This window comes from Nomascus leucogenys, chromosome 5, assembly GCF_006542625.1.
Source record: "Nomascus leucogenys isolate Asia chromosome 5, Asia_NLE_v1, whole genome shotgun sequence".
In the NCBI taxonomy this organism is placed as follows: domain Eukaryota; kingdom Metazoa; phylum Chordata; class Mammalia; order Primates; family Hylobatidae; genus Nomascus; species Nomascus leucogenys.
In genome coordinates this window covers 69,097,251-70,250,683 of record NC_044385.1, presented here as the reverse complement: position 1 = coordinate 70,250,683, position 1,153,433 = coordinate 69,097,251, and the positions used below count along the sequence as shown (strand labels likewise).

Here is a 1,153,433-nt window from a genome sequence, read left to right as displayed (position 1 = left end):
CTTTGGAAGGAAAAAGAATTAGATATGTTGAAAGGAAAGAACATTAAAAAGGGTTTCTGGTGTTTTTATCCAGATCACTCTGCCTCTAGTTCTGAAATTCTCCTAAGAGCTCTTGCTAGAAGTCAGAGTTCCTTTAACAGAAAAGAAGAAAAGAAAAAAAATTAAGGGGGAAGTGGTGAGATAATTAGGTAGGAACACACGCTTATAAGTTCTATCCCCAAAATACAGAGTGTGAATAATTATATAAGGAGATGAAATGTGAGTAAATATGGATATTACAACCTTCTTTGAAAATAGGCCTTATACTGTTTAAAGTCATTTTAATAATCTTGTGGTTTATTCTATAATGTATTTTCCAAATTGCTGTAGAAAGCCTGAAGGCACATGTACAATGAAATCATTCAGCAAAGTTTTTTAAACAATTGATAATAGTAATAAAATGAATACTGGCTGTGCTTAACTGTAATTCACAGTGAGATAATTCTCTGCCCTTTTATGGCATTTGTCTCGAAGTGACTGACCTCTGGGTAAGGATTAATTAAATCCCACAACTGGAATGAGGGGCAAAATTCCAGACAAGTACAATTAAATCCTGTTATAAAGCACCTTTTTATTCATAGATTGGGTTACACCTGGGTCAGATTATGCCCCTGGTGTACATGAGAATGCAGAACACATCTTTCACTCTGTAACCCCAAATACGTATAACACCAGGTTATCCTTTGTTCAGGAAAACTGATTTAATGACTGACACGAGAACGTTTTGCTTTTCCTCATCAATCCCCTGCTGTCTTATAGCCGCCTGTTCCCAGACGATGTCCATGTAATCCTACATTTAAAATATTACAAGATTTGACAACATGATACAATAATTAATTTCCCAAACTCAACTGCTTCTCATTTCTCTAATCTGTCTTCAATAAAAGAAACAAACAAAATGTCCCATGTGCTGTAGCAGCTACTTCAACTAAGCATTTAGAGACTGGTCTTTCTTCCTGCCTTCAGTACTGGGTTTTATTTAGTTATGTTATACTTTTGGAAACTGTATTTTTTTAAAGATATGATTTCTTTATACTTGTAACTTGAAGTCTGCAGGGCATATGTCCTCTAATGACTGAACTAAGAGCCCAAAGCAGGAAATGGCCAAATAGCCATCAGTCGTGATATTAGGGCTTTGAGCCACGACAGTTCTCAAATGCATTTGGAACAGGAACCTCAAAATGGAACACAGCCCATTCAGGTAACTCTGTGCCTTTTTATCAGCCACCCTTTGGGCCTTCATGTCTCATTTCCTCTCGGCCAAGTTAAACCTGTTGACTAGTTAGACTCTATTAACATCATCCACCATCTGCAGAACATGCTTCTCAAGATCATGGCAGTATCAAAGGACTTCCTTGCCCATGTAGGACAGATCCAAAGCCCAGGTTAAATGAAAAGACTTGACAATGTGCAAATAAGACACAGAAGTCACATATGTAGCTTGCTTTGGCTTCAAATAAGCTCTGACTGAGCCAACCAAATCTGAAGAGCTCTAGAGAAGGGTTTTCTGAAAAGGCTTCAAGGAGGCCAGAAGCTTTAGGATATGTTTTAAATGTTAAAATTTCAAGGAATCAAGAGACTGGCTCCATGAGAAAAGAGTATGCTGAGGGCTAGAAAACATTTTCAGAACATCGTAAGCACAAGGAGGGGAGCTATGAGCATGCACCAGTGTGCTTGGCTGAAGGAGGTTAAAGTCCAAAACAGCTATGTCTTACCCAAAGCCTCTCCAGAAAGTTGATAAGCAAATATACCCTTGAAAGAAAAGCTGCTTTTCTGTTGTTACATTTAGTGTAGCATATTACAGATCCTCAGATGCCTCTCCTGACTCAAATGATAAAACAATAGATAATATTTCCGTATTGCTAATCTCTAAAGGACAATGAGTTGCTCATTGTCATTTTGCTCACATATTAAAGATAACACAGAAACTGTTACAGTAGGTAGCTAGTCAGACATGAGCAGATCAGGAGAGGGCCCCTGCCAACCAGGAATGTCAGGCAACCATCAGGTGATGTCAGGTGGTTGTTAACGATCTCTCTAAAATAATAATTGGTTGCAGTTGGCACCAGGGAAAGGCAGTCTCCCAGGAGATAGAAAAAACCAGAAGCAGGTGATCAGCAGCTTCCTGATAAGATCTCAGGAGTTGGGAGAGCAGGCTCACACACATGTGCATTAAGAGGTAAAATGGTGGAGTTTAACTGGTATATGACCTTCGAGGAACATTCATTTGGTAAGGCAAGTATGCCTCAAGTGAGCATGCATACAACTTTAGTAAACACCCTGCGCATGATCCCCTCCCAAGTGCTGGCAGGCCGCTGCGCATACTGACAGCCCACCCCAAGGGAATAATCAGGGAAGAAGAGACGCAAGACCCTGGAAGCATGCCAACATATAAAACCCCAAGTCCAAAGGTCAGACTGCACACGTGATCTCTCAAGTCACCTGCTTGGCCCTCTTCCAAGTGTACTTTACTTCCTTTTATTTCTGTTCTAAAGCTTTTTAATAAACTTTCACTCCTGCTCTAAAACTTGCCTCAGCACTCTGCCTTATGCCTCTTGATAAATTCTTTCTTCTGAGGAGGAAAGAACTAAGGTTGCTGCAGCTCCATAGAGATTCACTGCTGGTAACATACTTTGGTGCCACATGACTCTGATGCATTCTGCCACTAAAAAAGGACTTCAAAGAAGTTTGTAAGCAAGGAGCTACCATAAAGATGATGCCAAAGGTAATGCCTTAAACATAAGCATAGCAGGTCAGAGAAGATTCCAGCTCCACTATTCCAAGGTTAGACATGATAAGAACACTGTATGCTGTTACAGAACTTAAACCCATGTTTCTAGAGATGACACCTGCATTCAGCCCTGGCATTGCTATCTCCATAGCCAAAGCACAAATCCACTCCTCGCGGTAAGCCTATAGAATTCTCCAGTCAAACGCACAGTTACAACCCTTCTTCACCATTTGCTAAAGGAATCTCTTCTAACCCACAAGCTCTGGACATAACAGTGAGGATGAGAGCAGCCAGATCCTGAGTGAAACTGAGAATTTTTTCTCCTTCGACAGCTTTTCTAATCACCACTGATCCTGCTGTTCAAGGATTTCCGAGCTAGCGGAGCAGAAAGCCTTAGAATCCCAAGAAGCCTCCTTTCTCAGTGTCTGGGCCATTGAACTTCTCTAGACCTCATCTCATTACCGAGGCCCAAGGCACTCAGGGGCTCCCCTGAGGGCTTCCTCTCAGATCACTTCGCTCATTCTCTAGAGCATAAAAAAAAAAAAAAAAAAAAAAAAAAAAAAAAAAAAAAAACCTGCTGATTTTCATTTACTTATAGAGTGTGTTCTCCTGGCTCATTTTCACCCAGAGTAAATGTTACCTAGAAAAGTAACATTAACTAATTAATTCACTTTTTCATTAGCTTGACAGACACTTTTTAGTCTTACTCTGCACAGGATGCTCTGTTAGGTTTTATGAACAGTGGGGCATGGAGACAGGGATCTCTGGGAATGTGGCTGGGAGGGCACTCAGAGGCTGACATGTGGTGGCTGCCACAGAACTTTGCCTCCCACCCTGCTCTAGGAGTTCACTGGGTCAAGAGTGTGAAGAAGGTAGGAGGATCCAGTGTCTTTGGGGGCTAACACTACAGGATGAAGGGACTGTGAGGGAGGCTTGGAGAAGTCAGTTTTAAGCCACTTTTTATTTTACTTTTTGTATTGCTCCTTTTATTCAGATACTTTTTTCTCTTCCTTAGTAATTTGATATTCAGGGGTACATGTGCAGGTTTGTTACACAGGTAAACTTGTGTCATGGGGGTTTGTTGTACAGATTATTTCATCATTCAGGTGTTAAGCCTAGTACCATTAATTATTTTTCCTGATCCTCTCCCTCCTCTCACTCTCCACCCTCCAATAGACCCCAGTGTGTATTGTTTTCCAGCCGTTTCTGCTGGGTGAACACAGTTCCTCTCTATGTGTTCATGTGTTCTCATTATTTAGCTCCAACCTGTAAGTGAGAACATGCTGTACTTGGTTTTCTGTTCCTGTGTCAGCTTGCTACGGATAATGGCCTCCAGTTCCATCCATGTCTCTGCAAAGGACACGATCTCATTCTTTTTATGGCTGCATAGTATTCCATGGTGTATACGCACCTCATTTTCTTTGTCCAGACTATCACTAATGGGCATTTAGGTTGATTCCATGTCTTTGTTATTGTGCATAGTGCTGCAGTGAGCATATGCATGAGTCTTTATAACAGAACAATTTATATTCCTTTGGGTATATACCCAGTAATGGGATTGCTAGGTGGAATGTCATTTCTGTCTTTAGGTCTTTGGGGAATCGCTACACTGTCTTCCACGATGGTTAAACTAGTTTACACTTCCACCAACAGTGTATAAGTGTTCCTTTTTCTGCACATCCTCACCAGCATGCTATTTTTTTACTTTTTAATAATAGCCATTCTGATTGGTATGAGATAGTATATCATTGTGGTTTTTATTTGCATTTCTCTAATGATTAGTGATGTTAAGCTTTTTAAAAAAAAGATTGTTGACCATATGTATGTCTTCTTTTGAAAAATGCGTGTTCATATCCTTGCCCACTTTTTAATGGAGTTGTTTGGCTTTTTTTTTCTTGTAAATTTGTTTAAGTTCCTTATAGATGTTGGATATTAGATCCTTTGTTGGATGCACAGTTTGCAAAAACTTTCTCCCATTCTATAGATTGTCTGTTTACTCTGTTGATAGTTTGTTTTACTGTGCAGGAGCTCTTTAGTTTAATTAGATCCCACTTGTCAATTTTTGCTTTTGTTGCGATTGCTTTTGTAAGCCAATTTTTATATCATTTTCCAAACAGCCACCCTCCTCCTAACTTTGGACAGAGCTTACTCCAGAAGACAGTCTTGGAGTAGAACACCATGGACCAAGTACTTGCCAAGCATGCCCACTGCCCTCGATTGTACATATGCAAATACTTTCTTTGCCTATTCAGACATTAGCAGAAACTGTTGAATAAAGGGATAAAGGAGGTGAGAATACTGGTCCTTTATCAGAGAATGAAATAAGCAAAAAGACAAAATCAGAAAAGTAGAAAAGCAGAAAATGACTGTGTTCCTTTGTTCTTGCTTCTTTTTTCCCCCCCAAAAGGGAGGATGCACCACTCTCTCCATTTTCTAAGAAAAGAAATAAAAACTGAGCAGATAACTGATGTGCCTTCTAAGGATAGTGCCAGCAAGAATAGAACGCAGACCTCTTTGAAATTTCGATTTGCATGAATTCCTCATCTTCACCTTGAGAAAGGTTCTCTTTCCCATCTAAGCCTCAGAGTAAGATACGTTTGGGCTCTGATTTTTGCATAGCATCTGTTCCTAAGTGAGAATGGCCACTGGAGTTTGGAAACCAGAAAGCAAGAGAAATGGTGTCAAGGGACACAAAACTGTTTAAAAAAGGAAAAACCACCAAATCTCTCTCTCAATCTCTCTATCTCTGCTCTCACACACACAGATGCTCAATATTGGCAATGCTAATATGTCTTCTGAAGAGACAGAAATGAATAAACCTAACAGAATTCATCTTTAGGGAAAAACAGATGGTTATATAACATGGCTTTTGAGTGAGAAGAATTCCTAGAAAGAAAAAAAAATCAATTGACAATGCAAATTAATTATTGCCACTCACTGCCTTTTTTTCTTTGCACAGAAGATAATTAAGATGACACCAAGAAAAACTGCGGATTCACAGAAATCAGACCTAACAAGTCAAACAGGTTCCTCCTATGTAAAACCAGAGCTATTGGTGTCCTCTCCCCACCCCCTACTCCCCACCATTCTATCTTTCTTCACTTCCTTCAGCAGCCATTTCTGCTTGATGATGCTGAGCTTTTTGTTGAGTCAGCCCGGCATATCTTTCATTTGGCAGGCTCCTGACAGGCGGGATTGACAGATCTTTGAGACTCACTCCCATCCATCAGCCTGAGAGGCTTCACAGGGGTAGCCTTCAGTGCCTGTAACAGCACTTCCCCAGGGCCTGGCACACCAGCCAGGCTAATATCAGGGAAAAGAGCACACGGCAATTTGCCGGGCATTGCCCTGCATCCTCATGCACTCACTTGCCAGGGTAAATGGGGAATGCTCAAGGCCTCCTGTTGTAATCTGGAGGAGGCCAACCTCAGCTTAGTTCACATGTGCTGTGTGCACAAACATATTCATGCACACATGGGTGCACACATACATAGGCATGCACAGGTGTGCACGTGACAAAGTGAGCTCAAAAACAATAAATTTTACATATTTCTCTTGTTTTTTTTTCTTATTTCTTTAGCAGAATAGAATGCTATCAGTCTCCTTAGATGGAAGTGCCTATGACACATGCCATGCTTTCCTTTTTCAGTCACCCGCAGAGAAAGTCTATTCTTTGGATTCAGACTCTCAGCACAAGATGCACAAATGACCATTCCAGAAAAGTGATCAGGAGAAATGTGTGGGGAAATAATACTGTTTTTTAATTCAACCTCAGTGAATAATGTTTTTTCACACTGCAAATGGTGGGTTAACATGCCAGTATTTATCTGCTAGACCCTGTGAAATTGCCTCCCACCCACTCCCTATTCCTGGGTTTCAGATTCTCATTTCCACAAAAATCTGCAGGTTAAACTGTTTGTAATATGGAAGAATAATATTAAGGTGCAACTTAAATCTCAATGGTTTGTTGAAACACTGATACTTGGTAAACATGTATTTGTGGAGGACTTCAAGTTTTTTTCACTTCAAATCCAAGTGAAGTTAAAAAAAAACTAATCCCCATTGTTTATTGTCAGAAAATCATTGGCCATTTATTAAAGAAGCTGATGCAAGAAAATGACATTTGCTCTACTCAGATGTCAACCAATGGAAGCAAAGTCCACTATTTGACCCCTGGGTGTCCTGTTATTTAACAAAGATTTCAGGTGCCTTTCTTTAGGAAGGTGAACATATCTACCAGCAGAATGTAGGTATTAAATCGAGTGGTCCTTTGATAGTAAGAATCATCCAGGTGTTTGTTAAATATACAGATTACCAGTGTTCTTCAATGACATTTCCCATTCAAGTAGTGTGTATCTGGAGCCCCAGGCACCTAAATTTTTAACAAGCTCTTTAGGTGAAGCTAAGTAACTTGCTTAGTATCACATTGCTGGCTAGAAGTCAAACTGGGGCTAGATCCAGGTTTTTTGACTTTTAGACCAACAGTATGGACAATTCTGTGCTGTATCAATTTTATCGTGGAAAAATGGCAAAGCTGTCAGGCAAAGAACTACAGGATGGTATACCTTTAAGGCAGCTATATTTACATGAAGCTTAGGTGGCAGTGGAACTTGAGAGTATTACTGAGCCACCACTTAAGATTCTAGTTTTGAAGACCATATGCTATCCTTCTAATTTTAGTAACTATTTTTAACTTTATAAGTTTGTGATAAAACTAGGCTATCCCCCTGTACAAATCCCCCAAGTGCAATGGTCAGGATTTCACAGTCCAGTCATCACAAAATGTTCAGAAATCCAGCCTATTCTACTTCAAATCTCCATTTCTTTGTCCCACTTTCTAGGTTCTCTGAGAGTTCATAGGTATCTCAAAGGAAGGAGTCTAGTTTACTGTATGCCAGTAGGGAAAATATATTCATGCCCCCGCCCTCGTAGTATCTACAAGTCCAGGACAGAGTCTTGCTTTCATCACAGTGACAATTCAGGGGTGATCTGGGCCATTTCCTCAGTGTTACCCACAATAAAAGAGGCTCCCAGCCCTTCTGGCTATGGCTTTTTGGGTTGAAGTCCATGTGATTTCCTCTGCCAGACCCTGGGCTGTCCCAGGATGGTTGTGGGCAGGATCTGGATGGAGCTGGGTAGCAGAGATGGACTCTAGGACACCCCACAATGAAATATATTTTGAGGTCAGCTCAGAAATAGAAGTGTTTTCATGAATTTCTTTAGCTTCTTGCAATAAAATTCCCTACTCCTAGGACTTCTAGTCAGTATCAATTTCATGTAAGAAGTCTCAGCCTATTTCTTATATGTATATTCTATTCTTCATCTGAACTTGGGATGCTCCCAAACGATGCCCAAATTTGGTACAGTTAAATGAAGTCAAGCAGGAGGAATTCTCAAAAAAATCATTTTATCCAAAATAGCAGTAAGCCTCATATTGGAAGGTCACCAGCGAAGACTATCAAAAAAACAGAATTTTAAAATTCATAGTTAGGACCTACATGATATGCTTTAGCAGCACCAAAATTTATTCCTGAAGCTAAACTATTATTTTGTGTGACTGTTCTGCAACCAGTCATGAACTTCTTGGGGACAGAGACTGTTTGTTATTCACTATATGTCCTCAGCACTTCGCCCACTGACAGGTATATAGTGAAATTTTAACACATGTATACCGAAAAAATAGATTGCGAAAAGTTGTCTTTTCTGAATTGTGCTGGATGCAAGTTCAGAGAAAGCAAAGGCAAAAGCCAAAAGCACACACTATTGCTGACTTTTGAAAGTAATGGGTTGGCCAGGCGGGGTGGCTCACATCTGTAATCCTAGCACTTTGGGAGGCCAAGGCGGGTGGATTGCCTGAGCTCAGGAATTCGAGACTAGCCTGGGCAATATGGTGAAACTCCACCTCTACTAAAATACAAAAAAATTAGCTGGGCGTGGTGGTGGGTGCCTGTAATCCCAACTACTCAGGAGGCTGAGACAGGAGATTCACTTGAGCCCAGGAGGCAGAAGTTGCAGTGAGCCGAGATCGCGCCACTGCACTCCAGCCTGGGCGACAGAGCAAGACTCCATCTCAAAAACAAAAAGAAAAAGAAGAAAGTAATGGGTTAAAAGACTACGACACCGTGTATGTGTTGTAATGGACCTAGAATGTCCCAAAATATATTAAGATTTGGGCCCTGGTGGTGGGGCCAGGGGGAGCTGAGAGAAGTACTCTGCAGAAAGAATCTTCTTGTCCTTTGTTAACTATAAAATCCTCAGCTCTCCGGGGAAGTAGCCCTCCTTTGGTGGAACTCCCTGGAACGTAGGGTTCACTTGAGGGGCATTTACCAGTCAGCCCATATTCTCTGGGGAAGCACAGCAGGCAAAGTAATGCTGAGCTGATGGGCCTCTTAGACCTGAGGGATTCAGGGATGACCACCTAGGTGGCTCAATGGCCGCAGAAGCTGTGGGAAATGGACAAATGGACAAAATTGGTGTGAGTTTTTAAGCAATACCCAACTTACCTTTCTTGGTGACATTTTACAACATGCGGCTTTTTTGCTTGATTTACAGCCACATCCAAATCACTGCTGAAGCAGCTCTTCTGCTTCCTACTCCTAAATGCTAAATACCTTGGCAAGTTTGGCACATTCTTTACCGATATTACTCATAGATCTTTTCACTAGAGACTTTGACATTTCTTAAGTAATGCCTGAGATGACAAATTAGCTTGGAGTCAATCTTCCCATCTATTTTTATGCAAAGTTTGTTTCCATTTGACTATAAATAGAAAAAAAATGGGGAAAAAAGATAACTAGGAAAATTGATTTTTAAAATTCTCGCATTAAACCAGGTTATAAATGGATGGAAAACTGGGCTTGAAGGTTGACATTGAGCAGGTTACTTAGTCTCTTGCTGTCTCAGTTGTATCATCTGTCAAAGAGTAAGACTGCATTCAATAATTAAATTGTCATTTTAGGATTGGCACAAGGAAAATGAAATTTCCTAGCAGCCTTAAATTTTTTTAAATAAATTTTCTATTAAATTTTAACATATATATAAAGAAAAGTGGCATATTGGCCAGGCACGGTGGCTCACACCTGTCATCCAAGCACTTTGGGAGGTTGAGGCAGGCAGATCACCTGAAGTTGGGAGTTTGAGACCAGCCTGATCAACAGGGAGAAACACCGTTTCTACTAAAAATACAAAATTAGCTGAGTGTGGTGGCACATTCCTGCAATCCCAGCTACTTGGGAGGCTGAGGCAGGAGAATTGCTTGAACCTGGGAGGCGAAGGTTGCAGTGAACCGAGATCGTGCCATTGCACTCTAGCCTGGGCAACAAGAATGAAACTCCATCTCAAAAAAAAAAAAAGAAAAGAAAGAAAAATGGTATATTATGATTATCTTACTTAATGAATTATCACAAAAAGAACTCAACCATCTAAGCACAACCTTGATGAAGAAATCAAACATTACTAGCATCTCAAGCCTCTCTCATGGCCCATCGAGTCCCCACCCTGCTCAGCCTTTTCCAAACATAAACACTTATCATTACTTCTAAAATCACAAATTAGTTTGCTTTTGAACTATTTAAAAATGAAATTATACCATATGTTTTTTAATGTCTGTAAGACATATATTGGTCTATAATTTGATGCTAATCAAAATTCAGATCTATCAACATAGGTGACCAAGGTTTGGGGCCTTCGTGCCCGAGCCTTTACGTCATTCAGAATTACTCCATATGTGGGGAGGGAAGTGACTCTATGTATTTTGAGCTGAAAGATATTTAATATACATAATTAGAGTTTTACATAACCATTGAAAGAGCTGGGGAGGCAAAGGTCAAGAAGGCCACTTTAGGAGACCTGGTGGTGTAGTGATCACAGAGAAGCCACCGCTGATGACATCGGCTACCTGTCCACGGGAACCCGGAGACAAAGGAAGCCCTCAGTGAAGATCTCAGCTCCCCAGCCAAACTGTTGCAAGAAAAAAACACTTTCTCCTTCTCTTCCACCTTTCAAATCTCATGTGAATTCTTCCTACTGGCAGCTTTAACCCAGAATCCGATTCAGGAAAATGTTCTGTGACCTAGGGCAGAAGAACACTGAGAAGGGCAATGAAGACACGGAGCTAATAGCAGATAATGTGGCCAACACTTAGTTTTAAACTAGCTGGTGGAAGCAAATTGACCTCTTTGTATTTCTAATCTTTTAGTCTCTCCTAAGTCTTCAGATCCATTTCCAATACAAATCCTATAGTGCCCTCCTTAGGGATACTTAAAAGCCTGCTTCTATTTTACTTCTTTCAAAACCAGTGAGTGACTTAGAAGGTCTTCTCTTTTATTGCAGATGCGCAGAGCAGCTTCTGAAGACCGGCAGGCCTGTGCAGCATCATCTGAGGGTCCCCAGAATTAAAGCAACATGAAACTCTTCATACTGAGCATGGCCACTTCCCACTGACCATGACTCACAAATGATGAGCCCCCTGACAGCGTTGAAGATAATTACTATTCATTATCTTCTGCTAATAGAAACTATTTTCTCCCTTAATCTAGGTTTCCAATTTTAGAAGTTGCCGTGTCCTCATAAAAGAATTACCAGGAAGGTAGGAGGTTTGTTTGTTTGCTTTTCTGTGCATCTAAATACCCTGACAATCTAATCTCTGGGGAATCTCAGTAACCAGGCAACACAAGTCATGCTCCAATTGTGCGGTCCTCAATCCACTTTTCCTGTGCTATTCCAGTTCAAAGTAAGAATACCAAAGGCAGAATTGCAGAAGATAAATGTGGATCTTTATTACTACAAGCAGATAACCGGGCCTGCCCCCTCTTCTTATTGCTGAGTAGAAATTCTGAGGCAAGTGCTTTTAAAAAGACTAGAACAGCACATTTTACCTAAGAATAAGATTAAAGCTAGTAACCTGTTTTTCTTACAAAAAAGAAAATGGAAGGAGATAGCTTTTGTCTGGTGACAGTTTATTTTAACCCAGATGCTTCCTCCATTTGTAATTTGGCCTCATTTGTGTTTTCAGAAACATCACCAATTCAGACGGGTTTCTTGGGTAAGGACTTAATGGACAAGGTTAAACACAGCTATTCTGGTGCCTGAAATCCTTAAGAGTCTAGCAGGACTGGAGCAAGTAAAATAAACTCAGAAAGAGCTGTCTAGATCAGTGTTTCTAGAGACAAAATGAGTATAAATGAGCATGGAGTCAACAGGCCTCCTGGGCCAAGGTCAGAGGCAATCTGGGGACATGGATTAACAGCAGAAGAATACTGCCTATAGTACATTTGCTATGAGACAGCACAGAATTGGACATTCTGGCCTTTAATCATCAGGCTATCACAAGGAAAAGTGGTCCAGATTTAGTACTGTGTCAGCACTTTATATAATAAATGCTTCATTTATTAGGAATTTAGCTATCGAGTTACAGATGATAAAAGTGACACTCAAATGCAAGGTCAAACCGCAAACATTTATAATTCCTGTCTATTAGCTAAAATACACAGTCCTAATTATCCAGATGAAAGGGGTAATTGTTTTCCCAAACAGTGCCTCAATCTCCAGTGATTTACAAAGCACTTTTATACACATCATCTCGTCACAGTGGTGGGTATGCCCTTGTTACACAGATGGATTGAACTGGAAATTGTTTCATTTGCCAGTTTTAAGTATCTTCCATTTCCCTGTGGGTGGTTTCTGTAAGGCCTGATGGACATATTATCATCTGGATCTTCCAGGCAATGACACCTCTAAAGAGGCCGACGAACTAGAACTATCAGTTCTAACACCTTAGGCAAGAATCCCTCAATCTCTCTGGGTTTCAGCTTCTTCATATGTATACCGTAGATATGTTGTCAAATCTTCACCAACTAATAAGAAATGATAAGAATGAGATTTTTGTGGATATGGGACTTTAATACACAGTGAGAGGAACATAAATCAGCATGACTTTTTGCTGGTGTTATGTAATAAAATTTAAAACGTACATACAATTTCATGCAGAAAATTTATATCCAAGAATCTATCCCAATGAGGTAGTTACATAAATATGCAAGTATACACAAGATGTTCATCACAATTAGAGACAACCAAAACGTCCACCAACATGAGACTAGTTCAAAAAGATTTGAGGTATTCATACAAGAGACTCTATGCATCCGCTGAAAAGAATCATGTAATTCATATTCGTTGACTCAAATAGAAGCTCCATCACATATTTTCAAGACAAAAGGAATTACAAAGCAGTATGGTTGATATAATCCCATTTATGTGCAAATCAAATAAATTCCAGATTTCACTGTGGTTCAATTCAGCCCAGTGTCACATTCACAGAAACAACCCAGCAACAAAAAGGCATTACAGAGTAATTTCACCCTTGGCTCTCCATTTTCAGAAAACATTAAAGAACCTACAATTCCTAACCCACAGCACCATATCCTAAAATAGCCTTTGTATCCCACCTTTTTCATCTTGTTCTCTAATTCTCACATTGTAATAGCTCCTGAAGGCCTCCTCCTCCCCAATACACTTTTCTACTCTCAACCAAAGACATCACAATGATACCCAAACAGATCAGCCACTTCTCTTTTGTCCCTCTTCCTTCTTCCTTTGTTTTTTTTTCTTCACTGATTACCACACTCCGAAAAATAAGGTGGAGAAAGAAGAAAATGCTAAGTGGACAAAATTTCCTTTCCAGAGAGTAGAAGAAAAAGAGATTGACTATGCATGTACTACAATGTCTTAACCTTGTAGCAAGCGCAAAATTATTTAAGTGATATCTACTGTATATATGCCTAGAAGTGTCTGCAAGGATGTTGACAAAATTCTTAACAAGAATTATCTCAGTTGGGATTTCCCTGTGAACTTTGCTTTTAATTTTATCTCTCTCCTTATACCTCTTTGAGTTACTCACGATGAACATGTTTTGTTTGTAATCAAAACCACGAAATAAACTCATGTCAACATGTAAAAAAAGAGGTTGTAATGATGCTCACAAGAAACAATAGACATGAAAAAGTACACAATTGAAGTACAAAGTATAAGCATTTTAAATAAATACGATTGGACTGTCTCTTCCAGTTTCCAACATTAATAAGCACCATTATTTTGGAATTATTTTAATTACTCCTACATGTTAGAGTTGGTTAATTTCTGAACAACAGTCAAATACTCCCCTGTGTTGCTTAATTTGTTGTTTTATTATCAATCAGCCCTGTTTAATTTGTGAGTCCACTGGGTTATAATTTGTACAGCATTTAATGATTTGCAAAATAATGTTAAGTATTTTAAACTCATTGCAATCATTTTTATTCATGTGCTCTGGAAGCCATCAGTTTGAGGGGGTCTCTTTGGAGAAGAAGGAGTTGGTGTATGTATATTTGTTTACATTTCAATTTCTCCACATCCACACATCCCGGTACCTCTTTCTAAATATATGGCACTTACTTATTTTTATGATTCATGAGCCAGACAAATTTTCCTCAAAATCAAGGTACTTGCCTGTGGAGTTCCCAACATTCTGACTCATGAATCTCCTCTTAGCTGGGGAAATTCTGAAAAGAAATTTGCAACACATCACCGTGGGGCCCAGTCACACAGCTGTTAATAACGACTACCAGGCGGCAAGTGCTCTTTGTCCCTGAGAAGTGAGCTTGGCAGTCAGACTCCCCACCCAGAAATGCCAAATGGCACCCTTGCTTATGGCTGGAAATTCCATCCTGGGAGTTTCAGACAGCAGAATTTGTCCCTTAACTACTATATTTACACCTCCACATTTCTTCAGCATTATAACTAAATACCTGAATCAGTTCTAGTCATGGACAACTTATAGCATGTCTCTTTGTGACGAGAAAAGAAAAAATAACTGCTGTTCAAAAATCCTAAAAGACCCTGAAAAATTGGAAAAAGTGATTGGAATCAGGCTTTAGCAGGCTGCCTATAGAACAGAACCTTCAGAGTGGGGAAAGTACCCAAAATAAGTGGAAAATGGCTATTTGGCCCCACAAGATGTAGGTGTCAGGAAGGGACCCTACACTTCAGTGATATTCTATAAATATTAAGTGACATTTTAATACATTTAGCAGGGTATATCTATTGGCTTTCTTTTTATTCTAGAGAAGCTTATCTTTTTGTCCTTCAAAGAGTCACTTGAGTATCCCTTAGCAATGTGAATAAGGGCGAGTAAGCCCCATTGAACTAGAACTATAATCTGATGGGACCGCTTTGCCTCCCATTTTTTAGTGTGACCTGGGAAATATTGCTTCGCTTTCTAGTAGGAAGTAGATCAACCTGCCCAGAAACCTAGGCCCTTCTACTCCTGACGGAAGAGCTTGGTGGGGTTATCACCTCCTGAGGGAAGCCTCCTCAGACTTCCCTCACTAGATGATTCTCCTTTTATGTAATTTTACCTTGTAGCACTCCATCATTGCCTTATCACAGTTTTGGCTTTGCATTTACATTGTTATTCTTCATTTAGCATTTCAATCCTACCCTAGGCTTTAAGCAACATTACAGCAGGCCTAAGGTTCTCTTTGTTTACTATTATATTCCTAATGCCTCACACAGTGCCTGACTCACATTAGCACTCAAAAAATCCAGTACCTGTTGAACAAATAAATGCATGAGTTGAGAAGATCTTTTTAGAATAATACCAATCAAGCTCCAGGGACAGAGAGCATTAATGTTCAAATTACAGGTATCACCAAGGTAGAAAGACCTAAAGCCAGTAGACAGTCCCTAGATTTGAGTTAGAAACAGAAAATGAGAGAAATGCAAATCAAAACCACAGTGAGATACCATCTCACACCAGTTAGAATGGCCATCATTAAAAAGTCAGGAAACAACAGGTGCTGGAGAGGATGTGGAGAAATAGGAACACTTTTACACTGTTGGTGGGACTGTAAACTAGTTCAACCATTGTGGAAGTCAGTGTGGCGATTCCCCAGGGATCTAGAACTAGAAATGCCATTTGACCCATCCATCCCATTACTGGGTATATACCCAAAGGACTATAAATCATGCTGCTATAAAGACACATGCACATGTATGTTTATTGCGGCACTATTCACAATAGCAAAAAGTTGGAACCAACCCAAATGTCCAACAATGATAGACTGGATTAAGAAAATGTGGCACATATACACCATGGAATACTATGCAGCCATAAAAAATGATGAGTTCATGTCCTTTGTAGGGACATGGATGAAACTGGAAAACATCATTCTCAGTAAACTATCGCAAGGACAAAAAACCAAACACCGCATGTTCTCACTCATAGGTGGGAATTGAACAATGAGAACTCATGGACACAGGAAGGGGAACATCACACACCGGGCACTGTTGTGGGGTTGGGGGAGGGGGGAGGGACAGCATTAGGAGATATACCTAATGCTAAATGACGAGTTAATGGGTGCAGCAAAACAACATGGCACATGGATACATACGTAACAAACCTGCACATTGTGCACATGTACCCTAAAACCTAAAGTACAATAAAAAAAAAAAGAAACAGAAAATGAGGTGGTTGTTTAATTTCTACGATGTGGAAGACACAAGAACTGGTCCTGACCCATTGTTTCTGGGAAGGCCTGTGCTAGCACCTGGCTGGGTATATAATGAAAAAACAAAACAAAACAAAACAAAACCCATATCTACGGATGATAACAAGGGCCTCAGATTTTATTATGGTCTAAAGTGATCTTAACTGAGCAATGGACAGGAAGTGACCTTCCCTTTAACGATTGCTCCGGTCAGGAAAAGACTCTGTCAAAGTAGAAGGTTTCACCCAGCCCCACTTCCGTGTTCCTGGACAGCATGCAGTGTTTAGCAACAAGAGCAGGCAGAGTCAAATCAATACACAAATCATGCTTCACCTCCCTGCCTGCCTCTTCTGCCGGAGGGATCTAACAAGTCACCTTACTCCATGTGAGGTGCTTCACATCCAGTGGGTGGTACCCCATAGACTCTCACCTACCTTCCATTCATTTTCACCTGAACCTACCCTATAGAAGATAGCACCTATGAAAGTCACCACATGAAGGAATTGACATCTTTATAACTCAAAGTTCAGTTGGTTTGAAGCCAGTGCCACCAGGTATAAGCCAGGCCACCCTCAAATGACAGTTTGTAGCCTATATCCTGACACCATTAACTATTCTTGGAACAGAGAACTTCCATCTCTGTATTTCCAGCAAGCTCGACCTCTGCTAGGAGCTTTTTTCCCTTCACCACCACTGTCCACCCACATGACTCAAAGCAAGACTGAATTTATCCCTTGCCAACACTTAATTGATGCCAGGATACAAGAGAGCAATGACATTAGAGCTGAAAGAAGGAGAGACTGAGTGTCTGGACTGTCTGTTTTTATAGCCACTTAAAGACTTGTATACCACACCCTAGGAACTTCCAGTGCAAGTTATTTTCACCCAAAACTAGGTAGAGAAGCAGTCTTGTTATATAAAGACCAAATGATAATATATCATTAAGCTCAGTCTGCCTCTCACCAGTGTAACCTAGTTCTCAATCTCATCTGTTATCATCCAAAAATATAGATTGAATCTCGTCACCCTTTGGTTAAAATTCTCCAGGTAATTCTCATTATCTACAGCAGGGGTCCCCAACCCCCAGATGGTGGACTCATACCAGTCCCTGGCCTGTTAGGAAACAGGCCTCACAGCAGGAGGTAAATGGCGGGCTGGTGAGCATCACCACCTGTGCTTTCCCTCCTGTGAGAGCAGTGGCGGCATTAGATTCTCATAGGAGCACGAGCCCTATTGTAAACTGCGCATGTGAGGGATCTAGGTTGCATCGTCCTTATGGGAATCTAACTAATGCCTGATGATCTGAGGTGGAACAGTTTCACCCTGAAACATCCCCCCTACTCCCTCATGCTCCCAACCCTGCTTCATACATCCTTGAATTTGTATTAACTGTAAAAGTTTTTTAAATTTCTTCTTAGATATTTTAAGTATAATATAATATGTACTCAAAAATTCAAACAGTATAAACAGTACAAAGAAAAAATATTATGTTCCCCTATTCTATCTCCACATTGGAGGTAAACTGTTAATGTTTTGGTATGTGGCCCTTCAGATCTTCTTCTGTATATAAACTTGTATGTATTGGAGTTTCATCATAACTTAGCAAACCAACTAATGTAAACATGTAAAAAACACGTAGAAACAGATGGAAGGACATATTAATACAAAGAGAAAGCAATTTATGTCTTCCTTGGTAAACTGTGTGCTTCTTTAATAAAAGAAGCATGACTTGCTATTTGGTAAATCCCCAGGGCCTATTAAAATTACAGTATAGGAGCTCATTAAATGTTATATAAACAAAAAAAGGAAAGAAAAACATGCCGTTAGTAAAGATCGATCTTTTCTTAGTTTTAATGTGCACCTGAAAAATATGCATTTTATGTGCCCATTGATACAGGGGACATTTGTCAAGCATCTGCTGAATGCTAGACATTGTGGCCCCTATGGCCATGAATTGGGGCAGATATATACATAATGATGACAAATAGAGGTAAGGGCCACAAGAACATCAAAAGGGAAGTCCCACAGGCAATCAGAGGTAGCCAGAGAACATTTCTAGAGAGCAATGTAAGCTTAGTATCAGTGACCTGCCAGTCAACTTTGAGGTGGGGGTACAGACAAGACTTGATTAGTAGTGCATAGCGATTTTCATGGCCAATTTCAGGTAATCAATATAGTTAAGAATCAGTTCTCTTAAGCCAATACAAGCCTTCTCCAGCACACCATTGAATCAGGGCATGCCAGTCAGCATTTGGAAATCGTCTTTCTCCTTCTGTCGCCATAACCTTCCAGTGCCGCATCATTTCAGCTACTGCATCATTTCCCCTCCCATGCACTCTGCAAGTGAAACAAGGTGTTCTTTGGGATGTCTGGGCAAATGGAGACTGGGAGCAGTAGAGAATTACTTCTAGACCTGATTCAGCTTATGGAAAACAGCCCTCTCCAGGGGCATATGCTTTATGTCTATCTTACTGGCCCTCAAGATGTCCCTTCCCCCCTCTTTTCCCTTTTACATGGCTTGAGCTGATGAGTTCCTCTCCAATATTCCCGACCCAGTTTTGTTGAATGAGCCAGAAATCTCTCAGAAAGACAAGGAAAGCCAGTGGCGATTGCATATTGTAAGTAGAGTTCGACTCTAACCAAGTTCACATCCCCTGAGACTTCAACCTGTGTATTTAGATATCAGATTTACAGTGGAATGTGTGGCCTGGAGTCTGAGAGATGAGTCAGAGTGTATTTTAAGAGGTATTGGACACACCTTAAGATTATATTTTTCTCTGAAGCTAGGAACAAAGTGTACCAGCTATGCCATGAGAAGTTATCATTTCAAGAGCCTGTTTTGAGAAATCATATAGCATAAGTTTCTAGAAGACAGACTTTATAGGAATTAGTCCATATGAGCCCAAAATGTTTTCAGCAGGATTATTTGGGTTTGAGCTTCGCCGTTTATCACAAATCTTGAAAAATACAAACAACCAGCAAAAAAAACTCATATCCACCTCTTCGGGAGTTTGAAATGTGTTTTCCCAAGTAGGGCATCAACCTACAATATTCTCATTCCTCAGACTCAGACCTGCAAACGACTATGAGATTCTAATTTTACACTCAAAATAAACCGTGAAAACTAGTAAGTCAAAAGAGATCCCTTGGAGAATTAAATCATGCCTTCGAGGATAAAAACAAAGGGTGGGGAACTGTGGAGACAAAATTTAATTCAACCCAGTTAAAGTCAATGAAACAATATTTTTTGTTGTTTAAATTAAGAATATCAATGCACTATCCCTGAAAATTAGCAGTACACTTATTCTACTTTTTCTATGGAAGATTTAAGACATAGGGAATTATTAAAGTAATTACTGACACGGAAAAGAAAGCAATGTTTTAAGATGAAGTATAATGCATCAAAAACCAAAGGCTGAAGCAAGAAAGAACTCAGCACAAGAAACAGACCCAAGCAACAGATGAAGGCTGGGCTGGATAACCTTTCACACAACATTCCCAGGCAGGGCCAGCTTCATGAACACGCCACCCGTGCAGTCTCACAGGGCCTCATGCTCACAAGGGCCCCGTAACGCTCTGTGGTTGTCGTTTTGAAATTCTCCATTTTATCTTTGAATTTGTGTTTTTGAAATGAAGTCTAATTAGGCAATGGAGCACATGCTGGTTTCTTGGAGCCACAGGAGGGCCTATCTCCTGCCACTTCCCTGGGGAGGATTCTCAGCTGCCCACTCTTCCACTCCCTGGTGCCTAAGGCCATGCCCAGCCTTCCCTTCCTGACCCTTCCCAGACATGGCTGCTGCCCTCTGGCCCCTGCTAAAGCCTGGACACAGGAAAGGTCTGAGTAGAACTAGTGTGCCTGGGCCAGGGCATGGTGGTGGCTAATCCTACCCTAGGCTGGCAGCATCACAGTGCATTAGGAAGGTGACTTGCATCTTATATTTCATAGGATGAACTGCATGTGTAGGATATACCAACCTCAGTAAATTCCAGAAAGGGTCCTTGGCAGTCTCTTTCATTCACTCAATCAATACCTATTATGTGCCGGACATAATGCTAAGCCACTCAGCATACATTTTGAAAGGGAGCTTAGGGTCTGATAGAAGAAAATGGAGAAGGAGAGGGAGAAATAATGTCAACACAGTGTTATAGTTGAGGAACAGGAAAGATACAGTGCTGTCTCAGAGAAGAAAGTGATCCACCCTAGGGACTTAGAGAAAGGTCAGAGAATGAACCTTCGTGGTGAAGGATAAGTGGTAGTTTGCCAGGCGTGGGCATGGTGGTGGTGGAGTGGGGACAACTCAGGCAGAGAGGGCAGTAAGCACAAAGACGTGTCAGGAAAATCAGAAACACATGCTTGGAGAACTTTCTAGGAACATGTACTATTTTTCATAATGACTGAGAAGAGACAAAAAAACGAAGGGAAGGAGGGAGGAAAGAGAGGGAGAGGGAGGGAGAAAGAGACAAGGAGAGAGAGAGAAAGAAAGAGAAAGAAGAGAGAGGGAGGGAGGGAGGGAAAGAGGGAGGGAGGGAGGGAGGGAGGGAGGAAGGAAGGAAGGAAGAAAGAAAGAAAAGAGGGAGGGAGGGAGACAGGGAGGGAAAGGAGGAGGAGGGAGGGAACGGAGGGGGAGGGGGGAGAGAGGGAGGAAGGAAGGAAGGAAGGAAAGGAAGAAAGGAAAGAGAGAGAGGGGGAGGGAGGGAGAAAGGGATGAAGGAAGAAAGGAGGGAAGGGAGGAGGAGGGAGGGAAGAAGGAAGGAAGGAAGGGAGGGAAAGAGAGAGGGAGGGAGGGACAGAGGGAGGAAGGAAGGGAAGAAGAGAAAGAGAAAGAAGGGAAGAAAGAAAGAAAGAGAGAGAGGGAAGGGAGGGGGAGGGAGGAAGGAAGGAAGGAAAGAAGGAAGGAAGGAAGGGAAGGGAGAGAAAGAGAGGGAGGAAGGGAGGGAGGAAGGAAGAAAAGAGAAAGAAAGAGAGAGAGAAAGAAAGGAAGGAAGGAATAGAGAGAGAAAGAGAGACAGAGGGAGGGAGGAAGGAAGGGAGGGAGGGAGGGAGGGAGGGAGGGAAAAAGAGAAAGAAAGAGAAATAAGAAGGGAGAGAAGGAGGAAAGAGGGAAAAAAGGAAGGAAAGGATACAAAAGGAATCAGGGTTGCTACTGGTCTGGAGTTTGAGTGTGGAATTAGGATCCAAGAGACAATCAGAAGCTATATTTTAAAATGGAAAGCTAGTGTACAGATTTTGGGAGAAGCTGGATGGAAAACGTCACTTTTACAAAGTGAAGTTAAAAATGCTTAAGGCTCTCCAGAATCTCTCTGAGGTCTTCAGGATAAAATCTAAACTCCTTTGGTGAGGTGCATATCTGTTTTTGGTTTGGTTTGGCTTCAGTTTATTTGGGGTTGTTTGTTGTTTTGCTGTTCTAGGTTCTTCTCCTCCTCCCTAACTTTTTGAAAAGTTGCCATTCCCCATTGTGCATAGGTTTGGCGGGGTAAAGTCCAAGAATGAAACTGTTACTGTATTATATTTTCTAGTTCCAATTTCTTGGCATTTTAGAGCTCCCTTGGTTTCTGATCATTGCCAAGCCCTTGTTCTCAAGCCTATGATCAGACACATGAGAAGCATGATGTTCTACTAATAACCTTTTATGGACAGATAAACCCAGTCCATTTCAGTGGCTTCCAGTCATTTTGACCATGTGCATTAATTTTCAATTGCTGCCATAACAAATTATGCCACATGCTTGGCAGCTTAAACAATACTTATCTTCACAGTTCTGAAGGTTGGACATCCAACACAGGTCTCACCAGGCTAATATCAAGGTGTTGGCAGGACTGTTTTTTTCTGGAGACTGGAGGGGGAGAATCCATTTCTCTGCCTTTTCCACCTTCTAGAGGCTGCCCTTGTTCCTCAGCTCATGGCCCCCTTCCTCTATCTTCAAAGCCAGCATTGATGGGCTGAGTCCTTCTCACCCTGCTGCCTCTCTAGTTCTCTGTAGTTTTAATAAAGGTTTTGCTCTTTATGCAAATTATAAAGATTCCAGATTACACCCACCTGGAAAATCCAGGATCATTTCCTCCTCTCAAGGTCTTAGATACATCTGCAAAGCCCTTTTAGCAATTTAAGGTAATATATTTGCAGATTGCTAGGTTTAAGGCTAGGACGTCTTTGGAAGCCAGATCGTCCACTACATGAAGTGATCGAGCTTTGCATCATGATGGTAGGATGGTGATGTAGGACGACTCTGAATCATGCTGTCCACTGATGTGATGCCTTGAGAAGAGCAGAGCATCGAGTCTTCAGCATTGCGGCCGAGGATGCATGGCCTGGGTCTGGGCATGGGGGTCTGGACAGACCCAGGCCTAGAGGGAAATTATACGGAATTAAAGACAAAGTACAGAAGTTAACACATCAAGGCCATGGAAGAGGGGGAAAGAATGAGGAGATCTTTTGGATAGAAAGTAACTGAAGAGATGACAACTAGATGCAGTACCTGATTCTGGAGTGTGGCCTGGGTTCAGAAAGGGAAAAGAGACATTACGGAGACTGCTGAGGAAACTTAAATGGGGTCTGTAGATTGGAGGGTAGTGTAAGATCAATGTTAATTTCTCGATTGGGAAGGTTGACTGGTAGAAATGTAGGAAGTGTCCTTGTGTGGGGGTTGGGGGGAAGTACACAAAGGAGGATGTAAAGATGATGGGGCACTATGTTTGCACCTTTTTGTCAAAAATGATTCAGAAAAATACTAATGGTGATGGAGATTGTACACACACACACACACACACACACACACACACACACACAGAGTGAGAGAGAAATGGAGAGGATGAAGAAGTAAATGTAAAATGTTAATATAGGGAAATCTGCATGGAAGGGATATGGTGTTCTTTAAATTTGAAATTATTTCAAACTGAATTAAAAAATGTATAAGGTTTATGTTTATTGAAATAGAAATATGTCCATGATTTAATTATGTAGAGTATTCCATATATTTATATGTTAAAAGAACTAATGGCCAGAGAATTATAGGTAATTATTAACATTTTCCTTGTACTTCTTGAATTACTAGAGATTTTTATGAGCTTTTAAAAATTGTCCCAATCAAAGGAAAATAAGATATATTTCCATTTTGAAGTCAATCTTTTAAAAACTTCACAATTACAACTTCTTATTTGCAAAGCTTTTCAAGTCTCTTTGTTTTCACAAATGGCAGGAGTGAAATTACAGTATGCCTACAAATAAACGCATGCATATAAGCAACTCATACTTAGGAAAGACACAGACACATAGACATAAAATCATCACTTTTTCTAAAGTATACATTTCAATAAGTTCTAAGCAGTGACCTAAAGTTGTCATTAAATGCCCTCAATTACCTAATTACAAGTACTCAATTACATTAATAGTCCTAAGTCTTGTAAGCCAGCAGCTCAGAAAATTAAAATTAAATCGAGTGACATTTATATAATACTTTACAGTTAATAAGATTATTTCGTTAAATATTCAGAATCACATTGCTTTGTCTTGTATTATTATTACACAAAAATCCATTTGTGCCCCAGCCCAGACCTCTCTGCATCATGAGACAGGAGCCAGCAAAGGCCTTTTCTCTTTGATGTGGGTCACGAGAGCATAGAAGCAATCAAACAAAACAAGAGTGGGAACAGCGGGAATGTAATTAGACCCTGTTTCTTTGAAACAGGGTCCTGCTCTGCTGCCTAGGCTAGAGTGTGGTGGCACGATCACAGCTCACTACAGCCTTGAACTCCTGGGCTCAAACAATCCTCCTGCCTTAGCCTCCCAAGTAGCTGAGACCAAGGTGCGTACTGCCACACCCAGCTAATTTTTTAAAGCTTTTGTAGAGATGGGGTCTCACTATGTTGCCCAGGCTGGTCTCGAGCGATCCTCCTGCCTCAGCCTCCCAAAGTGCTGAGATTATAGGCAGGAGCCTCTGCACTCAGCCAACTAGCTACTTTTTAAAGCTGGCTCTTGTAACTTCTCACCCTGAGCCACTGATGCAGACAGTCAGCTTGCAGTCATGATTAGGGCCTGGTCTGCTTTCCACATCTACGTCAGTGAGAGAGAGGGGGCTCTGCTCAGAGAGCTGCAGGCATCAGTGTTCACCATCAAGCTCTTTATTCATTAATCCCAAGAAAGAGGCCTGAAACCTATGGATGTGGGGAAGTAAGATGTTACATAAAGAGAAGGGAACATAAATCTAAGCAAATGAATGATTAAAGCTATTTTTCCCAAATCAAAAATCATTCATAGATCAATACCTTCATTTATCGGGTAAAGGTCAACCTCATTAACAATGAAGCCCATGTCTCTGGAATTCTAGCTGTGGAAACTGGGCTGTGCAGCTAGTGCCTAATTTTGCAGGTATCTCATCTGGTGAGTTACAGATCAGCACAGTTTGCAAAAGGAATTTTGTCTTTTGCATACCTCGCTTATCTCTCACTTTTGAGTGGCTTTTAGCAAATTACTCCCCTCAGCTTCTCTGTTCACGATGTAATTTTTCAATTGTTGTGACAGATTTGCACCATTCTGTTGAAATATAGTCTTCTTACTTCTTTGTTGGGAATCTGTGGTGTCACCAAAGGGGAAGGGAAGGGAGATTCCACAACATTTGAAGATAGTGGTGAGGAAAGAAAAAGTTGTTTCTGGATTATACACCAGAGTCCAGCCCATTCAGTAAACCAATTCCCCTGGTTGTAACTTGGATGGAGATAGAGCTGGACGGGCGTGAAACTGCTCTTTGTCAGAAAGGCAGAAAGACAGACATGGAGGAAGGGAGGTGAATATTCAGGAAAGAGCAGGCAGGAGGCAAAAAGACCAAGCACCAGAGAGAAAAAAAGAGAGGCAACCAAGATTCCCAAGAGACACATAAGGGAAGAAACACATTTATTCATAAGATTTAATAAGAAACTGTCTTCTAGGTACGCATGTGAAATCACCTTTTTTAAATCTCTCCTCTATTCCCCATCAAAAATCCTCAACCAACACCAAATTGTTTACTAATGGCCTTATGCAAATGGTTGTTTTTGAGAAGAAGACAGCAAACATAATAAACCAGGCTACATGATTTTTCATGGAAATTCAGTTCCTTCCCATGCCAACAACAATAACAAAAAAGATTGGACAATAGTCTCATTCAAATATTGGTTTGAGAGAGTACTAAATTGTTGGCTTCCCTGAAAGTGTCCATCTGGCCCAGAGAATAGAGCGTTCCTAGGTTATCTGACATTGTTTATGTTGATACATGGCCTCAGAGAATCATTGCAAAGGTTTTCCTGGCCCAATGCCGCACAGCCTAGAAAGGCCACAGTCAGCCTGCATGCTTCTATTTCACATGCAGACTGCAACGGGCCACAGGGAGGAGCTGTAAGAGGTGCACACCACTCTGTGCCACAGGCAGGAAGAGGACGCCTCCCCCACCACTGCCACTCCTGCCTCTCAGGCTTTTGTCGTTTCTCCACAGGTACCCACATGGTCACTCTTCCCACCATGGGAACCCATCGTCATGTTGGGAAATGTTCCTACTATGGCCATTAGGAGGTTCTTCCTTCCCCATCTGTCTCCCTCTCAGTTTCTTTCCTTCTTCCAGTGTAACTATAAATATTTCCAGACTCCAGAAGTCTGAAGAACCACTCACCTTGCTTCTCAGGCTGGCATGATACTGTTGATGAATTTCTACTTTCCAGTTCCATTCTATGCCTTGCCTGGTATTCTGCCACTTCCCCTTTGTGATGGTTGTTACTTTTATGTGTAAGTATGGCTGGGCCACAATGCCCAGATACTCAAATGTTCTTCTGAATATTCCTGAGAAGGTGTTTGGGATGAGATGAACATTTAAGTCAGTAGACTTTGAGTAAAGCAGAGTGCCCTCCATAATGTGAGTGGGCCTCATAGTTGAAGGCCTTAATAGATCAAAGGTGGACATCCCTCAGGGAGGTAGGATTCTGCCAGCAGACAGCCTTCAGACTCTAACTGCAGCTCTTACCTGAGTTTCCAGTCTGCTGGCCTATCCTGAAGACTTTGGATTTACCAGGCCTGCACAATCACGTGACATAACTCCCTAAAATAAATCTCTGTCTGTCTGTATATACACACATCTTGTTGGCTGTTTCTCTGGAGAATTTTGACTCATGCACCCTTTGTGCAGAGTAAACCAGGAGTGTCCTCATTAACATGTGGCACTTGTACCCCATTGCCCCCAAAGCTCTTCAACAGGCTTACCTCAAACTTCACACACAGCAGATTAGGCATTGGGCAGAGGGTGGGGAAGAGGCTAAGAGGACCTTTGCTACATGAATGTAAACAAGTATTTTATTCACTGTGGGAAGATGCAGTCTGCAGGCATTAGCATCCCATTTAATGAGATAAAGCAAAGGAACCAATCCCTTCTGAAATAGTTGCGTACCCAAATAACAGTTAACAGAAAAATATAATACTAATCTTTGTTCATTATTCATTGGATTCTCTTGATTTTTAGATATCCCCTTGGATTAAATGTTTTCTTATTTTTTGGTTGTTTAGGTTGGGCATTAATTAATCAACCTGCTTTTCATCAATTTTCACAAAATCTCTCATGTAGTTGACGCCTGTGGGACTTTTTATCTAGTACCCTTCTATCAGTCATTGGAGACCCCTGAAGAAAATTTTCTCTTCAACTGTCCTAAGAGAGCTACCCCCCCCTTATCCACTTCCATGGTACTGTAGGGTTCACCCTATGAGCCCAGTGCCACCTCCTCAGCACAAATGACTCCCAGGAGGAAGATCCTAACTCCAGCAAAACCAACAAACTTCTTATCTTGCAGTTCTGGACTTGGAATAAGAGAATCACATCATCTGTCTCCTTCTACGTGGCTAAAGCTCTGAGAGATTTCAACAGCCACATTTCCTGTCGTGGGATAAAGCTGATCAAAAATGAATGCAGGGAGTTAGGATTTTCAAGAACCTAATTCCCATTGTTCTGGAGGCCCAGCCATCTTTCTCACCTTAGTTTCCATGAGGCACGTTTCTATCCTCACAATAAATACCCTGCTTCATTATGGTAATCCTAGTTGGGTTTCTGTCATTTGCAATTAAAGGAGTGCTAAGCAATATGTGTGGAAAAGAATGGCATCTGTGAAACCAGCATTCTGTCCTGGTCTCAAAGCAGCTTGAGTCACGTTATCTCAGACAAGTAGAAACCTGCCCTCGGCCCAAGGGGGTGCCATCTTCAAGCCACTCCACAGGTGCTTTGTGTGATGGAGTCCTCCAGAGGGTTATGGGTTATGGGTGGATAAGAAGCCAGCATTCTGGGGCTGAGTGGGAAAGGGGGCCATGGTGGGGGTGGGGAGGGATGCAAAGCTGGCTCCTTATCCACCACCAAGAAAAAGATTTTTGGCCGGGCGCAGTGGCTCACGCCTGCAATCCCAGCATTTTGGGATTGCCGAATGCGAGATTTGCTGAGGCGGGCAAATCACTTGAGGTCAGGAGTTCAAGACCAGCTTGGCCAACATGGCAAAACCCCATCTCTACTAAAAACACAAAAAATTAGCTGAGTGTGGTGGTGGCAGGCACCTGTAGTTCCAGCTACTCAGGAGGCTGAGGCAGGAGAATCGCTTGAACCCAGGAGGCAGAGACAGAGGTTGCAGTGAGCCAAGATTGTGCCACCGCACTCTAGCCTGGGCAACAGAGTGAGACTCTGTCTCAAAAAAAAAAAAAAAAAAAAAAAAAAGAGTTTTCTTCAACTCTCCTAGGAAGACATTCCCATATATCATCTCCTACAGAGGTCTCATCATCTTAAACACCTGCCTGATATGTAAGCTCTCAGAGTCAACACTGCTGAAATTAACTTTGAAATATTTAAATATTTAACATTTTAAAATACTTAAAATATTTGGAAGAATTTTAGAAGGATAAAAAGGAAGAAAAAGGGAAATCTGGAAATGCTCAAGTGTTGATAGTCTCTCCCATTACTTCTTGCCTTCTCTCTAGACTTACTTTGGGGAGGAGGTGGAGGGACATTAGACTTTTTTTCTGAGTTCCTACTTTATCTAGACAGAAATATCCGTTTTCCTGCTGTCTTAATCAGTTTAGACTGCTGTAATAAATATACCATAGACTGGGTGACTTAAATGACAAATATTTATTTCTCACAGTTCTGGAGACTAGGAAGTTCAAGATCAGGGTGCCCGCACATCCAGTGTTTGTTGGGGGCTCACTTCCTGGTCTGCAGAGGGTCATCTTTTTATTGTATCTTCACATGGCAGAGAACGGAAAGAGAGCTCTCTGGGGTCCCTTTTATAAGTCACTAATTCCATTCGTGAAGTTTCTACCCTCATGACCTACTTACCTCCCAAACACCTCACCTAATAATACTATCACATTGGAGGTTGGGATTTCAACATATGACTTTCAGGGGAACATGAACATTCAGTCCGTAAAATTTCTTTTGTTAGCTTTTCCTTCAAGAGGAACTTTTACACACTTAAGGTATTCAGAGGGTAAAACAACCTTCTTACTCAACTTCCCGCTTCAACTCATGTTCCCTTCACCTGTTCTTCACATAGCAACCAAAAGGCTATTTTTAAGATATAAAATCAGCACACTAAGTCCCTTGTGTAAAATATTGCATTTGTTTCCCATCATATTTAGAATCAAAACCAAATTTCTGACCATGATTCCCAGAGCCCAGTATGATCTGAGCTTGTATATGTCCCTAATCCCAAAGGATGTCACCCTTTTCCTCACTTAGTCTCTTCCAGCCACCCTAGTTTCTCTCAGCCTCTGGAAAGCACCTGGTCCAAAAGTTATTATTCTAAACTAGACAAATTGTGCTTACAGGGAAGCATCTGACAAAACTCAGGTCTTAGCGAAGGCTGTGGAAAAGACGGCAATGCCAGTCAATAAGGAAAGTTCTATCCTGGGAGACAGAGACTTTTTTGGCAGCAGATGCATACCTGTTATTCAACTGTCAATATATGACAAAACTGAGTGACCAACTGCCTAATTTTCCACCTGTTCTGAGTGCCATGGGATCTCAATCATCACTTGAGTGAGACTAGAAAACTAACACCAGGCTCCTGGCAGTAAACAGAGTGTCATGGTTAATAACAGAAGTTAGGCCAGGTGCGGTGGCTCACGCCTGTAATCCCAGCACTCTGGGAGGCCGAGGCAGGTGAATCACGAAGTCAGGAGATCGAGACCATCCTCACTAATATGGAGAAACCCCGTCTCTACTAAAAATACAAAAAAATTAGCCAGGCGTGGTGGCAGGCGCCTGCAGTCCCAGCTACTCGGGAGGCTGAGGCAGGAGAATGGCGTGAACCCAGGAGGCGGAGCTTGCAGTGAGCCAATATCTCACCACCGCACTCCAGCTTGGGCGACAGAGTGAGACTCAGTCTCAAAAAAAACCAAAAAAAAACCAAAACAACAACAACAACAACAAAAACAGAAGTTTGATGTAGACGAAACTGGGTTTGAAACCTGACTTTCCCACTTCGTGGCTGTATTCCTTAAGCAAGTCACTTAATTTTTCCAAGCCTCAATTTTCTGCACTTTATAATGTGTTAATAATTTGACTTTGTGAAATTTAAATTAGAAAAAAGTATATAAAGCCCTTTCTTGAACCAAGCATTTAGGCACTGCTAAATTCTGAGTGGTAACTAAACAGAACTGTAGTCTTGGCTTTTATATTTGCTTTCATACTCTTTATAGGTGCAGAAGCTAAAAGATTGGTTAAGTAGGAAAGAGACAGCAAAGCAGTCAACTTCTTGTTGGTTGCGATTGTGCTAGACTTTGCCTACATCCTTTACAATACCTGGTGCAGTGCTGAGTACATGGTGAGGCAAGGTTACTCAAGTGAAGCATATAATCTCCTGCATCAGAAACACCTGTCATAATGCACATTCCTGAGCACTGCCTAAGAATTCTTAGCCAGAGTCCCTGGGGTTAAGGACAAGGATAGACATTTTAAACAAATCCTCTAGATGATTCTCTCTACACATATAAATTGAGAATATGTAGCTGAGTCTCAAAACAAAACTGATGGGTTGATTGAGCAAAAAAAAGAAAATTACAACTCTGGTCTCAGATGCAAACAATCTCCATCTAGCTTTGCATCTTTTAAAAAATGCTTTCTTCCAAACATAAGTAATATATTAGAATTTTTATGAAAGGAAATGCAGTGAACAAAAGGTCAAGAGTTGCTGGGATATTTATTTCAAAGCCTTAGAGACTACCTCTTTGACATTTCAAAGGTCCTCAATGGGCCTGTAAATTAAATGTTATATGTCCCCATGTTCATGAAAATCCCTTCCTCTAGAAGGCTTCCTCCCACAGAGCAGGTTCTATCAGGTAGAGGCTTATAACTTATTGATAATATTAATGTAGCACCCTGAGTTAGCACGAAAGCACTCTTACCACCTGCATTTGTGTAATAAAGCACCTGGCTCCCCTTTTGATGTTTGATTGCTGATAGCTTTCAGTATACATCATTCCCCTTCTCCTTTTGTCCCACATATTAGTAAGCTGATAAAAAAGCCTGGGTGCTCCCTCCCTTGGCACCCATGGGAAGTTCAAATCAGCACATGTGAGGGAACCCCTCACCCCAGCCCTGTGCCCTAATTGTCATAAAACTCCAAGCCAGTGACCTCTCCCTGCTCTCTCAATCCATTTTTGGAACTTCTTGGGAGTTCGCTGTGATTTCCCTAGAAAGCCTAACCATGAGAGTAGTGCGTGTGTCTGTGTGTGTATGTGTGTGTGACATCATCAGTCTAGACATAGGAACTAAATTTTTTGGAGGAGGGGGAGTCTATCCGGTGTCCATAAAGTGACCTAAGCCATCTGAAAAATGAAAGTAGCCTTTTCACCCATCTCGGTAGTTTCTCTGTCCAGTCTGCACACAGCTGAAAGTGTCATTTCCACAATGTGCTGCTCTGATTTTGCTACTTCTTCACTTAAGTTTAAAATTAAAAATGTCAAAGTGTTCCCTACAAAATCAAGTTCTAAAGCCTGGCATCTGAAGCCCATAATTTTAACTCAATTTATCTTTCCAGACTTTCCCCCCTACCATTTTCTCATACCTTGTTCTTTAGCCAAATAGCTGATCTACTGATTCCCAAAGGAATTTTAATGTCTGACTTGTATTAAAAATTGGACTTGTATGTCCTTTTCCACTGTTTTCTTAAGGTATTACTTTTATCTCAGGATATTATTTTAACTTTCAGTTCTTAAAATTTTTTGTCTACTAGATTTTAAGAAACCGGGAATCTTCTTTGTTCACTCTGTAGGACTTAAGGCAAAACCTGGCACATCATATGTGCTTAATGAATATTCATTCTTCTGATTTGATAAAGCATCATAAACCAAGTCTGGGATTTTTCAAGGGTAAGAAATTAAAACAAAGGATAATTTTTGATGTGAATTTTTCAGCAAAATGTTATGTTTTAATCATGAATGACTTTATGGAATTGGGTTTGAGGTTTTTTTTTTTTTTTGAGATGGAGTCTAGCTCTGTCACCCAGGCTGGAGTGCAGTGGTGCAATCTTGGCTCACTGCGACTTCTGCCTCCCAGGTTCCAGCAATTCTCCTGCCTCAGCCTCCTGAGTAGCTGGGACTACAGGTGTGTGCCACCATGCCTGGCTAAGTTTTTGTATTTTTAGTAGAGAGGGGGTTTCACCGTGTTAGCCAGGATGGTCTTGATCTCCTGACCTCGTGATCCACCCACCTTGGCCTCCCAAAGTGCTGAGATTACAGGCGTGAGCCACCCCGCCTGGCCTGAGAAAATATTTTTAATATAAAATGAAATGAACTAATTTACCCTCCCACCAGCAGTGTACAAGCATTCCTATTTCTCCACATCCTCTCCAGCATCTGTTGTGGAAGACAGTGTGGCGATTTCTCAAGGATCTAGAACAAGAAATACCATTTGACCCAGCAATCCCATTACTCGGTATATACCCAAAGGATTATAAATCATGCTGCTATAAAGACACATGCACACATATGTTTATTGTGGCACTATTCACAATAGCAAAGACTTGGAACCAACGCAAATGTCCATCAGTGATAGACTGGATAAAGAAAATGTGGCACATATACACCGTGGAATACTATGCAACCATAAAAAAGATGAGTTCATGGCCTTTGCAGGGACGTGGATGAAGCTAGAAACCATTATTCTCAGCAAACTAACACAGGAACAGAAAACCAAACACCACATGTTCTCACTCATAAGTGGGAGTTGAACAATGAGAACACGTGGACATAGCGAGCGAACATCACACACTGAAACCTGTCAGGGGGTGGGGGGCTAGGGTAGGGATAGCATTAGGAGAAATACCTAATGTAGATGAGGGGTTGATGGGTGCAGCAAACCCACCAGGGCTTGTGTATACCTATGTAACAAACCTGCATGTTCTGCATATATATCCCAGAACTTAAAGTATAAAAAATTAAAAAAAAAAGAAATGAATCTGTCCTTTAGTCTGTTGTGATGAACAAATTTGAATATTTCTCACAGTTGTCATTCATTAATGATAAAATTAGCTTAGACTAAATTCAATTAATTGGTTTGTTTCAAATGTACTATTTTTTGCAGGCTTTTTCCAATCATACGCTTTTAGTACAGCTCTTGATCATTTCATTAGCAATAGTAGGCACCTTATTGCTAAAAAGTACAACATGCTAATTTTTTCCCGTAGGATTGGTGTTCACATGGGCATACACAACAAGGACCTGTTGCTCCTTTAAAAAGCACTTTTTCTCACGCCTCTAATCCCAGCACTTTGGGAGTGCTAATCCGAGGCGGGCAGATCACGGGGTGAGGAGATCAAGACTATCCAGGCTAGCACAGTGAAACCTGTCTCTACTAAAAATACAAAAAATTAGCTGTGCATGGTGGCTGGCACCTGTAGTCTCAGCTACTCGGGAGGCTGAGGCAGGAGAATGGCGTGAACCCGGGAGGTGGAGCTTGCAGTAAGCCAAGATTGTGCCACTGCACCTCCAGCCTGAGTGACAGAGCAAGACTCCGTCTCAAAAAAAAAAAAAAAAGCCCTTTTCTTCTTTAAGCCTCTAGCTAGTCTCCTCTCCAGGAAGATAATAATTCAAAGATCATAGCTTTTTCTGTAACATCTCTAGTCATGCCAGTAAAGCTTCTATCACAAAGACAAAAGATACACCATGGCGACTGATAGAATTCTCCAGTATTTACATGATGGACAAAAAGTATAAGTGACTTACCTTTCCCTTATAATTGGTTAATGTAAAGAAAATGGTATCTAGCAGAAAGTCTTCTATAATCTAGAAGCTACTTGAACATACGTATACCAATGCCTCTCTCACGAAAGCTACTAATAATACCCCTGAAAACAGGTTCTATTCTCATTTATTAGACAACTTGCTTCATAAAGACTAGTCTATAGATGTGGACATATTACAATCTGGGAGCTGGGTGCTGTAGATTAGAAAGGAAAATGACTTAAGTAACAAATGCAATGGGTCACATACTTAAACCTCCTCAAACATTTTTGGGAACCATGTTAAAGCTTGAGTTGATTATTTGTGCTGTGTTTTTGTAAATGTGACACTACTTCGGGACTGGACCACATGGGTCATGGCTTTATAAGCATCACATCAGTTCCAAACTCTAAATTCTATAACACCTTTTCAGTTTTTCTGCCACAACTTCAGCTGCCATTCACTGAAAAGCTCACTATATATACAACACTCAAGACATTTCTGGGTGTGTAGTCTTCCCCATCTCACTCAACACTCTTCATATGTCTCCAAAATTGCTTCCAATTAAGCATAAATTATTTATTCTCTATTCTCCCTCAAAACTCCTGCATACAGCCTCACATGTCTGAAATATTTTTCATTCAGCTACTGTCCACATTCTTCACCTTTAAATGCTCCATGTATTTGGATACTCTGAAAAAATCTCAAAATTTCTGAAGTCTCCTTAGAGAATTTTATATCTTCCCCTATTCATTTGCTACTCTGAAACATACTTTCCCACATTTTCTTCCTATCTGGCACTTTTTCTGGCTATGTAATATTGATTATAACAGCATCTACATCTAGCTTTAGCAGACTATCCACTATCGATGCTAAATACATCTTTATTCATAATAATGGAGGTTAATGAAGTAGTTATGTCAAATAAGGCTGTACAATTCACTAAGAATGGCATGTGAGCAGTGTATCACTAAATTACTCCCATCCAGGATTTATTTTATCCTTAAAAAAACAACAATACAGTCTAGTTTTCTAGCTCCACAAAGCAACATGGAAAAAGAAATCATTAAAACAAACTGATATGAGGTTTCTTAACAAATGTGTATTATTTTGAATATCCAGAGTTACCCCTTTTTATGACTGGTTATAACACAAACAACATTTTTGGTAAAATATGAAAATGATTCTATGAAGACTAAAAGTGCAAGTAGAGAATATTTAAATATGCTCATATATTTAAAAGATATCTGGTAAATAAAATCTGAATGTACCATTGATATCCCAAATTAGATCTCTAATATTTGCATCAAATGAATAAAATAATTTCTAAATAAAAAGCATGTATTCAATAATGATTATATCTTATTATTTCTTTTGTACTTGTCCTGTAATAATCAAGCCAACAAATCCAGAACAGCAGTTTCATATTATAATATTGCCATCTCTTCGTGGGGATTTTATTCTATTTCTTTAAAAAATTAATTTTTTTAGACAGGAGCTCATTCTGTCGTCCAGATTGGAGTGCAGTGGCATGATCATAGCTCTCTGCAGCCTCAAACTCCCAGGTTCACACAATCCTTCTGCATCCTTCTGCCTCAGCCTCCCAAGTAGCTGGGACTACAGGCACGAGCCACTGTGCCCAGCTTTGATTCTAAATATGACCAGAAAGCCAATCCCAAAATGTCTCCTTGGCCATGATTCATTTCTTGGCTCCCATTTTGTTCTATTACATTCCTGAAAAGAACATGCTAACAAGGGGCACTTTTTTTGTCAATCAGCCATTAGAACAACAACAGAAAAAGTGGCAATTCTTACTTCTGTTTCAAAGACATTTTATCAAGAGCTGGTCACTCTATTTTCGGGCAAGAGCTGATTTTAAATTCTTAAATATTGAAAAACTAGCTTCCAGTTAAAATGCAGATTGAACACAAGTATTTACTATTTTTTCTCCAGAAATCTCATAGGGAAAGCAGTAAAGATATTAAAATATATAAATCCACAAGTACAAAGAAAAGAGGAATATAAATGACTATAAAAAGTTGAAAATCAGAAATCAGATGCGTGAGAGATTGCTAACTTGGGAAACTAGAAAAATCCTGGAAGAGCTATGGAGTGGGGAAACCTCCAAGGTAAGTCCAGAAATAAGTAGATGCATATTACAAAGCCACAAAAAGCCTTAGTATTTGGGGGATCAACTACCTCTGAAAGTGAGGGTCTCAAGTGAGGCTAGAAGCCAGAAATTTCGTTGAAAATTCGTGTAAGAAACAATTATCCCCAAAGATCTCTTTCCGCAGCCTGCTCAGGCAAAGAACTACCTATTTTCCCCGCTTGAAAGAAAACAAAAGTTATATTCATTTCCTGGAAAGACTGAACCAGAGAAACTCTAGCTTCATCTCACTACACGTAGTACAGAAGAACTATACTGATAACAGGGAGAACATGCCAAATGTGAAACTTCTGAAAGGTGAGCCCTCCCCACCCCCACCACAGCCCCCTTTGCCACTCAGCCCTAGAAATGCTGGCAGGAAGTCATAACCCTCAGGAATGAAACAAGAGGATTCATATCCAGGGAAACTGGCCCAGCAAAAAGGTCTGCAGATATTAAAGCTGGGTTTCCTCTAAGAAAATACCTCAGCTAGATATTAGGTTAGAGTGAAACTTCACTTCTCAACAAGTCCCATCCATATTCATTCAGAGGTTATAAGCAGCCTGCTTTTGTACCTTAACCATAAATAAGCACACAGCCAATAATAACAATATGAGAAAGACCTATGGTATAGAAGACATAAAGCAAACCAAAACAAACAAAAAAGAAAAAAAAAAGAAATTTAAGGAAAAAGGCATTGAGTAAAACACTAAGAAAGCATCAATCAAAACATAACTAATCCTCATAATTCTCAGGGAAATAAAAAAGAATTAGCATCCATAAAGAACAGGAGACTATAAGAAAAGCAATATTTTGTGAACAAAAACAAACTCTTGGAAATCAAGGGAACAAAAGCAAAAATGAACATTTTAATAGAAGGAATGGAAGATAAAGTTTAGTAAATCAAATAGAAAGTCTGATAGTTCAAGAGATAGAAAATAGAAAGATTTAAAAATTTAATTGATTTAGAGGTTCAACATCATTTAAATGGAATCCTCAGAGAGATAAAAAAAAACCCAGGGAGATAGAAATTATTAAAAAAAAATTTGAAAATGTATCAGGACTAAAAAACATTGAAGGATCCACAAAATGCTCAGAACAATGCATGAGCAAAGATCCATATTAGTTCCTATAGACGGGACATTTTAGAAGCTGAAGGACAAAGAATTTCTAAAACCTTCTTGGGAGTAAAAAACAGACAAGGATCAGGAATCAAACTAACATTGATTGCATTATGTTATTATAACTGCAAAATAACAAGTGTATTATCAGGAGCTAGAAGATAATGGAGAAATGCCTTCAAAATCCAGAAAGAGAAATAACTTTCCATTTCACCACCTAGTCAAATGATCAATTAATTACAAGACTAAAACAAAGGCAGCAAGTTCTCAAAACACTTATCTCCTATGAACTCTTTCCTAGGAAGCTACTACAAAATGTGCTCCATCAAAACAAAGGGTGAAATCAAAAAAGAGGAAGATGTGGGATGCTGGAATTAAGGAGTCCCACACAAAAGGAGAAGGGAATCCCAAAAATGGTAATAAAATGCTATGGTCTGAATATGTCCCCCCAGATTTGTGTATTGAAACTTAATTGCCAATGTGATAGTATTAAGAGGTGTGGCCTTTACGAGGTGATTATGTCATGAGGGCAGAGCCTTCCTGGATGGGATTAGGGCCTGTATGAAAGGGCTGAAGAGAGTGAGTTCCCTCTTTTGCCCTTCCATGAGGTAAGGACACAACATTCCTCCCCTCCAGAGAATGCAGCAACAGGCACCATCTTGGAAGCAGAGAGAAGCTCTCACCAGACACAAAACCTGCCGATGCCTTGATCTTGGACTTCCTAGCTTCCATAACTGTGAGAAATAAATTTCTATTGCTTATAAATTACCCAGTCTGTGGTATTCTGTTATAGCAGCACAAATAAATTAACACATGAAGGCAGATTCTTTGGCAAAATCTAACTCTCACTGTAGACCTACAGATCAGTCAGTCCAGACTTGAGGGGGAATAGAGGGGTACGAGAGAGATATTTTCAAGAAAAAAAAAAATGTGATAGGTTTCCTGATGTAATTTAATATATTCAAAGGAAACATTTTTGGGAGAGCTCAAGAATGAATTAATGGTAGTAAATTATATAAAACAAAATGAATGGGGGCAAGGAGGTGATTATTATCTCTAGGGAAAACAAAAAAGTATAGAAGAATGCTGTGAAGGCTGAGTGCAGTGGCTCATGCCTGTAATCCCAGCACTTTTGGAGGCCGAGGTAGGTGGATCACTTGAGGTCAGGAGTTCGAGACCAGCCTGACCAATATGGTGAAACCCCATCTCTACTAAAAATACAAAATCAGCCGGGCATGGTGGCACACAGCTGTAATCCCAGTTACTTGGGAGGCTGAGCCAGGAGAATCGCTTGTACCCGGGAGGTGGAGGTTGCAGTGAGCTGAGATCGAGCCATTGCACTCCAGCTTGGGCAATAAAAGCAAAACTCCATCTCAAAAAAAAAAAAAAAAAGAAGAAGAATAATGCTGGGAAGAATATTTACACGGAAATAATAATAATAATATAACCAACAAATATTGACCTAACAAAAGTGATCTGTGTTGAGAAAATGTAAGAGAACTGAATTATGCTCCATAGTAGACAACATCTAAAGCTGAAAATCAAGAAATAAAATTATATTATTGAGAAATATTAAATTAAATACCAGAAGAATGCTAAAAGACTTGAAAAGGTTGCTTCTTGAAATGAGGTTTAGGAGTAAAGGACTACTTTTTTCATTTAAAGGTTTATAGTGCTATTTGATTATTTAAATTATGTACATATGTAACTTTGACCAAAAAATATATATAAAAAATTAGAGAGTGTGCTAGTTACAACTTAGTGGTACAAAATTATAAAGAAGAGTTTACTTAGAACTGATTGTAAAATGTATATGATAATGCAAACTATCTAAAATCACCAAAATAAGCTACAAATGCTTTTATAAAGCTTTGTAATTGAGTCAGTGTGATACTGGCATTAAGATAGATAAATATGGCATAAGATGAAGTAGAATGGAGAAAAGGACCCAGTTACATACAGTCATCTGATAGACAACAAAAACATCACTTCATTTAGGGAGAAAAGACTGGAATTTTCAATAAATGTTGCTGAGAAACAGAAAAGAGAGTAATATGTTTAAAAACTTGGAATAAGACCCAAGCAGTGTAAGAAAAGCACTATTTTTAAAACAAAAAATTAATAAATTAAATTTCATAAAAATTAAGAACTTCTATTAATGAAAAGATACATAAGAGGGTGAAAAGGCAAGCCACAGACTGAAAAGAAAGATAGTTGCAATATCTGACAAAGGGCTTATATTTAGAATATATGAAGAACTCCTACAAATTAATAATAAGAAGTAAATCCAAGTTGAATAATTGGCAAAAGACTTGAGTAAGAACTTTGCAAAAGTGGATATCCAAATGAACAATAATTATACAGGAAAAATGCACAATTTTATTACCCATTGGGCAAATACAAACTAAAACCAGAATGGTTACTACTCTACACTCACTGTAATGACTAAATTTAAAAGACAAGTACTAGCAAAAGTTGCTGAAGATATGGAGCAACTGGAATCCTCATATGTTGCTATAAAATTTAAATTGTAAAACTGCTTTGGAAAAATGTTTGGCAACATCTATGTGCCTATCCTGTGACACAGCATGTCCACTTCTTGGTAAAGACACAAGAGAAATAGATGTGTATAACCACCAAAGGACATATAAAAGAATGTTCATAGCAAATTTATTCATTAAAGCAAAAATACTGGAAACAACCCAAATGATTATCAGCAATAAAATGGATAAACTATGGTATTTCATACAATAAAATATATGAATACCAATTTTAAAAACCCACTGTTATTACATGAAACAATATAGACTCTCACGGATATATGTTGGGTAAAAAAAGCTGGACGCAAATGTTGTGCATATAGTGCAATTCCATTTATATGAGATTTACAGGCAAAACTTACATTTAGTGACAAATCAGAATGATTGCCTCTAAGGACAGGGATATTGACTGGGAAGGAGCAAAAGGAAGCCTTCTAAGGTACTGGAAATATTTTGTATCTTGAACTGGTTTGTGGATCCACGGGTCTATGCATAAATAAAAATTCAACAAGCTGTACAATTAAGATTCATGCACTCTCCTATATATATGTTATACCTCTATATAAAAGAAAGTTCATTTGGGGGACATATCGTCATCTACTTTATGCCCCTTCGCCTTACTCTAGGCCTCATATCACCATTACCTTTGATTTCCAGTACTCCTAGTAAGGCCTGTTTATTCTTGGATTTCAAACTGAGAGCAGGTTCCCAATTGTTCAGCCCCACGATTTTTCTAGTGTCACATTATACCTCTTCACATACCCCCTGCCAGAAACCATCTTTTGCTTAATCATCTCATAAGTATATACCATGCCAGACACTCTAGCCTTCCATCAGCAATAAGTAAAATGCACGCTCTCAGGAAAAGTGCACAAACTATTTTAAAAATTCCAATGCTATCAACTTATTGCACATTCTAAGTTTGCTAAAATCCCCATTCCTACTCCAATTCCCTAAAAAGGAGCAAAGGAAGAAAAGAGAAAAAAAAAGAAAGAAAAGATGGTTCTCTAAATTTCTAATTTTTTTTTCTGGTGGCACAAATTCATTTTCTTTATCTTATAATTCTTATATGTTTCTCCCTCTCCCTTTGCTTTACACTTTTCTTATTCTTTCTTTTCTCTCTACCTATATCTGTTGTATTTTAATAAGACATATAAAGAATGACATATCCTTAAATGACTTTTTAATTAATAGATTTTTTTCAGAGCAGTTTAGATTTACAAAAAAATTAAGCAGAAAGTACAGAGAGTTTCCATATACCCTCTCTCCAACCTACCCTCCCTTATTCCCAGTTTTCTGATTATTAACATCTTGCATTTGTGTGGTACAATTAATGAAGCAATATTGATACATTATTGTCAACTAAAGTCTATAGTTTAAGAGTCACTATTTGTGTTGTACAGTTCTTTGAGTTTTGACAAATGCATGATATCATCTATCTACCATTACAATTTTATACAAAATAGTGTCCCTGCCCTAAAAATCCCCTAAAAATCCCTCTTCTCCCCTTCTCCATCCCCCATCAAACCCACGACAACCTCTGATCTTTTTACTCTCTATAATTTTGTCTTTTCCAGAATGTCGTATAGTTGGAATCATATAGTATATAGCCTTTTAGATTGGTTTATTTTACTTGCAATATGATCTAGGTTTCCTTCGTGTCTTTTTGAGACTTGATAGCTGATTTATTTTTATCATTGAATGACAGCTTATTACATGAATATGCCATCGTTTGTTTATCCATTTCCCCATTGAACAACACATTGGTTGCCTTCAGTTTGGGTAATTATGAATAAAGCTATGTAGAGTAGGAGAAAAAAGTTTTCTTTGCCTTCTTAGGTTCAATGAAAAAGGCTTGCAAATTAAATGAACGAAGGACTGATTAATAGGAGATATGGTTCACTTTGCATGCACAAAGGAGCTTCACCCAAAATAAGTGAAAACCCAAAGAGGTGGTTAGACCCAGTACTTATAAACCACTTTAACAAAGGGTGATAAAGTGTGGAGAAGTGACAAAACAAAGGAAAGCAATTTGAGTTTCTAGGGACATTCAATTACAGAAAGGTAAATATATGGGGGAAACTAATGGAAGATAAGTGTTATTTTAATAAGGTTTGCTTATGCAGACACATCTCATGACAGCTTTCTGTCTCTTGTGATGAGAGTTGTTTACCACCTCCTGGCATGGGAGAGCAGAGGGAGGATGCCTTCACAAAGGGAAATTTATGCCATGCTTTAGACAGAAAGAGAGATGTCAGAGAATTCCTCATATAATTGCCTTGAGCCCAAAATAATACTTATGCCAAAGTGGCATATTTTGGGCTGACATAGTCTGATCCCCTTTGGCTACTATAAACATTTGTGTGCAGGTTTTTGTGTGAAAATAAGTTTTCTATTCATTTTAGCAGATACCTGGGAATACAATTGATAAATCATATGGTAGGACTATGTTTTCCTTTGTGATAGAATAACTTTTTAAGCATTCTAAATATAAAGAAATGAGATACTTCTTGAGAATAGGACATTAGAAATAGATTTCCTTCTGTTGCTACTCCAGTCCTGCTCAATAATGAGTCTGATAATTGTTTAGGTATTAACATTTTATCCTCTACATTTCTTCTCTTGAAGAAACCTCTGAATTACTTGGTATAACAAATCTGAATGAAGTAAATAATATGGATGGGCAAGGTGGCTCACGCCTGTAATCCCAACACTTTGGGAGGCCAAGGTGGGTGGATCACCTGAGGTCAGGAGTTCAAGACCAGCCTAGCCAACATGGTGAAACCCCATCTCTACTAAAAATATACAAAAATTAGCTAGGCATGGTGGTGCACACCCAAAACTCCAGCTACCTGGGAGGCTGAGGCTGGAGAATCGCTTGAACCCAGGAGGCAGAGGTTGTAGTGAACTGAGATCGTGCCACTGCATTCCAGCCTGGGTGACTACAGAGCAAGTCTCCATCTCAATAATGATAGTAATATATGGGTGGTGAGCAAGAGAACCCAATGTCTTCAACAAAATTCCATAGGAAGAGTCCCTATCTTACACCTAATAACTTCCACAGAATACCACTGATTCTTGAAAATCTTTTCTATAATTCAGTAACTTTTAAATAACTTCACTGTTCAATAATTCACTTGGAAGTCCTATTAGGGGAGATTTCCTGGTCTCCTGAGCGGGGGTGCCTATCCACTGGTGTTGCCCTAGTGAAGTGGGGAGGGAAAATGTAATGTGATATTCAAGTACTTTTAATCAAAAGAGAAAAATAAACGTTTGTTAAATTTTTCCCATCTGCCAAGCTCTCTTCTGTGTCTTTTGCATATGTCATCTAATCAATTCCTCCCTTCAATGCTACTATGCTGTAACTATTATCACTGTTTTACTGTCATGGGAAACAGACTATGGGAGGTTAAGTAATTGCTGCAAGGAGCTAAAGAGTAGCAGGTCTCATATTCGAACTTATCTCATTTCAAATCTCATTAAACCAAGTAAAAGATAGGGACTCTTCCTATGGAATTTTGTTGAAGACACTGGGTTCTCTTCCTCACCACCCATGTATTTACTCCTTAATGCTCTTTAATGTATTACCCTCTCTGGGTATTTGCATTTTAAATAAGGGTGCCAGAAAATAATACAAAGGAACTGGCGTCCGGTTGAATTTTATCAATCCTGTGGTTCGCTCCCCTTAACCTGCCCCAGAAAATACCAGATTTCATCTAACTAATTCGTCTGAGGATTGTCCACGGAATTCATACTCTTTAAACAACAAAGGAATGTGAGATCATTATTCCTACAAGGACTTCAGAGTTCAAATGAAAGGAACACGGTGTTGACAGTGCTTGGAGCCTTAGGAAAATGAGACTGCGTGTTTCATGAATGAGAGTATAAAAATCATTTTTTGTGGAAATACATTTATCGTTGGATGTGTTAGCCTTACCTACTACAGGGAGTATCCAGTCAAAATTAAATGACTTCACACCAAGCAAAAGTGCTGAGATTTGCTGATCAGGACTAGGATATGTCAGATACTTTAGAGCTAGCTCTGTGCTTTTAGTATCAAAATAAGTGATTTCTCTCTCTTGTCTCTCTAGATGACTACTGGGGGACTAACCGCTGTTTAAATGCACCAGTATTATGACCTTCTGCCAGTCATAGGAACATTGCTATTGCCCCAAGATAATTTACCCTCCCAAGTCTCAAGGTTACATTTCCATCATGGAGCCAGTATTTTCCATTCCTCATGTGAGTCTTATTTGTCCAAGTACTTTGTAGTATGGTGCTTGTGTACAATGGTATTGAATATTTACTGGCAAATGCTATAGCCTCATTGTAAAACTGGAAATTAAATATGCAAGTTATTTCTTTACAATGTGATTACTGCCATGATGGTTTAATAATTTGCATTTTGCAATTTGCTATACAACAAGAACAATGTGGTAGTATTAAAAATAATTACAAGAGACCCTGAAATTCTTAAGAGATACACCCTGAGACATGTACAAATTCCCCAAATCACAGATACCATTATAGCACAGAATTTCTCCCATAAAGTTCAGTCAAGTATTACTAAAAACTTTTAATTAACCCCTTAAGACCTTTAGAATTCTATAAATAGAGGGCTAGACTCATTTATAAGGCTAATAATACAAATTCTGTCTGGAAAACTTATTGAAACCGTTTGTGAATTAACTTTCTTTATTTCCTTATAGAGCACGTGGTAAAAGGATTCATAGCATGGATCCAAGCCACTGCCAATGTGGCATTCCCACTCCATAATTTATCCCAAACTCCTGTTTTTCTGTATATCATCTGTTTCTTTGTTTTTTTTTAACTTTTTCTTCACTTCTATGCCAACACAATTTGCTAATTGGTTTTAGTTTAGTTTTTGTTTTTCTGTTTGTTCCTTTGTTTAGCAGAGACATTTTCCGTAAGATACAGAGGTTTTCTTGTTTCACAAAAGGCATGCAGATGGAAAGATGAGCTAAGAACCATGAAGTCAGGCTGAGATGAGGATGCTTGTCACTGGATAGGCTATACCCCTGATAAATTACTCACTCCTGCAAACCAGCCTCTTCTCAGTATGTAGGATTTCAATGTGCACCTTGGCAAAATTCAAACTGTTACATTATGTGGACCATTGGAATTACTTGGTAAAAGTCAAAACTGTACATGTTAATTCTCTGGATGCCTAAGGTCTTGCAATGATTTTTTAAGATTCTAATATAATCTGTAAACATATAGTCTGTTTGAGAGCAGGAGGGAGGGAGACTAAATTAGTTAGCCCCATTGTGAGTAAGAAGCTGGGTTATTTGCTTTATGCTTTAGAGACATGACATCATTTAATTCTCCTGGTAACTTTATGAGGCAGGTATATTATTCCTACTTTTACAAGAAATTAAACTCAGAGAAGATTTAAACTTCTCCAATATTACTCAACTAATAATTGGCTGGGAAGCAATTCAAAGTCAGGTCTATCTGACCCAGTGATGTTATTTTCACTGGAACCTTGCTACATAAAATGTCCTCAGACCACAGCCTCATTGTTACCTGAGAGACTGCTGAAAATGCAGAATCTCTGAGAAATGTAAACCAGCTTATAATTATAGATATTGAGGTCTATCAGATCTCATTGTGGCCTAGGAAAGAATGGAAAGCAGAGAAACTGAGACAAAGAGAGACTGAAGGGGTTAAAAAAGTTGAATTCACTACCTAATTAAAAAGGTAATCTAGCTCTCTAATCTGTTCTTTTTCTCTGGAAACTTTGTACCCTGTCCTTCGGTAGCTTTAGATCCTCTGCTTCCAACTATGCTCCTCTTTTCTTTCCCTACTAGTGGTACTGCTCCTTGCTCAGGCCTAACCTAGGGGTCATCTTTAATTATTCTCTTTTCATTGTCCTACATTGTAATGCATCACAAATCCTTTTGGATTCACCTCCAAAATAAATACCAAAAGTCAACCACCTGTCGCCATCACCACCCATCTCTTTCCTGGGGTGAGACTATTATATAGTCTCATAACAATATATATAATAACTATAATGATTGTCTCTTATTCTACTCTTCAAACTCCTGTAAGTCATTTAGTACTCCTGTAAGTCAAAGTGGTATATTTAATTACTTCTAGTAACTCCTTATTGCATTTAGAATAAAGTTCAAATTCCATGATCTGGCCACTGTTTCCATCAGCCTCATTCTCATTTGTCATGCCTGAGTTACACTGACCTTTCTTTTTCTGGAACATGTTAAGCTCATTGTCACCTCAGGGCCTTCATATTTCTGTCTGGAATGGTACATGCTACTCCCCCAGATCTTTCTGTGATCTTTCTCATCATTCACATCTCAGCTCCTTAGAGGAGACTTCTCTGATCATCATAACTAGAGTAGCCTCGCCTTGTATCTGATCTTCTATTTCATTTTGCTATTTTATATATTTTTATAGTACTGTTGCAGGTGGATGCCCAGGGAACTAGAGAGTGAATAGTGGTTTTGCATGGAAGAAGTTATTAGAGGTGCTCTTGATCAACACCTGAAAAAGGGAAGGAAAATAAGAATGCTGGGAAAAGGGAGAAATTAGGCTACAACTGCAGTCTCAACAAAGACCTCAGCCAGCCCCACAGGGAGTTCTGAAGCTAGAATGGCTTTTTAGAATATACCAAGTTTCAAAATGAGGAGACAAGTCTTTATACTCCCAACATTGAATGCTAGCTGCCCCAAGAAGGCACAGAAGCTCTTAAGTTGAGACAATTTCCAAAGACGCCTGAAAGCTAAAACTGTCTGTTTGCAACACTCTCAACCTCTTGAGGAGTAAGATTTTTGGTACTGAATAGGAATATGGGCAGCATCTCACCAGAGTCCACCCTTTGAATCCACTGCTTTGTATAAATTCTGGAGGCAGCTTAGTTAGGATGCTGGCGCATCTGATTCTCAATGAAACTTATTGAGGTTCAGTGGAATAAAATACATCTCTAGCCACTGCAGTCAGTCTTGGGATCACATTCTCCCTCCTCTACTCTCCATTCTATATGCTCCCGAAACTCACCTAGAAACTCCACGGGTTTATTTGTCTTGCCTGGTAACATGAACCAGATGCTTATCCTGTGGGGTCTGAGCTCTCAGTCACCATGTCCTTCTCTGATTATGGCTTTTGCACTTGTCTACTATTGTCAAACTTGGGCAAAGGAATAACAAGAGGCACCTAAATAGATAATGTGGGTGCCATACATATTCTTCCCTGTCTCCATTGTATAATAGTAGCCCAATGTCCTAATGATGCCAGGAAGCATCCCCTTCCTGCCTGTCGGTCCCTTAGCACAAAGATCTCAAAGTGCCCAAGAGTCAGCTTCAGCTTATAGTTTCGTAAGATTCTTGCTGTGTCCTCTGGTGAAAGCATTTCCTCTCTGGGAACCAGGACCACTAAACCCACAGAACCCAGAGATGCCAGGAAAGGAAGATACATCCTGCAAGCAGGTAACTGGAAGAGATGAAGGACCATTCATGCCTCTGCCCCTTAATTCCAGGACCCATGTATTCTATCTAGTGGGGATGTAGCACTACATAAAATTCATTGATTACTAGTAAGCACCGCACCCTAGATAATGACACCCATCCCCACAAAGTATAATCTCAAAGCTCCTGCTTCAGTTGTTCTTTGAACATACCTTTCCTCTGCTAATCCAGCAGCTTCTGGTGGTGCAGTATATGAGAGGATTGGTGGACTTCTTAGTCATGTGCCCACTACTGCATCCCTTTTCCTTGAAAGTGGGTTCCTAACTCTGATGCCAGTATCAGTCATTCCATGCTCACAGACAAACACTGCATAGGTCCTCAAGTAGTAGTGCTGGTTGAAGCTCTGTGGAAAGGAAAGACAAACTTTTACATATATTCCCCAAGTATATTTCTATTTCTATCAAAATAAGCCACTACTCTTTCCGGGGTGGAAAATGTCTAATATGTTTAACTTGCCACCAAGTGACTGGTTGGCATCCTGGAGGGTTGGTGCTGTACTGGAGACTCGGCACTGGTCCCTGCTGCTGGCCATGCTGATTTCTGTTGGGCTCATGCATAGTACTAATCTCTACCACCAGTGGTGGTGTCTTTACTCCTAGCTAGGCAGCAGGTCATCCAGCCCCTAAATGCTAAATCAGTGTCTGTTTCCTTGATATTCTGCTAGTACTAACTGCTGCAGGTCAGGACTCCCAAGAAGTAGACTGAGGTAAAGATTAATAAGTAGAAAGTTTGTTAGGGAGTCCTCTTGGTCCTCACTGATGGAAAGGATAGAGACAGGATTATTAGGCAGAGGGAGAAGTAGGGTTGTGATGTGGTCCCAACAAGGACCAGAGCTAATCCTACCAAAAGATGGAATCGACCTTCAGAGTTGTCCTGAGCTGGGTTAAGAGGGTCCAGTTATTGGAAATTACTATCCTATAGGTAGGAAACATGACCTTTGGCAGGATAACTCTCTTCAGGTAAGGCAATTCCCAAAGAAAACTATGTCACTCAGGGTTCTCCAGGGAAACAGAGTCAATAGGATGGATAGATAGATAGATAGATAGAGGATTTATTATGAAAATTGGCTCACATGATTATTGAAGCTGAGAAGTTTCATGATAGGTCATTTGCAAGCTGGAGAACCAGGGAAGCTGGTTCTCTCAAAGACCAGAGAACCTGAAGTTCTAATGTCCAAGGGCAGGAGAAGACAAGTTTCCCTGCTCCAGAAGAAAGAGCAAATTCAGCTTTTCTCTGCCTTTTTGTTCTATCCAGGCCTTCAGTGGATTGGATGGTGCCACACACATTGGGTGAGGATAGATCTTCCTACTCAGTCTATTGATTCAAATGCCAATCTCCTCCTGAAACAACTCTACAGACATACCCGGAAATAAAGCTTTACCAGCTGTCTAGGTTTTCTTTAATCCAGTCAAGTTGACCCATCAAGTTAACCATCACAGGGTCTGAGAGATGAAGGCTGTCTACAGACAGCATTCCTAGTGACCGGGAAAATAAGAACATCATACCTGAAGGGGTGTCTGGGAAGGTTATGGTAGAGCTCATTACAAGTATGTGTCATTATGTGAAATTATTTTACTTAATTTTTTCTCTCATTTATTAAATATCTACGCTAAGTAAAACTAGACACCATGAGGGCTAATAACTTATCTATTTGGCATGTAGTAGGTAGATTCTCAACAAATATTGTTGAATTTTGAATGAGTAAATTAAAACTAATTATAACTCCTATCAAAATAACCAAAGATAATTTATAGAATGTTATTTGAGGGTACAATTTCACTGATAGATTGGAGGGATTTTTGTGTGTTTTTTGTTGCTCTCTTCTTTCTTCCTTCCTTCCTGTTTGTCTTTTTGTAGTTCAAAGCCAGAATATAAAGGTCTATAGAAGTCATGACCAGATACCTCAAAATCATTCATTTTTTGGATGCCATCAAAAGAATTGTAGATATTTGGAGGAAGGAAAGAAGGAAGGAAGGAAGGAAGAGTGGGAGGGAGGGAGGGGAGAGAGAGAAAGAAAGAGACAGAGAAAGGAAGGTAGGCAGGAAAGAAAGAAAGAAAGAAAAAGAAAGAAAGAAAGAAAAAAAAAAGAAAGAAAGAAAAGAAAGAAAGAAAGAAAGAAAGAAAGAAAGAAAGAAAGAAAGAAAGAAAGAAAGAAAGAAAGAATGAAAGAGAAGAAAATAAAAGAAAACAGCCTTGGAAATTAGTTTGCCCAGCCCTGGAAGAATTCATATTTAGGAGTAACGGCATGAGGAAAAATAAATTGAACTGGAGTATTTGGGTGTGTGTTTATGTGGCATAAACCTGGGAGAGTTGGTTGCTCCCAGGAGCTGCTATGGTGAAGCCGAGACCACATCCCTTGCGTATTGAAGCCGTAATAGTTTCAAGAGACATCACCTTTGTGAGGCAAGGGCTGGAAAAATGCTGTTGTTATAAAAGCACATTTTGGGGTAAATTCTTTCTTCAGCTTGGGGCAAAGTTGCAAGGGAGAACTGGAAACACTTTTAGGCCCACTACAAGTTTAAAATGTGATGAAGGAGTGAAAAAAATATCAGAGTTTGGTGACTGGAATTTCTGGAGCAGTTCAGATGGTAAAGTTATGGCTCCAAGCACCAAAGGGTTACTCTATTAAACTTCAGGAAACGTCTGGGCCTCCAGTGATATTTTACTCCAACTTCAATTCACATTTTAAAGAAAACTAAGAAAAAAAATTAAGCTATTTTTAAATTATGTACATTTACCAATTAGATGAAAAACTAGATGCCAACTTGTTATAAAAGCCAAGTGGAACTGCAGTTTTTATCTGCAGTTACCTAAAGAAAACCACATATAAATTTGGTTAATATTTTATATCCATAACTGTTCACCTATATATCTATGTACATTTACATATGTAGACAAATAAAGATATATCAGATGCCAGCTGACTTCCAGATAGTGATTTGTAATATTCTTTTGAAGATAATACCTTCGAAACCATCTTTTTTTTTTTTTTTGCTAGGATGTCTAGCCAAAACACACTTACTTTTCATAATAGCATGAAATATGTGAAGAATAAGAAAAAATACCTATGAAAACAGCTAGTGCCAAAATCAAACTGAAAATTCAAGGAATGCCAAAGTCTGAAAGGGCGTTATGTGTGCATACTGGTGAGCTGAAGTGGTCAGCCAGATTCACCAAACAGCTCTCAGTTCACTTGCAAAGTCCATTATAGGATTTTCTCATCTGCCCTATTCATTCTTCTTTGGCTTCTGCATGAACCTAAATAAATACATTCTTTACCCAGAAGGGTGTGTCCACCCTGTGGTGTGGGTCTGGTGATTGGCTTCAGGAAGGAGCTAAGTATTGAAATTGGCTGTGGACACCATGGTCTACATTGCCTTTGAGCCACAGTCTTGTTTGCTTAGGGAGAGGTACAGGCTGCAAGGAGGAGGCACCTTCTTCCTCCACTGCTGAATTTCAATGAGCAGAATCTATCAACAAAGTCAGGACACTGTAAGGCCTGACAGGCCCCGGGCCTCTTCTGGGCTGAGGCCAGATGGGATTTGAGCCTGATGCAGAACTTGTTACATTTAATATTAAGGAAACATGAAGCAACAGCATGACCCAGGGAGGCGTAGAATTTATGGCCAGGCAGCCCTCTCTTTCCTGCCCTGCTGTCTGATGCTACTCAGAAATAAAGGCATCTTCTTTATCAGATAACTATATAAACAATACATAATAGGTGCTAGTTACACATTTTACTACCATAATTCACAAAAAGAAAATGCCACAGCTTATAAATTGTGTGTGAATTTCGAATTTCATTTTGTCCTTAAAACGATTTCCCTTCCCTAAAACTTGAAAGCCAGTACATTCAGCTGCCTATATAAATTAGCTCAACAGTTTGGGGTATGCCCAGAGAGCAGGCTTAACTTCAGTACCAGGCTTGCCAGATTCAAGGGTTCACGACAGAGCCTGGCCTGTTTCTGGTTTTATCTAGTTGTGTACTGGTGGGAAAACATTTCGCAGTGGTATCTTAGTCAGTATTACTCCTCCTAGGTTTCTCTGTGTCCTCTCAATTTATTTCACTGACAAAAAGCATGTTTTTAATCTGTCTGCATCACTGAACTGACTGAGAAAATGGAGAGCACAAAATAGATTCTATTCCTTGTGAATTATTAAAGCAAGTTGTCAGCAACTATAAATCCTGCTAACAGATGACAGCCTCAGAAACAGAGAATACAATCTGTACAGCCTAGTGGAACAAAAGAAAGAGAATCACTTCTTGAATGGAAAATTGAAGAAATTCCTATTTAAATTTAGAATATGAATTTCAAGGCCATCCTGACAATCAACCCAAATCCAAATTAACCAATAAGTCCTTTTAAGCCATGGTTGGATAAAGTTTCACACCATTTTGTTGTTGTTGTTCTTGTCTTTCCTTAACATCTTGTCTGGTTGAGAGCAGAGTCAGCCAGAGTGATTTAAATGATGTTTCAGAGGAAAAGTTTGTGGGACTTAATATAGATACCTTTTAAAGCCTTTGTAAAAAGGTGTAAAAATTGTATATAAAATAAACAAATGTATGACTTTAACCACTAAATGAAACTAAAATAAAGGAGACTGAGTTCATGTGAGTTCCATTCTCCCTTTTGCCAATTCTAATTCATTGTCTATTCATTTGGCAAGTGTTTGCTGGAGTCACACAATAATTTATTTCCTCTCTGTTCTTTTTGCAGCAAATACACTTGGGAAGGTATTTAGAACTTCCTGGCCGGCAAAAGAATATGAAAAAAAAATGTCTTTACTTTGGTGTTAACCAAAATTTTTCTATTTCACCAGTTTGGGAGTTTATTTTTATCCATCCTACATTAGCAAATGCCAGGGAGTAGCTAAATATTAATAATGTTGTTTTTCTTTTTCAAGAAACACCATGAGCGCCACAGACTCTAATTCAAAATGAACTCATAGCCTAACATCAACGAAACACAGAGCACCAGATGTCAGGTCCAGAGCTGCCCTGCCTGGGGTGTGAAGGGCCCCTCCCCTCTCTGAGCCTCAGTGGCTCCACATTCATATGACCTGAAGAGTAAATGCCTCCTGAAGTTTTGTACTTGAAGCACCTCACTCACCCACCCTGGTCCAGTCCCTGCCTCAATGTTACTACTTTGGTAAGCTTTATGACTCCAGAGCCAACGAGTATGAAGGGCTTTCTTTATTCTGTCTCTTCACAGTGTAAGATGGGTGAAAATTTTAACCACGCACCTTGCCTCCAAGATTAATCACACTCCCAAAGCCCAGCAATAGTGGATGCTTTCTACATGAGCTGCCTCAAGTTGGGGTTAAAGAAGCATTGCTGCACCAAGAGTGTTCAGAAATTGCATTGAGGGCAGTGTCTGAATGCTGACACTGGACTGTTTTGCTCAACAGTGATCGCTCCTTTGATTCTTGTCTTGTGCTTTGGCCCTGATTTTTGCTACTGTGACTTCTGGCTTTAGTTCCTCTTGGGTTTCTGCCTCCTGGCTTCCGCCTTGTCTCAGCAGCAGAACTTCCAACTCTGACCGTTAGCCGTGTCTTTGATCTGGTTTGTCGTGTGGATTCCCTTTGGGTTTCCTGCCCTCTTTTCCCCGCAGTCCTGGGCTAAGGTCTGGAGGCCATTTCAAAATCCATGATGGTCACTGTGAGTGTGTCCTGGAAGCGAGAGAGGAGGCCAGAAAAACTTGTTTTCTAATGTTCTTTTCCTACCATATAAAACAGATTTTAAAAAACATATTTTGCTCTTCTGGAATGCATAGGTGTGTTACAAAAATTAACATCTGTGAAGCCTGTGTAGATTAATGTGAAAAGCATTTGTGTAGAAGATTGCCAAGCTATTGCCTTGGCAACAACTTCACAATAGAAAAAACCTCTAACATCAGCTGTAATTACAAAGTAAGGCAGCTGCTTTTGTTTTTATCAACACAGCAACTCTGTACTTCCAGGTGCCAGTTATCCCCTTCAAATTAGCTATTGTGATAAATTATCAGTTATTTCATCTATTTCAGCAGTAAACCTCTGTCCAAAAAATTGTTTGGAATGACCTTTTGATATTTCCTTTATGACTGGTAGCAGGCACATTAAAAAAAAAATCCTTAATGGTAAAAAGTCTTTGTCCTACCAAATGTGGGGGGAAATTTAGCCATAATCTAGGAACTATTGGAAAGAGACAGAGACAGAGACAGTGACAGGAATGGATAGATAGATAGATAGATAGATAGATAGATAGATAGATGATAGATAAATAATAGACAGATAGACAGACTGATAGAGATTATGTCTATCACTATTAGACCTGGCTCTAAAGTAGTAAGGTAGATGTGTGCACATGCATGCATGCATGTGGGGCAAAGGGGAGGCAGGTGTATGTGTGAGGGAGTGAGAAAGAGAGAGAGAATATCCTAGGCATTCCAATTTGTTGGTGGAGTGTGATTTTATTTCTCGCCAAACAAAGGAAGCAAATCTAACAGGCTGTGCATGCTACAACTTCCACTCTTGTCAGGAAAATTTCTCAGTTTCAGTCTTGATTGGAAGCAGAAATTTTTTGAAACACAGACGATTTGTCAGCTGGAAGGCAGAAGGTCTCTTGGGACACACCACAAGAATGTCTTTCCTCCATCCAGGAGTCACACAGTCTTGTCATCATCTCTGCTGCTGCAAACCAGCCAACATGGTTAGATGTACAGACTTGTGAACACTTTCAATTGGATTTTTGAGAAAAAGGTTACTCTCCAAACTGGTCAATTTGTTCCTAAGCTTCAAGCTCTCTCTCCCTTCCCCATCCAAAACACTTCCTTCTTTTTCTGCTTCCACTAGTCTCTATTTCATTATTCTCTCCCTCAGTCTCTCTGCCTCTATAAAGATAAGCAATTATTTTAAGCTTCAAACAAGATGCTGCCCCTTGGGGGGCCTTCAAATGCAGTAAGTCTAGGAGAAGATGGAGGATTTGCAGATCAACAGCTCCCTGGTTGATACTCTGGGATACTTTGCAGTTAAGACCAAGGGACTGATGCTGATAGTTTTACTACCTACAGAAAAGTGTGCAAGTAAAGAGAAACCAAACCCTTCTCTTGAGGAATCTGGTTGCTGTTTTCCTTCCTGTTGGCAGACAATTCAATTTTCAGGTGCCCACAAAGAGATAGAAACATCTTGCTTTATGAAGTCTGGTATTTCTTAACTCATACTGTGTATGATTCCTGACCAACATTAACAATGGACTGAATTCCCTGGGATTATAATATTCCCTGAATCCCAGGGAATCTGCCTGTCAGATTCTGGTGAGGACCACCTGATGCTAAATCAGGACAAAGGCATTCATCCTGTATTATTGCTCCAAATTCTCCATGGTGCTATTCAACTTCTCACTCTGTAATTGGCATACCTACCTTCCCAATTTGCCAGGACTGGCGATTTGCCACATTTCAGAAACTACTTTTGTGTATGCCAGATTATACTGAGGTTCCATGTTCATGGGGTTTTTAAAATCTCTTTTAATCCCTTTGATTGATAGATCACTAAAATATTTCAGGGTGGAGTTGTTGGGTCTGTTTTCCTGTTGCCTAAATTCAATTCAGTTTAATTTATATATGGAATTATTACTACAGATAAATATAATCTTTAGTAAGAATTCCATAATTCCATATTTAAAGCTGCATGGGGGAGCATACAAATTTAAGGCATAGTTTACATTCTAATTGGGTAGATACTTCAAGCACAAACAGAAACATAATATAGGACAGAGTAAGGTGTTGTGTCCTAACACATAGAAAGTTATTCATTTACTACTATTCTGTCATGTGTTGGCCATCAGGAATGGGATACTTATGAGAAAAAAAGATGAACAACACAAAGAAGGAAAAGGGCTCTATCAAACAGTTCTTACCAAAGATATGACTAACACTGAATTCTGAGAGGGGCCTGTGCTCCTCTAGCTATACCAGAACCCTCTAAATAGTGTTAAATCAATCTGTTTTCAGGGTATAAGGGTGGAAAGCTATTACATTATTTTTGTAATGGTGAAATTCAAAGGATAGAAGAGACCTCACAGACCACTTGAGCCAACCTTCCAGAAGAGGCTGAATTCCCTCTTTCAACAGAAATCTCCCTGTATCAGGGAGAGCCCTTCCACTAAACAAACCCAGAAGTGATTCATTCACCTCCTATTGACTCAGCAGCCCATTCCCTCTTCAGACAACTCTGTTCAACTTTCTTACACTAAGAGGAAATCTGTTCCCCTAAAATCTACACCAGATGGACATCTAAACCCTTCCAAGAAAGCCCTTGGATGTTTGAAAACAGGTGTTGTGACCCACCACCCATCTTGTTGCCTGTCTCATCTCACCACATTTTTCTCTTCTACAGCTAAATTCCCTCAATGGATATCCAATTTCCTCAATGGACAGCCACCCCCCACAATTATTTTATTTTGTTAGAATGTAAAAATAATAAATGGCTATTGTAGAAAACACATAAATATATAAAGAAACAACCCTACAAGTGTGTGATCTAGTTGGAAAGATAAATGTGTGATAAAGATGCTATAAAAGCGCAAAGGAAACTGTACGTGGCATAGCCCAGAGGTAGGAAAGTGCATGATATTTAGAAAACTGGAGGATCTCAATTTGGGAAATGATCTGTATGAGAGAGGGGTAAAAGATGAAACTAGTGATCTAGATGCGCAGAAACCAAATCACAAAGGACTCTATGTATTAAGACGTTTTATTTTTCTCCTAAAAGTTGTAGGGATACATACCATTAATGTGTTTAAGGAAAGGAGAGATAAGATAAAATGTTTGTTTCTGAAAGGTCATTCTGCTGGCAGAGTGAAGAAGGAATTGAAAGGCGCAAGCTAGGATCAAGAAGAGATCAACTGGGAGGTTATTGCAGAGAAAGAAGTGATGAAAAACAGACTGGCAGCAATGCGGGAGTGGGAGAGAGGCATGGAAAAAATATTTAGGTGATAGAGTCATTACGATTGGTGCTCAGCTGAAATTTAGAAGTGAAAGGGTCTGGGAACTGAGTGCATGGCAATTTGAGGAACTGAAAGACTCAGTGTGGCCAGAACAGAGTTCATTTCAGAGAAGTGGTAAGAAATGAGAGTAGAGGTATGATTGGGCCTGGTATAGGCCCTTGAAAGAGGGGTAAAGAAGTTAGAACTTCATACCCAGGACAATACGAAGGCTTTGAAGAATAATCATCAGAAGAGTGCCCTAAGTAAGAGTTCCATTTTCAAAAAACATTCAGGTTTCAATGTGAACAATGAATTTTAGGGGAGGGGGTAAGATAGGAGGTAGAGATAAGAGTATTGCAATAATCCATCCACATGAGACAACATGGTAGCCTGGATGAGAATAGTAGGACTGGAGAGTGGTGGATTAGAAATACTTAGAATGAACTCCAACAGGACTTAGTTATTGATATGATTATAACATTATAACATAATACCTCAAGTCTAGTACACATCTACTATGTGCCTTGCACTGTGCTCAGCAGTTGGTAGGGTGAGGTCAGAGAGTAAGAAGCCATGGATAATTCTTAGGATTTTTCTTTGGTCAATACGGGTGGCGAGGGCAGGTTGAAAAGAAAGATAAGAGGTTCTAGTTGATGCAGGAATATCAATGAACAGTGGAACACACATGTCTAAAGTTCTGGAGAGAGATTGGGCTAGATTTGGGAATTATTAGCATAAATGTGGCAATTAAATAGATGAGAGCAGATGAGGTTCCTGGGAGAATGTGCAGGGGAAGAAGGGACCGTGGTCTAGAGTAAAACACTAAAGAACAGAGGAAGTCGGTGACTTCTCCTGTTGACCCAGAATTGGTACTTAAGCCTGTAGCTGACAACTACTGGTTCTAAGTGCCTAACATTCTAAACATGAGTATGAATAATCTGTGCTAAATGTTCCTTCTAGGACTTACTAAGAATTTCAGACTTGCCCTTACAATAATCATCCCTTGAGTAGATTTACCATGAAGCTAATGAAACTTAACCTTTAGGGTCTCTCACTTGCACAGGCTGTTTCTAGTATCTCAATAATATATTTACAAGTCATATGTTTTTATAAAGTTTGAAAAAGTAAAATGCTTTAAATGCAACCATTAAGACTATTCCAACTTCTCTCCATCACACTTTCCTAGAAATATTTGGTATAACAGGTTTTTGAGTTCTTCTAAGAGAATGTTGAGTTGGGGACTCATTTAGTTTGGGTTTAGTGGGGTATTTTATGTAGTTCATAGTCACTTCCATGTATAGTTAAGTTATTGCTAGCTGCACTGGTATAGGAGAAATATTCATAAAACGCTCACCACACCAATTCATTCAGAATTGTGACAAAATAATGCATGGCCAGAGGACATATAGTGATATGAACATTGCACTTGGCACTGGAAATACACAAGTAGCAAAGAAAAACAATATGAAATGTTTGGAACTAGAGGTTAGTCCTTTAGAAAATTCTTCCAAATCTTACAAATCATATGTGAAACTAATTTGATCAAGGTTTTCCCAAATTTGACAAAAATCCTAAAAATGTATCTAACTATTCCCATAATGAGTTGTGAAACAGTTTATCCTTTGAAGAATCAAAGGGTAAAAGAATACACGTCAAAATTATATTAAAGAAATTAATTTAAGGTTGAGCACAGTGGCTCACACCTGTAATCCCAGCACTTTGGGAGGCCGAGGCAGATGGATCATTTGAAGTCAGGAGTTCAAAAGCCTGGACAACATGGTGAAATCCTGTCGCTACTAAAAATACAAAAATTAGCCAGGCAGTAGTGGTGCGTGCCTGTAATCCCAGCTACTCAGAAGGCTGAGGCAGGAGAATCGCTTGAGCCTGGGAGGCAGAGGTTGCAGTGAGCCGAGATCACACCACTGTACTCCAGTCTGGGTGACAGAGTGAGACCCTGTCTCAAAAAACAAAGAAAAAAAAGAAAAAAGAAATTAACTTAAAGACATGTCTTTTTCCAAATTTCTTGTAGTAATTGTCAAGTTTCCAAAATGTGTAATTTAGTATGATGATTAATAAAAAATAAATAGAAAAAGCATAGAGGTATTTATTTATTTATTGTATTATTTTTGTAGAGAAGGTGTCTTGCTATGTTGCCCAGGCTGGTCTCAAACTCCTGGCCTCAAGTTATCCCCCTGCCTCAGCCTCCCAAAGTGCTGAGATTATAGGCATGAGCCACTGCACCTGGCAAAAAGCATAGATTTAAACTCAACAATCACTAATTATATTAAATGTAATTGATCTAAACACACCAAATAAAAAGCCGAGATTTGTCAGATTGGATAACATCAAAAAATAACTACATGCTATCTATAAGAAACCCACTTTAAATTTAAAAAGCAGATGGGTTAAAAGTGAAAGACTGAAAAAAGATATTCCATGCTAACACTCATTAAAAGAAATCTAGAATAGTTTTATTAATATCAGATAAAGTGCATTTCAAAGGAAAGAATAAGCTGGAATAAAAAGGGTCATTTTTAATGATAAAGGAAGCAATTCATTAAGAAGACATGACAATTCTAAATGTTTTTGCACCTATTATCAGAGAGCTTCAAAATACATGAAGCAAAAACTGATAATACTGGAAAAAGAAATAAATAAATGCACTGTGAAAATTGAAGATTTCAACACCCTTCTGTCAATAATTGAAAGTGGATGAAAAATCATGAAATACATAGAAGACTCAAACAGCACTATCAACAAACCTGACCTAACTAATCTTTTAGAAGACTCCATCCAATATTCACAGAATACAGGTGGTCCCTGACTTAACAATGGTATGAGTTACAGTTTTTCAACTTTAAGATGATGCAAAAGCCATATACATTCAGTAGAAACTCTACTTCGAATTTTGAATTTTTATGTTTTCTCAGGCTAGTGATATGTGGTACTATACTTTCTCAATACTGGGCAGCAGCAGCAAGCCAAAGCTCCCAGTCAGTCACAAGATCACAAGAATAAACAATCAATACTCTACAGCATACTCTGTTGCCAGATGATTTTCCCAACTGTGGTCATATGTAAGTGTCCTGAGCGCATTTAAGACAGGTTAGGTGAATTAAATGCATTTTCAACTTAATATATTTTTAACTCACAATAGGTCTATTGGGACGTAACGCCATCATAAGTTAAGGAGGAACATCTGCACACATTTTTTTTTAACAAATGCACATGGAACATTTACCAGGTATATTCATTTCCTAAGGGCCACCATAACAAAATACCATAAACTAGGTGACTTTAAAACAACATAAATTTGTTATTTTCTAGTTCTAAAGGCTAGAAGTCTAAAATCAAGGTACTGGCAAGGTTGGTTTCTTTTGGAGGCCCTGAGGGAAAATCTGCTTCATGCCCTCTCTCCTAGCTTTTGGTGGTTACCAGCAATCCTTAGTGTTCCTTGCTTTGTAGGTGTGTCACTACAATCTCTGCCTCTGCCATCACATGGCATTCTTGCTGTATGTGTCTGTGTCCAAATTTCTCTCTTCTCATAAGAACAACAGTCATTGGATTAGGGTCCACCCTAATCCAGTATGACCTCATCTTAACTTGACTACATCTGCATCCGCAAAGACCTTATTTCCAAGTAACGTCACATTGACAGGTATGAGGGGTTAGGACTTAAACATATATTTTGAGGGAACACAATTTAACCTGCAAGACCATACATTTAAAAGGATTGAAATAACACATATTCTCTGACCACAGTGAAATTAAATTTAAAAATCAATAACAAAAATGCATTTAGAAAATCTCCAAATATTTGGAAACTAGACAACACTTCTAAATATCCCATAGGTCAAAGAACAAACCATGAGTGAAATTAGAAATTGAGCTGAATGAAAATAAACACTTCTGATGGGCTACAGCGTGGTGTTTGCCTTATTGAACATGATTCAAACAGTTGGCTATGTTTGATTGGCTAAAACTCAGTAATTCGCATAAGTGTAGGCTACGGTCTGTTTACACCTCCACTTGTTACAGTACGCAGTGAACAGAGAAACCTTTAGAATGAACTTAAAATATGTAAGGAGTCAGCTTTAGGCTAAACTTGATTTAACAACACAATATATTAAAATCTGTTGGATCCAGCTAAGGAGTTTTAGGGACATCAGAGGTTTAAGAGCTTATAGAATAAGATGCTTGTATTTGGAAAGCAGAAGGAAATGAATGATTTAAGTTGGCACCTTAAGAAACTATTAATAGAGAAAGAAAAGCCCAAAATAAGCATAAAAAACAATTAAAATGAAAATAGAAATCAATGAAACAGAACACAAAAAAGCAGTAAAGAAAAAACAATGAAACAAAATAAAAACCCCAGTTCTTTGGGGAAAAAAGTCAATAAAATTAATGAACTCTAGCTACTCAGCTAAAGAAGGGAAAACAAATAAATTGCCAATATCAGGAATGAGAGAGGAAATATCACTACAGATTCTATAGTCATTAAAAGGAAAATTAGGAGCAACTTTATGCCAATAAATTCTTCAACTTAGATAAGATGAACAAATTCTTTAGAGGACAAAAATAACTAAAGCTCACCTAAGAAGAATTAGCTAACCTAGATTGCCCCATATCTTTTTTTTCTTTCTTTTTTTTTTTTTTTTTTTTTTTTTGAGACAGTCTTACTCTGTTGCTCAGGCTGGAGTGCAGCAGTACGATCTCAGCTCACTGCATCCTCAACCTCCAGGGCTCAAGACATCCTCCTGCCTCAGCCTCCGGAATAGCTGGGACTACAGGCACATACCACCACATCCAGCTAATTTTTGCATTTTTTGTAAAGACAGGGTTTCACCATGTTCCCTAGGCTTGTCTCAAACTCCCCATATCTTTTTAAAAAATTGAATTCACAGTTAAATTTCCAAACACATACATCTTTAAGTTATTTTTTAATGTTGATTTATATATTTTAACTTTTTTCTCTAGTTGCTTTTAAAAAATCTTTATCTTTCGTGTTCTGTAGTCTCGCTATAATGTTGTCTGGTATATTTTTCAGCATGCAATCCATTGTGTTTCCTCAATCTGAGGATTCATGGCTTTCATCGATTCTGGAAATTTTTCAGTCATACAGTCAGAAGTAGGACTATTCACTCTTTACATCAGCAGTTTAAGGTTCCCTTTTGTGTCTGCAGCTGCAGAACATACTCGAGCACACAGCTCTTACCTAGCACGAATTCCAGTTCCTATAGGCCCTAAATTATTATAACTCTTCTAAATTTAGATAGATTCTTTTTATAAACGACCAGTACCCTGTCTCTAACTTTAATTAGTAGAATATTGAAAAAATACCATTCTGAAGTACACACATTTTGGAGTATCTGCAGTGTCCATACCCCTTCTTTGTATTTGATCTCTCACTCTCAACCCCTGTGGCTCTATTGTATCATAGTACCTGTATTAGTCAGGGTTCTCTAGAGAGACAGAACTAATAGGATATATATATTATATATATCATATATATGAGTTTATTAAGGAGTATTGATGCACATGATCACAAGGCGAAGTCCCACAATAGGCCGTTTGCAAGCTGAGGAGCAAGGAACCTAGTCTGAGTCCCAAAATCTCAAAAACAGGGAAGCCAACAGCATAGCCTTCAGTCTGTGGTGGAAGGCCCAAGATTCTCAAAGCTGAAGAACTTGGAATCTGATGTTTGAGGGCAGGCAGCATCCAGCACAGGAGAAAGATGTAGGCCAGAAGACTAAACCAATCTAGTCTTTCCACGTTCCTCTGCTGCTTTTATACTAGCCTCGCTGGCAGCTGATTAGATGGTGCCCACCCAGATTGAGGGTGGGTCTACCTCTCCTAGTTCACTGACTCAAATGTTAATCTCTTTTGGCAATACCCTCACAGACACACCCAGGAACAATATTTTGCACCTTCAATCCAGTCAAGTTGACAGTATTAACCATCACAGTACCTCTTCTCTCTTAATTAAACGAAACAAAGGTGGGCACCTAGCTCAAACTGAGTTCTCTTTTTTAGAGTTTTAGGCTGAGCATACATGAGAGTAAGTCAGTTTACAGAAGGTAGGAAGAGAAAAAAAATGTAACCAAGGCCTTTTGAAGGAGGGGCAGTAGGATGAGGATCAGAAACTTATAATTAGTATTGTCCTTAGAACTGACAAACTCTTCCTAAAAAATTAGATTCCACCGGATTTTTATCCCCAAAAAACCACCCAGTTTACTTAAGTAAGATAGTTGGTGTGGGGATATTCTGGTTGAACCAGAAAATCAGAACATTTTAATTTTCTAGTCATAGGCCCTGAATCTAGTCTAGTTTAATTTTCTAGTCATAGGCCCTGAATCTTTGAGTCTGATCATGGGAGATAAATAAATTTTTACTTTCTTTTACAATAGTAAGTTCACCATTTGTGATGGTTAATACTGAGGGTCAACTTGATTAGATTGAAGGATGCAAAGTATTGGTCCTGGGTGTGTCTGTGAGGGTGTTGCCAAAGGAGATCAGCAGGCTGGGGAAGACAGACCCATCCTTAATCTGGTGGGCACAATCTAATCAGCTGCCAGTGAACATAAAGCAGGAAGAAAAACATGGAAAGGTGAGACTGGCCTAGCCTCCCAACCTACATCTTTCTTCCATGCTGAGTGCTTCCTGCCCCCAGACATCAGACTCCAAGTTCTTCAGTTTTGAGACTTGGACTGGCTCTCCTTGTTCCTCAAGCTTGCAGACAGCCTATCATGAGATCTTGTGATCATGCGCATTCATGCTTAATAAACTACTATATATATATATATATCCTATTAGTTGTTTTTTGTTTCGTTTTGTTTTGTTTTTGTTACAGAGTCTCACTCAGTTGCCCAGGCTGCAGTGCAGTGGCACTATCTTGGCTCATGGCAACCTCCACCTCCTGAATTCAAGCTATTCTCCTGCCTCAGCCTCCCAAGTAGCTGGGATTATAGGTGTGCACCACCACACTCAGCTAATTTTTGTATATTTATTACAGACAGGCACCATGTTGGCCTGGCTGGTCTCAAACTCCTGACCCCAGGTCATCCACCCGCCTTGGCCTCCCAAAGTGCTGGGATTACAGGCATGAGCCATCACACCCAGCTCTATTCTATTAGTTCTGCCCCTCTAGGAAACCTTGACTAATACACCATATTTTATGTGGCACAGTTGTGTCAATTACCAGAGTTCTATATTTGATGCCATAGATCTTGGTTTTTTGTTTTTGTTTTTTTTTTGAGATGGAGTCTCACTTTGTCGCCCATGCTGGAGTGCAGTGGTGTGATCTCGGCTCACTGCAACCTCCACCTCCCAGGTTCAAGCAATTCTCCTGCCTCAGCCTCCCAAGTAGCTGGGATTCCAAGTGCACACCACTACGCTGGGCTAATTTTTGTATTTTAGTAGAGATGGGGTTTCACCATGTTGGCCAGGCTGATTTCAAACTCCTGACCTCAAGTGATCTGCTTGTTTCAGCCTCCCAAAGTGCTGGGATTACAGGCATGAGCCACTGCGCCTGGCCTGATCTTATTTTTAGAGGAATTTCTCACAAGATGTCATTAGCAAACTGTCTTATTAGTGGCTGGTATTTTTTTTAAGTCAATTATATTCTATCAATGTTGTAGCAGAAAGTGGAGGATGGCTCAATGGGAGACTGCTACCTTGACATTCTTTCTTCTATCTTGACATATAGAAGTCTATAGATAGTCTATGACTATCTTGACATCCTTTCTTCCATTCACTTTTATAAAGCAAAGCTATCAATAATGCTGTCTGATTATCTGAACTCTGACTTTTCCACGGTCATAAATAAGCTTTTCCAAAATAAATTTCTTAACAAAAAATTTCTAGCTTCACAGATTTCAAGAACATTCCTCCAAACATATACACAATCTCACAATGTCTTTAATCACTTTAACTCACCCATTAGTAAAATGATTATTTTGAATCAGTTCTCTATCTGTAATGCTTTTCATTATATATATACGTATATATATATTTTTGGAGATGGCATCTTGCTCTTGTTGCCCAGGCTGAAGTGCAGTGGCACGATCTCGGCTCACTGCAACCTTTATCTCCTGGGTTCAAGTGACTCTCCTGACTCAGCCTCCCGAGTAGCTGGGACTACAGGCACACACCACCATGCCCAGCTAATTTTGTATTTTTGGTAGAGACAGGGTTTCTCCATGTTGGTCAGGCTGGTCTCAAACTCCTGACCTCAGGTGATCCGCCTGCCTCGGCCTCCCAAAGTGTTGTGATTACAGGCGTGAGCCATTGCACCCGGCCTTCATTATATTTTTATAACAAAATCTAGCTCCCTCTTCCAGAATAAATGCCCTGGAAAAGTCTCAGATATAGCCTCGTACTTATAAGTATGTGACGAGCATGGGCAAAAGCATTAGAATGTTTCACTCAGAGAATTCACTAGAAGACAAATCACACATACTCCTTTTTCCTCCTTTGAACAGTTAGTGGTCAAAAGTCCTAGAGTGCAGCTTAGGGCCATTCCTGGCTTGATTTGCTCAGTGACCACAAGAATGGTTTCACTACCTGTTCTTTAGTCTCAACAAGCAGAAATAATAATTCCACTTCCTTATGGGCAAGAGTATTAATATGAATGTGCAGGTAAAACAATTTGAGGTTTCAAATGATAAAAAAGAGAGGAAGAGTCAAACTGTGAGTACTGGAAGGAAAAGGAAGGTGATATACCCTGAATATTTGTTCCCTCCAAATCTCATGTCAAAATTTGATCTCCAGTGGTGGAGGTGGTGCCTGGTAGGAGGCATTTGGGTCCTAGGGGCAGATCCCTTATGAATGACTTGGTGACAGCCTCTTGGTAATGAGTGAGTTCTCACTCTGTTAGTTCGTGCAAGAACTGATTGTTAAAAAGAGCCTAGCACCTCTTCTTTTCTCTTGCTTCCCTCCTCTTGCCATGTGATACCTGTTCCCCTTCACTTTCTGCCTTAAGTGGAACTTCTTGAGGTTCCTTGCCGGAAGCAGATGCTGGTGGCAACCTTCTTATACAGCCTGCAGAACTGTGAGCTGAATAAACCTCTTTTCTTTATATATTACCCAACCTGAAGTACTCCTTTATAGGAATGCAAAATGGACTAAGAGAGAAGGTTATTATCATTCTAAGAGATTGAAGAGCTTCTGCTTCTCTACAGTATTGCTGAAATCTTAGGAAGGAGTGCTCACACACATTTCTCTCAATTCCTGATTATTTCACCAATGGCAGGAGGATTTAGGCCAAATCATGCATGCTAATTTTGCTTTTAAAATTGGAGTTAGAGACATTGATCAGTATAAATATTCAAATAGAATTTATACTAAGTTCATATAATCTCAACTACAGATCAGCACTACATGCCAGGACCAAAGTAGGGAAGGAGGCGACAAAAAAAAAAAAAAAAAAAAAAAAAAAAGGAAAGATGCAGGTACAGGTACAGTATTAATAACTTAAAACTTTATTTTCTTAGATAAAGCAGATTAGAGTAAGTGCATGCATATACTATTCACACCTGAATCTACCACCCCTCATACTCAGCTCCATCATCCTCATAAAAAGAAAAAAATGTTAAAAGTTTAATTGCTCACAATTTAAATGAATAATGAATTACATTAAATCATCCTCAATAAACATTAATTCTATAAATTGTTCTTTAGTCCCAGGTATGGTCCAGTTAGAGAAGAAGGGAGAAAAGGGAGTGGAGAGTAGGCAATAAAAAAGAAAATGGTAAATAGAGAAGAGAAATAAAGGAGAGAAAGGGGGAAAGATAATGAGGGAGGTGAAGAATAACAAAAAGAAAGTCAAATATATCAAAACAATTGGAACGAGTACAAACTTAATTTTTTAAAAAAACAACTAATTATAAAATGTCTCTCCCTCACTTTTTTTTGCCTCCTTCTTTATTGAATTTGTAATAATCTTTTAATTTAAATGTTAATAATAGGGGACATATAACACTTCAAATTTAAAAAATATTTTAATTTAAATTTTAAGAAATTTTAAAAATATCGTTTTCTAGATATTAAAAATTCAAATGAAGTCTCGTTTGACCAAATATGCCAACTCTGCTTTTTGCACCCTTGTTGTGATACTACAGTTTGTAGTTAAAATATAGAAGGAAATTGAAAAAAAATAACCTGTATGAGCTTTTTTTAATTTTCTTTTTCAAAATTCCTTTTTCACCAGAAAATGAACTCTGAGCTTGTATTCAAGCATATGTCAACCGTTATCTCTTTGAAACAAAGGAATGAAAAAAAAAAAAGTACTACTGCCCAATACCTGTTAGCTAAAATATAATGAGGCTCTTGTGTTTTTTTTGCAGGGGGGAGAGCAGAGGGTTAAACGGTCAGCCAACAGCTCCAGTTTGTTTCTGTCAAATAAGTCTGTTAAAATGTTAAATCAGCTGGGCGCAGTGGCTCACACCTATAATCCCAGCCCTTCGGGAGGCTGAGGCTGGTGGATCACCTGAGGTCAGGAGTTCAGACCAGTCTGACCAATATGGTGAAACCCCGTCTCTACTAAAAACACAAAAACTAGCCGAGTATGGTGGCATGTGCCTGTAGTCCCAGCTACTCAGGATACCGAAACAGGAAAATCGCTTGAACCCGAGAGACGGAGGTGGCAGTGCGCCAAGATCACACCACTGCACTCCAGCCTGGGCGACAAAGCAAGACTCCGTCTAAAAAAAAAAAAAAAAAGTTAAGTGAGTGCACATGGAAGAAAAGCTGCTGGTTGTTGTGGCCATTATTCCCTATACTACCTACAGCAGTAACCAGAGCAACATTATGTAACGTAAAAAACGTTTTAATTTATCAAATGAAACTCACAGCAAAGATTCTATCCTACATGAACATGAAGATCATGCCCAGTGATTGCTTCACAAGGTTCAACTATTTAAACTTTCATTTCTTAATAGGTCGTATTTTCCTACTTCTATGTCTATATTAACAAACTATAAAATTCTTATTTAATTGTTATATAAAACCTCTACTGTTATGTACATTGGTGCTGAGATTTTTTGGTGCAGATTCTCAGATCTGCAGACTAAGATACCTAGAGTGCCCCCACTATAGAATGGGGCTCACCAAGTCAAGTTTGGAAGAGACTTTGATTAATATCCTATCTCCTAGACAAATATTTCTCATTTAAGCAAATTTTGAACTAACTTTAAAGGGAAGTGTTTAAAAAAAAAAAAACCTATATTCATACTATTTTACTTTGGTAAAAGAATAAGCTATATATAAAACTCCTTACCTTTTAAACACACAATTATGAAACCCAAAGAAATTTACAAATATATACTATAAACACATTAAAACAAAATTAGGAAAACTCAAATTTGCAACATTCATTTAATGGGTGGTGTTGGTTTGCTGAAAACAGATCTCTGATCTCTAATGTAGAAAAACAGAAACTCGGATCCGGTTTTAAAATATACTCTTTCTCAGCCAGTGGCAGTGGCTCAGTCCTGTATTCCTGCAATTTGAGAGGCTGAGGCAGGAGGATCACTTGTGCTTAGGAGTTTGAGACCAGCCTGGGCAACAAAGTGAGATCCTGTCTCTACAAAAAATAAAAAAATTAGCTGGGCTGGGTGGCATGTCCCTGTAGTCCCAGGTAGTTGGGAGGCTGAAATGGGAGAATCCTTTGAGCCCAGAAGTTCAAGGCTACAGTGAGCTATGATCACACCACTGCACTCCAGCCTGGGTGACAGAACAAGGCCCTGTCTCAGTTAAAAATAAATAAATAAATAAATAAATAAATAAATAAATAAAAATTTAAAAACACAGTATCTCCCACCTGTGAAAAAGATTCCCCATATTACATAGAATGAAGTTTAGCTCCTTAGCATGGCACTCAAGACACTCCAGTCAGATGCTTTCCAACCTCATTTCCCTCTGCGTTCCTCACTCACCTTTCATCGCCTTCCAGCTGGATGACTTGCCATTCTTACAGAAAAACCCAGTCCTCTCCTGGACCTGTGACTGTGCCCATGCTGACTTCTCAGCCTCCACTCTTCTCTGCCTACCAACATTCTAATTTTGCTCTTAGATTCAGCTCCAAAGCCATCTGCTCCATAAAGCCACCTCCCAGTTTCCTGGTCTTAACAACTACACCTTCCCCTGAGTTTCCAGAGTGCATTGCTCATATTTGTTTTTATGTTGCCTGGAAATGGTAGCTGTTCATAGATCTATCTTCCTCATTACACTGTTAACCTTGGGGGAAAAAAATACATGCACAGCTTTATTGAGCTATAATCCCATAGAATTCACTCATTTAAACTACACAATTGAATGATTTTTAGTATATTCACAAAACTGTAAAACCATCATTACAAACAATTTTAGAACATTTTTTCTACCTCAAAAGGAAATCCTATACCCATTAGCAGTCACTCCTTACTCCCCTACTCCCAGCCATAGGCAACTCTTACACTACTTTCTGTCTTTATAGAGTTGCATATTCTGGGCATTTCATATAAATGGAATCATCCAATATGTGATTTTTTTGTGTACATGTAATCTTCTAAGGGCAGAGATCAAGTTCTATTCATAAATGGAAAAGTAAATGAGCAGCATCTATGAAAATGAGTTCGGAATCAGACCTGAGTTAAAAATCTCAATTCAGCTATTTACTAGTTGTGTGACTTTGAGCAAGTCACTTCATCTCTCTGAATACCAGTTTACTCATTGTAAAATGGGGATGAGGATAACAATACTTCCCTTGAAAGATGGTTATGAAAACTAGAAAGAAGATATGAAAAAAGTTCCTAGAAATGGGTTTGCTCAATAAACAGGTGTTATTTGTATTTATCTTTGTATGCCCACAGTATCTGGCATAGTGGGTAGTAATGTGTGTTGATTAATTCATTAATGACGAAAAACTTGAATGCCTTTCCTTCAGCATGCCAATAGACTTTTAACAACTTTGGGGAAGGAGCTAAAGTTAGCAGGGCAAAATCTTTCCTGGAAGATGTAAACTAGTTTCTATTTGTTTCCAGCTACTGTTCTCCCTCAGAAGAAAACAAACCTGGCCAATGGACCAGTGGGACAATAGAGCCAATAAACAAATCTAAGATCTGTAATCAGAGGGAATACAGTTGGGTTCTAGGCCTGATACTGGCATTCTGAAGTCACTTAGAAATAAAATCAGCTCCATCCATCTCAACTTCTGGTTTTCATTGGCATACATTTCATCTAATAATCATTTTTGCTTTCCCTATTATGGGACCAAAAAACCTGTATCTCACCTGAGCAATGTTTGAATTCTCCTTAAGATAGTTGAGCAATACCATCTGAACCATGAATAAAGAAAAGTACAGAAAGGGAAAGGCACAGAATAGGTGTTTATCCAAAGGAAAAAAGTTCAACCACCAAAAAAACAATTAAATTGTATCTAGAGATGTCCAAATAAATTAGGAACCTTCATTATAGGAACAATAAGGCTCCCTCACAGAAAAGAAATTCATTAGCATATCGATTCAATTCCCCAAAATAAAGAAAGAGTAAAAAAAACCCATAATAATAAGTTTAGTTGAATTATAATAGAAGTGATGACTGAATCAACAAACTGAAAGAAATTGAACAGTCTGCCTTAAAACAAAAAAAACCAAAAAGGATATACAAGTAATTCAATCTCTACAGGAGAGAAACATGAAAGGATTTTTAAAGGAGAAAGGAATGTATTTGCAAAAAATTTCAGTGCAAGTTACATGAGTTTTCCATAGGACTTAATTTTTTAAAAAACCATAACCCTGCAAGCCATGGAAATAATTAAGAAAACAATTATTTAATTAGAATAGATCATTTGGCAGTTGACTATTGAAGCAGTTTCGTTTCACCAAAAGGAAAAAAAAAAACAGAAAATGATCTTGTAAACTTTTGCTATTTTGACCTTTTTTAAATATTCAGAAAAAATACCTTCTAGCATTTGTGAAATTCAGACGGAGAAATACAAAACTGATGTCATGGAAATGCTTAAATTGATAAATTCCAGCCCTTCCAAGCAGGCTGAGGAAATTTTTAAACACAGCCATGAGGAAGGATCCATTATTGGCATGAAAATAGGTTGAGTATTCCCATCTCAAATTGCTCTCTTTAATGGACTTGTTTCCAAATAATCCATCCCATGATGAGAAGATGTTTACCTTCTAATCCTAAGGAAGAGGGCCCAAAGGTTTTTCCATCCACTCGTCTCTTTAGAAATAAGACAAAAAAATTAAAAAGAAAGAATATCAATTTCCAATAGATCTAGTTTCTTATGCCAGTGGTCTACTCATATAGGTTCATAGACAAGTCATTTTTTTTTTTTTGAGACGGAGTTTTGCTCTGTCACCCAGGCCATAGACAAGTCATTCTAAAATATCATGCCATCTCCTCACTTCCCTTTTGTGTAAACAAATTTCCTTTCAGAAGATAAACACCTGAGAATCTGTTTCTGCCTCAGAAGCACACAGGTGGGAACAGCCCCTAAAGCTCTCTAAGGGTATTTGCCCACTGTAAATAAGGCAGTTATTCTCTGAGTATCTAGACCTAAAATTAGGAATGATGTATGCATTTTTCTTGTCATTATTTTCCTGATTCTGTAGAGGTCTATTGAAAGTATTTTCTAACACATTTAATATTGCAAGCTACCTGAAGAATGGGCCCAGTCCAGCCCAGTTCCAGTGCTCAGGACTCATGAAAGGGAAGCAAGGTGCGCAGCTTTGACTGGGATTGTTTGAGAAAGAAACTCTCAATACTGAGACACACTTTCAATACTGAGCGTCCATGGAAGCAACCTTCAAGTACTGACAAGCTTGGGAGTTGTGAAAGAAAGGGGAAAACTCAAGTAACAAAACACTGTCAATTAGTATTACCCTAACCATAACTGGAGCATACTGAAATCAACCCCAAACAACCAACGTGAAACTCACTGCAAAAAATAAATGGAACATAAATATCCTTCAGTATAAAATGATGGCACAGAAATATTGTGATTCACCAAGCTTCTGAACCCTTTCTAATATTCATAATTATCCTGGTTTCTTGCCCCAGCATTAAATGTGATGATTCAATCTTTTTCTGACAAGCCACACAAAATTAAGCCTTAGAGGTTGAGTCTTTGTGCCCTTAATAATTCCCTAAAAGTTTTGTTTCAAGAACCAAAAGTTTACTATCCAGGCTAGTAATAACTAGACTCCAGTCCTATCTTTGACTTTTCCAGTGACTTGGTACTTTACCCAAGTTAAGCACATATTTTCTTTCTCTCTCCAGTTTCTCTTTCTTAACATGGAAACAATAATATGGTACCTATAATTTGTCTCAATAGGGTTATGGCAAATATTCTTCAAACTCATGAAAATTCTTCTGCACAAATATGAAGAGCCATTTTATATTGAAACTGTTATGATACACATTAAGAAAATATTAAAATAAAACATTACAGTAATAGCTTCACAGTGGCTAATAGAGCTGAAAGTCATAATTATACTTACACACTAGCCCTCAGGATACCTGATTACTGACCACAGACATTTTACTTGTCAGAAATGAAGGACACAATGGTCTGTTCAATTTATACCTTTGTCATCAAAATCGGTTATATTAACAAAAGTTCTATCCACTAAAGAGTTATTGCCTGTGACACACATATTTTAAAAATATGCAGCCTGACTAAAGCATCCTCCAGCATCTAAGATCTCTCTTAGCCCAAAAGAGGTATGCAAATCTGACTTACTGCTTAATATTATTATCAAGATTAGTTTGATAGGCATTCTAAGTAAATCTAACCAAAGTAAGAAGAGTAGAATTATAGAGCAGGGGAAAGCCTATGTAATTCATTCTACATCTGTTATCCTGGGGTCAATTCACCAAGATGTTGGCATTATATCACCTTACAGATACCAAGAGCCCAGTATCAAGTGAGGTATTAGACTGGCTCACCTCTGTGCTCACTTTCAGGGGAAGGTTATGTGGAATGATAGGAAGAGTTTTAGGTTTTAGTTCCCACTCCCAAATTTGAACTGAAATTTGAATTTCAGTTTTATCTGTTGTATAATATTGGACAAATCATTTAATCTTTCTGAGTATCAGTTTCTTCTGTGTAAAATGGTAACAACACCAATCTCAGAGAATTGTAAAGGCTTTTGTTGCATTCATCACATCAAATTTTGTTTACAGTTCCTTCCCTGAGATTCTTGAAGGCAGGGACTATGTCTTATCCATCCCTAAATTTTGGATAATTAACATAGTGCCCAACAAATAAAAAACAGTCAATGAATATTTGTGAAATTGTGTTGAATCAACTATTTGTACCAGTGCAGCCCTTTAACAACATACTGAATAATATTTTGTAAAAACAAAAATTCCAGTTTTAAATTCAGGTAGTATGGTAGATTAGAATTGTTCTGCAAATATTCACCTTTGTGATGAGAAAAGTATATTCTTTGATGAGAAAAGTATATTCCCTAACCCCTGGAATTTAGTCTTGCCCATATGCCTTGCTTTGGCTAATAGGATGCTAGTGACCATGACCTGAGCAGAGGCTTGAACTGAGCTTGCATAACTGGGCTTGCTCTCTTGAACTGCTGCCTTTCACCACGAGAAGAGCATGTCTTGTGCAGCAAGTAGTCCAAGGAGGATGAGAGACATTTGGTGCCAAGCCCTCCCAAAGCCAGGCTGGGTAAGCCAAACCTCAATTGACTTTTAGATGCATCAGCCAGCAATACTTATTACTCTACACCACTGTTTTGGGTGGTTTGCTAGACAACATAATTGTGGTGTAGCTTATTAAAACAGATGGTGTTTGATTAAAGAATGTACACCGTTTACTATGCTATAAGTTCTCAGAGTGGACTTACTTTCAAGCTGGGTCAATTTTTCCATTGAACTCAGTAGATTACCTACTAATATAAATGTGTTATTATTTATGTCTTATGATTCCAATGGTATAGTGGTTAAAATTGATAATCTGAGAGCAATTTCCTCAAGCAAAGTATTTTTTTCTAGGTGAAGTTCACCATGAGAAGTTTAAGTTCATTTTAAGTTTAATCTAGTAGGAAGATTTTCCTTCCCCACTGCCTCTCATGTCACCCATGAATGTCTGGTGCCATTTTGGGCAGAACCAAATTTTTTTTTGTGCAGGCAGTATGATATAGGGAACTCTCATGGGCCCATGTGTGCAAATTGAGGGAGAAAAGGTGATGAGCAGCCTTCTACTCAAGGGAGTGGAAACAAGTCCTATTAATGTCTTAACACTGCCTTTGGGTTTTGCTCAGGCCCAATGTCATATACAGCACTTTTATTTGCTGATGGTGCATCTCTAGACACATTTAAATTTATGATCGGCTAGATCCAAACAATCAATTGATGTTGGAAAGCTTCGGTCATTTGTAGACCTATGGTCAGGTATTCACTCCTATTAGGACCTGGCAGCAAGGCACAAACTGTTTTCAGAAGGAAAACAGTGACTTGATAAAGAGGTCATAGACTTGCTCCAAAATCCTACGGGCTCACACCGTGATTCTCTTAGTTGAACTTGGTGCAGGAGCAGGCTCCATTTAGATTCCTTATCTGCCACAGACACTTAAAGAACCTAGGATCCATCTGGGCGCAGTGGCTCACGCCTGTAATCCCAGCACTTTGGGAGGCCGAGGCGGGCGGATCATGAGGTCAGGAGATGGAGACCTTCCTGGCTAACACGGTGAAACCCCGTCTCTAGTAAAAATACAAAAAATTAGCCGGGCGTGGTGGTTACTCAGGAGGCTGAGGCAGGAGAATGGCATGAACCCGGGAGGCGGAGCTTGCAGTGAGCCGAGATCACGCCACTGCACTCCAGCCTGGGCGACAGAGTGAGAATCTGTCTCAAAAAAAAAAAAAAAAAAAAGAACCTATGATCTTAGAAAAGCTGAAATTGCAAAGCCAGAGCCTCTTATAACTAAAGTCTGTCCAACCATGGATTTCTTTTTGCTCTGGACTCCATTCGAGGCTGGAAATATTTTTGGTCAGTGACTAAATGAGTCAGAGCAGAACAACCAAATGTAGTATATGTTGCCTCAAAAATCCAAAGACACCTACTAAACATTGTGCCTCTTTCTCAGTGGTAGGGGCACAAAGGGGCACAATGTTTGCCTCTGGACAGAATAATCCAATATGATGCAGACAACCTGACTCCAGAAACTTCGCTGAGATGGTAGGCACCTAAATGTTCATGGATTTTCTCCTCCAGCTACTGCCATGCATGTGCCTTAAAGGTTTCTAGCGTATCTGTTACTTACTCCCTGCTATGCAGATCTTAACAGTAAAATGTCACAGATGTAGTGTACTAATGTGATGCTCCATGAGGTGTTAGGACAGTTAAGGTCCTTGTGGGCCTAATTTTGGCACAGAGCGAAAGAGCTGACATAAGCCTTAGACAAGATTGTTCTTTGGAATAGTGGGAAAATGGGCTAATTTAATGACTACATGTTAGATGCCAAGAGAGGTGTCAGTTTGTTTCAATAAAAAAGGCCACAGCTGAAACAGCAGCTTAACTGAAGTAACCACTGGTTGAGTTCTAATAATCCATTGCCATTCATGAAAATCCAGTCAAATTTGTATGTTAAATCTGAATATGAAAGGAATCACTTCTCCAAACAAACATAGCTTCTAGGCACATAGCTTCTAAGTTTTCAGTGGTGGCAATGATCTCTATGGTGCTTCAAGGATGCAGTATTACTTTTGGTTTACTCTTTTGGTAGCATGAGGAAGGAGCTCCAGGAGCTTCTGCTTGGCCCCTGTATTAGCCTTTAAAGTAGTGTTCTATTTTGGCATGTATCAGAATCGCTTGAATGGAGAACATAAATTGTTAAACCCCACCCCCAGTTTTTGATCCAGTAAGTCTGGTTGGGGTTTGAGAATCTGCATTTTTAACAAGTACCCAGGTGATACTGATGCCAACGTAGATTATGACTACAGACTGAAGATTGGATAAGTGAAAATAAATTTTCAAATAAATTTACCTGCCTCAAGCATTTAACATAGTACCAGCATCAGTCAGTGTGTTTAATGAAGAAGAAAGTGGAGACAAGTGAAGTTAGTAAGTCAATTCAGTGGCAGCTGGCGAAGAGATCTCCTATTATCCACCTCATACAGTTGCTATAAATTTTAAATGAGGGTATGACTGTAATGTGATCAGCACAGTGCCTGGTATATGGAAACAATAAATATTACTATTTCAGTTTTTTAAAATTAATTTTAAAATCCATCCAACATAGCCACTAATCACCTAAGCATCTTTGTATTAATTATTTAACCATTTGGGCACTGAGTTTATTCATCTATAAAATAAAGTGGTTGAAATAGGTGATCTTGAATGTCTTTAAAAATCACTGGTTTTACATTGAAAGGAATCTATCATAGCTGTCTTAATTAAGGTTTTATACTCACTGAGGGTGATCTTTCTTTATAGCTCTGATGTTCTGAAAATCTTGTTTCTTATTTATCTTATCTAAATTTTGCATCCTGTGGAATACATATTTTTCTAAAAAGTAGATTGGACTTTAGGTCAGTTTCTACTTATATTTATGCCTGGGAAATCAGAATTGAGGTACTATAAAGAGAAAAACCCAAATAGTAAAGGCTGTCTTTTCTGTTTATAGGGTCATACTTTTCCCATTTGGGTTTCTCTAAGGCTTTACTGGAGAGAACTAAAGCCCCATTAGCAGAAGTGCCACAGAGACATAAAAGAAGCTGCTATTGTTTTAATTATATGGGTCTAATTATGGTAATGTGATAGATAATTTACCATACACTGAGGGCTGGAAATTTCAAGTTGTTTTGGGATTAGAACCTGCAAATCATTTTGATTAAAATACCAGTGACTTCACTGAAGAGCCACTGTCTGAAATTCTGCACAACCATATTCTTCTTATTATAAAAATTTCACGTATGTCATTAACCACAACTTGATGAGAAAGCAAAATAGACCAAAAATGAAATGTATGCTTGCCAAAATGGTTAATTTACCATTGACTATTAGTTTGCCTTCTTTCGAAATGCCCTATCTTTGAATCTCACTGCCTCTTTCCTGTACAATAACCCCTCTCTGTTTTGTATCACCAGTTTTCCCTATTTCCTGCATCTTTGTTTTTGCACATAAAAATACTGTGATTTCTCCCATCTTAAAAAAATAAATAAATTAATAACAACGAAAGCCTCTTTTGGTCTCACAGCTCTTTGTAGAGACTGCCTCTTTTTTTCTCCCTTTTGTAGCAGTGTACCTCAAAGGCACAGTGCACATTCATCTCTCCATTTCTTCTTCTCCTGTTCTGTCTTGAAGATTCCTGTCAGAATCCCCTCCATTTCAGTGAAGCTACTATTGCCTTTACCTCCATTTGCCATTCCAAATGTCAATCTTGGTTGTAGCCAATTGTCCTCCTTTTTGAAATACTTTTTCAATTCAGCTTCCAAAGCACTACTCTATTTCCTGCTTGCCCTTCTCCCTCTCTGGCTGTTCCTCCTCAACCTTCCTTCCTTCCTTCCTGAACCCCTCCTATCTTCCCTACCTCCAACTGTTGAGTGCCCCAGGCTGAGTCCTCACACATCTCTTCACTAACCACATTATTCTTCAGATGATCTAACTTACTCTATGGCTTTAAATACCATCTATGTGCAGATGATTCCAACATGTCTCTATGTCCAGGCCTTTCCTGATTATCCTATCTAAAATAGCACTCCCTCCTGTCATTTTCTATTCCCTTTCCTTACTTTACATTTTGTGACAGCACTTACTTTTTTAGCAGTGACTTTATATTATATGTCTATTTGTTTATTTGCTTATTGTGTACCTCCCTGACTAGAATGTAATCCCATGAGGGCAGGGACTTGGTTTTATTCCCTGCTATATCCCAGCACAGAGAATAGGGTGATGTGGTATGGTATATATTAGGTATTCAATAAGTATTTGTTGAGTGAATCATTAATGTCCAAATTTATTCTTTCAAATCATTGAGCACCCATTTATGTTATGTAACAGTGCAAGGCAAGCAATAGCTTTAGCTCTAAGAGTGGGATCACTGCAGGCTGCCTGGGTTATTTACCACACAGCACGCAGAGGTGAATGGCACAATGGTGAGAGGGTGGAGAAGTGGCAGCAATTCTAATTTGTGTCCAAATAAGGGAATGGCAAATCCAGTCTAGTTTAAGGCAGTTGAGGTTGGGATGGGGAAAACAATGGGATGGGTGGGCCTCAGCATACGGGCACAGTTTCATAACTATCAGGTAAAGAATAGAGACAACAGGACTCCAAATATAAACAAGGCAATCCAGAGAAACTATCAGATGTTCTGAAGCAGAAGAAAATTTGCCTAGCCCACAGGCGACCCACAGGAACCCAGAGCCTGGTTCCTTGATTTCAGCATAGGCTCATGGCTGCCTGCAGATGCTGGATGCTCAATCCAGTATCAGCTGTGGGGATAGGGCTGGGGCAGGTTCTCTGGGGAATGCAAAAATAAATATAATCTCTACCTTCAAAGAGGCTGCAGATTTATAGGAGACGCTAAGACACAGCTAATAGAAGTAAAAGCATTACATAACATGTAATGTGCTCAGCAGAGCTGTGAAATCACAGCAAATTATATCCGTAAAGGAGGCTATTTATGGATTGTGTTTAAATATAGAACTAGTCTCTTGGGCGCAAGAAAAAGAACAATTTACTAGTTACATATCTCTTCATTTGCAAAATGTAGGGTTTAGAAAGAATCCTTTTTTTATGTTTCCTTCCAGTGCTAAATTGATATGATTCTTAATTCACATACATGTAAGCCTATATAGGTAAACTTGTATACATAGATAATAAAATCTCATTAATTTGGACTTTGCTTATTTTGAACTTATGACCAACCATCAAAGTAAGGCTAGTTGAATTTTCATTTTATTTTATCAGTAATATTAGTAGCTTGTTCAAAAAGAGTGTAGACAAATTATAAAAGGAATGCTTACCAACTTTAAAGAACAAACTGTTTTCAAAGCATTTAGAACTCCTATTTGCAAACAAATAGCTGAAGTGGATGTCAGCCACTTGGACTGATGTTTTCATGCATTTCATACAGATCCCTGAACTAGGGCCGCTTGGAGAGAAGGGAGTTGACACACCAGGTCCCTGACCCTCATCTCACCTCAGAGCACCAGGAAGCCAGAGCTTGCCTTGACTGAGGACAAAACCAGAGGAAATCATTTGCAGAAGCACCGGGCCTGGCAGATTATGCTCTGAGCCTCCTGCTGTATTTCTTGCTCTGGCAGAACAAACTTTTTTAACAAAGAAGATGCAATCTTCTTTAAGTTATTGTGTAAAATTCATCCATTCAAAATGTTTCTTGAATGCCTACTACATTTATCAAATGTGCAGGAGGCACTATTATATATCCTTATTACATTATAGATTTTCAGTACCAAGTGTTCATTTCATTTACAGCTCTTGAGGATATATTTTAAGATATCTTATTATTCACAGTTAATTTTAATAAAAGTTTCAATTGTATTACCTCAAAAGGCTACACGTGGACCTCACAGGCAAATGGGGATGTTACTAAAAGGAGAAACAAGGATGATTATGGAATACTAAAATTCATCAAAAGCTTTTATGACTAAGGTCAGAAAAGCTGAAAATCAGAATGAGATGCAAATTGAAAAATGCCAGGAAGGGAATGAAAAAACAGAATCTGAAAACCACACAACTAAAAATTTTCATTATACCTGAGACAAATCATCACAAAGTTGATCCCAAATTGAAGACAGATATAAGAAAGCAGTAACAGGAATTATATAACCCATCAGACGAATTTAGTCACCCTCTGTGACTGAGCCAAAAGGCTGATCAAGAGAGGCCAAGGTCCTCAATCTCCCTTGAACACACTGAAGTCATTCCAACCAGATGTTTTTCCTCATGCTGCTTTCTTCACCCACGGTCTGACTTTGCAGCTATTGTTCTATCTTCAGATCCTTGCTGCAGTTCTAGCTTCTCAGTGCAGCCCTTCCTAATTCCTGCTACACAAAATGAGAGCCACTTTCTGGATGCCCTGGAAACCTTACAACATTGCACTTTGCCACTAAATGGTGCTCTAATGAGTATGGAGTTCTTCTGGATTAGGCTACAAATACCTTACTTGGAGGATTCATACTTTAAACCTTTTAGTGATTCATTAACTTATAAGAAAAGTCTTACAAGATATAAAAATTTAGTCATATTAAGTAAATATTGAATGAATTGCATTTGTCAAAAAGAAAAAACTGTAGAAAAATAAAACTACTTTGGAAAATTTGGGATGTAGGGTTCATAATACCCATTGCACCTAACTCCTTATAAGACATAAAGGAGGCACTTTTGGCTGACAAATCGATTGACGAATGAATGATAGTAAGAAAGTTTTCTTTACTGAGACCTTTCATTCTAACCTACATATTAATGTATGAAATTGATTAGTGCAAATAATCATACAGTCGTCTCAAAGTAAACTCAAAACATTCACCACCACCACCACTACCACCACCACCCCCTAAAAGCTGCTCAGCCTCCTGTATCCTTTCATGCCTAATTAAAGGCATCACTCCTCACTCAGTGACCTAAGCCAGGAACCTGGCAGTCACAAAGTACTTTCTCCTTATTCCCATATCTGATTCCTCACCAAATTCTGTTGACTGTCTCAGATCCATCCCTGCCTCTCCTTCAGCACAGATTTTACTTGGTTCAAGCCTTAACATCCCCACCTACCCAGACTCTAGGGTTATTTCCCAACTGGTTGCACATATCTGGTCTAACCTCTCTCCAATCCATGCCACATCCAGCCAGAGAGGATCTAAAATGCAACTCTGTTCACGTCATCCCCTTTCTAAATCTTGTAATGGTTTCTAATGCCTAAAAGATAAAGTCCTAACTTCTTTGCATGTCCTTCAAGGGCCCTTTTAATCTGGTTTCAGCCTTTCTTTATAAAATCAACTTTGGCCACTTGCCTATATGCATCATACCTTCTTCCCATCTAAAATTTCAGTCTAAAATTGTCAGACTTGAAGTGCCAAGGCATTTTATCTCACTGTGTAGGACAATATTTGACCCTGTATCCATTTAAACTAGTTGACTTACCTTTATACCTAAACCAAGGACCAATTTATTTCTTGATCACCTCTGCAAAGCTGATACTTTTATCACCACGATGGCTGGTAAATGCCCCTAATATAGCAATTATTTGATCATATACCCATTTAACCTACTAGAACTTCTCTACTGTCAGAAGGGCAGGGAGGGACATAGCAGATCCTGGCATGGGAGGAAAGTATATAGTTTGGCATTTCATATATCAGCATCACCATAACAACCACTCAAATATTTGTTGAACATTGGTGAGTCAATGATGAAAGAGTTTAGAAGAAGGAATTTCAGGGAAATGGAACAGCAGGAGCAGAGGCAGCAGTGAACTTGCAGTAGGATAAGACCAGCACAAGGCAGTTTTTTTTTCCCTGACACTGCTAAATTGAAGGTTTTCATAACGGAGCTAAAGACAACGAAAGCAGCCAGTCTGAATAAGCTGTGACTCAATAAGTAGAAGATGAAACCAAAACATAACTCAAAGACTTCCGCCTGGGAGACTGGAAGATTGGTGACACCTTGATGGAAAACGGTAAGACTGAATTGTACATTCAGACCAGTTCTCACCATCTGAATTTGAAAAAGGAAAAAAAAAAATCTAAGAGGAAAAACTGAATAGTTACTACAAATTACCTACATACATCCTTGCCAGTATGAGGATTTATGCCACCTGGTGGCAGTTTATCTAATTTTGTTATTCAATTCTTTACAGTAGTGCAAACTCTCAAAATTTGTACTTGAGCACAGTGTCAGGCATGAAGGAGCTATTAAATTTTTTTTTGTAGAATAAATGGATGAGTGGAATGTGTAAATAAATTATTCAGTGAAGCAAAGCTCTGTGGTGAAAGAAGCTCTGATCCGAAGGTCAAGATAGTTGGCATCTAGTTTCACACTAACTGTGGAGTGATTCCCAGGAGGTCACAGACCTCGCTCAGGTCATGTCCAGCTCTAGCATTCTTGACTTCATATTGGGGTTTCAGTTTATTTATCTAAAAAAAAGATATGTAAAAATTTCTTACAGTTATATTATTTGAGTTTTTGTTTTTTATATATAAATTATATATATATAACAATATGTTATATATATCACAAACTCAACAAAAACTCAAATAATATAACTGTAAGACATTTTTACATATCTTTTTTGTTGTATATGTATACTGGGATTTTTATTTGAAAAATTATTAGCTGAGCTCAAAAGCCCTGGAAGAGTCACAACATCAGAGGGGCTGTCAGGAGTGATATGTACACTTCTGGCAGTTGAATTTGAACTTACAGCTGGAGGAAACTTGCTGGTTCTAAGTTCTATTCTGATTATGTCATCATTGTTTCTCCTTAGCCAGATGTTTCTAATGATAGCTTTCTAGATGACTTTCCTCCTATTTTGTCCAGCCTCAGAACTCCCTCCTACACTGCACATTTGACCCCTTCCTATGAGTATCCAGGCCATACTCACAGGTGGGATTGAAGGGTGAGTACACACTACTATGTGAATTTTTTTCTTTTCAGGCTAATGTTATGTTTAATAAATGGGATTATGCTATTATATGTATTTGTCTAATTTTCTCAGCTAAAGCAAAAGATCTATCCAAAAAGAGGCTTTTTAAAAAGTCGTATTCCTAACACAAGGTCTTTATGCAATGGACACTCGGTGTGTCCTTTTCAATATTGATCTTTATGATGAGAGTTAAAAAGCATTATCCAATTTAGGGACCAAGGAGGGACTATATAAGATGATTCGGAAGTACTAGTAGTGCCAGAAAGTAACAGCGTGCTAAAATCACACCCCACAATAGTGGGAGTATGTCAAAGGGACACAGGAACCCAACTGAAAAAGCACCAATGACCAATTTAAGAAAAACAAATAAAATAATATTAGATTATAATCTAAAGTATATAATAAATATCCATGAGTTCATACTGACTTAAATAAATGATTGAATAACGGGAGAGAGTAGACTAATCTCAGGTATAGAAGAATTTGTAATAATTGATGTAGATACTCCACCGTCACAGTGTGAAACATAACCCTCCACTCTTGAAGTGTGGGCTATGCACACATTGCTATAGAGTGTAGTATGGGAAGGCCAATGAAAGAGTAACCTTGTGATAGAAAAACCTGGCAAACACTGCCTCAGTCAAACTATCAACAAATGCTAAGTCAGGTTGGTAGCACATACCCTCCATGTGAGGTAATGAGAATAGCATGTTACCTCTGTGGTCTTCCTCCCCCAAATCCATATCCTCACTCTAATCATGAGAGAAACATCAGACAAATCCCAATTGAGGGACATTCTGTTAATACAAAATACCTGGCCAGTGCTCCTCAAAGCTGCCAAGGTCATGAAAAATAAAGTCTGAGAAACTGTGATAGCCAAGAAGAATCTAAGGAGATATGACAAATAAATTGTAATAAGTTATCCTGGATGGGATCCTAGAACAGAAAAAGAACATTAGGTGAAAACAAAGGAAATCTGAATAAAGTACGGAATTTAGTTAATAATAATGTATCAATATTGGGTCATTAATCGCAACAAATGTACCAAACTAATATAAGATGTTTCTAATAAATGAAACTGAGTGTTGGGTGTATGGGAACTCTGCACTATCTGTGCAACTCTCTGTAAAATGTTTATTTTAAAAAATGAGTCAAATCTCCCATCACACTCATCAGAAACCAGTGCCATGTTTGGAGATGCAAGGAAATGTCAAACTATTACTAAATATCTTTTGGAAAATTAGATAGCAGAAAACTAGATAGGATATTTTAAAAACAAGAATATTTCCTTTGAGGTGGGAGAAAGATAAAAGATGGCTTAAAGAGCAGTTATATATTTTTTATTTGAAAAAGTATAGTTCATTAAAGAAAATATAGGAAAAACTACACAAATGCAGAAAAAGGAAACAAAAGCTTTCATAATTCCACCATCTAACACAACTAAGTTAGTATTTTATTTTCAATTTTTAAAATATGTTTATTTTTGTGAGTTTTTCTCATAGTTGTAGTCCCACCTGAATACACAATTTAATTTCTTGGAAGGTTTTCCCTCTCTTCATTGAAGACAAATCTTATGTAGAGCAAGTTAATTGGTGTCATTCTGCATTTCAGACAGAATTAATTTAAATGAAAGAGAACCATATGACTTCGCAAGACTATGTGAATATCAAGAATCTGCTCTATTTGTCCAGGAGGTAGTGCAGAACTAAAGGGGTACATGTGGTATATACAGAAGCTTAAAGGTCTATCTCTTGATTTCACTGTAGAGAGGGTATGATATTTAAGAAACAAAATGGAGAAAGGGAAAAGTCTACTGCCAGGCAAGTTCCTCAGAACTAAGAGATAGCTTACAGAAATAAGAGGTAGGATAATAGGTAATTACCAATTCTCATACTAAGAGTATTGTTGGCAGAAGAAAGAATATGATTGAGAGTAAATGGTAGGAAGTATATAATATTAACATTATTATAATCTCCATAATCATCTCTAGGGAGGAGCTTGCATTCAGACAATACTGTTTCTTAAGATTCACTACAATGGCTATTTTCCAGATTAAAAAAAAAAGTTTGACATCTTTAAATTCCGTTAGATTGAGGCAACTAGAAACAGTAAATATTCTTGATTACATACTGCCACCCAGTGGATGTATCTGTGTGATGCACAAAGCATTTGCGAACGAAGAGGACAAAGAGGTTTTGACCACGATGCTAGTGTTAAAGCTTTGCTTGCATTCAGTGAAGGCCATAGTTCGTATGTAATCCCAAACTGAATTACACCACTCATTCAAAATTCTAGACTAGATTTTAATACACATTTTCAAAGTATTCTGATAAATATTACCAGAGGCTTTTGGCAATGGGAGAAAAATATTATGTGTGCTTACCAACACTGTAGATATTTCTTATTAATATTAATAAAACCAATATCAGTGAATTTCCAATAAGATGAGTCAGAGATACTCAACTTCTAGTAAGGAAGGAAAAGGGATATCATGGCAGAGACTAGACAGTGGAAAAATTTCGCAAACACTGCCTCAGTCATATGATCAACAATACTAAGCCATATTGGTAGTATATACCTTGGATATGGTAATCTTGACTGCCTTGGATGCCAAGAACTCTGGCATGAAGTCTAAGAGAATTACATTTTTGGCATAATAATCTTGGATTTCCCTTTATCTGAAAGCTACTAAAGGTTTATCAGAGTGGAAATACATAGAGACAATGGATGGAATTTGGGTTATTTAAATGAATATTGAGACCATATTTATGTAGAGACTTCCTAGGTAGTCCTGGTATTCTGTAGATAAGTCCAATTATATTTGTGTTTCCTAAAAAGGAATAATACAATTTATGGAATTGAAATGACATTGAAAGTCTAAGAAAAACTACTTGTCTGAAACTTTGTTTTTTGCTATGTTTATACATCATCTTCTCCAAGAAGTTCACACATCCACATGTGAACACTTCTGTATAGGAAATCTACTAATTAATGTGTTCTCCATTGTTGGGTATGAGATTTCTTGATCTCACCATACTTACAAGTTAATAAATTAGCCTATCACTGTTTCTTAAATGTTGGCGGAAGACATGGGATAAAAGACTTCATTATTCATGCTTAGCAAGCAGCACGAACATCATATTTGAGTAAGTTCTCCTTGCCCCCTAAGTCCCATGAGGCACCAGAGAGGGGTCCAGGTATATCTCATGCATATAGTGGATTTGTGTCCTAGGTTAGGAATACTGAGCTTGGAGAATCCACTGCTTTTATTATAAGCAAAAAGTAAGGTGGCTCTTTTCCCCAAAGTGGGACATAAACTTATCCCTTAAGGTTGCTTTCTGCAAACACAATCTTGAAAAATGGTTGCATTAAAAAAAAGTCAAAGCTTTGCATTCTTGGTATGCCCAGGAAAAAATGCTCCGGGAGGTTTAAGGCCTATTGGCAATTGTCTTTCCTAACATTCATACAAAGCCAAAATCATCCTTCCTATAATTTCCACTAATTGGTTCTGTGTTTTTCAATCTCTTTGGTATTTTGTATGTCAGACACCTGCACTGTGCTATCTTATGCCACTGAGATTTATTTTCTCCATGCTAATCATTTCTAATCCCTTTAAGACCATTCCTCCACGATCATATATGGCTTTGGGCTCCCTCGCCATTAGTATTGCTTTCCTCTGAACTTGTTCAGGTGTTACTTCCCGAAATGGTCTATGATATTCCAAGTATGGACCATAAACTGTTATTTAGCTACACATTTCTATTCCACTCTTATGCCAGTGGATGGAAACTATGTAGTTTTTCATTAAAGGAATCATCATGCCAACCAGATTCCATTTAATATAACAGAAAGTCTAAGAGTAAACACCTTTTTTTAAATAGTTGTTGTTTCGCAGTTCTAGTAGAAAAGTGTTAAGTCATTACTGTCCATATTTTGCAAATTATGGACCTCCTGTATGTGAACTGTTTGTTTTCCATGTTAATATATATGGCATATGACTCCCATACTCCTTTTTGGGGGGCAGGGGAGGGCTGCAGCATCTCAATCTGCTGCCCAGGCTGGAGTGCCATGGTGCAATCATGGCTCACTACAGCCTCGACCTCCTGAACTGAAGCAATCCTCCTAGCTCAACCTCTCAAGTAGCTGGGACTACAGGCATGTGCCACCATGCCAGGTTTTTTTTTTGTTTTTTTTTTTTTTTGGTAGAGATGGGGTCTCGCTATATTGCCTAGGCTTCATATTCTTTGTTCAAATAAGAATCCAACAGTCACCGGCTTTTGTTTTCTCCTCCAACTCATGCATATAGAAGAGTAGCGGATTGACAATGTTTGTCTTCTGCTTTAACAAAGAAAACTGACATGTATATTTACTTTTTCAAAAACAGAGATATTACTTTAGATATTATTATGTTTAATTTTTTAAAAAATTATGACTAAGTTACAAACATACAGAAAAGTATGGAAAATAGTGTAATGAAGCTCCAGATGCTCATCACTCAGATTCAACAATTAAAGACTTTCGCCACATTTGTGTCATCCATGCCTTTTTTCTTTATTATTAATAAAGCATTTAGTGGCCTCTCTCAGATAACACATTAATTTATCCCTACATAGTTCAATATGTATTGACATGGATATTTCTAACATAACTTCAATGTCGTTAACATCTAACAAGATTAACAATAATTCTTTAGTATCATTTAATACCTATCCTGCATTTAAATTTCCACAATTATCTAAAAACACCTGTCTTTAGAGTTGGCTTATTCTAATGAAACTCCAAACTAGGTCCACTCATTGCTTGTGATTACCATGTCTCATAAATCTCTTTTAATCTAATAGTCCCCCTCTCATTCTTTCTTTCAATTCTTACCATTGACCATTTGCAAAAATTAGATCAATTGTCCCACACTTTGAATTGTGGTATCCTTTAACTTACTCCTTCCTTCTCCAAATTTTTTATAAATTTGTGGTTAGCTCTAGAGCTTGATTAGATTCAGACTCAACATTTGTGGAGGGAATATTTCTAGGTGTTTCTGTGTACTTCCTATTCCAGCAGATTGAGAAGCAACAATGTTTGCTACACTGATGAAATCATGTCAAGGAATTATTCATTGACTCTCATTTTATTGAGTTTTCCTTCCTTCCTAGAAATGTGATTTCCCATAAAGCTGTAACAGAATGTAACATGAGATTTTTCCTGTTGTGCAGTCTTTGTTAGAGGCCAAAGCTGGCCAGGAGTGGTGGCTCACGCCTGTAATCCCAGCACTTTGATAGGCCGAGGCGGGCGGATCACGAGGTCAGGAGATCGAGACCATCCTGGCTAACACGGTGAAACCCTGTCTCTACTAAAAATACAAAAAATTAGCCGGGTGTGGTGGCAGGCACCTGTGGTCCCAGCTACTTGGGAGGCTGAGGCAGGAGAATGGCACGAACCCAGGAGGCAGAGCTTGCAGTGTGTGGAGATCACGCCACTGCACTCCAGCCTGGGTGACAGAGTGAGACTCCGTCTCAAATAAATAAATAAATAATAAGAAATAAAAATAAAGTTAAATTAAAAAGAGGCCAAAGCTAAGAGCGGTAGCCCCATATTCTTGCAGAGACTAAAGCTTCAGAAGGGAAACTGATCAAACTATTTTTTTTTTTTTTTTTTTTTGGAGACAAGTCTCGCTCTGTCGCCCAGGCTGGAGTGCAGTGGCGTGATCTCGGCTCACTGCAACCTCTGCCTCCCAGGTTCAAGTGATTCTCCTGCCCCAGCCTCCAGAGTAGCTGGGACTACAGGTGCCTGTCACCACGCCCGGCTAGTTTGTATTTTAGTAGAGACAGGTTTCACCATGTTGCTCAGGCTGGTCTCGAACTCCTGAGTTCAGGCAATCCACCTGCCTCGGCCTCCCAAAGTGCTGGGATTACAGGCTTGAGCCATCGTGCCCGGCTGAGAATTTTTTTAAAGAGCATTATCATAGTCTTTTGCATTTCCCTTTACTCCTCAAAAAAAAGAGGCCATCTCCCTCCATTGGAGCCAGGCGCTGCAGGGAACCAAAGCAGTTAGTTTAAGTTAAATTCGACCTGTGGTCCCCTAAGTTTGGGAGTTGAATACACTGTGACCTTTGCCTCACTCTCCTCTGCTTCAGTCTGAAAAAAAGGAGGCTAGTTAGTGCCTGGAGCTGCCTGGATAGCAAAGAGACAAGGCTATATTGAGAATCATTTGCACATCTAGAATTTGATGGGGCAAAAATGTCAAGTTTCCTGTGGGTTTAAGGGAGCATAGCTAGGCTACAATGGTCTTTGTAAAATAGGAAGAGGCTGTGTAGAGTGTACCATCAAAGCTGGATGGGTGTGGTAAATGGTCAGCTGGAGAGTACCTTGTCTGAATGGGTGTGTGGTAGTGGCGGGGAGGCGAGTTGCAGAGGTGGCCCACTAACCCAACCTATTTCTCATCCTCCCTCACTATCAACACCCTGGCATTAGTAGGTGAAAAACATGATCACAGTTGGGAAAACAGAGAACAGATCATGCTTTGTGCCCCAGTGCTTGTCTGGTCTAAGCTGGGGAGGTGAAAAGCTCTAAATTTAAATCAGGTTAGACTTAATACTATTCTAAAGTTTACCACAAGTGAAACAGAAATGTCTAAAGATGGGTAAAGAAACATGGCTGAATGCTTTAAAACAGATCTCCACTGCAAGCATTCTTTATCTGTAGTACTTTTATTATTATTATTTTATTATTTGGAGACAGAGTCTCACTCTGTCGTCCAGGCTGGAGTGCAGTGGCGCAATCTCGGCTCACAGCAACCTCTGCCTCCTGGGTTCAAGAGATTCTCGTGCCTCAGCCTCCCGAATAACTGGTGCTACAGGCGCGCGACCATACCGGGCTAATTTTTGTATTTTTAGTAGAGATGGGGTATCGCCATGTTGGCCAGACTGGTGCTGAACTCTAGACCTCAGGTGATCCATCCACCTCAGCCTCCCAAAGTGCTGGGATTACAGGTGTGAGTCACTGCACCCAGCCTGCAGTACTTTAAATATATATTATTTTAATAAATTCAACTAAACATTGAAGATATAAAAGTACCTAGTGAGAAGGGGTCCTCAAATTGGTTATACATTAGAATCCTTCAGGAAGCTTTAAAAGCCTTGATGTTGTGCTACCCCAGATTCTGATTTAATTGGTCTGGCATGTGGCTTAGACATCATGGTTCTTAAAGCTTAACAGGTGATTCTATTATGTAGCCAAGGTTGAAAACTACTCTAAAAATAGAGACTACTGAAAGAGAGAAAGAGAAAAAAAAAACTATTTGACTACTTTACTATCAAATATCAACAAAACTATCGAAAAGTTGGAATTTTTGTGGAAAAGAACTACATTTTGGTCTTCACTCTCTGGGTAACTGTCATAGAGTATTGATTAAATAGTTTGTATTTGTTTCACTAAAGGCATAGACAGGGTATGGTATAAGATAAATACTAAAAATATATTATTACAGGAGTGGAAAGAATTAGTAATAAATATTGTTTTAACATACATGATTCCCACAGGAGACATGTATCCTAAAGCAGTATTTTTTTCTTTTAAAAATTGTTTTGCTTTTATTATTTTTAATTGACACATAATACTTTTGTATGAGGCACAGTATGATATTTTGATACATGTATACAATGTGTAATGATCAAATCAGGGTAATTAGCATATTCAATACCTCAAACATTTTATAAGGTCTTTGTGTTGGAAACGTTTAAAATCTGCTTCTCAAGCTATTTGAAAACACACAATAAATTGTTAGAGTCACCCTACAGCGCTGTAGAAAACTAGCTCATATACCTCCTATCTAGCTGCAATTTTATGTTATCCAACCTCTTACTATCCCTCCAAACCTTCTACCCTTCCCTGCCTTTAATAACCTCCACTCTACTCTCTACTTGTATGAGATCTTTTTTTTTTTTTTTTTTTTTTTTTAGCTTTCACACATGAGTGAGAATGTGCAGTATTTATTTTTCTGTGCCTGGCTTATTTTACCTAACATAATGTCCTCTAAGCTCATCCATGTTGCCATAAATGACAGGATTTAATTCTTTTTTGCAGCTGAATAGTATTCTATTATGTATATATGCCACATTTTCCTTATCCATTCATCTGTTGATGGACACTTAGGTTGATTCTATATCTTGCCTATTGTGAACAGCGTTGCAAAAAACGTGGGAGTGCCTTTCAACATATTTATTTCCTTTCCTTTAAATATATACCCAATAGTAGGATTGCTGGATCATATGGTAGTTCTATTTTAGGTTTTTGAGGAACTTCAATACTGTTTTCCATAATGGCTGTATTAATTTACATTCCCACCACCAGTGTGTAACAGTGCCCCTTTCTCCACATCCTCACCAGCATTTTTTGTCCTAAAGCAGTATTTTAAAGTTTATGTTGCTATACAAGTTGGAAACAGGAAATTTTAATGATGGATAAGGAAATATGGCCAAATGTCTTAAAACAGATTTCTATTATATGCATTCTTTCCTTAGGGATTTTGATACATCATTATTATTTAAATAAATTCAACTAAACACTGGAAATATAAATGAACCTTGTGAAAATCAATAAAACACAAACACTCCAAAATGTGATTTATTATATTTATCCTTCCAGACTTTGTATTAGATTAGTTAATGATTCTTTCCCCTCTGATATGGTTTGGCTGTGTCCCCATCCAAATCTCATATCGAATTGTAATTCCCACATGTCAGAGAAGGGGCTTGTTGGGAGGTGATTAGATCATGGGGGTGGATTTTCCCCTTGCTGTTCTGGTGATTGTGAGTTCTCATGCGATCTGATGGTTTAAAAGTGTGGGCACTTCCCCCTTCCCATTCTCTCTTTCCTGCTGCCATATGAAAAAAGGTGCTTGCTTCCCCTTCACCTTCCACCATGATTGTAAGTTTCCTGAGACCTCCCAGTCATGCTTCGTTAAGCCTATGGAACTGTGAGTCAATTGAACTTCTTTTCTTCATAAATTACCCAGTAGTTCATAAATTGCTCAGGTAGTTCTTTTTTTTTTGAGATGGAGTCTTGCTCTGCTGCCCAGGCTGGAGTGCAGTGGCACCATCTCAGCTCACTGCAACCTCCGCCTCCCGGGTTCAAGCGATTCTCCTGCCTCAGCCTCCCAAGTAGCTGGGACTACAGGTGCACACCACCATGCCCAGCTAATTTTTGTATTTTTAGTAGAGACAGGGTTTCTCCATGTTGGCCAGGATGGTCTTGATCTCTTGACCTTGTGATCCGCCTGCCTCAGCCTCCCAAATTGCTGGGATTACAGGCATGAGCCACCGTGCCCAGCCTCAGGTAGTTCTTTATTGCAGTGTGAGAAAGGAATAATACACTTCCCTCTTTCCCTTTTTTATCCTATAGATATTAGATTATTATAATGTGATAATATCTTTGCTAGGTACTAAAAATATGCAGATAAGTAAGATATGCTCCTTACTCTGATGGAGCCTATATTTAGTAGTAGACAATTAAACAGACCAACATTTAAAAATCAGTTCACTGAGGACCATAAAAAATGATGCCCAGGATGGTTGCTAATGGGGCAAACAATGAAGAAAACATTCTGGAAGAGATGACCCCAGATCTGAGTCTTAAAGGATGGTTAAGAGTTATTCAAAAGAGGAGACATTGACAAATGCTGTGTGTATGCAATGTGTACAAAGAGCCAGCAATGTGTACAAAGCCAAGAAGCAAGAGAAAACATAGCTGTGGAAGATGATGGTGATCATGGTGAGAACTGCTGTCGACCCAATAACACAGAAAAAAATATTGTGCATGCTGTTCAATATAGTGAAACTTTCTTTATACAGTAGAAGGTAGACCTTTGAGCATTAGTATGGCCCCTCACGCTGCCCAGTGGAACAAAAGCTACCAAGATTCCATGTACAATCTGGCATGGTACTCGCTATATATATATGACATTGACAACTGAATTTTGGCCATATCTCCATGAGAAACTAGGGAGACACTAGAGTGTTGTACTCATTTACGTAAATGTTTATATTGTAGATGTCCTTGGTACTTCCTATTTGCTAATTTAGTAGAAAGCCTAAGTGAAGGTAATCCTAAACAAAAATCTGAGTTCTAGTCAGTCTTTGAATGCCAACCAACCTCTTTGGTCTGGCCTAGCTTAATGGCACACTCTAGGAAATGAAAAAAGTACAGAATGGCTACAGCATGGGGAGTGGTAGAAATTAAAGAAGTATGCCTGGGCGAGAGGATGACAGCACTTATACATTTTAGTGAGTAGGTCTTTATCTTGGAGGCAGTGGGAAAGCCATAAAAATTTTTTGAGAGATGTAATATGACCAGATTTGCATTTTAAAACAATCAATAATGATACTGTAAGAAGGGATTCAATAAGGAAAGACTAGTCAGAAGGCTGCTCTAATGATATAGGTGAGAGATGATGACCTGAATGTCTGTGAAAGTCGAGAAACAGACATGGGAACAGATGGTAGATATACAGTCAGTGGTGTGGGAAGGGAAGGGGAGAAGGAAAGAGAGGCATTCAGAAACACTCTAGGGTTTCTGGCTGGGCAACTGCATGAATAATGATTTCATTCTCTGAGATAGAAGACAGGATGGGAGCAGCTTTTGGAGAGAAGATGATGAGTTAAGTTTGGAGGATGTATTTGAGGGGACACAGGATATGTCAAACAGATAACTCTATAGCCAAATCTGGATATGTATTGAAAAGTAGAAAACCAAAGGAATGAAGGTACCTTGTAAATATGAAATATCAAGTATGAAAACAAGGCTGATGGGAGGGATAAGAAAATACAACCTTGGCTGGGCGCGGTGGCTCATGCCTGTAATCCCAGTACTTTGGGAGGCTGAGGCGGGTGGATCATGAGGTCAGGAGATCGAGACCATCCTGGCTAACACGGTGAAATCCCATCTCTACTAAAAATACAAAAAATTAGCCGGGCATGGTAGCGGGCGCCTGTAATCCCAGCTACTTGGGAGGCTGAGGCAGGAGAATGGCTTGAAGCCCAGGAGGCGGAGCTTGAACCCCAGGAGGCGGAGCTTGAACCCCGGGAGGCGGAGCTTGCAGTGAGCCGAGAGCCTGCACCACCGCACTCCAGCCTGGGTGACAGAGCGAGACTCCGTCTCAAAAAAAAAAAAAAAAAAAAAAAAAAAAAAAAAAAAAAAAAAAAGAATGAAAATACAATCTTAAAACATGAGCTTTAAAAATGTAAGGAACAGGAAAGCATGGTGAGATGTAAACTGAAGCAGTGTGTGATCCAGAATTCAGAAAATGAAGGATATTAAAAACCCAATTGTTACCATGAACAAATCTCTTTTCTACAAATGTTTCTCATGAAACGAGAGTACTCCCTTTACTCCCCTTTTTTTGTCTTTTGTTTTGGTTTTGGTTAGAAAGGAATGTGGTATTTCGAGCTACAGTGTCTGCTGGAAATTTTGTTTAACAAAATTTAGTAACTGGACACCTCAACCTTCTGAGAATTAAATAAAACAAAAAGTCTGCTCCAAATACAGCAGAGACTTAGCTCAGCAAAAGGACATGGGGAATGTGATGTAAGCATTTCTTTCTCTAGAAAAACGCATCTAAGGAGAGTATGAACAGTTTGTCTCAACACAGTTGACATGTAATCACTGTGACTTCAAACCAAACGTGTTAATCTGGAAAAAGCAGTACTGTCAGATTTCTTTTTTCTTCATTAAGCAATGACCTAGCACAGAACAATGCATTGCTTATGACAATCTTTGAAATGACAAGTAAACTTTAAAAACACTGCCTACAATGGAAATGCACGTGCCCTAGATCAGGGTTCACACAAACACATCCAGTAAGCATATGGACCATGCTTTCCATTCTTTACTGCATAATTTATTAAAAAATCTATAGGGAGAAATCTATTATTCCACTGCATCCAATGTGTTATGCGTGTGTTAATTTATATTAGCTAGGGCAAATAGTCTATGTGTCATATTTAACACACACATATTTCTTGTTTGCCATTTAGCACATACACAAGGACTCATGCATACCAACACAATAACACGATAACTGGGTAATGCTTTCTTTAAAGTGCTGAACTTTCATAGATTGGTAGCATTCTCTAAGAGTTCACACAAAAAGTAAGATGGATACATTGGAAGTATAACTCTAGGACAATCAAGTAAAAATAAACATCAAATCCCACTTTGAGATATAAAAGCATATAACGCATATGTCACTGTTATCTTTCCTTCCAGCTGCTGAATATATGGGTATTATTTCTGTTTTGTCATGTTACACAGAATAAGCTTCTCTGAGTTTCTCCCAAGAATCTACTCACAGAAAAGCAATTACTAGAGATTCTGTAGGAGTGAGACAGAAGTGGGTGAGGGTTCCTAAATGCTTTTATCTACTTGAACTACCATGTTATGCCTAAAGTAAGAGCAATACATTCACTAACTTTAAATGGACCCTCCCCTCCCTTTTTATTCCACAAGAAAATAAAGAGTTTAAGATTAGTTCAACTTTATACCAAGAAGTAAGAGTAGAGCTACTTGTTGAAATACCACCTCCTAGTGGTAAGGTCATCTGATTTGTTTTATAAAGCACTGGAGTATAGCATATTTGGCCACTGTGCTACTCTTCACAATTTAAAATTACAGTTGGATAAATGGCCTGGTAAGTTTTAGTTTGATAGTATTTTCAAAAAGGTATTTAATTAATGTTTATTTGACTTACAAACTTAATTCCCCTTATTAATAAAATAGCAATCAATATATCCTATATGCAGTTAGTAGTAGTGCTTAGATTAAAAACAAAACTTTAGGAGGAATAAGTTCTAGTGTTCTATACCATTGTAGGATAACTATAGTTAACAATAGTATATTATACAGTTTGAAATAGCTGGAAGAACATGTTAAATGTTCGTAACACAAAGAAAAATGTTTGAAATGATAGATATGCTAATTACCTTGATCAGATCACTGTACATTATATGAATGGAAACATTATTATGTATCCCATGAATAGGTACCATTGTTATTTATAAATTTAAAATAAAATTAAAAACAAAAACAAAACTTACTAGAAATCTTTGTTGTTGTACCCCAAAAGTCCTAGAAACCTACATACGAATATGGGAGAGTGACAGCTATCTTGTAGACACAATAAGATGATTATTTAATAACCTGATAGTTTTGAGTTACTAAATCAACACTTTTCATTCAGTAAAACAGCAAGGAGACAACTTTTCATTACACACTTTGGCAGAGATAATCCAAAATCAGATAATCAAAATAATTTTTAGTTGGTTGTAGAGTGTTGTAGTACATAAAGCAAAATGTGTCTGCAGGATACTCCAAATTTACCAACTTCAAACAAAATAATGCACAGTGAAGAATTAGAAAATTATCAACCTTTCTCAATACATGGAAATATTCCTTAATCTTTATCATTTTCATTAAACAAAATAATATTTTGGATGAGTTCAACATTTCTATCCTATGCATTACGTTTAGTGCCTTCCCTGAATTGGAAAAAATGAGGTATTTTATTTAAATTTAACACTGGCCTAAGGGAGATATAGAATTAAACTAAGCAAGAATCAGTTATCACAACCTCACAACATATATCAAAGTATTGAAATTGTTGGTTTACTGACTGTCACTTTTCACTGGATATTAAATATCCTGAGGGCTACAACTGTATTTTTTTAACCTGTCCCAGTACCTCAACAAAATTTTCACTGAATGGATGAATAAATTATGTTAACAAAAAGTTAAAAATAAAAGTATAATTAAGATCCCTTTTATTAATTTTAAAATCTGAAAGGAAAACTGGAGTCACAAAACGTATGTTCAAATCTTACTTCATCACAAATTATGTGATTTTTGACCTCCACCTCAATGAAGCTCAGTTTTCTCAGCTGAATAAAAGGGATAATGCCTGTGTATTTCAGAGTAGCTGTAACGGTAAAATGAGGTAATGTACGTGAAAGTCCTTTGGAAATACCAAACAAATGTTATTTGCTCTCATGCTACCACATATACATGTAGGAAATATATGTATTAAATAAGAAAACTTTTAAGATGCAATGTGATAACTTACATTAAATATATATACAATTTTTCCCAAATGAAAACTAACTTAATTCCTCTCTTTAACTGACAAACATACTCAAAACTGCTCATCCAAAAAAAGTCCCTTCCTTCAAGATGCAGTCCCCAGCTTTTTCTCTTCTCTAGTAAATGCTGTCAAAAAAGAGTTGACACCTATGCATCTTCTTCCTAATGCACTGAAAGCTGACTCAATGACCACTACCTATAGAAGTTTCAATGTTTAATCCACTGATTTCTTTTTAATTATCACTTTATTTTATCCCTGAAGATTTCTTTTTGAGTACTTTCCACACCTATCCTGGCTTCTTCAAACAACTACCCTTTTTTTTCTTACTTCTGTGACTATAAGGTTGTATTCTTGGATCTCCTTTTTTCTCATCCTAATTTCTGCCTAGATGATCAAACCTGCTCCAACAGAATCAGGTATCATCTCTGTATTGTAAGCTTTGAAATATTTGTCTTGGTCTCAGGTTTCCTCCTAATTTCTAGGTCTATATTTCTAATTATTAACCAAAGATTTCTATCTGGATGCCCTTCATTCTATGTAAAGTCAAACTCATTATCCTTCTCTCTTTTCCCAAACCTTCTCCCTCCCTTTGTTGCCAATCTTGATAAGCAGCCAAGCAGAAATCTTAGAGTTATTAATGACTCTTCCACTCTTCCTCACCTCTTACTTCCATTATCTAGTAACAGGATCTATTGATTCCATCTCTTAAATGTCTCCCTAATCCATCTACTCTCTTCTCTATTTTAATTTCCACTTCCTTCATTGGATCTTCATTATTTCTTTTTGAAATATTTTGACCGCCTCTTATCTAGTCTGTATGCTTTGTCTCACACAATTTAAATCCATGCTCTTAAATATGATGCCATGGGAAAAAAAATACATCCTTACTTTTTTTTTTTGGCTGCCTACTCATTGCCTGGAAAATAAACTGTAAGCTCTTTGACATTGTGTTTGAGACCTTTACTTATCTGTTTCCAACCTGTTTTTCCAGCCCTAACTCTTGCCCACACCCTTCTCTCTCTAGAATATGTTATGCACTTTCAGTTTCATGCCATAGTTCATGGTGTTCCCTCTACCTGTTATGGCTGTTCTTCATTTGTCAAAAACCTCTACATCTTTCAAGCCCATGTGATAATGTGATTTTCTCTGTAATATTTTCTCTATCCTGCCTTCTGGGTAAAATTAACCTCTATTCCTTATGTTCTATTCTACTGCTATTAAAATTAAATTTACGTTGTAGAGGTGTTTATCTCCTTCACTGTATTAGACTCAAAGGAAAAAGTTGTGTTCATTTTGATTCACCTATGCTTAACACAATGCCTGACCAATAGAGGGTATCCAATAAATACTGAACTGAACAAATCTATTCCTGATCTGTGTAATAAACAGGGAGAACAAACTTTAAGAACAATTCTCATGCATAGCACATATTAGCTACAACATACTGATTTTTGTCAGTTATTACTATAATTAAATGAAAATCATTTGGCTTTGAATAATAGTAAAAATATACCCTAAAGGTGAATTATCCATTGTAATCCATTTGGTTTTAAGTAAATCAAACAGCCAAATTTCTCTCTTGCAGTCAGTTTGGAAGGAGGCAGGAAGCAGTTATACAAAAATCCAGTCAAGTATCTGTAAAATACACAGAAATCAAATATGAGACCCTTACTGGTGTTATTAGAATATCAAGGTAAGAATCATGAAGTCTATTAAAGTTTTTCTATAAGTTAAAGAGCTGAAAACATTGTAAAGAGTAAAAAATAATATTAATTCAGCTAGAAGTAACCTTAGGGAAAATTACACATATCCTATAGGGGCAGTGCTAAATCAGTGCCATGAAATATTTTTGTATAATTCCAACAAAACCATCTCTAATAAATACTATTTTAGGAAAATTACACTCATTCTTGCAGTATGACTTTAGATCATGTGTCAGCGTACTATAGCCTATAGGCCAAATCTGGCCCCTTACCTGTTTATTTCATTGTTTAGAGACAGGGTTTATGTTATCCATGCCGTACTCAAACTCCCGGCCTAAAGCAGTCCTCCCACCTCAGCCTCCCGAGGAGCTGGGCTACAGGAGCAGGGCCACTGTGCCTGGCTCCCTCACCTGATTTTTATAAACAAAGTTTTATTGGAACACAGACATATTCATTCATTTCTATGTTATCAGTATCTCTTGTTGCTCTACCTCTACAATGGCGAAGCTGAGTAGCTGAGACACATACTGTATGTCCCACAAAGTCTAAACTATTTACTGTCATTTTAAAATAAAAATTTGGCCAACTCCAACTGCAAATAATCATTTGGAAATCTAGTTGAAAATCAAGCTAGTTTGTATGTGAGAATTTCTTATTATTCTAGAATTTAGAATCTTTATGCAAAGATTTATTTTCAAAAAGAACATGAAAGTTATAAGGATGTGAGGATAGGGAATGTACAGATATCAAGTACATAGTAGAGAGAAAGGAAATACTTACATACCTTTTTAAAGATTAAATTGTTTTATTTTTATACTTTTAACATAAGCCTGCCTAATTCTTCTTCATTAACTAGGAAAAGGAGTGGCTACTCTTCATAATACAGTGTTACTGGAAATGAACTTTGCTACCACTATCACATCACTAAAAAAGTAGAAACGTCATTCTTCCTGTAGGAATAAAGGAGTAAAGTTTAACATAATTAACTGTTTTTTTAAAGTGAGGGGAGGAAAAGGCTAAAAGAGGAAGAAAGAGAAAGGCAGGGAGAGGTGGAGAGAGGGATGAAAGAGAGTAAAAATGGAGAGAGGAGAGAAAACCTACTGTACCTCATTCTCTAATTGATATGAAGCCAATCTGTGTACCAAAATTAAGGCCATCTCGGACATGGGAGAAAAACTTGTCAGGATGGCAAGATGTACAGAGGTTGAGATCTTGGTTCCGGTCCTGAATATTCTGTGGAAGAATTCCTCCCCGTTCTAGAAGAATCCTTAGGAAAAATATTTTTCAAAAGAGAGCAAGAGTTTATTTTCCCAATAGCCAAAGCAATATGGAAAAAAGTATGGACGTTGGCATGAAAAAGTTCCAGGAAAGATGTACCTAGAACAATGTATATTGTTATTCACTTACAGAACATGGACTAGTCAGGAAAAAAAATGCTACACTTTATCAGCATTTATCACCTAAGTTCATATATGCACAGTACAACCTTCGATATTGTCCTATAGACATAATCTAGGTACAGAATTTTATAATCAAAATCAAGTGCATATTTAAGAAGAAATGTCTATAAAAGTTACCAGGATATCAGATAAAATTCATCTGGCTCAGCGAGAGTATGCTTTTTAGTCATCTGGCCCTTCATCTTCTTTCCTTCTATTAGCCAGATTTTTCTCAGAAAACTTGCTTCTCCATGAACACTTTATGATATGAAATATGACTACAAATTAGTGATACTTGATTTAAAAAGTCACATTTAAGAATCAATTTCAAACTTTTCCACATCTGTACTAAATGAGGCAGACTCTGGGTAAGGTTTTGGTGACTGGAATAGAAACATGATTTATAACACACATTAATTTGCCTTTGTAGTAATGGCAAATAATTTTCACCAGTTATTAATAACAAAACTTCATAAATTAAAAAACGCAAAGAACTATAAAAAACTTGAAAGTAAAAAACTGTGTATTTATATTATCCAATATATTTTCTAAAAAACATATTCCTCTAGTTAATTAGATAATAAGAATAATTTTAAAATATCAGCTTCCTGATAGTTCATCACATTTAGGAGAATTTAGCTGACGAATGGCTGTGAAGTAAAGCACACGCCAACTTTTCTATATGAAGTTTAAGTAGATCTCTTAAAATTAAATGCCAAATGTTTCTTCCTTCACTTTTAAATCGATGAAAGATACCAGACAGGAAAATTTCTGTTATTCAAACTCAAATGAAAACAGATTTCATATTTAAAATGAGTGTGTACATGTGCATGTCAGCTGCTTAAATAACTGCCACCTAAATTCTTCTTAGAGTTACTAATTGTTCTCTAAAATAAATTTCATTTTAGAGCAATCAGAAATAATCAAACTTCCAGTTGAATGAAATCTGACATACCTTGTGGCTTTACGGATGTCAATATAGGGATTTGGTGAATCAAATAGTTGTACACATGCAGGATGAAGATTATGAAATGCCTCTGCTGATTCTCTTGGAAGAGTAAAACAGCAAGGTCCTACTGAAGGTCCAAGTACAACAACAATGTCTTCCAAACTGCAGCCATATTCTGCTATCATAGCATTCACTGTAGCCATAGCAACACCCAACAAAGTACCTTTCCAACCTGGTAAATAGGAATAAAAAGAGATAAGGAAAGTCAAAACGTAGCAAAATTTCACCTGAATTTATGTCTAAGTTAAAAGTGAGCAGATTTAGTTTGTATATTTTTCAAAGTCCAGAAATAATAAATTACATTATCATGTGGTTTTTAAATGAGCTATACTACACAAAGCACCTGACACAGAAGAGACATGTAATGGGAGTTTTCTTCATCTTCCATTTAAAGATGCTCTACACTTTCAGTTTCCACTGAGATAATAGCTTCTTAGTCTTCTATTTTTCACATTTTAAAAGACTGTGGTTAAAAAAACCACAAAATTTACTATTATAACCACAAAAAAATACTATTCTAAGTATACAGTTCAGTAGTGTTGAATTCACATTGTTGTATAACCAATCTCCAGAATTTTTTCATTTGATAAAATGGAAACTCTACAACTATTAACAATAAAAACTCCTTGTTTCTTCCTTTTACCAGCCCCTGGCAATCACCATTCTTCTTCCAGTTCCTGTACATTTGATTACTGTGGGTATATCACATAAGTGAAATCAATACAGTATTTATCTTTTTGTGACTGACTGATTTCACTTTGCATAATGTCCTTAAGGTCCATCTATATTGTAGTATGTGTCAGAATATCCTGCCTTTTTAAAGCTAAATAATATTCCATTGTATGCACACACCACATTTTGCTTATCCATTCATCTACCAAGGTACCTTAGATTGCTTTCACCTTTTGGCTATTGCGAATAATTATGTTATCAACATTGGTGTGCAAATATCTCTTTGAGTTCCTGATTTCAGTTATTTTGGATATACTTCCAGAAGAGGAATTTCTGGATTACATGGTAATCTATTTATAATTTTTTGAGAAATTGCCATACTGTTTTACATAGTGGTTACACAATTTCACATTCCCACCACCAGTGCACCAGGATTTCAACTTCTCCATATCCTCAACAACACTTATTTTCTGAGGTTTTAAAATATTAGCCATCCTAATGGATGTGGGGTGATATTTCATTGTGGTTTTGATTTCAATTTCTCTAACTTCTAATCCATGAACACAGAATTTCTCTCCATTTATTTGTCTCTTCTTTAATGTCCTTCAGCAATGTTTTACAGTTTCATCTCTCCCTCACTTTTTACAAAAATATATCTATTATATTTCAATTAAGAGTCTCTTTGTACTCCCTTCCCACTTGCCCAGACTATTGTTCCCTTGCCATCTTTGTCTTATCTGCCTTGCATCTTACAGTGTTCTCAGATAAAACCATCTTCTTTACTTCTGCTACCTTCTTGTTGCCAAAGACAGAAAGCTAAGAATATTGCATTTTTCCTTTATTCCCTATATCTGGGTTTGATTCAGCTGATATGGTTGGCCAGTAATGAGCTCCCTTACACCTTCCTTAAGCACTCCATACTCACACCCTTCAAAAGGTAGGCACTCAGGTGAAGGGATCAATTTTTACAGATAAAAGGAGATGATGAAAGCAAGAAGGACTTAGGTGATAGGTTCAGCCTCTACAGGTAACCCACTGAATATGTGGTTATGGGAAGTACAAAATGAAGACATCAAGTTTCTATCTGTAAGTGGGTAGGATATCAATAATCAAAACCGGAAACCTAACTGGCAGAGAAGACTTTAGGGAAAAAAATGTTGAGTTTTTGACATAATGATTTTGAGGCACCTAGGAAGATGCAGACAGTGATGTTCAAAGGGAAGCAACTAGATATAGGCATTTTGAGTTAAAGAGAGAAATTGTCAGGGCTTTTCCACAGATGAGAGTAGCTCTCTTCTTCAATGAGCCTCCTTAGTTATCCTCTCACTTGTAGTTCATCCACCTCCTATTTTTCTCCTACAGCACATGTGTATCTATCTATATATATCTGGTTAAAAGATCTTTATTAAATTAGTCCCATAGAAGAATTTTATTCTTTTTGATATCTGATAAAATAAGTATACAATGTATCTAATTATATTATATTTTAAAGTTAATATATTTTTATTTTTCCAACTTTTTAGGTTCGGGGGTACATATATGCAGGTTTGTTACATGGGTAAATTGCATGTCACTGGGGTTTCGTGTACAAACGATTTCATCACCCAAGTAGTGGACATAGTACCCAACAGACAGTTCTTCAGTCGTCACCCTCCTCCCACCCACCACCCTTAAGTAAGCCCCCATGTCCATTGTTCCTTTTTTTGTGTCCATGTGTACTCAATGTGTAGCTCCCACTTAAAAGATACATATGGTATCTGATTTTCTGTTCCTGCATTAATTCACTTAGGATGGCTTCCAGCTGCATCTACGCTGCTGTAAGGATATGATTTCATTCTTTTTTATGGCTTTATAGTATTCCATTATGTATATGTACCATATTTTCTTTATCCAGTCCACCACTGATGGGCATCTAAGTTGATTCCATGTCTTCGTTATTGTGAAAAGTGCTGTGATGAACATACATGTGCATGTGTCTTTATGGCAGAATAATTTATATTTCTTTGGGTATATACCCAGTAATGGGATTGCTGGGTTGAATGGTAGTTCTAATTTTAAATTCTTTGGGAAATATCCAAACTGCTTTCCACAGTGGCTGAACTAATTTACATTCCCACTAGCAGTGTGTAAGCATTTCCTTTTCTCCACAATCTCACCAACATCTGTTGTTTTTTGACTTTTTTTATAACAGCCATTCTGACTGGTATGAAATGGTTTCTCATTGTACTTTTGATTTGCATTTCTCTAATGACTGGTAATATCAAGAGTTTTTTCATATGCTTATTGACTACGTGTATGTCTTCTTTTGAGAAGTGTTTGTTCATGTCCTTTGCCCATTTTTTAATGGGATTGTTTGTTATTTGCTTGTTGATTTAAGTCCCTTATAGAGTCTCCGTATTAGACCTTTTCAGCTGCATAGTTCGCAAATATTTTCTCCAATTCTGTAGGTTTTCTGTTTATTCTGTTGATAGTTTCTTTTGCTGTGCAGAAGCTCCTTAGTTTAATTGGGTCCCACTTGTCTATTTTTGTTTTTGTTTGCTCTTGAAGTCTTCACCATGAAATCTTTGCCAAGGCCTATGCCTATGTCCAGAATGGCCTTTCCTAGGTTTTTCTCCTATGGTTTTAATAGTTTTAGGCTATATGTTTAAGTGTTTAATCCATGTTGAGTTGGTGTTTGTATATGATGAAAGGAAGGGATCTAGTATCAGTTTCCTACATATGGCTAGCCAGTTATCCCAGCACCATTTATCAAACAGGGAATCCTTTCCTCATTGCTTGTTATTGTCGACTTTGTCAAAGATCAGATGGTTGTAGGTGTGTGGCTTTATTTCTAGGTTCTCTATCCTGTTCTATTGGCCTATATGTCAGTTTTGGTACCAGTACCATGCTGTTTTGGTAATTGTAGCCTTGTAATACAGCTTGAAGGGAGGCAATATGACTCCTCCAGCTTTATTCTTTTTGTTTAGGATAGCTTTGGCTATTTGGGCTCTTTTTGGATTCCATGTGATTTTTAAAATAGTTTTTCCTAAATCTGTGAAAAATGACACTGGTAGTTTGATAGGAGTAGCATTGAATCTATAAATTGCTTTGGGCAGTGTGGCCATTTTAACAATATTGATTCTTCCTATCCATGAGCCTGGAATGTTTCTCCATTTGTTTATGTTATCTCTGCTTTCTTTCAGCAGTGTTTTGTAATTCTCATTGTAGAGACCTTTAACCTCCTTGGTTAAGGTAGCTGTATTCCTAGGTATTTTATTCTTTCAAAAGTAACTTATTAATGACTTGAAATTCACATTTACAACTTCATTTTGACTGCTTGATCTTAGATATTTTTAAACTAAATGTTTTCAAACCTAAGAAGTAAAAAAATAATATCCTCTTTTTATATCCAGGAGCCAAGACTCAAATTTTAAATAACTTTTTGACAATGTCATGTAGTAAACCTGACTTCTACTCATTCTATCCCATTATTTCAGCTAGGTCAAAATAAAAATATGATACTTTCTTTTTTACTTATGAGCTAAAAAGCAAATTAGCCATAGATTTACAAGTAGAAGGAAATTTTAAAGATCATCCCTCATTTCACACAAAATCACAGCTATGGGGTAATCTAAAATACTATTTTAAAATACCTTCAGAAAACAAAACTCCATATCCTTAACACAATATACTTTCTAAAAATACTTCTTTGCTCTCAGAGAATAGTTACAGTTAAATACATTAAGTGATGTAAACTAAAAACAGTTTTCAAAACATCTTGCTTTTTCCTACCTCCCTAGCTTTACACATGCAGCTCCATCTGGGTGAACACTTTTCTACAACATGCCTAACATTCCTATTTCCTATGGCCTGGATTTCAAGGATTCTCAACCAGAGGCAGTACCACTCCCCTAAGGAGTGTTTTGAAAAGCTTGGAGGGTTTCGTTGTTGTTTGATTGGCTGGTTGGTTGGTTCTGGTTATTACAGTAACTAGAGGTGCTACTGTCATTAAGAATTTCAGGGGCTAAAGACACTTAATCTGCAATGTGGGATTATCTTGCCCAAAATGTTAATAGCACCCTTGCTAAGGAACACTGTTACCCGGCCAAAACCAACAAATTCCTCAGGAATCAACCTAGGTGCCACCTCCTTTGGGAATTCTACTATGATTCATATAATTTGATGTGGATACTCCTCTTAGCTGTCCCTATAATAAAACTATGCTGCCCCTCCCATCATTACACTTACCACAGTGTAATGTAATTAACTGTTTGCCATGTCCATCAGAAAGAAATTACAACTTTTCCTGCACAACAAAATGAGTAAAATTCTAAATGTTTAATTAAGTATACTTACCAGCGTGAGCAACCCCACATGCTTTTTTGACTGGATCTGCAAAAACTATCGGTATACAGTCTGCACCAAGAGCTGCTATTGTGACTCCTCTCTGATTTGTGGTTATTCCATCATAAGAGTCAGGCTCCTTTCTTCCCATAATCCAGATGTCATTGGAATGATGAGTCTAATACCAAAAATGTGCAACAAAAATGTTTTGGAAGTGGGATTTCTTATACCATAAGCTTTCCTGAAGGTACTCATTGTAGTATAAAATTATATAACCAGTTTAAGATTACTAGCATTCATTAAATATATCACCTTTATATACGGGAAAACACAAAATTTACTTATAATTTAACTATGTAAGCTTTTGGTATTATAATCTCTGATAGCTTATACAAAGAAAAGCAGAGTTTAACATTATAAAATTTAATATAGTGAAAATGAACATCTTTCCATAAAGATAGGTATATCATTTCTTATAGCACTTTCTACAAAATGAAAATTTTTCTTGTAAAAGAAAGTTAATTAACAAATCAATGATATTTTTACTTTTCCCAGACTCAAGTAAAGCTAGAATTCTGTAAGGAACAAGACATTATCTCATCAACTGTGACCCTAGTTCCTCCTGGAGTAGATTTATAAAATAATGGCCTTTCTCTACCACCATTCAGTTCCCTTTCTTCTAAACCAAAAAGGGCAGTGATAGTATACTCTCTGAGAATTAACTGTACTTTTAGAACTGAGGACTCCAGATGAAATATACAGTAGGCTCTTGAATAATGTCATTTTATTCCACATCATTTCATTATAATGTTAATGAAAAAAATGGATTACCCACCCGGTCACTGACTGTGTGAGGTTTGCACCTTCTCCTCACGTCTGCGTGGGTTTTCTCTGGGTACTCCAGTTTCCTCCCACATCCCAAAGAAGTGCATGTTAGATGAAGTGGGGTGTCTACATGGTCCCAGTATGAGTACGTGTGTGTGTGTGTGTGTGTAAGGGCATCCTGCAATGGAATGGCGTCCTGTCGAGGGTGGGTTGTGGCCTTGCATCCTGATCTGCCAGGATAGACTCCAGCTACCCAAAGCCCTGAACTGAAATAATTTGGTAGTTATCTTATTTGTTTTCCTTACTCTTCTGTAAATATATGTCTAGCTCACATTTATTTCAATGTTTAATACTAGGAATGTGTTGGTCTTTATTTAGAAATTTGGTGATGTTTTTGTGACAATATGCCTTAGAAACCTTACTCTTATTTATATCAATTAGCCTATGGTAAAATTGGTTTTATTATGTCATTTCACTTAAAGTCACAATTTCCAAAAACCTATCAACATTAAAGGATGACTTACTCTGTGTGTGTGCATATATATATATGTACATATACATATATATGCACGTACACATACATATATGTATATATGTACGTATATGTACATATGTATATATGCACTTATACATACATATGTATATGTACATATGTGTGTACATATGTACATATACATATGTACATATACATATGTGTATATATCTCTGTGTGTGCATATACATATATCTGCATGCGTGCACGCACGTGTGTGTGTGTGTGTGTGTGTATAAAATAGAACTGATCTTTAGGCTATGGTGTATAAATCTAAGAAAAACAACCACAGCATTATTCTAAAACTTTAGATAAAAAAGCAGATACAAAAGTTAAATAGCTTAAAGTCCATGTAGTTGCTAGCAAAGTAAAAAATATACTTTAGATCTTCCAAAATATAAAGCAAAATTTTACCTTTATTCGGTAAAATTTCTCCACATTAAATCCTGCAGCATTCGCCAATCTACGCAGATTTTCTTGGACCACTATCTTGGGATCTCTCCGTTTGGAACTACTGAAGAGATTGAATGAGCTAAGAGTTGGTATATAAGATATCCCACCTGTTCTTGTAGTAAATCCATGTATGAAAATATCTGTTGAAGATAAGCAGTGAAGATTTAAAAGATGCTATTCAAAATACCAGTCTCTCAATTAGACCTTCCCTGATCCCTGCTACCTGCCCTTGTTATTTGGCTTCTAATTTCTACAGCATTTTGTACCTCCATATGTTCTTATGGCATTCTGCTTTGTGTTTGTTTTACACTCCCTATGAGATTGTTGCTCTTCAAAAGGTATCTTGTGTCTCATCTGGCTTTGTTATATCTAACAACATATAGCTAACAGCATATAGCTCACAGAAAATACTGGTTAACCAAGAAGACTGATTGTTTTAAATTTTACTCTTCTATGAAGGTACCAATGATTTGAAATTTCAGGATTTCTAAATAGAAGATTTTCAGTATCATAAATCTCATTGCAAAGGAGGGTTAGATTATTCGTCTCAACATCAAATTTTCATTGAGCAAATTTATTTATTTGGGGTGGCTTTGAAGGCGTTATCGCTTGACACCCCTGATACTACAGGGCCAAACATGACACCTCTGTGTTGCCACTGATGCTAATGAGTAATAAGCCCACAAGAGTCAACAAAAGAAAGGAGGAAAAAAGAGGTGAACTACCTCTGAAGAAAGACTGGCTTTTCATGTACAAAGTAAAAACAGTGGTTAATATACCTGGGATCAAAGGAGAAGTGATAATAGTTAATTCTCCTCTCAGTGCTGGCAGACTTCTCAAAAATGTTTGTATTTCACTCTGAATTTCTCTTAGTTCTTGAGCTGTGATTATGTTTATTTCAATAAACTGTTTAAAAAGGCCTCCCCTCAAAGTCACTTGCAAATCTTCAAATTCAAAATTGTAAACATCAGTGAAGAGTTGATCAACAAAAGCTTTCATTAATGTCTTCCTGTGCCTGGGTACAATTACCTTAATGCTGCTCAGATTTCTTTCATCAATTTTCTGTTTAATGGTATACAAAGAGGCAGCCATGCTGGGACAGCTAACAATCTCAAATTCTTCCAAGAGAGCTGATAATCCATTGCTTGTTTCTAATTCACAATTATCTTGTTCTCCATCCCCTTCATGGCTGATGTTACTGCAACACATTATACAAAGAAACTTGGCCTTGGCAGCATGGTGGTATTGGACAGCATTCAAAGTCTTCAGTAATGTGTGATGGCAGTTTTTTTGAGAGTTCAATTTCAAACCAAAAAGATCAATCAAAACGGCTTCTGCCATCCTTGGAGGAATACTTTTATGCCAAATAAATCACCTGCAAATAAAAATTAGTGTAAGAATATAAGATTATATAAATCCTCTTATAGTTACAACAGAAATTTGTGGTAGATTAAAAAAGAAGTAATTACATTGATTTTAAAATGTAACTAAAATAGTAAATCTAGGCCCCTCCCAGAAAAGCCAGTCTACTTTGTCACAAGAGAACCATGACAGTGAAAGCAAAGCCATCTTTTAATTCGTTTTGTGAAAATGCTGGTACATCTTTCCAGCAGCACAACAGTTCCTCTGTTTTGTTTACACAGAACTTTTAAGTAAGGAATTACTTGTTGAGTTTAGAAAAGTCCTGTTTTTAAATTGTAGGGTGTCAACCTGTGTGATATATCATTAGTGCTGACATGATTGTCATATTAGGTCTCATCCTTTCATACCCGGGGGCTTAAGTTCACGAAGCTAAATGGAGCTGCACGCGAAATTCGCGTTTTAAGATGATAAAAGCTGAGATGGCTAATAGAGTTCCCTTCAGGATTTGCGCAGTGCTCCACACTTAGCAATGACCGCAAAAGCTATAGTGATTTGGATGAGACAGGCTTCCTCGCAACTTTCTTAATTCATTCTCCCCGTGCAGCTTTGCTCACCTCCAGCCCAGCCCTCCCACCCCATCCTGCGGGTCTCCGGTGACCCCCTTTGGTGACGCCCTTTGCCCCAAGAAGGTTTTCTCCTGCCGCTTCCCCTAACCTTCGCTCCCCATCGCTCGGGGCTCCCTCTGAGATTCATTTAGCCAGTTTTGAGTGGGTGACCGTCCCCCTTCCCTGTTCATTGTGAATTTCCACCCAACATGTGTCGCCGCCGGGTCCCTGTTCCTCCTACCCGCCTCGACTCACGGGGCGCAGGCTGTGGCTCTGCACCTGCCCGGGCACCTCCATCGGCCGCTCACAGCCCATTCGGGACTTCCTGTCGGACAACGCACACCAGAGGCGATTCGGTCCTCGCCTTCCCGCTCTTCACCTTCGGTTGCACCCCGGTCTACGGCGACCTCTGTGACGATTTGCCGCCCCGACCCTCGTCCTGAGCCTCAACGAAATTGGGCAGCCGCGAGCGGGTCAGCTGGAGTCGTAAGCTCGGCCCAGCGCGACAACACCCGCCTCGCCTCACCTCGCCCACCTCGCCCCGCCTCACCTCACCCACCTCGCCGCGGCCGCACAGATACCCCCGCCTGATACCGTCCCGGGATCCCAGGGGAAACCTGACGGCCGGGGCCCCGCGTGCCAGCTGCCGGGAGGCGGGAGGGAGCTCGGGCAGGGCCGCCTGGCGTGCTTGGTGCGAACGCGGCGGGCCCAGCGCCAGCGCTGGGGAATCCCGGGATGAGCCAAGCGCCGCGAGCCCGCTGCTGCCTCAGCAGTTCCGGGTCTGGGCGGCCTGCGGAGTCCACATTCCGCAGCCCCGCCGGCGTTAGAGGAACAGGAACCAGAGCCGCGCGAGGGCCCTCGGCCCGGAGCCAGGCGGGTTAGCGGGCGGGAGTGGGCAGGCCAAGTCGGGAAAGGGTGGCGAGGAGGCAGCTAGGGGCCCCGTGAGGGGGGATAGGGCGACGGAACGACGGGCCCTGGGAGCGGGCGCAGGGCAGCAGGAGCTGCAGGTCTTCAGAGGGCACGGGGCGGGGAACTAGGGGCCCGGTTAGAGAGCCCGGCGGCGGGAATGGCGGGCACGGTGAGGGGGCGGCGGGAATGGTGGGTCGCGTGAGGCCGGGCTGCTGGAGCGACCTCGGGACTAAACCGCAGTCTCCCTTCTCCTAACGGAAGCCGTTTCCCGAGAGAGCTGAAGTCCGCGCTTCCGGTCTCTGAGGGACGCCTCGCTGACCCAGCAGTGTGGTCAGGACGCTGGGTTTCCTCACCACAGCCCAGGGCCAGTCCCTTCTCATGCTAGCTCTCGGCAGCTTTTCCCATGCAGGGCTCAAGTCAGGGGCCCCCTCGAGATGTTTTTAGTGTTTTTTTTGTTGTTCGTTTGTTTCAAGAAACAAGCTGTCTCTCCTCCATTGCCTTTGTGCTGATTCTTGCGGACCAACACTCTTCCGAGCGCCTTCACTCGTGTTGACAACATGGATGTCCTCTATGGCCTTTTAAAATATGTGCCACTAGCAGGACTTAAGTAAAAGGCGCTTATCCCTAAAATCATGATAAAGGTGCAGTTTAGCATCCCTTATCTGTCCTCCAAGAATATAACGTTCATTTATTTGAAAATAGCAGTTAGGACGTGGAAGGCCAGTGTATGGTAAAGGGAAAAAATATCCTACCTTCCAAGAGTAAGAGAAATGGTGCTTCGTGGGGAACTGGTTACGATGGAAGGAGAGGTCCCTTTTATATTTATTGTTGCTCATTTGGTAGGCGCTAAAGAACCTTTGTCTCATAATCTCAAATAGCTGGGAATTTGGAAGAGCCGTCTGGGGTAGGCATGTTCTTGTGCTTGACTAGAGACTGGGAGCACTAACCCAGAACAGAAACCCACCCTTCAATAGCCCTAGCACCAGTTTTGTCAAAATTTTTATTTTCTTTGGTCATTTGTTAAAGAGCTCCGAGCGGTAGATGGTACACCCAATCAGAAGGTGCACTTTGCCCTGAGTTTGTTAATGTATCATTAGATTGGTGCAAAGGTAATTGAGGTTTTTCCATTGACAAAGAGAACAATTACTTTTGCACCAGCTTAATGCCTCAAGCAAAATAGAGGTCTTTTAGTTACAAAGGTTTTAAACATTCATCTCTGTTTTTACAATGGTGGGATTCGTATTCTTTTATGCAACAGTAGTGGCAGTAAAAAAAATGAAAAAGAAAATATTTCAAAAGAATGAAGTTATCAGGGAAGAGAGAGTTTGTTATATTGTATTTGCATACCATTTCCTTTCACCATCTGGTCCTAGCGTCATGTCCTAACACTTCCTCATCCCATTTTCACTCTATCCTACTCCAGTGGTTCTCACTCTTGGCTGCAAATCAGAACTGCAAGTGCAACTTAAAAAAAAGTAATTAACGTAGAGACTCCACCCCAGATATACATTGAATCAGAATCTCTAGGAGTTAGGCCTAAGCATGTTTTGCTTTGCTTTTTTGTTTTGTTTTAATCTCTATGTATGATTCAGATGCATAATTAAGTTTGAAAAAATAAAAACACCCTATTCCCAAGCCACTCAACTAAAAGCTGTTCTTTGGAGGCCACATGATTTCATTCTTTACATTTGCAATTCCTCTACTTAGCAAAATACCCTCCTTTTTATATGCCTAACTGCTACTTTTTGTTCAAGGCTCTTCAGGTTCAAACATCATCTTCCCTGAATCCCCATCCCTCATCAAGCAAAATTAATAGCTTCTTTACATTTTGTTCATATATAAGAAGCCCTCTCATAGATGTAGTTTGGGCCCCTAGCCAAGCAATAAGTGGAAAAAATGGTTAAATATTGAATTGTACACTTTATAAGGATGAACTTTGTGGTATGTAAATTATATCTAAAAAAGGCTTTTTTAAAAGAAAAAAGGTCAGTTAAACCACAGAATCATGAAAAAGTATAACAAATACCTTAAACTGTATTCTAACCTAAAACAACTGTGTGTTCATTTGCCAATCTATTGAGAAGGTCCAAGACCTTTTCTTTGCATGTAGTCTACTGATTGGAATTCTGCATACTATCTCTTGCATAAACCGTACCCGTAAACCATCAGCTAAGATTTCCCAAGATTTTGTACTTTTAAGGGGAAAATAAAGGCACCTGTGAAGCAATCTGAGGGCAGATTTATACTTTATAATTTTTTTTCTTTTTTGAGATGGAGTCTCGCTCTGTAGCCAGGCTGTAGTACAGTGGTGCGATCTCGGCTCACTGCAACCTCCACAGGGTTCAAGCAATCCTCCTGCCTTAGCCTCCCGAGTAGCTAGGATTACAGGCGTGCACCACCACGCCCGGCTAATGTTTGTATTTTTAGTAGAGATGGGGTTTCACCATGTTGGCCAGGATGGTCTCAAACTCCTGACCTCATGATCTGCGTGCCTCAGCCTCCCAAAGTGCTGGGATTACAGGCATGAGCCACCGCTATACTTTATAATCTTTTACAGTTAATCTCATATACTTTTGTTGGGTCTTTCCAAAATATTAAACATAGATTTTTAAAGAAATAACAATTTCCACACTATTTCATTGGTTTATACAATATTAAGTTACAAAAGCACAATATCAAGCACAACTGGCAAAAACAGGTTTGCAAACAAACACAAGTAAGTCATAAGATTGAACTAGTCAATTGATAGGAGCAGAAATAGGCAGATTTACTAGGTAATAGTTTCCTAGCATGATATGGGAATTAGTCACTTATGACTTACAAAGGTAATAGAGTGAGTTAACTGGTTGGAGGTTATGTGTAGATAGGCTAAGACATAAGCTACTGTGCCTCTCCATTTTAACTGACTGTGTGTCTTTCTGCCTAGAGTGTTTTGAGGACAGAGATAGTGCCTGGCTATTAAGGGAAACTACTGAAGAACTCACCAGACATTTTTATAATGCTATGTAAATCTTCTCATGAGAACAAGTATAATTTTAAAAAACAAAACAGTTGTTTTTAAGCCTTTTACACTAAGGTTTATGGATCTTTCCAGAAAAGGCCATGTAGCAGATGCAAATTTCCTTGCTAAAAGCTTCTGTTAGTTTCCTAGGGCTACCATAACAAATTGGCACTGACTGGATGACTAAAAACAACAAAAACTTGTTCTCTCACAGTTATGGAGGCCAGATTATGAAACTGAGGTGCTGACAGCACCTTGCACCTTTTGGTGGTTCACCTACCTCTTCTGTTGTCTGGTGACTTCAGGTGTTCTTTGCCTAGGGGCTAAGTGACTTGGAGCTCCATGCCTCCATCGTCAAATGGTCTTATTCCGTGTGGGTCTGAGTCTCAAGTAGCCCTCTACATTTCTCTTATAAGGATTCTTGTGTAGAAATAAATGAAGATCAATCAAATGAGAACAAGCAAAGGCTATTTATTCAGGCCTTGTAAGGGAGGGAGCCACGATCTCCTGCATTTTAGCAGAGTCGAAGGCAGGCAGAGGAGTGGGCATGCCCTGATTAGAGGCTCTCAGCATGAGGAAGCTGCAGGCAGGCTAACTAGAAGTGGAGCATTCTATGGCTTCTTCTTGTTAGTCTCAACTTGGAAATGGGGACAAAAGTTAGGGAAGATGCCAGTTATTAATCCAGTACTGGCCATTTGGGACAATTGTTATAGTTTGTCTCCTAGGATTGTTATTAGAGATAATGATATGACTTTCTACAAGTCTAATTTATAGACTTCCTGGACTGGTTACTGTAGATAATGGGTTAGTCTCCTGGGTTGCTTGCTGCCGGTTGTGGGTCAGAGTTCTGTTTTTACATATGGTCTGGTCATTGTCCATTTGCATATTCAGTCACCTACCCTAAATCCAGGATGATCTCATCTCAAGATCGTTAACCCAGTTAAATCTGCAAAACTCGTTTTTCAAAATAAGGTCACATTTACAGGTTCTGGGAGTTAGGACATGGATATATCTTTGGATGTGCGGGAGGGCACCATTTAACCCACTATAAAGATCCTCTTGGTTTGGAAATCATGTTTACTTGTTTAGAGGGGGAGGAAAAAAAAGACCTTGCCCCTTGCCTCTCTGAATGAGACAAGCAGGTAGGTTGTAACTGGATTTTACAAATGGTCTATATAACTTCTGTCCCAGAGGTAGAAATCTTTTCAAAACAGTTGCCTGGACATTCTTTAAAGCTTGGATTTGAGCTGCAGACCAACCCCTTAATGTCTACACTTCAAAACAAGAGATGTTTTGGTAGTCCAGTACTGTCTATACATTTAGCAAAGCCCCTCCTTTGGTAGAAACCTAGAAGCAGTGTGGATAATGTATGAATATTGTCTATATTATCTTGGTCATGGAGGTAAGGAACAGTACAAACCCTCTGGTTTCTTTCTTTTTCAGTGCCCTGGAACTCTAATCTCATTGCCTGGCCAGAAAAGGAAGTAATCCCTAGTGTCAGCAGATTCAGCAGTACTGGTATATAATAGGCATACAGTTTATTTTTAATTATTCAATTAATTCTTTTTGGATGACTCTGATGATGTTCTAACTTCTCTTAAAAACGTGTTTGAAAAGAGTTGTCTCTAAAGCCTGTTTCCTTAATTTATGCAATTCTAATGAATTATCGGTAGATGGCAGTAGTTTGTTTTCATTTTTCTTTTCATTGCACAACAGAAGTCTGGGGAAAAAAAAAACTAAAACTTTTCCAATTTTACAGCATGAATTTTATGAATAGTTGGTTTAAGTAAATATTATCCAAGAGTTCTTCAATTTATGTTGCTATAGAAATAGAGATCAAGAAGTACTAGTTACTTTATTTTTATTGTATAAATCCAGTTTTCTTTATTCTTTAGGTTACTTTATCAAATACTTTAAAGAATACAAAAATGAATAAAACACTGTATTTGCCTTCCTGGTGCTTACAATCTAATGGGGAAAGATACTATAAAATAATGAAAATAATAAAAATATAAATCTGTTGAGTATTCATTGTGTGACAGGAATTTGCTAAATGCTTTACATGCATTATTTCATTTAGTCTTCACAATAACCCTAATGAAGCAGGCACTAATATTGTTCCCATTTTATGAGTAAGGAATCTGTGGCCCAGGTTGGAAATAATTTTCCTAATAAGCTAATAAGTAGTGCAATCTAGATTTAAAACTAGCTCTGTCTTACTCTAGACCTATATCTTTATCTAAAATGGTATAATAGAAATACTGAAACAATTCTTCTAAAAAGAGAAAGACCATGTCTTCCCAGAAAGATCAAGAAAGACCTCCTAAAGAAAATGCCATCTAAATGGAATTGAAAGATTGGCTGTGATGTTGACATGATCAGAATAGTGCTTTTGGAGCATTATTCTGTTAGAAAAGGGCAAACTGGAGTGGAGATAGACTATAATTAGACACGTGTTATATGCCAGGCACTTCTAGACGTCTGCCATCATGGAGCCTACATTAGTAGAAGGATACGGAAAAGAAGTGTATGAGATGTCAGTGGTGATAGATGCTGTCAAGAAAAATGAGGCAGGGCAAGGGTGAAAGAGAGTTATCAGGGAAGGCTTCTCTACTAAGATAGTATTTGGAATTGGTAAGGAGTGATTGGATTCCAGTATAATGTAAAGGTAGAGCCAATGGGGTTTGCCAAAAGAACTGCATGCAGCTTGTAATGGAAAAAGAATGAAGGTTCTGGCTCATCCTTTGGGTAGGTCAATCGGGGCAGCAGCCTTGGAGTGTTAAGGATTTCTCAAAGGGCCTATGAAACATCAACAATAAGATCTCCTTTATTATTGCCTTGGGCAAGTCTAGTTGAATTGCCTTGGGCTATATAAGCTTGTAGAGACCTCCCTGCTAATGAATTCAGGGTTTTTGGCCTGAACAACAAGAAAAATGAACTTATAATTTACTGAGATAGAGAAGACTATGAAGGTGCAGGTTTAATGGTGGTAATAGAGTGGACAGAGGAATCAAAAGTTCAGTTTGTGATATATTGAGTTGAAATGCCTATTAAAAATCCAAATGGAGATATCAGGTAGGCAATGAGTATGAGTCTACAGCTCAAAAGGGATGTTCAGGTTAGAGATATAATTTGGGAATTGTCAGCCTATAGGTGGATTTTAAAGCCATAGAACTAGATGGCATCACATGTAGAATAAGTATGAGAAAAGAAGGAAGCCTGAGGACCGAGCACTAGGAGGTGTAACATAAGTGAAAAAGATGAGAAGGGACCAACAAAGGAAACCAAGAAGTATGGTATTTCAAGAAGGCAGTAATTATCAAATATGTTAAATGATGCCAATAGGTCAAGTAAAATGAAGACGGAACTTGTTCATTGAATGTGGCAATGTGGAGCTCATAGATACTGTGATAAAAGTTTTAAAAGTACAATGATAAATGACTGGTTCTAGTGGGTTCAAGAAGAAAGAGGAGAGGAAGTGGAGAGCAAGGATCTTGGCTTTAAAGGGGAGCAAAGAAATGGGTCAATACTGAAGGAGGTTATGGTGTCAAGCAAGGTTGGTGGTGGTAGTGGTTGTTGATTTATGATGGGCTGTTCAGAATACTGTGTTTGACAAAGTAAGTGGGGAAATTCTGTTGAGGGACCATTCAAAGAAGTAATGTCTGTGAGAAAGGAGTACAAAAGTAGAGGATTGGCCTTGGATAGGAGCAAGAACACTTTATTTATTGCAAGAAAACAGTATGCTGGTATACAGGTGCAGGTACAAAATCTGGTAGATGGGTAATTTACCATCTTCTCTGATTTTTTTCTTCTATCTCAGTTAAATTAGAAGGTAAATTGTCAACTCAAAGGAAGGGAAAAGAGGTGTGGGAGGTTTGAAGACAGAGGATAAAGAGTGAAACAATCATCTACATAACTTGGTGCATCTTAAGAGCCTAGGATCGAGGGCCCACTTGACATAAATGGTCTTGAATTTAAAGTAAGTCAACAGCATAGTTGTATGTCTTTCTTTAAGCATATTCAGCTATTTGAGTACAAGCAAAGCAGCTGGTTGAGATTCTTCCAGGGAATTAGGACAGGGAGTGAGCTGTAGGGGAAATGAGGGTGAATGCAAAGGAATCTAAGCCAAGTACGAAGGGAAGAATACATGAAGGGCTGAGGGAATGTGTAAAGATACAAGAGTCGATGGACTGGAAGTCTTGTGGGGTTAAACAGCACATACTGTCAAAATACTAGATGGGATGAGCTAGAAAAATAAACAGTAGTTTGCATCTGAGATTATGGATAAGGTAGAGTTATACCTTATGGATTGCTGGGGAGAATAGATGAAAGAAGACATCAAACAACTGAGCGTTCAGGGATTTAAATATACTATTTTTGTGGATATTGAAGTTTCCAAAGAAATACGAGAGAGTAGTGATAGAGGAACAGTAAGTCAGATGCTATAATCTAGGAATGAGCCTTCCAAGACCTGGAAGACAGCTAATAACAACAAGGAAAGATAAAGCCTATATAGTCTATTGAATTTCAAAGAAACCAGAGAGGGTTTTAGAGAGAAGAAAAGGAAATATGGTGGCAGTGGAGTGGAGAACAGAAAAAAATGTTTCATCTCCAGACTTAGTGGCTTGAGGATGAGGAAGCTGTATCATTGGACTTCAGTTCAAGCCAAAAGGTAAAAGGGAAGTTCACTGAAAAGGTTGACAATAGAAAGGACTTTGCTGAAGATGGCACATGAATTTCAGAAGTCAAAGTGGAAGGATAGAAAAGGGTTGGGGAGTGGGTAATGCAGCATCACACTGAGGGACTTACCAAGCTGAATAAGGATGGGTTCTCATGATGAAGAATGACCTGGTTTCTTCTGAAGACTGAAGTTAATAGGGATGTAGAATTTAATGGGAATTATGCCCACAATATTTTAGGCAGCTTATGGAAATTGCACTGTAATTTGGAGGAGAGAGAAATGGGGACTCACCAGGAAAGTAAGTTACTCACCAGGAAAGAAAGGAATTTACTGCTAAGTAAGAGCATGAAGAACTCATTGGATTACCTCTTCAGGCATGCAGATTGTGTCATTAGGCCACTGGAGGTCTGTTGGAGCGCAGCAGCTCTATAAATGCCCCTTACCAGAATAGTTTCTCGAAGAAGAAATGTAGATGATAGTAGTGGGAATAGAAAGAGTAAGTTGATTAAAGTGACATTTTAGCATCATAGGAATACAAAATATAGTGGACCCTTGAACAACACGGGTTTGAACTGTGCAGGTCCACTTATCCGTGGGCATTTTCAACCAAACTAGTATCAAATATACAGTATACGCGGGACTTGAAACCCACATGTAAGGAGGGCGACGTTTTCGTGTAAGTGAGCTCCGAAGCACTGACTTTGGGACTTGAATATGCACAGATTTTGATATGAAGTGGGGAAGGGGGTGACTTGGAACTAATCCCCTGCATATACTGTGGGATGACTCTAGTTTGATTCTGGAGTGATATATGGAAGACATAATTCTTCCCATAAAAAATCATAATCTTGGTAGTCTATCATAGTCTAGCATTAAGAGCATGAACTTTGGAGCCAAAATACTTGAATTCAAATCACATATCTTACATTGAATGGCTCTCTTTGGGTAAATTCTTATATCCATTTGTGTACCTCCCTGTACTTCTTTTTTGTAAAATGAAAATTGTAATAATATCTACCTTATAGGATTAAATGAGTTACTATTTCTAAAGTTCTTAGAATACCATCTGGCACAGAATAAACACTATATAATTTTTTTAATCTAAAGCACTTGGAACAACAGTGACTAGCACAAAGTAAGTATAAGTATTTACCATTGTAATTAATTGAGAGAACTGACAGTATATACTGAAAGTATAAATGCAGAGGGCATGCATTTTTCAAGGTAGATATATTTAAGGATGAAGTCTGTGACCGTGAAACCCAAATGAAAGAGCTAGAGAGAAAATCAGATTTGGATTCATTAGCACTAATCTGGGACAGTTCTGTGTGTTGAGCAGAAAGGATGTAACATGAACGGAGTGAATGGCTCAGCATCAGGGAAGACTTCATGAAGGAGTAAGTTGGAAGTGAGATTTGAATGAAGTGACATGAAGAGACAGGAAAGAATTATAAATTTCAAGGAATGGTTATGATAATCTGCTAGGTAAGCTCTCAGGATTTCTTTAGCTTAGTTGTATATTTCTAGATAGATTTGATCTCTACACAGGAAACGATTTAACTTTGCTTTTCTTTTTTGTTGCATATATATCAGGTTTCAATCCTTTAAATTTTTTTAAACACATGTAACTAGTACATGAATGCTTTGTAGTTAATTGATCTTCAGAAAAGATATTTAGTGATTTAAGGAGAAAAATACTTATTCCTCCTATCGTTACTCCTAAATAAAGAGTAGATCAAAATTTGCTTAGGGCTTACCCTGTCCAGAGTAGCACTGGACAGGAGTGCTATATTTCCTGGATTCCACACCCATAGCAGAAATTGTTAATCATTATTGATATCGTTTCTCACAGATTCTGGTTATAGTCTCAGAATCTATTTCATCATAGTACTGGAGTTACATACTATTAATACTAACCCAAAATAATTATGCAGTGTATATCGGGTACTGTTCTAAGCATGCTACATATATTACTTTAATTATTAGAACAGCCTTATGAAGTTTTAAAGATGAGGGGCTGAGGATCAAAGAAGTTAAGAAACTTACTCAAGGTCACAACAGCGGAAAAGCAGGAGAAGCAAAATTCAAATACGGTTCTACTTTCATTCTAAAATCACTTAACCATTGTATTCTAATTCTTGGCACTAATGATAAAATGTCATTGACATCCCTGTGACATGTTTGACAATTAATTTACCTTTCAGGATCACCAATATACAACAGGAAAAAACAAAATTGAAAGATTATCAATATAGATTATTGAGTAGGAGTAAAGAAGGTAAATCAAAAAGGGGAAAAGAGGAGATTACAGACACAGAAAATGTCAGACAACAAAGAAAGGAAGAGTCAAGGATTTCCTAAAGAAGGTAATGAAACAATCTTAAGAAATAAATAATTAAAAGATCAGCAACAACAAAAAAAGTAGTCTGGCAGGATAATTATGTTAAAATTAGTAGCAAATTAGAATAGATGGAAGCAGTTACATTTAGCTGGGACAAACATATACAGTGTTTAGAAAAGGCATACCAACCTGAAAATACAGACCTATAATGAAAATGCATCAACTCTAATTGCTATAGAGTTGTTATGGTAGCACTATAATTATAGTATATGTGCAAGTGATCTGGATAAAAAAATTAGGACAATCAAAATATTTATACTGTTACATAAAGGAACAGGTATAACATTGCAGTAGGCAACTTTGAATTGCCTAGTATTGTTGCCTTTACTTTTGGTTTTGTTTATATCAGCAAGGGAAAATTACTAATTCTAAATTTAGTTTAGGAGGAAAAAGCATCAAATATTTCATGATTTTGAGTAAAGAAACATAACTTTCTTAAAATGGCTGTATTTTAATTTTTATTATATACTTTATTCTTTTGTCTAATTGTAGATAATGAAGACACAAGTTCATTAGCTGATGCTGTAGAGAAAGTTGCAAAGCAACAACAATCACAAGCATCAGAGATAGAAAAAAACAAAAAGGTTCTGTTCAATTTGAAGGTAATTTCTTTATATAGTCTTTTAAATGTCTTTACTTTCTTCAAAAGTAAATGACCAGGAGGTTATTAAAAATACTTATTATTGGGAGTCACTTTTAAAGTTATTCTTGTCAATTATTCTGTTCTCCCTAAGTAAGGTTTACATGGCTGTTCCAGTTTGATGGAAAATTTCACACTCTCAACATATAAAGATTCAACAATGTCATTGCAACTGTAGGATAAGCATATAAAACCTAACATGTTAGATAGAATTATTTTACATTCCCTTATTTGATAGTGTTTCCTAAAATGCTGAATTGAAGGAATGTTAAGTTGTAAGCCAGTGTTTGTAAAGCTATGGATTGTGAGTTACTTGTTGTCAGTGAACATTTCAAGTAGCCTCCCTCTGTGTTCCTTTTCTTTTTAAATATATTTATAATCCTACTGCAGGGAATATGGGAGCCATACTTGGTCTTCACATGCAACATAATTAGATATAACTATACTATGTGAATATGACTAAAGAAATGAAAATGAAAACAGTACCTTGTGCTCTGTAACGATTGTTATTAAATATATCATAGAAATGAGAAGAGTAGGCTCAGGAGCTGAACTGCCTAGTTCAAAAGGCCAAATTTACTACTTCCTGTTCCGCGATTGAATTTGTTGTGCTCCTGTTTCCTTAGTGGTAAAACAGAGATAACAATAGGACATGCCCATAAGCTTTTCATGAGGATTAAATGAGTTAATGAGTTAACGTGTTTGGTGGGGACCAGATGGACATAGTACTGTTAGGGCCCTATTTGACATTGGCTTTAAGTATCATTGGCTTTAAGTGCATCAGTAGATATATGATGACAATAATTGTATTATCATGGTGATATGGATTTCTTATAAATATTTGTATTATGTTAGTCACTTCTAGAAAAGAATACATCTCTATAGTAGAATATAATTCAAAAAATAATGTCATAGTTTTGTAAAGAAATTTTTTGTGAAACTTTTCAGTCTTCAAAGAGTTTCATAGACTTTATTCCATTTATATTGAGAGCCTACTTTGTGTTAAGCATTTTGCTGAACATTGTCCTCACTCCTATGCTACTTACCATCTATTGGGAAAAGAAAGAAGTAAACAAATAATTACATGTAGAGTAGTAGTGTCAATGATAGAGGCATGAACACAACACAGATTTAACACTAGAGAAAGAGTGATCACAAAAGAAATGATGTTTCAGTTGAGTTTTAAATGGCAGCTGGAGTTATCTGAATGATTAGATGTCTAGGACAGGTTTAAAGGTTAGGGAGTAAGGAAGATAATATTCAAAATAAAAAGAACCTGAGGATATTCATAGAGGACATTTGCAGAGGCCTGAAATAGCATTGGTACATTCCTAGAACCATAAATAGTTTGATGGTAATGTAAATTACAGTATGTTTTGAAAAATCATGGAAGATATATACCACAATAAGAAACTTCAACTTTATTCTAAAGTTGATGAGAAGCATTTGACAGATTTTAAGCAAGAAGCAAATATTAAATTTATATTTTAGAAAGAATTTTAGATACATAAAAAGCACTTATTATAATCCAATATCCATTCATGATAAAAAAAACTCTCAGCTAATTAATTGGAAATAAAAGGGAACTTCCTTAGTCTAAGGAAGAACATCTACATAAATTCTAGAACCAGCCACATACTTAATGGTGAAATAATGAATGTTTTTCTCCTAAGATCAGGAACAAGAAAAAGGTGTCTCCTCTTACTTCTATTCAAGATGGTACTGGTAGTTCAGGCCAGTACAGCTATGCAAGAAAAAGAAATAAAAATCATCCAGATTAGAAAGAAAGAAATAATCTGTCATTTTTTTTTTTTTTAAAGAAAATCCCAAGGAAGCTATAAAAAGCTATTAGAACTAATAAGTGAGTTTAGGAAGATTGCAGAGCACAAGATTAATATACAAAAATATGTTATATTTCTGCACATTGGCAAGAGAAAAATCAGAAATTAAAACTTCAAAAGCAATTCTACTTACAATGCCATCAAAACTATTCAATACTTAGGGGCAAATTTGACAAAAGGTTTACAAGAACAACAAGAACAGTATGCTGAACACTGTAAAACATTGGTGAGAAAAATTAAAGAAGACTTAAATATAGAGGTATGTCATTTTTATGAAACAGAAGACTCGGTATTGCTAATATGTTAGTTCTCTCAATTTTATTTATACATGAAACGCAGTCCCAGTCAAAATTTCATCAGGCTTTCGGGAGAGAAATACATAGGCTAATTCTAAAAGTCATATGGAAATGCAAAGGACCTAGAATATCCAAAACAATTTTGAAGAAGAAAAGTGTTGGAAATCTTATACTACTTGGGACATTTTCTAACACTAACAACCAATTTTCTGATTCTCTGGATGCCAACTTGGTGTCCAATGATTTCAGTTCTGATACTACAACAGTTTTCCCTTATTTGCAGTTTTGCTTTTTGCAGCTTCAGTTACCCACAGTGAGCTGCATTCTGAAAGTATTAAATGGAAGATTACAGAAATAAACAATTTGTAAATTTAAAATTGCAAGTCATTCTGAGTAGCGTGATGAAATCTCGCACTGTCCTGCTCCATCCTGCCTGGGACGTGAGCCGTCCTTTTGTCCAGCACATCTATGCCATATGAGCTACCCATTCATTAGTCACTTAGTAGTCGTCTCAGTTATCAGATTGATTGTGGCAGTATCACAGTGCTTATGTTCAACTAAACCTTATTTTACTTAATGGCCCCAAAGTATCAGTGTAGTGATGCTGGCAATTCACATATGCCAAAGAGAAGCTGTAAAGTACTTACTTTAAGTGAGAAGGTGAAAGTTCTCAACTTACAGGAAAGAAAAAAATCATACACTGAAGTTGCTAAGATCTATGGTAAGGACAAATCGTCCATCTGTGAAGTTGTAAAGAAGGAAAAATAAATTCCTGGCTGGGCAAGGTGGCTCACGTCTGTAATCCCAGCACTTTGGGAGGCCGAGACAGATGGATAACTTGAGGTCGGGAGTTTGAGACCAGCCTGGCCAACATGGTGAAATCCTGTCTCTACTAAAAATACAAAACAGCTGGGCATGTTGAGTACAGTACAATAAGATAGGAGAGAGAGACCACATTCACATAACTTTTATTATAGTATATCATTATAATTATTTTGTTGTTATTGTTATTCTCTTATTGTGCCTAATTTATATATTAAACTTTATCATACGTATATATGTATAGGAAAAAAAACATAGTGTATGTAGAGTTCAGTACTGTCCATGGTTTCAGGCGTCCACGGAGGTCTTGAAACATATTCCCCTTGGATAAGGAGGGACTACTGTATCTACCTGGAATTAGCACAAGTTAAAGGGCTCAGTCCCATAAGACTGCCCCTGCTTCATGTGCCAGTCACAAGTCCCAGGCCACCCATACTTCTGACCAACTGGCTATAAAATCAGAGGTTCTCACAACCTGCTCCCATACTTTCCCCGCACCCCTCACCAGGTTTGAGCATTTTTAGAATGACTCACAGAACTCAGGAAAGCACCTATTACCCATTTATTGTAAAGGACGCAACTCAGGAATAGCCAAATGGAAGAGATGATGCATGGGGATAGGTATGTGGGAGGGCACCTGCAAGGAGCTTCTGTGCCCTCTCTGGGCACATCACTCTTCCAGCACCTCAATATGTTCATACCAACGCAGAAGCTCTCTCAACCCCGCACAGTTTAAGGTTTCCTGTGGAGGTTTCATCACATTATTAACTCAATCTCCAGCCCCTCTTTCCTCCCAGAAGACTGGGGAAATGGGGCTAAAAGTTTCAGTCTTCTAATCAAGCCTTGGTCTTTTTGACAGCCAGCCCCCCTCCTAAAGCTATGTAGGGACCCACCAAGAATTAATTCATTCAAACAAAAGATCCTCCTATCACCCTTGTCACTTAGGAAATCCCAAGGTCCTATGGTTTGGATGTTTGTCTCCTCCAACCCTCATGTTGGAAGTTAATCCCTAGTGTTGGAGATGGGGCTCAGTGGGAGGTGTTTGGATCATGGAGGCAGATCCCATCATGAATAGATTAATGCCCTCCTTTGGGAGCAAGGGAGTTCTCATTCTATTAGTTCCCCTGAGAGCTGATTGTTAAAAAGAGCCTGGCACCTCCCGGCTCCCTCTCTTGCTTTCTTTCCTACCATGTGACTGCTGCAAATGCCAGCTCCTCTTCACCTTCTACCATGAGTAGAAGCAGCCTGAGGCCCTCACTAGATGTAGATGCCCAGTCTTGAACTTTCCAGCCATCAGAATCATGGGCCAAATAAACCTTTTTTGAATAAATTACCCAGACTTAGGAATTTCTTTTAGCAACACAGAATGGACTAATACACAAGACTTTTAGGAGCTCTGTACCAATAACTGGGAACAAAGACCAAATATCTTTCCATGTTACCACACTACCTGATTTTAATATTTATTACAGGGCATAGTAATCAGGATAATATGATATAGCTAGACATATAGATCCATGGAACAAACTAAAGTGCCCAGAAATAGCCCCACACATATCAATTGATTTTTGAAGATGTACCAAAGCAATTCAGTAGAGAAGGATAATCTTTTCATGAAATGGTAGAAGAACAATTGGATATTTTCATGCAAAAAAAATTCTGAACCTCAAATTTCACCTCAAACCATATACAAAAATTAACACAAAATGAATTAATTAATGAATTAATTCATTCAAAATGAATCAAAGGCCTGAATGTTAAGAGTTAAAACAACAAAATATCTAGAAGAAAACATAGAAAAACTTAGTGATGTTGGGCTTGGCAATGATTTCTTTAATATGACATAAAAATTTTGATGTATTTCATCCACAAAAAATTTTTAAATTGCTCTTCAATATACACTGTTATGAAAAGAAACTAAGGTATTCTTGCTAGGGTCCTTTGGCCATTTAGGTTGTCACAGACTAGGAGAGAATATTTGAAAACACATCTAACAGTATACTTAAATTTCCACTATAATATACACACACACAGGCGCACACACACACACGTGTGCACACACACACACACACACACAGCCCACTAGAATGGCTAAGTTTAAAAAGACTGACCATAACAAATATTGATGCAGATATGGAAGGCCTGGAACTCTCAGACCTGTTAGATGGACTGTAAAATGACACAACTGCTTAGGAAAACAGTTTGTACTTTCTTGAAAAGTTAAACCTATCCCTACTGTATAATCTAGCCATTTATCTTTTAGGTATTTACCCAAGGGAAACAAATGTGTATGCCCACTGGAAAACTGGAAACAACCCAAATGCCCATCAGTTAGATGAACTAATAAACTAATATGGTATATCCATACAACGGAATACTACTCAGCAATAAAAATGAAGAATGATATATACAACAACATGGATGAATCTTGAAATAATTATGCTTATTGAAAGAAGACTTAAAATTATGTATTAAATGATTCTATTTATATAAAATTAGTGAAGAGCAAACTAATCTTTAGAGAAGGAAGGCAGATCAGTGGTTTCCTAGGAATGGAGAGACGGAAAGGGAAGAATGAATTTACAGAGTATCAGGAGGAAACTTTTTTGAATAATGGCTACGTTTATTATCTTAGTTGTGGTGATGGTCTTATGAGCACAAGAAGGTCAAAATTCATCAATTTGTAAAGTTTGAATATGTATTTATATTAATTTTGCCTCAATAAAGCTGTAAGTTTAAAAAGGAGAGAGAAGAAGGGGAAAAGGATGAAGAGGAAGAGGGAGGAAAAGAGGCAGAGGAGATTAAAGAAGAGGGGGAGAAGAAAAAGATAATGTAATTCTCATGTAAGGGCAGAAATGGATTAAAGGCAAAAGAAACTAAAGCCAATAAGAAAAATTAACAGTCAATTACATTAGTCCAAGAAAGAGAAGAGATGATAACCAAATTGTATGGGTCAATATACTTCCTATATTGATCAATAGAGTTGATAGATAGCCTGATGTAACCAGCAGGGCATATGTCCCTTTCCTGACCATTGGTTGTGCATCAGTCATTCACTCATTTATTGAATGAATTTATTTATTTATTGAGCTCCTACTTTGTGCCAGTTACTGTTTTAAGCAGTGGGAAAATGGTGGTAATGAAGACAGACATGGTTCCTGTAGCCACAGAGCTTACTTTCTAGTCAGGGGAAGCAAGCAATAAATTAACAAAATAAAGATAATTCAGAGATTGATGTATTACAAAGGAAATACAATGGGGTAATGTGTAGAGAGTAACTAGAGGAGGAGTGGAATAGTGGTTGGTTCATTTCTATTTTGATTTAGGGAAGACTGTTCTGAGACATAATAATAATACTGAATTGTGAAAGACAAAGATCCAACAGATAATAGCCAGGGGTACAGAATTTTAAAGTAGATCAAACAACAATTAAAAATGCCCTTAGGTCAGAAGGAACTATACATATTTAATCAACACAAAGGAGACTGGAAAAAGGGAGAGTAGTAGATGAGAAGCATAGCAAAGTAGATAGGCACTAGGGCATATATGGCTTATAAAACACTTTCAGGAATTTGAAATTTTTTATTAATGCAACAGGAAACCACTGGAGGATGATGAGCAGGGAAATAACATGATATGATTTATGTTTTGAAAAGATTCTTCTGCCTGATGTACACAGACTAGTTGGGGGAGTGGGGAGGAATGGAAATAGGGAGATGAGTTAGACATTAGGTCACACTACAAAGACTGGTCAGAAGTGCATTGGGAATTTTATTTTGGAGGCCCAGCCATCAGGATTTGATGAGAAATAGGTTGTGGGGGTAAGGGAAAGGGAGGAATCAAGAATGATTTCTAGGCTTTTGAGTATCCAGGTGGAAAGTGGTACAGTTTATTGAAATCAGAAAGTCTGGGGGAGGAATATGTTTGGTGTGTAAATTAAACTTTTTTTCTGAATATGTATAGTTGAGATGTCTGGTAAACATACATATAGAAATGTCAAGTGAGCATTTGAAACATCAGAGCTGATGATAAAAATTGAGGTTCATTGCCATATTGTATTTTTCAGTGAACTTACCTCCTTTTTCTCTGCCGGGAAAAGGATACAAGAAAGTTTGCATTTTTTAAAACAATTCCCTCTAACATTACAAATTTACTTAAAAAGAATGACCATAGTAGATAAGAAGAGGACTATGGAGGATGGCCTACAGAGTTATTTTGGTGAGAAGATCTACAGAACTTGAGGAACAGTTAGACAGATATTTAAAAGAAGTGAAGAGCTAAGGTGGTAATATTAACTAAGTTGGGGAACATAGGAGTGTGACAATTTGCATTTTTGGTCCCAATTTTTCATCCCTTAGTCTATCCATACCCTTTGCCATACATTACAATGCTTTCCCATGATGGATGGACACACTTCCACCCCTTGATTCTGGGTTTGATTATGTGACTAGCTGGGGTGTTATCAGACGTGACTCAAACAAAAGCTTTAAAAAACTCTTCCATAACTGAATTTCACTCTTCTGCATCTACTATTATCATAAGACATGCCTGGGTTGGCCCATTGGAGGAGAAGATACACATAAAGCAAAGCGAAGACACCTCTGTCAGCCCAGTTAAAGCCAATTTAAATGATCTTACAATCAGCCAATCCCCAGACACTTGGGCAGATTCAACCAAGATCAGCAGAACCACCTAGCCAGCTCTTGCTTCTCCCAGGCTTATGAACTACCTAGCCAACCTCAGCTGCTCCTAGTCATGTCAGCAATATATACTTATGTATTGTTGTATGCTACTGAGGTTTTGTGGTTCTGGCAACAGATAATTGATACAAGGAGTAATAGGCTGAGGTTGTAGAAAGGATTCATTCAATTTTTGGATACAGTGAATTTGAGGTGGCTATTGGCAGCTGGGTGTAGAACTCAGCAGCCACTTATATTCTGTGAATCATCAGCAGATATGTAGCTGAAGATGTAAATTTGGATGAAATTACCCAAGGAGCATATATAGAGAGTGAGAAGAGGAAATTATGTGACTGAACACTGCAGAAGACCTATATTTGAAGGAAATGTTGAGATTGAGAAGGAATTCTCAGAAATTTCTAAGGAAAACCGGAAAAGACTGGTGGTGTGAAAACTAGGCTTTAAAAAGAAGGCAGCAGTTAGCAATGCAAAATGTCCCAGGGAGGCAAAGTAAATATCTTTATACTCGTTTTACAAATGGAGAAAGTGTAGTTTGAATGGGGTAATTAAGTTTGTTATGCATGATCATACAAACTAGTAAACAGCAATAAGGGTGCTGGAACCTAGATCTTTTGATTCTTAACTCAGGGCTTTATCATTTTTTATCATGTTGTCTTTCCTGAGTGTATACTTCTGATGCCTATAAATAAATTAGTAAAATTATTATGAAGTATCTTACATATATAAAAGTCAAGATAAAACAATGAGATTTTAATATTTAGAATTAGATGAACATTAAAAAATATATAACTGAGATCCTTCTGAAATTATAAAATAATTGGGTTTATTGCATGTTTCCTTGTATTCATTAATTTTTAAATATCTGATAAATATATTCTTATAAGTGATTTTTCCTATATTCATTATGGATTAAAACATTGATTTTCCTCTCATGTTTAATATTTTGAATTAATGATGATAATGTTAAAATATATTACAGAATGAACTTCATGAGCTTGAAAAACAAATAGCAGCCATCTCTGCAGAAACTAAAGAAACAGAAAGACAAATTTATCAACAAGATGCTGCCATAGAGAATACCAAACTTCATTGTGATAGCCTGGAAACTCAAATCAAATCCTTACATTCAGAAAATGTAAAGCTTAAATTTGACATAGAAACAGCCCAAGAGGATTTTGAGGAACACATGATAAAATATAATGCATATTATGCAAAAATAAAAGCACATAAAAATAGTTTGGAGGAAGTAGAAAGCAAATGGTCATTTATGACTGAACTCCATGAAAAACGAGATTTTGTTAAAAAATTAAAGACAATGAAAGAAGAACTTATGCAAGATCTTCAAAATCCAGGAGGGAACCGAATAACACAAGTACAGGTGTGCAAAATTACTTAGTAAAACTGTTTTTTCTATTACTCCTTTTTTGCAAGTACATACATTAAATGATAAATTTATTGTGAAGTTAATAAAATGCCCATAGCTGTTCTATTACATTCAGAAACTATTTTCATAATTGAAAAAAACTTGGAATAAGTACACGTGTTATATATCAAAAACCCTAGATGCTCAAATGCATAAAGGAAACATCCACAAATCTGTAGATTTATAAAAATATATGATCAAATAAAATCACAGTGAACAATTAATCCATTTGTTGTAGAAAATGTAATTCACAAAAATGTTGAAGCCTTAGCTTCTATGCCAGTGGATCCAGACGAATTCAAATCAATTTAATACACTTAATGCTGTTATGCAAGCAATATAAATTAATAATTGAACCTTAAGCATTTTACTGTTTCTCTTACTGTTCTTTGAAGACGATAGAAGACACAAACTTAAAATATTGATCATTTCTTGCTAGAGAATTAAAAAGTGTCTTTTACACTGTTGTTGGGCAATTGCCACCATAACTACCACTTCCCTTTTTGTCTTATTTTCATTTGGTTTTTAGTTCTGTTTCAAATGTAAGGTTTCTTTGAGTAACAGTTCTTTATTTTTGTATACCTATAGAAGTAATATTCTAATGTTATTTATCAAAACTCAATTTTGATTTGGCTAGTTTTCTTAAATTATAGAAACACTGAAATATTGGATTTATATTGATCATCCTTTTTTGACTTCTATATTTCAAATGTTGTGTACATACAGGAAGACATTACAAAGTTAAAGGATAAAATTATAACTGTAAAAGAATCTATCATTGAAAAAACTTGTTTTCTTGAGGAAGAAAAAAAGACACATGAAAAATTAAGAAAAGAAATAGAGGTAAGTCTTAATTATCTAGATTTCAACATTTTATGGGACCATTTTTAAAACTTACACTATATTCATATTTCCCTAGTTTACTCTCAATACTCAAAACAGTTGAAGAACAAGAAAGAACTATAAAACTGAGTAAATACAACTCATTAATAGATAACTAGAGATAACCCCCTCATTCAAAGATGTTCAAATATGTGAAAGTGTTCAAACAATGCAAGCATTCACTCCTATTTAAATCTGGGCGAGGGTTCTTCCAGGTTTTTCTCATTCCACTAAGAACATGATACCCAATTAATGGCTAGAAAGCAGCTATGTAGTCAAAGAGGATGCCCAATCTTAGATACCAAAGTCTCCTCAAAATAGAATAAAACACAATGGAAAGCATTGTCTTTCCAAACCTCTCTGACTTCATATTCGCAATTATCAAGGGTCAAGTTAAAAAAACAAACTGAAAATATGCAAAATTGAAAGTCAGAGTAAATTCTTAATGTGTTGTGGTGCCGCCTGTGGACTTCTATCGTCATTATTGTTTAGATGAATGGTGAACAGAAATGTAAAATAATATGCTATTAAGGGCAAATAATTTTCACCTGAATACATTAATTTGGAAAATAAAAATATGCATGTTTCAACTTGTTTTTGACTAATTTGACACGATACAAAGCATCTGAGGAAATTAAAGATAAAAACCCTTATCTTTACATATTCGCTATTAAAAAATATCACGATTTTACCTTTTAGTTTACTAGGAATCTAAATAAATAATGATTTTTTTTGCCCTTGTAGACATTAAGGTTCATTATAAAACAATAAATAGACAGTGTATTAGCAGTATAAAAGTAGAAAAAAATATTATTTTTTTTTTCTTTATTTTTGAGGTGGGGTCTTGCTCTGTCGCCCAGACTGAAGTACAGTGGTGCGATCTCAGCTCACTGCCACCTTGGCCTCCCGGGTTCCAGCAATTCTCCTGTCTCAGCCTCCCAGATAACAGGGACTACAGGCATGTACCACCATGCCCAGCTAATTTTTGTATTTTTAATAGAGATGGGGTTTCACCACGCTGGCCAGGCTGGTCTCAAACTCCTGATCTCAGGTGATCCACCTGTCTCGCCTCCCAAACTGCTGGGATTACAGGCGTGAGCCACCATGCCTGGCCAGAAAAAAGTTATTAATGAAAAAAATCCAGAAATTATGCATCCATGAATGGTAAAAACAAAATAGATTACCTCTATGGAAAAATAAAGAAAAATGTTGAAATAAAACTGGATTCCTACCTCATAATAACACACATGCGCATGCATATACACACACACACACACACACACTTCTGAGTATTGAATACAACATAGGAGAAAAACTTAACAATTTGTGTCAGAAAAGCATTTATTTTAAAAGAGAAAAACACTCTAAGTTCTGTGGTTAAATATCTTTAGTTTTGACTATGCCATAAATTTCCAGATTATACACCATAACAAGAGAAAGAACAAGACTCCATTCTAGATTATAACACATATATGTGATAAGAAAGAGATAAGAAAATGTCAAATCAGTGAAACATTGGGCAAATGGTATAAAAAGACCATTTTTCTGAACTGTGAATATCAGAAATGAAAATATGACCATCCTAATTAACAATAAGAGACTGATAATTAAAACCACAGCAAAGTTCCATGTTTAGCCCGTCTGATACCAGTATTACAGTTGGTAAGATGTTGAGCATGGGAATTTTAATACAGTATTCTTGTGAGTGTAAATTGCTAAAAGCACTTTGGAAAGAAATGTGAAATTACCTTGTAATTTTTTTACAGTAACATTTTATTGAGGTATCATTGTCATAAGAGTAAGTACACAAATTATAAATGGATAGCTTGATTTATTTAGACTAATATGTACATATATTTATGTTAGTATTACCTAGATCAAGATATAGAACTTTCCCAGCATGTCCAGAGAGTTCTCTTCTACTCTTTTTATCAAATAGCCACTATTCTGATTTTTATAAACAGCTTTACTAAGATAAAATTCACATACCATACTGTTCACCAATTTTTGGCAGATATCCTGCAACACAGTTTTATAAATGAAAACAAATTATTCAGAGATTTTTCTTTTTTTTTTTAATTTAACTTTTTTTTTTTTTTTTTTTTTTGAGATGGAGTCTCGCCCCATCGCCCAGGCTGGAGCGCAGTGGCGCGATCTCGGCTGACTGCAAGCTCCGCCTCCCGGGTTCAGGCCATTCTCCTGCCTCAGCCTCCGGAGTAGCTGGGACTACAGGCGCCCGCCACCACGCCCTGCTGATTTTTTGCATTTTTAGTAGAGACGGGGTTTCACCATGTTAGCCAGGATGGTCTCGATCTCCTGACGTCATGATCTGCCCGCCTGGGCCTCTCAAAGTGTTGGGATTACAGGCGTGAGCCACCACGCCCGGCCTTAATTTAACTTTTAAGTTTGGGGGTACGTGTGCAGGTTTGTTATATAGGTAAATTTCTGTCATAGTTTGTTGTACAGATTATTTCAATACCCAGGTATTAAGCCTAGTTCCCATTAGTTATTTTTCCTGATCCTTTCCCTCCTCTCACCCTCCAGTGTGTGTTGTTTCTGATAGGCTCCAGTGTGTGTTGTTTCCCTCTATGTGTCCATGTGTTCTCATCATTTAGCTCCCACTTATAAGTGAGAACATCCAGTATTTGGTTTTCTGTTCCTGCATTAATTCACTTAGGATAGTGGCCTCCAGCTCCATTCATGTTCCTGCAAAGGACATAATCTCATTCCTCTTTATGACTGCATGGTATTTCATGGTGTGTATGTACCACATTTTCTTTATCCAGACTACCATTGTTGGGCATTTAGCTTGATTCCATGTCTTTGCTATTGTGAATATTGCTGCAATGCACTTACATGTGTATGTGTCTTTATGATGGAATGATTTATATTCCTTTGGGTATATAATCAGTAATGGGATTGCTGGGTCAAATGGGATTCTGTTTTTAAGTCTGAGGAACTGCCACACTGTCTTCCACAATGGTTGAACTAATTTACACTCCCACCAACAGTGTATAAGTGTTCTTTTTCTCTGCAACCTTGTCAGTATGTGTTTTGTTTTGTTTTGTTTTTTGTTTTTTGTTTTTTTTTTAATGATAATGATGATGGTATCTCATTGTGGTTTTGATTTACATTTCCCTAATGATTCATGATGCTGAACTTTTTTTATATAATTGTTGGCCAAATGTATGTCTTCTTTTGAAAAGTGTCTGTTTATTTCCTTTGCCCACTCTTTAGTGGGGTTGTTTTTTTCTTGTAAATTTGTTTAAGCTTCTTATAATTGCTAGATATTAGACCTTTGCCAGATGCATAGTTTGCAAAAATTTTCTCTCATTGTGTAGGTTTTCTGTTTACTCTGTTAATAGTTTGTTTTGGCATGCAGAAGCTCTTTAGTTTAATTAGATCCCATTTGTCAACTTTTGCTTTTGTTGCAATTGCTTTTGGCATCTTCATCATGAAATATTTGCCCATTCCTATGTCCAGAATGGTATTGCCTAGGTTGTCCTCCAGGATTTTTTATAGTTTGGGTTTCATATTTAAGTCTTTAGCCCATCTTGAGTTAATTTTTATATATGGTGTAAGGGAGGGGTACAGTTTCAATCTTCTGCACATGGCTAGCCAGTAATCCCAGCACCATTTGTTGAACAGGGAGTCTTCTTCAGTGCTTGTTTTTGTCAGCTTTGTCAAAGATCAGATAGTTGTAGATGCATGGTCTTATTTCTGGGTTATCTATTCTGTTCCATTGGTCTATGTGTCTGTTTTTGTACCAGTACCATGCTGTTTTGGTTACTGTAGTCCTGTATTATAGTTTGAAGTTGGGTAGCATGATGCCTCCAGCTTTGTTCTTTTGGCTTAGAATTGCCTTGGCTATTTGGACTCCCTTTTGGTTCCATAGGAATTTAAAAATAGTTTTATAGTTTTTTCTAGCTATGTGAAGAATGTCATTGGTAGTTTAATAGGAATAGCATCAAATCTATACATTGCTTTGGATAGTTTGGCCATTTTAATGATATTGATTCTTCCTATCCATGAGCATGGAATGTTTTTCCATTTGTTTATGTCATCTCTGATTTATTTGAGCAGTATTTTATAGTTCTACTTGTAGAGATCTTTTACCTCCCTGGTTAGCTGTATTCCTAGGGGTGTGTGTGTGTGTGTGTGTGTGGCAACTGTGAATGGGATTTGGCTCTCAGCTCGATTGGTGTTATATAGGGGTGCTAGTGATTTTTGCATATTGATTTTGTATCCTAAGACTTTGCTGAAGTTGTTTATCAGCTTAAGAAGCTTTTGAGCCAGGACTGTTGGGTTTTCTAGATATAGCATCATGTCATCTGCAAACAGGGCTAGTTTGACTTCCTCTCTTCTTATTTGTATATGTTTTATTTCTTTCTCTTGCCTATGTCAAGTAAGAGTAGTGAGAGAGGGGATCCTTGTCTTTTGCTGGTTTTCAAGAGGAATGCCTCTGGGTTTTGCCCATTGAGTATGATGTTGGCTGTGGGTTTGTCATAGATGGCTCTTATTATTTTCAGGTATGTTCCTTCAGTACCTAGTTTATTGAGAGTTTTTAACATGAATCGTTGTTAAATTGTATCGACAGTCTTTTCTGCATCTATTGAGATAATTCATGTTGTGTTTGTCTTCAGTTCTGTTCATATTATGAATAATATTTATTGATTTGCATATGTTGAACCAAACTTGCTTCCCAGGTATAAAGCTTACTTGGTGGTGATGGATAAGCTTTTTGATGTGCTTCTGGATTCAGTTTAACAGTATTTTTTTTGTATTGATGTTCATCAAGGATATTGGCCTTAAGTTTCCTTTTTGTTATGTCTCTTTCATGTTTTGGTATCAGGATGATTCTGGCCTCATAGAATGATTTAGAGAGGAGGCCCTCCTCCTCAAATTTTGGGAATAGTTTTGGCAGGAATGGTACCAGCTCTTCTTTGTACATCTGGTAGAATTCAGCTGTGAACCCATCTGGTACTGGGCTTTTTTCAGTTGGTAGGCTGTTTATTACTGAATTAATTCCAGAGCTTGTTACTGGTCTGTTCAGGGATTCGATTTCTTCCTGGTTCAGTCTTGGGAGGGTGTATGTGTCCAGGAATTTATCCATTTCTTCTAGATTTCCTAGCTTATGTGTGTAGGGGTGTTCATAATATTCTCTGATGGTTATTTGTATTTCTGTGGGGTCAGTGGTAATATCCCCCTTCTCATTTCTGATTAGATTTGTTTTGATCTTCTCTATTTTCTTCTTTATTAGTCTAGCTAGCAGTTTATCTGTTTTATTAATTTTTTCAAAAAACCAGCTCCTAGATTCACTGATCTTTTTGAAGGGTTTTTTTGGTCTCAGTCTCCTTCAACTCTGATTTTGATTATTGTCTTCTACTAGCTTTGGGCTTGGTTTGCTTTTGGTTCTCTAGTTCTTTTAGTCATGATGTTAGGTTGTTAAATTGAGATCTTTCTAACTATTTGATGTGGGCATTTAGTGCTATAAATTTCCCACTTAACACTGCCCTTAGCTGTGTCCCAGAGATTCTGGTATCTTTTTTCTCATTAGTTTCAAATAACTTCTTGATTTCTGCCTTAATTTCATAATTTACTCAAAAATCGTTCAGGAGCAGGTTATTCGATTTTCAGTTTCCATGTAATTGTATGGTTTTGGGTGAATTTCTTAGTCTTGATTTCTAATTTTATTGTGCTGTGGTCCAAGAGATTGTTATGAGTTCAGTTATTTCACATTTGCTGAGGAGTGTTTTGTTTCTGATTATGTGATTGGTTTTAGAATATGTGCCATGTGGCGATGAGAATAATGTATATTCTGCTGTTTTGGAATGGAGAGTTCTGTAGATGTCTGTCAGATTCTTTTGATCCAGTGTTGAGTTCAGGTCCTGAATATCTTTATTAATTTTCTCTCTTGATGATCTGTCTAACATTGTCAGTGGGGTGTTAGAATCTCCCACCATTATTGTGTGGGAGTCTAAGTCTCTTTGAAGGTCTCTAAGAACTTACTTTATGAATCTGGGTGCTCCTGTGTTGGGTGCATATATATTTAGGATAGTTAGGTCTTATTGTTGAATTGAATCTTTTACCATTATGTAATGCCCTTCTTTTTCTTTTTAAATCTTTGCTGGTTTAAAGTCTGTTTTGTGTGAAACTAGGATTGCAACTCCTGATTTTTTTTTCTGTTTTTCCATTTGCTTGGTGGATTTTCCTCTGTCCCTTTATTTTGAGCCTATGTGTGTCATTGCATGTGAGATGGGTCTCTTGAAGATAGCATACCAATGGGTCTTAGTTCTTTATCCAGCTTGCCACTCTGTCCCTTTTAACTGGGGCATTTAGCCCATTTACATTCAAGGTTAGTATTGATATGTGTAGATTTGATCCTGTCATCATGATGGTAACTGGTTATTTTGCAGACTTGTTTATGTGGTTGCCTTATAGTGTAACTAGTCTGTGTACTTCAGTGTGTTTTTGTGGTGGCTGACTCTGGTGTTTCCTTTCCATATTTAGTACTTTCTTCAGGAGTTCCTATAAGGCAGGTCTTGTGGTAATGAACTCCCTCAGCATTTGCTTATCTGAAAAGGATCTTATTTCTTCTTCACTTATAAAGCTTAGTTTGGCTGGATATGCAATTCTGGGTTGGAATTTCTTTTCTGTAAAAATTTTGAATATTGGTCCCCAGTCTCTTTTGCTTGTAGGGTTTCTGCTGAGAGGTCCACTGTTAGTCTGATGGGTATCCCTTTGTAGGTGATCTGACCTTTCTCTTTAGCTGCCTTTAACATTTTTTCCTTTCATTTCAACCTTGGAGAATCTGAAAATTATGCATCTTGGGGATGATATTCTTGTGAAGCGTCTTACTGGGGTTCTCTGCACTTCCTGAATTTGAATGTTGGCCTCTCTAGCTAGGTTGGGAAGTTCTCATAGATAATATCCTGAAATATGTTTTCCAAGTTTCCATTCTCCCCATCTCTTTTAAGGACTCCAATGAGTCATAGACTTGATCTCTTTACATAATTCAATATTTCTCAGAGGTTTTGTTCATTCCTTTTCATTCTCTTTTTTCTTTATTCTTGTCTGACTGTCTTATTTTAGAAAGCCAGTCTTCAATTTCTGAGATTCTTTCCTCTGCTTGGTCTATTCTGCTATTAATATTTGTGATAGCATTATGAAATTCTTGTAGTGTGTTTTTCAGCTCTATCAGGTCACTTCGGTTCTTTTCTATACTGGCTATTTTGTCTGTCAGCTCCTGCATTGTTTTATCATGATTCTTGGCTTCCTTGGACTGGGTTTTAACATACTTCTGTAGCTTAATGACCTGCCTTCCCATATTCTGAATTCTATTTCTGTCATTTAAGCCATTTCAGCCCAGTTCAGAATCATTGCTGGAGAGGTAATGTGGTCATTTGGAAGAAAGAAGGCACTTTGGCTTTTGGGGTTATCAGGGTTTTTGTGCTGGTTCTTCCTCATCTTTATGGGCTTACACTCCTTCAATCTTTGAGCTGCTGACCTTTGGATTTTTTTTTCTTTTATCCTATTTGATGATCTTGAGGGTTTGATTGTTATATTAGGTGGATTCATCTGACTAGCTTCATTTCTAGAAGATTTTAAGGGCCAATGCTCTGTTCCCAACTCCTGGACTGTGTGCTCTAACTCTAGGGGACTTGTATCAGGCCCCAGTTTTGTTCTCTGGCCCCTCGAGGTTAGGAATCCACTGTGCTGGGGGTGCCAAGGTGCTCCTAGACTGCTGGTCACTATACTCAGATGGGTTGTGTCAGCCAAAGTGTTCAGTAGTGCAGTGACAGCAGGATCCATTCTTGTTTGTGCGTGCCAGCAGCAGCAGTAGTGGCAGTGCAGTGGGGCGCACACTCATCAGCCGCGGCAGAGTGCTCATGAATCCTGGGGTGCTTGCCTCCCTGCAGGCATTCACTACAGTGGCAGAGACAGTGTAGCTAGGGGAGACAGGGGGTCCCTGCTGATGGCTGTGTGTTTGGTCTCACTGGTGGTAGTGTTGGCTCAGGAGCAGAGTGCTGGCAGGCACAGATCTGTGTCCAATTTACCATTTAAAGCATATAATTCAGAGACTTCTTAGTCAGATATGTGCAACCTTCACCAAAGTTAAATTTAGAAATTTTCATGACCTCACAAAGAATTTTGTACTTTTTAGCTGTGACCTTTATCTGTCTATTGTATTTACTCATAGTTTTGCTTTATTATGTTCTTTCTTCCTGACATTCTATGATTTCTTCTTATATCATTTCCTTTTTTATGTACAACTCCTAAAATCATTTTTTTAGGGTAGGTCTGGTGGTAACACATTCTTTTATTTTTTTCATGTGAGAATGTCTTGATTTCTCCTTCATTCCTAAAGGCTATTTTTGCTGGATATAGAATTCTGGGTTGACAGTTCTTTCCACAGTTGAAAAATGTTATGTCACTTCATTTTGGCCTCTGTGATTTCTAGTGTGAAATCTGCTGTAATTCAAATTGGTTTTCCTATATATGTAAGGTATTTCTTTCTTGGTGTCTTCAAGATTTTCTGTCTGCAGAGTGAGTGGGATTGGGGAAAAAACATTTTTCTGTTTTCAGAAGTTTTACTATGACATGCTTTTGCATGGATTTCGTTGCATATATCCTTTTTGGGTTCTCTCAGCTTCTCAATTCTGTAGTTTTATATCTTTTGTCAAATTTAGGATTTTTCAGCCATCAGTTACTTGAATACTTTCTTTTTTAAATCTGTGCCTTCTTTCTCCTCTCCTTCCATAACAAAAGATATGACATCTTTTGTTACAGTCTCACAAGCCCCTGAAGTTCTATTTATTTCTATTTGCAATCTATTTTCTCCCTTTTGTTCAGATTGAGTAACTTTAGCTTTCTATTTTTCAGTTAACTGATTAGTTTATCTGTTCTCCCACCCACTCTTGAATTCCACTGAACTCTTCACTTTGGTTATTGTACCTTTTAGTTCTTAAATTTCCATTTGAGTCTTTCTTATATCTTATATTCCTTTGCTCAGACTTTCTATTTTTTACATTTTTTCCACGCATGTTTGTAATTGTTTATTGAAGCATTTTTATGACAGAGGCTTTAAAATGCTTGTCAGATAATTTTAACTTCTGTGTTATGTTCGTGTGGTGCATGTTGATTGTGATTTCTTGCTCAGTTTGAGATCTTATTTTTTGGTGTTATGAGACATTTTTTATTGAAATGTGGACATGTTGGGTATTATGCTTTAAGATTCTAGATCTTCACTATTTCCAGGTGGCCGTTGGGGTCTAGATTCTCCTACCAGTCTCCACTGACTCCATTGTTTCCCATGGAAGGGGGAAAGGCTACTCTGTAGGCCTCTGCTGTGATATCATTCTGGGTTGGAGGGAAAAGGAATCCTTGCTACTACTCCTAACATGGCCTCCAGTGATACTGTGAGGACATGGCCTGGTTACTACTGAGTACTGGTGAAAGTCCTGACTCTCTACCAGACCTCCTTTGATGTTACATCAGGGAGGAGAGGAATATTACACCTTGATGGGCGGAGAAGTCCAGGATCCTCAAATGGGCTCCAGCAACACCACAGTGTATGGTTTCTTGCTGCTTAGAGAGGATTGAAACTCCTGGCTCCACAGTTAAAACTCCTGGCTCCTTAGTTAGCTTTCCCTGAGAGTGCATCAGCAGAGGGATTAGGCACTTCATTACAGCCTTGCCATGGTAGAAGTTTAGGCTTTCCACCCAGCCCTTGCTGGCATGAGTGTTGGAGGGGCTATAGTTTTTTCTGTGGTATTTGATTTCAGTAAAACAGTTACTGCCTACAAGTTTTCTGTCTCACTAAGCTGCTATTTTCCTTATCTTTTGGCCAGATATAACAAATTTTACTTAGGGCTTTTTGTCTGTACTTCTTGGCATTTCCAGATTGCTATCTTCTCCAGAATCCTCTCTGGGATATATGAGGAAAGAAGAAAAACCATGACAGTACTTGGGTCTTGAGGTTCCCTAGACAGTTTGCCTTCTTCTCTCTAACTTTCATGAGCTTCTGATGTTTGTTTTATAAAAAATGTCCAGAGCTTTTAGTTCTACTTATCAGGAAGAATAGGTAACTGAAGTATATCTACTTCATCTTGCCAGCAGTAGTATAAATTGGTAAAGGATGATGTAAGTTGTCACTAATGTTAGATTTAGTGGAAATGTTACTGAGGTTAAGACTTCCATTTTTTTGATGTTTCCATCATAAAACTTCTTGTCATGAAATTTAATAAACTTTTTAAGTTTTCATAATAGGGACTCCTCTGTTAAGATTCTTTTGAACTTTTTCATTTTAATTCTATTACCTCTAATTCATTTAAAAGTTGTCCTCAATTCAGTTAAAAAAATGAAAAGTTAAGAACTTAAAGATTCTCCACAACAAATTATGAAGCTGAAGGACCAATATAGTCAGACCATTGTCTTAAAATGTTACGTTTTTGTCAATAATTTTATTTATTCCATGATGAGAATTGATCATTAATATGAGTAACCTTCTTCTCAAAACAACCAGTTTTTAAAGAAGATGAATTCAAATACCAAAAGATTTTTATTACTTCTTTTTTGGAGTCTCTTTTCTATCCCTTCTGAATATCTTTAGCCATGGCCTTGTTATAGTTCAAGAATCATCTTTTGCCTGGACTACAGCATTATTTTGTTCTAATTCTTTTAAATATTGTGCTTTACATATTTTATTTCTCATATTAATCTTGCTTTTACATTTTTTTGGTTCATAAAAATAAAAAATGGTTTTTTGAATATCAATGTTTTCTTGTCAAATAAATGCTTTCAGTATTTTTAGGCCATATCTGAATGAAAAAAGCCTTTTCAAATATTTATTCCCAAAATGTCTTACCCCCCCCACAATATCTATTGTCTGTCTTCATATATTTTGGAAGAAAGGAACTAAAGATAGTGTGGAGAAAAAAGATAAGCTATGAGTCATTGACAAAAAATTGGGGAAGCAAAATACAAGGCATGCAAACACAAAGCTTCAAATATAACACATTAAGCAACAATCAGTGGTTTCTAGTTCAAGGTAAAAAAAAAAAAAGTGTTATTTCCAAATCCAAGAGTTTTCAGACAAAGGATACTGGAGCAGTTGAGAAGTTTTTAGCAAATGATGAATGCTGCAAGCAATGCTTTGGGATAACAGACATTGTGTAAAGCACTGATGGCTTACTCTTGCCTAAATTTTGTACAGCATGAGTTTAAAATTTAAAAGAATAGGGGAAAATTGTGTACACTTTAAGAGTTGCTAAGGGTGATGAACAAAGCATATTTAATTTAGTATGATGTATACACAGCTATATAATTAACAAATGCATTCATTTATTGAGGTCAGCAACAGCAATGATTACACAACTAGAAAGCCAGTCCTATGAGAAAAACCCAGAGCCTGGGCATGGTGGCTCATACCTGTAATCCCAGCACTTTGGGAGGCCAAGGTGGGTGGATCACTTGAGCCCAAGAGTTTGAGACCAGCCTGGACAACATGGCAAAACACTGTCTGTACTAAAAATACAAAAATTAGCTGGACATGGTGGTGTGTGCCTATATTTCCAGCTACTCAGGAGGCTGAGGTGGGAGGATTGCTTGAGACTGGGAGGAAGAGGTTGCAATGAGTGGAGATCGTGTCACTACACTCCAGCCTAGGCAACAGAGCAAGACCCTGTCTCAACAAAGGGAAAAGAAAAACCCAGAGAAGCAAAGGGAAAAAAGCTGATCTGAAGGCAAAGTAAGAATTATTCAGGTAGATGCAAAGATAATATAGTAACTAATTATTCTCTTTTATAGAAAGTATAAGAAGAAATGTCCAATGTTATTAAATCTATTATTATTTATTGAATGCCTGGTATTTTTGGAGCACTTTATATAAGCTATCCTATTTAAATTCCCCATAATAACATGTCTTACAAAATTTTAGAAAATTTAAATAACTTGCACAATGCTATATAGCTAATGATAAATGACTGAGTAGGATATGAATCCAAACCTGTTGGACTCTATTTTCCCACTTCTTTTTTAAATATGGTTTTTGTTTTTAGGAATACATTCTCCTTAAAAAAGATTAACATGTTAGAAGAAAGGCTGTAGTTCCTTTTATACCACCTTCTAGCATGTTGTTCTCTCTCATTACTCTCACCTCTTATTAATGGTACACACAAACCTCTTATTAATGGTACACACAAACACAAACCCCTGTGGATGGAAGAATATTATGTAAATGTAGTATATGTATCATTTTGCAACTGATTTACTTATTCAACAATCTGTCTCATAGATTTTTCATATTGGTGCAAATTGGCCTACCTAATTATTTTTAACTGCTGCAAAATATCCCATTGGCCATACCTTAATTTATTTAGCCATGCTACAACTGGTGAACATTTAAGTGGTTTCCAGTTTTTTCATTATTAAAAGTAATGTAGCAAACATAATAAACAAACCCTTTGCACCAAGAAGTAGAATTACTGGGTCATGAGATAAAATCTGTGCTCTTTCTGTTACGTAATACTTTCTCTCAATAACTATGAACACAACTAATAGTAATAATATCTTATAGCTGAAATAATTTTATACTGTTTTATGGATTCTTACTCCTTCATGAGGTTGGTTGAGTAAATGTTGAATTTTTCCTTATTGGAAGCCCCAAATTTGCATATTAGCTCCCCTCAAAAACTTGGCTGTAACTTAAACTACACACACGAGGGATAAAATTCCAAGGAGCACAGCTGGGAAACAATTAGAATGCTTATAAGCTGAGTAGAGATTTCAGCATCTGCCCACTATAGCAACTGCCCAATTCCCACAACTGCCAAACTTGAGGAGTGAAGACCACATCTGTAACTAAGAACTAAAACAAAGCTGGACTAAGGGCAAGACCTAGATCTAAGGACAAAATTGAAATAGATGTACTCTAACTTAAAGTATAAAACAAAGTCTCACAAGTTCAAGATGATCCACCAGTAATTTAACTGACTATTAGAAGAAAACACTTTTCAGAGGAAAGTAATAAAATTCAGAATTTTCAGCATATGCACAATGGTTAGTAATGAAACATTACTCAATGAGAGGAAAAAGAAAAATATTGGCCGGGCACGGTGGCTCATGCCTGTAATCCCAGCACTTTGGGAGTCCAAGGAGGGCGGATCACTGAAGGTCAGGAGTTTGAGACCAGCCTGGCCAACGTGTTGGAACCCCGTCTTACTAAAAATACAAAAATTAGCTGGGCGTGGTGGCGGGTGCCTGTAATCCCAGCTACTCAGGAGGCTGAGGCTGGAGAATTGCTTGAACCTGGGAGGCAGAGGTTGCAGTGAGCTGAGATCGTGCCATTGCACTCCAGCCTGGGCGACAATAGTGAAACTCTGTCTCAGAAAAAAAAAGAAAAAAGAAAAATATTATCCATAGCTAAGAGTAGAATCAACCAATAAAAATAGCAACAGTTGACTCAGAAGTTGTTAGACAAGGACTAGAAAACTATAATAAGTATGTTAAACATTCTACAGGATGTTTATAGTGGATATACAAACATCCTTTTCATTTTATAATTAAAAGAAGCATATAATGATTGATATTGTGGGTAAAGAGAGAGGATTTTAATCACATAAAACAACCAAATGGAAATCTGAGAACTGAAAAAATAAGTTGAATTTTTAAAATGTATTGATAAACAACAGTTGGTGGACTTTGTTTCCAGTAGACTTGCACTACAAAAAATGCTAAAGAAAGTTTTGTTTTGTTTTGTTTTGTTTTTAGAGATTGAGTCTTGCTCTTGCCCAGACTGGAGTGCAGTGGCACAGTCTAGCTCACTGCAGCCTCTGCCTCCCGGGCTCCAGCGATTCTCCTGCCTCAGCCTCTCCAGTATCTGGGACTACAGGCATGCACTACCATGCCCTGCTAATTTTTTGTATTTTTAGTAGAGATGGGGTTTTGCCATGCTGGCCAGTCTGGTCTCACACTCCTGACTTCAGGTGGTCTACCCGCCTCAGCCTCCCCAAGTGCTGGGATTACAGGCATGAGCCACTATGCTCAGCCTAAAGGAAGTTTTTAAAGCTGAAAGGAAACGATACTGGGAAGGACTAGAAATGGAAAATATGTAGATAAAGAGATGAATCTTTTTTTGAGTGATTCAAAAGTCATTTGACACTTTAAAATCGAAACAATAATGGATTTTGGGTTTTATAACATGTAGAGTAAGATATATATCAAGAATAGCTTTTTGTTGTAAGGTTCTTATATTTTTACATGTACTGATATGTTAATTGAAGACAGATTGTGATAAGTTAAGAGAATATATTAAAATTCCTAGAGCAACTTAAAAAAATACATAAAGGTATAGGCATAGCTAGAAAGACAAAGGAAGAAATAAAGTGGAACAACAAAAAATACTCAATTAATCCAAAAGAAGACAGAAAATGAAGAAGAAAGTAAAAGGACAAAAGGGACTAATAGAAGACAAACATTATGATGGTAGACTTTAACCCCAAAATATCATTAGTTACATTAAATGTAAATGAACTAAGCATTCCAATTAAAAGGGAAAAAATTATTAGACTGAATAAAATAAATCAAGTGGCAAGCATAACCTCTTCAGAAGAGATGCGCTTTTAATATAAAGCCACACATAGTTTGAAAGTTAAAAAAAGGAAAAAGATAAACGATGAATACACCAATCTTTAAAGAGCTGGTGTAGCTGTGTTAATATCAAGTAGATTTCAAGATAAGAACGGCTAACCAAGTTAAACAGTGTCAGTCAATTCACCAAGAAGGAATAACAATTCTACATGTACATTTACATAATAACGGAGCTTCAAAATACATGAGCAAAAACAAACAGAACCAAAGAAAAAAAGAGACAGATCTATAGTCATATCAGATATCTTAACTTTTTTGAGTAATTGATAGAACAATACAGAATATCAGGAAACATATAAAAGATTTGAAGAACTTATCCATCAACGTAACCTAATTAATATTTATAAAGCACTCCACATAACAACTACTGATTATACTTTAAGTGTACATGAAACATTCACCAAGACACACAATATACTAGATTACACATTTCAAAGTTGAAATTCTATTATCACAGCAGAATTCCATTAGAAATCAGTAACACTGAGATAGCTAGAAAATACATAAGCTTTTGGAAATTGACCATACTTCTAAATAACCCATGAGTCAAAGAAGAAATCACGAGAAAAAATAGAATATATTTGAAATTGAAGGATAATGAAAACACAACATATGGAAAATTATGGGGTGAAGCTAAAGCAGTGTTTACAGGAAAATTAAGTTTTTAATGCCTATAATAGAAAAGAGAAAAAGATTTGAAATCAACTATCTAAGCTTCCACCATCACAGACTAGAAAAATAAATTCAGCAAAGAGTAAATAGAAGGAATTAAATGGTAAATAACAGAAATCAATGAAATAGAAAATAGAAAAACAAGAAAAAAATCAACAAAGTCAAAAGTTGAAAAGAGTAATAAAATTGAGAAACCCATAGCAATACTGATCAAGAAAAGAGAGAGATTAATAGGGACATTACTACAGGTTCTGTAGACTTAAAAGGGTGATGAAGGCCTATTATGAACAACTTTTTGCCAATTTGACAAACAGACAAATTCCTTGAAAAAAAAAACATACTATAACATAAGAAGAAATTGCATTCATGTTTAGCCTTATGATCCATTTCAAATTAAGCTTTATGAATGGTGTGAGGTAGGAATCAATGAAATTGAATTCATATTTAAAAACTCTTCCCATAAATAAGGCTCCAACTGACACATTTTCATTAGTGAATTCTAATCGTATATTTAAGGAAAAAACAATGCCCAATCTAAACAGACTATTTCAGAAAAAAGAATATGAAACTCCTCCCAACTCATTTTAGGAGGTGAACATAACCCTGATACAAAAAGAAAAAAAAATTGATAGGAATCCTATCAGAAAAGAAATTACAGACCAATGTCCCTCATGAGTATAGATGCAAGTCTCTAACAAAATACTTGCAAATTAAATTTAGCAATATACCAAAAGTCTAATACATTATAACCAAGCGGGATTATCCTAAGAATACAAGGCTGATTCAACTTTCAAAAATCAAATGATGTAATTTACTATAGTGCCAAAATGACAGAAGTAAAAAAGATATAACCAACTTAATAGTTTCAGAAACAGCATTAGACAAAATTCAACACTCTCAACAAATTTTCTGAGAGTAGCAAATTTTCTGAGGGTAACATCTCTCAGCAAATTAAGAATAGAAGGAAACTTCATCAACTTGATAAAGGGAATTTATTATAAAAAAACAACCTTATAGCTAACAACATATCATACTTACTGGTGAAATGTTGAATGCTTTCTCCCCTAAGATTAGGAACAAGGCAGAGATGTCTGATATCACCTCCTTTATGCATCATTATTCTGGAGGTCCTAATCAATGTTATAAGAAAAAAATAAATATAAGGCATAAAGATTGGAAAGAAAAAAATAAAACTGTCATTATTCACAGATAGCATAATTGTTTATGTAGAAAATCTTAAGAAATAGAAAAAACTAATAGAACCAGTAAGTGAATTTAGAAACCTCATAGGATGAAAGGTCAAAATACAAAAATCAGTTACATGTTTATGTAGTTTCTATGTAGTAGCAATAAACAATGAGGAAGTAAAATGAATAAAACAAAACTTTATTCATTAACACTAAATACATTAAATACTTGCTAATGAATTTTGTGAAAAAATGTGCAAAACTACAATAAAAGTTCCTGAGAAATTAAAGATACTAAATAAATGGAATGATATCCTATGTTCATAGTTTAGAAAACACAATATTATTAGTGTCAACTTTCCCCTCAAATGATGTATAGGTTCAACATTGTTCTATAAAAATCCCACTAAGTATTTTTTCCAGGAATTGACAAGCTAATTTTAAAATTTATGTGAAAATGCAAAGGATCTAGTAGCCAAAACAACCTTATAAAAGAAGAATAAATTTGTAGGACCTAATCTACCTGATATTAAGATTTATTATAAAGCTATACTTATCAAGTAACTGTAGTATTGGTAAAAGAATAAATAGACCAATGGAACAGAATAGAGTTCAGAAATTAATCATATTTTGTCAATTTGACAAAGTTTTCAAGGCAATTCAATGAAGAAAGGAAAGTCTTATCAACAAATGGTGCTGAAACAACTGGCTATCGGTGAGGAAACAATGAACCTGTATCTCCACCTCACAATAAACACAAAAATTCATCTGAAATGGATCATAGATCTAAATGTGAAAGTTAAAACTCTAAAGTTTCCAGAAGAAACTATAGGAGGATAGCTTCATTATGTTGGGTTAGCAAAGATTTCTTGGTACACAAACTTCGCTAACCGTAAGTGAAAAATATTGATATGTTAGACCTCAAACTTTGAAACTTCTACTCTTTGAAAGACACCATTAAGGAAATGAAAAGGGCTAGGCACAGTGGCTCATGCCCATAATCCCAGCACTTTGGGAGGCCAAGGCAGGAGCATGTCTTGAGCCCAGGAGTTGAAGACCAGCCTGGATAATACAGTAAGATCTTGTCTGTACAACTAAAAAAATTAGTCAGGTGTGATGGCACACACCTGTGGTCTCAGCTACTCAGGAGGCTGAGGTGGGAGGATCACTTGAGTCCAGGAGGTCAAGGCTGTAGTGATCTGTGATCATGCCACTGCAGTACAGCCTGGGCAACAAAGTGAGACCTCCCCGCTTCAACAACAACAACAAAAGAAAATGAAAAGACAAAATCACAAAAGTGAAAATATTTGCAGCACATGTATATGCACAAAGGACTTGTATCCAGGATGTATAAAGAAAGAATTCCTATCAGCCAATGACAAAGTCATACAGTCATTTTTTTAAAAATGGGCTAAAGATTTGAACAGAACTTAAAAGAAGACATAGTATGACCAATAAACACGTGAAAAGATGTATAACACCCTTAACACCAAGGAAACATAAATCAAAACCACAATGAGATGAGATACTATTCACACCTTTTTACCCCTAGACTGATTAAAGTTTCAATGAATATTAATACCAAATGTTGCTTAGGATATGAAACAACTGTCAAGATCATGCACTGCTGGGGAGATTATAAAATAGTGCAACTGCTTTGGAAAAACAGTTTGAGAGTTTCCTAAAAAGTTAGCATATACCTGCTGTATGTCCAAACAATTCTCCACCTATGTGTTTACTCAAGAAAAATGAAAAAAAAAAAGCCTTAAAAAACTTGTAAAACTTGTATATGAATTCTTATAGTAGCTTTATTGACAAAAGCCCCTAAATAGAAACATCACAAATATCCCTAGAAAGGATAACGGAAAAATAAATTGTGATTGGTGCACTGCACCCACTGTCCTGCACCCACTGTCCAACACTCCCCAGTGAGATGAACAGGTGCTAGAGAGGATGTGGAGAAATAGGAACACTTTTACACTGTTGGTGGGACTGTAAACTAGTTTGACCATTGTGGAAGTCAGTGTGGCGATTCCTCAGGGATCTAGAACTAGAAATACCATTTGACCCAGCAATCCCATTACTGGGTATATACCCAAAGGATTATAAAACATGCTGCCATAAAGACACATGCACACGTATGTTTATTGTGGCACTATTCACAATAGCAAAGACTTGGAACCAACCCAAATGCCCAACAATGATAGACTGGATTAAGAAAATGTGGCACATATACACCATGGAATACTATGCAGCCATAAAAAATGATGAGTTCATGTCCTTTGTAGGGACATGGATGAAGCTGGAAACCATGATTCTCAGCAAACTATTGCAGGGACAAAAAACCAAACACTGCATGTTCTCACTCATAGGTGGGAATTGAACAATGAGAACACATGGACACAGGAAGGGGAACATCACACACCGGGGCCTGTTGTGGGGTGGGGGTAGTGGGGAGGGATAACATTAGGAGATATACCTAATGTTAAATGAAGAGTTAGTGGGTGCAGCAAACCAACATGGCACATGGATACATGTGTAACAAACCTGCACGTTGTGCACATGTACTCTAAAACTTAAAGTGTAATAAAAAATAAAAATAAAAATAAATTGTGGTATATTTATATAATGGAATACTACACATACTACCTGTGAATAGATAACTTGTCCAGCCCTATTTTTCTATCATTTTATCAGTCCATTTAAAAGTAGGTGTTTTACTGTAATGAGAGACCACTTCACTTCCACAAGCATAGTGTTAAAGCAAACAAAAAGTGGCCTGGGAAGAACTCTGTACATCTATATTTGAGTCCTAGTGGATGAACTGCAACCTAACTTAATAGGTAGACAAGGTGGAAAACCTAACTTAGGAGTATGTGTCTGTAACAACAGCTGAGTGTTGGACAATCCCAGTGGCCATACTTCAACCACTCATAGACTGCTGAGTGTTCAAACTGTGTTCAAATAAGGCACACACAGAGATGTAACCAGTCCTGTTGTTTCTGACCTCACTTCCAATTCCTATACCTCAAAATTTACTTTTTTTGTCTATAAATTTCTTCTGACCGCGAGGCACCCCTGGAGTCTCTGAATCTGCTCTGATTCTGGGGGCTGCCCAATTTGCGAATTATTCATTGCTCAATTAAACTCTTAAATTTAATTTGGCTGAAGTTTTTCTTTTAACAATGGCCATGACCAAAAACATAGATAATAAGTATTTTCAAGGATGTGAAGAAATTGGAACCCTCACACATTACTGGTGTGTAAAATTACACTGGAATGTAAAATTATACAGTTATTTTGAAAAACAGCTTAGCAGTTCCTGAAACGGTTAAACATGGAGTTACCATATGACCCGGTAATTCTACTCCTCACTGTATATCTGAGAAGTGAAAACACATATTCACACAAAATCTTGCACACAAATGTTCATGGCAGTATTATTTATAATAGTCAGAAAGTGGAACCAACTCAAATGTTCATCAACTCATGAACTGGATAAATAAAATGTGGTGTATCATATAATGTGCTACTATTTGGCAATACAAAGTAACTAAGTTCTGTTACATGCTATGCCATAGATCCTTTAAAAACATTATGCTAAGTGAAAGAAGCCAGTCACAAAACACCACCTATTGTACAATTCCATTTATATAAAATGTCCAGAATAGGCAAATGTATATAAGGAGAAACTAGATTCATGGTTGCTGAGGGTTAAGTGTGGGGACAGGGGAATGGGGAATGACTGTAATGGGTACCAGGTGATGAAAATGTGTTAAAATTGATTGTGGTGATAGTTGTGAAACAGAGTAGGAATGGAATTTAAATCTTACTCAAGGGAGTTAACCTTATTGCAGGCATGTGCACAAGACCAGAAGAATGGCTGATCTTTACCCTATGCCTCATTATAATACTGAAATTCTCACCCAGGGAAGAGCTTATCCATCATATTTTGATCATGCAATGTATGCACTAGCATGATTTCTCATTGTGCCTGAACACCCTGCGCTCCACCCGGCGCATGTAATGACACTCCCATACCTCATGCACATTCCTGTCACCTTTCCTAAAAACACCACAAAGACCTGCCCTCGGAAAGCCAGCCAGCTAACTCTTGCTCCTGCACTGTCTCCATTGTGTTCAAACATAAGCCCCCAGTAAAAGCCTTGTTTGGGAAACTTGCTCAGCCTCGTGTCAATTTCTATTAAATGAGAGCCTAAGAACCTGTGGTTGGTAACAGTTGTACAACTCTGTGAATATACTAAAAGCCATTGAGTTGTACACTTTAAAGGATGGATTATATGGTATGTGAATTATATTTCCATAAAGCTATTTTTTAAAAAGATTGGGTGTTCTTGTGGCCCGACACCAAGATCAATGAAGCACTTTCCACTGTGCTGCATTGCCTTCCAGTGTATCCTCGTCTGGCTCAGCATAAAAGATGGTTTATTTAATAGCGGGGAAATGGACTACATGATCTCCTGGATCTTTTAGACCGAATGATCTGTGTTTCAGTGAATCACTGGATACAGGAAATGGGAAATGGAACCATTTTTCTTAACTGATGTTAAAAGAAAAACTTTAGACAAATTAAATTTGATAAATTTAAAACTTTAGACAAATTTAAATTTAATAAAATTAATTTTAACAGAGCTTAATAGAAGAATGATGAGAGAAGCAGCAGCCCTCAGAACCAGCAGAGGTTCAGAGAGCTCCACTTCACAAAGTGGGCAGGCAACATTTATGGACAGAAAATGGAAATGAGGTGCAGAAAGAACTTAACTGGTTACAGCTCAATGTCTGCTTTATTTGAATATGGTGTAGTCAGCGGACCACCTGTGATTGACCAAAGCTGGCTGCTGTGGTCAACTGAGTCTCAGCTGTTGTTACAAAAATATACTCCTAGTTAGGCTTTCAGTTAGTTTAAATACTGTTAGATTGTAGTTCCTTACATAGGGACTCAAAGTAGAGTCCCCCAGGGCAAATTTAGTTTAACACTGGTAACTCTCTTAACAAGAAGGTATTCCATTATGGATACTTCACTTCTGCTCAACTCCCAAACTCCATCACTTGCTAGCTATGAAACTTCAGTCAAATTACTTGAACTCTTTTATCTTTGGTTTCTTCACACAAAAATGAGGATAATAATACCCATATCATAAGGTGTTATAAGAATTTAATTATATGCAGAAAGCTCTCAGCACAGTATCTAACATGTAATAAGTGTTGAATAAACAGTTATACAATTACTGTTTATTTTTATCATAATTATTTATAGTGGATAGTTTCTAATTAAGTGCTTTCCTCTTTAGAGTAGTCAAAATATTATTTATGGCTGTTTACTATTTATACTTCACAAGCTCTGTTGATGTGTGCTCTTCTTTTGATAGGTACAACATAAGAGATATGATGCAATTCTTAAGCGTTTGCATTGTCAGGTGAACAAGCTTCAGTCAAATAGACGACAATGGCAATGGAACATTCAACAACTGGAAAAAACTGCAGCCAAATTAAGAAAATGCATTGGAATGCAAGAGTAACATTGCCATAGGGCAATGTGGAACACAGACCATGACAACAAAAATTACGGGACAGAACATTAAGAAAATCTTTTGGATTCTTAATAACAAGCATCCACTATTAGAGGCCTGTCTTAATGACAGATGTCTTCGATTTTTTTTTTAAATCAGTCATCCATTTGTTAAAATGCCTTCTAACCCTACACCTGATAGCCGTAGACTGACAATAGGAATGTCTACGGGAAAATAATGCAAGAGTCTCTGTGACTATTTGGAGTGTGTAAAATGTATTATACTCATGAATACCTGTTTATGTTGCATTCACTACCCTATAAAGTAAAAATTTAGAAGGGAAAAAACACTTGAATTTTCAATGATTTTAATTGTTGTTATTTTAAAATGTTTGTCTGTTTCAAACTTTTTATTGGAACTTGTTTTTTGCAACTGCCTTCACAGTAGCCCATAAATATTGATATTTATAATAATGTTTTTGTATGTTCAATGCTTCAAATATTTTACTCCATTTTATCTTTTATCCAGAAGTTAACAATCATTTTTCTTTGTTATAAAATAAGATATTTTAGTGATACAATGAATAAAATACTTTGTTCACTTTTCTTTCTATAAATTATTCATATTCTGTGACTAAATTAAAGTTATAACATCATGTAACTCTTAAGAGTATTACTCGCTATAGACTAACATATTTTTTCTCATTGAAAGGCAAAATGTCAATATATCAAATGTTAACTTGTCCCTTTCAAGATAAAAGTGCTCCCCCTTTTTCATGGTTCCATTGAGTCAAATACTTAGAAACAAAAACAAATAGGAAGATATGGTTTTAAAATATTCATTTGTAGGATTAAATAATTTCAAACAGCATCAAAAATTATTTAAAATCCATTTTCTCCTTACCTTTCTATGTGCCTAAAATTCAGTAAGTGGAGCTGATATAAAACCTGATATTAGTAATCTTATTATGTCTAACAGTAATAGTTTTATTATGGCTTAGCATGGCTTACTGTGGCTAACACTTCAAACAGCTTATCCTGTAACACAATCAGCTTTGGTCCATGACTCAGAAACACAGCTACAGTGAAAATGGTGAAACCTACAGATTGTGGGGAGTACACACTATACTCAGCTGAAGACAAGCCAGAACCAAATGCTGATTATATAAATATATTTTAATGTAACTTGCATATTAAAAAGTTATTATACTTTCTAAGTTTAGTTATCGCTTATAAAAAATTCTAGTTTTCTAAACTTTTAAAGTTTATATCAGGATTCAAAATATTTGTAAATGATAACATCTTGAGTTATAGATTCAAAAGTTTGTTTTTGAATTCAGATATGAAGAAAAGAGGTGTAATCTGCTTAAGATAATGTGCTCTATTTGTAAAAGTAAGTTTTAACGTAGTTTTCTAAAATATCCTTAATAATAGATATACCTATTTTACATTTTATGACAGTCAAAAATTACTTGAAAAAGAAACTTTTTTCCTTGTTCTTTTTTTTATTATACTTTAATTTTTAGGGTACATGTGCACAACGTGCAGGTTTGTTACATATGTATACATGTGCCATGTTGGTGTGCTGCACCCATTAACTCATCATTTAGTATTAGGTATATCTCCTAATGCTATCCCTCCCCACTCCCCCCACCCCACAACAGGCCCCGGTGTGTGATGTTCCCCTTCCTGTGTCCATGTGTTCTCATTGTTCAGTTCCCACCTATGAGTGAGAACATGCGGTGTTTGGTTTTTTGTCCTTGCATTAGTTTGCTGAGAATGATGGTTTCCAGCTTCATCCATGTCCCTACAAAGGACATGAACTCATCATTTTTTATGGCTGCATAGTATTCCATGGTGTATATGTGCCACATTTTCTTAATCCAGTCTGTCATTGTTGGACATTTGGGTTGGTTCCAAGTCTTTGCTATTGTGAATAGTGCCGCCATAAACATACGTGTGCATGTGTCTTTATGGCAGCATGTTTTATAATCCTTTGGGTGTATACCCAGTAATTGCATGGCTGGGTCAAATGGTATTTCTAGTTTTAGATCCCTGAGGAATCACCACACTGACTTCACTGACTTCCACAATGGTTGAACTAGTTTACAGTCCTATCAACAGTGTAAAAGTGTTCCTATTTCTCCACATCCTTTCCAGCACCTGTTGTTTCCTGACTTTTTAATGATCACCATTCTAACTGGTGCAAGATGGTATCTCATTGTGGTTTTGATTTGTGTTTCTCTGATGGCCAGTGATGATAAGCATTTATTCATGTGTCTTTTGGCTGCATAAATGTCTTCTTTTGAGAAGTGTCTGTTCATATCCTTCGCCCACTTTTTGATGGGGTTGTTTGTTTTTTTCTTATAAATTTGTTGGAGTTCATTGTAGATTCTGGATATTAGCCCTTTGTCACATGAGTAGATTGCAAAAATTTCCTCCCATTCTGTAGGTTGCCTGTTCACTCTGATGGTAGTTTCTTTTGCTGTGCAGAAGCTCTTTAGTTTAATTAGATCCCATTTGTGAATTTTGGCTTTTGTTGCCATTGCTTTTGGTGTTGTAGACATGAAGTCCTTGCCCATGCCTGTGTCCTGCATGGTATTGCCTAGGTTTTCTTCTGGGGTTTTTATGGTTTTAGGTCTAACATTTAAGTCTTTAATCCATCTTGAATTAATTTTTGTACAAGGTGTAAGGAAGGGATCCAGTTTCAGCTTTCTACATATGGCTACCCAGTTTTCCCAGCACCATTTATTAAATAGGGAATCCTTTCCCCATTTCTTGTTTTTGTCAGGTTTGTCAAAGATCAGATAGTTGTAGATATGCGGCATTATTTCTGAGGGCTCTGTTCTGTTCCATTGGTCTATATCTCTGTTCTTTCTTATCTTTGAAACAATTTCAGGTAATAGAGACTTTCAGATTAATTAAGAACTAAAATTTGAGGTATCCGAAGCCTGATGATTTAGTGGATATGATATTTCAACACAATCATAAACTCTAAAATTAGAAAATTGAAGTTATTTTTAATTTTAGTTCTGTATAATTGAACCTAGCTTAGAATATGAGCTCTTGTGCTTAGTGGCATTTCACACACATGCTTCTGTTTTAAAGCTCAGTCTCTTTGAGGTAAATATTCAGTTCAAAATCCTCCTCTTATTCATTTTTTTTCTCCATGGAAGTGTTCTAAGTTCCTGGTGGACTTGTTGTGTCATCAGGGGCACTGCTCTGCACCAAATGTCATTTTCTGATCTCACTGGCCTCTGCAGAGATCTAATCCATTCTTCCTGGTGTTTAGGATCATTGTGAGTCTGTGCTGTACCTGCAATTGTTTAGTCAATGCGGTCAGCTTCATTGTCCAATCACAAGACCTCTTCTAGGCCTATTTCTTTTTCTGTCTGTATGCTGGTCAAATTTTATCTCTTTGAGACCTGTTATCCATGCATTCTTCCCCACTCCTTGATTTCAGTATAAATGGATTCTTTCAAGTTTCTCAGTGCTTTTAATGGCTCAGCAAAATGTCAACTCTCAAAATACTGGGTCTTCTGCAAAGGAAAGCTATGATTTCAAGAATACTGTTTCTACTGTGGACTTTTTAAAAAGCCTCATATGAAACTCAAAGCAAACAAATTACTTCTGAATTCTCAGTAGTATCTGTCCTGATCCGGGCCTGCGAGGCACTGTTACCTAAATGATCAGTAAAAGGTAACAAATGCAAGGAAGCAGAGGGAGGGAAAAAAAACCCACAGTTAATATCTCAAATATTACTTACTACATGTGCAATCTATGGACAAATTATAGTTGACCAGTGTAAAGAAATTGATATCTACTTCAAGCCATATCTTAAAAACCATGGGAGTCACCAGATTTTACACATTAAAGCCAGTTAAGTCAGCCATTATGGACACTTTCATGGCCAATATAAATGGTCTATGTATTGTCTGTTAGACTGTGTCTCTTCCAGTCAATTGATTAATCATGCTATTTTCCAAAAACACTGTAGATACGAAATAACAACACTAAACAATGATAAGGTACTGATCAGGTATGCTTTGCCCTATTTGACAATTTGTATACATGATTTCATTTAACTCTCAAAATAATAGTCTAATGCATATATTATTTTCCCTGATTTGCAGATGGGGAAACTGAGGCTTAGTAACTTGCCTAAGATTTCATCACACAGCTCATCAGGGGCAAGGTTGAAATCAAAGCCCTATTTTAGCTACATGGAACTATAAGAAAATCATTCCAAGGGCAAGCTTCAATTGTATTATAAATAATAATTTATTTATACATTTAATCTATCATTTTGATATATTGCAAAGCATACAATAAATTTAATCAAGGGGAGAAATTTTGTAATTAAAAATAAATGGCACACAAATGCATAGGTAACAGTACATGAGGGTCAGTGTCAGTATAGTATTTTGGCTGTGGAAAATGGAATCCCATTTATGAAAATTGCTTTGGAACCTTTTAAAGTTTACATAGGACATTGCAATTAAAACTCTAAATTTCTATGTTATTTGACATTGAACATGGAATTCACTGTTTATCCATAAATGTTATTATAGGGCTGTGTGAATACTATAGTGATTTGGAACTATTTAGGGGGGAGTCAGGAATTCAGAAGAACATGGTTTTGATTTGTTAGTTGCTCATAGTTTAGCTTCTCATATTTTTAATATTATAAATATTTTATTTTTCATTAACTAGGCTAATGATTACTAAAGCTAATGATCAGAAGCTAAAATATATGCCTGTCAAAAACCGCCCATGTTATCTGTTATTTTAATTTATAATATATTTCTAAGGGAAGCAGTTTTTTTTTTGGCTGATAAATATGGCAATGTAAGGAATGGGTCTTCTATATCACATTAGCTACCACATAATACTTTCTCTTGAATATTACTGAACTATGACCAAAACCAAGAAAAATAAATTGAAACAGATACTAATAGAAAAATAGATCTATTCAATACATAGCTAAGAATAGGCCTCTCCAAATTGCTTTTTCTTTTCTGTAATGTTCTATTTAAATAATGGCTGTGAGCTCTAGATCTTTAGAAAAATAAAAATAGCATATGATTTGGTAATGACAGGGTTGCTGTTTACATAATCCAGTGAAGACAGACATGAAGTAATGAGACTTCAACCTCTTAATTAATGAGATGATGTATTCCAAAAGAAAATTAGAGTTCATGTGGGAAATAGTTTTAAAAGGCTTTTTACCCACAAAGCTCTCTGGTGTAAAAATCATGTCAAAATGGGAATAAAACACTTAAATTACAGATATTTGCCAGCATTACTCACTCACATAGCACAAAGTAGTTTAGAGGCATTGACAATATACTGCCAGTCTAAGATGAATTTTTAAATATTTTTTGTCCAAAATAAATAAGTCAAGACACATTGCCTACTTCATCTGCTATTGCTATCTCCCTAACATAATTTTACATGAAATAGACATATGTAATCCTGATGCTTGTATTGGAGAGGCTTCCTTGAGATGCTTTTGAGACTGTTTCTCCCAGAATCCATAGTGCTTCTTTGTGTATATGACACTGAAAAAAATATAGCAAGCCTACAATTTGCATTAGTTGTTTTGTCTTCAGTGACCTAGTATTAACTAACTCATGCACAAGGATCTCAGCCAGATGTCTGGATCCCTGTGCATGACCTACACACCTACTTGGCAAAAAACAGCATATGATTTTCCCTTCCACCTTTTCCACAGAGACTGTCTAGCCACTCTCAAATGTCATTCTTTAAAATGAAACCTCTCTGAGAATACTTTCTTCACTTAGATATAATATTGACTTTGCTGGGCAGTTAAATAATGTTGATAGTATTTTAATTTTAATTTGTGGTTCATACGAATAAAACATATAAAACATTCAATTCAGAAAAAGATCCATCCTTATTCTAACCTTCCACTAATTTAGATTATTTATCTTCTAAGCCTTTCAGTCTCAATTAATCTGTCACTGTAATTTACTCATGCACAGTTTCCTAATAACCAGTGTAATTCTCTCATGTTTCCTTCATCTCTTTTAATAAAAAATGCAGCTTCCTCATTCAGACCTTAGCTCTTTCAGTCCCTACACAGCCATAAGTTGCATCATCTTCAAGCTCCAATTCTCATTTTTTGTGGTAACTCCAAAGCTTAGTCCAGTGGCCTCAACTTAGATCTCAGTCATTGAAAATAATCTCTTCATTTAGAACCGGCTTATGCAAGAATCTATCATCTCTTTACTTTGACATGCCTCGAAAAGAAAAACTTTCTGAAACATTGTGTAACAGACACAGTCACTGCTTTGCCCAAATCCTCTCAGATTTTTAAAAAATCCTTTTTGAGCAGCCCTCTCCCAATTGAGTCATGCTTTTGCCTCCAAAAACTCTTACCTAAGACTTTCTCCGGGATGTTTGCTACTCTTAAAGGGACTTTCCTTGATATTGCAGCCTTGCTCGGCTTCTTTTCTCCTTACCAGTCTTACTTCCCTTACCAATTTCTCTGGGGAAGTCTTCAATAATAAATCACTCACTCAAGAATCTTCATCTCAGAATGTGCTTCTGGGAATCCCCAAACTAAGTCGCCTTACAAGATTAATCGCACATTGAAATCTCTATTTTCAAGGGATGACTATTGTTCTACTCCCTGTTCCTCCCTCCTCCCTTACCCAAGATCAGTTCCACTCCCAGCAGCGGCCAAAGGAAAGAAATCTAATCACTGTCCCATTCAATGTAATTTTGACATGATTTATTTGCTTTAAATAGAAAAGCAAGCCAGGCTGGGCGCGGTGGCTCACTCCTGTAATCCCAGCACTTTGGGAGGCTGAGGCAGATGGATCACCTGAGGTTAGGAGTTCAAGACCAGCCTGGCCAACATGGTGAAACCCTGTCTCTACTAAAAATACAAAAATTAGCTGGGCATGGTGATGCGTCCCTGTAATCCCAGCTACTGGGGAGGCTGAGGCAGAAGAATCACTTGCAGCCAGGAAGCGGAGGCTGCAGTGAGCTGAGATCACACCACTGCACTCCAGCCTGGGCAACAGAGTGAGACTCTGTCTTAAAAAAAATTAATAAATAAATCTAGATTCTGAAACCCCAATTTAAAAGTTTAGAACATTTTTCAACTATGTTGAGGTCACACAATTTTTTAGACAGATTTATTAGAAGTCTCATGCAACCAGACCAAATGAGTGATATTTGGGGAAAATATTTTGGTTGTTCTCATTCTGACTGGATGACAAAGTCAGGGACATGGACAGGAGCAACTTATGTCTGTACAGATCCTATGTCCTTCTATAATCGTCTTGGTTCTCTCAAACCATTCTTGCTCATCTTTTAAAATAAGCTGGCTTGGCATGTTGGCTCACACCTGTAATCCCAGCACTTTGGGAGGTCAAGGCAGGCAGATCACTTGAGGTTTGAAGTTCGAGAAGAGCCTGGCCAACATGTTGAAACCCCATCTCTACTAAAAATACAAAAATTAGCTGGGTGTGGTGGCACACGCCTGTAGTCTCAGCTACTCAGGAGGCTGAGGCAGGAGAATCACATGAGCCCGGGAGACGGAGGTTGCAGTGAGCCGAGATCGCACCACTGTACTCCAGCCTGGGTGACAGAGCAAGACTCCATCTCAAAAAAATAAAAATAAAAATAAAATGAGCAATTCTCCCTTTTAGCCATTCATTATCACATCTACAGCTCAAAAAACACTAGCATAATAGTGTGATGCAGACAAAGAGCAATTAACTCCGAAAATTAGAAAGGAGTATGGATCTATAGGACATGACATTGCAAAATATCAGCCACAGCATTTGTCATCATAGTTAGAGAAAATTTATAGTAACTTTAACAGTATTTATTGTCAACAATAACATGATATATTTGTAATATTTTTACTATATCAAAACTTAAAATATAAGATTAGTAACAATTTATCAAAAGTAATTGTTAGTGTTGTAAAAATGATTTTAGCTTAGGCTAAAGTCAATATAACCTTTTTTGCCTTGGACCTCAAAACACTTGTAAACTTGTAAATTAATGATGCTAGTCCTCAAAATTTGTAGCTTATATACAAATAATTTAAAACTGCTGCAAAATGTCATACACTTATGGAAGTGGGGCATAGTAATAGGAACAAAACTTGAATATCAACTTTTAAAGAACTAAATTTATTTATTTAGTTCTTTAAATTAAATTTATCTCACACTGACCAGTGTGAGAGCCCAAAACAGGAAACTGATGGCAAAGAATTCTAACCAATTTTCATGTTATACCTTCTCTGTGTTAGGTAACAGCAAGAATAAATATGATTCTTTTTACCCAGGAGATCAATTTAGTTGACAAGAAAGACACATGTGTGTGTGTATGTGTATGTATCTGACTATAAAATAGGCTCAAATATGATGTAAAACATCCTGTAACAGAAGCATAAACCAAGCCCTTATTTTATTTTGGAAACACAAAATAAGGAGAAATTAATCCCAACTGGGGAAGGATGTTGCTTAAAGGAAGACTTGGCATTTGATGTGGCTGCAAAGCAAGTATAAGTTCTCATGGACATTCTCATTCATTAGACTCGAAACATTCCTATTTTGTTCTCCGTTGTAATCTCCACCAGCTAGCAGACACCTGACACATAATGCGTGTTCTGATGTATGTTGAATAAATTAATGAATAAGATAATAAGTCTCATCAAAATCTCCCAATATCCTATCTTCAGTCTTTCCTACCTCTAATCTTCACTGTCAGTACCATTGCTTGAGTTACCTTCTTTGAGTAAAAATTGAGCATGTAATGCCTCTTCTAAAAAGTAAGAAGAAAAAAAAGCCTTTCCATGGGCACAAAATCCTTGCCATGAGTAAACAGTAAACACTTTAAAATCTGTCCCCAACCTGCTTATCCAACCTCATTTTTTCCCATTCTACCTAACAGATAAAATCTGCAATTCAGCCAAAACAAAATTCTAACTCTTCTCTAAGCATGTGCTTTAACATACTATTCCCTCTGCCTGGGAGTTCTCTCTCCTGCATCCAGGAGTCAACTCCAACTCCATCATCAGGACAAATTTCTTTCTTTTTTTTTTTTTTTCTTGAGACGAAGTCTCGCTCTGTCGCCCAGGCTGGAGTGTGCAGTGGCGCAATCTCGGCTCACTGCAAGCTCCGCCTCCCGGGTTCACGCCATTCTCCTGCCTCAGCCTCTCCAAGTAGCTGGGACTACAGGTGCCCGCCACCACGCCCGGCTAATTTTTTTGTATTTTTTAGTAGAGACGAGGTTTCACTGCGGTCTCGATCTCCTGACCTCGTGATCCGCCCGCCTCGGCCTCCCAAAGTGCTGGGATTACAAGCGTGAGCCACCGCGCCCAGCCTAGGACAAATTTCAATGGTTACAGCTACAATAAAGCTGAACTTCATTAAACATGTCTCAATTTCTCTGCAATGCCACAGTTTAGAAGTACAGCCATCCCTCAATATAAACAACTGTAACAAAATCTGAGCACGCTCAAGCCCACAGTCGGCCCTGCAGAACTTCCGTATAGCAAAAGTCAGCCGTCCATATATATGGGTTTGCATCCCTAGAATACTGTATTTTTCATCTGCATTTGGATGAAAAAGAATCCCATGTAAGTGGACCCACACAACCCACGCAGTCCAAACCTGTGTTATTCGAGGATCGACTGTACTGAAAAATCTGTATCATGATTTCTGAATCAAATTTATAGAGACAGAGGTTTACAACTTGGAGAACTTATGTAAGCCTTTTGTTTAGAATAGGTTAAAATCATTTTAAGCTTTTGAGTCTTGGGCTTCATTATAGACAGTCTAGCATTTGATTGACATAAGATGGTACCAAATAAAAGATAATTCATTTATGATTTATAAAAGAACATGAAAATTAGTTTTTCCTGGACTATTTCCAAAATCTACTTTTATAATTTTACACCAAAATATATGAACATTTATAAATACCAAAGCTTTTTTTAAAAATGCTTTTCTGGAAAATGTAATGATACTTTTAGGTAGCTCTAATGAAAGTAAATGTGCTTAACAAATCACAAGAAATATGCTTTTGTGTCATTTCATTATGAATACTTTGAACCATGCTTTAAAAGAGTTTGATATATTGAAAAATTATGTAAAATGTTCCATCTTTAAAAGAAAACGCTGTAATAAGCTTCATGAAAGTATAGCTAACCAAGTGGGACTGTCTGGGAATAGAAAGGAAAATTCTTATTAAAAATGGAAATCATAACAGTTCTCTGAATACAGTATTATAAATTAGTCATAAATGTAATAAATATTTAAGATGATTTTGGGCAATTTAACTTTGTTTTATTGTTTCTATATGATTATGCATGATTATGAAATTTAACTATAATTCTAGTATAGTTTTTTCCAATGATATGCTTTATATCTTTCCTAATTACACCTACAGCAAAGTCATTTTCAGAAAACCAGCTTTCTGTGTCTATTAAATTATTTTTTGCACTGCTGAAAATAACCTCTATTTTGATCACTTTCAAGTAGTCTTTACTTTTTTTCTCTAAAGTTACCATATCCTATTAGTTGATGGCACAGGGGTTTTGAGTACTTTCCAGAGTTTTGGCATCACAGGTATTCTTAACCATGCTTATTAGGCCTTAGAGAGTGCTAATTTTCTAGTACAAAGGGAGTTTTGAGCTTTCATTAGGATGTTTCCCAGATGCTTTAATTATCAAATACAGTTTAGCACAATTATGGCTGCTTTAACCAGGGATATTTGAGAAATAATGTACATAGCAAAATGGAAAAGCACTGGGTAGCTAATAAATAAACGACCACAGTAACATGATTTAATATCCCATATATCAAAGAGATAGTGTGTGTTTTATGATATTAACTATTGTGATTGTGAATACATCACAATTTAGGTAAATATGTTCAAAAATACAGTGTCCCTGAAATTGTATGCATTCTTTGAATCTGAATTAACAATATAGCACTATTTAATATGGTGAGCACTAGAGTAGAATGAAGACAAAATGAATGGCTAAATATACTTTACTAAATAATGGGGGGAAAAAGAACTTAATAATGTGCATATTTCCAAGAGTATAAATTCATTGCAAGGGTTAAGACAAAAAGTAGATTACAAAGCATTACAGACAATATATTCTACTTGTGTTTTTTTAAAGAGTGACTATAAGTTGTGTTTCAAATTGCTGGGAATATTTAGCCCATGTCCAGACCAAGTACTGTTTTCTCTGAGCTAAATACTTCCAGTTCTTCTTTTCTAAAAATGTTTATTTTCATTTTAGATTTAGGGGCTACATGTGCATGTTTGTTACAGGGTATATTGCATGATGCTGAGGTTCCACTTCTACTGATCCCATGACCCAGATAGTGAAGATATACCCAACAGGGAGTTTTTTGGCCCTTGCCCTACCCCCTCTCTCTTTTTTTTTTTTTTTTTTTGAGACGGAGTCTCACTCTGTCGCCCAGGCTGGAGTGCAATGGTGTGATCTCAGCTCACTGCAACCTCCACCTCCCGAGTTCAAGCGATTCTCCTGCCTCAGCCTCCCAAGTAGCTGGGTCTACAAGCGCATACCACCACACCCAGCTAATATTTATATTTTTAGTAGAGACAGGGTTTTGCCATGTTGGCCAGGCTGGTCTTGAACTCCTGACCTCAGGTGATCCACCCAAGTTGGCCTCCCAAAATACTGGGATTATAGGTGTGAGCCACCATCCCTGGCCTAAACCCTCCTTTTAGAGTCCCCAGTATCTATCTTTATGTCTGTGTGTACCCAGCATTTAGCTCCCCATTTTTCAGCCCTTGCCCTACCCCCTCCTTTTAGAGTCCCCAGTACTATCTTTATGTCTGTGTGTACCCAGCATTTAGCTCCCCATTTTTCAGCCCTTGCCCTTCCCCCTCCTTTTAGAGTCCCCAGTACTATCTTTATGTCTGTGTGTACCCAGCATTTAGCTCCCAGTTATAAGTGACAACACGCAAATTTTGGTTTTCTTTTTCTGCATTAATTCACTTAGAATGGTGGCCTCCAGATGCATCCATGTTGCTGCAAAGGACATGATTTCATTCTTTCTTATGGATACATAGTATTCCATGGTGTATATGTACCATATTTTATTTATCCATTCCACCATTTATAGGCACCTAGGTTGATTGCATGTCTTTGCTATTGCGAATAGTGCTTTAATTAAAGTACATACCCGTGCAAGTGTCTTTTTAGTAGAACAATTTATTTTCCTTTGAGTATATAACCAGTAATGGGACTGCTGGGTTGAATGGTAATTCTATTTTTAGTTTTTTGAGAAACCTTCAAATTGCTTTCCATGGTGGCTGAACTAATTTACATACCCACCAACAATGTATAAGCATTCTCTTTTCTCTGCAGCCTCACCAGCATCTGTTGTTTTCGACTTTTTAACAATAGCCATTCTGACTGGTATGAGATGGTATCTCATTGTGGTTTTGATTTGCATTTCTCTGATGATTAGTAATGCTGACCATTTTTTCATATGTTTGTTGGCCACTTGTATATCTTCTTTCAAGAAGCATCTGTTCATGTCCTTTGCCCACTTTTTAATGGGGTTATTTGATTTTTTCTTGTTGATTTGTTTAAGTTCCTTATAGATTCTGAATATTAGACCTTTGTCAGCTGCATAGTTTGCAAATATTTTCTCCCATTCTGTAGATTGTTTGTTTACTCTGTTGATAGTTCTTTTGCTGTGCAGAAGGTCTTTAGTTTAATTAAGTCCAAATTATCAATTTTTGTTTTTGTTACAATTGCTTTTGAGGACTTAGTCATAAACTCTTTGCCTAGGCTGATGTCCACAAAAGTATTTTTTAGGTTTTGTTCTAGGATTTTATAGTTTGAGGTCTTACATTTAAGTTTTTAATCCATCTTGAGTTCATTTCTATATGTAGTGAAAGGTAGGGCTTCCGTTTCTATCACAACTTACGTGGCATAAGTGCGAGTCTTTTCACCATGCTAGTCACATCCCTTTGGATATACTCTTCCTTCACATTGTCCTATGAAAGTTGAAGAAGACAAAAAGATACTGAAGATATAGTCTTATTAGTTGCTTATAGAAGAGGTCTATTTCATCCCATATTTGGGACTCAGGTTTCTACTAATGCAACCTCAGTTTACATGTGCTTTTCATGGTAGTCATAGCATATCGTTCATTCATATTGAACTCAGTCCTCCAATCTGAGAGATTCTGTTGCCATGAGAAAGGGTTAAAACTCCTTGCTAAAACATGAAATCATTATTTATTGTCATTTAATACATTTTTTGGAGGGCAAAGCAAGATGACCCAATAGAAGCCTGCACCACTCATTCCCCAAGCAGGAACATCAAATTCTAACTACACACAAGAGCACCATCATCACAAGAACCCAAATCAGGTGAGCAATCACAGTACCTAGTTTCAACTCCATATTTCTGAAACAGGCTAAAAGAGACAGTCTCGAAGAGCCAAAACTACAACTCCTCCATACCCCAGCAGTGACTGGGGGCTCAGAGAGAGAATCTGTGCACTTGGGGGAGGGAAAACTGGGGGACTTTACACTGAACTCAGTGCTGCCCTGGGAGTAGAGAACAAAGCTGTGCTGGGCTCAGCTAGCGCCCACGCATGGAAGAGGCTTTCAGAGCAGACCTAGCCAGAGGGGAATCACCCATCCCAGTGATGGACACTTGAGTTTCTCTGAAGGCCTTGCCACTGTGGGCCATAAGTGCTCTGATGTCCTAGGTAAACTTGAAAAGAAATCTAGGGCACAAGGATTGCAATTCCTAGGCAACTCCTAGTGCTGGGCTGGGCTTAGATCCTGGGAACTTGTGGGGTAAATGGCCTAGAGCAATACCAGACAGCGAGGCCAAGGGAGTACTTGCACCACTCCTGCCTCAACCCCAGGCAGTGCAGCTCACAGAGATGAAAGTGAGTCCTTCCTTCTGCTTGAGGAAAGGAGAACAAAGAGTAAAGATGACTTTGTCTTGCATCTTGGATACCAGCCCAGCCACAGTGAGACAGGGCATCAGGCAGAGTCATGAGGCCCCTCTTTCCAGGCCCTAGCTAGTGGATTACATTTCTAGACACACCCTGGGCTAGAATGAAACCTGCTGCCTTGAAGGGAAGGACCCAGTCCTGGCAGGATTCATCACCTGCTGACTAAGGAGTCCTTAGGCCCTGGATAACAAACAGCAATATCCAGGTAGTACACAATGGGCCTTGGGCTCTGAGATGTGTTGGCTTTAGGTGTGATTTAGCACATTCTCAGCTGTGGTGACTACAGCAAAAGACTCCTTCTGTTTGAGAAAAGCAGAGAGAGAAGTAAAGGGGACTTTGTCTTGCACTTTAGGCACCAGCTTGGCCACTGGGGAGTAGAGCACCAGCAGACTCTTGGGGTCCCCGATTCCAGGCCTAGGCTCTTGGATGGCCATTTCTGGACCTGCCTTGTAAAAGAAGGGGAGCCCGCCACCCTGAAGGGTGAGTCCCAGGCCTGGAAGCATTCATCACAAGCTGACTGAAGAGCCCTTAGGCTCTAAGTGAACATTAGCAGTACCCTGGCAGAACTCCACCATGGGCTGGTGGTGGTGGCAGCCACAGGGAGAGGCTCCTCTCTCTGTGAAAAGGAGAGAGAAGAGTGGGAAAGGCTTTGTATTGTGGTTTGAGTGTCAGCTTAGCCACAGTAGAATAGAACATCAGGTAAATTTCTAAGGTTTTTGACTCTAATCCCTGGCTCCCAGACAGCATCTTTGGACCCAACTAGGGCCTGGGGGAACTTGCCACCCTTAAAGAAGGGACACAAACTTGGCTGGCTTTGCCGCCTACTAATCATAGAGCCCTAGGGCCTTGAGTGATCATAGGCGGTAGCGAGGTAGTGATTACAGGGGACCTTGGGTGAAACCCAGTGCTGTGCTGTTTTCCAGTCTGAATCGGTGCAATCCCAGTGGTGGTAGCCTGTGTTCCTCACCCCCAGTTTCAGGGGACTCAGCAGACAGAGAGAGACTCCATTTGCGGGAAAGTCAGGGAAAAGAAAAGAGTCTCTGCTTGGTAATCCAGAAAATTCTTCCAGATCTTATGCAAGACTGCCAAGGCAGTATCTCTATGAGTCTGCAAGAACCACAGCATTATTGGGCTTGGGGCTCAAGTTCCTTCCAACACCTGGAAAGCCTTCCCAAGAAGAAGGGGCACAAACCAGCCCAGACTGCAAAGACAACAATAAATGCCTAACTCTTCAGTGACCAGACACTGACGAACATCTACGAGCATCAAGACCATCCAGGAAAACATGAGCTCACCAAAGAAACTAAATAAGGCACCAGGGACCAATCCTGGAGAAACAGAGATATGTGTCCTTTCAGACAGATAATTCAAAATAGCTGTGTTGAGGAAATTTATGAGATATTCAAGATAACACAGAGAGGGACTTCAGAATTCTATCAGATGAACTTAACAAGGAGATTGACATTATTTAAAAGAATCAAGAAGAAATTCTAGAGTTGAAAAATGCAAGTGACACACTGAAGAATGCATCAGAGCCTCTTAATATCAGAATTTAGGCAGAAGAAAGAATTCGTGAGCTTGAAGACAAGCTATTTGAAAATACAGTCAGAGGAGACAAAAGAAAAAAGAATAAGAAAGAATGAAGAACACTTAAAAGATCTAGAAAATAGCCTCAAAAGGGCAAATCTAAGAGTTACTGGCCTTAAAAAGAAGGTTAAGAGATGGGGTAGAAAGTTTACTCAAAGGGATAAGACCAGAGAACTTATCAAATCTAGAGAAAGGGCCAGACGTGGTGGCTTACGCCTATAATTCCAGCACTTTGGAAGGCTGAGCCACGTGGATCACTTGAGGTCAGGAGTTCAAGACCAGCCTGGCCAACATGTTGAAACCCCATCTCTACTAAAAATACAAAAATTACCTAGACATTGTGGCAGATGCCTGTAATCCCAGCTACTCGGGAGGCTGAGGCAGGAGAACCACTTAAACTTGGGAGGTGGAGGTTGCAGTGAGCCAAGATTGCACCACTGCACTCCAGCCTGGACAACAAGAACAAAACTCTGTCTCAGAAAATAAAAATTTAAAAAAAAACCCTACAGAAAGATATCAATACTCAAGTCCAAGAAGGATATTGAGCAGTGAGCAGATTTAACCCAAAGAAGACTACCTCAAGGAATTTCATAATCAAACTCCCAAACTCCCAAAGTTCAAGGATAAAGAAAAAAATCCTAAAACACATTTTTCTTACTGGCTTATCCTGGACCTTATGGAATAGCATATGGAATAACACATTTGAGAATAAAATTTCGTTTAGGATAGCACTATTATAAGTTGAAATCAAACATTGTTCTAAATAGAAAAATACTTTTCAAGAATATTCTCAATAGCTTGTGTGTTTTCTCTATAGCATTTTTTAAAAGAAAGCATACCCTTCAAAATGTGTAATTATAAAAGCTAATTTGTACTGGACCTTTACTGTGAGCCACAGCAACACTATAAAGTAGATCACAAATATTCTCATTTTAGAGATGAGAAACTGATTTATTTGCTGTGATTCTTACATGAAGAAAAATTCTGCTTCATCAGCTCTTTGATTAACTGGAAACATGGTTCATAGAAGAGAGGCAGGATTGATACTCGGTTCTTTCATTTTAATTTTCAATTTTTAGAATAGGAAGCCAGTGTTCTAGCCACATTCAAAGGTAATCAGCCAGATTCCCTTTTCAAAGCATTATAATTAACTGGTAGATTTTTATATATTTGATGTTGTAATCAGTGACAGTATTATTATTGATGTTCAAATAGCCCTATCTTTGACCAGTGAGAGCTTCTCAAGTTACCTTTAATGTCCTTTCGGCAAAACCCAAAGTTTTTTGTAACTTACTTGCTTAAGGAGTGTCAAGTTGTCTCATACTTACCATCTATATTCCCTGCCTTAGACCTGAAACCTGCTACTTTACCATGGAGCTTCTGTGTTTTTTTAAATTAGGAAATAGTATTTAGAGACCACAAGCTCAGCATTAAGGGTGTTCATCAAAACTAGGTTGTCACTATTCCTCAGACTTTTCTGTGGGTAGAGGTAGAAAATATCAATATTTTTGGACTTATAAGGAAATCATCAGTTTCTACTGTATTTTTGACAATAGTTTGGGCTGATTTTTAAAAACCCATCAGTTTATACTATTTTTTCAAGTCAAAGATTACATAGAGTTTTCCTTAACACCTTTGATTTTATAGATGCAGATTTTTCTCCTGTGCTGAAAATTTTAGTTCCTAAATCACATTAATACAAATATTTATTGTTTCAAAATAACAATAACAATTTTATTGACAATAAAAAAAACTTTAGGTTTTTTTGGTTCTTTTTGTCCTTATGATATTCTACTAGCAATGAACAGACAAAATATGTATTTTGTTTCTCTTTTTTATATTTGTAGAAATCACATTTTAAAATCTTTATTTCATCTTATTTTTTAATTATGTGAGATATTTTCATGTTTCCAAATTAAAATTATAAAATAAGGTAACTTTAGGGAGGTCTGGATTCCATTTCTGCTCTCTTCTTATTTTCCTTATCCCTCTATGGCATACAATTTTTATTTTTTTGATTCATCATTTCATTGTTTCTTTTTAAATATAAAAAAGTACTGTATTTATCCCTTTTGAGACAAAAAGTAGCATAGTATAGGCTCTTTAAACTTTGTTGGCTTTGTTGCTTCTTTTTACTAAATATACTGGACATATCTCCACAGTGATACATAGAGGTCTTCCTAATTTCTTTTTCATAATTACAGCACTTTTCATTCTAATGGATGTCCATAGATTATTCAACTTTTAATGAATATTTGGGTTGTTTGTAATCTTTTGTTGTTACAAATAGTACTGCAATCTATGCTCCCTCATGAAAACATCATTTTCTATTTTAGCCAGTATATCTTTGGAATAGACTCCTAGAAGTGGAATTGCTGGCTGAAAACATACATAAAGCAAAACACATAATTTTGCTAGATATTACTGAATTCCGTACCCTGGTGTTATACCTACCATTTTTATATTCACACCAACAATGTATGAGACTATTTGCTTCTTGAAAGCCTTACCATCACTGTACATTATCAAGCTTTTGGATTTTTCCTATATAACAGGTCAGAGAACTATTATACAAATATATTTTAATATGCATTTCTCTAATAAGTGAAGTTCAACATCTTTCATATGTTTAAAGGCCATGAGCATTTCTTTTTCTGCTAAGTATTTTTTTTATTATACTTTAAGTTTTAGGGTACATGTGCACAATGTGCAGGTTTGTTACACATGTATACATGTGCCATGTTGGTGTGCTGCACCCATTAACTCGTCATTTACATTAGGTATTTCTCCTAATGCTATCCCTCCCTCCTCCCCCCACCCCACAACAGTCCCCGGTGTGTGATGTTCCCCTTCCTGTGTCCACATGTTCTCGTTGTTCAATTCCCACCTATGAGTGAGAACATGTGGTGTTTGGTTTTTTGTCCTTGCGATAGTTTGCTGAGAATGATGGTTTCCAGCTTCATCCATGTCCCTACAAAGGACATGAACTCATCATTTTTTATGGCTGCATAGTATTCCATGGTGTATATGTGCCACATTTTCTTAATCCAGTCTATTATTGTTGGACATTTCGGTTGGTTCCAAGTCTTTGCTATTGTGAATAGTGCCGCAATAAACATACGAGTGCATGTGTCTTTATAGCAGCATGTTTTATAATCCTTTGGGTATATACCCAGTAATGGGATGGCTGGGTCAAATGGTATTTCTAGTTCTAGATCCCTGAGGAATCACCACACTGACTTCCACAATGGTTGAACTAGTTTACAGTCCCACCAACAGTGTAAAAGTGTTCCTATTTCTCCACATCCTCTCCAGTACCTGCTCATCTCACTGGGGAGTGTCAGACAGTGGGTGCAGGACAGTGGGTGCAGTGCACCAATCACAATTAGATGAATGGCTAACTAAAATAACCAATGCAGGGAAGTCCTTAAAAGACCTCATGGAGCTGAAAACCACGGCACGAGAACTATGTGACGAATGCACAAGCCTCAGTAGCCGATTCAATGAACTGGAAGAAGGGGTATCAGTGATGGAAGATCAAATGAATGAAATGAAGTGAGAAGAGAAGTTTAGAGAAAAAAGAATAAAAAGAAACAAACAAAGCCTCCAAGAAATATGGGACTATGTGAAAAGACCAAATCTACATCTGATTGGTGTACCTGAAAGTGACGGGAAGAATGGAACCAAGCTGGAAAACACTCTGCAGGATGTTATCCAGGAGAACTTCCACAATCAAGCAAGGCAGGCCAACATTCAAATTCAGGAAATACAGAGAACGCCACAAAGATACTCCTCGAGAAGAGCAACTCCAAGACACATAATTGTCACATTCACCAAGGGTGAAATGAAGGAAAAAGGTTAGCTGCCTTTTTACATTGTTTGCTATGTCCTTTGGTGCACAGAATTTTGACATTTTGATGTAGTCCAACAATTTATCTATTTTTCGTTGCCTGTGATTTTACATCATATCTAAGAAATCTTTACTAAATCCAATGTCATGAAGCTTTCCACTATGTTTTTTCTTCTAGTAATTTTATTGTTTTAGCTCTTATGTTTAGATTTTTGATCCTTTTTTTTTTTTTTTTTGAGACAGAGTCCGGCTCTATCACCCAGGCTGGAGTGCAGTGGCACAATCTCGGCTCACTGCAACCTCTGCCTCCTGGGTTCAAGCGATTCTCCTGCCTCAGCCTCGCAAGTAACTGGGATTACAGGCATGTGCCATCACGCCTGGCTAATTTTTATATTTTTAGTGGAGACAGGGTTTCACCATGTTGGCCAGGCTGCTCTAGAACTCCTGACTTCAGGTGATCCACCCACCTTGGCCTCCCAAAATACTAGAGTTACAGGTGTGAGTCACCATGCCCAACCCAATCTTTGATACATTTTGAGTTGATTTTTGTATGTGGTATAAAAGCAGGGGCCAACTTCATTCTTTTGCAAGTAGATACCCAGTTTTCCCAGCACCATCTGTGGAAGGCTGTTTCTTCCTCATTGTATGGTCTTGGTCCCCTTGTCAAAAATCTTTTGACCATCTATGTGAGAGCTTGTTTCTTGGCATTCTATTCTATCCTGTACGTCAATGTGGCTGTCTTCATGCCAGAATAATCTTTCGTTTGTGACAGAAGTAGCAATTATTTTCCCCAGCTTGTCATTTATCTTTTTACTTTTTTTATATTACTTTTGCCATGCAAAAGTTGTTTTATTTTTATGTAGTTGAACTGATCAGTTGTTTTATTATTTTTGTATTTTGTGTCATAGTTATGAAAGTTTTTCTCATACTTAGCTTAATAAGAAATATGTCAATGTTTCCTTCTAATACATGAATGAAACCATGTCAATTTATCTAATAATTGTTCTCTTCAATTCTACTTCAAAGTGTCCATATAAAAAGAGAAATTGACTCCTTTTAGTGAATCCATAATAAGAAACCAAATTGAAAAACACTGCAAAAAGACTGATGCCCAAGCTCGAATGTAATCTTTTGTTTATAATAATAATGACAGTGATGATAATGATCGCTATTGTCTAGTGACTTCATAATCAGCACAAGGCACTGTAGGAGATCTTTGCATACACTAAGTATAGAAAAAGAAAAGCACAGCTTTAAAGAGCTTTAACTTCGGAGTTACATAAACTTGAGTTCAAATATGTGTTTTATTAGATTTTATTCCAAACTCTTTCACTTACTGGTTGTGTGACTTTGGGCAAGTTTCTTTTGTTCATTAAATCTCATTTTTAAAATCTGTAAAATGGAAATAATAATAGGATTACTTCATGGAGTTGTAAGATTAAATAAGATAATGCATATAAAGCCCTCGGTGATTAGCATTATGTATTTAATACACATTAGCCACTGTTAATCACCAGTTTAGAAATGAAATTACTAAAGTGATGAGAAATTAAATAAAGTCATTTAACTAGTAAGTGTCAGAATTGGAATTCAAACCCAAGATTTAATCTGTTTTCACTCCAAAGTTCTTACCCCTCTTCTACATCAGTAGAAAGTATTTTTTACATGAATGCTGATAGAAAAGCCTTAGAATAGAGCATACTCGAATGTTAAGGAAACTGCTTTTTTAAAAAAAAATTAGAAACAATGGCATTTATTTATTTATTTATTTAATTTTTCTGAGACAGAGTCTTGCTCTCTCACCCAGGCTGGAGTGCAGTGGCACAATCTTGGCTCACTGCAACCTCCTTCTGCCGGGTTCAAGAGATTCTCCTTCCTTAGACTCCTCAGTAGCTGGGATTACAGGCATGTGCCACCACACCCGGCTAATTTTTGTATTTTTAGTAGAGATGAGGTTTCACCATGTTAGTCAGGCTGATCTCGAACTCCTGACCTCAGGCAATCCGCCTGCCTCAGCCTTCCAAAGTGCTAGGATTATAGGTGTGAGCCACCACGCCTGCCAGAAACAACGGTATTTACAAAAGAAACAGTGTACAAAAACATAGTGCATTACCCCATGATCGTTGCCTCTTTGTCCACAATCAAATAGGATGTATTCAAAATTTTAGAGCTGAGAAGTTAGAAAAGAAAACGACTGAGAACGTGTGGCTAGATTGGGTAATTAAAATCCTATGGTTGATTGTTAAAGCAGAAACCACAGTATGTGTGGTTAAGGAGCAAGTGTGTACCAGCAGCATCGGAGCTGGTGGAGGCTGGATCAGGGTAGCCAAGATTAGACAAGCTTTCTGGCGGCAGAACAGGAACCAGGAGAAGTCCTAGAAGGGAGAGAGAGGACTGATAGCAGGGAGCATTTATTCCTCATGACTCATGTTTCCATTCAGGGAAGAAAATGTAGAATCTACTCCCCAGGAATGGAAAATTATGAGAGGAATGCTTTCAGCTTATCTCTGATTTTCCTCTTTTCCTAGTAGATGACTGATTTATCTTTTGCAAAGTTGGAAGAACACTTAACCCCTGACTCTCCATAAGCCAGCCTGCAAACCAAGGGCAGAGAGAGTGCATTCTGGGCTGCTGTTGTAGGAGAAAATTCAACTCAGCAAGGCTTTTGACCAAACATCTAAAGACATGTTCCCCAATTGGCTTTATCAATAATGAAGTTAGCATTTTGAGGTTAATTCTTCCATATATGAGAAGGGGAGAAGGGAGCGTGCAAGAGGTCAACAGGCAGAAGCTGAAGCAGGTGAATATCCAGGTGGCATTGGTATGCTCAAGTAACAGTAATACAGGCAGAATCTCATCCCAAGGTGGAGCATTTCCACAGACACTCTAAACTGTGAATCTAACTGCACTAGTTGCTTTCCTGTGACTAGATTTAGCCTAGAACCTAAGTGCAAGGTCACCCCCTTACAGGTGGAATTTGAGACCTTAGGTGTGAGAACTAGAAGGATGATATGCCTCAATTCAAAAGAGTAGAAAAAGGGAAATAACATGTTTATTGCGCTTTTGAGAAATGAGATAGTAAATGAAAGGCTGGAAATACAATAATTTAAAAGAAAGGGATTTTCTAGAGCTTGAGCAATAGGACCGTTGCAGAGCTCATGAAAAGGGTGACACTGAAGTTGCAAGGGAATAGAAGGTAATTCATGCAGATATCCTGGAAAGCCAGGAGGGGACAGGATCCATGCAGAGAGAAAGGCATAGCCTTGGGAAGAAAGAGCATTCCTGAGACAGGATGAGAAAAATAAGAGAATGATAAAAGGAAAAAGAAAATTTTAAAGTGAGAAGGAAGGAAATAAAAGGAGCTCTTGTTTAGATAGAAGGTAAGGATAACAGCTGAGGGTAACAGCATAGAGCTAGTGCAATTGAGAATGAAATGATGTGAACATACATAAAGCTACTGTGAAAAAAGGGATTGACATTAATGATCTAAGTAATGCAGATCAGAGTAAATCCATGGTGAGTCCACTGAGCTCAGCTTTGCCATGGTTGTCCAGCAACGTTCTGTTGTCCAGGATTAGGAGGCACTGCAAAAGATTGGTTGGCAATTGAATTAATACATTCAATATGTCAGATGCATTTTAATTTTTCTTTTTTTCTTCTTTTCTCCCTCCCTCTCTCCTTCCCTCCCTCCTGCTTTCCTTCCTTTGTTCCTTTATTTGATTTTACTTGTAACTGACTTGAAACTCAAACTTTTCTTTTTTAATGAGTATGGATTTTTACCACAGGGTCATCATGTTAAACAGTTATTCTCTCAATATGGTAGTAGAGTTGTAAACATAGAAGTTATAAAAGGTAACATACCTGGGAAGTAGCTTTCTTACTTTGTTGGCTTATTTTAAAACCAAATTCAACATCTCAGGTTACAAGTGCAGTATTAATATTTATTGAATACCTAAGAAGTGCTAGACATTTTCTAGGGCACCATACAAACATGTAACTTGATTTAAGAAAGTATTCCAATTGGTATGATTCTGGACCATTTATTCAACAAGTATACATCTACTAAGGGAATCTCTGCAACATAATGTGCAAGGAATGGTCCCCTCCTTCCTTCATCTCACACCCAGTTGTGCCACTAATACCTGAAGCAGATGAAAAAGTTCAGCAACACTGAAAGAGTGAATATAATGAAATACCAAATACGTTTCACAAATTTTCAAGGAGTGAACAAGATGAGCTATCTTTGAGACAATGGGCAGGATATGGAAGAAATAGAAAGGAAAGGCAGGGATAGTTCAAACCATAGCCATTGCATGCTGGAACAACCATGGAACTGAGCACGGGGGTCTAACTATCATGGAGAAGGAATAAAAGAGAATCTTTGAGTCCGAGCTGTATGGAGACTCAGAGACTGGGTGGGAGTGGGGAAGCAGGGAAACATGTCTCTGAGGATCCACACCATTGGTTCATGTGCTACTCCCTGGGTTGGTTTAGACATGAAATCATAACTATGGCAGGCTTCTTTATAAAGTGTCCTATGAATATTATTGTTTATAATCATTCCATCATTATAATGCTTTTCAGAACATGAAGTCTTTAAGAATCAGTGTTCCCTGTAATCATTAAAGTAAGTCCCTTTCCAAAGCAATCCTCAGCTGACCAACCCATTAGTCCAAGTTAAGTTGGAAACTACTGACTTTGGAGTAAGCCATAAGGCCTTTAAGAGACTTGCAATTATTTCTTTTTTAGTCTGTGAATATGCTAAATAAATATGAAGAAGTGGCAATTTAATTTTTAAAATTTTTCTTTTAAAGCCAAACACTAAGTTGAGATGTTTTATTGTTTTTATGTATAAATGCTACTAATGGGTTGATGACATTTTATCATGCCTCTTCAAAGTAAAAAGAAATAGCCTGGTAATTTTTTGTTTTGACAAGTGCTTGAACAAAACCTATCATAATATATCTTATACCCCTCAAAGCTATGGCAGGTCATATGTAAGACCAGACTGACCCTGAATCAGAAAGCCCCCAGACAGTTGGGTGGGTTGTAAGGGATCTCAGGAGACGACTTAGTCCAGGTCTACTCACCCCTCCCAAATCCCCTGCTCTTCACACAAAGAGGCTGAATAGTAGCCTGGTCCTGGCTGCCACCTCCCGACATATCTGACACTTTGACAGATTCACTCATTCATATAACAAGAATATACCTATGGAGAAGAAATTCGGATCCACAGTGAAAAGAGAGACATAGTTTCGGCAGTCATGGAGCTTCCAGTTGAGCATGGAAGGCAGATGTGTAAGAGCTATTAGGTTAATTATTTAATTATAAATATGGTAAGTTCTCTGCTTCCCCTCTTACACAGCCCACATAAAGCACAAGGAAGAAGGCAAGCATATGCTGTATAAAATATGCTGTGATTCATTTAAGTTACATTCATCTTCTGTGTCCAACAGCAAAACCCAATCAGCTCAAGAATGACTAAGTTCCATTAGAAATCAAAGTAGAACTGCATATGGCTTTGACATATAATTTATACTTTTTCTCACCATTTTAATTTGTCCTTTGCCCTTTCCATATTCATGCCAATAGCCACTACTTCAGGTGTAGAAAGTAAAGTAGCCTTTGCCCCTTCTGGCTTTTGTTTCTAAAAATAAAATGTAAGCCCATAGAAGAACTTACACTGTTTACAGAGGATATATAAGGGAGAAAATATTTGCAGGAACAAGTGGAATTTGAAAAAAGTAGGAGGGAGAGAGTGGTTTCCCCAGAAAGGGAGGCCTGGGAGTAGGGAAGAGTCAAATGCAGCCTCCAGGGAGGCAGCAGGAGCCTAGTGCAGAATGGCTTCAGGTAATGGTTGTGACTGGGGAGGAAGGAGGACAGGGAGGCGTCAGAGGGCAGCCAGACTGGAAGGGACAAAGCACGTAAGCACATTCTCTTTAGGATACAATTAGCAAACCACTGTCTTCACCCATGCCCTGCTAGGTGTATCCTGCCTACCACTTGGCAACATCTCAGAGAGATTCCATAGCATTTCTGGTAATTTTCAACCACAGCTACAGTCTTATCTTTAGGTACACATAAGTCCTACTTTATTTTTTTAATTTAAACTAAAGCTTCTCTCCTCTTAACTGAAGCCTGACTTCTGTCTTTGTTTGGGTACCAGGAGTAGGAAGTGCAGGCTGTTTCTACTGCTGTCTTCTTCTAAACTCCAGCTCCCAATACCACATCCCCTCCTCCCCTCCAGTGGGGACGAGGAGGGCTAAAAGCAAGAGAAAAGGCCTCTTTACTTAGCTTTTGCTGTTTGTGGTTCTGTCTCAATGGTCATTAAAATGTAGTCTCTGTTGGGTTGTATTTGCAGATTATTTAAATGCCTCCCCACCAAGGAATTCTAATCTGCACCATTCTCTATCAGACACTTTCCAAATGACCTCTTTTCAGCCTCGTCAGCTTCTGTCCTCTCGTGATGACCCACAGTCTCTTTCTGCTTGCTGGGGGTCATTCACTTTAACAGGCAGCCTCTGGAGATGGCTCAAACCTGGCTCCTCCCAGTATCCACTTGGTGGTGTGCAAAATCCCAGAACAACGGCACATTTGGGGCTGGAGGAGGCTTCCAAGAAAGGCAGAGGATAAATTTTCCTCCAAAAATGGATTATGGGAATCCTAGAGTCAGAAATTAAGTTCGGTTATAGAAAACAAATGGGTATGTCTTGCACAGTTATGTTCATGGTTTGAGAGTCCTACCTGCTATGCAAAAATAGTAAGTCACCTGCATGAATGTTGTCCCCTGGAATCATATAACACATGGCCCTAATCATCTATTAATGTAGGCCAATAAGGTTTTTTCCATTGCAATACATTTCCCTGGACTTCTTTGAAATAGTTGCAGAGGAAAAGAAGTCAATTGCCATTATCCTACAAGGGGATGATGGCATGATTTCTAACCAGCTTATAACCTTATAAATTATGATATTCAATAAAGATTATCTAGGCTGGGTGTGGTGGCTCACGTCTATAATCCCAGTACTTTGAGAGGCTGAGGCGGGTGGATCACTTGGGGTCAGGAGTTGGAGACCAGCCTGACCAACATGGTGAAACCCCATCTCTACTAAAAATACAAAAATCAGCCGGGGGTGGTGGTGGGCACCTTTAATCCCAGCTACTGGGGAGGCTGAGATGGGAGGATCGATTGAACCCAGGAGGCGGAGGTTGCAGTGAACCGAGATCGTGCCACTATACTCTAGCCTGGGTGACAGCGTGAGACTCCATCTCAAAAAAAAAACAAAAAAACAAAAACAAACAACAAAAAGTATCTTCTGGTTTTTATTCAAGGGTTAAAAAACAGAATTTTCTTTAGCAGAGCAAAATAGAGACAGATGTATTTCCCTCCCCCCCCTTGCAGTGTCCCGTTCCTTTTCTTGTCAAATGATCAGTTGCTCAAAACCCTTGAGTCACTGCTAGTCGCTCACTGTTACAAAGCAGGCTTCTGTTTGCCATCTACTTCCTAGTTTTACCTTGTCCTTGCTGTGGCAGCAGGGGACCACCATGTTTTGACAATTTTCTATTTTGTTGATATTCTCCGTTAATTTTCAAGATAGGAAAGAAAGTCCTTTATTCTGTTCTGGGAAAAAAATCTTACCTGGGCATTTACCCAATCTTAATAACTGTTCTAAAAGAACAAAACTTCATGCTTAAAAGTAGTGATTCTGCTGTGTCACTGTATTCTGCTTCATCTCTAAAGAGCTATTAAATGCTGCTAGGTCAACTTTAACCTGCTTAGTTGACAGGGTAAAAGAGAACAAAGAAAATGCACCTACATAACAGGTCTGCAAATTAAAGAGAAGGCAGCATGGTTGGGGGTCTCTCAAGAATCACACATTTGTGTATTCTGTCTCTCACTCTGGCTTTCTGATTTGTCAAATCTTTTTGATTTTTCAATTACTCATCTATGTATCTTTACAAAAGTAACAAAACCTAGACCTAGCAAACTCTGTTAACATTCTCCGATGAGAAAAAAAAGCAAGGGAGGAGGAATAGAAATAGAGAAATGGCTGTTCGGAACTCACACAAAATATGTTTTTGGGAAGATGAAATGGTTTCATAACAATTTTGGGCCAACAGTTTATGCTCCTCTTCCAAGGCTCATCCTCCAATTGGTTACAAGTTCTTTTACAATTGTCCTCAAAGTTCCCTAAACACTTATAAAGGCCTTTTCAGTGAACTGGCAGATAAAAACTCTCTTTCTGTAAATGTGTTCAAAACCTCATTTTATAACTAATTATGTATTTAAACCCACTAATTTTTCCTGATAAATTAGATGTTAGGCGCATAGATTTTATGCCATCATCATTTCCATTGATTGCTGACAGAAATATTAGGGATTCAATAGTGTAGAATACAATTAAATAAAACAATTTCAAATGGATGGAGGAGGGCATTCTGTCCTAATGTGAATCATTTTATTTTGGCTAAACCTATTACACACATATATTTATTAGCCATTCACATATACCCCAGACACTTTATGTGCTATACAAAACATAGTGATGGGCTGAGAAATATCCCATGCCATTGTACTCAATAGTAATTAACATCAAAAATCCTGGAAATGGTACAGAGTGGGCAGCAAACCCTGTTTGATTTAATCATTGGCAGCATCTTCTATTGGGCAGCACATTTGAGTGGGAATCATGTGTGCTAAATTCTATTCAAGGCAATCCTTTCCTTGAAGAAAATCACATTCTTGACTCCTTGATTTCTCCAGCATTTGAAATTGGCAGAAATGCTTGGGGAGAGTGAACATTGGTAGAGATTCTCAAGATCTTGTTTCACCAGATCTTTCAGTTTCATACCAATTTATAATTCATATATTAACTAAGCAGTTCTTAAACCCATTTGGGGAATCTCTAGCCTTAAAACCTTTAAAATAATTGAGGATTCTAGTTATCTCCACAAGGTAACAGAAGTAGAGCAGAGTATAACACTCTTCTATTATATATTATGTTTATATAATTTTATTTGGTTTTATTTTACATAGTCTATATCACTGTCGGCTTTTTAGGTAAATGTCTATACTTGCAAATATTAATTTTTAACAGTTAAACTGTAAGCTAGGGTTCTGGCCTAAATTTGAGGAGGAAGACAAAATAGGAACTTCTTAGCTGAGCACAATATAAAACAGAAAATAAAAACAGAAAATGGAGTGTTCTCAATTCTGACTGCATGTTAGAATTACCCAAGAGAATTTTAAAAACATCAAATTCTTGGCCCCCTCTCTAAACCAATTAAATCAAACTTGCTTAGAAGCTTGCACAGCAGCATTTTACAAAGTTATATTTCTAATGTAACCGGAACAGAGAAACCATCAGTAAGTTAGAAGAGGATATGTCTATGGCTGTGGGAGACTGGGGAACAGGACAAACATTATTCTTAGAGAATAACAGAATTGCCTAAGGGGAAGATCTATATACAGGAAAAAGGCATAGTGAACCAATAAGAGTTTGATAGAACTAAACAAAAGAGGTAGGCGTCTAAGATCACCAACCAAAGAAGGGCTTCATCTGGGAAGGGTCTGAATCTGAGACTCCAGAGGGTCTCTTACCTGAGACATTTCCTACTTGGCGGCTTTGTAGTTGTCAATCCGGAGAATATTCAACAAGTCCTACATTAAAAGCACTTTTGAGCACTCCAGTAAATTGCTATTCATGCCTCGTTCCTGAGGAGAGATGCGAGAGAAAAAGCTGTATCAAATGAACTAATATTATCGAGCACTTGCTCTGTGTGAGATACCATCCAAGATGTAAAAAAGACAAGACATAGTCCCTGCTTCCAAGGAGCATCTTTCCAATGAGTTGGAAGGATAATGGTAAAGTGAATAATACTTACGTTACATGTCATCCCAAATTTTGTCTTTCAAACCATCCTGCTTTACACCTTCTTCTTTAACATAACTTAAAGAATATTTTGAAACAGTCTGTAACTAGTTGTCATTTGGTGGATCAAAGTATCCCTGCTGTGGTTTTGGAAAAGAAGAGATCACTATGAACAGGCCTGGCCTAGGAGGGCTCCACAGTGGCCTTAGATGTGAGCTGGGTTTGATGGCCAGATTGGCTAGAGATAAGTGACAGAAGGGTGTTCTTGGTCCTGGAGATGAATGTCTTTACTTGGTGTCACTGTTGTCAGGTAGGGAAGTCAGAGACAGCTCTGGTTTGCTGACATCTTACTGTCTTTGTGGTGTCCACCATCTCCAAAATAGGTGATACCTAACATGAGTCAACTTCCACAAAGGTCTCCAGAAGCAAGGCTCTGTTCACAGTACATTCTGGTCAAACCACACACACTCCCCCTCATGACAACCTGGCAGCCTTTACCAGGCTAACACAATGACATTCTATCTAAAGAAGGAGCAGTTGGCCAGGTGTGGTGGCCCATGCCTGTAATCCCAGCACTTTGGGAGGCCAAGGCGGGCAGATCACTTGAGGTCAGGAATTTGGGACCAGCCTGGCCAACATGGGGAAACCCCATCTCTACTAAAAATACAAAAAAAAAAAAAAAAAAAATAGCTGGGCATGGTGGTGCATGCTTGTAGTCCCAGCTACTTGGGAGGCTGAGGTAGGAGAATTGCTTGAACCTGGGGAGCGGAGGTTGCAGTGAGCTGAGATTGCACCACTGCACTCCAGCCTGGGTGACAAAGCAAGACTCCATCTCAAAAAATAAAAAATAAATAAAGAAGAAGCACTAAGTCTGAAGACATAGTTGGTTTGGATGCTACATTACAATATATGACAATCAACATTTCATATTTCCAGATTTTATAGACCACCCTGTGGGCACCTAAGTTCATTAAAAGCTAATGTTTTGAGAGAGGTTAGCTACCATCAACCACCCTTATCAAAAATGGGATAAATGAAAGGAATCAGAGAATTGGTAGTGAAAGAGAGAGGAGGTGCCCACAGCAGGAGGTGGAGTATCAAGAGGAAGGGGAGGGCATATGCAGAAGACAGTGGGAGACAGCAAACATGTTCTGCCTGCTTCACAGTCTTCTGGGGACTGTCTTTGCAGGGGTAATCCTGGAGTTTCCCTAGAGCGGCGGCTTACCAAGCCTGGATGTATATTGGTGCAGCCTGAGGAGGTACTCAGTGAATCAGAATCACTGAGATGGGACCCAGGAAGCAGAACTTTTCAAAGTGCCACAGCTGGTGCTGATGTGCAGGGCTACATGGCTCTAGAACAGTCCTTGCAGGAAAGGCCTGGGACGAAGCATGGTAAGCCCTCCCACTGGCAGTTTGGTCTTAGGTACCACAAAGGCTACAAGAGTAAGGATCCCAAGATTCTGATCAGTGGTTATCAGCCTCCAAAATGCATAAGAATAGCCTGTTTGAATGAGAATACATAGACACAGGGAGGGGAACATCACATACCAGGGCCTGTTGGGGGATGGGGGGCAAGGGGAGGGAGAGCATTAGGACAAATATCTAATGCCTGCAGGGCTTAAAACCTAGATGATGGGTTGATGGATGAAGCAAACCACCATGGCACATGTATACCTGTGTAACAAACCTGCACATTCTGCACACGTATCCCAGAACTTAAAGTAATAATAATAAAAAAGAATAGCCTGTTTGATGCAGATTCCTGGGTGCCAGACCAGAGGTTTATGATTCAGCATGTCTTGGGTTCAGGCCAGGAACATGCAGCTTCAACAAGCTCCCCAGGTGAAACTGATGCAGATCTTCCAAGGAACACAAACACTGTGCTGAGGCATTACCAGAGGGTGAATCACAAACCATCTTCCTGAGTGAATTGACAAAGACTGAGTCAGATGAGCCAGGGCAGAGTTCTCCTTCAGAGAGGATTGGGTACAGCACACCCAGCCCCCTCTTTTCCACCATGCTGGAAGGATAGAATGATCATTTGTACACACTACATAGGGCACAGCCTCCTCACTAGGAAAAGTGGTTCTCTTTTCCTCCTCTTTTGTGTAAAGAGGGAAATATGTTAGCCTCTGGGACAGATCAGACAGCTTGGGAAGAAGAGTTGTCAGCTGAGCAGAGAAAGTGCATCATTTCACAAACCTGTGACAGTTTCTCTCAAGTTTTACTTGGTGATGCGTCTCTGCAGGGGAGTTTAACTTTCTTCCTCAAAAGGTTTTGCAAAATATTGAGATAACATTTGCAATATTCTTCCTCAAAAGGTTTTGCAAAATAATGAGATAATTATTTTGTTTTTCCTGAATATTTCTGTTAACACCAATAATAAAATGACTTAGAATGTATTCATAAAGAAATAAACACAGCCACTCAATTATTTTTAGGTAGCTTGAAATATTCATAACAAGTAACGGATGTCTTTTCTTACGTATTCAATATACGTAATAGCTATGATCATCTGCAAAATCTGTAACAAAGAGAAAATTAAAGCCCAGTAGATGGCAGTGTTTGCTACTTTTTACAAATTAATTCAGTGAGGAATGATTCCCCTTACCCCGAAATATATTTGTTTTCAGATTAGTATAAATCTTACTTCGATTTTTAAAAAGCATTACTTGTAAGGAGCCCAATCATTTTGTCCTTTTCTGAGCCCACACTGAGTGATTCTGTCACAATTTATTAAATAAGAAAAGTATTTTAAGGGTTATTAATCTTGTCTGAGAGTAGAAAGCATTTAACTTGATCCTTTTCTTTCAGTGTTCCTGGAACTGCTGTTTTTCTCCTCCCCCACTAACCCCCATACACATTGCAGATGCCATTTCCTCAAAAAAGATGGAAGTTAAAAATCAACTTCAGGCCAGAAATGCATTTGTGTTTAAATGAAATTATATTGGGATTACACCTAGCTGTTCGCTAATATTATTTTTTAAACATTATAATACATTTATGAACAAATACTTTATTGTGTCTTTTGACATGAGAACTAATATACAGTAGATGTTGGTAGGTCACTGAAATTAGAAGGGACACAGGTATGGGCTTTGGCGTTCCAGTCTCAGCTCTAATCATGTAACCCTGGGTATGGTAATTAACTTTTCTGAGCATCAGTTTTATCATGTGTATACTTGTGATAATAATGCCTACTCCATAGGGTATTACAAAAATAAAATTAGATAATGTATAGCATCCAGTACAACGCATGATATATAGTAAGTGGTACTCAATAAATGGTATCTGGTTTGGGTTTTGTTTGTTTGTTTTGTTTTGAGACAGGCTTTCACTCTGTCACCTGGGCTGGAGTGCAGTGGTGCAATCACAACTTGACTTCCCAGCTCAGGGGATTCTCCAACTTTAGCCTCCCAGGTAGCTGGGACTACAGGTGCATGCCACCACACTCAGATAATGTTTTGTATTTTTTTGTAGAGGTGGGGTTTTGCCATGTTGCCCAGGCTGCTCAAGCAATCTGCCCACCTCAGCCTTCCAAAGTGCTGGGATTACAAGCGTGCACCACCATGCCCTGTACCACCCTGCCAGGTATTTATTTTTTATGTTGTTATATCAAATTTAATCAATTTTTTGCATGCCCTATACAAAACATTCTTCAAGAACTTCAGAAAAATTAATTCCATAATCTTCATTAGCAATATATTTAGTCCCAACTCTCCTCCAACCTAAGTGATGTTAATTTACTGTGTTTTCTCATTGTTAGCATCAAGCCTATATTTTTAAGCTTCCTGGATTTTAGAGGCACATGGAGACAATTCAACAAGCATCATTTACTGTTGAAGGTTAAAGCAGCTGTACCCTATAATCTCCTACTCAGCTGCCAATACTAAATTTAATACAGAAAAGTGAACACATGGCTGAAATGTTTAGCACAGTATCTGTTTTTGCCATCTTTAAGATTATGAAAATTATATATTGTCTACAAATGCTGGTATTTCTAGTTAGTGATAGTTTACCAACATCAGGGCACCAAATACATCAAAGTGCTAAGGTATTCTACAATGCATTAAAGTTTGATTATCTGTCAGCTTTCAATTTAATTAAAATTCAGAAGCCAAGCAGGAAAAGATTAACAAAATGAACTGAAATATCAAGAAGAAAGAAAAATATCAAGTGGTAAAGAGAAAAGTGGAAAAAAACCACCCTAACAGCAACTTGAATTTTCTATATTTATCCATGTGTATTTGCTTCACTTGGTTGTCAATTTTAATTGGTCTGCAACATGCTGTGGTTCTAATGCATTCAGAATTTCAATTGTTATTTCTGACATCTATTATAGTATCCTCCAATTCAGTCTATTCCTAGTGAATAATAAGGGTTTCTCTCATTATAAAAATAAACAGCTTATTAAATCTATTGTTAGCTTTTATACCTGATGACACAACTCTTTAGAGGTGCAGAAAATGGGAAACTGTCTCTTTCACAAATCATATTTACTTTACTAAGAGCAAGGATGATTCATCAAGGTTGACCCAATGCTAATTGAGATTTTGTAAAGGTTAAAACCAAGGCAGGTATATACCAAAATGTCATAAGTTCACCATCAAAACTCATGTCTTTCCAATGCAATTATGTTTTGGTTGTCAAGGCTATTTTTCAAAAGAAAAGAATCCTACTCTGCCTGGGTGTATATGTGTGTGAAAGTACATATATTTGTATAAACCTTGATAGTTTTAAATTTTGAGAGGCCACATGCTATACTGAAAAGAGCATAGGCCTTGGAGAAAGACAGATTTGGATTCCTAGACAGGTTCTAGCATTTATTAGTTTTCCTACCTTAGGAACTTATTTAACCTTTTTGAAGCAGAGTTTTCTCATCTATAAAAAATGAGAATAATACTCCATGCCCTACAGGAAGTGATTGGTGTATTTTATCACAATGCCTGAAATGTGGGAGATATTCGATACTTGATTAAAAATTAACGTAGAGCATAGGTGAGTCCTTAAGCGACTTCATATATGAAAATCTAGACTTGCAACAACAAAAAAGTAGTTGTGGATAATTATTTTAAGAGATTGTTTTAAGAGAAATAACAACAGAATTACTTTAATAAGCATCTATCAGCACATTTAAAATTTAACAAAAACAACATGGTGCAGAATATTAACTATGGTGAAATATACTGGTAGAATTAACAGAACACCAAAGGACAAGACATTGTATTATTTCTAAGCCATTCATTTTCTCACTCCTATTAATAAAAATGACCCCCCACTACCACCACATACACACACTTGAATAACACCCAATAAGTATTTTATTTATTTATTTATTTAAAAAAAGTTTTTTGAGATGGAGTCTTGCTCTGTCACCCAGGCAGAGGTGCAGTGGTGTGATCTTGGTTCACTGAAACCTCCGCCCCCTGGGTTCAAGCAATTCTCCTGCCTCAGACTCCCTAGTAGCTGGGATTACAGGCGTGCACTACCATGCCCGGCTAATGTTTGTATTTCTAGTAGAGATGGGGTTTCGCCATGTTGGCCAGACTAATCTCGAACTCCTGACCTCAAGTGGTCTGCCTGCCTTGGCCTCTCAAATTCTGTTGTACTTTAAACAAGTAAAATATATTATTTAGATATTTAGGTAATTTCGTTTTTAAATTTACCTAGTGTCAATATGTGTATAAAAAGAGCTGGGACTCACTTTCTCCTGTGAACTTTCTCTGCATGTCCCTCATGCCTTTGACTTAATATGAGAAGTTGGCAAAGTATTTACAAATCTTAGATGGCTTTATTAAAGGGATAATAAAACTGAATGACCACATGTTGACACTGAATGCATTAATGAATCCAGGATCGTATATTCTATAATTATTCAAAATGTTATGAGAATATATTATCATAAGATCTTCACTTTAAGCTTTTCTTCTAAGAGAAAATAATTTAATTGATGTTTTGTCAGTTTTTCTGAAAAATGAATGACTGAACTAAAGATATGACGTTAGCTGTAATAGGACAATATGTGTGTTAAAGAAAGACTGTGTGGGTGAAAAAGGATTGGTGGTCTCTTGAGTTGATTATGATTCTGAGAAATAAGATATACTAAGTTCAACCACCAGCTTCCTTGATGAACCATTTTGAAAAGTTACTTGGCTAAAATGCTAACGAAAGACCAAAATGCATCTGCAAACTTACAGTATATATAGAAAGGATGTTAAGGAGGCTGATATGGTCTCTAAGCTAGTGCATATATCATATATGTGCGTTGTTATTTGATTTGGGCACAATCAAGGGTTGTAGGGCATTCCTAGCAACTAACATCTGAGCATTTCCTTCAGCCGAAATCTAGCATGGCTAATGTTACTGACTGTCTCCAGCCACATTTAAAGAAAATAGCCACTAAGAAATGCACAGCCATTCTCTTACCTTTCTTTTATTTTCTATGATTCTTCAACTCTCTTATTATAAAATCCAGCTTGTGTGCTCAACATTCTTCAAAGCTCAACATAACACACAAATGTCTTGGAACTCTTATATGCCATTCGCACAAACAGAGGACATGAATAGCAGACTCTCAATTGTAAGTCACATGTGTCCTGATATCAATGTCTGGCTTCTGGGGCTTTCTTGACAACTCACAAGGTTTAAATAAATCACACATTTTCTTAATGAAATGAAAGGTTAAGCTTAAACTTTTTAAAGCTCTTCCATTGATTGCATTTTGCATGATATAATTAAGTTTATTAAAGAAGTGCCTATGTACCTGAGCTACTGAATAGAAGTAGCAGCAGTTGGGAGAATTGTATGACTGGAAAGTAGTATTGAAAATTGGCATTACAAGTTTCACTAAATGAAACAGAAAACTAACAATATGTAATGGTTTTTGTGGGCTGAGCAGCAGCCAAGATGGCGAGGATGTCAGGCCTTGCCATGGATTCAATAATTAGTTCATGAGTTCTGCTGACTTGATGTCTACAACATTATTTAGTTATTTACTTATTTTAATTAAACAACTATTTGCTAAGCACTAGCTGTGGGCCAGGGTCAGAGTTAAATGCTTTCTCACAAAGGTAACAAAATAGATATACTTCTTGACATGTTTAAGACCTATCAAGACCCATATCACTATGAAGTTCCCGCAGCATTAGTTGAGAAAAGCAGGGAAATTACCATATGATTCAGCAATCCCACTCTTGGGTATTTACTCAAAGGATAAAAAGTTGGATATCTGCACTCCCATGTTTATTGCAGTACTACTTACAATAGCAAAGGTATGGAATCAACCTAAGTGTCCATCAGCAGACGAATGGATAACGAAATTGTGAGAATGAAATCCTGTCATATGCAGCTACATGGATGGAACTAGAGGTCATTATGGTAAGTGAAATAAGAACATGAACGGAAAGACAGATGCTGCATGTTCTCACTCATATGCGGGAACTAAAAAAGTTAATTATAAGGACGTAGAGAGTAGAATGACAGCAGAATCTGGGAAGGCTGAGTGGGTGGGAGAGGGATAACAAGAGGCTCGTTAATGCGTATGAACATATAGTTAGGTAGAAGGGCTAAGTTTTAATATTCAAAAGCAGAATGGGGTGACTATAGTTAATGACAATGTATTATATATTTCAAAATAGCTAGAAAAGAGGACTTGAACTGTCCCCAACACATAGAAATGACAAATACTCAAGGTAATGGATACCCGGAATACCCTGACTTAATCATTACATGTAACAAAATATCACATGCACTCCATAAGAATGCACAAATATTTGTACCAACTTAAAACCAGAAGAACAGGGTAGAGATCCTGTAGGCTGGGATTTCCCTGATGACGTGGACAAGGCACTTAACTTCTTAGTCTCACTTTCCACTATCATACAAGGACAGAAAGAGGATAATAATAAAACTGCCCCATCTGGCTTTCTCCCAGTGTCGGTGTGATGTACAAATGAGATAATCGATATGAGAATGCTTTGAAAATTGTAAAGCACTCATTTTATTTTCACCTTGCTATAGACAGAAATAATAATTTCCACCTATTCACCTCATATGGATGCTGTTGCTTCTTGGCATTTATTGAACAACAACACTCTCTCTCTGATTTACAAAGAGAATTAGACAGAGTTCCTGCCCTGTGATTTTAAACTAGGCAGACATGCATGATAAAAAGATGAGAAAACATTCAAGGTAGACAATATTTTGTGATGATCACTAATGTGTTTATAAAAGGCTTATGCATTTTTTAGATGGAAAGTGCTATGGGCATTTTTCATAGTTCTTAAGATATTTGCTTATTGTGAAAAATGATAACCTACATGATTTAAAACAAGAAGAAAAGAAAGATACAAGAGGATTGAAAAAAATGAAATTGGAAAGAAGAAAGAGGCATGGGGCAGATGAGACCAAAAAATGTATTGAACATCTTATTACATGCTTTAAATTACACTGAGTCCTAGATGGGGGAAACATTGATATAGGCCTGAGATGAAGAACAACTCAATTTGCAAGTGGACTGTTTGCTGTGCTCAGTAAACTATGCCAAGTAGTTCCACTATGATACCATTATTTAGCTTTGAAAATATTAATATTTAAAATAGTAACAACTATAGTAATACCCCCAAATATGTTAGCATTTGCACAATGCCTCAGATTTTTCAAAATTTTTATGCAAACATTTTAATTTAATTCTCATAATAACTTTGTGGGATAAGCATAATCATTATCTCTAATTTGGAGATGAAAAAGTTGGGACAGAAGTTGGCAAAATAATTTACTCAAAGTACGACAGTAGGAAGGAGACCCATGGTGTGAACTTAAGTTTTCTGACGTGAAGATATGTGCATTATTTATCTTCATTTCGCAAAAGTAAATCAATGGTCTAAAATAAAGCAGTATCATAATACTGCTTTCTTATGGAATAAAGACTGCTTTATTATGGCTAGGGAAAAAAGAAACTCTGGAAAATAAATTTAAAAGAAAATTCAAAGCAAGAGTTGAATTTGGAAACATTTTCCCTTATACTCCTCATCTTAATCTAGTTCTAGAGTTTACAAATCAATTTCATTGGCTTTGAAAGTGATGCAGTCATCAGAAGGATTTTATAAAACGGTTCCTCCAGGCTAACACTGCCTCCTTAAGGAATGTCACTGTGAGGGTTTAATTGTGGAGTGTGGTTCTGTGTATGCATAGCACGTATTTCTTTCATATTTGTTACGATGCTCAAAAGAGAGCCTTGATAGGATATTCACTAAAATGTTTAAAGCAGTTATTTTATTTTTATATAGTAATAGGTAAGCATGTGCAAAAATGATATCTATAAAGAGAGTGAAAATGGTTTTAGAGAAAAGTAAGACAAAGTCACAATTGACATTTCAATTTCAAGAATCAAACAGGATTCTAGTTAATTGTATTAATGACAAGACTAGACAAACAAAACACATACACATTCAAATAATTAAGCATGGTTGTTAGCAAAACTTTAATGATTTCCTTGAACTCCAACAGTCTTCTGGTCCAAGAACAGATTACTTCATGACCCCTTCACCAAAGTCAGGGTAAAAGATATATATATATATCTTTCTCCACAATAAACACAATATCTTTAACATTAACACAAGATCTTTTACTGCAATAAGAACAAAATCTTGTTTCTCCTCTGATGGACTAGTATCTCCATTCTGGAATCTAAAATGTAGATTGTCTCACTAAAACAGCTGCTAAAAGCCAATTTTCATTTCTTTACCCTTTCATTTTTTTTCTCCTATAATTGTCACAGAACAAAACTACCAAAATTTTGTCAGAATAAAACCACAATCTAGAGTTTCTATAGCACCAGAGAATCTTTTGACGAGAAGAGTACTTGATTGATCTTGAGTGTCTGGCTTTAGGAAGGACTGTGCATAAATACTTTGAAAAAAAACTATAAAGATCTTCAGAGAAGACAATTCCATCTTCTTTCTTATTAACTGATGGTGGGTACAATCAGTTTCATTGCCAGGAAACTCTTTATACTTTGATTAAATCCCTCATGCCACAGATTAAGAAATATAAATATACAGACTGAATCTCTAAATGTGAAAATTTGACTCATAGAATGTTTTAGATATGGGAAGAACTTGAATTCATTTATTTCAAAAACTTGTGATTTTTATAATATGAAAGAAACTCACCAAATGTTTCCGGCTGGGTCATACGAAAGAGGCATCTCCTTAATGAGAGGACCTTTATGGTCTGGGGCTCGGTCCACAGTTTTGCAGTTTTAAAAGTTGAGGAGTGGGCCAGGCACAGTGGCTCACACCTGTAATCCCAGCACTTTGGGAGGCTGAGGTGGGAGGATCACCTGAGGTCAGGAGTTCGAGACCAGCCTGGCCAACATGGTGAAACCCTGTCTCTACTAAAAATACAAAAATTAGCCGGGCATGGTGGCATGCACCTGTAATCCCAGCTACTGGGGAGGCTGAGGCAGGAGAATCGCTTGAACCCAGGCAGTGGAGGTTGCAGTGAGCTGAAATTGTGCCACTGCACTCTAGCCTGGGCAATAGAGTGAGACTCTGTCTCAAATAAATAAAAAATAAATAAATAAAATAAAATAAAAATAAAAGTTGAGGAGTGGTCTAGCCCTGAGCAACGGAATCATTTTAACTAACATCATAGGAAACTGATTTACAAGCATGAGAATGTGGTGTGACATGTGGGCTGGGGAGTTGAGCTGGAAGGAGTAAGGGCAGATGTACATATTTTCTGCTGGGCTGATATCAATGTGTCTGAAAAACAGAGTTCCAGTAGTACTTTATTTATTTAGAATGCAGCCTAGATACGGGAAGTTAGTAAAGAGAGAATTCATAATGAAACATAGATGTTCCCGAGTCTATGTAATGGAGTTCTCTTTTGAGCAGATAAGAATCTACAGTCAGTCACACTGAGAGAAACAAGAAGAGCCAGCTGACATCTTGAAGAAGCACAGAGGAACCACACTGGTGACCTCCATGGTCTATTTGGTAGAGGAGGAAGGTAAACTGTACATACCCCTGGTATCCCTTGGGGATCAGTGAAAGTGGTTATATCCAAAATCAGTTAATGAGAGGTATGTCAATGTTAGGGAAGAAGGGGATGCTTCACATTGTCTCATTTCATCTTCATAGAAAGTCCTAAGAGATAGGTATTAAATAATCCCTATTTTCAGATGAGGATATCAAGGTTACAAAGTTTACCCAAGTTCACTTGTGATAGACCCATGATTCAAATCCAGCTCAATCTGATGGTAAATCTCATAATACTTTTACTTTTCCATGCTTGCCTATCTTTCCATTAAATATTAATATTTATTCTGATGATTCTGATTTGTGAATATTAAGTTAGAGGAACAGCGTACTTTATTTTAGTAGAACTGCCACCAAAGTAGTTACATTTAAAAATGTTTTGATACTTATTTTCATTTTTAATCATTCTGGTCAAATATGGTTGTATAATATTCAAGACTGGTTTCTGAGGATGCAGTCAAAGGAAATAAAAGTGGAGAGCCTCCATCTCTTTGGACTTTATCTAAGCCAGGTATCACATATGAGGCACATTCTGTGTCCACTCAACTCTCACAAACTTGGTTCTGGACCCCTGGCCTCATCCTCTCAGTTCCAGAGTTTCTGTTTCTGCTTTCACCTCATTTTTCAGATTTAATGCTATAAACTTGGCATCTCTGAATAAAGACTTCAGTACCTCCTCCTGCCCAAGGTCACTTTTCAGCCCAAGGTGGTCCTATGCAAATACATCTATAGCACTTAGCACACAAAAGAATCAAGGTAAGTGCTCCTGTGCAATTAGTTCACCTTTCTAGTGCTAAAATTCTCTAATTTGTTAAACATGACTCTCTCTTCATTGATTAATGCTAGAGACAATATACCCATTCTTTGATTCTTCTTTTGCAATTTAGCACTTACCAAAACTTTTCAGGGCATATTGTTATACCATGTATAGAGTTTCCAAGATACAGCTTGTCTTATGTGTCCCATTTTATTATCTCATTGTTTTCTTAGAAAAGACTTGCACATGAATTGTACTTAGAACTTTCATAATTTACAATATAGTGTGTATATTGTACAAAGAACTCCTATAGATAATTAATCCCACCTCGTGTTCTCTCCCTCCCCTTCCTTCCTTTCTTCCATCAGTTCTCTAGCTTTCATTTTAAGAGTGGCACTAGAATTCTGTCTCAGATTTGCAGAATGAGATGGGCTGGGATTGAAGCTCTTTTACTTTGGGAACCCATATCCCTCTACACAACTAGGAAATTGGCAAAATTATAAACACTGTTATACTTTTTATTAATAATGATACCTTCCTGGGTAAACTAGTGCACATACTGAACTGCAGAAGTAGGAAATTCTATTGGAATTTTAGCTATCATTTGCATTAATTGTTAAGGATTGTTTATAGATTCTTCAAAGCAAAATAAAACAGACTTTCCAAAATTTGCCTGTAGCAATGGACATAAAACATGAATTCAAATAATTCACCACCTCTGGGCCAAGCTTCTGCAGAGGCAGCATGTAGATGGTCACTCCAATGAACACTCTGGTTACTTATTGAAATCAAGAATCTTTTCTGCTCTATCAGGGAATGCAGTACCAAATCCAAGGTTAGCACCGGACCTCGTTTTGCGGGTAGAGGTTAAGTAATGCAAAGTGCCCACAGAATGGCCAGAGGCCAAGGGCAGGGCTTGTGACTCCAGAACACGTCAGCATCAGCACAAGGCGAGATTAAGTTTTTAAAGGGCCATTAAAAGTATTAATTATTAGAAGTGTTAAAAGTGGGGAAATATAAAAAGAAGTTTCAACGATGACCAGTGAAAATCCCGTTTTAAAGGATTGCTGAGCAAAGAGCATATCTTGGAAAGAAGGTGTAGGAAAGGAAAAGAAACACATTTGAGCCTTTTTGTGAAAGTGTTTAACTGTTTGTTTCTAAAATGGTAACATTAAAAAAATGGCTGAATCTTGACTTGATTTTTTTTTTTTTTTTTTGAGATAGAGTCTTGCTGTCCCCCAGGCTAAAGTGCAATGGCTTGATCTTGGCTCACTGCAACCTCTGCCTCTCGGGTTCAAGCGATTCTCCTGCCTCAGCCTCCCCAGTAGCTGGGATTACAGGCACATGCCACCAAGCCCAGCTAATTTTTTGTATTTTTCGTAGAGACAGGGGTTTCACCATGTTGGCCAGGCTGTTCTCGAACTCCTGACCTCAAGTGATCCGCCTGCCTCGGCCTCCCAAAGTGCTGGGATTACAGGCGTGAGCCACCATGCCTGGCCAACCTGAATGACTTTTAAGAAGAATAAATACATGCAAAGAAAATGTCTGGAAGGGTGTACACCAAAATAGTAATCGTAGTTGGTCCCTGAGAGGTAATACTACTGCATTTTTTTTTTTTTTTGGAAACAGAGTTTCGCTGTGTTGCTTAGGCTGCAGTGCAGCGGCACGATCTCAGCTCACTGCAACCTCCGCCTCCCAGGTTCAAGCGATTCTCCTGCCCCAGCCTCCCAAGTAGCTGAGATTGCAGGCGCCCACCATCACACCTGGCTAATTTTTTATGTTTTTAGTAGAGACAGGGTTTTGCCATATTGCCCACGCTGGTCTCGAACTCCTGAGCTCAGGCAGTCCACTCTCTTTGGCCTCCCAAAGTGCTAGGATTACAGGCATGAGCCACCGCACCTGGCCAATCTTTTTCTTTATACATTTTTGTATTGCCTATTTTTTCTCCATAAGCACACACACTACTTTTACAATTGGGATGTGGTGGGGAAGAGAGGACAGTGAACTATTTTTGTTTAAAAGAAAGACATTTTCACAGTTGGTATTAATCTGTAAAATGAGTGTTCGCATAGTTAAATTAGCAGGGCAAAGCACCATTGGGGAGGCAGAATATGTGTGACAGAAACAAAACAGAGACTAATTAAAAACAAATGAACACAAAGCTTGGGTTTTGTAACAGCAGCAGAATTTACAGAATTACAGCACCTCTAGAATTACGGAATCCACAATTTCCTGCATGTGTCAGTTTCTGCCAACTTTTGGTTGTCTGTGGTTTTCTTAAAATATCCTTGGAAGGGACTCCCAGGAAATCAGCTCAGTTCAACATTATAATAAAGATTTAAAGAATTTCTACAGGAGCTTCCTATTCATGACTGTGTTCCAATTTTCTGCCACACACTTTTTATTTAGATCCAAGGTTTACAAAGATTTACTGAATTCCTACAACACAACAAGGGGACTCTTTCTCATGTTACTTAATGTAACTTAAACTTAATGTAAGCATCTTAAGAAACTGATGAGGTAGGTGTTATTATCCACATTTCCCAGACGGGGTCAAGTGAAGCTCAGAAAGTGTGGTGCCCAATCTCACACAGCAAGTTGTTGCCTGAGCTGGGATTTGAACTCAGATCTTATGATTCAGTATCCTGTGTTATTTTAATGCTGTGCTAAGACCACCTCTTGAAAAGTCAAAAGATAGCACTAACAGTCCTAGCTTCCCCATATGAAGCCTCTGGGGCCCATCGGGAGGCAGGTTATATAAAGCATTCAATACATGGATGGTTGGGCTTCAAACAGCTCTAATTAAGTAAATGGCTTTATGTCAATTCACTTTATAAGAGCTTTTTAACTCTTCATAATTTTGTCAGGAATTGAGTGAAGAAGTTGCGTTTTTAAAAATTATATTAATTAAAAATAATTCTGTGTTAATAAGTGGAAAGAAATTGAGAAAGTGAAAATTTTAAGAATTGTAAGGAGAGTAATAATAAAATGTTAAAATTATGCAAGAAGAGACTTCTGGGTTTTTGTAGACGTAGAAATTTCAAAATACTGTTCATGGGTTGCCCTATATATTCTTGGATGGGTTAAATATAAGCTCTAGCATATTCTAACTTATTCCAGTCTGCCCAGTGATCCCAGGGAAAGGTAATCCACAGCTGCCATTGCCCACATGGTCTATCTGTCCTTGTCAACTTCTTCATATCTTCAATCTAAAATTCACGCTACAGCAATAGACTAGCTTTTTACATTATACATGGTGTGATCATCTAAATGATTGCTACTAGGGAATATGAATATGAAAATATGCATATATACATTGGCCACTGATAATCAATTACTACCCAAGTGGTTTATTTAACAAATAGCTTTATTAAGTCCTACTGGTAATTCAAATTGAAGTTTGTTGCACCTGGTCAAGTGATAAATTATGCTTATGTCCACTTTTTTGTCCTCAAGAATAATAATTATTACACTGTAGGCTCCTTAAAGGAATAGATAGATCGTATTTTATACTTTATTGGTAACAAACACAGCTTGAAGAAACAACTGATTATGAGGTAGGTACTCAATAAATACTTGTTCGATTTACTGATTTGCTTATGCATCTTCTTGGTGTTGACAATCAAATAAATTATTAGATTAAAAATAGAAGTGAGATTAGTAAATCTACCAATTCTTTTCCCTTTAGCCATAAAATGTCATGGTGCAATGAATCTAAATTAGGCAGTAGTTTTTAATGTGAGCTTCAGAGGAAGTTCCTTTAACTCCCTGAAATTTTATTTAAACATTTTTTATACATTAATATGTTCATTTTCCTGAAGAAAGGATCCATAGCTTTCTTCGGTTTCTTGGAAATATATAGCTCCATAAACTGTTAGAACCACTGATACCAAATATATCTACCTGCACCCCAAATGTCAGGAATGATGACTAAGAAAGAAAACTGGTCTTCTTTTGCTTAGTATAAACTATAACATTTTTTTCTCTGATTTTTTTTACCTTCCTAAAGATGTCTGATCTCCAGTCAGAATTGAGTTTTCCTAAATAGTATGTGGAATAAGGCAATGTTTAAAGACATGGATACACACAGGATGACTTGAGGCTGCTTCTTGTTCCTGTACTATACTCTGGACTGAGTTCGTACTTTCTTTCCAGGTGCAGGTCAAGGTGTTTTTTTATTATTTAAAACTCTAATGGACTAAGTGATCTGGGACCTAATTATGAGGGAAATTACCTGTATCCTTATGCGTGCTCGTAGCCACTAAAATCAACAGCATTTCAGCTAACGGTCCCTGCCTTCTCACTTCAAAGGATTTGGGGCAACGGGCTCCTAGCATGAGGAGTTGACTTTGAAATTCACGGTATATCTCACAGTCTAAACGTATCAGTCTTTAAAGGTAGAAAGCTTTTTTTTTTATTTTATTTTATTTTTTTTATTTAGACTGACAAAACAGTTGTGATCAAATAAGTTTAGAGTGTTTCTCCACAGGCCCCACACCTTCACCATCCTGTGTTTTTAAGTTAATGATTGACTAGTTTACTGCAGTGCTGCAAACTGAAAAAAGCAGTTATGTTAAGGAACATTCCCTTTAGGAAGAAAAATAGAACTTTTACAAATATGCTATTGATTTTAAATCCGGCTGATAATAACATATAAAAATGAACCTCTCAGCTGTACATTTTATTATTACCTAGTACTTAAGTAGCAGAAGGAGCTATGGGGTTGATAGCATATAACCCTAGTTGCTCCTCCAAACTTTTATGTTTAAGTTGGTCAGAAACTCTATATATCTATGTTATTCTTTCTTTCTATTGTTTACCTTTTAACATACATTAATGTATTTAACATACATTATTTTTAAGTTAACATACATTAAGATTGCAATATGCCTATATTCTTATTTTTAAATGCTGGCTTCTTATAAGTATATTTATTTTTACAAAGACAAGACTGTCCCCTTTGGTGGTCATCAGAGAAATTACAGCTTTATTAACATTTTTCCACCTACCAAGTAAGACAAGCACTTGGGAAGCTGTTGAAACTGTAGGGATTTCAACCTTCTGAAGGTTCACTGAAAATCACCTCGCAAAAAGCAGATTAATAGGAGAAAAGACATACAAAACTTATATTAATGTGCATAATCCAAGGGAATTGCAGGAGAATGATTGCCCAATAACCCAGTGGGGTACACAGATGCTCATATACCCTTCTTCATAGGGGAAGAATAGAAAGTGAAATGTGGATGATTTTAAGGGGGATAGTAAAAAATTTTTAGTGGAATTCAATGAGCTTGGTGAACATACAATGGCCTGGGATAAAGTCTGTTGGGTCCTCAGAGCAGTGGGACAAAAGTATGTCCAGTTGTGTTGACAGGCTTCAATCTTTCTTCTTGTGATGTGAGTTAGATTAATAAAAACTCAGGGAAGGCAAGTGCGTTCTTCTTTGGCAGATCTGTTTTCTAGGCAGATGAAAGACCTTCAGAGAACAATTTCATCCTGTGCTTTGGGTGAGACAGAAGACTGAGAGACAGGAGGCAGACAGAGGGTCAGAGAGACTTTGAGGCTGCTTCTTCAGTCCAGCATGTCAAAGTGCCATATTTTCCAGTATCAGTTTCTGAGCCCAACAAAACCCTGAAAGCAACTTTCTAAGGAAAATGAAGCTTTAAAATTGTTTTGGAAAATTCTGACTCATACCCATTCTATAGGTTGGCTGTCAAAGGTCTATTTTCCGTATCAGAGTTTTTCTGCTTCTTTTGCAAGTTTTAGAGCTTCCTTTCAAGTGAAAAATTTAAGTATCTAAGGTTTCAACCTAATAAAAAAGCTCCAATATCACAACAAATGTCTTCTAAGAAGATTGTCAATTGAGTGAAGATAGATAAATCAGTTAAAGGGACCTCCACTAGAGAACACATGGCACCCAAATAAATCCATTTTAATTTTCACTTTATTTCAGCTATATTTCACAGCTGTGGTATCATGAGTGGAGAGGGAAGCAGCTCATAGGCGAGCCTGAGTTCAAAGGAATTGAAATTTAGCATGGAATGCAAAATTGAAGACTTCTGCTTCTAAGATGATGATTGTAGAAATACCGAGGTTGAAGGATGTGGACTTGGTGCTACACCAGACAGCAGAATTAGCAGTCTGGGGTGACCCTGCATGTATGGGTCAGTGTCCATGAACACTACTCTTTACAGGAGAAAAATGCGTACCTGATAAACTATTAGAAATGTGTATTTCTGGCCTGGCGCGATGGCTCATGCCTGTAATCCCAGCACTTTGGGGGGCCGAGGCAGGTGGATCACTTGAGGTCAGGAGTTGGAGACCAGTCTGGAAAACATGGTGAAACTCTGTCTCTACTAAAAACTCAAAAAAAAAAAAAAAAAAAAAAAAAAAAAGAAAGAAAAGAAAAAGAAAAAAAAAATTAGCTGGGCGTGGTGGCCGGTGCCTGTAATCCCAGCTACTAGGAGGCTGAGGCAGGAGAATTCGCTTGAACCCGGGAGGCAGAGGTTGCAGTGACCCAAGATCACACCACTGCACTCCAGCCTGGGTGACAGAGCGAGGTTCCGTCTCAAAAAACAAAACAAAACAAAAGTGTATTTCTCTTAAAACTCTTTTCCCCATCCTTCTGCTCTAGAAGGGACAGTATAAACTGCTCATGAACACTGACTTTCACATTTTGAGAGGTTAGGTTCTGAGCTTTGGCCCCCTCACACCCAGGGGATCCCACTGGGGTCCCTGCAGAGTGCTTCTACATGCATCCTTTGTTAAGGGTGCACAATGGATAAGTATTATTTTCTCTCTTTGTACTGGGGTTCTGACCGCCAGGGGGGAAAATAGCCACACACAGGGAAATGGCATAAGTTAAAATCAAGCAAGCCTTGTGGGGTGGTATTGACTTTCCCAGCATCCAAGTCTTTGCCTTCGGGTTACGTGAAGCTAGAAAACAATGTCATTCATTCAACATTTGCAGGGAACTCACAAAGTACAGAGTACTACCCTAAGCACTGGAGGGCATGCAAAAGTGTGCAAAACACAATCCCTGCCCTGAGGATTCCTGCCAGAAAGGGTATTTCAAGTATTACCCAGACCTTACGACCCTTGAAGAAATGCTTGTGTGAATAAAATCCCACTCAGAATTCAAAATAAGCAAGGAAAAGTATACTACTAGGACAATATATCTTTTAAGAGGCAGAGAATGTAAATGTGCTTTAAACATTTATTTCTAAAGTATTACAATGTAGTTGGGATGGAGGAGCGGGGGATGTGGGTGTGTGGGGGGCGGTGGTGGGAGCGGTTCTTGGACGATCCTGACTTTAAGGAGGCACTGCTTAGATGCCTGCACAGCTAAGTTGAATCCTAACAAAGAGGAGGCCGGCACTCTTATCTGGGAAGTGCATAACTTTGAGAAAAAGTAGCCTCCAAGGAGGAAAAAAAGGCAACATGTCACCTGGGGTTAGGATCCCCTCACCCTTACCAACCTGAATGCTGACCGCACCCCGGCCGAGCCACTCTGGGCCGCACACCCCGCATCATCTGCCCAGGCCACGTGGCCCAATTCCACCGTCTACCCCAAGCCCACAACCCTGGAACACGCCCGCTCCAGCCTGGAGTCGGCCACGTGCGCCCGGGTTCTCCTCTTGGCCCTTCAGCGGGCCCGGCGCCTCCAAGGTCGCCGTAGCAACCGTGCGGTCCCTCTCTCGGTTCCCCCGCTCCCAGTAGAGCAGTCCGGACCGCGGCGGCGGTGGCGGGAGCGAGCGGCCTCGGCCCCTCCCGAGAGGGGGCAGCGCGACCGTGGGCTGCGGGCGCCGCCTCTGCTGCATCGGTGGCTGCGCGCTCCGCTCGGCTCTGCCGGGCTGGGATCCGGAGCCCTAGCGCGCCTCGCTGACTTCCACTCCTCCTCTGCTGCCGCCCCGTGGGCAGCTTCTCCAAGCGAGACGCGCGTTCGATCCTCCTTCCCCGCGTTTACGGATTTCCGGGGGCGTAGAATTTTGCCTCGGTCCCTACGAGCATCTCTCGGCCTCTCTCCCCCTCCCCTCGCGACTCCCCCACCCCGTGGGCGCGCGCGCACCCATACACTCACACTCGCAGGCGCGCGTGCGCACGCCCGCGCGCCTCCAGCCGCGGAGTCTCCAGCGCCCCTCAGCAGATCCCCGCTCTCCCGGGCGCCGCTACTCACACAGGCTTCCAGCCGCCACGGGGCGTCCTCTGTCTGCTGCAGCGGCGGCGGTGGCGGAGGCAGAGGGAACGGCGACTGCAGCCCGGCCGCGTCTCCCAGCTCCGTGCCCGGGACAGAGTCCGGGAGAAGCAAAGAAGGAGGAGGACGCCGAGGCTAGGAGGAGCCGCGCCGCGCCCGGCGCCCCAGTCCGCGCAGCGGGTTGCCTCCGCTCCCCATACGGCGGCCCCAGGTAAGCAGCTCCGTGGCCCGCAGCATCCCTGGGGCGTCCGGGCTCCGAGCCGGGGTCCTCTGGTCTCGCCCCCGCCACGGCACCTGGATCTAGACTGAGAGGGGAGTGGGCGAGGGGGGAGGGGAGTGGAGCTAGAGGTGAGGCCGGTAAGGAGGGGTTCGTGGACGCGTGGGAGCTTCGGTGCAGCCCCCACGCCCTTCCCCGCCGTGCCCCGCCTCAAGCTCCCTCACTTTTACGAGCCCGGGGGTGCCCAGCGCCCCAGACAGCTGTTACCCGCTCTCCCCTCCGCCCGCCAGCCGGTGTCGGCTCCGGGCTCCGCGCCCGCCACGCGCCAGTCACCTCCCCTGCACCTTGGACAGCGCACCCCGCACCCGTCTCCCTCGGCGGGCGTCGCCCCCGGGACCCGGTCCTGCCCACACAGTGCTCCCGCTGCCCTCTTCTTTCAGGTTTTCACCCTCCCGCTCTGCATCCCTTCTCCTCCAGCCTTGGCGGACTCCGCTCTGCTGCGGGCCGGAAACTTTCCTCCCCGCCTAGTCTGCGTTGGGTACTATTGTTATTTGTGACTGTCCCCTCTCGCGGGGATCTCGGACACCTTGGACAGGTCTTCGTCGGCGGGAGCGCGCCCTGCCTGGCCCAGCGCGAGGTAAAGGAGGCACTGGGGCAGCCGGACTCGGCCGCTGCCAGGGTGCAGAGCCCGCGCCTCGGCCGCTGGACGCCGGCCGCCTCCCCGCCTCTCCGGATCCGACACGTGCGAGCCTCCCACGGACGCGGCCCCTCCCAGACCACCCCACGTCCTCCCCCTGCACGGCCACAGCCACCCCATAGGTTGGACACCCGGGGCTCGCGGGTCCTGATTGGCTGAAGGCGTAACCCCGCCCTCTTTCGGAGGGGGGTGGTTCTGGAGTGTTGTGGTTGTCATCCCGCGGCGAGCACATGGGGAAAGTGGGGTCGACAGGTGGGCAAGCCCAGCTCTGTGGAATCTCTGCGTCTCCCTGTGTAGCCACGGAGCCACGCTTCTTCACCCAGATACACTCCTGCTTCTCTCCTTTTCTCTCCCTCAATCTTTCACTGCTGTAACATTACATGAAAAAAGAAACTGGCTTTATAATCCTAATTTTGTTAAGATTGCATTTGTCTGGTGGTAGCAATTTTTAAAAGCAGACACAGGAGAATGCAGGAAATACGTGCGTATGGAGAGGTTCCTGGCCAATTGGGCTGCAGATATGAGTCTGGTAGTTTAGAGAAAGTAATGAAGGGTGCTTAAGGGATCTGAAGAGGGTGGAGAAAGTGGGAAGGAAATTGATTCCTGGAGGAGAGACACAGGTGAGCGAGCTTGGAAAGCTGAGATGGTGGGCCTTCTCGAGAGGTGGGTGCGTGCTGTTGGAGACGGCTCTGTCAAGCAAAGTGGTAATATTGGCTGGTACTTAGCTTATGGTTAACACACTCTGCTTTTGTTTTACTAGTGTTGCCACTTTGATAGACTTTATATTAATAATGTCTATTCATGTAATGGATATTGCTTATTCCAGTTTCTTGTAATATACAGATTTGAAAGTGATAATGAGTTTGAAAAAGTGAAAGCCCTCTTGGAGGAGATGCATTAAATAGTTAAAGTGCCTTCGGAATATTGTGAGGGAAGACGGATGAGCGTTGCATAAAATGCAGATTGTTCTGGCATTATTTAGAGCCTTTGAAGAAATATACGTGTACGTATAAATGATACTGATTTCTCTTCATTTCAAAGCGTGATTGCCTGTAGCATTTTCCAGCTTTAATTCCTTCAGGCTGTTTTGATGTTGTGTCTGTACATCTAAGAATATTGTAATTCTTACCTTTAGAAGACTTGTCAATGCAAAACAAACAGCAACTGATGCAAGTTAATGTTGACAACTTTATTTTGAGTACACTGTGTGTTATTTTATTTGTAAGCTAGTAAAATATGCAAGAGTAACATAGCATGACTGTTGTTCCCATGGACCCATATCAAAACAAAGTGGGGAATCACATGAGGTTATTCCAGGGAGAACAATTCAATTATTTTTGAGATGAATAAAATTTAAGATTCTTGGTTGTAAACAGCAACACTTTTTGAATTATCTTTGTACACATTGGTAGCATATGATAGTAAAATAACATATTAAATGTATTACATGATTCTAAAGTAGATGGTAAAGGCTTTCCATTATTAATATTTTTATATAAGTAGACAGAATTGCTTTTCTGACTGGAGGACCTCCTATTCAAGAAACAGGATTTGATATATGTGACAAATTGGAAATTATTGCTATTGTTAAGAAAATAATTCTGTGTTTTTATTTCTCTAGTTCATACCTTGATTTCCTTAAGGGATTTAGTTTCAAGTTGTGGGCCTATTAAATTTAGATGGGTTTGTATGTAGGAGAATGTATATAATCACATATGCATACATGCTAAATATTTGTATGTATATCAGCACACAGTTGTATATTTATACACATAATTTTAGGGTACATTCAGTGTATTTATTCATATATATGTTATTGTCATCCTTAGAATTTTTTCTCATTTCTTTTTGTCCAAAAGGTGGCCCTGTTTTAAACTGTAGAAAGCATTATCACCAGTAGAATTGGCCAGTAGATCATGGAAACAGACAATAGTATTTTGTTGCCTGGCAACCACCTACTGTGAATGAAAAACAAAGCAGTGACAGCTGCTTCCACATCCTGATACTCACTCTGTAGCTCAGGCATTGCAACCCTCCAAATGAGACAGATCCACTAAGTTTCATTTGAGTAAGGTGAAGCTGTTTCTTTTTTTTTGGATGTTTTTTAAGGAATATTAAATGTTTTATTATAATAAGAATTATTGTGGGATGAAATGAAGCATCTAACTTCAATTGCCCTCTTAAGCCTAGTATAAACTGAAAAATGCAAGATTGGGAGGATTGTTTAGACCCTTCTCATTCTTCCCTTTTTAGTCATTAAACATCGTAAGCAAATCTGCTGCTGCTGCCAGGTGCTCTTAGGATATTACAAAAACCTGAGTTTTCTATGATACCTAAATAGATGGCAGGATTTTACTGCTAGGAATGAAGTAGAGACTGAGGCTCTAGCCTGACCCTTTAATATTAAGGAACACTGAGGCATAGTGAGATTATGTGACACAACCCCGGTGACAGACCCAGTCTCAGGATGTCTTCCCCTGGGTCACACTTGACCATTTCTTTCTCTCCTTGATTATTCTTTCTTTGTTTTTTGTTTACATAACATTTGCAACCAAGATTTTTATCTTAATAAAAACCTAATATTGTAATTTCTAATATTGTACTTAGAAAATACAATAACATTTGAGAGTAAAAAATCAACATTGACATGCTAGGCTAGATTGTGGTCTTAGATGCATTGTGTATAATATATTGTGCCTTCAATCTCTAAAAGTCCTATGATTCCTGCCTCTTTCCCTAAACTGGGAAGCCCAGTCCCTTGCTTTGGTAGTTGTCTATAGCTTTGGGCAGTCTTTAATAATCTCTTATTCTGTGTGAATTTTCAACAGGGATGAGACTCAAGATTGTATTGGTCAGTTTGTATACCTGTACATTATAGCTAATCAATCAATCACTCATTACAATCTCCTATCCTACAAAGCAAGGGACATACTGTTGGTGTAGTGATCTGGGCTCTTTAAAGTTCGTGGGGTGCCTGTGTCCCTGCATAATATTTGTTTCAGTCTTTTATCAAAGCCATCTTGCTAAAGGTGTTACCTAATGCCTGTTAGTGGAAGATGAGTCATCTATCTCTGAGAGAGGTGATAGTGCAGATTGTTTCTTTACGCTAAAATGATAATGAATGTATTATAGGATGGAAAACTTGGATCATATATGCATTATTAGTCATTTCTTCTAAACCTAGGAAATATATATTGTGTGTAATACATTTTGAGGTTCCGTGTGCTATTTTAAATAATCTGTATTCCATTGTTTATTATTTATGACCAAAGTAAGCATTTAACTTTAACATAATTCCTTAAGTAGAAAACCTTGACATTGACTGATTGGAGAAACAATGTAGTGACAGTATTAAGTACCATTAAAGAGTCCTTTTCACCAGAAAAGATGTACTTTAGTAGATTTGTAGAGGGGAATAAATGGATTTACAGCATGTTAAACCTAGTTTTAGAAGCCTGCTATTAACTTGTTCTAGCTAGAAGGATTTTCCAAAAGAATAATAATTTGGCAAATTTCAAGTGAACTTCACTTTAAAAAAATCTATTTTCCACCGTCTGGATATAATTTGTCTAGGAGAAGTACTTGTTTCAGATCCACTAGGATTAATCTGAATTTCAAGGTTATGTTTCTTAAAAAATTTCTGAACTATTTCTCCATCCACTTGCATAGTGTGATGTTAAATATTCTTTAGTTCATACATTTAATTTAACCTGCTGGAATCTTGAGATTTAATTAACTTCCTTCTCCTATTTTCATGTGCAAGATAATTTGTGTGTATGTGCAAACACACAATACTTATATTTTTTTCTTTTTGTCACTTTTCATTCCTATGATAGAATATCAGAGGGCCTGATTTGTGTTTCTTTCATACAGTAAAGAGCTTTAAACAAGAGATATTTATGTTTTCAATTTTCTTATGTCAGCTTCTGCTGTTATAACCTGTAAACTCTTACCCACCCAAATGGGATGATTGCTAAAAATAAGCAAACAAATAAATATATAAGTAGCATTCTGTTTGCTACCCTCCAGGATAGCCAGGAAGGCATATTTTCTCACTCTTAGGTACACATAAACTTCCACATACACATAGAGTTTAAGGTCCTACAGACTCTTATTTAAATAGTGGACAAAGCCGGGTGCGGTGGCTCACGCCTGTAATCCCAGCACTTTGAGAGGTTGAGGCGGGCGGATCACCTGATGTCAGGAGTTCAAGACCAGCCTGACCAACATGGAGAAACCCCTTCTCTACTAAAAATACAAAATTAGCCGGGATGGTGGCGCATGCCTGTAATCCCAGCTACTCAGGAGGCTGAGGCAGGAGAATTGCTTGAACCCGGGAGGCAGAGGTTGCAGTGAGCCCAGATTGCACCATTGCACTCCAGCCTGGGCAACAAGGGTGAAACTCCATCTAAAAAAAAAAAAAAAAAGTGGCCAAATTAGTATTTGATTGGGAGAACTGTGTATGGTAGTTTTTCAAGTAAAATTAATGTATTCAGATATTTAGAAATGTAGCAGCATAGGAAGAATTCATTTGAATTACTCCCTCTGGAAAATTTTCATATTTACACTGTCAACATAACCCCCAGCACTGAGAACAGTGCCCGGTACCTACAGCATATAGCCTGGCATATGGCAGACACTAAGTATATATTTTGTGGAATTAATGCATCGTCTCTCCCTCTTTGTGTAATGCTGCAAATATTTCAAACTTCATTTGTGTGGATAGTAAAAGTTTAGAGAATGGAGAAGAAATTACTGTAATTTCTAATTGTTTCTGGCAGTGCATATTTTAAGCCAAAATAGCCAACTTAGCCAGGACATTTTGGAATATGTTTCTTGTCAGTATAGAAAGTAATGCCAGGGCTATTTATTTTCCACAAATACAGCCATCCTAAGTATAGAATAGCCCTTTAATAGCCCACAGCAGCATAACAAAGGTTATGGCAGGAAGTCCAAAGGAATACTTTGTTTAGTTGGTGCTTGAGGGTAAAGTTTGCTAGCCCCAATGTAAATTATCCAGACTGGAATGTGACCAAGGTGCTGTGTTAACATCTCTAACAGTGGGAGAAAAGCCACAGGTGAGGTCTGTAATGACTTCAGTGGGCAAAGCCTTTGCTCTGGTCTCATTTGCAAGAGAGCACCTTGAGCATCTTGAAAGCCCCAGAAGCCATTGTGGATGTAAGGGATAGAGCCCAGAGTTACCATCTGGATCCCAAGTACCACATTTCTAGTCACTGGAAGAAGTCATAATTCCAGGTGTTTGTGCCATTGAAATAAAACTTTCTTCTTTATCCTGTTGAATCTTTGTGAGAGAGGAGGTAGTGTCCCTGAAGACAACCCTGACAGAATCATAGGATAGGTAGTCTTTCATACCTCCAGTTCCTTTTACAGTGAGTGCCCTTTACCTTTCTACCACTGCCCAGGTGTTTATCTCCTTTGTAAGGTTTTATTCACATCTGTGTATCAGCACATCTTTGTTAAAGTGTAAAAGCTGATAAAAGGTTAAAGTACTTTTCTGGAGGGATTCCTGAGTGTCTTGCATATATTAGGTGCTCAATATGTACTTGCTTAGTTTTAATAGTGGAATTGTACCTCCTATTTTAATACATAGGGAAGATTTTTTTTTTGTCCAAGGAACCTTTCAATACCACTTACATAATATCATACTATGTATTTCTTTGGGGATTATTTCTTTAATAAACATTTGTTGGGCACTTACTGTATAAATGGTACTGTATTTGGCTTTGGGGATCATACAGTTTTTTTTTTTTTTTTTTTTTTTTTTTGAGACTGAGTCTCGCTCTGTCGCCCAGGCTGGAGTGCAGTGGCGCCACCTCGGCTCACTGCAAGCTCTGCCTCCCGGGTTCATGCCATTCTCCTGCCTCAGCCTCCCAAGTAGCTGGGACTACAGGCGCTCGCCACCATGCCCTGCTAATTTTTTGTATTTTCTTTTTAGTAGAGATGGGTTTCACCGTGTTGGCCAGGATGGTCTCGATCTCCTGACCTCGTGATCTGCCCGCCTCAGCCTCCTAAAATGCTGGGATTACAGGCGTGAGCCACCGCGCCTGGCCTCATGCAGATTCTTAAGGCACAGTCGCCACTCATGGAAGAGAACATGCTGCTTGCAGGGAAATGCACAGGTTCAATGTGTTCTGACAAGTGGACTGTGCATGGAGGTTGGTATGGAGAGGCAGGGCAGAAGACACAGACCATGGAGGACCTGGTAGAGTCCACCAAAGATTTTGAGCTTAATAATGTTGTCAGTGTTTTTCAAATCTGTCTGTTCATAGGAATCCCACTATGTGTTTGTCACAATACTGATTTCCAGATCCCACCCAAGACCCACTGAATGGATATCTTCAGGGACGTGGCCTGGTGCAGCAGACATAGTCAGTTTGCTATTCATGCTCTGACACTCCCTGCTTCAGGATGCAGTTCTGCAAGTACCTCCTGTTCCCCACCTGGGGTTTCTCTCCCGTGTGTGGGGAAGCTTAGTAGTGCAGCACAGTTAATGGCCTCAGGAATAGACCTCAGCCAGTGACACGAGAGAGTTGGGTAATATGCTAGCATCCTCAGTTACCCACAGTCATAGCCAGCTAGACAACCTGTGCTTTAAAAATGGCTGTCTCCCTTCTCCATTCCTCTACCAGTACTTCCTAGGATCCCCTTCCCAAATAAATAACTTGTACTTAAATTCTGTCCCAAGGTTGGCTTCTTCAACATAAGATATAGAAGAATCTGCTTTTTTTTTAAAAAAAAAATAACAAAGCAAGTTTGGGAGACCTGGCCTCAGGTGATAGAGACCTACTGATGAGGGCACTGCTTCTTAGATTTGCAGCTTAGAAAGATGATCCTGGCAGATGTGTGGGAAATGGATTGATGGAGGAGGAGTTGGGGACATGGAGACCAGCCAGGAAGTGGCACTGCTCAATCATGAGTACCTAAGCTAAGGTAGTAACTGTGGGGATGGAGATACGGAAAGGATTTGAGATGGATTCTCTAAAACAGTCAGCATGACATAGAGGCCTGCGCCATGTGGTCACTTAGCTGCCATTCCCCAGATGAGTGTTAGCCCTCCACCTCGTCCTGTTGCCCTGCCCTGCCCTGCCCATTAGACTTGGCATCCCTGAAAGGGCTGGGAATCCTCTGCCTTGCCTATAATCTTAGGCTTTCTACAGTCAAGTAGTACATGTCTGAGCATAAATAAAAGAAGGAAAGATAAATTGAAGAATATGAATAATTCACTATCAGATCATTAAAGGAAGAAAGTTATATTTTACGGGAAGGATTTGTGGAGTTGTAGAGAAGGAGAGCTGAAGAGAGATCTGTGGTGCATCATTTTGTGATGAATAGTGATTTTTTTCCCCCCTTTCTCTTGGCGAAGAGGTGATTTTCATCTACCATCAGTTTCTGGAAGACCTAGCATGACTCTTTGTGCATTTGTATCTGTTGTTTTCCCTGCTGCTTGATAGCCTATATTTTAGCTAAGTGAATGAGTGGTAGCTGGAGGTGGGGCTGTTTTTTTTCCTCTTGTTCTGATATAATGCCAAGCTTTTGACTGCAATTTTTCCTGCCAGTTCTTAGGCCACTAGCTCCCAAAGGGGAAAAAGGGGTAAAGAGAGTGAGAGAAAGAAAACATAAATCTGTAAAGAGAGCTGTTTTGAATTAAATGCTTAATTATGAAATGAAGAGGTTGAAGCTTGTTAGAAGATATGAAATAAGATAAGGCAGGCTTCTAATTGTCCCATGTAGGAATACTAATATTTTGGCTCTCTCTATAGTTAGAAATGCAAAGGCCGAATAATCAAACAATAGCAACCCGACATCATCCCCATATTTTTGCAAAAGTAGTACTGAGACAATGTCAAAGAAAAGACCAAATGATAAGAAGTGGTGGAGTGGGTCAGCAAAGAGCTTACTGGGCTTTGCTTAACAGCGAGAACAAAAGAGTGCTGACAGTAGAAATACTGAGCATGTGAGTGTAAGGGGCCCCAGACACACAGTAGAAAAGAAGAAGCCTTGTTAATTGTGGATATTATGTACATACTTATACTATTTTTTATTAAACATTTTATTTTGGGATAATTGTAGATTCACATGCAATTTTGAGAAATAATACAGACTTTGGGAGGCCAAGGGGGTGGATCACTTGAGGTCAGAAGTTTGAGACCAGCCTGACCAAAATGGTGAAACCCCATCTCTACTAAAAATACAAAAAAAAAAAAAAAAAATTAGCCAGGCATAGTGGTGGGCACCTGTAATCCCAGCTACTTGGGAGGCTGAGGCAAGAGAATCGCTTGAACCCGGGAGGCGGAGGTTGCAGTGAGCCGAGATCATGCCATTGCACTCCAGCCTGGGCAACAGAGTGAGACTCCGTCTCAAAAAAAAGAAGAAAAAAAGAAATAATACAGAGAGATCCTGTGTACCCTTTGCCCAGTTCCCACAAAGATAACATCTTATAAAACTATAGTGTACAGTTTTAGTAGCAAGATATTGACATTGATACAATCCATCAATCTTATTCAGATTTCCTCAGTTTTACTTGTACAACTATGTGTGTGTATGTGTGTGCACACATATGTTTTTACTTTTATGGACTATTTATGATATTTTTCATTTTAAAAGTCAGCCTTTTTTAGTGTAGAATTTTTCTTAAGAATTTTTTTCACCTGTTTGGACTAGTCCTGACTTAATTGTAACTGAAGAGAGTGTAACAGAGAATAAATTCCCCAACTCCCTTCCAGTGTGGATTCTGCATAGCAGCATAAGGGGCCGCTTGAATGTGGCAGGAAGGTCAGTCAGCTATTCCAGAAGGTAGAACTTCTAGTTTGTTTATTCCTTTGTGACTATTGTATGGCAATAAGCAAACCTTTTTAAAGTATGCCTATTTTTTTTTTTTTTTTTTTTTTTTTTGAGACGGAGTCTCGCTCTGCCGCCCAGGCTGGAGTGCAGTGGCGCGATCTAGGCTCGCTGCAAGCTCCACCTCCCGGGTTCACGCCATTCTCCTGCCTCGGCCTCTCCGAGTAGCTGGGACTACAGGCGCCCGCCACTACGCCCGGCTAATTTTTTTTTTTGTATTTTTAGTTGAGACGGGGTTTCACCGTGGTCTCGATCGATCTCCTGACCTCGTGATCCGCCTGCCTCGGCCTCCCAAAGTTCTGGGATTACAAGCGTGAGCCACCGCGCCCGGCAAAATATGCCTATTGTAAAAGGAGCTTCTTATTCAAGCTCACTGGAACTCCTCTTCCTTTCACCAGCATTTCTATCCTCCTCTCTGGTGTTGGGTACAGCATTCCTTGCTCTTCCTTCCTCCTCTCTGTGTATGAGGGGGCTCACCCCTGCAGGCTGCTTTCTCAGATTTCTGAGTCAGCTGGCTTGCTGTGTTTTACCCTTGGGAGGCACTGGTGGGAGACTGCAGGGAAAAGGGCGATGCAGGATTTTTTTTTTTTCCTAGCTGTGGGTAGCATCCCTGGCAATGGGAATTCACGTCTGTAGCACAGCTTGTGCTCAACAGACATTCTCTGGTTCTAGCTGCTTACTAGTGACTTTGTCCCACAGATTCCAGCAATACTACTTCCTGCTATAGTCCAGGGGAGGTGGTGCTTCCTGTTCATGCTAATCTCTAGATTACCTCACTATCTGGTGGTAGGCTGTCTGCACCTCCATCACCTGAGTAGTCAATTCTCTGCATTTAATTTCCTCAGTGGAAAATCTTGAAGATATTTCTATTTTCCTAATTAGACATTCCCCAGTTCCTCAAAGCATGGGAATGTTATAAATCTGGTGAGATTTTTTGTCTTCTGACATTGTAGCTTCTTCCACTCCAAAGAATCTTACTAGTTCCAGGTGGGGTAGACGTTACCTGCATTTATAACTTCACCCCTGCCACCACGAATCTCTGTCCCTTTGCTGATTCTTCATTCCCTCTTCTTCTGTGGTTTCCAAGCACCTCTTTTTCATACATGTTTGTCAACTTGGCAGTCTCCCTCCAATGTCTCTGTTATTCTGTCCTTCAAAGCCTCATTTGCTAACACTGCCTATCTTATTTTCTACCAGCAGTTCTTACTGACCTCATCTCTTATGTATTATACCCTTAACATACTAACATATTGGTCTTATGATTCACTCCTAAATGTACGTTGGCTTTCAGTTCATACCTCTGCTCCATAGGGTTTGGTTTGGCTGGCACTTTACTGCATGGAAATACTTTTTATAGTATTATCAGCCTCCTCCACCTTATTGCCTCTGGAAGTGTATGTGGTTGTATCATAAAAACAATGTCGAGAACATTAATAAGAATGCTTGGTTAAGAAAAAACAGGCCTCAAGTACCATCTTCAAACAAGGCAAATTAAGAAGGTCCGTCAATGGAGCAAAGCTGGGGGCCACCATAGTGGTCACACACACTGCCTTAAGGAAGGAGGCACAAAAGAGCAACTTGGATTCCTTAGGGGTGGCAGTGGGGCATTGTGGTGACTCTTCAGGCTCCCTGTCTCTGTTGTTGGAAAGAGGTTTTATTGGTTGCAACCATGTAGGCCCCCTAGCAGCTTCATTCTTTCTTCAGGGGCCCCAAGCCAAGCAGAGAGAGCAGGAAGCTGGAGCCTCAATTAAGAACAAGCTTTAGTGCTATCTCTAACTAAGATGTTCAAAAGGGAACATCAACCACCCAATCATGGGCACTCCATCCTCAGATGCCAGGAGCAGTTTAGGCATTGTATAGCACACATGGGAATAGTCTTAAAATTAGTAGCCATGCAGATCACCACCAGGTCTACTGACCTGAGGCCTGGGAAAACTCAAAGCTTTGGCAGAAGAAAACTTAAGTATTGAAAAATCACCTGTGGGCTAGGTGAGGTGACTCACACCTGTAATTCCAGCACTTGGTGAGACCAAGGTGGGAGGATCACTTGAGACTAAGAGTTCAAGACCAGCTTGGGCAACAAAGTGAGACCCTGTCTCTACAAAAAATAAAAATATTAGGGATGCACACCTGTAGTAACAAGTTACTCAGGAGGCTGAGTTGGGAGGATTGCTTGAACGCAGAGGAGTTTGAGATTATAGTGAGCTATGATCATGCCATTGTACTCCAGCCTGGGTGAAAGAGCATGGGAGACTTTGTCTCTAAAAAAAGAAAAGAGGCTGGGCACGGTGGCTCAGGCCTGTAATCCTAGCACTTTGGGAGGCTGATGTTGGCGGATCACTTGAGGTTAGGAGTTTAAGACCAGCCTGGCCAACATAGTGAAACCCCGTCTCTACTAAAAATACAAAAATTAGCTGGGCATGATGGCAGGCACCTGTAGTCCCAGGTACTTTGGAGGCTGAACAGGAGAATTGCTTGAACCTGTGGAGCAGAGGTTGCAGGGAGCTGAGATCGCACTCCAGCCTGGGTGACAAGAGCGAAACTCCGTCTCAAAAAAAAAAAAAAAAGAAAAGAAAGATCACTTGTGGCTTGTGGCATGGATGGTAAATGTGTTCAGGTTTTGATGTTCTGTTGCCCTTGCAGTGAGAGCAGGGCTGGGGGATGTGTTGTGGGCTGGTGCACACAGTTATGAATAGATGGATCTTTTTGGAACCTGTCTGTAAAGCCATCCCTTGCCTCTGCTCTCCGTAATGATCAGAAGTGGTGAGTGCTGGGCAGGAGGATTGTGGATTAGGCGGCTCTGAGTGAACTGACAACGGAAAAGAAATAAGCTTATTTTAAATGGGCATAAGCTTTGAAGGCAAGTAATTAAGACACACTTCAGCCTCATGGACAAATTAGGGTTCTAGTTAATACAAGTGCAAGATTGGAAAAAATCACGTGCACACCTATAATCACTGAAGAGCAGTTTGTTTAGTAACAAAACACCAATTATGCCTGCCTTTATGTGAGTTTCTCCTCCATTTTCCTTTTTCTTTTATCTCTCAGAACCGACTAAGTCCAGGGCCCTTATTTTCTGGTAGTACTCTATTAACCCTTTTTCAAGAAAGTCATGCCTAGTGAAAGTAGCTAACAGTTTCTCCTGACATCCTTCTGAATTCTAGTCTTTTATCCATTTCAATTGTATCTTTCTGCAGAGATGTACATTATGTTTCTTTCCTTATTACTTAGTAATGTGCTGTGGCATGGAGAGAGAGTTTTTAAGTGGAATTTTCTTGGGCATTAGAGACTTGATTCTGTCAAGCATCACAAAGCAGGTGCTGCAGAAGTTAGAGAAGCTGTTTTCTGTGCTTGGTGGATGTACTCTATATTGAGTTGATTCTAAGAAGTTTCTGAGTTTCCTCATCTAATTATGATTTTAGAATAACTAACATTTTAATTTTCATATGATATTGCAATTATAGGCCTTTAATCATTTTGTAGAGATTTAATGTTTTTGGAGAAAATCATGCTAGATATCCATTGTGCGTGCCTAATGAATAGGTATTTGTTGTGCCAAGTTCACATGAGATGCTGGGAACATAGTGGTGAACAAAATCAGCAGCGTTCCTGTCTTGGGAGTCTACAGTTTACTGGAAAATACATCAAACAGATAAACAGAACAGTAATTATGTAATTGGATCTTATGATAAGTACTTCGAAAAAACTGGGTTTCTCTGAAAGGGCATAATGAGGATGAAGTGGTCAGAGGAGGCTTATATGGAAGAGTAATTTATAAATTCATACCTGAAGGGTGGTTGGGTTTATCCAGGTGAGAGTCCCAAGTATGAAGTCTAGATGTGTGAAAGCTTGGCTTTTAGAAACCAGAAGGAGGCCAGTGTGGCTGGAGAGTATAGAGAGAAAGGGTGAACAGTGGTGGGAACAAGGCTGCTGAGGTGGAGGTTAGGACCCAATTATGCCAGACTTAGTAAACCATGCTAGGGACTTTGGATTTTCTCCTACGTGCAATGGAGAGCCACTGAAGTGTTTTTGCTTTTGCTTTTGTCTGCCGTTTTAAAAAAATGAGGTGAAATTCACATGACACAAAATGAACCATTTTAAAGTGAACAATTCAGTGGCATTTAGTATATTCACAATATTGTGCAGCCACCAAAAGGAAATCCTATACTCCTTAAGCAGTCATTGAAGGGTTTTAAGGGAAGTGATGTGGTCTGATTTGTAATACATAAAACCCTTCTGGCAAGTTTCTAGAGGAGAGATTGGAAAGGGCAAGACTGGAAACAAGAGAACTAATTTGGAAATTATTTTCAAGTGCAGGAATAGATGGTGGTGGGTTCCTGGACAAGGGACAAGAATAGTAACCATAAACGTAGAGAAGAGTAGAATGATCCAGGATAGAGTTATAGAATCAGGTTGGATTATCTATAAGTGACAAAATCCCCTTGTAATGATCTACATCATTGTTTCCCAAAGGGCAATTGGTGCACTATTCAGATCTATCTAGGTTTTTAAAATTACAGCTAGCAGCCCATCTCAAGCTACTGATGCAGAATGCTGAAGATAGTCCATAAAGGATTCTTGTTGGAACTGAAGTTTGAGAACCACTTGGTATTGTCTTCTTTCCTTCTCTTTTTTTTTTTTCTTTTTAGACAGGGTCTTGCTCTGTCGCCCAGGCTGGAGTGCGGTGGCACAGTCTCAGCTCACTGCAACCTCCACGTTCCAGGTTCATGTGATTCTCCTGCCTCAGCCTCCTGAGTAGCTGGGATTACAGGCGTGCACCACCATGCCAAGCTAATTCTTTGTATTTTAGTAGAGATGGGGTTTCACCATGTTGGCCAGGCTGGTCTCAAACTCCTGACCTCAGGTGATCCACCTGCCTTGGCCTCCCAAAGTGCTGGGATCTTCTTTCCCATTTTTATGCCCTGTAGGATTGAAGGCTGCCAACAGTCCATCTCGGTGGGAGGGAATTAGAATCAGACACAGAATAGACAAATGGATAACCTAGTGCATGCTTGTAATTTTGAGTGGGAGGAATGCTTTTTGGGGATCCATCTTTAACTTGATCCCAAAGCCAACATGTAGTATAGACAATTTGATACTTGGTGTTTATTTTAGATTATTTTCTTTGAGTACCGTGACTTTCTCAGAACAAAATAGTGTCTGACTGTGAATAATGCCAGTATCATGAAATACAACGTAAGTAGTGTAGTAATTTATTGTAAAAGCAACAAATAACTGCTAGAAATTAACTTTGGAACTGATGGAAATTATCCTACTATCTTTGCAGTTACTTTATATCTATAAGATTCCTTTTACTTTTGGGAGGCCAAGGTGGGCAGATCATGAGGTCAGGAGATCGAGACCATCCTGGTTAACACAGTGAAACCCCATCTCTACTAAAAATACAAAAAAAAAAAAAAAAATTAGCCGGGCGTGGTGGCAGGCACCTGTATTTCCAGCTATTCGGGAGGCTGAGGCAGGAGAATGGCGTGAACCCGGAAGGCGGAGCTTGCAGTGAGCCAAGATGGCGCCACTGCACTCCAGCCTGGGCGACAGAGCGAGACCCTGTCTCAAAGAAAAAAAGAGATGTCATCTGATTTTAGAAGCCACAGTTTTTGAAACCTTTTTGGGAAGATTCTACAAACTCTGGTAAAAAATCACCAGTAAACAAATAGAGATTTTTATCTTTGACTCCTGTTTGCCTTTGGTAGATATTTCTAAACCCAGCGTTACCTCTTAGACCTGTCACTTCCAGCCTGAATCTGCAGCACTCAGATGTCTATAACCCATGTTTTTCAAAAGTCTTTCAAAGAATCTGTCTTTACAAAATGTATGTAATGTACTTAATTAAGTTGTAATTATAGAACTGAAAGAGGTCACAGAGAACATCTAGTCTTCTAATTTCCTTGAAATTATTACCTTTGGAGAGCCTGGAGTGACTAGAATAAGGCTCCTTTACTGAGGGGTGGGTTAGGTCCTCGGGGGTTTATCCCACACAAATAAAAGGTGTGGATACCTAGCGACAGTCAGGGAGGTACCATCTGTCTAATATGATAGTGCTCAGAACCCCTTTGCAGCTTTTACGTGGCCTCAAAGGTTCGTGCTCTTTCTGGAGGCAGCTGTGTCATTGCTCTGCCTACGCCTCTGCTCTCCCGCCTTGGATTCTCCCTTTTTGGGATAAGAAGTGTTTAGCTTCTGTAGGATGTTTCATTTTGATTAATGTTATTTCCACTCTTCTAGAAAGACACTTAGGTACCGCTGGCTGTGTTTCTTTTTCATCATGTATAAATTCAGATCTGAAAGGGGTTTCATTGCTTCATCATGGAATTTTATAATGAAATAATAATTTGAGTGCCTGGCTAGTTTTCTTGATTTTTTTTTTTTCTCCTGGAACACTTAAGTTTGGAGAGGGATATGAAGCAAAGCCATCCATTTATTTCACACTAGAGACAGACAGAATCAGTAAATAGCCAGTTTTTAGAAGCTTATTTTTCTCCCACAAAAATGCATGTTGTTGCACCCGGGTAAACACTGTAGAAGAATACAAAAAGCAAGTAAAATTACCCAGAATTCCTACTAGAGATAACCATTGTTGACATATCCAGGCATATCTCTTGAGTCTGTGTGTGTGTGTGTGTGTGTGTGTGCGTGTGTGTGTACACGTACATATACTATATGTAAAGTAAATAAATGAGATTTTTGTTGTATGTACTATTATATAATCCATTTTTTCATAACATGTAATGGGCCTCCATGTCAATAAATAAATTTTTTAATGACTTGAATACTTTTATTGGATGCCTTTCATTGTAATACATTTCCCAGGGCAAACTAGCATAAATAGAACATACTGAAAAATCCAGTGGATAGGAGATTCAGGCATGATTTAATCAGGATATAGGATTTCTTTCTTTATAATTGTCTATTTCTTACTCTTTTTCATGCTCCTAATGGTAGCAAAATTTCTGCATCTCTAGGAGCACATTAACTTTCCAGAGAAAAAGAGCTTCTTTTCTTTTATTCCTTCTACTTACACATAATTGTAGGTCATGTGACCGGGGGAATGCCATTTTCTCATTGTCTCAGATCTGGGTAGAAGTGTATGCTAACTTCATCCAAACTTCATGAATTGGAAACTAAGAGTTTTGTTAGAGAAGAAGCGGAAATGCCTCGCTGACTAGGCAGCTAATGGTGTTTGTTAGAGTTTACTCTAGATTTACTGATAGACATTTGTTTCCAATTTTTCATTCTAAAATTCATTGCTGCTCTAAGCATACTTGTATGTATACCATTTTACACTTGGGCAATTATGTCATTTGGGTAAATTCTTATTAGAGAAATTGATGGATCAAAAGATATGCCCCTTTTGCATTTTACATAAGCCATCTAAGCCACGAAACTACACTATTGCCACTTAGGCGTTGGTATCCCTCAGCTGCCCGTTGTGAGCTTTTTTTTTTAGTCTCTGAACCTCTAAGTGGAGGCTTCAGAATTAAAGCAGAATTTCAGGTGTCAAAATTTCTCTGAGCATGACAAATTGGAAGTGACATCATTTGAGGTTAATCAAAGCTCCTGTGGTTTTTAAGTGTTTCACGAGGAAGGCAAAGAGAAAGTGATGGAGAGGAATGTGTTCTACTAGCCGTAAGTAAGCCTAGTGCTTGGTGCGTGATGGCCTAGAGATAGACTATTTGGGAGCCCCTGAGTGGCAACCTGTATCTTGCTGTCAACACATGCTTGCTCTGCAGTCAGTCTGTTACTATCTACTTCCCCATTCCAATATAGGATGTAAAGACCAGTGAAGCGTAATTGAAAGTGCTTGGAGCTAATGGCCATCTATCTATGCACTTACTCTCTGCTCTCAACTGTAGTTTTTCTGAAATTCTTGCAGTTGAATTTAAAAAAAAAAATTAAAAAAAAAATTAACTTAGAAATCAGTGATTTCTGGTGTGGCAACACTTAGTGTGCCTTGGTCATCCTTTTGAGGAAGTGAATGGGGAAGCTCATTAGGGTGGCACACTTGCAGGGACCCAGTGGCAGAGGGGTGCTATTTGCTATAGTAGCCTTTATTAATGTGAAGGAGAAGGGCATTTAGAAACCTAGCAGAAGATTCAGTGTTATGGGTAATGTCTTTTGAGTATTTTCAGGCACAGTTGCATATGTCATCCTATTCAATCCTCATGGCAACCTTTTTAATGACAATAAGAGGAAGCCAAAACATAGATTAAGTAACTTGCCCACTGTGATAGCTGGTAAATAGAAGAAGCAAGAGTTCTGAACACCTTCCTTCACCACATTGTTCACCATGTTGCTTCTTGTCTCCCCAAATAGAAATTAACTAATAGCAATTTGTTTATTTTATTTTCACTGATACTAGAAAATAAGCAATACAGTGTTAAGTATTGAAATTGAGATATGGCATTGGAGAGATTCACCTAATAATTGTAAATGATAAGTGACTGGAAGTGTAAATGGCCCAAGTAAGGTTTGTGACCTAGGCAGACAACAAGGAAATTGGATTGACTGTGACGAAGTGAACAGGCTTACGTGTGAAAAATGACTGCTAGTTGGGAGTATTCATGAGCATGAGAAACGTGGAAAGAGGCCAAGTGGTAAAAGTAGATGAGATAAAGTAATATGGTGTATGTATGTTTTAAAGCTATAAATATGCTAAAGAAATGTTAGTACTTATTATTGTCAAATTAAATATTTATATTTTAAGAGACAGTATCTTGCTTTGTTGCCCAGTCTGGAGTGCAGTGGCACAATCATAGCTCACTGTAACCTTGAACTCCTGGGCTCAAGTGATCTCCATGTCAGCTACCCAAGTAGCTAAGACTGCAAGGCATGTGCCACCATGCCTGGGTAGTTTTTAAATTTTTTTTTTTTTTTTTTTTTTGCAGAGACGATCTCACTATGTTGCCCAGGCTGGTCTTAAACTCCTGGCCTCGAGTGATCCTCCTGACTCAGCCTCTCAGCATGCTGGGATTATAGACATGAGCCAACACGCTCAGCCTAGAAATGTTTATTAGGGAAGCATATGTTCATTACAGAAAATTTGATTGGTGGCGATTTGGAGATGTCTGAACTTGTCTGCTATGTTTATTTGGGTTCAGAATGCTAGAAGGATATAGAACAATTAAACAGTAATCAAAAAGGAAGAAAAGCACAACATAAATGAAAGCACAACTTTATCAGAGTGAAAATATATGTATATAAGAAGGAAAATGTTAGGTTGTAGAGTACTTAGTGGAGAAAAATATGGCTTAAGCTCACTGGAATGGAGTTATGTAATACAGAACCAGTTCATTTGACATTTAGAATATGGAACAGTTCTTTGTGGGCAGCCACTAAAAGAAGCCGCCCCCCCCCCCCAACTCGACTCTCTTAGTCTCTCTCCCTCCTCTTCATCTCTAATTGCTGAGTGCCAGGTGGAGCTGGAGGGCACTGACAGATTGAGTGGTCCTAGTGAGTCTGGTATTGCATCTGGCATCCAGTATATTGCTCTCCTCAGGCTCCTGCCGGCTGCTATGCACTGCCCATGTTTGTGGTGTCTGCCAGTGGACAACTGATTAAGAGCCATGGGGGAGAGTAGAGGGCTTTGGCAAGTGCCCAGCTGTGTATGACAGACCCTGCTCACTGTAAGTGCTTTGGTGGGAGCTGAGTGCATTATTTCCCACTGACGCTCTAATGAACCCATTACAGAATATCTGCTGTACTGTCTCCTTAGTCACCTTTATTGGGAATTGACTTCATTGCCCAATTGCACTGATTGTTAGAAACTTTCTTTTAAAGCACAGTCTAAACTTTTCCCTCCTTGGCGTGAGGCAATTGCTGCCTGCCCTATTTGGCAGTTGCTGGGAGTAGCTGTGAACACTGGTGATATTGTTGGCTGAGGAGTAAAACAGAAGCTGCATAAAGTTTGGCTCCCTGCATATTTCAGGGCACAGGTTCTGATCCCAAGGTTAAAAAACAACACAGAAACAGTAACTAAAAATGTCATTGAGCAGTGCATACTTGAATGGCCTTCAGTGCCCAATGGGGACATCTGTGTTTCAGTGTTGAAGATGCCACTGCAAACTTCCAATGCTCCAAATTTTTGCTCCTGTCTCTTTAGACTGGAAATCTTAGCGTGAAATATTTAGTGCCCTAGGAAAGCTAAATTAATGGTGAGTCAGAGTAATTAAGGCAAAGTAAATAATCTCCAAGGTTCTCATTCCCTGTGAAACTAATTTCATATCTTATCCTTCATGTGTTAAAAATAGTTCTCTGCTAATTCAAGATGCCTGTGCTCTGTGTTGGTGAAGTGCACTTCACTTCTATTGAAACGATGCAGATTAGAGAGTTATTTTCAATTGGGCAATTTTTTTTTTAAGAGAGACATTCATTTTGGCACCATGAGAGCGTGAATCTCTTTGGGTGAGCTGAGAGTTGGATGCAGCTGCAGCCGGGCAGATGATGGGCCAACTAGCTTATGATAACTTGCAGCTGGGATATCCTTTTCATCCTTTTAGTGAGAATTTTCAATTCCCATTCTTCTGTTCATGATGAAATTAGTTTAATTTTTTTGGATGGTTTTTGACTGTCCGTAGCTTGACCTTGTCTGTGTCTACAAATTTAGAAACGAAGTCTGTTTTACTCTTCTGAGCAGTGGGAACATTGGGACTTGAATATAATTTTAATTATTTGTCACCTTAAAATAATCATGAAATCCAAGCTCATAACCGTTCCCTGTATGTGTTTTTAGACTTCAATGCTCCAAAGTTTACCTTTCTACAGTTGAGCTACAGCAGTGCACTACCCCATTGTCCTGGGGGCTGGGACGATTGTGGTGCTTTGGTTTGAGTGCATGGCTAGGATACTATGCTTCCTCAAGTGAATGAACTGTGTTAGGATTTATTGTTAGAGCAGTAGGCTTAATCAAATAAGATGATTCTTTCTCTCTGTGACAAGAAAGTGTTTTGCTTAGAAAGAACATAGATCTGTGGAGGAAAATGTTTAACATACAGTCCGCAGTTACCTACAGTTGAAATATGAGATCATTATCACTGCTCCTGTGCACCTTCAGGATCCCTCAGTTACCTTTTTTTTCTTCAAAGGGTTACCTCAGTCCTTTAGTGCATCAGGGACCTGTTTTTCCAGATAAATGCAATTTTGCTTTTAGAATGTTTTGAGGTGGCAACATGGGAGTGGAATATGCAGTGTCCAGTGCATATCACAGAGTAGAATCTGTATCTAGCCACATGTCCAAGTAGAAAAATGCAGCTAATCAATGGAAGGAGAAGCACATATAAAATGGCTAATGATTCTTTTGTCTTTTAGAGGTTTAGTTTTAGTGTCGTAAGAACACTTTTTGGACAATGAAATCTCCCCTTTTGCTAAAATTTAAATTTCTTTTTATGAGAAGAAAGATATTGAAATTGAGTATAGGCAGACTGTATGTGAAGACGTCATACTCTATTTGTATGTTATGACTTTTTAACATTACTATCTTTATTATAATCATTACCTAACGATGTGAAAAACATCATTGTATCTTTTGATCACTATGATTTCTGAACGAACTGGGTAATGATTATTTTCCGAGTTATAAAGGTGATGAAATTGGAAGTTGGTGAAGTCAATTTGTCATTCATTCCTTCACTGATTCATTGTTTATTTCGTAAGTGTTTACTGAGTGCTTCCTAATGTTACTACAGCTCTGAATATACAAAGATGACATGTCCCTGCCCTGGAGGAGCACTTAAGCTACTCGAGGAATGGATAGCTATAGATAACAGTGTGTGATCAGCATTAGGATGCAAATAATTACCAAGCATTAGAGGGGTGCACAGTAGGGTGTCAGATTAATTCTGACAAGGGAGTTGGGGTGCCGTTCATAGACAAGGGAATTAAGCTAGCCTCCAAGGGGCTGTCCAGGTGGAGAAGGTCATTCAAAGCAGAGATACAGAGACACAGAAGAACACAGTATGTCCAGGGAGCATAGTATTAAATGGGTGGGATGTTGAGAACATGTGGAGAGTACAGGAAGATGAGGCTTGGAAAGGTCACATTGGTTGTAAATGACAGAGTTGGGAAGGTACAGGGTTTTCTGCTTCCCAGTTTGATGTTTTTCCTTTAGACTAGGTTCTTTGTTATTTAGTTTTTTTCCCCCTAAATACATCATTAGCACCCTCTATACATGCCATGTTGAAGAATATGACAACTAGGAGTTTCATTTGACAAGGTTATCCATTTAAGCTAGAGGTGTAGCTTGCATTTAGTCCATGTACAAATTGGTGCGTGTTCCTATGGATCAGTTAAGGTGACGTGAGTGGGGGCTAAGGCCCAGATATTCTCATTTAAGTGTTCTGCCAGTGAAGCAAATGTCATTTTAATCAACCCCAAGTTGCAAACGCTCTTACCTCATGACCTTAGCCCTAGTTTAGAGGGCTCACAGATTATTTATATTTGGCACTTGCAAATATAAAAGGTTTAGTAGTTATTTTGAAGGAGATGGTGTTTTTTAAGCTGTTTCTTCTGATTGAAAAGTAACTTTTTTGTTCACAGACATGAGGAAATTTTAGAAATAATTGAAAACAACTTAAAGAAGGAGGATAAAGTGAAGGTAAGGCATACTAGCTGTTAGCTGATATTATTGCTTGAAAGCAGGCGTTTTTGTTAGATTTTGTACACTGTATGTGGTGTAAAGAACAAACCTTTCCATTTTTTTTCTGAGAGCCATGATGTTATCTTAGTAATTGAAAATAATCTTCTAAAGTTGCTCTTTAGCTAGATTTACACAATCCCCTTTCAAATCAGCTGTTATCTGCCCTTACATTTCACAGTAAATGTTGCTGTCTGCACAGCCCCTGCTAACAAGAAGATCAAGTGTAACTCTTTTCATGATTTGAAATAAAGTGTTTCCATCGTAATTATCCTGGCTCCTGGTTGTGCTGTTGCAAGTGGGCTCATTTCTTAGCTGCCTTTGTGAGGATGTTTCATTGTGGAATATAAGGCCCTCTGTTCAAGCAGAGTTTTCTTTCACAAACATCTTAAGGATTTATCTAACTCTCCAATCATTTTAATTTTTTGTTAGAATATGTTTTTGTAGATGTTTCAGGGTTGTGACTGCAATTAAGACAAAGTAGACTTTGCCTCTGAAGTGTCACTCAGCTATACTAGGTGACACTTGAGGCACTGTATCCCCTGTTTAAATCTTTACTGACTTCGTTTTGGCAAAATTAGAATAAACAGGATGCCTATTAAGCTGCAGTAGGCAGGTTTTAAATAGGTGTTTTATGTCGGTGGTAAGAGAGGTAAACATTAAACTGTGCTATCTCGGAATGTTGTGAAAAGCTGTGGAATCTCCTTTGGGATTCTTCAGGAATCAGATAAATTCTCATAGGTCTAGGATACAAATTCTCTATGAATCTTATATATCTGTGATAATACATGTAACTCTTTTTCTAGATAGTGTTCACATTTTATGTTGTTCCACACGCATTATTGATCTAAAATTTTTTTGCTTATTCTAGGCTAGCAACATTTTCAGCAATGTTTTCTTTAGCTCAAAATTGCTAATTGCTTACTTTCTCAGGGAAGATGTCAGTCAACTGCTGGGGAAAGATAATAGGACATGAAGTTCTATTCAAGTTGGAGTATTAAATCAATCTGACATTGTACCTAGGAAGTTCTCAGAGGTATTCGTTTCTGGTATTTTGGGAAGTGAATGAGGCTTGAGGGTCGAACTAAGGTTGGGGTTGGAGTGGGAAGACACTGAAGCAACTAGTTGATTTTCAGACTTGTTTTGAATAGAGTCCTCATAGCTCCACTTCATGATGTCATTTTGGATGTTTAGATTAAGACCTGCTGTAGACTGAATGTTTGTGTCCTCCATAAATTTATGTGTTTAAATCCTAATCCACAGGTGATTAGATCATGAAGGCAGGGGTCTCATGAATAGGCTTAGTGCCTTGTAAAGGAGCCAGGGGCACTCCCTTGCCCCGTTTACACTCTGAAAATGCAGTACGAACACAGCTATCTATGAGCCAGGGTGTGGGCCCTCACCAGACACCAGATCTGCTAGCACCTTGATCTTGGGCTTCCCAGCCTCCAGAACTGTGAGAAATAGATTTCTATTGTTTATAAGCCACCTAATCTATGATATCCTGTTATTGCAGCCCAGACAAAGACAAGGCCTAACTCTTCCACTTAGCAAACTGTTATTGCCTGAAACATTTTAAGCCTAACTTCCCTTGGATGAAAAGTAAGAAGGTTGAATAAAATTATTTTCTAAGATTTTCAACTTCTCCAAAAATGATGAATTGAGTTAAATATGAAGAAGATTCAATGCGTCATATACCATTAATAAAGAGAGTAAATTTATTAGCCATATTTAAACTACATAGTTTGCCTTTTTCAGCTATCCATTGCATGGATTAACTCCCATTAGTAGGGCTAATGGAGAACGGATTGAATCACTTAGACACCTTTTTAATTACATTAACAAATACAGAAATTTCCCGTAAGTATTTCTTGTAATGCTTCAGAGGCTTCATATGTGACACTTTCTTTTTAAAAAGTGTATTCTGACTTTAGGTAGACTAAGCATTGTTTTGCATTGTCAATAGTAAGAAGTAAATATTTTGCCTAATTCCCACAGTTGGCTACCACGAGTGCATTTTGAGTACTCTGGGATTCCGAGTGAGTGCTTGTCTCAGATTATTAACTTTCATCTGGTGAAAATGGATGCCACTGGCTTACATTTACTGGAGGCTAGAGACTTAGGTTGTACCTCTCCATTTCTTTCTATATTGTGTTTTGATTATTGCAATGCTTACTAGTACTACCACTTAAAAGACATAGAGAGACAATCATAGGGAGTTAAATTCAAATTTTATCTCATAGTTAACTATGTGAGAAAATTGGTAAGAAACTCAAATCTGATTGTGAAGCTTAATTTACCTATCCCTAATTATCTGAGAAAACTGAGACATGGCTGTCCTGTGGAACGAATAATAGCTCCCAACCTGCACACCTTTCCCTCTTCTCAACAGTAGGCTGTTGACAGCACAGGGAGCAATGGGAAAACTGGAGGGAGACGTTTGCTTAGAGGAAATGGAAGTGGCTACATCTGTAGTTTACATTCGTCCTAGAGCTCCAGACTGACCTGGGTAATGAAGTTTAAATTGCCCCTGAGCTGCTTTAATTTATGAGTTTCCCACTTAATCGAGATGTTGCCAGATGAATTCTTCAGACTTTTGCCAACACTGAGCTATCCCTCAAGACATATCTCAGCAGCCCTATCCATCTCAGATACACCCATGCACATTAAACATTACCCTTCTCCTTGTACCAGTTAGTCCAGTTTTATAGGACATATGGTTTAGAAAAAGCAGACAAGGAGAATATGCATTAATTATATTTGTAGGAAGAGGCAGCATGACCCTAGAGAAGAGCAGAGAGACACTTTTATTTTATTTTATTGTTTTTTGTTGCTCTTTCTCTTCCTGTTCTGCTGACTACTTGGAATGATGTTTCCAATTCCTTTCCTGTAAAAGTTTGTAATATTTTACTAATTGGAGCTGGAAGGAGACACAGATTTGGCTTAAAGCAGCAAGAACATGGTGAGCACTTTAAAATGCTATATTCCAAGAATCCTGAGTAAGTTCAGCAGATGCAGAGGCGAAGAAAGAGGACCTACAGTCCCTCAAGTTGAAGAGCAAGGAAAGGCCTCTCCCAACAGAATGAAATTCTTCTGAAAACAATCTAGTCTCATGCTGAAAAGTGAGCAGACATCCAGAGATAGTGGGCAGGGAGTTGATATTTGTAACATGCTAATGCAGAGTCATTTCTGTGGAAGTGTGTAGGTAGTTTTTTATACTCTCACAGAACAGTGTGTTTTTTCTCTCTATAAAAAGTACTCTGAGAGTTACTGCATTTATCTGAAGTAATTTCAAGGTGTTTGGAAAGGTGATGAGTCTGTGTGGCGATTTAGAAACATGAGGGTATTTTCTTTATTGTCTGAGGTAGTTCCATGGGTTTTTGTATGAAATAAAGGGGGTTTCCTACAGATTGAAAATGTCTATTAAAAATTTTCACTGGTTTTAGTGCTGAGGAATTTGCATTCTCTTGCCTAATTTTTCTATACCTGAGGGGACAGTTAGGTATCTTGTGGGCATCTCTGCTCTGGGAGCATTGTTTCCTGGAATGAGAATGACGACAGGAAGGCAGGAAGACTCTCGGGCCTCTTTCTGTGACTTTGGGCAGCTCACTTAGAATCTTGGTGGTCTCAACTTCCCTCTCAAAATAATGATAATTGTACTTGCCTTTTTTCACATCCCAGGAATTTGGAGAAAACAAGGGAGATAATAGTACAAATGTTTGAGCTTCTTCTAGGGAAAATTCTGTATAATCATAATCATAATTGACATAATGGTCACTGCCAGGCAGGTGGTATCTGCTTGCTTGTTTGCTTGTTTTTGGTGTTTTTTTTTCCACTTTAATGCTTTTGGAATATTTGTGATCCTGGAAGTAAAGTCAGGAAAGTGCAGTGCCTCTTGTCCCACTGGAAATATTTTCCACAAATTCTGTGCATGTGAACTTTGTTTTGGGCAAAGAGTATTTTTACTTTATATATGATGACAGTTGTTTGGATTCCCTTGGAAATTTTCATTTATGTTCCAGCTTATAAAATGCAAGGAGAAGAACAATTTAGCTGAAGAGAGTAGGATAGAAGGGAGGAATGATGGCAGAGGCGGGCAGTGTGGACAAGTGCTAGTGGAGTCAATGGGCCCTAAAGAAAACAGAATGCATCACTGATCCAGGGATGTTTAGTGTGGGAGCAAACATGCACACCTTGGGTTCCAGGCATTTGGGGGAGGGCACAGACAGATGGCAGGGGACAGCATGCAGCAAGAGTTCTGTTCCTCTACAACCCTCAGAGAGTTCCGTGTCTTCCTGGTATAAATACATAGTACTAACATTCATGAGGATTACCAGGAGTCACTGAAAATAGTGTAAATTACAATCATTTGTCTATTTTAGTGATTCAGGGCAGTGCCTAATGTTGCATTTTAGAAGGACTTGGTTTCAGAAATGTTAAATAAACCTTTAGTACAAGGTGATACATTCTAGCCTTTTACAAAGTGCACTTAGACCAGGATATTCTTTCATGATGGCAGACAAATGAGGAGTTTCTTTTCACTATCTAATGAAAAAAGAGTTGATCTGTATTTTCTCAGTGTATTCCTATAGGGAAGAGAATCTAACTGTTGATAACCTTTCGACAAGTAGATGCTTCTGCATCCTGTGAGGTATTCCCAAAGGCCCTCTTTAATCTCCACCATTGTGTATAATTTTGTGATAATTAAGCAGTTATTTTCCTCTCTTGATAGACATTTTATGGAGGCAGAGACTATGTCACTCTTGCTTCCAGTTGTAGCTCCAGCATCTAACATGGTGTCTTAACACATAGAAGATGCTCGGTAATTATTTGTTGAATGAATGGATGGGTGGGTGGGTATGCCCTAATATGGTGCAGCTTGATTATGCTGTAGTCTGGCTGGATTAAGACATCATCCAAGAAGTAAATACAGTATCTTTAAGTGTTGCCTCTATCTACACACTGAAGAGACATCTTCCAAGGTGATGAAAAAAAGTTATACCTTTGAAAATCATTTAACTCTTATTTTTAAAATGTTTATCAAATGATTCTGATGTGCAGTTTAGAGTGTCATCCTCTGATTTAGAGTTAAACAATTATATTTTACTCTGCAAGATAGTGGCTTCATCACTAGAAGTTAAGAAAACAACTTTATCAGATAGTGTAGAGACTGTTTCAGTATAGCATGAGGGGTTGAAAAAGTTCAGTGAGGTTAAGTTCTAATTTAACTCCAAGGTTCTATGACTCTTTGGATATGTGTTTACTTATATAGCTTTATAGAAACTGATTAGTTCAAGCAGCTGGGAGCAGTGGCTCACGTCTGTAATCCCAGAACTTTGGGAGGCTGAGGCAGGTGGATTACTTGAGGTCAGGAGTTTGAGATCAGCATGGCCAACACAGTGAAACCGTGTCTCTATTGAAAATACAAAAAATTAGCTGGGCGTGGTGGCAGGTGCCTGTAATCCCAGCTATTTGGGAGGCTCAGGCAGGAGAACAGCTTGAACCCAGGAGGCAGAGGTTGCAGTGAGCCGAGATGGCACCACTGCACTCTAGCCTGGGTGACACAGAGAGACTCAGTCTCAAAAAAAAAGAAAGAAAGAAAGAAAGAAACTTATCAGTTTCAGTGGCCAGGTTTTCACTTACTTAACTTTCTGTTTCATTCTCTAGCTGTTTGTAAGGTAGAGCTGTTTTTCTCAGTTTTCTAGACCTTGAGCAAACAGAGCATCCTTTTCCTTGCTTAGACTGCTGTCTGCCTTGCTGCCACCCCTGCCAAATCTGGTAGAACTTTAACAAATAAAATTTTGAATTTATGACTATGTTTACTGACTATTGTTACTATTACTACAAATATTATCAACAGTAACATTTATTGAATACTAATCATGCACTAAGAATACTGTAAACATCATTTAACCATCTAATTTAAGCCTCATTAAGTCCTATTTTCTCCCATGTTACAGATAAGGAAACCAGGGCTTAGAGAGTATTAGTAACCTCTCCAAAGCCATTCAGGTAATTAGTTTAAATTAAACTTATTTTGAGATATAGATTCCTACACAGCTATAAGAAATAATGCAGAGAGATTCCTTGTACTTAATTTCTCCAAATAGTCACATCTTACAAAACTGTAGTGCAATATCACAGTCAGAATACTGACATAGATACAAGACATTTCCATCCCAAAAGGATCCCCATGCTGCCCTTCTATGCACATCCACCTCCCTCTCTTCTTGTCCCTCCTCTGTCTGTGAACTGGCAACAGATCTGTTCACCATTTCTATAATTTTGTCATGTGAAGAATGTTATATAAACACAGTGTTCAGCCTTTCGAGGTTGTCTTTTTTTTTCCACTCAGTGTAATAACTACCTGGAGATTTATCTAAGTTATCGTGTGTATTAATAATTTGTTCCATTTTATTGCTGAGAAGTAATCCAGGTTTTTAAACATTTATCTTGTTTTGTTTTGTTTTGTTTTTTTGAGATGGAGTCTCACTCTGTCACCCAGGCTGGAGTGCAGTGGTGTGATCTTGGCTCACTGCAATCTCTGCCTCCTAGCTTCAAGCAATTCTTCTGCTTCAGCCTCTTGAGTAGCTGTGATTACAGGCACACACCACCACACCTGGCTAATTTTTGTATTTTTAGTAGAGATGGGGTTTCAACCATGTTGGCCAGGCTGGTCTCGAACTCCTGACCTCAAGTGATCTGCCCGCCTTGGTCTCCCAAAGTGCTGGGATTACAGGCGTGACCCACCGCACCTGGCCAGTCTGTTGAGAGACTTCTGTGTTGTTTCCAGTTTTTGATTACTGTGAATAAAGTTGTGATGGACATTCCTGTATAGGTTTTTGTTTGAACATAGGTTTTTATTTGGCTAGATGAAAAAAAAGTCATACATTTTTGGGATAAATGACCAAGAGTGTACTAGTAGGTAATTGCGTGTTTAGTGTTATAAGAAACTTTTAAAATGCTTTCCACAGTTGTCGTACCATTTTACATTCTCACTTGTAGTGTAGAATGGCTTTGTTTCTCTGCATCCTGACCAACATTTGGTGTTGTCATTTTTTATTTTAGCCACTCTGATAGGTGTGTATTGATACCTCTCTATGGCTTTAATTTGCATTTCCCTAATTCTTTGCTGAAATGCCATGCATCTGTGCTAACATGACAGAGTGGCTCAGAGCCGGCTGGTTGAGGGTGTCCTCACTCATGTCTGGTGGTTGGCTGACTGTCAGCTGGAGTGATGAGGTAGCCAAGCCACACAACCACATGTGTCTCATCATCCAGCTGGCCAGCTTGGTGGTAGGCAGAGTTCTGAGAGAGGAGAAGCTCACAAGACCTTTGGAGACCTAGTCTCAGAACTGGCACACTTTAACTTCCCCTGTTTCCTGTTTTCAAAGCAAGTCCCAAAGCCAATCCAGGTTCAAGGGATGGGGAAATTGACCCTACCTCTTGATGGGAGAAGTTGCAACATCAGATATCAGAGGGAATGGATACAAAGAGGAGCAGAGAATTGAGGGCCATTTTGCAATTAATCTACCACATCAGGTTTCTCATATAATTATCTCCCATACATTTTTATCTTTCATAACACACGTTAACCTTGGAAACAGTATGTTTGAGGGGAAAAATATTCAGCTGGGAGTTTGAAAATCAATATTATGTGTCTATGTTAAGAAATTGGATTAAGGATGCTTACAGCCCTAAAATTATCCAGCTTTTTTTTTTTTTTGAGACACGGTCTCACTAGTTGTCCAGGGTTGGAACCCTGGGCTTAAAGGATCCTCTCACCTCAGCCTCCCAAGTATATCCTGCTTATTTACAAACATTTACCCGTGACATATCCAGGATGGCTTTTGCCTAAATCACAGTGGGACAGTTATAACTAGAGAAGATCATTTTCATCTTTTTTGTAACATGCATAATGCAGACTTGTTCCTGCCTGTCCAATTTCAGCTCAACTGCTTCTGGGATAGCCCCTAATGAGCAAATCCGTACTAAGTACCAGGCACTGGGGATAAAAGAGAGGAGTAAGATACCTGCTGAGAGCTCCCAGTCCAATGAGACACACGGATGCACATAAAAATGGCCAGTGATGTGTTGCATCTTTGCTTCACGTACATCTCTCTCTCTGCCTCCCTTCCCTTCCCCTCCCCACCCCTCCCCTCCCCTTCTCCCCTCCCCACCCCTCTCCTCCCCTTCTCCCCTCCCCACCCCTCTCCTCCCCTTCTCCCCTCCCCACCCCTCTCCTCCCCTTCTCCCCTCCCCTTCCCCCCCGCAACCCCTCTCCTCTCCTTTTGACAGGGTCTCGCTCTGTTGCCCAGACCAGAGTGCAGTGGTGCGATCCCAGCTCACTGCGGCCTTGACCCCCCACAAGACTCAGGTGATTCTCCCACCTCAGCCTCCTGAGGAGTAGCTGGAACTACAAGCATGAGCCACCACAGCTGTCTAATTTCTGTATATCATGTAGAGATGGAGTTTTGCCATATTGTCCAGGCTGGTCTCAAACAACTGGGCTCAAGCGATCCGCCCGCCTTGGCCTCCCAAGTTCTTGGATTACAGGCATGAGCCACCATGCCCAGCCCTTTTTCTTTGGACCTCTGGCACTTAAGTTTTTGTTTTTCTCACCAGGAACAATTCAGCCTCAACTCTTTTCCACTATGTCACCCCGAATGTGTCAACCACGTATATTTATAGTCTGCTTAAAGCTCTGTCTGTGGACTAGACTCTCTCATATGACGTGGCTGAGGCATGGTGTTCTGATTTTTAGTTAGTAAGGGATTTCTTTATTTGCTAGTTAATTCTGCTCATCTTGGTAATAAACCATGGGCTGGCTGGAGATAGTTCAGGTCTCACATCATAATTATTTTATGGCTTTGGTTTAAGGTCCGGTTATCTTTAATGCTTTACTTATTTTGCTAAGATCACACCAGAAAGTAATCAACATGTATTCTTGCCATTTTACTTATTTAGAACTTAGAAAACAATTGTGGATGATTTTATAATTTTATTTTTGTTGAAAATGTTATAACAGAGGAGAAAAGTGTGGGAGGATATGTACCAGATGTTAGGAGTGGTAGTCTCTGAGTACTAGGTTTAATGATGATTTTAGTTTGCTTATCTAGGCTTAATTGGGTTTTCTAATTTTATACTGTCAACATGTATTATAACTGTAAAAACATTAAAGATTTTTTGTAGGAAAGAAATGTAAGGCCCACATGTGGTTATTTAGAGTGAGAGAGAGAGAGAGAGAGAGCATGCAGGAGTAAGAGGTGTTAGAGCTTCATAGGTACATGAGCCTCTGAATAAAGCAGTGCCCAAGGCCTCCTGAATGACTGTAACACAACCTGGAGAGACAAAAAGCAGGTTGGGGAATTTTGACCAGATTTCACTCTTGAATGTTATTTCTGTATGTTTTTCTCTTGGTGTCTATTTCTCTCTGCCCTTCATATAGCATGTCATTCATACTCAAAGATGATGGTTCTGACAGTGATGGTCATATGGAGATGTGGAAGAAGCTGTAAAAGCTCATGTTTAACCAAAAATCCTTTCAATTAGGAAATTAGGAACATGCATTGATTTTTTTTCTATGTGGAATGGAGAAGTGTTTTGTGTTCTGGAGTTTATAACAATGGTATCTTTTTTTGTTGTTGTTGTTGTTATCTCCTGAGCAGATAGAATTCTGGTGAATTGAAGGATGGAGAAACATGTGACCTCTGAGTTTTCTATTGTGGAGAATCAATGCAGCAAGCAAGAAATGCTGCATTGTTAAGCCAGTATTTTATTTACAGATGCAGGGTCAATAAGAACAGAAGCAGATTTAGTTATACAGGCATACATTAATATGCAGATTTTAGAGTCAGGAGTCTAAGACCAGTCACTCACAATATGAATAGAATCCCAGCACTTTGGAAGACCATGGTGGAAGGGTCACTTGAGACCAGGAATTTGAAACTAGACTCAGCAACATAGTGACAAAAAATTAAAAAATTAGCTGGATGTGGTGGCATGCACCTGTCACCCCAGTTACTCAGGAGACTGAGGCAAGAAAATCTATTGAGCCCAGGAGTTTGAGGCTGCAGTGGGCTATGATTGTGCCACTACACTGTAGCCTGGCTGGCAGAGGAAGAACCTGTCTCTAAAAAAAAAAAAAAAAAAAAAAAAAAAAAAAAAAAAAAAAAAGCTAAAATTAAAAGATACAAGTAGAGGAGTTCGAGACCAATCTAGTCAACATGGTGAAACCCCGTCTCTGCTAAAAATACAAAAACTAGCCAGATGTAGTGGCACACACCTGTAATCCCAGCTACTTGGGAAGCTGTGGCAGGAGAATTGCTTGAACTCAGGAGGTGGGGGTTGCACTGAGCCGAGATCACACCACCGCACTCCAGCCTGGGTGACAGAGTAAAAAAAAAAAAAAAAAAGTATATATATATATACACGCATATATGTGTATATATATGCGTGTATATATATGTATATATGTATATATGTGTGTATATACATGTATATATACGTATATATGTATATACGTATATATACGTGTATATATGTGTATATATATGTATATATGTATATATATACGTATATATGTATATATGTGTATATATACGTATATGTGTATATATGTGTATATATATGTATATATGTGTATATGTATATATGTGTATATGTATATATGTGTATATATATGTATATATGTATATATGTGTATGTATATATGTGTATATATGTATATATATGTATATACATATGTATATATACACACACACACATAGATACGTAGAAGAAATACATCAGCTTATGTACATAGAAGAAATTCATCAGCTTATGTCTCTGAAATGTCGGGACTAGATTCCTATTAAGGAAATCTGGTCATAATTGGATAAGGAAAAAAGAAACCAACCTAAAAGAATCAAGACCAAAAGAAAGGTGAGGTGTTACTGTTAATAGGCTCCTGAGTTTCTCTTATGTGGTGAGTGATTATACTGTTTCACATTTCAGAAACTGTTTTAGGAAAAACCATTGATGTTACATATTTGAATTTTTCCCATATCACTTGGCTGATGGGCTTAAAGGCTCAAACTATCTAGGCCAAAGACGTAGAAATATAAATGCTGAGGATATAGCTCTATTTCTCTTCTCTCCTGAGCAAATGTATTTCCATAGCGTGTCTTTTCGTATGGGTAGTTGTGATCAACTCCTTTCGTCCCCTTAGGCATCAAAATGTTTAATTCTTTTTTTGTTTTTATTATTATACTTTAGGTTTTAGGGTACATGTGCACAATGTGCAGGTTTGTTACATATGTATCCATGTGCCATGTTGGTTTCCTGCACCCATTAACTCGTCATTTAGCATTAGGTATATCTCCTAATGCTGTCCCTCCCCCCTCCCCCCACCCCACAACAGTTCCCGGAGTGTGATGTTCTGCTTCCTGTGTCCATGAGTTCTCATTGTTCAATTCCCACCTATGAGTGAGAACATGCGGTGTTTGGTTTTTTGTCCTTGCGACAGTTTACTGAGAATGATGTTTTCCAGTTTCATCCATGTCCCTACAAAGGACATGAACTCATCATTTTTTATGGCTGCATAGTATTCCATGGTGTAGATGTGCCTTAATTCCAGTGTCCTCTGGCAAGGTTCTGGGGTGGAATATCCATAAATAAAAATCAATTGTGTTACTATATACCAGCAATGAACAGTCAGGAACTGAAACAAAAATGCCACTTACAATAGTATCAAAAATACAAAATACTTAGGGATACATCTGAGAAGAATGTACAGAAGCTGTACAATATTTCTCCCAATATTGTTGGGAGAAATTTTAAAAGACCTAAATTGTTAGAGAGTTAAAGCTTGTATTTGATAAAAAGTCTCAATATTGTTATGATGTCATTTTTTCCCAAATTGATCTGTAGATTCAACAAAAACCCAATCAAAATGCCAGCAGTTTTTAAAATTGAAAAGATGAATCTTAAAAGTTATGTAGAAATGCAGTGAGGCCGGGCGTGGTGGCTCATGCCTGTAATCCCAGCAGTTTGAGAGGCTCAGGTGAGTGGATCATTTGAGGTCAGGAGTTTGAGACCAGCCTGGCCAACATGGTGAAACCCTGTCTCTACTAAAAGTACAAAAATTAGCTGGATGTAGTGGCGTGCGCCTGTAATCCCAGCTACTCAGAAGGCTGAGGCAGGAGAATCGCTTGAGCCTGGGAGGCAGAGGTCGCAGTGAGCTGACATAGCACCACTGCACTCCAGTCTGGGTGAGAGAGTGAGACTCTGTCTGAAAAGGAAGAAAAAAAAAAAAAAGAAATGCAATGAACCTGGAATAGCCAAAACAATTTTAAAAAAGAAGAAAGTTGGAGGACTAAATTTGACTGATATCAAGACTTGTAACACTATAGTAATCGAAAAGTGTGGGACTGGTGTCCCAACAGAAAAATAGATCCCTGGAACAGAAGAAAGAGGCAGAAATAGATCCACATGTGTATAGACCGTGGATTTTAGACCAAGGCATGAGGGCAATTCAGTGGAGAAAGGATTAATTTTTCAACAAATAGTGCCAAAACAAGATATCCATAAGCAAAAAAATGAACATCAAACCATATTTTAAAATATATACAAAAATGAACACCACATGGACATATATGTAACACCTAAAACTACAAATCTTGTGGAAGAAAACCTAAGAAATAATCTTTGTGACATTGGGTTGGACAAAGATTTCTTAGATATGACACTGAAAGTGCAATTCATAGAAGAACAAATTGATAAATTAGACATCATCAAAATCAAAAATTTCTGCTCATCAAAAGATAATACTAAGAGAATGCAAAGATAAGCCACAGATTGGGAGAAAATATTTCAAATATATATGACAAATCATATATAAAATACTCAAAATATATAAATTACTGTCAAAATGTAATAAGACAACAACCTGCTAAAAAATGGGGAAATGAATTGAACAGATATTCTGCCGGATAAGAAATATGGGTGGTAAATAAGCACATGAGAAGATGCTTAACATGATTAATCATTAGGGAAATGCAAATTAAAACCCCAGTGAGATAATAGAATAGACATAGTAGAATGGTTGTAATTAAAGCAACAAACCGTATCAAATGTTCATGAAGATACGGAGGAAATGGAATTTTCACACACTGTTAGTGGGAATGTAAAATGGCACAGCCTGTTGGAAAATAGTTTGGCAGTTTCTTAAAAAATCAAACATACACCTACCACATGACTCATTTATTTCCACTCCTCGGTTTTTCCCCAAGAGGAAAGAACGTGTCTGTACAAAGACTTCTATGTGAATGTTCATAGCAGTGTTCTTTGTAATGAACAAAAACTTGAAATAACCCATATGTCCATCGACAGGTGAAAAGACAAACTCACTGTAGTATAGCCTTATCCATGCTGAAGCTACTCAGCAGTAAAATGTAATGAACTATTGATTCATGCAATGTGGATGAATCTGAGTATAATTACGTTGTGTGAAAGAAGCAAGGCAAAAATAAAAAGACTACATATTGCATGATTCCATATATTTCAAACTCCAGAAAATGCTAATGACTCTTTAGAAAGCAGATTGGTGGTTCCCTGGGGATGAGGAGGGACAGGGAGGAGTGACAGAGAGAGTTGACAAAAGGGCATGGAAAACTTTTAGAAATAGTGAATGTGTTCATTACCTTGATTGTGGTGATGGTTTCACAGGTATGGGTATATGTTCAAACTTACGAAATTGTACACTTTAAAGTGTGGAGTTTATTGTGTTTAAACTATTATTCCATAAACCTATTTTAAAATACCCAGTGCAGTAAAGTGCTTTGGCAGCCAGAAGAGCAGTGATGCAGGGGATTCTGTTAGTCCCAGGAAAGCAGTGGGTCTCTCCTGGGAAAGGAAAGTTGGTAAAGGCTTTACAAGGTTAGCTGACCTTAGCTGAGCTGGGAAAGATGAATAAGCATTTATTGAAACTGCTACAAAGACAAAACATTCTAGGTGCAGAGATATTGCCAGTAAGGGTTGAGAGATGTGAAGGAGCATGTCAGATAATTTGGGGACTTACAAGGAATGTGGGGTCCTGGCAGCCAGAGAGGTAAATGAAGCTAGAGAGGTAGGTAGGGGCCAAACCAGAGGTCTTGTCTGTCATCCCAAAGTATTTGGATTTTAGCCTGTAGGCCCAGGGGAGCCACTGAAGGTGTTTAATCTGAGGAGTAACAGGCCACGTTTGTGTTCCAGGAAGATTATTCTCACTAGAATGAATGCTAAACTACAGTGATTAAGGATATGTAGGATTTTAGTTAAATAAGAGGAGAATTTCCCACCAGTAAAGGTTCTCTATTATTACTTTCCATGCAACTGTTTTGTTTTGAATGGGCCTGAAAGAAATTTGATCACATGGAACATTATGCACCACGTGTCAACTGTGTAGCTGCATACACATGTATATCCATTTTTGGGTTTCTCTCCTGTCTTTTCCTTACCCTACCTGTTGATGTAGAGGGGACATCTGTCAGTCTTGTTCCAAGACTCCTTTGACAAAAGGTTCCAGATCAGAGGTCTTGCCTTAATCTGAATTGTAAAGGTGCTCCACTGCAGAATCACATCAGAGTGTAGTTGAGAACCAAGCTTCATAACCTGGAGACTTGGAAGGTATCCCAGTGTAGTTGAGCCGTGGTGCAAGCACTAAAGACCAGGCATATCTACCATGGGGTGTTTTGATAAGCCCCCTGCTGTGTTGAAAGCCAGCTGTGTGCTCTGTTGTTAGGGCAGCTATTAATCCCTCAGCTGGAATGTTATGCTTTTGACATTATTAAGGGATGCTGGAAATAATACTGGCACAAAGCACGGAGCCCTCTAATGATCACATCTGCACTGATTCTACTGTAGATGTTTCCACTTCCTGACAATCTTTGGTCACTAAAACCCAGAGTTGGCCAAATTTTATTTTGCTACTCTGGGGAGAAGCTTCCTATTTTTTCTTCCTCCTGGGAGTGGACCTTCAGGCTTATGAGTTGGACAACTAAATCTCCAAGGGAGACCTCTGTGTGCATCTTGTGAAAACCTAAAAGTTTATTGCTGCTGACTTTTTAACACAGTGATTTAGTAATCTTTTAATTGTTATAATTTTAAAAAATAAGATCCAGCCAGCATTTGCATTTTTGGTAAGTCCTGGAGATGGTGATGAGTATTAATTTTAGGGTATAGTTGAATTATTGGGGTATGTATCATAATTTGACTTTAATATTCATCGTCTTATATGTTGGGAGGATTAATATATTTAGCAAAGGATCCTGAATTCTTAGACCTCATAATAAAAAACTGAAATAAGATGATGGTGAGAATACTTTCACACGCTTCATAGTTTTGCTGTGATGACTAATTGTTGAGTTACTAATTACTCAACTACCTTAAAAGATGGAGAGGAGTGAAGTGCTTGTTATTGTCATTATTATTGTTTTACTGTTACTCTCAGTAGAGAAAATAACATCAGTCGTATTCTCAGAGATCAGTGGTTTGTGTAGGTTTTAAATTAAGTCAAACCTTGCTAATTGCCTGTGAGGAGCAAAGCTGGTTCCCTGCTGGGAAACAGGTGCATCTCTGCTACGTGATGCTGATGTTGTCGTTGCTGTTGTCACCAAGCCCAGCATTTCCATGGCTCCCTTCTCCAAGGTGAGCTCCAGCCTGGGGCACAGAGGTGCCTCTCTGTACCTGTTTAAAGGTAAAAAAGCAAAATTATGTTTATTCCTATAATTCATAGATCTGTTGCCATAAAAGAAGCATTTCGAACTATAGAGAATCTTTCTTGTATGGGCTTTAACTTGGTTACAAAGCCAAAGGAAGTGGGGTCTTCCTAATTCCTCCTTGTAAATAATTGTAGATGAATTTATTCCCTGCCTTGTTCTTATTGATGTCAAATACATTCATGTAAATAGTATGATTAATGTGGCTGACTCCACTTCATTTATAACAAATTTTCACTAGAATTCAGATTAAAGAGGAAGATTCCTGTGTAACTTGATGCGAAACTATTACATAATTACTCGTGATAATAATAGCTAGTAATTACAAAGTACCATGTTCCAGGCATGTTTTAATGTGCTTCACATGTGGTTACTAATTTGACCTTCATAACAACCCTATGGTGTAGATATTATTTTCTCTATTTTACAGATCTAAAACTAAACCTCAGAGAAATTAAGTAACTTATCCAGAGGCACACAGCTTTTAAGTGGTACAAAAAAATTTAAACCCAGGCAGTCTGTAATTAGAGTCTATTCTGAAGCAACATGCTCTCTTATCTTTTAATTATAGAATACTTTAAAGAAATCATCTTAAAGACTCAATATAAAGTTTTACTTAAATGATATTAATAAGTAAAATAGGGCAATAATATTTCTGTAAGTTATTTAATACTTCTTATCTGGTACTGTGCTAAGTACTTTGTATCCATTATTTAGTATATTGGGTGTATTATTTAATTCTCTTAATAATGCTTTGAAGGAGGTATTATTTTTCAACATTTTGTAGATAAGAAAACTGAGGCTTAGCTGGGTTTACCGACTTGCCCAAGGTCAGATAGTAAATTCAAGACAAACTTCAAAACCAAGTCCTTGATAGAAATACTTATGTTTTTGACTCTGTGCTAAAATGTAATAACAAGAACTCAAATCGGACTGTTTCCTACATAGGCTGCTCTGTTATGTAAATGAGGCCATTAGTTTAGAACTTTTTAGTCAATGTAAATAACTCCTACATATCAGAATGATTGCAGATTCTCAAATAATATTTTCGTCTTTATAGTTAAAAGTGCTTCAAGCAATGGGATTTGTACCTGCCTAATGCTTTTAATTGGGCATTATAGTTTGAAGCAGGGCTTCTTAACCTTTTCAGTGCTATGGACATCTTTGGTAGTCTGTTGAAGGCTATGGACTGTTTCTCAGAGTAAAATATGTAAATGAATGAAATAAAACATATGGAATGACAAGGAGCCAATTATATTGAAATAGTTATCAAGTTATTAAAACAAATTTGTATTATGGTATTATACACACTTCTTCATTATCACATTGTATTGGATCTAGCAGAGTACATAATGACCACTAATTTTAAAGTGGTGGTAAACAGATAATATTTTGAGATAACAAGAATTGCGATGAGATATGAAAATATCTGTGATTTCTGTTGGTGACACATAAGTACTACTAATGCTACCATGATTTGTTGTCTAAATTCCTAATTGAAGCAAACGCTAAATTTCAGTTAGATACTGGTGACAGTAAAGATCTAATTGTTTTCCATCTGAATTCAAGAACTTCATGAATTCTATCCATGGATCCCTTTGGGATCTGAGGACCTGAATTAACAAACTGTAGTCCAGAGGGTATTGCTGAATCTTAGATCCTTCAAGTAAAAAAGGTATCCAGTTTGAGGGCCTGTTCATAGCTAGGTCCTCAAAATGTTTTTGCCTCAACATTACCAAAGAATCTGGAATCGCCTTCATTGGCACCACATAGGTGTTGGCACCAGAGGATTCTGCCTGGGCCTGAGGAAGGCTCAGACATGTTTTCTTCTCTGCATGGTTTGTTGGTTATAAGCCTGTTCATGAAGTGTGAAGACACAACCCTCACCATTGCAGAATGTATAGTTCTAAAGAGAGAAGGCAAAAGGTCCAGACATAAACTTGCAAAGTTGGAGGTGGGATTACAGATGCCTGGGAAACTTGTTTATGAAGGGCAGTTATGGCAGTGGAAGCAGTACATGGAAGACTTTGATGGTAAAAGGAAGTTACTTGACCTTACTACAGTGATAGAATTCACTAGAATACTACCTTTTTCCATACCTTCTTTTTGTGCACAATAATAATACCGTATAGTATCATAACACAGTGGTTCATTTGTTCATTCAGAAATATTTATTGAGAGTCTACTGTGTCCCAGGCATGGAGCTATCATTTGTTTGTTACTTGAATCTGACAATTCTTTGAGATTATATCCATTTTTCAGACTAGGAATCTGAAGCGGTAGGGGTTACGATGTGATTGTAAATGGTAGAGCCAATCATTTTACTTTTTATACTGAGGCATGCCACTTACACTTCCCAGCTTGCTAAACTGGAGGTGAGGTCCCAATAGCTGAAACACTTTTGGCTGCCCCAGTTCCTGCAAGTATCTGAGGCAGGGTGATGCAGACTAACGTGAACAATGGAGATTTTCAAGTGAAGTTTGCTGAACTGGTTAAGAGGAGACAAACTGCAGTTTGAAGTTCAGATTGCATTTCAAAACAAGAAAGTGGATTTCAGGTAATGGATTTGGAGTCAGATGACTTTGAGCTTGACTAGCTTTTGGTAGATCGGCCATATGTTACGAGTCCCCTCATAAATTCTGTGTACTTTCCTCCAGTTTTTCTTTGTGCTGTTTTATTCACAGTTACTCACTAGTTTTCAACCTCACTTTTTTTTTCCTTTTCTACTTTCTTTTTTCTCTCTTTCAAAAATTCCCCCTTACTTTTTCTCAGAATTATATGGATGAACAGTGATCTCTTGTACTCTATGAAATACCTTCTCTTATGTTTATGTTCAGGTGATTTTCTCATTCCTATTACCTCTCAACTTAGTGTTGATTGGTTTACTACTGGCCAAGTAAGAGTCCAGCTTATCAACCACTTATTTTAATTTCCTTAATTACACTGCCTGTCTCCTGCCCTAACCTCCCTCTGCCCTTCAAAGCTCCTCTTAAATTTTAACCCTCATTACCATAAAATAAATTTCCAAAGAATTTTTCCTAACATGGCAGTTATTTTTTAAAAATTTAATTCAGTTCTTATTCTTTAAAGTTTTTTTTCTAATGACATATGTAATCCAAGGTTACAAAATTCAAACCTACAGACATACATTAATATCAAAAATAAAAATCTCCCATTCCATAATTTCTATTTTGTGTGTATATTGCTTTAAACTTCTTCTTTCTGGTGTACACACTGACATATATTAATATAGTTGTTTATATTCATATAAATATGATTATACCATATGTATTTTTCTCAACTTGCCTTTTCAAACTTTTGCTTAGCCATGTATCATAGACATATCTTCAAGTCAATTCAAATAGATATACCTCAATTTTTAAAGTGGTTATATTAGTCCGTTCTCACACTGCTAATAAAGACATACCCAAGGCTGAGTAATTTATAAAGGAAAGACAGTTCAGTGTGACTTGGGAGGCCTCAGGAAACTTACAATCATGGCGGAAGGGAAAGTAAACATGTCCTTCTTCACATGGCAGCAGCAAGGAGAAGTGCTGAGCAAAAGGGAGAAAAGCCCCTTATAAAACCATAGGATCTCATGAGAACTCACTGTCACAAGAATGGCATGAGGGTAACTGACCCCATGATTAAAACACCCCCCACTGGGTCCCTCCCATGACATTTGGGGATTATGGGAACCACAATTCAATGTAAGATTGGGGTAGGGACATAGCCAAACCATATCAGTGGTATAGCAGCTTATTTTACGTATATACCAGAATTCATTTAATATGTTATTTATAGATGGATATTTTAGTTGTTTCTATTTCTTTTACCATCACAAACAGAGCTGTAGTGAATATTCACATATAGTCTAATTGCCTTCTAAAAATATAGTGTATGTGTTCTTACAATATGATTAAAGGAAGTTTCAAAAGAAAACTGATATGTCCACAATTGTAACATTTTTGTTAAGTGGTTTTGATTTCTCTGTATTCCCTTCCAGCTTTCTGCCTTTTATATATATGTATGATTTTATGTTTTAATCATTTTATATTTTGCTTTTTTCATTTAATGTTATTTTATGAGCACTTTTACATGTGGATAAATTTTATTTTGGTTCAAATGGAAGTGTAATTTTATATTAAGTAGATATTTCAGTTGGCGTTTTTGTTGTCTTCTCCCTCTTTTGTTTTCTGTTCCATCTCATGATGCTTCACCACTTCAAGCTTTCTCTTGCAGTTACTTTTCTTCTCGCATATTGTCTGTTAACCATCATCTCCTTCCTCCACTCTTGTGAAGCCTTCTGGCCAGAGGCTGTCATCACCCTGCTATCTACTCTGTGGAGCTCAAGGCCCAGCATACTCCTAGTGTTCAATAAATAAATGATCATCATTTGCAAGTGAATGTTTTTCCAGTTATCTCCCTAAGAATTTCCTTCACATTGCAATGCCTCTACAAACACTGCCTTCTGGAAAAATTGTTGGTAATCCATAATGCTAAGATGCATTGTAGGTGTAATTTAGATTCACAGCCATTTATGCAGTGCATTATTTAGGCAGTTCAGCACCAAGGAGAGTGACTATTTGCTTTAGCTTGGGTTCAAGGTCAGTGGAAGATTTACTGTGTTTAGGCCCCTATAGTACTGTTGGCGAGAAGTAATTTTTCCATAATAGCTGGAAAGCCAAACCCTGTATAAACATACTTTAATAATGGTGAAAGCACTAGAGGAGATGTACACTGAGGAAATATTAAAGTTCACACTCCTGTAGCTAAGACTTAATTGAAGCAAATAGTCTTTTATTTATATTTGGGTTGCTTGTTTTAATACCAGTTCCTAGAGTAGTTCATCACGTCTTCCATTCCTCTAGATGTAACTGCCAAAGAGCCCATTTTGGGATTCCATTTGGTCTTTGTCTTGTCACCAGGCCTGAGGAAAGATTTACATCTTCCTTTGTGTGTCTTGGAGATCCTTGACATGGTATCCTAGCCTCCTTTCCTCACTAAGAGGCACAGCTTCCTCATTAGCTGTTGGTACACTGAAAAAAGAATGACCTGAGGGGTTTATTAGGGTCTTGAGCTGAACTCTTTCTGTCTGTTTTTATAACAGGTTCTCAGAACCACTTTAGGGTTGCCCAGAACTTGTTTTCAGAGAAGCCCTGAAAGTATGAGAAAGCCTCATACTTTCACTGTAAAGGAACATTAACTACTGCCATTCCTGTTCCCTGTGGACTCAGTAGATTTTCACTGAAATGGAAGTTGTTTCTAGGATAGAGTGAAAAGCTGCTGCTGTGGTTTTAAATGTGTCCTCCCAAAGTTCATGTGTTGGAAACCGCATCCCCAATGCAACAGTTTTGAGAGATGGGATCTTTAAGAGGTGACTAGATCATGAGGGCTTTGCCCTCATGGATGGATTAATGTCATTGTCATGAGAGGGAGTTTGCTATTGTGAGAGTGGGTTTGTTATAAAAGCAAGTTTGCTCCCCTCTCTCTGGCTCTCTCTCACCATGAGATGGCTTCTACCATGTTTTGATGCAGGAAGAAGTCCCTAAACAGATGTTGGCCCCTCAATCTTAGACTTTGTAGCCTCCAGAACTATAAGAAATAAATCTCTGTATTCATAAATTACCCAATCTTAAGTATTCTGTTATAGCAGTACAAAACAGACTAAGACAGCTGCTAAATCTGGAAGAAATTCATCCATTTTTATGCAGAAAGAGAGATCTTCAGTGCTTTCATTTCTTCCCTGTGTGTTGCAGTACTTATCCTGCTTTACCTGCCTCTCTTAAGGCCAGGGGAGGAAAATTAAGTCTCTTCAAAGGACACTAGAGCTTTAGGAGCTTTTTTCCATTTCAGTGGTATGAGCTATTCAAGTTGTGCCTTGACCATCTTCTCAAGAGGCTTTAATAGAACTTGAGGATTTATACCTGAGAGTCCCCTGGCCTGGACCTATTAGAAAATCTACCACGACAGATGCTTGAAAGAGTTTCTGAGTTAATAGGAAATGAGGCTCCTTTGTCTTCCAGTGAAAATGTTCTGGAGGAGTGTGATTTGAAGAGTTCCTAAAATTCTATCTATCCCGTAATGTTTTCTCCACTGTCTTGTGGCAAAACTTGTAGTTCTCACAGTTAATTATTTGTTTTAGGTTACTCATGATGTCTCTAAGAAGTTCTAATGACATTTCAAATAAATTCCTGATGAGAGATTATCAAGGTCTCCTTCTGTGAAAGTATGAGGCTTCAAGGCTTCTCTGAAAACAACTTCTGGGCAACCCTGAACTGGTTCTGAGAACCTGTTATACAAACAGACAGAAAGAGTTCAGTTCAAGACCCTAATAAAACCCTCAAGGCATTCTCTTTTCAGTGAATGAACAGCCCCTTTCACTGTAAAGGAATATTAACTAGTGCCATCTCTGTGCCCTATGGACTCAGTAGATTTTCACTGAAATAGAAATTGTTGCTAGGATAGAGGGCTTTCATCCTATCCCCCAATTCCCTGTTCCCAGTCTATTTTACACATGGTAGTTTGAGTGATCATGTCCCTCTTCCCCAAAATTGCAGTTTGTCTAACTGTAAAATAAAAAATATTAGAGTTAACTTTGAGTCCTTTCTTTATCTCACACCCACATCCAATATCTTAGCAGATCCTATCAGCTCAACTTCCAAAACATCCAGAATTCAACCACTTCTCCACACTTCCAGTGCTACCCTCTTGGTTGAGCCACCACTATCTCCTTTTTGATGTGTGGTTAATTTTATGTGTCAACTTGACAAGGCCAAGGAATGCCCAGATAACTGGTAAAACATTGTTTCTGGGTATGTTTGTGAGAGTGTTTCTGAAAGAGATTAACATTTGAATTGGTAGACTGAGTAAAGAAGATGGTTCTCACCAATGTAAGTGGGCATCATCTAATCTGTCAAGGGCCCAGATAGAAAAATAAGATGGAGGAAGGGTGAATTAACACACTCTCACATTCACACACACACACTGTCTCTCTCTCTCTCTCTGTCTCTCTCTCTCTCTCTCTCTTTGCTTGAGCATCCATTTTCTCCTGTCTTTGACTGGACATTGATACTTCTAGTTCTTAGGCCTTTGGACTTGGACCAGGACTAACACTATGGGCTCCTCAGCCCTTCAGATTTGGATTGTTACTATGTCACTGGTTTTCTTGACCAGCATGTCGATCATGGGACTTCTCAGCCTCAATAATATGTGTGCCAATTCTTCATAATTTCTTTCTATATGTTCCTATATATCTATTAGTTCCTTTTCTCTGGCAAGCCCTAATATACATGATTTATGATAATAGCTTTCTAACTGGCTTCCCTGCTTCTACCCTTGCCCATTTTGTCTATTCTTAATATGACTATAGAAATTCTGTTAAAATGTAATTTAGTTTTATAAGAGTGCAAGGTAATTCAATGTGAGAAAGAATAATCTTTTCAACAAATGGTGCCAGGACAACTGAATCTCTACATGCAAAAGAATGAACTTAGACCCTTTCTGGTATACCATATGCAAAAATTAATTCAAACATATTTTAAAGGCCTAAAAGAAGACCTAAAGCTATAAAACTATTAGAAGAAAACAGATGTAAATCTTCATGATCTTGGATTAGGCAACAGTTTCTTAAATATGACACTAAAAGCACAAGCAACGGCAACAAAAAATAGATGAATTAGACTTCATCAACATTTTATAATTCTGTGTTTTAGATCACACCATAAAAAAGTGAAAAAGAAGTCTACAAAATGGGAGAAAAAGTTGCAAATCATATGTCTGATAAGGGACTTGTATCTTGGATATGTAAAGAACTCATGCAACTTAATAAAAAAGGTACATAACACAATTAAAAAATGAGCAAAGATCTGAAGAGATCAAAAAGCACATGAAAAGATACTCAGTCTCGTAAATCAAAACCACTATGAGATACCACACCGGCTTAGATGGCTATATTCAAAAAGACCAATAATAACAGGTGTTGTTGAGGCTATGGAGAATTTGAAGCCCTCATACACTGCTGGTAGAATATAAAAAGGTTCAGGCGGGCGTGATGGCTCACGCCTGTAATCACAGCACTTTGGGAGGCCGAGGTGGGCAGATGACAAGGTTAGGAGTTCTAGACCAGCCTGGCCAACATGGTGAAACCCCATCTCTACTGAAAATACAAAATTTAGCCAGGCGTGGTGGCGTGTACCTGTGATCCCAGCTACTTGGGAGGCTGAGGCAGAAGAATCTCTTGAACCTGGGAGGCAGAGGTTGCAGTGAGCCGAGATCACGCCACTGCACTCCAGCCTGGATCACAGAGCGAAACTCTGTCTTAAAAAAAAAAAAAAAAAGTTCAGCCATTTTGGAGAATAATTTGGCACTTTTTCAAAAGGTTCAACACAGAGTTACCATATGACCTAGCAATTCTTCTCCTAGATATTTTACCCGAGAGAACTGAAAATGTGTCTGCACAAAACTAGTACACAAATGTTTATAGCAGCACTATTCATAATAGCTAAAAAGAGGGAACAACGGCAATGTCCTTCAACTGTTGAATAAAAAAAATGTGATATAGCTAGACAATGGAATATTATTCATCAATAAAAAGAAATGAAGTACTGACACATGCTACAACAAGGATGAACCTTAAAAACATGTGAAATGTAGGAATCCAGACATAAAAGACCACATATTGTATGACTCCATTTATAAGAAATGCCTGGGACCAAGAGTTTGGGGTGGGGGTTGAAGTGACTGCTGATGGATATGAGGTTTCTTTTTGGAGTAACAAGGATGGAGGGTAGAGGAGGGAGAGGATCAGGAAAAAATAACTAATTGGTACTAGGCTTAATACCTGGGTAATGACATAATCCGTACAAAAAACCCCACGAGACATGTTTACCTATGTAACAAACCTGCACTTGTAACCCTGAACTTAAAAAGTTAAAAAAAAAATGTTTTAAAGTTGTCTGTGATCATTATTGTACAACTCTGTGAATATACTAAAACTCAACTGTACATCTAAAATGGATATGATATGCCAATTATATCTCAGTAAAGCTGTTAAAAAAAAACAGGTAAATTAGTTGAGGTCACTTCTTTGCTAAAAACCCTCCAATGGTTTCCCTTCTCTTTCAGAGTAAATGCAAAGTCCTTCCAGTGGTTCCTGGTGTTTCCCTAACTTGAACACCTACTACCTTTTGTTTCATTTACCCCACTACAGGCACATGGCCTCATTTCTGTGCCTCAGAAATGTCGCTCTTCTAACTCACGACTTACGAATCTGTTGTTCCCTCTGCTGGGAACGCATTCCCCATATTCAGTTGACCCTCCAACAATGTGGGAGTTAGGGGCACTGACCACTCGCACAGTTGAAAGCTGCACATAACTTTTGACTCCCCGAAAATTTACAATAAAGTAAACTTGAGAAAAGAAAACGTTACTAAGAAAAGCGTAAGGAAGAGAAAATATATTTTTACTGTTCATTAAGTGGAAGTGCATCATTATAAGGTCTTCATCCTTGTTGTGTTCAAGTTGAGTAGGCTGAGGAGAGGTTGAGGAAGAGAAGGGGTTGGTCTTGCTGTTTCAGGTGGCAGAGGCAGAAGAAAATTTGAGTTTAAGTGGACCCGTGCAGTTCAGACCCATGCTATTAAGGGTTAACTGTATATCACACAGCTTCCTCCCTCACCTTCTTTAGACTTTATCCATCACTTTATTTAACCATCTTATTTATTAATAAAATACAACCTCATCACAACAGCTCTTCTTATGTTATTTTTCTCTCTTGGTCTTAGAATCATCTAGCCCCCACACAAGTTTATATATATTTAAATAAATACATTTATTATATAATAATTATTATTATTATTTGAGACAGGCTCTCACTCTGGTTGCCCAGGCTGGAGTGCAGTGGTGCTATCTCAGCTCACTGCAGCCTCCACTTCCTGAGCTCAGGTGATTTTCCCACCTCAGCCTCCCAAGTAGCTGGGGCTATAAGCACATGCCACCATACCTGGCTAGATTTTTGTGTTTTTAGTAGAGATGGGGTTTTGCCATATTGCCAAGGCTGGTCTTGAACTCCTGGACTCAAGCAATCTCCCTGACTTGGCCTCCCAAATTGCTGGGATTACAGGTGTGAGCCACCACACTCACCAATATATTTATTATTAATTGGTAGACTGAGTAAAGAAGATGGCTCTCACCAATGTAAGTGGGCATCATCTAATCTGTCAAGGGCCCAAATAGAAAAATAAGATGGAGGAAGGGTGAATTAACACACTCTCACATTCACACACACACACTGTCTCTCTCTCTCTCTGTCTCTCTCTCTCTCTCTCTTTGCTTGAGCATCCATTTTCTCCTGTCTTTGACTGGACATTGATACTTCTAGTTCTTAGGCCTTTGGACTTGGACCAGGACTAACACTATGGGCTCCTCAGCCCTTCAGATTTGGATTGTTACTATGTCACTGGTTTTCTTGACCAGCATGTCGACCATGGGACTTCTCAGCCTCAATAATATGTGTGCCAATTCTTCATAATTTCTTTCTATATGTTCCTATATATCTATTAGTTCCTTTTCTCTGGCAAGCCCTAATATACATGATTTATGATAATAGCTTTCTAACTGGCTTCCCTGCTTCTACCCTTGCCTCCTGGGTTCAAGCAATTCTCCAGCCTCAGCCTCCCAGGTAGCTGGAGTTTTGGGTGTGCACCACCATGCCTAGCTAATTTTTGTATATTTTTAGTAGAGATGGGGTTTCACCATGTTGGCTAGGCTGGTCTTGAACTCCTGACCTCAGGTGATCCACCCACCTTGGCCTCCCAAAGTGTTGGGATTACAGGCGTGAGCCACCTTGCCCATCCATATTATTTACTTCGTTCAGATTTGTTATACCAAGTAATTCAGAGGTTTCTTCAAGAGAAGAAATGTAGAGGATAAAATGTTAATACGTAAACATTGTTTCTGTTTAAATGTGGGTGAGTGGTGGATTATTTAAATAGAGACTGTTAATATTGACCAATTTTTAAAATGGGTAATTTAGGAACTAGTTCCTTTGTAATTCTATACATGGCCTGAGAGAATGATAGTTAGCCATAGACTAGATGTTTTCAATATAATATGTTGTTTACTTTATTCATTTAATGTCAGAGAACTTTAAATTACTGCATGGTTTGACTATATACTTGGCTTTATAGCCACATATTGTTATGTTGAAAAACTGTTTAAAGACTTATGTTTAAAATACTATGGCCTAATTTATAAAATTATTTTCCTCTAGGTGGTATTATGTACTATGTACTCTTTAAGCTTGAGTAAAAGGGCTTTTGTGAAGGTATTCATACTCTAAAATAAAAGATTTGGCATTTCTAATACTTCAAGATATTTGGAAAATGCCATTTAATTAATAACATTTTCATACACATTTTACTTACGTATGATTTTTCAAGAAAACTGATTATGGTGATTTGGGTCTAAATTAAAGTAGGAAGTCTTCAGAAGGACACAAAAATGGTTTAAAAACATAGCTCAAATTTTCCTATCAGAAATTATTTCAGTGAGGCTGATTTTCTGATCTGCTGTGGGGGATATAGAACAAAGTAAGAATTAGAGACCACATTAGTAGGTATGTTTGCTGTGTAAGGGCCCATTGTGTGTTCTGCGTAATTGGCAAATTAGCTGTATGTGTATTTTAAATAATAAAAGTCAAGGTAAATGCATGATGGTCACAAATTATGACTTGTTTGATGACGTGTATTTGTGGATACCAGATCTTTAACCATGTGGTCCCTTTTAGAAGGTCAATCCTGGTCTCCTTCCTAGTTGTGAATATGTTATTCAGCTTTTCACTCATGGTCTATAAATATGTTGAATATGCATTTGGATAATGTATATAACTCATGTAAATGGGTGGTGTCCTTGGCTAGTGAGATCAGTTCTGAGGAAGGGTTCCCATCTATTTGGTATAGTTCACTGTAGGTCTGAACCAAACAGAAGCAGCATTCTGTGTCCTCAGGAACAGTGAAGCTTGGAAGAGCGTTGAACCTGACAGATTATTCAAGCATTTGTTGCCACTGCTGAGCAATGCAGAGATTCTCCAGAGATCCAGAGCAACATTTGCTTGAGGATATCTGCTTCTGTCACTAGTCAAGTGCCCAGGCTTTCTGGTATTTACTGTTAGTGCTCCATGTTAGATATGTGACCCCTCTATTCATATTCAGGACCATCCAGTCCAGAAGTGGCAGGTCTTCTTGTTATTGTCTAGAAATGGAAAAACCTAACGGACTCTGGAAGGTAGCAACACAAATTTAAATTATTATTTCAAATTCTGGGGTGTTTTTTAGAGGTTATGCTTGATTTTATTACACACATCATTGCCTTGGTGTCGGAAAGTATAAGGTGCAATGGCAAACATATTTGCTGGTCAGTATTCTAAAAGAAATTTAAGCGTGAAGCTGGCTTCCACTAGAAATCATCTATGGCAGGGTAGAATTAAGCCTGTGTTAAGACAGTATCTTCCAGTTCAGTTGGTTCATCCAAGTTTACGTTGACTATTTAAGGCTAACTGAAGTAGTATTTAGAGGGAGAGATGGGGGAGAAGTTTGCATGGGAAAGGATGACCATCAAAGTTTCATCTCTTTCCACCTTGAACCTAAATGTATTTTCTGCCTCCCTTTTCTTCAGTAAGAACTCAGCCCCACCCCTTCCACTTCATCTAAAGCCTGCAGAACCTGCCTTTTGCTACAGCCTGGTGGCTGGTTCTGCATAGCTTCCCACCTAGACAGTTCCCTTAATTCTCATTTTGAATCTAGTACAGAGTATCTGGGTGAGAATGCATCTTACTCTAGGTCTAGAGGGCCATACTGCAGAGACAAGTGGGATAAAGTAATTTACCAGACAATGCATGCCACTTCACAGTTTGTCCACAACTGTTAGCACAGGATCCTATCTTGTAACCATTTTGACAGACAGCTTGCTCACCTGATGGCTCTGTGCAATTTGAAAATGGCCACACTGGAATGGAACACTTGCTTGCCATCTCCAGAGCCAAATTAAAGGCATCACAGTAATAATAATTCTAGAAATTAAAGTTTTCATCAGAGAACTGTTCAGGCTTATATAATTCTGACTTTAGAAAAAAATTCTCATTGACAGTACATTTGATACATAACCGGTTGATTAGCCTTTTCAGAGGGAATAAGCAAACTGCCATGTTTCATTTGCTGACAATTTTTGATAATTTTCTTGTCATAATTTGAGAAAATAAAAAATATTTACAATAAAGCTCTTCAGGTTTCGTGGCTTACATTAATAATTAAAAGATCAATAAATGCACTGTAGCAGAAGTTTCTACACAAGTATAAATGTGTATGATTGAATCAATAAGGTACATTAAATGATGTTCCCTGCAACCAAGCTGACTGAGAGAGTGCAAAGTGGGTTTAAAAAAAATCAATAAAAGAAGGGAAATGGAAGGAGTTCGTCCTGAAAATGGGTTTTGATCATCATTGTCTATTGCTCACTTTACCTTCTGTAATGTTGCACTTTTACGGGAAGTTTCCAGAAGCAAGGATTCTTCCTGTCATTGTCTGTGCTATGGTCACCGCTAAATGGAAGGATAGATGTTGTTTTAAGCATTAACCTTGAGTGATCTTCTGGTGTGATTATATATATGTGTTTCAACTGTCCTACCACTGTAGAGATTTTGAATTATTTTTATCCCTAGTCTTTTATCTGTCACATTTTATTTTTGCTCCACATTTGCCTTTTTTTTTTTTTTGGAGACTGAGTCTTGCTCTGTCGCCTAGGCTGGAGTGCAGTGGCGTGATCTCAGCTCACTGCAATCTCCACCTCCTGGATTCAAGCAGTTCTCCTGCCTCAGCCTCCCAAGTAGCTGGGACTACAGGCGCACGCTGCCAGGCCCAGCTAATTTTTTGTATTTTTAGTAGAGACGGGGTTTCGCCATGTTACCCAGGCTGGTCTCGAACTCCTGGGCTCAGGCAATCCACCCGCCTCGGCCTCCCAAAGTGCTGGGAGTACAGTCGTGAGCCACCACACCTGGCCCACATTTGCCTTTTTCCTTTTACCCTCCTTGATTCCACAAGTAGTTGTATTATTTAAAATGGGTGGTAATAAATTGTATTGTTTGTCTCAGTTTGGTAAATACTGTAATATGTTTTATTATATGTTTTGTTAAATACAGCAGAAAGGAATTTTTTATGTCTGTTTAGAAAAGCCACGTTGTAATTGTGGTCTTTAAAGGCCCAGTTACTAGCATGTTGTCCTAAATGTCATGCTTTCTGATACATTTAAACATTGAGTATTTGGGGATTTTATAACATGGTAATATGTTCCTCATTTTCCACTTTAAAATGATAGACTTTCTTTTCTTTTTTCTTTCTTACAAAACTGGTTTTTCTTTCGAACAAAACAAGTTTTAGTTGGGATATCTGAAGCACATAATAAATACTATCATCCTGCCTTTGGAGGTGGGAAGCATTGGGATCACAGTCTGGTAGAAAGCCTGCCTAAGCCAGAGCCCTTAATGGTGCCTCAAAGATGTATCTTGAGCATGACTTTTCTCATCTGTAAAATTATGGTATGGGATCTCTAAAAACATAACTAGGTAACAACAAGTTCTCTGATTCTGTCTTCCAGAGCTGTCCTCTATTTTTGTGACTATATCTTGTATGTCTTTGTTCCAAACAGAGCAAACCAGAAACTTTAGAGCACACTTTATTATAGCGCCTTCAATAGGAATGCTCTGTTTTCCCAGCTGCTAGTGTTGCGTGCTGTGATTTCATTAAATGATAGAGAGTTGTCATTGCCTATGTGCTCATACCCATGGATGTCGAAGCATCAAGTTTTTGAGAGCTGGGTATTCTGTAAAACACATGATGAGAGTGAAAAGTTGCTTGCTGGTCCTTTTGGATTTGCCTTGTTGCCTCCTCCAGGAGGATTTCCTTAGGAAAGGAAGGCAGGATAACCTCAGCAGTTTTCAAAGATACTTTCTGGTGGAAAAGTAGTGAATTGGAGTAAGACTTTTTTGTTTCTGTTTTGGTTACAGATAAGAATTTCTAATTTGGGAGGTCTTCTCCATTAGGATAGATTACAGAAGGTTTTATAGCGTCTAACACAGTCTGCCTATCAGGATTAATTTTATGCAGCCCTGCTTGCAGGTAAAAGAATGGAAGACACAACCCTTGTATTAGTTCTCTAGGGTTGCCATTAAGTGGAAACTAGGTGGATTAAAACAATAACAACAACAACAACAACAAAATTGTCTCTTAGTTCCAGAGGCTAGAAGTCTAAAATCAAGGTGTTGAGAGGGCCATGCTCCTTTGACACCTGTAGGGGAGAATCTTTTCTTATTTCTGGTGGTTTGTCCGAAGTCCTTGAGGCTTTCCCTGGCTTACACAGCAGCACTTCAATCTTTGCTTCCACTGTCACAAGGTGTTCTGCCTGTATCTCTTCTTCTTTCTTTTCTTTTCTTTTTTTGGTTGGGGGGCAGGAGCAGGGTCTCACTCTGGCACCCAGGCTGTATTGCAGTGGCACAATCATAGCTCACTGTAACCTTGAACTCCTGAGCTCTGTTCTCTTTCTTATAGGTTTACCAGTCATTTAGATTAGGGCTGACCCTAAGGACCTCATCTTAACTTGATTAGATCTTGAAAGACCCTATTCCCAAATAAAGTCAGATTCACAGGTACTGGATGTTGGGACTTTAATATTCCTTTTAGGGGGACACAATTCAACCTTTAATAACTCAAGCTTTTTTCTGTGTCGATGATGCAGAAAGTCTTTTAGTGAAGGGTTGAACCTGAAGATCAGCAATCTGAACAGGGTATATTTGGAAAACAAGTGTCTGGTACAAGGCAAGATGAGAAGGCTTTTTAAAGGGCAGTGCTTTTGGTGTATTGAAAAACTAGGTCTCTCTTTTTCTATGGAGCAGTCAGACAAAGTCGAGGATAAATCGCCACATAGGATATGGCTTACTCTAATGCCTTTTGATGCTTCTGACATGTTTGTAAAGCCCAAGATTCATTTGTGCATAGAGGTTATTATCTTTCAGTTCTTTGTGTGGAAAATAACTGAACTGATGGTGTTTTTCAATAGCACAGTTACTGTGCCTTCCATATAGCAATTGCTATCTGGTCTTTGCTCTTCTGTTGCACAGAAGGTATTTTACCTACCATTTGTTGTATTTGGGAGGTGGTAGGGCAGGGGTTGTTCTTGTTATTACTGTTTCCTAACGTGGATGGTATAAAATTATTTAGAATGCATGAAATCCTTATATTTTTGTACTCCAGCCTCATAATGCTCACAGTGTTGTGGGAGATGGGTCTGGTTATCCAGGTATGAAGGTATATTCTTCATGTATGAAGAGAGTTTAATCCTTCACCAGGTATGGAGGGAGGTTTCCAGGAAGGGACTAGATAATAGCGAGATCTGTCTTGCAACTGACCCAGCCAGTTACGTGTGGGCTGTCTTTTACTCTGCCTGTGTGCCTCTGTGCAATTAGATGTAATTTGTGTCAGTGATGTGAACGGTCACTGTCTGCAGCATGGGCACTGACATTGCCATATTCAGAGCAGTCTAATGGGCAAGTGGAGAACTTGCTTTGTCTTGCATTACTGGGGCTGAATGAAAGGCCAGAGAACATGCAGTGAGTGTTGAGGGCCAGTAAACCAAAAACATCAATAGGCAGCATTGTTGAACCCATGCTCTGCCCTCTGAACTTTTTAAATCTACCAACTAATTCTTGTGTGGATTCTCATTTAAGAAAACCTCGGAGCAAGATTTAAGAGGCAACATATCTTACTATTCTTTGACGTAATTGTGCATTGTCTTTTTGTTTAGGGTACTGTTTTTGGTATTGGTTCTTCAGTGTTTAGCAGTGGGAAGCTAGTTCACTTTTTAAATTTTTTAAAAATAGTAGGGGGCTGATTGGGCACTCACCATTAGTTGGTACATATTTTTCAATGACTTGGTAGAAAATGAAGTTAATTGTATGAGAATGGAAATACATTCTAGGGGCTCACATTATTTATAAATCAATTTCAAATAGTCTTTGGTAATGAGGATTTGAGGGTATATTCTCATGAACAAACACAGTGTGAAATGAATACAGGTTCAGTGTATTTTCTGTCATTGCATGCTTTGTCATAAGGAGAGAGGAAGACAAAAAGCTGAGAGAAAATTTTTGTGTCATAAAACAGGAACAGGTCCTTGGAGTTCATCTTATCCATCCTGTGTCTTTAGGCAGTTCTGCCCATTGGCTGTGTGAAGCTGCACAAGAATCAACCCCATAAATATGTTGTTTAAGTGATGGCCAAGTAGGAGGAGGAGCAAGGGGCTATCAGGCAGGCTTGGTAGTGTTACGAGCTTCTTAAATTATATTCATGTTTCAGATGATTCCTATAAGGTTGAAGTAAATTCTGATGCTGTTAATATTGATTTTAATTTTCTTTCCCCTTTCCTTCGCTGCTTGGGATAAAATGTTAATTAACTCTCACCTGTGAAACTTGTGTGACTCATATTGCTTGTTTAATTTAGATTACAAGCCCAGGGGGCAAGCTCCTTTCATTTCTCTGCAGTGCTAAGGACCTCAATGGCAAAAATGTTTATTATCATTATGTATTATAAATTGTGATGTTTTGCTAAAATATTGTGCTGATTGCATTTACTCAGAAGTGATAGCTTTAGCTCTTTTTCACTTGAAAATATTTTATTTTGCTTTAAGCCAGTTAGACAGTGACTTCATGAGGAAGACTAAGCTAGATACTAAATTAAATGTATTTTGAATACATTTTTGAAATATGTTGGTTATTCTGAGCCAAAAGCAGTTACACCGTCAATGTCCAGTATGTTTTAATAATTTTCAATCTTCTCTTACTCCAGAATGGCAATTTGATTTTTTTCTCAAATTCTTCCTAAAGAAAAAAAAAAACAGGACTGGGACCAAGCTTAAAAAAGCTTGGCTGAGGAAAGGAGTTATGATTGAGTGAAAACAGGTGGCTATACTATTCTGCTGAGAAATATCTTCAACAGGAACTTTTAAAAATATTATAAACTTTGTCATTTACTGTACAAAGCTCTACCCATGGAAAGTGGCAGAGAACTGAGGCACACAGAATAAGTCAGTCCAGAAAACACTCTATGTAAAATATCTCAACAGAGAGCACATCATTAATTAAAACTGACTTGGAAAGGCCAGCCAAATTAGTGAAGTTTAAATTAGAGTAATTTTTAGTGTATGGCAAATTGATGTAATTACCCGGGGTCATTACCCAGAATTTGGCAGGGGTTCTTGGGACTGAGGAGGAACTCAGAGAGAAGGTGGGCTTAGTGGGTCTATGCTTGTCATTACTGGTTACTCGTTTTATTCATTCAGTAGACATTTATTTGGCATACATTATGTAATAGGAATTGGGTATACGCAGATGAATAAGACACTGCCTCTGCCCCCAAGGATGAGACACATCATGAAGAAAGAGTTGGGGAGCAATGTTAAAGAGCAGCAGCTGCTGCAGGGTATCACAGGAGTGCTGAGAATGAATAGCTAGACTATCCCAGATGACAGGAAATGCTTCCTGGAGGAGCTGAGGCCTGAGCTGAGTCCTGTGGAATGAGGGTGAGGATGAAGGAACAGCTGGAGCAAAAACACACAGGTCAGAAGTTGCACAGACATTGCAGGGAGCTGCAAGTAGTTCCTGGATCACACAGAGTGAGGGTCATGATGGTGAGGCTGGGCTGTGGGCAGTCGCTAGATGGGAACCTGTGCTAGGGAGTTTGGGCTTTGTCCTGTATGTGACATGGTACTACTGAAGGGTGTTAGGCAAGAATGTGATGGAGCCAGTATGATGTTTTACAGGGACTTCTGGGGATTTCTTGATTTGAGCATGGTTTTGAGGGTGGAACAAAGCCAGAGCCCTGCAGACCAGGTAGGAGACTTATTGATTTCTCCAGGCAAAACGGAAGAATTATTAAAATCTTGTTGGTAAAAGAAGCAGACTTTGGAGAGTGATCGGATGTAGGTTCTCAGGGCAATTGAGAAATAGAGAATGAAGCCCCGAGTCCTTGTTTGGCTATCTGGTGGATGGCTGGTGCTAAGAACAGATTGAGAATAAAAGTGGAGAATCAGGTTTATGGACAAAGATGAGAAGAAGGTTAATTATATATGCTTGTAGGGTATAAATAGTACTCTGGTGTGAGGCCAGCCCTAGAGATACCACCTTTCCTCCTCTCCTTTATTTTCTTTGCTGCTCCCCTACAGAAGTATTTAAGGTAGCCAACTACAGCAAAGGATTTAGGAGTCATTAACATATGGATGGTAGAAATTGTGAGAGTAGAAGAGATTGCTCCTTTCCCCCATGGGTGAGAGGGAGTGCCCCTGAGAGTGACGAGGATCCCCCACAGGGTAGAGGAGATCTTCCGTAGAGTGGGGATCCTCTGGAGAGAGGGGAGGGATCTCTCCCAGAAATGAATGGGAAGGTCTCCCAGAGTAGGAGCAGAGGAGATGTCCCCCACAGAGTGGATGGTAACTCAAGAAGAGATCCAGTGCAGTGCTCGCTTTGGCAGCACATGTAGTAAAATTGGAATGCTACAGAGATCCAGTGCAGGGGAGAAGGCTGTTTACACACCCAGATTTAGCTTACAAAGTTGACTTTCTGTCAATAAAGACAAAGGTATACTCCTCCATCAGAGAGGCATTATTGTTTTCAGCCTATTGTTTTGTCATCTGCTTCCTTTTGTAGTTTCCTTTAATATATTAACTTTTAAAACTTAATTCCATTTGGAACAAAACATTGACTTCTAGGGGTTGACGGGGAGACATGGCAGAGAATGCACGTGTTAACCCAAGGCTGCTGTTACTATTTCTAGTGCCAATTTATTTTTCAAGATTTAAGTACCACAACAAAACGTTACAAAAATGTTTTAATAAATAGATGAAAAGTAGATTAAAAACTCAGTTCTTGGTGGGTTACTGTTAAGATGTTTCCAAATCATTTTTTTGTCTGTCATATATGAATTAAGTGTTCCCTGTGCTACTTGTGTTTATGTTAGACATATTCCTTCTTCATAAATAATACAAGAGAAATGTTTACCTAGACCTAGCTGAATTATCACAAATGCCAATTTTGCAGAGTAGAAATTAATAGGCTTTACTATAACTTAATCAGAAGAGTGGTGTAATCTGAGTTAAATAGATACTTATTTAGATCTTATACATTATCTTGGCATATATAATTACATCCAGAGTACATATTGGGTAAACATAATTTCAGGGAATGTTGGATTGTGGAACATTGAATTTTCTGTTCCATATTCTGCCACTTTCTCACTGAATGACCTCAGGCAAAGCAGATAACTTTTTTGGGCCTCAGTTTTCTCATGTGCAAAACAAAGGTACGGAACTAAGTGGTTTTTGTGGTGGTTATTATTATTGATCAAATGAATACAGCTGAGAAAGAACACATCAGAAGCTTAGCTAGCCAAAGAAAGGGCAGAAATTTTCTCCCAGTCTTTCTTTCCCAGTCAGTCAGATTCTTAATGATACTTCCCATACTTCGATTTGCCATTTAACATAATTCAGAGAAAATATTTCACAAATATGCATGATTGGACTGTAGATATGTGGTCAATTTTTTCTCCAGCTTGTGTTTTGTAGAACAAAGGTTAGTGACACCTCACCCCAAAGGAGTTAGTTGTCAGCTAAGTCTTGGGAAATACTACTTACCATATCCCCCTCTTAGAAATTCCCAATGCATCTCCCAGTCTCCAAGAAGTTCTGCTGTAAACAAATATGGTTTTGTTTTTTTTAGACACAGCAGTTCCCAAGTGAATTTATGAGATGCTTATTTTCTTCAGAATCTATTACCATCCCAGAGAGCCCTCGGTCTCAGTGCACATTTTGGGAAACAATGATCTATTTGCCCAAGCTCTCCAGATGTTCGCTGAGGGGATAGGGTATTAAATGCCAGAGAGATGAGTAGTACTGTGGTGGACTTATATGTGCATTAACACCCCATGAATTCTTGCAGTATAAAAGGGCCTGGAAAATGGATATGATATGGAAAGAAATAAATGTTTTTTTCTCCCCTCAAAATCTTTAACTGACGAGTGCTGCTATTTTGTTTAGATTGACTTTGATCTCACATTAGGCAAGAGAATGGAGCTAAGACTTAGGATTTTGAGGTTTTCACTTTTTTCTTTTACTCCAAGGACAGTTCAAGAAAAAGAAGGTTCTCTGACTTGTGGGAATGTGACCTGGTTTGATTCACAGGTCACTTGCCCTAACCCCACCTCATTTCTGTTTTTTCACCTCTCCCCAGAGAAGAAGGAAAAGAAAGATAAAAAGAAAAAGAGCAAAGGAAAATAAGAGGAAGGGAAATTGGATTTATAAAAGCCCAAGGAGTATTAAATTCTGGCAGCTGCTGCCATGGCCTTTAGTATATTAAACTATTGTATATTTTCTATAGTAGAAAATAGTGTTGGGGGAGCTTTTGTTAACTTAAAATAATTTCTTGTTATGAATTGGCAGTATTGTTTATACCAGATGTGTTAATATGGTTGTTTTGGATCTAAAATTAGCCTTTTTAAAACTTTGACTTCTTTAAAATGAAAGTATCAATAAGCAAATGCATAATGTTAATGGCAATAATACTAGTAGCCAAAGTTATTTTAAAAACCTCTCAAAGTTATTAATATTTTCCAAATGGTTCTATACATTTACTTAGAGGTAGGGACAGTAGGGAAAAGTGGGGTAGAGGGGAGAATAGAGAGGGGTTGCCTAATTCTCTCTTTTACTTAGCCATTTAATGTAAGATCTAATTTATAAGCTCCCTCTCCATCCTGCCTGGCCCTTTCTCTCTACCCGCGGCCCCAACAGCAACCATAAATGGACTTCAGCGCCATCTTTATCCATCCCAGTTTTCCTCATAGAAAGCCAACTGACAGCAGGAACTCCATGCCTAAAACAAACTTTCTGGAACAACATTGTAAGGATGGCCTAGTTCTGTTTTCTGCCAGCCAAATAGAGAAGAACATGGATTCCGTTCATTTTTATCTATGTCTAAGTTGTCTGCTAAGAGTGATGAACAGTACAACTTGGGGTATCCTTGCAAAGCAGAACTTCAACTGGGGGTGGAGGGGACCCATTATTGCTGAGTCTAGAGGAAGATGTTGGTCTCTTATTCCCACCTGGTTTAACATGTGTTAAGGAATTAGCTGCAGGATGGTTTTAAAAAAGAATGTAACTGGAGTCTGTTAACCTCATTTGGGGGACATCTGCCTTTGCTCTGGAGTCTGAGATGGTGAGAAGTGCCCCGTGAAAGAGCTGGAAATTCAGTACCAGCACCCACGAAGGAGAGAACAAACGCTAAGAAGTGCAGGGTGTTCTTTGGTGCGTCACTTTGGCTTTGAGACAAAAGTCCATGCATACGCCTGTAATCCCAGCACTTTGGGAGGCCAAGGTGGGTGGATCACTTGAGGTCAGGAATTCAAGACCAGCCTGACCAACATGGTGAAACCCCATCTCCATTAAAAATACAAAAATTAGCCAGGCGTGGGGACGTGTGCCTGTAATCCCAGCTCCTCGGGAAGCTGAGTCACGAGAATTGCTTGAACCTGGGAGGCAGAGGTTGCAGTGAGCTGTGATCACACCACTGCACTCCAGCCTGGGTGACACAGTGAGACCCTGTTACACAGACACACACACACACACACACACACACACACACACACACACACACACACAAAAGTCAATGCGTTTCTTCAGTTTCCTTCTTTAGAGCTGAACTCTAATCCTAGGAGAATTTCTACGTTGCCCATCAAGGCCAATTCTTCTCCTTCAGGCATGTGTGTATTTGTTGAGTGAGTTAGGTGTTCTCCAACAGTTCCTTTTTTAAATCTCATGCAGATGATAGAGTGGTCAATGAATGATTAAAGTTGAAACATGAGGCTGGGTGCAGTGGCTTATGCCTATAATCCCAGCACTTTGGGAGGACTAGGCAGGCAGATCACTTGCGGTCAGGAGTTTGAGACCAGCCTGGTCAACATGGTGAAACCCCATCTCTACTAAAAATACAAAAATTAGCTAGGTATAGTGGTGCATGCCTATAATACCAGCTACTTGGAGGCTGAGACAGGAGAATCACTTGAATCTGGGAGGCGGAGGTTGCAGTGAGCCAAGATTGCACCACTGCACACTCAAGCCTGGGCAACAGAGCAAAACTCTATCTCAAAAAAAAAAAAAAAAGATGAAAAATTTCATAACAAAAGTCAGAGTTTAAAACTTTAAAGTTTTGTTTTTTTGGTGTGTTCTTTATTGTGGGTTTATGTTTTAATTTTATGATCGGACTTTATTTTTTGTTCCTTTGTTGTATAAGTATATGGCTTGTTAAGAAAACAAAATGAAACAAAACAAAAACAGTATTGTTATCTTATGCTCCTGGGACTGTATCTGGTTACCAAGGAAGGTAAGATAATCATTTTTTTTTTTTTGGAGACAGAGTCTTATTCTGTTGTGGCATAATCTCGGCTCACTTCAGCCTCCACCTCCTGGGCTCAAGCAACCCTCCTGTCTCAGCTTCCTGAGTAGCTGGGACCACAGGTGTGTACCACCATGCCTAGCTTTTTTTTTTTTTTTTTTTTTTTTGTAGAGACGAGGTTTTGCCATGTTGCCCAGGTTGGTCTCGAACTCCTGAGCTCAAGTGATCTGCTGGTCTCTGACTCCCAAAGTGCTAGGATTACAGGCATGAGTCACCGTGCCCGGCGAAAACTATCTAAGTGGCTTCTAGCTGGTCAGGGAAGAAAGTGGCTGTAGAAATGAAAACAGCAAAGAGCAGCAGTCACTTTTCTTGCAGAAATTTCATACTTGTGGAAGTTAAATTTGACACAGGAGTCGAAGATATGCTCTTATTTATAAAATTCTTGCATCCAGCTCTTGTCCTTGTCTCAGGGAGAGGAGCAGACTTTGGCTGATACTGTGTTAACTCTTTAGGTCCCTCTGTTTGAGTCCCTTTACAACAAAAGAATAACACTACTACTTGGTGAGCTCTGAGGCCTGTATTCTTCAGCTTGGCTATGGTTATAAAGGTCCAGTTAGTCATATCGTAATCCCTTAACCTTCAAGCATTTCAGGGAACCAAGGTCTTTTGTAGTCATTGTGTTTTGCTCACAGTGATTGGCTGATAGTTGCTCAACCAGTGGGAAGAGAGACCCTATTTGGTTTCCTCTTAAAAGCAGGATTTAAAAATAAAATGATTCTACCCTTCTTTCTAAATACCCATCAGAAAAAGCTTATCCTTTCCTGCTGGTCAAATACTCTAGAGTTACAACTTAATAATCATGGAAGGTGAGACATATATCCATGTAATCATGTCTGAATTCCAGGTATGCCAGAGAACTTTACCTTGGCTTTGTCATGCCCAACAGCAGGGTATTCCATGGAGGCAGCTGTGCCCTCTCTCTCTCTTTGTCCCAGTGGGTCATGATGAGAGTAAGAGAGTTAGATACTCTTTCTTTTGTACTTATCTCATGTATGCTGCATTCATAGCAAGATGAAGCAGAGTAACACTGACTAAATCACTAGTGTAAAATGCATTTCTTGCATAGCTTTAGATACAAGCTGTGTGTGAGAGAGAACTGGAGAAAGGAAAAGACAGGCAAGAGCCAACAAAGGAAGAAAGAGAGAGCCTTCTTTTGAGAAAGGTGAATTAGATAATTATGGATTAGGAAAAAAATCCAGACTCTAAGTTCATTTTCCTTTTTAGTTGAATTTCCTCTAAAACTTATTACCAGAGTTACAATACAAAGGCAAACTTGACTGGATTTTGTTTAATCTACACTTATGGATTTGGTGTTAATTGTTTCTACTATCCTGCTAGTCAGGGAAGATACACAAATGAGTAAAATGGTCCTTGTGCATAGGTACAGGCAAATAGATTATTTTATCAATGTGGTAAGATAGTGTTGCCAAGGAGTGAGGGATGCATAGATGCTAGGAGAATTCCCTCCCCTGTCCTTTCATTCCATGTGTTGGAGGTACTGTTGAAACAAAATGTAGACACAAAGAGAAGCAGTGTCAGACCTCTAAGAGGTACAGCACATAGAGGACAGACCAGGCCTGCTTGAACTCAGCATTTTGGGTCTTAGGGAGGATAGATATGCCACTCCTATTTGTGTAGAAACATATGCTACCTTTCATGCATGAGAAGTCCTTTGTATATATTTGATTTATTTAATTGGAAGGGACTGGTGGAGAGGCAAAGTAGACACTTCTATTTGGGTAGTAGTGAAAAGAAAGCATGAAAAATGGATTTCTGGAATATTTTCCTGGTGTTTACAACATTATTTAAAAGACCTAATGTGATGTCATGTATGATTTATGCTGCGTAGGTGTTTTTCTACTGTGTTTGAGGCAGATAGGTATTACAGTATAATTTATGATGTGGTTTCAAATATAAAAACTACCCTAGTGATGTGAAGAGATAAGGTGTTGTACGGCTGATCAGATATCCCAGAATAACTGTTTTCAGTAGCAAAGCTTGTATTTGGACATTTTTATCCTAACATTTTTATCCTAATGAAATATTCTGGAGTCTCATTTTCTTTTTTTTCTACAGCTTAAAGGTTTGGTCCAATTCTTCCTGTCATGTGTATGTGTTTTTGTGTGTGTAGATTCAGGCATTTGTATAGATGGTTAAAATGCCACCACCAATTTGAAGCAACACCTGGACAGAAAGTGTCTTGGGTCCCATTTATAGTGTGATATCAACCCACTTTTAAATTTTGAGTATCTTCAGTGACTCTCACATTGTCTTGACACTGGCAACAGTCTGTTAAAATGCATTTGTGCTCATGGAGTGCTTTGTTACCTACTTGAAATGAACATAAGAAGATTAAGAGTTTGAAGTGCTTTTAGGAATAGCAGATAGAGTCGGCTGTCTTCCAATTCTTAATTTTCAGTTGAAATTTGTGGTGATGTCATTTCAAAACAATCCTAACAGGTAGAATACAGAGTACTTACAAGGCTCCTGAGTAATTTTTTTGACAGGGGAAATGTTAAATGAATGTCACAGCTTTGCTTTTACAGATATTGGTTTCAATCATGTTCTGGGCTTAAGTGGTGGGGAAGTGAACAGTGTCCCACCAAGAGATAATTTCATACCTGCTATATACTTCTAAGTGCCCAAATATGGCTTTCCTAGAGTGATTTTCAAGATGCTTAAATATAAAAAGCTATATAGTGTATCTTCAAATGGGACAAAAGTGCTGTCTGGCAAGCCCAGGCTCCCACTTGCTCTGCCAAGGCGGGGCCTAAGATCTGTGTTCAGGAATCCTTTGTGTAGAGAGAGAGCTCTAGAGCCCTGAGTGTTTCTTAAGGTGTGGGGACAGTTTGGGAAGGGCTAGAAACTCACAAACTGTGTTGATGCCCTAGGAAGAAAACCTTTTGTCTCCTTGATATTTTTAAAGTTCTGTTTTATGATGATGTAATTTTCTTGGTATGTCTTTTAGATATCCTCATGATTCAGATGATTATTGTCATGTTTGTGTGAAATCGAGGATTTTGGAGTCTTTAACAAATAGACCTGGGATTTGTAATCATTATTATTTCTTTTAGCAGCCAGATAAATGTTCAATATTGACTTTGAATTCAGTGGAAGTTGGTTGGCTTTGTGATCTTGGATAAATTACTTAACCTATTTTTTTTTTTACCTTTAGAGTAATAATAACAGTGATAAGAGTAATTTTACCCACTTCATGGATTTGTTATGATTTTAAAAGATAATGTATGTAAAGTCCCTGTCATCATGTCTGGTATTTAGGATGCACCAATAAACAATATCTACCACCATCATTATGATTATTATTTTATGTCCAGTTGTTATCTGATGTTACATGTTTCTTAAAACCTTAGGTAGTCCTGTACTCTCAAGGGACAGGGAACTTACTGTATCCTCAGGCAGGCCCATGTTTACTTCTTTGGAAATTTTTCCTCATGCTCCTTTCCTGCTTTATTATAAATTTCTTCCCAGAGGTTTTTACTGTGCTCTCACTGGTCACTCTTAAACCTACATCCCTCTGTGAACATTTAACTGTTAGAAGTCAGTGGCTGTATTCCTCTTAGATCCTCTCTGCTGCCTAAGGCCCTGCTGTTATGCTGTCTCATCATTCCAGTTAATTTCCTACAGACACCTTCTAGTTAGGATCATAATAAATAACATCTGTATAAAGCATTGGAATTTGCAAAATGCTTTCACTTACATTGTCTTTTTAAATACCCTTTTATCCCTATTTTGCAAAAAAGAACACTGAGGCTCACAAAGGCTAATCAATTTCTGTTTGGTTATATAGCTAAAAAGCTGATGAAATAATTTGAACCCAGTACCTTTTGATGCATTCTTCTCTACATTCCTGTTCAAAGGTGGCCCCGAGAACTGGACATTATACCCCAGGTGTGGTCTGTTTAACAGAGTCGAGAGCAGGGTTATTGTCTTCCTAGCTTGGGACCCTAAGATCTTTTGTCCTTATACACCGCATTCTATGTTTAACAAGTGTTTACTGAGCACTGAATGAACATAAAGCAATAGCCTAGGTGCTGCAGTTAGACAGCCATGCATGAAGCAGAGTCCCTATGCTCCAGGGACTGATGTCTCAGTGGCAGGCTATCTAATTTGTAGGGTCCAGTGCAAAATGAAAATGTGGGGCCCCTTGTGCAAAAAGCAGGGGAAAAAGTGCCAGTAAAGATATAAAATATATAAAAGCTTTTTCTTATTTATGTAGTCTCTGGATTTATGGTGTTTTAAATTTGCTATTTAATATCCTAAGAAAATAATAATTAAAAATTTAAATTATTAGCATAAATTTTACCATTCATCTGTATATCGTGCAATACTGGTTTTAAATGTAAGTATAAGGGTACTAAATTTGTATGTGGAATCATTGGAATTACACAACTCTGTCCTTACCAAACCAGTGGAAACACTGCGCAAAACTCACTCAGTTGTTTTTATTTCACTTCTTGATATGTGCACATTCTACCCACCACTCTCTCCTTTTGGACTACTGGTAAATAAGGAAGGACTGAAAAGAAAATAAATAATGGGTTGCCCTGTGTTTCCCTTTTCTTCTATGTCATTATTTCTAGCAAGTGGTTGACTACTATTTAGATCAACATTGCCTTCTTTCTGCCTGTGAATCAAGTTCTGGTTCAAGTGGAGAGCATGCCCTCTCAGGGTTGTCAGTGTCCCTGTTTACTCACTACTTAGTCATAAATGTAATATATTTACCTTGTACTTGGCTTTGAGTCTTGTTAGACTTCCTCCCACCTGTTGTGGATCCACTGGAATTCTGTCTTCATGGAGCATCAGAAAAGCTGTATACAAATAAGCAAATAAGGTAGAAAGGAATGGGGACACACATGTGCATACCCCTCTGCTCGTGCCCATGCTCCAGTGTCCCATCAGGCTTCACTTACAAAACACAAGCTCAAAAATAAAGTTCTTAAAAATGTCAAGATGATGACAGCAGAGCATTAAACTCAGATGGAGTTTCTAAGAGTGAAGCTCTTTGTGGCTGCACAAGTCACATGCCCATAACACCAGCACTGAGTAGCAGAGAAAAAGGTAAGTCCAATTCAAAGCAAATGGAAGCTGAGCTATAACTGAGACAGCTCAAAGGGCTTGGGCACCTGGGAAGAGTGGGCAAACTTTCAAGGAGGTGATTTTGAGTAGCCATTGAGGAAGGAAATGATAGAGAGAGGCATTGAACAGGCTTCTGTATGAAGGAAAACTTGTGCTAAGTCACTGAGAGATGGAAGTACAGAAACTGGTAGGTTCAGGGAGCAGCCTTAGTCCAGGGCTGCCTTATCAAAGAGAACGTAATGTGTTTATAGAACATTTACTTGTGTGGCACAAGCTTATTGAATAAGATCATTGCATTCTTATTTATATTGCATAGGATCTATAAGTCTGCAAGCATAGTCCTGAGAGAAACATCAGGCTTATATATGTGACTTTTCAATAATAACATGTAATTTATATTAATTTTAGACAATTTCCCTTCAAAATGAATCACTGTTCTCTGTCTTGTTTTAGAATGATTACAGTTAAAGATATACATCTTGAATTTTTTCAAATATATCTGCTTGAAGAGAGGATTAGGTAAACTTGCTATATATTCTTTACATGCGAAAATTCCAGCAAATTTACAAATGTTGCTCTTATCGTGTCTCAGAAATAGGATATGAGGTCTGATACCGTCTCTAGAAGTCTTAGACAGAAGGTCAGAATTGGGCAAGAGACTCATTCATTTGGACAGGCTACAGGTTGGGTGCAGGCATGGCCCCTTAGGCAAAAAGCTCCGTAGCCAAAAGGTGTGGCAAGCTTTTTCAGGATTTTGGCCAGTCTTTTTAGGGTTCTGGTGCTCCATTGCATGTTCCGAGACTGTCCACACTTGGTGCGCTACATTAGGGTTCTCTGGTGGTTAGTTCCTTTGGATTTCTTGTGTTGAAGTGAGGGATTAATCAGGTGTTTTGTCTATGAGTGCCATAGGACTTGGTGCATTTCTGGTTTCTAGAATTTCGCGTGTGATCTTCTTATCTCTCATCTTTCCAGCCACAGCATTGATTATTACCACTGGGACATAGATGATTCAGGGGGAGCCTGAATGCCCAGGCGCTGCATTGAGCAGCTCCAGCAACCAGGCAGAAGGGCAGTCTAGAGCAAGACAGAGTCACAGAAACCAAAGCCCACACCTAGCCTTGAACGTGCGAATGCTGGTGTGTGTGTGTATTTGAATGAATATATATGGAGTACCACAACTCAGTGGTAGGTATAAAAACACAGTTAACACTGCTGAAGAACACCTGACTTCTAATAGGCAGTAATATAAGAGGCTTAAGAATCTTTATGGAAACAAATACTTGGAAGAGTAACTAGCTCCAGACCTTCAGGGAATGGTTGCCAGTGGGAATTAAAATGCTGATTGTCTTACATCTAGATCAGCTTGGAATCAGGCCCTGAGCCTTCAGGGGATAAATCAGTTGCCTCCTTGAAAGCTGGAGAAGAATAGTGGTAAGAAAAATAAATTACAGGATGATGATAATTTTTTCCTATGTATGGAATATTTATTGGTTAATTCATCTTGTCCATTGTATCTGATCTTAATGTAGTTTTTAAAGTTTCTCCATAGAGATCTTGTGCTTCTTTTTTAAAACTATGAATGTGTAAAACCTTTATGAAGAAAATTTTAAAATACTACTAAAGGACACAGTAGAATACCTGCACAAGGGGGAATATATAACAAACTCTTGTTTGAAGGGTCCAGCGGCAACATTATATCGTTATTCCTAAGCTATTTTAACAGCTTTGTTATGATTCTAATTTTTTATTTTTTATTTTTTTTTTGAGACGGAATCTTGCTCTGTCTCCCAGGCTGGAGTGCAGTGGCGCTATCTTGGCTCACTGCAAGCTCCGCCTCCTGGGTTCACGCCATTCTCCTGCCTCAGCCTCCCAAGATGATTCCAATTTTTAAATAATTTCGATTTTTATTATAGATGAAAGGGTACATGTGCAGGTTTGTTACATAGGTATATTATGTGAAGCTGAGGTTTGGGGGACAAGTGATATTGTCCTCCAGGTAGTGAGCATAGTACACAGTAGGTGGCTTTTTCAACCCATCCCCTCTTCCCTCCCTCCCTCCCCCATCTGGTAGTTCCCAGTGTCTGTTGTTCCCATATTTATGTCTGTGTATTCAATGTTTAGCTCCCATTTATAAGTGAGATCATATTGTATTTGGTTTTCTGTTGCATTAATTCGCTTAGGATAATGATCTTCAGCTCAATCTATATTGCTACAAAGGACATTATTTCACTTTTGTATGGCTGCAGTGTATTCCACAGTGCATATGTACTACCTTGTCTTTATCCAAACTACTGTCAAAGGGCAACTAAATTGAGTCCACATCTCTGCTATTGTGAATAGTGTTGCAATGAACTTATAAGTACATGTGTCTTTTTGATAGAATGGATTATTTTCCTTTGGGTATATACCCAGTAGTGAGTTGCTAGGTCAAATGGAAGTTCTATTTTAACTTTTTCGAGAAATCTCCAGACTTCTTTCCACAGTGACTGAACTAGTTTGTATTCCCACCAATGTGTATATGTGATTCATTTTCTCTGCAGCCTCACCAGCATCATATATATATATTTTTTGACTTTTTAATAATCGCCGTTCTGACTGGTATGGGATGGTATCTCACTGTAGTTTTGATTTGCATTTCTCTGATGATTAGTGATGAGCTTTTTTTCATGTTTGTTGGCCACTTGTACATCTTCTTTTGAGAAGTGTCTGTTCCTGTCCTTTGCCCATTTTTAAATTGCATTATTTATTTTTTGCTTGTTGATTTGTTTTTGCTTGTAGATTCTGGGTATTAGACCTTGGTCAGATGCATAGTTTGTGAATATTTTCTCCCATTCTGTAGGCTGTCTGTTTACCCTGTTGATAGTTTCTTTTGCTCTGCAGAAGCTCTTTAGTTTTAATTAGGTCCCATATGTCAATTTTTGTTTTTGTTGCAATTGCTTTTAGGAACTTAGCCATAAATTCTTTGCCAAAGCCAGTGTTCAGAAGGGATTTCCTAGATTTTCTTCTAGAAATTTTATAATTTGAGGTCTTAAATTTAAATCTTTAATCCATGTTGGGTTAATTTTTGGCTATGCTGAGAGGTAGGGGTCCAGTTTCATTCTTCTGCACATGGCTAGCCAGTTATCCCAGCAACATTTATTGAATAGGAAGTCCTTTCCCCATTGTGTATTTTTGTTGATTTTGTTGAAGATCAGATGGTTGTAGATATACAGGTTTATTTCTGGGTTCTGTATGCTGTTCTATTGGTCTGTGTATCTTTTTTTGTACCAGTACCATGCTGTTTGGGTAACTGTAGCCTTAAAGTATAGTTTGAAGTCAGGTAATGTGATGCCTCTGGCTTTGTTCTTTTTGCTTAGGATTGCTTTGGCTATTCAGGCTTTTTTTTGGTTCCACATGAATTTTAGAATAGATTTTTCTAATTCTGTGAAAAACGATGTTAGTATTTTGATAGGGATAGCACTGAATCTGTATGTTGCTTTGAGCAGTATGGTCATTTTAACAATATTGATTCTTCCAATCCATAAGCATGGTCTTAATATGTTTTTCCATTTATTTGTTTCATCTCTGATTTCTTTCAGCAGTGTTTTGTAGTTCTCTCTGCAGAGATCTTTGACCTATTTGGTTAGATGAATTCCTAGGTAGTTCATTTTTTTTTTTTGTGGGTATTATAAATGGGATTGTGCTCTTGATTTGGTTCTCATCTAGAACGTTATTGCTGTATAGGAATGCTACTGATTTTTGTACATTGACTTTATATCCTGAAATTTAACTGAATTAGTTTATCAGTTCCAGGAGCCTTTGGTGGAGTCTTTAGGATTTTCTATGTGTAGAATTATATTGTCAGCAAAGAGAGATCATTTGACTTCTTCTTTTCCTATTTGGATACCTTTTATTAAATCTTTCTCTTGCCTGAATGCTCTGGCCAGGACTTCCTTGAGCATTCTTACTTTCAAGTTAATTTCAAGATACTTCTTTTATTGTGGATGCTATCTTATTTTCTTTTATATTTTTCTACTTGATTATTGTTTCTGTAGAGCAATTTTGTAGATGTTGATAAGTTGATCTTGAATTCGATCACCTTGTTCAAATTTGTTATTATTTTTCTACTTATGTATTGATTCTGTTAATTCTTATCTATTGGTTCAGCTTACTTTTTTATGTTGGTCACATTTCTCTTTATTGATTGTGTTAATTTTTCTATGTTGATAGACACATTTTATGTTCATCACTTTTTTTTCTCCTCCTTCAATTATCCTTCTGATTTCTTTTTGTTTTCTCATAGTATTGGCCTGAAGTAGTGATAGCAGGTAGTATTATGTGTCTAAAGTTTTTCAATTAATTGAATGCTTGCTGTACATTTTGGTATATAACCTTTACCTTATTAAGGAAGTTACTCTCGTTCTTAGTAGTCTGATAATTTTTAACATGAATCATTGTATACCTTTCAAATGTTATTTCTACATTTATTGAGATAACCAAGTGATTTTTTTCATTTAATCTATTAATATGATGGATTACTTTCATATGTTTTCTAATGTCAAACCATCATTGAATTATTAGGAAATATGTTTTCCAGACATAGGATGTATCTGAACATCGGGATAAACTTTATCTGATCATGATGTCTTTGTTATCTTTGCCATAGTCTCCTTGCCCTGCCACTGTCTTTCCCTCCTCCTGCCTGCTTTTTCCTCTCCCTTCCTATTTTAATACTCTGTTGGATGTGATTGACTGTGTTTATATTAACATATTTGCATCTATGTTGATAAGTGAGATTTTCTTTCATTGTCCTTATTAGATTTTGGAGTTAAGATACCAGTGTTCTTATCACATATGTTGGGCAGCTTATCCTCTTGTTCTGTATGCTTTAATAACTTATATAAAATAGGAATGATCTGTTTGTTGAAAGTAAAACTCACTGGCAAAATGATCTGGGCCTAATATTTTCCTTTTGTGGAAGAGATTTAAAAATTATTATTTCCAGTTCTGTTTTTTATGATTATTGTTTTATCCAAGATTTCTATTTTATCTCAAACAATTTCGATGCTTAATATTTTCAAGAATTTTTGATATTTTCTCATTTAAAAATCAGTTTGTAGTTATTTCTGTTTTTTAATTTAACTTGCAACTTCTACCTTTTTATCTTTTTCAGATTTTCTTGAACTATGTATAGTTTAGGAATCTTTTCCAAGAACTAGCTTGTTAATCTTCCTTCTCACTCCTTCTCTCCTCCTCTTCCTCTTCTTCCTTATTTTCCTCCTCCTTTCTTTATGAATGTTTTTCACATTGATCCCTACCCTCATCATTCTTTCCTTTTTTTGTGTTTCAATTTGTTACTTGCTCTTTGCAGATTCTTGTGTTGACTGTTTAACTTGCTTGTTTTCAGTCTTTTTTGTTTCCTTAAAAATGTACTTAAAATTATAATTTCTCTTAAGATTTCTTCTGTAATGGTTATTTAATATTTATTTTGCAAACTTTTTTTTACTTTTTTTGTTCCTTTGTTATTAACTTCTGATTTTACTACATATTATGGTCATAAAAATTTTCTATATGATGTTGATCCTTTGAAATGTATTATGTTTTTCTATATTGGGGCCTATTACCTCATCAATTTTTGTGGTTTTAATTGCATTTCTCAGGTAACTAATGATGTCAAGTTGAAGCCATTTCTTATACTAATTGGCCTTTTGCATCTTCATTTCTCAAGGTTCTATTTCTTTTGTCCATTACTTATTGTGTTGTCTCTTTATTAAATTGTAGAATTTAAAAATATATTTTGTATATACATCATTTGTCAGATATGTGTATTTTAAATATTTTCTTCCTTTTTACCCCAGTAATTTTATATCCTTATTTTAAAAACTATAATTCTCATAGACAAGCTATTTGCTTTTTAAAGCTGCTCTGGGAATCTATGGCTTGCTCTTTCATTTTCTTAATGATGTCCTTTGAAGAGCAGAATTTTTTTCTGTTTTGTTTTGCCTAACCCTTAGTGGGTTTTGTGTATGGAAAGATCTTTACCATCCTAATGTCATAAAGGTTTTTTTCTTCTATCAGCTTTATATTTTTAGTTTTTATATGTAGCTCTATGAATCGTCTTGGGTTACTTTACCTATATATTGTGAGGCCTATTTATTCATTACCGATTTACATTTGTTTCAGCATCATTTGTTGAAAAGATCACACTTTCTGTCTGTATTGAATTACCTTGGTGCTTTTGTTGAAAATTAATTTGTCCTATTGTTAGCTGCAGCAAATCCATATGGGTCTGCAGCAACCTTAATTCTTGCCTCCTCAGAAGAAAGAATTTGACTGAGGGGGCATAAGGCAATGCAAGAGACTAAGGCAAGTTTTAGAATAGGAGTCAAAGTTTATTAAAAAGTTTTAGAGCAGGAACAAAAGTAAGTAAAGTACACTGGAAGAGGGCCAAGCAGGTGACTTGAGAGATTCAAGTGCACTGTTTGACCTTTGACTTGGGGCTTCATACATTGGCATGATTCCAAGGTCTGTGTTACTTCTACCTTGATTCTTCCCTTAGGGTAGGCTGTCCACATGCACAGTGGCCTGTCCGTACTTGGGAGGGGCTGCATGCCCAATGTGCTTATTGAAGTTGTACGCATGCTCACTTGAGGCATTCTTCCCTCACCAGACGAGTGTTCCTAGAGCAAGGTCATATACCAGTTAAACGTGCCAGTTTGCCTCTTAGTGCACATGCTTGAGCCCACTCACCCAACTCCTGAGATCTTATTGGGAAGCCGCTGATCATCAGCTTCAGGTGTTCTCTATCTATTGGGAAACTGCCTTTCCTGGCACCAGCTACAACCAATTATTTTAGAGAGACAGTTTAACAACTGCCTAGCCATCACCTGATGGTGGCCTGACATTCCTGGCTTAAGGCGGCCCCCTCTCCTACTCTGCTCATCTCTGCCTAACTACCTAGTCTAACAATATATGTCCACATACATTTCTTAATTCCTTGTTCCATTTAATTGATCCCTTTTTCTGTCCTCATATCAGAACCACATTTTCTGATAGCATTTTTGTAAATTTTGGAATCAGGTCCTGTAAATCTCCCGTCACCAGGCTGGAGTGCAGTGGTGGGATCTCGGCTCACTGTAACCTCCGCCTCCCGGGTTCACACGATTCTCCTGCCTCAGCCTCCCGGGTAGCTGGGACTACAGGTGAGCGCCACCATGCCCAGCTAATTTTTGTACTTTTAGTAGAGACAGGGTTTCACCATGTTGGCCAGAATGGTCTTGATCTCTTGACCTCGTGATCCGCCCACCTCGGCCTCCCAAAGTGCTGGGATTACAGGCGTGAGCCACTGCGCCCCGCCCTGTTCTTCTTGTTTTAATAACTATAGGTTCTTTACATTTCCATGCAAGTTTTAGACTCACCTGTCAATTTCTACAAAAATCCTGCTGTGATTTTCATTGGGATGGCATTGAATCTACAAATCAACTTTGGGGCACGTCACGGTTTAATGTTGAGACTTAACTGAAACATGAAACATCTATTCATTTACATAGGTCTTTATTCCTTTTCTTCAGTATTTTTTGGTTTTCCATATAGAGGTCTTGAGTATTTGTTATTATGTTTTTTCTCTATTTAATGTTTTATTATGCAATTGTAAATAGTATTGTTTTAAGTTTCATTTTCAGTTATTCATTGCCTGTATATAGAAATAGAGTTGATTTTCATATATTCACTTTCTGTCATTGGGCCTTACTAAAGGAATTTTTCAGTTCCAGTAATTTTATGTGTATGTACATTCCTTAAAATTTTCACTGTAAGCAACCGTGTTGTCTGGGTCGGGAATGAGGGTGGGGGCAAAAAACAGTTTTACTTCTTCTGTTTCAATGTTTATGCCTTATATATATCTTTCTTGCCTTACTGCACTATCCAAGACTGCTAGTTCAATGTTGAGTAGAAGTGGTAGGAGTGGATATTCTCCTGACTTTAGAGGAAAAGCATTCAATATTTCAACATTAATTGTGATATTAGAGTGAGTTTTTTTTTTAGATTTATCAGGTTCCCTTCTATTACTAGGACTTGTTTCTTTTTTTCTTTCTTGATCATGTGTTCAATTTTGTAAAATGTCCTTTCTATATCTCTTATCATGATCATAGTTTTTATTTTTACCCATATATTGTTAATATTTTTGTTAATCAGATACAGTTTTGAATGTTGAACTGATCTTGTATTTTTTGGAAAAATACCATATGGTCAAGCTGTATTATCTGTTTAGGTATTGCTGGGCTTGATTTGCAAATATTTTGTTATGGATTTTACATCTTTATGAGTGATATTGGTTTGTGATTTTTCTTTTTTGTAATATTGCTATCATGTTTTGTTATTAGGGTGATAATTGTAAATTGTGTTGTGGTATGCTCCTTCCGCCTCTTTCTTTTTTTTCCAAGAACCCAAATTGGCCCTGCTGATATTCATTACTGTCTCTTTTCTATTTCATTGTTTTCTGCTTTATTTTATTGCTTCCTCCTTTCTAATTACTTTGTATTAATTTATTCTATTTGTAGCTTCTTAACTTGGCAGCATAGATCATTCACTTTAAACCTTTCTTAGTTTTTTAAATATAAGCTTTTTAAAGCTACAGATTTTTTTTCTAAGCATTGCCTTAGTAAATCTCACACATTTTTATATGTTATTATTATTTAGTTCTAAATATTTTCTAATTTCACTTATGATTTCTTTGTACCCATGGATTGTTTAGAAGGAATATTCTGAGAGGCCTGGTAATTTCTAGACCTCTTAATATTGATATCTTATTAAATACTTTGTAGAGAGGAAACATATTCTGTCTGATTTTTAAAAACTTATTGAGAGTTTTTTTTATTCCAATATATAGTCTGTCTCACTAAATATTTTTCAATATACTGGACAAGAATGTGTATTATATGAATTTTGCTTTGTTGAGTTTACTATTCAAATATATTTTAAGTTGAAGTTCACTGATAATGTTCAAATCTTCTGCATTCATACTATCCTCTTGGTCTGTTGTTTTATAATTTCCTAAGAGAGGGGTGTTAAAAATCTCCAACTATGTGAATGGTTTCTATTTTTTCCCCTTATTTCTACTAAGTCTTTGTTTCATATATGTTAAAATTCTTGAGCTTTATTAATGAAACAGCCCTCTATAGTAACACCCCCTTGTCATTATGAAATTACCCTCATTTTCTCTGATAATATACATTGGCTTGAAGTCTACTTTGTTTGATATTTATATAGCCATGCAGGCTTTCTTATATGTGAAATATTTGATGTATTTTTTCATTCTTTTTTTTAAACTTGCATATATCTTTACATTTAAAGTGCATCTTTTTTAATAGAGCATATATTTGTTTGCTTTCTTATCTAGTTTAAAAATCTTTGCCTTGTAATTGGAGTGTTATATATATATATATAACAAATATATATATATATATAACATACATATAACAAATATAACAAATATTTGTAATATATATTTGTTTTATATATATATATATATATATTTGTAATATACATAGTTGTTGTTTGTTTTTTGAGATGGAGTCCCACTCTGTCACTCAGGCTGGAGTGCAGTGGTGCAATCTTGGCTCACTGCAGGAGTGTTACATATATTTAATGTAATATTTGATATTTGTTTTTAAGTGTGCAATTTTGCTATTTGGTTTCCATTTGTCTCCTCTATTTTGTTTCTCTGTTCCTCCTTTCCTGAATTTTTTAGGTTAATTATTTTTAGTATTATGTTTTATATCCTCTATAGTCTTTTACCTATATCTTTCATATTATTGGATAGTATCCAATATCCAATTATGTCACTGGTCAATATTAGGGTTTGTTAGGGTAGAACTGTTTTTGTTTTGCCTTTAGTTGTAAGGAAAATAGTTCTTCAAATAAGTATTTATTCTTAACTCATGGCCCTTCTGTGATGTCACTAGAAAGCCCAAGTTATTTGCCAAGCCCCCACTAGCTGGCAGGACTTAAATTGCAAATTCAAGATAATAATTATCAGCAGCTGAAATATACAGCTGCTGAAATCTCTGTTTGGTTCCTTCCGCCTTCCATTGGTTGGTTTTATCCTGTGCTTTTTGGAGTCTTGCCCTGTGCATTCATGTACGTACGATTTAAGTGATCAGCCAAGGATTTAAATGCGGGATTCAGGTCTTATTTCTATGCATTTCTTCGTTTTGGATCACCAGCCCCACCCCTTGTTGCTTTTTGCAGTGCTCTGGCAGCCTCAGACTCTGTCCTCTGACTCTTCATACTAACCAGACTGGATTTCTGCTTGAATTCCACCCATCCTGTCCTAAGGGAAAAGATGTATAAAAGTAGATCTTACCCAGTGTGTGTGTGTTTTTTTTTTCTTTCAAAGGTCAGTTTCCTTCTTCATTTGGTTTCTCTTCAGTGCCTTCAAAAAGTTGTTTTTATGTTTTGTGTGGAGTTTGTACCTGTTTTCAGCAAAGTGTTAGTCTGTTATAAGCTACTCCACCATTACTGGAAGTCACAACTTCTCTGAGGGTCTTGATTGGTGGGCTTATACCATTTATAATGACTTTAAATACTGTTACATCAGGACTAACTCCTGTTATCTTAGTCATATATATTTTCTGTTTATTATTTTTTCTTTTTGTTTTACTTTTTCTTCTTCTTTTCTGATTTCCTTTGTATACACCACATTTTCTTTTGTTTAAAAGATACTAGTTCAACATCATGTGATTCTCCCTAACTTATTAAGATGCACTCTTCTTTTTTATTTTTCTCTATCAGTATCTTAATTTGTTATCCATAATTCTATCAAGAAGAATACAATGGCATACCTATTCTTGGTGTCTTTCACCATCCCTGTTATTTTTAGTTCTTTGCTACTAAGGTAATTTTTTTCAGGTTTGAGCATGAGGAAGGGATACAATAGCCTGTTCTGGTTTACCATTTTGCTATAAACTGCAAAAAGCTGTTTTTTAAATATATATATATATATATATATATATATATATATATATACATATATATTCCATTAGGTACAGGGTCATTTTTTAAAATAGGAAAAGCTAATAAACAGCTTCTAAAGGAAGGTTACTATAGAACTGGTAAACATAGGGTATTTTTAGTAGTCAGTTATTCCTTTTTGGGCAAACATTAGGGGAATGAAAACAGGTAGAGTCTTCATTTGGAAATTAAGGTAAATTCTCTTAACTCCTAGCATATTGCCTGTTTATTACATATTTTGCTTTAAATTTGTCATCTACTGAATAAAATCTACTCTCAAGAAATGTTACTGAGATATTCTATAGAACTAAGGAATAGGACAATGAATAGGACTTCTGAAGTAGAAAGGAAGATAAGCATTTAACATTCCCAGAGACGTTTCAGAGAAGTATCTAAGAATACTGTCTAAAGCTGCCTGGATACATGGCCCTGAAAAGCAGTCTTCACTCAGGGGAGTAGCAACATTTCTGGTTACCCATAAATGAAGGGAAAAAGTAAAAGACAGTGAAAGGGATAAGGGTGAGAAAATCTAGATTGTTGGCTACAATGTCTGTTCCATACTACTTATGTTTCTACAGAGGACAGAATGTACACACTGCACCTGGGGAAGGAAAAATATGGAAAGAACACTACCCATTTTTCTATGTCTCCCAAGTCATTCCTCTCCTGGATTTGAGGTTACCTATCTTAGTCTGTGCCTGATACTATAACAAAATACCATAGAATAGGTAATTTATAAACAGTAGAAGTTTATTGCTTTCTGTTTTGGAGCCTAGGAAGTCCAAGATCAAGATGCCAGCAGATCTGCTGTCTGGTAAAGGCCTGTTTTTCATAGATGGTGCCTTCTGTGTGTCCTCTTATGACAGAAGGGGCAAAAGGGCTTCATCAAACTTTTTTTTTTTTTTTTTGAGACAGAGTCTCACTCTTGTTGCCCAGGCTGGAGTGCAATGGTGCAAACTCAGCTCGCTGCAGCCTCTGCCTCCTGGGTTCAAGCCATTCTCCTGCCTCAGCCTCCCGAGTAGCTGGGATTACGGGCACGTGCCACCACGCTCAGCTAATTTTTTTGTATTTTAGTAGAGACGGGGTTTCACCATGTTGGCCAGGCTGGCCTCCAACTCCTGACCTCAAGTGATCCACCCACCTTGGCCTCCCAAAGTGTTGGGATTACAGGCGTGAACCACCGCGCCCAGCCTAGACTTCTTCTATAAGAACTCTAATCCCATTTATGAGAGCTCTGTCCTCATAACTTAACCACTTCCTAGAGGCCCCGTCTATTAATAACAAGTTTCTACATACGAGTTTTGGGGGGACACATTTTGACCATAGCATTACCTGAAAGGTGAGTTACAGAGTAGGAATTCAGTATGTCCCGTGCTTCCAGATCTGCCTGCCAGTAGTTTTCCATCTATGCCAATGGATAAGTTTAATCCTGCAGTAGAGTATTAGCCAACCCCTCTGGCATCAGATATAAAGCTATATTCTTCAATCAGACTGAACAGTAAAGCATTGATATCTTTTTATCCCCTATCTGCCTGCTTCATTTGCCTTTTAATTTGTTTTGGAACTTGTGAGAAGTGCTATTTATTTATCTATTTAAACCTCAACAAGATATTTCTGCATTCAGTCAATTTGTATGATGATCAAAATGAGAGTAATATTTCAGAGCACTAAAAAGGGTACAAATGAACTATTGATACGTGCAGCAACTTGGCTGGGTCTAAAGGGCATTATTCTGAGTGAAAAAAGCTAGTTTCAAAAATTTCGTAGTGTATAATTCCATTTATATAACATTCTTGAAAGGACAGAATTATAGAGATGGAGAACACATTAGTGGTGGCCAGGGGATAGGGATAGGATGGAGGGAGTAGCATAAGGATGTTCCCTGATGGGGATAGAAGAATGCTGTTTCCTGATTACAGTGACGGTTATCAGAATCTATACAGGGACTAAACCTATGTAGAACTATATACATACATACATACACACATACACATGTACAAATGAGTGCATGCAAAAGCTCACAAAATCTGAATAAGGTCTGTAGTCTGTATAAGGGTATCATACTATTGTAGTTTCTTGGGAAGATTATTATAATTCCAAAAGACACAATTCCAAATGCCATAATCCCAAAAGATAAAATTCCTTCAGTCTAAAATCCCCATAATCACAATCCTGAAAGATAAAAATCCCAAAAATATAGTTCTGGAAAAAATAATTTAAAAATTCTTTAAAAGATATATATTTGCATTTTAAAAGGGGATTTATTTATGAAACATATAAAAACACAACAGAACACTTCATAGGTTACCTTACACAATAAAATACACAATACTAACATAGATATTTTGTGTAAGCACTAAGGTATACACACAATAATTGCATGGGTATAATAGTTATGAGCAGATAAACTGTATTCATAAAGAAATAGGTAAAAAGGGAAATAATGAGTGCATATCATTATGGTTTGTAACTGTGTGCACCCAGCTTTGTACCTGTGGTCATCTGAAATACTGTGATGAACAACTTAAGTCTTTTGAGGAGATTAGTTAAAAAACCAAGATGGGTCACCACAACATACACAGTCACACAAATTGCTGAGATCTTGAGAAATGTTATTTTTTACAAATGCACATGTACAAAAAGTACATCTCTTTATTGAGGAAATTTCAGTGTTTTTACATACATGCACAAATGCTTTAAAACAACAATTAACATTGTGATAATGCACTTTCGTGGAGTCTCTTTTGCAAAAAAAAAGTGTAAAACTAATTGGAACTCTGTAAAGGTCTCTACAGATTTTGTACCTCCAGTATTGAAATGATGTGAAGATGAAATACATAGCAAGTGAATTGTAGAAAATAATGCTGATAATTTTAAATAGTGAAAAACTAAAATAATAAGAAAAAATCTTTTAAAATTCCATGTATGAAAAAATGTATTTCAATAATAGATTGTGGACAGTTGCCTGGAGATAGTTTATAAGAGTTAGGTGACTTTCACAGTCATTATATCTTAAAGTCTTGTATCATGATGAATAGCTCAGGTTTTTCTTTCAAGACACAGCTCTCCTTAAATCATATTCAATTTCCAAATAAAGACAGTAAGAAGGTAACAGTTTCATCTAACCATGATGCAACTATCATGTGACTAATTTTCAGAATTTTGGACTTTAAGATTTTGATTCAAAGGGCGTTTGATATTTAGGGATTTTGATCCTTCAAGATTTCAACATTTGGGATTGTATCTTTCAGGATTATGATCCACACCAAGTTTCCTGGATTTGATAATTATGTTGAGATGTTACCATCTGGGGAAGCTGGCTAAAAGAACACGGAACATTTGCAACTTCCTGTAAATTGATAATTATTTCAGAATAAAAAGTCAAAAATAACTGTGCAAACATTGTCACTTAATCTCAACCACTCCTCACCTAACAGATAGCAAGCAGGGGGATGAGCTATAATGTATGAAGGGAGACATGCTAGCAGACTCTTTTCAGAAATAAATTTGGTCCCAGCTTAAAGTCATGACGTAAACAATCTCAAAAACCCAAGAAAATATCCCACTAAATAATGAATTTCTAAAATTCCATTTATCTCTTCTTGAAGTTTGTCCATTTAACTCAAAAGAAGTTTTATTTTCCCCCTTACTAGATGGAATTATTGGCTGTCTTGCTTCTTGGTTTAAAAACCCAAGACTTAAACTCAAACTCGTTTATGAATGTACAAGTGAGTTTTCATTTAGTAGTGGCTCTAATAAAAGTCAAGATGATTTTTAAAAACAAACGATTCTTAACAGGTACAAAAATACATTTGGAGAGAAGGAATAATATCAAGGGTTTGGTAGTACAGTCGGGTGACTATAATGAACAATTAATATATAGTTCAAAATGGAAGAATTGGAATGTTGCCAACATAAAGCAAAGATAAATGTTTGAGGTGATGGATATCTCAGTTTTCCTGATGTGTGTTATACATGCATACACATTGTACGTATGTTTCAAAATATCACATGTTCCCCAAAAATATGTACAACTATTATGTATTGATTTAAAAAAAGAAAGAAAATAAGCCAAATAAGTGATTGTTCATGGGGAAAGAAGTGCAGACTTTAAAACAATTAATGGTTTTGGTAACTATTCTTCTCTGCACAAGTATTAACCAGTTTTCACTCTTTAGCAGTAATATATACTTCAAGCCCTAAATATTCAAAACATGAACTAATTTTTCTTCATTATTGAAATCTCTGTATGCAAACCTAGTAGCATTTGAAAGCTAATCTCCCTATGTGCCAGAGTAATTACAGCAAAGTAAATAATCTCCGGTGTTCTTATTCCCTATAGAAATGGTTTAATATCTTATCTTTCGAAACTGGTTTTCAGCTCATTCAAAAAGCCTGAGAAAAGTTCTTTAGTATTCAGAAAAGGAGTAACTTTAAGAACGCTCTGTTGCATATCTGCCCTCTAGCAATTCCAGTTGTGCTGGGGTACCATTCTAGAAGGAGAAAAGAATTCTTTCTACTTCTTTTTGCTAGCATGGGTTGTGTGTTCCTCTGTAGAGCACCAAATCAGACTCCTGAACCAGAAGTGTATAAAAACGAAGTGATCTGTTTGACTTGTTGATGATTCCACAGGAGACATTCTTCCCTCAAGTCATTTCTTAGCTGATGCCTCAGTGTGATATGAGGGGCCACTGCACTTTTCCATGATACTACTTGCAGGGCCTGAGCAACCATGCTGATTTATCACCCACTGGGATTTTTTGTCCTTTACGAGGTTTGCAGTGTTTGTCCCAGTATCTGCACAAGCTCCAGAATTAGTCATTATGCAATTGCTTCCCAAGTTATGAGGCAGTCATCAGCTGGGATGAGCTCTTTGCTTCTCTATCTGAAATGTTGGATATCAGTGCCAAAGAGAGTCTTGCTTTTTAAACTGTGAAATTGTTTTTCACAGGCTCTTTACTAGTGTATAGGCTGGAAGCTATGCCTTTTTTCCCCAAAAGGTTAAAACTGTAAGAAGAGTTTCTCAGCATATATGACTCATGTTCTTTCTAGAGTAAGATCGTTGGGAGACATTTAGTTTTGAATAAATATATCTCTAGTGAAGTATGCAGAGACTTGACATGTGCTATTTGCAGTTTTCAGCCTCTTATAATTTTGTGAAAAGTGCAGTGTTGATTGAAAGTTTCTATTTTTGATCATGGTGTTAAGATCATTGTTTTGTTTTACTTCTTGCCTCAATAAAATATGAGGTAAAAAAACAACTTCATTTTTGTGAATTTTTATATGTGTTAAAATTGTAGTATTTTAAATTTTCAAAAGATGCCTTTCTATAATATGGTTTAATTGTTTAAACTTTAGCTCACAGTCTATTTTATAACCACTGAGTTTTACATTTTATTGTTTATGCTGTGATTTGGCATTCTGTGAAATTTCTGATATTTGCCAGCTACTCTGACAATTAGGGCCTTTGGAGGTCTGTATTTCCAACTTTATATAATTGATCTTTTCTTTGTTTTTACTGTAGCTTCCAGGTCAAGATTGAATGTGTTTATCAAAAGGTACTTATGTAGGAGTTGTGATTCTTACATATTGGTTGCTGAAAACCAAAGGGGCTTTTGAAGGTGGGATGAGAAGCAAAGCATTATTTGTAATAGAGCATCACTGTTGGATATGGTAAAGTAAAATTTTAGGTGAAAACCAGTGACACAAAGGGATTCCCTGGTGACTCACCCATTTTTTTTTAGTCCACTCCTTCATTTTCTCTGATCTCCTTCTCTCCTGCTTCATCATTACTCTCTGCTGAAATACAGAGTGTTTGAATGTATTCTCCACCATATCTTCTTTTTCTCTCTTCCTTCTTTGTCCTGCCAAATGTGGATGTACTGCAAGGCCCTATTGTTTCCTTCCTCAATGCTGATTCTGGTGTGATGGAGCATCTGGAAGCTTAGCTTCAGTCAGTTTGTGAGCCTTTCCTGAACAGGGAAGAAGGAACAATAGAAGCTTCATCTACAGTAAGTAGCATATGGGGACCCAAACCAGTCTTGCTCCTGTAAGCCAGGTGTTGACAGAGGGGAGGTAGAGTTACTTCTGGTTACTTGTATTCAGACCATCCTGTATCCCTCCCGCAAAGCCTATCAGATCTGTCCGATTTGTGTGAACTAGAGTCTTTCTGGAATCCCATCCCTTTGGATGGAACTTGTCTATTTTGCCCAGGTCCTGCTAGTTCTGGAGAGGCCGGGTTCTGCCCTTCATCTCCTGATCCAGTGGCAGGAGCTCTGTCCTGATATGGCTAGCCTGTGATTGGAAATTCCTCCTGCTGTGCCTGACTTTCTAGATTAAACTTCCTAGTTATCAGCTCTGGCCTGATTAAGCCTGTGTTTGCACTGTCCTTCAGAACATTGTAGTTGAACAGCCAGCTCCCTTCCTCAAGGTTGAGCCCTAAAATTTGGTCAGTTTCCCAAGCCCTTACATGGTCTTGTCCTGGTCTTCTTTGTTCTTCAGCGGACTGAGTTTCCTGTTTGAGGGTAAGTTATAACAGGCCACTTTGCTTCTCCCTGTGTTCCCACTGAAGGCATCAGCAATGACCTCTATTAGGAAATATTATTTCTTAAGCTCTGATTCTATATTTTTATTTGCTTAATGGACCCTACCTACATATGTTCCCCTGATAGCTTAAACACAATCTATGTCTGAAATTGAACTCATTTCCTTCCCGCTCCTACTAGTTCTTCCCTCAGACTTGACCATCCTTTCTGTCAATGGCACAATGGTCTATCCTGTCTTCCATGCCAAAAACGTAGAGTCATCTTGTATTCCACCTTCTAAATCACTGTTCATATTCAATGTTAATTGTTTCATTTCTTTTGTATCTTTTTCCAACTCCTCATTTGTGTGTTTCACTCTGTGCCTTTCTTTATACAGTTGCCTCTGCCTGAGATGCAACTCCTCATTTCTGCTTGTTTAAAACATTTTTATCCTTCAAAAGCCAGTGAAGATGGTTTCTGTTCCAAAACCATCTTCTCTGATATGGCCAGCTGGAAATATTCTTATATATTCTTAAAAAAAAAAAGCAAAGGAATCTCAAAAATGTGTCCTGTCATTATTTACGTACGTCTTGAATTGTCCTGGTTATAGTGTAAGCACCTGAGATAAAGGTCTAAGTGCGTGTATCTATGTGTCGTTTATTGCTATGTCATATCAAAACCCACTCAGATCTTCCTAAATTGGTCCCTGAACTCCAGGTATCATTGCTAACTAGTATGGATATCCTTTCTGTGTGCCCTATAGCACCACATTCTGTGGCTCCCAAGCTCATATCAGCCACTGTGTGTTTGTGTCTACCTATAATGGCTAAAAATTGTCCACTATGTATAAAATGTCTTTTTGAAGTATCCCAATTACTTTCCCAGCTGAACCCCCAAAAACCAGAAAGCAGACACTGAAGGAACCAAAATATAACAAATAGCAAAATGGCACAACCACTTTGGAAAACAATTTGGCAGTTCCTGAAAAGGTTAAACATACAGTTACCACATGGCCCAGCATATCTCTTAGCTGTGTATCCAAGAGAACTGAAAACATATTTCCATACAAGTACCTGTACATGAATGTTCATAACAACATCAGTCATAATAGCTAAACAGTGGGAAGAACCCACATGTCCATCAACTGATGAATAGATAAACAAAATGTGGTATTAATATATCTATACCATGAAATATTATTCTGGCATCAAAAGGGATGAAATACCAACACATGTTGCAACATAGATGAACTTTGAAGACATTATGCTGAGTGAAAGAAGCTAGTCATAAAAGGCTACATATTATATAATTTCATTCATATGAAATGTCTAGAATAGGCAAATTCATTGAAACAGAAAGTAGAGTAGTAGTTATCATGGGATGTAGTGGGGGGATGGGGAGTGACTACTGATGGATATGGGGTTTCTTTTGAGGATGATTAAAATGTTCTGGAATTAAATAATGGTGATAATTGCCCAACTCTGTGAATATATTAAAAATCACTGAACTGTACACTTAAAAAGGGGGAATATTTAGGATACGAGGATCATATTTCAGTAAAACTGTTATTTTGTAAAAAGTGAAGAAAAAAATGAGGCCGGGTGTGGTGGCTCACACCGCACTTTGGGAGGCCGAGCACTTTGGGAGGCTGAGGCGGGCCAATCACCTGAGGTCAGGAGTTCGAGACTAGCCTGGCCAACATGGTGAAACCCCGTCTCTACTAAAAATACAAAAATTAGCTGGGCATGGTGGTGCGTGCCTGTAGTCCCAGCTACTCAGGAGGCTGAGGCTGGAGAATGGCTTGAACTCGGGAGGCAGAGGTTGCAATAAGCTGAGATCACGCCACTGCACTTCAGCCTGGGTGACAGAACAGACTCTGTCTCAAAAAAAAAAAAAAAAAAAAAGTTAGATTTTTTTAAAGTAAAAGGAGAATGGGTCTGAAAATGTTTTGTTGAACCAAGGTGAGCCCCCTGGCTGTGATTAGGTCAGTTAAAGCACTTTGATGGATGAGGAGATCAAGGCTCAGAGAGGTTAGGTAACCCCTACTTAGACTCCTGCAGTGTGTGGTGGGAATGGAGTAAAGAACCATTTTTTAAAAAAATATGAGCTTATTCTGCTAATCATGGGTTACCTTCTCAGAAGAGCATGCAGTTCACATCAGGTGTGTCTTTGTGAACATATCACTCTGCGGGGCCTGGTGACTGCAGGAGATTGAAGTCTAGATGTGCTCAGGACTAAGCCCCACTCACTCAGGACTGAGTTTGCCTTGCAGGATCTTGAAGGGTGCCATAGATGTGTGCGGTTAGTGCTTGCGCTTTTCTCACTGTGACTTGTGTTTTCTGTCCTCACTAGAAACGGAATGGTTGCTGGCCTTGCCTGTGAGAAGAGAATGTTTGGGGCACATGCTTAGGGCTGGCTTTAATTTCTTAGACAAAATGCAGCAGACAATTAAGGAGAAGATTTTAATGAAGCTATTTCAAGGGGGAGAATGTTCACTAATGAGGGTTGTCTCGAAACGGGAGAAAACTTGGGTTTTATAAAACAAGGAAATCACTGAGGAAGGGTAGAAGTGAGTCTTGTCTTGGAATAGGAGAGGGCAAAGTTGTCCCTTGCAGCCAGCGACTGCTTTAACCACATCTCTTCTAAGATTAACCATAAATTAAAATTTTGCCTACTTCTACCATATGTGGCATTATAAAGGTGACAGCAATCTTCAAGTATCACTCAAGGGAATATATTATCATCCCCTTTTTACACAATTGGCACACGACTCACTCATTTACTTCTCAGTGATCAGTTTTAAAGGAAACTCAAAAGACGACCTACCAGAGAGTAAAAGAAAGAGAAGGACTGACTTGTGTGAACTGCACTGTATGAGTGTCCTGGCAAAGTGACTGCTAAGCCAGACCCACTGCAGGTGGGAAAGCATAAACTCAGCAGGAGAGGAACTTTGGAGGGATGTGATGGAATTATTTTTCATGAGAGCTGAGGGAGTTATTTTTGAACATAAGAAGTGGTCAAAATTTCCAGGTTTGGGGTTGTTAAGACTGATTTTGTTCTAGCACATACTAGCTCAATAACAAATTAGTCTCTCTCTCTGTTTTTTTTTTTTTTCCTAAGCTTAATTTCCATGATTTTACCATATGGAAACTCTGACTTTTAAAATGAACTTCCTCCATTGAGCAGGCTTGGTGCATTTTTCAAATGTTTCTTGACATTAACAGCTCTATTTCTCAATTAGCAAAGGGAATAAAGTTGATTATGTATATCCATGGGGTGACAATTTACATCTGATTAGCAGCTCTAAGGTAAACATTAAAAGGTCACTATAAATAACTTTTACTTCTTTTGTTCTCAGAAAGACCAGTCACTAAGTCCTAGCTTCCCCATACTCCCTATGGTTGATAAACCCTATTTTAAAATGATGGACTTAAACTAATACTGGGTAATAAAATTTATAATATTGGGTAATAAAACGAATTTAAAGCTTAGTTGACGTTTTTGTTTGTTGGATTTTTCTGCCCATGTTCTGATACCCTTCTGTTTTATGAGAATTATTGGCTAATCATAGACATGATTATTGTTCATATGAGAACATGCGTATAGACTTGCAACATGTCCTGGTAACCTATGCATGCATTTATCCTTAGAGCTGAAATGTCATCCAACATTTTTTGTGACAAAAGATGGGCAAACATTCAGAGAGAGAGGGAGAGAGGAAATTAGCTGCACCTTTTCTATTATAAGAATGATCAGAGTTGAATGGATACGAAACAGTTCATTCTTGTTTCATGGCCACTGGAATTAGAATAGCAGCTGACTGTTTTGGGTTTGAGAAAGATTCAGAAAAGGAAAACTATAGTGTTAATTGTCCAGGCAGTCTATGGTATTTTGTTAATTGGATTTGGCAAACTTTGTACAAGCTGGACTTTATGAGTGTTCCTTGGTTGTGGTTGGTATAATTTAGTTAAAATGGCAGTTTTTTAAGACATGTGACTCTTCCCTATCCATTCACACAAACATTGGTTTTTGTCTTTCTTCATTCTTATTAAACAGTAGAAATAATTATATTGTTCATAATTATTTTAATTATAAAAGTATACATGCTCTTTGTAAAAAAAATTCAGATAATTCAAAAATCTATATATAGGAAAGAAGGTATAAAGAAGGAATTCATAGTTCCACCTCTTAGAGATGATGACGATTTACATTTTGAGAAATATCCTTCTAAGTTTTCTTCTTGTTGTACATGTAAACACACCTATTTAAAAACACAACTGTGTTATAAATTGTTTTCAAATATAAGTTTAAAAATAAATTTATAACAGGCGTAGCTTTTTTGTAAATATGCATGTTATTGATTTTGATGGTACATGATACTGTAATATAAAGAGCTACTGTAATTTAAGAACACCTCATTGATAGATGTTTAGGTTGTTATTTAGGATAAATTCTGGTGAAAATTCTGGGTCATAATTTTTAATATGTACTCTTAAACTACTTCCCGCAAATTTTTATCAGTTTACTCTCAGCAGTATTTAACAGTGCCCATTTTCCCATGTCTTCAACAACTCAGAGTATTTTTTAAAATCTTTGTTATTCTGTTATACAGAACATGTAAAATTTGAACTTCTTTGGGAGTTTGAAAATTTTACAGAAATTTAGAGGCAATTTTTATGCCTGTTCATGTCATTTGTTTTGCTTTTTCTGTTTTTTTTTCTTTTATTATTATTATTATTATACTTTAAGTTTTAGGGTACATGTGCACAATGTGCAGGTTTGTTACATATGTATCCATGTGCCATGTTGGTGTGCTGCACCCATTAACTTGTCATTTAGCATTAGGTATATCTCCTAATGCTGACCCTCCCCCTCCCCCAACCCCACAACAGTCCCTGGTGTGTGATGTTCCCCTTCCTGTGTCCATGTGTTCTCATTGTTCAGTTCCCACCTATGAGTGAGAACATGCGAGTTTGGTTTTTTGTCCTTGCGATAGTTTGCTGAGAATGATAGTTTCCAGTTTCATCCATATCCCCACAAAGAACATGAACTCATCATTTTTTATGGCTGCATAGTATTCCATGCTGTATATGTGCCACATTTTCTTAATCCAGTCTATCGTTGTTGGACATTTGGGTTGGTTCCAAGTCTTTGCTATTGTGAATAGTGCTGCAATAAACATACATGTGCATGTGTCTTTAGAGCAGCATGATTTATAATCCTTTGGGTATATACCCAGTAATGGGATGGCTGGGTCAAATGGTATTTCTAGATCTAGATCCCTGAGGAATCGCCACACTGACTTCCACAATGGTTGAACTAGTTTACAGTCCCACCAACAGTGTAAAAGTGTTCCTATTTCTCCACATCCTCTCCAGCACCTGTTGTTTCCTGACTTTTTAATGATCGCCATTCTAACTGGTGTGAGATGGCATCTCATTGTGGTTTTGATTTGCATTTCTGTGATGGTCAGTGATGATGAGCATTTTTTCGTGTGTTTTTTGGCTGCATAAATGTCTTCTTTTGAGAAGTGTTTGTTCATGTCCTTCGCCCACTTTTTGATGGGGTTGTTTGTTTTTTTCTTGTAAATTTGATTGAGTTCATTGTAGATTCTGGATATTAGCCCTTTGTCAGATGAGTAGGTTGCAAAAATTTTCTCCCATTCTGTAGGTTGCCTGTTCACTCTGATGGTAGTTTCTTTTGCTGTGCAGAAGCTCTTTAGCTTAATTAGATCCCATTTGTCAATTTTGGCTTTTGTTGCCATTGCTTTTGATGTTTTAGACATGAAGTCCTTTCCCATGCCTATGTCCTGAATGGTATTGCCTAGGTTTTCTTCTAGGGTTTTTATGGTTTTAGTTCTAACATGTAAGTCTTTAATCCATCTTGAATTAATTTTTGTATAAGGTGTAAGGAAGGGATCCAGTTTCAGCTTTCTACATATGGCTAGCCAGTTTTCCCAGCACCATTTATTAAATAGGGAATCCTTTCCCCATTTCTTGTTTTTGTCAGGTTTGTCAAAGATCAGATAGTTGTAGATATGTGGCATTATTTCTGAGGGCTCTGTTCTGTTCCATTGATCTATGTCTCTGTTTTGGTACCAGTACCATGCTGTTTTGATTACTGTAGCCTTGTGGTATAGTTTCAAGTCAGGTAGCGTGATGCCTCCAGCTTTGTTCTTTTGGCTTAGGATTGACTTGGTGATGCGGGCTCTTTTTTGGTTCCATATGAACTTTAAAGTAGTTTTTTCCAATTCTGTGAAGAAAGTCATTGGTAGCTTGATGGGGATGGCATTGAATCTATAAATTACCTTGGGCAATATGGCCATTTTCACGATATTGATTCTTCCAACCCATGAGCATGGAATGTTCTTCCATTTGTTTGTATCCTCTTGTATTTCATTGAGCAGTGGTTTGTAGTTCTCCTTGAAGAGGTCCTTCACATCCCTTGTAAGTTGGATTCCTAGGTATTTTATTCTCTTTGAAGCAATTGTGAATGGGAGTTCACTCATGATTTGGCTCTCTGTCTGTGATTGGTGTACAAGAATGCTTGTGATTTTTGTACATTGATTTTGTATCCTGAGACTTTGCTGAAGTTGCTAATCAGCTTAAGGAGATTTTGGGCTGAGACAATGGGGTTTTCTAGATATACAATCATGTCATCTGCAAACAGGGACAATTTGACTTCCTCTTTTCCTAATTGAATACCCTTTATTTCCTTCTCCTGCCTGATTGCCCTGGCCAGAACTTCCAATACTATGTTGAATAGGAGTGGTGAGAGAGGGCATCCCTGTCTTGTGCCAGTTTTCAAAGGGAATGCTTCCAGTTTTTGCCCATTCAGTATGATATTGGCTGTGGGTTTGTCATAGATAGCTCTTATTATTTTGAGATACGTCCCATCAATACCTAATTTATTGAGAGTTTTTAGCATGAAGGGTTGTTGAATTTTGTCAAAGGCCTTTTCTGCATCTATTGAGATAATCATGTGGTTTTTGTCTTTGGTTCTGTTTATATGCTGGATTACATTTATTGATTTGCGTATGTTGAACCAGCCTTGCATCCCAGGGATGAAGCCCACTTGATCATGGTGTATAAGCTTTTTGATGTGCTGCTGGATTCGGTTTGCCAGTATTTTATTGAGGATTTTTGCATCAATGTTCATCAAGGATATTGGTCTGAAATTCTCTTTTTTGGTTGTGTCTCTGCCAGGCTTTGGTATCAGGATGATGCTGGCCTCATAAAATGTGATAGGGAGGATTTCCTCTTTTTCTGTTGATTGGAATAGTTTCAGAAGGAATGGTACCAGTTCCTCCTTGTACCTCTGGTAGAATTTGGCTGTGAATCCATCAGGTCCTGGACTCTTTTTGGTTGGTAAGCTATTGATTATTGCCACAATTTCAGAGCCTGTTATTGGTCTATTCAGAGATTCAACTTCTTCCTGGTTTAGTCTTGGGAGGGTGTATTTATCAAGAAATTTATCCATTTCTTCTAGATTTTCTAGTTTATTTGCATAGAGGTGTTTGTAGTATTCTCTGATGGTAGATTGTATTTCTGTGGGATCAGTGGTGATATCCCCTTTATCATTTTTTATTGCGACTATTTGATTCTTCTCTCTTTTCCTCTTTATTGGTCTTGCTAGCAGTCTATCAATTTTGTTGATCTTTTCAAAAAACCAGCTCCTGGATTCATTAATTTTTTGAAGGGTTTTTTGTGTCTCTATTTCCTTCAGTTCTGCTCTGATTTTAGTTATTTCTTGCCTTCTGCTCACTTTTTAATGTGTTTGCTCTTGCTTTTCTAGTTCTTTTAATTGTGATGTTAGGGTGTCAATTTTGGATCTTTCCTGCTTTCTCTTGTGGGCATTTAGTGCTATAAATTTCCCTCTACACACTGCTTTGAATGTGTCCCAGAGATTCTGGTATGTTGTGTCTTTGTTCTCATTGGTTTCAAAGAACATCTTTATTTCTGCCATCATTTCGTTATGTAGCCAGTAGTCATTCAGGAGCAGGTTGTTCAGTTTCCATGTAGTTGAGCGGTTTTGAGTGGGTTTCTTAATCCTGAGTTCTAGTTTGATTGCACTGTGGTCTGAGAGAGTTTGTTATGATTTCTGTTCTTTTACATTTGCTGAGGAGAGCTTTACTTCCAGCTATCTGGTCAATTTTGGAATAGGTGTGGTGTGGTGCTGAAAAAAATGTATATTCTGTTGTTTTGGGGTGGAGAGTTCTGTAGATGTCTATTAGGTCCACTTGGTGCAGAGCTGAGTTCAATTCCTGGGTATCCTTTTTAACTTTCTGTCTCGTTGATCTGTCTAATGTTGACAGTGGGGTGTTAAAATCTCCCATTATTATTGTGTGGGAGTCTAAGTCTCTTTGTAGGCCACTCAAGACTTGCTTTATGAATCTGGGTGCTCCTGTATTGGGTGCATATATATTTAGGATAGTTAGCTCTTCTTGTTGAATTGATCCCTTTACCATTATGTAATGGCCTTCTTTGTCTCTTTTGATCTTTGTTGGTTTAAAGTCTATTTTATCAGAGACTAGGATTGCAACCCCTGCCTTTTTTTGTTTTCCATTTGCTTGATAGATCTTCCTCCATCCCTTTATTTTGAGTCTGTGTGTGTCTCTGCATGTGAGATGGGTTTCCTGAATACAGCACACTGATGGGTCTTGACTCCTTATCCAATTTGTCAGTCTGTGTCTTTTAATTGGAGCATTTAGCCCATTTACATTTAAAGTTAATATTGTTATGTGTAAATTTGATCCTGTCCTTATGATTTTAGCTGGTTATTTTGCTCATTAGTTGATGCAGTTTCTTCCTAGCCTCGATGGTCTTTACAATTTGGCATGTTTTTGCAGTGACTGGTACCGGTTGTTCCTTTCCATGTTTAGTGCTTCCTTCAGCAGCTCTTTTAGGGCAGGACTGGTGTTGCCAAAATCTCTCAGCATTTGCTTGTCTGTAAAGTATTTTATTTCTCCTTCACTTATGAGGCTTAGTTTGGCTGGATATGAAATTCTGGGTTGAAAATTCTTTTCTTTAAGAATGTTGAATATTAGCCCCCACACTCTTCTGGCTTGTAGAGTTTCTGCTGAGAGATCAGCTGTTAGTCTGATGGGCTTCCCTTTGTGGGTAACCCGACCTTTCTGTCTGGCTGCCCTTAACATTTTTTCCTTCATTTCAACTTTGTTGAATCTGACAATTATGTGTCTTGGGGTTGCTCTTCTCGAGGAGTATCTTTGTGGCATTCTCTGTATTTCCTGAATCTGAATGTTGGCCTGCCTTGCTAGATTGGGGAAGTTCTCCTGGATAATACCTTACAGATTGTTTTCCAACTTGGTTCCATTCTCCCCGTCACTTTCAGGTACGGCAATCAGATGTAGGTTTGGTCTTTTCACGTAGTCCCATATTTCTTGGAGGCTTTGTTCGTTTCTTTTTATTCTTTTTTCTCTAAACTTCCCTTCTTTCTTCATTTCATTCATTTCATTTTCCATCACTGATACCCTTTCTTCCAGTTGATCGCATCGGCTACTGAGGCTTCTGTATTCTTCACGTAGTTCTCGAAACTTGGCTTTCAGCTCCATCAGCTCCTTTAAGCACTTCTCTGCATTGGTCATTTTAGTTATGCATTCATCTAATTTTTTTTCAAAGTTTTTAACTTCTTTGCTATTGGTTTGAATTTCCTCCTGTAGCTTGGAGTAGTTTGATCTTCTGAAGCCTTCTTCTCTCAACTTGTCAAAGTCATTCTCCGTCCAGCTTTGTTCCATTGCTGGTGAGGAACTGTGTTCCTTTGGAGGAGGACAGGCGCTCTGCTTTTTAGAATTTCCAGTTTTTCTGCTCTGTTTTTTCCCCATCTTTGTAGTTTTTTCTACCTTTGGTCTTTGACGATGGTGATGTACAGATGGGTTTTTGGTGTGGGTGTCCTTTCTGTTTGTTAGTTTTCCTTCTAACAGACAGGACCCTCAGCTGCAGGTCTGTTGGAGTTTGCTAGAGGTCCACTCCAGACCCTGTTTGCCTGGGTGTCAGCAGTGGTGGCTGCAGAACAGCGGATTTTCGTGAACTGCAAATTCAGCTGTCTGATCATTCCTCTGGAAGTTTTATCTCAGAGGAGTACCCGGCCGATTGAGGTGTCAGTCTGTCCCTACTGGGGATGCCTCCCACTTAGGCTGCTCGGAGGTCAGGGTCCCACTTTAGGAGGCAGTCTGTCCGTTCTCAGATCTCCATCTGCGTGCTGGGAGAACCACTACTCTCTTCAAAGCTGTCAGACAGGGACATTTAAGTCTGAAGAGGTTACTGCTGACTTTTTGTTTGTCTGTGCCCTGCCCCCAGAGGTGGAGCCTACAGAGGCAGGCAGGCCTCCTTGAGCTGTGGTGGGCTCCACCCAGTTCGAGCTTCCTGGCTGCTTTGTTTACCTAAGCAAGCCTGGGTAATGGTGGGTGCCCGTCCTCCAGCCTCGCTGCCGCCTTGCAGTTTGATCTCGGACTGCTGTGCTAGGAATGGGCAAGACTCCATGGGCGTAGGACCCTCTGAGCCAGGTGCGGGACACAGTCTCTTGGTGTGCCATTTTCCAAGCCCATTGGAAAAGCGCAGTATTAGGGTGAGAGTGACCCGATTTTCCAGGTGCCATCTGTCACCCCTTTCTTTGACTAGGAAAGGGAACTCCCTGACCCCTTGTACTTCCCAAGTGAGACAATGCCTTGTCCTGCTTTGGCTCAGCTCGCACAGGGTGCGCTAAACCGACTGTCCTGAGCCCACTGTTTGGCACTCCCTAGTGATATGAACCTGGTACCTCAAATGGAAATGCAGAAATCACCGGTCTTCTGCGTGGCTCATGCTGGGAGCTTTAGACTGGAGCTGTTCCTATTTGGCCATCTTGGCTCCACCCCCCCGTTTTGCTTTTTCTAATAGGAGGTTTCTCTTTTTTGTATTTGTTCCAAAGAGTTCTTTATATATTAGGGAGATTATCCCTCTACATATAAATCAGTTTATACAAAGTAAATTAGATGTCAGGCAATGTGCTAAATATGCAATTTTCTCTATTTGTTGATTGACTTCTTACTTGGATTTATAGCATTTTTTTCCCAATTGAAAAGCTACTTATTTGTGTAATCAAATGTATCAATCCTTATAGTTTCTGGCTTTTACAATTATACTTGGAAAAACTTTTCTCCCCTTGTATTATAGAAATTGTCCATTAAATTTTCTTCTAATTCTGTGATTTTAAAAAACAGTTAAAGATTTAATGTTTGTGGAATTAATTTTGGGGGAAGATACTTGGTAAGAGTCCAAAATTATTTTGTCTGTATGTTAACTTGTTATCCCAACACCGTTATTTCAGAATCCATGGCTTTCCCAGTCATCATACACTGAGTTCCCCTGGATCTTTAGGTCTAGTTAACTTTCCTCTATTCTGTTCCATATGTCAATTACCATCCACTAATTCAGAGATACAATAGTAGATTCACATATAGAAGTATTAGAGTTCACTCACAGAGTTAGGTAGAGAGTGTTTGGAGAGGATTAAGAATGAGTCCAGGTGGCCCGACATGGTGGCTCATGCCTGTAATCCCAGCACTTTGGGAGGCTGAGGTGGGTGGATCATGAGGTCAGGAGATTTGAGACCATCCTGGCTAACACGATGAAACCCCATCTCTACTAAAAATACAAAAAAATTAGCCAGGCATGGTGGCACGCACCTGTAGTCCCAGCTACTCAGGAGGCTGTGGCAGGAGAATTGCTTGAACCTGGGAGGCGGAGATTGCAGTGAGCCAAGATCGCACCACTGCCCTCCAGCCTGGGTGACAGAAAGAGACTCCATCTCAGAAAAAAAAAAAAGTCCATAATGAGCCAAGGGAGAGTGGGGTGATTAATGAGGAGGTGCATACTAGGCAGAGACTTGGGTGTGAAAGTCTCTTAGGTGAGGACAAGCAGCTGTGTGTGTATGGTGTGAAATGTGTGACAGAAGTCATGAGAAATGAGGTTGTAACCATGGGATAAATGTAGATTTATTCTCAGATGGTGTAATTGTTGTGAGGGTTTATACAGAGGCATGATACTATCTGATTGGTGTTTTAGATAGTTTTTTTTTTTCTTTTCATGGAAGATGAGTAGGATGGATTCCAGAGAAATTAGGCAGTAGGCAAGAAGATGATGAGAGGTTTCTGTACTAGTCTAAGTAAGGAGTGATGGGCACCCGGACTAAGATAGGGGTGGTGGAGGGAGAGAACAGAGGCAGATGAAAGACTTGTTTTCGTACTTACTTATGAAGAATGACGCCGATGGGAGAGTGAAAGGTGGTCCTAAGTTTCACAGTATTGGTAAATGGTTTTGATTTTCTAGACATGGAGGAGACAAGATTGTCTTGTGAAGAGAAGGAGATGGCAGGGTTGACTTTGTGGCTTTAGAAGAATGGCAGAGATGAGAGAAGGATCTGACTAAACAAAGTTGGTGGAGTTCCAGCCTAGCTGCCAATTGAAGGCTAGATAAAATGTCCAAATTGTGAATTTTGCATTCAGATATTCTTTTGAACAAATGCCTAAGAAGTTTCACAGGCTGTGTACACATGGTGTTGGTGAACTCTTGCCCTTCTCCCACCTCAGACTAGCAGAGAGGTTCTAAAATCTTCTAAACTACATATTTAACTTAGCTAGTGGGAAACAAGTTGTGGTTTCTCAGTTTCATACATTATCTGCATCAGCAGCTAAATTTCTAGATGTGCTTTGCAGATGATATTTGAAGCTAGCAGACTTTGAATAATGATGACCCTATGAAAGAAGCAATAAGAAAGACTTGTTGGAGCCGACAGAAAATATCACAGAAGCCAGAAATGCTGCTTGCAGAGTTTTTCCTTGCTTATATCCACTGGCTGGTCTCTTTCAAATCAAAGGAAAAATTAATTTTGCTAATTGGAAGGCTATTTCCAATGGTTAAATTCATTCCTGATGTGAGTTACAGTGTGAAGACGAGAAAAGGAAGAGTAAAATGCATATGATTTGTGCTACTGAACTGCCAACTGGGTGTCATTAAGTAAGGAAATATGGGTAGCATTGTCACCATCCTCAATTATATTTATTGAACACCATGGTGTTCAGACTTATAAATAGTCACTTGGTCAGGCTGAGTACACTAATAATTTATGCTGGGCCAATAGAAGAGGTTACTAATTTTGTTTTCTATATGAGTGCCTCCTGGGCAGTTTTTTTTAAATCTGCTTCTCTTTTTTTTTTTTTAACTTATTTATAAGCAAGGCTGGCTGTTCTTTTGCCAAAAAGAGTGTTCTAAATACAAAAATCTCAGAACTCCCATGGTTGCCCTGATACCTTACATTCTAAAGAGAGAGAAGAGGCTAGATTGATGGATACCACTCTGCTAGTTGGTAACATGCCAGCAAGATTTCAGATCTCCCTTTTCCTAGCTGAGATCTCTTGAAGGAAGAGCCAAGGAATGGGGCATGCATGTTCTGGCCTGGATTTTTCATTCAGGCTACAGACTCTGTTGTATTCTGTAATAATGGAGAAGGACTTAAAATGTTAGCAGGGTGAAGTCTAGCTTCTTTTCCTTGGTCTTTCCACTGAGAGCCAAGGACAGACATGCAAAGTGGGATGCTTTGGGTGGTGGAGAAGAAGCCTTAGGCAAAGCAGAGAGCATGGATAATTGCAAAAAATGGAAGTGAAAAAGAAATGCATTTGGTAATGAATCCTGTGAGTGTTGAGTGTATGTATACAACGACAGATGTATGTATATTCATATTTATATTAAGTTCATATGTGTATAAGATCACATAAAATGTTTGATGCAGAATATACATTTCACCTATAGAGAGAGCTTGATTTATGGACACAAAAGTAAATGGAAAAGATGAATATTATGACACATAGCCCTAAAGCAGTCCATCTGCATGGTAATGAAAATCTGGCTTTTTCGAGAAGCTGATTTTGCCATTTTCTCTTAAATCCAATTTGGCTTATTTTTCATCTAAATATCAGAGGCACCAAATAATGTCAGTTTGTCAGAGATGTGCTCAGTGCTTAATGATGGAATTTGTACTCACATTTCTACATACATTGATTAAGTATCTAACACAGTTTCCTCATTTTATTTTTGTTTTGTCCTTCTACTTTGCTGGATCTTCATCTCTTCAGTGTATCTCCTAACATTGGTGTTCTTCAGAGCTCTGACCTTGGTCTCATGCTTTATAGTTGCCTGAATCACTTTTATTCATTTTCATGCCTTCTTGACCTATGTATTTTTGACTCTGGTGGTAGATCCTGGTAGCTGTTCACCAAAATTCAGTCTACTCCTGATCCCAGAAACAAACACAGCTAAACTGCATTTCTCACCTCTCTGGCAGTTCAGATCCCTCCATAGAAACCTCCTGCAAATGCTTGTCTCTGAACTTTCCTCCTTTTGCCTGAGTAGGATGGATGCTGCCATCAGATGGGCTCCTGGAATGACTGTCCTCCCCCAGCCCTGGCCTGAGTTCTATCATCATATGAGAAAGAAATACTTATTACTGAAGCCACTGATTTTTGTGGCCTGTTAGTATATTTTAGATGACCCTAACTAAAACAACCTACCTAGAGCCCAGATCTTTTTTCCTGAAACTGAGATCCAACTATCTAACTGCTTATTAGACACATCTTGGGTGATATATTTCAGGTATATTAAACTCAGCTTGTCTAAAACTGGTCACTGCCTCCTTCCCTCTGACCTGCTCCTTCTCCTGTGCCCCTTTCTCTGCAAATAGTAGCCCCGGACAACCAGATGCCGAGTCCACATACTTGGGAGCCATTTTTACTATTCTGATTGCCACACTCCTCATTTAATCCAGGAGTTGGCATGCCCTAGCCTTGGGTCGAATGTGGCCTATGGCCTGTTTTTTTTGTAAATAGGTTTTTATGGGGACACAGGCATGCTCATTCATTTATATATTGTCTATGTCCACTTTCTCACTAGAACAGCAGAGTTGAGTAGTGGTGACAGGAACCATATGGCTGGCAAAGGCTAAGCATTTCTTATCTGGTCCTTTGCAGATAAATTTTGCCAACCTCTCATCTAGTCAATTGCCAAGGCCTGCTAATTTTGTCTAGTATTCTTTTGAACCCATCCACTTCTTTCCATTTCAAATGTCACCATTACCATCTTCATCTGGACTACTGAAATAGCATCCTAAGTGGTTTCTACACATCTAATCTCACAGTTTTATAATCCATTCTCCATATGGCAGCCACAGTAATCTTGCTAAAAGGAAATGTTGGAGGTCTACTTGTTGCTGCAGTTAACCTCCCATAATGATACCACTCCCAAATCTATGTGACTTTACCTACAACCCAGGTCTGTCTCCCGAAACTCAGATCCAAATGTCACTACCTTGGGAAATATCCTCCAAAGGCTTCCCATTGCCCTTAGGATAAGGGCAATGGGAAAATAGCTGGAGCCTGAGTTTGCCTTCTCACTTGAACACTAGCCCTCCTCAGTAGCTTTGAGTATTTTGTTTATATTGTGTTCTCTCTAGTTTTTGGGTCTCCTCCTCCCCCTTCCTACATTCTCCTTTCACCTGGATAAGTCTCACTTATCTCTCAGGTCAAAATGTAAAAGATATGTTGTCTAGAGGCTCTTCCTGATCTCCAGATTAGCTTTGGTTTCCTTCCTGTGTGGCCCGTAGCACCCTGTGCTTCGTCTGTCATTATAGTTACTACATTTGATTGGCCTTATGATTTATCTCTCTTTCTCCCACTGACTGTAAATTCTGCAAGAGGAAGGGCCATGGATGTACTGAGTCTTCTGAATATCCAGCCTCCATCATGCTTGGAACATAGCATGCACTGTGGGGTAATGTCAAGTCATGTTTCCCGCCCCCCTCTCTCTCCTGGAACTTAAAATAAGAAGAGTGCCTTCTTAGAGTAAGGATTTTAATTGACCTAATTAAGTTCAAAGAAAATAAGTGATTAAGGGAGCCAATCATGAAATAGGCCGGCTTGGTGGGTGTGAGTGGGGAAGAGACAAACTCTATAGAATACAAAAGCAGAGGAAACTGTGAGATACATGTGTAACCACACATATGACACTCATTCAGTAATTGCCAGAACATCTGAGACACCCAGTACTCCAGATTGACATGATCCATTCCCTCATCCAATATGACTGTGTCAGCCATCTTCAGTCACAAAGAATAGAGGAAAAAGGACATTACTTTTTGTCCTAGTTAGAGAGAGCCCTTGAGCAAATGCCATTTATTCAACCTTTCATTTGTTTGTTTAGCAAATATTTGTTAAATGTGATACCAGATGCTTGGAATACAAATGGTAAGGGAAAAAAGGAGTTATTACACTAGTGAGAAGGCAGACACCTAAAATCTAATTATAGGACAATATGGTAAGCACTGTAATTTAGCAATTTGTACAAAGTAGTATGAGAGCACAGAGAGGAAGCAAATTCCGTCGTTACCTATTTCTGGCAACATGAAAATGGAAATGCATATATATACTTTTTTGTGAGGAGCAGAGGAAGTGAGTAAAGTTCACCTCTCTTGTGCTTTGGTTTTGCATGAGTAGTTTTTCATTGCTGCCTTCCCACCTTTCTTTGGGGCTGTGATGGAGAGAGTATGCTGTTTTCCACACGAATTTGCTTGGCAGATCAGATAATTCATGCTGTAGGACTAGCATTAGCAGCATTTCTTTGACATACTCGGGTGAGTCATAGGAGAGAAGACAGACACTGTTCCCATGATGTCACCACCCCTCCCTAACCTCCCCAAGGAGACACAGGAGGAAAACTCAGTTTCTGTATGTTGACTACTTGAAATAGCCAAATGGGGCAAATTGCACTTGAATGAGTGTGATACCATGTGTGTAAGGTCTCAGAGTCTATGTGAGAATCTTTAACCAAAGACTCACTTAGCTAAGAACAAACCCTGGTCTTTGTGGGTCAACATTCATATGGTTCAACTTCAGAACCTCCTTTTGCCTCAGTAAGCCAGATAACACAGAAATGGACTGACAATATGTTCTTTCCCTTTATTATCTTCACTATGTTAAAAAATAAGAAACTCCTGTATTTTTTTTTCTGCTCATCTTTTCCTTCATCTTTCAAAATTTATGGGATGTAGGCTAATCCTGATAGAAAATATCATTGACCACTGATAAGCAGAAGTAATTGATAGCATGCATTCACATCCCATCTCTGCCACTGATTAACTGGGGAGACTTGAATGAGTTACTAAAGCTTCCTACGCTTTGATTTTCTCATCTCAAAAAATGAGAATATTAATACTACCAGTCTACCTCAAGATATTATCATGAGGATTAAATGAGATAACACAAATAAAGTCCTGGTATATCCCGAGAGCTGCTTAAGGTTATCTTTTGTTATTAAGTCCCAATATCTAAGCTTTACTGATTGTTTCTTCTTTGTTTAGAAGGTCAGGTGCTTTTCCTTTGCTATTCCAATCATGACAGTGGCAAGAGCCTGCTGAAAGATTATCCTAAGGACTCATACATGACTTTTGACTCCTTCGTTGCTGTATGTTGGCCAAGACTTCACATATATTAAGAGATTTCTGAGTGTTTCAACCATGTAGAGTGTGTGTGTGTGTGTGTGTGTGTGTTTGTGTTTCCTTCTGTGTTTTCTAAAGGCAGTGACAAGTCTGTTAGATTCCCGAGGAGGGCTAATTTGATAAGTAATGGGTATGCCTCCCAGCAGGCAAAGGTGTTCTCATTTCTCAGAATGCCCAGGAGACAATACTAGCTGAGCTCAAAGTTGAGCTCACAGTCATCTAAAAGTCCAGAAGGAGGAAGACAGCAGAATAATACAGATGTTCATAATTCATTAGCCTTTATCCTACCACCAGCGCCTTAAAGAAAAAAACCTGTCACCATATAATGCCTTTCTTTCAGAATTTCCTTTTGAGTTCAAGCCTTATATATTTTAGGGCATGAGTTGCCAAGTACACTGACTCATTTCTTCATGATGTAAGCCATGAGCAGGTTACTGCTCAGAGGCTGGAGGACCTACTTTAGGCCAGCAGCGAGGTACGCACATGGCTGTCAGCTGTGCCCTTACACTTTCACTCACCTGGGCTCCCCTGAGAAATGCCATACTCAACTCCTTACCATTAGCTGTGAGTCCTACACAGAGGTCTTGTTGACATCAAAAAACTCCTCTTCTCCTCTGCCTTCCTGGCAGCAACCTACCCAGGGGAATAGAAGGAAACTATGCAAGATGCAGATTGCAATTGCTGGGAAGTGAGACTTTGTGCAGAAAATGCGGATCAACTAGATCCGGATGTAGTGAAGTATGAAGAGACCCATTGTGGGAAAGTGTCATCCGGGTGAACTTGAAAGCTGCGGCAGACTCTTTGGCACCAAGTTTTGTTTAAAGCAAGCACTGTAGAGAATGGCCTTGGGGATCCTGGGAAATTGAGGCAGAGCAGCATGATTTACACAGTAAGGCCAAAAAGAAAGTAAATGCTTAAGGGACAGTAATTTCTAAAAACTAGCAGCTCTAAAGAGACATTCTAAATACTACTTCTTTGAAAACCATTACAAAGTTCAAATATTTATATTGGTATTATTTAGCTATGATCATTTTTTTTTGGTTTGACTGAGTATAACATATGCATTCCTATTTTGTAATTAGGGAAAAATATTGCTCCAAAAAATCTGTAAAGAGACACAACTTTCGCTGTCTGTGATTGACTATGGCTACTATGCAGAAAGAAGCATTGGCTTAGTTTAGCTCTTACTCGTTCCTTCCCTCCAAAGAGGTCATATCAGTTGCTGTGGTAAATGTAAACATGGGAATTCAAGTGCTTCTGAAGATCACCTGTTCTCTGTAGGGTGGTAGTACTCAGAGATGTTCCAGGGCCTCAAAAACAAATATATTATTATTCCCCAGTTGTTACTGTCACTAGTGTGGATTAGAGGTGCTATCATGGGACTGATGAATCTGCTATAAAAGGACTTTTGATCACTCTTCATGGCCACTCAGAAGGTTGTCAGAACTTCCTACATTTTAAATATCTGTGCTAGGAGACATCCTGGGACATCTGACTTCTGCTCATCTTCTTACTTAATTTAACACCTTCCTCTAGACAACTCAATTTTAGTGTCTCATCACATATAGCTGAGTGAAATCCCTTCTGACCACTTTGTTTCCTCAATAATTGAGAGACCTATGTCTACCACACAGTCAAGAACTTGACATTTTCTGACATATTGCTGTTACCATTTATTAAAATATGACTGCTTAAAGAATTTAAAGGGGCAATAAGACAATTTCATAAATGGCTAAAATAGAAGATAGACAAGGACATAGGAGCTCAAGTGAGGGGGATGTTGTTTCTGGTTAGGACAACCTTATGGAGTAGGTTACGTTTTAAGGTAGGCCTTGAAAATAATAGGGTTTCAGCAAGTAAAGTTGCTTCCTTTACAGACATGTACATCTTCATTAGCTTAGAGGGTAATCTATGGAGGCAGAATATGAGTTCTCTTCCCATAGTGTCCTTTGCGACACATGGTTCAGTGGCTGACACAGAACCATGTCTAAATACATATTTATAGACTTGAATTCCAGCCAGAGGCAGTGAAATAACCACCCCTCTACCAGGAGGAGGAGGTCAAGGTAGTGTCACCAAGACATTCAACTACGCGGTAGAACAAAAAGTTGTCCTTGTCCTGTAGCCCTGGAATGTTTTTCAGGAGGGCACATACCCCTGTGCTGGCTTCTTGGACCTGACTGCTTTCATATCATATTAAAGGAAAGGTGAAGGAGTGAGTGGGGCTCTGAGGGGACAGCCTGGTTGAGCCTCCAGTTTGGAGGTGGATCTGTGGCTGTTTCATCTTGGGATGAAAAGAAATCATCCCAAAAACCCAACTGAAGTTGGTGTATTTTTAAATCTCACTGTCTTTTGTCTGGTTCTCTTGTCTTTGATGCATCTTCCCTGCATCTCATTGGGAAAGATGATAATGGACTGACAAATAGCCATTACATTAGTGTAGTGCATCTCTCCCCATCACCAGCTGGACCCCAGACCTGCTTCTGTAACTGTGCAGACACTGCAGTCCCTTCTGAGCTCCCCATTTCCTTCCCAACCCCTGCCTCTCTTGCCATGGGATATCAAAAGGCAATTGAGGAACTGGTATGGTGTTGGGTGGGGGGCCTGAAAATTTCTGTTGCCTTGCAGCTCACCCCCAAATAATTGCTTGACAAGTGCCAGAATCTCAAAGTACTACACAACAGCCAGTCATAGGAGGAGAGTTTCTCAGTAGAGTGTCTACCATTGATCTTGGCCTGATTTGTCTTATTTTCGCTGACAATTCCAAAGATAAAGGATGAGATACCTTAGATTTGACGTGCCACATTCTCCCTCTGAAGCTAAGTTTGTTTTACTAGCTAATGATTTTGTTCTGTTATATTAAAAACCCAAAGTTTATTTTATAAGCATGGCAACCAGCCCTTATATGAGTAGTATTCCAAAGGCCCTAAGCGGAACACATAAAATGTCATTTCAAGTGCCAGGTTTTTTCTAATGCCTTTTTTTCTTTTACAGAATTTTGAAAGCAGCTTAACTCTAATTGGCTCCCCCAGGATCTCAACTCCTGTTATATTTGTGGCATTTCTTTTTCTGAGAGGCATCTGAAGAGACTGAACTGCCACTGCTAGCTGGCATGCAGGGTAGGAGGATGCAGCAATGTGTTTTTTTCTCCTTCCTTAGAAACTTTCAAATCTTGGCTCAACTCTTTCTGAGCTTTGAGTGTTTAATTTTTGCAGTTGTTTTTGTAATGTTGAATTCTACTTTTTCTATTACTGAATTTCATGTGAATGAGAATGGCAACTACAACCGCCACCACCCGTGGTGGCCAGCCTGCATTTGCTGTGAAAGAAAAATTAACAGAAAAAGGAAAACAAAACACATGGTAGTAGTATAGATCCATGTAGATAATACTTACCAAGCATGGTTCTAGTAAAGTGGCTTTCTGCAGGTCTAGCCTACTAAAAGTAAACACCTATTTAGACCGTGGAACTGAGTTGGTTTTAGTGGCCCAGATTCAGATGTTCCTATTATCTAAACAAGTGTGAGAAGACTGCCAAAACCTTTCCTTTAGTCACAGTGAGTTCATACCTTTTATGAAGCCCCACATAGTGAATGGAAGAGAAGATAGCTACCTTGAATACTAGAGAAATGGGGAGAGTATAAGCAAACCAAGAGGCTTTGTTTGTTTTAAAATGTTTGCTTTATCCAGATCCTTATACTTAAAGATCTGAGATATAACAACAACAGAAAAGTATACTTATTGGCTCCATTTAAAAAATATGTTATTATAAGGCTCTGGTTTCAGAGCCTTAGTCGTTCATTATGGAGTTGAAGGCTGGGAGTAAGGAGCAGTGAACGTTTAGGAGGCTGTAGAACTGATCTGGGCAAAGCATACTGAGGACATTCTGAGCCCAGATATGAAAACTTACTGAGTACAGTGGGCAGGCAGTGGGGCTAGAAATAGCATATGGAGAAATGACAAGAAACTTGTTCCTCCTTTGGAAGATAAATGATTTGAAATCTGTATATTAGAAGAGCCTTATAAGATTTAATATCTCCTTCTCCTAAACACAGGCCAGAAAAGTGACAACGAGAATGTGCTGAAACTTTAAGTGCCTCTTGATTGTGTGTGTGTGTGTGTGTGTGTGTGTGTGTGTGTGTGTGTGTGTGTTTATGCATTATGGCCCAAGTGGGAATATCTGTTTAATTGCAGTCTGGTTGTCCTGTTATTGGTTAGACAAGACCTGCCCAAACATAGAGAAATCTAATTTCAGGCTTAGCAAGCAATAAAGTCAATAATAAAACACATTTATTAAATTAAAAACTGTAAGATTCTTGTTAACTCACTTAAAAAAAATTCTCAAGATTTTCTTCCCAAGAGAAAAATTTAAATATCTGCCATATGGGATAAGGGCTAGCCATATTGCATTTGGGTAAATGTATACATTTTGTTGTCCTAAGGGAAATGGCATGGACTTAGGGAGTCCAGTTTTGATTTTGTTTGTGCCATTATAGAGCTATACAACCCAGGACAAATGTCTTTGTCTTACAGGCCCTTAGTTTTTCCCATGTATAAATTGAGAGGATTGTGTTAGGTGGTGACTTCTAAAGTCTTTGCCATTCTATAAAACATATAAAGTCTCTCCTAATATTCTATGAAACAAAAGTATAAATGGGAAAGAAAAGCACAGAAATGGTTAGGACGAAAGTGTGGTAGCTCAATGCTTGAGGAAGGAGTTTCTGGGAGGAGAAGGGAAAGGGGCAGGGCAGGGCTGCAGCAAGTGTGGCCTTCTCTCCAACTTTAGTTCAATGTCTGCCTTTCTAATGGCTTTGGATAATACAGAAATGCACCTCCCGTTTGCTCTCTCTTTCTCTCCTTTCATGTTTCTCTGTTTTTTCTTTCTTCACACCTCCATTCTCTGCTATCTGTATATCTCTCTGAGGAATAGCTGTAGTTAGGATTCATCAGGAAGACACGAGAATAATGATGAAGGTTGGAAAAATAATTTTCCAGATTGTTTTTGTCTCTTCATTTCCTGACATCTGTTATAGCTTCAGTTTTACTTAGAAAAAAAAAGTTCATGGGTTGTATGTTCACAGTGATGATACTAACCTTGAGTACTTGCTGTGTGCTGGGAATTGTTCTTAATGCTTTAGGAGTAATTCTGTATTTAATCCTCATAACAACTCAGGTACTGTTATCATCACCATTATGCAGATAAGGACACTGAATCAGAGAGGTTAAATAATTTGCCGAAGTTTTACAGTTAATTATGGTGAAGTTGGGATCTGATCCTGGGACATCATTTTCCAATGTCATTACTCTAGGCACTCAGTCTTGCTGCATCTTCTCCAAGACAGAGATGATGTATTTCATTTTTTATCCCCTTTAGAATTGGTATAGTGCTTGAGGAAGGTATACTTTGAATTGAACTGAAGGAACACCATCCTATCTGGAATAGAGAGTTGTCCATGGCTTCTCTTGCCCTGGGCCTCTAGGGGCAAAGCTGTGCTCAGAATGCCTTCTCAAGGTACTTGTTGAAAAATATTTGACTTGTTATTTAAAAGCATCTACTTGTTTTCTGTGTACACTTATGAAACTTCTTTTAATTTAGAAGTTTTAGTTTTAATACAGTTAAACCATACTTTAAGAAAGTTGGGTTTCATTTCTGTATAAAGAGTAAAACTGGAACACTAAACAAATATGTGAATAAATTAGTATATGAACCAAGTGGCATTTGAGGAAATAACAATGAACAAAAGGTAGTGAAGCATTGCATTACTGCATTTAGTTATGAGGAAAACCCCTTTAGGGTTGTATTTGCCTGAATGCAGTTGACTTCTTTTGAGATATACTAGGTTTTTCATTTATTATGAACATTTGACACAAGAAAAATAAAAAGGTCAGTATGTTTACACTCCAAGGTCAATATGTCTACTCTTGTATATGGTATTCAGGTGAGAGAAAGAAGTAAGAAAGCTAATCTTTTGGGCATTTGTTTCCATGATATGCAGATAATATCTTTTTGATGGGATTTTGCATTTGAAGGCAAAGGATGCATTGTTTATTCATTATGTCCTCTAATACCTCACTTATCCAGTGGTCATATTTCCAGCAGTTCTATCATCTGGAGCTTTGGAGTATTAGATCATAGAATGTAAGTGTTGAAAGGATCTTAGGGATAATTTAACCCAATTGTCTTATCTTAAAGATGAAGAAATATAGCCACAAATAAGTAAAGGCCCTAGCCATGGGTTAGAAAAACATCTCCAAATAGAAACTTATCTCCAAATAGTAATTACAAAAGTTACATACTGTTTACTCAGTTCACTTCGTAAATATTTGTTGAGTAGGTATTATGTGCAAAACATGAGGGTTGGAGCAGTCCTCCTTTGACTAGGGTCCCTCCTTGAAGCTTTTACCAAAATGTATGTGTGTGTCTTGAGGCCACAGATAAGAAATAGCTGGGAATTGCTCCTGGTAAACCCTTCAAAGATGACAGGGACTTGATCTTGTTCATTCCCCAGTGTCTAATGCTGCTGATCACAGGAAGAAATGGAAGAAATGATCACGGCATAGAAATCTGGGGACATTTGGTACAAGCAGATCTACTGACTTAAAACCCTCAAGGAATTATTATTTTTCATTATGGTGTTAAGTCTAAGTTCATGTTGATAACTGAGTCAAGAAGAGGTTAGAGTTCTTTCAGCCTGCTGCTTAGCGTAGTGGATGAGGGTATAGTATATTTTTGAAAGCTTTCAAATGAAGAGAGTATTAGTGCCTAAAAGAGTGAGCTTCAATTCCCTGGAAATTTTTTTTTTCTAAAGTTATCAAAATTTATTGAACACCTGCTATGCATAACAACCTATCTCTAGACCATGAATAAATAAGTTTAATGTTAGTAGAGGGGAAATTGAGTCATTGTAAATAAACTTGATGTTTGGCCATTAACTTTACAACAGGGTTTTATATACTGAAACACTATTATCAAGGTTGGTCTTAGGAAAGGTCATGCTAAATGTGAGACAGAGAGAGGAGAGAGGATAAATAAGCTATATTAATGGCTGCAACCTAGGCAGTGTATCGAGTGTGTGACTTCACTTTATTCTCACAGCAGTCCTGTGTGCTACTCAGTGTTGTTACCATTTTGCTGATGAGGAAACTTGGAATCCAGACGTGAGGTAACTTGCTTAAGATGACGTAGCTGACAAACAGCTAGACTGGAATCTGTATCTATGGAATTCTGAAGTCCAGGACTGGTCTGTTGTGCCTGATGGAAGTGGCATTTAACTCTCCAGCTGAAATGGAGTGTAACTTTACAGACACATGCATTCATTCATGTATGCATCCATCATCTAGTCAACAAATATTTGAAAACCAACTTTATGCAAGACTCTACAAGGACAGGCGGATCTGAATTCACAGAAAAATTGAACTACAGGATACTATGTTACATGATAAAGACATGTGACAGAAATCTTAAGAATGTGATAGTTTTTAAAAATTAGCCTATAGACTAAGTACCATTACTTTAAGATCATATTTTTTATATTTGGGGGATTTTTTTTGAGTTTTACAGAATATTAACTAGACATGAATTCAAAATTAAGTCATTTGTAGTTAGCAAATACATTTTAAAAATTTCATACTGATGTTAAGTTGCAGATGTTGGCCCTGGTGACTAAAAGAAGGCAAGGTTTTTTTTTTTCCTCCACTTTCAGGATGGTAGCTTTCCCATTCAGCCTCCTGGATATATTGTATGCACATTTGTATAGCACCTCCCAGATTTCCAAATAAATAGGGTATCAAATGATTGATGTTTTATTGCCTCACCAATTCTGAATTAGTGAAGTCTAAATTAGTGAAATGTAGAGAATAGAGAATTAGAGAACAAGACAGACTAACATAAAATATGTAATTATTGTTTGTCAATTTAAAATAACGTGAAACCTAAAAATAAATAAAAATAACAAAAAAGAAATAGACTAATAGTATATTCTAGAAAGCACAGGATCACAAGTCAGAAGACCTGGATTTGGATACAGATTCTTTCACGTGTGTAGCATTGTGCATGATTCTAAATCTCTTTTGAGTCTGGATGTGTGCATTTAATAATGCTTATGTCACAACATTGTGAGAACTAAAAGATACCATAGATGTAAAGAACTGCTTTGCAAAGAAAGTTATAGTGTGAAATTTTGCACTTTATAGAATCATCACTATGATAATTGGCACCTCAAGGTATCAAGTGCGAAACATTGGGCTCAAGATTTGAAGGAAAGAAGAGAAAGAGCACTCTAGAGAGAGGTTGTTTTGAGTATGAAGGGAGAAGATTGTCAGTATTTGTCTTATTTTTGAGGGCTCAGTTTCTTGCCCTTTCCAGTTTAGGTGGCATTGGCACCCTACAGCCTTCTGCTTCCAGCCTCAGAGCCACCTGTATGATGTCTCATAGTGGCACCAAAAGCCCTCATCTTGAATCTTTGCTTGTTCCTGACCCATTGCTTCCTTTTGGCCACTCCCACTCATGTGCTCTTTGCTCTCCCTGCCTCCCACCGGCAGTCTATCTCCATGGCTGACTGACTCGGGCTTTTCCTGGGAGCAGGCTCTCTGAACCCAGGCCCCTCCAAATTACTCCCAGTTTGCCTTCATGCTTGCCATCTGCCTTTCCTGTATTCTCTGCCAATCTCACTGACTACACTCCCAGAAAGGAAAGAAAATTTTAATGATATGAGAAAATGGGAAAGTGATGTGTCCAGAAGTAAAAAGGCTTCTTTAGGGCAGATTGGACAGGGAGATAAGGCCTTGATGGAGGGTCTTGGTGGGAGACTCGGTGGGCAGTTTCAGAGGGTGACCCACCTGAGTGTTTAATAGCAGGGCAAGTTTCAACTCTACTTTGCGTGTGCTGAAAGCGTATTACCCTGTACCTTTGTGAAAGTGTTGGCAAGACAACCAGTAATAGATGGAAATGACTGCATCTTCATGAGAAGGCAATACATATGACCACCATGATTTTAGCCCTGACAAGTGATTTTCTAAATCTGTAGACTGGAGGTCAGTGTGCACCGGACCAGCTATCTCAAACTTCTTTTCCCTGAACCCCTTTCTGTGGGTGTTCTCAGTCCAGTTATTTCAGGCCCCAGTAACTGTGATCACTGCGATCGTGCATAATTGCCTGTTGTTCCTTAGTGGGACTGCTTGCAAGGTAGGGGTCCTTTGGAAAAATACCATTAGAGAAAAGCAGCAGAGAGGAAGTCTGCAAATCAAATAGAAAACAACCAACCCACGTTTAGTAGGAACAGAAAATGTATGACTCACAGGGACAAACATAGAGGCGGATACCCCTTCACTGTTTCTCTTTCAGACTTCTACATTTGAGGTGGGAGTCCTCACAGCTCTGAGGGAAAGCCTGGTAGATGAAAAACGAAAGTGTTTTTTTAAAACGTGTACAGGTAGGATACAGACTAAACAATGTGTCCAGGCTTCCCAGTCCTGCCCCAGCATGTGTCTTTAAATATGATCTGACTTATTTTAGTGGTAATTTTATCTAGATAAATTGTATTCCTTTAAATAATGTTACAAAGACCAGACCTGTGAACTCTTTGGTTCTAGTGTTTTTGTCTCTTTTCCTAAAATGTGTGCAGTGCTTTTGATGTTCTTTGAGAAACCTAAAGACTAGATGAAGAATTCCAGATGAGGCTACTGATAGGCCTGTGATTCCTGGGCATGAGTGTTTCTTCCATTCATGAGGAATCTCCACCTGTGCAGCCCTCAGAAGGATTTGGAGAGCTTGTGCAGTAGACGCCTTGTGGTTCATAATTTAAATGTCTGTCTAAAAATCTATGCCACGATATACCTTAATATTTGATTTGCTCTCTGTAAAGTTTGCTTTGGTGTTAACGATCTTTTGGTTTTGTCAGCCACATTTTATGGATTATTAAAATAGCACCTGTGATGGGATGAGCAAAAGAAAATGGCATGGGCGAGGGAGCAGCACCCCCACCCTTACTTCATCCGAGAATGTTCTCTCACAGTGCTTGCAGGGTGCCCCACATGCTCCAGATGACAGGCAGAGGGTGTGACTTATGTCAGGGACTCCTGAAAGGAAGCCGGGTCGCTCCTTTCAGCGCTGCTGACTGCTTGCTGTGCGACATTCAGAAGACCTTTCACCTCATTTGCCATCAGCTTCCTTGCATGTTAATTGGGACAACAATAACAACCCTGCCTCTCTGTTCTTCGAAAGATTGCTGACATGATTTAAAACTTGCTTTGAATTTCCGAAACAGTATTAAAACATAGATGTTTACATATATCCATGTATATATGCATATATGTGTGTATATATGTGTACCCACACACATTTGCTATTCATGCTGAGGCAGAGATCAAGCAAGCTGAACTTGATTTCCCTTGGAGGACCGAACATTCCCACTGCTTCCAGAGATCTGTACCATGACACATGGCACCTTGTGTGGTCTTTGTAGCTAGGGTTTTCCCCATCTCAGTGCATGTTCTCTCCTATCATTCAGAAATCATCTTTGATTCCTCTTTCTCCTTTATCCCCTACATCCAATCTGTCCATCACCAATCCTGTCAGCTCCTCTTTCAAATCCATCTACTTCTACTGCTCTGTCGCTACTACTGTAGACTAGACTACCATCATCAGCCTCTATTGATTGCCTCTCTGTGATCCATTTTCCATACAGCAACCAGAGTGACCTTTCAAAAATGTAAAACACATAATGACAAGCCCTGCTTGAAGCTATTCAGTGGCTTCATGGTGCTTTTAGAATGAAATTCAAGCTTCTAACCATGACCTGCCAGGCTTACTCTAGCCACTCTGCTGGTTATCTTGTTCACTGTGCTTTAGCCAAGCTGGGCTTTTCAGTTCTTCAGCTAAGCTGGGCTTTTCAGTTCTTCAGCTCACCACATTCTTTTATACTTTAAGGATTTTAAAGACTTTATTTTGAGGGGCAGCTTTAGGTTGGCAGTAAAATTTAGTGGAATGTACAGAGATTTCCCATATAGCTCCCCACAACCCACATGCATAGCTTCCTGTATTATCAGCATCCCCCACCAGAGTGCTGCATTTGTTACAATCCGTGAACCTGTGATGACACATCGTTGTCATCCAAAGTTCATCATTTGCATTAGGGTTTGTTCCTGGTGTTGTACATTCTATGGGTTTGGATAAACATATAATGACATGTATCCACTCATAGTATCATACAGAATAGTTTCACTGGCCTTAAAATCTTCTGCCCTCTGCCTATTCCTCCCTCCCTTCCCTCCCCCACAACCCCTGGCAGCCACGGATATTTTCATTGTCTCTGTAGTTTGAGTTTTCCCTCAATGTCATGTAGTTGGAATGGTATAGTATGCAGCCTTTTCAGACTGACTTCTTTCACTTAGTAATATGCTTTTAAGGTTATTCCATGTCTTTTTATGACCTTGAGGATTTTGCTGTAGCCTTTTGCTCTGTTTGGCTTTAAATTTTCACCTTATTTATCTAGCGCCTCATCACCCTGTTGTATTTTCTTCATGGTGCCGGCCTATTGTACTCTGACATTCTCTTTTTGGTTTATCACCTGTCTTTCCCATTAGAACTTTAGCTCTGTGGGAGTGAGAGTCTTGTCTTGTTCCTGGCTTGTACTCCCAGTACCTGGAACAATTCCTGCTGCATAATGCATACTCAGCAGACGTTTGAAGAGTCAAATGCATGTGTGTCTTGGACATTCGTTCATTTTAGCCCTACTCTTAAGGTGACAAACTCTTTCATTCACTCTGCTCCTGGTTTGGTCCAGAGAAGAGGCAGAAATTCAGGTTAAGTCACTGAGTCTGGGAATTATTTCTTGTTCACCTTTGGCTTCTGAAGCTCTGCTGGTTTTCTGCTGAATTTAATGGGTCTCCAGGCGAATGGCAGTTTGGTAGCCTTGGTGGGAATCAGTCACGCTGCAAGAGAGAACAGAGGCAGTAGAAAATGATTAAGGGAAAATTGCAGAAAAGTATGATTTAACATTTATTGAGTCATACATTGTACTCAAAGCTGTGTATAGCATAAAAAGCAAATTAGGAGACAAGTCAGATATAAAATGAGTGAGCACACGCAAGCACACAAATACTGCAGAGAGAAAGGTATTTCTTCAGATGCCTTCTTTCATTTACCAAACTGTAGTCTTATCAAAGAATATAGGCTACTTCAGGAGAGAAATAGTCCAGCCAGTGTTTGTAGCCCAGTTATGCCCTGTGGGGCACAGAGAGGCCTCAATTTCATTACTGGTTTTTAAAGAAACTTTCTCTTAGGCTAACAGACTTTCTAGAGAGGCCAAACCAAGTGAAGCTAAGTTAATGTTCTCATTAAAATGTTAAAGAGGCTTTATTCATGAACGACTGAAGCTGTAATTGCTTTATTCTTGTAAACTATGAAAATATGCAGTGATCTCTTATAGAGGCATTCACCCAGTCCCTGTCAGGAAGAGCTTTGTTTAGTGGAGGGCTTGGCTGCACCTAGGGACTGAAAAGTGGATCCTCTGGGTGGGTCGTATGTGTCAGAGATATGGTAGAAGTGGTGGTAAGGGGTCCTCAATCTGTTTTAATTTTATAGATCTTGTTTTGTAAGCATGATTTGATCATTTGAACTTGAGTTCTAATTTGGAAATCATATGAGAATCGAACATGTATATGTATATACACACATGCAAACAAATATGGAAGGAAGCAGGTTTTTAAAAACTGCTTTTTTAAAAAAATAGGTTTATCTTTTCTGTAAGCCATTGCTTATTGAGATGAAAATAGAAGAAATTGAAGATGCTGATGTACTGGTGAAACTAACAAAGAATTGATCTAGAAAAGGAATGACATGTGATTTGCAGGCTGAGAAGGCACTCAGATGGCTTTGGGAAGTAAGAGACTTTTTTGTCCCTACTTTTTGCTGTCCTTCAATGCCCCAGTACAAAAACATAGCTGTAGAACTGTAGGTAGTGAATTCAGATGGCAAATGCAACTATTTTTTTCTTTCTGGAAATGAAATAAGGATGAAATCAGACTTACAGCACTGAAATCATAGAGCGGTGGTTTTTATATAACTAGGAAATTTATATTGGAAATCTCAAAGTGAAACTTAAGAGGAAAAGGTTAGAATATTTTACCTTTTCTCTAATTCCTTATTATTAGAACCCCTGTTTGTTGAATGGTAACAAATCTCGGTCTCACGATATGCAGATATAATATGAGCGGTATCTAGGGATTGTTTTAAAATGGTGTAGAAGGAGAAAATATCTCTTCCTCATTCATCCTAAGTTCGTGGCTGATGCCCCTCTTAAAAAAAACATTAACTAGAGAAAAGCATACAAATTTATTTCATATAAATTGTACATGACAAGCCTTTGTATGGACATAAAGACCTGAAGAAATGGTTAAACTTGTTTATTTTTATGCTAGGTGATGAAAAAGTGGATAGTTGTGGAGAAATAGGATTGGTTAAAGGGAATATTATCTAGTGGTAATAAAGTAGGATAAATTTACCAAGGCTTTGCTTTACTTTAGTAAATTTACTTTAGTAAATACTTACTAAAGTTTTTACAAAATACTTTACTTTGGGTTAGAGTTACACTAAAATACATATATCCTAGAAATGTCTACATTTTTGTTCTTCAAAGGCTCAAATCCTTTTCAGATGTAAGTGCAGGGCGTTTGTTAAAACTGGCTCAAGTCTGAGGGGGCAATGGAGTTGAAAGTTAACAGGAAGCTTGCTCTCTCTATGATAGATTGGGTAGGTTTCTAAAGAGTTCTTTTCTGAAGGGGTGATGATCTCAGCCCAATGATGTCAATGGTATGAATGGTAAAAAGCACCTCTCATAGTTTTTGAATACAAAGTAGATTCCAATATCTGAAACACTATTGATGATATTTAATAACATATGTTTTTTAAATTATTAAGAGATTTAGAGCAAGATATAACAAATTTCCACTACTGGCTTTTCCACTAAACTCTTGTTTGATTGAAATGGAGTGACTTGCCATCTCTCTCTTGGGGAACTGCTAGCCTAGTCCCTGAATTCAGAGGTGAATCCAGAGAGATAGGGATCCTTGAGCTCTATCCAGACACAGCTCAACTTGTCATGTCTCCTCTTCCCCTTCCTCAAAATAGGATTCCAGTCCCTTTCCTGATCTGTAGAGCAGATCTATTCTGGAGGTTTCTTTTTGGCTTGCCTAGGAAATCGTAGTGGGCTGTGATCAGGTCCTCACTTCCAAGGGTGACTCAGAAACCTTTGAAGAAATGTAATGGTGTAATGAGACCTTCAGTAATAATGGGGTGTTTATAGAGAGTATCATGGGAACAAATAGAGGGATTGACTAATCTATTCTAGGTTGCTGTAGTTTTTGATAACTTTTGTTTGCTTTCTAGAGTTTTCCATTTATTCATTTGCTGTTAGAATGTTGACACATCTGACTGCTCAGTGTCTCTGCCCAAAGCAGCACCTCTTTTCATTCTAGTTCTGAGAGTTGAGTTACATCCAAGACCCTATATTGACCTTATGATTAGATGATGTGTTAGTCCGTTCTCACACTGCTATAAAGATACTAACTGAGACTGGCTAATTTATAAACAAAGGAGGTTTAATTGACTGACAGTTCTGCATGGCTGGGGAAGCCTTAGGAAACTTAGAATCATGGTGGAAGGGGAAGCAGACATATCTTACATGGCAGCAGGCGAGAGAGAGAGCATGCAAGAGCAGGGAAAACTGCCTTGTAAAACCATCAGATCTCATAAGATCTTACTATCACGAGAACAGTATGGGGGAAACCACCCCCTTAATCCAGTCACTTCCCTCCCTCAACATGTGGGGATTACAATATTAGATGAGATTTGGGTGGGGACACAGAGCCAGATCATATCAGATGTCAATGCCAAAAATCTAGGGGAAATTTTCAAAACGCATTGTTGTGTGATATTTTCCTTCAAATACTGGTGTTTTGTTGTTGTTTTGTTGTTTGAGATGGACTCTCACTCTGTTGCCCAGGCTGGAGTGCAGTGTCACGATATTGGCTCACTGCAACCTCCACTTCCTGGGCTCAAGCGATTCTCCTGCCTCAGCCTCCCGAGTAGCTGGGATTACATGCATGCCACCTAATTTTTGTATTTTTAGTGGAAGTGGGGTTTCACCATGTTGGCTAGGTTGATCTCGAACTCCTGACCTCGAGTGATCCACCTGCCTCAGCCTCCCAAAGTGCTGGGATTACAGGCATGAGCCACCGCTCCCAGCCCTATTTTCCTTCAAATACTTAATTCAGTTGTGTCTTAAGGCTTATGTTGATTGGCCAGTGATTGTTTGACTAGTTAACTCATTCATTCAGCAAATATTTTGGGAATATGTACTATATTTCAGGGGCATATATGGTATCTACGGGCTGGGATAAAAAGATTGGGAAATCAGATTTGCCTACAAAGTTTCGTTGATAGTTCATATGTTGAAAGTAAAGAGTGAAATACCTAAAGGAAGCCAAATTGCTTTTCTGCAGTTCAAAGACTATATGCAAGATTGCCATATCACAGCCTACTCTGTAGAGTTCTCCATAAGTTCATTTCATGTGGGAAGTGGTACCAGATGTTTTCCATATTACGATAATCTTCATATATTTATTAAGCTGTAACTTGTAAGGCTTCCTGATGGGGCATTAAATGAGGCTCTTTGTGTGCTACTCTGTATCATTGTAAAGAAGCACTCTGTTAATTCCTGCCTTGTCATTTATCTGGCTCTTACGGGTAATGAAGCATGTTTCAGTCATTCCAGGAGGGTTTTGGGGGTATGCACAAAGAGGAATAAGCATAACAAAAGGGTTGGTTTCATGGTGGATTGGAGGAAATACACTTAGGGAGAACCAGGGGTAGAATGAAACCTTTTGTCTAGTATGTTTTACATCTTTATCCCTTTTCAGTACAGCAGCTGAATACTCCAGAATTGTTCTACATTTTAGGAAATGCTAAGAAAATGCTAGGTTTTGAAAGTTTTTCTTTTTTCTCTCAATCATTGACCTGGCATTGGGTTAGGAGAATCCGAGAACTCCCAAGAATTATAATGGAACAGTCTAGGAGTCGAGCAGTTTTCCTATAATTTCTAAGCTCTATGCTTGGGAAGACAGGTTATATACTGATAACAGGGGTTTGATTCCAGGAAAGAAAAGAGAGGATAGAAGAGGGAAATAAAAATGTGGGGATGTTAGTGAAGAAAAGGGAAAGGAGCAAAGAAAAAAGGGATAAAAGATGTTTGGTTGTCCTTACTTCTCTCCCTTAGCTCGCTCTTCTCACAAAAGAAAGGGGTGAAAAAATGGGCAGATTGAAAGGGAAAAGAACGGGGTTGAATTAGAGATAGGAGGGCACTTGGAGGTAGTGAGGGAGAAGGAAAATGAGTCAGAGAAATCGCAAGAATAAGTGAGGGGGAAGGAGATGGGATAAGAATTGTTTAAATTCAGGAAGAAGAGAGGGGCTCAGAGAGGGGAGTGCATACTTTGGTCACACTGAGAGCCTTCAATTACTCCCAGCAGGGCATCTGCCAAATAGCCAGTGTCCCTTGCGGAAGACATTTTCCTGACTTTTGTATTAACTTTAATGTGATTCTCTTTATGGTCCCCGTATTGCTGGTTGCAGTTTCATTGACACTCTGTGTGATCAAATAGCAAATGTGAGGTACAGTTCTGCTATTCCTGCCCCCTTGCAGTTTGCAGCCGACTTCTGAGTAGTGCATCTTGTGTTTGATGTTTGCCATTCCTCCTTGTCTTGTAGGAGAGTTGAAAGGGAAGAGACATGTTCCTAAGGGCTGTCACATTTGTAGCTCATGCATACAAATATTAAAGAAGCTGAAAAAACTCGATAAAATCACATTTTGATATTTTTTTGAAATAAGGTAGTTGACTCCTTGCTGGTCTAGTGACCTGCCCTAACCTAAGGCCACACTCACTATACCTGTAGGTGGACTGCTTCTTGAAAGATCTTTTCTCATCCTTTTTCAAGACTCAGCTCAGGAAACCTTCCCAGTATTTCCCACCTGGGTCAGGTACTTTCTAAGTGTGTACCAGTACCTTCCCCTACCCCTGGCTTCTTGTGCTGACATTTCCCTGTTAGATCTGTCATGCCATGTGGTAATTTTTATCCTTCCACTTTGGGGCTCTTCACACAATATTAGTTATTACTGAGCACCTAGTTATGGAACAAATAATGTCTATCTTTGATGTCTACAGATGCTGGTCTTTAGAGCGTTAAATACTTCTAAATTTGGCTATGCTTTTAGATATCTGTTTACAATTAGTCTACATGTTCTGGAAAGAAAAGAGATTTAGCCAGATGTGAGGTGTTTCTGGAGAGTTTAGTAGAATATTTGTTTCCAGATTCATGCAACTATAATAGAGGAATTGTGACTCCATTAAGTTTTAGATACCAGAGGACAGTCTTGAAGTTTGGGGCAACCTATTTCTTATGATTCTAGGACTCACAGGCCTGATGCATAAGGCACTTTAAAACCATGCTTCTCAGACTTTAATGTGCATAGGGATTATCTGAGGATCTTGTTAAAATGCAGATTCTGTTGCAGTAGGTCTCAGGTGGGTTCTCAGACTCAGCACTTCAAGCTCACTGGTGAGGCTGATTTTGCTGCCCGTGGACCACACTCTGAGTAACAAGGCTTTAAAATACTTTCTGGAAAATAAAGTTGGGATTTATCCTATGAAAATATCTAGGTGCACTTTATAGTTTGCAGAACAACATTTCCTGAGAGAAAGCTTATAAGTGTGTAACTCTTATTTCAATTTGGAAACTTGCAAGAATTTCTCATACTTAAAAACAGTACGTGTGATAACAGTCAACCCCTAAAACTGCTTTTGAATGACATTTTAGATTGTACTGCCGTTAATTAACACATTGCTTTATTTATTTAGGCTTTCTTAGATTTGAGAGGCCCTAGCACTGGCTTTAGTGTAGCTACTTTAGCAACAAAGACTACTTTTAAAGCAGAAATACTCTTTGAAAGATTGACAGTTCGGAGGCTTTGTTTATGATGAGACCTTCACATTTATTGATTGTTACCAAGTTAGCACCATGCGGAGACCTTCTCCAAGGGCATTCAATTGCAGTGGCCAGAAATGGAAAGGGCAATGTTCAGCTCGAACTTCGCAGGCGAAACCTTGCATCTGCTTACGTATATATGTTCAGTCAGCGCTCTGAAATTGATGTCTGAAGTTTTTTCTAACAAGATGGCCTTTATTTTACAGGTCCTTTGCTGCCAGCATGATGTCATATTTATAATATGTGGAGGAGAGAGAGCTCACCATGCTCAGGTAAAGGGGTGGTATGTGCACCACAAATAACAAGCAGGTTGGTTGTCACCATATGGGAAGGGATGTAGTTTAATTATACCTCTGGCATCATTCTCTAATGTGTGTCTTAATTATATCTGGGGTTCAGAGGGCCTGTGGCAGAAGATCGCAGTGAACAAACATGCATTTGGGGAGCATTTACAAAGTATCTACAACAGGGCCTCTGTAAACAGCCAGCAAGGAAATAGGACTGGTCCCTTGAAATCTCTTTCCAACTTCTACAGAGTTTACGTAAAGGTACTACCATTGTTCATCTTCATCACCTTATCATGAAGCCTTTATCTTTTCAACACTTATGTAAATACATGAATATTGAAGACTTCTAATTAAAGTCTTATCTCTGTTCCCTTATCTAAAGTTATCCTTCTAAATTTCCTTTGCATTTTCTTTAGAAATAAGTGCATGTCTCACAACTTTGATTTGCCCAAACAGGTCACTGAGATTCATTTTCCATTAACCTTTATTGCTTCTGTTTCTTTCTACTCATCATTTTAGAGGATTAAACAGTCCCCATTGGGTTAGTCTTTCCTTAGGATATGACCCATCTTTTTGTTTGATGCCCTTTACAGAATTGTTGTGGATGATGGTGATCTATTGTCCAGTGACCAAACCTGGACCCATTAACTGAGCCAAAGCTTCCATAGATAGACCCACATTAGGAGTTCTGATGACCATGGCAATTTTGTTATTGCACTTGCTTCTTTTGTGACCCAGTCTGTATTAGTCTCATCTGACTGCCTTAACACAGCACCACAAACTGGCTGGCCTACACAATAGAAATTTATTCGTTCACAGTTTTGGATTCTAGAAGTCCAAAGTTCAGGTGTCAGCAGGATTGGTTCCTTCTAGGCCGTGAGGGAGAATCTGTCCCAGGCCTTTCTTCTACCTTCTGGCAGCCTCGGGTATTCCTTGACTTATAGATGGCATTCTCCCTGTGTCTTTACACTGTCTTCCCTACATGTGTGTCTGTGTCTATGTCCAGGTTTCCTTTTTGTAAGGACACCAGTCATATTGGATTAGGGCTCACCCTAATGACCTTAGCTTAACTCGATCTTCTGCAAGGACTCTATTTCTAAAAATGTCACATTCATATGTATGAGAGATTTAGATTGCAGCATCTTTTGGGGGTAAACAATTGAGCCGTTAGCACTATAGGGGTACAGGTGTACCTCATTTTATTTACTTGGTTTTATTGAGCTTTGCAGATACGATGTTTTTTTTTACAAATTGAAGGTTTGTGGCAACCCTACATCAAGCAAGTCTATCAGCACCATTTTTCCAATAGCACATGCTCACACTCTGTTCCCGTATCAACATTGTTTTAGCAACAAAGGATTTCTAAATTAAGGTATGTTCATTTTTTAGATATAATGCTATTGCACAATTAATATAGTATAGTGTAAACATAACTTTATATGCACTGGCAAACCAAAAAGTTTGTGTGACTTGCTTTATTGTAATGGTCTGGAAACGAGCCTGTAATATATTCAAGGCATGCCTGAAGTGAATTCCTCTAGATACCCCTAAAGCATCTAGCATGGTGCCTGCTGCTTAATATTTGTTGAATTAGTGAATGGCAAGGACCATAAAGGCCGTGGCCAAATTTAATTTGACAAAGCAAAGTGCAGTGACCAGAGGTGGGCAGGTATTATGCTGGCATTTGTCCTCAGGGAGCTCTTGCCTTCAGTTATAGTCCAAGCTAAACAACCTCATAAATGAGATAAGAGTTTTCCTTTAAAAGTAGTAGCAGATGGGGTTTTTATAAAATATAGCCCTTTGTGTGAGCCGGTACTGCTGTCTCTGTTGGCATCGCAGGTTGAACTGCCAATTTACATGCTGCCTCTATCAGCATATCAAGATATCTTTCCAGCTAATTCAATACCATTTAAATCATACTTAGCCAGGCTATTCTTTCTTTTCAGCTGCATCGCTTTGCACTTATTAAATTTAACGTTCTCTTCTCTGGCTTTAATCTCTAAATGCTATCCTGAAATAGATCTGCCCTAATCACGTCTTCTTCCTTCTTTATGCTTCCTTAGCTCAACATTATTACAAGTTATCTTTTAAGTGTTCAGATTTGGCTGTTGATAAATTATTAGGATACTGGTCTCAAGGTAGCACTTAAATGGTCTGTTCTTTAGAGATGCTTATTTGGGAAACCCTTTATTTCCTCTTGGGGTAGAGCTTTCTAGCCATTGCTACTGTTACTTCCAGGAAAGGATTACCTTTTTAATAGCAAAAGGGAGCCTCCTGCTGAGATGAGTGAAAGTCCAGGGGCAGATCTCCTCCTAAGAGTGAGGTAGGCATCTTTAGGAGCCCTGCAAATTCACTTAAGCCCCTGGATTAGTGCTGTGTGGAGCTGCTGTAAGCAGGCAGGCCAGTGTCTAGAGACTGACTGTGTGGATCAGGCCCAGGCCTCCAGGAAGGTGGAATCATTTACTTTCAAGCTTTTCCAGCCCCACAGGAGCTTTTGTGCTCCTGGGGGTGGGGCTGCAGGCTGTCTCATGGCCAACCGATAGCACTGGCTTAGACAGCAGTGGATTTATAAGACGATGACAGGCAGTAGAAAACGAAAATGAAAGTAAAAATTCATTTTAGCATTTTTCTGACATTAGTCCTAAGAAAATTGGTAAATCAAACAGCAAATATTTATGGCATGTGTGATGCATGCAGGCACAGTTCCACCAAATGCCAGGTACAGATGTATAACTTCATCCTGTGTCTCCATTGCTTACTTTTCTTTTCCGTTTTATGCAAGAGCTTACTACCCTTGATTAGAGGTCTCCTGTAACTTTTCATGTGAACTCTCCTAGTGTGGCTTGTGAGCCTGTCTATAGGGTTTCATTAAAATTGAAACAGTTAATTTGTTTTGGTTATACAATGATCAAACAGAGTGATGGTGGGCCAGCCCTTGCTGGCTGCAGGTAGGGCCTGGTGAGCAATTATATTCTAGTAATTCAGCTGTCCCAAAATAGCCAGTGAAGTACTCTACAATGTGTGCTACAACAATTATAACATCCCAATAAGTCTTATTTTAATAATTAGCTTATCTTATGTGACCTAATACTTCTCTATTATTAAAGAGAAAATAACCCAGAAATAAAACCTCAGGTGCCTTGAACGTGGAAAATGAGTTTTTATTGTTGTTGCTTTGTCTTTACTCCATTTTGCATTCTCTAATTTCACTAATTTTACATTTCTGAAAACTCAGCTATAAGATTCTCATGGACTTGATAATAATTTGCTAACTTGTTAAACTCTGATTTTAAAAAGGGGCAAATGAGAAAAATGATTCTTATGTCTTTTTAGTTAATAATTAATATGGTAAGTTTTTCTTAGATATCTGACATTAGAATGTAATTATTATATTATGGAAAGTATATTAATTAAACAAATTATACTTCAAGATTCTATCAACATTTTTCAGAAAATTTTTGTACACAAATCAGTTAAAATAGGAATCTTAATGTTTGCTTTCTGCAGGATCTTCTGCCTCTCCCTCTGATGGTTCCTTCTTTGTTTCATTTAAATCATGAGTTTATGTTAAGTGCTTATGAGCTGGTAATATAAAAATGATCAAGAAGAGCAGTGGCTTTTGGTAGGGAGCTCAGAAGCTTGGAATTCTCTTTCATCTACATTTAGTTACCACTAAGCTCTGTCAAATTTCTGTAATTCTTTCATATTTTTACTTTCCTTTTTTAAAATCTACGATTATCCTTTCCAAGCATTTCTTACCTTTTTCTTGCTTGTTCATATGACCACTCTGTTTTGTTTGTTCATTCGTTCATTCATTCATTCATTCATTCATGTAGTACCCTTTTGATGTATGCCAAAAATTGTTCTGGGCATAGTATCAAGTATATTGTAATTTATGTGGGAGATAGCAATGATTTTTGCATGACTATGATGGAGCTATAAAACTTAAGTATACCTTTTATATAGGAAACAGAGCAACTAAATTGGCTTAGGACAATTAGGAAGTACTTTATAGAGAAGATTGTATTTGAATGGAAATTGGTAGGAGATGAGTGGTAGAGAGAGAATATTCTAAATGAAAGAGGGGAGATTAGCAGAGAGGTATGAGGGGGCAGGGCATGTTTGTGTATTCCATGCTGTTTAGGTATTGCTGGAGCATAAAGTGTGAAGAGGGATATAGGGCTGGATGAGACTCTATAGGAAGGCAGAAATCAAATCTTGAAGATCCTTTGACACATTGTTGAGCCTTCTTTTGTATGTCTTCAGTTCATCCTGCTCCTTGCAGGGAGAAAGGCTGTGTGAAAGAGTGCTTATATCCTGCCAAACTCTTCCTTTATGACCCTTGTCCTGGTCTCACTGCTTCACCCTTGTCCTGGTCTCACTGCTTCCAAAGGGAAGTCAAGCTCTCTTTAATTTACTCCATTGAGTCATTTACTCCACTAGATTTGCCTGCTTTGCTTTTCACACAGAATTGGTTACTTTGCTCTCTTAGATTCCATTTTCAAAATCCTTCCCTCCTGTAAGACCTCACTGAAATTCATATCCTTTATGAAAACTTCTCTATTCATGAATGATTTTACACCTTGTGAATTCCAGAACTTTGAATAGACGCTGCATATTGCAATTTTTGCATGCTTCTCATATGTCACAAGTTATTTTTATAACATTCTTAGACTATCCACATGTTGAAGGAAAGGGCCATATACCTATCTTGTATCCTATTTATGCTGGAAGTGCAGCTTCTTGCATGTGTTAATAGTAGACATTGCATGAATGTTTGTTAAAACAGTAGAGGAAAACAGAGTTCCTTTAATTTGAAAGGCTGCTACAGAGGTAGAACTGAGGGATTGATTAATTGTCATCTGGAAGGGGTAGTAGTTAACATAATGTCCGGATGAAACTCTTAGGGGGAAGAATAATTGTCAGTGAAGGTAGAAGGATTACATTAAACAAAAGGCAGAAATATGTACAGAAAAGAGATGCAGTTTGAAAATCAGTTAAACTGCCCAAAGATTTAGACATGGGAAGAAGATACTTAGGAAGCCATTCAGCATGTGTGATTGTCTTTGACAGTGAGTGACATATGGAATAACAGGGAAAAGCACCTATATTGCATGAAGATACTCTGCATTATTAAATAAAATGGCCTCTGGAAAACTTGATTCAATTTAAGACTTCTCAGTTGCGGATCTGGAGACAGTCATAAATTCAGAAATATATTTATGAAACTGTTGCCACTGAGCTCAAAAAACTGTAATCCTATTACTTGTGATTTTGAAAAGGGTAAACATGAAAAACTGAAAAGAGTTATTGATTAAAGAAGTAATATGAACAGGAATAATGGAATTAAAGTAATTGAGGCAATATTGGGCCTAATGGACCTTGTTCTCTTAATGCCTTTCTTCTGCTTTTGTATTGAGTTGGCCCCAGAGTCAATAGGACTATGTGCACAGAAAGAGAAGGACATGATGGAAGAATTAGTATTGCTGTCTACAAAAAAAAATCAATCTGTTGTTCTTACGGAAGAACATCAATCAGTCTGTGAAATTAATTAACTGGAATTTTTTACATTTGGCTTCTAAGATAATGAGACAAATGATGAGAAAAGACTGTATGCCTTGCATATAGTAGATACTTGGTAAATGTTTCTTGAATTGAAAACCAAATGATATCATGGATTTAGTTTAAAAACTACTTCAGTGTAAGTCCTTTTATCAGTCCTAATTCAGTCCCGTTTCTTTTACTGGGCTGCCTATATGTATAGTACTGTAAATGTAGATTCCTCATTTTTATTGATTCTTGCTCTGAAGTGAGTTCTCTCACATTTTTACTGCCAAGGAGTCCAGGCCAGCTTCACATGACTTTGGATCTCTGTATTATTTAGTGTCTTAACTGTTTTCTGTGACCAGACTTCCTGCCCTATACAGTATTGGCAGATTACATTTTTTGAAATATCATTTTAACAACATTACTCTCTATTCAGAAAACATCAATGTCTCTTTGTTGTCTACAAAATTGTGGGCTCATTGTACTTAGAGTTAATTCCCCACTACTTGGCTTTGAAAGCATCTGTGTTCAGACTTGTCCAGACACCCGTCCATACTTAACTTCCACCAGCCTCCTACCCAGACCCCATGGGGAAGACAGATTTGTCTCTTCATTCTGTCATCCCATTTTGCATTGCGCACAGTATTCTGCATCAAATCCTTCCTCTCATATCTATATCCATCCAATTAAAGTCAGTTCTGCTCCAGGCAATATAGTCCTTAAAACTGCACATTATCAAAAGCTGTGCTATAAAGACAATTATTTCAGTGGCATAAATAGTGTTGGAGACTTGAGAGTTGCAGGGGCACAATAAACAAAGTCGTTTTACCTGAAGTTATTTAAATAATAATGGTATTTTCTATCTCTGTAAAAGTATAACTTTAAAACCTGAACATCACGAAAAATGCATTTTATTATATCTCTTTTTATAAGATGGTAGTGAACTAAGCTGGTATTTTAAAAAATTGTTTCAACATCTTAATGATCCACTATTGTGAGAAATGGAGAATAAAGACCTTAAAGCAGCTGTGTTGTAAGCAGAAGAGCTTTTTTTTTTTCCTTATGCCAGGAGCCCTAGTCTGCATAAAATAAATTGTATTCCCCAATCAATTGATCACTTTATACCTAATACACATTATGCAAACTCTGCAGAAGAAATCTCTGTAACACTTATTTTTCAAAATGGAGTTTAAGGTCCTTTTTCCTCCACTGAGTTTGCCTTTTACCATTCTTCCTTGCCTGGTGATTTTTCTCTCTGAATACTCTCTTTTAGGTTAATTATCAATATAAGGACCTCTTTAATTGTTCATCTTTTTCAGAATTTTTAGAGACTGTTTTGAAATAGAGACATATTTTTATTTCCCACAATGTCCAATACATTGTTAGGGCAATGATATACTAGTTTATAAGATCATGCGATTATTAAATTTAGTTTCATCTAAATCCAAAAATTGCTATTTTCTCTATTTCCTGTTCCTCCTGAACATTGGGCCTTGGCTTAATGTTTTTGGGGGAACAAAAAAGAGTAATCCCCATTTCAATGTCAATGCAAAAGGATAAAGACTGACTGATCGTTTTCAGATTAAGGATAAATACATGTGTTAGTTCCTGACCCTTCTTGAAACTTCATTAAAATGATGTTTAAGGGATTTTTATTCTAAAAGGCACACACTGATGAGAGCAAAGAAATAGGGCAACAGTTACAGCACTTTGGGACTTGGGATATAGATGGATGAGTGCTAACTTACTTAGCAGACCTGAGAAAGTGAAGTTTTAATCTAGCAGAGGAGAAAGGAAAAAGGTAACCCAAATTATACTGCTGAACCTTGCAAAAACTCAGGAACAAGAACTCCTGGAAGGGAGAGTGAAGATACAGTTGAGAAGTATTGGTTGAAAGTTCAGATCTGCTTCCTAACTTTATGCAAGGAGGAAACTGCTCCTCCACTCCAACAGAGGGGTGAAGATTATGTTTTCTATAGAGTTGGTAAAACAGAAGGTTTCTGGATTGAAAGGTTAAAAGTGGTATAATATGGTCCTGAAATCTGGTAGATTGTGGATTACACTGATTTACCAAATCCCAAGAATGACAATACCTTCTGTTCTCTGCTCCTTAGCCTACAGGCAGCTAAGGATACCTTTCCTACAGGAAACTCCAGGAAACATCCCTGGCACTCTAACCTAAAAATAGAACTCAAGGATACTGATACCAGGGATTCCCTCAAGGAAGGGCCTAGCCAGAACAATTCTAAAATAAATCCTATATCAACAACCACACTCCCAACCTTTCTGTGGACCTTCTAGTGCTCAGCCCTTAAATATCGCAGACAGCCAAGGATCGTGAGACATTTAAGGAAATGTCTGATATCATGAGAGAAAAAAACTAAAGCATGCAAACAAAAAACGCAACTTGGAGGAAACAACCTTAATAGGAAGAATAATTTTTTTTTTTTTTTTTTTTTTTTTTAGACAGGGTTTCACTCTGTCGTCCAGGCTGGAGTACAGTGGCGTGATCTCGGCTCACCACAACCTCTGCCTCCCAGGCTCAAGCGATTCTCCCACCTCAGCCTCCCTAGTAGCTGGGATTACAGGCACGTGCCACTACCACCTGGCTAATTTTTATATTTTTAGTAGAGATGGGGTTTCACCATGTTGGCCAGGCTGGTCTTGAACTCCTGGCCTCAAATGATCCACCTGCCTCTGCCCCCCAAAATGCTGGGATTACAGGTGTGAGCCACAGTGCCTGGCCAGAAGAATAAATCTGAAAAAAGAAATCATCAGTATCTCCAGACAGATAAGGCATGATATTATAACCATGAAACACAACAGAATTTATAAGGGTTAGGTGGTAAAATTAAGGACATTTTCCAGAAAGTGTAGTAAAAAGAGAAAGAACAGAAAATAACATAGAAAAAATAAGAAGCTTAGAGGATTGGTTCTTACATCCAAAAATAGTATACCAGATTCAGAGAACATAAAAAATGGAGGACAGAAAACCATCAAAGGAAAAATTCAACAAAATTTCTCAAAAACAGAAGTTTCCTGATTAAAAGGGAATAACAATAGATGATCATGAAACTTTACAACACTAGAATGTGGTCCAATAAATGACGTGGTAAACTGATAAAAAGAAAGACCTGGTATCCCAGAGATAGGACCAACACAAGAGCAAGGTGAAAAGAATTCACAGGTGATAGTAAAAGAGATCTCAACAGCTGTGCACTGGACTGGTGATCAACTGATCTAAATTGCAGTAGGTAGAGGGGTTCAGGAGAGAGTTCTTCAAGATGGTAAAATTGATTAAACATCTAATGTGTTTGCGCTGAAAGGAGATTTACAGATCTTGGGGAGGCTTTGGGGATAGCATCATGATAAGTACATAGGAAACTAACGCAAATTAAATATAACAATGATTAATTCCAAGGCAGACAAAAAGGCAGAAAATGAGATATAATCAGAGAACACTATATGATTCTTTCTAAGGATGTAAATATGGATATTTAACACAACCAGAATTATTCTGAGAGGATGGGAACATGAGGCATGCGCGTGTGTGATAAAGAACCTAGCCCTCATCTTCCTCATTGGGAGGTCAATCAATAGTACCTGAAATTGAAAAACTAAGAAGTAGTAAGAGAAACATGTTATTTAAATCAGTGCATATAAATTTTTGTCTTTAGTATGGCATGCATAGAAACTGATACTAAATAATGTAGGAAGCTGGAGACATCCATTTGCAGAATATTAAGTAGATATAAAACTTCAAATAAAATGTTTTCAGATTTTTTCAGTGAAAAACCTGAGCTTGCTTTCATAAACATAACTTTTTATGTTTCTTGTATGCCTGAGATGGCTGAACACAATTCTTGATCAATATTTTAATGATTCTGTCTTCAAATTCTTTTTAGTCATTGTCAGTGAGATGCTACATAAGTAGTGATTTAAAAAAAAACAAGTCATTTCACCACCATTTCATATTCTATAAAAGTTAAAGTTATCTTTAAAAACATTAATAGTTTTAGCTTTCTTCTTTGCTGGACAAATGCAATCCTCTGATAATTCCAACAGATTTCAAATTCAACTAAATTTTTTCCTATGAAGTAATTAAAAATAATAATGAGGCCCGAATTTATAAAGTGTGGTTTATTGTTAGAGCAGTCACTCTATAGGTAGCCTAGATGCCAGTAAAAGATGATATTTGACTCAACTGGAAAGAAATATCTGGTGTGTATAGACAGAATTTGTGGGGCTGTCCCTTGTAGCTTTGCCTACCAGGCCCTTCTGCCCACACCTTTCTAGAGCTCCACTTTCAACCAGCTATGCCTTCTATACCTGGAATGAAACCTCCTCCAGCAGCTACATGGACTGCTTCTGCACAAAGTGAAGGGGTGCTCTCTGCAGCAGCCTGTTGACGTGGGTGTCCATAGATGTTTGTAGTGCCTCTCAGCAGAGCCATGAGGACCATGCCTTTATACCTTGAGGAAGCTGATGGCCAGGTGTGATCTGCCCAGAGGCACCTGCTACCTCAGAACCCCACCTGATTCCCTGAGGCTGAGAGACATCCATACCTCATTGCATACCTGGAATCAATTCTTTGCACAATAGCGTGCCAACACCTACTGATTTCCACATGTGGAAACAAATTCCAAAATAATTACTTAAAGAATTGAAAGCAGTTATCTCTGGGCCTAGTCCCATGTAACAGTTGAGACTATATTATGAATAAATTGGTTTAAATACATACTAATGTTTAAAAATCTCTTGTGTAGTCTTACTGGATCTTCCAGACCTTTTGCCCTCTCAAAACATTGGACAGAGCTGCTTCCAACTTTGTTGTTACGAGATGAGATGACAAGATGTGGACTATACAACTGTGGACTATGGTCTACTTCTTAAATGCAGAGACTATTTAGTTTGTGGATTATCCACATGCCATATTTTACCCCAAGGATTAAGATAAAAGGAATATTAATCTGAAGATAGCAAGCTTCATTTTTTAATACAAGGAAAAAGATAAGTTGAAATTCATGATAAATATAGATTGTGTTTTGAAACTTTGATTATTTTCCTGTTGTCCCTTTAACATGTTCCTGGGGAAGTTTGTAATAATGATTTAGAAGAGGTGGGAAACTGATAAATTAGCTGGAAAAAAATAGAAAAACACTTGAGAATACATAGCAGAGAACACACTTCTTTCACAGAGGGTACTGACAGCGTGGTCTATTTGGTGCCCTCCAGATTCAAGGCTGAAACTGGAAACAATGGTGCTTTAATTTGCTGCACAGCTAATGGGCCTGCTGATTTGTTCTCATTTTTTAGTCCTATAGTATGTTCTTAAAATCCTCTTAAGGGTTTATACTTTTAGCCTGAGGTCTCTATGCTTCATTTTTCCTTTTGTTCTCTAAACACTTAGGTTGCCTCTTCCCGATTCATCTTCTGAGAGGATCAGCATAATGTATGGTAGGAATTGAATAATTTGGATGAAGCCTGTGACATGTCTTGATGATGTTAAACCACTCAGAATCCTAGGAAATAGTCCCAGCTTGCATTAGCAGAAGATTAATGCAGGTGATCTTTAAAGTCTTAATTTAAAAAAATTTACATTTTTGCCAGTGATGATTGAAAAACACTGGCATTCTTTCTGCCCGCATTACTGATTACAATTGCAAATACTTGCAAAAGTACTAGAATGGCATCTCACTGTTCCATAAGGAGCAGAGTATTATTTTACCCTTTTAATGGCTATTAAATATTTAAAAAACAATTTTCTAAAAATATATCCATAACTATATGTAACATGGGCATAAATCGCAATGGGAAGTGTATTCTGATACACATGCATAATAATACTTGCTGGATATGTTTATATGTCTGATTTGCCAAGAAGAAATTTAAATTTTTGAGAGCTTTCTTACTTGAGACATCACTATGAGAAAAGGCAAAAATAGGGGTCTTTTGGATGAGGTCAAGACAGTGATTACTCACATTGTTACTATCGTTTTGCCCCAGGATATTCTGGATATGAGCCCAAACCTTATGATCCCCGAATGAGGAATGGTGGAAAACCATGGTGAACTAGTTATTTGGAAGGTGGAATCAAGGAAACCCACCAGTTCTTGAACTTTTCCAGAACGGGAGCATATTAAGGGGAGAGGTAATGAGAGCAAAGAGTTTGTCCTGCTATCTGTAGAACAGAGAGGGTACAGTGAGCCTTGGAGAGCAAGGGAGTGTGGGGAGCGGTGGGGCAGGTTGCAGACCACAGCCAGGAAGAGGAGAATCAAGGGAGTCCAGCTGTGGACTTGTAGAACTGGAGTTGAAATTTAATTCAAGAAGAAACATTTGGAACATTTGGCAACAAGTGACATGATCAACATAACATTCGGGTAGATGATTGTTGCTGTGTTATAAAATAGCTCAGAGAGGAGGAAGACAGTTGGTGCATGCTAAGAATGACTGCAGAAGAGTGAGAAGGAGAAGGAATTTGACTTGATGACAGGACTGATAGAGAAGACAGAAGATAAAGGTAAGTTATAGACAGTGTAAGTCAATGCTGGATTGCTGCCTTGGAGAACAACTCCCATATTTAACAGTCCAAAAAAACAAAAAGCAAAGTGACCAGAAGATTATCCAGCGAATGTCCAAATGCCTTGTGGAACAGGTCGGTTCTCTTCCCAGCTTAAAAATCATGGAACGGTGGACATGGAACAGTTTGCGAAACATAGAACTTTGCTAAACCGATCATTTCTCTTTTGGATGTGCTATGACTGCAGCCCTTGCCCCACCCATTCCCAGAAGATCATCCAGACAGCAATAAATAAGGAGCATGGTAGGAATTAGAGGTCAGGGAAGGAAGCATAGGTCTGGGAATCATCAGTGAACACAGCAGTGGGGTCTGAGTGTATGGATGAGCATTCTGTGTCACAGAGTGAAGAAAGGGAGGAGCAGAGGTGTGGCAGCAAATACTGTGAGATGCTTTGTGAAAAGGCCAAGGAACAAAAAGAAACAGAGTGGTTGGAGTGGCATTAAACTCATGGAATTATTTGATCTAAATTTAAGTGGATACTTGCTTCATTTGAGTAAACAGTCTGATTAGTGTTTTCAGACTATACATAAATGAAGGGATAGTTCCATCTCTCAAGATTTAGGACCCACAGATAATTCAGAATATAAATGCAGCAAGCTGAGCCCCAAAACCTTTTGGGCTCAGCCACCAGAAAGATTATCATGAGCCCCTTTTCTTTTACAAATAAAATTCACCCTTATTTGTCTTAGGGTTGACTATGGAAATTCTTTAAATGGATATCAAGAAGGAAATCTTCCAGTAAATTCTGCACTGCAAAGCAGTAGCATTATTTAAACAAAGAATACATTAATTTTTACATTGCAATCAAGATCAACCAGCACTTACCCATCCACCAGAATGCATTATAATACTGAGCACTTTTTTAGTTCTACACTGAAAATCCCTTTGAATCCTATATCAGTGTTCACTAGACAGAATCTGTCTATCTATATATTAGATACATATATATGTATTAGGAGATTTATTTTAAGGAATTGGCTCTTGCAAATGTGGTTGCTGGTAAGTCTAAAAATCACAGGGCAGGCCAGCAGTCTGAAAACTCAGGCAAGAGTTGATGTTATAGCCTTGAGTATGAAATGCATAGGGCAAGTTAGCAGGCTGGAAACTTAGGCAGGATGTCTATGTTACAGTCTTAAAGGAGAACTCCTTCTCTTGGAAACTCAGTTTTTGCTCGTAAGGCCTTCAACTGATTAGATGAAGCCCATCCACATGATCAAGAGTAACCTGTAGCTAAAGTCAACTGATTATAGATGTTAATCCCATCTATCAAATACTTTTACAGTAACATCTAAACTAGTGTTGGACTTAAGAACTGAGCACTCTAGCCCAGCCAGGTTGACTGAGATGATTTTGCCATCACAAATCTCATATTTTTACTGTAGTAGAAAGAGCAGAGTCGGCTGCATTTTGCTTCATTTCCCCAGTGTTGTAATCTTTATAAGGGAGTAAGAGAATGTTAGTGGTTCAGTGGTGGCATTTTTACTGGCACTTTTTTTTTCTGTCAAATTGTTAGATAATTTGTTTGAAAAGCTTGGCCATGTTAGCACCTTACCCCTGTCCCACATGGTGCCAAATGGTCTTATCTTCTTTGCCTGCTAAGAAGAGTAGGTATGGGAAATGCAAATTTTCATTGAACAAGGTTATTGACTACTCAAGTTCTGTAGTGAGGTTGCTCAGCTGACTTTGTGACAGTCACAGGGGATGTGGGGAGTTAATATTTTCAGGGAAGAATTTTAATGTTAGAATTTACTGTCTTTTGCACATATAAATTTGAAGCCTTAATGTTATGCTCTTCTGGTTATTTGCATTTAATATGCATGTAAATTCACAATATATACTATATGCCAAGAACATAAATTATAAATTGGGACTTTCCCTGGTTGTTAGCAATTTTGGCCGCTTTAAAAATTAATACTTTGAAGAAATATACGTTTTCAAATTTGTTTGTAGTATCTTTAGTTTCCAAAGGAAAATATATAGTACACTCTCAACCAGGAAGGTAGATCTCTGCTGTAACATTCTCTGGATTTAAAAAGTTGTGCATAATGCTAAAGGTTAGAATGTTTTTATTTATCTTTCCTGTGTATGGGTTTCAATTAGGTGTTGCAGATGTTTGTTTCCATTAACAATGCTGAGAAATACAAGTTTCTGTAGCATGATTGCAGCCTACTGCAGTCCAGTATACTTGGGGTGAGTCTTTTCAGTGATAAACACACTTCCAGTAGCAGAGCAGCATATTGTACTTCCAGGTGGAAGAAGACCTGCCTGTGCTGCACAACTGAGGGCAGGAGACTCCCAAAGAGGGACTCTGTAGCCTCTCTGCCTGCCATTGAGGCTTGTTGTCTTGGCAACTAAAACACAGCCATCCATCCTTTCCCCAGGCAGGGAGTTCCAGTCATCCTTGACTTTGTCATGACCTTTTCTCCTCCCCTTTACAATCTGTTTAGGGTTCTGCCATGCATCTCCCAGGCAGCTTTGAATTTTCTCTCCCTTGGAAATCTCCAGGCCACCTCCTGGTTTTGTCTTTCTCCTTTGGACCAATGAATGCTCATCACCAGCATCCCAGCTACTCGGCTTGCTTACTTCTTCCTAAGTCTAAAGCAAGGCCTCCCAGACCTTCCTGCCCACTATGAAAGTCAGGTCATCTTGCACTGTGAAACTCTAGAGTGTAGCATTCTCTGCAGGGTGCAAACATTCATCCTCAACTTCAGTAGTCTGCTCTCACACACTATTTGGAATCATTTTAAAAACTCTTTTGTCTGCGCTATACATCTTTCATGACTTAGTCACCCTCCTCCACCTTACTAACCCTATGGACCACTTTATCCTCTATGTTTCTAAGGTATTTCATCTTGTGCAAAATCAGCCCTCTTTAAGTGGTCCAGAGCAAGGGCCCTCAGCTGACAAGTTTTATTGGTGGCACCATCACCACCACCATGGCAGCAAATATTATCACTAACTTCTGTGCCAGCATGTTAGCATACTGCAAGTAGCTACAGAAAATGGGCCTGTGGACATTGACTCAAAACTTAAGTTAGGGCCTCTGTGTTATTGTGAAGCCTGGTCAAGGGCTCAAGTCGGGATGAGAATCCATCTTGGTTCTGCTCTTCATTTATGTCCTTGGACATGGCTGGATCTACCAGGATTAACAGGTGACTTCCACCCATCCACCCCTGACTCCTGTTCCCTCCAAAAAAGTGACCTGTAGATAGTCAAATGGTGCTAGGGCATAGACCTGAAGTGGCACCATTTTCTGATTCACTTTTGGGCCAAGTACGCATTATTTACTAATTTGCAGCTGGGTACTTTATAGGCTTATAGAGGCCTGCACTTACAGAATAGATACAACAATCAAAAAGATTCAAAGTGAAGTTGTTTTTTTTTTTTTTTTGAGACGAAGTTTCACTCTTGTTGCCCAGGCTGCAATGGCACGATCTCAGCTCACCGCAACCTCCGACTCCTGGGTTCAAGTGATTCTCCTGCCTCAGCCTCTCAGGTAACTGGGATTACAGGCATGCGCCACTACCCCCGGCTAATTTTTGTGTTTTTTAATAGAGATGGGGTTTCGCCATGTTGGGCAGGCTGATCTCGATCTCCTGACCTCTCAAGAGATCTGCCCACCTTGGCCTCCCAAAGTGCTGGGATTATAGGTGTGATTTTTTTTTTTTTTTTTTGACAGAGTCTTGCCATGTCACCCAGGCTGGAGTGTCGTGGTGTGCTTTTAGCTCACTGCAACCTCCACATCCTAGGTCTAAGCAATTCTCCTGTCATAGCCTCCTGAGTAGCTGGGATTACAGGTTCCTGCCACCACACTCAGCTAATTTTTGTATTTTTCAGTAGAGACAGGGTTTTGCCATGTCGGCCAGGCTGATCTTGAACTCCTGACCTCAAGTGATCTGCCCGCTTTGGCCTCCCAAAGTGCTGGGATTATAGGCAAGAGCCAACATGCCCGGCCTCAAAGTGAAGTCTTTTATTACGAGGAGAAAGTACTAGGTAAGGATAATTTAATTTTGTAATCATTATTGCATCCTGGCAAAATTTTCTGCGGTAGTTTCTTCTCCTTCCCTTCCCTCTTCATCCCTGCTCCTCTTCTCCTCCTTCCCCTCTTCCTTTTTCTTCCTCTTCTTCCTCCTCTTCTTCCTTTTTAGATAATAATCATAGTAGCTAATAAATGTATAAAATATTCTGACTGGCTCAGATGCATTTTTCCTAGGCTTGATTGTATCATTGGAAACTCTAACCACAGAGGTACCATGTGCTGTGGGTGGAGCAGCCTTCTAACAGTCACAGAAACATGGAAGCCACATGGTAGATTTACATAGAGCTTAGGGGCTCTGAGTGTAAGAACTGGAGCTTGACTCATTTTTGGCATTCAGACGTGCACTGATCTCTCTCATGGCTTAGGATTCCCCAGAAAAGGTTGGATCGAGGGCTGTGATGAGGTCCCTGAACAAAAGCCATGAGTGAAGAAGTTTGTTAACGTGGACCAGACCGACCTACAGGAGTTTGGTTGTGTTTTGCTTTTGAGACGGAGTCTTGCACTTGTCGCCCAGGCTGGAGTACAATGGGGCGATCTCAGCTCACTGCAACCTCTGCCTCCCACGTTCAAGCAATTCTCCTGCCTCAGCCTCCCAATTAGCTGGAATTACAGGTGCCCACCACCGTGCCTGGCTGATTTTTGTATTTTTAGTAGAGACGGGGTTTCATCATATTGCCCAGGATGGTCTCGAACTCTTCACCTCAGGTGATCCACCCACCTTGGCCTCCCAAAGTGCTGGGATTACAGGAGTGAGGCCACCATGCCCGGCCGAGCTCCTGGGTTTGAAAGTCCAAGGGGCAGTGGTTCTAGGTACCTCCCTTGACCTAATGAGCCTCCCCTCAGTTCCCCCTACTGACAACAGACTCCTGCTCACACAAAAAACAAGTATACTATGGCATGGATGATGGCTGTGTCATAAAGCAGGGGTCAGTGAACTACGGCCCTTGAGGAAAATCCAGCCTGTGGCCTGCTGGATTGTTTATACATTTTTAAAGGGTGGTAAAAAGAAAAAAAACAAAGAATATGCCACAGAGACAGATGTGGTCTTCAAAAGCTAAAATATTTACTATCTGGCCCTTTATTGGTAAAATTTGCCAACCCCTGCCAAGAACTGGTCAGTGATACCTAACGATGTTACTTTGGCAGCCCTGTTTTGAAAAAGCAAGGCTCAAGAGTGGAAATGGCTTCCCTGATGGTGAGGCCTTGAGGTTCCTTCCCTTCCCTCTTCACCCCATTCTTTGTGCTGTAGAAGTTGTCTTCCATGAGAACGTTGTCAGAGGTGTTGATGGTGACTGATGGATGGCAGAGTGATGAAGGCATGTGGAGCAGAGGAAAAGTTCAAGAGAGTAGGAGAGGAGGGTTGTCAGGCAGCAGGCTGTAAGTCTGACTGTCAGGGAATCCTGGAGGGAGTAACTGAGGAGGGGATCCCAGGAAAAGCTCAGACTTATTAGTCCATGCATGGAGCTCAGAGGATTGGGACTTAGGCTGTTGCCTTAAATACAACATATCTGTAGCACTGGGAGGCCAGGGGACTTTTGGTTTGCACTTGTGTTCTATAGTTTACAAAGTCTTTCTCATTTTGTGAGAACCCTCTGAAGCAGGCAGTGTGTGTGTTACTTTTGACCTCAATTCATAGAGAAAAAAAGGATTGATGCTATGTCAGGGAAATGTCTTCTTCAAGGTCATAGAGTTATTATATGATGAAGTTGGAAATCAAATCTAGCTACTCTGGCTCTAAAACCTGAGCTCCATTCTTGGAATCAGTGAATTATCGAAGTGTGAACTCTGCACCTCTCACCCCCAACACAAAAGCCATCTTACTAGATACTGTTTATTTGTAAGTTCATTATATTAACGTATACAACACTAGAAATGGTTAGAGTAGCATTAGAATTGGATTCATTTTATTCCTCAGCTTAGCCCCTTCTCACACAGTAAGGCACCTATAGAACAAACTAACCAGAGTGTGAAGGTAATTTGCGTTGCCTTGCATTGTTTGTGTGTGCCTGGGAACTCTCGGTTGAGACAGATTACTTGGATGTTCTAGTTTTACTTTCATAGACAACCTATGAATGGGGTAATTATGAGAAGTAATTATTGACACTATGACAACCTGAATAAAAATTGAAGTTGTTTGTACTATTTTCCCATAGATATTAGAGCAAGACATTACAATAAATGAATTGAGTGGCCTGTTTTGTGTGTGTATGATTTGGATATCAGAGACCATCATTCCTACATGATATGACACTTTATTTGCCACCTTCTCACTTTGACATTTTTGTCATAACTAAATGTGCAGTGGAGCCAGCTGTGGTCTGCGTAGGTTCTAGCACTGTGTCTGGGTCTAACCCTGAGCAATGCATTTGGTTTTGGAGCCAGTGTTGCTGATACAGGTTGCAGCCAGCACAGGGAAATCCATCACAGTAACAGCAATGTAGCCATCACAGGGAGTCTAACCACATCCATATTCGGATAAGGAGAACACTGAGTACTCTCACTGAAAATGATATGCAGGGACTCTGGGATAATGCTACCTTTACACTGTTCATAAAATATGGTAAAAATAAAGCCTTAAAAGTCACGCTTCTGAAGAGTGGAGTAGCAATTCACACAGCACACGTTTCCTTGGAGTGAGAAGTCATATCAATTTCTCAAAAACAGGTATTTCACCTCTTAGAGCATCCATAAGAAGGCTAGGTCAGCCACAAGTTAGTGGCTTATGAACTCACTTGGACCTTTGCTTGGCTGGCAAATGTCATTTCTTAGTCTTCCATGCACCCAAATCTGGGGTTTCTGTTTCCCCAGCTCTACCCTCTGTGTTATCATCTTATTTTATTTTCTTCACAGCACTTTCTACTGTTTGCAGTTATCTAATTTATTAATTGGCTTGCTTAATCTCAATCTCTCAGCTTTGGGTTGTAAGCTGCGTGGTTGCAGAAGCTGACCATGGCTCTCTGGTTCACTGTTGTTTTCTGTAGCCCAAAGAACAGCGTCTGGGCTGTGGTAGGTGCTCAATATGAATCAAAAAGATGAATCAATGAATGAATTGGTGAGTAAATACATGCTTTCCTGTTGCTTAACCCTACAGAGTAGTCCCAGTACTGGGTTATGATCTTTCCCTAGTGGAAGAATCCAGAGATTCTATTGTTGCTCTAACAAATTACCACAAACCCAGTGGCTTAACAACACAGATTTATAGTTTTAACAGTTCTGCAGGTCAGAAGTCTAACACAGTTCTCACTGGGCTCAAATCAAAGTGTCAGCATGGCTGGAGACTTTGGGGGAGATCCATGTTATTGCCTCTTCCATTTTCTACAGGTCACACACATTCCTTGGCTGTTATCCTCAAAGCTAGCAATGGTGGGTCGAGACCTTCTCATGCTGCCATCTCTCTGGTTCTCTACAGCTGAAAAAGGTTCTTCGTTTTTAAGGACTGATGTGATTAGATTGAGTTTACTTGGAAAATACAGGATAATCTCCCATCTCCAGGCCATTAATCATAATCACATCTGCAAAATCTATTTTGCCATATAAGGTAACATATTCACGGGTTCCAGGAAATAGGCCCTGGACATCTTTGGGGGTTTGGTGGTAGTCATCATTCTGCCTGTCACGTGGATTTATTCACAAAGGGGCTATAGGGATAGTCAAGCCCAAAGCCTCATTTCTCTTCCAGAATGTATACTGCAAAACAGAGAGTCTTCCCAAGTCGTTTATTCATTCCACAAGAAATATTTGTGGAACTTGTCACGTTCTTTTGATAATTTGGTTCCTGATGGCAGAGTGAGCCTAGATTGCTGTTTTGCAGGGTTGGATATGGAGACCCTGGGGAAGTTCACCTGAATTCCTAACCAAGCCTGACAATCAGAAATTGGGCTTCTAACCAGAAAGGGATCAGTGTGTCTAAAAGGGACTCAAAACAGTTGTAGTGGTACCAATGGTGGTGTCAGATACAGTAATTTATTTTATTTTGGAGTAATTATTTTATTCAATCTTTATAATAATCCTATAATAGAAACACTATTATTATCCCCGTTTTACAGATGATGAAACTAAGGCACACAAAGGTTAAAAAAATTGCTTAAGTGACTGAGCCAGGAGTGACTGGCTAATGAGCGAATGAGACAGGATTTAAAATCTCAGGCAATCTAGCTCTTGACCGTGTTCCCTAACCACTGCACTTCCCTGCCTCTTACGAGGCCCATTAGAGAGTGGCCAAAGAAGCCTCTGAGAGGGCCAGAATGGGTGCTGAGACCATCTATTGGCCTCCTTGGTTTTGTGAAGTAGAGAGAACATGGAATGGTAAGAAGCTTCTGCTTCCTTGGTTACCAGATCTGGGCCTGGATCAAGCCACTTCAATTCACTGAGCCTCTGTGAAGAGGAAATAGAAATTCTGCTTGTCTGCATCTCTAGTGTGGGAGAAGGATAAAACGATTATTGACATGTGCTCTATAAACATTGCCGTTACTATCCACATGTCTAAATGATGAGGCGAGAAAGGAAAGTGAGTATGATCACCTCAGTGCCCCAAGACTCTATCTGGCTTTTGTCACCCCAGGGTAAACTGGAGAGCGTGATTGAGACGTGAAATCTTCCCATATCCTCTGTGAGAGAGGGTGATTGATGACAGGGATGTACAGGTCGGCCTGTGACAGCATGTAATCAATCAGGGCATGAGAAGGATAGCTTGTCTTTGGTGTACAGATGAGGATTCTAATAACCCAACAGTGGCCACCAGAAGGAAAAGCCTCCTGTGCTTGTCTTCATTTCCTTCATTTCAGTAGCTGCAGAGTCGTCAGGCGGTCCCAAGAATTTCTTGTACGAAGATGGTATGCCTTAGTTTTGCCCTAATTGCATGAGCACAAGTGACAGCTGTGAGTTCTGGGCTTCAGAGGGAGGAGTAAAGATTTACCTTGGAGTTAGCCAACCTCTGCAATCACTTATTTAATCAATCATACAGAACTGTCAAAAGCAGTGAGGGGTCTGAGATTTTACCCTGCCTATGAGGTAACAAGTTAGCCTGCCTGATTCATACATGCTGGCAGAAGACACGAAACTCCTGGATCAGACATAAAGGATGTTACTGCTCAATGCACAGCAGGCAGCATGGGCTACAGGCTCTCATCTTGTAGAGCTTGAGGGGAACCTCCCTTGAGGGCAATGCAGAGGGGGCCCAGGTGATTACTTCATACGTATTGGATCTGTGTCACAACTGAGGAACACAGAGTTTAGGAAATAACCAGTCTTATAAACTGTTTCTGGCACACTTGCCCAACCTTTGCCCTGGAGGAAGGCATTATCTTTATGACTCTTGCCAGGAAACAAAATTATCCTCTTTCCTGGAGGAGGAAGACATAATGTTTATCCTCCCAGGCTGTTTGCTTTACAGACATCCTTGAATAGTAGTCTGAGACAAAAGGTACCACAGGGTAGAGAATTCTCTCCCAATAGAAACTAGTGCGTAATTAGCTAAAATAATGACCATAAAAGGTATTTTTTAAATATGTAAAATTTTACAAGTGAATTTATATAATCTGAATTCTGAGAATGAGAATTATTTTCTAATTCTTTTCACTTACTGAGTTCTACTAAATAATTTGGAATAGGGATTCAACCAAACTTGTTACTTAAATACTCAATTTCCATGGAGTTCAGAACTTCCAATGAATTGGTAATTAATTGGTATTGTAATGAAAGATTGTTTACATAGAATGTGCAAAGGGCATATGATTGATTGTCTCTTTAATCATCTTTGGTTACAGTAGTAAATGAAAGTATACATTTTGTACTTTGACAATGGATGATGCCAATTGAACCTTATTAAAGACTTCTGTGGCCGAGCGCAGTGGCTCATGCCTGTAATCCCAGTACTTTGGTAGGCTCTGGTGGGAGGATCACTTGAGGCCAAGAATTCTAGGCTGTGCTGGGCAACATAGTGAGACCTTACCTCTCTTAAAAAAAAAAAATTAACTGGACATTGTGGCATGCCCCTGTAGTTCTCGCTACTCAGAAGGAGGCTGAGGTGGGAGGATCACTTAAACCTCAGGTATTACAGACTGCCATGAGCGATGATTACGCCACTGTGCTCTAGCCTGGGCACAGAGTGAAACCCTTCTCTAAAGATATAAATAAATAAATAAATATATATATATATATTTTGGCTAAGAAAAACACACACTTTTCTTTGATTTCCATCATGATTTTTTAGCCAAATTCTTAATGGGAAAACTATTATTTGATACATGTTTCTTTATATTTGATTTTTAAATTTCCAAAATATGTTATCTTTAGTTATGGTTAATATTACCGACCTATCACTGCCTACCCAGTGTGTGGTCAGTGACAAATTGAACCCAAATAACTTGTATAATCTATAAGATAACCAAACCCCGAATATGTTTTTTAGGCTTAAACTTGGTATAGGACCCGAAAGGTACTGTAAATGTTGGAAGAGCAAGGATCCACGTTCTGCCTGGGGTGGTGTAGTACTGTGAATATGGCTTTAAAGGCAGCTAGATCTGGATTGAACTCCAACTCTGCCAATTCCTAATTCTGCAATTTAACTAAAATATATGAGCATCAGTTTTTTCATCTGTAAATTGTATATAATGATTACTACATAATAGGATAGTTATGCAGTCCACATGAAATAAGTTATTTGAAGCTGCTACCTTCCTTTAAAAATGTAAAGAGAATATTGAAGTCAGTACAGGACCATTATAAAGTTTATTTGATTACTTTCAGCTTGGGTGAAGCTTTAAATTCTTAGTGAAATTCCTTCGCTAAAGCATTCACTTATTGTCTATTATTTTTCTAGTTATCTAGGTGCATTGGGGAATTAAAGTCATCATTTAAAAATCATCCCATGGATATCAAAAGCTCATAAATTGTTAGATGCTAATGGGAAAGTCAAGAATCTGCTTCAACTTATAATTGTAGGCGTACACAGAGCTGTCTAGGGAAATGGAAGGGTTGGCTTAAATTCCCAGAATAAAATACTTTGCAGATTTCAAAATATGTCACTCACTATAAAATTAATTATTTACCAGCCACTCACATACTAATCACGGTTGAAAGTATGAAAGACCACAGGAAAGAATGGATGGTTACCTTTCTATCACAAGTGCTGGTATTAAGAAATAATGATAACTCACATGTGTGTGTGATGCCCTCAGTTTTATGGGAAATCGAGAACTGAATATTTTAAAACTAATTACAATTAATTAAGATGACTAAAAGAGCAATGGCAGTTTGGGATTCTATTTTTACCAAATTAATCTCTCCAGTGAAAAGTAGGTGAGAGATTTTAGACTTGACAAACAACTTAAAAGCTTTGCAATAGGAATGGAATGAGAAAGCACAATGAGCAGAAGAATAGTTAGTGAAATTATGTACTCCTTAAAACAAGCAGCTACTGTATTTTGCATATAAAAGTAGACATGACTGAAGAGGTAGGGAGATGAGGAGAGGAAAGTTAATGTGTTTCAGCAGATGGAATGATGGAAGATAAATGCCTTCTCTTGGTATGTAATCTTGATTTGCTGCTACGATGTGGAAAATAATGTAGAAAATAGCACTATATCACAGTGCCAGCTTATATTGATATATATTTATGTATATATGGATATTTATATGTATGTGCATGTATATATATGTGTGTGTGTATATATATACATACATATACACACATACATCCAGGATGTCTTCAGATTATATATAAAATGTTAAGGGCTTTACTTAGTGGAGATTGGGTTAAATATTTACTTCTTGCTAAGTATTACCATATGCCTAAACTTTTAAAATAGTAGCTATTCCAAAGGAAGAAATCAAACTGAACAATTGGGAAGATATATCAAATCTAGTTTCAATTGGTGGTTCATAGAGATAACTGGATAACACTGATGTTACTTCCGTGTTGTACAGCTCATACTAAATAGGCATCTGTCATGAATGGCCAGGGTGCTGTGCTGGATCTATCATGACTAAACTGATCACGATCATTAGCCTGTCTTCTTAGTTCATTCACTGCCAGGAGGTAGACGGTGGGAGAACACAAACACTATGTACCTACCCTCGGTCCTTGGCATCCAGTGTAAGAGGTGAAGTTTCCGAATCTAACCCCTGCCCTCAAGAACCTTATAATACGGTAGGGGAGCTTGCACATATGTGAGACAGGACAGTTGTAAACATGTAAATCAATAACAATTTTTCTTTATAAATAAAAAATGTTTTGAGTTAATTTTTACAAGTAATATTTTTTCCTACATAATTGTAATTGTTTTACTTTGAAAGATAGTGAAATGAGTGTTTCTTCCTCTTAGTTTTCTACTTGTAGTTTTCCTTACATTGGACTGTATGATCATGGACACAAATATTAATATTTCATGCCTTTCAGTACAAACATAGCTGTAGTATAAATGAGGAAGGAGAATATCAGCCTAAGTGAAGAAAGTTCAAATTCTGAGCTCTATTAGGCAGGAACATTGATATTCCAATAAATAGAGTAGTTGAGGCTATAGCACGTTGTCTGCACAAAGCTGTAGGGTCAACATTTTTTAGATAGTGTCATGGATGAGTAGTTAATTAAGTAAAGGAATCCAATCCCAGTGGGATCTTGAGGGAAATGAAGTCTATACTTTCCTCTCCTTGAACATTGGGGCAAATTGGTCTTTGATTCTGTTGAAGCCATCTCTTGGGTGCTTCTGCCCTACGTTCTGCTTCTGTTACTTTGAAAATCCTTTTTGTTGAAATAACCTTAGTGTCAGTGACACCTATCAGCTAAATTTAATTGCTTTTCTAAAAATACTGTCCTTTTTTCCCCAATAATTACTTCAATTCACGATTAATTAAAGCATAACATGTTGGAAACTTTCTTGTTTAAACTCTTCCTATTCTTCACCTTATTGATTAATTTATTTATTACCAATGACCAACTCAGTGTGGGTAGTGTTTTTCTCAGCTTCCAGCTCCCAGCTTTCTTTCTTGATGTGGTTGAATTTTGAGATATTCAGAGCAAGCAGACCATAAAGAGAGATAAAACTGGACCTGGGTGTTCGTATGTGTGTGTGTGTGTGATTGTGTGTTGGAGGGTTATTATCCTTTTTTAAAGAACTACTTATAGGATGGTGGCAGGATCTTTGAAATTGGAGGCTGAATTGATTATTAGCATATGTAAATTTGGGTAAGTTATTAAGCAACTCTCAGTGTTTTTGTTTTCTCTTCCATAAAATTAGGATGATAATAATATCTAATGATCTTGTTGTAGATTAAATGATGAAAAGCACCTTACAAAGTGAGTGTTAGGTAGTAAGTAGTCAATAAATGTTAACATGACTATTATCATCATGTTGTTTCTATCTTGATTATTTGTATTTTATAGCTTTGTCAAACTGAAAACTTCCTTTTATTTTGAAATACCTTGGTAGACACATGAGACTTCTTTTAAAAAAATTTAAAAAATGGCCCAGCTTGGTGGCTCCCACCTGTAATCCCAGCACTTTGGGAGGCCGAGGCAGTTGGATCACGAGGTCAGGAGATGCAGACCATCCTGGCTAACACGGTGAAACCCCATCTCTATTAAAAAACACAAAAAATTAGCCGGGCATGGTGGCGGGTGCCTGTAGTCCCAGCTACTTGTGAGGCTGAAGGAGGATGGTGTCAACCCAGGAGGTAGAGCTTGCAGTGAGCCGAGATGGCGCCACTGCACTCTAGCCTGGGTGACAGAGCAAGACTCCGTCTCAAAAAAAAAAAAAAAAAAAATTTAAAAATTAATATTACTCTGTTACTTTTGTGTCTCTGATTTCAGTTGTATTGATTTAAATCACACAATTCCTTATAGAGACTCAAGGGCCTTGGGGGAAGGATCATATCTTACTCTTGTATATATCTCAGATTAGGTTCTTAACAAATGTGGACAAAACTCTGGGGCATGGAATTGAGAGGCCTGGATTTAGTTCTTGTTTCTTACCTGCTTTGGGCTTTCTTGGATCATCTCTCTGAACCGAGGATTTTGAGGTCCTAAAGCCAGGTTTGGAAACCAAAAGGCCTGATGTTTGGGTTCCAGCTTTGCTGAGGGCTGTTCCAAGTTATGTGGGGTTTCCTGATCAGATATACTTTGATACCCCTCCAAATCTATATTACTTAAATATTTGATCTATATTTATTTAATGGAGGCATGGGGGAAATAATTTTTAGTTAATAAAAATGTAGTATAGTAATAGATGCATTAAATCATTTGCTTTCTCTTTCCAAGGCAGGATCAATGTTCTGGAGGAAAAATAGTGAAAGATTGTTCTATGTTTTACTTAAGGTCGATTTTGCTGTAGGTTACGTGTGTGTGTGCGCGTGTGTGTGTGTGTGCACGTGCATGTGCATGTTCTAAAACAAGTAATTGGGAGGCGTATTAAATAATTTAAATCTCAACAATTAAAATATCTCACTTTCTTCAGTCAATGAGCACCAGCCATGCTTATTTGATTTTACAGTTTTAATACACAGTATTAGTGAGTTATTCAGAGATAGACGGGTGATGCTGGGTAGGTATTCTTTGTGTAGGTGGGTGGAGGTGGAGGGGACAGACTCTTTTCCCATTGAGAATGAGAGTTATAAAGGATTATATAACAAAATTTGAGTTGATTGGTGCATATTACTCAAGTAACTACTTTAGCGCTGTAAAATACATTGGCCTATTGTTGTGAGCCTGCTCTTTATAGGTTTCTGTGTACCGAGCATCTAGAAGAACCTGGTGAGTTGTAGGCATGCAGAAAATAGCATATTTTCTCATGTCTGATACACCATGGATTGCTGGATGCAATAACAGCGTTTTAGAAGATAAAAAAGAACAGAACCACATTTAATGTAGATACTATTTTAAGATGTATCTTATTTTCATAAATGTTCAAATGTGAAAAAAGCATGCATCCTGGAATTGAGGAGCAGTGGAATTAGAGATGATAATGAGCACCCTGAAATTTAATTTTTTCCTTAGAAAGATTACATTTTTTAATAGGCATAAACTTATTACATGGTTTCAACTACTCAAAGATTAAAAACAGATGCCCTTGTTAGGGAGTATATAATCTACTTTTACCATAATAATTTAGGGAAAATATTGTAAGATTAATTTTGTAAGTTGGCCAGAATATGTATTTCTTACATAATAATATCAAGAAGAACAATAGGTAAATATTTTTATTTTTAGTTTTGAGACAGAGTCTTGTTCTGTTGCCCAGGCTGAGTGCAGTGACGCGATCTCAGTTCATTGCAACGTCTGCCTCCTGGGTTCAAGTGATTCTCATGCCTCAGCCTTCTGAGGAGTTGGGACTGCAGGCACACACCACCATGCCTGGCTAATTTTCATAGTTTTAGTAGAGACAGCGTTTTGCCATGTTGGCCAGGATAATCTCGAACTCCTGGCCTCAAGTGATCGGCCAGCCTCGGCCCCGCAAACTGCTGGATTACAGGCATGAGCCACTGTGCCCGGCCAAGAAAGATGGGTAAATATAGTTCTATTTTATAGAATGAGGCTGCAGCAATAAAGATTTTCTAGTCCATATCCTCTTAGAGGACGAGTTGAACAAAGCAGGCTCTGCCTTATTTGTTGAACAAAGTGGGTTGTACTTTTTTAAGTTAGAGGTGCTCTCAGACCCTTTTCCCTTCTATTGCTTTGGCTTTTTCTAATGACTCCCAGCAGAAAATTATAATGGGAGTCTTTCCTATTGCCAGATGAGGATGGTTTTGTAATGATGGATTTCTAATTAAACCCATATTCTCAACTTCGTGAAATCCTGGCAGGATGAAGGTGAAATGTGTCTGTCATTTTCAAATTATTTGTTAGGGAACAATTAGAGACTTATACTGTAAAATTTGGGGACAGCTGTTTTTAATAGTGGGGGAGGCATGGGCGATGAAAAGGTAGTTTGCAAATCTCAGTGGATAAAGCAGAGATAATCAGAATTTGTTAGAGTGCTATTCTTTAAGTCTTGAATTCTATGTGGCAACTGCCCACTGAGATCAGAACAATCCATACATGTTCTGAATTTGCCTTCTGCTATATCAGTATCTGCAGCTAGGAAGGACAGAGAGACCTGCCTCTCCTGGATGTTTATGAGCTGCAGATCTTCAGGGAACAAAGGCTGTGGAAATGCAATTGATTTGGGACCAGTGTTTTTGAGTATCCTTAATTTTTGGTACCGTCTGTGGCAGATAGCCTGCTCCCCGTTAAGTCATGGCTTACCAGTTGAAACAAGACATGAGATTAACCTGCTTTTTTCATTTCTAACCAAAGAGAAGGAAATTTTGTAAAGTCTTACTAAATTAATGAAAACAAAAGCTTCTGTGGAACATTTTGAGCCTTGGTAAGTTAATTCTGACTAAATCTAAGCTATGAGTGTTGTGTCAGAGTTGGAATTCCATAAAAGGTAGGGAGCTCTGGGCTGAACACACTGGGCTTTGCATAGCAGCACTCCCAATCAGAACCATTTGAAAGGTACAGTTTTCTCCATAAAATTAGGTCCATATAGAATGTGGTTCTACTCCATTTGTCTCATTGTGTACGAAGTCCACTTATCCTTAACTGTCATCTCACCAATCCTGATTTCTCATTTTACAGAAAAGAACCCAAAGCTCAAAGAGTTGTAACTTGATCAAAATCTCAAGGTGAGCTATGACAGGACTTATGGTCCAAACCTTTCATTCATGGTCCTGTTTTCCCCCGTGCACTATGGAACATAGAATATGTGCTTGCCCGCCTACCCTCTCTTCCTCCCTCCCTCCCTTTTCCTTAGTGTATTCTCAAAGCTGCGCCTTCTTTGCTAGTGATTGATTGCTGTGTCCCAGAATTTCTCCCGTGGCTGATCTCTTCCTCTCCTTAGCACTGTTCCTTCCTGACTCGTCTTCCTGGATCTCTGCCACTCGTGCCGTTGGTTATGCTGTTGCCATGTCTCTTTCCAAAGGATTTCTGTGAAGCAAGCTGGAATGTTCTGGACATCTATTTTATAGTATGATTATTTCCTCTAGATTTGTTGAATAATTGAAAGTGTCAAATATAGGATAATTTTTGCTAAGAGAATATTTGTAAAAAGAGCTTCATGACAAAAATTCATGGGCCACAAGAGTTTTTCAGGGAGGCCAGGGAGACTATTGGGATGAGAACATCAAGGCCCTGTAAGGTTTAATGATAATGCTCAAAGACAAACAGCAAGTTACACTGGAACCTGGGCAGACACTAGATAATCTGCTGGCTCTTCCAGAGTTATCTTCCCGTGGTTCAGTGAAACAGTTATTAACCACAGACTTTAAGTGCAAAAACTTCACCTTCAAGAAGATGTTGTCATTTGAAATGGATGTGATGTCCTACTACTACCAATAACAGGAGGCCCTTTTATAGTATTTGCTGTATGTCACCATTATTTGCGTAACCATGAGCATGGGAGCCAGTGCTCTTGACCCATCATCAGCTCTGCCCACTTGTCTCTTAGTTACAGCAAAACTTCTGTGCCTGAGTTCTCCAACCTCAGGCAGCCTGAGGTGGTGTAGGTCAGAGCTCTCTTAGTTATTTGGTCCCCACTCTAGGAATGAAGCCCTACCTAGCTGTGTTGGCAGCAATTCTGGCTGTGTTGGGGCTGCGTTTTGCCAGAAGGTCAGTCCCATGATAGGGCCCTACTTCTTCCCCATTGACTGATAGTTGTGTGCTGACTGGTGCGAGAGGGCTTATGAGAACTGCTGGCCCCCTTTCTGCATCTTGCCCTAGTTCCTGAAACTAGCTGTTCTTTTGCCCCTGGATTGAGGTCAGAGTGAGCATTATGTTTTGCCCATTTCAGTGCATGTGTGTGCTCGCTCTCTCTCTCACTCTTTCTGTCTCTCTCCCTCTCCCTCTCCTTTATCTCTCTGTCTCTTTAACTGCAAGTCTAATGCAAGTTTTGGCCCTTCCTTTCCTGCCTTATCTGCCTATGAGTAGCTGACAAGATCCAGCAAAATCCTGATATACATCATATTTTATATTGGATAATTTTAGACATTCTCACTTCTCACATGTGGAAATTACAGGAAATATATGAGCTGAACATGTATTTTTGCATTTCAAATAGAGTGGAAGATTTCCTTCTAGCACATTTATCTCTGTCAAAGACCAAAAAAGTCATACATTTATTCTTTTTATATTATATTTTTTTCCTTAGTTTCTTCATAGGAAACAGCACTAGGTGCTGAGTAATTAATACAATTGTGGCTTTGCTTTTTGTAATGGACATTTGTTGAAAGAAATGCTCATCAGTAGAAATGATAATTTTGATAAATTGCTTCAGCTTTCGTGCTTACCTACTCTTTTCTGGTGGCACCAAATCCCGGTTTTAAGTCTGAATAAAACTAAGCTGAATGACTTTTCCAGTGGAGCTTCCATTTCCCACTGATTAGTTATAGAGTTTTTCTCTTATACCCCCTTTTGGAGTCTGTTCTCTTTTATCACTTCACAGGTATTAATCCCCTTTTTATCCCCTACTGTCTACCTTTATTTCTACCCAGATTTCAGGCTTTCTGTGTTCATTAATGCTTTCCTTCATTCCTTTCTCTCCCCTTGCTTCTGATCTTCCAGGCAGCTGCCATAGAAACGTTTCCCTGTTCCCCGCACACATACACAATAAATGGGTTCTTGGTCCTTGGGGGAATTAATACCCTGGAGAGCCACCATGCCTGATTAGTAAGCAGCAGATACAGCCACCATGATGTAGAAACATTCTAAGAGTGGTGTGTGCCCACATACACCTTCTGTGTTTATGACCTCTTTTGCCCATTAACATTGTTATTTTATGTTTGAACTTTTAATTACAAAATAACATATTTATAATATCATCTGGCTGATAGGCCCTGATGCAGCCTCTCCCACCTTTCCACTTACATACTCATGATGACATAAAAAGATAAAAACATACTGGTGGAAAATAAGACTGATAGCCTTTTGCAGGATTTCTGGAGGAATTTCTGCTGATTACAAGACTGATGGAGCTGAATTGAGAATAACTATCATTGGCCAACACTGGATTTCCGTAGCAGTTAGAAAGCCTGGGCAGCCATCTCCTGTGGGTACTGCTTTTTGACCTGTTCCAAATATTGTTGCAGAGCTCCTTCTCTACAACACCCTTTTAAAATATCTACATAGACGGCAACTCCCAGAAATTTACTATCCTTGTTTAGTGGGTCGTGCTGGAGAAGAAGAATGAAATCCATCGTAGGTGGTAAAGCTCCCACTCCTCTGTAACACACCATCCAAGTACGTAACTGGAAAGAGGAGGAGCTTGTCTAGCACTGGGTGCATGTCTTGTGGCTTTCCTTGTACTCTTTGTTTGATGGGAGTTTGGAGTAAATAGATATGCAACAACAGGAAATAATACACCTCAGCCCAGTTGCTTAGGTTAGTCCAGGATGAAAACTTGCTAAACATTAAAAGTGTGCAGACCAACTTGCACTATAGAATGGAACCCAGAAAGGGATTCAGAAGATACCACCCAAGGGGTATTGCCAGCAGGAGAGTACACGTGTAACCTGTTGGCCGGTTCACATATGAATAACTTTCTGCCAGTTCAACAGTAAATAAACACACAGACACACAAAGTGGTGATCCAGGTAAAGGTGTTGTTAATAGTAAGTAGGTGTTGCTTTTAAGTTTTTTAATTTAAAATATACAAATTTATTTTAAATTTTTACTTACTCATAAGGTTACGTTTATGTACAATTTGTATATTTTAAATGAAAACTTTTAAGAGAAATACCTACATAGTACTCAATACTATAGAAATACCTAGATTTTTTTTTTTTTTGAGACAGAGTCTCGCTCTGTTGCCCAGGCTGGAGTGCAGTGGCGCAATCTCGGCTCACTGCAAGCTCCGCCTCCCAGGTTCAAGCCATTCTCCTGCCTCGGCCTCTCCGAGTAGCTGGGACTACGGGCGCCCGCCACCACGCCCGGCTAATTTTTTTGTATTTTTAGTAGAGACGGGGTTTCACCGTGGTCTCGATCTCCTGACCTCGTGATCTGCCCGCCTCGGCCTCCCAAAGTTCTGGGATTACAAGCGTGAGCCACCGTGCCCGGCCAGATTTAAAAGTTATAAGTTCTTTTTACTCTCTAACCTCACCTCCCCAAAAGTAAATACTACTATCCTTTTTGTTCTTATCCTTCTAAATATATGTATACATATATATATATATATATATATATATATATATATATATATATACACTACCAATCCACCTATACACACACACACACACACACACACACACACATTTTAAAATGTAAATAGCATTATGTTGGTCACATTACTCTGAAACTTGTTTTCTATGTAATACTATATCTTAAAAGATTTCCCCATATTATTATACATATATCTACTTCATTATTTTTAATAGCTCTACAACATTCCTTGGTATGGACACTTCATAATTTACTTTTATCATTCCCCTACACATGGACTTTTTTGTGGATCCCAATGTGGGATTTTTACAAACAGTGCTGTGGTGAACTACCTTGTATCTTTGTGTACATGTGTAAGAATGTCTATGAGACAGTTTCCTAGATGGGGAATTGTTGGATAAAATGATACTCATATTTTGCATTATGACAGATACTGGCAAATTTCCTCTAAAATAACTCTACCAATTTATTATCAATGGTCTATGAAAATGCCTATTTTACCCATATTTATATCAACATTAAACATTATCAACCTTTAAAATGTTTTACTTATTTGATGGCAAATAATATATAATTCCATGGTTAGTAGTGAGTTTGAATGCCTTTTTACATCTTTACTGCTATAAACATTATATCTGTCATGAAATTGAAATGTAATTCGAACTGTTCACTCTGAAGTTCACTTGGAAATTTTGAAACTTGAATTGTCAAATCAAAAGTCATTTAGAAGAACAAATAGGGTGAGCTACTTAAAATTTTGAGGAAAAGAAAAAGGAAATGAAGGCAGACGAAAATACTTGTTTTACAAGATGTTAAATATATGATACACCTCCAGTGAACAGTCTAAGAAGCAACAGACATCACAGTGGTACAGCTAGCAGGGTATAAAAACCTAATGTATGAAATAATATAGTATATGATAAGAGTTGTATCAAAACCAATGAAAACTCAAATCTCTCCAAAATGATATTTTATTACTGTTTAAAATTATAATACAACAATTAAAATTATAAAAATCAGGCTGGGTGCTGTGGCTCACACCTGTAATCCCAGCACTTTGGGAAGCTGAGGCGGGTGGATCACCTGAGGTCAAGAGTTCGAGACCAACCTGCCCAACATGGTGACACTCCATCTCTACTAAAAATATAAAAAATTAGCTGGGCATGGTGGCAGGCGCCTGTAATCCCAGCTACTCAGGAGGCTGAGGCAGGAGAATCACTTGAACACGGGAGGCGGAGGTTGCAGTGAGCTGAGATCTCGCCACTGCATTCCAGCCTGGGTGACAAGAGCAAAACTCCATCTCAAAAAAAAAATTAAGATTATAATAGAAATGCATTGTTGTAATCTTATAAGGCTATATATATAATACACTAGAAAAAGAAATACATTAGAAAAAGAAAATATAATTGATGAATATATATGATTTTCAGGTTGAGATGATGTCCTAATTTTGAAAATAAAAACAAATGCTAAAGTAGACAACATTATATAATGTACTAAATTTAAATATTTCTGAATGGTAAAAAAAATCATCTATGAGATCAGATGGCAATGAAAAGTGGGAAAAATTATTTTAAAACAAATATGACAGACATAGACATAGGGTTAATATAATCAGTACTTAAAGGGCTTTCTCAAATTCAGAAGAAAAAAACCTAACATCTCAATAGAAAATTGATCAAAGGGCATGAGTGGATAAAACATTAACCCTTTCCTGCTCAGGCTGCTCCAAGAAGGGCAAACAGCTGATGAATATTGGGTGTTTTAAAGTAGGGTGACAGATGAATGCTTCTTTTGTGTAAAGTTACTGCTGTTTGTCTTGACGGTAATGGAGAACACTCTTGTTTTAAAAAAGAGTGTTCTTTAATAATTTTAGAAGGTAGTATACAACAAGCCACATTTTTACAATTTAATAACTTTCCAGGTTAAGAAACAAAAAAGCCTCAGAAATGCCTTAATGACAGCAACATGTGATCAGAGATGAAGCATCACAATCAGATAATGTGGTAAAACAATATAGTGCCTAAATTTTAAACAAAGAAAAAATAATAAAAGCCTACTTGCATGTAGATATTGTGTTTCCGATTTTGTTTTAAAGATACTGTTTCCTTGTGGTATGGAAACTATTATATTTGTTCTAAAATAAATTAGCAGACAGGGGTTCTTGCAAAAAAAATTTTGTACCTTTCTACTGACTCACACTGGCAGAGTACAAACCAGAGGAAACATACAAATCTGACTCAGTTTCCCTGATTCCTAGCAGTTCTTCTAGGGAGCAGAAGCAGCAAATACATTTTGTGCAAGCTGAAAGAGCCCCAGGCTTACCTGGCTGCACCACTGACAGGAAATAAGTATTCTAAAGAGAACCTCAACAGTGTCTTGCCAGAGGGGTGCAGAATCTGCAATCTCTTTTCAGTGCTGAGGCCAAGAGTGAACTTGGCCCTAACCCAGAACAGGGTTTCCTGCTATGGGAGGGAGCCTAGTGCAGCTAGTAGCTGCAATTCAGTAATCCCAATTCTAGGCGTCTACCCTGAGGAAAATAAACTCGAAGATTTATGGAAAAGGATTTGCACTGCAGTGTTATTAAAAGTGGCAAAAATGTAAAAACTTAAATACCCACAAATAGAAGAATGTTTAAGTTATGGCACCTTCACAAGGCAGAATATTATTATTGCAGCCATTAAAGACTCATGTTTTTAAAGACCACTTAACCAAATGGGAAAATACATTATTATGTTAAGTGAATAAAGCAGAGTTCAAAGTGGTATTTACGATATGAGCCTATCTAATTATGTGTATTACATATATATATATATATATATACACACACATACAACACACATACAATATATATATATATACACACACATACAACCACACACACACATATATATATATATATGTGTGTGGTTGTAGGTATATATAAATGCCTAGGAAGAGACTAGAACAAAATATTCTAAGAAACATTTTACAATAATTTATAGCTAGATAGTGTTATGTGTAGTTCCATTTTTATGTGTTTTTGTACGAAATATTCTAGTATAAGTAAATATTTTATCAGAAGAATTTACGTATCTTTTTTTAGTTTGAGAAGTTGCAGTATAGCTATACTCATACCCTCTATTCTACATTGAGGCTCACAAGGTAATCCTTTTACTTCATGTGTATATGTTTCTTTGTAGTAAAGGGCAGGAGCTTCAGCTTTTGAAGTAAAACCAACAAAAACCCTTCTGGGGACTGTGTACTAATGGCAATAAGCTTTAATTGAGGGGAGAGTGTTTTAATTGTATTCCTATCTTAAATGATAGGGATTCCTAGTTAGTGCTGTCTTGTTCTTGGAATACTCTTTTCACACCAGTGTTGAAAGTAGGGTTTAAGGACTACCATACAAACAAGCCCAGAAAATAAAGATGTGGTGTGATTAAGTGTGAGGGATTAAACAGTGAAAGTGGATACTCATCTGGCAAAATTGCTGTTGCTCAACCTCAGTTTTTACACATGTAATGGCTTATTTCCGCCCCTGAAAAGAAGCTGCCTATAAAGGGTGTCCACTTAATGCTTCTTTGAATGATAGCAGTCCACCCCATTCTCCCAAAATACTGACTAAAACAAACAAAAATAAGCATACATGGTAAGAATGGTGGGATTAGGGAATAGTCCCAATAAAATACCTCTAACTTCAGGGAAGTTTTGTTTAATATAATCTGATTTAGAATAAAATAGAAGACACCAGGAACTGGAATAAAAATTCCCTTCTCAGGACTCTGCATAGTGTTCACTATTGTTAAGTGGAGGAGGCTTAGAAAAGCTCCACTAATCACCTTCAAATTAAATGAACTAGGGCTAGGTGGGAGGCAGGCAAGTGAAAGGAAGGCATCTACTAGAAGCTCACTCGTGAATACCATTACTCCTTTTCTACCCTAGAAGAAGAATTTTCTATAAAAAAAGTTCTTAAGTTGACTCTAAAATGGCAGATGTGAGGGCAAAAACAGATGGCCAAGAGCAATTTCTGGAATGAAAACCAGTGGTGTAAACCAATGTCAACTCTGCAGAAATGTAATTGGTTCAACTGAAATGTAAATGTAAATTGATACATCTATGGAAGGCAATTAGGTAACAGCTATGTGAATTAAAAATACAGAATTCCACTTTCAAGTAATTGGAGTGGATGTGATTTTCCTATTCCTCCCACTAAATACAATGAAAACTCCTGGACATTCCGTATAGAACAAACACAAGATTCGGAAAGGCAGAGAGGAGGAAGTAGACTGGTTAAGGACATGAGACCCAGAGGAATAACCTGGTGGTTAAGTTCCCTATGTTGTCTTCTTATCTTACATATCCAAGACTTGATACTGAAGAAGCTAGCAAGCTGGGAATACCAATGGGCACAGACAAAAAGTTCACGGTGAAGCCTACTCTCTCTAGCCAGAAATGTAGAAAAAGGGACATTGCAGCAAGACAGAACACTTTTAGACACTAATCTCTTTACCAAACAACAGAAAAAATTGTGGCCCCACTCTTACACGTGCCAGGGAAGCCTGAGTGCAGAAGCTAGACTTTCTTTCACTTTCCGGAGGCTATAACTATTCTCCTGTGGGGTAATATCAGAGACAAAGTAGGGAGCGAGGACTTTCATCCCTGCTGGCTGGTAACGACGTGTCCCCTCTCCTCATTCATGCTGCAGTATCAATCGGGAGTGTAGATTTCCACTTCTACCTAACAAAAATTATGTACCCCTGCCCCTTCTCGCTGGGGCTGTGATATTGGAGACCTAAAGGAGACTCGGGACTTTTACCATTGCCTAGTGGTCATGGGGCTACCCTCACATCAATGTCTGAGGAGGCCACAGACAGATCTAGAAACCCCAACCATATCCAACAGTTAAAAGAAACTCCCACTTGGGTGTCAGTGAAGGCCAAGGGGGGAACCTGGACTTTTATACCTGGCAATATGAGATGGCATTCTCCCTTCCCCTACAGGAGCAAGGTCAGGAAAAGCCAGTGAAAACAGAAGGTTTAAATAAGGTTCAAGGTCTCAGAGCACAATATAAAAATGTTCAGCTTTCAATTGAATATCTCTCTTTATACAAAGAACCAGGAAGAACTCAAATTGTATGAAAAGAGACAGTCAATAGCTGCCAACATTGGGATGACTGTCAGAATTATCTGAAAAGGATTTGAAAGCAGCTATGATAAAAATGCTTAAACAAGCAATTACACTTGAGATAAATGCAAAAATAGAAAGCTCAGCAAAGAAATAGAAAGTCTCAGCAAGGAAATATGAAGAGGAACTAAATGAACATTTTAGAACTGAGAATACAGAAACTGAAATAAGATGCTCAGCAGATAGACTCAACAGCATAGTGAAGGGGAGAAAGGAGGGCATCAATAACTGGAAGACATAACAGTAGAAATTCCAGTCTCGATGAGAGAAAAGAGAATAATGATAAGCAAACAATGAACAGCACCTCACAGACCTGTGGGATTATAACAAAACATCTAACATTCATGGCATTGAAGTCCCAGAAGGAAGGAGAAAGAGAGCAGTGCTGGAAAAGTACCTGAAGATATAATGGCTGAAAATTTCTGAAATTTGGAACAGATATAAACCAACAGATTCAAGAAGCTGAGGAAACCCCAAACAGAATAAACACAAAAATGTTTTCACTAAGACACATTATAATTAACCTTCTGAAAACTATATTCAAGAAAAATTCTTGAAAGTGAGAAAAAAAGACAGGAAAAACCAGTTAGAAGGACGGCATATTTCTCCTGAGAAACAAACCCAGAATAAAGTGGCACAATATTTTTCAAGTGCTGAAAGAAAAATTATCAACTCATAATCTAAACTCAGTGGAATTATCCTTCAGGAATGAAGGAGAAATAAAGACCATCTCAGGATAAGGAAGACAAAGGGATTTAGTCACCATAAACCTGCCCTAGAAATGTGGTTTGAAAAAGTTCTCTAAATAGAAAGGAAACAATAAAAGAAGGGACTCTGGGAAATCAGGAAGGAAGAAAGAACACAGTAAACAAAAGCATGTGTAAACATGGGTAAACATTAAGCTTTCCTTCTCCTTTTGAATTTAATACATATATTTGGTAGTTGAAGTGAAAATTGTAACACTGTCTGATGTAGGTTGTAAATAAATGCAGAGGAAATATTAAGCGGGGAAGGCAAAGAGACATCAAAGTAGATAGGGTTTCTATACTTCACTCAAACTGATAAAATGATACTAATAGACTGTCTGAATTATACATATATATATGTGATACCCAGAGCAGCCACTGAAATATAAGAAATACATTTAAAACACTATAGGTGAATCAAAATGGAATTCTAAAATGATTAACCTACTTGAAACACAAGAAAAAAACAGAGATGAAAAACAGAACAAACAAAACGAAAAGTAAGATAACAGACTGAAGCCCTAACATATCAATAATTACATTAAATGCAGATAGTCTAAAACCATCAAGACAGAGGCTGTCAGGGTGATTAAAAACATGAACCAACTGTATGCTGTCTACAAGAAACATCAGATATAATAACATACGCACATTGAAAATAAAAGGGCAGAAAAGATATACAAACAATCAATGGAATTCAAAAGTGGCTATGTTAATATCAGATAAAGTAGACTTTAGAGCAAAGAAAATTGTCAGAGACAGAGCTGGACATAATATAATGATGCAAAGGTCAATCTGCCAGGAAGATATTGCAATTCTAAATGTTAATGCACGAGACAACAGAGCTACAAAATATGTGAAGTGAAAACTGATAGAACAGAAAGGAGAAACAGGCAAATCTACAATTCTATGTGGAGAGTTCAACACCCCTTTCTCAAAAGTTGATAGGACAGTTATACAGAAAATCAGTAAGGATATAGAATATCTCACAAAACCATCAACTAATAGGGTCAAATTTACATTTATAAAACAGTCCACCCAATAACAGCAGAATATCTATATATTTTAAAATGCCTGTGGACTATATCCCCAAAAAGATAATAGCTTGAGTGATTCTAAAAACCCTCAATATAAGGTCATTGAAACCATATAGAGTATGTTCTCTGATCCAAATAAATCAAGCTAGAGATAACAGAAATATAAGAGGACAATTTCTAACACTTTGAAACTAAATAATATACTTTTAGTCAATGCATGGGTCAGAGTTTTGGGGACATAAAAATATATTGAACTAAATGAAAATGAAAATGCAACATAAAATTTGTAGGTAGCAGATAAAGCAGTGATGAGAGGGAAATTTATAGGACTAAATTCATACATTAAAAATGAGGAAATAATCTTGAATTAATAATTTATCACCCCAAAAAACTAAAACAAAACAAGTTAAACTTGAAGCAGAAAAAGGGAGATAAAGATATGAGCAGAAGTCAAAGAAGTTGAAAACAGAAAAATAGTAGAGAAAATCAGTGGAACAAAGTGCTAGTTGTTTGAAAGATCAATTAAATTAGCTTCTAGCAAGACTGACAAAAAAGGGAGGATACATAAATTACTAATATTAACAAAGATATTGTAGATGTCACTGAAGACCCTGCAGATATCAAAAGGAAATTAAGATAATACTGTGAGAAACTTCACTGACATGAATTTGACAACTTAGAAGAAATGGGCCAATTCCTTGAAAAACACAGGCTACCACAACTCACCCAATATTATGTTTGTAAATTGATAAGTACTGTAATTACTAAGGAAATATGATTTATAATTTTAAAACTCCCCCCAAAGAAATATCCAGGCCCTATTTGTTTTACTGGAGAATTCTACCACATGTTTGAAGAGTAATCAATACTAATTCTACAGAGTCTCTTCCAGAAAATAGGAAAGGAAGCAACACTTCTCAATTTATTTTATTAAGCTAGTATTTCCCTGATACTAGAACTAGACAAAAACAGTACAAAAAAGAAAACTATCTACCAATATCATTCATAAATAGAGAAGTAAGAATACTTAGCAAAATATTAGCAAATAGAATTCAGCAGTATATAAAAGAATTGTTTACCATGACTTAGTGGTATTTATTTTGTAGATGCAATGCTGGTTCAATATTTGAAAATCAATCTATGCAATCCACCATATTAACAGGTTAGAGAAAAGAAGCCATATGATCATATCGATTGATGCAGAAAAATCATTTGATTAAATTCAGCATCTATTTATGATGAAAATTCTTGGAAAAAAAGAAGGAATAGTGGGATTTCTTCAACTCGATATATGACAGTCTACAAAAAAAAAAATCCTGGAAGTGACATTTTAGTTAAAGGTGAAAGTCTGTATGCTTTCTCTTCAAGATTGAGAACAAAGCAAGGATATTCAATCTCACTACTCTTATTCGACAGAGTGCCAAAAGGCAAGAAAAGGAGCAAAAAGCAATAGACTGAGAAAGAAGAAAAAAAGTTGTTTTTATCTGCAGATGGCATGATTGTGTATATAAAATATGTCAAAGAATCTATAAAAAATCCTGGAGTTAGTTCAGCAAGGTTGCAAGATACAAGCTGAACATACAAAAGTCAGTTGTATTTTGATATACTGGCAATGAACACATTGGCACAGAAATTGAAAAATACAATACCATACCATTTACAATTGCTCTAAAAAGAGTTCCTTAGGCATAAATGTAACAAAACATGTATAAGAAATGCATGCTGAAAACTATACAATACTGATGAAAGAAATAAAAAAGATTTAAATAAACGAAGAGACATACCATGTTTATGGAGTGGAAGATGTCAGTTCTCCCCAAGCTGATATGTAGATATTGGTAGCAATTCCTATCAAAATCCCAAGAATATTTTTTGAGGATGTCAACAAAATTATTCTAAGTTCTTTATGGATTGGCAAAGGAACTAGAATATTTTGAACAATTTTAAAAAATAAAGTGGAAGGACTCAGTCTAGGCAATTTTATGAGATTACATAGATACAGTAATCAAGACTGTGGTTGGTGATGCATAGAGATATATCACTGTAAGAAAATAGATAACACAGGTAAAGACCCACACAACTATGAACAGAAGTGCATATGATTTTTGACAGAGGTGCAAATTCAATTCACTAGAGACAAGATACTCTTTAAATAAATGGTTCTGGAGCAACTTGATATCCATGGGCAAAAAAATGAACCTCATTCTCAGTATCACACCTTATGTAAAAATTCGAAATGGATTATGGACTTAATGCGAATCACGAAACTATGAAACTATTGGAAAAATGGGAAAAAATCTTTGGTATCTAAAAATAGAAAAAGAGTTCTTAGACTTGATATCAAAGCATGGAAAAATTTCACTTCATTAAAATTAAAAATTTTGCTCTGCAAAAGACCTTAGTGAGTAGATGAAAATATAAGCTATAGATTGGGAGAAAATATTTACAAAGCAGATATCTGAGAAAGGACTAGTACCCTAGAATATATAAAGAACTCTCAAAAGTCAACAGTAAAAAACAATTCAGTTAAAAAATAAGAAAAAGACACAAATATTTTACTGAAGAATATATAGAGATGGCCAATAAGCCTATTAAGAGATGCTGAACATCATTAGTCATTATGGGAATGCAAGTTAAAATCACAGTGAGTATCACTATACATGAATCAGAATGAGTAAAATAAAAACTACTGACAACATCAAATGTGCTAGCAAGATGCAGAGAAACTAGATCATTTGTATGTTGCTGGTGGGAATGTAAAATGGTACAGCCACCCTGAAAAATGATTTCACAGTTTCATAAAGAACTAAGCATGCAACTATCATACAGACCAGTAATGGTATTCCTGGGCATTTATCTTGGAGAAATGAATACTTAGGTTTACACAAAAATTTGTACAGAAATATTCATTGCAGCTTTATTTACAGTATTCAAAAATTGGAAAAAAGCCTGATGTCTTTCAGTGGGCAAATGGTTAAACAAATTGTGATATGCACATATCATAGAATAGTGTTCAACAATGGAAAGGGGGAGTGGGATCATCATGGCAGATGGGAGGCAGGACTAGATTGCATCTCTGGACAGAGAAGTGTGCGGGGACTCACATTGTGAATTTTAGCTCCAGATCGACTGCAAGAACAAACCAGCCATCCCAAGAGGACCCACACACCCTCTGAAGGAAGTGGACCTGGAATACCACCCCCCAAAACTGTTAGTGCCCCAACCGTGAAAGTGGGAAAAGGAGACCATCCTCTCCTGAACACACACTCCCACTGGAGAGCTGAAGGTCTGTTTGTGGAAGAAGTTTCCAACTTTACCTGGAGCTGAGTCAATTTGGAGAGCCAAGTAAAATACAGGAGTAGAGGAAACAGTGAGAAGGGCCCTGGGAGCTCACTGGGTCCCCTAGCAGGCCATTCCTGCCTGGCACCACAGGGATCCAGCAGGAGAGGAGCAGGGGTAAAACCACACAGGGAGAAGGACATCTCTAGCTGAACTCTGTAACAATTTGAATGGGGTGAGAAGCCTTCTGGCCAGAATTCAAAGGAGGGCACAAATCCGGTGTGCAGACTCCACAGGCAGGTGAAGAACCAAGCCCTTTTCTTTCGTAGTTGGAGGCAGGTATCCTGGGGCAGGTTTTCAGACTCGTATTGCTGTCTGCCTGGAAACAGACATGGGGCTGTTGAGGGGGGCATTGCGGGAGTGAGACTGGCCCTTCGGTTTGTGTGGGAGCGGGGTAAGGCCTGTGACTACTGACTTTCCCCACTTCCCTGACAACCTGTAATGACTCAGCAGAGGCAGCCATAATCCTCCTAGGTAGACAACTCCAGTGACCTGGGAGTCTCACCCCCATCCCTGAAAGCAGCCTCAGCAAGACCCTCCCAAGGAAAGTCTGAGCTCAAACATGCCTAGCCCCGCCCTGACCTAATGGTCCTTCCCTACCCACCCTGGTAGTGGAAGATAAAGGGCATATAATCTTAGGAATTCTAGGACCCCGCCCCACCACCCGTTCCTTCCCATACTACCACAGCTGATGCTTTCTGGAAAGTGTACCTCCTGGCAGGAGGCTAACCAGCACAAAAATAGACCATTAAACCACCAAAGCTAAGGACGCTCATGGAGTCCATTGCATCCCTGACCCCCATACCTGCCACCTCCACCAGAACAGGCACTGGTATCCACAGCTGAGAGACCCATAGATGGTTCACATCACAGGACTCTGTGCAGACAACCCCCAGTACCAGCCTTGAGCCAGGTAGACTTGCTGGGTGGCTAGACCCAGAAGAGAGACAACAGTTACTGCAGTTGGGCTCACAGGAAGCCACATCCATAGGAAAAGGGGGAGAGTACTACATCAAGGGAACACCACATGAGACAAAAGAATCTGAACAATAGCTTTCAGCCCTAGACCTTCCCTCTGACAGAGCCTACCCAAATGAGAAAGAACCAGAAAAACAACCCTGGTAATATGACAAAACAAGGCTCTTCAACATCCCCCAAAAATATCACACCAGTTCACCAGCAATGGATCCAAACCAAAAAGAAATCCCTGATTTACCTGAAAAAGAATTCAGGAGGTTAGTTATTAAGCTAATTAGAGAGGGACCAGAGAAAGGTGAAGCTCAATGCAAGGAAATCCAAAACATGATACAAGAAGTGAAGGGAGAAATATTCAAGGAAATAGATAGCTTAAAGAAAAAAAAATCAAAAATTCAGGAAGCTTTGGACACATTTTTGCTCTGGAAAGTCTCAGCAATAGAATTGAACAAGCAGAAGAAAGAAATTCAGAGCTCGAAGACAGGGTCTTCAAATTAACCCAATCCAACAAAGACAAAAAAGAGTAAGAAAATATGAACAGAGCCTCCAAGAAGTCTGGGATTATGTTAAATGACCAAACCTGAGAATAATCAGTCTTCCTGAGGAGGAAGAGAATTCTAAGATCTTGGAAAACATATTTGGGGGAATAATTGAGGAAAACTTCCCTGGCCTTGCTAGAGACCTACACATCCAAAAACAAGAAGCACAAAGAACACCCAGGAAATTTATTGCAAAAAGGTATTCATCTAGGCACATTGTCATCAGGTTATCCAAAGTTAAGATGAAGGAAAGAATCTTAACAACTGTGAGACAGGAGCACCAGGTAACCTATAAAGGAAAACCTATCAGATTAACAGCAGATTTCTCAGCAGAAACTTTACAAGCTAGAAGGGATTGGGGCCCTATCTTCAACTTTCTCAAACAAAACAATTATCAGCCAAGAATTTTGTATCCAGCAAAACTAAGCATTATATATGAAGGAAAGATATAGTCTTTTTCAGACAAACGCTGAAATAATTTGCCATTACCAAACCATCACTACAGGAACTGCTGAAAGGAACTCTAAATCTTGAAACAAATTCTGGAAACACATCAAAACAGGACCTCTTTAAAGCATAAATCACACAGGACCTATAAAACAAAAATACAAGTTAAAAAGCAAAAACAAAACAAAACAAAGTACACAGACAACAAATAGCATGATGAATGCAATGGTACCTCACATGTCAATACTAACATTGAATATAAATGGCCTAAATGCTCCACTTAAAAGATACAGAACCACAGAGTGGATAAGAACTCATCAACCAACTATCTGCTGCCTACAGGAGACTCACCTCACACATAAGGACTCACATAAACTTAAGTAAAGGAGTGGAAAAAGACATTTCATGCAAATGGACACCAAAAGCGAGCAGGGTACCAATTCTTACATAAGACAAAACAAACTTTAAAGCAACAACAGTTAAAAGAGACAAAGAGGGACATTATATAATGGTAAAAGTCCTTGTTCAACAGGAAAATATCACAATCCTGAACATATATGCACCTAACACTGGAGCTCCCAAGTTTATAAAGCTATTACTAATAGACCTAAGAAATGAGATAGACAGCAGTACAATAATAGTGTGGGACTTCAATACTCCACTGACAGCACTAGACAGGTCATCAAGACAGAAGTCAACAAAGAAACAATGGATTTAAACTATACCTTGGAATAAATGGACTTAACAGATATACATATAGAGAAAAGTTCATCCAGCAACCACAGAATACACATTCTATTCAACAGTGCATGGAACTTTCTTCAAGGTAAACTATATGATAGGCCATAAAATGAGCCTTAATAAATTTAAGAAAATTGAAATTATATCAAGCAGTCTTTCAGACCACAGTGGAATAAAACTGGAAATCAACTCCAAAAGGAACCTTCAAAACTGTGCAAATACATGGAAATTAAATAACCAGCTCCTGAATGAGCATTGGGTCAAAAACAAAATCAAGATGGAAATTTAAAAATTCTTCAAACTGGACGACAGTAATGACACAACCTATCAAAACCTTTAGGATACAGCAAAGGCAGTGCTAAAAGCAAAGTTCATAACCCTAAACCCCTACATCAAAAAGACTGAAAGAGCACAAACTGACATTCTAAGGTCATACTTTAAGGAACTAGAGAAACAAGAACAAACCAGCTGAAACCCAGCAGAAGAAAGGAAATAACCAAGATCAGAGCAGAACTAAATGAAATTGAAACAAAAAAAAATGCAAAAGATAAAGGAAAAAAAAGCTGGTTCTTTGAAAAGATGAAGTTGATTGGCAAGATTAATCAAGAAAAGAGAAAATCCAAATAACCTCACTAAGAAAGGAAACAGGAGATATTACAACTGACACCACAGAAATACAAAAGATCATTCAAGGCTACCATGAACACCTTTACACACATAAACTAGAAAATTTAGAAGAGATGGATAAATTCCTGGAAAAATACAACCCTCCTAGCTTAAATCAGGAAGAATTAGATACCCTGAACAGACCAGTAGCAAGCAGTGAGATTCAGATGGTAATTAAAAAATTACCAACAACAAAAAAGTGCAAGACAAGACAGATTCACAGCCGAATTCTACCAGACATTCAAAGAAGGATTGATACCAATCCTTTTGACACTATTTCACAAGATAAAGAAGGAACCCTCCCTAATTCATTCTGTGAAGCCAGCATCACCCTAATATCAAAACCAAGAAACAATATAACCAAAAAAGAAAACTACAGACTGATATCCTTGGTGAACATAGATGCCAAAATCCTTAACAAAATACTAGCTAACTGAATCCAACAACATGTCGAAAAGATAATCCACTATCATCAAGTGGGTGTCATACCAGGGATGCAGGGATGGTTTAACATACATGAGTCAATAAATGTGATGCACCACATAAACAGAATTTAAGACAAAAATTACATGATCATTTAAATAGATGCAAAAAAAGCATTTGAAAAAAAATCCAGCACCCCTTTATGATTAGAATTCTCAGCAAAATCAGCACACAAGGGGCATACCTTAATGTAATAAAAGCTGTCTAAGACAAACCCACAGCCAACATAACACTGAATGGGGAAAACTTGAAAGTATTCCCTCTGAGAACCACACAAGATGAGAACAAGACAAGGATGCCCACTCTCACCGCTACTGTTCAATGTAGTACTGGAAGTGCTAGCCAGAGCAATCAGACAAGAGAAAGAAATAAAGGCCATCCAAATCAGTAAAGAAGAAGTAAAACTGTCACTGTTTGCTGATGATATGTATGATTGTTTACCTTGAAAACCCTAAGGACTCCTCCAGAAAGGTTCTAGAACTGATAAAAGAATCCAGTGAAGTTTCCAGATACAAGATTAATGTACACAAATCAGTAGCTCTTCTATACACCAACAGTGTCCAGAGAATCAAATCAAGAACTCAACCACTTTTACAATAGCTGCAAAAAAAAAAAAAAAAATTTAGGAATATGCCTAACCAAGGAGTTGAAAGACTTCTACAGGGAAAACTACAAAACATGGCTGAAAGAAATAATAGATGACACGAACAAATGGAAACACATCCCTTGCTCATAGATGAGTAGAATCGATATTGTGAATAATGACCATACTGCCAAAAGCAATCAACAAATTCAGTGCAATTCGCATCAAAATACCACCATCATTCTTCACAGAATTAGAAAAAACAATTCTAAAACTCATATGGAACCAAAAAAAGAGCCCTCATAGCCAAATCAAGACTAAACAAAAAGAACAAATCTGGAGGCATCACACTACCTGATTTCAAACTATACTATAAGGCCATAGTCACCAAAACAGCATTGTGCTGCTACAAAAATAGGCACATAGACCAATGAAACAGAATAGAGAACCCAGAAATAAACCCAAATGCTTAACAGCCAACTGATCTTCGACAAGGCAAACAAAGTGGGGAAAGGACACCCTTTTCAACAAATGGTGCTGGGATAATTGGCTAGCCACATGTAGGAGAATGAAACTGGTTCCTCATCTCTCACCTTATACAAAACTCAAGATGGACTAAGGACTTAAACCTAATACCTGAAACTATAAAAATTATACAAGATAACATTGGAAAAACCCTTCTAGACATTGGCTTAGGCAAGGATTTCATGAACAAAACTCAAAAGCAAATGCAATAAAAACAAGGATAAATAGCTGGGACCTAATTAAACTAAAGAGCTTTTGCATGACAAAAGGAAGTTAGCAAAATAAACACAGAAACCACAGAGTGGGAGAAAATCTTCACGATCTATACATCTGATAAAGGACTAATATCCAGAATCTACAACGAACTCAATAAGAAAAAATCAATCCCATCAAAAAGTGGGCTAAGGACATAAATAGACAGTTCTCAAAAGAAGATATACAAATGGCCAACAAACATGAAAAAATGCTTAACATCACTAATGAGCAGGGAAATGCAAATCAAAACCACAACGTGATACCAGCTCACTCCTGCAAGAATGGCCATAATCAAAAAAATAAAAAACCAGTAGATGTTTGGCGTGGGTGCAGTGAACAGGGAACACTTCTACACTGCTCGTGGGAATGTAAACTAGCATAGCTGCTATGGAAAACAGTGTGGAGATTCCTTAAAGAACTAAAATTAGAACTACCATTTGGTCCAGCAATCCCATTACTGGGTATCTACCCAGAGGAAAAGAAGTCATTATTCAAAAAAGACGCTTGTACATGCATGTTTATAGCGGCACAATTCACAATTGCAAAATTGTGGAACCAGCCCAAATACCCATCAGTCAACGAGTGGATAAAGAAACCGTGGTATATGTAAACAATGCAATACTATGCAAACATAAAAAGGAATAAATTAACAGCATTTGCAGTGACCTGGATGAGATTGGAGACTATTATTCTAAGTGAAGTAACTCAGGAATGGAAAACCAAACATCACATGTTCTCACCGATACGTGGGAACTAAGCTATGATGATGCAAAGGCATAAGAATGATACAGTGGACTTTGGGGACTTGGGAGAAGAGTGGGAGGGGGGCGAGGGATAAGAGACTACAAATGTGGTGCAGTGTACACTGCTCAGGGGATGGATGCACCAGAATCTCACAAATCACCACTAAAGAATTTACTCATATAACTAAATACCACCTGTACCCCCAATAACTTATGGAAAAATTAAAAAAAGGAAAGAATTATTGATATACACAACAACCTAGATGACTCTCCAGAATATTATGCTGAGTGAAAAACACCAATCCCCAAAAATTCCATGCTGTATGATTCGACTTATATAACATTCTTGAAATGACAAAATTATAGAAATGGAGAACAGATGAGTGGTTGCCAGAAGCTAAGAAGAGCATGGGGAAAGAGTTAAGTGGATATGGCTGTGAAAGGGCAAAATGAGAGATTCTTGAGGTGATAGAAATATTCTCCATCTTAGCTGTATCATTGTAAATATCCTGGTTGTGATACTGTGCTATAGTTTTGCAAGATGCTACTATTGAGGAAAACTGGACAAAGGTTACTCTGTGTGTCTCTGTATTGTTTCTTGCAACTGCATGTGAAGATAGGATTATTTCAAAATAAAAAGTTTAATTTAAAAATACGCATACACTTTGGCCGGGCACTGTGGCTCATGCCTGTAATCCCAGCACTTTGGGAGGCCAAGGTGGGTGGATCACCTGAGGTTAGGAGTTTGAGAGCAGCCTGGCCAACATGGTGAAACCCTGTCTCTACTAAAAATTCAAAAAAATTAGCCAGACATGGTGGTGAGCGCCTATAGTCCTGGCTACTCAGGAGGTTGTGGCAGGAGAATCGCTTGAACCTGGGAGGGAGGTGGAGGTTGCACTGAGCCGAGATCACACCACTGCACTCCAGCCTGGGCGACACTCTATCTCAAAAAACAAAACAAAACAACAACAACAAATAAACCATACACTTTGATCTTGAATTGAATTTCTAAGAATTTATTCTACAAATATTTTGTACTCTCACATGTACACAATTATTCGTTCGATGGATATTCATTTCAATATTAGCTGTAGTAGCAAAAGATTACCAATAATGTTTTAGCTCATCGGGGGTACAGGTTTTTACTGAATTCATACAGTGAAATTCTGTGCAGATATTACAAAGAGTGAGATAATACAAATGTATTGATTTCTATGAAAATGCACATCTAGAACTGTTATGAAATGTTATATAAAGGCACGTTAATGTTAAAAATAAGAGCCTTATGTGTACATTTTTATATGCATAGAGTACTTTTGGGGTGATATGTGACTAGAAACCATGATTGAGCCTAGGGAGAGCAGCTGTGTGTCTGATGGGAGATGTGGGAAAAGCCTTACTTACTATCTTTGTATACCCTGTTATTCCACTTGAATTTTGCACCTTGTGCTTGTATTATCAGTTGAAGTATATATTAGCATGTTTTTAAAAAAGGATGGAATTTCCAGAAACAGACTCAAGTGTACCTATGCACATGTATGTATATATGTATGTATGTATGTATGTATATATATACACACATGTAAATACACATTTAGATATGTATGTATGTACACATATATATGCATACTTACTCCATATGTCCTAATACATTCCAAATGAAGTAAAACTATAAATGTAACAAATGGAAACAAACATAGTGGTAGAAAGTATAGGTAAATATTTCATAATTTTGGAGTGGGAAAAGTCTTTTAAAAATGGGACACCAGTAATATAATCATAGAGGGAAATGATTGATGAATTTAATCATATAAAAGTTTAAGGTTTTGTATGACCAAAGCAGCATCACCCAAATATGTAAACTGCACTTAGTAATATAATGTCCATCAACAAGAAAATGGCAAAATAACTGTGGTGTATTCATATAATTGATTACTCCACAACAACAACAGTGAATAAACTGCAGATACAAGGAACAGCATGGGTAAATCTCATGCATAGAATGTTGAGCCAAAGAAGTTATTTACAAAAGCAGTCTATGGTGTTAAATGTCAGGTTGGGAGTTAGTTTTCAAGAGGAAGGAGGGAGTAGTGACTGGCAGGGATGTGAGAGAGTCTCCATGGAGCTGTGAATATTCTGTATCTTGACCTAGTACAGAGTGCTACAGGTAGAACAGAGAGGTGTTTGTTTGCTTTTTAATAACTCATCAAGCTGTGTGCTATTCTGTATGTATATTTTACTTTAAAAGTTTAAAAAATAACCATATAAACAAAAACAGATATTTTTTGTCCCTCAGGTTAGCAAATGATGTTTTAAAAGTGAAATTGTCTTTTGATTGTACTGTAAATTGGTGAAACTCTTCAGAAGGCACACTGTTATTGTGTTCCAGAATTTTATCTAGCAATTTTCATAACAGGGATTTGTCCTCAGGACAAAATAAGGAAAGTGCAAGAGGGAGCGTACATAAGGATATCCATAGCAGCTTCATTTATAAAATGAAAATCAGAAACACACGGAATGCCCAGCATTGGCAGATTGTTTATATTGATAACCATACATACGGAATACATTCTAGCTCATGCTGAGGCAGAGCTACTTCATCTCTATGAAAAGGTGTATCAGTGGTTTGGTGATCAGAACAGCAATTTCTAGATCTCTCTCATACAGTTATATATATTCATACATACACTCACATGTAACTCTCAAAACCACACTGTTAATATCTTACCTAAATAGTTTGAAATACTAGTCACTAAAATGTCACCAGAATGTATCTTTTTAATATGTGTATATGTGTGTGTGTGTGTGTGTGTGTGTTGTTTTACCTTTTGCATTCTTTAAAAAATACAAGTAGATAAGTAGATATGAGTTTCAAACCTGAGGAAAATAATAAAACAAAATTAAACAAAAATTCCTGAGGAACATTTTTGGATGTTTCCTCTAGTACCTCCCCACCTCTGCAGTAGTTAGGTTTTTAAGTTAAAATAGGAGGAAAAGAAGAAGGGAACAGAGAAATGCCAACAAATGATATATTTGTTAAATTTAATCATGTTAAATGATAACATGGAAAGAAGAGTAAGATATGAACCATATCATTACAAACAGTTTTTCTTACACATGAGCAGAATTATTCCTAGGTCATATGTCAATTAAATTGTTAATTTCATTTGTAGCTTGAATGATAGTGATATAATTCTAAATGTTTCCTAGGGTATTGAAAGGATTTAAAAATATTATATGTCGGCTGAGTGTGGTGGCTCATGCCTGTAATCCCAGCACTGTGGGAGGCTGAGGTGGGAGGATCACCTGAGATCAGGAGTTTTAGACCAGCCTGGCCAACATGGCGAAACCCCATCTCTACTAAAAATACAAAAATTAGCCAGGTGTGGTGGTGGCACCTGTACTCCCAGCTACTTGGGAGGCTAAGGTGGGAGGATTGCTTGAGCCCAGGAGGTAGAGGTTGCAGTGAGCCAAGATCACACCCCTGCACTCCAGCCTGGACAACAGAGTAAGACTCCATCTTAAAATATATATATAATATATGTATTTATATTATATATAAATAAATATATATTTTTAAGATGGAGTCTTATATATAAATATATATATAATACATATATATATATATAATGTCAAACTTAAAGACACATGCACACATATATTTATTGCAGCACTGTTCACAATAGCAAAGACTTGGAACCAACCCAAATGCCCATCAATGATAGACTGGATACAGAAAATGTGGCACATATACACCCTGGAATACTATGCAGCCACAAAAAGAGGATGAGTTCGTGTACTTTGCAGGGACATGGATGTAGCTGGAAACCATCATTCTTAGCAAACTAATACAGGAACAGAAAACCGAATACCGCATGTCCTCACTCATAAGTGGGAGTTGAACAAAGAGAACCCATGGACACAGGGAGGGGAACATCACACACTAGGGCCTGTCAGGGGATGGGGGGCTAGGGGAGGGATAGCATTAGGAGAAATGCCTGATGCAGATGATGGATTGATGGGTGCAGCAAACCACCATGGCACGTATATACCTATGTAACAAAACTGCACGTTCTGCACATGTATACCAGAACTTAAAGTATAATAATAATAATAATAAACTTAAGAAGAGTTTTCATGATTAATTAGATCAGGCATGGTTCCAGGTTTTGTGAAGTTTTAAGATTATATAATTTTTGAGGCTGTCAGAAGAGAGAACAAAATTTTGAATGCAAAGTTAGTTCCTGGTCCTTGGAAGGGGCCTGTGTGGGCCCCGGAACTTAAGTTTCCATCATGCTATGCTGGATTCACCTGTTAAAATGTATGCTACACACATACATTTTGTTTACTTATGCCTTGCTCCCCCTCTTTGGGGGGTATTATTGCTCACTATTATTCCGTTATGAAAACATACCTACTTGTCACTGATACAATTTAAAGCTCTTATGCAAGCAGATTTATTAAAATACAAAGAATAAGAATATGTAGTTAAGCCTTACTGCTGAAGTTTCATTAAGCTCACTGATGTCTCGAGGCCCTATACATATAGTAATTGGATTTATTTATTCCTCTTATTTTAAAGAAAGTAAATTATTCAGTATTTAATGAATGTTATTTATTTACTCTGTAAACAGCCCTGTACATAAGAATCCTACCACTTCCTCATCCCCCACCAAATTCCACAGTCTTCTCTCAAAATATATTCAAATTTTATACCAAGGCTCCTCAAAGTTTAATGTACATTTAAATCAAGAGATCTTGTTAAAATGCACATTCTGATTCAGTAGTTCTGGGGTGGGGTCTAAGGTTCTGCATACTTGGCAAGTTCTCACATGATGCCTTGTTGCTGGTCCTCAGACCACATTTTGTATGTAGCAAGGCTCCAGAGTCCACATCCCACATCATTCTAACTGTATTTAACATACCCTCATTGGAAATGGGGGGCTCCTCCCAGACCCACCACATGTAACTGGCAGGAAAATGTTCATTACAGCCTAGTGGCTCTTAGGGGCTGCTGGTGGGTCATTAGTCATGAATGTAGGTGTAGAAACTGGATTGGGACCCAGCTGATGACAGTGAGCAGGGAGAGAAGGAGGGAGGGAGAGGAAGACAGAGAAAGCGAGAACACAAGTAAGCAAGTGCTAAAAAAAAAAAAAAAAAAAAAAAAGAGAAAGCCCTTTATTTTGGGGAAATGTTTATGAGGAAAGTAGGCAGACTGTTTGCACTTTTAGCTTGAGGTCCAAAGCCAGGTGAGGAAGTAAGTGTGAGGTTCTTGCAGGAATCTCTGAGAGCTTAGAAAAAGAGCCTCAGAGTTGTTCAGTCCTGGTCACACAGATAGGGGTACCTTCATTCCAGGGTTCACGGCATGCTGTGTGTAGTGACAACCCTTTCAGCAGGCAGCCTGTCCAATCTGTGGGATTTTCTTCCGGAACCGTCAACAGAAACTAACTGTATCCAGTGTTTTTTGTGTTTCTGATGCCACAGTAGAGTCTTCCCATAGTAACCCTGATATGGTGCTCTGTATGCTGTCAAGCTAATCGCAGATTCCTGTTCCTGATGGGTGAGGACTGTTGAGAGGTTGATTTCCAATAAATACTATTCCAGCAACAACAGAGATAGGAGTTTTTATTGTCAAAGTAAACTAAGGAAAGCACCCTGTTGCCCCACCTTTTATATTCTGCATTCCTAGGACAGCTGACACTTTTATTTTTCATTATTGTGGATTGAAATGGGTAAAATGAGATATACCTTCTTTTTTTTTTTTTGTTTTTGACAGAGTCTTACTCTGTAGCCCAAGCTGGAATGCAGTGGCATGATCTCGGCTCACTGCAACCTCTGCCTTCGGGGCCCAAGCAATTATTGCACCTCAGCCTCCCGAGTAGCTGGGACTACAGGCACCCACCACCATGCCTGGCTAATTTTTGGTATTTTAGTAGATTTAATCTTCTTATTACTTATAGATCTGTTAAGACTTTCTATTTATGGTTCAGTCTTGGTAGGTTGTATGTTTCTAGGGATTAATCCATTTCTTTTGGATTATCTAATTTGTTGGCATATAATTTTTCATAGTGGTCTCTTACCCTTTTAATTTCTGTGGCATCAGTTATAATCACTCCTCTTTCATTTCTGATTTGATTTATTTGAGTTTTTTCTTGATCTAGCTAATGGTTTGTCAATTTTTTTGAACTTTTCAAATAAACAACTCTTAGTGTCCTTGATTGACCCATTTTAAAAATAGCTTTATTGGGATATAATTTACATACCATAAAATTCACTCATTTAAAGTGTACAATTCATCAGTACGTAATTTTTTCATTTACGTTCAGGTTGTACAACCATCATTTTAGAACATTTTCACTATCCTAAAAGAAACCTTGTACCCAATAACAGGTTGAGTCATTTTTAATTGTATAAATACAATAGACTTCCTAGAACCTGTTTTTGACTGTAATAAATATAATGAACTTTAGGAGCCAATTTCTGACTGTAGTTAATATGATGAACTTTTGAAGATGGACTAGTAAACAATAAAATTTATTAAGGAGGTGTGTATTCTGTTAACTCGTCTAAATTTGTTATCACTCAAATATAACACTCAAAATTTTTTATAATTGATAAAAATTGTATGTGTTTATCATGTACAACATGTTTTAAAAAATGTACACAATGTGAAATGGCTAAATTGAGCTAATAAACATGCATCTCTTCAAATGCCATCATCAAATATCAAATTTTTTGATCAGTTGAACATTTTTATTACTCAGAAATATTTATTACAAAATGTACAGCTTAATATTTATTTGCAACTGTGTATCAAATACATTTTGTTGATGATATGATGAAGTGAGTAAAGAAAGGTAAGAAAGGTAGTGATACATAAATGTTCATTATATTATGTTTATGGAGCAAAGTACTATGCTGAAGTGGAAGGCACAGATCATGATGCTTGCTACTGATTTATTTTGGGAACCATATCATGAAAATCTGCGAGAAAAATACTAAGAACAATTTATGAGAATGAATTACCAGACTAACTTTTTGAAACAAGTTCTTGTGGAGGAAAAAGCATTAATTTTCAACTTTACATTATAGGGAATTCTTGGATGTAAACTTTCTAGGAGCCATGAAGTCTGCTTTTGCGTTACTCTTTTGGAAAGTACCCTGAATCCTGTTCCTAAGGTTTTTGCAAAAAAAATCTGACCTTTCTAGCTGATGACAAGTAGGCACCAACAAAGATGTTGCTTCTATTTATGTAGTCTTTTTGCCAATGAAAATTAATTTCCCTTTTTGATCTTTCTCAATTATCAAGAAAAACTCTGTCTCTCAAATATGGTACTCTCAAAACTAGTGACTGAGAAAATATGAGGGTAATCTGTACAGGGGGCATCTGTATTTTCATGACTAACAATTTCAGCTGCTGTTAGCTGGGCTGGTCACTGTGAGATCTACTCTGTTGGCTCTTCCTAGCTGTAATACACACCATCTTATTCAAAAAGAGCTTGCCTGGCTCCTTCATCTGTTCTCTCTGACTGCTTTCCAGAGGTCAGCTTCCAGAGTAGTTGAAATGTTTTTCCTTTGGCTTCCCTTCCTATAGTCACCCCTTATCAACTCTACCCACAAAACAAATTACCAGGAACTCTTTAATAATATGCTGTTAACATTCATATGTGAAGATGCCTGTTGACAGCAATTGGTTGGATATGAATGACTGTAAAAAACTGCAGAATTGCAACCAGGGAAAAAATATGTTAACCCTGAATGTGATATTAGACTCTTGGAGAGCATTTAGGGACTCTGTTTTCATAAGGCCAGTGCATTAGCAGGCTAGAAAGCAATGTGAACTCATGGAAAAGAGCAAGGTACCATGCCAGGGGCAAGCCTAGGTCTCTCAGCCAAGCTCCCAACTGCTGAGAGGTTTACTTGTTTTGCAAACTGTACAAGTAATTGGTTAAGTCACATTCTGTGGTTTCTGGAAGTGTTGTGTAATTTCACTTTACAAAAAAAGTATTGCCAGAATGCATTAGAAATAATGATTTAAGATTGAACTGGCTCTGTTGAAATTACCTAAATTACATGCTGCAACATTGTTTTTCCCAAGTGGCCAAAATCACTGACTTAAGATATTTAAAATGTCAGAAATGTATATTCTTAATAGAGTTGAAGAATCAGCAATACTTCAGGGAGTATTGTGGATCTTCATCATCATCTAAGTAGCCTTTTGAGACTACATGGGTTGTGACTTGATTTCTGTCATTATACATAAATCCAAAATGACTGATGCATTCTGACATCCAGACAGGGCTGAACCAGATGTGTGATGGAATCATGTTTGCCAGATCCTTGCTTCAAACCCTTCAGTATATATTTAACATTTAAACATGTACACCAAAGGATTGTCCTTTATACTATTGTAATTCTTAATGCCTAACAGATGGATTGATGGGTGCATGTGTATGTCTGGGTGAGCAGATCTGGATTAAGGGATGGCAGTTTCCCTGGGCACCTTGCATTGGAACATCAGTGGTATAAATGGGAAACATGACACCTGTTAACTTAGCTTTCCACATATAACATTTGGGCAATTTGCAACAAAATTTATTACAAGGCCCCCAAGGTGGGATAGGAGGGAGATAACAGTAAGAGTTGCTGCCGTTATTGAGCTATCTTTATTGAATGTTTTTATAACAATAACAAAAAATCATTGGCATTCCTGAACTCTCTCTATTGAATATTTTGCACAGTGTAACAGCAAGCACCACCACCATCCTATTTTAGAATTGCCAGAATTTGACAGGTCACTGTCAGTTGAAATTCTTAAACACTGAGTAGTATTTTACATAGGTGTGTTTATTGGCAATGGGTGATTTGATTTGTTTTTAATATTAAGTTTAAAAGTTGTTACTGTGCTTTCCAAGCATCTTCCTGGATCTGTAAGTCATAAAACTGAACGGAAAAAAAAAAAAACCACTATGGAAAAGTGGGAAATGTTTTAACAACATGAAAGTAAATAAAAGAACTTCTGTTTTGCAACTTTGTAACCATATCTGTGAGAGTTACCTCTGCCCTCCTGAATATGAATATGAACTAATGAATATGAACTAATGCTGTCCCTTAATGAGAAACCACAAAATTGTGAAATGAAAGACTGACGCAAGTGAAAGTGATATGTTCATTTAGTGCGTGAACTAACCCTGTTTGTTAACTAAGCATAAAGAGAGACACACTTTTCTTAATGGAAACTAAGTTTTCCCCAACTCCATCTAATAAATGTTGAATAAGTACTTTAAAAATATCAGTTTGAATGGGTACAAAACCTTTAGCCTTTCTAAGCACTCACATGATCAAATCTCAGTCAGACAGATTGTGTGGGGTGGGTGTGGAGGATGAATGAGCAGGTACAAGCATACACAGTTGAATACACAGCACAAGAAAAGTGCTCCCATGCGTGTAATTAGATGAGTCCCAGTTTGAAAAAGTTACAATTTATTTATCACCTGCAAAATGTTGCAAAAATATTACGTAAATGCCAAGAGCACTTTGACTTTATAATATTACGTTGGAGAACTATCTGGACCCTATCCTGATGGCCAGGGCAGATGGTAGATATCATGTGCTAAGAACAGGCACTTTGCAATTCCCAGCATTTGGAAATCTGCCATATAAATTTGAAATGGGTCAAAGTGAAATGCTGAGATTCTTTTATACTTATGAGAAGGTGCAAAATTTCAAAACTTGGGAAAATAGGAAGTTATTTCCTGATAAAACAACTCTAAAAATGTTTGGAACCAAAGATTAATTTATCTTGCACTTCTCCAGATGAACAGAAGATGGAAAAATTTCTTACATGAATGAAGTAGGTCCCTAGTAGTAGATTAATGTTTTTCTTACATTTGTAATGATCATTTTAAATATATGTGTTGATATACCTTACATTAATTGTTATGCCATAATAATGAAGTTATTGCTTTTCGATGCAATAATAATGTGTGCAAGCTTTAATGAGAGTCTGCAAGGAAGTGAAAATAAAATAAAATGACATGGTTTATGTTACAAATAACAAAAGAACATTTTTCCAATTGCATTTGTGACATTATATGTGGAAAAATAATTAGATGCTACATGTGCTGTACTTTATAATTGCTTTGCCTTTTAGATTTGAATCTTAGACTTTTATCTCTTCTATGAGGTTGTTGTCATTAGATGAGAGGAGGCAGCATCAGAATGGTAGTGAAGAGATTCTAGAAAGCTCAGACTGTATATTCACAGTCACATAACTCAGATCCAGAATTATTCATTATACCAAAACATAAACTACTTACAAAATATAAATACAGCCACAGTGACTACTTTATTAAATTATAACCACTGGGTGGAGAAAATTTATGAAAATAAAAAAGAACCTTTAAGCTATCTATACAGTTGCAAATAAGTTATGAAGCTGTAGATAAGCTAATAAGTATCTTATGCAGGGGTAAAAGGAAAAAAAGCTTCATTCACAGATATGTACAAATAGAAAGTAATGGATTGTGATTTTTTGGTTTGCTAACCATAAAGAAGTACCTATGTATATCCACCTGATCGTAAAAAGACACAGAGACAGGTAAAAATGTCAGATCAAAGATTGGACTATAAAATACAAGGAAAGGGGCTCTAGCACTTACTGAGTGCCTGCTCTGTGTCAGGCACTGTGCTGGACATTTTATACACATTGTAATTTGAGAACAGAGAGAGTTCTGAACAGCAGAATAACTGGCAGAGCTTAGAAGGGATGATGCCAGTTGGTTTAGAAACTCAAGTGATGAAAGGAGGTGGGTAGCTGACACTGACGTTAGAGGAGGCCCAGCAATAAGGAGTAACATTTAGGTCAGACCTGGACACTCTACAGGGTGCCCGACAGGAAAGGTCTTCAGCTGTTGCTAACTGTATACCTCAGTGATGGCTAATGGCGGTTTTGTGCTGGTTCAAAGCACATTAGTCATGAAGCAGGTCTTTGATTCATATATAGGATGGGAGGAAAAAGGGAAAAGACCAAAAAGCAATCATGACATCAGGGGTATTTATATCTGTTATCTATCCAGCCCCTCATCCACCCAATTTGAGATGGCAGAAGGCAGTTCTTGGTTAACTCCTATGACCAATAGCCCTGAGCTCCTGTCACACTCATTTCTAGCTGCAGCTGTGCTTATTGTTGTGGCCCAGCACATCAGCTGGCTTGGAATGATGACCCTCAGTCATCAAGGAGAAGCTGTATAATATTCAGTGTACTCTTTTAAAGAAGATAAACACAGGGAAAATGTATTCTAGAAAGATGAGTTTTATCTTTTCATTGGATTGGTGATTCCTTGAGGGAAGAAATGATCTCATTCATCTTTATATCCTTTGACATCTAACACAATGTTTTTTACATAATAGTTAAAATATAAGTGACATTAAATAGAATAGAAATAACTTAAGTTTCGGGGAAAAAATCATATCATATTGTTTAAAGTCCAGTGTTCTTATTCTCAGGAAATTCAACCAGAAATGACACTTTGCCCTCCCCATGATCGTACCCATTCTCAGACCTCAAAATAATGATGCTTTCATTTATTGAATTAAGGAGTCAATTACTGAAATGTCTTTAGTGAAGAGGATACGTTTTTAAAGCATTTTTCAGGAACACATAACAAAGGAAGATATTGTAAAGTGGTGTCACATGATGGAATGATTCCCAGCCATTCTGCATCATACATGCACGCCTGTTCCTGGATGTTTCTCAGCTCAGTGACTTGGTGCTTCCAGCCTTAAACCATTGCAACTCCCTGAGCTTAAGAGAGGATTAGACAGATAATACCTAGAGACAAAGACCACAGACATTTCACAGGATGTCTCTACCAGAGGCTTTATCAGAGAATCCTTATATCTACCCATGCCTAACACACACCTCTGAAGATTGCAAACTTCCCTTCAAGAGAATCAGCATCACGCATTAGAAAGAGCAGTAGGATCTTGAGTCTGCAGACTGGGACTTCAGCAACTGTACTTGACCTAATTGGTGAGCAGTAACCTCTGTGAGCTTCAGTTTTTATACTTATCTACATGCATAAAATGAGTATTATAATATTCAAGATCTGCAATATTTGCTCTACAAAATTATTGGTCAGATGATATGAAATAATGTATCTCATATATTTGGGGATTTATAAGCACTAAACACACATCAAGCCAGGGTTTTCTGTATGGCCAGACTAACATTTTTGTAGCTTTGCTCCCATGAATGTGTTAACTTACTGCCATTGGTAATATTTGAAAATAAGGAAAATTGTGGGGAACTTTTTACCAACAAACTATGCGGTTACAAATAAATTACTTAGGGTCTGTTGATAACTCTAAAGAAAGGAAAAACAGAAAGCTTCATTAATAAAGAAGGAAACTCTATGCGCAATAAGTACAAACTCTGTATGTACACTTTTGGCCTAATCCAATACTCTGTGATTTTTTTTAATTTTTAATTTTTGTGGTTACATAGCAGGTGTACACATTTAAAGGAGTACATGGAATATTTTGATACATGCATACAATGCATAATAATCACATCAGGGTAAATGGGGTATCCATCTCTTCAAGCATTTATCATTTCTTTGTTACAAACAATCCAATTATACTCTTATTTTTTAACATACAATAAATTATTGTTGACTGTAGTCACTCTGTTTTGCTGTCAAATACTGGAGATATATATATATTGAGACAGGGTCTCGCTCTGTCACCCAGGCTGGAGCACAGTGGCACTATCTCAGCTCACTGCAACCTCTGTCTCCTGGGCTCAAGCGGTACTCCCCCTAAGTAGCTGGGACTACAGGCACATGCCACCATACCCAGCTAAGTTTTCTATTTTTTAGTAGAGATGGGGTTTTCCCATGTGGCCCAGGCTGGTCTCAAACTCCTGGGCTCAATGATTCACCCACTTCAGCCTCCCAAAGTTCTGGGACTACAGGCCTGAGCCACCATGCCCTGCCATCAAATACTAGATCTTATTCATTCTATCTGATTATATTTTTGTACCCATTAACTACTCCCCTTCCCCCTGCTCCTACTATTCTTCCCAGTCTCTGGTAATCATTGTTCTACTCTGTATATCAATTAGTACAATTGTTTTAATTTTTAGCTCCCACAAATAAGTAAGAACATGAGAAGTTTGTCTTTCCAATCCTGGCTTATTTCACCTAATATAATGACCTCCTTTGCATCCATTTTTGTTGCAGATGACAGGCTCTCATTCTTTCTTACGGCTGAACAGTACCCCCTTGTGTAGATGTACCCCATTTTCTTTCTCCATTTGTCTGTTGAGGGCTTCCAAACCATGGCTATTGTGAATAGTGCTGCAATAAACATGAGAGTGCAGATATCTCTTTGAAATACTGATTTCCTTTCTTTTGGGTATATAACTCATAGTGGCATTGCTAAATCATATGGTAGTTCTATTTTTAGTTTTTTGAGGAGCCCCCAAATTGTTCTCCCTAGTGGTTATACTAATTTACATTCCTAACAGCAGTGTGCAAGTGTTGCCTTTTTTTCACACCCTTGCAAACATCTACTATTGCCTGACTTTTGGTTAAAAGACATTTTAACTGGAGTGACATGGTATCTCATAGTACTTTTGATTTGCATTTGTCTGATGGTCAGTGATACTGAGAATCTTTTCATATACATGTTTGCCATTGGCATGTCTTCTTTTGAGAAGTGTCTATTCAGATCTTTTGCCCATTTTTTAATTGGATTATTAGATTTCTTCCTAGAGAGTTGTTTGAGCTCCTTCTGTATTCTGGTTATTAATCCCTTGTCAGATAGATAGTTTGCAAATATTTTCTCCCATTCTTTGGGTTATCTCTTCACTTTGTTGATTGTTTCCTTTGCTGTGCAGAAGCTTTTTAACTTGATGTGATCCTATTTCTTCATTTTTGCTCTGGTTGCCTGTGCTTATAGGGTATTACTCAAGAAATCTTTGCCCAGTCCAATGTCCTGAAGAATTTCCCCAGTGTTTTCTTGTAGTAGTTTTACAGTTTGAGCTCTTAGATTTTAGTCTTTAATCCATTGTGATTTGATTTTTGTATATGGTGAGCGATAGGGGTCTAGTTTCATTCTTCTGTATATGGATATCCAGTTGTTCCAGCACCGTTTATTGAAGAGATTGTACTTTCCCCTAATGTATGTTCTTGACATCTTTGTCAAAAATAAGTTTACTGTAGATGTATGGATTTGTTTCTGGGTTCTCTGTTCTGTTCTGTTGGTCTATGTGTCTGTTTTTATACCAGTACCATGCTGTTTGGTTATTATAACTCTGCAGTATAATTTGAAGTCAGATAATGTGATTCTTTTACTTTTGTTCTTTTTGCTTGGTATAGCTTTGGCTATTCTGGATCTTTTGTGGTTCCATATAAATTTTAGGATTGTTTTTCCTATTTTTGTGAAGAATGTCATTGGTATTTTGACAGGGATTACATTGAATCTGTAGATTGCTTTGTGTAGTATGGACATTTTAACCATAATGATTCTTCCAGCCCATGAACATGGAATATCTTTCCATTTTTTGTGTTCTCTTCAATTTTTCCTTCAGTATTTTTTTCATTGTAGATATTTTTGTAAAATACATATTTTTTATGTATTTTATTTCATTGTAGATATCTTTCACATTTTTGTGAAATACACAGTTTCTGTGGATTTCATTTTATCTGTAGCTGTTGTAAATGGGATTACTTTCTAGATTTCTTTTTCAGATTGTTTGCTGTTGGCATATAGAAACACTACTGATCATTGAATGTTAATTTTGTATTCTGCAACTTTACTGAAATTTATCATTTCTAATAGTTTTTTGGTAAAGTCTTGAGGTTTTTCCAAATATCAGATCATCTGCAACCAAAAAATTTGACTTATTCCTTTCTAATTTGGATTCCCTTTCTTTCTCTTGTCTGATTGCTCTGGCTAGGACTTCCAGTTGTGTTGAATAACAGTGGTGAAAGTGGGCATTGATGTCATGTTCCAGATCTTACAAACTTGATCATTCATCATGACCAAGTGGGATTTATCCCCAGGATGTAAAGATAGTTCAACATAGGCAAATGAATTAATGTGACACATTATATGAACAGAATGAAGGATAAAAACTATATGATAATTTCAATTGATGCTGAATAAGCATTTGATAAAGTTCAACATCCCTTCATGTTAAAAAACCCTCAAAAATCTAGGTATTAAGGAATATACCTCAATACAATAAAAGTCATAGCCAACCGACAGCTAGTATTGCACTGAATGGGGAAAAACTTTTTTAGTACTGCTTTTGCTGTATCCAAGAGGTTTTGGTGTATTGTTTTTCTTTTATTATTTGTGTCATTAAATTTTTAAATTTCCTTCATAATTCTTCATTGGCCCACTAGTCATTTAGGAGCTTATTGTCTGATTTCCATGTATTTGTATAATTTATTGCTCCTTTATTTCTCCTTCCTATTCGAAGGATATTTTCGCTGGATATACTATTCTAGGACAAGAAGTTTTTTTCTGTAAGCACTTTAAATATGTCATTTCACACTCTTCTGGCCTATAAAGTTTCCACTGAGAAGTTTGCCAGCAGACGTATTGGAGCTCCATTATATGTTATTTCTTTCCTCTTGATGCTTTTAGAATCTTTTCCTTATCCCTGACCTTTGGGAGTTTGATTAGTAAATGTCTTGGTCACCTTATTTTGGTTACATCTGCTTGGTGTTCTCTAATCTTCTTGTACTTAAATATTGATATCTTTCTTTAGGTTTGGAAAGTTCTGTGTTATTATCCCTTTGGATAAACTTGCTACTCCTATCTCTCTTTCTCTCTACCTCTTCTTTAAGGCCAATGACTGATGCTTAGGTTTGTGCTTTTGGCTTTTGAGGGTATTTTCCAGACCTTGTAGGCATGCTTCATTCTTTTTTATTCTTTTTTCTTTTGTCTCCTTTGTGTATTTTCCAGTAAGTCTGTCTCCAAGGTCACTAATTCTTTCTTCTGCTTGATCAATGCTGCTTTTAAGAGACTATAATGCATTCTTCAGTGTGTCAACTGCATTTTTCAGCTCCAGAATTTCTTCCTGATTCTTTTTAATTATTTCAGTCTCTTTGTTAAATTAATTAGACAGTATTCTAAATTCCTTCTCTGTGCTATCTTGAATTTCATTGAGTTTCCTCAAATCAGATGTTTTGAATTCTTTTTCTGAATAGTCACATAGCTCTGTCTCCCCTGGATATAACCCTGGTGCCTTATTTAGTTCATTTGGTGAGGTCATGTTTTTCTGGATGGTCTTAATGCTTGTGGATATTCGTCCAGTCTGGTCATTGAAGAGTTAGGTGTTTATTGTAGTCCTCATAGTCTGGGCTTGTTTGTACCCATCCTTCTTGGGAAGGTTTTCCAGGTATTTGAAAAGATGTTAGTGTTACAAGTTTTTGGTCCTTGCAGCCATATCTGCATTAGAGGGTACCCCAAGCCCAGTAATGCTGTGACACTTGCAGACTCAGAGAGCTATCACCTTGTTGGTCTTGGATAAGATCTGGAAGAATTCTCTGGATTACCAGGCAGAGACTCTTGTTCTCTTCCCTTACTTTCTCCCAGACAAACAGAGTCTCTCTCTCTCTCTCAATGCTGAGCTGCCTGGAGCTGGAAGAGGGGTGACATAAGCATCCCTGTGGCCACCATTATTGGGATTGTGCTGTGTGAGACCTGAAGCCAGCACAGCACTGGTTCTTGCCAAAGGCCTGCGGTAACCAATGCCTGGATACCACTTGTGTTCACTCAAGGCCTTAGGGCTCTACAATCAGCAGGTGGTAAAGCCAGCCAAATTTATGTTCTTTCTGTTAGGGCAGAAAGTTCCCCCCAAGGTTAGAGATGCTGTCCTGGAGCCAAGGCCTAGAGTTGGAAACCTTAGTAATCTACCTGATTCTCTATTCTACTGTAGCTAAGCTGGCACCCAAGCCACAAGGGAAAGTCCTCCTGAATCTTCCCTCTCCTTTCCACCAGCAGAGGAGTCTCTCCTCATGGTTACCACTGCCCCAAGTCTGCAGTGAGTACTGCCTGGCTACCACCATTGTTCCTTGAAGACCCAAGGGCTCTTCGTTCAACTTGTGTTGGATGCTGCCAGCCTAGAACTCTCCCTTCAGGGCAGTGAACTTCTCTCTGGCCAGTGCTGGTCCAGAAATGCTGTGCAAGAGTCAACACCTGGAATTGAGGACCACAAGAGCCTGCTTGATGCTCTACCCCACTGTGCCACTGTGATAGAGCTTGTTCCTAAACTGTAAGACAAAGTCTCCTTTACTCTTCCCTTTCCTTTTCTCAAGCATAAGGGGTCCTTCCCCATAGCCACTTCAGCTGGCAATATGCTGGGTCACACCTGAAGCCAGCATGTCTCTGAGTCTTACCCAAAGCTCACAGTGAGTAGTGCCTGGGTCCTACTGCTGATTATTCAGGGTCAAAGTGCTCTTTAGTCAGCATGTGATGAATTACCCAATATTGGGTCCATTTCTTCTGGCCTGGAATGTGTCTAGAAATGTCATTCAGGTGCTAGGGCCTGGAATGGGGGCCTCAGGACTTTGCCTGGTGCCCTTGTCCACTGTGGCTGAGCTAGTATCCAAGTTGCAAGTACTCAACTTGGACTTGCAAAGTCTTTACTCTTCCTTATTCTCATCTCAAGCAGAAGTAAGGAGTCTTTCCCAGAGCTGTGAGCTATGCTGCCTGGGGTTGGTGGAGGGGCAGTACTCGCACTCCTTTGGCTGCCCTGGCTGGTGTCTTACTAGGTCATATGCACCTCAAGTCCACTGACTTTGGGCCCAACAAAGCACCAGAACTTGCCCAGGAATTGCAGTCCTTTTAGCCTAGACTGCCTTCAAGTTTATTGAGATCTGTAGAGCACTTTAGCCTGCAGTGATGAGGCTTGCTGGAACTCAAGTTCTGACCACTGGGGTGAATGATTTTTCTCTGGTTAGGGCTGGTCTAAATGCTCCCTTTGTAGGTGCCAGTTGAGTTCTGCCTAGTGTTGCTTTCCTCTGTGACAGGGCAGCACTGAGTTTCAATGCGAAGTCCCACTATCACTGCACTCTCCCTTTCCCAAGTGTGTTTAGGGGAGGGAGAGTGCAGCGATGGTGGGATGTACTGCCATGAGATAAGGAAGGGGTGGCATCAGGAATTCAATATTGTCTTTTATATCCTCTTCAGTGCCTCTTTCAGTGATATAAATTTAAAACCAGGTACTGTGATTTTTGGTTCTTTTAAAGGTGCTTTTTTGTGTGTGAATAGTTGTCCAATTTTGTGTTCCTGAAGGAAGCATGATTGGTGGAGGCTTCTATTAAACCTCTTCCCTCTTTTCTCCTAGTTCAATACTTTGATTGTTATCTTAATCACAAACTCTCCCACCTGCACCACAGAATTCAGACCTCTTCCCTCCATCATGTTCACCAAGCTCACGAATGTTCTAGAATTCCCACTTAAATTGAATTAAGGCCCTGTTAACACATTTAAGTGGGTCAGTGACATTCTTTCTCTTTTACTTACCAAAGAGTTATCCTCCATGTATGTGACAGAATAACATGTTTCCTCTGCAGATCCTTATCAGTTTGCTCTTTCCTTTAGAGCCTCTGTTAAACTGCTCCTTGGATCTTAAAAAAAAAAAATTTGCTTTCTAAACAATGTGTTTTTAAAGGGGTCTTCTTAAACATGACCCACAGTTTTAACAAACATTTTTCTACAGTTTTTAACATAGCACATTGTATCATCTGTAGTTTAATATTTGTTTTAACAAGTTACAATAAAAATGAAAAACCAGTTTTGTCAAGCTTTTCCCAATTTACTGCTTTGCCGTCTGTGAGTTAGAGGCATGTGCAGAGACTGGAGGGCACTGGCAATCCTTGTATCTTCTGCCCATAGACCATGCAAGTGGAGAGGAGCCCCCGTTAGGAACAGATGGAGTAGGTTCAGGAAAATGGCCACGCTTTCTAAACCACAGAATGTGCTTAGAGCAGTTCTGAAAATGAAGGTTTGGAGCTCTGATACTAGTACTTTCAATCTGCTTGAGGACAGGAGAAATGTTCACCCATTTAACAAACACTTATCTTGTTCCTATGATGTGCCAAGCACTAAGGTTCTGTGGAGAAAGCATGGAGCAAAATAGACAAAAACTCTGCTTCATGCAGCATATTTTGTTGGAGGGGGCTATGTGTTCTTAGGAGGAGAGTACTGTACACTAATTTGGCTGTCTTCTTTTTTTTTTTTTTTTTCTTTAAAGGCCTACTTTGTAGTGTTTGCTGATCACAGCTGATTTCAGGCTAGCAATGTGGTATCAATGGATGGGAGCTGGAAAGAGATGAGCACAGTCAGCTCTGTGGAGCTGGGAGACATAAGAGGCAGCCACTGAACAATTTCAACATGTAAAGTGTATGTCAGATAGTGATTTGTACTGCAGAGGGTGATGAGGCAGGGAAGGGAAAATAGGGCATGCTGGAGGAGGCTTGCTGTCATAAATATGGGCAGGATAGGCCTTGCTAAGCTGCTACCATTTGGAAGGGATGAGAGTTCTAGGCAGAGGGAACAGCAAGTACAGACTCCTGATATGAGAAGAGGCCAGATGTGTTTGAGGAACAATAGAGAAGCCTGTGGGCCAGAAAAGAGTGAGCAAGAAAGTGAGCAGTGGGAGATACAGTGACCCAGACCTACATTGTATAGGGCCCTGCAGGCTGATGTAAGGACTCAGCTTTTTCTCTGAATGAGATGGGAGACTTTGCAGGGTTTTGAGCAGAAGAGTGACATGTGTGACAAAACATTTTAGCAAGACCCAGATGTCTGTCTCTTGAGAACATAATAAATAGAGAATGGGCTAGAGATGGAGAGATTAGTTAGGAATGGAGGTAATAATCCAGGTGAGAGATGGTTGTGATTTTGACCTGGGTGGTTAGATGTGGTTGTAATCTGGATTGATTTTCTGCCAGAGCTAGCCTGATTTGCTGATGGATTGGATGTATTGTGTGTGACAGGAAGAGGTAAGTCAAAGGTGACTTCAAGGCTTTTGGTTTAGAAGTTAGTCAGACCTGATGTTTTGGTTTTTGCTTTGAAGTCAGATTTAGATTCCATTCCCACTTGTCAGTGGCCCTTTGTTTCCCTTTCTTGCCCATGGATGGTAAGCTCCATGATATCATTTGGCTCTGTGTCCTCACTCAAATCCCATGTTGAATTGTAATCCCCACGTGTCGGAGGAGGGCCCTGGTGGGAGGTGATTGGCTCGTGGGGGCAGATTTCCCCTTTGCTCTTCTCATAATAGTGAGTGAGTTCTCACGAGATCTGGTTATCTGATAAGTGTATGGCTCTTCCCCCACTCTCTCTCTCTGTCACCTGTTCTGCCATGGTAAGACATGCTTTCTTCCCCTTCACCTTCTGACGTGATTGTAAGTTTCCTGAGGTCTCCAAACCATGCTTCCTGTTAAGCGTGTGGAACTGTGAGGCAATTAAACCTCTTTTCTTCATAAAATACTCAGTCTCAGGTAGTTCTTTAGAGCCGTGTGAGAACAGACTGATACACTCCATGAGGATGGGGCATGCTGTAATTTTTACCATTACGTTCCTGTTGCCTAGCACAGCACTTGCCCGAGCATAGGCACTTAATACATGGTTGTGTGAATGTTGTACCTCTCTCTATAGTTTAATTTTCTGAAGTAATAATACTAACTACAGGTAGTTTCGAAGAATAAATGAAAAAATAGTACATCTAAAGTAGGTTGTACATCTGCCATTCAGAAAACATTAACACATGAAACCTATAGTTTTTGTTGCCCATATTCTATGCTCTTTAGAATATTGGTTAAATTTTGAACACACAGAAAGGATGCTGCTTTATAGAAAAAATAATGCTAGGTTATTTTCACCATTTCCATTAAGACTTTGTCATTAAGAGCCATCTCTTGAGTGATTTGAAAATATAGGAAGGACTTCCATGTCTAAAAGCTAGAAAATATAAACTGGTTTAACAGCATTGCTGCAAAGAGGAAGGATCTGTCCTACCAACAGGATTAAAGCAGGATGGAAACGAAAGAAACACCCTCCCTAGGAACTTTCTACATATGAGTATTATTTCCTATGATAATTGTTGTTTTTAAGTGGTGAAAAATGGAAGGCCTGTGGTGGTGTTAAATGTAGATGAGCAGAGACTGAACTGTTTGAGCAACAGTACACTTCAGTTGTCATGGTAGTGAAAAGCTCCCGATAGATCTTTCCCCCTGTCCCCAGATGTTTAAAATCTATGTTAACATGCCCTAAATGGTGACAGAGCCAGATGTGAATGTATAATGCCATTTTTTTTAATCTTTAGCGGTTTAGAAAATCTTTTTAAAGCTCAGAGATTGAGTTTAGCTGGGAGTAAGTAAGTGAGAATTTGGTATAACATCTGTGTTTCTGAAGTTTGTATTTTTAAGCCATATATGAAAACTCAGTTGCCTTTCCATATGATGCATTACTTCCACACATTTTGAAGAGGAATTCTTAGAAACAATTAATAAGAGCATATATGGTAATTGAGACTGCAGATTTTTAAATGGTCTGTATAAGTCTTTATTTTCTCATAACATGACTTGGGTACCAATTCAGGCTAATGACTGGTAAAGAAAAGAACAGACACTAATTTGCAAGTAGCTCCTGAAGTTGATTGCTTTAAGAAAAACCTTTGCCTTTATTATAGCTCTTTTAGTAAGTGAAATTGTATATAGATATTTTCTAAGTGAATTCGATTTTCACTAGTGTTTTAATTTTATAGGATAAAGCTTGTTAGCCAGTATTTTCCTATGAAAATACCCCTGATGAAAGTGAAAAGTGTACCCTCTTCTTACCATTGACCCTATTACCCTGTGAAAGAATGTTAATTGAGGGCCATGATACACGTTAAAAGAGCAGTTAACTCTTCTTGAGAAAGAAAAATTTTAATGTTCAATTAATCTGTATGGAGAACAGTGAACATAAGTCTAATACATAAGAGACATGCACGTTGTGCACATGTACCCTAGAACTTAAAGTACAATAAAAAAAAAAGAGAGAGAGAAATAAAATGTTCATTGGAGTTATGTTTTTCTGCTGACTGGAGGATGAAAGAAAAAGGACAAGAGTAAGTTTTTTATAAGGAGATTAGAGTTAGATAATCAAGGAGGAAGAAGAAAACAGGAGACACCAAAGAAAAAGAAAATGTAAATAATTCCTTCTACCTGCTATTACTCCACAAACTTCTATTCATCCAACATCTATACCTCATTTGGGTCCTGGTTTCCTTTCTCACTTAACAGCCTCTTAAAATCTGGTACATTAAGCTCCTTCTGATCTAGGTATGCCACTTTCCCTCCCTGAGGCACCATCTCTTTCCCTAGCTGTGGGTTCACCCCCAGGGAGCCCTGGTGTCTCTGAGGCATCTGAGATCCACAGCACTGTCCTTCCAGATCTCTACCCACCTCTCTGATAAACCACCTGAGCCTTTCACCTCTGACAACCTTCTTAGTGCATGCTCAGACATGGGCCGAGAGAAGCCCTGGAAAATCTTGGTCTTGGAGTGAAAGCTGTGGTGATGCAAAGGTATGGCAACTGGAGGCTGTTCATCACCCATGCTCCTTGCAGCAGAGTCTCTTGGAGGAAAATGTGAGCCAGGAATCTCCCTGCTGCCTCATATACCATCTCCCAATAAGTATTGGTTCAACTTTGGTCGTGAGGTTTGGAGTTAGGCCTGGGTTTGAATGTTGGCTTTGCTAATAGTTAGTTATGAGCCCATGAGACATTAAGTAAGTTCTCTCCCTCTTTGTTTCTTACAAAATGGAGATAATAATACCTCCTTCCCAGGGTTGTTGTGAAAATTCAGTGAGATAATAAAGGGAGGGCTACACAGCGCCTGATATAGCCTAACCACCTACTACATAAGCCAAAGATAGTTACTGTGGGTTCCATGTCAGCCTCAGCCCCTCTTCCTCAACGTAAACAAAATACTAATTAGCCTTTTGAACTGAAGTGCTAAGTAAACAAAAGAATAATTCAGGAATTGTTGCTACATTGCCTGTAATTTTCAAACACGTTCTTTTATACAAATATAACTCTCCTTATATGAAGATACTATTTTGAGGAATTGTATGTATGTATACAGACTAATCTTTATTCACACTATTACACCAGACAGGAACAGTCCAGCTAATAGTTTTTAAGAAGGGGTGACTTGACCTCAGTTTGTAGACCGAAGTAACTTGCTGTTTTTACCACTGCCATTTATACCTATCACCCAAATCAAAGAATTATACCACATTCCTGGATACTGCATTCCAAATTGTAAAGGGAACTTCTCTTCCCTTTCTAGTATCTCTGGATGGTGCAGAGATATTAGAAGGGAAGATCTGTGCATCTTGGAAGAGTTTATTTTGCCCTCTTTCCTTGTAATCCCTTCACTCCTCTGAGCACAATGGGGCCTGGCGTTGTTGGGCGCAGTAAGAGACAATCACTTAGGTACGAGCACATCTCCCTGACCTTGTAGAGATGCCTCCAGACCTAGAGGACAAGAGGATTAGACTCTGGCACAAAATCCCAGATAGCTTTACGTGCATGAACTCCCAGTTTTAGCATGCTTCATAACTCCATTACTCAATAGCTTCTTTGGTACAAAACAGGTCATTGTCAATAGAAGAAAGAGAAGTTAAGAAAACTAATATTCACTCCAAGACTTTCCCCAGAAGAAAGCCTGATAAATTGCTTCAAAGGGGGTGCCTGTGTGTGTGTGTGTGTGTGTGTGTGTGTGTGTGTGTGTACAGGCAGGGTGGGGGTGAGGGAATAGAATTGCAAATCCAAATGGACCCTTAGGGGTGAGGGTGCCCTTGTTGGCTACCTCCATGGTTTTGAATTCCTGCTGAGTATGAACACTCTCCATAACCTCTCCTTAATTCTGTTCACCTCTCAGGTAAGCTTTGAAGGGCTTCTTTGTTTTGTTTTGTTTTGTTTTAAGGGTTTCGCTGCAGACAGAATAATCAAGAAAACAAAGCTGGAGGAGTTGTGGTTGCCTCAGAGACCTAGAAAGGCCCTCCTACAGTGGCCCCTCAAGCTCACTCTCTCCCCACTCACCCTCAATTCCAAACCATTTTATTTCTGATCTCTGATGTAGATAAGGCTATGGGATCATTTATTCGTTTTGTTCCTTTTCCCTGAAAGGATGTAGGCCTGAGGATGCACTTTGGGCAAAATCAGTAGAATTCCTTCATTGCCAGGAAAATGGTCTCCAAAGCCTATAGGAAGGTAAACAGATAAGAAGTCACTCCAGACAACAATCTTTGTGAGACTCTTGGCTGCTGGTCTTCTCTACAATAATTATTAGTGAAATTTTTAATCGAGTTATACAAGCAGTTCTTGGAATTAGTTGGCATGTATTCTGTAACTATATGAAATACTAGCAAAACATTGCTGCTGAATAACTAATGTGATAGTTACTGATATTTTTGAGAACTTCAAGGATGCAGAATATTAAGTAAAACCTTAACAATTTGTGAAAGTGTTTTTGTATGGGTATCTGGCAAAGGAATAATTATAAGGCAATATCTCCTTGAGATCAATTTTTAATGTGCCAAAGAATTATTGATTTTATCAGATCCTAATGTGACTTTAGGAGAATTTGTGATGAACATTAGTGTTTTCAGGGCCTTTCTCTGCAGAGGAGGATAGCAATCTGGCAAATATCAATGCAGTTAAGTTAAATTGGCTTAGTTGAATCATATAGCCTGTCTTTAGAAAAACCTTAATTTCTTCTTCCTTCCCTCCCTTCCTTCAATATTTCATTAAGATAGCATTTACAGCATAGAAAAATCTATACCAATAAGTTTTGCATTCTGATGTAAAAACATTGAAAATCCAACCAAACTAATTTTGCGAAATTAACTTTAATCACATTCTAATAGATATTGATATTCTATTACTGACAAGAATAAATCAAGCTGTTCTCTTTGTTCTATTCTTTGTGTACTTGTTTTTACTTAAAAAAATGCAATGGTGGTATTTTAAATTATCTATAAATAAAGCTGCATGAATGTTCCCATAAATTACTTAATCACATATTTTACCTGTCCCAGATGCTCAAGATTTTAAATTATTGCAGTATGCACTAAGTTATGCTTATAAGGACTGAGTGTTTCAGTAAACATATTGATTAGCTGGCAAATGGTAACACAATTCTTAAATTCAGAAGTTACCAACATTTAAATAGTAATATAAGAAGTGTGACTTGTATGCATTGTTGGACTCCTTTCATATTTTATATCTAGTCAAAAAGTTGGTCAAATTATTTGTCTTTTCAACTAAAGTGAATGACTAGGAGCTTGTTGACCACACACGGTGAAAAATATAGAGAAGGCATTGTGATCATTAGGGGTAACTGGCCCTCTCGAGGGGCTCTGGGATGCTCTTGTAAGTGGTCCACAGGCTGGCCCTCCAGTCACCCCATTGTGGAGCTGAGTCGTGTGTGGGCTGCTGTAAGAAGGTGTCCCCTGTCACAGGGGTGTTTTGGGGAGGGTGTCAAAGCCGGGCTGGTCTTTTGCCTTCAAAGGTTCCATGGGAAAAGTTACCTCCAACTTCTATTTGCCAACATCAGGATTATCACATACTCCTTTGGCAGTATTCGTGGATGGGAGCTGTAATCGGCTGAGACAAAATGCAGGTGGGAGGGGTCTGAGACAAATCTGGCCAAAGCTCCAGTTTTCCCCGGGGTTTGCTGCTCATTCCCAGCTCCAATGCTCTTTTTAGAATTTTAATACTTTTAACAAAACATTACATACATATAAAAGAAAGCATGTAACAGGTACTTACATTATAAGACTAGAAAGACGAACACCTGTATGTGCACTGCCCAGCTAAAGACCATTGCCAATAAATGGAGTGCCTCCTACGTACTTTTCTCCAGGTTGCTGCACCTCATCTCTCTCCCACCAAACCTCCTTTCTGTGCCTTTTATGTTGTCTTATGGTTTTATTCTACATGTGTGATCTGTAGACAATATACTGTTTTGTGTGTTTTTGAATTTATATAGAGGGACTCGTACTCTGTTTGGCTTTTCTTTTATTCAGCATTTTTTCCCTGAGATTTATCTGTATTAATTTGTGTAGCTACACTTAATTAATTTTCACTGCTGTGAAATATTTCATTATATGACTATTCAGAAGTTTTTAATGATCTCTTGATTCATTTGAATTGTTCATAGTTGGGTTTTTTATTTTTATGTTACTACTACAAATCATGCTGCTAAGACCTTATATATCTTTAAGACATAGGTGCAGATGGTTCTCTGGGGAATACATCTAGTCATTGAAGTAATTAGCCAATGGGTATGTGTATCTTCAAATACAGTGCTAAATTACTGTGTAAAGTGGTTGTTAAGTTTAAGTTCCCACCTGTATTCAATACTCTGTGCTCTTGTCAACATTTGGAAACCACAACTTTTCTAATTTCCCCTAATCCTGAGTATCAAATGATACCTCCTGGTTTAAATTTATGTTTTTCTGGTTACTACTGGAGCATTTTCTCATACGTTTTTTGACCACTTATGTTTCTTTTTCTTTGAAATACCTATTTCTGACATTTGCCCATTTCTCTGTTGGGTTGTCTTTATCTTTTGATACATAGGCATTTTCAAGGTGTTTTTGTTTTGAGATGGAGTTTCACTCTGCCACCCAGGCTAGAGCATAGTGGTGTGATCCCGGCTCACTGCAACCTCCACCTCCCAAGTTCAAGTGATTCTCCTGCCTCAGCCTCCCGAGTAGTTGGGACTACAGGTGCGTGCCACCATGCCCAGCTAATTTTTTTTGTATTTTTAGTAGAAACAAGGTTTCACCATGTTAGCCGCAATGGTCTCTATCTCCTGACCTCATGATCTGCCCACCTTGGCCTCCCAAAGTGCTGAAATTACAGGCGTGAGCCACCATACCCGGCCCATTTTTCAGTGCATTCTATGTAACATCCTTTTGGGTTTTATGTTCACCATGTTTGTGGATTAACTCTTCATTTTCTTTATGGTGTCTTTGGATAAAGACAATTTTAATTGTAATGTGTTTCTTCTCATTTTCGATTATTCATGCCTCATAGCCTCTAGTTTACATTTTCTGTTTTCTTTGTCACTCTATGCTGCAATCTGGGTTGCTCCTTCAAGTCTTTGTTCTAGTTCACTGAATCTTTTTTTCAAGTGAGTTCTAATTTGTGGTGTAACCCATCATTAAGTTTTTTATTTCAAAAGTTTTCTTTTTTATTTATAAAATCATGTTTTGTTATTTTTTTGTCTGATTGGATATTTTTTGATCATTAAAAAATTTTTCCTCTTTCATTTATTCAGCCACTCAGGGCATAACAATTTTCTGTTCTGTGTCAATTAATGCTAACACCTGAGGCCATCAAGCAAATTTGTAGCTTGCTGTTGGCTTGGTTCCTCACCTACATATATTAATGTTTGGTTGTGAGCTCATACTTGGCTGAACTTAATCTGTGGGAATTATGAGGGATGTATATTAAGGATATTTTTTTTTTTGCAGAATAGACTTGCCTATGCTTCATTGGGGTATCAGGGCTTCAATAAGCAGCCAACTTAGGGCAGCTTTTATTTAATTATTTGGCCTGGGCCAGGCATGGTGGCTCATGCCTGTGATCCCAGTGTGTTGGGGACAAGATGGGATGATTGCTTGAGGCCTGGAGTTCAAGACTAAACTGGGCAACATAGTGAGACTGCATCTCTCCAAAAAAATGAAAAATAAAAAATTAGCTGGGCATAGTGGCCTTCGCCTATAGTCCTGGCTACTTCGAGGTTGAGGTGGGAGAATTGCTTGAGCCCAGGGTTTCAAGGCTGAGTGAGCTATGATCGTGCCATTGCAATTTAGCCTGGGTGACAGAGTGATACCCTATCTTAATAATGATAATAGTTATTATTTGGCCTAGAGTTTTCCTGACACCCCAAGTAATATAAACTTCACACCATCCGAGTTCTGGTCTTCTGTTGTAGATTCTGAGGAGAGACAATTATTTTCTTGTTATATTTATCCTGAGAGTAGGCAGGGACAGATAGGCTTTCTATCTGTTTCCTCTGCTATTGGCTTTTGGTGCTCTCTTTCACTGAGGGTGAGGTTATTTCTAGTACCAGTTGAATTTAGGGTCTCAGACTTAACAGCACTACTTTCTGCAGACCCTTTGCTTTTTTTTTTTTTCTTTTTCCATTAATGTCCAAAGCTCTGGGTACCTGGTTTGGTCATTTTTTCCTGCATGGAAGGCCCAACTTCTGGGTTCGCTTAGCATTCTTGTTTTACTTTGTAGGTTTCATCTTTTGTTAGCTTCCCTTGTTTTCTGGAGAGCTCAGCAATGTGTTTATCTGTAAGTTAGTTGTTTATCCATCATGCAAATGTTTTGTGAAAGGAGAGCTTTCCTGAATATTTAGCCTACCAAGGATTAGAAGTCCAAATCTGTACCAGTGCTCTTTGCCATTAAAATACCACTTCTCCCTCACCCCACCTCTGGCAAGTGCATATGGTTAAGGGACACCAAGACTTGATAATTGAAAACAATCATATCTAAATCTCATCCATTTGTTTTAAAATTTTGTTCCATGCAACTGCTGCTGGGGCCATAGAACGGAGGGTTAGGATGCGAAGTGCCCCACATCTGCCACATTGGCATCACCAGAGCAGCCCTGTTTTCATCATTTGTTTATTGAGGATCTGAGCAGAATTTCACCTCCAAGAACAAAATCTTGAAACTATTGTAGTCTGTCTGACACAGTAATGAGGAAACGACGGCTCAGAGGCCATATGTCTAGGAGATATGGGGAATGAGGCTCCAGTAGGACTTTCAACTTCAAATTTCAACCTCAACTTCCCTATATTGAAGGGTCAGATCGTATTTTAGAAATCATACTGGTCCACATTACAGGCTTGTATTTTAATCTTATTCCTTATTTTTTTAAGGGTTATATGGATTTCTCAGCCACACTCACATCAGAGGGAAGAAGTAGATTGTTGTAAGCATTATGACGATTACTGATTGTCATTATCATGTAAAAGAAATGGAGATCTTAAAGAGTAATGTGACTTTTTTGATCCTATAGTGATTGAATGTGCTATGATCCAGATGTTTTCACTCCAGAGCACTTATTTATACACTTTGTTTTCATAAGATAATGTTCAATCTGTCATTAAAGTATGTCAAAAAATTTTAGATGTATTTGTATGCTTTAATTTTACTAGGTCAATATGAGAAAGTGAAATTAACTATATATGTTAATTAACGGAAATATACTTAATCTGGACTGAAATTTTTTAAGGAGTTAATTAGAGATGAAATTTTTTGCTAAGCTTATCCCGTTTCACTTCAGAAGCATAATTTGGGTCTCCCTTTCCATTGCTTTGTTAGAAAGGCAGATAACTTAAAATGCACTCTCTGCCTTCAGCTGTCTTTCCTGTTATAGATTTTTTTTTTTTTTTGGAAAATACAAAGAGAATTCCATAAATGGAATTTAGGATACCTCCTAAAACTATTTCCACATGGGTTATCTAAATTATTGTTTCTGATATTTATGGCTTCTAAAGTGAAGTTGTATCAACTAATAGTTGAAGAATAAGTGTGTTTATTTTTACTTTAAATGATATTGTTATGTACCCACATAAATATATAACATGTTTAAAAATAAAACTCTTAGAGAATTTTCAGTCTAATGGTTCCAATTATGGAGTGGAATATCAAGTCAAGATGAGCTATACTGTCAGTGCATTAGACAGCTCTTTGCAATAGGTGATGTTTTTATTATTCCAAAAAAAATACTGATAGACTATCCTAGCTGTCATAAAGATTGGAATTGACATGTAAGTACTCTACAGGTAAAAAGCCATTCTCACCTGTCAGGGATATGTGTCAGCAATATAGGGCTGTTATCAAGAAGGTGAACATGATCTGGGATTGCATTAACCAGAATGTATGTAGTACACAAGAAACATGAAATTTACTCACTGTGTTCAACATTGATAAGGTCTATATTAGAGCCTAATTTTGAGCTCCATATTTTAAACACAATATTAGCAAATTGGAGATGGGCCAGAGAAAAGTAATGGATGATTTGAAAGTAAAAAACTTACCTATGCTGAAAATTGAAAGAAAGTGGAATTCTTTATAACCAAGAAAGGAAAGCATAGAAGTAGTTTTGCGTGGATCCTCATCTGGAGCGAAATTGAGACTGACAAGTGCTTCTTACCCTAAATCTTTTAAGGTGAAGGTCTTAGCATTAGATGAAGTGGCCAGGATATCAGAGCTGATTGTTCTTTTACTATTTCTTTTTTTTTTTTTTCTGAGACAGTCTCGCTCTGTCGCCAGACTGGAGTGCAGTGGCACAATCTTGGCTTGCTGCAACCTCCAACTGCCTGGTTCAAGCGATTCTCCTGCTTCAGCGTCCTGAGTAGGTGGAATTACAGGCACGTGCCACCACGCCCAGCTAATTTTTTTTTTTTTTTTGTATTTTTAGTAGAGACAAAGTTTCACCATGTTGTCCAGGAGGGTCTCAATCTCCTGATCTCGTGATGCACCTGCCTCAGCTTCCCAAAGTGCTGGGATTACAGGCGTGAGCCACTGCCTCTTTTACTGTTTCTTAAATCTTGCACCTGCTCACTGAAAACACAGGAGTGTGAGGACATGGTGTCTGACCTGGCAGGTATCAGCTGCTAATTCTGAAAGTAATTCCAAAGCCAAATATGAGCTGAAAGTAAAAGTAAGCTAATGTGGCAGGAAAGAAGGTAGGCTAGCGGTTATGAGAAAGGAAGTCTTGCCCCCTCCTGTTTATTCAGAGGGAGGCCTCAGCTAGCCACTGCAGACAAAGAGATGAAGAGAGGTCCCAGCCCTCAAGGAGCTCACTGTCAAGAGCCCGCCAACACAGTTGGTTTAGTACTGAAAGATATTTAGGGGTTTGTCAGTTAGAGGAGCAGTGAGAGAACAGCAGACAAACAGCTACTCTGTGCCTTTGTCTGCACCAGGTATGAATGTCATACTGGTGGATCAGCAAGTTTGACCAGGAAGCAGACATTACAGTTGGATGCTTAGGTAGTTGTCAAACTGTGAAAGACATTTTATCAGGTAAAGAAAGGTGATTGTCATTCTGCTGTCAATGGCAAGCCATTTGTCTTGAGATATTTCAGATTTATGTCTTAGAAAGACCCTCTGGGGCAGTTTGGTGAATGGCCTGCCCAGCTTGGGGTTGGAGAAGGGAGTGGCCTGAGCAGATGTGTAGGGAGAACTGTAAGGAGCCATAGGCTAAAGGTTTCTCTCAGAGAGTAGCTGTGGAGACAAGGAAAGATGGATGGAACATAAACGCTTTAGGAAAAGATAGGCTTTCACATGTTCTCACCACAAAGAAATGATAAATATTTCAGATGATACATATTCTAATTAGCCTGTTTTGATCATTTCACAATGTATACATGTATCAAAACATCACATTGTAACCCATAAATATAAACAATTGTTATTAGTTTGTTAATAAAAATAAAACAAAACTTGGCCAGGTGCAGTGGCTGACGCCTGTAATCCCAGCACTTTGGGAGGCTGACGTGGGCGGATCATGAGGTCAGGAGTTCGAGACCAGCCTGGCCAACATAGCGAAACCCTGTCTCTACTAAAAATACAAAAAATTAATGGGGCGTGGTGGCAGGAGCCTGTAATCCCAGCTACTTGGGAGGCTGAGGCAGGAGAATCACTTGAACCCAGGAGACGGAGGTTGCAGTGAGCTGAGATCGCGCCATTGCACTCCAGCCCAGGCCACAGTGTGAGACTCCGTCTCAAAAAACAAAAACAAAAACAAAAAAACAAAACTTAAAAGAATTTAGGAGGCAAAATCAATAGATCTTGGCAAGTCAAGTGGCAGTGTGGTTAACTGTGAGCAATCAATGAATAAGGATGCTTTGAGGTGGTGCTATAGACCAAGAACAGAATTGTCTGTCTATACATTTCCTATTACTGCTGTAACAAATTGCCACCAATTTAGTGCCTTAAAGCAATACAAATATGTTATCTTACAATTCTGGAAGTCAGAAGTCTGAAACCGGTTTCAATGGGCTGAATTAAGGTGTCAGCAGGGCTGCCCTGCCTCCTGAGCTCCTAGGAGAGAACTTTTCCTTTCCTCTTCTGGCTCCTAAAGGCTGTTCACATTCTTTGCTTCATGGCCCCCTTCCATCTTCAAAACTTGTAATTGCCTGTCAAGTCTTTCTCACATTAAGCCACTGTAACACTGATTTTTCTGCCTCCCTCTTCATAGGACCCTTGCGATTACATAGAGTCCATAGGATCATCCAGGATAATCTCCCCATCTCAAGATCTGTAACCTAATCACATCTGCATAATCCTTTTTGCCTTATGAGATTGCATATTCAAAGATTATGGGGATTAGGATGTTCACATCTTTGGGAGGCCTGTATTCAGCCTACCACAGTTGGGATGGAGAGAGTGATCCCAGTTTGTGCTTGTGATCCGGGTAACAAACTGGGACAGCTGGGTATCTCCTTCTTGCCTGCGGATGGAGATTTTGGTGACATTAAGAATGATTGTAGTCAGGCTGGTCTTAAAGCTGTGGATGGATGGATCAACAGGGGGAGCAGGAAATCAACAGTCACTACTAGATGAGCCTACAAGCAAAGTGCTGGTGATGTCGACTTCTTTGATTCACGTGGTCTCAAAATAAACAGGAACTCTTGTATTCAGAATGAACCAGAGATTTGTCATTTCATTGTATTTCATTGCTGTTAAAATTGCACCCAGAATAACAGCTTTATATTGAAAGTCCAGTTCTCCAGAAGTGTATCAACAATGGTTGGAATCTGGCATTTTTGTACTATTCTAACCTAATGTCAGTTTATCATGTTAGATCCCATAGTCTCTGCTCTGTTTAATATTCTGTTCCTAGCAAACCTTCGGGTGCATTTCTGATAGGACTGTTCACCCTGCCACGCATAACAAATTATACATACATTTTGAAACTCGACATTATGACTCTCACTAGCTTATACATCTTCCCTGAAATATTAGAACACAAGTTAATATTTTGGCATTATGAAAAATGAAAATATGAAGCGGATGGGTGTGTATAGTGGGGGGATGGGTGTGTATGTGAAATACTTGCTTCCAAACCAACAACCTAATGAAACCAACAGTTCCATCCCGACTTCTTTCCTTATTGCCACCTCTGTGCCTGGAATTGAAGGTTGTAGCTGCTTTTGCCTCCTGCAATAGCTGTTACTGTCAGTTTACTTGCTCACTGAAGGTAATTAGAGTTTCTTGGTCTGGAGGTTGAATGCAGTTCATGCTGCTGTGATTCTGGCTATGGGAAGATAGCAGGGCAGGCATGACTAGTGCCCAGCTGATTTTCAGATTCTAACTCTTCATCCTGTGCACATGCAGTTACATTTTAAGGGGAAACTATTCTTTGCAAGTCTTCAGTTTGCTTTTACAATGTGGGTTTTTTTGTGCTCGTGCATCAAAATGTTTAAGTATGGAAAGATTTGTGCTTGGAGTGATTAGAATACAAAGGTACATAAGACATGGCCCTTACCCTAAAAAAAAAAAAGAAAAGTTTATATCTAATAGGAGATGTGGAGCCTTTACACAAATATCTGTCATGGCTAACAATAACAAGTGTTTACTTGATGACAATAGAAGACCTGATGTTTTTAAAAAATATATAATGAGTGCTGCAAGAAAGATAGCATTTTGGTTGTTCAGCAGAAGAAAGGTGTCTGTAGGGAGAATCAAAGAAGCTTTTTTGAGTTAATATTTAGATTGGGTTTTATGGGTAGATAGGATATTTAGAACTGGGAGGAAGTTTAGACAGATGGCATTCCAAACATAGATACAAAATTAGCGGAGGTTAAGAGATAGGAAATAGCATAAGTACAACAAAAAGTGAGTAATATTGTTTGACTGTCATTGAAATAGTGGGATTAATGTGGAAGAGAAAACTGTGTCATCTATAAAAGGCTTTGAATGCCATAATGAGTAATTTGGTGTTGATAGATTTATTTCTAAGTTTTTGGTCTTTTTAAAAAATTTATTTTACATTCCTGAATAAAATAAATTTCACTCAGTCATGGTGTATTATTTTAATTGCTGTTGAATTCTATTTGTCAATATTTAATTTAGAATTTTAGCATTGCTATTCCAAGATGAGTTTGCTCCATAATTTTCTTTTTGGTGCAATCTGTCAAGTTTTGGTATCAATGTTACTATTGCTTTGTAAAAAGAACTTGGAAACTGTCCTAGTCTTTTTTTCCCTTATGCTTTGAAGGAGTTTAAATGGCATTGGAATTTTTTGTTATTTGAAAGGTTTGGCAAGTTGTGCTATGATACTGTCTAGGCTGTGTGTGTGTGTGTGTGTGTGTGTGTGTCTATGCATGTGTGTCCAGTTTGGGGGATAACTCTAACAATCTTCTTTATTTGTGTGATAATTAGTGTAATATTTCTCTCTCTTCTGGAAGTAGGTTGACATACAATAATTTCTAGAAAATTATCTCCTTCATCCATGTTTTGAAATTATTTGCACAGAGTTGAGCAAAGGAATCAATTATAATTTTTAAAAATGTCTTTAGCCTAGGCAACATAGCAAGACCCCATCTCTTCCAAGAAAATTTAAAAATTAGCTGAGTGTGGTGTGTGCGCCTATAGTTCCAGCTACTTAGGAGGCTGAGGTGGGAGCAACCCATGAGCCTGGGAGGTTGAGTGTGCAGTGAGCCATGATGGCGCCACTGCACTCCAGCCTGGGTGACAGAGTGAGACCCTGTCTCCAAAACAAAAGAAAAAGAAATAAAATGTCTTCTATGTTGGTATTATCTGGCTCTTATTATTTTTATTTTGTGTAATTGTTTTAGCCTCGTTCCTTATCCCCCTTGATTTGGTGAACTAATTAGGTACCAGCTTCTCAATTTATTTATTGAAAATAAATAAGATACTTTCAATTAATTTATATTTCTGTATATTTATTACTTTTTCTGTAGTTTTGTTTCCTTTAACACCCTAAATGGAATGTTTAATTTAGTTTTTATTATTTCATGTTTATTAATCAACTGTTTAAATCTATGAATTTTCCTTTCAGCATGACTTTAGCTATCCTGTGGAATTTTTTAAAAAGTTATTTTCTGCATGTTATTAATTTTTTCCTTCCTTGACCTCCAAATTATGAGGGAAGTTTAAAATTTTCAGAAGATAAGACATATTTTTTCTAGTTTTGTTAGATATTGATAGTTTTATTGTATCATGATACAAGAGTGTTTTCTATACTTTTCTTTTTTGGGGAATTTATTGATGTTTTATTTGTGGCATAATAGATTGTGAAATTTTGTGCCTGTTTTGTAGATATTGGAAAAGAAGGTGTGTTCTGTGTTTCCAGGGTGCAGATATGATGTGTACATGCATGTAGATCATACTATATATGATTTACCATTTTAGTTAGCTTATTTGGATACTATGTATAATTTCTTTTTTTTATCCACTTGGTTGATCACAAATGGAAAGAGGTAAATAATTTCCTGCTATTAATTGGTTTCTGTATTTTTCACTTGTATCCCCATGTTGACATTTTGGTTGGCACAGTCCTTTATTGTGCATGGCTGCTATGTGCATTACAGGAGGTTTTGCATCCCTGGCTCCTCTGCACAGTAAAGGCCAACAGTGTCTTCCAGCTCATTTTGACAATCAAAAATACCCACTAGGAGAGCAGGGAAAGTATCATTCGTAATCAATAACAACTGATGTTTGGAAAATGTTTTTAAAACTTTTTTGTCTGACTTGTATGATAATTCTGTGTCTTGTGCTAAGACTTAAGATTTTTAGAAAATGATTTTTAATTGTATATGTAAGAAATGGACTTTTCCTCCCTGGGGATGGAATAAAACTGATGAAATGTTGATGCCAGAGGAAGCCATTAAGAATCAGGTAGTGCTAAAATAACTTAGGTGAGATACCTGAGTATCTCTCCATTTTGCTCTGTGTGTAAGTATAAGAGAATACAAGGTATAGCAAATAAACTAGCTCTTCCAATAGCCTTAAAATAAATTCATCTATCGTATTTCAACACAAGGTCCTAACTTATTACCACCTGCTTCAATTAATCTCCTAAAGGACAAGCTATATTAAATTGACAAGTTCTTGAATTTAAATATGACTTACTAAATAACATGTGTAAATTTAAAACTGCTCAAGGTTCTAAAATAAACTTCTAAAGACTCAAGCAAATTTCTGTACATACAGTACAAAATGAGAATTCTGTTAAGAGAGGGTGGAACTTTACCTATAAAAATAAACTTTGAAGTCCTTTGAACTCAAAATGAGCTTACCAAAAATTGCGTGCAAACAGTGAGGAAGGACTGTAATAATTTTGAAGCAATTTTTTGGCTAGCTTATCAGAATTTGAAAGAACTGCCCCAAATGTGTACATAGGATTTGCAACAGCTTAACTGAGGCTGACACACACTGACATCAAAGTCTTTTGTAGGGGAGGTGAAAATGGCTTTCACTGCTGTAGAAAGAAGAATAAGTGTGTAATTTTAGGTATTCACCTGAGCATACAAGAACTGTTCTTAGTGCAGCTATTCTGGTCGGCACTTGAAAATACCTCACAGAGAAGCTGCTCCAAATTTACAATTGGTGAGAATTAAGTCATACTATGTCTGTGAATGCTATGTAACATTACTTGTTGGCAACAAGTGTCCACTAATGTTTACAAGAAAAACCCAAATGTCTGAGGGTCAACTAACTTTGCACACATAAATTGCTAATTTTTAGACAATGTGAATATGATAAAACCCAGTTAACATAAATATTAATGTAGAATGTCATTTAACTGATCTTTTCTGGTATAGCAGGTGTTTTGGAATTTTTTGTAGAGCTCAAGGACATGAATATCCCAGAAAATGTTCTGATGATGTACATATAGAAGCCCACTGACTCATTCTCATTCTCAAGTCTGCACCTGGATTTAGATTTTTCAGGTCTCTCTTCTTTTTTAAAAAGGAGTGATTACTAGCTGCTTGCATGTGGGTGTACCGCTTTTCACAGCCCTCATCACCCTACCCCTGCCCTCCTTGCTGGCTATATTGGTGGGCATCTGGAAGAACACCTTGAATTCTTTCCTACTCTAGGACCACGTTGGGAGATGTCAGTTGGTTTCCAGTGTCATATTCCTCTACTTACAGTAGAATATGGGCTGCTTTGAATTTGGATAAACTTAAATTCTTCCTTTCTAATTAAGAATTGTAGTGTTTTTGTTGTTATGTTTTTGACTTATTTGAAGATCTCAAAGTCTTTGCAATTCCTCCCCTCAATTTTCTTTACCATGAGCCTTCTGAGCAAGCATAGCTCTCAGTGTTCTGTCTCCCAGAATGCCTGTGCTCCATTTCCCATGTTCCTCCACCCCGATTCCTTGTGGTCTCATGGGGAGATCAAGAACATAGACATGGATAGTGAAAGATAAACAGGAAGTTCTGCAAGTACAGAGAAGACACTGAATCCCTTGTGAAAATAGTAGGAATACATCTGCTGGAAATTGGAGACTGAAATGCTTATTGTCTTTGCATCTGGGAAGTGTACTGTGTACTTCTCAGCTTCAGTTTACAATGGGAGCTTAGCGTTGCAAGCATAGAAAGGGAGATGTTAAAAATTATCTAATGTAATTGGATTTCTGATACATAAATCTTCTTTCTAATATCTCCATCGAGTGGATAATTATCTCTGTTTGAACACCTCTGGGTACAGATAACTTACTCCTAAAACCATTTGTTTCTTTGAGAGGATAGGAAATCCTACATTTTGTTAAGCCACCATTCTTCCTTATTTACGACTTCAACTCATTATGGAATTTACATTTAATGTGTGCTTAGTAGGTCCCAGACACTATTCTCTACACTTTTTGAGTCTTCAAGCAACCCTATGACATAGCTAATATTAATATTAATCACTTGATTTTAATAATGAGACTAAGTCATAAGAAGGTTAAGTAGTTTACCCAAGGCCACACAAGTAGAAGGAAAAAAAAAATGAAGGAACAAGAATTCCTATCTAGGGATATGATTTCTGGTCCCATGTGCTTAATTAACTCTGTAATACCTATTAAATCTAGTAAGACTTCTAGAATAGAAACAAAATTAACAGATTTTCCAGTTATAAAGTTTTATATATCATTGGGGGAGGAGATCAAAGGTGGAATTATGTCAAGCAATAATATTTTGATTTTGTGTTCATTAATTCATTCTACAAAGGTACCTACTAAGGGTTGGCACTCTACTAAGGGTGGTTGCAGACAAAGCAGTGAATAAGACCATACCAGCTATGCTCTAACAGAGCTTACATTCTAGAGAGAGGAGGCAAATGTAAGCAGAAAAGTGGATCCCATTCTCCTTTTTTTAATATAGTTTCCCATTTTGAACAGCTTTTTGTTCCTTGGGCTCTGTGACTCTGGGTAATTATGGTGACTATGACTCAAAGATTCAGGATAGGGGCAAGGAAGCAGAAAGTTGTCAGTTAATAGAGAAGGCCAAGAGTTTGAAGAGCCATCTAGGGATGCTATAAACGAGCTTTCTGTCTGCAATACTCCTCCTTCTACAGTTTGCATGGTTAATGCTATGGTCTGGAGGACCCCTCCAAAATTCATGTGTTGGAAACCAAGTCCCCAGAGCAGTAGTATTGTGAAGTGGGGCCCTTTGGGAGGATTTTGGGTTGTGAGGGCTTCATTCTCATGAATGGGTTAGTGCTGTTATAGAATGGCTTGATGGAGGGAATTTCTCTTTTCTTTCTTTTGCCCTTTTGTCTTTTCTGCCACATGAGGACACAGTGTTCCTCCCCTTAGGGGAATACAGCCATAAGGTGCCATCTTGGAAGTGGAGACAGCCCTCTCCAGACACTGGTCCTGCTATCTAGTTTGAAAATATTGAGGCCGGGCACGGTGGCTCATGCCTGTAATCCTAGCACTTTGGGAGACTAAGGCGGGCAGATCACCTGAGGTCAGGAGTTCGAGATCAGCCTGGCCAGCATGGCGAAACTCCGTCTCTCCTAAAAATACAAAAATTAGTCGGGTGTGGTGGAGCATGCCTGTAATCCCAGCTACTCAGGAGACTGAGGCAGGAGAATCACTTGAACCCAGGAGGCAGAGGTTGCAGTGAGCTGACATCGCACCATTGCACTCCAGCCTGGGCGACTGAGCGAGACTCTGTCTCAAAAAAAAAGAAAAAAAATATTTTTATCACTCTAAAAGGAACATCCATACCCATTAAGCAGTTGCTCCTTATTCCCTTCTCTCCCATTCTCTGGCAACCACTTCTTATTATACGTGTATCTTCAGTGGCTTACACAACATGTGGTTCATAGTAAACACTTAAAAATTTTTTATTGGAATAGTGATTGAATTATGAATTATAAAGGGAGTAAAACCTTCTTTAAATTTCTTTGTTTAATCCACACTATTTTGGACTGACTATATGTGTCAGGAAGCATGCTGGGTGCAGAACATGGAGCAGCGGAGAAAACAGACATTTTCCTGCCCTCATGGAGTTTATAATCTAACCTAGTGCTGTTCCATAGAAATACTATGTGATCTATATATGTAATTTAATCTTTCTGGAAGCCACATGTATTACTTTTCTATTGCTACTGTTACAATTACGATAGACTAGTGTCTTAAGACAACCTAAATTTATTCTCTTATGTTACTAAAGCTAAGAAGACTAAAATTGGTCTCATGGGCTAAAATCAAGGTTTCTGCAGGGCCACATTTTTTTTTCTGTAGCAGTATGTACTAAGTTTGTCAAATCTGGCATGTGTTTTACACTAGAGCACATCTTAATGTGAACTAGGCACATTTTAAATGCTCAATAGCTACATGTGGCTGCCATATTGCTCATCACAGGTCTGAGGAGAAAGACATTGAAAAAGTAATTCTAAGTGTGATAAGTGTCAAGAAAAGGTATACAGTCCTACAAGATTATACTATAGGGAGTCTAACTTCCTTGTCAGCTATGGGAAGCTTTCCTAGAGAAAGCAGAAAATAGCGGCAAGTGGATTGAGTCTTAGAAGTAGGAAGACAGATTGCATGCTTCCCTCCCCTCCCAGTTTGAAACCCTTTAATAGCTTCTGTTGTCCTATTACAACAGTCTGTGTTAAAGATTTGGTGCCAATCTAAGTAGGGAAGTGATGGGGTTAGATATGCACTTCTTAAACAATTAACTCTGGTTGCTTTTTATGAGTCATTTTCCTTAATTCTTAACGTTTCTTCCTGAGTTGTGTTATTAATTGAAGAAAATATTTTTTGTTTCGTTGTCTTCTATTACGTTTCTCATTAGACTACAAGGGCCAGTACATTTCAATGGAATGTACATTCTTTTAGTTGTTTTTTAGTTTTTAGAAACTTATGTATTACAACATACTGCTAGGATGTGGTTTCTTATATTCTTTGCCCAGGCATTTACCTCCAAAATACAATCAAAGTGAACATCATCCCTTGTCAGCATCATGACTGTCAGGCCACTCGTGTTGGTTGACTTTACAGAAGAGGAACCTGGAGTAAAATACCAAAGGGCTAGCCAAGCATTTTATTGGGCAAGGAGTAATACAGCTGGAAATTTGCTAAATTACTGAGGAATCTATGTCTTATTCTTCTGGTAACAATCCTCATCCTATTGTTTTGAGCCTCTGGGATAAATGGTAGCTGTTAATAACCACAATATAAAAGCATCTTGTGTTATAATCCTCTTGAGAAGATTTTAAGGTCAACAGGAAGGCAGAGGTTCTTCTTAGGAACCGTTTAATAAAACAAGTTGTTCAGGAAGGTGTGACCTGAACACTACCTACTGAAATCTTCTGTCACTTACCTCTGCCCAGAGTGTAGTTGATGTATTTCCCATCTGTCAGGAGCAGGGCATGGAGAATAGAGAAAGCAGTAATGATGTAGCTTCCTGAGACTTAACTGAAATTTGTTTTCTGAAAACTGTCTCATTTTGGCCGACTTTCCACTCAACTCTCACTTGGGAAGCAGGTACTGTTTGCTTCCTTTTGCAAGGAGGACTCAGAGATTTAAGATGTCAAATGGAGTCAAACTTCCTAATGGTTTTCATTATACCATCAATTGAGAATGTCCTGGGCAGTCCCCTGCGTTCTTTTAAGAGGACTTCACGGGGTTTCTTTTTCAGTGAAGTTAAATATTAAAGGGCCAAGTGATTCACTCCATGCTGGACACTTGTACCTTTTCTCCCAAGATCTAAAATGTTCTTTCATTATTGGTGCTTTAAACAAATTTTAAATTCAATCTTAGGTGAACTTTTAAAGCAATAAGCTCCTAAGCAGAATGTGGCGTTCTCTCTTGTCATGCCGTCTCCCCAGGCGCACTGCTTTTCCTTCTCCGCCTTCCCTGCCTCAGAACTGGTTAAAAAGAGGCATAAAATTTGGTGTCTCTCCACATGGATGCCAGTCATTGTGGGAAAATCTTAAATAACCTCAATCGTACACACCCAATGTCTCTGCTGTGAATCCTTGAAAATATCCACACAGCGAGTCTAGAGGGAAAGTCTCCTACTAAGATAAAGAATGTTTGTAGGAAACCAGTGGTTTCTCTTTACTGATAATTCAGGCATGGCAGATTAAAATAGCACAGATGCCTTGACTGAGATGAAAGTGGAAAACAAAAGTGGTATGTTTTAGTCAGCCGTGGGAGTTTTAGAATTCTGAGTGTTCTTCCACCTCTCATATAATTTTGGTTTGTAGCAAATTACAAAGATTAAAAATTTTTGAAACAGTATGCATGACACACATATTAAATCATTTCCATTAATGTCCTCTAAGCATTGATTTTAACCCAAAACATTAATTTTAGTAGAAATTAATGTATTGTACAATGAAGGTCACTTAATAGAGTGGGTGTACGCCATTGAGTGCTCAGGCTGAAAGGATTCTTTCATTTGTAGAACTCGCTGACAATACTGCACTTTTACTAATCGGATGGGAAAAGCTGTGTGGTGGCTTGCTTTCCTGATTGCCATCTTTATAACCTTTTAGGACCCATGTCTACCTGAAAAGTCCTTCGTGTGGCCTTTTGTTTTTTCCTATCAGATTGACAGATATATTATTACATTTTAAATAGCACTTACTCTGTCATATGCAGCATTAGCCTTGAAGATTTGCAGTCCATGTTGTAATTTTGAGAGGGAAAATTGGTTAAATGACAGGAGAAATATGGCAGTTCATGAACAAAATTCTTTCTGAGTTTTGTTTTCTGTTCTAGTCATCCATATCCCTGTCACTAACCTCATTAGGTCAAGGGCTTAAAGGCATTTTGTACAGAATTGGCACATTTTACTACCCAAACAGTGGTTTTCCTTCCTGTTTGGGGAAGCAGTGGTTTTCAAATACCTCCAATTTTTAACTTGAAAAATTAATATTGCACAATGTATTTTGCCTCGGGAAGCCTTTAATGCTGGATACTGAAGTTTATCTCACTTTTCCTGTAAGTCTGGGAACTCCTCAAACTTTTATCAGCAGCTGTAAAAATCAAGCAGCTGAATTCACTTCTGTGACAGGACTAGGTTTTTTTCCAGTTTGGAGGTGAACAATATACTATGGGTTTGAATCTTTAAGGAATGTTAGCCATATTTATATTGAATGGGAACTATGGAATGAAACGTGTAGCCCTCCATGGATGTCTGTGTTGCCAGTGTTGTGTTGTACTGTGTTGTGTTGCCAGCTTACATCTGTGAATTAATCTTAATGTCAGGGCATGAGAACACACACATTTCTTCATTCTTGCAGTGACAGCCATTGCATTTTATTCATGCTAATGTCATGCCCTCTCTTTAACATGAATGCATGTATGATAGTGAGTCTTGGACACATCTAAAGGTAAAATCAAACAAGCTCGAGAGAATTCATAAAACTCTATTTCCATGGTACAGACAAATAACTCTCTTAAGATTGAGGCATGGGATTGGAGAAATAAATGGGAATAAGGGCGTGTGGGTTCTAATTTTTGAGTGCCTTCTTGGTTGCAGACACTCAGAAGGGTGCCAATTTAGAGAAGTAAGTCAGTCCTGGGAAAGGAGAAGCCACTGAGATAAGAAAAATGAATAGCATGAGGATGTGAGGCAGTGACATTCAGTGAGTCCTTGTCACCGGCAGTCATTAGCATGCAAGCCTGCTATTAGTTTTCCATGTTTTATGTGATTTCCTTGACCAAGCAGGGAGCCTTTGGAACACTAGTAGCAGTTAATATCACACAAGTTATTGTTTCTTTCTGGAATGCCTTATATTTTTAGTATCAATGAGATCCTTCACTGTCCCTATGAGCCTCTAAAAATTTAAAGAGAATCAAAGAATGCATAATTTATATATGTCCCAGAGGTAATGAAGTGACTCAATGATATGTATGAGGAGATGATTTTAAATTCCATGTCTTATGCAAGAGGTGATTTTTATGTGAAAATGGCAAGAACTGGCCTCAGGGATAACCAGATAATTATCCCTCTAACAGCAGGGATAGATTCCAGGAGGATTACAGCTGAAAGCTGTGGTGGCTCAGCTATGCCCTTGCGAATCACAGTTGCCACAACGGAACACATAGCAATTGATGCACTGCACAGAACACACCTTCCTTCCATCTCTGGGGAGCACCCGCTGGAGACCTTGTGTGTCTCAAAAGGCAGAAGAGCAGAGATTTTCTGTGAAAGAATTCAGTGCAAGACTGACTGAGATTTCTGTTTAACAGAAGACAAAAATTGCTTTCTCCACTTTGGTCTGAGAAACGTTCACTGATGAATCAGCTGAAATCCATTAGTGTTGAAGACATGCGTGCCATGACTCCCCTGGATCATCATTGTTTTCATTGAGCTGTGAGCGTGGAAACCCTCTTCACCTAAGCCTCTTGGTCTATGGAATGTTGGAATTGGAAATGTCTTCTTACTGCTTCCAACAGGCAAGAAGGCAAAATAATATTCCACTGTCCTCAGCTTAGTTAAGGGTCTCTGTTTTGTTATTTGAGCCAAACAATTCCTAGCATTTGCTTTTAGGCATGTTGTGGCCTATTCATTTTTTATCTTGGAAAATTTAGGTGCAAAGGTACAAAATCTTATAATCTAATGAGGGAAGGGGCTTATGTGAGCATGGAAGGGCTGGTGAATTGGGGAGAATTTTTTTCCAGCCTGATTCAGTATTTTGCTTTTTGTTTATCTCTATGTATTATAATGTATATGTGTGTGTATATATATATATTTTTGTTTATATATAGCAACCTTCATTTTTGTCTCAGAAAATGTTCTTGATAAGTAAGTTGCCCTCTAATCTTTTAATTTTTCTTCAGCCTAGGAGACCTTTCTGCTCACTACCCTGGCGACTGCCCGCTCTCACTTTGAATCCTCCCTTCCTTTTACCTAAGCTTGTCTGACTCCTTGCCCACCCCCCCCCACCCCCCGCTTGTCTGATACATACATGCACACAATAGCAAACAAAAGTGTAGAGACTGCTGGGAGGGACTTAAAGATTATCCACTTCAGCCCCTTCATCTCACAGATGAGGAATTGGAGGTCTTATATTTCTCTATTTTTAAACAATCTCCTTGAAGTGTAATTTTAAGGTTTGATTTTTGTTTGTTTGTTTTTTGAGACAGAGTTCATTCTTGTTGCCCAGGCTGGAGTGCACTGGCACGTTCTCAACTCACTTCAACCTCTGCCTCCAGGGTTCAAGGGATTCTCCTGCCTCAGCCTCCCAAGTAGCTGGGATTACAGGCGTGCGCTAGCAAGCCTGGCTAATTTTGTATTTTTTTTTTTTTTTTTTTTTTTTTAGTAGATGTGGGGTTTCTCCATGTTGGTCAGGCTGGTCTCAAACTCCCAACCTCAGGTGATCCGCCCACCTCGGCCTCCCAAAGTGCTGGGATTACAGGCGTGAGCCACCGCACCCAGCCTAATTTTAAGGTTTTAAGGCAATAATAATTAAGCACCGATTCCCACCTTGAGTTCACATCTAGTTGAGAAGCAAACATGAGAGTGAGACAGATGGAGTGTATACCATGAGCTTTATTATCAGCATGACCGAATTGGAGAATGTGACTTGCATCTGTGACTACATGGACTTAATACAACTCCCTTCGATGTAAACTGAGCCCCCAGTTACAGGCATTGGTAGACAGCCGTCATCCTCCTCTGTTGTGGCAGGCTGCTTAAAGCATAACAGAATAGGAGATTCTGTGCCTCTTATGAATTTAAGGGAGAAAGATAATGAGCTAGACAAGTTCAATTCCTTCTCCCAAACTCAAAAATCAGATAAATTATTCCTTCCCAAGAAGAAGTGAATGAGAAGCCAGAGACTGTATCTTCTGGTGGAGTTGATGTTCTTTCCCCTTTATAGAAACATGAGAAATGAGGGAATAGGCATTTATCAACAAAAGGGATTATGGAACCATTTGCCTAGGGACATCTTGCCTAAAATATACAATATGTAAAATGTTGTCATGCAAACAGTAGAATCCTTCCTGCTTTGCCCATTAGCTAATTCCCTCTCACCACACCTTTCCATCCCTCTTCCCCTCCAGTTCCCACCCAGATGGCCACTGAGGGCTTCCTGCTTAAGCCATAGTTTCTGTAATGAGTCTGGTTGAAAGGCACTCATTCACTCCGACTGACTGCAGTTTGTTCTATCCTGGGCTTTTGCCTCCACTGAAATTGCTCTCGATGTCATGCTTTGCCCTGCACACCCCTTTCTTCATATTAGAAAATTCATCTCATCTGTTTAGTTTTCATCCCACTTAACCATTATGAGATGCTAACATGATTGATACCCCTTCTTATTTTAAATTTTAATGTCCTTGGCCTCTGAGGTCCTCTAGGTTCTTCCTTACCATTCTTTCCAGTCTTCATCTATCCACATGTTCTTCATTGGCTCCTAAATTTGGGGCCAAACTTTTAGTGAACTACAGGGTTCTTGCCACTTTTTCTAGTTTTTCATTTCTATATGCATCTACGGCTTCCACTATTGCCTATGTGTTGCTGACTCTCAGATGACCATCTTCAGCTCCAGCCCCCTTTCCCAACTCTAAGCCCAGATTTCCCAAACCCTCTAATTTCTTCTGTGGTACATCTAACTGGGACTTTGAAACGTGACTATCTCCAAATGAAACAAATGGCGTCTCACAATGCAATCTGCTCCTGTTTTTCATTTTCCTTTCTTGGATAATATTATCACTATTCCCTTTTTCTCCCAAATGGAAAATCTCAAAGGTATCCTCAGTTATATTCAATGTGTCCTAAACTGTGCTGGGTGCTAAGAAAACAGAAAATTAAGACAAAGTTCCTGCTCTCAACCAGTTCACAGATATTAATTTAAACTAACAAAGCACATGATTCGTGCAACTCTAGAAATATTTATGGGAACAGTGCAGAGCTAACCCAGAGAAGGGAATGATTAACTTTTTTCAGGGTGTGGTGTGGGATGATTATGAACTGGGTTTTCAAAACCAAGTCAGAGTTTGTCAAGCAGACAAAAAAGCAAACACACCACGTGAAGAGAAGTAGAACTTTAGAAACATCGTGGTGTAGTTAGGGAGCTTTAAAAGGCTCATTGTTGGAGAATGATGATTGGTTGTATGAAGCTGAACAAAACAGCAGGGACCAGATGGAGAAAGACAGTTTTTTGTTTTTTTTTTTAAAACCACTAGGGAGCTTGCCCTTTATATTCTAAGGAGAAGATTTTAATAAAGGATGAGTTGTCGTCTCAATCTGCCTCTTCATGCAGTAATGCCAGGGGTCCCTTCCTCTTCTGAGAGTGTCACTGGGAGTCTCTTTTATCTTAATCTGTGAGCTACAATGAAGTCAAAGGTTTCAAGAGGAGAACCCAGGTCTCTGAGCCATAGCAAAGAGTCTGAGATATCGATGCAAGGGAACAGAATGCAGAGAATAACCAGCAAATTGATTAATGAAAGTGCCCTAGTTCTATCTATCTATCTCTACTTACCTACCTACCAACCATCCATTCACCTCTCTGTCTAATTTACCTATCTGTCTGTCCGCCCTAGGTGATTTTTATATGCTTGTGTGGTATGCTTCCAAAGAGAGCCTTATGAGAATAAGGAACCAGGGATGGAAAAAGCAACCATGATCCAATTTAGAAAGATCATTTTTATATATTTATATATATATACTACACTGATATATTTTTATATCAGTGTAGCTTGGAAAGAGGTGAGGAAGGGCTATTGAAGTATTTCAGATAAAAGGTAAGTGAGTGGATGGCTGCATTTCTATCTAAGGGTATACAGCCGTTGATTGTCTATTACTTTTGTTTTTAAAGCTTCTTTTCCAAAGAGACCTCAGCCATTTTGCATAAAACCAAAGTTTCAACAAACATTTTTTTGATTACCTACACATGCCGCAAGCCCTGGGGATCTGACCCTATCCGCGTAGCTAGCAGACATCACGAAATCATTAGGTTGTACTTTCTCACCATGCTCAGCCTCAGAATTCTGCTCAAATCAGACCCCTAAGACAGCCACTAGTAATAGATAAAAATTGGCTTTTGAAATGAAATCCATTTGCCTTCTTCTGTTTAGTCTCATAGAATGAGTTTCAAATGTGGGGATGAAAATAATAATTATACTAATAGACCCAAATCAACAAATTAGTGTAGGAACTTGAATTTTGGCAGACCCAGAAAAAAAAAAAAACTCTGGAGTTGTAGGACCCGCTCTAGATAAAAGAATGGCTGAAGCTGGAATTGGTAACTGTGCCTCATTTTGGGTTATTTCTTATTTGCATTACTCTCCCTCCTCTCAGCTTGTGATCTGGCCTCACCCCTAGCAGCTCAAGTGGAGTGGGCCAGTTTATCAAAATGTTTCTTGGAGGAGGTAATCACCTCCACACTAGTTGGTTAAAGTATTATTTTCTCACACTTAATGACAGAAAAGACCAGAGGAGTCTCTGTCTTTTTTCCCAGGGCACCCTGACATGGCCGCTGAAGACAACTCCTCTTTGGCAAAAGCTGGAATTTTAAGTCAGATACTGTGTGTTCTCAGTGTGTGCCACTCTCTGGGCAATGTGTCTTGTGCCTGTCGACTGCTCAAGAGGTTTCATGCAAGACGAAGGGGAAAAAAGTTTTCTGGATTAGCCTTTTCAGGCAAAGCATTTATCTGACACCTTTTATCAAAATATTGTTGCTGTAGTTATATACTATCCTATGTAACTCAAGTTTATAAATAATAGTGCCACTTGTCAAAGAATTGAAAAAAGTATTACTCTATCACAAAGAAAGATTTGTCACCTAGGGATTTTTTGCATTATGCTTTGAAAGTTTAGAGATCAGTATTTTTATAGTATGGGAGCATTTCTGTGTTTTTTAAAGATGCAAAGTAAACATCTATAAATGTCATAAAGCTTTAAAACCCAAACAAGCTGTAGTCTCATTAGAGAGCAGTCTGGCTAGAATGCACAAATCTAAATATCCTGCCACAAAATTTACTGTGAGCAAGAAACTAGGAAAAGGCATGTATGCAATTCAATAAATATCAAGCTCTGGGTTTCTAGCTTGTTAAATGCAAAGATATTTGAAGTTATACAATCATATCCTGACTCATGTTATCAGGATTTACAAATCTACTTTATAAATTCTGTTTCTCTTCCTTGCAGACTGTGGGAACAGAGTAGACATGTAGATTAAGCACTGATCCCTCATCTACAAGGTACTCATCTCTCTGTGTCTCGGTTCCTTTCCTCTAAATTATGAACATTTATGATTCTCTTTCCCCTATTTTTCATAAATATAAGATTAATTAATTAATTATCAAGCCACATGTAGACAGGGATGAAATGAACTTTTACAGTTAAGTTAATCATTTCAGGCAGTTAATTTTTTTTTTTTTTTAACAAAGTGCCTCTTGGTAAGCAGTTTATTTCCTGGATATGATTTGTCCCATTTTAAAGCATATTAAACATTGAAAATTATTATAAGAGGACTAGATAAAGGGGAGAGTGATAGAACTCACTGGGCTGAAGATCACATTTTAAAAATAATAATATAGATAAATTAGATAAAAAACAAATACTGACAGGGAAAAAGCACATGGTACTGATTTGCACTAACACATGTATTTTGATAACCATTCAAAGTATAATGAATATGTCTTGATATTGACCTTCCTGTTAAGGATTTAGTTATGTGGTTTTTACCTCAACTTCCAGCCCACTAATTATGCTATCAGGTTTTAGTTGTATATATATTTTCCTCCATCTGTTATGGTGAGTTAAAAAACAAAAAGACCTTGGAGAGACCAATCAGGAATTGGCATGGAAATCCTTTGTTCAAATTATGAATAAACAAATTGATTTCTTGGATGGAATAACATTTTCTGTTGGCTGTCTCTTCCTCTGGGAGGGCTCATTGTTCTGCTCATTCTTATTTTGATGATCTGGACCAGGTCACTGAAAAAAGAAGAATTGGTGGGGCTTTAGCTATAAGAATTGCCATGATAAACTAACTCCAAAAATAATAATGGCATGCCCTTAAATTTTGTGGTAGCTTTTAATTCACAAAGCACTTTCACATGTGTGAACATTTAAACTTATTTAGAATATAATTCAGTAAATTATTAAATTTTTCAAAGATCTATACCTTCTCCTCTGAGAGTGGAGACAATATCTTACAATTATTCATCTCTCAAATGATACTAGATAACATTTAGTACAAATAACTCAAAGTTCTTAGCTTTTAGTCTTTGCTCTATTTTTTTCAGAAATTATTATCTCCCAAATAACCAGTGTTCCTTCTGTATTGCTGCAGATAGAAGTATTTTTTAAAATAACATTCCAACAGAAGATAGATATGCTATTGCCACTGAAAATAACAATTTGTATATTCCAAACTCAGAAATAAAATATATTTATTTGCCCTGGGTGTTCATATTCCTCAGAAATACTAGTACAGTAGAATATATATCATATAATAAATATAAAATTCATTGATCTATGCATTGATGGGTTGCATTAAAATTACTATACCTGCAATATCAAAATACCTATAATTTGTCACCAAGTTCATTGACTGTGAGATAATCATCCTTTTCAAGAAAGCAATGTGACCACATAGAGAAATGTAGTCTTATTACTGCAAGAATAAAAAAAAATCTTGTGTCAGATACAAACTGGCATATTAATTCATGCTAATAAATAACAAATGGGAAAAAATGTAAACACTAACATCCCCAGAGCAACTTACTTATATTCAACATTTGTTTTAGTAGCAAAAACAGTTAGTTGAAACTTGGCTCAGGAAAACATGCATTTCTTAAATTTCCTTTTCTTAATTATCATCAGTCACAAGTTATTTTGCTACTGCAACCCACATGGTGATTACGAGGATCAAGAATTTAAAAATTAGGCCAAACAAATAGAAAAATCTTGTTAAAAACTGCCATAATCAGTGAGATTCATTTTCTATCCATCAGTGGATCTGTTTTGTTTTTCAGAATGATCCTAAGGGATGTTTACTAGGATGGCATGGTGGGGTTTTGCTTGCTTGTTTTTTAACATAAATCTTAAAAGGCTAGTGATGCACTAGCAACTGTCCTAGTTGCTAGTCTTGATTTATACATAGCTCACCCTTGGATTTCCTGCTGTTCCTGATTTTGTCCCAACTGCTAATTTGGAAGCTCACAGACAAACTAAGGAAACAAAAGGCAAGAATCTTCCCTCATCTAAAAAATTAACTAAACTTAACTGAAATTCTGCCAAATGGATTGAAATCCCCTACTTTCTAAAGAGCGTCTTTGTGGGTGCTGGAGCTGTGACCACCCTGGTCATCCTTCCCTCCCCTAGTCCTTTCCCTTTCCTCACATTAGGCTCTTGATCCCAAGGCTTCCTCCTGGATCCATGAGAGAGAGCCCCAGGCCATGGGAGCTTCTGAGGAGCTCAACAGCATGCATTTTGTGTCCAGAGCTGAGGAGCTGCTAAAGCTCTGGCAGTCAACAGAACGAAGGGAGAGATGTATGCTTGACGTTCAAAGTTGGAATTCACAATTACTTTTTGCTTAGGACCCTGGCACTTGACTCCAGCCTCACTGCCCTTGCTTTTGTTCTGTGAACACATCAAGCTGTTTCTAGCCGTAATGTCTTTGTTCTTGCTGTTCCCTCTGCCAGGGACTTCCTGGCACTTATCTTCTGCTTCATCACTCAGCTGTCAACTCAGATGTCACTTCCTCAGAGGGGCCTTCCACCCCATGACAGCACCTGCTTTGATTTGCTTTATTGCACTTTCCACTGTCTCAAGTAATCTTAATCTTACTCATCTGTTTATTTTTATGCTCTGTATCCATTGCTTCTCCCCTTCCCCACCCTAAAATAGAAGCCTCACGAGAGTAGAGACCTTGTTTCTCTTTGTTCACCACTACCACTTCTTTTTTAAGAGAGTGATGGACTGGTGGTAGGCATTCAGCAGATGCTTATTGAGTGAAGGAATGAATGGGACTGATGATAGTATAATATCATTACTCTGCCTTCGCATTTGTAGTCAGGGGCTGCACGGACCAGCCTGGAAAGTCCTCCATCCTGGACATCAGTATTTCTGTGGGAAAGGTGTTTCTTTTTTAAAATTATTTGCTCTAAAGATTAACATTTGAAATACTACTCTGATAATAGCTGATTCAGTTTATTAATTGAGAGCAAAGAGTAAGTAAACATTTTCATTTAAATAAACAGAGTTTGAGATGTTGGCAATCTGCATTTTTAAAGTAATCCCCTCCTACTATCCAGTCACAGCCTTTCACTGCACTCCCACTAGTTTATCCATTGTCCCTGAGGTAACAGTGTTTTTGTAAGGCTCTTCTCCTCTTTTAGAATACACACAATACTTGATTTTGTTTATTTTAGGGCTCCTCCTCAAATTCCGTCTATTCCTCATTGCATTTCTTTTTTCTTTTCTGTTTATTATAATGTTTTTATTTTGAATTTTTGTATGTACATAGTGTATATGCATGAGATATTTTGATACATATAAATTTTAGGATTTTTTTTTCTATTTCTGTGAAGAATGTAATTGGCATTTTGAAAGGAATTGTATTGACTCTGTAGAATGCTTTGCATAGTATGGATATTTTAACAATATTAATTCTTCTAATCCATGAACATGGAATATCTTTTCATTTTTTGAGACCTCTTCAATTTCTTTCATTAATGTTTTATAGTTTTCATTGTAGAGATCTTCACTTCTGAATTCATTTTGCTGGCATTTTGTTAAGGGTTTTTGCATCAATATTCATCAGGGATATTGGTCTGTAGTTTTTTATTTTATTTTTTAATGAGTCTTTGTCTGGTTTTGGTATCAGGGTAATACTGGCATTGTAGAATGAGTTTGGAAGTATTCCTTCCTCCTTTTTTTTTCCAGAATAATTTAAATAGAAGTGGTATTCTTCTTTAAATGTTTGGGAGAATTCAGCGGTGAAGCCCTCAGGTCCTGGGCTTTTCTTTACTGCCAGACCTTTTATTATGGCTCCACTCATTACTTGTTGTTTGTCTTTTAAGGTTTTGGATTTCTTCATGGTTCAATATTGGTAGACTGTATATGTCTTTATCCATTTCTTTTAAGTTTCCCAATTTATTGGCATATAGTGGCTCCTAGTAGCCTCTAACAGTCCTTTGCCTCCTTTTTCATCTGATTTTATTTATCTGTGTCTTTACCTGTTTTTCTCAATTAATCTAGGTAAAGGTTTGTCAATTTTGTTTAACTTTTCAAAAAACCAACTTTTCATTTCATCAGTCATTTGTATTGTCTTCATTTTAATTTCATTTACTTCTGCTCTGGTCTCTATTATTTATTCTCTTCTACTAATTTTGTGTTAGGTTTGCTCTTCCTTTTCTACTTAACTAAGATGCATTGCTAGGTTGTTTCTTTGAAGTTTTTCTTCTTTTATAATGTAGCTATAAACTTCCCTTTTCTAACTGCTTTCTCTGTACCCCATAGGTTTTGGAATGTTGTGTTTCTATTATCATTTGTTTCAAGAAATTTTTCAATTTCCTTCTTAGTCTTTTCATTGACCCACTAGTTATTCAGAAGCATATCATTTAATTTCCATGTGTTTGTGTACTTTCCAAAATTCCTCTTGTTGTTGGTTTCTAGTTTTGTTCCACTGTGGTCAGATAAGATACTTGATGTGATTTTATTTTATTTTTTTTAAATTTCCAGACTTGTTTTGTGGCTTACCATATGGTCTGTCTTTGAGAATGATCCATGTGCTGAGGAGAAGAGAGTATCTTTTGCAGCCATTGGACAAAACGTTCTGAAATTATCTATGAGGTCCATTTAGTCTATAGTGCAGATTAAATCTGATGTTTCTTTGTTGATTTTCTGTCTGGATGATCTGTCTAATGCTGAAAGTGGGGTGTTGAAGTCTCCAGTGATTATTGTATTGTGGTCTGTCTCTTTAGCTCTGGTAACATTTGCTTTCTATATCTGCGTGCTCCACTGTTACATTTAAAATTGTTATATCCTCTTGCTGAATTGACCCATAGATTATTATATAATGAAGTTCTTTGTCTCCATTTGTAGTTTTTGTCTTGAAATCTGTTTTGTCTGATACCAGCATAGCCACTCCGGTTCTTTTTTTGGATTCCATGGGCATGGAGTATCTTTTCCAGTTCTTTATTTTCAATCCATGTGTGTCTTTCTAGTTGGAGCATGTTTCTTGTAGGCAGCGGATCATTGGGGCTTGTTTTTTGTTTAGTTTAGTTTAGTTTTATCTGTTCAGCCACTCTGTGCCTTTTAATTGTAGAAGTTAGTTCATTTACATTCAGTGTTATTATTGGTAAGTAAGGACTTACTGCTGCCATTTTGTTATTTGTTTGTTATTTGTTATTTGTTATTCTGGTTGTTCTGTGGTCTTCTCTTCCTTCTTTCCTGTCTTCCTTTTAATGAAGGTGATTTTTTCTGGTGGTATGTTTTGATTTCTTGCTTTTTAATTTTTATGTATCTATTGTATTTTTTTGATTTGAGGTTACCATGTGGCTTGCAAATATAACCCATTATTTTAAATTGATGACAACTTACACTAATTGCATAAGCAAACTAATAAAGAGAAGAGTATTAAAAAACTCTACACTTTAAACTTCATTCCTCAACTTTTTAACTTTTTATTGTTTCTATTTATATCTTATTGTACTGTCTATATCTTGAAAAGTTGTTATAGCTATCATTTTGCATTGGTTCATTTTTTCATCTTTCTACTCAAGATATGGTGTTCCTATGAGGAAGATGAGTGGTGGAGGCTTCTATTTGGCCATGTTGCTCCCCATCTCTTCTCCTTGCTGCATTTCCCTCCTTCCATCCTTCCCTCCCTCCCTCTCTCTTTTTCTTCCTTCCTTCCTTTTTTTTTTGACAGGGTCTCATTCTGTTGTCCAGGATGGAGTGCAGCGGTGTTCTTATGGCTTACTGCAGCCTCAGCCAGTGATCCTTTCACTTCAGTGTCCCACGTACCTGGTACTATAGACGCACACCATCACGCCTGGCTAATTTTTGTATTTTTGTAGAGACGGGATTTCACCATGTAGCCCAAGCTGGTCTTGAACTCCTGGGCCCACACGCCTCGGCCTCTCAAAGTGCTGGAATTACAGGCATGAGCCACTGTGCCTGGCCCTCACTGCATTTCTTGACTGTTCCTTAGGGCCTCCCTTTTCTGTGGTTACATAGTACTAATACTTACTTGATTTTTGTAAAGCCTATTGGATTTCATCACACTCTAACTTTTCTATTACGCTATATATAATTACTATATTGATATGCCACATTTACTTAAAATATGTTATGTGTATGCCAGGCACTACTTTACATCATAACTCCATTCACCCTATAGCAGTCCTGTGATGTAGCTGCTCTTCTTGTTCTGACGGCACTGTTCCTATATGCATCATATGTATTAGGAGTCTGAGGCCCTGAGAGGTTAACTGACTCTGAGTAATACAGTTACCAAGTAGGAGGGTCAGGATTTGTACCTTGCAGCTCAGCTCCGGGGTATACTCTGCCTCTCTATCTGCACAAGTACAGGGAGCTTTGTCGGCTGTGCTTTTGCCTTGGCATTCTTTGCCTGCCATACCAGGGCTGAGTCTAATCGGTGCCCTACGCAGACTACACTCTAATTAGTGGTAATGATAAGAGGTAGGTGCAAAACCCTAAAATATAAAATCTAGGGTAATCACTGTGAAGCAGGAATATTGAGAATTTGCTGAATTATTTTATCAATAAAATAATAATTTGCTAGGTATGCCTTTTGATTACGCGCTGTTCTCTCTCCCACTCCTCCCAGAATTATTGATAGGGAAGCAGAGGAACAAATAAAAGAGAACAGAAATTTTGATTACTGTCTTTTAAATGACTTCTAGATACAAGGAGCAACCACTTTGTGGTTGAGTTTCCAACTGAGATTAAGAAAGGAGGCTGCCAGATGAGTGGGAACACTTTATAGAGGGCCACTGAGACGATCTGAAACTCAGCAGGATTTTCACTAATTAATCCTGGTGACCTTGTTACGTAAGATAAGCATAACACCTGAACAAAGCACATGACGGCTGGCACCATAAAATCTGTGCTTTACAATTACCGATATATTATTTAATATGTCTTATTTTCTAGAGGACTGTCTCCTCATTCCAAAACAAAACCAAAGCCAATAGACAAATGAAAAATTAGGAATTGTATTTGCAATACATATGACAGATGATGGGCTAATTTCTCTGTGAAACAAGGGACTCAATTAGTAAAAAGTAACAACTCAGTAGAAGAAAACAAATAGAGAATATGAATGGGCTATTCAAAGAAAAATATAACAGCCAAACAAAGATGGCCTCCCTAATGATGGCAAAAATTAAAATAAGAGAGTGTTTTTCAATTGTCCATTGGACACAATTTAAACAGTTGATACTATCTAGTGGTGGTGAGAAACTGTTACTCTTTTGGAAGGAGTGTAGCTTGGAATAATAATTTTTGGAGAAGTTTTAGTTCTATCTATACAAGTTAGAAAGTTATAATTGTAAGAAGGCATATTGCATATTTTTTAATTGTTAAAACCCAGAAGTAACCTAAAAGCATACCAATAGGAATGTAGGTATTATAGCATACCTGTTCAATAGTACATAAAATAGCCATTAAAAAGAACAAACCCATCTATGTCAATGATACAGATCAATGTTGCATGAATATTATATATGGTATGAGCACTTTTTAATAAAATAGCAAATGTTTCCATATTTTAGGCCTGTACCAGCAAATACACACATGTGTAAATATGCAGATATATATGCTTGTATATGTGTGAGCTGCACATGAAACTTTTATGGTTATTATCTCTAGCAAGTGGGACTATGGTTGGAGGGAAGCCAACAGCTCTTGCTTAGTTTATTGAACTACTTGAAAGTTTTAGTTTAATCATACCTTACTTTTAAAGAAAAGCCCTAGAGTATATTGCATTTTACTAAAGGAGTTTGTGTTTTAGTCTTTTCCAAAAGTTACTTAGCCCCCCAAAATAGATATTTTTTCCTTGAGGTCCATGCTCTTAGCATGTTATAATTTCTGTTGGAATGAAAGTTGTATTATAAACACATCTTGCTAACCTTCTCCATGATGCCAACTCCCAATATTGTTCTGTATGTCACCTTTCCTACTGTCTTATCTTTTGCAACTGAGTTGATATATTCTCTGCAGTTTTGGGTCTTGTTCTGTTGTTCACAGTTTTGAATAGCTATAACTTGGGATAATTTATGCATACCTCAATAACAATAAAATAAGCATATTTAAATAAGTACTTCTTTTCAGAAGTCATCTAATCTGCCTGAGAGACAGTAAGGCCTAAATCTGCAATTTGGGAATTGGGGTCCATGGACTTAGTTTTAAGTCCCTCTGATTCCCATATTGTTTTCCATGTCATACAGAAAAGTAAGGTTGTACATGGAATACTGAATTCCAGTGCAGTTTATAAAGTGACAAAGGATAAAAATAGTTCTAACTAAAGAAGATGGCTTAGCACTGAAAAGAAAAAAAGTATAAAAACATCAAATAAGTATGCATGTGTTCGGAGGAGCCATTTTTTGTGAATAAGCCCCTTGCATATTTGAGGATTCAGCAGGCCATAGGGCTGTCTCACTCTAAATGCTGTTCCCCTGCTTCCTTGTACAGGCACAGCTGAATTCTAGTCAGACTTGCCAGCAGGCCAGATGTGTGTGAGTTTGCCAGATTTAGCTGATTGAATACTGCCATGAACTGAGAAAGTCTCTAGTAACATATTTTTACTCTATTTGTGTCATCCTTTTTTTTTTTTTTTTTTTATTTTTTATTATACTTTAGGGTTTTAGGGTACATGTGCACAATGTGCAGGTTTGTTACATATGTATCCATGTGCCATGTTGATTTCCTGCACCCATTAACTCGTCATTTAGCATTAGGTGTATCTCCTAATGCTGTCCCTCCCCCCTCCCCCCACCCCACAACAGTCCCTGGAGCGTGATGATCCCCTTCCTGTGTCCATGAGTTCTCATTGTTCAATTCCCACCTATGAGTGAGAACATGCGGTGTTTGGTTTTTTGTCCTTGCGATAGTTTACTGAGAATGATGTTTTCCAGTTTCATCCATGTCCCTACAAAGGACACGAACTCATCATTTTTTATGGCTGCATAGTATTCCATGGTGTATATGTGCCACATTTTCTTAATCCAGTCTATCGTTGTTGGACATTTGGGTTGGTTCCAACTCTTTGCTATTGTGAATAGTGCCGCAATAAACATACGTGTGCATGTGTCTTTATAGCAGCATGATTTATAGTCCTTTGGGTATATACCCAGTAATGGGATGGCTGGGTCAAATGGTATTTCTAGTTCGAGATCCCTGAGGAATCGCCACACTGACTTCCACAATGGTTGAACTAGTTTACAGTCCCACCAACAGTGTAAAAGTGTTCCTATTTCTCACATCCTCTCCAGCACCTGTTGTTTCCTGATTTTTTAATGATGGCCATTCTAACTGGTGTGAGATGGTATCTCACTGTGGTTTTGATTTGCATTTCTCTGATGGCCAGTGATGATGAGCATTTCTTCATGTGTTTTTTGGCTGCATAAATGTCTTCTTTTGAGAAGTGTCTGTTCATGTCCTCTGCCCACTTTTTGATGGGGTTGTTTGTTTTTTTCTTGTAAATTTGTTTGAGTTCATTGTAGATTCTGGATATTAGCCCTTTGTCAGATGAGTAGGTTGCAAAAATTTTCTCCCATTCTGTAGGTTGCCTGTTCACTCTGATGATAGTTTCTTTTGCTGTGCAGAAGCTCTTTAGTTTAATGAGATCCCATTTGTCGATTTTGGCTTTTGTTGCCATTGCTTTTGGTGTTTTAGACATGAAGTCCTTTCCCATGCCTATGTCCTGAATGGTATTGCCTAGGTTTTCTTGTAGGATTTTAATGGTTTTAGGTCTAACATATAAGTCTTTAATCCATCTTGAATTAATTTTTGTATAAGGTGTAAGGAAGGGATCCAGTTTCAGCTTTCTACATATGGCTAGCCAGTTTTCCCAGCACCATTTATTAAATAGGGAATCCTTTCCCCATTTCTTGTTTTTGTCAGGTTTGTCAAAGATCAGATAGTTGTAGCTATGCGGCATCATTTCTGAGGGCTCTGTTCTGTTCCATTGATCTATGTCTCTGTTGTGGTACCAGTACCATGCTGTTTTGGTTACTGTAGCCTTGTAGTATAGTTTAAAGTCAGGTAGCGTGATGCCTCCAGCTTTGTTCTTTTGGCTTAGGATTGACTTGGCGATGCGGGCTCTTTTTTGGTTCCATATGAACTTTAAAGTAGTTTTTTCCAATTCTGTGAAGAAAGTCATTGGTAGCTTGATGGGGATGGCATTGAATCTATAAATTACCTTGGGCAGTATGGCCATTTTCACGATATTGATTCTTCCAACCCATGAGCATGGAATGTTCTTCCATTTGTTTGTATCCTCTTTTATTTCATTGAGCAGTGGTTTGTAGTTCTCCTTGAAGAGGTCCTTCACATCCCTTGTAAGTTGGATTCCTAGGTATTTTATTCTCTTTGAAGCAATTGTGAATGGGAGTTCACTCATGATTTGGCTCTCTGTTTGTCTGTGATTGGTGTACAAGAATGCTTGTGATTTTTGTACATTAATTTTGTATCCTGAGACTTTGCTGAAGTTGCTAATCAGCTTAAGGAGATTTTGGGCTGAGACAATGGGGTTTTCTAGATATACAATCATGTCATCTGCAAACAGGGACAATTTGACTTCCTCTTTTCCTAATTGAATACCCTTTATTTCCTTCTCCTGCCTGATTGCTCTGGCCAGAACTTCCAGCACTATGTTGAATAGGAGCGGTGAGAGAGGGCATCCCTGTCTTGTGCCAGTTTTCAGAGGGAATGCTTCCAGTTTTTGCCCATTCAGTATGATATTGGCTGTGGGTTTGTCATAGATAGCTCTTATTATTTTGAGATACGTCCCATCAATACCTAATTTATTGAGAGTTTTTAGCATGAAGGGTTGTTGAATTTTGTCAAAGGCCTTTTCTGCATCTATTGAGATAATCATGTGGTTTTTGTCTTTGGTTCTGTTTATATGCTGGATTACATTTATTGATTTGCGTATGTTGAACCAGCCTTGCATCCCAGGGATGAAGCCCACTTGATCATGGTGGATAAGCTTTTTGATGTGCTGCTGGATTCGGTTTGCCAGTATTTTATTGAGGATTTTTGCATCAATGTTCATCAAGGATATTGGTCTGAAATTCTCTTTTTTGGTTAAGTCTCTGCCAGGTTTTGGTATCAGGACGATGCTGGCTTCGTAAAATGTGTTAGGGAGGATTCCCTCTTTTTCTATCGATTGGAATAGTTTCAGAAGGAATGGTACCAGTTCCTCCTTGTACCTCTGGTAGAATTTGGCTGTGAATCCATCAGGTCCTGGACTCTTTTTGGTTGGTAAGCTATTGATTATTGCCACAATTTCAGAACCTGTTATTGGTCTATTCAGAGATTCAACTTCTTCCTGGTTTAGTCTTGGGAGGGTGTATTTGTCGAGGAATTTATCCATTTCTTCTAGATTTTCTAGTTTATTTGCATAGAGGTGTTTGTAGTATTCTCTGATGGTAGATTGTATTTCTGTGGGATCGGTGGTGATATCCCCTTTTTCGTTTTTTATTGCATCTATTTGATTCTTCTCTCTTTTCTTCTTTATTAGTCTTGCTAGCGGTCCATCAATTTTGTTGATCCTTTCAAAAAACCAGCTCCTGGATTCATTAATTTTTTGAAGGGTTTTTTGTGTCTCTATTTCCTTCAGTTCTGCTCTGATTTTAGTGATTTCTAGCCTTCTGCTAGCTTTTGAATGTGTTTGCTCTTGCTTTTCTAGTTCTTTTAATTGTGATGTTAGGGTGTCAATTTTGGATCTTTCCTGCTTTCTCTTGTGGGCATTTAGTGCTATAAATTTCCCTCTACACACTGCTTTGAATGTGTCCCAGAGATTCTGGTATGTTGTGTCTTTGTTCTCGTTGGTTTCAAAAAACATCTTTATTTCTGCCTTCATTTCATTATGTACCCAATAGTCATTCAGGAGCAGGTTGTTCAGTTTCCATGTAGTTGAGCGGTTTTGAGTGAGTTTCTTAATCCTGAGTTCTAGTTTGATTGCACTGTGGTCTGAGAGACAGTTTGTTATAATTTCTGTTCTTTTACATTTGCTGAGGAGAGCTTTACTTCCAACTATGTGGTCAATTTTGGAATAGGTGTGGTGTGGTGCTGAAAAAAATGTATATTCTGTTGACTTGGGGTGGAGAGTTCTGTAGATGTCTATTAGGTCCACTTTATGTAGAGCTGAGTTCAATTCCTGAATATCCTTGTTAACTTTCTGTCTCGTTGATCTGTCTAATGCTGACAGTGGGGTGTTAAAATCTCCCATTATTATTGTGTGGGAGTTTAAGTCCCTTTGTAGGTCACTGAGGACTTGCTTTATGAATCTGGGTGCTCCTGTGTTGGGTGCATATATATTTAGGATAGTTAGCTCTTCTTGTTGAATTGATCCCTTTACCATTATGTAATGGCCTTCTTTGTCTCTTTTGATCTTTGTTGGTTTAAAGTCTATTTTATCAGAGACTAGGATTGCAACCCCTGCCTTTTTTTGATTTCCAGTTGCTTGATAGATCTTCCTCCATCCCTTTGTTTTGAGTCTATGTGTGTCTCTGCACGTGAGATGGGTTTCCTGAATACAGCACACTGATGGGTCCTGACTCCTTATCCAGTTTGCCAGTCTGTGTCTTTTGGTTGGAGCATTTAGCCCATTTACATTTAACGTTAATATTGTTATGTGTGAATCTGATCCTGTCATTATGATGTTAGTTGGTTATTTTGCTCGTTAGTTGCTATAGTTTCTTCCTGGCCTCGATGGTCTTTACAGTTTGGCATGTTTTTGCAGTGGCTGGTGCCGGTTGTTCCTTTCCATGTTTAGTGCTTCCTTCAGGAGCTCTTTTAGGGCAGGCCTGGTGGTGACAAAATCACTCAGCGTTTGCTTATCTGTAAAGTATTTTATTTCTCCTTCACTTATGAAGCTTAGTTTGGCGGGATAGGAAATTCTGGGTTGAAAATTCTTTTCTTTAAGAATGGTGAATATCGGCCCCCACTCTCTTCTGGCTTGTAGAGTTTCTGCTGAGATATCAGCTGTTAGTCTGATGGGCTTCCCTTTGTGGGTAACCCGACCTTTCTCTCTGGCTGCCCTTAACATTTTTTCCTTCATTTCAACTTTGGTGAATCTGACAATTATGTGTCTTGGAGTTGCCCTTCTCGAGGAGTATCTTTGTGGCGTTCTCTGTATTTCCTGAATCTGAATGCTGGCCTGCCTTGCTAGATTGGGGAAGTTCTCCTGGATAATATCTTGCAGAGTGTTTTCCAACTTGGTTCCATTCTCCCCATCATTTTCAGGTACACCAATCAGACGTAGGTTTGGTCTTTTCACATAGTCCCAAATTTCTTGGAGGCTTTGTTCATTTCTTTTTATTCTTTTTTCTCTAAACTTCCCTTCTCTCTTCATTTCATTCATTTCATCTTCCATCAGCGATACCCTTTCTTCCAGTTGATCGCATCTGCTACTGAGGCTTCTGCAATCTTCGCGTAGTTCTCGAAACTTGGCTTTCAGCTCCATCAGCTCCTTTAAGCCCTTCTCTCCATTGGTTATTCTAGTTATCCATTCTTCTAATTTTTTTTCAAAGTTTTTAACTTCTTTGCTATTGTTTTGAATTTCCTCTCGTAGCTCAGAGTAGTTTGATCGTCTGAAGCCTTCTTCTCTCAACTCATCAAAGTCATCCTCCATCCAGCTTTGTTCCATTGCTGGTGAGGAACTGCGTTCCTTTGGAGGAGGAGAGGTGCTCTGTTTTTTAGAGTTTCCAGTTTTTGTGCTCTGTTTTTTCCCCATCTTTGTGGTTTTATCTACTTTTTGTCTTTGATGATGGTGATGTACAGATGGGTTTTTGGTGTGGATGTCCTTTCTGTTTGTTAGTTTTCCTTCTACCAGACAGGCCCCTCAGCTGCAGGTCTGTTGGAGTTTACTAGAGGTGCACTCCAGACCCTGTTTGGCTGGGTGTCAGCAGCGGTGGCTGCAGAACAGCGGATTTTCGTGAGACCACAAATTCAGCTGTCTGATAGTTCCTCTGAAAGTTTTGTCTCAGAGGAGTACCCGGTTGAATGAGGTGTCAGTCTGTCCCTACTGGGGGGGTGCCTCTCAGTTAGGCTGCTCAGGGGTGAGGGACCCACTTTAGGAGGCAGTCTGTGGGTTCTCAGATCTCCAGCTGCGTGCTGGGAGAACCACTACTCTCTTCAAAGCTGTCAGTCAGACAGGGACATTTAAGTCTGTGGTGGTTCTTGCTGAGTTTTTGTTTGTCTGTGCCCTGCCCCCAGAGGTGGAGCCTACAGAGGCAGGCAGGCCTCCTTGAGCTGTGGTGGGCTCCACCCAGTTCGAGCTTCCTGGCTGCTTTGTTTACCTAAGCAAGCCTGGGCAATGGCGGGCGCCCCTCCCCCAGCCTCGCTGCCGCCTTGCAGCTTGATCTCAGACTGCTGTGCTAGCAATCAGCGAGACTCCATGGGCATAGGACCCTCCGAGCCAGGTGCGGGACACAATCTCCTAGTGTGCCGTTTTCCAGGCCCGTTGGAAAAGCGCAGTATTAGGATGGGACTGACCCGATATTCCAGGTGCCGTCTGTTTCCCCTTTCTTTGACTAGGAAAGGGAACTCCCTGACCCCTTGCGCTTCCCGAGTGAGGCAATGCCTCGCCCTGCTTCGGCTCGCGCACAGTGCGCTTCACCGACTGTCCTGCACCCACTGTTAGGCACTCCCTAGTGAGATGAAACCGGTACCTCAAGCAGAAATGCAGAAATCATCTGTCTTCTGTGTCGCTGGGGCTGGGAGCTGGAGACCGGAGCTGTTCCTATTCGGCCATCTTGGCTCTGTGTCATCCTTTTTGTTATGGAAGCCGAGTGGTTTGCAGAGAAGAGAGGTGAGGAATTGGGAGACTGAGGAAAACAGAAAACTTTCCTCATGCTCTTTTGTCCTCATTAACAGGACGAAGTGTGGCAGGGGATATAAGTAGAGGATTCAGTGACAGAAAAGACATACTCTTATCAGAAAGATATTTCAATCCCAAAGATTATGTTGGCCAGCCTGTAAAAGGAAATCTGCTGCTTTATAAAACAAATCCAGTTGCTTTTTATAAAACTCTACTTCTCTTTAGTCTCTGTAACTTTCATTGATTTCTCATCTATAATTCACCATAAGGATCAATTTTCCCTTTACCTGGAAGAGTGAAAAAAAGAAGAAAACAAATGAATCGTCCAATCTGTTTAATGTTGAAATGTAGAAGTGTCTCCTTGTCACCCAGGCAAAAATAAATGAAAGCCTGCCAGAGCAACTAAGGGAAATAGTGACTAATTCACAGTGATCAGGGTTAGAAATGCTAGACTTTTCCTGAAGGCAACACAAACCAGACCTATCCTAGAAACATCCTGGCTCCTTCAGAGTGTTCTGCTGGAATCTTAGTCCAACCCGATAGCCCATCCAGTCTTGCTTTGCCTTAAGGAAGTGAACAACCAGCTAATTGTTTTCAAATTAAATGCTGCTTGAATAAGGACACCCAGAGGAATAGTTCAGACTGGAGACTGAACTATTTTGGAAAAATTGCAAAATTCTTCCAACCAGTGAAGCCCCATCATCAACACCACAGCTGATGGCTTTCTGCTGAAAAACTGACGGTAATCAGAAAGGTGCTTACTGGGGAGCAGAAGGGGCAGCTATTGACTAGCAGCCGGTTCCCTAGTAAAGATGTGTCCTGTTCTTCCCAGTGGTACCAGAATCAGCAGATGCTGCCTTCTTGACAGCTCAGCACCAGGTTGGTTTCCCAGCTCTCAGAATGACCACAGAAGCAGCCTTCCAAGTAGCATGTACTCATGGTACAGCTCTCATGGATGGGACCCCTCTAAGTCTTCTTGTGATTTCCCTCAGTGGGAAACTGGGCCTAGATTTGCTTAAACTTCTTAAGACAGGACATAGTGTGAGTGTGGGAGAATAGCAGTTCTAGTAAGTAGTACACACCCTATCAGCTATGATCTCCTAACCAACAAATCTTCCTGTATCTTTTTTCTCATCGTTATTGGGGCTTTTTTGTACTTATAACCACAAAATGAATTTTTTAAAAATTTAAAACTTCTGTTAGAGACAAGATCTCACTGTGTCACCCAGTCTGAAGGGCAGTGGCATGATCATAGCTCACTGCAACCTTGAATGCCTGGGCTCAAATGATCCTCCTGCCTCAGCCTCCTGAGTAGCTGGAACTATGGGTATGCACCACACAAAATGAATCTCCTGTTTTCAGCTCAACTTCTTATACAGTTGGCACCTGGCTGGTGAGGTGAGAGTGGGGTGCTATTTCTAGCCCAGAATGAGGCTCCTGAACCAGCAAGACACTAGGTTCCCTTTAGAACAGGAAGATCAGTCAGAGCCACCCTGCTTCTCATTTCTGGCTTTCTTGCCTCTCCCAGGCAGGAGCTCCTCCCTTAGGCACTCATCCCTGTTCCTGTCAGGAAGTTTCTGCTGAAAGAACCATCCTCCCAGTGCCCCTTTGCTGAAATTGTGTTTTGTCCCTGGGTCTTCTGAAACCCCTTTTCTATAAGAAACAGGCTTCCTGATAGCCTCAGACCGCTTTATGGAAATCCCTACCACCTTCTGGCCATACATGAAATCTGCTTCTTCTAGAGAAGATATTTCTTTCTATACAATTTTGACTCCCCAAATGGTCTTGGACTTGGACATGGTATCAGAATTCTCCTCTCTATTTTTCTCCCATCTGAAGTAAAAACTTTCCTACCTTAAGATATGCAGTCCAGCCACTGTCTTTCCTGGGTGTTGGAGTGGGACTTTAATGTCCAGACCTACCACTGATCTGCACTGTGAACTGTCTCCTGCTTCACACTGCACTGTGTGCTTGCACTGGCTTGCCCAGGCTTTTTCTACTGATTGAGGTATGTGTCCTTTTCTTTTTCACTTATTCAAATTCTATATAGCTCAGGTCTTTTACCCTCTCCCCTAGTCCCTTCCCTGGTAACCCCTGCCAATAGAGGTTTCTTTATAAAAGTTTACTGTAGCCCTTCTTTGGCATGTAACCATATATGGCACTTGTGACAATCAACTTTTATATAATTTACATCTTCTAATGTTATCTAACATTTTAATATTGGGTGACTTATGTACCCACTTAGATGGTCAGACTTTTTTTTTTTTTTTTGAGAATAGAACCTTCTGGGAACTTTCTTTGATATAATTATCATCAAGCCCAAGCATGATACTCAAGTGTCTAATAGATAATTGTGGAATGAAAGAAATAATTAATCATGAATGAATGTTTCAAGATGTTGGGAAGCCCTGCTTTCTTTTGTTGCTGATTTGCCAGTTATGACCTATCTAAATACATTTCCTAATGTGACCTCTTAGTTCTCAGCTTCAACTTACTATGAGGTTTGAGAGATCTACAGTGGAGTAATTTGAGCTTGTAAGAAAAAAAAAAACCATTTTTAATTAAACAGTATGACTACAAAGCAAAAGCTGTGGTGGAGTCAAAATAGTGTCTATATTCACTCTCATCTCTATAAGTGAGGAAATACAGTATCCTTAATGGAAAGCCTAATGTTCTATAATATTAATCTCTGCAAAATGTTTCTTTTGTCTTTTACTACATATTAGAAAAGAGAAATAATTAGTTCTAGAGTTCAAAAAAAAAAACTGGACAAGTTAGCCTAGTAACTTCTTTTAATTGCTTGCTTGTTCTCCTGGAAGCATCAAAGGGAATGGGAGTGATTAAAGATTTAGAAAAAATACAATTATTTACGTCCCATGTTACAGTGAGAGCTCACCATGGGATGCTTTTTGCTATACATTGAACATTCATTGGTATCAAAGTTCTTTTCATTTTAGGAAGCCATCCCCAAAGGAGAGCAATTTAAGTAAGGGGAGATTTGAGAAGATTGAGAACTGTTAAATGTGGGAGGAGGTAAGTTATAATGGCCAAACTTTCCTCTACTTTGATTTCTCTGCTCTGTGCTATCTCTAAAAAGCAGTATGTCATCCCTAGCTGCAGTGGAGCAGATTCGTACATAGTTACCACTCGTGAGTTATGAATGTGCAACCCAGAGAGTAGCAGTGTTCTTTGTCTTTCTGCTTTTCTCCCTTCACTAATGATTCAAAACTCTTAGCACATCCAGGATTTGGAGACTAGTTTTGTAGCTTGTCGTTTCCATTGTACATGAATTGGGTCTTTGTAATTTAAATGGAATTTTATTTTCCAATTTGGAAGCTTCCATGTAGGTAGACTGAGGTTTTCTCCATCCTCTGTCAGGGCTTTGATGTAATGATTTATTAAGGTACTAGGAGAGATATTGATTCTGCTAATAGCTTCTGCCTTGCCACATAATGTTTTACATTTTACTCAGCTCAAAGACCATATTCCCCTTTTCCTCATCTGATTGACCATAAATGCTTTGGCCTTTCCTCAGCAATTATCTCACTTACCAAAGTAGTGGCTAAAAGTCAAGTATTTATAGACTAATTAGTGAAGTCAACATGTCTAAATAGAGTACTTCACATAATACCAAGAAGTATTGTACAGTACTGTGAAATTAGCAAAGTTTGCTACAAGGCAAAAGCAAGGGTTGAGAACACAGATGTTTGAGGACACATATACGGCTGATGCTAGTTGTTTGTGTGATTATTAAGACACAGCTAAGGTGATGTTTTATGATAGCACTTTTCCTCTGTAGCTTTTCTCCTTAATCCTAACATCTTTTTACTCATGAAAGCTTTGGGATATTAGTGGGTTTGCAATTTGTTCCCAGTTCTTTTCATAGTTTACTATTTTGGGATACCAATAGAGAGGAAGATATCATTTGACACTTGAGCTCTTAGATAGAAAGATAGGATAAGAATGCAAGAATCACTTTGTTATTTTTAAAGCTACTTTGTATTTTTAGAATGTCTTTAAAGTATTAATTCTTGTCCAGGATATAATTAGTTCAGTTTTGAAAATAAGAAAACATTGCTGGTTTAAGTGTATATTGGGCTAGGGGTCAAAAAACCTGGTTAGGGCCAGGCACTGTGGCTCACACTTGTAATCCCAGCACTTTGAGAGGCTGAAGCAGATGGATTGCTTGAGCCCAGGAGTTTGAGACCAGACTCCTGAGCAACATGGTGAAACTCCATCTCTACAAAAAATACAAAAATTAGCTGAGTGTGGTGGTGTGCACCTGTGGTCCCAGCTACTCAGAAGGCTGAGGTGGGAGGATCGCTTGTGCCCAGTAGGTCAAGGCTGCAGTGAGCCAAGATGGTGCCACTGCACTCTAGCCTGGGTGACAGAGTGAGACCCTGTCTCAAAAATAAAAACAAAACCTTGTTGGAGTCCTAGCTTTGAAACCAGTTACCATATGTTTTTGTACTGGCTACACAAGTCCTCTGGTCACCACTTTTCTCATTTTGGAACTGGAGATACAAAAAAATTACAAAAATCCGAGGAGATAATGAATGCCCAAGTACTTTGTAAATTGTATAGCACTATACAGATCTAACTATGTTTTTAAATCACTTGCATTTACATAAAGGGCAGCAAAGGATTCCTTTCAAGGTAACTGTAGGCAGAAATAGGATTTTAGCCCAGACTGCTGTTAAGTCCCTAATGTGGCTCACTATTTTTGCCATAGTCTTTCCTTCTGATTCAATGTGTACATGGATTCTCATGTATACCTGCCTTTTGCATTCCATATGATTCGGGAGGGATGGAAAATCTCTTTGGAATCTCCAAAGATTATGGAATTTTTTTGGAAGTAACAAGGAATGTCTCCTTATCTAGGATCCACCTGTAATTATTTATGTTTTCCCCAAGTAGCATTAGTGCACTTAGAAAGATACTTTGTGATTTCTCAGCCAGGCACAGTGGCTCATGCCTGTAATCCCAGCACTTTGGGAGACCAAGGTGTGTGGATCACTTGAACTCAGGTGTTCGAGACCAGCCTGACTAACATGGCAAAATCCCGTCTCTACTAAAAATACAAAAATTAGCCGGGCGTGGTGACAGCACGCCTGTAACCCCAGCTCCTCGGGAGTCTGAAGCAAGAGAATGGCTTGAACCTGGGAGGCGGTGGCTGCAGTAAGCAGAGATCGCGCAGCTGCACTCCAGCCTGGGCAACAAAAGTGAAACTCCCTCTTTAAAAAAAAAAAAAAAAAAGAAAGAAAGAAAGACACTTTATTCTCACAATACTCTAGGACTAGAATGGAAAACAGCAACAGTCAATGCTCCAACATATCTGCCTTAAGTAAACATCACTGTGTGCCTGATTTATGTGATGCTTTTTGTTTGTTCATTATCCTGCACTTCCTTTAATCCCTCTACTTGTCATTATCTGCAGGAACTAACAATTTACAAAACCAGAAACCAAAGCAAAAGTGAATTGTACAAATGACATCAAAAAGGGATATGGCAGATATATTTAAGTGAGCCAGTTTTAAAGAAGCAGTGAGTACTTTGACACCTGTAAAACAGGAACTTTTTCTTTGGGCCCACGTTGTCAGAGCAACCAAGTGTCAAGCCCAGTCTGTCTTATGGGATAGCATTTTTTTTCCTGTTTGTTTTGTTTTGAGAAGTAAAATAGCGAAATGGTGATGGTCCTACATTCACTATTAACTTTAGTTATTATTTATTGACTGCTCAATCCAAGATTTCCCAATTCAGCACATATGAATTGTTGTTATGAGAATAGCTACCTAAACCTACATTAAATAATAGTATTCATGTTCAATTTTGTTACTGTATTTCATTTTTGTGTGCCATTCCCAACTTCTGGTGCCTCCTAACACCTGTCTTTAGGTACCGGTGGTGTCTCTAGGTTGCCTCTGACTGTTCAGATTTCCCAACCCCCATCTCCACTCCCCATATTTCCCCATACAGAATATCCCAGGTTCCAAAATTACCTCCTCTTCCTCTTCAATATTATTACAAACTCCCATTTTTTATCATGACTAGTTCCATTAGGAAGGAGCCGTATCCTTAAATTAATTGGTAATAAGATATCTGTGACCAGTGACGCTCCTCCCTAATTCTCCTAGGGCTGTATTTTCACTTTAACAGAAAATGATATGATATGCTATTTGCTTGGATAAGCAATCATTTGTTCATTCATTAGCTCAACAAATAACTGATTGCCTAGTCTTACCTTCATGTATTAAGACAGGCAGAGGACTACACAGTTAGGTAGTTCTTTTTGGGTAGTCAGTCCTGGACCTCAGTTAATGACCCAGGCAAAACCATTCATGTCAGGCTTATTTTGGTCCTACTGTGTATACCCAGGAGTGCCTACCATGTAGGCAGCAGCAATTTCAGAACAAATGAGAGGGGGAAGAACAGTTGCAGAGATGAGAGGAGAAGCAAGCTGGGGCATGGAGATGCAGAGAAATAAGAAGGGAGGAGAATGTATAGCCAAAGAGCTGAATTATTTTACCAGCAAGGTTTCTTCTGACCCTGAGATTCTGTGTAAATAAGAAAGAAGAAGAGAGGAAATAAGCTAAGGAATGAAAGGGGAATGAGGAGGGTTCTAAGAATATACTAAAAGGCTGCATTTTTTTTTTTTAGTTAAGAGCCTCTAGGTTAATAAATATCTTATGAAGTACTGTTTATCTCCTAGAGCAGAGGTGAGCCCTTTTCTATGGCTTCTAGGAATTTCAAAACTCGATTGGTGGGTGGCCTCCCTGGCATGCTCCTTTCATGACATCAGAGAATGTCTCCCACAATGAAGTTGAAGCTGTCAATGAATACTTCGGTGTTTTATTTTTAGGCATTTTTTTTTCTTAAGTCAGGGCTCTCAAAGAGGGTTGGTAAGAGATCAGAAACCTCTCAGAGTGACAGGGCTAAAGGTCCCTGCTTCTTCCTGCAGAGGTTGGAGATAACTCAGACATCAGGGTATCAGGTAGAGACCAGGTCAGGCCAGCGGGACATTAAAATACAGAGAAGCTAAGAACAAAACCCAGCTCCTTATAAAACCAGTGTTTTCTAAACCAAAGAAGCAAATGGAAAAAAATTAAGGCCTATGTAAAGATTATTTAAATCATTTCATTAAGCTTACCACATACCCTTTAAGTCATATACCTCATCTTGTCTGAGTTGGTGTGTGGACACAATTGTGCTGGGCCCATCCTCCCCTGCACTGGCTGAGTGTGCTGTAGAAGAGGAAAGGTGTAAGGAACAGCTAGAACAGCTTTGTGGGCAATTTTGCCATCATGATCGGGTGAAATTTAAATTGACATTAAGATACCAAATGTTCTTTTGCTTTTCAATCATCATATTATCATATTAATAATCATATTGTAATAATCAATTTTTGCAGCTTATGAAACCCATGACTATCACATTTGACTAAATTATAATGTACCTTTTAAGATAAAAGTTTTTGGTATACAAAAATGTTTTTATCTTAAAAAGTAAAAAATGGGTCAGTAGTTTCCTGAAGCAGAAATATTGTGCATAATTTTTATTTTTTCTCTCTTTATTATTATTTTTTATTCCAACAACTTTTGAGTCAACAGCACCTCAGAAAGATAATACATCATGATCAAATTGGTTTCATCCCAGGGATGCAGGGATCATTTAACATATATAAGTCAATAGATGTGATACATCACATAAATAGAATTAAAAAGAAAGGCCATGTAATTTTTAGAAAATAAATTATCCCCTGAACTTGATCTAATTGCTCCATTTTGAAGCCTCACCATGGACAAATGTAAACTATGTTCTGTGTTAGGTATGCTATACTTGGAAAAGTATTTGAGAAAGCATATCTTGAAATAGCATCTGTAATTTTTATTTTATTTTAAAAATCCCAGTGAAATTTAAGTTTAGGATTGTGTATCTTTTTAAGAGTTATGCAAAATTTCTTTAAAAAAAACTTGTCTCTTGGGTATGATAATATTTGAAGGATGTTACTGGGAAAAAGCATAATGACGCCAGGGTTTTGCTCTCTAAATATGGGTTACTTATGGTCTAAACTCTTAAACAGTTAAGAGGCAGCATGTTTTGTAATACGAACTCCTTTCCTTAATAACATAAACTACTGATCTAAATTGCTATTGTAATGTCACAAAAGGCTCATTGGCTAGAGATGATTGATTCTTTAACACAATACAAAGTATCACTTCTTTGCTATGCCCACATACCCTGAAGATAAGTCTTAGAAACTTTATAAGGAGGAGAGTTTTTGTAGTTTTTGAGCACATTATAATGGGAAAATTACTTAACCCCTTTGAGGCACTGTTTTCTCACCTATAAATTGGGCCAGTAATAATTAACCCTCTCAGAGTTTTTGTGATAGCTGATTGAGGCACTGAGCAGTGTAGTCACATCTTATCTCAAGCAAGGATTGGATGTACCTTATCTGCAGTCAAGTAGAAGATGAGAAAGATGTGTAGGCAGAACTATTCTTGAAATGTGCCTAATTTCTCATAAAGAACAGCAAATATGGTTCTCTCCCTACTTGTACCATCTCTTGGGAAGTCCTCACAGCCCATTGTCCCTCCAGTATGACACCCAACTGCTGATGGACACTGGAGGAAGACACCGTGTTGAATGAGCAATAGCATATTGTGGGGCTCTAACTGTGTGTAGGATACCCAGCACCATGCCTCACATGGCTCATATTAGTTTACCTTCCCTTTATTAATATTAGTTCACCTTCTCCTGCACCCTAGAGCAGGGGTCCCCAACACCCAGGTCATAAACCAATTCCAGTTTGTGGCCTGTTAGGAACAAGGCTGCACAGCAGGAGGTGAGAGGCAGGCCAGTGAGCATTACCACCTGAGCTCCACCTCCTATCAGATCACCGAAGGCATTAGATTCTCATAGAAGCGAGAGCCCTATTGTGAAGTGCACTTGTGAGGGATCTAGGTTGCACACTCTTTATGAGATTCTGATGCCTTATGATCTGAGGTAGAACAGTTTCATCCCAAAACCATCCCCCCACTGCCATCTGTGGAAAAATTGTCATCCACAAAACTGGTCCCTGGTGCCAAAAAGGTCGGGGACCTCTGTCTTAGAGCCTTAATACTAGTGTCTCCTGAACCAGTGGGACCTGAATGTGGGATTCAGTACAGCTTTTAAGGCCTTGATCACAGGAGTTCAACTTGAAGTGGATAATTCTGAAACCAGATATGTTGGAACTGGGTTCTTGTAGGATCTACCTCATTTTCATTGGGGACTGAGGAGGAGCCATATGAGCATTAGGCTCAGAGCATATATACATTTGCAAGATACAGAGGAGTATTCTCTAGAATCTACTAATGCAGTTAGTATATTTTAAGTAATGGTAAATTTCAGCAGTGTTAAAAATAACATCATCTGAAAAGTCATGCATTGCTGTGCCGTAATTATTTTTACATGAGGTATTGATCATAGTAGAACACAAAACTTCCATTCTTGTGAAGTCAGAAGATGAACTGAAAATATAAACAAAGTTAGAGATGAGTTAGTTATTTTACTCGGTTTTTTGTTGAATAGAGGGACTTGCACTTCCTAATGAGTCATTTTAAAGTACTTTTAGCAGTTGTTATTTTGCTATTCTTGTCTGAGTTTGAATTCTATTGACTAGGTAAAAATGCATTTCTCAGTTGCTGAGTTTTCAGATTTCTGTTTACAAGATAGAGACATTAAAGATGGGAGTTTTGCTAGAGACTGTTTCATTGTTATTTCAGAATAAATTCGATGTGACTGATATTACAGTGGACTGATTGATACACTCTGAGAGAGAAGAACCGTCTCTGTCAACAACAACAGTCTAATTCCATAAATTTTTACTATTTTGTGCCAAAGACTTTCGTACATGGCAAGGATAAAATGCCTTTTGGGAATTTATTATGCTCAAGACAAACATATGGACAGAAAGTTTCAAAAAGTGTAATAAATTCAGTGTTAGAGGGAAACAGAGTTTGTGGGAGGATCAGAAAGGGCTTCTACACCAAAAGGAGAGACTCTAGGAAGAGGGTTTTTTTTGGTTGTTTTTTTTAAATTAACCATTTTCAAGTAAACAATTCCATGGAATTTGGGAAGCGCTTTTGCAGAAGGTAATATCTGGACCCAGTTTTGATAGGCTTTTGATTGAAAGAGGAGGAAACAGGTAAGTGGAGGGAGAGACATGGACATTCCATTAGTGCTGTCTGTCAGCTTGTATTCCTTTCCTGCCAGCCACACCTTGGGTTGTCCCTTCTTAGCTTATGGAATCCAGGTGGTACATCTGCAGGAATAGGCCACCAAGGCTGGCCATTCAGACCACAGGAATAGCAGACCACAGGGATGGCATGTGGACCCAGCCAGATTAAGGAGACCCAATCCTGAGACATTTGTTGAACTCCCAGAAGATGTTTTGTTGTATTTTATAAAACTGAGGTTGCTGCATAACGTAACGTAAATCTGGAAGTCCTGATAGTCATATTGCCTCCAGTTAAAGATAACCTACTTATAAATGAAGCCAATGCAGAGGGCAGCAGAATTAAGAGATGGAGAAAGGTCCTCATAGTTTAAGCACCTAGTTCTACCCATACCCGAACGCTTTATCCCTTGAACTTTCCATTAAGTGTGCCAGTACATCCCTGTTTTTACTTCAGCCACATTGAATTTGGTTTCTATTATGTGGAACCAGAATAGTTCTAAGAAAGGTTTCTGTGGAGGGTCAGGGAGAGGGATGTTAGTTGTTTTGCTTTTATGAAATTTTGTTATTTTTGACTTAAAAAGAAACTGGGGCAGTTTCCAAATAACTATGCCTTCTGAACTAGAAACTCCTTTTCTTTTTCTAATGTGTTCAAATAATCAGGAATTTAAGCTTAGTTCTAAAACTATTATTTTAGAGCAGAATTTTATGTCACTAACACTCAAAAGAAGAGCCTTTGGCCAAATTCTAGTCATGGAAAGACATTGTTTTTCTGCAAAAGATTTATTGTGTTTGTATATACTCTCTAGCCACTCTCTTGGGGAGGACTTGGGTTTCTGGACAGGAATGCCCCCAGCAGTGGGGACATCAAGCCTACAAACTAAGTTAGGGCTTGCATCTGTCTTTCCTGATCACACTGGGGGTCAGAGCTCTCTCTCTTTTGGGGTTCACAGTGCTATATTCCTAGTACCAGAGAGTCCCACTTTCTAGAAGAGCCTCTCAAGAGGTCATGTCTTTTTTAGCCTCAGTATTGGGTTTGTAGGCCATCTGAAGATTTGTGGATATATTTAGGCAGAACACGGTTTTATAATATCTGGTCACTATTGTTAACTCAAACTACTCATTTCAAATAGTAAAGTTTCCTGAGCTGTTTGCTGACAAACTACTGAAAATGAAAGTATTCCTTTAGACCTACAACAATAAAACAAACCAAAATTGCCCCTTTATATGTGTTATCTGGTGAGTATGTAGAAAGTTCACTTTCAGATCTTTCTCTTTGATGTCTTTATCAGTTACCTTTTTCCGTCAAAGATAACTTTTATCTTCACACATCGTTAATGAATGTTTGTAGAAGTTTGCTTCTCTTACACACATATCTTGTCATTTATCTGGAAGTACATATTAAGTTAGTGCATTCTTCCACAGGGCTCTCTGTTTGAAACTATTTTATTTCCATACTTTTATCTCTGGCTTGTTTTTATTTAAGGAAACCAAAGCAGATACAGACTTAAGTATGTGAATGCGTCAAAAATTGTGATTGTTTGTGATTGTAGTTGATTATGTTGGAGAAACCTTTCTTCATGGAAACAAAATTCAGACTTTGCTCAAGAGCCATCTTGCCCAGTTGGTCTGTGAACCTGGGGTGGAACTCTCAGAGATATTAACTGTGATCCAGTTCAGAGGCAAGAGGATGGGCCAGGCCTGACTCTCCTGTGATTTTATGGTTGGCTGGGCCGGCTTAACAAACAATTAGCTTGCATTTATTGTTGAAACAATAATCCTCAATTGGCCCAGAGGGAGGTGTTGGCAACTCAAATGGGAAGAAAAGCAGTTTAGTCCTGCCTGCGTTATCCATGTCTGAGATACTTTGCAGAAGGCACTCACTTCCAGAGAATCCAATCTGACAACAAACAGGACTTGGCAAGTCAACCTCAGTGATGTGAGAAGGATGATTTAGATTAAATTGTACTGTTTTGACTATTTTCTGGTTCTGTTTCTTTTTGTTCAAGTCATTGGGATGCATGAGAATGGTTAAGTGAGAAGTATGGTGATAGGTGAGAGATCTTACATATTTTAATGATTGGTTTATTTATAAATAATTTGTCATCAAAATTCTGTTTTGATAGTCACAAATAATGAAAAAGCAGAAGTTGGGGGTATGAGGAGCATGTCTCTGCTGTCAAAATCTGCAGAGCTCTGGAAGATATGGATCCTTCAGATGTGGTAAGCAGGGCTTCAACAGTGAGGCGGCAAAGGAGATTTATTTGATTGCAGTCTCAGTGTTTCCCTTTACAGTTAGAGTGACATAGGAACTCCTCCTACCATCCCCAGGCTCCTGTGGGGTCTGGCCCTACCACCCTGCCCTGTGACCTCTTCTCATGCACATGCCTGTAGTTGACCAGGCTCCAGGCACACGGCCGAGCTGTCCTCCACATCACTGCATGGCATTTGCACCTGCTGCCTGGGACACTCTTGATGGGGCTTGGCAGCTCTTTCTCTTCCTTTACCTTTTGGTTTAAATGCCAACTCATCTGAGGGGCCTTCCCTAAATCTGCTGAAATCTGCCCCTCCATAGCCATTCAGTCTCTATCCGTGTTTAACCGTCTTCATAGCACTTATCACTCTTTGAAAATTTGTTTTAGCTTGTCTGTTTTGTCTCTTCCTACTAGAACACCTGTCTATGAGGTCAGGGACCTTATTCAGCACTGTATTCCTAGCACTTAAATATTATCTGGCACAATATAGAGATTCAATTAACACTGAACATTTTATCTTTCAAGACTTGTTCGAGTGCCGATTCATTATTTTATGTTTGAAACATAAACAAATAGTTCTACTGCCTCCTGCCATTACAGAGAAAATGCCAACCTATCGAAATGGCACCCCTCCAACATCCTCCCCTGCACCTATCAGAGGTCTCTGTAGCTCAGATAAGGTGGATCACTTTATTGAATAAAAGAGGAGACATGATAGTAGATGCCAACAACTAGACATATACTATTTGCTTGGAGGAGACATCTTCTTCTGAAGCATCTTTCTGACATAAATAGCAATCTCCTTCCCCCTGGGGAACATGTACACTGTTACACAGCGTGGACATTAAGTTTCCAAAATCAACAAGTCCCTGGAAGTTTCTTGCTATTTCTCAGTCCATGACCTTTGGCTTTGCTTTAATGAATTGTGTGTTCCTGCTGCTTGGCAGAAAACAGGGAGAGAGGCAGGATCCTGGGAAGCTCCACACTCCCCACCGACCCCTCACGGTGACTGGGGCCCACAGACCAGGCCTCTGATGGAGGCCATTCCCAGGAGCCCGGTCCATCCCTCCCCATCCTAACACTGCCTCCACCCCGGGGCCTCTTATGCATGTATGAGAGAGGAAACAAAGAATCTTTACAAAAAGATGATTTTTGTGAGGTAGTTTAATAGAAGAGTAGACAGCAAATGCCACCCTAGGGTCAGCTGGAAAGGCTAGTTGCATAAGAATTGCATTTTCTTTATCACTTTGAAGATAGTAGGATGGGAAAACTCAGTAGCTTCGTACACCTCAGGGTCCTTTAGAGAAGACTGTCAGTTTACTGAAACATGCCTGGCCTGTTTTATTTAGAGGCGCAGATGTATTGTTTTCAATGATATCTGGAATTCCTTTGAGATAGCAAAGATACCATTGAAGGTTGTGCCCCTACCTCCCTTGGATGCAGCTGTGTGGTCAGGAGAGCATGTGCTGCCAGTGAGGCCAATTGGGGCTAAGAATTTCGAGGATAAAGTAATGGATGGAGTTTAGGGATGTGTGTTGTTTATGTATAAATGGGAGCAGAAGAAAGGAAGTTTTTGAAAGAAAATAAGTACTGACCTCTGTTCAATATAGTTTGTCAGGCTGGTTTCAGAGCAAAACCACTGTTCTCTCTTATCAACTCATTCTTTCCTTTTAAAGATAAGCAGAAATATCACTCCCTTTTCAGCCTAAATGTTCTGCTTGTCTTGACCAGCAGATGCTTTCAATTATTGGCTTCTTCCCAGAGCAGAGAGACGCGCTAAACCTCTGCCAGGTAAGGTGACGCTTACTAGATGAAGCTTGACTTTTGTTCTCTTTGTAGTTCATTTGGAAGATAGGCGGTTCTATTGTGATTATGCTCCTAGCCTAAAATTAATGAGCTAATTTGGGCATAAAACTTGATTTCTATAATTATTTTGGCAATAAGTGTACTCTATCAGGAAAACACAACAGCACCCCCCCTTAATTCAATTCTGTCAACTTTTATCAAGCATCAACTGTGGGTCGGGCCATGTTTTGGCCCATGGTAGGGTGAGAGGAGATTAAATGGGCTCTTCAAGGCAGTAGACAAGAGGCCTGCTTATATATGAGGTTACTAAGAAGTAGTTGTGTGCTTCGGTTCTCATTTTATTATAATTCAAAATATCATTTAGTGAGTGCCTAACTTTGGTCAGGCACTTAACATGAATCATCTCCACTTCTTACAACAATCTAGATAAGGAGATAATATTAGCTTTAATTTACAGCCCAAGAAACTGGCACTCAGAATGAATAACTTCCCAAGTTTATACAGCAAGAAAGTGATTCTGATTCACTGTGTACTTTTTTTTCCGGTAGACAGTAACTTAGGCTGGGCGCGATGGCTCACGCCTGTAATCCCAACACTTTAGGAGGCCAACACAGGCAGATCACTTGAGGTCAGGAGTTTGAGACTAGCCTGGCCAACATTAGCCAGGTGTGATGACTCATGCCTGTAATCCCAGCTACTTAGGAGGCTGAGGCAGGAGAATTGCTTGAACCCTGGAGGCAGAGGTTGCCATGAGCCAAGATTGTGCCACTGCACTCCAGCCTGGGAGACAGAGTGAGACCACATATCCAAAAAAAAAAGACAATAACGTAGATGGGAATGTATTTTTAAATAAAGCCACATTGCATGCCAGTTTTAAAAACCATCTACAAAAGAGATAGAGAGATGATTTTCATAATCTTTAAAAGCTTAGTGATCTAGTATGGCTTGAGATTTGAAAACTATTTAACAGGAAATCAATGTATGACATGAAATGAGAACAATAAGACAGGATTTCTGAAAAGTCAGAAGCAAGGGTTTTTTTTTTCCTTTGCATCACTATGGGTAACAGAAACAAAGAAAAAACTTACTGTTTTGTTCTAAAGGCATAAAACACAAGTAAAAAATGAACATCAGGTCTTTAACATAACAGTCCTGTACTGTGGGAAGCAGGGGCAGGGAACCTTAAATACTCTAGTTCAGTGACTCATTTTTTACTACAAACCATAATATGAAAAGCAGTTTATATGACAAATCAACACACAAAAATTTACATATACCCACACAATAACACTCATCTATATGTGAAACAAAATATTTCATGAAATGTTACCTCTATTACATACAGTATACTCTGATAGCTTCTGTTCTAGCTTACCAAAACAATTTATGTTTCTGATCCATTCACTAATAGCTCAAAACATGATGTTTGGAAAACAGAGCTCTATCTGATCCTCCAATTTTTTCTCCTCCTTTCTTTATTCCTTCCTCTCTTTACCGCTCAACCCCAGGAGAAACATCACTATAACAAACAGTAGAAGAAAGAACAACCTTCACCTTCCTTCACACCCTTCCCCATTCCATGTCCCCATGTGTAACATACATACTCCCCTCCTCTCAGCCCTCATGCATACTCGTTCTTACAGACTGAAAGTTTGTCCCCTGCAAATTCATAAGTTGATACCTTCACCCCTAAGATGATGGTATTAGGTGGTAAGGCCTTTGGGAGGTGATTGGGTCATGTAGCTGGAGCCCTCATCAAGGAGACAAGTACCTTTATAAAAGAGGCCCTAGAGAGCTCCCTTCCACCATGTGAGAACTCAGCAAGGAGACAGCCATCTATGAACCAGGAAGCGAGCCCTCACTAGGAACTGAGTCTTGGACTTCCCAGCCTCTGGAACTGTGAGAAGTTGATTTCTGTTCTTTATAAGCTACACAGTGTACAGTATTGTATTACAGCAGTCTGAATGAATGATGACACTTATGGCTGGGCACTGTGGCTCACGCCTGTAATCCCATCACTTTGGGAGGCCGAGGTGGGCAGATTGCCTGAGCTCAATAGTTTGAGACCACCCGGGGCAACTTGGTGAAACCCCATCTCTACTAAAATACAAAAAATTAGGTAGGTGTGGTGGCAGGTGCCTGTAATCCCAGCTACTCGGGAGGCTGAGGCCTGAGAATTGCTTGAGCCTGGGAGGCAGAGGTTGCAGTGAGCCAAGATCGTGACACTGCACTCCAGCCTGGGCGACAGAGTGAGACTCTGTCTCATTAAAAAAAAAAAAAAAAAAAAAAGGGGAGTGGAGCCAAGATGGCTGAATAGGAACAGCTCTGGTCTACAGCTCCCAGCCTGAGCGACACAGAAGACTGGTGATTTCTGCATTTCTGTTTGAGGTACTGGTTTCATCTCACCAGGGAGTGCGAAACAGTGGGTGCAGGACAGTCGGTGAAGCGCACTGTGTGGAGCCGAAGCAGGGCGAGGCACTGCCTCACTCGGGAAGCGCAAGGGGTCAGGGAGTTCCCTTTCCTAGTCAAAGAAAGGGGAAACAGACGGCACCTGGAAAATCGGGTCAGTCCCACCCTAATACTGCGCTTTTCCAACGGGCCTGGAAAACGGCACACTAGGAGATTGTGTCCCGCACCTGGCTCGGAGGGTCCTATGCCCACGGAGTCTCGCTGATTGCTAGCACAGCAGTCTGAGATCAAACTGCAAGGCGGCAGCGAGGCTGGGGGAGGGGCGCCCGCCATTGCCCAGGCTTGCTTAGGTAAACAAAGCAGCCAGGAAGCTTGAACTGGGTGGAGCCCACCACAGCTCAAGGAGGTCTGCCTGCTTCTGTAGGCTCCACCTCTGGGGGCAGGGCACAGACAAAAATTCAGCAGGAACCTCTGCAGACCTAAATGTCCCTGTCTGACTGACAGCTTTGAAGAGAGTAGTGGTTCTCCCAGCACACAGCTGGAGATCTGAGAACGGACAGACTGCCTCCTAAAGTGGGTCCCTCACCCCCGAGCAGCCTAACTGGGAGGCACCCCCAAGTAGGGACAGACTGACACCTCACTCGGCCGGGTACTCCTCTGAGACAAAACTTCTAGAGGAACTATCAGACAGCTGAATTTGTGGTCTCACGAAAATCTGCTGTTCTGCAGCCACCGCTGCTGACACCCAGCCAAACAGGGTCTGGAGTGGACCTCTAGCAAACTCCAACAGACCTGCAGCTAAGGGTCCTGTCTGGTAGAAGGAAAACTAACAAAGAGAAAGGACATCCACACCAAAAAGCCATCTGTACATCACCATCATCAAAGACCAAAAGTAGATAAAACCACAAAGATGGGGAAAAAACAGAGCAGAAAAGCTGGAAACTCTAAAAAGCAGAGCACCTCTCCTCCTCCAAAGGAACGCAGTTCCTCACCAGCAATGGAACAAATCTGGATGGAGGATGACTTTGACGAGTTGAGAGAAGAAGGCTTCAGACGATCAAACTACTCCGAGCTACGGGAGGAAATTCAAAACAATAGCAAAGAAGTTAAAAACTTTGAAAAAAAATTAGAAGAATGGATAACTAGAATAACCAATGGAGAGAAGGGCTTAAAGGAGCTGATGGAGCTGAAAGCCAAGTATCGAGAACTACGTGAAGATTACAGAAGCCTCAGTAGCAGATGCGATAAACTGGAAGAAAGGGTATCGCTGATGGAAGAGGAAATGAATGAAATGAAGCGAGAAGGGAAGTTTAGAGAAAAAAGAATAAAAAGAAATGAACAAAGCCTCCAAGAAATTTGGGACTATGTGAAAAGACCAAACCTGCGTCTGATTGGTGTACCTGAAAATGATGGGGAGAATGGAACCAAGTTGGAAAACACTCTGCAAGATATTATCCAGGAGAACTTCCCCAATCTAGCAAGGCAGGCCAACATTCACATTCAGGAAATACAGAGAATGCCACAAAGATACTCCTCAAGAAGAGCAACTCCAAGACACATAATTGTCAGATTCACCAAAGTTGAAATGAAGGAAAAAATGTTAAGGACAGCCAGAGAGAAAGGTCGGGTTACCCACAAAGGGAAGCCAATCAGACTAACAGCTGATCTCTCAGCAGAAACTCTACAAGCCAGAAGAGAGTGGGGGCCGATATTCAACATTCTTAAAGAAAAGAATTTTCAACCCAGAATGTCCTATCCAGCCAAACTAAGCTTCATAAGTGAAGGAGAAATAAAATACTTCACAGACAAGCAAATGCTGAGTGATTTTGTCACCACCAGGCCTGCCCTAAAAGAGCTCCTGAAGGAAGCACTAAACATGGAAAGGAACAACCGGTACCAGCCCCTGCAAAAACACGCCAAATTGTAAAGACCATCGAGGCTAGGATGAAACTGCATCAACTAACGAGCAAAATAACCAACTAACATCATAATGACAGGATCAGATTCACACATAACAATATTAATGTTAAATGTAAATGGTCTAAATGCTCCAATTAAAAGACACAGACTGGCAAACTGGATAAGGAGTCAGGACCCATCAGTGTGCTGTATTCAGGAAACCCATCTCACATGCAGAGACACACATAGACTCAAAATAAAGGGATGGAGGAAGATCTATCAAGCAAATGGAAAACAAAAAAAGGCAGGGGTTGCAATCCTAGTCTCTGATAAAATAGACTTTAAACCAACAAAGATCAAAAGAGACAAAGAAGGCCATTACATAATGGTAAAGGGATCAATTCAACAAGAAGAGCTAACTATCCTAAATATATATGCACCCAACACAGGAGCACCCAGATTCATAAAGCAAGTCCTCAGTGACCTACAAAGGGACTTAAACTCCCACACAATAATAATGGGAGATTTTAATACCCCACTGTCAACATTAGACAGATCAACGAGACAGAAAGTTAACAAGGATATCCAGGAATTGAACTCAGCTCTGCACCAAGTGGACCTAATAGACATCTACAGAACTCTCCACCCCAAATCAACAGAATATACATTTTTTTCAGCACCACACCACACCTATTCCAAAATTGACCACATAGTTGGAAGTAAACCTCTCCTCAGCAAATGTAAAAGAACAGAAATTATAACAAACTGTCTCTCAGACCACAGTGCAATCAAACTAGAACTCAGGATTAAGAAACTCACTCAAAACCGCTCAACTACATGGAAACTGAACAACCTGCTCCTGAATGACTATTGGGTACATAATGAAATGAAGGCAGAAATAAAGATGTTCTTTGAAACTAACGAGAACAAAGACACAACATACCAGAATCTCTGGGACACATTCAAAGCAGTGTGTAGAGGGAAATTTATAGCACTAAATGCCCACAAGAGAAAGCAGGAAAGATCCAAAATTGACACCCTAACATCACAATTAAAAGAACTAGAAAAGCAAGAGCAAACACATTCAAAAGCTAGCAGAAGGCTAGAAATCACTAAAATCAAAGCAGAACTGAAGGAAATAGAGACACAAAAAACCCTTCAAAAAATTAATGAATCCAGGAGCTGGTTTTTTGAAAAGATCAACAAAATTGATAGACCGCTGGCAAGACTAATAAAGAAGAACAGAGAGAAGAATCAAATAGATGCAATAAAAAATGAAAAAGGGGATATCACCACCGATCCCACAGAAATGCAATCTACCATCAGAGAACACTACAAACACCTCTATGCAAATAAACTAGAAAATCTAGAAGAAATGGATAAATTCCTCAACAAATACACCCTCCCAAGACTAAACCAGGAAGAAGTTGAATCTCTGAATAGACCAATAACAGGTTCTGAAATTGTGGCAATAATCAATAGCTTACCAACCAAAAAGAGTCCAGGACCTGATGGATTCACAGCCAAATTCTACCAGAGAGGTACAAGGAGGAACTGGTACCATTCCTTCTGAAACTATTCCAATCGATAGAAAAAGAGGGAATCCTCCCTAACACATTTTATGAAGCCAGCATCGTCCTGATACCAAAGCCTGGCAGAGACATAACCAAAAAAGAGAATTTCAGACCAATATCCTTGATGAACATTGATGCAAAAATCCTCAATAAAATACTGGCAAACCGAATCCAGCAGCACATCAAAAAGCTTATCCACCATGATCAAGTGGGCTTCATCCCTGGGATGCAAGGCTGGTTCAACATACACAAATCAATAAATGTAATCCAGCATATAAACAGAACCAAAGACAAAAACCACATGATTATCTCAATAGATGCAGAAAAGGGCTTTGACAAAATTCAACAACCCTTCATGCTAAAAACTCTCAATAAATTAGGTATTGATGGGATGTATCTCAAAATAATAAGAGCTATCTATGACAAACCCACAGCCAATATCATGCTGAATGGGCAAAAACTGGAAGCATTCCCTCTGAAAACTGGCACAAGACAAGGATGCCCTCTCTCACCACTCCTATTCAACATAGTGCTGGAAGTTATGGCCAGAGCAATCAGGCAGGAGAAGGAAATAAAGGGTATTCAATTAGGAAAAGAGGAAGTCAAATTGTCCCTGTTTGCAGATGACATGATTGTATATCTAGAAAACCCCATCATCTCAGCCCAAAATCTCCTTAAGCTGATTAGCAACTTCAGCAAAGTCTCAGGATACAAAATCAATGTACAAAAATCACAAGCATTCTTGTACACCAATCACAGACAAACAGAGAGCCAAATCATGAGTGAACTCCCATTCACAATTGCTTCAAAGAGAATAAAATACCTAGGAATCCAACTTACAGGGGATGTGAAGGACCTCTTCAAGGAGAACTACAAACCACTGCTCAATGAAATACAAGAGGATACAAACAATGGAAGAACATTCCATGCTCATGGGTTGGAAGAATCAATATCGTGAAAATGGCCATACTGCCCAAGGTAATTTATAGATTCAATGCCATCCCCATCAAGCTACCAATGACTTTCTTCACAGAATTGGAAAAAACTACTTGAAAGTTCATATGGAACCAAAAAAGAGCCTGCATCACCAAGTCAATCCTAAGCCAAAAGAACAAAGCTGGAGGCATCACGCTACCTGACTTCAAACTATACTACAAGGCTACAGTAACCAAAACAGCATGGTACTGGTACCACAACAGAGACATAGATCAATGGAACAGAACAGAGCCCTCAGAAATGATGCCGCATATCTACAACTATCTGATCTTTGACAAACCTGACAAAAACAAGAAATGGGGAAAGGATTCCCTATTTAATAAATGGTGCTGGGAAAACTGGCTAGCCATATGTAGAAAGCTGCAACTGGATCCCTTCCTTACACCTTATACAAAAATTAATTCAAGATGGATTAAAGACTTAAATGTTAGACCTAAAACCATTAAAATCCTACAAGAAAACCTAGGCAATGCCATTCAGGACATAGGCATGGGCAAGGACTTCATGTCTAAAACACCAAAAGCAATGGCAACAAAAGCCAAAATCGACAAATGGGATCTAATTAAACTAAAGAGCTTCTGCACAGCAAAAGAAACTACCATCAGAGTGAACAGGCAACCTACAGAATGGCAGAAAATTTTTGCAACCTACTCATCTGACAAAGGGCTGATATCCAGAATCTACAATGAACTCAAACAAATTTATAAGAAAAAAACAACCCCATCAAAAAGTGGGCAGAGGACATGAACAGACACTTCTCAAAAGAAGACATTTATGCAGCCAAAAAACACATGCAAAAATGCTCATCATCACTGGCCATCAGAGAAATGCAAATCAAAACCACAGTGAGATACCATCTCACACCAGTTAGAATGGCCATCATTAAAAAGTCAGGAAACAACAGGTGCTGGAGAGGATGTGGAGAAATAGGAACACTTTTACACTGCTGGTGGGACTGTAAACTAGTTCAACCATTGTGGAAGTCAGTGTGGCGATTCCTCAGGGATCTCGAACTAGAAATACCATTTGACCCAGCCATCCCATTACTGGGTATATACCCAAAGGACTATAAATCATGCTGCTATAAAGACACATGCACACGTATGTTTATTGCGGCACTATTCACAATAGCAAAGAGTTGGAACCAACCCAAATGTCCAACAACGATAGACTGGATTAAGAAAATGTGGCACATATACACCATGGAATACTATGCAGCCATAAAAAATGATGAGTTCATGTCCTTTGTAGGGACATGGATGAAACTGGAAAACATCATTCTCAGTAAACTATCGCAAGGACAAAAAACCAAACACCGCATGTTCTCACTCATAGGTGGGAATTGAACAATGAGAACTCATGGACACAGGAAGGGGAACATCACACACCGGGCACTGTTGTGGGGTTGGGGGAGGGGGGAGGGACAGCATTAGGAGATATACCTAATGCTAAATGACGAGTTAATGGGTGCAGCAAACCAACATGGCACATGGATACATATGTAACAAACCTGCACATTGTGCACATGTACCCTAAAACCTAAAGTATAATAAAAAAAAACAGCGGGGCTCAGTGGCTTAAGCCTATAATCCCAGCACTTTGGGAGTCCGAGGTGGGTGGATCACAAGGTCAGGAGATGGAGAACATCCTGGCTAACACAGTGAAACGCTGTCTCTACAAAAAATTAGCCAGGTGTGGTGGCACGTGCCTGTAGTCCCAGCTTCTTGGGAGGCTGAGGCCTGAGAATAGCTTGAACCTGAGAGGCAGAGGTTGCAGTGAGCTGAGATCACGCCACTGCACTCCAGCCAGAATGACAGAGCAAGACTCCATCTTGGAAAAAAAGAAGGAAAAAAAAAAGACACTTATGCTTTAAATTCCAGGGACCTCTGTCATCTCTACTGTTTGTTTTTGCAGCTGAGGGAAGTGTATCATTTGTTACTGATGTTCTGCAGATTGATTGCTGAGGGGATTTTCTGGAACCCCCCACAGTGAGTGAAGCTTTTCTAGTGTTCAGAAACCGTTCTCTTTTTTTTGGGAGGGATTCTTTTTGACATAATTTTTATAACTAGAAAAAAAAGAAAAATGTTCAGTTACTCAACAGTCTTATGATTCCATTAGAAACTTTATCTTTTTATTTTGGAGAGAGCTCAGAACTTGAAAACCTAAATGGAATGCAGGCCCAATAATGATTTGACATTATTATTTCAATTACAAACATGATGGTTGTATAATAGAAATGCTTCTTTTGAAAGCAGCGGTACTGGAGTATTGTGTTAGGGAAAAAAGAAATTGTGTTTTGCAAGGACTGCCTATTTCAATTTATTTTCTTGTGAAAATGCAATACGATGAGACTTTCATGTTTTAACTTTTTTAGAAACAGTGTCCACCTGGTCTGAACCTCTGAGGTTCAGTGTGCCTTTTCTGAAAAGAATAGTATAGTATGTGGTGCACTGTTCAGTTTTATTGGAAATCGTTGTTATTTCTTATTTTTTAGAAACAGCTCTCACACTTTTTCCCAGGCTGGAGTACAGTGGTGCATTCATAGCTCACTGCAGCCTCAAATTGCTGGCCCTAAGTGATCTTCCCACCTTAGTCTTCTGAGTAGCTGGGACTACAGGCACGTGTTACCATGCCTGGCTAGTTTTTAAATTGTTTTTGTAGAGACGAGGTCTCACTATCTTGCCCAGGCTGGCCTCAAACTCCTGGCCTCAACCAATCCTCCTGCCTTGGCCTCCCAAAATGCTAGGATTACAGGTGTGAGCCATAGCATCTGGTCCCTGAAATCATTTTTAGCAAAAAAAACCACAGAGGAAAAGTGTAAGATTGGAGAGTGTGGAACTATGAGAGGTTTTCATAAGCTTGCGATATTTGTAAATATTAAAGAACAGAAATAAGACAATGATATGCAGTAGATTTGATAAATGGTCTATAATTATTAGACTTTATTTACTGTAGATATAAATTTACTGCAAACACCTCTCATCAGCCTGTTGATTGATTTAGAATTATCGACATCATCCTTGACATCACCCTGTCTCTTATTCCCCACATGAGATTCTTATGTGCTATTGATTCCACCCTCAGAGGCATCTCAAAGCTACCTGCTTCTGTTTCTCAAGTTAAAGGCACCACCTTTTTTGAGGGGGGGTCCTTTAGAAGACTGAATGGTTACCTTGTCCACTCTCCACCATTCTTGCCTCCTCTAATTAGTTTTTGCCACAGCTGACTGAATAAACAATTAAAAACGTAAACCTGATCATGATATTGCGCTACATACTGGGAAGTGCATTTCTAACAAAGTCAACAACCCCACAAAGCTCTGCAGGACCTAGCTCATAGCCATCTCACCAGTCTCACCACTTCTCACCACACTGGCATCTTTACTATTCCTTAAACTCACCAAGCCCTTGCCTCCTGAGAGCCTTCCAACATAGTTTTCTATGCCAAAGGTCATGAGCCCTCTTTCTTTTAAAAGGGTCATCTTGGGAGTCTTATCATGCTGCCAATACTTGTTTTTAGTTTTTTTTTTTTTTTTTTTTCAACTTGTCTGAAACTGCATTCGAGAGCCCACATCAGAGATCTTTGGAAAATCTTTAATAGAAGCATATTTAGTAACACAAAGTTTGCTTTAGGACATTGTGATTTTCAAAGCGCTTGTACAAATCTCATATAAATGTGTTTAATCCTCATAATACACTTTTGAAGTTGATGCTGAGTAGTGTTAGGGAAAAAAACAAATTATGTTTTTCTGAACAAGATCTGATACTTGGTTCGGAATAGCTGAGTGGATGCTAAGATGGTAGACTTAAACCCAAATATGTTTGTAATTGTGTTCATTGTCAATAAATGTAATGTTTCAATTAAAGGACAAGACTGTAAGACTGGATAAGGTCCAACTTAATGCTACATTCAAGAGATATATCTAAAATATGAGTGTGTAGAAATGTTGAAAGTCAAAAGATATAAGAATGGATAAGATGAAAATACTAATGCTCTCCACCTAGCAAAGGGTGATGGTAGCTACACTAACACTAATAAGACTTTAAATCAAAAAACATTACTAGATACAAAGAGGATATTTTACCATCCTTGAAAGCTTTAATACACCTGGAAGTTAAAATAATCTCAAAGTTTTAGTTACTTAATAATATAAACTATTTAAATCAAAGATTGACAGAACTAAGAGGAGAGACAGGAAAATTCAGAGAGTAAGACATTGCAATGTATCTCCTTCAGGAATTGAGAGTGCACACAAAACATTAGTAAGCATTTAGAAAGTTTAAATAATATGATAAAATTTATGGACACATAAAGATATTGAATACACAAGTGCAGAAAATCATTTTTTTCTAGTATACATAGAACATATAAAAAACTTGTGAGCCTAAAAGCAAATCTAAAAATGTTTCAAAGGATTGAAAACTTATACATAATCAAAAGTTGATCATAATTTATTTAAGCTACAAGACAGTAACAATCCTGAAAACAACAGCAAAATCTTGAATATTTCTATATTTAAAAATTAGGAAACAGTTCTGTATAAATAATGGGTTAAAGGAGAAATCACAATGGAAATTAGAAAATATTTTGACCTGAATGCTACCAAAATGTCAACATATCAAAATATATAAAATGCAACTAATGCCATCTTTGAGGACAATGTATAGCCTTAAGTGCATATGTTCAAAGGAAGACTAAAAATTAAACAACATTCATCTCAAAAACTTAGAAAAAGGGAAAATAAACTAAAGCAAAGTAGGAAGAAGGAAAGTAAAGAGGAGAGCAGAAAATAATGAAAAGTTAGAAACTAAAACAAGAAATAAATGTACAGCAGAAATCATCATCAAAGCCAAGAGCCAGGTGTTGTGGTTCACGCCTGTAATCCCAGTGACTGTGGAGGCCGAGGCAGGAAGATCATTTGAGGCCAGGAGTGCAAGACCACCCTGGGCATCACAGCAATACCACCGTCCTTGAAAAATGAAAAAATTAGCTGGGCATGATGACATACCCCTATAGTCTCAGCTGCTTGAGAGTCTGATGTGAGAGGATTGCTTGAGCCTAGGAATTTGAGGCTGCAGTGAGCTGTGATCACACCACTGTACTCCAGTGTGAATGACAGTGAGACCCCATCTCCAAAAAGGGGTGGGGGGGGGGACGGCAAATGTTTTCTTGAGAAGTCTATTAGTCTATTAAAATTTTCAAGCTCAAACAAGGAAAAAGAAAAGACAAAAACTATAGCCAGGTGGTAAGAATGAAAAAAGAGGAGGACATCATTATAGTTCCTAGCAGACATTAAAAATATAATAAGAGGATATTAACAACTTTATGTCAAATAAGTATAAAATCCTGATGAAACTATTAGCAAGTAATATATTAAATAGTTAATACATGAGCAAATTGGAATTAAACCAGGGACACAAGATTGACTCGATGTAATTTTTCATACTAGTTTTATAAAGAAGAAAAAGCACATGATTACCTCATTATATGATGATAAAGTATTTATTAAAATTCAACATTAATTCATATAGTAATTTTTAGTATAAAAGCAATGAAAGGAAGTTTTCCTAATCTGAATATTATTTATCCCACCCCAAAGTCTATAATAGTTTATGTATGTGCACCCCAAGTCTACAATCTAAAATGTATCACATTAGGGTCATTCTAGCCTTATTCAGACCTGTGACATACCATTCCACATTTAGTTTCTCATTTTCTCTATGGTTTTTTAAAAATGGTGAAATAAAAGAGAAATGAAGGAAATATTTTATGGGAGGATTAAATATATCATGATGTTAAGTTAGGCATTACCTGACAGAGTGGCTGTATCAATGTGCACACACCTGGCAGGAGGGCCAGGCTCAGAGGCAGCCTGATCAGATGGGTTGAATCCTGGGACAGATTGAGGGAGATCAGCTAGCACTAAGAGCACTGTGACAGTCTTAGGTCCAGAGAGGATGGGTCCTTAGCCCAGGAAAGGCCAGTTCACTGAGAGGCAGGACTATTGTGTGGTTGGAGGACAGAGGCTAAGTACCCTGTAGGATGTCTTCTGCCTCCAGGTATGTTTGAGGAGTGTTACTCCTGGGTAAAAGGCTGAGATGCAGGGGGTGCCCCATACAACCGTGAGACTCCAGGGAAATGAGATAGTGCTTTTTCTACTCCTTAGTTCCAATCAGTAATAAGCTAGGTAATGTTCTCTGTCTGTAGTATATTGTGAGAAAATAGAGGAGACATTGATTTTCAGCAGTTTCCTCCACCTGGTTCAGTACATTTGGATAGTGTGTCTCACATCACAAGATTTTATAATTTCACTTGAGAGCTTATTAATTTTCAGTGAAATATTTTGGTATAGTTGTCTTACTTCACAGAAACAATGCAGAGAACTACATAGAAAATAAAGTAGCTATTACTGCAGTCATCATCATTACTTCTGAAAGTTTCCTATATTTCCCAAGCCACTTCATCCTGGGGATAAAAACAAATCACAGTAACAGTTACAAAACAGCATTTCTTTGGCTCCAGCTGGCTCGCTCAGATTCCTCCCAAATAGCTCTGGAGTCTCCAGTGAGTGTCTCACATACATTCTGTGAATGAGGCCTCTTATTTACCACTAATCACCAGCAAGTTATTTCCCTTCTACCCTGGGAAGGTTTCCAGTTGCTTTGCCTTCACTTGTCATTGGTAGCTGGGAGTTGTGACTTCTACTGATACCCGTCCAAGGTGACAGAGCCCCGTATCTAGTGGCAGTTATGTGTAGCTCAGTAATGAGTATTATCTCCCATCAGTGGACGAGTGCCAACGTCATGCCTTTCTAGTGCCCCACTGAGATTTCAGATAAACCATTCTTAATTTTTAGCTCTGCATTTATTGCAGTTTCTCTGCCCAGGACTCATGAGTGCCCACTGAACCAGTCTCTCAATATTCAAAGACTACCTATGTGTGGTTTTTTCACCATTACTTCATTTTTCTGACATCATTGTGTCTTGTCCTAGAAGCAGATTGTTTCCTTGACACTCCATTTTCTTCCATTCCATCTGAGGAAGCTCCTTGGTTTTTTATGTAAATTGGTCCAAAGATAATCCATCTTATATCCTCCATATGTATCTGATACATTTGATAGAGACAGATACAAATAGAGCATCCACTCAGATACAGGACAAATATACCACTAGGACTGCCCCAGCATAAGGGTGAACAGCTGGGCGCTTTTTAGTTAGATCTTACAAATATTTCTTTCTGAGCATATAAGGTTGTGAGTGACCAAAATGATAGAGCAGATGTTATGGAAGGTGGTGATGTATTTTGAAGGAAGAAGGCTGTCATGCAGACACTTCTGTGCCTCCTTTATCATTCTGGTTTGGAATGTATATTTTTCTTGAAGAAGCATTTATAGAGTTGAGAAACCATGGAGTTTTTTTTAAATGAAACTCCCTGCTTCCTAAATAGTCCAAAAAGTAATTATCTTGTATCCTCTTATGGTTTGAAGCCTCTCAGCAAAGTATGGGATTTTTGTATTACATGCAAGTAAATCAGCAATAAATTTCTCCAAAGCAAATATTGTAAACTTTTCTGTGAAAGAGGACTAAAATTCTAAAATGCAAGGCTAGTTACCTGCTTCATTAAAAAACATGAATGCAAACAAATTTTATGAAAAAATTATGGAAAACAATTGGCTAGAGAGTGATTATAGAGGTTAATCTCTGTACTAATTGGCTTGTTTGGGACATACCACCAAACCAGATTCACCAATCATTTCTAGTTTAAGTAAATGATGCAGCATTATAGCAATTAAAACATGATTCATTTTTCCACAGTGTTTTTACACTAACTTAAAAATAATCATTTGGGTTTAATCCAAATCAACAAAAAAATATACAGCATCTAAATAGAGCTTTTACCTTCCAAATAATTTTTCCTGCCGCTGAATGTGTAGAATGGTGCAAGACAGAACCTAATTTCTGAACTGCACAGCTTAAAGGATATTCTCCTAAGGCATATACTTCCCTTATAACCCCTATTTATTTATGCTACAGGCCATTATTCTAGTGAATGTGACGCTGCAGTCATTCTTATAGTTACAAATTATAATGTGTATGTGCAAATTATAACTTTCCTGCACAGAACAGGGAGCAGAACTGTATCAGATGATATAAGAAGGGTAAGTAAAAGTCACTTGATACAATAAGGAAAATAAATTATGAATAGTATTTTAGCGGGGAATTTTTTTTCCTCGAAAGATGCTTAGTTCCTCTAAATTAAGAGTTTCTACCTGACAAATCCCAAAAATACCATGTGGAACAAGTAGCCTGATGATATGTGCTGACCGTCTGCTGCTCATGGGCTGAAACTTTTAACACTTGAATTGTGAACATGGTGAGGATTTCTGAAGTCCTTTCTGAGGTCCAGGGGAAGTCATTCACTAGCTTGCTATTTCTCTTTTTGTGAGAGTAACTCTTTGCTACAAAGTGCCTGAGGTACTACAGTGTATGGAGTTAACGACGGAGGGAGAAGTAGTGGCAGGCAGGGTATAAGAAGACCCAAGAGGGCCAAGCATTGCTTCCTGGGATGCTAGAGGCAAATGAAAAGATGGATCTTGCTACATAGTCAGATAGGTCTTCTCATGTTTTTGCTCAGCTAGGTGTTTCTGTGAGTTTTTTAGTGATAGGTTCTAAGTCTTTATTCTTTCTCGTATTTTCAGAATACAAGAAAATGTGTTTGTATTTCTAAACACAGTGTCAGGCATCTAGTAGTTATTAAGTCTTTCATGATAATGATGATGATAATGATAGCAGCAGCAGCTAACCTTTATTCACTAAGCACTTTATATGTACTCCATAGTGTAATCTCTGTGACAATTGTGTGGAGGAGTTATTTTTCCTATTCATAGATCAGGTGTGGAGTGTTTAAGCTCCTTGCTCAAGGTCACACAACTAGTAGATGTTAGAGCCAGGCTCAGATCTCTGATAATGAAAACTATACATGAATGCAAATAATTGAATGAACTATCAAGTAATGTAAGCAATATTTTCATTTAAATCCATGGATCCAGAAGCATGCATTTTACATCAGACTGGGACAGAATTTCTTAACCTGTTGTCATTTTGGGCTAAATAATGCTTTGTTTTGTGATCTGTCCTGAGCATTGTAGATATTTAGCAGCATCCCTAACTTCTGCTTACTAGTTGCTAGTGGCAACACCCCCCAACCCCATTGTGATAACCAAAAATGTCTCCAGAAATTCCCACGTCTCCTGGAGAGCAGAATTGTTGCCAGTTGACAAATACTGGACTGAAAAGACCACCTTAGGAATCTGCGCTTTAGGAGCACCCATTCCTACTGTGGTCATCTTGGAATATTGTAATTTGCAAAGAGACTAAAAGCATCATTTTCCACAATCCCTAGAAGACCTAGCCTAGGTACACCTACCATCTTCAGTCTGTGATAGCATTATTGTCTTTACCCTCTAGGAGTTAAGGGATGGGGTAGCGAACAGTTTTTTTTCATTTTTTCATAGGAGTGAGAGAAGGTAAAATATTATCCCTGGAAATTGATCAGACTCTGTACCTGGTGTGGAAATCACTGACCTATTCTGGGAGAGGAAAGGGGTAGGCATCAGGGCTCTGGATGAGGAGTGTGGTGGTTGGAAATTTTAACTCAGTGGTTGCCAGCAACACTGAGCCTGTTCTTTAGAACACAAGCCTGTAGCCCAGATGCAGTTATCCTAGGCCCAGAGGAACCTGGTTAAGGACCCAAGCGGGTTGCTACTTACTCCACTATGTTTTCTTGAGAAATTATTTCTTGAGGATCTAAAGTATGTTTGTGGTTGGACTCATACAATGGAAAGGGTATGTTGGATTAAGGAGGTTGTGGCTTGGTTTACAACAGTAAAAGCCAGTGCAAACTTTTGGAGGACGAATTCAACTTTTGCACTTGAAAATCACTAATAAAGATTCCCACACTCATTTTACACTAAATTACGGAATAAACAGCATCAGTGTTCACAGTTCGAGAACCTTACATGGCTGTACTGTCATTTAGTTCTACTCTGTTTAGCATTCTGGCATGGATATCCTGGCCTACTAAAAAATGGGTGCTCAAATGTCTCCATAACAATGAAAATTCCTCAGTACTTCAGAATACATTTTAGGGAATATAGTCTGCTTCAGAGTTACTTAGGTAGGTCTCCCAGAGACCATTTGAGTTTAATGAGGCTAACTCTGTATATATTTAATTTGTTGAGAAGTAATATAAGGCATGAGAGAATGGCATTTTATAGAATTTGTATGCTTTCAAACTCTGGGCAGACTTTTTTTAAATTTCTAAATTAATTTTAAAAATTAATTAGTGTAAGTAATCTGATTTAAGAAGTCTAGAGTTAAAAAACATATAAACTGGGCTATGTCATTAAGGGCCATGTGTGTCACCAGTGATGGACTCAGAGGTAGTGAGGACAGGAAGGTAGTTGGGTGACAAAACTCATGTACACAGGACTCAACCTGATAGAATGCCAATCAGAAATGGAAAAACTATATCAGAGACTTCATGAGAGCTAAAGGAAAATACTCAATTTACTGAAATAAATTTGTATTCCAACTTCTTTCAATGTATTTCTGTGGAAATCCTAGAAAAATGACACAAAATATTGAGAAGGGAGAAAAAAACTCAGCAGGAGAATGAATGTAGCCACCCATAGCTGAGGGGGCTTTATCTAGTCCTAGATCCTCTTCTTCAATCAGCCCTCCTCCTGGAGGAAGATATGGTGACCGTGAACTGTGGCTCCAAAATCAGGTCGTTACTCACTGGGTGCACATTTTTCACCAGGCCCTTTAGGATTTACGCAGTAGTCCTCATTTTCAAGAAATGTATGTATATTCTAGGGCTAAATAAATTAAGGCATGTCCATGAGAAAAGATCCCTGTGCTTTCTGTAAAAGTGCTGTTATAAACTGCACTTCTCAAACTTTTTCTCAGTACTTCTTAATACTCATAAAAATTATTTGGGGCTTCAAAAAGCTTTTGTTCATGTGGTTATATCCATCAATACTGTATTAAAAATTAAAATAGAAAATTTTAATATATTTATATTTAATATATTTGTATATATATTTACACATTTAAAAATAAAACACATTGTTTAACGTAAGATACTCTTTAAAAACGTATTTTTGAAAACAAAACATGTTAACAAGAAGGTTAGTATCCTTTTACATTTTTGCAGATCTTTTTGATGTCTTACTCTTAGCTTGATGGAAGACATTTGGATCTTCATAGCTGTGTTACTATTCAACCTGTTATGATGCTTCAGTTAGGGAAAATGGAGAAAATCCAGCCTCAGAAATATAAGTAGTTGTAAATAGAGGAGTGTTTTAATAATCTTTTCAGATAACTTTGGATATTGTTCTTTGATACTACATCAACAATCAAAATCTGCCTTGTTTCTTTTTTTTTTTTTTTTTTTTTTTTTTTAATTATACTTTAGGGTTTTAGGGTACATGTGCACAATGTGCAGGTTTGTTACATATGTATCCATGTGCCATGTTGATTGCCTGCACCCATTAACTCGTCATTTAGCATTAGGTGTATCTCCTAATGCTGTCCCTCACCCCTCCCCCCACCCCACAACAGTCCCCGGAGTGTGATGTTCCCCTTCCTGTGTCCATGAGTTCTCATTGTTCAATTCCCACCTATGAGTGAGAACATGCGGTGTTTGGTTTTTTGTCCTTGTGATAGTTTACTGAGAATGATGTTTTCCAGTTTCATCCATGTCCCTACAAAGGACACGAACTCATCATTTTTTATGGCTGCATAGTATTCCATGGTGTATATGTGCCACATTTTCTTAATCCAGTCTATCGTTGTTGGACATTTGGGTTGGTTCCAAGTCTTTGCTATTGTGAATAGTGCTGCAATAAACATACATGTGCATGTGTCTTTATAGCAGCATGATTTATAGTCCTTTGGGTATATACCCAGTAATAGGAGGGCTGGGTCAAATGGTATTTCTAGTTCTAGATCCCTGAGGAATCGCCACACTGACTTCCACAATGGTTGAACTAGTTTACAGTCCCACCAACAGTGTAAAAGTGTTCCTATTTCTCCACATCCTCTCCAGCACCTGTTGTTTCCTGATTTTTAATGATGCCATTCTAACTGGTGTGAGATGGTATCTCACTGTGGTTTTGATTTGCATTTCTCTGATGGCCAGTGATGATGAGCATTTTTCATGTGTTTTCTGGCTGCCTAAATGTCTTCTTTTGAGAAGTGTCTGTTCATGTCCTTTGCCCACTTTTTGATGGGGTTGTTTGTTTTTTTCTTGTAAATTTGTTTGAGTTCATTGTAGATTAAAACTTTTTAAATTAAAAATTTAAGGAAAATATAAAACTTCCTACAGTACTGTTACCCTAATAATACTATTTTTACTTCTTGTAAAAAAAAAAAGTATTATTTACTTTTTGTAAAAAAAGTATTATTTTATTTTAGTTTTTTTGTATTCTATTTTGCATAATGTCTTCTATAGAGTAGGACAATTTGTTTTCCCACTTATTATTTTATAAGGACTTCCCCAGATTGTTTATGGCCAAAAAGCTTTCATTCTAATTATATACAAATTACTAGCACTCTTATTACTGATACAGATTTTGGTTATATTGAGATTAACTGGCTAATCTAAATGGTATCCAATGATATAAGTTAATGTAATTTGTTTCTTAAAGGGGTTTAACAGTAATTTTTCATTAACTGAGTTTAAATAAATGTAATCATGTTAATACTCTAACAATTTTAGATCCTTAATTATGCTAATTTGATTTTAATGATTTAGGAAACTCCTGTTCTTGAAGATTTAAAAGTAGCCAGAGGTACTTTCAGTTTAGACACAGTTTTGTTTTATACGATTGTTGCTATAACTATATTGTTGCTATAATCTTTTAACTTTTGATCATTCTCAACCTGGTTTATTCTACACACAGCATGGGACTAGTGGGTAAAGGTAACTATTTTCAAATCCTGGGGTTGCATAATATCTGCACATGAGATAGTTCTGCTTGTTGGCATTCTGCTAAACCATTTTCTAAGCCATATAATTTTAATTTCTTAGTACCACTTGCATGATGAGCTAGCTCTGTGTGAAGAAATTTAACATAGGTAGACTCTGCAGATCACCCCCAGGTGGGTTCCTAGTTCCTATCAGAGATGATAAGTAGGAAATAATTGGATGGAAGCACCTTTCCTTTGTACAGCACTGATTCTTTTGGAAAAATTCTACTCTGTCTATCAGGAAATAAATCCTGTAAGTACATTGTCTACTCCGATCATATACTTTAGTTCTTAACAATATCAATGTCAAGCTTGCTATCTCCATTGAATCAGACCATTTATGAAAGTTGATAGGTGTTGTTTGAAATACTATGAACATTGGATGCTTTGTTTAGTTGCTTCCCCTTCTCTCCAAGGGAACCTTCACTCACATGCAACATAAAATATTAGATGAATATTGAAACAGCATATGTACACAGGAGAGTCATCTGACTTTAGTCACTGATTCAGAAGGATCCTGAGTCAGAGGCATTCTTGGCATTTAAACTCAGACTATCTGGATTGGACAGGTTAGTGTGACAGCTGCATTCATAGTTTGTTGTTTTAATAGCTGTGCAAACAATTTTTAGTTATTGGCTTTTTATATTGATTGGGGCCTAGAGACAGTTGGCCTAGGAGTAAATTTGGCACTTCTGCTTCTAATAGTATCATTTAGGAAAGTTAGTTAGCTTCTGTCAATGTCTTCATCTGTAAAATGGGAATACAGTAGTCCCCCCTTAACCAAGGGGATGTGTTCTAAGACTCCCAGTGGATGCCTAAAGCCACGGACAGTACCAAACCCAATTGCTGTCAATTGGAACTCATTTCTGTACATGTCATCCACCCACAAATTTAATGCCTTTTCTATCTTAAGTAAGCGCTTATCACACACTGAGGCCATAACTTTTGCAGTTTGAAGAGATGTGACAGCAAAACTAGCATGAATTTCTTTTTCCTTCTTTATAATTTGACAGATAGATTCTTAGCATAGATCTTAGCAACCTCAGCATATGATTTTTTCTTTCCATATTAACAACTTTCACTTTTTCACTTAAAGGAAGCACTGTCTAGTTTCTCTTTGGCATCTTCAGATTGCCAGCATCACTACTTTGTGCTTTGGGCCCATTAGTAAGTCAAATAAGGGTTACTTTAACGGCAGCACTGAGATACAAGGACAGTTGATTTAGCAACTGAGAGGGCTACTAAGTGACTAACTGGGAATGAGTGCCTACAGCAAGGATCCTCTGGACAAAAGGAGGATTCACATATTGGGTGGAACGGTGCAAGATTTCATCATGCTACTCAGAACAGCACGCAATAATATTTTCAGACTGTGGTTGACTGTGGGTAACTAAAGCGCAAAAAAGTGGAACTAAGGATGGAGGGACTACTGTAACATGGTTTCTATGAGGATTAAATGACCTAATACATGTAAAATATTTAAAACAAGCAGAAATGTTTAACATATATTAGCTTCTGTTATCATTATTATTACTTGAGAAATTGAAGCACTCCTCTCAAAATACAAAACAATTATCAAACAAATAAGATAATTTCTCTAAATCGAAGATAGATTTGTGCCTTCAGATTAAGTGGGTCAATCACTTTCCCAGCATGATGAAAGAAAAATAACCTATATATTAAAAAATCTACCTAAGAAAGAAAGAGGATTCTGTTAGTGGACTTCTTTTTGGCCACCCTGGATTCTGTAATATAGTAAAGCACAAGACTTTAAAATTCTCATGGAAAACTTTTTGAACCTAGAATTCTCAAACATGAAGGCAAAATACTTTTAGAGGTACAAAACCTTCTATAAAAGAATAACTTACAGCTCTACTGCAGCAAAATGAAAAATAAATATTCAAAGGCAAGATAAGAGATACAGTTTTTTAAATGGACAATAAAATACTCATAATTTTGAAATTTTATATTAAGATAACTTTTTTCAATAGATCAATAACATTCAGTGTTAACAAATATAGGCAATAGGTATTCTCATCTATATGCTTTTGGTAAGATTATAATAATGTAGTGAATTCTTTTTGGAAGATAGTTGGGCAGCATATATTACTATTTAAAAAGTGCATTCCATTTGATCCAACAATTCTAGTTCTTAGTTTCTATGGTAAGACAATAGTCCTATGTATACAAAGGGTATATGCTAGGGGCACGTTGTACATAGGGTAGGACTGGAGGAATAAGGCAAACAAACATATTCTCTGTTGGCTTCTGTACCCTTTATATTACTTAAGTAATTATTTTAAGTGCCCAAGAATTCGAAAATAAGGTGGGTCTAGAAGTCTGTCATAGGTTTCATCAACAAAATTAAGCCTGGTCTACTTTTAAAGGAAACACACTCATATGATCAACAGAGAAAGGACTGAATTGAGTCTTTTCTACATACAAGTGAATGAAAACATTCAGTTTTGAACTGAAATCAAGCTTAGAAAATTTTAACCCCAAAGGAAACTCTTCTTGGAAAATTATGACAGAATGAAAATTGGATTATAATGGAAGTCTATCTACTCTATAATTTTATGGTTTCCAAACAGTATATCATCTCACTTTGTATTGTGTTTACTTAATTAGATGTTTGAAATATGGAAGACAATATTTAGAAGAAAGCAGAAACGTAGTCTTAATGAGACTGAAACAGCAGAAGCAGAAAAGATAAATTCAGGTGTCTTTATGTTTTAATCATACAAATAATAATCCTGGTATAGACATTGCACTGGCTCACTTTTATTCCTTTCCATCAGTCAAATTCTTTTTCACACACATTATATCAGATTTTCCTTCTTGTAAGATGCATCAGGCTAAATTCAATGAAAGAATAAATGTTTCAATGATGAAACCAAAAAGCATATTATTTTTAGATTTCTTCTCAGCTGAGCTGAAATTAGCTATGTAATGGACTCTATAAACTGCATACAAAGATTTAGAAATGTGTGCTCCAAAATCAATATATTTTTTAAAAAATCAAGTTCTCCTTTCCTTAAGTAGCATATTCTAGTATTTTTAGGGGAGAGAAAGTCTGTAAGTTGGGTTGGGGGAGTTATGGGGAGAAATATGCAGTTAAGTGTAACGTTGTATAGTGGTCATCAAGTGACCACAGCTGCCTCTGTAATTGTTGTGACATTGTGAATGTGAAGCACACAGTATGAGGTTTGGTCCAGAACATCCACCAAATTCTAGCTAATGTTTTTTAAATTATTAATTTATTATTAAGTGTCTGATATTTGTGAGGGTCTGTGCTGGGCACCCTTATGCGTAGATCTTCGGGAGGAGGGAGCCGAGGTTGAGGGAGGTTATGTCTTGCCATGTGTCTCAGTTCATTAGTGTTGCTATAACAAACTACCTGAAACTGGGTAACTTATGAAGAACATAAATTCATTTCTCACAGTTCTGGAGGTTGGTAATTTCAAGAACAAGGCTCTGGCAAGTTTGGTGTCTGTAGGGCTGCACTCTGCTTCCAATATAGTGCATCGTTTCTGCATCCTCCAGAGGGGAGGAATGCTGTGTCTTCACACAGCAGAAGGGCAAGAGGGCCGAATGCTGTGTAATGCCTGTTTCATATGGGCCTTAATCCCATTCATGAGGAACAAGCCTATATGACCATGTCACCTCTTAATCCTGTCACACTGGCCATTAAGTTTCAATACCTGAATTTTGGAGGGGGCACATTCAAACCACTGCACCATGCCATTTACTTCAAAATAAATAATGATTCCAAGTTAAGGAAAAAGTAAAGTAGGCTAGAGTATAACAACAGCTTTCCACTTTAGGACCTTGAACTGGTACCCCTGAACTGTGGTATCTTTCAGTTAGTGTGAGTGGGAAGGTAGAGAGAAATTATATAGTAGCATTAATTCATTTTAGAACATAAAAGAACATTTAACTCCAAAATGTTCTGCTAAACACTGCTTTTCTCTATTTCTTTTCCTGGCCTTCTAGTTCAAAGAACATTAAAATTTTATTTTTTTTCAGTATTTTAGAAAGCTATGCCTTTTTATTATTACAGCATGAAAAGCTCATTTAGAAACTTTTTTGCTTTTACTGTTTTTCATCCTGGTTTTTCAAGGCCAGAATAAAGAATGAAAATAATGGGTATGAAACAAAGGCTTTTAAGTGGAAGATGTGGAGGTTTTAATTAAAGGGTGATGAAAAAGTGACTAGTCCTCCAAATCTTTAATAAAGCTAGTTAATTCTCCACTAATGCTGTAGGAATTATGCTCTAGTGAGCTGGGACATTTTACTCATAATCAGGCAACATTATGTGCTTTAAATTAACAGTTGTACTTCCATTTGTCGGCCACTATTGAAAGAAAAGTGATATCAAATAGTACACTACATTGTTGTATAATCTTCAAAAACTTTAACCATCCAGCCTGCATAGAGCATTGTTTGTTAAGCATTGCATGGATCAAATCAACAGGCACCATCTCTGGTCTCTATGAGTACACTGTCCAAAGTAGAAACCATTATGGATAGATTAAGAGAACCAACCAACTTAAGAAATGAAGAATATAAATTATTTAGTAACCCCACTGGATGGGAGAAAATATTTGCAAATCATATATTTGATAAGGGGTTAATACCCAGAATAGCTAAAAACCTCTACAACCCAACAACAACAAAAACCCAAGCAGCCTGATTAAAAAATGAGCAAAGGACTGGAAAAGACATTTCTCTAAAGAAGATACACAAATGGCCAATAAGCACAAGGAAAGATACTCAGCATCACTAATGACTAGGGAAATGCAAATCAAAACCACATGGAGATATCATTTCACACCTGTTAGGATGACTACTATCAAAAAAACCAAAATAAGTGTTGGTTAGGATGTACAGAAATTGGAATCCTTGTGCATTGTTAATAGGAATGCAAAATGATGCAGCTGCTGCAGAAAATGGTAGGACAGTTCCTCAAAAAAACAAAAATAGAATTGCCATATGATCCAGCAGTTCTACTTTTGGGAATATAGGCCAAAGAACCAACATGGACGAACCTTGAGAACATTATGTTAAGTGAAATAAGCCAGTCAAAAATTGAATTGAGTTGATGCAAGCTTTAAAGAGAATTATTCAAGTTTTGCAAATAATGATTTGTAGTTTATAGGGTTCCATTTATATGAAGTACCTAGAGTAGTCACATTCATAGAGACAGAAAGTAGAATGGTGGTTGCCAGGGGCTGGAGAAGGAAGAATGGGGAGTTATCGTTTCATGGATGTGGAGTTTCCATTTTGCAAGATGAAGAGAGTTCTGTGGATGGATGGTGATGATGCTTGCACAATGTGAATGCAATTACTGCTACTGCACTGTACATTTAAAAATGGTTAAGATGGTAAATTTTGTTAAGTGTGTTTTACCACAATTTAAAAAATTTAAAAATATACATTATTTATTTAATATTAAATGTGAAGGAGCAGTTGATAAAATGAGGGATTTAAAGATTAGTTAGATTTTTGTTTGATTGAGTGATTGACTTATTGAAAACCTTCAGAGTGTCCTATATCATTCTAGACATCAGGGACACTGGGTCAGAAACAAAGTTACCACTCAGACTTCATGCTGCTCCACAACAAATGAGAGTGGAATCAGATAATAAATGTGTCAACTAATGCATATATAATTGAATTTCAGGTGGTGATGTTATGAAGAAAAATTAAGCAGGGTAAAGATAGAGTCGTAGAAGCACTCTTTGAAATAAGGTGCTTAGGGAAGACCTCTCTGAAGCAGTGATATTGAAGCAGAAACCTCAATGAAAAGAGGGCTATATCCATGCAGACATCTTGGGGAAGAGCATTCCAGGCAGAGGAACAGGCATGTACAAAGGCCCAGAAACTGGAATGTGCTTGGTGTATTTGAGGACAGCAAGAAGGCCAGGGAGCTGGAGCAGAGTGAGCTGAGCAAGAAGAAAAGTAGAAGAAGATGGGAGCAGAGAGCAAGCCAGGAAGGCATGATGGTGGCCAGGGTGGAGGGCGTGAGGAGGGGCCATGTTTCATACATGTGGGTGGGATGGGGATTTGAGAGAAGTAAACATGTCAAGAGTGACTATAAGGATTTGATATCAACACCTTGGTGAGTGGTGGAATCTGTCATCTCCTGAGATAGGAGCCTAGAGAGGAACACGTGTGTGAGGTGTGGAGCAGGAGCTTGGACCCTGATGACTCAGAAAGACCCCTAGACCAGTGTGCTTATGAGAGGAGCTAAGAAATGTGAGTGTCTGGGGTTAATGAGTTGGAATTGTCTCTATGAAGACCATGGGGTGAGAACTTGTTTTCAGATATCACTACCAAGACAAGGAGTTGGCAAGAAGATATGAGATGGACTAAAGGGGTCTGAAGGCTAGGACGATGTGAAGAAGGCAGTTGGGTGGCCTTCCTGAAACTTGTATGATGGCTGTAGCCATGGAGGATGGAAAGGAAGCAACAGATTCCATGGGTCCAGTGAGGAAAGAAAGGGAGCAGATTACTTTATAAGAACCTCTGTGTTAGGTGAAGAACAGTAATGGACTAAAAAATTAAGTGTGGTACCTTCTTATTGATCATGTTTGTGGTGTGCCACGCTGCTTAAGATGTCCTGCATGTGAATCACTTTTCAGGGAGAATCTGGTGATTGGGTGGCTACATTTTCTGTGCTGATTATATTAAAATACATGGCATTAGTTAATGGTTAGACCTACCTTCTCTGGAATCAGAACATACCTCAGAGAGCAAGCAGGTCATTCTATTATCTTCTAGCATAGGGGGCCTCAGAGGCTACCAGGAGGATGGAGGGAATGAGATAGGGCATTGACAGGACAGAACTCCGGGCCACTTCTACTAGAGCAACTCTGCCTTTGTCAGAAGACATTGCTTTCTTAAAAGATTTATTTTCTTAAAAGATTTTCTTTGAAAATAGTTTAGCTGCTAATGGGGAGGTTAAAAAGTCACTGATCCCGTTCACAATCCTTGTTCGTCAGGTAGGAAAACTAACTTAAGAATAAATGGTTTGCCCTCCTCGCATCTTCTCTTTAGTCCTTATTCTTGTCTTCCTTTTCCTTATTCTCCTCTTTTCTACTTTTATAGTTGTTGCAGTTTTCCAAAGGAATTTTATCTGCATGATCTTACCATCAGCCTCTGGTAATAGAGCAGATGTTGTAAACTATCATTAAAAAATAACAGCTCAAGCTTTGTGCCTTCTAAACTAAACCACTTAAAACCAACCCCATTTCTTGGAAACCTCATCTGGGTTAGGTTCAAGGAACTTGGGTTTTTAATATGCACCTCAGATTATTCTGATGCAGGTAGTCCTGAGCCCACCTTTTGAGAATAACAGAAGTAGGTATCTTTGAAAGGAGCAACTCTTGCAGAGGATGGGAGTGAGGTTGTGGTGTGTGTCAGGAATTACTATTGAACTTTATACATAAGAAACAAAACTTAGAAATCAAAATGAGTCATTCAAGATGCACTGCTACTGTGATGTGGTTGAAATCCAAATTCTATGTTCTTGCCACAAAACCACTGCTTCCCAAATGAAGGTCTACAGAACAGTGACTTTCCACATTGAGGATTTTTTCCTGTTATTCTTAGTGAAATGAGAAAAATGTGGAACCATGCTGTGTTTTATAAATAATTTCTATTTATTCCAAGATTCTCTCCTCCAAATGTTTTGAGTTTTAAAATATCCCTTCTTTTATGACATGATAGTAATTGTATGTAGTCATTCTTTATTTTTTTACAGTAGCATGAAATCCACAAATCTGGGTACCAGTGCACTAAAGCACAAAGGTCTGCATGAAAAGACAGCATGACGCAAAGAGGGGAACCGTGCCTGCCAGGCCTCCTCACCTGCTGTCCCAGGATCCTCGAAGGGCTTCTACAGGGCACTGTTTGGAAATCACCGATGTGGTAGAAGTGTGCCATACAAGGCATTGCGAGACCTTGGTTCTAATCTTATCTCCTTCATTAATTAGTTATGTGACTTTAGCAACTCACTTCATTTCTCTGGGCCTGTATTATCATCTAGGATTCTGTCTGCTTAAGGACAAATTTCTGTATTTTGAAATATGGGAATTATTAAAATGGATTAGGGATTATTTTTCTTTATTATGAGTAATTCATCAGCTCTACTATATTTGTGTAAAATGACTAATACAATTTTTTATTAAGCCCAGTACACAAAAAGTTCATTAAGCCAATACTGGCTTGCCCAGAGTGGTATTTAATTCAAGGCAATTTCTGTTCCCTAGTAATCTAGATCTCTGTGGTTTAGTAGTAAAAATATTGAATTATCTGAATCTAGTTAATCCAAGACTCATTTTTTTCAGTCTCCCTACTTTTAAATAGAGGTTTTCCTCAGATTTCAAGAACTAGATGTGACTGAGAGGCACACTCCAATGAGCACCAGCCTCTGACATTAGAAAGTGAGCCCACCTTGATATCCACAATGCTGCTCCTATGATCTTGTCTACAAATAAATTGTTATACACGTAGGATTGATTCTATTCATGATTCTATACATGATTCTATACAGTTTCTGTGGTGTCTTTCAAGTACTTATATGCCATAGCAACTTTAAAACTCAAATTTTCATTTAGGGCCACTCTCCTGCCTTGTAGCACTTATTTCTTTGTATACTCAAAAAAGCATGTAGTGAGCTTACACCATCCACTGAGCACTGAATGAAGCCTTGGAGACACCATTTAGACCTGACCTCAGGGAGCTCCCAGTTCAGTAGAAGAGTTAGGCTTACAAATAAATCATTATTAGAACATTTATATTTTCAGTAAGTCTTTGCACTCAAAGCCTGCTATTTACATTCACTCCAAGCAAGGACCTTCTGGGGCAAAGTATATTTTATATCTCTTACGTTTTAGGGGGAAGGACATGAGAGTGGTCTTATAGGGCTCAGTAACAAAATTACTTTGGCATGAAAGGACTTGACTTGTGTGCAGTCTGTCTAAGGTATAGGGGAGACTTTGCAGCCCTCCTTATGTGGGATTTGGGCACAGTCCCCCTTGATGAGAGTGGGAATACCCAGCCCAGCTCAGTGGTTGTTAAGCAGCCTGACATGAGCCTCTGACATCAGTCTTTGGATAATACTGGCTGCTGCTCTCTAGGGGCCTATAGTACCCTGCACAATATGTGTCATCACATCAGGTTGTACCCAGATACATCTTATGGTGGCTATCTCATTGGTCTAAACTTGAACTCATCCTTTGGAGTTTATTGATTGGTGTTGTTTTTAATAATATATTCATAAAATATAAAATTTAATTATTCTCTTACTATAGAAAAAAACCTGTTTCTAGACATGAGTCAGTTTACCTTATTCAGAAGGTCTGGACAAAAGTTAAGTTTACTTTTTCACACAGCTCCAAATAAGAGAGTAGGGCAGAGTACGCTGTTCTGGGTTTTGTTTGAAAAATAGTGATACATCCTCATGCATCGCTATATTAAGGAAAAACCATTGTTTCTGGCATAGTGTACATATATTACCAAATTTCTACAAGTAATTACACTAAGCGCTTCCCTCATTGCCTCCCTGCTTCCCTTACTCCCTTCCCTTAGCTAAGTTGGAAGAATCATATTGTTTGGATACGGTGGGTGACCACCATTGATCTTAAATAGAGCCTGTTTCGACCCAACCTTTCCAATGGGCCTGATCCCGGCCTCTTCTTGCTCACTGCTGGGGTTGCTACAAAGCATTTTAGAGCCTAGACTTGCTTGCTGCCACTTTCCTGACCTTAAGTGCTTAAATTATGTCTTCTGTCTCAGTACCACTTTCTTCTCAAATCCTCACATGCCATCTCTACCTGACCAGTAGCCCCCCCCCGGCAAAGCCTCCCTAATCCTCCATCTGCATGGTTCGTGTGATGGTTCAGTTCATGGGTCTATATCCTGTTCCCCATGTAGATAAAAAGCTCTGTGAAAAGAAAGATGATATCATATCATTTTTGGGCCCCACCCAGCTAGCCTAGTTTCTTGCATATGGTATTTGTTAGTGATACTGGAGAGTTTTTAAGAATTTAAATAAAACATTGTCATAAAATTGAAAAACAAACATGCCTTTTACTTCAGGGAACTTATTAGTAAGATAATTAAAACATCAACCTTGTGTATGTGCAGGTTGACTGTTGTACTTACCAAGGATAATGAAAACCAGGGATAATGAAGTATCTTCCAGTAAAGTTTGTTGGAGAAGTGGCTCAAGGGCTTGCTTCTGATCCACTATGGAAGAGTTTGAGAATGGGTACTATTCAGGGTCATGATAGTGAGAATCTAGATCAACAAGCCATGCAGCAATGAGGAAGTGCTATTACATTTCTAAACTAGAGTGCACTTATTTATTCATTTATTTGATGAACATTTTTAAAAGCATTTACTATGAGCTAAGCACTTTGCTGGGTTCTGGGAACACTAAGATGAATGGGGCCCAGGCTCATTTAGGAAATGTATAGCCCATTGGGGAGTCAGTTACATTAGTAGATACTTAAAAAGCAAGGTAAAGCATTCAAGGAGGGAGATGTAATACATATCACTGGGGGCCTGGGAGGGACACTAAACCCACTGCAAGTCCAGACCAATTCTGCAGTCTAAATCAAGGGCATAGAGAGCAGAGGAAACTTGACAAGGGCTTTGAATATGAGTCTGAGACTGCCAAGAAGATTGCTTATGGCACAAGACATTTCAGGCTTCAGGGGGTAAGTCAGAGAGGATCACAGGGGATTCAGAGTTCCTTGGACTTTCTTTGCTTGGTGCTGCCTTCTCTAGCTGACTAGCTACTTTGTCTACCTCAGGCCTACTCCTGGGGTCTGGGGTCTCCTGGTCTTTGGGTGGCCCAGTTTCTCTGGCTGCCAGACCAACATTCAGTATAAGCTTTCTGCCAGGTGCTGCGGTGAGACAGATAATTTACCACATCCTCAGAGCCAGCTAAGGGTGGATCCTTGGAGAGGTGTGAAAAGTCATTTTGGTTATTGAGACTAGCTCACACTGACATTCTCAATGGAATGGGAAGAAATGGTCAAAGTAGTTGTCAACCAGGCTCTAGAGGTAGGTTGAAGTTTTGTTTTTAGGCTAAAGAATTTGTTTCTTATTAGTAGGCAAATACTTTTTTTAAGCAGGCATGTGATTAATGCAGTCCTGTAAGCCAATAGTTCAAAGCTGGCATATAAGGTTGATGGTGAGATTGGGAGAAACACAAGCGTGTATTCCATAATGTTATTTAACTCAACTGAATTGAACCTGTCGCACTTGTCTGAGGAAGAACTAATATGTATCTCAGTTGGCCTGACAATACCTCTTAGGGAAGCTTTAGCACAAAAATTCCAAACTAAATGGACTTGTATGGTTATTTGCATACCTGGAACTAACACTCAGGGTTGTTGTTGTTGTTCTCTATCCATGCTCTCTGGATCCCCAGGCTTTCACATACTGTAGAAAGGAAACAAGATTTGCTAAGGACTCTTGACATGGGTGGGGAGAGTTTTGTCATGTACTGCCTGGAATCACTCATTTTGATGCTGAATTTAATGAAAGAATGTTAAAAATAGAGGTTCCACTTGTTTTTACTTTCTATAATTTACTTTTAAATTCTTCCATGTGGACACTGTGGAGTGTGTGTATTACATGTGAATTCTTCTGTCTCTCAGAGATGGTAAACCAGTATCTGAAGCACCTAATTGAGAATATTCAATTCAGTGTTTAATATTTCAAAGATGCATGAGGTGGTTACCATAAACATTTCAATTATCAACATATCTGATCAACAAAGAAGACTTAGAAATGTATTTTTTTACAATGATTAAATGGAGTTTACGGTTTGTGGATTCTGTACTATTGCATGAACAAAATTTGGGAATCTAGTGATACAAGTCTAGAAACCTGGTCACCTTTCTAATATCACTGTAGGTTTATAGCCTAGACCATTCTGCAAGCAGGATTGTTCTATAGTAACTAAAATAATGCTGAGCATTGCACTAGAACATCAATGTATCTGCCTTCACTGAGCTCTTGATGCAAACTGCTGGGGGGCACTGAAAAGAACAGAGGCAGTGACTTATCATGGAACTGATTACCTGTGCGGTGTCTGCTTGCTAATAGACATTTGCACGTATGACGAATTTGGTAGTAAGGTATGGGAGAGGAGACCTACATATCTCACCTACCAGAAGGAACCTACTATTGATAATATTGATGATTACATTGGCCTAGATCTGTTCTCACAACACACTTCCTGAGAATGAACTGAATAAAAAGAAGCAAAAAATAGGAGTTTAAAAGAGAGGACAATACGTTAATATGGTTGATAAATTCTTCTTTGTGAGGAATGCACTTCTTAGATTGGTTTTGTTTTGGGGATGCTGTTTCTTTGAACAAGCATCTATGTTTCCTGCCTAATTGTCTCATAGGATCCATGTTGAAAGGAAATAATAGTGCATTCTTTGACTGTTGGGCAAAGCAGATATCTTAGTCTGTTCAGGCTGCTATAACAAAATACCATAAACCATGTGGCTTATGAACAACCGAATTTTCCACAGTTCAAGATCAAGGTGCCAGCAGATTTAATGTCTAGATAGGGCCAACTTTGTTGTTCATAGATGGCAGCTTCTAGTTGTGTCCTTGCATGGTGGAAGGAATGAGGGTTCTCTTTTGGGCTTCTTTTATAAGAACACTAATCCCATTCTCGTGATGTAGTCACCTCCCAAAGGCTCCCACCACTGAATAACATCACCTTGGAGGTTAGGATTTCAACATATGAATTTTGGAGAGATACACACATTCAGACCATAGTAGCAGAGATAATTGGCCCATACTGGAGTTGATTAAACCTGTGACCATAGGCAGAGGGCACTCACTCCTGAACTTCCGGTCAAAAACATTGATTGGGATTTATTCCATGAGATACAGCTCTCACAGAACTCCATATTTCACATGAAACTTGTAGAGACCTACAAACTTAAGGGCATTTTTTATGAGACGGGGTTTTGCTCTTGTTGCCCAGGTTGGAGTGCAATGGCACAATCTGGGCTCATTGCAACCTCCAACTGCTAGGTTCAAGTGATTCTCCTGCCTCAGCTTCCCAAATAGCTGGGATTACAGGCACCCACCACCACGCCCAGCTAATTTTTGTATATTTAGTAGATACGGGGTTTCACCATGTTGGCCAGGCTGGTCTTGAACTCCTGAGCTCAAGGTGATCCACCCGCCTCAGCCTCCCAAAGTACTGGGGTTACAGGCGTGAGCCACCACACCCAGCCTAAGGACATTTTTCTTAAATGACCAGGCCAAAAGCTCCGTAAACATATATTCCACCATAAAATATAATTGTGAGGCACACTATAGTCTGTATTCTGTAACACACATTGTTTATTTGTGTGGTAATCTGAGCCCTCCATCACTGGATTAGCATAATGGCTTTAGCCTGTTTTCATCTTAGCGTATTGTTTGGAAGGAAAAATTAATATGCTGTGTTTCTACTAATCACAAATTCCATTTTGTATTTCTTTGATATACATTCTTTGATGTGACCGAAAACTCAAAATCTCTTTCAAGGAAGAAAATGGCAGTGAATGTGTTTAACATGTACACAATCTCAAGAGCTTAGTAAACTACACAAAATTGGGAAGCTAATATTCTGTGTGTTTGGGGCTGCTTTGTTTGAGGAATTTAATTACAACCCTGGTGGCTTTCTAGGCATGTAAGAAATTCTTCTTCCCCAACACTGTAGAACATTTTGCAACTATCCTGTTTGATTTACTACACCACTGAGAGAACAAGCTAGATAAAATACCAGCTAGAGTTTTCCAGAAGCGGGAGCCAAAGAACCAAAGTACTGCAGCTTTGTTCTTCCCTGTTGCTCCCTATGTTCTTGTGCAAAAGAATTTTGTTTTTCCCAGATGGCTTTGATGGTCATTGCAGAGCAGGGAAACATGATCCTTCAGTAGACAGGAGAGCAGAGTTCTCAAAATCCTTGCTTCTGCCAGCTGGAGAGAAAAGGACTGAATCCACAAGCTAAGTTTCATGTCCCCATCTGCTTACATGTTGATAGCACTGAGGCAACCCTTCTCTAACGTGTACACTCCCTTTTGTGCAACAGGAGTATCCTTGAAAAGCTGTGTCTAATTCACATTTTTAGATCCCATAGAAGCTTTCCCACTGACTTACATTATGACTTCAAAGATGTTTTATCTGATAATGGATTGATCTCCAGTTGGCAGTGGCTTTAACTCTCTGTCCTTTAGGCTTTCTGTCAAGACATTAATGATATGTCAATGAACACAGGGATTCAGAAACTTATGGTAAATTCTGTTATAAATGGAATAACCATTCTTTACTGTATATTCCACCATTCACTTATTCCACAAGCATCTATGGAGTTCCCACTGACTGCTAGATACCTAGGGCAGAAAATAAATAAGGCTCAATATCTACCCTTAGGAAGTTCTCGTTTCCTGTGGAAGATAGGCTTAGATTTGCAGGATAGGTTAGTATAATTAGTGCCATGAGGCTTGTGTGCACTAGGCCCTGGGAACAACAATGAGGGACATCGGGCTCACTCTGGACATCCAGGAAATGTCCAGGTTTTGTCAGATTAGGAGGGCATACATGGCATGTTAGCAGGGAGAACAGCTGTGAAGGCATTGGAGTATGGAGCACATCCTGGAGGAACTCTGATCTGTTCCATGCAGCTCAGATCAAAGATTTCCATGAGCAGTTGCTCTCCAGCACCTTTCAGTGACTGTGATTCTTTGTTTGAAGCTGTAGCACTAGCATAGTGTAGTGGTTGACAAATAGACTCTGCAGCCAGATGTCCCAGGATCACATCTTGTGTGTAATTTGAGGGAAGTCCCTTTAGCTTTTCTGTGCCTAAGTCTCCTTATCTATAACATGAGTATTATAATACTATTATCTACCTTGTAAGGTTGTTGTGAGAATTTAATCAATTAACAAGACCTAGAATGTAGAAAATATTATGTAAGTATTTGACTTGTTCCTAAGATAACCCAGACAATGAATTTAAAGATCCCAGAAGCGTTTCTGATGAAAAACTAATGGACACTCCAAAGTTTAGGAATAGAAGAAAAGATTTAGCCTTTCTGTAACTCTACTATGAATGAAAATTACCTAGGGACCTCATTAAAATGTAGATTCTTGGCACCACTCTCAGAGAATGTAATTCTTAGGTCTTGGCTGGATTCAGGAACGTGCATTTTAAAAATCACCCACAGCGATTTCATGCAGATACAGTCTGAGAATTTTTGAGAGACATTGCCAAAGACTTTGCTGTTTTGGAGTACGTGACGCACAGGCACTCAGAAGTCCTGCGTTTCGGTCCCACCTCTGCCGTGTACTGGTTGCGTGACCTTGGACAAATCAGTTAATGCTCTGAGCATCCATTTCTTTCTGTGGGGTTAATATTGTTGCATTTCCATGAAAATGAAACAAAATGTGTATCTGAAAGTTACTGATGAAGCTACCATGCCTAAGTAGTCTTGTTGAAACTGTGGGTGCCTCAACCTACAATCTGGCATATAGAAAGCCTCAATCCTGGTGACAAGGTTATTTCAGGAACAGGGGGCTACAGTTGGAGCTGGACCTCTGGCAGCTGCTTTTCTCCATAGAAACTGCCTGTCTCCTCTATGGCATCTTGACAGTCCAACTAATATTCCAATGCTCAGCAGACATAGGTGATGGGAGTTAATTTGTAGAATATTCATATAACAAGAGCTGTTATAAAGGTATGACTTGTAAAGACACAAATGTTCTGCAAACTAATCCAAAATAGGCCTGGCAGTAAGTTTTGCCATATCGCTTTAGACAACTGAGTATGGAAAAGTTAATTAGAAGAGGCTGGTTGGATTGGGTGAAGCCAAAATCTAGAACTTGGGTGGGGAGGAAACAGAGGAAGGCTGGCTAGGTGATGGGCTGGCCAAGCATCTTCATCATTCCCTTCCAGCTGTTTAAGATAATACTCCCAGCTCAACTGATGTGTTTGGCTACAAGTACAAGTTCATATGCCAAAGTCAAGAGAGAAGAAAGGGTGGACTTAGAAAAAATTAGGGAGAGGAAAGACATTTTATAATTTACTAAGACAAAAATACATTTGGTGCTAGATACAAACATTTAAATGACTCCTGAAGTATAATTGCTTCTGGTTTAAGAATTTAGCAGCTACCCATAGGGACTTACTGTGATGGAGCCAAAATATTTAGGACTAAAAACAAAAAACTCTCAATTGCACATTAAAGATATGTAAAACTGGTTTGAATTGTATTTTATTCTACCTCAACTTTAATAGAATCCAACAACAAAAAGAGCTGAAATGCAAAATTGCCTCTTTGTCTCAAGAAGTGAACATGAGGTAGATATTATTGTTCTACTTAACCCACAAGAATAAAAGCTAATTATTACTGCTCCTGTAACAGCCTGTTGACAGAAATAAATGCACATGCAAATGTGTATATAAATGTACCTGAATGTAAACATTGCATTAATATATACATTTCACTGTTAAATATTGATGTTTTCTATGAAAACATTTATATAATAAATTAATGCAGAATCATAGTTTTGAGATCCTTATATTTCTTTGAAACCTATATTGTTTTTTAAACTATGTAATTAATAGCTAAGGGTTAACTTTTCCTTAAAGGTGAAGGAGTACTTGTGATTTTTCTCCTTTTTTATTGATTTTAAATGTATTGCTTTTGTGTTATTTGTCCTCATTATAATAAATCTCATAAAGCAAATGTCAGTCACAAATGCAGATATGGTCATAAAGCCTGACCTATCATCTATTAATAAAAAACTCAGAATTTCCTGGTGGAATAGATATATAATTGCTTTGGGTTTTGTTACAGATGATTCACTGGGTTACAAGGAGAAGTCCGTGTTAAGAATAATGGAATAATAGTTTTATTGTGTATTATTACTTAAGGATGTGTTGTTAGTTACCCAGTCCAGTATTTATTAAAACTATAAATGGTCATAGAAGAGTGACCAAGGGCAAAGAATGGATCTTAGAAAAACAGTAATAGTCCCAGCCTGTGCTCATCTCTCCAGTCTTTTTTCTTACCACTTTGCCCCTTGTTCTCTCTACATACCAGCCATTGTTTTTCTGAAAAAATTTTTTTAGTGTTTTACACCCTTTCTTCCCTTGCTCTATCACCCAGGCTGGAGTGCAGTGGCGTGATCTCAGCTCACTACAACCTCCACCCTCTGGGTTCAAGCCATTCTACTGCCTCAGCCTCCCTAGTAGCTGGGATTAAAAACTTGCACCAGCACGCCCGGCTAATTTATGTATTTTTAGTAGAGACAGTCTTTTGCCATGTTGGCCACGCTGCTCTTGAACTCCTGGCCTTATGTGATCTGCGTGCCTCGGCCTCCCAAAGTGCTGAGATTGCAGGTGTGAGCCACTGTGCCCAGCCACAAATTATGATTATTATTCCTTTAACTGTGACCCTTCCCAGATAGGCTATAAACTCCATGGTGGCAGTCACATTATATTGCCCATCATTATCTCTCTGGCATCTAACCCAATACTTGACATATCTTAGGTGCTTAATAAATACTTGTTAGAAAGATGGATGGATGGAAAAATGCTCATAAAAAAGCACAGATGCTGACCTCATGAGGCAGGATCTTATAGCAATTTGAGCCAAGATATCTGTACTTCTGAAGTTCTCAATAAATACAGGTTTATTACCGACTGATGTGACTGTTATGCAAAAATGCAAGTGATAGGCAGCAGGTCAAATATGGAAGGCAAAGTGTGAGAACTGAGAATATCAGAGTTATTTCTTTGGCTCCAAAATGGAAAAAAAAAAAAAACCCCACACACATTGGTTTTGGAAGCTTTCTAAAAATGTACTTCTAACATTTAATTCTTTTTTGTAAATTGTTTTATTATGTAGTATTTAAACATCTCTAGAATAGTGCTGGCAAGTTTTTCAGTCAATTATATGCTCATTGGCAAAGTGTTTCAAAATATTATGGTAGACTTTGGAGCTGTGTGCCATTCGGCAGCTCACATGACATTTCCATGTCAGAATGTTGCTTTTTTTAATACATTTTGTTCATCCATCACTTGAGTGCTTCTTGCCAGGTTTTGTTCTCAGGATGGAGTAGGTTTGAATTTTTGGATGAAAATATGCAAAATGGTATGAGAACCTAACCATGTTGGATAATTAGAAGTATATAGTACATAAGAAGGAAAGCAGGTTAGAATTAGCTTTCTGGGCTCTGTGACTCTGGGACAACTCTCATGTAACTGTTTGTAATAGTTTAAATCTCAACAGCCTTTGTAGATCTGCCAGTAATTGAAAAGCTCGACCTGATTCTATAAAATAATGAATACATGTATATGTATGTATATTAGATATGCATCTACATACGGTATTCATACATTACGCATATATAATATCCATGGATGGCATATGTATAATATCCATAGATACTATATATACTGTCCATAGTGTATATATATATAATCTCAATAGGCTGTATATACATAATATACATAAGTATACACACATATGCACTTCTTAGCCTTAAGCTAGGGAATTTGCATGATCGCCTGTGGAAAGGAAAGGAAATATCTGGTGCTCGCCTTTTGGATTCCCTAGAACGAACCTGGAAGATTATTACAGTTTGAAGCAGCAGTTGCTGGTGACAGTTTTTCCCCTACAAGGAGGTGAAGTGATGCAGACCAGTGGTCTAACATTTCCCAAAGCACTATAAAAGAACGAATAAGAATCAGTGAAATGTTATAGTGCTGTATGCCTTATTTTGGGAATTTTAGAATTACTTTGGCAAACTCCTTTATCCCAGGAGAACCTCTTGACCTAATTTAGTAAGTTCTAACTGAAAGGTCTTGCTCATAGCACAGAATACATGCTTCAGAGGTGGTGTGTTGTTTCATTTTGGCGTTTGCCTTTTGTAAGTTCTAGAGCTTTTCAGGTCAATCTGATATGCTTATACTGAAGTAAACTGATATTTGGATTTCAGTACTCTGGAGCACAAAGTCCACGTAAATGTAACTGCATGAACTCTATTGTGCAGTTAATCTATAAAATAAGGTCTTCTGAATAAAATTATTGTCTAAAAATATTACCAACACTAAGAATGTTCCTGAAGCAAATCTCAATAAAAATTAAAATTGTTTTATATTTAAAGAAGCTTGTCATGTCCAAGTAACTTTTAAAAAACTTTATGAAAGAGAAAACACATTTAGCAACGTGCTTTGAAAAACAAGCCAAGAATGGATAGAGAGCCTGAGGCTGCTTCTATGATTAAATGCCTCAGCTCATATCCTTATTTTATCCAAAGCACATAACTTACTGAGCTGTAGCTCCATTGAGCTCTTTAAGGAACTAAATATGTAGAAGAATAGTTCATGAAGTTGAAACTTCAGAGGAATTCAGCAATGTAAAATATAGCCTTAAACTTGCATGTGGCATTAGTAGAAAAAGTTCACAGTATGGACATTGCTGAATTTCCTTATATTTTTTCTGCATCTCTATAGTAATAGGAGTGGTAGCAACAACACTAGCAGCAGTATTTAATGCTTACTTTGTACCAGCCCCTGTTTTCAATGAGTTACAGATAGTAATCTATTTAATTCTCACAACCGTATAAGTTAGGCATCATTATCATCTCCCAATTTACATATAAGGAAATTAAGCATAGAGAGGTTAAATAACTTTCTCAAGATCATATAGCTAGTCAGTCAGTCATAGAGGTGGGATGTGAACTCAGGAAGTCCAGTTTCAGGGTTTACACTTTGAACAACTGCATTATCCTGCCTCTCCCATGTAGATGAGTCTAATTATGGCCCAGTAGAAGGAATCAAAATGCAGGCAATGGCTTTGTCAGAGCCTTTAGGAGTGGGCCCCAACAGGAATTGGGTTATACAGAATAACAACTGCTCACCTTTTAGAATTTAATTTGCAAAGCACTTTCACCTGTACTTATTCCTTTGCTCTTTACAGTAAATTTACAAGGTGTTTATTCGTTTAAAAATTTTACAGAATACCTATTATATGTCAGACACTCTTCTAAATGATTGAATACAGTAGTGGATGATATAACATTCTTGCTGTCATGGAACTTACATTCTTAAAAGGATTGTATAAGTAATTACAATGTTAGTAACAACCATCACTCTGTATGAATGCATCAGAAATAGTGCCGGCTGGCAGGAAAGCAAAACCTTGTCTGTTACCAATTCTAGAAGGCCTGTAAAATCTCACATGGATTGATCTGGAGGCTCTTTGAGCTCTGATTTTATCCATGCCAAGACAGTCCTATAATATTTATAGATTATTCTTTTTGTTGTTGCTGTTCTGTTGGAAAATTATTTTGGTGACTTCCATCTCCTACTTAGATCTATACATATGTACAGAGAAACCCTTTCCACAATGACTTCCAACAGACATCTGACTTGTAACACTACTCATGAAACTTTCTGAGCCCTAATTTTGCTAAAAATGAGTAAATACAAGGCTGTCCAACACTGAGAACATAGGTCTGGAAACTTCCAGCTGCTGGAAAATTCTCATTCAGGAAAGGGTGGGTGTTGGGGGTTGGGGAGACATTTTTTTTCTTTCTTTAGGAAAAGCAAACCAGCTTTCATTTTTAAGGCTTCTGCAAGAAGGGACTTTGCTGTTAAATTTCAGATGTTTGCCTGTATCAAATGACATTGGAAAACCTCTTCATTTGGTTTAAACACAAAGCAAAGGAAATTTGAAGATGAATGAGAATACCATCCACAGACTCTATAATCTTTCTTATTTGGACATTTGTCTTTTTAAGGTTTTCCACTTCATTTTCACATTTTCCAAATCTATATTGCAGAGTAGTTAACACACTTAGAAAGTCCAGTTCGTGCTACATCAGATGTATTCCCAATTTTAAGTGACAATTCTGTTGTATCCCACTATGCTTCAAAAAATTTGAGCTGTGCCATGATTGACGGCAGAGTTATTATGTCCTAGAAATGAAAGTTGAGGATGTGGCTCACAGACCCTGATTCTAGTGGGCAATTTGTAATCTTTCTCATGGGAAATCAGAGGGAATAAATGACAGACTCAAGGTATTTCAGGATGGCTGCAATTTAAGCAGTCGTCCTTTGTTGTACTGGTGAGCAGGGAGACCAATGTTCCTCTTTCTCTTAACATATATTAGATACTAGTGGGGAGACTCATTAGGACAGGCATTTATTCACCTCATATTTTTAAAAAATATTTTAACCACAGTTTTATTTCTTTAACACCTAACATCCCTGATATAGGCTATTTTGTCATCTGTTCTAAAATATTGCTGTGATATTTTCTACCACAGAGTAGAATGTGTAGAAGACATTGCTATTTGAGCTTTACAATGTAGTAATATCTGAATTACCAACAAGACCTTACTTAAATGCTGAGAGCTGCTTTATGATGAAGCATTAGTCTAGCTGGATGATTTCCAGATGGATTTTTAAACATTAATAAATGTTTCACATTTATTTGATCAATCAATGCATATATATGCTTTTAAAAATTAAAGAGTATAGGAGGGCTTATAATGAAAAACTATAGTCCTGGATCCCACCTCCAGACTTACTGCCCAAAGAAAAACTAATAATTTTTTTTAGCTGTTTCTATGTTTATATTTTTGTTAGTTCCTTTTTAGTTCTAACTATATAATATTGGCTGAATCAAGTATATGCATGTGTATGTGATCACAATTTCTTGATTTATAAAATTTCAATATTATCTGTTGACTTAATCAGTGTGATACATAATGATCTAGCTCATTTGTACTGCCAGCTCCCCATTGCTAAAATACCCTCCTATTTTAGAGAGTAAAACCTCTCAATATTTTAGAGAGTAAACTCCAGAGGTTCTCGTTACCTGTATACCTTTGAATAATATACTTATTCTTTCATTTCTATCTCAATCATATACAGTATCAAATGATTCCTTTTTAAGATGAGACTTAGTCTGTGTTGCTGTAACAAAAATACCTGACACTAGGTGATATATAAAGAACAGAAATTTGTTTCTTCTAAGTTTAGAAGTTGGAAAGCACAAGATCATGGTGCTGGCAGGTTCTGTGTCTAGTGAAGGCCTGTTCTATCCATAGTGTGTTTTCATGGAAGCATCCTCACGTAGAAGAGGAGGAAGGGCAAAAGGAGAAGATGCCATATCCTCCCATAGCAGAAGAGCTAAAAGGACCTACGCTAGTTCCCTCCAGCCCATTTATAAGGCAGTGATCCATTCATGAGGATGGAGCTCTCGTGACTTTGTCACTTCTCCAAAGCTTCCATCCACCTCTTAATAACAGCACAATGAGGATTGAGTTCCAAATTTTGGACAAATTCAGACCGTAACAATCATTCTTTCTATAACTCCTCCCTTTAATACCTTCCAGTTTCTCTCATATGTGCTTTTAATTTTAAATTATTAAGGTTGATATAATGTCTTTCAAATATATTACAACTCTAGTTGTAATATTGTTAGGTTGATTCTGATGGTTAAAAATCAATATACAGGTATGAATATGTAGTTATAACTACTGATCTAAGTTGTATACTATGATTATATTGCTTTATTTTGTTTAACATTTTGTTTTTCCTAGAGTTTCTAATTGCTTTTACTTTTCTTTATGTAATCTGCCTTTATTGCATTCTTAAGTACTTTCACTTCAGGAAATAGAATAAAATATTTAGAAATCCCCTTTTTCCTAGATACCTCCCTCTGTCCCAGATTGGGGTAACTGGTACCCAGGCATCTTGCCTTGCTCTTGCTTGGATTCATGCCTTTTCTTACTTTAATTTTATTTACTGCTGAAGCACATCCTCAAGAATTTTTCCAAAAAGGACTTGTGGGAAGTAAATACTCTGAATCTTTGTATATCTGAAAGTGACTTAATATTTTGACTAGATTTGGCTAGATTAAGATATATAAGTTAAAAACAATTTTCCCTTGGAAATTTGGAGGCATTGCTCTATTTTATAGTATCCAGTATTGTTGACAAGAAATTCGATTCCTGTCCCTTTGTAAGTTACTAATTTTTTCCTCCTCAGTTTTTAGAAACTTATCTGTAGGAGCTCTTACAAAAACATATCTGGTTATGATGCTTTTCTTTATTGATTATGTCTACCTCTTGATGAGCCCTTTAATTTTGAAAATACCTGACCTTCAGTTATGGAAATTTCTTTTCAATTCCTCTCCTTTGCTTTCCTCACTGGGAATTCTCTTTGGCATTCTTAGTAGTTGGGTCTTCTGGTTGGATTCTCTATATCCTTTGTCTTTTGTCTTCTGTTTTTCATTTCTCTTTCAGTTTTTAAAAGCTTTTTGGAAGAATTATTAAACACAATTTTCTTTATATTTATTTTTGTAAAATTGATAATTGTCTGATTATTTCTTTAATAAAATCTTCTTTATGTTTTTAGAGTTTTAAAAGTTCTATTCTCTCAATTACTCAAATTTCCTCAAGGGTTATTTTTGTTTGTTGATTGCAGACTTCTTTATCTTTCCAACTTTCTTCAAATGTCTGTCAGTAAGTGTTATACAATTATATTTAAGAATGAAAATTTGACTGCAAACTTTGTATCAGATATTATAGCCTGATATCTTGCTTTTTAGGGTATAGTCTAGAAATCTGGTTGTTTCCCTACAGAATTCTCTCAAATTTCTGCCTTCTTTTGATCATCCTTACTTTTCACGTGTACTTAGGCTGTAGCTTTCTCAGTCCTGTTCAATTCTATCATCTAGAATTTTTCTAGCATTTCCTCATTCACTGCAATTTTCTTTGGCTTTGTAGATTTATGGCTATTTGGGAACCTGAGAAGGCATGCAATAAGTTGATGTGATCCGATTACCATGTTGAACTGGAAGCATCTAGAACAAGTATAAATCTTGTGTCTCTTTACAGTTGCTTGAAAGTTAAAATGTAAAATAATTTGATATTACCTCACCAAAAGATAGCTGTTTCTTTTATTTCCTAAAAGAGTCAGTACTATCTACCTGACTTTTGAAGTCAGAGTGGTTTTGGATATTTATCTTTTTAAAGAGAAATCACTTTGAGGTAAGAATAATGTAAAATTTTTACATATTTAATGTATGTAACTTGGTGAGTTAGAGATAAGTTTATAACCATTAAACCATCACCATAATCTATGGCATAAACATATTAATCACCTCCAAAAGTTTCATATTATTTTGCAGTAAGAACATTTAACATAAGATCTAGCAAATAATGTCACTGCAAATTTTAAGTATTATGAAATATTAACTATAGGCACTCTACTGTACAGTAGAGCCCTAGGACTTGTCTTTGATAACTGAACATTTTTACCCTTTGACTAATACCTCCACACTTTGCCCTTCCTCTAGCCCTTGGCAACCACCATTCTATCTGCTTTTATGAGTTTGATTATTTTAGATTCCTCATACTAGTAGTATTATGTAGCATTTTTCCTTCTGTCCCTGGCTTAGTTTACTGAGCATAATGTCTTACAGATTCATCCATGTTGTTGCAAATGACAGGATTTTCTTTTTCAAGGCTGAATAATATCCCATTGTATGTATATACCACATTTTCTTTATTTGTCCATCTGTCAACAGGTATTTAGGTTGTTTCTATATCTTGCCTATTGTGAATAATGCTTCAGTGAGCATGAGAGTGCAGAAATCTCTTTGTGGCCCAGACTTTGATTCCTTTGGATATATACTCAGAAGTGGGATTTCTACTATCCAGTGGTAGTTCTGATTCTTTAAGGAATCCCCATACAGTTTTCCACAGTGGTTGCACCAATTTACATTCCCACCAACAGCTTATAAAGGTTCCTTTTTCTCTGTGTCCTCACCAACATTTGTTATCTTTTTATTTTTATAGTAGCCTAACAGATGTGAGGTGATATCTCAGTTTTGATTTGAATTTCTCTGATGATTGGTACTGCTGAGTATGTTTTCATATACCTGTGTGTGTTTTTCAGAGAAATGTCTACTCAGTTTCTTTGCCCATTTTTATTGGATTTTTTTGCTATTGAGTTGTAGGAATTCCTGATATATTTTTGACATTAACCCTTTATTAGATAAATTATTTTCCCTCATTTTGCAAAGATTTTCTCCCATTTTGTAAGTTACCTTTTCATTTTGTTGATTATTTCCTTTGCGGTGTAATTTTCTAGATTGATGTGATCCCACGTATCTATTGCTTGCTCTTGTTGCCTGTCCTTTGGTATCATATCCAATAAATCATTGCTGAAGTCAACATTATGGAGCTTTTCTTCTAGAAAATTTATGGTTTCAGGTCTTCTATTAAAGTCTTTATTCCATTTTGAGTTTTTGTGTGTGTGTACAGTGTAATAGTAAGGGTAAAATTTCATTCTGTTGTATATGGATGTCCACTTTTTCCATGATCATTTGTTTAGTCTTGGCACCCTTGTTGCGGATCATTTGATCTTACATGCCTGGGTTTATTCTGGATTCTCTACTTTGCTCCATTGTTCAAATATGCCTGTTTTTATGCCAGGTTATCCTCTTTTGATTACTATAGCTTTGTAACGTATTTTGAAGTCAGGAAATGTGATACTTACAGATTTTCCTTTGATCAAAATTGCTTTGGCTATTCAGGGTCTTTTATGGTTTCATATACATTTTAGGATTGTATTTTTTGTTTCTGTAAAAAAATGCCACTGGGATTTTGATAGAGGTTTCATTGAATCTGTAGCTTGCTTTGGATAGTGTGAACATTTTGATATTCTTCAGATCAAAATATTTTTGATATCCCAAGTTTTTCCATGAACATGGGATTTTTATTTATTTATTTGTGTGTGATTTAATTTCTTTCATCAGTGATTTACAGTTTTTGTGTACAAGTCTTTCACCTCCTTGGTAAAGATTATTCCTGAGTACTTTGTTCTTTTTGATGCAATTGTACATGGGATTGTTTTAATTTCCTTTTCAGATAGTTAATTGTTTATGTATAGAAACAGAGGGGTGGAGGCAAGATGGCCGAATAGGAACAGCTCCAGTCTACAGCTCCCAGCGTGAGCGACGCAGAAGACGGGTGATTTCTGCATTTCCATCTGAGGTACTGGGTTCATCTCAAAGGGAGTGCCAAACAGTGGGTGCAGGACAGTCGGTACAGCGCACTGTGCACAAGCCAAAGCAGGGCAAGGCATTGCCTCACTCAGGAAGCACAAGGGGTCAGGGAGTTCCTTTTCCTAGTCAAAGAAAGGGGTGACAGACGGCACTTGGAAAATCAGGTCACTCTCACGCTAATACTGCGCTTTTCCAATGGGCTTGGAAAATGGCACACCAGGAGATTGTGTCCCGCACCTAGCTCGGAGGGTCGTCCGCCCATGGAGTGTCGCTGATTGCTAGCACAGCAGTCTGAGATCAAACTGCAAGGCGGCAGCGAGGCTGGGGGAGGGGCGCCCGCCATTGCCCAGGCTTGCTTAGGTAAACAAAGCAGCCAGGAAGCTCGAACTGGGTGGAGCCCACGACAGCTCAAGGAGGCCTGCCTGCCTCTGTAGGCTCCACTTCTGGGGGCAGGGCACAGACAAACAAAAAGTCAGCAGTAACCTCTGCAGACTTAAATGTCCCTGTCTGACAGCTTTGAAGAGAGTAGTGGTTCTCCCAGCACGCAGCTGAAGATCTGAGAATGGGCAGGCTGCCTCCTAAAGTGGGACCCTGACCCCCAAGCAGCCTAACTGGGAGGCACCCCCAAGTAGGGACAGACTGACACCTCACTCGGACGGGTACTCCTCTGAGACAAAACTTCCAGAGCAACGATCAGACAGCTGAATTTGCGGTTCACGAAAGTCCGCTGTTCTGCAGCCACCGCTGCTGACACCCAGGCAAACAGGATCTGGAGTGGACCTCTAGCAAACTCCAACAGACCTGCAGCTGAGGGTCCTCTCTGTTAGAAGGAAAACTAACAAACAGAAAGGACACCCATACCGAATCCCATCTGTACATCACCATCATCAAAGACCAAAAGTAGAAAAAACTACAAAGATGGGGAGAAAACAGAGCAGAAAAACTGGAAACTCTAAAAAGCAGAGCGCCTCTCCTCCTCCAAAGGAACACAGTTCCTTACCAGCAATGGAACAAAGCTGGACGGAGAATGACTTTGACGAGCTGAGAGAAGAAGGCTTCAGACGGTCAAACTACTCCAAGCTACAGGAGGAAATTCAAACCAATGGCAAAGAAGTTAAAAACTTTGAAAAAAAATTAGACGAATGTTTAACTAAAATAACCAATGCAGAGAAGTGCTTAAAGGAGCTAATGGAGCTGAAAGCCAAGTTTCGAGAACTACATGAAGACTGCAGAAGCCTCAGTAGCCGATGCAATCAACTGGAAGAAAGGGTATCAGCGAAGGAAAATGAAATGAAGCGAGAAGGGAAATTTAGAGAAAAAAGAATAAAAAGAAATGAACAAAGCCTCCAAGAAATATGGAACTATGTGAAAAGACCAAACCTACGGCTGATTGGTATACCTGAAAGTGACAGGGAGAATGGAACCAAGTTGGAAAACACTCTGCAAGATATTATCCAGGAGAACTTCCCCAATCTAGCAAGGCAGGCCAACATTCAGATTCAGGAAATACAGAGAACGCCACAAAGATACTCCTCGAGAAGAGCAACTCCAAGACACATAATTGTCAGATTCACCAAAGTTGAAATGAAGAAAAAATGTTAAGGGCAGCCAGAGAGAAAGGTCGGGTTACCCACAAAGGGAAGCCCATCAGACTAACAGCTGATCTCTCGGCAGAAACTCTACAAGCCAGAAGAGAGTGGGGGCCGATATTCAACATTCTTAAAGAAAAGAATTTTCAACCCAGAATTTCATGTCCAGCCAAACTAAGCTTCTTAAGTGAAGGAGAAATAAAATATTTTACAGACAAGCAAACACTGAGTGATTTTGTCACCACCAGGCCTGCCCTAAAAGAGCTCCTGAAGGAAGCACTAAACATGGAAAGGAACAACCAGGACCAGCCCCTGCAAAAACATGCCAAATTGTAAAGACCATCAAGGCTAGGAAGAAACTGCATCAACTAACGAGCAAAATAACCAGCTAACATCATAAGGACAGGATCAGATTCACACATAACAATATTAATGTTAAATGTAAATGGGCTAAATGCTCCAATTAAAAGACACAGACTGACAAATTGGATAAGGAGTCAAGACCCATCAGTGTGCTGTATTCAGCAAACCCATCTCACGTGCAGAGACACACATAGACTCAAAGGGATGGAGGAAGATCTATCAAGCAAATGGAAAACAAAAAAAGGCAGGGGTTGCAATCCTAGTCTCTGATAAAGTAGACTTTAAACCAACAAAGATCAAAAGAGACAAAGAAGGCCATTACATAATGGTAAAGGGATCAATTCAACAAGAAGAGCTAACTATCCTAAATATATATGCACCCAACACAGAGCACCCTGAGTGACCTACAAAGGGACTTAAACTCCCACACAATAATAATGGGAGATTTTAACACCCCACTGTCAACATTAGACAGATCAACGAGACAGAAAGTTAAGGATATCCAGGAATTGAACTCAGCTCTACATAAAGTGGACCTAATAGACATCTACAGAACTCTCCACCCCAAATCAACAGAATATACATTTTTTTCAGCACCACACCACACCTATTCCAAAATTGACCACATAGTTGGAAGTAAAGCTCTCCTCAGCAAATGCAAAAGAACAGAAATTATAACAAACTGTCTCTCAGATCACAGTATAATCAAACTAGAACTCAGGATTAAGAAAGTCACTCAAAACCACTCAACTACATGGAAACTGAACAACCTGCTCCTGAATGACTATTGGGTACATAATGAAATGAAGGCAGAAATAAAGATGTTCTTTGAAACCAACAATAACAAAGACACAACATACCAGAATCTCTGGGACACATTCAAAGCAGTGTGTAGAGGGAAATTTATAGCACTAAATGCCCACAAGAGAAAGCAGGAAAGATCCAAAATTGACACCCTAACTTCACAATTAAAAGAACTAGAAAAGCAAGAGCAAACACATTCAAAAGCTAGCAGAAGGCTAGAAATCACTAAAATCAGAGCAGAACTGAAGGAAATAGAGACACAAAAAACCCTTCAAAAACTTAATGAATCCAGGAGCTGGTTTTTTGAAAAGATCAACAAAATTGATAGACCACTAGCAAGAGTAATAAAGAAGAAAAGAGAGAAGAATCAAATAGATGCAATAAAAAATGAAAAAGGGGATATCACCACCGATCCCACAGAAATACAATCTACCATGAGAGAATACTACAAACACCTCTATGCAAATAAACTAGAAAATCTAGAAGAAATGGATGAATTCCTCGACAAATACACCCTCCCAAGACTAAACCAGGAAGAAGTTGAATCTCTGAATAGACCAATAACAGGTTCTGAAATTGTGGCAATAATCAATAGCTCACCAACCAAAAAGAGTCCAGGACCTGATGGACTCACAGCCGAATTCTACCAGAGAGGTACAAGGAGGAACTGGTACCATTCCTTCTGAAACTATTCCAATTGATAGAAAAAGAGGGAATCCTCCCTAACACATTTTATGAAGCCAGCATCGTCCTGATACCAAAGCCTGGCAGAGACATAACCAATAAAGAGAATTTCAGACCAATATCCTTGATGAACATTGATGCAAAAATCCTCAATAAAATACTGGCAAACCGAATCCAGCAGCACATCAAAAAGCTTATCCACCATGATCAAGTGGGCTTCATCCCTGGGATGCAAGGCTGGTTCAACATAACACAAATCAATAAATGTAATCCAGCATATAAACAGAACCAAAGACAAAAACCACATGATTATCTCAATAGATGCAGAAAAGGCCTTTGACAAAATTCAACAACCCTTCATGCTAAAAACTCTCAATAAATTAGGTATTGATGGGACGTATCTCAAAATAATAAGAGCTATCTATGACAAACCCACAGCCAATATCCTACTGAATGGGCAAAAACTGAAAGCATTCCCTGTGAAAACTGGCACAAGACAAGGATGCCCTCTCTTACCGCTCCTATTCAACATAGTACTGGAAGTTCTGGCCAGAGCAATCAGGCAGGAGAAGGAAATAAAAGGTATTCAATTAGGAAAAGAGGAAGTCAAATTGTCCCTGTTTGCAGATGACATGATTGTATATCTAGAAAACCCCATTGTCTCAGCCCAAAATCTCCTTAAGCTGATTAGCAACTTCAGCAAAGTCTCAGGATACAAAATCAATGTACAAAAATCACAAGCATTCTTGTACACCAATCACAGACAAACAGAGAGCCAAATCATGAGTGAACTCCCATTCACAATTGCTTCAAAGAGAATAAAATACCTAGGAATCCAACTTACAAGGGATGTGAAGGACCTCTTCAAGGAGAACTACAAACCACTGCTCAATGAAATACAAGAGGATACAAACAAATGGAAGAACATTCCATGCTCATGGGTTGGAAGAATCAATATCGTGAAAATGGCCATACTGCCCAAGGTAATTTATAGATTCAATGTCATGCCCATCAAGCTACCAATGACTTTCTTCACAGAATTGGCAAAAACTACTTTAAAGTTCATATGGAACCAAAAAAGAGCCCGCATCACCAAGTCAATCCTAAGCCAAAAGAACAAAGCTGGAGTCATCATGCTACCTGACTTCAAACTATACTACAAGGCTACAGTAACCAAAACAGCATGGTACTGGTACCACAACAGAGACATAGATCAATGGAACAGAACAGAGCCCTCAGAAATGATGCCGCATATCTACAACTATCTGATCTTTGACAAACCTGACAAAAACAAGAAATGGGGAAAGGATTCCCTATTTAATAAATGGTGCTGGGAAAACTGGCTAGCCATATGTAGAAAGCTGCAACTGGATCCCTTCCTTACACCTTATACAAAAATTAATTCAAGATGGATTAAAGACTTAAATGTTAGACCTAAAACCATTAAAATCCTACAAGAATACCTAGACAATACCATTCAGGACATAGGCATGGGCAAGGACTTCATGTCTAAAACACCAAAAACAATGGCAACAAAAGCCAAAATCGACAAATGGGATCTAATTAAACTAAAGAACTTCTGCACAGCAAAAGAAACTACCATCAGAGTGAACAGGCAACCTACAGAATGGGAGAGAAGTTTTGCAACCTACTCATCTGACAAAGGGCTAATATCCAGAATCTACAATGAACTCAAACAAATTTACAAGAAAAAAACAACCCCATCGAAAAGTGGGCAAAGGATATGAACAGACACTTCTCAAAAGAAGACATTTATGCAGCCAAAAAACACATGAAGAAATGCTCATCATCACTGGCCATCAGAGAAATGCAAGTCAAAACCACAGTGAGATACCATCTCACACCAGTTAGAATGGCCATCATTAAAAAGTCAGGAAACAGCAGGTGCTGGAGAGGATGTGGAGAAATAGGAACACTTTTACACTGTTGGTGGGACTGTAAACTAGTTCAACCATTGTGGAAGTCAGTGTGGCGATTCCTCAGGGATCTAGAACTAGAAATACCATTTGACCCAGCCATCCCATTACTGGGTATATACCCAAAGGACTATAAATCATGCTGCTATAAAGACACATGCACACGTATGTTTATTGCGGCACTATTCACAATAGCAAAGAGTTGGAACCAACCCAAATGTCCAACAACGATAGACTGGATTAAGAAAATGTGGCACATATACACCATGGAATACTATGCAGCCATAAAAAAGATGAGTTCATGTCCTTTGTAGGGACATGGATGAAACTGGAAACCATCATTCTCAGTAAACTATCACAAGGACAAAAAACCAAACACCGCATGTTCTCACTCATAGGTGGGAATTGAACAATGAGAACACATGGACACAGGAAGGGGAACATCACACTCTGGGGACTGTTGTGGGGTGGGGGAGAGGGGGGAGGGACAGTATTAGGAGATATACCTGATGCTAAATGATGAGTTAATGGGTGCAGCACACCAACATGGCACATGGATACATATGTAACAAACCTGGACATTGTGCACATGTACCCTAAAACTTGAAGTATAATAATAATAATAATAAAGCCAAAAATTTAAAAAAAAGAAACAGAACTAATTTTTATATGTTGATTTTTACAACCTGTAGCTTTACTAAATTTATTATGTATAACACTTTTTGTGTGTATGGACTTCTTAGAGTTTTCTGTATATAAAATCATGTCATCAGCAAATAGATTATTTTTTCTTTCCAATTGTTTCCTTTACAAAGTAAAAAATGTATATCTATTTCTTTTTATTGCCTGGTTGCTCTGGCTAGAATTTCAGTACTCATTTGGATAGAAATGGTAAGAGTGTATATCCTTACTTGTTCCTGATTCAATAAGATTTTCAGTTTTTCACCACTGAGTGTGATGATACATATGGGCTTTTCGTGTAAGGCCTTTATTTTGTTAAGGTAAGTTCCTTCTTTACCTAATTTGTTAAGTTTTTATTATGAAAGCATGTTTAATTTTATAAAGTGCTTTTCTGCATCTATTAATATTATCATGTGATTTTTATCCTTTATTCTATTAATATGATGTATCACATTGATTGATTTTCATATGTTGAGCCATCCTTGCATCGCAGGAATAAATCCCATTTGGTCTTGGTGTATGACCCTTTTAATGCGCTATTGAATTTGGTTTGCTGTTATTTTGTTGAAGATTTTTACATTAATGTTCAACAGGGATATTGGCCTATTTTCTTTTCTAAAGGTATCTTGGTCTTGGTTTGAATTGGGGTGCCTGGACTCATAAAATGAGTTTGAAAGTGTTTCCTCTTCTAGTTTTTGAGAATTTAAGAATATTGGCATTAATTCTTTAAATGTTTGATAGAATTCACCTGTGGAACCATCTGATACTGGGCTTTTACGTAGTAGGTGGTTTTTGATTACTGATTAGGTCTTCTTATTTGTCATTGATCCGATTAGGCTTTCTATTTCTTCATGATTCAGTGTTGTAGGTCCTGTGTTTCTAAGAATGTATTCATTTCTCCTAGGTTATCCAATGTGTTCATATATATTGTCATATATAATAGTTTATTATGATATTTTTTATTTCTATGGCATCAGTTGTAATGGCCCCTCTTTTATTTGACTTATTTGAATCTTTTTTTCTTAGTCTGGGCAAGAACTTCTGTATTTTATCTTTTCAAAAAACCAACTCTTTGTTTTATTATTTTCTAATGTTTTTCTGTTTTCTAGTTCATTTATTTCTGTTCTAACGTTTAATATTTTCTTTCTTCTGTTAGCTTTTGGCCTGGATTGTTCTTTTTCTAGTTCTTTAAAGCATACAATTAGGTCATTCATTTTAGTTTTTTTTTTGTTAAGGTAGGTGTTCATACTATAAACTTCCCTCTTATTATTTCTTTTGATGCATCCAATAAGTTTTAGTATATTTTTTATTTTTATTTTTCTCAACATACTTTGTAAATTTCCTTTTCATTTCTTTTTGTGAGCCAATGGTTGTTTAGGAGTGTGTTTTAAAATTTCCATGTATTTGTGAATTTTGTCTTTTTTTGTTATTGATATCATGTTTGATTTCATTGCGGTCAGAAAGATACTTGGTATGATTTTAATCTTTTTAAAATAAAGATTTGTTTTGTGACCAAGCATGTGATCTACCATAGAGAATGTTCTATATGCACTTGAGAACAATGTTTGTTCTACTGCTGCGTAGAATGTTCTGTACATTTCTGTTAGGTCCATTTGGTATATAGTGTTATTCAAGACTGCCGCTTTCCTTAATAACTTTCTGTATGATCAATCCATATTGAAGATGAGTTATTGAAGTCTACTACTATTGTTATCTTCCTGTTGAACTGACTCTTTTTTTCCCTATATAATGATCTTTGTCTTGTGACAGTTGACCTAAAAGCATTTTGTATATTTCAAAAATAGCTACCCCTGCTTTATTTTGCTTACTATTTGCTTTGAGTATTTTTTTCATTCTTTTACTTTCAGCCTATGTGTCCTTAAATTTAAAGTGCTTCTCTTGTAGACAACACATAGTTGAATCTTATTTTTGTATTTATTTGGTGAGTTTGATCCACTTAAATTATTGTTAACTAAAATACTTTTGTTATATTGTTAGTTGTCTTGTTTCATAGTTGTTTTGTTCCTCTTCCTTTTTGCTGTTTTATTATGTGAGCTTTTGTAGTAATAAGCTTTTATTCTATCTTTTGTATCTACTATACTTTTGTAATTACCATGAGGTGTACATAAAACTTCTTGTAACAGTCTATTTTAAGATATCTTCAATAACATACAAAAACTATGTTTATTACACACAGTTATTGATGTGATAGTTTACTTTTTATATTGTGCATTATTAACATTTTTGGTTATAGTTATTCTTAAAACTTTAATCTTTTTACTTTATATTAGGATTATAAGTAATTTATACATCTTCATTACAATATACATTGTTATGTATTAGTCTGTGTATTTACCTTTACCAGCCAAGATTTATATTTTCATATACTTTCATGTTGCTGTTTAGTATCCTCTTGTTACAACTTGAAGAACTCCCTTTCACACTTCTTATAAGGAGGACCCAGTGTTGACATACTTCCTTAGTTTTCATTTGTCTTGGAACATCTTTGTTTCCATTCATTTTTAAAGGACATTTTTACCAGATATAGTATTTCTGGATGGCAGCTTTTTTTCTCTTTCAGCACTTTGAATATAACATCCCACTCTCATCTTGCCTGCAACATTTCTGCTGAAAAATCTGCTAATAGTTGTATGGATATTTATATACGTGATGAGTCCTCTTTCTCTTGCTTTCAAATTTGCCTTTGACTTTTGACAATTTAATAGTAATTTCTCCTAGAACTCTTTAGGTTCCACCTATTTGAGTTCTCTCAGGAATTTGAATGTCCATTTCCATCTTCAGGTTTTAAAAAGTTCAGCCATTATTTCTTTAAATAAGCTTTCTGTTCCTTTTTCTCTTCTTCTTCTGAATGTCACATAATGCATATATTAGTTTGCTTGCTGATGTTGCTTGCTAATCCATATATTAGTTTACTTGCCGATTAGTCTGCTTGCTGTTAAGTCTAGTGGGATTTCCTCACACTTTTCTTTTCTTCTCTAATAATTAGAAATGATATGTCCTTGGGTTTATTCTTTCTTCTGCTTGATTGAATCTGCTGTTGAAACTGTTTAATTTTTTAGTTCAGTCATAATAACTGCAGCTCCAGAATTTCTGTTTGGTTCTTTTTTATGGTTTCTATCTCTTCACTGAACTTCTAATTTTGTTCATTTATTTTCCTGATTTGTTCTCTTGTAGCTCACTGAGCTTCTTTAAGATAATTGTTTGAATTCCTTTTCTGGCAGTTATAGATCTCCATTTCTTTAGGGTTGGTTACTGGAGCTTTATTTTGTCTTTTTGGTGGTGTCATTTTCCTGATTCTTTGTGATCCTTGTATCTTTGTGTTGGTGTCTGTGCACTTGAAGAAGCAGTCACCTCTCTCCATCTTTATAGACTGGTTTTGGCAGGGAAAGCCCTTCACAAGTCATCCTGGAAAGAGATTCTGGGCAGGACATTTGACAGGGTCTGCAGGTGGCCCTGTTGATGAGGTCCATGGGTGAGCTGGGTATCAGGGTCTGTGGGTAAGTGGATTTGTGTCCAGGGTCTTTGTATTGTGGATATTGACCTTTATTATTTATTTTTCTATTGGCAACCTGTGTCTTTTTTGGAAGTAGTGGTTATAGCTGTTACCAAAGATGTTTCTGAATTACTCTTGCTTGCCCCTAAATATAGTATATTTATCAAAGTAAGAAATTAACATTTACACAATACAATTAACTATAGTCTATACTTTACACTTTTTTAAACTAGTTTTTCAACTGTGTCCCTTTTTTGTTCCAGGATCCAGTCTAGGATACCACAGAGATCATATTTCTTTAGTTTCCACCAATCTGTGACAGTTTTAGGTTTTCCTTGATTTTCATGACCTTGACAATATTTAAGAGTAAAGGTCTGATATTTCATAGAATATTCATTAGTTTCCTAATATGTTATCACAGTTAGAAGAGTGTTAGAGATATTAGGGAAAAATACCACAGTGGTAAAGTACATTTATCATAATATCAAAGGTACATGATATCAACATGACTTTAAATGGTGATGTGTGAACCTTGATTACTTGATTAAGGTGGTGCTTGCCAGGTTTCTCCACAATTACTACTTTCCTCTTCCATATTAGTTTCAAGCAAGTCACTAATTCTATCATCCAGTCAAGGGGAAAAAAATTAAGTTCCATCTCCTGATGGAAGGATATGAAAGAATTGTAGACATATGTTAAAAGCCACCATAGTAATTAATATGTTAGGGATACTACTTTGAGTCATTTTAACTGTCCTGCTCCTTGTTAAATGAGTGGCTTTTGGCCACTCATTTTCTGTATTCATCATTGAGTTTTGCCTGTAGCAGTTCTAACTAGATGTTCTAATTATCGTTTCTCTCATTCCTTCTTTTTTTTAAATTTAGAACTCTAAATTCTAAATTTAGAATTTAGATACTTTTCTCACCCATTTATTGATTCAGTCATTCAGTTGACTATTGACAATATTATGAACTCATGGATCATTATTTTATTCTTTGAGGTATATAGTCCAGTATTTTTATTTATTGTTTCTCAAATTGTTGCAGTTTTGGCCATCGGGAGCACTTTAAGCTTGGCTTCTGTTACTTTGATGTGTCCAATCTTAGTTATTATTATCATTATTTTCTAACATTTTCATGCTTCCTGTTACTATAAGATGCTTCAAGCACATCTGTAATAGATATCAAGCTAACCAACAGTGAACAAATCCGTAATCTCAGAAACGCATATTAAATGTTAACAGACTATGCTGAATTCCATGGAGAACAATGAAAGTTTAAGATATTTCCGCCTCTGAAGACACTATAATCTGTTTTTCAAAGGTAAAACAAACTAATAAAGATGACTGAAAACACATGGCAGTTCAAAATTATGTCAGTAAGGGCTGGAGAAGCTCTCAGAAGAGGAAAAAGTACCACCGAGTTTAATATACCAAGAAAGGAGGTCCAGTGAAACATATATGGTTTAGTCAAGTGAAGGAATTATTATTATAGGGTATGAGAAGCCATAAGAAACAAACTCATCTTAGAAGAAATGGACAAGTTTTTTTAATAAGATAAAATGTACTAAATCTTATATTAGAAGAAACAGAAAGTGGGAATAGCTCTGTATTTGTTAACTAAATTGAATTTATAATTCAGAGCCTTCCCACAAAGACCACTCCAGATCCAGATGCTTTCACTAATGAATTCCTTCAAACATTTAAAAAGAAATACCAGTCTTAAACAAAGACAGGAAATAGAGGTGGGGAGAACACTTCTAGTCATTGTTTGAGAGCTTCGTAATTCTAATACCAAGTCCTGATAAGGACATTATTAAAAAATCACACATTGATATGCCTTATAATCATAGACACAAAAATGTTTAACATACAAAGGAAATAACACATAATCACTGCAGTGATGTGTTATTATGTATTAACATACAATAATACATCCTGACAAAGATGAATTTCAAGTATGTATGCATTCTTTAATATTCAAAATCAATCCACATTAATAGAAAAAAAAGATTATCTTACTAGTTAGACAGCATTTGATAAAATTCAACCTCTAATCATGGTAAAAACTCAAACTAGGAATAAAAGGGATCTTTCTTAATCTGTTAAAGGGAATCTATGAAAAACCTTCAACTAATGATGTTAACAATGAATATTTTCCTTCCAAATCAGGAAAAGAGATGTGGGTGTTCACTCTCACCAGTTCAACATTGTACTGGAGGTCCTAACCAATGCAGTCGGGCCAGTAAAAGAAATAAAAAGTATATAGATTGGAAAAGAATAATAAAAATATTTGGAGATAGCAAGTCAAAAATTTACTTAAAAAATTGTATAGAAAATCCTAAGGAATCTAAAAAAGATCTATTTGAACTTAGCAAAAATCTCTTGAATTTACAAGGTTTCAGGATACAAGATAAATGTAAAGTATCAATGCTATTTCTATACAGTAAGAACATTTGGTAAATGAAATTGCAAATGGAAGACTATATTAAGATTTTTATTTCAAAATATGTGTATATTTAACACAGTCCCAAAAGTTTGTTTTTTTTTTTTTTTGGTGGAAATTGATAAATTGCTTCTAAAATTTATACAGAATTATAAGGACTTATTAGTGTCAAATTATTTTAGAAAAAGAATGACAGTGTTGGGGGACTAGCTTTCTGATTTCAAGACTTCTGTAAAAGCGTTAAGAAAATATATTAGACAAGGATAGACAAATAGATCAATGGAACAGAATATGTTGTCATGAAATAGACACAGACTTATACAGTAAATTGATTTAATAACAAAGCAATTTTGCTACATATAGGAGAAAGGCTCATTAAGAAATGGAGGCTGGGTGTGGTGGAGCTGAGCATGGTGGTGCACGTCAGTAGTTCCAGCTACTTGGGAGGCTGAGGCAGGATTGCTTGAGCCCAGGGGTACTCGGTTACAGTGAACTATGATTGTTCCACTACACTCTAGCCTGGGCAACCAGAGTAAGACCCAGTCTCTTAAAAAAAAAAAAAAAAGAAAGTAAAAGAGCCAATTGCTAGAGCAATTATAGAAACAAAATGAACCTTAACACCTTCTTCAGACCATACACAAAAATTGATTCAAAGTATACACTTTGAATTAGATCTTTACATGAAAGTAAAATTTATAAGATTTCTAGAAAAAGCCAAAAGATGATAACTATTTCTTAGGTTACTAAAAGCCACTGACATTATAGAAAAAAATCAGTAAACTACACTCCACAAACATTAAAGACTCCATATAAAAAAACATTTTTAATAGGTAAGCCACAGAAAGGGAAAATATTAATAGTTTGCAAAAGATATGTATGAAAAAGGAATTGAATCTAGAATATATAACAAACCTTTTTTATGGCTGCATAGTATTCCATGGTGTATATGTGCCACATTTTCTTAATCCAGTCTATCATTGTTGGACATTTGGGTTGGTTCCAACTCTTTGCTATTGTGAATAGTGCTGCAATAAACATATGTGTGCATGTGTCTTTATAGCAGCATGATTTATAGTCCTTTGGGTATATACCCAGTAATGGGATGGCTGAGTCAAATGGTATTTCTAGTTCTAGATCCCTGAGGAATCGCCACACTGACTTCCACAATGGTTGAACTAGTTTACAGTCCCACCAACAGTGTAAAAGTGTTCCTATTTCTCCACATCCTCTCCAGCACCTGTTGTTTCCTGATTTTTTTTTTTTTTTTTTTTTGAGACAGAGTCTCGCTCTGTCACCCAGGCTGGAGTGCAGTGGCGCGCTCTCGGCTCACTGCAAGCTCTGCCTCCTGGGTTCATGCCATTCTCCTGCCTCAGCCTCTCCGAGTAGCTGGGACTACAGGCGCCCGCCACTACGCCTGGCTAATTTTTTTGTATTTTTAGTAGAGATGGGGTTTCACCGTGGTCTCGATCTCCTGAACTCGTGATCCGCCCGCCTCGGCCTCCCAAAGTGCTGGGATTACAAGCGTGAGCCACCACGCCCGGCCTTGTTTCCTGATTTTTTAATGATGGCCATTCTAACTGGTGTGAGATGGTATCTCACTGTGGTTTTGATTTGCATTTCTCTGATGGCCAGTGATGATGAGCATTTCTTCATGTGTTTTTTGGCTGCATAAATGTCTTCTTTTGAGAAGTGTCTGTTCATGTCCTTTGCCCACTTTTTGATGGGGTTGTTTGTTTTTTTCTTGTAAATTGATGAGTTCATGTCCTTTGTAGGGACATGGATGAAACTGGAAAACATCATTCTCAGTAAACTATCGCAAGGACAAAAAACCAAACACTGCATGTTCTCACTCATAGGTGGGAATTGAACAATGAGAACTCATGGACACAGGAAGGGGAACATCACACTCCGGGTGTTGTGGGGTTGGGGGAGGGGAGAGGGACAGCATTAGGAGATATACCTAATGCTAAATGACGAGTTAATGGGTGCAGGAAATCAACATGGCACATGGATACATATGTGACAAACCTGCACATTGTGCACATGTACCCTAAAACCTAAAGTATAATAAAAAAAAAAAGAATATATAACAAACCTTTACAACTCAAAAAATACAAAGAAAATATTTTTCTTCCATTTGGCAAATTACTTAAACAGAACCTTCACAAAAGAAGATAAGAATGTTTAATAAACATTTGAAGGCATAATAATGACATCATTAGCCATGAAGGAAATGTAAATTTAAGTACCACTTCACATCCACTAGAAGGACTGAGCTCACCAAACACTGTTGAGGATGTGGTAATACTGAAATTCTTGTACCGTGCTCCTGAGAGTATAACATATTACAGGATTTTTTTGAAAACTCGTGTTTCCTTATAAACTTAAACATGTATCTTAACTATGTCCTGGCAACCTCACACCTATTTACTTAAGAATGAAAGGATATATGGCTTTGTATAAGAACATAAAGCCCTGATAAGAATGTTCATAATAGCCTTGTTTATTAATAGCCAAATACTGGATCAAGCCAAATGACCATAGACAGGAGAATGGATAAGTTATGGTAAATTCATATAATGTAATATTACATGAAGTAGGTTACTCATCATTTATACAATGGAATACTTATGAATTAACTACTGGAAGATTTAACAAGAATTATAATCATTACATGGAACAAAAGGAACCAGGCATAAAAGAACATATACTATCTGGTATACTGTATGATTATGTATGAAGTTCAAGTATAGGCAAAGCCATTTATGGTGAGAGACATTGGAATTTCACATTTGAGTGGGGCTTGACTAGAAGGAAACTTTCTTGGGTGATGGAAATGTTTTGTATCTTGACTTGTGTGTAGGTTATTTGGGAAGGTACATTTATCAAAGCCTAGTGAACTGTACACCTAAGATCAGTGCATTTTACCATATATTATACTTGCTAAACAATAAATTAAAGATAGTCTTTGATAGTCTATATTGATCTTTGGTGAAAGATTTATCAAACTTAGATTTTCTGTATTCATAAAACATAGGAAGGAATGTGGCATTTCTCAAACTTGGCATATCTCAAAGTAAAGTCACTATCATTTTATACTCCCTAAGCATGCAGACATATACCAGCTCCCCTCTTGAATCTCCACATTCTGTCAGTGTTCTTACAGTCTCCCCCACACCTAGGCTCAAAATATTCTTATAATCTTTGACTACATCTTTTTTTCTCATTATGCATTTCATCTAATTGATGGAATTTTTTCTCTGCATTTTCTTCCATCCAACCCTACCTTTATATTTCCACTGCTATCTAATTGATCTATTCAAATAGCAATAGCCTTTTTTCCTACTCTAAACTTTGATGCCACGTTCATCTTCAAAAACACTTTTAATTGAAATCTGATACAAATCTGATACTTCTGAGAGCTCTAAACCAGCCTACAAAATTTCAAATTTGTTATTCTCAATTTCACAATCATCTTATTCTCCGACTCCATAAAACTCCACTCTGTGTGTCACTCCCGTGTGTCATGATTTGTCTCATCTCTACTATTTCGTTTATTATTGTGAAAGAGTGAATATACGTGCCTTTTTACAATATTTGTTAAAGGTACCTTCAGTAAAGATACAAATAAATCATAAACAGTTAGTTGGGGGACTGTTCCATCATTTTCTTGGGTTATATGAAGACACTGCTGGTGAAGCTTTATTTTTGACTCATTTGTTTAATAAGAATGTAGTGCACTATGCTGGACACAGTGCAAGATTTGTTTGCAAACATGATGTACGTGGTCTCCGCCTTGACAGAATGTGAAGCTTACCATATTAGAGAGGAATCCAAAAATTATAATTCAATGTGATAAATGTGATGGGAGGGCTGTCATATTAGTCTCACAGTATCTGTAGGTCTTCATATTAGTTAATTGTGATTATTGTAATGGTTGATTGGGTGTCAATGTGACTGGTCTAAGAGTGATATGGTTTGGTTGTGTCCCCACTCAAAATCTCATCTTGAATTTGAATCCCCATAATCCCCACATGTCAAGGGAGAGACCAGATGGAGGAAATTGAATCATAAGGGCAGTTTTCCCCATGCCATTCTCATGATAGTGAGTTCTCATGAGATCTGATGGTTTTATAAGTATTTGGTAGTTCCTCTGTTTATTTTCCCTCCTGCACCTTGTGAAGAAGATGCCTTGCTTACCCTTCACCTTCTGCCATTACTGTAAGTTTCCTGATGCCTCCCCAGCCATGCAGAACTGTGAGTCAATTAAACCTGTTTCCTTTCTAAATTACCCAGCCTCAAGCAGTTCTTTATAGCAGCATGAGAATAGACTAAAACAAAGGGATACCCAGAGAGCTGATAAAGCATTAATTATTCTTAGTGCTTCAATAGGCACTGAGCTTGTCCTTCTCCTGATGAAAGGGAAACCCAGATGGACTGTTTTGGCATTTGATTAGAATGATAGGGCTGCCCCCAGGGGAATCTGTGAAGGTGTTTCCAGGAGAGATTAGCATTTGAGTCAGTGGACTGAATGGGGAAGATCTGCCTTCAATGTGGGTGGGTACTATCCAATCAACTGGGGTCCCAGAAGGAAAAAGAAGGCAATGGAATGGTGAATTCTTGCTCTTTCGGGGAGCCAGGACGCCGTTTTCCTTCTGCCGTTGGATGTCAGAAGTCCAGACTCTGTTGTGGTTGGACTCCAGGACTTACACCAGCAATGCCCCTAGGCTCCTGGGCCTTTGGGCTTGGTGTGAGAGTTACTACTTTCTTGGTTCTAAGGCCTTCAGACTTGAATGGAGCCTTGCTATCAGCTTCTCTTGTTCTCCAGCTTCCAGATGGCTGGCCTATCATGGAACTTCTCAGCCTCCATAATCAAGTAAGCCAATTCCCCTAATAAATCCCTTATTATACATCTCTCTCTGTATAGATCCTATCAGTTCTATGTCAACAGTCAAGGTTCTCCAGAGAAACAGAACCAACAGGAGAGGGAGGGGGAGGGGGGGGAGAGAGAGAGAGAGTATCTTAAGATATTTTAAGGAATTAGCTCATGTAGTTATAGACACTGGCAAGTCCAAAATCTGCAGGGTAGGCCAGCAGGCTGGAGATCTAGGGAAGAAGCTCAAATCCAAAGACAGTCTGGAGGCAGAATTCCCTTTCTTGGGGGACCTCAGTCTGTTTTGCCTTATGTCCTTCAACTGATTAGATAAGGCCCACCCACATTATGGAAAGTAATCTGCTTTACTCAGTGTCTACTAATTAAATGTTAATTTTAACATCTTCACAGTAACATCTAGACTTGTGTTTGCAAATATCTAGGTACTATGGCCTAGCCAAGTTAACAACATAAAATTATCACTGCATTAAAATTTAAGGCATAAAATTTTAAAGAGTTTGAGTAAGAAATAATTTATGGATGGAGAACACCAGATTGCAAGAGGTTTAGTGTCTCAATGACAGAATGAGGCAAGTATTTATTGGGAACATGCTAAGGTAAAATAAAATTATTTGACTGGTTTGCAATTACAAAATGGCCTTTTCTTTGGTACTTTCTTGGAAAGTCCCTAGTCACATAATTATGTTCATTAGCTGCTTACGATGCACTGGGGTTAAGTTTTAGTTCTAATGTAAGCATTTATCAGAAGTGACCCAAGTTAAGTTTTGCTTATGTTGGCAATTTAAGCAAGATTAAGGCTATTTTTAAGGCCTCTGGTTGTATTTGCTCAGGAATTTTTCAGGCCTGACCCCCTATTTTAATTTTGCTTAAACAACAGTCAGGAATCTGAGCATGCCTTAGCTGGGTCCTCCAGCTCTGGGTCTCTCACAAGGCTTCAGTCAAAGCAATGGCCAGGCCTGTAGTCATCTCAACTAGAGCAGCATCTACAGCATCTCTGCCTAACTGGGGCAGAATGTATTTCCAAGCTCATTGGTTGTTGGTAGGATTTAGTTTCTCATAGGCTAATAGATAAAGGGCCCAAGTTTCTTACTGGCTGTTGTCTTGGAAACATCCCTCAGTTTCTTTCCAAATGGGCCTCTCCATAGGGTGGTTCACAAAGTAGCAGCTGATCAGAGAAAGAGGGCAAGAGAGATGTCATTTATCACTTTTGTCATAGGTGACACCCCATGCACCTGTGATGCACCTGTAGTTGAGATTCACTATATAACATAATGAGCAGACCATTTCTACTTGATCCAAGGGTTTTGGTCAGAAATAGTCTGTTTTGAGATTACAGAGGATGGTGGGAACAGATATTTCTGGTGAATAACTTAGGTCTGATCTTTGGAAAATAGGGAGCCCTTGTAAGTTCTTCAGTAGTGGACGTACATAATTAGAGTTACATTTTAAGAATTATCTCATCTATGTATTTACTCACTTATTTTATTATTTTTGAGATGGAATCTCACTCTGTTGCCTTGGCTGGAGTGCAGTGGTGTTAGCTCACTGCAGTCTCCACCTCCTGGGTTCAAGCCATTCTCCTGCCTCCGTCTCTCAAGTAACTGGGACTACAGGCACACATCACCATACCTGGCCATTTTTGTACTTTTAGTAGAGACAGGGTTTCACCATGTTGGCCAGGCTGGTCTCAAACTCCTGACCTCAAATGATCTGCCTGCCCCAGCCTCCCAGAGTGCTGGGATTACTGGCGTGAGCCACAGTGCCCTGCCTTATTCACTTTAGTTCAAATGTTTATCACCATTATAGCCTGAGGATGACCCATTTTGGGCTTTTTTCAGGATGAACTACAAGAATAAATACTAGCTAGAAGTTATGGTTGATATGATTTGGATGTTTGTCCCCTCCAAATCTCATTTTGAAATGTGATTCCCAATGCTGAAGGTGGGGCCTGGTAGGAGGTGATGGGATCATGGGGGTGGATCCCTCATGAATGGTTTAGCACCATGCCCTTTGTGATAGGTGAGTTCTCACTAAGTCCATGCAAGATCTGGTTGTTTAAAAGACTCTGGGACCTCTCCCTTTTCTCTCTTGTCCCTGTTCTCATCATGTGATGGACCTGCTCCCATTTGCCTTCCACCATGATAGTAAGCTTCTTGAGGATGCACCAGAAGCAGACACCAGCACCATGCCTCCTGTATAGGCTGCAGAACCATAAGCCAAAATAAATTTTTCCTTGTGAATTACCCAGCCTCAGATATTTCTTTATAGCAATCTAAGAATGAATTGACACAATGGTAGTGCATAAATTGTGATGTTATGAGTTGGAATGAATGGAAAATAGTGTTGACAGGTTTTCAGTGAAAGGAATAAAGAAGGATACTCCATTGCAGGCTCACTCTCTTAGTCTATTTGTGCTGCTGTACCAAAATACAACAGATGGGGTAATTTATAAAGCATAAAAATTTGTTCACAGTTCTGGAGGCTGAAAAGTTCAAGATGAATGCACTGGCAGGTTCAGTTTTCTGGAAAGGGAAGCTTTCTTCCAAGATGGTTATTCTGGAAGGGAGGAACCCTTTGCCCTCACATGGCAGAAGGCAGAAGAGCAATTATCCAAATGCTGTGTGAAACATTTTTTAATAAGGGCCTTAATCTCATTTACCTGGGAGGAGTCCCTATGGCCTAATCACCTCTTAAAAGCCCAATTTCTTAATACTATCACATTGGCAACACCTGAATTTTGAAGGGGACACATTTTAACCATAGTATTCCACCCTGGCCCCTGTCCCGAATTTATGTCCTCTCACATGCAAAATACATTGATTCCATCCCAGTAGCCCAGTCTAAACTTGTTCTAGCATCAACTCAAAGTCTAAAATCCAGAGTCTCATCTAAATCCCATATGAGTGAGACTCAAGGCACAATTCATGTCAAGGCAGATTGCTCTCCTGCTATGAACCTGTGAAGTTAAACAAGTTATGCGCTTCTAAAATATTAATACAATGATGGGACTGGGCGCAATGGCTTATGCCTGTAATCCCAGCACTTTGGGAGGCCGAGGCAGGTGGATCACTTGAGGCCAGGAGTTCGAGACCAGCCTGGCCAACATGATGAAATCCTGTCTCTACCAAAAATACAAAAAAAATTTAACTGGGCGTGGGGGCAGACACCTGTAATCTCAGCTACTCAGGAGGCTGAGGCAGGAGAATCGCTTGAACCCAGGAGGTGGAGGTTGCGGTGAGCCGACATCATGCCACTGCATTCCAGCCTGGGTGACAGAGCGAGATTCTGTCTCAAAAATAAAGTAAAATACAATGATGGGACAGACATAGGTTAGACATTTCCATTCCAAAAGGGAGAAATAGCAAAGAAGAAAGGGGTAACAGGTCCCAAGTAAGTCTAAAACCCAACAAGGCAAACATTAAATCTTAAGACTTGAAAGTAATCTTTTACTTCGTATCTTCCCTTCAAGACCTACTCAGGTGGGTTGGGTCTCCAGGGCTCCAGGAGACCTTTCTATGACAACACTGTTGAGCATAGCCCATGAAGCAGCTCTCGCGGGTTGGAGTTCAGCCCTTGTAGCTCTCTCAAGCTGGAGTTGCATGCTGTGGCTCTACAATAGTGGGATTTTATGAGTGAAGCTACCCCCATGGCTGCACTAAGGATTGCCCTACTGGGGCCTCTCTGCAGTGGCTCTGATGCCACAGTTCCACTAGTCATTTCACTAGTGAAGGGTCTCTGCCATGGCCCCACCTCCGTGGCAAGCAAGTTCATGCCTAGGTCCCAAGGCTGCCTGAGACATCCTTTGAAATCTAGGCGGAAGCAGCCGTGCCTCACAGCTCTTGCACTCTGTAAGCCTCAGAATTACGACCATATGGAGGCTGCCGAGGTTTACAGCTGCAGCTGGGTCCACTCAAGCCACAGCTGGGGAGGCTGAGGAATGCTGTACCAAAATGTGGGGAGCAGAGACTTGAGATTGCCCTGGGCAGTGAGTCCCCAGCTCCCCCAGGCACCCTGGGCCCCTTCCTCAAAACCATTCTGCCCTCAAAGCCCTAGCACTCTGGGCCCGTGATGGGAGGGGCAGCCTCAAAGATCTTCAAAATGTGTTTAGAGCCATTGGTCCATTGTCAGTGGCTCCTGGCTTTCTTCTAAAGCACCTGGCTTTCTTCTATCCATACTAATCTCCTTACCAAACAGTCACTTGGTCATGCACTTGGTTTTCTCTTCTAAACGCACTTACTTTTCTTTCTCCACATGTCCAAGCTGAAAATTTCCCAAATGCTCACAATTTGAAATAATGGAAAATTCAGAATTTACTCCACCAAATATTCTAGTTAATTGCTTTTAAGTTCTGCATTTCACAGAGTCCTAGGACAGGACAGAATTCAGCATAATTCTTTGCCATTTTATAACAAAGACGGCCCTTCCTCCAGCTTCCAGTACCCTGTTTCTTATGTCCATCTGAGATCTCAACAGAATAATCTTTACTGTTCATGTTTATACCAACATTCTGTTCACAACCACTTAAGTAATCCATAAGAAAGTCAGGCTTTCTCTGGTCTTCTGCTTCTTCTTAGCCCTCACCACAATTGCCCTTAATGTTCTGTGCATGATGGTACAGGCTTTTCCCAGCATTTACCCATTACCATTCCAGCTTCTACACATTACCCAATTCCAAAGCTGGTTCTACATTTTTAGGTATTTATTACAGCATCATCCCATTCTTCTGGTACCAATTTCTGCCTTTGTTTGTTGTTCCTATAACAAATACCATTGATTAGGTAATTTATAAAGAATAGAAATTTATTTTCTCACAGTCCTGGAGGCTAGAAAGTTCAAGATTAAGACACCAGAAGATTCCGTTGTCTGTGGTGCCAGCTGCTCTCCACTTCCAAGATGGTTTCTCTGGAGGGGAATATTGCTGTGTTTGCACATGGTGGAAGGCAGAAGGGCCAGCTACCTGAATGCTGTGTGAAGCCTCTTTCATAAGGGCCTTGATCACATTCATGAGGGAGGAGTCCTCATGGCCTAATCATCTCTTAAAGGCTGTACCTCTTCACACTATCACATTGGCAACACCTGAACACATTTCAACCATAGAACTCTCCTTGATTAGACCTTCCATGGCTAGGAAACAGGGAGGGTATAGGAGAATTCAAGCCACTGTGGGCTTTTAGCTCCTCTGTTCAGTACAATATTGTATGGGTCTGGCAAGGACAAAGTAGTGTGGCTCAGTGAGCCCTTGCAAAATGAATGTATCCAGAGGAACTATATGTTAAATCTATAAATGATGAGATTCCTGCCAAGCTTTTTTTTGAATTAAAGTCCCGAATATGGGGGAAATAAGAATATTCATTAATGCAATAAGACATTTCTAAATGAATGTTACAAATCAAACAGTCTTTGCTTTTATTGCTTCTAGGGAATTATAGCCACCATCATTTTGTGGCTCTGTGCTCGTAAAATACAGTACATCTTTTCATTATACTTTCCAGAGTAAAAGGGCGTATGGTTTCTGTCCACAGTGACAGACATGTTTTCTTGAACAATACCCAGGAAAGGTCACATTGGAGATTTGAGTCTCAAGCCCTATGATTTAAATTTAAGGCTAAGTTTAAAATTGGCATGTCTAGAGCTTGCCAAGCTCCATTAAAAGCCATGGTGTCATTTTTGGATTACAGTTAAATAGAACAGGACCCCATGGGATTGTGTACCTCTCTTGGTAGCGGTACATTGATTTTCTTTGTACTATGACCTGGCTGTGTTGTTAGGTTAGGTATCTACTTTCACACCAAATCCTGGAAAATAATGTCTAATTTCATGAATCTATGTTTTTCTAAAGTATATAATATTCTGGCTTTTCAATTATAATAGAATTTCTGTAAATGCCTAATCATGTCTGTCTGTTTACTTATAGTTGATCTTAAATGCTACTTTCTTCACTGAAGCCTTCTTGATTCCATTCATCCCCAACAGAGAGGATCTCCAATTCCTCTGAGCTTCATAGCACATTTTCCATCACTGATACCACCCATGATCTGTTATACAACACTACTACTAATATTTCCTAACTTTTTTTTTTTTTTTTTTGAGACAGAGTCTCACTTTGTCACCCAGGATGGAGTGCAGTGGCACGATCTCAGCCCACTGCAACTTCCACTTCCCAGGTTCAAGCAATTCTCCCTGCCTCAGCCTCCTGAGTAGCTGAGATTACAGGCATGCACCACCATACCTGGCTAATTTTTGTATTTAGTAGAGATGGGGTTTCATCATGTTGGCCAGGCTGGTCTCGAACTCCTGACCTCAAGTGATCTGCCTGCCTTGGCCTCCCAAAGTGCTGGGATTAGAGGCGTGAGCCACTGCATCCCACCAACATTTCCTAACTTTTGATGAGTTCTTATTGTATGTTACTCAGTGCACAAAGCACTTTATGTGGCTTCTCTTAATCCTCGAACAGCCTTTGTGGGAAATACATCCTGCAGATAAGGAGGCTAAGTTATACAGTTTTAGTACCTTGCCGAAGATCATACAGCCAGGAAGTAATGAAGCAGGAACACCCCCAGCCAGTTTGGTTTCAGATCCCATTATTACAAACACCTACTGGTACCACCTTTTTATGGTTTTTGTCATCCTAGTTGTATCTCTCTACAAGACAGTTAAGATGCTTGACTAAAAGACTATCTTGATTACTGCAGTGTTCCTGGAATTTTCCAACTTATTGTTTGGCTCATAAGTATATAATGAATAGTGGCTGAATGAATGTTTAAAAATTGCCATTAGGATTTTATAAAAAATGGCCTACTAGTTTAGGCATTTAATCTGAAAATTTGGTTGTTGGTTTTTTTGTTGTTTTTTTTGTTTTTATTTATTTTTATTTTTTTGAGAGAGTCTCACTTACTTGCCCAGGCCCAAGTGCAGTGGTGCCATCTTGGCTCACTGCAGCCTCCGCCTCCTGGGTTCAAGTGATTCTCGTGCCTCAGCCTCCTGATTAGACAGGATTAAAAGGTATGCACCACCACACCTGGCTAATTTTTGTTTTTTGTTTTTGTTTTTGAGACGAAGTCTCACTCTGTCTCCCAGGGCTGGAGTGCAGTGGTGCAATCTCGGATCACTGCAAGCTCTGCCTCCTGGGTTCACACCATTCTCCTGCCTCAGCCTCCCAAGTAGCTGGGACTACAGGCACCTGCCACCATGCTCGGCTAATTTTTTGTGTTTTTAGTAGAGACGGGCTTTCACAGTGTTAGCCAGGATGGTCTCCATCTCCTGACCTCATGATCCACCGACCTTGGCCTCCCAAAGTGCTGGGATTACAGGCATGAACCACCGCACCTGGCCAATTTTTGTATTTTTTGTAGAGACAGGGTTTCACCACTTTGGCCAGGCTGGTCTCAAACTTCTGTACTGAAGTGATCTGCCCGCCTTGGCCTCTCAAAGTGCTGGGATTACAGGCGTGGGCCACCGTGCCCGGCCTGAAAATTTGTTTCTGAGTGGTGTGAAGTAAACAGAATACTAGTGTATGAGGTTTTAAGAAGAGTTGCTATTCATTTCACATTCCTCTCACTTAGTTTAGATCCACTGGTTCAAGTCTTTTTTCTTCATTCTTTGTCAAGCTCACCTTTCTTCTTTCATGCAAAGATAAACTAGCTCTGTTTTCCTCTGTTCTTTTTCTTTTTTCCTTGTGTGATAATCCTAGGCTCTGGTTCTGTAGAACTTGAAAATACCATCGATCATTTTCCCTTGTTTCTTTATTCATGACTGAAGCTTTTGTGGCCTAAAATCCAATAAACTAAAAATTTCAAAAGTTACGCATGACCTTCCTGGCTCCATCATTTTCTAGTCTCTCTAAGGGACTTTTGGTCCTGTGGTGGGGCCATGAGCTAAAAGGTTCAGGACAGACAAAAGTCTGTGGCATCCAAAGCTATCATTTCAAGGGATGTGTTGAAGCATTTATTTGGTGAGCAGTAGCCCTGCAACACAGTGTGAGAGTGGGTACTGGGACAGCTGGTGGTGGGTAAGTTGCGGGGGGTCTCTGTGTTGCACTGGAACCATCAGAAACAAACATAGAGATAGCTGACTAAAAACGAGAATGGAAATCCAACTAGAGCCCTCGCTTTGTCACCCTCAGCCATTAAGGTGAATGTAGCCCCAAAGAGATACAGTAATATCACTCAGTAATAGCCACAGAGGATGTGGGCTCAGTTCCTGATGCAATCAGGAAGACTAAGTGTTCTCATTCATCAGGACAGCGGAGGAACTGTGGGTCACATGGATGGGCCAGAGGAAGATGAGAAGTTTGCAGTGCCAGCCTTGATGTAGCGCTGCATGTAATCCCACACCAAACACAAAGGAGCTTCTCAGTTTCCAGCAAGTTCTCTCTTTGCCTAACGAAGAAAAGTTGGTAGAAAAAAATATACTGCTTAAAGCTGGGCATTTGTATTTATGTGGGCCTGACTGAATAAGACAGTATTTAATATAAAACTAAAGTAAATTAGGCAAGACAAGTTCTTAATTAATTAGTAATATTTGAATTAATTTAGTGTGTTGCAGCATTATCTGTTCTCTTGTCAGTTCTGTTTGGGAAATATTTTTCTAAATCACCAAGGCTACAGAGTGAGATGAGGGAAAGTACCTGCTCTGAGGCCTTTGAACTTTGATGGTTACAGGTTCTAAGCCTGAGGTCAGCAATCTGTGCATTTTTTTCTCATCTGTAAAATGGAGCCAATACTTTTCAACTGCAGTGTTGTTTGTATTAAAGATCCCAGATTTAAAAGCCACTTGCACAGTGCCTTATATCTGGTAGGCACTCAGTAAATACTGTTACCCATCTTGTGCTCATACCCTGCCCACAGTTATTCAATCCCAGCCTAAATAAGAGGAAAAGCAGAGGTTTGCTTAGTTATAAATACTCCTGACCTTTAGAAATTTCTAAATATGATACTGAAAGGTTACTGTCCCACTCTGCCATTGATGAATAAGATGATTTGGGGTACAAAATTGATAGAAATTAATAACATCATGCTGATAATACATACAAGTGATAATAATACCATTACAGGCAGTAATGGTACTTCAGACATATCCTAACGGTGTGCTTTTCTTTGCTTCCAGAAGCCTCTGGTATGTCAGAACCACGCTGTCTTGCATGGGACTTCCTTTGTGAAGAGCATACATTTAAAAGACTTTTATGAATACATGGTTTCAATCAAGTCCCCCAGAGAACACATTTGTCTTCTGAGCTGCTGGCAGTTTTGAGGTTTGTGTTAATTTTTTCATTTTTCTTACTGAAGATATTAAGTTTGAGGGATGTTTTTTAATGGAAAATATTTGTACTCTATTTCAATTAGAACTCTGGGAGTAGATTTTAAACAGATTTTCATTTCTTAATTTCATTGAAAGTTAGATTTAAATGAAAATAAATATTTTGTCATATTTATGTATACCCTGTGGAATGTAACAAGGATATTAGAAATAAAATATACCCCACATTGGCTTAAAACAAATTTTATTTTTGTGTTTATAAATTCTAACTGAATAGAGTCAATAAATTTATGCCAAGCATCTACATATATCAGATTTAGTTAAGTACTTTCAATTGTTTAAAACCTTGTGGATAAATTATATTTTGAAACATTGAAAATCGAAACTGAATTTGTCAATATCAACTAGTATTATCATTTTTCAAATTATAAAAACTCAGTGCCCTGTTTTCACTTAGTTCTACCAGAGGCTATTCACCCTATGATTTACAAATGATAGAATAGGACTTGTTTGGGATTTTGTGTGTGTGTGTGTATGTGTATTAACAGTTTGAAAAATTACTAACAATATTGTTGCTTACTCAGAGAAAAAGCTTGCTAGTAGAGCAAGCATTTCATTTTGGAAATACATGTTTGCTGTTGAGATAGTACCAAGTAAAACACCTTTATTTTGAAGGTACTTTCTGACAAAGACCTAACCAAAGGCTAAATTCAGTCCATGCATCTTTCAAAGCTGGAAAAAGAAACAGGATATAGGGTAAGGCTTGGTACATTGAGTGGATGAAAACTAAATGAAGAGCAAAGGGGAAGGAACACAGTACTTTCTAGCATGACACATCTTTTCCCATAGTCGTTTATTTCATTTGATGGTACTTTTATTCTGTCCACGGTGACAAATGCTTTCTCTCTTAGTAGCCCTTTACTGTGGTTCTACTTTTTTTATTTCTTTTATTTCTACTAAGAATCAAAGTAGATTTTACTGTAGTACTGGGCTAGACTCCAGTTTTCCCACTGTACCCTTCGCTGTTGGGCCTCATGATTAACCCCCATTGAACAGTGAGGCAGGGAGTATTTACTAGGGTATGGGGTAGATGGGAAGTTGTTAACCCCCATTGAACAGTGAGGCAGGGGGTATTTACTAGGGTATGGGGTAGATGGGAAGTTGTTAACCCCCATTGAACAGTGAGGCAGGGGGTATTTACTAGGGTGTGGGGTAGATGGGAAGTTGTGCCTCCATCCTCAGCTCTCTAGCCTGTCAATTCAGTAGGATATCACAGTGTGTTGGAACCTAATAACTGTATCCATAGAAACAGAAGTGCTGGAAAGGACGTGAGAAGTTACCTAAATGCTCCTCCCTAGTCTACAAGCAAGATTCTGCGTGAACTGTCTGAAACCAATAAAAATCCATTTGTTTTTAAACCTTCATACCCAGGGATCCAATTTCCTTTTTTTCTTAGTTTTTTTTTTTTTCATTTATTGTGGTTAAAACACAGACACACACACACACACACACACACACAAAAAACATGAAATCTACCCTTTAACAAATTTTTAAGTGCATACTTTAGTGTTGTTAACTCTCTGCATGTTGTACAGCAAATCCTTACAATTTTTTCATCTTGCATAACTAAAGTGCTATACCTGTTGTAAAGCAACTCCCTGATTCTCCTCCCTTCCGCTCTGGCAACTACAATTTTACCTTATTCTATGAGTTTGACTACTTCAGGTACTTCATATGAATGAAATCATGCAGTACTTGTCCTTCGGTGACTGGCTTGTTTCACTTAGCCTAATGACCTTAGTTTATCCATGTTGTCACGTATGACAGGATTTTCCTTGTTAGGCTTAATAATCTTCTGTTCTACATGTAGACTGTGTTTACTCATTCATTTGTCAGTGGGCATTTAGGTTGTTTCCATATCTTAGCTATTGAGAATAATGCTGCAGTGAACATGAGTGTGTAAATATCTCTACAAGATCCTGTTTTCAGTTTTTTTGATATGTACCCAGAAGTGAAATTGCTGGATCATACGGTAGTTCTATTTTTAATTTGTGGAGGAATCTTCATACTGCATAGCAGAACTACCATTTTGTATTCTCACCCTCAGTTTACAAAGGTTCCAATTTCTCCACATCTTTACTAACCCTTGTCTATTTTTTTAAATAATAACCATCTTGAGGTGATATTTCATTGTGGTTTTGATTTGTATTTCCTGGATAATTAGTGATTTTGAGTATCATTTCATGTATCTGTTGGCCATTTATATGTCTTCTTGGGAGAAATGTCTATTCAAGTCCTTTGCCCATTTTTAAATTATATTATTTGGATATTTTGCAGTTGAGTTGTAGAAGTTTATTATATATTTAATATATTAACCCCTTATCAGATATGTGGTTTGCAAATTTTTTCCCATTCCGTAAGTTGCCTTTTCACTCTGTTGATTGCTTCCTTTGCTGCATGGAAGCCTTTTAATTTGATATAATTCTACTTGTCTGTGTTTGTTTTGTTACCTGTTCTTTTCTTGCGATATCTAAGAAATCACAGCCAAGACCAAATATTATGGAGCTTTTTCCCTGGGTTTTCTTCTAGTAGTTGTGTAGTTTCAAATCTTATATTTGTTTAATTCATTTTGTGTTGGTTTTGGTGTATGGTATAAAATAAGGATCCAGTTTTGTTCTGTGGCATGTGGATATACAGTTTTCCCAACACAATTTATTGAAGAATAAGTTCTTACACTTTTGTGGAGTCTTGGAACCCTTGTTGAATATAATTTGATCCCATATATATGGGTTTATTTCTGGACTCTCTATCCTGTTCCATTGGTCCATGTATCTGCCTTTATGTCAGTACCATGCCATTCTGACTACTGTAGCTTTATATATTACAATTTTTTCATCTTGCATGACTGAAACTCTATATATAATATATAGAGAGTTTGTTGTTACATTTCGACATCAGGAAGTATGAGGCTTCCAAATTCAACAGCATACTGCATACTGCTGTTGAATTTGGTTTGCTAGTATTTTTTGCTAGCAAAAAAGTTGCTAGTATTTTGTTGAGAATTTTTGCACTTACATTCATCAAGGATATTGGCCTGTAGTTTTCTTGTGGCATGGTTGACTTTGGTATCAGGCTTATGCTGGCATCATAAAATGAGTTAGGAAATGTTCCATCCTTTTCAATTTTTTAGAAGAGTTTGAGAAGGATTAGCATTAAATCTTTAAATGTTTGGTAGAATTATCTGGTAAAGCTATCTGATATAGGACTTTTCTTCTAACTACTGACTCAGTCTCCTTACTAGTTATGGGTCTGTTTAGGCTTTCTATTTTTTCTTTATTTAGTCTTGGTAGGTTGTATGTTTCTAGAAATGTATCTGTTTCATCTAGGTTATCTAATTGGTTGGCATATCATTGTTCCTTGTAGTCTCTCATAATCCTTTTTATTTCTGTGATATCAGTTGTAATGTCCCCTCTTTCATTTATGATTTCAAGTCTTTCTCAAGAAAGCCAATGTAATTTCTGAGCTCATATCATGTTAATTTTTTTCTGCTTCCATTTAAAAAGAAAATTTATTGGTCAGACTTCCCCTGTATCATCCTAGTCTCAGTTCTTAAATCATCCTTTTTCTCTTTGGGAGAGATAAGCCCATTTTTTTTAAAACTTTTCCTATAAATCTGCATAATCCAAAATTTTAATTATCCTCACAGTTCTTTCCTGAATCTCTTAAGTTCCCTACATTTCACTTAAGTTTTAGAGGCCAAATAGGTTGAAGGAACATTAAAAATCATCTATTGATGTTTCTTCATCAGGGCAGTATTGGCATTTTAAGTGGGACAATTCTTTGTGATGCAAGATTGTCCCATGCATGTTTAGAATGTTTAGTAACCGGCCAGGTGCAGTGGCTCACGCCTGTAATTGCTGCATTTTGGGAGGCTGAGGCGGGTGGATCACCTGAGGTCAGGAGTTCAAGACCAGCCTGGCCAACATGGTGAAATCCTGTCTCAACTAAAAATACAAAAAAATTAGCTGGGCATGGTCATGGGCACCTATAATCCCAGCTACTTCAGGAGGCTATGGCAGGAAAATCGCTTGAACCCAGGAGGTGGAGGTTGCAGTGAGCTGAGATCACGCCATTGCACTCCAGCCTAGGTGACAAGAGAACAGCTCTGTCTCAGAAAAATAAAAATAAAAATAAAATAAAATAAAATAAAAGAATGTTTAGTAACCACGGTTCTCAGGAACCAAAGGCCAACATCTCCCCCAACCCCAGTTATTGTAATAACCAGATTCAAACCTTCTTTCCCTTGTCCAGCAGTGGAGGTCTGCAACTGCCCAGACTACAGAAACTTCACTTAGAGCTGACAGTGCCCAAATGGGCAGAAAGATGGAGCTGGGTGTAGCCCCCTTTTTCTAGCTCCGGGTACCATTCTCTTTCCACTCTATTGCACTTCTACTCTGAGCTTACATTTATTTTTTTAGCTGCCTAGAAATACACTAACATACATAAATGGATGGATAGACTCTTTTGAAGAACGCGAAATTCTGGTTTGGTGTTTAAAGGAGATCTTTTTTTTCTTGATAGAGGAACATGGATGAGGGAAAGATAATATTAGAACTCAGTACAGGAAAATGGCAGAGAGAGGACAGCTCTTGGATATGGAGATGGAGATGGGCTTGGACCTCAGGAGAAGTGGTGGGGCTGATGCCACAAAGGTGGCCGGTCAGTTACTGAGAACAGAAAGGGTAGAAAATCTGAAATCTGCAAGATGACTGGGAAAAGGTAAGTAATAAAGTAGTATTTTTTTTTTCACTTGCTTTTCACCAAGCACCATAGTTTCAGCTGTCTGCTCTAGGCCACAAGCTTCCTCAGAAAGTCAAGGATCAGTTTGTGGGGAACTCAAAGAGCCCTTGATGACAGCCTAACCGCTCTCTCCCTTTAGTCCCAACATCCTTGGCCTCACCCCCTGCTGTCCCCCTCAACACTTCTGCCTTCTGCCTCACTTACTTCCGTTGCCAACACCCAGTTCCATCTTTACGCATGCGGAGTATGGGGAAATGACTTGACAACTTCTGTTTCTCCTGATTTCTCCAAGGGCTCAAGTAAAGTTATAAACTAAAAGAAGAGGACATAGAAACAATTGACCTTTGGGGAATTTCTCCTCCAAAGGCTTGGGGAATTTCTCCCTGAAATGGCTCTGACCTCTTGTGGCTTTTACCATAATAGAATATGAATACAGCCTCTCCATGAAAAACCAAATTATCATTCACTACTATTTTCTTTGGGTTTAAGAAATCGTTGAATTCCCCAGTACACGTTACTTAATAATAAAATGAGAAGAATTCATGAATTAACAATACAGTTTCTAGTAGGGGTATCTCAATTTTTATAGTGGGATTACAGTTAATATCTGCCTCAGCTTCTACAAAATACACACAGTGAGTACAGTGTTGAAAATGAGAACTGTACTAAAGGGTCCTTTTCTTTGATTTCTAGTAAAATGAGGAATACTACATGATAAGATGTATCATCTATGAAAAGGCTACATTTATGGGGATAGAAAAAATAATATCAAAAGACTTTCATTATGTTGTGTTATTTAATTATTTAAAGCTTTATGAGTGAGTTCCTGAGTCAGGTTTTTAAAATATGGGGATTTTCCTGTCTTGTCTTCTTTTTTGCATAGGACATCAAGTTATATTTGGCTTCTCAGAATTTCTCATTTCCTGAAATGCACTACTAGCTGTATAAACATGGAAGAATAAATATTAGCTTTATGAGAACACGTTCCTCTACTAGTTGAAAAATAGCATATAATAAAAATACAAGGATGTAATATTGAAAATTATAGATCAATATGCCCTCTTATTGTGGGTGTATATCTAATCCTCATGCATGGAGTCTGTTTTTTCAGAAAAATGCACACTGTATAATACCACTTGTGTCTGTGATTTATTTCTACCCCTCATATTTAATAATATATCTTAAGTGACTCTTGCCTTACTAGTGAAATGTTTCAGGCTTATTTTCCACTGTGATTTAAAAAATGAAAAAAAAAAAAAACCTCTCTGGCTCCTTGCCATTAATTCTAAGAATTACACATGATCCAAAATCAATAAAATGTTAGTAGGTTTCCTTCCTGCTGGAGTCCCCCAGCACCCAGTGAATGAGCTCCTTGGGGATTATATTAGAAAATGTTTATTGGCAATTTTGAAAGAAAAGGAAGTCTTTGTGAGGAGCTTAAAAAAGTAATATTAATTGCAATCTTGCCCAGCTAATCAACACTTGTAAGTGTGCAAATTGTTATTCCAAAATCCAGACTCTATAAACACTTGTAGAAACAATGAAAACTTGGCATCTATTAACTGTGTCCCTTAAACCTCATATTCACACCTCACAAGGAAAAAAAAGAGTAACTCAAATAAATAGTGTATGAGTTGAAACATTCTTTTAAAGCTGGAGGACTCAATATAACTACATTCAGATAATTCACTTCCACCTGAAAATGACCATTTATTTGCCAAAAGTGCGCTGACTTCTCATTGCAAGACTTCTCTTCAACAGTAAGTCTCCATTGTTTCTCTTTCTGAAGATGGAAAATAATCAGCCTTGTATATTCTCAGCTCAGCTCAGAAGTAAGAAAGTTAGACTTACTAGAGCAGCTCCTTCTAATTGTCCCAATTTCTACAGCTTTCTTTTTTTAGACAACCAATTTCAGAAAAATGTTAATTTTTATTGTCAAGTAGCTTAAACCTACAGAAAAGAGCAAAGTGTATGTATTCACCCCCATATTTAAAAATTTTTAAGTGTTCTTCAGATATCTACTTCTCCTTTCCCAGAGGTGCTATCACGATAATAAGGTTGTTGTATATTATACCATTTATCACGTATATAGTTATAATTAATCTCTATATATGTGTGTATACATATATATGTATATGTATGTGTGTGTATATATATATATGTATACACACACATATATATGTGCAATATTTTTTAAGTTTACATAGATGAGATCATACTGAATATATACCTTGGAAACTTGTTTTTTCTCAATTTTTATTTTTTAGAATTCTCTCTGTTAATATATGGGATCTGTTTCATTCGTAGTGGTTAATTGTTGTATAGTTTTCCACAAGTGAAGTATATTTACTTTCTCATAATATAACCAGTCTGTTGCTTTTTCTGGACAATCACCTGCCTGCACCCATCCATCTCCTCTTTTATGGTGGATATATGAGGTGACTGTATGATGCTGCTATGTCCCACCTATCATAGAAGAGGCAATTAGGAAATATCTGTTCTGTACATTCTGCTACAAAAAGCTCTCACTTCCTTCTTCCTAACAGTGTTTCTGTTTTGTTGTTTCTGTTGAATTTGCCTCTATCCTTTTCTATTGATTTTTCCATGAGTAGTTTCTAACGTAGCTTTACTCGTTATATCTCAATCAACTATAATTGTGTCTGAAGAGTGGGAAATGACAAGGGAAACAGAACAAAGACAAACTAGAGAGAGTAAAAGAAGGAAAAAGGGATTATTTCCCCCCTTTAGCTTCTAAGGGTTCAGTTGGTGTCCAGGAGAGTACTTTTTGAAGTACATTCGCACATTCTTTTACACTTCGTTATCTGGGAGGTCAGCTAGTTTTTGAGGCCTTTTCTCTTCCATTAGACAAATAAAAATTTCTTTTTGTCTCTTTGTTTCAGAACCACATTAGAAAAATATGCATTTTTTTAAAGTTTAGTATGTTGTTAAAGGTTCCAGATGTATCTCAAGTTAAATGTTGTTTAGTGTCTGGTACCTTCACTAAATGAGAGCTGTCAGAAATTCTCAAGTGAATAGATATTTGTATTTTTGGTAGATTTTAGGCTTGTTTTATGGAGTGTTATACCTAGCATGTGCTCAATAAATCTTTTTTTGAATTACTGAATGAATAAACAAAGTAACAAATATTTGTAGCGATTACAGTAATATTTGTAGAGGTTACATGGTCATTTGACTTGGAGAGATGTTAAAATTTCTATTAATCATCTTTCATCTATTGAAACACTCCAACACTTCAATGCTTAGACCTCCTGCGATTGAAAACTAAGGTCTATAAACAAATGTAAGATTAGAGTTAACTGAGACCATCCATTCCCAAGAGTTATTAAAGTTAAGGTCTGTGTTTAGGGTTCCCACCTTATTTAGGGCTCCAAAAAAGTGTCCTTTATGATAAAACTTTAAGAGCTGTGTATCTTAGAGTTTAGGCTCTTCTCAAATTCTGTTTTGCTATTCTAAGAGATTAAAGCCTTTTTTCTTTTTGGTCATTATGTTTTTGTATATGATTGTGGCCTGGGCCAATGCCACCACTAAGAAAATGGAACTTTTAAAAATTCAAGAGTAAAAGCCACTGTTTCTAGAACTGACACAGCCTTTCCTAGGTTCAATCATTACCCCTTTAAATTATTTATTCCCTTCCATATCTGGAAATTATTAGACTGTAAATGATCTCACCACTTCCCAAATATAATTTGGTTTATGAAAAGATTAATTAATAAGTATTGAGAACTTCCTTTGGTTTTCCTTAGCAATGCTCTAGTCTTTTCTGAAAGTTGGGTTTATAGGGTTTCCCTCTCCTTAATCTTCATTTTTGTTGTATTTGATGGAATTCTACTAAGCTACAATATTTATGCCAAGTTTCATTTTCAGCAGACTTTCATAATTGAGCCTAAATCCTCAGAAAATAGAGTTCCTGTCAGAAATGTTGGCACACATTCCCTATCGCTGCCCCACTAGCCATCTCCACACTGCTTAGGCTGTTGTGGACATGTGGAATCAGCAGGGAAATGCTTTTCACTTTTAGCTCACGTATGTTTTCAAGTAGAATTTTTCTGTGATGGTACTGATATCCCCAGTATGAGATTAGTAGTGCTGTTTTCTTAGTGGTCAAATTTTGATATTTATCAATAGCCATCATAATGATAGATCTGCTGATGGCCTTAGGTTCTTATCTGGCACATTGATTTATAAATGTGGTAGAATTCCCTCACCTTGTAAACTCTTCCTGGTGGATTTTACTTTAGAAAATCAACTCACTGCTCTTCCAATCTGTCTGCCTTCAAGTTGTTGCGTGAAGACTCAGCTCAAATCACCAGCAAACCTGCAACTTCTTTACCTCCTTCTCCCTTTCTCTGTGGGTAGGCCCATTCTCTCAGGAATACCAGATGAGGGTCAAGCTACCGAGGAACATGAGAAAACATGTCTAATAATAGACCTGCTGAAATCACTCTATATTTGTTTTTCTTTTCTTTTTATATCAGAGTCCATATTAATTTTTCTTAAAAAGTAATAATTAGACCACCAATGGCTTAGCAGGAGGAAGATTGGTCGTGGTATTGGATTCTAAAGTTTTCAAATACAGTTTGAGAAAATATTCATCAAACTTTGAAATAGAATAAAGAAGAGTGAGAAAAGTAAAGTGTAGGTCTTAATTCCAGTGAGAGGAATCAGCAACTTCATTTCGAATACATTGAAACCTGAATTTGGAATCTTTCATACAGGAACTGCAAAGCAAAATTTAAGGATAAGCAATGCATTATTCCCAAAAGTGTTGAGAAGACAAAATTAGATTAACAGGTCTAAGCAAAAAACAAAGCTAGTAAGTGTTAGGAACTTAGAAAATCTTAAATTTCAAGTGTGCTCTTAATACTTGAGACATAGACATAAATAATTAAGCACAAAGAGTCTCAAGGATGCTTGTATAAGAGACAAAATTAATATAGGGAAGCCTCCTTAATTAGGGTGAACTAGGGAGAGAGCACACTTGTTGGAAGTGGTGATGTTTCATTTCAAGGGCAGTTGTACACTCTCAAGTAAATCCAATAATATAAGCTTGTTCCTGATGGGAACCTCAACAACAGCAAAAACCCTCGCTATCTTGCTTCACGAATCTCTAATTTTCCCCTATGAGTTTTGCTCCTGGATGATACATAGTGGAAGGAATCACAAAAGTTTGGCCTTTCACCATCTTAAGCAACTTGTATTAATTTTAAAAACCTAAGCCAGTGGTAAACTTAATTTGAATATAGGTGTCCTAATATACCTTTTTGACAAATTCATTACTATTAAAAGGATGTTTTAAGATTACAGGTGTGTTGGTGCTGTAGCCCAGAATGATGATTTCCAAGTGACGATGTTCATTTACATATAGCATTTTATTTCCCGTTAACAGTTAGGTTTTACTCAAGGGGAAGAGTAATAAGACATTAAAGTGCAGGGCACCTGACTTCCTGCTTCTGTCTCCATTCAGAGAAAGAAGTTACAGAGTACAGACATCCCAGCACCCCTAGCACAGGAGAGATAAGGGGAGGAAAACATAAGGAATAGAAAGCGAGATTGCCAACCAGCTTTCTCTTCCCTATTAACCCAAAATTTGGCATGCAGCCAGTGTTTCTTTGATTTTTTCTTTAGCTTCTATTGATAGCCCAGAGATGAGTGTGTATGCTGGAGGTAGGAGAGGGACTTCCCTTTTAAATAGACACAAGAGAACTGCATATTTTTATGAAAATGACATTTTTTGAAATTCTTTCCTAAAATGTGGACAACACTTGAATAAATACCATGGGCAAACATTTTCAAGATAAAATTTCTGAGATCATTTCCACTCATTTAGAATTTTTCACACACACAAAAGACTGTTACCGAACAATGCCATCACTGTTAGAAATTCCATCCTAAATTTTAGCAGAGAATGTGTAATCCCCCCAAAAAGGAAAAGTTAAGGGAATAGAATGTATTTTTCATTTAATTTAAGAGAACTTTTTGTTGTTTTAAAATTCTGGATAAAAATCCATTAGTCATAGTTTCTTAGAATTATCACAAGAATATATATTCAACAAGCCAAAGGATGGCAGTCATAGCAGGATGAAACAATGTTCAACATTCTACAGCTCAGTTTGCTCATCAGGAAGATTGCCAAATTGAGAGATCATGTGAAGAAATTCCACTTGCATGGAAAATATCTCTTTATAAAAATGATAATACAAGACCCATAGAAAATATAATTTATGAAAACTTATTTTCACTTCTGCCCTTCTTAGCAAAGTGAGGCATAACCCACTTAAGAAATTCTACTCCCTTTTATTCCTGTCTGAGAATTCCTGCCATTTGAGAAAATATGCTGTTGCTTAATTTATTGGTTGGAAATGCTAAAATTGTATTTGTGAAATTAATATTGTAAAAAGAGATGACAAGATGTAAATAGTATTAACCTTTCATTACACTGTACTTAGAACTTTCTTTTCCTGAAATTTCCGTACCCAGCTTCATTTTCCAAAGGTCCTGGAAGACCTGCATAGAACTTGGCTCATATTAGGCAGCAATTTAAATGTTTACTGGACAAATAAACAAGAAAAATAATTAAAGGTAACCTACAAAGGTGAATTTCCAAAAATCCCGTAACTTCAGTGGGCTAAATACCAGATGGAGAAGGGTGCTGCAGATATGATGCTCCACATTTTCCTTTTATTCTTGGTCTCCAAGGCCCTACTCTATTTATTGCTGTGGCATCTGGCAGGCTTTCTTTTCTGGGCTCCACATGCTCCGTGCCGTGTGTTAGAATTTTCCTGGAATGAAAGTCAAGGAAATACCGTTTCTAAAAATAAGCCTTATGGGGTTTTTAAAATATAATATTTCCTTTCTACTAGCTCATTCACTTAGGGAGCCTAATAAATGGTATTCACATGTAGAAAAAAATCACGGTGAATCTGATTTTTTCTGTGCAACAAACATAACAATTGTTTTAACAAAGTGTGCAAACATTGTCTTCTTTTTCAAGAAGTTTTATTTTTGTGGGTTTATGGCTACAGGCGTTCTATGCTTACTAAAAATAGTAGCTAAAACATTTATTCAGTGCTTATTTATACCAGGAACTCTTTTTTACATATATTGGCAAGTATAGTCCTTTAACAGTCCTGTATAGTAGATATTATTTTTTATATTTTATAAATGAGGAAATTATGCTTAGACTATTTATGAAGCATGGCTAGTAACTTACAAAGCTGGGATTGCTTTCTCTTTTTTTCTTTTAATTTTTCTTTTTATTTTTTTGTGAAAGTCTTAGTTTTAAAGGATTTTTTTATTTAAACATTTTATTATGGAAATGTTTAACTATTCCAAATAGTTTAAAGAAGTTTACAGTAAATACTCATATACCCACCACTGTGCATCATTCTATCCCTCTATCCGTTCATCATTCATGAATCTTATTTTTGGACAGATTTCTTTTTTTTTTTTTTTTTGAGACGGAGTCTCGCTCTGTCACCCAGGCTGGAGCACAGTAGCACAATCTCTGCTCACTGCAATCTCCGCCTCCTGGGCTCACGCCATTATCCTGCCTCAGCTTCCTGAGTAGCTGGGACTACAGGCGCCTGCCACCACGCCAGGCTAATTTTTTGTATTTTTAATAGAGATAGGGTTTCACCATGTTAGCCAGAATGGTCTCAATCTCCTGACCCCGTGATCCTCCCACCTTGACCTCCCAAAGTGCTGGGATTACAGGCGTGAGCCACCACGCCCGGCTTGGACACATTTCAAAGCAAGTTATAGACATTAGTACATATCCTCCTAAATACTTGGATGTGTGCATTATTACCAGAATTTAAATTTTATGATTCTTTGTTTTTTCTCTTGAGGTAAAATTTACATATGATAAAACACACAACTTTTATGAGTGAATTTCCATGAGTTCTGACAAATGTATCTGCCTGTTGCACCCAAATCTATATTACCCCAGAAAGTTCCTGCTGGCCCCTCCCAGTATCCCTACCCCACCAAGAGTAAATCACTTCTTTCAGGGCTTTATATAAATGGAACCATGCTCTACATACTCTTTCATCTCAGGCTCCTTTCATATAGCATAATGTTTTTGAGATCAGTCTGTTCTTGAGTTCATTGGTAGTTCTCTATTGCTGAGTTGTATTCTATTTTACCAGTTTGTTTATCCATTCTTCCACGTTTCGACTAGTATGAATGAGCTTCTATAAACATTCTTGTACAGATGTTTTTGAGGGCATAGGTCTTCATTTATAGTAGGTGAACATCTAAAAGTAGGATTCTGGTCATAGATAGGTGTACTTTTGATTTTTTAAGAAATTGCCAGATCTTTTCCAAAGTAATTGTTTATATTCCTACCAACAAAATGTGAGAGTTTTAGTTGTTCTACGTCCTCACCCATATTTGGTGCAGTCTGACTTTTTAGGTTTAGCTATTTTGGTGGGTTTGTGGTGATGTTTAATCATAATCTAATATGCCTTTTCCTTGATGACTAATATGTTGAAATCATTTTCATATGCTTACTGGTCATTTATATAATTTTCTCTGTAAAGTGTTCATTGCAGTTATTTTCCCATTTTTAAATTGGATTATTTGTGTTTTTATTATTGAGGTATAGAAGTTCTTTATATGTATGAGCCATATATAAAAATATATATGTATGTAAATATATAAACAAGTATTTTATTAAGTATATTTTGCAAGAATTTCTTTCCAATCTGTGCCTTGCTAATTTATTCTCTTAGTGATGTCTTTTGATGAGCAGAAGTTTAAATTTTGAGGTCTAATTTATCAGGGCTTTCGTTTTCTTTCATGGTTAATTATTTTCTGTATCCTGTCTAAAACAAGGTTATCTCTGTTATATATATGTATACACACACACGCACTTATATATAGTTTGAAAACTTTATAGTACAGTTGTAGCTTTTATGTTTAGATTTATTATCCATGTTAAATTAATTTTTATTTGTTGTGTGAGGTCAGTGTAGAGTTTTTTATTTTCTGTATGGATATTTAATTCTTCCAGCACTATTTGAAGACGTTCCTTTCCCCCACTGGAATTTCTTAATGTTATTCTTAAGGATCAAATGACCACATAAATGTGCATCTATTTCTGAGCTCTCTGCTCTGTTCCATTGGTTTTGTAGCTCTTTATATATCAGTGTACCAGACTACACTGATTTCTGTAACTTTATAGTAAGTCTTCAAGTCAGATGGTATAAGCCTTCCATCTTTGTTCTTTTTTTGTTTTTTATAAAATTGGTTTTTATATCCTAGTTCCTGTAAAATTTTAGATTTATTTTAGAATTATGTTGCTGGTTTCTAAGAAATTAGCCAAATGGGATTATGATTGGGAATATATTTATTCTAGGGATCAGTTTGGGAAGAATTGACTTCTCACCAATATCAAGCCTTCCAATCCATGAACATACACTATCTCTGTGTTTATATAGGTCTTCTTTAAAACCGCTCAGTAATATTTTATATAAACATCTTAAGTACCTACTATTATATTTATTACTCAGAATTTTATTTTTAAATATTTCAGATAGAATTTAAAATTTTATTTTTCAAAGTTTTCTGTTAATAGGTGAAGCTACAATTATAGTATTACCCTGATAGCAAAACCTGACAAATACATAAGAAGAAAGGAAACTGTAGACCACTATTCTTTATGAATACAGATAGAAAAATTCTCAGCAAGATACTAGCAAATTGAATACGGCAACATATAAAAAAGATTATACACCAGAACCAAATATAATTTATCCCACTAATGAAAGGTTACTTAAACATTTGAAAATTAATCAGTGTAAACTCCATATTAATAGAATAAAAGAAAAACATATAATCATCTCAGTAAACTTAGAAATAATATTTGACAAAATCCATTTCATGATAAATGTGCTCAACAAACTAGGAATATAAGGAAACTTTTTAACCGGCTAAAGAACATCTATGGAAAACTCACAACTAACATTACAGTTACTAGTGAAAGACTGAAAGTTTTCCACCTAAGACTGGGAGCAAGACATACATTTCTACTCTACCCACTTCTAGTCAATAATATACTATTGACTATGAGCTAATAAATGAGTTCTGTGAGGTTGCAACATATAAAATCAATATACAAAGACCAGTTATATTTGTATACACTAGCAAGGAGCAATTTAAAATGAAATTAAGAAAACAATTTTATTTATAATAGCATCAATAAAAAATACTTAGGAATAAACTTAACAAAAGCAGTGTAAGACATGCACGCTGAAAACTGCAAAGCATCATTGAAAGAGATTAATCATGACCTAAATAATAGTGAAACACACCATAATCATAGAAAGCTTAAGTTAGCAAAATGTTAGTACTCCCCAGATATATCTACAGATTCAGTGCCATCCCTATGAAAATCTTATCTGGCTTTTGTCTTTTTTTTTCTTTTTTGTGGAGAATGGGGTCTCACTATATTGCCCAGGCAGATCTTGAACTCTTGGGCTCAAGCTATCCTCCTGATTCTGCCTCCCTAAGAGCTAGGAGTACAGGTGTGAGCCACTGCACCTGCTTTGGCTGGCTTTTTAAAAGAAATTTATAGGCCAGCCATGGTGACCCACACCTGTAATCCCAGTCCTTTGGGAGGCCGAGGCAGGCAGATCACGAGGTCAAGAGATCGAGACCATCCTGGCCAACATGGTGAAACCCCGTCTCTACTAAAAATACAAGAAAATTAGCCGGGTGTGGTGGCATGTGCCTGTAGTCCCAGCTACTTGGGAGACTGAGGCAGGAGAATTGCTTGAAACCAGGAGGCAGAGGTTGCAGTGAGCTGAGATCACGCCACTGCACTCCAACTGGTGACAGAGTGAAACCCTGTCTCAAAAAAAAGAAAAAAAAATTTATGATCCTGAACTTCATATGGAAATATAAAGACCCAAAATAGCCAAAACAATCTTGAAAAAGAACAATGTTAGAGGACTCACAGCTCCCAATTTCAAAACTTATTACAAAGCTAGAGTAATCAAGAGTCTTTGGTACTGGCAGGATAGACAGATAGATAAATGGAATGGAATAGAGAATCCATGAATAAACCTGTATATCTGTGGCCAGTTGATTTTCAAAAGGGTTCCAGAGCAATTCAATGGAAGAAAGAATAGTCTTTTCGACAAATGGTTCTGGGACAACTGGATTTCCACGTGTATTAATAATACAAAATAATGAATTTGGATGCTTGTGTCACACCATATACAAAAATTAAAAGTGATCCAAGATTTAAATGTAAAAGCTAAAACTATGAAATTCTTATAAGGAAACATAGGTATAAATCTTTATAACCTTGGATTAGGCAATAGTTTCTTGAGCGAAACACCAGAAGCATGTACAGCAAAAGAAAAATATAGATAAATCAGACTTTTATCAAAATTTTAAACTTTTGTGCTTCAAAGGACACTATCAAGAAAGTGAAAAGAGAACTCAAAGATGGAAGAAAATATTTGCAAATTTTATATTTGATAAAGAGTATACCAGATATATGAAGAAATTTTAAAATTCACTTAAAAAGACAAATAACCCAGTTTAGAAATGGGGAAAAGATATGAACAGACATTTGTCCAAAGAAGATATTATAAATGGCCAATAAGCACATGAAAAAATGCCCAACATTATTAGCCCTTAGGACATGTAAATCAAAACCACAACGTGGTACCACTTCATACCCACTTGGGTTACTATTTTAACTGTCTGTTGAATTACTATAGTCTATCATTTTTAGACAGTAAATATAGTAATATATAGTAATGTAGTAATTGTCTAAAATTGACAGACAATAACAGTGTTGACAGGGATGTGGTAAATTTGGAACCTTCATGCATTTTGCTGGGATTTTAAAGTGCTGTAACCACTTTGATAAAACACCTTGACATTTTCTCAAAAAGTTAATCATAGAGTTATCTCGCTCCTAGGCATAGACCTAAGAGAACTGAAAACATACATTCACACAAAAATTGTACATGAGTGTTCATAGCAATTTTATTCCTAATAAACAAAATAATAGACAATCCAAATAGCCATCAGCTGATGAATGGATGAACAAAATGTGATATATGCATGCAGCAGAATATTATTCTAAAATCAGAATGGAATACATTTACATGCTGCAAAATGGATAAACCTTGAGCACATTAAGCCAGACACACAGACTTCATATTGTCTGATTCCATTTATATGAAAAGTCCAGAGTAGGCAACTTCATAGGAACAGAAAGTTGAGTAGTGGTTATAAGGGACTGGGCTGGGGGGAATGGGGAGTGACTGTTAATGGGTACAAGACTTCATTTTGTGTGATGAAAGGTTCTGGAATTAGATAAGAAGAATGGTCACACAACTTTGTGAATGTACTAGAAAGCATGAACTGTACACCTTAAAAAAGTGAACTATACATTATATAAATTATATCTCCAATAAAAAATAAAGTTGTACTCTATAATTTTCGTAAATCTACTTACTAGTTCTCATAGTTGTTTGGTAGGTTTAATGGGATTTTTACACAAAATATACCATTCAGAAAGTTTTGTTCCTTTCTAATTTTTGTAGTTGTTCTTTTTCTTTATTATAATGACTCAGACTTCCTGTTTGAGGAGTAAATGCTGAGTACAAGTGGTGAGAGTGGACATCTTTGTCTTGATGCTGATTTTATGAGGAATTTTTTATTATATTAACAATCAAGTATAATTTTCACTGTAGAATTTTCAGAGATGCATTTTATTGTATTAGGGAAGTTTTCTTTCATTTCTAGTTGATGAGTGTTTGTTTTTAAATCCTTAGTGGATTTTTACTTTTTTCAAGATTTTTTTCTGTTTCCATTGAATTGTCATATAGTTTTTCTCTATTATTGGAATTTTCCAATGTGTCTTATACCTGATATCAAAAAAATAGACAATATAAGTAGAGAATCCCACAACAGATTATAGAGCCTAGGGCTACAAGTGGTTAGTATCACTTCTACCCACATTCCTTTAACTGGAACTAGACCTAAATACGAAGGATCATGAGAATTATAGTCTTCCTGGGTGCCTAGGAGAAACATGAAATGATTTGATGAAAACAGAGCAATTAGAGTGATGGTAATGAATAAAAATAAAGCCCTTTTATATATTATTATTTTAAAGTAACAGAAATCTCTTCAAAAGAAGACCCAAATACTGAGGCTGAACGAATAAATGAATGGATGGTAGGTGGTGCAAGCCAGGTTTCTCATTGTCAGGGCAATTGCCATAAGCTAGGAGAGGGGGCTGCAACAAACCCTGTAATGCTGTAATGCTGGATTAGAGTTGGACATATCAACTAACTTCATGTTAGCTTAACTACTATTTAATTTGATAAATATACATATGGACAGACACAGAAACAATTATAGGTATGTGCATATAACTGGGTTTGAATATGTATTTATACTTCTTGGCTCTTTCTGCTGAGGGGGCCTGGGAGCAGTGATACCTCAGTAGCATCAAGCACATGCAGTGCCCAGACCGTGGTTTCTAAATATTATCCTCCAATAATAGGAACTAGGGATCCTCAGAGAAATGACTGAGTTTGTGGCTGGGACAGTAAAAATACCAGATCTTGGAGCACATGGTATGCCCTAAAAAAATAAGTGCTCAAAAAACAAAAAGATGTAGGCATGTGAAAGGCATACAGGAACCAATTTAATAGAGCTCCCAGAGACCAAAGCTGGAACAATTTGAGCCACAAAATAAATAACATGGTATTTGATTATAACCCAAAGTATAAAATAAATATGTCTGAGTTCATCCTAATATAAATAAATGATCGAACAAATAAATAAAAAGAGTCTTTCTTCTCTTTTTATTTATTAGAATTCCAAATAGTACTACTGGTAGATATATCCCCCTTCAGATAGTGATGCTTACCCTCCCCCTTAAATGTGGGCTGGATTTATGACTGGCTTCCAACGAGGGGAAATAGTAACTTTACAGTGAAAAAGCCTGGTAAACATTATCTTAACCAGGTGATCAAGGTTAACATCACCACGATAAGTCAGGCTGATGTCATTTGCCTGCCCCCTGATGTGATGTGATGAGAAGTTTACCTTGCCTCGGTGATATTCTTCCCAATAACCCTAATCAGCCAAAAGTGAGGGCATGCTTTAAAAATACTTGGCTAATACACATCAAGACTGTCAATGTCATGGGAAGCAAGAAAAAACTGAGAAACTGTCACAGACCAAAAAAGACTGAAGAGACATGATGACTCAATGCAATGTGATGCCCTAGACTGGACTGGATCCTGGAACAGAGAAAGGACATTAGTAGAAAAACTGGTAAAATCCAAATGAAGTCTGGAGTTGAGTTAGTAGTAATGCACCAGTGTTGGCTTCTTAGTTGTCACAAATGTACCGGGCCATGGTAATGTGAGATGTTAACATTGGGGGAAACTGGGGGAGGAGCATGTAGGAACTCTTTGTATTATCTGCAATTTTTTCTGCAAATTTAAGATTATTCCAGTATAAAAAATTGTCAAAAACACTAATAATAAGAAGGCCCAAAAGGTGAAACAGATATTGGCAAAGCTCTTGTGGTATGAGTAGAGGTACAAGGCCTGAGTCCTGACTGTTCAGCCTCTTCTCACTCCTCACTCCCTTCTTCCCCAGGTCCCCAGGGTTCTCTGTCACATATTCTGAAAAGTACTGCTCTGCAGAATTAAATGCAAGCTCTTCAACATGTCTTCTGGGACCCTTCATATTCTCACTCTTGTCTAGCTTTCATCTTCATCATCTGTTGACCTCTTGCCTCCTATATTTATTTCTGTATTTATTTCCTTCATATATTTTGAAGGCACTTTCTTTTCCTCAAGCAGATCCTGACCTTCTTGTTGATTTTGAACATGCTATTTTTTTCAGCTTGGAAGACCGTTCTCAAGCTTACTCACCCTCAAAAACTCTTCAGAAATCATCTCAGAATTCAGCTTAAGAGTGAGCCTTCTCTTGAAAGGCTCTAAGGGAAAGGGACACCTTTCTGAATTGTTTCTACAATAGCACATAGTTCTAGTTGCCTGTGTGTGTGCCTGTAAGCATGCCCCTTGCCTGCAAATAGCCCACAAGCTCCTTAAGGAGATGTCATTCGTCTCTCTCTGCCAAATGTCAAGCACAGTACCTGCACACAGTAGGTATTCAGTAACTGCCAAATAAATGAATGAATGGATGAATAAGAGTAGCAGTTTTATTGAAATTAGATTTTTTTTTGTAGCCTTTTAATTTATTTGAATCTAGTTGTCATGAAAATACAAATTCAACGTTTTAATAAGCAAATTGATCCCAGTTTGCCAGTTTAAAAGAAAAGCATTGGCTTTTTAGGAGTAAGTACTAGCCTCAATTCAGCCAGCACATATACAACATATTGAGAGTGGTTGGGTATTTTTTCCTTTAAATAACAAAAATTTCAGATGGTGCGTACTTTACAGTAAATGAAATAGATACTGTAGTGTTGCTTTTTCAGTCTGCTGGTGTTTGAAGTAGTTGTCAGTAAAGCTAGCTGCATGCATTTATCTTCATTAGCCATTCCAAGGTGATGCTTTTTGATGCAGGTGGCCCAGCTCTTCCCAGGCACTTTAATTTGCCAATTATTGTACCCACTATCTGTAGAACAGATAGTGATTAGTTTCACATTTTGCTCACTGGGCAGCTTAATGTTCTTGTCACCTTACATTGAGTTTTAAATGTGCAAAGCGCAAAGAATGTGAAACATGTTTCTCAGACTTGGGGGCGGTAGTGGCTGTCATGCCTAGTAACTTGAATTACTTCTGGATACAGAAATTAAGGGGCCTGGTTCATTAACAAAGAATAAAATAATCTGACAAAAGTGCATCAAAAAAGGCAACACGAGTGTGTGTGTGTATAAAGGTTAGATGCATCTTTTCATTTTCTTTCACAAAAGCATCATTTGCTGGCGAAGCATCTTTTGCTAGCGTGTGGGATCTGAGTGCTAGTTTGCTGGCTTAGATTACTACCGTTTAAAGAAAGAGAGAGATAATGGCTGGATCTTATTTAGAAAATAGCATTCTACCTTAATAATTTTCTTCTTTGAGTATTCTAAGGCAACATAGGCCACCCAAAACAGAGAATGAGAGGCACTGATTTTTAACATAACGATTATTCACTACCTTACATTTTGGACAATTTTGCTCTAGCTATGACTCATTCATGAATTTTTTTTTAATTGCCAGAGAAAGTTGAGAAGTTCCCTTTGGAAAAATCCAAAACCACACTTAGCAGTTTCGTCTGATGTTCATTTGTTTAATTTCCTGGGAGTGAGGTTGACTAATTTATGGGGACTTAACCTAGTGCCATTATTAGCAGAAAAGATTATTTAACATTTTAAGAAAACATGGGAGAATGCCAGGCACATGGCATCCCAAACATAAACTTTATTTGCTACCCTCTTGAAGAATTTGTTTGCATATAATGTTGTTCACACCAGTGATAACAGAAAATGTATTTAATAACTACTCAGAATTAATATGCTGTAGTATGCATGGCTGCCTAATTTAATTTATCTCTGATTAAGCCTATTATGTTTGAGATCACTTTACAGAAGAGATTTTTTTTGCCAGCTGTAAGCTTATTTGAATTGTAATATAAGTTAATAATGTGTGAAATAACCAGTGGTGCCTACTTCTAAATGTTAATTTTGCCAACTGACTTCCTGAGTTGCATACCCAGACCATTAATGGGCATTTAGTTAATATCTTACATGAAGACCAGCTATTGGAATAAATATGAGAATTAACTATTTTAGTAGGCAAAGACAAATGGCACAGAAATTCTTTAATTCTGAAATCCAGAAGAAAAGCTCTTGCATTATAAAAGTAATTGAAAATCAATGACTGATAATCACATAACATCACATATAAAGTAACATGTACTTTTTGCATGACTTGTGTTCTAAATTTATTTCTTCAACCCTAAATCGTCTCACTGGATCAGATAGAGTGGGACCCTCGGGGTTCTTGCAGTGATCTATGCAGCACCTGCCTCACTGTCTGTGTGATCAGGTCTCTTGAGTGGGCCCAGCACCAGAGGGAAGGGGCTTGGCTATTGCTGTTCAGTGGTTTGTTCTCCACATTACAGACTAAGCTTTGTATGTTTATTCGGAACCAATTGTTTCATTGGTCAGTCTAATCCTCTTTTTCAATGTCTTAAGTAATTAGCACCAAAAAAGTGATTGGGCTAATTACATTCCCTTGCTCATCATTTGGCCTCATACAAGGTTCTGTGCATCCTTAGACACAGTTTGCATGACTTAGAATGTGAACTGTATTATTTGTATACATACTTAATTTTGGTAAACTCATTCCTCTCTACCCATTCCCAAACTGCTTTTCTCCGTTTTTGTAGTTCTTTTTCTGGCACTCTAATTAAAATTCCACCCAGTCCTCAAAGCCCCTTAAAAATCGTACCTGCTCTATGAAGATTTCCTAACCATCCCAGGCCATGACCACGTCCTCATTGGTTGGCAGTGGGGTGATTTGCCTTGATCATGTTGAGTCACCTTTCATATATTCTACTTATAGACTCTATGAGGACAGAGACCTTGCAATTTAAATCGTTATACCCCACGATGCCTATACAGTTTCTTGTAAGAAAAAAATATATATCAATAGATGGTGGTGATTGATGTTCAGAATACAAACATGACAAGGGAGATGCTTATAGATCGTGAACCCTAGGTGAATAAATAAATGTAGGTGAATACATAAAGTCAGTTTGTGGATTCTCATTTGTTTTAAAGTTGAAGTAGAAACTTGCATGTAATAATTAACAAGTCAGAGATCACAAAGTGGATTTCTCCTTGCTTTAAACAGCTCTTGCTAGGCCTATAGTTTGAATCTCAGAATGTGTGTAAAGTAGTGTTTCTTAACCCTGACTTACATGAGAATTGGCTGGGGAACCTCAAACATGTATGCCCGTGATAAGGACTCACCTTCAAATCAGTTAAATCAGGGAGCACTTTTTAAAAAGCTAGCCAAATGAATTTAGTAAGAAACCAGAATTGAGAACCACTGGTGTAAAGGAAACTTAAAGGTCACTAAATTCATATATCCATCTGGTGTTTGATTGTTGTATACAGCTGTTTAGCAATGAAAGAAGAGTGTTTCTAATAGGATTAAAATTGCAGCTCTCTGGTGCAGGTTTCCATGCCAAATCCAATCCTTCTCTCAAGCTAACACCCAAGGTGACCTACTCTCTTGGTTTGTACAGAGCTATCCTTTTTTTTTTTTTTTTTTTTTTTGAGATGGAGTCTTGCTCTGTCGCCCAGGCTAGAGTGCAGTGGTGCTATCTCCGCCCACTGCAAGCTCCACTTCTCGCTTCTCGGGTTCACGGTATTCTCCTGCCTCAGCCTCCCGAGTAGTGGGACTACAGGTGGCCGCCACCACGCCCAGCTAATTTTTTGTATTTTTAGTAGAGAAAGGGTTTTACCATGTTAGCCACGATGGTCTCGATCTCCTGACCTCGTGATCCCTCAGCTTCCCAAAGTGCTAGGATTACAGGCATGAGCCACTGAGCCCGGCCGCTATCCCATTTTTTAACACAGAAAGTTCCACGTAGTAGGAAACTCCTTATTACTGGGCAAACCAGGACAGTTGGTCATCCTACTACCAACACACTTATGACTTGGATACCACAGAGGTGGTTTTGGATAAATTTCCTCTTGAGAGGAAGTGGGGTTTCTGATAGAATTTTTAATGAAAAAAATAGAAACAGAACACTTTAAAACCTTAGCAGCCTTGAGGGTAAAGAGACATATCAAGAGAAAAAGGGAAAACATTGCAATAGGTTCTCAGAGAATTTCTGCAGTTATGATGAAGGAGGGGGATTATGGCATGTAATTAATTAAAGAACATCAAAATATTCACTCACTTTTGTCTCTGTTATGAGGTAAATTAAGGATAATTTTGTAACATAAGAAGGCATGGAGCAAAAATCCCAAACTTGTAAGTGTAATTAACTAAACAATAAGCCCCTTGAGGATAGATTTTTCTTGTAGTTATTTTTCAGTTTTGGTTTTTTGTTGTTGTTGTTGTTTGTTTTTTGTTTTTTGAGACAGAGTCTCACTTTGTCACCCAGGCTGGAGTGTGATGGTGCGATCTCTGCTCACTGCAACCTCCGCCTCCCGGATTCAAGAGATTCTCCTGCCTCAGCCTCCTGAGTAGCTGGGACTACAGGCGCATGCTACCACACCCAGATAATTTTTTTGTAGTCTTAGTAGAGACGGGGTTTCACAATGTTGGTCAGGCTGGCCTCAGACTCCTGACCTCGTGATCCGCGCATCTCAGCCTCCCAAAGTGCTGGGATTACAGGTGGGAGCCACCACACCCAGCAGAGGATAGTTATTTTTACAAAGAGAAAACAAAGGATTATTGACAGCTACGTGGAAAATTACTGACAGAACTAACATATGGCTCCTAGATCATTTTCTGGTAGAATCTTTGGCCCTTTTCCTACTACACATCCTTTTGGTCCCAGTGACATTTAGCATAGTACCCTCCTTTCAGATAAAAATAAATGTTGTTAGATTGATAGAAAAATGAAAGTGTTTTACTAACAAAAATACTTTTAGCAGTTTATTGTATAATGATAGCATTAACATTTTTTCATCATGAATGTCCATTTGAGTTTTATGCTGATATCATGGTATAGTCCTGCAACCTAAGGTTTAACTTATCTCAGTTATTTTCTGTTTTGATTGATCACTGGGTAGCCAGTCTGACCACTACATAGTTGATTCATGTTACTTATTGATTGCCAAAATTGCCAGAGGTACCCTGGTCATTTAACTGTCTTTGTAATCAAATCAAATCCACTATGCAGCAATTCAGTCAATGGTTTGGTGTTCATCTGTCTAAAATGTTGATGTACCACATAGGGACAAGATAAAATAGCTCATTTCATTGAAATCATAATAGATTTTCTCCCACTCTAAAATTTGTATGCTGCTATAGGAGGGAACATCAATCAATCAAAATTATAACATATTCTGTTGTTCTTTTCTTCCTTAAAACATTTAGCTGAAGTTGTAGAAACTCAGAGAAACATATGTTAGAGTGGGAAGTTGCAGATAACTCATCCAGTCTTTTCCAAAGTATGTCAATAAATATTACCTGAAAGAAAAGAAAAAAGGGGGAGAGTCTGTAGCCAAGTAAGTTTGTATAATGGAAGGTAAAACAAAATGGAACAGACACCTTGAATATACTCATATGTGTTTCAAAGCTTCAAGAATGGGGAGGGGGAGGCATGAGACGATCGAGGTGTGTTTCAAAATCATCTAACCACAGAACTCTTTGTCATGAACACTTGGAGGGACTTCATCTAACCTCCTAATTTTGTAGTTAAACAAATAGAATTCTAAAGGGGCCAAGAAACTGATGCTGGGCCAAATACTTTCCTTTATTGTTTTTGTCCAGTCCTCCCTCTCCCCTACTTATATAAAAGTAGATATCAATATAATGATTTTCTTAATATAATCAATATATCAATATAATGATTTTCTTAATATAATCAATATATCAGTATAATGATTTTCTTAATTTTCTGTAAGAGCTCTGCACACCCCTTTTTAGTGGCTAACTGATGTGTTGCTTCCAGGTGACCAGCTTACCAGTGATGTGATGCATAAAAATGGAAATGAAAAATTAGTCACTTGGAAAAGATGTACTTTTAGACAGCTTAAGGTTTCAATATCATCTCATATTCTGATTTGAATAGCTTTTTTTAAATTGGGTACCTACAGTATGCCAGGTTCTTAATATGCATGGTATGATTTAATTCTCATAAAATCCTGCAAAATAGAGAATATGTCCATTTTCCTATCAGGGAGTTTATTTAGTAAATGGAAGACAGGGGATTTAAAATAAGGTCAATCTGACTGTAAAGTCAAGCTTTTTGTTAAGCTCAAAGAGATGATGATGGCTACATTGGAAGTGATGTTGTTGACAACATAGTTAACTTTTTTAAAAAAGTTATTGGTCCATAATTGAGTATGACAGAGGATAGAGGACTACATAATTTGAGGTAGACAAATTTATAAGAAATATAAGCAGGACAATAAACATATATTCAAGTAAAAGGATTACCTGCAAGCTGACATAAATTTCTTTGGGAGATGAGGGGAGGAATACACACATATATACCTTGGTACATATATATATGCACATATTCTTGAGCCAAAAATAGATATATTTCAGAGTGATAAGAGTCAGTATATAGTTAAAAGTTGATCTGGACATGTAATTGTGAAAATTTATTATGTGATAGGTTTTGTTGCAGGCTATACTGCTTTTCATATGCATTTTGGGTACATTTTGTACCCAAATGATAAAATGATAAAATGTAGTTTGACCATTAACATTCAGTGACATAAATTGCTTAACTGCCTTCCAAGTCAGTGATCATTGTTTGGAATTATCTTAAAGCCAGATGATTTTCTGAAATTTCTCTTCTTATTTAGTGAACGTACATAGCTTTTCTTTGTATAGTTATTTAGTTGGGCCAGTCTTCCTGATGTTCTATTTTAAAATCTTTTATGTCTGTTTCCTTTTTCTCCTTCCCCCCTCCCTCCCTTTCTGCTTTCTTTCTTCCCTCCTTCTTATAGTCTTCCTTCCTTCTTATTGATATGCGTCTACCTCAAATTGATTATTTGTCCAAACTTCTGGAGCCAAGATAACAAAATGCTGTTATCTGGATAAAGATAACATTTATGGAAAGTCATCTTGACCTTGCCTGATAATCCCTAAAAAATAACAAAAAAGTAAAATGATTTTGTCAATACCCTCCTTAAAAGTAGTTGTAAGGTAGTTAGTAGTTGATTTCAGGTAACTCATAAAGTTCTCTGGACAAACAAACTAGACTGAAACAAAATACATAAGTACATATAACTACAAAGTAAAAGGTATAACACTAGAAACTTCTGGTTTTATTAGATTGAACACGTGCTTTCATATCTTCCTGTTCCAGAAATCTCACTAAAATTACTCTCACTAAAATTAGTAAAGAATAAAAAATAAATCTCATTAAAATTAGTAAAGAATAAAAAATAAATCTCATTAAAATTAGTAAAGAATAAAAAATCTCACTGAAATTAGTAAAGAATTTTAAAAATCACAAAGCAGGGACACAAAGCAAATGAGAGAGAACAAACAGAGGAGAGGCTACTGAACATGAGATATCAGGCAATTTGTGGAAGACAGCAGAATGATGGAGGAGGAATAGCTGAGGTGCACTGAGCGAAGCCTTCAGATTCATGCACAGGATGCTGCGGAGGCTTAGGAGTCATGAGACTGGAAAAAGGAGAATCGATTGCCAGGAGCTTCAGACCAGCGGAGTATATGGAGTAGTTAGGCCCTGCCATCCCTAGCTCACACTGCCACTACCAATTCCCCATCCTTATGTGAGGCATCAGGGATAGTCTTAGGCTACATTGAATCAGAGATTCTCTGGACCCAGGGATTGGGCCCAGAAGAGAGGATGAAACTCCACAGAGAGAACAGGTGAAACCCTCCTGGACTATTCCCTGACATAGCTCCCAGGGAACCTACAGCTAGGGACTGGCTCCTTAGGCAGGGGTTTGGAGATTCTTATCTGCAGATAAGATATCCAAAAAATGACTGATTGGCAGAGTCCCTGTTGAAATGGTTAGATTCCCCACTCTGTTACCTCAGAGGGATGCCAGTCAAGGAAAAAGCACACCCTGTCTACACTCAGGGTTTCCCTTGGAAACTAGACCCACTGTTTTTAAATATAAATGAATTGTTTGTTTCATATGTAATGCATATATATGAAATAAACATATATGTTTCTTAAATATAAATGAGTAATGAAGGGCCACCAGATATTTGAGGATATCCACTGACATAAAATATAGAATAAAATATAGAGATCAAAACAGAGAAAGGGGCTAAAGGAGCTCAGAGAAGCTACAGATATTTCAGGAAGCAAATGAATAGCTTTTAAAAACCTATAGTAACTTCAGAAAGATGAGAGACACTGTTATATCTATAAAATAAAAAGTATTCTATAGAACAGGAACAATTAGAAAATAAGAAGGAGGTATTGGAAATTAAACTTATAGAAGAATATAAAATGATTCAGAGGTATAGAAGTCAAACTTTCTAGAAAGTAGATAGTCCAAACGTTTTCACACTGCTGATAAAGACACACCCAAGATTGAGTAATTTATTCAAAAAAAGAGGTTTAATGGACTCACAGTTACACATGGTTGGGGAGGCCTCACAATCATGGCAGAAGGCAAGGAAAGAACAAAGTCACATCTTACAGGGTGGCAGGCAAAGAGAGAATGAGAAGCAAGCAAACAGGGTTTCCCCTTATAAAACCATCAGATCTCATGAGACTTATTCACTCCCATGAGAACAGTGTGGAGGAAACCACCCCCCATGATTCAAGTGTCTCCCACCGGGTCCCTCCCACAACACATGGGAATTATGGGAGCTACAATTTAAGATGAGTTTTGGATGAGAACACAGCCAACCATATCAGATGGAGATGGGGTGAGGTGGAGGTGAGAAATATAGTGGATTAATCCACGAGGTTCCACATTTTACCATAAGCATGCCAGAAGGAGAAAACAAGAAAAAAATGGTTCAGAGACAAGTGCTAAAGAATAATAGAAGAAGAATTGTCAAAATGGAACAATGCTATTTTCCAGATTTTCAGAGACCATAAAGTGCCCAAAATGATGGGTAAGAAAAGATTCTCATTAGGATTCTTTACTCGAAGACTTCAGAATACCAGGATTAAAAAGAAGATTCCAAAACCTTCCAGAGGAGTAACACATGTCACATGTAAAAGATCATACCTGGTAAAAGGAATAGTAGTGGCCTGAGACTGCAACACTGGAAGCTAGAAGACAATGAAGTACAGCCTAAACATTTTGAGGGAAAATTACATTTTACTTAAAATTCAGTTACAAGTTTAACTCACAAACAAGTATGAGAGTAGCATTAAGACGTTTTCAGACACACAAGGTCTCAACAAATTCACCTCCCGTGTACCTTTTCTCAGGAAGCTACTAGAGAATGTGCTCTACAAAAATGAGGATGTAAACCAACAAAGAGGAAACCATGGGATCCAGGAAATGGGGCTCCAACATAGGAGAGAGGCATAGGGATTTCTCAAAGTGGCGTTGAAAAGAAGCCCCAGGACAACAGGTGGGCAGCTGGCCTGGAAAACCTCTAGACCAGAGGGGCTGGACGGGAGGCTCCTCCAGGGAAAAAGAGATCCAGTAGACTAACCAGTGGGCTAGTTGTGTAAAAAGAAAAATGATTCCAATATAAGTTCTATGGTTCTTTTGGGTAGTTCATGAATGGTTAATGATACATACACAAAAGAGGTAAGCAAAATGAAAGACAACATCAGGAAAAATAAGATGTTGAACAACATCGAACGCATACTCTTTTACTACTTGTCTCGGTAGTAAACAATATTACATGGTCATAGTAAGGTAAACTAGAATATCAGTTTAACCCCAAGTTGCCATTTAACCCACTGGAAAGATCAGGAAAGAAAACTTGGGAGCGTGTGATAGTATCACAATGCTAAATTTTCCTTATTTTGCATAGTAGTAAGGCAGATAATCTCTAAAAATGGTAAGTTAATAAATATCAATATATACACAGTACTTAAGTATAGGGATGTAAATAGCATAGTTAAAAGTGGTTTCCTCTCCCATGGTGAAATTCAACCTCCCTAGTTACAGTTGCTGGACAGTGCTAGTTTTCCTGCGCTGGACAAGACTATAGATTAACCAAACCAAGAACAATTGGTTGCAGCAAAAGTCTTACCTATATAAGAGGTTACACACTCTGGAAAATAAACATCTTTCATAATAAAAGCAACAAAAAAAATAGTTTCCCCTGAGAAGCAGGAAGGGGAGTGGTAGGCAAAGTGGGGGAAGGGCGTACTCTTTTTGATTATAGGCCTTATAATACTATGGGCATATATCACTTTAATAAATGCTAAGCTGATTTTTAAAAATTACTGGAATGAGAAGTAGAAATTATAAAACCAGCATGCACAATGCTCCCACCCCCCAAATAAAGCAAAAACAAAAGAGGAGGAAGCTGATGGTGATTTTTTAATGTTTCAAAACTCATTTATCTACCTCATATCTAATAGCAAAGTAGAACTCAGGACCCTCTGCCAGTCTTACTCCAACCAACATTTCCTGTCATCTACACCTACTCCCCACATTCTTTCTTTAAGCTAAACAGAGCTACTTCATGTTTCCTGTACAACACCTATATTTTCCTTTATCTGGTCCTTTGCTTGTAGTGCAATTATTGTTCACCTTCCATTCACACATATTCCTAACACACACACTCACATACATTTATCCCTTACCAAGGTCCCCTTGTAGCACCTCCATCCCTTGAACACTTCCCTACCTGTTTACATGTCGGCTCAAAAAGCTTTCTGAGGGATCTTTGAGGGACCCCGGATAATAGTGTTCTCCCCTTTCTTTTCATTCCTGCTGTATTGCCTTTAACACCAGGGGACAGGAACCATATTGCACTGGTATTTGTTCCTCCTATAGTGCCAGGCAGAGTCCTGGCATATTCCAGGGATCGCCTCAGATATTAATCAAATGGGCAAATTAATCTTCCATTAAAGGTGAAATCCACTCTATCATGACCGAGTGCTAAACATCTCTATCTGCAAAAATAAACATCACTGGAATGTATGGCTTTTTGTTTTTGTTTTAAGGAAGCTCATGTGCTTTCCTCCTAAGCACGGAGAGTGTGCACAGAGCCCAGAGGTACTGCTCCCTAAAAGTTTGCAAGTACTTCCTTCATGGGGAATGTGGAAAGCTTGTAAGTTTTAATTTGACTCTGCAGGGTTACAGGTAGCCTGGCACTGATGTTGCTGTGGGAAGGATGTCACTTAGGTCTCCAACTGAATAATCACCTAGACATGACTCTGGGCCTGATGAACAGCCTAAGATATGCCAGGAAAATGGAAACCCTGTCATGAGGCCAGAAAAGGAAAATAAAAAAGGAAGTCCACAAATAATGATATAGCAAGCATAGCACAGCTTGGACTTGCATTCATAGCTTCCCATGCTTAGTTCAGGTTTCTTTCTATTTAATCAGGCTTTATACCACAAGCCCCAAGTCTCTTTTATAACCATTCAAATGATCATCTAACAGACTATAACAGGATTAATCTAAAACATCCGCCTGTGGAGATAACAAAAGCCCAGCAATATTATGATACATGCAAACAATGGGGTACAATGGAGTCTTTAAAAAGAATAAGGCCAGGTTGGTGGCTCAGGCCTATAATCCCAGCACTTTGGGAGAATGAGGCAGGCGGATCACTTGAGGTCAGGAGTTTGCTGGTCAGCATAGGGAAACCCAATCTCTACTAAAAATACAAAAATTAGCCAGGTGTGGTGGCGGGCACCTGTAATCCCAGCTACTTGGGAGGCTGAGGCAGAAAAATGGCTTGAACCCAGGAGACAGAGGTTGCAGTGAGCTGAGATCATGCCACTGCACACCATCCTGGGTGACAGAGAGAGACTCCATCTCAAAATAAATAGATACAATGATGGACAGGATAAAGAAAATGTGGCACATATACACCATGGAATACTATGCAGCCATAAAAAAGGATGAGTTCATGTTCTTTGCAGGGACATGGATGAAGCTGGAAAGTATCATTCTCAGTGAACTAACACAAGAACAGAAAACCAAACACTGCATGTTTTTACTCATAAGTGGGAGTTGAACAATAACACATGGACACAGGGAGGGGAACATCACACACCAGGGCCCATCGAGGGGTGTGGGGCAGGAGGAGGGATAGCATTAGGAGAAATACCTAATGTAGATGATGGGTTGATGGATGCAGCAAACCAAGGTGGCACATGTATACCTATGTAACAAACCTGCACATTCTGCACATGTACCCCAGAACTTAAAGTATAATAAAAAAAAGAAAAGAACAAGGTAGATCTGTAAGCCCTGCTGTGGTGAAGCATTTAATACATACTGTTAAAGGAAAAAGTAAGTGTGGAATAAAATTACCTCCTTCAGGTCTCTACTCAACTGTCACCTTTCCAATGAGGCCTTCCTTAACCACTGAATTCATACTTGAAAACATTTTGTCCCCTCTCCCCTTTTTCTCTGTTAGCATTTATCCCCATCTGATATAATCTATAACTTGTTTATTTGTGATCTATCTTCGTACTGGAATATAACGTACACAAGGGATTTTGTCTGTTTTATTTACTGCTTTTCCCCAAGTGCCTAGAATAACCAAATGAATGAATTTATATGAGAAAGGTTTATTATTTGCATAGAAACAGTACTGGAAGGCTATACAAACTTCACAGTAGTTATCTATGAGCAGTAGAAGTAGGAGACTAGGAGCAAGAGTAACTTTTTATTGTATATATCTTACCATGTACATGTACGTATCTTTTTTAATAAAAACACTAGTTTTATAGGGAATCCCATTTAAAGTGTTTTGTGAAGGCTGTGATAAAATAATCACTTATTAATAAACACCATTTATTTCTAATTGTGAGATAATAAGTACCATTCTGAATTTCTCTTCTTTCCAGAAGTCAAGTTGTAAATGGGCCACTATTCAAGTTCATGGGCTTTATATTTTATGAAGCCTTTACCAACAGACTTTTTATTTTCCATCAGAGCAGTGCCCTGTGTACTTACATTGTGGTGGGGGGAAAATGGATTTTTAGGCCAGATACATTTATATCTACTACCTTTTAACTAAATGACCTAGAGCAGGTTGCTTAACCAGCCTGAGTTCCCTTACCTATAAAATTGGGATAATTTTCCCACTAGCAAAGGCTGCTCTTAAAGCAAAACAAGACCAAGTATATATATTCAATGCCTTGCAGCGTCTGGTCCAAGGTAGGACTTAGTATGTAAGGTCCTTCCCCTTTCCTGACAGAAGATGAGCCAGAGAGAAGACCCTTCGTGATATTTTTACTTCTAACTACTCAAAATGTGGTCCCAACATCACCAAGAAGTTTATGAGAAATGCAAAGTCTCAGCCTTTACCGGATTTAATGAATCAGAATCTGCAGTTTAACAAAATACCTGGGTGATCCCTGTGGACAGTGAAGTTTGAAAAGCTCTGTTATAGCAGTGTTTCAGACAGGCTCCTATTAATCATGTTGTTGTTTTTTAAAATTTTCTGTATTTTACAATGCTTTGACATCTTGGGGCCTTGTGGACTTGGGATGCTGAACCTTCCTGGGTCAGCTGATTCCTGGAGATAGCAAACATCTTGCCTTGCCCGTGAGCTCGCCTTTGATATTCAAACCAACCAATCCTGAGTGCACGCCACTACCTGCTTCCTTTTATCAGGCTCCTGCAATCCAGAACACTATTTACCTGCCCTGAATCACTCCAGGGCCAGGTACTGCATAATTAGGAACCGCCCCTATACCACAGAGCCTGCTGAAATTATTTAAATTAGCTATCCTAAAGCTGCTTACTCTGTCTTGCCTGTTCTTTCCATGGAAACCATAATAAAGGCCCTTGCCCACATTTCCCCCTTATTTCCTCTGCCTCCTACTGACCCTGGTGCCTCCCCAGGTAGCCCAGTGTGGTCTGGCATGCCTGCTCTTCTTGGAACTGTAACAAACTATCCTCTCAATGACAGTCACCTCCTGATCTGTTGGCCTCGTCGTACCTGAATAAAACCAAAACCCCAGGTACATTTTCTTAAAAAGCTGCCTTTGTAAACTTCTTTCTTAGGTGAACTCTTCCTGCCTTCTGCTGCCCCCCACTTCATCTTGCAAATTTAAGGTTTATTTGGAGAGGTGTGAGGGTGTCCAGCAGAGCCAGATTTTCTGGCAGGGGACGGCTAAGAAGCCAAAATCCATGAGGATACTAAGCCACCTCATCAGCCGGAACTTACTTTTAAATAAAGATGATCAGGGATAACCACATAGAAGGTTGTAAATCTGCTTAATATCGTATGACTATATTGAATGCCAATAATACTCCTTAAGCACAAGCTTTGAACACTTCCAAAATTGCTATTACAAATGATTAAGACCTCCGAGGTAATGGAACCATTTGAATTGAAACACACAAACTTATTTACAGTATTCTAAAATGTCAAAAACAAATGAAAACCTGCCATTCCATCCTTTCATTTTTCACTGTGGCCTCTTAATATGGTATATATGCTTTAGATAAAAACAACTCCTGCCAGGGAGCAGCTATTACGTTACCAAGCAGCTTCCCTTCCCACATTTGCATTTACCTCTTGTCTCTTCGGTTGTAGAAAGAATCTTGATATATGGAAGTGAGCTAACTGAAGCTGAGGTTAATAAAAGCAAATATTAAAAGAACATAAAAGGGACTTTTCTCCCCGTGACTCAAACAAACAAAAAAAATACAATAAGAAGTATCTATTTTAGAAGTATTTCATGTTTGTTAGGTAAGACTGTGAGAATAGAAGATATGACCTTTGCCTTATGAAAGTTATTTTACTACAATTTTATTAAGAAATTAAAATTTAACACCTTTTAATTCAAAATATTAGAAAAGGAAACTTTCCATTGATTGTTTTATGATCATCAGTTTTGTTTCCATAAGAAATACGCCCATTTATTATTACCTTAAAAAGAAACTGCAGGTAGCAGGATTTTGCTCCCCATAACTGGCCCTATCAGATTCAACATTACTGCCCAACCAGTGTCTAAAATTTGACTTGTAGCCTGCATGAATCACAATGTCCCCTGAAACCGCTTGTTTCTAGGAGGTATTTTGTTTGATCGCTCCTTGACCCTTTTCCAGGAAACCTAATTTGCCCAAGGGAGTCTCACACTGGAAAACAGTGTTCGTGTCTGCTTAGGGAAATGTGCCTGAAATAATGACTTACTTAGAACTGAGAACGGAATGGAATGGAATGGATTGATAAGCCAGTTTGAGCAGGCAGAGAGCAACTTGGGCCTCTAAACTCTTATAAAAGGAGCTCTGCAGCAAAGCACTTTGCCTAGACTGTATCTGGCAAGGCCCATCTTCATTCAACAAACATTGTCTCTGTGAACTCTGTGCAAAATTCTTACTCTTATAAATGCCTTAAGGCATGCCATTTCATTTTAAGTTTCACTTACACTTCTAAGATGGTGCGGATTTCTCGATTCAGCCCTGCAGTCCCCAGTGTAGAAATTGCTCTCCAAGGTATGTTACCCGTTTTAAACTCAGTTGCGTCCTTTTAGATGGCTGCAGAATGCTTGTTGGTGGTGATGCCGCTCTGAGTTAAAGTGCTTTCTTGATTGCCAGGAGAGTTGGCGAGTGTGCTGATGCATGAATTACCCAAAGAGAGGGCTTGACTCAGCTTCTTTCTCCCTTACTGAACTGAAAATGAACCAGCAGTCAAAAGTAGGGAGGTGACATCTCATCTAGAGCAATGAAGAATGAGTTGAGGCAAAAAAGGAGGGGGAAAAAAAAGAACTTTACTACTGGATTGCTCTTTGTGCTGCTGCATTTCCTGTTTCTTTTGCTTTTTCTTTTTTCTCTTCACTTTTCTGCCAATAAAATATAGTCAATTTGTCTTATAACTATAGCCTCAAGGCTAGTAACTCTTTGAAATGGCAAAGGTGCAAACAAAAATGCTCTTAAATTTTAAAAACCTGGAGCTAAGTTGATCTTCATCTTAATCTTTATTTGCCGTTTGAAGTTTTTAAAACAATTAAACCATTGACGATATTTAAATTGGCAAGGCTAAGCTTAACAAAGTCCTATTTAGGTACAGTGGTAATGAGAGTTTACCTTTTTTATTTTTAATTTAAATCTGTCTTTGCACAGTTCGCAAATTATTAAATGACCTCTCCTGCAAAGTCTGCAAGCAATTGCCTGTTCCAACTAATAAGAGAACATGTTTTACAAGGTTCATGTTGATTAATTGACAAATGCTGATAAAATCAAGGCAGTGCAAAAATGCAGTGCCCCAGCTGCAGCATAAATTACTTCTGTTCAATAATGTTTCCAGTGGCTATACATTTATGATTTACCTTTCAATAAATATTACTGTCTTAATTGAAACATCCATTGTGGAAATTTATCTCTGAAGATGACTGTCAGGAACCACGGCTGGGACTAAACATTTCTGTATCTGTGTATGCTTTTCTGCTCAATTAAAGGCATTGATTGCTGTGAACATTTTAAAGATGGATGCTTTATATTTTGTATGAAAGGAACACAAACACATTTTAATATACTTGGAAAATCATGTACTCTTGATTGACCTCAGTGTTCTCTACATTTCTGATAGCTTCAACAATAAATACAAAATATAACTTCAAAATCACTAGCCTTACACCAATCCATCAACTGTTATGGCAGCTATGAAGGTCTCCATTAGAAGGGCTATGGCTGGCTGTTTTATGCTCATGTATGTTTCTGGCATCAGAGATGCTTGGCCAGACCCAGATTTTTCCTTTTGCATATGAATGAGTAAAAAAGATGTCAAAAAGATCTCCTGCATCCTGGATGAAACCCAAAGGTCCAGAGAATTCCAGTAGACAGGGAATGTAAGTCAGGGCACAGACTATCTTGCAGGGTTCCTACTCCTCTCCTGTTTTGGTCCATGTCCATCTGATAGACTTCCATACTCTAGTGCCTTAAGAACACCTCAGCATGTAAATTTAGGGGCCCAACCAAGCTGATCCTTTAGTTTAGACATCCTAAGATGTCCTGCTCATCCACACTCCTGGAAAAGTAAATATCCTCCACAAAGTGACATCGACATACTTTTCTCAACAAAGTCATTTCAGTTCAACAAATATTTATCAAGCCTACTATGTCAGGCAGTGTGCTGGGCCCTTGGGATATACACACAAATCAGACAGTTTATCCAGAAGAAGCTTACAATAGGCAATCATATCTCTGAACATTTGCAATGTGTTATTTAAAAGACATCTTTCTATAATTTGCCAATTTTTTGAGCTCCTATTGTGTACCAGGCATTACTCTAGGTGTTCAAGAAATGTTCTAGATGTTTTCTTTCTTTGATATTAATCAGAGGCCACTATGTGCTCATGGCCCTCTAAGGCAAATCTCATTTGCCAGTATTCTGTTTGAGCTACCCCAGTTGCTGATTACCAGTTCATATTGTACTCAAGATTATTGCAGCTTCCAGACCTGGATTGAGATTAGGATTTGACTGGTAGGACAGGACTGACCAGAGACTATCATTCTAAACTTTAGTCAAAGAGTACTGCTCCCCCAGGATGGGCATGAAGACTGTGGAATAGGAATACGGGATTGTTGGATGAGGGAGTTAAGGGCAATTTGGAGCATGCGAGAACCAAGCTGATTTGGGGATGTGGATCACATTAGAGACAGATTAAACTGGCAAGCCAAGGCTGAAGGTTGGACAGAAGTTAGATGGGGCTTATAAACAGGAGAATTCCAAGTATTTGAATAGAAGGTAAGCCCAGAAGGCAGAATAGCCATGGAGGGCATAGAGAGGCAGCCAGTTAGGAGAGATCAACGCAGGTTAACAAGCGGGTGAGTTAGAGCCGTCAGCCCAGTAGGCATTTAGGCATTCTAGAAGATAAGGAGCCACTGGGATGTATTCAACCATCAAGAAACTCAGGTTTAAGAAGGAAAAAAAAAAAAAGGAAATCCTTGCCACTGAAAATTCTGGTAATCTAGGCCACAAAGCTCTGAGTAAGTGGCAGTGAGATGGAGAATTTCTGAATCCAGGCTCATTTTGTTCTCTCAGCCCAGACATCATTAAGACAGTGTCTGGCATGCTGTAGTCACTCCACAAATATTCCACTGAACTGACCTGGGTTCCGAAAGGGAGGCAGATTCCAAAATGAGGCCATTTTTATATGCAGTATACAAATTAAATTGTCTTGGCACTTAATGAAAAAAAAACAAGGCACAGGACAAACTGACAAGAAGGAAGAGATGATCATTTGTTCCAAAGATACCTGCATTGTCTCAGTATTTAGATTTGTTCCCTCCCTTGATTTCTTTTCTTGTGGGTTGGCATTTAGGAAGAAGGGAGACAGACTACGGTGGAATCTGGAAAGTTCTGAGTGTGTGGTTAGCTATTACCCAGATTGGGGATGTTTTCCTCATGGGAGCTTTCAGAAAGAAAGCAATGAAAAGGGAAGACTGAAGTGATTAAACCCTGCAGAACTCCCAGGTTTATGTCTGTGAAGATTTCAGTGAGGAGCCAGAGCTTAGCTGAATTGCTTGCGTCACACCCAGAATCTCTTCTTATCTCCCAGGAAGGGGCTGCCTGATGACCTCCATCCCCAGGAGGCTCTTTTGCTTTTGGTGATAGCTGCCAGTAAAAATAATAGGAAAGATTGTTCCATGTGCCCTTGGTAACAGTCCTATTATGCTGGTGTTGTACATCACACATAAAAGTTGTAAAACACAGTCTTCCAAAAAATGCCCTCTTTGACAAAGTTGGGTCATTGAGATCCAACAAAAACCACCTGAGCAGCATCCATGCCATTCAATCGCCATTCAGAGCCCCCAAGCCAGGAAAGACTTGAGCGCCATTCCTCATTCTGCAGTCCTGGACCATGTTCCCTGTTTTAACACTAGATGGGACATTGTTGTTATTACAGTGGCCTTTTTAAAAACAGGAAATGTATAAGACCCAGAAAGTGGGCCGGGGGCAGTGGCTCACACCTGTAATCCCAGCACTTTGGGAGGCCAAGGCGGGCAGATCACGAGTTCAGGAGATCAAGACCATCCTGGCTAACATGGTGAAACCCCATCTCTACTAAAAATACAAAAAATTAGCCAGGCGTGGTGGTGGGTGCCTGTAGTCCCAGCCACTCGGGAGGCCTAGGCAGGAGAATGGCGTGAACCCAGGAGATGGAGCTTGCAGTGAGCCAAGATTGCGCCACTGTGCTCCAGCCTGGGTGACAAAGCAAGACTCCGTATCAAAAAAAAAAAAAAAAAAGACCCAGAAAGAAGAAAACATTTCTCTAGAACATAATATTGTTCTATAGAATCAGAGAGCACTGGAGCAGAAAACAACCAGGAAAAGAGCCCAGTCCAGTCCTTGCTTCTCATTCTTACTTGAGAAAACTGTGACCAGCCCAAGTTCACATAGCGGGTCAGTGGCAGACGCAGAACTGGAAGCCAGAACCCAGGTCTCCCTAGCCCAGCGCAGCCTCTGCCCCCTGCCTCATGGCCACATGCCCAGGGAGGAGGTGCAGGTGGTATGTGGATCCAACAAACTGTCTTCTTTTATACAGAGAATAATAAAAGAGTGAAATCCCCAAGGCTTGTCCTCCTGAATACATCCTTCCTACAACTTGACTCTGTATGTAGATGACTCAAAGAAAGGTGAGCAATGAACACAATTCAGTTTTTGTACCTCTCTTATACACGTTTTTTAAATGCCAATATGAATGAATTAACTTGATTTTTTTAAATGTGAATAAATGAAATATGTTTCTAGCTAACTTAAGAATTTAAAATTCTGGTTTAGTTAGGCACTGTGAAACGGGTCACAGTCTGTCTTCTTGGTCTTCTCAGCCATTTACCGGCCATCTTCACTTGAGCTATTGTCACCCCTGGCCTTTTCCTAGAACCCAGCTGAAGACAAGGGATGTCCCAGAACGTTTTTCTGTCTCCAGGTCCACCCAGGGGACGTTGCTTTTCTACTCTTCCTTTGCCCTCTGTGAAAGAAGTAGAATGTGAAGCTGCAGCTCAGCCTTCACCTCCACTCACACCAGTGTGATTAAATTATTGAAAGAAAATGATCCGCTCTCCTTGCTCTCCTTGCTGCTGACTAACAGGTTCCAGCTCAGAGCAAAATCCTTGCAGACCCTGTAGTTGATAGGCCTGGCAGACTGTGTTTTAGCAGACTCTTTCTTAAGAAGGTTAAGGCTTATGTTTTAAGCAGACTGAAAAGGGGTGCTATTGCAGTCTGCTTAAAACACGTTTGCTTTTCCTCAACTCACTGGTAGCTCCCCCCACCCCACTCACAGGCCTACAGTGCTAATTCTAATCTTTAGTTCAGTTACTGCAGCGTTCTCACTTTCTCTGTATCTACCAAAGTACTTCACATCCTCTTCTTACTACCTGTACTTCCTAAACAGCTAGGATCCTTGGGAGAAAAGCAGGCTAGTCATAAAGAAACAATCTAGATTGTAATTTTTGCTTCGTGTTAGACATTGCACACTTAAACCTTTTTGAAGTAAAACGCTTTTAAAAGTCAAATCTGAAAAGCTTGGCATGTGTGGATAATTGTTTTTTCTTCACTTGGAATGCCTCTCCTCTGCCTGGTCTGATCCTATTCATCCTTTACAACCAGCTCAAATGTCACCTTCTTGGGTGAGCCTCCACTCTCCCTATGCGCAGGTTGCCTTCCAGGATCCTCGCTCTTTACTCCGTGCTGCCAGAGCCTCTTATTCCCACCACCAGAATGTACCAGTTATCTCAAGTACATTGTAATCAGTTATATACATGTCTGTCCTGCCAGCACAGTTGTGGACTCCTTAACAAGAGGGACAGTGGATGGTGCCTGATTCATCTTGCATCACGCAGGCAGAGCATAGTAGATGATGTGCATTGGGACTTCTATGCATGTTTATAGGATTAAATCAAATTATGTCAGTGCCAGCTCTTTTAATATAAGGATTCTGAGCTTTTGGAAGGTAGATCAAGTAAAAGCATAATTTAAAAGTCATAGTCTTCTGAAATTTCCCGAAGACAGTTCCTGAAGATTTAAAAATTTTTGTATTCTTATTTTTAATGTGAACATGTTATATAAAATTAGCCATATATTACTATGTATATGGGGACATTGGTCATTTATTTGCTCCCCACATCTGAATTGAACAAGAATTTTTGGTCACAGATTCTCTTTGCTATATACGAAAGATGTATACTGGAAACGTGTGTAAATCTAATGTCTGTAAATAAAAGTATGTGTTAAAATGCACTAAGGGAGCTGTTTATAGAAAACATTTTTCCAAGTGATTAATATTTATATAAAAAGGATAATTTCTGAACTTGTCAGAGAATGTGCCTTTTATAGAGTAGTATTTTTCCCAGAATGATAAAGGCACTTCTATATTCCAGTCAAGATTCTCCTGGCATTAATTATGTTTTTCCATAGTATATTTAAAACATTGTACTTAAGATTTTTAATTTATACAACAGATATTCTAAAGTTAATAACTCCTCTTACTGTCATAAAATTGGTATGTATTATGTATTATTTCTCATCCCATTAATAAATTACTTGCGTGGGCATTTAATGATTTTAACACAAATATTATTTGAAGGAATCAGTATATTATACCCTTGATTTGCAAGAAGAACTGAGGGCTGATGTGAACGCTGCTGACACAGAGCCGGGATATGGAAAAGGACCCTAGGCATAAATCTCAGTGAAACACTTATTGTCTAAAGAACCAAAAATGTTGTGCTTGGAACTGAAGTTTTATATGAGTTTTACTTAAATGTTTCCATTTTCATTTTTTCCAGATTGGCCAAATTCAGAGCAAGGCATGGGGTAGGGTGGTGTGGGTTTGGGGATATTGTCATTGGTATTTAGAGTGACTGACTGTCAGTGTCTCTGTGCATTCAGAATGCAGGGTCACTGCTGCCTCTTGCCCTATCTCCCAGTGGTGGGCACAGCAGAGGTCTTTTAATAATGCATTCACTAAGTTGAAAAATAATATTCTTGGCTCTGGAACTACATATTTAACACATTCTCAGGCTATGCCATATGGAAAGCCTAGTGCTTTTAGACTGAGGTTCTGCCGTGCATAAATAAAACACTTGAGTGTTGACCTTTTTCAGTAAACAATACTAGAAATGTTGAGTACCTTTAAAATTCAAATGCAGGTTTTAAAATGTGTTCTCATTTTCATGGGCAGCTGAGACCAGCCTGCACTAATACCCAGCTAATCTGGGGGCTGTGAAGAGCTGGGGAATCAGTCCGACTCGGCTCCTCTATGCTTGTTTTAGCTCCATGTGCGGAGGCTCTGGGGCCCTGGTCTGTTCAATTCTCCCTACACGTAGGCGTTTTAATTTCCCGGGAGATCTCTCTCATGTCTGGGCATTCGTATGGTGAGCATCAAATTTGGACCCACATATATGCCTCCACCCAATTTTAATTAAGTAGTAAAACTGATCTTTATTTATTAGAAGTTTATTTCAAACACCAACATCCCTCCTCCTACCTCTACCTTTAAAAACATTTCTATTGGCTTAAAAAAAAAAAGTGTTTTTTCTTGCTCCTAAAAAATATATCTCAGGAGAAAACCCCCACTTCATTGTGAGATCTAGTCCAACTTTTATTACTGGTTCTTGGGATCACAACATACAGAGCGGGAGTAGCTGACTGGAGATTGCATTTACCCAAAGATGATGATTACCAGCAGACCCGCAGTGCTGCCTTGGGGCAGGTAGGTTCTAGGGCAGGACATCCAGGTGGGAGAGCTGTATCTGACCTATTCTACTGAATTAAAAATTAAAATCTGTTTAGAAGCAGGCTGGTCATTTCTAGCCTAGAGCATCTAGTAGTAGTCCTGGGTTAATGAATGTGTTTTAGAATCATTTCCCTTTCTCCTTGCTTCAAATGGCCCCTCTCCCTTTGTTTTACTCCTCCTGTCTTTTTTCTTGTCTGAACAATGGAAGTAACCATGATAATTCCAACAATTCGAGCTGAGATACTGATTTATAAAAACATACAGCCCTTGTAAGAAATGACATGTATATTTAGCTTAGTATAATGTAATTTCAATCAGTTAACTGGAGTCATTAGTTAATAAGGAATTTTTTTTCTTATAAGTCTTGGGGGAAATTGCAGCTAATATGCAAACAACTTTGCATCGTAACACTTAGTTAATACCCTGGATGCAACATGGAATCATTCCAATTTCTTAGGCCTATATTTATACAACCAATAGTATGTAATGACTGCTGATCTTACATTAGAAATAACAGCAATCAATAGGACAGATCTTCAGTCTTTTTTTGTCTTTCATGGCTGTGAAATTTTTGAAGCGTACTGGTTATCTTATAGAATATCCTTGATTTGGGTTTGTCTGATGTTCTCTCATGATTAAATTGAGGTTATAAAATTTTGGCAAGAATACCACAGAGGTGGTATAACCTTCTCAAGTGTATCAAGTATATCATGTCAATGTGTCTTATTACTGCTTTCAATACCTGTTTGATAACATCAGTTGAAACAATGTTTCCTCCAGTCAGCCAAATTATATCATTAATCAAAACATAGTATTCTTGTATCATATGATACAACCTCAATATGATTGAGGTTCATATTTAGTATTTTTAAAAATACACTTTTATACATATGTATAAATTTACCTGGATAAAATGATACTTCAGTGATTTGTATTATAATTAACACTTTTTATAGCATTCTAGTTTTAGGCATTCATCTAAGGTTGCTCTTATTTTTAGTTTTCTGATTGGTAAAGTACAGTTTTTATGGAAACTACGTGAGATGATACATGCGAAAGTGGTAGCAGATAGTAGTTGCTTGGCAAATTTTAGGTAAAGTAGAATTCTGATTTTGATAATTTTTGTGTTAAAAAAATTCACATTCAATCTCAGGGCAGTAAAATGTCTTAAAAAATGTCGTGAGTTACCTACATATTGTAGTATGCACTGTCAGCAAATGTTTAACTTGGAACCTAAAAACACTTCAATAATCACTATTAATACAGAGATTTTTAACATTTCTGGCTCTTCAGGTTAGCCACTTATTTCTACTTCTTTAATTGCCCTGCTAAAAGACCCTTTAAGTTTCTCAATAATTCATCTTTTCATTCATTTAGTGGTTTTTTATCTAACTGTTAGAATTGATCATTAGATACAAATGACAGGAAAGCTCTAGATTTATCAGACTTCAAGGTTCAGGCTTCTGAGATCTATTAATAGATAAGGAACAGGAACGAGGTTTAGCTTCTATTTCTCAGGCTAACCTTTGTGCCTAATTCACCCTTTTAGATATTTATTCCCTATTTTTAATTTGATGTGCTGATGTAGGGGGCTGTCTTACATAACATCAAAGTTCTGGGAGTCAAAGTGTTTCCTCGAGGTAAAAAATATACATATATATAAACATGTTTTGCCTATAGCTGTATGCTTTTGATTATTTCTGAAACCATTTTCTGAATCTATAATGCACTCATGGATGTACCTATAGGCATATTGAAAATAATGCATTGTGGCTTAAAATGTTTCACCAGAAAAATCTGGCTCCTTGCTCATTTATCGACTGAACGTGTGTGTTTTGCTAGGTCAGTGCTTATATATACGATAGTGAACAAAAGAAACAGAATGCCTGCTTTCATGGAACATCAGTCTAGTAGGAGGAACACACATTGAGAAAAAAGTAAATGAAAAATATGTAAAAGCACACACTAAAAAGAATGAGTTGCTATAAGAAAGGATGTTCATCAATAATGTAAAAAAATATAAGAAAAGATTGAATTTGAGTGAGTCCAGTGATCTCTCAGCCAGTGTTCTGTCTGCAAGCTGAAGCCAGGAACACTATAACATCACATTTGTGGACCCTTAAGATTAGAAGATAGGAAGGCCAGGGACGGTGGCTCATGCCTGTAATCCCAGCACTTTGGGAGGCCGAGATGGGCAGATCACGAGGTCAGGATTTCGAGACCAGCCTGACCAACATAGTGAAACCCCGTCTCTACTAAAAATACAAAAATTAGCCAGGCATGGTGGCTGAGGTCAGAGAATCATTTGAACCTGGGAGGCAGAGGTTGCAGTGAGCCGAGATCTCACCATTGCACATTGCACTCCAGCCTGGGTGACAGAGCGAGACTCCGTCTCCAAAAAAAAAAAAAAAAAAAAGCCAGGTGTGGCCCGCGCGTGTCTGTAATCCCAGCTACTCGGGAGGCTGAGGCAAGAGAATTGCTTGAACCTGGGAGGCGGGAGGCAGAGGTTGCAATGAGCCGAGATTGCACCACTGCACTCCAGCTTGGGCAATAAGCGCGAAACTCTGCTCAAAAAAAAAAAAGATTAAAAGACAGGAAAGTTCATTTAATAAATTTCTCACGCAGTACTACACTGTTGAGCATAGAAAGTCAACCAGCTGCTTCTTCAAAAATTTCAAGAAGCCCTCTCCTTCCCTTCCTCCTTTTAACTAATTACTCAAAGAGCTATGGATCGACTGTATACTACAGTGGCTGTCAAATTTGGATGCATATCAGAATCTCCTTTGGAGCTGTTTTAAAAAATGCCTGCGCCTCACATCAGATCCACTAAATCAGAATCTCCTGGGGGTGAAGACCAGGCATATGCATTTGGAAAAGCCTCCTCAGGCAATTTGATTCAATTCCAATGCCCATCAGAGGTTGAGAGCCACTGTGTGCCAGGCATACAACATAGCTTTGTGGCTACTGAGAGAAGCAAATAGCCATCCAGGGGACAGATACATTTTTGTATGGTTTGTAAGTTTAATATTGAAGCATTTGATTACTCTATGGAAAACTTACATTTTCTTCCTGAACTAAACTAATCCTTTAAGTGTTCTTGTGCCATGGAAATCCCTATTTTTATCCAACAGTTCCTTTGAGGTGGAAACCTGGGATTCATTTTTGAATGTTACCTTCTTGGGCCCTCACACATGTCACTCACTCCCTGTCACTTCCACATTCCAATTGCTCACCAATGCTATCTCTTCTGTCTCCAGAAGTACCTCTCAAATCTGTTCCCTCTTTTCATCTCCACTGCCACTGCCTCATCTTTCCTGGTCTCCCAAAATTACCTCCAAATAGATTCACCCTCCTCAGGCTTGTCTTCCTGTAGAGCTTACTCTGTACTTCTCTAAGAATTATTGCTCTAAATTACAAATTTGACCCTGTCACTCCCCATTTAAAATATTCCATTTGGTCTCCATTGCCTGTGGGAATTAAACTCCTTAGCATGACCCCTGCCTACATTGTTAGCATCATTCTCTACTTTTTCGCCATGTTCCCTTTAAACTACAGCCAAACAAAAATACTCATTTTCTGTATCATGCCACATACTTTTCACACAGAAGTATCTTTGATCATAGTGTTGTCATGCCTGAAACACATTTTAAGGTGTTTTATTATCCCTCCCCACCAATTTTTTCCTCTATTTAAACTTGGAGAAAATCTAAAATTACCTTCAAAGTTAATTGTTTTTTCTTCTGTGTTGTTTCTATTAACCTGCGTTTTAATGCATTTACCCATTTATCTGTATACCTGCTTTATACTGACCTATTTATCCAGGCCTCCCTTCTTTGGAGTGAGTTTCTTGTTCATCTAGAATTTAAAATGGTGCTGCACACAGTGGAAGTTACTAAATATTCACTGAATGAATGGGAAAAAGAATGGATGACCCTGAATCGGTCCGCCATAAACCCTACCCATTGGCACTAAGTCCATTCTTTGGCATGTTGCTTAACTAATCTAGTTCACCTTCTATATCCGCTTTACTTCTAATATGTGAAGATCAGTCTCATCCTGTATCTTTTGCCCCAGGTCACAAACCTAGTAAGGTGTCATTGTAAAACTGGCACCAAGTCTTTGGAATTCCAGTAGTCATTATGGGCCATTTCCATAGTTGCACTAAGTTCTCAAGGTCAAATGACTGAATCCCAATAAAGTTGCCACAAGCTCAGATTTTCGGGAAAGGAAAGTGGAAGCATTTAACCTAGTGTCATATTATGTTGATTGCAGGATTGGGTCTTACTGGCTTGTTCTGTGAATGTCTGACGCTAGCCCTGGGTTGGTGAGTAAATCCCCCCATCACCACCTCAGGCTGAAATTCCATGCGTGTTTTGTTTATTCTACCCTTCCCAATGTGCGGATTATTTTGTTGCATGGGAGGATTCACAAAATGGGAGTTGAACAGTTCTGTTATCTTTGCTGTTTATTGTTAATGGCTTTCCCCATTAACAATAATGGTATTGCTAATACCATTCCCCAAAAATGGTATTGCTATTTTTCCTTGTTCTTTCTCTGAAGATATTTTAAAATATGTTCTATAAACATCCCGTTGGTATGTTTTTCAAAATGTTCAATCCCAGTCCTGTATTTAGGCCTCTTCAGCATTCTTCTAGGAATTATTCCCACACACTGGTGTTTGTCTTTACTCTCGTGTCCTTGGTTCCATTTATTACTTGTCATTTTAGAATCAAAATTCATCAGAGAAGTTATTGTAAGCCATAGTGATTTCTACAGTGGCATCTCTTTTTGTTTCACTAGGATTGTGACTATCCAGTTATAGAATCAAAATTTTATTTTTCTAAATCTCTCTTGCACTTATTAGCCCTGATACCTGTGTGTTGATATCACACTTATATTTTCTCTGAACCTTAAAAAAATGTTTTCTGTAAGTCAATGATGTAGATCTGATTAGAATTAATGTTCTCTATCCTCACTATTATGAACTCCAAGCTGTATAGTAACTTTCTCCCAAAAGTATTGTCAATAACAATATTCATATTGTTATTGACTTTATGCAGCTGGTCAATATCAAGGTTGTTATATAGCTCTTCTCTGCCATGAAAGGTTGTGAACAGACTCCTGCCATGCCTATCCTGGTTTAATTAAAGCATTGTAAGTCTGCTCTCCATGACTTTATTTAAAGCTCTCTTAACATATATAATATTTTATGTATTGTTTTTGGTCTCTTGGTTAATGAATTCTGAGATTACTTCCCATGTTGTAAAAAATGTGCTTTATTTTCTTCCTACTGAAATGATCTATTTTATGCTTTCTTTGAGCAGTAAAACCTAGTTTTAGTATTTCATGAGTTGGTGAGTAAATGTATGTTTATATTGTCAAGACTTTCCTAATCTTTTCAGTCTATCTTTTATAAACAAGCTCACTTTAGTTTTCTGGTTGATAAACCAGCATCTTTATGTAGGAAAACACTGTACTTCGGAAGCATGAATTTAAATCCCTTGACATTTTTCTCAAAGCAACTTTTTAGAGAATAAAACTGCTATTGTCATTATATACATACAGAGACCAATATAATCTGAATAACTTGACTTAAATGTAAAATAGTAAAGAGGCAGCTATGTCCCTTCAGCAGCCTCCAACGCTCCCGATTTCACACATTTGAGTTTACCATTTCCTGCCTGAGCTGCCTGCACACTTTCTCTCTCTCTCTCTTCCCACATAGGTTGTTTTTTTTTTTTTTAATCCTTTGAGACTCAGCCCATATTCTTCTCCATTCATGGTGTTTTCTCGATACCCCAGATGAAAATAACACCTTTCTTCTGCCTCAACCACACACTTCTACAATAAATATTTTTCTTTAATATTCTTTGTTTCAACATCTAGTTATTGACCTCAGGTATTATGGAGACATATTTTTTTATGAATGGAAATAAAGACTGATTAGCAGGCAGAATTTTGTTTCTGAACCATTATATTAAAAAAATAAGTGACAAAAGCTTTCAAAATACCAACAGCATGTAAGTATTTTGTGTTTTTAAAATAGAAATGAAATATGTAGGTTGTGTGAGTACCGTGGTTTATTTCTTGAAGCATATGAATCATAATTATCCCTATCCATTTCAAAAGACCCAGGCACCATTGTGTAAAGGACAGTATTAAACAGAATCTGAAGCTTGGTGCAGTGGTCAGTAACTGGGCAGAGAGGACAGGAGCCAATAGGATATCCTAGTAGGTACCAGCTTCCCATGGCCTCCGCTTTCTCAGCTCTTGGTGGCATTGTCAGTTGGAATGGAGAAGTGGAGGATATAATGTACAATCACACTGCTGAGAATGAGTCCAGATGGTCATGTTCTGACCAACAGGCCACACTACCCCTTAATGCTTCCCAGTGGTGAGGTTAGCTCCCAGTGTGGAGTGCTCCATAGGAGTCCTGTGTTTTCATTTGCTCCAGGTTGTAGGTTTCCTGGCTGGAATGGCATACTCCATTGCATGGCCCATCCGTTTCCAGTTTTAGAATGACCATAAGGAAAACAAATGGTGTTTCCTGGTAAGATCTCATCATAAGTGACCAGACAAATCCCTATGTCAAGTCCGTCTTCTGCGTGCAGGGTATTATGCTAAGAGGTTTGTAATCTCCCCTTGCCTCTTGTATACAAATATCTGGGAAACTAATGGAAGAGAAAACACAAATACATAGATATACAAAAACACACACACACACATACACAATAATAAGACATGTTAAAAGGACACGTAGAACAGTGGTTGTCAAAATACATTTGGTCAGTGGTTCAATGGTGGATACAAGCTTAATAATTTTTGCTGTATCTGTACCATCAAAACGTTTATTTACTTATTCATTTTTACACAGTTCGATAAAGTACTCATTTTAGCCTCATCCTAAACAATGATGTCTGCTTTTCTTTTAATATTTTTTCCCTGACACATATTAGGTTGAACTATATGAAACTGCCAATATTTGACCATTTTCTAAATACACAGAAACATCAATTTCACATGACTCAAAGCAAATATAGCTATTAAAAATTAAAATAATGGTGTTGGGTCCCACATTAAATCCTCTGACATACCACCCTTGGGGAACTCTGGAGTTCAGAGGAGCAAGTGGTTGTAGAAAATCAGTCTTACATGGTGTCTTGGAGGAGGTGGGCCTTTATATGAGCCTAAAAAGAGAGAAGCATACAGAAGAGAAGGAACAGCCACACCCACAGTGGAGCAGCTGTGAGCACTGGCGTGTGGGAGGCAGCGTGCAACACCAGGCAGAAAGGAAGGCCGAAGGAGTGGAGGGAGAGCGACTAGCTCCTTGGATGTCTCAACCCTTGCTTTTATTTGAAAACCATGTTTTCAAAAAAAGCATATGAGCACAGTTTTAAGACCTCTCTCAAGTCTCCTAAAAATTATTCTCTTATTGTTTCTAATGCCTTGAGCAGGGTCAGGTATTTCTGTTAGAGAGCACATGGTTGTCACCAGGGTGACCATGTTGGCAAGAGCTCTGTAAGGTAAGTAAAGGAGGCGTGAATCTGAACTGCATGAAGACAGCTGCATCGGCTATCAAATCCCAGGGAAGGCCCTACTGCCAGCGTTAGCAACTGACTGGATTGAGGCTCCCTCCAGTGCATTCTAGAGGTTTCCTTGGCCACTTCTGTGGACATCTTTATATCTTGCTGGCCCATCTCTACTGTGCAAAGACTCTAGCTTCAGGCCTGTGTCCTTACCAGGTGCAAGTAATGGGTAATCACCCAGCACATTCCTCTGAGCTTACTATGAAAATATATTAAAGGTCAGTTTCCCAGGATCACTTTTCATGGTTGCCATGCCCCTGGAAGGCCCTGACTTAGCCCTGTCTGAGGTGCGTTCCAGCAGGAAATGTTGAAGCATCTGGCAAACTGGCCATGGAACAACATGTACCATGGTTTTTGGAATAAAAAGGGAACAAATGTGTTGAAAAAACTCAGAGTGCATCACGTCATAGAAATGTGTCCTTATTACATTTAGAGCTAACTATAATTTAGGAAATTATGGATAGGATTTATTATTTTCTTATATTTAAAGAGAATAAACATATATGTGTATGTATTTTTTTTAAGACTTAATTCTTTTAGAGCACTTTTAGGTTCACAGCAATTTTAAGCAGAAGGTACAGAAATTTCCCATATATCTGCTATGCTTTGAGTTTGTCCCCACCAACACTCATGTTGAAACTAGATCCCCAGTGTGGCAGTGTTGGGAGGTGGGCCTAATAGGAGGTGTTTGGGTCATGGGATTAGATCCCTCATGAATGGCTTGGTGTTGTTCTTGAAGTAGTGAGTGAGTTCTCACTCAAGGAAGACTGGATTAGTTCACCGAGGAATGTTCTCATGAGCGTGGGTTGTTATAAATAGGATGCCCCTGAGGTTTTGCCTCTTCACACATGTTCACTTCCCCCTCGATCTTCTCTGCCATGCTATGATGCAGCATGAAACGGCCTCACCAGAAGCCAAGCAGATGTTGGCACCATGCCTTTTGTACAGCCTGCAGAACCATGAGCTAAATCTTTATAAATTACTTGGCCTCAGGTATTCTGTTATAGCAACACTAAACAGACTAAGAGATAGCCCCAGACCTCAGACATGCATGGTCTCCCCCATATCAACATCCCCCTCAGAGTTGTTACAATTGATAAGCCTACGTTGACACCAGAGTTCACAGTGTAGATGTGCTTTATTGACAATTAATTGCTGTTTGGTGAATAGGGTTAACGATTTGTGTCTAGCAAAAAGAATAAGGCATGGCTGCTCCTTTGAGGTAATAGTGTCTGAATCCCCCTTAAAAAAGAGAAATAAACAAAAAAAACTTAAAGGGCGAAAGTAGAAAGCAACAATAATAACCACAAAAGCAATCTATAAATGAATCTCAGGGCTGAGACGGAGTTGAAACTGTACATAGATCTTTAAAATGTCAAAGTCATTTTCTTTCTATTTGTATTTATTTATTCATTTTTTGAGACAGAGTCTCACTCTGTTGCCCAGGCTGGAGTGCAATGGCACGATCTCAGCTCACTGCAACCTCTGCCTCCCAGGCTCAAGCAATTCTCGTGCCTCAGCCTCCCGAGGAGCTGGGATTACAAACATGCGCCACCATGCCTGGCTAATTTTTTTTTGTATTTTTAGTAGAGACGGGGTTTCACCATGTTGACCAGGCTGGTCTCGAACTCCTGGCCTCAAATTGATCCATCTGCCTCGGCCTCCCAAAGTGCTGGGATTACAGGTGTGAGCCACTGTACCCTGCCTGATTGTATTTCTTATGAGTCCAGGAAAACCATAACTTCTGGCGATGACTGTATTTCAAGGTCCTTGACAATACAGTGAATTTTGAGTGTTTATTTGTTTGCATTTGAAAATGCAATATTTATTATTGAGTGTGGTAAGGCCAACAGATCAGGAGATGACTGCCATAGAAAAGATAGTTTGTTACTCACAGTTCCAAAGAGAAGGAAGCATGCCACGCCACACAACGAGGAGCCACACAGGGAGGCGCCAGAGTCAGTCAGAAGGGAGAGGAAGTGAGAGCGCCTTTATTGTGATTTCTGCAAAAGAGGAGGCAAGGCAAGGTGGGATAAACAGGCGTAGGATGGGCTAGTTTGAATAATTTAAGCTCTGGGGTATAAGGGCTCTGTCTAGTACATGATACTTGGCTCCAGGATGATTAAGCCAGAGGAATAGTGGTTCAGCATCTGAGAGCCAATAAAGGAGGTGGTCGAGGGTCTGGGCTCTGGATTGATTGGTTTGCCTTTGAAGTATGTGCTCCCAGGTGAGGTGTTTGCTCTCTTGGATTGGCTAGCCCTGGGAGGGGAGATCCCTCCAATGTCAGCAAGAACCCATATGTCAAAGCATCAGGAATATAGAAAATCAAACAGTAATGATTAATACAGTGTGTTTATACATATTCATATGTGTATGTATATATACACCCACTCATAATATTTAATCAATGAATTTGCGTATGCGGGAGGGAAGGGTGTGTGTCTACTAAGTACTAGGCACTGTTTCAGCTGATGACAATTTACCAAGAAAAACATTTTTAAAAGGTTAAAAATAAGCCTGCCCTCATGGATGACTAATTTATCAAAGAAATAACTATGTAATATAACCTCAGATGCCAAGAAATCCTAGAGAGAAAGAAAATAAGGCTAGTAGAAGGACAGAAGGTAACGCAGTTGCTATTTTAGGTAGAGGTCAGGGATGACATTTCGTCAGAGAAGGGCCCAGGTGAGGGAACAGGGTGGTTGCGCAGTTATCTGGAGGAACCACAAGTGCAGAGTCACTAAGAAGATCACACTTGCTGGGCTCAAGGAAGAGTAAAAGCACCTGTGTTGTGGGAGCTCCAAGAGAAGCAGAAGCTTTAGGAAATGATGTTGCCAAGGTGACCAGGAGCCAGAAACTGAAGGACTTTGGAAACCACCTAAGAAGGATGGGAAACTGTGTCTGTTTCTGTGAAGCTTAAGCCCTATGAAGACAAGAGTTAAGCTTTAAAATCAAAATGCAAACGAAGTAGCCATCAGCCCACTCTATTTCCTTATTTTCTACACTATTAGATTTTTTTTATGTTCATTTGAAATGGCTTAGTTTGCAAATAGGGAAGCTTAATATCTTTCTCCCCAAAGATCTACATTTAGAAGTCATTTTTACAGTTTAAAACAAACAAAAACTTCTCCACACAATGCAAAAGGACAGCTTCAGGTCATGACTGAAAATGACTTTCTGTACCATTGAGTTGCCTTGGCATCCATGTGGTATTTAAATAAAACGAAATGCAATTTTTTTAACTGCTACACTTTTGTAAATCTAAGAGATGAAAAAGGAGCTATGAACAATCAACAATTTGTTTTTATTTTCTATTAAATTGTAGTGTTTTTTGCACTTCGTATCGTTTACTGAATATAAAGTAAAATTCGCTTGCACTCCACTTACTCTAAGAGCGCCTACAAAGAAAACCTCATTTCAAATCTAATTGTGGACATTGTGCCTTCATTAAAAATTCATAGGGTTTGTGAATGTGTCACATAAGTATGAGTCTCCATTATTTCCTCAGCTCTTTTCCCACTGCCAGTTCTGATCAGAATTTTAAAACACCCACATCAAGAAAGGTGTTCTCTGAAGAACAAAAAAAAAAGAGGGAATAAAGAAAAGAAATTATGAATGGAAATAGAAAGACCTTGTGACCAAATATGCTGCAGTTTTCCAATTTCGCTTCGGTATATGTAGGTCAATAGGCAGGGGCAAAACAACCTTCCCTAACCTCTACATCTTGGTATTGCTATTTAACTACTTCCTCTCAGCAAATTTAAGTTTGTTATTTACTAGTAGCTGATCAGTTGTTTGTTTTGTTTTATGTAAAGGGAGGATACTAAAGAGTAGACTGTTGAAGTTAGCTTCCTCTCCATCCTAGTTCTCACACTTCTTCATCCACATCAGCAAGACCTCCGTAACATACAAAATGCATATTTTGTGCACGTTGCTCACACAGTGGACAAGACAATCAATGCTACACAGTTAAACCATTTGGGTAGGCTCCATGTTGAGAGCCTGTTGTTTACACTTTATATGCGTTCACTGGTTTGCATCAAGCATATGCAAAGTCAAGAAAACTAGTGGAAAGCATAAAATAAGAACATATAACTAACAAAACTGTGATCACATGGCATGAAAGAAATATACCTTTCTGGATTTCATATATAAGTGCACAGTAATTGTGTTATGTTTAATATATTTTGGAAATTACCTTTTCTCCTCATATAATCTTATTTTTGCAATTTAGCTCAGCAAGGAGCTTCCAAACCCAGAAACAATTTCAACTCAATACAATTGGAAGGATATGACTATAACCTCCATTTTATTTTGCATCACATTTTAAATATTAACTCATGTTTTCTCTTTTCCTTGCTGCCCTTCCTAACATGGCCTGCTCATCTATTTGGTCCCCTAGCATGTGCTCCAACAGCAGATTACATATCCAAAAGATCCCTGCCATTGCTGGTCATTACTCTGAATTTCACATTACACAAGTCTTTCCCCATTTGATCTACTGGACCAAAGGAATTTACAAACCAAAATTGTGATGCTTATGCTGAATCCCAGTCACACACAGGCTCAAACTACCTAGTTTATTATTCTGCTGTCATGTGTATCAACAATGAATTAAAGCAAAATACTTGTAGAAAAAAAAATGCAGACCAGAATATGTACTTTTCAGGTGGGAATAGTGGCTGGAAAGTTGTGCTCATGAAGGTGTCCTTAACAAAGTTTTTGCTGCTGCCGTCATAGTTGAAAGCATTTCTTTCAGAGGGCCTATCTAAAGGGATCTAGATTTTAACTCTCAAAATATATGACAGTTTTGTTAGTAATGTTTTATTCCTTTCAGCTCCTCCAAAAGGCATTATACGTTAGCCTCTCCAATGACTCGTGAGATGAGGATTGAAAGCATCAAGTGGAAAAGCTCAGGAAACTGGCCCACAGGGTACTTGTGACAGGAACTCTCCTCTGGTATGCAAATTGTGCTGCCAAACTGCTGTGCACATTTCTTAGGAGAGTCAGGGAAAGCGACTTGCCCAGATCAGTTCTTAGGGTTTCCCTAGTTTGTCTCTACTGGGAATGAAAAAATAACTGCCACAATGGGTGATGATTCTAATCAGCATGCAGGGGGACTTTGATTTGAGTGTCCCACATGATAACTGACATAGATCCTCATTCTTTCAGCACCTCCAGAATGTCAGCTATCCCTTGGAATAGGAGTTAGAGGTTGGGTTTTCTGGTTTATCCAGCTTGTGGCTTTACCCACCTCCACAGAACCCCCGACCCGCCTCACCAACCCTAGTTTCTATAGCTCCTATTCCCAATGACAGGTAGAAAGGAGAACTGCATTCCAGGCCTCTTCCTTGTAGCTAGCTGCCAACATGATGAGAAAGCTTGTGTTAGAGAGAGTGTATTTGGTACAAGTAAGAGAAATAGAACAGAAAAAGGTTCTGGCAGAAAGGGAGTGAGGTAAGAAAAAGTAGTAGTAACCTGACTCAACCTCTCAGCCTTTCTATATATAAAGCTGGGACCAGCCTTTCTACTTTGCCATCCGCCTCACTCACTAGTGCATTCTATCAGGCAGTACAGTTGTGGTGAGGGTGTGGGTGATTTAGAGATTGCAAGTAGAAGCTGTTGACACGGGGAGAATGGACCTGGACAGTCCTTGATAATGATGTTTATACCTTCTTTATCCCAAGCTCTCAGCTCAAACCATCAATTTGCCCTCAATATATATATTTGGACTGAGTTAAGCCCAATTTGGGTTACAGATCAACCATAGGTAGACACTTTATATGTTTGTTCTCTCTCTTTCTCTAAGTACACAATTATTATTCTGACTTATTTAAGAAAAATGTGCCTCTCAATAAAGCATGGGTCTTGAGTTGTCTTTCAGCAGTGATTTCTGCTGGTTTGCCCACATTCTTTTTCTTGCCTACTTCTAAAACTGAAGTCAAGGGTTTGAGAAGGCTGACTGGGGTAAGGGCCATGTAAAAGGTGCAACAAATCTTCAGGTCCTGATTGCCATGGAAACCTCAGACCAGGGCTTGACCTTGCCATGACAGGCTATCTCCTGGTGCATTGCTGATGTTGGCACTTTCTCTCCAAGCAACTTACTACTCCTGGATCATCCTTCTGGTTTCAGCCAACTTTTTTTGTTTTCTTTCTTTTTAGAAGCAGATGTCTAGCAGGGTTTCCTTTACCAAGCCTAGTAGAAAGCCTAGTAATACATAAATAAGTGGTTTTATCCAGAACCTAGTTGTTGTTTTCTTATAAGAGGCATGTTCCTAAGAATATCTAATTTGCCATGCTATAGCAAGTTCATGTCTGCTGGTACTTTTTAGTTTGTTTAGTTACCTGACTGTATTATTGCAAACTTTTTGAAGACAGGGTCTATGTCTTGTTCACTGTTATGTTCTTGGTATCAAGCACAGTGCTACATACAGTCAACATCTTGTAAAGATATGTTGCATAAATGAATCTCCCCCCAGGGGTAGAACTAACCTTTACCCTAGACTTCTTTTTCTCTTTAGAGCCAGTTAAACCCAGAGGAACCTTCTAGTCTGACTCTTTGTGGGAGAAAGTTGGAGTTCCCCAAATCTATAACAACAGACATCCAGGCTAGGGTACATTGAGTCCTGGGCTCTGCCATTCATTGGCTTTCTGACCTTGGGTAAAAATCCAAAGGAATAGCCTTCTGGACCTTAGTTTATTTTCTTTTGTAAAAAGTTGGAATAACATCTATCTCATAGGTTGTTGTGAGTCTTTTTCATGAGATCAAGGATGTGAGCTGCTTGCCACAGTGACTGCTATATAGGGAGCTATTTTCCCAGCGGTTGCATCTGGGGAGTGTGATTGGCCGGCAGATAAGGAGTAAGGCAATGGCATTCCCCTTTTATTTTATAGACTTTAGCTTTGTTTGAACTCATTACATGTATCAGCAATAATACTTTTAAAATAAAAACAATCCCCACCTCTCTAGTGTATATTGATATTTATTCTCAGATTGAAGAGAACTGTGTCATTGCGTTTCTGTGCAAATTTTATCCCTAGAGAAAAGGATGGTGAATTAGCCAATAGTTAAGAATGATAGCAAGAGTTTGGGGAGTGTGTTTGAATGAAGGTGGTGACCCCTATTAAAGTAAGGGTTTGATCATACAGTGAGAAGTCTGGACATGATGGTGCATTTTGTTTTATGTTGATTATGTGTCTCACTGTCACATCTACCTTATTTTTATCTTATTAGCAAAATTCTGTGTGTGGTAGACACTTTCAAGTTGATATCTTGGATGAGTACACAAGAATATGTCTACTTCAGTGTGCAAGTAATAAAATCATCATCCTAATTGCCGTAATAGTCAAGGCCTGGTGAATATTTGGAGTTGACAGCCACTATGGTTCTCAAATGCCCTCACTTCACACACTGCACTGTTTAACCACTACTAGTTGCTGGTTATTTTCTTAAGTTGTTATTTTTCAATAAACATTATCTCATCATGAGCCATAAAATTGAGAATTGCTCAAGAGTAAAGATATCAGAGGACTTGAAAAGCAGAAGATCTTTTTCATTAACACTAGAAACGAAAAAAAAGTAATAATGCTGGTGGGAATTCTTTTAAAATATTTGTTTAGGTTGGGTTTAAGCCATCTAGCTGTGAAAATAATAAAGCATCGTAGCAATAGCAATATACTGCAATTCCCACAAAGCACATTCAGCACAATTTCTTTTTTATAAATAATAAAACCATAAATACATACGATGACTCTAAGCTTATAACATGAAATTGCATTCGGTACCATGAGCCAGAGGTTTTTCTCTCTCATCTGTATTCTTTAAGGTCAATTTTTGCTTATGCCTCCTTCTTCTTCTCCACAATTATTTATGTAATCCATGAATAAATAATGGAATGGCATTCGATCCTGAACTGAGTTTGGCAAATTTGAGAGGAAGTATAACTTTATCTTACACACAGTAGGCAGGAAGGAGACAGTGCCTCAGAACACAGCCATTTAAAACCTTTCTAGGCAGCAGGAGATTTACTTACTCCATATCAGATCAAACATAACAAATGCATTCACATCTGATGTTTAGTATAAGTTTGTTTATAGGAACTTTGGAGAGGATTTTTTGAATCATTTTGCTTTTGAAATTATTTGCCTGCAAGTTATTTCTTTCATTTAAAACCAGCTCTAATTTCTCCATAATGGTGCAGACTCAGTAATTTCTGCAAAGTGAGATAGCCCAGTTACAAATGGTTTTCAATATAATGACTTTTATGTGAATACTAAATTTGACAATTAGAATTGTCATAATATGGAATTTATAAACATTTAGTTAAATATTTGTTTTGGATAGTGTGCTTTTCATTGCATGTTGACACAAAATATTTTCAGGTCTCCATCATTATTGTAGACCCTATGCCTCTAGTGCCTAGTTGAGAACACAGCTCTAGTTAGGAAAAGAGACTAGTTGCTCAGAGGCAGATGGGTCCTTTGGTCTGTACGACTGTAGTAGAAAAAGAGACTATTTGAGGAACATAGTCCTCCAAATGCCATCTCCTTGTAAGGAAGGATTTTTATGTGGCATTCTTAAGAGGCAAATATCTCCCCTGTTGAAAAGGAGAATGTGTTAATGGGGGACAGTAGGGGTGGAGGACTTTTTTATGCAAATCTGTGACCAAGATAGACAGAGGGTAAAGGACTTGGGTCTGTAGCAACAGTGTTTTGTAGGGCCCTTCAACTTTGCCTTCAGTGCTGGAGCCTTTCCATCAGCATTTATTCTCTCATCTCTCTTGTTGGGGGCAGGAGCCTCCGTGGAGGTTTTCTGGGTTATGAGGGCCTGCTGAGATCACTAGATGTAGCCAATTCCTGCTTTTGATGATGCCTGACCTCCAAAAGCAGCTAGAACATAAAGACCTTTTACCAAGAAATAACCAGGATTCAGCTTCTGAATCATGTATGTCCCTGGAGGTTGGAACCACCTTTCTGTGCCCCCTAATCTGCCTTTAGCCTCAGGAGCCTGAATACCTTTTGGACACTCAGGCCTTTTTCTCTTCTGAGCACCTTCATTTAAATCTTGCTGGATACAACCAGCAGCACCAAAGGTTTGACCCATTTCCTCAGAATGCTCACTGCTGAACTAGAACTTTCCAACTGGATGTCCTGCTGTGCAGTCATTTGCATCAGGCTCCTGTGCCCCCATAGACCTCCCCTAACTACCCCATCATGCCTTCTGGGTTACTCCCAATGATATAGCCATACCATTTATGAAGCCCTGAGAAGCAAAAAGGACCATCACAGGGGACCCAAGCCTCCACTGTTCTTGCTCACTGGTTACAGAGCATGAGCAAGGGCTATGGGTGGTCATTTAGAGAAAGATAAAGCAAAGTCTGTCACCCAGGGCAATCCATGCAAGGTGTGGGTGTGTTCTGCTAACGTTCCCTGTCCCAGGGCGATCATGACTGCAGGGCTAATGCTTTATTCATCATGCTGCAGTGGCATCATTAAGAGCACATTTGTTTAAAGAGTAACTAACATGTTATTTGTCACCCTACTAGGAGAAATGTTAAACAGGATGAGCAACTGGCTCAGGCTGGTCTTGGTCTGATCTGGGTTTTATTGCAAGTGGATTTCCATAAATTAAAGGGCTCTAACCAGGGCTTTGTGGAAAATAGATAACTAATTTGCCAGTTTGCCACCATTTAAGGGTCAGTTATTTATCCACTACAATTAAAATGTTCCACTTTGCAGCTTAATATGTTTTCCACGGTTGGGTCAAGGTGTAAAATGAGTACATAATGAAAAAACTGAGCACAAAACAGCACAAATTATAGAATTATATATTGTCTGATTTCCTTTATGTAAGAAGACAATAATGTTTACAGAAATTGCTTTCTGTGTATAAGTGCAGCTGAAGAGGCCGGGTTGTGACCAACATTGCCTTTCTGTACTGTGTATGCATACAGAATTATTCTTTGATTTGTGGCCATGTGTATGGTTTATAGAATTCACCTCTCTTGATAGCTACATCTTTGAAGCCTGACATCCACCTGAAGTCTTGTCCCAGAGGCGTTATCCCTTCCTCAAGACGACTCTTTCCTGTCTCTCTCGCTCTGTCTCAGCAGTCCATAGCTTTGCCATTTTAGTTGAGGCTTTTATTTAGTTACAACATTCTGTTTACACTGTCTACTCTTTAGAACTTTTAGAATGTGAATGTGAAGAGAACACAAGAGTGCAAACACAGAAAAAATTTGACCGGGGGAGGCAAGAATTATCTGATATGTCCTTAGTTACTTTTATAAATTTATCTGTGGCTAGGTAAGATGGTAGTTAAGCCTCAGTATCCCTATTCGAGAGATAGAAGAGTCACTTTCCAAGACCACATATCACTGCAGAGGTAGGATTTGAGGACAGAATTTAGATTTAGATCTCCTGTTCTTCAGATAGGTGCTCAGGAGAGAGAATGGTGAACTCTTAGGACTATTTGGCACAGTGAGCTGCCACACCCATCACTAGCTGAGGCTGGATAGTTGCCTGTCAGAAACATTTTGGAGACATGTTTATCTGGGAGAAGTAGGAATTGATAAACTCAGGTTTTACCTGATTCTTCAAACCTTGATGAATTACTCTATGAACCTGTATGTGTTTGCCCTGAATCCCAGGGGCTTAGAAAAGCTTTGCATAAAGTGGGACTCTTCTAGCTTTAATGGATCCAGGCTTATGTTTACTGATGATATTGCTTTCTTAAATAATTTACTCATGAGCAAAGTCTAGCAGTGATCACTTTTTTTTTTATGGTCTGTGTATTTTGGAAAGTAGAAAACAACATGTGACAGCAGGTTGTGTATGTGGTTGATTGATATCCATGAATGAGAGGAAGGAGTTGAGCCATTACGTATTTCATAAACTGTCTTCAAGTCTAATGTTGCCCTTTTCAGAAAATCTCCAGAAGTCTAAATGTGAAAGGTCCTATATTTTAAAACCTGCCTATACAAAGACTTTAAAACTACATACAGTAGCCTCCCTTCCCCACAGAGGATATGTGGCAAGACCTCCAGTGGCTTCCAGAAACCTCCGATGGTACCAGTCCCTACATACTACCATAGTAGCATCAAGGCCTGTTTTCTTTTCTTTTCTGTTTTTAATGGAAAGAGGGGCACTTTATACGTAAGGTCTCAAGATTTTTTTGTTATTTGTTCAATTTAGATATATAAAGCATATTTTTTCCAAAAGCAAAGTTTTCCTGAGAAAAATAATTTTACTTGTCATGTCTCTACACTTACATGTGTAATGCCGAGTGGTATTTTTCTTTGTGCCAAAAGAAAATTGTTCTTATCTGCTGTCCTGCACATGCTAATTGAGTTGACTCTTTGGCAAATTTTGTCATTTTGTTTGATTGCATGATTTTAGAGGGGGGCCTTCAGGTCATCTCTCTTTCTCTCTCTTTCTCTCAATATAGAGTTCTTCAAAGATAGACATGTCGTGGGTAAAACCTTACCCATTTAGAAACCATGTCCTCTCTAAGATGGAAAGATGATGATTTGTAGTTTAAAATTGGCTGCTATACAAAGTAGAAAAGTGGAGGATGTAATCACAAACCAATAATGGAATTTCGTGTTTGAGAAATGGTTGGTTCTGCTTTTCATCTTCTGTGGTGCATGCCAAGTGGAAACTTTTCCTTTCTTCCAACAATTTCACTTCTTTAGTACTGTACATATATGCCTTTGTTACACTAATGTACTGCTTAATGGGTCTGGAGATGCAGTTATTTATAGGTTTCAGCTCATTCAAAAAGCAGCTGCAAGAAGTCTCACAAAAGGAGAACATCACTGTAACCTGCTTGTGACCCTACATTGGTTACCAGGGAGGTGTGGAATCTTAAAGCTTAGACTGTGACTTGTTAAGTGCATCTAAAGCTTATCTTGAAAGATCTGACAGATTTTTTTTTAATTGTCATTCTTTGACACTTTGAATTCATCTGTATTCTAGTATACAAGAAAAATCCCTCCACCCTCATTGTGTTCTTTAGCTTTAAACTTCCAAGCTTTGGGACTAAATTCTGGAACTGAGATTTTTTTTTTCTTGGTTCCTTTATTATTTCCTTCTTTTCCTTTTTCCTTCTTCATTTTTACTTTCCTCTTTTCTTTCCTCCTTGCATGAATTCATTTGAAATTACATGTAAAATATTTATATTTTATATAAAATGTAAAATATGTTTTATAAATTTATAACTATATTATATATATATTTTACACCTACCACATTTCAGGTACTTTGCTTGCTAGCTGCAGGGTATGCACAGATGACTAGTTTCCTTGATCATCCTAAGCTTATAGTTTATTAGAGACATGATAGAGATAAACTAATTAGAATATGAGTGAATGTGCTGGGATAGAGCAAGGTACAGAGTGCTATGAGAGCATGGGAGAAAGAGTATATATCTCCTTTATCTTTCTGCCTTAACAGAAAACTGGAAAAAGAGTAGGAATGGCATCTCTCCTTAGGTGCAATGTAGTGTGATGTGACACTTCAGAAAAAAGTTCAGTGATTTTATTAACACAGATGGTCCCTGATTTAGGATGGTTCAACTTATGCTTTTGGGACATAACTCCATTGGGATGTAACTCCAAGTCAAGAAGCACCTTACAACTTGTGATGGGGTTATGGTTTCTACTGAATGCACAGCGCTTTCTCACCATCATAAAGTTGGAAAATTGTAAATTAAACCATCATCATTTGAGGACTGTCTGTTGTATTGCCAGCATTAAATACATTTTCATCTTACTATTTTTTCAACTTAATGGGTTTATCAGAATGTAACCTCATCATAAATGGAGGAGAATCTGTATATGAATAACTAGTTCGATACTAAAGAAGACCTTTTGATTTCATGGGTTTGATACTAAATGCTATAGGGTTCACCCCTATCTGAATTGATCTTTGTCCAACTCCATCTTCTGCCCATACTGTTTCCAAGAAATGGCTTTTCTCGCCATCACTGAGAAAGAGCTTTTTAGTGTTATTTGATATAATATTCCTACTTTACAGTCATCTCATCAGAAATTCCCCATGATATGCCTAATCTAAATCTATTCCTCAAAACCTTAATCCTATTGTTTCCCATTAATCAGCTGACATTGATCATTAATGAATAATCACCATCCTCTACATTTAACAGATTTGAGACTATCGTGCATTATCATGTAGGATGTTATATAATCCCATTAGCTACCTTTTCATTCTTTTCTTGAAACTCTCCTCTAAGTGCTCCCCAATACCCCAAAACTTACTCCTATCTAAGAATTGAGGAGTAACATAGATTTAGCTGACATTTCTGAGGAGGTGCTGAGGAGAGATTTACACTGTATGCTTCCCAGTGAAACCACCTGAAATTCTGCTTAAGTCATTGATCTTCTCTGTAGTCGCCTTTTCTTCGTGGGTGGGCACCAAAGATCTCTCCTTTCTTTCCCCTCAGAACATTCAGCTTTTGTGTTTTCTTTTACCACACTTTACAGAGCAATTCCTACTCTGCCCCTAAACTCGCGGATTCCACTCACCTCCCTTAACAATAAAATGAAACACCCAGTAGTTAACAGGACCCATTCTCCTTAGAAGCCAGATTAGTAACCCACTACAATAATCAGAGAATGTCCTTTGAACTCTTTTTGTATTTGAAGAGATGATAGTGAGAATTTTACAAAACTGATGAAAGATATTAAGATTTTTAGTTGTTCCTCAGTGGGAAGATTGATCTGCAGTTATGTAGTTTACCATTACAGGAAGCAGAAGCATCTCCCCTACTATTCATAGTTGCTTAAAAAATCGAAGAGTTAATACGTAAGCATACCTACTTCACAATTATCTATATTGTTTTAAACCATGGAACATTTCCATAACCTCAAGAGAGTATGGCACTGACTATGTGAAGATCGAAGTTAGGTATTTCCTTAGTGATGGAAGAGGAGAGTGAACTTTGGAAGGAAATGTATCTTTCTTTTTACTGTAAATATGTACCATGATAATGCTAATGGAGAGTTCGTATAAAATAAGAAAGTTGCAGATACCATATGAAATAAGCTTCCTTTGGTATCAACTCTTTTCTTTTTGAGATGGAGTCTCACTCTGTTGCCTAGGCTCTAATGCAGTGGCTCCATCTTGGCTCACTGCAACCTTTGCCTCCCAGGTTCAAGCCATTCTCCTGCCTCAGCCTCCCAGGTAGCTGGGACTACAGGTGCACGCCACTACACCGGCTAATTTTTGTATTTTTGGTACAGACAAGGTTGTACCATGTTGGCCAGGTTGGTCTCAAATCCTGGCCTCAAGTGATCCACCCGCCTTGGCCTCCCAAAGTGCTGGCATTACAGGCGTGAGCCACCATGCCTGGCCTGGTATCAACTCTTTACAAGACATTAACAAATCTGATTCTTTCACCATAAGTATTTTGTTATTGAAGTAGGTATAAACCTAAGAACTTAGATCAAACAAAATCATGCTTTTTTGGTTTTGTTTTGTCTTTTTTAAGACAGGGCCTCACTCTGTTGCCCAGGCTAGAGTGCAGTGGCACAATCTCAGCTCACTGCAACCTCTGCACCCCCCACTCCCCAGCTCAAGCAATCCTCCCACCCCAGTCTCCTGAGCAGCTGGGACGACAGGAGGGCAATACCATGCTTGACTAATTGTTTAAGGTTATTGTAGAGATGGAATCGCCCTATGTTGCCCAGCCTGGTCTCAAACTCCTGGGTTCAACCAATCCTCCCACCTTGGTCTCCCAAAGTAGATTATAGATAGGAGCTCATATCTGGGATTGTAGATATGAGCCACCACACCTAGCCTATTTCTTTTTTTCAATAAGAAGGATTTTCAATACCTAGCTGATCTCTACCCTCCTTTAACAGGAATCTGTGTTTTGTGGACAATTACAGGTAGGTTTTATTATTCATGATGTGTATATCCCTGGTACCTATAGAAATTGTTCAAGCGATTCTCCTGCCTCAGCCTCCCGAGTAGCTGGGACTACAGGCACCCGCCACCATACCCAGCTAAGTTTTGTATTTTTAGTAGAGATGGGGTTTCACTATATTGGCCAGGCTGGTCTCAAACTCCTGATCTTGTGATCCTCCCGCCTCAGCCTCCCAAACCTGTGCCATTTTTTAAGCCAAATAGTATTTTCATAGACTTGATAAGTTTCAAAAACTATTTGCCCCATTATCTAGCCCAATGAAATACTGAATATAAATATATTTTTTGAACAGTTGTGAAATTGGTATGAGATTTTATACTTGAATATATCTTAACAGGAAACAAGTTAGATATCTGTTAAGGCCAAACAAAGCTGTACTTTTATCCTTGGCATTTTGTGTATCAGATTGTTTTGTGGTGCTCATACTTCATTAAAGCTGTAAGTAGAAACTGCCAATTTCATAATTGGTCATGAATCTCTTGAAAGTTTTTGTAGTTGCATAGGCAGAAAAAACCTAGAGAGAAAATATTTATACATCTTTTAAGTCACATCATATTATTTATTTTTATTTTATTTTTATTTTTATTTTTTTGAGACAGAGTCTCGCTGTTGCCCAGGCTGGAGTGCAGTGGCACAATCTCAGCTCACTGCAACCTCTGCCTCCTGGGCTCAAGCAATTCTCCTGCCTCAGCTTCCCAAGTAGCTGGGATTACAAGCATGCACCACCATGCCCAGCTAATTTTTATATTTTTAGTAGAGACAGGGTTTCACCATGTTGGCCCGGCCGGTCTCGAACACCTGACCTCAGGTGATCTGCCTGCCTCAGCCTCCCAAAGTGCTGGGATTACAGGCTTGAGCCACTGTGTCCAGCCTTAAATTACATTATATTATTTTATGTATTTACTCTTTTAGAGATGGAGTCTCGCTCTGGCACCTAGGCTGGAGTGCAGTGGCATGATCTTGGCTCACTACAACCTCTGCCTCCCGGGTTCAAGCAATTCTCCTGTCCTGGCCTCCTGAGTAGCTGGGACTACAGGCATGGGCCACTACCGCCGGCTAATTTTTGTATTTTTAGTAGAGATGGGGTTTCACCATTTTGGTCAGGCTGGTCTCAAATTCCTGACCTCAGATGATCCACCTGCCTCGGCCTCCCAAAGTGCTGGGATTACAGGCATGAGTCACTGCGCCTGGCCTATATCATATAATTTTATAAAGGAATGGTGGAAAATGAAATATTGTGCTCCAACTGAGGTGTGGCACAGAAAACTAGGGCAACACTTACTTTTAGAAATATCAAGTGTTACTCACTGTTTTAGAATTAATTACATAATTATCTACCAGAACACAAAGATCCCAGGGTACCTTAATGGAAACACTACATTTCCAAATAAAATAATAATAATTATCACCTACTGTATTCAGAGTGCTTTATTAGCTGTAATTTTTAACTCCCCACATCTCTGTGTGTAAATAAACATCACTAAGAAGATTAATCTTTTCTATAGTTTAGAAATAGTAAAACTAAGGCAGAGAAATTGATGTGAATGATAAATTAGGCTTTATGGTCTTGAATCATTTAAAGAGGCAGGTATTCAATAGGAACAATAGATGCTAACAAAGTACCAAAATCATTCTTGCAACTATTCATAAATTACTAGTTGATAATTAATTATAAGTATTACCTTTCTTCCAAAATGAGTGACCGAATCAATTTAAATTTTGTGAACAATGTCACGGCAGCCTTGAGACTACTGGAAATTCCTAAGATGTGACAGAGCTTACTTTAGAATCACCATCCCAGGCACATGGTAGCCACACGAAGTTGTTATGTCATTAAAACCATTGGATTGGGAGACTGAAGAGATATAATACATTGAATGTCACAAGAGTTTGATTGGGGGATAGATGTAGGTTTATACACCACATCTTGCCAACAGAACAATGCTTTTTTTCAGTGGAACAGTAGCAGTTTGTTACTGTTTTCAGTGAAACACTTGCAGTCTGTTAAGATGGCCATGAAAGTGTTAGGTAGAAACGATGGTTCTCTAGGACACTTGATGCCCCTTTGTACGACTGTAACCACTAAGGTGAAAACTGCCATTGGAGCAGACTCTTATAGAGCCAAGGAAAACTAAAGCCATCCTTAAAACAGTGTAGCAAAAAGTCAAGGTGAAATGTGGTGGGTCAGGCACAAGTCATGAGCCTACAAAGTAGAGGGATATTCTCTGATATAGTGTTCCAGAACTGCAGACTCATTCGAGAGAAAAAAAAAATGTGTGATTAATGCCCATTTGGGAAGAATCTGAGGTAGAAGGAGGCTAGCCAACTAAACTTCATTTGGGGAGATAAGTAAGACAAATAGTGACCTTGCAAAGATCTGAAACAGCTCTGCTACAGGGCCATTTGAACAAAAGAATGAACACATTCTAGCCTGACTCTGCCTTGCTACTCTGAAATGGTTGGAAGTGGAGAGAGAAAAGTGCTTTGAGATTTCATCGTAGAAAGATCGTTGGTGAATGGACCAGACATTTAGGTTAGCTGTGCATTTCTTATGCTATTGAATTTATTTTCTATGGTGACAATCTCTTTGTCTAATGGCACCCATAGCCTAAGATAATTGATGCACAATACACATGCAGGTTCTGAGTTCATTTGGATAGTATAGTGGGAAGGAATAAAATATTTATTCTCAGTACAATTTGCTTCCAAAGTTAGAATCATTCACTGTTGGATGATGATGGTGATTCATCTTCCTGATAGACAATTGGAAAAAAATTCCACACTATCTTACGTACCCCTCTAGTTGAGGGCTAGGGGTTTGTTGAGACCATAAAAACTATTTGTTCATTATTCACCTATTCTTGAGAATTGAACCCTTAGCTTCCGTTTGAACTAAACTTCTGCTCAACTGATCAGAAGTTCTTTTTGACAGTAGTGCTGAAGGAGTTACTGATTCTTATACCTAAGAATGAAAGAAACAAAAAGACATGCCATAAAAGGTTCGAACTCCACATTAGATACACTGTCAAACCATAAGATCTAATTCTAAAATCATCATTAACAGGAACATGGTTTAGAAAAACTTCTAAATTTATACTAAAATAAAAATAAATATTTAGACTTAGTTGTTATATCTAATCTAATTAAGATCAAACTTGTCATGCCACTCATCTGAGTTGTGAACTGGTGAAAGTGCACTTAAAATATATGTGAAAGCTCTGTTTTTGCATTTCTAAGGGTGGAGAGAAGGCATAGCATTTTATAAATAGTGTGAGATTGAGAAGAACTTTGTAACTTTAATGTTTAATTGTTACTTATATTTATTAGATAAGTGCATTAAGACTATAAATATATAAATATAAATATATATTATATATATAAATATTATATAATATATATTATATATAAATATTATATAATATATATAAATATGTGTGTGTATATGTGTATATATCTATATATATATATATGAAAGCTGGGCAATTCTAAGGAAAATTCAAACCAAAAAAGTTGTGGCCAGTTAAATTATCTTTCCAATGAGCTGAAAAAAACAAATGCTCTTCCTTTGCCTCCCTAACACCCTCTAGATCTTCCTTTATGGACAGCATGCCATTCTTCTCTTCTGCCTTTCCTCACTATTGTAATTTAGGTACCCTCCTTTTCCAGCTGCATGGTGAATGGGTTCTTGCTTTTTCCTTCTACCTCCCAACTTTTTTTCCTCTCTGAATACATTCCACAGATGACCATCTTCCAAAATAACAGCATCAATTAATTTTTTAACTTAAAAAAAAAATCTTCTTTAGCCCTGACTCTGCCCTCTCCATTGATGTGTAGTGTGTGTGGAAAAGGCTGTGCAGGGACTGATAAGCCCCCATTTGTGAAAGTGCTTCAGTAGGAAGCAAGACCTTTGAGGTACTCACAAACGGGGCTGTTTATTCAGCCAGCCCAGGCTCCTGGTGAGTCAATGAGTTGACCCACACATCTCACAGGGCTCTAATAACTGAGCCACAAGGCAGCCGCTGAGCAATGGGAAGCAGCCTTTCTTCTGTGCTCGAGATTGGAAATCAGTCTTTGTTTCTGATTTTGAATAGATAACAGTTTGTTCCTTGACGTTTTATCTCAGTTAACTATTAAGGTTTCTCACCACACTTCTGTCCCGTTTTGCAGAATCTGATGACCTCCGAGGGGACCCTGCACTCAGCCATCAAAGTGCTCCTGCCCCTCTGGATGCTCATAATTCAATGGTAGATGCAGGTGGAGTTGAGAACATCACCCAGCTTCCCCAGGAGCTTCCTCAGATGATGGCTGCAGGTAAGTGCCAGTGGCCAGCACAGGACACAAACAAGGCTTTTTTGAGTTCTTAGCGGAAAAGCTTGCCCCACCTTGAAAAATATGCATTGAACCAGGAGCCTGGGCCCATAAAGAAATCAGTCTGTAGAACTAGTGAAAATGAAAGAGCACTAAGTCAAATTTGACACATTCTTCTGTTTTGTTTTGGGTTTTCTTAAGCTTTGTGCTACTTGTTTGTAATTTGATTTATTTATTTAGAAATCCTTCAGAAAAGTCACTTTAGGTAGACACCTGTGTTTTCTTAATATAATAGTGTAAAAGTTTGTAAAGGAAGGAATAGATTACGAGGTAACACTTAATAAACTCAGTCAGGACCAGTTCTACTGCTTGACAACTATTTTCTTGTTAGATAGAAGGCCTGCCTACTCAAGAATTACACTTAGAAACAGTAAGCCAATTAACTTGTTTTACCAAGAGAGTATTACTGCTTTGCCTCTCAGCCTTGTGACTTAACTAATGTTGTTTCACTGGGAGAAGGAAACAATTCTTCAATTTTTTTCCAGGGGTACCTCCTCAATAGCATGCTGTGTATAATATAAACTACATGTCATTAAGTTTTCTCCCAGAAAGTATTTGGAAACACTTTGTGTTTATGTCTAGAGAAAACATTGCTTTAGATTATAGTTCTTTATTTTTTTTGTAGTTTGGGAATGTGCCAAATGAAGCCTCACATCTCTAGAAATGTGATTTTCTTTAAAACAAACACCCTTGCCTATGGACTCTAAATCATGACTTGTTTTCCCCACAGCAGCTGATGGTTTGGGGAGTATAGCGATAGACACGACCCAGCTCAACATGTCCGTGACAGATCCCACAGCCTGGGCTACAGCCATGAATAACCTGGGCATGGTTCCCGTGGGGTTGCCTGGACAGCAGCTCGTGTCTGGTAAGCTTTCTCCTGGTTTCAGAGATGCTTGCAGCAGTGCCGAAGGGTATAGGTGACAGGTGCCTGGTAATCTCTCCGTACCGCGAGTGTTGGACACGGTCTTTTATTTATGACTGGGGCATGTTTGGCAAGTTGTACTTGAGATTCTTTTCCTCATCACCTTTCTCTTCTGCCTAATAGCTGTTCTCAGAAAAAGCCACATTAACTGTTACTGCTATATGCAGTCTTGCAACATAAATTGCATTTTTTAAAATTGGTAAATAGAATGGCTACTATTTGCTTTCCAATTTGTAAAACTCATTCACCTACGTTATCCCATTTGATTGCACTGTCTTCCCTTTATGATAGGTAGATATTTCTTTGTGTTATTGCTCTTGTTAACGTTTCCGTTTTACAAATAGAGAAACAGAAGAGCAGAGTTTCGGTGACTTTTTCCAGCATTGAAGTGGCAGAGCTATAAACGCAGCTCAGCTGACACTAAATTCCCTGATTTCTGTCCACCACTTGGTGGAATCCTAATACAATGCATGCATTCAGTAGAGAAAATGTTTAGAAATATCACAAAGTCAAAAGCCATCTAAAAGATTTAATCATTGAATTTAACAGGTGTTTGCTGAGGATTTTACATGTGTCCTGTAAAAAGTGCTTTGAGAAATAGAATAAATATATATGTATATAAGTGTCTTTGAAGAGCCTTTCTCTCTAAATTGAAAAAAAAAAAAAAAACAAAACAAAACACCAACACCTGAAAAACAATGATAAAAACGATGTGTAGAGTCAGATGTGTTAAGTAGTGGTGCAGACTGGTGATGTAATAATCAGATCGGTCACTGGGGCTTTGAGGAAAGATGTTATCAGGAAGGTGGGGCTTGAGCTAAGTCTGGAGAGATGAGTAGGATTTGTATATTCACTCACTCATTCATTCATTCAACAAATATTCATTGAGCCGCTGTCTGGTGCAAGGGCTCCCACAGTAAACAAGACAAGCATGGTCTGCCCTCAGAATTTATAGTGGAGAGGTGACAACCAGGTATTACGCAGTAGTCATTGTTACAGTGGCAGAAGAAAAATTCACTTTTTGGCCATCAAGGTAGGTGAGGGTAGCTGGTGTTCATTAAATAGAAACCAATCGCTTTTGGAATGTTGCTAAGTTCCACTCCCACATACCTGTGCACTTTATGCTGAGTTGACCCAGCATTTGTTTTTTGTTGTGTTTCTTTTTGGTCAATCGTGGCCATAAATTAAAAATTCCAAATTAATTATAGTTATATATGTGTGTGTGTGTGTGTGTACATGTATGTATGTGTATATGTGTATACACATATATAATATATATGGTTTCTTTTTTAATATAACAAGAAAGAATATGAAAATGGATAAGAGACCAGGGAAAGTAGGAGACAAAGGAAATACAAAGGCTGAGTTTTAAAACATTATATTTAGGATATTTATTAAGTTCTTCAAAATGCTATCAAATTCATACAATTGAAGATTAGTCTGCTCTAGGGAGGTAGGTGTACATAAATGACATTTTCTATGGCTTGAACATGTGTTTATCCCAGGCCCCTTTTCCCTAAAGCTTACCTAGACAGATACTTTCTTCTAATAACTTGAAAGTAAAGGTTTCTGTTTTTCCACCCACGTTTCCCCAGCTGCCTAATTGAAATATTCAGAGAGCAGAAGTTACTTACTCTTGTCTCACCTCCTACTTCTCTCAGAAAACGTTGTATGACTTCTAGAGTAAGCCAAAACCTTCATAATTCATTATTTTTTTCTTGTGATTTTGAGTCTTCTGACATTTTAACCGTGACCAATTTATGATTTTCCCAGCAACTTGCCATGAAAAGAATTACAGCCCTACTCGTTATAGAAGATGTACCGCATCTGCCCCGAATTACTTTTTCTATCTCCTGTGTTAGCCAAATTGCTTAAACTGTTTTTGAGCCTTTCAGGGTCTTTCTGGGCTTCCCTTCATCATTTACACAGCCCGATAACTTAACTGCACTTTGCTTTGTTCTCAGGGCCACCAGCCAACTACATTCCTTGATACAATCTCAGGGTCAGGTTCTGTTGTGTTTGGTTAGTGTTTATTTATTTTATTCCAGTCTTTTTTCTGTGTATTTCAATCATACTGAATATAACATTTTCTATTATGCATTTTTAACATCTTATCCTAAACTATTTTTCCATTGTATTCTTTTATATTAAAAATTTAAAAATAATTCATCAAATCTCCAGATTACTTAACCATTCTACTATTTACATTTAGGCTGTTTCCATTTTTTCACTGTTACTAGCCAAGTTTCTTTTAAGAACTTAGTCTCCCTGAGCACGCAAAAACATCTTACCTTTTCTATAAAATGGTGATCATATCTACTTCATGGAACTGCTGTGAGATTTAAATGGGATAATTTATATAACCTCCATATGGTAAGCATACATTACATATTCTTCTTACTCCTGTGTTCTTATTTCTTCCTTTCTCCTTTCTGCTTTTTTTAAAGCAAATAATATTTTGCTTTAAAACATTGCAGTGGACATTTTTATGCATGGGGCTTTTTAGCTGTTAGAATTATTTCCATTGGATAGACTCCTACATGTGGAACTAGTAGGTCAAAAGAAATGAGGATTTTCAAGTTTCTTGTTAAGTACTGGTCAATTAATTCCCAAACCATATATATGGACTTAATATTTACTAATTTGATATGCAAAAATGGCATCCTATTATTTTATCTTAAATTATTCTATAACTACCCTTGTTTATTTCCTTATTGTCTTTCATTTTCTATTCATATTTTCTCTTTTGTAAATAATTATTCTCACACTGTATCCATTTATCAAATAGGGTTCCTGGTAATTTTTTTGTTGTTGTTTATATTTGGGCATTTGTTAAACCTTTTAATCCTTGGACTTCATATTTCCTAAAAATATTTATCTAGTCCATGTTTTGCCTCCTAATGTTGGTTCTTTTTTATGGTTTTTATATTTAATTTTTCATTTTGAGTTCTTTATTCCATTTCTAAATGCAGAAAGGTTTGCCCACTCTGGAAGTTGTTATATTCCCTATTTTCCATGCCCCCAGTGACTTAATTCTGCCTTTTATTGGAAATTAAATTCTTATGCATATTTTTATCTATTTCTGAAGTATCTATTCTTTACTACTGATTTATCTATTTTTATTCCAAGACCACATTGTTTCAGTTCTTCTGGTTCTATGGTATGTTTACATGACATATCTGATGCCCTTTTTACTGTAGCTGGTGTGCAGCACTATTGTTTCTTCTCCACGTAGCCATAGAGCCACAGATGCCACTGCTTGCTCATGTGTCATGCTGGCCACCTCTGGAGTTCTTCCCTGTGAATGCAGAACGTTAGAGGCAGCATTTAATGTTTCATAAGGGACTTAAAGATTATTTAGTGTAACCTTCCTTCCAAGAAATCCTCTTTAAAACATTTCTGACAGGATTATGGAGAGGCTGGATTTTATGAGTACTTGGCTTTCTCCCAAAGTTTCTGATATTTCTAAATGACCAAACACTCTTCCCGTATTTGTTGAAATTAAACTGACACTAAATCCCTTTCCTCATTGCTTCTTCAATTTATTGAGAGATTAAAATTATCAGCAAAGCAAGGCATAAAATTTTTATATCCTCTGATTTTATCAAAAGAATTTCCCAGGAAATCAAATCCATCATGACTGTGGTAGCACACCTTTCAGATGTGCTGTCGTGCACTTCCACAGCAACGGCTCTTCCACTTCTCTCCCCTTTCATCATCACCAAATGTTCCCCACACTGTGATTCTGCTCCCACCTTTATGAACTTCTCTGTTTACCTTCTTCACAGGAAGTGCTACTTGAGATCATTACACTGAATTTGTTCCTTTTATCCCAAATATACCATTATACTGTTATACCCCAGTCCTAAATCCCATACTCCAAAGTCCCGGCTATTCTGTGAGATGATACTTACCTCCATTATTGTTTCTTGTTTGTTTTATTCCCCATACTTCGTTTTGGTTTTGTGAAGTTTTTTGTTGCCTTTGATTTGTTTTTGTTGTCAACACTTTGTGCATTGGTGTAGATGTAGGTTTTTTTAACTGGTCTGTTGGAACATTCATGTTTCACTGTTGTTGTAAGGCAGAGTGGAGATCGCATAAGTGTTATGCTTAGGTGGCCTAACAATGGTGGCAAACTCTGGGTTAAACACAGATAAATTGCTTTCTTTGTAGGTTTTCCCAAGGCCTTTACCATGCTAATGTGCAATAAGTAGTTCTCAAAGAGTGGGATCTACTATGTAGAATTCCTAACCTAATTTAGCCTTTAAAAAATGCCTGCATTAGGACAAATACCTAATGCATGTGGGGCTTAAAACCTAGATGATGAGTTGATAGGTACAGCAAACCACCATGGCACATGTATACCTATGTAACAAACCTGCACATTCTGTATATGTATCCTGGAACTTAAAGTAAAATTTAAACATTAATTAAAAAACAAACCTGTGAGCCTCTCATGAGACGCTAGAATATTCACTGTGGAGATCCTTCTCCACTACCATCCATCCTTCTATGCCTCATATGATATCCTCTGCATGATCTAGTTTACAATTTTGTTTGTTTATGTTTGTGCTGAACAGTGTCACTCCCTAATCTCAAATTTCAAAATAACTCTCTTGTGGTCAGGTGTTGCCTGAAACCTTCTTCTCAGTTTTCTGTGGCACATGTTGTCCCTTTTCAGAAGGCCCCACCTCTGGTGTCACAAGTTGAAATCTAGAACGTCAAATCCTGAGCTTTGGCACCTCTTGTGTGACCAGCTGCTCTCTTCCTGTATAACCTAATTTCTTTTCCAAAGTTATAATCATCAACTGGAAGGAGAGCTGAAAAGCAGGAGCTGAGTACCCAGGTTTTAAGTTTCTTGCCCAGGCCTGCATGGGAACTAGTAGTGCTTTCTGGATATTCTCTGGCCATGAGATAATACCTTGCTTTTCTATAAACTTTTTGAAATCTCCTTTCCTATTGTCAACAATATTTCTTTAGCCGTTATTGACCCTGGGGTGATACACATCTTTTACTCCAAGCTTCTTAGCATGCCATTTGTGGTATTTTAAACACATGTTCCAAAAAGACATCATACTTGGCTGGGTGCGGTAGCTCACGCCTGTAATCCCAGCACTTTGGGAGGCTGAGGTGGGCAGATCAAGAAGTCAGGAGATCGAGACCATCCTGGCTAACACGGTGAAACCCCATCTCTGCTAAAAATACAAAAAAATTAGCTGGGTGTGGTGGCAGGCACCTGTAGTCCCAGCTACTCAGGAGGCTGAGGCAGGAGAATGGCGTGAACTCAGGATGCAGAGCTTGCAGTGAGCTGAGATGGCACCACTGCACTCCAGCCTGGGTGACAGAGTGAGACTCTGTCTCAAAAAAATAAAAAAAAAAAGACAACATACTTGCCAATTAACTACATAGAGCCACATCCTTTATCAGTGACTAATTTGGAGCCAACAAAAGACTTCTTCACACTTGTAAGGCTCTGTCAGCACCCTTAAGTGTTCCTTGGCTCGTACCTTGCTGTTTCTTTTTCAGAATCTCTGGGTTCACTATCACTGCTTCTGTTTCCTGCCATTCTGAGAAGAACTTAGCTTTCTCACTCATGGAACGCTAAGATAGGTTACAAGTCCTTCTCTGTCCCTTTCATTACCCTCTCCCATTCACTGGTGTTTCCACTTATTTTCATTCTTCTCTGCTTCCTCAGAGTACTTTTTTCTAATTTCCTTCTTGGGTTGTTTAATCCTCACAGGAACACCTTTATCCTCTTTAATATGCCCAGATATGAAGAGGGATTTGTTAAATCCTTTCATCTCCTCAAGCATCACTCTTTTAACTGAGATTTATTGAGCCAGATGTTATGCTAAATACTGGGAATACAGGACATAGACCTTACTGTCATGCTTTAGAGTGGTGGGAGAAACAGAAAAGAGTAAATACACAAATACAAATCAACATGATAAGTGGTTATGCTACTAATAGATAAAGGGTGCTATAGGATGTCACTGAAGAGAGTTAAGCAGGGGAGTAGCAGGATCAGAATTATATTTTTACAGAACATGTTTGTAACCCCTATAGAGGACTGATGGGGGTGTGGAAAGGTTGGCAACCAGACATGAGTTACCCAGATAAGAGACAGTGATGGCAGTAATGCCAGCGATTATCCTGAGCAGTAGAGATGGAGTGATCTGAAGGGACTCGTGAGACATTTCACTGTAGAAACCACAGGAATGGATGACTAAGACCACGTGGAACATAAGGAGAGTGAAGAATCAACAGTGACTCCTAGGCTTCTAGACTTGCAAGCTGGGTTAACCATAGAGCCATTTGCTTAGAAAGTGGGGAAGGCTGAAAGAGAAGGGTGGGTAAGATGGCTCGTTTCCTTTTGGATATGTTGAGTTTGAGGAACCTGTTGAAAGAAAACCTGTGGTGAGCAGGGAGATTTATGGGCCTGGCATGCAGGAAGGAAGGCCTGATGGAGATGTGGCTTTGGTGGCCACAACATAGGGATGGTTGTTGATGCCCTGGGGACCATAACACCCAGACACACTTCTGCCGTGAAATTAGGAAGAAACTCTCAGATACTCCTTCAGGTTTCAGCCTACCCTGCAGCCAGGTCTCCAGATCCCTCTCTTGTGTCCCACTACATTCCTACTATTGCAGGGCTCCAAGATTGAAATGAGAGAAGTGGTCAGAGATAAAAAATAGAATCTGGAAATCCTGCCTGAAACTGTCTCTTCAGCTTACAAATACACTCAGGACTATCTGTTGATAAACCACCCCACATGCTTGTTTTTGAAATGAAAATCATACTCATACCAGCAAAGTTTCTTTCTTTAGTCCCTTCAGATATTAATGGTGGCATTCTCTGACACAGGCATGATGAAGGGGATACAGACAGCCTGGCGGGTACCAGTGGGGGTCTCTAAAGGACGATGCTCAGAGTTCTCTTTTGTTTTTATTTTCCATCTTGTTGAAAGATTTCTCACTATCAAGTGTCAGAAAACAAATAGGCCCTTGACTTATGTTTCACAATTTATGTACCTGATTTCATGTACTTGTGACAGTTCTGTTACACCCTGTGCAGTTACTTACCCTTTCTTCCCCAGGACATTAGGACAGTACATTGGTATACTTATTTACTCACCACAGTATTACAGCATTTTTTACAAGGCACTAGAGGAACAGCAATTGGCATGACTGACCAGTGATGCTCTTATGGAGAACACGTATCTCTAAAGAAGATGTTATCAAATAATTATACAAATGACTAATTATAATTGTGGGATGTTATAAAGAGGAATTGGGAGCCTAACTTTGTTTGGAGGTATTGGAGAAGCTTCAGAAAATGTTCCTGTAAAGTAGTAATATTCAAACTAAGACCTGAAGGATAAATTAGACATATCTAGTTAGCAGGAGGGAAGAGCAGAAAGAAATGGAGGATTCGAAAAGATGAGAAAGTTCTAAAAGCAGAAAATGTCCTGTTCAAAGACCTGAGATGAAAGGAGCTTAGCCCCTTCAAAGAAGAGAAAAGTGGGTGTATGTGGGCCAGAGGTGGTGGTTGGGACGGAGTGGGATTGGCAGGTTGGTGCTTAACACAAGTCTGGTGGGATACGCTGGAGCCAGACCACGCCTTCCAAAGCTTGGAGTACAGACTTTATTTGAAGTGCAAACTACTGAAGTTTTAAGGAGATAAGTGACCTCTGACTCATGTTTTTTGTTTCTTTATTTCTCCTGACAAAAAAGTATCTGACTTGTTTTATAGAGACTGCATTGAAGAATGGCAAGAGGGGAGGCTAGGTTTATATCTAGAAGGCTGCTGTCCAAAAAGGGATGGCACAGGTAGATGGGGCAGAGGTAGATCGCCTAGATATATCCAATGGGACTGGAATATGGAGCACCTGCCACGTGCAGGCACTGCCATAGGTGCTACACATGCTCTCCTGGAACTTGCATTCTAGTGCTAAGCTGATGTGTGTGTATCTACAATATTGCTTTTGTTTGTTTCTTTTTCTTTTTCTTTCTTTCTTTTTTTTTTTTTGAGACAAGATTTTACTCTGTCATCCAGGCCAGAGTGCAGTGGCATAATCACAGCTCACTACAGCTTCAACTTCCCGGGCTCAGGTGATTCTCCACCTCAGCTTCTCGAGTAGCTGGGACCACAGGTGTGTGCCAGCTTATTTTTTGTATTTTTAGAAAAGATGGGAATTCACACCATGTTGCCCAGGCTGGGCTCTAACTCCTGGGCTTGATCAAGCAATCTGCCTGCCTCGGCCTCCCAAAGTGGTAGGTAGGTGTGAGCCACTGCACTCAGCCTATCTACAGTATTTCTAGAGATAAGAGAATGTGTAAAATCTGTTTCCAAAAAAGATTTGCTTTGGCCTATCCCATGTACTATATAAGGTAATTGACATCACTTAAAGCACATCAAAGATTGTTCTCAAATAACTCTCCACAAATGACAAAAGCCTATATCCTTGTTGGCTAGAGATGTTACAAACTTCTTGTTAAATGCTTAATATAATATAGTCACTTTTCTATTCCATGGAATGAATAAGATAAATTTACTTGCTTAGTATTAGATTGACCTCTTCTGAATTATTAATGTAAAATTTTTTCATCCTGTGTATACTACAACAAATACATAATATATTTAAATTTTATTCTAGTTTGCACCCTTGATTAGCTTAATCTTTATTTGCTCTGTTGTACTCTGATATATGTACTACTCATTAGCCTTTTGAACTATGCCGGCCGCATTCTTACTCACTAGACTAAATTAGAGAAAATATTTTTAAATAATTGCATGTATATTGACATATGTACATGTATTAAATATATACTCCACAATATATAATTTTTATATGTATGTATATATCACAAATACATACATTCGCTAATTTTCTTGATTTCCTCTGGAGTAGAGAAGCTTCAGTATCTTTAACAGCCCGATGAGCTGAGGGAAAATATTTGCATCCCACACTAGGAAATTGTATCCTCTGCTCAGAGTGGACATTCGAATTCAGCAGAGAATAGAAAGAAAAGCCAGACAAATTCCCATATTAAAATGAGTTTGAGTGTTCCTATACTGATGTAAGTGTGTGAATATATGTGTGTGCATGCATGTAAATTATTGTATATTGGATTTTTGCATTGGGTTAATGTCAAAGTCTTTTATTTGTAACTATGGATTAATTGCATAGGGGACTTCTCTTCCACATCCATTGTTCGCTTTTATTTCCTTTTATTATTCTGCAGCCTGCCTTATAGTTTACAGTGTGTTACATACTGCATTCTTGAATTGTAAGCACATGTCATGTATGTGCTAATATAATTATTCTATCATCTCTCTAATAGACTGTGCTGGACTTCTTCTATGGGAAAGAACTGCAGCTAATCATCTTTGTATTTCCTCTGTCATTAAAGCTGGGTGCTTGATAACTACATATTTGAATGACTATGTAATTTGGTTCATTTATATAAATAATTAGATAAAATGCATAATACCTGGAAAAGTCACTTTTACACTTGGTCCTTAGACTATCTAAACTATAGATTTTATATCTGCAATCAGTTAGATATGAAGAGTAACTATGACCTCCAGACCTCTTGACATCCATGATTTATTTCTCATAATTGAGCATTATATTTTCAGATTCCTTCTTTTTTAAAAATGTATCTTCCCTGTCTTTATCATGGTTATGCTTTCATCTACCTTCTTGCACAGATGGAGTATATTTATAATAGCTGTTTTACTGTACTTATCTGCTGATTCTATTATCTGTGACATTTCTGAATCTCTTTCTTCATTGATTTTTATCCTTATGATAGGTCTTATTTTTCTGTTTCTTTGCATGCCTACTAATTTATTATTGGTTGCCAGATGTGAATTTTATGTTGTCAGGTGCTGGATTTTTTCTTTATCTTTCCTTTTTTGTCTTCCTAAAATATTTTTAAGATTTTTTTTTTTTCAGGTGCAGTCAAGTTCCTTGGAAACAGTTTGATTCTCTCAAGGCTTTGATTTTATACTTGGGTTAATGGATCTAAGCAGCCTTTAGACTGGAGATAATTTCGTCCCATTTCTGAGGCAAAACACTTCTGGGAACTCTTTATTGGTATATTGCAAGGTTTCTTCTCTCTGGATCTCGGGAACTTGAGCTACTCCCTGTCCTTTGTGAGCTTCAGAAAGGTTCCATCTATGGCTTTTGCCCCAGCCTTCGCACTTCCCTCTCAGCCTTTCCCGATCAACATGCAGCCACAGACTCTGAGGGGACCTCTGAAGATCTCCAAAATTCTCTCTCTCTGATTGGCTCCTTCCTCTCTTGTACTCTGCCCTGAAATTTCCAGGGGCATTGGTCTCCCCAGATGTCAAATTCAAACAGACTTCAGGCTCTGTTCTGGTTTCTCTTCCTTGCATTAAGCCCTGGAAAATTTCTAGACAGTGGCTGCGACTATCATAAGTTTCACTTCATTTATTTCCCCTCTCTCAATGATCAGTGTCCTGCACCTCTTGTTGTACAGTATCTGAAAACCGTCATTTCATATATTTTGTTTGATTTTTGAGTTGTTTAAAGTAGGAGAATAAATTCTATCCTTGTTACTTCCTGGTGGCTAGAAGCAGAAGTTTACAGACAAAGTCTTTTTAAAGTGAATGTACGTATTCCCTAGGGATATAAGAAGTTAAAAATCTGAGGCTATAATATGAGTGACTTTACTAGGCATACTAAAAAGAATAGTAATAAAACCTATAATTATTTGGCACTTAATATGTGCCAAATACTCTAAACATCTCGCATCATTGAATCCTCTGCTAGCTAAATATTATTAACCCCATTTTATAGATGAGAGAACTGAGTTTAGGTGATGTGAGTTAACTCACCCAAGGCTACTCAGCTGGAAGGAAACAGTGCTGGAATTGATAACCAGGTCTATCTGCCTAAACTGTTTCCACTGTATCAGGATTTGAGGGAAAATGATTAAAGCAAAACCTCCTATGTTTTTTGCCTTAGGCCAGCTCTATCTTTACACTTTTGTTTTTAAAAATAAATACCTTGGGTGGAAATACATCATTGGTGGTGGGGGTAGGGGAGAATCATAGAGATTTATTTGTATTACATTGAAATTTAAAGATTTCAATTATCTAATTATTATGCACATCACTTTTTGTTGTCCTTGAATGCTGCAGATTTCCATTTTCGAACCTGGGTCCTGTGATCTAGATATTGTACTAAAGTTGAACCAGGAACAACTTAGTAACATAAAGTAGACTTCTATGAATAACACCATGGTGGTCATGCACTCAGGTTTATGACAATAACCAAAAAGTGATCATCAGTGTGGGAGAGAATATATACATTGCAGTCTGAAAGCAAGTAACACTCTCTCAAAGAAAACAGAAACTTGGAATTTTTAATGTTTAACACAAATGAGATGAACTTGAGTCAACCTACGTATATCCTGCATGGGAAGTCCAGACTGCAGGAATCCCAGGTGGGATTGCTGATTTGGTAACTCAGGTGGAGGGAGTTCCTGGCTAATGGATTCCATTTCTCAGAAAAGGACAGGCAAGGTCATCTGCTGAGGATAAGTGGGCTGATGAGGAATGGAAGGTTGGAAGAGAAGGGAGAACCCTTGACGGTTTCACTGGGGGAGAGACAGGAAGCTGGCCAGAAAAATACGATAAGATGTCTGGACACTCGTTGAGAGCCCTGCATGGTTTTCTCCAGCACTGTTGTGTCCTCCCAGTAGGCAGGCACAGAGAAGGAAGTTCTCTGTGGGTTTATCCAAGGTTGGATTTTAACAGGTGGCAAGAATGAAAGGACAAGGGCACAAAGAAGGCATGAGCATTTTCAGGAGAGTAATTTCAGAGCTGGACTACACACTCCTACCAGAGTGGGGGTGGAGCCGTGAAAAAAGGGGTGGGCTGATGGGGCAAGAAAGTGGAGGGGTGGCTGGATGGGCAGAGCTGAGGATGGCAAGCAGAGGGTTGGAAAGGTGGGAAAGTGCAAGGACAGAGGGGCGTTAGCCTATTACAGCAGTATGTGGGGATCCTTTCTGTGGTCTTTTCAGGAGAAAAAATTTTTCCTTCAACATTGAGGAACTGTCTCTGCAAGAGGCAGATGGTGGCTTTAGAGCCTGAGGTCTTAGGTTTGAATCCAGGCTTGTTCCCTTAGCTGTGTAAACTTGGGCAAGTTAGTTAACTTCTCTGTCTGTAAAGAAGGAGAGGATAACCATCATCAGAGAATTGTTGCCTTTTCTAGAATCGTTGAAGTGTGGTACATATTATAGGGATCAAGTGTGTTAGTTTGTGTTACCCTCATTGGAGAGCAGTTGAGGAAGGCATGGGGAAGGGGAGAAGAGTGACCTTGGATGACTTCCTATTTTAAGGGAATGAAAAGAGGAGACTTGGCCCCTGTAGAAAATGATCCCCTTGTCCTGACTTCTCCTATTCGAGGTGAAGTGACAACTATTCTCTACAAGCCATGTGGAAGCACCCACACGTCCCCAATGCACACCCAAAAATCATAGCTCTGTGACACTGTAGCTGACCCTTGGACAAAGCCAGAGTTAGGGCTGCTGACCCCTACACAGTAAAAAACCTACAGATAAGTTTTGACTCCCCCAAGACTTAACTACCAGTAGCCTGATGTTGTCCAAAAGCCTTATAATAACGTAAACAGTTGATTAACATATATTTTATATTTATGTGTATTATATGCTATATTCTCACAGTAAAGTAAGCTAGAAGAAAAATAAATGTTATTAAGAAATGATAAGGAAGGGGCTGGGCCCAGTGGCTCATGCCTAAAATCCCAGCACTTTGGGAGGCCGAGACAGGCGGATCGCTTGAGTCCAGGAGTTTGAAATCAGTCTAACCAACATGGTGGTAAAACCCCGCCTCTGAAAAAAAAAAAAAAAATAGTGGGGCATGGCGGCATGCACCTGTAGTCCCAGCTACTCAGGAGGCTGAGGCAGGTGAATCGCTTGAGCCTGGGAGATGGAGGCTACAGCGAGCCATGATCGTGCTAGTGTTCTCCAGCCTGGGTGACAGAGACCCTGTCTCAAAAAAAAAAAAAAAAAAAAAAAGAAGAAATGATAAGGGAAAATACATTTACTATTCATCAAGCAGAAGTGGATCATCATAAAGGTCTCCATGCTCCTCGTCTTCACGTTGAGTAGGCTGAGGAGAAGGAGGAAAAGGCAAAGTTGATCTTGCTGTCTCAGGTGTCAGAGGTGGAAGAGATGAAGGAGGTGGAAGGGGAGGCAGGAGAGGCAGGCATACTTAGTATAATTTTATTGAAGAAAATCGGTGATAAGTGGACCTTCAAAGTTCAAACACATGTTGTTCAAGAGTCAATTATATTAGAGTATTTTCTGCAGGTCATCTGTTTCAGCATCCTCTGGAAAGTAGATTTCTGGGCCTATTTTAGACCTTCTGAAACATGAGGCCTGGAAACTGCAACTAAAGTTTGAGTCCTTGAAGCACCCCAGCTTCTTGGCTGGTGGAGAAACAAACAAAAAAAACCTCATTTGGCCTTGGAATGGGTAGGGAAGCTTGTCTGATGCTACATTTTTGCGGTCTTACTTACAATGCAATTTTACAACTGAAAAATTTTTAAATAAAAGTAGCTGAGCTGTAAAGTACCTAAAACATAGTTGCATATACAAATTAAAACTCGTGTATTGAGTATCCGCTGTGCTCAAGCACTGTGCTGTGGTCTGAATGTTTGCATACCCCCAAATTCATATGTTGAAATCCTAACCCCCAAGGTGATGATATTAAGACATTGGGGACTTTGGGTGGTAATTAAGTCATAAAGGCAGAGCCTTCATGAGTGAGATCAGTGCCCTTTTAAATGAGACCCAAGAGAGCCCCCTCACTGCTTCCACCACGTGAAGGTGAAATGAAAAGAGGCAATCTATGAACCAGAAAGTGGGTCCTCACCAGATGGCACATCTTCCAAGTACCTTGGTCTTGGATTTCTTAGCCTCCAAAACATAAGCTTCTGTTGTTTATAAGCTACCTAGTCTGTAGTGTTTGTTACAGAAGCTCCCTGTAGACTAAGACACACAGTATATAATCTCATTTAATTGGTTATTATCCTGAAGAAGATGTTTTGGGCATCAAGACAAACATGACTGAACTTTGATAAACTATATTTTCCTCTTTAACAGGGACATTATCTTGCTATCTATCATAGAAGACATAATTTTGACCTTGAGGCTTTACTTCTGAATGTTTATGCCTATAGGGCAAAAGGACTCTTTTTCTTTAAGGGGAAGGAGAAATATGGTAGTCTTAAAGTTCAGTAAGTCTTTCTGACCACAAGGGCATCTTTAAAGAAATACTCCTCACTTCACTGGATGGGCCCCTTGTGACCTCCATCAGTTAATACATCCTAGCCATTTATTCCATCTCAGCAGAAAAAATGAGCCTCAGTATCCTAATGTGAGGTGACTGCAGTCTCCATGGGGACCCTATGCACAGAGTGAATCACTGCTGATGAGGTTCTAACCAGAGACATTTTCATGAACTGTGCAATCACTCAAAAATGTTCATTTTATACTTTCAACACTTAGTGGCCTCTCTTGGAAACCATGTATTTGAGAACATCTTTTTGAATTTGTTCATCCCCAGCTGTGAGGAAATACTGCCTAGTCATGGGTAGGAAAAAGGCAATTTAGAAAAATAATAGAGGAAAATGATGATTTCATCCTTGTCTGAATTTTCTATGTCATCCTTACTGGGGCTTCGCCAGGAGAGGGGCAGGCCAGAGATTCTGCAGGGGCACCAGAGGAACCCAATGTGCAGCAGGCCTCACCCACCAGAGAAGACTGGAAAGGGCATGAAAGTGCAGGAAAAGCCACTCAGTATGGCAAGAGGAAAGCACAGGGCCATGGGCCCTGGAGAGGTGGTGTTGCTCCTACCCTGCTCTATCACACAGTGGCGAAGTGGCCATGGGCAAGTTGCACAGATTTCAAGGGTCTTGTGGTGCCTCGCTGTCAAAGGCGGGTATTCAGGCTCCCTTAAAGCTCTGACTTTCTAAGACTTGGAAAATCTTAAAAACCAAGAACATAAGACATTAATATGCACAATGCTAAAATGACTAACATCTGGTTAATATCTGGAAGGAATAAAGCAACATGGTAACTTTTAACAGGAACTGCAGGAAGAGTATCTCCTGTGGTTAAGATAATCTTGGCCGGGACTGGTGGCTCACCCCTGTAATCCCAGCACTTTGGGAGGCCGAGGTGGGTGGATCCCCTGAGGTCAGGAGTTCAAGACCAGCCTGGCCAACAAGGTGAAACCATGTCTCTACTAAAAATACAAAAAATTAGCCGGGCATGGTGATGCGTGCCTGTAATCCCAGCTACTCAGGAGGCTGACACAGGAGAATCACTTGAACCTGGGAGGCAGAGGTTGCAGTGAGCCGAGACGGTGCCACTGCCCTCCAGCCTGGGCTATAAGAGCAAAACTCTGTCTCAAAAAAGAAAAAAATAAAGGTAATCTTTTTGGTGGGGATGATGTTGTTTGTTTGTATATCTGGTCTTTAATGGATGCAGAGAGCTCCTACCGAGTCAGTCACACATACAGCCATGTGAGTGATGCAGGAGAATCATTGTAAGGAACTCAAATCTTGCTAGGCTTTGAAGAAACAAGGAGTGAGAAAAGGAAGGACATTTTCCTGCCAATTTCCGGGCTTTTGACGTAGCAGTGGCATCTGCTGAGTAACTGGTACCGGAGGACAAACACGAAAATGAATAGTAATTTAGATGCTAGAGATTAGATGGTCTCAGTTCAAGCAATCTTCGGAAAAGAGCAGCACAAGTAGAGATTTTCTTATCAGTAAAAGGTAACCGGGGTACATGCTATCTGAAATCTCAAATAAGTGGCCATTGTTTGTTTTTATTTGTAATTGTTTTCATCATGGCTCTATCTGATTTCTGAATTTACAGTTCTGTAAAGAAACTTTGTGGAAATATGAGCAGGAAAGAACAAGAAATGCATATTTTGTCACCTGCATCCCCTTGGCAAACCTCTTGCTGTGCCTAAGCCCATTGCAGCCTACGTGGCATGGGCTTCTTTGAATGAGTAAACAAAGTATTCTGCTTTAAACAGCTTCCTGCTGGGCTCCATGCTTGTGGATAAGTCCGTGTTTCTTCAGATCACATTCATGAGAATGAAAGCAACATTGGGGCAAAAATAACGAAAGTATGGATAATTAAGAATTTATTGTGATATGTTGTCCACTATATAGGAAGATAATCACACCAACTCAATATTAGTGGAAATCATAAGACTTGAGAGTTTGAAAGGACTTTAGATAATAATATCTCATGCTGGTTTTGTTTTGTTTGGAGACAAAGTCTTACTCTGGTGCCCAGGCTGGAGTGCAGTGGTGCAATCTCGGCTCACTGCAGTCTTGACCTCCCAGGCTCAAGCCATCCAAGTGATCCTCCTACCTCAGTCTCCTGAGTAACTGTGACTACAAACATATACCACCACACTTGACTAATTTTTATATTTTTAGTAGAGATGGGGTTTCACCATGTTGCCAGGCTGGTCTTGAACTCTTGAGCTTAAGTGATCTGCCTGCCTTGACCTCCCAAAGTTCCAGGATTATAGGTGTAAGCCACTGCACCCGGCCCTGGAGATAACATTTCCTTTAAACCTTAGGGATCTGCCCCACAGCAGTGAATGTGTCACGCTATTCCCGTGCTCATGGCAGATGTTGCTAGTCCATCAGAGGGCTTTCTTGCTACTGAGGTAGAATGTGTGCTTCCATTGCAACATAGCACTCCAAGGAGCCAACACCAGTTCATATGTGAAGAAATCTATTTGCTAATCATTCTGCTAACACTGATCTGGTCCAGCCCTTGCATTTTTTTTTTTTTTTCCTGTAAAGGTTTTATTATGCGGGGAGGGTAGGAATTCGTCCTTCTTGGCAGCCACTTTCCTCATGGAAGCCATGACCAGAATGTTGCTCAGCTCCTCTCTCTTCCTCCTCCTTGGTCTTTTCTTGATGAATTTGAGGGCCTGTTTGTCTTTGGAGACCTGTGGCAGCTCCATGGCATGTTGCATGGGGCAAAGCCACATACCTCTCAGATCACATCTCCCATGAACTTAGTGTGCTTGGTGGGATGTTCATGCCAGCAACTGTGCCTTGGCTTGCTTGTGTCCTTGGTCACCTCGTGGCCCTTGTTTGAGGCCCAGGGCCCCGTAGTAATGCAGAGCTATGGCTGCTGCTCATCATTGGCTGCCACAGCACTTTCATATTATGGACAAGGAGACAGAGGTCTGGAGATTATCTTGTTTAGTTCTACAGAACAATGTGTCTTGACTGGTTTCTCTGCTTTTGATAGATTTGAGAGAAATTCTCCAGGCACTCTTGCTTATTCCTTTCCTTGCCTAATGAAGAACATGCCAAGTTCAGGATGCCATTGAATTTTCACTCAATGAAATTGGCTAGCCATACAGGAGCAGCCTAACCTTGGGTTGATCAAGAGGAGACTTCATTTTTCATTCATTCTCAGTAAGAATTTTGTAGATATTAAAGGAAAAGCCTATTGATATTGCACAAGTGTATTAGTTCATTATGTGTTGCTGTAAAAGAATCCCTGAGACTAGGCAGTTTATATAGAAAAGATGTTCATTTGGCTCACAGTTCTTCAGGCTATACAAGCACAGCACCTACATCTTCTAGGCTTGTGATGAGGTCTCAGGAAGCTTACAATCATGGTAGAAAGCAGTAGGTATGCCCACATAGCAAGAGAGGGAACAAGAGAGATAGAGAGGAGGTGGTGCCAAGATCTTTTAAACAACCAACTCTCCTGTGAATAACAGAGCGAACTCATTCATTACCATAGGAAGGGGCCATCCATGAGGAATCAGCTCCCATGACCCAAACACCTCCCACCAGGCCCCACCTCCAACACTGGAGATCACATTTCGACATGAGATTTGGAGGGGACACACATCCAAATCATGTCAATAAGGCAACTGAGATATGGGTCAAATTAATGAACCACATTCATTTCTTTACATTCATAGAGTCTCAATTATACCTTGTTTCATTTTTAATTCTTGTAACTGTCTTTGTGCTAGAAGACCATGCTTAATCATTCATCCTGTCTTTATGCTGTATCTGTTTGTCCATTCACCCATCCATCTATCCACCCACCTGTCATTAGTCCATCCATCCATCTATCTAATCTGTATGTTCTGCCTAATGATGAGCCTCTTAATGGAAAGAACTATGTTTTATTTATCTTTGTGTTTCTTATGCCTCCCGGAACCATTCTTGTTATGCATTGGTATTCAATAAATATGTATTGAATAAAAAATCTTTAGCCTGTGATTTCTCGCCCCTTTAATCTATTTTATTAGAACACTACAAACCATTTGCCCACTTTCTTTCCAATTTGAAAAGAAGAAATTTAAAAATACCTTTCTTAAAAGCTTGTGATTACCTTTTATCAGGACTTAGGCCTAAATACCCATAGCAGGTAGCTCTGAGAATACTTAAGTTTCTTGGAATCACTTGTACTTCCAGCCAAAGGAGCGAAGTACTATTGTGGTTTGGCTGAAAATGAACTCTCTTTGAGCAGCAATTAAAAAATACAGTGCTTCACATTATTTTCTCTTACTATTGGTCATCTTCCTTTTTTATATGAATTATTTCTAATGACTAATGTAAAATATCAGAAATGCCTGCAGAGCTTTGCCTGCTTTTGCCTCAGACTTTCTTATACTGACTTATAGTTGTCAGGATAGGCACCCATCCCACTCCAGCAGCCTCACACCAATTTCTCGTGGCTGAACACAGAGGACAGAACACAGCAAACATACTTCTTCAAAATATTTCTAAGGAGAGCCATTCATTTTACACTTCGAATGAAAAAAACAAATTCATAAGGAAATCAGTAGCTTTTAAAGAAAAACATATTAATGATTTTACATGCGTATATAAACATGAAACCAAAATATATAGAAAATATTGAAACTAAAATTTTATTCTTAAGAAAAAAATGGATATTTGAATTAATATTACATTCCTCCTCTGGAGTTTAGCTCTTGTTGCCTAGGCTGGAGTGCAACGGCGTCATCTTGGCTCACTGCAACTTCCACCTCCTGGGTTCAAATGATTCTCCTGCCTCATCCTCCTGAGTAGCTGGTACTACAGGCACCTGCCACTGCGCCTGGCTAATTTTTTTTTTTTTTTTGTATTTTTAGTAGAGATGGGGTTTCACCACATTGGCCAGGCTGGTCTTGAATTCCTGACCTCAGGGGATCCACCTGCCTTGCCCTCCCAAAGTGCTGGGATTACAGGCGTGAGCCACTGCACTCGGCCTCATACTAGTTTTAATGTCATAGTTTGGTAGTATCCCTCCTTCACTCCCATATTTATTAACCGTCTTTTATTGTGAATACCTAAAGTTATTCCTGCTGTCATGGAGCTCATATTCTGATTGTGGAGACAGGTAGTAAACAAGTAAACTGACTGATGAACGTATCATTAGAAATGGTAATGATTACTATAAAGGAAATAATATAATGCTGCAATAATAGACCATAAGGGGGAACTTACCATGGATCTTCAGGTAACCACGAACAGTGTCTTTGTGGAGACTAAATTTAAGCTGAGATTCTGAGGTATAAGAAGGAGCCAGCTCTGGAAAGTGGAGAAAGAAGAGCATAGAAGAGGACCCCAGAGGCAGAAGGAGCTTGACTCGCTTGGAGAAGTCCTAGACAACCAGCTTGATGGTTGAGGTGGAACTGGTTATGTGAAGAGCTCAAAGTGGTTGTTAGAGGCCCTGCAGGTCCTGGGAAAGAGTTTGATCTTAATTCTAAAATTAATTGATTGAAGGTGATTTATTTATTCATTCCCTGAAACAGAGGGATTCTGTGATTGAATTTAATGTTAAAAGAGAATGGATTTGGGAAGTGGGGTAGGAATAGAAGCAAGAGAATCAGTTAAGAGGCCACACATGTGCGGGTCCCAGGTGAGTAGGGCTTTGACTTGGGGCATGATAGTGAAGTTGGAGAGATAAGGGCAAATTGGGATAAGATTTTGAGGTAGAAGACTTAGGATTTTGTGATGGATTAGATGACAGGGGAGTGAGAGAGAGAGAATCAAGATGAATGCCAAGTTACTAGCTTAAGCAACTGGGTAAATGGGGTTTATGAAGTGAGAAACACAGGAGGAACAAATAGAGGGAGAAATCATGCACTCAGATTGGTACTTCCCGGGTTGGAGCTCCTGTGGGAAATCTAAGTGGTGATATTGAGTAGACACAGAGATATATGGGTCTGGAGTAAGAGATGGGTGGGCCAGAGATAATCACATCCAGAGAGATCTGTGTTCATCAGCATGATTGGCAGCATGGGCATGAGGGAAATGGCATAAAGAGAATAGAGGGAACAGCAGTAGGCTTTGAAAACTTCCAGGAGTTATAGTTTAGGAAGAAGGTGATAAGCCAGCAAAGGGGGTTGAGAAGAAATGAGTAGTCAGAAAATTAGAAGAAAAACAGAAGTGTGCAACGTTATGGAATCCAAGTCACATATTCAGCCAAGTAGTAGCCAGCATGATTGATTTCTTCTGAGGGGCAAAGTTAAAAGACTGCAATGGGGGCCGGGGTCATTGGTGACCTTCACAAGGGCCATTTTGGTGGAGCTGTGGGGATAGAAGGCAGGTTGGTGGGCTAAAGGTTGAACAATATCATAAGGAACGGGTGAGATGGTACATAGGGAGGTCTTGCAAAAAGCCAAAAGGGCTGCACAAAGAAAAGGGATTCATAGTAGCCAGTGCCTTCAGATAGTAATGGATGTGCTATTTTTCATTTTGTTTTTAAATTGGCCCTCTTTCAAAAAGCAAAAACAAAACCAAAAAAGGGAAGGGAGGGAGGGAGAAAGAAATGAAAGAGAATAATGAGAAATGAAAAAGAAAACTAGAAACCTTCTATAGACAACTGTTTGAAGTTATTTGTCTAGAAGTCAGGCAGATAGATTGGGAGGTAACTTAAGGGGGAAATGGCAATGGGACAAAATTAAGACAATTAGGATGTGATGGTACACTTTTGGAAATTGTTTAAGTAGGAAGAAGTATTTGATTCAGGGGTTAATATAAAAAGTAAAGTCCTAAAGAGTCCCAAACTCCTTGATTTGGGTAAAGGTTTTGCAGTTCTTAATATAGATGGTGAAACTGAGACAGAAAAATGGTGAATCCTTGGTCTAGGATTAAGTATTATAATAAGCCACCAAGAGGCAGCATTTTAAACTCAAAATGCATTATTGGCTGACACAGTCTTGTACTTGCCAAAAGTTTTATAAACTTACTAAATTTTTGCAGGCATTCTCCTTGATAAATAATTAAACAAGTATCATTTGTCCATTGAAGTTATTATTAGACACAGCCATCTGGTGCAATACCACTTCTCCCTTTTGAGTAATTTCTCCTCCTAAAGAGTCAGTTTACATGTCTAAAGCTCATTTATATGCCATGATTTCATATCTTTGTGCCTTAACTCATTCTAAATATTTACTTTGGCTAATTAATTGATTATTGTGAAACTGACTAAAGGCTGCATGGCTTTTAGAAATGATGAGAATGATTATTTCTCCTGCTGTGAAATAATGCCGCACCTCCCCCATTCAAACGTGCTCTCCAAGTATATACGACACATGTAAATAATAGACCTCTCATAATCCTTACCTCGTTTTCAGCACTCACACTGTATCTTATATTTGCGCATAAGTTATTTTTATTTGTTCTTTCACACAAGAAGACCAAAAAATTTTTTTTGTTCTCCCCTTTTCCCCCTCTGTTAAGTGTAGTAGAAACAGTGTTATCATCTCCAGGGAAAAATAGGACAGCCATTGTTTCCCTAGACCCTACTGGCTTGGCTCCATGAAATGGGGTTCTATGTCTAAATAAAGATATATTTTCACTTAAACAAGATGACTGTATTTAGCCTTGTGAAATTCTAACCAGTTGCATCATGATTTTTCAGGCATCTGAACTTAGGTCTAGGGGAAGTTAAATTCCTTTACCTCTTTGACCTTTAGTTTCCTCATTAGAAAATGAGACTAGCAATAATATCTATCTTTCTTTCTTCCTTTTCTTTCAAAGATCATATGTATTGTGGATAATGTCATTTTTAAAAAAGGAAATAAGGAGATGTTTTGGAGTCAGTAAAGCCCTCTATGTGGATTAAGTATTTTAACTGTTGATCCCTTCTCAGCATTTCTGGAGCTGATTCAGAGGAATGCATATTTTAAATTTTGATATTTCCAAAATTGCCCTGTATAAAATTTAAACCCATTTTACACTCACACCAACAGAGGCTATTTAAAATAATTTTAACTTTTACTAACTCCATGGGTGAATGATATCACACATCTATTTCCATTACTTTGACTACTCTGTCGGTAGTCTTTGAGCTGTTCCCAGTTTTTCGATAGTATCAATAACTCTGCAGTTAGTATCTTTGACTTTTTATTTCCCATTTGGACTATTTATTTAAGGTCAGTTGCCAGGTCAACAGATGACATGGTCATTTAGTTACTCTTGAGACATCACAAAATTACTTCCAAAAGAGTTTTTCTAGTTATATTCTTATCAACAGAGACATTTACTTGAATGTTTGCTATTTAGTTTCCCTGCTAAATCTGGATGTAATTAAAATTACTTTTGTTATTTAGTAAGTTAATTTTGTCAATTTAGTAAAAGATGCTGCCTTCTTATTGCCCAAGAACTATAAGGGCCTCCTAATGATACCACAGCCAGATGGAAGCCTGGCAGTGGCACTAGTGGTTTGTTTTCTGTTCTTTTCACCTGCTAGTTAATAATTGGGCAGTATTTCAAGACTCACAGTTGGGTAAGATTGAACAGCTCTTGTTCAGCTGTTAATGATTCAGAGACACCTTCCTCTGCCTCTCTACCTATCAAAATTTTACCAGCTCCTCCAAGGGCAGCCTCAAGTCCCACTTCATTCTAATAGCCTTCCCTGGTAGCTCTGGCCAATTTCAGAGATGCTCTCTCCTACCCACCCAAAGGCAGTTACTGCTTTTACCATAGGATTTGACCCTGGCCTGTAGTCAATTTGTTCCCATTATTTGCTCTGCTGATAGGATTTTGTGAAATGGATATACTCCACATCCCAGGTGGTGTGAACATCATGCCTTTTCTCTTTAGTAGGTTTCGCTGTTTATGAGCAGAGACACTTCCTAGTACAGTGCTAGCCACATATAGGTGCATAATTAATACTGTCAGTCATGTTGAACTGAGTTCCTTGTCAAACAGGTTTTACCCCAAAGAGTAATGGAGTACAAAGAAACACTGTACTCTCTCCTCACAAGTCATTTTTAGAACTCTGAACAGGCAAACCAAATTTATTAATATAGGTAGCTTTCAGATATTATTTTTTTCATATTGTTCTGATTTGCTTTTTAGGTATCTTTCCCTAATGGTCTTTTCCTGTTTAGTCTTCTGGCTTATTCCACTGAGCAAGATAAATTTCTCTTCAAACAAAATAAGCATCCTCATGCAATGGGTTGAGTTTCTTTCTATTTAGATCATGTCTCTTAAGTGACATCAATCTGGCAGGCTTCATTGTTGTTACTGACTCTGTCTCTAATGTTAGCATTTTCCAACTCTGCTATTTTCAGAATAGACCTGTTCATGTCATTCATGTGTTTTTATTAGTAACCTCCGGTTTCATTGACATACTGAGCTTCTCCAGCTGGGGAAAAGCTTCCACCCACCTATGGTTAACTTTTCCTGAGCAGTCTGAAGTACTTCCAAACATTAATATCCAATTTTACCTCCTATACTGCGATTTCTATGCCACTGATTCTCTAGTATGAATCCTTGTCAAATGTTCAAAAGCACCAGTTATGTATATGTCTGTTTTCACATATGTATCTATGTTTATATATGTATATATACATATGTATTTATATATGTATATAAGTGTGCATTTACATACTGATATGTTTGTATGCATATATGTATATATATGTTTATGTATATGTAAGTGTGTGTGCATGTGTATGTTTATATATATCTAGCAATCAGAATAAAATTAAAACTACTTACAGAGATTTTTAAACCTTTCTTTTTCACTTTTCAACACTTTTAAATGACTGTTAAAGCAGAAAGTCAATAGGCATAAAAGACAGTAGTTATCCAGTTGAGTAGTGGGGATGAGGAGGCCCTTGGAAGCCCCCTGTTGGATCTCACATCTGTCACTGTACCCCTTACCCACCAGGCCCTGTCCACACTGGCCTCCTTTTAGTTCTGAAACATGCTAGGCTTGCTCTTGCCCTCAGGCCTTTGCTCTCTCTCTTCCCTCTGCCTATAATCTCCTCCTCCATATCTTCCCACCACAGGCCAGCTCCTTATTTTTAGGAACTGAACTCAAAAGTTCTTTTTCAGACAGACTGTCTTAACCAACCAAACAGCTTCGTCCCTCCTCTCTCACCCCAGGTAACTCTCCTACATCCCTGTAAGTGGCACTTAGCACAATCTGAAAGTAACTTCTTTCTTTACTTTTTGATTATGTCTATCAATCCTCACTGGGAGGTAAGCTTCCAGAAAGTAAGAAGCAAGTCTGTCCTGTTCAAAGTTGTGTCTCCAGTTCCTGAAACAATGCCTGACATATGGAAGGTACTTAATTAATACTTGCTGGGGAAAAAAATATTTCAATAAATCATTTGCTTTAGAGGACTCCAAATCTTTTCATATAATTTTCTTCTCCCATTTCTAAATTAATTGGAGTTGTTTTTCAACATTACATTTTTTTAAAGGTGTTCCACTAGCTTTTTTCTATAATGTTATCGGTCAAGTTTTGATATTTATACTCCAGAATTTGAAAGCTTGTGGTCAAAAGTTGGCTGCAATGAATAACCTAAAGTGTGTTAGCATCAATTCTAAACATTTTAAGAAAACATCCAAGGAGAAATTTCTATTTATAAAGTGAGTGAAATGTCAAAATTAATTTCTCAAAAAGAATCCCAAAGACAATCATATTCTTGGACCATTTAGATTCTAATATCAAAAAGTAATTTTATTTCTGATTTTTTAATTGTTCAAACAAAATGCTTACCATTTGACATCCAAGTCAACAATGGGTGGCTAAAAGTGGTCTTTGGTGAACATTAGTTTCAATTGACTTTCTTCACGTACAGATATACTGAATGGGGAGCAGATATCAAACACGTTATTTCCTTAGGAAAATAACCTTAATATGATGTTGTGATTTGTGTTCTTTTCAGTCCTTTTTCCTAGAAGAGTGTTCCCAGGCTGAACTAGACTTTTTAGACCTAAAAATCATTTTATATAAAGTTAAATTTTCCCATAGACCTGTCCATTCTTCTTAAATAATGCTCTTGGGAAAACGACATTGTTACAAAGAAATTTCATACATCCTCAGCACGTCCCTGTAAGGACACAGAGGGATATGTAACATGAATTCTGTCTCTTCCATTTTCCATGAAAGAGTTTTTTTTTTTTTTAAGAACCTAGAATGTACCAACAAAAGTTTTGTTTGTTTGCTTTGTTTTTGAGACAGAATCTTGCTCTGTCGCCCAGGCTGGAATGCAGTGGAACAATCTCAGCTCACTGCATCCTCTGCCTCCAAGGCTCAACTGATTCTCCTGCCTCAGGCTCCAAAGTAGCTGGGATTACTGGCACCGGCTCCCACACCCAGCTAATTTTTGTATTTTTAGTAGAGATGGGGTTTCCCCATGTTGGCCAGGCTGGTCTCAAACTCCTGACCTCAAGTGATCTGCCCGCCTCGGCCTCCGAAAGTGCTGGGATTACAGGTATGGGCCACGGTGCCCGGCCCCAAGGAAAGTTTTAATAATATAATTTTATTATAAAAATTGGAATACACAAAGGTATAAATAAGAAAAAAATTGTAATTTGAAGATGCAGAAATAACCACTACAGGTATCTTGATGTATTTCCTTCCAGTTTCTTTTTTCTACAAATGTATAAACAAATGTGTTTAATCCTAAAAACTTGATATCATTCCAAATATATAGTTGTTTATCATTTTTTCTTACCAATGAAGAAAAAATGGCAAAATTTTCTCCTGTCAATAAGTACCTTTTGAATGCTACCTACACATACTGTTAGCCCAGTCCTCAAATTCTCACCAAAACTACTATTATTGTTTCTTTAAATATTTGCTAATGAGTGAAAAATATCTTGCTTTTTTTGAACTTTTCCAAATCTTAATTTACCATATCTATTTCTTCTCTTTTAAATTTCCCTTTTGTTTTTTACTTATTATCTGTTGAAACATTTTCTTTTTTTCTTGTTGATTTACTAGGGTTCTTTGTTGTGGATTCTGCCCCTTTACAAAATAGGTCATATATGTTGCAAACATTTTTACTTTAAGGTTTCAATTGATTTAGACTGTTGTGTTTTTATAGAATTGTTACTTAATATAAAAGTTAGTGATTGTAAGTTTCCTCTCAAAATTAATCTTGAGAGTATTCTAAGAGTTACTTATTGATATTATAAGATAAAATTTTCTCCTGCTTATAGATAATTACTTTTTAATTTTTAATTATAAAAATCCCAAATGTGCATAAAAAAGGACTGATTTAAGCATCAGAGAACCTTTCCCTCCCATCCAGAAAGCGGGGCACCTTCCACTAGATCCCAGTGCCACAGTCCTTCCAGTTCCAGTAGTGCCATGATGCCAACGTACCATACACTTTTTTTTCTCTGAGCTTTCTGCACAATATCCTTCTCTGAGAAAGTAACCAATGAACAGCCTTATTTGATTCAGGGTACCTAGTAGGGGCCAAGGAAAAAACCGGGAAACAACTGATCTTCCTTTCAAGTATATTATCCTGCCACTGAGAGATGACCCAGCAATGAGGATTGCTATCTCTGTGTTCAGGTGTGACAAGGAAACTATGTTTCACCCAGCCGTACTTAAGACTATCCTTTTAATAGTTTCAAAGACGGTGTGCTATTGGAAACTCTGCCTCCTGACAGGTTTGTTTTCTCCTGAATGCCTTTGCTCAGAACACACCACTACCTTTTGGGTTGAAAAGGTGCATGGCATAGTGGAAAAACCTGGCTAAGAGCCAGGTGGTTCTATTCAGAAATATTTGTCTCAGCCACGTGAACTGAGGGAAATTATTTAATTTCTCTGAGTCACAGTTTCGTTATCTGGAAAATGGAAGTTATATCATCTAATTCATGGGGTTATGGGAATGAATAAGATAATATATAGAGGCATTTTACACACTGCAGTGTGTACAAGGTACTCAGTAATGGGTGGTATTAATATAATTATTGTTATTTGATAGGCTGGTCTTGTATGGTTCTCTCTCCCAGAAGATTTTGCTGCATTGTTAGAGGAAGTATTTCTATTTCTTGTTCCTACTGTGCTTGCCATAAGGAGGCAGCTTAGAGTAGCTGCTGTCATTCATTCTCTACAAATGTTATTGTGTCAACAAAGCTGTGTTAATAATAATAATTGTTTGCATTTATTGTGTATGTGACAGGCATTTTTCTAAGCATCTCAGTCCTTATCTAATCCTTACCCAGTGAAATCAGTGCTGTTATTACTTCATTTTTAGGAATAAGCACACCAGGGCACAGAGAAGCTAAGTAATCTGTTTGAAGTCACACTGCTAGTGAGTGGTGCAGCCGGGATGTGAACACAGGCAGTCCGGCTCCACTGCCGATCAGTCTCATGCATTGTGTCCTGCTGTCTCCCTGTAGTGGCAGCCTTTACATTCTGGGACACTTAACTTGAAAAGGTATGAAAACACCTGCTGGAAGGAGAGAAGAAGGATGCTCAGAATTGAGAGTCATTAACCTGCAGGGTGGTGTCCAGAAGGAGAAAGCCATTGCCAAACAAATTCATGCATTCTACTAGCAACACACTTGCTTTGTATTTCTTTCAGTGAAGAATCTCCACAGTGCCAGGAGAATTCCTGTTGATGGTAATGGTGTCATTGCTCGTTTTGCTGAGAATCCTTTCTATAATTGCAGCCCTATAAACAACAGCAGCAGCAGGAGGCCATGAGGGAAGTCTTTGTGGAGAGTACCATGGGGTCTGTCGCCTTTGAGTAAATAGACCCTATTTATTGAGCATGTAGAATTTATTTAAAATACCAGTTCTAAGGGAAGCAAACAGAAGCATACATGGATTTCCTATGGATTGCAAACCCAAAATAATAATAGTGCAATATTAATAATACTTACACTAGCTTTATCTTAATATTCATTTCAGCACCCAGGACGATGTTTCTCTCCTCAATTCTATTTTAATCTGAAATATAAACAGCTTAAGGTTTGCTTGCCTTGAATCATTATTACCATGAAGTTGAGCCATCTGTGTTTTTCTTATTCTGCTCATGGCTCCAAGGAGAAGTCTTGAAATTTAACAAGTTGGGAGAAGAATTTCTGTGGAGTAAATTCAGATATACAATGACATCTAAAACCCTGCAAGTTTTTATGTTATTTTGATGAAATTTCCTCTCTTGGATTATTGTGTTGAGAGTGAGAATTAGCATCACTCTACCGAATCAAAACCCTTTGAGATCTGGTACCATGTTTTACACTGGATTTTGTTCAGTTCATCCATAATCCCCAATATGCTGCTTGTTGACTTCTAAACCTATAGAATTGGTATATAACTGGCTGTGTTTGTTTAATTTGAGATCTATTAAGTATCTCTTGTTAGGAAACTAAAAAGCTTTATATATGCATATTTGATGCTTTTAAGTTGATGCCAGGGAGGACAACCATGCCCTCCTATCATGCATTCCCTAGTTGAAACCAAGACCTTGGCTGGATATAGCTGGGTTCACTGTGGTAGTGTTTTCCTTTTTACCTATGACCTAAAGTATCTGTTATATTTTATAGCTTTAATGAATTGACATACAATAAATTGTACATATTTAAATTCTACAATTTTGTAAGTTTTGACATATATATATACTTGTGAAATCATCACAATCAAAATAATGGACATATCAGCCACACCAAAACATTTCCTGTTTGCTTTGTTATCTCTTCCTCCTTCCTACTCAAACCTCCTCTCTTACTCATCCCCATCCTGAGACAACCACTGATCTTCTGTCTCTACAAATTATTTTGCATTTTCTAGAATTTTATATAAATGAAACCTATAGAATGTACTCAGTTTCTGGTTTCTTTCACTCGGTATAGTTATTCTGAAAGTCACGCATGTTGTCATGTATCTTGATGGCTGAATAGAAATAGAGTGGATATCCTTGCCTTGTTTCTGACCTTATGAAGAAATACCATTTTAAGTATGATCATATGTGTAGTTTTAAAGTACATGACCTTTACTGAGGAAATTTCCTTTGATTTTTAGTTTACTAAGAGAATGGATGTCAGATTTTCATCAGATGCTTTTTCTGCATCTATTGAGATGATCGTGTATGTGTGTTTTTCTTTTTTAGTCTACTACTTTGGTAAATTACATGAATTACCTTTTAAATGTTAAACCAACCTTGTATCTCTGGGATAAAATCTACTCAGTCATGATGTATTATTCATTATACTATATTCAATTTGCTAAAATTTTGTTTAGAATTTTGCATCAAAGTTCATGCTGAATATTGTCTGTAGTTTTTCTTTCTTCTAATGTTTTTATCTGGTTTAAGTATCAAAAGTAATGCTGGAGTCATAAAGCAAATTGGAAGGTATACCCTTTTTAATTTTCTGGAAGGGTTTGTGTAGAATTAGTATTATTTTTTCATTAATATTTAACTTCTACTAGAGTAGGATTCTCTAGCAAAGTCATCTAGGCATGAAGTTTCCTTGTGGGAATAATTGTAACTACAAAGTCTACTTCTTTGATAGATACAGGGCTATATAGATTATTTATTTTTCTTTCAATGAGCTTTGGTAATTTGTGTTTTTCAAGAAATCTATTCCATCTAAGTTGTTAAATTTATTGACATACAATTTTGTAATATGCCTTGATATTTATGTATGGGAACTGTAGTTATGTTACATTCCTTATGTCTAATATTAGCAGTTTGTATCTTCTCTGCTTTCCTTCCTGAGGCTGGCTGGAGGCTTATCAATTTCATTGATCTTCACAAAGAACTAACATTTGGTTTCATTGATTTTCTCTATAGTTTTTCTATTTCAGTAATTCCTGTTCTTAATTTTTTTTTCTGCTATTTCAGGCTCATTTTGCTCCTTTTTTTTAAGTTTTTTTTTGTAAGGTAGAAGCCATGGTCATTGATGTAAGACCTTTCTTCTATTCTAATATAAGCATTTAGTGCCTTAAACATTTTTAAAGTACTGTTTTAGCTGCATATCATGAATTTTTATTTTAATTCACAATACTTCTAAATTTCCCTTTTGGCTTCTTGTTTGACCTATAGGCTATTCAGAAATGTATTATTTATTTTCTAATTATTTGGTGATTCTCTAGGTATTTTTCATCATTATTTTATATTTTAATACTATTGTGGTCTCAGAATATACTTTATATGATTTGTGTTTTTGTAATTTTATTAAGGTTTGGTTTATGCCCAGAATAGGGCCAATCTTGATAAATATACCCATGTAATCTTGAGACGAATGTGTTTTCTGGTTTTGTTGGGTGAAGTACTCCATAAATGTCAGGTCAAATTGGTTGATATTATTTAAATTTTTATATCCTTACTGATTTTCTGTGTACTTGTTCTAGCAATTATTAAGAGAGGGTTGTTGAAATTTCTGACTGTTAATTGTGGATTCATCTACTTCATCTTTCCATTTTATTAGTTTTTATTTCATATATGTTGAAGTCCTGTTGTTCAGTTAATAAATGTTTGGGATTGTTATATTTTCTTGTTTAATTGACCTCTTTATCATTATGAAATGACTCATTTATCCATAATTATATTTTTTATCTGAAATTCACTTTTCCTAATATTAGCATGCCCCCTTTCCAGCTTTCTTTTGATTAATGTTAGCGTGGTGTATTTTTTTCAGTCCTTTTATTTTTAACTTATTTATGACTTTGTATTAAAAGTGAGTTTCTTGTAAGTAGCATATAGTTTTTACATCCAATCTGATATATTGGATTGATCTCTGCCTTTTAACTGGATATTTATTTAGACTGTTTATATTTAATATGATTATCAGTGTGATTGGGTTAAAATCAATCTTAATAATTGATTTTATTTATTCTGTTTTTTATTCCAATTTTCTATTTGCCTGCCACCTTTTGGATTTAGTATCTTTATGATTTCAATTTTATCTCCTTTGTTGGCTTATCTCTTCATATATAGTGTAAGAACTATATACTCTTGTATTATGTTTGCTGTAATATATTTTACTTCTACATACATTATAAACCCAAAATACATTGTTAGTATTTTTGCTCTTTTCAGGCAATTATTTTTTAAAGAGTTCAAAAATAAGTAAAAAATTGTTTTTTTTAATTCAACCATATATTTGCCATTTCTGATATTCTTTATTCCATTGTGTAGATCAAGATTTACAGCTCATCATTTTTCTCTGCCTATAGGAATTCCTTTTTAATATTTCTTATGGTGTAGATATGCTGGTGATGGATTGTTTCAGCTTATTATGTCGGAAAAAGTCTTTCTGTCACTTTCATTTTGAAAGATACTTTCACTGGGTAAAGAAAAAGTCAAAGAAAAGATTTTTTTTAATTTCAGTTCTTTAAAGGTGCTATTTTTGTGTCTTCTGGCTTACATTGTTTCCAACAAGAAATATACTCTTACTTTTATCTTATTTCCTCTGTATGTAATATGTATTTTTTTCCTGGATGCTCTTAAGAGTTTGTCTTTATCATTGATTTTAAGTAACTTCGTTATGATGTGCCCTCATGTTTCTTGTGCCTTTTATTCTCGAGTTTCTTAGATCTGTGAGCTTATAGTTTCTATCAAATTTGGATAATCTTCAGCCATTATTTCTTCAAATATTTGTTCTTGCCCCACCCTCTTCAAGTAATTTAATCACAAATATATTAGACTCCTTGCAGTTGTCCCACAGCCCTTTTATGTTCTGTTCATTTTGTTGTTGTCTTTTTTCTCCATGTTTCATTTGAATAGTTTCTATTGCTTTTCTTTGAGTTTACTAACTTTTTAAATAAATCATCTAATCTGCTGTTAATTTCATACAGTAGATTTTTTATCTCATACATTGTACTTCTCATCCCTACAAGTACATTCTTGAGTCTTTTTTAAATCTTCCATCTATTTAATATGTTAAATCTTCCTTCTGCCTTCTTGAACACATGGAACACAGTTATGAATATTTAATATTTTTGTCTAATTCTGTCATCTATGTGTTATTTTTTTTTGTTCTACTGTTTTATTTTTCTCATTATTATTGGTCACATTTTCCTGCTTCTTTGTATGCTTGGTGTGTAATTTCTCTTTTTATTCATTTTTTACTATTGCTATAACAAGTAGCCACAAACTTAGTGGCTTAAAAACAACACAAATTTATTATCTTGTAGTACTGTAGGTTGGAAATCTCATGCAAATCTCACTGGGCTAAAATCAAGATGTCATGGGGGCTGCATTTCTTTCTGGAGGCTCCAGAGGAGAATCTATTTTTTTTGCCTTTTCCATCCTCTAGATGTTGCCTGTGTTTTTTGGCTCATTGCTCTCTTCCATCTTCAAAACTGGTAATGGATAGTTGAATTCTTCATACATCAAATTACTCCAACATTCTCTTCTGCCTCCCTCTTCCCCTTTTTAGGACTCTTGTGATTATATTGTGCCCCCATCAATAATCCAGAATAATCTGTCATAAAGTTAGCTGATTAGCAGTCTTAATGCCATCTGTATCCTTAATTCCTTTGACATGTAAAATAATATATTCAGAGGTTTTAGAATTATCCTGTCATACCTGGTAATTTTTCATTAGTTACCAGACATTGTTAATTTTACCTTGTTAGGTGCTGGATATTTTTGTATTCTCATATCCGTGAAGTTTATTTTAGGACCCATTTAAGTTACTGGGAAGCAGTTGAACGTTTTGAGGCTTGCTTTTAAGTTTTGTTAAGAGAGATCACGGCAGCCTTTTGTCTAGGGCTAATTTTGTCCTACTACAAAGGTGATACCATTCTGAGTATTCCACCCAATAACCTCATGAATTATGAGGCTTTTCTACTCTAACTGATGAGAATAGTCTTTTGTAATCTTTATGGATTATTCCTTCTAAACCTTTTGGGTGTTTCTTTCTTCAGCTTCGTGTAATTTTATCACACACATACACTGATTGGTTCTCAACTCAAGACTTGCTTTATATCTCCAAGGAGAGATGTGTTTGTGTGTACACATGTGTGCAATTCTCTTCTCTCTGGTACTTCACCCTATGAACTCTAAGCTGCCATCCTAAACTACCAACTATTTCTTTACTCGGGGAGACTGCCAGACTTTTCCAGAGTTCCTCTTCCCTGTGCTATAGCCCGGAAACTCTCCCAGCAATAAGCTGGGGCAATCATATGGCTCACTTTGTTTGTTTTACTTCTTTCATGAATCATTGTCTTGCATTACCTCATGCCCAGTATCTGAAAACCATGTTTTATATACTTTATCTGGCTTTTTAGTTGTTTCAGGTGGGAGAACATATCCAGTCCCTGTTACTCTCTCCTTGCCAGAGTAAAAGTCAAACATTTGGTATTTGCCAAACATTTTATTTTGATATGGGCAACAATGATGCCTAAATATTTAACAAATGATAGGTCTTGGGCACTGACCAAGCAGAACAGATGCTGGCCTAAAACTGTGATATAGCCATACTGGTGTTTACCAGCTAAAGGTCCATCTTGTCCTGTGTTCTGGCCAGACCCTATAATCCATCCAATTTAGAGTTTTATCATTGACGGCCCTGGTGAAACAAAAAAAGCTTTGCAATAGAACTGACCTGAGTGTGAGTTCCTACTCTTCTGCTTCTAGCTGACACTTGACTTTCTCCATATCTTAACTTCCCTTGCATTGTTGTCCTGAAGATAAAATTAAAGAAGGTATGCAAAAATGCCTAGCACCTTGCCTGGTGCCTATAATACTTGGTTAAAATAATTACTCTACCTTTTCCCATACCTTCTTCCACAATTCATCTGGCATCCCAAAAGCTAGATTTTTACTCAGAGGGTAATTCACTCAAGAAAAAAAGGGATCATATCTAGGAGTTTTGTTCGTGGGAAAGCGATCCAAAACGATCACAAATGTGAGGTGGGGAGTATCTTAGTTCATTATGCTGCTATAACAGAGTACCACAGACTGGGTAATTTATAAAGAAAAGAGATTTATTTGGCTCATGGTTCTAGAGATTGGGAAGTCCAAGGGCATGGTGCCAGCATCTGCTCAGCCATCTGGTGAGGGCCTTCTTGTTGCATCATTCCATGGTAGAAAGCAGAAAAGCAAGTAAGCATGTGAGACAGAGAGAGAGTGGGGACTGACCTTATCTTTTTATCAGGAGCCCACTCTCACAATAACTAACCCACTCCTACAATAACTAATCCACTCCCATGGTAAAAGCATTAATCCCTTCATGAGGGCATAACCTCCCTCATAGCCTAGTCACCTTTGAAAAGCCTCACCTCTTAATGCTTGGCAACATTAAATTTCTTTTTTTTTATTATAATTATACTTTAGGTTTTAGGGTACATGTGCACAATGTGCAGGTTTGTTACATATGTATCCATGTGCCATGTTGGTGTGCTGCACCCATTAACTCGTCATTTAGCATTAGGTATATCTCCTAATGCTGTCCCTCCCCCCTCCCCCCACCCCACAACAGTCGGGGACTGTTGTGGGGCAACTTTAAATTTCTAACCATGAAATTTATAATACAAACTATAGCAGGGACAAAAGGAAAAATTGGGCAGTGAGCATCATAGCTAAGAAAACCTTCTGGTCAGGCTGGTATAAAGTCTGTCCAAGAGGTAGCTGGTGTGCATGGTCACAGGTGAGGCCAGTGCAGGGCAGGCCAGCCAAGCAAGGTGTGGAGGGGTTGAGGCCAGGGTAGAAGTGCTCAGATTTCAATTGGAAGAGGTTGGTAGGAGTCCATCTGACCTGGATCCTCCCAACTCATATCTCTCTGCTTCTTATGGTAATAACAAGAGCTGGCCTGGTACCATTTCTTGACAGATGGTGGCCAAGGGGAACAGTGTGAGGGATGCTTTATAGGACCTGATTTCTCTGACTTTATCCTGTGGAATTAGGATTTACCTCTTACATGTATGACTTTCTGTTCTAATCTACTGTGACTGTGTCAGTCATGTAATTCTGGATAGAGTTTCAGCTCTTTAGTTTCATTTTAGCAAGGTTTTCAATAACTTAAAGTACTTTTTTGTCAGTTTAATTTACTCTGAAAGTTCCTGTCCCTCTTGAAGCATGAAGCCTAAACACTTGTCTTCAACCTTTCTGTGTTCTTAGCACCTGACATGCCTTCAACACAAGTACTTGTTGATGGTGAGTATTTAGTGAGTGTATTTTAGCGATCTTTGTTCAAGACATCAAGAAAAGACACTGAACAGAAGAGGTCCCAGGATAAGTTCCCATAAAACACACTTCATACATCCAATTTATTCTATTTTAGTTCAGTTTAACTTAGCTCTGTTTAACAAAAGCTTTATGCTGAAATGATTCACTTCCCTCATGTCTCTGTCCCATCACTCTCTGATAGAAGGAAGTTAAATACTTGTGATATGCTTTTCAAATTCTTTTGACTGACTGACCAAATGTATTTGAAAAAATGTGAAGATCTGTTTTTGTTATAGTAAAAAAAAATAATTGAATAAGGGCATGAATGCTCAAGCTAATATTTCTTTTCTGCTATTCTGGCAAATGTAAATTCCCTGTTCAGTTACAACAAGCAAATATGGATTAGCCAGCCCTTGTACTCTGTCTCTGTGACAGATTTATCCTTTATAACCTCAGTCTTCCACAATGTGTGCACTTTTGGTATAGACTCAGCTTGCAAGAGGCCTACTGATCTGGAATGTTCCTGTGTTAGGAAGAGGAGAAAGGTAAATAATAATATAGATAAAGATAAATAATACAACACCAAACAATCCTCTGCCCCCAAACTGTCTTTTGATAAATGCAGGAAAAATGACTGCTATTGAAAGTGTGGCTGGGGCCCATGGGGTAGCCACTCTCTGACCTGGGTATGTGTTTACGAAATGCTCTGTGCTTGGCTTTGGGGATACAGTGGCTTAGCTAAATAGATACTTTCACTGAGGAAGGCCACATACAATTCAGAGTATGGTCAGGCTCTTTTCAGGATGATGATATAGGTACTTTGTGTGCCTTGCTAATAACACTGCCACTTTCTAACACAGCTATGTGCCCAGGTATCTGCATCACTGGGGACTGGGGGCACCTTAGGGCCAGGGATCCTGAGTTACCTCTATGCCCCCAGCGTCTTGCCTAGCAAACTTGTATGTAATTAATACATGTTGAATGAGCAAATATCTTAGAAGGACCTAGGGCAGTATGCCACTCTGCTTCTCAATTTTTCCAACTATAAAAACTGGCTGACCCTAACATGGAGAATGGCACAGTTCTGCTGAGAACCATGGATTGCAAGCATTGAGGATACACACATACATAGACACACTCTCTCACTCTCTCTCTCTCTCTCTCCCCCCCCCACCCCCTTCTTTTTCTCCCTCTCTCCCTCTCACCTGTCACACTTCTGTATACTTGTTAAAACACAGTAATACAGTGAATATATTGAATTCTCTTTCTGGACGAGGTGGGCACTTGGCACCATTGTAGAATCTCAGAAGCCACCAAAATAGGAAAAAATGCTGACTATAATTTACATTTGTGTGTTGATTGCTTGTTTGTAAATTGCTGGCACATAAACGTCCATCATACAGTTTGGCACTCATAATAACAATGTGAAGTAAGCAGGCAGGTTGCAGCCTCACATCTGAGATGAGGAAGCTGAACTTGACATTCAGCTAAACCCTGAATACTGTGCATCCTGCTTCTCCCCCTCTGCTCTTTACCACCCTGGAGACTACAAACAAGTAGGTTCTCATCCTCAGCAGGATAGCGTGAACCACAGCCTATTTCCCTGTGATTCCAGTGACGCTGTGGGCAGATGTCTTCAGTCTGCCAAACCTCAACTTCCTTCTTCATCTGTGGAGGGGGAAAAATCTTGTGGAGATATAATGAGGACCAGCTTTTTAAATGACTAAAAAAGGATTTTGAAAATATAGCACTGCATAAAAGCATAGTAACAATTCAAAACTAGATGCTTCTGGGAATAAGAATGAAATGTAGACCCCTGAATGAAGTACCTAACGTTCTTTGAAGTTACAACTGGGCAGAAAATACTTAATTGAAAATGAAAAATCCTTTCTGGGCACAGTGGCTCATGCCCGTAACCCCAACATTTGGGAGGCTGAGGCAGGAGGGTCACTTGAGCCCAGGATTTTGAGACCAACCTGGGCAACGTGGTGAAACCCCATCTCTTTGTAAAATATACAAATTGGCCAGGTATGGTGGCACACACCTGTAGTCCCAGCTATTTGGGAGGCTGAGGCAGGAGAATCACTCCAGCCCAGGAGGTTGAGGCTACAATGAGCTGTGATGGAGCTGCTGCACTCCAGCCTGGGTGACAGAATGAGACCCTGTTTCCAAAAAAAAAAAAGAAGAAAGATTAAGAAGGAAGGAAGGAAAGGGAGGGAGGGAGGAAGAAAGGAAAGAAAGAAAATGAAAAATCTGGGGGATAGTTTCTGCGAAAGAAAGGAAAGGAAGGGGGAGGAAGGAAGGGAGAAAATGAAAAATCTGGGGGATAGTCTCTGCTTTTGATCTTGACCTTTCCAGAAGAAAAGTTTGGGGTATGTTTTTCATGTGAGAAATTAGCTCTCCGAGTTTCTAATGTTGAGGGATCAACACTGTGGAGAAAAACATTATCCAAACAAGTTATTAAGAAATGCTCCTCCAAGTATACTGCACTCAGCTCAAAAGGATAAATTAGTTTTAAATGGCAATTTGTTAGTTAAATAATTCCCTCTTAGCTTACTTCTCTGAAAAATTCGCCCCTGGAATTACTCAGGATGTTGCCAGAAATGACAAGCTATGGGGGAGTATGGGTTGGCATTGGTGCTTTCTAAATTAAAATGCAAAACAACACGTAAATAAGTAAATCTGTCCAGGGCCTCAGATGTAATAAAGTATTTTTAAAAGTCTGGTGCTGCTCAGTTTTAATTTATTAAAAAGACACGTGTGTGTGTGTGTATGCATGCGTGTGTGTATGTGTATGTGTGTGGGTAAAAAAGCTCAAAATAGACATAATCATTTGGATGAATAAAATAGAATTACAAAGGGAAAACTCAGTTTAAGGGGAAAGCGGGTATATGCCAAACATATGAACAAGTGCAGTTGGTGTGTCGGGTACAACAGCTAATCTTCCTGGCAGAAAAAGCAGAGAGGAAACAGCTCCCAATGCTGCAACTCTCATTTCCAGGCATGAAAAATATCTTAGGTCCTGGGAGAGAAGGAAGGGGAGGTTTCTGATTTCCCTTGGAGAAGTTTCTTTTGTAGAGAAACTATATGGCACTGTCTCCTCAGTTGTTTTCCTAGAAGGCCTCCTGGTTTCCACCCAAAGAAGTGAGGACGGATAATAAAACATGAACTTAAAAAGCCACCGAGAAGTAGGATATGCTTTTTTTTTTTTAAGGAAGGACATGAAAGCAGTCTTGTAGCACATATACACTCTGATATACACATGCATACACTCACACACACAAATGATGTAATGTTTATCAAAGTGATAGTAATATGTGTTGAGTGCTTACTCTGTACCAGGTATTCTTTGAAGCCTTGTACATATTTTAATTCGTAATACTAATCCTCAGAACAATGCTGTCAGGGTAAATACTCTTTTTAGTTCTTTTTTTTGCAGATGAAGAACTGAGGCACAGTTTCTGTTAGTCTACCCTTGAACTAGAACTCGGATGGTCCCTCCATCTGTCTGCTGCTGCCTCTCCGTCTGACTTACTTCCTTTCTTCCATCTTCAACTTTATTTCTAATCTCTACTCAGAATCTACAGTTCCTGTATTTTCTCTTTTTCCCTTAATTCACTAATTCACCATAATATAGAAGTGAAGATTGAGTTTATTGCATATGGTTTATGCTTCCTATTTAAAATTTTAATAGCAAATGGGTGAAATTTTATTTTTGCCTCTTCTGTAAACTTGTTTTGGTTAGCTTGCCTTTCAGTTGTGTTCCTGTTAGGTTATAGTATTCCCCTGAGGCATGGGATTATGATGTCCTCTCCTGTCCCTGTTCCTGTCCTGAATTTTTCAAGCACTCCCAAGCTGAATGGTATGAGATGACCTTGTGTGGATTTAGATGAGACCATACTTACCCTACTGCCCCTCTGTGTTATCCTTTGATCTCAGGTCTGGGTTCTTGTAGCTAGAAGGAAAGGGAAGCATGAGGTCTGCCTTCCAAATGCCATATTAACAAGCATTCAAAGACCAATTCTGTCCATTTATTCTGTGAACACACCCTAATTCCTTGTGCCTCGTAGCCTCATTATCTGTGAAATGTAAGTCATCATCACCATAATTTTCCAACTATAATAAAGGAATAACTAACAAGAACCCTCATGGCTCTTACTATTCACTTAATAAGACAAATACCACATGTCATTTGCTTAGAATCATATATGAATTTATGCTGTGACATTGTGGATTCAACAACCAAATACTACTTTGTCTTGTCTCTTTAGGATGAACTCTGTAAATTCTGTAAATTTTATAATTTCTTTCGTTCATTTAACTGATACTTGTTGAAGAGGATACTATATGCCAAGGGCAATGATGGACCCTGAGATAAGTGATAGTTATGTTACCCGTTCTCCTTGCCCACACAGTCTAGTAGAAAAATTAAATTAATATTAGATCAGTCTATGATTTACAAACCACACACAATTTGCAGTTCCCTTTAGGAATATTCATGATGTGTTTACCTTTAAAACAGGCTCTATTTTTGTCTTTCCCAGTCTACAGCTATATACTGATATTATTTAAAGGGACCAGTTATATGTTGTTTCAGTCCCTTCAAGCAGTAAGTTTAAATTGAAACCTACATAAATTGTTTAAAATAATATGATGTGAATGTTTTCTCTGAAACTAAATATTGAATGTTTTTCTTTGTTCTTTTTAAAATTTATGAGACGTTACCTATCTCTCACATGCCTTTGTAAACAGAAATGAAGGTTGATAAATAAAATCAAAAGGTTAACACTTGCATATTGCCTCAGAAAGATGCAGGTTTCAAAGGGAAGTTTTCTATAAAGACATTTACATGCTGTGAATTACCATCTCTGCTGTTATAAATACTGTCTATAGTGGGCTTTATATCTATATGGTGTCACCAGGCTATTACCTGACTTCAAATAAAGAGAAAGTTCTATAGAGCAAGGAGGCATTGAATGCCAGAAAGAAATTATAATTTATTTAGTCTTTCAACATATATTTGGAGTGTCCCCACTCCTCAGAAAGATAGAAGTAGATGTATAAAAATTAAAGGCTTCTTAGGGGGCTTGACTGAATGTTCAAAAATATTTCTCAAGATTTAATAAATTTTTGCCCCTACTGTCTGCTCCCGCACCATGAGCTTGTCAGCTAGGACAAAGCAGAGAACACGAAGAGCCAATTCAGTCCTTTTCTCCCTCCCTATCATTATATAACAGTCCTGCTGTACAAAGTCACATAACATCGTACAGAAAGAAAATTAATCATCGGCTAATGAGATAGGGATATGAAAAGAAGTCTGAAAGAAGTAATTTAGAGGCCCCAATTAGGGCCTGTTCTCATGGTTCTCCCGTGTGCATCGCTGGCTGATCCCAGTTCCAGGGGTGTGAGAAGGGCACGCAGGGAGGAGGCGGAGGGAGGAAGGGCAGGAGGGAGTGGGGACGGGGGGATATAGAAGCTGCAGTTTGTGGGGACAGAAAGAGTCTTTCGCAGTACTCCAGATGAGAGCTAATGAGGACCTAAATTAGCAATGGGAACAAAAAAGACAATGATATAGAAATCCTTTCTAAGGTGGCTCCATCTGAAAGGGTTTGGTATAGTGGTTACCTATAGAGGTTTTAAACCAGGACTGAGGGAAGGAGTGGTGCCATTAAAAGAAACAACCAAGCCCTAAAGTTACTTAACCCAAAAGTGTCTAAGAGGAGTAGAGTAGGACAGATGCCCAGAATCCTGTAAGCAGTTTGCTGTGGAGTACATTCAGACAAGATGGAGAAACGAGTGAGAGGGAGCAGGGAAAATAACTTAGTACACATGAGCCTGCAGCCTAAGGAATTGACAGTAACCCCATGTGCATCCCTGAGACCTGGCAATGGCCCTTAAAACTGGAAATTTACAACAGAGGATTCAGAAGAAATCAGTGTTGGAGAAGGAGTCTAAGAAGATTTGCTTAAGAAGATTTTTTTTTTTTTTTTTTTTTCTGAGACAGAGTCTCGCTCTGTTGCCCAGGCTGGAGTGCAGTGGCGCAATCTCGGCTCACTGCAAGCTCCGCCTCCTGGGTTTATGCCATTCTCCTGCCTCAGCCTCCTGAGCAGCTGAGACTACAGGCGCCCGCCACCAGGCCCGGCTAATTTTTTGTACTTTCAGTAGAGACGGGGTTTCACCGTGTTAGCCAGGATGGTCTCGATCTCTGGACCTCGTGATCCACCCGCCTCGGCCTCCCAAAGTGCTGGGATTACAGGCATGAGCCACTGCGCCCGGCCCAAGAAGATATTTCTATAAGCACATGCTACAGTTCACAAACCTGAGGGTGCAGGGAACCTGGTACACACCAAGGGGTGAAGGTAGAGAGGGGAAAGAACAGAAATAATGCTGTGGTGAGAGCAAAGCAACAACTACCTGGACAGAGTGAGGAAGTGGAGGAGGACATGTTCCATGTGTCACCTCCAAGCTCCAGACCCCCAGTAGGCATCTGCCAGGAAGGCAGCTAATGGTTCACCTTCCAAATGTGGCAACACGAGGATCTTCTTGCCCTCTGTGGCTGAATCTGTCCTGCAGGAAGAAATTTGCTGGTGAATTAGAAGGAACAGGAACTTTAAGAGAGGGTTGTCTAGCCATTATAGCTATTGAGGACAAGGGAGGAGAAATTCAAGACAGGAGGAGAACTAAGAAGACAGATTTTGGAAAATTGAATGGAAAATGCAAAATCTTTCATTTAGTTTCAAAATGTCAACTGCAAAGTTGCATGAGAGCATCTTTCTGCAGAGAGACAAGACGTGTGTGTTTTAGTAGAATGAGGTCACTTAGCATTTGTCAACTTTGTGATGGGACTGCCAAAAAGATGACATGAGATGACATGAAGCTTTCAGCACAGGCCTGTCACAAAGCAAGGAGTAAACATGACCATTGCTTTTTAATCATAACGTAACAACTTAGTAAAATATATACTTACAAGTTCAGAACTAAGAAAGATAGAGACCACCACTAATAGGTTGATCAGTTTCTTGCTGGCCTCTTTCTGTGGATAACCCTGGACCTCAGAAAAGGTGGATTTTTAGAATTTTTAGATGTCAGAAAAGGTGGATTTTAGTTCATGGAAGGACTGAAGGAAGAGGGTGCTGAGGCTGAATGGGAGAAGAGTCAGGTATTATTGTGAGCTTTCTTTATGGATTTGACCAGGAACAGTGGGAAAGAGAATCAGACTTGTTACAGGAACCCAGGAGTACTGAATAAAGACAATGGATTTAACTACAGGTTATCAGGTCCGAAGTCAACATATTAGGGATAAATTTCTCACTTGAAAACTGTTAAAAAAAAGGAATGGGCAATGTCAGGAGCTAGTGAGTGCAGTGTCACTAGAGGCATCCAAAGGAAGGCATGCTGGAGAAACAGAGAACTCAGGTGCACGGTGAAGAAGCGGCAGGACTCTTGATTCTAATTCCAGCTCTCCCCTTAACTAGCTGTGTAACTTTGGGCAAATCACTTCACTTCTCTGGGCATCCATTTTCTCATCTCTAAATCAAGATGGTAGGACTAGGTAATGCCCAGGTTGCTTTCAGCTTTGAAATTTCCTAATCTTTGGTTAGGGCCACTGTCCGTTGCCTGCTTGTCAAAATGAACCCCTCCACACCTGGTTGTCATATGCCAGCATGGTTTTCATGGCTCAGCTGCGAGGCCCACTGTCTCTTTAAGAGTGTGTTTCAGCAGGTCCAGAAAACATGGAGCAGCTTGCTCTGACTGTGTCAACCCAGTCCTCTGCACAGAAACCGCTCTGCCCTTGAATTCCTGGCCCACAGTGTGAGTGAATTTTAGAGAACCTTTGATGAGCCCTTACCTCCTGCTCACTCAAAACACACTTGCTTTTCAAGTGCATGCTCCATGCACAGATTGCTGGAAAGATCTGATGGAGTTCTTTGAGCAGTCAGTTTTTCTCCGTACCAGCTTTGGTCAGTTTTGAAATTCTCTTTGCTTCATGTCATGTCATATTTTCAAACATGGACACAAATCTCCTCACCCAAGTCAACAATACTTAGAATAGCTGTTGACGGCTGCATTACTCAGTTCTGCCAGCGTTGCATCCTGGTCAAAGGAGACAGAGGGTTTTATTGATGGAATTAAGTCTTTGTTTATAAAGTGTGCACGGCAGGGCACCAGGAACTCACTCTGGATATACATCTTAGGTTTAAATGAAAAACATACCTCACTGCCTTTGAAACTCTTTGGAAAGATTACAAAAGCATTTTCAATTTCACTTTCTTAAAGATCTAGTTTGTAGGCATTCACTCATAAAGTATTCTGTTATGTTAACATAATCTGTGTGGTTAATTTGTTCTTAACAAATATGTAACCATCTTCAGAGTTTATTTCACAAAGGGAAAACCTAAGAGCTATTCTGCTTCCAGGGGACTGGTTTTGAACATTTCTCCTAAGAGAACATTTAGATATATCTTTGTATTTATGATCCCAGTAAGTGTGTTTTGGGGATACCTGTTTACATGCACATTGCATATACAGATGTCATCCTTTTCAAGAACCTGGTCAGCTGTCACCCCCTCCGGGATTCCTTCCCTGACACTCCCCCGGCACCCACCCCACCCCCCACCCTCAACCCCATTTGTTTTCTAGGTAGGGCTGCTATATCAAAGTGCCACAAACTGGGTGGCTTAAAATAACAGAAACGTATTGTCTTGCAGTTCTGGGGGCCAAAAGTCTGAAATTAAGCTGTTGGCAGGGCCTTGTTCTCGCTGGAGGATGCAGGGAAGAATCTGTTTCATGTCTTTCTCTTAGCTTCTGGTGTTTGCCGGCTATCCTGGGTGATCCTTGACTTGCAGGTGCATCTCTCCGGTGATCGCATTGCATTCTCCCTGTGTGTCTGTGTCTTTTCTCCTCATCTTATAAGGACAGCAGTCATATTAGATCATGCCTACCCTAATGCAGTATGACCTAATCTTATTTGATTACGTCTGCAAACACAGTATTTCTAAATAAAGTCACATTCATAGGTATGGGGGATTAGGACTTTTAACATGTCTTTTGGGGGGACACAAGTCAACTCTTACAAACCCTATCCCCAGACTGGTTTAGATGTCCCCTTTTCAGTGTTTTCATTGCACTCTTTATTTAAATGTCTCAAAACAAGTGTCATTACTGTATTGGTATTTTCTGCTAAGTTGTTTCAGTCACTGGATTTCCACATCTGTGAAGGAAGGACATTGCAATGTCTTTGAATGCAGAGTACCTAGCAAAACACTCAACACCTAGTAGGCACTCATATGTTTGTCAAATGAAAGACTTTTTAATCATCATTATGATTGTGTGTCTGCTATGTTACTAACATATTTATATAAGGTTATGTAAATATTCTATATAATATTAACATATTTATTAATCCTGCATGTAATTGCTACCATTTATTGAGTATTTACCATGTGCTGGACATTATGCTGAACACTTTGGTTTTGTTTTATTAATCCCATTTAATCCTCACAAGAACATTAAAAGGTAAATATTATTCTCTTTATTTTACAGATATTATAAATGAGGCTTAGAATGATTAGTTAAATTTCCCAAAGTCATACAGCCAATGCATGACTGCAGACTTGAAGTCTCCACACTTTGATATACTGCCTTCACCCAGGTGTTCTTCTTGGATAACCATGAAGACCAGTATGTCTATCCAGTATTCATGTTCTCCTTCCCCTGGTGAAGACACTGAAACCCAGAGAGGTTAAAAAGCCAGTCAGCCGGCCAGGTGCAGTGGCTCACGCCTATAATCCCAGCACTTTGGGAGGCCGAGGCGGGCGGATCACGAGGTCAGGAGATCGAGACCATCCTGGCTAACACAGTGAAACTCCGTCTCTACTAAAAATACAAAAAAAATTAGCCAGGCGTGGTGGCGGGTGCCTGTAGTCCCAGCTACTCAGGAGGCTGAGGCAGGAGAATGGCAGGAACCCGGGAGGCAGAGCTTGCAGTGAGCTGAGACTGTGCCATTGCACTCCAGCCTGGTTGACAGGGCAAGACTCGTGTCAAAAAAAAAAAAAAAAAAAAAAGCTGGTCAGCCTTAGGTCATCCAGCTGTGCCAGATCCCTTGACTTTAAGATCACCATTTTTAAAATGTTCACTTTTCCTCTGCTGTTCACAAAACAGTTTTTTAAGAATGCTTGAATAAAGAAAACATGGAATGAAAAAGAGCATTACTTTAATAGTTCACAAATTTAATGACATTATAGAACAACAAGACTTGTCAATTGCAATAGGAGACTTCTGAAAAAGTTTCTCCTCTGGAAACTTCTGGTAAATAGAATGTCTTCATGTATCACATGGCTTCTCTGCAGAGTGATGATAGGTCAGTAATTTTAATCCAGTAATTCTGGAAAAAGAAGCAGCACAATTGCATGTTTGTTAGAGCCCTTCCAGCCTGTCTCTGTGCCCTGCACAAGTCTTGGGACCTGGCCCCACACACACTGTCCCTGGACTTGAGGGTCCATCTGGTGTCAGGCAGGAGGAAGGGGGCTCTGGAGCCCTGCATTCTAAGACTCAGCATCCAAGCAGGCTTTATGCTGGTCAGGCTGTGACCTGTGCTCTGTGTCTGATAGCTGAGGGGTCTATCTCCTTCCCCAAACCCCAGGCTTCTGTTTTGTTGTCTGGATCCTGTCTTGCTTCTCCTGCCTGAATCCTGGCTTAGGTAGCCTTCCAGTTGGCCTAGTATTTCTCAACTTGTGACTCCATGATGTTCCTGCAAACTTTATTTCCCCTGGGCTGGGTCTGAGCCCTGGACCAGGGGGTGCAGGCCCTGTGGCCTGTAGACAGAGTCCTCTGGGCAGCTGCCCCACCTGGACCTGTGTTTTATCTGCTGCTAATAATCTCTGTGTTCAGCCACTTTGTCAGGACACCCTCAGCCCAGGACTACGCCTGTAATGCAACCATTTAGCCCGATTACCCCCTCTTTCTCTCACTATTTTCTTAAAACACTATGTTCTTCCTTCCAGACCAGACTTGTTCCTAGTACTGACAACTTCTGTCTGTCCCTTCTCCCTGCCCACACCTAACCTGGTTAGTATGCCCAGCCTTGCCTGGCAAGAGGACTCAGCTGCCTTTCTTTCAAATGAAATCTAGTTCTCATCTCAAATATGAGACTCTTAACTGAGGCATTGACTAGAAAGGGCAGAAAAGGAGCAAGCCATGGCTAGCGGGCAGCAGACAAAGAGAGAAGGAGTGAGGAAGGGCGGCCCAGGCACCGGGGGCCTGGCAGGGTGCATCTCTGACTCTGAGTTCCAGGGAGAGCAAAGTTGAAACTCACTAGCTTGAACAGCAGGGTCCCTCTGATCTGATCTAATTCCTGCAGACTCTCCAGACATTGTGGCCACACTGCCAGATGCACACCATGAAAGAGCCATGAAAAATTGTTTGGAATTCCCCAGGCCTACCAGGCTCTCTCCCAGCAATTCCCTTCCTGGACTCTCTCTGTGTCCTCTGAGCCTCAGCTCATGTGTCCTGATTCTTTTGCTGAGTTTGGTTCCCATCCTTTATCCTCTCCTCAAACTCAAGTAGGGAACTTACTACTGTTACCTCTGTAACTCCGGATCCTGGCAGTCGTACGTGCCCAGGAAATGCTGAATGAATGCTTTAATTCAAATGAATGAGTGCTTTAATTAATTCAGCTGCCATGCCTCTGAAATCCTGAACACAAAGCCCCAACCTGCCTTCTGAAAAATGCTCATCCAATTGATAAAACACTGGCCTGTGAATCAGTAAACAGGATTTTTGTTTGTTTGTTTTCATCTCGTCCAATTGGGAACAGACAACCAAAAAGAAACTTTTGCCGAGCCTTGGCTGTGGCCACTCTCTGCTTGGAGCCGGCAACACAGGGAGGAGCCAGACAGGGCCACGGTCTGCGATGAGTAACCTTCCTTCCTGTCGTTTCAGTACAGTTTTGATAATAAAGTTCTACTGTATACGTAATTGGATTCTTTCTTGCTGTGATTTAAGCAGTCCTCCTCTTTGCGCTGAGTAGAATTACAACTCATTATCTCTGAAGCTCACAGGGGCGGCTTTTCCTAACAGGGCATGGAACTGACTCTTCGGGTTGCGCTGCCTTCTCCCCTTTGTCTTCCTGTGTTTGTGTCTTCCTCGATTTTCAGTTTGTGTGTTTGCTTTAACGAGCGAGTACATCATATGCTCCTGTGCTGTTAGAGAAAACAACTTCCATCTGTACATATATTGTTAAAAAAGTAATGGGTTCTTTTTTTTTTCTTAAAGTCTAATCCTTCCTTACTTTCTCCTCTCAAATACTGAATCTCCAATCCTTTCAGGTCCAACATAATTTATGTGTTGATTCCTTTCTAAGCTCTTTTCAAGCTACTGCACTTGCCATGCAGATTTCATTAAACCTCATAGTCTCCTCATACTGACGTCTCAGAAAAAAAAAAGCAACTCTTGCTGTATATTAAAATACGTTGTACAAGAGTGGTATCTTCTGTCCCCATTTCTGGACATGTATTTATTTCCTTAGCCTTCAGAAAGAAAACAGAAGTCTGTTAACAACTAAAGAGAATGCAAGCACTGGGCTTCTCTTCTCATTTGTGGGAAACATCTGCTGATTATAATTCACAGGGCTCTCATTTCAGGGTTTGCAGTCCTGAGTGGTTTCAGCCTTAAATCATCCTGTGTTGGCAAATAATAGCGAGGGCCAGGCCAGGAAAGAAACAGATGAAGCTGATGTACAGAATGAGATTAAATAAAAGCAAAAGCATGCCAATATTCCCATTGCCAATATTTCTTTTTCTAATATATTCACCTTGGAGGCCAATATGTTATTTTAATGATGATGATGTTGAAAACCATTCTGTTCTGGAACTTCTTTAGAATTGATCGGCAGGACCCATCTTGATTTTTTTAAGGGTAAAGTACATTTTAAGAAGTAGTGGCATGTATTAGATGAATAATCAGGTTGGGTCATTCTAGATGGAAACTTTGAAATAGTCACATTTAATACATGTTTAAATACTGAGGCGAAGACCTGGGCCCTCATGCTGACTCTGCCATCTGTTTGATTTGGAATGTTAGGAGTTTTACTTAAGCACTTTGAGCCTTACTTTGTTTTCTGTAAAATGGAGATCATACTTGTGAAACTTTCTGATGATTGACAGAATAAACAGAGTCATCTCTGTCACTTATAAAACTTTATGTCTTTCGTGTGTCAGTTTGTGCTGAGCAACATCAGCATGGAATCCTGGAGTCTTGGAATTCTAGCACTCCAAGAGATAGATAATCCAGTCAAACAGTCCCATATTACAGATGAAGACACTGAGAGCCATAATTGTAGAGGAAGTACCTAGAATGTCAGGGTGACTACTTGGAAAGAAAATGCTTATTCGTCATTTATATTTAGGGCTCTTTCCTTTAAAAAAAAAATCCTCCTTTTACGGAAGTCACATTGATACACTATGAAATTAAATGAAGTTTTTAATAAATGAGACAGCAGTCCTCTTGGGGTTATAGATCAGAATCACATTGTTTATTCTGTTCAGCCCAGAGGAGGAGTGGAAATGTCCAAAGTAGCTGGCGGAATCTGTAAACCTTTTCCCAGAAAGGAAACGTTTTTGCTAGACCTTCTGTATTCTCTGGAGCTTCTTAGTAAACAAAGGGTGTGGTTATTCTTACATCTGCTTCTGGGCTCCTCCAGCCTTTCAGCACAGGTAAGCGAAGAGTGAGGCCATGCGGAGACCTAAGGCACAGGCTGTACAGGAGAGCTGTACAAAGGGGTTGGGGAGGGCAGGGGTGGCGGGCAGGAAGGAAGACTGGAAGTGATGTAAGATGAGGAGGGAGAAGAAGATAGGATGGTATGAGACAAGAAGGAAGTTTCATCCTTGCAGGGTAGAGGAGGGCACCATGATCTATCCTGGCCTGTCTACCTGGGAACATTTTCATGCCACCCATGAGACTGTTTTCTGCCAACAGGGAAACCCTCATGAACGGGATCCCCTTGTGGCTACTCAGTACAGTATTTTCATAGCCCCTGCTGTTAGAAAGGTCTTACTTATTAGTGTCTGTATGCCGCCTTTGAAATCACTTGCTTCATTATCACACTAAAAAAAAAAAAAAAAAAAGCTGGAAAACCCATTTGTTTTGCACACTTCCTATTTTCAACTTTGTGTGTGTGTGTGTGTGTGTGTGTATGTGTTTAATACAGGACATAAAGATTTCAAAAGGGTGGGTCAATTATTTGTTGACTAAATTATAGGAAGAAAGTGCAATTATCCAATAGAAACCAGAAATGTATATAGCTAATTTTATGCCTGCGTGTATCTAACCCAGCCATAGTAATTGTAATCACTCTTTGTTTTGCTTTTTTTTATTATTATTCCAGGGGAAATAGGTTAGGTGGGACCTGAATACATCATTATAAAGTATGCACATATAAATTGAACTTTCCTAAATCTAGGTCACTTGGGTAAGAAGGCTCTTTTGATGAAACCACGTTGATAATTAGATTCACAGAGCACTTCAATGTTAAATGATATTCTTCCCATATTCTGGGTCATAAGGTGGTATAAACAATACACCAACGTTAGGAAATAGAAAATTGCATTCACAGTAATAGTGAAGCTTCATGGTGCATGCTTTTACATTTTAATATGCTGTGTTCTTTCTGCCATGTTAATATTTTAAGTAATATAATTTCCTTTTCATGTAGTTTAATGTTCATCTTTTCCTTTTTTTTTCTCTTTACCCTTCTGGCATAGCTTTCTATAATATTACATCTTATGCCAGGAGAAATTCCTGAAAAATAGAAAGTATAAAGTCAAATAATCTGCAGGAAAATGGAAAAAACAACAACAAAAATGGATTTAATCTCCAGTCAAAATGTTATCTTGTATGCTTTACAGACTCAATCTGCGTCCCAGGCTTTGATCCAAGCCTCAACATGATGACTGGAATCACCCCCATTAACCCAATGATACCAGGCCTTGGACTGGTACCTCCCCCACCACCAACAGAAGTGGCTGTTGTCAAAGAAATAATCCACTGCAAAAGCTGTACTCTTTTTCCTCAAAATCCAAGTAAGTAACACCTATGAGAAATATTTGCTCATTTTAAATGTTTTTCTTTTTAAATTTTAAAATGGCATTGCAGTCATTTTCAGATGTGACTCACACGTAAATGCACAGAGTGGGGATCCGTTCTACAGAAGGCCTTTTGTCTCTCGATTAGAATAAATATACAGGGATGTGGCCACGTGTCTGCCCAGAAGCTGAATCCACACTATAAAGCCAGTATGTGGGATTTAGGGATGTGTATCCAGCGTTAAGACTTTTTGCATGCAGTGAAGCCTAGTGTTTGCCGGAGAACACAGTGTGAAATATGTGAGCACTTCCATCCATCTTCACAAATGTGGGTGAAAAACTCTGAAATATATTTTGCTAGATGGAAAATTGAATTAATTTGACAGTTAGCAATTTGGGGGCTGGGGAGAGGGGAGCCTGCGTCTCAGGGTTTCTGGACCAAATTGCATTTGCTTGAAGGAAACATACATTTGATGAAGTAAATGGGCCAGAATTTTATTTTTTTAATTTTGCCTCAGATACTAAGTTTATGGGCTAAAAGAGCTAGGACTTTTTTTTTTTTTTTTTTGTCATTCATATTAATCAGTGTTGCCTTTTTTAAGTGGACTTTTCAGGAGATTGCTTTAGTAATCTACATATAAACTAGGTAAAATGTTGTGAGACTGTACATTTTATCTTTTTATACAGCCTTCCCAAAATTTAATAGTTTGCTCATTTAAATGTGAATAATAACAAAGTGGTTTTTTTCAGGCCCGGTGTTTCACAGCCAAGTAAGTATTGTGCGTGCTTTTGTAGGTTATGCTTCCTGTATTCTGCTTTGCTGCTCCTTTATCTGGAAACAAGACAAAGCAGATAACACGCTGAGGTTTTTCATCATGTTGTCATTTCGTCATGTTTTGTACTTTGGGAAGTTTTTTCCCTCCCTTTTCTGGGCTTCTGTAGTATAAAGGAGAAATGAAATTATGCAAACATTTGCTTTATCTTTGTTCATGGACAAGCATATAGCCACTCTGTGTAGCAATGAACACAGAAAGTAAAGGTTGGGAACAGGAGGGGAGAGGAACTTAGAAACAAGACAGCTTGGGATCAATGTAAGTTGGCATAGAAATTTACCGTCACTCAGCCTGGAGAAAGTTACTCTGCAAGCTTTAGTTTTGCCAGGAGAACCAGAGAGAGCAAATAAATGAAAGACCAAACTTTCTATTTTGTTGTGATTATTAGATCTTCCACCTCCTTCAACAAGAGAACGACCTCCTGGGTGTAAGACCGTGTTTGTCGGAGGATTACCAGAAAATGCTACTGAGGAAATTATTCAAGAAGTCTTTGAACAGTGCGGTGATATTACAGCAATTCGGAAAAGCAAGAAGAATTTTTGTCACATTCGCTTTGCAGAGGAATTCATGGTTGATAAAGCCATTTACCTTTCTGGTACTTTGCATTACATAAGGAGTTTTCTAGGCATTTTGCTATGTTTTGTGATGTTAATATGAGCTTATTCCCTTTGGCCTTAATGCAAAACAAGGTCTTCATAGTTTGGGGCTGGAAAAGGAGGAATTCTGCCTTCTTCCTTGGCTGCCAGAAGCTCTGCGCTAAGCCTGTGAAGGTACCTCACTGCAGGAGCAATTTCCCACCATCCAGTCTTTAGGAATTCCGTCAAGTTTCTAATTAATGTTCTCAAGTGCTTATTAGATGAGAAGCAATATTATGAGTACTAAGGACCATTATTCTTACTGGATGTAATGCTCTGGAGGAGTAAAGTACTCTCTCAGAATAATGTCAGGTTTTTGGAAGTGGATTCACTTTCTGGACACCAAGGTACCAAAGCAAGGTCAGTTCCTTGCAGGAAAGTAGCTTAGGGGCCCTAGGAGAAGGCCCAGTATCATTGCCTCGTTGGTGGTTCATTAAGCCTTTTCCTTTGGTGCCAATTTTTATAGGCGATTTTTACAGATACTGAGATCGGGCCTAGTGCTGCCTTCCCATCTGTGGGTATTGGGCCAAGTGAATGGAGTCTGTCCACAAGGCCTTTGCCAAACCCAAGAATTAGGGGCTGGCTTTGGAAGGACACATTCTCAGACTGAACTCACTGCCCTTCCTTCACACTCCCCACCTCCATTTTTCAGTCTGTCCCTCTGCATTTCACCTCCCTATTCCTGAGGCAAAGTTGATGGGGGAACGTGGGAAAACAGTAGCGGGCGGGGGTGGGGAGGGGCAGGGGGCACCTATCTGAGCATTCCTGCCAGGTTTTACTAATTTCTGCAGTCCACCTCTATTGCCATGAAATTCTGTGCAAACTCCAGAAGCCTTGAGGTTATTCCAATAGTGCAGAGACTTTCCTGAGGTAGACAGTGATATGGAGAACTTTAAAACCCCTTATTTCAGTAAAACTTTACAAAGTAGAAAATAAAAACTAAAAGCAATTCAAAATGGAGAAGGAAGACAAAGCCTAGAATGAAGACATTTCATAACACACAATCCGCTGTTAGACAACGGGGGTTCTGGTGAGTTTGTGGCACTGGGTTTCATGGCCTAGAGCCTGCCTCCATTTTCTCATCTGCAAAATAAAGATAGTAACAGTATGACCTCGTAGGACTGTGAGGAGGAATAAATCAAATAATGGATATTAAGTGCTTAGCAGGGCACCTGCAACATAGAAACCATTCAGGAAATGGTTGTTTTTAACATGAATATCCTGATCATGATAAAGAAGGACTGATTTTTCTATCTCAAGAACCCTGTCCTGGGGACCTGGCTTCTAATCACAGCTGTACCAAGAAAACTGCAATCATCCCTCAGTACACTCGGAGGATTGGTTCCAGGACCCCCCGTCCCCGCCCCATGTATATCCTGCGGAACTCTCATGTATATGAGAAGTCAGCCCTCCATATATGTGGGTTTCACATCCCTCGAATGCTGTGTTTTGGATACACGTTTGGTTGGAAAAAAATCCACCTATAAGTGGACCTGCACAGATTAAACCCATGTTCACAGGTCAACTGTATTCTTTACCCTACTTGATTAAGGGAGAAGGTTAGAGTAAATCAAAGGCCCTTTTCAACACTAATACAACACAATGTTCACACCCAATCAGAAGCCTCATAAGACACTGACAAAGATGAACAGTCCCAAATTTAGGCATTGAAAGGTGCTCCTTGATTATAACTTGATCCTATGATTTTCCAGCCTGGGTGCTGGTCCCGCTTCTCTCAGCAAGTCTCTGATTGCTCCTTGGTCTGCCCCATTACTGTAGGAGGAGAAGACAGCTAGGCCTCACCTCCAGCCTCCCTACCTGGGTGCAGAGGACCTCCTAACTCTGCCTCCCTGCCCTTGAGAGGCTGCAGCGTCAGTCCCAGGAAGATCTGCAAGGCCAATTAACTGGAAAGGCAGGAAGGAAGTCAGGCGGCCCCTCCTGTTTGTGGGCTCCAGCAAGCCCAAGCCCAGCTGGAAGGCCTGTCTAATTTTAGGACCACATTCACATTTGAAGGCCTAGCTAATTTTAGACTCAGCCTCATCAGGGTCTCTTTTAAGTCCTTAATGATGATGTTTCTGTGAAAGTGAGGGTGTTTCTGGAGCCAGAAATGTTTGAAAACTGATTCTCTGGACATGAGCAGGGGAAAGGTGCCTGGCCAGTTGGGATAGCTGACCAGTTTAAACAGTCCTGCCTGCTCAGCTGTTATGCATGTATCACTGTGGCCTGCTGACTTGTTAAGTTCCCATGGCCCACAACCAAGATACATTTTGCTTTTGCATTAATTCTGCACATCTGTGATTGGATGTTTTTGTTTTTGATTGGTATTGTTATGTCTTCCCATTTTTAGATAACACTTGAAAATCTAGCAGTGAGAAGGGTTCCATGGCATCACAGAAACCAGATGTGAAGTCAATATCTTATTTGTAACTTTTCAAAGGTGTGAAGTGGCCTCCTGGGGAGGAGCCAGCCTCTACAGAGATTTTCAGCTGAGTTTTATCCCCAAGTGCTAAAATAATCCATTGAAATCTACCATGAGATCTTGAACATCAGCACAGTGCAGCCTAGCATTTTACAGTTGTATCTCATTTGCAAAGCCCCCATACTGGAAAAGTGCTTATGTTGCTCTCTCCTCTGGCAGCTCCCAGCAGCTGTGTCTCTGCTGGGACCTGGATTTATGTTCTGAAAATCTGAGTACCCCAAACTGAAGAGCAACCTCAAAGTCAACTCTTCTTCATTTGAAGTTAGGCCGGCTGACTGGTTTCAGTTCTGTTAGTGTTGATCTCTCAGATCAAATTTCTGCTCATAATCTTTATCTAAGTTAGGTAGCTCACAGTGAATCCCCCAAAGATTTCCAGGCCCATTTTTTTCTTTGTCTAGCTCTGGGCTCTTGCACGGGGTTCCTGTGGCCTTAAAATATTACATGAACAATTTGTGTGGTGCTGCATACCAGATGAGGTGCTGCAGGGCTGTGAGGAAGGCAGCGGTGAGGCCTCTTGATTGAAGGTAAAATATTCTCCTGCGTGCCCCAGAGGATAAGTGGAAATAAAACAGCATTGCAAAATTGCCCTGGTAATTGTGGCTTTTGCAGCTGCTGAGAGAGAATTGAGCAGCAGCATTTTCTGGGGGAATGTAGCAATAACCTGTGAGTGAGGTGTCTGGAATTCACTTTGTAGATCTTTTTAAATATCATAGATGCTCTTTATTTACTCACATTTCACCTATACAATAGAATTATAGTAAACTGAAAATATAATAAAACTAAGGCCATAAAAAGGTAGAGAAAAAAAATGCTTCATGCCAAATTTGTTTCTGAGCTTCCTAGAAGCCAGGGAGAAGAAGGAATGATCATGATAAGACCCTAGTTCTTGAGATCATCTTCTCTTGGGGATACTGGTTTGGAAGATGGGTAAGCAGCCCTCTGAGACAACTCTCCAAGGTGTGTTTATCCCCAAACTTGTCATAGGCCTAACTTTACAGAGCTTCAAGACTGCTGGGGAAAAGGATAATTGTTTCCCGCCTCCTATGGGAAATGTATCCGTAGTGACAGCAAAGAAATAAGTGAGCATTTGCCTAAGCCTGCCTTGAAGGTCTGGACCAAAAACATGTGGCCATTGTGACATGGTGTGACCAGAGTTTCCATTGGTTTCAGGTTACAGGATGCGATTAGGGTCTAGCACCGACAAAAAGGATTCAGGCCGCCTTCATGTGGACTTTGCCCAGGCCAGGGATGACTTCTATGAGTGGGAATGCAAGCAGAGGATGCGTGCCCGGGAGGAGCGGCACCGGCGCAAGCTGGAGGAGGACCGGCTCCGGCCCCCATCCCCACCCGCCATAATGCACTACTCAGAGCACGAAGCCGCTCTGCTGGCCGAAAAACTGAAAGGTATGGGCCACCCACGCTGGCTTTTCTTCCTCCACAGGGATCCCCAGACACGGAACCCTGTGCGTTTCTCCTGCCTCCACCATTGTCCCTTCAGCACAAAGTCTGCTATGCCTTAAGAAGGCTGTAAGAGTCTGGCGTAAGCACAGACTCTTTACAGAGCTGGGGTGGGGTTAGCTGGGGGGTCCCCTGGAAGCTGCAGACACCTGGGCTTCATCTTCTGCCTGGGACAGACCCCTGCCCCTTTCCAGAATGCTCACCCATGTTCTCCATAAAAGTGTATGTACAGTCACTCAACAAAACTCACTGAATGAGGGGACAGAAAGGTCCCCAAAGCAGGCTATTATCTTCTGACCCAGTGTTTAATGAGCCAGGCCAGTATTTGTGCCATTGGTGGGGCGTTCTTAATGTTCCTCCAGCTCTATAGAGTGTGCAGTTTACAGACTACTAAAGCCTTCTTCAGGCAAAACAGCAGACATGGTGCTAGAGTCCATCGAGGATAGAAAAGAAACATGGAATGGGATCCCTGTCTTCAGAGATGCAGTTGAAGGGACACATGCAACATTTACAGGACGATTAGCAAGAAAAGAAAGTATGTTTTATTTCTTCTAATGTTTTCTGATGCCCTCCCTGGTGTTTTATGCTGTGGGAAATAAAGACATAGGAAGGCTCTAGTACCTGCCCCCGTGAACTACAGTGATGCCAGATTTTGAAGTTAGGATGACGTGTGAATTCGGTTCTATAACTGACCAAAGTTGTGTGAGCTGAGCAACATATGGGCATTTTACAGGCAAATGATGGTCAGACCCTCCTGAGGTCACTGAGCACTGTCAGGATTTGATGAGAGAATGTAAGTCACAGTTGCTGGCCACATGTAGGTGTCTACAGATAAACAATTAACTGTAATACCAAGTCAATGGCATGATTGTCAACCAAGGTATATGCAATATGCTTTGGGGATTCAGGGGCCAGTGCAAATAATGTTGATGAAAGTGTCAAGAAAGTCTTTATAGAGGAGGCATAATTTGAAATTTGCAGAATAAATAAGATTTTTTTCCCCAGGATAAAAAGAGGCATAAAGGCATTCTAGTTAGAGGCTGGAGACCTAAGAATAAAAACCCACAGAAGCAGAAAGGAATTCAGCATAGAAGCTGCCTTTCTAGAGTGAGGTAAAGCTGGAATGGCAGTCTGGGCCAGATGGCAGAGCCCTGAAGGCTATTGCTGGATTTGGGTTTTATTCCATAAACAATGGAGAAGCCATTAACAGATTTCTGACAAGAAGAGGGATGTGATTGATCCTTCAAGTGTTTTAGAACATAGCTGTTGTATTGCTGGCAGTGTATAAAGTGGATTGGATGTTTTCACTAAAAAAAATGTATGAAAAGCTGCCTAACACCTATTTTAAGAAGATAGGAAGTTGACATTCTATGCTTTAAAAAAAAAAAAAGGTGGCAGCGGGGGTGCTGTGCTTCCAATCTTCATCCCCCATCCAGGGCTTGAGAATCCTTAATCAACTGCAGCTGCCACTGAAATCCCCGCACCATAACCAAGGAATGCTTCTTGCTGATGCTCTTGTGCTGTGTTCTGCTGCTTTGGGAAACCATGTCTTACTGATGTAAATACATAGGCCATGGCTGTGCCTTTAATAAAGGGCATATGCAGTGCAGATACAGATATCATCTCACTTTTCCCTCCAGCCTAGAAACCACAAGGAGTGGCCAAAATGAGATACAGCAGCAATGTTCTCAACAAGGATTATTCACTGGAATAATAATTTTTCTTTAATATCCAAGGTATTGTGGTATCAGATTATGATCTACACAGACTAACTGTATTCAGTTTGTCCATACCTAGAAGTGACAAAAACTAGCACCTTGATCTGTGACCTCCTGGAGGAATTTCATAAAAGCATATCATCTAGTTATGTTGTTTTTAAGAACCCAGTACAGAAGCGTCTCCGCACGTATGAAGTATGTGGCATTTGCCTCTCCTTTTAGAGGATAACAGATTGGGATGTCAATTTGGTAAAGTAATTTGCAAGCCTTGCCATTTCAAAAGTATATATTTATATAGATGAGTATAATTTGCAGAATTCAGAAGCTGTACCTTTGCCAAGTACTGTGTGATCCCTTGAGGAAAGAACAGATTGGAAATTTTAATAGATGGCTGTTACAGTAGAATGAACTAGCTGGGGATACATCTTAGGCAAGAGTCAGGTAATATCAAGCTTGACAATTTCAACCCAAGCATAGAGTTTGGAACATAAACAGCATTTAATTGCTTAAGAAATTGGCTGCCTTGGAGAGGAAATCCACTCCATGCTCCTTATAATGTTGCAAAGCCAGACAAGAGGAGCTGAGGACACTGTTTCCCTGAAGATGATTTCATTGATGTAGGGACATAAAATACAGTCAAGACCTAAGGTAAAGAAATCTGTGTCAGAAAGGAAATGGAAATGCAATCTGAAAATACCTAATTGGATTTGATTTTTTTCCTCCCCTGAGAAATCTTACTTAGATTTATTACAGATACTTTTCCTCTATTTTATATCATACTTATTTATTCTTACAGTTTTCTCTTTGAAAATCAGCTTTATTTAGCAAAATCTGTACAAACCAAGTCTTTCTTATGACCCACAAGGCCCTCTCCATGTCCTGTCCAATGCTAAAACTGTGCACGTAGTAGGTGCTCAGTAAAATAATTCTTTTCTCTCTTCTTCTGCTATTTGGATCTATGAGCACGTTGAATTTCTGGCCAGTGGTTCTACTGGGTGTGAACAGATATACATGGAAATGATGTGATGTGTGCTCAGCCATCCTTCCAATCACTCAAGAAGTATTCGTTAATCAGCATTTTACCATATGCCTGGCACTGTCCTAGCCAGTGGTGGAAAGGACAATGGTGAACAAGCCCCTGCCTCAAAGAGTTTAGGTGTCTTGAGTGACACAGGCAATAACAAATCACCTTGCATTTGCCACTTATAATAGTTCACTATTATAATAAATATAATAATCCCCCTGTTATATGTGGGAAGTGCAGAGTGCTGTCACAGGGGAGATAGCCAGCCCAGATGGGCAGTGCCGGAGTGAGAGAGGGAGGATCTTCTGGGACCAGGTTATCCCATTCACTGGCTACTTGACCTTCTGAAACCAGAGGTAACACTGTGTTGTGTTTGTGTAGTGTCTGAGACATGGAGTCACCCAGTGCCTGTTACATTAATACAAATTCTAAAAAAGAAAAATAGTAGGCATCCTGCTGGTTAAATAGACATTGTTCCGAGACAATTCAACTTAATGAAGACCGACTGGGAAGTAACTGCTCAGAAACCCAAAGTTTATAGCATGGCTTTGAGAAAGTGAGAAGGAGCTCAATAACACCATAATTACACTTTATTGGAAACAGTGGCACCAGGCAGATGAGATAATGAATTTCAGTGTGTCTAACACAGACCATCCACCCCTGGGGGAACCCTGTGTTTGGACTGTGGAAGGAAGAGATTGATTAGACAGTGAGGAAGGATTATATTCTAATTCACTGGGATTTCTCTTGGCAAGAGCATTTAAAAGTTTTTGTGTACTTTGTACCCTCTTAGAAAGCTTCACATAATCTTTCATTTTGTGATGAAATGAATAGTTTCTCTCTGAATCAGGCGACATCCTGACAAAGCCTTGCAAGCAGGGCCTTTGGGATTTCCTGATGTGTCAACAAGAATACCATCCTCCTGGGATCAACATTCATAATTTCCAGAGAACTGGACTCTGATTTGCATATAGAATAGCCCCATGTCAGCCTGCCAGAGGGAGGAAGGGGCAGATGTGGTACTAGCATTTTGCTGAGATGGTTGTCAATATTTATGGTTCCATGAAAGTAAAAATCAATAATGTTATGAGCCAAGTGGATGTCCCATTAGCTAAAAGCCAGGCTTCCTTTATAGAGTAAGGGAAATATGAAACATAGGAGCCTGTTTGCAAATTATTTCCTTATGTGTTACTGACCTTCATAGAGGCAAGATAGGCCATTTTATTTAGAAATATTTTGCTTGACCCTAAAGCAGGAATAATCAGTGTATTTTCATATTGCCCCCTTGATTTTCTCATTTTTACAGCTACTAAATAGTTAAGGAGGTTGCATGTGTGTTTTGGGGGTAGAAGGGAACATTAACTGTTTGTTTAGCTTTTTATGCTGTCTGTGATCTGGTTAGTTGATGTGGGGTTAATTGAGCAGCCAGGAAAAGGAAACTTCTTTAGGGACATGTACAGAAATTTGGGGATTGTGATAGCAGCAATGCTTTGACCATACTGAAATTCCAAATCTGCTTAGACGACTATGTGACTGTACACTGTGAGCAATTTCCAGCTATCTTTGGAGCCAGAAATCAGTGATAACTACAGACATACCTTTCCTTGTGTGTGTACGTGTGTACACATGTGTGTGTCCCTCCATTTCTTTGGAAAGAAAAGCATTTTAGAATGTCTTCCTTGTTTTCCCTCATTCTGTTCAAACATAAAATCCCTGTCTCCTCATTGATCCTTTATAGACCCAGCTGTAAATAAGGATATACTATAGCCCACCTAAGTTTCGTATTCAGTGCTCCCGGCTTGGCTCTTATCCCATCTATTGTTCTGAAATTCAGGGCTGCTTCTCCCTGTGCACACAAAGCGGGAGGGAAAAAACACTTACCAGCCAGGCGTGGTGGCTCACGCCTGTAATCCCAGCCCTTTGGGAGGCCGAGGTGAGTGGGTCACCTGAGGTCAGGAGTTCAAGACCAGCCTGACCAACATGGAGAAACCCCATCTCTACTAAAAATACAAAATTAGCCAGGCCTGGTGGCGCATGCCCATAATCCCAGCTACTCAGGAGGCTGAGGCAGGAGAATCACTTGAACCCGGGAGGTGGAGGTTGCAGTGAGCCGAGATCACGCCATTGCACTCCAGCCTGGGCAACAAGAGCAAAACTCTGTCTCAAAAACAAAAACAAAAAACACTTAACAATTTGGTTTATTTTCCCCATCATTATCTATATATCAGTTTAATTAAAATTCACCAGGTACCCATCGCTTTGTGCCATGCCCTGGACTTTCAGATGTGACTGTAGCATGGGCCCTGTCTTTTGATAAAGAATACTGTGGCAGTGAAATCATGACTGTCTTACAAATATAAAATGAACATGTGCCAATGATTTTATTTAACTCACTAATTAATGAGGAGACCAAGAAAATGTTAAACTGTTTCAAAGGAGAATTCACTTTATAAAGATTTACATTTTCTACTGAACAAAAATTAATTTGCATTGTTACAGAGACGAATTATTTGTATTGTTATTAGTTTGCCACGATTTATGTTCTACTCCTACAAAGTTGTAAAATAGCCTAGTCAGAGATTAGCCAAAGAATTAAAGTTTCCCACCCCCTGTAGAATTAGGTAATTCATGCCCGGCATTCCATAGAAAGGGCCTATAGTAATCTCTATGCCCATTTCCAAGTCTTGAACACTTTCTTTTTTTTCCTGGATAGAAGTGACAGCTGTTCTTTAATTGGTCGTGGGGACAGGGATAGAGACTCATAAAGCTCTTAAGAATCACATCTATTCCTTTTGAAAGTCTCTACTATCTCAGCTGCTACTTTCCACTTCAGGATTTCATTATCTCTTACCTTGGTCAGCTCCTAACCAGTTTACCTGGCCTTCACTGAGTCCTTGCTTCAGTGCTTCTCAAACCTCCATGTGCATAGAAATCACCTGGAGTAAAATGCAGATTCCAATTCTGGAGGTGTGAGAAAGGCTGAGTCGGCATTTTTCATAAGCTCGCAAAGGCTGCTCCTGCACCTGGTCTTTGAATATGGCAAAGAGTTCTCCCATATGCAGTTTTCTAATGCCTACTATGCGCCAAGTACTCAATAAATGTGGAAGAGGGGGAGAGGGAAGGAGGTTAACAAAGTCTGAAATAACCAGAAATGAAATGAGATGGGCGTGGATTCCAGTGGTGACATCTGATAGTATCATTATAATGTTATTTACTCCTCACAAAGCTAAAGAACAATTACCTTCCCAGAATTAAAAATGCTTTCAAAAGCATTTTTGAGTTATTTGATAAACTGTTTAGTGCCTCACTGCAGAGGGCCTTGCTTCTGTGGGATTATCTGACATCACTCTTAACTTTCATTGCCAGTGATAATGACTTCTGAAGCCTGAAGTATAACAGGATCATTCAGCTTAATTGTCATGAGAACATCTATCTCTAGTAGATAATGGCATATGTGAAAATACTCCTTGACGTGAAATTTAAATGTTTATTATCAACTATGATGTTTCCTAACTTTTAACCATTGCATTTGTATCTTTCCAGTATTAATTGCTACAAATCTATTAGGAATGCAGTAGTCTCCCCTTATCCTTGGGGGATATATTCCAAGATCCCCAGTGGATGCCTGAAACCATGGATAGTACTGAACACTGTGTATATTATGCACAAGCTTCTTTTTACTTCTTCACAATTTCATAGATAAATTGTGCTTATCTTAGATTTTAGCAACCTCAGCATACAATTTTTTTCTTTGCTTATTGTGAAGAACTTTTACCTTTTCACTTAAAGGAGGCACTTTGTGGCTTTTCTTTGGCATTTCCAAATTGCCAGCATCACTACTCTTGCATTTTGGGGCCATTATTAAGCCAAATAAGGGTTACTTGAACACAAACACTGCTGTACCATTCCAGTGGATCTGATAACCCAGGTGGCTACCAAGTGATTCACAAGGAGCTAGTGTAGACAACGTGGATACCCTGGACAAAGGGATGATTCATATCCCGGTCAGGTCAGAGTGAGACGGCGTGACATTTCATTATGCTATTCAGAACAGTGTGCAATTTAAAATGTATGAATTGCTTATATCTGCAATTTTCCATTTCCTATTTTCGGTCTGCAGTTGACCACAGTTAACTGAGACCTAGGGTAACTGAAACCCCAGAAGGTGAAACTGTGGATAAAGAGGAACTACTGTAGAGTGCAATAAAATATAAAAGACAAAGGGAAAAACTCAGAGTAACCAGAAGACAGAAATATGTTTTGGAAATTTTATTCTCATATTAGCCCCTCAAAACTGGAGACAGATCTGTAAACCAGCAATTACCATACAGTGCGACTAATGCTTTAATAGCAGGATATGCGGGGAATTGTGGAAACATAGCAAAGAGACACCTAATTCATCCTAGAGTTGCAGAAGAGATTTCTTTATAAAAGGGCACTTACACTGAATCTTGAGGGAAGAATAACAGCTGACCAGGGGGACTAGGAGTGGGAGAGACCCAAGGATAAGTACACAGCATGAGCAGATGCAGGGAGGCATGCCGTGCTGTTTAACAAAGAGGGCTCTAGCAAAGGAAGTGGGGATGAACGGATGGAAGGGAAAAAGGCAAGACCCATGAATGGACCTGTCCATTAACTCAGGTACATTAACATTGTGAGGACCTGATTAGAAAACAGTGGGTAATTTCTAATGAGCAAATGATTTATATTCACTCCATCATATACCAATTGTTCCCAATTCTTATGGTGGAAAAAACACATCTGCACATTCTATCTTCTAAACTGCATCCAGTTCAGAGTTATGCCTGAGCATGTTCACAGAAAGTATTTGGAATTTTTATAAGTGCGTCTTTGATGTGATTTTTATGAGCAGTGTTAATTTCTTTCCACATGAATAGCTTTAATAATGCTGCAATCTAAATCCTGTTTAAATTAGTTTATATTGTTTTCTGCTTTCTCAGTGATCCTTCCACTGAATACAAAATCGAATTTACAGTTGAGTATTGAAAATGACCACTCCCAATATCCTCCTGTAGCCATCCAGAGGGAGTTACTAGCTTAGTCTTAATTAATATAAATTAAAGTCACTTCTTACATGGCAACAAATATTGACTGGAGTTATCAAGCATGCCTTAACTAATGTTTTTTTAATTTAATTTGAATGCCAGTACATCAATCATATATCGGCCTGTCAGTTTCAGAAAGTTCAGAAATTAAGATGAAATTGGGAGTCTTTGAAACTATATTCCTCTTTAGGCTAATGGAATTCTGCCTGCTAGTACTTGTTAACATGTTAGAAAATCTCTTGTCTACTTACTTTTGAAATTGTGTATTTTCAGTGGCTTAATCCTAAGAATACTGTTTCCTCTTTCTGAAACTATAATCTACTGGTGAACTTATCATGCTCTAGGTCTAGGTGTGAAGGGCAATAAAATGTGGCTTTCAGGCTGGGCGCGGTGGCTCATGCTTGTAATCCCAGCACTTTGGGAGGCCGAGGCGGGCGGATCACGAGGTCAGGAGATCGAGACCACAGTGAAACCCCGTCTCCACTAAAAAAAAAATACAAAAAATTAGCCGGGCGTGGTGGCGGGCGCCTGTAGTCCCAGCTACTTGGAGAGGCTGAGGCAGGAGAATGGCGTGAACCTGGGAGGCGGAGCTTGCAGTGAGCCGAGACTGCGCCACTGCACTCCAGCCTGGGCAACAGAGCGAGACTCCGTCTCAAAAAAAAAAAAAAAAAAAAAAATGTGGCTTTCAGACATGTGAGCAAACATACATTTTTAAAATTGAAGTGTTTTTTTTTTTTCCTGATAGTAAAGTTAGTCTATTTATGAACTAAGTGACCACGAGCAAGAGAAGGAAAAACTACCTGTATATGAGAGAAAGAGGTGAACAGCATTACACTCTGTCCCTGCAAAGCTCATAACAAAAATGTTAAGGATTTTTCTTTCTCTGTGATATGTAGACATGAAACTCATAGCAAAGGGGAAAAATAGTACATGAAGTCAGTGTTCTCTTTTTCTGTTGTTATCTTTTCAGAGGAAAAAAAAAAAGATTTCTTCTAAGCATTTAGGTTTATTTCTGCTGTCTGTTCTGAGGTCCATTCTCCTAACATATATTGGTGGGAAGAGAGGTAGAGAGTGTGGAAGGAGGCAAAATTTATTCTGCCAGTAACAGTTGCAGTGGGCCTCTCACAAACATAATGCTAAATTATGGGCCTCTCCAAGGGCTGAACGTAATGTTAAGTTGTGTGATGGATTTTATCTTATACAAACCGCTTTGGTCCATGAAATGAGATAAGAAACCATTACAGCTGGAGTTCACTGAGGGTTGAACTTAGACTGAAATTCCAGAGTTAACAAAATGGTATAAGCGGCTACAATACTCAGTAAGTGTGTTCTGTGTCTATGGGTTGAGATTTTCAAGGAAACTTGAGTCTGTCATTCACACGGTGTTTTGTGGGCATTCCCAGGCCAGTTATCTCCTCTGGTTAAAGTGTGAGGGCAGGGGGGCAGCTTTGCTCAGAAAAAAAGCTTTGATCCCCAAATCTAGAAGGCTGCTGTGCAGCAGTAGAGGGCTTAGAATGGTGGCTGAGCATGGGCACATCCCTAAAAGCTGCTTTCTTTCCTGGGGAAGGTAGAGCTCAGCCGCAGGACCTTGAATTAGGTTCAGCCCCACCTTCATTCAGGACACGCACCTCCTGGGCAAGCAGCAGCCATACTCAGGAAGCTGTACTCCTGGTCTGGGAGGAGGTCTTTGGGAGAAAAAATACTAAAGATGTTTGTAAAGCACCCTATAAATTTACAAAGCACTCAACAGTGGGAAGGTTTCGTATGATGTGTAAAATACTAATAAGAACTCAATGATTGATTTTAAAATCTGGTGAGTGAAGTGAAATCTTTTTCTCAAGCATGCATCTCCCCGTGTCTATTCATGTGGAGTGTATGTATGTTTATATGAAAACAATACATAAGGATGTCTCCGACGCCCCTCCAGTGGAGGGGACAGTGCCTGGCACACAGTAGGCACTCAGTATTTTTTAAACGAATGGGTAAAAATCTGAATCTTTCAATCTAATTTTGCTCCTGATTTTTAGAATTCAGAGTCTACCTAGTTTACTTGTAAAAATGTAGGATATTTTTCCCTAAAGCACATTTTCTAGGGATGGCAAAATACAAATGAAAGGCTTCTCCCCTCAGGTTTGCCTGGAAAGTAGGTAATGAGCCTTCAGCAGTAGTCAGATCGATTAATGTTGTAACAACTGACATACAACTTCCAGTTCTAATTAACTTAATCACCCACAAACTTTCTTTTTCTCCACCTCCAAGCCATACAACACGGGTTTGTTCCAGTAACCATCCCCAAATAGGCAAGTCTGTTTTCTCTGAAATAAACTTTATCACTTATTTTCAGGCGGAACTTCATTTCCCACTTCCTATCCCCCCCACACCATGCACATACATCTCAAACTGGGTTCAGATGGGCTCTCCATAGCCATCTAAAGCAAACACAGAACACCTCAGGAAACATGTTCTCTTTTGTGGAAAACAAGGAAATATTCTATTTTTCAGCCTAATTAAATATATGGTATTAGCCCTAAGATGGAATTAGTTTTGAACTACAGTAGAACAAGAATTGACTTATTCCTACTACCTGCCTTAGGGACAATACCATACATTACAAACAGTTTTAAAGTAATCCAATCTTTCTTCCACATTTTAACACTAACTCAGCTGATTCTATAAATCAGAAAACTGGTAACACTGTATAATATTTTTGATAAAGGAACAAAGAAATGAAGTAGAGGCCAAGTAGGTTAGTAACAGTTTTTCAAGTCCATCTTAAGAAAGAGAAATCAGGCTGGGCACGGTGGCTGACGCCTGTAATCCCAGCACTTTGGGAGGCCAAGGCAGGCGGATCACGAGGTCAGGAGATCGAGACCATCCTGGCTAACACAGTGAAACCCCGTCTCTACTAAAAATACAAAAAAATTAGCTGGGCGTGGTGGCGGGCGCCTGTAATCCCAGCTACTTGGGAGGCTGAGGCAGGAGAATGGTGTGAACCTAGGAGGCGGAGCTTGCAGTGAGCCAAGATTATGCCACTGCACTCCAGCCTGGGCGACAGAGTGAGACTCTGTCTCAAAAAAAAAAAAAAAAAAAAAAAAGAGAAATCAAGGTTTGGTGGAAGAATGAGGCTGTACCTTATTCCTAAGAATGACCAGAACAAATCTACAGCTGAGCTCATGGAGTTGGTAGATGAGAGTGTAAACCTCCTGAGTGGTTCTATGGTGCCCTGAAGTTAGATGGGAAAAGAGAAGTTAAGTGATGATATGGCAGTCAGTCTCAGGAAAGCTAATTTGTTGAGTTCTGAAAATATATCCACTAGGTTGGACTATGCTCTTTCTTTTGAGAGGAACAAGAATAAAGTGTATTTTCTCATCTTGGCATGATTTGTACTTGGTGGTTTTCCATTTCCAGATGATAGCAAGTTTTCAGAGGCTATCACAGTGCTGCTTTCCTGGATTGAACGAGGGGAAGTGAATCGGCGCTCTGCAAACCAGTTTTATTCCATGGTGCAGTCGGCCAACAGCCACGTCCGCCGGCTAATGAATGAAAAAGCCACCCATGAGCAAGAGATGGAGGAAGCCAAGGAGAATTTTAAAAATGCCTTAACTGGGATTCTCACTCAATGTAAGTAAAATTTTGGGGGCCATCCCTTTTGTTGTGATTTTGCCTTTTCTTTTTTATTAATTTTATTTTTTCATTTGGGGGTAAGTAGTTCAATAATCTCCCATTTTTACTCCATATTGAATGGCAAACTTCATAACGTATTTCACGTTCTGTGGCAACTTGGAGGAACATGGACCCTGCCCTGAGAGTTTACTTCTCAAGGTGAGCAACGTTTCTGTAGCTTTTCCTCAGAACAGCAAGCCTGGCCACCAGGGCAGGGCAGCTAGATGCATCTGTGCCTGCTGGACCCACCAAGGTTCATATCATAGCTGCAGGGCCGCCACCCTTCACCTGCAGGCTGTCCACACAGACCCCTATGTCCTCCTAGTGCTGACAGTAGAAAGTAAACTTGAACACATTTTCCTTGGGCTCTGTGTAGGAAAAGGGTACTGTCAGAAAAACTCCTCAGGATCTTTTATCTGGGGGAGCTGTGGCTGTCAAAATGGGCAACTCAAGAGTAAAGATGTTTTTGTCCTTTCTTCATTTGGAAAGCAAATTGCCTTAACTACTTAATGTCAGTGATTTTTTTTTTTATGTCCAGAGTCTAAATGATGAAGGGGTGTAAATGGGGCTTTCTCTTAGAACAATAGTTAGCGTAATTACCCAGGGCTCTATTCAAAAAAAGGGCGTATATTTTTTTTATGGGCACTCTATCTGTGTCTGTAGTTAATGTCACAGCGGCATCATGCATCACAGCTGCCGATGTTCTCTTGCTTGGTAAAAGCCATTGAATGACACTGTAACAATGCCACATTCCATTCCATACCAGGTGCAGGGCCCTATGTGTTAGTGACATATGGGATGTATATTTCCATTCTGAAGATAAGTACTATTTTCTGTGATATAGTGTGCCAAAATGCCTATCACCTCTTTCATCAGTGCAAACACAGGAATAATGTATCTGTCAGGATGGCATGGAAGAGAGGGCAAAACTGAGATCTTAAATGTAAAAGTATCTTACATGACTTTATCAAAAGACAGGTTTTACAGCAGTGTAGCATATCATATAACAAATTCCCAAATGTAAATTCTGGTAAGTGATCAAATATCCAGTATAAGACCAATCTGTCTTTAAAGAAAAGGAATAGGAAAAATAAGATTGCTGTGTCCTCAGACTGATACCAGACCACATTACCTGGATTCACCAGCCTCGAGGAATGACCCTTTATTTAAGAGTGTATGTCTAGAAACTCTAAGGTTATTAGGGATGGAATTTAAAAAAGCAATATTAACAGCAGTTTTTAAAGGAGGGAAGAAGAGAATGGATCAGTGGATGGAGGGAAGGTAAGAGTCAACTGGTAGTAGAGAAAAATGAGAGAGAGCACAGTAAAACAATTCTAATAATACACTTTCTTCAGAGTTATGGTAAGAAGTCATATGCCTGAACAGTGAAATGATTATTGTATGTTTTTACCTTTTGCTCACTGGCATCAATTTTAAATAAGTTCTAATTTCCATGCATTTTATAGTCCTAACGGGCAAGGAAGACTCAACCCTTGGCTCTAACAATAAAGATAAGAGGGCAGCCATGAATAGGCGAGACCTTTGTTTTCTTTGGCAGTAACTATTGAAAGAGGCATCTATTAAAATGAGGCCCCTATGATGTGGCTGAAAGAACGCGAAATGTCTACCTGTCATTATATAGGTGTAAGTTGGCCCATATTTGAAGCAACTGAGAGATGGACAGAAAAGTGTAGCATGTGGGACTACAAATACTTTTTGGTATTACCACCAAATTGGAAAATGACATGGAGATTTACAGCAATAATTGGCTTCTGAATGCTGGACGTTGTGTTGAGCCTCCAGCCTCAGGCAGCACTGAAGGCCCCAGCCACATTACCTGGAGGCTACACTTCGGATGCCTAAGCAAGGGAGTAGGTGAGCAGAACAGGCACTCCCCCTGGACAGGCTGGCTTGTCACTCCCTGAGAAGGAGTGAATGAAAGGGTGGGGCAGGGCCAGCAAGATCCTGTCTCCTGGAAACCAGAGGAGTAGAGGCTGCCTCTTAGGCACCTCAACTTTGAAATATCAGAAATGGAATCCTCGCTTTTAATCGTCAAACCTGCTCCTCTTCTGGTTTTTCCTTCTCATTATCAGAAATTCTCAAGCCAAAGTCTTGTACTTTTTATATCTTCCATCTCCCACCACCACAACTGACTTCTAGGTCATCAAGAAGTCCCATTGTTTCTTCCTTCAAAAATATACACCCTTCTTCATTGTAACCGCCACCACCCAAGTCAGGCTTTGGTTACTTGATATGTCAGTTAGACACGGCATTGACATGTGAGTAACAGAAAATTCTGCAAAACGGTATCTGAAACAAGTAGATGATTTTTCTCTTTGGACACAGTAAAATCCAGATGTGGAGTTTGTTGGTACTGGTCCAGTGGTTCAAGGCTGAGGTCTCTCTGGTGCTATTTGCTTTACCTGGATAGTTGTCTATGATGGTTGCTGCTGCTTTGCTTGCCATCACATCTTCTTTTTCCAGGCTGAAATCACGTAAGAAAAGAGGAAGAAAGACACAGGAAGGAGTTGCGTCATTATAGCAAGAAAGCAAAACTTGCCCAAAAATCCATCCCCAGCTAACTTCTATGTAGGTCTCATTAGGCAGAATTATTATACCTGGCCATGCCTAACTACAAAGAATGTGAGAAATACAATTTTTGACTGGGCTTACTGTGCCCCAGAGTAAAACTGGAGTTCTCATAATAAGGCAGGAGTGGAGAATGGCTACTAGGAAGAATATTGCAGTTTTTGCCATACAGAGTGCCTGCCTTTCTACTTCTACTCTAGTTTGATTTATTTTCACATTCCATCTGATATAAATCAGGTCATGTCTTCCCCACTAAACCCTTTGAGTAGCTCCCCATTGCATTTAGAGAATATTCACTGTCCCTAGCTGATAGAGCTCTCTGTGCTGACTTCTTTTTTTTTTTTTTTTTTTTTTTTAAGAGGAAACAGCCAACATTTTATTGAACATTTAGTGGTCACATGTGGCCTGGCAGACTACATGTGTGTCTTGTGTATCTTGAGTACTCACATTACTACTCACATTAGTATCTCTTTTTTTTTAATTTCTTTTTTTTTTATTATTATACTTTAGGTTTTAGGGTGCATGTGCACAATGTGCAGGTTTGTTACGTATGTATCCATGTGCCATGTTGGTTTGCTGCACCCATTAACTCGTCATTTAGCATTAGGTATATCTCCTAATGCTGTCCCTCCCCCCTCCCCCCACCCCACAATAGTCCCCAGAGTGTGGTGTTCCCCTTCCTGTGTCCATGAGTTCTCATTGTTCAATTCCCACCTATGAGTGAGAACATGCGGTGTTTGGTTTTTTGTCCTTGCGATAGTTTACTGAGAATGATGTTTTCCAGTTTCATCCATGTCCCTACAAAGGACGTGAACTCATCATTTTTTATGGCTGCATAGTATTCCATGGTGTATATGTGCCACATTTTCTGAATCCAGCCTATCGTTGTTGGACATTTGGGTTGGTTCCAAGTCTTTGCTATTGTGAATAGTGCCGCAATAAACATACGCGTGCATGTGTCTTTATAGCAGCATGATTTATAGTCCTTTGGGTATATACCCAGTAATGGGATGGCTGGGTCAAATGGTATTTCTAGTTCTAGATCCCTGAGGAATCGCCACACTGACTTCCACAATGGTTGAACTAGTTTACAGCCCCACCAACAGTGTAAAAGTGTTCCTATTTCTCCACATCCTCTCCAGCACCTGTTGTTTCCTGACTTTTTAATGGTCACCATTCTAACTGGTGTGAGATGGTATCTCACTGTGGTTTTGATTTGCATTTCTCTGATGGCCAGTGATGATGAGCATTTTTGCATGTGTTTTTTGGCTGCATAAATGTCTTCTTTTGAGAAGTGTCTGTTCATGTCCTTTGCCTACTTTTTGATGGGGTTGTTTTTTTCTTGTAAATTTGTTTGAGTTCATTGTAGATTCTGGATATTAGCCCTTTGTCAGGTGAGTAGGTTGCAAAAATTTTCTCCCATTCTGTAGGTTGCCTGTTCACTCTGATGGTAGTTTCTTTTGCTGTGCAGAAGCTCTTTAGTTTAATTAGATCCCATTTGTCAATTTTGGCTTTTGTTGCCATTGCTTTTGGTGTTTTAGACATGAAGTCCTTGCCCATGCCTATGTCATGAATGGTATTGCCTAGGTTTTCTTGTAGGATTTTAATGGTTTTAGGTCTAACATTTAAGTCTTTAATCCATCTTGAATTAATTTTTGTATAAGGTGTAAGGAAGGGATCCAGTTTCAGCTTTCTACATATGGCTAGCCAGTTTTCCCAGCACCATTTATTAAATAGGGAATCCTTTCCCCATTTCTTGTTTTTGTCAGGTTTGTCAAAGATCAGATAGTTGTAGATATGTGGCATCATTTCTGAGGGCTCTGTTCTGTTCCGTTGATCTATGTCTCTGTTGTGGTACCAGTACCATGCTGTTTTGGTTACTGTAATCTTGTAGTATAGTTTGAAGTCAGGTAGCGTGATGCCTCCAGCTTTGTTCTTATGGCTTAGGATTGACTTGGCGATGCGGGCTCTTTTTTGGTTCCATATGAACTTTAAAGTAGTTTTTTCCAATTCTGTGAAGAAAGTCATTGGTAGCTTGATGGGGATGGCATTGAATCTATAAATTACCTTGGGCAGTATGGCCATTTTCACGATATTGATTCTTCCAACCCATGAGCATGGAATGTTCTTCCATTTGTTTGTATCCTCTTTTATTTCATTGAGCAGTGGTTTGTAGTTCTCCTTGAAGAGGTCCTTCACATCCCTTGTAAGTTGGATTCCTAGGTATTTTATTCTCTTTGAAGCAATTGTGAATGGGAGTTCACTCATGATTTGGCTCTCTGTTTGTCTGTGATTGGTGTACAAGAATGCTTGTGATTTTTGTACATTGATTTTGTATCCTGAGACTTTGCTGAAGTTGCTAATCAGCTTAAGGAGATTTTGGGCTGAGATGATGGGGTTTTCTAGATATACAATCATGTCATCTGCAAACAGGGACAATTTGACTTCCTCTTTTCCTAATTGAATACCCTTTATTTCCTTCTCCTGCCTGATTGCTCTGGCCAGAACTTCCAGCACTATGTTGAATAGGAGTGGTGAGAGAGGGCATCCCTGTCTTGTGCCAGTTTTCAAAGGGAATGCTTCCAGTTTTTGCCCATTCAGTATGATATTGGCTGTGGGTTTGTCATAGATAGCTCTTATTATTTTGAGATACGTCCCATCAATACCTAATTTATTGAGAGTTTTTAGCATGAAGATTGTTGAATTTTGTCAAAGGCCTTTTCTGCATCTATTGAGATAATCATGTGGTTTTTGTCTTTGGTTCTGTTTATATGCTGGATTACATTTATTGATTTGCGTATGTTGAACCAGCCTTGCATCCCAGGGATGAAGCCCACTTGATCATGGTGTATAAGCTTTTTTGATGTGCTGCTGGATTCGGTTTGCCAGTATTTTATTGAGGATTTTTGCATCAATGTTCATTAAGGATATTGGTCTGAAATTCTCTTTTTTGGTTAGGTCTCTGCCAGGCTTTGGTATCAGGACGATGCTGGCTTCATAAAATGTGTTAGGGAGGATTCCCTCTTTTTCTATCGACTGGAATAGTTTCAGAAGGAATGGTACCAGTTCCTCCTTGTACCTCTGGTAGAATTTGGCTGTGAATCCATCAGGTCCTGGACTCTTTTTGGTTGGTAAGCTATTGATTATTGCCACAATTTCAGAACCTGTTATTGGTCTCTTGAGAGATTCAACTTCTTCCTGATTGGGAGGGTGTATTTGTCGAGGAATTTATCCATTTCTTCTAGATTTTCTAGTTTATTTGCATAGAGGTGTTTGTAGTATTCTCTGATGGTAGATTGTATTTCTCTGGGATCGGTGGTGATATCCCCTTTTTCATTTTTTATTGCATCTATTTGATTCTTCTCTCTTTTCTTCTTTATTAGTCTTGCTAGCTGTTTATCAATTTTGTTGATCGTTTCAAAAAACCAGCTCCTGGATTCATTAATTTTTTGAAGGGTTTTTTGTGTCTCTATTTCCTTCAGTTCTGCTTTGATTTTAGTTATTTCTAGCCTTCTGCTAGCTTTTGAATGTGTTTGCTCTTGCTTTTCTAGTTCTTTTAATTGTGATGTTAGGGTGTCAATTTTGGATCTTTCCTGCTTTCTCTTGTGGGCATTTAGTGCTATAAATTTCCCTCTACACACTGCTTTGAATGTGTCCCAGAGATTCTGGTATGTTGTGTCTTTGTTATTGTTGGTTTCAAAGAACATCTTTATTTGTGCCTTCATTTCATTATGTACCCAATAGTCATTCAGGAGCAGGTTGTTCAGTTTCCATGTAGTTGAGCGGTTTTGAGTGAGTTTCTTAATCCTGAGTTTGTGCTCACTTCTTTAGCTTCAGTTATCCTCAGACTCACCATGCATCATCTCCATTGGCCCCTCTCCCCCTGAGCCCATCAAAACCACCTTCCACCACTCGGCCTTTATACATTCTGTTCCCTCTGCCTGGGGTGCCCTTTGCCATACTCTGTGTGCTTGACTTCTTCTTATCCTGTAGGTCTTGGATCAAGAGCCACCCCTTCAGAGAGGTCTTTCTGGTCCACCCTTTTCTAGTAGATTTGCCATCACTGCAACTCTTATTTTTTTTTTTTTTCGAGGTGGAGTCTCACTCTGTCACCCAGGCCAGAGTACAGTGGTGCGATCTCAGCTCACTGCAACCTGTGCCTCCCAGGTTCAAATGATTCTCCTGCCTCAGCCTTCTGAGTAGCTGGGACTACAGGAGCCCACCACCATGCCCGGCTAATTTTTTGTATTTTTAGTAGAGACGGGGTTTCACCATGTTTGCCAGGGTGGTCTCGATCTCCTGACCTCGTGATCTGCCTGCCTTGGCCTCCCAAAGTGCTGGGATTACAGGTGTAAGCCACTGTGCCCAGCCCACTGAATCTTTATTAAGGTCTTTTGTAACACTTATCCAAATGAGTAGTGATTTCATGGTGTGTCTGCTTTTAGTTATTATAGCAGGCGTCACAAAGGAAGAGACATCAATATACATCAAGTCATCAACATATATCAAGCCTTATAAAATAGAAATATGCAAGAAATATTTGGTGGATGAGTGAGTGAATGAATGAGTAAATCAGAAGACAGGCAGGAGGGAACCCTGAAATAGTGAGTTCAGAAATTTCTGGTGACCTCATTGAGTTGTTTAGCATTGATGTTAGCATCATCTGCAGGAAACAAGGTTTCAACTTGCATGCATAATGAAGCAAATAGAGAAAAAGCTCAGTAGCTGTACTTTTTATTGGAAATTGCCAAACTACCAAATTCTTGGTCAGAGGCTAGGAAATATTAGGAGAGTTGGGGTGAAAGAATCATCAGAAATTTATGTTGTAGTATCGCCAGTTATAACCATCCAACAACCTCTGTATTTACCATCTGCCTGTTACTATTTGGGAGTCCCCCTTAGCCCTGTAATTTGATGCTGAGAAGTATTTCAGCAGTTGGCAGATATCAACCGAGACTATGAAAATCCTACAGTGCTGGCCGGGGTGTACACATCCCAGCAATGGAGACTCGGAGGAGCCTTCATGTGAGTCTTTGACAGCCAAGATCTTTCAAGATGACTCGAAGATGGAAGATATCTTAAATGTGAGCCTGGGCTAGAATTAAGCCTGGGAGGCAGAACCAGAAGATTGCATATCTCATTGAGCAACCGCAGAACTTTCCATTCTCTTCTGTGCGCTTTTACAAAAAGGGCTGCAAAAAGGAACCCAATCTGTGAAACTATTAGCAGTAACCTGACTAACCTGGGAGGTATGTACACATCTCCTCATCCTTTAATCCGAACGCATCTCCTTTCCTGTCCCAAGTTTCCCTCTCTCTAGTGGAGCTATGTTTGTGTCTCAACTGTACTTCCTGCTTTCCACAGCTCTGTTCAGTGTGGTAAGATGTGTTTGGTGTCAGGCCTTTGGGGATACTTGTAAAACAATAACTGCCAAAGTCCTCGGTGACTGACACGCTGCACTTTCCAAAAGCAGAACCAGTCACACCCCATTTGTCTGCATTAATATTCCTGGCAAACACCACAGGAATCACATTTTGGCTTCTTTCCTTAGAATGAGATTAGAATTGTTAAGCATGAGTATTCAGGAATTGCCCCTCAGCTTTCCTTCTCCCAGGGGGTTGGAAATCTCCTGGTTATTCCATAGCAGCCCCGACTACTCCCTTCCACATAAAGGATCTCCTTAGTGTCAGTGCCAAAAGATCTCCCCAGTGTCAGTGCTGTCCTTCATGGCATTCCGTGGTAGCCTGTTCACTAAACAGCCAAGCATGTTGGGAAATTGTTGTGAGGTGGTTTGGAAGCAGGTGTATTGGCAAACTAGCTAACTAGTGGAGCAGGCCGGGTGTCCCAAATGGAGGGCTCACTCAGCAGCTTCCAGGGAAGATCAGGTACATTGCAGAATTCAAAGCATGGTAAAAGCATGTGGGTCCCCTTATGGATTTTGCTGGAAATAACCAATTGGTTGAATAGGACAAGGGAAACTTCAGGTGTGATCCATGAGCTGGATTAGATGCACCTATCTCCTTTCCGTGCTTCTGTACTTGTTCTTGCTTTCATTTGGAAAGGACCCATAGGCTCAAATGTTTGGCCTAGATTGCTCTCCAGCCACCGTTCCTGAAGTTCAGTGCTGAACAAAAGTTTTTTGAAAAACATCACAAATCATTAATAATAATGTAAAGAAAAAGTTGTGATTTATTTAAAGGTCTCCATCAAAGTCCATCAGTTACCCTCTAGCTTTGATGGTGTTTAGTTCTGCCTATATTTATGAAAGTTCTAACCTTTTTTATATCTCTGGTCTTCACCCCAGGACCAGCTATTAGATATCAAACAGTCATTGTTTTTAGCAAAGTCTTGGCTTAAAGTGTCAGGGGGCTGTAATTAAACCCAACCCGAACTTTGGGGAGTACGGCATCCATTCACTTCTTTGTGGGGCAGTTTTTCACTTCTGAACATGGATGTCCAGTTATGAAAGACGTTAGATGAGGACATCATCTATCCTGCTATGGCACCTGGGGCTTTCTCCTCCCTTCTGGGCCAGCTGGATAGACCTCATTTGCTAGATATAGAAGAAAGAGAAAAATATTTCGGCACAGGTAAATCATCTTTGTCATGTCACTTTATCCCAATAGCATCCTAGTCTCATCTTTATGTCATTTCTTAACCCGTCTATTTGCCAGAAACTTCCCCAGATTTTCCAACTAAGAGACATCGGAGTTTTGATCTTTGCTTTTTAAAAATTTATGCTTCACAGGAACACCCCATAGGCCTGCCCACTTTCAGTCTCTCAGTTATGAACAAAGCTTGTGATTTGAAAGCTCATACAGGAGCTGTTTATAAAGTTCAGGAAGCATGGACTAACTACCACATTCAGTTTTTCATATGCATGCCAAGATGATAAGTTTTGCATGCCTTTTTACAATTACAACACACACATATCTAATAAAAATTTAAACATTCCATGATATCCCTATTTTGCTACTTTCCCAACATGCTTCCTGGTAAGAGAGAAGGGAACAAACTGGAGAAAAGGCAAATGGGAAAGCCAGCAGCAGTGCAGAAGGGTTGATTAATATTAATTTAAGAATATGTGCCATACATATAATGAGCATGGATAAAAAGCAGAAATTATAGAATGTTAGAGCTAAGAGGGACCTTAAAGGGTTGGGCCAAACCCTTTCATTTTACAGAGGAGGAAACTGAGGCTCAGAAGATGTGAGAGGCCTTGGTCATTTAGTAGTTTATAGGCAGATTAGAACCAAGACTCTTGGCTCTTTGTACAGTTTGCTTTCTAAGTGTGTGTTTGTGTGTGTGTGTGTGTGTGTGTATAAAATGAAAATTAAGAATGTTATAAATGTAAACGTACAGCTTATAGGTAGAGTTGAAGAGATGTGCTGGCATCACACTGAGTATAAATGCTGCTATCTGGCTAGAAAATGAAGTATTTGCTTCTGGCACTACCCTCTTTCCTACCTCCACACATTTGCTTGTGCTGTTTCCCTTGCCTGAACTATTTTCCCTCCTCCAAGTGCCAAAATTCAAGCCCACTTCTATCACATTTCCTCCATGAAACCTTGTTTATCCATTATAACCCATAATCATCTCCCTTTCACCTACCTTCTGCAGCACTTGTTTTTTTTTTTTTATTATAATTTAGGTTTTAGGGTACACGTGCACAACGTGCAGGTTTGTTACATATGTATCCATGTGCCATGTTGATTTCCTGCACCCATTAAGTTGTCATTTAGCATTAGGTATATCTCCTAATGCTGTCCCTCCCCCCTCCCCCCACCTCACAACAGTCCCCGGAGTGTCATGTTCCCTTTCCTGTGTCCATGAGTTCTCATTGTTCAATTCCCACCTATGAGTGAGAACATGCGGTGTTTGGTTTTTTGTCCTTGCGATAGTTTACTGAGAATGATGTTTTCCAGTTTCATCCATGTCCCTACAAAGGACACGAACTCATCATTTTTTATGGCTGCATAGTATTCCATGGTGTATATGTGCCACATTTTCTTAATCCAGTCTATCGTTGTTGGACATTTGGGTTGGTTCCAACTCTTTGCTATTGTGAATAGTGCTGCAATAAACATACGTGTGCATGTGTCTTTATAGCAGCATGATTTGTAGTCCTTTGGGTATATACCCAGTAATGGGATGGCTGGGTCAAATGGTATTTCTAGTTCTAGATCCCTGAGGAATCGCCACACTGACTTCCACAATGGTTGAACTAGTTTACAGTCCCACCAACAGTGTAAAAGTGTTCCTATTTCTCCACATCCTCTCCAGCACCTGTTGTTTCCTGCTTTTTTAATGATGGCCATTCTAACTGGTGTGAGATGGTATCTCACTGTGGTTTTGATTTGCATTTCTCTGATGGCCAGTGATGATGAGCATTTCTTCATGTGTTTTTTGGCTGCATAAATGTCTTCTTTTGAGAAGTGTCTGTTCATGTCCTTTGGCCACTTTTTGATGGGGTTGTTTGTTTTTTTCTTGTAAATTTGTTTGAGTTCATTGTAGATTCTGGATATTAGCCCTTTGTCAGGTGAGTAGGTTGCAAAAATTTTCTCCCATTCTGTAGGTTGCCTGTTCACTCTGATGGTAGTTTCTTTTGCTGTGCAGAAGCTCTTTAGTTTAATTAGATCCCATTTGTCAATTTTGGCTTTTGTTGCCATTGCTTTTGTTGTTTTAGACATGAAGTCCTTGCCCATGCCTATGTCCTGAATGGTATTGCCTAGGTTTTCTTATAGGATTTTAATGGTTTTAGGTCTAACATTTAAGTCTTTAATACATCTTGAATTAATTTTTGTGTAAGGTGTAAGGAAGGGATCCAGTTTCAGCTTTCTACATATGGCTAGCCAGTTTTCCCAGCACCATTTATTAAATAGGGAATCCTTTCCCCATTTCTTGTTTTTGTCAGGTTTGTCAAAGATCAGATAGTTGTAGGTATGCGGCATCATTTCTGAGGGCTCTGTTCTGTTCCATTGATCTATATCTCTGTTGTGGTACCAGTACCATGCTGTTTTGGTTACTGTAGCCTTGTAGTATAGTTTGAAGTCAGGTAGGGTGATGCCTCCAGCTTTGTTCTTTTGGCTTAGGATTGACTTGGCGATGCGGGCTCTTTTTTGGTTCCATATGAACTTTAAAGTAGTTTTTTCCAATTCTGTGAAGAAAGTCATTGGTAGCTTGATGGGGATGGCATTGAATCTATAAATTACCTTGGGCAGTATGGCTATTTTCACGATATTGATTCTTCCAACCCATGAGCATGAATGTTCTTCCATTTGTTTGTATCCTCTTGTATTTCATTGAGCAGTGGTTTGTAGTTCTCCTTGAAGAGGTCCTTCACATCCCTTGTAAGTTGGATTCCTAGGTATTTTATTCTCTTTGAAGCAATTGTGAATGGGAGTTCACTCATGATTTGGCTCTCTGTTTGTCTGTGATTGGTGTACAAGAATGCTTGTGATTTTTGTACATTGATTTTGTATCCTGAGACTTTGCTGAAGTTGCTAATCAGCTTAAGGAGATTTTGGGCTGAGACAATGGGGTTTTCTAGATATACAATCATGTCATCTGCAAACAGGGACAGTTTGACTTCCTCTTTTCCTAATTGAATACCCTTAATTTCCTTCTCCTGCCTGATTGCTCTGGCCAGAACTTCCAGCACTATGTTGAATAGGAGTGGTGAGAGAGGGCATCCCTGTCTTGTGCCAGTTTTCAAAGGGAATGCTTCCAGTTTTTGCCCATTCAGTATGATATTGGCTGTGGGTTTGTCATAGATAGCTCTTATTATTTTGAGATACGTCCCATCAATACCTAATTTATTGAGAGTTTTTAGCATGAAGGGTTGTTGAATTTTGTCAAAGGCCTTTTCTGCATCTATTGAGATAATCATGTGGTTTTTGTCTTTGGTTCTGTTTATATGCTGGATTACATTTATTGATTTGCGTATGTTGAACCAGCCTTGCATCCCAGGGATGAAGCCCACTTGATTATGGTGGATAAGCTTTTTGATGTGCAGCACTTATTAATACTATCTACTTGAGCACTTACTTATTTTCTGATTATTTTATGTGCATCAAGTTTATTGGTTTGTTTGCTTGCTTTTGCCTCTAGCAAGATTTTAGGCTAAATAGAGACATGGACCACTTACTGTTCTCTTTTCTACCTCACTGTGCCACTTCTGGACCTGGCATAATTCTTGTAAGCACATAGAAGACCTAAGAAAAAAAATATTGGTTGTTGACCAATCACAGGTGGAAAGGAAAATGGTGCTGAAAATTGGGCTAGAACCTAATATTGCAGAACACAGCCTAAGTGTTTTTTAGTAAACCATGATCTCAATTATCTTAGCTCTAATATGCCATTCTCTTTAAAGTAGAGCATACAGCATATACTTTAGTTGAGAATTTTACAGTAGGAGTATTAGAGTACTGTTACCAATATTATTTCAACCTGGAGATTGGAAAGGTTAGAACTATCATGCAACTTTGCTTTATACATTTGTGATAGGAAATGGCATCAGCCTCATCTTAGGTCTTAAAAGCTGCAAATGGTGGAAAGACTTTTGACTGGGTAGAGAGATCTGGTTCTGATCCAAGTTTGACCATTAATTAGCCTTATGACTTTGGGAAAGTCTTTTAAGCAACTTCAGTCTCCTTTTTCTCATCTCTGTAATAAAAGGGTTTAACTAGATAATCCCTTAAGGTTCCTTTCCACCCTTAAGATTCCACAGTTCTTATATCAACCATGTGGATCCTTTATCATCTCTGGATATCTAAATACAGGTATCTTCCAGGACCCAACCATGAGGTTCAAAGCTCCTAAAGTGATCATAGAACAGGTGATCAGATATTACTCCGTGCAAATGTTCTGCCTATACCTGGCTGTGAAGGTTACTCCTCCTGGGCTACACTGTGAATTTTAAGCCACATTTCAACCCTGAGATTATGTGCATTGGATTCTGCAGGTACTGAAGATTGGTCAGAATTATTGTCAAAGACAGCTGCGCAGGGCACTGACAGTTCTCTACCGTCACCCCCTCATCTATCTTCTTGGGTAAAATCGTAAAAGCCTCAAGTGTCTGAATGAATGATTAAATTCATTCCACAAATATTTATCAAGTGTCAGGTTGTGTGCTAAGTGCTAGAGTGAAATGTGAGGGGTTTCTGATCTCTGTGTACTGTGATCCCACTTTTAGGCAGATTGGTGTCCTCGTCCACATTTCTTCTGCCTGAAAAGCTCTTTCTAAAATCATTTACTTCTTAGGAACATCTCAGCCAAACATTTTTTATTTCCACCAAGGGAAATTTGGCTTCTATGTCCCCTGCTGTCGAAAAGGAATTTTATGAAGTGTTAAAATGTTTTCCCATGTCTGTAGCAGTCATTGCTGTAGTTCATCCATGGGAAAAAAATTCCCCATAACTGCTTTAGCAATGTGACAGGTTTTCTATTTCTCCTCAAAATTGTACTGATGGCTGTATTTGCCAATGCATTAAGTGCTGGAAACATTATTTCCATTAAAAAAAATACCTCTTTGGTCTCAGGGAATAAATATCCAGAGAAAATAATATGTATAAAAACTTCAGCATCAAGGATGAGCACAGAATGTTCTGTTTTCACAGGATGCCAAAGGTGATGGTGGGGACACTATCCCTGCCAGAACTGAAATGAGTCTTTTTTTCTTTTTTGTATCCTTCCTTTCAGTCTCATGGAAAATATATACACTGAGTCAAATCATTATGTTTTTTAAAAAAATCTTTAATAATACCAAAATGTAAGATAGAAATCAAGTCTTAACACTCTGGAACAATAAAGAATTGGAGTGCATATTAAGTGAAATACAGCAATTCAGGAAAGGTATAACTTCTGGAAGCTAAAGATGAAAACTCTGTCACTTTGATATGAGCCCAGGTCTAGGACTGGACTCTAGCCACTGCCCCACATCAGGCGAGGGGAATGTGTGTTGATAGCATTGGGGTACTCTGGGAAACAGTCTCTGAGCTACACTGGACAAAATCCATGTGTAAAAAAATTTTTACAAAGATTTTTTAAAACCAGGACACTTTCAAATTGAGGAAAAGTAAGGTGTCAGTAAAGTTACTTTAAAGCAGAGATGATGTGTTCTTGACTCTGCGTAACTGAAAGAGAAGTACAACTTAGTGTTTGTTTTCCAACCAAAGAAAATTTTACCTGGGGAGAATCATGAAAGAGTAGCCACAGACAAAGTGAGAGGATTTCTATTTAAGGAGAGAAACCACTTATGTGTGTAGACACCTTCTATAGCAAGGTAGAAGTATGACCTGCAAAGCCAAAAATAATTGCTATCTGTTCCTTTCCTTATAAAGTTTGCCAAGCCCTGTTCTAAAGGCTCCCAGAGCCAGAAAGGAGATTCAGGATGGTCTAGCCCAGCCCCCTTTGCCTTGGGATTCAAACAGATGGACACTTTCTTCAGGTCACACAGCTAGTTAGTGTTGGAGCTAAGACGTGACTAACACAGGTTCCCCAACTCTGTCTTTCCCTCTACATGTAACCCCCAAAACAGTGTTGTATTCATAAAAACACTCCCTTGGCCCCACCTCTGTAAGTTTCCCCTGCTGAGGCTTATTCAATGGCTTTTATTTCAAAAAAAGTAGGACAGACTGGATTTTAGACAAAATGAGAAGGCTGAGGGCACACACTGAGAGAAATTGGTTCCAGCCTGGTAGACACAAAAGAAGTAGGGACCTTTTTTCCAGACACTTTGATTCTTCTGCACTGTGGCTCATGTTCCTCAATACACTTTTGTAGAGCGGTAAATGCAGCTTCCTGCTCCATCACAACCTCCAATGTTTGGCTTGTTTGCATTGAAAATTCAGCCTACCTGCAAGTTTCAGCCAAGGGGTCCTTTAAGCCTTTCTTGGCCTCCCTTGGCACCCTCTGCAGCTCTCTTAAGCAATTCTCATCTTGCGATTCAATCATGTATATGTTGTCTCCCCCAGGGACTCTGAGCAGCTCAAGGACCAGCTGCATATTTGGCCCTTTTTATCCCCAATGTCTAGTACAAAGTCTAGCACATTACACACCACAGAGCTCGTAAGACTTTGGCCCATCATATAATGGGTATAAATACATGATTTGAAGTTGGACAGATGTAATTTCCATTGCCAACTTCACCACTTCTAAATACATGACCTTGGACAAGTAAATATTCGTCTCAGTGAACCTCAGTTTCTTCATCAATGAAATGGGCGTTCATACTAGCACCTACCTCAGAGGGTTGTTGGAAAACTTAGGTAAGATAATGTGTTACATCAGAGGTTCTCAAACTTTAGCATGCCTTGGAATCATGCAGAGAGCTTGTTAAAGCAGAGTCTGTTGGGCCCCATCCCTAGAGTTTCTCCTTTGGTAGGTCTGGGGTCTGAGTGTTTGCCTTTCTAGTGAGTTCTCAAGTGATGCTGATGATGCTGGTCCAGGAGCCACACTTTGATAACTACTGTTTTAAATCATCAAGCATAGTGCCTGGCCCAGTAAGGGCTAAGTAATTAGAAATTGCCTATCACAGGGCTGGGCACGGTGGCTTATGCCTGTAATCCCAGCACTTTGGGAGGCCGAGGCGGACGGATCACTTGAGGTCAGGAGTTCGAGACCAGCCTGGCCAACATGGTGAAACCCCGTCTCTACTAAAAATACAAAAATTAGCCGGGTGTGGTGGTGTGCACCTGTAATACCAGCTACTCGGAAGGCTGAGGCTGGAGAATCACTTGAACCCGAAAGGCTGAGGTTGCAGTGAGCCGAGATCATGCCATTGCACTTCAGGCTGGGTGACAGTGAGACTCCGTCTCAAAAAGAAAGAAATCTCCTATTACCATTATATGATTTTCATAACCATTAAGGGAGTTAGTGGAGACCCAGAGGAGATCAGGGTTGCCATTTTGAGGGTCACAAAGAAGAAAAGATCCCCAGAAACCAGATCTCTCCTCCTGCTGCTGTGATGACTCTTAGCATTGAGCCAACAACTGAATACAGGGCAGGCTCAATGAGTCTGGACTTGTTTCTGTTATTTGTAATGGAAACTGCAAACATACATATCACTGGTGCAGACAATTGGTCACCATGTAATTCATGCCTTCTGTCGTCTATCAGGAATGGCAAAAGCTAAATTTGATTATGCACTGTTGGCAAAGGGTAAGAGAAACAAACTGAAAAACACTTCAGGGACATAGAGTGTAACTTGCCAGTACCTTTCAAAATTAAAAATTCAGGTGCTCTTTTATCTAGCCTTTCTACTGCTAGGAATTTTTTATAAAGATATTTATGTAAGGATTTCAGAAGATATGTTGGAAGATGTTTATAGCAGCCTTATTGATAACATACATATGAATAGATTTCCAAGATATATTAAGTGAAAAAAGCAAGGTACAGAATAGCGTATATAATATTAGCTCCTTTGTGTAAGTAAAAAAGGTTTCTCATAGAAAAGTACACACTGTTTGTACTATATGCATAACCTTATTTTCTGGATGGATGTGGTAGGATCTGTTAATAGTGGTTACTGGTTACCTTTAAAAAGAGAAATTGGTAGAGTTGTCAAGATGGGAAGGTAGACTTTTTTTTATATCGTCCCTTTTTTCTTCTGTACATACATTACTTTCATTTAGTCAGTAGGGGTAATCTAGGCAGGAGATTTATTGGATTTAAAAAGCTTAATAAATGCTATATATTTTGAGGAACTATTAGATTTATAATCTCATGGATTGCTTTACTTTCCAAAATTTTTAAATATATGTATTAATAAAGTGCTCTACAATTCTCTGGAGTATACTTGGAGTGATGCAAATCTTTAAAAGTCACTATATGCCTAATATCTTTCTGTTTTATTTGAACAATTTGATCATTTCTTGCTTGCTTGAAATTTGCCTAAAACATCCTGTTTTTTATATACTGTGATCAGTAGGTTTCTCTTTATTCTATTCAAATTCTATTCCCTAAAACAGAGGTCCCCAGCCCCTGGGCCAGTACTGTCCATGGCCTGTTAGGAACTGGGCCGCACAGCAGGAAGTGAGCACCAGGTGAGTGAGCATTGCCGCCTGAGCTCTGCCTCCTGTTAGATCAGCAGCGGCATTAGATTCACACAGGAGTGTGAACCCTATTGTGAACTGTGCATGCAGGGGATCTAGGCTGCATGCTCCCTATGAGAATCTAACTAACGATGATCTGAAGTGGAACAGTTTCATCCCCAAACCATCCCCAACCCCCTGTCCATGGAAAAACTGTCTTCCACAAAACCATTTCCTGGTGCCAAAAATGTTGGGGATGCTGCCCTAAAAGAAACAAATATCTGGCCTCATCTAGCCAGGAAGTTCAGAAATATGATGTCTGCTGTTGGTGTTTTGGCCTCGGTTTTAAGAGGGCTGTAATGGACTCACAATGTCACGTGAGGCTTTTTTTACATATCTTAAGACAAAACCCCAGAATGCCCTTTTCCTCCTCAATTTGAAATTCCGGTCCATGCCTCCTTAAAGTATGGGTTTGACCGTATTCATTCTCTGTTTCCTGGGCTTTCTGCCAGGCTGACTGCCATCTCCTTCATGCTCAAGACCCAGAACCCGAGTGAATGTGCAGGAGTCTGTCTGGGAATCTCTTTTATAGCAGCAGCTTCCTCTTATGTGCTGTCCAACACTTACCGCTGCTCCCTTGGTCTTTGTCTTGTTCCTCTGGGTATCCTGAGAGCTGGAATCACTTACTGCATTCCCTCCATTCTAATTCTTCAGTCTAGAGCCAAGGCTCACCAATTCCAGCACTACATCTAAAGCCTTACACTTTTCTTCTGTCCCTTCTCCCCTAGCTATTAGTATTTTAAAACAACAAAAACAAGCTGGGGTGGGAGAGGTCAACTATTTCATTTGTGTCATATGCCTTTGAAAATCTCTCATGGGCTATTCATAGAGGATTTGGGAAAATGTTCTCCCTTAAAGAAAGAAAAATGTCCTCTGTACCCTGCAGAGTTGAGGCTCTAACATGAGCCCAGATAACATTAAAAAACAAAACTAAGCTTGGAAGATTTGTTTGAGGTGCTTTATTTAGGCAAGCCTACTGCCTTTAAGGACTTAATCAGTTTCTCCAGATATTTGGAACACTAACTGGATTAAGGCTCTTTGACCGCTATTTAGCTGGAACAAGGAATATAAGAGGTGCAGGGCCTGTGAGAAAGAAGGCAGTCGGCAAGACATGAAGGGAAAAGGGCTGTGTTCCTGTTCTCTGGAGGACTCTAACCTTTCTCTTTCATCTCCCATGCATTCCTGCCCAGAGCTCAAAATTCAGGAGTCTTGTGCAGCCCAGAAATCTGAGCTTTTGCACCCAGTGGCTGCTTTTTCCCAGGGAGCTTGCTTCAGTGTGGTCTGTTCCTGGATAAATGGATGTCCTGTTCTGAGCTTTCCTTCCCTGAGAAGGCTAAAGACCAGTGCTTCTCATGACAGTCTGTAAAGTTCTCTATCAGTAAGAAGTGTGCTCTAAACTCAGCAAATGTCCAGACATTTTGGGGTGGGGAAAAGTGCAAAAGAAGTTGTTAAATTAATCTTATAGGTTTGTTTAAAACTGGAAGAATATATACATATATGTGTGTAATGTGTGTATGATAGGTGAGTGTATGTATCTCCACACATACACATGTGTAAGCTAATGAATAGCCACTAGTGAGGGTTTGCAGCTGTATGGAGTGATTAGCAACTTCATCAAGGCTCTGTTTATCCTGCCCTTAGGGTCACTTACAGCTGCTAGGTATGCTAGGGGCTCTACTGTGATATCTAAAACTGGCATTCAGGCATACTTCTGAAGAATTTATCATTTTTAATTTTCTTATGATCCTCAAATAACCTAATTTAGGCAAAACAATTAAAACATAGAATTGGGGGGAAAGATTTGCAAAGTGTGAGGGGTAAATTTAAATTTTCTGATGGAGAGTTCTTTCAGTTGCTAATAAAAGATCTGGGAAAATGTTATCCCTCAAAGAAAAAAAATTTCCTTTACCTACAAAACTTTTGAGCATACTTTCTTGAGTAAGTAAGTGGCAGTCAAACAGAATCTATGCTTTTTATCTGATACAGGATTGTGTGGGGCCTCTGGCCACTACTCTGTAGACCACTGAGGTGGTGAAGGCATTGGGTAGGGAGTGGGTCTCAATTTGTTCTGCCCGCAACACTTCTATAAGCTACTTGTTTTGAACAAATGCCAATGCCATCTTGTTTGCTGGGTTATATCTTTCTCTGAGAAGCAAAGTTTTGAAGAGCCTGTTCAGATAGTAACTTCTTAACAGGTTTTATCGTATATAGATAGAGTAAATAGTATGAATTATACCAGAGAGGTAGTCAGTGGTCATTTAATTCATGGACTTCCTCTCTGGTGTTTCCTGCTATAAGCAATGAATAGTGTATTTACATCAATACCAGTAGTCATCCTGATTTATGAGCTTAAAAATATGCTGTCTTTGAATGACATTCATTAGGGCATACTCTTAGAGGTGCTTTTTCCCTAATGATGATGAATTAATGCTGATCAAAGCACTCCTCCAGAGTCCTTTTTTTGTGTGTGCCCAAGAACTTTCATTTGCAAGACAAATGGCTGGTTCAGGGACAGTGTGTGCAGCAATGAGAGAAGTAAAACTGGGCCATGTGAATACTGTGAGAGTGGTTTCCAAACCTGAGTTACACAGTTATTGGGGTTTTGTTGGATTTTGTTTTGTTTTGTTTTTGTTTTGCTTTTTGATTGGTATAGGGAAAAAAAGTGTCTAAGTTCATAAGTATAAAATTAAATCCCACTTAGTTTTACATCTAATTAATTACCCTATTGAAAAAGAATACAAGAAGTTGAGAATGGCCCAGAAAATGTTGGCCATATCTCTTTGAATTCTGACTTCTTTCTGAACCCCTAATCCATATTTCAGCTCCATTTGGATGGTCTTCAGGCATCTCAAACTCAATATGTCCGAAAGCAAATTCATTATCTTCTTTCTCAGCCCTCCACCGGTGCTTGTTCTCATAGTTTTGGATGTACTTCCCAGCTCCAGTCATCGTGTTACCTCCCACCCCTCTTCCTCCTCCCATGTAACAAGTCAGCTGCCTCCTCCTATCAAGTCTCCCTGTCAAATGACTGCCTGTGCCACACTCCATGCCACAGCTTCTGCCTTAATTCATTCCTTTGTAATTTCTCCCAAGCCAATGTTACAATATAAAGTTCCCAATCAGAGATAGCATACATGGTCCCTCTTGATTCATACCTAACACTAGCCCCAGCCCCAGCCCCACGGCTACTTTCACTCATCCTCCCACAACTCTATACCAGCCTTTGAACAGGCCACTCCTGCCTTCTCTGCCAAGCAAGCATTGCTTCACTATTTAAGACTTGGCAGAAATGTTGCCCTATTTGTGGAATGTTTTCTAATGCCACCTATCTACTTAGTTACTCTCTTCTCTTCTCTGTGTCTTTAAAGCTGTCATCTGCACCTCTCTTGCACAGGATAATTATCTGCTTGTCTTTCTTTCTCTTCTGAGACTATGATTGCATCAAGGACAAGACTGGGCCTTGATCATATATTTCTAGCAATTAATCAAGTTCCTGGTAGCTAACAGGAATCCAGATGTTTGTTGAATGAATGAATGAACTGAACTTATGCCCTGGGATATGGTAATAACGTGTTCTAAGTAACCGAGGCACTTAGCCACAAACAGGAAATATCTAATAGCACATGGCTTGAGTAGATATTAGGGGATCTCCTTTTACCCCTAAACCTGTGCACTATTGGGCCATTGGGTCCTTCTTCTTAGTTCTTTCTTTTCTATACTCCTCCAGGTGCATTACTAGTCTTCCTTACCTTCATTTTCTCTGGCCCCTTACATGTTTTTATGAACAGATATACTTTTCTTTAGTGTTTCATTTTTATTAACAGCCTTCTCTGACTGATGTCAGAATTTTCACTATTACCACCCAAACACTCAGTCTCAACCCATATTGTCCTTTCCCCTTAGGACTGGTGTCAGGACATCATAGTTCTTCCTTTTCTAAATGATGTCAAAGAGCTGTGTTATTATAAGCAACGAAGCCCATTACTCTTTAATAATCTCCTGATCACCACCCCTGCCAGCCTAGATTTGGGGCTGACTGTTCTATGTTGCCCCTACAGAAGGCAGCTGGAATTCCCAATGATCCCAGCCTGTGTACAGACAAAACATGCAGAAAGCCCCGGCGATCCACCGGAACAGGTTCTCTCCTCTGCCGGCTGTGCTGCAGGACAGCCAACCAGAGCACTAAGGATCAGTGGTCAGCTGATGGCCAGCACTTAGAGCAGCCCCAGGTGATTAGTCTGGAGTTTAGTTCTTCCAGCTGAGGTCGAGGAGGGAAGCCACATGTGCCCAAGGAGAGTATGAGTCAAACTGAAGGCAAATCCTCCTGTTAAAATTGAGTCAAATAAATTCATCATGTGACATGATGACAGGTTTTGCTAAATAAGGAGATTTGGGGTTGGGATCCTCCTGAAGTGGAAAATAGTAAAAATATTAATAGCAAAAAGACAAAAGCCCTCTGTGAAAATCAGCCATAGATTGAGAAGTAGTTGTTCATCAGCATAGAAAAGTATTCACGATATTGTAAGTGAATGGAATCTGCTTTTTTCCTTCTGCTCCATCCTGCATTTATTTTGTGTGCTAATTTTAAAAATTATGGCACCAAGTGTTGTTCTTCTGTGGGGATTACTCTATTGCTCTTTGACATTCTTTGGACACCAGAAGATTTGGAAGAGCTTTGATGTCCTTTTTTATAATAGAGCCTTGGGAATCACTTTGAAAGATTTATGTTGATAGGGTGTTAGAATCCTTGAGAAGCTAATTTTAACTGTGCCTTCTTAACTAAAAATTTAGAAGTTCAGGTTTAATCATATGATTAATTCAGTGCTTTAATTTCCTTAATCTCATGCTTACTGGATCAATAACTGTTTAAGCAAGATTAAGTCTACAATTAGTTGGCCCCACCCGTAATACCCGCTACTAAGAGCCCGTGCCTTTGTCTATGTAGTTTTGTTCATAACCCCTCAACATTTACCAGTCCAGTAGCACCAGGCCTGGAAGCAGCAGAAGTACTAAATTAAGTCAAGATGATAGAGTTAGAACTTCAAGTGGTTTGGGAGCCAGAGGGCGGGGAGCCTTGTGAAAGCGATAATGGAATGTGATCATGAGGAGCTATGGAGGGCGCCACATGGTGGTTGAAATAAGACCTGCATGCCAGTGCCGCTGGTTGGGTGAGCTTTGGTCTGTCTTGAGGTAGAGGCTATGGTTCCTGTTCCCTGCCAGAGGGCTGGAGGGCTGGCTGCAGCCAGTGCAACAGGGGGAGAAAAAGGAGCCAAGGAGGAAAAATGACCCCCTGAGATTGAGGGGAGATATGGCACAGCTATTCATTGTCCCAACTTGGAACTTGGACAGGATAATGTCTTGAGAGGACTGTGATTGAGTCCTTGAGATAGAGACCAAAAGAGAAAATGAGGTATGTTTGGCTCTTCCTCATTCAGCCACCTCTCCCTGGCTTCACTTCTCTGCACCCAACCCTGGCATTACTTTGTCTGTATATCTGGATGCCAACACCAGTGTCTATATATCTATAGATCTGGGTATATAGATAGACCAAATCACGTATTGAAACAACAGCTAAAGAATGCTTGGAAGTAGATGCCCATGCCTTTCTCCCAGTCATACTTAGAATTTGTTTTAACCTAAAGTTATGGAGACAGACTTGAAGGGAGACATCCCCAACCTTGCTAAAATGTAAGTACGAAAGGCACAAATTGGATGGATATTGATGATGTTGTTTCTATTGTGACATCATCCATAGACTCCTAGTGTCTTTGCTTTGCTTCCCTATAGTGATCACAACATAAATTACTTGTCTTGTTTGACTTCCTTGTTCACCAAAGTTGAGCAGATTGTGGCCGTTTTCAACGCTTCTACCAGACAAAAAGCTTGGGACCATTTCTCGAAAGCCCAGCGCAAGAACATAGACATTTGGCGAAAGCATTCTGAGGTTGGTGATTTTATTATTACTTTTTAACCACCATCACACAGCTGGATTGGCAGAGAATAGCATGGCTGCGGCCATGATGGTTTCTGTTACAGTGGGCAGTCCGCCTGCCATTGTCTGATCTCACTGTCAGCTCCAAATGCAGCTGAGATTTGTTCCTTGTCCAGAAAAGCAGCTGACTTAACACTTAGGGAACAGTGTTTTTCTCCCCTGCAATGGGAGAAAATACTTTTTCCCATTCATAGTAAAGATTTCAGAAATAAACCAAGACACTTTCCCTAGCAAATTATTTTGAAGAAAAATGGAACTTACAATAGAAAACTGGCTTTTAAATACAGAGGGTTTTTGTTTTTTTTTTTTTTTTTTTTTTTTTTTAGTGTTCTATGTGATGATGACAGTTTGCTCTTTGGACAAGTACGCCTTTCCATCCATATTTTCTCATCATGAGCAACATCTTAGTCCCCTATGCTAGCCATTAAGTCCTATTACACTTCTCTCCAGAGCCAGTGTTGTAAGGGGAGTGAATATCTAGGCCAACTGGGTCCACCCATCAGCAACCATGCATGTGTGAAGTGAGTACCTACCCCCAAGAGAACAGTCTAGAATTTGGCCTCCTTGCCACTTAGAAGGACCAAAATGTGTCATTAGTCATTGGTCGTCCAGCTGTTATTTTTAACTCCACAGAGTAGTGTACGCTTTGAACCTGTAATTTAAAAGTAAGTATACTGTCTTTGCTTCTTTTTTTTAATGAAAGAATGTTTTTCATTTGGATGCCTCTCCATCTCTAGCATGTTAATATTAAAGTTCTCTAAATGATATTCCCCTCTTTCAAAATCCTAAACTTATGGAAGGTAAGGTTTATTTATTTAATGATTTTGGCTCACACTTGTAAAATAAGTATTTTATATAGAGTTTGAGGAATCACAAAGTACTATGATATCAATCATTTGGGTAGCATTTTAAGTGCCCATTAACTAATGCTAAATTACAGTTGAATACCAATAGCACTAGATGTAACATCCACATGAATACCAAATGAATTCTTTATTATCACTGTTATTATGGTGAATACTGAATGACTTCACAATAATGTGACACTTAAAATGCTAGTGCAATTTATTGTTAAGAAGGACATTTTTTATTTTGTTCACTAATGCCTACAGTGGTTGGTGACTGATACAGTTCTGTTTTTCTGTTCAGGATTATGAGTAAGGAAGAGGTGGGATTTCTCTTTAATTTTTCAGGGGCCAGAAAAGTGAAGGGTGCCTACCTGATGTTCTCCCTGACTCTGACTTAAGACCCAGGTCAAGGTTGATTTTCAAGATTTTAAAAAAAAAGAGTCCTCTGTTTGTGATGCAATATACAAACTGAGGGTTATGAAAACACAAATTGGAGTCCATAAACTATGATTCAGATTTGGGAATGATCAGTCTGTGAATTGTTTATTTCTTCATATAAAAACCAAACATGATTAAAAGGAATGTTGACAGAAAGGCTGGTGGCCTGCTACCGAATAAACCTGAGCATAAAAAGGCCATCATTAGAATGTGAGTGTCAGCAAATGTCACATATGGATCTGAATCACGCTGCCTGCCATGTCTGCCTCAACTTCTCACCTTCGCTTAACCCTGCCTCCTCTGCGTGGGTGCGGTGGGGAGCAGGATGTGTGAAGGCTTCCATGCAGGTCTAAGGAAGCCTGCTTGCTTTGTTTGGTACTAGGAGACAGAAATGATGCTCCAGAAGGACAGATGGAGTGCAGCTGTCAAAGGTGCTCCTGCAAAGGGTCTTTGTGCCTTCCTGCTACTTTCCCCACCTCTTTTGATATACATTAGGCCACAGAATTCTAAATTAGCTGTGATTTTCTCTTGCATGTCGCTTAATTGATTAAATACCAGTTGGTAATTTAACATTGTGGATGATTTCTCAGTTGCGTATAAGCTTGATAATTGGCTTCATTTTTTCTCCACATTCCCATGTACAGCATCTGTTAATTATCTGCAACACCTCTACAGATTTAGTAGAGTGTACTAGTGATTTAATGCTGAACCAGAGGCACCCTGTGGAAACACCCTCAGCCTTTTTTCCTCAATTTTTTTTTCTTTTCCACCACCCTTTCCCACAAGAACAACTACCATATGACAGTTTGTCATTAATCGCAGGGACTAAACAACAGGCCCTTTCAGCCTCATTTATTCTTTCCACCTGACTTTTCCTTGTTTCAAGTGTTTTCAAGCCACTTCTTTGGGAATTGGGCTCTTTGTAAGTAGAAAAATTAGCTGTCCACAGCCTAAAAATTTCCCCACTAATCACATGTGACACCCGCCTCCAATGCCTGATGGTGTTATTTAAGATGGAATTGGCACCTCTTTCTTCTGGATGGCATAATCAAATAAGGAGGCCTTGTCTGCCTTCCTTCTGGCCTCTCAGGGCTGCCTGTGATTGGTGCCCCTGCACCTCACCTCGGACCTTGTCTCTCTGCTTTCTCCCTTCCCTGTCCTTTGCAAGGGTGATTCCCAGGGTACAGAGTTGACCATTCAAATGCTGTTAGCAATACATACTTTCCTCTCCATCATGCTGTAGTTAAAATCTGTGAGCTAAGGAGAGAAAAGAATTGAGAAAACCCATAACATGGAGTGATATATGCATGTCCATCAAATGGGCATTGGAACCATGTTTAAAGTCATGCCCCTAATATATTAGTTGTAGTAATTTAGTTTTATTGTTACTCATATGTTTATTGATCATAACATGAAATTATTTTGACTCTTTGATTTTTATGTAGAGACTTTACAGAGGGAAAAAGAATAATGGAGATTTTCCCCTGTTTTAAGTATTTCTGAAGATAGTACATGTAAGAGAACAGAAGGAATAAGGAAGGATTCACAAATATGTCATATACAGCTTGATACAAAATAATAATATAAATACTTAGCATAAGTGATTACAATGTTCTGATTTTAGGCACAGTAGTAAGAAATTTCCTGTGTAATTCTTTACTCTTTACAATGAGTTTTCACATATGCAACTGCATCCAAACGGCCTTGTATTGTTATTCCTCACTTGTGAGTGAATAGACAAAGTCTCAAAAAAATAACTTGATTGTAGTCACTCCCCTAATAAGTGGAGAAAGTAAGATATGATCTTAAGATCTGTGGCTCTAAATTACGTGATGCTAAAGCAACCATTGCAACAAAAACAATAACCCCAACATGACCATGTGCAATACAAAAGAAAAGGCATCTGTTTGTGTTTTGTTCCCTAACATCTTACTAATTTTAAATTTTGGATGTCTGAATGGTGTGTGTGTGTGCTTATGTGTGTATGTGATCACACATGGGCACATACATGTAGGGGCACTGTGTTTGCATGAGAAATAATAATGTCCAGCATTATCCACTGAGCAAACCAAGTGTCTGGCATGATGCTAAAGTATTGTACATGCATTAACTCATTTCATCCTCAAAACTATCTTTAATCATAATATTCCAGTGAGCAATTTAAGTTAATAGAGATGAAGCATCCTTCCTAATGTCACACTGTGTGGGTCAGTGGTTGAACAGTCCATTTTAAAATTCCACTGTTCATGTTCTTAACCATAATTTCTAAGTCCTTACTGTACATGTGCCAGCCATGTAACAGGTATTTCTATGTAATCTTTGCAGCCCTATTAGGTGGATGTTATTATCCCCTTTGTACAAATGAGGAAATGGAGACTCAAGAGAGATTAAATTATTTGCTAAAGAGCCCTAGTCATGGGTGAGCAGGGATTAATCTAAGCCTGACCTCCGTCTGCCCTCTACCCCACCCCCCCTCAGAACCTCCTTTAGGTTAGGTGAGGCTATATTTGGGAGATAAAAGCTTTGGATTCTGAATGTTAATATGCCAGTCATATATACCCAAAGACCACTGGGGAAAGCCATATGTGTCTGTGACTCTGACATTTGTGTATCCTCTACTTGCAGGAGCTCCGGAATGCTCAAAGTGAGCAGCTCATGGGCATCCGCCGCGAAGAAGAAATGGAAATGTCTGATGATGAGAACTGTGACAGCCCTACAAAAAAAATGAGAGTCGACGAATCAGGTAATGCCGATAACTGCCACAGACCCATGAGGTATCATAATGATCTTCCAAATCTCAGATGGGGAATAAGTATTGGGAAATGGCCCTATAACTCACTTTTATTTGAATTATACTAAACTTTCATCTTTGAGTGACTCTGCTTTTTATTAATAGAACTTTAAACTCCTTCTTGGGAACAGAGTGATTTAAATTGCTCCAGTTGTTTTTCCATACGTAGATCGGGGGCCATTAAGCTTTTTTCAGGGATATTTGCCTGTTTCCATGAAAATCCTTTTCCAGAGTACGGCAGCCACAGCTGATGCTAAAATATGGATAAAATTTGGTTTTAGTCAGTGTACTTCTTACATGGGAATTGTTTCATCCCTGAAGAAGCTTTCTAGCTTCTGAGCCAAGATGCTGAAGAATTAGACTTCTTTTCCCATAAATCTTCTTTCACCTAACCTGTAATTAAAAGGCTGGCCCCATTTGGTACCAAGCTAGGGGTATCACTTCTTAGATTGTAAAAAGAAGAGAAGCTTAGAGAGAACCTTGCTTTGTGTGTTCTGTCTAATGGGAGCTGCCGATTTAAAACGCTCTCATTTGAATTATATATAAATTCATTGGTATTGTAAAAACAGGCAAGGGAAAAGCTCATTCAAAACATGAGACACCAAGGGAAACTGCTTGTCTTATTGGAAGGGTATTGTCTGAAGGACCTAGGAAGAACCATAATTGCCATCATTCCCAAAAAAGAAAATTACAGAGATGGTATAGATTTGATCTGTCTCCTCATGTGTACAAGTGAATAAAACACACACCTGTTAGAGACTTTTTAACAGAAAGATTGCAGGTGACCAGGAATTGAGGATCTTTGCTAATTTATTAAGAAGCCAAAATCAAGATTCTAAAAGGATCAGGTCACCAAGACTGCAAAGTGTTCAGGATGCTCTGTTTCTCCAGGGCTGTAGAAGAGAATGTCAGGGGTGCGAGTGATGATCATAAGAAAAAACTCCCGCCTACAGGCATATAGAGAAAGGGCTTTAATTTCCTTAAAGCAGTGGTTCTCAAAAGTGTGGTTCTCAGTCCAGTAGCAGCAGCAGCATCTAGGAACTTATTAGAAATGTAAGTTAGCAGGCCCCACCCAAGACCTACTGAATCAAAAACATCTAGTGGCTACAGGGGTGTGGGGAAGTGAAATCCAGCAATCTGTGATTTAAGCCCTATAGGAAATTCTGATGCATGCCAAAGTTTGAGAACCACTGCCTTAGAAACTTTCCCTTTCACCCTCAAATTCATTCATTTTAATCTTTCAGAAGCTTAACATACAAGTAGGCACCATGCCACTATTTTCTGAAGCCATATATCCCTTGTCTGAAAAATGAACCCAGCACTTATGTGTCAATGATGTATGTCTCCTGCTAAGCCCAGATCAGATTCCTCAGGACTGCTTTACTCTTGGGTTTGTTTATTTGAGGAGACCACCTTCCTCACAGGATTTCTATTCTACAAACCTTCACATAGCAAAAGAAGGGAGCAAGGATTTGTGTGAATTTCTTAAGTTCAACAAGATCTTCAAATAAAGAAATAAACTTTTTTTTGTCAAAAGTGCTTTCATCCTTTGTGAAGCTTCTGGATGAGAGGCAAGTTGACATGAAACTTGGATTCTTAATATCCTGACAAGGTAGGTGTAGGAGAAAAGAATTGCGTCAGTCAGAAATTCTCATTTGAATGTGTGGCTTTTTGTTTTGTCTTGGTGATGTTTCTTTTTAAATAACTTGTCAATTTCCCAAGTAAGAATTGTGTATAATTTCATAGTCTGCTTAGGATAGGACCAGAATAATGATGACTCTGAATAGTATGCTCACTGAGGAGGTCTTGCGGCATGTACATGCTTGTAGGATTGGGCCCCGGCCTCTGCTGCAGAAGCATCAATGGAGATGTGATCCCCCGACACCTCTCTCGGTTTATTCCCCAGGCATCTGATGAGAGCGTGAAGTAGAGCCTGAACTTTAAAAAAAAAACTTTCACCAGTCTTGTTACTTGGTCAGCAGAATTAATGAGCAAAGTGCAGGGCATGTTGTGTACCAGGTTCTGAGGGAAGAGATGAAAGAACCGGAGTTCAAATGCCAGGCCCCGAGGAGTTCAAAGTCTTTTCGTGCTTTTCAAAATGAGATGGACCAGAGAACATGGCATGTGGTTTCTGAAGAAAGCACAGGACTGATTAAAGGGAAAGGAAGGCAACTAACCTTTTTTATTCCACGGGGCCCTGAAGATCTGGCCCAAAGGCAGGCAGGCAGTTTTTCTTTCAGCCCTGCATATTTGGGGACACAGCCTGACAGCAAGAATTCCCATCTGGTCTTTTGTTCAAACCTCAGACAAATCCCTGCTAACTGTTGCTTGAAGCGGGAGGATGGAGGCCATAGCCCAAGGGAAACACCTTCCAGCGGTATCTTCTTAGGTGACACATCCCTTGTTTTTAGGTACATGTTTGCATCTGCCAGTCACCTACATAGGAGCAGTCCTCTCAAAATGTAGCACTCTAATTCACTAACAGGGGAGTTGCCAGTGCTGAAATGGAAGTGAAATTCTCCATCCTTTAAGGAATCCCCCGCCAATTTCCTATCTGCTAAAACAGTGGGATTTTGCTTCAGACCTCCTGGGTAGTAGCTGACCCAGGAATTCTTGGAAATTCCCGAAGAGAATATCCTTCAGTTGTCACCTGCCTGTGCCAGGAGGAGGTGCTGAGGCTGCACCCACTGCAGGGGTGCACTACCCTTGTCGTCTCCGTATTAAGACAAAAAGCACCCTGTAATGGGTTTTATTTTGAGGGGCAGGGAGGAGATGGAAAGAATTGACTTGTTTGGTTTTTAGGAAAGGCACAATTTATTAAGGACTTATATAATACCTTGGGTTTACTTTTTAAAAAATAATCAAAATGTTTCAATATATCTCTGCTTTTTGGTTATGAAGAATATTTCATTGTACTTTTCTTTTTACCATATATAATAATTTGCAATATATCTTTGGCTATAATTCTGCAGTACCTACAGTAGAATTCTGGGTGGGGTGTTCACTCTTCTTCATCAGTTGAATCTTAAAGGGGAAAAGGAGTTCACTGGAGCAAAACTAAGAGGCTGATAAAAATGAAAATGAATTTTGTTAATAAATTTGAAAATAATGACAGATTTATTGAGGCATTCATTCAAGAAGATCGGCATCCTGCTCTGAAGCCTGTGAAGATAATTTTTGATAAAAATTTAAATTTATTGTTGCTTAGTCTGCCTCCTACTGAAATGAAGCCAGACTTTAAAATCCAGATCTGTTCTTCCTTTTTCTCTTTCTCTCTCTCTTCCTCCATCCCTCTCTCTACCTCTCTCCTTCTCCCTTACTCTTTTCCATTCCCTTCCTCCCTCTCTCCCTCCAGGTTGACTCTGTGGGGCGGGAGAGTGTTCACAAGAAATAAAAAGGAGAAAGGAAAGAGGAAGTCTATCCTAGATTGTAAGGCCTCAGATGGCAAACCGATGCATTTTAGTATTGTGAGAGTTAGTGAGTCAATGCATGTAAGGCACTTCTGACTTTACTTACAGTGTTGAGCGTCTAATAAGTACTCAATAAATGTTAACTCTGCTTGTTATCTTAGTCATCCTCCAACACCTGGCCCTGGGCCTTTCCCCAATTACATAATCAATAAATGTCTGTGGACTTCAATTCATATTCCCCTTCTTCTGATCTTAATGTTTTTGATGGCTTAGTCCCAGAAGTTGATAGGAGGATGATAACCCTGAGAACATTTGCTCTAATTAAATTGAAATGGCAAATATTAAAGAGGCATGTTCAAACAAAATGTTCAGAACTTTATGCATACAAAATTCAGTGTCACATGGCGAACAGGCCATGGCCCATAGAGCCGTAACCCAGCATTGTTTTGATTATCTACATTTTGTATGTTCAAGGTGCTATGGACCCAGGGGACACAGAGTTAGTTAGATACAGGGTACCCAGTTCTCTAGGGTGTAAGACTCATTTGAAAAAAGTGTTTTAAGTTAAAAATATTAGGGATGTCCTAAAGCTGGTAAATTAAATTTATTATAAACCAAAATGATCACTACATAGTGTATATACCTCACCCAATATTTGATGAGTGTACTTTGAACACAAATTTTAGAAGAGTGAAACTAAAAAGTCCCTTTCTCAATAGACAATCATTATACCTTTCCATAATACACAAACAAATGTTTTTGGATTTTAACTACATTTCATTTAAACTCTGAGCTCCTTATAGGAGCAGACACTCTAAATTATGAAGAGTGTTTTCTGAGTTGTCAATTTTTCATGAAAATTCACCATAACATAGGTACAAAGGAATTTTTTTTTTTTTTTTTTTTTTTTTTGAGATGGAGTCTTGCTCTGTCACCCAAGCTGGAGTGCAGTGGTGTGATCTCGGCTCACTGCAAGCTCCGCCTCCTGGGTTCATGCCATTCTCCTGCCTCAGCCTCCCAAGTAGCTAGGACTACAGGCGCCTGCCACCACGCCCGGCTAATTTTTTGTATTTTTAATAGAGGTGGGGTTTCACCGTGTTAGCCAGGATGGTCTCGATCTCCTGACTTTGTGATCCGCCCGCCTCGGCCTCCCAAAGTGCTGGGATTACAGGTGTGAGCCACCATGCCTGGCCTGGAATTTTTTTTTTTAATTTCACTAAGAATTCAAACAAGGACTTTCCAAATCTTTCAGCCACTAAATCAAATTAGGAACTCATAATTAGGTTCGGTTGGAACTAGCAGTATCAGCCTATCTGAATAGTTATATATGTAGCTGGAAGCTTTATGTTAAAAAAAAGTAATAAAAATAATAATAATAGGGCTCTCTGACCATCCCATTGATTTCTTTGAATAGCAGGACAACCTTTTTTTCTGATTAAGTATTTTCTGGGTGATAGTACTTCTGAAAGATCCTTAAAAATGCCCATCAGGAAGATTATAATCAGGCACAAGCTTAAGAAGAGGCTCACTGCTACCCCATCACCAGCCAGGCACAGAAGAAGGAGAGGGTTACTAAATACCAGACCAGGGCACAGCAGCTGACTAAAGGGGCCAACTGCAAGGGGCTCTGTCATTCACACTGGTAGAAACTTCCTTTTAGGAAGCACTGAATGTAACTGAAAGCAGGCTCACCCGAGACTGTCTCAGAACTTGGCAGAGGGACAAGAGAATTCAGACACTGAAAGTGAGATGGCTCAGTCTGAGGCCACATGCCAGGATCTAAGCCCCGGGCACCAGCAGACCCCAAGGGCAGGGGTGTCTGTGTTGAGTGGAATCATAGAAGGTTAAGCTGTTTTCACATGTAATGACACCCGAGGGCACCATCTCCTGAAAGGGAAATAAACCAGTGAGGTGTGTCCATCACTGACCACTGAATTAAAGACAAGCAAGCATTTTCTCTTCTGGGAACCCAAGGGGGCCAAACAAGGAAATGTGATGGATCAGAACTAATGTGGCTTAAGATGATAAAAGAAATCTTGCAAGGTGGGCTGAGTAGCCTGCTTTCTTCCTAAACTCTAACAGAGTTTCATTTGCAAAGGAGCCAAGGCTTTCCTGTTTCTTTCCCTTTTTTAAAAAAATCTTGCTAATCTTGCCCAAGGAATTCAAACAAATGTTTATTTTGGGTGAATTTTTAAGTTCCCTAATTTCATGTGCAGTTACAATTCCCTTTCCATAATGGATATGCTTCTGAAAAGTGTAGAAATTTTTTTTTTGTAAATTGCTTCACCTTTTAAATGCAAGAAAACAGATGCTATTTAAATTATCCTGTCGCAGAAGATTCCATTTCAATGGAAGCACTCCTTCTGCCCAACCAGACTGTTTGTTTTGTAAATTCACACTTGGAGCCTAAACTGTCTTTAAGCTTAGCCCCTTTATAATCCTATTTTTATGTAGCACCTATCAATGCCATGATTCTTGACATCTCTGTCATATATGCACAAACTTTCCATAGTCTGGTATTTTATATAAGATTAATCTGTGTTGCTGACATTGGTGTCTATGGGACCAAGGACTTTCCCTAATACTCTTAACTACTCAACTGTGCCACACCTCCATGAAACTCAGTTGAGGCCTAGCTGAAGTTCTTAAATAATCCATACCTGTTTGATCCTAGCTTAGACCTGAGTGGCGTCTCCACAAGGTTTCCTGAGTGACAGCCCAGGATGTTCCCAGCTCCTGTCAGGCTCTGGCTTCTTGCTTAGTGCTATGAGTCCCTTGAGCCTGGTGGAGGGCTTGAGCTGATGGGCAGTTGGCAGGGAGAAGAGAAGAATGAGGACATTAGCAACCAATCTTCAGAAAGGGAGAGCCACCGAGGCCTTGACCTGGGAAAGGTTAAGACGCATGGCCAGGGAGCAGTACAGGGTCACCGCACCGCCGCCTGTGTGCAGCCCAAAATGCCCTGATGCTTATTGACTGCCGGGAACACCATTATCTACATTACAGTTTATTATGTGTTCTGGGCATTTCATTCTGGTAAGGTTTGATGCAGGATCATTACATAGGAGAGTGGATTTAATCCTGTTTCTGTAGCAGGCTTTAAGGACACTGAGGGAATATTTATGTAATAAGATGCAAAGTTGCTATGGAAAATACTATAGCAACCTAACGTCTTACCAGAGCCAAGCAGCCACTTGTAACAGCAATCTAAATTTACATTTATTTTAGTGTCATTTTATCGACACTTTTAGTATCTCATTCTGACAGGATGTTAAAATATGTTTTCAGCTTGCATTTGAGCAAAATTAACACAGTGTTGTTGGAATTTAAGTGCGGTTTGCACAACTTCTAGAAAAAATCAGGATATTTTTTGAAGGAGTTTAGATGACAGAATCTGGGCAAGTTTGTAAGCTTTTTGTTGTTGTTGTTGTTCTTTCCTAAACACAGGAGAGAATTCTTCAGTAGAATTTATTCCTAATTTTCCATTTTCATTTATAAGCAATACACAGGAATCTCTGATTTTGAAAAACGGATTATCCTTTACAACATCGATGAATTTTGTCAAATGCTCACCTGTGCTTCTAGCACATGCTTATAGGAAACACTTTCAGTAGGTCACCTCATTGTGCTCTAGCAGCATGTAACATTTTAAAAAATAAAAGTTGTTTTTGAATAAAAATAATACCTGTTCATTTTTGAAAACCTAACAACTAAGAATAACGAATAAAGAAGAAAACAAAATTGTGTTATAACATTACAGAAGAATGTTTTGGCTTCTAATTTTTTTCTTTTGCACAGTTAACTACATAAGTATTTTTCCATGTACTTTTTAAAGCTCAGTAATAAAATTCTACATGATTTTGGTTTCAGACAAGAGTCCTTGTGTAACAAGTAAGCCTTTGTTAAAGGTTTTCTTTTTATGTATTAATGGAATAGAAAATAGAGAACAAATAAGTTTGTATTCTTCCTGGATCATAGGCTCTTTCCTGTGGACCTTTGAGAGATGAAGCTAAAATCTTTGAGGTGGTCAGAGTAGATTCCTGAGGTTATTAAAAGCATGGTAACTGGGCCAGACCTTCCAAAGGCATCTTTTAGGTCCCTTGAATGTGAGTATGGCAGAGAAGCTATATATATGTAGGCCAGTTGGTAGTGGAAAAATAGTATCTATTGATTTTCTTCTCTGCCTCTCCATCTGAAATCTTGAAGTGTGACTGTAACATTGTTAAAGTAGGACGCCAGCCAAAAGAATCAATACTAGGCCATATTAAAACATACACTGTTACCAGCCTCTTAGCACAGTGATGTGCTGTTTATGAACATCATTGTCCTAATTCTCGTCTGCTTTTATACTGTATTGTTCATCAAAACACAGTAGGTGACATAGGGCTATTATACTTTGACTCCTAATGCTGTTGCACATGAGCTTCATTAATCAAAGACTTGAAGATGCTAGGGATACTGCATGAACACAGGAAATGAAGACAGGATGATGTCTTGTAGAATTCTAGTAACCATAGGTAGTTAAGAGCCACATAACTAATTTAAAAAGTAAGTACTTCCTTACCTTTCTTGGAAATTCTACTTGCCATTATATGATACTTATACTTAGAAGCCCTGAAAATTGAAGTTATAGGAAATTATTATTATAGTAAGCTCTCCCACATCTAAATGGCTTAGAGACCCTTCTCTTTCACTTGACTGAATGCTCTTGATATCAAAGAGGGAGCAAGAGCTCAGCAACTCTTCTCCCCAGTTCTAGGACACAATGTGTGAAGCCTTCTAGGAAGTGGCTAGAGAAAGAAAATTTTATTTTAGACTCCCATCCCTAGCAGAGAAGTAGGAAGAAACATTTCTGGAGCAAAAGTTACAAGAGAGTCTATTAATTGTAGCATTTCCGGCAGGGCATTGCAGGGTCTTTAATGAGCCCCCTTTAAGTTCTAGAGCTGCTGTGTCCCAAAGGCCCTTGCTTTCTACTTGGGGCATGCTGGTCATTGCAGCTCAAAGCAGTTACCTAAATTTTCAGTTCTCAGAATTAGTTTAGAAACATCTAAACATTGAACACTAGGGTATTGGTTAATTAATGGTATATCCATGAGCAGTCTTGAAAGAAACCATGGTTTAGACTATATAATGGAATGAAAGAAGGTTCTCAATATGTTGTGAAGTGATAAAAGCAGTTACAAACCAGCATGGATAATTCCAATTGTGTATGTATGTGTTATATTCACAATTTATGTTAGGGGAACATCTGTGAGGATATAGGTCAAAATATTCAGACTGATTATCACCAGATGGTGTAATTACAAATGATTTTTGGTTTTTTTTCTATGCATTTCAAAAATGTCCTCAATATATGCATGTATTATTTAAATAATTAAAACTACAATAAATATTAATTTATAAATTACCTAGGAGAATCTATGAAAAAATCCATGTTGATTGAGGAATACTCCCTAGACGTTTCCAGTCATTCTGGAAAGTCAAGAATAGTAAGGAAGAGTAACTAGTATCAGATAATGATAGTTTATTGAATTGCCTTCTTTTGCTTTAAATTAGGGAATTTCCACATTTAACTCACCATAAGATGCTTACCTTCCCAGGTCACATAATCTTATAATTTCCTATTCTAAGAGCTAATCATATTGGTATAAATATTAAATAATTGATCCAAGAAATAATTCAAGTTCTAAGCCAGGCAGAAATGTTGAGTTCTTACCCACAGAGAGATTGGCAATGTTGAGAAGTTATGTTATTTACCCAAGATTGTAAGCGGAAAGTCTAGAGCTCAATAATAGCTTTCTCCTTTTCAGGTTAATGACCCTTTTATGGCACCACTGAATTTTATGGGGAAAGGACTCTAGAATCTCTTTCAAATGCCTTCAGTGATACCATAAGAGTCAGTAATCAAATAAAATCAACCAAGGATTTTGAGTGCCTGCAGTGTACATGGTGCCATAATGCCTTTTGGAGGCAAAGGTAGCCTGGAGATGCTTATTACCTTAAAATATTAATCCAGACAAAGCCTACTGGGGCTTCTGCTTGGTCTTCCCATCATTTTCTGTATTTTCCCACTAACTAGAAGGAGATTTGCTTCAACACAGGCAACGCACCCAGCAAACTCTTTTTAAGCCCATCCCAACAGAAATGCCACCCTTAAAAAATATTCTGGAAATTGGTACCACCCATTTGCTAACTGAGTGACATTTATTTCCTGAAAGCAGAGTCTGCTGTATGGCTTTAGACAAGAAAAAGAAGAAAAGGAAATGCTTTGAAGAGGTGAAGTGCATAGGGATGTTCACTGCTGTGTTACGTGTTTCCTTTGGTAACCATACACACTGTCACAACCCATATTTTCCATTTCGTAAGTCCCCAAAAAGATAAAGACAAAAATGAAGACATTCCTCAAACCTCAGGCACATGCTTGATGGTTGATCTGAAATGATCTGAGCTACAATATCAGCCCTTTGATTTCCCATCTCATCCCGTGTTTTCTTTGCACGCCCAGGGTCTGGGAGAGCCTACCTGAGGATCACCAGTTTATTGATTCACCATCTAATTTCAAGACTTATTGAAATGCCTCTCCCTGTTTCTCTGTTCCTGAGGCTTTTCTTTATGAGATGTGCCTCTCAATATAGCTTAAAAATAAGAGTCTGAGGGACCTCATCTACAGTAATATCAATCTTCTTGAGATTCACAGACTCAGGGAAATTCTGATCTTGGAAGTAATATGTCTTCTCCCTTCCCCCAATGTCCTAAATTAATGAGAAAAATGAATTTTGGTACCCCCAAATAATGATCAGTCGAGCTGCTGAATAAATACCACAAGTTTATATTGGATACTTGTGATTTTTTGTGTGATTACAAGTTTTCAGGCACAACTTAATCTACAACATATATTTAGCAAATCTTTTGGAAGTAGGATGAGAGATTTTATTTTTCTCGTAGTGATCTACCAGTCAGTTGTTTATGAAATGTCTCCACGTGCAATACTAGACTTTTCTAGTGTAGTTTATCTACTGAGCCTCCTAAAGCCATCCATTTCTCTACCCTTAGTCCTTTGCCTCCACAAATTGTCTTAAACAATGTCATAATACAAAGCAGTGATAAAATTAAAACAACAAATATTCAGTAAATTCTCACAATGTGTGTGGGACCATATCCTTTGTCTTCTTTACAGTGCCAGATTAAGGGGAAAGAATAGCTAACAAAGTCTTAAAAGACTGAGACTCAGACTTGGATCTGAGAGGGTTGCTTATCTCCTCTGAAAAATCCTCGTAGCATAACATCAGTTCTGCTTTTCCTGGAATAGTGTCAGATCACAGGTCCTCACAGTCTCTGCCCACTGTGCCCTCCGAAGTCATAGCCAAAAACTAGTAGATAAACTCTAACATAAAGAAGTGTGAGGGCATAAACTTGAACATAAAGAATGCCCAGCCCACTATATTATACATGGTAGGGGGGCAAGATTTTGTTAAATGAATGGATAGGAAATTAAAATTAGGAAGAACTAATTTTTAATCTGTTGGGGGATTTTTTTTCATTTTGAAGAAAAAAAAAACCCTATTACCTATTTAATCCTCACAGTACCGACTACATTTTTGGATAAGAACCCTGAAGTCTCTTGGAGGTTTAGTTTCTTGCCCTAAGCCTCATAGCTGGTATCTGGCTTCAGAGCCCCTTCTCTTTCTCTAGCGCTCCTGTGCCTCTCTTCTCTATATAATCCATATCCACTCTACTCTGTAAGGTTGGCAGGGGTAGATATGTGGGATGCAGAGCACTACGTTATGTCGAGTGTGTCTCTCAGGGTGACTGTGCCTCAGACACACCCAGTAGTCCCCAAAGTATCACTTGTGTGTGGTGCCCCCTCCCCTCTGTGGAATTCTGCTTCCATCATTGTATGTCAGACGCTCGCTCTGTATGTTACTCTTTTTGGTAGGAAGAAGGTGATGTTCTTTCAGGTCATTAAAATATGGGGGACTATGGCAAGGAGAAGGATGGGGCTAAGAGGAAGATGAGTAAATGCTTTTTAAACAGCTCTACCTTTTTTTCTGATTAAGAAACAGCTGTTTGGGCAAGTTTACGAGGTGACCTTGATTGAGTTAAAGAGGTAATGACTGAAGCTTTTTTCTGTAGAACTAGGTTGCAATTTTTGCAAATGATAAACTATATCTTGATTTAATTTTCTCTTTCTTTTCTGTCTTTCTTTCTTTCTTTCTTAGTAATTGAAAGCCATTGGGTTCTTGGACTTTGAAATAGGAAATAAAATTTAAAATGGACTTTTTGACCCTTCTATGTAACACTTAGGCTCCTAAGGAATATTGTAATTGATGCTGGAACGTCAGTGTCATGTTAACAAAGCACTTTAGATGAAACTATCCATAGTCCCTTCCCTCTCAAGTTCAATAAAAAGCTGGTAACAAGAGAGCTGCCTTCTCAGAGGAATTCTTTTAACCTTTCAGAAACAAAATATTTTATGCTAATTTCTGCTTAATTGGAAGGAAGTCATTTTTTAAAAAATCATTGAATTTGGGTTTGAAGTCTATTCCATCGCTGACCTCTTTAATTCAATCAAGGTCACCTCATAAACTTGCCTAAACAGCTCTGTTTCTCAATTAGAAAAAAAAGGTAGAGCTGTTTAAAAAGCATTTAGTGTTTGATTAATAGTGCTTAACTGGCACCTCAGCACTGGCAGAGGCTTTTTATTTATTTATTTTTTTTGAGACGGAATCTCGCTCTGTCGCCAGGGTGGAGTGCAATGGCGCGATCTTGGCTCATTGCAACCTCTGCCTCCCGGGTTCAAGCGATTCTCCTGCCTCAGCCTCCCAAGTAGCTAGGACTACTGGTGTGTGCCACCACGCCCGGCTAATTTTTTGTATTTTTAGTAGAGATGGGGTTTCACCGTATTAGCCAGGATGGTCTCGATCTCCTGACCTCATGAAATGCCCGCCTCGGCCTCCCAAAGTGCTGGGATTACAGGCCTCCCAAAGTGCTGGGATTACAGGCGTGAGCCACCGCGCCCAGTCACAGAGGATTTTTAAGGAGGCTCTGGTAAGAATAAAACATTGCTACCTGAAAAATTATACTCATCAGAAACGCAAAACAAATCATTTTAATGAACAAAGCAAAAACTGTTTTTTTGTGGAGATGTGAGAAAGGTTATCATGCTCAATATATAGAGGGTTTAAATGTCTGAACAACTCTCTCCCAGGGAAAAATTGCTGTAATTTATCCATCCAGACAGTTTATAAAATATATGCATTTCCCCTGCCCAAGGACTCCAAGACTAATGCTGAGTTTGTCAAAGCAAGATTTTGTAGCACTCAAACTCTGGGGATAAAAAGAAGTGATGATGTGTCCAGTCGAAGAATGTGAACTGAAGCCATCTGAATCACTGAAATATTGAGAATTCCGAAAATAAGTCCTTGGCTTCCTTCTGCATTTCCTCCCCACTGTCGGGCCTAAGCACTGCCAAGCTCACTATCATACTCTCTTTGGAAGAGAGGCTCATCTGGGTGGTAAGAGTGTTAGAATGGCTCTGAGAAAGGGGCTTCTATGAGTGAGAACCAGTGTTGTTGGCAGGGGGAGTTTAGAGTCACTGAATACAGTAAAGAAGTAACTTTGAGCCTGGGTACAGTGATTCACACCTGTAATCCCAGCACTCTAGGAGGCGGAGGTAGGCAGATCATTTGAGGTCAAGAGTTCCAGACCAGCCTGGCCAACATAGTGAAACCCTGTCTCTTCTAAAAATACAAAAATTAGCCAGGTGTGGTGGCACACACCTGTAATCCCAGCTAGACGGGAGGCTGAGGCAGGAGAATCGTGTAAGCCCAGGAGGCAGAGGTTGCAGTGAGCCAAGGTCACACCACTGCACTCCAGCCTGGGTGGCAGCAAGACTCTGGAAAAAAAAAAAAAGTAACTTTGAGCAGATGAGGTCAGAGGGCCCTTGAAGTACCTTGGTTTTATTTCTGGCATGGCTTGGCAAATAATATCCCTTCACCAAGCCTCAGCTTTCTCAGCAATGACATGAGGCTCATCCTGAGAGTTCCTCAATAAGGCTGTGAGAAATAAACAATTAATGGATTCTGTGGCATTTTGCAAATACCAGGCACTATGGCAATGTGGAGAGTTGATACTGGTGTAGAGCAGAAGGTGTGAATGTGTGGTTCATGGCCCTGTCTGCACATGAGAATCACCTGGGAAACTTTATACACATACCAATGGCCACCGGTTAATGCCCAGGCATCGGTGTTATTAAAACAGTCCCCAGGTGATTCACTGCACAAAGAATTGAAAACCACTGGCCTGTAATGTGAGGATGACGGCTGTCACATAGTGCTTAACTGGCACCTCAGCACTTGCAAAGGCTTTTTAAGGAGGCACTAGTAAGAATAAAACATTGCTACCTGAAAAATTATACTCACCAGAAATGCAAAACAAATCATTTTAATGAACAAAGCAAAAACTGTTTCTTTGTGAGGATGTGAGAAAGGTTACCTCTTTTCCCACCTATTAGGTGGGAAAGAAGGACAAAATGGGTTGAGGTGAGGTAAGGTAATGTGGGAATGAGAAGAAAACAAAAATGGAGTAAAGGATAAGAATCTGTAGTGGACAGGAAGTGACTGACATAGGCAATGATAAAGGAGCAAAGAAAGGAGAAGTGAGAGGGAGGTAGTTTAAGTGGAGCGTGTGAGACCCAGGTGGAGAAGTCCCCTCACAGGTCTGTGTCGGGCACATTTGGAGTATCCTCTGGTTCACTGGAAAAAAGGGCGGCTTGAAAAGGGAGGGCAAGGGTGGAGGGTGGCCTGATATGAGTGGTGATGCAAGCCAAGGACAGAGTCCCTGCCTTTCTCTACCTCTAGGAGAATAGACAGAAACTGTTTGCTCATCCATCGGCAGTGAGAGAGGGAAGCAGGCATGCCTGGCCTCTCGCCAAGGAGAAAAGCCTCTGTGAATCTAGAGACTGGTGTGGTAAGCACGTGTATGCGGGAGGGGCCTCCTCTCCCACAGTGAAAAGGCTGGTCCTGGGGCCCGGTCAAGGGCAATTAGTTCCAGAGGTTCAGCCTGGCCTCTCCTGGGTGCAAGCCACAAGCCTGCCATAGCAGAAACTTTCTCCAGACATATGGCTGCAAAGAAAAGTAATGCACAACAATGTCGAGCAGATGAGGACAATGTGTTTTGGAGACACTGCCTGTAGGATTTATGAAAGCATTCAGTCACAGTGCCATTCCAGGAGAGGCATGAGGTAGCATTCAGCAAGGAGCAGGCCGATAGGTTAATGGAATGTGAGAAGACATGGCAGAGGCAGAGAAGCCCAGAAGGCTGTGTTGGGTTATAAAAGCAGGAGAGAAGGTCCTTTCAGCTGTTGGAAAAGGCTGAAAGAAAGAAAATATGAAAAACTAATGAAAGAAATCTAAGACTAAAAGTCATGAAGAAAGCGTTAGGAAGTGGGGACCTGGTCCCTAAAGGCCAGGGAGGTGGCTCTAAAATGTTGGCATGCATCAGAATCACCCTGGAAACGCTGAAAGGCACATCCCTGGGCCCCATTCCAGAATCTCAGATTCATAACATCTGGGATGAGTCCAAGGTTTCTCATTTAAGAGATACCAAAGTGGTACAGATATCTCAAGATGCCAGCTACCTGTTTATACTGGGTCCTCCTACCTTGGTTATACATTTAGAGAGGATGCAGATACTTTCTGTCCTATTGCCAGACACAAGTAAGTGTTCATAAGTCAACTTCAATGTTGGTAATGAGAACAGTGGGGAGGAGGAGGCTCAGAGACAGCTCAAGCACAGTCATTGCCCAATCATAAAAGTGAAGTCTTGGTACCCACTTAGTAGTCTGGATAGTTAGTGTTTACCTAAGGCGGAAGTAACTTTCGAAAAAAGTTTTCTGTTCAACTCATGATTGCAAGTATTTGGCATTATAAAATAAAAACTTTACAAAAAAAGATGCTACTCCTTGCAAAGAGCAATGCATAGAACTGAGAAGATACCTTAGGTTTGAGCTGGCCATCATTTCACATTTCATAGTGTGGATGTGTTTTATATGGTAGAAGCACCAGTTCAAATATTAATATAACTCTGTGTGTGTGCACGTGTGTGCGTGTGTTTCTGTGTAGAGGGTACAGCAGGAGAGGGGAAATGCCACTTCTTAAGGGGAAAGTTTCTTGATGAAAATTAGAAATGACCACCTGTTAAAAAGGAAAGAAATTAGTAAGATGGGAGGAAAAAGAGGTCACTGCTTTTATACTGCAGACTGGTGAGAAAATGAGAGGAGTTGTTTTGGAGGGAAAGATTGCTGTTTAAAATTTCTCTCTTTGGACAAGAACAACTGCTAGTTAGGATGAAGTCACACAGGGCCAAGCCCGTGGTGGAGTACTACACCCAAGGGAGGTGCACTGTCTGCAGGGGAGGGGTTACAATTCCTGAAAGCCAGTGTCATTTTATTATCTAGCTTGGCTTAGCTAAGTCTGACTTTCCAAAAAAAGAATCCTTAAAGCCTTTAGAAGACTTTTAAAAAATGGCCCTATAATCTTGGAAATCAAAATAGGGACTGAAAGTGAAAAAGAAAACTAAAATCTAATTAAAAGAAAAGAGTGGGGGAAAGTGCCCCCTCCTGAGATGCTCCTGCCTGGCCTTGGGGCTCAGTAGGAAGCAGCCTGCTCGCCTCTCCCTCCATAGCCCTGGCACCTCCTCCTGGAGATCACTGAATCTTTTGGTAAAGCAGTGTCCACTGTGCAGGAGTCCCGCTCTCCTTCCCTTCAGCTTTTCAATGTGTGAGCTCAACTGCTGCCTTCCAGAAAGAGCCTCCCCCAGCTCTTATGTTCCAGCCAGAAGCCTTCTCTCCCTTATTTGACTCCTACTACACAGTGTGAGGATGGCCCCTCCTGGAGCCCTTCTAACCAGCTTCTACCAGTTTCCGTATCTGTAGCTCTCCCTGCGGCTGGGCTGAGAGCTGCGGAGGCCAGGCTGGGCAAGGGCTGAGAGCCCTGCTTCCCCGCCCTGTCCCCGGCTTGGCCTAGAGTAGGGGGCTCAGCTCATGCTTGCAGCATTCACTTCTGATGTGTTTCCCGGAGGACGCTAAAGACATCCTCACCTGACAGAGCATCCTTCAACAGCGTTTTAAATGATAGACTTATCCTGCTTTTGCAAGAACTGAACATGTCTCTTTCCTTTGCTTATTTTCCTCTGAGGAAAATGGGGATGGTTTTGGGTTGGATCAGAGGATAATAATGTAAATGGGAAAGTGATAAGGCATGATGTGAATTCTCCATAGTGGCAGCAGCCCAGCAGCACCTCCTAGTTCTGCTGCTGGTGCAGAGTACTTCCTCAGGAAGAGCTCTCTGGAGGAAGGAGCAGAGAATTTTTTTTTCCTGAGTCACCTGCTGCCCATTGTGCCTCCAGACTCACATTTAAGCCATCATAATAACAGGATCTAGCTTACCTGCACTCTTGAAATTACCCTTATTCCACTGGCCTCACACAAAGATGGAAATAGACACTGCATTGTGCTTCTGTTTAGCTTTCCCTAATAATAGCTAATGTGCAGATTCGAATACACACTGCACATATGAAATGTTATGTCAGTGCTAAGTTGTAATAATAATAATCCCGCAAAAATGTAGCAGAAGAAATTTCCGTGAGCAATTTGAGAAAGATTGCTGCTTCAGTGGTGATACAGGTGTTATTGAAAAGCAGATCAATTGTACTTTGTTGGTACCATAAGAGGCTCTCCAGCAGGAGACAGGCTGTTGGCAGATGTCATCCTAGGATACTTTCCAGCTCTGTGCCTGGCCACTGGGAGGCACTGATGGCAACAGCAGCCATTGAGAATGAGGCCACCAATGATGATGGACCCTGAACCTCTATTGATCTTCTAACATGGTACTGGTCCTTGTCTTTGGCCTTCATTAGCCCAAGCAAAGTAGACTCAGGGGACAGAGTTCATGGGAGGTCAGCATAACAGCAGAGGAGTTTCTGTAACCTTTATTCTAACTGAAGGCACAGACACTTTAAAAATCAAACATAGGTGAGTTCAGATGGATGGGGTGAATAGTCTCATACTGGATCTTTGGGAATCCTGAGATCAGCATGGGTCTATGGACAAAACTCTTTCAATAAAGCATTATTAGCAACTCAGGCTCTTGAGCTCTGGGATTAGTGGGTATCAGTGTGGCCGTTTGAGAGGAGAGGGACACGGGGCAGAAAGTAGGATCCCTAAGTGGTTCCAGCCAGGCCTCAAGATTTCCTGAAGGGTGAGTTTAACTTCTCCATAAATCATCCCCAAGTTTGTCCTGCAGAAAATACCTGCATGTTTATTTTAAAACAAGATCATCCTCTCTGCTTTTGTAGCAGTCTCTCTCCAGCAGAACACTCCCCAGATCGAGCCAGAAATTGAATGTTTTACTGCTGTTAGGAGCATACTAGCCACTACAGTAGGGTCCCTGGTTTACTCCTTTCTCTGGGATGGGCGGCAGTTACATGGAGCTAAGCTACCCTGGTGGCATTACATGGAGGAATATAGTCCTAGAGCCACACCGTTTACCTCCAACCAGCAACCCCTGTCTCCCAGAAACTCACTTCCATCATCTGGAAAATAGAAATAATAATCGTATTGACTGTATCATGTTTTCATGAGGGTGAAAGGATACTGTGTGAAGAATATGCTTACCTCAGTGCCTGGCACATAAAAATCATTAGCTGTCACTACCACTGTTGCTATTCCCATTACTGCTACTGTTATTTGAAGAAAACAGAATAGTGACTGTGCCTTTTGCCCAAATCTTCCATAGGAGATAGCCAGGGCAAGGGGCAAGCTGAGCTCATGCGACCTGGGCACCGGGATGCAACAGGGCTGCCTTCCCAGGTGCAGAACATGGAGTCGGGGCTCATACAAAAGGAGATCAAGGAATAAAACCAGAATGACAAGCCAAGCATGTGGTTCTTTCAGATGCATTTCTCCAAACAAGCCAACCACAGCCCCAGTTTAGGAATCGGGATAGAATGAGCGGCGGTCTGAGCAGTGGCTCTCAGAGTGTGGTCTCCAGCAGCATCAGCACCACCTGGGGACTTGGAAGAATGCTAATTCTTGGGCTTCCTCCCAGACAAACTGAACTGGAAACCCTGAGGGTAGGGCCCAGAAAAGTGTGTTTTAATATGCCCGCCAGGAGCTTGTAATGCAGGCCAATGTTTGGAGAACACTGGGTTAGAGTAACACCAGCTGCTATATAAAGATGGCCTAACCAAAAAAAAAAGTGTTACTTTTTGGGCACACAACAGTCCAAGGCAGATATTCTGAGCCTGTGGGCACCTTTCCTCCATGTGGTGACTCAGAGACCCAAGCTCATTCCAGCAGCAGGCAGAGAATGAGGGACTGTGCAGAAGGCATCCTCACTCCCCCCTCACACTCCATTGATGAGAACTGCTCACATGGCACCCTCTAGGGCAGTCACCTCTCAGGAGCAACACTGCTGTATACAAAGAGAAGCATGAGTTTGAGTACACAGCGTGATAATGTCTGTGCCACAGAATAGCATCTAAAGACCTCAAGGCACCTCACAAGAAGATTCAGAATGCAGAGAAGCAGATAGGAGCTGGAGAGAGTCCCTGTCACTGGGCCATAACTACAGCTCCCTTTCATAGGGAAGCAGGAGGCAGGATGGTGGCTGAGGAGGCAGCCATTGAAGGCACACGGATATTGTGGTGACATTTGCCAGGGCAGCCTGCCTCCGCCCTCCTGTGTTCAGGAGCTATCGGTACAACTGCCTTCCTGGGTAGCAGCCAATGAAATTCTTGAGAAAGACTTTCTTTGCATGTGGGAAGGAAATCTACAGTTCAGCAGTGTCCTTCCAGCATTTCAGGAGGACATCTGGCAAAGTGGAGGGGGAACGTTAAACACAGAGTTCCCCAAACACACAAAGACTAAGAGTTCTGGAGAAACACAGATATTGTTAGAAACAATATGTTAAAATGTTTTATTATTTAGTTACATCTTGCCTGAGCATGAAAAAGATATTAACAGATTGTCGGCTTACTGGGACATAACCCAAAACAACTTACATTTTTCATATATTGCTAATTATTTTTCTGAGGCTGGCTCAGGCTGGTAAAACAGATTTCAAGGCTTTCTCCAGATTATTAAAGAAGTTAAGCATGGCATTATCTGTTCCCATGGAAACACAGTAAGACAGGGGACAGAAGAGGAGGTCACTTTGACCATAATTAATATAAAGAATAATGGTTTATATAGAATCTAGTAAAGAATATAACAAGATGCTGCAATACCTTTAAGCCTTTTCTTCAGCAGTGCAGTTCAATCTTTGATTGATTTTCATACACTAGTGTCACTTTGGTCGTTTTTTAGTCTAGTGCTAAGTTTTGAAATATAACAATCTTGCCTAGCAAAATTTTTCCAATTTTATTATTTCGTTTTTGATCCAATCAGAAAATTCCAGTATTCAGAATTTTTCTAAAGTACTGAGTAAGTAGAAATGGATGACTGTGCTGGCCTTAAGCTTCTTGTGAATGCTACAGCTCCTCACCATGTTTTCATAATAAATACATAAATGGGTGGTTGGTGAATTAATTGATGGTAATCCAGAGGTACCACTAGATTCAGCAGTGCCTTTAAAATCACCAACAAAAGATTTAATCACATTCAGTCCGGTTGACATTTAAGGTGTCTAATTCTATTTTTTTATTATCGGAAATCGGTAATCCATATGCGGTGTCTCTTAGATATTCCATTTATTGGCACTCGGTGCACTCCTTAGGAATTCCTACCGAAAGATGCACACTGTACTTTTTTTTTATTCCTTATGCTTATTTGGATAGTGGATTCATTGTGCAGTCTCATAAGGTAAATTTTATCATGGAAGCTTGATAACATTTTTTCAAAACTCTTTAATTTAGTACAGTATTCCAGAAAGAACTAAAGAGAAGAAAGAGCAATAAAAAGAGATGCCCTTTCCAATTTCTGAATTTTTAATATACTGAGAAATTATATTAAGTCAGAAATTATTAGGAATTTTTTTCTGTTAGAGCTCTGGCACAAGAAGCATAATATAGCCTCTTCCAGGCAGCCTGGTCTGAAGAATAGATTCAGGGCTGCAGTATGACACTGAGTGATGTTTACAAACAGGTGGCCTGAAGCTAAGTGGAGTCAATATACAATTTCTCACCCTTTAGAAGATAACTACTTGCTGCCATATGAGTAACAAAAATTTTTTTGTAAAAATCAAGCTTGAAATCATTTAATCAGGAATGTAAATCAGTTATGTGCCCCAATTATAAAAATGTTGATGGAATTTGCTATGGTATTGATTTTTTTTTTTTTTGGTGGGGGGAATTACAGCTGTTGTGGGGTTTTTTTTAATATGATGATATCACATTCCTATTCCGGGAATGCAAACAATATTATATCCTGCTTGGCAGGCACTGTAGTCACTTGGCTTGGCCAAGAATAAGAACTCTCAGCAGTACCATTCCATAGGTTTGTAAGCGATCCCCCTAAAATAATGGATGGTACACTTTGCTATATGTATTTATTTTCAGATAATTTATTTAAATAATGCTGCTAGCACATGCTTTATAGCTGCTTGCATTTTGCGATACAGATTTCAGCATATCTTGCAGACTATGCAATTCATTTGGAAAATGTAATTTCCATCCCTGCATACTAATCGATTTCTTCACAAACACCTGCTATCAGTTATGATAATAAAAATGCCACTCTGAATTGAAAAAGGGCCAAATAGAGCTTCCTAAGGAAATGACTTAAGTGTCTTTGAATGCTACTAAATGTAGTAATGTGCCTATGTAGTGCCAACACTTTTTTCATCATTTGCATTTTCTGTGATTTTGCCCTATTACAACATCCCTCTCACAAATGATTCCTCATAACCATTTCCTTATGGCTTGGTAAATGGAGCTGTTAGGAGGTGGTATCTCAGGGTGTGGACAAGATCTGAAGCTGGGCTGCACAATGTTAAAAAGCACTGGCTCATGCTGCAGGGTACGTGCTGGATAATTTCTGATTTTATGAGTAAGTCTCTGAAAACTGTAAAAGTGGCTGCTCCTTGATTTTGCACACACATACACCAAATAAAATCTCCTTTTTTCATTCTCTTCAGCCTCCAGTTCATTCCATGCACCACTGCCAAACTAATGTTGCTAAATTCCAATTTCATCATGTCCTTTCACTACCCCAGCACTGTCAGTGGTTCTCAATTGGCCGCTCCATTGAACCTAACTTTCCCAGTCTTCTCCCATCACCTGACGTGGATCCCCTTTCTCTCACTGCTTCCAGGCAAACACTTGGCTTTTGGTCAAGTTTCTCTCCTTCTTGCCCCAAGCGTTCTACCTTTGATTTTCATATCTGGGCTTTTGCTTATGCTCTGGCTCCTGACTGAGAGACATCCTTCCCAAGTTCTTGGGGTTTTCATCTTCCAAAGCCCTCTTTTATTCCTTCGGTCTGAATTTTTATTTCTCTTCTCCAAACTCCTATAGGATGCATTTTTTTTGTCATGCATCTCGACTCATTTATTTATTCATTTATTCATTCAACCAACATTTATTGAGTGCCTGCTGTATTCCAGACATCACACTATCCTTTCTTCCTTTGAAAGCAATAGTTTCTTTTTAAATGTGTCAGTTTCTACTAGATTAAGCTCTTTGGGAGAAGAGATGTATTCTCTCTCCTCTTTTTGTGGTCTGAGATGCCCACACAGACCTGAGCATAGGTAAATATGAAGTAAATGCATGTTAAGTAATTGATCCCTACTGGCTTGAGGTAGGGAAATTTCTGGGTAATTGCATGTTCTGTTTGATTAGTAGTTCGGTGTGCACTACACAGAGATTATCATTTTGCAAAATGGAGTACTGTAAAACACTCAACTATAAAACTATTATTAACATAATTTGACGTTTGATATTTGAGGAGAGAATTCACTATGGTCTCAGAGCACCTCGGTAAAGCTTTATCACCATGGAACTGTAATGTGCAGGTAGAACACTCAGGAGGTGACCTCGATTTGGTCCTCTGACATGGGGAAAGGGGGCTGGAAACGCGCATGCACTGACACCCTGGAGTGCAGTGGGCTCCACATCGTGCCCTTATCTACTGGAAGTTACATGTTTGAAGTTTCTGGTAACAAGCGTTTCAAATTTTCTTTCACTTTTCTGTTGCTTACACAAGTGGGGAATGGCTTTTCTGTGAGGGGGAAGATTAAAGGGAGACTGGTGGGAGAGTTGGTGGGGGAATGTGAGACTGGTTTTGGACAGCCTGGTAAGAACTAAACACATGGACCAATGGTAATCAAGAGCAGAGACTCTGGAGCCTGCAGCCTGGGTGTGAAGGCTTTCTGCTACTTACTTTGTGGGATTGGATGAGTTACATAACTTCTCTGTGCCACATTTTTCTCATTTGTAAAGATGGGGATAAGACCAGCACCGGCATCACAGGCTCGATGGGGGTATGAAGTGAGTGAGTTCATACAAAGCTCTTGATCCAGTACTTTATGAGTGCTCAGCAGGCTATGTTGATTTTCGGAGAGACCCCTAAGCAATAAGGTAGAAACTAGGGAAAGGGATTTCCCTACCCTCAATCTTTGTTTAGTACCATTTGTTTTCTTTTTCAGTTTTGGCTATTTCTGAAGCCTTGAGATGTGTGAGACCCCAAGTTAACTGTCTTGCTTTCTTGATAAGATAGACATATGAATGAAGTCTGAATCTAAATGTGGAGAATTTGGGATTTCAGGGAGAGGTATTAGAGTAACCACTCAGCCTTGTAGAGGAAAAGAGTTTTAATCTGTTGGTGAAACAGATGGAACTAGCTTCCCATTCTGATAGGAGTTGGAGGAAAACAATCTGTGCAGTTTGTGCCAGCAGTAGAGCCGGAAGGAATGGTGTGCATATAAATTCCTCTCTCCCCTGGGATGCTGCCGCGTGTCTCAACCTGTAGAACTGTAGAACTGCTGATTATTTGAAAGAAAGCAAACCTCCAAGGAGCTAAGCAGTCCCGTAGAAAAGGGGAAGACAATATTTAGTAGATATGATTGTTGCCTGGAATTCTGAATGTTGTCACCACCTAGCACCACATACCAATGTCTGTGAGGGTGTCTAGCATTGAGGTCAAGGGACAAGAATTTGGGAGGAATTAATCCCGTGCCCATAAGAAACATTCATATGTAAGACAGGACAAACAGAATAGATAAAAGTTCCGAGAGAAGCGATGCATACCGACTACAAAATAGGGCCCCAGGGTATGGCATTTTGCTTTTATTTCTGAGCTGGTACAAACATTAAGAACTTGAGTGACAGACTCCCTTTCCCACAGAAGGCCTCCTCAAGCTAAGCAAGAAGATAGCTCACCTGAACTCGTTCTGTTTGTCCTTCAGCCCTGGCTGCCCAGGCCTACGCTCTCAAAGAGGAGAATGACAGTCTCCGCTGGCAGCTGGATGCCTACAGGAATGAGGTGGAGCTGCTGAAACAAGAAAAAGAACAGCTTTTCCGAACAGAAGAAAACCTCACCAAGGACCAGCAACTGCAGTTCCTGCAGCAAACCATGCAAGGCATGCAGCAGGTACCCGGCCCAGATGTTTTTTTGAGAGAAAGTGATATGTGTATTAAATGAAAATGGAAAGGCAGCTGTGTGCTGGAAAGGGTGAAAGAGAAGAAATGACAACCAAAAAGCTAAGTTCCTAGGACAGAAAAGTGCTCATGACTGGTTTGTGGAAGGGTAGAATCTGGAGAAAAGCCAAGCCAATAAACTATGTTGAAGAAATCACCCTGGAGGTAGGAAATAAAGGAAAATGATTTGGATTTAGGAGATTGAAAGGCTGTATGTGAAATATAGCCCCATGGCAAACACCTAGCAGATCCCTGCATGATACAAGCATTTTGTAATCTTAGAACTTTTAACTTCAAAGCACGACAACTGATTTTACAAAAGCAGTTTGTCTGTCTTCAAGGTTAGTGTAAATGTAAGTTATATTGTTTCCACTTTTTCTGTATTACACTTAGGATCTAGTCAGGTTCTATGAGCACATTACGTGTTTAAGAAATGTTTGTTGATGGAATAGATGAAGCATCAGAGTTTTGGGGGATACATAACTTTAGAAACAGGGCAATAGCTGTGTTTTTGTTGAAGAGTGCCAGACTTCATCCTGGCATACTGAATTTAAAGATGTGTATTTATGGCAATTGTTAGAAAAGAAATGAAAGTTGAGGGCTTTGGAGTCGAGAAAAGGAACAGGTACTGTGGGAAATAAAATGTTGACGGGAGGGGAAAATCTGACTGTTGGCAGTGAGGGAATAGAGTCAAAGATTCACAGTCAGATTTGTATCTGAAAACATCAATTGGTACCTGATATTCTTAAGGTGTTTGGGCCTTTGAGTTACCTTAGAATAATAAAGCATAAATTATCATCATGGGTATTTTTAAATTACCCCTCTGAATATGCAAATCCAATCAATATTTTCTGAAAAAAAAAAGATTGTTTTTATTTAAACGAGGGAAATATAAGCAGAATGATGGAAAGTTAAAATATATAGAGTCAATTTTTTTTAATTCCCCCATCCATATTGACTGCTCTGTAACATCCAGAGTATGGATGGATTGCCTACAGAAGTATCTTAGTGATTAGAGGTAACTACTACAGAAACATCAACCTAACAGGGAAAAACAATTGAGAGGGAGAGTATAAAAAAGAATCACAGATTGGGAAGTGAGCAAGTTAATAACCAACTCGTACAAATTATGTCTTAAACATCTCCTGCCATTTTAAAGCAATTTTTGAGTCTTGGCTTAGAGTCCTAACTGGTTGATGTTCACAGTGTGTGTTAGACTAATCAGTGAGATTCAGAGGTCAGAGCCAGCCAGGAAAATGTCATTACAGTTATTGCTCAGGTCTCTGTACTTGAAAATCGATGTAACAGCTGCTGTGTGAGACTTCTGGGGTTGTCCATATGCCCCAACATTGGGTGTTTGTCGGCGCCCTCGCCAAGATGAGAGGCCATCGATTTCCCCAAAGACCATGATGCCAGACCTAGCCCAAAAGCCACTATGTCACACTTTACACAACTCTCCCTTTCTCCCTCTAGAAAAGATTATCCCAGTTGCTTTAAAAGTATATAAAGTCTTTTAGGTTATTGCAAATTCAAACCTAAAAGAAGTCAGAGGAGGCAAGGGTGAGCTGCTCAGTCAGGGTTGTAGAAGCACTGAGGAGCCACGTGCCTGGTCCACAAAGGAGCAGTGTTTCAAATCACCACCTGAGCCATCCTCCTGAACGAGGGATGCAGTTAATGGAGCTTCTCATATCTTTTCAGAATCTCCTTGTCAGTAGGAAATGTACTTTATATAGCTAAAAATGTAGTTGAGACAGAAATGTATTGTCTCACAGTTCTGAAGGCTACAAGTCCAAGATCTAGGGTCCAAAAGCAGGGTTGGTTCCTTCTGAGGCTGTGAGGAAGAGTCTGACTCCTGCCTCTCTCCCAGCTTCTGGAGGTTGGCTGGCAATCTTTGGCCTTCCTTGACTTGTGGACACATCACCCTGCTCTCTGCCTTCATCATCCCTTGTCATTCTCCGTGTGTGTGTGTGTCCAAATTTCTGCTTTTTATAAATACACTGTTCATATAGGATTAGGGGCCCACTCTGCTCCAGGATAACCTCATCTTAATTACTTATATCTGCAAAGACTTATTTCCAGATAAGGTCACATTCTGTGGTAGTAGGGGCTAGGACTTCAACATTTGGATTCGGGGCTGGGGGACAGGGCACAATTCAATCCATAACAGACACATCATAGACAGTCAAAATATCTGTGTCAAATGAGGGAATGAATAGACAAAGACCTGGAGGCAAGCCTAGCATGGCGCCTGTGGGAGCTCTGGGCTGTGTGGAATCCTGGATCATGAAGAGCAAGACAGGGAGCGGGAGAGCCAAGGCCTGAGAGGTGTGTGCGGTGCCTCCTTAACCTATGGAAAGCACTGGGTCCCCAGTGGCTGCTGTAATGTTAATGTTTACTGGTTGTTAGGTAGATGTATGGCTATCTCTGCGGCAGAACATCTTTAACAGAGTTTTAAAATATAGGTGCTTTTTAAAGTCTTGTTTCTATCATGACCTACCTTGTATGAATGAATTACCACAATTTGCTAATTTGAATCCCACCACAAAGAATTAGCCTGACTTTAAAACCTACCTTCAATCTCCACACTATCTACTTTATAAATCAGAAAATCATGGTTTCACATGAAAGATGACAGAGAGAGGAGGGGTCAGCCTCCCGTATGTCACCATTTCCACAGTCTATGTTTGGGAAATTATTTCTGTAACAAACAACAAAAAAAGAAAGAGCCTTAATGACCTTAGGACTAGCAGACGGCTTTTGGAATCGCCTTCAATTTAGCCAAAAAGTTTCTAACCTTTCTTTCTTTAACCCCTTAAGGGTATGTTCACTGACATCACATAGTTTTGCATGTGTTCATGAAGAAAACACTATGGGCAGGGTCCCTAACATGGAAAAACTCTTGGGTGACTTTGTGTTCATGAAGAAAACACTATGGGCAGGGTCCCTAACATGGCAAAACTCTTGGGTGACTTTGTGTTCATGAAGAAAACACTATGGGCACGGTCCCTAACATGGAAAAACTCTTGGGTGACTTTGTCTGGATGTTTCCGAGTTTACCCCTGCACCATGTGAGTCACAATTTAATAATATGAAAGGTTTCATACAAAAGAGAATAAGAGCTTGTATCCATGGTAACACAGTAGTCTTTACCTGATCATAAACCGGCAGTGAAGTTAACCTGTCTCTGCCACAGGGATAGTGAGGCTTTTGACTTTCATTTGTACCTTTAGGTGTACAAGTAAAGACTATACATATTTTAAACTCTTCTTTTTCTTCAGGTTACCACACTGAATTCTTTCATTAGGTTTATTGAGGTAAAATTTACGTACAATGAAATATATTCTTTTAGACATACGTTCTATGAAGTTTGACAAATGCATACAGTTCACATAACCACCACTACCACAATCAATATATAAATCAGTTCCAGCACTCACTCCCTCTTGCCCCTTTAGAGTCAGCCCCACTCCCAGCAACCACTGCTCTGTTTTCTACCCTTATAGTTTTTCTTTTTCCAGAATATCATATAAGGGGAATTGAACAGTGTGCAACCTGTTGAGTTGGGCTTCTTTCTTTAGCATAATGAATCTAAGACTGATCCATGTTGCTGTACATATCAGGCATTCATTCCTTCTGTTGCTGAGTAGTATTCCACCATAAGAAAGAGCTGTAGTTTGTTTGTCTAGTCAATAGTTAGTGGATGGATAGTTTCCAGTTTGGGACAAATAGGAATAAATCTGCTATAAACATTCACTTACAGGCTTTTTGTGTAGACATAATTTTTCATTTTACTTGAGTAAATCCTAGGAATATGATTGTTCGGTCATATGGCAAGTGTGTTTTACTTTCAGAGAAACTGCCAAACTCTTTCCCCAAGCGTCTGTACCATCATGCATTCCCTCGGGACTGTCTGCAAACTCCGGTTCTGCATCCTCATCAGGCAGCACTGGCATGGTCAGTTTGTCTTTTTTCACCACTGTAGTAAATTTATAGTGATATCTCATTATGGTTTTATTTACACATAAATTTGCAGTATTTTTCATTCATGAGGATAGGTCAACATGTCATAATTTTTTAATAATCTGCTTAAAAATCAGAATTCTTTTTGAAGCCTTGTGTAAATCATATTGACAGGACTAATAAATATTTGGATAATAGCAGGATACCATTAAAAACTGCTGATCATAAAAGTGCGTATGACTAATGATGATTATGTCAAAAGGCTCCTTCCTAAATACTTTAAGCTGATGCTTTTGAACAGTGTTGAATCTAGTCTGAAGACCAGCTGTCTTAGGCCAGCAAGCCAGTGGCCCATGTGGAGCAGTGGCTCTCTCACACTCTTAGCTTGACATTAGTAAGGTGCAGGCCTGGTCCACTGTCTTGACAACTTTTAGCAAAGGAAGATAAGGAAAAAAAAAATGGGAAAAGTAGGATGATTGTGATCAAAAGCATTATAGAAATTAAGTGACAAGCATTTTTTTCTTTATGCTCAAAGTAGAACATATGTGTGATTTTCTGTGTGTGCATTGTTAAAATCTCACCCACTTAAACTAATTTTATGGGAGATGAAGAAATATAACATTACTACTTTCCTAAAATACAAAGTAACCCCAGTTGGTTTTGTCAGATGTTGGGTAAGAGTCAGACTTTGGAATATCTATTAAGGAATAAATGAAAGTATTTTTGAAATTAAACATAGTGATTACATCTGACCCCTTGGGTAAGTTCAGCATGTCTTCTGCAATCTTGTTTAAACTATTTAGTTGCTTAGTAAGTACGTTTTTTTTTAGAGAAAGAGAAAAGCTTGCACTCAGTTCCTCCCCAAAACTCACATGTAATTAAGTCTGATGTTATATGTCAAAATCAAGATCATAATAATGTTAGGGGTGGTGGTGATGGTGGCTCTGGAGATGAAGGGACTGTGGAGGTGATAGTTGCCATGGTGGTAAAGGTGACTGCAGTAGTGATATTGGCTCTGGAGGTGAGGGTGATTGTGGTGAGGATGGTAGCTGTGGTTGTTTTGGTGACTATGGTGGGGGTGGTGATGAAGGTAGCTGTGGTGGAGAAGGTAACTGTGCTTGTGAAGGTAACTATGGTGGTGAAGATGGCCGTGGTGGGGGTGCTGGCTGTGGTGGCCTTGTTAGCTATGGTGGTAAAGGTAGCTGTGATGACTGTGGTAGTGACAGTGACTGTAGTGAGAGGATGGTGACGGATGGTAATGTCAACTGTGGTGATGAAGGCATCTGTGAGGGGGATGGTAACCTCAGCTGTGTTGCTGGCTGTGGTGAGAATGGTGGCTATGGTAGTAAAAATGGCTGTAGTGGCTGTGGTAATGAAGGCAGCTATGGTAAGGATGGTGGCTGTGGTTGTGTTGGTGGCTGTGGTGGTGAAGGTGGCTATGGTGGGGATGGTGACTCTGATGCTAATATTGGTTGTGGTGATGGAGGCAGCTGTGGCAAGGATGGTGACTTTGGTGGAGAAGGTGGCCATGTTGGGGCTAGTGGCTGTGGTTGTGGTGATGGCCATGGTGAGGATGGTGTTAAAGGTGGCTGTGGTGTTAAAGGTGGCTGTGATGAAGATGGTGACTGGGGTAGAAATGGTGACTGTGATGGTAATGTTGGCTGTGGTGATGAAGGTAGCTATGGTGAGGATAATGACTGTGGTGGTGAAGGGGGCCACAGTGGCAATGGTGGCAATGGCTGTGTTGGTGGCTATGGTGGTGAAGGAGGCTGTGGTAGCATTATTGGTGCTTTTAATGATTAGAAAACTTCAGGGAAAGAGAGAAAATGAGCATGTTCACTAATGTTTTATAGGATTTTTTTTTCTTAAAACCTTGTCCCTTAAAAATTGTGGAAATCCTCAAAAGTGCAGCAGACCAGATGCTCCTAGCCAGCTTCAGAAGGTAGTGCTCCAGAGAACTGAGCAAATGCAGGGCTGCAGGCAGGAGCACAGAGTGTCACCAGAGTTTGTGACAGGAGGCTTTCCTTTTTCCTGGTCATTTTTCACTTTTGTCTTCTGTTTTTAATTTCTATCTGAAATACCCACCAGTCAGATAATGGACCTAATAGGTGGACGCTCCATGCCCATCATCTTTTTCTTAGTATCTTCCATTTTAACTTTATCTTTGATCCTTCCAATTGAAGTTTCTGCTTGATAATCGTATCATTTTATTTTCAAGAGATTATTTTATCCTCGAATCGTTATCTTTCATGCAATGTTATTCATATTTTATGGGTGCAGTATCTTCTCAAATCTTTTTAAGAATACTAAGTAGGATTTTTAAGATCTTTGTGGTTCCTGAATCATCTCTCTTTACTCCAGGATTAGTTGTTTAGCTATTGTGTTTCAGTCTCTCTCTTTTATGTACAGGTTGCTTCATGAGCAAGGTGATAGCTGGCAGTCTGTGTATATTTAGGTGTGGAGGGCTTGGTTTGCTTTTCTGTGAAGCTCTGTGGCTTTGCTCATTGCTGTGTCTGGATCTGCTGCATGGCCGAGTCTTTCTCCTGGGCAGTGGCCAGCCAAGAGCTCTTTGACAGGCAGGCTTCATTTTAAGGAGATGTGGGGATCCCTTGAATGTCAGAACCTGTCATACACTAGGAACTCCTGGAACTCACTTTCCTTTCTCCTTGTTTTTGTAAGTTTATTCATTGACAGACATTTTAATTGAGTCTCTGGAGGAAGAAAATACAAACACATACATTGCCTCTGACATCTTGAACAGGAGCCTGTTTCGGGGGCCTTTACCTTTAACTTTAACCCAGTCTTTGAATGAATTCTTGGTTACCATGTGGCTGGGGCGGGGCAGGGGGTAGTGGTGCAGTGGGAAGCGTGGGGAGTATTGCAAATTGTTCTGGCTACCCGGAAACATATAAAGAAAGGAGGAACAGCAAGCAGGTTCATAAATGTCTAGGAGGAAGGACAAGGGAACTTAAGGTGGCACACTTTGGAGTGAAGACAGCTGAATCAGCAAGAAGAGGCAGATGTACAAAGTAAAGTAGTTTCTGAAAGCGAGAAAGGAAGACAAATAGGAAAAGGTGACATGAAGAGGCTGAAATATGGAACAAAGATAGATAAATAGTGAACTTGCTCTCCACACTATTTCTGTTTCCCTGTCCTAGAAGAGAAGATGGCAGGACTAATGGTCCAGAGTAGGGCACGCCTAAGCCCCCATGCATGTGCAGGACACAGAACAGTAGAGTCCGTTCCAGACACAGGGATGGGAAGGATGTGCAGAAGTAGTGAGGGATGCAGAAGAACAAACAGTTCTTCCTCTCCAGTTAAAAGCCACTTTCAAAGGAAAATGCACAAGCATAGAAGGATAAGAAAAATGGAAAAAGAGAAATCCCTTTAAAAGAAAAATTCAACATTTTGTAATGATAAATTGTATTTTAAGAGCTTTTAAAAATTTTTTTCAACTTTTTTTTTTTATTTTATTTTTTTGAGATGGAATCTCACTCTGTTGCCCAGGCTGGAGTACACTGGCGTGATCTCGGCTCACTGCAACCTCCACCTCCCAGGTTCAGGTGATTCTCTTGTCTCAACCTCCTGAGTAGGTGGGACTTACAGGCGTGTGTCACTGTGCCTGGTTAATTTTTGTATTTTTAGTAAAGACGGAGTTTCACCATGTTGGCCAGGCTGGTCTTGAACTCCTGATCTCAAGTGATCTGCCCGCCTCAGCCTCCCAAAGTGCTGGAATTATAGGCGTGAGCCGCTGCACCCAGCCTTAACTTCTATTTTAGATACAGGGGGTACATGTGCAGATTTGTTACATGGGAATATTGCGTGATGCTGAGGTTTAGCGTACAGATCCTATCACCCAGGTAGTGAGCATAGTATCCAACAGGTAGTTTTTCAACCCATGCCCTTCTCCCTCTCTCCCCTATAGTAGTCCACAGTGTCTGTCGCTCCCATATTTATGTCCATGTGTACTCAGTGTTTAGCTCTCACTTATAATTGAGAAGATGCAGTATTTGATTTCCTGTTACTATGTTAACTTGCTTAGGATTAAGGCCTCCAACTACATCCCTGTTACTGCAAAGGACATGATTTCATTCTTTTTTATGGTTGTAGTTGTATTCCATGGTGTGTGTGTGTGTGTATATATATAGATATATATTCCCATATTCCTTATCAAATTTATCATTTATGGGGACCTAGGTTGCTTGTATGTCTTTCCTGTTGTGAATAGCATAGCAATGAACGTATGAGTGCATGTGTCTTTTTGGTAGAATGATTTCTTTTCCTTTACGTATACACCCAGTAATGGCATTGCTGGGTCGAATGGTAGCTCTGTTTTAAGTTCTTTGAGAAATCTCCAGACTGCTTTCCACAGTGGCTGAACTAATTTATATTCCTACCAACAGTGTATAAGCGTTCCCTTTTCTCCATATCCTAACCAGCATCTGTTGTTTTTTACTTTTTTAATGATAGCCATTCTGACTGGTGTGAGATGGTATCTCATCGTGGTTTTGCTTTGTATTTCTCTGATGATTAGTGATGCTGAGCATCTTTTCATATGTTTGTTGACCATTTGTGTGTCTTCTTTTGAGAAGTATCTGTTCATGTGCCTTGTCCATTTTTTAATGGGGTTATTTGGCTTTTGCTTGTTGATTTAAGTTCCCTAGAGATTCTGGGTATTAGGGCTTTGTCAGCTGCATAGTTTGTGAATATCTTCTCCCACTCTGTGTAGGTTGTCTGTTTACTCTGTTGATAGTTTCTTTTTCTTTGCAGAAGCTCTTTAGTTTAATTAGGTCCCACTTGTCTATTTTTGGTTTTGTTACAATTGCTTTTGGGGACTTAGCCGAAAAATCTTTGCCAATGCCAAAGTCGAGAAGAGAATTTCCAGATTGGCTTCTAGGATTTTTATTATAGTTTGAGGTCTTGCATTTAAATCTTTGACCTGTTTTGAGTTAATTTTTGTAGACAGTGAAAGGTTAGGAGTCCAGCATCGATCTTCTGTCTAAGGCTAGTCAGTTATCCTATAACCATTTATTGAATAGAGAGTCCTTTCCCCATTGCTTGTTTTTGTCAGCCTTGTCAAATATTAGATGGTTGTTAAGTGTGGATCTTTATTTCTCAGTTTTCTTTTCTATTCCATTGGTCTAGGTGTCTGTTTTTGTACCAGTACCATGCTGTTTTGGTTGTTGTGGCTTTTTAGTATATAGTTTGAAGTTGGGTAGTGTGATGCTTCTGGCTTTTCTCTTTTGGCTTAGAGTTGCTTTGGTTGTTTGGGCTCTTTTTGGTTCCATATGAATTTTATAATAGTTTTTCTTAATTCTGTAAAGAATGACATTAGTAATTTGATAGGAATAGTGGTGAATCTGTAAATTCCTTTGGCAGTATGAACATTGTTATGATATTGATTCTTCCAACCCATGAGCATGAAATGTTTTTCCATTTATTTGTGTTGTCTCTGATTTCTTTTAGCAGTGTTTCATAGTTCTCCTTGTAGAGATCTTTTGCCTCCTTGGTTAGCTGTATTACTAGGTATTTTATCTTCTTTGTGGCTATTGTAAGTGGGGTTGTATTCTTGATTTCACTCTCAGGCCGGACGTTCTTGGTGAATAGAAGTGCTACTGATTTTTGTACACAGTTATTGTATCCTGAAACTTTACTAATTTTAAGAGCCATTATGAAAGATTTAAATACTTAGATGTAGAATGTAAAAAAAAAACTAAAGATAAAAAGTTTGGAAATTAAGTTGCAATGTATCAGGAGGATCTACCTTCTAAGTAGAGTTCATGAGCCTCAAAAATGTTCAACTAGAAGGAAGGAATAGCCCATACACAATGATCTGGTTATTGGCTCATTCAGGAAGAATGATATCCTAATATCTTTAATATATGACAGATTATACATTAGTGCAGAAAATAATTCAGTATCACTGGACAGGGCAAGAAAATCTTATTACAGTGTAGAGAAAGGAGCTTTCTCTTAGACTGTCATGTACAAGTAGTCAAATATTCAGCTTTAAAAAGCTCAAAAAATAAATATGTGTATGTATAAATAGACACTTACACACATATAAAAACCTGGAGTCTTTACAAGCTGTGGCTGCAAAGACATACCCCATGTTTATCTGATTCTTCGACAACCCAGATTAAGTTTCTTTCTTTCTGAATAGGATAGAATAGAATATGGATGTGGGAAATGCAGAAGACATTTCCCACATTCATATTAAAAGCCACTGACATTTTACTAGAATCAGAAAAATCATAAAACATGTACATCTCTCAGATTACATGGCTTTAAAAAGGTTTAGTGACTTAAACATCAAGGTTCACAAGAGTTGCCAAATTTGGGGTCCACCATGGTCTTCCTTTAACTACTCCAGGGTTTGTAATTTCATTTTTTATCCATTCCTCGGCCAAGAATATTGGGATGGTGCATTATAATAACAGGCCACAAGATGATAATCCTCATAATTCCTTGGCACCTTAGGCTGTTCAAGGTCATTTGTAGGGTTCCTGCTGGCAGTGTGTGCATTTTCTGACATTTGCAGATTACACTCCTGGTACATCCCAAGAAGGTAAGTATCTCACCTCAGTGTGAGACTCTTGAAGGAACGGTTGGCTCCGTTTGGAACCAGAAATAGAAACCAATTCTCCAATTCTCAGCCTAGGGATTTACATTACAAAGCCCTACCTGTTTGAAATGATCACACATGACATCTGTTAGAGGTTTGGGAGTCTTCAGAGCACTTTCCCTTTTGATTCTGGACAAGATACAAAGACTTAAAATGAAGATGAGAGGAAGCCTCCTTATATGTTTTTTAGCAGTTTTGAGTGAGAATGGGCCACTGACTATCTTGCTGTCTTCACTGACCAGAGGTCATAAGATGAGGAAGAAGATAAGCCGTACTCATGCCACCTAAGGGCGTGAATAATGAAATGAAAACACTGAACTAGTAGAAGGAAAATGTGACTCCAGCTTCACTGTTTTCTGTACTTCTTTGGGAAAGTCAGGATGTCTGGACCTCCAGTTCTTCTCCTGGAGACCAGGTGCCTCCAACCTCAGTAAGGGCTTGCTGCGATAAAATCATACATCACATGTGATCATATATGTGACGACATTTTGAAAAGCTATTCACAAATGTGAACTGTCATTGCCATATTCCAGGTGAAAATATGAAAAGATGTTGAGGCTTAAAAGAAGACTCAGGCTCACAGAGTTAGTCGGGACAAGTCTAGGGCATAATTTCCTGACACAGGGTGGCCTGTGCTGTTTACTCCAATGCCCCTTACAACAGGAAGGCCCAGTCTCTCCAGTTAACTCATAAAAGCACCTTCACGTTATTTTATGCAGTCCTCACAACAACTCAGGGGTATGTGACTGTCCCAGTGTGTCAAGTAGGAAACTGAAACCTAGAGGTGTCAGGTGCAGGTGACTGACCCAGGGCACAGGTACACCACGTAGAGTCAGAACTGCAGCCTAGGCCTGTCTGACCCCAGCCCCTGTGTTCCCTCTATAACCCCACACCATGGCTTTCCAGAGTGTACCCTGAAAACAGTGCTTCAGAACTGCAGTCGTCAAGACAGCAGAAGACAAGAAGTTCCATCCTTCATATGCTTGGAGATTGCTAAAATATTACTGGCAAAAACCCATTGCCTGTTTTCTGACTCTGTGTCATAGCCCCTAATTTGGTCTTTGCATCAGCAGAGCAAGAGCCTGCGAAAGGAAAGTAACATACATGCAGCTTTTATTAAATTTGAATCATGAAAATAAATCTCTTCACTTCTGGGAAGGGGAAGAGAAGCCCTAATAAAATTTAACTATGAAAGGCTTCATATCATTAGTTATCCTGCTCTGCCATTAATTAATCTGATCATCAAATGCATCCTCATTAGTAATCATTCCTTCTCAAAATAATGAGGCTAGCAGACGAATCAATGTAGGAGCCAGGGGCAAAACTAATGGCATTGCCCTGCAGACTATTAAAATCATTTGCCTTCTGCCTTTTGCTGCTTTCCCTGATGTCTGCAATGGGAAATCCTGACTTTCCAGTAGACTTCCATTCCCAGGATAAAGGAGCTCTGCTTTTCCCAACACTGTGTTCCTGGCAGTCTTTGGATGACCTTTGAATGACCTTCCCTTTCACTACCTCTTTTGGAAACTGCCTCCTGATTTACAATCTATATCACATGATGAGTACCAGATTTATAGTGAAATGGATCTTTTCTTAAATGTAATACATCAAAGCGGACTTTTGCTGCAGACATATACTGGCCTTCCATGCTGACCATTGTCATCTTTCTCCCTCCAGCTACGGACACTAAAATGATTCTTTGTGGTCTGGCTTTGACTTCATTTCTTTCTAGTCTACCAATGCCAAGAAGCCGACTCATTCACACTGAAGCCCTGAACCCTGCCAGCCACATGGCTCTGTCTATAGCAGGTGTCCTGCTCCCAGCCAAACTGATGTAATTACCCATTTCAACTCCGGCCGCAGTTGGGGGTCTTCATGCTCCAGGGCTTTCCTCTATGCAGCTGGCTAGGAGAGACAACATGAGGATTAGGAAGACCAGCCAATTCCCTTCTCATCAGAAATGAAAGCAGTGAAGAAAATGCAGGGAGAAGTTTGATGGGGGGCAGAGAAATACAGCATTGGAACAAAGAAGAAAGAAGAATTAGAGGGGGGAAAATTTCCTCTTTTTTTTTTTTTTTTTTTTTTGAGACAGAGTCTCACTCTTGTCACCCAGGCTGGAGTGCAATGGCGCAAACTCAGCTCAGTGCAACCTCTGCCTACCAGGTTCAAGCTATTCTATTCTCCTGCCTCAGCCTCCCGAGTGCTGGGATTACAGGTGCCTGCCACCATGCCTAGCTAATTTTTGTATTTTTAGTAGAGACGGGGTTTCACCATGTTGGCCAGGCTGGTCTCGAACTCGTGACCTCAGGTGATCTGCCTGCCTTGGCAAAAAGAAATCCTTTTTATATGACTAAGAGAAAGCACAGAGGAAGAGAAATATAGGTGGGAGTAGCAGTTTTCCTGAGTCTCGGTTTGTCATTTAAATTTTTGTTTTATTTTTTCATTTTACAAAAGAATTTATGCTCAATGCACAAAACTAGGAAACATAAAAGAAACATATAAAAGGAAATAAAAATCATTCATAGTGTCACTACCTAGATATAACTATTGCTAACATTTACATATAGCCTTTCAGTCTTTTTCTCCATATACATATAAACATAGAGTGTTAATCATTTTTAAATACTGGCCAATAGAACAGCCAAACTTAGTCAGTTAAAGTGTCTGGAATTGTAACCAAAGTGTGGAATTGGGAATTCAGTTCCAAGATGTTAGATGCTTAGTTAAAGACTATGTTTTCTCCTCTGTTTAACAAAGCACCCTGAATAGTCATCAAGGGAAACTTAAACAAGTTAGTGCCCAATCTGGTCCTCACTTTACAGACCACCCATCTCACTCAATTGATCAGTGAAAACACCCTGGATGATCAAGTTCTTATCTATATGCACCTTCTTCCATCTGGTAATTACTGTCTGGTTTTTGTACTTTCTGTTTCTTCTCTCTGTGTCTCTGTCTCTGACTCTCCTTGTCTACATATTTCTATCTCCTCTTTTATAATTGCCTCTCATTACCTCTCCAGTTTCCAGTTTTTGCGCTTTCTGTTTCTTCTCGGTGTCTCTGTCTCTATTCCTATCTCCCCTCTCTCTCTTTCACACACACACACACAGACACACATACCTTTAACAAATAGCCACAACAGCCTTATTTACTGGGGAAGAAAATAAAGAAGAAAGTATATTTGAACTTTGGCAGTAAGTTTCCAAGGAAGAGTGTAATAAGTAGTGCTTATAAATGAAAGACCAACACAGTGACTTTTCAAAGAGATAAAAAAAAAATCATCTTATTTTCTTCTTCCTTTTGTTCTCTTAACTCATCCTGCTGACCCACCACACAACTACATTCTATTTTTTATGCCCTCCACCACCATTACCGTCTTAATTTATTTTAAACCAGGTATCACTCAGGGATTCAGTCAGAGTGGGTTTCGTTGGCCAGCTTTGGAATTCTCATTCATGGTATTAAGATATGTATATTTCCACCCATGATTTACATTTTATACTGAGTCATTTGCTGAGCCAGTGTGTTACACATTTTTCAGTCATTTAAACATAGGGTGGTATGCCATGATTTTGTTCTCTCACTCTCTGTGCACCTTGTTCTCTTCCCTCTGGTGTTTATATTTCTTTCCTAATGGTTTGTATTTCTTATCTTCAGTGCCACTTAACTTCACTTTCAGGAAGTTTTTGTAAAGGCCTAACTGTGAAGTCCATAACATTGTAAATATACGCTACTATAAGCTCAATATGTAGGACATATAAAGAAAATCATACTTTTCAAATATACTGGGAACATTTACAAAAATTAATCCCATACTAGGCCTTAAAGCAAATCTCAACAGATGTCAAAAGAGTGGTATTGTATTTTTTGACCACACTAAATTGTTAGAAATCAGTGCCAAAAATGATAACTAAAATAAATTTCATATATCTGGAAATTTTAAAACATACATCGTTTTTACAGCTTCCAAAAGAAATCAGAATTAACTTAAAAATACTTAGAAGTAACTGATAATTAAAACATAATATATCAAAACTTGTGGGATGCAGCTAAAGCAGAACTTAGAGGAAAAATTTAAAACTTTGTTTTAGGAAAAAAGAAAACTAGTAACAGTAAGGTAAGCATCCAATTTCTATTGAAAGAAAACAATAGGCCAGGTACAGTCGCTAACACTTGTAATTTCAACACTTTGGGAGGCCAAGGCGGGAGGATATGCTTGAGCCCAGGAGTTTGAGACCAGCCTGGTCAACATACTGAGACCGCATCTGTACAAAAAAAAAAAAAAAAAATTAATTAGCTAGGCATAGTGGCACATGCCTGTGGTCCCAGATAACTGGGAAGCTGGGGTGGGATAATTCCCTTGAGCCTGGGAGGTCAAAGCTGTAGGGAGCCATGATTACACCACTGTATTCTCCAGCCTGGGTAACAGAGTGAGATCCTGTCTCAAATAAACAAACAAAAAATAATAAACACAAAGTAGAGGGGATAATACAAAGAATAAAAATAACTAAAATAAATAGTAACCAACCATACAATAGAGAAGATCAACAAAGCCAAATGTTTGAAAAGATGAATAAAATGGAAAATCTTTGGCAATATGTATCAAGAAAAAAAGAGAACAACCTAAGAACAGTATTAAAAATGAGGTATAACTATAGATGCAACAGAGACTAAAGAAATATAAGAATATTAGGAATAGCTTTATGATAAATTTTTTAACTTTGGTGATACAAATTTCAATAGGAAAAAATAACTAATCAAAACTGAATTGGAAAGAAATTGAAAGCTTGAATAGTTTGTTTTGTTTTGTTTTGTTTTGTTTTTTGAGACCGAGTCTCGCTCTGTCGCCCAGGCTGGAATGCAGTGGCGTGATTTTGGCTCACTGCAACCTCTGCCTTCTGGGTTCAAGCCATTCTCCTGCCTCAGCTCCCGAGCAGCTGGGACTACAGGTGCGTGCCACCATGCCCAACTAATTTTTGTATTTTTTTAGTAGAGACAGGGTTTCACCATATTGGCCAGACTGGTCTCAAACTCCTGACCTTGTGATCCACCCGCCTCGGCCTCCCAAAGTGCTGGAATTACAGGCATAAGCCACTGTGCCTGGCCAATAGCTTAACATTTTATATCAAAGCAACAGACCCAAAATTGCTTTATAGGCAAGTTCTACCAAACATAAGAAAAATCATACCAAGGGTGGGCGTGGTGGCTCATGCCTGTAATCCCAGCGCTTTGGGAGGCTAAGGCAGGCAGATCCCTTGAGCCCAGGAGTTTGAGACCAGCCTGGGTAAAATGGCAAAACTCTGTCTCTACAAAAAATTAAAAAATTAACCAGGCATGGTGGCACATGCCTGTAGTTCCAGCTACTCAGGAGGATCATGGAGCCTAGGAGGTTGAGGCTGCAGTTGAGCCACTGCACTACAGCCTGGGCAACAGAGCAAGACCCTGTCTCAAAAAAAAAAAAAAAAAAACAAGAAAAAAAGAATACCAATCTTTAACTCATTCAGAGAACACAAAAGGAAGACACACTTTCCAACTAATTCATAAGGCTAGTATACTTAATACTGAAATAAAACAAGGACAGTTAAAAGTTAAAATCAAAAAATTATAGGCCAGGCTCAGTTATAAACAAAGATTTATAATTCCTTTAGAAAAGCAAAATTAATCTGGTATTTTATAAATCACCAAATTGGATGTATTCTAGGAATGCAAGGTTAGTTCAACATTTGAAAAATCTATCAATGTAATGTATCTCATTAACAGGCAAAACCAGAATAATACAATCATTTTGATGGCCACCAAATATCCATTCATGATTTTAAACTAAAACAACCAAAGAAAAATGAAGCTTTTAACAACTTGGAATAGAAAGGAACTTTCTTATCCTGTTAAAGGTTATCCCCAGCAACCTCAGTGACAAAATGTGATCTAACCTTCCCAGATTAATCCCAATATAATCTCTCTCAATCCTCTTGTAATCTCTTGGACTAGAATGTAACTGATTTATGTCATTTGCCTTGTATCATGATTTACATTTTCATATTGTTCCTGGAAACAGAAGAAGATTGCTACATGAAGTCTACTAGCAGACCCTAAAAATGTGGTCTCCCTATTCTTCCCTTTTGAAAAGTCATCAACACTAACCTTGGTGTTATCCCTCCCCTATTTCTACAGTGAAAACTTAAGTACCCATATATCACAAATGATCATCTTTTTTATGCCATCACTGTGAGCAGCTGGACTTTCAGATGACTTCAGCAAAACTTGTGATTGGAAATTTTCACGGGTAAACATCACATGCAATGTTAAAATGTATGCAATTGCCAACTGAGAGTAGGGGGATTGCTAAAGCTAGAGGAGCACTTCATCACAGGCATGTGGATATTGATAATAAGTGTGAAGCTAGGGCTCTAATTTCTCTTAATTTTCATATCTTGGAAGCCTTTTTTGCTGTTATCATTCATGACCATGCTGACACCATTTATTGCAAAGGGTCTAACTCAGCTCACTTCTTTAATGCTTTCTATATTTAATGTTTCTGAAGCAGAGGAGATTGGTTTAAGATGATAATTTTCTATACTTTGGAATCTATGCAAGATGGTGGTGCTGTATTGTATTTTGCCAGATAGATTTCAGCAGCAGGTATTAAGAATATGTGGCACATTTCACAATGGCAGTATTTGTTGAGGTTTTCTGCTGCTGCTGCTATTATTATTATTTTTCCTTACAGAGAGTCTGAAGTTCAAAGACAGGGCAAATCTGAGATAGTTCAGAAGTTCAGTAGTTGCTACAGGTGGTTGAAAGCCTGTGAGGAAACTGTTCCTGTCTAATGCAGCCCTCACCAGTTCATCCAGGGCTTGACCCTGGAGTAGGGAATAGGTGAAACTTGGAGACCTCCAAAAGTTCTAGTTACTCTGACACTCCTAAAATGTTGGGTTCCAGACCAGCCTAAATGCTTTTAAATAACTTGGAAACTTTGGGGGAAGGAGCAAACTTTCTCTCCCTCTCACTCCCCTTAGTGATTGATGAATGTGCCCATTTATTTACATATCTTGTTCCAGAGCCCCCTAAAGATTAAATGTGCTAAGTTCAGGGCTATTCTTCTCTTTTTACCCTGCCCCTAAATGTGTGATTCTCCTAGTCATAAAAATGTTTACTTGTATTAACAAAGAAAAATTGGGAATATTGTAATCATTGGATTAACTTCACTAAAGTTCTACAATTATTAGGAGTTAAGTAATATAGGTGATACAGACCTTCTAAATCCATAATAAAGTTTCCATCCTTAGTCAGACATCTATGGCTGATGGATCAGACCTTCAGCTGTATTTTCTCTCTTCAATGATCTGCAAAACAGGCTAGATCATTGCAACTCTCACCATTAAGATTCAACTAAAAGCTCTCTGGACCCCAACACATATTCTTATTCTATAATCATTAAGGCAAAAGCTTCTTTCCTAAACCTGCAACCAAAGAGACTAGTGATGATGGTAATATCTGTTGTTAATGATGCTAAAACAAGTTATCGTTTGGTTCTCCAGTGGCTAAACTGAATGAGGCCCAGATCACTTTGCAAAAGGTACCTCCAAAGAGGGCCACAGGCCTTTGGTTACAGGTCACCCATAGGGGTTCTTCTAGCCATAATCTCCGATCATGACTAGGTTATAAAATCTGTAAAGAAAGAACAAATTTCTGTTGGCCTTCAGGGCATAGTGCAAGACCCAGCTGTTCAATCAAGTTCTTATTTGATTGAAGTAAATGGGCCAACCTGGCTGGAAAGCATGTTAATATTTTAAATTTCTACATTAACAACTGTACACATGCCCAGAGGTTGGGTGATGACCACCTCACATAATTGCAAAAAACAAAAGTGATAAGAATAAATAAATCCAAGCAAATTGGATTATCATTTGCAGCAGAACTGCCAGCAAAGGCAAGGGAGAGAATATCACTGATACATGTTCCTACTTCAGCAAGGTATTTGACACCTTCTCTTGTGAATTGCATGAATGGTGTTAATTCATGGATCCTTTGTTAAATATTTCCTCCTCTAAATTTAGACACCATTATTTTCATTAATTATCATAAAATGGAATGAATAATAATGGCCAAGAAAGAAATGCAGACTAAATTTTTTTTCTTTTGAACTTCATGTATATTTATGCCAGCAAGAAAATAAAATAGTGTAATAAAAGGAAAAAATTGCAACTATCTATTCAATAGTTTACCTAACAGTTTGAACTTTGATTCTTGATTATAGTTAACATATTGCTGTATGTAAATAATTGTCCAGCAAATCATAAGTATTAATAAAACCAAATGCAAAGGGCACAATTTAGGCAAGTATTGTGTCTCTGATGTAACATTTTCTTGATTTGTCTTTTAGTTTTAAAGCAAGCAATCTATAAAAATTTTCAATTTTAAAAATACTGAAACGTAAACATATTTCACATATGAACTAAAATTTTCACTTGCCAACTAAAAATGTTTCATTGTTTTAAATTTTAAACATAATTCAAGTTGGCTGGCCTATGTTTTAAGCATGGGCTGAAGGAGGGCACCCAGCATGGCTAGGCTGGGGCTGAACAACCGACCTTTCTCTCTGAATATTAATCCCCAGTACTGCCCACTCATATGACTTAAATGTCACTTCACCTCGTGGGTCTTAGTGTCTCCATTTTTGCAAAGAGGATAATGACAGCACTTTCATTTAACTCAGTGGGCACCTTTTGCCATTCAAGGAGCCTCACATACTTAACGCATGTTCTTTAGTCATACAGTATCCCACTGGTAAGTATTCTTATATTTATTTAACATGTGAAGAAAGTGAAAAATGGGAACCTGAGATGACCCTGCAAATTAGTGTTAAGAAAATAATCTGTAGAAGAGAAAATAGATTTTAGAGCCTTCCAAACCACTTTTACATCCACCTTTACTGTGTTCCGTAGTCAAGAAATTCATTGATATCTTGCTTTGCAAATGATAAATAATTCCTCATGAGACAGTTGTAAGGATAGAAGGCTTGGGGAAAAGAGGAGACCAGAGCAGTAGCTTGTTCAAGCTTGCACAGCAAGCTGATAATGGAGCTAATCACACTAGCCTTTGAAATGCCGACATGCAGCTTCATTTTTGCCTTTTTGCCAGTCCTTGACTATATTTCTTTTCAGAATAATGTTGCCATATTGGGATATAGTATATCACAATTAGTAACTCCAGTGGATTATGGGAATGCCACGAAGCATCTGTCTTTCACACCAGTCCCTCCCAGGGGCACATTCAAGCAAAGGAAATGGTCTCTAAAATCTTGTCTGATGAAACAGTTCTACCCAGCCCCTAGCCCAACAGGCCAAGGTCATGACTCTCCCAGTCTCAGGCACTGGCAGCCTGATAATTGTGCACCTAGTGAAATTTAACACTCAGAGGATCCTTTGTTAAATATTTCCTCCTCTAAATTTAGACACCATTATTTTCATTAATTATCATAAAATGGAATGAATAATAATGGCCAAGAAAGAAATGCAGACTAAATTTTTTTTCTTTTGAACTTCATGTATATTTATGCCAGCAAGAAAATAAAATAGTGTAATAAAAGGAAAAAATTGCAACTATCTATTCAATAGTTTACCTAACAGTTTGAACTTTGATTCTTGATTATAGTTAACATATTGCTGTATGTAAATAATTGTCCAGTAAATCATAAGTATTAATAAAACCAAATGCAAAGGGCACAATTTAGGCAAGTATTGTGTCTCTGATGTAACATTTTCTTGATTTGTCTTTTAGTTTTAAAGCAAGCAATCTATAAAAATTTTCAATTTTAAAAATACTGAAACGTAAACATATTTCACATATGAACTAAAATTTTCACTTGCCAACTAAAAATGTTTCATTGTTTTAAATTTTAAACATAAAAATTCTCAGAGTGGTCCTGTGGGATGAATGGAAGTAGCTCAAGTTCTAGTTCATCATCTTTGCAAAACTGTGCTGTCATTGTTTATTTTGAATCTAGTATAGGAATGCAGAATATATGTAGTGCTACAGGAGGCTGGAGACACTGTATCCAAAGCAAGCTCAAATCAGAACAAATATGTGCAGCTAAGTCCATGTGTGAGAGAGAGCTGGGGCAGACTAGAAATTTTCCAAATCAGTTTCCAAAGCTAGAAAATTTTCCAAATCAGTTTCCACATAAAATGTTTGTTAAAGGGCAAGCAACAGAATATGCTAATTTGAAGATTACGTACATATTATTAAATCTTAACAGTAATGGCAACAATTAGAATTTAGATCAGCAAAAGATTGTTATGAGGAAAGAGAGTTTTATCAGTGATTTTACTTAGAATTGCTGGTGCATAGTGATGATAAATGGATATACCTTTAGTTTTATTATTGTTTTTACATTTTGTACAATTGTACCTGCTTAACTCCTACACCGAGGCAGGTAGCCCAGGCCCCGTCCTTGGTGCCCCGCCACTTCCTGCAGACTTAGGCCCTCAAATCTGCATCTCAGATGGCTTCCTGTGTTTTCTCAACCTCTCTGTGCCTCTTGAGGTCCTAAAAAAAGCTCACTCCTCCCTTTGGAAATTTTTCATGGCTCAAAGATTCTTGGATTTTTTCCTTTTCTCTGCAGCAGAGGAAATCCGACTGCATTCCAGGCCAGCCCTGGGGAACCTGGAAACATTTCAGCTCTAAGTCCTTGTTCTCTGGAGTTCCTCCATGCCCTCTCTTCCCCTAGAGAACACACAGCCTGTGTCCTCCCTTCACCATTGCCCTGGGAGATATTGCTCAATGTACACACACGGTGTGCATCCTTCATCTCATGCCTTACTCGGTCCACAGGAATCCTTGCCAGGTCAGGGGTCAGCAGGGTCCTTCATGCTTCAGGCACCCCCATGAGAAGCCAGACCCTTGGAAACACTTACTTGAGCTTTCTCACTCCTCTCCGTAGCTGTCCCAGGCTCCCAGCATAATGATAGGCATGACCCCAGGGTTCATTGTCTTGACCTCTCAGAGATCAACCTAGGCAGGCCTGCACCTGGGCCGTGCGGTCTGGCTGACATTAGGATCTTAACAGCAGAGTCAGGGAACAAGGCCATGCTCCCACCATCTCTCAGCTATAAATGAAGCCTGATCTCCTCACGAACGAGAGATTGCCTTTCTGCCTAGCAATGAGAATGGCATTTAAAATTCAATATCAGAAAAGATATTGACGAGATTAAAGGCCTAAAGGAATTGATTTATGAGGAAAGACCCAAGGAATTAAATATGTATAGCCTAGTGTAATAGGATATTAGGCTCTGAACACAATTTCATTTCTATGATCCAGCATTCCTGTTATCAGTCATCTGAATGGTGGAGTTCTCTCCAAGAGATGTTTCTCCCCCAGGGGTCACCATGCCTGAGGCAGAGAGCGGGGCACCAGGGTTAATACACTGGCCATAGGCTTCGATGCCCTTATACCTTAGTGTAAATTGAGTGCAGTTTCATCCCCAGGTGGAAGCAGATGACATTTTAAACTAGAGTAGGTCTTGAGTAGTCTTACCAGCCCATGTAACAAGAAAATTCAAGCTAGTTCAATTCCTTTTTTCCCAAGGAGAAAAGTGAGCATTGTAGATACCAGGTGGCAAATGATTGTCCTTCCCCAGAGACAGGTTCTCTTCTCTGTCAGAAATCCTGTTAGATGTGTTTGCCTTTAGGCAAAGCCTTGCTCTTAGGTTGCGATAATGTTCACTTGATTTTTTACATCTCAAACTTTCTCTAACAATCAGGGATTAGCTCAGGATTCAGTGTCAGATGGAAAACAAGCATAGGTAGACCTCATCAGCGGGACCTAAGGCTGACATTCCTAAAGAGTTCTGAAGTCAGTGAGAACCAAAACTTGATGGAGCAGTGGATGGTCTGGAGAGTCCTGGGGAGACATGAAGACACAGTAAGCTGTGGGGTGGTGGGATGTAACAGGATCCCACCAAGAGAAAGGGGATTAAGGGGTGTATACTTCCATCTCAAGCTCTACAGTAGGACAAGGATCTGGCAGAGCTGGTCACAGGTGGAGTTCAGATTGCAGGCTGAAATACTGGGAAAAATCAGGTTGGCAACAGGATACAGAGGCAGGATGGGGCAGGACACTCTCATGGTTATCACCATGTAGAGCAAATGTTAAAAGGACTGCTGGGATGAGACCATCAGACACAGTCACACCCACCATTGCCTTTGGTGAGAATTCCCTTTGGAAACCTCTGGGCCTCATTTCCTTAGGTGATACTCTACTAGCCTTAAAGGATTATCCCACTGAGTAGGACATCTGATTTATAGCAAAGTTACAGAGATGGAACAATAGTTATTAAAACTGAACCAAAAGAGTAAAAACACATTGAATTTAAATTGATAATATTCTGTGGGTTCAAATATTTCCAGGCTACTATCGTGAATATTCAGTGGCTCATTTCTAATAAGTGGAACAAGTTGTGATTCAAGATGGATCCCCTGAGCTCATTCTCCTGACCCCTAAACTGATCCCTAGAAATCTCCTGGATTCCTATGGAAACCATACCAGTTATAGCCATTATAAGAGTACTTTGTACTGTCCTGACTTAGTTATCATGTACATGTAAGAACCTTTGTGACCCACCATCTAGAGGAGAGGCTACTTACTGTTGTTTCCTCTGTATCTTTCACATTGCCCATCCCAGTACCATGCACACAGCAGGAGCTCAGTGTTAACTAAAGGAATGAATGAATAAATATTAGCAGATTGTTTTAGAACTAAACAAAGAGCCAAGCACTGGGGAAATCCTGAAACAAAGAGAAGAAGAAAAGAAATTGTGTGTGTGTGTGTGTGTGTGTGTGTGTGTGTGTATGTGTGTTGGTGTCAGTCACTGTCTATATCTACCTTGTGTTAGTTTACCTGACCCACCACCAACGTAAATTTAGAAAGCGTACCTACTCCTCCATCCCACAGAAGTTCCCCTAACCCCACACTATCCTGCCAAAGATTCCTGAATTAATCACAATCCTGTGAGTTTCAGCTTACAACAAGATGTGGCTGATGTATTTCACATAGGGTATTTGCACTGTCATCTATGACTTCCATGGAACCAACCTTATATAATCTGTTAACTATATAAAAACTTCACCTTGGTAACAAAATTATACAATTTAAGAAAAAAGACAAGGAAGGGGTTGTTGTTCTTAAAGGGACGTCAAATTTACCACACCGCTCACAGAAGTATACACAAAAGCATGTCTTTAACAGGCCTGGCTCCTAAGTGGAAATGATGAATGTTTAGATAGAAGTCGTTGCTAGGAGGATTTTAAGTTTGGCATGTTCTGATTTCCATTCCAAATTCACAGCGCAGCGTGAATTTCCAGGATAGAAACCACCGGTTGAGGTAGGAAAATTGAGTTGTGCAAGTGGTAGATCTCTCCCAGACAGCATGACCTTGGATACATGACTTAATCTCTATGTGCCCATGATTCTCCCATCTGTAAAAGTGGAAATGTGACCTCACTTATTCTAGGGCTCCAAATAACATTTGTAATGCTCTTTGAATTTGTCAGAAAGAAAGACCCATTACATACTGAAGTCTACATCCCCAAAGAGCATTACAAATGATCCCATTAAATCAGTGGCCTGGAAATACCAAGATGTGTCAGGTACAGCACTTATTTACCTGCTTATGGTCTGCCCAAGTGTTTCCACTTGATTGGCATATGGATAATTGTCTAACTGGAACACACTCAATTGCAACCACCAAAGAATGTAATAGTGCATCTGTTTAATACCACGCTCTCAAATGTTAAATTAAAATTATGCTATCATCAGCCAATCCAACCAAGAGACTCTTCTGATTAAGTTCTAGCTGCTTATGAACTTCTATAATTGAGGCACTTTAGTACTTAAAAATTCAAACTGGAAAGAATATTATAGAGACTCATAAATTTCAAGTGAAAAAGACCAGAAAGGCTGACTTAAATGATCTAGTTGTGAGCTACCTCCCTGTTTTTATAGGACCTCTAGTCAAATGAAGAGTGGCAGTTTTGAATCACCATTGTTTTGAATACATAAATATTAGATTATGAGTTTATACCTTGAAAACAAAAGAGCACATTAACTTTGTAGAATGCAGAAAACAGTCTAGGAGTGATTTTATTTTTCTGATAGTGGTGATTTTGTGCTTATTGTGGTGAAATTTGAAGAATAAATTACGTAATTATAAATTCATTGATTGGATTTCTTTAGCCTGTTGAGAAATATTTCTTTTCAGATTAAAAAGGATATCTGTAACTGCCAAGTAATGAATCAAAATGTCTTAAATGAAACTGCTGTTTTCCTCAAAAAGTTTTATATATCCATATGTTTAGAACAATACATTAGTAGTTTATCATTCCTAAGGTGGTTTTGGGGGGGGTTGTTTTTCTTGTTGTTTTGGTGGAGTTTTTTTTTTTTACTGTTTGTTGTTGGATCATGGTTTAATCCCATAGAAGTGGAGAAACGAGCAAACATTCATTTATCCCTTCATTTATTCATTTATTCATTCAGCACCTATTATATATTAGAGGTAACCTAATCATTGACCTTAATATTGGTGAATGTAGTCTGGTTGGGGAGACAGATATGAAATGTGGTATACCATATTAAATGCTTTGGAAGCAAGAAGATAGATGAACTAACTTTGCTTCAGTGATTAGAGAACATTTTTATGGAGGAAGAACCCAATACCACCACATTTCATAGTGTAGGTTCTGCCCTGGACAAGTGCAGCTGGCCAAAGGGGTAAATAGGAATGAAATCAAGCCTCAAAGCCAGTGCCCAAGCATATGGCTGGTAAGGGATTGTCTCTACCTAGAGAGGATGGGGCTCTTTTCAATTTTACAAAGGCATCATCTGAGTTGATCTTGGGCCAAAAGTAACATTTGAGGTGGTGCTTAAAGAATGAGTAAGAATCAGCCAGGCAGAATTCTGAGTGGGAAACTTGTCACAAGTCATGGAAGCAGCTGGCATGTCTGGGGAAGGATGAGTTTAGTGGTTTAGATTTTATCTATAGGTGTTAGAGAATTAACAGTACTTTTAATCATGGGAGTGCTTTAATTCATGGGAAGTCAACTCTCTCAGGAGTGTCGGGTAAATGGCAGGGGGAACAGGAAGAACCCAGAGGAGAGGAGATGGTAGCCTTTACTATGACAGCAAGGATGGGATGGAGAAAAGGTCAAGGAACCGGCAAAGAGGTTGTGAAGATGATGATGAAAGGGCCAGCATTGACTTCAGGGTTTTAACTCTGGATACCAGGGGAAGAGGTTTAGACTGGTTGGGGTGGGAAGGGTAGCTGTGCTAATGGGCACAGTTGGAAACACAGGAAGTGAAGGGTCTGATAGGTGGTAAGAAAGAGGCAGAGGCTGTAAAGGCAGTCTTGTAAAGCACCAGCACATGTGATGTGTAGTTAAAGCCATGGGCGTGAATAGAATCCCCCAGAGAGAGCGTGTAGTGAGAAGAAAAGAACGTGGAATACTAGTTGGCAATTAGAAAGGCACTGGTGACTGTAGTGAGAACAGTTTGAGTAGAGTACTAGGGATTAAAGTCACATTATAGTAGACTGAAGATTAAATAAGCAAGATTAAATAAGCATTTCAGGATACAGTGGTTTTCATCCCCAGTTACACATTAGAATAATTACCTGTGAAGGTGTTTTAAAAATGATCAGTGCCTGAGTCCCACCTCTCAATATTCTGAGTCAATTGGTCTTCTGTCAGGCCCAGAAATAAGTATTTTTTTGAAAATCTTCCCAGATAATATTAATGGAGAGTCAGAATTAAGAACCACTGCTCTTGACTATTTAAAAAATTATAAATAAACCCCCATAGCTAGCAAGTATATAAGATGCTTAAAATCACAGGGAATCAAAGAAGTTATAAAATTTTTCAAAGATGAAGAATCTTGGTGTTCTATTAAACTGGCAACAATTATAAAGCTGAACAATGCTTTTAGTGTTATTATTCAGTAGAGCACAGCAGCTCTTACACACCACTGACAGGCAGGTAGACTGGCATAACCATCCCAGAGAGCAGCTTTGCCAAATTCACTCTTTTACCTAAGAGTTCTACCACTGGATGCGCATCCCAGGGAAATCCTCCCATAGGGCCATAAGGGAACTTGTACTAGCATGTTCCATTGCAGGCTTGTATACAGCGGGAAGAATTGGGGTAATCTGAATGGCCTTCACTGTGAGAGTGGGTTGGGTAAAATGGGGTGGATGTACCCCATCAGAAGCATGGATTAGATACATAAGATAGTAACATGTGTATACCTATGTAACAAACCTACACGTTCTGCACATATATCCCAGAACTTAAAGTATAATAAAAAATAATAATAAATCAAGCTCAGTAAAATCTCAAGGGAATTTCAAAGTTTCCTTATGTATAGCACATTTGGGGAATAAAAGGGGAAAATCTATTAGATTTTTTAATAAATTCATTTATTAACAAAAAATAGTAACATGGATGGATCTTAAAAACATAATGCTAATTTAAAACATAGTAAACAATAAGAAACATAATATCACATAAAAATACACACAAAACGACAACAATATACGTTTTGGAAAAACACATTGAAATAAAAGTCTAGACACTACATCATTGAAGTGATTGCCTACACATAAGAAGAAAGGGAAACACTGATGAGAGGGAAGACATTTCATTTAAAAAGTGTGAATCCAAGAATGGATGAGATAAGAGGGAGGCTAAAAGAAGAAGAGTGGTCAAGGGAAAGGGGTATGTGTGGGTGTGTGTTTTAATAGAAGGAAGAGTCGTAAGTGTGTGGGTGAAATGAAGACTCCAATGCACTTCTCCCTCTTATTTATTCACAGTATTGGTAATAGCAGAGAGATGTGTCCAAGTAGTATTCCTTTCTTTGTTCTTCCCCAATCTTAAATTCATTTGATTTTTTTCTCATTACTAAAGCAGTGTGTATTTGTTACAGATATATCAGAAAATTGACAAGCAAAACAGAAAGATCCATGAACCCACCCACCCAGAGACAGCGTCTAGATCCTTTCCTATGAATATGCTGCAAAGTTAAATTTTGTAATCTGGATGTATTTTTTTGCTGAGCAGTGCATTTTGAGCTTCTTCTGTGTCATTAGAAGACATTTGTGCAACTTCATTTTAAATGGCTGCATAGTGTCTGATGATACAGATACACCATTATTAATGTCCACCTCCCTTCTTCTGGACATCAGTTATTTTTGGTTTTGCCACCTCAAGCGCTATAATAAGCAAACATAAACTACCTACCTTTGAAGACAACTTCCTGTCTTTCATTTGGCTCATTTTTCAAAAGAGGTTTAAGGATTGGACTTGAAATTGTCTCACGAAGTAAAATTCACTCAGCATTACCCAAGTCAGGGCACCAGTTCCCTTTGGAACTGTTCTGGCACCAGTCAGGAATGTGAATGAAGGAACAGAGCCATTCCCCAGTGTCTGGACACAATGTAGGTGCTTGTCACTGTGCCAAAGTGCAATAAGGGCTCCTTGGTTTCTGTACTTTAATCAATGATGCACAATTAAATCCCATAAATTGTTAAGTGAGCACATGTGGAATTGTGTACATTACCTCACATGTGATTGATTATTCCATGGGTAGGTGGTGAAATAGGACACACTGAGCTTTTAGAAAATTGCAAGAAATCACTGTTTATGCTACGGGACCAAAGTAGGTTCTTACATTTATACCCAGTGCCACAGTAGTTAGCAGAACAAGCAAGCCCCAGGGAAAGCAGTGCGTTTTTCTGATACTTCCTACCCTACAAAATCCGCCCAAACCAGTAGTTTTTGGAGATTTAATTTAATCCTTCCAGTTGGTAGGTTTAAGCCTGAGAAATCCAGTGTCAGTGTTTCTCCAGGCTTTGATGGTTAGGAACTGGCCAGGCAGCTCTGCAGCCAGCTTGTCAAGGCCCTGAACAAGTAGCCTGGCTGTTGGAAACAGGTCTCTTCATGGCAGGAATCCACTAACATTTCCAGATGATTAGTACAGGAATTGTTATGTACAGTAGCAGAAGAAATGCACTTCTGTCTTTTCGAACTAGTCCTCTGTTGTCAAGAAGGTTTGAATAGTCAGAGCTGTTTCCAGGGCCCGTTTTGCAGCTCTTGAATGTATTCTTCAGCCTATGTATATATTAACATATCACCATGTCCCAAAGAATTCGCACTGCACAGTGCTGTGCTTTTGGCAGACAAGGAAAGCCTTCACATGAGTTACAGTTGATAGGGCAAGGGAAGCTCAGGGCTTACAAAAATCCCTTCAGTGGCCCTGCTTAAAAATAGCAGCGTAGGCCATAGCTTAGTGTTTTGACAGTTTATATCAGCAGTTTTCTCAGCTGATATATTGATTGCAGTTTGGACTTCAGTCCTGCTGATCTAATAAAACATCACCGTCATAACAGAGAAAGTAAAAGGATCTTTTGTGGTCCCAGCCACTTGGCAAAGTAGCTTTATAGAGTTACTGTAAAGCTAGCTTTACTATAATACGTGAAATGAAGCAACAGTGGACAAGATGACTATATTATAATTTTTTCATCTATGAATGTAATGTATTAGCACTATCCTATATAGTTTTACAAATAGGCATTTGCTCAAAGGAATATAATCACGCCTTCACAAATCTGAAAACAAGTTTTGTGCATCAGTATCACAAACAACCTAACAGTGTGTCAAAACTGCAATGCCCCTGATACTTACTGTGGAAAACACACAAGGACAACTGAGGTCTGAATTAAGCTTCAAGACATGTAAACATCTTCTACTCATAATTTTGAATGGGTATTGTGGATATTTTTAAATCATCTGGCCTTCAATCCTACTTATGCTAAATATCCTTTAATTTCACAGCAATTGCTAACCATCCAGGAGGAGTTAAACAACAAAAAGTCAGAATTGGAACAAGCAAAGGAAGAGCAGTCCCATACACAAGCATTACTAAAAGTCCTGCAGGAACAAGTAAGTGAATGAAACAGCTCTGATTTATGAATCAGTTCAAACAACCCAATGCATACCTCCCTCGTGCATCACCCGTGCAAACATTTACTGAGAGTAATCTGCAGTACAATTAGTCTGAACCCTGTCAAACTTCCTAGCAGCTTTCTTATGCGGAATTTATAACCTCATTCCCAGCATCGCTATCCTCACTCCTGTACTTGTTTAGATTGCCCAAGCCTGCCAGTGTTGTGTGAAAGTTTCTTCCAGAAGACAACAAAATTTTGATAAAGTTTCAAAATACTGTCAATGGGGTATGTTTCAAAGTAAACAGCTGGTTTCCTCTTAAGTCTAACAGTGAGGAAAATGAGTTTAACATAACCTATGAGACTCCTGCAGACACATGAACAAGGACTGATTCATAGCAACATTTAAAAAATATCCTCCCTGTACATCAGGGTACTTATCTAACCATGGTGAGCAACAGCCCTTTTATATGAAGTTTGTAAATCTGATCATTTCATTCTGGCTTTCTTTGATACAAAAGTGTGGCCTGACATTGATAAGTGGATTGGAAAGTATTGTCTTACAGCAGGGTAAGATGGAACACTCGGCAGGCAGCAGAGTGAAATCTAAGCCCACTATCTACATGAGAGGAGCCAGGAGAGCTCTTGAAATGCCTTCCTATTTCTGGCCTTCACTTGCTGCCAACAATGTATGAATGGTAATTTGCGTATGAATGGTAATTTGAAGGAAAAAGTTGCATACAGTAACCCCAACCCCCTCTGTGCGTAATCAAATGCAGATTGTATTAAATTTTTCACGCACATCATGGTTTTATGTTGTATAAATAACCTTACACTGTATACATAACTTCAAAGGTGACATCTGAGAAAATATAAAGTCAGCTCTATGTCACTTTATGAGTGATTTTTTTTTTAATGGTTTGAGGTCCAGAAAATATCTTTTTAGTTATTTTCTCCCAAAGGTATGAGTGATTTGTGAGAGAAAAGTATAGATATTAGTTTATAAACCTTTATAGCTTTGGAAGAAAATGCTTTATAAAACTAATAATTATCTTTATATGATGAATATAGATTCAGTAACTTGTACTGAGGCTGACTCTGTGTGATTTCAGATATAATAGATTGAAATGAAAAATCTAGTTGACTGAATTCACAGTGACCTGCAGTTGAGGAGACCTGAAATCACTGTGCTTTCCACTGTTATATGATGAAAAGACTCCCAGCAAAGTGGAACTGAGTTGGTCCAAATTTGCTCCAAATCAACCAGATATAGCTCTGAGCTTTTGTTGTTTTCTGCTCTCTCACCCTGATTTTTTTTCTTTTAGATAGCTTTGACTGGAGTGGGGAGGGGTGAATTTCTCTTTTCTCTAAATGACTCAAATCCTTTATTTTGAAGTCCAAACCCTAGTCATAAAAATAGATTCTGAGTTTTGCTGAAAGTATTGATATATCTTGTTATGGCGTGCATTTTTAAAGAGCAGAGCACACACAGGAATGGGCGAAACATCACACTTTACTCTCCATTATTTTAAAAAAAGAGAACGTGAAGAAGATTCGAAACAGCTAAAATCATTAAAGACCTAGAAAATACAATTGAGAAGGAAGAATTTTAAATCTGCAATATTAATTTAAATGGGATAGCTCTTTCCAAGCAAAGATACCAAGAATCTTTAAGCCTGACACCAAATGTTTTTGGGTGCTGGTGCCATTACCAAGCTGTTTGTCCAAGAGCCCCTCACCTGCTACCCCTTGGTGGTTCTTGCAAAAGGGGCCATGCAGGGTACAGGTTCTTTCCATGTCCCTGCACCCACACACAGATGTGCACTGATGACACCTCTCACCTCCACTGACCACTGCCTTTGAGGCTTTCTTTGGATTTGTGTAGATTAACTCTATGCGTAAACAGTTTCAGTGCCCACATAGATGTGGCCTAAACAAATGGACACATGCAGGGAAAGATACACCCTGCTCTGCAGATTTGGCAGGTTACTATTCACAGGATTGCCCCATGCTGGGCATCCTGACAAGAAAGGATAGGTCCTGAGGGCAGACCTTTCCCACCCTCAGGCCCCAGCCCCTCCAGGCAAGGCCAGGCTAACCCCTAAGCTCTCAGTCTTCCCATTTGCGAAGATGCAGCTTTTCTAGGTCCCTCCAGGCCCCACTGACTCCTGCCTTTCATCTCCTTTACAATGAGGATAGCTTCCTACCTCTGGAGCTTGTTCACAAACCTCGGTTTCATCAGACAGGATGTTCAGCCCTACCTGGGGGAGAGTAGCAGCTGAAGGAGAGAAGAACGGGGAGCAGAGAGAAGAACAAAGCAGCAGCTGTCCTGGAGCTGCAGCTCAAGGAAGGAGAGGGGCGGGCTGCAGCGGGGAGGGGTTTCCTCCGTGGTTCTGGCAATGGAGCACAGCGGAGTGAACAATGCCAGGAGACAGGAAGTGAGGGGGGAATAAACAGGAGCAGAAAAAGCGAGGGCAGAGTTAGAGGACATCATGGAATGGGAAGAATGGAGTTTATTTAAAAGGGAGGAGAGCAACTGGCACATTTATGTTGGTAAACACGTAAAGGTGGAACAGACATTCACAAAATAGTCCTTTACTTCTGCTGAAAAAGAACAAGACCTTCTGAGCTAACCCCACTCGAACTCATGGGAGCACAAGCTACAGGACCTAAGGTGGGATGAGCAGAGGAGTTGATGAAGAGGAAGATGACGGATACCTACAATAAGAAACCCTCAGCTAGGAAAAGAGTGAGGGGATTTTAAAAAGTCATTTTGTGTCCTGTGATAAGAGACAGTATTCCTATCACTGTGGCACACCTCTGCCTTGTCATATATGCCATACATTGCCCATGCTCCTCTGTGTCTGTCGTGTGTAGAACCATCAATGATGTTGCCCTAAAGAACAGTGGGCAGACTTTTTTCTTAAGTGGGAGTGATATGGAAATGAGCCAAAGAGCCTTTGGTCCATAATCAACTACCCGATCCTCAATTTCTTCATGTTACCATTCCTTTGGCAAAACCCCTTCTTTGGCATAGAGTGGATAGGGCTTTTTTTTGCTGGGAGTTTAAGACTGACCTTAAAAAACTAAAGAAGTTTTCATTTTAATATGCACAAGTAGCCAGAAGGAACCAATGTTCTGAATCGAACACATTGGTGGTATATGTGCATTGATTTTCTTTCAAATCTTAAGTATTTTTTCCTACCATGAATACTTTGTATTAGGCATAAAAAAAGATAATGGAGGAGATGCTGCTTTCCTTAGTCAGGAAAAAATACTGGCAAAACAGTTGCAAGCCAGCTCGCCCTCTTCCTTTGCCGTCTGATTCTAAATGTCTGTTTTGCATCAGGATAGGATAAAATGACAATTAAAGGTTTCCTGAAACCTCCTTATAACTGATTACTCCTAAGCCTCTGAGAAAGAGAAATGTTTTCAAATGTTCACTGTTAAAAATCTCATTAGAGAAATATCATTTCTTCTAATGCCTCAGCGGCCAAGGAGATGTCATCCAAACTCTTTCTCTACCAAAGAAGCAACCGTCTTTAGTCCTCCAGAGATGTCAGTCATTCAAATATATTCTCGAGGACCTGTCTAATAGCACAGTAGCATGTTAAAAGCAGCTGAAAATGCATCATTCACGAATAATCGTTAATATAACATCATTTTGCTGGTGGCAACTTGCAAACACTGCAGGGTTTAAATTAATAGCAATCCAACTAGGAAATGAAATCATTTATTATTCTTAAGAACCAATTTTATACATTTTATGCCTATGGAACTGCTTTCTAATCTTATTATTTAAAAAATAATGACCAAGACCCATTTATTCTTTGCCAGGCATCAAACTTCATAAAATATTGGTCTCAAACTGGCTCCAATAAGGCTCATTAGAAATATGTACTCCATCTGTTTTACCTCATTGGAAGTTTTATAAAATGCAACCTCAGATAAATCAGTTAACAAGATGATATACTTAAGAGATTTGCTTGCTTATTCATTTTTTTGTTTTGTGTTGTTTTTCCTTAAAATTTGCAGTTAAAAGGTACCAAGGAATTGGTCGAGACCAATGGCCACAGCCATGAGGATTCAAATGTAGGTACCACAAACCTGGTATTTGTTCTTCTTGCTTGATGTTGGTTGAACATATGGGGATGTAGCACTTTATGTACCACATAAAGGAAATCAGAAGCTCTGCCTCTCAGCAGCTTAAGATTAATATATAGGGTTTGGCAAGAAAATGTGATTGACAGGCACTGCTGTTTTTAGCCTGGTTTATCAAATGTCAATTTAGAAGTATGTGAGCTAATCCCCACCATCAAAAATTCTAATTTCAATGAGTCTGTTTGAGCTCTTTGTATTTCCAAAACTATAACTGACAATATACTGGGAGGGAAATAGAAAGAGACCTGACAGGGTAATCAGTTGCGCATAACATGTATATTCATTAAGTTTGCCTGCCAGCGAAGGTGGTACCTAAATGACCGACATGCTGAAAAGGTCTCAGAGCAAACCCCTTCTCTCAGAGTAGCCCTTGAAATGTACTCCTTCTCTGTTCCTCACCCAGAACAGTAGCACAGTTCATCCATCTTCTTGATAGAGAATAATGTGTGATGGTACAAGATCCCAGTTACACCGTGACTTCCTCTCTTAGTGTTCCTTAAATATCCAATTGTCAAAAAGTATTCTTTTTGCCTTGAAAGTTCTTTAGTCTCAGGTGGAATATTATACCATGTAGATCATTGCCTCTCCATATGTTTGATGATTTTGTCTTTTTTAAATCTCTCTGATATCTGTATGTATTTGATTATCCTCATCAAAGAAAATGCTTACTAAGCAGTTCTTTTCACAGAACACAGAATTAGACACGATAATGAATGCCTGATTACACTACAGCTAGGAGAAATTATATATTTCTTGTTCACTCTTGTTTTAATTATATACAACAGAGAGCCTAATATTCAGAGTATCAAAAAAATCCCACTTAATCATTATTGTTCCTACCCAGCAGATATTTAACATATGATGTTTATTGAGGACTTATGTGCTCATAGTGCTCGGCTAAGTTCTAGGGGAACAGAAATGGGGGTTACAAAGAAATATAAGACTAGTTGTTTGCCCTGGGGGAACTTATAACTGAGTTAAGGAATTAAGAAACACATGACAAGATACAGGACATGATAAGTGTACAGGAAGTTGAGGCAGCTATGATGTGATGTAGTTTGAAATCCAGACTTTGCTGCTTATTAAATGTGTCAGCCTGACAAGTTACATAACCTCTCTGAGCTTCCTTTTTCTCACTTGTAAAAAGAATGGCAAAGCCTATCTCAAAAACATGTCATAACATTGTAATGAGCTAAGGCCTAGGAAAACCTTCAGGTGTTACCTGTATGGTTTCTTTGTGCTAGATAATCAAGAAATGTTTCCTGGATCTGTGGGACTTGGGTTTGGTTTTGGGGAGTGAACGGGATTGAGAAAGTGGAAAGCCAGAGGAGGAAGCCATTCATACAGAGCTCCCCATAGGCAATGTTGTGAGACATAGTTTATCTTTCCACTCTGATATTCATGACCCCCATCCTTACCCTAAAACCCTTCTTCAGCACCCTGTCTTCCAGGGACACATGGCTGCCACATTCTCAACCAAAACCTTCATATCCATTCCACACAGGGCCAGTCCTCCCTGGCTTCCAGGGAAGCTGCTGTCTGTTCGAGTAAGCCAGACGAAGTGGCAGTGGGCCTTAATTTCCTAGTTTGTAAAATGGGGATAACTCCTACCTTGCCTTCCTTAAGGCTTATTGTGAGAAGCAAATGAAATAATGTATGTGGAAGTACTTGTAATTGTGAGGTTCTAGCTAAGATGTTTTGATTATAAATTGATCTGCTGATTGAATTAGATGATACATGTAAAGACAGGACTAACACAGTATCTAGCCCATAGGCCCTTTTTGAAAAATTTTAAAAGTCATTTATTATTCAATGGAAAAAGTAAAGTGAGATAATCTTCGAGGTCTTTGTCCCTTCTACAGGAAAGTTTTCAGCTTTTTTAAGATACCTGTCTAGAGTCTATGACGTAGGCTTTGTAATCAACACGAAGCAATGACTGTTGAGAGATGGGGTTCTGACCCAGTACAAAGGAAGAGCAGCACCTTGACCTAGGGGGTGGGGGAGATATTTGTGAAGTAACAGAGCCTGACAGTCCTTGCCAGTCACTGCGGGTGGCCACCTCCCTCCCTAGGCAGAGGGCTGGGCTAATCTTTACAATCACTGCCTGTTTTATCAGGGGTTTCCCAGTTGGTGGATTACTCGCTCATCCTCTTTTCTGTCTGAACTTTGTCTCCTTTTGGAAGTTTCCCCAGTACCTCCACTAGGGTATGTGAAAGAAAAGAAATAATCATCAATTATTTTGCCCTCACATTAGGAGCACTGGCAACATATTTTGCAAATCTCTTTTTTTTTTTTTTTATTTTTGAGACGGAGTCTCGCTCTGTCGCCCAGGCTGGAGTGCAGTGGCGCGGTCTCAGCTCACTGCAAGCTCCGCCTCCCGGGTTCACGCCATTCTCCTGCCTCAGCCTCTCCAAGTAGCTGGGACTACAGGCGCCCATCACCACGCCCGGCTAATTTTTTGTATTTTTAGTAGAGACGGGGTTTCACCGTGGTCTCGATCTCCTGACCTCGTGATCCGCCTGCTTCGGCCTCCCAAAGTGCTGGGATTACAAGCGTGAGCCACCACGCCCGGCCTTGCAAATCTATTCTTAAATGCCTGAAATGAAGTCTACGTCTCATCTGAAGTTGCCACCAGCCTTGTGGTGGTCGAAAGAGACGAGGCCTTCAAACCCGACTGAGAGGGTTTGAATCCACTTTGATCACTGAGTAGCCATGTGACTGAAGCAAGTTATTTCTGAACTTCGCCTTCCTCATTTGTGTGTTAAATGAAACCATGTACATTAACACCAAGCCTAGAGTACAAACTCAACAGGTATTAATTCTCTCTTCATGCATCAACAGTATTTAATATAGGCTGGGTGTGAAGGTTCATGTCTGTATTCCCAGCACTTTGGGAGGCCGAGGTGGGCGGATCTCTTGAGCCTAGGAGTTCAAGACCAGACTGGGCAACATGGCGCACCTGCAGTACCAGCTACTTGGGAGGCTGAATCAGGAGGATCACTTGAGCCCAGGAGGCAGAGGTTGCAGTGAGCCGAGATCACACCGCTGCACTCCAGTGTAGGTGACAGAGTGAGACCCTGTCTCAACAAATAAAAAAGTATTTAATATAGCAGACAGGACTTTTGGCAGGATGAATTTTAAGGCAGAACACAAGGTTTAAAGCCTCTGGCCCAAAGGCTATTGTCTGAGACAAATAAATTGTTTTTCATTATAATTATTTACATGTGGGGGCAGGAATTTCATGCATTATCATTTATTAATAACAATTATACAGTGGACTGGTGCCAACTTAGCTGGGTGTTCTTGTGAGAGCTGACAATTGTTTTTTTAAAACCACTATGTTTTATTATAAAAGTAAAAAACAAAAGTATGTTCGAAGCTTGCAAATTATAGAAAGAAAAGAATATAGGGGTAAGGAAAAAAAAAATCTTGGTATTTCATTACTCAGAGATAACCACCATTAACACTTTATTTTAGTTTTTTCCAGTCACGTATATGACCAGAGGGAAAAGCCCATAAATAAATGAATAAATAAGTACTATCATCTTGTCTTCAGTTTTGTACCTTTTTGATTTTTCATTATATCATAAATATTTTTCTTGTCACCAAATGTTCCTCAAAGACATGATTTTTAATGGCTGTATAATGTAGATATGAAATAATTGAACCACACGCCTGTGTGTCAGGCATTTAACTTCCTGTTGTTGCTATTATAAATCTGTAATTAACATATCCATAAATCTTGGTTGCATCTCATATTTGTTTCTGGGGGATTCTGTATATTAATAGCTGTGTGGTGGAGTCTGACAGGGAACTTCAAACTTCTGGAATTGCCTGGCATTCAGAATGCTGGTGCGGCTGCTGCACCCTTATAGTATCTATTAGTTGTCCTGAAGGAATCCACTAAAGGATATATAGAGTCTTGAATTTCCTCATTTGTCTTAGTCTCAAGACTCATCTAGCTTATGGTCTGTCAGTATTACTTTCCTGTTGTTTTTACGTTCTACTGTGTACCACCAGGATCTGACCAACACATTGTCCAGCATGCTTGAGGTCTGAAAACAGATACACCCTTAAAAAGCCCAACCCTTGCCCCTTATCACAAGCTCTTCTGCGAAGGCATGCCCAGGAGAAAAGTTTTCTGAAAGCAGATTTAAAACTGTTAGGGCCAGAAACTGAAGTCAACTGCAAAGGCCTTGTTCTCCAAGAGGACTTGCGCAGTTCACGCTCACGCCTGCTGGTTGTTTTCTCTTTGTATTTGGAACTGGATATATTAACGACAGATAGGCAAGTCAACCGTTTAAGTGTAACCAAATTTAAAACTAACCTTTATTCCAGTTTCTTTAAGGATTTCAGTTGTTTCAGACCCAATTTTCTTTCCTGAAAGGCAAACCTATAAATTTTCTTTTCATCTCTGTCTCTGAGCTATCTCCACATTGCTAGGACTGCTGAATAACTAACCTGGTGCCTGGTAATTATGTATAACAGAATCAACATCTTAAATTGTAAATATATATATATATATATAATGTTCTTATCTTGCATCTTTTTTGATGACCTTCCTCCCGGCAGGATCGCCACCTATGATCCTTGCATGTGTGTGTCTGATGGAGGGGAAGGATGGGGAGGGAGAACTGTAGGATCAGGTAGGAGGAATGAAATACAGTGACAGCTTCAGCCAGCAATGTTTAAAGCAATTTGATCTAAAAGCTTCCCATGAATTTTCTCTCCTCCCATCCCTGTTTCTGTTATAGAAAAGTTGCTACCTCACATTCCTCTATTTGCTCAATTCACACTCCCACACTGGGGTTAAAGAAATCATGTGCAATTTGTAAAGATGTTTAATTGGTGATGCTGAAGGTTGCCACTGTCAAACAGAACACCCTTCCCATCCACCAATAAAACAAAAACACAAAAGAAAAAAGACTTTTCAGTTTTTCACATCACCTCCTTAAGAAAGTAAATCCTCGGAGCTGTCTTTAAATCTGTCAGAGTAAAGACGTTAGAAGTGTATGGAAGAGATATGTGCAAAGAACATTCTTCAAGTTTAGTACAGCACAGCAGAAGGCTATCGTTAACCATGTATTTTAGTGATGTATGTGAGGGCACCTCTGCACTTGCTGAGTCCTCTGCTCAGTTTCTGAGTGTAGCTTCCACCCTTTAGGCAGGGAGGTGTGAGAAAGCATACATACTGATGTACCAAACGAGGCAAAAAAGAAAAAGCCTCTATGAAAGAATGGGACCATATCTTCTAAAGGTAAAAAACAACTCAGGCTGGATTCTTTCTTCCCAGAACTTGTTGCCTGGTCTTAGGGGCCCCGATCTTGAACTGGGAGAGGAGCAGATAAAACAGAAAGGGACAGATACAAGGTTTCACACCACAGCTCTATCTAAAGGAAAATGAGGCCAGGCACGGTGGCTCACACCTGTAATCCCAGCACTTTGGGAGGCCGAGGCAGGTGGATCATGAGGTCAGGAGTTTAAGATCAGCCTGGCCAACATGGTGAAACCCTGTCTCTACTAAAAATACAAAAATTAGCTGGGCATGATGGCACGTGCCTGTAAGTCCCAGCTACTCGGGAGGCTGAGGTAGGAGAATTGCTTGAACCGGGACCCACGAGGCAGAGGTAGCAGTGAGCCGAGATCGTACCACTGCACTCCAGCCTGGGCTACAGCAAGACTCAGTCTCAAAGGAAAAAAAAAAAAAAGGAAAATGAGCCCAGACCCACCAGGACTAAGCCCAGCAAACACTAGCATGGGACCAAAGGTGTCGCAGCTCTTGCATCCTGCTCCATATGTTTCTCCTTCGAGCCTTCCTCCTTGCTGCCCTCGACCTGTACAGAGACCTCATTTGTGTCCCCACACAGCCTGACATCAGTTTCTACTTGGTACACCCACGAACATTCATTGAGGGAGGCAGCAGAGTGTAGAGGTTAAGAACAGATCTGGACATGAAGCAGCCCAGTTTCAATCTGAGTGACCCTGAGCCATACACTGAACCCCCGCACCTCCATTTTGTTCACCTCCAAAATGAAGGTAATAACCATACCTACCTCATAGGGTACTGTGAGCCTTGCTTTGCGGTGCTGATGTGATCAGCATGTGTTAGACAGTGCTGTTACCCAGCCTTGGACACACTGGGCACTGGGCAAAGTTTCGGAGACCCTGTGGTGAGTTATAAAGTGTGATTTCTGCCCCCACATGGAGCTGACTCCATGTCCTCATGCCTTTCACTTACCAAAACCTGCTAGTCCTGTTTCATTCCATCAGGACTCATTCTCTGCCTGCAGGTCAGTATCACAGTGGAAATGATGAGCTTGAAGTAATTTATTTGTATTTTTCCAGCAATCCTCTGGAGACGAGACCTTTTTTGGAAGGACTGGCTCCATGGTAGGCTTGGGAGGAGAGGCTAGCAGGAGTGGGGCACAATGAGTGGTACAGAGAACTTTACGGCCTTCAAAAAAGCTCAACTGGAAAATCAGGAGCCACTTTGTCTTCCCTTTAGAGAGGGATGGGCCCATATCTGTAGATGTCTGAGGTCACCTTTGCTCTGCAGATGCCTGAAGTCAAGAAGGTGGACTTTTCATGGACTAATATTTCCTTTACCCTATTGAATATATTACCCTGTCCACATATTAAATGCTCATACCCAGAACTTGCTCTTCTCCCCCAGTTATAGCCCTGTAACATTATTGCTTTTCTCCTGCCAATGTTTCCTTCCCCACCTCTAACCCTACTCTCCCTCTACAACTCCTGCCCCTATGCAGCTGCCTTCTTCCAGCTGTTTCACCACATTTTCTGCTGTGAATTAACTGCATGTGCTGCAATTCACTGTGAAACCCATAGTTCCATCTGAAAAAATCCACACATGTCCCAACCCAGCACCCTTGAAAAGGTCAATGATTGCAAAGGGACGTTGTAAGGACACCCCCATCCCAGCATGTACAGAGCTCCAAGGAAGGATTAGAGAGGGAACTCCTGTCAAAAACAGACAGAAGCTGGCTCATGGTGAGTGTTCTTGTATCCAGTCAAGGCTCAGAGAAGTTTCCTTCCCAGACACCTCAATGCCAACTGACAATGTTTCCACTACTGGAGGCTGGGGCTAGAAGTTTGTCCTTTTTATAAGGGCCAGAGTTGGTGGTACCTGCTTGGTCATTAGTGAATTTGGAGCATGTAACAGGATTAGCAGGTTTAATAAAGCTGACAGATTGAGTTTAGAGAAGTGAAAATACCTTCTTCCTCCAGGCCAGGTTAGAGAAAATCAGGCAAAAGGAAACAAATTTCAGTGCTGTGTGAAATGGTCTGACATAGACATGGATACCTGTATAGATAAAACCAAGATCTGAACAAAAGTTACCCATTTTGGAGACAGAATGTCCTTCCCCAGAAAGGTTCATGAAAATCCTACCAGAGATAAATGCAAAAGCAATTGTTTTGAATGGAGATTGGTAACTTTTATAGAGCCAATATACATACATATAAATATACATAAATACTGTTATCCCTAAGTACCATTTTCTTTTTGTGGAAAATGTAGAAATGCAGAAAAAAATAAAAAGATAACCATTTGCCATCTCACCACTCACAAATTAGTTTCCACTTCTTTCTATTTCCATTATCTTTGTTTATGTGCATGTATATACATTTTTATCAAATTTATAGCATATCGTGGACAATTTTACAACCTACATTTTTCTTTATCAATAATGAGCATTTGCCCATGTTATTAAATAGGTTTTTAAAATGTATTTTATCAGTGCATAATAGATGTACGTATTTTCAGGTACCTGTGATATTTTCATATATTCATATAATGTATAATGATCAAATCAGGACAATTGGATATCCATTGCCTTAAACACTTTTCATTATTCTGTGAACACTCAAATTCTTCTCTTATAGCTATGTTGAAATATACAATAGATTACTGTTAACTCTTGTCAACCTACTGAACTATCAAACTCTATTCTCTCTAAGTGTATTCTTGTACCCAATAATCAACCTCTCTTCATCCCTAACCCTAACCCTGCCTGGACTCTGGCAACCAATCTACTCTCCATCTTCATGAGATCTACTTTTTTAGCTCCCCCATACGAGTGAGAACACATGGTGTTTAACTTTCCTTGTGTCTGGGTTATTTCACTTTACGTAATCACCTCCAGTTTCATTCATGTTGCTGCAAATGACAGGATTCCATTCTCTGTATGGCTAAATAGTATTCCATTGTGTATATACATACCACAGTTTCTTTATCCATTCATCTGATGATGGACACTAGGTTCTTTATTTTGACTATTGTGAATAGTACTGCAATATATCAATATATCTCTTTGGTGTATTGATTTTCTTTCTTTTGAATATATACCCAGTAACGGGATTGCCGGATCATATGGTAGCTCGAATTTTACTTTTCCGAAGAACCTCCATACTGTTTTCTACAACAGCTGTACTAATTTACATTCCCACTAACAGCATACTAGGGATCCCCTTTCTTCAAATCCTTACCGCCATCCATTATTTTTTGTCTTTTTGATAAAAGCCATTTTAACTGAGGTGAGATGATGTCTCACTGTGGTTTTGATTTGCATTTCTCTGATGATTACTGATGTTCATCTTTTTTTTTTTTCATATAACTGTTGGCCATTTGTATGTCCTCTTTTAAGAAATGTCTATTCAGATATTTTTCCTATTTTTAATCAGATTATTTGTCTTTTTGCTATTGAGTTCCTTATGTTTTAATTCCTTATATTACGGTTGTTAATCACTTATCAGATGGAGAGTTTGCAAATATTTTCTCCCATTCTGTAGGTTGTCTCTTCAGTTTGTTGATTGTTTCCCTTGCTGTGCAAATACTTTTTAGCTTAATGTAATTCCATTTGTCTATTTTTGCTTCTGCTGCCTGTGCTTTTGAGGTTTTTCTCAAAAAATCTTTGCGCAGACCAGTGTCCTGGAGCATTTCCCCAATGTTTTCTTCTAGTAGTTTCATACTTTTGGGTCTTACATTTACATATTTAATCCATTTTGACTTGATTTTCGTACATGGTGAGAGATAGGGGTCTAGTTTCATTCTTCTGCATACTGTTTTCCTAGCACCACTATTGAAAAGACTGTCCTTTCCCCAATCTATGTTTTTGACACCTTTGTTGAAAATCAGTTGGCTATAAATGCATGGATTTATTTCTAGGTTCTCTACTCTTAACAGTCTTATGTGTTTGTTTTTATGCTAGTAGCATGCTGTTTTGGTTACTGTGGCTTCATAGTATATTTTGAAGTCAGGTAGTGTGATGCCTCCAGCTTTGTTCTTTTTGCTCAGGACTGCATTGGCTATTTGGGATCTTCTGTGGTTTCATATAAATTTTAGGACTTTTTTCTGTTTCTATGAAGAATGTCACTGGTATCTTGATAGCGATTGCATTGAATCTCTAAATTGCTAGGGTAGTATTGACCTTTTTAATAATATCAGTTCTTCCAATCCATGGGCATGGAATATCTTCCCATTTTTTTGTGTAATCCTCAATTTCTTCATCAGTATTTCATAATTGTCCTTGTAGAGATCTTTTACTTTTTCACTTAAACTTATTCCTAGGCATTTTACATTTTTTTAGCTATTGTAAATGAGTTTTCTTGATTTCTTTTTCAGATTGTTTGCTGTTGGCATATATAAATACTACTGATTTCTGTACATTGATTTTGTATCCTGCAGCTTTACTGAATTCATCAGTTCTACCAGTTTTTTGGCGGAGTCATTAGGGTTTTCTAAATATAAGATCATGTCATCTGTGAACAAGGCTAATTTGGCTTTTTCCATCCGATTTGGATGCTCTTTCTTTCACTTGCCTAATTGCTCTGGCTAAGACTTCCAGTATTATGTTGAGTAAAAGTGGTAAAATGGGTATTCTCATCTTTTTCCAGATATTAGAGGGAAAACATTCCATTTTTCCCTATCTTGTATGATATTAACTGTGTTTGTCATATATTGTCTTTATTATTTTGATGTATGTTCCTTCTATACCTGGTCTGTTGAGAGTTTTTATCATGAAGAGATGTTGAATTTTCCCAAATGCTTTTTCACCATCTATGAAATCATCATATGGTTTCCATTCTTGGTTCTGTTAATGTGATGTACCACTTTATTAATCTGCATATGTTAAAACATCCTTGAATCTCTGGGATGAATTCCACTTGGTCATGGTGAATGGTCTTTTTAATTTGTTGCTGAATTAGGTTTGCTGGAATTTTGTTGAGGATTTTTTGCATCTATGTTTATCATGAATATTATAAAGGCCTGTGGTTTAACAGTTTCAGTTGGATTACTGTTTGTTCTTCTTTTTTAATACATGGTAGAATTCAGCAGTGAAGCCATCAGGTTCTGAACTTTTCTTTGTAAGACTTTTTATTACTGCTTCAATCTCATTACTTGTTATTGGTATGTTCAGGTTTTGTTCAATCTTGGTAGATTATATGTGTCCAGGAATTTATCCATTTCTTCTAGGTGTTCCAATTTGTTAGTATATAGTTATTCATAATAGACTCTAAGGATAATTTGTATCTTCTGTGGTATCAGTTGTTTTGTGATTTTTAATGACTGCCTAATATTTCGTGCCACAGATGTACTCTAATTTCTTTAATCAGTCCCTGCTGTGCGACTTTAAAATCTTACTTGTTTTTGTTCTCATGGATAATAGGCAGTGGATATTGACAATGTATTGGTTAATTCAGCTATCATTTAAAGCAATTTATAAATAGGGAAGCTTTTGTACTTGATTGGAATTTAGGAACAGAGGAAGATTCACTGATTTTTTTTAATTAAAGCTAAGCCCCTACTTGGTAAATAATGAAATAAACAGCCCATAATAATGGCTAGATATTACCACATAGAGAAGATACTGAGTTCCTCAACAGGAGAGGAAATAACCTCAATAATATTTGCATTTTGAAGAGAAAGGCAAATTTTTTATACTACATAAATAATTTAGAAGAACAATACTCAGATATGCTATTTGAGGTCGTGTGCTGTGAACTCTATGTCCGAACCTTCTTTGTGGCCTAGGGATTCTAGAGCCTATGCTCTGTATGGACCCCAGACCAAGGTTAATGGCCACCCTTACCCAAATGAGACTTGTCCATCCTCTCGAGAAAATATGTGAGATTAAGAAGAGTGATTAATTAAAAGTTAACAAAATGAGTTCTAACCCAACCCCAAAATTAAGCATTTATTTCTACTTATGGCCAAGAAGTTTCAGGTAAGCTCCAAACCGTCAACAAGGGATGCATATACAAACATACAGACATGACTTGCATGCAAGCAATATCATTTTAAAGTCAAATGAACCTAGAGGGCTCAATTACAGTATTCCTGCGTCACAAGAGGTATGGCTTAGCACTGCCTGATACCCTGAGCAACAAGGAACAGGAGGAACATTCAGTAGCATCTGTGGAAAGAGTCGGGAGCCCAAAAGGTGGACAGAAGCAGAAGATTACCCTAGTGCCTCATGAAGACAGCAGGTGAGGGGACAAGGCACCAGGATTAGTGGTATAAAAACAGCCAGGAGCAAGGATGAACCAGCAGGTGAACTCCCCTTCCTCTTAGTTCTGTATGCTACTCAGGAGCCACAGGGCTTCCCAGATATTTGTTTTTATGATTTAGATTATTAAATATTCCATAGTGATTTCCACATCACTTCATTTCTGCTAACCGCATGTGAGACCAGGAAGGGGAGAGTTGTGAAATGCACCAGCCAGTGCTGGTCTGACTCCATCCTTGACACTGGTCTTCGGCAAGGATTCCTTGCCTGGTACTCTCCAGCTCTCCCAGGATGGTTCTGCAGTGCTGCAAAGGGCAGTCATTCTCTATTTCTTCACACACTGCTCATCTCCAACCTCATCCATCTCATTGACACATAGCTCACTGGGATATGGCATTTCTTTGAGGCAATATGTAGGAAAATGACAAGGAAAAAAGTATGTACAAAGATAGAATGAAGAAAAAAGGGAAGAAAGGCGGGAAAGACTGGAACAGGAAGAGCTGCCCAGGTTTCATGGTGCTCTGCACATCAGCCCTTCTAAATTGACCGTGGCAGGCGGCAGAGCAGCAGTTTTCACCATCATGCAACTGCCCTGCCAACTCTAGCTGTGAAGTTTGCTTGCATCAAAGGTATGTTTGCGGTTGCACAAATATCCACACTTAATGAAATGCTTATCCTAAAATAAGGCTCTTGAATTGGAAGCAAAAAAGCTCAAATGTCAGTCTATAAGTAACATGTTTGGTGGTCTTCCTGGGGGAAGCAAAGATTGGACTTGGCAATAAATATGTTTAAATTTCCCGCAGCAAATTGGAATGTGTCCTAATCCTTCCAACCTCAAAACTCTTCCCAGCTCTGATGGAGACCCCCACTTCCCTTGCTGGGGCCTAACAGTGAGAACTATCCCTAGTTGTGAGTTCATGGCCACCAAATGCAGCTACACCTTCCCTCCTTACTGACCTGCCACCATGCCCAGGGGGACCTGACATCCTGTTTGTAGCCAGCTATAACTGGGCATTTAAATCAAACCTCCAAGACTATGAACCCCACACTGGTGGCTTTAAATCTAACCTAGGGTTTCACAAATTCAGCAAACTGCACCTCAATGTTCATCTCCTCCACGTGTTCCTAATTGAGGCAGAGCAAAAGTTTAATTTGGAAGGAAAGCTGTTGCCCAAAGGAAAAGGCATTCACATGTTTTGTTACAGTTTTAAATTATGTTTTTATCGAAAGATAGCAAGAGTTTCCTGAAGAAGAAAAAAAAAAAGACTGCATTTCTTAGCTGTGCAGACATCAGAGCCAGGGAAGTCTTTCCGTGTCACCCTCTCTGGGCAGCAGCCCCTTGCCAGGTATATGGAGGCCATTCTCTGAAAACTCTAGGTTCCCCTGAAAACATTCAGCCGGGCTTGGAACACTTAATAGAGTAGAAATCTATTAATTTTTTTTTCCAGGAAAAACCTCAAAGTCTCAGCTTTCCCAGCTTGAAACTGTCCTTGCAGGGGAGACTTGTGATGATCAGTAACACGTCGTTTCTATTGTTCTGTCAGCCTCTCTGTGAGATTACAGAGTGGCTTTCTCTGTCTGGACAATTTCCAGACTGTTCAGTGTATGCTGGTGAGCTACTTATGTTTATGAGACTTGCAGAATCTAATTTGCAAAGGCAATTTCTTTCCATGCCAACTTTTAGGAAGATGACTTGAAACTACGGGAACAGTATGCAAGTACAATCTATATCAAGCCCCAATACCTGTGTCAGTATAATTCTCTGGCCCCCTCACTACACACATGCACAATCACACACACATATTTGGATAACATATAAGTCTCACAGCTGTAAGCATATATATCATTCTTGACCATTTTATATGACAGTATTCAAACTAGTCCCCTTGGTAAAAACAGAATAACTATCAGCCTGGTATTCAGAAAAAGTGTTCGCCTGATTTCCTGAATAAATGGCTTGAGTCAACAGGTCAAATTCAGCTTGGTGCACCATTCATTAAAAATTCCAAATAATTAGATTTTGTACTGATAACTCAGCTTCTCCATTTATCTTATCGCCCTTTTTGTCTGCAATGCAGATTCTGCCTGTTTTTAAGCCTACCTCAATTCCTGTTTCTTAGGTCCTTACCCTAAAATCAGTCCAAATCAATCACCATCTTCTCCCGATTCCTACAATTTATCATCATTCCAACCATCTTGAACAACCCACTTCTGACAGGCTTATCTCCCCAACTAAGATAATGTTCCTTAAAGTGGAGAATTTGTGTGTATTCCTTGCAGAACCTAACACAGTAATGAGCCTATGCAGGTAGGTACATTACTAATACTCATCGATTGATGATTGCATTGATGGAAGTGCAGCAGCCTCAGTCAGCTTGTGAATCTGTTTGGAATGGTTAGGTGAGAAGTACAAATCTTCCTTCTGCATATTATCTGCAGGTGATCTTGCAGGTAAACACACATCACTCCAGTTAACTTTAAGATGTGTATAAAAGTCTCGTGGACTGACAGTTAAAACTGAAGTGGTAGAGATCACATCATCCAACTTTCTTATTTTACAGGTTTTAATTAGATATATGTTTTCTTGTCTAATTATTGTGCCTGTGAGTCTTATGTTTTCTGAGGCTATACTTCTCAAACTTTAATAAGCAATCGAATCAAAGATAGCTTTTTAAAACACAGATTTCTGGATTCCACCCTAGACTTTTCCACTGGGCAGGTCCAAGCTGGGGACTGAGAATTTGCATTTCTAGTAAGCTCCCAGATAATGCCAGTGTCACCAGTCTGCGGACCATACTTTTCCACAGACTGTCCACCCCAGGACAGGCTAGGTGCCACTCTGGGCTTCCCCAGCACCCTGGCTCTTCCTTTTTCATGGCTTATATTACACTCTGTTTAATATATTTTACATGGCTTATATCATACTGTATTTTAATACATTTTACAAAGCTGGCTGCCCTCTAGACTCCTACATTCTTTGATAGCAGGAACCACTATTATTCATCTTTGAATCTTGTCATCTTAACACAAAATGTACCCTTATTGTAGGTACCCAATAAATGAAAAGAGGAGGAGGCTCAATAAATTCCAATCAAATTATACTGAACTGAGGTGTACAGATACATCATTTAATCCAAATGTTTAAATTTGCTGCCATTCAACCCCCAAAAGAAAATACATCATTAGTAATTGTGAGACTCTGGTTCTTAAGGAATCACATTGATTTAGATAATACGCAAAAAAGATCAGTGGACCCATAACTAGCCACTTGTAACAAGGTCCATCCAAGTCCACATGACAGGCACAATGCCGCCTGTTGGGAGCGTGTTGGATCACAGAGCAGTCACTGTCCTCCAGGAGCACATGGCCCAATGAAGAGAGGGCACACAACTGAAAAGGGAACTCACTCAAGACTGACTGCAGGCTTCTCAGTAAGGAACAGACTTGAGGTGGGGTCAAGGGCTTGAACCAAGTGGAGAAGCTATAGTTTCCTGAGAGGTCATTCAGACAGAAGGCAGCATGGACTAAAGGCCCTGGGGTATGACTGCCTGGGGCCCAGTCATGATGCCACTAACTTCCAGGTGTGTGAACTTAAGGAAGCTACTTACTATTATTATCTCCACTTTACAGATTAAACAGTGAGGCATACTTGTGCCTCAGTGTTTAATCTGTAAAATGGAGATAGTAAGAGACCAGCACCTGTCATCTACCAAGCACTCAGTAAAGGCTGTGAGTATTATTATCACCACTATTATTTGTATTATTTGGTTTATAATCAGAGGATCTCCAGTGCACCATGCAGAAGCAATCAGGAACACTTGGTTCTTGGAATAGTTCTCATATGTGGCATATGCAAGGCAGCGGTGAATAGAGAGAATTCAATTTGGGGGTATGAGAGAAGGAAGATACTCAATGTTTACTAAGATCTCACAGTATGCCAGGAAAACCTTGTAAAATTTGATTTTACTTTAATAATAATCAAATCTTTCTCTTTCTCATTTATCAGATTGTGTCCCATCTATTTTTATGAGCTAATTTACCACTATAAAGGTCAAAAAACCCTCTAAATTTCAACATTACTATTAGTAACATAAACTCAGCAGGTGAAAATTATGATAGTGGGTGCTTTGTAGCAGAGAAAAATAAGAAATGTCATACTGAGAAATGGACTGAGAAAATAACATGCCAAGAGCACCATAATACAATTAATCTTTACCAGCATTAGAGTTAGTATCATACAAGATAAATCAAACCAACTAATTCTGGATGCACATACATACATTTTTAAAACAGTATTTCACTTTAGTTTCTTCTGTTTGCTGCTCTATTTTTGTTGGTTGAGGAGATGTTTCATGTTAGTACTTTTTCAGGCTGTGAAGGGCATGGACTTGAGTAGCTATAGCAGTGTGAGTTACATTTTCTACATACTGAAGAGAAAGACACAGCTATTTTTGAGATCAAGTGTATTTTTTCATTTGGTTATGTCTACAGTGGCATATAGTAAAACTAAAAATAAAATACTACAACTTAACAGTTTAATGAATGGGGTTACTGGATACAAAGGGATTTTTTTTCTCATTTTTAGATCAGTTTTGTTTAACATGGCTGTCACAAAACTAGACCAAAAGAAAGTCATTTAATTACCAGCTTGAGACCACAATTTAAGCATGGTGTGAACTGTGATAGTCATTATTAAGTTAAGATCCAGGCAGCAGTGATCCTCTTAGTATTTAATGGGAAACATTAAGAAATTGAAATGATCCTTTCCTATCAAAGTCTGTGTTCTTTATGTAGAATATTCTATTTGGGGGCTATATATGTATCATAATCCTATTTTTCAAATAAGAATTAAACAACAATATATACATACATGTATATACGCAAACACATATATGTTATATATATGTGGGAGGGGGTTATATATAAACAATAAAAGGCAAATATCTGAATGTTAATAGCATTTATATCCCAGTAGTAGAATTTCAGTTAATTTTTAATCTTTACTTTGTCTATTTTCTACAGTGAATACATATTTTTATTTGTAATGAGAAAACAAAGGTTATTACTAAGAAAGTCAGCTAGAAAACATGTCTTACATTTTGGAAAAGAAAGGAAAGGAAAAAGGTTATAAGCTTTTATGGTTTGGTCTCCAAAAAAATTAAAAGTTAATACTTAGAACATTGAAAGAATTAATAATAGATACAAATGAAAAATTAACTTCCTTACCTCCTTCAGTCTATGAGATTAAATTGTGTTATTTTAAAATGATACTACAATAAATGCATTTAGGGACCAAAAGGCTGTAAAATATCCAAAGTGATTGCATAGTTTTTTTCACTATCCGCTATACATATATATTCCTCATAGACTTCTAGCTGACTCCAGGCCTAGGGTACTGACCAAACCCTTATGATGGCCGGACATTTTCACCCATGAGGTATGGCCTCTCTATGCAGTAACAAATTCATTTCGTGTAATATTAGAGCGTCTACTATTTATATTTTTTCTTTTAAAAATATCGGTTGCATCTGTGTACAGAGCACTGTGCCAGGTACTGAGGACACTGTTGCTCTGTAGAGATTACAGGTAGAGTCATCACATAAAATTCAAACAGATGTCTTTGAGGGTGAAAAGCAGCACGGTTGCTACTTCTGTGGGGACAACAGGTGCACTGGGACCATGCAAGAGAGAGGCTGGAAAGGGGTATTCCCAGCCTGAATGCCACTGTAGATATAACCAAATGAAAAAATACACTTGATCTCAAAAATAGCTGTTTCTCTTCAGTATATAGAAAATGTAACTCACACTGCTATAGCTACTCAAGTCCATGCCCTTCACAGCCTGAAGTACTACCATGAAAAATCTCCTGAGGCTTCCATTGTGCAGACCTTGACCATGGAAGGCTGCTGGGAAAGGGCACAGGTAGTGAGAGCCCATCACCCTCATCTTCCCTATTTCCAGCTGCCTTTCTAAGACCTCAGCTCCAATATTTTAAAATATTAGAAGAGGCAATACTTTTTTATTTATGTATTTATTTATTTTTTTGAGACGGAGTCTCACTCTGTTGGCCAGGCTGGAGTGCAGTAGCGTGATCTCGGCTCACGGCAACCTCCGCCTCCCGGGTTCAATCAATTCTGCCTCAGCCTCCAAGTAGCTGGGATTACAGGCGCATGCTGCCATGCCTGGCTAATTTTTATATTTTTAGTAGAGACGGGGTTTCACCATATTGGTCAGGCTGGTCTCAAACTCCTGACATCAAGTGATCCACTTGCCTTGGCCTCCCAAAGTGCTGGGATTACAGGTGCAAGCCACCGTGCCCAGCCTAGAGGCAATACTTCTAATCTTCGTGATCTCTGATTCTGGTATCAATATTCTGCTAGCTGTGTAGACTTGACTTGTTTAAATGATTTTAACTCGCCCCTCTCTGCTTCACACATAGAATCTTTCCATTCTTCCTTCAGAATGTCTTCTTTCCATTCCTTCAGAATGGCTTCTGTATCCACCTTTTCTCTCTCTTCTGTCACCTCTGTGGTTCCACCTTATTGCCACATCCTTGGGGTGTGGCTAGAGAAGCACTGGGGGCCTCCTTACCTGAGCCTCTCCACCTGCCCAGCCAATCCTTCATGTGGCCCAACCATAGTCTTTTGGAGTGCTGCTTTGACCTTGGCCTTCCCCTACCCACATCCTTCAAATCAAGAAAACATGTGTCCCACCTCTTCTTCTTCATTGACCCCAGCACTCTGCCTTTGAAATCCACCCCCCCCACCGTTGCACAGACTGTGGTTAAAAGTCACATTAAAGAAGTCCGTCACCAGCAAACAGCAGCAGCCAGCCAGCCCCCTCAGTCCCTGCTAATGCTGCTCCTCAGCCAGCCCCTGGGTTGCTTCCTCCCTGCTCCCCTTTCCTTTCATGTTTGTGCAAGAACCACAGCTCACCAGGCCTGCCTGGAGCCTTGCTGGCTCCTGAGGGAGCTAGGACTATAGGCAGCCCTCAGGAGGGATTTGGTCACAGAGCTCCACAGGCACTCAATATCGACGCAACCAGCAACCTAGTGTAGTGGTTAGGACTCTGGAGCGAGACAGCATTGGTTCAGATCCTGAGTCTGCTTCTTACTAGTTTTGTGACCTTGGGCAAGTCATTAGCCTCATTATTCCTCATTTTCTTAACCTGTAAATTGAGAATGTAATAGCCTGACTTTGAAGAGCACTTATGACAATTGAGTTTATATTTGTCAAGTGCTTATAACACTTCCTGCATACAGTAAGTACTGTACAGATGTTTGTTAAATAAATGTAACCAAAGATGACCTAGAAAAAAGGCCACCAAGATAAATGCTGTATCTGGATATCTCTGGCACTAAACTACACTGAGTTTTCATCTTTCTTTAAAGGGTCCTTCGTGTGACCCATAGCTAGTTCTCACCTATTTTAATCTTTGCGATTGGAAATCTTAGAAAACACTGTTCTTGGAGTTGTCTAAAAACATAATGTATGTGCTCCCGATCCAGCAATTGAACCCCAATGAGGTGGAACATCTCAGAATGTAAAATATGGTCACATCATGATGAATCACTGCATCTTGGAGCCCCACACATCTGCTTTCAGATTGTCTCTCTGATGCTGAAAATTATTGGGCCTCTGAGGCTTCCCTTATACAGACCTTGACCATCAAAGGCTGCTGGGAAAGGGCAGATGTGGTGAGAACCCACGACCCTCAGGATGGGCAGTGCCAAGATTTCACAACTGATTAGATCAGCAAGGCCTTGGGATTGCTGCCCCACAGGAAATTCCTGAGTTCCTGCTCACTCTTTGGGGATGGATGCATTCTTATGTTCCCATAAGAAACCATAAAAAATTCTAAAGCTTAGTCACTCATGCTCATCAATCCTTTCCTCATCCATTTGGTTTTCTATTGTTTTTCTCACTCTGCTTCCTCTTTCCTCTCTAATTCTTATTGGCATCAGAAATAAAGCATAAGTTTATATGGTCTGTACCAAGCTGGCTACCTGAATGTGAAGGGAAGGTCCAAGACAGGGAAAAGGGCACAGAGCAGGCATAGAATCAGGGAGCAGGAAGACACTGTGGAGGTCATCCACTTCAATCCTGTCTTTGTACAAACAACAAAAATGAAACAAAGAAACACGGCAGGCCAGTGGCAAATAGAACCAGTGTCTTCTTTGTCCAAATCATCATGTTTTCAATATTCCAGGCCATTGTTTGTGGCTCATTCTTTCATTTATCAGCCACTGGGCACCTGCTATGTGCTAATCTCTGGCTCGTAAAGGAAAGTGTGAGGGGAATCTCCATTCTCCATCCTCCCCCAACCACAGTTCTAATCATATAAGGAATAATTTGAAGGTTATTAGCAACTGGCACATCATTTGATGGATTGCTTTTGATACTTTGCAAAATGTGAGTAAAGGATAAGAATGTAGCTGATAGACATCTTGAGAATTATCTATAGGGCCCCAGATTTCATGGAGTGTGATGTTTAAGAGTAGGGCCTATGAGCAATTAGCAGAACTGAGCCAACAGCACAAGAAGGCCATGGAACAAGCGGGCAGGGAAGGAAAACGAGCCTTGTGGTATGCTGCTGGCAGAGTCCGGGGTGACATAGAGAATCTTTACCACATAGATCTTGTCGACTGTCCCACTCACCTTGCACTAGCAGCTATGGAGGCCACCAGCCCTTGGAGGGTCATGGGGAAGTCACATGGCGGTGGTTTCTCTGTTTAGGGGGTGGGTGGTGTCACTCAGTATGTCACTTAAGTATTCAGCAACTGGCTATCTTTACATATAGCTCTTCAAAACAACAACTGTATATCATTGGTTTCTTTTTCTTTCTTTAATTATAAGGATAATAACAATACTGACAGAAAAATAGAGAAAATAGAAAATATCCACTATTTGAACACAACCACAGTTATCATTTTTGCATAAATATTTTTATATAATTGTAGTCAAAGTCTTATACAAAATTATTGCATGGATTCAGTACCCCAAGTATATATTAACACTTGTTCCATATCCAATCAATCCTGTGAATCATAAAAGTGAGTAATGGTTGTAATAATGATGCCATAATATATTCCTAGAAATTTATAGTTTTTGAAAGCACTGTCTCACTTATATTTGGTCCTCACAGCAACCATCGGGAAGAGGCATAGGATATTATCCATGTTTTTCATTAAAGAAAATTAAGGCTTAGAGAAATGCCCTGCCTAAAGTTATCTAGTATGTAAATAATGTGACAGATTTAGAACAGAGCTTCCGTTCGGCCATTCTGCCTCACTTGCTTAGATGTGATCACTGTCTAAAGAAGGCAGTGGTTTTGCGGAGGAAACAAACAGGTGAAATGTGACGTATAAGTGATGAACTGCCATATAAGTGGCGTAGGAAATGTGTGCAGATAAGGAAGCCTTGCAAGTGGCCTGAAACAGATGCCTCTGGGAGATACGGGACTTGTGCTGTGTGTAAAATGTAAGTAGGAAGTGGCAAGGAAAGGAGGAGAGAGCTTTCTACGAGCATTTCTGGACATAGCATAGAAAGAAGATAGGCTAGTTTGATAGGAGTAAGCCCAAAAATCATTTGGCAAGAAGAGGGTCACTGGAAATATCTCAGAGTAGATTTGTTGGAGTGACTGATGAAAAAGCTGAGATTTCAGATGATGAGGCAGTAGACACAGGTGGACAACATGTATTCAAGAAGCTTTGCAACAGAAAGAAAACAGCCCTAAAGGTAAGGAAACCACAGGAATGATTAAGTGAAAGCAGTAGCAGAAGGATTTTATAAGCTGGGGGAGCCATTTTCTTGGTCCTTAGGGGCTTGGGTAGGTGGGGAGAAACAAAAACAAAATAACAAAGCACGATTCTAGCTCAATAAACTATTGAAAAAGAGCTCCTCTAAATGATAAGTTACTTTGATCATTTCTCAAAGTAAGTGATGAGGACTCTTAGAAGGGAAATTTCTACCTTCAAGTAGCTAACTCTTTAAGAAGTCTTTTAAAAAGTCTGTGATATCTAGTTTCCAGTTATTGAAAACCTCTTCTCCAGCCCTTTAATGATTCCTTCTAAGTATCACAGAAATTAATTAGAGTTAAAAGGTAGACTGAGAAAAGATTTATTAGGTAATCTCCAATCTCATGTCAAGTGCAGAATTGTTACCTGCAGTGCATTTTCTAGTCTGGTGTGCTTTTGCTGTGTTCTTGCCACTTCCTTTGGGAGACTACTTCATAATCCAATAAATTTCACTGGGAGGAAACTCTTGATCTCCATCCTAATGTTCCCTTCCCACTGTGTACTCTGTATACCACTAACAATTTGTACTTAGTAACCTTCCTCACCTCCCACCCCATCCCTGCTCACTCACTTCTACTTAGTAATTGCTAGGCATCTGGAACCTCTTTTCTGGAATATCTGGTAGACTCATCATTCTTCTGGGCATGTTGCATCTATCAGGCTAAAGGATTTTAAAGTGATAAAAGGATAAAGGGTCTTTATAACTTTATGTTTCTAATGATAAAACTTTCCCATTCTGATAAGGTCCTTTCTATTCTCTAGAGATTTGGGGTGGAGAGCGTAATAAGGACCATGAACTTTTTACGAAAGGAGCAAAACCATGCATAATTTATGATTCAATGTCCCTATAATATGTGTTCCCCAATTACTAAAAAGATAAGTTGGAATGTCCTGTGTAGAGAATGTGAAATCCAATTGAGAGACTGTTCCCAGAAGAATTTTGGCTTCACCAGACTTACTGTCATGGATCTTATAACCTGAGCATCTCCGTAGAGGGGTCCAGAAGGATGCCAGCACATGCAGTGGTTTGTGTTACAAGATAGAAACACTGAGCTTGGGAATCTACCTTTTTTATATCAAGTGTAAGCAAGCCTGTTCTTTGTCCCACAAGAAAACATCAAGATTTCCTGCTGCAAACAAAACCAGAGAAAGGCCCCATAAAAAGAGCTGTCAGAGCCGTGCTTCTGAGTTCAGAAACGTGCACATCCTACTTCCTCCAAAATATTTTGACAAGATGGTATAGAAACCTTAAGTTGAACATTTCCAAAACTGAACACACAGTCTTCTCCCAGACTAGCTTCTTTCTCCATTTTCCTGTTCACTGAGCCACCTACTTGTTCTCAATATTTTTTCATCAGCCACCAGGTCACCAGATTTTTTTTTTTAGTTCCACCTCTTAAATGCTGTTTGCACTCTGCATACCATTGATTTTGGGTTTTGACTGTCATCATCAAAAGGCAAAAATGGATACACTTTTGCAGTAGGCTGACTCCAGTTTCATTTGCCTCCAAACCAATGTCCTAAAATGCAGAACTGAAAACTCTTCACTTGTTAAGCCTCCCAGCTAAAATCTACACTTCTTACCATGATCTACCTAATTCTCCAGCTTCATCTTCTCATATTTCTTTCTTTTAGACCTTTTATAAGAATTGCTTGCTGGTGCCTGGGTAAGCTTGCACTTCTGATCACTTTGGATGCCATACCCTTAAAAACTTAGAACTCCTTGGCATATAGTAGGCATGTGATGCATACATGTAACATAAATATTTATTCGGTGGCTAAAAGTAAAAACAAGCTTAGCTTAAATGCAACAGGGAATTGGTTTGGGAATTAATTAATTCCACATTCTCTCTGTGTATTCCCTTCACCTTAACCAATCATGATGATGGAGCTCTTTTAACAAAGGTGATAATTTAGATTTCTAGACATTAAATAAAAACAAAGAGAGAGGGTACAGTTGTTGCTTATATCTACTTTGTAGACCACCCCAAACTTGGAGATTATCGATAATTGTCATTATCTTGTTCAGCTGAACAATACCAATATAAATACAGACAAGTTAACCTTATTTTTCTAAGGAACCCATGATTAGTGAGTCATTAAAACAAAACTCTCCTTTTCTAATAATTGGAAAAGGTAAAACCACAACATATAATGTGGCTGTCTAAAATCACTATCCTGGGGAGGTGGAGCCAAGATGGCCGAATAGGAACAGCTCCGGTCTCCAGCTCCCAGCCCGAGCGACACAGAAGACTGGCGATTTCTGCATTTCTGCTTGAGGTACCGGTTTCATCTCACTAGGGAGTGCCAAACAGTGGGTGCAGGACAGTCGGTGAAGCGCACTGTGCGCAAGCCGAAGCAGGGCGAGGCACTGCCTCACTCGGAAAGCGCAAGGGGTCAGGGAGTTCCCTTTCTTAGACAAAGAAAGGGGTAACAGACGGCACCTGGAAAATCGGGTCAGTCCCACCCTCATACTGCGCTTTCCCAACGGGCCTGGAAAACGGCACACTAGGAGATTGTGTCCCGCACCTGGCTTGGAGGGTCCTATGCCCACGGAGTCTCGCTGATTGCTAGCACAGCAGTCTGAGATCAAGCTGCAAGGCGGCAGCGAGGCTGGGGGAGGGGCGCCCGCCATTGCCCAGGCTTGCTTAGGTAAACAAAGCAGCCAGGAAGCTCGAACTGGGTGGAGCCCACCACAGCTCAAGGAGGCCTGTCTGCCTCTGTAGGGTCCACCTCTGGGGGCAGGGCACAGACAAACAAAAACTCAGCAGGAAATTCCAGAGACTTAAATGTCCCTGTCGGACTGACAGCTTTGAAGAGAGTAGTGGTTCTCCCAGCACGCAGCTGGAGATCTGAGAACGGACAGACTGCCTCCTAAAGTGGGTCCCTCACCCCTGAGCAGCCTAATTCAGAGGCACCCCCCCAGTAGGGACAGACTGACACCTCACTTGGCCGGGTACTCCTCTGAGACAAAACTTCCAGAGGAACTATCAGACAGCTGAATTTGTGGTCTCATGAAAATCCGCTGTTCTGCAGCCACCGCTGCTGACACCCAGCCAAACAGGGTCTGGAGTGGACCTCTAGTAAACTCCAACAGACCTGCAGCTGAGGGTCCTGTCTGGTAGAAGGAAAACTAACAAACAGAAAGGACATCCACACCAAAAACCCATCTCTACATCACCATCATCAAAGACCAAAAGTAGATAAAACCGCAAAGATGGGGAAAAAACAGAGCAGAAAAACTGGAAACTCTAAAAAGCAGAGCACCTCTCCTCCTCCAAAGGAACGCAGTTCCTCACCAGCAATGGAACAAAGCTGGATGGAGGATGACTTTGACAAGTTGAGAGAAGAAGGCGTCAGACGATCAAACTACTCTGAGCTACGGGAGGAAATTCAAAACAATAGCAAAGAAGTTAAAAACTTTGAAAAAAAATTAGAAGAATGGATAACTAGAATAACCAATGGAGAGAAGGGCTTAAAGGAGATGATGGAGCTGAAAGCCAAGTTTCGAGAACTACGTGAAGATTGCAGAAGCCTCAGTAGCAGATGCGATCAACTGGAAGAAAGGGTATCGCTGATGGAAGACGAAATGAATGAAATGAAGTGAGAAGGGAAGTCTAGAGAAAAAAGAATAAAAAGAAATGAACAAAGCCTCCAAGAAATTTGGGACTACGTGAAACGACCAAACCTACGTCTGATTGGTGTACCTGAAAATGACGGGGAGAATGGAACCAAGTTGGAAAACACTCTGCAAGATATTATCCAGGAGAACTTCCCCAATCTAGCAGGGCAGGCCAACATTCAGATTCAGGAAATACAGAGAACGCCACAAAGACACTCCTCGAGAAGAGCAACTCCAAGACACATAATTGTCAGATTCACCAAAGTTGAAATGAAGGAAAAAATGTTAAGGGCAGCCAGAGAGAAAGGTCGGGTTACCCACAAAGGGAAGCCCATCAGACTAACAGCTGATCTCTTGGCAGAAACTCTACAAGCCAGAAGAGAGTGGGGGCCGATATTCAACATTCTTAAAGAAAAGAATTTTCAACCCAGAATTTCATATCCAGCCAAACTAAGCTTCATAAGTGAAGGAGAAATAAAATACTTTACAGACAAGCAAATGCTGAGTGATTTTGTCACCACCAGGCCTGCCCTAAAAGAGCTCCTGAAGGAAGCACTAAACATGGAAAGGAACAACCGGTACCAGCCACTGCAAAAACATGCCAACTTGTAAAGACAATCGAGGCTAGGATGAAACTGCATCAACTAATGAGCAAAATAAACAACTAACAGCATAATGACAGGATCAGATTCACACATAACAATATTAACTTTAAATGTAAATGGGCTAAATGCTCCAATTAAAAGACACAGACTGGCAAACTGGATAAGGAGTCAGGACCCATCAGTGTGCTGTATTCAGGAAACCCATCTCACGTGCAGAGACACACATAGACTCAAAATAAAGGGATGGAGGAAGATCTATCAAGCAAATGGAAAACAAAAAAAGGCAGGGGTTGCAATCCTAGTCTCTGATAAAATAGACTTTAAACCAAAAAAGATCAAAAGAGACAAAGAAGGCCATTACATAATGGTAAAGGGATCAATTCAACAAGAAGAGCTAACTATCCTAAATATATATGCACCCAACACAGGAGCACCCAGATTCATAAAGCAAGTCCTGAGTGACCTACAAAGGGACTTAAACTCCCACACAATAATAATGGGAGATTTTAACACCCCACTGTCAACATTAGACAGATCATCGAGACAGAAAGCTAACAAGGATATCCAGGAATTGAACTCAGCTCTAAACAAAGTGGACCTAATAGACATCTACAGAACTCTCCACCCCAAATCAACAGAATATACATTTTTTTCAGCACCACACCACACCTATTCCAAAATTGACCACATCGTTGGAAGTAAAGCTCTCCTCAGCAAATGTAAAAGAACAGAAATTATAGCAAACTGTCTCTCAGACCACAGTGAAATCAAACTAGAACTCAGGATTAAAAAACTCACTCAAAACCGCTCAACTACATGGAAACTGAACAACCTGCTCCTGAATGACTATTGGGTACATAATGAAATGAAGGCAGAAATAAAGATGTTCTTTGAAACCAACGAGAACAAAGACACAGCATACCAGAATCTCTGGGACACATTCAAAGCAGTGTGTAGAGGGAAATTTATAGCACTAAATGCCCACAAGAGAAAGCAGGAAAGATCCAAAATTGACACCCTAACATCACAATTAAAAGAACTAGAAAAGCAAGAGCAAACACATTCAAAAGCTAGCAGCAGGCTAGAAATAACTAAAATCAGAGCAGAACTGAAGGAAATAGAGACACAAAAAACCCTTCAAAAAATTAATGAATCCCGGAGCTGGTTTTTTGAAAAGATCAACAAAATTGATGGACCGCTAGCAAGACTAATAAAGAAGAAAAGAGAGAAGAATCAAATAGATGCAATAAAAAATGAAAAAGGGGATATCACCACCGATCCCACAGAAATACAATCTACCATCAGAGAATACTACAAACACCTCTATGCAAATAAACTAGAAAATCTAGAAGAAATGGATAAATTCCTCGACAAATACACCCTCCCAAGACTAAATCAGGAAGAAGTTGAATCTCTGAATAGACCAATAACAGGTTCTGAAATTGTGGCAATAATCAATAGCTTACCAACCAAAAAGAGTCCAGGACCTGATGGATTCACCGCTGAATTCTACCAGAAGTACAAGGAGGAAGTGGTACCATTCCTTCTGAAACTATTCCAATCGATAGAAAAAGAGGGAATCCTCCCTAACACATTTTATGAAGCCAGCATCGTCCTGATACCAAAGCCAGGCAGAGACACAACCAAAAAAGAGAATTTTAGACCAATATCCTTGATGAATATTGATGCAAAAATCCTCAATAAAATACTGGCAAACCAAATCCAGCAGCACATCAAAAAGCTTATACACCATGATCAAGTGGGCTTCATCCCTGGGATGCAAGGCTGGTTCAACATACGCAAATCAATAAATGTAATCCAGCATATAAACAGAACCAAAGACAAAAACCACATGATTATCTCAATAGATGCAGAAAAGGCCTTTGATAAAATTCAACAACCCTTCATGCTAAAAACTCTCAATAAATTAGGTATTGATGGGACGTATCTCAAAATAATAAGAGCTATCTACGACAAACCCACAGCCAATATCATACTGAATGGGCAAAAACTGGAAGCATTCCCTCTGAAAACTGGCACAAGACAGGGATTCCCTCTCTCACCACTCCTATTCAACATATTGCTGGAAGTTCTGGCCAGAGCAGTCAGGCAGGAGAAGGAAATAAAGGGTATTCAATTAGGAAAAGAGGAAGTCAAACTGTCCCTGTTTGCAGATGACATGATTGTATATCTAGAAAATCCCATTGTCTCAGCCCAAAATCTCCTTAAGCTGATTAGCAACTTCAGCAAAGTCTCAGGATACAAAATCAATCTACAAAAATCACAAGCATTCTTGTACACCAATCACAGACAAACAGAGAGCCAAATCATGAGTGAACTCCCATTCACAATTGCTTCAAAGAGAATAAAATACCTAGGAATCCAACTTACAAGGGATGTGAAGGACCTCTTCAAGGAGAACTACAAACCACTGCTCAATGAAATAAAAGAGGATACAAACAAATGGAAGAACATTCCATGCTCATGGGTTGGAAGAATCAATATCGTGAAAATGGCCATACTGCCCAAAGTAATTTATAGATTCAATGCCATCCCCATCAAGCTACCAATGACTTTCTTCACAGAATTGGAAAAAGCTACTTTAAAGTTCATATGGAACCAAAAAAGAGCCCGCATCACCAAGTCAATCCTAAGCCAAAAGAACAAAGCTGGAGGCATCACGCTACCTGACTTCAAACTATATTACAAGGCTATAGTAACCAAAACAGCATGGTACTGGTACCACAACAGAGATATAGATCAATGGAACAGAACAGAGCCCTCAGAAATGATGCCGCATATCTACAACTATCTGATCTTTGACAAACCTGACAAAAACAAGAAATGGGGAAAGGATTCCCTATTTAATAAATGGTGCTGGGAAAACTGGCTAGCCATATGTAGAAAGCTGAAACTGGATCCCTTCCTTACACCTTATACAAAAATTAATTCAAAATGGATTAAAGACTTAAATGTTAGACCTAAAACCATTAAAATCCTACAAGAAAACCTAGGCAATACCATTCAGGACATAGGCTGGGCAAGGACTTCATGTCTAAAACACCAAAAGCAATGGCAACAAAAGCCAAAATTGACAAATGGGATCTAATTAAACTAAAGAGCTTCTGCACAGCAAAAGAAACTACCATCAGAGTGAACAGGCAACCTACAGAATGGGAGAAAATGTTTGCAACCTACTCATCTGACAAAGGGCTAATATCCAGAATCTACAATGAACTCAAACAAATTTACAAGAAAAAAACAAACAACCCCATCAAAAAGTGGCCATAGGACATGAACAGACACTTCTCAAAAGAAGACATTTATGCAGCCAAAAAACACATGAAGAAATGCTCATCATCACTGGCCATCAGAGAAATGCAAATCAAAACCACAGTGAGATACCATCTCACACCAGTTAGAATGGCCATCATTAAAAAAACAGGAAACAACAGGTGCTGGAGAGGATGTGGAGAAATAGGAACACTTTTACACTGTTGGTGGGACTGTAAACTAGTTCAACCATTGTGGAAGTCAGTGTGGCGATTCCTCAGGGATCTAGAACTAGAAATACCATTTGACCCAGCCATCCCACTACTGGGTATATACCCAAAGGACTATAAATCATGCTGCTATAAAGACACATGCACACGTATGTTTATTGCGGCACTATTCACAATAGCAAAGAGTTGGAACCAACCCAAATGTCCAACAACGATAGACTGGATTAAGAAAATGTGGCACATATACACCATGGAATACTATGCAGCCATAAAAAATGATGAGTTTGTGTCCTTTGTAGGGACATGGATGAAACTGGAAAACATCATTCTCAGTAAACTATCACAAGGACAAAAAACCAAACACCGCATGTTCTCACTCATAGGTGGGAATTGAACAATGAGAACTCATGGACACAGGAAGGGGAACATCACATTCCGGGGACTGTTGTGGGGTGGGGGGAGGGGGGAGGGACAGCATTAGGAGATATACCTAATGCTAAATGACGAGTTAATGGGTGCAGGAAATCAACATGGCACATGGATACATATGTAACAAACCTGCACATTGTGCACATGTACCCTAAAACCTAAAGTATAATAAAAAAATAAAAATAAAAATAAAAAAATAAAATCACTATCCTGTCTTCTATCCCTTGAAACACAACTATATTAACTTTAACTGTTCTCTTTGGCAAAATGGATGATATAAGCATTCACCCATCTAATTAGCTCTGTGACTTTTGTCAGCAAGAGCCTGAGCTTATACCATGCCCAAGGCAGGCTTAGGATCCGGAGCTTAGTCAGTAGTGACTCTTTTGAGTGGTCACGAGTTGGTCTACTTCACTCAATGCTATGCTAGAGACTATTTAATATGCTTGGACACACCTTTGACTGTAATGGAAATGATGTTTTCCCTTTTAGAGATTCTTGAGGCCAGTTTATTATAAGATGCAAGCAAGCATTCCTTGGAGCCTGCCCGATCAGCTTCAATGATACTGTACCACTTCCAGCATAGTTCTTCTCCCTCCTAGAGGAGTCAGAAAAACAGCTCCATCTCCAACCTGGACAAAACTCACAGATGTCCCCAAAATCTGGGATGTCTTCCAAGCCTTGGGTCTCCATCAAGCCAAGGCCTGCTGGACTGTTGTGGGAGCCATGCAGAGAGATGTGTCCACTCCAGTCACTGGCCATGACTACGTGAGAACACACCATTTGTGGTCTGCAGAGGACACACTCCAGTATCCAATCTCAAGAAATACTTCCACAGAATGGTGACCCTAAGCCTCTTATCTTTCCATACTAATTTTTTCAACCCTAAAACATCATCAAAGCAAGAGTCACTGGGTCTTATCTGACTCCTTGTAGACATTGTTGATGCAGCACCATTTCTTTCAGCCTTGCTCTGAGTCCCCCTTTCTATGTGACTCCACTTTTGGACCTGGGGAGAAAACAGCACTCTCAGGTGGTCTGTCTATTCTGCCCTTGCCTTTCTCTGCTGGCTCCTGACATCTGCCTGCCCTCTACAGTCCATTTCCTTCAATGAACCTGGATCTTCAACTGTGTGATGGCCCCAGGACACCACTCAGTCTTGGCAATTAATGTGGGCCTGTTATCTGCTAAACTCATTCTGAATAATTTCATTTGGCCCCAATTACCATCCAGGCTGTGAACAGATCACCCTGTCTTGAAGATACTATTTCCACTCAGCTCCAGGGTTCATTTTTTGTATTTTTTTAATGATGCAATCATTATCCTAGTTAATGTTCTTCCATCCACTTTCTTCCTACACCTCTCTTGGGAGACCTTCAAAGCCTCAGCCTGCATCTGCTCAGCAATCTTAACCTCCCAGGCCTGGAAGTCCAGTGCCATGTCCCTGTGGGACCTATTTGTCCTTAAGGCATATAACTAACAGAATTCAGCGGGCCCATTGACCCCACTACCCTAGAAAGATGATGTATACACACAGACCTGCTCTGCTCCAATGGAGAAAGTGCCTAATCAGCCTAATCAGAAAGTACCAAATGTAATTTTATCATAGGAAGAATTTCTATTTCCTTTCCTGCAATTCCTCTTTATAAATGTTCTAATCCCATCTACATAATAAGCCTTTGGATTTGTTCTATTTTAAAATTCTTCATTGTGTTTCCATTGAGGCTGGCTCCCAAGATCCTGTTTTTGATTTGTAAGAGCATCTTTCATCTCTAGTAAACTTTGATGTACAGCTGGCTCCAGATTTAGCTTAGACCACTCCCCAAACTCTTTCCGACTCCTGTCCTTATTGGGATTTTCCTACCATCAGCCTGAGGCCTGTTATACCCTCTAGCCAACCAAGTTCTTCCCTGTGATATATCATCACATCACTGTGATTTTCTCAATTCTTTACCTTATCCATTTTCATTTCTCATTCAGTCTTCATCACTTGGTCTTCAGCAAGTAAGTGGGACCTTAAGTGGAGCCTCTAAAATGCTTATCAGATATTACCAACTGCAGTTTCTCAGTACAGCCTTCTTTCTTGGCAATTTCTAATTACCCCTGGATTACAAAGTAGTAGCTCATAAGTTAAATTAAGCTCAGAGATATGTTTTGATGGCATGTGCTGGGTTTATTTTTCTTTGAATGCCTTCAGGTGTGGTTTTCACTTTTTGCAGGCTCGGCATGCTCCCAATACTTCCTGTATTCTTGGATCTGACCAGTTTTATTACTTTGTACTAACTGTCTAAATATCTCTCCTATAACCACTTCCAGTTCTGGGGACACCTTGTCAACCCATTTGTTCAAATCTTCTGAATTCTTCTTCATCCATTCGGCTCTCCCTACCTGTTCTCTATCATTCCTGCAGGTTCCCCGCCACTGCCCAATATACTAGTCCTTCTTTGGAACCATCTTTCAGTGAGCAACGTTCCTCCAGTAAGACTCAACTTCCCTAATGATTCTACTATCCCATATATGCAGGTCATATATGCAGATCATTAATTTGACTTTCCATTAAATCACTCTCCATTTTGAGTCCTAATATCAAAAGTCCAGGATGGTATGAGTTAAATCTTCATCTCTGTTTTTAAATGTAAAAGACCACAGAAAGAACTAAAAATAGTCCAGCCTCAATGTTTCATGTGTTATTGGCTTGTTGTACAACTCTTCATTTTTAGTTTTCAAAAAAAAGAATTTACCAAGCTTTGCTTTATCTGCCTCTTGCATTTATTCATAAGGATTCATACCTACTCAATTTAAAAACACTTCTAACAATTCTATCTTAGCTCCCCAATAGGCCCTGTTTCTCCACACACTCACACAAATTTTTAGCATGGTATTATGAATCAGTTTCCTGTATGCTTTCCCAAAGATTATTCATATTTGAAATAAAACATGTTAAAGTAGCTATAATCAAATACAGTTTTAATGAACAGAGTTTAATGAAAACATGGACAAAAATCTAAGATAACTTGTGCCAAATTTGCCACTTGTGCAGAGAATTACTTGGTATGCAGGGAGCAGTACCTAAGAGCCTAGCTTTACATAATTACTTTTCTACTGTTGGGCAAATCGATCAATTGTATAAAAGATTTGATCTTTAGTTATAAATAGAAGTGATGACCTCATTTATAGAGTTTAAGAGATCTGGTGTTTTTTATTGACATGCACAGAATCTACATAAACCCATATATGGTTTTTGGTTTTTAACTTTATAGGAAATCAATGTGTTGACAGTTGCATTAGTCAACCAAGACCGAGAGAACAATATTGAGAAAAGAAGCCAAGGCTTAAAATCAGAGAAAGAGGCTCTGCTAATAGGTAAGGAAATTCTGTTGTCTTCATCTGTTCTCTTAAATAATTATTAGGTAATTAACTTAATATTTTAGTTATTAACTTATTAATTTAAACAGCATTGTCTTCTGGTAAAAGGTGAGATTAATTTCATCAAGATTATATTACATACATTTCAAATTAATGGCATACAAACTAATGGGGGTTTTGCCTTTCTGTAACTGTATATATTAACTGATTGTCAGACATAAAACTGAGTTCAAGAACATGCTAATTTGCATCTCACATGTCACAAATCTGAATTTCAAAGCTTGGGCATGCCACTTCCAACTGGAGACCAGGTTGCATCTAGTTCCAAACCAAGCCATATCCCCAGGCTCGAGCAGCTTTGAACCCTGAGATTAAACTCTAAGCCCCTTAGCAGAGGCCACATCCTAAAGTGACCCCCAAGGCTAGACTTGCAATGCTGACAAATAGGGCCATGCAGGGTACTGATGCTAGGCTAATCCAGGACAGTCGGCTCCAAGCTTCCCTGTCCAAGTATGGATCCTTTTGTCCAGGATGAACAAAAGAAGCATCCTCAGTGGATCCAGATGTCTTACTTACTTTCACAAGGAAGAATTCTTGATGAGGATGTGCCGGCAGTGTGCATGGAAGCCCATCTTAGATGCCTATATGTTTAAGGCTGTCTTTGAAGCCCTCAAATTCAGAGGAAGGGAAGCCACCACCCTCATGCTGTGATGCACAGAACTCATTCAAGCTATACCTTGGCACTGACCCCAGTGTGGGGTTGCCAGGTGAGACTGGCTCCATGGTGGCATGGTTAAGACTGAAGAATGAGGCCAATGTATATGCAAGACAAACTGTTCTTCAGCAGTTCATTATCTGGCAGAAATAGTGCCTGGTTGCCTTTTTTTTTTTTTTTTTTCTTTTTTGGGGGACAGGGTCTCACTCTGTTGCCCAGGCTGGAGTGCAATGGCACGATCTCAGCTGACAGCAGCAACCTCCTCCTGCCGGGTTCAAGTGATTCTCCTGCCTCAGCCTCTCTAGTGGCTGGGATTACAGGTGCGCACCACCACGCCCAGCTAATTTTGTATTTTTAGCAGAGACAGGGTTTTGCCATGTTGGCCAGGCTGGTCTCAAACTCCTGACCTCAGGTGATCCACCTGCCTTGGCCTCTCAAAGTGCTAGGATTACAGGCATGAGCCACCGTGCCTGGTCCCTGGTTGCATTTTGTAAATACTGCATGTGCTCACCTAAAACTGACAGGTACAACAGGGCCTAGAGAAGCTGGCACATGAGGAATTAAATTCAAAAGACAGTCCAGAGTTCATCCATCATATATAGATTTTTCAACTACAGGGTTATTGAATATGACATCAACTTAGAGATACTCTGAGGAAAACCAATTATTTTTTTTTTTGCTCTGATGATATACAGCTGTAATAACGTGCCATGCACAAGTCTCAGAAGACATGCTGATGTGCTATCAGTTCCAGGAACCCAAAACGAACCCATATGTAGTTGGTAACTGAATTTTTCTTCTATTGGAAAACATGTCCAACTCTGACAGCTGTTTCTCTGTCACTCAGTGTGACCAAAGTGTGATTTTTCCCTATAATGCTTTTAGGGTATGAACAAAGCAATTAATGATCTGCAGTAAACTTTTCCCTCTTTAAGTAGGCATAATTGTGTCCACTTGAAGGTTAAAAAAATGGGAACCAATCTCTTTTCTTTATTTTCTTCCTTTCATTAGAGATGGCTGCTTCTTTTGTGTTTTAATTGGAGAACACAGTTCAATGTTTTCTAAGTAGTTATTAGGTTTTATTTATATATGTACACACATACATGTACTTTTTTCAGTTGACTACTTCAAATATTTTTAAACGATGTGCTTTATATGCAGTACATTAATGGGAGTAGGTAGGAAGATTACATTTATAACATGCTATGCCTGCTGATGTCTTTGGTATCACAAAAAACTATATAAAATTAGTTAATTCAAATGTGTCAGAAAGAAAAATATTAGTCAGGATCTCCAATAAAAAGCATACACCACCAACTCTAAATTTTCCAAGACTTTTCCCCTCACTGTTGGTCTTTTGAACTAGTTTACTAATACTAGCATTTGAAGTTAGGAGTAGAGCAAAAGAGAAACAGGGGGTGACACTTATTTTGAATCAATATATGAGAATATTTAGGTAGAAGGGAGGCCAGAGACTTAAGTGATTAAAATAAACTTAGGAGTTTCACTTTCCCTTCAGTTATCCATTACCTTGCTACTTTTCTCAATATTTTATTTTATTATTCTTAATGACAGTTTGGCAACAGATGTGATTTCCTTGCCAAACCCACTTCTAAAACATCTATATACTTCTACTCTTTTGTATAATCCGCCAAAAGAGGATAATCCTCCGAAGAGAGAATAATCCTCCAAAAGAATGTCACAATGGGGAAGAGTTTCCAAGACCAGCAAAATGGATCCTGCCAAAAGCTGCAGTTGCTGCCTGCCACTAAATGATCCTATCTGCTGATTGAGTTTGGTCATTCATACTTTGTAGATACCAGAATCTTGCGTCCATAAAGAGCTCCCCTGAAGCTTCTGGAATCTAGACACAGTCTGTGGTAGGGACAAAAGTGCTCTGGACCAGAATAGAGAAAAAGGATTTCCTGGTGCTGGGGCTACACTTTTCTGAAGAATTCTCATACACTGAATGATTCTAGGAGCCCTCTGGCCTTCTGGTACATCTGGAGCAGTCATAAATACTCTTTGCAATTCCCCCTGAAATCTTCCCTTGGAATAATTAAGTCAGTAGAGAGGACACAAAAGTCATGCTCTAGGCCAGCCTAGAAGGCCAAGGACACAGCAGAAAATCTCCCACAACTTGGAAACATTAATTGGCAAAATCTTCATCACATCTGCATGCTTATAGTGTATGCTGTATGCCAATATAGTCAGATGATCAGTGCCCTCTTGGGGCAAATAAATGTTATATAAGAAATGCACACTGGCACAAAGCATTGCCTGGAAAAGAAAAGGAGTGAGAAAAAAGCTCTTCAAATGGATTCTATCTCCAGAAAGAATAAAACTGAGGCTAGAACTTCCTAAACAATGAGCAATTCTAGTTACGTATAATTATTTGTGACACTGATTTATCTGGGCAAAAGGATATATTCTGCCCAGACATTCTCATGACTATTATATAAAACTAGAGTCTTTATTTCAAGGCATAAAGTTGATACTTATTAGAGAGGACCCATGGGATTTCATTGACATAATTTGGAATTTTGCAGATCTGGATCCTGAGTATTATTAGAGTTCGACCATTCTGACAGACTTTCTTCTTGACAATTAATGGGTCTTCCAATTCAACTAAAGAAGACAGGCCCCTGGAAAATACTTTATTATTGTGATTTCTGGGTTATTCATTTTGTAATCAATTTTTGTGGAGACAAGTTGACATATAATTGGACCTTAGAGAATTCTATTTTTATGGGGGCATTGCAGAGTAGCATTTTATGTTTCATAATGCTATAGTAACCACACATAAGGTCAGCTTGACATTGCTCAATGTCTATGCCAGAACTCCTAGTTCATTTCACATATGGCCTACATGTTGGATTGGCATACACTGAAGTTGTTTGGGATAGAATGAGTCATTACTTTTGATTTGGGGCCAAAGTTTTGGAGCTGTGTTTGGCCAGATATTGTTATGAAGGAAAAATGGATCAAATTTTTTTTATTGACAAGCTAATAGTTCTGCAGAGAGCTGAGAGTATAACTCTCTGGGTCCGTATCACTCTGTCTTCTCTTGCTTTTTGTAATAATTCCAACACAATAGATTTCAATCCCAGCAGCTCTGATTGACACCCTGTTGATGCTACTCATTGTAAATACTATCCAGATATAATCAAAAACTTCTCCGCAACTTTTAAGTGTAACAAAGCAGCTTTTCTCTAAAACCTCCCTGGTCCCCTGAGGACTGTCCTCAGGTTGACAATGATTGGGCAGACTTTCTTACATATCCTGAGTCCTCTGCAGATCAGGACATACACATCATTTCCATCACAGTCACCATCTCACATGTGCACAGAACCAGACTATACCAGAAGCGGAATGCTCCTCCTAAAGTGGGTATTAAGAAACAGCTGAGTAGAATATGGAAAAATATTTTAAAGAGGGTTAAGCAATAACTTTTTGGTGATTTCAGTGAATAAAGTTGAGGTTATATTTAGGCTGTACCTGAGAAAGGTAATCTTGGGAGTATGTTCCTCTTTGAAAACTACTGACCATAAAGAATGAGTCATTGACCTAAATCTTGTTTCCAAGGCACAAATGTCCATATCAATAAGTCAACAAACATTTGTCAAGAGCCTACGATAAGAATAATCAGTCTTCATTGTGGAAAAGAATTATCTAGGCAGCCTATTTAAAAGGCAGAATCTTTAGCCCCATACACAGGTGTGGTGGCTCACGCCTATAATCCTAGCACCTTGGGAGGCCGAGGTAGGAAGATCACTTGAGCTCAGGAGTTCAAGACCAGCCTAGGCAATATAGCGAGACTCCCATCTCTACAGAAAAAAAAAAAAAGTTAGCTGGGCATGGTGGCATGCACCTGTAGTCCCAACTACTTAGGGGGCTGAGGTGGGAGGATCTCTCGAGCCTATGAGCATCAGGCTACAGTGAGCTGTGAGCAGCACCACTGCACAACTGCCTGGGTGATAGAGTGAGACCCTGTCAAAAAAGAAAAAAAAAAAGCAAGAGAGAGATCCTGTTCATTGCAGTACTAACATCTGAGGGGATACTAAAGCAGGCATATCTGGTACTATGTTTTGAGAAACTCTGGCCTGGTTTATGCTAACCCACGCGTTAGCTGATGGTGGAAAGATGGTATCCCCTCAAGAAGTTCATAGACAATGAGAAAGAACGCAGTTAATTACAATGAACCGTGGTTCATGTAAAATCAGAGACACAGAGAAGGAGCCACTTATGCTACAGATGCCTTGTCAGAAGAAAGGACAGCTGAGCTAGTCCTAAAGGATGAAGAGGTTTTCACTGGATGGATAAAGAAGTTGTTAAGGGCATTTCAGGTACCAGGAACAATTTACTACTAAGAGGTTCAAATACAGTCTGAGGGGGTTTAATCGAAAAAATAAGACAGACAAATATTACAAAACAAAACTAACTAACCAACCACACAAGATCAGGTTTTGTACTCACCAAGTAAGTGGAACAAACTTTTTTGGAAAATTAAAGCTTTTTGGAATCCCAAGGCACTGAGAAGCATCAGCCCAAACCACAAGTGTTTGATCGGTTTCCTACAGTTTCTCTCCACTTCCCATATGCGCTTCATCACTCTGCAGCTGCCCACAGACAACTGTCCCCTCAGGGCTTACTAGGAGACCCAGATTTTGCATGGCTTTTTTCCCGCTGATGCTCCAGTTCAACATCCATGGAGCTTTTATATGGGTGTCAACATGAAACAAGACTATTTCAGGCTGGTTTATGGTCAGGCCTCTGGTAATTCCCAGCAAGATGTGACCGTGTCTAGAGACACAGCTATTCATCTGCAGAGCCAAAGTCTCTGGAAAGCCCCAAGATGCCCCTCTATCCCAGTGAGCTGATGGGCCCCAGGGTCTTTTGAAGCTTCCTAGGAGACTATCAACCAGTGTAGGTGTAGAGAAAGCTAATCTCAGCCAGAACTGTAGAACCTGACACAGAGAGTTTGGAATAAAAACTCCAAGCAGCCTGGGGGTAGGGGGAGTATATTCTGGCAATATTCCATTTCTCATTCCACTCAAAGAGCATAATGTGCTGACCAAACTGAATGCACTAAGTGATAGTTTATTCTCATCGGGTAACCAATATAATTCAACTATAACAGGGCTAACCCATCCCACTCCCATCTTTTGTATAAGGATGCAAAAGAGAAACCATAATACCTAATGATCTCTAAGCAGCCCTGAGCAGTGGGGGACGGGGAGTGGTCCTAAATATTTGTGGATTGAGGCATTTCATCCACTGGGTAATCTAAGGCAAATCACTTATCCAAACCACTGTGATAAGTGTGTAAGCCCTCATATTGTATAAAATTAGGAGGTTTGATTAGATGGTCCTTTTCAACTCAATTCTCTGTAATATACGAGGACTATTATGAAAGCTGCATTACCCCTTAGTGATCTTGTATATAAGTGGAGCATCATGTGCATCAATATATAAACATGAACTCTACTATCTTGTACCTTTACAACAAACGAGAAGGAAAATCTGTCTTGACACCATGACCCCTTTCCACCAACAGTCCATTTCCTGCCCCTGTCCAAAGCAGGATTCCTCCAACACAGTATTCTCAGTCACCATTCCCTCCTCCCCTCTCTCTCCAGGCTACTCCAGTCTGACGTGCATCCTCACACCAAAACCATTCTTTTCCACATCACCAGAGAATTTTATGTCACCAATTTCTCAACTCCCTCCACCTGGCAGCTACTTTACGTGGTTGACTACTCACATCTTCTGGAAATACTTCTCTCCGCCATCATGATGCCACACTTTCTTATTGATTAAACCCTCTCAGAGTCCTCTGATGAGTTTTCCTCAGCTTACCTCTAAATTTTGGGCTTCTCCAGGCTTCAGTCTTGAGGCCTCTTCTCTACCTAGGTAATCTCAGTGAATACTTTGGCTTCAAATCCCTTTTTGTTGCCATTGCAAATGTATACCATCTCCAGCTGCCATTTAATATTCTTCACTTAGATGCTAATGCACATCTCAAATTTAATGAGGATAAAACAGAACTCCCGATTCCCCTTTTTCCTGCCCTAATGTGCTCCTGCCCCAATATTCTCATCTGAGAAAATAGTCCCACCCAGTTGCTCAAATGAAAAACTGTTTACTCATCTTTCATTCTTCCCCAGGCTCACTGCTCACACCAGCCCCCTGGCTCTCCCTTTGGAGTCCGCTTCTCCCTTTGCAGTCCAGATCACGACTCACCACTCCAGTCTTGTGCAAACACTTCCAGCTGGCCTCCCAGTTCCCCCTCTGCTCTACCCTCCATATAGAACTTGAGGGAAATTTTTAAAACATAATTCAGATCATGTCAAGCACCTGCTTAGAACCACTCTTTCGGTTTCCTGCCACATTTAGAATTTAAATCTAATCCAAACTCTTTCCCCTGGCACACAAGGTCCTGCATGATCTGGCCGCCACCTACCTCTAAACACATGTGCCACTCTCCAGCCCAGTGTGTTCTGCCAGCTCACTTCCACCTGAGGGCCTTTGCACTATATGTGGCCTGTACCTGGAATGGTCTCCCTCAGCCTTCCCATGGCTGCCTCCTTCTCATCTCACACTTGAGAAGGTCTGCTTTCTCAGGGAGAGGGCTTCACATAATCGCTGTATTAGTCCATTCTCATGCTGCTGATAAAGACATATCCAAAACTGGGTATTTTATAAAGAAAAAGAGGTTTAATGGACTTATAGTTCCACAGGGCTGGGGAGGCCTCACAATCATGGCAGAAGGTGGAAGGCAAAAGGTATGTCTTACATGGCAGCAAACAAGAGAGAAGAACCAAGTGAAAGAAGTTTCTCCTTATAAAACCATCAGATCTCATGAGACTTATTCACTAGCATGAGAACAGTATGGGGGAAACTGCCCCTATGATTCAGTTATCTCCCACTGGGTCCCTCCTACAACATGTGGGAATTATGGGAGCTATAATTCAATGAGATTTGGGTGGGGACATAGCCAAACCACATCAATCGCTTTGTGGAAGGTAGCATTCCAGCAAGCTGCAGATTGCTCTCTCTTCTGTCCTCTTCCCTGATGTGCTTTCTTCATTGTGCTAAGCACTATCTAAAAATTTTTATTTTTCATCTTTGTGTTTATTATCTGTGTTGCTCACCTAGGATAAAAGTTCCACAGGACCAGCCCCTTGCCTATCTTATACGATGCTGTGCCTCTAGCACCTTGCCACCTCCTGGCTGCTAAGTGTTTCAAGTATTAAAATAAGTGATGAAGCAGTACAAATCTGGCACTATTTGGTTAATTTAAATACTGCATCCTTAGTCTTAGTGAGGCCCAATAATGAAAATAAACTAGATGGTTTTGATAGGAGAAGCTCGGAGTGCTTTTGGGTAGCCAATTTAAATGGGCCTTCCTAACGAGGTTTGCCACAGGCATCTAGAGCTAGTTAGTTTCTCTTTCTAAAGTAATTTTTAAGATTCTGAGATGTGCAAAAAGCCCAGTAGTACTGACAACCTCCTTACTCTTTTAAAATTTTTTTAAATTAGGCACTTAAAATTTTTTTTTCCACTTTTGGAAACCCATTCCCAAATATGGAGGCCTTCTACATCTCCATGGAAACAAGCAAGTCCAATTGTTGAGCCATCCCCTTGGAGATCCACCAGTTCAGTAACAGCTAAATCCACCACCCTCCATTCTTAGTGTTCATTTTACCACGCCTTTAGGTCCATTCCAGAGGACCATAAAATAGTCTCCATATTCCAGGTTTGTGGTATTTTCATTAACTTTTGAGTCACAGCCATCCTTTCTTCCATCCCCAGGGAATGTCCCAGTTCCTTTAAAAAAAAAAAAAAAAAAAAAAAAAAGCTGCAAAGAGGCTTTACTTGTTTATTTAGAAAGATCCCCTCAAATGAACCTGATCCAAAATCACAGGGCCTGGAAACATTTTCTCAAGTGGCATGACTGATGCTTTTGTGGTGCCACAGGGATGGACAGATGCAGGAGTGGGAGGTGGGCTGAGGAGAGGCAAGGTACCGGGGAGGATGGTGACTCATGCTTTCCTTTCTGCTGTGTCTCTATCAACACTGGATAATTGGGTTGTCATCCACAGGAAAAGCTTGGGAAGCCTATTTGTGACTGCCTGCCTTGGCCCTACATATATCTAGTGGCAATTGCTCAACTCTTATAAGGAAAAGCTAATGGCTTCTTAACATCAGCTACCACAGAGATGGTTCTGAATACCCTCCTAAAAGAATACTCAAGTCCACATCAGGATTTCTAATCTGATTTTGGAATCTGATTTTCCCCTTAGTTATGAGCAAAATAGTTTCAATGAAAATTTTCCTTGCTCAAAACATCCAAGTTACTCCATCCTTCTAAATCCATGACAGGATGGGTTAAGAGTAAGAATTTTCAGTGAATAATACCTCAAAGTTACCTGGTTTTTGAAAGATCTGTTACTACTTGTAGAAATGTTTAAGGTTCTTATTTATTCCCATTTATCAATAATAGACTAATAGAATTTTTAAACAAGTATACTGGCGATTTCCAGTTTGGGCAAATAAATACATTCAACATATACCTCTTATAAATGTGTACTATGTTCTGGATATGGAACCAGAACACACAAAGACTAAGAGCACAGCTCCTTGGGGTGCAGACCCAGGATTGGGGGTGAGAGATAGCAGACAGTGGAGGAGCAAATCCATGTTCACAGAGGGTGCCAACTTCACAGAGGCAACAAAAGGGGCTACTCTAGGTCCTCCCATTTCTGGTGTCCCTAAATGACCCATGTCAACACTTCATCTCCTAGGCTAAGGGTTATCAACCTCTCCCCCAACCCACCCCATCCTCCTCTGACTTGTTCTGTTCATCCTACTAAAGACATTTATGTTGATAACCATACACCCATGTGCATTTACAAAAGGCTGTAGGTTATGCAGGAGATGTTCAAGACTCTCTGGCCAGGGGGGATATTAAATATGAAAAATGTTATCTATTTGCTTGGGGTAGTTTACTTAAGACTGTTCAAGTCTTATGTCCTCTTTCCCCATTGGAGACTTATACACCCTTGTCACCCCAAAGTCTGCAGTGCCACTGCCACTCCCTGTCTCAGCCCTGCTGTGTAAGCAGATGTCCACCCAAGGAATGCTGCTCCCCACCTTGCAGCAGCCCTCACCTCCCTGGGAGAACCCCACGGGGGAGGAGGAGAAAAAAGCTTCCGACTAGGAACACCCCCTCACCTGCTCACAAAGCCGAAGCTGACTCTTCCTTCTCCCTCCCCTGTCCTTCTCCTGCCCATCACTTGTTGGAGGCTCTCTGTGGAAAGCAGTGGCCATAGTACCTGGGATGGTCAGTGAAAGCCCCACTCACCATCCTGAAACGGGATTCCCTCTACACGAACTGTGATTCAGCCCTTACTCTCTCATTCAACAAATAGAAGGACTAAGTTCCAGTATTTGATAGTATGGTAGGGAAATTACAGTTAACAGTAATTTACTGTATACTTCAGAATAGCTAGAAGATTTGGGATGTTCTCAACACGAAGAAATGATAAATGTCTGAGGTGATGGCCATGCAAATTATCCTGATTTTATCATTACACATTGTATACAGGTATCAAAATATGCCAGGTACCCAAAAAATATGTACAAATATTATATATCAATTAAAAATTTTTTAAAACAAAAAAGAAATGCAAATGAAAATAATCATTTTTAAATAGTTCTACTATATTCTAATTTTTTGAAAGAAATCACTCATGAGCTTTTGTTTTTTAACTTTTATTAGTAATAGAATTACTTAGAATGACACTTCACCAGAATTGAGAATTTCAGACACAGGGAAGTAGCTGCCAGGTCTCTAAAATTAAAATATAAGTAAATACATAAGGAGAGGGGACAACACGATGCTGCCTGAGTACATTAAAAGTGGCTATTTTTCCACTTAAAGATATTTTTAAAGTATCATCATTGCCTTCTACCATTGCCATTATTTCAAAAAAAGGACATTTTGACAAGAAAAAAGGAAGAATATAACCTCAGAATGAAATGGTAGTTCTTTGTATCTCAGGAAGAACAGGTCAGTCTTTAAAAACTGAGACTCCACCTTTACAGGGAAATGTGGGAATTGTTTCTACCTCCCCATCTCACCGTCAACCTCTACAAGCCCTGGGAAAGCAGCATTCTGAGGATAGGTCTTGGAGAGTCCCTTTGGTTGTCTGTTCTCAGCCTGAGGATGAACTGGGAACTTTTCTTTAAAAACTTGACACTCATCCCATAGCATCAGGGAGCCATGAAACCCTATGGCAGATCAATCCAAGGTCACCTACAAATATAGGATGACCTAGTACAAGAATGCTGTGTGCACCTGTGCCCACCCAGATGGCATTTCATACAGGTGAGGGTCTGCCCTGGCTCCCAAGCATGAAGGCTCACAAAAAACAGAACATGAAGGCTTACCCTCAGATTTAATTCATCTTGAAACTTGTTTAACAGAAAGCTAAAACTATCAGTCTGAGGACAACTTTTCTTTTTTTTTCTGTTTCAACTTTTATTTTAGAATCCAGGGGTACATGTGCAGGATTTGTTACAGAGGCCTATTGCATGACTCTGAGGTTTGGGGTATGACTGAACCCATCCCCCTGGTAATGAGCATAATCCCTAATAGGTAGATTCTCAGCCCTTTCCCTCGTCCCTCTCTCCCGCCTCTAGCCATCCCCAGTGTCTACTTTTCTCCTTCTTATGTCCATGAGTACCCACTATTAAGCTCCCACTTATAAGAACATGCAATATTTGGTTTTGTTTCTGCATTAGTTCACTTAGGATAATGGCCTCCAGGTGCATCAATGTTGCTGCAAAGGGCGTGATTTCATTCTTTTTTATGGCTGCATAGTATTCCATGGTTCATAACACATTTTCGTTATGCAATCCACCACTGATGGGCACCTGAGCTGACTCCATGTTTTTTGCTATCGTGAATAACAAGTGCACAACTTCTTAACAAAAAGCAGTCAACAGTTTATGGAGTTGACTTCCTCATGTTCACTATTTTGATTTTGGATCCAGGAGCAGGGAGAAGAGGAAGGTAATGCTTTTTACTTCATTCCTGACATCAACATCCAGCTTTTCATTTGTCAGTACAATGTTGACAGCTGATTTTCACGATGGAAAAGCCTTATAATTTATAATCAAACTGCAGCCAAACCATCCATTCCCAGACCTTTTAAAATGATCTTGTAAATTACAGCAGCAAGAAGGGGAGAATGAGCTGGCTCCTTTTAAACAAGAGCGACAACCAGGGAGAACAGCAAATGTTTCAGGAAGAATTTGGGCTTCCTTCGATGGCAGTTGGGGGAAATATAGATTAAATACTTTTCATATCTAGCAACTGTAATTATCAGGAAAATTTGAGGTGGTGTGATTTCTGACACAGTTGTATGAGCCATTTTCATACTGCAAAGTCCACTGAGGGAAAGAAAAGATAATTTTATCCTTCCAATAACTATAATTTTATATTGGTAAATCAAGCATAAAATTGGTAGTTGAAATGCTTCCAGGAGTCTTTGTTTTGAAATACCTTTATTCAGCTGTATATTATCTCAGAGTCTAGCTTTGCTAACTACCATCATTCCAGGAGATAAAGTGTTCTGTTTGCCATGTTACTCTTACTGCCTTCAGAATGTGCTATTATTGAATGCTTGTTGAGTGCTGCTAGAAATGGCAAGACCATAACTCAGCCTGACAAAATAGTCACTGGGGTTAGACAGCATTATTTAACAGAGATTCTCATATGCCTTTGAATAATTTCCAATGTTTGCCTTTTTAATTCAGGTATCATATCAACGTTTCTTCACGTCCATCCTTTTGGAGCCAACATAGAATATCTTTGGTCATACATGCAGCAGCTGGACTCCAAGGTAAATTATTGGGCTCGAGTGAACTTTCATTGCTCAAATTTAGCATGTTGATTGCTGGCTGCAGGTGGACTCTGCATGAACTGAATTAGGGCTGTAGCAGCCTATGGGGGTTGATCAGCCCTTCTCTTTTGCAAGGGCCTCAGTTTTTGGCAGATTGTTCTCTTCTTTTTGCTTGCTTTTGTCTTTGTAAAAAGAAGAGCAGTTATCCAAAATGACAATGACTTTTAGCAGATGCCAAATTAATTTGGAAAGCTTATGAGAGATTTAAAAATATAGGTTCACCTGAAAGTTCCCAAAATAAGGGTGAAATCAGGTGAGTGTGGCTAATAGGGCATTATCCTCAGACCATATTCTTATAGGATTCCATGTTCTGGACTTCACACAATCGAGGAAAAATCATCCCAAATAATATAAAGATCTGATATGACTCAAGAAAGCTGTATTAATGGCTGTTTTCCAGCATTGTTCTCTAAGTAGAAAAAAGTGACTGCAAAATTCTTCTCAGCTGTGCCCCTCCAGGCTCACATCCAGAGCCAGACATCATTCCTCACCTCCCTGAAGCTCAGTTTTTCCCATCCACAAATTAGCTGTACTCCTACCCCACTGCAGTATTTGCATGCCCAAAGAGAAGAGACAAAAAGAATGTGATTTATGTGTCAAATTCATGTGAACAATGGGAGGGGCCCTGATAAAACAAAACAACATCATTAACCAATACTAGGGAAGCCCAGGAGCAGGGTGGACACAGAAGCAAAACAGAGAAGCTAGAGAAGCCAGAAGTCAAATTTCTGGTCATGAAGGAAAATGGAAATAAGTAAGAAGGTCCTCCATAGAACACAGCAAAATGCATGGGATTGGTACGACCAGACCAGCAGCCTGCAGTGCTGTGTCCCTGAACAGACACAGATAAATCATGCTAAATTTTCAATGGCTAGCATGCATCAAATGACTACCTTGTGTTCTTATTTTGATTCAAATAATCTTCCCAATACATGATCCCAAAACTGTTTAACCTCTTAAATGAATCTAACACTTCCCCTTTGAGAGGAATCTTTTCAGTCATACAGATTCATGCCTTTCATGACAGGGTAGAACAAAACAGGGTGAAAGGAGTTAGAGAATTTTAAAATGCTGGAGGTTCAGAATCATCTATTTTTTTCTCTATGGTTTCCCCTCACATGCACAGGGAAGTAAGAGAAAGCGTTCATGTTCAACTCAGACGAAATGAGAAGGACTTGCTACACAATGTTCCTTTGTTGTCATATAGATTTGAAGGATTTCTCTGCTGTTGTTTCCCCTTCACTGGTATCATTGTTCCTTAATATCACCACCACCTTTGCCTGGAGGATTAAACAAAACACTGCTTGCACCAGTGTGTTTGGCAAAGAATAACCCCTCAAGAAATGATTCCTATTGTTGCTACCATCCTTCCCTTGTACTGTTGACATTTCTGTTCTCCCCTTTCTGGAAGTCCCAAGTGGGAAGCCTTTGTTGAGAAGCAGTTGTTGTTTTAGTAGGAGCTGAAACGGCCAAGAATCCACTTGTCGTTTATTGAAGAATTCCAGGACTCTTTGTTTCCTCCACTCCATCATCGCAGGCTGAGAATCTATGATGATCACCAGTGAAGTGTGTGTGCCTGAATGTGTGTGTGTGTGTGTGTGTGTGTGTATGTATGTATGTAAAATCATCTCCTGGGAATGGGCAGGGATTGATAAGTAATGAATTGATTTGTTTTGGCCGGCAGGGAGGGGTGGGGGGCGGGGGGGTGCAGTGCGGGTGGAAGCTCTTGTTCTATTCTTATCGTCAGGGCTCAGGTAAGATTTGTGACGTTCCCTTACCAGTCTCTGAGGAGAGAGAATTCACATGCCTGGTCCCTGGCCATTAGACGATGGACCTTTCTGGATGGGATTCAGTCAAGGGAATTGTATCTCATTGCAGACTGGTACTTTTATTTTAGAAGATGATGAAGAAAGTATTTCCCTCACAGAGGAAACACAAGAAGTGTCCCCTGCCTATCCCCAGATAGCCCTCCATCTTCTGAATGAAACGCCCACTAGAGCTGTCAGGTTCCTCCTCATGCCTGGGGTAGAAAGTATATTGAAAAAGTACTCTAAAACTGCTGGGCACCAGGGATCAGACCACATGCTTTCTATTCCAGTGAGGCTGAGAGGATATTTAGACTTTTTAATCCAGAGAGCAAAATCAAGTGCCCACCCTGTACTGATGAGAACAGGGAAGGCAGGTTCAGCACAGTCCTGTAATGTCACTGTTGTGGTCAGGATTTCACCAAAGGCTACATATGGGTGTAAGAATGACTAGGAATGGAAGGAATTAATTTAAATTATGCTAGGCATGTACATTGCACATGGCTTCCTAAAACCATGTAGCCCAATAATAAGCTATTTTCCAGTTAAATATTATTCCTGCTCTTGATATTTGCATATTTGCATATTTTTCTCTTCTTGGCATTTTCTAAATTACCCACTCTCATTCACCCGGTTCTCTTGTATGAGAAACACTTGAAAAAGAAAGACTCATTCAGAGGAAGACAGGGTAAGGGCTGCGGGCGGCCATGGCTTCTGAAGCTTTGCTGAGTCAAAAATCATGCCCAGAGCACAGCAGGCAAACTCTTTAAAACAGGCAGCACTATCATGGAAATGGCGTCTATCAATACATAGAATCTCCCATGTCAGCCCCAGGGCCCATCAAGCCCAACCTCTTGTCTGTCCGAAGCAGCCCAGGAGAAACATTTGACTTGAGCATTAGCAGATGAATACTTCTTACAGTCAAGAGGAGGGTTCGTCTGCTCTTCCCTGTTTATGTATCCTTTAGGAGATGAAGGCTCAGTTTTCCAAGCATGTCTGGTTGCCCCCCTCTACACACCTGCAGCCTCTTCCCAAGGCCCATGGTGTGGAAGATTTGGTTCTGAAAACCAGACTCGGCATAATGTGGCCACAGAGGCTGGAGGATATAGAAGGACCTGCTATTTTGGCACGACACCACTGTGACCAGCTTGAGAGGTCATGGGCATGTGTTACATTTCCCACAGAGGGGAGAATCATTTGCACTTCTGTACTAATAGCATACCTCTGCAAACACAAAATTTAAATGTTTTGGCTATGGAAAGGAGATTCAGATCCTGTTTAATTAATTGGATAGCATTCTTTCCCAGACTATAGCCAGGTGGTGAGGGTGGGGAAATGCTCTCAGTGGTGTTTGTGAGATTGCCCACCTGAATGATCTTTAATAGCATGCATATTCTGGAGTTCTCCTTAAGAGCAGCCTGTCACAGTAATATCAGTGAGTGATCCTTTAGACAGACTATAATGAATGTGTTTTTTAGATATTTACAGCACTTCTGGAAAGCATATGACAGCAGAGATAACAATACTCCCCACTTGACTACATAAAGAACAAAAAGAAGGCTTTGCACCACAGTGAGAGAAGTTGGTAAGGTTACCAGGGACCTAATGAATGCTGGGATAATTCAGTGCTTTTCATGTACCCAGCACTGTCTTAGGGACCAGAGAAGAAGAGGAGATGGCCAAGGCACAAAAGAAATCTAAGATAGAACCCTGTTCTCAACAAGCTTGTAGCCTAGTTATGAAATGACTTGAGAATCAGACATGAACTAATGAAGTGCTAAATTGGGTAGGGAAGATACTCTCTGAACTAGGAGTTAGAGAAGGGTGAAATCTGTGAGTCATGATTAACAGCAAGGTACCCTCGAGTCCGTGCTTCTTCTGGTGGCTTCCCTCCAGGATGCTTTAGCTAACATTGCCACATTTCTTTCCTTTCTCCTCTTTCTACCCACCCTTTCTTCTCTCCTTCCTGCCCTCATTTTCCTTCCATATTCTTTTCTCCTTTTAATTCTCTCCTGTTTATCTTCTTTCATCACATTTTTTCTGCCTCCTTCCCTTCCTCTACCAGTTTCTTGCTTCACTCCTTTGAATTCCTGACTTCTTGTCTTCTTTCCTCTTTTCCTTCTTTCTCCCTTCCTTCCTCCCCTCCCTTTGCCCCATCTACATTTTGTATTTCTCTCTGTGAACATTTATTGTGAGGTGTCTGTGTGTGCTAACACTGTGCCCTGCCCAGGATGTGAAGAATGAACAAGATTTAAATGTACATTTAAAGGCTAGAAGTCAGTTTTGCCCATGGAAGGAAGTCTGGTTTTCAGCTAGCTTCCCTGACGCTCTGGCCTCTGCCGGTGTCTTTTCAGTAGCCCAAACAGGAGCCCCTCTTCACCAGGCTTCCCTTGCCTGATGATACAGGGTATGGAGCCAACCATGATGAGAACAAATTGATTTGCATCTGCTTGTGTCCATTTGTACTGTACTTAGAGGCCGGGCAAGGAGGCAGTAGGCTTGGCCTAGAGTCAGCAAATTAAAAAATAAATCAAGCAGATTTTATAAATGACCACTGCGGTATTAACAGCACACAAGCTCCTTGGTTACACACAGCCTGTTTCCTTCTGACATTTGCTTTCTTTGTTTTTTGTATTTGTAGCAAATAAATCCTTCCTGAAAGAATAAATGTAAGAAAGTTTCAAACAAAACAGGTGGAAGAATCCACTGGCAATATCAAATATTGAAAATATATAGGCCACAAATTTCTTGGAACAAAAGCCACCTGGGTAAGAGGGTAATCAAAACTTCAGGGTTATGACTATCCTCTCCACTTGCTAGAGCACCAGGTACATGGCGTATGGGAAAAAGATTTCATAGTCATGGCATCTATCTGTAATCTATATCACAGTGCTACACAGTGCTCCCTTAACCATGTGTGTTGCAATCTCCTCACAATATGCTTGGGAGTGAGGGAATGCATCACTCTGAAAGCCGGGCTGGATTCATAGGCCCTGCTCCAAGTTCTTCCCCTTCACATACCTGCTGGGCAAGCAACAGCTCTCGCCTGGAACCCAGGGCTCCATGTGTGAACAGGAGTAGGAGCTTAGAGAGAATCCCTGGTTTCAGAAGTGATTCAGGGAAGAAAATCATGCAGGAGATGAGGAAAAGGAGTAAACTTCACTCAGAGCTTGGCCAGTGAGGTCTGGGTGCTTGGTTTAAGTAATGACTCCAGAGTCTCAATTCTCAAGACAAAGAATGTACTGGTGGGAAGGCAAAGGATATTGTGACGGCAAGATGATAATAGCTGACAAATTATTAGGAAGAGAACAGAACTGAAGTAAGCGGAAGTATTTGTAAAGTAAAAATTCTTTGGCCATAGGGAGAAAATGAAGGACAAATTGAATTTTTCTCTTGAATTTGTCTTAAAAATCCTAAAAGATAAAATATCATAAAGGTTATTTTGTCAGGGTAGGGGAAAAGTTTGAAAATCACAAAACTAACTTACTTGATACAGGTTTCTCTCTGATCTTTCTTCTGTCATGAGATACAAATATCTTTAAAGAACTTTAAGGAATTCTTCTAGAATTAGCTGAGATCCCTTTTTTTCTTGTGACAGGGTCTCATTCTGTCACCCAAGCTGGAGTGCAGTGGAGCAATCACAGCTCACTGCAGCCTCCAACCCCTGTGCTCAAGGGATCCTCTTGCCTCAGTCTCCTGAGTAGCTGGGACCACAGGGACATGCCACCATATCGGCTAATTTTTGTATGTTTTGTAGAGATTGGGTCTCTCTATGTTGCTCAGGCTGGTCTCAAACTCCTGGGCTCAAGTGATCCTCTCACCTTAGCCTCCCAAAGTGCTGGGATTATAGGTGTGAGCCACCATGCCCAGCTGCTGAGAGCCTTATTAAATGGATATTTTAGATAGATTTTTATTTGAAGTGGTTTGTTCCATAATTACGACACAACTCTATATTATTTGCATCTTTGTGGCAGAACCCAGCTGTTATATCTTAACACTACCAACAGAAACTACAACTAATACATTTGAGATTAATTCCCATTACCCTAATTTCTGGCTTTCTCAAAATCTGAAGTATGTATTAAGTAATTACGAGGATTTCAAATCCCAGTTTCACTACTTCTTAGCTGTTTGGCCTTCGGCAGCTTATTTAACATCTCTGTGCCTAAGTTTCACCATCTGTAAAGTAGTTTTTGGGGGGTTGTCCTTGGTATTAAATGACTTAGTAGATGAAAAGCATTCCAGAACAGTATCTAGCACACAATAAGTGCTACTAAAGTGGGGACTGTCATTTGTTTTGTGCTTTAAGGTGCACGAAAGACCTATCAATCACATCCTCTCATTTTGAGATCTTTGCCACAACCTAATTGACAGATAAATTTTGAATGGCTTGTCCTAAGACTAGAGCTAGGATATGGAGAGGCCAGCACACAAACCACGTCCTCAGGGCATTCTGTGTGTTTCTTTCCAATTCCCTTGTCTTGCACATGAGAAAACAGGCCCAAAGAAGTTAAGTGACTGGTTACTTAACTGACGACTAAACTGGAAGAGGTTACCGATTGTTCTGTCACTGTGATCCAAATCTTTTGTGTCTCCTTTTCTTTACTCCAGCAAGTGAGGGGGGCACTTGCTTGTTTAATGAGCTTTCTGATGAGATAATGCGGGTGAAGAACTTACTCTTCCCTGCCCCACAGTGAAAACTCGGTAGATGGTAGCTACCTCTGTCCCGCTTCCTTTGTGGTTAAAGTCTAGGCTCAGGTCAAAAGACACCATGGAAAACAAGATGTTGCCACATTTCAGTACATGCTAGCCAAGACTTCCCATGATTTGCTTACCGTTTTGATGGATCGTTAATGTGGGGGTGCCCAAGCATCAGCAATATGAATGTGTGTGAGCCAGGTGAGTTGGGAGTTTTCAGTTTTTTGCTGTTGATGTTGATATCACTCTAATAGTATTCATCATAGAGGAGCCCTGCCCTCCTGTACACTGATGCCTTCCATGGCATCTACACCCACCCAGGGCCAGAGAGGCAATGACCAAGAGGATTATTTCCTGTCCCTACTCCATGGTCCTCTCCCTGGTGGAGGTGGGCAGGGGTGGTTAAGAACGAGGCACCACAGCCAGGGGGTCTGGTCCACACTTACTGTCTGTGTTACCCTGTGGGATTTACTGAGTCTCTCGGGGCCTCAGTTTTCTTATTGGTAAATTATTCCCTATCTTATGAGAGTGTGGTGAGAATTAAATAGTGTTTTCAGAAAAGTCTGGCAAGGAAAAGTTTCCTGGTGATTGTAAGTTGTCACACTTTTTACAGCCAGCTGCAGGGCTGCTGAGTGGGACTGCCTCTTCTGACCCCAGCTGGCCTCCTACACGTTATCTTTAAATCAGATATTTACTTTACCCTCAAGAACTTAGCTTTTTCTCCCCTTCCTAACGAATGGCACAGATCTTCTTCCCTACATTTCCAAGGGAGGTGGCGGTTACACGGGAAACAAGGTGCTGGTGGGCTGGCAGGCACCTCGGCCTGTGTGTTCCGCTATGGCCTCTCCTTGATCTGGGGAAGGACATGCCAGGGGTGGCACTTGAATTTGACTGGAGACTAGAGCCCACCATAGATGATCTGTGCTGTCCTCCTCCAAAAGAAAGAAGGGAACTCATTGAGAAGATAACTTGGCCTCATAAGGCTTAAAGAAAATTGCCTCCTGGACCTATGAAAAACTAGTTTTGACCACATACTACTCCATACCACAAAAGCTTAGATAAAGTGTCATTTTCTATCAGTATTCCATACACACACACATATACATGTCTACATAAGAAGAGAGAACTTGTGCCAGGCACTGTGTTACATTTTACACATAATCCTTACAATACCCTGAGAGATATGACATCTATTACACACCTGAAGAAACTGAGAATTACAAATGTTAAGTAATCTTCCCAAAGTCACACAGCTTGAGGCCTAGCCAGAGTAAAATCCAAGCTTGTCTGGCTTAACTCCCCATTTTTTTTTTGAGATGGAGTCTCTCTCTGTCCCCCAGGATGGAGTGCGGTGGCGCCATCTCGGCTTACTGCAACCTCCACCTCCCAGGTTCAAGCGATTCTCCTGCCTCTCGGCCTCCTGAGTAGCTGGGATTACAGGCACGTGCCACCACACCCAGCTAATTTTTTTGTATTTTTAGTAGAGACAGGGTTTCACCATGTTAGCCAAGATGGCCTCGATCTCCTGACCTCATGATCCACCCACCTCGGCCTCCTCAAATGCTGGGATTACAGGCATGAGCTACAACGCCCAGCCTAAGTCCCCATTCTTAACCCAAATATGCCTGACTATAAGAATGATCTGGGACGGTTGTTAAAAATGGACTATGTGGGCTACACCCAAGACCAGCTGAATCAGGGTCTCCACAGAAGAGGCTGGCTGGGGGATCTGATTTTTTTAAAAAGTGCCCCAGGTGACTGCTACTGAGAAAGACCTCCCAATACCCCTGGTTGTTCACCCCTGGCTTTGATAATCATGGGAAGTGCTTAAGGCACACCAATCAAGGCCCAGGCCCCAACCCATGAAAGAACTCTTGGGTTCTTTCCCAAGTTCTGTCTTTGATAAAACACTTAACCCTCTATAGTTCACACAGTTTTCTGAGCTATAAAGTGGAGATGCATCATAATATCTGCTCACAAATCTCACCAGAGTGCTGTGAGAATGAAATGAGAACACTGATGGTGACTGAAAGAAAACTTACTTCTCAAAGTTATTATGAACCTTCACATAATCTGTCTCATAGGCTTTTGTCGGTTGACCTGGGAATTTAACCATCCGTCTAATATGGTGTGTATTGGAAAATGCATTCAGATTTCAAAATAATTCCCCAAAATTTTAGAATACAATTTATTTCAATTTTCAGAACTGCCTCTATTTAACTAAAGTTTTGTATTATAGACCCAGGAATATTGAATGTGTCATATGAAGTCTTTTCCATGAGAATATTAAATGAACAGTTGATTTGACTTCTTGGTCTATTTGGTGTCTCTTTTAAATGAATCCTCATATTGTTAAATGGAAAGTGTAGACTCTAAAACGATATCTCTACAGTGATTACACCATGAAAAAGTGTAATAGCTCTGATTCATTGAACATTTCTATGTGCCCAAATCTGTGCTAAGCCAGTAGTTTTCATGCTATCCTTATTAAGTGTTATTTCCATTTGCTGAGGCTTAAAGAGACTAATTATCTTTGTAAGGATGAAGATACGGGATTCAAACAGAATATCAGACCCCAAATTTTGGGGATATTCAAACAGAATATCAGACCCCAAATTGGCCACCCTGCTGTATAAAATCCACATGCACACACATGGATTGGCATGCTAACACAGGAAAACAAAAGCAATCACTGTGCTAGAGCAGAGGGATTATGGCTGATTTGTTCTTTAAAATGAATTATTGGTGTAAAAATTCATCTAATAAAAATATGGAGAAGAAAAAAGTTGCATTAAAAAATATACCTGAATTTTATGACTAGATATCAAGACTCATATTGTTGTAGGTTTTGGAGTTTAGATTCCACTCCGAAAGCTTTATGGTCTCTGGTCTATATGAAAATTAAGGAAGAGAAAGAAATTTGGGTGGCAACAAATCCACCCACCCGAATGTCCTCTGCTCTTGGCAGCATTAAAGAAAATTACTGTCCTTCATGGATGAGGATGAAGCCACTAGTAGCTTTCCAGGAGTGGTGATGGATTTGCTCTGAGCCCTCTTAAATTCCCTCCCCATCTCCTTTTATATCAGGGGAGGGCTGTTCAGGAATGGTGCTGCCAGTAAGGTAGCCATCCATATGAAGGGTGAACTCGGCACTTTCCGCCCAGCCAACCCAGGCCCCACCCTGCCAGCTGCTCGGGAGGTGGGATAATCACATTCAGTACTTATGAATGTTCCTTCTATAAGGACATCCCCTGACAGCCCAGGAGAAAACTAAATGCTGTTCATATCACTGGGAAAGCTCATCCTTCCCCAATCCATTCCTCCTTTAAGATGAGTTCCTTTCCCCAAAGTGACTTTTCTTCCTTTCTAACAGATATCTGCAAATGAAATAGAAATGCTTTTGATGAGGCTGCCACGAATGTTCAAACAGGAATTCACGGGTGTAGGAGCCACGCTGGAAAAAAGATGGAAGTTGTGTGCCTTTGAAGGAATTAAAACTACCTAACTGCGAAGAGCAAAGCATCCGTGGAAATGAAACCATGTGAACCTGGCCAGGGCTGTGTGATGGGGGAGCAGGAGGTGTGGGGTTGGTCCAGCACGCAACCTTTGTGGAGCCATCGAAGCCTGCCTTTAGTTATATCTGTGGCGTTCTCTTGTGAGTGGAAATGTAATTGTGTACCAGTTCCTTAAAATAAACAAAGCTTCATACTGTGACAGATCTGTTTCCTATGAAAACCAAACAGTAATTCCACAGTCATAATGATGGCAAAATCTTAAAACATGCTACATTTGAGAATAGCTCACCAAGCAAAATATTTAAAGTTAATGATGGTGTAGCAATGATTGTTGCTAGGCTACAGAGTTGTATATGTAATGTATAGCTGAAATCATTAAATGACATTTTCCTGAAAGTCTTTCTGTTTTAGTAAAAAAAAAACAAAAAAGAAAAAGAAAAAATTTTACAGTGAGGGAAAAGCATACCAAAAGAAAACTTGAATATGTGTCTAAACAGTTATTGTATTTTGTAAATTAAGTTATATGCTGTTCCAGGGACTTTTGCCTTATTGAAGAGGCAGAAAATATGATTGGACACATTGAGAATGCTTTATCAAGAATATTATTTTTCTAATGTAACAATTCTCCATCATAAGTTCTTTTAACATGGACTGCATAACAATTTTCATAAAGTGTAAATAAAGGAAAAACTAGTGTTATTGTCTTGTACTTGGTATGTAACATTCAGGTTTATGCATCAAAATAAACATTCAGTAAATATTCCCGTTACAAATTTTATAGCAAAGATATTAATTTTTTTCAATAAATATGACTTATACCATATTGGTTTTACAAATTATTCTTTGATATATTTTATTTCTCCCTTAAGAAATCTTTTTCTCATTATTCAGTCCCATCTCCTATTGTTTAAAAATGATAAAATACATGAGTGACATTAAGAGATAAAACATTATTTCAAATAGGAATATATAAAAATTCTGGAGAGGAAATTACCAAGAAAGGAGATTATACAGCATTAATATACAGTATTAGAGTAGATTTTTAAAAATAGTATGACATAGCATCCACAAATAATAAACAAATTTTACCTTGTTTTGTGTCCTGGGCAGGTACAAAGTAGCCCGTTAATCTTATTAACTCTTGGATTTATGTATCTGTATGTTTACTGGAAAACACATTAGAAAAGAAACTAAGGGATCCACCCTTGGACCAACAATTTAGATAGAATTTGGGCTTCCCCTCTTTATTTTAATAACAAATGGGATATGACTTAAAATGGTGTCCCCTTCCTGCTATCCTACATAAGAATCACAAAAAAAGACAAGTATCCTTAATTGTAATTGAAACATTTTTTAGGAAGACAGCTAAACAGTAATGTTCTCTGATATTATGAAAAGATATTCATAATTTCTTACTGGACTTTTTGTCCTTTATTGATACCTTTATTGATAAGTACCTTTATTGATCTCTGATAAGGTATTTACTCTTACCTCCCATAAATACCTACACGTGTGTTTTGTTCAGGCTCAGGGCTAACACTATGAATATAAAGGTAAGTAAGAAAAGACCCTCTCCTTAATGTGCTCAGAGTTCAGTGTGAAAAAGACATTTTTGGCCCAGAGCCGTGGCTCATGCCTGTAATCCCAGCACTTTGGGAGGCCGAGGCAGGCAGATCACTTGAGGTCAGGAGTTCGAGACCAGCCTGGCCAACATGGTGAAACCCCATCTCTACTAAAAATACAAAAAAAAAAAAAAAAAAAAGCTGGGCATGGTGGCAGGCACCTGTAGTCCCAGCTACTAGGGCAGGAGAATCACTTGAACCCAGGAGGTGGAGGTTGCAGTGAGCCGAGATTGCGCCTTTTTACTCTAGCCTGTGCAACAGAACCAAGACTCCATCTCAAAAAAAAAAAAAGAAAAGAAAAAGGCATTTTCCCAAAAATTTCTATATGATGTGATTCTGGTAACAAGAAAGATATGCTATGGCATTCAAACTATATGTCCATATCATATTAAACCCTACACACCTTCCCTTACCATCAGTCCATGCCTACTACCACCATCATCCTGACAGATTTATATCCAAATCAAGAGACACAAATAAAGACACAACAGTCAGAAAGGAGAAGACATCATTTACAGATGATGCTGTTATTGTAAAATAGAAAACCTAAGCAGTTCACACGAAAAGCAACAAGGAAAAAAGAATTCAGTAAAGTGGCTAGTTCTATAAAGTCATGAAGTCTATCTAGTAAGGATACAGGGGAAGGTACCACAGCCTATGCTATTTCTAATGGAAAGCATGGTGGATATTCTCAAACATGCATTGATACTTTCAAGTATTACTGGTGGTCACATTAGCAGAAAGGCATCCTGCACAGGGTAAACCCCCAACTCTGAGCTCTGTGCTCACACAAAGCTGAGGGACCTCATATTAGATCTGACAAGAAAATAACATTTCCAAACACATGGATATGAGCCCTACGGGGTAACTTGGGGGAGTGAAATGATTAATTCAGCTTCCAAAAACATTAGAGTCATTGCTGGAGATAAGCTTCTGCACTAGAACAATCTATTTTGTTGGGAGGCCGAGGCGGGCGGATCACGAGGTCAGAGATCGAGACCACGGTGAAACCCTGTCGGTACTAAAAATACAAAAAATTAGCCGGGCGTGGTGGCGGGCGCCTGTAGTCCCAGCTACTCGGAGAGGCTGAGGCAGGAGAATGGCGTGAACCCGGGAGGCGGAGCTTGCAGTGAGCCAGACTGCGCCACTGCACTCCAGCCTGGGCGGACAGAGCGAGACTCCGTCTCAAAAAAAAAAAAAAAAAAGAAAAATCTATTTTGGCTGTAATTTTTTTATTTATACTTGAAATGAATTCTGTTACTTGACTAGAAATATGTTGGTTATATATTTTAACTTCAATTATGTGAATCATTTATTTTGGGATTTTTTTTAATCCTCTAAATTATTTCACAGACTCTCAAGTTCAGATGGGACTTTGGAGACCACCTGGGGAAGGAACTAACATCTGTGCCTATGAGGGTGGTCTGGAGACTACGTATATGTCACCCCATCCTCTTTAATCCTCCTGATAACTCTATATGAAGATAATAGTATCATCCCCGTTTGTCACACAAGGATAACGAGGCTCAGAAGTTTTAAGTAATTTGTCCAACTTTGCAGTAAGTAACTTTTGAATCAGGATTTGAACCTAAGGCTAACTGACTCCAAAACATATTCTCCTTTTCGGGGGTCATACTTCTATTAATAGTTCAACCCATTCCATCCAGTTGTGAGCCCAATGCCAATCCAATGCCATTGGATCCCTTTTTATTCTCCCTTATTCTCCACCATCCTTACACATTGGTAGAGGGGTGAAGACTCTTCATGCCTTTCTCTCCTTAGAATAAGCAGAATATTGAAGGTTTGGAGATCCCTGTGATCTGGCCCCAAAGGGCCTCTCTAACTTGCTTTTTCACTGTTTCCCTGAAAAGGATTCATCTTTTTTCTTGCTTTTCTTCTTTTGTTCATCTATTTGAATGAAACAATCTTCGTCACATCTAGTTGTCACAGTTCCACCCAACCTTAAATGTGAAATAAGCCTTCATGCCCCAGCAGAAGTCTCTCCTCCTGCCTCTGCACAGCCATTCCACACTGTTTCTGAAGGCTCTTGCCACCCAGCTGTCCTTGCCCTATTATATTACAAGCTCTTTGATGGACCTGAACACATCTCACTTACTCTGAATTATTTCTCAAAGTGGTTTTGCTTACAAATATTTAGAAAGTAGGACACAGAATGATCCAAGATGTTTTTCTACCTCCAGGGACCAATCCACCTATACATACCCAAGGGGAAAATATTACAAAATATTTGAAAAGGCTGCAAATATCTTAGATCCAAGATTCCAAGGTGGGAAATGTGAGAATGTACTGCATATTATTGAAATAAAAAATAATAAATAATAAACCCAATTCCTATTCAAACTTCAAACCCAGATCAATTATCAACTGTTCTGTGAGGCCCTGATTCCCTCAGGAGCCCTTCTCCTGGGCTTCCCCTACTATTCATTACATTTCTATTGCAGCCCATTTACTGTATTTTAATCATTTTTTAATGTGGCTGTCTTTCCACTCCTGTAGGCAGTAGACCACCCTTACTCATCCCTCTAGTACCTCAGAGTCTGACATGACATATCATTACTTTTAAATAAATATTTATCACATTAATGAAAGAAGAACTCACACAGGAACTTTCTGAAGTTGTTGAATCAGAATCTATTCAGGTATTAGGTCCAGCAATAGAGGCTAGAACTTTGTGTCTCTCCATTGTAATACCTTGGCAGAACCCTTATTTTTTAATTTTTCTTTTTATTGTGGTAAAATACTTAACAATTTAGCCAGTCATAAGTGTACAATTCTGTGACATTAAATGCATTCACAATATTATGTAACCAATCATCACTATTTATACCCAAAACTTTTACATCATCCCCAACAAAATTCTGTACTCACTATACAATAACTCCTCATCCTCTTACCCTTCTCACCTCTGGTAACTTCTATTCCCTGCATCTCCACAAATGTACCTATTCTAGATATCTCATGTAAGTGAAATCTTATGACATTTGCCCTTCTATGTCTGGTTTCTTTCACTCAGCATAACCCCTTTAAGGTTCATCCATACTGTAGCATGTATCAGAATTTCATTTCTTTTTAAGGCTGAATAATAGGCCAGGGACAGTGGCTCACACCTGTAATCCAGAACTTTGGGAGGCTAAGGCAGGCGGATCACTTGAGGTCAGGAGTTCGAGACCAACCTGGCCAACATGACGAAACCCTATCTGTACTAAATACTCTACTAAAATGCAAAAATTAGCCAGATGTGGTGGCATATTTCTGTAATCCCAGCTACTCGGGAGGGTGAGGCAGGAGAATCGCTTGAACCAAGGAGGTGGAGGTTGCGGTGAGCCAAGATTACACCACTGCACCCCAACCTGGGTGACAGAGTGACACCCTGTCTCAAAATAATAATAATAATAATAATATTCCACTGTATGAGAACTCTTCTTGCTGGCTTAGGTATTTTTTACCCATTACAGTAAGAAAAAGTCATTGATCAGTGTTGGAAAATATTTAAATACCACATCAAAAACAACATTTGAAAGTGTAGGGAAGCTTATTTTTAACTCAATAAATTGTTCATTTTCATTGAGGGTAAAAATGAAATGAAAAAATTAGAAGACGTTGGTAGTAATTGTGTAGAAAATGAGACTAAACAAATGTCCATGCAACAAATTATGATTCACAACAAGTTGTTTTTTCTTGTTAAGGGTCGGGGATATTTTACTTTGAGGTTGGTTCTTGGGTTTTTTTTTGTTGTTGGGGTGGCGGTTATAGCCTTTTTCAGAAAAAGGCTACTGTGTTTATTTATTGGACTCAACAGGTGGTTTATCTCCAAAACATAAGAGCTCTTTTCCCATAATACTCCGTTTCTTCTCATAAACTGAGAAAATAGAGATACCACATCTCTAAAAATCTTATAGCTTGACTTATTTTTCATCAAAATGGTAAAAGGTTCACATGTATATTAAACAAGCCCGTCATAAGTAGCTGAAGAAACTATCCTGTGTAGCGCACCGAAAATGAGCATTTTAAACAAGCTATAGTGAATGTGTTTACATATTAGATCACTAAAACACTGTCCCTCTAGTTCCACCACTTCCCAATTTCCTCCTCTACTTGCAAGTGGACTTTCTTTCATTCCCAGGCTTCAAATGTTTGGAAATGTCTCCTACTGTGTAGGCGAGCACTCAGGCTGCACTGGAGTCAAGCCCGGCCCAACATTCACTGACCTTGTGGCCATGGCACATCCCTTAACCACACCGAGGTGCTAGTCCCAGATCTATAATATGGGAACGTTAATGCTTACATCATAGGGCGATGATTAAGACAGCATGCATAAAGCACCCCCTAACATAGAGCCAGGCAGACTGAAGGCATTTGTTTCTACAAAAATAGTACTTAAACTACATCATTCCTAGAAAAGGGAACAAACCCTTTCCCTATCAGCCTATTCCTATCCTGACCACTGGCAGTCAATCATATGCTTCTAAATACAAGATAAAATAAGTATAAAACAAGCTTAATCCCCACCAATAGTCCATTAAACATGTTCAAGTGTAAGAGTGATATTAGCAAGATAATTGTAATTCTCTAACCTGCAAAGACTTCCGCAACTCTTATAGACAAATAAGTAGTGACCATCAAAGTTCTCTCATCACAGACAAAATTAAAGCCTGAATTCTTTGTTACAGCTCCCTTTTTACTTGTTTGGTTTATTTCCAATAAGCAGTAATTAGGGTCAAATACGTTCAGCTGTGAAGAAACTATGGCTCTGGGCTACTGCCATTTTGAATGATGGTCAACTAGGTATACAGTATGCAAAGATTAAATAAAGTATTAATTATGGTTTTTTTAACCCAGCAGAGACATTGTCAGGAAAAATTATAGTTGTAGCTACAATAGTATTATTTTAGAGAACATACACATCTATTATAGTTGCCGAGAGTGTCAAAGTAAAAGACTCCAGTAAATCTAGTAATTACAGACTGTTTGCGTTAATAAAATTAGCTGCTGTGGTCCAAAATTTTAACCGTTGCCTGCTCACAAAACTGTACAGATACCCAAACAAGCTGAGATGTTTGCTCTGCACATTTCACCTCTTACATAATGTACATTTATCAGTACAGGGCTATTTACTTCATGGGAAAAACAGAAGCACAAAAATAAATTGCAGACATTTTACAGTAGAAAATGTTACGTCTTCAATACAAGGCAAAAAAGTGGTTAATGTACAATAGCAAGTGCATTGCATGTAATGAAATGCATTTTTTGCCTAGCAAATATATTTAGTGTGTGTTGAAAGTTGTAATATCTTCCCCTGCACAAAGAAATTTCTATTATAAAGCTCATTTGCTATTGCAGGGAGTGAAACCCTTTTTCTTGTTTACTAAAGTAGTTCATCTTAATATCAGCCCACAACACTGTCAAGTTCACTTAAGAAGAGCTATGTGTAGATAAGAATAGGACTGAATCAGAAACCAGAATATTCCATTTCATCTGCTTTTCATATCTAAGAAAGTGCTATGTAATTCACTACATCTGGTAGTAATCTCATTTTGGAAAACATTTTTCTTTTCAGAAGAAAAGGCTAAAAATGCGTCAATTTGAGGCTCTCATCAATAAATAAATCTTTTGCCTTTGAATATGTTTATGTATAAGTGAGGATTTGTTTCTCTACTATTTCTTGAGATAGAATAGCAAGTATGGTCTGGGAAGTCAAACATTATCTTCAGGTGGAGATAATGTATGAAAACCATTGTGGGTCTTTTATTAAACAGACATTATTATATCTAAATCAACATATCATGCACCATTTTTAAGACTTGCAATCATAGTAAATCAAGTTTCAAATATGAAGTACTATTAATTCTTAGATTAATTGTCATTGTCTAAGGCTGAGCAACAACAGGGTAGAATTTTGCACCTCACTGTTCCTTGAGGAGATAAAGGGAACTTTGGTTCAATGTGTATCTAAGACAAGGTTTTGTAGGCTGAGCCTTGTATGCAATTAGACTGTGGATAGCAGGGGACAGTGCGAAATCTAGACTGAGCTAACCTATAGTCAACCTTTTTTGTTTTTGAGACGAAGTGTCACTCTGTCGCCCAGGCTGGAGTGCGGTGGTGCAATCTCGGCTCACTGCAATCTCCACCTCCCAGGTGTAAGCGATTCTCCTGCCTCAGCCTCCCTAGTAGCCAGGATTACAGGCGCCCACCACAATGCCCGGCTAATTTTCATATTTTTAGTAGAGACAGGGTTTCACTATGTTGGCTAGGCTGGTCTCGAACTCCTGACCTTGTGATCCACCCACCTCAGCCTCCCAAAGTGCTGGGATTACAGGTGTGAGCCACCGCGCCCGGCCTAGTCAACCCATTTTTGTATTGCTGCTCTACCACGGGGGACTGGTAAATGAAGTACATAGCCATTTGGTCTGGAGGGGATAGATCACCTGCCATAGAGGCAGCAGAGGGAGGTGCCCAAGAGCATTCTTCTAGAATCATCCCGATTCAGTGATCATGGGCACATGATTTAATCTCTTTGAGGTTTAATCCTGAAATGGGATAATACTAACCCTTATGGAGTAATTCTGTAATTTTATCCATTGACTAAGTAATACTAGGTCATCTAGGATTACAGAATTCTTCAAGCAAAAGTTTTCAATCTCATGGCCTCTCTGTCCCCTGACAATTGAAAAGTGTTTCCCCTCAGAGATTACCACTAATACATCAAGTGGAATCAACTTTCTGATTCCTCTCTGGAACAACAAATGCTTTCATACAACATAACAGAAAATCTCCCACCTGTCTTAAGAGCTTTGTGCACTGTGTGGAACTAGAATTAGGACTTCCAAAGAACCCCAGATTCCTGACGCTTCACTGAGAGATTCTGAGAACTCACAAAACCAGTGAATAACATGCAAGCTCTTAACTCAAACCAGGCCTCTTGGAAGAGAGTCTTGGCAAAGACATACCTGGTATGTTTTCTCAAATATAAAGTATTTTGGAAGAAGTAGAACAACATCCCACTCGAGACAGAGAAGGGACTAGATATCTTCTCCCGGATCCTCCATCTCCAGTAAAGATGGAACACTTCGGTGGGAGAATCAAAGGGATAAAATCCATCTTGTGCTCTTCTGTTTCATATTACTTTATGGGAAGGCAACGTGGATGTTTTTATCCCATATTTCCCCATGTTCAGACCGGAGGAAGGAAGTGGGGAGAGAAGGAGTTAAATGGTCCTTAATGTCATTTGGAATTTCTCAAACTTGGAAATTAAAGCTGGGGTGTAAGAGCCCCCAACTCCTGCTTTGTTCTTACAACCCTTTTGACTCTGTGTTTCATATTTCCTTCTTTTCCCATAGGGCTTTGCTCTGTGAGTACTTATGTAACTGGCTCACTGATTAATCAGGTCACATGTAGTGATTTTCAATGAACTGGGAAGGAATGCTCATTACCACACACATATGCATTCACTAATACACAGATGTATACACATCCGCACATACCCACACTAATAAAAATTCTTGTATACACACTCATGTAAATATTACATCTGGTACAAATATATACATATGTAGCCACATTTACACACATTCACAACTTCACTGACCTCCAGATACCTCTGGGTTTGGCAATCATTTTTGACCCCTCGGGTTCTTCCCTCTCCTCCCTCTATTTCTTTCAGCTATTCACTTTTCCCAGTAGGATGACTAACTTAGGACAAATAACAGAAGGTGACACTCAACCCTGTAGGTAATAAACATATGGAATTTACTTTAAAAAGATGATACTGGCAGGAAATGTAGGAGGATTGAAAATACTTCAAACAAATTTATGAAAGAGCCAGAAAAGGAAAAGAAACTGACACAGTTAATCCACAAGGACATCAGTGAACTCTGTTCCAGGGAGGCACTGGCACAAGGTTCTAACTCAGGATTTTTTTTTTTTTGAGACAGGGTCTCACTGTGTTGCCCAGGCTGGAGTGCAGCGGTGCAATCTCTGTTCACTGCAACCTCCACCTCTCAGGTTCAAGAGATTCCCCTGCCTCAGCCTCCCCAGTAGCTGGGATTACAGGTACCTGCCACCACGCCCGGCTAATTTTTGTATTTTTAGTAGAGATGGGGTTTCACCACGTTGGGCAGGCTGGTCTCTAACTCCCTGAACTCAAGTGATTCACCTGCTCGGCCTCCCAAAGTGCAGGGATTACAGGTGTTAGCTGTCACACCCAGCAGAAATTCTTATATTTACACAGAAATAATTTCTATGGCATACAGAGGTTATTAACGGCACTATCTAATGGTCTATCTATATCCATACCTGTTGCTCTGTAACATTGTAATCTGGTCCTATTCCAGCTCTGGACTTGATCATTTATGCTGCTTTGGCCAATGAGATGGCTGCAGAAGCTGGAGAAGCCCCTGTGCATTTGTGCTTGCCCTCTTGCATGGTTAGGTTTGCATACTCTTGTACTCAGACACTGCTAATGAGAATGCATTGGGCTAGCTCGTTGGGCTAGCCATGACACATATGTGCAGCTGAGCCAAGTGGCCCCAGCCAAGGCCAGCTGGATCTGCTGATGGTCAGTTGATTCCTCAAGAAAATATGTCAGAGACAAGAAGAACAATTCAGCCTCAATAGTTGATCTGCAGACTTGTGAGCTAAATAAATGATTGTTTAAGCCACTGAATTTTGGGGTGACTTGTCATGCAACATTATTTGTGGCAACAAGTAACTAACATTGAAACTGTTATCTAGAATTAGGGTGCTGCTATAACAAAAAAAAATGGGCAGAGGTTAGAAAAATTATGAGGAAACTGCTACAAGAGGATGGAAAGATGACAACATGGGATATGCAGCAACAAAAAAATGAGAAAACTGCTACATGTGTCAATTCAGATGGTAGAAAATGTGCCTAATAAACTTGAGATTTGAGCAATAACATTTTCATGCATAATGTTGAAAGTGTCTGCTGCATACTGGTAAGATTCTACAAGAAATGAAAGGGCTAGAAAAATAACTGTCCAGTGCCTAAGCAAATTGAGAGAGACCATAGGGGAACTAGGACTTCTTGGTTGGAAAAGAAAATTGCTTTTCATCTGTCTCTTCAGCTGGCAAAAGAGTCTTAAAGTAAAATATAGCCTGAGACAAGGATCTAATCAAATACTTGTCTTTAAGACCGTCTATTAAGACCCTGGAAAGAAACAGGACAGAAAACAGCAGATCCTGTAAGCTCAACAAATGTGCTACTAGGATTCTTAAGAGCACTGTCTCCCAGTACTTAACTTGCCCGAACAACCATGGTTGGATCTAGAGAGAGATCTAGCTCTAAAAGTATTGTTGGGTTGCTTTTGGTCCATTAGATTTATAAGAAACTCACAAAAGTTTTGAAGGTACTATATTGACAAAAGGATCACCAGTTTATACTAAAAGATATTGAGACTCTTCAAAATGTAAGAAAACCCCTAGGTTTCTAATTTCCACAATCCGGAAACAGGCTAAGAAAGTTGTTTAAAGCACACAGGAGTAGCCAAGGGGGTAGAAAAAGACAACTCAGACGGTACAGAACAGAGCCTTATAAAACAACGGACTGGGGAGTCACTTCCAGGAGGCAGAATCGAGGCCTAATCAAGAATATTCCCTCTTCTGGAAGAGAAGGTCCTGGCAGCATTTTCAGGGATGGAATTCAGGATTGCTATGAGCCAGTGCTTCTTACTAGCTTTCCATTCTTTCCTTTTTTGAATAGGATTGTCTATTATACTTATTCTATCCTTTCTTATCCTATTGCATTAGGTTTGAAGGTCAAATTTCTTGTCTTTTTCACTCACAGATCTTCAACTCAAAGCAATTGTACCCAAGGAGCCGCATTAGGGCCTGTTTTACACCTTGAGATCCTGGACCTTGAGCTTGATGCTATGATTAGATGAGACATTTAAGAATCTTGGGAGGAGGGAGAGAGTGTATTTTACATACAGGAATAAAGGAAAGATTTGGGGCCAGAGTGTGAACATTCCACTTTCCTATCAGTTTCCATTCTAATTCCTGTATCAGCTTTACATTGCTACACATAATGCTGCATAACTGGCCATGCAAAAATGAGTGGCCTAAAACAACCATCATTGATTGGCTCACAGGCCTACAAGTTTGTAATTTAGGTTGGAAATTTCTCCTGATCTTAGTTGGACTCATGTTTTCCAGGTCAGTTGGCTTTCAGCTGAGACTCACATTTCTGGTGCTGGTTGGCTAGTGGTTAGCTTGGGGCAATAAGGTCAAACGACCTCAGCTTTGTCAATCTCACTCTCCCCCCACGTCTTTCTCATTCTTCCAGCAGGCTAACCCTAGCATATACTCATGGTTAGCACATGGTAAATGCCAACTGACAGCATTAACTTAAGCACACCTGAGAATGACCCTATATGGCAGGTGCACCTGAATGTGTGTTCTGAACTAGGAGGTTCGGGAGTGGCCAATCTGGAGATTCATTCCTTGTCCATGAGGAACAACTGAGCTCCCTATCTTTCCAGTGGAACATGGGCTGTATGGGGGACTGAGACCCTGAGATTGGGGTTGCATGAAAGTTGCCAAATGGAGGCTGTCAGGGAAAGGGTGTTAAGTGAAAATGCTATATAAGCCACATGTTTTTTTGCAAGTGGTTGTGGTTCTCCTGCCCAGCCCACCACCACTAGGCCATGAAATAATTCTGTCCAGCCCATCAACACTGGACTCTCTCCCCTGTATGTAAGCCCCCAGTAAAATCTCATGTCTCATTCACTGGCTCTGGGTCTCTTCTTTGACCTCTTGAACCTGGTACCATCCCCAGCGGAGTCTACAGGGGTTCAATACAACAGTTATGATGAAGGAGCCAGGGAAGATTAAGATTTGTAGTTATAAAGAGCAGCAAGACAGCAAGCCTCAATGCACAAGGACTTTCTCAGTCTCTGCTTGCATCATGCCTGTTAACTGCTGATCAGCCAAAATAAGTCACATATCTGAGCCCAGAAAAAAGGAGTGGACACATCAATATAATCAACCTACCGTAATTCCCAAACTGTGTCCCATGGAAACTAGCATCCCACAAGATATTATCAGATGCTCTACTTAAAAAAAGTTCTATGGTCATACATATTTGTGAAATGCTGCTTATTACATTCTCTTATTAAGTCACACCTGTTAGCCTATTGAAGGCTCTAAGAATTCCTATTCTGTTTACCTTGATTTAACTGGTATCTCCTACAATTATTTAGCCATGAAACACATTAATTATTGAAAAATCTTAAACACATCTTGAGAACTGTTCCGTGAATCAATCTGAGTAACACCAGTCTATGTTATAAAAAGTCACTGTAATAATTGCATTATAATAAGGAGCTTTACGAGGCCTAGAAGTTTTCATGACACAAGTAAGTAAACCACTAATAATTTTCTCTACTTTCATATGAGAAAACCAAGAAGCAGAAAAGTTAAGTAAGCCCCACAGAAAAGGAGCAGCAAAGCTGTGCTGTATCCTCACATCTGCCTGATTCCAAACACCTATCATCTCTGTATCTCCCTACCTGTCAAGGGTGGAATGTCAGACACCATGACAAATGGCAGGCAGAACAGCACAGGGTGATGGTCTTATAGCCAGGAAGCTGGCTTTAGTTCTGGCTTAGCCACTGACTAAATGATCTTGAACAAGTGACAGCCTCTTAAACATTTTCGATAGGAAACACCATTCTCTATGCTCCCATACAGCTAGAAGAATCTGGAAAAGATTTTTGTGAACAGTCTTTGGGACACAGAAATCTTCTGAGGCTTCCCCACATGCCACAGTAAAAATGACCTCAAACGTACTGCCCTGTCATAAATCTAGTCCTGAACATAACAAATTCATTTTTTAATTTGTTTATTTCAATCACTTGAGATACTCAAAATAGCCTTCAGGCTGAAACTCTTCCCTTGCCCTTTCTAATTTTCCAGTGAAATCTCAATGATGTATTCCAGTGAGGGTATATTAATATTCTGAAGAAATACAATACATGCATTGTAGACTCTAATTTTAGAACATTCATCACTGAGATGGTTTTCTCCTTCCTGTCCTAATTTTTTTTTCAGGTTGTCAGCCTGTTGAAGTATATTAAAGTAGGGGGTGACTTTCCTCTGTGAAACATTTCTTTCTTGAGGTCCTGCCCTTTGTGAGGAATGGAGGGAGGCCCAGGAAAGGGAGGATCCGCAGCCCTTGGCCACTTTGAGTCTGCACTCTAACTGGGGAGATCAAACGAGGAGCCAAAAGCCCCAGCTGAATAGCGGGAACAAAGTCACTTCATCAAACCCATTTTACTGTCATGGACTCTGTCCTGGCTGTATGTTACCATCATGCTAAGGCAATAGGTGAACTGGTCTCAAAGTCATTTCCAAATCAATTCTGAAATACACCTGGTTTGGGTGAGACAGCACCACGCAAGACATTCAAGCAAATTCGTCGTCTTGGAGGAAACATCCAAAATACATTTAAGCCTCCTATTCTTCTATGAGAAGCAATGTGACTCCTATGCTGTTATTGCCACCAGTGTAACAGTCTGTACCAGGGCTGCTTACTCTTCCTTTAAGGCACGGAGGGCCGCCACAGCAGGATTTTTCAATCTCAGCACTACTAACATTTTGAGCCGAGTATATTCTTGTGGGGCTGCCCTGTGCATTGTGGGATGTTTAGCAGCTCTAGATGCACTAGATGACTACAGCAACCCCAGCCCCCTTCATGGTGATCAAAGACTCCAGACCATTTCCAAAAGTCCCCTGGGGCGGGGGAGGGGGGGGCAAAATCTCCACTGGCTAAGAACAACTGCTCCACAGTATGAGAAAAGAAAAAAAAAAAAAAACAAAAAAAAAACACCCTTTTTTTTTTTTTTGGTCAAAACTGATCCCCCAACCACCACCACCAGGTAATGACCGTGGGGTGCCAAGCTTCCCTCCAAGCCCCTGTCCTTGTGTCCAACTGAGACATCTCAACAGCTGTTCACACTAAAAACCCTCATCATTTAACAGCAGTTCTTTTCTTTTTTCCTCTTGTCCTCGACTGCCAACACCTTTTGCTGCTCTACTCGCCAGGTTTTATAGCTCTTCATTAGGCTTCCAATGGGGAGAATATTCTTCAAGCTTTTATAGCCATCACTCTTGACCAATTTGGGATGAATTTAGTGGCAAAATTGGAGAATAGGCACATTGAAGTCTTGCGTCCTAGTGGTGACTAATCAAGGTCATCCGCCAAGCATGTGTCCTCCAGTTCCTTCCTTTTCAGGGTGAATTCTCTGTGGACCCATCTAAGCACATTCTCAAGACCTCCACCTCTACAGAGCTAGGGTTGAACTAAGGGTCTTAAAAAGTCCTGAGTCTCAAAAAGGTAGTATCCTTTGCTTTAAATCATGAAGTGGTAAGATAGGAGAACAAGGATTTAAGGGTGGATTGATCCACCTCCAATGCCCCTGCATTTTCCTTCACCAACACACCAACCACACTCCTCCAGAAAACGAGAAGCAATGATTCAGGAACAACATGAAGGGCATTCCACATTTCCTCCCGCCTTCCTCACATACTAGAACACACATGAACATCTTTATATGTCTACAACATCAATAGATTTGATATTGTATCAAGTAATTTTTCTTTTTTATTTTTTTGGAGATGGAGTCTCATTCTGTTGCCCAGGCTGGAGTGCAGTGGCATGATCTTGGCTCACTGCAACCTCCACCTCCCAGGTTCAAGTGATTCTCCTGCCTCAGCCTCCCAAGTAGCTGGGATTATAGATGCATGCCACCATGCCTGGCTAATTTTTGTATTTTTAGTAGAGACAGGGTTTCACCATTTTGCCCTGGCAGGTCTCGAACTCCTGACCTCAGGTGATCCACCCATCTCAGCCTCCCAAAGTGCTGGATATGTTTTAATATACATGCTTTAATTTTAAAAACATAACATTTACTCTGTGGCACATCCTCATTTAATCCTCATAACAACCTAGCAGCAAATACCCTATTCCTATTTAACAGTTGAGTAAACAGAGGCAGTGATGTTTGCAACTTCCCCGAGATCACACAAGAGGCAGGGCTAATAAGAGGCAGGGCTGGGGCAGCTCCAGAATGTTCTAATTAGCTTCTAATCCTTTGTAGAGAAGGAAATGTTGAAATTAACTAAGTGTATTAGTTGCTTAGTGTATTCGTGCCTCTCTCCAGAGAAGCAGAACAAATAGTTTGAGTGGGTAGATGGATGGATAGGTAGACAGACATTTATTTTAAGGTATGGTTCATGCACATATGAAGTCTGGGAAGTCCAAAATCTGTAGGGCAGGTAGGCAGACTGTAAATACAAGTAAGAGTCAATGTTACAGCCTTGAGTCCAAAACCTTCAGGGCAGGCCAGCAGGACAGAAACTCTGGCAGAATTTCTATGTTGCCATGTTGAAGCAAACATTGCTGCTTCTTAGGAAACTGGTCTTTGTTCTTAAGACCGTCAATGGATTGGATGAGGCCCATCCACATTATGGAGGGTAATCTACTTTATTCAAAGTCTACTGATTGAAATGTTAACCACATCTAAAAATTACCTTCACAGCAACATCTAGACAAGTGTTTGAACAAACAAGGGGGCACCACAGCCTAGCCAAGTTGGCACACAGAGTTAATCATCACCCCAAGGAACAAGAATAAGGCAGGAGTATTATTCTTGGCATCCACTGATTGCTCAAAGGGAAGCTGACCCTTCCAATTCCAGGTGCTTTGCTCAATGTGTCCAAAATAAAAACAAAGCAGAAGAAGAGCCACAAAGAGGATTATCACAGACACTAGAGGGAATACGTCAAAGCCAAGCACTTTCCTCAAAGGAAGGTGGAGGGGAGCAATGCAGGGAGTGACAACCCAGGATGCCACAGGAATGAACAACAGGGTGGCTTACTGCCTTGAAATCTATGCTTGGAGATTAGATCTGACTTATTTTAGGTAGGTCTAAATGTTAACATGTTCACAGGGCATGCCAACATCCTGGGCATAATGGAATCCTGATGGGCTCTGAACCAGCTTCCCACCTAGACTCTTCTTCTATTATCCAAAATGGCTTGTAAGGGTGCTTAGGGGTGGTAAGCACAGGAAAATACCCTCTGAGTTCCTTCAGATTATTTCATCTAGTGACAAGCCTATGGGGCCTGAGCATAAGTTAACATGCTTCCTTTGCAAGAGAGTGTTTCTACTGCCTACAATCCCGTCTGGTGCTGTCTGAATCCTTGGCTTGCTTTCAGTGATTTTATGTTGTTGAGGTTTTTTGGTTTTAATATGTTTTCCTCCTAATAAAAATGATTAGTGGAGAGAGGTCCTGTATGCTGCAAAGAGAATACATTGTAGGATGTTATGTATTAAAAACTGGCTTGGGATCCAGGTGTCGGCTTCTTCCTACAACTCAGCTCAGAGCTGGTTCCAATTCTCTTTGCTATGCTCAGACTGGCCTCTGGAGAGCAAAATGTCCATGTGTAGAGATTTTGTGAAATGGTCACATGATATTAAAAAAAAAAAGATACAGAGAGATGATTCAGTTGTTCAGGAGGGAGACCATAGCTCCAGATATATTCCCAGTTCTCCTCCTTGCTATGTGACCTTGGGCACTTAACTACTCTGTGCCTCAGTTTATCTACAGTAATACTTAAATGGTAATAAGACTTGTCAGTCTTTTTCCTACCTTATCAGTAGTAAGTTAGGATGTTAGAACACTCTGTCATTTTAAAGTATGTAAATCAAGCACAGCAAGATACAGAAACCATCAATATCATCATTTTAGGTCAAAAATAAGTTTTAAACTCCAGGTTCCAGTGATGAAAGGCTAGTGGTCAGAAATGCTGTCAGCTGGCCCACAACTCATCTCCATGTTTAACGTGCTCGCCTTCAGATCAAGGAGTCTTTAATGAAAGACAACCTCACAGTACACTAGCATTGCTGTAACAGCAGATTGACAAAAATGGAGACAGATGGCTGCTCAGCAGCAGGTTTTTAAAATGAATTTACTGTTTATGAAATGTGCTAGATTGATGGCGCCAGTGACTGAGTCTGCTGCTTAAAGGGAGAGATCAAGGGGAACAAGGACAATGACCTGGGCAGCCTCCCCTCCATCTCCCAGTCCCTGCTAATCCCAGGCAGGAGGTTCAGGCTAGCTGCCAAGTCCCCAGAAGGGAAACAGTATCTGGACTTATGGCGACACTCACCGTGGAACAAGAGAACAGATTCAGCCCTGTTTGTTCTTTACATTGGCAAAGAAAATGTCAGTGAGCCCCAGTTTTGTGAAGACAGAGGAAAGATGAGGGCGCTTCTCCTGGTAACTGTCCTGTGTTCATTTCTTGGGAAATAGCTTGAGGGTGGGGAGAATGCATTCCCCAAAATGAGATAAGCAACGCACACAGTCATTATAGCATAATCATTAAAGAGACAGTGACTTGTCCTCATCAAATCCCCTGAAGTTTGACAACCTCCAACATCATTCCTTCCAATTCTGTATGATCATCAGGCAGTCCTCCCAGGCTGCGACGAGTCTTATGATGTCCTTCTTTTATATTGTCAAAGAATTTCTGCCAATCCCTAATAGCCTCATTCTGTTTCCTCAATCATTTTCTTGAAAGACACTGAAACTTCGTAAAACCACCTCTGGCACTTTTGAGGTACCTCCAGCGTCTTTTGTCAGGCATTGTGGGTGAAGAACATAAGGAGAGATCACAGCTGAGGAAAAGTGACCCTAAATCAAGGAGAGCTAGGTCTCTAGGACCTGCAAGTGTCCCTGCCTGAGAGCTTCGAAAGTGCTCCCTCTATTGTCAACCTGGGGTTCTTTTGTCTTTTTACTGAGTACATAAGGTTTGGCATCATCATGGATTTGCATTTGTGTGTATCATAAAAGTATTCCTGAGACAGCCAGCCCTAAGTGAATGAGGTATGACTGTAAACTGAAAAAGCATTCTGGTTTGACACTCAAGATACAGCAGCAATCTTTACAAAGCGCACAGCCCATGTACTTCTGGGAAGCCTCCGATGCCTGCCCCAATAGTTCCTGTCTGAGGGGCTTGCCACATCCAGGACACCGTCCCTGATGCAGCCTGGTACAAGGGCTCTGCATTCTACAGCAGGACCTCTTTTGGACATAGCTGGACAACCCAGTCAGAAGAGCTGGATGGTGGGAACTATAGTGACAACCACCAGAAAGGAGACTCCACAGAAACTGGGAGAAACTCCAAGGCCAGACACCAGGCAGAGGTGTGAGGTTGGAGAAGAGCAAGCAGCAGTCAACGGGAATAGCAGAGGCAGGCCAAAATCACTGTCATCACAATGGCGGAGCAGCAGGTCAGGGAACAATCTCTCCTGCTCTCTTGATCGGCGTGGTCTTGCGGGAGACCTTCTCTATACATACTGAGCTGGTTTCCAGTCTCCCTGACTTCCATGTGTTTTATGTTTTTTAAGTGGGTTAACCTTAGCATGCTCCTGTTTCTTGAATCTCACAAGAGCCTAATACAAGTATCATCTCACTGCAGCTCAGGTCAGTAGAATGTAAGGGTCAGTGCCTGCCCTGGTGGGATTTATACCAGCTACTCCTAATACTAGTGTGAGTCTCCTAAATAGCCTGTGGCTAGAGGAGGATTTATTCACTCACTTCTTCAGGCATTCAGCAGTCTTTACGAATGCCTGTTATGTGCTAAGCAATGTGCCAGGAACTACAGATACAAGAGATAATTAGAAATGGACCTCAATCTCAAGAGCATTCCCAAAACTCAAACTTCTCTGTCTGCAGTTCTGATTGTCAGGCAGCTTGCAGAGGCAAAGGTTTCCCATCCTGAATATTTTCAGTCAGAGATTATGGAACAAACACCACTGTTACATAAACACAACTTCACTGCCAGAGGATCAACAAGAGCTTAGGAGGGTTTAGTTATATAGACAATTGGGAAGAGAAAATTAGAGGGAAACATCTAAGGAAAATGATTGAAAGTTTAGCTCTTCTACTCAAAAGAGCCCAACAAAAATAAAAGATAATCAGAAAAAAAGACACAAGCCCTAAATACTGCAAAACACTCTTTTAATGATACGTTTCCAACAGAAATGCAATTCCAACCTGCCCAGGTTTGGTCAGCAGATGGGAGAAGGAGGGTAATGACGGGTTTTTTGAGATACGAGGAAGCCCGGATCCAGAGGAAAGTAGAAAATGACTGTTTTCCCCGGTAATATTCTAGGGAAGGAAAGGGCCGCTGTTAGCCCCCAAAAAACTTTTGTGTACGTTAGAAAAAGATGCCTTCTCTGGGCAGACAAAATACCATGCCAGCACTTACGCCTCAGCCAGTATAGTGTAGCTGGATTTCTGCCCTCTTTTCCCCTCTTGCCAAGGGTTCCTTGTGCACTTAACAACTTATAAACCCTTCATGTCACAGAGAACGGAGGAAAAGGGAGAGAAACAGAGAAGAATCACTCAGAAACAGAAACTGAGATAGAGACAAGGAGGAAGAAAGAAGAGAAAGAAAGGCAGGAGAGAGGGGAGAAAAAGAAGGAAAAAAAGGAGGAGAAAGGGCGCGCATGCGCACGCACACCAGACGCCTCAGACCTGTTTCTCCATGGTCAACCAGCGCTTGATAGTGAGAGAGGCCAGGCCAGGCGGCTCCTCTAAAACATTCGTTTGGGTTTAAATCAACACATCCGTCTTAAGGAGTGACTCTTGTGGTGCGCTGGGCTTGAGGCTCTGGACACAGATCTGGGAAATGGACTTCCTGTCCTAAAAGAGCTACTGCCTGCTGGGGGAGCACAAAATGAAATAAAATGTCTACCAACCACTCTGGGAGCACCAGCCTACACACAGTTAATTCTGACCAGAAAGGCTCATTTCGGGCAAAGGCATGGAAGTCTTATGACTTTATTACACATTTAGAAAGTCAAGCTTGACCAGAAGAAAACAACCAATTAACCATCCACCCATCCACCTACCAATCAACGAGGCAGGGCCCCTCCTCATATTATTGAGGTGCGTAGGTGCTGGAGGCTTTAATAAAAATGCCAGCTGTCTTGTCAGACAGTTTCAACCATCACAATTTTCTGTTAAAAACAAAAACAGCTGATCTAATTCACTCCACCTGCATCACCACTGCCACAAAAATTTCCCTCCCACCTTCCCCCATCTGCTATGCGGCCTCATTTTGGAGATTCCTTTAATAGTATGGGGGAGAATCTCCTTGTAGCACATGACATTTCCTAGATCACTACCTTGGTTACCAATTTAAAATCTTCCAAGCAGCTGAAGTTTAGAAACATCTCTGTTGTTTAAAATTCTCCATATATAGCTTAAAACAGCCCTGGTCATTGTCAACTCAGTTAGTTAGCTGAGGAAATACCTAACAGTCAACTGGGAGCTAAGCCCTATGAACATGAGCCTGGCATGTGTGGATGTATGCAGGAAGAGAGATGCTACAAAAGGAAGAAGTGCATTGAAAACAAAACCCACCTGCTGCATGTTTTTATCATAGCCAGTGCTCCAGGGTTCTAGTTTTTTTGTTTCTCCTGGTAATTCATTCAACACATATTTGCCAAGCCCTTGCCTGAGTATTAAATACCGAGCGAGGTTTTGCAGATACAGCAGCGAACGAAAGAGACTTAATTCCTGACCTCAAGAAATTGACAATCTCATTTATAAAAAGAACTACAGCACACAATAAATTAATTATTCAATAAGCATTACTAAGTAGTAACCACAAGTGTGACTGAGGCAAAGTACAAGGCTCTAGGCAAGTGTGTAACTGGGGCATTTGATAAGGTTTGCAAGACAGAGAAGAGCCCCACAAGGCATGCACCTAAATTAAGACAAGAAAACTTGTCATGTTGGATCCCTATTCACTTCAGTAGGGACAGCACCAAGTTCAAGAAGCCAAGGAACAGTCCCAGAACCAGCAAACGAGACGCAGGGTTTTATCAGTGGGAAACTCACCCAAAGAGACGGTGCAGTGACAGCAGGCTAGACAAGAGAACCACCGTTGCTTGTTAAAAAGCATGCAGTTTGTACAGCACCTTCACTTAGCACCCTCTCCCAACAACCCCCATCTGGCAACCTTAATTTAACCCAACACAAAGGGCCTAGATACTCTGTCTGACCCAGGTTCCAGGTGGCGGGGGAATGGGCTGGCGGCTCAGGTGTTCCTCATAGATAAGGAATGAATCTCCGGGTTGGCCACTCCCAGATTCCTGAGCTTGAAACCCACATTCAGATGTGTCTGCTGTAAGGGTCATTCTCAGGGTATGCTTAAGTTGAGTTATTGCTATCAGATGTTTCTACCATGCACCACCAAATAGGAGTTAGTCTGACAAAGAGGTAGGCGAGAACAGGCCAAAGGGAGAACAGCCACACAGAAAACCTTGAGGCCATTGGGGCTTCCGCCCAGATCCTGAGAAATGGTGGTGGAGTAGGTGGGGGTTAGATCACCGGCTCATAAGGCCAATTTAAGAGTAACCTCCGTTTGCTGTCTTTGAGGCTCAAATATGGTTTTTCTTTTTGTCTCAGTTGTCTGAACAAGAAATATCTAGAAAGAAGTACCTGATCTTTAGTGTGAGATGGCTGCATCATGTGAATGCATCCTAGAAATAGCAATTCAAAGAAGATAACCTTTGCATTTCAAAATATAGGACTACATGACACTCCAGTAGCCCCTTCCCTGCCTTCCCAGTTCCAAATACAGCTGCTGCGCCATCCAAGAGACGCCCCCCGCCCCCCCGCCTTTCTTAGCAATGCCTTACAGAGCTTCCAGTAACTTCTATCAACTAGAGCTTCCTGACAGCTCGCCTAAGGCTGCCCTGCTTCTCTGCGGGAACAGAGCACAGCCTCTTAATGTTAACATCATCAGTTCCCTCTAAGAAGTTTAAATAGCACAAATGGCTTTAGTGTATCCTCTTTGGGTCTACATTCCTGCCATTTATTCATTTTAATTCCTTTCTCATTCATTTTAATCAGTGAAATACTTAGAAAAAAAAAAGAAAAGCTAGGAGAAGAAAATCCCAGAATTATAAGTTTAATAGTCCAAAAATGTATAAAAGATTTCAGTTCTTTTAACTTCCTTTCCCTTAGTCAGATTCAACTAAAGGTACACAATAGAGGGAGTCAAGGTATTCCTCTAACATTTACAATATATGATTTTGCAGCTGAGTAAGAAATTGGCAGAAATCTTTCTGGTTCTGGCATTGCTGGAATTTGAGATATAGTTTGGTCTCCAGGGATGGGAGTTAAGTTCTGCCCTGGATGTCAACTCTGATTTAATTGCCAGTGGTAGTCGACAGCAGTCGTGATGATTCCTAGGCTGCAGGAAGGTGGTGTGTGGTCAGCGATAGGGCACAGGAGTGCTGTGTCATGGTAAGCATGCCACCCATTTCCCATCGCTGGCAGAGTTCTTGAGAAAATTCATGGGCTTTTGAGCTTGACAACCTGTGGTTGAATACTGGCTTAGCTATTTACCAGGTTTATAATCTTGAAATTGAAAGGACAAGGCCGTAGAAGGGTCATCGGTGCTTCAGATCTTCAGGACTTCATCAGATTAAGTCACTAACATCTGCCCTGACCTGGAGAACATTTTTCCAGTCCTCACTACTGTTTGCACACAAACATGGTCACTTGAACAGTAATAACTCACATTTGATTTGTCTGTGGCCCTGCAGGATCACTTAACCTTTGGAAATTCTTTGCAAGTCTTTCTATAGGTCTCTATAAAGTCATCATCACAGGCGCATAAACAGGCCTATTCCTGCAAAGTGCCTCTAGCCTATCAGGCTTAAAGGATCTTGCTGCCATTCCCAGCAGTAGCCCATTTCCCTTCAATATGCCCCATGGCAAAACAGTCCCCCACTAATGGTCTTGCAGGTACAGTGGGGACCACTACTCCTCCATCAGGTATCACTCTGATCCCAGGAACCCTCTTAGTGCCTAGCTGGATTGTGATGTGTGGTGGAATTCCAAGAATGACTCACAGTGTGGGTCCTTCTGAGTGTAAGTGGAATCTGTAAATATGATGAGCTATCGCTTCTGTGATTATGCTACCTTATTTGCAAAAGAAAGATTATCCAGGTGGGTCCAACATAAACCTAAGGAACTCTTTAAAAGCAGAGTTTTCTCCAGCTAATGGTAGAGAGAGAAGGTGGAGAGATTCAAAGCACAAGAAGGATTTGAGGTGCTGTCGCTTGCTTGAAGATGGATAGGCAACGTGGGGAGAAATGCAGGTGGCTCTAGAAGCTGAAAGTGGCTCCCAGATGACAGCCAGAAAAAACATGGGACCCTCAGCCCTGCAACTGCAAGGTACTTGATTCTGCCACAACCTGAATGAGCTCGATAGCAGATTTTTCCCCAGAACCTCCAGATAAGAGTCCAGCTCAACCAAGACCTTAACATCAGCTGCATGAGACCCTAAGCAGAGAACATAGCCAAGACTGCCTGGATTTCTGACCTACAGGACTGTGACATATGATGTTGTCTGGTATTGTATTACACAGGATGGAAAACTAATGCCTGGCAAACGGGGAAGAACAACACTCCCACAGCAGTGTTGTTTCTGCACTCATATTTTATAGTTCAGGTCAATGAATCTTTCTGATCTTATTTACAACCTTATTGTTTTCCAAAGACCAGACGTGTCCAGTGGGCATTGGGCCTAAAGATAGTCATTATGCTGTTTTCAGAATTACCTTTCTCAGCTACTGGTTAAAACTCTTGTAGGTCTCACTTCTTTCTGACGAGTTCCTGTGGGAGGCTTTCCAGTTCCACCTTGAAGAGATGTACGAGGTTTTCTTGATTCATTTACTCCTTCATTTATTCATTAAACAGTGGAAACCCATCACATGCCAAGCTCTGTTCTAGGTTCTGGATACACAGAAGGAATGCATTAAAGTCCTATCTCTCATTTCCATATGGGGCAAAGAGGCAAACAGATACATATCTATGCTGGGTGATGCCTAGGGCCATGAAGAAAAACAGAGCAGGATAAGGGGGTTAAGAGCAACCCAGGAGTGGAGAACGAATTTTACAGAGTGGTCTGCAAAACCTGACAGGGTTGCTATTTGAGCAGGTGAAGAGTGAGCCATGCAGATGTTTGGGGGAAGAACATTGCAGTCAGGGGATTCAAGGATAAGGGTGCTGAAGTGGGGGAGTGCTTGGCACGTTTAAGGACAGACATTGCTGGAGAGAAATGAGCAAGGAGGAGAGAAGCAGCAAATGAAACTAGTGAAGTATCAGGGCTAGATCATGCCAGGCAATATAGGCCACTGAAGAACTTTGCATTTGACCCTGAATGAGATGGAAAACATTGGATGGATTTAAACAGATGAGTTTCATGATCTGAGTTGCATTTCCGGGGTAGGGGAGATACAGGGGAGGAAAGATGAGCTAGTGGGCTAGTGCAGTAGTCTGCTGAGAGTGGATGGTGGCTTGTCAGGGAGGTAGTAAGGGAGATGAAGAGAAGCTATTGGATTCTGGATATATTGGAAGATGGTGGTAACAGATTTGCTGATGTCTTAGATATGGAAGGTAAATGAAAGAGAAGAGTCAAGAACAGCATATGCCTCTGTCTGAACTCCAGCAGTGGATGTGGCTGAAGTTGTTTCCCAGGAGACACCCAGGTTTCCAGTCTGTTCTACCAGTTCTCCAGGAGCCACCAAACATTCCTAAAGCCCATTGGTGACGTCCACACTTCACTTGAGACCCCTGCTTTGATGAATAAAAATGTGGACACAGCCAAGCTTCTGTTAGGCGGCAAGAACCCAGGTGAGGCAAAATATTCCAAGAAACAAAGATCCCTGGCTCAGCAGTCAGTCTGTTTTTGTTAACCATGAAAGGGCAGAAAGAAGCATGACAGTGGTTCCTCAGGCCCTAATTCTAACACACTTACGCATTTCTGCCAAGCTCATTTGAGTATGACATTGAAGTATGAATATGACGTCTGGAACTGGGTCCTAGATAATCCTGAGTCTCAGCTGGAGAACTGGTCCAGAGAGTATTTCATGGGTTCTGTACCACTTCAACCCAATCATTGTTTTTGTATATGACAGAGAACAAGCCTTGGAATCCTGGCATTAAAATCACATGTGGTCTCTGAAGGTAGAGTGTCATTTTATGAACAAGAGGAGAAGTCTGAATAGAAGAAACCTTTTACATGGCTAAAACCAGCTAGTCTATACAAAATGGTGCAGAGCCATTTCTCCCAGCTCCTCCCACTAAACACACTGTAAAATTTGGAAATAATGCAGTAGGCCCCAAAGAAGAGCAAAGGGTGGTAAAAACAAGGTGAGCTGGTATGAGATTTCAGGACTTGAGGAACAACACAAAAGGAAAGTGATGGGGCGTCTTGCATCCCAAATCAGGCCAAGGGGCCAGCATGAGACAGCCAGTTACAGTAGGTGGTCAGCCCTAAAGCCTCTTGGTCCCCATGGTCCTGAGACTCTTCTCCCCAACTCAGAGACACTGGGTTGGGGGCAGGTGGGAAGAGGTAGAGCCCTAGCAACCATACTGACCCAAATAATACCACAAAGGCTCAGAAAATTAAAAAGCTAAAAAAAAAAAAACTTTAGCTCATAAATGATTCTGATATTTTTGTAGCTAAGGATTAATAGGATAGGCTGGCATATATGGCAGAGTTGAGCTGCAGGACCAATAAAATGTTCTCAGTAAAAGGTTTCATCTAGAAATAGAGATGTCCAGGTAGGGTTGCTAGCAGTGAAAGCCCTTAACCTTAGCTTTATATTTTAAACACAGGCAGACTGAGGTTAAATTGAAATACACAATTTTATTGGTGTACAGGAAGCAAGAAAGAGACATTGGTCTGTATAAAGCTCTAAAATAAAATTTGATTTTCAGCAAAGGTGTTTTGGGGTAATACACATCAAAGCAGCTTTTGAATAAAATTGAAATGTGCTTTTGAGCAACATTTCAGGGTAGTGGACCCCTACCTGTATCAACAAGGCCTTACTTTTTTCAGGCCAATTTAAATATGAAAATAGACCATCTTCCTGAATCAGACCAGAATTTAGGATCCTAGTGCCATCATGAAAAGTATTATTACAGATGAGCAATGAGAAACTTTGGATAGTTCCCAAACTGTCCATATCTGAAGCAATAAACATCATAAGGTTGCCAGTTATCTGAAACCAAGCTAGGGAAGAAAGTAAAGTGTTGGGGTGGGTGGGAAGAAGACTGTTCACCAACATTTCAAAGAAAACAGAGGTCAGATATGAGAAATTAATTAAGGATTAACTCAAGAATGTGAAATAAAATATCCCATATGGAGTTGCTATGTAATCAGTCAAATAACCAAACTGCCTCTTCTTACCCTCCCTCTTTGAAGACAAGATCCCCCCATAAATGACCTGTTCTGTAAAGAACAGTGGGAAAAATTAGTTCTTATGAAAATGGATTTGAAGTTTTTATGTTTGTTTGTTCTGTTTTTTTTCCTTTTTTGAGACAAAGTCTGACTTTGTCACCCAGGCTGGAGTGCAGCAGCGCAATCTTGGCTCACTGCAACCTCCGCCTCCCAGGTTCGAGCAATTCTCTTGCCTCAGCCTCCCGAGTAGCTGGGACTACAAGCACACACCTCCATGCCTGGCTAATTTTTTGGTAGATATGGGATTTCACCATGTTAGCCAGGCTGGTCTGGAACTCTTGGCCTCAAGTGATCTGTCTGCCTCAGCTTCCCAAAGTGCTGGGATTATAGGCGTGAGCCACCGCATCCAGCTGGAAAATCAATTTCAAATTTCAAGAAGAGAATTTCCCTAATAACACCCAGAGGTTTTGAAAACAAAAACTGTAGCTAATAAAATCTGGTTGGATATATGCCTTTCACAATGAAAAAGACTCCAAAATCTGTTGTACTTGTGTAGAGAAGTATTTTTTCAATCAATAAGAGTCTGAAGACCACCAAGTCTGCAAAGGCTGAAACCTCTGTCAACTATTGAAACAACAACTAGAGTCATGCAGCCAACTGCTCTCTGGAGCATGATGAAGCTGCTCACTGTCATCTCTCCAGCAACATCCCATGTGGTTTTCTGCAAGTGTCTTTGTCTTAATTTCTAAGACCTTAAAAATGTAAAGAATTTCTAGCTTGCTAAAGTCTGTATTAAAAGAATGGAATATAATCCGCCAGATTAAAAGTGAGTTTAGGGTTTTTTTGTGACTTTTTCTCCATTATAAAAATAGTACACATTCAATATTAAAAACCTTTGAAAATACAGAAATATATAAAGAGGAAAATGTTTAAAAACCCTTAATTTCACCATCTAACATTAAGTTCATTAAAAATTGGTTTGTATCTTTCCAGCATTTTCCCTAAACATATAACTTTTTTAAAAATTGTAATCATGTTACATGAAAAGTATATATCATTTTCCTCTTTATATCTCTTACACTTCTATCAAATACTTTTCAATACATGATTTTGAATCACCACATACTATTCTATCTCATAGATGTACCATAATTATCATCCTTATCATTGTATATTTAGTTCAGAACCAATTTTCTCTATTAAGAGTTTTAATGAATATCCTTGTATGTAAATATATTTTCTGCCTCTCTAATAATTTATTTCTGATTTGCTCACAGAATTAGAATGGCTGAGTCAAAGGGTATATAATGTGTTTAAGGCCATGGGCTAACTGAAACACTGCTTTTTAGAGAGGTGAATTAGATTTATACTCTAATCAGCCATGTTTAAGAATGCTTGCTTTACCATATCCTTGAAAGAAATGATTCTTAGCAAATTTGTGGGTAGACTTCTGTTTCCAGCATCGGCCAACTAGATTGTTTCAAAGAAGCCTTCTGGCGGAGAATAACCAGAGAAGCAGGATAATATATGTTGTTAAAATATTTTTAAAGACACGAGACCTATCAAGAAAGTAAGACTTGTGAGGCAAAGATACAGAAGAGGAGAAAACAAAAAAAATGTAAACCCACAATTCAGGGTCACTTTGATACTTACAGCTGTTACTGATGTTCAAAGTGAAAGTGGCAGCTAAGAGTCTGAGAAACAGAGAAGGGCTTTTAAAACAGCTCCAGATTTAACGGTCAAAACTTGGAAATCACTAAGAAGAAGGGGCCCTGGTAAACACCCTGGGCTTTCAGGATTGGAGGCCTAAAACCCATGGGTGAACCAGCAATAGACCACACCTCACACTTAAGTCAGGCTTGATTGGATTAAGGTGATCAACTTCCTTGCCTAAATGCCTGCCAGAAACAAAGTCAATCCTCTCTGGAGGGGATAGCATAATCCAGAGCCACAAATTATCTCCGCCATTTTTCATGAAAAATATCTGAAGAGTTCAATAAAGAATAAATAGGTATACAAAAAAGCAAGGTAAAGAGAAAAAAATGAGAGAAAAAGAAACAGAAACAGAGCAGCAACAACAAAAACAACCCAGATAACTGTAGCTATAAGACACTGCTAGATATGTTCAATAAATCAACAAGAAGTTCTGACAAGAGTTAGAACCGGAAAATATAAAAAAGAATCAAATTACATTCTAAAACTGAAAACTATCAGTGAAATATAAAACTCAATAGATGGAAACAACATAAATATCCATCAACAGATGAATGAATAAATAAAATATGGTACATGTATACATTGTTACTCAGAAATAAAAACAAATGAAGACTGATACACGGTACAATATGGATTCACCTTGAAAACTATGCTAAGTGAAAGAAACCAGCCACAAAATACCACATACTGCATGATTTTATTTATATAAAATGTCAAAAACAAGCAAATCTATAGAGACAGAAAGCAAACTAGTGGTTGCCCAGAGGTGGGCATGACGGGAGGTTAAGTGGTGATGACTAAGAGATCAGAGTTTCTTTTCCAGGTGATAAAAGTGTTCTAAATGTAAAAAAGAAATGTGATGATGGATATACAACCATGTAAATATACTAAAAGCCGTTGAATTATACACTTTAAATGGGTGAATTGTATGGTGTGTGAATTAATGTCTCAATAAAGCTGTTTTTAAAAAATCCTCATAGCATGATTCCAAATGGATAGATTTAAAAGCCAATTAGGTACAGTTCAAGACAGGTGTGGTGGTGCATGCCTCTTGTCCCAGCTACTTGAGAGGCTGAGGCAGGAGGAACACCTGGGCCCAACAGTTCGAGGTTATAGTGAGCTATTATCACACCATTGCACTCCAGCCTGGGTGATAGAGTGAGACCCTGCCTCTAAAAAAAAAGAAAAGAAAGGAAAAAGATACTATTAAAAAGATATTTAGTAAACTGGAATATAGGCCAAAATAAAATGTATTGATTGACACAAAGGGACAAAAAGATGGAAAATACAGGAAAAAAACTTAAGAATTATATGGAACATGATGAAAAGTCTGAAAGACCTATAATGGGAGTTCCAGGGAGAGAAAATAGAGCAAAAGTAACAGCTGAAGAAATAATGATGACCCTCAATGTTCCAACAGAAAAAGGATACTAACCAAGCTCCATTAGCCACAAGAAAGATACATAGAAGGAAATCACACCTAGAAAATATCACACTTAAAATTTTGAAAATAAAAACCAGGAGGAAATTAGAAAGGCAGGAAGATAAAGCCTCATTATAAAAAAAAAAAAGAAGATGAAGACATTTTTCAGTCAAACAAAACTAAGGAAAAAAAAACACCACAGAAGCTTCACACTAAAGGAAATACTGACTTTTTTTTTTTTTTTTTTTTTTTTTTTTTGAGATGGAGTCTCGCTCTTATTGCCCAGGCTGGAGTGCAGTGGCAAGATCTTGGCTCACTGCAACTTCTATCTCCCGGGTTCAAGCAATTCTCCTGCCTCCACCTCCTGAGTAGCTGGGATTACAGGTGCCCACCACCATGCCCAGCTAATTTTTGTACTTTTTGTAGAGATGGGGTTTCACCACGTTGGGCAGGCTGGTCTTGAACTCCTGACCTCAGCTGATCTGCCCACCGTGGCCTCCCAAATTGCTGGGATTACAGGCGTGAGCCACCGCACCCAGCCAATACTGACGTATTCTTTAGGTTGAAGAAAGATGACTTCTCAGTGAAGCAAGGAGATGCCAAAAGGAGTAACAACCAAGAGAACTAGTGACAATATGGGTAAATGTAAAAGAATACTGACTCTATAACATAATCGCATCCTCTAGGATTTAAAATTTATATAGAATCAACACACATGACAACAATATCACATAAGTTGATGGAGAGGGAAGTAGATTTAAAGTCCTTACATTGTCTGGGAGAGGTAAAGGCATTGTTTTATTTTCTAAAAAGTCAGTAATTTAAGATAACTACTAAAATAATACAAATATTAACAGAGAACATTTGAATTATGAGAAATAATTAATTCAAAAGAGTCAGTAAAGATTAGAAAAAGATAACAAGTGGGAAAAATAGCCTTTACTAAAATATATCAGTAAATACAGTACATCTATACTAAATACTGAAAATGAAATATAAAGATTGGTAGATTAGACTTAATAAAAATCAGCCATATACTGCTGATAGGAAGCAGGTACTAATTATAAGAGCATTTAAATATTGAAAGTAAAGAATTGTGTGATGTGTGAAATCCACTGGTCAGATAAAAAAAGAAGGAAGAGATAGGACATTGGAATTCTGAGCAAAGAATTAGCTGCTACAATTTATTAAATATCAGGAAAATAAACATTGAGGCAGGGTTAATTACCAGAGATAAATAAGGATGTTTCACAAGATAAAATGGTCAATCTACCAGGATCACATACAATTCTGAAATTATATGTACCTAACCCATATTTGTATGAAAAATATATAAAGCCAAAATAACAGAAGTAAAAGGACACGTAAAAAATTCACAATTACAATGAGAGATTATAACATAACTCTCTCAATAGATAGAACAAGCAAACAGTAAATCAGTAAGGATACAGATTAGTGCAACAGGATTACAAAACGTGGCCTAATTGACATATTTAGAACACTGAACATAATTTCAGAATGCACATTTTTTCAAGTGCACACAGAATATTTACCAAAATTGACCATATGCTGGAGAATAGGGCAGGTCTCAAAAATTTCAAAGAAAAAAAAGTCATACATGCTATATTCCCAGGGGACTCTAAAATTCACCTAGAAATTAACAACAAAAAATAACTAGAAAATATATCTGGAAATTAAGAAATCCAATGCTAAGTAACCTAAGATTCAAATAAAAAATTATAATGGAAATTAGAAAATATTTTCAACTAAATGGTAATGAAAATATATCAAAGCTTATGAATCACAGTCAAAGCCTTATTTAGAGGGAAATGTATGGCTTAATAAGCCAGTCAAGAAGAAGAACTGGAAATCAATTTATCTGAGAAACTATTTCAAGATTTTAAAAAGCAAATTAAATTTAAATAAAAAATAAAAGATATTACTGAAATAAACATAAGAGAGGAGAAACTAAGACAAAAAGTTGGTTCATTCAGTAGACTGATAGCCTAGATCAGGAATAAAATAACTTCTTCTGTAAAGGACCAGATAAAAAATTTTTCTTTTTTTTTTTTTTTTTTTTTTGGTCTTTGCAGACTTTACGGTCTCTGTGAAACTCTTCATCTCTGGCATTGTGGTGCTGCTATAGATAATATACAAATGAGTAAGTGTGATTGCGTCCCAACAAAACTTTATTTTATAAAAGCAGACACAAGGCTAGAGTTGGCTCAGGGCTGAAGCTGGCCAGCCCAGAAAAATGAGCCCTGGTCAGGGGTGTGAGTTTCTATAGAGAGCGCTCACACAACTAAAATTAGGGCTGAGAAAGAGCACATCATTACAGGTCCTATTAGACACTAGAAAGCTCATAAGAGATCATTGTGAACAACTTTGGGCCGATTAATTTAAAATTTTAGATGAAATAAGCCCTAAGGAAAGTGCAACTTATCAAAACCAAATGCAAACTCAAAATAGTTCTGTATCTATTGAAACCTTCCCTTAATGAAAATTCCAGATCCAGAATTCACCAGTGACTTCCATGAAATATTTGTGGAAAAAATTACATAAAATAGACAAATCCTGTAAAGTATTAAAAGAGACAATACTCACCAAATCATTTTATGAGGACAGCATAACACTGAAACCAAAATTTGCCAACGACATTACAATAAAAGAAAATTAGAGCTCCAGCTCTCTCATTTACACAGATGCAATAAATGATATACAAAATTTTAGTAAATCAAATCTAGCAACCTACAAAAAAGATAACACACCATGAACAATTTGGGTTTAATAAAAAAAGTTGGGTTTCATATTCAAAAATCAATGTTTTGAAATGTATATATTGAATGTATGTATTGAAATCATTGTATTGAAAATAACTTTCAAACCATGGCTTCTAGGGAGGAGACACTCATCTTGCAGCTGAAGTTGCCCAGCAGGAAGAGGAGCTCAGTTCGCAGAAGCAGACACCCATGGAGGCTTCTGTTAAAGCAGGAGCCAGAGCCTGAGCCCCTGGTACTGTCTTCGGATGGCCACCAAGTCGAGACTGCGCTCAGCCAACAGCTAGTGCTGCCTGCGCTGGCATGGCCGAAGTTTGCACACAACGACTACGTGCCAGCAGTGCGGGCTGCAGTTTGAGGGGCTGGCTGGCCCGCTGGCCTTGGCCTTTTCTGCCTCTGCTACCTCACCTTGGCCATGGATGCGTTCCCTAAGTCCAGGCCCAAACACCAGACACTGCGCTGACCTGGCCTGCTGCTAGGACCTGATGGTGACTGTTCAGACAACGTGCCGTTCACCACGTGGTTAATAAATGCTGGCCAGCCTCTCCTGTGCTTGGGGGACCAAGTGATAGTCTACCACTTGCTATCCCTTCGTCTTCCCGCAAACCACTTCCAACAGGGCAGATGGAGCATTGGGGAAGGGGAACATCCGGGGGTGGCAGTGAGACGGGAGTCAACATGTAGGGTTGCTGCGGATGCTGAAAGTGCTGAGATCTCTGCTGTTTGCGCCTCTTTGCAGTAGCAGCCTGTGGCTCTTGTGTCCTAAGTTGGTTCCTTCCAGTGGGTTCTTGGTCTAGCTGACTTCAAGAATGAGGCAGTGGACCTTCCCTGTGAGTGTTACAGCTCTTAAAGGTGGCATGGACCCAAAGAGTGACCAGCAGCAAGATTTACTGTAAAGAGCGAAAGAACAAAGCTTCCACAGCCTGGAAGGGGACTAGCGGGTTGCTGTTGGCTTGTTATGGGTGGCCAGCTTTTATTCCCTTATTTGTCCCGGCCCACCTCCTGCTAATTGATCCATTTTACAGAGCACTGATTGGTCCATTTCACAGAGTGCTGATTGGTCCATTTTACAAACCTCTAGCTAGCCGCAGAGCACTGATTGGTGCGTTTTTACAGAGCACTGATTGGCTCATTTTACAAACCTCTAGCTAGCCACAGAGCGCTGATTGGCATGTTTTACAATCCTAACTACAGAGTGCTAATTGGTGCATTTTACAATCCTCTTGTAAGATAGAAAAGTTATCCAAGTCCCCACCCGACCTAGAAGTCCAGCTGGCTTCACCTCTCACTTTTAGGGCTTCATAGGGTATTTCCATAATACAGTTGCAGCGTGCTTGTGGGGCCTGCCCACAGTGACAGATCTGGAAGACTACAAGGCCTTCTGTGGCTCCTCAGTGCTGCTCCCCGAAGTTGCTGAGGATTGGATTTCTATCACAGACTATAAGCCACTTCTGGATTCTGAGACAACCCACCTTACGGGGGACATCAGGCCTCAAATGGTGGTGGGTATGTGTCATTTGACTCATGCCCTACACATCCCTTTGAAATCTTTAAAATAGAGAAATATCAAAGAGCCTGAAACTGACAAGAGAAGCAATCCCGGAAGGGAAGCCAGGCAAACAGGAAGAGGCAACTCTTCCCTTTTATGTGATTTGCAAACTGAGCAAAGCTTCCCAGAAAGCCTCGAAGATTCTGCAGTTCTTAATAGCGACCCAAGAGTCAGACTCTAACAGTTCAGGATGTTGTGGTGGGGCTTCATGGCCTGAGCTGCCAAAATTGATTAAACATTTCTGCAGTATATGGTATAGTGTGACCTGAGAAAGATGTGGATTACCGTAGTACTCGAACATCGATTCCTTTGCATTTTTCGGAGAAGAGCCTGGAATTCTACAATATCTGTAATTATATGGACTTCTTTTGTAAGGAACTCTTTGTAGTTTACCGGATAGACATTTTATGCTTGGAATTGAAGTGTAATAAACTTAGTCTTACTGAATTGATCACAGATGACATACTTAAAGGCAGTTTACTGTTTAGTAAGGCATTCTTTGGGTCTTCTCATTCAAATGATAGACTGTATCCTCAGAAATAAGTGTTTTAATATGTAAATTTTCTTAACTATCAGAGAAGTCATTTCATTAAACATTTTGAATTAATTTCAAAGTGGGATATTGATAGGTTAGGAAGATAAAGGAAACAACCTTTGTAGTCTGTCAGTTTCCCTCACAAATTACTAATGTTTTCCTAAAGTTAGCCTCACAGTCCACCTTATGTTGTACATATATAACATTTTCTAAACTATGTACCATGGTTTCACTTGCTTCGGAATCTTTAAGTTCAAACTTCCCCTCAGCCCCGTTGTTTAATTCATCTTTTCTATTTTCATTCAATTTATATTATTCAGCATTCTATAACCATGAAAAATTTAGGTGTTTTTGCTTATTTACATACTAAACAACATTTTCACCAAATTGCAGATAGTCTGCCCAGATTCAAAACTATACAACAAAATTAGAAGAAGAAATTTGATATGTGAGTATCAGTGGCAAATTTAAGAACACATGTCTTATAAAAAAGGGATCTTTATTCTCCAGCCGATTTTGCGTTAAGGCCCATTGTTACCAATCTTTTTAAAAAAAAGAAGGCAGAAATCACAGATGTAAATGTAAAATTTTTGTATACCTGGTGAAGAATTAAGAAAAAACAAAAGCTTAAAACTACTATGGGCCAGATAAAACCATCTACAGCCAGATTTACCCTACTGGTCACCAGTTTGCAACCCCTGGAATGGGCTCTTGTTTTATTTTAAAAGCCTGTGTTGTTTAACAATCAACTTCAAAATTGAGATAGTCATCACTTTTTCATTGTGGAATATATTGTAATTCATGCTTTGAATAGGTAAGCTTTAAGTATCCTATGCCCTTCTCTGTTATGAAGATGGAACAGGCCACTTATGACTACTTCTCTCGAGGAGTTGTAGAAATAAATGACAGTCAGAGAGGGGAGAACAAAAACAAAAAAATCAAAAATAACAAAACAAAAACCTCTTTGTTCACAAAGAATAGAAAGGAATATCCTTTATCTATTAAAGAATACCTATCCAAACCTACAACAACCATCACAGCTAATGGTAAATGTTGAAAGATTTTGCTCTGAGATTTGAAATGAATCAAGGACTCTTGCCATCACCACTTATATTCATATTGTAATAAAGGTTATAGCCAGTACAATGCAGCCAGAATAAGAAATAAATATTTAAGAGTTGGAGAGGAAGAAATAAAACAACTGGCTGCTTTTATCTTTTTATTCTAGAAGGTAAGATTATATATGTAGAAAGTTCAAAGTAACCTAAAGCTATTAAAATGTATAATTTATAAGTACTAGTTTCATGGTAAATACACCAATTATATATCTTTGTACTAGAAAAAAAGAAAATAAAACTTTTAAAGAGATTCCGTTTGCAATAACGTCCCATTTGTAATAAATATGAAAAAAATCTAAAAATATATATATGTAAAACCTTTACATAGGAGACAATAAAACATTACTGAGATAAGTTAGAAAATATCTAAGTAAGTGAAGAGATATACCATACAAGGGGTCTTCACAAAGTTCATGGAAAATGCATATTATGAAAAAACTATGAACAGATTTCAAAATCTTTTTGCACAAAAATAAATTTGTACTAACTTGTTATAACATGTCTGAACCGAATCCTATTTGATGGCACTAAGAAGTATAAGACGTTAGTTTGAAAAGAGCTTCTTTCAGGGAAATAATTTATCTTGTTTGCACTCTAATTGAAGAAGACCAACAAGAGCAGAAACAATAGTTAATACCATGGACATCTCAATTGGTTCAGCTTACACAATCCTGACTAAAAAAATAAAGTTGAACAAACTTTCCACTTAATAGGTGCCAAAACCATTGTGCCTAAATTAGCTGCAGACAAGAGCAGAGCTTTCAATGAAAATTTTAAAACAACTGAGATCAAGATCCTGAAGCATTTCTTTGCAGAATTGTTAACAGGAGATGAAACGTGACTTTACCAGTATGATCCTGAAGACAAAGCACAATCAAAGCAATGGCTACCAAGAAGTGGAAGTGGTTCAGTCAAAGCCAAAGCAGACTGGCCAAGAGCAAAGGTCATGGCAACAGTTTTTTGGGTTGCCCAAGGGCCAAAGAACAATAATATCTCCTTATTATGGGAGTATTTTGAGAAAGTTACCAAAGCTTTAGTAGAAAAATGCCTGAGAAAGCTTCACCAGAGTTCTTCTCCACCATGACAATGCTCCTATCTTCTTATCAAACAAGGACAATTTTGTGAAAATTTCTATAGGAAATCATTAGGTATCTACCTTACAGACCTGATTTGGCTCCTTCTGACATTTTTCTGGGTTTTTTTTTTCTTATCTTAAAATATCTTTAAAGGGCACCTACCATTCTTCAGTTAATATTGCAAAAAAATGACTGCATTGACATGACTAAATTCCCAAGACCCTCACTTCTTCAGAGATGAGCTAAATGGCTGATACCATAACTTATAAAGGTATCTTGAACTTGATGGAGCTTATATTGGAAATAAAGTTTATACTTTTTATTTTTATCTTTGAATTTCATTTTTTCCACAAATGTTTTGAAGTACCCCTATATACACATATTGAGTCAATATTGCCAAGATGACAATTTATCTAAATTGATGTATCAATTCAATGCAATACAAAACAAAATTTTTGCATATATGCACCTAATAACAGAGCACCAAAATACATAGAGTAAACGCTGACAGAATTGAAGAAATAGACAGTTCAACAATAATAGCTGGAGACTTTAACACTTCACTTTTAGTAATAGACAGAACAACTAGACAGAAGATCAACAAGGAAATAGAAGTCATGAACAGCTCTGTAAGCCAGCAGGAGTTAACAGACATCTGTAGAATATTCCACCCAAAGGTAGCAGAATAAAAACTCTTTGCAAGTACACATAGAACATTCTCTGAGATAGAACACGTGTTAGGACATAAACTAAGTTTCAATATATTTTTAAAGGATAGAAATCATGCAAAGTATATTCTCTGACCATAATGGAATGAAATTAGAAATCAATAACAGAGGGAAATTTATAATATTTATAAATATCTAGAAATTAAACAATACACTTCTGAATAACTAATGGGTTAAAAAATAAAACATGAGAGACATTAATTTGAGTTGCATGAAAATAAAAACACAACATATTAAAACTTAAGGGAGGCTATGAAAGCAGTGCTTAGGAGGACATTTATAGCTGTAAGTATCTGTATTTTAAAAAAGAAATAAGATTCTGAATCAATCACCTAATCTTTTTCCTTAAGAAACTAGGCAAATAATAGTAAATTAAACCCAAAGCAAGCAGAAGAAAGGAAATAATACATCAGGATGTAAATAAATTAAAGAATAGTCTTTTCAACAAATAGTGAACTGAATATGTACATGCAAAAAGATAAAGTTGGGTGTGTACCTTATACCATATTTTTACTCAAAATATATTTACTCAAACATAAGTTTACTCAAAATGCATCAAAGACCTAAATTATGGACAATGAAGATAGCTTAGGTTAAATCTTCCACGGCTTTGTATTAGGCAATGATTTCCTAGAGATGACACATAAAGTATAAGAAACTAAAGAAAAAATAACGTTTTTTCAAAATTAAAAAAATTTATGTATCAAAAGACACTATCAAGAAATTGAAAGAACCCACAAAATGGGATAGAGTATTTTCAAATTATATATCTGATCAGGGTCTAGTATCCAGAATATTAAAAGAAGTATTACTCGATAATAAAAAGACAAATAACCCAATAAAAATTGGTAAATAATCTGAATAGATATTTCTCAAAAAATGATATACAAATGGGAATAAATACATGAAAAGGTGCTCAACATCATTAATCATTAGAGAAACGCAAATCAAGTCAGAATAAGATACCACTTCACATCCACTAGGATGCTTCTAATAAAAAATACAGATGATAGCAAGTGTTGGACAGTTTGTGGAGAAATTGAAACTGTTGTCATTGTTGGTGGGAATGTAAAACAGTACAGCTGATGTGTAAATCAGTTGGGCAGTTCCTCAAAAAGTTAAATGGAGTTGCCACATGACCCAGCATTTCCATTCCTAAGTATATACCTGTATTAGTCCATTTTCACATTGCTATAAAGATACTACCTGAGACTGGGTAATTTCTAAACAAAAGAGGTTTAATTGACTCACAGTTCTGCATAGCTGGGGAGGCCTCAGGAAACTTACAATCATGGTGGAAGGCCAAGGGGAGGCAAGGCACATCTTACATGGTGACAGAAGAGAGAGAGAGAGAGAAAGAGAGAGAGACCAGAACAAGAAAAAAAAAAAAAACCTGTCACTTTTACAACCATCAGACCTTGTGAGAAGTCCCTCACTATCATGAGAACAGTATGGAGGGATACTGCTACCATGATCCAGTCACCTCCCACCAGGTCCTTCCCTCAACATGTGGGGATTACAATTGAAGATGACATTTGGTTGTGGACACAGAGCCAAACCATATCAATACTCAAAAGAACTAAAAACATATGTCACATAAAAAATTGTGCATTAATGTTCTCACTCATAAGTGGGAGTTGAACAATGAGAACACATGGACACAGGGAGGGGAACAATACACACTGGGGCCTGTTGCAGGGTGGGGGGCAAGGGGAGGGAACTTAGGGGACAGGTCAAAAGGTGCAGCAAACCACCATGGCACACGTATACCTATCTAACAAACCTGCACGTTCTGCACATGTATCCCAGAACTTAAAATGTTTTAAAAACGTGCATTAGTAGAAGCATTGTTCATGGAAGCCTTATTCCTAATAGCTACAAGGTGGACACAACCCAAACATTCATCAACTGATGAATGGATAAACAAAATGTGTTATATCCATATAATGCAATATTTTTCAACCATAAAAAAGAATGAAGTACTGATACATTCTACAAAATGGGTGAATCTTCAAAACATTATGCTCACTGATAGAAGTGAGACATATAATGTCATGTATCATATGATTCCCTTTGTATGAAATTCTCAGAATAGACAAATACAAAGAGACCTAAAGCAGGTTTGCGATTACCAGAAACTATGGGGAGAGGGAAGTAGGAAGTAACTGCTAAGGTACATAGGGTTTCTTTTTGGATGATGCAAATATTCTGAAATTAGATAGCGGTGATCTATCTAGTTGTGAATATATAAAAAAATTTGAATTGTATAATTTAAAAGAGCGAGTGTAATGGTATGTGAAGTATATCAATAAAACGTATTTTCAGTGATTATCAAGGTCCCTTTAAGTAAGTTTTCTCCAAAGCAAACCTGTCCAGTTCTTTTGATTATTCCTCATACCATTAATTCAAGCTCCTACAATAATGGTGACTATTTTTTTTCCTACAGAGATAGTCCTAAAGTTTAATCTGAAGCGTTTAGAGAGCACAGTATTGGTTCAATCACTAAAAAATAGAATAATGTTACTATCTACAGTTTCAGACTTCGTATTTATATTAATGCAGCTGAAGATTATATCACATAACTGCAACATGTTAGCTCATATTGACCTTACTGTCACTTTAAACCTTGAAGTCATTTTTCATGTATCGTCTATTCTATACTTGTAAGATTGGCTTTTTGGATATAAGTGTAGTAGTTTCCATTTAGCCCTATAGAAATGTATTTGATTTGGTTCAGTATTTAAAATTTTCTAGTTATTTTTAGAAACATTCTTATGTTATTACCAGATACATGAAGTATTCCTTCCTGTTTCCTATCAGTTTCCAATTTGATCAGTATTCTACCACTGTTCTCATCCAGGTCATTAACAGGCAGAAAGCAGAGCCTTGTCATATACCACTATACCCTTTTCTCCAGGAATCAGCCACAGTTCATTGATTAATGCCCTTTCAAAGTTGTGGTACATAAACTAGGCTATGCTGTTGTAACAAATAAACTCTCAAATCTCAGTAACTTAATGCAACAGAAGTTTAATTTGCAATCATGTATCAGTCCAGTGTTGGTTGTGACTCCTCTAGACAGTTTTCCTTTAACCAGTATCTAGGAAACTGGGTTGTTCCCATAGAATGGCTCCACCATACATGAAGATAGGGAACAGAGAGAGAGTCAAGAATCTCACAGGAGATTTTAAGGGCCAGGTCTGAAAGTGCCATATATCATTTCAACCACATCCTATGAGCCGTACCAGTCATATGGCTCCAAACCAAGTGCTGGAAATTTTGTCTATGTGCCCAGGAAGAGGAAATAGGATTGATGAACATCTAGCCATATCATCATAACACTTCAATCTTCCAAAGTTGGCAATGGGCTGGGCGCAGTGGCTCACACCTGTAATCCCAGCACTTTGGGAGGCTGAGGCGGGTGGATCACTTGAGGTTAGGAGTTCGAGACCAGCCTGGCCAACATGGTAAAACCTCGTCTCTACTAAAAATACAAAAATTAGCCAAGTGTGGTGGCACGCATCTGTAATCCCACCTACACAGGAGGCTGAGGCTGGAGAATCACTTGAACATGGGAGGCAGAAGTTGCACCATCACACTCCAGGCTGGGCGACAGCAAGACTCTGTCTCAAAAAAAAAAAAAAAAAGAAAGAAGTAGGCAATGGCAGGAGACTCCTCCCCAAATGAGAAGAGATGAATGACCTTTGCAGTTGCTTTCTTTTCCTCTCTGGATTTGCCTTCCTTTGCAGCTCTTTCATTTACATCACTGCCATCACCACCTGGACATTGGAGGCTGCTTCAGCCCCTAAGAGACACCCACCAAAGGAAGACTCACACATTCCCCCAACCTAACAATGTGGACATTAGTGGAGTTAGATGAAATAGGTCAACTTATTACTTCCACCGCCCAAAGGAATTGGTGATAAGTCTAGCTTCTCTAATATGATCTCACGTTGACCCTCTTTCGTATGTGGGCCTACATCTGTTCCAAGCAGAAACATTCTTGGATGTTTTGCACCAAATAATTATGGGAGTTTTTACCTAATAAATCACCTCTTCTCCAGAAAATCGACAGTTAGGAAGTCCTTCTTTTTCAGGAGAGACCCCAGCCACAGCCTTAACCCCAGGAGTATAGACCTTCATGGAATTAATCAGACAATCCTAACAGAGTACCATATGTACCACCTAGGAGGTAGGTGTGATAATTTTAGGATAATTCTTTGTTGTATAGAACTGTCATAGCAACTAACATATACTGAACCACCTGTAGTGATTATTTCTAACAAAAACAAGCCTGCAATTTTCCAAATGTTATCTAGGATCCACAGTTGAGAATCACTGGGATGTATATGTGAACTCATTCAAACTCAGCCCTTCAAAGACATGGATAATTTAGCATTCAACACCATGCACTTTATGAAATAAGGCCCAAATGCCCTTCCTCCTATTTCTCTCCTCTGTTTCAAGGCAGAATAGATTTGGCTGATGACAGATGTGGTGTAAGTAACCACTCTTGGAATGTGACCTGATGCTTCTGGATTCCCACTCTTAGTTTCTTGTTCTCCAGGAGAAAGAATAGGATTCAAATCATAGCAAAATCTGAACAAGCAGCCCCTCCAAACTGAGCATTCTCACAGAGCCCCACTTCCTGTCTTTGCCAGGCCCATATCCCCAAGCCCTTACTTCAGATCCTAGTCCATCCCCATAAGGTCTTTTCAGAGAATAGGTTTTTATAATTATTAAATTAGTTATTTTGGTGATTGCTAACATTCAGTAACTAATTTAGTAATATTTGATAATTAAAATATCCTTGTAGCCAGGGTATGGTAACCTGGACAAATGTATCTCTGATTCATATATTTATGAAAACTTTCTAAACTGAAAACATTTTCAATATGACTTTTACTTTTCCTCATTCCAAGGTGAGGTCATAATGATAATCATAGAAATATTATGAGATATGACAGCATAAGGTACTATGTGGACTTTTTAAAACCTTGCATCAAATATTTACTAATCCGTGTGACTGTACCAACATGTATTGTTCCAGTAGGCTATTGTGAATGACTTTGTCAAATGTCAGGCTAATATCCATATGTACTTGTGTTACATTCTCCTAATCTAGCTAATATATTAACTTTTCCCAAGAACAATAAAAACAAAAGAAGCTCATCTCAATTTAAAAGCACACAGGGGAAAACAAAATTCTCTAATCTGATACGTCTTTTATATGATCTTGGAAAAGTCTTTATTTGTATTATATTTTCATTGTTATAATCTCTAAGGGAGGCAGTATGAGGCAGTGGATAAAAGCCTGGATTTGGAGTCAGGAGACAGACCTGGACTGCCTCTTATTGCTGGTTGAACTTGGGAAAGTCATTTAACTTTCTCCTTATCTCTAAAGTGGTAAGTGTACTGCTTTCTTTCTACTTAGGATCTAATTAAGAAAACAAAATCCCATTCAGATATTTACAGCCCAGGGAATTTAATACAAAGTATTGCTTACTCAGGTGGTGGAGACTTTAAGAGTCATAAGGCAATGGTGGAGTAAACCAGAGATTTCAACAACAGGAAGCTATACTACTCCTCAGCAGGAGAGAAAAGGGAAGAAGCAGAGTTCTGGAGTCCAGACACAGAAGACTTGTCTCGTAGGAAGTGGACCTCCAGAGAAGAAGCAGCTACCTGCTGCTTAAGGGAGAAGGCCCTATCTCCCATTGCTTCCTGTTAGCTAAACCCAGCTGGCAGCCAGCTAATAAGGATGGGGGCATAGTTTGCAAGGTCTGGCCCCTGCTAATACAAAGCAGAGCAGAGAAACAGTGAGGAATAAATCTGAGGGCAAATAAAGTAACTTTGATGGGTTACAGTGAGTATTAATGTAAATGAAAGAACATATAGGAAACTCTTGTAAACTACAGAGTTCTACAAAACATAATGAAGTGTTGATTTATAAGATGCATTTCATTTAAAACATCAGGGACATCTCTCTCTCCTCTGATCTATAACATTTTACCTTTACTTTCCCTCCACTTTCTTTCTGCCCAATTCTCTTTATTTTTAAACAAATGTCACATCTTTCCCTGCATGACTTTAATGCCTGAGGCCAAGCCTATGTCTGATTCATTTTTGTAAGCATTACCATCCATTTCCCTTAGTAGATATTCAGTAAGTATTGGAAGGAGGAAGGGAAGAAAAGAATGAAATAAGGAAGAAAATGAAGAAAGGGAAAAAAGAATAAAGAACGTGGAGGGAGGAAACAAACAGCATATCCTGAAGTTAAACTAACTTACAGTATAAAAGATGATTCCCGCCGGGTGCAGTGACTCACGCCTGTAATCCCAGCACTTTGGGAGGTCGAGTCCAGCGGATCACAAGGTCAGGAGATCAAGACCTTCCTGGCTAACACGATGAAACCCCGTCTCTACTAAAAATACAAAAAATTAGCCAAGCGTGGTGGCAGGTGCCTGTAGTCCCAGCTACTCGGGAGGCTGAGGCAGGAGAATCTCTTGAACTCAGGAGGAGGTTAGTTGCAGTGAGCCGAAATCGCGTCACTGTACTCCAGCCTGGGTGACAGAATGAGATTCCATCTCAAAAAAAAAAAAAGACGATTCCCATATTGAATATTAATGGCATTACGGCAGAAAATTCTTCATCATAAAGATTTGACTGGAATGTTACAGGATGTTTAACATCCCTGAGCCCCACCCATTAAGAGACACAAATTCCTTCTAGTCATGATAAACACAGTCATCCACATTTCATAGCCCCTAGGAGATGGCTGAGACCCATTCTTAGCTGAAGGATACATCTCCATCGAGCCCAGCCTCACGGCAATCCCAGGCATCCTTTCTTCTATGCTACCAACCCAATATACTTCCCTTTCACTTTTTATTTGATTTTATGATAAAATTATTCATTGTCATATCTGTTTGGGGAGAAAATGACTAAATGAAGTATAAATGTTCTCAATATTCATCATCTACATGCAATGCAAGAGATGAAGTGATGCAAAGGAAATTTGAGGAGGTGAACTTTGTCATAGAGGAATAATTTCATTCAGAAAAAAAAAATTAACTCCTTTTCCCTGTTGGGACAGGACTATTCATTTATTCAATCAGCAAACCTATTGATTAGTTATTATTATATGCCAGGTGTTGTATTAGATGCTGGGTACATGGATATAAATAGGACATAGTCTCTGTCTTCATGGAGTTTTTGATCTAATAATGGAGATTGAGATGTGATCAGATTGATGATGAGAAATAAAAATAAAATCCTAACCCCATCAACCAACTAAACAAACCACCTCTTGGCCAAGAGAACCCCAAGGTAACCTTAAAACTGAGTTCCTAGCCATGATGGGATGGGAGGTCGTACATGCCTCGGTATACCCCCTCCCCCACTAATGGCCATTAGACCTTCTTTTCCAAGGGTTTCTAAGCCCTTTTGAAAGACTTGCCAGACTCCCCTCCTTGTTTGTGGTTTCAACACAACAAACAACCAGCGTTCCTTCCTGATAAGAGGCCGCTGACCATGGACTGGTTCAGGCTGGTTTACAGAGGCTGCACACTGTGTGCTTCTGTGTCCTCTATTTCACCTTTTGATGTAAAAAGCCTAATTTTAATTCATTTAAATGTTAAGGCTCCACCCCAAAGCAAACATGGGATGGATGGATGTTTGCTTACTATGCATATATATGCCCCTACATGAATATTCATAGTTGTTGTTTTTTTTTTTGAGACAGAGTTTTGCTCTTGTCACCCAGGCTGGAGTGCAATGGCACAATCTCAGCTCACTGTAACCTCTGCCTTCCGGGTTCAAGCAGTTCTCCTCCCTCAGCCTCCTGAGTAGCTGGAATTACAGGTGCCTACCATCATGCCTGGCTAATTTTTGTATTTTTTTTTTTAGTAGAGATGGAGTTTTGCCATGTTGGCCAGGCTTGTCTTGAACTCCTGACCTCAGGTGATCCACCTGCCTCAGCCTCCCAAAGTGTTGGGATTACAGGCATGAGCCAGTGTGACTGGCCTATAGCTCCTCTTTTAACCTATTGAATATATATACTTAGCTAACCCATTCAGCATGCATTTCTGTCTCATTCTTCCCTCTCTTGAAGTGCCTGCTTTCAGTTTCTGTGGGAGGCTACACTTCCCAGCCTGTAGAACAGCCAGCCTGCAGGCTGCAACTCTTTATAAGAAAAAAAGCTCTTCTTTCCAAATTTACAAACTCCATGATTCTCCAGTTGACAGTGGGGTTCAGGACACACTACTTAACAGTATTTTAAGCTGAAAAAATTTGAGAAAACTGTAGAAGCAGGAAGATCACTGTCACCTTCCTCTGCCCTTCTTTCCTGAAGCAGGTCATAAAACCTAGGAAGGATTTCTTGATATTCCTCTGAAGCAGGTCATAAGAACTTCATGTGGGAGGTACCCTCCCTATACCAGGAGGAAAGGAATATCCTTATCTCTGAAGGCAAAAGGACACAGAGAAGAATCTGAATAAACAGGCCTTGCTAAGTTCCCCCAATTTGTTACCATTAGATCACACTCCTTGCCCTATCATATTTCTCCATGATGCTCCACTCTTCATCAAAATGACTGTAAAAACATTCAAGTTTAACTGTTTCTTTGGGTCTTCATTTCCCTATGAAGGCTCCCATGTCACATAAAACTCACATTAAATAAATATGTATGCTTTTCTCTTGTTAATCTGTCTTTTGTAATAGGGAACTCTGCCATAAACAGAAGATGGAGAGAGGAAAAAATATTTTCCTCCTCAACAAGACAATTACAATGCAGTGTGTTAAAAGCTATGACAGCAGCCAAGAGCCTTAGGGACATGCCTGAGTGTGTTCCATTTCAGCAGCTATTTAGGGACACTTGGAAAAGGCCTGGGCAATAATTGGTCCACACTGTGGACATCTAGGAACTTCCCATCACAGTCAGGGCAGGGACCTTGGAGGGCAGAAAGGATGCTGGTGAGTTGCCTGATGTGGTAATATCCTAAGTTACAACTGCAGGTTCAATTCAAACCCTTGAACTGTGGGACCTACAAACAAGCAGGCAGCTGGTGGCAAAGCACAATCCATTTTGATTTGACAAGATGTTCCTTGTTTGTCTTTCCTACTAGGCCAGCTGACGCATTAGCCTCTCTCTTGCTTAATGACGCAGTTGTTATTGTTGCTTTCCAAAATGAAGCATCACATGCATATACAGATGTGTGCAAAAAATATTTATGGCCTCTCCCAATGAAATACATGTCATGGCAAGCTTTCCACTGAATGCATTCACTTATAAATGTCACTCCACCCCCAATTTGCCAAGAAATAAGGGTCCAGGAATGGCAACACGACCCTATAAAGATGCACAAAATGCACACTGTGAAATAGTCCTTAAAGATGAAAGGCTGTGTGCTTGGAAGTACTTAAATCTTTGTTGAAATTTCAGATTTCTCCTGCTTGAACTGTGCATGCTGACTGTGATTCATCAGGGCCTCACTCCTGTTTGGCTTCAGACATGCTGAGAAATGACCCAATAATCCCAGAGGAAGATGAGCCCATCCATTCTCTGAATTTTCAGAAACTCAATACACATATCTACTAAGAAAGTAAGGCCGTAATGTCTCGTCATGGTGGCCTGTTGTGTCAGGATTACCAGCCCAGGACCCAGGATCAATAGACACTGAACCAATGACTTTGTCTATGGATTGACAGACGCCTTGTATCTCAGGGAGCTTTACATGAGCATCACATGAAACAGAGTGCTACACACGAGTCTGCATGTGTGTGCATGTGCATGTGTATTTGTGGCCATCCTCTGTTACAAAGCCCTTATTTGCAAATCCTCCAGGCATAAACTGAAAAGGAAATTCATTCAAATGAGACAATAAAGAATTTGAAAGTGCTTTCTAAGCTGTAAAACACATGCTAATGATAGTTGGTAGTTGCCATTTTATTATTAGTGCCATTTAAATATTTGATTGTCATAATTAGTTATCATCATCAACATATATAGAGGAGAATTTTTGTTATTTAAAAAGCTGCAACTTGAGTTCTTTTCAAGACTAGAACTATCTTTAAGACAGAGAGCCAAATCATGAGTGAACTCCCATTCACAATTGCTACAAAGAGAATAAAATACTTAGGAACGCAACTTATAAGGCATGTGAAGGACCACTTCAAGGAGAACTACAAACACTGCTCAAGGAAATAAGAGAGAACACAAACAAATGGAAAAACATTCCATCCTCATGGATAGGAAGAAGCAATATCATGAAAATGGCCACACTGCCCAAAGTAATTTATAGATTCAATGGTATCCCCATCAAGCTACCATTGACTTTCTTCATAGAATTAGAAAAAACTACTTTAAATTTCATATAGAACCAAAAAGAGACCATATACCCAAGACAATTCCAAGCAAAAAGAACAAAGCTAGAGGAATCACGCTACCTGACTTCAAACTATACTACCAAGCTACAGTAACCCAAACAGCGTGGCACTGGTACCAAAACAGATACATAGACCAATGAAACAGAACAGAGGCCTCAGAAATAATGCCACACATCCACAAACATGTGATCTTTGACAAACCTGACAAAAACAAGCAATGGGGAAAGGATTCCCTATTTAATAAATGGTGTTAGGGAAACTGGCTAGCCATATGCAGAAAACAGTAACTAGACCCCTTCCTTACACCATATACAAAAATCAACTCAAGATGAATTAAAGACAAACGTAAGACCTAAAACTATAAAAACCCTAGAAGGAAACCTAGACAATACCATTCAGGACACAGGTATGGGCAAAGACTTCATGACTAAATCACCAAAAGCAATGGCAACAAAAGCCAAAATTGACAAATGGGATCTAATTAAACTAAACAGCTTCTGCACAGCAAAAGAAACTATCATTAGAGTGAACAGGCAACCTACAGAATGGGAGAAAATGTTTGCAATCTATCCATCTGACAATGGGCTAATATCCAGAATCTATAAGGAACTTAAACAAATTTACAAGAAAAAAATAAACAACCCCATCAAAAAGTGGGCAAAGGATATGAACAGACACTTCTCCAAAGAAGACACTTATGTGGCCAACACACATATGAACAAAAGCTCATCATCACTGGTCATTAGAGAAATGCAAATCAAAACACCAGTTAGAATGGCAATCATTAAAAAGTCAGGAAACAACAGATTCTGGAGAGGATGTGGAGAAATAGGAATGCTTTTACACTGTCGGTGGGAGTGTAAATTAGTTCAACCATTGTGGAAGACAGTGTGGCAATTCCTCAAGGATCTAGAACCAGAACTACCATTTGACCCAGCAATCCCATTACTGGGTATATACCCAAAGGATTATAAATTATTCTACTATAAACACACATGCACACATATGTTTACTGCAGCACTATTCACAATAGCAAAGACTTAGAACCAACCCAAATGCCCACCAGTGATAGACTGGATAAAGAAAATGTGGCATATATACACCATGGAATACTATACAGCCTTAAAAAAGGATGAGTTCATGTCCTTTGCAGGGACATGGATGAAGCTGGAAACCATCATTCTCAACAAACACAGGAACAGAAAACCAAACACCACATGTTCTCACTCATAATTGGGAGTTGATCAATGAGAACACATGGACACAAGGAGGGGAACATCACACACTGGGGCCTGTCAGGGGGTGGGGGGGCTAGGGGAGGGATAGCATTAGGAGAAATATTTAATGTAGATGACCAGTTGATGGGTACAGCAAACCACCATGGCACATGTATACCTATGTAACAAACCTGCATGTTGTGCCCATGTATCCCAGAACTTGAAGTATATTTTAAAAATTTAAAATTAAAATAAATAAAAACAAAACATTTTTTAAAGAGCAAGAAAGTGCTGTACTAGGAATTTTTGGTGTAGAAGCTAAAGCCCTAATAATTTTATTCTAAGTAAACAGAGAAATGAGCAAAGTTAAGGAAAAAGACAACCAGAAAAGAGATGAGGAGAGGGCTAGAGGCTGGGGACTGTGGAGTCAAAGGACTTTTAAGAACTAAACATCTGGCCGGGCGCGGTGGCTCACACCTATAATCCCAGCAATTTGGGAGGCTGAGACGGGTGGATCATGACGTCAGGATTTTGAGACCAGCCTGGCCAACATAATGAAACCCTGTCTCTACTAAAAATACAAAAAAAAAAAGTCAGCCAGGCGTGGTGGCAGGCGCCTGTAATCCCAGCTACTCAGGAGGCTGAGGCAGGAGAATTACTTGAACCCGGGAGACAGAGGTTGCAGTGAGCCGAGATAGTGCCATTGCACTCCAGCCTGGGCGACAGTGTTAGACTCCGTCTCAAAAAAAAAAAAAGAACTAAATATCCTCAGTTCAAATCTCAGTTGTGTAATGCCACAATATAAATCCTTCTCATTGCCCTAATACTTCAGGAAGCCTCTGCATACCCGACTTTATCGGTCAGAAAGTATCTGGAAGAGTGAAGGAAACAGGGTGGCATTGAGCAAGGGGTGACAATACAGAAAAGAATCAGAGAGCATGATATGTCAAGACAGTTCCTGAAACTGGTCTGTTCTGGCTGCAGCAGAAATTCAGAGCCAAAAGTTACTAGAAGAAATGTAAGTTCATCCAACAGGGTCTTTCTTCCTCATGGGGCAGAGCGAATGGTAACATTGTATGCTCGCCATTGTTCTTAATGCTCCACTTGCAATAGTTTATTGAATCAGCACCCCAAATTATACGGGATTATGCCCATTTTATAGACAAAAAGCAGAGAAATTAAATCACCTGCACCAGAACACGGTGAGTAAGAAGAGTACACGAATGTAGGATCTGGGCTGATGGACTCTAGGACTCACATTTTTGTTCACTATACTCTGAAGCCAATGTCATTTGAATCTCAAAAGTCAAAAGGACCCCAGCTGACATCTGGGGTACAAATATCTTGTGATTAACAGTTTTCAAATGAGTGAAACTGGGGCTGAGCTGAGTTTTGATTGCAGAGTCTTTCCGTGTTCTTGGAAACCAGAGTCAGATCAGTGCTCACAAACAGAAGCCCCATCAGCCCGTGGAGGAGAGAGCCCACTGGGACAGCCCTGGCGTGGAGGGCGTGCATCGTTCCCATCTCTGGGAACCACACCAGCACTAGCCAGATGTTAGGAATGTGAGAGGGGAGCAGAGGAACTGGCCCTGATCTAGAAAAGTTGCAAGCCAGATTCAGGAAAGTCCCGAAGAAGCCAGTTCAAGTTGAGCTGGACCTCTCAGGTCCAGGCAGTATCCACAGTTACAACCTCTTTTCTTGGCTTGTAATGATGAACTTGAGTAACCTGAGCAGGCCCAAGGAGTCAGATCTCTAGAAGCCTGGAGTGGTCAGTGGAGGCCTGTGTGTGTGCCCCCAACCACCGGGGAGCAAGCAGAAACTTGTGTCAGAGAGATGTAGTGGCGACATGTTGGCGAAGCAGTGAGGACCCAAGGAGGGAAGACCAAAACAAGAACTGTGGGAGGGATGTGTGAGAGGAAAGTCCATGAGGACAGAGGAACAAGTAGTTGTTTGCATTTGCTTCCCCAGCCCTTTGGCATAGTAAGGCTGGACCAATTTAAAGGGCTTCCGCCAGAAATGGCAATAATGATTACGTGGCTGCATTTGATTCTTCAAGGCACTCTGACTGGTTTAGACCTCTGAGTCTGCAATCAGCCATCAACCAGGCCTGCTTCCAGAGGCAGCATCTTCTGGAAACGAAAGAGAATTTTCTCATAACCCTTTTAAGAATCCTGAGATTACAGAAATTGGGAAGATAAAATTATTGTGAGATAACAATACTGTTATTTGGCAAGTGGCATTGGTGTTAAAATAAATTAAAAAAAAAAGAATAATGTGTGCAGAAAGGTGGATCAGCAGCTTTATAAGATGTAGGTTCAGGGGCTAAGGAAGGTATAGTGCCCCCCAATACTGTCCCAACTTCCTCATGGTGGCTGAATTTGCTCCATCAGTAATGTGTCTTCTCTCCAACGGCCCTCTCCAGTGCTCCAGCACAGAGTTTTCTGGAATATATCTATCCCCCAGCCACAGACTTGTGTACTCAGCTCACTAGCTCCCCAGAAATAACAAGTACTTGGGGACCTCATGACTATTCAGCACTGGGGGAAGAGGGTGGTGGGGAAGGTGGATTTGGGCTAATTTTCTCCCTTTTTCCTGTTCTGCCAATACCTCCCATCCCAGAGAACAATCAGATGCCATCAAATGAGCAATAGAAACTAATATGGATTTAATGAAATGAGGGCCTTGGATTGACAGTACTTTGTTTTAAGGACTCTCTGGGCTCTGGCAGCATAATTTATTCATAACCTGCTACTCCCCAGGAAGGGAAGACAGATGGTTTATCTATTTCCAAGTTGGAGGTTGGAAAACTAAGATCAATAGGCATGATCCCATGGCAAACACTGCTGTCTGGCTGTGCACCAAATCCCTCTCCGCCTTCGTCCTCCTCCCACTCTAAAGAATGAAAATGCCAGAGATTCATGTTACAAGCTTCCTTTGCAACTGAAGGCAGTGTAACAGAACTATGCCAGTAGGCCTCTGGGAAGGATTTCTCTTCTCTGATCACAGGAGGGAGGCATGCAAAGATAACACTCTTCTGTGACCCTCCTTTCTGCCTTTGGAGGTTGTTAGGTGAGGATAACCCTGGAAGCTGTGGCAGCCATCTTGTGGCCATGAGGGGAAGGCCAGAGACTGGCTACGATAACAACCTGGTACCCTGATGTCATGGAAATGCTAAACTTACCCTGGAACCACCTTTGTCCAGATTTCTTGTTGACTAAATAAAATCCTTTTTATTGTCCTATCCTCTGTTACTTGTAGCCAAACATGTTTCTTTGAATTTAGTTGCAGTAAATAGAGCAGCACAGATAATATCTGAAAGTACAGAATGGCTGAGTTGAGGTGGCAGGGCAGAGGGCAGTGAGGGTCTACCTGGAATAGGCTGGATGTCTGTAACACTTACTGGGTGGCAGCAAGACATTTGCTTTGGACTCTTGCTTGTCATGCCTTGAGATTCCAGTCACGTGCCAGCTGAGGCTGTAGTGTTAAGGGAAATGGCAGGAGACATTTTGGATGTTGAGTTATGTTGGCTACTTCTTGAAGCTTTTGGCAAAGTCCTACAAGAAAAAGATGAAAACAGATTAGAGAAAATCTGTCAGGAGGGAGGAAAGAAAAGGAACTTTTCTGAGATGTTCTGTTAGTAGTGTGAGGTCTGAATTAACTGAGAGTTTCATAATTTGGAGACATGCAGGAGTCAGAAGCAGGGGAGTGTAGACAAGAAATAACAAGAAATAAGGCTGACAACATTCCCAAGTTCCCAAACTCCCCTCATCCAGCATTCTTCGACAGGCAAAGAAGGCAAGTCTGCTGGCAAAGATCTGATCAAAATAGAGCCTCCGCACTCAACCTCTTATTTTGAATTGCTTCAGAATAACCACCATTACGCCTATAAAGAGGGGAGACAGATGAAGCAGCCAGACCAGATCCTGGGCCATGGCCACCATGGAGGTGCCCTAATCAGATCTCCCTTCGAGAAAGAACTTGCAGTGAGAGTGGTTAGCTGACAGCCTCCAGGTCCTTTGGGATCCTGCTCCGCTTTGGAGTGGAAATCATACTGTTTCTGAGCAGCTTCTAGACAATGACAAGTACAGTAGGCAGCCAAGGGCCTGGCTATTTCTGCCCAACGTGTAGCTCTCTTAATGAGCTGTCTTTGCTCTGCAGTTCCCTGTTCAGTTGGCAAAGACTTCTGCCAGATCTGTGTCATAGTCTGAGGATTTTCCTGCCCAATCCTACTTCTACCCCATCTCTTGTGACAGGTGTGAGATTTACATCATAGTCTGAAGCCTCTCCCTTTCCAATCCAGCCTCCTTAACTTTTAACTTTCAGAAGTGTCACCACCTAAAAATAAATTGCTTGCTCTCCTAACTGCATCTCAGTGTTCTGCTTCCTAAAGAACCCAAACAGACACATTGGTTGCAGGAATTGACTTGAAGCAAAGATATCAGAAAGCCCACTAAGATTTTGAAGCAATTGCATTGCAAGATAGACTCTAAGGCTGGTCAACAACAGGCTATGACCGTTGAGCTCTGTTTAACTCCTAAGACAATATCAAGATCCCAAAACCTTGATCTAAAATGAAGTGAGCTGGAAAGGCTGTGCAATTTCTTTTCTTTTCTTTTCTTTTCTTTTATTATTATACTTTAGGTTTTAGGGTACATGTGCACAATGTGCAGGTTTGTTACATATGTATGTATCCATGTGCCATGTTGTTTTGCTGCACCCATTAACTCATCATTTAGCATTAGGTATATCTCCTAATGCTGTCCCTCCCCCCTCCCCCCACCCCCACCCCACAACAGTCCCCAGAGTGTGATGTTCCCCTTCCTGTGTCCATGAGTTCTCATTGTTCAATTCCCACCTATGAGTGAGAACATGCGGTGTTTGGTTTTTTGTCCTTGCGATAGTTTACTGAAAATGATGTTTTCCAGTTTCATCCATGTCCCTACAAAGGACATGAACTCATCATTTTTTATGGCTGCATAGTATTCCATGGTGTATATGTGCCACATTTTCTTAACCCAGTCTATCGTTGTTGGACATTTGGGTTGGTTCCAAGTCTTTGCTATTGTGAATAGTGCCGCAATAAACATACACGTGCATGTGTCTTTATAGCAGCATGATTTATAGTCCTTTGGGTATATACCCAGTAATGGGATGGCTGGGTCAAATGGTATTTCTAGTTCTAGATCCCTGAGGAATCGCAGGCTGTGCAATTTCTAAGGGGAGCGTCTTCTCTAACGTCTCAGGTGGGTCACAGGGGACATGAATAAGGAACATTTTCCCAAAGATCAGATTATAGGCTGCCAGATGGGCTAACCAAGGAGTTTATTCTTCTCTCAACCTCATTATTCTAGATCAACAAAACTAGATATGTGAAAAAAAAAACACAAAAAACAGTGACCATTGTGTTTCCTATCATATTTTTTTCCAATTGCAAGTTTTAATGAAAGGTAAATCAAACTTCAGCATCATTGCATTTGAAGCAGATACATTTTCTTTTAGTTATCAACTGCTACACTGTAGGAATCTACACTGAGATGTGATGGCATGGAGACTACAAATCACCTAGATGTGCAAGATTTGGTGCTAGCTACAGTAACTGGATGATCCTGTGGAGTTGTTCTCTCTCAATGGGCCACAGCATTCCACCCACAGTGGCTGTGGGAGAGGAAAGATATCTACAGATGGTGGGTGGCCTGCGGGATGGATTCTGGTAAGCACTTTGGCAGCTTATCCACAGACATCCCCAACTTGCTCTTCATTTGTCTTCCTTCCACAGTAGAGGCTGAAAACCACAGATTTCTGATTTCTCAAACTTTCTTTGCTGCTGAGACAGAGGAGAAGTCAGCTGGGGAAGCTTCTGGAAAGGTGTTTTTCTCTCTAATACTAGGAGAGAGGTACAAAGGGAATGTCTGTTCATCTCCCCTGCTTCCTTTCTGTAGTTACAGTCATCAGTCATGTGAGGATTTGGTATCTGCAGCTATGTTAGTTATCTTGTGACTGGGAAAAAGCAAGAGAATGGCAGAAACACAAATCCAGGCCCTGACACCTGGAACCACCCTCTTCAGACATCTTGCTGGGTAAACAATAAATGTTCTTAAAATTTCTGTCATTGCTAGTTGGGTTTTGAGTCACTTGTAAGGGAACGTATGCTAACTGATCCAATTGCAGACTTCTCCAAAAGGAGTCTCCAGTTATTTTTGTTACCTATGTACCTCTACCCTAAACTGTAAATAATATATCTCCATATGGATCATATAAAATATTAGAAAGTACATTAATATCATAACATTGTGAAATCTTATTCCTATGCAGTTTCATACTCACTAGTTAAGGAATATATCATCTATTCACTGTGACATTGTCCAACCCCAAATCACTAGTTCAGTTGGAAATGCTAATAAAATATCTAGTCCCATAAATTAGATTCCATATAGTGGGCCAGGCCTAGAGATGCTTTTTCATCCTTGCAAGTGATAGAGGTAAACAAAGCATGGCACCGGGACTCAGGCCCCTGGTATTGGGAGAGGACTTCCTGCTAAACCTAACTTTGCCACTGGATTCTTCCATCACTTGCCCCATGAGAGGGACAGAGCTCTAGAAATACAAAATGCTGTTATGCCTTCCTGCCAAGCAACTCCAGTGACTGGTGTGAGCCATCCAGGACAATGACTTTCTAACCCCTAATATTCTTTAGACATCGTCCAGTCTACTGCCCTTACTACACAGATAACAAATTGAGGTCCAGAGCTATGGAGTGACTTGCTAAGCTCACTTCACTATTTAACGACACAATGAGGTGGGAAATTAAACCCAGGTCTCTTATTCAGTGCTTACTCTTACTCAGGTATTTTATCTATTTAACTTTTCTTTCCAAGTCGGCAAGACCCTGCACAATCTCTTCTTTTGTATCACACTTTTCAAGAGCTCTAATTCAGTGCAGTCATGATCATATCTAATAGATGTCCAGTAAAGTTTTATTGAACAAATGAATGAATGGCTATAGTCTAAACATGGGAGAATTGCTTTGTGACTGCTGAAGTCAGACTTAGGAGCTGAAACATGTTTAGAAGTTTTTCATCCCAAATTATCCCACTGAAATGAAGCATCCTATTGCCACACTACAGGCATTTGACATCATAGGCGCTTAATACTTGCTGAATTGAACTAAATGGAATTAACTCTTTATGGGATCAAAAGTATCAGACTTTTACTGTACATATTTAAAAAGACATGTTTGCTTTTCAATTACATTATTAAATAGAGCTATTGGAAAATGAAGTTTTCTAAAAATATTGATGGGAGAAGATGAAGATGCTTACATTTCTCAAAACTATGTAAGAAAAAATGATTTCAAAAATCATTTGCTCATGATTTCATTCATTAATTAATGGAACTTTATGGAACATCTCATGTCTGTCAGTGCAGATTATAGGCACTGTGGGAGAATCAAAGGTGAAACAGACACAATATCTTCCTATTCCCAAAGTACTTCTATCTTGAAATGCAGAGAAGATATGGATGTCTATATCTAATAAATAATTTGTTACAATAATTGGGTTATAAATACACATCTATATACATGTATACACCGTGAGCTCCCAGGAGAGGGCAGGTTCATGGACTTGGCCTTGGAAGGTGAGTGTTTCAAGCATTGTGGATCCTCATTCATCCACCCTGAGGTTTTGGTGGTGCTTGCTATGGTCACATGTCAGCCTATCTTGACTTGGTAGCAGTTCTGTGAAAGCAAAGGTCTCTAATGTATCCTAGGGATCATGGGCAAGTAGGTGGATGGGACATGGGGTGGGTCAGGAAAAGCTTCCTCAAGAAAGTGATAATTGAGGTGACAAGAGAAGGATGAGTAGGAGATAAGCAGGTGAAAGAAGAATGAAGAATATTCAACCTAGGGGAAGTAGCAGAAGGGAAAGAGGAGTCTGGGGCCAGGCAAGACTGGAGAGGCAGGCAGGTTCTGAGCAGCCATGTTAATGATATTGGCATTTATCAGAAGAGAGGTGGAAAGCAGTTGAAGCATTTTAATTAAGAGGGCTTTTTGATATATATTTAAAAGTGCTTATTAGTGAGTCAAGGCTGAGATGATTTCTTTAACTACTTTGCAAGCTAATAATAGAGTCTGGATACTGGTGACAGACTTTGCAAACTGCCCTCAGAAGAATTCCTTCTTCAGATTTGATGGTCATGAGAAATTCCACAGGTCCCCTTTGCTGTTCATCATCAGAGACACTTGAGAGGCACTGGCAGTGATCTGTTTGCTGATCTGGGCTGGATAAGAGTGTAGTGCTGTGTTTGTATCATGATAAATTTAATGTATGCTGGCTCACGGCATCAACGCTTTATCAAAAAAATAGATGGAAAGTTATTCCGGGCTGAGAGGGTAAAGAGATCAGTTTATGGGAAAGAGAGCCTCCTTATGTACACATTCTGTAAACTACAGATCAAAAGCCAGAAGAGGAATGCTGACTATGAATAATGAAATCACACATGCAAAGGTCTGGATGGAGTCAAACATCCTGACAATTTCTTTTTCAAGGAAAAATCAAGGCTTTTGCCTGGTGCTGAATATTTTGAAGATAAGTGCTCTGAAGGCAGAGCAAGATAGCTATCACATTCAGTAGAGATAGGTGAACTTTCAAAATTGGGTTCATTTAAATAGCATGCCCTGGAGGGCCCCTCCAGACAAGGAGGGTCAGAGTGGCATTCACGACAGTCGAGGGACACTTTAATCTCCAGTAACTTGGTTGTTCCACGATGTCCGGTGGTTAGGGACTGAGCTGACCTTACCCAAAGACTTTAAATTAAAAACTCAAGCCCATATCCTAAGTAAGAAAATTCCAAATGTGGTTGAATTGTCAGAAAAACAGCACAACCATAATCACACCCCAGGCAAGTACATTTCTTAAGGCTCACTCATTCCCCAAGCCGTTAAGCTTCAGCCCTGCCTTCTCCCCACATTCAGTTCTAATAGAACTGCTGGTTCCCAGGTAGAGTGGCCAACCATTCCAGTGTGCTTAGTACTGTTGGGTTTTAGCACCGAAAGTTCTGCATCCTGGACTGCCACTCTAGTCCTGGGCGAACTATGTTAGTTAGTCACCCAACTGCCATTACCAGTGTTTTCTGATGGTCACACACAGTGACCTGCTTGCATCCCCACCCGGCCTCTCAGCAGCTATGAATGTGGTCTCTGTTGGTCTCTCTCTCTCTCTCTCTTTCTCTTTCCTTTGCTAACACTTCCCTACTAACCACCAGAATGTTCATGCTTCTCATGATTCTGCCTTTAGCTTTCTCTTTTTCTCTCTTCACCATTACAGTGGGTTAAATAGCACTCTCCAACCCCAACTTCAGATCCAACTGAGAACCTCAGAACGTGACCTCAGTTGGACCTAGGATCTTGCAGATGTAAATAGTTAAGATGAGGTCCTATGGGATTAGGGTGGGCCCTCGATGTAATGTGACCAATGTGCTTGTAAGAAGAGGAGAGGGCACACAGAGACAGGAAGACACAGATGGGAGGCCATGTGGCTATGGAGGTAGTGATAGGAGCGATGCAGATGGAAGCCAAGGAATGGCAAGGATGGACAGCAACTACCAGAAGCTAGGAAGAGGCAAGGAAGGGTCCTTCTTTAGGGACTTCACGGGGAGCACAGCCCTGCTGACACCTTGATTTCAAATTTCTGGCCTCCGGAACTGTGTGAGAATAAATTTCTGTTGTTTCATGCTCCCCTGCTTTGTGGTAATTTGTTATAGTAGCCCTGGGAAACCAATATAACGCTCTTCTTAAGTAATTTTATTCAACCCTCATGGCTTCTATTTTGCCTACACTCCAGTGACATCTACTTCTACTTCACATACACTTGCGATGGGATTCCAGGGGCACCTCCATGGCCTGATGCTTTGAGGAGGACAGAAATAGTCAGGAATACTAATGTCCCAGAATCTGAATCTGTCTAGAACTGACTGCTTACTGATGTGGGTTATTCTGTTCTGTAAGGGGACACACACACATGCACATGTGTGTGTGCTGGCCTGGAGCTCTTTCCTGAGATGGAGACCTATGTTTCCAAGCACCTCTTGAAACAGCAGACACAGTAGAGCCAGGCGTTCTGCACCTACTTTGTGTGTAATACGTCTAACTCTGAGTTAGTCTCTCCCACATACCTCCTCTTCCCTTAATAACCTTTTCTCTAGGTTAATGGATTCACCAAACACCTGCCTCCCCAGTCTCAAATCTTGATGCTACTCTTGATTATTTCTACTGCTCTACATTTATCCGTCCACTAAAACCTCACAATTCTCTTGCAGGAACTTCTCTCTGTAGAGAGTTGGGTGAGGTAGAGGGTGTGTCCAGCTCAGGCGACCTCCATGGCTCGGTTTCAGGCAAGTTTCTGAGCAGGTCTGATGGCCTGGGGCCTGGGCCAGGGGCAGGAGGTCCAGCCGGAAGCCAATCTGGTAAGAGATGTGTATGAATTTTTGAGAGAATAGCCTACATATTTCTGGCTCACCAGCTTATGATAACTAAACAAGGTCATACTTCCCTTTTATAATCCAAATTATTATGGCAGAAGACTTCATCCTGCTTGCCTGCAGGAAACGAGTCTTCCTCAAAGCGTCCTTATGCTATTTCCTAAAGTTCCTGGAGGGATGTCTTATCTGTATTCACAAATCAAACTGGCACCTGCTGGCATCAGAAAGTGCATTAGGCAGGGCCCTTTTGGCCATGTGTGTCAGAGCCCATCACAAGCTCGCTTATGAAAGATGAGAGAAAAATGGGCTCCCATTGTTGAGAAAGATGCTGCAGCTTTTCATGTAATTGAAGTAGCAGTGGAGGGCACAGTGGCCTCGAGGGCCATGCTAGTGCTCAGCACCTCCGCTGTGCTGCTTCTCTTTTCCCGTCTCTCATTTTTGTCTGTCTCTGCTCTCTTTTATGTACCAGCTTTGTTTTCTCTGTAACCCATGGCATACCACATGGCAGCCCTTGCTTAGCAAACCCAATGGAAAGGAAGCACCTTTCTCTCCCAACATCTATGAATCAATCCCAGGGACAGACTCTGATGAACTCTATGTGGGACTCACACCCACGCCTGGGCTGTTGCTGTGTCCAGGGAAAGGGGCACTGTGATTAGCTAGGCCTGGATCAGGAGCCTGTCTTTTCAGCTAGGAGACAAGGTCTATAACTAGGGAGGAGAGAGCGGAAAGCCAGAATCAATTGCTACCACAGGCCACCACAGCATCGTCATTTGTCTTCCTTTCCTGCTCTGGTTCCTGAAGGCCCATGCCTGCTCCCTCCAGAGCCACATGGTAAAGCCTGGGCATTGCTGTCATGAGACTCAGAGCACAAGCAGCACTGCTTAAGTCCCAGTGAAAAAGCACATCACAAGGAAGACCCAAAGGGGATTCTTTTATGCAACAACTCCTAGCCTGACACCCAAGGGCCCCTCTTGAAACCAGCAGTCATATCTAGCAAAGGATGTGAGAGGAAGCAAGATGACAATATCCAGCATGTGAAGCCATGTGAAGAGGAGGTGGAGGTCATCAGACTCAAGACTGTCAAGGACCAAGGGCCAAGGTCAGCCTCATGGTCAGCAGTTCAGTCAGGACCAAATGGGACCAAGAATGGGGAACTCAGAGATGGAACCAGCAGGTGGAGTATTATTGACCCAGGATTTCTTCTAAAAGGTTGAGGTGTGTATGTGTGTGTGTCCCCTTACAGAGCAGAATAACCCACATCAATAAGCAATCAGTTCTAGACAGATTCAGATTCTGGGACATTAGTATTCCTATTTCTGTCCTCCTCAAAGCATCAGGCCATGGAGATGCCCCTGGAATCCCATTGCAAATGTTTATCTTGCACTTCCAGGCCCTGCTGCCACTTCTTATGGCAACAATAACAAAGCACAATGCCCCATTTGGATCAGGGCCAGCAGAGAGCCAGACAGGGGTGGAAGTGGTGGTATGTGAGCAGGACTGCCTGCTCCTAGAGCGGGAGCCCAGGTACCACCCATTGTCCTGGGTCGTTTGTCATAGGATGCGAGGCTGGTAGTTCTGCTGCAGCCCATTCTGGTCAATATGGGCCAAGACTGCTGGCCGTGCCATTGCCTGGGCCCTGACAATTCAATAGAGCCAAAGTTGGCAGCCAAGCTGATTTAAAGGGTCCATTTAGACTTATCCTCACTTGCAGCATGACACACAGATGATTGTACTTGCCTAGAGAGGCTTGGGGAATAGAAGTTTGTGGCTTGACAGAGTGTAATTAACACATCAACTATACAAAGCCCAAAGATGGACTCCGCAGCAACACCATGATTACTCCCAAGAAACACTCTGGAATTGTATCATCCCATCCAAATGCGTTGGGACAAGCATTTATGTGTCTGGATGAAAGTCAAGGCAGATTAAGAAGTGCTTATGCCAGAGGCAGCTTTTCTGACCAGCATGAGGAAGCAAGAGGTGAGAGGAAACCAGAAGGGGCTGGTTAAGTAAATAATTCCACAGCTATAAAACAGAATATGATGCATAACTAGGACTTATATGATGGAAGAACATGTAATGACACACTATAATGTAAAAAGGGCAGAATATAAAACTGAAGAAGCAGTATCATCGCAGGACTCCCAAATATTTAGTAATTTTGTATGCTTTTAGAATAATTTTTAAAAGTTTGTGCACCTGGGTTACTTGCATAATCAGAAAATCTCAAATAGTATTATTTTTAAAGAAACAACACCGAAGGTCAGAATGACCTTTCTCAAGCTAATAAATATCTTTTAAATCATTGCTACCCTTCCCTCCCCGTTCCCTGGCACTGAATCTTGCCCAGGAGTCTTGATTGAGAAGTGAGGTAAGTCCTTTTCCCTTTTCTGCCCTTACTAACAGTTCAGGCCATCAAGGGGCAGAAAGTCCCAGGGTCTAATCTCATATGACAGGCACACACAGATGGTAAAGAGAGCCATTTCCATGGAGACTTGAAAAATAAACTGTTTAACTTAATGCTGTTCTATAAAAACCAATTACTAAATAAAATAAATTATAACAAAGCAACACCACAACGGCCATCTGTCGTGAATGTTGTAAAGGAGATTTCTGCATGGAGAAGGAAGTTGAGCCAAAATATCTCTAAGGACTTCTCCAAACCTGAGATTCTATGAAATAAATAATGAGCTGGAGTAAAGGGAGAACAGAAGGAAAAAAACGAGTCATCCCTCTCTATCTATAGGTTCCGCAATCTGGATTCAATCAAGCACGTATCAAAAATATTTGAAAAAACAATTAAAAATATCAATAAGAAAAAATCATACAACTTTTAAACAATGCAACAACAATTTGCATCGCACTTACACTGTGTTAGGTATAAGTAATCTATAGGTGACTTAATTAAACAGGAGCATGTGTGTAGGTTATATGCAAATACTGTGCCATTTTATATCAGGGACTTGAGCATCCATGGATTTTGGTATCTGAGGGGGTCCTGGAAGCAATATCCCATGGATCCTGAGGGATGAGTGCATGAGGAAAAACTCTGCTTTATATGTTGTGTGACTTCTGGCACCGCAGCCTGAGCAGCCTCAGATTGGTAAAGTGAACCTTCTTTCATGTTCCAAAAATCTTATCCCATATGTAGCCTGTTTCTCCCCAAAGAACACTTGGCCATCGCCATGCTTCCGCCTGCTTTTCTGTGTCTCTGTCCTTCTGACGGTGCAGTCCCTCCGTTCCCTCTGCCAGCAGCGTGCAGCCTGAACTGTGGCAAGAAGCTCTCTCATAATCACCAGATGCCCAAAGGAGAGTGTCCTCTCTGAAAGGGCTCAACTCAACTCCTTCTCATTCTTCTACCCAAATGGCTCTGGCACAGGATCAAACACCAGAAAACACATGGGGCAATTTCTCAGGGCATAATGCAGTGGGAAAGCAAGCAGGCGGGGCTCATGATGGCTACACGCTACGCTGCCCATGTATTTTAGGCCAGTGTGTTTATGTATGCTATGCTGGGTTTCAGGAATTATTTATCAGATCTAAAACAGAATTTTTTTTTCCTGGTACGTTTGTGGCAAAGGAAGGAGGAAGACGGAGCTAATATTGGCTAATAAGTGGGAGGCACATTTTAGATGCTTATCTTAACTCATTTCACTCTTCTCAAGAACTCTATAGAGTGGGGACTGTGAATCTTACAGTACTCAAATATCTTTCCCAGGATCATGCAGCCATTAAATGGCAAAGCAAAGGTTGGAACTGGGTTTGTCAGTGTCTTAAGGTTTTATTTAGCTGATTCATAAGCCGATTCAAAAACGTAAGATTTTGTTAAATTTTTCTGAGTGTCATGTCATTTGAAAAAACATTAGTAAGTGATGTAAAGGTCATACTTGTACCTCACCAATATTTCGGCTTCAAGTTACATGTAATTAAATTGTATAATTTAGAATATAATGAAGCCACTGTATTAGCAAGATAGACACACTTAGTGATGCTGACTATTGAACACAAAAGAGCCGTTTAATTTAAACAAGATCATTCAAATATTTGCTTTGCCTAAAGCTCATAAAATGCCATTTCATTAAATCATGTTTTCATTCATATAAGATGACTGTCATATCAAAGCTATTTGACTGTTTTAGAATTAAAACAATATGATGTATTGTTATTAAATTATGAACATATAGGGAAAATACTTTTTAGAATAAAATACACTTGGCTATATTCATTTATTTGCTAGTTTAATAAATCACAGTAGAGCATCTACAATGTGCCTGGTGCCCTTCTAGTCACCTAGGGTACAGCTGATTTCCTGCACAGAGTAAGTGGAGGGCAGCAGAAATTATAGGAGGCTGGGTAATGGTTCCCATAAAATATCAGGTCCTAATCCCTGGAACGTATACATGTCACCTTACGTGGAAAGAGGGTCTTTGCAGGTTTGACTAAATAAGGGTCTTGACATGGGAAGATTATCCTGGATTCTCAGAGTGGACCCTAAGTACAAACATAGATATCTTTCTGATTGAGAAGCAGAGAGAGATTTTTTTCTCCTAAAAGATGAGATCTCACTGTCTAGCCCAGTCTGGAGTGCAGTGGTGTGAACATGGCTCACTGCAGCCTCCACCTTCTGGTCTCAAGTGATGCTCCTGCTTCAGCCTCCCAAGTAGCCAGGACTACAGGTGTGCACCACCACTCCCGGCTAATTTTTTCAAAATGTTTTGTAGAGATGGAATCTCACTATGTTGCCTAGGCTGGTCTTGAACTCCTGGGCTTAAGCCATCCTCCCTCCTTGGCCTCCCAAAATGCTGGAATTACAGGTGTGAGCCACCGCATTTGGCCCAGAGAAAGATTCTGACATTGACACATGGAGGAGAAAGCAATGTGATGAGAGCATAGAGAGATTTGAAGGTACTAGCCTGGGGGGTTAGAGTGATGCAGCCACAAGCTATGACACGGTGCCAGAAAGAGGCTGGGGCAGCTCCTGTGGAATCGGTCTGCCAGAGTAAGGAGACTGGATTTTAGATTCGAGAGCTATGGAGACGTTGAAGGATGTTAACGGGGAATAACATGATCTGCTTTACATTATGTAGGAGTTGCCATGTAAAGAATGATTGTAAGGGACAAAGAGACATAATTGCAGCACTGCAGATCAGAGATGCTGGTGGCTGACTGGTGTGCCATCTTCACCTGGAAACCAGTCCCTCTTCTGGGCACCCCTATTTTAATTGCTATTCCCCCTATGGCCCCAGTGACCTATGGCAATAAGCTGGATGGCCCTTTCCACCTTTCCTTCTCCCAATCCACCTACCTCTCTCCTGCCATCACATCTGATCAGGTGGCCTCCAACCCTGTGACATTCCAATCCATCTCCACCTTCCCATGACCACCACTCCGCTTTTGCTCAGCTCATTGCATTTTGCCTGGATAAATAACTTAGGGCACCTGGATTGTACCCTAGGTCCACCACTTATTAGCTAGGTTACCCTGGACAAGTTACTTAACTTCTCTGTTTTTTAGTTTTATTATTTGTAAAACAGTCTCACCTCATAGGAGGGTGTGAGGATTACATAAGATAACAGATACAAAGTACTTAGAATAATGAATGTCATTAATAAACAATGAATCTTAGCTGCTATCCTCATCTTCATCTTTTTCACGATCTTCATCATCTTTTCACCACCATCATCATCCTCATCCTAGCTGACAGTCCCCCGACCCCTGCCTTCCTGCCTGTCTCTCCTCCAGTCCCTCCTACACGCTGTGATGGATTAGCCTTCCTAAAGTGCTGCTTCGATCAGATCATTCTACTCAGACTCTTCTAATAACTGCAGGATACTCCTGTATGAAATATCAACTCCACAGCCTGGCTTTCAGCCCCTTCGCCTTTTCTAGTCTTCTCACTTCCTTACTGATTTTCTATACCACAGCCAAAAGCTGACCCTCCTTTTTCCTGAACACAAACCACGGCTGAATTTGCTTTTTTCACCCAAGGCCTCTGCTCTTCCCTCTGCCTCCCCCAACCTCCCCCAGCGCTCCCTCCAGTGTGCATCCCTTACTGCCTGTTAGGTTTGAGCTTTTTACTCTTTGAAAACCTTCAAAAGCTTATTGATACTTCCTGTGGGGTCTCACTCTTCCCTCCCCTGAATAGGCTCATTTACCTATGTGTCTATATTGGAGCAACCTGCAGACCCTCTTTCCTGCCTGCTTTTATCAGAAGACCTACAAACAATTTAATCCAGGGCACTGCCCCGCACTTGACATCATCACTCACTCTGTGACAACAAGTTTCTCCTGATGGCCTCATAAGGCAGCCAGGCCTGGGAGGGGCAGAAGAGGATCCAATGCTTCCATGCCCTGCAGTGAGGTGTCCACTGTCCCTAAGAGGCAAAGCTAAAAGAAAGGCAAATTGGAAACATGCCCCTTTCTCCATGTAGGATTATAGGGTCAGGCTGTGTGATCTCTGAAGTAAGGTGCAACTTCATAGATGACTTGTAAGTTGACAAGCCCACCTGTAGCTTTTCCCTGGGTCCCATTTAGGAGTTCTCAGCCCACCTGCACCCAGCAGCTGCGGTGACTCAGCAGAAAACATCATTACACATGTAGCTGAAGCTCTAGGTTACAAGAGTCTTAAATCAACCCTTAGAGAGGCATGACATTTTCCCTACACAGATGTGGTGTTCCTGCACTCACAGACCTGAGGAGATAGCTGCAGAATGGATGATCAGAGGGAAGAAATTCAGGACCAGTGCTCATGGAACATCTGAGGGGACAGCCTCCTCATGCAGGGCCAAAAGGGGAAGGTACAAGAGAAGGAAATGTCTACCTAGAATTTCAACTCGAATCCCTACATACTTGGAAATAGTCTTGCAAGTTTTTGTCTAGTAGTAGTTTGCTTGCCTCATTGCCAGCAACATTCTCAGCTGCCTCCCTTACCCAATAGCACATCCATGTTTTCATAGAGGAAAAGAGATTTCCACTCCAAGATAAGGAAGTATGGGAATGTACATTTTGATCCCCATTTTTACTGTTTTCCCCTTCTTAAAGAAGGGGGGATCCCCATTTTACTGTTTTCCCCTTCTTAAAAAACTGGCTTGATTCATGATCCAAGAGAGACAGAAATTCTTGGGATCACATCCCACATGCTAGTGGGTGGGGTGCTTGGCTTTAAAAGTAGAAAACAGGCTCAGCCCCTCTCTTGCTCTCTTGGCCCATCTATGCTCAGGCAGGATGGGTCCTTTGTATGCAGGCTCCATGCTGGGTCACAAACCAGACAGGTCTGTTATTGGGAAGCCCAGATAGGCTCTCCCCTCTCTTCTATCTCATCTTTCTCCTTCATTTATGACTCAATGAGGTCAGCCTGATATTCACTGGGAGCCATATAACTTCCATTCTGGTGGAAGGAATCGGAAGGTAGATTTTGGTTCCAGGGGCCCCACAATGTTGCAGTCCAGCATTGCCCAGGAGCCCTATGTTCTCGAGGTCACTGGGCACTTGCTGCATCTACAATAAAATAGATCCCACTTTTTGTTCCCCCTGGGGAATGCTTGCACCATTGCTCAATTGGTTAGAACCCAGATGGAAACTCCAAACCAATAGCCATTCGGTAGAGAATTCCATGTGTCTAAATTGTAGTCTCAAGTATTGAATTTGGCAAGGTCTAAAGTGTAGGTTGGCCCAAAGAGAAATGGGCCTGTACAACCCTCCGGGTGGGATGCTTTCGAGATCACCTGTAGGATCAGCTGCATAGAAGAGACTCACAACCCGGGAGAAGCTAGAGAAGACTCCAGATTTGGGAGGCAATATGTCTTAACCTCTTGATTGCCCTCCAGGGATTGGCAAAGATCACCCGTAAGGACAGAAAATGAAAGGTCCCTGTCACACCTAGGTAATGCATCTCATCCCCTTGCCAGATTAGAAACTCCTCATAATCTGGAGCTGTGTGTTACTCATCTTCGTATTCAACTGTCAAGCACTGAGCCTGGCATAAGATAGGAAATCAACCCATATGTGTTGGACTGAATTAAAGTTGGCCTGAAGAAGATATGGGTGTGAATTTAAGGATAGGATTGAAAGACATGAGCTCTGTCAGGGTCCAAAAAGAATTCCCCCAAACTATCCCTGGTCATCTCATTTGAATAAGAAGCAAATGAATATCACCAAATGGAACCAGAATCTTTAAATACAAAAGATAAAGAATTGTGAAAAGAGAGACAAAATTATTAAAGGAATTGGTTAATAATTTGCAATTAATGATTAATTCTAATTAATTAGGTTTTCTTTTTCTTATCTCCCATGTATTTTCTTATACATCCTCCCATAAGTGATTGCAATATGGGTCCTCCAATCCTTCTCTTCTGCTGGTTGTGCTCCATGCATGAACACACATGCACACACATACATGCAGTTATCCCTCTCAACTGTGTATGTGCTAAGTTGCTATTCAGAAAGGAATCCATGAAAAAATAAAGTCCCAATGAGATGATCACCACACATCTTTTCCAAGGCCCTGGGGGACTCTTCTGTCGTGGCCTCTTAAGTATACAGCAATGATCCAGAGGCCAGCTATTTTCTGGAGATTAAGAACCAGGTAGGTTAAATTGATGACCTGATATTCCACCTTGGGGCATTAACTTCCGCCAATTATTGAAGTTACTGCTAGTTTTGAAATAGTGTTTGCTTTAAATCTCAAATAATGTAAATCTCACAGGCAGGAAGAGTCCCTCAGCAGCTATTCTAGCCGCAGTGAGAAACCAGAAAAGATGCTGAGACGTTATGAGACAGTGAAGACAAGGATCTATCATTGGACTAACACAGCAATCATTTTTAACATGCAGAGAGGAGAGGAAGACTTGTTTCATCTCATTCATGTTGCAGGGAGACGCCACCGATTTGAGTTTCAAATTATGGCATAATAGCTCATTTATGCAAATCATAAACAAGATTATATAATGTTGTTGTGAATGAAATATACACACCAATCTAGGTAGGCCTTTCTCCCTTGTTAATTCTTATATTTTGTTTGTATTTAATCTACCATTAAGATTGAAAATCCTACATTTGTTCATTCAACCAAAATTTACTGGCACGCACTGTGTTTGTTCTGTGTTAGGCAATGGGCTCCAGGGAACCTTAGGAGCTTCCAGTCTATTGAGTGAGATCAGATATGCTCGCAAGCAAATGCAATTACCATCCTTCTGTAAGGGCCGTGTGAGGTGTATTAGTTTCCTTGGGTTGCCATAACAAAGCACCACAAACTGCATTGCTTAAAACAACAGAAATGTATCTCTCAGTTCTGGAGGCCAAAAGTTGGAAATTGAGGTGTTGGCAGGGCCACGCTCCCTCTGAAAGCCCTAAGGGAGGATCCTTCTTTGTCCCTTCCTACATCTCTGCCTTCAGCATCCTCTGGCTGTCTTTGGTTCTGGCCTCGTTGTCACTTGGAGCTCTCCCAGTGTGTCTCTGTCTGCCCAGGTCTGCCTTCTTCTAAGGACACCAGTCTTACTAGATTTGGGGCCTGCCCTACTCCAGTCTGACCTAAACTGCATCTGCAATGACCCTATTTCCAAATAAGATCACATCTGTAGTATGGAGATTAGGACTTCCTATCTTTTGGGGGAGCGTAGGGGAGACACAATTCAACCCACAGCAAAAGAATCTTTAAAACCTGATGCCCTCTTGTGAATGTCAGCAAAGCATTAAGGGTTCATTCTTACTCAGCGAGCAGGACCCGAGGTGTGAATATAATCCAGCCCATCTGGCCAAGGGTCAGCACCTCACACTGGCCCCACGTCGATGTTTGTCCTCTGAGCATCAGGGCAGCCCGACCAGAAACCCACGGAGCCTCTGAGGTTGGACTTTTGGGGAGTGTTCTTCCTTCTCTTTTTCTCTTCTTTCTTTTCCCCATAGTATCTTATGCTAAACCTAGAATGTACTTTGTAGACATTATCCTACAAATTCTTAAGAGGGGTCTGAAAGTTTTAGTAGTTTGCATAGTTCCACTTCCAGTCATCTATATATCTTGAGCAAAAAAATGTGGGGATGCCTATCCTGAGCCGTCTTCTTGGACCCGTGACTGCAGGACAAAGAGGCTTCACAGGTGAATTAAAGGGCTGCCAGTAACCCAGGGAAAGGTCTCATGCCTGCAAACTAGTCTTCAAGGCAAGGGCCGCTTTTAGTGGGAATTTATATAGCTTTCCTAGAGGCAGAACAGTTTATGAGACCAAGAAAGAGAAAAATCAAGTTGCCAACTCTGAATTACTCTGCAATAAGACTTACTTTGAGGATGTTCATTTCCCGTGACATCTAGAAGAGTGCTGATCGAGGTCGTTACTTGGTAAGTGCTCCTGTTGGAATTATCCTGGGAACTAGCAGACAGCTGAGTTAGGACTCAGGTCACACAGAGGGCAGATTCCTAACTGCAGATTCCAACAGCTCAGGTGAAAACCTCCTGACTCCCCTAGCTGCTCCTCTGCCCTCTCCCAGTCCAACCTGAACCCGAAGCAGCAGAGCAGCGGGGGAGAGCATGGAATTGTTCACACCTTCTTTCCCTGCAGGTGTCTGCAGGAGTCTGGTCTGAGCTAGAGAGAGAGGAGAAGCTTGAAATAGGTTGAGAGATTACAGTTTTGAGATCAGGTTGTTTTTGAAGTTTTTAATATCTGATGATAAGCATGTACATCATTACCTGGAAGTAATCAGGAAAGCTATGCACTTGGCCCTAGATATTGTCCAAGGTCACGGAGGATTGGGGTTGAAAGACAACAGTAAGAGAAAATGAAGGGGTTTTCTGTTGGTACTCCATTGTGTCCTGCTGATATAGGTATGATAACGAGATTATAGTGGTGCTAGGAGAAAGTTATTTATTGAAAGTTCAGATGTAGCTCAAAGTAGCATTACCATGAGTGAGAAATAGAAGTCCTAAGTAGATTTCCTTTAACCATTGAATTCTATTGTGGAAGGACAGCCTTGCAGACTTGAGTCTTTGGAAGGTGGAGGTTGTAAAGGGCTTCAGTTTCCCATGGAGACATCCCTCCCTGTCCTTTGTCTTGCTAATACCCTGTTTTCTCCATCCAGCTCCCTCCTTCAGGGTCCCTGCTTCCATTTGGGTTCCCTCCCTGATTCTACCTCAGAGAACCCCATCTCTTCCCAGGGGAGTTTCCACCCCTTGGTTCCTTTCTTTGTGTTGCAAACTTGAGCATCCAGGATTCAGCAGATCTTAGAGGAAGTGCTCAGCCTAGTCTGATAGACACTGGAAAGATGGTGGGTATTCTCCTGGCAAGAGTGAGGGAGGAGGTGGATCCTGCACCTGTAGCTTCAACATCACCTGGGAGCTCAAGAAACAAGAATCTCAGGCTCTACCCAAACCTACTGAACCAAAAGCTGCAATTTAACACAATCCTCTGGTGATTCATATACACATTAGCATTCGAGAAGCACAGCTTTCCTCAGTAGAAATCAGGAAGGCACTGCAATCTGGTTTTAGCACATACCCTTGTTGTTGTCAATGACATTGAGAGAAACATCAGGCCAAATACCACTTCCTCCATCTTCTATGCTGCATTTGAACCTGTGAATTCAAAATAGTCTTGTTTCTCCCGGTTGTACTCTGAATGGCAAATTCTCAAGATCTCCCTGATGATATATATCTTTTTTAATTTCTAAGGTTTCTGCAGTCATGCCCCATCATCCATCTTTTGCAAAGTGTACAGCTGCAACAGATGCATAACCAATTGCCTAGCAAGACTGGCAACACTAGTTACCCCAGAGCAGGTGCTAAAATTCATTCTCCCGCAAGGTACCCAAATGCCATTCAGTCACCTGCCTTCCAAGCACAGGCCTCTGGAAGTGGCAGATTCTAAGAAAGAGAGAAAGTTTTTGGGTACAATTGTTGCCCTCAAAGCACTAGAAACAAGAATCTTGATTGGAAATTTCTTCAGCATTCCTTAGGGAATGTATTCCATAAAACCTGGCTAATTTAAAAAGCAAAACAAAATCTCTGGAGGAAGAAGTAACATTCTCCAAAATTCAAAATGTGTACAAAATATAAATCTCTGACTTTAATTTTTGGAGGTTTTTTTCTTCCAGTAACTATCCATAAAGCTCTCATGATGGAAATTGAGAACTGTTCTGCATTTCCTCCCAGCATATTTTAACACTTGATTTTAACATTCTAAACTTTGCTGGGGCCTCCTCCCTAGCAACCACAGCATTAAATCAACATAGCAGTTCAAGATTCAAACCCCTTATTCGGGATGTGGAGCAAAATGCATCCAAAACCTACTCCAAGATACAAGATATAGATCATGTATAAACAACTCAACAATCCCTTGAATAACCCATGCCCCATGCTTTTTTTTTTTTTTTTTTTTTTTTGGAGATGGAGTCTCGCTCTGTCTCCAGGCCTTAGTGCAGTGCCACAATCTCGGCTCACTGCAACCTCTGCCTCCCCGGTTCCAGCGATTCTCCTGCCTCAGCCCCTTCAATAGCTGGGATTATAGGTGTGTGACACCACGTCTGGCTAATTTTTGTATTTTTAGTAGAGACGGGGTTTCACCAGGTTGGCCAGGCTGGTCTCAAACACTTGACCTCAAGTGATCTGCCCACCTTGGCCTCCCAAAGTGCTGAGATTACAGGCATGAGCCACCGCACCCGGCCACATGCTCTTGTTCTCAGAATGGCTTCTAACAAAAATATATGCTCAGACAAAACGAGGTCATTTTTTTCTAATCCAAATTGCAAGTCAGGTCCAAGAAGTGTATTCTTTTGCATGAAATATTCTTTCCAGGAAGTTTCTCCCAGGTGAGAAATTTTAAATGTGCTTCTTTCAACAGGGAAGGCAGACAAAATGACTTTGGCTGGTCAAGGGTTATATTTCTTACAGCCAGGATATTCCAATTGGTTTCTCATTCCAAGGGATCAATAAACAGCCAGGCTTATATGCATGAAACTGTCTTGGCCTCAGCAGTGCTAACACAGACCATTTCTTGAGCTTCCCCTAAGGTGGAGGCTTAAAAAAAATCCTGACATCACTGAAATATGTACAGTAACAGAAACAATAAAAGGAGGAACATGAGAGAGATAAACTTGGCTCTGGATGTGCCCTCAAGACAGTTGTTCAGCACAGTTCAGGCTTTCTTCTTGTGCAGAGAAAACACAGACCAAATTTAACTCTGTCAGCAAGAACAAGCTGAGATTTCTGTCATAGTCATCTTTGCCCCAGATAGGACCTATAAGAAAAACAGTCTATGTGAGAAGAATTAATGTGACAGGGGGATCACTGTTAGTCTGAAGGGCCTCAGGCCTTCAGAAGAACATAAAGATAAAAAATGTTTAAATGCTATAATCCCCATTTGGAGACTTCCTTAGCGTTTGGGCTTCAGGTGGGCAGATCTGAAATCCATCCAGTCCTCTCAGCCAATGTCTGTCCCTGAGGATCAACCATCAGCTTCATAGCTCTTTCGTCCCTGAAGGAGCAGAGTACATGTGGGATCACATGTTTACTGCTGGGAGCAGAATCATGGCAAAGTTTGCCTCTCTACTCCCTGGAAGGGGTTTTTTGAGAACCTGTGCTCCTCTCAAAAGTAGGTTGACTTTTCTAAGAAGCTTTTGTGAGAAGGTAGGATCAGAGCCACTCTGCCATCTTTCACCCTCTCTCATTGACAACCCTCTTTCTCTTGAGTCTCCAAGAGACACCCTATATCACTGTGATAAAAAAATAAAAACAAAAAACATTGACCTTGAGATCCCAGGTGCAGGAATTTGGCTACCCATTGGGTTCATTTACCTCTATACTCTTCCACCAAATCATAGGAAGAACCACTGAGAGGACCAACTTGGATTTGTGCAAATACAGTCAACATGACAACCATACTTGTTCAGTCATTCAACCACGGAAGAACTTTCTATTAATATTGATATGGACCAGCCAGATGAGTCCTCAGTGAGGACAGGCAAATACAAAACTCAGTGTAAAAATCATAGGTAAGTACACAGAAGACCGGCATCACAATGAAACATGGTGACAGGACAGCATCCTTTAAGCTCCCTAAACAAATGGGAAAAGAGATTCCAAAACAGTAATAACCACGAGCAGATATTTATAGAGCTTGTGTGCTAAACAATAGTCTAGTCCCTGCAGCTAGAGAGGAGCACACTTGGTAGAAAAACAATTTTGCCGCTGCCCTGGAGGACCTTGTGGATTAATGAGGACACAGAAAGGTGAATGTGTTTTTACAGCCCCACAGGGAGGTTCTACAACACACAGGTGGGGAGAAAGTCATCTGAGAGCAGAGTGAGGTACCCGGATTTTTTCAGAGCAACCAGGGACAGTTTCTCAGGGGATGTTCATCACTCAGGAATCTGAAAGGACAAGCTAGGATGACAAGCCAGCAGTGTTTGCAATGTCTGGGGCTCGTTGAGCAGACAGTAGTGTTAGACGTCAAACAGACCTGGGTTTGGACCATAGCACAGACTCACTGCGGGATGCATGGCCCTGAGCAAATTACTTAGCCCGGGTGAGCCTCCATTTCTGAATCTGTAAAATGGGAATAGTAATAAATATCAATCTCAGAGAATCATTAGAAGGATAAAACACCACAAGACTTACAAACTGCTCACTCTCATGCCCAGTACATTTGAGGCTTTCGATAAAAAATGACTTTAGTTTTTATATTTTGTGCTTCAGTTCTTGAAACTGAATGATGGACCACATTTAAGAGAGAGAGTCCCAAAAGAGAGAGGATTGTTGTGGTTTCTGCCTTCCACCCCCACAACTTTGCACTAAAAAAGAAAAAAGAAAAAAAGAATGTAATGCAGCAGTTCCCCAAGGCATTACATTAGTGAAAAAAAAGAACTTACTGGTTTTCCCTTTGAGTCCGGCAGGCTTTGAGAGAAATCTGAAGAGTCATCCCTATGAAAGTGAAGGCTGACGACAGTACCCCATTTCGGCAAGCCTGCTTGGTTTATGGACAGCCGCCTGCGCGATCAATACCGCAGGGCTCAAGGTAGCAGGCTGTGTTCCAGCCCACTCCACACATCAGGGCTGCTTATTGATTCCAGCTGCTGCTGGAAAAAGCCAGGGCTCCTATTCCTTGATTTGGAGAGGCAGAATTGGGGATCTAGGGCTGACTCTTGAGAAAACTGGGGGCCCAGATATTCTCATGGGTAACTCATAAACTTGGGTCATCAGAGAGCTGAGTCAGCACCCAAAAGTGGCCGAGAAATTGCCTCTCTGGTGGCAGAACTCTCCAGGCTAGTTAGTGTAACAGGAGGGGGCTCTGCCCTGGAGTTCACGGTATTGGTAAGTAGCATTTATTCAGCATCACATACTGATGGCCAGACTTAGCAAATAAAATTACACAATGTCCAGTTAAATTTGAATTTCAAATGAGCAATGAATTTTTTTTAGCATAACTACATCCCAAATATTGCAAGCTATAATTATACTTAAAAATTGCACATTGTTTGGCCAGGTGCGGTGGCTCATGCCTGTAATCCCAGCACTTTGGGAGGCCGAGGTGGGCAGATCACTTGAAGTCAAGAGTTCAAGACCAGCCTGGCCAACATGGTGAAACTCCATCTCTACTAAAAATACAAAAATGAGCTGGGTGTGGTGGCGTGCACCTGTAGTCCCAGCTACCCAAGAGGCTGAGGCAAGAGAATCGCTTGAAGCCAGGAGGTGGAGGTTGCAGTGAGCCGAGATCACGCCACTGCACTCCAGCCTGGGTGACAGAGAGAGACCTTGTCTCAATAAAATAAAATAAAATAAAATAAATAAAATAAATGGTACATTGTTTATGTGAAATTTAAATTTACCTGGGCATCCTGTATTTATGTCCCAAATATTTCATAGGACATTCTTTTTTTTTTTTTTTTTTTTTTTTTTTTTGAGACTGAGTTTCACTCTTGTTGCCCAGGCTGGAGTGCGATGGCACGATCTTGGCTCACTGCAACTTCTACCTCCTGGGTTCAAGCGATTCTCCTGCCTCAGCCTCCCTAGCGGCTGGGACTATAGGCTCCCACTACCATGCCCAGCTAATTCTTTGTATTTTTAGTAGAGATGGGGTTTCACCATGTTGGCCAGGCTGGTCTCCAACTCCCAACCTCAAGCGATCCACCCGCCTCAGCCTCCCAAAGTGCTGGGATTACAGGCATGAGCCACCGTGCCTGGCTTCACAGGACATTCTTATCCTGAAAACTTATTTGTTGTTAATCTGAAATCCAAACTTAACATTGAGTTTCTCTTGCATTTTATATCTGGCAAGGCTACCACACCCACACTTATATGCATACGGGAACAGACACGGTTCTGTCTGCTACAGTCCTGCCATCCAAAGCAGAGAATCGCCCTCAGCAAAAGTCCAAACTTCTCCAGCTGGCATTCCGGGACTTCCACAATCTGCCTCACTCTCTGCCAGCCCTTTTCCTACACAGCCACTCCATTCTAGCCTAGATGGTCCTCTTCCTGACTCCTGAACATTTCCAAAAATTCCTACCGCCCCTCACAAAGGGACAATGACTTGTCATGCTCTCCCTCCCATTTGAAGATTCACACTCACCTGTGCTTCAAGACCCACTCAAATCTTATCTGCTCCTCCAAGTGTTCTATAATTACCTTTTCCTCCATGCCCCCCAAAGTAGCCCCCATGTGGCTCCTTCCTGCTTGGAACCCGGGGAGTGTTTGCTTTCTCCCTCATTCAGTTGCCCTGGGGTTGCCTTGCCAGTTAATTTTCATTTGTTTCTTTAGCAAGCATGAGCTGACGTCTATAACTATGGCTCGAGAAATGATACAAACCTTTATCTGTTCTGAGCCCCCACCTGCTTGGCTGGTGGGCAAACTAATCCCAGTCCTTGTGTGGGCCCCCATGGTGGAACCATATAAGCTTCATATGACTCCCAGGCCGGTAGTGTGTATGAGTGCATGGGGATGGGGTGGGTGAGGGAGGGGCAGGAGCAGATGCTAACTCCACTCTGCCTTCAAGTCTAAAAACACAGCCTGGTACACACACGTTAACTCCCAAATTACACGGTCAGTCTGGCAACACCTGCTTCAGCCGGAGTGCAGATGAGTGAGTTAACACTAATCAGCTCCTGGGATCCCACTCAGAAGCAACATCTTTGATGAAGCCTTTTCTAACTTTTTGAGAAAAAAGCCACAGGCTTTGCAAGGGCCTGTAGACGCCACCTGATTCTCCTTCCTCCCTTTTCTCTTGGCTGATTCTCCCACCCGGAAATGGAGCAGGGCCCATCTTAGGGACCTGTGCTCCCCTCACCACCACAAGCATGGAAATGAAAAATCTTAAGTTCCTTCAAGGAAAATTGCAGGCACTTAGCTGGCCCTGAGAAGTAAATGGGCAAGTTGATCAGCAAGAAGGTAATAGTAGCCTAAAACAACAGCCAAGGAAGTTAGAGTCACGGGATGTTTGGTTCCCTATAGAAACTAAAGATTAATTCTTAACGTATGTCCCTGAGTAGTTTTTCAAAACCTAGACCCCCACCAAATGTATCTGCTGGCACACAGACCTTGGATAAGGGGGAACCGGGGACTGAACTCCGACCGCTGCTCTTCGTTCTTTCTTCCTGATGGGCCTGGAAGAAGTCACACCTGTGAGCCAGAGCGAACATTCTTTGCTGCTAACCCCAAATTTTTAAACAAAGCTTCTTTTCCTTAACCAATTGCAAATCAGAAAGTCTGTGAACCCACCTATGACGTGTAAAGGCCCCGCTTCAAGGTATCCCACCTTCTTAGGCCAAACCAACATACAACCTCCATGCCTTGATTTAAATTTGCCTGTATTAACTTGTTTTCCTGAAAATTTCCCCTGCCTTTAAAAACCCTTGCTTGCAAACCTTTGCAAGGGGTCAGGTCTTAAGCATGAGCTGCCCAATCAACATTGCCTGGTGCCCTGCAAATAAATGCCCTCCTTTCTCCCTCTGCAAACCTCGGTGTGCATGTTTGACCTTGTTGCAGCAGGTGAGCAGACCCCAGTTCAGTTCAGGAACATCGCCTCTCCTTCGCTCCCTCTGCCTCAGCCACATTGCACCCCCACCGCCCGGCTGTTCCTCAGACAAGCCAGGCACTATGCATGCTCCCTCCTTGCCGTTCTCACCTTTGCTCTTCCCTCTGCTAGCTACGCAGCTCACGCTCCCTCACTTCAGGTCCTTGCCCTAACATCACTTTTCATTGAGGTCTACCTCGACCATCCTATTATAGTTGGAGTACGCTTCCTAGTGACCTCTGTCCATTTCCTGCTCTATTCTTTTCTTCAAACTTATGGTCATGTAAAATACATATTTTTTACTACCTTTTTCTTATTTACTATCTATTGCACCACCTTCTCCCACTGGAATTTAAGCTCCATAGAGCAGAAATTTTAAAATCTGTTTTGTTCGCTATTGTATCTTTAGTGCAGTGCCTGAGACATAATAGGCAGTCAATAAGTATTTGTGGAATGAACAATTTTTTTCTTGAATATTTTCACTAAACATTATGCCACAATCTGTAACTCCACCTAGATTTTTTTCTGATGTCCACAGATGCACCTCTCCAGTAGGCTGTGTATTCTAGTAAATGAATAATGGATGCCCAAAGGAATTGAGGCAAAAAAAGTGTGCATTACTCTTTAACTCATAAGACGTAATACTTGCCGATTAAATAAAAAGGGGAAATTTTAAAACATACATGTCCATGTCCTCTAACCTTAGGATAAAAGAAGTAATCTTGGGAAAAAAAACAAGAAACACAGTGCTGACCTTTGCAGGGGTTGAAGGTGCTAAGGGCAGTGGCTGTTTCTCCAGCAGACGTGGGGACCACATGTTGAACCATCTCCTCCCTTCCCTCTACTCCTGTGCCCGTTGCCCACTACATACAACACAAGCTCCATTCAGAGCTGTTGAGTGCAGCCTCTAGCCACGGAGCAGGTGAAGTTAACTGGCCCCCTTGGGGATTGAACCCAGGCTTTGGCCTCATTAGCACCAGCTGCAACCAACTAGTCACACACGGGCTCCACACAAACAGAGAGCTCACAGGATGGCTGGGCAGGTGCATGAATAAACCAACACACCCGTAAATAATGAAATATTTACACGAGGCAGTGTCAGCAAGACTTTGTGAGGAGGGCATTGAGTGAGAGGGGAAGAGCATCAGCTTTCTTTCCTCTGGACAGGAAAAAGCAATGCCCCCTATGTGTGTGTTTAAAGGAGGCCAATAGCCCAGGCAATTTGTAACTTGGGGTGTTGCTACTATTGCTATTGTTCTTTTGATTATTCAAGAACATTTCTTTTCTGTTAAAACTAATGGCAATATCTTGGAGGCAATGAGGCTTCATTTTCCACCAGTCAAGCCCTTTGTCAATTAAGTAATAAGGTCCATTACACTGATTCTTAAAAGCGATTAACCACTCGACCCTTCCTCAACCTCAGCTTTCAGGAAACTTGCAGCTTCCAGAGGTGGCCATAACATCAGGGGTCATTTAGCAAATGAAGGGGAGAGTCTTTGGACTGATTCATAGAGAAAGGCCATGATTTTCACCACCCACTCCTTTACCTAAAATGCTTGCCACAGGGAGGAACTCTGAGTATGACTCATGTAGCTAGTTTTCCTAGCCCCATCCTCCATACAGAGCCTGAGGCAAGGATTGCAGTGCGGCTGCTTTATTGGAGAGGTGTAACCTTGGAGAGGTGAGGAAAGAAAGAGGAGGGAATGCAGGAAAGATGAGGATCAAGGTGATGCAACGGTGCTGCTCTAGATGCTGCTTCTTGGTGAGTGGCTAGAGACACAGGCTGCTGTGAGTGTGTCCGCTCAGCTCGTGGAACTTCTGCAAAAGGCTGGCCAGAATGAATCACACCTCAGGGTGGAGGGAGGACATACTCTCCACGCCCAGTTACCTGGGTTCAGGTTCACACTCCAGGGAGGTAACACCCTGCATTTCTGGGTATCGTCTGGTTCCTCAGGAGCTGCTCAGGAGGCCAGGTCGCATGCCCATGGCTGTGGTATTTTATCCAAATCCTGGAGTGGAAAAGTGACCTGGAATGAGGATGCTCAGCAGTGGGGATGGGGTTATCAGAAGTATTCAAACCAGAATGACTCCATCTTGAATACGGGTTGGGTAAAATGAGGATGAGATCTGCCAGGCTGCATTCCCAGGAGATCAGGCATTCTTAGTCACAGGATGAGATAGGAGGTTGGCAGGACTAGTATCACAGGATACAAGTCAAAAAGCCCCTGCTGGTAAAACAGGATGCAGTAAAGAAGCCAGCCAAAACCCACCAAACCCAAGATAGTGATGGAAGTGACCTCTGGTCATCCTCATGGCTCATTATATATTAATTGTGATATTGTATGCCAAAAGACACTCCCATCAGCGCCATGACAGTTTACAAGTGCCATGGCAACACTGGGAAGTTATGCTATATGGTCTAAAAAGTGGAGAAACTCTCAGTTCCAGGAATTGCCCACCCCTTTCCTGGAAAATTCGTGAATAACCCACCCTTTGTTCAGCATATCATCAAGAAATAAACATAAGTGTACTCAGTCAAGCAGCCCATGCCGCTGCTCTGCCTATGGAGTAGCCATTCTTTTGTTTCTTTACTTCTCTAATAAACTTGCTTTCACTTTACTCCATGAACTCACCCCAAATTCTTTCTTGTGCAAGATCCAAGAACCCTCTCTTGGGGTCTGAATTGAGCCCTTTCTGGTAACAGGGTCACACAGACTCAGGGCCCCAACTGGATTCCAGGCAGTTCCAGGGCTTGGCAAAGACAGTGATGCTGTTGGTGGGGTGAGGGGTGTGAGGGGCAGGCAGCACCTTTGGAAATATGGTGGCTTTGAAGGAATCTGAGGAGGCTGTCAACATTTGTGTAATACAGGGGGGATCTCAAAGAGTTCTTCCTACTTCCAACTCAGATATAACAACATTTCTTCACAGAACATCTTTTGAAATCCACCAGTCATGCCTTTTGGCTAGTTTGTCTGCTTACATCGAGATCAGGCCAGAGATTCACCCGAGTGGTTCTGCTGAATGACCACTTTCCCCTCTGAGGCCCCACGCTGTCCTGCTCTTTGTAAATGCCATGTTCCCAGGTTCCCTTTGCTTGGGCCCAGGTGGCACCTTTTCCCTGCTCAGCCTCTTTCCTCAGCAGAGGACTGACGTTCTTTGAGGTTAGAACCAGGGCCTTGGGCAACAAGATTGTGACCTTGAGTGACACAGAAGCCTCAACCTAGATGGCTCCACTTTTTAAGGTGGCAATTTCAATGAAGTTGGTGCCAATGGGAAACATATCTGAGATGGAATGACACAGGGAAGGACATGACTTGGCAGTGGTCCATCCAGGTGGACTGTCTGTCTTTCCTTGTCACAGTTTTTCTTCTTTGTGGCTCGAGTGCCATGCTTGCTACTTGCAGAGACTGGAATGAGAAGTCAGGTCCAGAGCATGGCACCGCACCTCTGTGAGGGGCTGCTGAGGGGCTTCAGTGACATTTCAGGGCACCAATGTCCACGGCTTCCACAAAACATTAGATATAAGTCAGAGGAGATGGTTTGGGGTCCATTTAGCAATTTCTTTCAAAAAAAGTGACGGAATATGCTTTTTTTTTTCAGAAAGAATATGCATTTTCCCACCATTTTCCCATAGACCATTCATTGCTTTGCACCTGAGAGCCTCTAAGATGTGTGTGTGTGTGTGTGTGTGCGTGCGTGTTGGGAGTTGTGAGGACAAAGAATAAGACAAGAACAAAACAAGAAACAAATTATTTGCCCCTTCCCACCCTCCACAGCAGCAGAAAGCAAATCGATGCAGGAGGCTATTTCAGAGACAGCAGATGAATAGAAATCTCCCTGCTACTGCCCTATGCTCAGAAGAGACAGGAACCCTTCCTGCTCTTTAAGTGTTCTGCCTACAAGTTCCATTGCCATGCTTTTTTTCAAGAGGAATTCAAAATTAATTTGATTTTGCTGCATCTTGTCCCATTTTTATAGAAGTGCTAACTGTTCATTCAAAAATAAAAATAAAGGATCATACAAGATGCATGCAGCTGCCTTTTATACTCAGGGATGAAAAACTGGTTATGAAGGAGGTTAATGTTGTTATTCCAGAGAGATAACCCTGGTTGCTATGGTGAGGAATCTTCTGTCAATCATCCCGATGAAGTTGGCTTCTCTTACCAGAACAGCCTCTATTAGAGCTGCAGTTTGAATATACTTGCCACTGAGCCTTGACTCAAATGTTTAACTTAGTGGACAGGTCTGTGTTTTATCAATTGGAACACTGTAGATGGAGACTTGTAGAAAATGCAGCTGAGGAAAGCTGCATGCTCTCAGAATGAGCCAATTTAACCACCCAGGTTAGGTATGCTTTAATCTCTGAAAAAGAATGAAAAGATTTTGGCCAGAATCAAGCTAACCATGACCAGTAAAGGAAAAGCTCAAAAGAAGATGTAAAAATGTGTAAAATGGGAATTCCTTTGGATGGATTTAAGTTAATTGATTGATTTTTTTTTAATCCAATGGTTTTGATCTGTGATGCTCACAGCTTAATGATCTGCCATTCCTGCTGAAATTTATTCAGGCAATAATCCACAAGAAATTGGTTGTTTTCAGCAGTTTATGACTTGTTATTTAACATTTAACAGAATGGCTATTTATTTTGGAAACAACCAATTCTGAGAGGTTTATTGCTATTGTAAACCATAATCAACTGCTTCTATCATTACTAGTTTTGCAAGAGATAAAACGGGCAGCTGCAAGGGGAAAATTGTTGAGTAGCTTTAAACATTTGCATTCGTGATTGTACAGGGGAGTTCCTTCACCTTGAAGTTCGCCTGCATTTACAGCAACTATGCACTTGCCTTCAGTATGAAATTTTCAGCATTCTGGTTAAAATCGGATCCTAATACGATAATGCTCCAGAAGGTTTCTGTAATTTTTTTCCCCCAATTACTTACATAGAAAAAGAAGATAAGATTTGGATGAGCAAGGACAATGCAGCAGATTACATTTTGTTTATCCTAATATCATAGCAGGAATTAAGTGTCACTACTTTTGTAGAAATGCAAGTGTTTGAGTAATTTATTCTACCAAACCCTCAGAGAGCTCCTTCTGTTGCCAGGGTTTCTGCTGCAGCTCTGGCTGCATGGCTGTAAGATTCACTGCCATGGCCTGAGTCCGAGAACATGATTAAATCTCTGAGCCGTTCAGCCTGGAGATGGTGGGGGCACGTGCAGCAGGAACAATGACTTACAAAGGACACGATGTGCAAAAAAGCCACAAAGATTCTCTCTTGGGCAGGTTTGGTGGGAGATGTTTTGGATTTCTGGTGGAAATCACAGAGTCCTAGAGCTGACAGGGGCATGGAGGGGTGTGAGAGGGGCTCATGGTCCCTAGGGAATAAGTGTTCTGTGCCGTGGGGCACTGATTAACTCCTTGATAGGAAGCAAATCATTGCATCTTTATGAGTATCGGTTCCCACTTTTAAAAATGGTGATACTAATAATGGCACTTCTCCTACTACAAAAAGGTTATGCTGAGAAACAAGAAGAGTGGGCTGAAGTATCAAAAATCAGATTATGAAAGGGTGAAGATAAAGTGCAATGCTTTAACTATAAACGTGTTATTCTTAGTTATTCTGTGTGTCTACCAGTAGACTCAGTTAAACAGCCACAAAGATTTTGTTTCAAGACATTTGGTTTTTGAAAGTTTGTTTTGCAAGCATCACAAAATGACTTCCTCAACCAGAACTTTTTCCAGGCAGGACCCCATGCACAGTATTTTCTCTGTAGGAAAAGGGGCTGTAAGAAGAGAGATGCATTTTTATCTTGGGCCAAGGGGGAGCGGATCCACTTCTTAGGCACTGTGGTGAGGACTTGGGGTGGCTGGGGTCAGGGTGGGGCATACTCCTTCTTATTACTTCCTGTGCTCAGACCACAGCCCTCAGAGGGGCTTAGAAGATTTAAGGGACATGAAGAGCCAGCCAAAGAGCCACAGACGAGGGAGAGGAGAGGGACAGAAATAGATGCACACAGAAAGATGACGACAGAGAAATACATACAGAGAGGGAGATAGACAGAGCCAGTGAGAGACAGAAATAGCCAGTTACCAAGAGAGACAGAAAGATTACAAAGATAGACACAGGAAGAGAGAGAGGGAAAGAGAGAAAGAGACGGGGGAGACATCATAATCATAGCAAATACTTATATCACACTTATTATGCGAGAGGAAATAGAAGAGATGATGAGATTCAGAGAAAAAGAGTCACAGGAGAGATGGAGGAAGAAAGTGTGAAAACAGCAAGATAAAGGGCAGAAGATGGGGGGAGAGGAGGAAAAGGAGGACCAGATGAGAAGGGCAGCTCTCCTGAGTCTGTGTGTGTGTGTTTGGGAGAGAGAGACAGAGGGAGAGGGGGGAGAGCGAAGGCAGCTCTTCCTGTCCTCCCAGGGAGCTGACAGAGGCCCTCATTAGTAGCTGCAGGACTCGAACAGAAGGGAGGAGAAAAGGCAACAGAAAGAAAACTGGAGATTGTCCCTGTTTTGTGTGGATTTGCTGCAAAGGGCAAACTCATTTGCAAGGATGACAGATCTCAAATTAAAAAAAAAAAAAAATCCCTCCAAACCCCCATGGCTTAAACCAAGAAGCATAAAAAGGTACGAGAAGGTTGGCAGTGCCCTCTTGCTGGGAGCACGCAGTGGGGACTTGGCCCAGTTGCCCTGTGGGCAGAGGGCTGGGCTGTCAGGATACAGAAATCACACCCAGGCCCAGAGCTTTCCATCCACTCCAGGGGGGAGGGAAGCAACAGCCACAAAATAACAGGGACGCCAAGAGTCCCGCTCCGCTCTATTGTTATCACACGAATTTCTAGTGCAAAAATAACAATAATTGCTCCCTTGTACTTAGCATTTATTATATGCCAAAGGCAGCGCTGAATTTTTTCATGCATTATCTCATTTAGTCCTTACATAGCCAAATGAGGTAACGGCTCCCATTTCACAGAGGAGGACCATGCCTGTCTGAGCATATTCTTAACTACTCTGATATGGGTAACAACAACGTTGAAGGAATTTTAAAAGAAAAATATGCCCATAACTCCACATTTCTTTACACATGTAACCAATTTCTTTACATTTTTGTAATAAACTCATACTCTATATTTTCATTTTTTCATATACATATCATCAGCCTCATTATCATCATTATTACTGTGTCGCCCCCCTTCCCTTGGACTGAAAGGAAGACACTCTGCATGGAAATTATTGTCGTACATCAGGTCCCTCAGGATCTGTGTTACATCCATTGTACCCAGTGAACGTTTCCTGAGTACTTTGATGTGTCAAGCACTGTGCGGGGTCCTGGGGTAACTACAAAGTCCCTGCTCAGCCCAGTGTGAGAGATAGAGGATGCAAAAACTCATTTGCATAAAGCATTTATTTGTAGGAGGCACTCATTTGCATAACACACTCATTTGCATACCTGAGATGGCCTCTGCACCAGCCCAGGCTGCAGAGCCTGGTCCAGGTTCCAGGATAATGAGAATGATGGTGAGAACTTGACCCAAGGTTGTCTTTACTTTTGTTTCCCCCTGAAGCAGCCAACAAGAAGTAGCAAAAGGGACATAGATGAAGATGCAGCAGGGAATAGAGTGTTCCCAGAGCCTTAGCCCAGTGCTCTGTGGTCCTGGCAGCTGGTGTGGATTTCAGACCACCAGGATGGAGGAGGGCGGAACTGCTGCCTCATTGCTTGGGAACTCCCAGCCTCGTCAGCCACCAGAAGCAATAGGTGTGACTCAAAAAGGCAGAAATCCTGCCACTCAGCCTGGAATGTCAAGGTTCTAGGCCATCACTGTGCAATGGAATCTTGTGCGATGCTGGACACGTTCTCTATGTGTCCTGTACACAATGGTAGTCTGTAGGTGCGTGTGGCTGCTGAGCACTCCATAAGTGGCTGATGTGCCTGTGGAAACAGATTTTTAAATATATTTAATTATAACTAATTTAATTTAATGTTTTTATTGTTTATATTTTAATTTTTGTGGGTACATAGTAGGTACATATATTTATGGGGTACATGAGATGTTTGGATACAGGCATGCAATATGAAATAAGCACATCATGGAGAATGGGGTATCCATCCCCTCAAGCATTTATCCTTTGAGTTACAAACAATCCAATCACACTCCTAGAGTTATTTTAAAATGTACAATTAAGTTATTATTTACTATAGTCACCTTGTTGTGCTATCAAATGGTAGGTCTTATGCATTCTTTCTATTTTTTTATACCCACCTCCCCCCATCCAGCCCCCAACTACCCTTCCCAGCCTCTGGTAACCGTCCTTCTAGTCTCTATGTCTATGGCCATGAGTTCAGTTGTTTCAATTTTTAAATCCTACAAATAAGTGAGAACATGAGATCTTTGTCTTTCTGTGCCTATCTTATTTCACTTAACATAATGTTCTCCAGTTCCATCTGTGTTGTTGCAAATGACAGGATCTCATTCTTCTTTATGGCTGATTAGTACTCCATTACGTATTAATATATGGACCATATTTTCTTTTTTTTTTTTTTTTTTGAGACAGAGTCTCGCTGTTGCCCAGGCTGGAGTGCAGTGGCGCGATCTCGGCTCACTGCAGGCTCCGCCCCCCGGGGTTCACGCCATTCTTCTGCCTCAGCCTCCCCAGTAGCTGGGACTACAGGCGCCCGCCATCTCGCCTGGCTAATTTTTTGTATTTTTAGTAGAGACGGGGTTTCACCGTGTTAGCCAGGATGGTCTCGATCTCCTGACCTCGTGATCCGCCCGCCTCGGCCTCCCAAAGTGCTGGGATTACAGGCGTGAGCCACCGCGCCCGGCTATATGGACCATATTTTCTTTCTTTTTTTTTTTCTGGGGACAAAATCTTCCTCTATTCCCCAGGCTGGAGTACAGTGGCGTGATCTCAGCTCACTGCAAACTCCGCTTCCTGGGCTCAAGCGATTCTCATGCCTCAGCCTCCCGATTAGCTGGGATTACAGGCATCCGCCACCACGCCCAGCTAATTTTTGTATTTTAGTAGAGATGGAGTTTCACCATGTTGGCCAGGCTGGTCTTGAACTCCTTACCTCAGGCGATCCACCTGCCTTGGACTCCCAAAGTGCTGGGATTACGGGCTTGAGCCACCATACCTGGCCTATGTACCATATTTTCTTTTTCCATTCATCTGTTGATGGACGCTTAAGTTGCTCCCAAATCTTAGCCATTGTAAACACTGCTGCAACAAACATAGGAGTGCAGATATCTCTTCTATATACTGATCTCTTTTCTTGTGGGTATATACCCAGCAGTGGGATTGCTGGATCCTATGGTAGCCTAATTTTTATTTTTTTGAGGAACCTCCAAACTGTTCTCCATAGTGGTCATATAAATTTTAACTAATTTAAATTCATATGTAAACAGTAACATGTGACTACTGGCTACCATATGGGACAGTATAAATCTAGACTGTGGATTCCAGGCTAGCAAGCTCTGGGACAGTCTTTCTGCCCCCAGGCCTGTGCTGCAGGCAGGGCCCACAAGTTTTCTATCCATCTATCACAGGAACTCTGTGAGCAGACCCGGCTTGTGTCCTTATGTGTGTATGCATCTTTGGCTTTCACAGCAGTTTGACTTTCCTATGCCTTGCATATGGGTGGGTGGGGAGCAGAGAAGAACAGCTGCTTGCATCAAGCAGGTTTTTTCTTGCAACCAAGCCAACTCAGGCTGATTTAAGCAGAATATACACTCATTACAGGGACATCGAGAGGATCACATACTCAGCAGGAGGGCAGAAGAACTAAGTTCAGGCTCCTACGGCCTGGACAGTGGCTTGGGTCAAGTGAGGAGGTCACAGTCTCCATTGCTGATACTGCTAGCTCCAGTCACTGGATGCCCCCACTCAGTGTGCTGCACGTGCTACCCTAAAAAATTATCCTTCTGCAGCCATTGCCAGCACCCTTGTCATGGTTATAACTTGGGGGCGATGTGTCTGTTTGGTGATGACTGGGCCATCTGGCCACCTGCTACCTGCAAAGGAGGCTAGAAAAGCAAGTAGCTGCCACTTTCAGCCTCTAAAATGGGAGGCAAGCTCTGCCTTAGCTCAGGGAATTCCACAAAGCCAAGGTGCGGGCTCAGATGCTCAGCAGCGATGGTTAAGAATGAATATTCATTCATGACTACTGCATAAACTCATTCAAATCTCCATTGAGGCAAGCGAGAACTGCATCCTGAATCCTCTAGATTCCGGAAAGACTTTTGTGAATCTAGGCAGACTAACAGGAAACTACAGCCAAGTCCCATCGTATTGGCCACCCTGTAGAACTGCCTTCCCCGAAGGGCTTGGTGATGTGCCATAGGTGGACAGAAAGGATGTTATATGACACAGCCCCATGAAACATATGTCTGTCCTAAGGACAATGTCCATGACATGTTGAGGAGGTTATTCATGACCCCTCACAGTGTCCTTTTTATGAGAAACTATGAGCGAAGCTCCTCTTAGGCCTCAGAACTAGAAAAGCCGTGCCTTGCCTGACCAGCTGTGAACAGCGTGAATCAAGGAACTGATAGGCACCAGCTTCGGGTTGGCTGCTGGAAAGCTGAGGGCCAAAGCCATGGCCCACCAAGAAGACCCCAGAGTAAATATTTTCCATACATTTTTCTTATTTCCTTTTGCCCTGATCTTGCCACCAACTTTCAAGTGAGTGATTTATTTTAAAGTTCAGTTATAAGTTTGTAATCCACCTCAGCTCCTTTTTGGGGCAAGTCAAAAAAAAAAAAAAAAACCATAATAATATCAGCCCACAAGTATGCCAACAGGTCATTTCAACATGCCAGAGATGCAAAAGGGCCAGTGGGCTCTCTGCCTCGGGACGTGGGGATGCAGAGGCTGCAGAAAACAGTGAGGGCCCCCTTTGGAGGATGAAGAGGTGAATGCTCATTCATGAAGAGGACAAGGCAAGGGAGACCCTTCCAGGCATCAGAAGCAAAATCAATATTGATGTTTGGTTTTCAGCCCTTTTTTCCTAACATTCCCTGCTGCAGTCTGGAGGTGGGGTTTTAACACCCAGGTTCCTGGATGGTTTTCTCTGACTCATATTTGTGCCTTCCATATTTTTCCAATTGTAGGGGGGCTGGAGCAGAGTGGGAGAGGACTCTGGTGCTAAATTAAGAGGCTATTTTTCTGGCCCTGCTTCGATCCCATCTGCCCCATTTGGCTTCCATCCCCACGACAGGTGGGCCTGGCACAGCAGCTCAGGCCTTTCAGTTAATTGTGGGCGGTTCTGAAAAGGCCTGTTCACTCACTTAGGAAAGAAACACCCAAATAAATCCACCTCCTTTGGTGGATTTAGCAGCCAAAGTAGCTTTCTAGAGAGCAAATGGTGCCAGACCAATTTAATTTCCTTGTCTGATAGAATGAAAGAGCACACAGATAAGGAAACAAGCAATAGATGCAATCTCCCGCGCTGCACAAGAGCTGCAATGCTGCCTGACATGATATCCTCATCAGCTGAGCAAAATGCCAGGGTCACAATGGGGTGAGATACAGAGGAGTCAAGCAGCACTTGATGGGCCAAATGCCTGAGGCCCTGGAGCCCTGGGTGGAACCTAGGCTCTGGGGCCAAGGATTGAGGTGCAGTGTTTCAAAGATCCTCCTGAGACTGAAGGGTTCCTTTATTTTACAGTTTGGTGACCTTCCTGATGAGCTTCAAGCAAGATGCAGAGGATCTCTCATGGGAGGGGGTGGTGTGGCTGCAGGGCCCCTTGGTGGTGGGAAGATTTACTGGGCTATGGAGCCATGGCTATCCTGAGAAGGGGCTCCTCTTCTCTGGGCCTAACACCTTTTGTGTGAAACAGCATTTTATGTTTTAAAGAGCCTGGCCTCAGGTGTCTTGGATGTCAGGCAGATCCTGAGATTTGGGTGCCATCTTTGATTCTTCTTATTAGCTGGGTGTGCTCAGACCAGTCACTTACCCTTTCCAGACCTCAGTTTGTCTGTGCAATGGGAATAATTCCATGTACCTTGTTGTATACTGAGTATTAGAGGTTGAAATGAGTGTAAAGTGCACAGGGCCTGGCACCCAGTAGGCACTAATAAATGTCTTTCCTTTTCCCTCCTACACGCATGCTTCCCAGTGCACCCCAAATAGTTTGTGCCCAATGAAACAGCACTGGTTACATTAGCCCAGATATACCATTGTCACAAGGGGTCTATGTAATAAAATGAAAATCCCTCAGGGGCCCAGAGCCCCAGGACAGGAACTGTGTAATGAGACATAATCAAATAAAAAGTAAAGCACATAGGAACATAATCACAAATGAATATAGCCAGTTGGACTTTGTATTAAGGTGCTCCAGAGAAACAGAATCAATGGGAGGTGCAGATAGAAGGGGAGATCCATTTTAAGAGATTTGCTCAGGAGGTTATAGAGGCTGGCAAGTTGAAAATCTGCCAGGTGGGTCACCAGGCTGGAGACCCAGGGAAGAAGTCATGCTGCAGCTGAAGTCGGAAGGCTGTCTGCTGGCAGAATTCCTTCTTGCTTGGAGGAGGTCGGTATTTGTTCTATGAAAGTCTTTGACTGGATAAGGCCCACCCACATTATGGCGGGCAATCTGCTTTACTTAAAGTCCTCTCATTAGAATGTTAATTTCATCCAAAAACATCCCACAGAAACATCCAGAATAATGTCTGACCAAACAGCTGGGCACTACAGTGCCCAGCCAATTTGACAAATTAACCACCTGCTCAGGGGAACCTCGTTTCAGTCCCCACCTCTTGCCCCAGGGAAGGGGATACCCTTCTCTGCTCCCAGGGCCCATAGAGTCTTCTTAGAGCCAAGGCTCATGGCCTATCCAGCTGCGTATCCTAGTGACTAGCATAGGGCCAGGCACATAGTAAGTGCTTAATTAATGCTTATTGAATGTACAAGAACTAAGAGATTGTAGGTGCTTAGTGATTTCACTGATAGCCCTTCTGTCATCTTCTTGAACTACGAGGATGCAGGAGTCCTTAGTCTGTCCCCCAACATCCGGACTTAGCTCCACCCAGGAATATACATGGCAGCATGGAGACTACCCACCAGCTTTCCCACTACTGGCCATGTGATTCAAGACAGCATACTTCACCAATCTGGCAAAGAGCAGGCATTCAACACACAACAGCTCTCATTCCATAAAACCAGGATTAGCCAGAGAAATGCCTGCAGGGAAAGTTGACCAGACAGTGTGTATTCTGACACACCCCCAGGGAAGTCTAGAGAATCTTTGGCCCAGGCTTAGGACAAAGCAAGACATGACAATGTTGGGGAGGACAATCAGGGCACTGTTATTTGAGTCTCTAAAAAGTGTTGGACACATTTGATTCCATCACTAAATCATCACAACAACTTTCCAGGCAGGGAGGGTTTTTGAAAGTGTTTTGTGACATAAGTCTATGGACCTCTCGTCAAATAATGTTTTCAACTGCATATAAAAAAATTATAAAGGAAACCAATTAATTTAAAATGCATTTTTTATAAAATAAAAAAAATTTGTGATATCATGGTGTATGTGCCTCATTACTAATGCATTAAATATCTAGCAGCAAGTCTAAAAGCAACTGTAATTTTGAACTGGATGAATACAAATGATATTTGGAGTTATCTGTAACAACTATAATGTAATATAGGGGCACGGTGGCTCATGCCTGTAATCCCAGCACTTTGGGAGGCCGAGGCGGGTGAATCATAAGGTCAAGAGATCGATACCAACCAGGCTAACATAGTGAAACCCCGTCTCTACTAAAAATCCAAAAAGTAGCCAGGCATGGTGGTGGGCGCCTGCAGTCCCAACTACTCGGGAGGCTGAGGCAGGAGAATGGCGTGAACCCGGGAGGCAAAGCTTGCAGTGAGCTGAGATTGTACCACTGCACTCCAGCCTGGGCAATAGAGCAAGACTCCGTCCCAGGAAAAAAAAAAAAAAAAGAAATATGTGTGGCTTGTTCTGGTGACAAAGTCACAGGCTGCTAACAAATGTTGCTGACATTCATAATGAAAGAAAATGCTAAATTTTAGTTAGAAATTTGTGAAAAACAAAAATGATTCTTTTTCCAATCCAAGTCCAAAGACCCCCCCTCTCTATTTCATCCACAATTTCCTTGGATTCCATTATTAAAGTAAATCTTTTAATCCCCAATTTACAAATGAGGAAACAGGAGTTCAGAGGAGTTAAGCAACCTTTCAAAGATCACACACTAAGTGAAAGAGCCGGGGCTCAAACTCAGAAGTGCTGTTTGCCCCTAAAGTTTGCTCTATTTTCACTATACACAGCAGTGCTTCTCAATCATGGTCACTTGTGAATTTGTTAAAATGCATACATATTCCTAGGCTCCACCACTCAAGATTCTGACTCAGCAGGTCTGCGGCAGGGTCTGAGATTCTGCATTTCTGACCAGCTCTCCAATGATGCTGCACTGCTGATCCTGGGACCACACTGAACTTCCCAATAATGATTCGGGGAAACTCTATTCAAAGTAATAAGTCACCCAGTCTTTGACTTCTGAGCAGGTGAAAGAGACGATCACTTTGGACAGTTGCACTGAAAGTCAGAGAGCCTTCGCAGTCAGATGTGCGGATGCAGGCTGGTTCTCACCACCCCGTTTGGCTGTCTCCTTCCCCCTTTCCTTACTATCACTCTTTAAGCTGCCTGCTTTGATCATAATCCTTCTCCAGGCTGCCCTTTTGTTCTGTTTCACTTGGATACAAGTGCTGTGGCAGAAGAAAAGCCCTCAGAGTGATTTGCCCTCAGTTAGGCCCTGGGGATGGCCCTGCCTGCAGCTCTTGGAGTGAGCTGAGAGGTCCACACTGCCCCAGACCCTGACCCCTGCTGCCCTCCTGAGCTGTGTTCCTGCAGAGCCCTTGCAGACAGGCTGTGCTCTGTGCCTGGGCCTCACCCAGCCTGCATCTAGTCCAGAGATGCTCAATGTTGGCTGGATATGGAGAAATACTGTTGCCTGGCTCCCACCCCAGAAAGTCTGATGGTCCGGGGTGCTGTCTGGGTGTTATAACTTGTAAAAGCTACATAGGGGATTCTAAGAAACAGGCAAAGCAGAGGATCACTGGTTTAGTGAAAGGAATTGAATTGTGCACACATTTACGGAGTGCCAGCCATGTGTCAGGTACTATGTTCAGTGTGTTACACGCATCACTTTATTTCATTCTCACGGCAATCCTATGAAGTAGGTGATACACCTCCATTTTACAGTAAATTGTCCAAAGCCACACAACAAGTAAGTATATGACCCGGAATTTAAATCCACATTAGCCTTTCTCTAACGTCTGAGTTCATGAAATCTGCTATTTCCCTGTGAAGATGACATAAAAATGGCAACATTCTGTCTTACACCTAGGCCCGGCATCTTCCTTTTAAATCAGTGTTTATTCTTTTTGCTGTGATCAAGTGTTTAAAAAATGTCAAGGATCTGGAAATCCATCAGGCTGCACCTTAAGGAGCCTTGAAGATCTGCAAGGTCTTTTCCAGTTCCAGCTTTGGCTTCTGAAGTCTATTTGTCACAAAAGTGCCTCCTGTTCATTTCACTGGATGCCTCCTCTGGCGTCCTAAATGCAACATGACAAGTGACAAATGTTCTGAAAGGAAGGGAGGTCCTTGGACTACAATCATGTTGGAATGAATGACTACCCCGAGCAGACTAAATAAATTACCCAGCATTCACTTTAAGCCAGGAGGGAAGTTTTCAGGAACTTAGGCTAAGAGTCTTAAGCTCCCTAAGTGTCTTGAGGCAGCAGCATAAGGGGGAAAGAGGACAGACTATGCGGGTAGAAGACCTGGGAACAGATCCAATCCTACCCCTTCCTGACCATGTGGTTCTATGAAAAGTCCTTATGCTCTTGAACCCCTTCTTTGTGAAATAAATCTTGATATTTAATGCATTAATAATGAGGCACATACATTACTATATCAAAACGTTTTTCAATTTTATAAAAAATGTTGTTTTAAACCAATTGGTTTCCTGTGAAATTTTTTTTTATGCATATGAAAACGTTATTTGAAAACAGACGCATAGCTAACTGGGTGTCGTAAGGATGAAAGAAATAATATAAAGACTGTTTGGCACAAATATCAGGCACTTAGTAATTAACAGCCGTTAATATTACCATACCTTGCTTTGCCATAATCCTGGCCAAAAGCTGTTTTTTTCTCTAAATGCTCTTGGATGATGTTTTTAGCTGTTAAACACGTATTCTTATTTAGCCACTGTGTCGTTGTAAAGTACGTTGGTTCAATTTCCAATCTAGAGATGAGCGTATTTGTCTACAGGCATTTCCTATAAGATCAATTCCTAAGGCTTTATGTGAATATGTACTAGAAGAGACCCCAGAAAAAAAGAATATAGTTGAGGTTAGGATGTTGGAAATATTGGTAGTTATACATTCTTTTAAAAATCCACTTGGAATATTTGTACAGTACTTGAAATAAAATAAAAGCAGTGGAGTAAAAAAGATAGGCCGTGAAAATGAGCAGTTTTTGAAAAGCTATCATGTACAGGCACTAAGCAGGCATGTCTATATGAAATCATTAAACTCTCCAAATAACCCTCTGAGGTATGTATTATTATACCCATTTTATGGGTCAGGAAACCAAAAGAGAGGTTACAAAACTTCCACAAGATGACTGTGCTAACAGAGTGGGTCAGGGATTCAAACTTAGGTCAGTGTGACTTGGAAAGTTGTGCTCCTTCTACAGGTCCTATGGCCATCAGTGAGCACCTAATGCAAGTAGCTCAGCAAAGGATGTCCTGCTTAGAGTCACATAGCTCGTTAGCTGCAAACTAGGAGACTAGAACCCAAGTCTTCGTTCCTCAAAGTTACAGGAACTCAGGTATGTTCTTAGAAAAAAAATTGCCTCCATCAGATATATTTTTTAAAAGAAATTTACAAAGTCCTCAAGTAAATCTTTATTGGATAATTTAGGTTAGACCACATATTATCAGAAAATGCCTTGATAGTAACTGAGAGATGTGTTGCCACACCCCCTCCCCTCCCCTCTCAAAGCACTTTGGATGGGTAGATACAGTTTTCCAAGAGGCATCAGCATAAATATTAGATCATGAAAAGATCATGAAAAGGCACCATCCTCCTTTGAAAGTGGATCAAATTGGCAACACACGTAGGTGTGTCTGCCTAATGGAGTCGAGGGAGAACAAGACCAAAGATGACTTCATGTCAAGTGAAAAACATCTTTATATAGAGCTGAACATATGCAGATCCCATTAGAGCAATGCAAGTCACTTGCAGATGTTACCTGGCAGCTTTGCACCTGGCTCTGTGAAAAATACTAATTGGCTCCAAGTTATAGTCAGATACCTGATTGGCTGGGATGTAAAATAAAAATTTAAATCCATCAGTGTGGGAGGCTTGCAGCATGGAGCCTATACAAGGCATTCTATGCACAGAGTCTATGCTTGGCACTGGTGAACTCCTATACCGAGCTCCAGATAGAAAACTTAAAATGATGCAGTATTACTCAACGTAGATTTAAACAAACAGAAGATTTTCCAGCCACCTGCAAAATGGAGCAAATATTCATGCCTGGAACTGGAAATAAAAAATGCCAACTAAAATTTGGTGCTCTTAGGCCGAGGATGAGCCACTTCCTCCATGTAGGAAAGAAAATGGTTCAACACTCTAGTGACTACTCTGTGCAAATGCAAAATGGTTCTTGGATGAAAAAATCAATGTTACTGTGCCTTGCAAAAATATTAATAATGCCTTGAACAAACACTTCTCTTTGAGGAGTCCAGAACACGCTGTGCATTTCTTCTCATTACTCCCTATGCCCTTCTCATTAGTCTCACTGTCTCTCTCTGTGGGCAGGTAGGTGAGTGGTATTTCAGAAAGGGAAAACAAGGTGAGGCAGCTTGGAGAGCTGGGTCGTGGACCCAGAGCTCCTCAACTGCCTAGCAGGAACCACGCCCAAGCACCCTGATGCTGTGGGCATCTAGCAGATGGATGCAAGTGTAACTGGTGCAAAAGCGAAAAAAGGCCAAAAGTAGGAAAGGACAAAGGATGAGGGAGAAAGAAAAGCTTTCACTGCCATTGTGGATTTGTAACTCCCAGACAACAAAGACCAAAAGTTCTTAGGCTAAGCAGCCTCAAGAACGAGAAACGGTTGCTGATAGGGGTTGGAAGGGAGACACAAAACCTAGAGGACAGCAGAGGCAACTGCCATGCATTTCATCATGTGATCCAGAAAGTCAGAACCCTCGTCAGTAACCCAAACACCAAAAATCTCTAAGCCTCTTTTGGTTGATCAATTTGGCCCCTAAAACCAATTTATACTACAGCAGTTCCCACTGCTGCTAGCGAACGAGGCACTGAGCAATTACTGCCTGGCCTATTGCTGACCCCACTAGGTGTTCATGGCTCCAGATATTTCTGGTCAGTTTACATGGGTGACACATTTGTCAGCCAGATTGTTCTTTCTCCAGGAGTAACTGCTGGCCAGGCTTTGAGGGAAAACACTGTATTCCCTTGATATTATTAATACAAGAGACCCTCATACCTTCTGACCCCAGAGACTTTACTCAGAGCCCTAAGGAAAGAAGCTGCATGGAACTGAGGGCATTATTGAGCCACACACCAGATCTGAGGGACTTGCCTTTTGGCATTCTTGCTCTATTAAGAATTCAGTCCATGTAATCCCAGCTACTCGAGAGGCTGAGGCAGGAGAATCGCTTGAACCCAGGAGGTGGCAGTTGCGGTGAGCCAAGATTGTGGCATTGCACTCCAGCCTAGTCAACAAGAGCAAAACTCCATCTTAAAAAAAAAAAAAAAATCAGTCCAAAAAAGAGATGGTGACACATTATAATCATCTACTCGTCTCTGCATTTCTACATAGAGCATATGTAGGGAATAGCTGCTTCACAAATATTTTGAGTAAAAAATGTAAACTAATAATTTCATCAGTTGTACCTGTTTTCAGGTTTCCCACACACCATACATATTCTTGCATGGTTTCAGATCATGGTAATATGTATTCAATTATGTCTATACAGAAAATTGTTGTTCCATACATAAATCCCATCACCAGAGTCAAATGGAACACGCTCGCTGTGGGATTCTGTGTATTGTTCTTAATTCACTAGACTGCTGTGAAAAACATATTCATCTCCTGAAAAAACAAATCCAAGCTCCTGTTTTATGGTAGACAGGCCCTTTATGTTATGTAAGCCCAACACTGCCAGTCCTCTTCCTTCTACAGATTTGGAAACAGATCACTCGATGGTGCCCATGACATCATGAGACCTTTAGGCCAGTTAAGCAACTGCAACATACACGTGGCCCACAGAATGTCTAACTGGCCTTAGTAGATATTAAGATGTGACCACTTCAGGGGGCAGGATGTGTTTGTATGTGTGTGTGCCTGCCTGCATACACACATAGGGGAAAGACAATGAAAGAGCCAGAGAGGGGAAGCAGAGGGCACATATGTCTGTACTCTCCTCCTGTTGGAAGTTGAAAACAGCGGCCTTATTCTTTACGCTAAGTATAGGTTCCAGGCATATGTGCAGTCATATTCAATAATACGTTCTGGGCCTGACAGTTCAGATGTGTCAGCATTTCTATTACCATTGTCTATGTTTAGAGTTCTTTATGCAGTCGAAAGTGCTAAGGCCAAAAATTGATATGAAGATAACAGAGGCAAGATATAAGTAAATAAACCAAGGAACTAGGCACTTTTCTTTGGTATTTGCATTACAAGATAAATATAAAAATCAATTTAAAAGTATTGTTGGGCTGATTTCTATTTTTTCCCTTCTTTATTTTGGTATGAGAGGTAAAAATCCAAGTTTCAATAATGGCTTCTGAGAAAATTCACATGTCTATGATTTGGGTTTTTTTTTTATTATTATACTTCAGGTTTTAGGGTACATGTGCACAATGTGCAGGTTTGTTACATATGTATCCATGTGCCATGTTGATTTCCTGCACCCATTAACTCGTCATTTAGCATTAGGTATATCTCCTAATGCTGTCCCTCCCCCCTCCCCCAACCCCATAACAGTCCCCGGAGTGTGATGTTCCCCTTCCTGTGTCCATGAGTTCTCATTGTTCAATTCCCACCTATGAGTGAGAACATGCGGTGTTTGGTTTTTTGTCCTTGCGATAGTTTACTGAGAATGATGTTTTCCAGTTTCATCCATGTCCCTACAAAGGACATGAACTCATCATTTTTTATGGCTGCATAGTATTCCATCGTGTATATGTGCCACATTTTCTTAATCCAGTCTATCGTTGTTGGACATTTGGGTTGGTTCCAACTCTTTGCTGTTGTGAATAGTGCCACAATAAACATACATGTGCATGTGTGTTTATAGCAGCATGATTTATAGTCCTTTGGGTATATACCCAGTAATGGGATGGCTGGGTCAAATGGTATTTCTAGTTCTAGATCCCTGATGAATTGCCACACTGACTTCCACAATGGTTGAACTAGTTTACAGTCCCACCAACAGTGTAAAAGTGTTCCTATTTCTCCACATCCTCTCCAGCACCTGTTGTTTCCTGATTTTTTAATGATGGCCATTCTAACTGGTGTGAGATGGTATCTCACTGTGGTTTTGATTTGCGTTTCTCTAATGGCCAGTGATGATGAGCATTTCTTCATGTGTTTTTTGGCTGCATAAATGTCTTCTTTTGAGAAGTGTCTGTTCATGTCCTTTGCCCACTTTTTGATGGGGTTGTTTGTTTTGTTCTTGTAAATTTGCAAAAATCCTCAATAAAATACTGGCAAACCGAATCCAGCAGCACATCAAAAAGCTTATCCACTATGATTTGGGTTTCTAACAGCTGCTTTTAAAAGTGAACCAATCGATACTGTGTCCCGAGGGACAACTGGGCTGAGCATCTCATGAGGAAGTAAAGGGAAGTGTAGAAAAAATGAAAGACTAACATAGACTTTTAATAAATAAAAGAGTTCACAATGTAGATGAAGTTATATAACACACGAGGTGTTCTTCAAGAGTTATACAACAGAAAAATTGAGTGTAAATTCAATTTTGGCAGGTTTTATTTTAACTGCATTGGGAAAACCACATAGATAAAACTATCTTGTTTATCCTTTACAATTTTAAAGCAAAACAAACACAAAAGCATTTTCTTTATTTAATTGTAGTGTACCCGTATTTTCACATATTGGTTTTAAAAAAATCTCTGCTTACAAGAAGAAAGGAAAGGCTGGGCGCAGTGGCTCACGCCTGTAATCCCAGCACTTTGGGAGGCCAAGGCGGGCGGATCACGAGGTCAGGAGATCGAGACCATCCTGGCTAACACAGTGAAACCCCGTCTCTACTAAAAATACAAAAAAAAAAAAAAAAAAAAAATTAGCCGGGCGTAGTGGCAGGAGCCTGTATTCCCAGCCACTCGGGAGGCTGAGGCAGGAGAATGGCGTGAACCCCGGGGGGCGGAACCTGCAGTGAGCCGAGATCGCGCCACTGCACTCCAGCCTGGGCGACAGAGAGACTCCATCTCAAAAAAAAAAAACAAAAAACAAACAAAAAACAAGAAAGGAAAGCCCAAACAAGAATGTAGTATGTAAGCGAGTACAAAATGGGATAGAGTAGAAGGCAAACTGATTACCTAAATCCCAAGAAGTCAAGAAACAAAGTGTAACTCAGATCCAAGCAGGGTTAACCAGGAAAGGCTGCATTTCTGTGTGTACCTGCTGCTTTCTTCAGCACTGCACTATACAACATTCTGGGGCAGCCCGAGAGATGCAGACTATACAAATATAGTCTCACATCTCACCACCAACGCACAAACATTCCAGAGGCATGGAAGCCAAAGTGTAAACACTTCTGCAGTCAACTCTTAACTATTCACATTTACAGAAGGAAAGAGCAAAGGCACCGCTAATCCAAGAATAGATAAATGGAAAGATCACTGAGTTAGCTTTGGAATACGCTCTTGAATATAGGCGTATCTGTGTTCAAGGAACTCACAAGTCTGTTATGAATATTAGTCATAAGGAGTTATAAACTTTCTCCAGGAGTCAGAAATCTTTTCACCATTTATTACAGCTACTGGAAATAGAGAATTAACTGGACAATCTCAAAGACACATTCTTAGACTGGTAACTAAAATTCCATTGACTCCACCAGACAACTATAAAACTATACAGAATTTTGGAATTTGGCAAAAAAGTATGGCATGGACAAATAACCCGGTTCAAAGTTGAAAATAAACAGCAGGAAACAATTTTTAAAAATTCTATAAAAGTACTGAAATTCCCTTTCAATTGCTGCAAGTTACCTCGTTTCAGTTGTCTTGTTTTCATTGTCTCTCTGCTCCTTTCAATAAATTCGGTCTTCTTGTTTTCATCTTTAATACATTGAGCTATCTCTTCATTTCTTGTGCAAGGTCTGCTGCTTCACTTTCATGAGCTGTCTTCAGAACCTTGCTCTGGATGTTCTCCTTGAAAGCTCTTGTCCATGAACATTTCAGATAAAATCTTATCAAAGCTTCCTCCATCATCACTCTGAGTCAAAGAAAGTCACTCTGCTAAACTTTACAACAGAACTTTTGCTATGTGCACTTGGATGGACATGATAAGCTTCCAGGGAAGAATTAAAGAGATTAGGTACTCCTTGCCCATGATGCACAATGACACTGGATCCTTTCGTAAACCTAATTTCACATTTATAACCCCAGGTCACATGCATCAAAGAATGAGCCAAAAGTCATACAAGCCCCTTCATTCTGATTCCCACATGTTTAGAGTGAGTGCAATATAATATAAACAGCATGTGTTTCAGAGTCTGAATTTGGTTCCCAGTCCCACCACTTACTGGCTATGTAATCTTGGAAAAGATCCTAAACTCCTCTGAGCCTGTTTCTTAACCTGTAAAATGGGGATACATAATAGTACCTCTTAGGCTAGCTATGAAAATCAAGGTAACATAGGTAGAATGTTTGGCACAGGTACTAAACAAATGTTAGCTAATATTACTAACGCTTTTCTTAAAGTGAACTTATTCTAATTATTGGTTTTTAGCATTGTAGTTTAGATGTCCATATTGAACCAATCTCTCTATGTGATTTTTATCCTGTCATAATTGAAGTTTGCCACTGTTGATTCCCCCCCCTAAGTTGAGATCCTAATTTGAAATTTATGGCCAACATCTAGCCTGAGTGATCATATTCTACCCGTGTGAAATTAAGCTCCCTCTTAATGCTGAAGATTGAATATCTATTTCTCCACATCTATGTAATATAGTCTGTTCAGACTTAAAATTTGGACCAATACTGCTAGACACTATTGAATCGAACAGAGAGGGAAAGGGTTATTATGGCAGGAAGAGAAACGAACATTACTTAATGAACTTGCATTTCAATTGAGCAGGGTTTTTAATACAAAAGAAAGAGCTTTTTATAAATTCTTTTGCTCAGCAACAATAAAAAGAGGAAAAGAGCCCTCAGCTGGGAACAATAGCTACTCAGCTCATAAAAAATCATTAGAAGGAACATTTTCTTTGTCCGCCATGCCCAGCAATTTTGCTGGTGGGCAATGATCCAGATCACTTAGGTTCCACCTATAAAAATGAGTCCAGAGAACCTTCTCAACTTTTCCAGCTAATAAATTATGCTAACAAAAGTCCTAATCGCTTAATGTGTGTAATGCCACCATAAATAAAATTCTGACTCATAATTCATGGAATGTTTTTGACAAGTAGATGATACTGATCCAGCCATTAAAAGGATTTGCTCTTTGGGTTGCTTTTCCATTGGAAGGGAGGGACTATGCTGACACATTTACTCATTCCCATCAAGTCCTCCTTGCAGCCAGGAGCCTATATCTAGTTGATGACTGTTGGGCGAGGTGCAGGGTGCCAGAGGGCAGCACGGTTCCACTGTGTGAAATTTGCTGGTGTACTTGGATATTTAACTTTTCACTGCAGTCTCCCTAGCTCATCTTAAGTTGGTTGAGTCAAGAGAAACTTCATATTGTTGACATAAAGAGCCTGGCTGATTCATCTTCTCGCACAAATGATATTAAACCGTATTAAGCTAATTGTCAAGTGTGTTCAATTACCTTATCAATAAAAGCTCTTTTCTGTGTTCAAGGTTCCCCAAGACAACCCAAAGATTTCTGCACATGAATAAAATATATTTCTAACGACGCTGCTGGGTGATCAATCATAAGCACGCCCATTAATGCAACTAAGTCTTGTTAATTAAAAAGTATGAGGGAAAAAGTCTCCTGTTTAAGAATTTTTTTTTGTTTGAACATGTTGAACATTTTAAGAATGAATTTATATCTTTACTGCCTGATATAGTTAAGTATTCAATATTTGCTGAATGTCTAAAATATATTTCATAAAAAGTGCTTTGAAGACTAAACAATGTATTCCAAGCCCAATATTTTTTCCTTACTAAACTTCCCTTCATTTTTTACTTTACGCTGAAGACTGGCACCATCAACTAAAATCTAAATAGCATTCTATGTTCCCCTTTAATTAACTGTCCATGACTTACACTTCCTCTGCATCTGAATTGTTTTATTTTTAAAAGGCCTTCCTAGTCCCTCAGATTGCATCTAAAATGTAAGAATGCACAGAAACTGCAATATCAACAGAGTCTAATTAAGCAGAATATGCAATGACAGCAAATATGCAAGCGCAATCTTTACTGAAGACAGGTAACCACTCAAATAAGCTTTTTACAGATAAGGAGTTGGGGGTGGGGGGTGTAGCTGGTGAAAATTCAGTTTTCTAATTATACTGCCATTTAGATAATTACTCCTGAATATCTGCAACTGTACTTGTTCACTGCAACAATAAACAAGACAGATATGATCCCTGCTCTCAGAGAGCTCAAAATTCGTGATATTACTTTTGCTGGACGTACCAGAAAAAAAGGGATACATTTTAGCCTTCTACTATGTAGGTATAGTTGTGGAGATCTGGGGATTAGGATGGCATCCTTAGGTACAACAATAACAGCAGAAAAATAGTAGTTGTATTTATTATCTGAAACTTTGAGCTTATACTCAAAGTAACTGTAGTTCAATTATACATGCCTGATTTTGTTCTTAAGTAATGCCTTCACAGACTCAAGGGGAAAAAAAAGATCCCAAACCTGTCTTGCTGCATATTAAAGATGACCACTGATTCTTTCAGTCCTCTCTATCCTCTCCCTTTGAATCGAGGCAGGTTCTGTAATTCTTAGACCAACTGAATATGGCACAAGTGATGCCCTGACAGCTTCCAGACCCAGAACAATTTGGCAGCTTCCATGTTTTTGTCTCTCAGACCAAAGCTGCTATGGTGACGATGCTCTAGTAGCCCTGTTGAGAAGCCTATGTAAAGAGGAACCTACGCAGAAAGGAGCTGAGGCTCTCAGCCAATAACCAGGCCCAACTTGCTGGCCAGAGAAGTGGTGCCTCCAGCCTGCTAATGCTGCAAGGAATAGAGACGAGCTGTCCCCACCATGTTCTATCCAAATTGCAGATTCGAGGGTAAAATAAATGATTACTGGGACATAACTGAAACTTTACCCTGAATCCAAGGTATTATTAAAGATAAAACTAATTAAATAAGGGAGTGAAAGTAAAAATTATATTTTAGCGTTTACATGATCAAATGCTTTACACATCCTTATTCTCTACAATAACCTTATTCAATAGGATTTTAAAATATTTATTGTACTTTGTTATAGGGCACATGTGCACAACGTGCAGGTTACATATGTAGACATGTGCCATGTTGGTGTGCTGCACCCATTAACTTGTCATTTACATTAGGTATATCTTCTAATGCTATCCCTCCCCTCTCTCCCTACCCCACAACAGGCCCTGGTGTGTAGGATTATTGTCTCTATTTTATAGATATGAGTTATTGACTAGAAAATTAAGTAACAGCCCAAGATCACATAACAGGAAGATAGTATTCAAAAGCAGATCTGACTCCAAGGCACCTGCAAAGAAAATGGGAATTAAGGAAATTCCAAGCTAATGCTGGGGTGACTCAAATTCTCATGAATAAAGTATGGATTAGGAAAATATGACATCAATTAAAAGGTGCATCTGAGACTGCCCCAATACTCTTTAGCAGAGCTTTCCAAATTAGTGGTAACATTTTTTGATGCATAGTATTCAGAAAATAGCAATATTTTCTTAGTACGTAAAACTTTATGATGCCTGCTAAATGCAAGTGCTCCGGACTAAAGAGGTTACAAAGATGAATGGCAAGATCCTTGCTCTAAAGGTTCTTGCATTTTAGTATGAGAAATAAGGTATGTTACACCAAGAGTTGCTTCACAAGGTACCAAGCTATAGCCCCTATAGGTATGTACCACGTGAAGAATACAGTGCTATGGGAATTTATTCATTCACTCAACAAATATTTATTGGGTGCCAGTGTAACACCAAACAAGACAGATACAATGCCTGCTTCTCAGAAAGGTGATAATTAATATTACTTTTGCTGGATGCACCAGAAAAAGAGTGATACATTTTAGCTTGGCCTTCAACTATGCCTAGACTTTGGGCAGGTGGGCATCTGGGGATTGGGATGGCATTCTTAGGTACAAGGATAACAGGAGAAAAAATGAAAACACTAAAGCATGAGAAAATTAGTAGGACACATATGGGGACTTTAAAGCAAGAACAATATTTTATCGACTTCAAGGTTCCATCAATTTAATTCAGGATCATTATTTTATAAACCAAAAGAAAAAATAGTAATTAAAGTTTTACAGAAATGGTTATCAAGTGGGGGCGATTATTGTCCTCTAAAGGGCATTTGGCAATATCTGGAACCATTTTTGTTGTCACAACTGATGAGAAACGACTAGTCTTTAGTAGATAACGGGTCAGGGATTATTGCTAATCGTCTAAAACGCAGAGAGACCTCTCACAAAAAAAGAATTATTTGGCCTAACATGTCAATAATGCCAAGGTTGAGAACTCCTAAACTACAGAACATTAGAAGTTGAAAGATGCATCTACGATATCTAAAAAGTATTTTAAGATAGAGAAAATGCAGTAGTTCAGTTTACCTGGAATGAACCCAAGATTTGTAAAGGAATACTGGGAAATAATGCTGGCACTCTATCTGAATCTGTTCTCTCACCTTTGGAATAGTAAAGTGATAATGATCAGGTACTATGTTTTAAGAAATTAATTTAATGCAGTGTAAGTCACAGGGCTGGCCTTTGATGACCACTCTGTCCAAACCTTGCTTTCCAGAAACGCTGCACTCTAATCACTCCAATTGATATATCTATTTCTGCTAATTCATATCTCAGAAGAAATAACACTTACCTCACCAATCATATGGTATCTCTGATTATTTTTCTTTTTTAAAGCCCAGCTCTATGCCACTTATTCCTCCTCTCATGCAGTGTTTAACACATTCTTCCTTTGAACTTTTAAAATATATCATCTGTATCTAACAGTATTCACTATTTATGTGATTTATCCTTCCTCTACATATAAGTTCCTTTGGTTCATGATCCATGACTGCTTCATACTTGCAACTCTCAGGGGACGCACGATAGTGCCTTGCACATCAAAAGGGGTCAATAAATATTTGTAGAATGAGTAATGAATAAATATACAGTACTGGAAGACTATAATTAAATACAAACTCCTCAGACTTCTCTCAACCTTTCCACACAGGGCTCATTTTGTAAACCTGAATCATTTTAGTAGCTCTCCAAGTCCTCATGCTTTAGCTATAGGGTCTCAGAGACAGCGGGGTTCTTTAACAAGTCCTTAACCCCTACTTTACTAAACACCATTTAATAAATTCCATTACATTTCAGATCATATCTCCAAGAGGTATCAGCCAGTGCCTGTTCTCAAGACATTTAAAACACCTTATATAGGCAGAGTCCCAAATTCCCTGAAAAAAAGACAATGAGGGTATAAATATAAGCAATAAGAGAAGTTCTACACATTGTTCACGAATCCCAATTGCATTCTTGATAATCATACTTTTTGCACACGTGTGTATGTGTGTGTGTAGGGGGGAATTTAGAACATAACAAAAATCTTAAAAACATGTATGAATGTCACAAAGAAAATAAAAAAGATCGGTTATAGAATTTTAAGGAGATCTTTAAAAGATAATAAAAAGCAAGACTATTAACATTTTATTATTATACAGCTTAATGGTGGAAGATAAGATTGTGGTCAATCCATATAGAAAATTAAGAAGACCGTGTTTTAGAATATTTTGCAGGGCTTTTTTTTTTTTTTTTTTGAAGTCCCCTCTTTCTTTTCCTTCAGTGTGGTCCTTAAGCATCAATATTTGGTGGGTGCTTCTAGCAAGTCTTTTGCTTCATTTATTTTGGCTGCTACGTAAGGAGATCCACCTGAGAGAACAAAGAAAAATGAATTAAAATACACTTCATCATTGACATACTTTAAAGTCCCCAAAATATAAAAATACTCTTCTCTGATATTGTCTCACACATTAATCCTCTGACAAATTATTTTATAAGCTAACTAGAAATCAAAACAGTATAAATTAAACTTGATTAGTGAAGTCCTACAACTATCCAACAATAAAAAAAAAATCTCTGAGAAAAATGATACAAGAAAGTTATGATCAGGAATAACTTGAACAACATTCAACTATTGCACGGGTCAGACATTCACCTTTCAAGTATTTGACCAGAGAATTTTCTAAAGTTAAGTGGATAGTTAGGCAAATAAAATAAGTCTTTTCCATGACTGTTTTTTTTTTTAAAGACACATTCATCTGTGAAAAGGGTTATCTTTTTGAAGAAGGTAAATCAATCCAAGGGGTCTTTTAAAGTATTAATCAAGTCTTATGATGTCACAAAAATAAAATGCATGTTTAAAAAAGGCAACTATGTACTATCCAGTGCTAAAAACCAATTTACTTAATAGAGATAAATGATCTAATATTAATAAATGAGAGATAAAAATAATGTCAAAAGAAATTTTTTGTTCTCTGATTCTATTAGAATATTTACAGAGTATAGTTTTGGATTTACAGTGCCCCAAAATAAAATTAAGTCAGTTCTTTTTTAGAGTTCTTTGCAATGAATTCTTTCTAATGCAAACATCAAGAGGAAAATTGCGGTGAATTTCAAATGCAGAATCATTGTAAATCAAACAGAACCTATTTGACATACAAAAATACTAGCCCCAAACTGTCACATGAAAGCTAAACATCATACACCTTCTAACTTCTAGTCCTGAATACTGTCATTGTTTAATGCTCAGACTAACAATCATATTACAGCTCACCAGTCTCTTTGTGTTTTTTATTTTGTATTGCCCCTTAAGTGCAAACCATCTCAGTAGCTTACAACAAACCAAAAAGCATCTAGCTAGTATTGGTGTAAATTGTCCTGACTTTTTTCCAGCCTTTTATTGATACCATACCACCCAACTTATGAAGGGAAAAGAAAGCAAAGAAAATAGATCAACAAACATGGTGTTGTGGTAGAAACGGTAATGCTGGAGAAAGCTATATTTAGCTCTTTGCCCTTGAGAATACCACTGACATTTTCATATGAAGATCTGAATTGCTATAAACACTTATGGAATATATCATAGTATGTCCTTGAATATGCTATAAAAGTTACAAAGAAAGCTCATAAAAGTTTAAAGCACTTGGTTATGAAATATGTTGATTTCATGATTATCTTTGAAGACAATCTAGCAATCAGGAATTAGGTAACGTCAGTGTGGTAAGCTGTTTAAATTCTTAGAGTTATCAGGGTGATGTCCTCAATGTCTTGAATATCCTCAGCAAATATTAAAATATTAATTGAACTTAAACATAACCTTTAATTGATATGCATTCTGGATATTTAAATCATAGGCCATAATATGCTCACTCAGCAGTTGGAAAAAAATCAAAGGCACAGATGATAGAAAGTCTTATTAAATATTATACTTATTGATAGCTATGTTAGAGGAAAAAAATGACACGACAATTTATTCAGAATAACGTTGAATTCTCTACCACTCACTCTAAGTTAGAGGGCTTTTAATTTATGTACATGGTAGACATTTGGACATTCTTGTGACCCTCATTCTACCTCTAAATAGTTGGAAAAGTTCCTCAGTCCAAAACTACAATTCTTATAGTGTTTGATTCACATTAGGTTCCATTAATTAGAGCCATTCTTGTGAGACTTGGAAGGCTGAAATGACGGAAAGGTTTTCTTGCTGCACCCCTTTATTATTATTACTACTAGTAAGCAAGAGTGTGGTACAGTGGTGGCAGCAAATGTGCTTCTCCCACAGTTCTAGTGGCAGCCTGTGAGGCAGCAGCTTCCCTGACAGAGTAGCTCTGTAATTCTTTAGGAATGATTCTTGTAGGCCAAGTGTAGAACTTGCTCCTCCAGATCTTCCGACAAAATGTAACCTGTACTAAATGCTCTCCTGGTTAAAATACCTAGTTGCTGGCAGTGAATCATGACTGATAACACAGGATAGGATGCATACCCTAAATTTAACGAAAACAAAATACTCTTGGCTGGACACAGTGGCTCACGCCTGTAATCCCAGCACTTTGGGAGGGTGAGGTGAGAGGATCGCTTGAGCCCAGGAGTCTGAGACCAGCCTGGGCAACATAATAAGACTCTGTCTCTACAAAAAATTAAAAAATTATATTAGTTGGGTGTGGTGGTGCACACCTGTAGTCTGAACCACTGGAGAGGCTGAGGTGGAGGATCACTTAAGCCCAGGAGGTTGAGGTTGCAGTGAGCCTTGATCGTACCACTGCACTCCAGCCTGGGCGACAGAGTGAGGCCGTATCTCAAAAAAAAGAAAAGAAAAGAAAAAGAATAAAATAATAACACTCTTCAACCCCTCTCAGTTTTCTGGGGGAATTCAGTGGGTTCCATTTAATTAGAACACTCACCTTCACTCTTAGTATTTCTGTATCTTTGTACTTCTACCACTAAATATGTCCAGAGGTCTTCTGCTTCTGGCTATTATGAACCATCATGTTTAAGATCAGCTCTCCCACTGACACCCAACTAGAAAAGCTAAATAAAATATAAACACATCAGTATAAAAGCACTGGAGGGCTACCAAGTCAGTCAGGTCTTGAGGGCCAAGATCCTGGAGATAACAGAAATGCACTATGATGAGCCCAACATTCTGCACTACTTTTTTCCTTCAAAGAAGCCAGACAAAGAAGAGTATATAATACTATTCCATATATATGAAACTCTAGAAAAGACATGTTTAATCTATAGTCTATGGCAGAAAGAAGAATGGTGACTGCCCAGGCTTTGGGGAGGGATTGGCAATGGGAAGGGGCAAAAAGGAACCTTTGGAGCTTATGGAAATGGTGTATGTCTTGACTGTTAGTGGTTACATGCACATACATATTTGCCAGAAACTTATCAAATTGTGCACTTAAATGGGTGCATTTTATTCTATATAAATTATATCTCAATAAAGTTAATAAAAATCCAGCAGACTATATATTGTTACGAGACTATACTTAAGAAATAGAAAAAAATATACACTATCAAAAATAACGCTGACACTGTTATACTAATTATGAGATAAAGTACATTTTAAGGTAGAATGCAAAAATAAAACGGGCAATTTCACAGTGTTACAAGGGTCAGTCTACTGGTAAGGGAAAGCAATTATAAATCTGAATATACCTAATAAGATAGCCTCAAAATATACAAAGGAAGAAAGGAGAGAACCAAAAGGAAAAACACACAAATCTACAATTTTAGTGATGCCTCTTCTCAATAATGCATAAAACAAGTAGACAAAATGAAAGAGTAAGAACATTGAAGTTAAATAACATCAACAAACTTGATTTAACTGACACATATACAACATTCCACCCCTACAAGTGCAGAACGTATCTTTTTTTAAACTGCACATGGAACATTTACTGTAACTGATCATGTGCTAGGCTATAAAGCAAGTCTCAACAAACTTCAAAGATTAAAATAACAATAAATGGTGCTATTTAAAGTGTGTTCCATGGATGAATGTTGACTTACAACTGCTATTAGACCATAGATAGGTTTGGAAATTGAGATTGTGTTTAGAAGATATACCTGTTAGAAATAATAGTGTACTCCTGTAAAACCTGGATCTTATATACATGCTTTTTTCTTCAGTTTTCTCATAATTTCATTTTCATTGTATTTTACAAAAGCTGTCAGTTCACCAGAGACGGAGAGAAAAAAACAAAGTCCTCCAAACAAAGAGTTTGAGAAACATTGAAACAGAGTCTGTTAACTGACCATAGCAGAATTAAACTAGAAATCAATAACAAACACATCTAGACGATCCCAACGTTAGAATATTAATCAATATACTCCTAAATAACTCATGCATCAAGGAAGATATCACAATAGAAATTAGCATTCAAGAGAGAATCAACACAGGGAAAGATTAATTCTCTAAAAAACTAATCAACTTCATGTCAGAGCATGTAAAAATGTAAAAGATAAATTCCAAGAAAAAGAAAACCTTTCAAAATTAATATAAGAAGAAATGGAAAATAAAAAGAATATTTAAGAAACCAAATACGTAATTAAAAACCTTCCCATAAATAAAAATCCTGGCCATGATTTTGTTGAATTTTTCCGAAAAACAGAAGAGAAAGAAAACACTTTAAACTCTTTTTATGAGGCTAGCATATCTTTGATAACAAATCCTAATGAAAATGTCACAAGGAAACCACAGACTCAGATCTCTCATGAGCAAAGGTGCAAAACGAACAAAATATTCACTTATCAAATCAGACTAGATATGATGACCAAGTTAGGTTTATTATCAGGAATGCAAGACTGGCTTACACATTCAAAAATTAATCGATGTAATTTACCACATTAACAGAATAAAAAATAAATATATATTTATTAATTTATTTTTTGAGATGGAGTTTCTGTCTTGTTGCCCAGGCTGCAGTGCAATGGCTAGATCTTGGCTCACTGCGGCCTCCTCCTCCCAAAGTGCTGAGATTACAGGCGTGAGTCACCATGCCCAGCCAAAATAAATACATAATCATGTCAATAGGTTCAGAAAATTCAACACACATTCATAATAAAAGCTTTCAGTCAAGCTTCTGCACAGCAAAAGAAATAATCAGCAGAATAAACAGACAACCCACAGAGTGGGAGAAAATCTTCACAAACTGTGTATCTGACAAAGGGCTAATATACAGAATCTACAAGAAACTCAAACCAGTCAGCAAGAAAAAAAAAAAATCCCATCAAAAAGTGGGCTAAGGACATGAAAAGACAATTCTCCAAAGAAGATACACAAATGGCCAACAAACGTATTTTTAAAATGCTCAATATCACTAATTATCAGGGAAATGCAAATCAAAACCACAATGCCATACTATCTTACTCCTCCAAGAATGGCCATAATTAAAAAATCAAAAAAAATTATAAATGTTGGCGTGGATGTGGTGAAAAGGGAACACTGTTACACTGCTGGTGGGAGTATAAACTAGTACAACCACTACGGAAAACAGTATGGAGATTCCTTAAAGAACTAAAAGATCTACCATTTGATCCAGCAATCCCACTACTAGGTATCTTTCCACAGGAAAAGAAGCCATTATGTGAAAAAGACACTTGCACACACATTTATAGCAGCACAACTCACAATTGTAAAAATATGGAACCAGCTTAAATGCTCATTAACCAACATGAAAACAAGAAAATATGGTACATATATATAATGGAATACTACTCGGCCATAAAAAGAAATAAAATAATGGCATTTGCAGCAACCTGGATGGAACTGGTGACCATTATTCTATGCAAAGTAACTCCAGAATGGAAAACCAATCATTGTATATTCTCACTTATAAGTGAAAGCTAAGCTATGAGGACACAAGGGCATAAGAATGATATAATGGACTTTGGAGACTTGGGGGGAAGAGAGAAAAGGGAGATGAGGGATGAAAGACTACACACTGGGTACAGTGTACACTGCTTGGGTGATGAGTGCACCAAAATCTCAGAAATCACCACAAAAAAGCTTTTCCATGCAACCAAACACAACTTGTTCCCCCAAAATTATTTAAATAAAAGTAAATAATAAATAATAACACTAAATGAGAATGGATTAAACAATCCAATCAAGAGATAAAGGCTGTCAGACTGGATTAAATTACAACATGATCCAGCCAGGTGCAGTGGCTCAATGCCTATAATCCCAGCACTTTGGGAGGTGGAGGCAGGACGATCAGTTGAGCCCAGGAGTTTGAGGCTAGCCTGAGCAATATAGCAAGACTCTGTTTCTATTAAAAATAGAAGAAAAGCAAACAAGCATGAGCCAACTATATGTTCTCTACAGGAGACATACTTTAGATTTGAAGACAAAAATACTGAAAGTAAAAGGATGGAGAAAGACATATCCTGACAGCAGCAATCACTGAAAAGCTAGAGTGGCTAATGAGACAAAGTAAACTTTGAAACCAAAAATGTTATTAGAGACAAAAAGGGACATTCTATAATGAAAAATGGGCCAATCAGGCCAGGCGCGGTGGCTCACGCTTGTAATCCCAGCACTTTGGGAGGCCGAGGCGGGTGGATCACGAGGTCAGGAGATCGAGACCACGGTGAAACCCTGTCTGTACTAAAAATACAAAAAAATTAGCCAGGCGTGGTGGCGGGCGCCTGTAGTCCCAGCTACTCGGAGAGGCTGAGGCAGGAGAATGGCGTGAACCTGGGAGGCGGAGCTTGCAGTGAGCCGAGATTGCACCACTGCACTCCAGCCTGGGTGACAGAGCAAAGCAAGACTCCATCTAAAAAAAAAAAAAAAAAAAGAAAAATGGGCCAATCTGGAAGATGGAACAACTGTAAATACATGTGCACCTAACAATAGAGCACCAAAATATATGAAGCAAAAACCAACCAAAACAAAAACAGAAACTAAGAAATGAAGAATAAATATTTTATAATACCAGCTAATACCCCACTTTCAATAACAGAACAACCATACAAAAGATCAACAAGGAAACAGAAGACTTAATACTATAAACTAACAAGACCTAACATATACTTATAGAACACTACCCAACAACAGAATACGCAATTTTTCTCAAATGCACAGAGTATATTCTCCAGGACAGAGCATATAATAGGCCATGAAACAAACCTTATTAAGTTGAAAAAGACAGAAATAATCCATTGTATTCTCCGACCATAATAGAATGATATTAAACATGAATAACACCACCCACAGCTTATGGGACACAGCGATAGCAGTGCAGAGAAATTTATTGCTATAAATGTCTATGTTAAAATAGAAGATGGCTGGGCACAGTGGGTCACACTTGTAATCCCAGCACTTTAGGAGGGTGAGGGGGGCGCGGATCACTTAATCTCAGGAATTTGAGACCAGCCTGGGCAACAGGGCAATACCCTATCTCTACAAAAAATACAAAAATTAGCTGAGCAAGGTGGCACGTGCCTGTAGTCCCAGCTACTCAGGAGGCTAAGGTGGAAGGATCACTTAAGCCCAGGAGGTCAAGGCTGCAGTGAGCTATGACTGTGCCACTGCACTCCAGTCTGGGTGACAGAGTGAGACCCTGTTTTTTTAGACTTCAAATCAATACAAATCAATAACTTAACCTTCAACCTAAGACAATGGAAAAAGAAGAGAAACAACTGTATGTCAATAAATTAGATAATTTAGAGCAAATGGACAAGCTCCTAAAAGATACAAACTACTGATATTGACTCAAGAAGAGACAACTTGAATATTCCTGTAACAAGAGACTGAATCAGTAAACAAAAAACTACCCACAAAGAAAAACCCAGCCCCTGATGGCTTACAGAAGAGAGAACATTTTCTAATTTATTTTATAAAGCCTACATTATCTTCACACCGAAACCTGACAACGATATCATAAGAAAGCTACTGATCAATATATCTTATAAGTGTGGATGCAAACATACTAAAACACAATACTAGCAAACCAAACCCAGCAACATATAAAAAGAACTATAAACCACGACCAACAAAGGATGCAGGAATTATAAACCTTGCATCCCTGTGGGATTTAACACAGGGATGCAAGTTTGGTTTTACCACCAAAAAATAAATATAGCCAATCTCATCAAAAGAAAATAAAATTCACATAATGATCTCAATACATGGAGAAAAAGCATTTGACAAAATTCATCACCCTTTCGTGAAAAAAGCACCTAGCAAACTAGGAATAGAGAGAAGTTCTCTAAGTGTTAGTATGTTTGTAGATAAAAAGCATCTACAAAAAACCCACAGATTGAATGAGCAAAGACTGGATGCTTTTCCCCAAGATCAGAAGCAAGACAAGGATGTCTGTTCTTAATAATCCTAGTCAACATTGTAATGGAGGTTCAAGCCAGTCTAATGAGGTTAAAAAAGAAAAAGACATCCAGATTGGAAAGCAAGAAGTAAGACTATCACTATTCATAGGTGACATGATCTTGTATACTGAAAATCCTAAAGAATCCACTCATAACTATTAGACCTAATAAGTTCAGCAAGGTTGTGGGATAAAAGATCAATATACAACTTAATTGTATTTCTATACATTTATAATAAACAACCTGAAAATAAAATTATAAAAATAATTCCATTCACAATAGCATTAAAAAGAATGAAACAGGAATAAACTTAACAAAAGAAGTCCAAAACTCAGACTTGTAAACTACAAAACACTGTTGAAAGAAATTGAGGAAGATCTAAATAAATAGAAAAACATCATGTCTCTGTGGATCAGAAGACTTAACACTGTTAAAATGGCAAAATTCCCCACTCTAATTCACAGATTTAATACAATCCTTATCAAAAATCTCAGCTGATTTCCTTGTAGAAATTGACAAGCTGGTTCTAAAATTCATATGGAATTATTATGGAAGGACCAAGAATAGCCAAAACAATTCTACAAAATAAGAATAAAGTAGGAGGACTCACATTTCACAATAATAAAACTTACTACAAAGCAATGGTAATCAAGACAGTGTGGTACTAGGACAAGGACAGACAGACCTATCAATGGAACTGAACTGAGAACAGGAAGATGAGGGGACAATAGCTAAAGGGGTTTCTTCCCAAAGTGATGAAAATGTTCCAAAATTGAGTGTGGTGTTTGCACATGTCTGAGAATATATCAGAACTACTGAACTACCTTAAATGGATGAATAGAATTGTATGGTATGTGAATTATAACTCAATATAGCATTAAAAAAATAATGTAGAGACAAGGGGATCTGAAGAAAAATATTTGAGTCTGATTCGGCTTATCAGATCATTAGAGAATCACAGAAACCCAGAGTTGGAAGGGTCTGAAAGGATTCTACCTCTTACCCAATAAATGAATTCCTTCTATGACATCCCTAATAAGTTGCCCTCTAGTAGTTTTCAATCAAATTACCTTTGCTGCCTCTATCTGCACATCACTTTTTCCATTGCTGTAGTTCCAGTGCCTACAAGAGTACCCTGTTCTACCGACTTCCAGAAAGCTTCAATAATTACTAGCTGACTGATGTCTTGCGTTCCAGCTAGAAGAAAAGTCTTCCTTATAGGGGTCAAATTTTCACTGCTTAGTTTCTTCTCAGTGAACATAATTCTGTCCTCATAGAGGCATAGAAGAGGGACTTCACATATACATGCCACATGTTAAGTATTTGATATTGCATAGATCCCTTCTAAGTTTCTCAGTATAGCAAATTTTCTTTTTCTCTAACCAATGCTTTGGCCAAAAACCTAGGAGTCATCTTTCCTCATTTTTTCTTACCCCTGATTTATAAGCTTTGTTGGGTGTTCCTTCAAAATATATTTTGAATTAGACCTTTTTTTTTGAGATGGAGTTTCGCTCTTGTTGCCCAGGCTAGAGTGCAATGGCTAGATCTTGGCTCACTGCAACCTCTGCCTCCCGGGTTCAAGTGATTCTCCTGCCTCAACCTCCTGAGTAGCTGGGATCACACACATGCGCCACCATGCCCGGCTGGTCTCGAACTCCCAACCTCAGGTGATCTGCCTGCCTCGGCCTCCCAAAGTGCTGGGATTACAGGAATGAGCCACCGTGCCCGGCCTAGACCTTTCCCCCGCCCCCTTTACCTCCTCTACTACAACAACCCTCATCCAAAACAGTATCATTCTCTTGGATTACTACAATTTTCTCTAGTGACTTCCTTGCTTCCACTCTTGACTCCCTATTTGCCTCAGAGCTGCCAAAATAGTCTTCCTAATACTGCAAAACAGGTAATAGCATTCCCATAATGCCTAAAAGTAAAATCTGACGTTTGTGGTATGGCTTGCAAGCCACTCCATCATTTAGCCTTGGGCTTCCTCTCCAATTGTATTTCCTACCACTCTCCCTTTTGCTTCCTATGCTCCAGCTGATCTGCTTATAATTCCAGAAACAAACCATATGTTCTCATTTCAGGACCTATGCACTTGGTGTTTCTTCAGCCTGAAATATTCTTTCTTCAATTTGCATGACTTACTGCCTTAGGTCTCTGCTCAAATATTATCTCCTTAGAGAGAATTTCTAAGAAGGCTATAAGTAAATCAGCAACCGCCTCCCCTCCAGCTGCCATTCTCTATCTCATGCTCTGCTTTTTCTTCAAAGCACTTATGATCCATGACATCATGGGCATTTTTTATATCAGCCTTTTCTGCATAACAAACCACCCCAAAACTTAGTGGCTAAAAGCAACAATGTTATTTTTATTTCTCACTTTTCTGTGGATTGGCAGAGTGGTTCTTCTGAGATGGGTGGTCCAGGATGGCCTCACTAGGGCCTAAGCTGGGATAGCTAGGCCTCTCACTACTTGGTCTTTCTTCCGTCAGGAGGGGAGCTTAGTCTTCTTCACTTGGTGGACTCAAGAATCTAAGAAGGTAAGAGCTGAAGCTGCAATGCTTCTTGAGGCCTAGGCTCAGAAATCACATGTCATTTTTTGCTATATTCTATTGGTCAAAGCAAATGACAAAGGCCAATCTGAATACAAAGGGTGAAAAATCAGACCACCTCTTGATGGGAGGAGCGATGAAGAATCTGTGGCCATTTTTAAACTACCAATTACCTATCTACTATTGTCTCTCACAGTGGAATATAAGATTCATAACAGCAAGGTCTTTGGTTATCTTCTTCAGTATCTAGTGCATTATCTGGCTTATATTAAGTACTCAATAAATTTTGTTGAATGAATAATTGCTCATATGACATTGTTTCCAGACACCTCACGATCCTGTTCAATTTCCTCTGAATACTGTTTGGTTTGTCAGTATCCTTAAAAAATTTGGGATCCAGAAACAGATACAAAATCCCAGATAAGATCTAAATGCCTAGCTCAGTACAGCTGGATAAATATTAATTGAATGAATGCATAACAAATACATACAGAGGATTGCAGTAATATTTGGTCTTTAATAAAGATACTATGTGTCCTTTATGCAGCTTAGGACTGCATAAAATTTTTAGCAGCTTTTATGCTGTTGAATCTTATAGGCCTTGAGATCAAACACATGTCCCCATGGCTCTTTTGCATGTGAAACACTACCAAATCTCTGTCCCACAGTTATACAATTGACTTTTGAGACTTAAAACATTACATTTATTTCCGCCAAAATTTAATCTCTTCTAAATCATCACCTTCTCTAGTTGGTCATTTCCATTGACACATAAACCTGCTAAAAATTGCTCAACAAGCTTTTATAATTAAAAAAAAAAAGTAAAAGGCAAAAGAAAACAAAAAACAGCATTTTTTTCCTTAATGATTCATCCCTCTCTTGCAGACACTATTCCCTTTCTCTCCTCCTCTTCCTCACAAAACTTCTCAAAACAGCTGTGTATATATGCTAACTCAACTTCCGCATCTTTTCACTCCTTAGCCCAGCACCAATTAAAACTGTTTTTTAAGGTCATCAAAGTCTTCCAATGTGGAAAAAATACTCTGGACCCTCCTCTCTATCCTTATTTTAATGGTTCTCACAGCAGCATTCAGCCCAGTTGATCACCTGGTTTCCTTAAATATATTCCTTTCTTAGCTTCTATGGTATCATTTTCTCCTTACATTTTGTTCCTTGTCTCCTTTGATGATTTCTCCTTTTCTAACTTGATCTATAAGTGTTTGGTTCCTTATACCTGGATCCTCGGGGTTTTTTTCCTCCTATTTCTTATCCATACTTTCACTTTCCATGACCTCTTAAGGTTGGTTTCAACACCATCTTAAATTGATGATTCTTAAGTCCAGTCTGCTTCTCTGAACTCTAGAGTCATTTATTCAATTCCTATTCTCCATTTCTACTTGGACAATCTACTGACTAATTCATTTAACATCAAGACAGTATTTTTTTTCTCCTAAACCTGTTTACAATCACCTGTCCACTCTAGATCATCCCCATTTCAGTAAATAGCTCCACCATCTACCTAATTTTTTGACTCAGAAATCAAGGGGAAATACTAAATTTCCTGTATCAAATCAAGTGGCAGTAACTGTTGCTTCTGTTTCTAAAACATATCTCAAATTCACTTTCTTGTCTCCCTCCTAAACTAGGTCATCATTATTTCTCACTCAGATTACTGTACCAGCCTCCTGGATGACCGGCTAGCCAATTCATTTGTCATACTGTCTCAAAAGTAACTTTCTGTACTTTTGCTTTTGGTTATGATGGAGTAGTGTGTTAGATGCTCACATTAAAAGCAACTATCTTTTAAATAAATTGAATTGGCCGGGTGCAGTGGGTCATGCCTGTAATCCCAGCACTTTGGGAGGCCGAGGCAGGCAGAACACCTGAGGTCAGGAGTTCATGACCAGCCTGGCCAACATGGTGAAACACCATCTCTACTAAGTAATCTACAAAAATTAGCCGGGCATGGTGGCACACACCTGTAGTCCCAGCTACTCGGGAGGCTGAGGCAAGAGAATCACTTGAACTCGGGAGGTGGAGGTTGCAGTGAGCAGAGATCGTGCCACTGCACTCCAGCCTGGGCGACAGAGTGAGATTCTGTTTCAAAAATAAAAAATAAAGAAATAAAACATAAATAAATAAATTGAATCTGTAATTTTAAACCTTCCCACAAGGAAGTCTCCAAGCCAAGATGGCTTCATTTGTGAACGCTTACAAAAACCTAGAAATAAGACTACTCTCACTTTGGGAGGCCAAGGTGGGTGGATCACAAGGTCAGGAGATCGAGACCATCCTGGCTGACACAGTGAAACCCCATCGCTACTAAAAATACAAAAAAATTATCCGGGCGTGGTGGTGGGTGCCTGTAGTCCCAGCCACTCAAGAGACTGGGGCAGGAGAATGGCGTGAACCCAGGAGGCAGAGCTTGCAGTGAGCCAAGATTGCACCACTGCACTCCAGCCTGGGCAACAGAGCGAGACTCCATCTCAAAAAAAAGAAAGAAATAAAGAAGACTAATCTTACATAAACGTTCAGAAAGTAAAGAACGCTGCCCAATTTCTTTTAAGAGGCCAGAGCACCTTGATAACAATATTTGTCAACTTTCCAAAAAAGGCAAAATAACCAGTTATTTCTTTTCATAAACAGAGGCAAAATTTTCCCCTTTAATTTATGCCATGTATAGGAAATCTTTGCCTAAGTCTATGTTTTTTTTTATATGGAAGTTTGTTTTACCTGTCATATTTAGATTTGTTAAATTAAATAAGCAGGATGCCATTAGCCTGGGGCTGTCTCTGTACTTAGTTCCTACATAATGAACTACACAACCTAACTTAGTACTTACACAAACTGAAACCCAACTTAGAAGTATAACAAACAGTTTCAGCTGATCACAAGCAGCCAAGTCATCACACCATGCTCAAACAAGGTAAATGCTCCATCATACCATGCCCATGCAAAATAAGGCAGATGCCTAGCAGAAGCCAGTCAGGTCATTTATCTGCTTTGCTTCTGTATCTGGCCTATAAAAGCTTGCTGCTCATGTTGTTAAGGGAGTCCTCTGAACCTCTTCTGGTTCTGAGTGCTGCCCAATTCATGAATCATTCCTTGCTCAAATAAACTCTGCTAAATTTGTCTGAAGTTTTTAACAGGTTATAATCCACTAAGAATTAATTTTGCATATGGCATCACATGATTCATTTTTCCCACATGCACATATATGGATAGATTGGTGTCACTGCCTTGACTAATGTTAAGACACCACCAGTTTTACCCACCAATATTTTTACACCATCAGTGCAAAGGTTGGCAAAGTGAAGAAGGAATATAGTTATGATTTGTGCACTTTTCTGCCCATATTACACTTCAATTAAAGTATACTTAAAAATCAAAAATGGAGATTGAGGATGAAAGAAAAATGACTTCTTAAAAGGTATACTGAACTCTATTGTTTAAAAGTTGACAGTAACTTCCCTTTGCATTTAGAACAAAGTTAAAATCTTATATAGAACCTACAGTATTTCATTATCATCACACATACACCTAGTTTTAAAAATCTGGGTACCACTTTATCTCATGCTATCTTTCCTCTTGCCTATTATATTTCTATCACACTAATTTTCCTTCAGGTCCTTAACCACACTAAATTCTTTCCTCCCTCAGAGGCTTTGCACATTAGCCCCTTTACTTTCTTTACCACTTTTCACACAGCTAGCTCCTTCTCATCCTGTACATCTCCTCACAGAGGTTTTCCCAGTCATCCTATGTAAAGTTGCCTCTCTCCTATATTTTCTTTTTTTTTTATTAATTTTTTTTGCACACAAAAACAATAAACATTTTCTAAAAATACATACAAACAAAAAGATGCGTATCAAACATATTAGGAAGGTTGCACATGGGAAGACGGGGAATAGAAATGGGGAGTGGGAATCAAAATAAATGAGAGAGGGACTTTATATGGATCAGTGATAATAACTCAATCCTCTATTTGATGAAGAAGGAGAAGGAAGAGGAAGAAAAAGAAAGTGGGATAAAGGATCAGAAAGGGAGGAAAATAGAAAAAATTGGAGTATGACTCCAGGATAGACCTGTTTTGTTGTCACTGAGTTGGTTGGTTGGTTTGTCTGTTGTATTTTTCATATGTTTCGCCATGTTGGCCAGACTGGTCTCGAACTCCTAGCCCAAAGTGATCAACCCGCCTCAGCCCCCCAGAGTGCCGGGACCACAGGCGTGAGCCACAACGTCCAGCCCCCAGATTGCTTCTGGCCTCCGTGGTATACCTCCCAGACGGGGCGGTCGGGCAGAGGCGCTCCCCACATCCCAGACGGGGCGGCCAGGCAGAGGTGCTCCTCACTTCCCAGACGGGGCAGCCGGGCAGAGGCGCTCCTCACTTCCCAGACGGGGCGGCCGGGCAGAGGCGCTCCTCACTTCTTCCCGGATGGGGCAGCCGGGCAGAGGCGCTCCTCACTTCCCAGACGATGGGTGGCCGGGCAGAGGCGCTCCTCACTTCCCAGACGATGGGTGGCCGGGCAGAGGCGCTCCTCACTTCCCAGACGGGGCGGCCGGGCAGAGGCGCTCCTCACTTCCCAGACGAGGTGGCCGGGCAGAGGCGCTCCTCACTTCTTCCCAGACGGGGCGGCCGGGGGCCGGGCAGAGGCGCTCCTCACTTCTTCCCGGACGGGGCGCCCGGGCAGAGGCGCTCCTCACTTCCCAGACGAGGTGGCCGCGCAGAGGCGCTCCTCACTTCTTCCCAGACGGGGCGGCCGGGCAGAGGCGCTCCTCACTTCTTTCCAGACGGGTCGGCCGGGCAGAGGCGGTCCTCACTTCCCAGACGGGGCGGCCGGGCAGAGGCGCTCCCCACTTCTTCCCAGACGGGGCGGCCGGGCAGAGTCGCTCCTCACCTCCCAGACGGGGTGGCCGGGCAGAGGCGCTCCTCACTTCTTCCCAGACAGGGCGGCCAGGCAGAGGCGCTCCTCACTTCCCAGAGGATGGGTGGGCCGGCAGAGGCGCTCCTTACCTCCCAGATGATGGGTGGCCGGGCAGAGGCGCTGCTCATCTCCCAGACGGGGCGGCGGCCGGGCAGGGACTGCAATCCCAGCACCCTGGTAGGCCAAGGCAGGCGGCTGGGAGGCGGAGGCTGCCGCGAGCCAAGACCACGCCACCGCACTCCAGCCCGGGCCACACGGAGCACCAAGTGAGCGAGACTCCGCCCGCAGTCCCAGCACTTCGGGAGGCCGAGGCGGGCAGAGCACTCGGGTCAGGAGCCGGAGAGCAGCGTGGCCAACATGGCGAAACCGCGCCTGCAGCCAAAGGAGGAAAAGCAGGCTGGCGAGCGCTGGCAGTCCCAGGCAGTCCGCGGTGCAGGGCAGCAGCGAGCCGAGTAGATGACATGCAGCCTGGGCCACAGAGGGGAAGGAAGGAAGGAAGGAAGGAGGGAGGGAGGGAGGGAAGGAAGGAAGGGATTCTCTCCTATATTTTCTATCTTAGCTCATTATACCCTTTATTGCCTTGCTAGAACTCGAAATAGGTTTACTTATTTTTTGTCTGCTCCTCCATTAGAACGCATGATCTCATAGGGACAGAGATCTAATTGTCTTGTTGAAGTTGTCTTAAGATTTAGCACAATGCCTGGCACATAGTAGGTGCTAAATAAATAATTTTTGAATAAACGGAAGATTAGTGTCAGGTTGTTTCCTATCAATCTAATCTAAGAAATTGCTTAATGTATTAGTTATCATTCCCAATTCTGTTTTACCTACCAAGTGTTTGCCTTGTTTTTATCCATTTGTTTATTCATTTACTCACCAAAAAAACTTACGAATTTAGAGTTTATGATGTGTCAGCCATATAAGTTATAAAGAAGAATAAGCCATGTTCTTTACTTTTAAGGATCTCAGCATTTATCAAGGAAAATCAATGCATAAAACAAAATTATGTCTTTACCAAAAAAATTAGTTAACAAAGCCTTAAATCTAAAATATTGAGATGAAGGGAAAAGAAAGATGAACCCTCCAAAACAAACAGTCCAGTAAATCTATCAAAAAAACCAAAACAAAACAAAACAAAAAAACAAGCTCATTAGGCATCACCTTTTCTTAGTGAATCCATGCTGACTCTTGGTGATCACCCCCCTTTTCTTTTTCTAAATATTTAGAACACATTTTTTAATGTAAAATACTGTAAGAAATTACAATATATTATTACCAGGACTTCAAATAAAAATTAGCTTATGAGAGTAATTAGAGAAAATCCATTCAACAGTATAATTACTTTGACTCGTTTTTAATCCCAATATTTAATTTAATTTTGACTTAAACACTCTAATAAAGAAGTGTGAGAATACTGTGTGTTTACTGAAAGGTGTGTAAGTGGGAAAAGGTTGAGAATCTCCCCACTGCAGGCAGGCAGATTTCATCTAAATGCAAGAAAGAACTTTCTAGTAGTTAGAGCTGTCCACCAGTAGAGCAAGCTGCCTTGTGAAACAGGAAGCTCTTAATCACTAAAAGTCTTGAAGGAGAGCTAATAGGACATTTTCCCGGAGACAGAGCAGAAAGCCCAGATTTAGGAGGCAGTATTGATTACATCAGTGCCTCTCAAGCTACAGCAAAGGTGTACTTTTTAAATAAACATTTCCAATCTGTAGTGGACCAATACTTTTACATAGTACAAAAGTATCACACATTTGGGTATCGTGGCGATGTTATAAAGCTTTCTCATACTTCCCCAAATACTCTTGGATTTTGCTTTCCAGAGGCAATGAGGCATTTTTGTTTAAAATCTGTTAGCTTCCCATTGAAAACAAAACAATCTTCCTTCTCAAAAGATAATTTTGAGATTTATGAGCTATCATCTCTCGACTCCATCAAAGAGAGAAGTTCCAACGTTCCTATCACTACACTTCTACTTAGAGCAGGAGTTCTTAACTGTGAGTATATGGATGGGTTTTAGGAGGTGCATGCGCTTTCTGAAACTCCAAATATTTATAAATTTTGGGTGAATGAGCAGTTATATGGACAAAAAAGTCCACAGTTGTCAATATATTCTCAGAGGGAACAATAATCCAAAAACATTAAAAGCATCTTTCTTAAGTTAAAAATCTGATCGGAACAGAAACATAGGGTACAGCCTCTACATTAATTGAATAGGCATAAAAGGTTACATGCAAACAAAAAGGACTTTAGAAATAAATCTTGTCATTTTGTAAATAATAAAACTCATATTTGGAGTTAAAGGAGTGTTCAAGGCCACAATGCTGGCTGGAAGGTAAAAGCCAAAGAAAAATGCTGATCCCTTGCTCTCAAGTCCATTCTTTCACACCCAGCTACCCCACACAGGGCCAGACTAAAGGATATTAGTGAGCCCACTATAGTCAACAATCTCATCTCGAATAAATATACCATCTCAAAATAAATCGTAATTCTTTAAACACTACTGGCTCATAAGATAGACAAACATTTTCTTTTTTACTACAACTATCTAAAAATACATATTGTTAGATAACATTTTAGAATTTGGTTCCTTGCCAACAGGCACAATCAACAACTTGTCAATCACCAGAAAGACAGACAGGAGTGCTTGACCCTACTGCAATCAATCAGAGAAGGGCATTCACTTGACCAGGAAGGAAGAGGGACTGTTTAGGAAACAGAGGGCTTCAAGGAGGCACTTCAACACATTTCTTTCTCAGCCAATTACTCTGAAAGCCCACAATGCAAAGTAAATTAGCTGAGCGAATCTTTCAGTAACTGTTGAAACTGTTTAGAAATTTTTAGCAAAATCTCTTTTCAAAGTTTATTTTCATGTTTATTCACACTCAAGAATAGTAAGTGCAAAACCAACAGAGATGATGCTTAGCGAAAAAAAACTTTTATAGTAAGTAATTAAGTGAGAAAGCTGAAAAAGAATGCCTTATTTTGGTACTGGTGAGGATGGAGAGGAATCCAAAATTTGTTTTTAATTTTTTTGAAATAATTAGGAAACTGAAAGTCTGTAAATAAGAATCCAAGAAACCCTTCACTTTCCTCCCCCACGCCCCTTTGACTTCTGAAATACAGTGTAGCTTTCTACTATCTGTTATTTTAAAGCAGAAACAGCAATGAACATATGGGCTTTCTCTCTCAAGCAGCTGTAGTGTAGTTAAAGTTATAATAATTGTCTTTCTGTAAGATAAGTTTACATGAAAAACCTGGCCAGTTAAAAACAAATGGCTCAGCCTCAGAGCCTTCCAGAATAAAATTAAGAAATTCAGAATCATCTATGACATATTACATTCACAGATTTGGAGGAAATCCTCTAACTCTTGTGCTTTTACATTGAAGGTTACATAAATACAATTCGTGATGCCCAAATCAGTTTATACAATCAAAGAGTCCATAACTCATGTTTTTGATTTTTCTTGATAAAAATGCTAGGCGCATCAGATGGGTTCAGGAAGTCATATATAAAAACCAGCAACTAAGTTCTTGAAAGCAGATAATATAAATCCACTACTTGTGTGAATCACTGAACTCCAATCTAAATGCTCATTTATGAGAAAAAAATCACAATACATGTGGCGCACAAACTTCCATCTCAACCATATATCATTTATAATGACTTTAATCTGAAAGGAATTCACAGCATATTTTGATATACATATTATGAAAAATAGGAATTCTACCTACCTTTATCTGGGTGATTCAAAATCATGACTCTCCTATGAGCTTTTCTAATCTTAGCCTTGCCAGCAGATGGGCTGTAAAAAGAAATTAAAGTGCTTATAATAAATAGCACCAAATGCAGATTATAAATTAAGGGTTTATATGGGTTTCAAGAAATTATACCTAATGAGAATTTCACCATCTTGTGGACAAATATGAAATTACAGCTTTCTACTTAATTCCACTAACCATCAAAATAAATCATTGATTCAATGTTGCATGTGTTTTTCTTCAGTCCTTTGTAATGCCAATCCTTATTCTCAATCAATTTAAAAAACAAAACAACATATAGGTTAGGGGAGTCAGCTTCTGCAGACAATACTGTAAGTATGAAAACTTATGCTTCTAAGTTATTTGGGAGGAAGGCGGTATATACGGTGTAGCAGACAAGTATTTGGATTCCAGAGGTATACTGCTGGACTTCCCCCTCGCCCCCCAAGAAGGAGGAGTCTTGCTCTGTTGCCCAGGCTGGAGTGCAGTGGCATGATCTCAGCTCACTGCAACCTCCACCTCCCAGGTTCAAGTGATTCTCCTGCCTCAGCCTCCCGAGTAGCTGGGATTACAGATGCACGCCACCACATCCGGCTGATTTTTGTATTTTAGTAGAGACAGGGTTTCATCATGTTGTCCAGGCTGGTCTCGAACTCCTGACCTCATGATCTGCCCATCTCAGCCTCCCAAAGTGCTAGGATTACAGGTGTAAGCCTCCACACCTGGCCCACGGCTGGATTTTAATCCTGGCATTGCCACTTAAGATTGGGTAAGCTTGATCAAATTTTTGTCCTCTTGGTGCTTCAGTTTCCTCACTGTAAAACAGGGCTAGAGCAACTATAGGGATTAAATGAGTTAATGCCTACAAAGTGTTAGAACAGTACCTGGAATGTAGCAAGGGCTTCATTATAGTTATCTTTTACCTTTACAGAGGATCTCAAAAACTCTTTATGTCTCATAGTTATTTAGCTTTGTGAAAAAAAACCCATGGGAAAAGCTTGGCTGTTAAAACCTATGCTGTAAACAAAAAATTAAAGAAGATAATTAAATCATCCTAAAATTATTTGGGTAAAACCCAATTTATCCAGTATTGGAAGTGTTGCTCATTAGTACATTTTCTAGGCAAGGAAAAAAAATTAACACTAACAACAACAAAATCCTACTACTGCTACTTAATGGCTATACTATCTTGTTTAAGCTACTTAACTTTTCTGAGTCTCAAATGGGGATGATAATAGTTGACTTAAACCACAGTGTAATTATTGTAAAGCTCAAAATAATTTAATTTGCATGGATGAACCACAACATAATAGCTAAAAGCATGTGCTTTTACAGTTAGTCAGAAATACGTTCAAATCCTTGATTCTACTACTTATTAGCTGTGAAAGTATGTCTTGCTTAAACTCAGTTGCAATTTTCTCATACGTAGCATACACGTAATAAAACCTACCCCCTAGGTTTATTTTAAAGATAAATTAGATAATGTAAGTAAAAAGATTTTACCATAACCTAGCACACATGAAAGTAAAGGATGCTTATGAGACTGTATTAGATATCTCCTGCATTTTGAAAATAAAGTGTAAATAACCTAACTTAACATTTCTTGGATGGCTCGCAGCATTCTGATTATTACCAATTAAACTCTCAAGGTCTGCAGATGTTTGCTTGTCCTACTAAATAGACCTAGAATGTTATTAAGTTCTATTTTGAACAGTGCCTCCCCTATGCGATCAGTTGTCAATCCTTGATTCTGCTGTTGTTCTAGTCTTTGGCAGTTCCTTGCCAGTTACTTGCTACCTCTAATCTGTGGGTAAGTGACAGATCACCAAGCACATTAAAATGCACTATTAATTGCTGAGTAAGCACATAAAATAGTCTTCCGTGAGTAAAATAAATTAAATATTTTCCTATAAGGACTTAAGAGTATTCCTCTTGGCTGTTTACCTATGTCTTTGAGGCAGCATTCTAAACTTACTTTTTGGCTTGTAGGTACCTCCCAGATAGACAATTAAACATTGTCTGGTTAAAAGACTACTGAATTTTGAGAAAGTAACTGTTAAACATCATACCAGAGGTATGAACACTATACTGTTTAATTGCCTATTAAGAAATAACATATTACACTGAAAAATTACAGTTCAATGATTTCGAGTTCTCTGGCTAATCTACATTTATCACCTCCTTTTTTTGCTACACAGGTGCTCTGTGGCACATCTTGCCTTTATTACTTATGTTTTCTAGCTGTTCTGTAAGTATTTGGCATGTCGTGTTAGGTAGATTCTAAATAACTTTAGGGCTGAAGCTATGATTTGTATCTTAAAATAGAAATTAGGATTGTAGGCCAGGCGCAGTAGCTCACGCCTGTAATCCCAGCACTTTGGGAGGCCGAGGCGGGCGGATCACAAGGTCAGGAGATTGAGACCATCCTGGCTAACATGGTGAAACCCTGTCTCTACTAAAACTACAAAAAATTAGCCAGGCGTGGTGGCGGGCGCCTGTGGTCCCAGCTACTCAGGAGGCTGAGGCAGGAGAATGGCATGATGAACCCAGGAGGCGGAGCTGGCAGTGAGCCAAGATTGGGCCACTGCACTCCAGCCTGGGCAACAGAGCAAGACTCCATCTCAAAAAAAAAAAAAAAGAAATTAAGATTGTATATAATACAAGTGCTTAATGCATTTTACATCACCCTCCAAAAATGACTGTAAAAAGGTAAACTCCTTAAAATAACAAATACTCCATATTAGTAAATACTAGTGTTATAAAGGATTACTATGCAAAGAATTTTAAAGTAAAAAAGGGGGAGCTTTAAAAACCTTATTTCATAAAGTTCACCACCATGTGGCCCTCTAAATAATGAAGATCAAAGTTCAGTAAAACCCAAATTTCATATATATATATACACACACACACACACATATATACACACACATATATGCATACACACATATATGTGTGTATATACATATATATATGTGTGTGTGTGTGTGTGTGTATATATATATATAGGAGAATGTTCTGCTGAACCATTGTATATTTTTTAGAAGATATATGGCAAGGTTCATTTTATACTAGATATTAAGTTTTAGTTGAGCACATAAAATCTGAAAATTACTCCATCAAAATTTCCTTGATAATTAATTACAGTGCTATGAAAATCAGTATACATAGTTTTGTACATAAAACTCCATAAAGCATTATGCACACTGAGGTCCACCAACCACTGAACTAAAGTAAACACAAGGAAGGAAAGTTCATATGCACAGTATGGCATTCAAAACACTCTGCCTTTAAGATAATAATGATCAGACTCCTAATGGTGAGCTCTGGAAATGAGACCTATTCTGCTTTGCTGGAAGTGTTTATTTCCTTTCAGTTATCATTATATTAAGTCTCTTAGACCTTAATACATTTTAATATTAATACATGTTTGTTGTTGTAAAGATTAAACAACATGAGAGAAGCCTAGTTTTTAAGCTTAGTATAAAAACTAAATGTAGCTATGATGATATACCTCCAGTATACACAACTTCACTCTGAAGCTGAAAATATAACTTTAAATATGATGTTACCTAGACCAGAGATTTCAAACAGCTCCCTAGAATGCATCTGGCTGGCAGTGGGGGTATGTGGAGTGGTGTTCTCGGACAGTGTGGCAAATGGAGCAGTTTTGGTTTCATCTTTTTTTTTTTTTTTTTTTTTTTTTACTACTGAGCTTTTGAGTAACATATAGTGATATGGTTTGGCTCTGTCTCCACCCAAATCTTATCTTGAATTATAGCTCCCATAATCCCCTCATGTCATAGGAGGGGAACCAGTGGGAGGTAACTGAATGATGGGGGCGGGTTTTCCTGTGCTGTTCTCATGATAGTGACTAAGTCTCACGAGATCTGATCGTTTTATAAAGGGCAATTCCCCTGCACATGCTCTCTTGCCTGCTGCCACTATGTAAAATGTGCCTTTGCTCCTCCTTTGCCTTCTGCCATGATTGAAGCCTCCCCAGCTATGTGGAACTGTGAGTCCATTAAACCTCTTTTTCCTTATAAATTACCCAGTCTTGGGTATTTCTTCATAGCAGCGTGAGAAAGGACTAATATAGTTTATAAACAGAGTTCCACAAAAGTTTTTAGAAAGCTTAAAAATCATAAAAGTGCCGGGTGTGGTGGCTTATGCCTGTAATTCCAGCACTTTGGGAGGCCGAGGCGGGCAGATCACAAGGCCAGAAGATCGAGACCATCCTGCTAACATGGTGAAACCCCGTCTCTACTAAAAACTCAAAAAATTAGCCAGGCGTGGTGGCGGGTGCCTGTAGTCCCAGCTACTTGGGAAGCTGAGGCACGAGAATGGTGTGAACCCTGGAGGCACAGCATGCAGTGAGCGGAGATTGCGCCACTGCACTCCGGCCTGGGCAACAGAGCAAGACTCCGTCTCAAAAAAAAAAAAAAAAAATCATAAATATGCATCATTTCAGATAATACACAATATTGTTGATAGGTAACTGTGATTTTACACAAAATGATGTATGGCAGGTCCCTGAATAATGTCATTTCCTTCAACATCCTTTCTTTATAACATTGATGAAAAAAATTGGTTTCACTATAGTCATTTTGTTTAAAGTCACAGTTTACAAGAACCCATGGGTGATATTAAGTGAGGACTTACTATACCAGGTATAAAAACAATGTTCCTGGGCAGCTTTGTAAAATAATTCAGGCTTTTTGTTATAGACATGAGTTATATTGCAGGGCACTATCCGCTTGCAAGGAAAAACATAAGGCAAAGACTCAAATATGCACTTCAATAAACCATTCTCATATGCAGTATGTCAGAATGTACACAATCATCTAGTACACATATCTTTAAAATAGGTTATCAAAAGGATCAGCTCCATATTGCCTTCACTTACCTGTTATATAGTCTACATAACTGATCACAGAAAATGGAACCATAGCAATATACTCATATCTTAAATTATCTTGTCATAATCAACATTGCCTGACTGAAAAGAAAGGGCTAGAGGAAAGCAGATAAGCTTTATTTACCTTTCCACTTAATGTGTTAGGACAAATATCTAGCTTCTGCATTCGTGACAGACATGGAAAGAAACAGCCAAATTTTTTTCAGCACCTGATATTTGGTAGGTATTATAAAAAGGTATCATCATATCATTTACATTATTCAACAAGGCAGAATATTATTACTCTCAATTCAAAAATGAAGAAGCCAAAGTATAGAAAAGCTAAAAACAAAACAAAACAAAAAAGCTTGATCAAGATCATACAGGGCAGTGCCTAAGCGACAGAATCAGGGTAAGAATCTGCTTTGCTTGGCTGACATTTGAGTAGTTAGTAAGTACCATGTGTTGCAGACATATGTTCACTGTGGCACTATTTACAATAGCAAAGATATGGAATCAACCTAAATGCTCACCAGTGGTAGAGAGGATAAAGAAAATGTGGTACATATACACCATGGAATACTATGCAGCCACAAAAAAAAATGAGATCATGGGCTTTGCAGGAACATGGATGAACTGGAAGCCATTATCCTCAGCAAACTAATGCAGAAACAGAAAACCAAATATCACATGTTCTCACTTATATGTGGGAGCTAAATAGTAAGAGGGGAAAAACAGACATTGAGGCCTACCTGAGGGTGGAGGGTAGGAGGTGAGAGAGAAGCAGAAAAAATAACTATTGGGTACTAGGCTTAGTACTTGGGTGACAAAATAATCTATACAACAAACCCCTGTGACATGAGTTTACCTTTACAATAAACCTGCACATGTAACCCTGAACCTAAAAGTTTAAAAAAGAAAAAACAAACTTCCAAAAAAAGAAGTTCACATATATTATATAATTTAATCTTCACGGCAACCTTATGCAGTTTAAAACTAATCTATTTTCTCTATTTTACAGACGATGAAACTGGGGGCACCCATTTAATAGGTGTTAAACTGGTATTTGTATGCAGATGTACTTGATACCGGAGTCTGTGCTCTTAATCACTGAATTTTCCAAGTGAATTTTATACAGCTTTCAGTTCTATGGGATAAAACTTTATAAATATATATCTTAAGAGAATGTAAAAATATAGTCAACTCCTGTCTGTTCTAACAATGTAAGTACCCTGCATAATATTAAAGGATATCCTCAAAAACCTTTGTACTTGGTTTTATAATGTGTTTCATACTCAGATTTCAAGATCATCAACAGGGTATTTTGGGATGCCAATAAAAGTTCAGGAAAAATAACAATGCCATTCTGGATGATATTAAGCAAGAAATAGTTGGCAGCATAGCTAACTTCCTAATCTGACTCTCATGCTTAAAATCATTTCCTATTTTCTATTGTCTGATAAGGAGAGATGAGATCTCTTAAATAAAGCACCAAGCTAAACTGGGCTCCTCCTCCCAACTCTTTTGTTTTTTCTGCTAGGTCATAACAAATAATAAAATGTTTTGGCTTTTAAAAAAAATCTTTAAATTTTAAAAAATTTATAAGATATCAAAAAATTTTTGTCATTACAGGACTTTATTATCTAATTTGCTTACTTGTGTTGATTATATCATCAGAAAATTTGTTGTACATGACATACTGTAACCAATTCGCACAAAAAGTTGACAGTAGGCTCTAAGGGAACATATGGTAAACAAATGAATATCATAGGGGAAAATATTCTTAACATTAAATGTTAAATGATATCACACAGCAATCATACAATATCATTTTCTCTCATATTGTCCAAAGTTAGACAATAAAAGGATACTAAGGTGAAACAAGCACAATAAATATGTTTGATGTCACACTGCAGAAGCAGAAAAGAACTATGAAACATATCCTGGATTATAATTAAAAATATGATATCAAGTTATAAAACTGAGTCCAGAGAGAATGTCACAAAAAAGGATATTTTGGTTAACTGAAACATTAGTATTCAAATATTATAGATCCTTGTTAAAGAATAAAGGTACTTCACAACTTTGCCTATTTTTTTGTTTTGTTTTGTTTTGTTTTTTAGGGGAGTGGGATAGTTTTAGATTTGAGGCTTTCAAATGTAAAAATTTGATATTTTCTCCTCTGCCACCTACTCATAATTTTAAATGAAAATATAACCTTATTGTAACATTTTCTCTTTTTTAAAGACAAGCTTGGCCACACAACAAAACAATACTTATGCTGCACACCTACCTTACACCTAAAATAAGACCAGCTTCTCGCCTACTCATTTTCTGTTCAAATCCTCCTTTATAGTAGGATGAAAAGCTCTGCATAGGAAAGAAAGAGCAAGAAATCATTAGTTCCACGTATGAGGTGGCATGACCTCAATCTCATCATGTAGCTGCAGTGAGAGTAATCCATTTTACTAGAAGTCAACTCAAAATTATGGGACAGGGGGAAGCACCAAACAATGAAACTTTTCAAGAAATTTTGACCAATATTAAGTCTTAAAAAATGTTAACTTTTTTTCACTTTAAAACAGATTAATTTTTCTACACCAAGATATGAGAGAAAGAACAAAACAGACTGGTAGAAGGAAAATGCTTGAAATTTTTCTAAGCTCTGTAGTACTTTTCGCATTGGATAACCTTGATGAAGTCATTTAATGTTGATACGGCAGACATCGTTTAGCCTATCACACTAGCCAACAGAGAATGGGGAGCAACTGATGAAGCAGGGAGTATGTCACACTAGCAGACAGGTAAGCCAAGAGAGGCTGGGAAGCTGGATTAAAAGGTTTCAATGCTGCTGGAGAGGCGTGAACAAGAAGAGGAGATATAATGGGAACCAGATTGTGGAAGGCCTTGTAAACAATGGAAGGAATTTAGAATTTTAAGTGGGAGGAGAAGCCAGACCACTGGAATAACAATCTAACTTCGATTTAATCTAACTGCCATGTAGAGAATAGAAACGTTCAAGAGTAGAAGCAGCAGACCAGTTCAGAAAACATAACAATAATCCAGACAACAGATAATGATGGTATGAACTAAGCTGGTAGCAGAGGAGGTGATAAAAATGGTTACATTCTGGATGTATACTGAAAACAGAACTAACATTTGCTTGATGGATTGAATTTGGGATATGAGAAAAAAAAAAAAATTAAGAATGACGTTGAGGACACCGTTATATGCTCACCAGATCCCCCATCAGGAGTGAAGGACTTACTCCTCAGACACTGGGGCTGTGGCTGGCTGATAGCTCCCAGCTGTCAGACACTTTAGGAATTGCCTTGCCTAAAGAAGTCAAGCTCATCCCACTTTGCAGGGCAGCCTGTATCTACTGACTGGTTGACATGGGATAGAAACATTGTATTTCTCTAGGGTTCAGTCCTTGGACTTCTTATATATACTCACTTCCTGGGTAATGTCATTTAATCCTATGACCCCTTGCCCCAACTTGGGATAACTACAATGAGTCATCCTTGCTTAGAGGTTATTGTGAGATTGGCTGAGGCTTTTGGTAGGACTGCACTGAAGCCTAACTTGTCCTTCCCTTTCTTTCTGGAGTTGTTTATGCTAAGAGCACTCTTTAATAAAGGTATAGCTTGCTAATCTTTATCTCACTCTGCTTTCCAGAGAACCCAAGCTGTGCAAATGACTTCAAGGTTTCTGGCCTAAACTGCCAAATTGCCATTTAATGACTTAGGAAAGGAGCAGCTGTTTATTTGTTGTGAATAACAGACATGAGGAGAATGATTTCGGATATATTAAGTTTGAAATGTCTTAAATATCCAAGTGGAGAATGTCTGACTTAACATCAGACTTTACATTTGAGAGTCATTAGTGTACAGACAGCATTTAAAGCCATGAGACTGAAGTGAGACGGTTTAAAAATGAGAAGTCCAAGGAGTCTTCCCTAAAGACTGCAACACTTAGTGATACAGAAATGGAGAGGAATCAGTAAAGGAGGCTGAGAAGGCCTAGCAGTAAAGGAGGAAATTAACTACAAGTCAAGAGTGAGGAAACGAAAAATGGTTTCAAAGTTTCTGATAGGTAAAGTAAAATGAGAGCCACAAACTGACCTCTGGATTTAGCAAAGAGGACATCAAAAACTGAGAAGAGCTACAGAAAGTGAGGTGAGTGTACAATTAGAGTGCATTTAAGACAGAATGGGAAGAAAGGAATGGAGACAGCAAGTAAAGACACTATTTTCAGTAGCTCTAAACAGAGAAACAGGATGTACAAACTTAGCTTTTAGGAGGAAACACACACATATATGATTACAGGCATAAACGTTTCTAAGCATGAAACCATTTCCTTACAAAAGTAGGGAAAAATAGGTATGCTTACATGAAATAAAATCTGAAAGCATATAACTTCAAAGTTATTTTTAGCTGGTGGGATTATAATCTTTTTCTTTTTTTTTAACTTCTAAATTTTCAACAATGAGCACAGGCTGTTTATACAATTAAAGAAAAAGAAGAATACTAAAAGAAACTAAGGAAATGACTAGGGCTTAAAAAATGGGTTCTAGGGAGTCAGATCTGGCCATTTATATAAGCTATACTCTTTGAACAGCTTGTTATAAATTTCCACTTGGTAATAAATAATTCCTGGTAATTAATTCATTCAATAAACACTTCAGGAACTGCTGTGTACCAGGCACTTTTCAAATGAGAGATCAGGGACTGTCCTTCATCACACAGATGCTAATCTATCAATGAATCAATACTGTGAGAATATAATATACTCTCCAAGTTTCAAGTAATTTATAATCCAGTAAAAAAACCAATAGTCCCCCACCCCTGACACAAGTTTTGAGGAGAGGAAGGATATCAAATTGGGTTAAGTACGCATATTAACTTGAACAAATTTTATATCTTTCTAAACATACATAGAGAGTATGCACATATATAAAGAGAGATTATAGAGAGAAATACAGATACATATAGAAATGGAAAGAAGTAAGGGGGCCGACTGTGGTGCCTCAACGCCTGTAATCCCAGCACTCTGGGAGGCTGAGGTGGGCGGATCACCTCAGGTCAGAGACCAGCCTGGCTAACAGGGTGAAACCCCATCTCTACTAAAGATAAAAAATTAGCTGGGTGTGGTTGGGCACGCCTGTAATCCCAGCTACTCTGGAGGCTGAGGCAGGAGAATCACTTGAACCTAGGAGGTGGAGGTTGCAGTGAGCTATGAGTGCACCAGTGCACTCCAGCCTGGGCAATGGAGACAGACTGTCTCAAAAAAACGAGGGACTTAGAGGAATAGGAGCTGGTTTTAAGGTTTCTTTCAGGAAACCAAAATTTTTACTAGATGCATGACTTACTCTCTAAATTAAAGGTAATTAATTGATTTAGTCATAACAAAATAGAAGTATCACCAAATATTTGTTCTTACTTTTGTTTTTAAATCATGCCTGAACTACTGCATAGAGTAATTCTTTATTCGGGAAAAAAATATTTCAATGAGTCTTTATTTACCTTAGGGAGCTCTAAAATTTGGAGCCAGCATAATAACAGATAAATTTATCATGTTTCATAAACTGTCATTCCCACGGTAGTCACAAAGCTCATTAATCTTAAAAGCAGGTATTGGTATCTGAGCAATTTTTTCACTTTCAGTTTTGCCCAGGTAGACATAGAGTTTCAGAAAAGGCTACCTAAAATCTAGTGTCGGGAAGAAGTTCATATAAACACTGATTTTATTACGAGTAAGTCAATCTATATATACATATAACCAACACAACCCTTCCAAAAGATCTAGACCATTTTGAGAATAGAGACTTAACATTTGGGGCTGTGTGCAGAAAAGTATACAAAGAGAAAACAAAAAATTGCTATGTTGCTCACTACTAAAATACATTCAACCCTCAGTATCTGTGGGTGACTGGTTCCAGGACCACTTGTACTAAAATCTGCACATACTCAGGCACCACGGTCAGCCCTACAGAAACTACAGATACAAAAAGTTGGCCTCAGTGTAGATGAGTTGCATCCCATGAATACTACATTTTTGATCTGCATTTCATTGCAGACATGGAGGGCTCATTGAGTTTATTTTTTAAAATCATGATTAAGTGGACCTGTGCAGTTCAAACCCAGGTTGTTCAAGGGTCAATCGTATTTACACATTTCTTCAGAGAAAATCATGCTTCCTAAACTTCTAGAAAATTTAGGTCTCACATAACTTTAAATAGAACACAACTGTTATCACAGTATTTTAATCTATTATTATGTTTGAATTAATATCTATGTCATGAGAAAGCACAAAATTGTAACTCTGTACTCCTCCCCACTAATAAAACTGAAAGGTCCTTTTAAGCTTGAAAATAATATACCCATATTGCATTATATTAGGACTTACAGATATAAGCCACTGCAGAACCATTTTCTGACAACACTGTGGTAGGTCAGAGAAAATGTTTAGATCCAAAAAATGAGATTACTGTAAGGAACAAGTATACCATCAAATAGATGGAGTAAATGGTCCTTTTTTTTCTAAAAACAGAAACACATCCTGGACCTTCAAATGATTATTTTGTACTATCCCATTCATAAAATATTGTAAATGACAGAAATCAAAATCATTTTCCTTCTAAAATTAGCACTAAATGCTGTAGTGCCATGTTAGATTATTTTGTGTCTCCTTTGCTAAGTTAAACCAAAGTCTTCATTAACTAATTCATTCACTCAATAGCTTGAAACACAAAAGTCCTCCAGGCAACTAGAGACGAACTTGATCATCCCATAGTTTTAAAAGAACACATTTATAATAAACTATAAACTTTATTATGTACAGTAATCTACTTGATTTAAAGCTAACAAAGGATGATTTTAATGAGTATATTTTTCCATAAATTCCACTTGATCATAAAACAAAATAAATGCAATTTAAAAAATTATATTCAAATAAAAGGACAGATTCACAAACAGAAAATTAAAAGCCTCAAAAAAAAAAAAAGATGAAGGATGGGTTTTCTCCCCCAGAAAAAAATTTAAGGGTAATTAGACATTGGCTGAGTCAATAATATACATTAATACATTAATAAAAAAAAAAAGCAAAAGGGCACTTGTTCAAAAGAGCAGATTGAATCATAAAGGTCTTTTGCTTTCCAAAGTGCCTTTGAAATGAGAAAAGACACTGTAAATTTTAAAACACCTTTAATAGGCCTAGAAAACAAGAAATGGGATAAATGGCAAACCAGAAAGTTTAAAGAAATCCTAGGTAAAATTTGCATGTACAGAAAAATCCCAGCAGCCTCAAAACACCAGAGAAAAAAAGAAACCCTTTTCAGGAAAACAAGAACACTAAATTCAGAGTCAACAACAATAAAAAATCAGCAAAACTTATTAAACCAGAACAATATAAACAGATCATTCCTACCCTACTCATATAGAGCATAAGAGGCCAGGCACTTGTCACTTTTGCCCTCAGGCTGAGAAAGAGAACCATATGCCTCTTTTTCTGATACGCATCTTATTTTGGGTGGTAGATACTAAGAGAACCAAAGAGGCATACCAGCAGATCCTATTTCAGAACCCAGAAGCCTAGGGAGGTGAGAAGCTATGCCAAGGAGTAAAATATACACAGTGCTCAACCTCTCCTGGACTCTCCAGGTACCAATCCTGCCTCTAGTCTCCTTGCTCTGAAAGACATGCCTGTTAACAAACCCACCTATGTTATTTACAGCACACTGTCAACACTCTCATTCAGTTAAGCTGTTGAAGCAACCCTACCAAACTGCTGAAGTCAGGAACATTACTTCTATTAGTCAATTTAGTCATCATAAATATGAATCAACAACCAAGGATCATTGGACATTTGAGCAAACCCAATATCATGGAGGAGAAAAAATGAACCAATATGAACACTTAACAACTGACTATAAGAAAAGGAGATAAATTAGGAAGCAGAAGAGAACTTGGCCAAATTCTAATTAATGGCTTTAGAAATATTCAAAAGGATACCACATTAATTAAAAAATGGGTTGCCAGAAAAAAGAAACAAGAAAGAATCCTTGGAAGTTAGAAAATTACTAACGTTGGCTGGGCACAGTGGCTCACGCCTATAATCCCAGCAATTTGGGAGGTTGAGGTGGGTGGAGGATCACTTAGGTCAGAAGCTCAAGACCCGCCTGGCCAACATGGTGAAACTCCATCTCCACTAAAAATACAAAAATTAGCTGGGCGTAGTGGCGAGCGCCTGTAATCCCAACTACTCAGGAAGCTGAGGTAGGAAAATCACTTGAACTCGGGAGGCAGAAGTTGCAGTGAGCCGAGATTGCGCAACCACACTACAGCCTAGGCTCTGTCTCAAAAAAAAAAAAAAAAAAAAAAAAATTACCGATGTGAAGAATTCGGTGGATAGACTGAATAACAGAATGGACATTGCTAAAGGCCAACCTGGTGATCTGGAAAATAAGCCATGAAAATATTGTAGAATGAAGAACAAAGAAAGATAAGGAGATGGAAAATAAGAGATAAAATGGTAAGAGACATAGAGGACAGACATCTTTTTATCAGTTCCAACATCTTTCTGTTCAGAGTTCCAGAAGCAGAAGAGACAATGAAAGGAAGAAATAATAAAAGAAAAAACTGTAAGAAAATCTTACAGAACTAAAGACCATTTTCAAATAAGTTAGGGCTCACTAAGAATTCTTATGAAATGCCAGAACATCAGTAAGAAAGAGAAAATCCTACAAATTTTCAGAGCTAAAAAAAAAGCCACCACCACCAAAACCTAAAATCCCAAAACCCAAACAACAAAAGAAAACAAAACAACAGGTTGTCTACAATCTCAGCAGAGATTTCTATACTTCTCTAATGTTGGCTCCACCAGATTTCAAGGAGCTAGCAGCTGATAATTAACAGTGAGAACAAAAGAAACAAACTGTTTAACAAAGCAGAAAAAACATTTACCATCCATGCATTCCATATAAGAAACTTATGCAAGGCACTATTTCAGCAAGATGAAAAAAAAGTATGAAAAAGAGAAAGATTGAAAAACAACATGTTAAAGCTTAGAGAAAGCAAATAAAGTTTAAAGAAACAATGAAAAGAAACCCCCATTGAAACTTGAGCCTTGGACAATCTTCTTTGAGTGACAGAGATTTAGTGACACACAATTACAGTTCCTGTCTTTTTAGTAACCCTACTTGGTTCAATAATTAATAATATTTACAAAATCAAAACACTGTATATACTGTGTTTATGAGGTGTGACATTGGGATTCATTAGTACCAAGAGAAAGTATGCACATACTTCATTTCTCAGTTTCCCTGGAATGATTCTATTTTTAAAATTGTTTAAAAGTACTTGCATCTTTACTGAGGTAAAAATATAATTATGATAATGATAAAGATATTCTAAGATGTTTTACTGCAAACTCTAAGAGTAGCACTTTGTGAAAAAGAAGCCAGATTTATTGAAAGCTAAGTTTCTTACCCTGAGCCCCACAAGGAGGGAAAAGGGGGTACACATCATCTCCCTTTAAGAAATGCAGGTGCCAGGCTCAGACTCTTTATATTAAATAGGACAAGTAAGGTTCCTCGGAGATGAGGGAGCAGGTCATATGAGCCACTGAAGAAAGGGTTACATGAGCATATCCATTACAATCTCTTGAATTACCCTGCCTTATCTGTGAGCCTCTACCAACTACTGAAGATTTTCTCATTTTCTTGCTCTCTCTTCCTTTACAATGTTAAATAATGTAGTTTTGCAAAGCTTGGTAATTTTCTATTTACAGCATACTGAAGATCACCATAACAGAAAAGAAACGATTTCTGAAATTCTCTCCATTTATTATTTATAAACATATGGAAAGATATAAATAGAATTCATTTAAAGAACTATGTTACTGTGTCCATTGCTACTACTCTATTTCAAGCCATCAGCATCTATCACCTGGACTATCTCAATATCTGCTTACTGGTTTCACAGCTTCTACTCTGGCTCTAGGTAGCAAGCAGAGTGATAACCTAAAATGCGAATCACATTGCCTCCATGCTCAAACCCTTCCAAGGGCTTTCTTTCAGGCTTAAGGTAAAATTTGAAGTTTTTTTTCATTGTCTATTAGGGCCTAAGGGATCTGGGCCCAAGCTACCACTATTCCCTTCATACACTCCTTTGGAGTTACTCTTGCTGCTAGACTCATTTGCACCTCAGGACCTTTGCAGTGATCCTACCACCTAGGAAGCTCTTACACCAGAGGCTTGTATGGCCTGCTCCCTTATCTTCTTGGAGAAACCTTACCTGGCCTATCTAAGGTAAAGATTCCTCATTGCTGTTACTATTTAGCCTCTTACCCTGATTTGGTTTTCTCAAAAACACTCGACACTTCTAGGTATTATATATCTTACTTCTCTTTTTTTTTAACTGTGTCTCTCCACTAACATGTAAGCTCCTAGAGGGCAATGTCTTTGGTCCATAACTATATCCCACTGTCTATGGTAATGTAGTATGTAGTAGGTGCTCAAAGGATATTTACTGAATACCTACCAATATTTTAGCCAAATAAAATATAAATAGGAAAACAGAAAATACACGTATGTTCCCTCTAATCACAGACAAGCATTTATAGGACTGTAAAATCACTTGCTGTTTTTTTTGAATCTAAGTTTAATTATTTGTCAGTATGTCATCCTTTGGTGCTGTCATTGTTCATGGCTAACTAAGCCTCACAAGCCTGTAATGCCTTTGCTAAAAGAAGAAATTCATTGTTTGTGACCTGTGCCACAATATAAATGTAAGATACTATACATAAACATTGAAAATTTCTGGTTTTATGATCATGAACTAGAACTTGATACATTTAAAAGCTGTGATAATGGTATTAACATGACATTCTGTCCTCCAATAAATTATAAATTTGGAAAAAATGACAGTCTTTCTGGTAAGTTTTGAAATATTTATTGAAATAACATAAAGTAGGTAGTTTAGTAGTTTTACATTTAGTAGTATTATATCAACTTTGACATAACTTACTTTCCCTGTTTAATTACTGTTCATTTATTTAACAAACATTCAGTGAGTCCCCATCCCTGTGCCAGAACTTAGAATAGCTGATGATCAACTTGGTTTGCAGCAATGTGACAATCTCAAATCTCAACCAAGTTGATCTATCCCAGACCTGCTTCTGTTTCCCTGAAACCAACGTTTACACTGCAGGGCCTCACCGACTTTTCTTTATATTGTCTTCAGTGGTTGCTAACTACAATCCATACTGTTGCTTTTACGGATACATTACTATCATTCATTTTTTCACTTATATTCAGCTCCCCAGAGTAGCTATAATGCTGGTACAAAAATGTGTAAGTTGTACAAGATTTCATGGTTGGAATCTCGTAAGTTTGAGATGGCCAGGTATGATGGTATAAGGGGACTAGTTTCAAATTTCAAGATGGCATCAACTCTTGGATAAGCTTCATCAGGACAAGAACCATGTCTTCTTTGTTCATCAGCTATTCCAAGCTCCTGGCACAGGGATGGGGACTCACTAAATGTTTATTGAATAAATGAACAGAACTAAATGGGTAAAATAAGTTACATCAAAGTTGATGTAATACTACTAAACAGATTATAATAATTAGATGTCAAAACCAGGAATAAAGTTAGATATAAAAATAATGTGACCAATAACTTACAAGAAACTGAGCCAGTAAATTAGACAAACTCACCAATGACACAGTGAAGGAAATAAACTTCTACAAACACTGGAAAATCCAAGACATTTTCTAAGTTAATTGAAATATGTCATACGAACAAAAATCAAAATGAGTCTTCTAACTAAAGCCACGTTTAACTTACAGGAGTTGAAATCTTCTTTGCTGTTTCTGTAATAACTTGTTCTAGAGGTTTCCAGATCCGAAATGCATAGCGACCTAAATAGTAAAAGGAATAAAAGCAAACGTATTTTCTATAATCAAAATCAAATCAACACCTTCAAAGTGCTTGCCACAGTATTTATTGATAGTTTATATATGTTATTTCAATAAGTATTTCAAAACTTACCAGAAAGATGGTCAATTTTTTCAAATATTTAATTTATTGGAGGGCGAAATTTCATGTTAATACCATTATCATAGCCATTAAATTTATCAAGTTCTAGTTTATGATCATAAAACTAGAAACTTTCAATGTTTATGTATATCTTACATTTATATTATGGCATAGGTCACAAAAAACAACATCCTAGTATTCTTTCTACAACAAACTGTAAAGTCCTATTATGTATAAAAGATACTTATAATACCAAAATATTAATTGTATTGCTTTTTATGATAATCACTTTGAAATCTATAGAAAACAAATTATTTATGATCTATACTACACAGAAATGGTTAATGAATTATCTCTAAAGTTAAAAAGCAATTACATATGAAATATTTACCAAGGATGTTAACTACCAATGTTTCTCACTGAGGATGGCTACTCTCTCTGAAAACTTATTTTTAGTTCTTTCCCTAGTTAGGAATCCTAACAATCAAAACTCCCCTGAGTTTTAACAACTAAGAGTCAATAGTAAAACAGGTTCTAAATTATTTTGAGGGCATCTTTTGCACCCCAATCAGATTGTGTCTTCTACTAGTATCTCTTTCTCCAAGAGTCTTGCTAGAAAACCAGTATATGACACTACAGGCTTTAATTCAACTTCTAACCATAAGCCTATTTGCAAATCAAGAGTTCTACTGCAAAAATTCAACTACCTAGACCTTTTAGAAAAATTTATCTGCCTATGTATACTGTTATTTCTGTGCAAACATGTTATACAGTGAAAGACAGGATGCCAGAAATGGGAAAATGTGAAGATAAAAAGGTCTTGAGATAAAGAACATTAAATAAAGTGAAATTAAATGAGGCTGATTCCCTAACTTGCTTCTATCTCTTATCGCATTGATGTCATCTTCCATATGATTTTATAATAGTATGAAATGTGGCTTTCATATTACCTCAAAATTCTTCAAAACCAGTGACTGACTTCTAATCTCAGTTAAAAAGCAGTTAAATGCTTCAAGAAGTGACATCTGGAGGTTTGCTCTAACTAGAAGACCTAGTTCTAACACATCTAAGTGTACTTTCTCCTAAATTCTATTATTTGGTTGTATTTGGCTCTGGAAGAGATCTTGCTGTTATTTAATATAATATTCTAGTCAGTAATATGAGTTTGGGAACAGTGTGGTCTATATAGAATATACACACGAATTCTTGTCATTTTACAAAGACGACCCTGGAAAAAATACATCTTTGTCTAATTTCAAATCAAAATCTTACATTTGAATTCATAACTATGCCTACTCTAATTAATACTAAAATTCCTTTATGTTTAGGTGCAAGTTTGTCGGAATTCTGTTTGAGACATGACATCCTTCTCATGAAACCTCAGAAATTCATTAAGTATAAGTTATATAACTGAGACATAAGACCCTGATGACAAAAACATCAAGAGAATCTGAACCACTGATCTAGATTTTAAAGTTCCGATTGTTGAAGTGTTTCATTACTTCCAAGACAAAAGATTAAAATAGTGTTTCAAATGATAATTGTGAGAAAATAAATACCATACAAAACAAGACCCTCTTATTTCTCATTTTTCTATTAGATCTTACTAAAATCCATGTAGCCACAGTGGAATGCAGCTTTGCCTAAAAGATCCAATTAACAAGATCAAACCTATAGAACTTACAAACACAAATGCTAGAACAAAAAAGTATCTTTATCAATAAGGACATATTCTCAAATTAACATTTAATTAGGATATAGCTATGTAATTTAAAACTACTGTAAGTTAATGACAATTTAGATCTTCAGAACTAAATTTACTTTAGATCTTCAGAACTATCCTTTCTAATAGGCCGGGCGTGGTGGCTCACGCCTGTAATCCCAGCACTTTAGGAGGCCGAGGCAGGAGGATCACGATGTCAGGAGATCGAAACCATCCTGGCCAACATGGTGAAACCCTGTCTCTACTAAAAATACAAAAATTAGCTGGGCGTGGTGGCAGGCGCCTGTAGTCCCAGCTACTTGGGAGGCTGAGGCAGGAGAATGGTGTGAACCCGGAAGGTGGAGCTTGCAGTGAGCAGAGACTGTCCCACTGCACTCCAGCCTGGGCGACAGAGTGCGACTCCGTCTCAAAAAAAAAAAAACTATTCTTTCGAAAAAGGTAATTTTAGCAGTGAAAAAAAATCTCCTGGGTTTATCAAGATAATTATACCAATATGTTGAGAGACAAATTAATAGACTATACGGAACAACTATGCTCATCAGAAACAACTGACAGCTTAAAATGTATAAATCTGTCGGCAAGAAAAAATAAATATGGGAGAATAAAGGAACTCCATGCCACTTACATTGCATAATATTAAAATTTCTTTTTATAGTATACTATACCTCAAACTGAAAAAAAATGCCAGGAAGACAAACTATTATTGGAGTTAGTTTTCCTGGCTTTTGTATCACTAATTTTCTTCCCTATAAAGTTTATCTAGATTTTGCTACAATGACAAATGTTCAGTAACTACAAATGGTGGAAAGAATGAGAATGTATTATGTCTGAAAACCAAAACCTCAGAATACTAAGGGTCTACTCATGAATCACTGTAGACGCTATTTGGAAATATTTCTCCTGCAATTTATTGGTATATATTCTTTATCTTACCTGCAAATGCAAGAGCCGCAACACCCAGTCCTACACCTATCAAACTTCTTACCTATGGAAGAAAAAATGAATATTACTTATGATGTAACCTGCTGGGTTTTAAAAGTAAATCATTTTTAATAATGAGAATAATTACGTTACAATACTACACTTATCTTTAAGCTCTGTGAAGACCAGAACTTAAAAAAAAGTGCAGTGTCTATGGGATTTTATCTGCTGCTCACTATATCAGCTAATTCTCAGTGAACTGAAATGATTCTAGATTTCCATTTAATTTCCATATATTTGAATACACTCTAACCAAGAGCTTTTATATTACCTCTTGCTAAAATTTTTTCTATAGACGATTTTTAATAGTGGGTTTAATATATTTATCTTCTATAAAGATAAAAAGCCCATATTTCCTCCTCCATATTTTACATTTGCAATGTTCAACAGCATTTGCTATATTTAAAAATTTCATGAAACCTTACATCAATGTTTAGGAAAGAAGTCAAGCTTCCAAACTTAACAAAAATGATAAAAAATTCAAAAGTTAACATCGACCCTTCTAGACCAATGTAAAAATTTTAAAATAAGCACCTAAAATTCAGAATGTCAGATATAAGCTCATTCCAATGAGAATTTATTTTAAATTGGCTATATACCCATATTATTCTGAGCTTTTCTCCTTAAACATCTCAGGAAACTATTAGTGTCACAATAACAAAAGATTTATGTGGCAAAGATCAATGGTAATCCTCAATATCCACTCTCTTTTTTTTTTTTCAATAGGATCAGGAATTCTTGTTTTTAGCTAGATATATTTTTCCAAGCCTCCCTTAGACTTAGGTATGGCTATGCTAACTAAGCGTTAGCTCATAAGATATAACCAGAGTAGTGTATGCAACTTCTGAGAAGTCCTGTAGAGGGGTAGGGAGATGTCCTTTTCCATTTCTCCTTCCTGCTGGCTGGAATGCATACATTATTGCTGGAGCAACCCTCTTGGATAAAGTAGGAAGAACAATGAGATGAAAAGACATTGGTTCCAGATGATCAGGGAGCTGCCTTCCCACCCCTGAATTGCCTTTATTTGTTAATACTTGGGATAAAAATAAAAGTTCTATCTTCCTAAGCCACTATATTTTTGGGTTTTAGGCATTTGGAGCCAAAACAAATTCTAATGGATACAAAATTAAGAAGTGAAACCATAGAAACATTGTTGTCTGATAAATGGTGACAGAGGCAAATCCTGAAGAGTCAGCAGAGACTTTTAAAACACTAGCATAATCTCCCTAGGGAACAGAATGAATATACTTCTTCATTGGTGCAGACATAGTAAGATGGAGGTTGAGACTAAAGGGAGGCTAAAACCAAAAAGCCATTCAGCCTTTGGCCTTCAAGTTCTGTAAGGAAATATACACCAAGTCATATGAAATCAAAGTCCCAACCTTCAAGGAATGACTCTATAATGAGAAACATCAGGTCAGCAAGGGCAGCCGCATGAAGGTGCTCTAACTTTAATATGCAAAAACTCTGAGAAATCTAGAGCCGGAGGACAAGATGAAGGACTTTCCTCTAGGCTTCTCCCCCCATCAGTTCCAGTTTTAAGTCACACCTTGTCACAAGGCAATGACAGCAAGGCCATTTCAGTAAAAGAAGATTCATTCCCTGGCAGAGGAGCGAAAGCCTAGAACTACCTACCAGAGAGGCAAACTGTCTTTGGGGTTCCTTTCAGGTTGTCTAGCCTGCCTGAAACAGGTTATTCCCGAACAGAAGACGTATTGATTTAAAGAAAACGTTCTGCTGAGGTATATTTTTGCCATTTTCTGGGGCTTCCCTGGTGCTATATATTTTGAGCTTTCTGGTCTTAGTCCAATCAAACTATTCAACTATTTCATATGTGAATTATATCTTCTTTCCTTAAAATTTTGTTTATTCTTTCATCTCACTAGAAACACTCATCTTTGCCTACCCAAATCCTACCTGCTCTTAATACCTCAGCTTGAAACTTCCACAGATGGCAGAAGTCATTTGTAACACATAGCTAATGGCACATATTCAAATATACATATAGGCTTCCTCCAAATTAATAATAAAACCAAATAGAAAATGGGCAAAAGACTAAGTCAGTGATTTCACAAAACACACACAAACAAAATTAAATGGCTAAAGCATATGAAAAGGTGCTCAATTTCAAGAGTAACCAGAGAATACTAACAACAACAGAATGGTATAGAAATATTAATATCAGAATATAAAGATCTGTGGCCTTTGTGGAACTTGTTTTGTACAATGATGCATCCTAACAGCACAGCAACAGTATCGACACCTCACAGGGTTATGTGAGGATAAAATATAAGAATATATGTAAAAGATTTAGCACAGTGACCTGGGATACGTCAAACAATCAGTAAATGTGAACTGCTTTTAATATTATCAATAAAAGCTGGGCACGGTGGCTCATGCCTATAATCCCAACACTTTGGGAGGCCAAGGTGGGCAGATCACCTGAGGTCAGAATTTCAAGACCAGCCTTGCCAACATGGTGAAAGCCCGTCTCAATTAAAAATACAAAAATCAGCTGGGCATGGGAGCGTGTGCCTGTAATCCCAGCTACTCAGGGGGCTGAGGCATGAGAATCACTTGAACCTGGGAGGTAGAGGTTGCAGTGAGCTGAGATTGTGCCACTGCACTCCAGCCTGGGCGACAGAGTCAGACTCTCTCAAAAAATAAAGGCTGGACATGGTGGCTCATACCTGTAATCCCAGCACTTTGGGAAGCTGAGGTAGGTGGATTACCTGAGGTCAGGAGTTTGCGACCAGCCTGGCCAACAATGGTGAAACCCCATATCTACTAAAAATATGAAAATTAGCTGGGCATGGTGGTGGGCTCCTGTAATCCCAGCTACTCAGGAGGCTGAGGCAGGAGATCACTTGAACCCAGGAGGCGGAGGTTGCAGTGAGCCAAGATTGCACCATTGCCCTCTAGCCTGGGCAACAAGAGCAGAACTCCATCTCAAAAAAAAGAAAAGAAAAAAGAAAAATATAAAGTATTTAAAAAGCTGAGTTATTTTAATATCAATTTTTATAGATTAATTATTGCAACATTTTTACTATTTCAACCATTCAAAAGATGAGAGAAATAGTTGCCTCCAAAATTTCAAAGAGATTTTCATTTCAAGTTTTGTATATAAGAAAACATTAAACCATCAGGCATTTGCTCATTTTCCACTTTACCAATATGTAAGGCTAAATTATGATTAACAATAAAAATTCAATTTAATTCAATGAATAAGTATTGAGCACTCTGTTGATTATTTCCAATTGTCTCCCCCCAGACCCATTTTCTAGTTTTATCTGACTTGCTCTGCATCTCTGCCTCACCTTATTTCTAGGGATTCACTTGCCATTTAGCTTCTGGTTGGGTTTCACCAGTGAGAGGAAGCATCAGTAGAAAAAGAGGTGGAAGGAAAGAGAAATAATGGCATAATTTATTCCCCATTTCTTTCCTGTCTTGTTTCTTGTTTGGCCACAGCTCCTGTTGAGAAGGCTCCTCTTTCATGCCTACAACTCTCACTGAGTTCTGGAACATGATTTCTACCCTTGCCCTGTCACCTGGATGGATTAACAGTTTCCAAGTGTTGCTAGTCCCTAAGTGATTCATCATCCTTTCTTGGTTATCTTAAACCATGATCACACCTCTGAAAATACTCCTTTCAATAAACTATCTTCAAAAAAAAAAAATGCAACAGGGTAAACTTGGCCCAAGGGTCTATATCACGTGAGTCCTACACAGAAACTTGAACATGACAGGTAGGCTAATCTCCTAAATCTCTATGCTAATCTCCTAAAGATCTTGCTTTTTATCCTCATAGTTTGAACATTTGTCCACACTCCCATCTCATGTGGAAATGTAATGAGGTGGGGCTTGGCAGGAGCTGTGTGGATCATGGGGGCAAATCCCTAATGAATGGCTTGGGCCATTCCCTTGGTGATAAGTGAGTTCTCGCTCCGAATACAAATGAGATTTGGTCATTGAAAAGTGTGTGGCACCTCCCACCACACTCTCCCTCTCTTGTACTGCTTTCGCCATTTGAAATGCCTGCTCCCACTTCACATATCCTGCACCACCAAGGGGATTCCGTGGGTTTTCCTGAAGTCCTTTAGCTCACAAGCTCCAACATAAGAATCTTTCTTTAAAAAGAAACAAATCCTGGGTGCAGTGGCTCATGCCTGTAATCCCAGCACTCTGGGAGGCTGAGGTGGGCAGATCACCTGAGGTCAGGAGTTAGACGAGAGCCTGACCAACATGGAGAAACCCCATCTCTACTAAAAATACAAAATTAGCCAGGCATGGTGGCGCATGCCTGTAATCCCAGCTACTCGGGAGGTTGAGACAGGAGAATCGCTTGAACCCGGGAAGCGGTAAGCCAAGATTGCGCCGTTGCACTCCAGCCTGGGCAACAAGAGCAAAACTCCATCTCCAAAAAAAGAAAGAAGAAAAGAAATATAAATATATAAATATGAGCTCACTGAAGTCAGAGGGGATCTCTCATTCAATTTTCAACTCCTAAAGCACATCAGAAGATCTGTCACATATATTTCACTTTTCATTCAATAATAATATAATAAAAACTTAATTTTTTAATAATAAAATTAAGACTACTTCTAAAGACTTATTTTACAGAAAGAAAAACAAAGGCCTTGTAATCTTTAAAAACAACAAAAAGAAAAAAAATGGGAGGAGGCTGGACTAACTTCCAGCTCCTACTCGGATGCACAGAAACAGAATGCGGAGACTCGCATCATGAACTTTTGCTCCAAGAACTACTCCAGAAACATACCAGGAAAACCAAAAGAATTCACAGACCCTTTGAAAGAAGCAGCTTGCCATTGCAAACTCCATGAGACAGCAGAAAAAACAAAGTATGAGAGGGGGAAAGTCTGCCTCTGAACATGCATCTTCACTGGGGAACCTGAAAATCCAGGAAACAGTAGGATTTAACCTTACCTAGAGCTGAAGCGAATTTGGAGAGCTGAGCAAAAATTAAAAGTAGAAGCAACAGCGGGAAGAGCCCTATAAGCACTCCTGGTCCCCAGGGAAGCCATTTCTGACTTTATCTCATAGGGGTCCTTCGGGAGGGCTGCCACTGGAATTAGGGAAGGACGACAGGTAGAAGGAAAGTTCCAGGTAATAATTTCAATTGAGCATGAATTTTCCTGGGAGGAATCAAGGAAGGGGTGGGAGAGGGTCAAACAGGAAGGGCAGATATGAACACAGAAGGTGCAGCATGCAGGGAGCCTGAAAGCCATGCTTGCTTTCTCAGTGGGAGGCGTGTAGCCTGGCACAAGTTCCCAGTGCTGAGAACCACACCCCCATACCCCACAGTGGCCACAGCAAGCCCTGCCCAAAGACAATCTGAGCTCAGACAAGCCTCACCCTTCCCCAACCTGGTGATCCTTCTCTACACACTGCTGCCCACCCCAGCCCACACCAACCCACCCCACAGCCAAAAACAAAGGACATAATCTCTTGGGAGCTGTATGTCCCCACCCATCAGCTGAGAAAACCAAATACTTATCCAGGTGATCTTAGGGCAAGCTTGTATCCCCCATACAGCTGCAGCTGATGCTCTCTTGAAAGCTCCACCTCCTGGCTAGAGGCCAAAAAACTCAAGCCATTATAGCAACTCATAAAAGAACAACCACACTCTAAGAAAAAAGAAAACAGCTAATTCCACTGCCTGTAGCATCCTGGCTAAACAGAGGTCCTGAGTCTGTCCATGTAATAACTGTACTACTAGTACAACCAGTATTCAAGAAAACCAACTCACTAAACAAAACTACAGAGTCCACTTCACTCCCATGCTACTTCCACTGGAGCAGGTGCTGGTATCTACAGCTGAGAGACTCAAACACAGATCACATCACGAGACTCTTTGCAGACACTCCCCAGTACTAGCCCAGAGCCCAGTAGCTCTGCTGGGTGGCTAGACCCAGAAGAGCAGTAACAATCACTGCAGTCTGGCTCTCAGGAAGCCCAATCCCTAAAGGAAGGGGGGGTGCACCACATCAAAGGATCACCCCATGGGACAAAAGGATCTGAACAGCAGCAGCCTTTGAGCCCCAGATCTTTCCTCTGATGTAGTCTACCCAAACGAGAAAGAACCAGAAAAACAATTCTGGTAATATGACAAAGCAAGGTTCTTTAACATCCTCTAAAGACCACACTAGCTCACCAGCAATCAATCCAAACCAAGAAGAAATCTCTAACTTGTCAGATAAAGATTTCAGAAGGTCGATTATTATGTTACTCAAGGAGGCACCAAAGAAAAGTGAAAACCAACTTGAAATATAATACAGGATATGGATAAAAATCTCCAGAGAAATAGGTACCATAAAGAAAAAACAATCACAACTTCTGGAAATGACAGACACACTTAGGAAATGCAAAATACACTGGAAAGTTACAACAGAATCGAACAAGTAGAAAAAAGAACTTCATAGCTCAAAGACAAGGCTTTCAAACTGACCCAAACTGACAAAGACAAAAAAGAATTTTAAAAAAGGAACAAACCTACCTTCCTACCTTCCTTCCTCTCTCCCTTCCTTTCTTTCTTTCCCTCTGTGGCCCAAGCTGCAATCTACTCGGCTCCCTGCTGCCCCGCCCCGCGGGCTGCCTGGGACTGCCGGCGCTCGCCACCACCGCTGCCTGCTTTCTCTCCTTTGGATGGAGGCGCGGTTTCGCCATGTTGGCCACGCTGGTCTCCGGCTCCTAACCCCGAGTGCTCTGCCTGCCTCCGCCTCCCAGGCTGCTGGGACTGCAGACGGATCGGTGCTCGGTGCTGCCCGGGCTGCAGTGCGGTGGCGTGGTCTTGGCTCCCTGCAGCCTCTGCCTCCCAGCCGCCTGCCTTGGCCTCCCAGGGTGCTGGGATTGCAGCCCCTGCCCGGCCGCCGCCTCATCTGGGAGGCGGGGAGCGTCTCTGCTCGGCCGCCCCTCTGCCCGGCCGCCCCGTCTGGGAAGTGAGGAGCGCCTCTGCCCGGCCGCCCCCTCTGGGAAGATGTGAGGAGAGCCTCTGCCCGGCCGCCCCGTCTGGGAAGAAGTGAGAAGCGCCTCTGCCCGGCAGCCCCGTCTGGGATGTGGGGAGCGCCTCTGCCCGACCGCCCCGTCTGGGAGGTCTACCACGGAGGCCAGAAGCAATGTGGGGCCTGGACGTGGTGGCTCACGCCTGTGGTCCCGGCACTCTGGTGGGCCAAGGCGGGTTGATCACTTCAGGCTAGGAGCTCGAGACCAGTCTGGCCAACATGGCGAAACATATGAAAAATACAACAGACAAACCAACCAACCAACCCAGTGACAACAAAACAGGTCTACCCTGGAGTCATACTCTAATTTTTTCTATTTTCCTCCCTTTCTGATCCTTTATCCCACTTTCTTTTTCTTCCTCTTCCTTCTCCTTCTTCTTTGTCAAATAGAGGATTGAGTTATTATCACTGATCCATATAAAGTCCCTCTCTCATTTATTTTCTTTAATTCCCACTCCCCATTTCTATTCCCCGTCTTCCCATGTGCAACCTCCCTAATATGTTTGATACGCATCTTTTTGTTTGTATGTATTTTTAGAAAATGTTTGTTTTGTGTGCAAAAAAATTAAAAAAAAAAAAAGAAATAAAACGTAGTTAGTGATTGCCAGTGACCAGAGGGTACGGGAAGAATGGGGAGTAACTGATAATAGGTATGGCGTTTCTGTGGTTCATGATGAAAACGTTCTCAAGTTATATAGTAGTGATGGTGGCCCAACTCTGAATATACTAAAAACCATTGAACTGTATACTTTAGAAAGGTAACGTGTATAGTCTATCAATTATATCTCAATGTTATTTAATAAAAAGTTCTCCATCATGTCCCTGATTGCCCAAAAAAAAAAAAAAGAACAAAGCCTCCAAGAAGTTTGGGATTATGTTAAATGATGTAACCTAAGAATAATTGGTGTTCCCGACAAAGAAGGAAAACCTCCCTGGCCTTGCTAGAGACCTAGACATCCAAATACAAGAAGCTCTAAGAACACCTGGAAAATTCATTGCAAAAAAATCATCATGTAGGCACAAACACAGGTTATCTAAAGTCAAGATGAAGGAAAGAATCTTAAGTGTTGTGAGGCAAAAATATCAGGTAATCTATAAAGGAAAACCTATTAGAGATTAAGAGTAGATTTCTCAGCAGAAACCCTACCATCCAGAAGGAATCTGGGTCCTATATTTAGCCTCCTTAAACAAAACAATTTTCAGATTCACATAATAAGATAAAGGGGTAGCAAAAGGTATTCCATGACAATGGACACCAAAAGCCAGCAGGAGTAGCTATTCTTACAACAGACAAAACAGACTTCAAAGCAACAACAGTTAAAAAACACAAAGAGGGACATTATATAATGATAAAAGGATCAGTCCAACAGGAAAATACCACAATCCCAAATATATATACGCCTAACACTGGAGCTCCCAAATTTACTATTAGACCTAAGAAATGAGATAGATGGCAACACAATAACAGTGGGGAACTTCACTACTTCACTGACAGCACTAGACAGGTTATCAAGACAGAAAGTCAACAAAGAAACAGTGGACTTAAACTATACCCTAGAACAAATGGAATTAACAGATTAGAACATTCTACCCAACAACTGCAAGAATATACATTCTATTCATCATAGAACATTCTCCAAGATAGACCACAAAAGGAGTCTTGGCTGGGCACAGTGGTTCACACTGTAACCCCAGCACTTTGGGAAGCTGAGGCAGGTGGATCACTTGAGGTCAGGAGTTCAAAATCAGCCTGACCAACATGGTGAAACCCCGTCTCTACTGAAAACACAAAATTAGCCAGGCGTGGTGGTGCATGCCTGTAGTCCCAGCTACTTGGGAGGCTTGCTTGACCCCAGGAGGTGGAGGTTGCAGTGAGCTGAGATCGCACTATTGCACTAAAGCCTAGGCAACAAGAGCGAGACTCCTTCTAAAAAAAAAAAAAAATTAAAAAACAAGTCTCAATAAATTTAAGAAAATTGAAATTATATCAAGTACTCTCTCAGACCACAGCGGAATAAAACTGAAAATCAACTCCAAAAGGAACCCTCAAAACCATACAAATACATAGAAATTAAATAACCTGCTTCTGAATGATCTTTGGGTCAACAATGAAATCAAGATGAAAAATAAAAAATTATTTGAACTGAATGCATTAGTGACACAACCTATCAAAACCTCTGAGATAAAACAAAAGCAGTGCTAAGAGGAAAGTTCATAATATTAAATCAAAATGTATGTAATACATCAAAAATTCTGAAGGAGCACAAATAGACAATGTAAGGTCACGCCTCAAGGAAAAAGAGAAACAAGAACAAACCAAACCCAAACCCAGCAAGAGAAAAGAAAGAAGGATTAGAGAAGAACTAAAGGAAATTGAAACAGCAACAACAAAACAAAAGTGAAACAAAAAGTTCTGTTTCAAAAGTGAAACGAAAAGAACTGAAGTGAAACTTCAGTTCTTTGAAAAGATAAGTAAAATTGGTAGACCCTTAGATTAACCAAGAAAAGAGGAGAGAAGATCCAAATACGCTAAATTAGAAATGAAACAGGAGATATTGAAGCAGCCTCGTTGTCTCGGGTAAATACCAAGGTTCCTGGTCAAACAGTCAAGGAGATGGAGGTCGCGGACACACACTACACACACAGACTTGAGTTTGGAGCAGGAGTTTAATAGGCAAAAAGAAAGAACAGCTCTCCCTTGAAGAGAGGGGTCCCGAGTGGGTTAGTAAAAATGTCAGGGTTTTTATAAATGGGCTAGTGAGGAGGGAGTTGGTGGCAGGTGGCGGGCGCGGTGCCAGTGAGGAGGGGATGTCTTATCCTCCTAGGGTCTGACGATTTAGTTAGGACCAGGTGTGCTATCTGTATAGAGCAGAGTTTTTTTTATCAGCTCTCACTTCATTCCTGGATCACATGGGCAGACTTAGTCTGTGATGCCTTCTTTTGCTTATCTGGGAGGGAGAGTTTCTGTGTCTGTTCCCAGACATCTTCTTGCAGCTGCAGGCGTCCCCCCAACCCCCAACACCCCCCCAACGCCCACCCCCGACATCTCGACCCCCGCCTCCCCAAGTCCACTTTTAGCTATCTTGGTGTCCTAAAGGGAAAGGAATGTGCTTATTAAGGCCCACTGTTTTTACTGGGGCCCATTGTGAAATTTGGTGATTACCCAGGAGACTGCCCACCCTCCTTCTGTGCTCCAGTGGTTTATCTGTGATTTACAGCCTGATCTTTCAGGCTGCTTGTTTAGTTAGAGAAGTGATTTCTTTGAACTGCATGAGGTTAGAAGGGAGCTATTTCTGAGCTACTTTATGTTAGAAGGAAAGTTTTCTGCCAGGGACTCTCTTCTCCCTGTCTACCCAAATACTTTATTTCTATTTCCTATAACAATATTACAACCAATACCACAGAAATAAAAAGATCATCCAAGAGTACTATGAACACCTTTACACGCACAAACTAGAAAACCTAGATGAGATGGATAAATTCCAGGAAATATACAACCCTCCAAGATTAAACAAGGTAGAACTAGAAACTCAGAACATACCAATAAAAAGAAGTGAGACTGAAATGGTAATCAAAAAAACTGTCAACAAAAAAAAAGTCCAGGACCAGATGGATTTACAGCTGAATTCTGTCAGACACTCAAAGAAGAATTAGTACCAATCCTATTGACAACATTCCAAAAGATAAACAGGGAATCCTCCCCAAATCATTGTATGAAGCCAGTTATCACCCCAATACCAAAACCAGGAAAGGACATAACAACAACAACAAAAAGAACACCTATAGACCAAAATCCCTGATGAACATAGATGCAAAAAACCTCAGCAAAATACTAACTAATCAAACCAACAGCCTATCAAAAAGATAATCCACTATGATCAAGAGGGTTTCATACCAAGGATGCAGAGATAGTTTAACACACACAAGTGAATAAATGTGATATACTAAACAGAATTGGAAACAAAAATCACCTGATCATTTCAACAGGCACAGAAAAAGCATTTGACAAAATCCAGCATCCCATTATGATTAAAACGCTCAGCAAAATCAGGATAGAAGGAACATACCTTAGGGTAATAAAAGACAAACCCACAGCCAACATAATACTGAGTGGGGAAAAGTTGAAAGCATTCCTCTGGGAACTGAAACAAGACAAGGATGCCCACTCACACCACTTCTATTCAACACAGTACTGGAAGTCCTAGCCACAGCAATCAAACAAGAGAGGGAAATAAAGGGCATCCAAATCGGTAAAGAGGAGGTCAAACTGTCACTATTTGCTGAAGATATGATTGTATACTAGAAAACCCTAAAGACTCCTTCAAACATCTCCTAGAATTGATCAATGAATTCAGCAAAGTTTCAGGATACAAAATTAATGTACACAAATCAGTAGCTCTGCTATACACTAACAGCAACCAACCTGAGAATCAAATCAAGAACTCAACCCCTTTTACAATAGCTGCAAAGAAAAAACAAACAAAAAAATACATAGGAATATACCTAACCATGGAGGTAAAAGACCTCTACAAGGAAAACTATCATACAAAAGACTGCTGAAAGAAATCACAGACAACACAAACAAATGGAAACACATCACATGCCCATGGATGGATAGAATCAATATTGTGAAAATGACTGTACTGCCAAAAGCAATCTACAAACTCAATGCAATTCCCATCAAAATATGTGCATCATTCTTTACAGAGCTAGAAAAAAAATCCTAAAATTCATACGGCACCAAAAAAACAGCCCACACAGCCAAAGCAAAACTAAGGAAAAAGAACAAATCTGGAGGCATCACATTACCTGACTTCAAACTATACTATAAGGCCATAGTCACCAAAACAGCATGGTACTGGTATAAAAACAGGCATATAGGCCAATAGAACAGAATAGGGAACCCAGAAATAAAGCCAAATACTTACAGTCAACTGATCGTCCACAAAGCAAACAAAAACATAAAGCGGGGAAAGGACACCCTATTCAACAAATGGTGCTGAGATAACTGGCAAGCCACATGTGGAAGAAACTGGATCCTCATCTCTCACCTTATACAAAAATCAAGTTAAGATGGATAAATCTAAGACCTAAAAGCATAAAAATTATAGAAGATAACATCAGAAAAACCCTTCTAAACAGTGGTTTAGGCCGGGCGCGGTGGCTCAAGCCTGTAATCCCAGCACTTTGGGAGGCCGAGGCGGGCGGATCACGAGGTCAGGAGATCGAGACCATCCTGGCTAACACAGTGAAACCCCGTCTCTACTAAAAATACAAAAAATTAGCCGGGTGTGTTGGCGGGCGCCTGTAGTCCCAGCCACTCGGGAGGCTGAGGCAGAAGAATGGCGTGAACCCGGGAGGCGGAGCTTGCAGTGAGCCGAGATCGCGCCACTGCACTCCAGCCTGGGGCACAGAGCAAGACTCCATCTCAAAAAAAAAAAACAAAAAACAAAAAACAGTGGTTTAGGCAAAGATTTCATTAAATAACCTGCTCCTGAATGATCAAAACGCCAAAAGCAAACACAACAAAAACTAATATAAATAGATGGGAACTAATTAAACTAAAAAGCTTCTGCACAGCAAAAGAAATAATCAGCAGAATAAACAACGCACAGAGTAGGGGAAAATCTTTGCAAACTATGTATCCAACATAGGACTGATATACACTATCTACAAGAAACTCAAACCAATCAGCAAGAAAAAAACAAATAATACCATCAAAAATTATGCTAATGGCCACGCACGGTGTCTCATGCCTGTAATCCAGCACTTTTGGGAGGTCAAGGCAGGTGGATCACCTGAGGTCAGGGAGTTCGAGACCAGTCTGGCCAACATGGTGAAACCCTGTCTCTACTAAAATACAAAAATTAGCCAGGCGTAGTGGCAGGCACCTGTAATCCAGCTACTTGGGAGGTTGAGGCAGGAGAATCGCTTGAACCCGGGAGGTGAAGGTTGTAGTGAGCTGAGATCACACCACTGCACTCCAGCCTGGGTGACAAGAGTGAGACTCCGTCCCAAAAAAAAAAGTGTGCTAAAGACATGAATAGACAATTCTCAAAAGAAGATATACAAATAGCCAACAAACATATGAAAAAGTATTAAACATCACTAATTATCAGGGAAATGCGAATCAAAACCACAATGCCATACCACCTTACTCCAGCAATTACGGCCATAATTTAAAAATCAAAAAATAGGCCGGGCGTGGTGGCTCACGCCTGTAATCCCAGCACTTTGGGAGGCCGCGACAGGTGGATCACAAGGTCAGGAGATCGAGACCATCCTGGCCAATATGGTAAAACCCTGTCTCTACTAAAAATACAAAAATTAGCTGGCTGTGGTGGAGCGTGCCCGTAATCCCAGCTACTCGGGAGGCTGAGGCAGGAGAATCACTTGAACCAAGCAGTCAGAGGTTGCAGTGAGCCAAGATCACACCACTGCACTCCAGCCTGGGTGACAGAGCAAAACTCCGTCTCAAAAAAGTAATAATAATAATCAAAAAATAATAGATGTTGGCATGGATATGGTGAAAGGGAACACTTTTACACTGCTGGTAGGAATGTAAACTAGTACAACCCCTGTGAAAAACAGTATGAAGATTCCTTAAAGAACTAAAAGTAGCACTACTGTTTGATCCAGCAATCCCACTCTTGGGTATCTAACCAGAGGAAAGTAAGTAATCATATGAAAAAGATACTGCACATGCATGTTTACAGCAGCACAATTCACAATTGCAAAAATATGGAACCACCCCAAATGTTCATCAATCAAAGAGTGGATAAAGAAAATGTGATATATAGATATAGATATAGATATAGATATAGATATATATACATACACACACACACACACACACACATATATATACACACATATGTGTATATATATACACATATATATATGTGTGTGTGTATATATATACACACACATCATGAAGTACTACTCAGCCATAAAAATGAACAAATAACAGCATTTGCAGCAACCTGGATGGAGCTGGAGACCATTATTCTAAGCGAAGTAACTCAGGAACGGAAAATCAAATATTGTATGTTCTCATTTATAACTAGAAGCTAAGGTATGAGGATGCAAGGCATAAGAAATGATACAACGGATTGTGGGGACTCACGGGGCAGGTAAGGGGTGCAAGTGAGGGATAAAAGACTACACATTGGGTACAGTGTTCAGGTGATGAGTACACTAAAATCTCAGATGTCACCACTAAAGAACTTATCCATGTAACCAAACACCACCTGTTCCCCCAAAACTTATTGAAATAAAAAATAAAATAGCTGGGCACAGTGGCTCATGCCTGTAATCCCAGCACCTTGGGAGGCTGAGGTGGGTGGATCATCTGAGGTCAGGAGTTCGAGACCAGCCTTGCTAACATGGTGAAACCCCATCGATTATACTAAAAAATAAAAAAATTGGCTGGGCGTGGTGGCAGGCGCCTGTAATCCCAGCTACTCGGGAGGCTGAGACAGGAGAATCCCTTGAACCTGGGAGGCGGAGGTTGCAGTGAGCTGAGATCGCACCATTGCACTCCAGCCTGGGCGACAAGAGTGAGACTTAGTCTCAAAAAAAAAATAAATAAAATAAAATAAAATAAAATAAAATACCAAGAAATAAAAACAACAAAAAGAAACCGAAATTAGGTAGATCACTAGAGTAAAAAAGGATGTTCAGTAAATAACCAAAATTGAGCAATCAAATCTTACTTATCCACACTAAAACGATAAAATACAGCACAGCTAATCAAAAACCCATTTATTTACTGGAATTAAAATTCCTTATTCAATTTCAAATCAAGGCTAAAAAAATTTTTTTAAATCTTAAAAATTCTCTATTGAAAGGGTTTAATCTAAATTACCTCTTTCTTTGTATTTTAATTTGGTATTAAAATAAAATTTTTTGAGCATGAACAACTGATAGTAAACAAAAACATATTTAGAAGTTGAAATCAACTTGAAATTTTTTTTTAAATCATGTATCCTATACAATCAGATTTTGTAATCTGAAATAAGAATAAAAGTCTTCATTTTGGAAGGCTGAGATGTGAGAACTGATTTAGCCCAGGAGTTTGAGACCAGCCTGGGCAACACAAGAAGACCCTGTCTCTACCAAAAAAAAAAAGTTAGTTGGGTGTGGTGGTGTGTGCCTGTAGTCCCAGCTGCTTGGGAGCCTGAAGTGGAAGGATTGCTTGAGCTCAGGAGATTGAGGCCGCAGTGAGCTGTGATTATGCTACTATACTTCAGCTTGGTGATAGAGTGAGACCCTGTTTCAAAAAAACTAAAAAATTTTTAAAAATTTTAAAGGAAAGAATAAAAGTCCTTATAAAGTTTCCTGTGGAAATAGTAAGGCTGTTAGATCTATAAGCAATTAAAACTGGCCGGGCACAGTGGCTCATGCCTGTAATCCCAGCACTTTGGGAGGCTGAGGGAGGTGGATCACCTGAGGTCAGGAGTTCGAGACCAGCCTGGCCAACATGACAAAACCCCATCTCTACTAAAAATACAAAAAATTAGCCAGGTGTGTTGGCAGGTGCCTGTAGCCCCAGCTACTCAAAAGGCTGAGGCAGGAGAATTGCTTGAACCTGGGAAGTGGAGGTTGCAGTGTGCCGATATCATGCCATTGCACTCCAGCCTGGGCCACAGAGCAAGACTCTGTCTCAAACAAATAAAATAAAACAAACAAACAAAACTTTAACTGGCCCAGAATAATATGAATTGTTTCCCAGAAAAAAATTTATCTACTACCTAACATTTTTTTATTCGCTAAAAAGCCATTGGTATTTCTTTTCAGACACAGATTTTGTGAGCTGTAAAACAGTAACAATTCTCCTCAAACTTCCACATATGTGAATGACTCCAACAGGAAAAAAGAAACTAGTTTCGAATGTAGAAAACAGAAGTATAAGAGAAAGGGAGTCAATCTAAGTCTAAGTAAGTAACTCAACACAGAACTCCTGACCATACCTTTCTTTGGCTTTAATTTTTAAAAATAAAATAACATCTAAAACACACTGGGGTTTTTGAATAACCTATGGTTTACTTGGCATAACTGTGTAAATATCAGATAATTCCATTAACATGTTCTCTATTTTACTATTGTTGAAAAAAATTAGCATGCTTTCATCACTATGCTATTTCTCATTTACTAAACTTCAGTATCATATCCTTGGGCTAAGAGGATCTATATTTTGTTTCTTTTATATGCACAACACCATATCTGATCCAGTTGTAAACACGAAGATGTACTTTTTTATTTTTAATGTTTTTTAAACAATGATGCTTTAAAACTAAACTGCCAGTAACAGAATTAGAAAAAATGACATTGAAAAGACAATATAATAGTAAAATAGTGAATCAGGCATAGTGTTAGTACCACAGCTACAGTCATTTTCTACCAACTAGGCAATAACCAGGTTAAATTCCGCAGAAACAGAGAAATGTTGCTGTTTCTCTGACTTAGAAAAATTGGGATATGAAAATAAAAGAAATCAGGAAGTACGATTTAAAAAAGTGTATTCCTGTACCCTGGTATAGGCTAAAACTGCCGTAAGTGTCACACATATGTAGCAGTGGATGATGAATGTGGATGCCATATGGGGCATTTTTTTTTTAATTCTTTTAAAAAAAATTCACAAGGCTGCCTTGGGCAAGTTTTAGTTTTGAAACATTTTATTTGAAGATTCAGACGTTTATGGCTTTAAAAAGTAGCTAACATTTTCTAGGCCTGCAGAAAATCTAATTATTGGATATATTTTTGTTGTTGTTACACAAAATTAGGGTAGCACATACTTCTACTTATAGAACAAGCTGATCTTTCTATAAATATATGCACATATATACTTAAAAATGAAATCAGTTACAAATGCCACCAAAAAAATTCTTTTCCAACTGGTCCAGCATAATATTTGGGAACAGTGGTCTCTATGTAAGAAAAAGCAAAAACCTAACATTCTACTTAGGTCAAATTTAGAAATTTAGTTTTTAATAATCTTGTCTTGGTCACCATGGGGACAAAAAAAGATGATATATATTCAAAAAACAAATTTATGTGATATGGGATAAGGGTATTTAAGTTTTTTGTTTTTTGTGTATTTTTGAGACAGAGTTTTGCTCTTGTTGCCCAAGCCAGAGTGCAATGGCGCAATCTCGGCTCACCACAACCTCCGTCTCCCAGGTTCAAGCGATTCTCCTGCCTCAGCCTCCCCAGTAGCTGGGATTACAGGCATGAGCCACCATACCCGGATAATTTTTTTTTTTTGGTATTTTTAGTAGAGACGAGGTTTCTCCATGTTGGTCAGGCTGGTCTTGAACTCCCGACCTCAGGTGATCCACCTGCCTTGGCCTCCCAAAGTGCTGGTATAACAGGCGTGAGCCACCGCACCCGGCCTAAGTTTTTAAAATTCATTACTTTAGAGTACACTTGTCAAAAATTACAAAAAGCATAGCTTTCATTGCATTCTCTCTGACCATATACAATGCATGAATATTTTGGATTTAAAAACTTCCAGGCACATGCATAATAGCACTGCGGAAAGCAACAGATGGCAAATTGCCAGTGAAATCGATTGGTTTCAAAATGGTGGCAGAGTTACCACAGAGAATCCTCATCCTAGACTGCTAGGTCTAGCTAAAGAAAAATCTTATGTTCTCACTAAATAGCATCATTACACAATTATGGTTTCTGATGCCTGCTGGCCCTTCAAGCCTACTCTGTACCATCATCTTCCTCATCATTAATTAGTACCCTTTCCCATTCCTCATGGCTCTTACTAAACTTTTACTTTCTAAATAAGCCTTCAAGTTTTTCATCCATGCAGCAAGCATGAGCCCCTTATACTTTCTACTCCTTCACACCTGAATGCTATGTATGGGGCTGCTATGGAAAGTCCATGGGCTTCAAGTTAATCAGGCCTGGGTTCCAATTCCAATTCAACATTCTGTGATCCTAAGCTATTCTCTCTGGGCCCATTTCCTAATCTATAAAATTAAGATACAAATACCTGTATCGTAACATGCTCGTAATGATTCAAACAAGGTTATGAAAAATGACCAGCCCCTATGTGAACGTGAGAGATATTCCATGTTGGTCCTTTTTTCATTCTCATATTATTTACTCTTACTCCTTCTGTTCCTCTCAGCTTTACTCCTGGGAAATCTTACTCAGAAATCAACTTCAAGCTCATCTTCTCAATAAAGTTTTCTTCACTCACCTCTCACCCAAACAAAAGTCTTCAGTACTCCATAGTACTCAGCAGATCTTTCTACTGTAATATATATTACATTAGTTAATACTCATTTGCCTATTTCAAATCCCTTCCAACATGTAGGCTTCTGGAAGTAGGGACTGTGTTTTATTTCTTTGTATTTCCAAAATCTAGCAAAGCGTCATTTTCTAAAAGTTGGTATAATGACATGAAATGATCTTAAGAAACTTTCCCACTGTTATGGGCGGGTCTTTGGTCTTAGAGCTCCCAAGATGGTCATCCCAAGATGATTGCAAGCCTTTTGTTCTCTGACCTGGGGTTCTTGGCCTCATGGATTCCAAGGAATGGAATGGAACCTTGGGCCATGCGGTGAGTGTTGTAGCTCTATTAGAAGCCATGGGTCATGGAAGAGAACGGTGGAACCCAGCAACCAGTGTTCAGCTCGATTAGGGCACTTAGCCGTGCAGTAACAAAGGCGAGCCTTTAGCTCTATCGGGTGTGGCAATGTGCACCTCGCTGGATCAGAAACGCAGTGGACACCCTGCCGGATCCAGAGGGTTGTACGTCAGCGGCAGGTGTGTGGCGGCAACCGCAGCAAACAGCAGTAGTGGACCGCGAGCGAAAGCTCAGCTCGAACCGTAACAAACACGGACCAGAGAGTGTGCAGTTGCAAGACTTAATAGAACGAAAACAGAGTGGCCGGGTGCGGTGGCTCACGCCTCTCCCACACAATGGGAGAGGACCCAAAGGGGGTTGCCCACTCCCTGCTCCAATGCCTGGGTTTATATCCCGATCACTGCCCTGAGCTCCCCCACCCCCCCGCCCGCCCCGCTCTCAGGCGATATTGATTTGACTATTTCTTTACCTCCTGCTTTTAGCTTAATTTGTATTTTAGTGAGCCCTCTTTACTACGTGATTGGTTGGGTGTGAGCTGAGTTACAATCTTTAGTGTTGTGCGCCCTTAAAAGGGACAGAAATTGTGCACTCGGGGAGCTTGGATTTTAAGACAGTAGCTTGCCGATGCTCCCAGCTGAATAAAGCCCTTCCTTCTACAGCTCGAAGTCTGAGAGGTTTTGCCTGCGGCTCGTCCTGCTACAAGAGCAACAAATTTAAAGTGAGTAGGGCAAGCTTCACTGAAAAAAATGACTTTTGGAAAAAAATTAAAGCAAGAAAAAGGATTCCTTAGATTTTGGACTAGCAATGGGAACAAGTGTAAAGGCCCTAAAGCACAGGTGTGCCCAGTGTGCCTAACAAATAGCCAGAAGGCCAGCGTGCATACAGCAAGAAGAGAAAGAGAAAAAAATAGGCAACAAGGTCGAACAGGTCACAAGGGGAGCAGATCATGCTGGGCCTTATAAGGTAAACATAAAGACCAGCTTTTCTCCGAGTGATACAATACATCATTGTTTTGAGCAGAGGCCTAAGATCACTTCAATTAAAATTCTAAGGATCATTCTACTTGTCATGTTGAGAATAGATTGTAGAGGATGAAAAGCAGAGGCATGGGGATAAGTTGTAAGTCTATTAAAATAATCCATGAAAGAGATAATGGTCACTTGGGCTAGAGTGATTAATGATGGAAATGAGGAAAGTGGTGAGATACTAGATAGAGTTTGGAGGTAAGGCCAATAGGATTTGCTGAGAGACTGGATATGGAGTCAAGGTTTTGAAATGGGAAAATATAATGGACAATGCTAGTTAATTAAGAATCTAACATATGGTCATGCTTCAAAATATCCTGGATCAGGTAAATATATCCAAAAGTCTCACGGAAGACAAAGAAAATAAAGTCTTTGCAACTAAAAGGAACTAAAAGGACCTTTTAGTTGTCTTGGGCAACTAAAAGGAATAGAGAAGAGTCAAGGTTATCGTCTTGAACAACTGAAAGAATGACACTAACTGCCTTTTGCTGCAAGGACTGTGAGAGTTCTGCGGCAGAGAAAGGGGATGTCATGAACTCTCTTTTGGACTTACTTTCTAACAATATGCCATGACGAGTATGATAAAGCCTAAGAGACGCAGTATGAGAATTCCTAACACCTAGGGGGTAAATGGAGAGGTCTCATCTACTGATGGAAAAGAAGAATGAGCCGGATGTTTCAAAAACATTCATTCTTTGTTATCTTGCAGTGAGTTAATTCTCAAGGGTTAATCACAAGCAAATCACTTTCTGCTGAACTCAGTGTTTTATGCTGTCTTACTCTTAGGTTCAATTTCCACAAAGAAAACTCTTTGAATTTAAACAACAGCAAGTGGAAAGGAGAAAAAAAGAGAGGAAACAAGAAAGACTGCTGGCAAATCAATATAATTTTGGTAAGAGGGGTATTATACATGCAGATTAGAATAGGGAGGGGAAGAGAATTTACATTCAAGAAAAAGTGTCAGACACGATAAAATGACAAGAGAATTTTTAAAATTATCCTGCCCTAAAATCTTCAAGCCAATGTAAATTTCAGACTTTCATATCTAAATTGAACCAATCTATATTAATATACCCTACCTTTACCATTATTGTTCCACTGCCAAAAGCAAATACATTTGAACTTCTCCCAAAACACCAATTCCCATGAAAACCTTACATTAAGCAAAAAAGAAAGGCAAACCTAGCTACATTTCTATTTGCTCTGTTTTTAAGTTGCTTAATTTCTCTTAAACCACAGGCAAGCATTAGTATCTATAGCAAGACTAGTGAGTAAATAAAAGAACAAAACAACAAAATCAGAGGCCAAGCATGTTAAGAAACAAAACTCTTAGGCTTACCCCAAACGAATGTTACTCCACTCTCCAGCATAATTAACAAAAAACTCCTCAAACTTAAATCTTCACTATAGATAATGATTTTTTAAGAATAATCTTTTTCACACTGTCAGAAAAGCTCTAGAATAAGTAAATAAATAATAACAAGAATGATCTTTTAAGTGCTGTTTTGTATTTACTCAAAATAACGGTGTGAGTCATGGCTCTACTTTCTCACAATATAAGAAGCTTTTGAGGTCGAGCACGGCAGCTCATGCCTGTAATCCCAGCACTTTGGGAGGCCAAGGTGGGTAGATCAACTGAGGTCAGGAGTTCGAGACCAGTCTGGCCAACATGGTGAAACCCCGTCTCTACCAAAAATACAAAAATTAGCTGGGAGTGGTGGCACACGCCTGTAGTCCCAGCTACTAGGGAGGCTGAGGCAGGAGAATCACTTGAACCTGGGAGGCGGAGGTTGCAGTGAGCCAAGATCACTGGACTCTGGCCTGGGCGACAGAGCGAGACTCCCTTTCAAAAAAATAAAAATAAAAAAATTTAAAAAGCAGCTTTTTTAAACCAAAATGTGAATAAATGTGACGACTGGTCAGAAAATCTTGCTCCCGTCATCAACCATGTCCTTCCTGACAGCCTGGAGAGCACTTGGAGCCCCTGAACTCATCACAGGCTTGCCAAACCAGGTTGCATATTTGGCTTTAAGTTCTTGAACCCAGGAACATGGTGACAGTTAATTTTATGTGTCAACCTGGCTACACTATGCTTACCCAGTTAGTCAAACACTGATCTTGGGGTTGCCATGAAAGTATTTTGGAGATATGGCTAACACCTATGGAGTTTATCTTTGATAATCTATGTGGGCCAATCTATACGGACCAATCATTTGCAAGGATTTAAGAACAAAATTGAAGTTTCTCTGAAGAAGAAGAAATACGGTCTCAAGAATCTCATCCTATCTGAAAGCTCTCAGACTGTGGGCCTGCCCTACAAATTTTAAACTTGCCAGCTACACCACCACAGCTGGTCCCTACCTTATGCGGCACCATGACATTTTTTCTCAAGATAAGCTCTCCCTCTTTTGAATCTGCTGGCTTTCAGTTTGGGAGCTGGAACACTTGAGTCATAGCCCCCCATCCTAGTTGACTCTTAATGCATTCCTGCCCTTCTGTTTGACCACCCTTCATGTAAAGATGTTCTGATTGATCCCTGTCCCTAACACAGGAGACTGCCTGCTCTATATTGCTTCTCAGCTACTAAGAAGGAGGAAGAAACAAAACTATAGTAGTCCTCTCCTACAGTTTTGCTTTCCATGGTTATAATAATGTATTTCCAGAGAAAGAGAGACCATATTCACATAACTTTTATTACAACCATAGTTATTATTGTTCCATTGTATTATGTTTCTGTTGTTAATCTCTTACTGTACCTAATTTATAAATTAAATTTTATCATAATTATGTATATATAGGAAAAAACATTGTGTATGAAGGGACCAGTACTATAGGAAAAAAATATTGTATATGTAGGGTTCAGTACTATCCATGGTTGCAGGCATCCACTGGTGGTCTTGGAACACCAACCCCACAGATAAGAGGGGGCCTACTACACTACAGACAGGCAGCAGGATTAAGTAAACATCCAACCAGGAAAGAAATCAATGTCAGTGTTATGGTCTTACCTATTTAAATATCACCACCTGACTACTTCCCAGCTTACTGCTCCATTGTGATCCCAGGTCACACTTCAAAACTTCCCTCCCTCACCATGCTATGAACCTCTAGAACCTCTAGAAAGCAAGAGGTAGGCTTCATTCACCTTTGTATTCCCAGTATATAGTATAGGCTAAATAAAAGTTAGCAGTTAATTGACTGCATGGATGTATATGCATGGAGAGACAGTAAAACAGACAGCTGGCCAGCTGGGTGAGTACTCCGCTTCTGAATCACAGACTGCTTCTTAGAAAAGTAGAGCTAAAACTGAAGCATAGGGTCGAGGTTAGGCCAAGGAGGGAAATGTGAGGATACAGGGAGAGAACAAAGGTTAGATGTTGAACTCTGACTGAGATTCTGCCCTCAACTCACTGTTACTGCAATCTAGTCAATGTGAGTGTTGGGAGGCAGGGATCATCTACAAGGTATGTTAAATATCTATAGTGTGGGGGAAAAGAAAGAGAGATCAGATTGTTACTGTGTCTGTGTAGAAAGAAGTAGACATACAAGACTCCATTTTGTTCTGTACTAAGAGAAATTCTTCTGCCTTGAGATGCTGTTAATCTGTAACCTTACCCCCAACCCTGTGCTCCCTGAAACATGTGCTGTGTCAACTCAGGGTTAAATGAATTAAGGGCTGTGCAAGATGTGCTTTGTTAAACAAATGCTTGAAGACAGCATGCTCGTTAAGAGTCATCACCACTCCCTAATCTCAAGTACCCAGGGACACAAAACACGGCGGAAGGCCGCAGGGACCTCTGCCTAGGAAAGCCAGGTATCGTCCAAGGTTTCTCCCCATGTGACAGTCTGAAATATGGCCTCGTGGGAAGGGAAAGACCTGATGTCCCCCAGCCCGACACCCATAAAGGGTCTGTGCTGAGGAAGATTAGTAAAAGAGGAAGGAACGCCTCTTTGCAGTTGAGACAAGAGGAAGGCATCTGTCTCCTGCCCGTCCCTGGGCAATGGAATGTCTCGGTATAAAACCTGATTGTATGTTCCATCTACTGAGATAGGGGAAAACCGCCTTAGGGCTGGAGGTGGGACAGGTGGGTAGCAATACTGCTCTTTAAGGCATTGAGATGTTTATGTGTATGCATATCTAAAGCACAGCACTTAATTCTTTACCTTGTTCAGGATGCAGAGACCTTTGTTCACGTGTTTATCTGCTGACCTTCTCTCCACTATTATCCTATGACCCTGCCACATCCCCCTCTCCGAGAAACACCCAAGAATGATCAATAAATACTAAGGGAACTCAGAGGCCAGCGAGATCCTCCGTCTGCTGAACGCTGGTCCACTGGGCCCCCTTTTTTCTTTCTCTATACTTTGTCTCTGTGTCTCTTTCTTCTCCAAGTCTCTCGTTCCACCTAACGAGAAACGCCCACAGGTGTGGAGGGGCAAACTACCCCTACATATAGAATATGTTAAAAACAGACTAGGCCTGCAGAATATTTTAAACACAGATTAGACCAGACAACTTGTAAAATGTAAAGTCAACTTCCATCTACTTAACATTATGGGGTCATTTCAAGATGATAACCAGGTAACAGGTTATTACCCCCACAGATAAACAGGTAAGTCAAAAAGAGACAAAAATTTCAAAGCCAAAACCAAATGCTATTTAGAAAATTAAGCCAGAAAAAAATATTTTAAAAAGCCTTCAGCATTTGAAACGAATTTGTTACGAAGAAAGAACTATAGTAGGCTCTATATCTTTGCTTTGTGGGTCTTGATGGCTGGCACATGTCAAGTCTAGTAACGCAACTTCTGAGAATTGTTCTTTGGCCTGAAGCTTCAGATACAGCTGCTATCAAAGGTTCAGTCTTCTGGGCAGCTCAAGGTTCATTTGGGTCTAGGAGAGAGATTCTTTAACTTGCTCATCCCTGCTATTTAATTCACTAGTCCTAAATGTATATCTTTCCTTTTTTTTTTTTTTTTCTCTTTTGAGACGGAGTCTCACTCTGTCACCCAGGATGGAGTGCAGTGGTGTGACCTCAGCTCACTGCAACCTCTGCCTCCTGTGTACAACCAATTCTGTCTCAGCTTCCCGAGTAACTGGGACTACAGGCACATGCCACCACGCCTAGCTAACTTTTGTATTTTTAGTAGAGATGAGGTTTCACCATATTGGTCAGGCTGGTCGTTTTGAACTCCTGACCTCAGGTGATCCACCTGCCTCAGCCTCCCAAAGTGCTGGGATTAGAGGCACGAGCCACCATGCCCAGGCAAATTTATCTCTTTCAAGTTTAAATAGTATCCTTAGTTTTGTTTTCTAACATTTGAAGGAAAGGGCCTTTTTCATCCAACCAACAGCTTTTATCATTTTATTATTGTACTGAAATCTTAGTAGAATTTTTTGGCCAATGAATTTCTAAAGTCCTGAATTAAGTTCTGAAATATTTTGCCTATGTCTTCAACTTAGCTTTCCCTTGGTGTCCCCACCCCCTGAGACTCCTAGACACTCAATCACACACTTCTCCCCTCAGTAAATTTACTTGTTGACCTTTTCTGGAAATTTTTCATTTCTGTTTGATTGCATGGAAAGGTACATGCAAAAGCACACACACACTTCTAGGTATAGAAACACTATAATGTTATACAAAAAGATGTTTCTGTTTCATTTTCAATAGTTTCCACGAATGTTGACATTTCTGACTGTAATAATAAACTAAGTCAATGTCACAGAATCACAGAGTTGAAAAAAATAACAGAGAACATTAACCAAAATCCACATTTTATGAGGAAGACACTGAGGGCCTGAGAAGTTATATGACTTGCAAATTGCAGCAACAATTATCAGTGTCTACACTGGACTAGAGCCCAGGTATCCTAATTCCAGACCAGAGCTCATGCCTTCAAGCAACAATCTGAAGTTACTCTCACATTACCTTTAATGGATTATAAAAATTACTCAAGATTTTTTCCAGTGTGAGCTCACACTCAACAAAACATTCATATAAAGTCTTGTACAACTTATTACTAGGTAGGTTTTTAAATTTTCTAGAGAATACAGTGTCATTTTTATTATCTAACGTCAAGCTAGATCTTAGCACCAGTCCTTGGTGTCCTTAATTCTTTATTTCATGAAATTTTCTTTGGTCTCCCTTCCCCCGGAAGTATTTTCTTTTCTTCTTTTTTTTCCTTTTTTTTGAGACGGAGTCTCGCTCTGTCGCCCAGGCTGGAGTGCAGTGGTGCAATCTCGGCTCACTGCAAGCTCCGCCTACCAGGTTCATGCCATTCTCCTGCCTCAGCCTCCCGAGTAGCTGGGACTACAGGAGCCCGCCACTACGCCCGGCTAATTTTTTGTATTTTTAGTAGAGACAGGGTTTCACTGTGTTAGCTAGGATGGTCTCGATCTCCTGACCTCGTGATCTGCCCGCCTCGGCCTCCCAAAGTGCTGGGATTACAGGCGTAAGCCACCGCGCCTGGCCTCCCCAGTCGTATTTTTAATACTCCTATATTTAATATAAAAATGGAATAGTTTGATAAGTATGAAAGTGGCATTACTAATCCCTCTTTCAGCTTTTCCTCTGGATGGGGCCATGTGACAATCTGTCATACCTCCAGTATGCAGCCTGTTAATCATGAGAGGTATACATTTTGGCCAACAAATCAAAGTATTACAAATTGTCAAAAGAATGGTTCAATGAACAATCTCCTGAACTGATGCTGGGAATGCAAATTGGGACAATGTGTCTTGAGGTTACTTTCATCACAGGAATCAACAACCTTCAATATACTAATGTCTTTAGGCTTAGTAACTACGATTCAAAAAATTTATCCTAAGAAAATAATCAGAAAAATCTATAAAAACATTTAAGAGAAAATTCATCACTGTTCTATTTGTAATACAAAAAAATGGAAACAATATGACTACCCAACAATGGGGGAATCATTAAATAAATTCAGGCACATGTAAAATATGGATCAACAATTAAATATATTATTGAGGAATGCTTAGCAACCGTATGTTAAGTACAGAATAAAAGCAGGCCATAAAAAAGAATATTTTCATTAAAACGTAGTCTTGGGATCATTAGACTTTAGAATGAAAGAAATATGGTTTGAGTTTTGGCTCCTTACTTGTCAGCTCCATGACCTGCCCAAGTTACATGACCTCCATGTGTTCCTTCATCTGTAAAATGATGATGACTGCACCTAATTCCTTGGGTTGATATGAATTTTTATAAGTTAGGGCATTCATATATATAAACTAGTATATTTAACATGGGATAAACATTCAACAAATGGTAGCTATTACAATTACTATATAACATTACATAATCGTTTCTTTTTAAAATCAGGAGGTAAAAATAAAGGTTATTAAAATAAGAAAAATCTTAGGAAGATCTCACCTGGTGAGATGGGTTTAACATGTTTTAACATCAGAAGGCAGAAAACCCTCTGACCTGTCTACTTTAAAATAAACTTTAAAAATGAATTCTTCCTTACATTCTTCAAGAATAACTACATTGATCTTTGGTGTCTCCCTTTTTATCCTTGCACTTAAATCTGCACCCTGATCATAAAAACGATCCCACTGCATCTCTAGTTGGCCTCCTTCCTATCAACTACTCCAAGCTTTTATTATACTGACTTTGAAGTCTCCAGCAAGAACCCCTCAAACTCTCTTTTTCGGCTTATATCTGATGTACACCTTATCTGCAACATTTTGTAGCTTTGCTTATTTCTTCTTGCTTGGGAAATCATCCCCTTTAATGAAAGCTACTTTTACTCCATTACAGCAACCGATTTTACTTTAAGGCAGTGGCTGCTACGGCCCATCTGGAGCGGCCCCCACAAGGACGTTGGCTGCAGAGTGGGAGGCACCATGGGGGATGGGCATTCAGCAGAGCTGCCGGGAGCTGGGAACAGGCAGGAGGCTCGCCACCTATCAGCTTGGCAGGGTAGGAGCCAGTGCTCCCAGGAGCAGCTGCAGCCACCCAGCCGCATTCTCAGGGGCCCAGAAAGCCCCCTGCCCCTACAGGCTTAGAAGTGCCTGCTCCCACTCCCTGGCCTCTCCCGACTCCCGGCATCTACTCCAGTGTGGGGCAAAGTTGTGGCTAAGCTGAGGCACTGTCTCAACCCAGCCGGGTGTGCATGCACTAAGAGCAGTGATGACATGCCAGCCCCCTGCCACTTCGGCCCCCTCTAGACTTTGGGCACAAGCCTGGGAGGGAGGTCCAGCCAAGGGGCTGAGGGTAGCTTGGCATGGGCCTGTGGGCTCCACACAGCATCTAAAGCCAGGGTGCTGTGGAGGGCATGTTGGTGGCAGCAGGAGGTTGAAAGTTTCCTGGGCAGGAAAGGGTGGGTCCCCGGCGGAACACCTCCTTCAAGCTAGGACTGGCCTGAAGCCTGGGGGCCAGGCTGCCAGTTCTGGATGAAGTCCACCAACCAGAGTATGAAGTTCATTGATGACCAATCGGCCAAATGGATGGTGCTTTTTCCAGGCCTGCCCATGGCCACCCATCAACCAATCAACATGCACTTCCTCCATTCTGAGCATATAAAAACCTGCAGACTTAGCCAGACACCCTTATCAGGATGACCTGCCTGCAGGTAGGAGCTACCCACTCCAGTCTCCTCTCTATTGAGGGCTGCATTGGGTGAGGTGGTGCGACCCGTAGTCCCAGCTACTCGGGAGGCTGAGGTCGGAGGACTGCTTGAGCCTGGAAGGCAGAAGCTGCAGTGAGCTGAGATTGCATCACTGCACTCCAGCCTGGATGACAGTGAGACCCCGTCTCAAAAAAAAGAAAAAATAAAAGACAGAAACTGAAAAACATTTTGTCCAATCACAATTAAAAAAAGTAACAAAATAAAATGGAATCTGAAATAGTATTCAGAGAAGAAGGCAGACTTCAGACTTTTAGAATCCAATTTTTAAAATGTAAAATTAAATTGGTACTTTGGACTGGGCACAGTGGCTTACACATGTAATCCCAGCACTTTGAGAAGCAGAGGTGGGAGAATCCCTTGAGCCCAGGAGTTCAAGACCAGCCTGGGCAACATAGCAAGACCCCCATCTCTACAAAGCATAAAAATAAAAAAAATTAGCCAGGCATGATGGCACACTCCTGTGGTCCCAGGTCCTTGGGAAGCTGAAGTGGGAGGATCACTTCAGCCTGGGAAATTGAGACCGCAGTGAGCTATGATCACGCCACTGTACACCAGCCTGGGAGACAGAGCAAGATCCTGTCTCAAAGAAATAAAAAGGCCGGGCGCGGTGGCTCACGCCTGTAATCCCAGCACTTTGGGAGGCAGAGGCGGGCGGATCACGAGGTCAGGAGATCGAGACCATCCTGGCTAACATAGTGAAACCCCGTCTCTACTAAAAATACAAAAAATTAGCCGGGTGTGGTGGCGGGCGCCTGTAGTCCCAGCTACTCGGGAGGCTGAGGCAGGAGAATGGCGTGAACCCGGGAGGCGGAGCTTGCAGTGAGCCGAGATTGTGCCACTGCACTCCAGCCTGGGCGATAGAGCGAGACTCCATCTCAAAAAAAAAAAAAAAAAAAGAAAGAAAAAATAAAAATTAAAAAATAAATTGGTACTTTGAAAACAGTTTTTTACAAATCAATACAGAAATTATTCAAAAACCACATAAAAATATAGAAATCTCTTAAGTACTATATAAGTAATAAAGTCCTTGAATTAAACTTTAACATCACTGCAGCTAGGCATTTTTTGGGGAGGAAAGTGCTACTGAAAGTACCATTCTTTTCTCCCTTGGTTTAGTTCTCTTCAGTTCTAATGCCTACTATATAAAAACTGTTTTTTCAGTGTGGTGGTGATTGTAAAATTCTAGGTATTCCAAAAGGAAGTGAAAATCATTCTCTTGAAGACTATATTCAGTCCTTTAGAGGAATGAATATGCAATATTTAACCTTATACCCAAAGAGAGGTTCTTCACTGTTCACTTGACCTGTACTAAGATTCTATAACAAACTTGAAATACAATGACAAATGGCAGAAAGGTTAATGAGTCTTTCTATTTCCTTTCACAATCCCCTAGCATCCTCCCTCCATTAGCAGTCCCTAACACCAGATATTGAAAAACAAAAATAAAGCCCAAACCAAACAGACACAAAAGCGCTTTACTGAAGCTTCAGGGAAAAATTCTACTGTCCTTGATGGACTGAAAGCAGCAGCCACGTGTACCAAAACAAGGATATCTTTTGCTCTTACCTTATCAGCTATATAGGGAAAAGATAAAGGAATTGGGGAAGATTTGGGTGGGAGGATAAAAATGGATTAGGTTCTGAAGTTGTGACCCAGAATGAAGCTCCCCATGATATAACATGTTACATACACAGGACTCATTGGAGAAATGCCTGATTTTAGGACTGGGGCAGGAAATACACAAAATGAGCCTAGAGCACCATGTAGTGCCAGAAAGCAAGGAAGTGCTCAAAAAAACCCCCACAATGTTGGCGGTATGTCAAAGGTACACAAGAGTCAACTGAAAGAGATCCCAATGGCCAAAGATCAAATAGCTTGAGCAACAAAATAAATGTGGTAGTGGATTATAATCCAAAGCATAAAATTAATATCCATGAAACCAAACTAATATAAATAAGTAATAAATGGGAGTAAAAGGACAAATCTCCCATACAGAATAATTCCAAATAATCTGACAGATTACTCTACATTTAAGGAGTGGAGAGCATAACTCTCCACTCTTTAAATGTGGGCTGCACAAAGTGACTTTCTTTCAAAAAGTGCAGTATGCAAATAAAGTTTACAGTTAAGAAAACTCAAATACTACCGCATCAGATTAGATCAACATCAATTGCAATAAACATGTTTATAGTATGTGCACTTCATATGATGTGATGAAACTGGGATTACAGATGAGAGGCACCATGCCCAGGGAGGCCACCAATTTTTTTTTTTTTTTTTTTGTCTGAGATGGAGTCTTGCTCTGTCGCCAAGGCTGGAGTGCAGTGGCACGATCTCAGCTCACTGCAGCCACAGCCTCCCAGGTTCAAGCGATTCTCCTGCCTCAGTCTCCCAAGTAGCTGGGATTATAGGCGCCTGCCACCATGCCCAGCTAATTTTTGTATTTTTAGTAGAGACGGGTTTTGCCATGTTGACCAGGCTGGTCTCAAACTCCAGACCTCAAGTGATCTACCCACCTTGGCCTCCCAAAGTGCTGGGATTACAAGCATGAGCTACTGCGCCCAGCCTGGCACTTCACCTTTCTGATTGATCTTCCTCCCAAAAACCTAAAACCCCAGTCCAATCATGAGAAAAACATCTAAGAAATTCCAGTAGAGACTATCCCACAAAATACCTAACCAGTATGCCTCAAACCTGTCAAGGTCATCAAAAATAAGGCAAGTCTGAAAAACTGTCACAGCCACAAGGAGCCAAAAGTGACACGAAAACTAAATGTAATGTGGTACCTGGTTGGGATCTTGGAACAGAAAAAGGACATCAGCTAAAAAGCATGGGAATCTGAATAAAATATGAGTTGGGTTAATAATAATGTATCAATATTGGTTTATTATTTTTTTTTCCAATAGGGTCTCACTCTGTCACCCAGGCTGCAGTGCAGTGGTATGATCATAATTCACTGTAACTTGAACTCCTTGGCTCAGCTGATCCTACCACCTCAGCCTCACAAGAAACAAAGACTACTGGCATGTGCCACCACAAGTGACTAATTTTTTAAGTTTTCTGTAGAAATGGGGTCTCACTATATTGTCTTGATATGGTTTGGATCTGTGTCCCTGAGCAAATCTCACTTTCAATTGTAATCCCCAATGTGGGAGGTGGAGCCTGGTGGGAAATGATTGGGTCATGGCGGCAATTTCTCATGGGTGGTTTAGCACCATCCCCTTGGTGCTATTCCTGTGATAGTGAGTTCTTGCGAGATGTGGTTTTCTGGGGGTATGCAGCACCTCCCTGTCTCTCTGTCTTCCTCCCGCTCTGGCCATGTGAAGTGGTGGCTCCCACTCTGTCTTCTACCATGATTGTAAGTTTTGCAAGGTCTCTCCAGACACTGAGCAGATGCCAGCATCATGCTTCCTGTACAGCCTATGGAACCATGAGCCAATTAAACCTCTTTTCTTTATAAGCTAACAGTGCTTACTTCTTTTTGTTGTTGTTGAGACAGAGTCTTGCTCTGTCACCCAGGCTAGAGTGCAGTGGTGTGATCTGGGTTCACTGCAGCCTCCACCTCCCAGGTTAAGGTATTCTCCTGCCTCAGCCTCCCGAGTAGCTGGGACTACAGGTGTGCGCCACCACACCCGGCCAATTTTTGTATTTTTTATTAAAGGTGGGGTTTCGCTATATTGACCAGGCTGGTCTTGAACTCCTGGCCTCAACTGATGTGCCCACCTTGGCCTCCCATAAGTGCCAGGATTACAAGCGTGAGCCACCACGCTTGGCAACAGTACTTATTTTGTCTCCAATAGCATGGAAATGATATTGGAGACGGTGCAAATGGAATTCCACAAAATAATACTCTGTTTCCCTTACACTGTGGATTAAGGGAATACTTAGCATTTCAAAAAGTGTTTTCTAGCACTGCTTTTAGGAGACTGTGCTTTCAAATTTCTCAATATCAGTGGAATTCAAATTACAGCTGAAAACAGATAATGTGTTGGTCGCAGGCCCATCTGCAATCACAATCAATTCCTTGGCTATTCTCTGTTCTGTTAGAAGAGCTAAGTCCTACAGGCTCTTTTGTCAGCTGGCTCCCAGTAGAGTCAGACCAATGGGATGCAATGGTGAAAGACTGGACAGTGAAAACAAGGAAGAAACCACGTTATTACCGCCCCTTTCTCTCCGTCTTTAGCAACAGCTCCAGTGGCAGCAGTGGCTCCAGCTCCCCCTTAACAGACATCCATGGTTCCAATTAATGTAGAGTGGTTTTGAAAAACACCAACTCCTCCCTTTGGCCCTACAGCTCTAGGAGTGCTACTGGTTCCTTGCTATTCCCAATCTCTGAATTGCTTCACCATCCTGTTTCGTTTCTCAACAATTCCACTAGCTATGAAGCCAATTCCTTGAATTACATTTCCCTTGTTTTATATTATTTAAGTTATATGTTTTCCTAGTTAGACCTTGACATAATTTAAAAAGTTGAAGGGGAAAGAGAAACAAAGAGAATATTCTGAATAAGAGCACAGAGGCAACAAAGCAGAGTACCTCTGGGATTCATCTACTTCTCAAATGTGTGACTTTGCACAAATTATTTCAGTGCTTTAAGCCTCAATTTATTCATCTACAAGTAGAGGGTTATAATAGTAGTAGTATCTATACCTCCTAGGGTTATTATATAGACTAAATGAGTTCATGCATTTAAAACATTAGCATAAAGCCTGGCACAAAACATTTGAGCTATCATCACTCTTATTGCTGCCATCATCTCCTCCTCTACACTCCCAGAGTACTGCCCACTGTAACGCATTTTCATCCAGGCTTGTCCTCTTCTACAGGATCTCCGCTGCTGAGGAGTTCCCAGTCTAGGAGTCTAGGTTTAGTTTCTAACCCTTCTTAAACACTGCTCTGGGCTTGATTCTCCTGAAGGCCTCCACTGATCCACACAACTCCTACAAAATTAACCACCTACAAATTTAGTCCACATTCCTTAACCTGCCATGTGGAGCTATCTACAGTTGTAACCCAACCTACCTTTCCTTATTTTTCTTCCTTGATATAACCTACATTTTAGAAAAACTTGTTTATCTCTTTCTGGTTTCTTTTGAAAAATCAAACATCTGGTAATAATGGTTTATTCCAATGATCTGCCTCCTTTAGAAAAGCAAGTGCTCTCTCATTTTGCTATAATCATCGCTCATATATTGCAATACCATTTAACCCAGTCATCCCCTCACTCATTTGTGCCACCTGCCTGCCCCTTTAAGCATCTGAATTTGCTACCTCTGCCTAAGATTTTGTTATCTTTTTAACTTAGCTCATATTCTTCCCTTTTCTCAATGTTCAACTCATTCAACTCACTTTTCACAAAGTTTTCTCTGATTTCCCAAATAAGAAACAATGGCTCATTCCTACGAAATCAAGCATTTTATCCATATATTTATCTTAAGACACCTATGCCTTAGTCTTTCATTCACTTACCCTTGAAAAGACATTTACTAAGTATCTGCAACCTATCCCGTGCTGTGCTTGGCCCTAGAAGTCATTCTCAAAAGTGAATCAGACAGGATCTCCACTGCTGGGGAGTTCCTAGTCTGGGAGTCTAGGTTTAGTTTCTGGTCAAGTCCCTTGAGGAAAAAATGCATATTTGATTCATCTTTGTATCCACTATAGCACTTAGACTCAGAACCTTACCTAATAATGTACGACTCCATAAAGTGTTAAATGGATGAATAAATGAACAAAAATATGATAGCACTTAGAGAGCCTGTCTTTAATTGGGCATTTAAATTTGCTCCAAATATGCCTCCTAGAGCAACTGTTTTCATAAACAGTTTTACTGGAACATGGCCACATTTATTTATTGTCTATGTGTTCAGTCTACAACAGTGTAGTTGCAGCTAGATGTGCAGGTTTGTTACACAGGTAAATGTGTGCCAGAGGCTATATGGTCTGCAGAGCCTGAAATGTTTACTATCTAACCCTTTGCAAATTAAGTTTGCTATCCTCTGCCCTTGAGGGTGGCAATCTTGGTTTATTTATATCCTCCCCATATACACTTAGTTTATAGCTTCCATATATTTGGTGTTACCCAAAAATCTATTAAAATGAATTTAATTGACAAATTTTAAAAACAGTACCTATTTCTAAGTTGGAGACTGCCTGTGTTATTGGAGATATTAATAAGCAATGATCAAAACTTGAAAAAGCACATCAGAAGTCAGAGTATTATACGTACTCTGATTATACACATATTTATTAGATACTTACATTTTAGGCCTCTCCTATTACAAAAGTCAAAGAGGCATAGTCTCATTTATCTTATTCTTTAATTCCTTAAGGCTGTCCATTCATCATTCTATAACATCTCCCTAATCTACTTATCTCCAAGCTAGTTGGTTTCATTCATTTGTTAATTTAATGATTCAACAATTTATGAGGCAGAGCAACCATGTGCCTGGTACTACGTTGGGAACTGATTAGAGAATGAGTATTCTTAAAACTTCATCCCCATCTATAAAGAATATCTAATTTTAGTTAAAAAGGCATATTTCAAAGAGAAGAAACATCATTTAAATAATGCCAGCAAATCAACAAGTGGGCCGTATATCTGTTACCACTGCCTGGTTTCAAATATCCACTAGAAAACCAAAATAACAACAACAACAATTAAAAAAAACAGAAAAATTACTTTAAATGTTCCACTACCATGAATCAAAAAATTTCTGAAAACTGGGAAAAAAGATCACTCCATCATAGCTGCTACAGCTGGAAAAAAAAAAAAGGCACCAAAATTGTTCACAAGTTCCCTATGGATTTTATTCTCACATAAGCAGTAAATAACTTTTTAGATAAATATAAATTGCCTGAAAGTGCTATAAAATGCTAAAACTTCTATTTTGAGACTGAACATTTCAGTCTAAGAAAAACAAGAGTTGTACCAGAGGGAAATGAAGAAGAAAAAAAGTATTCTTCCTCCTCACGAGAGGGGTGGTAGCTGTGATGGAGAGAGGAAAGACGGAGACTATTCACTCATTCAACAAATACTTATTTAGCTTTTACCACATAAATATATAAACATTCATTTGGCATGTGCCAGGACTTATGCTAAGTTCTGGGGAAAAAGCAATGAGCAAGACAGACACAGACTCTTGTTTTCCCTTAGAGGCTAACATATAAGAGGACCCTACGAGGAAAAAATACAGGTGTCAATATGATATTAAAATCAAATATCCATGTTTATTTTTTAAGTTGCTCAATAATAATAGAAGTTAATAGCTATTTCATAGACAATTAAATGACTATCATGTGCCAATTACAATGCCAATCACAGATACGTGTTTCCCGAGGACTTCACACCATAGGTGCTTATACAAATATAAATAATTTTGATGTATCTTAATGAACTATAATTTCTACTAGGCAAAGGGAACTGGGGTCAGGGAAGGCTTCACATTGGATGTGTCTTTAAAAAAAAAATGAATAGGAGTTAGCCAGGAAAAGAATTTCAGAAGAGAAAGCTCTAGTAAAGTCACAGAACCATAAAATTTCATGAAGGAAACTTAATGTAACTATAGTACAGGGTACAGTGCAATGTAGGGGATGGGAAATGTGGCTGGATATGTCATTTGAGGATCAGTACATGAAGAGTCCTGTGTAAGATCCTGAGAAAGGTTTAGATCGTGTTAAACTCATAAAAAGGGATGGTATCATTAACAAGTCTGTATTGAAGAAAAACAACTGATGGCAGTGTGAAGTTTAGAAAGGATACAATACCAGAAGCAAAGAGACTTGTTTTTAAAGGCGATCACTACAGGCCAGAGAAGAAACAATAAAGACTAAGAGAATATCAAGGGAAGGAATACCATGAAAAAAAGTACAGAGATGAGGCTAAGTGACTGATGAACTGAATGGTGGAAGTAAAGGAGAAAGTGGAGATGATGGCACTAGTCAAGAAAGGGGGAAAGAAGAGGAGAATCAGCATGTTCAGGGAAGACTATAATGAGCTACATTTTAAATAAGCTGAATTTTCTATTTTTGTGTATGGTACTCACTGGTAGACATCTGGAAATTCTTACTCCATTCCCTTAAAGAAAAGTTATTCTCATTTCTTCCCATTCAAGAATAACATTCATTCATTCAACAATTTCTTTTTGGAATGTTTACCACACATCAGGCACCATTATAAATGCTAGAAATACATACCAGAGAACAAATAAAGTCACTGTCCATGAAACTTAACATTCTAGCCTCCTATTATGGTGTAAAAAACAGTGGGGAAGAATCAGTTAGGCCGGGTGTGGTGGCTCACCCAAAATCCCAGCACTCTGGGAGGCTGAGGAGGGTGGATCACTTGTGGTCAGGAGTTTGAGACCAGCCTGGCTGACATGGGGAAACCCCATCTCTACTGAAAATACAAAAATTAGCTGGGCGTGGTGGCAGGCGCCTGTGGTCCCAGCTACTTGGGAGGCTGAGGCAGGAGACTCAGGTGAACCTGGGAGGCGGAGGCTGCAGTGAGCCAAGATCCCGCCAATGCACTCCAGCCTGGGCAACAGAGTGAGACTCCATCTCAAAAAAAAAGTTAAAAATATAGGGATACAGTACATAATCCATGTGATTACCAATGTAAGCTTCAAAGTATTGTTAAAACATGTTTTAAATCATGTTATCATTGCAAAATAGTAAAAGTACTGTCTTATTTTTGGAAATGAATAAATGCCTGAAAATGTGTGTTTGACAGGTTTTAGTTTTCACGTATCAGGATTATTTATAATGAAACATATGTGTCTAGTTTTTTTACATGTTACACTATCCTAATAATAACAAGAGTTGTGGCGGTGGGAGGAGGGAGAGCATCAGGAAGAATAGCTAATGCATGCTGGGCTTAATACCTAGGTGGTGAGACAATCTGTGCAGCAAATTACCACGGCACACATTTACCTGTGTAACAAATGTGCACAAATGTACCCCAGAACTTAAAATAAAAATTGAAGAAAAATAAAAATAATAGGAGCTACAATTTTCAGGAAAGTAATGGAAACCAAATGACTACTATTTCGTACAAACTGAGTTTTGTTCAAACTGCTTTAAAATTTGATAATAATCTCCTCTTAAAGTTTCTTTTCGGCTGGGCACGGTGGCTCACGCTTGTAATCCCAGCGCTTTGGGAGGCCGAGGTGGGCGGATCACGAGGTCAGGAGATGGAGACCACGGTGAAACCCCATCTCTACTAAAAATATAAAAAATTAGCTGGGCGTGGTGGCGGGCGCCTGTAGTCCCAGCCACCCGGGAGGCTGAGGCAGGAGAATGGCGTGAACCCGGGAGGCGGAGCTTGCGGTGAGCTGAGATCGTGCCACTGCACTCTAGCCTGGGCGACAGAGCGAGACTCTGGCTCAAGAAAAAAAAAAAAAAAAGTTTCTTTTCTACTTTTCCATGAGAAACAGCTTTGCTAGTGCAAAGTCTGATTATGACTTCTATTAAACCATTAATTGTAAAATGCTACTTTATTCAAGATGCTACATATTTTGCCTATTTTAATCTCCTAAGCAGGCTAATGAACATTAGTTCTTAGTTTCAAAAGAGAAGCTTACCTAAGAAAAAGTTATTTAACAAATATGACAAGATATATTTATTTCTTTTTGATTTTTCTTTTAGAGAGACAGGGATCTCACTATGTTGCCCAGCCTGGGTCTGGAACCCCTGGGCTCAAGTAATCCTCCCACCTGACCTTCCAAATTGCTAGAATTACAGGCATGAGCCACCGTGTCCAGCCCAACAAGATATATTTCATAAACCTTAAAATGAATTACATTTTTAAAATACAGTGTGAAAGTTTTTTTCTTTGACTCATTGACAAACATTATTTTCTATTTTCAATAAGATTTCCAAATATGCCCCACACCTAAGCCATTTTTTTTTTCTTTCCTAATATTTACCTTTTTTCAGCTTCTCATGGCTTTCGGTAGTTCCAAGTTCCCTAAAGTTATTATCAACAATCTTCTGCCTCATTATTGGTCATTGCCTGGACCAACAACTCCCAAAAGAAGCAGAACCACCCCTTCGGGACATTCTACAAGTACATGAGGCTCTGTTTGGTTGCACAATAATTTGAATAGAAGGGAGGATATTTGGTGGATGGGGGACTACTGATCGTAGAAGTCCTAAAATATATGAGACAAGCCTGTATAACAAAGAACTGTTTGCATCCCTCAATTTTAAAAGATTAAGGTGAAAAGTTTATGATAATCTTAGTCCAGAACTTTATTATATATGAATATATCATTATTACACTGTTTTAGTACAGACTGAATCTTCCACAAGTGCAAGTGCCATGTAAATTGAGGGAGATTCCACTATTTTGTTCAAGTTTTTACCAGAAATTGTTCGCCATTTGGGAGAAATAAGTTTGTAAAGAACAATGGTCCTTCTGCTATTTGAAAAGCCAATATAATACATTTGATAAACAATTTGCATTGGTAGCTGTCACATACACAGTGATTCTACAAATTGGTGCAATATGCCAGCAACTAATAATTACTTCATTATGTTTTCTAATGTAGTAATGTCTAAGTATTTACATATTTAAATTGTAGACATGTTAACATGTTATTTTCTTTTTTTTGAGACAGTCTCACTCTGTCACCCAGGCTGGAGTGCAGTGGCGTGATCTCCCCTCACTGCAACCTCTGCCCCCTGGGTACAAGCAATTCTTCTGCCTCAGCCTCCCTACTAGCTGGAATTACAGACATGTGCTACCACGCCCAGCTAATTTTTGTATTTTCAGTAGAGACAGGGTTTTGCCCTGTTGGCCAGGCTGGTCTTGAACTCCTGACCTCAAGTGATCCGCCTACCTCAGCCTCCCAAATTGCTGGGATTATAGGAGCGAGACACCGCTCGCAGCCTGTAGACATGTTATTTTCTAATAAAATATTTCATCTTTATGTCTCAAAGCATTATATTGATTATTAAAAGTTATGTTTACAGGTAGATTTTATTGTCTATGAATCTGACTTCAGGATTTCAGGATATTACAGGACACAGACAGTTTGAGAATCACTGGCTTACACTTTAGCCTTCAAGTACCTGGACTACTAAAGATGCTTCCTATCTGGTACTCTGGATTCTGTAAACTCTCTCCTCTTCCAAGTAAAAATACCTACAGATGTAAAAGTCACCAATATTAGTTCTATCTTCCAATTACCACAGCTCCCAACTACCTTGAAAGCCTGATACTGGGATTTTTACAACTCTCCACAAAAGGATTACTTCTGCCTAATCTTGTACAGCTATATCATACACTGAATACTATATCCAGAAATCCTTATTTCAAAGGAGTCAGCAAGTCATAATGGAAAAAGTGTAGCATTTGGAATCGTAGATCTGCCACTTACCAGGGATGATCCTGGACAAGTTACTTAAAACTTTCTAAATCTCTATTGCCTCATTTTTTTTTTCTTTGTTGGAGACAGGGTCTAGCTCTGTCTCTCAGGCTGGAGTGCAGTGGCGAAATCATAGCTCACTATAACCTCAAACTCCTGGGCTCAAGTGATTCTCCAGATCCAGCCTCCCAAGCAGCTAGGACTACAGGCTCACACCACCACGCCCAGTTAGGTTTTTTTTGTTTGTTTGTTTTTTCCAGAGATGGGGTCTCCTATGTTGCCCAGGCTGGCCTCCAAACTCATGGCCTCAAGTGATCCTCCTGCCTGGGCTTCCTAAAGCGCAGGGATTACAAGCCTAAACCACCAATTTTTCATATTGAATGTTGAAATATTACCGTGCAACTGTGCACGTATCAGGTTAAAGAAAATACTCTGCTAAAATTAAACCCATCTGTGTCTCTTCACTTGTTTAACATGGCTACAAAAAACGTAAAAATACGCCAGGCGCGGTGGCTCACGCCTGTAATCCCAGCATTTTATGAGGCTGAGGCGGGCGGATCACGAGGTCAGGAGATCGAGACCATCCTGGCTAACACGGTAAAACCCCGTCTCTACTAAAAATACAAAAAATTAGCCGGGCGTGGTGGCAGGTGCCTGTAGTCCCAGCTACTTGGGAGGCTGAGGCAGGAGAATGGCGTGAACCCGGGAGGCGGAGCTGGCAGTGTGAGCCGAGATCCTGCCACTGCACTCCAGCCTGGGCGACAGAGCGAGACGTATGTGGCTCACTATATGTTTCTGTTAGACAGTTTTCTGTTAGACCCTTCCTTTTTCCAGCTCTACAGGTCATCCTGAATACACCACTTGCAGTTTCCAACTGGGCCCTGTTTCTGTGCCGGAGACTTTGGAGATAGTACTCCTGGTACCCGAAACAGTTTTTCCCCTTCTCTTTGCTGAATGGACTGTTTTTATTCATTCAGATCTTAATTTTTAACTACAGCTTTCTCCAAGAAGCGTCCCTGATCCCACCACATCCCCTGCAAGACGGTATTAGGGCCTCCTATGAGACAGGAAAATCCCCATACAGCACTTATTATACCGTATTTGCAATTGCCTATTTTCTGGTTTGTGTCCCAGACAAGACTGGAAGCTCCTTGAGGAGCCAGATCCTCAGAACTGCTCCGTCTTCCACGCCCAGACGTCAAAGCCCAGCACAAAGCGGTCTCTCCAGTGAACAAATGAGCGCTAGTTAGGGCACAGACGGTGAGCGAATGCGGGGGAGTACAAAGGTTCAAGGGTGAGGCGGTAGAGGGGGCTGAAGCAGAAACTACAAGGGAGCTAGACAGGGGTGGGGGCCGCTGGCAGGACTCACCAGTCTCTGCTGGTCGACGTCGGCGTCGGGCTGTTGAGCGGAGGACTGCAAGTACTCAGCGTAGCGCAAACTCTCGCCAACCGGGGCGATGACACCACGAGCAGCCATGGCAATGCTGCCGGGAGACTCAAGGCGCCGCGGCACTGACTACGAGGCGGCCGTAGGGACAAACTAGTTAGCGCGGTTTCTTCTCGCAGATCCAGTGGACTCTGCGCTCGTTGTGCTATTAAAGGCGAGGGTCCCAGAAGATATCCTTCTCACCCGAGCTAGGTAACGTGTCCCGTGCAAGCCCAGGGGTCACACTTCGAAAAGAGCCAAGAGCTCTGGGACGTTCTTGAATCACACTCGCTGGCGCAAAGCCAACGCTGACCCTCAGGGAGCTTTTTTTTTTTTTTTTTTTTTTTTTTTTTTTGAGACGGAGTCTTGCTCTGTCACCCAGGCTGGAGTGCAGTGGCGCGATCTCGGCTCACTGCAAGCTCCGCCTCCCGGGTTCACGCCATTCTCCTGCCTCAGCCTCTCCGAGTAGCTGGGACTACAGGCGCCCGCCACCACGCCCGGCTAATTTTTTTTTTTTTTGTATTTTTAGTAGAGACGGGGTTTCACTATGGTCTCGATCTCCTGACCTCGTGATCCGCCCGCCTCGGCCTCCGAAAGTGCTGGGATTACAAGCGTGAGCCACCGCGCCCGGCCCTCAGGGAGCTTTATATACTTGGGCCTGGCCCCCCCGCCCAGGCCGCCCTAAGGGACTGGGCTTAAGCCCTGCGAACTGATGTTGGTCGAATCAGATGCCTGCCGGGTAAGCTCGGAGTCTAGCTGTAGTGCCTGAGGGTGGGCTTGCCTGAGCTTTCCTGACCTCCTTCCGGGCAGCCTTTCTTCCCACCCTCAACTACTGTTCGCACTTCTGTTTAATGCCACAGTTCTCCCACCCCGGGAGAGAAACTGAAGAGGCAATTTGCTTACTCCACCCCCAAGTAAATGCTGTATTTAAGGTGAAATTACACAGAAGAAAGTTGTGGCCGGGTGCGATGGCTCACGCTGTAATCCCAGCACTTTGGGAGTCCGAGGAGGGCGGATCACACCAACCTGGCCGACATGGTGAAACCTCGTCTCTACTAAAAATACAAAGATTAGCTGGGTGCGGTGGTGCGTCCCTGTAATCCCAGCTACTCAGGAGCCTGAGGCAGGGGAAAAAAAGTTGTAAGCAAGTAGGTAAATCTTACTCTTCCTCAAATGAGTTTGTGCTGATTTATATATATAAAAGCCCATTTTATTATTAAGCTTTTTTTTGAGAAGGAGTCTCGCTGTGTTGCCCAGGCTGAATACAGTGGCGCAATCTCTGGCTCACTGCAACCTCTGCCTCCCGAGTATCTGGGATTAAAGACACGTGCCACCACACCTGGCTAATTTGTGTATTTTTAGTAGAGACGAGGTTTCACCATGTTGGCCAGGCTGGTCTCAAACTCCTGACCTCAGGTGATCCGCCCGCTTCAGCCTCCCAAAGTGCTGAGATTACAGGCGTGAGTCACCACGCCTGGGCTCCATCAAGCTTTTTAGAGCAAAAATTAACCAGCAGTTGAAGCTTATGGTGTTTTCCAACTTCTGTACCAACTGGGCAGCTCTTTGGCTCCTTACACCCTTTGCAAAATCAGCTGACAGGAAGAAAAAGCTTTATTTTTTTTTTTTCTATTCCTGAATTTAAAGTTTTGAGGGTCTATTAATTTGTTCACTTAGTTAATATTATTAGCATGCCTAAGAAGTTAGGTCCTAGAAATTTACAATCTTGTAGGGAAGATAACACTGACACAGAATAATAATACATACCAGAACATGAGCACATGCGTTGCACAGCAGTATAAAGAGAACTGGACTGGGAATTAAACCGCCGTTGCAAAATTACAACTGAGAAAGAGATCTGACCTAATCAACACCATCTTGCTTCTAACCTCCAAGCTGTCTTGTACATTCCTGGCCATAGGCCAAACTAACTTTGGGAGAAATGTAATTCATAGTTTATAGTTTGAAACAAAGATGATAAAAGCCCTTTCCCAAAACAAACCTCCTTCTTGCCTGGGGACTAGACTGCCTTTGTAGGACTAACAAATTAGCCACAAGATTAGAAATTATGATGTAGGAGTCATGCAGCTGGAGGCTACAAGATTCTGACCCTCCCCAAATTGCTGCCGGAGCTAACATCACTATTGTAAAAACTACCACCAGTGCTTGAGATATTTTGCAGACCCTGCACTTGATGAATCAGCTGGCATCACCCAGATCGATAAACTGGCTCATCTGATCTCGTGGCCCCCACCCAGGAACTGATAACGCAAGAAGACAACTTGGACTCCCTATGATTTCATCTTTGACCTGAGCAATCAGCACTCCCAGCTCACTGGCTTCCCCCTACTCACCAAGTTGTCCTTAAAAAAATTCTGATCCCCAGCCGGGCACGGTGGCTCAAGCCTGTAATCCCAGCACTTTGGGAGGCCGAGGCGGGCGGATCACGAGGTCAGGAGATCGAGACCATCCTGGCTAACACGGTGAAACCCCGTCTCTACTAAAAATACAAAAAATTATCCTGGCGTGTTGGCGGGCGCCTGTAGTCCCAGCTACTCGGAGGCTGAGGCAGGAGAATGGCGTGAACCCGGGAGGCGGAGCTTGCAGTGAGCCGAGATCGCGCCACTGCACTCCAGCCTGGGGGACAGAGAAAGACTCCGTCTCAAAAAAAATAAAATAAAATAAAATAAAAAATAAAAAGAGAGAGTGAGACCATCCTGGCCAACATGGTGAAACCCCGTCTCTACTAAAAATACAAAAATTAGCTGGGCGTGGTGGTGGACGCCTGTAGTCCCAGCTACTGGGGAGGCTGAGGCAGGAGAATCGCTTGAACCTGGGAGGCAGAGGTTGCAGTGAGCAGAGACCGTGCCACTGCACTCCAGCCTGGTGACAGAGTGAGACTCCGTCTCAAAAAAAAATAATAATAAATAAATAAAAAATTCTGATCCCTGAATGCTCTGGGAGACTGATTTGAGTAATAATGAAACTCCAGTCTCCTGCACAGCCAGCTTTGCATGAATTACTCTTTCTCTATTGCAATTCCCCTGTCTTTATAAATTGGCTCTGTCTAGACAGCCAGCAAAGTAAACCCATTGGGTGGTTACAGGAATAAGGAAGAGGTCTGAGTTCTAGTGTACCTCCATTATTTTCTGGGCTTGTATAACTGAACATATCCATTAACCTCTCCAAATCTTACCTGTAAAAGGAGAATAACATTTGTCCAACATTCTGACTCAGGGAAGTTGTGCAAACAAATATAAACCTCAAAGAACCAATCCTTCCAGATGGATCCCAAGTGGCTAACTAGGACTAACTTAAAATAGAGCCAAACCTTCCTTTTACACTGAAATCTGTGGCTCTCAGGTTTGCAAACTGTTTATTGGGATAGTCTCGCTCTTCTAAATTCCTTTTCAGAGAACTTTTCGTTTACATAGGGATAAAAAAGAAAACGAGAGGATATGGAAGCAACTTGTATAATGCACTTATGAAAAAAGTTACAACCACAGTGCTCTTGGAGTTTACAGGAGGGAATGGCCACTTTTAACAGGGGTCATCAGAGAAGGTTTAGTGAAGGCTTAGCCATTGAGATGAGGTAAAAATTGGTAACATTTTTCTAGATGGAAGAGAGGAAATGCCAGAAATTTCAACTGGAAACAAATGGAAGGAAATGAAAAACAGTGATTCATAGGACTGGGTAAAAAACATTCCAGGACTCTTCACAAAAATAATCTCATTACAGAAATTAATTTTTGTGGCCAGGCGCGGTGGCTCACGCTTGTAATCCCAGCACTTTGGGAGGCCGAGGCGGGCGGATCACGAGGTCAGGAGATCGAGACCACGGTGAAACCCTGTCTCTACTAAAAATACAAAAAATTAGCCGGGTGTGGTGGCGGGCGCCTGTAGTCCCAGCTACTTGGAGAGGCTGAGGCAGGAGAATGGCGTGAACCCGGGAGGCGGAGCTTGCAGTGAGCCGAGATTGCGCCACTGCACTCCAGCCTGGGCGACAGAGCGAGACTCCGTCTCAAAAAAAAAAAAAAAAAAAAAAGAAATTAATTTTTGTTAAATGGGTCTACAACTATGAAGGACACTAGTAAACTAAGCAAATGAATTGGATCAAGGCCTACAGGTCATTCTTCCATTTATTTATTTATTCAATAAATATTTATTGAGTATCTGTTAGATAATGAGGAACTATGCTAGGCATTGGACCTATACAGTCAAACATACAAATAAGGTCTCTGATTCCTTGGAGTTTGGAGTATTCTAGCGGCTGGGCCCTAGCAGTAACAGGCTGCTGGCCTGAAACAAATGAACAATTAGAGCAAGACCCAGGTTAGCTTCAGCTCCTGTTAGGGCAGCTACTGCCCCTGCTCAGAAACTGGAGAGAAGCTTTCAGAGCAGAAGCCAGGAAAAAGGGAATAGAAGAAGTGGGAAGGGGAGAATATAGCAAGGTGGAGGTGAGGTGGACTCAGCAGGATTGCATCTCAGCTCAGACCCCAAACTATTGAGAGCAGATGGCTGGCTGCTTATAGACTTGACTGACCTCATTCCACTGCTGCCTCAGACATCCACTCCTGCAGATGTAGCCAATTTTAAAGAAAAATCTCATCCACAAAAATTACTTAGTTCCCAGCCTTTGGTTCTTTGGTAAATTCACCCTCCTCAGCAAAGAAAGGGTGGAAAAAAGGGCCATGAAGTCCTTTCCTCTCCCCCACAAGGATCTCTTCCTGATTTAAACTCAATTTTCCAGCTTCTTGACAACAAAGAAAAATATTTTTATGAAACCCAAAAGGGAGGCCATATTAAATTTTCATTGGCCTACTTTTATTAGTTATGGCACTTCAAAGACAGATTACATTATGTTCAATAGACTTTGTAAAAGAAAGGCAGATTGCATTGGTAGTATGTCTTCGAAACATCTCAGTGGAAAATGTTCTAAAAATTTATTGTTTGAAAGGACTTTTGACAAAGACAATTGACCTCTCTGTGCCTCAGTTTCCTCATTAGTAAAGTAGGTGATAATAATAGCACCTCTCTTGTGGGGATTAAATGAGTTCACTTTTGTAAAGCTCTTAGAACAGTATTCTTAGAATACTTAGTAACTTCTACAAAATTGTTAGTTACTATTTTATTTATGTTACCTCTTTTACCAATTTATTTCCTTGTGTATTTTCTCTCACTAGCTCTGCCTCCTTCCCCCAGCAGTTGTGTTGATCCCCAACCAATTGTCTTGTCTTTGAAATTACAAAATCTGACTAACATCGCATAGTGATAAAATATAATTGTGGGACAGGAAATAGTTGTTTTTATGAAAATGAAATTAAATGCCTTGGAAAGATTTGATAAAACAAGTTATTTTTAAAAAGCTGTTGAATGGTGAGCATGGGAAGAGAATCACAAACACTGACTATGATTCTATACTGTTTGCTTTTAAAATCTCTTGCTCCACCTTCATTTTAAACAAACTCAAATTAGGAATCATAGAGGATGGATTACCAGTGTGGAAGAAATCCAAGGCAGAACTGAACCAGAGGACCCACATCCAAATAAAAGGCCTTGGCCCTGCAGCCCTGCAGATATACATAGAGTACACATACATTGTGTCTGTTGTGACACTAAAATTTCATGTGGGTAGAGGGAGTGTTATTAGGGAAAAAGTAAAAAAAAAACTTTTGGGTGGAGATAATGAAGAAAAAGGTTGAGAAACAGTAATTTTTTTTTTTTTTTTTTTGAGACGGAGTCTTTCTCTGTCCCCCAGTCTGGAATGCAGTGGCGCGATCTCGGCTCACTGCAAGCTCTGCCTCCCGGGTTCACGCCATTCTCCTGCCTCAGCCCCCCGAATAGCTGGGACTACAGGCGCCCGCCAACACACCCGGCTAATTTTTTGTATTTTTTTTAGTAGAGACGGGGTTTCACCGTGTTAGCCAGGATGGTCTCGATCTCCTGACCTTGTGATCCGCCCACCTCGGCCTCCCAAAGTGCTGGGATTACAGGCTTGAGCCACCGCGCCTGGCCTGAGAAACAGTAATTTATATATGTTGTAAAAAAAAAAAAAAAAAAGGTTAAAGTGTCCAGACACGGTGGCTCATGCCTCTAATCTCAGCACTTTGGGAGGCTGAGGCAGGTGGATCATCTGAGGTCAGGGGTTCGAGACCAGCCTGGCCAACATGACGAAACCCCATCTCTACTAAAAATACAAAAATTACTGGCCAGGCACGGTGGCTCACACCTGTAATTCCAGCACTTTGGGAGGCCAAGACGGGTGGATCATGAGGTCAGGAGTTCAAGACCAGCCTGGCCAAGATGGTGAAACCCCATCTCTACTAAAAACATAAAAAATTAGCTGGACATGGTGTCAGGCGCCTATAATCTCAGATACTCGGGAGGCTGAGACAGAGAATTGCTTGAACCCGGGAAGTGGAGGTTGCAGTGAGCCGAGATCGCAGCACTGCACTCCAGCCTGGGCGACAGAGCAAGACTCCGTCTCAAAAAAAAAATTGTGGGCATGGTAGTGGGTGCCTGTAATCCCAGGCTGTCGGGAAGCTGAGTCAGGAGAATTGCTTGAACCTGGGAGGCAGAGGTTGCAGGGGGCCGAGATCGCGCCATTGCACACCAGCCCGGGTGACAAGAGTGAAACTCCGTCTCAAAAAAAAAAAAGGTTAAAATATGTATATTGTTGTGATCTCAGATTTTAATTGGCTTTTCAATTAACCCACCAACCACTATCCTGGTCTGGTTAGAAAAGAGGCTGGCTTTACTGTATGACAAAATGCAGTGGGCACCAAAAATGGGCCTGAAATGTTCAAGGAAGGAGTCGAAGAAGCCAGCATCAAGATGACACGGGGGGGATGAAAACAAATTTGCTGAACTGATAAATTTGAGGCAGACTTGGGGAAACAATGTGTGAGAAAGCCTTGTATGTAAACAACACTAAAGTCATTCAGTTTTCCTAAAGTTTAAAGTATAAAGAAAAGACTGAAGATGGATGAGGGTGGACAGATAACTAGACAAAGGCCAAGTATTGAACAGCTTTATATAATAAGCAGAGGCATTTAGACTTTATCTCATAGATAAAAGCAGGACATCAAAAAATGTTGAATCTGGCAGTGACATGATCAGACCTACACACTAAGAAGATAATTGTGGCAGCAATGTAGTGCTAGGCCAAAGCAAAAGGAAGGAGATCAGCTAAAAAGTTATTGCAATAGTCTAAGAGATGCTGAGCCCTAAACTAGGGCACTGGCAGAAGATATGGCAAGGATGAGTATAGTGGCTTTAACTGGATTCTTCCCCACATTTAAACCCTCTTGGCCCCACCTACCATGGACCCATCCATTGACTTTGTCCCCTATTCTCAGGGTGGCCCCTGATTGACCTAAGCCAACCAACGCATCCCATCACTCTAGCCATGATGTCTGTTTCATGGATGGCCACTTTGCCCTTCTGGGACATTGGGATTATAGAAAAGGTTTGTTGGTTATTTCTGGGACAGCAGCTTCTCTCTTTAGCTGGACATGAACAGAGAAGCGTGATGCACTAATTGTAGTTGGCAGTCATTTGACAACCATAAACTAGGGTGACCATTTAATTTGTCATCCAAAACGAGGTCACATTTGAAAGAAAGATAGTGCTATAAATAATTATGTTAGGACAATAGATATAACTGAGACTGTCTAGCAAACCAGGATATATGGTCCCTATATCATGAGAAGAGATGGCCTTAGGATGAAGCAAACACCATTGAAAGCCATGAGGAAATTAAAAAGAAACTGAGTCCTTGATGATATTGTTGACTATATGAATCTTCACTTCATGTCTACCCCGTTTCTAAACTTTTTAGTTATGAGAGTAAAAATTTCCTTTATTATAATTTTTTAAATTTTGTATTTAAAATTGCAAGCATTGAAGAAGTATAAAGAATAGTATAATGAACACTCATATCTCCCAAAACCAGATTCGACAATTATCAAGATTCTGCCACAATTCTTCATTTATTTTCCTTTTTCTGATTAAGTATTTAAAACGCATCAAGAAATTTCACTCTGGACATTTCAGTATACATTCCTCCCAAATATGGACATCTTCTGACATAGCTGCACCATTGTGACATCTAACAAAAATTACTGATCACCTTTTATGTCATCTAATATCCAAATTTCATTGTTACAGAAAACTTTTAAATAGCTGCTTTGTTCACATCAGATGCAAACAAAGTCCACGCATAGCAGTAGATGGTTGCTGTAGTTTGAATGTCCCCTCCAAAACTCATGTTGAAACTTAATACTGAATGCAACAGTATTGGGAGTTGAGGCCTAATAGGAGGTGTTTAGGTAATGAGGGCTCCTTCCTCGTAAATGGAGTAATGCCATTATCATGGGACAGGGTTAGTTGTTGCTAGAGTGAGTTGTTATAAAGCAAGCTCGGCCCCTCCTGCTTTTATCTTTTGCATGTGCTTACTTGCCCTTCCACTTTTCCACAACGGGATGATGCAGCCCAAAGGCCCTCACCAGACACCAGCACCAACTCCCCAACTTCCAGAACTGTAAGAAATAAAGTTCTCTTCTTTACAAATTATCCAGTCTGTAGTATTCTTTTATAGCAACAAAAACTAGAAGAAGACAATCATTATGTCATATTAGTCCTATTTTATTTTAAAAATTCCCTTTCTCTACCTTTTTAAATTTATTAACTTGTTGAGAAAATCATTACCTTTTTTTTTTTTTGACAGAGTCTTTCGCTCTGTCGCCCAGGCTGGAGTGTAGTGGCACGATCTTGGCTCACTGCAAGCTCCGCCTCCTGGGTTCACGCCATTCTCCTGCCTCAGCCTCCCAAGTAGCTGGGACTACAGGCATGTGCCACCACGCCTGGCTAATTTTTTTGTATTTTTAGTAGAGACGGGGTTTTACCACGTTAGCCAGAATGGTCTCGATCTCCTGACCTTGTGATCCGCCCGCCTCGGCCTCCCAAAGTGCTGAGATTACAGGCGTGAGCCACTGCGCCCGGCCCCATTACCTTATTTTTAAGCCAAGTTTTAGTTGGGTTTTCTGTGTTTGTAACCACAGCATTCTAACTGATCCAAGGAGTGAACTTGATGATAAAGGGATAGAGTCAAGGCTGGGTGCGGTGACTCAGGCCTGTAATCCCAGCACTTTGGGAGGCCGAGGCGGGCAGATCAGGAGGTCAGGTGATCGAGACCATCCTGGCTAACACAGTGAAACCCCGTCTCTACTAAAAATACAAAAAATTAGCCGGCAAGGTGGTGGGCGCCTGTAGTCCCAGCTACTCCGGAGGCTGAGGCAGGAGAATGGCGTGAACCCCGGGGAGTGGAGCCTGCAATGAGCCGAGATTGCGCCACTGCACTCCAGCCTGGGCGACAGCGAGACTCTGTCTCAAAAAAAAAAAAAAAAAAAAAAGGGATAGAGGCAAGATGATTTGGGATTGAACAAATAGGACAGATAAGGAAAGGGGAGGATCCAAGGTGATTCTTAAATTTCTTTTTTTTTTTTTTTTTTGAGACGGAGTCTTGCTCTGTCCCCCAGGCTGGAGTGCAGTGGCGCGATCTTGGCTCACTGCAAGCTCCGCCTCCCGGGGTTCACGCCATTCTCCTACCTCAGTCTCCCGAGTAGGGACTACAGGCGCCCGCCAACACGCCCGGCTAATTTTTTGTATTTTTAGTAGAGACGGGGTTTCACCCTATTAGCCAGGATGGTCTCGATCTCCTGACCTTGTGATCCGCCCGCCTCGGTCTCCCAAAGTGCTGGGATTACAGGCTTGAGCCACCGCGCCCGGCCGATTCTTAGATTTCTTTCATTGGCAACTACTGAGCTAGGAAAAATATACAGAGTAAGAAAAGTGAAGATTAAGCTCTAAGGACACCAAGACTCAAGGAATGGACAGTGGAAGGAGAGGGGAGGAGGTGACAGAAACTACAAATAAAAAGCCAAAAAAGCCGGGCGCGGTGGCTCAAGCCTGTAATCCCAGCACTTTGGGAGGCCGAGGCGGGCGGATCACGAGGTCAGGAGATCGAGACCATCCTGGCTAACACGGTGAAACCCCGTCTCTACTAAAAATACAAAAAAATTAGCCGGGCGTGTTGGCGGGCGCCTGTAGTCCCAGCTACTCGGGAGGCTGAGGCAGGAGAATGGCGTGAACCCGGGAGGCGGAGCTTGCAGTGAGCCGAGATCGCGCCACTGCACTCTAGCCTGGGGGACAGAGCAAGACTCCGTCTCAAAAAAAAAAAAAAAAAAAAGCCAAAAAGATAGAAGAAGCCAGGAGAGAGTGGGGTCATGGAAAGAAAGTAAGTCTTAAAAAAACAAAATAGATCTGGGCATGGTGGCTCACGCCTGTAATCCTAGCACTTTGGGAGGCTGAGGCAGGCAGATCATGAGGTCGGGAGTTCGAGATCAGCCTGACCAACATGGTGAAACCCTGTCTCTACTAAAAATACAAAACTTGGCCACTGCACTCCAGCCTGGGTGACAGAGTGAGACTCCGTCTCAAAAAAAAAAAAAAAAAAAAAAAAAAAAAAAAAAAAAAAGAGAAATGCCAGGTGCTCACAGATAAGTCAAGTAAGGATAAAATGCTCCCATAAGATTTGCAACTAGGTGATCACTGGTGACCTAAGCAAGAAGAGTTTAATTCATACTAGAGACAATGATCACCACCCCTCCCACACTCTAGAGTATTCTAGAAAGTATTCTTTTAAAAATATAAAAAGAACTACATATAATGCTATTTTTCTGTGTAGTAATTGAAAGAGTGACGCTCAGACTTAAGACCACGGCACACCGGCTCGGCCAAGAGATCTTTATTGGAGGCAGCAGGCTGGGCTGGGCAGGAGAGAGAGAGAGAGCGGTGGGGGGCTTGCTTCTTTTATGTCCAGGAGGGCTGCGTGGATGTTTGTGATTGGTTGGGGTGGGGCTTAGAGCGAGGCGGGAAAAGCACCTCTCTCTGATTGGTTTTTCCTTTGGCGGGCTTGCATTGAGGAAGAAGAACCCGGAACCAGCGCCATTAGGGTGCTCTAGTTACCTAACATTCCTCCCTTTTTTGTTTTTTAAGAAGTGGGGAGGTGGGCGTCGCTGTTCGTCTGGCTACTCCCTGCTGAACGGGGGCGTCGTGGGAAGGGATATCGGAGGACTGGGCAGAGCAATAGCAGGAGGCCAAGGAAGATGGCGCTGAAGGTGAACACTTCCCGGGGTGTGAAGTCTAAAGATGTCTCTTGTAAGTAGAGGTCATCTATGGACGCGAGCCATCCGTATGGCAGGGAAGGATCTGCTATGAGCCACGTATCTTCTTGGAGGCCCTGGAGGAAATCTAAGAAATTACAGGTCCTGGAGATGGAGGCCATGGGTAGGTGAGTCCTGGTTGTCTTCTTCGGTTGCTAGGAGTTGGTAGTGCCTGATGAGAAGCTGGTTAAAAGTCTGGTTAGATAAGGAGGAGATTCGTTGTTGCATGAACTTTATTAGGCAGGGGAGGAGGGTACAAAAGGCCGCTATTCCTAGGAGGGGTCTGAGAAATGGTAGGACCCAAGCTAAAAGAGGCATTTTTAGGGTGTCCCAAAGTGAGAAGCCTGCATTCGTTTCGAGGAGTTTTTGTCTTATGTCATTAAGATTTTTTATGTTAGTCTCAACAACCTGGGACTCATTAATAAAGTAACAACAGCTTTCTTGGAGGAAAATGCATGTGCCTCCTTTTTCAGCTGTCAGGAGGTCTAGGGCTCTGCGGTTTTGGAGTACTACTCCGGCTAAAGAGGTGATTTGTCGTTGCAGGGCGGCTAGTGACTGCGCAGTTTGTTCAATAGTGGATTCTAGGTGTATCTTTAATTCATTAACCTGCGAGGCTCCGTATCCAAGGGAGGTGGCCCCTAGAGCGGAGCCTAGAAGGGAGGTTGCAAGGGAGAGGCGAAGGATGGCAGGTATAAAGACAGCCTGTCTTTTTCTTGCGGCCTGATTTATGGGAGAGTGGTTAAGGTTGAAGGTGGTGGTCCCTTCGGAAAGGGAGAGGAGGGTAAGTTGTGGCAGGAGTGTGACGGGGAAGCAGGTGGTATTGATGGAGGAGTTGATTGTTTTGTAAAGAGTGTGGTTACACCAGAAGAAGTATCCACTGGGCGCGGAAGAGTTAGGGTAGGAGGTGGAGGTATTGCAGAAGGAAAAGGATTCAGGGGAGTCTGTGTAGCAGGTAACGGCCTGGGATGTATTGAAGAGGGGAACACTGGATATTAAGGGGGTGTTGGGGGGTGGTGAATGATCAGAAGTGTTGGTAGTGTTTGGGAGGGCGACAGGAACAGCAATAAGCGGCGGTTTATCAAGGCTGGCACATAGGAAGCAGTTGGAGGGAGAGATATTAGAGGTGTTTAACAGTTGGATTCCTTCCTGTAGAAGAAAGAGCCAAGACTGCTGTACTGAGACAGAGACAGAGGAGGAGTCTAGCTGCTGAAGGAGGTCTTTGGCGGCTTGAGAGTTGTCGCTGGAGATGCCGGGAAGTGTGAGGAAAGGAAGGGGGGGCACTGGGGCATGATCAGGAATTTATGAGAGCATGTTAGGGGCAGGGTGGTCTTTGGCTGCATGGGGTGGCCCCCTACTTTGACTATAGGAGGGCCAGAGGTGGAGACAGCGCCTTAATACTCCTGCAGAACCGAGGAAGTAGGAGGGAAATGATGAGACGCCTATTCACCGCAAGAGGCACCCTGGGCTCCTACGTGATGATGGTGTGTGTCGGGGAAGAGGTCCTAGGGCCCCGTCAGTCGTAGGCTGCCAACTTAATGAGATCGGCTTTAGGACGGGGTCTGGCCCATCTCCCCCGAGGGAGCTGGGGCAGTCGGTCTCCCAGTGGCCCGATTTTTGGCACTTGGGGCACGGTCTTTTGGGTGGCCTGGGATTAGGACACTCAGGAGCCCAATGACCTTCGTTCCCACATTTAAAGCAGGGTCCGGGGGGTTGGCGGTGAGTGGTGGACATAGAGGCATGGCGTCTGATAGGCTGGGTTGAGGCCTTGAAGGCCTGAGCCAACATCTGGCACTTCTGCATCCTTGCCTGCTCGTCACGATTGTGATAGACTTTGTGAGGATCTCGGTCTGCGGGGTAAAGGGACCTCTGTCTAGCTGTTTTTAGTTTGGTCTGAATGTCTGGGAAGCTTTGCGTGAAGAAATGCTTTGGGGTCTATGTTGTTGGATTGTTGGGGTGCCTGTGTAAGGCGGGTGAGGAAGGTGGACGGGTTTTTAGGGGAAGTTGGAGGGGTCGGAGAGGAAGTTGGAGGGGTTGGAGAGGATGTGGGGGTAGGAATTGTTGGTGGCGGCGTGGTGGCGGAGGGGCGAGGTTGGGGATGGTGATATGGTGGCGGTTCGTCAGCAGGGTTAAAATCGGAAGTAGGAAGGGGAGAGGGTTGGGAAAGGCTTTTGGAGTGGAGGCCAGCCATGACACTTGTTGTGGTTAGGGTTAACAGGGACAGAAAGAGGTGAGGCTTATCGTCTAATAGGAAAAGTTAGGAACATGGGGGATCTCTGCCCAACCTCCCGTGCGCACCATCATTGTAAGGGCCCTGGGGAATTTCAGGGTCTAGGGTCCCATAAGGGGCCATTCATTTTGGTCATCTAAGGGGTAGGTCGGCCAATCTTGCGTGCAGAATTTGATTAAGCGTTTAGGTTTGAGGTCAGCGGCAAGGCCTAGGGTAGCCAGATTGTCTAGAAGGCATTTTAGGGGGGAGTCGGCCGGCAGGGATGCAGAGCCTCCCATGGACGGAGAGGCAGTGAGGGCTAAGAGGGTGTCCCCTAGTTAGCCGAACACTGTAATCAGGTTCAGGGCCTTCAGTTGGTCGTCACCAAGGCGAAAGGACCGAAGGGCCAACAGCATGGCTGAGGGACCGTGAGCCACTTGGTACCAAGATTTTTGTATGTAGCCAACAGTATGGCGTGGGGCGGAGGCTCGGGGTGGAGGCTCAGGCCGGAGGGGCGAGGAGGAGAGGGAGAAAACTCCGTTCCCTGCGGGTCAAGGAGGGGAAGCAGGAGTCTGTCACCACAGTATAGGACTAGGCGGCAGACTACGGAAGGGGACTTACCAAACAGGAGCCGGTGGTGGATGCGCTGTTCGGCGGACGGGAAATTGGGCGAAGGCCGGCCGGGGCCTGGTCTGAGTCTGAGGGGGACTGGGGTCCCGCCGGAGGTGGGGAGTCCCAATCGGAGTCACGGCACCAATGAAAGAGTGACATTCAGACTTAAGACCACGGCACACCAGCTCGGCCAAGAGATTTTTATTGGAGGCAGCAGGCTGGACTGGGCAAGAGAGAGACAGAGAGCGGTGGGGGGCTTGCTTCTTTTATGCCCAGGAGGGCTGCGTGGATGTTTGTGATTGGTTGGGGTGGGGCTTAGAGCAAGGCGGGAAAAACACCTCTCTCTGATTGGATTTTCCTTTGGGGGGCTTGCATTGAGGAAGAAGAACCCAGAACCAGCGCCATTAGGGTGCTCTAGTTACCTAACAGTAAGTCAAATAGTTTATACAGCAAAAAGAGAACAGAAAACCAACTCATGCAGAGCTTATCATCATCAGTCAGATGATTAGGTCTTTTTTTTTTTTTTTTTTTTTGAGATGGAGTCTCGCTCTGTCGCCCAGGCTGGAGTGCAGTGGCGCAATCTCAGCTCACTGCAAGCTCCGCCGCCTCCCGGGTTCATGTCATTCTCCTGCCTCAGCCTCTCCGAGTAGCTGGGACTACAGGCGCCCGCCACCACGCCTGGCTAATGTTTTTTTTTTTGTATTTTTAGTAGAGATGGGGTTTCACCGTGGTCTGGATCTCCTGACCTCGTGATCCACCCGCCTCAGCCTCCCAAAGTGCTGGGATTACAAGCGTGAGCCACCGCGCCCGGCCATGATTAGGTCTTTGAAATGACTATTTGTTACTCTTTGATTGCTTGAATATTTGCTAAAATATTTATCCCTTGAAACACTAAAAAACCACCTTAAGGTAGGATGACAGGGAAATGCTCTGCCTTCTTCTCTTTAATAATATTTCACTGAACTGCATACAACAAGGAAATACAGCTGAGGAGTGGTTTCTGGGCTTCATTTCTTTCTTTTTTTTTTTTTTTTGAGACGGAGTTTCGCTCTTGTTGCCCAGGCTGGAGTGCAATGGCTCGATCTCAGCTCATCACAACCTCTGCCTCCCAGGTTCAAGCAATTCTCCTGCCTCAGCCTCCCGAGTAGCTGAGATTACAGGCATGCACCACTACTCCCGGCTAATTTTGTATTTTTAGTAGAGATGGGATTTTCCCATGTTGAGGCTGGTCTTGAACTCCTGACCTCAGGTGATCCGCCCGCCTCAGCCTCCCAAAGTGCTGGGATTACAGGCGTGAGCCACCGCTCCCGGCCCTCGGGGCTTCATTTCTAATCTTTTTTTTTTTTTTCTGAGACAGAGTCTCACTGTGTTGCTCAGGCTGGAGTGCAGTGGTGCCCAGGCTGGAGTGCAGTGGTGCCCAGGCTGGAGTGCAGTGGCACAATCTTGGCTCACTGCAACCTCTGCCTCCTGGGTTCAAGCACTTCTGGTGCCTCAGCCTCCTGAGTAGCTGGGATTACCGGCATTCACCATGACACCCAGCTAATTTTTGTATTTTTACTAGAGATGGGGTTTCACCATGTTGGCCAGGCTGGTTTCGAGCTCCCAGCTTCAGGTGATTCTCTTACCTCTGCCTCGCAATGTGCTGGGATTCCAGGCATGAGCCATCATGCCCAGCCTTTATTTTTAACCTTATAACCAATTAAAAATCAAGAAATGAGCTTAAAGGAAGCCACAAGGGGATATGCCAAACAAAAATGTGGGTTCATTTTTTAACCTTAACTTGTATCTTCAGTTGACTGACAGCCAATAGTTGGCAAGCTAGTTTTGGCCTATGTCAAAGCAGTAAAATAAGTCCCCTTCATGATGGTGTCCACTGTCTAATCGAGGAAAATGGGTATCTACATCATGTAGATTTGTCTAATGGTCACCCAGAGCAGCCTCTGCTGCTCAGGTGCCAGCTAGAGATAATCCCATGAAAGAAAAGCTGGCACCAGTACACATATGTTGCTTTCTGGAGCCAATTTACATTTTGTGCTTTTGTCTAGCTGAGCCAAAACAGCATAAACAATGCCAAACTCAGTTTTCTGATTATTTTCAGGCTGATTGAATCTGGCACATGACATGGTTTTATCTAATTAACCCACATGTGGTACAAAACAAAACAAATTTGAAATGGAAAGCTCTTTCTGCCTTTATTGAAAGATGGAGGTGAATATATAATTATTTTGTCCTTGTCTCTCAGCCAAATTTATAGTTGAGAGAGGAGGGCTTTTTCTACTAGATAGCAAAACAAGTTCTGGGTATTACCTATTGTAATTAAAATTTATTATGTTTTCCATTTTTTCAAATTCAGCTCTTCCCTCTTCTCTCTCTGTCCTAAAAAGAGAAGAAATGTGTAGAAAGTATGTTCCTAATAAACACATGGGCTGTAAAAGGAAATGCCATTTCTGTCTACTCGCACGACACTTTTTATACCAAATGGGTGGGGTTTTTTCTCATACCAACCAATTCTTCGCCCTCCTGGAAACCAAGTGTGTGTCCTCTAATTCAGTTCTGACACTGACTACCCTGTAATTACTGCAGATCCCACAGGTTATGGGCTTTGTCCCAGGATTTTCTGTAATGGCTCACAGAACTCAGTGAAACATTTTATTTATTACTACTAGTTTATTATAAAGGATATGACTATTATAAACAGCCACATGGGAGAGATGCGCAAGACAAGGTATCAGGAGGAGGGGTGCACAGAGCTTCTATGCCCTCTCTGGGCACCCCATCCTCTCATCATCTCAACGTGTTCACCAGCCCAGAAGCTTTTCAAATCCTGTTGTTTAGGGTTTACATTTTAATAAACGTAAGGTTTTTTAAATTACAAAATAGTAATAGGAAGTTCTATTACATATGCATGCTTGATTAAAACATTAGCCATTGGTGACTGAACTCAATTTCCAGCCCTTCTCCCCTCCCTGAAGGTTAGGGGGTGGGGCTAAAAGTGCCAACTCCCTAAACACATGGTTGGCTTCCCTGACAATTAGCTTCCATTATCTAAGAGTCATCTTACTATCATAAACTCAGTATGTTTATGATATAGTTTATGTTATATGTTTCATATGGTTTATGTCATATGTTTGATATGGTTTATGTTATGTTTATGATATGGTATGGTTGAAAGGAGCTTTGTTACTCAACATCTTTTGAGTAACAAAAGATGCTCCTGTCACTCCTATCACTCAGGAATTCTAAGGATATTAGGAGCTCTGTGCCAGGAACTGTGGATGAAGACTGCTATGATCTGAATGTCCCCTCCAGAACTCATGTTGAAATGTAATTGCCAATGTAATGGTATTGGGAATGAGGCCTTTAAGGGGTGATTAGATTATGAGAGGATTAATGCCATTATCATGGGAGTGGGCTCCTGATAAATAGATACATTTAGCCCCAATTCTTTCTCTTGTGTGCATGCTTCCTCACCATGTGACCTCTTTCACCATGCTGTGATGCAAGAAGGTCCTCATCAGATATTGACAACATGCATAGTCTTGGACTTCCCAGCCTCCAGAGCAAGGAACCAAGTAAACTACTCTTCTTTATAAATTACCTACTCTGTGGCATTCTGTTACAGCAGCAGAAAATGGACTAAGACAAAAACTAAATATATGTTTTTTATATCACAGTATGTTTGTTTACAAAAACATCTCAAAATGACATTAGAGATCATCGAGTGGTGTTAAAAGAAAAAACAAAAAAAAATACCCAGATGAGACAGTCTATCAGATTTTGAAGAAAAGTGTCAGGCAAAGTAAAAGTTCAGCTATCCATTCAGGATCCTAATTCTTCTACACTTAACCACATTTAAAAATGGGGCCAGGTGAGGTGGCTCACGCCTGTAATCCCAGCACTTTGGGAGGCCAAGTTGGGCGGATCATGAGATCAGGATTTCGAGACCAGCCTGGCCAACATGGTGAAACCCTGTCTTTACTAAAAATACAAAAATTAGCCAGGCGTGGTGGCGGGCGCCTATAATCCCAGCTACTTGGGAGGCTGAGGCAGGAGAATCACTTGAACCTGGGAGGCTGTAGTTGCAGTGAGCTGAGATCATGCCACTGCACTCCAGCCTTGGCGACAGAGCAAGACTCCATCTCAGACCAAAAAAAAAAAAAAATTGGTGGCCTCCCTGGGCATGGTGCCTCTCATCTGTAATCCCAGCACTTTGGGAGGACTGCTTAGCCCAGGAGTTTGAGACCAGCCTGGGTAATATAATGAGCCCCATCTGTAAAAAATATTAACAACAACAACCTAAAGCTGGGCATGGTGGCACACACCTGTGGTCCCAGCTACTCAGGAGGCTAAGGTGGGAGGATCACTTGAGCCTAGGGGGTCCAGGCTACAGTGAGCTATGATCCTGCCACTGCACTCTAGTCTGGGCAACAGAACAAGACCCCCTCTCTAAAAAAAAAAAAAAAAAAAAAAAAGGTGGCCTGACAGTGGCCATCATATTGCTCATGTTTAATTGCTTCAGAATATCTAGCCAATACTTATTATTTTTATTATTGAGATGGAATCTCGCTCTTTCACTCAGGCTGGTGTGAAGTGGCATGATCTCGGCTCACTGCAACCTCCACCTCCCTGGGTTCAAGCAATTCTCCTGCCTCAGCCTCCCTGAGTAGCTGGGATTATAGGCACCTCCACCATGCCCAGCTAATTTTTTGTATTTTTAGTAGAGACGGGGTTTTGCAATATTGGCCAGGCTGGTCTTGAACTCCTGACCTCAGGTGATCCACCTGCCTCGACCTCCCAAAGTGCTAGGATTACAGGCGTGAGGCACCACACCCGGCCTATCTAATACAATTCTTAGAACAATGGGGACTTAGCAAAATCCTGTTTCATATTAATGGAAGTGATAACGTTGTTAGAGTAGGAAGTGGTACATACCTACCATTTATCTCTCAAATAATTTGTCTCTGAAATGATGCTAAATAAAGTAAAATATACATAAATATAAATCATCCATGGGTCCATAGACCAGGGGCAACTTGGCTGGCATAGGCCTTGTGAGTGATAAGGTCTGGTTGGGAGCCATCCCAAACAGTAAGATTTACTATATGTGATAGGATCGGGATTGAGGGGCACTTAACCAGTACAACCACTGTGTGCTGTGGGGCCAAGGCCAAGATGATCCACGTGGTAAAGAGGTTGTTTACATACGAGGGGATTGAGCAAATAAGTAAATATCTTGAAGATAGTGGGAATCAGGTTATTAATTTTTGGAGGTACAGATATGAAAAAGGGGAAACTAGAAAAGCTCAGTGGCATTGGATTAGAACTGGTGTAAACTTACAGTTTTATATCAATATCTATCTGTATTGGTTTTCTATTGCTGATGTAACAAATTACCACAAACTTGGTGGCTTAAAACAACACACATTTATTAGCTCACAGTAGGTCAGAAGTCCAAGAGGGCTCTGCTGGGTTCTAGGCACAGGGCATCACAAGGCCCAAATGAAGGTATCAGTCAGGCTGGCCTTTGTCTGGGGGCTCTGGGAAAGAATCCACTTTCAAAGCCATTGTTGGCAGAATTTAGTTCCTTGCATTTGTAGGACTGAGGTTTCTGTTATCTTGTTGTCTTCAGCTCTGAGACCGCCTGTATTCCTCATCACATTTTTCTAATCCCATTGTCTAGCCAGCAACAGCACATCAAACTTTCTTACGCTGCAAATCTATCTGACTTCCCTTCTGCTCCCAGCTGGCGGAAACTCTGTGCTTTTAAAAGATTCACCTGAATTGACCAGGGTTACCTGAATAATCTCATCTTATGGTCAAATGATTTAGAACTATAATCACACCTGCAAAAATCCCTTCACTACAGTACCTACTTTAATGTTTGATTGAATAACCAGAAGACAAGAATCTCAGGAAAGCTGCTTTTAGAATTCTGTCTACCATACTATCTGTACTTTGTCAGTGGGTCAATAGGTACCTATATGGATAGATACAGAAATAGAGACATATGTACACATGTATACATACACATATTTCCTACATGTGTCTTCTGAAAGGGCCTAGAAGCAATGACACTCCAGTAAAAAGCAGTATACTTTGCACCCAAATCTTGGTTTCTAAATACCACTCCCCACTAAAAGGAAACATGTCTCCTTGTTGAAATGGGTATTTTCATGGCTGAGGCAGGAAAAGTACAAGAGAAATCTGGAAAATCTGATACAAGAAAGCAAAAGAAGCACTCAAAGAATGATAAGGACGTGTCAAAAGGATACAGGGGGCTGGGCACGGTGGCTCACGCCTGTAATCTCAGCACTTTGGGAGACTGGGTGGGAAGATTTATCTGAGCCCAGCAGTTTGAGACCAGCCTGGGCAAAATGGCGAGACCCCATCTCTATCTTTAAAAAATTGAAAAAAAAAAAAAAAGGATACAGGGGCCAGCATGAAGCGGCTTTCACTGTTCAAATGTGACAATCAAAGTAATGATAGTAATGAATTATAACCTATTGAATAAAATAAATATCCACAAGTGCTTATTTGTATAAATGAATACCAAAGGGAAAGGGAAAGCTCTTCCTTACAGCTCAATGCAAGCTAATAAGTATAGAAGGAATGATGGAGTCAGAAATTACTATTTCACAATCATAAATGATTCAGGCAGAAAACATCAATGGATGCTAAAACCAGTGGGTAAAAGTTTGATGAGGACCAGGATATTTGCATAGCTTCAAAGTATCTCCTTGAAAATTGCATATCAACTGTTTATTAATTATTCAATAACCACACTGTAGAGAAACCCAGCATGTTCCATCATAACCAAGTGATAATAGTCAGCACTACCAATAATGGGACAAACTGGCATACTATGTTTCCCAATATGATGCACTGAGAAAAACACAGCATCTTTTCTATGGTAGTCCTGTCCAAATACAGAGCCTTATTGGAATCTTGAGGAAACATCAGACAAACCCGTATTAAAGGACATTGCAAAGTTATGAGCCTGTACTCTTCAAAGAATATCAAAATCATTCAAGACAAGGAAAAACTTGGGAACGGTTCCAGCTTGAAAGAGAAGAGATAGGACAACTAAATGGTCCTAGATTGGATCCTAGATCATGAAGAAAGAATGCAACATAGAAGAAATTTGCTTTTGGTTTGTTTTGTTATGAATAATTTACTGGAATGATTGGCAAAATTTTAATGGAATCTGTGTATTTGATGGTAATAGGCACCCATGTTAATTTCTGGATTCTTATGGGTATACTGTGGTTATGTGGGAGAGTGTCCTGATTTTTAGAAAATACACACTGAAGTAGGCCAGGTGTGATGGTTTGTGCCTGTAATCCCAGCACTTTGGGAGGCTGAGGCAGGTGGATCCCTTGAGTCCGGGAGTTTGAGACAAGCCTGGGCAACATAGTGAGATTCCTTTTGTATTTTGTCTACTAAAAATACAAAAAATTAGCTGAGCGGGAGGCTGAGGCAAAAGAATTACTTGAGCCAATGGGGTGGGGGTTGCAATGAGCCGAGATCATGCCACTGCATTCCAGCCTGCACAACACAGTGAGATTCTGTCTCAAAAAAAAAGGAAAATACACACTGAAGTATTTAGGAGTAATGGGGCAATGTGATTACAACTTATACTCAAGTGTTTCAGCAAAAAATGTTTTAAAAACCCTCTGTGTTGAATTGTGCCTTCCCAAAAGAAATGTTGAAAACCTGTGAAAACCTACCCCTGGTACCTGTGAATGTGATACCATTTGGACATGGGGCCTGTGCAGATGTAATCAAGTTAAGATGAGGTCACACTGGACATACTGGATTAGGGTGAACCGGTGTCCTTGAAAGGAGAGGGAGATTTGGAAACACACAGCTACATGGGGAATAAGGCCACATGATGGAAGAGGCAGAGATGGCTGTAGGTAGCTGCAAGCCACGGAATGCCAAAATATTTCTGACAAACATCTGCAGTGGAAAGACTAGCATGGAACAGATTGTCCCTCAGATCCTCCTAGAAGGAAGGAACCAACCCTGCAAACACCTTGATTTTGAACTTCTAGCCTCCAGAACTGTGAGAGAATCAATTTCTGTTGTTCTAAGCTACCCAGTTGGTAGTACTTGGCTATGGCAGCCCTAAGAAACTAATACTATAACTGAGTACCCTGGTTTTAAGGGTATTTTTCCCCTTTTCCTTCTATGGCCCTTTGTATTAACTTTTTAGTGATAAAATAATAATTACTCTCCTTCTTTCCACCACAAGCTTGCATTGCTAGCTTATCTAGTTAAGTATGCTTAGAAGTTCCAGAGACTGGCCGGGCATGGTGGCTCACATCTGTAATCCTAGCACTTTGGGAGTCTGATGCAGGTGGATCGCGTCAGGAGCGTCACAAGGTCAGGAGATCAAGACCATCCTGGACAACATAGTGAAACGCTGTCTCTACTAAAAATACAAAAATTAGCTAGGCGTGGTCGCACATGCCTATAATTCCAGCTACTCAGGAGGCTGAGGCAGGAGAATCGATTGAAGTCGGGAGGCAGAGGTTGTAGTGAGCCGAGATCACGCCATTGCACTTTAGCCTGGGCAATGGAGCGAGACTCCATCTCAAAAAAACAAAAAAAAAAAAAAAAAAGAAGAAGAAGTTCCAGAGACTGGGTCTTGAGACAATTCAGGTGCCCGTGGACTTCTCCCCCACAGGAGATTACCTCAAGGCTGCAGCTAATTGACAACCTGGACAAGCATGAGATGGTGACAGCCCATTCACCAGTTGGGGCAATAACACAAGTCACTGGAACAGGTCATGTAGACCTGTACTGCCTCACCACCTCCCCACTTCTTAAACCCTAGCATTTTGCCTGAGAATTTTAAAGTGGTTTTCTTAAGGCAGGAGCCTGAACCACTTCCCTACTGCTAGCTTCAAAAAATGAAGTCACCTTCTTTGTACTGCACTTCGTCCTTGTTGTTGGATTTTGCAAGCAGCCAGTGGCTCAACCTGCATTTGGTCACAATATAAATCCTTTGTTTGCTTGCATTAACATCAGCTTCTTAGGTATGCAATTTTCTTAACTTGAAAATTCTAAAAAGTCATCTGAAAGAGATTTATAACAATATATTCCTATTGTAGGGAAACTTTCCCTTTGCCCTCTAAAGGTTCACTAAAAAATCAACTCACAAAAGGCAGAGTAATTCAAGAAAAGGCATAGGAATTTTTTAAGCTGTACATAGGGAGAACCACGAAGTGATTACTCATCCCCCAACAGGGGTTCAGAAGCTCATACACCGTGTTGGCAAAACAAGTTATGGGAGGGGGAAAAAGAGGAATTCTGTTGAGGGGATTACCAAGGAGAAGGAATGGATGAGGGAACAGAGATTACATTGTTTTGTGAAAGGGTTTATTCAGGTATGGTTATATCTTGGTCTTACAGAGAGGGGAGAAAAAAAAAACAATTCTTCTTTTGGGTTGATCTGGATCTTAGGCAGATAAAGGAACTTCATTATGTGCTTTAGGAGAGACAGTATGCGGTAGTGGGGAAGGTCAGAGAGAACTTGAGGCTTCAGTTCAGCATGTCAAAGCGCAATATTTTGGAATATGGGCTTCGGAGCCTCAGCACTATGTATGTATAAAAAATATTTTGGCCGGGCACGGTGGCTTACGCCTGTAATCCCAGCACTTTGGGAGACCGAGGTGGGTGGATCAGGAGGTCAAGAATTCGAGACCAGCCTGACCAACATGGTGAAACCCTGTCTCTACTAAAAATACAAAAATTAGCCAGGCGTGGTGGCACACACCTGTAATCCCAGCTACTCAGGAGGCTGAGACGGGAGAATCACTTGAACCTTGGAGTTGGAGGTTGCAGTGAGCTGAGATGGCACCACGGCACCCCAGCCTGGGCAACAGAGCAAGACTCCATCTCAAAAAAAAAAGAATATTTTGTCATTTGTCTCTGCATGTATCTTTCATCCATATACCTATGGGAGCCTTGTGTATGATGTTACTATATATTTTAATTCTCACTTTTTTGCTGGATAGTGTCTCCTTTAAAATGTCCAATATGATAAAATAGAGAGTTAGCTAGTAAAGAGAACATTAGAGAGTTTAATGAGTTAGATTTGAAGCCTGCTTTTGGAACTAACATAACATAGGTGAAAATGCTAAACAATGGCTGACACATAACAGTAGCCCAATAAATATGTATGTAAATATGTGTGTGCATATGAATTACTGTACAATATGTAAATATGTGTGTGCATATTAATTACTGCACAATATATAAATATGTGTGTGCATATTAATTACTGCACAATAATTCTGAGCTGCTTGTGTCATCTTTAAAAACTAAAAAACACATTCTTCACAGGATATATCTGGATAAATAATGTAATAAACGTAAAATTTCTTTTTGATCTTTAAACTCTCTTGCTGGGAACATTCACATTATCTCTAAAAATGGTACCATCTCACTAATGCATGCTACAATACTATCTGCAAGTGCAAATTATCCAGCATGCCATTGTTAACTTGTTAAATACTAACTATAAAAAGCACTTTATAATTTTTCATGTGGAATAATCACATTTGTCCCTGAGATCATGTAAAAGCAAATAGCAGAGGCTTTACAGAAAAGGAAAATGAGTTTAAGAAGAGTTGAGTAATTTGCTCAAGGTCATGTAGCTTTTAAGAAGAAAAGACAATATGGAGAACATTCTTGTTTAACATTCCTAAAATACCAGTGTCAGTCATCTCCTTAGAACACAGTTTAGGATTCTAGCCAGAATTAAACATCTGGTTTGAAGCACAGGTTGTTGATAGTACCCAAGAGCTAATCCACCTATTACTATTTACGACAGTATACATTTGATTGCTACATTTATTTTCCCAGTGAGTTTAAAACTCAACCTTAGCATTCTATAACCCAGCAGCATGTTTTTCTTGGATCATATACACCCTGAAAAGGAACAACAGCGTGATGATTCCAGTCCTTTTGCCTCAGAAAACGCATTGCTATCAAACAACTAAGAAATGGAAAACATTGTTTTCGTTTGGGTCTCAACTTTGTTTTTGTGGCCAGATTCTGTGTGAATACATGAGGTTCTGGGACAAAGTCTGCTGGATTGTCTTAACCTAAATTAAACACCAAATCTAATGCTGAAGTAGTATAAACTGTACCACTTTTCTAGCATTTTGCTTGTCCTCTCTACATTGAGTCATGTTAAGTTATTGAAAGCAAAAGAAACTTAGGGTGATTTGGATTTGGTCTTCAAAATACTTTTATCTTTCACAATTCTGTGCCATGAAACCTACGTGTCTCATCAACATGATGTCCCCATGTTGTAGCCACAAGAACAGTGTGACCTTTTTGGGGTCAGCTGAGTGGGGTTCAGATGGAGCTATACTCTGGCAAACAAACATAGAAATATGTTTGAAGGAATTCTGAAAGCACTATTCATTTTTATTTATTTATTTATTTATTTTGAGACAGAGTCTCGCTGTCGCCCAGGCTGGAGTGCAGTGGCATGATCTCAGCTCACTGCAGGCTCTGCCCCCCCCGGATTCACGCCATTCTCCTGCCTCAGCCTCCGGAGTAGCTGGGACTACAGGCGCCCGCCACCACACCCGGCTATTTTTTTGTATTTTTAGTAGAGACGGGGTTTCACTGTGTTAGCCAGGATGGTCTCGATCTCCTGACCTCGTGATCTGCCTGCCTCGGCCTCCCAAAGTGCTGGGATTACAGGCGTGAGCCACCGCGCCCGGCCGAAAGCACTATTCAAACAGTTAAAAATGTCTTATATCAATAAACAATTTGTGGCCGGGCATGGTGGCTCACACCCGTAATCCTAGCACTTTGGAAGGCCGAGGTGGGCGGATCACTTGAGGTCAGAAGTTCAAGACCAGCCTGGGGGTGGAGCCAAGATGGCCGAATAGGAACAGCTCCGGTCTACAGCTCCCAGCCCCAGCGACACAGAAGACGGGTGATTTCTGCATTTCTGCTTGAGGTACTGGTTTCATCTCACTAGGGAGTGCCTAACAGTGGGTGGAGGACAGTTGGTGAAGCGCACTGTGCGCGAGCCGAAGCAGGGCGAGGCATTGACTCACTCGGGAAGCGCAAGGGGTCAGGGAGTTCCCTTTCCTAGTCAAAGAAAGGGGAAGCAGACGGCACCTGGAATATCGGGTCAGTCCCATCCTAATACTGCGCTTTTCCAACGGGCCTGGAAAACGGCACACTAGGAGATTGTGTCCCGCACCTGGCTCGGAGGGTCCTATGCCCACGGAGTCTCGCTAATTGCTAGCACAGCAGTCTGAGATCAAGCTGCGAGGCGGCAGCGAGGCTGGGGGAGGGGCGCCCGCCATTGCCCAGGCTTGCTTAGGTAAACAAAGCAGCCAGGAAGCTCGAACTGGGTGGAGCCCACCACAGCTCAAGGAGGCCTGCCTGCCTCTGTAGGCTCCACCTCTGGGGGCAGGGCACAGACAAACAAAAACTCTGCAAGAACTTCCACAGACTTAAATGTCCCTGTCTGACTGACAGCTTTGAAGAGAGTAGTGGTTCTCCCAGCACGCAGCTGGAGATCTGAGAACGGTCAGACTGCCTCCTAAAGCGGGTCCCTCACCCCTGAGCAGCCTAACTGGGAGGCACCCCCCCAGTAGGGACAGACGGACACCTCATTCAACCCGGTATTTCTCTGAGACAAAACTTTCAGAGGAACTATCAGACAGCTGAATTTGTGGTCTCACGAAAATCCGCTGTTCTGCAGCCACCGCTGCTGACACCCAGCCAAACAGGGTCTGGAGTGCACCTCTAGTAAACTCCAACAGACCTGCAGCTGAGGGTCCTGTCTGGTAGAAGGAAAACTAACAAACAGAAAGGACATCCACACCAAAAACCCATCTGTACATCACCATCATCAAAGACAAAAAGTAGATAAAACCACAAAGATGGGGAAAAAACAGACCAAAAAAACTGGAAACTCTAAAAAACAGAGCACCTCTCCTCCTCCAAAGGAACGCAGTTCCTCACCAGCAACGGAACAAAGCTGGATGGAGGATGACTTTGATGAGTTGAGAGAAGAAGGCTTCAGACGATCAAACTACTCTGAGCTACGAGAGGAAATTCAAAACAACAGCAAAGAAGTTAAAAACTTTGAAAAAAAATTAGAAGAATGGATAACTAGAATAACCAATGGAGAGAAGGGCTTCAAGGAGCCGATGGAGCTGAAAGCCAAGTTTCGAGAACTACGCGAAGATTGCAGAAGCCTCAGTAGCAGATGCGATCAACTGGAAGAAAGGGTATCGCTGATGGAAGATGAAATGAATGAAATGAAGAGAGAAGGGAAGTTTAGAGAAAAAAGGATAAAAAGAAATGAACAAAGCCTCCAAGAAATTTGGGACTATGTGAAAAGACCAAACCTGCGTCTGATTGGTGTACCTGAAAATGATGGGGAGAATGGAACCAAGTTGGAAAACACTCTGCAAGATATTATCCAGGAGAACTTCCCCAATCTAGCAAGGCAGGCCAGCATTCAGATTCAGGAAATACAGAGAACGCCACAAAGATACTACTCGAGAAGGGCAACTCCAAGACACATTATTGTCAGATTCACCAAAGTTGAAATGAAAGAAAAAATGTTAAGGGCAGCCAGAGAGAAAGGTCGGGTTACCCACAAAGGGAAGCCCATCAGACTAACAGCTGATCTCTCAGCAGAAACTCTACAAGCCAGAAGAGAGTGGGGGCCGATATTCAACATTCTTAAAGAAAAGAATTTTCAACCCAGAATCTCCTATCCCGCCAAACTAAGCTTCATAAGTGAAGGAGAAATAAAACACTTTACAGACAAGCAAATGCTGAGTGATTTTGTCACCACCAGGCCTGCCCTAAAAGAGCTCCTGAAGGAAGCACTAAACATGGAAAGGAACAACCAGTACCAGCCACTGCAAAAACATGCCAAATTGTAAAGACCATCGAGACTAGGAAGAAACTATAGCAACTAACGAGCAAAATAACCAACTAACATCATAATGACAGGATCAGATTCACACATAACAATATTAACGTTAAATGTAAATGGGCTAAATGCTCCAATCAAAAGACACAGACTGGCAAACTGGATAAGGAGTCAGGACCCATCAGTGTGCTGTATTCAGGAAACCCATCTCACGTGCAGAGACACACATAGACTCAAAATAAAGGGATGGAGGAAGATCTATCAAGCAACTGGAAAACAAAAAAAGGCAGGGGTTGCAATCCTAGTCTCTGATAAAATAGACTTTAAACCAACAAAGATCAAAAGAGACAAAGAAGGCCATTACATAATGGTAAAGGGATCAATTCATCAAGAAGAGCTAACTATCCTAAATATATATGCACCCAACACAGGAGCACCCAGATTCATAAAGCAAGTCCTGAGTGACCTACTAAGGGACTTAAACTCCCACACAATAATAATGGGAGATTTTAACACCCCACTGTCAGCATTAGACAGATCAACGAGACAGAAAGTTAACAAGGATATCCAGGAATTGAACTCAGCTCTACATAAAGTGGGCCTAATAGACATCTACAGAACTCTCCACCCCAAGTCAACAGAATATACATTTTTTTCAGCACCACACCACACCTATTCCAAAATTGACCACATAGTTGGAAGTAAAGCTCTCCTCAGCAAATGTAAAAGAACAGAAATTATAACAAACTGTCTCTCAGACCACAGTGCAATCAAACTAGAACTCAGGATTAAGAAACTCACTCAAAACCACTCTACTACATGGAAACTGAACAACCTGCTCCTGAATGACTATTGGGTACATAATGAAATGAAGGCAGAAATAAAGATGTTCTTTGAAACCAACGAGAACAAAGACACAACATACCAGAATCTCTGGGACACATTCAAAGCAGTGTGTAGAGGGAAATTTATAGCACTAAATGCCCACAAGAGAAAGCAGGAAAGATCCAAAATTGACTCCCTAACATCACAATTAAAAGAACTAGAAAAGCAAGAGCAAACACATTCAAAAGCTAGCAGAAGGCTAGAAATAACTAAAATCAGAGCAGAACTGAAGGAAATAGAGACACAAAAAACCCTTCAAAAAATTAATGAATCCAGGAGCTGGTTTTTTGAAAAGATCAACAAAATTGATGGACCGCTAGCAAGACTAATAAAGAAGAAAAGAGAGAAGAATCAAATAGATGCAATAAAAAACGAAAAAGGGGATATCACCACCGATCCCACAGAAATACAATCTACCATCAGAGAATACTACAAACACCTCTATGCAAATAAACTAGAAAATCTAGAAGAAATGGATAAATTCCTCGACAAATACACCCTCCCAAGACTAAACCAGGAAGAAGTTGAATCTCTGAATAGACCAATAACAGGTTCTGAAATTGTGGCAATAATCAATAGCTTACCAACCAAAAAGAGTCCAGGACCTGATGGATTCACAGCCGAATTCTACCAGAGGTACAAGGAGGAACTGGTACCATTCCTTCTGAAACTATTCCAATCGATAGAAAAAGAGGGAATCCTCCCTAACACATTTTATGGAGCCAGCATCGTCCTGATACCAAAACCTGGCAGAGACATAACCAAAAAAGAGAATTTCAGACCAATATCCTTGATGAACATTGATGCAAAAATCCTCAATAAAATACTGGCAAACCGAATCCAGCAGCACATCAAAAAGCTTATCCACCATGATCAAGTGGGCTTCATCCCTGGGATGCAAGGCTGGTTCAACATACGCGAATCAATAAATGTAATCCAACATATAAACAGAACCAAAGACAAAAACCACATGATTATCTCAATAGATGCAGAAAAGGCCTTTGACAAAATTCAACAACCCTTCATGCTAAAAACTCTCAATAAATTAGGTATTGATGGGACATATCTCAAAATAATAAGAGCTATCTACGACAAACCCACAGCCAATATCATACTGAATGGGCAAAAACTGGAAGCATTCCCTCTGAAAACTGGCACAAGACAGGGAAGCCCTCTCTCACCGCTCATGTTCAACATAGTGCTGGAAGTTCTGGCCAGAGCAATCAGGCAGGAGAAGGAAATAAAAGGTATTCAATTAGGAAAAGAGGAAGTCAAATTGTCCCTGTTTGCAGATGACATGATTGTATATCTAGAAAACCCCATTGTCTCAGCCCAAAATCTCCTTAAGCTGATTAGCAACTTCAGCGAAGTCTCAGGATACAAAATTAATGTACAAAAATCACAAGCATTCTTGTACACCAATAACAGACAAACAGAGAGCCAAATCATGAGTGAACTCCCATTCACAATTGCTTCAAAGAGAATAAAATACCTAGGAATCCAACTTACAAGGGATGTGAAGGACCTCTTCAAGGAGAACTACAAACCACTGCTCAATGAAATAAAAGAGGATACAAACAAATGGAAGAACATTCCATGCTCATGGGTTGGAAGAATCAATATCGTGAAAATGGCCATACTGCCCAAGGTAATTTATAGATTCAATGCCATCCCCATCAAGCTACCAATGACTTTCTTCACAGAATTGGAAAAAACTACTTTAAAGTTCATATGGAACCAAAAAAGAGCCCGCATCGTCAAGTCAATCCTAAGCCAAAAGAACAAAGCTGGAGGCATCACGCTACCTGACTTTAAACTATACTACAAGGCTACAGTAACCAAAATAGCATGGTACTGGTACCACAACAGAGACATAGATCAATGGAACAGAACAGAGCCCTCAGAAATGATGCCGCATAGCTACAACTATCTGATCTTTGACAAACCTGACAAAAACAAGAAATGGGGAAAGGATTCCCTATTTAATAAATGGTGCTGGGAAAACTGGCTAGCCATATGTAGAAAGCTGCAACTGGATCCCTTCCTTACACCTTATACAAAGATTGATTCAAGATGGATTAAAGACTTATATGTTAGACCTAAAACCATTAAAATCCTACAAGAAAACCTAGGCAATACCATTCAGGACATAGGCGTGGGCAAGGACTTCATGTCTAAAACACCAAAAGCAATGGCAACAAAAGCCAAAATCGACAAATGGGATCTCATTAAACTAAAGAGCTTCTGCACAGCAAAAGAAACTATCATCAGAATGAACAGGCAACCTACAGAATGGGAAAAAATTTTTGCAACCTACTCATCTGACAAAGGGCTAATATCCAGAATCTATAATGAACTCAAACAAATTTACAAGAAAAAAACAAACAACCCCATCAAAAAGTGGGCAGAGGACATGAACAGACACTTCTCAAAAGAAGACATTTATGCAGCCAGAAAACACATGAAGAAATGCTCATCATCACTGGCCATCAGAGAAATGCAAATCAAAACCACAGTGAGATACCATCTCACACCAGTTAGAATGGCCATCATTAAAAAATCAGGAAACAACAGGTGCTGGAGAGGATGTGGAGAAATAGGAACACTTTTACACTGTTGGTGGGACTGTAAACTAGTTCAACCATTGTGGAAGTCAGTGTGGCGATTCCTCAGGGATCTCGAACTAGAAATACCATTTGACCCAGCCATCCCATTACTGGGTATATACCCAAAGAACTATAAATCATGCTGCTATAAAGACACATGCACACGTATGTTTATTGCGGCACTATTCACAATAGCAAAGACTTGGAACCAACCCAAATGTCCAACAACGATAGACTGGATTAAGAAAATGTGGCACATATACACCATGGAATACTATGCAGCCATAAAAAATGATGAGTTCGTGTCCTTTGTAGGGACATGGATGAAACTGGAAAACATCATTCTCAGTAAACTATCGCAAGGACAAAAAACCAAACACCGCATGTTCTCTCTCATAGGTGGGAATTGAACAATGAGAACTCATGGACACAGGAAGGGGAACATCACACTCCGGGGACTGTTGTGGGGTGGGGGGAGGGGGGAGGGACAGCATTAGGAGATACACCTAATGCTAAATGACGAGTTAATGGGTGCAGGAAATCAACATGGCACATGGATACATATGTAACAAACCTGCACATTGTGCACATGTACCCTAAAACCCTAAAGTATAATAAAAAAAATAAATTAAAAAAAAAAAAAAAAAAAAAAGAAGTTCAAGACCAGCCTGGCCAACATGGAAACCCCAGCTCTACTAAAAATACAAAAATTAGCTGGGCGTGGTGGTGGGCGCCTGTAATCCCAGCTACTCGGGAGGCTGAGGCAGGAGAATTCCTTGAACCCAGGAGGCAGAGGTTGCAGTGAGCCAGGATCGCACCATTGTACTACAGTCTGGGTGACGAGAGTGAAACTCTGTCTCAAAAGAAAAAATAAAAATAAAAATAAACAATTTGTATATGCTTACCTATTCTACATTCTTCTGAAAAGTGTTAAATTCATTCACCTTGCCTATGTTTGGATAAACTCTGTGTCCATGCTCTGTGATCCTTCCCTCACAAACCAGCTGATGATTCTTCTGCTGTACTGCACACCACCTACTGTGGTACAAACCAAACAAAAAAGCCCAAATTGTTATTCTGTTTACACACATCCTTGGGGTCTTGGCCTAATGTTTTGAGAAATACCTACTTAGAAACAACTTAAAATATATGTTTAATGCTTCTCCCTATACTTTGTCTTTCTTTCTTTTTTTTTTTTTTTTTTTTTGAGACGGAGTTTCACTCTTGTCGCCCAGGCTGGAGTGCAGTGGTGTGATCTCAGCTCACTGCAGCCTCTGCCTCCCAGGTTCAAGCGATTCTCCTGCCTCAGCCTCCCGAGTAGCTGGGATTACAGGTGCCTTCCACCACAACCGGGAAATTTCTGGATTTTTAGTAGAGACGAGTTTTGCCATGTTGGGCAGGCTGGTCTTGAACTCCTGACCTCAGGTGACCCACCCTCCTCGGCCTCCCAAAGTGCTGGGATTACAGGTGTGAGCCACTGTGCCCAGTTACTTTGTCTATTTTTAGCCTCCTGAGCTGTCATTCTGTCACAGTTTAGTCACTTCTAACATCATTCTGAACAAAAAGCTAACTAGGAGCTGCTTGTAAAGGTGCTGATAATGATGACTTATTAACTGTAGCGTTCTTTAGCTACCGTGGTGGTTTTCAACCTTGGCTGTACCTCAGAATCCTGGGGAACATTTTAAACTCTCAGAGTCTAGGCTGCACCCCAGACCAATTAAATCAGAATCCTTGGGTGGGACCCAATCCTCAGTGATGCTAAAGCCTGCCAGGTGATTCCAAAGTATAGCCAACATTGAGAACCACTGATCTGGAAGACAAAGAACTGATTTTTCCAGCTGCTAGTCAACAGCCTTTCCCCCTTGTCTATGACAATATTCTTGATTGGAATTCAGATTTAGAGGTTCAGATACGTCTGTCTGTTCTTACACTGTTAGTGTTGACCCTATACCACTGGAACATTGGCCCACCTCACTAATATCCATCCCTAGAAACCATGCAGTCTTACTAACTACACTTCTGAAACTGGAGTGAGCAGGGAGAGAATTCTAGTTCTCCTTTGATAGTGTTAAAGTTGCTCCTACAATTTACGGCTGTGGACAAGGCCACCCAGACTCCTTTTGATCTAAACTCACTACTGTGTAATCTCATTTAATCACTTGGCTTTGGATATACTGTATGTGACAATGAGTTCCAAACTTGTATCTCCAATCTGGGCATTTTCCCTGAATTCCACACTTGCACTTCAATAACTTACTCCACTTGGATATTTAGCAGGCTTTCAAAACAAGTCCAAACATGAGCTCATGGCTATAACCTGGCTCACCACCACTATCAGAAATGCCTCTCACAGCCTTCCCCAACTTAGCTGATGAAAACTCCATCCTGCCAGTGACTGAAATTCCAAACCTTGATATCATCCTTGACTCTTTCTCTACGCCTGACATCCAATCTGTTCTTGTTCATCTTACTTTTAAAATCCTGTTCATTGTACTTTTTAAATATGTCCAGAATCTCACCACTTCTCACCACCTCTGCTGCACCATGCTGGCCCAAGCTACCACCATTTTTCATCTGAATTATTGCAACAGCCTCCCAACCAGTCTCTCTGCTTCCACCCTTGCCTTTTGTCTTAGTCAACTTGGCCCGACACAACAAAACACCATAGATTGAGTGGCTTAAACAACTAAAGATTATTTTCTGAGACATCTAGAAGCTTCAAGTTCAACATCAAGGTGTTAGAGCAGGGTCGATATCTGGTGAGGACACTCCCCTGTTGTTGCAGAAGGCCTCCTTCTCACTATTCTCATACAGCCTTTCCTCTGTGCTCACATGGAAAGAGAGAGATCTCTCTCTCTTCCTTTTCTTATAAGATCACTAATCTCATTACGAGGGTCCCACCCTCATGACCTCATCTAAACCTAATTACCTCACAAAGGCCCTACCTTTATATACCATCGCATTGGGGGTTAGGGTTGAACACATGAATTTAGGGAGGACACAAACCTTCAATCTATAACATTTTGCTTCAGTCTGTTTTCAGTATACCAGCCCGAGTAATCATGTTAAAAACATGTAACACCATGTTGTTCCTTTCCACAAAATCTTTCAAACATTTCCCGTTTCATTTATTTATTTATTTATTTATTTATTTATTTATTTATTTATTTATTTATTGAGATGGAGTCTTGCTCCGTCGCCCAGGCTAAAGTGCAGTGGTGTGATCTTGGCTCACTGCCAGCTCCGTCTCCCAGGTTTACACCATTCTCCTGCCTCAGCCTCCCAAGTAGCTGAAACTACAGGTGCCCACCACCACGCCTGGCTAATTTTTTGTATCTTTAGTAGAGACCAGGTTTCACCGTTAGCCAGGATGGTCTCCATCTCCTGACCTCGTGATCCGCCCACCTCGGCCTCCCAAAGTGCTGGGATTACAGGTGTGAGTCACCACACCCACCCCCGTTCTCTTTTCACTTTAATTTCCTCTCCTCAATTCTTGTCTTAGTTATCTATTGCTTGTAACAAATTATCCTGACATATAGTGGCTTAAAACAACATTAAATAGTTATTTTCTCAAATAATTTCTAAGAGTCAGAAATTCAGGAGCAGCTTAGCGGCATGTTTCTGCCTCAGGTTGCAGTCAAGATGTCAACTAGAATTGTAGTCAACTTGATAGATGCTGAAGGTTACACCAGATAGTCCTGTTCAATATTGGAGAAAACAAACAGCATAGGGATATAAATGCCTGAAGGCAAGAACCACTGGAGGCCACTTTGGAGGCTAGCTACTACAGTATGCCTACATCTAATTAAGACCACATTTCTCAGTTTCTCTTGTGACTGGGTTTGGCCATGTAACTAAATTTTGGCCAGTGAAACGTAAACAAAAGCATTGCATGCAATCTTTAGGTTGTACCCTTAAAGGGAATGAACTTGCCCTCCAGTATCCTTTTCCCCCTTTTCACTGGCTACATTGTATATGTGTTGGATGCAAATAAGAGCAACACGGTAGAGAAGGCAGAGCAGAGCAAATGGGGAAACCTAGATCCTTGACTCCATTAAGTCCTTATCCTAGCCCCTGGCCTGCATATGCCTGGACTGGTATCTAAGAGCAAACTTCCATGTGTTTAAACTATAGTTATTTTCATTCTCTACAATTGCAGCTGAGCCTAAAGTTTAACTAATATAAGTTATATAAGTGAGATGAGTTAGACAGAAGTCCAATGACACATGGGGATGGCCTGAGGAAGTAAGATAATGGCCAACTAGTACTTACAGAATAACAAATATAGCAACTTCTCTTATGTAGTATTACATTGTAGGAATATACTGCAATTTATTCCTCTATGGTTGATAGGCATTTGAGTAGTTTCTAGTTTTACACTCCAATGAATAATGCTGATATGAACATTTTCATATATGACTTTTGGTGAATACGTGTACACAGTTGTGTTGGACATCTGGGAATGGAATTGCTGGATATAAAAATGTTCAGCCTTAGATAATTCTGCTAAACTGTTTTCTAAAAAGGTTGTATTAATTTACAAGCCCACTAGCAGAGTGCAGGAATTTTAGTTGTTTCACCTCTTTGCCCAAAACAGTCTTTCTCTTTCATTTTAACCATTTTGTTGAGTGTATAGAGATATCTCATTATGATTGTAGTTTGCATTTCCCAGTGACAAATGAAGTTCCTTTTTATATATTTGTTAGCCATTTGGATATTTGTGTGTGTGTGTGTGTGTGTGTAAAGTGCTTGTTCAAGTATTTTGCCCTGCTCACTTTGTTTTTTCAGAGCTTAAATAATAATGATCACTACATTTATTGAATATACTATGTTGGATACACGATATGAAATGTTTCATACTTACCTAATATATACAACAACACTATTCAGGAGGTCATGTAAATATTATTCCTATTTCACAGGAGAAGAAACTGAGGCCCTGAGATGTTCAGTGATTTGCCCAAAGTCACTCAGTTGTACATAGTACAGCCAAAATCTATTTTTTTTTTATTTTTTTTGAGACGGAGTCTCGCTCTGTCGCCCAGGCTGGAGTGCAGTGGCACCATCTCGGCTCACTGCAAGCTCCGCCTCCCGGGTTCACGCCATTCTCCTGCCTCAGCCTCTCCGAGTAGCTGGGACTACAGGCGCCCGCCACCACGCCCGGCTAATTTTTTTTTTTTTTGTATTTTTAGTAGAGACGGGGTTTCACTGTGTTAGCCAGGATGGTCTGGATCTCCTGACCTCGTGATCCGCCCGCCTCGGCCTCCCAAAGTGCTGGGATTACAAGCGTGAGCCACCGCGCCCGGCCAGTACAGCCAAAATCTAAACACAGGACTATTTGACAAAACCAGAAGCTTGAAGAGCAAGCTCTTCGTTGTGAAGCAGGTTCACTAATTACTAATCCTGAGTGAGAACCTCCACTGCATGGAGAATAGCAAAGTTCACTATGCCAACCATCAGAAACAGGAGTCCATATATTTATGCCCACTGCATCCTGGGCTACTATTTAGGTCCACAATATACTGGTTATCTACTTGTCTGAGTTTAACGAGACAGAACACACACACAAGTTATATGAAACTGGTTTACTACTTACAGATAGTAAGGAACAGAAGATGTCTCAGATCCATTGTGAACAAGTCCCCAAGGCTCAAGAAAGCTGCCCAGGGAGGATGCAGTCTTGACTGTGCATGCCCCACTTGCAGCACAGCTGAGGGACCCCGAAAAGCAGTCTGCCCTGGGTTATGCACTTCAGAGGCCATGCCACTGGGCAAAGCTTTGATGGACATCCTGCTTCTAGGGGACAGAGGAAAAAAGCCTGGGCTGTCCCAGGCAGTCCCTCTCTAACTCAAGATGTTACATTCCTTAGGAGGGGCAGAAACAAGGCCTGGGCTATTTCAGGCAGTTTCTTTCCTTTTTTTTTTGCTGTAAATACACGTGTTTGGTGAGTGAGGGGCAACAGAAGGCAGAGAGATGGCGCTGTACACAGCTGTTATAGGCTTGGAGGTGGAACGCCAGAGAGACAGACACACAGACAGTCCGCCCAGCAGGGCAGGCCGGGCAGCATTCTGGGGTTTGTAACACTTGGTTGGTGGGCGAGAGCCAGCAGGAGGTCTGGCCCAGGGCTGGAGGGGCCGAGGCACCCCGCAGGCTCCAAGGTCTGAGGTCCTGGGTGGCATCAGTGGTGGCGCCTGGGCTCAGCTCACATCATTCAGGGCCTTGCGGGCAAACTCGGGCAGCACGAAGGCGGCGCGGTGCACGTCGGAGTTGTAGTACTTCAGCTGCATCTGTGCCACCTGCTGCTGCGTCAGCGGCTGCACCAGCTCCTGGCAGTTGGTGCTCGGGTTCTTGCTGCAGCATGAAGCCGATCTGGCCGCTGGAGTAGGTGGGGATGGTGCAGTAGGCGTAGGCCACCACGGGGAACAGGGACTGGCAGAACTGCCGCATCTCCTTGATGAGGTCCAGGTGCAGCCACTGGCACTCGCCCTGGCAGCAGAGGACACCATCTTCCTTGAGGGCCGTCTTCATGAGCTGGTAATAGTACTCCTTGAAGAGACTTTCGGCGGGGCCTATGGGTCCTGAGGAGTCAGTGATGATCACATCGAAGGCATCCCGATTCTGTTTCATGAACTCAAAACCGTCACCCACATGTAGGGTCAGCTTCGAGCTAGAGTAGCCAATGGCCATGCCCGGCAGGAACTTCTTGGAGACTTGGATGACATCCTCGTCGATCTCACACTGGACCACGGACTCCACGGAGCGGTGCTTCACCACCTCACGCAGGACACCTCCATCTTCGCCCCCGATGGTCAGCACCTTTCGCGGGTTGGGGTGGCTGCAGAGAGGCAGGTTGGCGATCAACTCCTGGTAGGAGAACTCGTCTCTCTCCGTGCACTGGATGACACCATCCAACACCAGCACGTTGCCACAGGCCTTACTGCGGAAGACGAGGATGTCCTGGTAGCGCGAGCGCTGGTGGTGGAGCAGCTGCTCCACCTGCAGCGACAGGGCCTGGCCGGGCCACAGGCTGCAGGTCTCGCGGGACCAGCCCTCGTGGATGGCGGCGGGGCCGGAGGCGGCGGGGCGGTCGGGGCCGGGCTCCATGGCAGGCGGGCGGGCGGCCCGGGGCGCGGGGCGCGGGCCAGGTACTGCAGGCCGCGCGGCGCCGCAGCACAACGGGACCAGCTCCGCCAGCCGCCCGCGCCGCCCAGGCATTTTCTTTCTATCTCAGGATACAACATTCCCAGCACATTCTGTTGACAACCACGCGCAAGAAATGAGGGAGAACTGGATTGGTCCATGGCCACCTGGAGAAGTGTCCTGCATTGATGGATAACACAGGGACCACTCACTTTCTTCAGACTGCATGTAACCTCATTACCTTAACCATTCTCATCACTGTCTCTTGGTCAAGGATTGTCTTACCGGTAATTCAAGGAGAGGAGCCATATATTTAGGTGGGTGCAAAAGTAAATGTGGTTTTTGCCATTATTTTTAATGATAAAAACTGCAATTATTTTTGCACCAACCTAATAATTGGTGGGCTACCGTGGACTATACTGAAAAGTCTGGAACTCTAACCCACGTGATGTGCCTATGGCGAATCCCAACCCTATATCCCAGTCCTGGAAACATGAAAGGTCATGGAAATTCCTAATACGACTCCTTTTCTAAGTCAAGTCAAACAGGAGAACCCAAGGCCTTATCCACAGAAATGAAACTCTTATTAGCTACCAGAAGATATCAGGATGGAACATTGTCACAAAATGTCTATGGAATGCCCAGTGCCTCCTAGTTATGACAACAGAGTTCCAGCTTCACTGGAAACTGTATTCTGTGCCAGGAATTTCTATATTGGTAAGTAAAACTATAAACACTACTTTATTTCTATTCTGAAAGGGATTACAAGATAAAACACACTCGCCAGGTGCAGTGGCTCATGCCTGTAATCCCAGCACTTAGAGAGGCCGAGGCAGGCGGATCACCTGAGGTTGGGAGTTCAAGACCAGCCTGACCAACATGGAGAAACTCTGTCTCTACTAAAAATACAAAATTAGCAGGGTGTGGTGGTGCATGCCTGTAATCCCAGCTACTTGGGAGGCTGAGGCAGGAGAATGACATGAACCTGGGAGGCAGAGCTTGCAGTAAGCTGAGATTGCATCACTGCACTCCAGCCTGGGGGACAGAGTAAGACTCTGTCTCAAAAAAAAACAAAAACACTAAAGATATAGCTCTGTGATGCTTTAGCAATTTAAAACCAAAAGCCACTAAAACTTAAGTTAAGAATTCTTTGAGGACAAATTTAAGTATTATTAGAAAAAATATATAAAGCTCTTACATTGACAACTCAAAAATTATAACATCAATATATATTGCATCAAGGTGCAATTTATGGCCCTCACGAGATTCTAAAAGGTAGATAGGACAGGTGGGGTTATTATGATTAATATTTCCATCTTACAAATAAAGCAACCAAAGTTCAGAGAGTTTCAATGATTGCCTGAGGTCACAAAACTCTTTAAATGGCTTTGCCAGGTCTCAAGTTCAGATCTTCTGCCTTTGTGGCCATTACTCTTTCCACTGTACGACATGTTTTCTTACATACCTGGTGGTATTTACGAAGGACTATGAGGCTCACAAAGGTGTTGGCTTGGAGTTAAAACATCAGAACAATTAGGAGTTCCCTAAGAAGGGGCATCTTTGGAAAAGGAACAGATGTTGGGTAAAAATAACTGGCACTTCTAAGGCTGGGCATGGTGGCTCATGCCTGTAATCCCAGCAATTTGGGAGGCCAAGGCAGGCGGATCACTTGAAGTCAGGAGTTTGAGACCAGATTGATCGGCTGGGCACGGTGGCTCAAGCCTGTAATCCCAGCACTTTGGGAGGCCGAGGCGGGCGGATCACGAGGTCAGGAGATCGAGACCATCCTGGCTAACACGGTGAAACCCCGTCTCTACTAAAAATACAAAAAATTAGCCGGGCGAGGTGGCGGGCGCCTGTAGTCCCAGCTACGCGGGAGGCTGAGGCAGGAGAATGGCGTGAACCCTGGGGGGCGAAGCCTGCAGTGAGCTGAGATCGTGCCACTGCACTCCAGCCTGGGTGAAAGAGCAAGACTCCGTCTCAAAAAAAAAAAAAAAAAAAAAAAAAAAAAAATCGAGACCAGATTGACAGAGCAACATGGTGAAACCCTGTCTCTACTAAAAATACAAAAATTAGCTGGGTGTGGTGGTGCACACCTGTAATCTCAGCTACTCAGGAGGTTGAGGCTGGAGAGTCACTTAAACCTGGGAGGCAGACGTGGCAGTGAGTTGAGATCATGCCATTGCACTCTGGCCTGACTGACAGAGTGAGACTTTGTTTGAAAAAAAAAAAAAGTACACACAAAAAATGAAGAGTACTTTAGAGAGTTTCTGTTTGATTCATTTATCACAGCTAAAGAAACCCTTCAGGGTAATCTCCCCGCCAACGCCACTGACAGAGTCTACAGAAGTTTCCCCAAAGTTAAGGGAAATTCCTTCCATTCCTGTAGCCAGCAGAGATCTTGTGATAGCTACTACACAGTGTTAGAACCCAGATATGGCAGCTGTTACCTACTCCTCAGATTTGAATTTACAAACAAGGAAATTCAGCCACCTATCTGAGGGTAGGAAATACCATTTAAAGCACATTTCTACATTCCTCATTTCCCCAAGTGACAGTACACATTGTCATCCGAAAAATAGTATATCTTTCCATTCTTAAGTAGAATTCTTTGCACTACACTATAAGGCTCACTATTTTAACACTGTTAAAGAAAAGACATTTCAGCCCAAATATAGCATGTTTGCAATTCATGAAATTTTGACAAGTTGTATAAAACAGTATCATTGTAGAGATCATTTGATCATGTAATTATAGGGGTAAATATTGGAGTGTTAAGGTTTTTATTAACGTTGATTCTGATAGGTTCAGAAACTTTGACATAATCATTTTGACTTTAGAAAGTTGAGAGTGGAGCGGCCGCCGGAGATGCCTGACGCATCTGTCTGAGGAGTGGTCAGTGACGCGATGGAGCGGGCAAGGGATTGCTTACACCTGAGACGAACTACAGAACAGCACGTACCAGAGGTGGAAGTCCAAGTCAAACGCAGAAGGACTGCCTCACTGAGCAACCAAGAGTGTCAGTTGTACCCGAGGCGTTCTCAGCAGCAGCAAGTACCTGTGGTGGATTTCCAGGCTGAACTGAGGCAGGCATTCTTAGCTGAGAAACCAAGAGGTGGTTACAGCCATATTGGAGTAGCTGGAGGAATCTGATTCCAAGAAAAAAACAGACAATGTAATAAAAATATTATTCATAATTTAAAAAAAAAGTAATGCACAGCTGCTTATTGGGATAATTATAATAAGTAAACAACATGCCAAATTCTGAATTTTGTCAAAAAAGACATTTTGTCACAATCATCTTCCAAAATATGAAAAGCTAAACTTGGGGCTCAGAAGACTTAAATTTATGTTCTAGCTATGCCACTAGTTTGTGCACAATGCTGGTGAGTCATTTGGCTTCTCTAAGCCTCTGTCTCCTTGTTTAAAATAAAGTGGTTAGATGCTCTTAAATATGAAGCTGGAATAACAGGATTCTGTCTGTTCACCACTGTAGCTCCAGGGTGTGATGCAAAGAATGATATATACTTATCATTCAAAAGATATTTCTTGTATGAACTTATGGTGACTCACAATTGTACCATTCCACAATTCTATGGTAGGATTTGAAGAATTTCACATGAAATTGTCACAATACAAATATGCTCAAACACATACATACACACACACACTAAAAATGAGGAGATACCAAATATTCAGAGAGTTTTACATAACTCGTTTGTTAGAAGAGAAAAAAAAAAAAAAACCTTTAGATAACCACTGTCCTAAATCTCTTCGATTAATCTAACTTTCCACTGAAGAATCAAATTTAAGGAAATGTAACTTTTTAGAATTTTCAAAAACTAAGATTTTTTTCATTGACACATTTTATGACAAGAAAAGTCTTAGAGTTTATGTATCTCTATATATATTTGTACATTTTTTCTTTTTTTTTTTTTTTTTGAGATGGTGTCTCGCACTGTCACCCAGGCTGGAGTGCAATGGCGTAATCTCGGCTCACTGCAACCTCTGCCTCCTGGGTTCACACGATTCTCCTGCCTCAGCCTCCTGCATAGCTGAGATTACAGGCACACACCACCACACCTGGCTACTTATTTGTATTTTTAGTAGAGACAGGGTTTCACTATGTTGGCCAGGCTGGTCTTGAACTTCTGACCTCGTGATCTGCTTGCCTCGGCCTCCCAAAGTGCTGGGATTACAGGCTTGAGCCACCGTGCCCGGCCTATATTTGTACATATTAATGCAGGAGTAATCTAAGGCAATTAATTTAAAAATCAGATATATATTCCCATTTCTTTTCTTGAAAGATAGAAGACACACTTAGACATGTTTGCAGTAAAATAAACTGGTAAAGTTTCTTTTTGATTTAATCTTCTCTCTTAAAGCTCATAGGGCTGGCTAAAATTGCTCATTGTATTCCTGAATTTCCATTCCCCAACAATGCCTCATTTTACATTTTTCTTTACACAACTTTTGGGATCCTTTTTCTCTTCACTCAGTTCTCCTCTTCCCCAGCCAAAATGTCTTTTGCTCAGATTAAACTCATTTACCAAAAGGAACGAATACATGATTATTTCCCAGAGGCAGTTTCATTTGAAAAGAAAAACATTTCCTAAATGAACCTCTAATTGGCCAAATTTCAGGTAATCTAACAATCCCACTAGATTTCACTTCTTTCTCATGTCTCTTAAAACATATTCCTGCTGGGCGCGGTGGCTCACGCCTGTAATCCCAGCACTTTGGGAGGCCGAAGCGGGTGGATCACGAGGTCAGGAGATCGAGACCATCCTGGCTAACACGGTGAAACTCCGTCTCTACTAAAAAATATTAAAAAATTAGCCAGGCATGGTGGCGGACGCCTGTAGTCCCAGCTACTCAGGAGGCTGAGGCAGGAGAATGGTGTGAACCCGGGAGGCGGAGCTTGCAGTGAGCCGAGATCGCGCCACTGCACTCCAGCCTGGGCGACAGAGTAAGACTCTGTCTCAAAACAAAAAAAAAAAACAAAAACAAACGAACAAAAAAACAAAAAAACATATTCTTAGGTAATTGTCTAGTACGGTGGTTTTTCACACTTAAAAGCCATTGAATTCTTGCTTCAAACAAAATTAGGCAGTAGCCCACTGAGTAGAAGAGATAAGGGGCTAAAGTACTTGGCTAAATGGGGACAGGGGCCCAGGACCCTCCGCACTCACCTCTGCTTCTCTCCACCAGCCACCGCTGTAGAAGAACGCACCCCAGAACAATTCCAGTAAAAGGCCAGCCCATATTTTCACCCAAATGCACACACCTACGGTGAAAGAATGGATGATACACAAGTAGAGAGCCCATTCTTGGGCATCTAAAAGGAGCCTGTAGATGTCTGTTGCCATAATAAATCACATTCACTTTTTTTTTTTTTTTTGAGATGGAGTCTCGGTCAGTCACCCAGGCTGGAGTGCAGTGGCACGATTTTGGCTCACCGCAAGCTCCACCTCGTGGGTTCACGCCATCCTCCTGCCTCAGCCTCCTGAGTAGCTGGGACTACAGGCGCCCGCCACCACGCTGGGCTAATTTTTTGTATTTTTAGTAGAGACGGGGTTTCACCATGTTAGCCAGGATGGTCTCGATCTCCTGACCTCGTGATCTGCCCGCCTCGGCCTCCCAAAGTGCTGGGATTACAGGCATGAGCCACCGCGCCTGGCCTCACATTCACATTTTTAAAAACACTTTGAGAATGTGGCAAAACAAGAAGTGAATGGAGTGAGAAATCTCAGGTAAAACAAGAAGTGAATGGAGTGAGAAATCTCAGGTTTGAAACTTTGGTGTGAGATGTGGTTGTGTTGTGAAACAAATATGGTTAACTAAGTGTATTCTTGAGGCCAACATCCCTACTACCAGCTCCTTCAGGAGAATCAGTTTTCCCCCAATGTGGGTTTTCCCTTCCTCAAACTTTAAATTTCATCCAACCACCAAAATAATTTTCTTCTCTGAAACAAGAGTTGCAGGGGTATTTTCCTAGTAAAGAACAATGTGGAAGATGGCCTCCAGAAAGGCCATGCTGTTCCTCTTTTTGTTGATCTCTAGGTCTGCGTTTCTCACCCCGCTGGTACCTCACACCCAACAGCACCTAAACAGACTCTTAGAACTTCCCTCAAAGCTTGTCCCTCGTCTAGGTTAATGGTTCTACCTCCTATCCAGTCACAAAGCTAAAAGTCACCATAAACACAGCAACCATTAAATTACTGGGGCTGTAAGATAGGCATATTGTGAAGATCAGGATTTTTCAACTTCAGCACTGTTGACACTTAGGGCAGGACAACTCTTTGTCGTGTGGGCCTATTCTGTGCATTGTAGGATGTTTAGCAGCATCCCTGGCCTTTACACACTAGATGCTAGTAGCACCTACTCACTTTGAGGCTTCACAATCAAAAATATCTCCAGGCATTGCCAGATGTCTGCTAGAGGAAAAATCAACTCCATTTGAGAACCACTGATGTGGATGATCTCTATTCCTCACAATACCCACATGGGGCAGAGGAGGAAACTGGACCTCTGAGGAAGTAAGAGACTTGGCCTTGGTTGTGTGGCCAGTATGTGGCAGAGCTGGTCTCAAAGCACTATAAAAGCCATCTCCCCTTCTCTCTGCTGCCTTCCAGTACTCAATTCTCTCTTTCATCTAGTTTTTATCTATGCTAATCTCTCATGTGAAATGTCTTTTATGTTTTATTTATTTGTTTTGTAGAGATGAGGTCTTAACATGCTGCCGAGGCTGACCTTAAACTCCTGGCCTCAGGTGATCCTCCTGCCTCGGCCTCCAAAAGTACTGGAATTACAGGAGTGAGCCACCGCTCCTGGCCATAAATCTGTTTTAACACACCCTCCTCCAAGTGGTTCTGATGCTTACTGAAATTTGTGAAACTCTGGCCTACTCTACAAAACCCTAATGTCTTAGGATGGCATAGAAATTCTGACTGCCTTTCCTACCATGTTCCTTGTCATTATTTTCTCCTCTCCTGAACCACCCTTGCCCACCCTTCAATTTCATTCTTTCATTAGCTATCAAACCTGCATGTGTCTTTTTGTTCTAAGCACCAATAATATAAGGAGGACAGTCCAGCTCCTAAGTGCCTTGCTGACCTAGGGCTGGGGTGCTCCAACCACATGACAACCCCTGGAATTAAGTACACACCATGTCATTTTAAGTGACAAGCCTCTGCCACAGCACCTCCTTCTTCTTGGTGAATTCCTATGTCTTTGGTGGCTCATTCTCAAATGTCCCTCTTCCTGAATTACTCAGAGGGCTAATCCCTAGTTTCCCTGTGCCTCCACAGCTGCCTGTCATTTCATTTATCCCAAAGTGGCATTCCCATTTGTTTACCTGTCTACTAGGATACTCCTGGAATGCAGGTAATGTGAGGGAAGAGCCTTTACTCATCTTTGTGTAGATGGCATTGTGACCCTGGTGACCAACCTTGGCACACATCAGAATCATCTGGGAGCTTTTCAAAAATATGAATGCCAGAGCTCACCCTGGACCTACAGAAACTGAGCCTTACAAATCCATATTTTAAGATGTCCCCACATCACCATTGCACACTGTTCTGCACAGAGCAGGTATTTTTAATAGTTCTCGAATGTCTAGTCAATTACTTAGCAAGGCTGCCTGGAGAATCATGTCTACGTTAGCTTACTTCTCCGGCTTTGTGGGTTTTTGTTTTCTTTTGATTTCAGTTTCCATTTCCTCTAACTTGAAAGTATGTGCATTGGTAACAGCCACACAGCAGTCATTACTGATAAAAGGCGACATTTTGTTGAGATGATTTTAGTTATTGACCTAATCTCTGGTATTTTAAGGTTAATATATTTTTTACAGTCTCAAATATCCAGCGGTAACCTCAAATCAGAGTTGCCTGTTAAACAGTTTCTCAAGTATCTTTCAGGATTGTAGTCACTTTGAGGGCTAATCGCTCACCAGGTGTCCGTGGCTGATCCCAGTTATTCTGATTAACCTCTAAGGTGATTGTGAGACTTTAAACCGTCTCACCTGTAGCCGACCAAGCCAGCTCAAGTCCACATCCTGGGCTGTTAACCCGCGATAAGGTCGGAGGGGGCCTCAGTGGAGAATACAAGGGGAAGTTCTCTGGGGCGGGCGCAGTCTGCTGCTGATTCTGAGAAACCGAAACTCAGCTGTTAAAACCGCTGCCTCTGCACTTGGGAATCCCATCTTGAGACTCGCTAAGCGTCCCAGCCGCATCCCTCCCGCAGCGACGGCGGCCCGGGACCCGCGGGCTGTGAACCATGTACACCCGCAATAGAGTGGTGAGCTCCGGGCTCGGCGCCTCCCCTGCCTCCCGCCTGACCCGGAATCCCCAGGACACTTATGGGCGGCACGGGGAGCTGAGCCCCCTGGAAGACCAGAGACAGGGTTTGGAGGCAGCCCCTGAGAGCCCTTCGCGGGAGAGCGTCGTGCACGCGGGCCAGAGGCAGTGAGTATTTTAACAACCTGGCTTCGGGGCGGGAGCCCGGGCCCCAGACATACTCACTCACAAGCACCTTCTTGGTCCTTGGAGTTTAAAACCACAGGGGCCCAACAGCAGGGATTTTGACTGAATGAAAGCTCATTTCCTTAAATGAAAGTATCCATGCCGTACCTTATAAATTGAGTCGGCTAGTTCGCAGTCCTTTGGTAAATAACTAGCCTGGTTCCCTCTAGGAACACTACTTTCCTAAGTTTTATGACTGGCAACAGGATTGAAAGATATGGGTGTGTAGGAACTGCCTAGGCGTCCAGTAAGATGTCATTTTCCAGGTATCTCCAGAACTCATACTCCAACCAGTATGGAAATAACTTTTCCCTTACTGTTTTTAAAAACTTGGTGCCAGCCAGGCGCGGTGGCTCACGCCTGTAATCCCAGCACTTTGGGAGGCCAAGGCGGGCGGATCACGAGGTCAGGAGATCGAGACCATCCTGGCTAACACAGTGAAACCCCGTCTCTACTAAAAATACAAAAAATTAGCCGGGCGAGGTGGCGGGCGCCTGTAGTCCCAGCTACTCAGGAGGCTGAGGCGGGAGAATGGCGTGAACCCCGGGGGGCGGAGTCTGCAGTGAGCCGAGATCGCGCCATTGCACTCCAGCCTGGGCGACAGCGAGACTCTGTCTCAAGAAAAAAAAAAAAAAACTTGGTGCCGGGCCAGGCGCGTTGGCTCAAGCCTGTTATCCCAGCACTTTGGGAGGCCAAGGCAGGCAGATCACCTGAGGTCAGGAGTTCGAAACCAGCCTGGCCAACATGGTGAAACCCAGTCTTTACTAAAAATAAAAAATAAGCTGGGTGTGATGGCACGTGCCTGTAGTCCCAGCTACTTGGGAGGCTGAGGTAGGAGAATCACTTGAACCCGGGAGGCGGAGGTTGCAGTGAGCGGAAATTGTGCCATTGCACTCCAGCCTGGGCAACAGAGTGAGACTGTCTCAAAACAAAACAAAACAGAAAAACTAAGCTCAGTGTCCTAAACGGAATTACTATATCAGACACTAACAGGTAAGGGTCAACAAGAAATGTGATATGGGGTAGAAGATTCAAATTCTGCCTCTAGGTAGGAGCAAGCCTACATCCCAGCAAGACTCCCAGATAAACTAGCCTCTTACAACCAGAGGAGTGGAGCTGAGAGGTGAGTGACCATAGTACCTCTCGTCCCTGATGTTGATATGTGCTCTATGCAGGAACAGATAGGTAGCTTTTATTCCTGGTCTTTGGTTCAGGGACTGCCGTGAGTATCCGGGAAACATTTATTATGCAAGTGTCATGAGTCTGTCTTTCCAGCCAATGGAATGAACTTCTTTAACTCAACAGTATGGTTTATCACAACATCACTGCCTTTGAAGTGCTGCCTCTGTGAACTGGAACTGTCCAAATGGTTTTATTTTTAGTGTCTCCTTTTTCATGGACTTCTAGTCCTCTGAAAGACAAACGCTGGTTGCTAAGAAACAGTATATAGCCTTATGGCCTATAAACAGTAGATTTTCTTTCATCCCTTAGCTTTTGAAAGTACCAGGCCTTTAATATTATTATTCAGCTTAGGTTTACCCTTAGGTGGAGTGGATAATCTGGAAATCAATTAGAGATTGTTGTATTTCTTTCCTCCTCAGAATAATTAGTGACTTGCCACAGTAGAAGCAGCCAATTACTTTCAAATAACCCACGTATCTACAAGCTATAGTACTTAACAGTAACAAAGGTCATAGACATATGGTCTGATATCCATGAATAGTTAATGATGAACATGATTTGCATGACTTTTTTTCTGCTAAAAAGCATTTATTTAGATATAACCATTTATTTTTAAGCTCATATCATCGCATAAGTATTAACTGTTGAATCTGTTTTCTTATTTGGTTGTAATTACACTGGAATCTTGCTAGATCAAATTGCTCAGAAAGAGGCAGCTTTCTGATGGGTTATCCAGGCCTTAATACCCTGAAGACCTCACTGCACACTATTTTGCGATTCCTAAAAATATTTTCAAATAAACCATTAAAAGATACCAGGAAGTGTTTAGTTATCTCTCACAGAGTCTTCCTTTTTTTTTTTTTTTCCTCACGTGAACCAGTTGCAGTAAGTACAGAATTATATATTCCCTTTTAGGGGTTTGATGTCTGAGATCCTGTTGGGACGACTTTGAATTTTTGTTGCGTCTCCATTAGTTACTTAGATTCACTTTCTCACTTGTTTGTTTTAATGAAGTTGGAAAACCAAGGAAAATGAATGGCAAATATCTCAGTAGAATTAGCTGCCCACCCCCTGCCCCAAAATAAAGAAGGCTTTATTTATTTTGGGGAGAAAAATTAGAAACGCTTTCTGATTTAAAAAAAATGAAGAGGCTGGGCGTGGTGTCTCACGCCTGTAATCCCAGCACTTTGGGAGGCCGAGGCGGGCGGATCACGAGGTCAGGAGATCCAGACCATCCTGGCTAACACAGTGAAACCCCGTCTCTACTAAAAATACAAAAAATTAGCCAGGTGTGGTGGCACATGCCTGTAGTCCCAGCTACTTGGGAGGCTGAGGCAGGAGAATGGCGTGAGCTCGGGAGGCAGAGCTTGCAGTGAGCCGAGATTGCGCCACTACACTCCAGCCTGGGCGACAGAGTGAGACTCTGTCTCAGAAACAAAACCAAACAAACAAAAAAGAAAAAAAAAAAGAGGATAAAGTGCTTTAATAGTACAGTTTCATTTGTCCACTCATAATGTGAATTTATTTATATGGTAAAAGATTTGTGTGCATCCTTCCATTAATTTCCTCCTGCAGCCCCAGTGTGGGGATTAGGAATATGGGCTCTGATGCCGGGTAGACCTGGGTTCAAGTTCTGATTATGCCATCACTTGCTCTTTGAACAAAATCCTTAGCTACTTTATGCCTCAGTTTCCTCATTACTTAATATAAGACAATACCAACTTCATAGGGTTTTAATTTTTCCACGTGTATATGTGTAAAACATAACTTTATTCCTGGTAAAGTACTATGCTGTCACCCTTAAGTCGAGTGTTTGTGCCTTGTTAAAAAAAAAAACAACACTGGTTTAAAACACCTACTTGTGGTCGGGTGCAGGGGCTTGTGCCTGTAACCTCAGCACTTTGGAAAGCCAATGTGGGAGGATTGCTTTAGTCCAGGAGTAACAAGGGAGTCCCTTGTCTCTCCAAAAAAAAAAAAGAAATTTAAATTATCTGGGCACAGTGGCACATACCTGTGTCCCAGCTACTTGAGAGGCTGAGGCAGAAGGACAGCTTGAGCTCCAGAGCTCCAAGACTACAGTGAGCTGTGATTGTACCACTGTACTCCAGTCTGGGCAACAGAGTGAGGCCCTGTCTCAAATAAATAAATAAACCACCTATTTGCATAGAAACAAAGTATACTAGTAAAAATCTGTGGCTATCAATATATTAAATTATTCTGAGTACCTCTGATAGACTCTCAGAAAATATTGAGTTCTTTTTTTTGTTTGTTTGAGACAGAGTCTCGCTCTGTCGCCCAGGCTGGAGTGCAGTGGCGCAATCTCAGCTCACCACAACCTCTGCCTCCCAGGTTCAAGCGACTCCTCTGCCTCAGCCTCCCGAGCAGCTGGTACCACAGGCACATGCCACCATGCCTGGCTAATTTTCATGTTTTTAGTAGAGATAGGGTTGCACCATATTGGCCAGGCTGGTCTCAAACTCCTGACCTTGTGATCCACCTGCCTCGGCCTCCCGAAGTGCTGGGATTACAGGCGTGAGCCACCGTGCCAGGCCAAGATTGAGTTCTTGATGGAATTTGCATTTAAGTTATTATAAGTATTTATTAATTCATACTGGCTTTCCCAATTATTTTTACTTGGTGATTTTTGTCTTGTCCTTAAATATCAAAGCTATCTATACAAATTAAAAGAGAAAAAAGCTTACACAAACTTCTAATCCAAAGTAAACCTTTATCCTTCCTTTTAATATTCTGCTTGTTTGTAAATATTTTACATTATTTATATCACCTCTAGATAAATATAAGACAAAGACATGCATTTACCTAGTTTTATCTAATTCTGGGAAATGGGGTCTTGCCTGTGCTAGTAATACAGGGTTGAGTTCACATTCATGTACTTGTCTAACCATACCTGGTCCTTTAGCTTGATGCTGTTTGAAGAAAATAAACAGATATTTTGAAAATGAACCTATAATATGGAATTTTATTTTACACTTAACTTGAGCTGAATTTGTATATAAATTATGTTAATCTTTTTTTTTTTTTTTTTTTTTGAGACGGAGTCTTGCTGTCGCCCAGGCTGGAGTGCGGTGGCGCGATCTCGGCTCACTGCAGGCTCCGTCTCCCGGGTTCACGCCATTCTCCTGCCTCAGCCTCCCGAGTAGCTGGGACTACAGGCGCCCGCCACCGCACCCAGCTAATTTTTTGTATTTTTAGTAGAGACGGGGTTTCACCGTGGTCTCGATCTCCTGACCTCGTGATCCACCCGCCTCGGCCTCCCAAAGTGCTGGGATTACAGGCGTGAGCCACAAATTATGTTAATCTTAACATTTTTGTAGCCTACTTCGTATTAGTATTGTAGAGACTTCAACATGAGCAATAATAATAATAACACTTATGTGGTACCTAGTATGTAAAAGCACACTATGTATATTAACTCTTTCAATCCTCGTAACCACCATGGAATGAGAGGATCTCTAGCTTAAAAGAACTAATTAAAAACTAGGAACAAATAACTATTCAACACAAAATAAGCCCTTATGAAGCTTACTGTCTAATTGATGGGACAGACATTTATTAATAGGTGAATAAATATGTATACTTTAAAGCAGGGGTATCCAATCTTTTGGCTTCCTGGGGCCACATTGGAAGAAGAATCGTCTTGGGCCCCACACAAAATACACTAACACTAATGATAGTGGATGAGCTTAAAAAAAAAAATCTCAAAAAAGCCTCAATGTTTTAAGAAAGTTTATGAATTTGTGTTGGGCCACATTCAAAGCCATCCTGAGCCACCTGGGCTACATGCACCTTGTGGGCCCTGGGCTGGACAAGCTTGCAAGGAAAGCCGGGGGCTGAGCTGGTCTTGGGAGCAGGAAAATCTTTCCTCAGACATGACATTTGAGCTTTGGTCTACAGGATCATTAGGAGTTGTGTGTGTGTGTGTTTTTTCCTGACACCAAATATGTCATTCTAACAGCAACTAACTCTGACCCCAACTAGGTGTCCCACAGTTCAGTTCTAACACTAACTACTCAGAGTTAGTGTGGACCCCACAAATTGAGGGCTCAGTCCCACAAAACTGCCCCCCACTTCAGACTCTGGACACTAGCTGCAAATGGAGTCTCCAGGCTACCTGTATGTCTACCCACCAGACTACAAAGTTGGGGGTTCCCATGCATCTCCCCTTCCCCAGTTTTGATAATTCACTAGAGTGACTCACAAAACTTGCAGAAATTACTGTACTTATGGTTACAGGCCTATCATAAAGGATACAACTCAGTCAAGTGGAAGAGATGCGTAAGGCATCTCTTGGGGGATGAAGGGGTAGGTGGTGGGGTGTGAAGAGTTTCCATACTCTGGGTAGATGCTTTGATGTGTTCGCCAACCTGGAAGACCCCCAAACCTTATAGTTCAAGAACTTTTATTGAGGCTTTATTACCTAGGCATAATTGATTAAATCAGTGGCCATTGGTGATTAAATCTCCAGTCCCCACCTCTCCCCAGAAATTGAGATGGGGCTGAAAGTTTTAACCTTCCAATCGCATAGTTGGTTTTTCTAGCTACCAGTGTCGGTTCTTAAGCTAGCTGTCTAGGGACCTCACCGATAGTCATTAGCATACAAAAGACACTTAGCACTCTGGGAATCCCAAGGGTTTTGGGAGCTCTGTCCCAGGATCCAGGGACCATGACCAAATACTTATTTTTTATTATATCACAGGAGTTTAAACGGTCTCTGGACAGCCAGAGAAACTTGTTATTCAGATTGTCTTCAGAAGAACTTACAGTGGGGAACATAGTCAGCTGACGGCCCCAGCTGCCACCCTTTTGGATCCATTACACCTTGCCTATGAGTGCTGGCTTGTGCTGCACCCATCCCAGCCAATGGTTGAGCATTCCAGGGTGCCAGTGCTGTTGCAGGACTGCCAGGCTTGTACGCCCTCTGTGCAGCAACAGACCCAAACACTGACAATGGCACTTGCAGCAGAGAAAGAGTTTAATCATCGCGACATTCTCAGGAAACAGGAGGAATTCTCAAGCCTCACATTTGTTTCTTCCATGGGTTCTGGGCAAGGGTTTCTAAGGGGATTCATGGAGGGTGAGGGGCTAGAAAATCTGGGGTTGTCCATTGGACAGCTCAAAGCTGGGCTAGCGAGCAACAACCAGCTACGAGGAAGTGGACCAAAGGGCAAGCTGGCTTGATGATTGCTGCTGCAAGCCCGGTTAGATTTAATTGTTTTGTTTTTCTCTTGCTCAATTTTATGCAATTTTCTTGGGATGGTTTTAGTGCTAGCCTATTCCTGGCCCATGTAGGACTCCTCTATTAGGCAACTTTTGCTAGAAGACTCCCCATATTTGTGTCCAAGATTTTCTCAGACCTGTACAACACTCTGAGGATCTTGCTACTCAATCTTCTTTCCTTCGGTCCTTTCATAGAATGAAAGTTGTCAGAATCAAAATGAGGTCACTTGTGTCAAACACGTGGAGCTGGGGCCATGAAGGGAAGATTCTTATGCACATATGCCTGATAACAAGAACTCTCACAAAAGGCTCTGCAAAAACTACAACTTTGCACAAAAGCTACAACCTTACACAAAAAATACTTCTGCAAGGACATCTGCCTAGCAACTGTCTGTCCAGCCTTGTACTGATTCTCCCCTTGTTGATTCTTGCAGCCAAGGATATTTGTCTCAAACAACTTGTATCACCCTCCTCACTTTTCCTTAAAAAACTCTTGTCTTCCTTTGCCTTCTTGAATATACCCACTGTATTCCCATTGCAATGCTCAATCCAGAATAAATACAATTTTCTTTGGGAAGGCCTCTCTCACTGTCTTTTATTTAGGTTTTGGCAATAGTAATCAGACCCAGTCTTGTTCTCAAAGCTTTCCTTGCCTACCCCTGCTCCCCGTCATCCTTCACAAGCATTCCCCCTTATCCATCTCTCGCATGTCTAACCCCGTCTTGTTGTCAGCTTCTGAAGGACTCAAACTAATACAGTCTCTAAAACACCCTACTGCAACCTCAACACTTAGACATCTTATTTATGTCTGTTGTTGGCATGTTATCTATGCAGATTGGGGAAACCCATTCTTTTTCTCATTTCCTCCTTTAGGGCCCAGAAAAACATTTCCTAATTTCCTTAATCCAACCTCACTGCATCCCACCGGTTTGTTATGCTTGAGGGAAGGAAATAATCTTTGTAATCCTTCTCTTCATCCCCAAACTCTCAAGGGAGATAAAAGGAGAATAAATGATGGTTTGGTAAGAGCAGTTCATCATGGCCAATCCTGATTTTTCTCTTTTCTCCTTAAAAAGCATTGTTAAATTTTGTAAAGTATTTTGTAATTATAAGATGGAATACAAGGTGGGATATATAATAATAAAGTCACTAAGTTATAGTGTTCAATTTTTATAAATATCACTAGTGTCTATTTTCTGAAATCCTGAAGTATGGTTTCTTATGTCTAAGACAGAACTTAAGTCATTTTGACTCACATTATTTGCATCTGAATAAGCCACATAAAATATTCTGAAATTAAGTGCAAGTTTTTACAAACTTATTAGAGCATATTAGAACTGTTTTCACTATTTCTTCCTCACCGCAATGTCCGGATTTTCAATTTCCTTCTCTATATGATTATGAGAATAAAATTCTGCTTATAGATGCTAAGTGGCCTGAAGGCATCAGGCCAGTATTCTTCCCTGGAGATGGAGAATTGGATAATGCTGGAGTTCCTTTTAATGTTACGAAATAATAGTACATTGGAAGAGAGTATCTGTGATTGATTGTAATGAGTAATCTTCTTGATGGCTCAATATAGATGGTTATTCATTAGGGGATTATTTAAGTCAATCTCTAGCATGCAGAAAGTTTATAAAGCAACAGATAGTATTTAACTCTTCCTAATGACATGTCTCAATGAGCTAGGTAGATGTCTCAATGGTTATCAGATACTAATACTATTTGACTTATTTTTGAAATGAGAAATGTAATGAAGCATTGGAATCCTGTTGTAGCATAAAGTAAATTAGTTATGATCTGGAATAATTAAACTGGGTACCCCTGAGAGACTAAAACCAAAATAACAATTAGTAGCTCACGTGTTTTCAATGATTAGCCATGTGCTAGACCTTGTGTTAAGTATTTCAGGTACATTATTGAATATTCTCTTCATGATAAGCCATTTGCTACCTTAAAAATGGGGAAACTGAGTCTTGAAAATAAAATGATTTTCCAAGATCTCATGGCTTTTTGAATGACAGAACCAGTATTTAAACCTATGTCTATTTACCAAATTCTGGATCTTGAATATGATGTATGGATGGAGGATAGATAGAAGGATTGATAGTACAGCTAGCTAAGGACCTATCATTGTTTTTTTTTTTTTTTTTGAGATGGAGTCTCGCTCTGTCGCCCAGGCTGGAGTACAATGGCGCCGTCTTAGCTCACTGCAAACTCCGCCTCCTGGCTTCAAGCGATTCCCCTGCCTCAGCCTCTCGAGTAGCTGGGATTACAGGTGCCCACCACCATGCCTGGCTAATTTTTGTATTTTTAGTAGAGGCGTGGTTTCACCATGTTGGCCAGGCTGGTCTTGAACTGCTGACCTCATGATCCACCCTACTTGGCCTCCCAAAGTGCTGAGATTACAGGCATGAGCCACCGCACCCAGCCCTATCATTGTTTTATATTGACATTAAGAAAAGAGAAGTTCTATAGGCTAAAGAGAGTGGTAATATAGAAGCAGTAATGTGACATTTACAGCTGCATAGAGGGGAAAATTTCTTTCCTTAGGTATCCCTAGGTTCATGGCTGATATCCCTATAAAAAAAGATAGATTAACAAGAGAAAAGCATACCCATTCATTTAACATAAGTTTTATAGGACATAGGAGCATCCAAAAATGAAGATTCAAAGAACCAGGGAAAACTGTGTCTTTTTATGCTTAGATTTGATGAAGAGTGGATAGTCTATAGAAGTATGATTGGTCAAAAAGGAGTATGGTCTAATGACATAAACTGGGGCAGCTTAGCAAGGCCTGTTTGTTCAAATTCTTTGTGTCTCTATGTCTCCATTTCTTTCCTATGGGTTTAGGGAGGAGGGAGGATCCCTGTGAAATGAGGATCTTATGACCTACCTTAGAGGAAGGTCAGAGAAATTTTTCATGGCTTGCTTCAGGGGAAAAAGATGGAAGCAGGTCAGAGAGGCCTTCCTCCTTTTGCTGTTTTCTCAAATACCAAGGTGCCATATTTTGGGATAACATGTCATGAAGCCCATCATAGCTTTAAAATGATTTGAATAGAGAAGTAGTTTGCAGGAGAAAAGTTTCTCTGGGGATTCCCTTTGTTCTGCTGCTTTTCACAAATGACAGGTGAGCTTGGTAGCCTTGTGGTAGTGTTACTGGCAAGGGGTCCTGATCCGGACCCCAAGAGAAGGTTCTTGGATGTCACACAAGAAATAATTCAGGGCAAGTCTATAGAGCAAAGTGAAAGCAAGTTTATTAAGAAGGTAAAGGAATAAAGAATGACTACTCCATAGGCAGAGCAGCCCCAAAGCCTGCTTGTTGCCCATTTTTATGGTTATTTCTTAATTTTATGCTAAACAAGGGGTGGGTTATTCATGCTTCCCCTCTTTAGACCATCTAGGGTAACTTCCTGATGTTGCCATGGCATTTGTGAACTGTCATGGTGCTGATGGGAGTGTAGCATTGAGGAAAACCACTGGTCACTCTTGTTGCCATCTTGGTTTTGGTGGGTTTTAGCTGGCTTCTTTACTGAAAGATCTTATCAGCAAGGTCTTTAGGACCTGTGTGTTGTGCCAACCTCCTATCTCATCTTGTGACTTAGAATGCCTTAACTGTCTGGGAATGCAGCCCAGCAGGTTTTAGCCTTATTTTACCCAGCCCCTATTCAAGATGGAATCTCTCTAGTTCAAACACCTCTGACATTAGAGCAGTTATCTCACTCTCACTGTGCAACCTCAACAACATAGTAACTTCCAGTGATTTTTTTTTCAGACTTCTGATCATAGCCTACAGTGAGCAATTCATTTGACATCATGACCTAGTACACGACTGAGTATATATTAGGGTATATATAACTGAAAAAATTTCACAAAACAATTTTCACCTTTATTATATGTGATGTACTCTGACAGTTTCTATTCTTGTGCATTAAAAATAAATCCATTGAACTGATTTCATAACCCATTAGAGGGTTACCTCCTACAGTTTAAAAAGCACAGTTCTGTGCATGACAGAAGAGATAGAGTGGATGAAAAGAAAAAAACCATTTTGGTTTGATTAGATCAAATTTACATTCCTGTTTGTGCAGGAGGGTAGAAATTATGGTCCTGTTTAGAAGGAATTTCCAACTTTTCTGCACTGTATTCCATTCCTCAGTATGGTATGCATTTGTGGTCTGCCAAGGCTTGGGGAGCAATCATTTTCGTTCAAATACAATATCATCAAAAATGAATGGGAATTGCTCAAAAAGTCTTTGACAGCTGGAACGGTGAAACAATAAATCAACAGGATGATGAAAGCTTGAAAACACATAATACCTATAATAATCAGTAGAACCATAGCAGAAATGAGAAAAAAAGAAACTTAGTTCAATTACACAGTAAGGTTACTTACTTCAAAGTCAGTAGAGTGCTGTAAGGTTATACATATTAAGGTTAATTGCATCTATTCAGAATGTATTTGAATCTGAAACAAAAGCTTAAGAGGAAAGAAAATAATCAAAGGGAGATGACTGCATTTGAAGGGTCTATTCTATATCAGAGAATCGGCTGATGATGGTTCCTTTGTTCTGTAATGTTTGTAATTCCCTGTCCCCCACCCCCTGCAAATATGAAGACTTAAAAGAAAATCCATTAAAGTCCTGTAGAAAAACTGAAGATGTTTACCATCATTGAAACTCAAGGGCTAGTATTGCCCAGTGTTTGTTTTACTATGGTGCTAGTGAGAGCAGAAACCTATGCTATCTAATCTTGTAAGAAAAGCTGAGCCCCTGCTGTAAGAAATCTTTATATTAAATATTTCTCTATTAAAAATCTTTGGAATATGTTTCTCTGATTATAAAAGTAAAGTCATATCTGCTTGTTATAAAAACTCAAACATTTCAAAAATAATACAGAATGTGAAAGTCCCCTGCAATTCTGACCCTTAGAAATAAACACTTCAAAGAGTTTAGTGTAAAGAAATCTCTAAAGTACAGGTTGCGCTCTTTGACTCTTTATTCCAAGTGGAAAACCTAGGGCCATGATGCCTAATATGGTTTGGCTGTGTCCCCACCCAAATCTCATCTTGAATTGTAGCTGCCATAATCGCCATGTATCATGGGAGGGACCCATGGGAGGAAATTGAATTATGGGGGCTGTTTTTTCCTGTGCTGTTCTCGTAAGTGAGTAAGTTTCATGAGACCTGATGGTTTTATAAAGGGCAGTTCCTCTGCACATGCTCTCTTGCCTGCCACCATGTAAGATATGCCTTTGCTCCTCCTTTGCCTTCCACCATGATTGTGAGGCCTCGCCAGCCATGTGGAACTGTGAGTCCATTAAACTTCTTTTTCTTTATAAATCACCCAGTCTCAGGTATGTCTTTATTAGCAGCATAAGAATGGACTAATACAATGCCCTTTGATTTCTATTGCCAATAGAAGGTGACACATACTCTTTTTCTAATCTTTGTTTTAAACTGTGATTGCACTCCATCATATAGACAGATCTTGTTTTTCACATTGGCTTATTTAGTTGCACAAGGAAACAACCTTTGTTCTCACAGTGGCATCTTGGATAACATGTCCTATCTAGTATTCTTTCTAAAAATGTTTAACCTAATCGAATCATGAGGAAATAATCATTTCCTTACATCCAGATTGTGAAGCATTCTATAAGAAAAGTTACCTGAACTCTTCAAATATGTCAGTCATGAAAGAAAGAAAAAAAAAAGTCAAGGAAATTGTCTGAGCTTATAGGAGTCTACAAACACATGTCAAACCATAGAAATGTGTAATCCATAATTGGATCTAGGATGAGGTAAAGGTAGGGAAGAATATTAAAATGGAAACAATTTGGAAATTTGAATATAGACTATTAGGCAATATTAATGTTAAATTTCTTGGTGTGATAATGGTATTATATTTAAGTAGGAGACTGTTTTTGTTTTTAGGAGATACATGCTAAAATATTTAGGGATGATGTGTTATGACCCTGCAGCTTATTTTCATATGGTTAAAAGAGAAAAAGCAAATGTGGGAAAACATTAACAATTGGTAAATATAAGTAAATAGTATATGGGTATTCATTTTAACAATATATAACTTTGATTGTTAGGCTTAAAATTTCTTTTTTTTTTTTTTTTTTTTTGAGACAGAGTCTCGCTCTGTCGCCCAGGCTGGAGTGCAGTGGTGTGATCTCAGCTCACTGCAAGCTCTGCCACCTCCCGGGTTCACGCCATTCCCTTTTCTCAGTCTCCTGAGTAGCTGGGAGTACAGGCACCCGCCACCACGCCCGGCTAATTTTTTTTTTGTATTTTTAGTAGAGACGGGGTTTCACCGTGTTAGCCAGGATGGTCTCAATCTCCTGACCTCGTGATCCACCCGTCTCGGCCTCCCAAAATGCTGGGATTACAGGCATGGGCCACTGTGCCCAGCTGGCTTAAAATTTCTTAAAACATTAGGGGAAATATAATTTTAGGTGATATTCTAAAGCTCATTGTGCCTGTTGTTATTTTTTTCCTTTTCTCTTTTGGAATCTGGAGAATGTAAAAGAACTTTTCTTATGAAGCTGTATGCTTAAAATTTATGCCGTTTTCTGTGGGTATATTATACTTTAATAAATAATTTAATGAAAAAAGCCTGGGCTCAGAATCATGCTACCATTTACAGGAGAAAAATATATACTAATTTTTAAGATGTATTATTTATAAATACTACTTTGTTTCATGCAGTGGTCCTTATTATTCAAAGGAAAGAATCAGGAACCAGGATACAGTTGTTAAAAGGAAGAGTCAGAAACAGGGATATAAAGAAATAATTAGAAAAAACTTAATGATATATATTTATGAAAGAAGATGCAGCAAAGGGAATCAGTCACAGCATGAAGAAAGGAGATGTCCTAGTGATTCAGGGCTAAGTTTTTTTTTTTTTTTTTTTTTTTATTAATTTTTTTTTGCACACAAAAACAATAAACATTTTCTAAAAATACATACAAACAAAAAGATGCGTATCAAACATATGAGGAAGGTTACACATGGGAAGTCGGGGAATAGAAATGGGGGGTGGGAGTTAAAATAAGGTAGAGAGGGACTTTATGTGGATCAGTGATAATAACTCAATCCTCTATTTGGCAAAGAAGAGGGAGAAGGAAGAGGAAGAAAAAGAAAGTGGGATAAAGGATCAGAAAGGGAGGAAAATAGAAAAAATTAGAGTATGACTCCAGGGTAGACCTGTTTTGTTGTCACTGAGTTGGTTGGTTGGTTTGTCTGTTGTATTTTTCATGTTTCGCCAAGTTGGCCAGACTGGTCTCGAACTCCTAGCCCGAAGTGATCAACCCACCTCACCCCCCAGAGTGCCGGGACCACAGGCGTGAGCCACCACGTCCAGCCCCCACATTGCTTCTGGCCTCCATTGTAGACCTCCCAGACGGAGCGGCCGGGCAGAGGCGCTCCTCACTTCTTCCCAGACACGGGGCGGCCGGGCAGAGGCGCTCCTCACTTCCCAGACGGGGCGGCCAGGCAGAGACGCTCCTCACTTCTTCCCAGACGATAGGTGGCCGGGCCGAGGCGCCCCTCACTTCCCAGACGATGGGTGGCCGGGCGGAGGCGCTCCTCACTTCCCAGACGACGGGTGGCCGGGCAGAGGCGCTCCTCACTTCCCAGACGGGGCGGCCGGGAAGAGGCGCTCCTCACTTCTTCCCGGACGGGGCGGCCGGGCAGAGGCGCTCCTCACTTCTTCCCGGACGGGGCGGCCGGGCAGAGGCGGTCCTCACTTCCCAGACGGGGCGGCCGGGCAGAGGCGCTCCTCACTTCTTCCCAGACGGGGCAGCCGAGCAGAGGCGCTCCTCACTTCTTCCCGGACGGGGCGGCCGGGCAGAGGCGCTCCTCACTTCTTCCCGGAAGGGGCGGCCGGGCAGAGGCGCTCCTCACCTCCCAGACGATAGGCGGCCGGGCAGAGGCGCTCCTCACTTCCCAGACGGGGTGGCCGGGCAGAGGCGCTCCTCACTTCCCAGACGGTGGGTGGCCGGGCAGAGGCGCTCCTCACTTCCCAGACGGTGGGTGGCCGGGCAGAGGCGCTCCTCACTTCCCTGACGGGGCGGCGGGGCAGAGGCGCTCCTCACTTCCCAGATGGTGGGTGGCCGGGCAGAGGCTCTCCTCACTTCCTAGACGGGGCGGCCGGGCAGAGGCGCTCCTCACTTCCCAGACAGGGCGGCCGGGCAGAGGCGCTCCTCACTTCCCAGACGGGGTGGCCGGGCAGAGGCACTCCTCACTTCCCAGACGGTGGGTGGCCGGGCAGAGGTGCTCCTCACTTCCCAGACGGGGCGGCCGGGCAGAGGCGCTCCTCACTTCTTCCCGGACGGGGCAGCCGGGCAGAGGCGCTCCTCACTTCTTCCCGGACGGGGCGGCCGGGCAGAGGCGCTCCTCACCTCTTCCCGGATGGGGCGGCCGGGCAGAGGCGCTCCTCACTTCCCAGATGGGGCGGCCGGGAAGAGGCGCTCCTCACTTCTTCCCGGACGGGGCGGCCGGGCAGAGGCGCTCCTCACTTCTTCCCGGACGGGGCGGCCGGGCAGAGGCGCTCCTCACTTCTTCCCGGACGGGGCGGCCGGGCAGAGGCTCTCCTCACCTCCCAGACGATAGGTGGCCGGGCAGAGGCGCTCCTCATTTCACAGATGAGGTGGCCGGGCAGAGGCGCTCCTCACTTCCCAGACGGGGTGGCCGGGCAGAGGCGCTCCTCACTTCCCAGACGGTGGGTGGCCGGGCAGAGGCGCTCCTCACTTCCCAGACGGTGGGTGGCCTGGCAGAGGCGCTCCTCACTTCCCAGACGGTGGGTGGCCGGGCAGAGGCGCTCCTCACTTCCCAGACGGGGCGGCCGGGCAGAGGCGCTCCTCACTTCCCAGACGGTGGGTGGCCTGGCAGAGGCGCTCCTCACTTCCCAGACGGTGGGTGGCCGGGCAGAGGCGCTCCTCACTTCCCAGACGGTGGGTGGCCGGGCAGAGGCGCTCCTCACTTCCCAGACGGTGGGTGGCCGGGCAGAGGCGCTCCTCACTTCCCAGACGGTGGGTGGCCGGGCAGAGGCGCTCCTCACTTCCCAGACGGTGGGTGGCCGGGCAGAGGCGCTCCTCACTTCCCAGATGGTGGGTGGCTGGGCAGAGGCGCTCCTCACTTCCCAGATGGGGCGGCCGGGCAGAGGTGCTCCTCACTTCCCAGACGGGGCGGCCGGGCAGAGGTACCCCTCACCTCTTCCCGGATGGGGCGGCCGGGCAGAGGCGCTCCTCACTTCTTCCCGGACGGGGCGGCCGGGCAGAGGCGCTCCTCACTTCTTCCCGGACGGGGTGGCCGGGCGGAGGCGCTCCTCACTTCTTCCCGGACGGGGCGGCCGGGCGGAGGCGCTCCTCACTTCTTCCCGGATGGGGCGGCCGGGCGGAGGCGCTCCTCACTTCCCAGACGGGGCGGCCGGGCAGAGGTGCTCCTCACTTCCCAGACGGGGCGGCCGGGCAGAGGTACCCCTCACCTCTTCCCAGAGGGGCGGCCGGGCAGAGGCGCTCCTCACTTCTTCCCGGACGGGGCGGCCGGGCAGAGGCGCTCCTCACTTCTTCCTGGACGGGGCGGCCGGGCAGAGGCACTCCCCACGTCCCAGACGGGGCGGTGGCCGGGCAGGGGCTCGGGAGGCTGAGGCGGGCAGAGCACTCGGCGTCAGGAGCTGGCGAGCAGCGTGGCCAACATGGCGACCGCGCGCCTGCAGCCAAAGGAGAAAAAGCAGGCAGCGGTGGCGTGCGGCGGCAGTCCCAGGCAGTCCGTGGCGCGGGCAGCAGCGAGCTGAGTAGATTGCAGCCTGGGCCACAGAGGGAAGGAATGAAGGAAGGAAGGAAGGAAGGAAGGAAGGAAGGAAGCCAGGGCTAAGTTTTATTACATATAAAATAGATGTCATATATGTTATATATAGTTATTATACTTACATACAATGCAATAGATGTCCCCTTAGGTATCTTAAGTATCTATAGCTTTGTTTATTTCTCTCCCATAAAATAAGTCTGAAGGTAGGTAGTCTAGGGATGATCTAATACAAATAATCGGAAACTATAATAGAATATTTGTTATTTTCTGGCATTTTTCTAAGCACTGTGAAATGAAAAGAAATCTTGGGGTCCCCAAATCACTAAGCTAAAGGGAAAAGTCAAGCTGGGAACTGCTCAGGGCAAACCTGCCTTGCACTCTATTCAAAGTCAGCCCTCTGCTCACTGAGATAAATGCATATCTGATTGCCTCCTTTGGAAAGGCTAATCAGAAACTCAAAAGAATGCAACTGTTTGTCTCTTATTTATTATGACCTGTAAGCCCCCTCCCCGCTATGAGTTGTCCCACCTTTGCTTCCAGTTGTCCTGCCTTTCTGGACTAAACCAATGTTCATCTTACATATGTTGTTTGATGTCTCATGTCTTCCTAAAATGTCTAAAACCAAACTGTTCTCCGACCACCGTGAGCATATGTCATCAGGGCCTCTTGAAGCTGTGTCATGGGTGCGTCCTCAACCTTGGCAAAATAAACTTTCTTTTTTTTTTTTTTTTTTTTTTGAGATGGAGTCTCACTCTGTGGCCCAGGCTGGAGTGCAGTGGCGCGATCTTGGCTCACTGCAAGCTCCGCCTCCCAGGTTCACGCCATTCTCCTGCCTCAGCCTCCCAAGTAGCTGGGACTACAGGCGCCCACCACTACACCCAGCTAATTTTTTTTTGTATTTTTAGTAGAGATGGGGTTTCATCACGTTAGCCAGGATGGTCTTGATCTCCTGACCTCGTGATCTGCCTGCCTTGGCCTCCCAAAGTGCTGGGATTACAGGTGTGAGCCACCACGACAGGACTTTAAACTTTCTAAATTAACTGAGGCCTGCCTCAGATATTCAGGGTTCATAGCACTTTATATCCTATGAAGTGGACAGTTATCCCGATTTTACAGGTGAAAAAATAGAAAAACTAAATAATTTGCTCAAAGTTGTACAGATAGGAAATAACAGAATTAGGGTTTGAAGTTGGGCAGTACAGCAGCAGGTTACCACTGATGTGGTGTTTTCATGGTCACAGAGCACCAGACTGCTTCTGTCTTTCTGCTTTGCCATTCCTGATTATGTCTTCCGTATTCAGGTTGCCTCATTGACTAAGATGGCTGCTTGAGCACCAGCTACCACATCAACCTTCCAGGAAGAAGGAAAGTAACAAAATAGCTTTTTCTATTGTCTACCACCATTTAAAGGAGGCTTTCTAGAAATCCCTTTCAGTGGCTTCCACTTACATCTCAATTTCTCAAACTTAATCATATAATTATACCTAACTATAAAGAAGGTTGGTGGCTGTAGTTTTTAATTGGGTACATTGTCTGTCTGAATAATATAGAAGTGCTATTAGCAAGGAGGAAGTGAGATTGAATGTTGGGTAGGGCCTACATCTCTTCTGGTTTAAGAATAAAGGGAGTCACACATAAGAGTGGAAATTAATCATATGATTATGTTGTCTCAGATTTTTGAAATGTAAATAGGATATCTAAGGAAGAAAAGTTTAAATGTAGTCCGCATTCCTGTTCAGAGTATTGATTTCAGAGGACTGTTAGCGTTTTCTTCTGGACAGTGTTCTGTTGAAAGCGTTACACTTTGTACATCCTGTAGGATTATTTATAATAGTGAATAATTGAAACAGTTGCAATAGTTGAGTGGTTATATGATGCAACAATATCATGAAATACTATGTAGCCATTGAGCATTAAGCATGTTACATATATAATCAAATTAGGAAAACTACTTATTAATGAAAGCAGGATGTACAGCTGTACTTAAAATATGATTGCAACTGTGTAATAATATGTACAGAGCATAGATGAAAAGTAAATTCACCCAAATAAAATTGTAATTGTGGTCTTTGAGAGGTGGGATTATGTGTGACTTTTAAATGTTTGTTTTTTTTTTTTTACATACAAACAAAAAGATGCGTATCAAACATATTAGGAAGGTTGCACATGGGAAGTCGGGGAATAGAAATGGGGGGTGGGAATTAAAATAAATGAGAGAGGGACTTTATATGGATCAGTGATAATAACTCAATCCTCTATTTGACAAAGAAGAAGGAGAGGAAGGCCGGGCGCGGTGGCTCATGCCTGTAATCCCAGCACTCTGGGAGGCCGAGGCGGGCGGATCACGAGGTCAGGAGATCGAGACCATCCTGGCTAACACAGTGAAACCCCGTCTCTACTAAAAATACAAAAAAATTAGCCAAGCGACGTGGCGGGCGCCTGTAGTCCCAGCTACTCCGGAGGCTGAGGCAGGAGAATGGCGGGAACCCCCGGGGGGCGGAGCCTGCAGTGAGCCAAGACCGCGCCACTGCACTCCAGCCTGGGAGACAGCGAGACTCTGTCTCAAAAAAAAAAAAAAAAAAAAAAAAAAAGAAGGAGAGGAAGAGGAAGAAAAAGAAAGTGGGATAAAGGATCAGAAAGGGAGGAAAATAGAAAAAATTAGAGTATGACTCCAGGGTAGACCTGTTTTATTGTCACTGAGTTGGTTGGTTGGTTTGTCTGTTGTATTTTTCATATGTTTCGCCATGTTGGCCAGACTGGTCTCGAACTCCCAGCCTCAAGTGATCAACCCGCCTTGGCCCCCCAGAGTGCCGGGACCACAGGCGTGAGCCACCACGTCCAGCCCCCACATTGCTTCTGGCCTCCGTGGTAGACCTCCCAGACGGGGCGGTTGGGCAGAGGCGCTCCCCACATCCCAGACGGGGCGGCCGGGCAGAGGCGCTCCTCACTTCCCAGACGGGGCGGCCGGGCAGAGGTGCTCCTCACTTCTTCCCAGACGGGGCGGCCGGGCAGAGGTGCTCCTCATTTCTTCCCAGACGGGGCGGCCGGGCAGAGGTGCTCCTCACTTCTTCCCAGACGGGGCGGCCGGGCAGAGGCGCTCCTCACTTCCCAGACGGGGCGGCCGGGCAGAGGCGCTCCTCACTTCCCAGACGATGGGTGGCCAGGTAGAGGCGCTCCTCCCTTCCCAGACGATGGGTGGCCGGGCAGAGGCGCTCCTCACTTCCCAGACGATGGGTGGCCGGGCAGAGGTGCTCCTCACTTCCCAGATGGGGAGGCCGGGCAGAGGGGCGGCCGAGCAGAGACGCTCCCCACCTCCCAGATGGGGCGGCGGCCGGGCAGGGGCTGCAATCCCAGCACCCTGGTAGGCCAAGGCAGGCGGCTGGGAGGCGGAGGCTGCCGCGAGCCAAGACCATGCCACCGCACTCCAGCCCGGGCAACACCGAGCACCGAGTGAGCGAGACTCCGTCTGCAGACCCAGCACCTCGGGAGGCCGAGGCGGGCAGAGCACTGGGCGTTAGGAGCTGGAGAGCAGCGTGGCCAACATGGCGAAATGGCGCCTGCAGCCAAAGGAGAAAAAGCAGGCAGCGGTGGTGGCGCGCGCCGGCAGTCGCAGGCAGTCCACGGTGCGGGGCAACAGCGAGCCGAGTAGATTGCAGCCCGGGCCACAGAGAGAAAAGGAAGGAAGGGAAGGGAGGGGAGGGGAGGGGAGGGGCTTTTAAATGTTTTTAAAATAGTTTTCTGAATTTTCTTTTACAAGTGTGTTTCTTTCAAAATCAGAAAGAAAGCATGAATTTCATTTCTAAGTGTTCTATGCACAGATTTTGGAGTACATCACTATGTCTTGCATTTCTGTTTTTTTTTCTTTAAGTTGTAGATAACCTTGAGTAAGCCTTGAGACATAGACATAATCCGTTCTAAGTCTATTAATAATGGAAGAGAAAATATATAGCACATTTCATAAGTAAGTGGTTTTTCTGCCAATATCAATTTCTTTATCATTAAGCCATTCTTAATAGGAATGTTAATACTAAATATTCTCTTGCTGGAAAAGAGAGTCCCCCTAGGGCCTCGTGTACACTTATGTTTTGTTGGATATGCCAAGACCACTCTTTAACCTATTTCATAGAGTTATTTATGTAGCTGGGAACCTTGAGAGATAAGGTTTGTTCTCCCAGGACAAAGACCAGTCTCACTTACTATCTGCTGTAAAAATTTTATCAGCATTTTATCAGCTGCAATGCAAACACACCATGTGTGCAGCATCCATCCTGTTGATCCCATCATAAGACTGGAGGACAGAGAGAATAGATATAAATAAGCTGATGCTTATGCTGCCTACTGTGCCATCAGTCATAAAGTCTTTGTCTCTGATCCAGGAATTTCATGTCTTCTGCCAGTGTCTGTGAAACAGTAACAGGCTAACTTATTAGCTTGTAACTGGAATCCAATCAAATCCCAGACCTGACATCTCTATGTTCTGAAAATATGAATTTCTTACAGTTATTTTTACCGAGGAAGTAGTTACAAGACATTTTGTAAGTATACCTACCAATTGGTCTCCATCTCAATGATGATCACATCACTGGTTTTTGGCCTCTTAAAGATGGTGAGTCTCTACAATATTATACTTCATATACACTCTTTTTTTTTTTTTTTTTGAGACGGAGTCTCGCTCTGTCACCCAGGCTGGAGTGCAGTGGCACGATCTTGGCTCACTGCAAGCTCCGCCTCCCGGGTTTACGCCATTCTCCTGCCTCAGGCTCCCAAGTAGCTGGGACTACAGGCGCCCGCCACCACGCCCAGCTAATTTTTTGTATTTTTAGTAGAGACGGGTTTCACTGTTTTAGCCAGGATAGTTTCGATCTCCTGACCTCCTGATCTGCCTGCCTCAGCCTCCCAAGGTGCTGGGATTACAGGCGTGAGCCACCGCACCCGTCCCAGATACACTCTTTATATCTTTAGTGTGACTCCTTCTTGCTAACCTTTTTTTTTTTTTTTTTTTTTTTGAGACAGAGTTTCACTCTCATTGCCCAGGCTGCAGTGCAGTGGCACAATCTCTGCTCACTGCAACCTCCACCTCCCAGGGTCAAGTGATTCTCCTGCCTCAGCCTCCCAAGTAGCTGAGATTACAGATGCGTGCTACCACGCCTGGCTACTTTTGTATTTTTAGTAGAGACGGGGTTTTACCATGTTGGTCAGGCTGGTCTCAAACTCCTGACCTCAGGTGATCCGCCCGCCTCGGCCTCCCAAAGTGCTGGGATTACAGGCGTGAGCCATCGTGCCCGGCCTTCTTGCTAACTTTTTTTTGTGTGGCTTTTACTTATGTGTGTGTGTGTTTAAGTGAAGAAATACAACATCTCAGGTCCGTTCTATATGGTTGTGCAGATTGGTGACTACACACACTTGCCCAGCTAAGGTGTGATTTGTGGCTGAGATACATACCAAACCATGTATCTTAGTGTGGGATTACCTCCACCCGAAAGAAGCAGCACTTTTTTTCTAGTTTGCGTGAATTTACAATATCTCACTAAGCCATGGAGATCCTGGGTGTGTATGCCTCTAATTTTCTTAAAGGCATCCTATAAACAAAGGCTCCGATGATTTCCTGCTTATTTATCTGTCTTTACCCACTGTGTGTCTATGCAGCCCTCCAACAGAATCAATGAGTTGTACTCATGAAAGAACTAATCAATTACACATCAGCTTCTTGGGTGTGCAGACAGTGTCTTAGCCTTTGTAGTTTCTGAGGCCAAAGACAATTCATAAACGTTTCCACACTGGAGATGTGGAACACTTGATCAGGGGTGGTATAATACAGGCTTAGGGGTCAAGGGTAATTTGCTCAGCCTGGTCTTGTCATTTTCTATTTTTCTTGGGAATTTGATCTATGTATGAAAAAACTTTTGGAAACCTAAATGCCTCAAAAGTTTTGAGTCAATGTTGACTGAAAACAGTAAGTTTCAGATTCCTACATTGAAGATCATGTAACAAAAACCAATATGGAATGTCTTATCTAAAAAGATAAGTATCCAAATGCCTTTGATTATCCGCAGTCTTTTTTTTTTTTTCAATTTATACATACCCAAGGATGAGATTTTCTTGAACTATGAAAACTTCAAACCAACTATTTGCAGGACTATAGACTTTACATGTCTACTATTCTGCTTGAAATTATGTTTTTCACTGAATTCTCTTTCTGAACTTTTGCTCTTAACTACATTTCTTTTTCAGTCAAACCACTGTTGTTCCTAATTGGAAATTTAAATTACATCTGGTGCAGTTTGTACACACCAGGGGATATAGTTATGTAATACTTTTAGCCAGCCAAGATATTTTTGATAACTTCAACATAACATTTTTTTCAGAGTACTTATTGATAAAAAGTTACAAAAATTGTGCAAGAATGTACACACAAGATGCAGTTGTGTAACTCAAAAGACCTCGCAAAGGAAACATTTCTTTTTTCTTTTTTTTTTTGAGACAGAGTTTTGCTGTTATCGGCCAGGCTGGAGTGCAGTGGCACGATCTCAGCTCACTGCAATCTCTGCCTCCTGGGTTCAAGCGACTCTCCTGCCTCAGCCTCCTGAGTAGCTGGGATTACAGGTGTGCGCCATCACGCCCGGCTGATTTTTGTATTTTTAGTAGAGATAGGGTTTTACCATGTTGGCCAGGCTGGTCTTGAACTCCTGACCTCAAGTGATCCACCTGCCTCAGCCTCCCAAAGGACTGAGATTACAGGCATGAGCCACTGCGCTTGGCCAAACATTTCTTGAATATCTTTTTATTTTATGTTTCTTATGGTGCAGAAAAACATTTTATCTTGTCTGTTCTTTCATATATTCTCCCTTAGTATATCTCATGGATGTGTGCTCTTGGAAAGTGAAAACCATCTTACAAATTGAGATATTTCATTAAATTTCAATGAGGTAATTAAGAAGACTCATTTTCAAATATATACATTTATTTCAGTGGCTTGAATGTTGCTTAATCAGGAAATGACAAGAATATGAAATGTTGGTTGTTGGGCTTGTCTAGATCAGCAGCTTTGAGAGTCAGGCTGCTGGAAGAGATGGCACACAGGTTAAAACAGCAAAGGCCTTTGCTGTGGGTAGAAACTAATTGGCTGAAAACATTAATAAATTATACTTGCTATTCATGTCAAGAGAAAGCTAAGAAAGAAGGGATGAATATTTGTATCTACTAAGGCATTACACTCTGGCACATGATATTAAAAAATAAAAAGCATATCCTTTGACTTAAGCTCTTCTTCCTATATTAAGAAATAGAATAGAAGCTAAGTTCCTTACCATTTACTTGGCAATGCTTTCTTGGGACTATTATAACATGTTTTAGGTTTGGCATTTTCAGTCAATAAAATATTGCTAAGAAGTTTGCTGAGGAATTCACATAAAATTTACATAAAATGTTTATTACTGGGACCACTGCCTGGGTTTATGCTAAAATGCTTTCAGTAAAAACCCTCTAAATCCAGAGCTAATTCTTTCCCTTTATTTTATGTTTCTCTATTAGGTACCTGTAGGCTACACACATTGGCCATAGATTGACTGAAGTCCTATTCCTAAGACGGAAGATTCTAGTATGATGTCAGACTTAAAAACTTAACCAGATTAGATATTGTAGAATACAATCTTTTACAAATGAATTGATTTTTCTCTCCAAACCTTTTGCAAAATTTCTGTAAGAGAGACTCATGGACTTGGAAAATTCTCTGTGAAGCTGCTTTTGGCAAAGTCCTGGCAAAGAAACACTTTTGCTATTTCAGATCCTATTCTTTAAGCCTCAACTTACTATTCTTATTTCGTGCTATTCAGTTTTTTACTCTTCTGAGGTCTCTATGAATCTCCACTGTTTTGGATGTCTGAGTACTTACATCATTCCACTTTAAGACTTGTTTGGATATTCTTTTTTAATTTATTTTTTATTTCTTTTTTTGTTTTGTTTTTTTCCCCATCCAGAACTCTTGTTGAGTGGCTGGATATTCTCGTGGGGTGCTTTTGTGGTTTCTTGACTTGTTCCTAACTAAAGTGTAAGTTCTGTTAAAGTGATTAGTATCCCTGTTTTGGAATCTCCCCTCACTCTCTGTAAGCCCCTGATATAATAAATCTATAATAAGTGCCCAGTTAAGTAGGTTGCATTGTTTGGAAGTTTATCAAGGGGCTAAAGTTAAAGGATGGTCATATTTTATGCTTTGCACATTGAGTTGAAAAGTTAGCTGCAGACAGATAACTGATCTAAGTCAAAAGTCCTAGACTGGAGTCTCATCACTGTTGCTCAATTGACCTGGTGATCTTTGGCCTGAGATTCAACTCTTTACCAGTGATTTATGAATCCCTAAGTTTTCTTTTATCCCAAATGTTCTAAGATAGCTTGATTGCTCTATAGTGGTGGTTTTCCAAGTGTAGTACCTAGATCAAGAACAGCATCATCTTGGAACTTGTTAAAAATGTAAGTTATTGGACCCCATCGCAGAGCTACTGAATTAGAAACTCTCAAGCTCGCGGAGAAGCCCTCCTGGTGATTATGATGCACGATAAAGGCTGAGAACTACGAATCTGGAGTATAGTCAAATCTGTGGTATATAGAGAAGCTCTATACCACAATGTTAGCAGACATTGAAGATTGTGTAGCAATTTCATGATTGGCATTTACGTCTAGTATCTCATGTTTCAGCTTTCAGTCTCTGTAGAATGGCTCACCACTGCATCATATTCAAGTTTCCAGGGACTACCCATGGGATTGCAGCTTCCAAGCTCCTCAAAACTACTGGCAATTCAGGAGTGAAAAATGTTTCTTAGGGTGTACAAAGAATATGCAATGGACAAGGGATTAATTTCCAGTGGCAGCCTCCTAATTTTGTATTCATAACGTTGTATGCATGCTAGGCTACACATACAACGTCTGCTGATATACATTAAGTAATTGGGCATCCAGCAGCCCCATTTGCATGCAAAGGCTGTTGCACACCTCACATTTACAAGTCTAAAATTAAAGCCCAGTTTGAAGCTGGCTGAAGGCTAGCTGCTAGAAAAATAATGAGATAAGGAAGGAAATGGCTTCTATTGATCAGTGCTTTTGGCCTCTACAGTTCAATCTTTGCTAATTTTCCCTTTGAAATTGTATATTCAGGTAGAAGAGAGAGACTTCCAAGAGTATCTGGGTGGGTTTTTTTTCCCCCTCTTAAATCCTACAGTTATAAGCTGGTTGTGTTTATCCACAGCATTTCTCTTAAAACTGTACCTACATGTATGCTGCAATCTGTTGCTGTGCTATATTTTTGCTTAACAGAGTATTCATGGCTCTTGTGGGATCACATGCATCATCTCAAAAAAGAGCCACCCCAACACAGACTCACATGCTGGGTCTGTAGCATCATTTTGTTTTAATTCAGCCCACATTTATCAAGCAGCCAATGTCTTTGTGCCAGACACTGTGCCAGGGGCTTGGAATACACATCAATCAAGCACACTCTCTGCCCTCAAAAGCTCACAATATTTTAACAGCTTCCTAGTGTCACGGAGTTGAATATTTTAGCTTAAAAAGTCTTCCCTGATCCGCCTGGTTGAAATGACTCCTTGCTTCTCTGAGCCCCTGATTATGTTCAACCTGTGTCCCTAGAAGAAGAGACCCAGTGGACATAGGCCTAGATAAGTCAAAGCCTAAAAGCCAGTTAGTTACTCAGGTCATCAAGAGGAGGTGGCTGCATTGCAAATGGCCTCTAGGATCAGTCTGTGGGAACAAAAAATGTACCAATGTTTCCTGTACCATGGTGTGGTCACGTGGAAGAGAATGCCAATCTAAAGCAATCTTAAAGGAATTTACTCACAAGCACCACCTAGAGGAATGGTGGAGCCCTACAAGGACAGTATACCAACTAGTCACTTGTCACTCTTCATGGAATGCTTTGTATTTCCATATTTGGCCATGTCCTTTGTTTTACTTTGACATCAAGATTGTGAGGTCCCAGAGAACAGACCAGGGTCTTTTTTTTTTGAGACAGAGTCTCACTCTGTCGCCCAGGCTGGAGGGCAGTGGCACAATCTCGGCTCGCTGCAAGCTCCACCTCCCGGGTTCACGCTATTCTCCTGCCTCAGCCCCCTGAGTAGCTGGGACTACAGGCGTCCGCCACCACGCCCGGCTAATTTTTTGTATTTTTAGTAGAGATGGGATTTCACCGTGTTAGCCAGGATGGTCTCCATCTCCTGACGTCGTGATCCACCCGCCTCGGCCTCCCAAAGTGCTGGGATTACAGGCATGAGCCACCAAGCCCAGCTTCAGACCAGGGTCTTAAGAAGATTATCTTTCATAGTGCCTATTCGATGGTAATGATCACAAATACAGTATAATAGAAGGAAGAATATCTGGTGGCTTATATGCATTGGTAGTTTCTCATGGTAATAAGCATTTTTTTTCTCTTCCTTTTAGCACAAGTGCATATACCTTGATAACACCAAATATAAACCGGAGAAATGAGATACAAAGAAGTACGTATAGTCATTCATTTAACATTCAGAATGCTTCTCTCTTTTTACAGTTGGATTGTTTTGGTGTGAAGTATTTTTATTTTCTTTCTTTTTTTTTTTTTTTTGAGACGGAGTCTCGCTCTGTCGCTCAGGCTGGAGTGCAGTGGCACGATCTCGGCTCACTGCAAGCTCCACCTCCTGGGTTCACGCCATTCTCCTGCCTCAGCCTCTCCGAGTAGCTGGGACTACAGGCGCCCGCCACCACGCCTGGCTAATTTTTTGTATTTTTAGTAGAGACGGGGTTTCACCGTGGTCTCGATCTCCTGACCTCGTGATCCGCCCGCCTTGGCCTCCCAAAGTGCTGGGATTACAAGCGCGAGCCACCGCGCCCGGCCAGTATTTTTATTTTCTGATTTATATAGACTCACCAAATCTCATCAAGGTTTTGTTTTTTTTTTTTTTTAAACATCAGCAGTTTTGATTATACCTTTAAAAATATTCTACTATTAACACTTCTAAGTTTGTTTCTCTACATTAGTAACAGAACTCATGACATGATGGTAGATCCTGGATTTCTGTTGGCTTGAACAACTTTACACTTATTGCCAATAAACCTCCTTGAGGGCAGGGACCACATCTTACTCGTTTTTGTGCTCTCTGTACTTAATGTGCACATAACATGTTTAATTGATGTACAGCAAATATAAATGCTGCTGTTTAAAGTTATAGCATTATCCTTTAGAGGTGGAAGCGAACTAAAGTTCGTTTAGTTCACAAAGAAATTGTAGGCTTGTTCGAGTCCAGCTGTGGGGCTATGCTGAAATTCGATGGTCTCTTTTATTAGATGATTGGTAGGAAATTTAACTTCATGACTAATGATGGACAGAAAGGCACAAAAGGGAAAAAGATCTCTAAAGAGTCCCCACCAGACATGTAGCCCCGGGTGGGACAGTGCAGAATATGACAATCATAGCCATGCAGGGACTATGGGAACTGCCAGCAGTTCTGGTATCTTACAAGCTTTTCATTTAAATACTTAATAGGAGATTAAGTCTCAATGTGGTCTGGATTCTGAAGTGTTTCAGAATTTGTTTTTCTAGTAATGGACGTTTGAAACAGGTCTCATGAGGAGATAAGGGGAGGCGCTGGAGTGACAGAACTAGTTTCTCTCTGGCGCCCCCTGCTGTCGTGCAGAGTGAACATTTAGGAAATGAGCCCTGCTCCCCAGGAAGCCGACTCTGCATAGTGGTCTGGAGTGCCCCAAACCAGAGCAAGGGTCTCCACCTGTGGCACCGAGCCCTCACTCCCTAGAGTTGCAGTAAGCTTGGGAGCATTGAACATAAAGCGAGTATGGGCATCAGAATTCTCTGGGGATATATTTACCTGTGTGTGGAAAGTTCTTATTGACATGAAAATATTCTAGTTTTGCACACATTTTCTATAGGAAACTTTAAAAATTAACTTGATATAGAGTTTTAAAAATGCCAGAATGGTAGGAAAATCTATACTTCTTTGTTTTAGTAGGAGCCCAGGTGGTTTTTCAAATTTGAACCCTGTGTGCTGACTCTTGATGAGAATGTGCCACAGGGCCTGGCCCAGGGTGACCCGTAGGGTTCAGGGCTGAATATTGTGTTTCTAACCTGGAAGCCTTGTTCACTCATGCTCACATGTAGTTAATTGCCTTCTAATAGTTGTTTCTTATGCTTCGAAGGGACTGGTTTTCTTTTAGAAGTCTGATAACTGACGATTTGATATTTCTCGCCTGGCTTAGTTGCGGAGCAGGAGCTGGACAACCTGGAGAAGTGGAAGGAGCAGAACAGAGCTAAACCAGTTCACCTGGTGCCCAGGCGGCTAGGTACGCAAGCACAGCCGCTGCCTGAATGCGGGAGGGCGGGGCCCCCTATGGATCCTGTTAGCAAATGTCCATTGTAGTTTGTTTGGTCATTGTGCTGCTTGGGTGGAATGCGTTTAATGTGTATGTGTGTGTGTGTGTGTGTATTTTTTTTTTTTTTTTTCTGATTTTCTGCAAGTAGCAAACCTGTAATGCCAGAGTTCTATGGGAACACAGTGATGGCTTAATTGCCAAATAATTTAAAGCCTCTTAGATTGACTTTGAAAAAGCTTACCTGGGGCGCTGCATATGCCCTGTCATAGCACTAGTCAGGATGGGAGTAAATGCTAGCACAAGCATATTAATCATGGCAGTTAAATGTTAATCTGAAGAAAAGGAGTGGAGAGTAAGTTTCAAGAGGAAGATGAGAGTGAGCTGGAAACCCGGTGGTGGGTATAAGAGAAACATCACCTGTGTTTTTATTCTACAGATAGAGACCTCTGGGCCTCTGGAGCAGGTGCTGCCAGTGTGATGAATTGTCTGGGCCGCCTTTGCCGGTGTTTGAATCATTCAGAGGGGATGCCACCTAATGGGAATGATTCACATCTTTTCTTTGCTTTTTCTCTTCTAGCAGCAGCCGAAAATTTAAAGGGTTGGATACACAGTGTCCACAGATTTAGTTAATACAAGCATGTCTTGTGTCTGGGGCCCCTTACGGTTGTGATAGTTTTAGAGAAGTTCCCGCCCCACACCCCGCCCCCACCACCAAGAACATAGGTAAAAATAATCTAATTTGGAAATTATTTAATGAGAGGAAGTAATAGTAATATTATCATCATCCCACTGTATTTCGTGAAAAGGGCTAATCTCAAGTGCCTCCTTTGTGCAAATGAGCCAGACTCGAAGGGTACAATCAGAAAACAGCTTTAATCTTTCCTAGCTTGGCCCCTGAGATTGGCTATGTGAGACCAGTCTTTCCCAGGCTTTTTGGATGATGCAAGAAATTAAAGCTTTTTGGTCTTTCTCAAATAGTAGAGTGACCTAGCTAATTCTAGGCCTAAAACAGTCTCATTTCAGTAATTAATGTTCAGTCTTAGGTACTGATCAAAATTCTGTTACTAATGGAGATGAGAGCTTCTCCTGTGCTCTAACCCAGGCCTGTTTCAGGTAGGAATCCAGCAAGTGCAACAGGGTGTGGCTGGACTTTTCCCTATTCACGGCTCTGTTCCCAGATTCTGACCTTTCTAGGATTGAAGGGGGAAGTGGAGGGAGATAAGAGAGGTCAGGGTTCGTAATGCAGTGATCCTTGTTTCTTTGAGCCTAGGTTTACGCTGACTGCTCATTCTTCTTCCTGGGATTCTTTGAGTTTTTCAGCATCCCCCACTCTCTGCCATCCATCTCCCACCTGGATTTCCCTGATACAGACGATTTCCTTTCCTGTCGGCAGGACTTGGCCTCACTTTTGGCTCTTGGTAGACTCCTTTTAGGGTTCCATTGTTCTTGACATGGCCCTCATAGGCAAGTCCCTTTAGATGGCTTTAGGTTGGCATTCTCTTTCATGAGAATCACATTAAAGGTACAGGAAATACTTGTGCATTCTTTCTTTTCATAAACTGTGAATGTGGGCTGTTTGTAATGTAGCTACCTCTTCTTGAGGACTCATCTCAGTGGCCAACTGACAACAGCCTTATATCTTTAGGCTCTAACTGTTCTAGGCATGAATCCACTAAGACCTTCAGACTCTTAAAAATGCAGGTTGAGGTCTCCAGCTGATTTTCATTAAACGTCTCCTGCTCATCTGATGTGAAGATTTCTCTTTCCTCAAAACACAGAAGACATAGAATTCAGAATGACATCTTTCCTCAGATTTCTGCCTCCCTTTGACCTAACCAACCTCTTTTATAGGCTGAAGTTAGTTAAGGTTCCCCAAGGTAGGTTTCAGTTACCTCCTTGCAGATCTTGCTTTGAGGGGCCATTACCTCCCTTTGGAATTTGAAGTGCTTGGCATCTGTTTTCTTGAAGCCTTAGCAGAAAATGAGCAGGATTCTCATTTTGACTTCCTGTTATATGCATTATCTAGGGATAGTCAGGTATGTGTGTGTGTGTGTGGGAGGGGCTTGGGGGTAGAAAAGAAAATTCTAGAATGTATTACACTTTGAGATGAGTTTTGAACAAAACTTGTAAATGCTTAGACATGTGGCTCTCTCCATTTCTTCTAATTTTCAACTCCTCCTGTACTTCTCTACCCCCTACAATATTTGAATGGTTGCAGGAGATACTAAAAGTTGCTGTAACATTGGAGAAAAACGTCAACATTCCTTACTGTTTTGAAAGAAACATCCCCCATCCCCCACAATAGCAGTCAAAGGGCCAACACCAAACAGGCCTTATATACCTTTTGGATCTCAGAAGAAAAGTCCCTATGGTATCTTTCTCAGTTCAATTATAAGATCTATAGTGAACACAAATTGTTTTAATGCATCTTCTGTGAGAGTGAATCTTTCAGAGAGCTGACACTTTTAGTGACCAAAGCACCAGAGAATTATTTGAAAGGAATCTTTATAATACGCACACCAAGCTTGCATAAACACTGAGAATTCCCTAAACGGCAATTCTTAGTTGATTGTCAAGCTGCCAGGATTTCTGGCCCCAAATTCTTTTAGGTTTAAGAGAGAGCAAGTAAATAATCTAACATCCATATTTTAATTTTGACTATATAAGGAAAGAACAATAAATAGTATGGATTGATGATCAGTTACTAACTAGAATATTCCCATTGTATTTTTAGAAACTGGGTTATAAAGACTACATACTTGTCTAGTGGCAAGACCTCTGAGAGCTTCCTGAGCCTTGCTGCTTGGACACAAGGCAATAGAGTTAGAAGAAGAAAAGCAATAGAAGCACTTTTGATCACCATCTTTACTAGGTTCGGGCATGGTCATATTCAAGCAGGAGGAATATTCTACAATTTCCAAGACAGGCATTATTTCTTCTGTTTAGCACAGACCTTTAGGTATGATTTCAATCCAAGTGAAAACTTTAATACCTACATGATTGAAAAACCTTAGTAAAAGTGCTCGTTTGTTTTAAAAATATGGCCTCCTCTTTCTATCCAGCTCTCTCTTCTAAGTGATTCCCCTTCTTTAAGGTCTTATTAGAAAACTGGCTATGTTTTTATTTCCAAGAGCATGCGAATGTTAAGGAAACTCATGTTATAGATTTATTATGTATTTAATTAGTCCTCGATGGCTGACATTTCAGCTTAATATTTATGTTTCACCTTCGTGGATTTTTTTTTCCTAAGGTGGAAGCCAGTCAGAAACTGAAGTCAGACAGAAACAACAACTCCAGCTGATGCAATCTAAATACCAGCGAAAGGTCAGAATTCATCTCTTTTAGTTGAATATTGGTAAGGAATACAAGTACCTGCTCTTTCAAGTAACCGTGAAATAACACAGTAACTTTACCAAAAGTATAAAATCTTCCAACCAGTTGCAAAAGGCAGCTTTCAAAATCAAAGCTCTCAGGAAGTGAGAAGTGAAGAGATGGATACCTTCAATTCTTACCCAAGCCCTTTATCACTCAGCATGACCCTCGATTAAGGGAATTATTTTTTTCATTTAAGTTAACTATGTTTAACTATAGTTTAAAGTCTACTATGTTTGGAATGTTTTGGTTCTAAGAATATGGATTTGTTTACTGCATGCCAGTCATGGAAGTAGTACAAAAAGTATTTAAGATTCCCAGCGATTTTTACAATGAACACTGAGTTTTGTAATCAGGATAAATTATTTTCCCTTTTCCCTTCCCAATACACACACACACACCACACACACATACACACAGAGAAAGACAGAGATAGACAAAGACAGAGACATTGAAAAAGAGACAGACCAAGGAAGAAACACAAAGACAGAAATTTCACGAGCAGAAGACGTAGCCCGGCCATTCTCTGTGATCTAAGTAGCTTGAAGTAACAACCTATAATCATGGTGAGGTATAGCACAAACAATACTGTAATTTGCCTTTCATCATAATTTTGTGTTCCAGAGTTCAGACTGAAAAATGGTAACTGTTTTCGTTCTCTGTAATTTCAATACAATTTAGCTAAAAAGAGAAGAATCTGTAAGAATCAAGAAGGAAGCTGAAGAAGCTGAACTCCAAAAAATGAAGGCAATTCAGAGAGAGAAGGTAAGGAGGAAGAGGATTAGTTCACATTTGCTGATCAACAATTATAGTTTCATTGTAGAAGATTTTTATTACAGTAACTTTAAAAATTTATCCATCTTTCTCTCTCTCTGTTTCTATTCCCCACTCTTCTCTTCCTCATCCAATTTTTTTCCTTCCATTTTATCCTTCAAAGGAAGATTCATGCTTAGGTCATGTGATTTTAGAGGAGGCACTCCCTTTACAGAGCATAGTCTGTATTTCAGGTAGAACAAAGACAATCATTAAGTCATCACCAGGAACAGGGTGAAGAGGCTTGCAGACCCTTAATAATTATTGTGTTGCAACCTCTTGTCCTAAAGATCATTTATTTGTTCTCATTTAATATCCATAATTGGCTGGCGTGTGGGTCATTTATAGCTGATTTCTTCATGGGTCAATAATGTACACTATTCATAAATGTTTGTGGTTGAAACTGTTTTCTTTCTTTTTTTTTTTTTTGAGACAGGGTCTCACTCTGTTGCGCAGGCTGGAGTGCAGTGGTGTGATCACAGCTCACTGCAGCCTCAGTCTCCTGGGGTCAGGCAATCCTCCCACCTCAGCCTCCTGAGTAGCTGGGACTACAGGTTAACACCACTATAGCTATTTTTTTTTTTTTTTTGGTATTTTTTGTAGAGACAGGGTTTCACCATGTTGCCAAGGCTGGTCTCAAACTCTTGGGCTCAAGGGATCCACCTGCCTTGGCCTCCCAAAGTGCTGGGTTTACAGGAATAAGCCACCATGCCTGGTTTAAACATTGTCTAAAAGTAGTGTTTTTCCCTTTCCTAATATGATAACTGTAATTCTATTGGCATAAATTTGCCAGGATGTGAGAGGTGGGGAGAGAGAGTTGATCTGTAGACCCTTCCCATTGAAAATATGGCCCTTGAACAAGCACCATTGGCATCATCTGGGAGTTTGTTAGAAGAGCAGAATCTCGAGCCCTACCTCAGACCTAGTGAATCAGAATCTGCATTTTAACAAGCTCCCCAGGTAATTCCTGTGCACATAAAAGCTCGAGGAGCATTAATTTAAGTGACCTTGCAAAAGAAGGGGTGACCCATCCTTGTTCTTCCACAGATGTGATTTCTCTGGCTGATTGGCCTGCACTGTCACCATGATCCTGCCCTTCCCTGTTGTAGATAAATCTGTAGCTTTTCATGTTAAATGTGAGCCTAGTTAGTAGCTTGTGTCAGATAAGAAAAATGAACATTAGCCATCTAGAAATGACATATTTCACATTGCTAGTGTGGAAATGGCCGAGGGAAGTGATAATGGCTGTGCTTATGGAGCACTTACATTTTAAAATGCACAGCAAACACACACATGGACATCAGCCTGCAAACACACTGCCCTCCTCCCTAGGCAAATGTCTGCTGCCCAGAAAACTCTGAGCCAAGTAGAATCCAAGCAGCCTATTGCCGCCCGAGAGCCTCTAGCTTTGTCTCTGGTCTTCCCCCCACTGGCCGCTGGTCCCCTTCTGCCCTTCATTTCCTTTTCTCCTAAAAGAAGTCAGGGGACACTGGGTCTCATTCTGATTGGTCGTCATCTCTGTGTGCAGCATTTAGTGAGGGAAGAGTAGACTGGATTCCTTGCCAGCATTTGTGCGTGTTCTTTGATCCTTAATAGACAGAAAGGTGTGAAAGTCAACCAGCTCTTTAGTATCCAGTCATGTCAGTGGGGCCCAGGAAGAGTTAATCCTATGAGTACAAAGGGAAATTTGGAGACAGCACTGGTATACTTGAGTTGTATTCAGTTCAGAAATGTAACTTGCATTCCCTGACTAGAGTCTGTCACAATATATATACTTCTAGTGATGTTCTGTAGCTTCCTTGTACTGGCTTGTACTGTGAGAATTGTCACATTTTCAGGATTTTTTTGAGCTACTTGGCTTCATCATTGTCAGCTTGAAACCGACTGGGGTGGAACATATTTATGATGCGGAAATCAGTAAATGCTGCAGATTAATTTCCCCTCCTCCTCCTACCTGCTAGACCTGATTAAATGATGACCAGCACACCACTGCTTAGCACTAAATGAAAAAGGTATTTTCTTACCCTCCCCTACCACCCACATTCTAAAGCCAAACTTAGAGGGCTAGGGAGAGCAAAGATTTGGGGAAATAGCTGGCCTATTGTGTGTTTGATATTTATTGATTTAAAAATAGATTATAATTCATGTAGTGGGCAGAATAATGCTCCACCCCCAGATGTCCACGTTTTATCCCTGGAACCTAGGAACATGTTTCCTTACATGGGTAAGGGGATTAAGGTCACAGGTGGAATTAGGGTTGCTAATCAACTGACCTTAAAATAGCATATCCTGCAATATCCAGGTGCCCAATATAATCACAGCGGTCCTTAAAATTGGAAGAGGGAGATAGAGAATGAAGAGATGATACTAGGAGAAAGATTCAGCCCACCACTGCTGGCTTTGAAGATGCAGGAAGGGGCTATTAGCCCAGGAATGTGGGTAGCCTCTAGAAGCTGAAAAAGACCAGGAAACTGATTATTTTCCTTTGAGCCTCCAGAAGCAACACAGCCTTTCTGGCACCTTGATTTTAGCCCATTGAGACCCATTTTGTACTTCTGACCTCCAGAGCTGTTAAGAGAATAAATTTGTATTGTTTTAAGCTGTTAACTTTGTGATAATTTATTATAGCAGCAGTAGGAAACTAATACTACTCATGTGGTTTTATAATGATGCATTAATTTCTTTTCCAAGAAATCTATAAAGCAGAGACAACGTCTCTAAGACATTAGAGCATTAGAGTAAAAAAGCAGTCTACCAGATGCAAGTGTTTTGCCACTGGTTCTTTCAGCATAAATAGACAGGTTTTCCTAACTCCCCACAGCAAGCATTTCACCCAAATTTAGTGCTATGGGAGTAAATCACATTTCCCCCCCATAATCACATGATAAATAATAATTTTATTTTCCCATACTTTCATAATACCCACAAACCTAAAATATGAAAATCTTCTAACTCAATTTTAAAGACTCTCTCAATTTCCTGGGTTCATCTTATTCTGCCTTCGATCTACATATGTTTGAGATAATATACAGTATTATATATTTTCCAGATACAGCCATCTTTTAGATATGGGAGATTGGTTGCTGCCTCTGCCTCCCCCCCCAACACAATGGATACCAAAATCTTATATAAAATGGAGTAGTATTTGCAATAGCATATGTACATCCTTCTGTATACTTTAAGTCATCTCTAGATTATTTATAATACCTAATATGATGTAAATGCTGTGTAAATAGTTGTTATACTGTATTGTTTAGGGAATAATGACAAGAAAATAGTCTTACATATTCAGTACAGATGCAACCACCTATTCCTCATTCCCTGAATATTTTCCATCGGAAGTTGGTTGAGTCAGCAGATATGGAACTCACAGATAGGGAGGACCAACTATACTTCATTTGATTCCCCAACCTCTTGGTATCATAACCTCAGAGAATTCAGGAAACCAGCTAAACATCTGAGTGGCTTCCAACACCTTTCCTTGCTCTTTCCAGTAGCTATGGCTGTCAAAGTCATTTGAAGCACTGGAAGTCACAGTGTTTTATGCAGACACTGAGAAGCACAGTTAGTTTTAATGCTATACGGTGAAGTAGGAACTAACTGGCAGAAAATAAGTTATGCATATTAGATGCAGAGCTGCATACAGGTACTTGTTAAGGAATCACACTTGTTGCTTTCTTATTTCTAGGAAGCAAGTAGTAGCAAGGGCTAATAGTTTAAGAGCAATTTTAGGGGTAAACTCAACATTGAGGAAATTATTTCAATGTTGTTTATATAAATTGGGAAACATTTCCATTTCTGAAAACTTTCAGGGAACATCAGTGTTTCCAAGAAATGTGGTTCCTACATCATGCATTTCTTTGTAGATGACTTGGTGGAAGCATTAAGCCGTTGGTTATTGAAATGTAATAGGATCTCACTAATTAACCCCATAATGTTGCAATGTTAATATCTCTGAAATAAACATGTGGTACTAAGAGTGTAGCTGATAGCTTTTCTGTGCTTCACTTACCTTATTTGTAAAATGGGTATAATAATGTAATAGTGAGACTGGTAGGACTAGAGGATGCAACATATGCGAAGCCCTCAGTTCAATACCTAACACTTGGTAAGCACTCAGCAAAGTACCCTAACCTAATTATAAATGTGAAGAAGTGCTTTAACACTATCTCATTGGAATCTATTATATCAACCTCTTGGAAGGGGGACATAGAGAGTTTTATTATTTTTATGCATGAATTGGATGGGTTCAATTATTTCATTTCTACTAAACCCACATGAATGAGGTTGCTGGAGAGAAAAACTTATGTGACTTTTGTTTTTTCTTTTGCCACACTGCATTTCTGAGATTTCATCTCAGCTGGGTCTTTCACAATGCCCAATGCCCAGCATTTTTTTTTCTTTGCATTGTAACTGGGAACCAACCCCAATTACCAAAATCCTTGCTGGCTTTATATTCTTATACTCTCCTTTCGTTTGCAGCACGTGACCTTGTCTCTCACTTCATAGGAAATAAAGGTCGCCGGCCTTAAGTATCTTTATTTTTCTCTTTTCTTACTCTCCCTTTGCTGCACCTACTGCCATCCTATCTCAGGAGGAATCAGAAGGTCCATTTCCTCATTGGTACCATGGATTCTTCCACCTGTGTTCACCATTTCATCTTCCCTCCGGTCTCCCCAGGGACCTTGCTTCTCCATCAGTTAAGCTCCCTTTCTCCTCTTGCTTTCTTGTTTTGTTGTTTGTTTTGTTTTTGTTTTTCTTTCTCAGGATTTAATCGTACTCAAATCTCTCACCTTAAAAACAAATTTTCTGTATAGTGGTCTGCTTTCAACTCCTCTGTCTCAAGCATTATGGTTCGAACTTCTTGAAAGACTCCTCTACCATATTTGGTTCCCAAATGTCAGTCTGTGGACTGACTTTCTAACAATCACCTGAACCAAAGAATCTCTATTAAAAAAAAAATGTTCCCCAGGGGATGCATGGCTCAGCTAGCTTAAGAACTTACCTTCTCTGATTCCTCGTTTGTTGGTGGGCTGAGTTTGGCTTTTCTTTCTGATGCTTCTCTGGTTCTAATCTACCTAAGATCACCAATGGTGTTCTTAATTGAAAAATCCAGCTGGGTGGAGTGGTTCATGCCGGTAATCCCAGGACACTGGGAGGCCAAGAAGGAAGGATTGCTTGAGCCCAGGACTTTGAGACCAGTCTGGGCAACATGGTGAAAACCCAGCTCTTAAAAAGAAAGAAAGAAAAGATCCCAGTAAAGATTCTTAAATTCCTCACTTATTTTTGCTCTGTGTAAAATTAAATATTAAGGCTGAGTGCGGTGGCTCATGCCTGCAATCCCAGCACTTTGGGAGGCCAAGGCAGGTCAATTGCTTGGTCCCAGGAATTCAAGAGCAGCCTGGGAAACATGGTGAGACCCCATCTCTACAAAAACACATATATTAGCCAGGTGTGGTGGTACATACCTGTAATCCCAGTTACTCAGGAGGCTGAGGCATGAGAATCACTTGAACCTGGGAGGTGGAGGTTGCAGTGAGCCTAGATGGCACCACTGCACTGTAGCCTGGGTGACAGAGCAAGACCTTGTCTCAAATAAATACATAAATAAAATTAAAATTTAAAATTAACTATTAAGTACTCTGTCCTTCAAATTCCACCCTCCTGAATGTCCCTGGGATCCTTTCCTTGTACTTGTTTTTCCACTATTCATGCTTACCAGATCCCATCCCTTGGTCTCCTCTGATACTGCTGGGCCTAGGCCCCCTCTCCTTAGATGAAAAATTCCACATTGAAGGATCTAGTTATTGTTTGTGCTAATTTCTGCAGTCCATATCTTCAGGCCAGACCATATTTCTAAATTCCAGAACCATATATTTTACCGCATGCTTGATATTTCTCCCTAAATGTTCCACAAGTATACCTCAAATCCAATAAATTCAAAATTCAACTCATATGTTCATTCTGATGCTCTCAAATGATAGTAATCTTAGACTCTTCCTCCGTTTCTTACTCATCCCATATCCATATCGTCATACTTCCTATTATTTCTGTCCCTAAAATTTTTCTCAAGACTGTCCTTTCTTTTCTCTTCCCTGTACCTGCTGACTTAACTTGGGGCTCATCATTTATGGCCTAGATTACTGTGAGAATCACCCCAGGGGTTCTCGTGTATTTGTGGCCCTTGCTGCAGTTTAACCTCCATGTTGCTATAAGAGTGAGCCACTTCCTTTCCTGCTTAATATAATGGTTTACTGTTGGGTTTCATAAAGTCCAAACTCCTTTACTTGGCACATACATTCCTATATAATTATTCCTTCTTACTTTCTCAACCTTATCTTCTACTCCTCTCTCTATAAACATTGTTCAATTTATCCATGAGCTTCTTGGGTTTCCTTGAGCTAACATATTCTCTGTACCTTTGTATATTAAAAATGTAAGTTCTGGGAAGTCCCCTTTCCTGTCCAGGTTTACTACCAGCCCATGGTTGCCTTTGTGCAAATTAGAGACCAATTCTCCATCCAGGCTGTCAATTCTGTGGGTGCTCAGACTGGTGATAGATAGTGCCTTTGTGAGACACAGAAAAAGACACCTCCTCTGCGCCAAAGCAGCCACATGCTGCAGTACAAATCTTGGTGAGCTGAACACTGGCTTTATTTTTCCTTTCCTACCCGCCTCCTGCCTGCTGGGACCCCCTGGGCTGCACAACCCATATAATGGAGTGTAGTAACCCTGTTCCTACCTTCTCCTCCTCCTGGAACACTCCTGCTTAAGATTGGTTTGGATATAGAATTTCTATCTCTCATTAGAGCCATGGTCTTTTATTTGGTCATCAGCTCTTTGGGGATTATGAAGAAAGCTGTGAGTCCACTCTCCATAGAAAGACGCACCCTCATAACATGCAGCTTATCCAGAGTTAGAAACCACATTCCCAGGGTTATTCAACTTCTTGGCTCTCGTGCTCTGGATGGAGTCTAACACTAAGTAGGCATCGAGTGACTGTGGAACTTTTGAGAGCATTTCCTGACAATCCATATAAGTGCTTTTTCTGCATTCTTACTGTGTTATTTGCAAACTGCTCTCCCCTAATGTGTTTAGCATACTGCCATCATTGCTTTCTTGTCTGTGTCCCTAATGAGGCTGTAACAGTTTCCAGAATGGGCACTGCTCTGTTGGTAGCTGTATTCCCAGCATCTAACATGGTACCAAGCATATAACAGGCATTTGATATGAATAGGGATTGAATACAATTTTTCAACTATTCCAGAAATGCTACTACTACTACTTTTTTCACCCCCAAAATAATTCTCCATCAACTATCAACTTCTGCTGAGGCATAAACAGACCCCCCCTTTTTTTTTTGAGATGGAGTTTTGCTCTTGTCGCCCAGGCTGGAGTGCAATGGCGTGATCTTGGCTCACTGCAACCTCTGCCTCATGGGTTCAAGCAATTCTCCTACCTCAGCCTCCCAAGTAGCTTGGATTACAGGTGCCTGCCACCACAACTGGCTAATTTTTATATTTTTAGTAGAGATGAGGTTTCACCATGTTGGCCAGACTGGTCTCGAACTCCTGACCTCAGGTGATCTGCCCGCCTCGGCCTCTCAAAGAGCTGGGATTACAGGCATGCGTCACCACACCCTGCCATAAACAGACTTTTGTTGGATAAAATTTAGCTACTGTGTGACTGTTTGTGAGTTGGAATCTATTAGTGAAAAGGTTAAAACTAGTGGTCTAAATTCCTGACCTCGCTAAAGGAATCCAGCCTTTTGTCTCTAGCTGTTTTTGTGGCTTTCTCACTGTTCTCTGAGTAGCATTCTGAATACTGGTTTAATCAACACTTACTGCTTGCTTGCTGTCTTTCACCCTTTTAGATCCACCACAACCCCCCAATCCCCACCCTGGAAGGCAGGGCACTCATCACAATTGAACACTTTTGTGCTCATGAGTCAGGATTTTTTCCTAAAGCAGAAGCAAGTTTATTTGGTTTTACAATTTTCTATTAGTTTGCCTCCTAGAATTCTGTGTTTCATTAATAATCCAGTTGCTTGCCTTATAATTGATTCTCTTTGACTGTAGTAAATTTCCTTTAGTTTTTTTTCTGAAACTGCAATCATCATCCATTTTGCCTTTCAAAATGGGACTAGTAATTAGTTTTGAGTGAATGAAGACTTTCATGGAAATGAACAATACAAGCAGTTTTTTCCTTTCTTTGAAAGATGGAACCAGACTTATGTTTGGGCTTGAAAATGATGATTTCCATTATTCTCCTTTCACAGTTCCTCTTCTGGGAAAATCCAATATTTTATTAAAGCAAATCCAGCTGCTTACTGTCTCTCTTGGATTCATTTAAAACTTCATGATCCTCCTGGATAACAGAATGTGTTTCAACTCTCCATTAAATTTGTTGTCTGGGAATTTTACTTGTTTTTCATAGGTCATAGCAAGTTAAAAAATGACAGTGTGTCATGGTGAGCAAAAAGCAAACGTTCCTGGGTTATTTAAATTGGATTAAAATATGCCACAGCCATGGTGACAGTAATATCAAATATGAAGCCCTTTATCTCCAGGCTCTCCAAACAGCTAATTATAAAAAAAGAACTATTTTCTATTCAAGTGGATGGCTTTTTTAATGACATGTGCTGTTCAGTCCCTCAACAGCTTTAAGTATCTGATACTAAGTCAGAAGGGAGTTGGGTTGTCTTGTTGAAAATCTCTTCTCGTATACTTTAGTAGAATTTGGGTGTATATATAAATTTTGTATGAGCTATTTAACCATTTATTATAATTTTAATTTAACATACTTGGTATGGAAATTTCATGTTTTCATTAAAACATTTTGAAAGCATTGCTTAAAAAATAAATGTTGCTATCATTTGAACTAAAGAATAAAAATGCAAAATATTGGTTTTCTGTGATTATACCAATCAAGTTGGGAGAGGGGAGCTGTGGAAAGAACTTGGAGCTCCTGGCTTTCAGTGCAGTGCCCATGGGTCTGACAGGGAATGCCATCTTGGAGCCTCTAGCAGGATGCTGTATTAGACTCTCAAGGCCAGTTGAACCTTAGGATTTTGGACCTTGGGTAACTTTAGCATCATGACTCTGCTTAAAGCATCTTTAATAAGTTATGTTTTGATATTTGCAATTTCAGAGCAATAAACTGGAGGAGAAAAAAAGACTTCAAGAAAACCTTAGAAGAGAAGCATTTAGAGAGCATCAGCAATAGTAAGTTAATGTTTTCAGAACTTTGTGCCTTTATAGGCAGATTGTTCATACAGGTTTTAAATTCAGGTGATGGTAACTTGCCAAAACACCTGGTATTGGATTATTGGCTGTTATATTAATTATGTAATTGAACTCTGTCACCATGTAAGTAAGGTGGGAGACACGTCTACTCACCAAAGTATCCTTTAGTAGTCAATAACACTAATTTTGAGAAATTCCCCATTATAAATAACTTGGAAGACTTGATCCTTTGGTGATCCAAGGTACTTCTGCTTATGTTGACGTCCAGGATACCAATATAAGGAATAGGATGTTTGCACTGAAGTGCCTAAGCAGCGTCTAAACTGACCAGGGATTTATCTAATGGTTTTATAGCAGTCCTCATACTATACACTTGTATTTTTTTCTAGACAAGAATTGAGAAATCATTTAGTAGTTATCGGCAAATCTCTCAACTGGTGGCCATACACCAAGGTAATTTGCAGTATGATTTTGTGAACAACAGCAGCTAATAGATATAGGGCAACTACTATGTGCTTTATAACGTAATCTACTTTGTTTTGTAGGCTTTAAGGATAAGCTCATGTCCTAACTCTTGGTAGCCAGGTTACCTGCACATTGATTAAAAGACAAAACCAAAGAATCCTATTTCTGGCCCTACATTAATTCTAAATGTGGTAGAAATAGAACCAAGCAGATCTGGGTTCAAAGTCCTAGCTCCCGCTAAAACTCTTTGAATGTCAGTATTTCTTTTTTTTTTTCTTAAATAGAGATGATATCTATCTCATAGGCCATTTGCAAGAATTAAATAAAATATGTAAATGACATAGAAGTGCCTGACTATTACAGGCACTTGAAACGATCCTTCTTACAGACGTCCTTGTTGAATAGGATCATATAACTTTTATTTTATGGAGGCTGTACACAAATTTCTGGTCCCACCAGAACCAGTAATGGGCCCTCCATTTTCACATGAAATATTCACTGCCTGCCTCCTGTTCTCTCGCTCCGTTGTTGTTCCTTGTTTACAGAATTTAAGATCACTCAGATGTTGGGGTGAGCATATTTGTGACACCCTCCAACATATTCCCCCTCTAAGCACAGTATCTTCTGATTTCTCATGCCACTAAAATTATCCTGCCTCTATCATAAGCAGCTCCTTCTTGCTTTAAGATTCAGAGGCAGGAATGGAAGAGACGTTTCTCAACCCTCTGCTTTGCTCCTTAGCAAGTTAGGTACTGTGTTTCTGCTACCCAGGCCAGAAAATAGATGGGAGATGGGATGGGGTAGGATGAAAGTGTTGATAAGTGATGTCATCTTCCTTAGCTAAAAGGAGCATCACTCTCATTTTCGTCACAGAATCCTTAGCCTGTCTCTCCCCACTCTTCTTCTAAAGAAGGCATTTGAGTGAGGAGCTGGTGGGAGGCTAAGGAGCTAAGTACCAGGAGAAACTGTCTGTCTTGCAGAGAGATATGGTGGGAGGGAGGCACTAGATGAAGGCTGTGAATGTATCATTGCCTCTCCTTTCATGGGTAGAGAATGAATGAGAATTTATTTCAAGGCTCAGCCTGAAGAGTTGAGAGAGATTAGGGGCTGGGCTGGTGGCTTTGTGTCCAGAATTGATTCCTTCTGGTGGGTTCTTGGACTCGCTAACTTCAAGAATGAAGCCGCGGACCTTTGTGGTGAGTGTTACAGCTCTTAAAGGTGGCACAGACCCAAAGAGCATGCAGCAGCAAGATTTATTGTGGAGAGCGAAAGAACAAAGCTTTCATAGCATGGAAGGGGACCCAACCAGGTTGCCCCTGCTGGCTGGGGTGGCCAGCTTTTATTCCCTTATTTGTCTCCACCCACATCCCATTGATTGGTCCATTTTACAGAGTGCTGATTGGTCCATTTTTCAAACCTCTAGCTAGCCACAGAGCACTGATTGGTGCATTTTTACAGAGCACTGATTGGTGCATTTTACAAACCTCTAGCTAGCCACAGAGTGCTGATTGGTGTGTTTTACAATCCCAGCTACAGAGTGCTGATTGGTGCATTTTACAATCCTCTTGTAAGACAGAAAAGTTCCCCAAGTCCCCATCTGACCAAGAAGTCCAGCTGGCTCCACCTCTCAACTTCAGTAGCCTAGAGTCACAAATGAGAACAAATGTCATTGTCCTGTGGCATACTAGTTTTACATTGGAAGAGGGAAGACCTACTTAGCAGTGAGGGGCCTTGGGCACAGGACTGGATAGTTGAATGGGTTCATTCTCTGGAGAGTTCTATGGCAAAGTAAAGGATAAGAGATTCTTGAAGTGTTAAAAGACATTAGAAGTTGTGCATCCAACCTCCTTTCTTTTATAGTTCCAGTTTCTTGAGTTTGTGTTTTACTAAATACAGAAGATCAATCACCCCTTTGTAAAGAAAAAAAAAGTTTGCCCTCAGCCACCCGGCCTAGTATCAGTGGAGCTGAATTCAATTACACGCACATTTCACTCTTGCTCTTTCTTCGGCTTATTGTAAAAGTCCCAGTTAACCAGGAAAAAGAGAGTTTGGCTAAAATTGAGAAGTATCTCAAATTGATTATTAAAGCCCATTGAGAAACACAAGAAGAGGTATATATGTGAGGTTCTTCTTTGTAAGAGTATTGTGTTTTGAATTACTTTTGAAATTAAAAGACCAATAACTCATGAAATAAGCAGCAATTATGTAGTTAGAAATATAAAAGAGATTTAGAAAAGATGGATCCTCTATATGACAAGTCTTTGTCTTACCTTCTTGGAATCAGTTTGTGGTGGAAAAAAATGTCTAGGAAAGCTCTTTGGATTTTTTTTTTTTGAGACGGAGTCTTGCTCTGTTGCTCAGGATGGAGTGTAATGGCTCGATCTCCACTCACTGCAACCTTCGCCTCCTGGGTTGAAGTGATTTTCCTGCCTCAGCCTCCCAAGTAGCTGGGATTACAGGCGCACGCCACCACACCCAGTGAATTTTTATATTTTTAGTAGAGATAGGGTTTCACCACGTTGGCCAGGGTAGTCTCAAACTCCTGACCTTCAGTGATCCATCCGCCTCGGCCTCCCAAAGCGCTGGGATTACAAGTGTCAGCCACCGCACCCAGCTACCTCTTTGGATTTTTAACAGCACAAAGGTTTTGCCAGACCAACCAGACTGCCTACCCCCACCTCTCAAATTAGATTCTCCTGAAACTATCAAACGAAGGAACACAAAATAGAAACATACATAAGAAATTCTTTCAAACCAGTCAATACTTTGCTAGTTTCACCATGCTGCAATGTGTGATTCACACAGCAGACCAGGAATGGTATTTTTTTTTCTGTAGAGAGGGCAACCATGGACTTGAGCGGACTATAAATCCAAGTTGCTGGAGAAAAAGCTCATGATAGCAACCTGGGGCACCACCATGAGAATCTTAATGTGCTCTTTCTTAACACCTTGTTCTTGACTTCGTTCATTTGCTTCTGATTATTTTTAGTGTTGTCAATTATTTAGCTAACAGGCAGAAAACTAGGCTTTTATTGACATCCAAAGGGACTCTCCTGAGTGTAATAATGAAGGCAGTTTATCGAATGCCTGTGAGGTTGCTTTCTAATTGTACGCATTAATCTGCCCATGCAAGCTGGCTGAAAATACACAAGCAGATTGCACATGCAGATGGAGCACACAGGATGGTTTTTATGAAAAGACCTCTGGAATGTACTTTTGCAGTACTGTCTTTTCCCTAAAAATCAAATGACTGTGACTGTTTCAACGAGCGGCTGAGAGCAGAACAGATTAATGGTGCATTAAGTCTGCTACTCTGGCTGGGGACAGACTCCAATTTCACAATTTACAATTAGTTTTAGGATTCTTGAGCCTGAAAACAGAGGGTAGAAATCGGCAGTTAGCCTTGGTCTAAGTTTCAAGGTTATTGTTAGTCTCTGTAATTATTTACTACTTATAAAAATTCATGTGTGATACCTTTGGGTGGACTTTTCTATTAGATAGAAGATGTGAAGTAACAGTTGATAAGCCATTTTTAAAAAACAATCATAGGATTTTATGATTTAGATTCTTTAAAACATTGGGTAAAATAAATCTCCGCATTTTAAATTTTAATTGGTAATTTGTTGTTGGTGGGGGGTGTAGTCATCTTTCCAATTGCGTTTTTGTGGAAGAGTGTTAAGACAGGTTTGAATTTTGAGCCTATTTAACCAGCTAGGGTAAGAATGTGAGTGAAGCAGGACAGATGCATTTTGTGTGTGGGTATTAGGAAAAAGTGTTCTTTTAAGAATTTTCTAGAGATATAAGAATTGGCTACATTTTAGACATTAACAATTTAAAATTCATGTCTAATAACCACTTGATGACCAATAAAGGAAAGTCTCTCTCTTCTTCTTTTTTTTTTTTTTTTTTTTGATACGGAATCTCATTCTGTTGCCCAGGCTGGAGAGCAGTGGCTTAGTCTCAGCTCACTACAACTTCTGCCTCCTGGGTTCAGGCGATTTCTCCCGCCTCAGCCTCCCCAGTAGCTGGGGCTATAGGCATGTACCACCATGCCCAGCTAATGTTTTGTATTTTTAGTAGAGATGGGGTTTCACCATATTGGCCAGGCTGGTCTTGAACTCCTCCGGACCTCATGTGATCCACCTGCCTCGGCCTCCCAAAGTGCTGGGATTACAGGCATGAGCCATGTTCCTGGCCCAAAGCCGCTCTTTTCAACCCTTAAAAATATCAGATTCTCACTTATCTCTCCTTGATCTGGGAAAGACCTGGAAGGGGTAAGAGTGTCTCTACATATGCAAATTTCTCCCACAAAAGACAGCTTTACAGGGCCATTTCAAAATATGCCGAAGAAATATATTTTGGGGTATAAAATTTTTATTTCCTTCAGGGTCTGCTATCTGTCATGTGATGCTGTACCAGAGTCAGGTTGGAATTTGGTATCTTATTGCCACAAAGAGTCTGTTAGGGCAGTCTATGACGTCTATTTTAATGTGCTGGTTAGTTGTGCCTAAACTCCAAAAGGGAAGGGGCATTTAGAATTTGGTGGTGCATGCCTGTAGTTCCATCTTCTTGGGAAGCTGAGGTGGGAGGATCGCTTGAGCCCAGGAATTTGAGGTTACAGTGAGCTATGATCATGCCACTGCACTCTAGCCTGAGCAACTGCACTCTAGCCTGAGCAAGAGAGCGAGACCTTGTCTCACCAAAAAAAAAAAAAAAAAGCCACTCAAGTTCCTGCAGAGCTTGGTGAGAAGCAGAGCATGGCCGCTTCCCCCATGGCCCTCCCAGGAAAGCGGGGTCCAAGGACAAGCAAGCCTCTGCACTGCAGGCACCTGGAGCCCTTGCCATGGCTGTGCACCGGCAGGGCCCAGGCCTTGATGCAGAGGAGGACCCCTCTCTCCACTCCACCTCTTTGACCATCAGGCAGCTGCCTCTCTGAGCCCAGTCCCAGCTGGCTGCTGGGCCTCCCGGCCTAACCCTGCCTGGCCTAGATGAAGCCTTCAGGATGCAGCCCCTTTGGGTGGCGCCGGTGTGCGGGATGGGAAACCTGGCAGCTGCGGGAACACCATGGAGAGCGCTGTAGGGTGAGGCCTGGAAGGCGGGTCTGCAGACGGACCCGACTCCACCACCTCTGTAGGCCTGGAACCCTGCAGGACTGGGGCCTGGGGTGACCACTCTGTCCCAGTTGGGTGAGGCCTGCCTCATTCTTGATGACGACGGATCAAGGCCTTAACAGTCTGGAAGGCGAGCAGAGCCTTCCATGAAACTGCTAGAAGCCACCAGGTGGGGTTGATCTCCTGTCTACCATACCTTCATATCAGAAGAGAAATGGTAGGATAATAAGCCACATTTGGGCAATGGAAAGGCCCACTGGTCTTTGGAAAAGATGTACTGGCCCTGTATAGAAGACCTGTGTATGTCATAGGAAAAACTGCTCTCAACTGACCTCCCCAAAGTTTTAAAAGAATGCTTGCTACACCTAGCCCTTCTAGATGTAAACAGGTTTTGCCAAATTATGATAGAAGAGTCATAAAATTACACATCTTGCAAATGCTCACTTCTTAAAAAAACCATAGAAAATGTCTTCTGGGATGACTTTTTGAAATGGATTTGTGAGACCACCTCTGGAAGTGACATCAGGGATGACATGTCCACATTTGTTCAGTGGGTAAGAGGACTTGGGGTGGAAGACCTGAGAAGGAGAAGAAGGCTCCATGCTAGACTGATGATATTTAGGAGACATTTTCATATTTTAACCATCGCTTTGTGTGTGTATTTTATTCCTCACTACTGTATACATGGTTGGCAACACTAAGTACTTTTTTTTTGAAATGTCTGGGCTTTCTTCTAGATGTTCTGAAGTGCCTGATATGTTTTAAAAGTACAGGTAGTAAAATAACACATTTTGTGAACATCTTTTTGTTGAAATTCATATGAAATGTTTTTAGTGGGGACTGGCCAAACCACCTCTTGAGTAATACAACATTGTGTTTCAGGGGAGGAGGGAGGAGGGGGAAGTGGAAAGAGCTCTATGCCCATGTGCCTATAGTGAGGCAAGAGTAACCATTGTCCCTTACGTCTGTGAGTGTTGTTTTACTTATCTGTGTTTATAGTGTATATAAAGCAGTGATCCCCAACCTTTTTGGCACAGGGAACTGGCTTTGTGGAAGGCAATTTTTCCATGAATGGGGCAAGGGGGATGGTTTTGGGATGAAACCGTTCCACCTCAGATCATCAGGCATTAGTTGGATTCTCATGAGAAGCATGTAACCCAGATCCTTCATATGTGCAGTTCACAATAGAGTTTCTGCTCCTAAGAGATTCTGATACCACTGCTGTTCTGACAGGAGGCAGCGCTCAGGTGGTACTGCCCACTCACCGCCTGCTGTGTGGCCCAGTTCCTAACAGGCCACAGACCGGTACCCATCTGGCCCAGGGGTTGGGAACCCCTGATATAAAGGACAACCAAGTCCTAATTTACAACATCTAGTCCTTCTAGATATTAAAGAGGTTGCCTATGTATGACAAAAGTAGAGTTTGTAAACTAATATATTGTATAAATTTTGTTTTAAAATTCCTAGGAAATACTGTCTTCTGAAAATTTGAGCATTATTGAGTTGATGGGGAAGGAAAGGTTCTAGTCCAGAATGTTCATAGTTTGAAGGCATTTTCTTTTTTTTTTGAGATGGAGTCTCGCTCTTTCACCCAGGCTGGAGTGCAGTGGTGCAATCTCGGCTCACTGCAGGCTCTGCCCCCCGGGGTTCACGCCATTCTCCTGCCTCAGCCTCCCGCGTAGCTGGGACTACAGGTGCCCGCCACCACGCCCGGCTAATTTTTTGTATTTTTTAGTAGAGACGGGGTTTCACCGTGTTAGCCAGGATGGTCTCGATCTCCTGACCTCGTGATCCGCCTGCCTCGGCCTCCCAAAGTGCTGGGATTACAGGCATGAGCCACCGCGCCCGGCCAAAGGCATTTTCAAATTATAACTATCCTTAGATGTGTGCAGTTTATTCAAGACTACTGTGTATGTAGTGGACAAATTAACTCCTTATCTAAAATATTTAGGCTATCTAGATGTTTAAAAGTGCCAGTGTAATATTAAATGTAGAAGTAGTAAAACATTGCTTTGTGAATATAGTTTTGCTACAATGGATAGGAAATACCTTCTTTTGTAAATGGAATTGATAAATCATCTCTGAGCAGTATAGTACTATCCATACTCATACAATGTTTTAGAGCAGGTGGGAAGGAAGGAATTGCAAAAGGTAAAATGCTGGTGTTTATATTTGAATATATTCAGACACCATTTTTCTGTGTGTTTTGTGCATTTAGTTTTGCTATGTGTATAGTGTATATAATGGACAAATAAGTCCTAATTTTGCAACATCTACAGAGGTGCCAGTGTATGAGAAAGTACCTGGTAAAATCAGTACATTCCGTATACTTTGTTTTGCGATTCATAGGAAAGCTCGTCTTCTGTAAGTCACTTCTGGATATGAATTTGTTCAACCATCTCTAAGCATTATACATGCCTGTATTTGTCAACTGCATTGAAGGCAGAAGGAAGAAAGTAAGGAGGGAATGGTTCAAGGCCCAAATGGTCATATTTAGAAGATTCCTGAGATTCTAATCATTGTTATGTGTGTGTAATTTTATTCAATAGGGCCGTGTATATATTGGACAGTTCTTATATGAAATATCTAGTCTTTCTGTATACTTTGAAGTGTGTGGTATATTTAAAAGTAGGGCTACTAGAATAATGCTTTTTGTAAATAGTTTTTAAAAACAGATGGGAAATACTGTCTTCAGAAGTGGAATTGTTAAACCACCTCTGTGAACAGTATACTACTCTCTGTACTTGTTCGTTCGGTTGAGGGAGGTGGGAGGGAAGCAGTTGCAAAAGGTGTTTTGCTTTGCTAGTACATACTAGAAAATTTCAGCTAATCCGTTGCCCTGTATGATATGTACATGTCATTTAACTTTGCTGTACTTTATATATTGTGTACATACTGGAAAAATGGGTTCTTATTTTATATCTAGTCTCTACAGTGGAAAACTTAAGTCCTATTTGAAACAGCTAGTCTTTTGAGATATTTAAAAAGGCACAACACATTAAAATTAGAAGACTAACACCCATTAGGTATTTTTATGTTGTTATTTCACAGGAGTGGTTGCATTTGGGAACAGAGTCATTGAACTTGGTGTTTTGGAGAGTATGCTGACTGTTCATTGGATGGTGGCAGGTGCGGGGAGGAGTAAGTATGCAGAGAGAGGCTGTGAGTTAGATTAGTTCAGATTATCTAGCCATTGTTCTATATGTGCATTTTAATTAATATTGGTGTGTATCAAAGGATAAACAAGTCCTAATGCTAAAAGTTTGTTAAAAGTAGAGGTAGTAAAATAATTCCTTCTCAAATGTCCTTTTGTTAGTTTTTAGGAAGTCCTGTCTTCTGGGAGTGACCTTTGTTAATCTGCCTCTTGGAGCTAGACATCGTTCTGTACTTAGTCACTAGAATGGTGGAAGAGGGTGAAAGGAAGGGCTTTTTGCTAGTATCTCCATATATAGAAGACTGTCTTAGATTATAACCATAGGTCCATATGTGCATTTTTAGTAAAGTGCCTGTGTTTATTGTGGACCAAGTTAATTATTTTGCAATGTCTAAGCTTTATAGATGTCCTGAGGTAACAAAGTATGATAAAAAGTAGAGCTAGTGAATTAGCCAATTTGTACATTTTTTTTCAGTTATAATTGATAAAAAAAAAAAGATGCATGTTGGACATGGAATTGTTAAACCACTTCTGAGCAGTGTAGGTCAGGGCTTGTTCATTAGGTTGGCAGAAGAGGGGCAGAAGGAAATAAAAAGGGAGAGATATATACAGATGTGTTCATATTTACATTTTGATGCTAGCCATTGAGGTAGCTGTATCTCTTTTGGTTGTATTACAGGAATACATTAAGTAATTAAATAGAAACATACCTTCTTGCTAATATTTTAATGTTGTAGATCTGATAATTTTCCTAGAAACATTATACTTAGTATACTCTGTTGCTTTATGTTTCATTTTAAACTGAGCATTAAGGGAATGCTGTATTTTAATCGGAACTCTGCCAATACCTTTATCTAGAGGTCTGTTGCCGTTTTTGTCTTCTATGAAACTTTTGTCCCAAGACAGATAGGATTACATTCTTTTTTTCTAACAGATTGAGTTCGTGTAGTGTATTTTTGGTTATCAAAATACTTATATGGCTTTGGGATTTTCAATTGGTAAATATTCATGGTATGAAAAAGCATGATACATACGATAAGATCTCAATCCTATAAAATTGGATATTGTGTCTGTATACACACAGGACCTAGAAGGACATGTCAAACTTAACAACTACTTGTGCTTGTGGATGACTTTGTTCTTTGCTTCTTGTGTTTTTTTAGCTTGCTTTTAAAGAAGAAAGATTATTTTAAAAGCTTAAAAAACACCTGCTAAGTAATTTTGAACCTGTGGAATGTCAGGCTCAGTATTTGGCACATTTCATATAGGCTTTTTTTTCATTTAATTTTCAGATTAACCCTATTAGGGATATATCATCCCCATTTTAGAGGTGGAGGCTTGGATAATTAAAATTTTCCCAAAGTCACAGAGACAGTAAGTGATACGACTAAATGTAGCTCTTTTTTTTTTTTTTTTTTTTTTTTTTTGAGACGGAGTCTCGCTCTGTCGCCTACGCTGGAGTGCAGTGGCGCAATCTCAGCTCACTGCAAGCTCCGCCTCCCGGGTTCATGCCATTCTCCTGTCTCAGCCTCCCCAGCAGCTGGGACTACAGGCACACGCCACCACGCCCGGCTAATTTTTGTATTTTTAGTAGAGACAGGGTTGCACTGTGTTAGCCAGAATGGTCTCCATCTCCTGACCTTGTGATCCGCCTGCCTCAGCCTTCCAAAGTGCTGGGATTACAGGCATGAGCCACCACGCCCGGCCTAAATCTAGGTCTTGAGATTTTTGGGGGTTAGGGAAAATAGGTAATCGAGAGGCATGATATGTACTTTGAAGGTCAGGAATATCTGAGTAGGGTGTGGGGGTGGTGAGCACTGTAGAAACACAGGCTACCTGTGGAGAGGATATTGGAGAGGGTGGGACAGACAGCTCAGAGAGAAAGACTTGGGCAGTTGACTTCTTTTTCTTCCTACCAAGATCTGGATTTTGCTAGAATAGGCAAAAGTAAAGCTGAGGAAATGTGTCTGCTTTCTCTGGGATCAGCATATATGAATGACCTCCTCTTCCCAGGCCCAACATGGATTTGTACCGTAATTAAACTTACTGTAGGGTAGGTGGACTTTTGTGACCTCTCCTGGCTGCACTTTATTCCTAGGTACAATTTCCAGCCTTGTTTCTAGGGGAGAAGGGGCTCAGTTCTAAAAACCTCGGTTGGAAAAGCTCTTGGAACCAAGCCCATTCCAAAACAGGGCCTTCCTATTTCTAAATTGCCTTGCACCACCTTGAGCTCAGCCTGTCGATTGTAATATTGGAAAGTTTTCTTCATTTTTGCCATTGAAACCATGCATCTTTTTTACTTCCATTTGAATAATAGTGTGATTAGTTCCTATGGGGCACATCTTCATCTATTTTAGTCTCCTAGAGCTGAGAATCCAGGCAAGTCAGCTGAATATGCACACGTAGTCACCAAGTTTGCCTTCCAATATGCTCACAAAACTTCTAATGCCCTTCACGGGAGCTTCTGAAAGACACTTAAGGGCTCAGTTGATCCGTTATCCATATGGTAGGCTTAAATCCAGCCTTGAATTTTATAATCCAGGTAAGGTGAATAGAAAGTCATCCTATTCATAACTTTCTGTCTTATGCTAATAAAGTGAACTTATAGATACAAAAATCTCATATTTTGTTCAGAATAAGACTGAACAGCTTATGAAAAATCTGGTCAGAGGAATTCCTACCTATTGAATGTAAAATTATGTTGATGGTTAAAACCATATCACAGTCTCTACCCACTATCAGTTCTCCTTGCAGATATCCTAGTGTGTGTTACCTCATTTTCATTCCCACTGCCACTGCCCTGATGTCAGTATTATCACCTGCCGCTTGAATCATGGCCTTTGTCTTTTGTGATAACTTGTCACCCCCTGGACTACTGCAATGACTTTGTTACTATCTTTGCAACAGTCTCTTCATTGTCTTACATGTTTTGTCAAGTTTAGTTTTCTAAAACACAGCTTTAGTCATGTCAGTCTACTGGTTGAACAGATTTTATTATCTCCTATTCCTGCTGCCTATAAAATGAATTCCAGACTCCTTAGACATGCCATGGGGAACCATGGGCCATCTTAGATGTCAGAAAGGACTTATAGCATTTCGGTCTGTGTCAGGTTGATGTGGTTTGGCTGTGCCCCCATCCAAATCTCATCTTGAATTGTAGCTCCCATTATTCCCATGTGTTGTGGGAGGGGCCTGGTCAGAGGTAATTGAATCATGGGGGTGGGTCTTTCCCATTGCTATTCTTGTGATACTGAATACGTCTCATGAGATCTGGTGGTTTTATAAAGGGCAGTTCCCCTGCACCCGCTCTCTCTTGCCTGCCGCCATGTAAGATGTATCTTTGCTCCTCCTTCACTTTTCACCATGATTGTGAGGCCTCCCCAGCCATGTGGAACTGTGAGTCAATTAAACCTCTTTTTCTTTATAAGTTATCCAGTCTCGGGTATGTCTTTATTAGCAGTGTGAGAACAGACTAATATGTAGATGATTTAGGGGAAGGTTTAAGGAAGCAGAGCTTTGCTCTGAATTGGATCTTATCAGGAAGCAGGGGTAGGTCTATGATGAGGTATCTTAATCAATTCTATCTAGAAGGAAGGAAGACCAGAGTGAGACTCATGCTGTAATTGATAAAGAAGCAGCAGTCACTCATATTAGCCATAATTTTGGGATCTTTGGTCACTCTTGTAGTTTGTACAAGGTCCATGTATTTCTGTGTTCAGACATGTTATACAGTGATCTTGTTTTTGTTATGAGCTATTATAGTCACAGTGACCTCTTCTGATGTTGACATTATGTGACATTGGTTACTTTCAACAGGAGAACACCAAGGCCTAGCTGTGAGTGCCAGGCCAGTTTTTTATTTTTATTTTTTATCATACTTTAATTTCTGGGATACATGTGAAGAATGTGCAGGTTTGTTACATAGGTATACATGTGCCATGATGGTTTGCTGCACCTATCAATTCGTCATTTACGTTAGATATTTCTCCTAATGCTACCCCTCCACTAGCCACCTACCCCGTTGCAGGCCCTGGTGTGTGATGTTCCCCTCCCTGTGTCCATGTGTTCTCATTGTTCAACTCCCACTTATGCATGAGAACATGCGGTGTTTGTTTTTCTGTTCCTGTGTTAGTTTTCTGAGAATGATGGTTTCCAGCTTCATCCATGTCTCTGCAAAGGACATGAACTCATCCTTTTTTATGTCTGCATAGTATTCCATGGTGTATATGTGCCACATTTTCTTTATCCAGCCCCACATTGATGGGCATTTGGGTTGGTTCCAAGCCTTTGCTATTGTGAACAATGCTGCAATAAATATACATGTGCATGTGTCTTTATAGTAGAATGATTTATAATCCTTTGGGTATATACCCGATAATGGGATTGCTGGGTCAAATGATATTTCTGTTTCTAGATCCTCAAGGAATTGCCACACTGTCTTCCACAATGGTTGAACTAATTTACACTCCCACCAACAGTGTAAAAGTTTTCCTATTTCTCCACATCCTCTCCAGCAACTGTTTTTTCCTGACTTTTTAATGATTGCCATTCTAACTGGCATGAGATGGTATCTCATTGTGATTTTGATTTGCATTTCTCTAATGACCAGTGATAGTGAGCTTTTTTTCATATGTTTGTTGGCTGCATAAATGTCTTCTTTTGAGAAGTGTCTGTTCATATGCTTTGCCCACTTTTTGATGGGGTTGTTTTTTTCTTGTAAATTTGTTTAAATTCTTTGTAGATTCTGGTTATTAGCCCTTTGTCAGGTGAATAGATTGCAACAATTTTCTCCCATTCTGTAGGTTGGCCAGGCCAGTTATTGTCTTTCTCTGTATGCAATTAATAATTGGTAAAAAATAAAAATTGACTAGTTCCTTTTTTACAAAATAGTTTCACTTGGTTTTCATATCACTGGAACCTAGTACCATCCATGTTCTCCTTTTGGGAGGGCAGGGGATATGGGGGTTAGACTGCCTGAGTTTAAATTATAACATTTTTCCTCATTAATAGAACATTATTTAACCTCTTGGGGCCTTGTTTCCTCACATATAGCCTGGGGTAGGGGGTAACAATAGCTGCTAACTCGGAAGAAGATTAATTGATACAATTCACATAAGAAATCTAGGATAGCGTTTGGAAAGAGACGCTGAATACAGTGTAACTCCAACAAGGACAGCAGAGGAAGAAGTGAGGGAAAGTAAGCAGCCAACTCCAGCCTTTACCCCCAATGATAGAGCCTGAGAACCTCTTCTTGATGCGTAAGATTCACTAAGAAGGCCCTGGGGCCCAGAAAGTGCTCCTGGTAAACATGCTGTACCTGGGAGAATATGTGGTCCCCATCCTGGAGACAAGCCATCTGCATAGCCAACTTCATCACTTCTATGTGAGCTCTAAGAGCCTTATTTTAAAAATTATATGAAAATGAACTCTAGTTGAACAAATAATAAATCCAAGAAAGAGGAAGGCATAGATACCAGAACAATTGTGAACAAAGAAGACAGTGACATTTGTGGTCAAATATATGCTTGTTTTTCTGTTTAAATAAGAATCAACAGGATCTAATTAAAATCATGGAGGATTTTAGCACTAGAAGAGGCACAAGGAAGAGACAGGGATATGAACTACAATAAGTTTTTTTCGTTTGTTGCATGAGTGAATGTTGGATATTGATATCAATTCCAGAGATTCATAGAAAAATGTGCTTATTATATGTTTAATTATGTGCTTATTATGTGTACAAATTAGGATAAATAACACAAAAACATATAAGTATAATACAACAAATAAAAATTTGATCATCAATTTCCGCCTTTGCAATAAAAGGCAGAAAAGAAGGTGGAATTTTTCAATAAAAAGCAACAAAAAAGCAAAATATTAAGTCCAATAAGTCAGCATTCACAAAAAAGGTATACAGGCTAAATTATCTTATTAGAATAAAAGCTCTTGGATTGCCTAAAAAAAATACAAATCTAGCTATATTTGATTAGAAAGGATATCTATAAATCAAGAATTGAAAACAAAGTTATACATGTAAATGTTAACAAAAGAAGCAATATTAGTATGAGACAAATTGAATTCAAGGTGAAAAACATTCAACATGATAAAAGATATTTATGCAGATAAAATATATAATCCAAAGGAAAATGTGAGTCACAAATCTTTATCAAAATAGATTTGAAATACATACGACAAAAACTATTTGTCTGTAATATAGACTATGGATTTGCCAAATTTTCCTTTTATTTAACTAATTCTCCATAGAAATTAACAGACTAAGTGAACCAAAAAACTCTGTAAGGAAAGGAGGATTTGAATAACAATGCTAAGCATAATTGTATAGACATAAAATGTTGTACCCAATATATGAAAACAGATATTCTTTATAAATACTGACTTTAAAAAGACTGACTAAAATCTACTACAAAATTGGCCATGTTCAAGGCCTCAAAGACTCTTGGTAACCTCCAAAAAAACCCCAAATCCTAGAAAGCCATAGTCCCTGAGAAAAATGGAGTAAAATTAGAAATTAAGCAATATGAAATTATAAAGTCTATTTACTTAAAAATTTTTTCTCTTTCTTTCTTTTTTTTTCTCCAGTGTCTTGCTCTGTCACCCAGGCTAGAGTACAGTGGCATGATCATGGTTTGCTGTAGCCTTGACCTCCTGGGCTTGAGCAATCCTCCCACCTCAGCCTCCCAAGTAGGGGGACTACAGGTGTGCACCACTAGGCCCAGCTAATTTTTTAATTAAAAAATTTAAACTATCTTTAAAAATGACTATTGGGGAAAAATTAAAACCAAAACTGAAATTACTTTGAGATAAAAGACTAAAAACTTTAAAGCTGGTTGGAATAACTGTTATTGGCATTGTAATCAATCTATGAATTGAATTATTGAATGCTATAGAGAATCTAAAGTAGACCCATGTTTATATAAAAATTCAGTATTTAGGACTTTAACTATGAATGAAAGTATTTCTTTCAAACCAATGTCAAAAGAATAGACAATTTGACAATTTGTATTGAATCAACACAATAAAAATGTAATGAAGGATGATTTTATACTTTGGGGGTAGAAACTCCTTTTTAAGCAATATACAAATCTCAGAAGCCATAAAGAGAGACCATAGATTTAAGTACATAAAAATTTTAAAATACATGATAGAAGATATAATGAAGAACATTTTAAGTAAATAATAATCTAGGAAAAAATATTTGCGTCAAACATAATGGATAAAGGCTTAATTTCACAAAGAATGTTTATAGGATAATAAGAAAATAACAACTCAAAAATTGGCAAATTACTTGAACAAGCAGTTAAAAGAGGAAATAGGAACCAAAATATTCAGCTTCACTAATGATTAGAGAAACACAAATATAGATTTTATTATTACAGTGGCAAAAATATCAATGGGTTGATAATACTTCACGTTAGGAAAGGAGCTTTCATTTATTCAGCAATGAGCATGAGTCAGGTGTGGTAGCACGTGCCTGTAGTCCTGGCTACTTGGGAGGCTGAGGCAGGTGGATCGCTTGAGCCAGGAGTTTGAGGCTGCAGTGAGTTATGATCACGCCACTGCACTCCAGGCTGGGTGACACAGGGGAGACCCTATCTCTTAAAAACCCTAAACAGAAAAATCCTCTAAACTGATAAGCACTTGGTGTGTGTCAAGCACTATACTAGGTTCTAGGCATATATTGTGAATAAAGCAAATATGGCTCCATGAGTAAACGTGGAAATTAGTAGACAAGCTGACAAAGAACTGTGTAGGATAACTGTGTAGGATTTGAACAATTCCTATGAAGGAACATAGTGTTAGAGATAGGGTAAGTGACTGAGCATAATGGGACTAGGAAGGGAACATCTCTTTAGCATGATAGGTAGGACCCGACTTTCCAAGAAAATGGCATTTGAACTGAAGATAAAAGGATGAGAAGGAACCAGCCATACTGAGAACGAGAAAGAAAGTTCTAGGCTGAGGCAATGCCATATAGGGTACTCAGCAACCTGAAAGGAAGCTGGTGTGTTTGGGCTGAAGAGGAAAAAAGAGATCATGAAGTTGACAAGACAGGCAGGAGCTAGGCAGGTCAAGTGGACCACGCAGGCCATGGCACAGAGTCTGCATTTTTTTCAAGCCACAGGGATAACCTGTAGAAGATTTTTATTTTTCAGAAAGAAATGACTACTCTGGTTGCTGTGTTGTGAATAGATTTGAGAAGGCAAGAGAAGAAATGGAGAAACTACTAAAGATGTTACTGCAGTAGTCCAGATAAGAGTTGGTGGTGGCTCAGCTTAAGTGATGTCAGTGCAGAGAAAAGTACAGGCATGCCTTGTTTTATTGCACTTTGCTTTATTGCACCTCACAGATATTTCATTTTTAAAAATTTTATAAATTGTCAGTTTGTGGCAACCCTGTGTTGAGCAAGCCTATTGGTGCCATTTTCCCACTTTGTGTCATAGTGTCACATTTTGGTAATCTGTACAATATTTCAAACCTTTTCATTATGATTACAACTGATTTGGTGATCTATGATCAGTGATCTTTGTTGTTACTATTGTAATTGTGTTGGGGACCCACAAACCCTGCCCACAAATGACAGTGAATTTAATCAATAAATGTTGCATGTGTTCTAACTGCTCTCCTTACTGGCTGTTCCCCTGTCTATCTCTCTCTCCTCTTTGGATCTTCCTATTACCTGAGACACAACAATACTGAAATTAGGCCAATTAATAACCCTACAATGGCCCCTAAGCATGCAAGTAAAAGGAAATATCACGTCTCTCATTTTAAATCAAAAGCTAAAAATGACTAAGCTCAGTGTGGAGGCATGTTAAAAACCAAGATAGGACAAAAGCTAGACCTCTTGCACTAGTTAGCCAAGTTGTGAAGCAAAAGAAAAGTTCTCAAAGGAAATTAAAAATGCTACTCCAGTGAATATGTGAATGATAAGAAGGCAAAATAGCTGTATTGCTAATATGGAGAAAGCTCAAGTGATCTGGATAGATCAGACCAGCCAAAACATTCCCTTAAGCCAAAGCCTAAGCTAGAGCAAGGCCCTAACACTCTTTAATTCTATGAAAGCTGAGAGAGATGAGGAAGCTGCAGAAGAAAAGTTAGAAACTAGCAGAGGTTGGTTCATGAGGTTTAAGGAAAGAAGCCTCTTCCATAATATAAACATGCAATGTGAAGTAGCAAGTGCTGATGTAGAAACTGCAAGATATCCAGAACATCTAGTTAAGATCATAAGATCATTGATGAAGGTGTGTATACTAAACAACAGATTTTTTTTTTTTTTTTTGAGACAGAGTCTTGCTTTGTCTCCCAGGCTGGAGTGCAGTGGCGCGATCTCAGCTCACTGCAACCTCCTCCTCCCATGTTCAAGTGATTCTCCTGCCTCAGCCTCCCTAGTAACTGGGATTACAGGCACCCACCACCATGCCTGGCTAATTTCTTGTATTTTTAGTAGAGACGGTGTTTCACCATGTTGGCCAGGCTTGTCTTGAATTCCTGACCTCAGGTGATCTGCCCACCTCAGCCTCCCAAAGTGCTGAGATTACAGGGGTGAGCCACTGCGCCCAGCCTAACAACAGATTTTTAATGTAGATGAAACAGCCTTCTATTGGAAGAAAATGCCATCTAGGACTTTCATAGCTAGAGAGGAGAAGTCAATACCTACTTCAAAGGACAGGCTAACTTTTGTTAGGGGCTAATGCAGATGGTGACTTTAAGTTGAAGCCAATGTTCATTTGCCATTCTGAAAATCCTAGGGCCCTTAAAAAAGTATGCTAAATTGTGTGTATGCTCTATGAATGGAACAACAAAGCCTAGATGACAGCACCTCTATTTACATCACGGTTTACTGAATATTTTAGCCCACTAATAAGACCTGCTCAGAAGAAAAGATTCCTTTCAAAATATTGCTGCTCGTTGACAATGCACCTAATCACCCATGAAAACAACATTAATCTCCTTGTATATTTCCCAGGCATCTCAAAGTTAGCATATCTAAACTTAAACTTTTGATATTTTTCTCCCAAAACTTGGTTCTAATACCTATTAGGATATTTGGCAGTATTTCTAAACCAAATATCAAAACCAAGAACCAAGGTTTGGGAAGAAAAATATCAAAAGTTCAAGGTCAGACATGCTAAGTTTGAGATGCCTGGAAGATATACAAGGAGATTAATGTTTTCATGCTTGCGAATGCAGTCTCCATTCTGCAGCCTATGATGGATCAAGGAATAAATTTGATGTTCACATCTTATTATTTAAGAAATAGATTTTTAAAGGCTATAGATGGTGATTCTTCTGATGGATCTGGGCAAACTAAATTTAAAACCTTCTAGAAGGGATTTACCATTCTAGATGCCATCAAGAACACTTGTGATTCATGGGAGGAGGTAAAAATATCAACATTAACAGGAATATGGAAAAGGTTGATCCCAGCCCTCATGGATGACATTGATGGACTCAAGACTTCAGTGGAAGAAGTCACTGCAGATGTGAAAATAGCAAGAGAACTAGAATTAGAAGTGGAGCCTGAAGATGTGACTGAATTGTTGCAATCTTATGACCAAACTTCAGTGGATGAGGTGTTGCTTTTTATGGATGAGCAAAGAAAGGGATTTCTTGAGATGGGAACTACTCCTGATGAAGATGCTGTGAACATTGATTAAATGACTTAAAATTTAGAATATTGTATAAACCTAGCCGATAAAGTGGTGGCAGGGTTTAAGAGATTGACTTCCATTTTGAATGAAGTTCTACTGTGGGTGAAATGCTGTCAAACAGCATTGCATGATACACACAAATCTTTCATGAAAGAAAGAGTCAATTGATGTGGCAAACTTCATTGTCTTATTTTAAGAAATTGCCACAGCAACTCTGGCCTTTAGCAACTACCACCCTGATTAGTCAGCAGGTATCAACAAGAGCCTCCACCAGCAAAAAGATTGCAACTCACCAAATGCTCAGATGTTAGCATTTTTTTTAGCAATAAAGTATTTTTAAATTAAAGTGTACATTTTTCAAGACATAATGCTATTGCGCACCTAACAGACTACAATCTAGTGTAAACCCAACTTTTATATGAATGGAAAACAAAAAAATTTATGTGACTCACTTTATTGTAATATTTCATTTGCTTTTTTGCAGTGGTCTGGAACCAAACTCACAATATCTCTGACATATGACTATACCTACATATTGTATGTAAGTTCAATAGGTCATATTGATATTGGGGATGAAGAAGAAGGAAGAATCAAGGATGACTCCCAAGTTTCTGACTTGAAGTATTGGAGGTGTAGTGATGCCAAGTACTGAGGTGGGGGCTACTAGGTGAAAACCAAGGTTTGGGAAGAAAAATATCAAGTTTAAGTTTACATATTTAGAAAAATATCAAGAGTTTAAGTTTGAGATGGTTTGGAGATATCAAATGGGCAGTTGTACACATGAATTTGGTCTCACTGAGCAGATATGTGGGAAATATAAATTTAGGAATTATTAGCATGTAAATATAAAGCCATGAAAATGGATAAAGTCACTTAAGATGAAATTGCAGGTTTGAGAAGAAGGTCCAGGACCAAATACAGAGGAGCTCTATCATGTAGAGTTCAGGTAGATACAAAGGACATCTGAGACGTTGGGCAAATTAAGAGTGTGGTATCATGGAAAACAGGACAGAAATATTTCCAAAAGAAGAAATTAGTCAATTCTCCACTAGTGTTGAAAGGTCAAATGAGAGGAGGACCAGTGACAATGGCTGTCATCTTGACATGAATGATTTGGGTATGATGATGGGGCTGGAGCTTGATTGAATTGGACTTATGAGTAAATGGAGATACGGGAATAGATTGGCATTTATCAGTAACTCTTGAATAATTTGAAAATGAGAACAATGAAATGAGGCAGTAACTGGAAGAGGCTGTGGAATCAAAAGTTTTCTTAAATTGATCATGTTTGTATGCTGATAGAAATGATCCAGGAGAGGAGGAGAAGACTAGACACAAGGGGATGACAGAAGAAATAAACTTGAGAAAGAATATATGAATAGGTTCCTGAGTATACATAACCAGTGCTTAATGATCAGTCAATGATTAAAAGGAGAGTACTTCCCCTATTATAATTGAGGAAGCACTCTTTACATTTTTGTTAAAGGAAGATAGGTACAGATATAGTAAGACTTGAAAGATTTTGTGTTGAGAAGATGAAAGACTTATTTCTCTATTCTCAATGAAGTATGAGGAGATTGTCAGCTGAGAACTGAGAACAAACAAAAGGTACAGGAGAAGAATTCATGAGTGGGCCGGGCATGGTGGCTCACACCTGTAATCCCAGCACTTTGGGAGGCTGAGGCAGGTGGATCACCTGAGGTCAGGAGTTTGAGACCAACCTGGGCAACATGGTGAAACCCTGTCTCTACTAAAAATACAAAAAATTAGCCAGATATGATGGTGGGTGCCTGTAATCCCAGCTACTCAGGAGGCTAAGGCAAGAGAATCGGTTGAACCCAGGAGATGGAGGTTGCAGTGAGCTGAGATCACGCCATTACACTCCAGCCTGGGCAACAAGAGCAAAACTCTGTCTCAAAAAAATAAAAAATAAAAAAAAAGAATTTATGAGTGAAGCGGAGTAGAAGAATTCGGTAGGATGAAGCTAGAGTTAATGGACTTCATTTGAAGCCACTCTACTTTATCACTCCATCCTTCTTCATACCTCCCATCCCAAAACACCAGATATATTATTTTTCCCAAGTTTGATTTACTTGTTCTGGTGCAGATTCAGAGAAAGCAGATGGTTGACTTGATCTAGGTTTGAGATTTTTCCAGATATATATGATGGTAGCAGGGAGAAGAGGAAGAAAGGCATTTGTAAGGGAAAGATTTAAACAATGGACTATAGGCTCTAAGCTGCACAAGAATTAAAATAGATGGGAGCTGATGGTTAGAAAGAGGTGGCGAATCAGTGGTTTGGAAATCCTAGAGAGACTGGAATGTTGTTATATTGATAGTACTTGAAAGAAGAATATGGAATGACAGAAAGTTGTATTCAGGAATGGAATTTGTCAGATAGTTTGGAGAGAGGACATTTATTCATGACAACAATGTCCAGGGTATGGCCCTGGCAGTGTGGCTGAGGCAGAGTGAAGAAGAGCTACTGGAGACCAAGAAATCAAGAAACACAGCCTGTGGTGGGGGGGCAGCAATAGGATATCCATGTTGACAGTAGTCAAGATAGGAAGGCTGAAGGTTTTTTATTAAATAAATAAATGCATACTATATTTAAAAGGCAGTGACACTTCTTTCATTCTTATTTCTTCTTTCTCTCATGATATGGAATGGCAGGTAGAAAGATCTCTCAAAGGTTGCTCCAGAGCCCATGGGAGTGAATGTTCTGGTAGATTTGGGGCTTTCCTGAAGAGGGCCAGGCCATGAGGGGGCAATGCTGACACGAGGCCCAGTCACCTCTGAACCACTCATTAGTAGTCTGGTTGGTGGCAACCAGGTACAGAGCAAAGCACAGGTAGCTACCCAGGAGGAAGCTCAGGACCATTACAATGTCCTCCCCAACCACAACCCCAGCATGAAGACAATTGTTGGAAAGGTCAGGAACAGGTACTGAATAAGAAAAATCAAGTCCATAAACTGGAAGTGTCCAAGGTCATCAATGTAAGTCTAGTACAAATCCAACAATACCACCAAGTCGACCAGAAATGCAGTGCTCACAATGGCCATGGCAGCAGCCGAGGCCGCCAACATCAAGAGGTAGATGAGAAAGTATTAATAACTGGTGTTCCAAGCCCAGATGCAGTTGTTCACCCAAACCCAATGATGGTCAAAACGGCGCACACACTGCAGTCAGTGCTTAGATCGAGCTGGTGTTCGTAAATCATAAGTAGAGCACCTCACCTCTTTAGAAACATCACTTCATCGAATTCATAAATTTGAAGAAATAATTCATTTGCTTTTCTTATAATGCCAGAATCAGTTACACAAGTTAGGGTGGAAATAAATGGGTTTACAATCAGAAGCAGATAGGGCAGAAGAAGGTAATACAGGAGAACTAGCTTTAGACAGTAGCCAAGTATTTCCCAGGTATATTCAGTATTTACCATCCCTTGCAAGACCAGGTGAAGGATAATGAAGGTATGGTTTCATGTATGGAAGAGGTAATGAAGCAATTTTTACATGGCTTTCTGAAGACATTCTGGAATTATATAGGAAAATATCTGTGCTCCTGCCCTGACCAGGCATTTCAAATCATGAGTTTTCTAGCAAAAACAGATCGTAACATAAACAACTAGCGCCAAAGCCAGTAGAGCTGGAAGAGAACTAGGAAGTCCATGCTGGGGGGTATTCCTCTTGTTTGGATAATTTGCAGCCAGCAGCTCTGGTGTTCCTCCTCCCAACATTCACAGAGAATTCAAAGAGCAGCTCCTCTTGGGCAGCAGTGTGTGCCTGACATGATGAGTAGCACCCAAAGCTGCAGGACATGGTTCCTTCAGGAGGCTGGGTCTGGCACCAGCCTTGACCAACTGCCAATTACATGATGCCCACACCTCCTGGGTGCACCAAAGGCTGAAATCTTAAAGAGAGATGGTTGACCAGAAGGTTGAAGGGTGACAATGGCAAAGAGGATGGTGTATTCTGTGTTGTGGGTACTATAGGAGCAAACCTGTTTTGCAAGTGATGGGGGAAGTAATGGTCTGGAAGTAGATTGGGAGGAAACAGGATGTCTGCTTCATTTTCAGGCACCAAGGAATATGTATATGAGAAGTAAAATAGCTCCATTTCGGGGGGTCGTGGGAAGTACTGTTCTCAAGAGGTGGTCGGGTTTCAGACAATGTGGGAAAATGAGGCAGCCTCTTTTTCTTTTTTTTTTTTTACTTTTTAAGTCGAAATAATTTCCAACTTAGAGAAAAGATACAAAAATAGTAGAAAAATAGTTTCCAATAAAACCTTCATCTAACTAACATTAATATCTTATACAACCATAGTACAATGATCAAAATCAGAAAATTAACATTGGTACAATACTATTAATATAAACTACAGACCTTATTCACTTTCCATCAGTTTCCCTCCAGTGCTCCTTTTCTATTTTAGGATCCAATTCAGGATCACATAAAACATTCAGTTATTATGATTCCTTAATTTCCTCCAATATGTGATAGTACCTCATTTTTTCCCTTCTCTTTCATGACCTTAACACATTCAGTGGGTAATGGATAGTTACTTTGTAGATGTCCCCCAATTTGGGTTTGTTTGATGTTTTCTCATGAATAGCTTGAAGTTATAATTTCCAACAAGAAAATTACAGAAGTGATGCCATGTCCTTCTCAGTGCATCACATCAGAGGATACATGATGGTCAGTATCCTTATCACTGGTGATATTTACTTGGATCATTTGGTAAGGTGATCTCCACTGTTAAGTTATTGTTTTTCTCTTTATAATTGATGAATGTTTTGGGGGAGATACTTTAAGACCATACCAATATCCTGTTATCTGCAAACTTTTGCCCAATGATTTAACCTATGTAAATGAATCTTGCCAACGTTTTTTTTTTTTTTTTTTTTTTTTACCTGGATGTTTGCCTAATGGTGATTTTGTATTTGAGGGAGACTTTCTGACATGAGGTTAAGAATCCTGAGTTGTTAACTCTTGGTTAAAGATTAAGAGATTTTTGCCCCCTTGGAAAGGTTTGGAAGGCTAGAGGGAGGTGTGGGGGCTTAAGTGGTAGATATATGGGGCAATGTGGGATTGAGAGACTGAGTGATATTGAATGATGGGTGAGACTGGGACACTTGGAGGTGACCGAGATAAACAGGAATGTGTAAGACAGGATAGGATTAGTACTTAAAGAAGGTTAGCTGTGGTTCTGAATTGCCACTTTCATAAAGTTAACTTTTGGTGAAAATATAAATTTGTGTAGATCAGCTTGGCACTATTAAGCATGGTTTAATCATGAATAGGCTGAGTGCAGTGGCTTGTGCCTGTAATCCCAATACTTTGGGAGGCTGAGGTGGGAGGATCATTTGAGGCCAGAAGTTTGAGATCAGCCCAGGCAACACAGCAAGACTCCACCTCTAGAAAAATATTAGCCAGGCATGGTGGTGTGCTCCTGTAGTCCCAACTACTTGGGAGGTTGATGTAGGAGGATCACTTGAACCCAGGAGGTCAAGGCTGCTGTCCAGCCTGGGCAACAATGTGAGACCCTGTCTCAAAAAACAAAAACAATATAAAGAACAACTACAACCCATACAAAAAGAAAAACTAATGGTAAAATGGGCTCAAACAAGTATTTCATGAGAATGTTCTATATCTTGATATGTCCGGTGGTTTCATGGTTGTATATATTTGCTAATACTCATGAATTTGTATACTTAATATTCATCAATGAATAAATGGAAAAGGAAAATATGGCATGTATACACAATGGCATACTATTTGGCTATAACAAGGATTGAAAGTCTGTCATTTAAAGCAACATGAACAGTGGAACTGGAAATCATTATGTTACCTGAATAAGCCAGGCACAAAAAGACAAATATCACATGTTCTCACTCATATGTGGGGGCTAAAAACGTTGATCTCATGGAGGCAGAGAGCAAAATGATAGGAACTTGAGGCTGGGAGGGGTGGGCTTGGGGGCATAAAAAGAGGTGGGTTAATGGGCACCAACATACAATTAGATAGAAGGAATAAGTGCTAGTACTCAATTGCACAGTAGGGCACCTACAGTTAATAATTTATTATATATTTCAAAATAGCTAAAAGACTTGAAATGTTCCCACAACACTAAATTCATCAATGTTTGAGGTGACAGATTGCCTAATTCTCTAATTTGATAATTAAATACTGTATGCATGTATCAAAATATCACATGTATGCCATAAATATACACAATTTTTATGTGTCAGTAAAAAATTGTGCACTTAAAATAAAAAAAACAAAAACAAAAAATTGCATATCTATTTATGGGAACCTATATTAGAATAAAATTCTACTTCTAGGTATATATCTTAGAAAAGTATGTATTTGCACAAGATGTATATACCAGGATGCTCACTGGAAAAAACCGTAAATATCTATCCATAAGAATGTTAAATGTATTATATCCATATCATAAAATGCTATTCAGCTGCCAAAAGGAATAAGATATATATTTATAAATATGGAAAAATCTCAAAGATGTGGTTAGATGACAAAAATCTATTTTCAGAACAAAATATAGTATCCCACTTAAAGAAAAAAATCTGTTAGTTTAGGGTAGGAAAAGCTGTAGTTAAAAAACATAAACACCAAAATTTCAGTGACTTAAAGAACAAGAAGTTTATATCTTTTTTGTGGAATGATCCAGGGCTGATGTTTGAGTCAGGTTAGCTTTCGCCCCCTGGCATTAAAAGCTGCAGGCAAAAGTTGGCTCTACTCTCCTTTGCAAATGCCTTGCAGGCTCACTTAAGCTACCATCATCAGATAGAAGGAGGAAAGAGTATTAAGAATGCTGTGAGACAGTGAGATACCATCTCACACCAGTTAGAATGGCCATCATTAAAAAATCAGGAAACAACAGGTGCTGGAGAGGATGTGGAGAAATAGGAACACTTTTACACTGTTGGTGGGACTGTAAACTAGTTCAACCATTGTGGAAGTCAGTGTGGCGATTCCTCAGGGATCTCGAACTAGAAATACCATTTGACCCAGCCATCTCATTACTGGGTATATACCCAAAGGACTATAAATCATGCTGCTATAAAGACACATGCACATGTATGTTTATTGCGGCACTATTCACAATAGCAAAGAGTTGGAACCAACCCAAATGTCCAACAACGATAGACTGGATTAAGAAAATGTGGCACATATACACCATGGAATACTATGCAGCCATAAAAAATGATGAGTTCGTGTCCTTTGTAGGGACATGGATGAAACTGGAAAACATCATTCTCGTGAGAGGTTATTGATGTGGATCACTTCAGCCTGGCCCATACATTTACTCACATTTCATTGGCCAGAATGCAGATATATGCTCCTGTGTCACATTTAACTGCATGGGAGCTGGGAAACGTAGTCTAGCTATATATGCAGGAAGCAGAGAAACACATTTTAGAGAACAGCTGGCCTTCTGTGCCTTATCCTAATTATCCTCCCCCAAAGTAAACCACTATTCATTTGTATGTAATTTTAAATAGATACTTATCAATTAATAGAAAACAATCAGGAAACATACCTGACAATTCATGATGTTATCCTTTGGGGAAAGGAGTCAGGTTGAGAGAGGTGTTAAGTAGAACCTTCACTTTTTTTCTTTATATTTTTATCTAATTTCTATTCTATTTTCTGACTCATATGTATGTATTACTTTTGCAATTAAAAATTAAATCATTAAAGACCAGATAAATGAGGGGAAAGAATTCCGTAAAGTGTATGCAATAGTTTGATTACTTTGATTAAGTACAAAGTTCTCCCAGCATTACTACTCACTTTCATGTTTTGTTTTGTAAATCTTGTTCTTGTGATTTCTTAAATGGGTTTGTGTATCCCAATAGATTTTCTCTCACTCTTTTACTTACATAGGCTCTGTGAGTGCTTATAGGTATGTGAATGTCATTTGCTCATACCCGGTTATGTGAAACTGACTTGAGCAAAATAATACTTCTTTAGATTGTCCTATAACCCATATTGCTAAGCACGTGGCAGAGACTCAGGAAATATTTGTTGCCTGCATGAATGTATGCATGCATGTATGAATGATTACTTACCTAAACCTCATGGTGGCAAAGTTCAGGTTTGTGAAGCTATTGCAAAGTACATGTAGAATGCATTATTAGATTGTACTTATACAGACAGTTCCTAAGACACACCGAGGTTTTATTTCCAAATGTGTTATATAACATGAATTATTCATAAGTCAGAGTCATGTAGACTTAAGATAATTATGCATATTGAATATCCATCTGTACTACTGTAGTAGTTCTTAACATCACCAGGGGTGCTTTTAAGAAACGCAGATTCCCGGATCCCACTCCAGACATGCTCAATTAGAGTCAAAGGCCTGAGTCCAGTAATTTCTAGGAAGCACCACAGATGATTCTCATGTAGCCAGCCCCACACTGGTCTCCCCACTGGCATTCTGGAAACTATTGTTCTATGAAATCTGAAGTGGTATCTGCCAAGTCTTTCCCTAGTAAACACCATCATAGTCTGTGTGGGGTTTTTTTTTCCCCTTTTTTATTTGAGAAACATCTCAAACACACAGAAAATATGTATCAACCACTAAGCTCATATTGTTAAGATATTACTTATATTTGGTTAATTAAAAAAATAAATATTACAGAGACAGCTAGCTATCCCTCCACCCTCATCCCTTCCTTCTCTGTCTTTCCCTAGCAGTAACCACTGTCCTGGTATGTAACATTTGTCAATGTGCTTTAACCAAAAACTACCAGGAACATACCTGTAGTTGAACAAGTTGGGTTTATTACTCTTTGCAGCAAAGGAAAATGCATACCATAGGGAATGGTGAGTTATCTCAGTGAGAAAGTGTTAGAAAGACCCTACTATAGGATTTGTGCTTTGGTTGGGTAATTTTGGGGAGGGTCTACGGAGGCAGGGAGTTGCTCTGGATTGGGTGCCATCAGAATGTGGGGACAATTTTATGATTGGGTATCTCAATAAATCTTACCTATAGGAAGGACCTAGAGTGACTATGAAGCTGTAATTAGTGAAGAAGTAGCGGTCATTCACTTAGAGGAGATGATGTTTGGTACTTTGTGGATTGCATGATGACCTTGTGTGAAGTGGATATTCTGTGTGACTATTTACATCCAACAGTGGAACAAGGCTTAACTTCAGTGTCGGATCAGATCAGTTTATAATAACACTGAGATTTAGACGTGAGCGTCAAATCAATTCCTGGATGCCAGGAGCTGCTCTTCTCACTTGGCAAGTGTTTCTAATTTTACTACATATAAGTGAATTCACAAAAAGCATAGACTGCTTTTTAAAATATCATTGTATCATAATTTGAAAGGCAGCCTCCTCCACTCAGGTATTTAGGAACCAAAACTGATAGAGACTCCACCACCTTCAATGCACAACTTCCAGCATTTCCTTGAGGGCTGTCTCTGTTCCAGCCAGGAGAGCAATGTATGGAGGCACATGCATGGGAATTTTCTAATAAGTTAGTACTGGACGTGGCATTCATCACTTCTCACATTCCATTGGTCAAGACTCAATCATATAGCCAACGTTACCTACAAGGGAGGCTAGGAAATGTAGTCAAGTTGTGTGGCCAGAAGAGGAGAATGTAAATTTTCATGACCATTTAGCAGTCTGCTACAACTGCATTCTGTTGAGGCAGATTTTCCTGAAGGGACCTTTCAGGATATGCCATAGAAATCAACATAAGGATGAGCAAGAAGGACGCTTAAAGATCCTAAGTTGGGCATAAGTAAATTTTATTTCGTTCTGTGGAGAATAGAGGAAGAAATCTTTTATGCTTGGATCAGAGTGACAAAGTGGAAGAGGACCACCCCTCTCCAACAGGCAGTAGAGTCACAGTAGTGATAATACCAAGAACCCCCAAGGGCAAGGTGAAAACAGTGCTAGAGTCCAGGGTTCTTAGTCCAGTTGGACTTCCCACGAGGATGTTTTCCTTCGTTTGCCCCTCAAACAGGTTCTACATCTTATTTTTGTTAAATATAACCACAGTTACCTACAGGGATCCCACTTCAGTTCAGCCAATATATGGAAATTTTATTATATACCAGGGACTAATGCTAATAGTAGAAAAATATGAGTTAGTGTAGTAACATGGGACTTCCTTTGTATAGTTGATCACTTGGCAGTAATCTGCATCCTCTGCAGGCCCCTACCTGTATTCCTCTGGCAGTCCTGTGACCCTGTCACTCTGCTTTCTATCCTGCGGCATGAGTGGGGCAGTGATAATTGGCACAAGGGCCGCAGCTAGAGGCTGGCTATGCAGACAGTTTTGTGCTTGGCGTTGGCAGGTAAGAAGTGGCAGTCAGTAAACTGAGGGGCTGCCTGTCAACTTGGTCTGAAGTTTCTTCCTTGCTTGTCACAGTGTTTCTTTTTCACTGCTTTCTCCTATGGCCTGCACTCAGCTTAGGATATTCAGAGATCTCATCCAAACTTCTGGCATCACTCTTCTTTTTATATTTTTGACTGATGACTTCATAAAGCCCCAGACGGTGGGGCAGCTTCCAGACTCTGCGACTTCATTAGTCTCCTTGTCTATTCTGGGCAAGATAAGTAATCCAAGACAAATGGAAAGGCTGCTCATCTCAACTGCTGAATGTTTCTCAGGGTTATGTTTCTCAGGGTTCTGTATGTTGCTTCACTTTTATTTCTTCCTTCCCCAGATCAAGCTTCTGACCTTTTCAAATGCCATGTTCTACCTAAGTAATTATTTGAAGTGATGTTGGCACCTGTTTAGTTTCTAATTCCTTGTTTTCCTCCTACACTGGATGCCATTTGTTCTTACCAGATACTTTGTGTTTCCTTTGATGCCCATGTCCTAAGTACTTGATGAATCAGATCTTAGCATTGGGCTTAAAATATTAGGGGGAAGCAGAGGGCTAGCAGGAGGAGGGAGGGAGATGGGAACAGGCTGCGCAAGTCTGGTGCAATATAAGTCAGTGCTCAATGAGGTATGTGGCTGTGAATGTGCAATGAAGAGATAAAAATCCCACAAATTACATGAGAAAAGGACAAAGGGGTAGAAATTAATCAAGGGTAGGCAGAGTGGGCCAGGCGCTGAGGTAAGGACTAGGAAACAATTCCAGTGTTCTATGCTTGGCATAAGTGAGAGGGGAAATTGGGGTCGTGGTTTGGGTTTTTAAGGTAAAAACAGAGAACTTCTTATTTAAACTGAGGACATTTCTAGGTCAATTTTTCAGAGCTAAAAAGAGATATTAGAAATGCAGTCTAGAATCAGCAGCACTTTTTAACTTCTATGGATAAATCCTATGGAGGGTTTTTCCCCTTTCTGAAACAAAATGCAAAGGACTGTTTGTGTGTGTGTGTGTGTGTGTGTCTGTTAACAGAGGGTCCACTTTTGCTTTCAGGGTCCAAAAGGGCTCTGTGATCCATAAATGGAAAAGAGCTACTGGATTAGAGGGTCTGTGTATCCTAACAGCAGTCAAAGCCATGAGGCAGATGAGAGGGTAAAGGGCTTAATGTAAAACTGGTGTGAAGCAGGATGTTGTAGGGCATGAATGTTCCACAGCTCCACCCTGAAGTCTGCGTGTTAAGCATTAAATGTTCAGATAGGAAATTAGGGCCCCATGCTGTGGAATGTGCTCTGAGAGAGGACTTGTATTTATGTCAGTAATATAAAGTGGAAAAAATGAGGTCATAGGTTCACATTTCGTAAACCTAGTTGTATATTTTTGAAATATTGTTCTTGAAGAATGCAATCTTGCAATAGCATTTTGTTTTGATTTCTGCTACACCTTGTTCTCAATGTAACTTTCTGTTCTGCTGAGGATAATTTTAATCGTCACCCAAATAAGTCTAGGTTGGTATCCAAAGGAAAAATAAAGAATTATATTCATATTTTTGTGAAGGCACTAACACCTGTTTGTGTTCCTGGTAGCAAAACCGCTGAGTTCTTGAGCAAACTGAACACAGAATCGCCAGACAGAAGTGCCTGTCAAAGTGCTGTTTGTGGCCCACAATCCTCAACATGGGTAAGTGAATTGCTATGCAGGGTGCTGCCTGGCACATTTTATAGAGGTATTTAGTGACTGAAGATTAGGGATATAGAGTGACTTGTACATCATAGAATGCTGGAACTAAAGACAGATGACCTGATCCGAAACTTTGACCTCAACTGTTGCCTGAGCTGTAAAATAATGCTTGTATTATTTTATGGGCACCTGGACTAAAACAGCCTCAGAGAAGTCTTTCCTCTCACTCAGTCATTCATTCACCCACCCATCCACCCATCCACCCATCCATCCTTCCATCCATCCTTCCTTCCTTCCTTCCTTCCTTCCTTCCTTCCTTCCTTCCTTCAATTCATAGGTCTATATAAGGCCTACTGAGTGCCTACAGTTTCTGCCCGATGAACCTTAGTAAAGGAGAACACCAATGGTTTTAAAGCAAACTGCTGAGCACAAAGCATATCACAATAAGAAAGCACTACTGCCTTATCAGGAAGAAGCATCTAAGTCAGACCATGTGTGTTAGATGCTTCCTGGGAAATGACACCAGAGCAGAAGCTTAAACTATAAATCAGTAAAGTTATGACTCTTTCCAGGTATCAGAATTAATAAAGACACATAGAGCAAGAATTAAGGTATAAATGCAAGAAATAAACATGGCTTGTGTTGCGGAAGAAGAGTTATGTAGCTTCAGTGCAGAAAAGTGAGCTAGAAGGTTATAGAAGTGAGCAGGAACCATGAGGACCCTTTCCCAATGGTGTTACCTCTGGAAATTCAGGTGGGACAGTTCATTGTGTGAGTTGTCTTGATTACTGCAGGATGCTTAGTATCCCTAGCCCCTGGGCATGAAAGGCCAGTAGCACCACCCAGACACTGAGACATCTAGAAATGCCCCCACACAGTGCTTACCAGTGAGACACGTAGAAATGCCCCGCATACTGCGTGCTCCTGATGCTCCTGGTAGAAAACCACCGCAGAAATTTGCACGCCACCTTGGAAAACCTAAACCCCATTCTGTGAGCACTGAAGGTATTGGAAATGTTTAAACAGGGAAAGCTCAAGGTTAGATTTGTGTTTTCATTCTGGATCACATTGGTAACATTGCAAAGGAGGGCTCTAAAGGAATAGAAAAGCAGAGAGGCCCCCCAAATCTTCTGTATCAGTCTGGGTGAAGAATGATGAAGACTTCAGCTAGGACAGCAGGGGAGAGGATGGAGAAGAGAGTGCAGGTCAGAAAAATTCTTAGAAGGTGAATGCGTCAGGGCCTGGTTATTGACTTGCTAATTGGGGAAAAGAAAGTAAGTGTAATTAAGGATGATTCTGGGTAAGGGTTGTAGCTGAAAGAAAAGACGAATTTAAGTTTCTTAAAGTCTCAGGTTTCTCAGGGTTTGGGTAGCAAAATCAGTTGTTAAAGAACCCTCATCTTCATCTCCCCTTACTCCTTTCTCAGTGGAGACCATGTTTTTAAATGTCAGGAAGATATTATGACACTCCTTAGTAAGAGGTCATTATACTCCTACTTAGAAATCTTTAGTTGTTTCCTAATTTTTTTTTTCTGCTTCTAATGTGATGTTCTAAAGTCTAAATTCATCAGTGTGGGCCCTACAAGTTATATTAAAGGAAACCCATCATCTCTCTTCCCTCACTACAGGGCTCTGGGGGAAAGAGTTGAGAAGCTGTAAGCAGTGGAGTTAAATCATGTGTAGATGACAGCCCTAAACACCTGTCTGGATATCCGTGTGGCTGTCAGGGAGGGAGAGGGAGAACAAGAGTTGGATAGCTGTACAAACTGGAGTTTCACCTGCCGGACTGGTCTTCCTTTCCGTTTGAGGGCTCCCTGTATCCTGTGATGTGGAACACCTAGCAGAACTGCGTGTGCTGCTCTATTGATTTTGGCTCATTTCTTCAATTTAACAAGACCATCCTGAATTTTAATATTGTCGTCCAAAGCATTAGCAATGTTTCCCAGAGCTGCATTTTCTGTGGATTGATTAGTGCATTTATCATAGGATCCTCAGAGCTATTAATAGAAAATACGGAGCAGGATTGGACCCAGAATGGCTCCTTATAAACTCCACGCAATAGCTGCTCCGATTTTGACCCCAAACTATTAATATGGTTTCAGTGTTCAATATATTTAATTGACTTTTTACCCATATTATACCCTTCTCATTCTGTCTAATCCATATGCATAGAATTCTTCTGAGAATGCTTTGCAGAACCATTTCTAATGCTTTAGGAAAATCAAATATGTACATTGCATTTCTGTGCAGAACATTTCTTTGTAAAAAGAGGACACCTGCAGTTTACTTTAGCTATGGTCAACGTTGTAGAATGTGAACACTATGTGATTCCCATCTATATGGGGTGTGATGAGCTGGAAGAATTTATATATATTTTTTAATACTTTAATTTTACTACCTAATGTAACTTTCCTGAGAAGAGTTTTCCTCTTGTACTTTTCTCCTTTAAAAATGGATCTGCCATTGGCAGATGGGGATTTAATAAATACTAGAAAATTATGTCAATGTAAAAGATTACAAGAAAAATCCTTTAGTGGTTACAAGAAAATTCCTTTTGGCTTAGGACTTCAGACAACAGATATTTACAGGATTCACTTTTACATGTGGATTAATATAGTTCTCTGTATTGTGTGCCTAGGCAGAAGTACCAGCATCATCAGACCTTCCTCAGCGAGCATCACTGCATATTTCTAGTCAAATACGAAATGGTTTCTAGTCTCTGGTTTGCTGCCACCATTTTTTATTATTTATTTATTTATTTTTTTTAGACAGGGTCTCACTCTGTCTCCCAGGCTGGAGTGTAGTAGTGTGATTTTGGCTCACTGCAACCTACACCTCCCAGGCTCAAGCCATCCTGCCATCTCAGCCTCCTGAGTAGCTGGGACCACAGGCATGCACCCCCATGCCCAGCTAACTTTTGTAGTTTTTGTAGAGACAGGGTTTTGCTCCATTGCGCAGCATGATCTCAAACTCCCGGGCTGAAATGATCCACCCACCTCGGCCTCCCAAAGTGCTGGGATTACAGGTGTGAGCCACTGCACCCGGCCTTATGCCCCTACTTCCTCAACAAAGAGTAACGATGTGAAAAAATCTCATCCTGGTGTTTCACTTCCCCAAATCATTCAGTGGTCCCCCATATCTTCAAGGATAAAATCAAAATGTCTTAGCTTAGGCACAAAGCCCTTTCCTCTCTCTGTCCCTCCCTCCCTCCTTTAATTCTAGATTCTGTCTCTTTCTTTAGAACGGCCCCTTTCTAGTCCTCTAGGGTCTGGAGGACTGGCCTCGAGTCTAAATCTTTGCTTCTGCAAAGGGGTAAGGGGAAGCAAAGCTTTTGCAAGCAAGGTAAGGGGAAGCAAAGCTTTTGAAATCAGGAGCAAAGATTTAGATGCAGACCAATCTCAGGCCCCACTGCAGAGCTCCTGAATCAGAGCTTGCATTTAATACAATCCATGGAAGATGTGTGTGCACGTTAATGTCTGAGGGGCCAAGCTCTATAGCTCATGCCTCTCCAGCTATCCTCTCTCACACTACTGTGAGCACTCAGTGCAGGTTGGTTATTGTAATTTTTATCTATGTGTCACATGCTCATTCATTAGGAAGTCAAATAAAATACTTAATATGTGTCCCTTTGTGCCGCTTGAATCCCACTTCCACCCCAACACTTTGAATACTTAGTATTTCTCATTGCCGCTGGAAGAAATTACCACAAATGTAGTGACCTAATAGAACAAAAATTTATTCTCTTAACACTTCTGGAGGTCAGCAATAAAAATGAGTTTTAAAATGCTAAAATGAGGGTATCAACAGGAATGGTTGCTTTTGAAGGTTCCAGGGGGCATCCGTCCCCTGTCCCCCCAAACCCTTGGCACATGGCTGCATTGCTCCAATTTAGCTTCCATCTCACCCAACCTTCTGCACCCTCCCTGACCTTCTTGGCCTTCCTCTTATAATGACCCTTGTGATTACAATGGACCCACCTGGACCATCCAGGCTAATCTCTCCACTTCAAGATCCTTAATTTCTGCAAAGTCCCTTTTGTCATATAAAGAAACATTCACAGATTCCAGGGATTGGGACATCTTTGCAACCCACCACCTGTTTCTTTTCTTAGTTAGCTCTGAATATCTGTTAATATGTGTTGGTATCTCTTGACTAATCAATTTTAGACCTTATTAACTCATTTCTTCCTCTCATTCTTATAATTATTCAGTAATTTGAGCTTTCCCTATTATGACTATATAAACATTTTCTCACTGCCAAGCCAGTTGGTATACTCTGGTTACATCTTCTGCACAACTCTTTAAACATATTTTATTTTAGCATTTCCTTAACATTTGACTGTCTTCTGACAGCTTTTGTGACTGTTCTACAAAATGCCTCTTGATGCAAATTTCTAAACAATTTTCCAACTTATGCCTGTCAGATAACTTATCAATTTTTTTTTTTCTGTCCCTCCTGGATCCCTCTTTCCTCCTGCTTTAACCTGTCCTGGGTGTTTGTAGGCCTGGCGCACAGCTGTTGTTCTGGGACTTTCCTTTAACACAATAGTTCTCAGCCTCCTCTGCACACTGGATTCACTAGGGAGCTTTAAAAATCACGGATACCTGGGTTGCACCTCCAGAGAGCCTGCTGTATTGTGACCTGGGCTTCAAGGTTTAAAAAAGCTCCCCGGGCCATTCTAATGTGCAGCCAAGGTTGAGAATCACTATTTTAAAGTCATCTTGGGAATTGCTTTTATTGCTTTCCCATGTTGGGTTCTCTGATTTCTGGGCCTCATTTCTTCTGTTTTCTTGCTTTATTTCTTTGTTTTGGTGGAGGATATTACTTAGTAGCTTCCCAAGAGAAGACACATGGAAGGTAAACATGTTCAGGTCCTTCCATGTCTGAAACTATCTTTATTCAGCTCTCATACTTTGCTTGCATTTTTATTGACGACTATTCCAAACTGGAAATATTTTTCCTCCAGAATTTTGAGGCATTGCTCTTCTAACTTTGAATACTGGTTCCTGAGAAATCCAAGGCCATGTGAATTTCAGGCTTTATATGAGAGATTTTCTCTGTTTCCCCTGAAAATACTTTAATATCATCTTTTCTTTTTCTGGCATTCTGTAATGATGTGATTTAGTGTGAAAGTCTTTTTTTAATTCATTTTCAGTCTGGGAATTCATCTCTAGTTCTAGATGATTTTCTTCTGTTATCTCTGATTTATATCCTTTCATTTTCTCTTTATGGAATTTCTATTATTCAAATTGTAGACCTCCCGGATTTATCTTCTAACTTTAGAGATTTTCTCCTGTAAGTTATCTTTGACTACCTTTTTTCTATATTTTGGCATATTTTCTTGACTTTATCTTCTAAATATTTTACTGATTTGGTTTTTTTGGGGGTAAGAAGGGGAGATTAAAAAAAATTTTCTCCAAACTCCTTTTTCTTTGTTACTTTAAAAATATATATATCACTTCTTACTTGTCAGAAGAAATGGTACAGGAAGCAGAAGAAAACTTCAAAGAGAGCGACTCAGAGGCTCACTGGTCAGTATGCAGGACTTTATAGAGTCATTTCATTCTCAGCCTGGCATTTGTCCACTGCTGCTGTCTTTACACATGTGCGTGGTTTAGTTTATCCAGAAAATACACTTTTCATTTCCTGTTGGTGTTGGGTGAATTAGCACCTGCATTTTCAAGGCAGGAGCAGATATATGGGAGTGAAGGGATTCTACTGAGACTGTCTAGTAATTCCTTTTTACCTGCCTATTACCCATCTGTCTTCCTCAATAGCTGGTGCATCCATTTCTTGGGCCCTCATGTTGCTCTGTGGAGAGAACTGGCTCCCCATGGGTGTCCTCTAGCCCCTTACAGCAAGTCTTTGGGTTTGCTCTTTTCCTCTCTAAGTCATTTAGTGTTTCTTTTTCTACTTTGTCTTCATAGATTTTCCTCTGTGAATACGGATCTGTTGGTTTTTGAAGATAGAGCTTGTGTGTATTTCATTTTCTGCTTTGTTTAGGGTAATTTTGGGGAGAATGGAACAGGAACATCTTTACTCCACCATCTTGAAAGGAGAACTTAATGCTTGTCATGGGTCGAGACCCACACTTCTCAAAATTTATGTGGAAGCCGTAACCCCTAGCACCTCAGAATATGACCTTATTCAGAGGTAGCGTCTTTACAGAGGAAATAAGTTAAAATGAGGCTCCTAGAGTGGGTTCAAATTCATTATGAAAGGTGTCTTTATAAAAAGGGGAAATCAGGACAGAGAAGCACGCATACAAGGGAGATGATATGAAGAGATGCATGATGAAGGTGGAGTCTGCAGGCCAAATAGAGAAGCCCGGAACAGATATTTCTCACATAGTCCTCAGAAGGAACCAACCCTGAAGATACCTTGATTTTGGACTTCTAGCCTCCAGAACTATAAGATAGTACATTTCTGTTCTTTAAGCCACCAGTATCATAATACTTTGTTATGGAAGCCCTAGCAAACTCATGCACTGCTATTTCCCATTTGCTCATGTGACGCTCTTCCTCCTGCATAGTCTGATTCCTACTCACTCTTTGAAATGTAACTTAGTCTTACTTGATTTGGAAAGTGTCCTCAATCTAGTTTAATTAAGTATCCTTCTTTTTGGCTTCCTCTATCATAACACCTAGCATGCTGTACTGTAACCATTAGTCTTCTGGTTTGACTTTCACACTAAGCTATAACTGCTTGAGGTCTGGAATCATGTCCTGACACAGTGCTTGCACAGAGGAGGCTTAAAGACTGCTAATAGAATGAGTACATTATAAGCATAGCTTTTGGGGAGGATAAATAAAAGTGTATTTTGGTTGAATGACAAAATATAGTGTTGATATTGTATTAAATGAATATTTCAATGTTAGAAAAAATATGTGAATACAGTGACTTAGAAATTTCTGGTGTTTAGAGCTAAGAAAAATAGTGATCAATTTATTCCCTTCTATTAGTTTCGAACAGAAACTTCCTGTCCTTCCTAGGGATCACAGCTGGGTAAGCAAGCATTAGGACTGCAACTAACTGAACTTTTCGCAAGTTCGGATGCCATGTGACTTCCCAGTTTCTGTGGACCTTTATAAGGCACCTTATTTAATAATAAGGTATTTAATAACCTTATTTTTTTAAATAAGTCAAAAACTAAGACGTGTATTCTAATAAAAGAACAACAAAATGACAAGTTTAAAGGGAGGCTATTCAAATAGAATTTAGATACCTCATTCAAGTTGTAATTTTGCTGTAACTAAATATTTTATTCTACCTTTTAATATCTTGAGTAGAAGCTGTCTTCTTTCCTTTCTTCTTCTCTCCTTTCCTTTCTTCTTCTCTCCTTTCCTTTCTTCTTCTCTCCTTTCCTTCCTTCCCGTCCTCTCTTCCCACCCCCCTTCCCTCCCTCCCTTCCTTACTAGGTCTTATGTGGAATATTTGTGATAAAGACTAGCCTTCTCTAATATAAAAAGAAGGGGTTGTCAGAGATAAAAAGAAGCGGTTGTCAGAGAATCACTTTTCCCCTTCTATGTCTTAGCATAGTCCCCTTGAGTTTAGGGTGCAAATTAGAGAAAGTCATAGGATGTATGTTTACCTGCCCAATGAAGCAGGGTTTGGATAAACCAGGGATTTCTGAACACAGGAAGCTCCAGTTTTCGAAATGGCACTGCCATAGATGATACCATTTTGAAAGCTTCTCTCTTTTTCTGGGAAGTGGTTCTTATTATTTGATAGTATATGGGTTTTTATAGTGACAGAAATGGGAGGATGAACTAAAAAGTGCTTGAGAAAAGTTATATTAAGTTCATGTGGGCTAGAAAAAGGGGGAACCAGCCTACCTGAACTTGATGGATTATTAGTCCTGAGAACGAGGTCTGAAATATGTAACCAGCTGCCATGATGCTGCTGGTAGTTTTTTATGAGATCCATGTAGTTTCCCAAGCATTATTAGCTCTTTGCCTTACAGAAGCTGGGGCTGCAAATCAATGCGAAGGAGAGAAAGCATATGACAAATAAACAGAACACTTGAAATGCCATAAATGTCAGAACACATGGTCACTATGCCAGGGTGTGGAACTCTGGTGTGGTGGGTCAGAGACACTGAAGGGCATTCTCCTGCATGTGCTGGCTTTCCAAAGGCTTTGTTGTCATGTGTTCCTGAACAGGCTTTGTTTTCCTTTTCAGAGGTAGAAATAAGCTTCATCCAGATTAGGGATGCAAGCACTTAGAAAATATGCATCCTTGAAATTATATGGTATCAACCACTAGTTGACAAGCTGCTTAATCAGATATCATTAATGAGCAGTAGACATGCCTGTTCTTCTAAAGACAGTGCCACTATTGCTTATCTTTAATATTGAGTGATCAGCTAGTTGGAATATTCTTGAAAATTCCTAAACTTTCCACTAGAAGGAATAAACTGTGTTGATTATCTCTGAGGGGATATTTTTAAAGCTTAATTAAACATTTAGATCATCCTTTCAAATGTGCAGGATGATTGTGCTTACACTGGTTTTCTTTTTATATATCCCAAGGGACATCTTCAGACATACGCGTAAATCACTCAATAACAAAGTGTGTATGGAGAGCTTACTATATGCTCAGTACCGTGGTTGAGTTATTAGCACCAGGCCCGTAGTAGGCAGCTTGGTGAACTGTGACAATACTTTATCCTATCAAGTATTTTTTTTTTTTTCTCTCTGTACCTTTACAGGCCAGAAGCTGGGCTTACAGAGATTCTCTAAAGGCAGAAGAAAACAGAAAATTGCAAAAGATGAAGGATGAACAACATCAAAAGGTACTTACAAGCCCCTACTAGTTATTGCTAACTGTTTATTTGAGGTACTAGATAATTTTGAAGAATTTCTGAACAGAAATATTTAGACACATGAAAATCCTGAAAACAAGAATACAAGCATTGAAAATAAAAGGTGAGTTTCTGGATGTGTTTTAAGAGTCTGGTGATGGCTCCTTCTGGTCAAAACTTTCATGGTACCTGGCCTCATGGAGGCACAGTGGATCTGCCGTAGTTGGTGCCAGTAGGTCACCAAGAAGATGATAGAGCACTGGTGAACTTCTCATCTGCAGAACAAAACACCACCACCATCACTGCTATTTTTAAACCAAAGATATATGAAATTAGAGATGGTATCCAGAGAATATGATAATGCATAAGAAAGTAGGCATGCAAAGTTATGAAACGGGCATAAATATTCACTAAAAATGGTTATACACATACAGTGAAACCAAGTTACACTACACGGGTATAAAAATATGTGAGGCATTCCATATGTTTTGAGCAATGGAAATCAGTGAAATGAATGCAGAGTCTTCTAAGAAAAGTGCTTAAAGAATAATCTTCATTACAATGTGAAATTTCTGGTATGGTAACTGAAAATAGTCAGTGGCATACTCGATGGTCATAACTGCTTTTAATAGGCCAGAAGCTCCTCAGCATGGAATGAGAATGACGAGAAAGACCCATGGTTAGCTCCAAAGTGCCACTTTATTTCAGATCCTTTAAACGAGAAAAAAAGGGAGTGGGGTGGGGCTCCAGGTATCTAAATGATTTATCTTTCCCATCATTCTTATTTTCCACCTTTTCCTCTTGCCATGCTAGTGGTTGACAAATCCTGTCACTATTTCTTACAGAACATGTCTCAAATCCGTATCTTCAGTTCTATAATTAACTAGAATTCTAACTCCCATTTTGATTTCCTTGATTTGGTTTATTTTTTCTTTGTCTTTCCCCAACAAGATAATTTATTACAACAATTGTGTGTAAAAATTCCATTGAAAAATGAACTATTTGTATTAATTTGTGTTGCTGTAATTTGACCCTTTTGACTGCTATCTTCTTCCCAACAGTGTGGAACCCCTTTCTCATTCATAGTTTCGCCCAGCATATGGTATAAATGTGTCACTAGGCTGTTTTGTGCACCATAGGTCGTCATTAAATCATTGAAAGAAATCATGCGAGTTGTAAATTTACTTATTTAGCTCCTGTGTAAGCAAAGACGAACCATGAAACATTTTTATCCCTTAGTGTTTTTTTTTTTTAAAATAAATATCTTCTTGTTTTGGCAAGATCCCAATCTTGAAATCTACAATCAAATAGGCAATGTTATGGTAAGATTCTAGTAGTTAACAAGTAGAAGCTAAATCTGGTACATATTCATGTTATACTTTTAATGATGTCTGCTAAATGACATAAAAGTGTTCATCTGCTTCTATTAACTTCTATTCTGCTTCTTTTAACTTAAAATTATGAGGTACTTAGCATACTAAGGTGAATGTTGCAAAGTCAGTTGTAGATATGATTTATTTTTAAATAACTTCTAGTGGATTTTAAATAGTGTTTTTAAAAGTTTGGTATATATATTTGGAACATAAAAACTATTAAAAGTAGAACATTTGACAAAGAGAATGCTTAACAAATTAGAATACTAGATCTGGGATTTAATTTTCAGGTTGAGCAGTTATTTTAAATAGTGAAAATTAAACTTTTTATTTCTTAATCTTGTTTTTATTCTAGACTTAGATAAATATTGATATATACATATTTTCTGGTTACTGATTGAACATATTTTTATTATGTATCCTTTTACATAAATTATTTCCTTTTACTTACTGTAGCTTTCAGTAAAATGAATAGCTTTAATATACAAATAATTCCATCCTTAGAGATTTCAGTAACAATAGACTACACAAGGATATTTATCCATCTATTCTACCTTACTTTTGCTTCTCTCTTTTTTTGCCCGACGTGTTGTTATTGGGAAACATTCATTAAAGGCATTTCTCTTTTTTTGAGACTAGGTCTCACTCTGTCACTCATATTGGAGTGCAGTGGCGTGATCTCAGTTCACCGCAACCTCTGCCTCCCAGGCTCAAGCGATTCTCCTGCCTCAGCCTCCCAAGTAGCTGCGATTACAGGTGCACGCCACTATCACCCAGCTAATTTTTGTATTTTTAGTAGAGACAGGGTTTCACCATGTTGGCTAGGCTGGTCTCGAACTCCTGACTTCAAATGATCTACCCGCCTTGGCCTCCCAAAGTGCTGGGATTACAGGCGTGAGCCACCGCACCTGGCCGAAGGCATTTCTTTATTTGTAGAACCTTTCATTCCTTATCACTTGAATGATTTACCTTAAGAAAACAGGAGGATCATTTTTACTGTAAAAAGATACAAACACAATACATTTTTATCATTGCACCTATTTATGTGTGTGTTTATTCCATTCATTCAACAAATATTTATTGGATACCTACTATGGAATAATTCTTAGGTAAATAATCTAGGTTAAGTTTAGGTGACAGCACATAAATTTTGTTCTATGTGTCTCTCTGACTTTCACATTTTTAATTACTCTTGGCTCTGGGGACAAAAGGAGCCTCCTCAAGTTTAAACTCTAAATATTTTACATATGATTCACTTCCTTCTTCTAGAAATTTATTTGTAATTCCTCTTTTTTCTATATCTTCAATACATTCTTCTCCACTGGATGCTTCCTTTTTTTTGTCAGAAATATGCCACGGTTGGTGCCAGTAGGTCATGAAGAAGATGATAGAGCACACGTGAACTTCTCATCTCATCTTACCATTCTAAAATAAACCAGCTAACCCCTTCCTTGATTTTGCTATCCTCAGAGATATTACCTTTTCTGCTTCTAGCAAATTTAAAAAAAGACAAAGGTAATTTTACTGTAACCACTTCTTTATTACCCACTTCATCCTTAATTCCTTATGATCTGGTTTATATTCACAAATGCTGTTACTGAAATTGCCTCCTAAATGTAAAATTCCTTCTGAACATACAGTTTAGTGGGTTTTTTTTTTTTAATTCCCATCTTCTCCCTGAACTCTGTAACACTAACACCACTTTAAAGCTTTCCTTTTCTGGCTTTTATTTTTTTTAAAAACTGTATTATTCTGGTTGATCTGTCTCAGAGTAATCTCTCCCAGCACTCGTTCATTCATTCTATTGGCAAACGTGTATTGAGTTCCTATTATATACTGAGCCTTGTGCAAGTTGCTGAAGCTATAATTAAGATCAGGATAGACAAGATTCCAGCTCTCCTGAAGTTTACATTTTAAGGGAGGAGTAAACAATTAAAAGGAGACATAGAAATACAATATTATCCTTTTAAATGTTATAGTGATTCATCACCTGGTAGTAATTTGTAGTAACTAATTGTATTAATTATCTCATTACTATAAGTAACTATCTGAGACTGGGTAATTTATAAAGAAAAGAGGTTTAATTGGCTCACAGTTCTGCAGGCTATAAAGAAAACATGGCTGGGGAGGCCTCAGGAAACTTAGAATCATGGTAGAAGCCGAAGGGGAAGCAAGCACATCTTCACAATGCCAGCAAGAGAGAGAGCAAAGGGGGCTGTGCTATATACTTTTAAACAACCAGATTTCCTGAGAACTCACTGTCATGAGAACAGCAGGGAGGAAATCCGCCTCCGCGATCTAATCACCTCGCACCAGGTCCCTTCCCCAAGATTGGGGATTACAATTCAACATGAGATTTGGCTGGGGACACAGAGCCAAACCATAATACTAATGCTGCAAGGAAATAAATTATGTGTTGTGATAATTTCAGAGTGATATATCAAATATTGTTGATTGCCTGCTTCTGTACAGCTCTGATTTTTCTTCAAGTATCCATCCTACTTTGCGTGAACTGTGTTTCAGAAAAGGCAGGTGCTACCCCAGCTCCAGGGATTTATTCCCAAAGTGGTCTAACTCTTCATGAGAATTCTATTCTGCTTGACTGTGATCGGTTTCTCTGTGGACATGTGATACAGTTTTGACCAATGAGACTAAGGGGAGCCTACCTTTTAGGATAGATTTTATCAATATGAAGTATACTGCTTTTTGTATTTAATGATTTGTCAGCTTGATTTCTTTTTTGACTATCTTGTCTGATTCCAATAATTCCTCTACCAGTTTTTTTTGGTTAGTATTTACATGATATTTTTTTAATCACTTAATTTTAACATCTCTGTGTCATGGTTTAAAGTGATTTTGAGTGGAAAGAAATGTCTGGTTTTCCTTTTACCTAGTTTCAGAATCTCTTAATGGGTAGATTTGTTGCGTTCTCATTTATTATGATTAGTAGCATATTTGCATGTATTTGTATTCCTACTGCATGATTTACTTTTTATTAGTTTTTTTTACTGACACTGAATTTTCTCTGTTTTATTTATTTACTATTTTTTTTCTTCTCTCCACTCCCCCTTCCTGTACTATAAGAAATTTCACAGTGTTTCTATTTTTGTTTCTAATCTTGCATAGCCTTTGGTTGTCTCTTTTAATCTGAAAATACATGTCTCTCTTCCGTTTTCCTTTTTTCTTCCTAATTTTCATTTATGTCTTTTTACCCATATTGTCTTTGCTCTCCATTTCTGGGACATCTATCAAATGGACTTTGGACATTTCAGATCTGTTCTGTATATACCTTCATTGTTTTCTTATACTTCTTATCCCTTTGGCCTTTTTTTTTTTTTTAATTGGATTCTGGACAAAAGCTTTAGCTAGATCATCCTGCTCACTAAATTTTTTCTTGACTTTTCATTCTGCTTATTTGGCACATATTGAGTATGTTTATTTACCAAGATTGCTGATTTGGTAAGTAGCAGTGTTCTGCTTTGTAAGTGCAATATTCTTTCTCAACTCATCTTATTTAATGTTTGTATATTTGTAACTATACAAACATAAGTTTTCTATTTACCATATTAACTGTTTTTTTCTTTCCATTTTAATCTTTATCTCCCACGGAATTCTTTCTCAAATGTTTGATTATTCTTATCTCCTTATATGTATTTGGATACGCTGCTGAATGAGGTATGTAGGAGCTTGTCTTCTGTGTGGAGTAGACTCGTGTTCTCTTATAGTCAGTAGGTACTTGGGACGTTGCCCTGTTTCCCTGAGCCCAGCCATGCCTCTCTCATTCACTTCTTACCTTATGGGCCATGATAGTGTTGCCTACTATGTAGTGCAAGTGTGGGAGGGAAAAGAACCCACCACCAAGCTGCTCTCAGTGCAGTTTTCTAACTGATCATCTTAGTGACTGTCCCAGTATTCCCTCCTGGAGCTCCCTCAGAAGCAGGTGGACTTAGCTCCAATTTACCCTGCACATTGGTTTTCCCTGGTAATGTAATCTGTCTCCTTTCTTTCAGAAACTTCTTAAAATATCTGATAAGCTGATTGCATTTATTGATTGTGCATGGTTATTGGTTTTACGGTCATTTAGAAAGTCATTGATTTTGTAGTCAAAATATATATAAGAATCAGTAAAATACTGAAAGTCAGAAAATACTCAAACTATTGGATGACAGGGAAAATTATTGTAGAACACATACAAAATTGTAGTGAGAGCCTTTTATAGGGAATTCATGTAAAGCTGTACTCAAAGAAAATTACAACATTTTAATCCATTCAATACTAAAAAAACAAAATAAATGAATTAAGCATCTGATCTAAGAATTTAGAACAAAAACAATAAATGATCCTGAAGAAAGTAATTAAGATAAGAACAGAAATTAATAATAAAACTCTAAGAAACAGCTGTTATAAAAATCCAACAGCTTGTTCTTTGATAAGGTCAACAAATGAACACATCTTTGGTAAGTCTAATCAAGAAAAGATTAGTAAAAATGCAAATACACGGCATTAGAAACGAGGGACTAGAATCATAGATTTGGAAAAGATTAAAATTATGTTACTATAAACAATGCTATGCTAATAAATTAAAAATTTGGATTAAGTGAATGATTTTCTAGGAAAATATATAACTCTAATGACTCACATAATTAAAATTCATAAAGACCAATGAAAATGCAAGTGATTTCTGAAGTTTTCTGAGAATTACTTCCCCCAGGAGGCTGAACTTGGATAATTTTAGAAGCAAGTTCCTTCAGATTTTCAAGGAACAGATTTTTTTTCCCTATGCTTTACAAATTATCTCAGAGTAAGAAAGAAGACGAAACATTTTAGAAGTTTATTTCATTATCCCCATGATGTCACAATCTGATAAAGGAAGCATGTGCACACTCACGCACGTGCGCGCGCACACACACACACTCTCTCTCTCCCTCTCTCCCTCCCTCTCTCTCTCACAGATAGACCAATCTTATAAAGACAGAGATTAACATCTGAAGGAAAATTCTAGCTTATGAAATTTTTCTCTTAATAGCAATTTACCAAGGCAAAGTAGAGTTTATTCCAGGAATGCAAAGATAAGTAGCTATATATTAAAACTTTTTATATCTTATCACTGCAATAGGATAGGTCATGTGACAAGAATATTTGGCTATCTCTTTAGTTACACAAAAGCACATTGATAAATTTTAATCTTTACTATCAATTAAAAAACACTTCAGTGAACTAAAAATAATATTTTCTTAACATACGTATACAATAACCAACATTATATTCAGTGGTGAAATACTAAAACTATGAACAACATAAGGATGTTTGCAACCCCTACCAAACTGGTTGTTACCCAGTATTATTCGGGGAATTCCAACCTCGTGCTACTCAAAGTTATTTGATAGAAAACTTATTTTTTTAACTAAAAAAAAATTCCCTGTTTTAACTGAATGGAACAAGTTTTGGATATTTTTTAACCAACTTGATAAAACTAAAAATAAAAGAGCTTTTCTAATTATTGGAAGTAGGTGATTATTTATGGATGGGAGCAATTTGCTTGTGCAAACTAAGAGAATCAACTGAAAAATAATGAGAACAAATGGCGTTTAGTAAGAGAGTTGGACCAGGTGTGGTGGCTCACTTCTGTAATCCCAGCACTTTGGGAGGCCGAGGCAGGAGGATCACCTGAGGTCAGGAGTTCAAGACCAGCCTGGCCAACATGGTGAAACCCCATCTACTAAAAATTAGCCAGGCATGGTGGTGGGCACCTGTAATTCTTGTTACTCGGGAGGCTGAGGCATGCAAATCGCTTGAACCCGGGAGCGGAGGTTGCAGTAAGCCAAGATTGCACCATTGCACTCTACTCTGGGCAACAAGAGCGAAACTCTGTCTCAAAAAAACAAACAAACAAACAAACACAAAAAGAGTTGGTTACAAAATATATACAAGAATCAACAACTTTCTCAAATACGAGCAAAAATTAATTAGAAAATACATTATGGGACAAAAAGATCTAATCAAAAAGCAGTTACATAAATAGTTGTTCAACAGCTAAAAAAAAATTAAAAACTTTCCTGGAATCCACAAAAGTCCAATTTTAACTGACAGAAAACATTATTTGTATTTATAATGTTCAACATGATATTTTGAAGTATATAAACATTGTGAAATGGCTAAGTCTAGCTAATTAACAAATGCATTACCTCACAGTTACCATTTTTGTGGTGAGAGCACTTAACATTCTTTGCATTTTCAAGAATATAATAAGTGATCATTATTTATTGTCATTAATTACAACTATTGTCATTAACCTTGCTGTACAATAGATCTCTTGAATTTATTCCCTATATCTAACTGTAATTACATATCCTTTGACCAATATCTCCCTGTACCTCACCATTTCCTCCTAACCACCCCAGCCTCTGGTAACCACGATTCTACTCTATTTCTATGAGATCAGCTTTTTAAAGTCCATATTTAAATGAAATCATGTGCTATTTTTCTGCGCCCGGCTTATTTCATTTAACATAATGTCCTCTAGGTTCATCCATGTTGTTGCAAGTGACAAGATTTCCTTCTTTTTATGGTGGAATAATATTCCATTGTGTGTATATCCCACATTTTCTTTATCCATTCATCCATTGATGGACACTTAGGTTGATTCCATATCTTGGCTATTGTGAACAGTGCTGCAATAAACATGAGGGTGCAGATATCTCTTTGACATACTCGTTTTATTTCCTTTGGATAGACACCCAGTAGTGGGATTGCTGGATCATATGGTACTTCTATTTTAAATTTTTTGAGCAAAGCTTATACCTCTTTTCATAATGGCTGTACTAATTTACACCCCCACAAGCAGCATGTAAGAGTTCCCTTTTCTCCATATTCTTGCCATCGCTTGTTATCTTTTGTCCTTTTTGATGATAGCCTTCTAATGGGGGTGAGATAATAGCTCATCGCAGTTTTAGTTTGCATTTTCCTGATGATTAGTCATGTTGAGCATTTTTTCATATACCTGTTGGCCATTTGCATGTTTTCTTTTGAGAAATAGCTACTCAGGCCTTTTGCCTATTTTTTTATTGTTATTATTATTATTATTATTATTTTTGAGATGGAGTTTTGCTCTTGTTGCCCAGGCTGGAGTGCAATGGCATGATCTTGGCACACTGCAACCTCTGCCTCTTGTTTTCAAGAGATTCTCCTGCCTCAGCCTCCTGAGCAGCTGGGATTACAGGCACCCACCCCCACACCCAGCTATTTTTTTTGTTTTTTTTTTTGTATTTTTAGTAGAGACAGGGTTTCACCATGTTGACCAGGCTGCTCTTGAACTCCTGACCTCAGGTGATCCACCTGCCTAGGCCTCCCAAAGTGCTGGGATTATAGGCATGAGCCACTGTGCCTGGCCCTTTTTGCTTATTTTAAAAATTAGGTTATTTTTTCTCTTGCTATTGAGTTGTCTGAGTACCTTATGTATTTTGGATACTGACCCCCTTTTAGATGTATAGTTTACAAATATTTTCTTCCATTCTGCAGAATGTCTCTTTTGTCTGTTGATTGTTTCCTTTGCTGTGTAGAAACTTTTTAGTTTGATGTAATCTCATTTGTCTGTTTTTGCTTTTGTTGCCTGTCCTTTTAAAGTCTTATCCAAAAAATCCTTGCCCAGACCAATGTCATGGAGCTTTTCCACTATATTTTCTTTTTCTTTTCTTTTCTTTTTTTTTTTTTCAAAACAGAGTCTCTGTCACCCAGGCTGGAGTGCAGTGGCACCATCTCGGCTCACTGCAACCTCTGCCTTTGGGATTCAAACAATTCTCATGACTCAGCCTCCCAAGTATCTGGGATTACAGGTGTGTGCCACCGTGCCTGGCTAATTTTTGTATTTTCAGTAGAGACGGGGCTTTGCCATACTGGCCAGGCTGGTCTCAAACTCCTAGCCTCCAGTGATCTGCCTGGAGTGTGGAGATTACAGGCATGAACCACCGTGCACAGCTTCCCCCATATTCTCTTCTAGTACTTTCCTAGTTTCAGGTTTTACATTTAAAGTCTTTAATCCGTTTTGAGTTGATTATTTTTAACGCCTTTTGTGAAAACTGTCAAATTGAGTTGTTTTTTTGTATGTGATGAGAGAAAAGGGTTTAATTTCATCCTTCCGCATGTGGATATTCAGTTTTCCCACTACCGTTTATTGAGGAGACTGTCCTTTCCCCTATGTTCTTGGCACTTTTGCCAAAAATCAGTTGGCTCTACATGTGTGGATGTATTTTTGGACTCTCTATTCTGTTCCATTGGTCTATATGTTTGTTTGCATGCCAGTACCACGCTGTTTTGGTTATTATACATAAAAGTCAATTTGAATAAAGCAGAGATGGCTAATGTTCCCGAATGCTAAAACTCAGTATTTCAGTAACTATAGTTCTATCCAAATTTACTTGTAAGTTTAATGCAATTCTAGTAATAAATTTCAATGGAATTTGAGGTAATTTGAAAATACTGTTTCTAAATTTCAACTGAGAGAAAAATAATGAAATTTAAACTTTAGAAAAATATGAATAATAATTTGTGTGTTTGTTGGGGTAAGGAGAACTTCCACTAGTAGATATCAATATATACCACAAACACTGAAGTACTATTACTGGTGAGAGGATAAACTGAGAGGCACTTTGGCAACATCAAATTCTGAAGAGTTTCCTAGAAGCAAAAATATTAGATCTAAAAGTATACATTTATTCTGAGGAAATAATGAGAGACGCAGGCAAGATATATGTACAAGGTTGTTTATTTTTAACATAAGATTAATGGGAAATTTGAAACAGTTTGTTCAGTGATAGAGGATTTGAAGGTTTTGGAGTTTGGAATAAATACCATGCAGCAATTACTACCACATTTTAATAACATAGTAGAAATATGCTCACATATATGAAAATGAAAACAAAGATCATAAAATAGAGTGCAGATAAGTTTTGAAACCTACCTCCTCCTTGCATTTTGTGTAGGGAATATTTTTAGGTGGGAGACATAGAGCTGTGATTCCATGATTGTTGTAGCTGGAAGTTTATTTCTCTCTCTGTTAAAATGATAGAACTAGCAACAGCAAATACAAAGTTACAATTAGATAAGAGGAATATGTTTTGATGTTCTGTTATACAGTGGAGTGACTGTGGTTGACAGTAAGATACTGTACCTTACAAAATAGCTAGATAAGAGGCTTTGGAATATTCTCACTACAAATAAATGATCAATGCATGAGATCATGGACACACCAAGTGCCCTGATTTGATCATTTTACAACATATGTATCAAAATATCAAATTGTATCCTATAAATATGTACAAACTATCAATTAAAAAATTAAAAATTAAAAACTAGCAATAGTAAGGGGAGAGTGTACATTACTTGTGTTATTTTTAAACTCTACTTCACCCATTAGTATTTATTTCCTTTGATTTGGTTGGTGCTCTGAAAATTTTGAGTGGTAGCTTCTGCCTTTTCTCCTCATTCTTGATAGCCAAGGCCATCTTTCTCCTTCAAGGCAAAGGTATTACTGTGGATGCCTGAGAACCAGGACTTCTTTAAACTCTCCTCCTGCCCCTAAAAGCTCTTCTGTATTAAACCTTCAAAGGAAGGCATTCTTGAACTTCATGACTTCATGGTGTCAACTCTCCTGCTTCCACTATCCTTTTCCTCTTGTTGTGTTGAGAGAACAGGCTCTCCTGGGAGAAGTTTGTCTTGCCAGGCGATGGCATTTTCATGTTTACATAAAGCAGTCAAGCTGAACCATGTCGGAACATGCTCTGCTGGGATTCAGACATGGTTTTAAAATGACTCCATGTTCATCTTCAATTACCACAATGAAACTTTGCTTTGGAGCATGTTTTCTCTCTAACCTCGTCAGGTTTCTTAAGCATCCAGCCTTACACACACCTGTCTGTTGTATAGTTGACCCTTCTGTAGAACAGGGCACCATCAGACAATTGGAGCCCAGAGAAATGATGTTTGCAACCTCTTGCTGGAAATGGCAACCCCTCTTCTTATTATTGGCTTGGGCTCGAAGCAGAGGTATTGGTGCCATCCTGCAGCTCCCCAGCAGAGCAGCCCTCCTGGGTGAGCACTGCATCAGGTGGCCACAGGCAGTGGTGCTATTTGCAGTGTTGTCCTCATTTACCACATACCACTTGGCCAACGTTTATAGGAAGTTCCATATTTTCAATCTCTAGGATGGTATTTTGTTTATCATATCACCAACGTACCTTCCTTTGTATGCAGCTCTGTATGAATGTAGGGATTTGCATAGCACAGTGATAAGACATGCACAAACACTTGAACACCCTTCTCTTGTTTGCATTCCTTCATTGTATTCCCATGTCATGTAGCTTAATTTTGTGTTTAGCAATGCATTTCTTTTTGCCCTGTATCAGAGTTGTTTCTGGGTGTGTCTGCCTCATTATGCTGTGATTTACTTCAGGATGGAGCTGTGCTGATATCTGTACCTTTAGCATGAACCTAGTATCTGGAAAATGGTTGGTGTGTGACAATATGCATTGAGTAGGCCAGGCCTTAACAATGTCTCAGATGTTGCATGTCATTGTCCTCCTGCTTAGAGCACTTTGATGCTTTTTCATGTCCCGAGCTTGGTCCTTGAAACAAGAACAACTTACTTTTTATTTGCTTAACTGTAGATATTGAACTTCTGTGTGGGATCTCAGTAAATGAACCAAGAATATGCTTATAAGGCATGCAGACTCATCGTCAGTGGCTGTCAGTTCAGCAGAACAAATTAATTAGCTGAAATTATCCTTCTTAGTACGGAAGAAAAACCAGCCTCTCCTTAGTAAATGCACTTTGCTAGTTATAGGATAATAATCCTGAGTGCAGCGATGCCAGCACCTTCCCTTCAGCCATCTGGAGCAATGTTCTTGCATGGCGATGCCTCATCAGCTCCTGTCCCCGTTTCCCTCCTGGTCTTTATCTCTTCTCCCCTTTCCTTGCCTCCGTAATAGGATGATGTATGTTGCTCTCTTCCCATCTTCTTTTCTTCCTCCATAACAGTTCTTAGCTTCATATGTAGTGTTTCGCTCTTTTATATCTCTCTTTGTTAAAAATTACATATTTATTGGGATTTTTAAATAAAGGAAAGCATAAGGAAACAAAAATGGCCTCTCACACTGATAAGAAATTCCTACTGATGGTATGAGGAAATAATATATACACATGGTTCAAAAGTTAAGAAACAAAAACTATGTAAGATAGTAAAGCATCCTTTTCTTGCCCATTCACACTTCAAACACTGCTACCCAGTGTTAATTACAGTTAACATTTTCTTGTGTAGTTTTTCAATAAATGTTTTGGATATACACCAGCATATAAAAGCCAAAATGAATGGATGTATATATTTTCTATTTATATAGAAGCATCCCAAGAAAACGGCTCTGAACCTATCTTTTATCACTTAATGTATCTTAGTGATCTCTCCATAGGCCCCTGCTCTACCGTACAAAACATCCATCTTATTCTTTGTAACTGTTCCATTGTATTCCATTGCGCTGATGGTCTCACTTATTGTGCAAGTATTTTGTTGGTGGGCATTAACATTTTTCCCTGAACTTTTACAGTTTCAATAATATAACTGTGAATATTCATATACATACATCTTCGAACACTTCTGCAAGGGATGTATATGTCTTACATTTTGACGCTTATCACTAAATTGACTTCCAAAAACTAAATTAGGTTTCACTAATTTAGATGCTGTACCAGAGTGTTTTCTGTCAAACTTTTCTGATTTTTGTCAATACAATAGAAACACTTTATCTCATTGTTTTAATATTTCTTCGATTTTGAGTGAAGATAATGACCATTTTGAACTGATAGGCAACCTGTAGTTTATCTGTGAACTGCCTGTTCCTATCCCTTGGCCCTTTTTCTTTTTGGTTGTTTTTTCCTTATTGGTTTATGTGAAGTCCTTACCCACCTTCTGGGACATTTCCTGAGTCTCAACCTAAAATAGTCACTGAGCCACTGAATCTCACATTAGTGTGTTTTAATCCTCTGCCTGGGATTATGGTTGGATATTTTTCTCACTTGCTTATGGGTTTCCTTTCTCTAGAATATAAACTCTAAAGGAGCAAAGATCTCATCTATCTTGTTCACTACTATAGCCTATCATGTAGATGCAAGCCTGGCTCATAATAGACACTCAGATATTTAATGAATGAATAAATGAAAATTGAATTAGCCTATGCATATCCTAAACATTCATTAACAGTTCTTTTTTTAATTTTATGGTATTTTTTCCAAATGAAAAGTTTGAATTTTCATGCAGCTAAATTTATTAATCTTTTTCTTTTTATAACTTCTGGAACTTCCTCACTCCAAGTTTATAAATAAATTCACCTGTGCCACCTTTGAAAACTTCGATTCCCATCTTCTAGGCTCAAATCTCAGACTTCTATATAATTTATTTAATCAAAGTAAAGGGTCTAGTTTTGATCTGTGTTACAGTAGTCGGCTAGTCCATCATCATTCATGAAACTCTGTCTCCTGCATTGGTTTAGCACAACTTTATGATAAACTACATTTCCATATGTATCATGTCTCTTCCTAGACTCGAATTGTTTTAATTACTATAGTTTTATTTTCTTCAGCTTTTAAGTTCAGGGATTCATATGCAGGATGTGCAGGTTTCTTACATAGGTAAACATGTGCCATGGTGGTTTGCTGCACAGATCAACCCAGTACCTAGGTATTAAGCCCAGCATCCATTAGCTCTCCCTCCCCCTACATCCTGCACTTCAACAGGCCCCAGTGTGTGTTGTCCCCATCCATGTGTTCTCATATGATATCTTTCAATGTTTGATGAAGCTGGTTCTTTCTCATTTTTTGTTTTCTTTTTCAGGATTTTTTTATGGCGGTGATTGCATTTTTTTCTCAGACGAGTTGCATGATCATTTTGCCAAGTCTGAAAAAATTATCTTAAAAATTATTTTAAACTAACATGTCATAATATGCATATATATGTATGTATTTTATACTTTTTTTGTCTTTGTGTTATACTCCAGAACTAATGAGAGTTAGTTTGTTCAGAATTCATTGTATTAAACTCACAATGGGCCAGATGCCAGAAGTTGCTCCTTGGAGAAATAGGGTTAATGGAAGTGAAAATAATCAGCATCCTTTGGCAAGAAGGATTTAGATTTGTGCTTAGGTTACATGTATTCTGCTAAAACTTTTGAATGTGAATGGGTCCGATAGTTCTGGACATGACTGTTTATACTTGAGTATGATGAACCACCATGAAGATATCCTTAATTCCAACCATTTATTTTGAATGCATCCTGCAGAAGATTATTAGATACAAGAAAATGTAAGCCCCAGTCTTTATTTTGCTACTAATAAGCTATTTAGCTCTTGACAAGTTACTAAAACTGTGTCTCTGATCCTGTTTCCTTATCTGTAAGGTGAGGATGATATTGCTCATTCATTTATCACATAATACTTTGCCTGCCTACCTTTGAAATTGTTGTTAGGATCAAATAATACAATTCTGGTAAGACTTGTATTCGAAAATATTAAGGTTTTCTGGTTAAACATTGCACATCAAAAGCATTTCATTTGCTTATGTTTTATCACTCTCTTCCCCATATACCACTAAAAATATAGGAATTTTTTTAAAAAGCCATTAAGCCAACAAGAGCAAAAGAACAGACTAGTAGACTGCAGCAAAGCTATAAGCCAACATTTTAAATCTGGAACTAGATGGTCAGTGGTAACTGATTTAGTGGGGCAGGAAAACCAGAACTCATTTGAAAGAAGCAGTAAGACAGAGAAGTTGGTTAAATTCAGGAATCGGAGGCACCTCGTACCTTTGAAGCCTAGAGTTGAAAACAGGAGGATGAATTAGAAACTTGAATGAGGAGCTATAGGATTTCTAAATCCCTCTCCCACCACACTGAATGTTACAAAAAGAAGCGTTGTAAGAGAATGATGTGGGTGTACTATGAGAGGAAGTTGGGATTGGGGTGGAGGTAGTAATAGAGACATCAATCTTTTTTCCATTGTAGGTAGTCAAAAGATAATACAGTTTTTTAAAAATTAAGAAATGAATAAACATGCAAAGTATTAAGAAGAAGATAATTACTTATGAAACCACATGCAGGAATTGAAAATGATTGTGGAGACGAGGGAGAGGACAGGAGCTTCTTTCATATTGGTATACTTGGTAGTACTAATAAAGAGTGCTAATATTTGGTAGACTAAAAAATTATCCTGTTGTGCAAGAGTGAGATGAGCATAAAGCTTGGCAGCTAGGTGCATAACAAATTCTTATTGAGTGGACAAATATTATTCATTGATTTCAAAAACTCAAATATTATTCAATGATTTCCCCTTATTAGTGTTATATAGGAATTAGGGTTAAGTAATGTGCTTTAGGGATTGATGAGCAATGTATTTGGAATATCACAGTATAAGAAATAAGTCTTTTTATTTTGGGGGACTGTGGAATATCAGAGGGTCTTTGAACAAAGTTAATAAAATGTCAGCCTGAACCTTGAGTTTTTTTGTAGACTTTTCATCAAGGAAGTTTGGGAGTTAAAACAACAATAGCAACCTTTTATTGGTATGTGTTAAGACGTGACAGTATTTTCTCTACCAGAAAATCTCTCTGACTCAGGCACTGGTATATGACTTGGGCCTAATAATTTTCTTCTCTTTGCATTTTTTTGTCTTTGAAATGGGATTAAAATTTATTCTGCCTTAGGGTAGACAGTTGGAAATTAGAGAAATTCTGGGATTGGTTCTTTGGTATAATACTGTAAACATAGTAACTAGGTCTGGAAGTTCAGTTACCTCTTCCAAGAAGATAAGCAGACTGTTGAAAGCTAAAGATTTAGTTATAATAATGTGATTTATATGAAGCAAAGTATCTCCTCCAGAGATCTCAAAGTTCTGCTGGTATTAGAAGTAACTAATCAATAATAGGTAAGTGCTTATTCTCCAGGATGGAGAATGTTTTATTAACAGAATTGCACTATAAGATTGAGAGATTGAGTCCAATATTTATTTGTAAGTTGCTATGAATTTATTAGGAAAGAAATGCTAGAGAAATACCAAGAAATAGTATTGTGTGATATTCCTGAAGGAACTAGTTTGATTTGTTGTTCTCTGTAAGACATAGATGAGTTTGACTTACATTGTATTTTTCTCTGTTTGTGTTGTACCTATTGGTCTAGTATCTTGACCATGCACATTGGCTTTTAATCTAGCAATTTTACACTCACAGAGCTGTTCTGTTTGACTAAGCCACAGTTATTTGCTACCTACATATATAAGAAAATAATTTCACATCCAAATAGTACTTAAGTAAAAGTTTCAAAAATGAAATATTGTACCAGTTGAGGTTAAATATGTAATTGATTTGGGTGTCTTCTGTACAACTGTGTTAATCGAAAACCATATTTTAAAACTTTTATTGTTTCTAGAGTGAATTACTGGAACTTAAGCGGCAGCAGCAAGAGCAAGAAAGAGCCAAAATCCACCAGACTGAACACAGGAGGTATAACTGGCTAATAAAATAAGCATCCTTGGTTAAATCAATTATCTACCAAGTTTGTACAGTGTTTTAGGAAAACATTACAGTAACATTATTAATATGGTTTTGGAATGCATATTACCTTTAAATCTGTTATTGGGACGTGGTATATGTATGAGGTATGCCAACTACTACACATATAAGTACACACATGTGTGTACATATGTGCATGCACACAAATATCCAATTTTCTTGGATAGGTGGCATTATAAACTCACATTAGAAAACTGAATCATGTTCTTAAGTTGTGTGTTCAATTAAGGTATATTTAATTTGCCTACCATAGGACAAAACATCCTAATTTGAGATGATGGTCTACCATTTATAGACTTTGTTATAATAATTACCTCAATATAGATGGTCAGATACCCATACTTGAGTACAAAAGCTCAGACAAAACTCACTAACATTATTTAATATTGACAAATACATTAGAGAAAAAAAAATCTTAGAACCATTAAGTAATTTTCAAATAGTCTAAGCACTCTCCATCTTAATCCTAATATCAGACTTAAGAATACCTAGTAAAATATCATGTTACTGTTGGGACAGTGCTAATAAGCACCATGTTGTCTGCCATTATTATGCTGAGATTTCTAGGGGGACACGGGTTGAGTTCATTAGGGGTATACTTGAGTATCTTGGAGAAGAATGTAAGGGTTTTCACAATTTAAAGGAACAAATTCTTTTGATAGTGAATGGCCTTTTTCAATGTATTTAACCTTCCCACTCTCACTAATCTGTATTTTTAAGTTATGGTGGTTTCATTTTCTAAATGAGAGACTTTAAAAAGTATTGAGTGGAAGCTCCCTATTCTGATGGTGCCTCTAACTGTGGGCGGGGAGCTCACTTTTATTTGACTGAACTATATTGTCCCCAGAGTCCAGTCAAAATAGTTTTAAAACTACAAATATGAATTATGTGTTTTTTTCTCTTATTTAAGGAAATATCAAAACCCTGATATGTTGGTTAGGCTATATTGTTGGGTAAGATGGTGGTGGGGAAGCATGCTAACTATTATTTATTATAAAGCCATAATTTAGCCATTTTATTGCGGTTTATTATTTTCTCTCTCTTTTTTTTTTTTTTTTGAGACAGAGTCTCACTCTGTTGCCCAGGTGGGAGTGCAGTGGTGGGATCTTGGCTCACTGCAAATTCTGCCTCCCGGGTTCAAGTGACTCTCCTGCCTCAATCTTCTGAGTAGTTGGGATTATAGGCATGTGCCACCATGCCTGGCTAAGTTTTGTATTTTTAGGGGAGATGGGGTTTTTCTGTGTTGGCCAGGCTGGTCTTGAACTCCTGACCTCAGGTGATCCACCTGCCTCAAAATACTTCCTGTTTAAAAAACACTTGATATTGTATTTATAAACTGATTATATTTATAAACTAGTAGTAGCCAGTTATTTCTCTGGATTTCTGAGGATGAAATGAATTCTAAGACTTTAAGCATCTTAAACATAGTGATGTCACATTAATAGGCTCCATTGCTAAAATATTTATCTTTGATGGGCACCTAATAAACACCCAAGCGATTTGATTAGAGGTGGAAAAAACTTTTTTGTTATAGGAATCTTGGCTCTCATTCTTTATTTCCATACTACCGAATACCTAAATATTGGTGGGGCTGTTTAATTTCTATAAGTTATTTTCTCTTTCTTTCGATTCTACTTAAATAGATCCAATAAATGTATAGCTCCAAATTTAATCCAAGAAGAGATTTTTCTAGACAATAAACTGAGTAATTAGTTTTGAAGTATCTGATCAAGTCATTAAATATATATTTTATGCTCTTCATCAATTTTTGAAAAGAGCTTATGTTTGTATTGCCTTTAAAGTGTGCCATGAGCTTTCCCATGTTATCATGTGAGAATACATATTCAATGAACTCTTAATAAAATAGCCATGTCCATTCTTACTCAAGGCAACAACACAAGCTATATAGCGTGTGTGTAGGGGATGTAAATTAGGTTTTCTCCAAAGGCACAATTTTATTGGCATCAAAAGGACAACGTGCTTTCTACAGTTTAAAAGTTCACATTGCAGAAAACTTAACTCTGAGTGTTATAATAGAAAGCATTGAGATTCCTGACAAGCTTTTCAATGAACCTGTAATGAGCTTGAGTGCACCTGCATCTGACCCGTTGTAACTATTTGAGTAGGAGTAGACAAGTAGAAACCCCGGAGAGAAATGACAGAGCATGGGGGTCAAGGACTTGAAAGGATTTGGGCCATGAGGTGAAAACTGGGATGAACTGAATTGATTTATTCAAACTTGAACCATCCCTGAATAATAGTTTTTATCCAAATTAACCCTCAGAAGAAAACCCAGAGCACAACTTTGACCGCAGTAGCATGTATGTACTTTCTAAAACTATTAAACAAAAATAGAAATTGGTTCTTTTCCCTCCCATTTAGATTCTTGATAGAAATTGAGAGAAGCAAACTCTTTCCCACTCATCATCTCTGGTTGACTCACACTGCTGTGGACATAGGCAAGTTGAGGACACTCCTATAGTATCAAAGAGTGCTCAACCACTCTGATGTCCTGTTAGTAACTGATGCTCAAAAGTGAATCACAGTATCTTATGTCTTCATGACAAGGCATCAGTCTTCGCAGGGTTTGAGTGAATTGAGAGCAATTGCCAGTGAGCTGTTTTGCAGTCTGCACTCGTCATCCATGTTGTTTTTAGGGGTGAAGAACGTGTGCCACGAAGATTTGTTTCATTCAGTAACTACATTATCAGGCCACACTCCATAAAGGCTGTGTTCTAGGCCCTGGGAATAGGGCAAAACATTGCAGAAGGGGTCCCTCATCATGTGGAAATTATAATCTGGAGGAGAGAAATGGAAGTCAACCATCAAAGGCACTGTTATTTCGGATGGTGATATGTACTGTGAGGACCATATCACAAGGTGATGTTAAGGAAGAAATTGGAGGTGACAGGTTACTTAGGAAGGCCTCACTGCAGAGGTGACATCAAAGGACAAGGAACAACCAGCCACATAGAGACTGGGGGCAGACGGATGGACTTAAATGGCCTACAAACAGGGCAGGAGCAAGTGCAGAGGCTCTAAAGTACAAATGAGCTTGGACTGTTTTAGTCCCAAGTGATGGGATTTTTTTTTTTTTTTTTTTTTTTTTTTTTTTTTTTTTTTTTTGAGACAGAGTTTTGCTCTGTCGCCCAGGCTGGAGTTCAGTGACATCATCTCCACTCACTACAACCTCCGCCTCCCAGGTTCAAGCGATTCTCCTGCCTCAGCCTCCTGAGTAGCTGGAACTATAGGTGCCCACCACCATGCCAGGCTAATTTTTGTATTTTTAGTAGAGATGGGGTTTTGCCAGTTTGGCCAGGCTGGTCTCCTGACCTCAAGTGATGCACCAGCCTCAGCCTCCCAAAGCGCTGGGATTACAGGCATGAGCCACCACACCTCACCCCATGTAATGGGATTATAGTGAGTGAAGAAGAGAATGATACTCAGTGAGGGAGGAAAGGTAGGCAGGAGCAAGATAACACAACATTTTATAAGCCAGTTTTATTCTAAGACCAATGGGAAGTCATGGGAGAATTTTAAGCAAAAGGAAGACATTTCTTTCATAATCTAGTAAGGTTGTTGTATTTGTGACTAGATTATGGAAGGTGGGAGTGAAAGCACTAGCAAGGTGAAGATATAGTAATTTGAACTAGAATGGTATCCATGGAAAGAAATGAGTGAATTTAGGTTGTGTTCAGGAGGTAGAGCAAACAAGCCTTGTAGTGGTTTGGGTGTGGGGTGGAGGATGCTGAGTGAAAGCCCATCTTTGTTAATGACAAAAAGACTGGATAAGAACAGCTCCAAGGGGGAGAGGGGAGGGACAGCATTAGGAGATATACCTAATGCTAAATGACGAGTTAATGGGTGCAGCACACCAACGTGGCACGTGGATACACATGTAACAAACCTGCACATTGTGCACATGCACCCTAAAACCTAAAGTATAATTAAAAAAAAAAAAAAAAAAAAAGAACAGCTCCAAGCATGCAGGCAGTCCAGGATACCAGTGGTTGTGTTATTTAATGAGGAGCAGGGTCACTTTCCTTTTCTTGATAGTTGAGTCTCCAGCGAAGTAGGATACTATTCTATCTGCATGCTGAGAGATTCAGAGAAGGTGACTTAAACATGGAGCTTGGCAGTGAAGCAGGCTGAGTAGAATATGGCACTTGGGTAGGTTTTATGGTAAGACGGGAAAGAAGCTTTATAATAGCTGAGGTGGAACCACAGCCCGATGGGACCTAAAGTTGTTGAGAGACAGCAACTGAGCCCACACATGGCTGGCATCTTAGCTAGCACTGAGCAAGCGCAGATAGCCAGAAACCCCCTCCAGCTTTTGACTTTGCCACCCAGCCTTTATTTGCCTCAAAGTTCCCAAATCTCCCACAGTCACTGGCCTGTAGCCACTCACCATGACCACATTCTGCTAATCTTCATGACTGAATAAGAGGCTCATGTGACTGGTTCCTGCCTCCCTTCCTTCCATAAATGTATATTTGCTGCTATGCACCAGGCATTGTATTTCTGCTTCCAAGAAGCTTATAGTCTTATTTCTGCACTTCCTAAATAATCTGTTGATATCATAGGGTACCTATTGCAGTGCCATTTCTTCAGCTTCCAAGTCCCTGCCTCTATTCAGCCATACGTGGGCAACTCAGAGCACGGCGTTACCTGTGATTTATTATTTTAAATTAAAAAATTGTAATATGAAACACAGGCCCATAAAACAGATATTTATAGTGATTAATGATAAGGTGAACAACCAGGTAGCAAGCTCCAGAAATAGAATAATACAGGCATCACCCTACTACCTTCCATTTCTGCTTTTCATGTGTGGGGTTTACTTTAGCAAGACGGGCAGTGGAGTGCAGGGAATATGGGAAGGACATCTATCGTGCAACAATAATGCCATAGAGCTCTCTTTGGTTCTTCTTCATGTTTTGGTTCATGCTGAGGCTTCTGTCTTTCTCCAGCCTCTGAGGTTCATAGCTGGCATGATTCTGAGGGCTGTAGTTTCTTTCTTGAACTAGGGTCTTGCTGAACTGGCAGGAGATGAGTGCCTGAAACGCTCAGGTTAAGAATTCGTACCCCCTTTGGCTTGAGCCAAGATTGTCACCAGCTCCAGTAAAGAGGGGTTAACAGCATGTCATATGGTTAGTGTGAAGAGAAGTTTCTATGGATTTCTTCTAAGCTGAAGCCAAGAAGCTATCCCCATGGTCAGTTCATACAACACATTAGGTTCTCAGAAATCTCTCAGCCCTGCAGCAGGTTTTCTACTCACACACATTTTTCATTGTTTTAAAGGGTAAATAATGCTTTTCTGGACCGACTCCAAGGCAAAAGTCAACCAGGTGGCCTCGAGCAATCTGGAGGCTGTTGGAATATGAATAGTGGTAACAGCTGGGTGAGTTTTTTCTTTTCTATTAAAAAAATCATCTTTCAATGTTGAAGAATAAAAACGATGAGAATTTTTAATATATGTTTTGGCCTCTTCTCCCCAGATATTATGTTTTTGTTGTTGTGCTGTTCGGCAGTGTGATGGGCAGTCAGCCAGGGGGATTACTGTAAATTTCACAATAGCTTCTGCTAGAGGGAGAAAGTCCTGATTGCAGCTCTGGCCAATCACAATACAAAATGACACCTGCCCTTTGTTCTCAGCATCATTGCCTGGACTCTAAGGCTTTTTATCATCCCTTGCCCAGGCCTACAAAAAAGCAAATGAACATTTTTTTTTCAGAAAGATTTTAAATGAAATATGGTTATAAAAATAATAAGCATTCTCTAGTAATATATTCTTTCAGTCAAACTAACACATCAAAGAAACCAGTAGTTAATTTTTCACTATGAAATGATTTTTTAGAAACCCTATAGCAAAAGGCACTTTTAAAAAATGAAATGTCCTTACCTATTTCTGTGATGAAAACCTTGCAACTGTGTTGCAATATGTGTTTAATGTATTTTGTGTGCATGATATATTATTGAACGAGCACCAAAGCTTTGGAACATATATAATTGTGAGGTTTGCAATGTGTACAAAATCAAAACTAAAGACCATAGGTCTTACAGTTTAATTGAAGCCCAAGTGCATAACTACCTTCTCTCTCTCTCACTTACTCCCTTTATATACACACATCAGATAGAAATCTGTAAACTGGTAAAAATACAACAAAGTAATCAAGTGCGTGCTCACCTAGAAAGTCTAGAGAAGATCTTCCTTTAATAAATACTTGACAGACAAAAGGTCATGTTTGAGAAGTGAATCTGTTAGAAATCTTATAGCATGTATCTTTGAAAGACGCCTAGTAATCTAGTAGTTTACATTGATGAATGGATTTTATAAATGTATACATACTTAAGATAATTGAACATAAGCAAATTTGCAGAGAATGCTTCCTGGATGTGTCTATTTATCCGTAATATATGCTCATTTGTTACACTCTGGCATTCAGAATAGGGACAGTATGGAACAGAGAAAATAATTGAAATGCAGGATCTTTGCATTGTGTGATACAAAGTACACATACTGTCTTGTAACAATATGTGAGTAGGAGTCATGTGAAAAATGGGCCATTGTGAGTTGAAGACATTATCCAAGCTTGTATAACTTAGTTGTGAAACACAATTGGAATTTAGATTTTGGTCAGGGCTTGGGAACACACTGTATGGTTGTCATTTCTTCTCTATGGAACCGCTCTTAAAACTTAGAAAGCACCTATCTGGGACCGAGGGGAAGATGATGGGAGAGCATAAATGGATATCGCATAGGCTTCTGCTGAGGATGTGAGGATGTGGCAATCTGGCTCACCAATGACTATTGGCAGGCCTTAGTGAGCCACAAATCTCTGCTTAGACTCCTCCCAGATCAAAGAGAGGAGCATTGTTTCCTCATGATGTAATAGTGAGGACGATTGGGTGAAAGTTTTAGTAGGATGGGCATATCCAAATCCAAAAGGGTTATCAGTGCTTTCCTTACTTAAAAGAAGCAGCAAGAGAAACCTGGGAAGTTCCTCAGGCTCCCACCTTCACCTCTGTTGACCTCCAGACATCTGCACTTCTGTGCTTGCTTTGCTTTATGATTTATCTTCTCCACCTCCTGGGGGACTTTGTTCTAATAATACTCTCTTCTCTCTGCTGAATTGCTGAATGTTCCATCTCAACTAGAACACTTTCATCAGCATATAATATAAATCAACATAAATTCTGTTGATAGCACATTTCCCTCTTGCTACTGCCCTGATTCTCTGTCTTCCTTCAGAGTAAAACATCAAAAGGTGCCTATCCTTGCTATCTCTAATTACTTTTTTTTTTCCTTAAACCCACTGTTATAAGGTTTTAGAATCTACCCATCAAAAAGAATGTTCTTTTCATGGTCACTAAAAATGTCCACATTGCAAAATCTAACGATTATTTCTCAATCTTCATCTTTTGACTGATCGCCATTCTTTGTCATGGTGAATCACTCCCTCTTCTTTGAAACTGTTTCTTTACTTAGCTTCTGGGACACTGTACTCTCCTGGGTTTTCATATACCTCAGTGATAACCCCTTTTCATCCCTGTTTGCTGAATGCCTTGCATCTGCCTGCCCTCTCAACAGTGAAGTGCCTCAGGGATCTACTTTGGACCACTTTCTGAACTGATGCTCACTTAATACCATGATGACCTCATTCATTCTTATGAAATTAGATACTATCTATATGTTCATGACTCCCAAGTTTCTATTTCCAGCCCAGACTCCTTCCTCCAAACTCCAGACTTGTGTACCCAGTTGCCTACCCAACACATCTCTACTTATCCAAGATATGTAATAGACGTTTCAGCCTTAACATGCCTAAAACCTCTTTGATCCCCTTTACCCGAGTGCTCCATCTGCACACTTTCCTGTTTCCATAACGGTGCAATCCCTCTCTCACACCCACACAGCTAGCCTTCAACAAATCCTCTTGACTCTTCCTTCCCAATACATCCAATCCAACAGCTTCTCACCACCCTCATCATCATTATCCTACTTCCAGCCTCTCTCAGTGCTCATCCAGATGCTTGCAGTAGTCTCCTAGATGGTTTCCTTGCTTCCACAATTACTTACCTACAGTCTGTTCTTGGTACAAGAGTGATAGAAGTAAGATTCTGACTCTGCATACCCCTCCAATGGCTTTCACCACCCCCCAAATCACTTGGAGTAAAAGCCGAAGTCCTTCCAGCAGCCTACCAGGTGCTGCATGATCCAGACTCCTTCTTAGCCCTCTGGCTCTCCTGCTGCTCTCCTTCTTCATTTTTCTCTAGCCACACCAGCTTTCTTGCTGAGAGCACTGGCTGCTCTGTCTACACTGTTCTCCGAAATATCCATATGGTTTGTCCTCCTTCGTTTACTTTCTTGAATTCCACGGTCTCAGTGAGGTTACCTTGGCATCCTAGTTAAAGCTTCTGCCTGTCCTCTCACCCTGGCTCTTGCAGTCCCCTTTCTAGGCTCCCCTCCCTTTTTCTATAGCACTCTTCAACTTCTAACATACTTTTAAAATATAATTTCCTTGTATGTTTTGTTGACTGTTTACTCTTCGCCTTTCCCTATGGTGATGGATGTTCTACATTCTACAAGGGCGGGGCCACTGGATTGTTGTGTTCACTGGTGCATCCCAGGCATAAAACAATAACTGGAACTTACCGCACACACAAGGAAACAAGTGGTTATGATTCAACATCACAAACACAACAGAAAGACTTAGAGCCAGATGATATCATATGCTAAAATGATTAGATACTGAATTTAAAATCATGATGTATAAAACATTTGATGAAATAAAAATTGGATTTGAAATAATGAGGAAAAAATAGGAGACAATGAAAGACAACCAAGCAGACTTCAAAAAGAATTAAACCAAAATGCCATTTCTTATAAATTATTTGGCAAAAAAAACTCCTAAAATATTGACAATATACTCTGTTGGCAAGGCTGTGGGGAAACGAATACCTTACACATTATTGGTGGGCATGCAAAGTGATACAAACACTATCAACATCAATGTCTTACTGTCTTCCCATTAAACGAAGACCAGGCCTATACATATTAGAGCCAAATTCTATTAAACTTTCAAGGAACAGATTATTTCAAATGTCTAGAAAGTTTTTCTGATTAAAAAGAAGGAAGTATTATCCAAAATGATTAAGCAGGTAAACATGACTTTGAATTAAAATTAGACAAAGACCGCTTCCTTCCTCCCTCCCTCCCTCCCTCCCTCCCTCCCTCCCTCCCTCCCTGCCTCCCTTCCTTCCTTCCTTCCTTTCTTCCCTCTGTGGCCCAGGCTGGAGTATAGTCCCCTCGCTGCAGACTCCCTGCCTCCGGCTCCCGTGATTCTCCTGCCCCTGCCTGCGGGCTGCCTGGGATTGCCAGCGCGCGCCACCACCCCTCCCTGGTTTTTGTCCTTTGGCTGGAGGCGCGGTTTCACCATGTCGGCCAGGCTGGTCTCCAGCTCCTGACCTCGAATGGTCTGCCTGCCTCGGCCTCCCGAGGTGCTGGGACTGCAGACGGAGTCTCACTCATTCGGTGCTGGGTGCTGCCCGGGCTGCAGTGCAGTGGCGTGGTCTTGGCTCCCTGCAGCCTCTGCCTCCCAGCCGCCTGCCTTGGCCTATCAGGGTGCTGGGATTGCAGCCTCTGCCGGGCCACCTCTGGGAGGTGGGGAGCGTCTATGCCTGGCTGCCCATCGTCTGGGATGTGGGGAGTGCCTCTGCCCGGCCGCCCGGTCTGGGAAGAAGTGAGGAGCGCCTCTGCCCAGCCGCCACCCCGTCTAGGAAGTGAGGAGTGTCTCTGCCCAGCCACCCATCGTCTGGGATGTGAGGAGCGCCTCTGCCCGGCCGCCACCCTGTCTAGGAAGTGAGGAGCGCCTCTGCCATCTGGGAAGAAGTGAGGAACGTCTCTGCCCGGCCGCCCCGTCTGGGAAGTGAAGAGTGCCTCTGCCGGGCCGCCCATCCTCTGGGATGTGAGGAGCGCCTCTGCCCGGCCACCCCGTCTGGAAATTGAGGAGCGACTCCGCCCGGCCGCCACCCTGTCTAGGAAGTGAGAAGCGCCTCTGCCCGGCCACCCCGTCTAGGAAATGAAGAGCGCCTCTGCCTGGCCGCCCATTGTCTGGGAAGTGAGGAGCGCCTCTGCCCGGCCGCCCATCGTCTGGGAAGTGAGGAACGCCTCTGCCCGGCCGCCCATCGTCTGGGAAGTGAGGAGCGCCTCTGCCTGGCCGCCCCGTCTGGGAAGAAGTGAGGAGCGCCTCTGCCTGGCCACCCCGTCTGGGAAGAAGTGAGGAGCGCCTCTGCCCGGCCACCCCGTCTGGGAAGTGAGGAGCACCTCTGCCCGGCCGCCCCGTCTGGGAAGTGAGGAGCGCCTCTGCCCGGCCGCCCCGTCTGGGAAGTGAGGAGCGCCTCTGCCCGGCCGCCCCGTCTGGGAAGTGAGGAGCGCCTCTGCCCGGCCGCCCCGTCTGGGAAGAAGTGAGGGGCACCTCTGCCCAGCCACCCCGTCTGGGAAGAAGTGAGGAGCGCCTCTGCCTGGCTGCCCCGTCTGGGAAGAAGTGAGGAGCGCCTCTGCCCGGCCACCCCATCTGGGAAGAAGACCAATATGTAAAAACTACATTTCTACACATTAGGAATAAATAAAAAATCTAATAAAAAGATCCAACCAAAGATATGAATGACCTTTTTTTTTGAAACTAATACAAAATTGTATGTTTATTTAGAACTATTCATTACAAGTTACAAATTTTAAACAGCTGAAAAATACCACAAACAAAAAATCAGTATTAATACTTTCATGATTACTAACTGCCTAACATACACTCAAATTCCTTTTTTTCTTACATACTCTTTGATTATCTCTTTTTTTATTAATTTTTTTTGCACAAAAAAACATTTTCTAAAAATACACACAAACAAAAAGATGCATATCAAACATATTAGGAAGGTTGCACATGGGAAGATGGGGAATAGAAATGGGGGGTAGGAATTAAAGAAAATAAATGAGAGAGGGACTTTGTATGGATCAATGATAATAACTCAATCCTCTATTTGACAAAGAAGAAGGAGAAGGAAGAGGAAGAAAAAGAAAGCAGGATAAAGGATCAGAAAGGGAGGAAAATAGAAAAAATTAGTGTATGACTCCAGGGTAGACCTGTTTTGTTGTTGCTGGGTTGGTTGGTTTGTCTGTTGTATTTTTTGTATGTTTCGCCATATTGGCCAGGCTGGTCTCGAACTCCTAGTCTCAAGTGATCAACCCGCCTCGGCCTCCCAGAGTGCTGGGACTACAGGCGTGAGCCACCACGTCCAGCCCCCACATTGCTTCTGGCCTCCATGGTAGACCTCCCAGACGGGGCGGCTGGGCAGAGGCGCTCCCCACATCCCGGGCGGGGCGGCCGGGCAGAGGCGCTCCTCACTTCTTCTCAGACGGGGCGGCCGGGCAGAGGCGCTCCTCACTTCTTCCCAGACGGGGCGGCCGGGCAGAGGCGCTCCTCACTTCTTCCCAGACGGGGCGGCTGGGCAGAGGCGCTCCTCACTTCCTAGACAGGGTGGCGGCTGGGCAGAGGCGCTCCTCACATCCCAGACGATGGGAGGCCAGGCAGAGACACTCCTCACTTCCTAGATGGGGTGGTGGCCGGGCAGAGGCGCTCCTCACTTCTTCCCAGACAGGGTGGCCGGGCAGAGGAGCTCCTCACTTCTTCCCAGACGGGGTGGCTGGGCCGAGGCCCTCCTCACTTCCCAGATAGGGCGTCCGGGCAGAGACGCTCCTCACTTCCCAGATGGGGTGGCCGGGCAGAGACGCTCCTCACTTCTTCCCAGACGGGGTGGCCGGGCAGAGGCGCTCCTCACTTCCCAGACGGGGCGGCCAGGCAGAGGTGCTCCTCACTTCCTAGACAGGGTGGCGGCCGGGTAGAGGCGCTCCCCACATCCCAGAAGATGGGCGGCCAGGCATAGACGCTCCCCACCTCCCAGAGGGGGCGGCGGCCGGGCAGAGGCTGCAATCCCGGCACCCTGGGAGGCCAAGGCAGGCGGCTGGGAGGCGGAGGCTGTAGTGAGCCAAGACCACGCCACCGCACTCCAGCCCGGGCAGCATGGAGCACCGAGTGAGCAAGACTCCGTATGCAGTCCCAGCACCTCGGGAGGCTGAGGCGGGCAGACCACTGGAGGTCAGGAGCCGGAGACCAGCCTGGCCAACATGGTGAAACCTCGCCTCCAGCCAAAGGAGAAAAACCAGAGAGGGGTTGTGGCGCTGGCAATCCCAGGCAGCCCGCAGGCCGGGGCAGGAGAACCACGGGAGCCAGAGGCAAGGAGTCCGCAGCGAGCCGCCCACAGTCCAGCCTGGGCCACAGAAGCAAAAGATAGACAGAGAGAAAGAGGGAGGGAGGGAGGGAGGGAAGGCAGGCAGGCAGGCAGGCAGGCAGGCAGGCAGGCAGGCCGGCCCGAAGGAAGGAAGGAAGGAAGGAAGGAAGGAAGGAAGGAAGGAAGGAAGGCCCTTTGTAAAAAATTCTAAAATTGGCTGGACATGGTGGTTTATGCCTGTAATCCCAGCACGTTGGGAGGCCGAGAAGGGCGGATCACGAGGTCAGGAGATCAAGACCATCCTGGCTAACACGGTGAAACCCTGTATCTACTAAAAATACAAAAAAATTAGCCGGGTGTGGCTCCTGTAGTCCCAGCTACTTGGGAGGCTGAGGCAGGAGAATGGCGTGAACCCGGGAGGCGGAGCTTGCAGTGAGCAGAGATTGCGCCACTGCACTCCAGCCTGGGCGACAGAGCGAGACTCCTTCTCAAAAAAAAAAAAAAGAAAAAAAAAGATTCTTAAATTTTGTAGAAAGATGCTGTGGAATAAATAAATGGAGAGTTATACCTTGTTAATAGATAGGAATGAGCTCTCAAATAAGCTATAGATTCACATAAGTTGTAATCAAGGCAAAGAACCGAGAGTAACCAATTCACTCCTAAAGATAAAGAAGTATATATGGGGACTTAATTGTGTATTTAATGTGGCATGCAATTGACACCAGCACACCCAACATTTCTGAATTTTTTATTTTTTTGTATGACAGACGGGGCAGAGCACATCACTGGGGGAAAACAGACTCTTCAACAAATGCTGTTGGGACAATTGAGTACTTACATGAAATTAGGTCCCAACATAATTCATAAAAAAATTCTAAGTGGATTAAATCTTATAAATAGGAAGGAAGACTTTTACATTTTAGAAAATAAGAGAGGCTGTTTATAAAAAGAGCTGAGAAAGGATTTTGTAAGACCCAAGGTATAAACAACAACAACAAAAAAGATAACTATATCTACATTAAATTTTAAAACATCTGTTCATAAAAGAATATCATACAAAAGTAAGAAGAGAGGCCATAAATTAAACTTTTATTTGGGACATGTTTTGCAAATAACAAGTAGACAAAATATATAGAATTAGCAACTTATATTAATATATTTGAATTACTATTAATTTAAGGATATGTCACCATTTAAAGACTGATAGATGAGGACAGAGCTTCTCCAAAGAATGAAAGAGGAAAGCTATGCCTCAATTCACAGAGGCTTGGAGGAAGTATCGGAATTAGTAAAAAGCCAGAGACAGAGAAAAAAAGGAGGAAGGCAGAAATTATGATAAAACCAAGCCATGGAAAGAAGCAGTGGTTTCTTGAAATGTCATACAGACACTTAAGCAGTAGGCCCCCAATAAGTGTAAATATTTGGTGGATTGATTTTTATTTTTTAATCATTGTTAATTTAAATCAGTCTTCTCATATTTCTTAACATATACATTTATTCTTTAATAATTGCTTTTATATGTGAAAAATACATTTTTTAAATTTTTCTAGGGTTCTCTATTAGTTTTTTTGGGGCATCTAAGGTGGGTCACTTAAAAAAATCCCTTTAAATAATATTTCCTCTGATACAGTAGGTGAGGCTCTTTGGGATGCTGTGGAAACTCTAAATCCTATGTCTTCAAGGGCAGTTAAGCATTTCCTATGACCAATGAGGCAACCTGAGATTTTAATTTCCCAAAGTGTTAGAAGAAACAGCAATAGTGTGTATTCCATACGTAGCATGGCCCAGCACTGCAGAAGGCCTGATGGAGGTTTCTTGACCCTTTGCACATGGTAGGAGTGGAGACTCATCAATCTATCTCCCTACCTCAAGGTCCTCTTAGAAGTCACCTTTCTGCTGCATAATACAGCGTAACCCTACTTGAGACATTTCCACTTAAATTGCTCTGTTCCACATGTGTTCGTCCTGTCCTTGCTGTAACTGTGGAGGTGGGTGACAACATTTTCGAACTGTATTATTTGTGACCTCTGTTAGTCTATCTCTAAGAACACAGGCAATAAGACATCACTTGACAAGCCATTACCTTATTGACCAAGACTATTTTGTGAATCAAATGCAATGTGACTTGAAAATAAAATCGTTTCAATGGTCATTTAAGTTGTTAATTTTAAAAAATGGTCATTTCAGCTTGATGCATAAGAGTGTTCTTTGCAAGAATTTCATTTTTGACTACAAAGGCTTTGAATTTTATTTTGCTGCTTGCAGTAATTTTTGTTTTCTTTTTCTTCCAGGGTATATGAGAAAATATTGACTCCTATCTGGCCTTCATCAACTGACCTCGAAAAGCCTCATGAGATGCTTTTTCTTAATGTGATTTTGTTCAGCTTCACTGTTTTTACCTTAATTTCAACTGCCCACACACTTGACCGTGCAGTCAGGAGTGAGTGGCTTCTCCTTGTCCTCATTTATGCATGTTTGGAGGAGCTGATTCCTGAATTCATATTTAATCTCTACTGCCAGGGAAATGCTACATTATTTTTCTGATTGGAAGTATAATTAGAGTGATGTTGGTAGGGTAGAAAAAGAGGGAGTCACTTGATGCTTTCAGTTTAATCAGAGCTATGGGTGCTACAGGCTTGTCTAAGTGACATATTCTTATCTAATTCTCAGATCAGGTTTTGAAAAGCTTTGGAGGTCTTTTTATATTTTAATCCCTACTTTATGGTACAAATATGTACAAAATAAAAAATGTCTTATATTCTTTTACACAAATTTATAAATAAATTTTGAACTACTTCTGTATAAATGGGTCATTTTTATTTTTAATGAAAAGTTATTGGGGTTTTCTCTCTTGAAGGGTCTCATTTTAATTCCCCTTTCCAGGCCGTATAGATCAAATATAGTACTGTCATTACTGTTGGCTCTTGTTTTGGTCTTGACTTACTAATAGTGTTACCCTGATTTTCAGAGGGGGACACTTTATCTCCAGAAAGGCCAATGTTTGTATACACATCAGCTAGACACAAATATAGACATCATATGTGGTTTGTACGTGTTTCAGAAACTTGTTTTTTCTTTGCTCTGTGCAATCTATTTCCTATTGCTAGTTCAGTTGGCTTTGTTTTTCACTTCTGTGACCTTGAACCAGTTCTCAGACCCTAGAGTGTAAGAGCATTGATTTTCTATGCTGTGTAATGTAGCTCAATCCCTCTGTCCCCTCTGCCTCACCATCCCCCAGCCACCACATTGTATAGCAAAAGCATTGCATTCAATCCTAGAATAAAGGTAAACACAACAAATCATCTTTGCAGCTGGACAACTTATAATACTTTGCAGCATTAAGAGATCTTTTGTGTTACCAATCACTCTGTTGAAATGAACTTTCCAAATCTCTTTATTCAGGAAAACATGGGGTTTTGAAATTCTTGGGCCAAGCAACATAACCAAGGGGTTCTCAGTGCTAGGCAAGGGTGCGCTAGGAAAGGGCCACATTGGTGGGTGCGGGGTAACAGAGAGCAGATGGTGTCAGGAAGTTTCTCTGGAGTAAATAATGTGGATAATCTTGGTTTCCCTCTCCTCCGCCAGCTGAAGCTGTGTTAGTGCTGTTGACACTAATATAAAATGTTTGGTCCATTTGAAATCCTTATCATTGCCGTATATGGGGGAAACTCAATACCCCAGCCTGTGTTGGAAACATCACCAAACTGATTGTAAACGTGCGGCCGTAGCAGACATTTTACTGTGGTGGCGTGCAGCCATTTCGGCCCTACACCTGCCAGCCTGGCTACCTTACAGTTGTGTTCCGATTTTTGAGTCTATGCTTGGTGTGCCTTACTTGCTGCATTTTCCACCATGCAACCAGGTGTTGATGTAGGAAAAAGGGATGCTTTCTTACTCTGGAAGCTCTCAGGGAAGTTGGTGTCAATTTCTCCTCCACTGCCTGGCCTACCCTGCACTCCCAAAGATTTTGTGCAGATGTGTAGTTTCATTTTTTAAAAATTGTGCAGATATGGAAAATTGTGACTTCATGACCAAAACTGTCTAGAATATGTGTGGGGGTGTAAACATCTTGCTTAATAAATTATCTATGTAGGCAGAGGTAACCAGGAAAGAAGCAAGAGTTGCTGCCTAAAGGAGCCCACCATTTTACTTTTCACATTTAATCTGCCACGTTGAGTCAATTGGAATGAAACCTCACTCGCAGGTAACTGGACAGGAAATCCCAAAGTTCCACCATTTCTATGCTTAATTTTAACGTCCCCCCCCTTTTTTTTTGGAGAAAATAGAAACAAGAAAATCGTTCCAATGTAAGGTGTTTGTTATAGAAACTTTAGGCAATACAGATGTGTAATAAAATATTTAATAATAAACTTTTAAACACTTTTGTATTTGGATTTACCACTTTTTCCTTTGTGGTTTCTTCTTGGTATTATGTTGATAGATCCTAAAATCTGCAAAGCAACAACCTCTACCCAGTGGCCTATTTTAACAAAACAAAGGATTTCCCCTACTACTGGGTTTAGTTATATTATAGTAGATAGTCAGGCAGACAGGAGCAGGCCAGGAGAGGCCCCCCACCAGGAATGTCAAGCAACCATCAAGTGATGGTCAGCCAAGTTATTTTTGTTGTCTTTCTTTCTTTCTTTCTTTTTTTGAGACGGAGTCTCACTCTGTTGCCCAGGTTGGAGTACAGTGGCACGACCTCGGCTCACTGCAACCTCTGCCGCCCGGGTTCAAGAGATTCTTCTGCCTCAGCCTCCCAAATAGCTGGGATCACAGTCTCCCACCCGCCACCACGCCCAGCTAATTTTTGTGTTTTTAGTAGAGATGGGGTTTTGCCACGTTGGCCAGGCTGGTCTCAAACTCCTGACCTCAGGTGATCCACCTGCCTCAGCCTCCCAAAGTGCTGGGATTACAGGCATGAGCCACTGCACCCAGCCAGTCAGCCAGTTGTTAAGCTGACTGTCTAAAATAAAAATTGGTTGCAGCCAGTGCCAGGGAAAGGCAGTCTCCCAATAGATAGAAACACCTGAAACTGGTGATCAGCAGCTTCTGATAAGATCTCAGGATTTGGGCGAGAAAGCTCAAGCATGTGCATTAAAAGGCAAAATGGCAGCGTTTAACTGATACATGACCTTCCAGGAACATTCGACTGGTAAGGGAAGAACACCTCAAGTAAGCATATGCACGACTCCAGTAAACACACTGGGCTTGCGGCCCCTCCCAAGTGCTGGCCGGCCACTGCGAGTGCAGACAGCCCACCCCAAGGGAATCATCGACTCCAGAAGACTGCCAACATATAAAACCCCAAGTCAAAGGCCAAACTATGCACCCAATCTCCCAAGCTGCTCACTTGGCCTTCTTCCAAGTGTACTTGACTTCCTTTCATTCCTGCTCTAATTTTTTTTTTTTTTTTTTTTGAGACAGAGTTTCGCTCTTGTTGCCCAGGCTGTAGTGCAATGACACGATCTTGGCTCACCCAACCTCTGTCTCCTGGGTTCCAGTGATTCTCCTGCCTCAGCCTCCCGAGTAGCTGGGATTACAGGCATGTGCCACCACACCCGGCTAATTTTGTATTTTTAGTAGAGACGGGGTTTCTCCATGTTGGTCAGGCTGGTCTTGAATTTCTGACTTCAGGTGATCCGCCCGCCTCGGCCTCCCAAAGTGCTGGGATTACAGGCGTGACCCACCATGCCAGGCCTCTAATACTTTTTAATAAACTCTCGCTCCTGCTCTAAAACATGTCTCAGTCTCTCTGCCTTACGCCCCTTGGTTGAATTTCTTCTGAGGAGGCAAGAATTGAGGTTGGGGCAACCGGTACGGATTCACTGCTGCTAACAGTTGTAGATAATACAGGTCAGGAGATCTTATTCCTTTCACAGGATAGGCTGAAGAACTCACATTTTTTGTATGTTTTTTGTTTATGTTTTCACACTAGAGACATTTCTTGTGGTCCCTAAATACTTTATGTTCAAAGGAAACATTGCATTTTTTCTTTAGGTTGACTTTTTAAAAATCAAGATAAGAAGCCTACATATTTAATTTGGAGATTCAGTTGTCTTTCAGAAAGTATCTTTAGAAAAATTACATTGTAGTTGTAGTAAATGTAGACATATTGTAAAGTAAAACCCTTGACATTTATAAAGCCAAAAATTTCAAGTTAAAATTCAAAGTTTTGTGATAACTCTGGCTAAAAACTTCTAATTTTTAAAAACATGTAATCATAAAAACAGTGCCTACAAGCTTAATTTTAAATTTCAGGATATTAAGCAGATAGGTTGTAATTAGCTGGACTTGTCTGTCCAGCTATGAGAGGACGTGTTTGGAAGTGTGGCTGCCAGAGGAAGCAAAAGGAATTGTGTTGGAACTATTGGCAGGTGGAAGAAAATAGAAGGTTGTGGGCTCTTTGTTTTTATTAATAACTCAGTGGACTAGCACATCTAGAAACTAGCTCCATGCCGATGTGCATGAAATAACACCGGAGTGAAGTATAATAAAAATTACATGTGGAGAAAGAATATGCCTCTCCAGTTACCATGAGGATTGCATAGAGAATAAATACACGTTAGGCATTCCTTCAAGGAAGGGGCTCTGATTTGGAATTCCTCCCTCCCTTTAAAAATATTCCCTTGTTTAACAATAGAGTTTAAAAAGCATCACAGAGGATTATCATTTTTTTTTCTGCTCACAGAATTACATGCTCAGAAGTGAAGGGTTTTTTTAAGGCATATAAAGGCAAATGGGAGAAGCATTTTCATGACATTTATTGCCGTGTTGTCATGCCATCTGCTGGGACAGAGGCTACAGGGACAGCTGTACTGCAACACGCACCTCCCCTAGGAAGCTGATTTATTACAACCCCTTTGGTTTGCTGCTCAGCTGTAGGGCATGTGCTCCAAACATTCCTTCTCACCATCCCTGGAGGACACTGACCACAGCTGAGCTGAAGGAATCGTCGTCAGTCATCGGGGGTGACATTTCATTCCCTACAAAACCTTACACCAATGATCAGTACCAGATTATGAACTGATTAGAAATTTCTGTTTTGGAAACCATAGTTGAGCTAAAATGAGTAGAAATTGTGCTTTAGTATGGAGAGAACAGAAACTGATAGGAGAGGGATATTTGAAATTGGACATTGTGAATTAAGAAAAATCAGAAATCAACATTTAAATATATGTCTATAGTCTGTTTTAAATGTGGCACAATGGAGACACAAAGTTAAGTGGTACAGGTCCTGCCCTCAGGCAATGGAGCAGTCGGAATAGGCAAGGTTATGGTGACCACAATAAGCAGCCCCCACCTCTCCTTGGATTAGCAATACTTGTTTCTTGCCCATGCTGCACTTCATGCACAGGTCAGCAGAAGCCTCTGCTCACCTTAGTCAAGGACTGAGAAAGGCTCTGTCTCTTCTTATGCTTTCCATACACCAAGAGGAGGAGATGGTGGCAGTATTCTGTGCTATCTCCAGGCAGTGCTTTCTCCAGGAAATGACACATGCTACTTCTGTTCACATGTCTTTGGCCAGAACAAATCATGTGGCTATTCCTAATTTTAAAGGTGTGGAAAGGAAAATCCTACAATTTTCTGCAATGTACAAAGGAGGAAGAGGACAAGAACATTTGTAAATAACCCTAATTATCCCCCCAAGGAACACATTCTACAGTTGAAGAAGGAAGACACAGACATATGAAAGCTTAAGATCAAAGACACATACAAATTCAAAACAATAGCAAAAACCCAGTTCAATTCAAACTTTAGTAAGGAACTAATATAGGCCAGGCACTATGCTAGGCACGGAGACTACAATATCGTACAAACCAGCCACTAAAGAACTTTAGTATGAGTTAGACACACACACACACACACACACACACACACACATACACACACACACACACAGAGAGAGAGAGAGAGAGAGAATGTAGGAAAAATGAGATAGAAACTATGCAAAGCAATGAGATAAGAAACCTAACATGAATGGCTTTTGGTGCCATATCAAGTAGCTTGAACTTTTAAAAGGTTATAAGCAGGGCATGGACCTGATTAGATTTAGCTTTTTATTTTAAATAAATCATGAGTGAACCCAAGAAAGAGATTCGAGGGAGGAAAGCCCAGAAGCAGAGCAATCTGTTAGGAGGCTGGAGGTGATTACATCAGTTCAAGGTGACCCGTGATGAGAGTCCTGAGCTAGAGCCGTGAGAATATGGATGAGGACAAAAGAATGAGCATGTGGAATTCTCAGGATATTAAATCAAGATAAGAAGCCTACGTATTTAATTTGGCGATCCGGTTGTCTTTCAGAAAGTATCTTTAGAAAAATTACATTGTTGTTATAGTAAATGTAGACGTATTTTATAAAGTCAGGACTTTGTAAATGACTAGATATAGATGGAGACTGACGAATAGAAGATGAGTTTCATATTTCTAGCCTGTGTAAATACATTGATGGTGATGTCATAAATACAAAAGATGTAGTATTTCAGAGGAAGGGAGATTTGGTGTGGTTAATAGTTTCAAAGACTATAGAATACAATTCCACGAGCCTGGGGACATTGTTTTGTTCAATGCTGTATTCCCAGTTCCTTGAACGGTGCCTAGCACACAGTAGTGATTCAATGAGTATTTGGTAAATGAATGGATTTGATAAAAGAGGAAAATTTTTACAGATGGAAAGAAATAAGTATGGTGGTGGTTGGTGAAGGATTGAGTGCAGGGACATTTAAAGCAGCCACAGTGGTGCAGTGATGGTGGTAAGCATGTGTCTGGGGGACATCGAGGAGGGAGAATGTGCAGGCTAGAGTAACTCCATCTTGTATACTAATCGGCCATGTTGACTTCTGATTAACCCCAGTTCTGAAAATGCCTCTAAAATTTCTATTTTATCTACTGTTAAGAGTGTATAATTACCAATAATTCCTGCCCTTAGGTCAAAACAACCTTGATGTTATCGTAAACACATACATCTTCCCCTTAGGCAAATTCCCTATGATTTGTAAGCCCTGGGTCTGTGGGGTAACAGTGCACTGTAGGGATCCACCATTCGCAGCCACTTGAGATATGGCTTCTGTTCATAAATCCCTATTAAGTATTTCATTCTGAGAATCTGGATTTGTCAGCTTTCTTCAGCTCCTCACCTTCTTTGGCCTTTGGGAGTAGGTTTGTATAGGCCTGCTCACCTCGGAACACACACACACACACACACACACACACACACTCACAGAGAGAGAGAGAGAGACTAGTGTGGTTGCTGCTCGGAAGTGGGAGACAAGATATAGGAGAGGAGAAACACCCTGCAAGAGAGCTTCTCTCAATATTTTGGAATTTGTCCCAGTTAATTGGCCAACCCCAGGTGTGGTAATCAAGGATGGAAAGATTCTTGGGATAAGGATATCATATTAAGCTAATCAGTTATGAATAACCCCAAGCCCCGCCAATAGCAGCTGCTGATACAAACCAAAGGGCTGGCTTTGCCCCTTTACAGGCAAAAAGGGAGTTGGCAATGCCTGTCCTTTAATCCCTGCAGATGGTTAGCAATGCCATGAGCCATAGCATTTTGGAAAAGAAAGGGGAACCACTGCGTTTCTGGAAGATATGAGAATGTAGATCTGCCATTCACTAATGTTGAAACCTTGGACAAATCTCTTATCTCCACCTTACCTCATAGGATAGGTTGTAGACAAACTGATGGGATGAATGCTCTTAAAAGGTAAATGGGAATGCAAGGTAGGAGAGTAGCAAG

The 1,153,433-nt window shown here is 39.5% G+C and overlaps 5 protein-coding genes, 1 long non-coding RNA gene and 3 pseudogenes across 15 annotated transcripts; 4 read left to right on the top strand and 5 right to left on the bottom strand.

The window, feature by feature from the left end:
• Positions 1–52,067: 52,067 nt before the first annotated feature.
• LACC1 (laccase domain containing 1) lies at positions 52,068–109,018 on the bottom strand. 2 transcript variants are annotated; one of them, XR_004030160.1, is made up of 8 exons: positions 108,687–109,018; positions 107,258–107,853; positions 106,440–106,618; positions 104,681–104,846; positions 99,620–99,845; positions 98,332–98,492; positions 97,036–97,157; positions 52,068–52,487 (listed from the first exon to the last, which is right to left on the bottom strand). XR_004030160.1 is itself a non-coding variant. In XM_030813343.1 (7 exons), the coding sequence occupies exons 2-6, from the start codon at positions 107,817–107,819 to the stop codon at positions 98,333–98,335; spliced, it is 1,293 nt and encodes a 430-aa protein (XP_030669203.1). In that variant the 5' UTR covers positions 107,820–107,853; positions 108,687–109,018; the 3' UTR covers positions 94,681–97,157; position 98,332. The 2 variants fall into 2 exon arrangements, 1 of the variants encoding a protein (XP_030669203.1); XM_030813343.1 differs by lacking the exon at positions 52,068–52,487 and having other exon boundaries at positions 94,681–97,157.
• A 4,655-nt stretch (positions 109,019–113,673) lies between these two features.
• Positions 113,674–152,280, top strand: CCDC122 (coiled-coil domain containing 122). Its single transcript, XM_003270036.4, has 6 exons — positions 113,674–113,873; positions 119,241–119,402; positions 119,930–120,039; positions 128,716–129,114; positions 129,886–130,002; positions 151,940–152,280. The coding sequence occupies exons 2-6, from the start codon at positions 119,357–119,359 to the stop codon at positions 152,087–152,089; spliced, it is 822 nt and encodes a 273-aa protein (XP_003270084.1). The 5' UTR covers positions 113,674–113,873; positions 119,241–119,356; the 3' UTR covers positions 152,090–152,280.
• Positions 152,281–201,269: 48,989 nt separating this feature from the next.
• ENOX1 (ecto-NOX disulfide-thiol exchanger 1) lies at positions 201,270–799,229 on the top strand. 3 transcript variants are annotated; one of them, XM_030813342.1, is made up of 17 exons: positions 201,270–201,604; positions 321,479–321,544; positions 520,042–520,186; positions 589,187–589,330; positions 590,121–590,255; positions 640,671–640,844; positions 642,069–642,275; positions 645,965–646,198; positions 657,469–657,681; positions 681,242–681,348; positions 685,308–685,425; positions 709,280–709,464; positions 738,973–739,080; positions 743,118–743,174; positions 775,984–776,086; positions 788,631–788,716; positions 798,653–799,229. In XM_030813342.1, the coding sequence occupies exons 4-17, from the start codon at positions 589,261–589,263 to the stop codon at positions 798,782–798,784; spliced, it is 1,929 nt and encodes a 642-aa protein (XP_030669202.1). In that variant the 5' UTR covers positions 201,270–201,604; positions 321,479–321,544; positions 520,042–520,186; positions 589,187–589,260; the 3' UTR covers positions 798,785–799,229. The 3 variants fall into 3 exon arrangements, with proteins under 3 accessions (XP_030669202.1, XP_030669200.1, XP_030669201.1); XM_030813340.1 differs by having other exon boundaries at positions 590,118–590,255; XM_030813341.1 differs by lacking the exon at positions 201,270–201,604 and having other exon boundaries at positions 321,363–321,544; positions 590,118–590,255.
• A 51,744-nt stretch (positions 799,230–850,973) lies between these two features.
• LOC115835182 lies at positions 850,974–902,510 on the bottom strand. The gene is made up of 3 exons (XR_004030159.1): positions 899,022–902,510; positions 851,435–851,807; positions 850,974–851,145 (listed from the first exon to the last, which is right to left on the bottom strand). It is a non-coding gene; the product is annotated as an uncharacterized LOC115835182 (long non-coding RNA).
• A 583-nt stretch (positions 902,511–903,093) lies between these two features.
• DNAJC15 (DnaJ heat shock protein family (Hsp40) member C15) lies at positions 903,094–985,822 on the bottom strand. The gene is made up of 7 exons (XM_003270033.4): positions 985,653–985,822; positions 984,969–985,333; positions 943,879–943,930; positions 941,031–941,104; positions 931,475–931,551; positions 924,261–924,331; positions 903,094–905,087 (listed from the first exon to the last, which is right to left on the bottom strand). The coding sequence occupies exons 2-7, from the start codon at positions 985,074–985,076 to the stop codon at positions 905,017–905,019; spliced, it is 453 nt and encodes a 150-aa protein (XP_003270081.1). The 5' UTR covers positions 985,077–985,333; positions 985,653–985,822; the 3' UTR covers positions 903,094–905,016.
• A 36,792-nt stretch (positions 985,823–1,022,614) lies between these two features.
• Positions 1,022,615–1,023,590, bottom strand: LOC100601968 (annotated as a pseudogene). The gene has a single exon (XR_122139.4). The product of XR_122139.4 is annotated as a spermidine synthase pseudogene (transcript).
• Positions 1,023,591–1,026,479: 2,889 nt separating this feature from the next.
• On the top strand, positions 1,026,480–1,026,786 carry LOC100581611 (annotated as a pseudogene). Its single transcript, XR_001115817.2, has one exon. The product of XR_001115817.2 is annotated as an SNRPN upstream reading frame protein pseudogene (transcript).
• A 5,041-nt stretch (positions 1,026,787–1,031,827) lies between these two features.
• EPSTI1 (epithelial stromal interaction 1) lies at positions 1,031,828–1,146,493 on the top strand. 5 transcript variants are annotated; one of them, XM_003270032.4, is made up of 13 exons: positions 1,031,828–1,032,091; positions 1,058,826–1,058,884; positions 1,060,635–1,060,718; positions 1,063,999–1,064,072; positions 1,064,802–1,064,885; positions 1,074,084–1,074,157; positions 1,105,531–1,105,624; positions 1,112,596–1,112,628; positions 1,114,334–1,114,417; positions 1,131,261–1,131,334; positions 1,136,705–1,136,804; positions 1,145,242–1,145,273; positions 1,145,983–1,146,493. In XM_003270032.4, exons 1-13 carry the CDS (start codon positions 1,031,904–1,031,906, stop codon positions 1,146,233–1,146,235), a joined length of 1,233 nt encoding a protein of 410 aa, XP_003270080.1. In that variant the 5' UTR covers positions 1,031,828–1,031,903; the 3' UTR covers positions 1,146,236–1,146,493. The 5 variants fall into 5 exon arrangements, with proteins under 5 accessions (XP_003270080.1, XP_030669197.1, XP_003270079.1 ...); XM_030813337.1 differs by lacking the exon at positions 1,145,242–1,145,273; XM_003270031.4 differs by lacking the exons at positions 1,112,596–1,112,628; positions 1,145,242–1,145,273.
• On the bottom strand, positions 1,096,217–1,097,318 carry LOC100601624 (annotated as a pseudogene).
• Positions 1,146,494–1,153,433: the final 6,940 nt, after the last annotated feature.

Excerpts from the sequence above, each read along its gene's own strand:
- LACC1 (XM_030813343.1), bottom strand. The coding sequence starts at position 107,819 with ATGGCAGAAGCCGTTTTGATTGATCTTTTTGGTTTGAAATTGAACTCT. Across the intron at positions 106,619-107,257 it reads CACTTCTCCTTTGATCCCAG|ATATTTTCATACATGGATTT; the intron begins GTATATTAACCA and ends TATCTTCAACAG. Across the intron at positions 104,847-106,439 it reads AGAAATTTTACCGAATAAAG|ACTCATCATTCCAATGACAT; the intron begins GTAAAATTTTGC and ends TTTTGGTATTAG.
- CCDC122 (XM_003270036.4), top strand. The coding sequence starts at position 119,357 with ATGTCAGACAACAAAGAAAGGAAGAGTCAAGGATTTCCTAAAGAAG. Across the intron at positions 119,403-119,929 it reads TCAAGGATTTCCTAAAGAAG|ATAATGAAGACACAAGTTCA; the intron begins GTAATGAAACAA and ends GTCTAATTGTAG. Across the intron at positions 129,115-129,885 it reads ACCGAATAACACAAGTACAG|GAAGACATTACAAAGTTAAA; the intron begins GTGTGCAAAATT and ends GTGTACATACAG.
- ENOX1 (XM_030813340.1), top strand. The coding sequence starts at position 589,261 with ATGGTAGATGCAGGTGGAGTTGAGAACATCACCCAGCTTCCCCAGGAG. Across the intron at positions 589,331-590,117 it reads TCCTCAGATGATGGCTGCAG|CAGCTGATGGTTTGGGGAGT; the intron begins GTAAGTGCCAGT and ends TTTTCCCCACAG. Across the intron at positions 642,276-645,964 it reads TAAAGCCATTTACCTTTCTG|GTTACAGGATGCGATTAGGG; the intron begins GTACTTTGCATT and ends CATTGGTTTCAG.
- DNAJC15 (XM_003270033.4), bottom strand. The coding sequence starts at position 985,076 with ATGGCTGCTCGTGGTGTCATCGCCCCGGTTGGCGAGAGTTTGCGCTAC. Across the intron at positions 943,931-984,968 it reads ACGTCGACCAGCAGAGACTG|GTAAGAAGTTTGATAGGTGT; the intron begins GTGAGTCCTGCC and ends TTTCTTCCATAG. Across the intron at positions 931,552-941,030 it reads CAAAGAAGATTTCAACTCCT|AGCTTTTCATCCTACTATAA; the intron begins GTAAGTTAAACG and ends TTTCCTATGCAG.
- EPSTI1 (XM_003270032.4), top strand. The coding sequence starts at position 1,031,904 with ATGTACACCCGCAATAGAGTGGTGAGCTCCGGGCTCGGCGCCTCCCCT. Across the intron at positions 1,064,886-1,074,083 it reads AGGCAATTCAGAGAGAGAAG|AGCAATAAACTGGAGGAGAA; the intron begins GTAAGGAGGAAG and ends TTGCAATTTCAG. Across the intron at positions 1,105,625-1,112,595 it reads GCCCACAATCCTCAACATGG|AAACTTCCTGTCCTTCCTAG; the intron begins GTAAGTGAATTG and ends AGTTTCGAACAG.